A 948,539-nucleotide genomic window follows, 5' to 3' on the forward strand; every position below is an offset into this window, starting at 1 on the left:
ATTGCATAGCTAAAGAGATACATGACTTGTCTTCTTTTTAACTCACTTTCTAATGCTGCAGTGGAGGAAAAAGACATGAATCATGAATTCAAGCCCCATCCTATTTATTTCTAACCCTGATCCACTAACCTTTTTCTAGTGTAGTTCACTAATAAATTTGGATGAGTATCCAACTTATGGCATTAGTACAAAAATAATTACGTATTTGCATGCTATGTTAGGATATTCTCAAACTATAATACACCTTAATTATGATCTTCATTCTCAGTTTCTTGCAAGAATCCTAAAAACTTCCTCTTCAGTAAAAAGAGAAAATGGTTCATTCAAATGGATGACTCATTTATTTCAGGAATTATTGCCACTTAATGCCACTAATGTTTCCAAAATATACAGTATTAAGCTTTTAAGAATGCAGATCAGTGTCAATGTTTTCCCTAAGGAGTTGCCATCTCCAGTTTAATAGGAATGTATTGCTATAGTTAAATAAATAAATAAGATGGGGAAAGAATGGGCACATGTGCTCCTGTACCTTGAGCTGCCAATGTGGCTTGAACGCCCAGTGCCGCCAACCTTATCCCTTGTTCAAATGAAGATCGCAATCGTCCATCAATAACATCTTTTTTTACTTGAAGATAATACTGGTACCTGTGAACAAGGGACAGAACAGAATGAAACCGAGAGTACCTGAACATATATTTTTTTTCTCAGTGAGTTTTAAGTATTGATAGGGCTGTTCTGTTCTGTATAAGTAAAAGGAATATTGAAGGTGATACTTACGGCTAAACTATGTGGGCATTGCATTTTGTATTAAGTAGGCAAGGATGACTATTTCACCCTGACCCAAAAAATATTTTTAATGGCATATCTACATGGCAATATTGAAAGGGTTTGAACAATACCATCTCCTAATTTTGGAGAACCTGTACCTTAATCTCCTCTTAGTCTTCTCTCTACTGAGGTCACTTTCAGACAGTACCATCAGAAATTAAAAGCAAAACTGGGCATTTTGATACCAGCTAAACTGAGAAGCATCTGGTAAACATCAAAGGATTTTCTTGGGTGAGCAATGTATTATCTACAAAGAGGTTAGGAAGATTGACTTGCTTATGTCTTTGATTATAAGGGAAACAAAAAGAATCTGCCTTTACAATACTGTTTATGCATTTTTACAATTTCTGCTAATATTGTAAGGTGATCCTGTGATCTTCTACGACTGAAATGCTTCTTTGCGTATGCAAAAACCAAAGGAAAGGTCTATAAAAAGTAAACTCTACATGCATAAAGTACACTAATCAATTTCAATTTCTAACCAAAAGTATTACTTTTCATAAATGTCCTTTTCCTATCACCTTCAAACTTAACAATCTTTTGAATTACTTAGAAGAAACTTCATTAAAATTAATGGGATTTATTTTTGAGTTGACATGAATAGCTTTACACCACTCATCAGTAACTCAATTGGAGCAATTAAAATGTTTCACTTTTTAAAGAAAAGTGTTGCCAATTAATCAGGTAACTTTTAAAATAACCCACTTTTTAAAATGGTTGTTGAGGGACTTAGTTTTGCAAGCTTTTGGCTTAGTTGATATAACCCAACATAGAGATTCATAACTTAAGGTTGCCAAAACTTTAGGTGTGACCCCAGAGTCCTGAAAGTTATAATTTTAATATGATAAATGGAGAGAATTATTAGAAACATGAGAGTTAAGTTTTTATTTAGTTTTTTTTACTAGTCATAGTCACTTTCTAGAGTGCTATTACTTGCAAATCATACAAAGGGTCAGTTTTTGAAAAAACATACTCTCCAATTCATTTTTTTGATTCAATTTAGATACTGCCCAAATCCAATTAATTCTGGACAGTTCACAAATAAAAACACAAAAATACAAACCAAACCCAATTTTACTCTGCCAAACATTTTTAATACTGCAGTTTAGATACTATACATTATATTGCATTAGAAAACGATATCATTGAGATACCAGCCAAATTAGCCTGGTTCTGTGTGTGTGTGTGTATTTTGCCACAACAAAAGCACAATCCCACAAACCCCTGCCCTGCATATTTATATGACTAACAAGATAAAACACAAAGATGTATTGCAATGATACTGGAATATTTGACTACATTTTTGAGTGAGTAATTTCTTATTATAAGATGAACATAACTTGGTATCTAGAAATTCGATTGAAAAACAGCTTTGATCTCGTTATAAAATCCAAAATCAGGAATCCTATACAATCTATGAAACAGAGGCAGGCAAGCATCGGCCACTAGACAGCACTAACGCTCCAACAAGCTTTACTTCTCCAGGTTGTAACAGTCGTGGCATTATCATGAAGAAACATTTCAAATCACCACCGTTCACTGAAACAGAAATCCTGGGTGCTTTCACAGAATAAGAATTTCCCAGATATTTTGAAGGCTTTTGAAGAGTATCCAAATGATAGTGCCCCAAAAGAAAATCACTGAGCAGTGTCTACACAAGCCCTTGTGGTTTTGGAATGGAAGAATGAGGCTGGGTTTAAAAATTATGTTAAGTTACAGATTGTTTTACTTTGGTTTATTGAACACCATTTTGTGTACTAGGCAAAACCACTGGATCTGGCTTAAAAACCAAACTGGCTGAATGCATGAATTAGTTGTGAGTTTTCAGGGTCACGGCATCCTGGTTGGAATAAAGAAAAAAAAACGCAAAGCTTTGCAGCTGGCAGGAATTTGAGCCCAAGTCCAGAACTCTATCTTCTCTACTACACAAGTTTCATGGAACTTCCTTGATTTTGTTACTTTTTTGGGGGGGGGGGTAAAATACACATGGTTTTGTTATCAATAATAGGAACACAGATTGCCAATCTCATTTCATGGGAAGTATGCAACAGTGGAAGACAAGTCCAAACAAAGGCATAATTACAAGATGGCTATTTTCCTTCAGCAGAAAACACCAAGAGTTATAAACTTATGCATTATCAGATGCATATCACTGTATTTACAGTCAAATGACAGGATTGTAATAGAGAGGCAGAAGAAGGCAAACCATTTATCTAAGGTAATTTGGTGCCTCAAGGCTGACCAGCCAGGATCAGAACTCCAGTGAGATTTTTTTTTTTCACTCCTACTTGAATGGTCTTTGATTTACAACCAATGTTGGAAGCATTGCCAAGCAATGCAATCTTTACCTGCACTGCACCCAATTTTATGATCTGTTTTGCAACAATCATTAAAGCAAATCATTAAGTGAATCCAGCCTCCCATGCTGGCTTGTCGGAAGCCCCTTGGGAAGGTTACAAATGGTGATTGTGTAACCCTACTACTGTCAAGTCCCAAGAATGACAAGTGGAGTTATTCTGAGCAGTTTCTTTATTGCTGTTTGCTTATGGACAAAAATCTCGCAAGCGATTATCTGCATAACTGTTCAGTAAATATACTCCATGAACTGCTGGAGAGGGGTCTGTCTTTGCTCTCTTCCTGCATATCAGGCATTGCAAAGCTCTACTGTCTCTTTGCGCTCTGGAAAAGAGCCCTTTCCTCCCACAACTACATTCCATCACAAGAACACTGCAACTGTTGCAAATATATGCAAATTGCCAAGCATGTCCCCCCCCAATTATGATTGTGTGACAGCAGGGATGCCCTACAGGTTTTAAATGTGAGGACCGCAATGCCACCCAAACCAGTTGTTAAACGAAGGGTTATAGGTCAAGGCTATCTGGGTTTGTTTTCTCTCAAAATGAGCCTGGCAAGAAATGAATGGATTTGCTACTTACCAGCACAATCCCCATGTAAAGCCAAGCAAAGAAACCATAGAGGCATGTGACAGATTGGTATGAATCTCAACACAAAACTAACCCAGAAGTAAAGCAGAGAGATTTCCTCATGCAAAAGATTATTTGAGACCCAAAAAAAACCCCTCCACTTTACAATTCAAAAAAATATCAATTAAAACACCCACACACATAAACACAATAAAGTTTTCTGAGTTAGAATTCAAGCAGAAACTAATTTTAGGGTTTTCAATTGTCATCATCTTACTGGGCTTTCTTTGTGAGAAAAGCAGATGGACTGATCAGCAGAATTCATTCTAATCTTCTGTTTAAATTGCAAGCAGAACCAAAGAGCTAGAGAAGAGCAGAAAAAGCTTGCTAGGAACCACAATTATATAGTTCTGCCTTTGTCAACTGGGGCACGTTTAAAATGTGTGCACTTCAATTCTCAGAATTCTTAAACCTGCTAAGTTGAGAAACATGATACAGAACACCACTTATTTGGGATCGCCTCCACTGAATTCACTGATGTTACTTCTGAGTTGAAATAGATACCAGCCTTCACCACATTAGCAAGGACTACTGGTAATTAAGCAGTATGGGTAGTCCTTAACTTACAACCATAATGGAATCTGCTCATTATAGATGGTCGTAAAGTGGGTCACCCACAAGGCTGACCCAATTTTACACTTTTAGTGGCAGTCATTAAGCAAATGTCATGGTCGTAAAGCAGCTGCCTTGGTCATTCAGAAAGCACCATGTTCGTTAAGCAAATCACTTGTTTACTATGGGCTGGTTTTGCCAAATACCATAAGTCAATGGGTAATCTGGTGGGAGTATAAGCCTCCCCCATCCATGCAATATCTGGAAGTCAATATCACTCACCTGCCAGGAAGGAAGGAAGGAAGGAAGGACGGAAGGAAGGAAGGAAGGAAGGAAGGAAGGAAGGAAGGAAGGAAGGAAGGAAGGAAGGAAGGAAGGAAGGAAGGAAGGAAGTCACCTGCATGACCAACCTGATTTTACACTTTTATTGGCAGTCATTAAGAAATGTTATGGTCATAAAGCAAGCTGTCTTGGTCATAATTCCAGAAGATCATTTGTTTTGAGATCCAGTTTGTTTAGCTTCTTATTGGCATTCCATGCCACAGAGGCTGGCTTCACGCAATCCTCTGAACCACATAGTAGCTGACCTTGCTTTTGCCCAGCAACTTGAGCAAGCCTGGTTTATATGGTTACATTTTGGTTCTATCTGTTTTGTGAACCAAGATGATTAGGTTAATTCAGTATATTATGTTTTCTTTAAGCATAGGTAAGCATGTCATGCAAAGCTACCCTCATCAGTATCATCCCTCTTTAAATAGATGGATTTTGCAATGTAAGTTATAATTTTTTGGTTCCGAATAAAAATGTTGACTGCCCAACTGAGTTATTACTCATCTCTTATGGCTTCCTTGCATTGAACTGCCCTTACTCCCAAGAGCTTCATCCTGTTCTCCACTTGCTTTGACTATAAGACCTGCCTTAGAATTCTATGGGGCAGCATATGTTATTGCTATTGCTAATTCACCATGAAGGGTTATTCTAATAGCGAAAAACTGGAGGAACCAATGCTATACAACATAGCAAGGAAAGCATTAAAGAATGCTTTGTAAAGCTTCTTCAAGGCTTAAGGCTTCCATGCTGCCTCTTAAATCTCCAAAACTAAAAAAAAAAAATGCCAAAAAATATCAGGTCAGCCCACTCAAGGGCTGAATTTAAGTTGCTTCTCAAAAGAGTCCTAGTGCCCCCCTTTTTCAGGAGCCCTTAAGACTGGGGCACAAGGGACAGAACATTATTCTGAGGCTATTTGCCCTAAATCTACGTCCTCTAGCTAATAAAATTAGGGTTTGTTTTTTTAAAAAGTATTCATTCCCATTGGTAACAATGTGAATTGTACCTCCTCTGGAATAGATTTAAAAAAAATAAAAATAAAAGAGGCATAAAAGATAACATGTAGAATTTTGAAAAGCGTATAGTTTTGCAGCTAGAAGAAAGATGAGTTTCAATCCAGTCCTTCCTTTTGTCCTCGGATGCTTGAATTAATTAGAGCAAATTACAAGGGAGTCCATGAACAATTTAGAAGCACACAAAGCTTCCTTTTTGAGCTGCTTATAATTTAACCCAAATACCAGAGAAATACTGAGCGTAATACCAGGAATGTCTATTTTTAAATAACATTTCACGCTACAATTACTCTACTACTATTGGTGAGAATTACATTACTAAATATTTCTGGAATGGTTTCATTTCACCCTTACTTTTGTCCTGTTTCTCAAATGCATTGTGAAAGAAACTTCAACTAAAAATGAAATTGGGGGCAAGGTGACAGCATAAAAAACCACAGAGGCTCTCAAGAAATTAATCCCAAGACCCAGTTAAAGGGGGAAAAGGTTTTTCAGGGAGGACCCAGTTGGGATGACATAAGAGAAAAGGAAAAAAAATGTGTAAGCAGCTGGTCCCATCTCATATAAATGAATAACGGGGCAGATTAACAGTTTGTTCCAGACTAAACTTGTACTCAGATTAGGATTCTCTTGTTTTCTTATGCTATTCAAATTATCACCAGTCTGCTTTTCCATTTTATTTATGCCATGTAGCATGATATGCAAAATATTCATATCAATGTACAGACATATATTTAATGTACAAATACTAAAACATCCACTGTACATATGTATTCTGTCTCACTCATAGCATAAAGTATGCTACACATTGTTGTTTTTTAGGACTTTATATTTTATTGCTGCTACTTCAACCATTCATCTCTTCATCTGCTGATTTGTTTGCTTACATTGGTTTTTGCTTTTGCTGTGCTTTATAAAGCTGTTATCTCTCCTCTACTGTAATGATATGTGAGAAAGACCTTGGGAGCTGGGGCAAAGGGATGCTCCCTAAGGAAAGGTCAGACACAGGATAGTCTGCTGCTGGATGGAGGGTGCAGCAAGAGGCTCAGAAAGGACTGTCCCCCGTTTCTCAGGCAGTAAAGGAGATGCCAGGAGATATGCACTTTCAGATTTGCAACATTCTATTACTGTAGCAATAGCAATAGCACTTAAGACTTATATACCACTCCATAGTGCTTTACAGCACTCTCTGAGCAATTTACAAATGTCAGCATATTGCCCCCAACAACTTGGCTCCTTGTTTTACTGACCTCAGAAGGATGGAAGGCTGAGTCAACCTTGAGCCAGTCAGAACTGAACTGCTGGCTGTGGGCAGAGTTAGCCTGCAATACTGCATTCTAACCACCATGGCTCAACTGAGTACACCGCTACAGAATGTAATTATATAATTAAACAGAATTAGTTCATCTGGTCCTGTTTCCCTGTCTGCTCTACCTGGTAAGGCTGGTATCCATGTTGCAAGTCTGGAAATACAAATCTCCTACTATCTCTTTATAGCTTGAGAAATTAGGGAATGTCTCTTCTGAGCTTCTTCCTTCAACTTTTACCCAGCTGGAAGCTATGCTGTCTCTTATCTGACCGTTGCCTAGGCAGCATCTCTTTGGCCTTGTCTCCCAAGGTCTTTCTTACATACCATTACCTATAGTTTGAGATTTTGTAAGGAAAGGTACAGAGTACCTTTCATAGTAAGAACAAATTAATTTCGAAAATGTGAGTGTGTCTATTTATTTGTTAGATTTATAATCTACCTTTAATCAGGAGCTCATGGTGGCATATATATTTCTCCCTCTTAGGTGTCTCTACACCAACCCCGTGATGTAGGTTGGGCTGAGAGAGAGTGGGTTGCCCAAGGCTGAGGGTGGACCTGATTCCAATCCATATCCAACGTTTTCACCACTGTATCACATTAAGTTAATTATTTATTTCAATTTTGAGTCTGCCTGACTGTATGGGCAACTTACAATTTAAAAATAATCAAAAAGAAAACTGATACATCAAAGAAAAGGGAATATAACCAAACCCTAATAGAGAAAGACGAAAAGGATACCAAAAAATCCTGAAGGAGCTCAGCCACTATCCTGGCGCTAAGGCCTGTGAGAACTACTTTTTAAACCAATTTTTTTAAAAAACAAAACAATTTAAGGTGTAAAAAGTATGATCTCCAGGGGGACATCATTCCAGAGGATGGGAACCACCAAGAAAGCACACTTCCTGGGCCCTGCACAGTGAAGTTGCTGAATGGATAGGAATCAGAGTGTGTTCACTCCAGCTAACCTCATCAGATGGGCCCAAACACACAGAGACAGGTGACTCCACAAGTAGTCAGTCCCTGTGCCATGAAGGCTCTATAGGTGATAAGCAGCACCCTGAGTCGCATCCAGAAGCCCAATGAATCATTGCAATTCACAAAACAGGAGGGACATCTATGTGACTTCTGACATGCCCATCACTACCTCTACCTTTACATTCTGGATCAGCTGTAGTTTTTGAGTGTATTTAAGGGCAGCCTCACATTCAGCCTTAAATACAGTACTACAACACTAGTTTTAATCTCAAATATGTTCCTACAATCATACAAAGTATAATCATTCTTCGAGAGTGGTTGGGATGTCACAGAAAGTAACAATATCAGGAACAAATCAGAATCCCAGTGCTCCTGTGTATCTTCCTATCACCCAGGAAAATGAAGCAATCCATGAAAATTCTCTTCATAAAACAGAATCTGATGCTATCTCTTCTCATAATAAGCCACAATAATATGTCAGAGTGTGGGTTTTATTTATGATTCTGGGTTGTTAGGGAAGAAACCACTCATTTTGTTCTGATAGAATTCTATACAAACCAGGTCAGAGGATCTGGTTACTTTAAGGAAATACAAAGTGGAATCCAATTAAAACATCTGGCTTTTAAAAATCTCCCAACATATCCTTGTTACCAAGAAGAATTTGTTCTTCATCTTCAACTGGAAAGGAGTTTTGAAGAATTATGGTTCACTTAACAGAAGCTAAATATCATGCTGATACTTTTAGGCTGGTGACAGGTCAGTTTACGCATAATCAAAATGAGCTGAAGTACTTATTATCCTCCAGCTTGGCAGTAGTAGATTAAGGAGCAGAATCTCTCACATGATTTGAAACTTAGCTCACCATAATACAGTTTAATTGTTCCACCAACAGCAACTGAGTCATCTGAAAATATGCCTCTGCTTGCCCAGAAAGGGGCAACTATTACAGTACAGGGAAAAAGGAGATTGAATTACATATGGAAGCAATGGGAATTAACAGTTTGAAGATTTCTCTAACATTCAGCCAGGTTAATGGTTAAGCTGGATCCCACACATCATGCTAAATGCATCTCAGAGGTTAGGTAGAACAAAATGCAAGACAGTCCAAAAGAACAGATGTCTTTAAAATGGTTTATCTCTATAATAGGTTGATACTATCCATGCTGAGCTTTGGACTCTTATTTAGTAGAAATAAAGAAGCATATTATGCTTCTCTACTTCTAATATGTCCAAAGATTTTCTTTTTAGCAGAGGGAGTCATAGCATTTTTCCTGAGTTTTTTTTTTTTTTTTTGTATTTTCAGTAAGAAAGTTTCTGTAAATCAAGGTTTGGCACTATGAGAACAAGGTGTTGAGGGGGTGTAGTTTGTCTTACTCCCTTCATTCCACCCCCCCCCCCACAGCTTTCTCTCCAGTTACAGATAAGTTGTAGAAAGATATTTCATCCTAAGGTGCAAATTATGTTTTTTCACTTTCTCTTAAAAGCAGAAACAATCCTAGTTTGCTAGGTAAGCATGAACAGTGGTACTGATAGTTCAAAGGAAACATCAAACAAGGAAGACCTGGAATCCCCACACATACTTGGAGAAGAAACATGAAAGGGAATTGAAACCTGAAATGCAGAGGTTCATCCTCATCCTGCAAAAAGGCTACACTTTCACATTCTGATTAAGACAACATCACAATATTCTGTGTTGTAGGAAACTGCAGGGATACTTGATCAGCTGTCCTAAGAAGCTTTTTTTTTTAACGAAAAAGAAAGCGGAACAACATTTCCCTCTTGATGATAGTATTAAAATTGTTTCTAAGCATGCTTACTTGATAGAAAATTTCACTGTGTTCATGTTCCAGAGCTTTATATGGATGCCCTTTAGCAAATGTTGGTCAACACTCAAAAGGGGGTTTCATAAAACTGACATCTTTGTGCCAGCAGCCCAGTTTAGGTATGTGTTTATAGCTCATTACAGCACCAACCTGTACAGAAATACCACAGGTCTGGGCAAGTGCATGGAATTCTTTTGTGGCTTGCAGATCAACAGGCTGTTAACTAAATCCCAATTTTCAAGTCACCTGCATTACAGCATTGTTTTCAAATTAGGAAATGGAACATCACATTTATGTTCGGAGTTACGTTGATTGGACTGATAGAAATCAGTTACATAGGGCAAAAGAAGTCTTGTGCAATTAATAATAAATTGATCACCAGATAAAAAGGGTAATTTTTGAAAAGTTTGGGGAAGTCTATGAAAGAGGAATGAGATATAAGGAAACTATAGCATACTTTTTAATATTTAGCCTTCTTTGCAATTTAAACGTAGGATGATTGCTTCTAGAACTCTTGGGATCTACTCTAATTCCTTGGCAAAGATCAAGGGTATAAATAGAGTACACAATTCCATTAAGACGGTAAGTCGATACATAGATGTTACAACTTAAACAATGAGGCTTCCACTTTTATAGAACTCAGATAATATGGAATTATCTGTCATGGAATGAAACTGAGATTTCACATAAATGGCAAAGCACTGGAAGTCTGGGGAAATTGATATATAAACCTGAAATACAAATAATTTGATTCAATCTAACAAGCTATTTGTCAAATATTGTCCAACAGTGAGGATTGAGATTTGCTTGCAATGAGGTTGCAAATAAGATATACGGCCGGACAAAACATATTACTGTGATGATTTACTTTTTTTTTGCTTTAAGTATTAATCTTTTCCAATACAACTTGCTTATGACTGTCATTCCTTCTTGTTTAGTATATAGTTCTGTATAGTTATATAGTTAAAAGGTAAAGTTAAAACAACTTTTTCTTTTCCATTGTAAATCCAACAAATTGGAGAGTTTCAATAAGCAGCCAGCAGAAGAAAATCTTTCTTGCTTTTCCCCATTAAAACTTTTTCTGATCATTTCCAGTTATTCACATTTAATGCAGAAGGGAGGTAAATACTATGCCACAAAAGCAGGAATGTCTTGTCTGTCTTTCTGTCTGTTAGAAACTATGAACATTTCATAAATCTCCTTAAGCTGTAATTTTCAGAGTTTGTTAGTTTACAATTCATTTTATTCTCTAAACATCTGAAGTTAAACAGAAAATTTACCTTTTATTTAATTTACAACAGGAAAATAAAACCTTAATGTTAAATTCTGAGTGCATTTTGGAGCAGCCTATGAGAGCAAATCTTAAAAAGAGCAAAACATAAAAACTTATGTTTACCTTTGAGCAGGTTCAGGCTTAAACTAACATACAAACATATGCATACACTGTAATCAATCAATAATATAAAGCAGCCACCCAAAGGAGTTCATTCAGATGATAAGCATTTAATTTCATTTAGGAGGTTTCTGAAACCAAATGGTAAGAACTATTGATTAAGTCATAAAGAGACTGCACTGATTTAATTACTTGCATGTATGTATTTATACTCATTTGACTGCTCTTTACTTGCCAGAATGTGGTAAATGAACTAAAGACAAGCCAAATTACATCCATTCAGTCCAAAACTTCTACTTTAAAGTTAGCCAAACAGAAAATGGAAAACAGAAGAAATAGAATTGGAAATGTCCTTTTGGCAACATATAGTAGAGGCCAGAATAAATAAGCAACTAAAAGTGTAGTCTGTGATTATTAGACTGCTGGGTTAGGACAGGGAGATACAAGTTCAAATCTATACTTTGCCATGGAGCTCACTGGGTGATCCTGGGATTGTCAATGTCTCTCAGAATCTACTAATCTATTTTACAAGTATGTAGTTGTGACAGCAAAGTGAAAGATGGAGTATTATGCAAATCTTGAAGAAGAATATATATGTCATGAATGAAGAGATAAAATCTTAGAATAGAAAAAAAATCTTCCAAACCCTGGTCTTCTCACTCGCTACTGCATCTTTATGCAGGCCATCTAAATGGAAAGCACTGCAATTTAGATGACAAACTCTTGGCAATTTCTGTAAACCCTTTTGGGGATCTAAATTGAGTCCTTGGTCTACCTAAATAGGTCACTGAATTGTTCATGGATGGAATATGCTTAAAGGATCTCCTGCTTGACCTGAATCTTGCTTGAGCAACACAGATTTTGGAAAAATTGGTGTATACCTATAGTCTTAATACCCTTTAGTCCTTCATACCTATTATCTTCCCACCATATCCATTGTGATTTCTGGCTACACCACCATATCCATAGCTTCTGGCTACTTCCATAGATTTTCTGCCTATGAAACTTTAGTGTCCAAGAGTCACCATTTCAACCATTTTTATATATCTTACTCCAACTCCACTCCCACCCCCAATCCCAGATTCCCACTTAACTTCCTTCATCTGCCAAGTAAGGATATTGGCCAAATCCAAAGGCTTTTTTCTCCAAAACCACAAAGTTTTTCTGTCAAACATCATTTGTCTTCTTCTGCTTCTTCTATGTGACATTTTCACATGAAACCAAAGAATATGCAATTGTTGATCAGGACTTTGAACTCAATGCCTGCACCCTTCTCATTTTCTGAACCTATAGGGTCCCCCTCCCACTTTAGTATGCTTTGAAATTCAGGGAGTTTAGGTTACACATCTGATATATAGGAATAATATAAATCAAATCCCACAAAGGTATGAATGGTATATGCAATTGTAAAATGCATTATAAATACAGTGAATATAATGAAGTTAGGCTGTCTTATGTATCTAGTGACTTGAATGATTCACAAGAAATCAAAACTCCAAGATAAACATATATTAAATATTATACATTTTCTATAGACACATATGGTGCAGAAAAAGAATCCCCTGCCTTTTGCAGGAGATGTACAACTGAAAGGTTTCCAATATCCTGCCTATATCTCTGCAACATTCATTACAAAGACATTTTCCTCCAAATTTGACAACCTAATAAAGAATTAATGGCATTTTAAAGTTTCTGGCATAAATAACTCTTTTTTCAATAATCAACAATGAGAACAAGCTCTCCATTCACTGGAAAAAGTCAGCAGGGAGAAAAAGTTACAATCCTCGGCAATTTATTTTATGAACATAGAATTGTGGCCTTGAAGGCGTTGTCACTCTGAAGGTCACGAGATAAAACTCTAACTCTGTAAAAGAATTCAAAATAATGAAAAGAACCTAAAAGCATAGAATTAATTCCAACACATTAACAGCACTCTCTGAAATACCACCCACTACAAATAAACCACCTGCTCTATACAGACTTCCGTCCCACCCGCATGTGAAAAAATCTTTCAAACATCCCCTTGACACTGTATTATATATAGTCCCTTTCTAAAAGTAAAGCAGCCATGCCATTTATATTTCAACATTGCTCCAAGGCTACCTTAACATCTGAGTGGCACTTCCAGTATTTGAAGGAGTTTTCTGCACATGTGCTGGACCGAAATCTCTTCAATCTATAGAAAAAGCTGATTGAAGTTGGAAGATATCATGAAGCACCTTTCTGTGGCACGTCATGATGTCTTTTTATCCCAGTAAGGTGCACATCCCCTTCATGCTATAAGTACCTCACCAAAGTGAAAAGGCAGCCACTCATAAGTCTACTGCAAGATAGGAGACTGCCACATCTCAGCCTGATCAAGTTTCCCATATTCTATGGTGCCGTTCTCATTTTTGGGACTCCCAAATGACATCTTCTTCCTTCACTTTCAACCTTGGCTGCAAGATTTGACTGGTGATAGTTTTGTCATGTTGCAGCAAATATTTATACTGAGCAAACTTCTAGGAACCAGACAGAGGAGACTGCCATGGATATTTCACATCTAGACCCTCTCATCTATAAGTGTTCTGAATTCTAATATTTATCCCCTGATCACAGTTCAGAACACAGACATCTGGACTATTCCAGACCTTCTATATTATTCTTATACTATATTACAGCTTAGGGATCCCCATAGGCTTCTCATTTGAATCAGAGCCCAGTTTAAAATAGTGATGCTTGTGTTTAGAGCCCTCTGGTCACAACCTTGCTGGTATATGCCAGTTCTTATTTCTCCCTACAATCTTACTTGCTCTTACATTCTTTTGAGTAGGACTCCATGATATATTATCCAGGATTTAAAAGACTCTGGATTCAGCTATGCCCCCCCCCCTTCTTTTCAATTTTGTGAAAGTATAGTGGCCTTTACAAGGAATTGAAATACCTCTTGTTTTGATAAGTTAGTTTTGGTTAATACAGAGTCCAGTTATACCAGCTTACCTCATTAATCTTGACAGCTCCTATATTCATATCCATTTTATTTTATTTTTAATTATGGATGTATACCTGCTTGGTTGCATTGCAGGGTGATGTTTTAAATATGCATGCTTCTTAAACATGCACGCTTGCTGTATTTAGCTTGTTTTCATTTTAATAACTGGCTGTTAATCTCTGAACTAATTTTCTTGCATGAACGTTTGTAACTGCTGTGCTTTTTTTCCAACTTGTATTGATCATTGGTAAATATTCATAATATTTCAGCATTATTATAAATAAATAATAGTACAGGTAGCCCTTGACGTATGACCACAATTGACCCCAAAATTTCTGTTGCTAGGTGAGACATTTGTCATGTGAATTTTGCCCCCTTTTACGACCTTTCTTGCTACAGTTATTAAGTGAATTACTGCAGTTGTTAAGTTAGTTGTTAAGTGAATCTGGCTTCCGGATTGATTTTATTTGTCAGAAGGTTGAAAAGGGGGATCACATGACCCCAGGAAACTGCAACCATCGTAAATATGAACCAGTTGTCAAGCATCCAAATTTTGATCACGTGGCCATGTGCATGCTGCCACAGTCATAAATGTAAAAAATGGTCATAAGTCACTTTTTTCAGTGCCATTGTAACATCAAATGGTCCCTAAATGAACTGTTGTATGTTGAGGACTACCTGCAGTAATGTTTTTTTCCATGTTGCCCATATCAGTATGAATGTTGTATTACACAAACTTGGTTGTTAATAAGATTACCCTACTGTTCTCTTGGCATGTTTCATAATGCAATTAAGATCCTTTTCTACTGACATGTTTAATGTAACACGAGCCCTACTTTCCGTTCTGAAAAATACAGGAGCATTCATTGTTCTCTGACAAAAACAGAAAATTTATGAGCAAGTCTGAAAAGAAAAATACTTGGAACAGCCATCATAATTTAACACCACTGATAGCTGCTATCACAAAGGCAGACTGTAAAAGTAGGTAACCTAATTTAATCAGATATTCATTTAAAAACAATTGTTAGAATCACAGAGTAAGAAGGGAGCTTTAGATGTTAGATATGGGGAAAACCACAATTTATTTGGACCACAAAGAGTAAGGGGCGAGAGTGATGATGTTTCTTCTCTTCCAATCCCCTCCATTTTCCCTGCAGAGTTGCCTTGAGAGAATCATTCTCTAGACCAGGGGTGTCAAACTTGCAACTGTCATGTGACATGTTGCAACGTATCATGACTTTTTTGCCACTGCTGACAATGGGGTGGGTGCGATTTCGCTATGATGCATCTGGCCCATGGGCCGGCAGTTTGACACTCCTGCTCTAGACATCTGCTTGACTTTACTCACAGAAGAGTAAAACCAGGAAAAGTTTTTCATTGAAAAAACTGCTACTGCAAATCGTACTCCCTGAGTAAGGTGTGTGTGTGTGTGTGTGTGTGAAGGAAGGAAGGAAGGAAGAAAGGAAGGAAGGAAGGAAGGAAGGAAGGAAGGAAGGAAGGAAGGAAGGATACTTGTATGTTTTAAGGGTATCACTAAGTATGAAGGAGATGTTTATTGTAAGGTATCAGATAGTCATAGTCATAGATCCAATTCCACAGTCAACACACTTTCTCCTGTGGTCCTATACATAGCATGGAAGAAGTCAACAGACTAGTTCAGATGCAAAATACTGAACAAAAAACATCTAGAACCCCACCTGACCCCAGTATAATATAGTGATTAAGATGTCAAACTAAGAAATAGGGAGACTTAAGTTCAAATCTACCCTCATCCATGGACACTCAGGGAGATTTGGGGCCAACTATCTCGGCCTAAGGTCCCTCCCAGAGCTGTTGTTGTGAGAAACATTAGGAAGAGAAAGAGATAGAGAGAAAGAGAGTATTATGGGCATATCTTTGGGCTCCTGGGGAAAAGATGGATTACACATGTGGTAAATAAGTAATAAAAATGGAAAAAGAAAAAGAGAAAAGAAAAGGGCCATCTCCTTCATCCACAGAATTTTGAATGCATTTCTTTTAAAAGCTGTAACAATTATAATTTCCTACTGCAGCTCTTTGAAACCATGTGAAAGGTATAAAAACCAAAGCAAAATGTCTGAGGAAACTATGAGTGTCTTTTTCCTTGCAGGAAAAGGGGGTGGGGGGAATGTGGCTGTTTTTCTTTTTTGATTTATATTCTGTTACCACAGCAAAACAGATCGTCATCCTGCCTCACTTTTGAGGAAAGTAAGAATCACAGGATGAGAACTGGGTGCTGATAGGTAAACAATGACAGAACATGGAGCACATTACAAATTCTTCATTTTATGTCCAGGGAGGAAATGATAACTCTGGGAAAATCAATCCTGATTAGAAACATGAACAATGAGGTTGGCAAGGAAAATGCAGATAAAATAGAATTCACAAGACAGATGAGTGAAATGTACAGTTTAGAGTCACTTCAAAATACTAAGAGATGAACAAGTTTATGCAACTTCCAGATTGACAATTATAATTCAGTGAAACACCCTTTTTCAGACTTCCTGAATTTTTGCATATCTGTAAATATTATCAAAATGAAACAAATGTTATCAGAGCTTACTCTAAACCTCTACAGATATAGAAAGTGAATTTGATGGAACAAATAATACCAAACGTTTATCTTTATTACATTCATTATGTAATGTGTCAATGTGAAAAAACATTGTGTGTCCTTAGAGTCAGTAACTGACTCTGGCTGCAATAATTGCAAATGATGCTTCTTTCTAATTAGTGATCAGTTTCTCACATTGCTATGTAAGAACCTTAGTGTACTCCTCCATGACAAATTGATTTCCCTCAGCAATATTAGTAGTATGATATCAAACCCCAAATTGGAAGATGACCTTACCCAGTGGTTTCATGTAAATAAAATGAAGGAGGGGATGCAGAACAGAACCCTTAAGCATCCTATCTAAACCAATCAACTGGATCTGGGCCCAGAGAAAGGAAGAGAACCATTGTAAAACAGGGCTCCCAATCCCCAACCCACACAACTGGCTTGCCACGTTTGATAATATAGAAAGTCAATAAAAGATTAAGGAACAGAAGAATGGATGCCCCACTACCTTCCAGGTCTGCTAAAGGTCATCTAAAACTATAACTAGAGTTATCTCAGTACTAAATCCCAGTCTGAAGCCTGACTGAAATGGATCTAGATCAGCGGTTCTCAACCTGTGAGTTGCGACCCCATTTGGGGTCGAACGACCATTTCACGGGGGTCACCAAACAACGCAGTCTGCCATTTTTTCCCCTTTTCCTTAGCTGTGCTACTCTCTTTTATTCTATTGGCTTTTGAAAGCCAATAGAATAGACTCTACTCAAGAGACTCTATTCTATTGGCGCTCAAAAGCCAATAGAATCTATTGGCTTTCAAAAGCCAATAGAATAGACTCTCTTGAATAGAGTCTAATTCTATTGGCTTTCAAAAGCCAATAGGAATTGTCCAGGCTGTCTCTGCCCTGCTGAGCCCGCCAAAAGTCCCAGTCTGCAAACGGTGCTGCAAGTTGTCTGCAGCTAAGGCAAGGTTTCTGGACGTTTCCACCCCTCCCTGCTGAGCAACTAATAAACTTAAGTAAAAGAGGACCAGGGGTGGGATGTGGGAGGCTGGTGGGTGCAGGGAGGGTTGCTGGTGCGCGTGGGGCCCGGCAGGTGGCTTACCTCCCTTGGGCTGGGCCAGCTGGTGGCCCAGCCGGTGGTCGGCCTGCACCCTTGCTGCCGCGTGCCATGGCCACCCAGGAACGCCTGGGCCTGCCTGCCACCGCACTGAATGTGCGGTGGCCAAGGTAAGGCTAGCGGGGCAGCGGCGGGCACAGGGAAGGTTGCTGGTGCACATGGGGCCGGCGGGTGGCTTACCTCCCTTGGGCTGGGCCAGCTGGTGGCCCAGCTGGTAGTCGGTCTGCGACATTGCTGCCGCTTGCCAGCTACGCCTCAGCCGGCACAGGGGATGGCACCACGCATGCACGGAACTCCCAGGCCGAAGTGGTTGCTGGGCGACGGCCCGCATGCAGCCGGAGAGGAGGCGGAGCGTAAGCACCTCCTCCTGCCCCACCCACAGGGAAATACAGGTAGTCCTCGACTTACGACCACATGGTTGGGGTTGCGGCATTAGGAAGGTTGAGAACCCCTGATCTAGATAATACATTTCCTCCAGGGTTTTCCTCAGCTGCCCACAGACCACTTTCTCAACAATCTTCCCAAAAAGGGAAGGTAGGATACTAGTCATTAGTTATTGAAGACTGTTGGGTTGGGAGATGGACTCTTGAGGAGGGGGTGCACTATTGTCTCTTTCAAAAAGCTGCCACCACAGCATGGACCCAACTGTGGGTAACCTCCCTGGCCACTTTCATAACCCAGGAAGGACCCAAATTCAGTAAATAAGTGGCTGAACTGAAAGCACAGAAACCCTATTTTCTCAGGCTGGTACTCTCCTGTACAATTGTTCATACAGAGAATTCCAGCTTCCCTCAGTAATGGCAAGTTGTTGAAATTCTGAAGCAGCAAAGCCTCTCCAGATCATGACCCTACTAACTAGCAATAGCAATAGCACTTAGACTTATATACCACTTCACAGTACTTTATAGCCATCTCTAAGCGATTTATACAGCATATTGCCCCCAACAATCTGGGTCCTCATTTTACCGACCTCGGAAGGAGGGAAGACTGAATCAACCTTGAGCCGCTCAGAATTGAACTCTCAGAGTGAGCAGTGAGTTAGCCTGCAGTACTGCATTCTAACCACTGCGCCACCAGGGCTATTACTACATGTTTGAAAGGTGAAATGATATTCTTATTGTGGAATGCAGGGTTTAGTTTTATCATAAAGAATGAACAAGAGGATCAACCATGCAAATTTGACGTGAGCATCAATGTTCTTAGCAAACAATGCCTTCTATACTATTAGAGGTGGTGCAGTAGTTAGAATGCAATATTGTAGGCTACTTCTGCAACTGCCGGCTGCCAGCAGTTTGATTCTCACCAGCTCAAGGTTGACTCAGCCTTCCATCTTTCCGAGGTCGGTAAAATGAGGAACCACATTATTGGGGGCAATATGCTGACTCTGTAAACTGCTTAGAGAGGGCTGTAAAGTAATGACTTATATACTGAAGCAGTATATACTGTAAGTCTAAGTGTTATTGCTACTATTTTCCCATTAATTTCATTTTTTCCAGTGCTCGTTTGGGATGAAATCATACCAAGATGAGAGATGCTGGATAGTATTCTGGGGTCTTTGTGACTTCTTAGATAATTTTACAAAACATTTCTGGACTGTCAGCAACACTACAGCCCTTCTTAGGAAGATTCACTATTTTTTCAAATCATCTTTCCAAGACTTTGTCTCTGACTTTGGATTGGTGCAGTCCCAGAGCTTTTGAAATAGTTCTCCTGGACTCATGGGCATTAATTATTATATTTACAAACTTTAAAGTAAGCCTTGATCTACCTCTATTAGTGATGTGGCAAGAACTACTGTGTGACAAATGAAGGCAGAAATTTACATAGAGTAGGAGTGCCCCAAATCAACTTTTGTTGTTTAACAAAGTGTTGATATAATTGGCTTTTCTGCTCTTTTAATTGAATGGACTGAAGCAAGAAAACTAATTTCTTTTTCATACTACTATATCATGCATTGGATGACTTTGTTTAAAACATAAAAAAAAGCAAGAGTAGATCATTTATTAACTGCCTCCCAACCCTCCCCTACCCTCCCCCGACCTTCCCAGAGCTGAATACAGGCTTAATTAAAAAAAAAAAAAATTTAAATCTTAAAACACATATAAACCATAAGCAAATCTAAATACATTAATTAAACAAATTATAAAATAGTTAACAACAATATATATATATATAAAAAAATACCAGAAGGAAGGAAAAAAGAAACAGAAAAAGAAGAAATCAAATAAAAAGAAAAAGAAAATTAAAAAGAAATATCTATAAAATATCTTAAATTTTAAATATAAGTTATTCAAAAACTAAGTAGTATTTTTTTATATCCAACTTATATTGTATGAAATCTATCCATTTTTTCCATACCAAAAAATACCTCTCTTGCGATTGATCTTTCAAAAAAGCCAAAATCTTTGCCATTTCCGCCAGATAAGAAACTTTAAGAAACCACTCTTGTAAAGTAGGCAAAGATTCCTTCTTCCAACATTGCCCTACTAACAACCTGGCCGCTGTAATTAAATTTAACATCAATATAGTCTCTTTACTATCACAATCAGAAACAATACCTAACAAAAACAATTGTGGGGTAAATTTTACCCTTCTTCTAAAAATTCTTTGAATATTCCACCATATCTTAATCCAAAAAGCTTTTATATTTTTACATGACCACCAGATATGATAATAAGTAGCATCCAAACATCCACATCTCCAACATTTAGGCTGCAAGTCAGGATACATACGAGACATTTTTTATGGATCAAGGTGCCATCTATAAAACATTTTATAAAAATTTTCCCTTAAATTTTGGGCTTGTGTAAATTTAACATTTCTCACCCAAATAATTTCCCAGGTATCTAATAGAACCGGTTCATCAAAATTTTGTGCCCATTTGACCATACATTCTTTAACTAATTCTACTTCTGAATCCAGTTCTACTAACACCCCATAAATTCTCTTAATATGAGTTCGACTTTGATCTTTTGTTTTAGCAAATTCTCATCTTTTCTAAGCAAACCCACATTACGATCTATCTTTCACCTCTCCACTATTTGTCTATAATGAAACCATGAGTAAATAATATTTTCTTGTGTTAGATCTTCCAAAGATTTTAATTGCCAGTTTTTACCATCCCATCTAAGTAGTTGTGCATAAGAAACGCTATCCATCTTGACTCCTCTCCTTATCCCTTCTATCGCATGCCACGGTATGGCCCATAGTGGAATTTTAAAATCACTTCTATAATATTTCTTCCAAACCCGAAGTAAAGAAATCCTTATAATATGAGATTTAAAAACCCTATCAACCTTTTTATTAAAAATTAAATAGGCATGCCATCCAAAAAGTAAATCCCAACCCTCCAAGAGGAGTATTTCTACATTTGTTAAATTAACCCAATCACTAATTAATGTTAAAGCCACAGCATCATAATACAATTTCAAATTCGGTACCTTGAGTCCACCTCTCTCACGAATATCTTGTTTAATTTTAAGTTTTACTCTTGGTTTTTTCCCTGCCCAGATAAATTTATTTATACCTTTCTGCCATTCATTTAAATTAACCTCATTCTTTAAAATAGGTATCATTTGAAATAAAAAAAAAAAACTTTGGCAGAACATTCATTTTAATCGCCGCAATTCTTCCCAAAAGAGATAATTGCAGCTTCTTCCAATTTTCCAAATCTCTTTGTATTTTGACCCACAGCCTTTGATAATTATTTTTATACAATTTTGCATTAGAAGCAGATAAAATAACCCCCAAATATTTTACCTTATTAACAACCTCAAAATCTGTCAACTTAACCAAGGTCTCCTTATCCAAATTAGTCATGTTTTTAGGCAATATTTTAGTCTTATTATTATTAATTTTAAAGCCCGAAACCTGTCCATACTGATATATCAATTGTAATAACTCTACTATCATTTAGAGATTTTATAAAGATAGGGAAGGGGAAACTGTGTTGTATGTCCTATTAAAAAGGCTGAATAAACAAGACATTTATAGGCAAATATAAGCAGAACCCAAGCAAATATTCTTTCTTAACTCTTAAGTTATAAATATAAAGGCATTCACCTGCATGGCTTACACGTGGACTTTCTTAATTATACAATTCAAATTCTTTATACTGATTCGAAGGAAATAAAAACCTTATTTATAAATAGCGTATCGTTCGATCCTGTCTGACTGTTTAGGATGGCATATAATAGTATAAGATCAATGTGAATCACCATAATTTCTACCAGATAGAAACATGGAGTCTTTAGTAGCAGTAGAATACCACAGTAGGATCTGTACTACCATGTACTATGAAGAATTGGCTTGCTACACAACAATGATTTTCAAACCTGAGTTTGAAGACAATCTGCAGATCGAGATTAGGCAGGAACCTAATTAAGATATTAAGCAGACCTATTAAGTGCTAACCTATGTTTAAAAGTTAACAAGAAAAGGGAAAATCTGTAACAGGCAAGAGAGGAAATACAATGTTAAGGCAAAATTCTGAATTGCAAATCATGATCTCTAAGAGACATCTCAACAAGAAAATATTTGTGGCAGCGAAGAAAAGTGAAGAATCTTTGCAACGGATACCTTGTGACTTCATGCTGCAGGAGGGCAACGTTGGGCACATAAAACATGACCCCAAAGAAAAGCAAAGATTCGCTGGCAAACTTGTCCAGCTGCTTTTTCAAAGGTTTCTCCAGTTCCACCCATCGCACTTGCTGGCTCTTGTTGTGAAACCAAAGGCCAAAATAGTGTGTCTAGAGAGAGAAAAAGTTTAAAAACAACAAACAAATTATTATTTAGTCACATTTACAAACAATAAAAGTTTATCTTTTTTTCCCCTTTTCCCTTGTATTTCCACCCAAACATGCTTTCTAACTGTTACTATGCAAATTGGAGAATGAATTCATAGGTCTTTCTGGACCTGTGATGGTGTTTCACAGACCATTTGACCTTTGCAAGGGATTCAGTACATATGGGGTCTTAAAATAAGCTCTTGAAAATTACTTTATTTATCTATTTTATTTATTTATTCAATCTCTATAGCCACCCATCTCAAGCAAGTAACTCTGGGCTGTGAACAACTATAAAACAATTAAAAACATTTACAATACAATACACACTAAATATATATGTAGCAGCAAGGAAAAATGTCATTATAGATGTGAATATAGGAATTATTGTAATTATAGGAATTATATTATATAGGAATTATGGAAGTGATGCAGCTGAAATCGCCTAACCAAGAAGTCACCCCAAATATCTTTTAATCAGGGCCAAGATGATCATGTAATCCCTTTGGAGGTGGGTACCCCCAAACCTACCTGCCTCACTTAGGACAGGAAACCTTTTCCTGGTAGCTGGAGGCTGGGCAACATGCAAGACCATAAAGACAAAGATAATTTGACAAGGAAAACATCATCCAAGCATCCCAAAGATTTGTTTTAAGATATTCAAACCATAGTTTTGTGTATTTAAATAAACACTTATGTAAACACTTCAGCTCCTAAATACCATTTAAATGCCAATCTTCAGCAGTAAAATACAGAATTACTAGCTTCAATCCTTGGCATTGCCAATTAAAAGGTTCAGGCGGCAAATAATGGGAAGACCTGAAGCTGTAATCTTGGACAGCCATTAACAGTTATTGGGCTCATAAACAGGTTAACAATATTTCCCAGCTCCACTCTCCCTTCCCTTAATTACTGAAATCTTTCAATGGTATATGACTATTCTGATTTGGGAGAAAGATTTTTATTTCGAAGAACCACCAACTCTTAGGAAGGAATTCAGAGGTATTCTAGTGTATGAAGGTCATGTTTACTTTATTTTTTATTTATTTTATCTATATCTTGCCTTTCTTATTTTTACAAATAATCAAGGTGGCTAACATATCTAACACACCTCCCTTCTCCTATCTTCATGTCGCCTGTTTTCATAATGTCACTCTCTGGTTTAATCTGGCATTTAGGTCTTACCAATAACAACGATCATATTTAAAAAGAGGTTAAAGAAAAACAGGATTTTGAGAACCCTCAGAAAATGATTAAAATTTCAATTCCTTGGCTGAAAAGGTCTCAGTTTAGGATATAAAGAAAAATTCATCATAAAATAATTGGTGGGACTCACAATTTTTGCTAGAGATGAAATATAACAGAAATCTGATATAATCTAAATATTATATGATCTACAAGGGGCTACCCTTGAAAAGTATTCAGAGACTACAGTTGGTCCAGAATGCAGCCTCGCAAGTGATAGTGGGTGCTCCTCGATACACCCACGTTACACCTATCCTCCGCGAGCTGCACTGGTTGCCTATTGGTCTCCGGGTCCAATTCAAGGTGTTGGTCATTACCTTTAAAGCCCTATATGGCTCAGGGCCAGGCTATTTGCGAGACCGCCTACTACCTCATAGTTCCCTACATCCGGTTAGATCCCACAGGCTGGGCCTCCTTCAGGCCCCGTCGGCCAAGCAGTGCCATTTGGCGGGGCCGCAGAGGAGGGCCTTCTCTGTGATGGCGCCCACGCTTTGGAATCAGCTCCCCCGGAGATTAGGACCGCTCCCACCCTGTTGGTCTTCCGTAAGCTACTTAAGACCTGGCTTTTCCGGCAGGCCTGGGGTTTATAAAACCTTACCCTGGATGATTGTTTTGTATTGTTGTTTTGTTATGTTTTATGTGTTTTTTATTGTTAGCTGCCCAGAGTCCTTCGGGAGTGGGGCGGCTTATAAATTTTAAAAATAAATAAATAAATTCGTAGACCTTTTTTAATTTAAATCTTCTGGAGTTGCATTTCCTTCTCAAAATCAAATGGCACAGATCTCAATAAAAATATGGTGCCAAAATTGTTTGTGGGGAAAAGTGAAAACAAGCATAGCAATAAATGTTATTACATCTATCAACCAAAATCCAAGCTTCCTATATCAGCTGTGATAAAAGGCTGCTAATTATCCAAAATGACATGTGGTTAAAACTTAGATCAGTTGGAAGAAAGCTAGAGCTGTAGAGTAATTCAGAACAGCTTTTAAACAGCAGCAGGTTTTGATAGCATTTTTTAAAAATGTACTATAATACAGTAACACAAAAGTCATCAGAAGAGATTCCAGAATCAAACTAACAAAAACAAAATGTATCATCTGAAGCTTATCCAGCATTCCAAGAAAAAATGAATGACTATAAATTCTTGGTGCTTGGCAAGCAATTGGGGTTGTAAAGAAAGCTGCTCCTTGTGTACCTTCAAATATTTTTGTGATGACTACACCAAGTTGTGGTGGAGGATTTGGCCTGGAATGGAATGCAGGAATGCCGTGTATATCTTTAACCCATATCTTTAACCTATATCTTAACTGGGGAACTGAATAATAGGTCACAACTAAAAGAGCATAAAGATAAAATGAGTTCCAGGGCCTGCATGCCAGTTATTTTATCATGCTTTTAGTTATCGTTCCTAGCTTATTATATATAATTCTGATTTTTTTCCCTTTGGCCTTGCTCATTTTAAAAAAATAAAAACCAGAATTATACATAGCAACAATGTTGACCAACTATTAACTGGATTAGCAATAAGTCCATGACTTGAACTTAAATGATGTCAAAACCCTACCCTTCCAAAGCAGTACAGGCAGCAATCAAACGTCCATCTACACTGCCTACAAGAATATACAGGGTGAAAGATAGAAGAAAAGGCCCTCATTGTCTTATTTGTCCCATAGGCACATTAATGTTTATTTCCATTATCTTCTTAATGAAAAAAATTAAATAACTGAAGTCTCGTTCATTATACTTTGGCATCATCTGTAAAGAGAACAGGGCCTCATACAGGATTATTGTTCAGCAAAGAAGAAAATCCTTTAGTATCACAGTACTGCCGATGGTGTACAGCCTCCAAAGCAACTTATTAGAAACATGTCATGGTTAAAACACAAGATCAAAACATTCTACAGTATTCTTAGCTGTTTCATACCATTGAAACCTTTTGGCCCAACTCTGTGGAATGAAGCACAGAGCCGCTCCCACTTGCAGAGCTGGGTTTTCGAAAGCTGGCTTGAGTTGGGAAAGGTATTTGCTGGTGTCTACAACAATTGCCTTTGCATGATTTTGTTTTTTCAATGTGAACATGAACATCCACATTTTGGAGTGAGATGAATTTGTAGCCTGTATGCTGCACTTTCTCTTTGCCATTAAGTGGGTGAGACTGAACAACGGACCTCTGCTTGGACTCAATCGTGAGCTGGATTAAGGGCAATAAAATGAAACTGAATTTTGAAAAGAGGCAGGCTGTGTGAGGCTGATCATCCTTTGTGTTTCATTTATTATGGGTATAGATGAACATACATTCAAATAGCAAGATTTTAACTTGAAAATACTCCTAAATCCAGCCTGGGCACGAGAACCTCAGGCAATCTCAGTGCCCCAAAGTTATTTTTAAAGTAAGTTATTTTTAAAGTAAGTTTTCATTCATTCACCATTTGTAACTGTTCCTAGCCATGAAATCAATCTCTCATACCTACTAATCTCTGTATTAGTAGTACTAATACAGGGCTATTGGAGGTCAAAAACATTGAACAGAATCACTAAAGAATTAACTGGTAGAAGCAGCCTTATTCATGTCAATTCTGTATTTCGTGGATTGCGTATGTTCTAATTCATGTTAGAACTATAAGCCTTAAATAATTAGGATTCAGAAGTTTGAAGGTGTCTCTCTCCCCACACCAAAGCATCTTTTGGTATTAGAAGAACTACTCTATCAAAAGATGAAGGGAGGTATTTTGGCATTAGCAGTCTCTTTGATAAATGCACTACTTTCCCTAAGAAGATACACTCAGCACGTACGTATATAATCATTTATCTGGCAGCAATTTTAGCCATTTTCATTTTCCTAAGCATTTTCATTTGAAAAACAAATTAGCATTTACTACTTATACCAGAAGCATTATACTGTTATGATATTTTAGTATTTTACAATAGCAATAACATTATTAACCCTTGCTCGTCATTGCTTTGAAAAGTTGGATGCAGGTGTTACAAAATATTTTTAATAAATACAATATGCATATCAAAGAATGCATATCTACAATGTACGGAATGTAGTCCATGTCTGCTGGAAAAAAAAGAATTAGTATACAAATTTTATAGATAACATTGACTTAAAACTGGTCATTTTATGATAGTTCTAGGTTACTACAGCCACCAAACAGGTGCTTTATACAGTCTATAAAGCACCCTCGGCCATTATAAATAGTTGTCACAGACACAGAAAAAACACACATGTTGCAGCATCTGTGATCATGTGACTGTGATTCACAAAACTTTTGTTGGTTTCAGCAAAAATCCTCTTTCAAATGTTTTCCCTTAACAACCATACCATTTGCTTAATGACCACTGTGAAAAAGTTCAAAAAAATTACTTCAGGTCACATGGTGCCTCAGCTTATGCCCATAAGGACTTACAACCAGTTTTCTAGTCCCAATTATAATCATAAAACAAGGACTACCTATAAGATAAACTTAATGTTTTCATTTTAGATAATGACTGAAAAAATTGCTTATTCTCTTGGGGTATAATTTACACTATTCCCCAGAGAGCACCAAATTTCATTCATATAAACATTTGCACCCAACAGAAAGCTTCCAAGCTAATTGAGATATCCTTTAAAGCAAGTGCAGACCATGTCTGTTCTGTTCTGTTCCGTTCTGTCCTGTCCTGTCAAAGGCACTTTTGCAACTTTTACAGAGTTCCAGAAGGATAAAGCACACTTTGAAGTAGGGCTGCCCCCTACTGATGCTATTGGAACAACCTCTTGCTTAAAATAAAAATAGACAACTGAGGGCTGCAGGGGTGGGTCGAAAGTACTGACATATGACATTACCAGAGAGCAGGACTATGGTTTTCATACTGTTGTCTCTTCTTTTATGTTTTTTTTTAAATAAAGTCACTTGTAACATTCATGTAACCTTTTAAAAAACTAGGTGGGCAATTATACCACTATTATTCATCAGTTTGTCACTAAATTTCAAATGCTGATTTACAGGTCTGTGGCTGAAGAGGCACCATTCTTCCCTTAAGAGCAGGGGTGTCAAACTGCCGGTCCACAGGCCGGATGCGTCCTGGTGAAACTGTGCCCACCCCATTGTCGTCAATGGAAAAAAAGTCATGACATGTCACGACACGTCACATGACGTTGCGAGTTTGATACCCCTGCTTAAGGGGAAACAGTTATTGTGCTTTAGACTCTTGTGGCAATAAAATCTGACTTGTAGTAGCATTGAATTGAGATTCATGTTGAAACTCCAGTATATTTCACGGAGAATTAGCTGACTTTCAAAACATACACTAGAGTGGACTGTATACTGCTAGAATCAGCTTTACATCTCATGGATTGTTTAATGAAACAGAAGAAAAATGGACTTTAAGACACTTCTTCCAGCAAATATTTCATATTTACAGCAATCCCCATTTATAAAAGTGGTCTGATGTCATGCGTGAATGTGGTTGTATTGTTATCCACTCCAAGTGTAAAGCAGTCTTTTGCCTATAGTAAAAAAAAAAAAAAGATGTTCCCTTTCATATTATATTAGAGTTTCATCCTGACAGGAAATAACATTGAATCACAATCCAAACTGTATGTAATAGACTGCCCTGATGTTTGGGTAAGCAAGAAACATTTGCCAAAGTTCCATTCGGTGACAAGATTGGACCGATTCCAAGAATAACATGATTCTAATAAACAGATTCCAAATGACAAACAGCCTGAGCTAAAAATATACTGAGCGGCAAGTTACAGATGGTCTTTTCCTGGGTTATCCTCACCTCTGGTAATTCCAACCTCTGAGCCACAGCCTCCAAGCATTCTTGCCCAGTGCTCTCCACAGACAATGTGCACTCAATCACACTATTGTCCAACAGTCGAATCCGGGTCATGAAACAGTTCTTGCTCCGGACATTATAGCGTCGAGTCCTTCGCAATTTCAGCCCAAAAGGCATGTCTGCTAGGCTAAAGCAGCTATCCTTCTCACACCTTGGATCTTCTTAGTAAGGAAGGTTTGAATGCTGTTCCTTTATTTCCAGCAATTCTTCTCCAGGTTTGCAAAAGGTTGCCCATGCCAAAGGTGGATACTCCAGCAATATCCTGAAAAACAGCAATGCAATGTATGGTTAATTGTCATGGAGTTGGCTGGGAAAGGATTTTTCCCTTGGGGCAGTAACAGCTGTTGGCTTTCAAAGATACTTCAGACCATTGGCCAAACCCACAAATTTTCTTTGAAGAAACACTGTATGGGTACATGTTCTCTTTGAACTCCCTGTCTACTACTAATTATTTCCTTCTTCAGTTCTGGACTAGAGAAAAGAAGCATACCACTAAGGCAGAAGGACAGAAATTGAAAACAGGATTAGAAAGACCACCAGACTATCTGTATCAATGGCGATTTGCAAACAGAATTCCATTTTGGGGATGCAAGTATTCTCATAACCTGACTCAATGCTCCATGGCCCTTTTCACTGGAGGTTAACTCAAGTTAATACACTGTAAATAGATAACATGATACTAAAACTATCCTTAATCATAATTAGCGCAGGTGCATATCTATAATAACTTTAAGTTATTATTAATGCTGATAAAAGCAGGATTTCAGGAAGTCTCCTTGGGAACATTTAGTTGTGGATTGGTTTTATCAAACAGAAATTATGATAATTCCTTAAAATAATTTAGAGTTATAACACAATCATTAGAGTAGGATGAGGCTGAAATCAACTAAACTGGTATGTGGATGTAAGGGAATGAGTTTTTATAGATATTTTATAGATTTGTTTTTTATTCTGATTATTTGGGGTGTTGATGTTTGGATTGTTTTGTGTGCTGTCCAAGGTTGTTGTTACAATATGTGTGGCTATGTAAGTCTTTTTAAATCAATCCATCAATCAAATAACACAGGGTTAGCACAGTTCAGCCCCAAGCAATCTCATTTGCTAATGAAATAAATGTTGCTATGTAGGCAAATCATGGGGAAATCAAGAAGAAGCTGCTCTTGTAAGTTTCCTAATCCAAATAATACCTTCAAAGTAGTTTCACTGGTGGAAAACAAAAGCCTGGTAAGTTATTTTTAAAAAAATCTGCACCCTCAAAAACTAAACAAAATTAAAGACAATTGTAAGACCAGTAAGTTATGTTCTAATCCAACGTGTTATTACCCCACATTACTATAATAAGACTTTCTTCTGAGGAAACACGCTTTGGTTTCCAATGGTAGGCATTCTAGTCCCTCCAGTTGGACTATGCTGTTGTCAAAGATTCTGATATTTTTAAAGCAGTAGCTAAGTAAATAAGAAAAACACATTTTCTCTCTTTTGTTATTAACAAATGAATATTCAACTACTGTAGGTATCTGAACATGTTTTCAGCTCCTTCTCCCTTCTGCTTGCCCCTTTGTCTTGTTTCCCTAACGTCAAAGTCCTGATATCAGAAAAGTTGCATATTTATAGAATGATTTTTTTACACACAAAAAACAAGCAATTGGATAGAATCCTAGTGACAACTAGCCAATCAAGCAACAAGGTTAGGGAATTCTTGGATTTAATCCATACAACTAAAGGCATCAGCTTGGAGAAGGCTACAGTAAAAAAAAAACAATCCATTCTGTAATAACACAAGAGTTAGAAATGAAAAAGTAGGAAGAATGGAAGGAAACTAGACAAAGATCATTAAGGGTAGGATTGGGTCATATCTAACTTTTGCTTTTGAACTTGGCAATGTTATTTTCCTTATTGTTTTACTTAAATAGATTTCCTTTCATCAGAACAGGCACTCCCTTAGACTCATTTCATTCAGAATAGTGTGCTATGAATAAAAATAAATATTCTTTTATATTTCAAGGCTTGCTGAAACAAGAAGACAATTGAAAAAAAACTTGCATATAAAAATTATGGGGACAAATTATGGATGAACGTTATTCAGGTATAATTCAAGGGACTAGTTATGATCTATAAAGGCCTTATACGACATATAGCCTAGTTATTTGAAGGACTTATCTCTTACGGTATCAGCCAACCATTATGATCTAACAGGGTTGGTAAATTCCTGTTTCCTTCAGTCCAACAGTGTCATTATCAGATTGCAGAAACATGTCTCCTCTGTCATCGTACTTGACCTCTGGGATAAAGTTACCCTTAAGAACTGGGTGGCCCCCACCCTGATGCCATTCCATAAAGGCCTGGCTCTTTTCCCAGGCTTTAAGCAAGGAAGTTGGGAGTCCCTTGTTAGTTGCTGTTGGCCAGCTTTGCCATATTGTTTTTTATTAGGATTGTATATTGTTATTTATTTTTATTCCAGGAGCCACACAGACGTGGTGTCCAAATCAAATCATCATCAATAATAGTATCAAAATGCTATTTCATCAGTATCAAAATCAAAATATCAAAAATAAAAAAGTAACTCCAGAAGGAGGAGGAATCACGATACATTAGGATTGCACTTCCGCACTTGAGACTGAGGCACAACTTGGAGGTCATCTTTGAGTCACAATTTCGGTTCAAAGAGCAGCTGGCGGGTCTAACCAAAAAGACCTTTGCGCAGATACACTTAGTGTACCACCTGAAACATTCCTAGACTAGAAGGCCATTCAGACAGTCACTTATACCCTAATTGCCTCATGCAAGGATTACTGTGATATGCTTCACATAGAACTGTTTTGAAGACCACTTGGAAGCTACAGCTAGTTCAGAATTCAGTGGTGCATGCAGTGTTGGCCATGCCTCATTAATATCTTAATGACCATGCTTATTCACAGTCAACACTGGCTTCTCGGAGCAATTCATGGAGCTGGCTATTTACCTCCAAAACCCTTTATGGCAGAGGCCTGTCTCTAGTTGCCTTTGCCCATCCAGTAATATCAGGCAGAGTGGTCACCACTTAAGCATTATCATTTTATCGGTCATAGAAAGCATGCCTTCTCTAGAGGGGCTCCTGCCCTCTGGAATGATGGGTTTCTATCCTCAAGATTTGAATCACCCCCAAACACACACACACACACACACACACCATGACATTCAAGAAGCTATCAAAGACTTGGTTATTTTCCCTTCTCCTATAAGAAGGTTGGATAAATTGTGTAAATAAATAATTTACAAATATTCTATATAGTTATAAATACCATAATTAGATTCTTTCCCTAGATGCATATTTATGAGAATAAATATTCAATCTAGTCTCTGATTATATAAAAAGATAATTGTTTTCGCAAGTTGGGCAAATTTTTTGCAATAATATAGACATGTCTTTTTCTTGGTAGAAATATTGAAATAGCATGTTGTTGATGGAAGATGCTTCCTAGTCGAATCTACAGCCTTTATATAATGTGGTGCTCTCCCATACAAGTGTCAACATCGTATGACTAACCTTGGTTGTTGTTGTTGTTGTTTTAATCATGCAAGGTCAGTAGGTTCTGTATACAAATTGCATAATTATCATACTCATGTAGCTTTTTTTTCTGAGACAGCACAAGACTCAGGATGGCAGAAATGGAGTTGAAAGCAAGTTTACAATTTCTAATGGGGAACTCGTATTGATAAGACCCTTTGTTTTACCAATCAGACTCCATATCTGGTTTATTTCAAAGTTAGGAAAACTCTTGACCTCACATATCTTCAAAACGGACAGAATTGGAGAAAAACTATATTGGAATGTACCTATAATTCTTGGAAACCCAGCACATTTCCAACTGAAGAACATATAAAACCAGCTTGAAAAGTGGTCGGAATTTACTATTTTTCAGTCTTTCTGGGTAAGCCAGACAGGAAACATGACTAGATGAGCTAATTCTACTTTATTGAAAGACTACATTGACATTAATCTTGCAAGTCTGAAGGCACAAATTTCCTATTGCCACTTTTAACCACCTGAATAATTAGGGTGAGTCCTTCCTAAATGTCTTCCTTGGACCATTAAATCATTAGGTTCTCTTGCCACTCTAGTCTGGTCATTTCCTAGGCAGCATCTCTTCCCCTAACCACCCAAGATCATCCACAGAGTTCATTATAAATTTGAAGCACAATTTGGGGGGACATGAATGTGGAATCAGAACTAGGATGCTAAAAGTTTCACTATCGTCATGCCCAGTTATAGTCCATAGAGTCCAAAGCAATTTGCTGAGTATTGAGATGCTTTCTTGAATGCCATTTGGGCAAAAAGTCAAAACTTAAACAGTACAAATAAATTGAAATAAATTAGGATTTTTCTATACATAAATTACTTTTTTTGCATTCACGTGCATAAATGTAACATAAAGCATAACGAGGCTTTTTTAAAAAAGAAACAAACAAACAGAATATGGTTCTCTTTCAAATAGCTTTGTTCAAAAGCTTCAAACATCTGTTCACAATGAAGGAGAATATTAAAAATGGCATGAGAAAAATAATTAAAAGCTGTGTTTATAAGAATGGAAATCTTTGTTGCAGAATCCAATGCATGTTTTCTCTTTATCATGTCCCATTGCATGAATGTGAACAGCTACTCCTTGACAGTAGAGTCTTTGCCTTAGCACTATTTTGACCAGAGTTGGTAGCATTTGGTTTTCCAGAAATGAGGCTACAGCATCACAGATGGGTAGATTCTACATTGTTGGTTAAACCACAGATCATTCTATCCCTTGTATATATGCTGCATGTCCTGCATATTCAACAGAGAAATTAAACAGGAAGGGGTTGTTCTAATCTCTTGACAGCTGCTGCCTTTATAGCCTACAAAATATTTTACTAGTCTGATTTTTACTCATGTGAGGAACTGCCCAAAATTGGGATGGAATGCTCTGTCTGTTGACCATGAAATTTTTTTTTCTAGTTAGTTAGTAATATGCTGCTATGAATTTTTAGAAGCAAATTTTCAAGGAACCTTGCCTGAATGATTCTCTTCCTAGTTTCAAGTATAGCAAAACTCAAAAATTTCAAAACTCTAACGTGCTCAGAAGCCAAGATCATAACTCAGTTTAATTCTTTGAATTCTCTACAATCCTGGCTAGACTGTTTCTCCAAACATGTGTCATAGCATTTTTGAAAATATATCCCATTTAATGTTGGTGACTTGGTATGTTCTTTGACTGATGATTGGAACAAATATTTCTGATTGACCTAATCATCCATCACATAAATTACCTATCTGGAAACGGCAAAGTAATTTCTCTGTGGAGAGATGGCTGAAGTCAGAGGACAAAATTTAAAATGACACAATAAAATAGTATCAGGTAAACATTACATCTGACACCATCTAGTATGCCAGATCAGCTGGCACTTCATCAGCATAAACCAGTTGTTCACTCTTGATCTAAACCATGGGTCAGCAACCCGCGGCTCTGGAGCCACATGTGGCTCTTTGAGCCTTCTCCTGCAGCTCCCAGTCCTCCTCTGCCATTTGCAGAGAGAGAGACAGAGAGAGGCATTGCACTTCCCCCCTCTCTCTGTGTGTGTATAAAAAAGAGAGTGGCCTCACGCTGTTCTCCGACAAGCTGACAAGCTTATTGGGCAGGGCTCCTGCCTTTGCTGCGTCTCCACAGAAAGTAGCAGAAAGCAGCATCTCTCTCTCTCTCTCTCTCTCTCTCTCTCTCTCACACACACACACACACACACACACACACACTCACTCACACACACACACACACACACACTGAGTGAGGGAAGAGGACTGGTAGACCAAGGGCAGGAGAGAGCCAGCCCAATAAGAATGTGTGTCAGCTTGTCGGAGAACAGCGTCAGGCCAGCTGGCCAGGTGAGCAGAAGATCGGAGAGAGTGGGAGAGAAGGGGGGAAGAGAAAGCGGGAGGGAAGGAGAGAGAGAGAGAGAGAATTCATGCACAGCAGCCTCTATTTCTTTTTAATTAAACTCTTCAATCAAGCCCCTTCCTCTGGCGTGCACGCATGCACGCGCAAGTTTTGCAGCTCCCAGTGTTTTCTTTTCGGTGGGAAAAGGGTCCAAGTGGCTCTTTGAGTGTTTAAGGTTGCCGACCCCTGATCTAGACTCTGAACTAACCAGAACTATGATGTATTAAGGAAGTTAGTTGATTAGTTCATAACTGAGACCAGACACTTTTAAATCTCATCAGAGAAGGAGAGGGAAGACTAGTGCCTGAGACAATATAATGCATGCAGAAAAAGACCACTAGGACTTGTAGCAATAAACTTCAGCAACAAACTGCTAAATTTTAGGTCTCTGGTTTCTTTCAATAAATTTGTGATTTAGCCTAAGAAGTAGTGACTGTCCCAATTACACTTCACTTGTATTCTAATCACCATCTAATCACCATATCACAATGCATCTCAGTAAAATTAACATGATTCCTTGTAGCAGGATTGTACTTTTCATTAGGACCTTTGAATGTCCTGTTTCCCTTGTTCAGGTATTGGTACAAGCAAGACCTAAGAGTATCCTCTGATAACTACTATCAACTTCCTTATGTGTAAATTAAACTCAGCTTTACATTAAATGCCTCTTTTTCTTATAGTTGAAGATATCACTAACAGCTTCTGGAATTCTTCCAGCATTCCATATATTATAGAACTGCAGCACACCTATCACAACTATGCAATTCTGGGCTGGGCATGGATAAGGGGATAATTAGCCCAACTTGCTTGATGAGGTACAAGCCTGCACTTTTAGAAGAGGACATTAAAGAATGCCAAATACCAAAGACAGGTTTCATCTGGAAAGATTTACCTATTTACCTCCTGCAGTATCTACTACTGCTCTGAGTACAAAAACAGGTTTTGAAAAGGAAGCCAACTTTTTCTACAAACTAGTTAGAAACAAGAAAACTATTTTAGTTTTGTCAGTTAATTAAAATGTATTTACCACGTAGGGGTTTCATGTTAATTAGAAATGGAAGATTTTCCATTTCTTTTTCATTTATTTCTTTAAATCAATTAGTTCATTTAACATATGAACAAAGATTTCCTATGCTTTTTTATAAATGAATACAGTCAACACATCATATGCAGAGTTTTAACAAGTTTCCCCCCCCCATTGAGAAATGAAATGATTATATACTTTTTTGCTATTCTGTAGCTTCCCTCTACAGGGTTTCGTAGCTGAGAAATATATCATAGTGTCTTCAAATTATGTATTTTGACATGTGCATGCATTTGAAGTTTAACAATTTATCGGATATCTACAATTATATTTTGCTCTAAAGCAGGGGTGTGAAACTGCCAGCCCATGGGCCGGTTTCATCATACCGAAGCCATGCCCACCCCATTGCCAGCAATGCAAAAAGAGTCACAATACATAGCAACACTTCACATGATGTGGTGAGTTTGACACCCTTGCTCTAAAGAGTTCTCAATCCAAAAAATTGTCATGCCATGTCACCTTATTAAATTGGCATCAAAACTGAGATAAGTACTATTCTGGTAAGCTAATATTGCATATACGTGAAAGACCTATTTTGAAATATAATGGCAGCTAGAAGAAAAATCAGTAAATCAAATGAAACTTCCAATAGAAAATTTTGAAATTATTGATCATGATCATAATGATCATGAATTCAAAAAAGTCTAAGTTACCTTCATTCATTCATCTGCCAACTAGGAAAATAGTGTTCTAGATTCTACAGGTAGAATCAGTCACTTCACAACAGTTTGAAGTTATAATAGTGCTGAAAAAAGTGACCTATGACCTATCCTGAAGTTATGACCACTGTCCTGTAGACATGTGATCATGATTCAGATGCTTGGCAACTGGCATTCATTTACAATAGTGGCAGCATCCTGTGGTCACATGATTATGATCTGTGACCTTCCCAGTTTGGCTTCTTTGTGTCAAATAATTTAGTTACATTTTACATAGCATACACATAAAACAATATAAACTAACAATCAAGAGAAATGATAAAGAATAAAAAGAGAATAGGGCTAGAAATATGAAAATGTATAAAGAAAAAGAAAAGAGAACACAAATATAATGAATGACTTCTGACTTTTTCTTCCAAACTTATAAAGGACACTTACATTCGACTCTTAGTTTAAGGTTATAATAAAATGTCCCTTTTCCTCTCTAAAGAAAAGGCGAAATAGAAATTAAGAAAAAAACCCTTTCCCCTTTTTAAATTTTAACAATCATCAATTCCATTTGTCAAAATTTGATTTTTTTCCATTTCCTACAAAACAGTTTCAGTCGGCTTCTGACAAGCAAAGTCAACAGGAGAAGCTGGATTTGCTTAATAACTATGGTGATTCACTTAATAAGCATGGCATAAAGGGTGGTAAACTAGGTGCGATCACATGATGCATCGTTTAATGACCATGCCGCTTAACAACAAATTTCCCAGTCCTAATTGTGGTCGGAAGTCGACCTAACAGAGCTACCTGCATTATCTTTCTAATGCTCCCTTAGTATATTTCAATGAATTCTAAACCTGATTTTTGCAAAATTCTTTTTCCTAAAAGAAACTTTTCCTCTCGCCTGTTTTACCTGCCTCATAGGGCTGTTGTAGGAAAAAAATGGGATGAGGTTACATTGTACCTTAAGCTCTTGGGGGAAAAAAAGGCAGGATCTTTATTAAATCCTTCTTTTATAAATCCCTTAGCTCTTGAATCCTTAGTACTAAAGGGGACTAAATTACAGCCTTTTTCACCAGAATAGAAACTGATGATATCCAAGTATGATATTTCCTGGAAAGCTCCTTTGAAGGCTACTTTGAAGAACTTCTTCTTACGTATAACTTTTTTTCTATTATCATCTATATGTCACATCCTGAATATTAAACCACCTCTTTTTTAGTCTTTCGGCTATTAAGAGGTCCAGAATAAATATGTCTGATATGTAATTCAACATCCCAGTTTTGAGAGAGGATTATCCTTGTTTCATTTAACTTATTAACAAGTGTGATGTGCACATCCTGGGTTCCAACTTTCTCTGCAAGGGAGAAGAAATCCACATTTTTTTTTTTTAGTTCTTTTATTTGGGAAGAAATTAATAAGTGCTCTTTTCATTTTTATTTTCCTTGCTAAGAACTACCATATGTTGTGTTTTATTGGTAATATGTAAGTAGAAAGAGTTCTAGATATTTTAAAGCCAAATATAGGGATTAAAAAAGGCACACACAGCCATCATGGTTTTAATTTGAGGGCCCCAAAAAAGGAAGATGTTTAGAAATAAAAGTTGTCTCCTTGTTTAAATTATGTCTTTACTGAAAAAATAGGGAAGTAGATACACACACATATTGTATATATATTATCCTTTCTGTAAAATGGTCACAATTAATTTACTAATACTCAGCTTTTAGCCCACAAATAATTCCTAAAAGCTTTGTAATACAAATTCAGGTAAGACTGTTTATAGTACTGGATTACTATTATTTCAATTCCAGTACACAAAATGGATGTTTCATTTTATGTTCCTTTTGATTGTTTCCTCATAAGGCGTACTTTTTTGTTGAAAGAGTAAATTAGTTGACAGTTTTCCAAGCCTGGGTTAGGTCTTTGATATGCAAAACAGTACAGAATCTGAGTCCAAGCAACAAATCTGGGTACAATTAATGCTCAATATATGGCCATTCATTTTACAATCATTCAAAGTCACCATGGCCTTGCATAAGTGATTTATGACCATGTAATTTGCTTAATAACCATGTGTTGTAAAACTGGTTGTAAAAAAGGTCCATGTGATGACTAACTTAACACATTCCTTAGCAACTAAAATTTTAGTCCCAATTGTAAAGTCGTAAATTGAGGACTACCTGTAATCCTCTGGCATCCTTCAGAACAGGGGGGAAAAATGGATACTATGCTTGGTTGTGCAGTTAGCCAGATGTTTAGGCTGGATTTGGAATGTTTAACCACCTATAGAATCCTTCCCAAGGACCTTCAGTTGTAAGCCATTGGCAGGTACTATTTTTACCCAATTTCCTTTTGATCTTTGTAGAAATTATCCATGCAATGTTTTTCTTTGCTAGCATTTTGTTCCTGCTTTTATTATATTATTGCAATATTCATGTTTTGTTTTTTGAACATTCAGTAATTTTCAATGTTTAACTTGCATCAATTCTTGTTCTTGGCTATGTTTTACATAATCAGCCAAATCATGCTTTTCTTTGTTGACAGCTGGTTTGACTTGAAGTAAACCTCTACCACCATTTCTGTGGGGCAGGTATAATCTATCAATATCACTATGGGGATGTAATGCATAGTAAATCCTCACTAGCTTTTTAAATTTTTGATCCAAACCACCATATTCCCTTTGTGTCCAGTTATGCCAGTCCAATCAATAAATTGTATAACATATATGGTACAGGTATTGATGACTTCCACCATTCAATTTGTCTTCAGCACTTTTCTTTCTTTAGATATATTCTTTAATAATCACATTTTTAACTTGTCCATGCTTGATTTTGTCTATCTGTAAAATACCCAGATATGTGTAGGCCTCACCTTGTTATAGCTCTTGATGGTTTATTGTATGTGATTTTACCCCAATTTATTGTTTCTGTAGCACATTTCTCTAGACAACATTCCATTGCTATATTTGTGCTAAAAATTCATAGTATATTTGTCAATGACCTGACTTTGATTTCTGATTTTATTATAATGTTATCCCATTTTTTCATATTTTATCAACAAGATGGCAAATATACTTAACACTCCTTCCTTCTATTTTCCCTATAGCAACCACCCTGTGAGTTTGGTTGGGCTAAGATAGCGTGACTGGCCCAAGGTCACTCAGTCTTTAAAGGAAACCTAAAATTCACAGTCTCCTGGTTTCTAAATTAGCATCTTGACTATTACAGTACACCATAGTTTTTGTGGATCCAATCTAAAACAAATAAATAGTACAGACATCAATGTCATCACCTTTATTACTATTTTCAATATAAAAATAAGGATATTTATGAAGACCACTTTCCTAATCCAGTCATTGACAAATACTGTATGAATTTTTAGCACAAATATAGCAATGGAATGGCCTAGAGCAGGGGTAGGCAACTTTGGCTCTTTTATAACTCATGGACTTCAACTCCCAGAATTCCTGAGCCAGCAGCTGGCTCAGGAATTCTGGGAGTTGAAGTCCACGAGTCATAAAAGAGCCAAGGTTGTCTACTCCTGGCCTAGGGAAATGTGCGACAGTAGCAATAAATTGGGGTCAAATCACAAACAGTAATCAAATTAATTGTGGTAAATTAATTGGGGTACTTAGCAGATGTACCTTTGAATTCTAGGAGATGGATGAATAAATGCCTGGATAAATAGATGAATGGATGGATGCATGATATAAAATATAGTTCTCATGGTTATTAATGTCAAAAAAACTATAAAAGTTTTTAGTAAAATTTCAATCAATGGGCAGAAGAAAGATATTTCAGAATACTATAATGAATAACATAAGGTAATATTTTGACTTCAGAAAAGCCAGTACCTAACAATCATCCCAAATTGGAATCATATTCTCTCTACAGCAGAAATGACCAAATGTTTAAAATTTAGAGAACACAGATTTCTGACACTAAAATTTACAAGAAATCACTTATTTGTCTTGGATCCCAGAAATGGCAAGCACTATGAAACTTTCCACTTTTGCACAGGGAAAGCCCTAAAATTCTCTGATAGGAAAAAAAATCCCTTGTGTGGAATTAACATTTCCTTAATTAGGATAAGAGGTTTCAGGCAATCCAACCATCCTGACAACTAACAGATTATAGAAATATTATATTGTCTGATTGCTGTCTTTGATGAACAATGAAGGAGATGATCTTCTCTTCTGTTACTCTCAAACTATGAATATATTCTTTCCAGAGTCATACTGAAACCTGTTTTCTCAGAGTTCAGAAAATTTCTAAAACTGTTTCCCCAGGCTTTTAATCTGTATTACTTAAGGGTACTCTTTTTGTGGTTTGGTGCTCTGGTTTGTTTGTTTTTTAGTTTGTTAGCCATCCTGAGAATTGAGTACAGTAGAAAGCTGGAGTACAAAACAAATACATACCAACATAAGAATACAGAGTATATAAAATCTTGCAGCATAGTTTAGTTACCAAAAAGAGTATTTTCCCTCAATGCTGCCCAAACTATTATTATTTATTAAATTAATTTGCTACCTGTCTGTCAACAACTCTGAACAATCAAATAAAAATTTTTAAAAACAAGAAGGGGCGTTGTCTTACCTGAATGCCTTTTCTCAGTATGATGATGGAGAATCCACGAATGGGTTTAGACCGTCTTCCTGCCCAATTAGACTAAGTCTGACAAAGTTGCCATACCTCTTGCTGGGCTTAAGTCCCACCCAGTTACGATGAAGGTAAAGCTATTGATGATAGTCCAACGTGTTGGCTCCCCTACCTTGGCATAGGACCTGACGGACCTAAAGGGGTGGGTGTGGATTCTCCATCATCATGCTGAGAAAAGGCATTCAAGTAAGACAACGCCCCTTCTCCAGCATGAGGATGGAGAATCCACAAATGGGACATACCAAAGCTGCCCTGTCCCTATGGGAGGGAATCTGTCTGGGCCTGTGTTCTGCTTGATGACGCTACTTGCTGGAGCACTCTCCGGCCGAATGAGGCTTTTGCGGAGGCAAATCTATCCAGTTTGTAATGCCTCATGAACGGGGAAGGCAAGGACCAGGTTACCGCCCTACAAATATCACCAATGGATGCCTGTGTTACCAATGCCATGGATGTTGCAGCGCTGCGTGTGGAGTGAGTGGTGATATGGCTGGGAACTGACTGGGAATGCAATTGGTATGCTCTTGCAATGCAGGCTTTGATCTACCTACCTATGGTTGATGACAAGACCTTCTGCCCCATGGAAGAGGATTGAAAGGAGATAAAGAGCGCTTCCGACTTGCAGAAGGCTGAGGTCCGCTTGATATAATGGCGCAACGCCCTGTGAACATCCAAGGTGTGCCATTGACGTTCTAAAGCATGAGATGGTCGAGGACAAAAATCTGGAAGGATCACCTCCTACGACCTGTGGAACAAAGTATTTACTTTGGGTATAAATGAGGGATCCAATCAAAGGACCACCCTGCCATTGTGAAAAACACATAGGTTTTAAAAACGCATATGACCGATAAAGCAGCCAGTTCCGAGATGCATCTAGCCAATGTGACGGCTATGAGGAAGACTATCTTCTTGGTTAAGAACCGCAGTGAACAGGTCTTGATGGGCTAAAATGGTGGTAAGGTTAGGACCTGCAAGACCCGCGGCAGTTCCCAAGAGGGACCACGGGTGGCTTGGTGTTATTCGTGCCCTTGATAAAGGAACGCACCATGGGGTGCTGGGCCAATGGCGTTGAATTGTCACATGTAAACACCATGGATAGAGCCGCCATCTGTCTGTGGATGGTATTGGTTGCCAAGCCCTTGTTGAGTCCCTCTAATAAAAAATCTAGGATTCTCGGAATGGTGATGGTCGAGAGATCGAGATGGTTCTTAGTGCACCAGTGACAAAAGTTCCTCCACGAGGAGTCATAGATCCTGTTAGTTGAGGGGCGTCTGGAGGCCTGAATCATGGAGATTACGCTCCTTGAATAGTCAGGAGCCGCCGTTTAAGTGCCAGGTGGCTAACTGGAGCCACTGAGGGTTAAGGTGTTGCAGGGCTCCCTGGCTGAGTGCAACCCGATCTGGGGAAATCCTCCACTGGGGGGGGAGATGGAAAGGCTCACAAGGTCGGCAAACCACGGTCGTCTTGGCCAGTGTGGAGCAACCAATATCACCTCTGCCCATTCCTGCAGTATCTTCCGGATGACCGTGGAATCAGAGGTAGAGGAGGAAAGGCATAGAGCAGGCCCTCGGGCCATGGATTGCGGAGGGTGTCCGCCTTCTCCGCCCCTAGGGATGGGAACCGGGAGAAAAACCTCGGAAGTTGGGAATTCGCCGGGAAGGTGAACAGGTCCAGCAGCGGAAGTCCGAACCTCGCCAAGATCTTCCTGAATAGATCGGAATGCAGGCGCCACTCAGAGTGATCCACTGTCAACCTGCTTAAGGAGTCCGCCTGCTTGTTTGCTTCTCTCGAGATGGGACAGGGAGGAGAGGGAGAAAGATGAGGGAGGAGAAGTTTATCTCTGCCTAAGTACTCTGCAGCTGGGCCTCGGTCATAAGGGAACTGGACCGAGTACCCCCTGCCAGTTCACATGGACTTTCGCTGCCACATTGTCCGTGAGCACTAAGACATATTGTCCCACCATTCTGTCGCTGAAGTGGCACAGTGCTAGATGTATGGCTCTGAGCTCCAGCAAGTTTATGTTGTGTTTGCAGTCTGACTGGGACCACCGGCCCTGAGCTAACTGTGAGTGTAGGTGCGCCCCCCAGCTGAACAGATTGGCGTCTGTAGTCAGGGTAAGTCTGGCTGGTTCCTTGAATAAAGAACCTTTGGCTACTGCTGGGGAGGTCCACCACTGAAGGGACTTTAGGGTGTGAGACGGAACCCTTACTTTCTGGTTGGAGGCGCTGATGCCCAGTCTCTGAAATGGGAGCAAAAACCATTGCAGGCTTCTGGCACAGCCTGGCCCATGGCACTATCCCCATACAAGAAACCATTTTCCCGAACAGTTGGGAAAGTATGGCTAGTGTGACCATACGCTCCCTTTGTACCTGCCTGATCAGGGTCCGAATGCTGTCCTGGCATTCTGGCGACAGATAGACCTATGATCATGCCTAGGTGAAGGAAGCGGGTTGAGAGCACTATTTGGCTCTTTTGGAAATTCACCAAGAAACCGTGGTCTGGGAGGGTCCTGATGCACAAGGCCAGGTCCAACCTCTGCAAGGAGGTGGACTGGATGAGGATGTTGTCCAGGTAACATTGGATCCGTACAGGGACTAGTCTCAGGTGAGTGGCCAGTGCTGCCAAGATCTTGGTAAATACTTTTGGAGTGCACGATAGACCGAATGGTAGGGCCTTGTACTGATAATGATGGTTCGTGTAACAGAATCTGAGGAACCTTTTATGGTCAGGGAGGATGGGGACATGAAGGTACGCTTCCGTGAGGTCAATGGATGTCAGGAATTTGTGCCTTCTGATGCTGGCCAGAATGGACTGAAGCGTCTGTATCTTGAAATTTCTGTAAACAAGGTAAGAGTTTAACCCCTTCAGATTGAGTATTGCTCTCCATCCTCCCGAAGCTTTTGGAACAACAAAGAGGATGGAATAGAAGGCCCAATGTATTTGTCCAGCCGGTACTGGTTCTATGGCTCTGATTTCCAAGAGGTGATGAATGGTCTCGCTCATGAATTGTATTTTGACCGGATTTCTGGGAGTTGGGCAAGAAAGGAATCATTCTGGGGGATGGAATGAAAACTCGAGTGGAAGACTGCACCTGATGGTGTTGATTACCCAGGCATCTGTGGTGGTGGCCTCCCATTCATGAATGAAGAACGTGAGTTTGCCGCCTATGGGGAGGGCCGGCCTGAAGTAACTTGTTTCTTCTGAAAGGACAGCGTCCAGTGCCCCGAAAGGGCTGCTTGGCCTGGAAATGCTGTTGAGGCTTGGAAGTGGGACGCTCCGATTAGCGGTCAGGTCTAGGGAGAAAGGGGCGGGGAGGTTGGGCCCACTCTGATCCTGATCCTGATCGAAAGGGAGGCCTATGGGAGTATGGGTTGGACCATCTGTCCTCCCTTCTGTTAAGGTGGGCCAACACCTTACGCTTGTCCCTATTTTCTACCAGGTAAGGGTTGAGCGCCTCAACAAATAGTTGCCCTCCGTGATAGGGGGCGGTTGCCAGGTGCCACTTTGATTTTAGGTACGCTCATCATTGCTTAAGCTATAGGAGTCTGTGGGCTGTGACGTTAGAGGCTATGGCTCGGGATGAAAATCTGGCGGCGTGTAGTGATGCGTCCGCCATGTATTCAGATGTGGCCACTAACTTACCCAGATTCTGGTGGGCATAAACCTGGTCCTGGGGAATCATGGCCTAGAGCAGGGGTAGGCAACCTTGGCTCTTTTATGACTCATGGACTTCAACTCCCAGAATTCCTGAACCAGTATGACTGGCTCAGGAATTCTGGGAATTGAAGTCCATGCGTTGCCTACCCCTGGCCTAGAGCTCCCGTAGCCATATAATGGAAGTCCTGGCAAAGAAGGAAGTGGATATGGACACCTTTACCGACCACGCCGAGGCTTGGTGAGATCTGCATAAGGAAAACTCAGATTTTCTGTCCTCCACCCTTAAGGCCTCAGCCATGTCCCCTGACACGGTAGAAGAAGAAAAAATTGGTGTTAGCGACTCATCCATGGTTGGAAACTCCAAGAGCTCCGATAAGGCTGGGGCGACGTTAAATAACTTTTTGTCCGTTCCCACGGTGAGGTAAGGGTGCCAGGAGTCCCCCATTGCTTTCAGAATGGTGTCCAGAAAGAAGGGGGAACAAAGAATATGCCTGTTCGTAATCAAAGGTTCAGAGAAAAGCGTCTTTGAGTCCTGGCTGGTGGAAGGAACCAGTTGAGGCTCCTGATCCGGGCAAAGCTTGGCCAAGGTAGATGCCTTCAGTAGAAGTGACTTAAATAACCCTGGATCAAATAGACAAACAAAGGGAGACGGGTCAGGAGAAGACTCCTCATCTTCAGACAATTAAATGCCCCTTGACCTGTACTACTCGGAGTCTGAGTCTCTGTCCTGAGGAGTGGTCAGAAGAGACCAAGTCAAGGTATTCTGGGGCGTCCGCCCACAAGTGAGATGGAGTTATGGGTGACACGAATTCTGGCCTGGGCCTCTTGTGGAACGAGGAGGCCATGCCCTGGGCAAATGCTTGAGGAGTTACTCTTGAAGCTGTTCTGGCCCATACCCTGAGGTTCAGTGGAACAAAGTCCGGCCGCTGTGGGTGTGAATGTGGCCTCTGGCACCGACTGGACCCTGGGTGAAGGAGCCATCCATTGTGGGCTTGGCCCCTGACTGAGGGGCAGAACTTCTCCCTGACTGGCTTCACCTTCTGGAAACCAGGCCGTTGAACTAGAGAACCGGATGGGGCAAGTTACGGATTAAAGAGCGAACAATCGTGTGGAACCTGGGAGGCCTGTGTTCAGCTGTTGAACCTTGGAAAACTGCTTCTCTAAGGCTAGGTGTCTCCTGCTGGCCTCTTTCTCGGCCGCCTTAGAGGGCTTCTTTTCAAAGAAAGCTTTGGCCTTGGCCTTCAGCTTTCCTGCAGCCTCCAACCTGGAGGACTTGCGGTTCCCTGGAACTGGGGTGCCAGGAGCACCTTGCGTGATCTGAGATGCCTCGTTGTCTGCCATCAAAAACGGAGATGTCTCAGCGGTGTTCTGAGAGGTATCTCAAGGAATGGGAGCAGAGCACTAGGAAGTGACTGTGCGTCAAGCTGCTGGAAACCAGCAATTGCTTAATGGACCCTTGCGCACTTGTAATGCTCCAGATGGCTGACAATGCCTGATAGCGCACTCGCGGCATACTGGTCAGGCATATGGTGGTGGCAAAACCACAATTGATGAGCACCAGCACATATGTATCTCACTCAGTGGTGGCAAATCACCTCAGTGATAAGTGCCTGTGCCCAAGGCCTAGGTGGTGGCGGCGGGGCCAAAAGGTGTGCTAGCACACTCTAATGTTGTAAGGTTTGGCTATGGGTCCTTGAGGCTTGGGCTGTAATAACTGTGAGCTCACAGGCTCCTCAATATTAGCCAGGCAAAATATCCTAATAGCCCCAATAGGGATAGAAAGGTTTAAGGATTGATGCTGCCTGCAGAGGCTCTGCACCAGATAGACTAATTCCTAGCAAAAGGAGCATTGGCTTATCTGAACGCCTGTTCTCAGCATGATGATGAAGAATCCACCAATGGGTTATTTCAGTCCTCCTGCCCAATCAGACTAAGTTGTCAAGTTGTCACGCCCCTCATTGACCGGGACTTGCCAGTTTCATCGACGGCATAGCCAATGACAACAGTTCGACGTGATGACTCTCAAGCAGGTATCCAGAAAAAAACAAGAACAGGCCCCCAATCCGGACCTTACTAACCACTAGATGGGAGGGCGTGGATTCTTCATCATCATGCTAAGAACAGGCGTTCAGGTAAGCCAACGCTCCTTCTCCAGCATGATGACTGAAGAATCCACCAATGGGACATACCAAAGCTCCTGGAGCCCCTATGGGTGGGAATCAGTTGGGGCCTGTGAACATGAAGGTGTCACTACCTGCTGTAGAATACGTCTACCGAAGGCGGCCTCAGCCGATGCAAACTTGTCCAAGCGGTAATGTCTAATAAAAGGGGAAGGCGAGGACCATGTCGCCGCCCTGCAAATATCAATAGACGCTTGAGTTGCCCATGCCGCAGTGTGGCAGCACTGCATGTGGAGTGAGCCGTCACAGGACTGGGAATGGGTAGGGCAAGAGACGCATAGGCGGCTGCGATACAAGCCCTGATCCACCTACCTATGGTGGAAGTTGACACCTTTTGGCCCATCGAAAAAGGCTGAAAGGATACGAACAGGGCTTCTGACTTACGGAAAGGTGCCGTGCATTTGATATAACAGCGCAAGGCTCTCACGTCTAGCGAGTGCCACTGCCATTCCAAGTCATGCGACGGGTGAGGACAGAAGTCCAGGAGAATAACCTCTTGTGCCCTATGGAACACTATGTTTATTTTTGGAATAAACGAGGGATCTAATCTAAGAACCACCCTTCCTCGTGAAACATGCACAGATCCTTCCTGATCGATAAGGCAGCCAATTCCGATTTACGTCTGGCAGAAGTAATAGCTATCAGGAATGAGACCTTAAGCGACAGGTACCACAAGGAACATGTTCTAAGTGGTTCAAAGGGAGAAGAGGTTAGTGCTTGTAGAATTCGGGGTAGATCCAAAAGGGATACCTATGAATCACAGGGGGTCTACTATTAATGACTCCCTTGAGGAAAGACCTGATGGTCGGGTGTCGAGACAAAGACTCAGAAGAATCCCAAGAAAGTACCATGGAAAGAGCCGCTAGCTATTTACGGATAGTGTTGGGCAACAACCCCTTGTTGACGCCTTCCAATAAGTATTCTAACACCTTGGGAATGGTTACCTGTGACAGACTCACGTGATTCCTGTCGCATTGACAGAAGTTCTTCCACATATGGTTGTAGATAAGGTTAGTCGCCGGTCTCCTGGCAGCCTGAATCATATCGATCACCCCTGACGAATAAGACTCCTGAATCAGGGTGCGGTATTCAAGTGCCAGGCGGTCAACTGAAGCCATTGGGGATCTGGATGCTGAAGATCCCCGTGTCAACCGAATGTGGTTATCTGGAATCCGCCACGGAGCGGAGACGGAGAGGCTCACCAGGTCTGCAAACCATGGTCTTCTGGGCCAATGAGAAGCAACAAATATTACCTCCGCTTGCTCCTCCAGGATCTTCCTGATGACTGCTGGCAACAGAGGCAGTGGGGGAAAAGCATACAAGAGGCCTGGCAGCCATTGGCTGCGTAGGGCATCTGCTCCCTCCGCTCCCCGCGATGGGAACCGAAAGAAAAGCCTGGGCAGCTGGGTGTTCCCCAGCGAGGTGAACAGGTCCACTATTGGATGACCAAATCTGTCCATGATCTCCCTGAAGACATCCAGATGTAATTTCCACTCCGAATGGTCCACTATTGACCTGCTGAGGAAGTGTGCCTGTCGATTCGCCTCCCCCAAAATGTGCTCTGCCCTGATGGAGAGCAGGTGTTTCTCTGCCCAGGAGCTCAATGCTCGAGCCTCTGTCATGAAGGACTTTGACCAGGTACCCCCCTGCCAATTGACGTGGGCTTTTGCCAACACATTGTCTGTCAGGACCACATGTTGCCCCCTGACTACCATATGGAAATTTTTGAGAACTAGGTGGATCGCTCTGAGCTCCAACCAATTTATGCTGTGCCTCAGGTCTGTCCATGACCACTGACCTTCAGCCATCTGGGTTTGGACGTGAGCACCCCAACCGAAGAGACTTGCGTTCGTGGTCACACTGATGCGACTAGGCTCTTTGAATAGAGTCCCCTTGTGAATGGCCAAGAAAGCCCACCAGCCGCGAGAGAGACACACCTGACAAGGGATGCGCACCAACTGGTTGGAGGTACTGGTGTGTTGTCTTTGATACGGGAGCAGAAACCACTGGAGGGCCCGAGCATGTAGTCGGGCCCATGGCACTATCGCTATGCAGGATATCAACTTTCCCAGTAGCTTGGAAAGGAGAGCCAGTGGTACTGTCCTGGTCCTGCATACCCTGAGTGCCAGGTCCCTGATGCTCCTGCGCCGCTCCTCCGACAGATACACGTGACAAGTGTCCATGTCTATTACCACCCCCAGGTGTAACAGACGGGTCAATGGGGTCATCTGGCTCTTTTTGAAATTTATTAAGATCCCTTGGGTCTGTAGGGTCCTGATCGTGAGTGCCAAATCCCACTGGGTGGTTGCTGCTGACAGCGATTGGATCAGTATGTCGTCCAGATAACACTGGACACGCAACGGGACCAACCTCAAATGAGCTGCCAGTACTGCTAGTATTTTGGTGAAGACCCTGGGGGCAGAGGAAAGGCCGAATGGGAGAGCCCTGTACTGAAAATGGCGGTTGAGATAACAAAACCACAGATACCTGTGATGTTCTGGATGGATAGGAATGTGCAGGTATGCCTCTTTGAGATCTATTGATGTTAAGAGATCTCCTCTCCTGATACTGTTTAGGATGGAATGTAATGTTTGCATCTTGAACCTCCTGTATTGAAGGTGGAGGTTCAGCCCTTTGAGGTTGAGGATTGCCCTCCATCCTCCTGAAGATTTTGGTACCACAAATAGGATGGAGTAATACCCCAATCCCCGCTGTGTCAAGGGGACCTCCTCTATGGCTTTGATACCCAGAAGATGTCGAATGGCATCCTCCATGAGCCCTCTTTTTATGGGGTTTCTCATGGCTGGGCAAGAGACAAAATGATCTAATGGAGTGGACCTGAACTCCAGGGACAGACCTTCCCTTATGGTGCGCAGAACCCAGGAGTCCGTGGTCGTGTTTTCCCATTGGCGGATAAAAAGAGTAAGTCTGCTGCCAATGGGGGGAGTCTCCTCTGAGTCATTTGGAGCAGCGGAAGAGGAAACCCCCTCTGCCACAAAATGAAGGTTTGTTCTGGGATTGATATCGGGATCTGTCCCTATAACCCGCTCTATCAAAGGAGCGCTCTGCCTTCGGAGCAGGGGGCCTGTAGGGTTGTCCCTGTTCTGACGTGTTTCCATTCCGAAAGGACTGACGGTGACTGTAAGGGAGGAAACGCCTGTTGGTTTTCCTAGCCAAATGAGAAATGACCTTCTGCTTTTGTTTATTCTCAATGAGATATGGAGTTAATGCCTCCCCAAACAGTCGGCTACCCATGAAGGGGGCAATGGCTGCCCGCCACTTGTCCTTGCTCTCAGCCCTCCAGTTCTTAAGCCAGAGTAGCCTCTGAGCGACTATGCCGGAAGCCATTGCCCGGGCTGAGTGTTTGGCTGAGTACAGAGAGACATCTGCCATATACTCAGATGTGGCAATAAGTTTAGTCAGATCCTGATGGACCCTGACATCTTCAAGTGGGATCCTATCTTGTAATTGTCTAAGCCAGGTAATAGATATTCTTGCAAAAAAGGAGATGGAAGTTGCAGCCTTTGCTGCCCATGTGGATGCCAGATGAACTTTGCGTAAAGCAAGTTCAGATTTTTTATCCTCCGCCTTAGGGGCATCTGAAACATCCGCTGGAAGGCTGGCTGCAGGGAAGAGTGGAGCTAAGGATTCATCCACCTTAGGGAACTCCAAAAGGTCAGTCAAATTCTTTGCCATGTCCACAATCTTGCACTCAGATGCTCCCTGAGAAGGTTGAGCAGCTGGAGATTCCCATTGTCCCTGAATGTTCTTAAGGAATATTGGGGGACAAGGGATATGGAGGTGTTTGTTTACTGGTTCTGCGAACAGAGGATTAAAGTCCTGATCTGAGGCAGACTGTGGGGTCGGAGATGTAACGGAGGTGAGTTTGCTCGCTGCACAGGCCCTGTGCAGCAAGGAGGGAAAGAGCGCTGAATTGAATAATTCTGCTATGGCCTTAGATTCATGTGTAGGTTCCCCACAATCAGACCAGCGATCCCCACCTTCTTCATAATCTGAGACATTAGAAGACCCAGATTCAGGGGAATGAGATGGGGAATCCATACCTGAAGGATCCAATGGGAGTCGCAAAGAGGAAGTTTGTGCAGAAGGCGGCCCCGAAACTGGTGATGCTTGATGGATAACTGATGATGCCATGGCCTGGATTACCACCTGCGATATCCACGATTGGAACTGGTCTGGAAAAGATGGCTCTAGCGGAGGCCGTAACCCCGCAGCTGGTGGTGTGAATGTAGCAGTGGGTGCAGATGACGGGCCAGGCAAATCAAGGTCTTCCCCAAACAGGGGTGGGCCCACCTGACCAGTGGCCTGAGTAGAGACCTGCTGAATTGTGCTCATAGGCAACCAAGCCCTCGATGCGGATGGCAAATGTGCTCCCGTCTCAGGTGGTATGGAGCCAGAAGGTGTATGCCCCGTTCTGCTGTCAAGTGTTGGGCCCAGGAGAATTGCTTCTCCAGGGCTCTATGTGTTTAGTCGGCCTGCTTATCACTTACCTTGCTAGCCTTTCTGCCATATTTGGATTTTGCTTTGGCCTTACCTGTAGGCGCCTCAGGAACTGGCTCAGCTTGGACCATGGTGTTGTCTGTGTCCAAAAGCTGTGGCTCAGTGGGTTCTGCCATGTCGATTGAAATGCACCCCAGATGAGACTCTGGAACTGACTCGCTCTGCAGGAGACGTCAGGAGCCCTCCAAAGAAGGACTGACTGCACGTGGATAAGCGTGAGCCGGTCCACTGGCAAACCTGGGCTCACGCTGGGCCTTCTGAAGCGCTCGTCACCAATGTACAGGGCAAACTGTAAACCAGGCCTGAGGTCAAAATGGTGACGAAATCACACGTGTCTCACAATAGTGGCAATGGTCAGGATCCTGGAGGCAACCACTAGCTGCAGAGTGGCAGAACTCAGACAAGGAATGGTGAGCAGGGCCTGCTGGACCTCCGCTTCAGCAATAATTCCACCAAAATTGCTGATCTGATAATTGTAAGTGGATAGTAGATCCTGAAACTAAATCTTAATTGCAAATTAGGGTGAAATATATGTAGGTAAAGCAATATTAGTGATAGCTGTGAAGTACTGTAAACAATCAATTCCAAAATGGCGTCCCTGCCTGCCCTGGGCGTTTCCCAATGGAATAGTAGGTGGCAAAATGGTGGATGCCCTGAATTCAGAGGGAGGAAAACTACCTCCGCCTGGGGGGGGGGGGTGAAGAGGAAATGAATCCCTGATCCAATCTAAATATTCCTATTCCAGAAAAGGCAAAAAGGAGAAGAAATTCGATTTTTCAAGTCACTGATGAGTAGTCTCGCCTTCCGTTTGCTGCTGCAAAACGAGGCTTCGCCTCTTTTAGCGGCAGCCAAAAGAAATGAATTTTTAAGTAACAAGCTTTCTTGCTAAATTTACACACCGTGCTGTAAACAGAGTTGACTAATAGCCCAAATTACTTCGAATAGAAATTAGGTCAGTGAATCCAAAATGGCGGCCGCTGGTGAAAAGCTTTGACCAGGCCCGGTCAGAGAGTCCACATGGTCTCAAAATGGCAGCCGCTATAAGGAACGTGTCGCTGTTCCAAAGGGGATTGACTAAATCAGACCTTTTACTTACTAAAACGAAAGGAGCACCCCCCACTGTTACTCTTCCGTTAACCCAGGAATTAACTCAGCAAACATTGAGTTAGGGGAAGAAGCACCCACCCACCCCCCAGCAAGGAGAGGAATACTACTCTGCTCCCAAGGAAGGGGAAAGGAAAAGGGAAGCAACAAAATGGCCAAACCTCCCAGAGAAGGAACCACCAAACTATAATTCTCCTATTCTCCAGGAAGAATCACCAATGTTTTAAACATCTAGTCTGACCTGCTGTTCATTGAAGAGAGTCAAGTTATCACGTCCTCATGGGTGAAAGACTAAGATGAAATTGGCAAGTCCCGGTCAATGAGGGGCGTGACAACTTGACAACTTCGTCTGATTGGGCAGGAGGACTGAAATAACCCATTGGTGGATTCTTCAGTCATCATGCTGGAGAAGGGGGCCTCTGGACTAAATTTCCTATGTGGCCTGCCTTAGGGAACCTCGCTATTTTAATCTTCTGCTGTTTGAATCTATTCTCAGCTGTCCCAAAATGGCATCTGCCGCACAGGGCCCCTTGGGGAGCTCCCTGAGCCTGCTGGGCCTTGAGTGCCTGATTGGGCCTGAAAACCTCAAAATCCTATTAATTGGCTGGCCTCCTGGCCACAAAGACAAAGAAATGCTGACCGTGCGGTCCCCAAAATAGCGGCCGCATCTGGCGCGCCAAAAACAAAAAACGGGACCGCAGAGGAGGCTTGAGGCCAACACTCAGCTGGCCTAGCAAAGGCCGCCAGTTCTCTGCCGGGAACGCTGAGCTCAGGGGAATGCGGACCGCGCGGTCCCCAAAATGGTGGCCATGACTGGCGTGCCAAAAGCGGGGCCACGGCGGAGGCTCTGAGGCCAACTCTCTGCTGGCTGATGCTCAGCTGGCCAAGCGAAGGCCGTCGGTCCTCTCCCGGGAGCGCTGATCTCAGCGCTGAACAAATGGCCTGTTTTGATCTCAGTGCTGAACGAACAGCCTGTTTGCTCTGTTCAATTTGGTTGAGGGCAAAAAGGGGGAGAGAAAAAAACTCACCACATGGTTTGAAACAGCGCTGATCCCAGCGCTGTAATAGAGTGAATAGGGAATCCACGAAGGGGAAATAAAGAGATATACAACCTGCCCAAAAGTCTGACAAGGGAGCCAAGTGTAATCCTGTCCTGCTGGGCTGAAGACTAAGTCATAACTGGGACTTAGTCTTGGGACTTAACCCCAGAAGGAGGCGTGGCAACTTTATCAGACTTAGTCTAATTGGGCAGGAAGACAGTCTAAACCCATTCGTGGATTCTCCATCCTTGCTGGAGAAAAACAGTGTGAAATTGGTTCCCCAGTTTCCCTTAGTATGCTTATTGCTATTTTTTTGTTTTTGATAGCTGCACAAGATTTCTGATACTAAGTCAATTGTCTTCTACCTGCTTCGTCTCATTTAAAAAAAATCAAGAACACTTAAAACATACTTCATTCCATTAAGACTTCATAATGAGGAAAATCCATCAAAGACAGACATCAGAACAATAAGTAATGCCAAAGCATATCATATTTGAGGCACCCCTACTGAAATGCTTTCTTATTACCAGAATTAAAGAAACACAATAATTGGCCAGGTATCAAGGAAATATTTTAACATCACATACACCTCCTTTTCAATGTTTAACAGACAACAAAGTTGGAAGGGACCTTGGAGATCTTCTAGTCCAGAGGTCTTCAAACTTGGCCCTTTTATGACTTGTGGACTTCAACTCCCAAAATTCCTCAGCCAGGCACGCAAATGCAAACATTACTTCTTTCCATTTACTCTACCATTCCCTATCTCTAGAAAATATCTGCCACTGCAGGGGGCATGCTATTTCTCATGCTGTCTTTCTTCTATCATCTTTTTTTCTTTCTGTCTGAAACTGGCTATAGGTGTTGTGCTTTGTAATAAAAGGACAGTTGTTATGCATTGCTCTCTGTCTAGCTCAGGGTTCTTCAAACTTGGCCCTTTTATGACTTGTGGATTTCAACTCCCAGAATTCCTCAACCAGTGTGCCTGGCTGAAGAATTCTGGGAGTTGAAATCCACAGGTCATAAAAGGGCCAAGTTTGAAGACCTCTGTTCTAGTCCAACCCCATGCTCAGGCAAGAAATCCTATACCATTTCAGACAAATGGGGGTCCAATCTTTTCTTAAAAACCACCCACAACTTCTTCCTTGACAAGAACTCAGAATGTCATGGTTTTATGAACTTTCTACACACTGCCCCAGGGAACTCATTGATTGACTGGAATCATTACAAGAATATGCACGAGAGTACCCCTTCTTCTGCCATGCATCTGAGAAGCAGAGGATGTCATGCTCACTGACAAAAATTCAACAGTCGTTCCCAGATACAGGGTGGAGGTCCACAGTTTCCTGAGCACAGAATGGAGATTGGAGAGTTTTAAGCAAGCAATGTTCTGGTTTGCATGATCAGGCATTACCTGCTTTTCTGCATGCTTGGAATGTAAGGGATCTGAATGTAAAAACAAGGAACACATTTGTAACTTCCTGACTTGGTATTTGTTAAGCTTGCTCTGAGTCTGTAGACGCTCCAGGTTCTTATAATAATTTCTAACTTCTACAGCAGACATGTCGAACTCGCAACGTCATTGCCGGCAATGGGATGGGCGCAGCTTCCGTGTGATGCGGCTGGCCCACAGCCAGCAGTTTGACACTCCTGGTTCTACAGGATAACTTATACCTCCAAGAAATGGCTGCAGGTCTTAAAGGGTTCTTTGATGGATGAAACCTCTTGATAAAGACATCAGCCTCACTTGGCTTATAACAGCTGCTAAAAAGGCTGCTTTGAAATCCCACTTGAAAGGAACATCTTTTTGAGAAATCAAGTCAGTGAAGTGGCCACACTTACAAAGTTAAGAATATTTACGGTAAAAATCAGCAAACACCATAAAATGCTTCACTTTTCTAATAAAAACAAAAGGAATGTAGAAGTTCCCATATTATAATGGATTATACTTTAGATCAGGCGTCCCCAACCCACAGTCCATGGAATGGCCCCGGCCCACTGCATGCCAGAAACTAGGCTGCACAAAAAGTGAAGCACCATCTATGGGATGCAGGCAGCATGTGAAACCATGCCCCCTGAACCATGCCCCCTGCAGTCCGCGGAAAATCCTCTCTCCATGGAACCGGTCCCTGGTGCCCCAAATGTTGGGGGGGGTGCTGCTTTAGATTTCCAACTGAAATCTTTCAGAGGAAATATGGAATACAGTAGTCAAAAAAAACCCCTAATATAAGAACATAAAAGGGGGGGAAATCTATTATCATTAAAAGACTAAAGAACCATTTGAACATCTGGAGGAGAGGATCCTCAAAGTAAATAAGCAAGTTATGTAAATAACCAATCAATCACAGCAGATACAATTTATACATTTTTGAGAGATTGAAAATTTATCTGCCAATCCACAGGGCTTTAAGGTATATTCAAACTTCCCATTATGACAACCAAAACTTGTTAAATAAATATGTCTCTAATGAATGAAGGTAAATATATGTGTCCCAGGACAATGTTGCAGGATTCAATCAAATCCATTTGGATTCTCATATTTTTCTAGCAAGGAAGTTAGATTGGTATTCAATTATTATAGTACAATTGCCACTGTTAAGAGTCTTGGCCCCTGTTGGGAGAGGGGTGGTAGTGGCGCTATATACTTCTGTCCTGCAGGCTAGTCTGGCTAATTCAGAAATTGAGATAGCTGGCTTTCTGGGTAACCAATTCATTCTGGTACTGGAACAAGGTGTTGGCTATTGGATCAATAATCAGCTGAGCCTCCAGAGAATTGGTAGTGATTGCATCAATCTTTAAACTGTAGATAATATCTCTTTTCCAGTTGTGGTAGGAAAAATGAGATGGCAATCAAACTATCAAAGCTCATTGGTAGTTCCCAGAACTCAACAGTATGTTGAATGTCCCAGACATTCAATTCAACACGGTGTGACTAAGCTGTTAAGACACAAGCTTTGCTTAAGTCTCAGTCATAGCACAGCATTAGATAAAGCTTTTACTGTATACTGGAATAAAGCTATTAAAACAATTGATTTCCCTCTGTCAACATGAAACTGCAATCTCTTCTTACACTCACTATAGCTTAATTCTGGCATCCCCCTTTCCTGCTCTACCCATGGTTTAATGCAGAGGTCCCCAACCTTTTGGGCATCAGAGACCGGTTCCGTGGAGAAAGATTTTTCCACAGACCACAGAAAGTGTGGTTTTGTGTGCTGCCTGCAACCCACGGATGGGGCTTCGCTTGTTTATGTGGACCAGTTGCTGCATGCAATGGCCTGGTACCGGTACCAATCCACATACCGGAGGTTGGGGACCTCTGGTTTAATGGATTCTTTGCTTTGCTTATTAACCTTGAAGCAAAGCAACTGTTGGCATCTTCCACAAAGGGACTTCAGCCCTCCATTTCTATAAAATAGACAGAACTGTGTTTCTTTTGAGAGTTTATTTGAGCCTGAAAGGACAAAACTAATGTTAAAATGCTGTTGGGAATTCTATGTAAAGAAGTGAAGGTGGCTGTTAGTTTTGCTTCAAAAATAGGGAAAGGTAGAGAGTTTCCTGGAGGAGAAAGACAAGCTTAATCCTGGGGGGGGAAAAATGACTAACTTAGCCAAGATCATAGAAGATACTATCTGTAAGATAGCAAAGATCAAAACAGACAAGTCAATGTATTTTTTCTTAGTGATAATGTATGCCTGTGATGCTGGACATAAAGAAAAGCAGAAGACAGAAGAGAGATGCTTTTTGAATTATGGATTTGGAGACTGTTACTAAGAGTTCCACAGACTGCAAGCAGAACCAATCAATCAGTCCTGGATGAAATAAAGACTGACTGCTCCCTTAAAGTGATGATTAGCAGGATGATTTACAGAAAGGCTGTCACAAAACTACTAGTATCTCTCTTTTACTTTCTTTTATAAATATAGGGTCTCCTCCCCCCCCCCCTTTATTCTGTCTGCCTTTCAGGACTGGGCTTCCTCTTAACTTCTCCTTCTCTTTCTCTTCTTCATATTCCCTAAGTTTTCCATCTGATCGCTCTCCTAAAATAACAGTTTATTCACTTTCAACCACTACAATAATCTAATATTTCATTATAGCATATACATCAGTAAAGAAACTCAAACTCAATAAGACTCCGGTTAGAGTAGACATATGCACAGTGAGCCATGAAATTCAAACAATCAGTTGGAAACTTAACCTTGCTATTAAGAAACCTGAGGATTCTGTAACACACAAAACATAGTCTTGTGGAGATGTTTGGAGTGGATTTGAGTTTGAAGGCTCAGATGGCTTAAACCAGAGGTCTTCAAATTTGGCCTTTTTATGATTTATGGACTTCAACTCCCAGAATTCCTCAGCCAGCGTGCCTGAAGTCCACAAGTCATAAAAGGGCCAAGTTTGAAGATCCTTGGCTTAAACCATGTAGACACAACCATTTCATCTTCTAAAAAATCTGATCCCTCCAAAAAATGAAGGGTCAAAAACATTAGGTTGCATCGAATCTAATGACATCATTATCTCATGCCACCAGATCCTGGGAGCCTAAAAAAATTAACACACAGTTCACACGGCCCAACAATTTGGCTGCAAAGCCAACTTCAATACGGCAATATTATTATTATTAAATTATTATTTAATTCATGCACTCCCTTTTCCTGTATTAATCCAGAATTATATATTCATAATACAAAGCCAGATGATGCTAAGAACATAATGAGCAGATGTTCATTACTGTACCTGAGCAACCAGTATTCAAAAATTCTCAGATTAGTAAATTTCGTTCAGATGCTCTATGTATTAATAGTGAACGCATTCTCTGTACCAAAATGGGATTATCCACACTCAACATGTCCCAGTAATTATCATCTTATATTAAACTGTAATCGTGATCACTACTCAAATTCAATAGATATAAAATGCTTACTAGCTTTTGGATTGTATATGCACCAAATTCATAGCCAGTCTTTAGTGTGTAGACTGTATATATCCAGTGAACAGGACTACTTCCAGTTTATAGCCACTGAATAGGCCTATGTCCTCTTCTATGAATGAGTGATGTTCTTCTGAATATTCTTTGATAAACACCTAATGATGATAATAACGCTATATGGTTACTTCAATATCATCTATTAAGAAGAGATGGACTAGCACATATACATAAATAAGCAACTTAATGTAGGCACCATGGGAAATAAATGTTGCCAGTCAAGGAAAATATGCCAAAGGCTAGGTCAAGCTAACAGTAAAACTTGACTTGCAGCTTTCACAAGTCTTTCTTGGCCAGCTGCTTTAGGTATTAATACTTGAAAAGCAAGCTGAATGGACTGACCTTGATTGGACCTCTTTACAGTGATGAAGTAGTGCCATTATAAACTTCTTTTTTTCAAAGGACACTTGATTGATAAACTATGGTCAGTATCCTCATTCCTTAACATTTCCTCTTGGTACAGCAATGGCCACATCTGTCTCCACAGATGTGAATTTATGCAAATGGGACATATGGGCTTAGGCTGGCATTGATCTGCTCACAAGAAATGCTCCTGGCAGGGGAGCAGGAATATGAACTGTGTAAGCCTGCCCCTCTTAACCCACCATTGGTTGGCACTAGGGCATGGTTGGTAATGAGTAGTCTACTTTCTCGGTGGGCCTTGATCCAATCTAGCAGATGGCCAGCCAGGAAGATATGCCAGAGAGCCAGAATGTGCATCTAATTTGATAATTAAGAACTGTATTCCCCTCCAGACACAATGAAATGGAAGGCCACACATCACTTCTGGCTTATACTTGGGCAGAACCTCTAGTTCAAAACCAAAGAAAGTTTCAAAATTATATGGAAAAAAATTGGCCACTGAGGAAAAATTACAAGATTACTGAACTTCAAGAAAATGTGCCAGGGTAGAGAACATTAAAATACAAAAAAAAATATATTTACAAACTAATTTCCCATATGCGATATGAGTAGGTCTTTCCTAGGATAGTACTATGTCCTTCCTGAACTATCTTGGATAAAAATACAGGCAGTAAACAAAACTTTTTACAGGTACTGAAATTAATGTTGCTTGTTCATGCTGCTCATTTATAGATAGCAAGAATGTTTTCAGTGAAAAAATGAGTATCAGACTTGTGTTTTTTAAAGGTGAATAAAAATACAGATTTGGCTTTGATAAATGGCCACACTACTTTGACAGAAAAACAAATTGTATATTATAATATAAATATAGCAACAAGGTATAGATTATTTCCACAGGCTTCACCAAAAAAATGCTGAACATCTATTGTCCAGACACTAAATATCCAGACCCAATAAATGAAATGCATATCCCACCCTTGAGATTTTCAAATGAAAACATGAGAATAAATCCCATGAATGCCTTTGAACATTTCAATTAGGTTGTTTTCCTGAAATAGGTCTTTTGTCTGTAAAATTGGCTTTCTCTGATAGCTTGCCAGCTCTGGATGATCTTGTAGGCATAACATAAGGATTTATTTTGTTGAACAAGAAAATGTTCAGAGGACTACAATCAAGGTAAGTGTGCCCAAGTGTGCAACAGACATTGGCAAGGATTCACCAAGTTGTCCATTAGAAAATAAGATGATCTGTTTATTTGTCAATTAGTTCTTTTGGCGAGATAATTTACAAATCAGAAAACCATTTAAGAAAGAAGTAAAGCATTTTTCCCTCTTCTTATTTCATTTTTGGGGCTTTTCAAAAACCATGTTCACACAAACAGAAAATCAAATAACCATTTCTAAATCAAGTTCCTCCAATTAACTACAAATTCTATTCATACAAATGCAGAGTTTAAATTTTGCCCTACTCTGGGAAATTATCTCATATGATCCATTCTTCTATCCAAAAATTGAAATGAAACAACTGCCACTCAACTATAACTCTTCATATCGTTCTGTCTTGCACAGCTTCCATCTACTAATATTTTTTACAAATTATTTGGGTTCTCCATCACAAATATGACACTGTTTGCATACAGAAGTATAAACATATTTATGTCTCCAATCAATACACTTTTAACAGTACATGCATTCTTTGTACTGTACATATATCCAAACAACTATGGGGATATTCAACTTATGCCCTTTATGTTATGGTTTCTCTAAATCAAAAAATGTGCATTTCTGAATTTTAAAAATAAAATCAGAATCAATATTTAAATGATGCTAGAGAGAGGTTCAGTAACATATTCCACGACTGAATGCCCCATTCCTCCAAACTTTCAGCCCAAATTCTTACCAAGAATGTGTTCTGTGAAAGCTCACAAAATTTCAACCATATAGGTTAACAGCAAATTGCTCAGCCTTGACCTTCAGTATTCATGCTTCATATGGTGATTTGACAAATTTGTGGAGATAGGACTGTTAATCACTTCTAGCTGTGATAACTATATGTTACTCTGGGAGTAGAAGGCAATACACCTCTAAATATTAATTACTTATAGAGAATAGTAAGAAAAAATATATTTATGTACTGGTTTCAAGTTTTTCAGAGCCATCTGATTGATCACCATACAAAACAGAAAATTACTCACCATGGTCAAATGTTAATGCGGTCGAAAAACTGAGCACTTTTCTGCATGTATCATGTAATGAATATACTGTGCAAGATAAAGAAGTATAGAAAACATACATTTATATACTCTTATCATGTATATGTGTGTTTTCCTTTATAGACTTCATTTTTATTAAAGCATTTAAAAACAAACAGGAAACTGAAATAAATATATCATGTTGTTATGAAAAGCCACAAATATATACAATTCTAACCCTTATGTGACTTACATCTTGTGTACACAATGTAGCTTGTTTCTGTCTCAGGATCATACATCAACTCAGGCATAGTAAAGGTTAGTACAGATTACTATTTTATAGGAACCAACATGGTTTATTCAAAAAATAGTGTGTTTAAAAAAAAAGCACGGTTAACAAATATTGGCTCAGTACAGCATATGAACTGAAATATATGAAATACAGCATAACTTCATTAACAATATGGAGCTGCTATAATATAGTCACATCATAAAGCCATAGATGGAAATAACAAGATGACTGATGCAAACTGATTCTAATATATATAGCTTTTCTTATTACATTCCAAAAGGCTTGTAGGAAGCAAGAGAAAGAATAAAATCTTGTTGCATTACTGCAAATTTACTAGCAGAATTCCAGATTTGTACTTCCTTTTCATTTCAGTGAAACATCCAGACCCTTGATAGCTTACTCAATTATGTATTTTTAAAGGCAGTAAAAGAAAATGAATCAGTTTTCAGAAATTAAACAATTGAAGAATCAGCTTAAGAATTACACAACGCAAAGCAACATTCAAAAAAGATGCGGTTAAAACCATTTTTGTAAGTCTTCTGAAAGAAGAAAATAGGTCTTGGAATTGCAGAGGACTTTGTCAGGCACCAATCCTTATACTTGAAATCTCACATGAGAGAAACTAAAATGTCCAGTTTTGCAGTAAGATTTGGAGAGCTAATGCTAGCTGTCAAGAGACTTCAACACTCAAAGAACACCAAATGACACTGCTAGTTGCTCACATTCTTGAATCACAATGTGAAAATCCAAAATTACTATTTATAACCCTGGCAGGAAAAAAAATCCTATATATTCACAATAATAGAGGTCAACATTAATGGCCAAAGAAACAAAGCAGCCTCAACTGCCTCCACCCTTTGTCACAGCAATTACCAGTTGGCTAAAAACCCGAGATCATTTCTGATGTAAAAGACAACCCATCTTCCAAAACAAAGCATGGGTAAGCTTTGAATTCTTGACCACGTTGTCAGAAATATATTTACAGAAAGTTAATCAACATCATAAACGCTGTGGTTCAACACTGCTAGCAAGCAGCACAACACTTTGTTTTTGGTATCAAATTATTAATCATACTTGCTCTACTACAGCTGAAGTATGTGTAAAACAATATTTTGAACAGCCTTAGGAAATAAAGAACAAAACAAGAAGCAGAGTAACTGAATCCAGGGAAAAATAAAAGCCAAAAGATTAATTAGAAAGGTGACCATTATTATTCTTTCAGAAGTTCAGGGAAAGTTGATTATGTCTCTGTGTTTACATTTGCAAATACAGTAGTCATGCTTTGATGATAAAAAATTCTTAGCAATGTTGTTTGCATTCTCTGCCAAGGGTGCTCCAATTGTACAACCAACACATAAAAGATTAGAAACATATAGTTATAAATGTGTGCAATTTCTGAAGTGATATTTTAATATTCATATACTGTATTTGATTATTTTGTCTCTGAGCACTTAAATGTCCCCAAACAATTGAAACAAATGTTAAGTATAATGCTGGGTGAAATTCATAGGAGTTCTAGTTAATTAAAGTGATCAACCGTCCTCCTTTAGGGAGGCCAGTCCTCCTTTTGTAAGTTCTGTCCTCCCTCAAAAAGTGTCCTCCTTCATGTCCTCCTTTTCAATATTTGAAGACTAATCTGCAGGGCTTTTTTTTCCCCTCATAGAACTCTCAGAATGCTGTTCTGGCACCTTTTTTTGATGGGTTTTTTTTTTTCAACTTTTGCATCAGCTGTGCTACTCCCACTATTGGCTTTTGAAAGCCAATAGGAATTGCTGCTGAGCACGCCAAAACACCCGTCTGGCAAACTTTGCACATGCAAGTTGTCTGTATTATTGTTGCAATGAATGTTTCTTTTATTTACAATATTTTTTCTTCAATTTATTTGTGTCCTCCTTTTCATTGTAAAAAAGTAGTAGTAGTAGTAATAAAGTTGGAAGGGACCTTGGAGGTCATCAAGTCCAACCCCCTGCTCAGGCAGGTAACCCTATACCATTTCGGACAAATGGCTGTCCAGTTTCTTCTTAAAAACTTTCCAGTGTTGGAGCATTCACCGCTTCTGAAGGCAGGTTGTTCCACTGATTAACTGTTCTGTCAGGAAATTTCTCCTTAGTTCTAGGTTGCTTCTGTCCTTGATTAGTTTCCATCCGTTGCTTCTTGTCCTGCCTTCAGGCACTTTGGAAAATAGCTTGACTCCCTCTTCTTTGTGGCAGCCCTGAGATATTGGAACACTTCTATCATGTCCACCCTTGTTCTTCTCTTCGTTAAACTAGACATACCCAATTCCAAGCAACCGTTCCTTATATGTTTTAGCTTCCAGTCCCCTAATCATCTTTGTTGCTCTTCTCTGTACTCTTTCTAGAGTCTCAACATCTTTTTTACACCGTGGTGACCAAAACTGGATGCAGTATTCCAAGTGTGGTCTCAACAACTCTCAGACAGCTAACAATGGACCTTCAGAGTGCCAACGTCCAGATGACTGCAAAGAATATAAATCCTTCCATTTGGCACCAATCAGCCAGAACTGAGGCAGCTTTTTTCAAGGGAAACCTCCCCCAATAAAGTCCAATTACCTTTTGAACACAAATTTGGAACACTAAAGATTCAGTGTACTTCATAATCTATTATCTCTTTGTATGTGAAATGACTACAGGTATGAACATTTACCTTATAATAAAAATGATCAAACACTGATGAATTTAATTGTAATAGATACAGCAGATAATAGAGATACCACAATTAGTTTTATTTTAACCAGACTTGATAGTTAGGGCAGCTTCCCTAATCTACTTTGGGAATATTGACTAGAAGTTTTGGAGTCTGGAAAATTATAATCGAAACACATTTTAGAAGTTTCAGCTTAGAAAGAGCTATATTAGGATAATACAGTTTAGGCTTAATAACCACAATCACTAAAAGGCTTGGGCAAATTCTTTCTCTGCAATTACATGCATGCATCTGCATAAAAAACGAAGGGTTACTTGATAAGAACTAATCTAAAATACCAAAAAGAATGCTAAGTATTTTCTCTTGTTACAAAACACACAGACCCAAGCAGAGAATAAAAATGATTGCTGCTGACCTTGCTTTCTTGTGGGAGACATGGGGATCATCACAGGTTAGAGCCCACCACTCAACAGATAAGCTGGCATTCCTTAGAGGAGACTAAGCGAAATGAAAACAAAATGCCTTTCATAGTTTTACAAATACCTGATCCCCTCCCAGTTGGATACTGCAGTAAATCCTTAACTTCTTGTATGAACAACTCTGTAATACGTTACAAAAAAGAAGCATTATAAAGCATTAAAAACATTCTATCCATGACAAGATCAGGGCATATGTTATTTCTTTTTCCAGATATAAAAATACTTCCGAAAAAATATTCAAGATTAGATATGAGTTTGGGATTACATTTATAACTTTTATCAATCCAATATCTGGATATCAAAGCTTCTGTAAGCTATTTTCCAAATTTGTTGGGCAACAACTATCTTTGCCAACAAGCATGAGTGTGATTGGCAGGGGATGATGGAGTCTATTTTGCAACAGAGAATTGAACTGGAGAAGGCTGTTATAGGAATTATCTGAATCCAGTGCAATTAAAGTCTCCAGAGAAAATCTACAGTATCACACACTGTGTATATAATTTGCTTTAAAAACTAACATTAATTGCCTACGTATCCAGTAGTCTCTGTTGAAATAAAAGGAGAAGCATAGGCCCATGAAAATTATGGGCATGTTCCAATATGTACAAACAGTCTTGAATCTAGTACAATTTTGCTTCTTATGGTTTTAAATCCCAGTAGTTTCAAATGCCAAGATTGGGGCTTCTGGTTAGTAATAATTGCTAACAAACATCAGTATCTACCTCTTAGCAAAAAGAGGCACTACAAAAATGTTGAAAAAAATTACATTCAAATCTTTTCCAAACAGTTGGTGCTGCTGAACTAATACAGTTCCAACAGATAAAAATGATGACTGCACCATCTGTAAAATACTGGTGGTTAAACAAAACTAACTTCTCATCCTTAAAAAAACAAAAAACAAAACCAATATGCCAGTAGCAAAGGGTAAGCTTCAGTTTCATTGATTTATTTTGTTGCCATACATCCTTTCCAAACTAAAATAATTTTGTAACACATATTTCTGCATTTATTGTAGAATAAATTTATTCTATAATACCCATATTCTATAAACACCCATACTTATATCACAGTTTAAAAGATGCAACAGTAAATATTTTAAAACGGTAGACAAGAGAAACAAAATCCAAACAATACTCAGCCAAAACGTGTAACACATGTTCATGCCTCACAAACCTGTCTGGAGTCAGGGTCCACAAAGCAGATCACACTTAGAAAAATAAGTCCTGTTTTCCCTGCTTGCTACCCCTCCTAACGTATGCTACCTGAGGGTCTTCAGATATATTGGTCCCAAGACTTTTAGCTCTTTATTGTCTACCAACAAATATAGCATAGTAAATAATTTTTCTTGGACTGGAATCTGAAAAAAAAGTGGTATGTTTCCAGTCTGGAAATGAACTACTTTTCAAAGTTAATTATTTCTCCTATCTTTCACATAAAACTTCATCACATTCAGTACCTCCTCACTTTCTAATAGTTTTTAGTATTAACATTTTATCAATATTTGGCATCTCCTCAAATTTTTATATTTCAATAAACTAGAGATCAAATTGCCAACATATGCTGGATCATGCAGAAAGCTAGGGAGTTCCAGAAAAACATCTACTTCTGTTTCATTGACTATGCCAAAGCCTTTGATTGTGTGGATCACAACAAATTGTGGCAAGTTCTTAAAGAGATGGGAGTACCAGACTATCTTATTTGTCTCTTGAGAAACCTGTATAAATAAAAAATACTGCATGAATATTAAATGTTACTTTGAAGATGGGGTCTTACAAATATTGCAAAACAACTGACCCTACTTGTCCCAAAGGTGCTTTTTCAAGAGGCAACTGGACTTCCTTGGTTTTCCTTGAAGATGTTTTACTTCTCATCCAAGAAGCTTCTTTAGCTTTTTAGATGAGAAGCGAAACGTCTCCAATGAAAACCAAGAAAGTCCAGTTGCCTCTTGAAAAAGTACCTTTGGGACAACCATGACCTGGATGACTGAGAATTTCCATAGTCAACTGATCGTCCTTGGAAGAGACATTACCTCACAGAATAGAGAGAATGTCTCTTTCCACAAGAGCACAGAGTGTTCCTCTTTCCATTCAGTTCTATTGTTCTGCTCATGCAAGGTCATCCTAATCTAATCTATTAACTAAGCAGAATTCAATTTGATTTATAATTAAGATTTCTTTGGATATGTAATAACCTTAGTAGTTTTGTTCAGTTTCACCAATCAGCTTTGTGTTGGCACATGATAGGACAACCTGCTGAAACAAATCAGCTCTATAAGTGTCTTAACTAAATTAGTACATGTGACATTCCTTTATCTTCCCCAGCTTCACTTTGTTCTTCCCCTTATTTTGCTAACAGAACTTTGGCAGCTTTTATTTTGACATACTTTAAATATCAAGAACCATAATAGAATTAGAAGTTCAATTATCATCCAAACCCAAACAATCCAACAACAAAATGAGGAGAAATCAAAAGCTTCTCCTAAGTACATGTGGAATATGTGACCCCAAATCTTAGAGCTATCCTTTTGTTCTTGCTAAATTAGAATTCAGTGTGATATGTAAGTTGGGTTACTCTGTATATAACAGGGTGTCAGACTCACAATGTCATGTCACGTGTCACGATGTATCGTGACTTTTTTTCCATTGCCTGCAATGGGGTGGGCGCGGTTTTGGCATGATGCATCCATGGGGAGGCAGTTTGACACCTCTGTTATATAATATCTAGAATTTCATCATGAAAGAAATACAAATGAGACTTACATGCAATTTGATGTTAACATGGGGTAGAACATCAATATACACAAAACATTGCTATGTACATGAATGTATAGTAATGAATAATAAATTAACATGGGTGTCCATATATCTTCAAGATGCCAAGATTGAGAAACACCCTGCTACAGAATTTCTCTGGCTGTGTATGTGTGTCAGTAAAGAGCTTTGAAAAGAAATGCAGCTTTACCACTTGCAATGAGGTTAATTATACAAATAATCAAATTTACAGAAACAGGTAAAGGAGAATTCATGACCCCACAAAACCTTTCAATGGCTCAGCGGCTTTTTCTGTTGAGTTGATGGACACTGAAAAAGTATGATGTCGCAAAATAATAAGCAAGAACTTGCTGTTTCTGCAATTTTGTGATAGCAGGCATTTATTTTCCCACTAGTATTTGGCAGCTGGGGCAGAAGATGCATGCAGCTTCTCAGATTTCAAATGCTCAGAACAGACAGGTCAAGGAGTGGGGAACTAAGTCACAGAAAATTTTGTAGATTACATTTAAAAAAAAAAAAGAAGCGCCCTTAATTACAAAACTTTTCACCCATCACCTCTACCTAAAATTAGATATTTGTTTTATAATACTTCCACACTTTCCCTTAAAGCAATCCTGCTTTGACTCAAAATTTATCCAAAGTTATTAGTGAATTAATTAATGATCATAACATGGCAACTAGCTCTGCATAACAAATGTGAATTGCCCTAAATAAGTAGCATATTTATTATATAATTTGCTCAGGCTAATAAGCATATGTTAACCCTTGGAACCTTGGTCATGAAGTGAAATGGATAGCCTCAGGGAAATTTATACATGAAATTATTACTTAGTTACTAGAGAAGTGGATGGAAGGCAATCCTTCACTTTTCTGCGCATATTCCAAAAAGGATAGCGGAGAGGGAAAAACAACAGATTTAGTTCAACTTTTACTTTTATAATAAGATATCACAATGAACGTATGAAGAACAACTACAGGTAGTCCTTCATTTAGCTATAACAATTGGGACTGCCAGTCTGGTCATTAAAAAAATGGTCACTAAGCAAAACCAGCTTATGATCTCATTTCAGCTTTCCTTTGCTGGTCATAAATGTGAAGATTGGTTATAAACTTACTCTTATATCACCAACGTAACTACAAATAGTCATTAAATGTAGAAGAGCAGGCAGAGCCTGGAGGCGGAGTCAAGAGACTCAGGGCCAGGCTATTTGCGAGACCGCCTACTACCTCATAGTTCCCTTCCTCCGGTTAGATCCCACAGGCTGGGCCTCCTTCAGGTCCCATCGGCCAAGCAGTGCCATTTGGCGGGGCCGTGGGGGAGGGCTTTCTCTGTGATGGAGCCCATGTCTTGGAACCAGCTCCCCCTGGAGATTAGGACCGCTCCCACCCTGTTGGTTTTCCGCAAGCTGCTTAAGACCTGGCTTTTCCGGCAGGCCTGGGGTTTATAAAATCTGACCCCTGGATGAATGTTATTGTATTGTTTGTTTTGTTAAGTTATATTGTGTTTTTATTGTTAGCTGCCCGGAGTCCTGCGGGAGTGGGGCGGTCTATATATTTTAATAAATAAAATAAATAAATAAAAGAGAGGACTCAACCTAGAATTGTTACATGTTCACAAACACTCCAAGTCCAGCCCTTGAATTTTGTTAACTCTTATCTAGCGCTAATTTAGTGCTGACCATTAGTTGACCAGATTCTTGTGTACAGGCTTGAGAAATAAATCTTCTGAACTGGAACTTAGGCATGATCCTGATTCTTCACACCTGATACCAAATGAGGCAGTTGCTAAACAAGGATTTCCTGTATGCTTATCAGGTGAAGCAATCAATGTCAAATACATACACATACCAATACATAATATGTATATTAATTTATCTTTATCCCACCTTTTTATTTGATCAGATTTTCTGGCATTCAACAAGAAAACTGATGGAAACTTTAAAGTCATAACATATTGTCCTAGATCTTGTGATCCTTTAGCAGTCAACAATTCTTATCTTATCTTCCAAAAGTTATACAATTAAATGTCCAAGATTACACAGTAGTCCTCAACTTGGCACCCTTCCATTTATAACACAATAGCTTTTGAAAAATCTGGGAGTTGAAATCTAAAACACAACACAAGGTTCAGGGTCACTATCTTAGATGGTCTTAAACTACAAATAAAAGCTTCAAAGCTGCTATCCATTTCCTTCGTGTAAAGAACTATTTGTTGTAAACATGCTCAGCTGCAAAATCAAAGTCATTATTATGAAAATATATTTTAGCTCTAAGCTAGGTCAGTCGATAGAACACTGAAGTAAATTGGGCTAATTTGATATACAGGTTGTCTTTGATTTCATTTAATGACCATTCGAAGTTACTGAAAAAAGTGACTTATGATCATTTTTCACACTTACGATAATTGCATCTCCATAGTCATGTGTTTTACATTTGGATGCTTGACATCTGGTTCATATTTATGATGATTGCAGTGTCCCGGGGTCATGTGATCCCCTTTTGCAACTTTCTGATAAGGAAAGTCAATGGGGAAGCCAGATTCATTTAACAACTGTGTTACTAAATTAACAACTGCAGTGATTTACTTAGAAAATGTGGCAAGAAAAAGTGTAAAATAGGCAAAACTCACTTAACAAATTTCTCACTTAGCAACATACATTTTGGGTTCAACTGTAGTCGTACGTCGAGGACTATCTGCATGTAATTTTCCTTTTTTCCTAACCAACTTTTGTCATAAGGTCTTCAGAAGCAAAATATTAAACAAAATGCCTATAACAAAACTGGAATATATAGGTGGATGTAAAGCTCCTTATAGAAAACTCTGATGTATATTTTCAGCAGTTTGTTCCAAAGTGTAATTCCCTGCAATTACACATTTTCTTTTGTCAGTTCAACAACAGATCAGATTTAATTCTCTGGGTCTCAAGACAGTGAGCTAATCAGTTCTGAAACAAATTTCAGAACATCTATTGCATTGCAGGTGGTCATTATATGAAAAAAATTGACAATGCATTTAAGAACATACAGATTTGAGAAGTAATAACTAGCACTCTCTTATTCTATTGATTGAAGAACAAGGGAAGAAAATGGTCACTAATGTAAACAAATCCAAAATAAATAAAGAATCTGGGTTTCAATGGTCTCTGGAGTCAACCCCAGAAATGTAAGTTTCTGTAAAATAACAGAGATACAATATCATGGAACACATTTACAATGTCTTCCAAATAACACTTAATTTTGAAGATGCCAGATTGTGTCAGATGTCACATTGGAAACAATTGCTAGCCAAGATTTATGTGAGCCAAGTATCTTTTACAATCCCATGAACCCACACAAAGCCTCTAAATCATATTACAGTTTAACATAATACATAGACAAGTTAATTTAATCAACTCCACTCTGACAGCAGAAGGACAAATAAGACAGGCAATGGCTTCTGTATATGACTCTATAGTGTTAATTTAACAATGATCCTGTGCAAGATGTGATTTGCACTATCATCATCATCATTTTCTTCATCATCATTTACCCCACTTTTGATTGAAAGGAGGCCCTACCTTATATGGTTCACTTCCATTCCATCTCTCCATTCCTTCCCAACCGAATTTCCTTTCTCAATAATTCATGTTCCGTATTATATTCATCATACCATCATGCAGACAGAAATATTGGCAGAGAGCCAGCATGTTCTGTCTGCTATTTTGCCAATTCTGAATGCTACCCCAACCAGAGATACAACTGATTTGGATCTAACCGTATAAGAAAATATATAGATGGGAAGCTCCATCCACACTTTGTTTGCAAAGGAGCATAAGCACTGGAATCAGAAACATTTTAGCAGTGACACCATAAGATACCATCTTTTATTTGCATGTTTTTATACGGTTTCTTTAGTCCAAGCTCAGCTTTATGTATGAACCTAATTATTCTCTTTTATACTACACATCAAGATATTATTTTAAAAAAACCTGGCCTCTCAATGTATGCAAACCCCACTGTTTTTCCGTCAAAGAACTGTAAATACACTTGACCTAGTGTACAACTGAACGGCCTAGTTAGTACAATCTATCCATATGTTTTGACTCTTCTATTCCTATTCAAAATAATTATGGTTCTTATTTGGTTTTAGGCTAAAACATGCTAAACTGCAACATTTTAACCATTATTAAACAAATTAACAAAAATGCTTCGGCTATACAGCAAACTCAATCGTAAAAATTATGGTTTATGATACATAAATGGCTGAATTCATACCAAGTCAAAGCCAAGCTACATTGTTGACATCTCCATGTCCAGTTTTATAATATTGAATCTAGTTTATGTTATTAATAACAGACATAGAACAGAGTCAGAAACAATTCAGGTAAATGAGATGGATGTAAATATTTTCAAATCTCTGGAATATTTATGGAAGCCAAACTTTATGGCAACTTCACTTTATAATAGAAAATGTATTAGAACCTTATTAAATGACTGGCTTTAAAACTATGCCTTAAATAGAACAACAGAAAAAGAGATAATTTTCAAAACATTTTTCAACATAATATGACAACTTGCATCAGGAATATATACTAAATTCTAAGATGGCGGCGCCTGGATCGGCTGCGACTGCATTGGCTCTCAAAGGTGAAAAGTTTTGGGGGGGGATATTAAGGGATATAGGCCACATGATCAGGAAGGTTTTAATGTGTTTGAGCTACATGGTGGAACTAAGGTAACATACAACATACTTGGTGGCATGGAGAGTTTCTAGCTGTTTCAGAACTGTTGGTGAGACCGTTAAAAATCATTGGTGCTGTCTGAAATCGTTCTGCCGGCAGCAAGATCTGACTGCTGGCCCAGCGACAGATTCTATTGCAAATCAGGGCTGTTTCCAAAAGAGGCAAGGGAGGAGAGGTCCAGGCCTTATGGAGCAAAGGAACTGGCTATCGGCAGGCCCAGAGGATGGGAGAGAGGCTTTTGGAGGAGTTGGTGGTGGTGACAGCATGCTCCAGGGGTGAAAAGAAGCAAAGGCCTCTTTAAGGAAAAGGTGGAAGAGACAGAATCAGAAAAAGGAAAGGAGGCGAGATTGTCATGCAGGAATACAAGCTAATTTGAGGGCTAATCCACATGGAGCTCTGTTTCCATCTGTCCTGTTTGCCATTGGTAGCTCCCTAGAGACTAAAATGGAAGATCTGTAACATGAACTGGCCATAAACCAGGAATGTATATCGGAGATGGTGACCCTTTGAGAGTTGTATGCAACGAAATTTCATTTTGATGTATGCCAATTGGTGTACATTCAAAGTGACAATAAAGTTGTTGTTGTTGTTGTTATAAATCTTTTTGTCTAGTTTAAATCTTTCATTTGTAAGTATGTAAACCAATGGCAGACATGATCTTCTGATTCTAACTCTTCCTTAGACTTGAGGGTAGAGTCACCTAAATTAAAAGATATTATTTTACCATAAGTCCACCAGTCCAGTTTCACCACCATCTCTTTTCTGAAAAAACTTCTTGAGGAGACACCCAAAGAGGCAACTTTGTAAAAAACCCTTTGTTTTGTATTTGTTCCAAACTCTTAGTATGGCATGTCTAATAAAATGATTGTTGAAATCAACATTTACTTTAACTTTATCATACCATTAATATCCCTGCTATCCAAACCTTAATTCATAACCTTCTAAATCAAATAGCCTCTTATTCTGGAGGTTCACCCATTCTTTAGCCAGACCAAATGATATCAAAATACAATTTCAAATCTGGTAAACCCAAACCCTCTTTTTCCTTGGCATCGTGCAGTAATTTATATCTGATTCTTGATTTCTTCCCTTTCCATATAAACTTGGAAATATCCTTCTGCCATTGTTTAAATGGAATATCAGTTTATAAATATTGGTAATATCTGAAGCAAAAGATCATCTTTGGTAAGAGTTATGGGTTTGATTTTGTTAAAAATGAATTGGAAAATTTTCTATGTGGTAGTGATGAACATATTGCTAAGGTTTACAAAACATTATTGAAATTAAATATGGAAAGTGAACATGTATGACTCAGTGAGCAAGGAACTTTGGATATAATGTGATGCTTGAACAATGGGAGAATTTGTGGACGAAAGGCTTAAAATTCACACTAAATTATAATTTAAAAGAAAACTTTTATTTATAATGATGTATCATTTGTATTTAACACCAGATAAGTTATCTAGAATGTAGAAAGGTATCTCAAATGAATATTGGAAATGTAAAGAAGGGACTTTTTATCATTTATGGTGGACATATGATAAAGCAAAGAAATATTGGAGTAGGATTCATATTTTACTACAGAACATTCTTAAAGTGAATATAAAGATAAAACCAGAAACTTTTCTTCTAGGCCTAATGGAAAAAGACCTTGAAAAAAATTTGGAAGTCTGATTTTATATATGTTGACCACAGCAAGACTATTTTACGCACAAAAATGGAAGGATGTTTCGACTCCCACCATGAATGAATGGCTACAAGAGTTGATGGAATTAGCAGAGATGGCTAAATTAACTGTTCTGATAAAAGAAAAGAATATAAATACTTTTGTTTCTACTTGGAAACCACTTCTGCACTGTGCTTGAGGTGGAAAAAAATGATACTTTGATTTTGGGTTTTACTGATTAGACTGATTTGTTGTTACAGAAATGGCTAGTTTATACTACAACAGAAATGTAAAAAGTTGAGATTCAATGTTAATGCCTTATTTTACTGCAACAGAGGGAGTTGGAAGTCAACACTTTTTTTTCTTTTTCCCTTCTATTCCACACTTCTCTGCTGGATGTGGCAACTAATAACACAAAATAAGGTCACTGGCCAATTATTGATACAATAAGGGAAAAATACTGTAGACTCACGCTTATACCTACACACATACACATACACACACACAAACACACACATACAGAGTATATGTGTGAGTGTATGTATAATATATTATATATTAAGTATTGTAGATTATAATGTTAAAATCTAAGGTAAGGTAAGACAATAGAAAGCAAAAAGTGCAAGGAAAAAGGAAGAAAAAAGAGAAAAGGAAGAATATAATAAAGAGAAAAGGAAGTAATAAAAAAGTGATTTCCAACACTTATCACAGGAACATAAACAAATTTGATGACTCTTCCCCGCCTCTAAGCTTTCATATTTGTTTGTTTTTTCATCCTATATTCCAACTCTTATATAAACATCTACAAAGCATCATATTTTCAATCTGGTGTCTCCTTTAATATTTTTATTGACATTAACTTTTGCATTGTCCTATAGGCCTGTATCTTTCCACAATCTAAAATCCTTAATCCCTTCCAGTGTCCACTTTTTGAAATAATAAAATTGCTTATTCATGTTAATTCTTATAAAAATGCTATTTGTACTTTATAATTAATTCCATATTAATTGTGGTCATTTTATTTCTCTGTTTAAGTAAGAAAATATCTCTGAAAGGATGACCCAATGGGTCATGGGTTATCCAGTTCTTCTCATACACTGACTTGGTATACCTTCCTATATTGTTTGCTTAGCCAGGTTCCAGCTAAGTCCAAGAATCTTAAAAGGCTAAATAGAGAAAAACCCCATCAAAAACATATATTTACTTTATAGATATTGTTTTACAACTTTAAAACATCCTCAGCCCAAGCCTAATGTAACATCAAGACACCATAACAAAATAGCTCCAGAGCAAACAAATTTATGATGAATTGTGTCTTATACTAGACTAGATTGTGCTTTTTAAATATCTATTCCACAAATCTTGATTCAGATTAAAAGAGGGTTTTGAGGGTTTGATATCATTCCTGCAACCACTAATAAAATTTTTAAACAAGACATGAAAAAATCATCTATCATTAAGCAACTGCAATCCTACAATACTAACAAGTTAAGCGTCTTAACGAAAGGGCAATCATGGAAAATTTAGGATGCTAGACAATCTAAATAAAGAAGGGCTTCTGTCAAGGAAATACATCTACAGAGCATATATATAATCCAATAATGCAATGTATGCAGCATTATGCAGATCTGTCCATTATTTCAATTTACACGCTAAACTCCAAAAATAAAATCAAAAACAGGCAAAGGAGAACTGACCATGCTCTGTCAATACAACGTCTGGGTGAGGGGATAGAACTGAGCTTCAGGACACCTGACAGAATTAGCTACTCTGAAAAACCTGGTAAAAATGCTACACCATATAATTTTGTATTTCTAAGGTAGCATTTTATTAGAATACAACTTGGAGGCTACCTTCTTATTAGTGCTATTCTCACATCTTTTATACAGGGAGGAAACACTCTTAATGAAGATTTAAGATCTGCTCAAATCAAATATATAAAAAGAAATATTTGAATTGTTATTATTTATCCATCTGAATGTTCAAGGAAACTATTTAAACATCAGATACTTGAAATGCAGCATGAATCCATGCCTGATTGCTCAAAAGTCCCTAATATACTACCTTTTCGTATTTAATATCCTGCAAATATTTGGACTAAAGCTTCTATAATTTTCAGCCAACATGTCAGTGGCCATGTTTATTAGAAACTGTAAGTTATGTAGTCCAATACATCAGAATGGTCCTAGGCTGAAGAGGATAAGTTCAACTTCTTTAATCCAGTGATAGGTCAATTATAAGTAGAACTGTCACTCAGTAAAGCACGTAGTTTGTCCATAGACGTTTCCTCAGCATTCCTAAATAAAGATATAAAGAAACCCAAGAGGGTCACTGATTGCAGTTAAAAAAGTAGAAGATAATTTCCTATATTTCTATTTTACCAGAACCTGAAAATTTCAGCATGACTTGGATCCACCTCTTAAAGACACTGCGGTTGGATATTACATGTAATTAGGTTAATCCATTTTAGGTATTAACAATATTTACAGTATAATAGAATTGGAAGGGACCTTGGAGGTCTTCTAATCCAACCTCTGCTCATGCAGGAAACCCTATACAATTCTGCACAAATGACTGTCTAATCTCTTCTTTAAAACACTGAGTGATGGAACACCCACATTTCACTGCTTAATTCTATTCACTATCAGAAAATTTCTCCTTAGTTCTAAGGTTGGAACTCTTTGATAAGTTTCCATCCATTGCTTCTTGTCCTTCTCTCGGTGCTTTGGAGAATAGGTCAACCCTCGCCTCTCTGTGGCAATATTGGAAGCCTGCTATCATGTCACTCTTTGTCCTTCTTTTTGTTAGAGTAGACATACCCAATTCCTGCAATCTTTCATTATCTGTTTTAGCCTCCAATCCCTTATATTTGTTGCTCTCCTCTGCACTCTTTTCTAGAATCTCAACATCATTTTTGTATTATAGTGACCAAAATTGGATGAAATATTCCAATTGGATCTTACCAAGGCAATATAAAGTAGAACTAACACTTCACCCGATCTTGATACTATCCCTCTGTTGATGCAGCCAAGGACTGCATTGGCTTTTTTGGTGGCTGCAGCACACTATTGGCTCATACTTAGAGCTCTCTCACAGTTACTGCTGTGTAATACCTATTCTATACCTGTGCTTTTGGTTTTTGTTGCCTAATGTTACTTTTGTCACCATTGAATTGCATTTTGTTGGATAGGGCCCAGTGTTCAAGTTTGTCAAGAACCTTCTGGATCTTGGGCCAATCTTCTAAAGTGTTGGCTGTTTCCCCCATCAGCTTGCAAATTCAATCAATCCCCTTTTATCCCCTCATTTACGGTAAATAGCAATAGCAATAGCATTTAGACTTATATACCGCTTCACAGTGCTTTACAGCGTCTCTAAGCGTTTTACAGAATCAGCATATTGCCCCAACAATCTGGGTCCTCATTTTACCAACATCGGAAGGATGGAAGGCTGAGTCAACCTTGAGCCACTCAGAATTGAACTCCTGCAGTACTGCATTCTAACCACTGCACCACCATGGCTCTTCATAAATCATTTATGAAGATATTGAAGAGTACTAGGCAAAGACAGAACCCTTGGGGTATGCCACTGCATGCTTTCATTTATATAGGTAGTTCTATTGAGGTTGAGGACAGTTGGTCAGACAGTTATAAATCCATCTGATCGTAATGCTATCCCAGATTTTTCTATCTTACTAAGACATGGGCTGTGGTCTACTTTGTCAAATACATTACTGAAGTCCAAGTATACAATGGCCATAGCATTTTGCTAGTCTACTAATTTAGTCTCCTTGTCAAAGAATGCAATATGGTTTGTCGGGCATGATCAAATATTTTTCAATGATAACGATGATAACATATATGAAGCAGTATTCTAAATTTATCATTCCTAATGCTGACTGTTAAGACTGTCAATAATTTTGCATGATTTACCAATATCCTTTCAGTTGTATCCAGAATGCTAATATCTTCATGATATTAGATACTTTTATGATTCTTTTTTTATACTGAAAAAATGTACTGTATCACAGTCCAGATTTGGAAAATTAGAATAGCCCTTGAAAATCCTTTTACAAATGAGATGGGGGTGCCGAGATATAGAGATAATCATTCACCTTACTGATAACTCTGTTAGCATGATGCAATGATGGACAGAACAGTGGGTTTTCTTCTAATCTAGATGACTTCAAATTTGTGTAACTACTTTGTTTCCTGGCTTTAACATAAGCTCAAGCACATTTGGTCCACAGCTTAAGATCTACAATACTCTGACATCAAATGATGTCACGAGATTCAACATGAAAAAGTTTTCTCATAACTTAAAACACACTGTTGACCCCACTGAAACTGATTCACATATTAGCTAGTCATTCAGTTGTACTGTACATTCAGCTGTACTGTAAAGAGGAATCCATCAACATTTATGGATAGGCAAACAAGATGAATAATAAGACAGTAAAAATCCTTAGGCTCTTAATGTCCAGCAGCAATGAAGATTTTTTGCTTTTCCAGATGTTGGCCACTGCCAACTTCCCTCACCACTGCTATGCTGGCTGATGGAAATTATACTTAGGAACATCTGGAGGGCTTCCACACCTAGCACAGAATGAAAACCGAAAAAAGCACATTTCCATGCAATTGCTCATGCAATACAAAAATGAAACCATGTTTCAGGAATTCTAAGTGACAATACAGTAACTGTATTCTCAAATAACTATGTGCATGATTGTGGTATAGACTTATGGAAGCAAGTGTGTGAAACTTTCACCTTTGGAAACTACAAAAAGGACCTTTCACTAAGGGCCTCTCCTAAGGCCACATTTGCATGCGCGATAACTAAATGGAACTTGTATGGCTGCAGTATGGCTTTTTTAAAAGTCTTAAACTCTTAGAAGCTTAAAAATTGTAAAATCCAATGTACTAAGAAGATCTACATTCTACAAAGTAATTTTTTTTTTTAAAAAAAAAAAAGCAGCTTTCAACTTTACAATGCACATTTCACTGGAATAAAGACATCACGAGGGCAAAGAAAACATCATCTTTGGGCACGACTTTCCCCCTTCCCTTCATTCCTGCAGCACTTTCTCAAAAAACCTTCATACAAGAAACTTCAAAATCCTCACCTTACTTATCATATTTAAATATCCACACTTTTTTTTGCAGATGTTAAAAATCAAAGGACTCGTCCCCACCCCTCAAATCCTTCTGCCCAGGCTGGCTGGGGATGCTGCAAAGTTTAGTCCAAATCCAGGCAAAAGACATCAGGCTGGAAAAGGCCAGGCTAAGATTTCGCCATGCAAGAAACAGTAACAGATGCTGCTACCTTGTCACAGCATTTTCTGGAGATGGATGGCTAGCAGAGATTTGACTGCCAGGGAACAAAGAGTAAAAGATACCCTTCCATAAACCAGTGGAGAGTGGGAGGGTGGCTGGCTGAAAGTTGAAGGGCAGAAGTCACTCTGCACTGCTTGGAAAGTCAGCCATGGAGCAGGAAAATTAAACTGTATACTTTTTTTTTTATCAAAACCACAAATAGTAATCTAGGGAAATGAACAGAGATTTGGTCTAGTTAGTTTCTTTCCAAACTCACTTTATTTCCCTCCTGCATGCAAAACTTACAACTTAAGCTCTATTTAAAGTTATTCTTCAGAAAAGAGAAGACTCATGAAAGTCCCAGAAACTGCTCGTTAACTGACTTACATGAGAAGATAGCAACAACAATAATAATAATAAATCGAAGCATAGCCACTAAAAGCACCCGAAGACAAGATTACAAACTGGAGACCCGCTTACAAAGGCAAGTAGGTTCTCGCACGCTACGCTCAGAAACTTTTCGCCCAGGCCGCCACCCCCACTCCAAACTGTTGCATCTCCCGCTTACCTGTTCACATGTCTTGGGGGAATCAACCAAACGCGGCTCCTTTCCCCAAAGAATCCAGATCACGAGCCTCTTTTCTTTTCTCGCTCCCCCTCTCCCAAGGAGGAGGAAAAAAAGCAATTTGGGGGAGGAGGAAAAAATCCCGAAGAAAATCTAGCCACGACGGATGGACCAGGCGTCTGTCTTAACCACAAGAATCCAATCAGGAGGGGAAGAAAGTTTCAGGCGAGAGAGGTCCGTTCGTTGCAAAAAGTTAATCGGGGGAGGGGAGGGGGCGGGCTGGGAGGAAGGAGAAGCGGGATACTGGTTGGGTGGGGGAGCGGCAAAAGGGGGGGAGAGAGAAACGGCTCCGCCTTTGGTTCCCCCTCCTAAAGCACAGGGGCGCTAGAGAAAGTTTGAAGTTGGGTAAGGAAGCGCAAAATTCAGGAAGGAGAGCGGGGAGGCGGGGGAACGGGAGAACCGGGAGCACTGGGGGGGGGGCGCGATTACTGTCTCGCTACTAAAACGAGGGCCGGGCGCTGCGGAGGCGGCCACTGCGCTGGGGCGAGCGTGCCTGTCCTGCTGTCTTTCTCTTCCAAGCGGTGCTGCTCAGCGGAGACGGCGACGACGACGTCGGAGTCACAGCCTAGGAATGCTAAGAATGCGAGGCGGCCGCCGGCAGTGGAAGGCAGGAAACGTCGGGTTTTGAGTTGAGATCTCGCTCCTTTCCCCCCCTCCTCCCTCTCTCTCGTGCTTTGCACACACACACGCACACAGAGTTCCCCTCCCCCTTGTCCAGGAATGAAAGGCCCCCGAAGGAAGCCCGGCCTCTTCACCACACCGATCCGCCGAGGAGGTTCTTTCAAGCGGGAGACGGGGAGAGCAGATACCGAAGGAGAGACTCCTCAGACGGCGCCGTCTTTTTCTTCCCCTCTAGCTGCTGGTTCTGAGCTCAGCTCGTGGGTCTGCCTGGCGGCTTTGCGCGAAGTGCGTCGGGGTCGTTTCAGATTTACACGTGTGGTTCTCGGGGGAAGGGGCACCAAACCCATCCCCGTTGAACGAGCCAGGAGAGAGCAAGAGCCTCTGCGGGCAGGGAGGAAGGAGCGGCGAGAAAAGGACGTTTGGGGTCTCTCGCCAAAGGGTGTAAACCGAGGAACCCCGAAAATCAGTTTGAGTAGGAGATTTGGCGGGTGTGTGTGTGTGTGTGAGGAAAGTGAGGTTGGAAAAGCAGGCCGGGCGAGGGAACGGAACGGAGGCGGCTCTTCGTGAAGTTTGGGAAGGGCGGAGTTTAAGGAAGCCTTGCGAGCCCAGCGGCCGATCTGGACTTGGCGAGTTGCTCTCTTACCGCCCCGCTGGGAAGTAACGCTACAGACCGTTGTCCGAAGATCTCGGACGCGTGTTTTGTAGCCAGATGTGCCTGTGGTTCGAATTTCGGCTAGTTCTTTTGGGAACTGGACGTACATGTGGGCATCTGGGTGGTTCAAACCATAGGCGTTGACGGTTTGGAGGGAGATACTAGCAAATGTCTCTTAAAACGATTTCTTTCGAAGTTGCTTGAACTGTTAATGCTTCTGTAATTGTCAATTTCTGGAATAGGTTACTGCCTATTTTTTATGTTTTCTTTAATTTGATCGAAAGCTGGGGTAAGTCTGATTTAAATAAAATAGAGCAAGAATTTACGCATTATATTGTTTTTATGAAAATGTGGTTTCCTCTCCCGCATCACCAAGCTTTTCCAGGTGTTCAAGAAAACGAAAAACAAACACAACATGTTTGGATCATAAGACATACAGTAATGGATGGGATTCATTTGTATTTCCAGCAATGCAACCCTGCCCTCCCCCATATTTCAATTTTGCCTTCCTGATAACCATTCCTTAGCTAAGCCAGCACAGGCCTGTATCTTAACAAATATTAGAAACTGCCAAAGAGCCATTAGTAAACAACCCAACCAAAGAATCCCTAAAATCACCCCTACCCACACAGACAGGAAAGACAGCAAACCACCCCTTACTAGAACTGATGATGTTATCTAGTTAGGGTAATGAAACATCTACAAGCAAGCTCAGAGAGCACACAGGACCCCTCATTTAAATCCTGAGCTACAAATATTCTAATGCTTACACACTAAGGTTCTCTCTTTGGCATTATCAATTCTTGATATGTTCGGTTCAAATAAAAATGTTTCGTTGTCTCTTTACAAGTAAATTCATTCTAAGCACAAATGGTTATTTATTCAACGTCTATAGCCACCCATCTCAATCAATGACTGGGCTGCTTACAAGTTATAAGTTACAAATTTATGAGTACCACTTCCTGTTCTGGCCAACAAAAATATTCCTAAATTGTGGGCAAGACTTTCTAAAAACAAATGGGAGAAATTTAATACATGAGTCTGAATTTGTATCCAACTAGGGGGAGCTGGATAAAGCAGCAGTGATTGTGGGATGATACCCAGATTTCACCATTGAAAAGAATCTTAATATTCCTAGTTTATTGAACTGCCTGCTATCAAGTTATCCACTCTTCATTTAATTCAGGGCTGTACTTAGTTTGCTATATGTATTTACAATAATTATTCCAATCATTTAAAACTTAACCCCAGTAGTATTGGTTGTTAATGGTACATACCTGTATAATATACTCAAAACTCAAAAGAGCTGTGGATACTGATTCTGAATCCATGCATGCACTTACTTTGTATCTCCATTGAAGAGGTGCCTATACTAAAGCCAGTATAGTGTAGTGATTAAGACGTACTATAAGCCGGGTGAATCAGATTCTAGCTCCCCTCAGCCATAATACAGTAGAAGCCTAATGGGTGATTTTCGATCATTCACTTTGCATATTCTGCATATTCTGGATTGTTGTGGGGAAAGTAGGAGGAGGGATTATGCCACCTTGAACTCCTGAAAATGAAATACATAAATATAATAAGATATATCTTCTGGCTGTACAGATTTACAATAAGTCTATTTAGGACAATCATATTTAATTTTAGATGAGTACATTTGCAGCTTAGTAAGTCTGAAAAAGGAGTTGAAGGACAAAAGTTCAGCATCACAATGGAATCAAGGTTATAAATCACACACACAACTGAACTGCATTGAAAAAACAGTTACCAAGCTAATAGGGGTAAGAGGAGTAAAATCAAGGATCACCCAGGGCTAAATTGTTCCTGGAAGACATGGAACCTATGCTCATCTTTGGATATTTATCATGCATGTCTTTACCTGCTCTGGTCAACAAAGGAAGTTTTGTAACTTTTAAGTTGCAAAAAGATAACATTTTTTTTCTTTAAAAAAAATGTGGCAGTACTGATGGAGCAAGGCCAGGCCTTCCTTCATTTGTTTTGGAGGGTTAAAAAGTTTATCAGGTCTTTCAGGCTTACCTGAACTTTAACATACCACTTGCATAAAAATAATGCTGTAGTTTTTTAATTTCAACAATAGGAACTTGGTATAATTGGGGGATTAGCAGGGCAGTTTCAGGATTTCACAGTAATGGGTGGGGGGAAGAAGCTGCCTACACAGGACTCAGATCACCTACAAACTTTGACAAAATAGCCAATAAGCTAAATCCAGTTTAAATCCAAAAACCCTAAATCCGCAGTCTGGGATCTACAAGGAACTTACTGATCCCCAGTCAGTGTCCTTCAGTAAGCAGCCTATGGGCTGTATATTACGCCTCTTGAGCTCTATAGGCAATGCTAACAAGGACCATTGGCCAGTCTTTTAAAATGTTCATTGGATTATAGTAATAGGAAATAATAAGCCTGACTCACAGGATTATTCAAAATGAATCCAGTGCATGTGGAAGGCTTTGAATATTTGAAAGCATTAACTATTATTGCCTCCCCCAAAGATGATCATGTCCCCAAAATGGGTATCGTGTCTGGGATATACAGCATTTGCCTGGACACTGACTATAAGTGAAATTCTACTCCAAAATTGCTTGTGAATGTTGAGCACTCTCCTGTAAATACATAATACTAGAAGGAAGCACCTTTCAGTTCCTGGTAGGGAGAAACCTTCATGTTTAAACTGGCCCATAGTGCTTGCCTTTAGGACATTCAGTTCTGGAAGCTCTCCAATGAACCTAAGAAATTATATACACTTAAAGCAATAGTTAACAAAAAAAGGAATTTATATTGGAAATCTGAATGCACATGGAATGGGCTGAAACATTTGAAAAAGTTGCTAGAGTAACATCCATCTGATTATCTTATTTGCATACTGTGCAACATACTGCCCCAGGGCCCGTTGCATGTCACACCTTGAGTTGGAAAGAGGACGGAAAAGACACATTCCAGAGGTGGGCTGAAGCTCCTGCAAGAAGCTCAGATAAGACCTGGATGAGCAGGTCTGAGCATCTATGTAGTAATGCAATGATTTTTCAAAATGCAATGTTTTAGATGTGTGCACCCACATTCTTCTGGTTTGAATCAGTTGCAGAAAATAAAATGACTTAAAAATCAAATATGTTAGACAAAGGCATATATTAGTCTTCACAGTGCCCTAAAATTTTATTGTTTATATCGGTATATGGCATTTAAAAATATTTGTGTATGGGTATATACATAGATATGTATGCTCTTAAGCCTACCTTTTTGCACATGTCTTTTAATCCTGGTAATCTAACTTGATTAAAAAAATGATTGTTCATGTACCTTAGTTAGATTGTCATAACAGTGTGAGTGAAAGACATTGGGATACCTGTTTTTATTTTTTGTGTGAGGGGAACTTGAGAAAGCAAGGAAGAGTAACAATCTTTAAAATTTCCTGGCATCTTTCAGAGATGCCCACATTTTTCTAAAACGATGGTATGCTTCTCTTTTTGCAAATTGTAGTCAGATAAATGTTACATATTTACATATTGTTCCTGAGGTGAAGATAAGAAATCATTGTGTTGCAAAAGCTGACCCTAGGGGGGAAAAACTGAAGAGTTACAGTTGCAGCCAAACCATGAAGACTTGTGGTAGACATTGAATAACATGAGGCATTACACTGCCTTTTGATAATTCTACTAAATTCAAAATAATCAAAAATGATTTTTAATTGAAATTGAAAATTGAAAGAATATAGTCTTGTAATGTTCAATTCAAGAATAGATTTCCAGTTCTTTTTATGCATTAATCCTACAGGGGTACAGAATGAAATGTTTAAAGTAAGAAATTAAGAGCTCTTTCAGAAATGCACCATCTTATGATTGGCATTCGAGATTCAAAAATACTTGTATCCTGGGAAGTAACACAGAACCCTTTTTCATGCAAAGAGAAATCAGCCAGCCGGAAAGAGTCCTACTTTCTCATTCCCAAAATACACTATAACATCCCTGTGATTTACAGCAATCTTTCTTAATTTGTTGCCCTTAAAGTGTATTGTATTAATCATCTTACAGCACTCTCACCCGGGGAGATGATGGGAACTCTAGTCTAACCCATCCGGGGAATGAGTTTGGAAAGACTGTTTCAACGTATTTCAACCCAGCCCCATTTGTCAGGTCAAATACAACACATATGTTCTACAAAGTGCTATGATTTCCCTCTCTTGTTTGCCACTCCTTGATTGCAAGAAAAGTAGGTGATTGACTTTTCTACTGAATCTGCAAACCACAACACATTGACAGGCCACCATTGAGGTTCAAGTAGCTCACTGAAAAGGCTTCTGATCTTGCTAGTTGTTGTTCATTGGCATTTTCTAAATGCTTGAGAATAATCACAATAGCCTTTTCAAAATTAACCTGCTATTCTCCTGCTGTGACAGATTTCAGCTCCCATACTTTCCAGTCATCTTGACTGAGAAATGTTAGGCTGGTAGAAAGCACCAAGTTTCCAACCAGAATAAATGCAGGCTTTTTCACATTGACCTTCTAGCCAGAATATTCTATAGGTGTCTGAATGAGCCAGTTCTCACTTTGTATTTTCTGTGCAGATATCAATTCAGAGCCTAAAATACAATACACAAACATGTCAGATGAATATTACATACCTCACAAAATGGGGGGGGGGGAAGAAACCCTTCATACCAAGTCCACATCTCTACTTTTCTCTGTATATTGTTTTAAAATGCTTTCAGTGTTTACTGTTTGTCACAACTACCTTTTGCAAACAGCATTGGAAAGAAGGTGCTGCTGCTGCTAGTTTTCAGACTGAAGTGCTACATCTCAAGCTTTTACACAAGAGTTAACAGGCTAGATTGCTTAAATATTGAATTATAACATCTATCCCACTGCAATTATATGGCTTCATATTGTGATTTTATTATGGTTTTATCATAATTTAATATATTATGTCCTACATTGTATTGTCCACATATCTTATATACATACATGTATACATGCATACATATTTGCTGATGCTTTATTTAAATTAAATTTGTATCAGTGATTGCATGAGCTTTATATATGTCATACAGAATGCAATACACATAACAAAAACAGTGCTATTAAGCAGGAGCAAGGAAAAACAAGCCAATGATGATTAAAAGTGAGGCATTTCTATTTAATAGCTACCTAACTGGTAAAGGATAGTTTCAATAAATACTTGTCTTAAAGACCTACCCAAAGGGACAAAGCAGAAGAGAAGCGCAAGAAAGCTCTGCCTATTGTATACTGTATGCTAGATTAGCTCTGATGGAACATTAGGAATACCCAGATAATAATCTAAATGGATGGGGGTGCACATGCCCCTTATCAATTGATGAAAACCTAGTTATTTAAATTAGTTATTAAAAATTATTTTAAAAAAATATACAGGTTATACTTTAATATACCGGTACTTTCACAACCTAAAAAAACATGCTGAACATTACAGCATATAGGAAGAACGTACTGTATGTCAGTTCATTGTATCAATGCCTTCTAAAAGTCTGCTTTATATTTTGTGGAGCTTACAATCATTAAGTCAAAAGTTTATTTGCCTAATGTGTCTGTGCATGCTAATTCTTACACTTGCCAGCTTTATCTCCCTCCACTCTTGTTTGGAAAAAGGAATTTGGATTATGCAATCCTGGAAAACAAACCTGTTGCCTTGATGCATGAGCTAACATGTTATAATACTTTATGGCTTGCAATTACTAAGGTGGATACTAAGCCAAATAGTTTTCTTGGAGGTTATCATCCATTCAGATAACATCTTGAAAAAGAAAATAGGATGAAGTGCAGCTTCTCAAATAGAAATATAGCATTTTTTATTTTTGTTTTTCAAATGCTCTATACTTTAACATTACTTTTGAATCAATATAATTTTCCTTATACCTCTGTGTGTGTGTGTGTGCGCGAGTGAGTATCTAACTAACGACCTCATCATCATTTATTATTCTTGCCACAGCAAGCCTGCAGAATCCAGTATTTCAATAATTTGTAGGAATTGTCATTTAAGAGCTTGAAAACAAACAGCCTAATTTTCAGCTATGATAGAAAGCTTGAATTCCTATGATCTGAAGCATGTTATGTTCCACTTAATAATTTGAACATGACTCCAGTACGGGCAACAGAAAAAAGGATCAGTTCTGAGCTAGTTTTCTTCCATATATGCTGTAACACAATGCCCATCACTGTAAGCCATCCCAGCCCACAAGAAGGCTCCAGGTTGTGGAAGTTTGATCCCAGTGGTCTAAGGATTGTTTAATAATAATGTTCATATGCTAAATTAAATATTCAAAAAGTAAAAAATCCAAAACATGGAGCAATTATATAATTCAGTAATGGTAAATTGTTTCACTAAAAAGATTTCTAACATTCAGAGGTAAAGAATTAGCATTTTCTTCTAGTGGGCTTCAAATTTAAAGTATATCTACTGTTTAAACAGTAGTAGCATTTTCAAGGGCTACAGAAGGATGGAGAGTTCATAGCTATTATTCAGTCCGCTGAACCCAACTCTAGATCTTCAATTTAATTCAATTTTTGGAGGAACAAAAATACAGTAGAATACCACTGTATGGACAATCTCTTGACTATAAAGCCGTGTTTTTCAAACTTGGCAACATTAGGATGCATGACTTCAACTCCCAAAGTTGCCAAGTTTGAAAAATATTGCTCTAAATATTGCAGGGGTGTCAAACTCACAACATAATATGACATGTTGCAACATATTGCAACTTTTTTTCCATTGCCAGCAAAGGGATGTGCGCAGTGTTGCCATGACGCATTCGGCCCACGGCCGGCAGTTTAACACCCCTGCTCTAAAGTGAGATACTGATTTTGAGAGGGCATGCTGGGTCTCTAGTTCTTACTTTTTGCTAGTCTTGTGTAGCAACCATTTGAAGTTACAATAATGTAAAAAAACCCCGAATTTATGACCAATCCTCACATTTACCACAGTCACAGTGTCCTGCAGTCATGTGATTGCCATTTGTGTGTTTCCCAGCCTGCTTGTGACAAGCAGAGCTAATGGAGAACATGGAAGAAAAATTGTTACCTGATGCTTTGCTTAACAACTGCAGTGACTTGCTTAATGACTGAATGGGAAGCAATATCTTTAATCTTTCACCTTCATATGATTTTTCATTGAGCAACCATGGTGCTTAGTGACAGAATTGCTGGTCGCAACTGTACTCAATAAGTAAGGGTAACCGTAATCATCTTTGCGATGTCATCTTCTCTGCACTTTTTTTTAAGAGTCTCAACATCTTTTCATATCATAGCAACCAAAACTGGATGCAATATTCGAAGTGTGGCCTTACCAAGACATTATAAAGTATATTAACACTTCACATGAACTTGATTCTATCCCTCTGTTAATGCAGCCTAGGACTGCGTTGGCTTTTTTGGTAGCTGCAGCACACTTTCGGCTCCTGTTTAAGTGATTGTCCACTAGGACTGCCAAGATCCCTCTCGCAGTTACTACTATTTAGCCAGGTACCACCTATTCGATACCTATACATTTGGTTTTTCTTGATTAAATGTAAGACCTTACTTTTTTCTCCACTGAATTTCATACGGTCCAGTGTTCAAGCCTGACAAGATCCTTCTGTATCTTGAGCCTATCTTCTGAAGTGTTGGCTATTCCTTATTCCTGCCAGCTTGGTGTCAACTGCAAATTTGATGAGTTCCCTTTCTGTCTATGGTAAATCACTAATGAAGGTACTGAAGAGCACCTGGAGTAAGACAGAGCCTTGGGATATCCCATTGTATGTAAAACTGAGTCTGTTTTACTGAAATATATACCCTTTTTTACCCACATTTCCACAAAGAGAGTCCATACTATCGTCATGTCAGGATAGTATTAATTGTGCACACCTAAAAGTACTGAGATATTATGATTAAATCATTGGAAGCTTTTGGCAAAATCTAAGGCATCTCCATGATCCATTCTTTTAATGGCATATATGGCTGTGGCATATATCAGCAGCAATATTAATCACAGCTGTGGCTAACTAAATCTATTACTTATTTACATAATGTCTAACTTGCTTTTCACTTATAAACAATCCCAGAGTAGGCTTTAAAACTTAAGATTCTAGTTTAGTGGGGCGCTGGCTAAACTGTGACATGGTCAATATCAATGGATTGCTTAAACTTCATCACTCAGGGCCCTTTCTAATTCTAGTTATATTAGGCACAATCAACAATCTCTAATTTTGTTGATTTCAACTCCCAGAATTCTTGGCAATGGCCAACTGGGAGTGAAAATCCACAAACCTAATGTACCTAAGTTGGTGATATTTGCTCTAAGAGAATTGAAACAGAAAAGCAACAGCACCTTTAATCTTGTAACTGACTTGATTTGATGTAACTAATTATTGTAACTGTTTGTTTCTTTAATTCAATATTACAGTTTTACCAGTTAAGAAGGTAGAATTCTTATTTACATTCACACATTGATCATAACATTGTTTTCTTGCTAACTTCAAATTCTCAGTTTGTATTTGTTTGAAATACCTCATTTACAATTAAATTTTGTATCTACTTTAACCCATCATAAAAGAGTCCTTAACTATTACAAGCAGAGTACCCCCCTTACTGTTTGATTTTTTTTACAGTCTTTTGGTTCTTAAGATCATATTTGTGTCAGGTCAAGGATCAGAGGCCTGGAATTGGACAAATCCAATTCAACGTGCCCTGGCCATCTCACTATGGTCGCTTCGTCCCAGCCAATGGCCCAGGCAAAGGCCATATTTTCAGGGGTTTGCATATACACGTATCCAAGTACACAGATCACAACTATGTCTGTTCATGCATACAAATGAAGTAGACAGCACGCACAATCATACCGGTTGGTAGCAGGGAAGAATATAAACCATTTCCTTCAGAGCAACTGTACAGTAAATCACTGCTCATCTTGCTAATGGCAGGAAGATTGGGAATAATGGATGCCTTGCCCTATTCTCTCTCTCTCATTCTCTCTCTCAACTGGCACAAAGAGAGGGACATATTCAGCTTTCAGGATACAGATCACCCCCTTTTTTCTGCCATATATAACAATATGTATTGTACATGCAAGTAATTCTTAATGAATACAATTTTCTATTCCTTGGGAACACAGTAGCCAATGAAATAAGTTTCAAGACAGAGATCACCTGCAGTACATTACAGGTAAATTTAATTATATCATCCGAGAAAAAGAAATATATGTAAAAATGAAATACAGCTTTTTATTTTTAAATACAACTTTGAACTTTGATCATAAAGCAATATTATTAAGATTTTCCATTGAATCAAGAGTACTAGCATATATTTAATTCAATAATTTCTAAGAAATATTAAAAACCAGACTCTGCTGATAAGTCTAATATAATAATAATCAAGATGGGGCTATATAGAATGCCAAGGATTTAAAAATCCAAATAAATTTGTAAAGTTTTTGCTTCCCCCCCCCCCCCCCCAGGCACATATAACAGTATGAATTTTCCTGTGTAAAAGGGGATCACCTAGTGGCAAGAATAGAAAAGATACTCTGAGATTTCAAAAATTAAGATGAAATTTATCACTCTGATAATCAGTTACAGAATAATCAATATTTTTATAATTTGAACCACCAACTCCAAAATAACATACGTCTACTCAGAGTACCTAAGGCCAATGTAATTATCTTGGCACCCAAGGAAGGAAAAGAAATACATGCATTCTTTCCAGCAATAAAAGTGCAATGATAACAAATCCAATAACTAGGAATTTATATCCCTTTCATGATACTGAAAAGTTCTCATTGTATTAAAGTTTTGAGTGTTGGCAAATCTCACTCAGGTATTGTCTGCAGTGATTTATGAGCTTATTTATTTGCTGTAGCTTTATATTGTTGAGTTTGTAAATACTCTACCATTTATAGCCACATAAAATTATAACATCATAAAACAGCCCTCTACCCCACCTCAAGGACACGGTGATATCAGAGTGACGATAACAAAAATTCTCAGAAGCTCTATAGAAGACTTTCCACTACCTCCAGAAAACTGTAAGGCAAGTTGCAATCCAGATCTCCTGATAAACAACAAATAGTCTTTGACTTATGTCCATTTGTTCAGTGATTATTCAAAGTTACTTCAGCACTGAAAAAAATGGATGTATTACCAATCCTCAAAAATCCAGTCAAGGCAGCATCATACGATTATGACCCAGGCACTTCAGTGCCTAGCTAACAATTATGACACTATAGGGAATTGTGATCACTTGATCATCATTTGTGACCTTCCCTGCTGATTTCCAACAAGTAAAATCAATGGGGAAGCCAGCAGGGAAGATTGCTAGTAAGACACTTCTGCATGCAGCATCCCCATCTGCCCACAGCCTCCACCAACTCACATTGGGCTTGCCAGGGATCGCCCAACTTCCCCCATAGCACCCTCCTCTTTTACCTGGGACTCCTGCCACTTCATACATAACAAACCCCACACCTTGAGGTTGTGATAGCAACCAGGGCTGCCAGGATTGCCATATATATCATGTCAAATCCCAAAGGTGCTTTTTCAAAAGGCAACTGGACTTTCTTATTTTTCTTTGAAGAGATTTCGCTTCTCACCCAAGAAGCTTCTTCAGTTCTGACTGGACAGTGGGGAATGGAAGGATTTATATGTCTCCATAGAGATATCATGTCAAGCTTTATGTCTGCATTGCTTATGTCACTGCCAATTGCCATCATAACCCAAGGACTACCTGTAGTCTAGTTCCCCTTCCTTTGATCTCATTGGAGAAGAAGTATCAACATGTTCCTCAGGGCTAAATGGATTATATTGACTCTACCTAAATCAGTCAGTCCTGTAAATATCCAGTTTCCAAGGGATTTATAATTTACAACCAGCACTTTTAATTACATTGGAAGTCTACTGGAAGCCAGTGGAATGTCCACAAAACTGGTGTTGTACATTGCTGGCAATACTAAAGCTGGGCTGCCTCATATTTAATAATTGCAACTTCAGAACAGCATTCAAAGAGAGTACATTGCAGTAGTTGATCCAAGAAACAATGTGGCATAGATGATCCATGCTGATTTTGCGTGTAAAGCAACTGCACCAGTGCTGAGTTATGTAACCTCCTCATATAACTTACATGGGAAATGGCCATTGGACCTGGGTAGCAGACTGGAAGCAGCTAGGCCTCTTAAGGGCAAATTTACAGCAAATTATACTGTGAATTCATAATTTCTATGTGCCTTTGTACCTTTATCCCTGACCATGACAGTTGAAAACAGTCCCTTTTTGACTGAAGGTATTAAAATTTTGTGTCTCAAACTGCTTGCAGAGTTCTCCTCCTAAGCAAGATATGGATATTCCAGAGTTGTGAATCGGTACTATATTCACACTCCTCTTTAGTCATGCAATTCTCTGGGTATCACCATTTCATGGAGAGTGAAAGAGAACTTTGAGCTTCCCAACTCCTATGTAGTACAGGAATCTCCTTGAAGGCATGACTGAGGACACAGAATAATGTGAGGGGGAAATCAGGGTGGTGGTGAATGAAGAACAATTTTGCCCTCTTAGATTTCTTAAAGGAAATTAAAAATATAAATAAAATAAAATTCTCTAGTCTAGACAATTTGACTGGTCTGAGTCCTTCATTTTCCATTGTTGGCACCTTCTCTCTTTCTAAAATCACTAATGTCAATGAACCTGTCCAAGGAGAATTGACAACTATAACAAGTCAACAAGTGTTGGTGCTTACCTGATTATATAGCATCAAGTTGTCAACTCTTAGGGCAGGGGTAGGCAACCTTGGCTCTTTTATGACTTGTGGACTTCAACTCCCAGAATTCCTGAGCCAGCCATGCTGAGGGGAAAGGGAGAGGTTTCCAAGCTGAGCCATGCTGGCTAGGAATTCTGGGAGTTGAAGTCCATGAGTCATAAAAGAGCCAAGGTTGCCTACCCCTGTCTTAGGGACTATACAGACCATTTCCAGGATGAATCCATTTACTTCCAGTTTAGGTTGCAATGAGTGAGGATTTTCTGTAATTTCTATTACCGGTATCTAGTGGTCAATTGGATTTTGACAGTTCAGATAAAGCAGCTCTTAATTTTTGTGGACTGCAATGCTGGATTCTTCCCCCCCTCCCCCGCTGCTCTAAAATAAATACACTGGTGCAGATCTTTTATTTCCTCCACGTTGTTGAGTTGTGCCTTAGGCTATAATGAAGAAAAAGAAATCTGAGTGTTTCTAATAAGGTTGGTTTCTGTCTCCCGCTTCCCACTTCATTTCCGATAATTTGGGGGGGGGGTTTATATTAATAATGGGAGCTAGAGGTTCCCCAAAACAGGCTCCTCTATACTACGATAATAGTGTTGTCTCATTGCTATGCAAGTCATTCCATGCTCAAGTCATCCGATCAGACTTCAGTTGGGCTGCGGCGCGGCTTAACAACTTCTTCAAGTTTTCAAAGCTGCGTGCAGTACAAGTCTTATAGAGAAAAAGTTGCAAGGGCTACAACAGCGCCCCCAGCAACTCTTTTGCCTTTAGCCAATCATCTCTCGCTTTTCGAATTCCTAGCCAACGAGATTTGAAAAACAATCCAGATTGCGCTGTTCGGAGGATTTCTATTGGTTCAACCGAAGAACGCGAGGCAAGATTATTTTCAATTACTGACCAATCGTTCTCGGATAGCTTCGGCTTCCCGAAGACTCGAAGGAGAAAGTGGCAAGTTTGAATTCGCAGCGGCGCTCGAGGAAAATAAAGTGAAAAAGAGCTTGGAGCGTTGCTGGATTCTTCGTGGGAAAGGTGAGGAATGAATTACATTTAGGTTAGAGTTGCTGTTTTCTCCGCACTGTCAAGAAAAGACTGGTGGGTGCGGATATTGACGTGGTAAGGAACTAACTAACTTGGAGGAACGTTGTCCATGGGGTCATGATGGGTCAGACACGACTTCGTAACTAACAACAAAAAGGAAATAAAAATCTATAAAGGAGACAAAATATGTGCCAGTCATTAGAGATAAGTCAATTCAAGAAACAGGCAGGGCGGGGATTCCAGGAACTATGTTAGGAGTCTTTAAATTTGGCCCATTTATGATTTGTGGACTTCAACTCTCAGAGTTGGCTGAGGAATTCTGGGAGTTTAAGTCCACAAATCATAAAAGGGCCAAGTTTGAAGACACCTGTACTATATTGTATTAATGTTAATACATTCTTAAAAGTCCGCCGAATTTTCTTTCTGTCCCATGTGATACTAAACAAAAGCAAGGACCATTTTGAGTTACTTTTTCAAGTTTCCACTTTTTCAGGATAGAATTGTCTTTCTTCCAAATCATCCTGTCATATTGCATTACTGTCTGGTTTGGAAGCATTACTGCTTCAGACAGGAAGGCGGTGCAGAGAGGGGTGAAGATGGCAGAAAAGATTTTTGGTAATTCACTCCCTTCTCTCCAGGACATAGCACCTAAGCGATGCTTGAGCAGGGTCCGCAGGATTATCTGGGACGCTACACATCTTTATGACCTGTTTTCCTTGTTACCTTCTGGGAGGAGGCTTCGTGGTATCCGAAGCAGAAAATCCATTTTATTCCATATAACATCAACCTCGTGAACTTTCAAGTTTCCTCTTTCTGCTATGTATTTAAAACGGACAGTGATTTTCATTTTTAATGTGGGCCAGTGTGTTCACATAAAAAATGACAATAAAGGTAATCTTACCTTACCTTACCTTACCTTTATCCTATCCTATCCTATGGGTTCACTTCTTTCTTTCTCTAAATTCCTTTACACCAGGATAGTTTGCTACTCATGCAGACATGCAGATAGCTGTCAGGCTTCTAAAAGGGTTCTAAAAGCTGGGAGATATTTAGGGATGTTAAGGTGGATCTTAAATTACACAATCCAAAATTAATTTTATGGGAGGCACAAGTCAAAGAAGCGGAGAAAAAGCACCAACCTAACATAGGGCCCTCACACAGATATTTCTATCGATCAGCAGGGCATAAGTGCCTAGTGTGGAGAAGTAGGCAAGACACATTTATTAGAATTGGGTAGACAAAGTAATTGATAGATTTGAAAGTAAGAACTAGAAATGTGTAGAGAATCTTACTAGAAGTTGGTGAAGGATTTTAGCAGCCAAGAAATATAGTCAGAATGGCAATGAAAGTAACATGTTCCCTATATGTGGAGCACTACTCTGATATTTAACTTGTATGCACACTTGACTGTTGAATAAAAATGTATTGCTACTTCTTGCATTTTATTAGTTTATAAGAATCCACAATTGCCAAGGAAGATCTGAATAAAATTGGGTTTCAAAAAGGGCAACAAGCTTATGATCATTCTATTATTGTATTATATTGTGGGAAACATACCTAAGATTATCTGAGCAGAGAAAGACAGTTTTCTTGGAAGGTGATTTTTGCATTTTATTTAAGTGGACATATAAATGTTTTTAATTAAAATGTTAATTAAAATAAATATTGCTATATATAGTCCACTTCTACAGGTATTGAGGCATTGTAGAAATACAATGCTTCCCCAAGTTAGATTTTTTTAGGAGGTCTCTGGAGGGTTATTGATGTTTTATAATATTACTATTTATAAATATGCAGGCAGAGCATAATCAACATTAAACAGTTTAGGGAAGCAGCTAACAAAACTCTTAGGAATACTATTTCCCTAAAACAGTGGTTCTCAACCTTTTTAATGCCGCGACCCCCAACCGGTCGTAAGTCGACTACTCAACCGGTCATAAGTCGAGGACTACTCAACTGGTGCAGCACCGTTTGCAGAATGGGACTTTTGGCGGGCTCAGCAGGGCAGAGACAGCCTGGACAATTCCTATTGGCTTTTGAAAGCCAATAGAATTAGACTCTATTCAAGAGAGTCTATTCTATTGGCTTTCAAAAGCCAATAGAATAAAAGGGAGTAGCACAGCTAAGGAAAAGGGGAAAAAATGGTGGACTGCATTGTTTGGCGACCCCCGTGAAATGGTCGTTCGACCCCAAATGGGGTCCCGACCCACAGGTTGAGAACCACTGCCCTAAAAGAAAACTCTTTTCTTAAACTAATACAAAATAACTTCAGAAATATAAAGAACTAATCCATAAAGCTGGGAAAGGAAATAGGACAAGCACCAGAGGGCTTGCTTAACTATTTCTAACAAAAGAAGAAACTGGAAAAAAAAACCCCAACTGGGCTTGCCTTCATGCAGATAACATTCCAATGATCCTGTCTTTTATATTATACTGACTTTCCATCATACCTGGTCTTATAGGTAACAGTATGGATTTTATATGTATCTTACTCAAAGGATCCCATTTAATTCAGTAAGACTAATTCCTACGTAAGCATGAATTCCTATGTGGCTTGAAATACATCTACCTTTCATTTTGGTCATGTAAATATAATTTTAGACACTGAAAAATAATTTTTCCGTTTTATAATGTCTATTCTGTATTAGGAGAGTGAAATCTGGTGACATGAGCTGGGTTGTGGAAGAGTGGAAAGAGGGTCTTTCCACCAGAGTCCTTCAGAAAATTCATGACCTTGAAAGTCAAGTTGAGAAATTTAAAAAGGAACGTCAGCAAAGGCAATTTCAACTGGAATCTCTGGAGGCAGCTTTGGAAAAACAGAAGCAGAAGGTAGCATAATTACTATTTTTGAAAAAAAATATCATTATCACATTTCTCATAACTCCTGCATTGTGTTGCTTAAAAGCTTGCATACTAAAAGCTGACAAGTTGTTGAGTTTTACAAGCTCTTTATTTTATAACTTGTTGTGAACTGAGGAAAAAAAGTGGTGACCAGAATCACCTAAAATGTTCCCTATTACTCTTGAAGATTAAATAGGTGGCCCAGCAGTTAGAGTGCAGTACTGCAGGCCACTTTAGCTGACTGTGTTCAGCAGGTCAGCGGTTCAAATCTCACCGGCTCAAGGTTGACTCAGCCTTCCATCCTTCCGGGGTAGGTAAAATGAGGACCCAGATTGTTGGGGGCAATGTAAATATATATATACATTGCTTACTGGTGTACACCGCTTAGAGAGTGCTTGCACTTAAAACGGTATATAAGTCTCATAAATAAATAAATAAATAAAATTCAATTGAGTATTCACAGGCCACAGTCTGTTGGTGTCTTCACGCAGGGAAACAATAGAACATAATTACAAGTCCTTATACGTGGAACCGTGTATTCCAGTATTTTTATTTGAAAAAAAAATACCTTCTATTAAAAGGAATGTATGTTTCTTTTACATTGAAAGGGATATTCCTTTCTGATCATGTTTTGTGTAGCTCCAGTTAAAGTCAACTTGGTGTCCACAAAAATGAACGTACAATGTTTAAATTGGTCAAAGGCAACACTTGGCTCATAAGTCATATGGGTGGGACAAGGATGAAAACTTTTATTTGTTCAATTTACCTGGATATAGTAATGGAAATGAATTCACATGCATTAAAAATTACAAATTATATGCAGCATTTGGAAGACTTAAGGGCCAGAGCAAAAGGTTTATGGAGCTTTAACAATCTGGTTAAATATTTAGGAGCTGAAATAAGAATGACATAGTTTTTCTACATTCATCTGATTTTTAAAACCAAAATACCTAAGAAGACTGAGACAGAATGGGATAATATGGAAGGGCAGTAGACCTGCTTAGATTAGCTTTCAGTATTATTCATTTTTCATCCTATTGATTCTCCCTATGCTGTTTTATCTTAGTGGGGAAAAAATACAGGGATTTTATGTGATGGAAAAGGCAGCTTGGTACCTGGAGGGATGTGAAGAAATGCCTCTCTTTTTCTAAGCTGTTAGGTCAATATTTTCTTTCTTTTTTTTCTTATTTTAATTTGCAGAAATAGAAATAGAGCTCTGTTTCATACCTGGTATAGCTCTTGGGGACTTCACCAGGCTGTTTTTGTGCCCAAAGATAGTTACTTATGCCATGAAATAGGAAAATTAGATAGCTATCTATTCTCTGTAACCTTGTGAATTACATATTATTAAAAAAAAAGCTAAAGGCTACTGTTACATTTCCATAAATTTATTTATTTATTAATAAAATTTATATGCCGCCCAATCCCTAGGGACTCAGGGCGGCGTACAAAATTAAAACAATAAATATAATGATAAAACAATAAAATAAGTGCATTCATACAGTGTGTCCAGTCGTATCCTGCCCCCCCCCCGGGGACATCAACCCCAGGCCTGCCGGAACAGGAGAGTTTTAATGGCTTTCTTAAAGGCCGGCAAGGTGGGAGTAATTCGAATCTCGGGGGGAAGTTGATTCCACCAGGTCGGAGCCACCACAGAAAAGGCCCTTCCCCGAGGGCCCGCCAGCCGACATTGTCTTGCTGACGGGACCTGAAGGAGGCCCAATCTGTGGGACCTCACCGGTCTCTGGGAACTATGCGGCAGTATGCGGTCCTGTAAGTAACCTGGTCCTAAGCCATGAAGGGCTTTAATGGTGATAACCAACACCTTGAATTGCGTCCGGAGACCCACAGGAAGCCAGTGCAGCTCACGGAGGATAGGTGACACGTGGGTGTACCTTGGTGCACCCACAATCGCTCTCGCAGCTGCATTCTGAACCAACTGCAGCCTCCGAACGCTCTTCAAGGGTAGCCCCATGTAGAGCGCATTACAGTAATCCAGTCTTGAGGTGACAAGGGAATGAGTGACCGTGAGTAGAGCCTCCCAGTCCAAATAAGGCCGCAACTGGTGCACCAGGCGAACCTGGGCAAAGGTCCTCCTGGCCACAGCCGATAGATGTTCCAAATTTAGCTGTGAGTCCAGGAGGACACCCAAGTTGCGTGCCTGCACTGAGGGAGGTAAATTTATCCCCCCCCCAGGGCTAATGATGGACCATCAGGATGACCCTTGGGAGGCAAGACCCAGAGCCACTCGGTCTTGTCAAGGTTGAGTCTAAGCCTGTTCACCCCCATCCAGACCCTCACATCTTCCAGGCACTGGCACATCACATCGACTGCTTCACTGAAAGGATACGGGGTGGAGATATACAATTGAGTATCATCCGCATACTGATGATACCTCACCCCGTGTCGCCGAATGATCTCGCCCAGCAGTTTCATGTAGATGTTAAAAAGGAGGGGGGACAGGACCGAGCCCTGAGGCACCCCATAATCGAGGCGCCTAGGGGTCGATCTCTGTCCGCCCGCCAACACCGACTGCGACCTGTCAGAGAGATAGGAGGAGAACCACCGCAATACGGTGCCGCCCACCCCCACCGAGATGACGCAAAAGGATACCATGGTTGATGCTATCGAAAGCCGCTGAGAGGTCAAGAAGCACCAGGATAGAGGAATGACCCCTATCCCAGGCTCGCCAGAGGTCATCGGTCAGTGCAACCAAAGCAGTCTCAGTGCAGTAGCCAGGCCTGAAACCAGATTGAAAAGGGTCCAGATAATTCGTTTCATCCAAGGATCACAAGAGTTGGGACGCCACCACCTTCTCTACAACCTTCCCCACCACTTCCTTCAAAGGTTGCGGGAAAGACCCCTCCATCAAGGAGGCGTTGATTATCGCCTGGAGCCAGCCTCGTGTCACCTCCCTACTGGCAGAAACCAGCCAGGAGGGGCACGGATCCAATAAGCAGGTGGTGGCATTCATTGCCCTCACGGCCTTGTCCACTTTATCAGGGGTCACAGGCTCAAACTCGCTCCAGATAACATGACTAAGACCAGCCCCCGGCATCTCGGCTGGCACTGCCCAGTCGAAGTCCAGGTCTCTCTGAATCTGAGTGATTTTGTCCGAGAGAAACTGAAATATAAGTCTATCAAAACTGGGCAACTACTAGTTGGCAACAAAGAGATATAGGGAACTCCAGGTCTCCAATAGTCACATTGCTGCAGCTGAGATTGGTAGCCCTATGAAAGTCAGACTTTGTGGATACATGTTCATGGATTCTTTATTATTCTTTTATTAAGGTTGTTAAGGAAAAAAATGAAGGTGCAACCTTGAAGAGAGAAAATCAGAACCTGATGGAACTTTGTGATAACTTAGAGAAAAACAGGCAGAAACTTTTTCATGAACTTCAGATGAAAGAATCAGAAATTAACTTTCAAGAAGGACAACTCATTTCAAGCAAGAAACAGGTTGAAAGTCTAGAGCAAGACCTTAAAAGGTGAACATCTTTTTTTTAAGCAAAGGAGTAAAATAGGAGTAGGTTGCACAATTGCGTTGGCTGGTCAACACCAAAACCATTGCCAATTGTGTCTTTAGCAGTAGTGAGAAAGGAAATTCCAAATCCAATCTTATTCTGTTAAAGGCACTTGGTTTTATTGGAACTGTATTCATTTAGAAGAGCAAAGCTACTCATGCATCATAAAAAGTTAAAATACTTGGAAGCTTTTAACTTAGAACCTACATAAAAAAGGAACATTAGAGCAGTGTTTAAAATTATACATGGTAAAAGGAAAGTGAAAAGAGATTTTTGTCTTTCTGATAATAACTGCTTCTAGAATGAATCAAGACAAAAGGAGACACCGAGTCCATCATTAATCTATTCAAATTGCTATAATAAGTTGGAATGATGGCCACCAATTTCCACTACTTTAAGAAATGGTTGGATAAATTGATGAAGGACAAAGCTATTAATGGATCCTGATTATGTTGGCTGTGTTTTCCTTCTAGTAGCAGTGACAATGTGCCTCTCAAGATCATTTTTAGGAAAACCAAAGCTGGAGGGTATTCTGTCCAACTTGTGGGCATTTCATAAGCATGTAGTTTACCATTTTGAATGGAATACTGATTAGATTGGCCTTTGTTCTGATGCAGAAAAGCTCTTCTGATGTTTTTTAGTTACTAATGAATTACATAAAACAATACCCTTTTTTCAGCTTTGTTTTATTTTTGTAAATAGGAACATTTTTCCCTGGGAAATTATAGCCTGTCTAAAATTGGCACTGAAAAATTGGGGCCTAGCATCCCAAACTGAGCATTTTAATAGATAAAATAGTTTTAATAATTTGTATATATTTTTTTACGGTTTCTTCCAGCAGAGTAGAATAAAGTGGTCTGGATCTTTATTATAATGCAATGAAGGAAGGCAGTATTAACTTGCAAATCTGTAATATTCTAAAATAATATTGACATTTTCAATGCTCCCGTCAAGATTATTATCTTACCATTTTCTTGATTTTAAATACTTTCTGATTAAAAAGGTTACATTGTTTATATTCTATACAAATGTAGCAATATTCTTCCCTTGAAGCAATAGGAATGATTTCTGAGTAAACATACATAGAATTGCTCAGTAAGTTAAGTTGAAATTAATTTACACTGAATTCATTAGTACAAGTAATTTCCTAATGTGTTTCTTGAAATTCAATCAGGTTAAATTCAGTCTTAATTTTTTTGTTGCTATCCTAAATTTCTATCCATTTCATTAAAAAAAATAGATACAAATCTGAACTGGAAAGACAACCAAAGACCTTTGGCAGTGGAAATACATCTTTTGAAAACACCCCACAGAGAATCAACACTGGCTCTCCAACAGCAATCTACAATGGTATAAGAAATACGTGTATCTATGTACATTTTCCCCCTGAGGCTTTCATGAATATAATTCTTTCTTTACTGAAAGCATCTCATTTCAATACCTTCATCCTTTTTACCATAAAAGGTTTATTGTGATATTTTTGTTCAACATTAATAGATTCCAAAATCAAAGACCTTCAAAGAAAATCTTGCAAAGAAATTGAAGAAAGAAAATACCTGGAGGCAGAACCAAAAAGCATGACATCTCAGGCAAGACTTTAAAACTCTGTGTGGTATCCATACATACTAACTGATTTAAAATAAGAAAGGAATCATGTGATTAATAATTTTAAAGTCAAGATTAGAATTAACAATTGAATAACAATGTATTTTTGCTTTGCTAGTGTTAGTGATCAATCATAGGAGACAGTACATGGCTAATTATACACTTACATTTTCTTACCTATCTTAATGTGTTTCTAATCTGTTTTTTACGGTACTGTTTTTGATAGGTTGGACTGTTTGGAGGACTACAGATGTGTTTGAGTTCTTCATATATGAAAAACTAAAACCAAATCCACAGTTTGTTGTTTCATTATCCTTTACTGAAGCATCTTCTTTATTAAGACCATTTTCTCTCTTACTTTTAGAAGAAAACTAATGCCTTGCATTCAGAAGGTAATATAACTCGCAGAGAAATTGCCCGGCACCAAGCTTCCTCATGTGTATTCTCATGGCAACAAGAGCAAACTCCCAGCCACCTTTTGTCCAGCCATCGAGAAACTCCTCATAGCAATGGGTCAACCAAGTCACAATTTCCTTTGGAATCTGCAGTAACTCTTAATCCTAATGTGATAAAATTAACCAAGAAAGATTTCATCAATTGCAATGTCTCCAACAACAGCCAGGACTCTTCAGCCATTGAGCAACTGAAAACTCAAAATCAAGGTATTTTAAAAATATTATAACCTACTTATTTTTCATATATTTGACAATGCAGTCTTTTTCTGCAATAGACAGCTGCTTTGGCTAGTGGTTAAGGCACCTAGCTGGCAGAGTGACAAACTGGTTGGCAATTCCTGGCAATCAATGGATCAACACTTGGTTGATCCCCCAAAAAGGGGGACTCTGTATTTGTGAGAAGAAAATGCTAGAAAGAAAAAAAAAAACATTTTTCTGCAATACCACCATAATATTATCCAATTGACCCCTTATTTTGCACAGTCATACAACAGCAGAAGAGTATATCTGATCCCTTGAATTCCATAGAGTGGGCAGGACTCAAATACCGCACTTTTTGAAGGAAGCGTATAAGCCTTTAAAGTGGTAGAAAATAAAGCTTAAGAGTTGTAGGGACTGTCTAGACCTGTAATGCCCTCTTTCAAAATCACCTCTTCCAGAAATCAGGCATTTTTTTTTTCTCATTTTGAGTGGTGCTAAGGGGCAAAATGGGGTCCTTAATCCTGTGTCCTTTAATTCCCCAGCACTAAAAGAAGAGGAACCAAAAATGTTAGCATGCCACAGCAGTAAAGTCCTAATATCACCCGTTGCTGCTCTTAGGCACAATGGAAAAATAAAATGTGGCTTCCAAGAATGAAATTGATCGTTCATGCCTAATTTGCTGCTAGAAGATAAGAACATTACAAGAAAATGTTATGATTTATACTGAGTATCAGAATAATGGTCTTGGTCTAGGGAAAAGGAAAGGTTTCAAGCCAGAATTTGTCATGAAAAATGTAATAACTGATGTATCATTTTTACAGAAATAATTTATGCAGAGTTTTCATTCAGAGGGGTTACACAGGTTTTTCTTGGCTGAGACTATATTTGGCTTTTGAATGGTAGATTTGGAAAAACATGTCACCAACCAGTGGCACAAGCTAGGACAAAAACTAATTTTGTTTGCATTTTCATTTAATTAGAACTAAATACAGTTAATAGGATCACTTTCCAATTGTGGATTTAACAGTTTCCCCTTTTTGATGTATTGTGCTCAGATCATGACATAATTTGATAAGGATATTAAGAGATCTTCTATATTCTGAGGGCCTTAAACTGTATACCACTGCTCAGGAACAGTATAGACCCTACCCGTGAAGAAATCCAACATGTATCAAGGTATATTGTACTTATATTTTATGTATATAATTTTTTATATGTAGAGTTAAGATGCAGAATTCAGGAACTAGAAAATAAATTACAAATTCAGACACAAGACGTGAAAGCCAACGTAATGAAGCTTCAGGATACTCATCTGCAAGTGGAAAATATGCAGATGGAATTAACTGAAAAAGAGAAAACTCTGAACAAGGCTACAAATGAAATAATTAAAATTAGAATACAACTGAATCAAACGACTGATCAGGTAATGTGCTTTTTAAAATCTTGGAATCTTTTAAAATTCAAAGAACTGTTGTATGCATGCAACTGTTGTACACATGCAAGATCAACCCTGATTGAGTTTAATATGACATGAGCATTATTTGTCTGCATGAGCTATGTCTCTTAGAGAGGATTTGCATAAACTGTACCCATAGAGTTTCCACAGCTTGGTTTTCTAACCCTAATTGCTTGGGAAGGAGACAGGACCATTTTTTAAATTGCACTTACACTTAATGATTGAACATTGCTGTTTTGAATAATGCTTGCAAATATCAGCTCTTTCTCAAGGTGTTCTTACATTGGCAGGAAAAGTAAATTTCAGTTTTTATTGTCTTGGCTTTCTTGCTTTCTTTTTCCGGTCATAAATACAGGTAATCCTCTACTTAAAATGTTTAGTGACCATTAGAAATTACAGCAGAACTGAAAAAAGTCACTTTTGATCATTTTTTACCCTTATGACTGTTGCAGCATGTCCAGGGTCACATAATCAAAATTCAGACGTTGGCAACTGGCCCATATTTATGATGGTTGCAGGATTCCAGGGTCCTTCGGACAAGCAAAGTCAATGGGGAAACTGGATTCACTTAACAGCTGCAGTGATTCATTTAACAACTGTGACAAGAAAGGTTATAAAAATGAGGCAGAACTCACTTAAAAACTGTCTTGCTTAGCAACATAAATTTTGGGCTCAGTTGGGGTTGTAAGTTGAGCACTACCTGTATATATTCATTTTTTACTTCATTAGAGCCATGGTGGTGCAGTAGTTATTGCAGGCTGCTTCTGCCAACTGCCTGCAATTCGATTCTCACTGGCTCAAGGTTGACTCAGCCTTCCATCCTTCTGAGGTCGGTAAAATGAGGACCCAGATTATTGGGGGCAATGTGCTGACTCTGTAAACCGCTTAGAGAGGGCTGTGAAGCAGTATATAAGTCTGGGTGCTATTGTTATTAACTGTTGGTCTTTCTGCCTTTGTTTCAGGAGTTCAAACTATACTGTTTAGCATTTCCACCTATAATTTTGCCCATAACAATAGTGCTCTAAGACGTCACAATTTGCCAAAGTCATCCAGCGGGCTTCCATTAGGAATGGTAGATTAAATCCTAGTTCTCTGCATTAGCCATCACATCACTCTGGCTATTTTTTTCTAAACTATCAGATGAGTACCAGAAACATTTGCCATCCATATTACCTTTACATTCTCTCTTTATAGCTTACAGCAAAAGAGAAAAAGTTCAGAGAACTCTCAAACGAGCTAAACTGTCAGAAGCAAAATTTTGAAAGTGTGCAGTGTGCTTCACAACAGAAGATTAAGGACAAGGACCAAGAGGTGAGGTGCTGCATTATAGTTACATTTACCGTAAATGCCGGCGTACAAGGCGACCCGGCGTATAAGACGACCCCCGTCTTTATAGCCGGGCTGCATTCCTAGAACGTCGTCTTATACGCCAGAAACTACCAGTATTTCCGGCGTATAAGACGACTCGGCGTATAAGACGACCCCCGTCTTTGGTGCCTATTTCAGCGCTCGCGGAAGTTGCCTTATACGCCGGCATTTACGGTAGCCCTTCTTACAACCATTTGTTTAATAATGGTTCAAAATTATGACAACCTTGGAAAAGATGACTTACAACCTGTATTCACACTTACGACTGTTGCACTACCACTGTGGTTATGCGATCACAATTCAGGCACTTGGCAACCAGGTCCCATTTACAACTGGTTGCAGCATCCTGTGGCTATGTGATTGCAATTTGCTGTCTTTCTTTTGTCAATTTCCAGCAAAAACGTTCACTGGGAAGCTAGACTTCCTCAGCAACTGGTTGGAGCTTTGAAAGAGAAGACATTGAGGGAAGCATGTGCATTCTTAATTGAAATTTTTTTTGAATAGTTGACAGGGGAACTATAAACTATTTCATGTTTATAAGAGAAAATGTTCCATGTTCATCTGCATCCTTCCCTTCTTCATGTCAGAGTTCTAGTCTTTGCATTTACATGAGTAGACAGAATTGTCCCAACAAAGAGTGTAGTTTGAAAGCCTATGTGTCCATAGATCTACTATTGGTGCAGGTAGTATAACAGACTAACTCGCAATTTTTTATGTATGTTCAGTTTTGTGTCAGCCTCTGCCTATCACATGTAGAAACGTTTTCAGATAGGTATTAGTGTTGATTTTGCAAATGGTCTCTAGCATTAGCAGGAATATTTACTCAGTTCCAGAAATTATACAGTATATGACCTTACAAGAGCTATGGTAGTGCAGTATTGCAGGCTAATTCTGACTGCCAGGGGTTTGATCCTCTTCGGGTCAAGGTTGATTCAGCCGTCCATCCTTCCTAGGTCAGTAAAATGAAGACCCAGATTGTTGGGGGAAATATGCTGACTCTATAAACTGCTTAGAGAGGGCAGTAAAGCACTGTTAAGCAGTATATAAGTCTAAGTGCTATTGATATTGCTATATACATGCACATACAGCTTTTTCTATTAGGCAGCTTTTAGGCCCATTTATTATCTTTGCATTAGATATCACATGCAAAAAGAAATTCCTGTGCATGAGCACAATCCATATATTTGTTGACAGTCTAGAAGAGAGAAAGTGTAGATTTTCAACCTCAGAGTGAATGCAAGATAGAGATCAGAAAGAATATGAAATAAGAATGGAAATGGAAGTTATGTTGTAAATAGACGTAAATATGTATGTAAATATATAAATATGTAAATAGTATAAAATGCAATTTGTAAATGGTATAAAAGATCAGTGAATAGGGAGATATATGATATAGTATGTATGGCAAAATAACAGCCAGAAAAGCCACACTGTGTTCAATCTGTTTTTAAATGTTTACTCAATAAAATTTAAAAAAAAACCCAATATATGTTGGAAAACTTCTATTTTATTTTTACTAGAATGTGATGTCAAACATGCAGACATTTTTGGTGGCTATCAGGGACAAGATGGATAGTTTAGTCTACTAGTTTAGATAGTTTAGGTATTACCTTACATGTAATAAAAACTGTTTTTCATTTTCTTTCTTCTCGTACTACAATTGTCTTGCAATTTTTTCCCTTAATTGTGAGCACTGAAATATTTTGAAACCTTGCTCAAATGACTGAAAGAAAAGAAAGCATAGTGCATATAAGATCTTACTAATTTGTAACAAGTATAACATTTTATGTAGGAACATATCCATGACTTCAACAATAAAGTATAGCTACAAATCAATTTTTGAAGAATCTAGAGTTGTCAGTTGTTTCAGGACAGAAATAGCTTTTTTTATGTGACTCTGTCTGTTTCATGATTTCCAAATTTTGAACCAGTAGTGAATCTGGGCTGACAAATGTATAAATCTCAGCCCCAAAATTCTCATTCTTGCACAGTTTCTCTACCATCTCCATTTTCAGATGTGATCCAGGTACAATTACAGGTAGTCCTTGACTTACGACTGTTCATTTAACGACACCAGAATTATGATGACCTTGCAAAATGTAGCACCTCTAGTCCCTATGAGTGTGCTCCTACTCTGTGGACTTCCTTGGTACTATAGGGGCTGAGGGTGGCTGCGAGGTGGAACCTTATCGGTTGTTGAAGGACCATTGGCTAGAACTTTATTTAAGAGAAATAAAGAACTCTTTAGAGGCCTACCTTGCATTGACCGCCTGGTCATAACACTATTTTGCACTTACAACCATTTGCCAATTGCCCCAAGATCATGTGATTGCCATTTGCAATCTTCTCTGCTGACTTCCCAAGACACTCAATGGGAAGCTGACAATGAAGGTTGCAAGCTGCTGCTACCTGCCTAAGGGTTGGCTAAAAGAGCTGCCTCCTGAGAGTAGTTGAATTCCTTCAGCAGGTTGCAGAAACAGCTGAAATCCTGAAGCCCAAAGCTTTTGGCTCCATTCCTGCACCCTTCTATCCTCAGAGGGGAACTGAATTCCTTTGGCAGGCAGCTGTTTCAGGAGTAGGGTGCTTCAAGAATGGGGGTGGGGGGAGGCTCTGCAAGGTCCAGCAAAGGCCACGCACTAGTATCTTTCTCCTCAGGGACTAAAATTTCTGTCTGGATTTTAGCAAGGAAGATTTTCAGCTCCTGATGGAGCCTTCCAGAATCTTCATCATCCCTTTGAGGCATCCTGGACTCTGTCCAGTTAAAACATGTGTATGATCGCTTAACAGTCATAATCTGGAGTGTGAGGATTGCACCTGCCTAATGAAGCTATCTTGTGGGCAGTGACATGTCTTGCTTAATGGCTGCTTCGCTCAGTGATGAAGTTTCTGTTCCAATTGTGCTTCTAAGTCAAGGACTACCTATATAATATTTTGGACAACACAGACACTTGATGGTGAAAGATTCATGTTTCTAGAAAACTAGATTTTTCTAATATTTTTTTTAAAATTGACTTTCTATGAGATTCTGTTTTTAGCAAGAATAATTCTCTACTATTTACTGTTTGATAAATTAAAGCTTTCTATCTTTTGTTTTTAGATTCTCACAACAAAACAGCAGTTTGAAAAAAATGCCAAGGACTATGCACAGAAATTGAGTCAACTTGAACAGGCTCTACAAACAATGCAGTTGAAGGAAAAAGAATTGAAAGAAAACTATGAGGTAAATTAAAATTGTAATAGTAATTATACACCAGGGCAGAGATGCAACATTCAAGCACCAGTGTATTCTTAGATAGCAAGCTTCCTGTCCTCCTGATGTTTTTAAAACAATTCTTGAGCATTTTGACACAAATTGCTCCGTTTAAACAAAGTTTCCTACAAGGATAGCACAGGGCATCCTGGTATGGCTTTAAATAACAGTTAAAGATGACAGATCCCTAAAGGTGTTGACACTAATATATTGTAGAAAAGTTGATATTAATAAAGCTATCAATCTGGAAGGGAAGGATAATGAACTGTCAAGGAATGATATGTATTTGAGAACTAAGCAATAAATATATTAGCAAATTTTCTGATACTTGGGATCTCTCTGTATCTTATTCCTTTTTTCAGTGTTGATAAACATGCCAATATTTTTGTTTGGTTTTGGTCTGAAAATTACAGTGACTGTTCAAGCCGTACCAAAATGCAGTAGAACCTTTTGGGACATTCAACATTGTCTTTCAGATACCGTAAATGCCGGCGTACAAGGCGACCCCCGTCTTTATAGCCGGGCCGCATTCCTAGAACGTCGTCTTATACGCCGGAAACTACCAGTATTTCCGGCGTATAAGACGACTCGGCGTATAAGACGACCCCCGTCTTTGGCGCCGATTTCAGCGCTCGCAGAAGTCGTCTTATACGCCGGCATTTACGGTAGATTGACATTTCCTAGATTTCAATTGTTCAAGCCCACAGTTTCCAAAATGTGCACTATGACACCTGTAGAGCACTACAGCAAATTCACAGGGACACTGCAAGATAGCTTAGATTGTTGTGACATCCATTTAGGAAATTGTGTTTTGGGCAGTCTTTGGCCTAGGGCACCATGGAAGTATTATTGAGACACTAAGAACCAAGAAAGTTAGGGAATTCTAGTTTAAGCTGATGGAAAATGATGCAATCTCGTTATAGTATAGTACATTTGTAGATACAGCCAATGAAAAGAGTTTCAAAGAGCTGTCTATGACTCTATGCCCTCCACATATGTTAGATTACAAATCCTTGCTGCCTGGAGAAATAGGTGTTGTAGTCTAGTACATCTGAATCACAGCAGATTGGAAAACGTGGGTCTACAGCAATCTGGATCAGTAGCCTTACAGAATCATATGCTTGCTGATGACACATGCAAGATAAATGGGAAAGTTTGAGGAGAGTATAGTAGAGTATTGCTTCTTTGCATATAGTCCAGTGCTAAAGGACTTATATCGATTTTTTAAAATCCTGCAAACTTAATTAGCCATATTCAGTGCTTTTTTTCTTAAAAAAAAAAAAAGGTGCCGGAACTCACACACATCATACAACCCGCCTTGCCTACCCTACAAGGTTCCATCCAAAAAAGGTGCCGGAACTCCATTCTGGGCATTCTATGAGAAAAAAAACCCTGGCCATATTTATATTCTGGAAGTATTTAATGGTAACTGTTACAAGTTGCAAATCCCATTACACGTTCCATCTACCTAAACTCCTTGACTTTGATCATACAGTGGTACTTCAGTACTCGTCATGATTTGATCTGGGAGGCTCAAGGAGTACTAAAAATGACTAGTGCCAAACAAGGCACGTGACTTACCACGTGACTCTTTGTTTCAGCCAGAAAGAACTTCCTTTCTGACCCTTTTCCTATGTTAGCGACCTTCCCAGCATAACCAACTTCCTCTCTATCCTCTATGGCTGTCCTCTTCTTTCTTTTGCAGCAACTTTTCCTGCATGGCCAACTTCCTGTCCATTCTTGCGTGGCCCTTCCCCTTTTCCTATCACAATGCATCGAATACCAAACAAACAACTAGTACTGGGACAACATTTTCATGTCACAATGCATCAAGTACCAAATACTATGAGTTTTGAAGCAATTGGGTACCGAGGTACCACTATATTTTAAGGGAGTTTTTTTTAAAAAAATAACTATCATGTCAAGAACTTGCTTACTCTCAAAACTGTTAAAGATCAAGAGGCAATGTATGAAGTGAAGTATATATGTAATATCCACAAGTATATTTTGTAAAGGTAGAAAACTATGAGAAGGGAAGGTGGATGGTATAAGCTAATTTTAGCCATTTATCTGCCTTCCCCTCCCTCCCCCTTATCTCGCTTCTTGATTTTCTTTGGCTTCTTTGTTACTTTTCTACTGTCCGTATAATATTGCTTACCCTAAATGGAAGTAGCATAATGGATTTGTATGTCAAAAATTGTTCAAATATTTTAAAAGGTGGGCCTCTGGAGAGAACATTGGCACAATCCCCTGATTTTCTAACTATTTTGTTTGTTAGAGAAAACCAAGGCAAAGATTGATCAACAGTATCACCAAGAAGTCCAGCCTTACTCTGAGGCTGATTTGCTTCAATGGCTGGAAATACAAACCTGCTTTGCCAGCAAATTTCCAGCTTATGCTGCCCATCCTGGTGGCCCCTTCCCCTACACTTGGCTTGGGTGCCTTGGTGCCCATCTGCTGGTAGCAACTCAATGGATAATTGAGGGCTCGAGACCAACAAAGCTCTGCCAATGCCATCTGTTATCTTAGCAGCTCAGGAGTGGGTGGTGCACGAATGTATGTGCCATTTTCTTTTGGAAAGATTCTTTATTTTATTCCCAAGAGGGTAGGGTTATAAAGAATAGACCAATCGGCTTTAAAAAAAAAATGCTTTGAAGTTGACAGCAAAGTGACCCCAAATCTTTCACATTCTCTGTTAGCAATAAAAAAAGGATGCAAAAACAAACCAGCCAAAAAGTCATGCTTTCCAGCCTCTGTAATGGAAAAGATGCCTGGCATTTGATTTAGGAATTCTCAAGGTAACTGAGTATCAAAAGGCTGGCCTCTAAGCTGTCCCTGATATCGAACCTTGTCTTAGATGCTGGTTCTACTCCAAGACCTTTAGCTGTAGTCTAATTTATCTTTTCTTTTTAAGCTCTAAAAGAGATGCAGTTGAATTGTGACTCTCCGGTATTTTTTTTGTTTTTTTACCCTGTGGAAACCTCACCATGGCACAATTTATAATAGGCTAGAGGTTTCCTTCGTTAACAGCTGCACTTGGCAGTTGCTCGGAGCGGACGCTGACTTTCAGTGTAGATTGCCATGTGACAATAGACTGAAAGTATAGGACACTTGGCTACTGGAATTTGACACCTGATAAAAGATAAAATTTGGGTTGGGATTGCAGGTCGTTTCCTTTGCAAGAACATCTTTCTCTTTTTTATTCATCGGTTACTACCTTTTCCAATTTCATAGGAAATTAAGAAGCAAAATAACTTTCTCAGCTGCCAGTCCGCTGAACATCTGCAAGAAATTTCTCAACTAAAAGAAGGACTCTGTAGCACTAAACTATCCCTACAGCAGAGTCAGCATTTTGCTGAAGACCTGAAAAGTAAGCCAGGGGGTTTCTATTGTGCTTAATAATAGACCTTATTTCAATGCAACATCCTGGTGTGTGATGTACACTTGATAAAATCTCATTTGAATGCTATGGTGTGCCACTGTGTTTTTTTTTTTTAAAAAGCAGAAATTGAATTTGCATTATATTCTGCAATGGAAACCTTACCTGATAGTCAAAAAGCCAAGAGTTCACAACTGATATCAGATTTATGAAATAATTATTCTCCCTTCTTTAATTATGTATCAATCTTGTCATTTTGCCTTGCAGTTCCAAAACTTATCTAAAGAAAATTATTTGAATTCTTTCTTCTAGACAAAAGATATTAATTCTATCCACATTTCATAAATGTATGATTGCTTATATAATTTGCATATTTCTATATAACTGCTAGGCATAACATGATATTTTTTTAAATTGTGTTACGAACTGCCAGATTCTACAAAAATGGCTCCCAGCAGGTTACAACTTAAAAACAATAGAACAATAAAAGCTGATAAAAACACAAACATAAGGTAGTAAATGTAATGTTACCATTATTCCCCAAAGACCTAGAACAATGTTCATTTTTAATAATCTCCAATAGGCCAACAAGATACCAATCTCATATCATGGGGACTGCAATAGAAAAAACTACTTGGAGATGTTACCCCTCCCCCTTCATTTCCCCTATAGAGGGGAATGTTAAAAGATTTTGATGGAAGGTCAAAGTGGATAATAGAAGAGTGCCCTTATAAAGAGAAAGCATCTTGTATATCTTGACATAAATTGTTTTGACCTCAGAATCTAGTTCATTATCATAGCTTCATTGTAAAGATAACTGGAATATTCAACAAATTGCTTAGATGTTATACTTTTGATATTTCAAACATAAATGTAGGAAATCTCAAGACATAAGCACTTAGTCCCTGTTCTCCTGGGTAAGATTTAATAAGTATCAATCAACAGTTCAATGCTGTATTCAGATGAAGTTTATAAACCTTTATTTTTCTAATGCAAGTTGCCTGTTTTTAGATGCAATGGCAATCTGTAGTTTAATATTTCCTGGGAGCATAAAGATAGGAGTAGTTATCACAGGAGCACAGATTTTATTTGTGGAGTGTTAAGGCTTCATAGACAGAACTGGAGCCTGTATTTTGTCAGTTTATATTTTAATCTTTGTATACTAAGCATTTCATATTTTACATTTTTTTAATGACTCTCATTGCAGATAAAAATTGCTCACTTAAAAAAGAATTCAAATTGCTTGAAGAAAAACTGAACAAGCAAGATAATTCTGTCAGTTTAGAAAAAATGAGCCTTGCTGTTTCTGATGTTGAACATGAACACAATTCTCTCCAGCAAATTCTCAAGGACAAAGAAAATGTAATTGAAGAGCTCAATAAGAAACTGGAAAACACGGAAACTCTGCAGAAAACTACTTTAGAATGTAAAGACCTTAAAAAAGAGATTATGATTCTTTCTCAGTGGAAAAAGAAAAGCAAACAACTCTTGAATGAACTAGATTTAGAAAAAGAAGAATTAATGAGCAAAATACAGAGTTTGGAAAATGCTTTAAAAGCTGAGCAACTTAAACATCAGGAGAAGGAAATTGCTCTCCAAGATGAACATGAACAATTTAGTGAACAGCTGAACATTTTTGAGCAGGTGGTAAAAGATAAAACAACTGAACTAGAGGCACAAAGAAAAGCCTATAGTGACCTCCAGCAAAGAACAGCAATGTCCGAGGAAAAACTACAGAAAGAGAGAGAAAACAATTCACTGAAATTATTTGAGTTCACTAGAGAAATGGACATCTTGCAGAAAAGGCTCGACTCTGAAGCAAATGAAGGGTTAAAAAAGGAGAAATGTATTGTCTCACTTGAAACATCCTTAGCTTCTTATGTGCAGTTAAATGCATTCCTTCAGAAACAGGTTGAAGAACTGGTCCAAACCAGAGATGAAATGGAAAGATTAGCTGAAAAAGAAGACCCAAAGCAACAGATCTTCATTCAGGAGATGGAGCAGCATATCAGTGAATTACAAGAAACAGTTTTCCAAAAGGAAGGCCTACTTTCCAAAGCATTAGCAGCTCTTGAAGGAAAAAACGAGAATCTACAAAAGTTGATTGAGGAATCAAATAGGCAACAAACAGAGATTCAGGATTTGAAAGAGAGCAATGTGCTGCTTAAGGATTTGATCCAGCACCTAAAAGTCATGGGCTTAAAGGAAACAAATGTATCTACCAAAATATTCTCAGAACGAGATGAAACTGAAGGACTTCCAAATGAAAATTCCATGTTTGAAAATACTGTCAATATTTTGGAAGAAAAAGTCTTAAACATGGAGCAAGAAATTTCCAAAAGTTTTAGAGAATGGAGGGAAAGCCTTTTGGAGTGGTCACAAGGAAAGCAAGAAGCGAGCTTATTACTGCCAGAAGCTGATGAAGAAGTAGAAAGGAAAAGTACAAAGGAAGATTATTTAGGAAGTATAAGGAATCGGACTTGCCATTTGAAGGTACAAAAAGCCATATCTGATATACCAAAGAAACCGCTTATGAATAAATGTGAGCAGTTGCAGACTAAGCCAATGTCCTTGGAGAAGAAAAAGAATAATTTGCTATGGCAACTTGAAAAAAATCACTCAGTATCTGAAGAAACTAATAGTTTAAGAAAGGAGGAAACAGGAGAAAATAATAGGCGCCCTTCTGTAAATATCTTGCTGCAAACACTGATCTCAGAAATGAAAGTAAGTGAACATGCAGCACTTGACTTTGTTTTAAACGAACCAGCATTAGAACAGCTGAGGGTATTTGTAGAAGAAAGAGAGAATGAAGTTAAGAAGTGTCAGGTGAAGCTTGAACTGCTTCAAATGGACCTTGAGGACAGAGAAATTTCTTTAGAAAATTATGCTGATCAGATAAAGGACTTGGAGATGATATTGAGAATTAGGGAGATAAAAATGGAAGAAAGTGAAATGGAAAAAGAGAAGTTGCTGCATAAATTACAAGCACTTAAAGATTTGCAAAATTCAGCCTCAAAGATAACAGAGATCAGTGAAGATGACCAATCACCAATGTGTTTCAGTGCTGTAATCAAGGACAATTTTAACCTACAGAAAGATGCCAAGTGTTCATCACTTCCTCATGATCTGATGCCCAGCCAAAATGATTATCTCCAATTAGTATCCTCCCTACACATGACAATGAGCAAGCTAAATGAGTTGGAGAAAATGTGTGAACACCTGCAGAAAGAAGACTCAGCATTAGCATCACAGCTGAAAGACTCACAGTTGGAATGCATCATAAACACAGATATTATGAGAAAAGAATTAATAGAAAAAATGGATAGGCTGAAAGTAAAGACTATTTCTGTTTCTGATAAATTAAAAGATAAGAGTAAAATGGAAGCACAATCTGATATGAAGGAAGTCCCCTTAATAACTCCAGAGGGTTATATGCAATTTGATTACGAATATTTGAAATTAATTAACAAAGAAATCAAAACACAGTTGAATGAAATCAAGGAAAAGATCTTTTCTTTGAAAAAAGAATATGAAATTTTATATGTTCAAAACCTGAATGTGGCCTTTGAATTGTCAGAGTTGGAATCCTGCAATGAGATGCTTAAAGATAAAACTATTGCGTTGCCAATATTCAACAAAGCCGAGCTAGTTTCTTTTCCAGTACGGATGATGCAAAGCTCAGTCAATAAAGAATTTAAAGCATATGGAAAATTTTGTATGGAAACTCTGTATGATCGTGAAGTCTTCTCCCATACAAAACGAATGTTTATGGAGTCTGATTTGGAAAATGGTGTGTCATCAAATGAAGTGGGACGACAAATTGATCTGGAAGATTCTTTTGAACAATTTAATATTGCTGATGAGTTATATAGCGATGATGCCTGGGCCTTTCTCACTAAACCAATGGCTATGTCCAAACATTTTCAATGTGAATATTGTGAACACTCCTTTAAGGTGCTTAAGGAATCATTTAGATCTCAGAAGATTCTGGAAAGTAAGGAAATAGAGAAGATTCAAGAGCTGCTCCTTTCTGCAAAGAAGGAAGTAGATGGTCTACGAAAGGGCAGTATATCTGGCAATGACCACTGGCAACAAAAAATTCATAAAGTGATCCTGCAAGTGGTTTCTGAACTTCCAGCTGAGAAGAAACTTCCTAAGCTGTTCTCTCAGAAACAAGGAGAACTACAAGACCTTGATTTAAGTTTTCATCCAATAATTTGTGCTGATGCTGGCCAAGTAAGTTTGCCTAATTTGACTGAATTTCTTTAGGCATATTCAAGGAAATATCCCTGTCCTGACTTTCCTTCTTTTGTGGGGCAATAGGGGTTACTTTGCTTGATGACTGAGAGGATGCTGGTCAAGAACTTAGAAAGCCTTAACGTAGGCCTTTCCCAAAACACAAACATGGAATTAATTACACTTTGCTTTGAAGACAGAGTTTTTAACAGCATTGAAAACTGATGCCTTGTGATCAGAAGTAGTTGAATATTTGTTTTTATATCTCAATTCTAAAAGAATAGCTAACTTACTAATTTGAATTTGCACCAATTAAATTAAATGTTTCTGAGATTCCAGCCATTTAAAAAAAAATAAGCCATTTTTGTTACTCTTCCTGTTCTAAGTTAATAAATATTAGTTCTTGTGGTATAGATTCATGTAGTCCTAGCAACACTTGTAGAACAGTAGATTGAAGAAAGCTGTCAATATGCATAATTTTAATCCCATTCTGGCTTTATAAAATTACACATATTTACATGTGCTCACAAAGTGAGCCTACTTTAGTAGTTAATGTGAGATACAGAGGATAGAATATACACTTTGGAAGCACCACAGTGCTTATTCAGAAGAAAATCAAGATGTCTAAGCAGTTAATAGGAACAACAGTATTAGAACAGCAAATATTTTCTTCATGTCTTGGAACATGCCATTGTGATAACAATTCTGTTAAGGGAAAAACCCAATTATTTTGCTTCGTTATGTTTTTCTACCAATTTAAATATTTAACTATATTTATTTCTACAGTCTTGTACTCTGTATCTTCATGAATTGAATTCAATAAAATGTAATATAAACATACAATAATTAAAAACAAAGCATTTGAACAAAATTAATGACATGTTTGTAGAGATAGCACTAAAACCATTAAACCAAACCTCGAGAGGGATTAATAGCACTGAAGAACATGGGAAGTACATGGAAAATGCCCATGTATGACAAACTAATTTCAATATTTCCCCTCTTCCTCCCCACCCCAAAGTTCTGTTTTAATTGCAGACAAAGTAATCCTGCTAGAAAAACCTGCTAGAAAGAGGGTCAGAAATAAAAAGGTGATGCCGCCAACATCGGGCCTGAGAAATTATTTCTCAGGGTAGGAAAAGGTTTCTCATTTCTGTTTTAATATGGTTCATTGCACAGCCAACCAGATGTTCAGACTGGATTTGACATTTTTATCAACCTATCAAGTCCTTCCCAAGGACCTTGGATAGGCAGATGTTGTCATTTGCCTATCTCTGGTCCTTGGGAAAGACTTGATAGGTGGATAAAAGTGCCAAATCCAGTGTAAACATTTGGTTGTATGTATAACTGACCATATTAATAGCAGTTTATTAAATTTGTATGCCACTCAACTCCCAACAACTTTGAGTGACTCACAACAATCAAAGAAATTACAATGAAAGGTATAAAAAAGTGACAAGAATAACAGATTGGATGGAATGAAATAAGGGGTCTCACTTTCCATCTGTCATGCCTCCTTCGGAGCCTGACTCTGAGGATGACATGGAGTTCCCTGTTGAGGCCCAGGAGGGGGTGTCTGGCTTCAGAGGACTGTGGGGAGGAACAGGCCAAAGCAGGCCAGGGCCCTTCAAGTTTGGAACAGGGAAGGCAGAGCTCAGGCGAGGAGCAAGGCCCCTACCCACCAGATCCCAGAGCAAGGAGAACAGAGAGGAGGAGGGAACAACGGAGCCAGGCTCACTTGCTCGGGAGGAGAGCTTCACGCCCCACTTCACAAGACACACCTGGGGAGTAGGTATTTAAGGAGACGCTGTGGGGTGGGGCATTTGCCGGGAACAAATGTGAACTTTTGTGATATGAGCTCTTGTACCTGGACTCTTTGTATTTTTGGATCAAGTTTGTTTCCTGCTGAGTTTTCCTTGCTGTCTTCAGTTTTGCAGTTTGCAGGTTACAGGCAAGCTGAGCTTGAAAAGATCATACTTTGTCATCTGTTTTACTTTAAAGAACTGTTTAACTCCATTGACTGTTTTATTGAACTTGTGCTAGCATATGTGGGGGCTGTTGGGTGAACGTTGGCAGTGCTTACAAAGACAATTATTCTGACCAGCTAATTGTTTTGCCTCCGTTTGGGGCCCTGGGTCATCACACCATCACCAAAGGCCTGGACAATGACTGAACTACTTCTTCAGGGTCCTTTGAAATATCATGGGCGAGGGCTATTTAAAACTCAGAGGAAAGCTCATTCTAGAGGGCAGGTATTAATATGGAAAAGTCATGCTCCTGGTTTCCTAGGATATTCCCAGGCAGATGTTATGGAAGATAGACAATCCCTCAAGTAACTAGGCTCTATACCATGTTGGACTTTATAAGTCATAACTAGCACCTTAAATCATGCCTGGAAGCAAACTGGTAACCAGTGCATCTCACAAAGCTGGGGAGCCTCATGGAAATACCAAAGCATGCCCATCACTGATTGATCTGCTGCAGGGTGAACTATTGAAGCTTCTGATCTTCAAGGACAGTCTCAATATAAAGCATGTTCAAGTAGTCAGATCACAAGTTGACTAGGATATGAGTGACTGATGGGTAGATGATGATGAAGATATGAGGAAGACATTCCCAAGGTTGGCATAAGTGTAATAGTTTGTTAATTATCAACTAACTTTCATTTGATGAAAATAACTTTTGTTTTATTCCACTTTAGCCAATATCTGCTAATCAACCGCCTAATCCCTTATGCTATTTGAAAATGGATAGCTTTCTTGGGGAAAGCCTTGGACTAAAAGCTATAAATGATCAAGCAGTAAAAATCTATGAAGCAAACAGAAGACAAAAAAGTTCTGCATATGTAGCAAATATAACATCTACAGAAAAATACTTCCCACATATCAATAAAGCAAATGACCGATCCATACATTCTTCAAGATGTCCTCTAGAGTCATCCTTTTTTCCTTCAAATATCAGCACACACATGTTGGGAAACTCCATGGAAAACCAGAAGGCCACTGAAATGCTTTGGTTATCAATAAAGAAAGCTGGTAATAACAATTCTAAGCTTTTCCACAATGTAGAGGAAAGCAACAAAATAATTAACATGGAAGTTCAGTATCTGCATTCAGATTTGAATTCAAAAAATACAGAGTTGACTGAAGAGGTTGCGTGTGCGGAATGTAACAAAAGAGCTGTGGTTCTTGAACAAGAAAAGGAAGACTTGAATGAGGTCCTCCAAACAGTACCTTTTGATACACAACAATTATCTTTTAACTTTATGACTCGTGAGCTAGAACTGAATAAGGTAAAATCGGAATGGGGAATGTATAAAAGCAGATTGCCTGATGCAACACATACTTTAGAAGAATTACAAATGATCAAAGCAGACAATACCCAGAAGCTTTTTGAAGCTGAAACTGAACTGAGCAGGATAAAATCTGAGAAAACAAATTGTGAAACTTATACCTTGGCCATGGAGACAGATACTGAAAAGCTTTTATCAAAAAGCAAGCGGTTGGAGCAAGAAAAACAAATCAAGATAAAAAATATTTTTGGCCTTCATGAGCAGCTAAAGATTATCACTGCAGAGAGAAACCAATCCAATCAGACTACTTTGCTAAGGGATAAAGAAGTATTGGATCAGCTGTGCAGCAAAATGGAGAAGAATATAAAAGAGTTTGACTCAAATCAAATGGATTCTATTGAATTTATCAAAGTATTGAAAGCAGAAAGGAAAACCCAAGCAAAATTCCTTCCAGCTGCTAAGGCCGCAAAGGATCAATTATCAGTTGAAAATGTGTGCTATGTGGTGCAGTTCCAGAATCTGGACAGAGTTATGAGGGATCTCATGTTGGAAAAAGAGGCAGCAGAAATTCAAATCAAATATCTGACTGACGCAAGAGAAGTGACCCTTAGAGAATATGAAATTTTACACAGCAAGCTAAGCATATTTGAAGCCAAAAATGCCAAGATATCCAAGTCCTTGGAAGGATCACTAGTAGAAAAAGGTGAACTTGCAGCAAGGCTAAATTCTGCACAGGTAAAAGCAGATCAGTTGCGACAGGGCATTGAAAAGCTGAAAATAAAAATAGAATCTGATGAAAGGAGCAGGCATTATCTGGCTGAAAAGTTGAAAGAAAGTAATAGAAAAGCTGATGCTCTCACAGACAAAATTGAATATCTGGAAAGAGAATTATATATGTCAGAGGAGAATTTGGAAGATGCAATTCTTAGAATGGAGACAGCTAAAGCAGAGACTGAAATAATAAAGACTGACATAGAAAGAATGTGTGTGAGGCAACAACATTTAGAAGGTGAAGCCGAAGTCTTTAAGTTAGAGAAAGAGACTCTAGAGAAAGACTTGAAAGAAAAACAAGACAAAGTAACTAGTTTAGAAGTTACTAATTCTACATTAATAAATCAACTGAAAGATAATGAAAAAGAGAAGGTGCAAATTAGAGGTGAATGTGAAAATGCATTAAGATTGATGGAATCACAGCTAAAAAAGCTCTGTGAAGAAATTAAACTCCTTTATAGTGAGAAAGAAACTTTCAAATCAAAAGAACAGGATCTCATTTGTGAAATTACTTCTCTCAAACATGACAATATGCAGTTGGTTGGTTATCTGCAAGAAGCACAATCCAGTAGCTCTACTGTAGAGCAGTTGATGAGAGCTTTCATCCAGGAATTACAAAGCTTCAAGCAAACACTGAATGAAAATGTTTCTGAGCCATTGCTCCAAAATGAATCTTTGCAAGCTATCCAAAATGACCTACAGGTGTCTTTCAAACCTATCGAAGAAAATCTAGAAGTCACACCATGTGAAAAAGCCATCTTTGAAAAGGTATTGTACAATTTGTATACAACATGGGTAGAATATCCTGGAGAGTAAAAGCATCTGTATAAAATAGGATCTCTGTACTGAGGGAAATTTTGTAACAGTTACTAAACACAGTTTAGAAACACAGTTCTTGCTGTGTTCATTGGGGCTTGATTCTAGGTAACTATGCCAAAAATTGCAGCACCTGTCGATGTAAAGCCCATTTGTTATACAGCAATGTTTCTCATTCTGATGCTCTCAGTATGAATTGGATGAGCAATGGTGGCTTGAAATTCTGAAAATAGAATCCAAATCATCTAGAAGATATAATTATCTTGTGCTTATCTTACATGTTTGTATTTTGGTTTTTAGTTTTGTACACCACCTTAAGTTGTTTTGAAATGGCAGCCTTATAAACCTAGATAATGATAATGATATTTACCTTATGTGATTAAAGGTAATAGATTATAATTACAAGATGGATATACAAAGTAAAACCTTGAGAAAAATAAAAACATTTTCACTCAGTGTAAAAAAGAAAACAAAGTAAGCATTTGGCTTACTTTTTGGAGGGTGTTTCAAAAACACTCTTGCTGTCACCAGAGAAAGCCCTGCATCTGAGATGAAATTGCAAATGTAATGAAGGGGCTGGCAGTTAAAATCAAATGGAAAATCAGCTGGCCGGAATAGAAACAGGTAATGCTTGAGATAATTTAAGTTCAAAGACCACATAAGCTTTAATCAGAAGAAGACATATTAGAAACAACTAGATTCAGAACTGAATAAATATCCAATGCACTTTGTTTTAATTATATAAAGTTTCTATTGCAATAAATACATATATGTTGTTTTAATTATGCAGGCAAACAGCCTAAATCAAATTCTTCAACTCAAAGAAGAATATGATTCTTTCTGTCATTCAGTTCAGTTGTGTTTGAACGCCTATAAAATTCTAAAGCAGGAAAAAGCAGTAATGGAGAAGCAAATTTGTGAACTTGAAACTCAGATGAAGATGATTGCTCCACGTACGTAGCATGTTTTGAAAGAAAACAGACTTTTTCCATCAGTAGCTACAGGTGTCAATAGAATGCAAAGAAAAAATGTTTGTTGTGGAGGGATTTAAATGGATTATATAGAACCAGCAGAGCGTTTATCTATAAATATCTCTTCAAAGTATCTTTTATTCCTGTCTCTGCTAAAGTACTTGTTTTCTCATCTCCATGGTGGTAACTAAAGGGAAGGCCTTCTTACACCTCTTTGGGAATGAACAGGGAAAGGACATATGTAAATGCATGGATACATTTTTGCTGTCCTCCATGTCCTATTTGAACAACCGTTCTAAAAACCCATATATAAGAGTGCAAGATTTATTTTAGTAAATTTATTAATTCCTAGTAATGACCCCCCTTGTTTTGCATAGGTTTTCTGGTGGATGTTGGTGCAGAAGAAATCGGGTTGGAGCTAGAAGAATTGAAAGAATCAGTTGAGGAGAAAACCAAAGAGGCAAATCACAATTTGGAAAAATATTGTGCACTGTTAATTAAGCATGATAAATTAGAAGAAGAAAATGAGATGCTAAGGACTCAGGTCTCGCTTTTAAACACTTGTCTCAAGCGGTTATCAAATGACACCAGTTCCTCTCTCAGAAGTTTTCAAAACCCAGTGGAAATCAACGGGCTTCTTACAGAAAGAGCAGATGTGCCTAAGATCATGAAGAAGGGAGAAAGATGTGAAGAAAACAGAATCAATGGTGAGAATTCACTTTGAAAAACTTAAGTATTCTTAATAGTTATCTTCTGTAATTATGAATGGTTTAGAATGTTACTACTTTTTTCTCCCTTTTTTAATTAATGTAAATAGTGGGAAGATGCAGCACAGATGAAAGGGAGTAGCACTTAAACTTATATACCACTTCATAGTACTTTACAGCACTCTGAGCGATTAGTATTTCATCAAGCAGTTGGAAAGTGCTGCTTATCATTGAAGAGCCCTTCATGATACATGCTGTCAGGCCCATCAGATAGACCAGTGGTGGCGAACCTATGGCACGGGTGCCAGAGGCGGCACTCAGAGCCCTCTCTATGAGCACTCACACCAGCCCCGCCTCCCCATGGCCCCCTCCTCCCATTAGCCCCCCCCCGGAGTCACTCTCGAACATGGCCCGCGCGGAACAGTGCAGCCAAGAACATGGCAGCCAGGCAGCAGGGACATGACTCCGCCCTTGAGCCCTGTTGCATGCAGTTGATGCTACGGGGCGTAGGGGGAAGGCATGGCTGCCATAGCACTGCTGGGCCACCTGGGTGATCTGCGGCAGGCCATAGAAGCAGTGGATGGCCCTGCAGGTGGGGGCAGAGCTGGGGCAGAGTGGGCAGGGATGAGGGGCGGAGCAGGGGCGGGCAAGGAGGGCCGGTTTTGGGGCACTCGGTCTCTAAAAGGTTTGCCATCACTGAGATAGAACAAACCAGGAAACCCAGGTCCCCAGGAAGGTTACAATTATTTTTATTGAAAGTGACTTTAATGCTGTTACCTCCTCTCCCTCCATGTACCCATGTAAATTAGGGAAGTGTCTGTCTGAGCTTCTTCTGCATAATTTCTCTCTGTTGTGGAATTAAAATACGGTTCACTCCTGGTCACTTTAGTGATGAATCTTAGATATCTCCATCAAGATCATCTTCTTTGCTCTCTACAAAGAGCCAAGTTTCTTATGACGCCAATTGTTTTTGTTCTGTGAGATCTAGGAGAGTGAGAATGCTTTGGATTTCTTCCATAAAAATGGAAGCCATGTTTTCTGTTGCAGCATAAATTCTGTGGAATATAGTTTTTGATAGCCCTGACCATTCTGACCTTCCACAAACCCCTGAAAACCTGGCTCTTTCCCTGAGCCCTGGGCCAGACCATTTTGCCATCTGCTTTATGATGATAATGATCATACAGTAGCTGGATTGGTATGCCTAAGGGAGAAGTAAATTAGCAAACTGACTGTGGATTATTTATTTATTAGTGTATTTAGCCGCAGCCAGAGACAAAAGGAGCATTGAGAAATGTAGGTGAATCTTACATCACTTAACACAACTTCATAGTGTAGTTACACCATACAGTTTCCCCTTTTCCTCAGTAAGGAAGGGAAATGTAGGTTAATTACAATTCAAAAAGTAAAATAGAAATGTTAGGCCCCACTAACTCACTGGAAGTTACTCAGGTAAATATGGAGATAACTGCAGCCTTAGTATACCTAGGGCAGTCTTCTGTATTCTAGCAGTACACAGGCAGGTCTGGAAGTTTCCGACTTGGTGATGACCAAAGGAGATAATTTTTTCAAGTTATCTTATACTCATGTGGAAAATGTATGTGTATGTGTATATATGTATGTATGTATGTATTTATTTATATTCATCAAACAAAAATTACAAATGCAAACAAAGAAAATCAAAATGTGACAGGGACAATAGGCACACCAGCGCACTTACGCACACTTAAAAACTTCTAGGAGGTCCACAGAAGTTAAGTTAGAATTAAATTGAATTAAATTGAATTGAATTAAATTGTTTTTCAAGCCCCAATCAAATTCTAGAGATAGAAATCCTTTCGTATAAATATGCACAGTCACTGGATGTTGTGGTCTCCCAGAACTGGCATGATGGTCTGCTGACACTAATCTTCTGTTTTCCCTTTTTTACATAGCCTACTAAATGTATAAGGAATTTTCTCAAGTGTTTTTTATATCCTTCCAGAATACAGCTGTCCTTGCATTTCTCATCAAGCATCCTTAGAACCAAGAATGGACTCCTGCCTTTTCAGTCCTAGCTTGAAATCGCCAACATTTATTGATAACTCACAAATAACAGAGAAGGTTAAGACAGAGAATCTTAAAACAACAGCAGAGGGCAGCAGACTACAAAAGGTAACCAGCATTATTAAACATCAGCTTGAATGTGTCAAATAAGAGAAATTCAATATTAATATTAGTTAATATTTCCAAGTGCTCCTAAGAGTGACTTATCAACGAGCTGTAAACATATTTAGGATGAAGACAAAAAGTGAATAAAGGCAGCAGAGATCTCCCATAGTGTTTTCCTGATCTCACTACATTATGGAATCTTAAAAAAATATTCTTCCTATGTATGCCTGTGATGTATGTATGGAATGTTCTTGTATTGCTTCTTTTCCTTCTTGAAGGCACAGTGCTCAGAAAATTATAATTCATTTATCAATTTTAAGGATAAACAATAATAAATGGAGTGCCTAAAGCAGATGTCTGTTTCACAACTGCTTACAAAATTGCTGCCTACTTGATAAACATGAACTTCCAATATGATGCCTATCAGATATAAAGGACTTCAAAAGCTAGGGGGGGCGAGTCTGGAATAAACTATATTTTGAATAAATTCTAAACTTGCTGGTTTAGAAAAATTCTAAATCTAAGTAGGAAAACTATAAATCCTGTATGAAACTGGAAAAATGGAACTGTTCTTAAAAAAAGAGTAAAAATGCTAGTAATGTTAGGCAGCATATGTATGAAGGCAGTTTTCCAATACATGTTGCTTGCTAAATTTGAAACTCCCTGTGCGGAAGGTTTGTGAATGCATGGTTCCTGAGTGGGATTGATTAACTTGCTGGTTTCATAACCACATATATTTCTATATTATCCATTTTCCATGAATTCAGGATGCTTACAATGTCTAAAAATAAATTCAGTAAAATCCCACCGGGGTAAACAAATACAACAGTGTATGAAAACATGATGCTCAACAATTCATATACAAAAAGATAAAAACAATGGTCCAGCTTCATCATAAAACCAAGATTCAAACTCAGAAATCAACACTCAGACTAAACAATTCATTTCCCCAAAGCCCACTCAATTAGAAACTTCTTGACAATCTTTAGAAAAAAAAATAGGAAAGTTGCCAAACAAATCAATGAAAGCAAGGTATTCCCTAGCATTGAGATTATTAGAGAGATGGATTGTCTTTAGTTCCATATCCCCTGATTTCTACAAGGATGGAATCCTAAACATCTTTCTGGACTCAAGTATGGAACCCAGCTCTTGGACAGATTTGTGTACATACTTTGAGAATAATGCTAATGGCATCAACAGTGTCTGAGGAGGCAAGTTCATGCTCTAAATCAAGAGCAAATAATGCCAATTAATTGGCATTTTCCAATTAATTTTGCCTTCTCAAATTTTCCAAATTTATGGATACCAAGTATAGCCTATTATATTAACATCAAAAAATAACTTCATTGGTTCACCTCTGGAAGGATGCATCTGCCAAACTTCTGCTTAAGAAATGAAGAAGCTTATCTCTCTAAGAGATATCTAAGAGGCAACAGGTTTCATATAAACAGAAAAATCAACAAGCGAATAGGATTAATTTTTCTGCTACTTTCATTTAAAATACAAAACTGATGTTCACTGCTAAATTTTATTTACATTTTCTTTGCATAACTGAAATACCTTGTTTCTTATGTATGTTTCAGATGAACCATGATCAAGTTGATAGTTTGGATCAGGATTTTATTCCCAGATCTCCCCTTTCCATCTCTAGCCTGTCATCTCAAAAGGTTGCTGAACGACCTACCAACCATCTTGATATAAGATACTTTCCAAGTACAAAAGAAAATGATTTGGACAAAGCCTGCCATGTACAATGAACCAGGACTGGGTTGGTGTTAGACTTGAAATCCCAGCAGCAAAGAATGATTCAGAATGAAATGCTAAGAATGTCTTCATAAGCTTCTTTAAGTCCATATCTGATGCAAAGGAAGAATCCTATTTACGATTGCATGGGTAACAAAAGGAAGCCATGTCTGATCCTAGGAGCTGGGGTGGCATAGTGGTTAGAGTAACACAGGCTTATTTTGTCCACTGCCAGGAGTTCGATCCTGACTAGCTCAAGGTTGACTCAGCCTTCCAACCTTCTGAAGCCAGTAAAATGAGGAGCCAGACTGTTGGGGGCAATATGCTGACTCTGTAAACTGGCCAGAGAATGCTAAAAAGCACTGTGGGGCAGGTATATAAGTCTAAGTGCTATTGATATTGCGATCCCAACATTCTGGGATATGCATCTATAAGGACATATTTGTAGCCACAAAAGGTTTTTACAAGCTATGAGGTTTTGTATATAACAGTAAGTTGTGGTTTTCTATGTGTACCTGAATAAAGGAGCTTGAAGAAAATGAATAGCTAAGTTGCTCCACTTACCAAAACATTCAATTTCATTTTACTAAATTCCTAAATTATATTTATTTTTGTGAAAATCATGAATGGCAATGTAAAGGAACTTCACTTTCTGAAGAAATTGCTAATATATGGATACAGTTCAGACAACTATGGATATTAGACAATCCAGAAAAAAAAGCTGGCTATGAACCATGAACTGTAATTTAGCATTATATCTGTATGTAATCAATGCCATTTTTCTTAATATTTTCAGAGAAAAAGGCCCTTTCTGGAAAAAGTAAATCCTAAATATACTATGTCTTGTTTCCAAGCGCCTTTTAAACAAAAATAGTGTTGCTTGACAGTGAGATGATGCAGACATATAAAATAATAAATACAAATTAAAAACGAATAGCCACTGCCCAAATCCTGCTAGCCCCGTCCCCGAGTCTTTATTTGGACATTTTGAAAAAGAAGAAAAAGGCAAGCACCAAGAAAGTTGTATTGGGCAGCACATCTAGACCAACACTGTTTCAAGATAAATTTTATATTGGAATATTTTAAGATAGGGCATGCAAGTTTTCTTCAAGATTATAAAGGCAAACTGCAATCATCAGTCTTTGAATTGGTCCTAAATCAATAGAAAGGAAAATTTGGAAGCACAGGGTAGTAGTTATGGTCCTGGGCTAGAAATTCAGAGATTGATTTCTCATCCTCCTTTAAACATGAAAGCTGTTTGGGTAGATCTCCTGCAGATCATTCTATTTCACAGGGTTGTTGGGAAAGCAGGAGGCAGGAACGTTATGTCACCTTGAGCTGACCAAAAATACAAAGTGGGATAAAAACCTAATAAATTATCAAACCTGTTTAAACAGACTCACTTAAAAACTGGTTTAACCTGTAACTCACATTCTTGTACTATAAAAAGACATCTCAGTTCCAAATTATTGTAGTTCCCCCCCCCTTATTCCATTTGTTTATTTTAGCTCTTTGTATTGTTTTACTATTTAATTTAGTTCATTTTATTTGAATAGTATTTACAGGATTAGTTTTTCTGTTTTTATTCTTCAAGAAAATAAGAGTGTTAACAGAAGGTTATCAATAACTAGGGCGATGAGTCGCTTGCTGCTTATAGAGCCTTAATAAATGACACCCCACTACTCCCCACCAGGCAAACAATCTTTAAAACCAAGCCTTCTCAACTTCCAAGCCTATGTAGTGAATAATATTTGAAACAGGAGTTTACATATCTTTTTATTATAATATCATCTAAAGTGGACCTGTGTGAAGGACCAAGTTGAGAGAGATCAACCCAAATCCCAATGGAGGTACACATCAACAGCAGTATGATAGCACATAATTTCATCATTAGTCAAAGCAGTATTTGGATGTAGGCATTAAGAAAAAAACACATCCTTACCCCTATGAAGGAAAGAAAGATACAAATACCTGTTTTGAATCATCCCATCCCAGATGAGCCAGTTAGAAGCATGGTAATAACAGCATATTGCCACATGGGATTGCTATATTACAGACCCAACAATCAAATAAAATTTTATCTTTAAGTGCTGTAAATGTAAAGTTTGGTTATTTGAATTAATTTACAGTGATTCTAGATCTGGGATGCAGAAACCCAGATGATCATTAAATGGCAGAAAACAGATACATCTGACTCCTGGCTGCCCTCTGATGATATCTGGAGTTTGCTGCCCGGATCTAGTAGTCCTATCTCTGCAGATATGCAGATATTATTGAACTGGTACATTTGCTAGCAGAAGTCATTAGAAAATATAGTAAATTGCTTCAGTGAGCAAAATGCTAGGAATTGCTAGGGGAAATTCTTTTTGAAATCCAAGTGTAGCTTTTGAAGCTTACTTCTGGCTTCGCAGTAACAAGATGCTGAGAATTCAGACATATAGTTTGCTTTACCTCGCAATACAATTGTCTTCAATAGCTAAAACACCACTGGAGTTTCTACCTGGATCAACAAAAAAGCAGAATATAAATTTAACACATTTTCTGTCAGTAATTATGTTGACAGGTATTTTAAGTATGCAGATTGGTTAAATTAGTGCTGATTAGTCAGTTTTTCTGAGTACTTTTATATTGCTTCAGTCAATTCACTCTTAAGTTGCTTAATTACACCTTACAAATTAATAAGTTAGTTTTACACATTGCTTAATATTTTACTTTCAGTGATGCATAGATTTTTGCACAAAGTAAAATACTGTAAGAGAAATGTCACAAGAGTGACATCTTCTGGCAGATTTTATAAATCACAAGGAGATAGATGTTTGTAGGAACCTCAGAATTGTTTGCTGTCCTGTTCTTATAATGTTTATGCAAGATGTTACAAATGTTTTAACCGTTGACCAATTCTATCATCTTAACCATCTTCTCTACACTTTCTGAAACTTCTGTCATGCATATCGAATTTTTTGTAAGACAATTTACCCTAAGGCAAGTATATACCCATGAATGTATGTATATTTGAATGCTGGGACAAATTTATAACCTGGAATGTAGAATAATACATACTCTACAATCTCAAAAGTTCTCAAAAAGAAATTATTAACTTTAACACACTTTCAAAATCACTTGGGGAAATCTATGGCAGGGGTGGTGTTCCACAAGCATTAAAGTGCCTCTTGATTAGGGGCTATTTAAAGAATATGGAAAGTGGAATAAGATTACATTTGGCAAGACCTGAGATATTTGTAAATGTTCATTTTATAACAGGGAGACAAGCCTGATTATGTTATGGTACCAAACTTAAGGTTTTCTTAACTTATGTTAAATGTTTGTAACTGTAAAATGTATTACTGTCTATGCTGCTCTGGCATTGTTTCTGGTGTTTGTGTATGATGCTTAATATCTTTTTAGACTGAACATGTATACAAGTGAGTAAATATTGCTATAAATAAATAATATTTTCAAGCATTAAGCCATGATACTTTTCCCTTGATTTTAATCAACATTTTACTCTTTCTCAGTAAATTGAATGGAGTCAAAAAGAGCATGTTTTCTCTAAATTGCTCACACTATCCAATCCCTATAACAACACCTGCAAAGGATTGGGGAGAGTGGGGGAGGTGTCACAATTCCACAGGCAGTAGTGCAGTTGAAAGCCTGCCTCTGTAGTATATGCATTGATCCTGCTGCAGATGCTGCTGCATCCATGATAAGGCTATTAATACATGACCTTGGGCTAGCTTGCTCAGTCTGTTTACAATATCTCTATGGAGGGTAACTATCTGCATCTAAACTTCCTTGGATATAGTGCAAATACAAGTGAAGGGATATCTCTAGGCATGCTTAGACTGAACAGTTATTGATTTTTATTGTTGCAGTCATATATGATGTACATATTAGATCAGCGGTTCTCAACCTGTGAGTTGCGACCCCATTTGGGGTCCAACGACCATTTCAGGGGGGTCGCCAAACAACGCGATCCACTATTTTTTTCGTCAGCTGGCACAGGGGGCGCCGCCGCGCATGCGTGCTGCGCAGGGGGCGCCGCATGAGGGCGCCACCGCGCATGCGTGCCGCGCAGGGGGCGCCACTGCGCATGCGCGCCGCCTGCTTATGACCGGGGTCACCGTATAAAAAGGTTAAGAACCACTGTATTAGATATAATCCAATGAAAGCCATTATACTTTGTTCCTGTTTTACCTCATATTCAGTTGATGTAAATACTACATGCAAGCTCTCTATTTATTCTTATTAACTATTAGCCTTGGTTAGGGATTTGCAGACATGTTAAGAAAAATATGGATGGAGAAAATCTTAAGTAGAAGCTTTAAAATACTGTAAAATGGATAGTCGATGTAAATGGGAAAGGGATGTGTGTATATATGTACACACACACACATATGCAGTATATAAATATATACAGGTAAGTCCTCAAATTACAAATGTAATGTAATGTAATCCATTCGTAATTCGAGGATTCATAGGAGTGAATCTCGTACCTTGAACGAGATCACTCCCTGCTTTTGCCCAAGCATTCACTAATTGAATGCATGGTTCGTTAAGTGCACATGAGGTATCTCAGGGTGGACAAGGCTATGGGGGGGGGCTAGTGATGGAATAGACCTCCAAGGCCTCCCAATCCACTAAAATACCTCATGCTTCCCCATCCCTTCGTGCCGCGCCAGACTCACCTTGCAAAGATCTGTCTCCTCTCTGTTGCTGTTTCATTGCCTTTGATTGCTGAGTCGATGGATGCTGTAATATTCTGCGAATTCAGATACCCATCCTCTTTTGCAGACAAAACTTCCAGTCTCCATCAGATCTTTGTCAGGTCTCCGTCGGAGCAAAAAGTGTCTGAGTGCTTATGGGGCACTTGGAAATAGGATGATTTGCTCCATTTCCAAGCACCCAATTTGCACACAGACAAAGCCTCCAGTCTCCTTCAGGTCACCATCTGGGCGAAAAATGTTCCGATGGTGGTAGAAAGGAGTTGGGGGGGGGAAAGCAGGAGACAGGCACCACAAACACTTTTTGTGCCAAGAATAAAAGTTTTTGGGGTCCGTGATCTCGCAAGAGTTCAGGTACCCATTCTCTGCAAAAGAGGATGGGTGCCTGAACTTGCGCGATATTACGGCATCCAGGAGCTTCCATCGACTCTCCTCTGTCTTGAAGGCAAAGAAACTGCGGCAGAGAGATATCTTTGCAAGGAAAGTGAGTCTGGTGTGGCGAAATGGGAGGGGGAAGCAGTTGTGGGGAGCGGGGGGGAATATGGTGAATGTTGCAGAGCCTCTGTAGTCGTTCGTAAGGGCGAACAACTGCCATAGTGCTGCAACATTCATAATTTCAGGACTTGCTTGTAAACACTAGGAAGTGCTTATCGCGTAACTTCAAATGGTTGTTAAGTGAACGCTTGTAACTTGAGGATTACCTGTATCAGAATTTTCTCCAAGAGGAACATTCTCATTAGTAAAAAGTAGCTGTTTTAACAGTTAGATAATAAGAAAACAAGCTGCTGCAAAAGGGCATGAATTGCCTACAACTTGGAAGCAGAACTTGCCTTGGTTTTAATCAGGTTGGTTTCATTTACTTTAACAGTTGCGCTGATTTATATGACCAATTATATCCCAGCACCCTGAGGTTTTAAATATAGTCCTTTTAAAAATAGCTAAGATTAGCTTGCTCTTCTTTTGCTTTTCCTGCACAGGCTGGGAAACACTCCTTAGATAAAGCCCAAATACAATTGTTTCAGTGACAGTTTGCATTAATGAAACACTAATAAGGAGAACAAAAAGGGAAAGAACTAGTGTGCAAGCCATCTTCCTCCCATGCAATATCAAATATCATTTCTAATAAGCTGGAAGCAAGTTGAGCACTTTGGAACAGAACAATCTTTGTAAAGTAATTTGTATTTTGGAAACAAAGCCTACTACAGAGTTTGGTTACGTTAAATCCAGATTTTTCCCATGTAGGATATTTGGCTACAAAAAGCTTTCAGAAAATTCTGCCTGACACCAAGGATGAAAAGTTGATGCTTAATGTATAAAGAATGTGACATGGGATGAAGAGATACTTGCTTGTAACCTTATAATAACTTTAAAACAGTTATTAAATTTGTCTAGACCTGCTGTAATGAAGGTTGGAAGTCAGCTGTCTATATATTTCTGTTTCCTTATCATATGCTCATCTTTGTTCTTGCATTTTTATTCTTAGTATTTTTTCTTTCTGTTTAGTTTCTTTAAGTTTAGTTTGTATTAAGTTTTACTTTATTGTAATCAAAATCCTTAATAAAAATTATACACAGCAGATCTGTTGTTCTACTAGAAAGCCCAGATTTTTGCAGCCCAGTTCTGCAAAATTGTCTTGAAGGTACTTGGCTCTGAATTGAAAGGACAAGTTACCGTAAATGCCGGCGTACAAGGCGACCCGGCATATAAGACGACCCCCATCTTTATAGCCGGGCCGCATTCCTAGAACGTCGTCTTATACGCCGGAAACTACCAGTATTTCCGGCGTATAAGACGACTCGGCGTATAAGACGACCCCCGTCTTTGGCGCCGATTTCAGCGCTTGCGGAAGTCGTCTTATACGCCGGCATTTACGGTAATGTAATAGTTGAATCATGATGCAACTGAGGAATTAATCAAGTGACTTTATATTGAATTAAGTATTGAAGAGTCTAGAAAGAATGAGTGTCACGATACTGTTGTTCAGTCTTATTTGAAGGGGTTTAATACTTCTATCTACACTGCTATGATCCCTTTCTAGAGCTGTTTGAATCTTGAGGGAGTGAGAGTATTAACAGCAATAGCAATAACACTTAAACATATATACCGTGTTTTTCCATTTAAAAGACGCACCTTGTATAAGACACCTCCCCAACCATCACACAAGGGAGGCGACTTCCTCCAATCAGATGGTGCTCTGCAGGCTTAGTCCCGCCCACCCCCTCGGCCGTCAATCACTGTACTGAGGCAGCTTCCTGGAGCCTCTTGCGGCTTCAGCCCGAGCTGAGCCAGTGAAAAATGGGTCATAGAAGGTGGCTGGCTTTCTCTCCATCCAGGCGGCATCTCGGGCCAGCGATATCCTCCTGCACCAAGTGGATGGCAGCGGCATGTAAAGAACCCACACAGATATGCCCTGGGCTGCAGAGGTTACCATTATTTTTTCGTGTATAAGACGTTGCACTTGTATAAGATGCACCTAATTTTTGAACAGGGTGTTTGCAGGAAAAAATAGCATCTTATACATGGAAAAAAAATGGTATTTAGCACTTAGACTTGTATACCACTTCACAGTGCTTTACAACTCTCTCTAAGCCAGTGGTTCTCAACCTGTGGGTCGGGACCCCATTTGGGGGTCGAACGACCATTTCACGGGGGTCACCAAACAAGGCTGTCCACCATTTTTTCCCCCTTTTCTTTGGCCAGGCCCCTGGCACCCGGTGATGTATAAGTGGTTGGGGGTCACCACAACATGGGGAACTGTATTATGGGGTTGCGGCATTAGAAAGGTTGAGAACCACTGCTCTAAGCTGTTTAGAGTGTCAGTATATTGGCCCCAACAATCTGGGTCCTCATTTTATTGACCTAGGAAGGATGGAAGACTGAGACAACCTGGAGCCAGTGAGATTCGAACTGCCAAACTGCTGGCAACCAGCAGTCAGCAGAAACAGCCTGCAGTAGTGCATTCTAACCACTGCACCACCTATGCTGGTACCTATGCAGATTTTGTATTAAAGGGGGGGGGGTTGAGCTAAAAGGAAAAACTTTATCTTTTCAATTTAAATCTTAAACACCTATACAGAATTTTCAGATAATTTAGATGGATGGTTTTTCTAAATCTGCTTAGAACAGGACTAGGTAACTAATATAAATTAAACAATTTCCTAGAAAGCTACAAGGAATTTACATGGTGCATTCATTTTAAAGCGTGCATGGTATTTATATATAAAGACAAGCACAGTTAAATACAATAGAGAGTTTGACCTATTGATAAAGATTACGTATTTTGTCTGATTAGGTCTTGGCTCTTGTGGGAACTGCAGGAGAAAAAAAATCTTAACCTTTAAAATGTAGAGCAAAGAAACATTTCTTGATGTGTTTTCACGCATATGCATAAAGAACATTTATAATAGGTCTGACATTACAATATTACATATAATCTTCACTTAACAAACATTTGAAGTTACAATACATTTTTACAAAGTTATTTGCAATCCATCCTCAAAGTTACAACTGCCACACATACATATACGCATCATAGTCATATGATCACATTTTAGGCACTGTCAACCAACTTGCATTTATGACCAGCTGCAATGTTCCCACCCTCACATGACTGTAATCTGCAATATTTTTTGGCATTTTTTCATCAGAAAATGGAATACCTGCAATAGATACAAATGTTAAAGTATTTTGAAATCAGTCTGATTGAATTTCTTTTTCCCAATTGCTTTCATTTTGATAAAAAGTGACACTGTTTCTTTAGAACTGAGTTCACATAAGGGAGGTAGCAGACTAGTGTGGTCATTGTAAGAAGAATATCTATTTGAAACCTCTTTTTCCTATATACATAACTAAATGTGTTCTGGAAGGTTCTCCAGTTTTCTAAATGTACAGCATGTTTAATTCAGCGGGATTTCTAAATGAACGTTTATACAATTTCACTATTAAACTTAGACGTAAATAGACCTTAATATGTATTTAATCTCTTCGTGTCATTTTTCTACTGTAAAATATATGGTACAGGTAACCGTTTCAAACAAATTATAATAATTGACATAGAATCACCCTACAGGCTATTGGATGAGCTCAAAAAAAAAAAAAATTGTCTCAAAGGTGCTTTTTGAAAAATGACTGAGAATCTCCATAGCCAAAAAGATATATATAATTTTTTAATGACCAAAGTCCCCTAACAAGTCTTATTAGTTGATAATATCACAAGATATTGATGATTCAAGAAACAGGCAGTTGGGTTCTGGTAGACCTCACACTGCTGACCTTTCGCTGATATCATTTTTCTGTAACAATGCAGTGATACATAAATGTTGTACAACAGTGCAAATTGTTTATGTAAGTTGTAAATATCACATGAGGAAAGCTACTTAAAGAGTCAATGCTATTTAAAATAAAGCTTATCAGCCAAATAATTATAACAATGAAATAATAAGGAACAATGAATGAATGCTGCCAGATAAAGATGATCTGAATTATACATTATACTTGATTTCACAATCCAACATCTGAGATGGTTGTTCTGGTAGGGTTGACATTGCTAGACTTCAAAAGTCTGGACAGACCATTAGATAGCAAATAAACTTTTATGTTCTTTCGAGATAAGTTGCATGAGTTACAATTCCAGAACTGTAAAAATATGGAGGAGCAATAGATGGCAGCAAAGAGATACAGAAAACTCTAAATCTCCAAGTTGCTGTCTAGATATACTAATTCTCTTTTCAGTGGAAGTAGGTTTGTAAGTATCTTATTGTGAGCTATTTAAGTACAATTATGTATCAAAAAGGATTGGTGTTCTTAAGAATTGAAAACTTCATTAAAATACAGACTACAAAAATACTTGTCTAGATGAATTTAGAAGTCTAATTTGTATTAGCAGATTAATTAAGGTTTATTGTAAATTGCTTTCAGCATAGTAAATTTCTTCCTATGCTTATTATGAAATCTTTACTCTTCTTTGAATACGATACTTTAGAAGGTTATAAATAGGCCAATGTATAATTTATATTAAAGCCACTATTCCCATGTTTCAAGGCAGTGTAACTCAGAAGAATCAGGCAGATGAGTGTAAATGTTCAAATCTTCCTCCAGGGCTTGAAAAATTCTTTGTATTTTTACCTTTAAAAAGTGGAGAAGGGAAACAGGGAAGAAAAGAGAGAGATTTTTAAAAATTGGACTCTTAGGGCTGTTTATTATTACTATAGCTATATCCAAATGTTTAAGTCAGACTAATTCCCTAGAAATATGTCCTGCACAGGCATAATTTCAACCTAAAGAGCTCCTAGTGTCCAAATATGTCATTGTATCTCATGCAATGTGGTAGCTCATAATGAACCAGAGATGTGCAGTGTAACTTTCTTCTCTACTTCTTTTCCTCTCTCTAATGAGGCTGCAATTTGTTTACTTCTAGTACTTTTATACTCCAATGACATGAGTAAAGAGGAGTGTCAAGTACATGAACTGTATAGGACCTCTGTAATTCAGATCAGGAATGTCCAACTGTAACCACATACAGGCTGGAAAGCTTTATAATTTTTAATGTGAACCAAGATGAAATTGATTAAACTCAGAAAGGTGTTTTCATTATCAGCTTTCAATTAAAGTCAATTTTATTTTATTCATGTCCTGTCCATTTTTTGGAATGTGGCTCTCAGCATGCTGTTCAAGACCAAATTTGGCCCCTCACCCTTCATAAAAGTGGTATGTGCTTGTACTAAAAATCTATTTTTCAAACGTTCTACTTCAGAACTTTATCATCAACCAACAGAATTTCAAAGAAAACTGAATGACAGGGATTGTCTAAGTACCTGTTGGGATGCTTGTCGAACACTGCAGAATATATCTTACACTTTCTTGAAATTGCAGGAGGAAACCAGTATTAGCACTTTTACCTTTTTCCTGATGTACCCAACCTTGACTTCCCTAAGGGCAGGTGATGTTCAGAATAATAGAGTTGGAAGCGCTTCTAGTCCAACCTCCTGCACAAGCAGGAGACAGTATATCATTCTGGAGAAATGGCTGTCCAATCTCACCCACAATTTCTGAAGGTAAGCTGTTCCAGTGGGTAATTGGTCTTATTGTCAAGAAACGTTTCCTTAGTTCTAGGTTGTTTCTCTCCTTGATTAGTTTCTACTCATTGCTTCTCATCCTGCCTTCTGGTGCTATGTACTGCTAAAGTAACTTTTGCTACTTTTTCAAGAAACATTCATTCTTCCCATCTTTATGAAAACATTTGTGCATCTTAAAAGTTTCTCCCTATCTTCAACAATATTCTACCAATATATAAATTCATCTACCTTGCTATAATTTTAATTATGTATGTATAATTTGCAAATGTTCATTCCTGTCAATCACAACTGTCTTAGTGTTTGATACATTAATTTTCAGATCCATACTTTTTATTTCATAAAAACTAGACACTTACTGTAAGGAATTTACAGGGCTTTATCACAGTTACCAATTTATTTATACTAATATTAAAAGCTCTCTATAGCTAAAATCTCTCCATAGTTGTAGGATGTGACCTTTAAAAAGATGAATTCTAGACTGCCTGGTTGAGGCACATTACAAATCAATTGCCTTTTATAAGTAATTTTTGCCAAGTGCCATTTTCTATAGAAGTTAACCCAAATTCTGTTTCAATTGTTCTTTAACAGATTTTGTACAGTCTACTGAATGCTATTTACACTATTGTCTGAACATTACAGTTGCTAAAATAGCCTATTCTATTGCAGTGATCCCATAGAAACCCACTCTACCATCCAATTATTCTGCAATTACTTAGATTATCACATAATTGTCTTTATAGAAAATCTGGTTAAGTCTCACATAACCTCTAATTTTACAGAAGGCTGATGAAGAATGCCAATATAGTGTATAGCTGTTTCTTTTGCCCAATTAGTTTTGGAAGTTTAAGTCTTCCAGGTTTATGTGACAAAACCTGCTTTCTAAAGACTAGTGTTTCAGCAAGCCAATAAAAATGTAGGTTTTTTTTTTCCTTCCCAGGAAAGAAAAGAGCAGTAGGAGAAATGACCAAACAGATGTGTCCCCTAGAAACATCTCAATCAATGAGAATAGGGGTGGAAAGGACTTTGGAAGTCTTCTAGTCCATCCCCTTGCTCAAGCAGGCGACCCTATACCATACCATTTCAGACAAATGGCTGTCCAGTCTCTTCTTTAAGAAACTCCAGTGATAAAGCACCCACAACTTCTTAAAGCAAGCTGTTCCACTGATTAATTGTTCTCACTGTTAGGAAGTTTCTCCTAATTCCATTAATTCTCTTGGTCACAGAGAATTAACTCCTTAATTCTTTGTGATGACAGTTGGAAACTAAACTTTGGAACTGATAAACATTGGGCCAATTTAGGTAAGATTTTCTGAGATATGTAACTTTTTTAAGCTGTTCACATTTGGTGGCTCACAGGAGTCCATCCTCCAAAAAGTATGTATTTCAGATAACATTAATTAAATCTTTTTGGCAAAATTATTCCATGTATATTTAATACATCCTCTTTTCTCATATTAACATTGCAACACATCCAGCAAAAGAAGTAGTTTTTGGTCCAATTAGTAGTTAAGGCATCAGGCTAGAAACTGGGTGACGGTGAGTTCTGGTCCTGCCATGGACATGAAGCCAGTTGGGTGACCTTGGATCAGTCACATTCTCTCAGCCCTAGGAAGGAAGCAATGGCAAATCACGCCTGAAAAACCTTATCAAGAAAACTTCAGAGACTTGTGCAGGCAGTCTCTGAGAATCAGATACAATTGAATAGAAGAAATATATGTGTATGTACTACTGTCCTGGACAAAACCCAGAGCATACAGGAGTAAGAAGGCACCCAAAGATGAGCTGCTGAGATAATGCCTGAGACAGCAGCAGATATGGGTGGAAGATCAAGTATCGGAAGTGCCAGGGCTGGGCAAGATCTCTTGGTATATGCCTAAGGATATACCATCAATTGATAACTGACATTGCAGAGTTGGAAAGTCCTACCAGTGGCTGGAAAGAGCTGCAATAAAAGGCAGCCCAGAGGTTCATGGCTACAGAAGAACAAGCACTAGCACTATTCTGCAGGAGTCAATCACACTAGACAGGACTCCAAATGCAGATTATGCAGAGACGCCTCAGAAACAGTCCAGCACATAATGGCAGAGTGTAAGATGCAGGCAGGAACAGCATACCCTGAACGGCACAACTAAGTAGCTGGCATTGTGTTCAGGAACATCTGCACAGTGATTCCACAGAGGTTATGAAGAATAATAGGGCTATGAGTCTGTGTGACTTCCAGATCCACATGGACAGGGAGGTACTAGCCAATCAATCAGACATCATGGGAGTAAATAAGGACCAGAAGACAGTAGGAGTGATAGATTCAGTGATGCCAAGTGACAGCAACATCAGGAAAAAGTTGGAGAAGTACCAGGGCCTGAAAGAGAAGTACCAGGACCTGGAGAGAATGTGGAAAATAGGAGAATTTGGGGCTATGACTGTAAGCTGGGAGAGTGCTCCAATGAATCCCAGGAACAACATCAGAGCTCTCTGTCCAGAAGTGAGTGCAGTGCAGGGAACAGCTAAGATACTGTGCAGAACCCTCAAACTCCCAGGTCTCTAGCAGGAGACCCGAGACTGAGGAAGATACGCACCATACATATGGATGAAAAGGGAATTTAGATAAATGATTAATAGACACAGACAGACATGCAGAAAATCTATGTCGTTACTAGTAGTCGAAAATAACTTGATTGCATATACTCTTTCAATTAATATAAAGAACCCAAAGCTATGAAGAATTATCACCTACACACTCAATTTTGTATTTCTACTGTCACCAGTTTTGTTCACCATGTGCTTTGTACCATCAGTATAGGCTTCATGCTAAAGAGGATGCTTTGAAACTTGGAGAAGTTGAGCATTTTCCCCCTGGGTTTACAATTTAACAACATTCTCTCTGACATTATCTGTTGAGTCAAATGGCAGAAATTTTTTGTTGCAAGAAAGATTCACATTTGGCTACTCCAGAATGCAGATTGCTACCTACTCAATCAAACATTGTTTTGTTTAGTTGTACTTTGGAGATATACGAAAACATTTTCGCCTTTTTTCTTTTGAATTTATTACCCCTATAATTCATTTCTTTCTAGCTTTTGGCACCTGAATTTCTTCTCCTAATTAAAAAGTGTAGCAGCCTAAACACTGTGATATATTTTTTTCTAGACATGCATAAGACTATTCATGGAATACATTGCAGTGGTTATGAGTATTACTTACTTCATCAAGGTCACACCTGTTGATAATATGCATCCGAATTATATCACCTAATGACCTTAAAGGGAAAGAAAGAAAAAGAAAACAAAATACATCAATAAAATAATAACACAGATATTACTTTGTTTTCAAGGCACTTAAAAAATACAAACTGCTGGATCTTCAGAATCACCTAAGAATCTCCATATTATTGTTATCCAAAGATAAAACTGTCCCCATTAAAAAAAAATCAAAGATCATTTAAAGTGATATGTCTAAAGGGAGATAATTTAATTTCAATTCAATAGGATTTACACCAAGATAAATGTGTATATACTTACAACCCACTCATAGCTGCCTCATTGATAAGCCACACTGAATAAGCCATGTATTTTGTTGCAATATATCTAATATTTACTGAACATCACTCAGCAACACATCATCTGGATATAAAGTACATGTACAATCATGTTTCAACCAATTACATTTTAACTCAAATATTCCTTCTATACGTATCAGGAGCATATATGGTTAATACATATGTATCAAATACATAATTACATATTTATAAAGAATGCATATGCATAAAGAATGCATAACATGAAACAGCATTCAAACAATGATCAATGCTGTGGCTGAGCTATTACTTTCCCTAACATTTGATGTTAAAATTAAAAATACGTAGCATTGAAAGGAATTTAAATTTCCTGAAACAGCCCTATTTGTTCTGCTCAACAAAGCAGAATCCAAATGTTGATGATTTATTTAGTTTCACCATGGAATAACTACTTTTATGATAACTGGAACAACCTTCCCCCACATTGTGTTCTTCCAATATATTGTCAGTATTGCTTCCTGAGCTTTTGGTGTTGCAGTTGAAAAAGTTCCAGAAAATAGTAAATGTGATTGGGATGGTTTATAATGTGTTGCATTGTAAGCAGAGGAATCAAAAGTGGTTTATACCAAAAGTATCTTCACAATGCAGAACAACCTTTAGCCTAATAAAACTATTGTCTCTACCATGTTCTACAAAGGATGATGGGAGATAAAATAATTTCTTTAATCTATATTAGCAAGCAATTTTCATTTCCAATGACATTCACTTCATGGAATGTCACCCACCCATTTTTAAGACCATTTGATTAGAGGTAACATCTCTCCTGGGTTTTGTTTATGTTCTGTGATATAAGTGCCTCCACACAGAAAGTTGGGATATGTACCAAACAAATAAGTTTATCTTCAATAACTATATTTTTAATAGAATATATTTTACTTTGTCATATGCTTAATGCACTAAAGGTACGGCAGTAATATTAGCCATCCTGATACTAACACAATACTATTTTAGGTATCTTCAGTCAAATGAATATGTAATAAAACTTAAAACTTTGAAACACATTCCACTGTTTGCATTTTCCAGCTTATGTTTAATCACACGTACATATGTTAGAATTGATGCAAGAATTGTCAAAAATGTGTGGTATTGTCTAGCTTTACATGTATAACTTTCATGGTACCTTGGTTTAGCCTTGTAAAGAATCATCATCATTCCAGGAAAGGGGTGAGAAAAATTTGTCTTGCCATACTGGGGACATGATTATTGGAAAGCTGCATAATAACAATGGGTCCTTATTCTTTGAATAAGATAAATTGAACTGATATATGAAGTTAGTTGGATTGTAAGGAGCAAGGGAATCAGAATTTTACATTGCAAAGCCATGAATTAAACTGCAAATTGCCACTATTGCTCTTTTGTTAGAGCACAAGCATCTACAAAGGAGCAATTAAAGCATTCAGCATCTTGAAGAATCATTTGAATTTGCTGACAGAAAGTTTGAAGCAAGAATTGTATTATTTCTGTTGGGACAAAGAAAAAACAGTGCTTTGTTAGAATCTGTTTAGATTGTCCTACATTTACTGTTGGATTGCTTTACATATTGTGATTTTAATTAAGGAAAGTTATCTATTGAAATCTTTGCCAATTTATTCCAATTTAGACCCAACACAGGTGGAAGTTAGGCCAATGTGAAGAAAATATTTCATCTTAAGAGAAATATTTTACATACTATTCACAGAAATAAAATATTTCTAAAAAATGTTTTGACTCACTTCTTCCAGTAACAACTTCTAAGCAAAATATAATTCGTAACTTCTTGAAGCAACTGCAAGTACTTCAACTCTTCATTTCTTAAAAAACAAAGAGACAAAAATAAGAACAGGTATATCTGTGGAAAAGCAGCTCTCGTGTTTTAATCATTCTTTTCTTCCTACAACTTACATTAAAACTGTCAAATATTGTTGAAATGAATTACCTGAAAGTCAGTCTAATGACTCTAATCATATAGACATGATGTAGGTTTCCTCAACTTTGCCGCTCTCCAGATGAGTGAACCTCACCTTCCAGAATTTTAACAATCATGCTGGTTAGGAATTCTGGGAGTTGGAGTTCACCTATCTACTGTCCATGGGAGCGAAATAGCAAAACTCATGTCATGATGTTATTACACAAACCCTGCAGCATATGTTCCTGTGTCAGACAGCAGGATGCCAAGTACAAAAGAATGAAGTTTGAGTCACAACAACAACATATGGGGCCATCTTGTCTGTCACTGTATTCAAGAGGCCTATTCGCATGTCTGGAGATTGTCAAGGATGCTATAAATTCATAGCTGCCTTCACACTGTGTTAAATGAAGGATTTTTGGGGTCATACTTGCATCATATTATAAATATCATTAAGCTACAGATTGGTAGCTATAGCCCCTGAAATCTTTCTTATACCTCCTGCAGTGGTTTTTTTTTAATCATAAGGAACAAAAAAGAGTTTCACATCATTATGAGATGTAAACATACAAAACCTGTTCAGTATGCCCTAAAATAAGCTTAACGTTTTGTTAAAAATGAAGGGGAATAAGCAAACTATCTCCTGAGTCAGTTTAAAAAGAATCAGCCAATCTGGTGTTATTATGCCCCAAAGCCAAGTGCAACATCTGTGCTGTTCACAAAACATCAAAAGGTTACCCAACCACTGTTAGAAATCCATTACATTAAGGCAAAACTTAACAACTTACATTATGGCATAGCGTGATAGTGAACCAGCACTGATTCCAATGTGATTTAAAAAGGCTTTTAAGCCCATCATCTTGACTACAGTTCTTCAGAGATTTAAAATAACTTTCTCAGCCATATTGGAACTAGGGAAGAAAATGGCAAAGAGTGCTCTGCTCTTTAACACCAACCTGCAGAAAAACCATGGCCAAATCTATTCTGAGGAGTGCAAAAGAGATGTGGGTAATCTGCATGGAATGCCTAGTTGATATTGTGGGTTTTGCATATCACCTGCTCTCATCATTGAGATGATAATATTAATATAGACACAGTGGTGGGATTCAAATACCTGAACAATTGGTTCTCTTATTAGATGCAGGCCTGGGAGGCCTTCTCCAGGCCTCTGAGGCCTAGAATGGACTTCCGGAAATGGCATCCATGCATTTCTGGCAGGCCTCCTCCAGACCTCTGAGGCCTAGACTGGACTTCCGGAAGCACTGTGCATTAAGATGGTTCTCCGAACTCAGCAAAATTTAGTTACTGGTTCTACTGAACTGGTGCGAACTGGTTGAATCCCACCACTGCATAGACAGATCATTTATCCTGCTTCCAGACTCAGAAGCATCTGGGTGCCCATAAAAGAGAAGAAGCCAAACTAGATAGGCCTTTGCCTGAGTCATTCAGAAGCCTTGTTAGATTATTACAAAGGAGTTGTCTTCATATTTCAGGTTTCTTGAAACAGCCACAATTTTAATATTTTGTTGCACACCGATCAGCGTTCTTATTAAAAATAAATGTAGAACTCACTTTGCATGAAGAAGTGTTTGAATAGCAGCTGAGTTCCCAGAATGTTTCTATAATTTTTAAACACAAAGAAAAAGTTATAAGCAATTGCTTTATCTCATTCATTGCTTTATATTGAGGCTGTGCAAATCATTGAATAGGTATTTGCTTTGGAGAACATCTGTTCCAAAGCAGCCATGTTGCTTCACTTTGCATTGCAAAGTTTTAATGAATGCTATAGAGGACGGGTCACTCTTCATTCACCCCAAGTGTTGATAAAGTGTGCGAGAGGCTACACAGCTTTGTCTTCCCTAGCTGCCCTTGTCAACGCCCAAGGAGGCATCTGCCTAGACGCAATGTCAAGATCAATGCTCTTCTGGCTTTGGCAAAGTACAAGTAGGAAATAACAATAAGCTTCAAGGCAATGCAAAATCCTTTTTATAAACAAATGCTATCCCCTCTTTATGTCAATTAAGAGAAGCACATCACCTCTGCAGCACCAGTCTCTTTGTCATAACAAGTCTAGGTCACCTTGCACAGATCTACCATTTTATATAGATAGATTCACAATAATTAGCTTCACAGCAACTACAGTTTGAGCATGTGTGCTAGGCTGACAATTATTTGCTTTTCTGGAAAAAAATCCCCAGTTTGAATGGAAAGATCATAAGGCACAAAATGTCTCTCTGAAAAGGCCTTAATAATTCACAGAAGGAAAATACTTGAGAATGAGACATGGTCGTTTTCAGATGCAGGACAACAAAATCAGTTTTTAAAAGAGAGAATATATAATATATATTGCACATACTTTATTTGTATTTGCATGTATTCCTTTTGTATACCCACTATGAAATCAATTTGGATTTCTGCACAAATCCTGCATATTTTTACACACCATGTCTGACAGGATATAATTAGGGACACTTCCACGCCACCACTTTTATCCCTCTGTCTGACAAAAGTAGTTTAACATTGATCTGAAATCAATTTCATTGCTGCTGATCCTCAAATTTATACACACACACACACACAAACACACACACGATCAGCACATCTGCTGGTGATTTGGTTTTTTTTTCTAAAAAATCTGAATGGTTGGTCTTAGAAGGAGAATCTGAAAAGCTACTAAGGCACACTTTTTTGTTCCCTTTAAATACCAGTGAAAATAATAGTGATTCACTAAGAGGCCACCATGTTTGAATCTTTGTTAGAAACAGGAAAGTGCAATGATAGAAGAGTTCTGCCAATGGGAAACTAACAATGGGAAACAAGCTCCCACAATACAGCCAACTGCCTGCCAGACACAGAACACACATTCCCATAAGGGAGGGATGTTCTTGGTCACATACATATGGAGTCAAAAATCCCATCTGTTCCCTCTGGTGAAACTGTCATATGCTTGGTGCTCTCTGAACTTTTTTGCTTGCAAACATATCATTACCCAAGTAGGTAACATCATCAGTGATAGTGATAGATAAACAGATTTACTTTCTGTTTATATCCCATAGCTTATCCTGCTAATTTGGTGGGGGTGTGGTTTTTTCCTTGGTAGTTCCTTGATTACAGCATTGTTTTCTCCTTGATTGTTTGCCTAGTGCTAAGCCCTGCTTATCTGGATGTTGGCTGCTGCATCAAAGGAAACATTTCTTTTGAATACATCCCATGTCAGGAATAGCTGATGATTTACCAGATTGGTAGAAAGGCTTCACACTCTTAGATGTGAATGCCATCTCAAATTAAAGACAAATAAAATTTTCTTGTGATCACATGGAAAATCTGTTGTCTAACACAGAGGTCCACAACCTTTTGGGCATCAGGGACTGGTTACATGGAGAGAGGTTTTTCTGCAGACAGGAGGGGGCGTGGTTTTGTGTGCTGCCTGCATCCCACAGATGGGGCTTTGCTTGTTTGTATGGCCCAGTTGCTGGCATACCACAGCCCAGTACCAGTCCACAGAGCGGGGGTTGAAGACCCCTGATCTAACACAAACATCATAAAAGCATGGATCTTTCAGCAGGCCCTTGGTCAAGAAGAACCCTGCATTCTTTATTTTCTGGATTGTGATTTCTGTTTTTTTTTTTTTTTTACTGTTATATTGTGTTCCTCACTTGTTCTATGTGCTGCCTTGAGTTGCTTAACAATTAGGCAGCAATACAAAGCACACACACAGAGACAAATTCTGACCATATTCTGCTTTGTTTTAAGCTATCAGGTTAAGCCAAAAACCCAACTAATCCACTGAAAAATTGATGGAACAAAATATTTTGTAATATCAAAATGAAGTATCTTCTTCTTCTTCTTGTGCCATATCCATTATTGGACGTTGGCGATCATGTTGGTGATCCTGTTTTTATGTATATGAATATACATATTTATGTATATATATGAAGTATATATTCTACAATTGATATTTTTTGCTTTTTTCCTGAAAATAACAATTATGAAAAATGCCACTAACTGGGTAGCTATTTCGAATTCAGGATGTGCATAGTTTTTTATACCGTTAAAAAAACTTGAGTGATGAGGTGTTGATTTTAAGATTTAAAATCTGAAAATCCCTAATATTTTTTTTTCAATAACAGTGCAAAATTCTCTGGCTCCTAAAAGAAGCGGCAGGTATAAACTGTCTCTTTTGCCGCCGTGGCTTCTGCTTATTAAGAAGCAGGGAAAATGAGCCTCCTGATCACCATCTGGTGCTCGGCTGATGTTTTGCAAAGACACAATACAAGCAAGGCTAATATATAGTGGGAAGAGATACTGTACAATAATTATTGTGGTAATGTTATATGAATACACATTTGATACTAAATAGTCCAATGAAGTACTTTGAATTATCACTTTTCAAACTGTTCCTTTTTCTGTTGCTGCTGCAATACTGCAAAGACCAAAATGCAAATGAAAAAGGGAAATGTTAATTTCAGACTTGTGTTCTCTTGTTTCTTTAAAGCAATTCTGCACATTTACTGCTACACTACAGTCACAGATACTGTTGTGTTCTGAGCCTGCAAAAGCTGAGTGGTGCCAGCTTGCACGCATGCGCAAGGTGCGAAAGCGCACCATTCTTTGTTACCTTTTTGCCCAGGGATTCTATTTAGAGGCAGAGAGGCCTGCGAGCCTCTGAGTTGTGTCGGAGAGAGCTGAAGAGAATAAAAGCTGTTATAACCATCAGAATGTGTGCTCTTCTTTCGCCATTGACTCGAGGACTCAACACTGGCGACGAGGGTGGGATCGCTTACAAGATAAAGAAAGAAGACTTGTAAGGCTTACCCAAGGAGTCCTGGAGAAAAGGAAGACAGCGTTAAACTCAGCATTTGGCCTGCCAGTACAGCGTCGCTGGAGGTAAGCTGGCTGATAGATCCCTTCCTAGAATAAGAAGCAAGGATGGCGAAGATAGGGAGATTGTCTGAATTTGACATTACTCACCCAGAAAGATGGGAGTCTTATGTCGCTAGAGTAGAAAATTACTTTAGAGTGAATCAAGTTAGAGAAGATGGTTGAAGGCCACTACTTTGCTGTGTGTCTGTGGTCAAGATACATTTGAAATTGCAGAAAATTTGGCAGCCCCTGCTCCCTTTGAGCCTGTCACTTATACAGACTTAAAGAAGTTATTGAAGGAACATTTTCAGCCCAAGTTGTCTGTCATTGCGTGGAGGCACACGTTTGAACAGAGGGATCAAAGAGTTGGTGAATCAGCCAAAGAATACATTGCAGCCTTGAGAAGAGCAGTTAAGCCCTGTGATTTTAAAGATTTAGAAGAAAGGCTGAGAGACCGTTTTGTATGCGGGTTAAGGAACAAAGACTTACAACAGAGACTCTTTGCAAAAGAAGATATTTCTTTCCAAGATGCCTTGAGAGAGGTCACTGCAGAGGAGGCAGCAGGTGGGGCGGTCAAGAACATGAGGCCCATCAGGAACAACCTAGAATCAGTCTCCGTGCACCATGAGGGAGTCCAAGAGAGCTCGGAGGAAGACCCTGAAGGTGAGGTGGATCATCTCTACCCATCCAAAGAAAGGAAGCAGAGGGAAGGCAAAGAAAAGGTTCCAGCTGTGTCCTTAAGTGCTTCAGGTGTGGAGGTCACCACAGGAGGGCTGACTGCAGGTTCCGTTCTGCAATCTGTAGAGCGTGTGGCAGGCAAGGCCACATAGCATCTGTTTGTCTGGGCTGTCAGAAGGCACAACCTCGAGAAGAATTGCGTCTGAAAGGTACCAGGGTCCCCAGCCAAAACAGGGTGGGTTTCTGTGCATCACGCAGAAGTATTTGTAGAACAGGCACACACAAACCACTGAAGAAGAAACTGTCACTTAGGGTGAGGTTACAAGGAGTTCCATTGATTATGGAACTGGACACTGGGTCTGCTCTTTCAATCATTTCTATTCACATTTTCAGGAAAATTTGTAATAGCAGTGGGTTTCAGGCCAAACTTAGGCCATCCAATATAATCTTAACAGATTTTCAAAATTCTAAGGTGTGTGTAAAGGGGGAGGCCACCCTTGCAGTACAGCACAAGGATTTTGAAGGTCCATTGGATGTATTGGTAGTTGGGGGTGAATGAACGCGTCTTATTGGACTCAATTCGTTTGAGGCCATGGGAATCCAAGTTACAGGGCTACACAATTTGCAAATGTTAGGCCTAACAGAGGTCTGCAAGGAGTTTGCAGATGTATTCAGTCCACAGCTAGGTTCTTACAAAGGGCCTCCAGTTTCTTTGAAACTTGACCCTACTGTCACTCCCATTAGGGTGAAAGCAAGGAGAATACCCTTTGCTCTTAAGGGGAAAATTGATGCTGAACTGGATAAATTGATCCAGCAAGGTATTTTAGAACCTGTTGATTCAAGTCCATGGGAAACCCCCATAGTTACGCCTCTCAAGGCTAAAGGGGACATTCGCATCTGTGCAGACTACAAATGCACATTAAACAAGGCATTGCAATAACATGCATATCCTGTACCTGTAGTCAGCCATATTTTGGCTTTCCTCAAAGGGGGGCGTGTTTCTGCAAAGTTAGATCTGGCACAGGCATATCAACAGTTACCTGTTGATGAAGCTGCTGCTGAAGCACAGACTATTGTAACCCATAGAGGGTCATTCAAAGTCAAGAGACTACAATTTGGAGTAAATGTAGCTCCTGGAATTTTCCAAAGTGTTATGGAGAACACCCTGAGAGGTATCCCCGGGGTTTGCCCCTATTTTGATGATGTCCTTATTGCTGGAGAATCCACTCAGAATTTAGCTGAGAGATTAAGGGCTGTTTTGCTTCGTTTCAGAAAAACAGGCCTAAAACTTAAAAAAGATAAATGCAAGATAGGAGTTACTTCTACAGATTTCCTGGGATTCAGAATAGATGCCAGGGGTATACACCCTGCTGATTCTAAATTAAAAGCCATACAGCAGGCTCCTAGGCCTAAGTCTAAAGCTGAGTTACAAGCATTCCTAGGCCTCTTGAATTTTTACAACACTTTCCTACCTAACAAGGCTAATGTAGCAGAACCACTTCATAGGCAAGCAGGCAGTTTGGCAATGGTCCCAAGTATATGAAAAAACCTTCAATGAGGTCAAGGCCTTGCTTACATCAAATGATGTGCTTGCACATTTCAATGAAAACCTACCAGTCTGCATCGCTTGTGATGCTTCCCCTTATGGGGTGGGGGCTGTACTTAGCCACTTAAGAGCTGATGGGACTCAGGTCCCTGTTGCATATTACTCCAGAACTTTATCCTCTGCTGAATGAAATTACGCTCAGATAGACAGAGAAGCCTTGGCCATTGTAGCTGGAATTAAAAAATTCCATGATTTTTTTTATATGGCAGACATTTCACAGTCTATACTGACCATAAGCCTCTGTTGGGGTTGTTTACCACTAACAAACAAACTCCCCATATCATCTCTCCTAGAATGCTGAAATGGTCTATTTTTTTATCAGCCTATGATTTTTCATTGATTCACAAACCTGGCAAGGAAATGGGCCACGCTGATGGCCTAAGTAGATTACCTCTGCAACTGGTAGAAGCTGACCCTGCTCCTGCCATCAATATTCTCTCTATTCAGGCATTGCCTGAGTCTCCCCTAAATGCCAGAGATGTGGCTGCTGAATCAGCCACAGATCTCATGCTTACTCGTGTGCTTTCATGGATTTTGTCTGGATGGCCTGAGAGTTGTCCAGGTACTGAGTTCCAAAGCTTCTGGCTCAAGAAGCATGAGTTATCCACTTTTCAGGGTTGCCTGTTATGGGGCAGCAGAGTACTTATTCCTACCTCATTGAGACCTAGAGTCTTAGCTTCTCTCCATGAGGGTCATCCTGGCATTGTTAGGATGAAAGCGCTTGCGCGCAGACATTTATGGTGGCCAGGATTAGACAAGGAAATAGAGGCCTAAGTGCATGGATGCCACTTGTGCCAATGTTCACGCCCTGAAACACCTCAGGCTCCTGTGCATAGATGGGAAGAAACACAGTCACCTTGGTCTAGGGTGCATGTGGATTACGCTGGGCCCTTTCAGGGACAATTCTTCTTGGTCCTTGTTGACAGCCATTCAAAGTGGCTTGAGGTTGTTCCTGTCTCTTCCACTACTGCTGCCAAGACCATTCAAGTATTAAGAGGGATTTTTGCTGCTCATGGCCTTACAGAAGTTCTGGTTTCAGACAATGGTCCTCAATTCACTTCTTCCGAGTTTCAGGCTTTCCTATAGGCCAACATGATTCGTAATGCGACTTTGGCTCCATTCCACCCTTCCACCAATGGTATGGCTGAACGGATGGTTTGCATCACCAAGGATGCTCTCAAGAAACTGACTTATGGTGACTGGCATCACAGGTTGGCAGATTTTCTTCTTGCTTACCGCACCACACCTTCTACTTCCACTGGGAAGAGCCCGGCTGAACTTCGCTTGGGGCGCAGACTGATCACCAATCTTGACAGGCTGCATCCGGACAGGGTGGCTCCCCGGGTCTCCAAACCAAGGGCACCTAGGTGTCTGCAAGTGGGTGCCCCGGTATGGACCCGGAACTATGGGCCCGGTCACCTGTGGGTCCCAGCTGTAGTCTGCAAGGTCACCGGTCCCTTGTCCTATGAGGTTTCCCTGGACGACGGTCATGTCCTCCGGTGGCATATCAATCAGCTGCGTATGAGACTGGACTCTCCCTCTTCAACACCTGGGTTTTCTCCGGGGGGGAGGGGGACCACTGTGGGCAAAGAGAAGGGTGTTGGCAGCAATCAGGCGCAAACGGAGAGACGGAGGAAGGTCTCTCCCAAGGTTCCACAAGTGTCCCTAATAGGAATTCAGGGGAACAAGGAACAATACAGGTACCGGTACTGACTTCAGCCAGGGAGTCACCCAGGGGGCATACTCATTATTCACAACCCCACTACAGCACTCCAAGCAGGGAGAATAACCGGGAGCGTCTAAACAACCCAAATAACACAAGAGAACTGGCATCCAAACAAACAAGCTGGCCCAATGCTGCAACTGCTCCCAAAAGGAAATCTGCATACAGGGAGGTAGTCAGAGAGGCAAATCCTGATTCTGGTACCTCCGGCATGGAATGGGGGGCAACCGAGTAGTGGGGCACCGCAGAAACCCTAGACAACCCAGTTACGCGGCTTGGGAGTGAAGGGATGCGTTCCCTTGATAGGTCCATTGTGGACTTGGAGAGTACCACAGAATTGCCAAATACTGGTGGGAACATAGAGGGGCCGATAGTCTACAGTTAGGCAGATCAACCAGGTACAGTAGGGAGCAAAGTCCTGGTCTGACAAGCCCGGTGGGCAAGCAAGCAGACAAGGCAACAGAACCAGGGTCACGGGACCACCAGGTTTTAAAAGAGGGGGCAACTCCACTACAATCACTACACAGGATGGTCAAAGGAGTTCTCAAAATCTGAGGAGGTCACAGAGGGTTAAAAGATCTCCCAAATATCTGGAAGATTTTGTGACATTGCTGTCAAAGCAAGGGAGGTGAAGAGGGTGCCTGATGTTGCGTGAACTTGGAATTATGAGTCTTGGGCACTTAATTCCAAAATAATAGCATGGTACCATGTTATAGAGTGGCTAGTAAGTAGCTGCAACAGTTGTGCGGTTCCATAAGGGATAGCACACCACGTCCATTTGAAGGTCGCGTATACCTATCTATATAGGTTAATTAAGTTTCATTCGGGGGGAAGGGGTGTTGTGTCCTGAGCCTGCAAAAGCAGGCCCGGGATGTTGCAATAGTCCCAGGCTGTTGCAAGCTGCCCGGGACCAGACTGAGTGGTGCCAGCCTGCGCGCATGCGCAAGGCGCAAAAGCGCGCCATTCTTTGTTACCTTTTTGCCCGGGGATTCTATTTAGAGGCAGAGAGGCCTGCGAGCCTCTGAGTTGTGTCGGAGAGAGCTGAAGAGAATAAAAGCTGTTATAACCATCAGAATGTATGCTCTTCTTTCACCATTGACTTGAGGACTCAACAGATACTATCTGTGAATTATGAAAATTTTAATTCTGTATGTGTTTGGGAAAAAATTGCTTTTAAAGGTAAAGCAGCTTTTTTCTGAGAAGCAAAATAACAGTGTGTTTCTTTTGCACAATTTCTGACTACACTAGTGAACAGCTGATTTATGTTTTTACATTTTCTTTTTAGAGGGAAAATTCTGCATTGTATTGTGTTATGACTTTTATATGTTTTTAAACAATGTGTTTTCAAAGCAGCTCTGTAATTTTAGGTGTACTGTCACAGAACACCACTGTCATTATCCACTTTGAAATATTAGATTTCCCAAAGAAGTGCAGTTTTAAATTGCTTTCAGAACTAGTTTTACTTAGAAGAATCAAATATCATTAATCACAACACAATCTAACTTGTGTCTTCTCAGAAATTAGCCTCCCTGAATCTAATGAGACCCATTTTTCAGTGCATGTGGGTAGAGGATTCAAATTTCATTATGGATAAATAAAAAAACTGAGCAATGCCCAATACATTTTAATACTACTGTTGATATTTATGAATGTTACTGCCTGCGTAATTTAATCCATTACTGAGTAGGACATAGCAACCTTGAATGGATGGCATGGATGGTCATCTGCATAAGCTCTTAGACACTCGTTATCCATAGACCTGGAAGATGAAAAAAACAATAAAACATATTAGCAACACTGACAGCAATTTAAAATGTACTTGTCTGAAACCGAGATTGGTTCAGCTTCACCAACTATTTGTAAACTAGTTGATAATAAGCTGACAAACACTTTACCTGTAAACACTTTTTGATCTTTTGTGTGATTGTGTATGAGGAGAAAGACTTTTCTTCCTGCACAGATGATTATAATATCTATATTTTGAAAGAAACGATTTGCTTGCTGTTTTTAAGAGCTTTGGGATAAAAGGCTGCTTTCTTTCCGTAAACCAATCAGCATGTGTGTCCAGTAGATCTCCACTGGTAGCTTTCTTCTTTTTGGAAATCTGACACAACTTCCCAGGAGACAAGGAAAGAGGTAAAGTACACGGTTGGACTGCACTTCTGTATGTACGAGATAAGATTGAATCTCGAATAGGGTGATGCTCCTCTTTTCTCAAAGGAGACGATCTTCCTCTTGAAACCAAATTCAGGTGATTTGGTAACCGCTGAGAATTTAGGAAAAACAGATAGAACATTTTAAAAATGTAACTGTCCATTTTCACCCTAGAGCAGGGGTAGGCAACCTTGGTTCTTTTATGACTCGTGGACTTCAACTCCCAGAATTCCTGAGCCAGCAGTGCTGGCTCAGGAATTCTGAGAGTTGAAGTCCACGAATCATAAAAGAGCCAAGGTTGCCTACCCCTGCCCTAGAGTCATATGCCTGAAATCTTATAAAGGACAATAAATACAGGTAGTCCTTGACTTACAAGTGTTTGTTTAGTGACTGTTCAAAGTTACAGCACTGAAAAATATGACTTATGACCATTTGTCACAGTTATGACCTTTGTAGCATCCCCATAATCATGTGATCAAAATTCAGATGCTTGGCAGCTGGTTCATATTTATGACCGTTGTTGTGGCCCAAGGTCATGTGATCCCCCCTTTGCGGCCTTCTGACAAGCAAAGTCAATGGGGAAACCAGATTCACTTAACAATCAGGATACTAACTTAACAATTGCAGTGATTCGCTTAACAACCGTGGCAAGAAATGTCATAAAATGGGGCAAAGCTCACTTAAAAAAAGTTTCACTTTAACCACAGAAATTTTGGGCTCAATTGTTGTTGTAAGTTGATGACTACCTATATAGCAGATTTAATTGTTAAAAATTAGCTGGGAAATCAAATTCTTCCATTCCACACTAGAGGAAGAAATTGCTTTTACAAGTTTTTCGGTGTTTAAAATCAAATTTCTCCAATATAAATAGCAACATAGTAAAAGTTTAAGCCCAGCTGGGCTAGCTTTATCACTGCAGATTTTTTTTCTTTAAAAAAAAGCAAAGATACATTCTACTTGTGGGAAGAAAAACTCAAGCATATAAAAATTTGTGTAAGCATTGTAAACTGCTCCTTGTATCCCTCATTCCTACTTCATTCAATTATGGACCAAGAATTGGTGAAAGGTAAATAGTACTTTACAAAAGAATGATAAAAGGACATGATTTAGAATCAGCAGAAATTTATCTTTAGGCTGGAACTGACATTATAAAAGAAGCTTCAGTTTTCCATGGACAGGTCTTGCAAAAATCTAGGTGGGAAATAAAATCAAACCTAATGAGGAAAGTGGGTAAAATGATAAAAATGTGAGTAGGAAAAAACACTTTTACTAATTCATCATCCTAGTGATATTTATACCAGTTTTAACTCACAGGACCATCTCAAGTCACATGGGCCATTTTGTTGAAGAGATGATAAAATAGAGTTGGAGAAAACAAATGAAATTTAACATTGATCACAATCCATAATTAATTAATTAATCTGATTATTGCAATAATAATGTAATGTAACCTGAGCAAAATCAAATCAAATGAAATAAATTAAAACAACACAGAGTTTGAAAATAGATTGCTCTTACTGCTGCTGAACTAGCATCTAATAAAGGTGCTCAGCACCTTAGGAAAACAAGTTGAGGATATGGGTCCATATTCCATTGTTAAAGTAGACAATTATAGCATTAAGCTTTCCCCAAATTGATGTTTCATTCGGTCTACGAATGAAATGGTTTTCATGCCCTCATCAGACACTGGAATACAGACCCTTGGGAGAAATATTCACTTCCTATCAATTGCCTCCAAAACATAGTACAGTATATTATCTTACTTTGTGATTCTTAGTGGGAACACTTCTAGAATGGCATGGTGGTGTAGAATGGATCAATGCTATTTCTTTCTTGAATTTTTCAACAGCTTTGATAAGCTTCTCTCTTTTCTGTTGGTCTCTGTCTGTAATATGAAAGTTTTGACACAAAGAGTTATCATCTTTCCTTATCATCTTCCAATAAAAGAGACTTTCTATAGCTCAGGGTTGAACTATAGAGTTGTTGGTGCTCACCAAGCTTGCGTGTTTACTTGCAGATCCTTCTTTACCCAGCAAGATGTTACCTATTCCTCTGCATTTTCTTTAGCATAGTGTAACTATACATTTAAGTCAAGCTGTCCAACCTCTTAGCGTACCTAACCCACATTAAATTAAGAGGAATTGTCTTGGGCAAGATATAAAATATATAATATAATAAATATACAATATATACTATAATATATATTAAATCGTTTATTCATTATGATCTTGTGGGGCTGCATTACTAGTTGTTGAGGGCCACATGCCTGATTTAAAGAGTTTGGGAGAAGAAAGCTAAATTAAGACCTTTTAACATCTTATCTAACTCATTTCCTTAAAAAAAAAAAACATTTCAATCCCTCAGCAAATTTTAGTAACAGGTAAGATGTTATTATTCACAGTATTGAGCCAAATAATTTCTTTCCTCTAACTTTTCTTTTTCATTGGTATTTAATGTGTTGAACTGAGAACATTACCACTTAAAAAAAATAAAATATATAAAAGAATGGTAAAGTCAGGCATAGAGAAGAAAATACAGAAAAGAGATTTAAAATTTCCAGGAAAGGGAAGAAAAAGAAACATAATTAACTGAAAATTGGGCCAAACATTTCAGAGGTTGTTAAGTGAATATAAAATTATGGGATATCCCTATGTGTGTTGCTTTTGATTTGAAGAAGGTGGAATATAAGTTAATATGGCTTTCTTATATGGCTAGTTTATTTTTAAACTGTTGTATCAAAAGTAAGTTAAAGTTTGGATAACCTAATAAAATTATTAGATAATTTAACAATATTAAATTATTAGAACCGAAGAAAGCAAAAGAATATTCGGATGATGATTTTGATTAAATAATCTGATAACAAGGAGAAAAGATATTTGGGGAAATCTATTTTTTTTCTTGAAAAGAAAAAACATTAGATTCATATATTTAAATTTATTCCATTGTGTAAAGAATTTGTACAGAGTGGACATTATGGAGGGAAAAAACTGTTGGTACATTAGAAAATTGTCTACCTATAAGGAAATGGTTTACAATAGGAGCATGGTAAGAAGGAATTAGTACAGGAAATGTTGTTCCAAATATTGCAGGTATAGAAGTGATAGCTAATAAATTGGGTAACACGACTGCAGAAATCGAGAAACTGAGCGATTCAATTTCTGCCTCCTTAACTGCTCTGAATTGTTGGGGACACCATAAAGATACTACCTGTCACATCTCAATCAAAATAACAGAGTAAGAGAGTTGGAAGGGACCTTGAAGGTCTTTTAGTCCAACCTCCTGCTCAAGCAGGAGATGCTATACCATTCCAGACAAGTGGCTATCCAATCTCTTCTTAAAAGCTTCCAGTGATGGAGCATCCACAACTTCTGAAGGCAAGCCACTCCTTCATAAATGTATAGGTCTCACTGCTACATCCTGGGCTACAGCATGGTCTGAAACCCAGAATGTGGGATTGCTAAGTGAACAAATGAGTAAATCATAAGAGATAGATTCAACAATCATGCTCCAATGGAGGTGAGAAAAATAATCTGGGAATATATAACTATGAAGATAAAATAGGTTGGAAGAGATTGGAAGATAGTAAACATTTCTTTCCTATCTTGTTCTAACAAAATTGCTATTTATGTGTAAATTATAACAGCTCAGAAGTAATGGATAGTATATCCTACGATTCCCTTAGATCTTAACTTACCCAGTAATATGGTACTTCTTCCAAGCAGATAATAATATACACTATGGAAGGCCATGCTAAATCACACTGGCTATATACTTTAAAAGCCTATACTTTTAATTATATAATGCCAATTTCCTCCTGCACCATTTTTTTCTCTTCCTGGTTTCAATATCTGTAGGCTAACAACTATCATAAAAAGTCCTTAATATTTATGCTTTGCTTTTAATTTAAATATTTTTTCTATCGTCCATAAGGCTGCTTCCAAGCTGCAAGTTCTGAATTATAATGGAGTAAATATTAATAAATTAAGGAAGTGAATTATTAAATTCAAATGTTAAAAAGTTAAGAAGAATGATTTGTTAATTTTAAATGTTAACAAAATAAGAACAATGGATTATTCAATTAAGGACTAGTATTTATCGTATTGCTTTCTGTTTTATGCAATAATCTGTAAAGCATTTTAATGGATCTGTATTTCTCAGCAGTAATCATGTTATGAATAAGAAAACATTTTATCTATTACTTGAATGAACACAGGTTACTGAAAATCCCATCAGACAGAAAGCTACTATATCATAAAATCACTCTAATTACCTAATAAAATATATATTTTTCTGTTTCTAAGCAAAGATTAAGTATGAGCCAATTTTGAGAGCTATGAACACTTCTGATATATATATATATATATGTAGGTCTTTGGTTGTTCGGGTTTTCTCCCGCGTAAAATTGGAAATGTCTTGGCGACGTTTCGACGAAGTCCCATTCGTCATCTTCAGGCTGGGAGAAAACCCGAACAACCAAAGACCTACATACAAATACCCGCAAAAACCTCAGAAAACAAACATATATATATATATATATATATATATATATATATATATATATATATATATATATATTTGTACATAAGGCCCGTTAAATATATCACAGCTTACAGTGCATTTCTATACATGTTCATTTAGATTCAAAGAATATTCATTTACTACTTTACATTCATTATATAATAGTCATCCCTTCACAAATTACTTCAAATTCAACCTCTTAACAACGACATCACATATTTAAAAAATTATCCAAAAGAGATTCTACTATTAAAACAAAACTAACGTTTAGTGTCAAAACTGGAAATTGTTAACACATGATCTCCAAAAATTGCTCTACTGAAAGTACTGTACCTAGTTAAGTCAGTAATAGTCGCGCTTAAAAACATCTACTTAATATTTCAAAGCAGTGATGTTCCTATAACATGAATCACTCTTGCTATCATTTTTCACTTTGTAAAGCAGTCTTCTTTATGCTAAACTATGCAGATTCTGCTCTCTCTCCCATGTTAACATGGCTGCATTTCTTGATTCATTTTAAGATATTTTTAAGGAAGAGGCAGAATGCACGCTCAGCAAATATTTTGTTCTGTAACAAAAACTAAAGGAGGAGCTGAGAACTAGAAGAAACCTCTGGTATACAGTAATCAGTTTCTTAGATCTGTTGTTCAGAAACCATTTCAAGGTTATTTGGCAGAGAAAGCCACTAGAGCTTATTAAGATAATTCTTGTACCTTAAATTAGGATAGTGATTCCAAAGAATCTTTTCATACACTCTTTGGGGGCCTTTTTTCACTTATTGCTTATTATCTATTAATAGTAACAACAAAAACAATTTCTGCAGATTCAATGCCATTCATGTACAAGGCATTTTACTCAGAATAGATTTGATAGGACATTGCCCCAAAGGATTTACAATCTAAAAATAGGCAAAGAGAAAGAAACAAGGAAGAAAGATATTATTGTTCTGAAATTATTTTAATTGTAACCTCTTAAGCGTAGTTATTTGTTAAAAACAAAACAAAACCTTATCACTTTATATATTCCATGGGGGTAAGAATGAGAAAAGAGAGAATGGAAAACAAGGAATCTAAGGGCTGGTTAAGGATATCGGAGCTAGATGAATAAAAATCATAATACAGTATTAAGATATCAGAGCAAAGGAACAGAGAAAAATTTATAGTGCATCCAGAAGATAACTCTCCCATTTTAGCAGGGGTAAGATATATGCTATAAATATGTGATTCATTGCTATTGCTTTAAAACATTCAAAATGAAATAAAATTATTTTGAAACAATTACATGGTGCAGAGAGTTAATTATCTATTCTGCTTAAGTGCCAAATATTCATAGGTAATGAGTTCTTCTTCCAGTAGATGTACTCAAGCATAGGCTAGACAGCAATGTATCTTGGAAGTTTTCACTGAAATGGTGGATTACAAAATCTCAGGAAAATACTTTGGCCAACCGCTTCTGCAAAAAAGTCTTTTTTACTATTATGGTCTTTTTGATCCAATGATATATTGTCCAATTTGTGCTTCCTGGCATATTTTATTTCAATTTATACATTTTATTTTCTTGTTCTTAATTGCATTCTCTTGTTTTAATTGTCATGAAGTGCTCAGAGTAGTTGGGAGTTGGGTGGCCATCAATTTTATAAATAAGATAGATAAATAGAGTTCATTATTTGAACTGAAGAATAGGGTTTGTTTTTTATAAGTCTGTATAAGGTTTTTAATTTTTTGTGTGCCATGGAGCCCTATGAGAATCAGGTGAAACTACCAATGCTTTGTCAAAAAATGTATTTAAATATACCTAACATAAAATATATGGATATAGATTGTATTACAAGGGAAGCCAAACAGATTCAAATACAGTTTTTGAAATATTAAAAAATAACAAATCGTAATACATTGATACACACATTGATACAGGTGCTTCCTAATTAGTCCATTAGATCAGTAAACAATGCAAAAACTTTTCTTGTTAGAGTATAATAATTTTAAATAGTAACATTTATTAAAGTTAACAAATATTTTTGGAATCAAAAGGCTATAAATTACTTTGTTGCCTACATACATATGCAATGAAAAGCTAAATTTCAGTTAATGGTTGGTAAAAATAAATCTGCCTTAATTTGTGGTAAAAATAAAGTTGCATTTTTTCTCTCCCAATTGAATGTCCATGGACTCCAGGTTAGGAACTATAGTCTATTGCATTGGTTCTCAACCTGTGATCCATGGACCCCTGGGGGTCCACAATGTCATCACAGGGGGTCCGTGAAGGCTTGAAGAAATATTATGATTTAAATCTTGAATTAAGTCTTGGTGGTCTGTGGCCATGGTCCCTGGCCACAAAAAGTATTTAAAAGGTTCCATGATGAAGAAAAGGTTGTGGACCACTGATCTATTGTATATTTCCTTGCTTTCTCTCTCCCCTTTTCTACCAATTGTCCTACATTCTCCTCCCTCTCCAGTGCTATTGGCTTTTATTCTCTTTTTAGTGTTAGGAAGAACATAGCCACCATATGAAATCTCCATTGGAATATTTCATGACTGTTAAGTGTAATTGTTAGGAGGTTTGGGGAGGTCCAGACTTTATTGATTTTGAAGCAGAGTTTCATGCCATTTCTTAATACTTCCAAATTCTCCCCTGTCTTCAGGTATGTTTGAAACACCCCCATAGGTGGAAATTCGTCTTGTGTGATCAGTTTTATTTCTACTCTGGGATATTCTGTATGAAACTTGGAGTATATGTAACTAAACCTTTTTTTCTGCTAATGATACAATCACCCGCCTATGAAGTACACACGTCCCTCACTTAGATTTGAGAGCTGGGACTAGGGGACAGAGAGAGAAAGAGTCCAAAACAAACATTTCCAGTCCAAACAAAATGAAACCAGACATTATTTGGAAAACAAAGCAAGTTGTACCTACATTTAATACTTGTGTTCAAACTCTTTGGAGCAGATGAATCAACAGCAGCTGAATTAACAACAACAAAAATGTTTATCTTCTCAATACAGTATTCCATTTTCAAATGCAGAAAAGAGAAACAAATAGCTTGCTTACAACCAATAGGAAACAGAGGTTATTGAAGCCTGGATTCAATTATCATTGGGCTCTTAAGGATCTTATTTAGATGCTTTGCTTATAAATAAACTGATGATACCTTCTTTGTTGACTATGAGATGAAAACTACTAGTCCAACTGTAAAAAAGTGTAATAGTGAAATATAAATTTCAAGGAATAGCTGTGTGATTTGATTTTGCTTTTCTGTTTGAAGTGAGCCCTGTTTCTCATCTTGTTCAAGCCAAGCAATCTACCTGCAGTGCTTCAGGGACGTTATTGGCACACGTATTTGTTTTCAAAGTATCCTCCACAGCTTTCACCTCATTTCTTAGTTTGGCAGTTTGCATATTTTTTAAAAGTGATACATGATAAAACTGTTTTGGAAAGGGAAGAAATGACTCAGGCCTATAAAAAAATAGTATAAATAGTTTGAATTTCTGCCGTAAAGCAAGAGCTTCTGTTTTAGCTCAATACAGAGTGGGAACAAATGTTTCCAAACTGTGGTTGCATGCACTTCCAAATTGACCTTGCTACAAACATTATGCATATCCGTTTGAGCATAATGAGCTTACTACTGCTTGAATCTTCATTGTTAGTAAAAAAAATTAAGGCTGTACAAAAAGCCTGATTGGAATTTAAAATGGGAGCAGGCAACTTGAATAATAAGAGGAATTTCCACAGTTCAGCAAATTTTACTGTAGTAATGGATATAGAATACAGTCCAGTTTTTAGGCAAGATGCATTTTCTGCAGTTCTGTACAATACTAATTAAAAGCTATTGCCTTATTAATTTATTTTCATTCATTCCTTTAATACAGTGGTTCTCAACCTTTCTAATGCCGCGACCCCATAATACAGTTCCCCATGTTGTGGTGACCCCCAAGCACTTATACATCACCGGGTGCCAGGAGCATGGCCAAAGAAAAGGGGAAAAAATTGGCGGACAGCCTTGTTTGGCGACCCCCATGAAATGGTCGTTCGACCCCAAATGGGGTCCCGACCTACAGGTTGAGAACCACTGCTTTAATATATTAAAGATTATTATATTGTTTCTTTTCTATAAGTCTATAATGGCTAACAATAATAAGATCATTAAGCAAAAAAGTGGTTTTCAATTCACCTAAAAATCAAATTAGATTTGATCAAATATACAGGTACATTTAAAATGTATAAATATATTCATTCAGGACAAGACTTCAAACTATTGTCTTTTGTACCAATTTAGCTAGCAGATGCAGAAAGATGTATGAAGGTGAACAGATGAAAGCCTTTGTGGCTCAAAGGGAATACTTTCTTCTAATTAATTAATTAAAACAAGGTTATGTGCCGCCTCCCAGAAAGTGGGTCCTTGGGGTCCCCTCCAAAGCTGCTACCATAAATGAGTGATGATTTCCATTTCCTGCTTCTGTACCACAGGATGACAGAGCAGGGGAGTGCCTGAGCAGATTGTCAACATCTTCCATAAAATATTTAGGAATTTCTTCTTTTAGTTTTGAGGAGATCCACATTTCTTCAGAAATAAATTGTGATCAGTGAATGTACAATCTAAGCCAGTAATGTATAGAATCAGAGCCGAAATAGATAGAAAATCTCCTCTTTTTTTTTTTATTAGACACGTCGCCTATCCTTTCTTTTATACAAGCCTAGAAGGTTCCCCAGGGAAGGGGGTGGAGAGCATTCTTTTCATGAGGGTGACCTGATTGTTTGCAAATGGTTTTCTTTTATTTGTAAGCTGCCAGGAGTTGTCAAGGTGTTGAATGGCCTTGAACCTTGATTACATAAATAAATAAGAATGGGGATTCTCCTGCCAGGGCAAGTCTTTATTTTGATAGAAGAGGAAAAACAGAAGTAGTGTCAAATACAGGTCATAGGAGTCACACTCCCAGTTGCTGCTTAAGCCAACATGGTTTCCCTCTTCCACCCAACTACTATGGCTCTTAGAGAATCTTATATTGTAGGGTGTTCTCTTGTTTCTCTAGGAAACAAAAACTACTATCATTTTTTCTGTCTTATAGTATAGGACAGTTCACACAGACCAACAGAAGAACATGTATAGTTTTGTAAAATCATGGTAAACCAACCAAGCCAGAAGAAAAAATGTCTTCCTAATCCAAAGCAAATATGTATTTTTCTGCATGATTGTAGTCCATGAAACAAACAGAACACCCACGGAGACAATGTATTATTAATATGCTGTTTTGGTCATACCCTTTAGAGATCTACATAGGATTATCAAAAAGAAATCGTATTTCTGTATGCTACTTAAACTTTTTCTTGCAGAGATTTTGCTTAGGGACCCACCTCACATATTTGAATGCAATGTATAACTCAGAACTGGATTGCAAGGTATGAAAAGTTGAAAGCAGCTTCATTAAGGGAGCAATGAAGAAATCAGCTTTGAAAACTCACTCTGTCAAGAAATAATCCCTAAACATTTCACCTCCTGGAATGTTTTATCGGAATGGGAAGTATGAGGACAGACACTGGGAACTTTGTCATCTCTGGATTAGGCTAGTGCAATAATGCAAGGACTTGGGACAGCCCTTGGAAACCACCGAAAAACTTTAGCTCATCCAGAATGCAGCAGCCCATGTTCACCAGTCCTGCCCTGTTATACTGCTTCTGCATAACATATAATAGATGTCACTGTGTTTCTGTTTTGTTTGCTATCTTTTAAGCCCTATATGATTTGGTGTCTAGCTAAGAAACTACCTTTACCAGTTAGATTCTGTCTAATTGAACCAGACTGCCAGGGAATACCTACTAGAAGTCCCTGTAGGTGCAATGGGACCACAGGCATTGTCTGGGGCAACTCCTCTCCCATAGAACAGCCTGCCCCCACCCATAAGCAAAGGAAGAATCCATTCTTATGGTCTCTAGAGGGAAAAAAAGTTTTTTGCAGAATGCCTTGAGAATGACAACAGGGGTGTATAGAACTAGCCTACTAGACTAATAAAACCATGTATATACATATGCATGTATGTACGTTTATTTATATCCCGCCTTTATTATTTTCACAAATACTTCAAGGCAGAGAATATATCCAACACATCTTCCTCCTATTTTTTCCACAACAACAACCCTGTGTGGTGGGCTGGGCTTAGGAGAGTGACTGGCCCAAAGTCATCCAGCTGGCTTCCATAGCTAAGGAGGGAATTGAACTCACCACCTGTTACTTTCTAGCTTGGTGCTTTAACCACTAGACCAAACTGGCTTTCTGCACCAGTTGTACCATTAATAGAATTTATTTTATATGTTATTAATCTCTACCTTTTAGGGAAAACTACAACTGGGGCAGTAGATAAACTGCTTAAATAAATATAATAATGCTGGAATGCTGAAGGTTATAAAGTACTCTTGAATTAATTTCCCCATTTTTTTTGGTTGTCTTTTATTCTACTTCATGCAGGTATACTGAGAGCAAGCTACTCAACGTAGCAGAGAATGTAACTTTAAAATAGCAGAGAACTCAACTTTAAAATGGTTTCTGGTAGTTCAGATCTGTTTATACATTGATGAATCCACCGGGGTTGAGCGTGGGTGGGGGGGGGGAGCTTGGCTCTTTTGCTTTCAGTCATCAGAGTTTCTTTGCTATGAATTTTAAAGGTTACTTCAAACAGAAAGCAAAAACAGGGAAGTCGTTGGCTTAACAGCACTTTTTTAAAAATAATGGTCCAAAGTATAAAAAATGCACTTCAGCTTTCTGTATAGTTCTTCTTTAAGGGGAATTGTTTGATTTGCTATTACCAAGCTGAATCAGCAGACAAGCTCCATATCCCTTCTGATGCTTTTATGACATTCAAGACCATATAAAACCTGAGACTTATAAAAAAATAAATAAAAACAACACTACAGAACACCATAAGTCCAAGATCTCAGATACCATAGAATTGGGACTCTTTATCTGGTAACTTAAAAAACAAAAACATCACAAGAATAATAGCAAAATATAAGGCTATTGTGCTCCTTTTATTAATTTGACTGTAACAATTACAGGCAGTCCTGGACTTATAAGAGTTTATTTAGTGAATGTTCTAAGTTACAACGGCACTGAAAAAAAGTGACTTATGACCGTGCAGTGATTTACTTAACTGTGGCAAGAAAGGTCATAAAATGGGACAAAATTCACGTAACAAATGTCTCATTTAGCACAGAAATCTTATGCTCATTTGTGGTCATAAATTGAGGACTACTTAAGTCTTAAAAGACAAAAATAGAAAGCTTAGGTTAGCTTAGGCTAAATGTTTCACAAACTCCCTAAGAAGTGGGCATTGAACAGACTACAGATTTTGCTCAAGATAACATAGAACTCGTTTTACAACTTTCTAGACAAAACCAATAACTATACAATATTTGGAAATGATCTTTTAAAAAATAATATTAAGATATTTGGGTTTGAGAAAGATAAATGATGCACACATTTTGTTAAACTGAATCCACACTAAACTACAACTGTCAGATGCCTTAGAAGAAAAAATATTTTATGTAGTAAATACCTTTGGCAGTGAGCAGTTTTCTGTAATGCACAGCCATGTGATCTTGAACAATGTACTGACTTGAGAGTTTGCAGGAAGAACTTGGAGAAAAGGCTGAGGAAATTTTTTAAAAAATGATTCTAGTTATTGGATTTAAATATCTGGCATATTGAGACAAAAGAAATTTGGGTCACCAGAAATTCAAATACTATGGATATTAAACATTAAATAGAGTATGATAATTAAAAACCAAAAATTAGGTAAAACTTGATAACAGGATATGGATTGTTCATGAATATTTATTAAGATATGTATAAGCGAAAAATGTATTGATAAATGTGATAATGAAGTTGTTACTGAATTTGATATAATTAGAAATTTACTAACTTAAATATGATATAGCAAATGTTAAGGGAAACAAAGAAATATTTGATGGTGTAACCTGAGATATTTACTAAAGATTTTGTTATTGAACTATTGATTAACCCAATCACCATGTTGCCTTCCAAATACTCAAATGTAAAATTGGAAAACCAATAAAATATTATTTAAAAAAAATATCTGGCACATTGATTTCTGAGGAATTCTTACACTTCCAGAGAAATGCATTTTCTGATTGTGATATCTGAAGCAAATGAAGTGGTATTTCAATGTGGTTTCTTCTTTTTGTACTACTTTATCATAAAGTAATAAATAAATGAATTTAAATAAATAATGAATGAGATCTCTGTATGTATTCTTATTAGATCTACATTTCTTCATATGCTACCTCTTATACCTAGTTCTTAAAGAATATTATGTTCAAGGTTTAATCTTCCAATGCAATCTCCATTTGAAAAGATTTAAAAGCTGATGATTTTGTACCTCAGGAGGTAAGAAATAGAAAAAAAATATGGATGTCTATTTTTCCAGGAATACAAACTCCAGGCTTATTTTTTTATTATTAGTCTCTCCCCTCTCTCCCCCAAACTGTTACTTTAGTCAGTATAAAGGAGAGTACGTGAATGCAAAACATTCAGGAATTTGGAATAGTAATAGTAGTAAAGTTGGAAGGGACCTTGGAGGTCATCTAGTCCAACCCCCTGCTCAGGCAGGAAACCCTACACCATTTTGGACAAATGGCTGTCCAGTCTCTTCTTAAAAACTTCCAGTGTTGGAGCATTTACTGCTTCTGGAGGCAAGCTGTTCCACTGATTAATTGTTCTCACTGTCAGGAAGTTTCTCCTTAGTTCTAGGTTGCTTCTCTCCTTGATTAGTTTCCACCCGTTGCTTCTTGTCCTGCCTTCAGGTGCTTTGGAAAATAGCTTAATTCCCTCTTCTTTATGGCAGCCCCTGAGATATTGGAATACTGCTATCATGTCCCCCCTTGTCCTTCTCTTCGTTAAACTAGACATACCCAATTCTAGCAACCGTTCCTTATATGTTTTAGCCTCCAGTCCCCTAATCATCTTTGTTGCTCTTCTCTGTACTCTTTCTAGAGTCTCAACATCTTTTTTACATCGTGGTGACCAAAACTGGATGCAGTATTCCAAGTGTGGCCTTACCAAGGCATTGAAGAGTGGTATTAATACTTCACGTGATCTTGATTCTATCCCTCTGTTAATGCAGCCTAGCACTGTGTTGGCCTTTTTGGCAGCTGCAGCACACTGCTGGCTCATATTTAGTGATTGTCTACTAGGACTCCGAGGTCCCTCTCACAGTTACTACTATTGAGCATGGTGCCACCTATGCTGTACTTGTGCATTTGGTTTTTCTTGCCTAAATGTAGAACCTTGCTTTTTTCACAATTGAATTTCATTTTGTTAGTTAGTGCCCAGTGTTCAAGTCTGTCCAGATCCTTCTGTATCTTAAGCCTGTCTTCTGGATGACTGTTTATATTTCTGTTCTTGCTTTTCAAACTTAACACTTGGTTAAATATTCATCTTATGCACTATCATCATTTGATAAAAATTTATTCTGGTAGAAACAACGTTGCAAAATGACTGAAAACAAGAGAAAACAAGAGAAAAGAAAGCTGCAAAATTTAAGTCCAGTTGCTGAAAAGGGAAAAAGTGAAACGTGTCATTTTCTTCCCACTTTACATACATGGATAAGTTTGATTTTCAAATCTGTTCGAGCTGAGTTCCAAGATCAAAGTACAACAATATCAAATCTCACCCTCCAGTTCTGACCCTCTGAAAGTGGCCTCCATAGGACCATGGAAGATCTCACGTCTGAAAGACAGTCACAAAAAAACCTAGACTGGAGTTTGCTAAACTGCATGTTGACAAGTACTTCTGGAAGAATGTCCTTTAACAGATGAAACAAAATTATAGTACAGATTTTTAGTAAATCACAGCAACTCAATGTTCACAGTCCTACTGTGAAAAATTGAGAAGGTTCCATAATGTTATAGTGCCTTTTGTTGTCTCCGATACTAGATGCATTGAATCTAGGCAGGGCACAATAAAATCCAAACATATCAAGGCATTCTGGAACTAAACATAATCCCCAGTGTTAGAATGCTCTGTCTCAGTCACAGGTCATAGGTCCTCCACAGAATGACCCAAAGATACATCTAAAAGAGCACAAGAATGGTTTTAAATCAAACTCTGGACTTTTCTGAAGTGCCCTGCCAAACATCCTGATCTGAAGCCGATAGAACATCTAAACTGGGAGATGTCAAGTCAACTGCTACAGAGTGGGACAAATTGCTGTTGAGAAGTATAAAAGGCATATTCAGAGCTACGGAAAGTTTTTGACTGCTGTTATTGCCTCAAAAGAGTATGTTACAAAACATTAAGTTGGGGTACAATAGTTATGTCCATGCCATTTTTATTTCTTTAATTATTTGCAAGACTAAGCTTTCCAATAGCTACACCTAAACTATTGAACATCTGCTCAGGAAACTAAGTTTGTACATTTTATTTTGGACTTTTCCAGTGATGAAATCAACCATACTTAGGAAGGCATTTTTCCCAGATAAAATGTAAATTGTATTGGATTTTTTTTTTTTTTTAGCAACTGCAGCAATCTTTTTAGGTTAGAAGCACACTTGAAATGTATAGGTATATTCAGAAAATAACTCCTACGTGGGAAATCGAACATAAGAGGCATTTTCAATATTAATAATAGATTTATTTTGAATAAAATATACATAGAAAATTTTATTTGTAATCTTCCCTAGAAAGCTCTGAAGCAAGTAAGATTTTGCTCTCCCAAATCTACTCAATGCTTATACAATATGCTAAGAATCTAGAAAAGTGATTCTAACTGTTTTAAATGGGGAGAGCCTAAATGTTATCAAGAATAACAATGAAATTGGTTCTCTCCCCCCCCTTTTATGGTCTATAAAATACATCTGGCAAAATATCTCTCTGTTTACTTCTCAGCTTTTCTAAGAACAGAGCAATTTTCCACTGAGGTTTCTTTTCCAACTGTGACACAGAAGTTTTGTGGCTGGTTTTCTGCAGGTAGATAACATTGATTTCAAACAAAAATTAGGTTAGAAATCTGAAGCTGCTCTTCCCCTTTCCTGATTTGCATTGTTTATATCAGCTGAAGCAAGAATTTGCAGTTGAAAGCTAGAGAAATGATTGATTGGTAAATCCACTGTATCCTATGACAGGCAATTTTAATTATCATGTTAATCGCTAGTATTTTATTAACAGCAATAGAGAAGGACAAAGCAATCTTAATAAAGTTTAATAAATGATAGGCAGTCAAGCTGGCCTGTTTTGCAACTTAAAGGCAAAATATTAATCATATTATGAAGGCAGATTCTGAGCTTGTATTCACCTAGTGATACCAGGATTTTAGGTGTGCAAACGTTCTTGCTAGGTAAAATATACAATTAGTCAATGCAGGACACCAGAAATAGATGTCATATCTGAAATCCTGGAACTCTTTGATCCTCATGAAATCAATTATTAGAATAATAGTTTTATAAGCTGTAATTAAATGCTTTACACAAGGGCAGAAATCCAAGGTTTATCCCTGACTCCAGACATGTATATAAGCTACCTAAGCAGCTTTGTCTAAATTTTCCAGATGGATTTATTTTTAGATTTTATTTCTCTTGATGCAGTCATTATTGCATGGTAATGCTTGCATTTCTTCAATATGCAATATCCCCAGTTCATAAATTTTCCCCATTCCTATTACTGATTTTGATTAAGAACACAGCTGAGCACACAGCAGGTTTTTCCAGTGCTCAACTAATGAATAATGGGCAAAGGTCAAGAAGCTGTGATCTTTACCAGGCTACCCAAAGAGAGCCTGAGAGCCGTATGTAGTCCATGAATTTCCTATTGCTGACTCACGTTTTCCAGAGAGTTCTATTGTCTTTAATATATATTCAGAACATTGTTGGAAACTAGTTGTATATTTGGAGTATAGTGCCACCTCATACGTAATGATAACAAACTTTTACTCTTTTTCATTGCACACCAAGATTTTTGAAGTGCTGTATTGATGTCTTAGGATAATAATGAATTAGAAATGGTAGATAAAATTATCCTACCCCAAGCTCTCTAGGTACACTCATCAACATGTAAATGAGTTCAGTTTGCCTTGCATGAGATTACTACTCCAGTACATCATTTAGTAATGGATCTGACTTTGCGCCTAAATTTCAATGTATTGACTATGTTAAAGGGTACTTTTTTACCTGCTGTAAATTGGTACCAGATAAAAATGATTTCAAGTATACTATCTTTGGAGAACATACAGAAATTGCAGTTGGCACAAAATACATCTGTCAAAATTCTAACTGAGACCACCCATTCAGAATATATATTGCATCAGTTTTGATTAGTGCTCTATTTTAAATCATCTCTGCCAAAGATGGCAACTTATTTATTTTGGCCATACACCTCCACCATGAGTTTCAGTCAGTCTCTAGCTACTTGAAATGCCAATCAAAATGTGTTATTGGGAGGTGGTTTATATAATGATTTTATGTTAATCAGCAAAGTCATGTGACTGGGAGAGTATAAAGTGTTCATGTATAAATAACAGATGTTAGCAGCAGGCTTTTACATTTATAGATTGTTGTTCAAAGTTAGGATATCAACTACTCTGAAAACTATCAGAATATTAAAAGCAAAGAAAATAGATGATAATCTAATTCATGATTATCAGTCAATGTTCTCTATGCTGCACTAGTTTCCAGGTTTCCAGAAATAAGTCTGTCTATACTCATGCTCCTGAAATCCTTGAAACTGAGAATTACATTTGGTGATTTAAATGCATGTAATGCTCTATGAAGCCTTGAGATTCTTCTGTGCCTTATCTGTATTAAGAATTATTTATTACTGAAATGTGTTGGGTTTCTTTTTAAAATCAACTACATCTATAAAATCAACTTTAGAGAGAACAGACAATGATAAATTAGCAGGAAAAAAGTATCAATAGTTTTCTCAGCAAGAATATTTTCCTTATTCCAAATCCACTAGGCCATTACAACTGCAGCTTTGTTATTACTAATTTACTATGTATCTGCAGATTAAACTGAAATAGATTACTTTGGCATATTACATTTTGAATAAATCATATCTGAAGTTATAAATTTCTTGTTGTAAATCTGAAAGCAGCAATAATCATGCCTGATTGATGCAACAGAAATGGCAATAAAACATGCCTCTACCATTTGGCTGATGAGCCAAAATGTATGAACTGAAATGTACTGGGTAGGCTATTTTGTTTGCTATCATAGTTGGAACCACAATTAAACTGCTGTTCTCTCCAGTGCTCAGTTAAAGTTTGTGGATAAGGGGGTGGTATCCACACAAAAGTATCAGCCAGTTTAAGGTTGATCGTACGCCTTAGCCTAGATTTAATGGGGATTTCATAAAATAACCACCTGTGCAAAACACCAGCAGTGGTATTTAAATTAATCACTAAATGGGCATAAAAATGATGCTGTGGAATGCAAAATGAAGATCCTGGGTGAGATTATGTTTTTGATATCAAGATTACGACCACTGCATTAAAAGTTGTCCAGTGAAGAAGAAGGGAGTCAGAAATCCAGCAGTGGTTATCTCAGTTTACAACATATAGAATATAATATCTGAATCAGTTATCAGCATAAAAATGAGGAAGACCGAGAATTCTGTGAGCTATAATCCCAATAATCTCCAGGATAGAGATGACTTAATTAAGTTAACTAATTTGAGTTATTGGCATCTCTTTGCAAGGACTTAGACTGAATAACAATGTCTTCCTGAACTATGGTAGTAGAAAACAAGCAGAAATAAAAGCATTTGGGGAAAGATTCAAACCTGGGCTTTCACAAGTTCTTAGAAAAAGAGAATGAGTCATCCTGAATGTCATCCTCCTTAAGCAAATGCATAAAGTTACTATCACTCATGACCTGCAGCTTTACATACCCATGCCCTGGTAACTGAGACTTACATATTTCAACACATTGTATGTGGGACTACTACTAAAGACATTTCAGCTAGCATACAATACAAATTCTAGATTGGTTCCCAACACTAAGGCTATGTAGACAAATCATACCACTTCATTTTGTTTCTGGATTTTTAATGGGCAATAAACTCTAGCATCCAGGTATTTGTTGGCCTGCCTTCAGCTCACATCAGTTTACTACCAGCTTCACCTGAGGTGTGGATAAGATCATTGTAGTGGTGGCATACTGATTTTAAGATATTCTTCTTTTAGTGACTCAATTGTGATTTAGTTGACTGTTTTCATTATGGCTTTGATTTAATGATTATCTTACATTTTTTAATGAACTATCCTTGGAACATTTATCCTACAGGATGATATATGTAGATCTGATAAAGGTTATTTGCTAAAAATGCCATGCCCTTGATGTAAGTTAAGGGGGGGGGGGTAGAGTAGAAGTATTTCATCCCTTTAAAACTTTCTCCAGCTATATGTTCAGGAATATTTTGATTCTATAAACATTGAAATGATAATTACTTTGCCAAAAGCAAGATATCACTTCAAAGCTGTGAAACCAAATCAAAGCTGCAAAACCAAATACTTTCCATTATATACTTTATGCATTATTCTGAGGGATGACATCATTGATTATGCTTTTGTGCAATGACGCAATTGGTCTACACTTGTTATTTCCAAGTGCCTTGCAGATATTTTAATCCAAACTTAGTTTTCAAATTTCCCCAAACTCTATTGCCTGTTTACTATAATTACTTACCTGGCTTACCTGGGTGAAATAATGATCCTGAAAAACTAAACTAAAACTGAAATAGTTACAAACCATATCCTACATTTCTAAAGAAATGATTTGAGATTGTATTAAAAATCACTGAATAAAAACCATTGGCATTCAAGTAATCTTCTTGTAATAAATCAGTGTTTCTCAACCTGGACAGCTTGAAGAGACACGGGCTTCAACTCCCAGAATTCCCCAGAGAGCTCTGCTGGCTAGAGAATTCTGGGAATTGAAGTCCGTGCTTCTTCAAGCTGACAAAGTTGAGAAAGACTGTAATAAACTATTCTGAATCACCTTAAGCACCCCAATACAGTATGTTAATCAAATGGTACCGTATTTACATATTTGAATTTTTAGCTCCTTTCATTTTGAAGACAGCATACCTATATGAAGTAAATAATATTTTTGTCATTTCTGAAGATAGTTTACATTATTAAGCATATTAGACTGGAATATATAACTTTTCTCTTGCTGAAAATGTTAAATACTTACGACTGCTTTTAATACTCATATGTCCTCTGAAAGGGCCCATCAAGGAATGGTTGGGAATCCTCATAGCTAGTCAGGACACTTGTTGGGGGGAAAAAAAGCAAAGGAAATATTGAAATGCTAATTCTGATTTTCTTTGATGTAAACTTTGTTGACAATCAGAATCAACCAGCCAATATTATTAGTCAATAAAACATGTATTTACTGTTGATGACTGCAATAGTTTATGAGAATGATACAAGACAGGGGGGAAAGTTGCAGCCTAGTTAACAGTCTGATAAACACAATCTGAGTCTGAAGGAGGATGAAAAAAAACATTTCAGAAGGGACCCCTCCTAGTTTTCAGGAGAGTAAAAGTGTGTGTGTGTGTGTAGGGGAAAATAGGTACTTTCAACTTGAAAGATTATGTTACTGTAACCTTACAATACAGGTAGCATTAATAATGCTCATGATACTTCTTGTTTGGGCTACCTCAAAGGACTGATTTTTTTATTAGATTTATATCCTGCCTTTTCTTTAGGAATAACTTCCCCATCCATGCTTTTCCCTTCACCCACATCCTATAAATTAGAATGAATTAAGAAAGAGTGACTGCTGTAAATCACCCAGTATTTTCCATGACTGAAGACAAATTAGAAATCAGAGCTTCTTAGTCCTAGTCTCCTTTAGCCATTGCTCCAAATTAGGGACATGAGAACTGTTTCACTAGATTATTGATTTAATTTCATGAACACCTCTCTGCCACACCTCAATTAGATTCTTTGAATAACAACAAAAACAAAACAAAAAAACCCCCAGAACCTTGCATGCTGCAAACCATTATCCTATATTTATGTACAAGAATATTTCTACCCCTGACTTATCCTCCAGAGGCTTTCTTAGAAAATAAGCACTATTGGTGATTTATTCAGTGCTTTCTTTGGAAGTTCGTCTACCTGTTCAAAGAAAAAGTGATGGATAGCAACCTGCTTACAGTACTTTGCTTCTTAGTATACATAGACTTGGTAAACAAACCGTCCCCCTTTTTTAGATTTGTTTAAATGAAGCAATTCAGTCTGGGACTGGGGATCCATCTTTCTTGCATTGAAATGGGAAAATGTTATCTTGGAACTGGAGCCTAATAGCCATAAATAATGCAACACTTCAAGTGAAAAAAGACAGCAGCACTAATAGAAAATGATAGAATACGCAGTATATTTGGTACTTAGATGTGAGAGTGATGATGAATAACTATGATACCAAATTAACATAACCATCCATATAAAGTATTGCCTTGTTCTAAACTGGAGTATCCAACCTTGGCAACTTTAAGACTTGTGGACTTCAATTCCCGGAATTCCTCAGGCAAACATGCCGGCTTGGGAATTCTGAAATTGAAGTCTACAAGTCTTAAAGTTGCTAAGGTTGGATACCTCTGTTCTAAATATTAATACAAAGCAAGTAATTAAAAAAATAAAATAAAAAGAACCATGAGACAGATCTTGGGCCGCAACTGTCAGATTCCACCATAAATAAAAATATTTTAGCCTCTCTGATTTCAATTTAAGTAAATGTGCAATTTCACATGGGATATGGATAGCTGACTTCTGACCAAAACAAATATTATAGTTAAGAAGTCATTAGTAAGGGAGAAAGGTCTTTTTGATCAGCATTGGGCTCTCCATAAACACAAATTATGATAATTGATATGACTAGATATGCCATTGTGGCTTGTGTCATGCTCTGTTTTTCTTTAGTTTTTGAAAAAATGTAGAACTCATTAGAAAGTATATTGCTCCCTTTATAGGGCAATATGAATTAATTATAGAGAGATAGTTTGGTGCAATAATTAAGGCATCAGACTAAAAACCTAGTGATTGTGAGTTCCAGTACCGTATTAGGCACAAAACCAGCCAGGTTATCTTTAGCCAGTCACTCTCTCTCAACCCTAGGAAAGAGGCAATAGCAAATCATTTCTGAAATCTTCCAAAAAAACCTGCAGGCACCTGTCCAGTCAATCACCAACACTGAGAGGAAGGAAAAAAGTCAGAAGGAAGGGAGGGAGGGAGGGAGGGAGGGAAGGAAGGGAGGAAGGAAAATAAAGAGATAGACAAACAGACAGAAGAAAAGGAACTGTTTGTAACTATTCTTGGGAATAAGTTAAATTGTTATGTACTTTCTGAATGACTGGCAGAGTATCTTATGCAATGACTAAATTTTGCCTGGTAGCCAATTGTGTAAGACAACATTTAGCCAATTCCTTGGAAATACATTTGTCTATTATATAAATTGTTTAATTTCAATGGAAGATTGCTCCAGTAGTTGGCAAAGATTAATTTAGAAGGACAGAAAGAATTTAGGTTTTAAGGAGTTTTTTATATTTCTCGCTGACAACCGACAACTGGATAGTGGACTCATATGTTACATGTGTTACATATAGACATATAACACATTACAGGCATACAAACACATGAACCCAACAGCTTGTAATTTCTATGCTTTGGTTGAATGACTCTATTAAAAGTGATGCTGCTGCTAACTGTCTACCCAATCCGGTGTTGTTTCACTTAAAGTATGCAATCTAAGGTTTAATTATTTTGAACTTCAATTGCTATAATCCCTAGCCAGGACTGTCACTGCCAAGAAGTCATAGGATCTGCAGCCCAAAACATATAGAAGGCACAGTTTGCTTGTCCTCCTGATCTGTTTTGTCTTTCCCATATCTGTTTCCCATAAATCCTTTATGTAAATAAGTCAGGAAACAGAACCTTGATGTTCTGAATAAGAGGTAAATGTTTTAATCATTATCCTGTGTTTCTTTGTCCTTGCAATAAAATGGGGTTGGGCATGTCACTTCTAATGGTATTTTGGGTCTCAATTTCTTTCCCTTGTCTCTAAATAGTGAACTACATTTTATAACTTTTTTATATACAGTAGTAAAGTATAGACACTTGTCATTCCCTCCTGTAACATCCAAGCATAAGTAGGCTGATAGACAGCAGGTAGTCTATTCATCATTGGTTAGCTTCCCCATTGAGACAGAACCAGGCGAAATTATTGCTTCTCTCATAGCCAAGGCATCTCTCAAATACTTTGCTGTGCTGTGGGTCTCATTAAAGACAATGCAGACAATCAGATTTCAGGATTTTATTTTCATGATCACAAAAGCCTCTCTTATGAAGCCTATGAAGATAGATTATGATGGGGACATAATCTTTCAGGCAATATTCATTAAAAAAAAGAAAATCTCTGAAGTAAATATGGTCAGGGAAAAAAGTAGGGTAACATTTACCCTAACCCAAGTGGTTTTCATGTTACTCTCACTTAAAGTTGCTCTTCTGAAGTACAATCTTATCTCCCACTGGAATGCTGCTACTTATCTTCCGTATTAGTGAAGGATTACTGGTCAGCGTTTCAACTAGCCACTTTTCCCAAGCTGAATATTCTTACTCTACAGCCTGAATGTTGATTTCTGTTTCTGCATTACATTTTCAAATTTTCAACACTGAAAACAAGAGTTATTATTGGACTGTTTTTAAATTAAAAAATAATGCAAGAACAGATAACCTAAGCACACAGCAAACAGCACGTTTAAAAACTTAAAAATAAAAGTTCAAGGCAATACATTTTTAGAGTGGATGCTTGTCTTAATGTTGTGCTTGCTTCATTCTTTAAGATTCTGGTTGTCCTGAAGTACCTAGGTGCCAAGCCAGAAAGGGCCTTACATAGGCTAAAACAGCCCTCTGAATTGTACTAGGAAGCTTACTAATAAGCAATGCAAGGAAGACAATAGATGTGTAATACGGTCAGGGCATTGAACACTAAAAAAGAAGTCACTGGAGAGGTAGGTCACTGGATTTTGAACCTACTGCAGTTTCTCAGTAAATTTCAAGGGCAGCACTATGTAACACAGTATTATACCCAGCAGTGATAACGGTGTGAGTCACTGGAGCAAGATCCTTCCCCAGAGAGGGGCCTCTTGGCTATGACTTTCACCCATGCATGCAGCAATAATTGTGAAGATTCACAATTATTATGCTTATTTCAGGTATAAGAACAAGACTTTGGCAGGCTTAATTTAGCAATATACACTGAAATATCATCAACATGTTGCAGATGCCACACTCTTAACCGATAAATGATCTTTCTGTGCATTTTCATGTAAAAATTTAAAAGAAAAAAACGAGCCCCCGACATCTCAAAACGTAGGACTGGTAGCTTAACCACCGCAAATCAGTGCCTCCAGTCTGAACCTATGCAGATAGTCCAGAAGGATGCTGTAGTTGAAGGTATCACAAAAAGGACCACTAGAGCAGTGATGGCGGACCTTTTAGAGACTGAGTGCCCAAACTGCAACCCAAAACCCACTTATGTATCTTCAGGTGCCAGGTGGGCGTGGCCCATTGGGTGGGTGTGGCCCATTGGGTGGGCAAGGCTGCGGTGGTAACAGCAGACCGGATGGAACTAAAAAGTTCAATCAATCAATTCCAACTTTGCGAGATTTTTTTCCTGCGAGTTGAAATTTATTGATTGATTGAGCCTTTTTTTTTTTTGCACACGGTGGCAGAGGCCTAAAGTTAAAAGGCTTTATAAAACCCAGCTGAAGGCCTAGGACTGGGTTGACAGTGCACGTGCCCACAGAGAGGGCTCTGCGTGCCACCTGTGGCATACGTGCCATAGGTTCGCCACCACAGTACTAGAGGCTTCCTCAGGCAGAACTCAGCAAAATATAAGACAGCAAAATAATGGGAAAGATAGATGAGTTTTGTCCTTCATCCTCAAATTTGATCACCAGTTCCTTGAAATTTAAGTTAAAGGGAATACACTTCAACTCTGCATTGTCTATGAATCTCTCCAAAGGAACCTTGTTTCAGCTCTAATTAAAACAAACTCTTCTTTGCTTTTCAGATATTGCTTAGCCTTAAGGCATTAATCTGCCAGCAGAATTAGTTTTATGAAAGCATCTAGTACATCTAGATTTCACATGCTAAGATTATTCCTGTTTCTTGACCTTTCCGGAAAGTAACGATGAAAGTACTGCTGCTGCAAACAACAGCTTCCCTTCAATTATCTGTTCCATTTCTGAAAAGATGTCCATTTATTCTAAATCAAACCTCATTTGTGACTCAAGCATGACTGCTTCTTGAATATATTGCTTTTTAAAAAGTTCTAAACATTTATTGGTCAACTGAGTTGAATTGATTAAACCAAATGCAATTAATGGATTTATTGTAACTTAAAAATAGAACAGGAGTTAATCACAGCCAGGAAGCTATTGTGCTACCACTATAGCATAGAAAATCAATAGCAACTGCCATGGTTTCACTCCCCCCTCAATTAAATTGTACAGTTAAACAAATGGATAGGATGATTTAGATCTTTAAAAATGTTTATTCTGGTTGCAGTTCCATGTCCTGAGAAAGTCTATATTGCTATGATAGGGAAAGAAAAAGAATCTGAACTTTGCTCTTTGCTATCTATGCATTCTATCTATCCCATCATTTTTTTTAAAAAAAAATCATATTTATTAAAAGCTATCTGGGAATACTGAATAAATTTATCACATAACTACATAGAACAAAGTGGCATCTTTTGTTTTCTGTAAGTGAGAATTCAAGGAATTCAGATTACTTCAGTAAAGATTATTCTCTTAAATCAGACATGTCGAACTCGTGACGTCATGTGATGGCGCACAATGTATCAGAGCTTTTTCCCCATTGCCGGCAATGGGGTGGGTGCGGTTTCCTGGTGACGTGTCCGGCCAACGGGCCAGCAATTTAACATCCCTGTCCTATATAGTAATTGTGTGTTAGCATAACATAACTTCATAGTTATGTACCAGGTGTTAGAGCTGAAGAAACTGAAAATAGTTCAACATACCCTAAAAGAAGATATCCTTGCTTATATTCTAGCCCAGTGATGGCGAACCTATGCCAGAAGCGGCACTCAGAGCCCTCTCTGTGGGTACACCCGCCGCCAGCATCTCACGCAGATCCATTAGGCCACTGCTGGCACCCAGAGCAACAGCCCCACCCAGCACAAAGGAGGTGAAGCAGCTGGCTAGCAAGCTCAAGTAGAGGTGGTAGAGCATGCCCCCATGCGCTCACTGGCCTCTGTGTGCGGGGGCCAATGGTGTCAGGCAGCAGCCGCCCCTGCCTCGTCTTGCCTTGCCCTGCAGCAATGCACCCCTGCCCTATCCCCTGCTTTACCCCACAGGTTGAGCCTGCTACCCACCGCCCCACCCACCAGAGATCCCCTGGATCTCCCCCAATCTTGTCCAGCCCCACAGGCATCCCCCCAAGGGCAATCTGGAGGTGGCCACACCCATCCTGGCCATGACAACCCAGTCTGCCATGACCACTGCAGCCACACCCACCCAGTGGGCCATGCCCCCCCCCGCTGCCCCCCTCCGAAGGCACAATGCTGATGCGGCCCTGGCACTTTGCGATAAATAAGTGGGTTTTGGGTTACGGTTTGGGCACTCGGTCTCTAAAAGGTTCGCCATCACTGTTCTAGCCACTAACCATCTATGAGGTTGTCATTTCCGGGACAACCTTCTCTCTCTGTGTGTGTGCAAGAATAAAAGCAAAGATGGTCTGATCAAGGTCAAAGTCACCATGAACAGATTGGTTTAATGTCTCTAATTTTTATCTCTCTGCTTAGATACTAATACAACTGCAAGCAAGATAATGAAAAGAGGGGAAATGGTGCAGCTACAGCAGCTTAATTTTGTAGTTGTTTTAGCCTGGAGCCTCCTCTGTGCCTGGAGACCAGAAATAATAGTCAGCATTTTTATGAACAGCTTTGTGTATGTGTGTACTGGATACTATATTCATCTAAGCCAGGGTTTCCACACCATGTTTTGAGAAAACCTGAGGTCTTCAAATGTATGTATGTGTGTCCTTTCCATGTATGTGTACATACATGTGAATTTATTGTTATTAGAGTTTTGCCTCTAAATAAAGAATCCCAAGGTTTTGTTATTTTTAATTAAAAGGTTGGTGTAGCCTGAAAAAAAATGGAAAATTCGTGATATAACCCTTCATCATACTTTCTAGCTGGTAAGATGAGAACTGTGCAAAGCCCTGATCTGAAATAAAAGAACTATTAAGCTTCTGTTCCTTTATTGCCCACCACTAGTGATAAAGTCTCATATCCCAAAAGGCTTTTCTTGGAAGCAGATACATTTGCAGAAGCTGTGCAAAAAAGAAACAACAGCTGAAGTATAAATTGTGATCTTCTGTTTCCTCCAGATTGCCATGCGAAAAGTTCTTTTAAAAAAAATAGATCAAAAATAGCCATGCAAGAAAAAGGTAGCTCAAGAAGGTAGTTATTAAATGGGAAAGCTGGAAAAGTTTCATGAAAAACACCATATTGCCCTTTTTAACAACACCTTCAACTGGAAACACAAATTTCAAATACAACAAGTCATTTTTTTACAGGTAGTCCTCGACTAATGACCACAACTGAGCCCAATATTTCTGTTGCTAAGTGAGACATTTGCTAAGTGAATTTTGCCTAGTTTTAGGACCTTTCTTGCCACAGTGGTTAAGTGAATCACTGCAGTTGTTAAGTTAGTAATGGGGTTGTTAAGTGAATCTGGCTTCCCCATTGACTTTGCTTGTCAGAAGATCACAAAAGGGGACACTGCAACCGCCATAAAGCATCTGAATTTTGATCAGATGACCACAGAGACGCTGCAACGGTTGTAAGTGTGAAAAGCAGTCATAAGTCATTTTTTTCAGTGCTACTGTAACTTTGAATGGTCATTAAATGAATGGTTATAAGTAGAGGACTACCAGTATTAAGGCTTGGTTTCCACTTCACACAAACCCCTCGTGTGGTTTTTGTGGTGTTGCCTTAGCATATTTTATAGGACACACAAATAGAATACATTGTAGAAGCCCTGCTCATTTGGGTTTTTTTTCTTAGTAATGATTAGAAAAATCACAATTATTAGTACCTGATAGGAAGCATTTTAATCATAATGTTGCCACATTGTGCTAATAAATTCTGCGGTTGAAAGTAAGCACAGATTATTGAAGTCACCTTGCTTCATAGTAATAGGCTGCTGAGTCAAATATCCCATAAAAGTAGCAAATGCACTTCAAGTACAGATGAAAGTGATAAAAGAAATAGTTACAGAAAATTTTCTTCTGATGCCGGTTCAGAGGAATCAGAAAGCCTTGTTTATTATGTTTTATTGCAATGATACACTGCTAGGGGTTCCATAAGTTGTTTTTCAGATTCAGATTGTGACTATCTGGTTTAGTTTAATTACTGTTTGTTGAACAAGCCATTACAACTAATTCACGTGTAATTCTAAGCCCTATGAAGCACAGAGTACAAGCCACAATGTCTAGCTTCACACTTACTATCATGTGTGACATTTCAAGCCATCCTCTCATGAAAATGTTTCAGTTTGAATATTAATCAATCAGACATTTCAACAGTAGTCAACTAATTACACTGCTTCTTTAAAGCTTTTGCAGTGTCTGGTCTTCAGTCTGAAAGACTTCAAGACGAGATTGCAGAATAATAAAAGCAACACTATCCCTGTCCTTAGGTTTAGGTTTTACGAAGACACAATAAAAAATAAAAGAGCAGAAAGGAATGGGAAAGAGAAAATAATTCTGGGACCAGATCTTAATGTTTTATGATTTAATGTGATGAAATGAGGTATAAAAGGTGGCCCAGATGATGTCACTGTCTCCAAAAAGATGGACATCTTGCTCTTCAACATGCCAATTAGCATTATGAGCTGGGACCAGCGATACAGTATAATAATTTCATAAGTATTATGCTATTCTGCCTGACAATCATTATCCCATTTAAGCACCAGCAATCATTGAGAAAGGTAAAACTGTTTTAGTGTAGCTGATTTGAGGGGAATCAAGGAAGAAATTGGATTTGGAAACATATTGTTCTCTAATGTGCAAAAACAGCAAAATAACACATTGCACTAACATTGATTATGTATGAACTCCAAAAGCTACAAATTGCTGAAAACACATAATTTAATTAAAAATAACCAATGGATATAGGTAAATAATCTCTCTGCATCTATTGTGCATCATAAGAATATGACTGATTGGCTCGATCTGTTTTACATTAGCCACAGTTTAATATGCCATCTGCTAACAGCAGGTAAAATTTTTCATTTTACCTGTTAAATATTATATATGGTGCCTACAACCTAATTTTACACTCTTGGATACATGGGTATTTGGGCTATGTAAAGATAGTTGAATTAGTTATTAGGATTACACTTCAATAGTTTAAAATAAGATTGTGGTACCTGGAATCATTTCCCTGCTATTAGAGAATCTGTAACAAAAACAGAAGTCAACATATTTTATTCCAAAATTTATTGGAATAAAATATATTCGACCTCTATGTTTTACACGGAAAGTCCAGATGCAAGTGATACAGTCAACCAGCTATGTTAATAGAAAATCAGCCTTGAGAGTAATAAAGTCTCTGCTCCAATGACAAATATATCCTTAAGATGTTTGTATAATCATACCAAAGCCCTTTGGGCATTTTTGTTACTTGATTTCTCTTGGTATTTTTAAATGCACTATGATCAGGTCAGATGTTACAAGCTCCTTAGAGCCAATATTCCATAGATGAAGATGTCTAAGGAGGTTTATGGAAAGCTTTCCAAGGAGGTACTGCACTTGGCAACTACTACAGGACAGTATAGGAACTCATGAAGCCTCCACAATGCTTTTGCAAGACTCATGCAGCTATTTGAGAGCTATTTCAGATTGTTTTTTTCTATAAAAACATTGAACGATAATTCTGGGATTTACAGGGAAGCAAAGACCAGCACAGTTAGTTGGCGCCAGACAAAATGAGAAGTTACTCTAGGACAGAGTTGAGTGGGGGGTGGGGTTCTTTCTCAACAATCCTACCACCGCAGTGACTACAACGGAGACGGGAGTAAAAGGAGCGTTACTTTCACGAGTCGGATCTCTTTCTCCTTCCTCGACCTCCTTTGCTGAACGAACCGACCGCTTCCAACAAAAAGAGGAGGGGAGAAGAGAGAGAGGACGCTTTTACCTTCGGCGGCTCCCGACGCGGGAAAGTTCTCTCTCAGGCCGCGCCGGCGAAGGCGAGAGACGCTCGGTATTTTTCTCAGGAAGTCTGCAAAGGCTATAGGAAGGCGTTAGTCCCCGCTGCGTTGCGATTATTCCCATAACAACAGGAACCACAAACCGGTCACCCGGGGAGGGCAAACAAATTGCTTGGAAACCGCCCCGCGTGGGGTCAGCCGGGGACAGGCTGGCCTCGGTGGCAAGGCTATAATCTCCCCATGAAAGAAAGGCGAGTTGTAGATGTTGTGGGTATCTCTCGAGAACGGGAGGGGGCATTTATTTAAAAAAAAAAAAAAAAAGGAAAATGAGAGTATTATAAGATAGCAGGAAGGTAAAAGACCAGCTTGGGGGCAGATGCTCATATCAATCAGCAAGAGTCCTGGGCTACCGGCCTCTGAGCAGGGTTACAGCCCTACGCTTGTTTTAGAAGGGGGTACCTGAATAGGGCCTCCCTAGCAAAATGGTATTTGGGGGGGGGGGAATGAATGAGCCCTGAAGAAGGGAGTATAGTTCTGGCCAGGATTTACTTTGGAGAGATTGTGGGGATGGCTTTCAAACGCATCGTGTCCCCCGCCCCCATTTTAAGTGAAAAGGATTGAGTAGATGGAAAATAGACAATGTCCTGCGGTTGGTGTGTATGCTGTTGCCTTCTTAGGTAGAGAGTATCTCAAGTTGGACTTTGCCCAACAGAAACATTACCTTTTGGTACTTGAGATAGTTTCTTTCCCGACCCTGGCTTTCAACACCTGCTCTCTATTTTCTTCTTCTGCATTTATGCTAGGAAACAATGCTGGCTGTAGCTATTTTGGAACCTGAAGCAAAATGTAAGATAACTCCCCCCCCCTTAGTTTATGTGCTAATAGAAACACAGGTTGGAGGCGAGAAGATAGAATTGGTGCCCCTGTCTAGCTTCTGCTGCACTTCTGCACTATCTGCTCTGATTTAGGGAACATTTTCTTCCAACTAAGTGATTTTAGTAATCCCACTGAGCTCTTCATAAATAATGCATTTTTATTTCAAAGTAGTCATGTTTATTGGAGAGTTTTAAAAGCTTCCCTAATTATCTCAATTTAGAGAAATGCTTTTTTACAAAAAATTAGTTCCCAAGTTCTCAGCTTCACACAATAAATGTTAGGAAAGTATGCCTTACTGCAGCAAGTTGCAAAGAAATCAATCATCTTTTGTACTGCTTTTCAAGTCTTGGAGAAAACACAAAGCACTTTGAATATGCTATTAATGCACCTTGTTAAATGAAACGTGCACACCTGTTATTGTATCACCATCTCTCTACTTGATTTGAAATCGATAGCATCACAATCACTCAAGTTCTAATAGAAAATATATGTGAGAACTCATGCTGTGCTTCTCAGTAGTGATGCAGGAGGAGGCAAATTGTTGTTCCAAATTTAGTTTGTTTCAGCCTTCTACTTATCTTCATTCTGGACTGGAAGTCTTTCTTTCAGAGGTTTCCTGGACAGATTCATGTTGGAGTTTGATATGTGTTGGATGTCACTATCCTCCTTCCACAATGGGGAGGAAGGGTTGTAGCAAATTGGTTAGGTTATCTTCCCCACCCTATATACATACATACATACATACATACATACATACATACATGGGTCTCAATATAACAAAAAAGCATAAAAGTCTTAACATTGGTTTGCATTTATTGAATGGAGCTTATAACCTTTTCTCATTTTCTTCCAGTCGTGCGGGATTTGTATTTCCGGAGCACTTCCTCCCCTCTCATCAAAAACATCTACACAGCGTGTCAGGGTCTTTCCCCTGCTCGCCAGTGCTGTTAACTCCCCAATGTATGTGTGTGCTTCTCGGGGGTGGCCATCCAATAGTTCTCGCTCACTATCTCCCCCACTTTTCATTGTTATCCAAACTGAGTTATACCTGGAATTCTTGTTTATACCTGGAATTCTTGTTTATATATATATATATATATATATATATATATATATTCCCTGGTCCAACACCTTAAAGCCACAGGACATAAAATTGACTTTAAAAATACCAGAACCATTGCCAAAAGTGAACATTTTAATAACAGAATAATCAGAGAAGCCATCGAGATAGAAAAACGCCCACACAGCATGAACAAGCGAGATGATACCTCCCGCCTACCAGCCATTTGGAAACCCGCCCTCATTGACAAACGACTCCCTAACACAAAAAATGATACCAGACCCACACTCACAAAAACCACACAGGATGTCACCACCACACATCCACGCAAAAAACAAACCCAAAGCCACACCGATGATGAGGCACGACCACAAACTAGAAGCCAGACCACAGCTGCATCATTAGCCACTTTAAACCCCTCCAATCCATACATGAAGCAAACTGACACCCTCCATGAAGAGGAGACACAACCACGAACGAGAAGCCAAAAAATAGCAAGGCAGCCCAAAATCTTAAACCCTCTGCAACTCAGACTAACCTGAGCACAACCAAACAGAACACTCCCCCAGCCAATCAGAGCACAGCCAAGCTCCCACCCAATCAGTTCATACCCCCACTGGCAGTTAAAAGGAAGAAACAGCTAAGACCACACATTGCTGCTCAAAGCACGAAGCTGAAAACACCAGCCTGAAGATGACGAATGGGACTTCGTCGAAACGTTGCCAAGACACTTCCAATTTTACGCGGGAGAAAACCCGAACAACCAAAGACCTACATACAAATACCCGCGAAAACCTCAGAAAACAAATATCGAACCTCTACGGGGAGGAAATCCACCATCTGACCAGGACCTATGAAAAACTTGAAGTCCAAAGAGCTTCCATTTTATGCGACCTCGCATTCCTACGCAACTGCCGAGATCAAAATCTAATCCCCACATGTTTCCAACTGAAATTCCACTCCAACTCTGCAGCCACCAAACGGATCCTGAAAAGAACAGAATTGGCCCTAATCAGAAATGAACTTCACACAAAAAGATTCCTCCTAGACCGAATTAACAAAGATCTCCTCACACTCCACCTCAAACTCAGCAACAAGATCCACCCCGCACTTTGGGACAAATCCAAACAACTCGCCGTCTGGAGAGCCGAAACACAGACCACCCTCAAGACAGATACACACACCAACAAACTCCGAAGACTACAAGAACGCCAGAAACAAACCCCTCCTCCCTCACAGCCACACATGAAACAAACAGTGCATAACATCTCAGATAGGATCCTCACCAAAGCCGAAACCAATGTCCTTTCCAAAGGATTCAACTTTGCAGTCGCTCCCAAACACATCCCCACTGAAACCATTATATGTGGAGTTGAAACCAGCCTGACCAAAATCAACCCCGACGACGCTAACAGAATCAGACTCAAAATCACCAACATCCTCTGCACCAGCAAGCCACCCAAAAGCAACTTACCCAAAGAGGAACAGACAGCACTACGTAACCTGAAAGAAGACACCAGCATAATAATCCTACCAGCAGACAAGGGCAACGCCACGGTGGTTATGAACACATCTGACTACCAAACCAAATTAACCAACCTACTCCAAGACTCCACATACAAACCCCTAAATACAGATCCCACCACCTACCTGGAAAAAACCACCAGATCCAAATAAAAGCCTCCCCCATTAGCGAAGAGATCCAGCAAAGAATCATTCCCAGAGAGAAATCATCCAGATGCCCCAAACTCTATGGTCTCCCCAAGATACACAAAGAAGGAACCCCACTCAGACCTATAGTCAGCTCCATAGGCTCACCTCTACAAAACCTAGCCAAATTTCTCGCCAAACAACTACAGCCCTATGCAGAATCCATCACCTCACACGTAAAAAACTCATTCCAGTTTATAGAGATCATAAAGAAACAAAACTTACAGCCCAGCGACCTACTAGTGAGCTTCGATGTCATATCCCTCTTCACCCAAGTGCCTATCAAAGAAGCCTTGACAGCTATTCAAAACAAATATAACCCCCCCAAACACATCTTAGATCTGACCAACCACTGCCTATCCAACACATACTTCATCTATAATGGACAAAAATACAAACAAACAGAAGGAGCACCCATGGGATCACCCCTCTCACCTGTCATTGCAACCTCTACATGGAACACTTTGAAACCCAAGCTCTAGAAAAATCGGATCACAAACCCAAACTCTGGCTCAGATACGTAGACGACACCTTCATAATCTGGCCACATGGGAAAGAAAAACTGGACAACTTCCTCACACACCTCAACAGCCTACACCCCAAAATACAGTTCACCATGGAAACAGAAGCTAACAACCAACTTCCCTTCCTGGATGTCTTAGTCTACAAGAAATCCAATGGCTCCCTAGGACACACCATCTACCAGAAGAAAACACACACAAACCGCTATCTGCACGCTCTCTCACACCACCACCCAGCACAGATCAACTCTGTAGCCAAGACACTCATCTCCAGAACAAAACGCTTAGCTGACGAACAACACCTAAAACCCGAACTACACACTCTCACCAATGTACTAACATCCAATGGATTCCATAGAAATAAGATTACAAACCTAATCCAAAAAGAAACCCCCACTAAAATCCAAGACAAAGAACAAGAAAACGGCAAAGCCCTCCTCCCATACATAAAAGGCACCACAGACAGAATCAGTAAGATCCTCCATAAACACAACATCAAAACAGCATTCTGCACAAACAGAAAAATATCCACCATCCTTAGAAACCCCAAAGATAAAATTGAATTAGAAAATCAAGGAGTATACGAAATCCCATGCACCACTTGTCCCACCACATACATCGGACAAACCAACAGAAGAATAAGTGCACGCATTGAAGAACATAAGAACTCAGTCAAAAAAGAGGAACCAACATCTTCCCTGGTCCAACACCTTAAAGCCACAGGACATGAAATTGACTTTAAAAATACCAGAACCATTGCCAAAAGTGAACATTTTAATAACAGAATAATCAGAGAAGCCATCGAGATAGAAAAACGCCCACACAGCATGAACAAGCGAGATGATACCTCCCGCCTACCAGCCATTTGGAAACCCGCCCTTATTGACAAACGACTCCCTAACACAAAAAATGATACCAGACCCACACTCACAAAAACCACACAGGAGGTCACCACCACACATCCACGCAAAAAACAAACCCAAAGCCACACCGATGACGAGGCACGACCACAAACCAGAAGCCAGACCACAGCTGCATCATTAGCCACTTTAAACCCCTCCAATCCATACATGAAGCAAACTGACACCCTCCATGAAGAGGAGGCACGACCACGAACGCGAAGCCAGAAAATAGCAAGGCAGCCCAAAATCTTAAACCCCTCTGCAACTCAGACTAACCTGAGCACAACCAAACAGAACACTCCCCCAGCCAATCAGAGCACAGCCAAGCCCCTAACCATTCAGAACACACCTCCACCCAATCAGAACACAGCCAAGCTCCCACCCAATCAGTTCATACCCCCACTGGCAGTTAAAAGGAAGAAACAGCTAAGACCACACATTGCTGCTCGAAGCACGAAGCTGAAAACACCAGCCTGAAGATGACGAATGGGACTTCGTCGAAACGTCGCCAAGACACTTCCAATTTTACTCGGGAGAAAACCCGAACAACCAAAGACCTACATACAAATACCCGCGAAAACCTCAGAATATATATATATATATATATATATATATATATATATATATATATATATATATATATATATATATATATATTCATAGTTAAAAATATTAAAAATATGAAATATTTTAAAATATATATATTTTAAAATACTAAAAATGCAAATCCTGGGCATTATGTTAACCAAATAAAAGAAAAAACGAACACCAAGATATAATAAACCAGACTGTTTAATATAAACAAGCCTGTGGTTAAGAAGAGTCACTAAGCTTTCATCCGGCCAAAAACTGCCGGCGTCATCAGAGTTAGAATAGAAGGAGATTGGGAAGGCAGCTCATATAGCCTCCTGCCTCTGCGCCCGGCTCCTTGAGCGCATCATCGGCCCGTTGATTGTATTAAATCCGTATCACACAGAGTTGTTCCGCATCAGGCAAACTGTCCTTGGCTCCACTGGTTGTTTTACGATCCTCAAGTGCTCTTTTAGAGCATGTGCAAGCACTTGGAGGGCAGCTGTCAATCCGTGCTACGCCCAGTCTTCCTCCCTCCCAGGGCCATTATCCTCCCCCACCCCCAAGGCCGTTGTCATAATTCCTCTGCTCCAGTCCTGCAACAAGCAGCTGTTCCAGTATTCCTGCTCTCTGTGTTCCCCCCCCCAGACAGAATGCTACATTATAATAGCAACCACCCGGTAGCACACAAAATCAGCTGTATCTAGACGCTATTTAAACGATTCCCATTGTAGCACGGGCAGAGCTAAAGTCAAGGAGAAAAAACATCTTCATCACATCTTCATGCGCAATGGCTATCCCATGGGGTTTGTGAGACAGCATAGTAAACCACATCAAAATCATAGAGACTCACGCTCCAATGTGACAGCAATGCCGGCCACACGAACAACCCTCCCTTACATCCATGGTGTCTCCGAAGCCACGGCATGGCTGTTGGCCCCCTACAATGTGAGTGTTGCCCATAGGCCTGAGCACACCCTTAGGTCTAAGGTCATGCATCCAAAAGAACCGCTCCCCAACGGTCAAAGATCGTCTGTGGTTTACAGAATCAATTGCAAAGACTGCGAGCAATTACGTTGGGGAAATACTAAAAGGCTGAGGACCAGGGTCCATGAACATGAACTGGCTATTAGAAGGCAGGAGCAACGCTCACAAGTGTGGGCCCATATGTCCAGCTCTGGCCACACGTTCGATCTAGCTAACGCAGAGGTTATAGCTCATGAGACTACCAAGGGTGGCCGCTTACTCAAGGAAGCCTGGCTCTCTAATGAAAATTCCATCAACCGGCATATAGATCTTTTACCGGCTTACCAGATTCTTAGGAGATGGGAAAAATAGCGCCACGGCCTGCTGAGAAGACATTTAACTCTTCCTTGGCAGGATTGGGGCGGTAGAATGATTGATGAGATGGGCACGATCTCTAAGGAAGACGATGACAGCGTTTTGCATAATTGGGACGATGGCTCTATAGGTGAGACGACCACAACTCCCATGGATCGAGATGATAGACCAAACGGCCCTAAGCCAGGGACGGACACGCTGAAGCGATCTGGAAGGAGGGGGAGGGAGGGGGAAGATAGCAGGAATTCCAGAACAGCTGCTTGTTGCAGGACTGGAGCAGAGGAATTACGACAACGGCCTTGGGGGTGGGGGAGGATAATGGCCCTGGGAGGGAGGGAGACGGGGCAGGGACGAATTGACAGCCGCCCTCCAAGTGCACACGCTGTAAAAGAGCACTTAAGGATTGTAAAACAACCAGTGAGCCAAGGACAGTTTGCCTGATGGGAACAACTCTGCGCGATATGGATTAATACAATCAACGGGCCGATGACATGCTCAAGGAGCCGGGCACAGAGGCAGGAGGCTATATGAGCTGCCTTCCGGATCTCCTTCCAACTCTGATGACACCGGCAGTTTTTAGCCGGACAAAAGCTTAGTGACTCTTCTTAACCACAGGCTTGTTTATATTAAACAGTATGGTTTATTTTATCCTGGTGTTCGTTTTTTCTTTTATTTGGTTTATATATATATATGTCCTTAATAGTATTAAAAACACGAATCCGGGGTATACACATAATGTGAAGTAAAATAAGGTGATCACCAGGATAAAATCATAAACATAGATTAAACATTTATGTTTATGATTTTATTCTGGTGATCACTTTATTTTACTTCTCTCTCTCTCTCTCTCTCTCTCTCTCTCTCTCTCTCTCTCTCCACACACACACACACACACACAATATTTCCAGAGACATATTAAAATGTCTCATTTAATATGTCCAGAGACATATTAAAAACTCAGCTTTCCACATCTCAACTTTTAGCTATAGGGATATATTTACATATATAGATGTGGAAAGCTGAGTTTTTAATATTCATTTTAATAATATAGAGGTCCATTTGAACTTTTTGCTGACAATTGGATAAGGAGAAGAAGTTATTTATTTCATAGTAACAGATGGGTTATGAGATCAAGACTTTTATATTTGTTAACTATGCAAGGGTTATATTTGTGACAAGGATGGGAAATTACTTTCTTATAGAAGCATTCTTCTCTTTTTCTTCTCCCCCCACTCTCTATCTTGTACTATCATTTATTATTCGTTTAGAAAACCTTAATAAAATTGCAAAAATCTAGTTAGTTTTAAGTTAGATTTACCATATTCTGGTCTGCAGAAATCCAGAAAGCCACTAGATGGCAGGAAAGAAACATAGGATACCCAACTGTTTGTTGCCATCTAGTGGTTTTATCCCATTATTTATTTAAAACGTTTAGATAGCTGCCCATTTTATAACCAACATTGGGTAGCTCCTAATCAAAAGTAAAAACAACATAAACACTTTTACAGTGTGGATCTGATAAGCTTAATTTTAATACTGATGACTCCAGGAAAAAGCATTCTTAGAATTGAAATATTGATTTATAGCCATGAATAAGGGCATTCACAATCCATATTGTTTACTGAATTCTGTTCATTCTCATTGATGTATGAGCTTTGAGAACATATCTTGTGATGACTTATTACTATCCTCTCATTCTCACCTAGTAATAAGGGAATAACTTGGAGCTGCTGCAAAAGGAGAGACCAAGGGTCTTATTTTGTATTCCCAATAGATTTGATTCCTAGGCAACAATCCTATTTATTAAGCAAAAGATACAGACTTAACTATTAACTTTCTGTGCAGTTTCAGAATGGTGTATGGATGATAGGAGAAGGATTTTTCAGTCAGCTGCTAAAAATGAGAGAGTTAGCAAAACACATTCAATAAAATGTAGCTTTAGGACATGTCCTGTGAAGTGTTCTGATTGTGTAAACATAACCAAACTGTGAGACAAAAGCTAATGCAAATTCTCCATGGAATGACTCATAAATAAAAGCAAATTAATAAATGTTCTGTTCCCCCCCCATTTTAAAAAAGCACAAGCATGATGAACACTAAAGAATTCTTTTGAACAAGAATAGCAAGCCATAACTTTGAATACAGCTTATTTTTATTAGTTTTGGTTACTGTGCTTGTTGACCTGTGCTTTGATGACATCGCACATTCATGAGAGTCAATAATCAGATAATTTCTTTCCTCTTCAAGAGACAAAAGTTTTAAAAGAAGAATTACAATTAGTAATTCCTTTTAGTTAGCAGAAGAAGCAGTAAGGTGATAAAAGGCATAAACTCTTATTGCTGCCAGACTTCCTGTCTCATCTGAATTTGATAGGAAATTTGGGTGGTCCAAAATTTATTTAAAAGAATTAAATGATAGGCTCTCTGTGTGGATGCCACTTCTGGAAGTCCATTCTGGGCCTGGGCAACAAAAAATTAGCTATTGGTTCTACCGAAGTGGTGTGAATCCATAATTTGACTGAAAGAGCAGAGATGGAAAATTGTTTATGAGCGATTTTTAAAAAAATATAAATGGTGTAAAAAGAAGTAGAGAAATGTTCAGGACAGCCGTGAAGTATGTAAAGAGCTAGTTTGCTGTAGTGGTTAAGGCACCAAGCTAGAAATTGGGAGATTCTGACTTTTAGTCCTGCCTTCTGTGCTGTACAACACAAATATATTTGGTATATAGATTTTTTTGGTTTGGTGTTTTTGCTACCGAGCTAATAGTTGCTTAAGATATGAGGAAAGCGAAATTTAGGAGGAATGCAGCATGGAACAAGGAAAACGATTAAGCAACCAGTATAAGCTACCATTATGATGGACATTTGACCAGAAATAGCCTTCTTTGAATATGGCAGACATAACCTCACCTGATTCTTGGAATCCCTTAATTTCTTCATGCAACAAATTCTTAAAGCATGCTTTCAAAATAGAATTTACCAGGAAGTCTAAATTATTGTGTTTGTTTTTTCTTCATCAATTAAAAGTAATGATCCAGAAACTTGGACCAACAGGAAGGATGTGAATGAAGAGAAGCCTTTAAATAGCTTGTTGACAAATCTAATACACATTTCAAAAACAATATCCATCAGCATTTTGTACAACTTGTCCTGTACTGCGTGTTGCTGTATCCCTGAGGGATACATACTGGCTTAATTTTCACAACTCTGGTTGCTATCCTGTCTTCTACAGGAAACTATGTGTTAACCCCTGAACTATAAATTTTGCTACAGGAAAATATCAGGGAAACCACAGGCTATTATTTTTTTTTGTCTTTAGCAATAGAGGAAGAAGTCCATCCAATCTAGAGTACTTCATTCACTTGAATAAAATTGAAAGATGTGAGATCAGATGCATCTACCATTTCCTCACTAGATCTACTTTGGGGGAATGGTCCATCAACATGACAGAATCAGTGAAGAAAATGATCATCATTTCTTCTGTCATCAATTGTTCACCTGCTTTCATCTTCTCTAGTCACCCCTCGCCCCCAAAATCTGGTGGCTTACAAACTGCCCAAAACAAGGAAAAGGGTCTTGTTTTTGCACCAATTTGCATTAAAGTTTCACATGCTTATTTGTTTATATGCATCTGCTGTATATCAAGAAGTGCCAGACGAGTTGCCGGGGGCTGGTCTTAGTCATGTTATCTGGAGCGAGTTTGAGCCTGTGACCCCTGATGAAGTGGACAAGGCTATGAAGGCAATGAATGCCGCCACCTATTTATTGGACCCGTGCCCCTCCTGGCTGGTTTCTGCCAGTAGGGAGGTGACACGAGGCTGGCTCCAGGCAATAATCAATGCCTCCTTGATGGAGGGGTCTTTCCCGCAACCTTTAAAAGGAAGCGGTGGTGAGGCCCCTCCTCAAGAAGCCTTCCCTGGACCCAGCTGTTTTGAAGAACTTTCATCCTGTCTCCAACCTCCCCTTTGTGGGGAAGGTTGTAAAGAAGGTGGTGGCGTCCCAACTCTTGCAATCCTTGGATGAAACTAATTATCTGGACCCTTTTCAATCTGGTTTCAGGCCCGGCTACAGCACTGAGACTGCTTTGGTCGCACTGACCGATGACCTCTGGCGAGCCCAGGATAGGGGTCACTCCTCTATCCTGGTGCTTCTTGACCTCTCAGCAGCTTTCGATACCATCGACCATGGTATCCTTCTGTGTTGTCTCAGAGAGGTGGGGGTGGGCGGCACCGTATTGCAGTGGTTCTCCTCCTACCTCTCTGACAGGTCGCAGTTGGTGTTGGCGGGCGGACAGAGATCGACCCCTAGGCGCCTCGATCATGGGGTGCCTCAGGGCTCAATCCTGTCCCCCCTCCTTTTTAACATCTACATGAAACCGTTGGGTGAGATCATTCGGTGACACGGGGTGAGGTATCATCAGTATGTGGATGATACCCAATTATATATCTCCACCCCGTGTCCTTTCAGTGAAGCAGTCGATGTGATGTGCCGGTGCCTGGAAGATGTGAGGGTCTGGATGGGGGTGAACAGGCTTAGACTCAACCCTGACAAGACCGAGTGGCTCTGGGTCTTGCCTCCCAAAGGTCAACTGGATGGTCCATCATTAGTCCTGGGGGGGGGCAAATTTACCTCCCTCAGTGCAGACACGCAACTTGGGTGTCCTCCTGGACTCACAGCTAAATTTGGAACAACATCTATCAGCTGTGGCCAGGGGGACCTTTGCCCAGGTTCGCCTGGTGCACCAGTTGCGGCCTTATCTGGACCGAGAGGCTTTACTCACAGTCACTCATGCCCTCGTCACCTCAAGACTGGATTACTGTAATGCGCTCTACATGGGGCTACCCTTGAAGAGCGTTCGGAGGCTGCAGTTGGTTCAGAATGCAGCCGCGAGAGCGATTGTGGGCGCGCCAAGGTACGCCCACGTGTCACCTATCCTCCGCGAGCTGCACTGGCTTCCTGTGGGTCTCCGGACGCAATTCAAGGTGTTGGTTATCACCTTTAAAGCCCTTCATGGCATAGGGCCAGGTTACTTACAGGACCGCATACTGCCGCACAGTTCCCAGAGACCGGTGAGGTCCCATAGATTGGGCCTCCTTCAGGTCCCGTCGGCCAGACAATGTCGGCTGGCGGGCCCTCGGGGAAGGGCCTTTTCTGTGGTGGCTCCGACCTGGTGGAATCAACTTCCCCCTGAGGTTCGAACAACTCCCACCCTGCCGGCCTTTAAGAAAGCCGTTAAAACTCTCCTGTTCCGGCAGGCCTGGGGCTGATGTCCCCAGGGGGGGCCGGGACATGATCGGACTTGCGGTATGATTGAATTATTTTATTGTTTTATTCTCGATGATTGTTTTAATTTTGTACGCCGCCCTGAGTCCTTTGGGATTGGGCGGCATATAAATAAATAAAATAAAATAAATAAATAAAAAAGCAATTACTATCATTTAAATAGGAAAATAATTATACCACAGTAGACAAAATTGCAAGTGTTTTACTGCTCTGATGTGAAAGATACGCTCTAAGGCTCCTAATTCATTATTATGGAGCAGGTGGTGGCTACAGAATAATGTGGTGGCACAGTGGATAGAATGCAGTATTGCAGGCTTGTTAAGTCCTTTGAGAAATCAGAGGCCTGGAGACTCATCTTTAAACAGTTGAACTCTTTATTCACTTCGTTCCAACACCCAACAGACGCTAAGAGGCTCGCAGGCCTCTTAAGTATGCCCGGATCCCCGGGCAAAATCGATGGAGCTGATTAGTGCGTTTTCACGCCTCGCGCGTGTGCGCGAGGCTGGCACCACGCTGTCTGGTTCCGGGCAGCTTGCAGCAACCTGGGACCATAGCAACGTCCCGAGCCTGCTTCTGCAGGCTCTGGACACAAACAAGGCTAATTCAGCTCATTGCCAGGAGTTCACTCCTCACAGGCTGAAGATTGACTCAGCCATCCATCTTTCCAAGGTTAGTAAAAGGAGGACCCAGATTGTTGGGGGCAATATGCTGATTCTGTAAATAGCTTAGAAAGGCTATTAAGCATTGTGAAGTGGTATATAATCTAAGTGCTACTGCTGTTGTTATGAAAGCCCCTTTGGCTTGATCGTTAATGTCATAGACCAGCGATGGCGAACCTTTTAGAGACGAAGTGCCCAAACAGCAGCCCAAAACCCACTTATGTATCATCAGATGCTGGGTGTGTGTGGCTCATTGGGTGGGTGTGGCCCATAGGGTGGGTGTGGCTGCAGTGGTAACAGCAGACTGAGTGGAACTAAAAAATTTAATCAATCATTCCAACTTTGTGAGATCTTTTTTTTCCCCACAAGAAATTGAAATTGATTGATTGAACCTTTTTTTTTTTTTTGCACACGGCAGGGGAGGCCTAAAGCAGAAAGGTTTTATAAAACCCAGCTGAAGGCCTAGGATTGGGACAACGGCACACATGCCTACAGAGAGGGCTCTGCGTGCCACCTGTGGCACGCGTGCCATAGGTTCGCCACCACAATCATAGACCAATAGCAGAGATACTTGAGTTCTAAATCCTTCTTAAGCACAAAGCCAGCTAGATGACTTTGGGCCAGTCATATCTTTTCAGCCTTAGGAAGAAAGCAACAGAAACCCAGGAAAACTGCATGGACATAAAGTCACCTTGAGTCAAAACTGACTTGAAGGCACAATTGTATAGTTTTTATTACAGTTCTTTATTGTTCAATCAGATGCCCAACTGTTCTTTTTGCTGATAATTTGGGTAACAGAAGACAGTCTTCTCATGAGCAAATAGCAAAAAGAAAACCCTGAGAGACTGAGAAAATGATATTGACAGAATGAGCAAAAGAAGAGTAAACCAGTCAGACCCTTTCCCTAAGATGGAAGGAACAGATAAGTCTACAAAAGAGGAAAAATGTAAGCATATTGTTAAATATTTAAAATAGCCACCCTCATTATGATTAAAAGCATATCCTGATTTGTATATATCAGTATCTAATTCAGTGTTGCTCAACCTTGGCAAGTCTAAAATGTGTGGACTTCAACTTCCAGAATTCCCCAGCCAGCAAAGTCACTCTTAGGTTTGAATGTATTTCTGCGAAATCTGTTCCACGTTTCAAGAACATAAATTGGAAAAAGCTGCCACATATACCACAAATTTGAAAGGCAATCCAGCAAGAGAATACGCATAAGACACATTGAACAATAAGCAAATGCAGCCAATATGACTGTACTTACATTCAAAATGTAACAGCAATCACAATTTCTTTCTTTTTTGTTTCTGGATCAGTCTGTGATTTTGAGTCTTATTGGATAACATAATCGTTATCCTATAGAAGAAAAAAAGAGACAACCAGAAAGAATTTTCAAATCTCACTTTCAGCTCTCATGACTTCTGATTCCATATAAGTTACACAAATGAAGCAATATTTCCATAATTGAAAGTATCATTTTGGAATATAGGCATGCAATAAGAGCTGTTTGGTCCTTTGAAAAAGATTTGCAACACATTTTACCTATATGGAATTTCAATAGATTAACTATATTCTGACAGAGGCTCATGTTCTTTATTTATTTCTAAATGGCATGCTTCTTATATTTCCGAGGATCAACTATGTAGGAACAAAGAATCAAAATGGAGAGTTAAGCTTTAGAATTGTGTCCCTGTGAAAACTAAGCGATCAGTATATTTAGATATTTAGTGAAGATGTAATGACCTTACATTTGTAAAGTAGGACAGTGATTGCACAAAGAGCTCTGAGCAAAAGTTACTCCAAGGTCAAATTAATTGAAAAATATTTTTGTCCCTGGCTTGGGGTTTGAGGTATTATGTTGTGCTAATTTTCCTCCTTCCTCCAGGGCCAGTTTCATTGTTGGTGAGAGAGAGATCTAGTCCACAGTCTCTGCCTTATGGTTTGTCTCAAGGCTCCATGCTCTTTCCTCTCCTATTTAACAAGTACATTAAGCAGCTGGAAAAGGTCATCTGAATGCCATTGACACATATCTGGTTGTAACCAGCTGCTGACCATTAGTTGAGAAGATTCCTATGCATAGGCTTTAAGCAATAAAAATCAGTTAATTTGAACTTTTATATGTGTCCCACCCATAAGTTTTCTTCATAGTCACATGGAGAATACCGGATATAATACCATATGCTGTTACACAATCAAACATGACACAATGTACAAGAGAGAACTGAAGTAGCTTGTCCTGAAGAAACATAGAAAAACTAAATTCTCCCTTTTATGCCTCAAGTAGAATTGCATTCAGTTTTCTGTTTAGTTACTGTGTGCTTAAGATTTGTCTGTTTGTCTGTTTGTCTATATCTATCTATCTATCTATCTATCTATCTATCTATATCTATCTATCTGTCTATCTATCTATAGCTTCAAGATATATTTTAATAGAAAGTAGTATGGAAAATTTTAAATAAATAAATACATAAATGATTAATGAACATACAAACAAATAAATAATGGATACTTATGTATTCCTTCCTTTCTCCCTCTCTCCCTCCCTCCCTCAAATTACAGTCTGATTTAAACTTATTATGTTAAGTTATTAATAGACTAAGGATATTGAATTTGATAGTCCCAGAGAGCAAATGACAAATGCTTAAATAAGATGATATGATTTAATTCAATTATTATATCCTGAGATTCCAGAGAAAATAATTATCAGAAATAATTTCCTTCTCAGAAAACCTAGCCAGGCAAATAAAGGGACAAATGAACAGAAGAATTAAGAGGCACACAGACAAGCAGTACTGTGGTTTATAAGCTCAGCTGTATATGTATCAAGCTTATCAGCTCTAATGTGGTGGTTTGTGCTAGTCTTTCCTGTGACTGTGTTCGACACGTGTTAAATTGCAAATTCTATAACTCTCAGATAACATGATTAAATTTGAAGAATTGTGGTCTAACTTATGTGGAAAGCATTAAGGTAGTAAAAATGATTTAGACATTTCCTATTTGCTAATTAGGTGCCATAAAAGGCCTTTCCCTGAAAACTTAGGCACAACTTTATTATCATTATTACTATCTACATCTCCATCTGTAGAGGACATTCCAGGGTCCTCCCTTGTCAATCTTTCCTCAATCTTGAATCACTTTCCTCATCATCCCCACCACTCTGCACATACGAATATTTTTTAATCAAAATGCTAAAGTTTTGTAGAATTGGATTTTTCTAGCCCCTAGTGTCGCCATGGGTGACTGTAAATCAAAATAAATTTTCTCTAGGGTGATTATTATATGATTATTTCCTCTAGAAAAACCTTTCCTAATATTGAATGTCTAGAACAGGATTATAACTGCATCATCTCTACCAGGGTATTAGGATTCTAGTCAAACAGCATCTGGAAGTCCAAGATTGAGAATGAATGATCTAGGGCAGTGGTTCTCAATCTGGGGTCTGTTGACCCCTGGGGAGGCTGCAATGTCATCACAGGAAGTCCACAAAGGCTTGAACAAATGTTATGATTTAAATCTTGAATTAAGTCTTGTGGGTCTGTGATCAGAGTCAGTGGTCACAAAAGGTATTTAAAAGGGATCCATGGTGAACAGAAGGTTGAGAAGCACTGATCTAAAGCTTATACAGCAGTGGTTCTCAACCTTTTTAATGCCGCGACCCCACAACCGGTCGTAAGTCGAGGACTACTCAACCGGTCGTAAGTCGAGGACTACTCAACTGGTGCAGCACCGTTTGCAGAATGGGACTGTTGGCGGGCTCAGCAGGGCAGAGACAGCCTGGACAATTCCTATTGGCTTTTGAAAGCCAATAGAATTAGACTCTATTCAAGAGAGTCTATTCTATTGGCTTTCAAAAGCCAATAGAATAAAAGGGAGTAGCACAGCTAAGGAAAAGGGGAAAAAATGGCAGACTGCATTGTTTGGCGACCCCCGTGAAATGGTCGTTCGACCCAAGTGGGGTCCCGACCCACAGGTTGAGAACCACTGTTATATAGCAATGTGGCTGATTGTCTTCTTTGCTCACTTCTATTCCAATCAGGTCAGGATCACTGCATTAAGTGTCAATGACCTCCTCACCTGGGTTGTGGAATTCCAAATAGGCAAAACTGTAATTGTTTGAATATCCTAATTAACTGCACAGTATGTCACCAAAACCTTTTATAATATTATATTAAAGAAGGTTAATAATCATGCAAACACTAGAAGTCTTCAGTACCCTAATTCATAGTTCCCCAGCCTTTCCAGCTTGGAGGAGACAGTGGCAGCAGGCAGGGAGGAGATGGTTTCACGTGTGCATGTGTTGCTTTAACAAATGCAGTTGCATGCACACACACACACATGCTTGCCCAACGCTTCCGCAGCCCGGTTCTAAACAGCCTATCAATGGGCCGTGGACCAGGGATTGGGACCCCTGCTCTACGTTACCAATTATTTGGATTACATAGCATTTTTTTTCAAATGTAACATTTATGCAGACTGTAAGGTTTGAACTAAATGCATTTCTGCTTCCTTCCATCTTTTCCTAGGCAATTTTTTAAAAAGGAGTCAGCATTGACCACATTGGCTGAAAATTATGGAAATTATAGTCCAAAATGTCTGGAGGACACCAAATTGAAGAAAGTTAGAATTAACCAACTTACTGCATGCATACATTCAAAATACAGTTAGCACTGAATTTAGCAGTAGTAATTATTTCTATACTATGGGTTACATTGTACGTATTAGTGGATTGTAATTCTGTTTTGAGCCTCGTGTGTAGGTCATAAAATGGAATGTAGGAACACAAATGTAGGAACATTATTAACCAAAAGCAAGGGAAGTATAGTAGAATTAATGTGTCTTTTTTCTTTTAATTAGAATGCAGAGACAGAATAATTGCAACAACTAGCAGTACAGATAATCCTTACTTTGCGGCCATATTTGGGATTGGAATTACTGTATTAACTCAGTGCTGTCTTAAATCGAGTCATTGTATCCTCAGATCTGATTTTATGATCATTTTTTACAGCATTCATTAAGTAAACCCATTAGTGTTAAATGAAAGGTTGTAAGTCAAGACTACCTGTATATCTCCTTGCTAATCTAGAGCATGAATTTTTACATGACAGCTGTACTCTAGCTAGAATTGATGCATTCTAAAAAGATAAAGATGTGAATTGTGTTTGTATCAGATAGATGCATCTGTATTTTTAGCCATTTTTCACTCATAGCAGAAAAAACATAATGGAGAAAAAATACACTGTAAAACTCAGAGAAGTTCAGAAGTGGAATAGTAACTGTATTCTGGTCCATGTCTGAAATTAAGTGCAGTTCCAAGCTTCAGAAAAGTTTATCTCTTAATGGAAATTTAAGCAAAATCATTAAGAATTCCTGTTGTTGTTAATTGCGAAGTCGTGTCCGACCCATCGCGACCCCATGGACAACGTTCCTCCAGGTCTTCCTGTCCTCTACCATCTTCTGGAGTCCATTTAAGTTCACACCTACTGCTTAGTGACTCCATCCAGCCATCTCATTCTCTGTCGTCCCCTTCTTCTATTGCCCTCAATCTTTCCCAGCATTAGGCCCTTCTCCAGTGAGTCCTTCCTTCTCATTAGGTGGCCAAAGTATTTAAGTTTCAACTTCAGGATCTGGCCTTCTAAAGAGCAGTCGGGGTTGATCTCTTCTAGGACTGACAGGTTTGAACGCCTTGCAATCCAAGGGACTCGCAGGAGTCTTCTCCAGCACCATAGTTCAAAGGCCTCAATTCTTTTGCGCTCAGCCTTTCTTATGGTCCAGCTTTCACAGCCATACATTGCAACTGGGAAAGCCATGGCCTGGACTATACGCACTTTTGTTGGCAGGGTGATGTCTCTGCTTTTTAGTATGCTGTCTAGATTTGCCATAGCTTTCCTCCCCAGGAGCAAGCGTCTTTTAATTTCTTGGCTGCAGTCCCCATCTGAGGTCATCTTGGAGCCCAGAAAAATAAAATCTGTCACTACCTCCATTTCTTCCCCATCTATTTGCCAGGAATTGAGAGGGCTGGATGCCATGATTTTGGTTTTCTTAATGTTGAGTTTCAAGCCAACCTTTTCACTCTCCTTCTTCACCCGCATCAAGAGGCTCTTTAGTTCCTCTTCACTTTCTGCCATTAAAGTGGTATCATCTGCATATCTTAGGTTGTTGATATTTCTCCCGGCAATCTTAATTCCAACTTTTGATTCATCTAGCCTTGCCTTTCTCATGATGTCCTCTGCATATAAGTTAAATAGGCAGGGCGACAGTATACAGCCTTGCCGGACTCCTTTTCCAATTTTGAACCAATCAGTGGTTCCGTGTCCAGTTCTCACTGTTGCTTCTTGACCCGCATATAGGTTTCTCAAGAGACAAATAAGATGGTCTGGTACTCCCATCTCTTTAAGAACGTGCCACAATTTGTTGTGATCCTCACAATCAAAGGCTTTTGCATAGTCAATGAAGCAGAAGTAGATGTTTTTCTGGAACTCCCTAGCTTTCTCCATGATCCAGCGTATGTTGGCAATTTGATCTCTAGTTCCTCTGCCTCTTCGAACTCCTGCCTGTACTTCTGGTAGTTCTCGATCCACATACTGCTGGAGTCTAGCTTGTAGGATTTTAAGCATAACTTTACTAGCATGTGAAATGAGTGCAATGGTGCGATAGTTTGAACATTCTTTGGCATTGCCTTTCTTTGGAATTGGAATGTAAACTGACCTTTTCCAATCCTGTGGCCACTGTTGAGTTTTCCAAATTTGATGGCAAATTGAGTGTAGCACTTTTACTGCATCGTCTTTTAAGATTTTGAATAGCTCAGCTGGAATACTGTCACCTCCACTAGCTTTGTTGTTGCTCAGATTTTCTAAGGCCCATTTCACTTCACATTCTAGGATGTCTGGTTCGAGGTCAAGGACCATCTCATTGTGGTTATCTGGGATGTTAAGCTCATTCTTGTATAGTTCTTCTGTGTAGTTTTGCCATCTCTTCTTAATCTCTTCTGCCTCTGTTAGGTCTCTGCCATTTTGGTCCTTTATCATGCCCATCTTTGCATGAAACGTTCCCTTCATATCTCCAATTTTCTTGACGAGATCTCTGGTCCTCCCTGTTCTGTTGTTTTCTTCTATTTCTTTGCACTGTTCATTTAAGAAGGCATTCTTATCCCTTCTAGCTACTCTCTGGAATTCTGCATTCAATTGGGTGTATCTTTCTCCTTTGCCTTTCGCTTCCCTTCTTTCCTCAGCTATTTGCAAAGCTTCCTCAGACAGCCATTTTGCTTTCGTGCATTTCTTTTTCTTTGGGATGGTTTTAGTTGCTACCTCTTGTACAATGTTGCGAACTTCCATCCATAGTTCTTCAGGCACTCTGTCTATCAGATCCAGTTCCTTAAATCTATTTGTCACCTCTACTGTATATTCCTCAGGAATATGATTTAGTTCATACCTGAGTGGCCTAGTGCTTTTCCCTACTTTTTTCAATTTAAGCCTAAATTTTGCAACGAGAAGCTCATGATCTGAGCCACAGTCAGCTCCTGGTCTTGTTTTTACTGACTGTATAGAGCTTCTACATCTTTGGCTGCAGAGCACATAGTCAATCTGATTTCTATGTTGACCGTCTGGTGATGTCCATGTGTAGAGCCGTCTCTTGGGTTGTTGGAAAAGAGTGTTTGTTATGACCATCGTATTCTCTTGACAAAATTCTATCAGCCTGTGCCCTGCTTCATTTTGTACTCCAAGGCCAAACTTGCCTGTTATTCCTACCTATAGTCTAAATGAAAATAGTCCAACCCAGGCATCAAGATATATCTCCCAAAGATATTGGCCTTCACATACAACAATGTCCTCAAATGGAAGGGAAGACATGGAGCAAAATAGTCCTGATAATCTACTATACCAATGGCAGTTTGCAATAGTAAATGGGCTAATTACCCTTTCTTATTTAATGCCATAGCTTCTTAACTGCATAGCAGTAGATTAAATGCCAGGGATATTGAAAAGGTAGAATGTCAGCCATTTGACTTTTTAATACCAACCAATAAAGCAAATAACGATATTTTCAAATTAATATCTGGAATAATGTGAACAGGCCACACTGTTAAGGTCATGCCTCCACTTGTACATGGAATTATTCATTGTTCACACGCAGTTGCTGTCAGTGCAATATAAGATTCTTGAAAATGAGCAAGATATTTGGCCATCCAATTATTTTGTAGGCCAAGGAGGATTTTATGAAGTGAAACATGTGGATGAAGTGCTCTGCTGCTATTAGAATATCTGAATGCAAGGACAGTTAGAACAATTAGTGGAAAGAGTTGCCTCCAGAAAATCCAAAATCTCCAATTTTGGAGTTGTCTCCAACTGGAGATTTTTAATAACAGAGTCTGAAATATCATAGGCTTTCCTGCTTGAGCAGGGTGTGGACTAAAAGACCTCCAAGGTCCCTTCCAATTCTGTTATTCTGTTATATTTCCTGGTTGCAAGCAGTTGCAATTGGATACGAACAAGTTTAGGTGAAATTTGGCCCAGCCAATGTCCCAGTGTGGTGCTGAACATCAATATGGTAGGTTTGCTGCCTTACTTTAGCACATGGGTGTCAAACGCGCCACGTCACGTGACGTGTCACAACATATCGTGACTTTTTTTGCATTGCCAGAGCTGGGGTGGGTGCAGCCTCCGCACGATGCAACCGGCCCACGGGCCGGCAGTTTGACACCCCTGCTTTAGCAGAAGTTTCATACACATACACACACACACACACACACACACACACACACACACACACATGCACGCACACACACAAGTCCCTCTGTGCCTGGCAGCCATTTTCCAATACTGTCTATATTTCTAGAACATGATCTTAAATTCAAATATCCACTGTACTAAATAGACAGGGGATCATAACTAGCTAACACATAAAGTATATTTGTTAGGTTGTAAATAGACAAAGGGGATTCTGAGCAGTCTCAGGATATTGGGCAGTAAAGAAGAGCTTTCTTTTCCCCCTCGTATAATTTTACTTTCAGGCACTACTAATATCTAACCATGAAATGCAATAAAAGATTTTTTGTTAGGACTACAGCAAGAAAAAAATAATATATCCTTCCCAACTTCATGTGTTCAAAATCCAGTTTGAAACCCATTCAGAAAAGTATCTAATTTGAGTGCAGTTACTTGAACTAAATTATTGAATCAGATTGAGTTCAGATTTCTGAATCAATTTAAAAAAAAAACATTTATGCACATGTAGAGAAGCATCCAAATTATCCAATTCAATTCTGAGTCATTTCATGTGATTCAACAAATTGAACTGAAATTTAATTCTGAAATTTAATTAGGAGGTTCAATCAAATCACCAACAAAATGAATCTCTAAACTGAATTTTTGCATACCCCTAATTCTAATGACATCCCTGTTGTTGATATTTTTATCATGAAAAAATGCAGCCAATTTTATTCACACAGTTAATGCCTCCTCTGATTTTGCTCTAACAATATCAAAGTCACCTTCCTTCTTCCTTCCTTCCTCCCTCCCTCTATATGTGGAACACTGTGAAGACTATAGCTGAGGCACACATTGGAAAGAATGCCAGACATTGCTTCCATTCAGTGGTGGGATTCAAATATATGAACAACCGGTTCTCTGTATGGATGCCGCTTCTGGAAGTCCATTCTGGGTCTGGGCAACAAAAAATTAGCTACCGGTTCTGCCGAAGTGGTGCGAACTGGCTGAATCCCACCACTGCTTCCATTACAAGATAGGGAAGCTGCCTGCAAAAAATGTTTAGATAGGAAGATGTACTATATTTGCAATTGAAACTGCAAATTGTGATTAGTGGGGCTTCTGTAAATATTTATTTTTTCCACCGTACTATCACCATTGGCAATAACACAAAAGCCCTATTTTTAAATTGGTGCGTTTACTATATATCCACACCGATGAGAATTTGAGGTAAAATTGTTAGCCCTGCATGAGCAAAGTATGTAATTATATAGAATTTAAGACATTTGGAAAAAAGCATGGGGCAATATTAATAAATGAAGCTTGATCCTTAACCTTGGTTTAGATGCAGTTTTTATTTGAACGTTTCACATCTTCAAAGCTGCAACATGACATGGAAACAAAAGAGTTGTTTTGTATTCAGCCTCTGTCAAATTAGACTCTCAGCAAATGCATCTCAAGAAACCACTTTAAGAATGGCTTATCAAAAGGTGGATCTAAGTTCAACATCAATCTTTATTAGTTTATTTGTTCTTCAAGCTACAGAAAAAATCTAGCAGGGAGAAGAGTTATGATATGTAAATAAAACCCCACAGTTAGCAAACATGAAACTAGGAAAAGACTGCCCAAATTTTTATTGTGAAAACTGTGGCATCTTTGAATTTGTCCAATGATGTCTGTTCTCTAATGAAACACACACACACACACACACACAAAATTTCAGTAACTTCTTTCTGTTCGAACTTTTGGTCCATTTTGGTACATTTTAGGAAATGGCCCCAGAGCCAATGTTTATAACTAGTGTGATGAAAGAAGAAATAAATTATTAAATTCATCTGGAGTTCTCCTGTTAACAATAAAGCATATAATGGCAACCATAACAATCATTTTGCCACTAAATTTTGAAGTTGAGGTCTTGAAAAATCCAAAAGCTCACAATGATGAAAAGGGCCGTATGGTGGTTTGGATGAAATTTGTCCACCCCTGAGTAAAAAAATCATAAAGATAAGATAAAATAATCTAATATCAGTATTCAAAATTATCTTATATTCTACATGGTACTTTAACATTCTGATCTTAGGCATGTGCATGAGAGTTGCTGTTCATGCCTGAAAACTTTAAGAGGCTCATTAAAGGATGTTTTAAAGTACTCAGTTTTACAAAGCAATTTTTTCTCCTGTTCAGATTAAAAATGAAAATTTAAAAATAATTCTATGGATAGATTTAATTCAATGATCCAATCTAGAATTTTGACCTGTTTTTTTTCTAATAAAAGTACAGATTGCCCAATCTAAGCTGCAATTCCAGAACAGGATATAATTGTACTTTGTATAACATTACAAAATGAAAATGGCTGCATTTCTATTTTTCAGATAGATGAATGAAATTAGCTAGTGGACTAGACATTTATGGCAAATTTGAGCCTACCAATTTTCAATTAATTTGGTGCAGGCTTTCCAAATGACATTCTTTTAATAATTATTTTTTAAACACAATCTGCTGAAATCTGTAGTAATAGTATCCCTTTTTTTGAGGGCAGAAAAGTTAACACAACAAGCCAAACAGCTAATAAACAGCATCAAGTAGAATAAACCAGCTACATTAAACCAATCAAAATCACATTATAACCTCATAACATTGGTCATAGAACTTGAAATCCACACCTTTTTCTGCTGCTTCCCTCCCCCCCCCAGCTTTCCCCCTTACTTGAGAATTTGGACCTGTTCTCCAACTGTATCTCTATTGCAGCCAAATGCACCAAGCACAGATTTGGACTAGATATTGTAGAGGATGAAGTCTGGACTGAAACTGAACTGCATTGGTCCAGCTTCAATCTGGGATTCCAAAAGAGGTGTGTGTGTGTATGTGTGTGTGTGTGTGTTACTAAGGGTTTATGGCCACCCACCTTTCAGATTGTGACTCTGGTTAACTAACAACTAATTGCACCACCATAGATGGAAATAAGCAAGTTCTTCAAGGCCTTATTAAAGGCCAGCAAATCTTAGGTTGCAAAGTGTTCAAGAGGGTAGGTAGTGTGACAGAGAAAATATGCCCCCAGCGAAGACACTAAAGGAAGCTAGCGTGTGCTACTCTTATCTGGTATCTTGTGATAGGCAGATTCAGTTGGAAATAAGCAGCCCCATAAGTAACCTGGCCCTTTGATCCAGAGATGAAGATTCCCTATTTCATTCCTAGATTTGGGGTTCATCTCTTACTGTTGCATACTCCTTATAATGGTCAGTTTTCTCTGTACACTATGTTACATAAATAAAAAATAAGATGAAGGAATCAGTTCTGAAAGCTAGGCAAATGCCAGGTGCCCTCTGAATGGAGGGAAAGTTTTCACCACCTAGAGCAGGGATCCCTGACCTATGAGCCATGGAACCCCTGCTTGCACTCACACACCCCCACTCGCACTAGGGCCTCAGCCTCAGGGCACAAAAATAGGCTGCAGCCGCACTGCAGGACACAAAACCAAGACACCGCCACACCATGGGATACAAAAATGGGATGGCACCATGTCGTGAGGCACAGAAATGGGGTGCTGTCCCACGGGGTGCAGAAATGGGATGCTGCTGCACCGTGGGGTACAAAAACAGGCCACCGCCTCTCTGCGGGGTGCAAAAACGGCACTGCATCGAGAATGGGGCAGGGTTAGCAAGTATCACGTGGGCGCTAGCGCCACCCCATTTGCATTGCGCATGTATATGTAGCTCTGTGTGCATGCATGTGCATGTACTTAAAATGCTTCCCCCTCCCTTTCCCTCTGGTCCACTAACCGAGAAAGGTTGGTGACCTCTGATCTAGAGATTCTTCTGCTACATAAGTTCTTTCTCATATACATTTCAATAGTTTCTAAGAAAAAGTTCTTGCAATTAGATTTTCTCAATTCCTTTGGATTTGACTGGGGTGGAAAATGCTGTGCACCTTGGTAGCATCCATTTTAATCTAAGACATGCTTTTCAGAGCTCACCCATCAAATTTGAAAAAAATAAAGATTAATTGGCTACCAACAACATTCATTCTAAATTTTAATTTCCATGTATAGTAATAGACAATTTTGTCCATTCAAAGTGTCTGGGTGACACTAGCAGGCCTTGAGTTAATTAGAACTGGGCTGCAGAAGTGGTGGGCAAGCATGCTTGCACTTCCCCTCTTGCATGAGCAGCAGGCAAGCACATGCGCTCCATTTGCACAAGCGGCATGTGTCTGTGCCTGCCGTACACGCAAATGGAGCTGTGTACACACGCCCATTGCCTGTGCAGAACTATCCCCTCTCCCCCCCCCCTGCCAATCCACAAAGGCAAAAAGTTTGAGATTGGGATTTATAGTAATCAGCCATTAAGATCAATGATGAGGGATTATGAGTTTGTAGTCCAAAATATCTGCAGGATAACATTTTCCCAAGCCCTAAAAAGATAATCAAAATTTAATAATTCTCATTTATATTTAAAATGTTCTGGCAAGACATAATTAAAGACAAAAATAGGGACAATTGATAGAAATTAGATGGCTTCTTATGAAATGAAATTTATTAGTATGCCTAAAAACTAGTAGGACAATTGGCACACATAATATTATGTAGACCTGAGCTAGTCTAAAATCAGGTTTTTAAAAAAGCCTTAATTTTGTTTTTTTGAAAAAAGTATTTCTTAATAATTGATGGTTCTTTTAATGCTTAAAGAATGAATAAACAGGGCATTCTCTTCACACAGAAAGCTTCTTTCATATAATGTCTGTCCCAAGCTGCATTAGTAGAAACGTTTTGAAGCAGTGGCTCCCAACCTTTTCTATACCCTGCACTCCTAGAATGCTTCTGATATATTCTCGCACCTCTTACAAAAGTTCGAAATAACAAATTATGCATATATGCTATAATTTTGAAACTTCTAAACCAAAGTTTTCGCAATCCCTGGAATATTGTCTCACACCCCCAGGGGCTGCGAACACCCCCTGTTGGGAACCCCTGTTTTAAAGGATGGTGCTTGCCAAAAGTAATTCTAAAAATGATTATTCTCATTGAAAAATAGATTACATTTATCTTGCATGTGATTTTGCTCCACTAAGATTACCTCATGGGCAAAAATTTAGAAACTGCAATTAGGTAGATATTCCATTTACCCAGTGGAAATGTCCTTTGCATAAAGGGCACAGTGTGGGAATAATTTGGCTGAAATATAATTTTAAGAAAAGCAACATATTCAGTGCCTTAGGTGAGGGGGAGTAAATCAATAATTACACAACTAGAATGAGTTATTTTGATTCTCTTAGTTAGCTGAGCAGTGCTGCTTTATCTTGGACTCCTTCCACATGTTTGCCAGCTTCTCCCTCCCCAATAATTGCTAGAAGTAATTTTGTAGCCCAGTGTAGTGCTCAGCAAGTGCCTGAACAAATGTAAAGATCTGGACTTATTGTGTAGATCCATAGTGAAGGGGCAGTGGTGAAACAGGATTAGGGAATGGAGAGAAGGTAGAATTTGTTAATTCCTATTTTGTGTCTGTCCTTTGTCCAAAGGGAAATTAATCCCTGGTTGATCAGAGTTATACAACTGGAAAAGGAGAGAAATGCCAGTTAGGATAGACATGGAAATATTAAGAGAAAATTTATGAAGTTAAGTGAATTAAAGCTCCCCAGAGCAAAATGGGTTATATCCCAAAGTTTGAAGGAGCTAACGGAGATGATTACATTTATCTCTGAATTGTTCCAGACTGGCCAAATCTCAGAAAATTGAAGGAGAGCAAATGTCAGCCTCATCTTCAAAAAGAAGGAAGAGGAGTACCCAGGGATTTAAATGGCTATTAGCTTGAAATGGACAAGGCCTTTGAATAAATAATAAGCAACATGCTTGTGAACATTTGAATAAACATACAATACTTCAGTCAAGAATGAAGGATGAATTTGTTCATGAACAACTCATGCCAAAATAACCTAATTTCCTTTGATAGAATTACTAGCTTCTCAGATCAGGGGAATATCATAGACTTCAGATCTCAGAAAAGCCTTTTAAATGATATTCTCCTTCATAAAATGGTAAAGATGTTAGATGATGCTACTGTTGGATGGACTCATCTTTGATTGAATGACTGTGTGCTAAGTGTGCTAATTAATAGTGCCCTTCAGCTTGGACACTATCACAAAGGGTGGTATCACAAAGTCTGTGCTCTCTCCTATTCAACATTTTTATCAATTACTGAGAATACAATGGTCATAACAAACACTCTTTTCCAACAACCCAAGAGACGGCTCTACACATGGACATCACCAGACGGTCAACATAGAAATCAGATTGACTATGTGCTCTGCAGCCAAAGATGGAGAAGCTGTATACAGTCAATAAAAACAAGACCAGGAGCTGACTGTGGCTCAGATCATGAGCTTCTCGTTGCAAAATTTAGGCTTAAATTGAAAAAAGTAGGGAAAAGCACTAGGCCACTCAGGTATGAACTAAATCATATTCCTGATGAATATACAGTAGAGGTGACAAATAGATTTAAGGAACTGGATCTGATAGACAGAGTGCCTGAAGAACTATGGATGGAAGTTCGCAACATTGTACAAGAGGTAGCAACTAAAACCATCCCAAAGAAAAAGAAATGCAAGAAAGCAAAATGGCTGTCTGAGGAAGCTTTGCAAATAGCTGAGGAAAGAAGGGAAGCGAAAGGCAAAGGAGAAAGAGAAAGATACACCCAATTGAATGCAGAATTCCAGAGAGTAGCTAGAAGAGATAAGAATGCCTTCTTAAATGAACAGTGCAAAGAAATAGAAGAAAACAACAGAATAGGGAGGACCAGAGATCTCTTCAAGAAAATTGGAGATATGAAGGGAACGTTTCCTGCAAAGATGGGCATGATAAAGGACCAAAATGGCAGAGACCTAACAGAGGCAGAAGAGATTAAGAAGAGATGGCAAAACTACACAGAAGAACTATACAAGAATGAGCTTAACATCCCAGATAACCACAATGAGATGGTCATTGACCTCGAACCAGACATCCTAGAATGTGAAGTGAAATGGGCCTTAGAAAATCTGAGCAACAACAAAGCTAGTGGAGGTGACAGTATTCCAGCTGAGCTATTCAAAATCTTAAAAGACGATGCAGTAAAAGTGCTACACTCAATTTGCCAGCAAATTTGGAAAACTCAACAGTGGCCACAGGATTGGAAAAGGTCAGTTTACATTCCAATTCCAAAGAAAGGCAATGCCAAAGAATGTTCAAACTATCGCACCATTGCACTCATTTCACATGCTAGTAAAGTTATGCTTAAAATCCTACAAGCTAGACTCCAGCAGTATGTGGATCGAGAACTACCAGAAGTACAGGCAGGATTTCGAAGAGGCAGAGGAACTAGAGATCAAATTGCCAACATACGCTGGATCATGGAGAAAGCTAGGGAGTTCCAGAAAAACATCTACTTCTGCTTCATTGACTATGCAAAAGCCTTTGATTGTGTGGATCACAACAAATTGTGGCAAGTTCTTAAAGAGATGGGAGTACCAGACCATCTCATTTGTCTCTTGAGAAACCTATATGCGGGTCAAGAAGCAACAGTGAGAACTGGACACGGAACCACTGATTGGTTCAAAATTGGAAAAGGAGTCCGGCAAGGCTGTATACTGTCGCCCTGCCTATTTAACTTATATGCAGAGCACATCATGAGAAAGGCAGGGCTAGATGAATCAAAAGTTGGAATTAAGATTGCCGGGAGAAATATCAACAACCTAAGATATGCAGATGATACCACTCTAATGGCAGAAAGTGAAGAGGAACTAAAGAGCCTCTTGATGCGGGTGAAGAAGGAGAGTGCAAAAGTTGGCTTGAAACTCAACATTAAGAAAACCAAAATCATGGCATCCGGCCCTCTCAATTCCTGGCAAATAGATGGGGAAGAAATGGAGGTAGTGACAGATTTTATTTTTCTGGGCTCAAAGATCACCTCAGATGGGGACTGCAGCCAAGAAATTAAAAGACGCTTGCTCCTGGGGAGGAAAGCTATGGCAAATCTAGACAGCATACTAAAAAGCAGAGACATCACCCTGCCAACAAAAGTGCGTATAGTCCAGGCCATGGTTTTCCCAGTTGCAATGTATGGCTGTGAAAGTTGGACCATAAGAAAGGCTGAGCGCAAAAGAATTGAGGCCTTTGAACTATGGTGCTGGAGAAGACTCCTGCGAGTCCCTTGGACTGCAAGGCGTTCAAACCGGTCAGTCCTAGAAGAGATCAACCCCGACTGCTCTTTAGAAGGCCAGATCCTGAAGTTGAAACTCAAGTACTTTGGCCACCTAATGAGAAGGAAGGACTCACTGGAGAAGGGCCTAATGCTGGGAAAGATTGAGGGCAATAGAAGAAGGGGACGACAGAGAATGAGATGGCTGGATGGAGTCACTGAAGCAGTAGGTGTGAACTTAAATGGACTCCAGAAGATGGTAGAGGACAGGAAGACCTGGAGGAACGTTGTCCATGGGGTCGCGATGGGTCGGACACGACTTCGCAATTAACAACAACAACAACAACAACAAGATTAAGAGGTTATTCATAAAGTTTGCAGATGACACAAAATGGAGAAGAGTAGCCAGCATTTGAAATGAAAGAGAGAAGTTTGAAAAGTTCTAAACACCTTGAATTGTGGGCTAAATGAATGGGATGGAATGTAATAGGCAGAAATGTATTTTTCTTTATCTGACTATGAAAGACGTAAGGTGCAAGTATTTCCAAGATGAGGAAGTCTTGGCTTAGCAGTAATACATGTAATAACCAGAAGGTTCAGGGTGTCTCTGTTAAATTTGAGCCAGCAATGTGATGCAGCTGGAAGAAATGCAAATACTGTATTTGGTACATTAATAGAAATACAGATCACTCCGAACAATTGTTCTCTTCAAGTCTGTGCTGGTCAGACTCCGTTTGGAATACCATTGTGTCCAGTATCAGACACAATCGTTCAGAAAGGACTATGACAATTGGAGTAAGTTAAAAAGAGGGTTAATAGGATGGTGAAGCAAAGCTTCTGAGAAACAGTCAAGGAATCTGAGGATATCTAGCCCAGAGAAAGGAAGACTAAGGAGATAGCCGACTTTAGGTATTTGAAGGGTTGTCACATAGAAGAGAAAGTGGAATTCTTCTCTATTTACCTAGATGATAAGACAGAACAAATGGTTAAAATCATAAGGAAATAGGTCCAGGCTAGAAATCAGAATAAACGGTTCAAGCTGTCAGCTAGTGGAGCACACTGCCACATGATGTACTGAGTTCTCTTTGGTCAACGGTCTTCAGACAGAAAATGACTGGTCATCTGTCAGAGATTCTTTAGCACTGTAGATCCTGTTCTGAGTAAAGAATTTGGCTAAATGACCTCTAATATTTATCCTACTGTTATTAAATTATACAGGTATTCCTTGACTTATGATCATTTGTTCAATGACCATTTGAAACAATGAGCAACAAAGGAAATTATGAGCCCTGCCTCAAGTGATGGCCGTAACAGCTTCCCACGATCATGTGAACAAAATTTGGGCATGTGATCAAAATCTGCCTGCCCTAACAACCAGCTGCAACTGTCCATACTTTCCCATCTCCCCCCTCCCCATCTATGCCCTTAAATGCTGGGGAAGCTCCAATGCTGCATCACAAAACAGCCAGCCAGCTACATAAAGGCCCAGGAAATCTCTACAGAGGGGCGCAAAGTGGCTGCTTGAGGGGAAGTTGCAAATGCCCTGGAAACTCCAGGGCTGCACTATGGCATGAAGCAGCCACTCACCCACAATATGTCAAATGCCTGGGCAACCCCAGCCCAGCCCCCCCTCGCTGTCCTTCAGCTGACTCACCATTTTCTCCGTCCCACTGCTTACAAGGCATGCACAGCCTGGCCCTTTGCTAAGAAGAGAAATAAATGCTAAATGCAACCACTCAGCTGCAGTACTTGTGATGTACATTGTGATTTATTATACACATATACATACACATACATACATACATACATACATACATACATACATATAGTGGATTAATACTGCAATAGGATTGAGGCCTTTAGAATGGCAGGTGTTGCTGTGTTATTTAATTTGTTAAAATTTGTTAAATCCCTAGTGATTTCATCTGTTAAAATATCAAGTTAGGAAATAGTCCAACTTTAAAAGGAGTAATGTTGTGGCCTGTAATTCAGCCCTAGACATACTCTTAGTTCTGTCAGTACTGTTTCAACAGCGGTTTTATTGTTCATAACCAGAGCATGATGATCTCTGGCAAGAGAGAAATTATTTTGTTTGATTTTGTACTTGCAATAGTTTCAAGCAATACATCAATTTTTTCATGCTTTCTCAGCAAGAAAGCAATTATACATTACTGACAAAATAAAAAACACAAAAACACAAAAAATGCTTTTTGTAGAAGTTCTCTTAGTCCAGTGTGCTACTCTCACATGTTCCAATCAGATAAAACCCGTTTAACTGGTATTTAGAGACAAGCTGCCTCTGATCTAAAGTTAACACATAATACAACATTAATACAATTTATTAATAGTTTATTTAGGTACATAACATCCACATGGATTTGTAACAGTTGCCCATATTTCTGCTATGGGTTCCATAAAATTACTGAATATATTTCCATGTGCAAATATTTCTTAATGTTTGAATGACTCTCTAATACCCACAGGAAAACGAGGGGGGAATAAAACTTCTGTCCATTTTTACCAATACCACAAACTTTTATTTATAGTGAAAAGCCCTATAGTGGATTGATTTTGCCATTTGAAGGTAAAATGAAATTAAAAAGACTTTGACTATCCTTTTTTTCACCAGCTCTACAATTGGTCTTGAATCTAGACATAGGTAAAGATGGGACAAGATAGTTTCTCTCTGTTTTTAATTCCCTCGCATATTAAAACTTCCTCTTATTACAAAAAAAGCCCATATTTTGTCTTTGGTTAGCATTGGAACTTGCAAAATAATAGAGGAGATTTTTGAAGAATGGGTCAAAAATAGCAGCTTCAATCAGAGTAATGTTGCATGCATAAAAGAAAAATAGATCTACCATATACTGTAGATATATCTAAAAGAAGAAATTACTAAAATATAATATCTTGGAAGATTTACATGATAAATAAAACAAAGAAGTTTTCCCTGATGTCAAATGCCATGATAACATTTGAATGAAGATTAAAATATTAGAAGCAAAAGGAAGGAGTACAAAGTTGGTTTATTTGATCAAATTTAAAATAAGAAATGGTTGTATAGAACTGGGAATCCTGTTATGGATTTTTTTTGCTGAAACTAAGACGGAAAGGTTAATGATTTATGGATCTGCATATGGATAAAGGATGGATTATGGGAAGAAGAGATATTTGCATGTAAAGTTATGGGGGGAATGAATTATTATGGTTGTTTGTATTTATGATGAAGAATAGAAGCTTAGTGGCTTCTGTGTTTAGTTTGTTTTTTTTCCTTTTTCTATTGTTTTTAAAACCATCAAAGAAACATTTTTTTTAAAAAAAACTACTTTTTCTTCCTTTTCCTTATTTAGTTTTAACAGTCTACCTATGAAAGAGCTGTGCTACAATAAGAAGAATCATCAGGTATTGAAAATAATGGAAAAAAATGGGTAGAGAGGGAAAGAGACAGACATCTTTGAAAACTCAAAATGCTACTAGGAGTCAGGAATGAAAAATGAAACCCTTTCAGATTGCAGATAGGCCTGGACTTACGACCATAATTGAGCCCAACACTTCTGTTGCTAAGTGAGACATTTATTATGTGAATTTTGCTCCATTTTATAACCTTTCTTGCCACTGTTGTTAAGTTAGTAACATGGATGTTAAGTGAAACTGGCTTCTCCATTGACTTTGCTTGTCAGAAGTTTGCAAAAGGTGATCATATGATACCAAGAGACTGCAACTGTCATAAATATGAGTTTTGATCATGTGACCATGGGAATGCTACAATGGTCATAAGTGTGAAAAATGGTCATAAGTTTTTTCGGTGCTGTGGTAACTTTGAATGGTCACTAAACAAACTGTTGTAAGGGCTATTTGTACTATTGTCAATTCTGCTATAGTCTTTTTGGGGGGGGGAGAGGGAGGGGAGAGCCAAGCTGGCTTCTAGCCTTTAGACTGGTAGAATCCAAAATAGATCCCAATTAGTTTCTCATTTCTCTGGAGAACTAATTTCACTGTTGAACTGTTCCTGTTGTTAGGAGTCCCCCCACCCTCTGATATTTAGATGAATTTTGCTTTCTTGTAATTTTAATTCATTTTTCAATTTTTCACTCTGAAACAAGAGAGATTTTCTTTGAGCTAGCCCTTCAAATATTCATGTTTTTCAAGACTACATATTCCAATTCCAATTTTTAGGGCTTGCTTCTAATCCCCTCATCATCTTCATTGCCTTTTTCTGAATCTATTCTAATTTTCAGGAATTGGTCTTCAAATGTGATGGTGTCAGATTTCATGCCAGGCTGTGCAATATATCTAAATCTTCAGATTCTTCACCTTGTATTCAGAGGTTTGATTGCAGCTGAAAGTCACAGTGATGACATACATAAGATGTTTTTTTGCAGACAAGGTAGAAGTCATATATACAGAACACAGAACACAGTAATCAAAACAGATAGTATTCTAATTCCTAGGCATTTTTCTCCCTTTTTCAGATCAATGGGCATATAGTTTTTCTTATTAGCCTTTAGATTGGGATCCACCTGCTCAGTGATTACATAATAGTTTTATCTGGCCTAAGAATGACTGTTTCTTACCTTTTTAGCTTCAGCCCTGGACAGAGTACTTGAAGAGCACTCTGACCCAAATAGAATCTAATGGAGTAATCATGATTTGGAAATCGTGCCGAAAATTGCATTTGCTTTTTACAGACATATTACATTGCAAGCTCATATTCAGTTTGCAATCTTCTATTAATTTGAAGATCTTTTTCTTATATACTGTTATCGAAGTACTATTATCGAGCCAAGGTGGCGCAGCAGTTAGAGTGCAGTACTGCAGGCCACTTTAGCTGACTGTGTTCAGCAGGTCAGCGGTTCAAATCTCACCGGCTCAAGGTTGACTCAGCCTTCCATCCTTCCGGGGTAGGTAAAATGAGGACCCAGATTGTTGGGGGCAATGTAAATATATATATATACATTGCTTACTGGTGTACACCGCTTAGAGAGTGCTTGCACTTAAAGCGGTATATAAGTCTCATAAATAAATAAATAAATAAATCTCTCATTTGAGTTTTGTCTTCTAAGTGGACTTTCACTTGTTCAATTTTATTTTTCAGCCCATTTCTCTAAATTACTGAGATAGGTTTGGAATTTGATTCCTGTCTTCTAGGGGTACAACCACCCACATAATTTTATGAAATGTGCAAACCTGATAAGCATTTCCTTTACCTCTTCATTCAAACCATTAAAAAAAACATTGAAGAATAGAGTATCCAGCATAGCCTCTGTTTCTGAGCACGATTTTTGGGAAATCATGAAACTAGGCGCTCGGAGTCCTAGTGGACAATCACTTAAATATGAGCCAGCAGTGTGCTGCAGCTGCCAAAAAGGCCAACACAGTGCTAGGCTGCATTAACACAGGGATAGAATCAAGATCATGTGAAGTGTTAATACCATTTTACAATGCCTTGGTAAGGCCACACTTGGAATACTGCATCCAGTTTTGGTCACCATGATGTAAAAAAGATGTTGAGACTCTAGAAAGAGTACAGAGAAGAGCAACAAAGATGATTAGGGGACTGAAGGCTAAAGCATATAAGGAATTGGGTATGCCTAGTTTAATGAAGAGAAGGACGAGGGGGGACATGGTAGCAGTGTTCCAATATCTCATGGGCTGCCACAAATAAGAGAGAGTCAAGCTATTTTCCAAAGCATCTGAAGGCAGGACAAGAAGCAACAGATGGAAACTAATTAAGGAGAGAAACAACCTGGAACTAAGAAGAAACTTCCTGACAATTAGAACAATTAACCAGTGGAACAACCTGCCTCCAGAAGCGGTGAATGCTCCACACTGGAAGTTTTTAAGAAAAGACTGGACAACCATTTGTCCGAAATGGTATAGGGTTTCCTGCCTGAACAGGGGGTTGGACTAGATGACCTCCAAGGTCCCTTTCAACTTTATTATTATTATTAAATCTGTGTATCCATTCAATTGTCATGTCATGCTGCACACACTTAAACTAGCTTGGTAATCAGCATGTACTTTTTTAAATGCTTTGCTGAAATCAAGTTGTATTTTGCCTACAGTAAGGAAATTAACCTGATCAAAAAATGAGATAAAAGTAGTTTAGTAACATTTTCCTTAACAATAATTCTTGCAAATTATCTTATGAATTTCTATTTCTGTAAGATACATTTTCTATGATACTGTTTGATTTCTATAACCTCCAATGTGCTTATTTCTTCACTGAGATTGTAAAGGTAGAATTTTATGTATACATTTCAACTCTCCTTCAATATTTAAACATAAAGCTTTTTTTCTCATTAAAGCCAAAGTATGTTTCTTAGTTCCTGTGGGTTTTTCCAGTTCTTTTAATGAAAACAAATGGATCCAGCTGCAAAAATAGATAACTAGTTTATGAAGTTAAAAGCTGAAACTAATATATCTTCAGAGACTTGACTAGATATAAAGAAGTCAAAGCTGGGTAGAAAGCATTTATAAGGTAACATTTTAGGTAAAGTAAAATGAATACATTTATTTTACAATATATCCAGTGACCTGAGGGTCAACAAATATTTTCAAGGAAGGCTTTTTAATTTTTCTTTTTTACAATAAACAAAATGAGGATGTGCATTTCAGAAGATTGGATTATAAAATAAGTCAATCTCTTTTGTGAGGAACAATCCAGATGTAGTTATCTGGAAGTCTGGATGATGGTGCTAGAAAAGCAATGGAGAAAAAAAAATGAACAAATGGGGTAAACAAAATTAAGTATGAAGCCAGGATTTCTGGGAGCGATGTATAACCTGTTTTGAGATAAATGGTAGTCTGCTTCTCAAAAGTAAATCTAAGGAGAGCATTTTCCAAATGAAATTTACTTGTTGAATGCTCTCAAAAAGTGTTAAACCTCTCCTTTCATCTGTACTTAAATAGAATCTTTAGATCTTTTGCATTTGGGGTTCTGCCTTCCTCCTACTCCTCTTTTTCTTTCTTGATTTCAGATAGTGTTTTAGTTGCTTAGTGAGTGGTATTTACATGACTACTGCAGCTATTATATCTTTGTCTAGCAACACTTAGTGGATAGATTCTCAGTATTCATAAATACTATCTTTTTGAATACCTGATAGGGTCATTGTCTTCCTATTACCTTGTAACCCAAATGTCCTTTTGGCATTTCTTTTTTCCTGCTTCCATAAGCAACCCTGTACTTCCTAGCCCTACTTCCAGAGGGCCTTAAAATGATGTATAATGAGGCAGTTCTGGTGAATATGTTTACAAATAGAATCAGATATGACACACAAAAAAGGGCTTAAAAAAACATTTGGCTGGCCATTGCTGGACTCCTCAAGATAGGACAGTTTCAGTTTAAGTTTAAATATGTGAGAAATTATAGATTTGTATAGAATAGACACTGAGCGGTTGAAAGTTTTGATTGATTAAGAGAATTTATATTTAGATATATTAATTAATGATTTTATTCAAATCAATTTGATTATAATATTATATACAGATAGAGAGGGAAATTTTAACAAATATTGTGTGAACTGTATATTTATAATGCTATTGTTTTCTTTTTGTAATTGATCACCATATCTCTACATTGGCTCTTAAGCTTCTGTTGGTGCAAAATGGAAAACTAATAAAAATTGTTTGAAATAAGATAGGACAGTGGATGAACTTATAAGTTTTAAACAGCCATAATGCTATTTTAAAAAAGTGGCATGGACAAAACTTTTTGGTCACTTTAAAAAGCTTTTGAACAGTGCCTCATATAACAAAATAATGACATGATTTTTTTCCCTTTAAATGCTTTATATGTAGTTCCACCATTAACGCAGAAATCATTTTCTGTTCTCTAAAATGAATAAGGCAAAATAGATGAGAGTTTCTTACATTCATGCACACACAGAAATTTATTATTATATTTACTGACCACAGGACCTTAAAAATAAACTTGGATGTGGTGACTCTTTGTTCTTTAAAGAATGGAAAATATTGTGTACTTTAAACCCTGCTGAGTCTCTAAAATTACTTGGATACTCCTGCAATAGCAATTGAATTGCATTCCACATGACTTAGGCACAAGGAATGCTTGAACATGAAGAGAAAATAAATAAGTATTTATTCTGAATGGTATATTCAAGTTTTTGCCTTTTCATTTTCTCCAGATGATTTTTAATACAGGTTATTTTTTTTTCTCTCATAAGGGAGACTTGTCAGAGAAACCTCAGCAAGAAATATTTTGCATTTAAATCAGGCATAGTTTGTAAAGGGATATAAATCATCATTGAGATGTGATGGATTTCTTGTCATTAATGACTGATTGACTTGTGAGCGACAGCTTGATTATTTGGGGCAGGAAATAGAATCACAAACATTTGCATGCAGTTAAGAATGAAACATGCCAGGTGGACGAAATGGCTTCAAGTGAATCACTCTTTGGAGGAATGGGAAGAAAATATTGTATCCAAGGGAAGAATAAAGCACACTGATTTCTAAACTGATCACAAATGATGAACCTACAAGCCAGATATCACTTCCATTGTAAGTATTTTTGGCTATGATCAAAGTAAATTTCACAGCTGTTGTGTCATGTCAATTATTCAAATGGTTTGAATTCATCAGCTGAGATTTAGAATCAGATCAAATGGGTAAAATCCGTGTTGGTGAAACTAAATATTAGTTGTTCCAACTTTTAATCTTAATACTTTATCATGTTACTACTATTAAGATTTTCAGAGCATAAGAATAATGTGGAACTTCATACAGTTCAATCCTATATAATTAGTTTATTCAGAAATACTTTCTTCTGAAACCAGTGAGATTTATGTTTATTTTAACATTAAAAAAGTACATCTGTATATAGGTCGCTGCATACATAGATTTCAGTAGCTGAACAAGTTAAAACCTAATTTAAATATTAAACTGAAATGCATTATCTCTTTTACAATTTTATTTAGGAGTAAAATATTTGAACTCAGTGGGACTTACTTCTAAGTCGACAAGCATATGATAGGTGCTACATTCCAATGGATGTTGGATTTTAATCTTAGTTTCCTCTTAACCTTATCAGCTATGGAATACATTGAACCAATGTACTTTACAGCAATGTATGGGAGCCAATTCATACAAGCCTTTTCTTTGTCTTCCATCTACAATAAGCTTTTTCTTTTGTACATCATATATTATATTCTTTGTCCATATATTTGCAAAATATATTTGAAGTCCACTGCTTGATGTAAATTTCCAAAGAGATTAAAATTAAATTAGACTGATGGGCATCTACATATATCTCAAACATTGTTTCTTTTTAAAATGATGAAATAAAACTGGGTTATAAAATAATAGGAAGGCAAGCTACTCTTTTTTTTTGGCATTTTTCCATTGTCTGATTTATGTCTTCCTTGATTTTTTGGCAAATGCAGGAGAAAGGTATCAGAGGTATCCTGTCTTGTTATTCAACAATTTTGCTTATAATTGTGCTTATATTTAAACTGGAAATTGCACTGAAAAATGTCTTCATTGTTCGGGGACAGAATACTAATTAACAGATGTTTACCAAATCCAATACAATTTGCACTATCAATATCTATAGCTTATTGTACATGAATATATCCATGTTGATTACATTATGATCAAGCAATGAGCAAGATGAAGGAATAAATACATTGAAAATGATGGCATGGAATGAACAGCAGACAAGTGAGAACTGGAAGGTTTGACTCCATCAAAACAACCTGCTTTAAAAAAAATGACAACATTTTTTTCCCTTCCTTCCAGAATAGTTCAGGGTGATGGAACCGGATGCGTCATGGCAAAACCGGCAATGGGGAAAAAATCACAACATGTTGCGACACGTCATGTGATGTTGCGAGTTTGACACCCCTGGTCTAGAACAATCTTGAAGAATTGGGTGGGAAAGTTTTAAGCCAACCCATAACAATAATGATAAATACAAAAATTGAAAATCAAGTTGCTTAAAGAGAAATTCAGAAAAGCAAATTAAGTATTTTTAAATACCTCAGTGAACTTGCATATCCTCAGTTGTTTTCTGAAAAAAGATAACATGGGTATCAGTCAAATAGATCTGCTAGAGGGCTGCCCTCAAAGAGCTGCACAGAGATAAGCATAGTTCACATCATGAAAATAATTATTCTACGGCATTATTTTATCTACAGTGAGGAATAGCATGGAACATTTGGGTCTGCGCAATTCTAGCACTATTTCTTTTTTAAATTTATAGCAAATTGATGTTGGCAGAAGGCTGGAGATCCCCAAACTGTTGCCTATGAAGCCCTGTGATCTTCAAACCCTGGTCCCAGCTCTTTCTTTGAGATAGTGATTTGGTAGTTCCTGCAATAAAGCTCTATTGTCCAGGAATCTTCTCAAAAGTGATCCAACCCATAATTCTGCTGAGGATTCTCAAACCATCTGCTGCCTTTCTTATGATTAAAGGCAAAATGCAAAAGTGAAAATAATTTCTATAATGTCACCTCCTGGCTATGAAATGTAGAGTTAGAGTTACTACTCTACAAACTTTCATTGTGGAAAAAGATAAATTGCAGAGCTATTCAGGTCATGGTAATACCGTAGCTGGAAAAATTGAAGGCTAAAGTTAAACAGCCAATTCCATACCTTGGACAAAGAAATAAAAGACTTAGCAGCACAACCTAGCCAAACTGATTCAAAAGTCCAATATAAAGCCCTGGCTTAATATTTTATCTGTTGTAGTCTTGAAGCAGATGAATCTCTTGTTCAGATTTTTGCATTTCTTCAGCTTCTGGGAGATCAATCAGATGCTCCCGGGAATAATGAAAGTCCATTCTTTATCCAGCCTGTTTTCTTGAATTTCTAAGCTGACTTTTTTCCTCCAAGAGAGGTTTGTGATTCACAGATATCAAAACCTATAGTATGACATAAAATGGAATCCTAAAATATAACATTTTAGCCTATGTCATATATTCTGTAGTTATGTTGATTATTAAGAGTTCTTATCTAGCTCTATTCCAGACTTTCCATAAAAAATTGTGATGCTGGGTACAGGGCAGTTCATAAAATATTCATTCCTGGAACCAGGATCTGAAAACAGCCAGGCACAAAATAGTGGCAATGGTTATTGGATATTTCTATTTTCAGCTGGAGCAATCAGTACACCACTTGTGTAGATAAACTGTGGCTCCCTGAAACTTTATGAGCCTTCATAGTTTGCAACTGAAATTCTGCTTTTTTCAACCTTAGTGATTTACCAGGAAAACAACCAAAGATGTTTCTAAGGATGAAATTAGTGGATCTATAAATTGCATATTTGTGTTCTTCATTTCTGAGTTTTTATTTATTCTACTGTAAGCACATACTTGATCCTATCAGATATAGGGAAGAACTTAATTCTTCTACAGCTTCATAAGTGTCTGGAGGGAGTAATGTGGGACAAATTATGAAATGTATATATCATTATATCATGACATAAAACATGACATATACTCCTGTCATAAAAACATGACTTATATACCCCTGTCATGACTTATATACTCCTGAAATACAAGTATACAAGGGAAGGGTGCAGTTTGTGTTGTGACTTGTATGTGTGGCTGTGCCAATCTTTCATTTACCATTTCATTGTTTTAAACAAAAAGTAAAACAACCCTGTATATACATATGGTGTGCATGTACAATTTAAAAATAAAAGTGTGGAGTAAAGAATCAGCTTCACTCACTCCTTATGTTGGGATCTCAACCTAGAACAGTAAATAAAAACATCATGTATTCACTAGCTTAGCTTGAGTTCTAGACCCAGAAGTTCATATTAATGGGAGCTTTTAGCATAAATGGACAATTTCTTTCTGGTGCCCTGTTTATAGGATACACTGAATAATTAAAATGATTGTTTGTTGGTTTATTAAATTTTAGGGCTGAATAATTCACAAGGTGAGCTTCCAAAATATTGTTCATAAAACTATGTTCCTAATTTTATATTAACGTTAAAGAATGCATAGAGAAAAATTGGGGGAGATAAAAAGTTAGGGACTGACTACTGGAAAGAAGCCAAAAAAACCACTTCATGTGATTTGTTCTCATTTGTAATTAGATTAATTTTTCCCAGAAGCTCCTGGTGTGGGAACAGAAAATCACTTTAGGCTGTGACCTACCTATGAAGGATCTGGATACACCTGCATCTGAAATATTACATTTGAAGGAATACTGTCCTTTATAAAAATAAAATTACTCCACACATGAATAAATGATTACAAATATATGGATCCATATTCACCGATGATGAAAACTGTCAATGCATGAGCAATGCTATTGACCATAGTTATAAAGATTTGGGTCTGTGGATGAGGAAGAAAGAAAGAAGAAATCTTCTTTTTTCTGTTAAAATGGGTAGCATCCTCAAGATATTAAATACCAGCCTTTTCACAAATAACAGCCTTCTATTTTTATTCTAGGTAGCATAACCACAATATCATTAACAAATTCTTTATCTATCGTTCATTGCCAGAAAAGAGAGGAGAACAGTGAAACTGGTAAAATAATCAATCCAGGTTATATTGTCTTCTGATCCCTGAATAGTAGAGGAAAGATCAACCTACCAATATTGTTCTTTCAACTTCAAAAAGCCATGGTTCATGCCTTAGAGCTAGTTTCTCACCTTCAGAAGAACCATTCTACTTCTCTGCTATTGTTAGTTGCCTCCACTGGGAGTAAGTGCATCATCTCAATTATTTGGATGATGTGCTGTTTTGAATCACAAACGAGAAATTTTCTATGGCTAAAGGGTACGTCAGATACAGAAATTGTACCCAGAGATGTAAGCCTTTTTTTTCAGTAGGATAAGCTTGAGTTGTTTGATAACTGGACAAATACCTTCAATCTTAATTATTATTAGCTGGCACATAAATTCAGGTGTTTCACTTCCCTCTTAAATGTATTTATCTAATGGATTTCAAGGTCATCTAACTCCAAAAAGATTCTGGACAGCTTACTATTTTAAAAGCATACTTAATAAATAAGAAAGAAAAACATGAACTGCAACATGAATAAAAACTAAAAAAAATCATCAGGGGCTTCATAAACACTCCAGATCTTCGGAGACTTATAGAACATTTGAAGGACAGGAACCATGTGGTTCCCCAGAGGGGTGTTGTCCCAGAGGGCAAGTGGAATGACAGGTTGTCTACTGCAATAGGAAAAGCAAACACAAACAGAAAAAGAGAGGAAGAAAAAGACAAGGAGGAAAATGTTATGCTTTTTAAGATGAGATTAATTTGAACAGACTACCCCAGGTATCTAACGGATTCTACTGGGCTTCAGAGGGAGGTTGGGGTTCCTCCTGGGGTTCTGTTACATGGTTCAACCAAAGCCATACTCTCTGACTGCTTTGAATATGAGGAGAACAATTGCCTTAGACTGAATATGCAGAGTCCTTGTGTGTGTGGGGGGGGGGGAGGTCCTAAAGGGTCCCCTAGTTTTCAGAGGAATTCTGGATGCTGAAGCAGCATGACAGGTGCCTAGACTGTTACTGGAAGAAAAGAGTGAATTCAGCTGAGTAGGAGTAACAGCCTTAGGGATTGTCTCATAGCAATAAAAGTGGGGAAATGTTATTTTTTCATCTGTATCACATCTGGGGACAGTTGGCTAGTGGCTTTAGTTAGTGTAATTTAGTCTTTCATGGGTAAGAGACATTAGGGAAACACTTAGTTGCCTATTTTAGGTATCTGTTGGATAAACCCTTTTGAATTCAATGATCAGATTGCCTGAAACATGACCTTACCTGGTAATCTGGGGAGAATTTGGCCTTCCTAGTCTTGGTAGGGATTTAGTCCAAAGTCCCTGCTGTGTAGGGTGCCGTGGGTTTTCTCCTCTTCCCTGATCCTATTCACCATTTATATTAAGCCATTGAGTGCGGTAATCCATGGACATGGGGCAGGGTATCATCGGTATGCTGATAATACCAGCTGTATATTTTTGCATTGCGTTGACTAAGTGATGCTGCTGATGTTCTTTCCCATTGTCCAAAGCCTGTAGGGCATGATGATTAGCCTGCCTAACTCAAGATCATGAAGATATGTAACATTCCTGCCTTCTATTTTCCCCACAACAACAACAACTCTGTGAAGTGGGTTGGGTTGAAAAAAATGACTGGTCCAAAGTCACCCAGGATGCTCTTGTTCTCACAGTCTTTTGGTTCCTAGGTCAGAACCTTAACTACTTCATCATACTTCATCATTCTCAATCTGTAGCTGGAGGAAAAGAGGCTTTGGCACAACCTTAGCAAAGAGATGCATTTTGCACTATGATGTCACATCGCTTGCTTTTCATTTATTTGTCTATCCTATATGCGACAGCCCTATCCCCAGATATCCAAGAAACTCTGTGTAGGGAACAGAATAAAATATGAAACATGACATTCCACTAAAACAAAAAAAGAAATCAAATCATGTCCCAAATCATAATAAAAAAGTCATTTCCCACTTACCCCATGTGCATATGCCTGTATCTTTTCCTTTTTCTCTGCCAATATATAGGGAACAATAGAAAATTAGATATCTCTCGTCCTGTGATCCTGATACTATATTCCAAACTGTTGGAAACTTTCACCCCAGCAGCTTCATGTTAAATAGGAGTAGAGAAAGACAGAGTCACGAGACACTTCACAATTCAGGATTGTGTGCTAGACTTCTGAAATCTGACTGATATTGATTGAAATTATCTCCAGGAAAAGGAGGAGAACGGATACAATATAGTATCACCCAACCTCAACTCAAGAGCTGGTTCAGAAGAATGACACAATCAATTCTGAGTAGAATTTGCAGTATATTCAGTGATTCCAGAGAAGTTAAGGCAACTTACAAGTTCTCCTCTTGTAGTTCCCTGCCTTATTTCATTTGGCAGGAGCAGCTAGAAAACAGAAGGATCTGGGAACTCCATGAAGAAAGAGGAATTCTTTGAGATATTCTTTTCTCAAGAACCAGGATACACCACCCTAACCATAACACAACCTTAAGGTCCAACATTCATTTTTTATTGAAATACTTTTTGGGAAAAGCTTGTTTCCTTTTTCCTGTCAAGATGATTTATTCGAATTTGAGTCTGACATAGATGGTAAAACTTTTGCTTAACTTTTGATAAGCATTTAAAAAATATTTTGTAGAATTCTTTATTTTTATTTGGAGCATAAATAGAGGTCTCCTGCTTTGTCTTTATTGGTCAGTCTTTATTGATTTCACTATTTCTGAAAAAGATAATTTAACATACTGTAAGATTTGTGAATGCTGAAGCTTCTCTGTGCTGTATTTTTAATTTTTCATAATAGTTTTCTTATCTTATAGTTAGACCACTTGCTATAAGCTACATGACCAAAATACTTAAAAGTGTAGGTTAAATCACAAGTGTTAATAGAACAAACCCATTATAATGTCATTTAAATAAATAGCAGTTGTAGTAATACATGGTAGCCAAGAAGACAATTTACCAAGTGTCTCTTTTTAATATTGCTGTGTAATTTCTGCTTTGTTTTAATTTACAGGCTCTAGCATTAAGCAACTTTAGGAATAAAAGGGATAATTTATTTTAACTATCACACTTGCTTGGCAATAGTTGTTCCAATGAAGACTTATAAATTGTGTCATGTCTAGCCAGTATATTATATAATTCTAATGTGTTGTTTGGGTATCTAGCAGATATGGAAGGATAGGTGGCCAATTGTGTTGCACAAACTGTTACTTATCCTAGTTATGTCCACCCTTAGCTCATGATCCTTGTCTGTATGAAACACAATTATTCTAGATACTGGTGGGGCTGATTCTGAGTGGCAGCTCCTCTGATAGGTATCCTTCAAGGAGAATTAAATGTAAGTGATGTAGAAAGAGAGTTGCTTCTTGAATAATTAAATGCCCATAGAACCCTGGTGGCGAACCTATGGCACATGTGTCAGACTGGGCACGCAGAGCCCTTTCTGTCGGCACACACACCAGAGGGATGCTCCCCTCCTCCTCTCCACATGCGTCTCACTAGTGAGAACTGGGGAGGGCAGGGAAACCGAATCCATCAGCGCTCTCATGGGAATAGCTGCAAGAGCTGGGCATGGAGAGGAGAACCTATAAAAGGAGCAGGTTTGGTGGGAGTGCAGTGAAAGCACGAGTGAGCAAGCAGACGGCCTTTGGAAGAGATGGTGGGCATGAGTTTGGAGAAGACAAGTAGGATGTGGCATCCATTTCACTTTGTAGAAGGCTAGCGGGGGAAGGAGAACATGTAAGTTTGTATTTGGGAGAAAGGGAGAGAGAGAGAGAGAGAGAGAGAGGGAGGGAGGGAGGGAGGGAGGGAGGAAGAAAGGAAGGAAGGAAGGAAGAAAGGAAGGAAGGAAGGCTGGGCCCACCAGCGCCTCTGGGCAGATGTGCGGCCAGGCCTGCACACATCCTCAGGTGGAGGAGCTGGGCAGCCGCAGCTCTTGCTCCTGTCCAGCCTCCATCCACCCAAGTCCCGAGCTTAGCACACCCAGCTGGCCAGCAATAGGCTGGAGAGCACCGGATGGTGGCAGCTGCCCCGGGACAAGCGGTAGGAGGGGTGGGTGCTCCTGATGTCCACGGGGAGAGAAGCAGTGAGGAGGCTCCATGCCCAGTCCAGTCCAGCCCCGGAAGGGCACAGCAAGTGAGGCAGCAGCCCCATGCGAGTCCCTGTGCGTGAGCGCCCCACCGCTGTGGCATCTGCAGCAGAAGAGCGCAGGTGGGCAGCGGAAGGCACAAGGAACCCTGATCCCAGCACAGCCCCTCCCCACTCTCCCCCCCTTGGAAGAGCTGTGGGGCTCAGGAGCCTCCCCCCACCCCTGGTCCCTAGGGCATGATGGCCATCTTTTTCCCCAAAGGAAGGAGATGAGCCACCTTGATAGCAGCTTGGTTGTTTTCCTGCAGATGTTTCATTACCAAAACTAGGCAACGTCATCAATGCACCTAATATGGGTAAATAAATGTTTGCAAGAAAAAAAATCAAGCTCAGGGAGCACCAAGGACCCTTCACTTCTTATGTGGATTCACTATTAACTTTGAATGCATACTTTTTATAAACCCATTTTTAACTGATCTTTTATGAGTGCAAAATTATTTCAACTAATATTAATATTAAAAATTAATAGCATTTTACTTTATTATAAGGATTGCCTTCTTGTAATTAATTTGTAATTATTTTTGGTAATTTGCTCCAGCCTATTTTACAGTAATTTGTTCTTTTTATGTTGCTTTTTGTAAGGCAACCAGAGCTGGTTGCCATCAGTGGCACTGAAATGAAATGAATTATTTTCTTTTAAAAAAATTATAAACCCATTAATTGGAAAATAAGTCTAAAAGGTGTTGTCCTGTTTGACTATACATTTCCAATGCAAAACAAATATTAAATGGGGATATATATATATATAATTCCAACACACACACACACACACACATACACATACACACACACAATATATATATATATATATATATATATATATATATATATATATGTATGTATATATATGTATATATATATATATATATATATATATATATATATATATATATATATATATATATATTCAATGATGCAATCTTCAATCTCCAGGAAGCGTATAATCCAGTTATTTATCGTTAAAACAATATTTAAAACAATAAAAACAGTTATGTACAAGGTTAAAACATGTTAGCTTTCGCTGGTCCTCTGCCAGCGTCCACAAAGTGGGGTTTAGGGGGTGGGAAAGTTCTTTTTATCCCCTTGCTGATCCAACTGCCTGCTCATTGCCCACGTGATGGGGCCCCTCTTCCTGATTGCCTGTAACTGCCTTAACTGTTCCGCCCTCTCTTTCCTGCACTTTGCATTTTTCTGCTCTGTAATCCTTGTACCGCCTCCTCCTCTCTGTGCTGTTATTACCAACACACTCTCAAATCCCTCCTCTCTACTCAATGCAAGGCACCCCCTCCGATTCGGCACCACACACGTCCTGCCACGGAGTTCCTCATTCGATTTTAAGGAGGCAGAAGCCATTGCCCAGGACGCCTCCAAGGGAGGACGCCTACTAAAGGAGGCCTGGTTTTCCAACATAGACTCCATCAATCGATGTGTAGAATTGCCCCCAGCGTATCAGGCACTAAGAGTACATGAAGAGCATGTTAAGAGGTGGATGCCAATTGTCAGAGGCAAAATCAGGACTGGGGGGGGGGATATTCACTACATGGCCAAGCATAGGGAGGATCCCAAAGACATGGTAAAGGTAGGGACAGATGAGGAAGCATTAGAGTCACAGATAGGTAAGGGTATTAAGGAGGGAGGAGGTGGGTATGATGAGGGACTGCAAGGAGGAGAGGACCAGGGAAGAGTCTTGGGAGTAGCAGATCTGACCGTACGACCCAGAACATGGGGGAAAGGAATGCCCGACCCCATGGGACTGATCAAAAGGGAAGGGGAGGGAGAAAAGAATAGAAGAAAAAAAGATGAGGCACGTAGGAATGGGGGCATATCCATGGGGGGAGGAAGGACGTCTGAGAGGGGAAGACTGGTAAGAATGGAGGATGATAGTCAGGAACAGCAGGCAGAGCAGCGGATTAAAGGGGGGGGGAGGAAACGAGAAGGTAGGACTGACAGGAATGGAGAAGGGCAGGCAAGAACAACATGCAGGATGGCAGACTGGGGGGGGGGGAAGGAAAACTTGGGAAGGAAAGTCCAACAAGAACGGATGTCGGTATGTGGGAACAGCATGTAGGACAGCAGGTTAAGGGAGGAGGAATATTATTTATTTATTTATTTATGAGACTTATATACCACTTTAAGTGCAAGCACTCTCTAAGCGGTGTACACCAGTAAGCAATGTATATATATATTTACATTGCCCCCAACAATCTGGGTCCTCATTTTACCTACCCCGGAAGGATGGAAGGCTGAGTCAACCTTGAGCCGGTGAGATTTGAACCGCTGACCTGCTGAACACAGTCAGCTAAAGTGGCCTGCAGTACTGCACTCTAACTGCTGCGCCACCTCGGCTCATTAGAGAAGAGAAGATGGACAGAAATGGATGAACAGCAGGCGGGTCAGTAGATTGGGGGGGGATATTGGAGAAGGGAAGATGGGTAGTAATGGAGGAAGGTAAGCAGGAAAAGCAGGTAGAGCAGCGGACTAGGAGGGGAAGGATATTGAGGAGGAGAACATCGACAGGAATGGCTGATGGAAGGCAGGAGCGATATGTAAATCAACAGGTTAGAGGGTTAGAGAAGGGGGGATTGACAGGAATGGATGATGTAGGGCAGGACTGGCAGGTTAGAGATAGAGGAGAATTGGAGGAAGAAGGATTGATGGGAATGAAGGATGGAAAGCAGGAATGGCAGGCAGATCGGCAGTCGGGGGGTAGAAATATTGGGGAAGGAAAGAGGGACAGGAATGGACCATGTAAGACATGAACAGCAGGGAGATCGGCAGACCGAGGGGGGAGACAAATTACTGGAGAGAGGATGATTGATAGGAAAGCATGATGGGAAACAGGAACAGCAGGTAGACCAGCAGAACAAGAGGAGAGAAAATCTGGAGAAGGGAAGAGCGATAGGAGGGGATGATGGCAGGCAGGAATGGTATACAAGTAGGCAGGTCAGGGAAGGGGAAAAATTGGAGAAGGGAGGGATGACAGGAATGGATGACAGAAGGCAGAAAGGGTGCATGGATTGGCAGGTCAGGAGAGGAGTGGGGTTGGAGGAGGGAGATGGGATAGGAACTGACAATGGAACACAAAAATGGCAGGCAGACCAGCAGTCTAACAGGGAGAATAAAAAGGAGGAACTCCGTGGCAGGACTCGTGTGGTGCCGAATCGGAGGGGGTGCCTTGCATTTAGTAGAGAGGAGGGATTGGAGAGTGTGTTGGTAATAACAGCGCAGAGAGGAGGAGGCGGTACAAGGATGACAGAGCAGAAAAATGCAAAGTTGGAGTGCAGGAAAGAGAGGGCGGAACAGTTAAGGCAGTTACAGGCAATCAGGAAGAGGGGCCCCGTCACGCGGGCAATGAGCAAGCAGTTGGATCAGCAAGGGGATAAAAAGAACTTTCCCACCCCCTAAGCCCCACTCTGAGGATGCTGGCAGAGGACCAGTGAAAGCTAAGTTGTTTTAACCTTGTATATAACTGTTTTTATTGTTTTAAATATTGTTTTAACAATAAATAACTGGATTATACTCTTCCCAGAGATCGAAGATTGCATCATTGAATAAATATGCCCGGGATTCGTATTTTTACAACCATTAAGGATACACACACACACACACACACACACACACACACACACACACATATACATACACTTAGAGGAGCTTTATTATTCATATTAAAATAATCTCTTATATCACAGAATTCATGCCATTCTAATAATCATTTGAGCCACATTTTTGGAGCAGTCAACCATCCACACTATAAATGAAGCTGTGATTACATGGTTATGGCCACCATCTTGGCAAATTTCATTCCTCTCATTGGCACTTCTGATCCCTTTCCAGAACAAATAGAGATGGGGCCACAAGAAGGGGTTAGCTACAAAGAAGATTCACCCTTGGGAACGATGATGATGACACTCCTTGGGATTTTACTGGATGGCTAGCTTTCATTTGGAAAAAGCTGTGTCAAAGATGCCAGATTCTGAGCCATACAGTTTTTACAGCAACAATTAACATCTTGAATTATATCTGGAAGTCTACTGCCAACCAGCCATGCTGAGTGGACCCAGTTGCTCTTTGGGGATCTGCATTTGGGATCATTTACAGCTTCTACTTGAAAGGAATTATAGAATCCAATCACAAAGTAACAAATGGATGGTTTTGGTTATAGTGAAGCACATACAGTTTTAATAGTGGTGGCACAGTGGTTAGAATGCAGTACTGCAGGCTAATTCTGCTGACTGCCAGCAGTTTGGCAGTTCGATTCCCATTGGCTCAAGGTTGACTCAGCCTTCCATCCTTCTGAGGATGGAGGCAATATGCTGACTCTGTAGACCACTTAGAGAGGACTGTAAAGCACTGTGTAGTGGAATGTAAGTCTAAGTACTATTGCTAATAATGGAAATTATAATTTTCGTTTATTGTATATTTTATGAAGGTCATATATGTAATCCTTGAATTTTGCAAAAATTGAATTGTTACACAGAATGGAGAGAGAGCCACTTGGATGTAATGCTTAAGGCACCATGCTACAAACTGGGAGACCAGAAGATCGAGTGCTGTTTAGCAGTGCTATGCTGGAACCAGCTCATACTTACTGTCAAGTATATATGGATTGTGTTTTCTGCATTTTTCTTTTAGCTTATAGATCCTTCCATGTACATTTTATTATATCAATCTTCCTATTCAGATTATCATCAGATCTATTCAGCTCTGGCATAAACTTATTATGATAATGATGTTGTATTTAATAATATAATATTCTCCTGAAACCAGTTTTTGGAATTAGTTTCCCTTTTTGTTTTTTTAATTAAATACAGCCCGTTTTAATTAAACATAGTTCATTTCACAGTCTACCCAAATGTGTGTTTCCTATAAATCATTGTAATGCAGATTGCATTCCTAGTTTATCTGGGATGGTATCCTCTAACCTAATTAGTGATTTCAGGTCTCCAAGTATGGGACAATGAGGCTGGTCTTGGAAAGGATGATCCAGGTCCAGCTATTTCTTTCCAGGTGCCATGAAAAAAACATTATTAAAGTTACTAAAAAAAGTTTTTTTTAACTTTGATGTCAGCATTCCTACATTGAAGGTGGGGAATGAAATGCATTAACTGTAGTCACATTAATTCAATCATTAAAACCAGTTTTCTGAGTTCTTACCAAGCACTGAATTATAGATGCACCAAACAGGTTGGTTAACAAAAAACAAAAACAAAACAAAACAAAACAAAACTAATAAAAAACTCTAACCAAAATTAAAACAAAATATGCCTAGCATGTTGTACCAATGAAGTCACTACCAGTAGCATTTTCTCTGACCTGGTTAATCATCATTGTGATATGAAGCCTACTGAAATGATGCATCAAGAAAACCTATGGGTTTATACAACCATGTACTTCCCATTGACACATTCAAACCATCAAGAAATCTACATCAGCCAAGAGCTGGGTACAATTAAAAAGGAAAGATCCAAAGTAGGAAAAAATGAGATAAAGAAAGTAGGCTTCTAATCTACTTGTTGGTCCAAAATGGCTTGAGAAAAGATATTGTACAATATTTATTTACCTTAGATTTCCATTTTTACCCATCACTCTTTTTCTGTGGTAGAATATAACATGAACATGATTTCCAACAATTTAAATGCAAACATACATATTAAAAGATCAAATGTCATTAACCATTTCAAGCTGAGCTTCCTACAATTAGTGTGATTTAAGTAAGTTTATAACTCCAACTGTAAACGAATTGCAATGAGTTGTGATTGTGTTAAATGTTGCCTTTAAATCACTTGGTTCATATAAAGAAGGGCATAGGAAAGTTTTTCTTATTGGCACTGTTTTCTCCTTAATGCAAAATCATCATTAGATGCAATCCTATGGCTTTTAATTTCAGCTCATCTAAGATCAATTAATCTAAATTTCTAAATTTCTAAAATCAGGACCATTAATTGCATTTCATGTGCAACTAGATTTATGAAAATACAGCTGGTGATCTGAGAATCCTACAATAAGCCTTGCAAGCAGGTAAAGGAGTTTATACCTTGACAGTATTAACAATTGCAATAAATGGACTTCCGGGTTAGACATTGTGGTGTAACGGGCGCAGAAAAATAGGGCTCCATTTTCCATGTCTGATTTCACTCTGCTGGGGACCTAGAAAGGGTCTAAAGTTGCTCCAGATAGGCAACAAAAAAGAAGGGGACCCTCATCAATTGTGGAGGGGTGGCAGCCCTTCTGTTTGATCCGAGGAAGCCTTTCAAACTAGCGGAAAAAAGATTGGCCACATTTACGTGCCCGGCCAGAAGCCACTGACAACCCAAGATAAGCACTAACTAGCAACTTCTGAATAACACAGATGGAACTGGTGAGAACAATCCTCTCTTTATAACTTTAAAACCTTTTCCTGGAAAAAAGAACTCCCAAAGCAAAGGATCTCCAGCTGATAGAGAGAAGGAGAATTTCCACCCTGTTCTCTCAAGAAAAGAGAAGTGGCGAATAACTTTCTTCGGGGAGAAATTAGAGAAAACTACAAGATTAATTTGGATTTAATATAGACACATAGCTTTGACAAATTTGGGGTCTAAAAGTATTTTTAAGACTTTATATTCAAAAAGATATTTGGAAAGTTGATGAAATAGACTGCAGCTGAGAAAAGGAAAAAAAAACTCCTTGGGCTGTTTTATCTGTATGAAGGAGACATTCTAAATTGGATGGCCTGGATTACACATATTGACTGATTTATAGTTTCAAGAATTATCAAGAAATATTAAGAAACTGTGGGAAAATTGTTTCTGGACTATTTCTCTTTGGAAGAAACATGGATAATCAACAAGAAACAATTGTTTTAAATTATGAGGAGACTAAAATAATTTAAAAAAATAAATGAGCAACTCTCCAAATTAAACTTGCAAGCAAAAAAAATTCAGAAAATGACCATAAAGTATGAACTAGAAACTGAGAAACCAGACAAAAAAATAGAGGAAACTGACATAAAGATAGAGGATTCGAAAGAAGAAACCAATAGACAGGTGGAAATAAATAAAAATTTGGACGACCCAGATATAACACTGGAAATGGGAAAGATATTTTACTTTTCAAGACTTCAGATCATGTTTGAAGACAAGGAAGAAGAATTGATAGAATGGATGACAGAGCTCTTCGGGAAAAATGCTGAAAATTGGGGAACAAGAAACTAAAAGAGAAACTGAAGGAGAAAGAAAATGGAGGCTGTTTAACGAATATAAATGGATTAAGCATTTTTACAAAAGCACTTTAATTAAATTGCCTCAGGTTTATTTATGACAGAAGAAAATTGCCTTTGGAAGAATTTATCTCTCCATTTGATATAACAGGGTACTCTTGTTTTTATTAAAAAATATTAAAATAAAATGAAAACAGGAAAATATTGGTTCTATATTTCAAACAAAATATTTACATTAGGTTCTTCCTCTTCACATCTTCATATGCTTTCAAAATGGTCCTAGGTACAGTTTTAAGATGGCTGTTGCTAGCACATTATATTCATTTAAGATTACCCTGCCATTGCTGAAATGATATAAAGCCTGTCTGTATTATTGCCATTTTGGCACCACAATTGTCAGATAACTGTAGAAGACACTATAAATTGCTAGTGTAGGAATGGCCTAATTTTATGATAGTAATGTGCAGGGAATGCAGCATTTGATTCAGAGTACTTTGAAAAATATGCTGGTGCAATTTGAATACATCATTTCAGTTTAGAGCAGGATTGATGGCCTTCATAGCTTTTTGTAGAAAAACATTTTTTCAGTTAAATGAGTTTAAGTTTGAAGAATATTAGAAACTTCTAGGACTAATGTTATAGAATGAAAACTACCAGTCACAAAGAAAATAATTTTTATTTTAGACAAAAATTCCTGCAACTTTTCTTTTTGTTTCTTTCTTTAGGGCTAGAGTTAAAGGACATTTACTAAGAAGCATTACTTAGACAAATAGTTAAGCAAATATTTTAAATTTAAAAACGGCAAAAGTTTGCTTATGGAAAGTGCTTTAAGTGAAACCCCTAAACTCTTCCAGTGATCTGCTTTGGCCATTTGGAATGTCCATTGGGACATTATTTACGTATTTAATATCAAATCAGACACTTCTGCATGATAAAATGTTGGAAGCAGAGGTATGCTATTTTGATGCTACCTGTACCTCTTTCCTATATGTGTATGATAACACAATGCTGGTTTCATAATTTGGGACATTCTCCTCTGCATAGATGTCTCTGAATCAAATATTTTTTTCCTTATTTCCTTGAAACATGAATGACAGCTGACAGAACTAAAAACTAGGAAATGTTTCAGAAGATGACATGGATCAGATGAAGAATGCAACATTTGAAAGGCTCTAAATCATCTTTATACTCAGAAAATTAGAAGTTTCAGACTTACAATATCAAATGGGCATCATATACTCTTTTCATAACTTTTTGATATTTTCAGGGTTATGCATTGTTATCGTGTCATAAGTAGCAAAGAATTTGTGTGAGAAACTAGAAAGATATTTGGAACTTCTTCTTTTTTTGGTCTGAAACATTTTGCTCCTTATTCAAGTATCTTCTTCAGTCCGAGCAAGTTGGTTAGGGCACCCCCTATACGTCCCCCAGGGTGGTTTCATTTCTTACCTAATCTGAATAGGCTCCTTAGGTGAGTAGGCAGATAGTCGTTAAGAGTCACTGTTCCTAAATCTTTTCTTCTAGATGGGTAGTTAAGTGTTCTCCTAGGTCAGGGGTAGGCAACCTTGGCTCTTTTTATGACTCGTGGACTTCAGTTCCCAGAATTCCTGAGCCAGCCACGCTGGCTCAGGAATTCTGGGAGTTGAGGTCCACGAGTCATAAAAGAGCCAAGGTTGCCTACCCCTGCAGTGAAGCTGTGAAATGATCTTTATTTTCTTGCAAGAGCAGCATAAAAAAGTTGTGTCTGAGGCCTCCATCTATATTGAGGGAAAGACTTTCCACTTTGGACTAAATTCACTAGAAAGATACTTTGCAGTCTCAGTCTTTGTTGCCCTGACTTTCTTTTTATGTGGTATGTTTTGTCACTGTTTAAAATGCACGCTTAATAAAGTTTTGAACTAATCCAGAACTCAGACTTCAGAAGTAATCTGTAAATTGGAATGCAAAATGATTACACACTATTGTGGTATTGGTATCAAAAATATGAAATGGTCTGGTTTCTGAAAGAGATTGTAAAACAATAAAATATTCTCAAAGAAAATTTGGCATAGCAATACAATTAGTTATTATTGTTAGACCTCAATAAGATGTTGCCCTTTTACAGATTAAAGATATCTACTTCTAACCATGTCACTGTGTAATAGAAGAGAAAGAAACAAGAGTACCCAGTGTGGTGATAAGCAAAAGTCTTAGAAACACAACAGAAATAACCTTTTTGCATGTAAAACTTTTCTCATCAGAAAACTGTTTTGCTGGTATTAGAAATCAGTTGTACTGGGGTCCTCCAAACATTTTATTATACATGATGTTGTACTTGCTAATCAATGACAGAGAATCAGAAGGAAACTGTTATCAATTGCTAACTCCTCTTCATTGCAAAAAATCCAAATTAAAATATCCGCAACTAAGATCTATCCAGTCTGTTTAACACATATCCAGTCCACCATCTCTCTGCATAGTTGATTCCACTCTTAAACTATATTATCAAGATTTCTTGATATTCATCCAACTTCCTGAAGCTTAATATCTTATTACATCTTCCCCATTTTGGTAAATCAAAAAACATGTAACCAGATCTAATTACTTTTCACTAAATTAATTTCTCTTCTATTAATTGCTATTTGAATATGGACCAAGATTTTTTTTTTGTTCCATTGTTCTTGTAAAGTATCAGTGTACAAATGCTATGGATAAGAAATAAAAAGACAATTTTGAGCTACTGGATGAAACTCCTACTACAGATTTGAAAGGTATGGAATGCATGTATTTAATATAAAATCTTACATGAGATGTAATAGAAGCAAGAAACTAAAGACATCTTTGAGTCGAATATCAGTTTTGGTAACTCAGTGGATACAGTTTACATGGCAATAAAAAAATGGCATATTGTCTTTTTTGTAGATTCCTCCTCACTACTTTTTCCTGTCAAGACTGTAGTCGTGGGATTTCCTAGTAGTGACTTAGTGCTACTAAGAAGTTAGTTCCAAATCCAGATGAGATAGGCCACCTCCTGCCAACTTCTGATATGTTCAAAGAAAAAAATAAATGCAAAGAAAATAATAGAATTAAAAGGCAATGAAAACATAGTTTAACCACTTTTGCAACACTTTTATTCTGCATCCCTGAAACCTTAGGAGCAGATGAGTATGTGTGAGTAAGGGCTAAGAAGAGGTCGGCAAACTTAGCTAAAGACTTAGCTAGGCAAAATGCCAACCCATCCAGACCTGCTTCAAAACCCTGACTCCTGCATGTCTTCCTTGCTGATTGATGGTCTTCTAATTGGAGCAGCAGGAAACCCAGAGTTAAGAACCAATCACCTTGTCTGTAATGACTAGCTAATCACAAATCAGGTCAGCACAACTTGGCAGTGACTTGGGACAAATGCTGCAGGTGAAGGATAAGGTTAGCAATGGGTTACACATATTTTATGCCAATTTTGTTTTGCGCCAACACAGCAAAGAGGATAGCACTTTAATTCAGTAGTGAGAAATATTTCTTTGAGACGAATTCTTAATTTCACGTTTTATTGAGTATATGTGACAGCTCACATTATTCTTCTTTCTGAAAAATCTCCCCTCCCTGCATGTGTAAATAGTACAGAAACTTTTCTAAAAGTGAGATTGTTACAGTTACTTTGCCTCCTAAATGTGGAACTTTTTCCACATAAGTGTAGAAGGAATTGTAGGTCAAGAAACTTTCTGCCCTTTGGGAGGAACAAATAGTGTTCCTGTTTGTATATCAAACATTGCAGGAAAAAAAGAGAATGGCATTTTATGTATGAAATTTTCCAGGCTCTGACGGAAAAGAATTAGGTCAAGTAAATATGTTGCTATGCCTTTTTTACTGTAATCTAGAAGCTTTGTTTCAAGTTTTGCAGATGCTTTTAACAATCAGGAGAATTTCAGCCAAAATCTACAGCCAACATATGGCTGCTCTCCTAAAACAACTCTAGATTATTGGCACAAATAAAAATAGTCTAAGGTCTAATGTCAAGAAAAGCATAGATATATTTATTTCATTTATGCATACTTTCTCTATGAAGTGGACTCATGAAATTAAATCCATTGATTTCAGTTGATCTGAGGACTGAAATTCAGTAAACCTTTCACTAAGGGATGTATCCTGGGGTCAGAGTTGTTGCAATATAATTATTATCAAAACATTTTTAGAAGTTGGTTGAATGTTTACTTGTTGAGACCAGGACTTCTCCTGCTTCTGATAAGCCTAGTTTATAGGAATATCTTTTGGCACATGTTCATCTGGTAACTTCATTTCATAGCATTAGTTTAGGACTTCAACATATATTACTTCAAAGAATAATGGCTGACGTAACAATCTAATTACTGATTTACACCTTAAAGTAATTGGTTAATAAGGGCAAATATATAATATAGTATATTCATATAGCATTCTTAACAGTAACGTGGAAATAATTTGTCATTTCCTTTTTCTGGGATTTTTTACAATCTTCTGGTGGTTTCTTATCCACAAAATTAGTCTACTTCTGCTTAGGAATTTGGAAGAATTGGGAGAAAGAATCAGCCATGGTCAGCTAGGTATTGCCATTTGAGATTAGCTTTATTTAGGCTGATTTTTTTTTAATAGCTTTATCTGAGCTTTGGGATGCTCAGATGTTAATATTTAATTGTAATGTACTTTTTGAGTGTTACATTGTTTGCTCTGGGTTTCCTAAATTTTGCTAGCTTCATTAATATGTCAATGTATAAATGTTATCGTATACAAATAAATCAGAAATAAATAGCATGAACCATCATCACCTGCTACTATATTTTATAGACTTAAAACTGTATAATCACTTGAACCATTGAACACAACCATTATTTGGCAGCATGACTGAAATTAGGAGAAATAATATGTCTGCATATAACAGGCTGCAGTGCAAGGTAGTGGGGGGGGGAGGGATGGGAAAAGCAAACTATTGTGTAAGGAAAGCAAGTCTAAACTTAGCATCTTTCCTATGTGCTACTTTTATATGTATATGCAAGCATGACATTTACTTCAAATAAGAAACCATTTATAGTTTAAGCAAAAGGTTATACATTCTAAGGCAGTCTAAATCTACCACAGAGCCATTGGATAATGTTATTTCTTAACCATGTAGAAAAATAATACAATAGTTGAAACTAGCCAATATCACATATACCAATTTTCTTGGCACTGAAATAAAGAGATAACTAGGGTCAGCCCATAGTTACAGAAGAGCATGCATTTTCATTCATCTGTAAGTTAAATTAGCCAAATATCTTCTGTTTTGTACTTCCTGCCTTGGTATCAACTCTCTAAGTAAAGCAGACAGGAAATACAAGTGGATGAGTTAATTCTACTTTATTGTAAAACTATATCTTGCAAGTCTGAAGGCAGCAACTTTCCACTACCACTTTCAACCAGCTGAACAATCTTTGATTGCTTCCTAGTCAGCATTTTCCCCCCTCATACCCCAAACTCATTCACACATCCCATTACCCTTGCCTATAAATGAATAGGCAACTAACAGTGAAAGGTTCAAAGGAACTAATCCAAATGTCACATGTGGAAATGTTTCAGGCTCTTTCTCCAATTCTCATCAGTCTTTATTCATACTGTTTCAATTTTATCTCACATTGACATGTATCCGATTCAAATATTCAGCCTAGAAGAGAGATTGTTTCAGGGTCAGGGTCATTAAGGTGAAAAATGGCAATGCTAGTGTATATATTTTCTTCCCTTTTCTACTTTCCTCTGGCTTCATCCTCATGTCTACTGACAGGCATGATGATATCATCATGCAAATGACAATTACATATTTGCACTGACTTGCAAATAGCTAGGTCATTTCATTTTTGTGATGATGTCAACACCTCCACAGATATCCGTCCCACAACAGCTGAATGAACATGCTCCAGTCATCATTTCCTGTATCTTGTCCCCATCATGTATCCTTTGTCTTGTATCTGTATCTTTAAAGTCATATTGAGTTATTCCAGTTTTGAAGTATTGTTTTCCCTCTTCTCGTGACACATTTGTCATGCATTCTTTGATATTGCAGTAGATGAAGCTCCTGTTGAGTGCTTTTAGGGTTTGGTGGGATGTCATCTCCCATCTTGGAGACTGGAAATGATCCTCCATAACCACTTGGCTTAGGATGTAGGAAAGACTGGCACCTGGCTTCCACAAAGTCTGATCAGTACTTCCCAAAGGGCCCGATGGGTCTCAAACAGGTTCGTCTTTTGACAATGCTAAACCTATTTTTAAACTGTTTTATCTAGACTGAAGGTTGATTTAAACTAGGAAAGACTGCAGGTTCTGCCAACTTTGTTGCTGGTTTTGTCACCCTTGGATGAATTATTAGTTTTTGTTGCTTTAGGCAACAGGGCCATTTTTGTGGCCACACTTTTTTATGATTTTGTTCTGCATATTCCGTTCTGGCTTCATGGCTGGCCTTTGGCTATTTTCAGGCACAGTTGGCCACCAGGACAGAACTGGACTTGTAGCCAGCATTATTATTCTCTTAAGCACTACTAGTCAGAGACAGAACTCCAAGATTATTGATCATTATGCTTTCTTCTAATGTGGCCTGTCAGTCAGCGAGCAAATACAACAGATATGTCAAACACAAGGCCCAGGGGCCGGATGCGGCCAGCAAAGTGGTTTCATATGGCCTGCGAAGCCATCCTGGAAACAGTGAGGGAATGGCCCCCACTGCCTTGGCCCTGGCCCAGGCCGGCCAGCTGGGAGCCAATGTACAATTTTGTGGTGGCCATCTATGCTGAAACGCATTCAGTCTCCTGACTTTGCCCTGGAACTCATCATGAACAACCTGGCTAAGGAAAGCAAGCACAGCAGCAGCAGCCTTGAGGAGGAGGTAAGTCCAGCTGGGTGTCCCCTTGGGGAAGTGGGCCTGGGCTTGGTGCCATGGATGCTCGAAGGCCAGGCTGGGCATTTGACTTCTGCTACCCAGGGCGCCGGGCAGTCCACACCACCATCCAGCCCCCCCCCCCACATGGCCTGAGAGGAACAGTGAGGCTTCTCCAGTGGACCATGTCTTGGCACTTGCCCTGATCCCACCCCCTTCTGCCAGAGACCCTCAGATCTGTCCCACTCCTGCCCAGGTCCCCACAGGCACCCTTGAAGCTAACAATGTAGAGTTGGCCATGCCCACCCAGTAGGCCACACCCACTCCACCCACACCCACCCAGTAGGCCACACCCACCCGCCCCCCCCAAGGGCAACTGCAATGCTGATGCAGCCCTCAATGAAATTGAGTTTGACACCCTTGAAATACAATGTTCTTTCTGTTAGTCAGGCAACTGACAGGTGCTATTCCAAGCCCCATCTTTCCCCACCCCAATACTATTTATTAAGGAGAGCAATTGCTGAGAAATCCATGCACTGTTCTCCAGCAGTTTTTCCCCTTTAAAGCAGTAGCTGGCTGCATTCCTCATTCATTCTGTGGCTGAGGAAGACTCGACCATCTGGGCAGCCATTGCTATGTAAGTACCCTTGTCTGCGGATCACTTTATCACGGGCCATTTGTCGGCGCCCTTTTGCTTCCCCCCTCCCGCCCTTCTAATTTCGAGCCTGCAATCCTTCCAGGATCCAGGCGCTCCTCTGACTTCGCGGCTGAGTTCACGGGCTACCGAATCTGTAGCCACGAGGAAGCCAACGACATCGTCGATAGTATTCGGGGAAATGGCAGGCAGCGGCCAGGCGGGACCTGGACCCGTGGACTCGAGCGGCTCTCAATCTCTTCGAAGAACCCATCCGGCGTGAAACGAAGGTCTGCGGATGGAGGTTGGCTTCGGCGCCCGCCTCTTATTCAGAAGGGGCGAGCCGTGTCACGCACCGGAGTGGATGAAGAGGCGCGACCAGCAGCCCCGCGGTCACCTGCTCCAAGGATCCGAGGGAGGCGGAGCCTGAGAGAGAAGTCCCCTTCCGTTTTTACAAACCAAAACGCCGCGGCCGCGCGAGAGAGATCCCGCGCGCCTCGGAGCGAGCGAGCGACAGCGTGCCGGCCGAGCTCCGTCTCTCAGAGCGCGAGTCACCCACGGGGAAAGCGAGAGAGCCACGTTCAAGAAAGCTCGGGGAGTGTCCGGGAGGGGCTGAGGCAGAAGAGGAGTGGTGCTGAGGGAGTTCCACACATAACACACCTTGAGTGGTGGCCAGACACCGCACGAGACGCACGCACGAGACGTTACACATACACACACACACCCGCCCGCGCGCGCACACACAGACACACACGCACATTCGCGCACGACTAGGCGAGTGCAGAGGCGGCTCACACACCCCAGCGAGAGGGCGCGCGTGGAATCCGAGCTCAGCATCCAAGCCTTCCCTGCTTTGCCTCTCCCTGTCTCCTGTCTCTGTGGTTCCTCTCCAGCCCCACGCGCTTTCTTGTCCTCTTTTCTCCCCTCCCCTTTCCTCCCCAGCCCTCCCACCCCCACCTCTTTCCTCTCAAACTCTGCCTCCCCGAGCCCTGAAAAAATGCCTGCCCGTGAAGCGAGGAGAGGGCACCGGGTCTGTAAATAAGAAGTGAGTACTCGTACAATGGCGCGTCTCGCTGGCTCGGAAAAGGAAAAAAAAAAATCCGGCTGCCTGGAAAAAAAAATGCTGCATGCTCCTTTGCTTTTGCCGATGCATCTTCGCTCTAGGGCAAAGGAAGCCCCCCTCCCCCTGGTCCTACCCTCCTCATTGCAGGCGAACCCGTTTTGCCCATGCCCACCTCCCCCCTCCCCACTGCCTTCTCTCTCTCTCCTTCCCCCACCCCCCTCCCGCCTCGCCATCCCTATTGCACGGGCTCTTCCTGCTGCATGCAACACCTTGGCTCAAAAGCTCTGGGTTACACTTCATCTTTGTTCAAGGGGTGTTTAGCTTTGAGTGATGGGGGAAAAGGGGGGGGGGGGAAAGGAAGGAAGGTTTCGAGTTTGAAAGCTCAAGCAAAAAAAAAAAAGGTAATATTGTTATTAAATTTTTTTTTTTTAAAAAAAGATGGGGCTTTTCCAAACTCGTTGCCTGCTATTCTTGTGGAGGTAGTAGAAAGAAGATGTGCAGTGATGCTGTTGATTGAATTCAGGAGCATCTCTGGGGGAGGGGAAAGGGAGGAAACTGGTTGCTTCTTATTAAAAAAAGGGGGGAAGAAAGAAGGATGGGGGTTTAATTTTCCTTCAAACATCCACAGGACTGGGAACGCTTATTCCTTGTTGTGTGTGAAATGGAACCTTGAATCTTGGCTGGATGGAAAAGCTTCCTATGAGCTAAAGGAAACAGGGAAGAGTTTGTAGTAGCACTAATTAGAACAGTGCAAGAGGAAGACACTTTATGCTGCCATCCCATCCCCATTGTTAGTTTAGCTGCATGCAGCTTCCTTAAAGGGGAGTGGATGAAGGCAACTTGGGAACTGCACTTACCCGGGATGCCAAGATTTCCTTGGGAGTGTGGGCATACATTGCCTCTGAACAAGAGGGGGGCGCTATTGTTACCACTATGATAAATCACTGTTTTTTAAAAAAAGATCAGCAGGTGCAGGTGAATAGAGGAGGGTTTGTTGCACTAAACCTGGATTGCCTCCATTTTGGGGTGGGAAGGTGGATGGAACAGGGTGACAACACACTCAGGGACATGAGATCAAAATGGTAGTTGCTGTATCAAATGATGAAATAATAACAGGATAGTTTTGAGTTTCTCTCCTGCTTTTCTTCCCATTACACAGTTCTCAAGATAAGCCACCATCCACTTAACATCTTTTTATCGTTGCATTCCCAAGAAGTCCACAGGGCTTCACTGCAATTTAATTATCTGGTAGATTGCTTGGTTAAACTGCCAGACTTTACCATTATCAGTCAAAAAGGATCTTACATGAAAGCCTATAGGCAGCATCATTTAGTTACTGCCCTCAAATCAATGACTCTGGGCTACTCCTCTGAAATTAGAGGAATTACTTCTTTCTTATCTAGTGCAGTTGGAGATGGCTGTAAGATTGCATTTCTGGGCTCAGAAGAATGAGATTGTGTCAGGAACCTTATTTTTGTGGTAAAAGTTGTCCCAGAGCCATTATAATATTGGAATTAGGTACTGATAGTCACTCATCCTAGGTTTGTAGAACTTGGGAAAGATTAACTACTTGATGCCATTGTGCAGTAAGTCATAAAGAATATTCATCCGCAGCTTCTTCCACCTTCTGTCCATTATGGAGGAGAAAACCCAAATTAACTGCTTATTACATGTTATCTTTGTCTTCAAACCTAGTCTTTCAACATTTGAAGATGCTGCAAAGTTATAGAGTAAGAACATATCCTGAAGAACATAGTTTGCATATGGAAAATAATGCATTATGCTCTTTAAAACTTGCCTTCTTTCAGAGTAATGAGGATGGAAGAGGAGGGACAGAGATCTATATCTCTTTTTAGGTGTATGATTTACCTTGACTATCAGGTTCATTCAGAAAAATGAGAAGGAAGGACTACATTGAATATTGCCAATATCTTAATGACTTGAAAGGTAATGTTATATATCTGGACATACTGTTTTTGGCAATAATTATAAGGAATGTTGGGACAATGCATTAGTGCATTATATCAACAACAGTGTCAATACATCAATAGGTAGCTGCAAATAAGAGAGAGGGAGGGAAGACTTTTATATGAGATAGCATCTTATGGATAGAATTACCTAAAAATGTGGTTCTGTCATTGTTAGTTTGTTTATTCTCAGATATGGGCAGAAATTTTGCAACCCACTTTCTTTAAATGACTTTCACTTAATTAATAAAGCAGTTGGTGATATTCTAATAAATAAGAGTTAAAAGATTTCCGTGAGAAAAAAATATAGAGATGGATTACTAACACATTAATGGTAGGCACATCATGCGTGAGATTTCTGATAAATTGTGCATGCATGCATACATGTGTGTGTGCATATATGCACAAAAATATATAGTTTAATATTCAGCATCTCTGGTATTATTTAAAATAGATCAGGATTTGGAAAGCAAAGTGATAATCTGATGGGATATTAATTGGAAATTATATCTTCAAATAATCAATACTACATCATTAGTTTGGCGGCCAGTAATTTGCGTGATATTTGGACAATAGATCTAGTAATAAGGTTATATGAGAGTATGGACTATTAAATGTAATAATTTTATCACAACAGATTGCTGCAATCCTTGATCCATAATAAGTTGTTCAACAGGTAGAGAAGTTGAATTCATTTCTAGAGCTACAGTCTCTGAAGTTAAATTAGAACAATAAGTAGCTTATCTCTCTCCTTGGTCTAGCAAGGAAAATACCAAAATAAATGTTGCCAGGTGTTTTAAAATTAACATTCTGCTTCTCTTCCATCCTTTTTCTTACTAGTGGCGGCACCTGACCTGTTGGACCCCAAATCTGCCACTCAGAACCTCAAGCCACGGCTGTCATTTTCTACCAAGCCCACTGTACTTGCTTCACGGGAGGAAAGTGATACAACTATTAATGTTATGAAATGGAAGACGGTATCAACCATTTTTCTAGTGGTGGTTTTGTATTTAATTATTGGAGCTACTGTGTTCAAAGCTCTGGAGCAGCCACATGAAACCAACCAGAGAACCACTATTGTGATCCAGAAGCAAATGTTTGTGTCAGAGCATGCCTGTGTGAATGACACTGAACTTGAAGATCTAATTCAGGTAATTTCCTGTATTGAAATGTGTTCTTGCCATAGATTTAAATAAAACAGTTTTGATATTTCTGTTCCAGTTACAATGTGGTAGAACTGATATTTGGCACAATAATTTGATTTATGTTGTCATGTATAAAAAGCATTACTAATCCCAGTTTGGTTACTAGACTTGCATTCAATATAATCTTCCCATTAAATGCTATTCTTGTGTTTCTTAAATTGTTATTCATTGCCAGATGTAATCCAGTATACTTCTGTTACATTGGGTCAGTTGCAAATTGATTTACTTGGGAAACAAGGCAGAAAAGATTATTTCTGGGCAAAAGCGAGGAGGCTTTGGTTTTAACATCTCACTTTCTACTTGGATATTTATAATCATTCTTTTACTTCTTCTGCCACTTAGACTACCATTATTACATGGAAAACAGTGCCAAATTATACTAAGAATCCCATATATGTTATTTTAAAATACTCTTGCAAAGTTTACATTATGCTCTCATGTTGTTAATGGATTTATCATAGAAACTTATGCTTTTCTTGTTTTTTTTATAAATTTGTCCTCTTTTTCTATTAACCTGTCATCTTTTGTGATTACTTAATTCTGCTTGAATATATACTATGTTGAGAACAAGAGCTCACTTATTCATTCATAGTAAGATCAGTTTTGCTTCAGTGATGATATTTCCTTGTATGATTGAACACATAAACATTATTTCAAAACTTTTTCAGAAAGATTTCTTGTTCCTGGTATACTAATGCACTATTTAGAATAGAACGGAATACTTTAATGGCCAAGTGTGATTAGACACACAAGGAATTTGTCTCCCGTGCAAAAGCTCTCAGTGTACATGCAAAGTAACAGAGTAATAATCATAATAATGATACCAATAAGAGGGGATAGTAAAGGAAGATGGGAAGGATAATGATAATATTACGGCTAAACAACGTGGGTAAATAGATATAAGACTGTACTGTGAGAATTAGGTGTTCAGCAGAGTGATGGCATGAGGGGAAAAAAACCTATCCCTGTGTCTACTTGTTTTGGCCTCCAATGCCCCAGAGCCCCATCCTGAGGGGAGGAATGGAAACAGTTTATGTCCAGGATATGAGGGGGTCTGTAGATATTTTTTCAGCCCTCCTTCTGATATAAATTATAAAGTTTGTCTTTAAAATAAATTTAATAATAACATAATAACAATATAATAGTATAGGGGGTACCTTGCTCAATAGTAGTAACTGTGAGAGGATCTCATAGTTCTAGTGGACAATCACTTAAATATGAGCCAGCAGTGTGCTGCAGCTGCCAAAAAAACCATCACAGTGCTGGGCTGCAATAACAGATGGATAGAATCAAGATCACGTGAAGTATTAATACCACTCTACAATGCCTTGATAAGGCCACACTTGGAATACTGCATCCAGGTTTGGTCACCACGATGTAAAAAAGATGTTGAGACTCTAGAAAGAGTACAAAGAAGAGCAACAAAGATGATTAGGGGACTGGAGGCTAAAACATATAAGGAACTGTTGCTGGAATTGGGTATGTCTAGTTTAATGAAGAGAAGGATGAGGGGGACATGATAGCAGTGTTCCAATATCTCAGGGGCTGCCACAAAGAAGAGGGAGTCAAGCTATTCTCCAAAGTGCCTGAAGGCAGGACAAGAAGCAACGGGTGGAAACTAATCAAGGAGAGAAGCAACCTAGAACTAAGGAGAAACTTTCTGACAGTTAGAACAATTAATCAGTGGAAAAACCTCCAGAAGCTGTGAATGCTTCAACATTGGAAATTTTTAAGAAGAGACTGGACAGCCATTTTTCAAAATGGTATAGGGTTTCCTGCCTGAGCAGGGAGTTGGACTAGATGACCTCCAAGATCCCTTCCAACTTTATTATCATTATTATTATTATTATTATTATTATTATTATTATTATTATTATTATTACTACTACTACTACTACTACTACTATTATTATTATTTAAATGTACTTATAATAAATAAATTTATACATATGTAAATAAATATATTTATAATAAATATATTTATAATGACATAAAATTACGTCATTATAAAATGACATTTATATTTATGCAATATGCTTCAATCAAATGAGAAATAGTTACTGTACTTCAAAATGGGGAATAATTGCCTGAAGCAATTATACAAATTCAAAAGGTTGCTGAATTTTATTTATATATATTATCAAGGGAAAAATAGCTTGGTTAAAGCATCCATCTATGATGAATACAGGCTTCCTTTCCCTTCCTGCTAGAAAATTTCTCTAAGCAAATGATACATATAAACATTCTCAAATTAAAATCACATCAATCCACACTCCAGAGTGATTTTTTTTATAACTTCACCTTATGTGGATAACTGTCATCCATGATCCTGATTGATTAGTTTGAATTTTGCTGACATGGGTAAAACTACTCCCAAGATTAATTAAAAAAAGATTTAAGTCATCTCCATTCTCAGATCAGTAGGCTTATCTAGCACAAAGAAATCCAAAGCTTTTAGCTACATTTTGAAATAAAACAAAATAGATGTTACTATATAAAACTGATCAGAGTAGCTATTTCAACTTAATATGAACTTTAACCTTTGATGGTACTTAAAATGTAATTTACTGAGGCTTTGTTCCACACAAAAGACAAAATCTCTAAATCAGAGGTGTCCAAGCTTGACAACTCTAAGACCTGTGGACTTCACAGAATTCCTTAGCCAGACACCCTGGTTGCAAATTCTGGGAGTTGAAATCCATAAGTCTTAAAGTTGCCTCCTGCTCTAAATGAAGCTTTCCCATAGGTGGTTTCTAAAGAGAGAGGTTCAGACTGGCCAGTAATGATACTGGGAAATCTGACCAGGATTTTTATAAGATGTTCTGGTTTAGAAGAATGCTAATAAGAAAATCAGCATGGACAGCAGATTCATACAGTTTTTACACCCTCAATGTCTCTTGTTTGAAGAATGATCTAAATATGAGGAAAGGAGGATTGGATCTATCTAAGTACCCACCACCACTATGCTGGGCCTTCTGGAACAAGATTCTCCTCTGAAATGTGGATGGATCTGGAGATCCCTCACTTCATTTAGCTTGCCATCTTTATATTTTATTGATTTTACTTTAATTTATTTGATTGTTTCGAGCTACCCATAGCTGTTCAAAGTTGGGCAGCAAGTTTAATAAATGTTATGTACTCAACTATGTGAAATCACAGCTACAGTCTTTAGCTGGTGTTGGCCTTTATAAACATTGATTCTTTTCAAGAACTTAGGATATTCAGTGTTTAATTGACAGATGGAAATTTTGTCCATGTGCTGCTTTTAAGTGCTGCTAAGATTTTTTGGTATGGCACCTATTGTGTCACCACAGGACTACCAGAGAATCAACTGTCTGGTGTATTTGCCATAATCTTTCAATTTTGATTTTCAAAGTTTGATATTTTGTAATCCTTTCCAATTATTATCTTCTATTATACTATATCCTGGTACTGCCATATCAATTATCCACAGTTTCTTTTTCTCAAACATAGTTACATTGGGTGTACTATATTTAGAAACCCCACAATATTTTAATTTGCTAATTTATGACCACTGTTTCAACTATATGTTCCTACCATTTTTTCACTACTGGAACATGACGATTTTTATGGTTGTTCCAATAAATCATTTTGGCAACTGTGACTTTATCATTAATATTATTGTGGTTGATCGCAGAATCAGTTAGATGTTTAGACTGGATTTAGTATTTGATCCACCTATGGAGTCCTTCTCAAGGATCTGCAATCATCAGATGCTATTTGATGGTGTTAAAGGTATCATTGCATAGTGTAAGCTGTTCCAAGTAAAGCTGCCTTTTGCAATTGTGTGATAGGGATTCTGTCAGTGCTGATGGTATTCAATTAGCGCTCCAAGTGATTTGGGATTGTACCCAAGACACCTGTTACTGTTGGTACTATCTTTGCTTTCTGTTGCCATTGTCAGTCTACTTCTATTTTTTCTCTTCTGTCTGCTGTCTCCAGATACTGCCACATTGACTATCCAGATTTTTTTTTTTGCCTTTCTTACCTTATTAGGTTTGGGCAAGTGCTTGTCTGTTTATATTCTAAAGTCCCAGAGCATATTAGCATCTTCATTTTCTATTACTTTGTTTATGTTGTGGTCCCTCTAATTCTTGCTAGCAAAGAATGGTATTTTTTGCAGATAGGAAAGAAATGCACCGTTGTTGCTGCTTTGTCAGATCTTTGTGGTCAGTCTGTGTTATCTTCTTGCAATTGCTAACTATGTGGTCCACTGTCTCTTCAGCTTCTTTGCAGAGGTGGCATTTGCTGCCTGTTGCTGTCTTCTGGTTTTGCATAGATGTGTTCTTAAGGCTTGGTCTTGTGCAGACAGAATTAGACCCTCTTCAACTGTCCTGCTCTTTGCCATTGCCAGGTCTTGTTATCTGCTTTGTCCACTAGTTTTTTTATGCACTGGCCATATAATACTTTGCCTTGCCATGTCTCTTTTCTATTCTGCATTTGGTCTTTCTTGTAGGACAGTTTGGTCTCTCCAGTACTCACTAAGTCTTCATGGTATATTATCTTCAATGCATCTTCTTAACTATCCTTCAGCTATTCTTCCTATGCCCTTTTTTTCTTGTTCAACTGTCTGGGTATTTGCAACATTACAACATTATTGTTATGTTATTATTATGGTTGATAATGGTTGAGTCAGCCACATGTTTAGACTGGATTTGGCATTTTTATTCACTTATTAAATCTTTCCTAAGGATCTGGGACTATTATATATTAATAATAATAAATTATGGTTTGTCAATTATTAATATAAATCCCAAGATTGTCTTCTATAGGAAGCTAGCATAATTGCTTCCCCCTCTGAAATAAAATCCACCTAGATATTCTAAAGGTACTTTTAGGAATGTCTGTAAAATTTGATTTTTCCATTAGGTTTTGGACTATTGTTGTGACTATTCCTCTGCATAAATTATTTTGTGGTTCTGTATTGGTTAGATTTCCATGTTATATATAATTATATTGTAATCTACATTTTTTTAGTTTGATATTATGTTGCTGATTACATTATATTTATCTTGTCTATTTATTTTCCCAAGGTTTGAGAGTTGGGGGAATTTACACTACTCAGAGTTGGTATGGTTATAATGCTGAAAAGACCTGTAAAACAAATGGGCAAATGAGTGTACCATGTTTTCCCGAAAGTAAGACCTACCCCCAAAATAAGCCCTAGCTTGATTTTTTTGGAGTGGGCCTAATATAAACCTTACCCCCCCAAATAAGCCCTAATTTTGAGGCAAAGTCCATGCCTAAAAATCAAGCTGCCCCATGCACTCTGCACCCGCTTACTGTTGCAGCCAGGCCTGCCATGAATCGACACCTGCCTTGCCTCACTGGCCCACTTTGCCATCAGAGGCCTTCAAGAAAGGCTTTTTCAGGTGAGAATTGAGCTACAGATTCAATCTGTAGTTCGGTTCGCAGCTACAGAGGCCTTTCCAGAAGGCCTCTGATAGTGAAATGGAGGCCGGGGGTGTGTGTGTGCCGTGCTCACCAATCCGGAGCTCCATTCTCAGCTGCAGAGGCATTTCCTTCAGCCTCAGAAGTGGGCCGGCTGGGCAGGGCTGCTGATGTCACCGCCATGAGGTGAGACCATGGAAAAGACACCCTCCGGCCAAAAATAAGAACTGGTGCCACTTTGGGAGGCAAAAAAAAATTAATATCAGGTCTTATTTTCGGGGAAACATAGTATGTTATCAAGCAAGGCAATGTCTACCTATTTGGTTCAAATAATGTCGCCCAGCTTAGCTGCTCTGCTTCTTTTCATTGTAGGCAAATGATTCTATTCCATATGACTATGGTGCTCTCTGCAGGAATGCCTCTTCCCCCCCCCCAGTCACTTTCTTTCATGGAAGTCTAGGAGTTTAAGGTTATAATGTAGAAAAGCTTTCTGATTAAAGTCTGCAAAGTGGCTGAATATTATTAAGAAACACACAATTAGGAATAGAAGAGTTATACATCTGATTAAATAGATGTGCTTCGTTCAAGGTCTTAGATATCAACTTTCCAAGGCACTTTATCACCACAACCATTGAAAGGAAAGCTAGTGATTAATTAGTACGATGAGACTTCTCTCAGGTAGCAGTATGTTGTAAAAAGAAAGTGACAGTCATGTTACAGAGATACCATGAGTATTCAGTTGATCTGCCTTGGAACTGGGGATAGTTCAAGCTTGGCTTACATATTTGTATAAAGTATTTAATCTGTAAGACTCCAGGTGAAGATTTAGACAGAGGTTTGTCCTCTGAGCTTGCTGCTTGGCTCCTGGACATTTCATTACCAAACTAGGTAATATCTTCAGCAGGGGTTTTTTGGGTGAAGTCTCTTGTTTGTTAATATAGGTCCTGGGTGGTTGGTTGGTCTTATGACTGGTTAAGTCACAGGAGTGGATCAGAAGACTGGATCACAATGAACAATTCATCCCCCAAACTCCCACTGAAGATATTACCTAGTTTGGTAACAAAATATCTGGGAGCTAAGCAGCAAGCTCCGCCTAAATCAACAACCCAAGCTACAAATATTCTCTACAATTTCTAACTCTGGGTGAATAAGTTATATAACAGGTTTAAAAAAGAAGAATGGAGTAGTTTGTATATTAATCCAGAATTAAAACCGAAATTACTGTTGATAGGTGAACATGGTAAATATGTTGAAGTTGAAATACAAAGGATTAAATTTATAATTGTCAGTTTCTATGTTTCAAATGAATATAAAACAAAGTTTTAAAATCATCTCATGGATTAAAGGTCTATGTTTTCATATGAGGACTGATGTATCATGAGGGATTAGGGAACTGGAATGGAGTCAGTCCTCCACAACTTGGAAAAACTAAATTAAATTTAACCAAGGCAAATTATCAAAATCTGTCCTGATGGACTCTTGAAGACAGAGATACTGACAGATGCAACTATTAACACATCAGCAATTATCTATGCTAACTATGCTAACTGAGAGAAATAGAGACAAAACTGAAATATGTGAATGAGAAGAATTCTGAATTTGCAAATAAATCTGAGAAATGGTTGGCTGAGAAAGAGAAAGATATGATATTGAAAATTCAAGAATAAGATAAGACATTAGTGGACAATGCAAGTATATAGAAAACTGATTTTGACTATTATTTTAATTTGTATAAAACACAAGTTATTTCCTCAGGAAAAAAAATTGAGGAATAGCTTAAAAGATAAAATTTACCAAAACTTTAAAAATCCCAGAGACATTGTGAATAGTCTTATATCTACAATGGGATATTTTGGATACTTTGGAAGCTATAAAAATATTTTGTAGGTGATATCACACTGCTTGGTGAAACAAAGGGATGCTTGCAAGAAATGGCCATCAGTTTAGATAATGAGACCAATAAATTGGCTTACATATAAATTTTGAGAAGACCAAGTTCATGAAAGTTGGAAGTGCTCAGAATAATATGCCTGTAACCGTCCATGGTCAGGTTGTAGAAGAAATCCAACAATTTATTTATGTTGACAGCATTATATCTATTGATGTAGGTACAGATAAAGATATTAAGTATCAAATTGGAATGGTAGCAGTCATGTTTCAACACATGCATCCAATTTGGTCTATGCCTGCCATAAATATTATCACAAAGATAAAACTCTTCAAGAGTATTGTACAAACTGCAATATATATTCAGCCAAGATGATTAAATAGTTAAATGTTTTCTAACAATGCTGCTTGAGAAGAATCCTCTGCATCTCATATCATGACCACATCACTAACAAAGAGTACTACACAGATCAGATTTAGAACACCTATCAAGAACTGTGAATGAATGACTTCAGGTTCCAGATCGCAGTGTCCCTAGTCGCACGAGGAGACTTGTCTCCTTGTCGGCTAGTTTTCCCTCCGCTGGTAGACCCTTATGCGGGTTGAAAGTCACCCTGGAGGGTACAACTTCTGTCGATGAGGCTTCCCTCAGCTGCGGAGGAGTGGTGGCTCCTCCAGCTGTCCGAGCCATCTCTGAGGGCCGACGGAGAAGGAAGATCGGCCAGTAAAATGGCTGATCACCCAGCTGCTCCAAACCGCAAGTCAAAGAACATCTAAGCATTGAGAACCACCATGGTGAATACAGGTGAGACCTTTTTTTGGCTCCTCTCTTTACTCTCTTTTGCTTCTTTTTTGCCTGTAAAAGTTTTGTTGGAACTATTTCCCTGTCTTGAAAAAGCAGCTTTTAATATGTTTGGGAAGAAAGGCGTTGAACAAAAGAATAGAATAAAATTTTAGAGACTATATTTTATTTTCATCTGTTTTTGGGGTACAGAAAAAACTCTTTCTTAAGAGCTGTACTATTACTTTATGCTTGAAGATTATTTCTTTTTTCACATAATATTTTAAAAGATAGGAAAAAGGGGGAAAATGGTGTCTGGAAAAGATTTTTTTTAATCTATTGAAGACATCTACTGGCAAAAACCTAATATTGCAACCTCTAGTTATTCTTTGGAGATGGAATAGACCTGACCTTCAAATTTTTTCAAGAGAAAAGATAAACTGATGTAGCAGTGGGAATTGTGGGGGTGGATACTGCTCAACTTTTACTAAAAGAGCCTCCACAAAAAAGGAAAAAAGAGACTCTTTTCAATTACTATCAATATGGAGAAAGCTCAGTTACAATTAAACTGCAAACTTATATTGGAAAAGATTTATGAGGCTACTGCAGAAATATGTGCTACAATAAAAGAGTTTACTACAGAATTAAGAACCAGAAATTCCACTTCAAACCTTCAAACTGATCTCCAGACTATATCTGAACATTCTACAAATCAAAACTTACTAGAAGAGGAAACAACTGAGATAAAAGAGACTTTACCTTATAAACATGTCATTTATAGTTTTGACGATCAGAAGAACCAAAGATTAAGACTTGAAACTTTAAAGAAACAAAGCTTTAAGGATGAGAGAAACAGAGGCCTAATACAGAGGATGGGATTCCTATCGCTTCAAAGGGCACTGCAAGCAATAAAGAGAGATCTATCATTGAAAGGGAAGCTTGGTTATGGAAACCTGCCTGGCATAGAAAGAAGGGCAGAATAAGACTGAAAAGAGAAATTTAAAATGATGTGTAATAGATTAAAAGGCACTGTTGATTTATGGACTGTTTTAAGGACTAAGATTCAGACTTAGAAATAAGAAAAAAAATAGGGGGGTGATTATTAGAACAGATATCTTAAAATAGATTAAGAATGTAATTGCTGGAATAATAGGTTCATTTTGATAAAAATTATTATGTACTGGAATAGAAAAAATAGTGGTTTTTTAGATCTGGATTGCTTCAATAATCAATTGAGTGTTTTAAATTAGTGGATGATGTTTTTGTATGATAATATAGATGTGATAAGGCATGATAATCAATTGGATGAAATTTGAAATTTGTTTAATGAACTGAAATGATTTAAAGCTTAATATTATTTTGTTACTGTCGGGCCTTAGAGGGTGCTCCTATATCTCACTACCAACTCCAGACACTGCGGATACTTACCCAACGGCCAGAAAGCTTCCTGCGTTGATGACGGCGATCTGTGAGGCCCGACATCCAGCTGATACTTACGAGCATGCGCAGTCCGATAGCTGCGCATGCGCAGTAGTGCCTGGGACAATGTAGGGCAAAGCCACACATGCGCAGAGAACCCTGACAGCCTGATACACTGCCTGCGCATGCATGGCCACAGAGCCGAAGCCGATCAAGTATCCACACAACAACTGATCGGAGGAACCGTCTGGAAGCATCGGGACCAATTAGCCGCTTACAAGGGAACAGGGTGGGGTAAGAAACATGGGTGGTGCTGCATGGGCGTTGGAGTGGGTGTGGGAGAAGGTGTTGGAATGGGTGGGGTGACAAAAACTGTATATAAACATACCTGGGAGAACTGATCCCTAGTGCTAACTTTGTGCAGCCTGTGTGAGAATTATATTAAAGCGTTGTTCCTCGTACCTGGCGTGGTGCTTGTGTGGTGATACCTGGAATTGGAGTCAGGATGAGGTTACAGTTACTTTAATTATATAATGAATTAAAGGTAATCTAGAATATTAAGAATGCATTTTTTAGAATAATAGGTTTAGTTGTATGAAAATTATGTAATGGAATGAAGAAATTGAAGAGATGTTTTAGATTTGGATTGAATTAATAATTAATTGAGTTAATTTAATAAGATTATGTGTTTGTTTAATGACATGGATGTTAGTAGTTATGATAATTAACTGAATGTAATTTGAAGTCTGTCTAATGGATTGAAATGATTTAAGGTCTGATATTAGTCTGTCATCTTAAAAAGATTGATTAATTGATGGATTAGATATGTATAGAATAGATCAATATTTTATTTTAAATAGGGGATATTAGTGGAAGAAGAAATAAATAAGATTTATGTTAAAATTAAGGAACTAGAATATATTTGGAAGGGATACCTGAATTGATAATGTTTTTATTTAAAGTTAATTTGATTACGGTATTTTAAATTTATAAAGCTTTAAAACAGGTTCAGGTTGAATAAATTTAAGCTAGAATTCGATTATTTTAAATATACTATGCTATTTGAGGGAAAAAGAGAGGGAATATTTGATGTACTGATTGAACTATGTATATATGTTTTGCTTTTGGATGTTTGATTACCCCAGCACCACCGTGTGTCCTGAGTACTTTGTCTTAAGAATTAAAAAACCCAATAAAATTTGCTCCCCCCCAAAAAAAGAACTCTGAATGAATGTCAAATGCGACTTGTTGGCCATATCTTACATATGCCTAAAAACTGGCATCCCAAAATTGTATTCCATAGGATACATGGAGGAAAGAGGAACAGAGGCTGGCCTCAGAAAACGTGGTGCAAATACTTAAGAAAGATTTTAAGATTCTGAATATCCCTTGAGACGATGCTGAAGATGCTGTAAATGATCAAAATCATTGGAAAACACTTGCTGTCCAATGTGCTCTGCACAGGACATGATGATGATGATGATGATAAATGTTAAAACAGGGAGGTCACTAGGTTTGGACGGACTACCAGTTTTTCACTTTTTATTTATTTTTTTTAAAGTTTTTTATTTGTAATACAATTAAAACAAAAATGGACAAGCGTGACATTCCAGAGTAAGTATTTCTAACAGTTTGTTTCTTGTGGTACAAAAACATAATACATCATTCTTAACCTCTATATAAGTCTCATGTAATACAATTAAATATACAATTATATGTACAGTTATATATATATTTCAATCCTATCATTAACTTGAGATCTGAGCAGTTCTTCTTAATTCATACCAACGGTAAAATTTGTCCCAGATTTTGAAGTATTTGAGTTCTGTCTTGACGGACTACCAGTTTTGAAGATCAACTTTTACAACCACTTCAGAAATAATGAATTCTCTTTTATAAGGAGATGCAATGCTAACATCTTGGGAAAAAAGTCAATATTGTGTTGTTACCAAAGGCAGGACAAGATTTAATTTCTGTTAAAAATTATAGACCAATTTATTTACTGAACAAGGATTACATAGTTTTTTCATTAATTTTAACAGGCAGCCTAAATTTTTTTGTAGAAGAGTTTATTCAGGAATATCAGTGTGTATTTCTACCTAAAAGACAACTTGAGAACTATAGTGGATGTAATGGAATATTTATAACAACATAATGAAAAACAAGCCTTATTAATTTTTTTTAGATATTGAAAAAGTTTTTAATATGCTGAACTGGTCCTTCTTGTTTTAAGTTCTGGAAGACTTTGGTGAAAATTTTCTTCATGGGACCAAGTTGATATATACATCTCAAAAGGCTTGATTACAGTTAGCGATGATTTCATTAAACCATATGATATTCAGAAGGGCAGACAAGGTTATCCTCAGTCCCCTTTGTTGTTTGTTTTGATTCTCAAAGAACAGAACAGAACAGAATAACAAGAGTTGGAAGGGACCTTGGAGGTCTTCTAACCCAACCCCCTGCTTAGGCATTAAACTCTATACCATTTCAGGCAAATGGCTGTCCAATCTCTTCTTAAACACTTCCAGCTTTGGAGCATTCACAGCTTCTGGAGGCAGGTTGTTCCACTGATTAATTGTTCTAGCTGTTAGGAAATTTCTCCTTAGTTCTAGGTTGGTTCTCTCTTTGGTTAGTTTCCATCCATTACTTCTTGTCCTGCCTACAGGTGCTTTGGAAAATAGCTTGACCCCCTCTTCTTTGTGGCAGCCCCTGAGATATTGGAACACTGCTATCATGTCACCCCTAGTCCTTCTCTTCTTTAGACTAGATATACCCAATTCCAGCAACCGTTCCTAATATCTTTTAGCCCTTGATCATCTTTGTTGCTCTTGTCTGCACTCTTTCTAGAGTCTCAACATCTTTTTTACATCGTGGTGACCAAAACTGGATGCAGTATTCCAATATGGCCTTACCAAGGCATTATAAAGTAGTATTAACACTTCATGTGATCTTGATTCTATCCGTCTGTTAATGCAGCCTAGAACCATGTTGGCTTTTTTGGCAGCTGCAGCACACTGTTGGCTCATATTTAAGTAATTGTCCACTAGGACTCCAAGCTCCCTGTCACAGTTATTTCTATTGAGTCAGGTACGACCTATATTGTACCTGTGCATTTGGTTTTTCTTGCCTAAATGTAGAACTTTACTTTTTTCACTATTAAATTTCATTTTGTTAAATAGCGCCCAATGTTCAAGTCTGTCAAGATTCTTCTGTATCTTATGCCTATCTTCTGGGGTGTTGGCTATTCCTGGTTGGTGTCGTCTGCAAATTTGATGAGTTCCCCATATATCCCCCCATCCAAATTATGGATGAAAATTTTGAAGAGTACTGGGCCTAAAACAGAGCCTTGGGGTTCCTTATTGCATACTTTCCTCAATGTAGATGCAGTTCCATTGAGGACTACACATTGAGTGCGGTTGGTCAGCAAGTTACGAATCCATCTGGTGGTGATGCTGTCTAACCCACATTTTTCTATCTTATCAGGTAGTAGGTTGTAGTCTACTTTATCAAATGCCTTACTGAAATCCAAGTAAATTATATCCACAGCATTCCTCTGGTCCACTAATTTTGTCACCTTGTCAAAGAATGCAATAAGATTTGTCTGGCATGATCTGTTTCTGACAAACCCATGTTGGCTTTTGGTTATGACTTTGTTTGTTTCTAGGTGTTCACTGATTCGTTGCTTGATTACCTCTTCCAGAATTTTCCTAGGTATTGATGCCAGGCTGATAGGTCTGTAGTTTCCTGGATCTGTTTTTTTCCCCTTTTTTTGAAGAGGGGAACTACATCAGCTCTTTTCCTGTCCTTTTGTAGTTCCCCAGTGCTCCAGGATCTTTGAAAGATATAGTTCAGTCGTTCTGAGATCACATCTGCATTAGATGCATTAGACAAGATGAGAATATAATGGGCCTAAAAATTAAAAATGAGACCTTTAAATTGAAAGCTTTTGCTGATTATTTGGTTTTGATCTTACTGAACAACCTGAAAGGGATTGAATCTTTAATGATGAAATAGATTTTTTTTCTTTGATAAAAAATGGAAAGATTTTGGCATATTAACAGGTTTTAAATGGAAAACAAAATGGTTGGTTAAAGTATGACTACACAAAATTAGTCATATTCTAATGAAGAAATCTCTTTCAAAACTGAGAAAAAAATTAAATATTTGGTTGTTACTTTGTCTAATGTGAATTGTTCAAAGTTGTTTCAAAATAACTGTGTCAAAGAATAGAATGGAGTTAAAAAGGATAGGCTGATATGGAAAGCATTGTCATTCTGTGCCAAACATCCGAACTTTGATCACTTGACCACTCATCTGATTTGAATTAACCACTGCCTGTTCAGTAGAACTCAGGATATCTATATTTGCTCTAATATTTCTCTTTTTGCAATTTTGAGTTTCCCAAAGGGTATGCCTCTAACATTCCATGGTCCAATTTGATATAACTTTTGTACAGCATGGTCAACCTCTTTCATCATGGGCACCATCAATTGTTGGGCTTCCTGGAGATTTTCCTCCAACAACATCATAAAATCCCTGACTACTAAAAGCTATCCCTTGCTCTTTCAAATAGCTTTCAGGCTACCATCCAGCCAGGAGGGTCCACTGTTGATATCTATATCTGAGTCGTGTTGAGTTATTGCCATAAAGTGTTCTGGTGAGATTTTTTTTACAGGGTAGTTCACCTTTGCTTTCCCTAACCCTCACCATTTATCTGGGTTTGGGGACAGCATATGGCTGATGAATCAACCATATTGCTGCGTAGAAAAACTAATTAGGAATAATAATAACCCCTCCAGATAGCAATTCTATCATATACAATATGCAGCTATTATTTGTGGTGAATCTGGATGCATTTCCTTGTGACAATGACACAACATTTTTCTTCAGTAGTCAGGCCCTGTTTATTTATTTCCTAAACACTGTTTTCATTATGAACAATTATCCTAAATTTGAGTTAATTGTATGGGTTCACTACCATTTCTCTAGCGAAGAGCTACAGGATAAACAATGGATAATTAACTGATTTTAGAAATTGGAATGGCACCCGCATTCAGGATAGCATTGAAATGTGCCAGCTAGGAATGTATTGAAATACTCCTACTTTTATGGAGTACAAGAAAGAAAGAAAGAAAGATTAATTCTTATCTTTTATATACACTTGCCCATTCCATATGATTGACATTTTAGTCTTACTTTGATCTTCTTAAATTTGTCTTTCTGAAGATGCACTTCACTTGTAAAAAGCTATTCTGCTTCTCTGTTTTGTTGTAGGTTCTGTCTCAATGCTTTAGCCTCTAGACAACTGAAGACACTAAAGGGACACGTTATCATTATTATTATTTTTTACAATGTTCATTCCAGGGTGAAGACTTTACATTCTTCACACTCATCTCCATATGTGCAGCAATGAAGATCAATTTCAGCAATGGAAGTTTGTGTCTTACTTGGACCCTTTAATAAACACAAACAGCAATCTTTTTTAAATGCTATATTACCCTTTTAAGGGTGTCTTTGAGTGATCAAAACTGTGGAGTTATTTGTAAATACATGCTGACATTTTTTCTCTTCCTTTGGACTAAATATGTTCTTACTAAGCTAGTTATCAGCTTGTGGAAAGATTACATTATTTAAAAAAATTGTTCATGAATGTTTTCTTGTTAGTTGTATCTTTGTTTGTTTTGTCTCAAGGGCACAGACTGCTTTGCACAGTAGGCTAATGTATGGTGACAAAAAGCCAATTATGCTGGATCCACCAACTGAATCATGATTTAACACTAATGTAGGTGGTTAGTTAGCACGGAATGAGTTAGGCCAGAATATTGTTTTGATATCAGAAATATGAAGAGCTTAAGGAGTTGACCATTTAAGGCTACAAGAAATTTGACACCACATTAGTTCTCCAAGAAGCTTCATGTTAACATGGTGATCAATCATATTGTCATATATATCAGAAATTAAATAGTTTAATAGGCTATCAAATGTTATACATCGTGGCAAAATACATTTGTAAAATCTCATAATCAAAATAGAATGTCATGCAATGGATCCAAAGTGATGCAGAGTTGCATGAATGGTTTACGTTTCTGAATAGGTTGATGTGCTGCTGCAAAAGATGTGGATAGTGACCTGTAAGGCCTGGATAATGCAATATTGGAGCCCTGTTATAAAACACAAGTTATCTTATAAAGTGGTATTGATCTAATGCAATATGATACTCATACTTCTATTCTGTAGGAAGAATGGGATTGGGATCAGAAATGTTGCCACCAAAAAATGAAACATCTGATATGAAGCATCAGGTTTGCTAAATGAAACACAAATCCATTTTCAATTGCTAAAGGAATGTGCAATATCATTTTGTTATACAATTCAATTAATAAACCACTCTTTAGCTAATACCTTGTTGTCTGAAATAATATTAAATACTATGGATATTAGTTATTATAACTTTACCTAAAATGTTTGTAACACACATAAGGGAAGTTTGACTACTCTATAGTTTTTTTATTTCCTGGATTAATTTGTGTACTAGGTGGCAGCTATTCTAAAATAACTTTAAATCATTAAGCTTAAGTCATTAAGTGACTTAAATTATTCTTTTAATATGGGGGTACAGTAAAATATAAGCAAAACAGCATTGTTTAAGATGTGTATGTCAGGATACACTTTTTAAAAAAAATAAAGCAACTTTTATAAATTTATTTATTTGGTCTACAATTCTTCCTCTCATGTGAACCCAAACTTTCACTGGAACACTTCCTCTGAAAATAAATTAATTAATGCAGTAATGGATGCAATAAATTGATGAACTCATGCAAAACTGAGACAGATCTTGAATGAACTGATCCATACATCTTACCAGACACTATCATTTTACCTATTCCCACAGCACATCCTTACTCTTACTGAGGGGCTTCCCTTTCTTCTCATTTAAGATGGGTGATTAAATGCCCCAAAGCTTTCCCATGCAAAAATAAAGCACAAAAAGAAATCAAAGAAAACAAGTATATATTCCTCCACAAAAAAATAGACATCAGAAATGTTAAGATAAAGTATATTTTAAGAGCAGATACCCTCTAAATCATATGGTAATACAACTTCAGCCAAACAAATCAATAAATCTGAGTAGCTGATGAGACCTTACATTATGTTTAGTTTAACAAAACAGTAAGGCTTCAAGCTTAGAAATATGCAATTGAATATACACTGAGTAGATTATGAATGCATTGGATTGACCCTGCTCCACCCTCACCCTGCCCACTCTCGGCCATCCATGGGCCGCCACAGATTGCCCAGGTGGTCCTGCAGCGCCATGGTGGCCATGTGTTTGGCTGCGCTGCTCTGCCTGGGCTGCACCCAGGGGTGACTCTCCTCCAGGGGGTTGCTGATGAGGGGGCTGCAGGGGGAGGCGGGGCTGAGGCGACAGCTTGTGTGCCCACAGAGAGGGCTCTGAGTGCCGCCTCTGGCACCTGTGCCATAGGTTCGCCACCACTGATGTAGGGTTTCCTGCTTGAGCAGGGGGTTGGATTCGATGACCTCCAAGGTCCCTTCCAACTTTATTATTATTACTACTACTACTACTATTATTATTATTATTATTAATTTTAATATTATAAAGGAATACACATAGTACATTCTCTTATATTTATCATTTTTGTGTTATTCTGTATACAATATCACAATACTTCCCAAGTTGTGGAAATATAACTTTGAAATTAATTGCAACCATACAATACAAAAAATATTAACATTAAAATTTCTAGCTTAAACCATTAGCATAAAGGAATGCTAGCATATTCTTACTTCTCTGCCTTTATTGTTCTGGTGGCCCTGTTTAAAATTATTCATTCCTTGCTGGGAGGCTTATCAGGATCATCTGCCACCTGTTCTCTGTGATTATTTTGATAATAGAGTCACTCAAAATTGCTAAAATCTTTACTCACCATAGGTAGTCTCAATAGTGATGTCTGGGCAATGTTCTGCATCCATTTCTGGCATTCATTCCAACTTGTGGACTTTGAAAAAGTGGATAGTATGCTCTGCCATTTAAAAGAAGAGAATTTGGCAATGGTAGTTCATGCCCTTATATGCTATTGCCCTGTAATTTACCTAGGGCTGTTTTAGAAGTTGCAACTGATGCAGACTTGCATGCTCATAGGCGAGACCCATCACAGTCAATTATTATCTATAGCCACTGCATTGGTTATCAGTAGGTCTCCTACTTAAATGTTTGCCTTTTAAAGCGTTAAATACATCGGCTCCTAGCTTTCATGGAGAGTTGCCTTCTCCAAGTGGAAACTTTGTCCGGTATAAACATACTGAATGAAAAAACTACAGATTCTTACTGCAGAAGAGGTGAGGTTGGTGGGGGTATGGAAAAATGTTTTTCATGGTGATCTGGCATTATAAAATAGCCATCTCAGAAATAATCTTGGTTCTCTTTGAAAAAGCAATTACTCCATTGATCCTTTGGAAGTTGATAGGCTCTGCCTGCCTAATTATTGAATTATGATCTTTGAATTCTGGCAGTATATAAATATAAATGCAATAAATACATATAAAGTTCTTCGAGGCAGGTTTAGAAAAGGATAGGTGATATGTTGATTTCCACTTTAAGATCATTAAGGCAAATTGTTGCCATTGTTTTTTCATACATCAATTGTAGTAAGTTTACTACAATTTACTACTAGTAAGCAGTGTCTGTTCCTTGGCTGAGCAATGCTTTAATTATTGCTTGCTGGAATACTGAGTCAAACACCTTTTTGTAGTCAATGAAAGCCATGCATAGAGGCATGGTATATTCGTTGTGCCTTTCAATGACCTGCTGGACAACCTGGATGTGATCCATTGTGCTATAGCCACTTCTGAACCCTGCCTGCTCCTTTGGCTGTGCATTATTTAATGTTCTCAATATTCTTGGCATAAAGAGCCATGGAAAGATATGTGCTCAGCATTACAGGACAAGATGGAAAGACCTGCACATGGATTAGAGAACAAATGAAAGTATATGATATCATCTAGAGAGTAAAAGAATTGAAAAGGAAATGGTCACATAGCAAGAAGAACTAATAGCAGATGGACCAAGGTAGTCAAAATCCCACTTGATAAAAAGCGCCCACAAAGAGTTCTAAAGCAAGATGGATTGACGACAACAGCAAATATTGTGGGCCCAACTGACAAAAGAAAGCTCAGGACCATATTGGTTGGAAGCATACAGAAGAGGCCTTCATTCTGCAGTGGATAGACAATGGCTAAAATGATAACATATAAATATAAAGAAATGCATATCTGGTTAATTGTAATTTTGTTTTTTTTTAAAATGCCAGTTTCAAACAAAATGTGATTAGCAGCAAAAGCTTCCCCTCCCACTTTTTGTTTATTAAGAATTCCAATATGTAAAAATTTGCTACAGATGACTGCCACTAAGAGAAAAGAAGAGTGCAATGCACTGAGAATGTTCTTGCATAACTTATTTTATTAAATTTTCTTAACATTTTGATGCCTATTGATATTTTTCCCCGTCTCATTTCTTATGGTGTTATATAGTTGGAAATATTTTTGTTAAAATGTATCACAATTGTGATTTATGCAAAGTAATCCATTAACTGTATCATCTAGAAATTGAATCTAGCATTTAGATTATTTCTGAGCAAGTTCCATCTTGTTGAGTCTCTTGTAATCTCTTGGGTCTGCTAAGGGATTCATGGTGCCTTTTCTTTTAGGTGAGTTTTTCTTAAGATTACATATCTATAGCACATGTTCAGATTTCAACCTTTTTAACTTGCAGAATCCCAGTGTTGTTTGTACTCAATATAACTTATAGCTGGTACGTTTCAATTTGGGGAAAAGTTCAGGATGCAGTTTTACTTAAATAACAGTAAGAAAAATATATGTACTGATATCTTATTTATGTAGTCTATTTTCCCAGGGATGTTGGGACTCCAAAGATAAATGTTAGCTAAATGTAAATACATTAAATAAATCCCTTGTGTCATGCCAGAAAGAGTAGTTTTATAGCAATTGCCACGTATAATGCTCCATATGAAATGACTGTAATATATTACTAATGCTATAACATGTGTTTATATGGAAATATCTGCCAGTCATAAATGTGCCATCATATAAATGTAACAATCGATAAATTACTCTGGTCTAATTATATAATATTTATAAAAACTGGGCAAATATGTATCAGTCAAAGTGATAATGTGGTTAATATTACTATATACCAGAGGGATTGAATTAAGGAATGAAACAAGTAATTAAAAAACTGTTCTAATATATAAAACAGAAAAAAGAATATAAAATTAGGGAAAACCATGCATAAAACATTCCTTTCCCAATATATTGTATTAAATATAACTCTGCTTAATTTTCAATAAAAAATATTAGCCCTTGACAGTATGGAAATGTCATTCAGCTCATCTGTTACGTCCATTAAGGTCCTGCTTATAAATGGAAAGCAGACACATTCTGAGATCCTAAATCTGGAATAGCCCTATTTTTCCAATATTGAACATGAACTTATTTGCTGTGCCTCAGATTTGATAAAGTTAGATTTCTTCATAGAAATGAGTTTGAAATGTTGAGCATGTAATTGAAAAACATATCCATCTCCTTAACTTGTAATGATTTTTGTATTAACAATCTAATATTAATATGGAAGATTAATTTGACCATATCATATGAATACATATCCCCTCATCCATTTTTTGTTCCTAATATTATGAAGTAAGTTATGCTCCTCTGGCTAAAACTAGTCTGTAGAATGCCTTGCTAATTAGTTTTTCTAAGTCAGGGGTGTCAAACTGCCAGCCTGCGGACTAGACGCGTCATCGGGAAATCACGCCCACTCAATTGCTGGCAATGACGAAAAAGCTCCAATACGTTGTGCGATGTCATGTGACGTCGCAAGTTTGACATTTCTGCTCTAAGTGTTCTTATATTTGAAAATAATACTGGACTGTCAAAGAAAAAAACCCCTCAAGAAGTTTGTTTATTTACTGGTTTTATTTATCACTTCAGCTGACTGTGATTGTAAGTGATGTACAATATCCAACCTGATAAAACAATATAGTAACAATACATAATAACACAAAATGCTGATCAGGGGAAAAAAAACATTCCAAAACTGGTTACTCCTCACTGATTCATCCTTAAGCCATTGTAGCTTGATTTTTACATGTTTCTATAAGGGTGCACTAGGAGAGCTACACTTTATTGAGTACAGATGGCTCTAAAAGACACCCCTTCCTGTTCCATAAGACCATGACTTTATTTTGAAACAGGCCTTACAAGAACCCCAACAATCTAACTTCATTTTAAGTTGATAGGCGCAAACCTGAAAATTATATCATTGTTGTCATCTCAAAAGTGCTTTTTTCAAAAGACAACTTTTCCTTGAGGAAGAACAGTTGTGATGCTGGTGATAGTGGAAGGGATGGAGGATAGATTCTGAATGGATGGTGGAGAGGGGATGGAAGGATTGTATTTCTTTGCAGTCATCTGATCCATTAGCACTCTCTGTGAGACCTCTTGATACCACTTGAGGGTTTCCCCTCAGGGTGCAATTGGTTGTGGAATCTTCTTGCCATTATTGCAAGAGCTGTGTTGTAGACTGGAGAGAGGTGGGGTCTTACCTCTCTCCCTTGGTTGAAAGAGGGCTGCTCAGTGTTAACATAAATGACCTTTTACTCATCTTTCAAACCAAAATGTGGACTTTGTTATCTTCAAAAGAGTGACCTTTGTCTTTCAAACGCAGATGGACAGCTGAATCTTGTCCTGATGGGTTTCATCTCCTAGGTTGTGCCATGTTCTTGTTTCACCAATGTACAGATCTGCACATGTCTCACTGCATTGTATTGCACATATAACATTGCTCAGTTCTTGTCTGGGTGTTTTATCCTTGGGGTGGACAAGCTTATGTTTTACTATATTCTTGGGTTTGAAGTATACATGTATGTTGTGTTGGTTGAAAAATTCTCCTGAGCTTTTCAAATATTCCTGCAATGTTTAGAATGACAGTGTTGCCACGTTTATTGTTCTCTTCTTTGTCTATAATGGAGGAGCTCCTGCCAGAACTTTTTCTGGATTTGATGAAGGCCCATTTAGGATAACCACAAGTTCTGAGGGATTCCTTGACATGTTTTAGTTATTTTTCTTTTCCTTCTTTACTGGTTGGCAAATTTCAGTCCAGGGGTGTAGGGTTTTGATCACTCCCATTTTGTGCTCCAGTGGGTTGTAAGAATCAAAATGTGAATACTGATCTGTGGGGGGGGGGGCTTTCTGTAAATTTCAATATTAAGGCTTCTGTCTTCCTTAACGTGCACTGCACAGTCTAGAAAAGCCAGACTGTTTTCTTTAACATCTTTCTGTGTGAACTTGCCAGCTGATAAAGGAAGATGCACAGTTATCTTGTACACAGCTAACTACAATGCCAGTGTAGTACTGTCCACAGAAATACAATTTCTGAAGGACAGTACTACATATGCTTCTGCACTTTAACAATGTAATTTGGGCAGACTATAGAGCAGTGTTTCTCAACCTTGACAGCTTGAAAATGTGTGGACTTTAACTCCTAGAATTCCCAGCCTGCATGAGTTAAAGGCCAGCGAGACTATAAAAAGTTTGGGTACATAGGGTCTGTACTCAGAAGTTAATCATTTTAACTGATGTTAGTAGATCTTGTAGCCAAACAGTGGCTTCTTTCCCAGGGTATGATCCCAGTCTTTTAGGATGAAAAATCGTTAAGACTCAGATTGAGCCTGATGTCAGGTAATTACAGGGATATATTCACAGATTTTATTTGCAACAGTATAAAAGTTGTTCATCATTGCCATCTTCTAGAAGGAACACAAATACATGATTGTATTTCAGTGTGCACTTACTTTGAAATCTGTTCTGCTAAAGCCAGGTCTATGGGATTTAACATAAAAAAGGGCATTTACTAAGATGGAAATACTGATTCATTAAAATAATATGTAAAACTTTTAGATTGTAAAATATCTGCTGACAAAGTAAAAATTTGCATAAGCAGCAAACATCAGTACTTATGTGATAATAAAACAGTAAAAAGCAAAAAGTGTTCTTCTATCCCATCCTTCTGCCAGAACAATATTGTAAATCCTTAGCCCAGAATTAAAGCTTATTCTTTTAAGGAACGTTTGAGTAAACATGCTAAGGATTCTTTTAACACAGTGTTTTTCAATCTTAGCAACTTTAAGATGTGTGGATTTTAATTCCCAGAATTCCCTAGCATGCTGACTGGTGAATTTTAGGAGTTGAAGTCCACACATCTTAGTCAACAAAGTTGAGAAACACTGTTTCTGACAATAGCCAAATAAGACCTCAAATATATATATTAATTATTAGGGGCTAGTGTCATAGTGCTTTATTATGTATTATTCAGAATGTGTAGGTATTAACGTGTATGACTAGCACTGATGATGTTACCTAGTTAGGGTAATGAAACATCTGCAAGTAAACAAGTAAGCTCAGAGAGCACAAACAACCCCTCATATTAACATATATGTTAGCAGGTCAAAGTTATTTTTAGAATACTTTTCAACTGCATTGAATGGAATTTGCGAAAAATAAGGCAAAACATTTTTATTGGGATACAAGCCTTCAGCATCTATGCTGATTGTTAGAATTATTAATCTTTTCTCTGAACATTCATAATTTGAGTAGGGGAAGTGATTATATGATACATAAAACCACAATAATTTCTGTTTCTTAACTTCTCTACAAGTTATATCACAGCTGATGTGTTATCTTATTCATGATTATTCATGAATTCATAAATAAAATTTAGTGTGCAGGTGCTTATTGATTTTATTGCTTATTTCAGGATTGAAACCGTTGATGTCAGAATTTTAATTTTTAATTCATGATTTGTGATAAGATTAAGGCTTACTAATCCTAAAATGATTGCTGATTCAAAATGATATACCAGTTACAGAATATGGAAAAGCCAATGTGCTAAACTGCTTAAAGTAAAAGACTAACACTCAGGAGATTCAATTCAAGGCTACCCTTAGCCATGAACAGTTGCTATCTCTCAGCGAGTTCAATAATTTTCCTTTAATTATATTTCAGACTTAGCTCACAGATTCTTGGAACTGAAGCAAATTGGCTTGTATGTATCCTAACTTACAGCCCAAATGTTGGAGGTGTGGTAGTACTGATGCACCTTACTTTCATGTTTGGTGGACCTATAAGAAGGTTAAAGCTTTCTGGATAATGATTTGGTGGAACATTCAAAAGATTTTTAAAAAGAAGATAAAGTTTACTCCTCAACTATTTTTATTGGGTATTTTTATGGATTTAGATGTTAATGAAACTATTTTAATGTTGAATTTAATAACTGCAGCAAGATTACTTGTAGGTTTATATTGGAAGAAGGATTCACTGCCTTAGAAGAATGGACACTTAAGGTTTCTACTTTAGCAGAAATGGCAAAAATTTCTGCTTATTTAAAGGACCAAACACAAGAAAAAATTATTATAGTGTGGAGAAGGTGGATAGATTATATTCAGAATAAATAAGGAACTTTAAAGTTCCATTTATTTTATGATTAATTTTTTCTTGAGGTTATAATTACTATTTATAGATTTTTATAATATTTGATTTACAGTAGATTTGTTTATGTTGTTATTATTATTATTATTATTATTATTATTTTAAGTTTAGAGAGAGTTAAGGGTAGTGTATGAATTTGGTTATTGTATAGAATTTTTGTTGTTGTTGTTTTATTGTGTTTGTTTTGTTTATAATAACCCTGTATTTTGCTCTGGGAAGTGGGGGGGAGGTGGGGAGGGGTGGGGTGGGATTAAGTATATATAGAAATATTAAAGTACGAAATAGATGGAGTAATTTAGAGGGAGGTGCTGCTCGGGTGTTTCCCCTGAACTGTATCCGAAGAGGGATAAGAGGGGAGGAGGAGGGAAGGAAGGAAGTTGGATGGGAGGAAGGGGTGAGGGGAGAGAGGAGAGGAGAGGAGAGGAGAGAGGGAGTAGGGAAGTAAGGAAGGAAGGTTGAGAGGGCGGATGCAGTCGGGGGAGATAGACAAGCGACACCTAAGGTCTTATTTTAAAGGTATTTTTTTCTTTTTTTTAGTTTTATATATAATGTATGGAAAGTATTATATGTATTGAAAATTCAAATAAAATTTTTAAAAATTAAAAAAAAATGATATACCAGTTACAGAATATGGAAAAGCCAATGTGCTAAATTGCTTAAAGTAAAAGACTAACACTCAGGAGATTCAATTCAAGGCTACCCTTAGCCATGAACAGTTGCTATCTCTCAGCGAGTTCAATAATTTCATTTAATTATATTTCAGACTTAGATCACAGATTCTTGGAACTGAAGCAGTTTCAATGTACTGTAAGATGTTTCCCCGCCCCCTTTTTTTGGGCTATTGTTTTTTTTTTTTAAATCTCACAGGTAGATTACTTTCACAAGTATATGGAATAGTATGTTCTAATATCTTTGTTTATATTTCATAAATACTGAGAAAATGTCTTTAAATTTTCAGCAAGTTGTGGCAGCAATAAATGCAGGAGTCAATCCTAAAGGAAATATGCCAAATCAAGTCAGTCACTGGGATTTGGGAAGTTCCTTCTTCTTTGCGGGGACTGTTATTACCACCATAGGTAGGACACAATTTATTATTCTATTTGAACATTGATGACCCAAATTAAATTTAGCTAAAGTATATGCTTATATATTCTTATTTGGGAACTTTGTCTTTTTTAATTGTCCTGTTTTAAGTAAGGAAATGTTGGTTAAGTATTTACAAACCAAGTATCAATCAAAAACTTTTAAGTGCAAGGTTTAGGTTTTTTTAGTTTAGATTTTTCTTAATGGAAGCCTTGGTTTTTTTATTTTGTTTGTTTAGCAATGACTGCGTTAATTTCATACACTTATTCTCATATATTTTAATTGAGGACTTTGTAAAGTTAATCTAGTTGGAAAATTTCTTTAAAAGTTAAACATGTAAATATAATGAGCATCAATATAAATATAAATTAGGTATTGTGTGATTTACATAGTTTATGAACAACATTCTTTCTACTGTATGGTACACATATTTTAATGCAAGTACTACACAAATAGCTGCACCATGCCAAACTGAATGCTATAAATGCATTATATTATTTAAATATCTTATTGTTTGACATCAGTATGCCATCATAGGCATCATTTACTTTTCTCTCACACATAAACTTACTTAATGAGAGTCAGATGATATTGGGGTGGTAGATCCCATCCCATCTTTTTCACTATGAAAGAGTGTTCCACACATTATCTTTGGTCAGAGTGGAAGGGCTAAGAGGATCGTCTTCCTCTTTCTCCAATCTAAGGTTATCTGAGAAAGGAAATGTAAGATTGGACCAGTCATGCCTCCAATTCTTATCACATTTTGCCTTCCAGAGGACTTTGGATTGAGCAGCAAAATAAGAATGGAATGGAACTTATATACACACACTTATCTGTGTGAGAAACTATCATATTGTAGAAATGTAAGGGAAAGTGGTTAAAAAGAGATATTCTGCTAACTGTGTCAAAATGTGTATATATACTGTTGAAATTTTATCATATTACTTTGTTGCTTAGGGAGAATTCAGCAAGTTTTAATTGTTCTGTGATCAGCCTGTAAGACAACCTTTCTCAGCCTGTGCAGCTCAGATAGCTTGTACTACAACTGACACAATTATGACAAAATTGAAGGACATTAGGTTGAGAAAAGCTGCCATAGACATTTTTAATTTGTCTTGATTGAGAAGTTCATAAATTTAAGAATGCTTATCATTATTTTCAATAACCCTAAACTTCCTTTCTAAAAAAAATCTCAATAAATTTAATAAACAAGCGTTTATAACCACCCCACCAAAAAAAGAAAAGAAATGTATGTAAGTCAACTATTGGAAAGAGAAATTTTTTTATTGTAAATGGCACTGATTCTTTTTCTTCTATACTAATTCATTTCTGAACTAGAATAAATATTTCCTTAACCAAAGCAATGTATCAAAATGATTTTAAAAACAACCATCAAATAAAATACACTTGTTTGAAATATTAAAACAAAGTGTTCAACTTTACATGTCAGAGAATTTCAAAACTGTACATTGATGTTGTTTTAGAGTGCTACCATTGATGACTGGCATTTACTACTGGCATTTGGATTTGACTGCAGTTCTGTGAATTCAGTCATTCTACTGTTTTCTGTAGAATTATTTTTGAAGATTATATTTTGCTGAGCCTACAATATATACTGTATTATTAAATTTATTTGCTGCCCATCTCACCATAAGGCAACTCTGGCAAGCTTGCAATATTAAAAGGAATGCAATCATAACCATAGGACTACAAAATTATGATTAAAAATGGGAGGACAGCAAGCAAGATGCCCAGGGGGCAAGGTGGGATCTATTAGTCCATCAACCACCTCCAACTTGGTACTCCCCCCCTCTTGGGGCCTCAGACCAACTGGCAGAGCCTGATCTTCAGGCTCTTATGGAAGGTCAATACTCTACACTAGTGTCTCTCAGCTTTAGCAATTTTAAGATCTGTGGACTTGAACTCTCAGAATTCCCCAGCCAGGATGGCTGACTGGGAAATTCTGGGTGTCAAAGTTTACCTTAAAGTTGCCAAGGTTGAGAAACACAGCTTTATATATGGACACCTCATGTCAAAAATGGAGATCAGACTGACTGACATGACAGAGATGTAAAATCTTCCTTTCAGAAACCAGTCTTTGTGATTCTTTACATTAAAGTCAATATATTACTATTTTATTCCCACAGGATTTGTCCTATTCATTCTCTAATAAATATTTTCTGTGAACAACATGAAAGATGGTTACATGTCTGGTCATAATATTTTTCAGGTGGCTGTTCCATGTACTTGCAGCCATAGAAATTGTTGTATATAAAAATGAAGTGTATATGGCCAAGAAGTGGGGGAAGTCATATTGAATTCTAAGATACAAGGGAGCAGAATGTCAGATAAAATATCATGAAAAATATTTTTATTTCACTGAAACAATATTGACAGTCATTTAAAAATAAATGTTATTTTATATTCTCCTTCATGGTATCCTCTTTATATAATTTACTCATCTCACAGTACCTTGTGATTCTGCTCTGTGTGGATGATGGAGTCCCTGGTCAAAAATTTCTGGAAGGTACAAAGATTAGGGGGAAAATGGTATAACCTCCAATTTATCCTTGCCTTGCCTAATCCATTTTTATATTCCATTGTCACTTATGGCGAGCACCAGTTGCTTTGAATATGACATGAATAGCCTTTGGTATTTTATGAAATAATATTTGTTTAAGATTACTCCTGCTTCTGTGCAAGGGGAGCAACTGACCTATACAAATATCAAAATCTCCTGCATTCTTTTGGTGTCATGTTATAATGTCAAGCAAAACTGCTTTATTTTCTGAAAGTGAAAAGATAGCAAGTACTGACTTTCGGAAAATATGCCATATTTGATGGTAGGCTTGAGCTAGCACTTAGCAGACTAAAGTAAATCCTTGTAGATTCACATTTGTGATTAAGGTCTTGGTCTCTGAGCTCAAACAAAATTTTTATTGTAAATAATGTTCCTTTCTCCAGTGTATGTCCCCTGCAGGCATAAGCCTTTGCTTCTGAAGTCGGAACATTTTCTATCTTGTTACTGTATGTAGTTTATTGATTCAGCTGAACAATGGGGAATTGTACTATTAACTCTGTTATTGCTGACAGAATTTTATTATAACCAGAGAAGTCTGTGTTGAAATGCTCTTTTCAGCTAGACATTAACTATGTAATACACAGTCTCTCCCTGTTCCATGGAGGCCTGTGTAGGAATAACAAAATTTAACCATGCATGTTGCATGAAAAGAAAAAGTATGTCAAACCTTTCTAACACCCAGTGAAATATGATTATACACGTTTACTGGATACATATTGTACAATTTTATTAGTTATATTGTTTTCCTCTTTCAGTGATATGCAGTTGTTTTTTGTTAACATTAATAATTTCATCCCTTTTTAATCTTTTAACAAATATATAAAAAAAATTAAATAACTGTAGCGGTTATGAGCAGGTTCAAGCTACTTGTCCTGAAATGCTGTTTCTAATCTCTGAAAATAATTCCTGTTATCAATAGTAAGGGCAAAAAAAGTGAGCTGGAAATAGGGCAGCCTTGCTCCTTATCTTGAGCCAGAGTGTCAGTCTTAGGCAGCAATTGATAAGTAAAAGGCAAGAAGGGGCAAAAAAAAGTGCACTTAATTCTCCTAATCTGGCTAGTCAGAAGAGTCCATGCTCCTGGCTAGTTAAAGCAGAGGCCCCCAACCTTTCGAGCACCAGGGACAGGTTCTGTGGAGAAAGATTTTTCCACGACCAGAGGGAGTGTGGTTTCGTGTGCTACTTACATCCAGCAGATGGGGCTTCACTTGTTTCTATGGCCCGGTTGCTGGCATGCCACGGCCCGGTGCCGGTCTACAGTTGGGGACCCCTGAGTTAAAAATTTCCAAGTATTCTTCTGTTCTAAAGAGGTCTGAGATCTGTTTTGCAAATCTGAGGAACTGCAGAATCAAATTACTGTATCCAAAGAGAAAAACACAAAATGGCCCTAAGAACTCACTCCTGAACTTCTTGAAACCAGAAGGATTTGCTTCCAGGAGTTGGAATATTGTCTTGTCGTGCTGCTAGCAATGTCCAGCAAAAATATGTGGCATTTGTTAACTTGCTGGGTAACTTTACAAAGGCAAAATTCTACCCCCTACAGCTTGAATAGTTAAAAGAAGTTTAGGATTGTAGATAGCTGGAGTTCACTGGGTTGGTGAGAATTAGCAGCAGCAAAGATTAGCTATTGTGGCATTTTCTGCCAGTGATGAAACAAAATTGTTTACTATCTCTGCTTGCAAATAGCAGGCTTGCATTATGCTTGAGGTCTGACAAGAGTCTTTACTGTAAGAAGGAAACTTACCCTGATGAGTAGAGTGAATAAATTTGTATTAATCCATGAGAAATAAAGTCTGGTTAGGAACAATGCCCCAAATTTAACTGCTTTCATTTTACTACTTTCAGTGGGAGAATACATTATCTCCTTTATCCTCCCATTAAAATAAATAGGGCATAATATTGATTTTATTTTGGCTGGAATGCCTAATTTAATGAAAAGAAGGACTAGAGATGGTATGATAGCATGCTTCTAATATCTAAGATGAATCAAAAGTTGGAATTAAGATTGCTGGGAGAAATATCAACAACCTAAGATATGCAGATGATACCACTCTGATGGCAGAAAGTGAAGAGGAACTAAAGAGCCTCTTGATGCGGGTGAAGAAGGAGAGTGCAAAAGTTGGCTTGAAACTCAACATTAAGAAAACCAAAATCATGGCATCCGGCCCTCTCAATTCCTGGCAAATAGATGGGGAAGAAATGGAGGTAGTGACAGATTTTATTTTTCTGGGCTCCAAGATCACCTCAGATGGGGACTGCAGCCAAGAAATTAAAAGACGCTTGCTCCTGGGGAGGAAAGCTATGGCAAATCTAGACAGCATACTAAAAAGCAGAGACATCACCTGCCAACAAAAGTGCGTATAGTCCAGGCCATGGTTTTCCCAGTTGCAATGTATGGCTGTGAAAGTTGGACCATAAGAAAGGCTGAGTGCAAAAGAATTGAGGCCTTTGAACTATGGTGCTGGAGAAGACTCCTGCGAGTCCCTTGGACTGCAAGGCGTTCAAACCGGTCAGTCCTAGAAGAGATCAACCCCGACTGCTCCTTAGAAGGCCAGATCCTGAAGTTGAAACTCAAGTACTTTGGCCACCTAATGAGAAGGAAGGATTCACTGGAGAAGAGCCTAATGCTGGGAAAGATTGAGGGCAATAGAAGAAGGGGACGACAGAGAATGAGATGGCTGGATGGAGTCACTGAAGCAGTAGGTGTGAATTTAAATGGACTCCAGAAGATGGTAGAGGACAGGAAGACCTGGAGGAACGTTGTCCATGGGGTCGCGATGGGTCGGACACGACTTCGCAATTAACAACAAATATCTAAGAGGCTGCCATAAAAAAGCGGGGGTCAACCTATTTTCCAAAGCACCTAAAGGCAGGACAAGAAGCAATGGACGGAAACTAATCTAGCAGAGTTCCAACCTAGAAATAAGGATAAATTTCCAGATAATTACAACAATTAATCAGTAGAACAGCTTGCCTTCAGAGGTTATGGGTGCTTCATACTGGAGCTTTTAAGAAGAGATTGGGCAGTCATTTGTCTGAAATTGCATAATGTCTCCCGCTTGAGTAGGAGATTGGACTAGAACAGTGTTTCTCAACCTTGACAATTTTAAGGCATGTGGACTTCAACTCCCAGAATTCCACAGCCAGCAATGCTGGCTGTGGAATTCTAGGAGTTGAAGTCCACATGCCTTAAAATTGTCAAGGTTGAGAAACACTGGACTAGAAGATCTCTAAGGTCCCTTCCAATTATATTATTCTGTATTCTAATTTCACTTGTAAGAAATGCCAATGGTGTTGTGCACTGCTTATTTCCAGGAAAGTGCCTGAAAAGTGCCTGATTTAATTTCACGTATAATTATTTTAATAAAAGCAGTAGTCCTAAAGCTTTTTATATGAAAGAAAAAGTTGGCAAACAAACATTTAATAATAAATACCAAGTTAATTTCAGATGAAGCTGTGGAGACAAGCCTTCATTTTTGCTGGGATCATTACAGCTATAAATTAATTCTGCATTTTCCAGACTCTCTCCTTCACATAAGGCTTATGAGTTGAATTTTATTTTTTTAGAAGCAAAATTTCCCCATTTTTAGAATATTTGTCAAAAAGTGAATAATGTATTCTTGGCTACTAACATAAGTTTTTTGCATGTATACAATTACATATGTAGTACATCCAGAAGTTTGAAAGCATAATAAATTTGCTATCAAAAAGTGTATTAATTTGAGAGCTCCAAAAGAAAATAAAGCAGAAATTTGTTGAAATAGCAGCTGATTGTTCCCCACTGTGTCCTTCTATTTGCTTTGTATTTTGTATTTTACTCTATAATTCAATATATATAAAAAAACAGTAGCTGAAAGATTTTTTCAGGAGACATGTACAGGCTACATACTATGAGTTTGGTAGCACAAGTAGATTGATAGTATTAATGAGTGAATGACCAGGACTTGTCTTGATTTGCATTACTACAGGAGATTGCAAGTCAAAATCTCATGTTTTGTTTTGTAGTTTTCCTGAATATATTGATCAGTTCTTAGCATACTTTTTAAAGATGAAAATAATATAGAAATTCAGATAATAGATTTTAGAGGAAAAAGAGAGCCTTTCTCAGCCTGTGCACCTCAGAGCTTGTACTGCAACTGCCACAGTTGTGACAAAACTGAAGGACATTAGGTTGAAAAAAGTTGCCATAGATAGTTTAAACTCATCTTGATTGAGAAATTCATAAATTTAAGAATGCCTATCATTATTTTCAATAACTCTAATCTGCCTTTCTAAAAAAAGTGTATCAATATCTTTAATAAACAAGCATTTGTAACCACCCCACCAAAAATAAAAGAAATGTATATAACTTATGAGTAGTCTGCCTTTTTCAAATCTGAGCGTTAATGGGAGTTTCTACTCCATTATTTTTTTGTAATAAAAGAATGAACCTGTGGCCTTCAAACATCCTCAAGCTTAGCTGCTAAACTTTAGTATCACAATAACTATAAAAAGCAGGAATGTTCAGTTATAATTGGGAGATTGTAGATAAAATGGAAATCTGAAGCTAATGTGATGCAGGTTTCCTTTGAGACTGATGTAGCACCACCCCCTTTGGACTGCTTAAGTCCAGGCCCTGACAAACTCCGCTCCAAGTGGCTACCAGCCCAAAGAGATCTCTCACATTGGTGCCTCTGCCTAACAGGGCCTGTAACATGGTGGTATTCAGTCACAAATGGCAGCCACACACATGGGGCGGTGATGGTCATTCTCTCGTGATGGTGACTCACTTGGGATGATGATAGTTGATCTCAGGCAATAAGAGCTTACAGGGAAGATGGTAGTCACTCTCTAATGACAACAACTTGCCCAGAATGTTGTTAATCAGCCTCTGGTGACGGCAACTTGCCTAGAACGATGGTGGTCAGTGACAGTCTCTGTGACAGCAACTTGCCTAAAGCAATGGTAGCCAGACTCTGGTGTCAACAACCTGCCTAGAATGATGGCAGTTAGTCTCTGGTGACAGCAACTTGCCTAAAACAATGGCAACCACTCTCTGGTGGCAACAACTTGCCCAGAATGATATTAATCCATCTTTGATGACCAACAACTTACCCAGAATGCTGGCAACCAATCTCTGGTGCTAGCAGAGGCCTCTCTTGTCCGCTCTCCTTATCCCTCTCTGACCTCACTCCATGTAATCCCTTTTTATCTCCCCCAGCTGATCCTATAAAGAAAAAAAAACCCCTTACCTCCCACTAAAAGACGTATGTCAAACTCTTCTCTAACTCTCCCTCTGCCTAACTTACTCCAATGAAGGAAAGGAATTAAAACTCCCTAAACTACCCTCTGTTCCTTTTTTTGTCTGGCCTGCCCACAACGAAAGAGAAAGAAACAATAAAACTTCACCTTGCCCCTCCCTTCCTCCCCCCTCTCCCTGGTCTGCTTGAAGCAAACAGCTTCAACCAGCCACTCTCACCCTCTCTTTCTCTCTCTCTCTCTGCCTGGCCTGCTTCAAGCAAACAGCTCCAACCAGCCACTCTCACCCTCTCTCTCTCTCTCTGGCCTGCTTCAGGCAAACAGCTCCGATAAGCAATCTCTCTGCCTGGCCTGCTTCCAGCAAATGGCTCCAGCAACTACTCTCACCCTCTATCTCTCCCTGCCTGGACTGCTTCAAGCAAACAGCTCCAGCAATTACTCTCACTCTCTCTATCCTTCCCCCTTTCATCCGGCTTGCCTGTAACGAAGCAAAAAAAGCAAAAAAAGCAAACGCGAAAACCCCAGTTTCTTACTCTCTTTTCGATCAGCTGGTTCAGAACGGCAAGTTCCACCAAGCCTTCTCTCTTCCTCCCTTCTATCAGCTTCCTTCTCCTTTTTCTTCCCTCCTCTGAGCCATACCCTAACGCCAGACCCATGGCAGCTGCCGGAGCTCCTCATCTTCCTGCCTAATCGGCAGGGCTCCTGCAAAGCCTCTCAGCTGGCCCCATTGTCACCCAAAACTCCGCTACACTGATGTTTTACTTTCAAGTACTGCTTTCTAGGTTCTACATAGACAAACTGGCAGATGATGGAAAATAATAAACACAAATTCAATAGAGACATTTTATGTAAGAATCAAGGGGAAATATTTCATTATCCTAGGGTACTCCATTTTCTAAACTTTAATTTTCAACTTTTAAAAGAGTAGCATGAAAATGCTGAATGAGAAATTAAAGAAGTTTGATTCTGTACATTTGAATTAGGTATCCTGTCTTGATACTTTTATCTGTAATCTCTGCAAGTCTACAAGCAATAATGTAACATGGTCACTATTTGGAACCTTCTGCTAGCTTTTCCACAAATGGGATGCTATAACAGTGTAATTGGGAGCTTGGCACTGAACGCTTAATTTGCAGTTGTGTGACTTGGCGGTCCTACAATTTATCATAATTTCAAGGAATTGCTGAATGAGTGGTTGTTGAGTGAGGATAAACTATAATAACAATGGCTATTGTGAAGAGCCTTAGTGATTATTTTATATTTAAAGTTTAATGTAATTGTCTCTCTTTGTAGCTTTTTAAAATTACATTTACATTAGTTCCTTGGTTTATATTTTATTTTCCCTCTACATAACAGAATAAGAAGACCCCTGCTGGGTCAGATTTATAGCTCATTTAGTCTAGCACACTCTGTCACGGGATATTTAACAGATGCGCTAGAGAGCTTGCAAACGTAGAAAAATCGCCCTTTTCCTCAGTTATTCCCCAATATTCAATATTTATGACACATTGCTTGAGATTCTTTTTTTTAAAACCAACTGAATTGGTATTCAATATTCATATATGTGGTCCATAAACTCCATAGATGAACTATGAATTGTGTAAAGATGTATTTCCTTCAATCAATCATTAATTTCTGAGCATTTTGTTTCAACAGATGAGTTGCAAAACTGAGTTGAAAATCTAACATTTTTCATCCCACTCATGCTTTTTTTTATGCCACTAGTTTTTAAAATCTCTTACCTATCTTTGCTCTGAGTGGTCCCTCCACCCCCCCCCTTTATTTCTTGAGAAACTGCTCCAACCCTCTATCTTATTGGTTGCTCTTTTCTACATTATGGAATTCGTATTCTATAACTTGGATACACAAAGAAATGTGAGGATACATTTCATAAATTAATAAGCATATTTTTTTATGGCAAGAAGAACTAGTATCAACTTCTCTGTCATTTCTTCATTAAATAGATCTGCTAGGGCATTGATAGCATCACCGACAAATAATGTGAGAAATCCCTCAAACACATTCAGGAAGCAATCTAGGTTTTTGAAGTAACTAGACCATACCATCAGAAGATTATGTCAGCTGTCAATGTAAGAATTACCAGAATGATCTGTTCCTGCTAAGGAAATAACAGAGTGCCTCTATTTTCAAATTGTTCTATCAAAGAGAACATAAAATCCAACATACGTGGCATCTAACACTAGCTGGGACATGAAAACCTCAGTGAGAGGAACAACATGATTGCAAAAAAGTTTGGGTTCATAGGATTCATTTAATATTCAGTAACTCTGGATTTCAAAAGAATAATAAATAGCTTTAAAAAACAATACAATTAGACCTCGATAGTAGAGGATGTGGTTAGTTGTTGCAAGAAGATCACAAACATTGATTACAAACGACAACAATAGTGCATTGGAATATCTGTGAGAAATACCATTTCCATAAAAGCAAGAACTGGTGGAACCATAAAGTAGAAAAAGTAATAGAAAATGAAGAAACCAAAGTGCTCTGGGACTTTATAATTCAAACAGACAAATACAAGCCACATAACACCCCAAACTGTAGTAGTATCTGGACACAGTAAAAGAAAAGAGAAAGAACTGGAGAAAATCAGAAAATGCAAAAACTTGCAAATAGAAGAATGTGGCCAAAGAAATAAAGATAATAACAATAGTAATAGGTGCCTTGAGTGCAATTCAAAAACATCTGGAGCACCATTGGAATACCACCAATATTGACAAAATCACTGTTAGACAATTGCAAAAGGCAGCTTTATTTGGTGTAGCTTATATCCTGCAACTATATCTTTAAACTCCAATATCTATCTATCCCAGGTCTGTGGGACAGATTCAATACATGGATAAAAATGCCAGATCCACTCTAAACATCTGACAGACTTGTATGACCAACTGTACTAATATTTAACAATTTGTTTAAAAAAGATTGTAATGATCTTATAAGAGTTATATGAAACTCACATAGTTCTAATAGCTACATATCAAGTATAAAAGGAGCAGACTTAGACAATGGAGTTCGTAGATATCCATGTATTATACAAGGAAACAAAAGAGAAGAAGAATCTGAAAAACATATAATAGGAAATCTGTTAAACATTTGACATTTTTTTCAAATGCTTTTATTTCAAGCACACTTATAGTAAGAAAGATGTGATGCATCTGGACTCAAGAAATAGACTAAATACACAGAAGGAATTGTTTAACAACTCTGCTATGGTTAATATAACTTGAAATTTTGCTTTATGAAAAACGATTCAAAAATACTAGGAAGTAATATGGCAAAACTTCCAGAAAATTCTAAAATAAAAATTAAGATCACAAATATTTTATCAGGTGTGATCCCAAACAATAAATGAAAAAGCACGATTTATTGGGATGTGTGCTGATAGTAACAATAATAAATCTAGCATCACACTGGAAAACAGAAACCTTGTCATATAATTGGTGAATACATGAAAATGGAAAACTTGACTATACATATTCATAGCAGATTGATTGACTATGTGCCATCCAGTCATTTTCTACTCCTAGTGACTGCATGGCACTATTTCATATCTGCAAATAATATTTTTAGAACTCTGTAAAGGTTTGTGCACATAATTCAGTTACCATCAAAGCAGTCTTACATTTGCGGAAAAATAATTGGCTCCAAAGTACTGCACAGATATAGTTAAGAGGTACCTTGCTCAATCGTAGTAACTGTGAGAGGGATCTTGGAGTCCTATTGGACAATCACTTAAATATGAGCCAGCAGTGTGCTGCAGCTGCCAAAAAAACCAACACAGCGCTAGGCTGCATTAACAGAGGGATAGAATCAAGATCACATGAAGTGTTAACGCCACTTTACAATGCCTTGATAAGGCAACACTTGGAATACTGCATCCAATTTTGGTCACCAGGTTGTAAAAAAGATGTTGAGACTCTAGGAGTTCAGAGAAGAGCAACAAAGATGATTAGGGGACTGGAGGCTAAAACTTACAAGAATGGTTGCTGGAATTGGGTATGTCTAGTTTAATGAAGAGAAGGAGAGCAGTGTTCCACAAAGAAGAGGGAGTCAAGCTATTCTCCAAAGCACCTGAAGGCAAGACAAGAAGCAATGGATGGAAAGAGAGACGGAACCTAGAACTAAGGACAAACTTCCTGACAATTAGAATAATTAATCAGTGGAACAACGTGCCTCCAGAAGGGGTGAATGCTCCAACACTGGAAGTCTTTAAGAAGAGATTGGACATCCATTTGTCTGAAATGGTATAGGGTTTCCTGCCTGAGCAGGGGGTTGGACTAGATGACCTCCAAAGTCCATTCCAACTTTTATTATTATTACAATCATCATCATCATCATCATTATTTCAGGGATTTTTAAACACTTCAAAGGCTCTTCTGTTGCTCTCTCTCTCTCTCTCTCTCTCTCTCTCTCTCTCTCTCTCTCTCTCTCTCTCTCTCTCTCTCTCTCTCCTGTCTGACTGTCTATTATTTTATGTATCTCCTACTTTTATTATTTTTATAAGGCAGGGAACATAAAACTCAACCCTGGGTTGGGCTGACACAGTGCTTAGCCCAAGGCTACCCAGCCAGTTTCCTGGTTTCAAGGCCTGCACCTTAGCTATTTAATCAATATGGGTTTGTGGGGTTTTTTGGTTTGGGGGATTTTTCAGTCAATATACAATGTTGCAACCTCACTTTTAACAATTTTATTTGGAAAATGCAGAGATGTTTGGGGATTGCAGTGATAGCTTTTATGACATTGACACAAAGAGCTGACTCGTGAAATTTATCATCTTTTTAAACTTTCTGCCTATCAACTCTTTTGAGGCAGTAAGGTTAATATTACATGAGGCTTTACTCATTTTCTCAATTCTCAACATTTTTAACTTTGCTCTTTCTTGACTTAATAGAGTATCATGCTTCCATGCTTGTTTTGTCAACACAACTGGGAATTCAACTCAGTTCTTAGCTATTTTAATAACAACAACAACAACAACAACAACAACAACAACAACAACAGAGTTGGAAGGGACGTGGAGGTCTTCTAGTCCAACCGCCTGCTCAGGCAGGAAAACCTATACCATTTCAGACAAACGTTTGTCCAGTGTCTTCTTGAAAACTTCCAGTGTTGGAACATTCATAACTTCTGGAGGCAGGTTGTTCCATTGATTAATCGTTCTAATTGGCAGGAAATTTCTCCTTATTTCTAGGTTGCTTCTCTCTTTCATTAGTTTCCATCCATTGCTTCTTATTCTGCATTCAGGTACTTTGGAGGATAGCTTGACTCCATCTTCTTTGTCGCAATCCCTGAGTTATTGGAACAGTGCTATCATGTCACCCCTATCCTTCTGTTTTAATACAGGTTCAGGGTTTTCATGCCTTGAAAATAAATGAATGGCCATTAGGCTAACACAAACACTTTCCCAAACCTTTATTGCTCTAAATATAGCACCTAGGAATCAGCCATATCCCCTCCCAAATGATGGGATTTAGATTGCTTTTCAGGCAAGCATTTAATTCTAAAGGCTAGGAAAAAATTATTAGCTGATTTGAGGGTGACAATATCTTCTGGAGAATTCCCCCACAGTGCAGGTAATCCTTGCTTACTAACCATTAGTTTAGTGACCTTTTGAAGTGATGACAGAACAAGGAAACTTACAACTACTCCATCATAGCATCCCATATTCACATGACTTGGAGTTTGGCAGCCAATGTGCATTTACGATGGTCTCAACATCCCACAGTCACATGATCACCATTTGAACCTTCACAGTTGGGTTCTGACAAGCAAAGTCAAAGAGGAAGCCAGCAGTAAGTTTTAAGTTGCAACCACATGGTTTCATGCTTAACAACTGTTAGTGGTTCACTTAACAACTGCAGCCCAAACTGACAAACTGATGTGGTAAGTAGGGCACAGTGATATGACTTTTATAAGGTGCTGACAAAACAGCTTATAATAAAAACATTTAACAAGTAATGACAGCTGAAGTGCTCAAATCTTATGCCAATATGCTGCTTTCTATGCTAGCTGTAGAGCAGAGATCTTCTCTCCTTGTCAGGCAGCATAAAATGAGATGCCCAACTGCCTTTGTAGGCAGGAGCAGGTGTGAGCAGACTGGAAAGAGAGCTGTTGGAAATGGTCTGGACTGCCCACCCCAAATTTCTCACCCATACAAGTGGACTTCTCATAATATTTCTGATTGAAATAGGAGGAGTAATATTTTAGCTTTATAAAAATATATTTTTGAAGCCTTGTCTGAAATTGTACTGGCATTTGATTGAAAGTTCAGAATCAATGCTTCTATTAAGTTTAGAACTTTTACTCAGACATTATTTTTGGAACATCCCTTGTTATATTTTCATGCCCTGAAAAAAATATTTAGCAAACTTAATTTAAAATATTATTTTCTTCCTCTGCCCCTACAATTCATTTACTCCAATTCATAACTCCAAAAATTGGAATTCAAGGCTTTTAAATTGAAAGTAAATGAAAAAGGGAAGTGAAAAATAATAACTTTCAGTTTTGCTGGGTCAGATAAGACTGGTAACATGAAGAATATTTACATTTACCTTATGCTCCATATCATTAATTTTTCATTACATTTTCAAGGTCTTGAACTGTTGTCAAATTATTGAAAGGTGCAAATTTAAGTACATTCTAAGTGTTTCAATGGTTGCAAAACTGTTGTCTTAATTGAAGGAGTCTTTAAAAATAGACTACTTTTGTGCTTTACATGAATAAGTTATTTGGCTGTGGGAGTAGTGAGCTTGCCCAGCACTTTAGATGGCAATCTTCTTCCTAAGAACTCAGTGGTGCTGGATCTGGTAGGGAGAAAGGGTGGTACTGATAAGAATGGAATTGAATCTTATAGACACGAGTATTATGAAGACCATATACTAATGCTGAAAAGGTTGAGTGGAAGAGATATTTCTCTCTTTAAGCAACTCAAAATAGCTGCATTATTTAGGGAGCAGCTGCATTATTATAACCATACAGAAATATAGACATTGTACCCATGCATTTAGATACTAATAAAACACTGACAATTCTGTCTCATCTTTATATCCTGTTTTATCCTTTTCTCATAAGGATCTTGTGTTGTATCATTTACTAGGAAAAGACTAAAGATGTGCTGTTTATGTATTGTAGTAATTAAGGCACATGGGTGTTATTTCCGGTTCATTTCATTATGAAGCAGCCAATAGTACAAGTGCTAATTATTAATTACTGTCTACAAAAGGGACTTGTGACAGTATTCTAGCTAGCCTTTCCCTTCTGAGAGGATATATCTCCAACTCCTGTATTCTGTTTTATTTTTCTAAATGATACTCATCACTGGGGCATTGCTTTTTAAAAAACATATTTGTACTTTTGCAAACTATAGAGATCTTTTGAATAGATTCATACTACCCTCTGATTTCTCAGTGGCCTTGTTTTGGCAGTCGTTTCAGTTCTGACTGCTGGAAAGTAAGGTGACCAACTTTTTTACAATGAAAAAGAGGACACAAATAAATTGAAGAAAAAATATCGTACATAAAAGAAACATTTTATTCAGTGCAACAATAATACAGAATACACTATAATATGATAAATGCAGAGTGGGCCCCACGGCTCCCAAAGCACCAGTCATGCCGGCTCTGGCCCCGGGGGGGCAGCCCGCCATCAACATACCCCGCCTGCAGCCGCCCCACCAGCACCACCACCCATCCTGCACAGCCCTGTGTAGAGCAGGCCCTGCGGCTTCCACAGAACAGGGGGCAGCCAGTCGCTGCCGCCCCTCACACCCCACCCGCAGCAATCCTGCCGCCCCTGCTTCTGCAGCCATTATTGCCCTAGCAGGGCTGAAGGTCAAGAGAAAGTTACCGTGGCGTCGCCACTCCAGTCTCCTCCAGGTATCTTTGGGACTAACTAGGAGATAGTGTAGTTGGGTAGCAGGGAGGGGTACAAAATTCCTGCCAATTCGCCTTCGCTGCAGACAACTTACATGTGCAAAGTTTGCCGGCTGGGTGTTTTGGTGTGCTCAGCAGCAATTCCTATTGGCTTTCAAAAGCCAATAGGGGGAGTAGCATAGCTCATGCAAAAGTTGAAAAAAAAACATTAAAAAAAAGATGCCGGAATGCCATTCTGAGCGTTCTATGAGAAAAAAAAAGCCCTGCAGATTAGTCTTCAAATATCGAAAAGGAGGACATGTAGGAGGACACTTTTCGAGGGAGGACAAAACTTACAAAAGGAGGACTGTCCTCCCTAAAGGAGGACAGTTGGTCACCTTATGGAAAGGAGTAAAGAATCATTATTAATAAATAGCAGGAAACTCACAAATATTTATTGGGTACAGAATATACTTTAAGTCACATAGTTAAGGGGTTAAGGAATTGACAGAGTATATAGCATACAGGTTGCATGCACAGAGTTCAGCATAAAAATACTGTTTATTTAAACCAAATCAGTGATGTATATAAACTTATTATTACATAAATTGGTGAATTAATAACATATGGAATTTTCAAGTGAAAATTATTAAAGCAAAGACCAATAAATATACAACAGAAGTCATATATGTATATATGCTTAAATTGGTTAAGGTTTTTCCTGCAAGCATTGGATAAAGTGTCATCAAATCTTGTAACCCTCAAATAGTGTAAATAGGTTTTTTTCTGAATTAAGTGAAAGTCTAGATAGACTTCATGGACAAATGATAATCTCTCTTCATTGTTTTCTTTAATGAAGAACATTTGTATTACTTTTCTGAGAAGCATAAATGTTCTTGTCTAACAAGGGCCAGGTTTTCTTTCCCCCTTTTACCAGCAATCTCTTTTTAGCACTGGAAAATTATTATCCCACTGTCATTTTGTTTGAAGTAAATGCAGTGCCATCAGGTCACTTAACTTCATATAATAGATGCTTAGGATGTGTAATGAAGGAAACATGCCCCCCTGAAGCTCATATTCTTGTCACTCTTATTTTATACAGCTATTTGTAGTTCAACCATATGCTGTTGTGCTAGTGGTATCTAAGAGATGGGATTGTTTTGGAGAATATCTCTCTGATTTGCATCACTGTTAAAATTTACTGTTGTTCTGTTTTCAACATAATAGTTTTATTTTATTTGCTTCAAAGAAGTTCAGAATAATAGGTCTTTCAAATTATTCAATTTATGTTAATTTGTTAATATTACTGTGGTATCTACTGCTATTCTTTAATTGACAGAACTATTTTAAGGTGGACTGGAAAATTCAGTGCATAAATTTCTGATAGATAAATTCCAATGATACAGTAGCATTTTCCTACAGCACAGGTGTCAAACTCGATCATGTCATGTGACATATCGTGACTTTTTTGCCTTTGTGGAGCCGGGGTGGGCGTGGCCTGCAGTGACAAATCCGGCTCATGGGCTGTCAGTTTGACACCCCTGTTCTACAGTGTTGGGTCCTTCATCCATAGAGATTATATTGGTATTTTGAGATCTGGTTAAGCATGACTGGAAACTTGCATTAGAAATTATGAATAAAACAAGACACCTCTAGACCTGTCTTTTGAAAAATGATGATAGTTTTTGATGTTTGAGTGTTTATTTATTTATTATCCTGCTACTTTCCCAAAGAGCTTAAGGGTGGCTTGTGCACACTTCTGTGGAATTTAACAGTTATTTGTTTTCAGCAGCAGACTCTTTCTAAAAGTAAATTCCATTCCACCTAGTGAAGATGTATTTGAGATAAACTGGCATAGGTATTTTTATGCAAATTTTTCAGCTTAGCTGGTGTGAACCTCCAAGAGAAGAATTTTGCAAGATTATAAAAATTTAATTCTCATATATTCTAATTTTTCTGCAGTTTGGATTCTGTGTACACTACGCTAATGTCTTCAAGAGATAGAGATAGAACAAAAATAAATAGTTCTCACTTCTTGTGGTATATCAAAAGTATTGTCACTCCACTATGGACAGTTTAATTGCACTTGAATAATCTTAGAAAATTTGCTGTATGCCAGCTATTTAAACAAGAGAGCTCAAAAAGGGAATGGGGTTCTGGGGAAGTCATAAGAAAACATCATGGGAGGACCTTCAATATACTGTTCCTCACCCCTCAATCTCAAATACTTGATTCTTCTTTGAACCAGGGTCCTGGCCATTGAGAATATCAATGATACCATTTTCTGGCAAGTTTTTCTATTCTGGGATGTTAGCCACTTTGGGATATGAGTCATATCCTTGGGTGGCTTACCAAATTTATGATTGACAAAATATGGTTCATGTGAAGATAAATTGTTCTGCAAGTGTATTGTCAGATAACTACAGTAGCTTATGCGGATAATATTAATGATCACAATAACGCCAGTAAATACTTAGGAACATTTGATTTCCATGTCAGCCTGCAAAGAAACAAGTAAAAAGTAAATACTTGAGCAAACAATTTTCAAATAAGTGTCAGGCTTCATTATAGACAGGAATGAACCATTTAAACCAGTATTTCTCAACTGCAGCAAGTTTTAAATGTATGGATTTCAAGTCTCAGCATTCCCTACCCAGCATGCTGGTTGGGGAATTCTGGGAGTTGAAGTCCAGCCATCTTAAACTTGCTGAGGTTGAGAAACACAGATCCACAAGAAATGCAGAAACTATAGATCAGCAATAGATGAGCAAATGCAACAACTGCTATGATTCAAGAACAAGCCCTATATAGAGAAACAGTGATCACATTTTTTTGCATTTCATTTCTCTTCCCACCTGCTATGGACGATTTGACCCACAACTTTTTCAGGGATTGAGTGGCAGGACAAAGCTGTTCTTAAAAAGTACAAGAGCTACTCTTGGATATACTTATGTTTCCCCACACACTCTTTTTGCCTTTGAATCCAAAGTTCTTCACAGACCTATTTTTTGCTGTGTTTCCTTTTATTAGGTCTGGGTAAACATATTTTTTGAATTTGATTGCATTGATAATTGCGATGATATTGCAAATTGATTTGATGTGAGAATGGTTTCAGCGTTCATAATGTAAAATAAAAAGCATTTTAAAGTGACAGATTTCAACTATTTTCTACTTTAACAGAGTAATTAAAATGCGACGTTCATAACTAAACTTTTAAGGATTGATGGCATCATGTCATATAACCTTTATTTTCTTGCCCTCTTCTGCTTTACACATTGATGCCATTTAGAAGTCATTAAAATTTACTATTACTGTCTTCCATTACTGTTGCTCTTTCTCTAATTTTCCTGTGCTTTAATGATTTACAGGAAGTATTAAGGTCCTGTTTCCTTAATGAAAAAAGTGTCCTTGACCTTTGAACAAAGATGTGTTCTTATAACCAGACAAAATTCAGTTGTATTGTCAGTATATAAAAAGAATAAGATTTTGGTAACAGAGCAGTTTGTTTCTGACAACCAAATATTTCTGCTTATCAAATGCTGCAGTCCATATCCTTTAAATGTGATCATATGGCCAGTAGTTTGCTATATTTAGGAAATATAAATTCTGCAGTATATATTATATTTTTCTGTATCTGGATTAATTAAAATAGGTTATGATGGAAGTAAAGAAGAAAATCTAGAGGTGTCCTGACAAATCATGACATTGTAGAGTCAAAATATCTAGGTTGTTAAAATTTTATTGGAGCATAAATTAATATAAAGTTAAATATTAGAGACAATATGTTTTTTAAAAATTGTGATTTGTTTTGCATTGTCTGAAGGACACCTGTGTTTTAAATGTATAACCATTTATTTCATTACAGGAATACAGCACAAACATTTTGCTATTCCTAAAACTGAGTTAGGAGAACTTCTCACAAATAACCAGAGTTACCCATTTTCTTTTAGAAATGTCATTCTATTCCTCTTTAATAAGCGTTGGTGCTGAAATTGTGTGGCCTTTGGATTACAATAGCTCTTATATTGAAATCGCATTTTTTCATACTTTACTGAATAGAAGTCCTTAACTCCAGCTCTGTTTTAATGGTTAACACTTATAATTAACAAGCAAATTTAATTGCAAAGAACATGTTACGCTGCAAATTGACATCACATATACCAACGGAGGAGGGAGAGACTTAATATTGGAATGTTCCTTTGCCACCTACCTCTTTTTTTGACAGACATACAATGAATGCCACTGCCAAAATACTCTAATGCAAGTAGTCTTTGATAAAGTGTAGAATTATCAGACTTTGCAAAAATCTCAAAGACCAGCAGAAATCAGCAAAGAGTTAGTTTTATATGCCTATATGCAGGGCTTTTCAATCTTTTCACCCATTGTACCACTTTTAGGATATGGCAATATCCAAGTACCACCAGTCGCCTAGCAAGGTGTCAAAAACTTGACGACCCCCCCAAAAAAGGAAAAAAAGTGATAAAGTGCAGGTAGTCCTCAACTTACAACAGTTCACTTAGTGACTGTTGGAAGTTACAATGGCACTGAAAAAAGTGCCCCCCAAGCCACAGCCGAGCAAGACAACTACCTGCCCGTCCGGCGGCGCTCTTCCTCCTGTCCGAGGTTTTCATTGTTGTGAGCATTTCTGTTGAGGATTGGCAGCGAGGGTGGGGTGGGGGGTGTTTGGTTTTTATTCCCCCCGTCTGCTGGGTGGTTGCAGCAGGTTTTGATCACTTTACATGACCCTGGGACACTGCGACCATCATAAATATGAATCAGTTGCCAAACATTTGAATGTAAATCACAAGACCCTGGAGATGCTGCAACGTTCTAGCTGATTGGCGCTTCTTCTGGACTCAGCAGAAGCACCAGGATCACTGCAGAGCTCCAGCTTGAGCCTGGCGTTGATTCTGGCGCTTCCACTGAGCCATGACAGCCCCGAAGAAGATCAGCTGGAAAGCGGCACTGATTCTGGCGCTTCTGCTGAGCCCTGACAGCCCTGCAGCTCCAGCCATCTCTCGCTCAGGCTTATTCCCCTCCTCCGCTACCACTTTTCTAGGATGGTCGCGTACCACCTGCCAGGTGGTACCAGTACCACTGGTTGAAAAGCCCTGATCTAGTGATCATTTCTGCAGGCCACATATGAGAGTCCTAATAAAGTCATTAAATAGTCCCTGCCTATCTCAAGAAATACTTAGGACAACTCTAGGTTTCCTAAAATTCTGTACTGGATATACTGAGAAGCAGTTAACCAATCACAAAGGTATAGTAAGAGATTAATAAGAATGGGGAAATATTTCTGAATGGCTCTGTGATAAGAAATACTATCTGGAGATGTTAGATGACTAAAATAAATGCTTATCATTCAGAAGGTATGAATAATTGAAATAATATAATCAGGTGATGTATAATACATTTGGCAGTTGTATGTAATCACAGGGAATTTTAGATATGGTAAGTTCTCCCAAGTGAGCCAAGTAGCGGAATGCTACATTCATGGCTGTGTTATGATTTCTTTCTAGTTAGCAACATGAGTAGCAAATAAATTACCAGCTCTCTCATCAGCTAAGAGTAATCACAACAAAGACCTTATACAGATAGTCAATTTACAACAGTTAATTTAGAGACCATTTGAAGTTATAATGGCACTGGAAAAAGTGACATATGATGATTTTCCACACTAATGACCATTGGAGCATCCCGATGGTCATGTGAACAAAATTCAGATGCTTTGCAACTGACTCATATTTATGACATTTGCAGGGGCCCAGGGTCACGTGATCTCCTTTTGTGACCTTCTGACAAGCAAAGTCAATGGGGAAGCCAGATTCACGTAACAACCGTGTGATTAATTTAACAACTGCAGTGATTCACTTAACAGTGTCAAGAAAGGTCATAAAATTGAACAAAACTCACTTAACAAATGTCTCAGTTAGCAACATAAATTTTGGGCTCAATTGTGGTTGTAAGTCAAGGACAACCTGTAGCTGGATCTCTGGATCATGGTTCAAGATTCCTCAAGTCTTTTATTCAAGTTAATGGCACCTCCATATACTACACTTGGGATTGCAGTGTAAGATAATATGTAATATCAATAAATCAAAGTAAGCATCTTTGTAAATATATTTCTAAAGTAGCCTCATACCAACACTTGCCCAAATATGTAAAATATATGAGGACATTTACCTATTTTACAATAACATAACATCACAGCATGGAGTTACTTTAATGTAACTGGATAAATAAAGAGCTGAAATATAAAAATTTATAATACTTAAAACATACTAAAAATTGATTTAAGTCAGACATAGAATATGCTTTATTCCAGGTTGTTTTAAATAAAAAATGAGGTTATATTTTATTATATTCCTGTTCATTTAAACACTTTTTACCTGTTATGCAACCAAAAAGCAATCCTTTGTTTGAAAAGGCTGATTAAGGATCACTACTGCTCACTTCAGGCTGCAATTCTAGGAAATAATGTTAATTCTGATTTCTAGGAAAGACTACTGTTGCTATATGAGCTGCTGACACCAGTTTCTGCCCCCTTCCCTTGAAATCAGACTAGGTCCAGTTGCGGAAAATTAAATAATATGTATATTGAAAAAGAGGCAATTATATGAAATAATGAAAATGAAAAATTTCCGCAGATCAATTTCTGGATGTTTTTCCAAAACCTAGTGGCACGTGAATGCTGTTTATTAGAAATGTTCCAATGCAAAAAATAAAATAAAATAAAGTTCCCTGTAAACTGATACATAGATTATTCTAAAAGGGTACAAATCATAATGAAAGAAAATCTGCTGAATAACAAATTGAATTAAAAGTAGATCATTATATGATAATATTCTTACCCAAATAAAAATTATCATGGAATATTCTATTTATTGATGCAATTAATACGTAAATATGACCATTGGGCCATTGAGTCAAATCTCCTTCTTAGTTTATGGTATAAAGAAAAGCATCTCTCTCATAGGACCTCTTGGACCCACAACTCCTGCTCGAAAAGTAAGTGGCAGTTGTGGCTAGGAAGGCCTTTGTGCAACTTCACATTGTGCACCAGTTGCGCCCTTACCTGGATCCTGAGACACAATGCATGATCACTCATGTCCCAGTCATCTCTTGGCTGCAATACAGTGTACATGAGGCTACCCTTGAAGACTTTTCAGAAGCTGCAGGGAGCTCCTAGGACTGTACCTATAACAATGTTACTATGAAAGCTGCATTGCCCACCAGTTTGCTTCTGGATCCAATTCAAGGTGTTGATTGTTACCTTTAAAGCCCTACATGGCATGGATCCAAGGTATCTGAGACGCCATCTATCCACAATGGGACAAGTCTGCTGCAGATCTCATTTGCTAAGAAATTTGAAGCAGGCGGGGTCAAGGAGAAGAGCCTTTTCCACTGTGGAACATTCTATTACCAAAGGTGAGAGCTGCCCTCTCCCTTTTGGCTTTCCAGAAGGGTATTAAAACCTGGCTTTGCTGGTGGATCTGAGGCCCTGTAAGGACCTACCTCAGCAAAGCCACCCAAGAAAGCAGAACTCTTGAAACAGGCATTGTCTCAAAAAGAAATTTTATTAGGGGGCAAGTGATAGCAGGGAAAAGAAGGTGAGGTCTGAGGAAAACCTGCAAAAGCAGTATATTAAAAGCAATATTCAATACTCCTCTCCCCAGAGCCCCAGTGTTCATTTGAATTCCAGCCAATCCACAGGTGGCATTGTGTTTTGGTAACTGGGTTCTTTGGCCCGTTCTTTCAAGGTCTCTCTCGCTTTCGTTTCCTTCTGGCTCCAAGTGCAACCATCTCTCAGATAAGGGTGATACATTCCATCCCATGGGGGAAGGGCACAATAACAGGACAGTGCAAAGCCATCCCCAAATGTCCCCCCTCTCAACAGAATGGCAGGCCTCAAAGAAAAGTTATGGATTCAAGAATAGGCAAAGGGAAACAATGTATTTCTTTGGGGACACTATAGTTTTGGATTTAGTACAGTTTTTAATATTTTAATCTGTGTAGTTTTTAATTTTTAATGCTTTAATTATTTTTTACTTGTTTTATAACTTGTAAGCTGCCCAGAGTCACCTTGTAGGGCAGACGGGCAGCATAAAAATTTAATAAACAAACAAACAAAATCTCAGACAGGTTGCTCTGCTGTCTAGCCTGAAGGAAAATCCAACACTTCTCTAGATAACAATTCCACTGCCAACCTTTAGTTTATTTTAATGTTGTATCATACTGTTATTCTAACAATTTTCCTATTGCTGTTTTTAATTTATTAATGAAACCAGAGGACAATGAGACGAATATCCCATTTAAAGCCCTATATCGTAAATAGGCAATGGCTTATTCAGGTGCAAATAGGCACTCCTTCATAGATTGTTACTTTGTGGTTATGCCATCAGGTACTCTGTTAGCAAAGTACATTTCCAGCAGGGCCACCCATCCTAGCAGATAGTAGAGAAGGAACCAGAGTAAATAGGATCCACTAAATAAAGAAATGAAAACCCACTTCAGTATTCTGCCAAGAAAAGCGAATGGACACCCATGATAGTAGAAGATACGCTCCCAAGATCAGAAGGTGTTGAGTGAACTACTCTGGCCAGAGGCAAAAAGAAAGTTCATTGTTGACAAAATAAACATACCATTGGTACAAGGGATATCAGAATCATGAACCAAGATAAACCTAATGCTGTCAGAACAGAAGTAGTGAACTGAAATAGAGGAAATGGTTGCTTCACGTTGGAGAAGCATCAGATATATTATGGACAAGAACATTATAGAAGAAATGGAAGAGCCATCATTGTTAATAAAAAAATAAACTTGGTACTTGGATACAACTAAAAATGATAGAAAATTCAAGCTCAGGTGAAGCCAGTCTACAAATTGGTTTATGCTTGAATCTCAGATGAAGGAGAAGTGGAAGTTGAACAGTTTCATGGAAAATTGTGGCACTGTATCAACACAAAAACAAAGAAAGACATGTCAATTATAGGAGATTGGAATGCCAAGTATGGTAATAAAATAGCATCTACAATAATCGAAAATTTTGGATTTGGTTTATGTGTTGAACCAGGAGACAAACTAATACACTTCTGTAAAAAAATTCAAATTTTTACAATAAATAACAATCTAAAAGAATTTTAGACTTTATGAGATGGACCACACCAAATTAAACAGACTACTGTATATACTGTGTAGCCAAAATGGATTTGAACTTCAGTTAGCACTTATCCAGCATTTGCTGACTGAGTAAACTAACTGCTCAGTCAGCAAATGCTGGATAGGTGCTAAATGAAGTTCAAATCATAAAACCATGTTTTCAAAATGAAAGAAACAAAATCATTTACAAAAGTTAAAGCAAAATAACAGTACCAGATAACAATCTCAGTAACACTCTATATGATTATATAGTGAAGGCAAAGTACCAGTTTAACCGATTTGATCAATATAGCAACTGAAGATAAATGAAAAGAAATAGATTATAGGTTATTGCTGTTTCCAATTTAAAAAGTTACAATGGAGATGGATGTAAGCACGATACTAAGATCATATATGATAATTTTGATCCAAAAGCTCTGTGATTCCCTAAATTTTAGGGGGGGCAGGGGGGATATTTGTAGTTTGAGGATATATCGTGAGCACTCTCACAAAATAGTTGCTGTATAGATGTGGCCACATAAAGACCTAGATCCAGAAGGCATCTAAACCATTGGACTGGAAGTTCCAATAATTTATTTTCTAAGTATGCCTCTGAAATTTATCTGGAGGTGAGAAGTATTGTTGGAAATACAGGTTATGCCTAAGACAGGCCTTTGCAACATGCTAGCTGTATGTTCTTTTTAAAATTAAAATGCTTTAAGAGTTCAGTAAGCTTGGAAGCTTGGAGGATGGCAGGAATATATGAAAAGTTACATTATTGACCTTGATATCTTGCTTGAGTCTTAAGTCATATCATTTATAGAAAAGAGATATGCAGTCATTTGTACAACAATTTTGGGGAGGAAAATAGAATATAAGATTGGAAGGTGATCATCCAGTCTATATGAAGAGCCGGAGTGGTGCAATGGTTAGAATGCAGTATTGCAGACTAATTCTGCTAACTGCCAGAGGTTCGGTGCTCACCAGCGCAAGGTTGATTCAGCCTTCCATCCTTCTGTGGTCGGTAAAATGACGACCCAGATTGTTGGGGGCCATATGCTGACTCTGTAAACCACTTAGAGAGGGCTGTAAAGCACTGTGAAGCAATATATAAGTCTAAGTGCTATTGTTATATGCAATTAAAGTTGCAAATCCTATAGTCAGGCTGAGTGGTCACTGGAAAAAAAGGATTTGAAATAGTGTGGTAGGTGGTACCAGAAACCTATTTTATACAGTAGCTATCAATCCATACATCATTTAGTAACTATCTCTGAGTTTTCAGTATATTACTGAAAATTACTTATAAGAAAATTTTATCTCTGAAATGAATTGAATATATTTCTGAATTAATCTGTATAGATATTGCATTTTGAAGAGAGTAATGGAGTCTTTCCACTATTTGTTTCACCTGCTTTAAAAAGACCGATTCTTTGAAGAATCCCCAATGCAGTTCAATTTGAGATGAATTTAGCAATCCAATTAGTGTAGAATCTCTGTATTAATCTGTTAATTAATGGGATCGTATATTCCTATGGAACATTTAAAAAGTGTCCTTATCTGCAGTACTAATTAGAAGTGTAATTTAATGCCTTTAACTGATTTATCAACAGCTCAAGTTGTTTGTAATTTAGGATTTGGGAACATCTCACCACGTACAGAAGGTGGAAAAATATTCTGTATCATCTATGCCTTACTGGGAATCCCTCTCTTTGGTTTTCTGTTGGCTGGAGTTGGAGATCAACTAGGGACCATATTTGGGAAAGGGATTGCCAAAGTAGAAGACACATTTGTTGTGAGTATGCTACATACATTGTTCTGAAATATGATTTAGTTCTGTAATTTTGAAAATATTTTATTACAGATATTTGATTTTGGTCATGTATTCGTGGTTAAAAGTCTAGCATAAAGTAAACTGTGTATATTGTATTATTTTTAATTTTAAAATAAATTCAGTGTTGCATGCAAACACATGTCCTCTTTCTTATTCATCTTTGTCCTTGTCCACTTTAATACTAAAAACATTGATGGAAAAAGAAAAGAAGCATTTAATTGTTCACTAACAGCCTTTCACCTTTAGATGCCCTCTTATTTAGCATCAGGAGTTGTGTGTCCATGTGTCCAAATAGACATTTAAGCCTACATGGCTTATATGTGCATGTCTGTAGAAATGATAATAGTCGGGGTAGAAGGATGTGATTTAGATCAAAAGAAAAAAACAGAGGGCTAATATTTTCACCGGTCTTGAATTTAACAGAGCTTCCCAACTGCTCTTCAAACCAAGCAAATAAATTGAGGCCCCTAAATTATATTCATTTGTCTAAACATCTGGTTTGACCTAAGACATCCCAGTTTGGTTAGCTCTTGAGACATTCAGAGAATAACCTGGCTCTAGGCTAGATGGAAAAATCTGAAAACATCTTGAAAAAGCAATTGGAAAATATTTCTATATTGTGCCAAGAGCATAGTAAATATATGGCTGACATCCAGGAGTCTATATTCCAGGAGGCAAGCCACACTGAAAGCGAGCTTGGCAACTGACATGCATTTATGATGGTTGCAGTATCCCGGGGTTACGTGATCACTTTTTGCGACCTTCTGACAAGCAAAGTCAATGAGGAACCCAAATTCACTTAACAACCATGTTACTAACTTAAAAACTGCAATTATTCACTTAACAACTGTGGCAACTTGGGCAAAACTCATTTAAAAGCTGTCTTGCTTAGCAATGGAAATTTTGGGCTCAATTGTGGTTATAAGTCGAGAACTACCTGTACAGTTTCCACGTTCTCTTCAGGCAAAATACAAATCACTGATAGTTACTGAGCTTCCACATGACTTACGTCCATTTGAGAGATACAGAGATTTTCCTAGAACAAACATATGATGATAGAGATCATGTACACCAGTTGGTTGTATGAGCTGTGGTGGCATAGCAGTTAGAAAGTAATATTGCAGATTAACTCTGCCCATTGCCAGGAGTTCAATCCTGACCGACTCAAGGTTGACTCAGCCTTTCGTTCTTCTGAGGTTGGTAAAATGAGGATCCAGATCAATAAGGAATATGCAATATAAGCAATATGCAAATAATGCTTATATTGTAAACTGCTCAGAGAGTACTGTAAAGCATTATGGAGTGGTGTATAAGTGCTATTGCTGTTGTTATTGGTCCTACTCCAATTATAATACTATTAAGAGATCCTAAAGAGTATGTCTATGAAGATAGCTTAAATCTATGAGACAGAATTTTGTGCTGTGGGCACAATGTGATTCTCTTAATCAGGTAGAGAGTTGATGGGATTTCCCTCAAAATATCTTTTGGTAAATGTTTGCTGTATTTGAGAGAGTGTCCTGTTTTTGTAATTTTACAGGTACACTCTTTTCCAGGTCTTCTCATAGAAGCAGAAACCCTTTCAGCTTTTTGACCTGTATTTAATATCCTGTTTCAAATGTATGACATCTTCCTAAATAAACTATCAACAGTTCAATAAAACAAGTAATGGGTAGAAGCTTACTAGAGATGCAACCTAGAAATAAGGAGAATTTTTCTGACTGGGAGAACAATTAATTAATGGAATAACTTGCCTCCTGGAGTTGTGGATGCTCCAGCATGGGAGATTTTCAAAAACAGACTGGACAGCGATTTGACTGAGATGGTGTAAGGTCTCTTGCTCTGAGTAGGAGGTTGGACTAAACAACCTCTGAGGTCCCTTCCAGCCCTGTGATTCTAAGTTCTATGTTACAATGAAGAACATTCTGTGACTGATATTCAGCACAACAATTATCAGTGGAAATAAATTACTTGAATACAAAATGTATTGAAATCAGATTAGAGCATTTTATGTAACCAATCCAATTCTTGCCATCATGAAAAAAGTATGAACATTTTGTATGACATACAATTTTGTATTTTTGTTATCAGAACATTTTCTTCTTAAGAAAATTTTATACTTTTTATTGGGAGAATCCTTCCATTCTTGGATAACTGCATATAAAATTTGGTAATTAAAACTGTGGTAGGTTAGCTTCATGCTGTGAATAGCTTTTCTTACCTATTGCAGGTGGAACTATTGAAGAAAGGTAGATTATTCTTGGTATAAATGATTTGTAGTGAAATGCATTCAAATAAATATTCATTTAAATATTATTTACATCACCTATCCACTGTTTTTTTTCTTTCCCTTTTCGGCGTATTTGCAGAAGTTTGTTGACATGATGAATCTTGAAGTTTCTATACATGATAGAGAATGAGAATAAATTTGAAATTTAGCTTCCCTCTGCTCCTATTTATTCACTGCACATGGTTATAATTTTATGGACAGTTACTTGGCACTGAATCCCATTGATAGCAATTACATTCTCCTGTATAATTATCCATGGGAGCAGACAAAGTTCATGATCAATGCTTGTATGAAGATTTACCCATCTATTTTGTTTTCACCATAAACAATTCCATGTATGCTTGGTGAGTTTGATAATAATAAAATATTCCTATAGAGCCACTGCATATCTGCTATAAATACTTTACAGAGAAATGTTGAAAAACATTTTCACATTTTTTTAACTTGTGATTTTGCAATGGCTTTAATCTGTTCTGTCACCCTTTGATCATACTATCAGAACTGTTTAGCCGTCTATTTTGATTTAAAACATTTGCAGATGGTGTCACCCAGGTTTTAGTAAAAATATTACCCATTTTATAAATGCATACCTATATATACATACATGAAATAATACTACTTTACTAATAATGGATTCCTCCCCTCCTTTCTCTTTCTTTTTCCATCCCCTTGTTTATTCTTTCTTCTTACCACAGAAATGGAATGTGAGTCAGACAAAGATCCGCATAATATCAACAATAATATTCATACTGTTTGGCTGCGTTCTATTTGTTGCTCTTCCGGCAGTCATTTTCAAGCACATAGAAGGCTGGAATACATTAGATGCAATTTATTTTGTAGTTATCACCTTAACAACAATTGGATTTGGTGATTACGTTGCAGGTAATATTTTACCAAGTTCTGTATGGAAAAATAAACCATATACCTTTATTATGTACATAAATGCCTTCTCAGTGTATATTGTTGCATGGGACACTTCCACTAAGCCCGATATTGATCTAGCAGTATTTTTTTCCAATGTACCAGACTGGTGTTTTCTCTAGGTCTCACAGTTAAAATTGAAGTAGAGACCTTTTGAGTGCAACATACTTGCTACATTCAAAGATCTACTTATGCCCCAAATCTTAAAGTTGCTTCAAATTTACCAAACATTTTCCATGAGAAAGAGTACCATTCAATTAAAGAATTAACTTTAAAGCAGTAAAATAAGGTACCATCAAATTTTTAGGTGTTATTGTATATGAGATTGCCTGAATGATGGATGATACAGATCAATATCCAAGCTTTAAAAATGGACAATATCTTGAAAAGTCCCTAAATCTTATGAGTTTTCATTGCTCTCATTCCCGAGATCTCTTAGGAGACATTGACATTCTGAAATTTCACAAAATATCATGAAATAATATGAAAATTTCACAATAGTTTTCTCATTCAATATGCAGCTGTTATCTGGGAATTTCATGTTTGTGGGCACTCTTTTGCAGCCCCTGTCTGGAAACTAAGATAAATGAAAATTCTGTTAAATATTCAAGTTAGAAAAAATTAGGATCTCTATATAATTTGTGGTTTATAAGAGGGTATCACATTTGCATGGTAATGTAACAATCTTGTAAATAACACTGTGCATAGATAGATCCATACTATGCATAGATGAATGGATCTATCTACATTGCTTTTTCAGTTTTCCTACCTGTCTGTGTTCAATTGACAATTCTTACTTCCAGCAATTCTCTTATTTATGCAGATTTATTTTCATGCTGTTACTACATATTATACAAGATGACACATAATCAATCAATTTGCATAAGAGAATGTTGTTGCCATATGAGCTGCTTATAGAAGGCAGAGAAAGAATATAAGCTTGAGAATTGGGCTCATACTCATGCCTTGTTGTTAATATATATGGGATAGATCATAAAAGCCAGTACTTGTATGTCTGGATATGGTGTGCTGTTATATTTTATATTTATATTTGAATATAAAACATATTTAGTTTGTAAGATGAAATGGCCTCCGTAACATATTTTTTTCTAGTCTGAATGTTACTTTTTCCTATGTATAAAGGTGTCAGATATACACTGGGTTTTATACCTATTTTGAAAATGTCAGTGACTCTCATGCATTAATATGATTATAGGAAAATGGACCTAGTACCACATGCTTTAAAACTGATGTCTTTTTCAGAGTAAGAACATTATTTTTGTCTTGTTTTTATACATTTTCTGGTTATGTTTATAGTAAAAACATTATGTACCAAAGGCCACTTAACTGAAACTGGAGCACCAAGTACATTAGTAGTCTCTACCGTTATACATTAATATAATAATTTGTCCCTGCAGCTCTCACTGTTTTTATAGTTTTCATTAATTTAAAGAAAATCACAGTGATTAGTATAGCGTCTGTGCATCTGTGCAATTAATTGTTTTTTCTTCTTTTCGATGTACCTTGCCATCTTTTGAAATAGAAGGATGGATGGATGGATGGATGGATGGATGGATGGGAGGGAGGAAAGGAGAAAAGGAGGAAGGATTCAAGAAGAACCAGTTGCCAAGTAGAGAAGGAAATAGGACAACCCAAATGGCAGAAGGTGGGATTTGGAGCTCAACGTGCTTAGAGATGGTTTCTCACAGCAAGGGAGGTTGCTCCGTCTGTTGCTCATGTCTCCGGGCAGGGCAAACACCCTGTCATATGCTTAATTTCTAAGATATTGACAGGAGTCTTTGCTGTTGTCCCTTCACCCTTCTAAATCAATTGACAGTTGCTTCCTGTTGCTCATCCAGGCTAAGGGAAGAAATGCTTTACCTTAGAAAAGATTAGTTATCATGAACTAGACAGAACTACCTAGACAACACCACTGAAATCAAAATAATAACTTCCAATACTGTATTTCAAATTCCTAAGTGTTTTAAAAAGAGAGTGGGAGAAAATAGAAAACGTTTAAGCTTCAGTCTTCTGTATAATTAAAAACAACTGCAAAATTTTAGGTACATTAGAATGAGAAATCTCAGATTTACTATACTGTAATTTTTAATGTATGAGAGGGAAAAATAAATTATAACTTGAATTGCTGGTGCATGTCTTTTCATGGAAGAAAGAAACCTAAAATAATTTTGTTCCAGGCCAATTCAAAGAAGGGATGGTTTTATTCGCTTTACCAAAAAGACTTGCAAACACATGCACTCCCAGTTCAGAGACAGATTTCACCCCCCAAGTTCATCAAGTTTGACTTACAATAGTTCCAAATCAAAGCAGCATGCAGAAGAACAGTCGGGTGGAGTCTATGGGTTTGAGCTTGTTGCAGATTCATCAGCCAGTCTAGGTTTAAAATCAGAGTTAGGCCCACAGATTACTATCCTTTTCTTATCCTTCACATTGGGACGAATAACACAACAAAGAACTTGAGTACAATATTGAGAAATTATAAGCAACTAGGCAATAAAGTTAAGGAGCTATGAGCACAAATAGTGTTCTCATTGGTACTCCCAATGAAAGGCCAATCCCTATTGAGGGAAAAAAAAATCTAGAAATAAACCACTGACTAAAGGTTTGGTGTCACCAAGAAAACTTTGGTTTCCTGGATCAAGTCAAGGTATACAAAGTGGGAGTTAACAAGAAGTTGCCTTTTGCTCCATATTAATAGAAGCAGCTCTGCCGTAACTCATTTAGTAGGACAAGACTTTTTCCATGTGAGCAGATTTACTGTGTTATGACACTTTTTTAAAGGAAGTCCTCACTAAATCAAGGTAATTGGGACAAGAATTTCTATACTAAGCTATGTGGTCACAAAGCATGATGTCACATTGCTTAGCTATGGCCATCATGGCAATCCCTGTTGCTCTTGTTAAACGAGAATTGGGATCATTAAGTGAGGACCTCCTCACAACTTCCTTCCCACAACCAAAGTCGTTGGGGAAGCTGGCAAATCCTAGGCAGCTCACAATCAGGCAGGCTGGTAAATAGCATGCACAAATGATTTTGGGTCCAGGTGTGGCTGCTGGCAGGTGGGGAAGGGAGTGCACTTGTACTGGTAAATGGAAATGTTTTTGGGTTGGTAAGCTGCTACTAGGTGAGAGAGACTTACCTGAGTGACTTGTAACCTTCTCTTCAACAGGCCAGCTACACACACACACACACACACACACATACAGAGAGAGAGAGAGAGAGAGAGAGAGAGAGAGAGAGAGAGAGAGAGAGGGAGCAAGCAACCATTAATTTGGTCCAATTTCTAATTTAAATTACAATCCAAGTTAACCAAGGCCATGTTCAACCCATAAATTTGTAGCTGTGTTTTATTTTAATTAATTTAGCAAAACATGAACCATTTTGAAATATTATTCTGCAAATAATGGAAATGAAAGTATCAAATACAATTATACAAATTGGAGCTTCTGTAGGACATAGACTTTGGATGAAAAATGAGTTATGTATGAGTACAATCAGGTTCAAACATTTGTAAAGTAGAGACATTTACATTAAAAAAAATATGATCAAAGTTTTAAATTGTTCCTTGCAAATCAATTACATTACTTATTTGGGATGTTAACAGTATTTCTATTTCTATTTTGTTTGTCAGTTTTTAATTTAAGGCAAATAAAAAGAATTTGGATAACTTTCAACAATGATTTCATCTACTATTAGATGTTTTGAAAAAAAATATATTAAATATCTGAAAGACCTTTGAGGATCATTTGGAGAATCCTTATAGAAATAAGTGTTAGAACAGTGTTTCTCAACCTTGACAATTTTAAGGCATATGGACTTCAACTCCCAGAATTCCACAGCCAGCAATGCTGGCTGTGGAATTCTGGGAGTTGAAGTCCACATGCCTTAAAATTGTCAAGGTTGAGAAACACTGTGTTAGAAGAATTTATACATTGTTGTATAAACCTAAGGGTTTATCTGTAAAGGGCAAAGGGAATTGCCTTGAAGGACAGGAGGAACAGCCACTACCAAGACAGAAGGTCAGATAAGCAGGACCTGAGCCTGAGGAAGGAAAATACCTTGTGAAAATGTCTCAGACGAGAGACTCTCCAGGGTTCACAGAAAGACAAAGCGAGAGAGAGAGGGGGGGGGGAATCGCATTCTGACTTGCGAGAGTCTGTTATTGTATCTGTTACACTAAATGTAGTCCTTACCTACTTATATGGCATTGGTTTCTTAGTCTGGCCTAGCGTATTGGGCTTGATATTACCTATATTTGCTATAAAAGTATAATATACTTGGAGTGTTTATAAGAACTGTCCAATTTGCACTTCCCAAACTGGAGTATACTTTCCCATATATTGCAAGGTAGCATGAAAATGTATATCATTTTACTATGTTTATAGTAAAAAAAATTACATTCAATGCATGGATAAAGGGAGAAAGTGTCAGGCTGGCCCCAACTAGGTCCTTAGAAAAGGAAGTCCCTCGGCTCCATTTCATTGAAGTGATAGGCTCTTTTACTAAGGATTAGTGGTTTCAGCAGAAGCAGGCTAGAACTAATGTTCCCTCGCAAAGAGTTACAGATTTTCCCCTTCTCCTCAGCTCTCCTCCCTTGACCAGTTTGTCTTCATCCAATGGTGTGCCATATGGGTGTTGTGGGAACCGCTCGGATGGTGCAGTTCACATTCCTTTGCCAGGCTCCATGGCCTGGAAGACTGGAACAAGCTGGTTCTCACACCTCTGCTTTCTGTCAACCCTGTCACCCCTTCCCCTCTGGCTCATCTCTACCCTCTACCTCCCAATTGCTTACTTCCACTTCCCCCCAGCCCCCTAACAATTTATGACAAATGACAGAAAGTACAAGAAAATAGGAATCAGAATAAACTCAAATAAAAAGTTTTATCTACAGTATCTCTATCATATCTTTCTGATTTTCAGTCTCTGATTGTTCCCTAGATAAACAGAAGTGTGAAGTGGAAATCAGTGTTTAGTTTAACTGATCTTTGAATCTGGTGCCTTTGCTGGAAAATAGTACAATCACCTCTAAAACATAGGATCAGGTTGCCAAGCAGGTTTTGGCTACTGTTGATAGCAGACTAAGCGTTTTGTTTGCATTTCCAAGATTTTATTTAAAAGTCTGATGCATTCTGTTTATAATGCTTTGCCTTATTTATTTATTTGTTGCAGCATTTATGCCCTGCCAGATTTAAATACATCCAAAATTAGTGTCAGTAGACTGCTTCTTAGGTTTAATATGTTGGTGCTGATGATAGGATTGCACACTGGCTGAGAACTGGAGCAGTGGCCTGGAATATTAAGTGGAAGATTTTATCAATTTCACTAATTCACTGGAATGAATGAAATTGCTTAACTTCTAATTGAAAGTACTATTAAACATGCATGAGAGCTTTTACCTCATCTTGCCATGAAATGCCAAAAATACAGGGAACCCTCATCTTATGTCCTTAGTGGAACCTGTCCATTATGGTTGTCAGTCGTGATGATTGCAAAGTGGATCATCATATGACAGATTCAATCTTATGATCTTTTTCTGCTGTGGTCATTAAGAAAACCTATTAGCAAAAATGCTAGCAGGCATTTTTGTTGCAAACTGGAAGTTAACTGGGTTTTGGCAAAAACAATCACAGTCATGCTACAAATGGCTGTAAATAAGAGCTGGTTGCTGAGCATCTGAAATGCAATCATATGACTCAGTGTCTCTCTCTCTCTCTGTGTGTGTGTGTGTGTGAGTGTCCATAAGAACTTTGGACCTAGGTTCTGAGTGGTCCATCTTAACTTTGAACAGTCACAAAGCAACCAGTCATAATTTGAGGAGTACCTGTATTTTGTGCTTCAATCATTGGAGTGAGTTGCTTTACTACTAGATGGCACAGAAAATAGGGAGATGCAGAAACAGGCATCAATCATAAATGTAATGTAGGAAATAATCGATTTTATATTTTAGTCATATTTGCCAGTGTTACTTAGATAACAAAAGTTTCGGGATGCAAGGAAAGAAAAAAGGTAAACAAATTACAATAAAATTAAAACATAGTGGACCTGAATACAGTATGAATTAAACACTAAATTTCTAAAATGCTTAGTGGGAAAAACTAGATGCTAAAGAGAGAGAGTAAATGATGACTAAAATTATTATTAAAGAAGGAGTCAACCTATTCTCCAAAGCACTGAAGGCAGGACAAGAAACAATGGATGGAAACTAATCAAGGAGAGAAACAACCTAGAACTAAGGAGAAATTTCCTGATAGAACAATTAATCAGTGGAACGACTTGCCTTCAGAACTTATAAATGCTCCATCACTGGAAGTTTTTAAGAAGAGACTGGACAACCATTTGCATGAAATGGTACAGAGTTTCCTGCCTGAACAGGGGATTGGACTAGAAGACCTCAAAAGTCCCTTCCAATTTTGTTATTTAAAAAGAATCAGAAACCTTCTTTCTGTTGACATTAAGAATTTCAGAGAGAAGGATACTGAACTACAAGAATAAATGAGCTATGATGAGAGGGCTCAGAAGCTCCACCTCTGGGCTGCAGTAATTTGGGACAACCAGGAAAAAGGGGTGACCACACAGCCATTTCTGCCAGCAGCAGGCCTGAGTTTCCAAGGGTATCATCTCAAAGTGCTCCTTTCCACATAATCTCATATTCCATTGCCTGCCTCCCAAAACCTGTGTTGTGTCAAGCCATGTATTTCACCAGCCAGATATTGTAGTCCTACCCCACAGGGCCAGAATTGTTGACTACTAGTTTACACAACAAAGAGTCAGCACAGGGAGCCTTGTGTGCTTGCAGGCCCTCAAGTATTTTATTTCCTTACCTTCGCCTTATTTAGGTTGTGGTCTGTATTGCAGATGGGATTCTTATCTACTGTACTATATTTAAGGAAATTCTACCATAATTTATCACAGTAAGTCCCCATCTCAGTAGACAGCAGGCTTATATCTATGATAAGTTCCAAATATTTTGCCAAATATGATGATAGAATCACAGCTGGAATATACTGTAACTGGTTCCCCTGCTGTGGAAGGACAAGTAGTTTCTGAATTCTTTTCTGTGTTCTGAGCAGCATACAAAATAGCTTTCTGTTTAACCAAGGCAATGTTTCTCAACTTCAGCAACTTTAAAATGTGTGGTGTTTAACTTCAAATCCACACATCTTAAAGTTGTGGAGGTAGAGAAACACTGATCCAAGGAATGAAGATGATGGTAACAGAATAAGAGAGTTGGAAGGGACCTTGGAAGTCTTTTAGTCAACGTCTTGCTCAAGCAGAAAAGCCTATACCATTTCAGACAAATAACTGTCCAGTCTTTTCTTAAAAGTCTCCAGTAAAGGATCACCTACAACTTCTGAAGACAAGTTGTTCCACTAATTAACTGTTCTCACTGTTAAGAAATTTCTCCTTAGTTCTGGGATAGTTCTCTCCTTGATTAGTTTACATCCATTGTTGTCTTGACTTCTGGTGCTTTGGAAAATTAGAAAATAGCTTGACCCCCTTTTCTTTGTGGCAGCCCTTCAAATATTGGAACACTGCTATCATGTCACCCCTAGTCCTTCTCTTCGTTAAACTAGACTATACCCATTTCCTACAATCATAAGTTTTACTTCCAGGCCCCTAATAATCTTTGTTGCTCTTCTCTGCACTCTGTCAAGAGTCTCAATTCTTTTTCAATAATTTTATTATTATTGTTGAATATTTTATTAGAGTTTTCAATATAGTAAAAGATTAAACATAAAAGAAAAATTAGAAAAAAAGATTAAAAATAAGAGAAAAGAAAGAAAACAGAAATGTCTTCTATCCTTCTTTCTATTGAGTAATTTCCTTCTTTCACTTTTCCCTTCTTTCGTAACTCTTTTAATCCCCAATTCATAAATCATAAAATGATGATGATACCATCCTTACATCATTTTTCTTGCTATTGTACCTCTGTCCATTGATGATTTGATGATTCATGGAGTTTTATTCACTCTTGTTCAATTTACTAATATTTATATAGGAATACTATTCATTGCATCCTTCCCTAAGTGCAGTATTCACATGCTCTTATATCTAAGAGGAAGCAGTTGACATTTAATTGATACCTTTAATTTTCCTTATACTTTCTCCCAAGAAATGTAAGTATTAAAATCAATGAAAGCAACATTAAGTCTAGTCTAGTTTAATGAAGAGAAGGATGAGGAGTGACATGATAGCAGTGTTCCAATATCTCAGGGACTGCCACAAAGAAGAGGGAGTCAAGCTATTCTCCAAAGCACCTGAAGGCAGGACAAGAAGCAATGGATGGAAACTAACCAAGGAGAGAAGCAACCTAGAACTAAGGAGAAATTTCTTGACAGTTAGAACAATTAATCAGTGGAACAACCTGCCTCCAGAAGCAGTGAATGCTCCAACACTAGAAGTTTTTAACAAGAGACTGGACAGCCATTTGTTTGAAATGGTATAGGGTTTCCTACCCGAGCACGTGGTTGGACTAGATGACCTCCAAGGTACCTTCCAACTTTATTATCTATTATCTATTATCTATTACCTATTATTATTATTATTATTATTATTATTATTATTATTATTAGTAGTAGTAGTAGTAGTAATAGTATTAGCAGTATTAGTAGTATTAGTAGTACAAACCACACTTTATTGTATACTTCTCTACTTAGTGGCTCAGCAGGATCTTTTGACATATTTTGTGTCTTTTCTCTCCAAAGCCCTTCTTTCATCAGTGAGAATAGTCTCCATGAGAAACAAGCCTGTCACCTTTTAGTATAAATGCCTATTGTAAATCTTACTAACAATATTTACCAGTTTGTTATGTTAATAACTAGCTGACAGCTATTAATTCCCAGTGTTTGAAGACCCTGTCAATATAAGTACCTAAATAAAATAAAAATGGAAGGTTTAGGAAGAGGAAGGTTGCTGGCTTCCTATATTGCTACCGTAGTAGAATTAGTGGTTGGAGCCGGCTGATTGGAGGGAGCTGTTAGAAAGTTCACAGATCTCCTTTTATTGGTGTCATTGGTTTTTGGCATTGCTGGTTTGTTAGGTGGTTGTTTGAATAGAGTTGATGGGGGAAACTGGGTAAGAACATAGATTGTTAATATGACTGCAGGAGGCTGATTTCCATGAAAATTAAAAATGGAAAGTAAAATCATAGGTTGGTCCTTGCTGTTATAGAAGGAAAACGTAATTTGAGCAGATCCTTCTGGGTAAGACTCCACCAGTTTAATTGAGAAAATGTTCTGTTTCAAAGCAGATGCTTTTGCTTCCAAAAAGAAGAGTGCACAGTCATGGAATACCAAATCACAGTTTAGCATGATGTTCAAAAACGCATTGATTTAAGAACAAGTTATCTTTATCACTGAAATTGCATTAAAGTTCTAAACTTTGCTTGGAATATAATTCTATTTGTTGATTTAATGTTGAGTGGACTTTAGTCTTACCTGTGTTCTATGAGTTAATAACTACTAATAAATAGTAAAAAAATTTGTAAATGACTGGTAATAGGTATTCAATATAAATCTATATTTATTTGATTTCTTTTTAGGGGGATCAGATATTGAATATTTTGACTTTTACAAACCAGTTGTGTGGTTCTGGATTCTAGTGGGTCTTGCATATTTTGCTGCTGTGTTGAGCATGATTGGTGATTGGCTAAGAGTTATATCCAAAAAGACCAAGGAAGAGGTAAGGACATTCCAAGAAATTTGCAAAAAAAATTATTAATACTGTAACATTTTAATGAGTTTTGCTCCTTGCTATTCTCATAAATAACCTAGTTTGGACATTTATGTGTCATAAGTATTATTTGTATCAGGATTCATTATTATTATTGATTCAGTTTTTACCATCACTCCAATCCAACATATAATGAATATCTTACCAGTAGATTAAACAAAAATACCAAAATTAAAAAAAAACTGAAAATCCATAAAATCCAAACAAAGAGATAATGACCCAAATGATGTTTGGAAGTGTTGGATGTTTAACATCTTCTGGAAGGTGTCCAAGATAAGCATGTATCTAACCTCAGCCAGAGATCATTCTGGCACTGCCACTGAAAAACAACATTTCCCATTGTGTGACCTCCCTCCAATCCTGCAAAAGTTAGGAACAATCATCTGTTTCTTCTGCCACAATTGTAATAGACTGACTTCTGTAGGAAGATGCTGGTGAACATCTGAGTTGCTGCATTTTGTTCCAAATAATTATTAGATTGTTTTTAAATATGGCCCTATAGAGTACCATGATGGCAATGATAAGGGCACATGTTACAAGGTCCTCCTGTCCCAGGAAAGACCACAACTATCTCGTCAATCAAACCTGCATTTAATCACTCTCATCCATCTCTGCATGGTCTTTAGCTACTGTTCTAGCAGGAATTATGAGTCCAAGAGAACTTAAAGCCATGGACCTGCTTCTTCATGGACAGTGCCTCCATCTCCAGAATAATTTCTAGATGTACAAGAAAATCCTAATGTACAAGTGGCAACTCATTTTACGTTTCAATATTACCCTGTTCTCTCCCATCTAGACCTTAAAATCTCCAAGCACTGAAATGGGATTTTGGCACCCTCCTCAGAGTAGTCTGGGATCATTTTGAATAGCTAAATAATATCTTTCAGTGGCTTTATATAGTAACAGGGAGAAAACTGATTCCTGAAGTATAGTACAAAGGAGGAGCCACTAAGTTGATTTCTCCTCCTCTGTCACTACTGACTGGAACCATCTACCAAGATAGGAGTAGAACTACTATTCCCAATCTCTAACCACCACAGACAGTCCAGGAGGATACCATGGTTGAGGAGAAGTTGTACCAGACCAAGATAGACATACCAACTGTGTCCAAGTCATGCCAAATATTATCAACCAGAGCAACCAGTGATGTTTAGTATGGATCCAGATAATCTTTATCCCCAGAGTGATCTGTAGTTGATTCTGAACCATCTTCATTAAAAAAAAAAAAAGACCAGGTACTGATCAATAGTTCCCCTTTAAAGAAGACATACAGTGTGGCTGCTTTTAAGGACACCAGTTTCATCCCCTGGTCAAGGGATAATTAATAATCCCTTGGATCTAGGAAACCACTTCCTCCAGCTCCCCAAAGAAGCCAGGAAATGCAAAGATCCAGCCAGCAGGTAACTGAGGGTATCCTAGAGAGTACCATTTATTCAGAGGAACCAGCCAAAAATAATCTTAGAGAAAAAAATCCCAGTCATCACACCAGACCTTGCCCATGTGAAATCCGGATAGAAGTGAATCTGAGTGGCTACTACAGAAAAGAACATAAACCTTTTTTTGGCCATTGACCAATGAAAATGCACTCTGTAAAATAAACAAGGCAAAATTATCCTCTAAGATCAATACCATTTGTGGGTGAAGCATACGCATAATGTTACAAAATGTTGCTATTTTTAGAGAAATAAATGTAGTTAGGTTTACTTAACAGCAAATGCAAATAAAAGTTATCAGCATGCCCAAGAAATTTAAATAAAAGAGGGTAATCAATGTCCCTGTAGAGCTGACAATACAAAAAAATATGGGCTGTACAGCAACAAGTCACGGGCAATTTATTTATTTATTAAACCAATTTATATAGCCACCCATCTCACAAATAAGCAACTCTGAATGGCATAAATTAACAAATTTGTTAACAAATACATTAAAACGTATAAAAATTAAACCAAAACAAAGTATGATAGATATGAAGGAATGTTAAAAATAGCAGAACCATCTCACTAATCCACTTGTCCCCTGGGGTCCCTACTGGGGTTTCATGTGGGGTTTTCCTATATATCCCTTCCAAAGTAGCTGTGGGGAGCATTAAATTGGGCTAGTTCTGTTCTGTACAGAACATGTTACTTCAGTACAGATGAATTATTTTAGTAGCTCATCAGACAAGTTGTGCACCATTGGTGAAGGACTCAGTCTCAAAATAATCTCCATTCATTTGTCCTTTTTTCTATCTTCCTGCCTGGCATGGTCCCATAGCCTGTGAATTAAATTATGCAGTTATTTTAAAAACCTATTTTCTACACTTTCTAATATAAAACTTTGGGGGTCTGCCAACAACCTCTATAGGGGATTATTTTATTCATTTTTATTTACTTTATTTGTACCCACCTTTAGTATTTCTATGAATAACTCAAGGTAGCAAACATATCCAATACATCTTCCTCCTCCTATTTTCTGCACAACAACAACAACATGGTGAGAGGGCTGGATTGAGACAGAGTGACTGGCTCAGTCACTCAGCTGGGTTTCATTTGAGGCTTTCATCATGCTGACAGTTGCTGCTGAGGTCTAATATTTTATCTTTGTCTGTATAAGTATTTTTTATCTGCATAAATACCTTGATCACATTTGGAACTCTCTCTTAGCTGATCAGTGAGCTCTGCCCCCTCCAGTAGTATTACATGTGCATAGCAATTGTAAATTTGAAGTCCTTGACCTGTGATAATCAAAAGCTTTAAAATTTGATCATGAGAATGGCCTGGCAAGAATGTGCTGTGAATGACAAAATCATCTTCTCTGCACCACTAGCTATTACTTCTGGATCAGGGAGTTTCACATAACAAATGAATTCCTCAAAATCTTTGGTTGCCACTTATTTAGCGTATATTGGGTAAGCAAATTATCAAAGCTTATGTTTTAAATATCAGAAGCACTCTAATGCTTCATTTTCTTGAAAATTTGTTTTGTTTGCAATCCACATACTTCATTTTGTACTTCATTTTGTAACATTGTGAACTAATTAGCCTCAAGAATGGGTTCAACTGAAAGACAGCCACTAAATTAGATCTAGTTCTAATTCATGTTAGTTATATATTTTTAAGTACCGGCCTGGGTGGTATTTGACTGAACCTTCTACACTTCTAGATATAGAGAGCATGTGATAGGCATCAGTATTGCATTATAGCTAAATCATATTAAATATTATTTGAATAAATAACTAAAATAAGCAACTGTACAGGTAGAAATAAGACATTCCAAAAACATTGCCATTTCTGTGAAGTTTGCAGCTTGTTTTTGCTTTATTTATTGAGGAACATGTAAATATATCAATTGTAAAATCATGGTTGATATGACTTTGACTCACAAATCAGTACTTTGATTAATTGTGAAAGAGATTATAGTTTCAGATGACAATTATAGAGTTAGTGGTTGACAGTAGTTTCTCCCTTTCTCTCTCTCTCAGCAGGTAACTTAGACAATAATTGTACTATGCTTGAATAAGAGAAATGCTCTCCCGAGATACTATTTTGCCAGTGGATATGTTTTGCAGGTTATTTTAAGAAAAATCAAAACAAATTTTCAGTCTTATAATAAAATAGTCATGCTGACACATACCCCATTTGGATTACAGTATTATAACAACAACAACAACAACAATAATAATAAAAGTTGGAAGGGACTTTGGAGGTCATCTAGTCCAACCCTCTGCTCAGGCAGGAAACCCTATACCATTTTGGACAAATGGCTGTCCAGTCTCTTCTTAAAAACTTCTAGTCTTGGAGCATTCACCACTTCTGGAGGCAGGTTGTTCCACTGGTTAATTGTTCTAACTGTCAGGAAGTTGCTCCTTAATTCTAGGTTTGCTTCTCTCTTTGGTTAGTTTCCATCTGTTGCTTCTTATCCTGCCTTCAGGTGCTTTGGAAAATAGCTTGACTCCTTCTTCTTTGTGGCAGCCCCTGAGATATTGGAATACTGCTATCTTGACCCCCCTCGTCCTTCTGTTCGTTAAACTAGACATACCCAATTCCAGCAACCATTTCTTATATGTTTTAGCCTCCAGTCCCCTAATCATCTTTGTTGCTCTTCTCTGTACACTTTCTAGAGTCTCAGCATCTTTTTTACATCGTGGTGATCAAAACTGGATGAAGTATTCCAAGTGTGGCCTTACCAAGGCATTGTAAATTGATATTAATACTTCATGTGATCTTGATTCTATCCCTCTGTTAATGCAACCTAACACTGTGTTGGCTTTTTTGGTAGCTGCAGCACACTGCTGGTTCATATTTATATGGATTTATATGGATTTTTATGGATCTATCTTTCAAAATTGTTCAGAAATTTCAATGGGTCCAGAATGTCCTAGCCAAATTATTGACTAGTTGCAGCAAATGCATGACTCCATTCATTGCCTATCTTTCCTTTGCAAAATTCAAAGTGTTATTATAATGTGTAAAGATCTATATGGTTTGAAATTAGGCTATCTAAAAGATGATATTCTTCCTTATGACCTGTCCAGACTTTAAGATGCTGAAAAGATCTTTTTATTTGATTATCACCATCAAAGATATATCCAGAGGCAATGCAAGACTGCGCCTACTCATTTACGTTTTCTAGACTTTGGAACTTTCTGTCAAGAGAGATCAAGTTTTTTTTGTCGTCCTATTAGCAGGGAGAAGTGGGTTTTTTAAAAAAATCTAGAGTAGTCTTTGGTGTAGATGCTTGGATTGGTGGTGAGAGGTTACCACTTGTTTTACTGATGGAATTTTTATTTGCTTTAATGGTGTTCTGTTATTTTTTACTGCTTCTCTTTGATATCTTTGCTTTTTATTATCATAGGCAGTGCAGATATGAATCCCTATAATCAATGAGAATTTTTCAGTTGATTTAATAGAACAGTGCCTCCCAATCTTTTGGCCACCAGGGACTGTTCCATGGAGAAACGTTTTTCCGCGGACTGGAGGGGGCATGGTTTTGCGTATTGCCTGCACCCCACAGATGGGGCTTCGCTTTTTTGCATGGATTGGTTGCTGGCATGCTGCGGACTGCTGCCAGTTCATGGACCAGGGGTTGGGGACCCCTTTCATACAGACATGAATTTCACAAAAGGGGTTGGTTAATTCCATAGAGAAAGGAAAGGGGAGGCAATAAATATCAAGTGACATCAATATTGCTACATCTGGGCACCTATATTACCACTAAATTCACCTTCACAAAGATTTATAAAATAGAGTTACAAAAATGTTTAAGGGATGTCAGACTAAATTCTGATGGCATCCCAGCTATCTAATTTTGACACTGACCATTTTAATCTGATTAAGGTAAAGGCTTCCTTGTCCAGTCAGGTCCTAATATAGGGCACAGTGTTCATCTCCTTTTCTTAGCTGAGGGAGCCAAAATTGTCTAAAGGCATTTCCATGGCCATTTGGCCAGCATGGCTATACACTGAAGGCGCACAGAATGCTGTTATCTTACCACCAAAGTAGTACTGACTTATCTACTTGCATTTGCATGCTTTCGAACTGCTAAGTGGGCATGAGCTGGGCCAAATAACGGGAGCTCACCCTGTTGCCCAGTGCTTGGGTTTCAAACCCAGGCTGTCAGCTTTGCAGCTGACAAGCTCAGCATCAGCTAAATCAACTAGGGTCAAATTCATAGCTAAGGGGGAGGGAGGCTGGATTTGAACATGAGTTTCTCCAAAGCTAATCTGCTAGTAATTACTGCATCTCATTATATACTGCTAAAACTTGTTGTCATGATCTTTAACTGGGCCAAATGGTGCATCATAGAACAATAATTTGGAACCAATATACCTCAAATAATCTAGTTTTTGAATGTGCCCCAAATCTGGGACCCATGTCTTCCTAGGGCAGGGGTAGGCAACCTTGGCTCTTTTATGACTCGTGGACTTCAACTCCCAGAATTCCTGAGTCAGCATAACATAGCCCTAGGGAATGAAATTTGGGAAAGTTGTGACTGCTTCAGTGCTATGGGCTCCTGCTGCACCGTTGAGCTGCTGCTGTGGTCACGTGATCTGCTTTTTTGCCACCCGTGGTCATCACACAACAGAGTACAGGTTATCTAGTTATCTGTAAAACCCTTGCTGCTTGCTTGGAGAGGGCTTGAAAGGGAAAAGACTTTGTAAGATTTTTGCTGGAATACGAAAAAGGGCGAAAGACGGAATAACTTTATCATTGCATTTAAATATGTAGTCTATGAAACTGGGCTTATTTAAAAGTTAAAAAAGCAAACAAACAATTCTTATATTGACTATTCCAGAAGAATAAATTGTTATAAAGCAGGGGTAGTCAACCTTGGCTCTTTTATGACTCGTGGAAGAGCCAAGGTTGACTACCCCTGTTATAAAGTATAGCTATGGTCTATAGATACATATTTTTCTTTTATGGTATGAAATTATTATTATGGTTTTCAGATATTCTATATCAGAAGACTATGGTTGTTTATGAGCACAGCTTTGGGATACAGGTACACATTCTACCTGGAGTCATCCATGTGACTTTGGCTCCAAAAGCATAATGAGCTTCAACCATTATAAAACTTCATACTCCTTTAGATAGATTATAAACTATAGAGCTTCTTAAGTTTGGTTCCTGGGGTATTCACCCTCACTTAAATGCATTGAGGATAAGACCAGAAACTTATTAAAGGCCACTAAGAATATTGTATTTTCCACTTGAAGGAATTCCTCTTTAGGCAATCTACAAAACAAGAGTGGAGCCAAGTATCCAATTGGCACAAGAACCCTGCTTTCTAGTGACTCCATCTGAGTCATCTGTTTTTGAAATAGAAGCACACTCAGCAGTCCCTGAAATATTGAGAAAAGTTACTTTGGAAAGTAAAGACAGCACACTCTCTATTCTAGTCTTTTGCCTGACTATTGTGACACAACTATTCTTTCTAGTTAGCTCGATGTAGTTTCAGGAAGATAATGGGAAGTTTTAATTTTAAGCAACTGACAAAAAGCATCAAATGACAAAAAATATCAAGAAAAAAATTACAGAACTTCAGATAATGGATTGCTGATAACATTAAGATAGTACTGGAAAGGAAGTAAAATATATTAAAGCCCTCTCAAGCTTTTGATAATTTACCTTGTTCTGGAATGGCTTGAACCTACCTGCCTGGGAAGATCTTGGAAAAGATAATCAGACAACGAATCAGCGAACACCTAGAGGCAAACAAAGTCATTACTAAAAGCCAACATGGGTTTGTCAAAAATAGATCATGCCAGACAAATCTTATTGCATTTTTTGACCAAGTGACAAAATTAGTGGATCAGAGGAATGCTGTGGACATAATTTACTTGGACTTCAGTAAGGCATTTGATAAAGTAGATCACAACCTACTACTTGACAAGATAGAAAAATGTGGGGTAGACAGCACCACCACCAGATGGATTTGTAGCTGGCTGACTGGCCGTACTCAGGGTGTGGTCTTCAATGGAACTGCATCTACATGGAGGGAAGTGTGTAGTGGGGTGCCCCAGGGCTCTGTTCTGGGCCCAGTGCTCTTTAACATCTTTATCAACGATTTGGACGAGGGGATAGATGGGAAACTCATCAAATTTACACCAAGATGACAGGAATAACCAACACTCCAGAAGATAGGCTTAAGATACAGAAGGATCTGGAGAGACTTGAACTCTGGGCGCTATCTAACAAAATGAAATTCAGTGGTGAAAAAAAGCAAGGTTCTACATTTAGGCAAGAAAAACCAAATGCACAGATATAGTATAGGGGGTAGCTTGCTCAATAGGAGTAACTGTGACAGGGACCTCGGAGTCCTAGTGAACAATCACCTAAATATGAGGCAGCAGTGTGATGCAGCTTCCAAAAAAGCCAACACGGTGTTAGGCTGCATTAACACAGGGATAGAATCAAGATCACATGAAGTATTAATATCAATTTACAATGCCTTGGTAAGGCCACACTTGGAATACTGCATCCAGTTTTGGTCACCACGATGTAAAAAAAAAATGTTGAGACTCTAGAAAGAGTACAGAGAAGAGCAACAAAGATGATTATGGGACTGGAGGCTAAAGCATATAAGGAACGGCTGCTGGAATTGGGTATGTCTAGTTTAATGAAGAGAAGGATGAGGGGGGACATGATAGCAATGTTCCAATATCTCAGGGGCTGCCACAAAGAAGAGGGTGTCAAGCTATTTTCCAAGGCACCTGAAGGCAGGACAAGAAGCAACGGGTAGAAACTAAGCAAGGAGAGAACCAACCTAGAACTAAGGAGCAACTTCCTGACAGTTAGAACAATTAACCAGTGGAACAACCTGCCTCCAGAAGCGGTGAATGCTCCAACACTGGAGGTTTTTAAGAAGAGACTGGACAGCCATTTATCCGAAATGGTCTAGGGTTTCCTGCCTGAGCAGGGGGTTGGACTAGATGATCTCCAAGGTCCCTTCCAACTTTACTACTACTACTACTACTACTACTACTACTACTACTACTACTACTACTATTATTATTATTATTATTATTATTATCTGTTTTTATTGTACTTAATTTTCCACTTATGGCAATAACGGTATAAGAATATATAATTCTGTATAATGAACAATTGCATAAATCCTATGGACTCACATATACAATAAAATACCTTTACTTCAAGGGAACATTTGTTTTATACTAAATCTATTAATCATTCCATTCTGTCTATATATCTGTTAAACTATGATGTATGTATTAAATAATGCTTATTATTCAGATCACATATTCATGAGGTTTGGTTTGTTATTTATTTATCTGTTTGTCAGATTTGTTATAGCTGCCCTACTCCAACGGAGTCTGGGTAGTGTACAGAACCCCCAAATAAAAAATCCATAAAAAGAGATAAAGCATAAAAACCCACAGACAGCCCCAAAAATGATCTTAAAATCAATGCAAATTAAAGAAAATAGGACTCCAAAAATACAATAATATATTACCTCTAGGCCTGAACCAAAGCTAGGTTTTTAGAAATTTCTGGAAGCCTAGGAGAGAGGGCACTACCCTTATCTTTGATTAATTGTATTGTGAGAGCAAGAGAATCATTTAAAAGGCGGTACACAGTGGTGAGATTCAGCCAGTTCATACAAGTTTGGCAGAACTGGTAGCTAATTTTTTGTTGCCCAAGCCCAGAATGGACTTCCGGAAGCAGCATCCACACAGAGAACCAGTTGTTCACTTATTTGAATCCCACCACTGGCGGTACAGCATAGTAGACTATTTTATAAAGGTGCTGTAGCATTAGGAAATTGTATCTCCACCAATACTGAATCTCCAGTAGTCAAAGTACTTGAGGCAATCAATACATTAAACCATATCACCTACATTGGAAGCAGGTCTCTGGACTATTAGTATTTTGCAGATCGGTTTCAGTGGTTGTTTATTGAAATATATTTTAGCCATTTTTTTCTCGACGTAGTAGCAAAAATGTTATTGACAGAATATATTCACAAATGGCAAAATCCAGTTTATAATAATCAATACCAGTTTATGCTGATGGATTGAGAGGAGTCAGTTTGCCTTCCCTCTGCAGCCCTCCATGTACACTTTATAAATTCGCTCCAGATGGTTCTCTAAGCTGCAAAATCATTTTAAGAGTATAAAAGCTGTGAGAGGGAGAAGAGGAGCAAAAAGTTCCCTCTCATGCAATTCTGGAATGCACTCATTATACAGAAATAATAATGTGTATGTTAAGTGCAGGCACGAATATTATTCCTATTCAAAACACAATAGAAAAGAGGGGTTCTGAAGCACACTATTGGAGTTGCAATTTCAGTTACATAAAGGCGGGTATTTCAATCATGCAGCATCAGTTATTGAGTTATAGACAGACTACAAATTAAGATTAAAATTGAGTGTAGCTTGAGAAAATGTCATACCTCAAGGACAAAAGAAGGCTGAATGGGCACTAAAGATTTTATAATAGGAAGAAGAATTAAATTACAATAGTTTGTTACTTATATGCTCTGGCAGTCTGAAAATTGCATAGTTCTCTGCTTGTAACCTTTTGAGCTTCTGTCTTTAGCAATCCATGGGAAAGTGAGCTGCATTATGAAAATGTAACATTTCCTTTTAGAGCATTTTAGGACACAGAACTATTGGGAGTTCAGAGAATCTATCTGGACCATTATTATTACAAACTGTGTTCAGATACAGCAGAAAAGAATGATACTACTATATATAGATCTGTTCTCAATCTGATACATAATCACTCTTCCCAAAACAACCTTACTGTTTCTTGTATTAATTCTACATTACTTATGTAGAGTTTATGGATTGTTTCTGTTTAAATGCATCTAGGGTAATGTTAAAAGAGTTGTGGGCAATTTCATTTCTAAATTAACATTACATAGACTACAGAGACCGATTGTGATAAAACAATTTGAATCACTTAATTTATCATAATTTGTAATGCTACTTTTGTAACAGTTTAATTGTTTATGCATATCCAGTGAGCTAACTGGTCAGATATAGGCTACATCACTGGAGATTTTTAAGAGATTGGATGGTCATATGTCTGGAATGGTGTAAGATCTCCTGCTCGTGTAGGAGGTTAGACTAGAAGACCTTCAAGGTCCCTTCTAACTCTGTTATTCTGTATTCTGTAAATAGAAAAGCAAAAATTATTACAGGTAGCTGAGGTGCCTAACATTGGAAAATCCTACCGGTGGCTGGAAATGGCTGGATTAAAAGATAGCACTGAGGCACAGATCAGAGCAACACAAGAACAGGCACTATATATCAGATCCATTCTGCAGGGGTTGATTGCACTAGACAGGATCCAAGGTGCAGAGTATGCAGAGAAGCCTCAGAGACAGTCCAACACGTAGTGATAGGGTGCAACATGCAGGTAGGAACAACATACATTGAATGGCACAACCAGGTAGGGGATTCCACAGAAGGTTGTGCAGAATAACAGGGCTAAGATCTTGTGGGATTTCCAGACAGGAAGGCAGATACTGGCCAATCAAGCAGACATCAGGGTAGGAGACAAGGATACAAGGACCAGAAAACAGTGGTGGTAGATGTAGAGCTGACAAGTGACAGCACCATCAGGAAAGAGTATAAAAAACTGGAGAAGTATCAGGGTCTGAAAGAGGAACTAAAGAGAGTGTGGAATGTAAAGGCCAAAGTGATTCCAGTGATGGTAGGAGTATTTGGGATTATGACTCCTAATTATTTGGGAGAGAGGTTTCAACAGATTCCAACAACAATTTCAGAATTCTCTGTCCACAAGAATTCAGTGGTAGGAACAATTGAGATACTGTACAGACCCCTCAAACCAGTGGTGGGATTCAGCCAGTTCACACCACTTCAACAGAACCGGTAGCTAATTTTTTGTTGGACTTCCAGAAGCAGCATCCACACAGAGAACTGGCTGCTCATATATTTGAATCCCACCACTGCCTCAAACTTGCAGATTCCAGTAGAGGGCCCAAGATCGAGAAAGACACATATCATCCATAGGGATAAGGACAGAATTTTTAATTTTTCTTACATGATTGGGTTGCTTATCTTTGCTTCATAAGCTATCTTATATTTTTACTACACACTTAATCACTTTGATAAACTTACTTGGACAAGGAGGTGTTTTATAAATCAAGCAGAAAGTTTTAAGTTTCTTTTAAAAGCTGGCTAAAGTTCCAGTACAAGTACTTTTTAATACTGGGAGCAAAACCCAGAAATTGTACAGCAAGCAAGAGGGAAGGAGAGCTTTTCATCATATTCTTTGAATGAAGCACTCCATAAAATAGAATATGATTAAAAAAAGAAACCAGTTTTGAAAATAATTGAAGAAATTAAAGTAAAAATTTACAGTATAATAAAAATAAATTAATTAGAATTAATTAGCATATATCATTTTGATTTAGTATGAAAAAGCAATATGGCCATAATGCTTTTCCATTGGTTTTGGTTTTTAAACCAAATGAGGTAGTCTTTTAGTAACAAATGCTTAATCCATGTCACTTAATTTTTTTTTTAAAAAACAACTATGCACATTTGATAATTATTTGCTTGTCAATGATTGAATATTTTATGGTTACATTAATTTATTTAAGTGTTTCTAATTTTTATAAAAAGATTCACTTGGAAATAATTCAGGTAACAGTCTATCACTTCTTTTCTGAATGTAATAAGCATGAAAATTGGAGCTGATGGAAATATTCAGGCTGCACATGCCTTTGAAGAGGTACCTTGTTTCACTGAAAATATGATTATGAAACTCTGGTGATTGAATCAAAACACCTCACTGAAGAAAATAAGCCTCCTGAATCTTGGATAATTCATTTATTTAATTTATATGGCTCCCCATTCATGACTCCAGTAACAGTTAACAGAATAATAGAATTGGAAGGGACTTTGGAGGTCTTCTAGTCCAACTTCCTGCTCAAGCAGAAAACCCTATATCATTTCAGACAAATGGTTGTCTAATCTCTTCTTAAAAACCTCCAGTGTTGAAGCACCTACAACTTCTAGAGGCAGGTTGTTCCACTGATTAATTGTTCCAACTGTCAGGAAATTTCTCCTTAGTTCTAGGTTGCATCACTCCTTGATTAGTTTCCATCCATTGCTTCTTGTCCTGCCTTTAGGTGCTTTGAGAATAGCTTGACTCCCTCTTCTTTGTGGCAACCCCTGAGACATTGGAAGACTGCTATCATGTCACCCCTAATCCTTCTCTTCATTAAACTAATTAATGATAACTCTGCAATGATAATGAGCTTTGATTTGAAGACAAAGAAGGATGAAAATATTGGAATGGGATGAGCTCTTGCTTGTTCTCTTTCCCACCAGGACTTTGGGCTTATGTATGTAGATGTTGGGGAGACACTAGCTCAGCAATTAAAGACACTGAATTTGTCAGTTGGAAAGTTGACAGCCTGATTTCGAGACCTGAGTGCCATGCAATGAGGTGAGCTCTCATTACTTGCCCCAGCTCCTGCCGACCTGGCAGTTCGAAAGCATGTAAATGCAAGTAGATAGATAGGTACCATTTCAGTGGGAAGGTAGCAGTGCTCCATGCATATAGTCATGCTGGCCACATGACACAGAAATGTCTTTGGACAATGCTGGCTCCCTCAGCTAAGAAACAGAGATGAACACTGCTCCCTAGAGTTGGACACTTCCCCCTCTTTTTCCCCCCACTAGAAAGGAAGAAAATGTTTATGTATATAGATTTTTGCATCTGTTTGTAAAAGAGTGGTTTCTGTGCATGGGAACAGTTCATATACATAAAGAGGGGTCTGTTTTATAAATGGACTACCTTATTTTATAGGAAATTATTTTCAATCAATAGTTATTAATTTCATTAATGGTTTTTTTTGTGTGCTGGTTTTGACATTCTTTGGCATATAACTTTTGGATGTGGTGTGTGTATAGATATACATTTGCACACGTGAATATAAGTAATCCTCGTTTACTTACCATAGTTGGGATTGTCCACTTGGTAGCTAATTACATGGCTGCAACAGACTTATGATGTCACTTCCCTTTGGTCATTAAAGGAATCACTGCAGTCATTAAGTGAGAAATCATGTGATTGTGACTTACAATTTTATTTCTATGTGCTCCATTAACTCTTGAAAGCCAGTTGTGAAATGTGTGAATGTCCATCATGTGATTGCGATATGCTGTGACAATTGTTAATAGGAGAGTTGGTGACAAAGCTGGTTTTTTCATACTTTTGTAATATTGCATGGTCGCTAGGCAGTCAATAAGCAAGAGCTACCTGTATGTGCAAAAATACTGAAGTGTGTCCCACAAAACATTTATGGAGAGAGGGTTATGGGGACTGGTTTCAGCTGTGTAGACAATCCTGACTTGGCAAGATGGGAGAAACTGGGTATTACATAAGAGTTTGGGGTTTAGAAAGTTTCACTGTCAATTCTCCTTTGGGCTTGGAGGTTATTTTAGAATCTGCTGATTCTTCTTTTCAAGTTAATGTCATAATGAAAATCATCCGATAATGTCCTGAACTTAATTAGGTAAAGAAATACTTATCTCATATCATCACATCCATCCTCTGAGCTCTATATGCATCAGTGTCAAGAAGCATCTTATTCTAGTGTATTGTAAGTTTCACATTATAATATTATACTGCAGTGGAAGGAGAAGCTGGCAATTGTTCTGCTGACTTGACTAAAACTGTCACTTGCATTAATCCTCAGTTGGAATTGGCCCTAAAAATAGAACTGCGACAGCTGACATTTTTCTTTTAAAAGCCTTCTCCATCTAAATATAGAAAGGCCTATGTTGCCTCTCACAGGAATTATTACATGCACAAGCCAGGGTATCCATAAATAACCATGGCATCTCCCCTGGTAACAACACATAACATGCATTCTGGATTGCTGAGAATTCACTCTCCTGTCCAGCTGGGATTGTCTCAGCTGTCAAGCCTTACTTTTTAAAAGCAATTTCACCTCACTGGCCTATGTAACATTATAAAAAGAGCTGTGAAATGTTTCTGAGGTAAAAATCTTAGATGTTGCAATGTGTGTCCTTTTTATTAGATGAGCAAGGAGGTGGCTAAATCCTTGCACTGAAATAAAATAGAGAAGGAATAGAAAAATCTCTTAGAAAGGATAGCTACTTACTGTCAGGTTTTGAACACATTTTTTTTTCCTTTTCCAGATACACCATTTTTTTTAAAATAAAAAATGCAATGCAATACTAACTGTCTTTCCTTCTTCCCACCTGATTCTTTAGGTGGGAGAGTTCAGAGCTCATGCAGCGGAGTGGACAGCCAATGTTACTGCAGAGTTCAAAGAAACCCGCAGGCGCCTGAGCGTTGAGATCTATGACAAATTCCAGCGGGCTACCTCCATCAAAAGAAAGCTCTCTGCAGAAATGGCAGTGAATCACAGCCAAGACCTGACTCCTTGCAAAAGAACCTTGTCTGTCAACCACCTCACCAGCGAGAAGGATATCTTGCCTGCCATCACAAAGACAGATAGCATTTATATGAATGGCTTGACTCCTCACTGTGCAGCGGAAGAAATTGCTGTGATTGAGAACATTAAGTAGCAGTGACTTTGAAGCCTGATCTTTTAATAAGAAGCCACCTATGGTTTAGACTTACCTTGTAGGTCCTGATTATTTTCCCTCTGTCCATAACCGATGCCAATAGCATTTTTTAAAAATCATATGCATGAGTTCCAACAGAAATCTACCCACAATATGGAGTCATCATTATATTTCTTGAAAGACACAAGATGAATGGCACTTTGGTCATTGACAAATGCTGGACTAGGCAATGTTCAATGCCTTTAAAAAAAAAAGCCTAAATATTGGTGCCCAGACTGGCTTTTGTTTTTGTTTTTTTCATCTCTCCAGTTGCGCCGCAAGGCGTTAAGAATGAATAATGCTGGTTTAGGTTAACAATGTAGCTTTGAGAGATCAGTCCTTAAACTTTTCAGGGTCTACCATGCCAAGCCTAAGAAAGGACCATACATGGACTACAATCTATATGTAAATGGCAAGAAAATCTTATGCAGCCTTTTACCTAAGAAATTTTTGTCAGTGCCTTATCTTTTAAAGAAACAGAACCTCTATATCTTTCATATGGGTTTTTGTTAGTTTGTTGGTTCTTGCATGAGTACAATATCTCATGTTTATATTTCCTCTTGCCCTCCCCCTAACCATGTTTTAAGGATGTCTGAAGCCAAGGATACCAGCGTTAAAAAATATGCCAAATCAAGGACATCAAAACGCCACTTCTAATCTAGCTTTAAAGGCACTGCAATTATAAGGGTTGCAAAAGGTGTCCCCTATAATTTTTTTTAAACTCAGGTGCAGATAATACATGTACACTCAATTGATATGTAGAATTTATGGATCCATGTCAGGTCTCATTACTTAAACTCTATTCAACCTTTCATACCCATGCACCATGTACCAAAAAACTTCAGTTGTGTATTATTAAATTATTTGACAAGAGATATATCTTGGTGCAATAGATTTCTTTGCATATAAAGAATGCAGAAAAATCCTGAATCAGCAGCACATCAGCTACTAGCAAGTGCAGTGCTGCTGACAAAAAAGCATTCTTTTTTTTTTCTCTCCATTTGTTTTATCTGTGTCATGTTAGAAGTTCACTTAGCACAGGGATTGTGCCTGCTGGATTGCTTTCCTTGAATGTTACATCCTACATTTTTGCCCACTGCAGCTGGGAATAAAAGTAGGAATGCAATTGAAACTGGCATCACTGTGACTTTCAACACCAAGGATGTAGATGGTATCTGAAGACAAATGCAGACATGGAAGTAGTTGATCAATAGCACAGAGTACAATTAAATAGATGATTCTTGATTGGATATAATAGGCTGATATGCAGATCTGAAACCAGTCCTTAGAATTTCTTTGATTGTTTTTTAAAAAAACACAAATTAATTTTATAGCCTCTTGTGTCTTCTGTTTCTAAGTTTGTGTATGAGAGTCAGAAGGAGTGCAGAATAATGGAATAATGGAATGGCTTGTCTTTTAAATTGTTTTCAACATTTTATTCTATTGCAACCTGGCTGTATATAAATACCCCTTAAAAGATTAATAGGCAGCCTGATCCTCAAAGCATAACTAAGGTGCAAGACTCCACTGAAATCACAGGAGCTTACACTGACAGAGCTATTTGAGGCCTTCACTCTTGGCTCTGAGTATTTAATACAAAATGGGACTACAATTGGATTCTGTTCAAATAACATATCCGTATCATTTAGTTATTATTAATAGCAGTATAAACTATGAATGTTAAATTTATGAATGCTTCATTTTTTTATAACAAATCTAAGTTATAGGTGTAAATAGCAATCAGTGAAGAATTAACAAGAGTGTACATCTCAGATCAGTAAAGTTCCATTAAATATATATCAGGCCAAGCTCTTCAAAGAAAAAGGCCCCATCACCACCATTGCCCCCCCCCCCAGCACAGTGTTCTGAATGTCAACATGGTAAGAAAAGTTGTCTTACCATGTATAAACTGTGAATTGTAATGAAAATATAAAATAATAAAATTTTTAATTTAAAAAAAATGTTTCACTGAATCTCCTACTTGTGGCTATTTTAATGCTGGGAAAACTTCTGTAAAATCAGGATAGTGGAGCTTTCAAGTTAGGATGAATTCTATACCTAATTGCAGCCTCCTTGATTTTAATAAAATTATTTTGGCTGATATAAACAATATTTCCCTTCAGAAACATTTTGTTTCTTCTCCAATTAGTTGTTCAGGGTTCTCCCCCCCCCCCGGCTACTGTTTTATACTTGCATTTTGTCTTAAACACGTTGACCTTAATGCAACAAGCACAAAGTGGTACATACAACAGGACATTCTTGTTTTTATTCATAAAGGCTGTCTTGTTTGTAAAATACTACAGCAAGGCACTCCTTTTATTTCTAAAACAGAAACTTTCACACACATATTTAGATAGCTTAGATGATATATTTCTGTTGGGTCTAGAAAAAAGTTGCTTTATGCAAAGTCCTTTTATATATCCAATTGTATATGCAAATAATCTACTTATACATCTCATGACTATAACATTAAATTTCTCAAATCTCAGTGATCAGGGTTCCCAAGCGATGGCTATCGGATCCAGCTATTGAAATTCAGGTTATGCAGATGTGAACCTGAATTTTTGATTTACTTCATTTTAATAGAATGTTTCATATTTTGTACTTAATGGAATATGTATACCAGGTAGGCTCTTCTTGGATAAACAAAGCTGGCTGATAGGGGAGCTCCATGAACTGAATTATCTTAAACAGGTAGTCCTTGATTTACAACCATTCATTAAGTGACTGTTCAAAATTATGATAGCACTGAAAAAAGTGACTTATGACCATTTTTTCACAGCTACAATCCTTGCAGCATCCCATGGTCACATGATAAAAATTTGAATGCTTGGCAACTGGCATGTATTTATGACAGTTGCAGTGTCTTGGAGTTACATGATCACCTGTTGTGACCCTTTGACAAGCAAGTCAATGAGAAAGCCAGATTCACTTAACAAATGTGTTACTAACTTCATTGCAATGATTTACTGTGGCAAGAATGGTTTAAAATGAGGCAAAACTCACTTAACAATGTCTCACGTAGTAACAGAAATTTTGGGTTCAACTGTGATCATAAGTCAAGGACCACCTGTACATAAAAAACTCTAGACTAATAGAAAGGTATCATTACCAGGGTAGTATTGGACCCTTTATTCTTTGACAATGGATTATAAATTATTGTTTATTTTGGTACGAAACGTCAGTGTGATGTATAGCCTGAAACCAAACATTTAGAAATTGTTATAGACATATTAGGCTATCATATATCTGGATAACTCTGAACATTACAAGATCAGCAGTGACACAACAGGGAAGAGGATATTCAGAACACAGGATAGCATTTACATAAAGCAGATATTGATCTAATGGGTGTCTATATATATGCAGAAGGACAGCTCTATCCTTTACATGGTTGCTGTTCTTTTAGTGCCATCTCCCAATGGGAGGATAGTGACAATCAAAACTATGCATTCTTTTGATGTTGCTCTATTTGCTCACAGCCATTGATGATTTTCTGGGGAAATATAGGGCTGCAGTGATTTTCCACTGACTTCTGCAATATTTCATGGTTGTTAAATGAGTTTAGTCCAACTTTGTATGTCATTATATTCTGAAAGATTATATAACTGCTACATATTATTATTAGGAATTAATTCACTGTCTAACTGAACTCAGCCCACAGGATTCTGGGTGATGACCAATGACCTGGGTGAATTTGACTGGCTGCATTCAGGATGGAAGGCCAAAAATTTTACATTAAATGTTAAAGAGAATAAATACGAGTATATTGTTGCATTTAAAGAAGTATTTCAGAGTCAGTACTGTGGCTGCATACTATGTGTTTTGTGTTTGATGATTCTCAGATAATGCTTATTGTTAAAACTGATATTCCACTTTTTTCACTTTTTAAATATCCAGGATGATATCTAAACAATATTTTTGTTGAGTCCGGTTGTGTTTTAGTAGCAAAAATAGCTTTTTCCTTGAAGAGGAAGAGTTCTGTTTTTTTCTTTTTTCTTCTTAAACATTTTATTAATATGTAAAGTAAAATACAAAATATAAAGCAAATAGTAGGACACATTGGGGAGGAAAAAGGGAGAAGAAAGGGAGGGAAAGGGAGGGGAAAAAAGAGACTGACTTCCGACTTCCCCTGTTGCAGTAGAATAAAGCAGTAACGTCAAGCCTCGACTTTTTACTTTTCCACAATAGTAAAAACTGGCCATTTCTGTAACAACAAATCAATCTAATCAGAGTTTCATTCTTTTCCACCTCAAGCCCAAAGTCCAGAAGCACTCCACATAGAAACAATGGTACTTGTATTCTTTTCTTTTAATCAAAACAGTCAATTTTGCCATCTCTGCCAACTCCATCAGCTTCTGCAGCATTCATCCATATGAGAATCGAAATGTCTTTCCATTTTTGTGCATACAGTAGTCTTGCTGCCGTCAACATATACAGGATCAAAGTTCTGATTTTTTTTCCCAAGTCTTTTTCCATTAAACCGAAAAGAAAAGTTTCTGGTTTCGTGTTTATTTTTACTTTAAGGATTTTCTGTATCAAAATGTGAATCCTTCTCCAATATTTCTTTGCTTTATCACACGTCCACCATAAATGATAAAAAGTCCCTTCTTTACATTTACATTTCCAACATTCATTTGAAGTACCTTTATACTTTCTAGATAACTTGTCTGGTGTTGAATGCCAGTGATACATCATCTTAAAAGAAATTTTCTTTTAAGTTGTAATTCAATGTAAATTTTAAACTTTTCATCCACATATTCTCCCATTGTTCCAGCATCACATTATAACCAAAATTCCTTGCCCATTGTATCATACAATGTTTTACATGTTCACTTTCCAAATTGAATTTCAATAGCATTTTATAAGCCTTAGCAATGATATGTTCATCACTGCCACACAATGTTTCCAATTCATTTTTAACGAAGTCAAACCCCAAACACTTTTTATCTAGTTTACATCTTTCTTTCAGTTGTTGGTACAGTATGTAAACCAATGACTAACATAACCCTCTGATTCTAACTCTTCCCTCGATTTAAGAATAGGGTCACCTGAGTTGAAAAGTATTATTTTACCGTAAAAAGCTTCCTGTGGGGATACTCAAAGAGGCAACTTTGTGGAGAATCTTGTTTTATACTCGTTCCATACTCGTAATACGGCATATCTAACAAAATGATTATTAAAATCAACATTAACTTTAACTTTATCATACCATAAATAACTGCCATCCAAACCTTAATTCATGACCTTCCAAATCAAGTAGCTTCTTATTCTAGAGGTTCACCCACTCTTTTAACCAGGCCAGGCAACATGCATCAAAATACAGTTTCAAATCTGGTAAACCCCAACCCCTTTTTCCTTAGCATCTTGCAATAACTTACATCTAATTCTTGGTTTCTTCCCTTGCCATATGAACTTGGAAATATCCCTTTGCCACTGTTTGAATGGGACATCAGTTGTAAGTATTGGTAATGTCTGGAACAGAAAAAGCATCTTTGGTAAAATATTCATCTTGATTACAGATATCCTACCCAATAATGGCAGATGTAATTTATCCCATCTTTGTAATTCCTTTTTGATATCATTCCAAATGATATCAAAGAGGAAGAGTTCTCATAGGAAAGAACATCTGCTAAGTCTGAAGTCAGGTTTGACACAGATTTGGCTTCTCTTGATTTTTCAGCTTCTGATTCTTTTGTTCTTTATCAGAATAGAATCTGGTTCATGATAGTTCCTTTACTAAATAAATTGGGATATAGCCAAAATATGTGGATAACTGAGTCTAACTATTACTTTAATAAACAGAAGTAGGCAAAATCATACATCTGTGCTAGATCAAACTTACTTCTGCCCTATTTTTATCCATTTTGTAATTCCTTCCTCTCTTAAACTCAGAGGTTATTTAAAAATCACCTGCTATCTAAAAATGATAATTTCATTTCTACATTAGTAGAATAGTTGTTCAGATGTGAAAAAGTACGTTAATATATAACATTGATATATAATGCCAATGAGGAAAATATCCAGTAGAAGTCTTATTTTAGTGTGAAGTCTATTTATTAATCACTGATAGATATACTGACATAAAAAGTAATCAAGCTACTGATATAAGAAGGATTAATTACCAAGAGTCAAATTATGAAATGTGTATTTTCTCAAAAAAGACTAATTGTTGTGTATGTCTGGTTTAATGAAAAGAAGGACTAGGGGAGACATGATACCAATGTTCCAATATCTAAGGGGTTGTCACAAAGAAGAGTCAGGCTATTCTCCAAAGCTCCTGAAGGCAGAACAAGAAACAATGGATGGAAACTAATCAAGGAGAGAACCAACCTAACACTAAGGAGAAATTTTCTGACAGTTAGAACAATTAATCAGTGGAATAACCTGCCTCCAGAAGTGGTGAATGCTCCAACACTGGAAGTTTTTACAAAAAGACTGGACAACCATTTGCCTGAAATGGTATAGAGTTTCCTGCCTGAGCAGGGGATTGGACTAGAAGACCTGAAAGGTCCCTTCCAACTCTACTACTACTACTACTACTACTACTACTACTACTACTATGACGACGACAATGATGATGTTCTTGAAATGTGACATGGTGTGCTTCATTAAACCACACAGTAGCAGCATGAACTTTTCAGCTTCTCCAAGTTCATTAGAAATAAGCCATAACTCAAATTCCTTACTGGTGGAGTACTCTTCTGGTGTACAGCAACCACTTCACTAGTATTCTTTGCTAATCAGGAATTGGTGAGTAGGTCAACAAGCATTTAAAAAGTTTATTGTAAAATGACAGCTGTATAAAGGTATAAAGGTAAAGGAGTATAAAGGTAAAGGAGTCCCTGTGGATTTTACTCCTCTAGTTGTTGCCGACTACACAGAGCATTACTCATCTCCAATTCAAGCCATTGAGCCAGCACTGTCTGAAGACATTTCCAATGTCATGGAGCACAGTTACCTTCCCACTATGTATCTACTCACATTTACATGCTTTCAAACTGCTAGATTGGCAGGAGCTGAGGCAAGGACGGGAGCTCACCCCATCCTATGGTGCTTGGGTCTCCAACCGGGGCTGCAAGCTTTTCGACCGACAAGCCCAGCATCTTAACTACTGAGCCACTGTGTTGCCACTATATTCATGTATGTGCAAATAGATTCAGAATCATATTTCACTTTGTCTAAGATGTTTAAAATCTTTTTTCTTTCCACCTTTCCAGCATAATAGATTTCTCAGGATACCTAACTCTTCACCTAACGTGTCCAAAATATGATAATTTGAGCCTGGTTATTTGTGTCTCAAGTGAGAATTCTGAAGAGGGCATGGCTAAACACTGATGAGGATGGTGTTATGTCTTGGGCTCTGATTGACAGAGCAGGTGCAGGAAGCTGCATTGAGACCCGGGCAAACCACGTGGCCTGCCCGGGCCAGACAGGCTGTCTCCAGCTTAAGGAGCATGCGTGGGAGCAGGAAAATACATTGCATTCATTGGCTGACATTGTCCCTTGCAAAAGGTACAAAAGGGGCCAGAGCCATTTTGTTTGCTGTTCTGTTGAAGCTGAATAAAGAAGTACCTGTTTGTTACTCTGCCTCATTCAATGCCTACCAACGCAGAAAACAGAACATTGGCGATGAAGGTGGGATTGTGCTGCAGAAGATTCAAAGGCTGACTTCATAACAGAAAGCCTGCAAGGGCTTAGAAGTTTGGCGTTCCAACTTCCTTCCATTCTGCCTGCCAGTACGAAGATGCTGGAGGAGAGCACAGCTAGGATCGCCCTGGAACCCCTTCAGAAGCCTGCGCAGCCCGAGGCATTGAAAGAGGCCGCAAAAGATCATCATGACGAAGATTGGGCGTCTGTCTGAATTCGACGTCACACATCCGGAATGCTGAAGCTCTTACGTTGCCAGGGTGGAAAATTACTTCAGAGTCAACCAAGTTCATGAGGACGGGCTTAAGGCCATGACACTGCTGTGTGTTTATGGTCAAGAGACTTATTATTATTATTATTAAAAGTTTTACAAATTACAATATAAACCCACCATCACCTCCCCCCCTCCCCCACTTCCCAGAGCTGATTACAGGGTAACAAATAAACAAACATACTCTAGCTAACATAAACCAACTAAACTATCAATCAAAACCATAATACACTTTAACTCCTTCTCAAAACAAATATTAACAAATTAAGACAAAAATAATACCATTAATACTATTAATAATTATCTAAAATCTATTCAAAAGCAAGATAATACTTTTCAGTTTCATACTTCTTCTGAATATAATCAATCCATCTTCTCCAAACCATAATATATCTTTCTTGTGAATGATCCTTCAAATAGGCGGAGATTTTCGCCATTTCTGCTAAATTAGACACTTTAAGTACCCATTCTTCCAAAGTAGGCAATACGTTTTTCTTTCCGTGCCATCCATATAATAAATCCCATCCCTCAAGAGATAGGATATTCTTATTTGTTAAGATGAGCCAATCACTAATCAAGGTTAAAGCCACTGCATGGTCAAGAGACTTTTGACATCGCTGAAAACTTGGAATCCATTGCTTACGCGGAGCTTAAAAAATGCTAAAAGAACATTTCGAACTAAAGCTGTCGGTCATAATATGGCAACATGCTTTTGAACAGCGGGACCAGCATCCAGGAGAGTCTGCCGCAGACTTCATTGCTGCTCTGCGTCATGCTGCAAGGCCTTGCAAGTTTAAAGACTTGGAAGAACGGCTACGAGACTGGCTAATTTGTGGTCTGAGGAGCCGAGAGCTGCAGCAAAAGATTTTTGCCAAAGAAACTGTTTCTTTCCAAGATGCGTTGAGGGAGATAATGGCTGAAGAAGCAGCAGGTGGAGCTGTTAAGGCCTTGCGGCTCTCAAAGAACCCTCAGTGTTTGGACTTCTTACATCAAGAGGTCACTGAGAGGGTTGAAGAACCAGAATCGGACAACGAGGTCAATCGGTTGCAACAGCCAGCAGAAAGAAGACCCTAAAGGCAAGCCGACAAAAGGCTTGACAAAGCAGTTCCCTTCTCTCAGTGTTTCGGATGTGGAGGCCACCACAAACATACCGACTGTCATTTTTGTCCCGCTACTTGCCAGGCATGTGGCCGGCAAGGCCACATAGCTGCCGTCTGTTTGGGTCGCAAGAAAGACCATCCATCGGAAGAGTTGCCTCGGAAAGGTACCAGGGTCCCCAGTCAGAATAGGGTGGGTTTTTGCGTGACCAGAAGGAGCGTATTGAGAACAGGTGCCCACCACCCATTGAAGAAAAAGCTCCGGCTTGAAGTCAAATTGCAGGGGGTTCCCTTAGATATGGAGCTGGACATGGGTTCAGCTCTGTCAATCATTTCCTAGAAAACCCTCAAGCAGATCTGCTATAGAAGTGGCCAAAGAGTTAAGCTCAGGCGGTCAAATCTTATTTTGACCAACTTCCAGAATTCCCAAATCAGTGTAAAGGGAGACGCCACCCTCAGAGTGCAGTGTAGGAACTTTGAGGGGGTTTTGGACGTTGTCATGGTTGACGGTGACCACATAAGTCTAATTGGACTCGATTGGTTTGATGCACTGGAAATTCAGGTGACTGGGTTACACAGTCTGCAAGCGGCAAGCCTTGCAGAGGTGTATAATGAGTTTGCTGATGTGTTCAGCCCTGAGTTGGGGGCCTATACAGGACCTCTAATTGCCTTAAGGTTAGACTCTTCCATTGCACCGATCAGGATTAAGCCTCGTCGGGTGCCTTTTGCGCTTAAGCAAAAGATCAATGCTGAGCTGAACAAGCTGTTACAGCAAGGCATTTTGGAACCTGTGGATAGTAGTCCATGGGAAACACCCATTGTCATGCCACTTAAGGCCAATGGAGAAGTCCACATTTAGGCTGACTATAAATGCACGCTAAACAAAGTGTTACAGTAGCACTCTTATCTAGTACCTGTAGTGAGTCATATCTTGGCGTCTCTACAGGGAGGCCGCATTTTTGCCAAGTTAGATTTGGCGCAGGCCTATCAGCAGCTGCCGGTGGACAATGCCACGGCAGAGGCCCAAACGATTATGACCCACCGGGGTACCTTCAAGATCCGAAGGCTACAGTTCGGGGTAAACATAGCCCCTGGCATCTTCCAAAGCGTGATGGAACGAATGCTCTGTAACATTGTGGGAGTATGCCCATACTTCAATGATGTCCTCATCACTGGGGAATCAGTCGAAAACCTGTCTGACAGGCTTCGGGCCATTTTGCGGAGTTTCCACGAAGCGGGGCTAAAGCTCAAATAGGAGAAATGCAAAATCAGAGTAACTTCCACAGAATCCCTGGGGTTTTGCATAGATGCCAAAGGCATCCATCCTGCTGAATCGAAGCTCAAAATGATTCAGCAGGCCCCAAGTCCCAAGTCGAAGAGCGAGCTTCAAGCCTTCCTTGGACTTCTAAATATTTACCATTCATTTCTCCCCCACAAGGCCACAGTGGCAGAGCCGTTACACTGGCTCTTGGACAAAGGCTCCATGAAAGTGGACAAAGGTCCACGAAAGGAGTTTTGCTGAGGTCAAAGCATTGTTGTCTTCTAATGCTGTTTTGGCTCATTTCAATGAGCAGTTGCCAGTTAGCATAGCTTGCGATGCATCCCCTTATAGGATTGGGGCTGTCTTAAGCCACCTCAGGGCTGATGGGACACAAGTCCTTGTAGCCTATTATTCCAGGACTCTGTCTTCTGCTGAGCAAAATTACGCACAGATGATAAAGAAACTTTGGCCATTGTGGCTGGCATTAAGAAGTTTCATGACTTTTTGTATGGCCGCCATTTCACGGTCTTCAGAGACCACAAACCACTTCTGGGGTTGTTCACAATGAACAAACAAACGCCCCAAATCATCTCTCCTAGAACGTTGAGATGGTCAATATTCCTTTCTGCTTACAACTACTGTCTGGTTCACTCCTTCTGCACAAACCGGGCAAGAAGATGGGCCACGCTGACAGCCTTAGTAGGTTGCCTCTACAGCTATTAGAGTCAGATCCTGCTCTGGCCAATCACATCCTGGCTATTCAGGATTTGCCTGAGTCTCGCCTCAATGCAGAGGATGTAGCTGCAGAAACAGCTATCGACAACACGTTAACACGCATATTGACCTGGGTGCTGTCAGGATGGCCTGACACATGTCCTGGTGCTAACTTCCAGAGTTTCTGGAAAAAGAAGCATGAGTTATCCACCTTTAAGGGTTGTGTCCTGTGGGGCAGCAGAATAGTAATCCCGACTTCACTGAGGACTAGGGTCTTGGCTTCCTTGCATGAGGGACATCCGGGAATAATCCAGATGAAGGCACTTGCACGCAGCTACCTCTGGTCGCCTGGACTCAATAAAGAGATTGAGACCCAGGTCCAAGGATGCCACATTTGCCAGCAGTCCCGGCCCGAAATGCCACAGGCTCTCATTCATAAATGGGAGACCACACATGCTCCTTGGTCGAGGGTTCATGTCAACTATGCTGGCCCCTTTCAGGGACAGTTCTTCCTCATTGTGGTGGACAGTCACTCCAAATGACTGGAGATCATTCCAGTGTCCACTATGATGACTGCCAGGACCATCCAGGTTTTGAGGGGGATTTTCATCTCTCATGGATTTCCAGATGTCCTCGTCTCTGACAACGGACCTCAATTCACAGTTCCAGTCCTTTCTGAGGGCAAATATGATTAGGCATGCTACTTTGGCACCTTTTCACCTGGCCTCAAATGGCCAAGCTGAGTTCATGATGCGCTCCACAAAAGAGGCCTTGAAATGGCTCATCCATGGAAACTGGCATCACAGATTGGTAGATTTCCTCCTCTGCCACCATACCACTCCATGCACGTCTATGGGCAAGAGCCCAGCTGAGCTCCGCTGGGTCGCCACCTTATCACCAAGTTAGATAGATTACAACCAGACCGGGTGGCTTCACAGGTGTCACAGCCATGGGCACCGAGGCAATTGCAAGTGGGTGATCCGGTTTGGGCGCGGAACTATGACCCTGGGCACCTTTGGGTGGCTGCAGTGGTCTGCAAAGTTACTGGGCCAATTTCATATGAAGTGGCCTTGGAAGATGGTCGTAAGCTGCACAGGCACATTGACCAGCTGCATTGGAGGTTACCTAGCCACTCTTCTGCTCCTGACTCTGCTCTCAGGGGGGGAGGAGGACCACGATTGCGATCGTGGATCTCAGTCTCTCAGCAAAAGCAGGACACTGCATTCACCAAATGGGGGTTTTGCCAATGAGGTGGCTCCTAACTCTGGCACAGTGTCCATGGGACATTGCACTGAACCAATTTGCCACACCGCTCCTTCTGCAGGCAACGCACCAATGGGCCACTGCACTCAATTGGCTTTTCATGCCACGTCTACCTCAGGCCTTGCGCCAATGGGACAGTGCTCCCAGCCGGCTATGTATGCCAATCTGGGGAATTCCACCCCATCAAGGAACTCTGGTTTGGGCCTATCGAAAAGGGCCAGCCAAAGTCAAATGGACAAATGTTTGGGCCTACCGGAACAGGCCAGCCTTCACGATCCGGTTTTACCCATATCAAATGGGTCTCAAAGTCCCGGTCTGCCGAGTCTGGCAGGCAAGCTTGCAGATTGGGCGCTTGCAGAAGCTCCAAGACGATCGGAGCAGGCCAAGGGCCCACTAAAGTTCTTAAAGGACTACGTGAGGTTTCTGTCCTTGCAACCATAAAATTCTTTTGTATTTTATTGCAATGGAAAAGCTTGTGTATGTCCTTTGGGGAACTGACTTATTTGTGCTATGATGTAATGTATGGGAATGTTGTATCTGTTCCTTGTAACTGATTTCAATTGTTATTACTTTGATAAGTGAATGACCTATAATGTTGTGTATTATTGGTTGTTAATATAACATTGTGAGGCTGCATGTAATATTGTAAAATATTAAGTATCTGTTCCTGAACCAGGAGGGGACGGGTGTTATGTCCTGGGCTCTGATTGACAGAGCAGGTGCAGGAAGCTGCACTGAGACTCGCGCAGACCACGTGGCCTGCCCAGGCCAGACAGGCTGTCTACAGCTTAAGGAGCATGCGCAGGAGTGGGAAAATACGTTGCATTCATTGGCTGACGCTGTCCCTTGCAAAAGGTATAAAAGGGGGCAGAGCCATTTTGTTGGCTGTTCTGTTGAAGCTGAATAAAAAACTACCTGTTTATTACTCTGCCTTGTTCAATGCCTACCAACGTGGAAAACAGAACAGATGGTGTGCTGAGTTTTCTGTTTTTTTCCTGATCCAGTTATTTCCTTTAATATAGCCAGCTCCCATTATTAAGTATCTTATTAAATAGTGTGCTAAGTAAAGCAAGATGTCCATGAAAGAAACTCTGCAAAGGAAAGCAGATTAAAGCTTATTTGGAAGGCTCAAAGGAGGTTGAGGAGGCTTCCTCTAATGAAGGAAAAAGCAATAGAAGAAAATACTGCTCATAGCCAAGAACAGACATCTGATATGGAGGTGATTGGACAATTAATAAAACAGCTTTAAAAAGAACTAAAGACAGAATGGGAGAAACATGCTGTGGGAGTATCTAAAGCTTGGCAGTTATGTTAGAGAAAATGAATAAACAATTTAAGGAAATGTCACAGCAAATAGCAGATATTGCTCAGACGGAAAATGGCTACAAATAACACCCTGAGATAGACAAGGCTCAAAAGACTATTTCTGAAATAAAGATTGAGATGGAAGATCTACAGGACCATAGCAGAAGAAATAATGTAAGGACTGAAGGAGTGGCAGAGAAAAGTGAGAACTCTGAGTTGTTCTATAACCCCTTCCCCCCCTCCACTTGCGTTTCACTATCCATGGAATCTTCTCCAACATCAAAGTTAATAGCAGCAATATTCTCTTTGCTCTTTCAAACCCCAGCTTTTACTTTCATACATTCAGTGACATACACTGGAAAAACCATCACTTGAATGATTCTGGTATTTTTAGGTATAGATACATCAAGGCATACATATGGATATCTTTTTATAGGTACCCTCGTGGCTACCCCACCAAGTGTTAATGTGTGGCATATTTCTTGACTGCTTGTTCCTTTACTGTTTGTGGCCAGTCCTATAGAAGCTTTCTGTAATGGAATGAGTGGATGACCTTGGGGAACAAGAGGAAGAGATGCTGCCTAGAAAACAATCAGACAAGAGAGGCAGGAGCCCCCAGTGGCTTAACAGTCAGGGAAAGAAACTTAAGAAAGTACTGCCCTAATGGGTTCAGGTGGTTCAAAAGTGACAGTGGGAAGTTTGTACCACCTGACTTGCAAGATTCTGTTAATATACTTGTACAATAAAATAGAATTAGCTCATCTAATCACATTTCCCTGGGAGGGCTGACACTGTCCACTGCTTCTACATCTTCATTGTCAGTTCTAAGGCTGGTTGCTGTTCCTGTTGTTAATATGTTTACATATAATCTTAGTTCCATTGTTTCAGTGTTCTTTTTCAATTAAGAACCAATGCTATTGGCTAGTTCAATTTTTAAGGAAAAGAATGGGAAAGGATTTAATTTCTTGGCTATTTTCCTTCAGTAATAACACTTAGAGGTGGCTCCATTGGCTTGAAAGCAGAAAAGGCCATTTTCACAATCCCTGCAATTTGTATCTAGCTCCTGATAAAAGAAAGTACAAATGACATAATACACAGGCAACAAAGGGACTATCCCACAATCCACACGTACAGGATACCCTCCATGTAGATATGATCTGGAGAAAATTCTCAGTTGAACATGTTTTCAACTGCAGTGAGGGAAAATCACCCATCCTTATCAATTACTATCTTTACAACAATAGCAAAATTAGTCATGAATGTGATCATTTGTTGCCAGTTTCAATGTGTAGGAAATTAATATTAAACTAAAATCTTTATTGCTTTGTGCATAATGTCTTTGAAGATAAGGAAACTGATAGAAAAATCATACAACAACCTTCTATGTATTTATATGCCTGTGCAATTTATCATCCACTTCAATTCTCAGATACTCCAGATAGTCTGTAATGCTGAGAAATTTGCATGTGCCACTGAATGAAAATGAATACATGTTCTTTATCTCATCTATAGTAACTTTTTCTCTGATGAAAAAATGTTGTTACTTGGATGATAGTCTGGTAGATTATTGCTACTATGGCATTCATCTGAATAATATCCCTTTTTTCTGCAAAGTTTTAAGAATCATATATAAAATAAATACTGGAATTAATTTACACTAAAAGCAGGGTAAAATAGATGCATCATAGATAGATTTATAAACACTAAGAGGAACATATTATAATCTGTGAGAGAATGCATATCATAACCTTGGAGCAGCATGGAAAAGCCCTCTTCTGAACACTGAGCATATAACAGCAGGACAGTCTTTGAAAAGTCCTCTCCTGAAGATCTTAAGATTTGAAGAGGTCGGTTACCAGAAAGGAGATTCTTAGATAATTAGATTCTAATCCATTTAGGGCTCTCAAATACCAACATGTTAATTTATATCTGAGATCTGATAACTAGAGCAGATATTTAAGTGCAGTAATTTGGCATCCATGTGCCCTTGAAATGGTTAGCAGTTTAGTTTCCTCATCAACGATTTGGGCGAGGGGATAGATGGTGAATGTTGCGTCCTTGGCGGGAAAACAGACACGAGAAGCAGCTGGAGTTCTCAGTTTCTTTTATTCAGCGTTCAGCTTACAGGAAGATGGCTTCAGCCTCGCCCAAACGCCTCGCAGCCTCTTATATAGGCAACTCCCGGGTAAATGGGTTACTTTTCCCGCGCCAGCAACCGCGCATGCGCACGGCGCTGGCGACAGCCTGTCTGGTCCCGGGCAGCTTTGCACCTGCCCGGGACTGCCTGCAAACGCCCGAGCCGTTTGCAAGGCTCGGGACATAACACCCCTTTCCCCCGGGCTAAAACTACTACCAACATACAACATTTATTTTTATATGACATTTTGCTCCCCAGTGCTCCCACTGTTTACTGGCCTTTGCCTTGCCAGCAATGTTATGTAGTCTTCTAGGTACTTAGGAGATTTCTTTGCTCTCTGTGACCTTCTTAGCTGTGGGTTACTGGCATAAGTCCCCTGACTGGAGGGAGGCGTGAGCCTGTTCTCTCTATTGTGCCCTGGTGTCTTCCAAGGACTGTGCCCCGATGCCTGCCCTGCTTGCTTGCCCACCGGGCTCGTCAGGCCAGGGCTTCTGTTGCTTTGTGACCTGGTTGACCTACCTAGCTGTAGACCCTCAGGCCCCTTGAAGTGATAGCCGCTGCTGGGCGTCTCTGTAGAACCTCCTAGGTCAGTCCAAGACCTGTCAGGAGGCTGTCCATTCCCTGAACCCCATTCTGTGCTCGGGCTCGTGTGGGTTTCAGTACTTTCCCAAAACTCAGGTGTTCCCTGATTGGTGCTAGGGTTGTTGTAGTCGGGACTTGGTTCCTCGACTAACTCTGTGTATGTTTGACCCCATGTAGGATTTGGGGTAAGGACAGGCCAACCTTGGGAATTGTGTGCCAGTTCTCTTGCGGGGAATGATTTGTTGGGATGCCCCCGGGTATCCTCCGTTGCTGGAGTGCTGTGTGATGTGTGTGGAAAGTGAGTATGCCCCCCGGGGTGACTCCCTGGCTGGAGTAGGCGTGGATGCCTGGTAGTTAGGTAAGCTCATGGAATTCCTGTTCGGAGCTCTCGCGGAACCCTGGGATGGGCCGTTTGTGGCTCCCTCAGTGGAGATGGGCCGCAGCTCGTGCCCTTCCCTTTGCTCCAAAGGGTCCCCCTCCCCCCCTGGACAAGACCCAGGAGTCTCAGCCGAAAAAGTCTCGCCTAGAGCCGAAGTTGTTCGATGTGCCGACGCAGGACACGACCGTTGTCCAGGGCTACCTCGTAGGAGAGAGGACCTGTGACCTTGGAAATAGAAACGGGGACCCATGTATGACCAGGCCCGTAATTGCGAGCCCAAACGGGGGCACCCACAAGTAGTTGTCTAGGTGCCCTAGGATGTGAGGTAGATGAAGGCAGTCTGTCCGGATGCAACCGGTCAAGTCTAGTAGTAAGTTGGCGCCCCCAACGAAGTTCAGCTTGACTTCTCCCTGTAGAAGTGGACGGTGTGGTGCGATAAGAAAGGAGAAAGTCAGCCAACCTGTGATGCCAGTCCCCGTAGGTGAGTCTCTTCAAGGCGTCCTTTGCGATGCGCACCATGCGTTCAGCCATACCGTTGGTGGACAGGTGAAAAGGCGCAGACGTGGCATGACGAATCAGGTTTGCCTGTAATAAAGCTTGGAATTCGGAGGAGGTGAATTGAGGGCCGTTGTCGGACACACTGACATCTGGCAGCCCGTGTGCAGCAAAAATCCCCCTCAGTACCATGAATAGTCCTTTGCAGTGGTGGTGGATGAGACAGCACAACCTCAAGCCATTTTTGAAAATGCTGTCCAACAAGGACCAGAAGACTGGCCCTAAAGGGCCCAGCGTAGTCAATGTGCACCCTAGACCCATGGGGACTGTGTTTTTTCCTCCCATCTATGCAAGGAGCTTGGGCATCTCTGGGGCAGATCGTTGGCACAGGTGGCATGCGTGTAACCTGCTTCAATATCTTTATCTAAACCAGGCCACCACAAGTGGCTTCGTGCAAGAGCCTTCATACGAACAATGCCAGGATGACCCTCGTGGAGGGATTCTAAGACCCGAGTCCTCATCGAGGTGGGAATGACAACTCTGTTTCCCCAAAGCAGACAACCCTGAGAAAGGGACAGTTCGTTTCTTTTGGACCAGAAACTCTGAAACTCAGGACTAGGGCAGTGCTCAGGCCACCTGGACAGGACCCAGGAGCGGACACGTGAAAGTGTGTGATCTGTACCCGTTTCAGCGGTAACATCCCTGGCACTCAGAGGGAGCTCGGGCCAAGGCTTGGATTGATAGATGTTGACAGCTGGCGCGGGGTCAGCTTCTACTACTGGCAGAGGCAATCTACTGAGGCCATCAGCATGGCCCATTTCTTTCCCAGGCTTGTGGAGTAATGAAAAATCATATGCCGACAAGAAAATAGACCACCTAAGCATTCTAGGGGAAATGATGTGGGGAGTCTGCTTACGTGTGGTAAACAGTCCCAGCAGAGGTTTATGGTCAGTGAAGACCGTGAAATGCCTGCCATATAGAAAGTCGTGGAATTTTTTAATTCCAGCAACAACAGCCAGAGCCTCCCGGTCTATCTGAGCGTAGTTGCGCTCGCAGAAAGACATGTTTCTGGAGTAGTATGCAATAGAAAACCTGAGTTCCATCAACCTGAAGGTGACTCAGGACAGCTCCAACCCCGTAGGGGGATGCATCACAAGCGAATGCCCACAGGAAGAGACTCGTTTTGAAATGTGCAAGAACCCTGTTAGAGTGAGCAAGGCCTTGACTTCTTTAAAGCAAGCCTCATGTGCTTTGACCCCAGCCACACAGCTTGTTTTGTCTAGTAGCCCTGTGAAGAGGCTTCAGCTACACTAGCTTTTATGTGGAAGAAAAGAATTGTAGAAATTCAAAGGAGGCCTAGGAAGGCCTGCAGTTTCGCCTTAGACTTTGCCTGGGTGCTTGTAAAATAGCAGTTAGTTTTGATTCAGCAGGATGAATCCCAGCAGCATCAATTTTGAATCCCAGAAATTCAGTAGAAGGCACCCCGATCTGGCATTTGTCTTTTCTGAGCTTGAGGCCTGAGTCCCTGAATCTTAACAGGACAGCCCTAAGTCTTTCAGCTAGAATGTGTGTGGAGTCTCCTGCAATCAAGACATCGTCAAAGTAGGGGCAGACCCCTGGTATACCTCGTAGTGTGTTTTCCATTACGCTTTGGAAAATCCCAGGAGCGACATTTACTCCAACCTGTAGCCTTTTTACTTTAAAGGCTCCCCTGGGGGTCACAATGGTCTGAGCTATGGCAGCATCATCATCAACAGGCAGCTGTTGATATGCTTGAGCTAGGTCAAGCTTTGCAAAAACACGCCCCCCCTTGAGAGAGGCCAGGATGTGACTGACCACAGGAACAGGATAGGCATGTTGCTGCAATGCCTTATTGAGTGTGCATTTGTAATCAGCACAAATGCGAATGTCCCCATTTGCCTTTAGAGGCGTGACAATGGGGGTCTCCCACGGGCTGGAATCAACAGGTTCTAGGATTCCCTGTTGGATTAGTTTGTCTAGTTCAGTGTCCAATCTTACTTTTTAAAGCAAAAGGGACCCTTCTTGCTTTAATCCTAATGGGAGTGACAGTGGGGTCTAGCTTTAAGGACACAGGTGGTCCTTTGAATGTGCCCAGCTGGGGGCTGAAAACATCTGCAAATTCTTTGCAGACTTCCTGTAGGTCGAGTGTTTGTAAGCTGTTGAGTCCTGTGACGTGTATCCCCAGGGCCTCAAACCAATCGAGTCCTATGAGACTCGTTCGTTCACCCCCTACTACTAATAAGTCTAGTGGACCTTCAAAGCTCTTGTATTGCACGTTAAGGGTGGCCTCCCCCTTAACACACACTCTTGAGTTCTGAAAATCTGTTAATACAATATCAGAAGGCCTTAACTTGGCCTTAGACCCACTACTGGAACAAATCTTCCTAAATGTATGCAATGAAATGATGGACAGGGCAGACCCTGTGTCTAGTTCCATAGATAATGGAACCCCTTGTAGCTTCACGTTGAGTGACAGCTTTTTCTTCATGGGCTTGTGTGTGCCTGTTCTACAGATGCTTCTTCGCGAAGCGCAAAAACCTACCCTATTCTGGCTGGGGAATCTGGTACCCTTCAGGCGTTCTTCTTGGGGTTGTGCCTTTCGTCGGCTCAGACACACAGCTGCAATATGCCCTTGTTTGCCGCATGCCCGGCAGGTAGCGGAGCGGAACTTGCAGTCGGTTCTCCTGTGGCGACCTCCACAGCCGATGCACTTGAGCAGAGCCGAAGAGCTTCCCTTCTGGTTCTCTTCCTTCGCGGGGTGTAGACGGTCGACTTCCTCGTCCGGATCCTCCTCGGAGTTTCGTCGGACGTCTTCCTGGTGCACGGACGCACCCTCTGCACTGTTTCTGATCGGCCGCATGTTTTTGATGGCGCCGCCTGCTGCTTCTTCTGCGGTGACTTCCCTTAAGGCGTCTTGGAAGGATAATTCTTCCTTGGCAAAAAGTCTCTGTTGTAGCTCTCGATGCCTTAGCCCGCACACGAATCGGTCCCTCAGTCGTTCCTCGAGGTCCTTGAACTCGCAGGGCTTGGCGGCCTTCCGTAGCGCGGCGATGTATTCCTTGGCTGTTTCACCGGACCGTTGATCCCTCTGCTCGAAGGTGTGGCGCCATGAGATAACGGACACCTTGGGGTGGAAGTGCTCTTTCAGCAGCTTCTTCAGGTCTGCGTAGCTTACAGACTCTACTGGAACAGGTGCTACAAGATTTTCTGCGATTTCGAAGGCGTCTTGGCCGCAAACGCAAAGCAGGGTGGCGGCCTTCAAGCTATCTTCCCTCACTTGGTTTGCCTTGAAGTAGTTCTCCATTCTGGATACGTAGGACTCCCACCGCTCTGGATGTGAGACGTCGAATTCCGAAAGCCTTCCGATTTTCGCCATCTTCGGATCTTCAGGAGACGGGTCTATCAGCCAGCCTACCCCCGAATGCGCACCGGATTGGCGGGCAGCTGCCGAGTCGACGCCGTTCCTCTTCCGCCGCTCAGGACTCCTTGGGTAAGCTTACACTTTTCCTTTCCAGGTAGTGCAAGGCATCCCACCTTCGTCGCCAGTGTTGCGTCCTTGGCGGGAAAACAGACACGAGAAGCAGCTGGAGTTCTCAGTTTCTTTTATTCAGCGTTCAGCTTACAGGAAGATGGCTTCAGCCTCGCCCAAACGCCTCGCAGCCTCTTATATAGGCAACTCCCGGGTAAATGGGTTACTTTTCCCGCGCCAGCACCCGCGCATGCGCACGGCGCTGGCGACAGCCTGTCTGGTCCCGGGCAGCTTTGCACCTGCCCGGGACTGCCTGCAAACGCCCGAGCCGTTTGCAAAGGCTCGGGACATAACACCGAACTCATCAAATTTGCAGACGACACAAGCTGGCAGGAATAGCCAACACTCCAGAAGACAGGCTTAAGATATAGCAGGATCTGGACAGACTTGAACACTGAGCGCTATCTAACAAAATGAAATTCAATGGTGAAAAAAGTAGGGTTCTACATTTAGGCAAGAAAAACCAAATGTACAGGTATAGTATAGGTGGTACCTTGCTCAATAGTAGTAACTGTGAGAGGACCTTGGAGTCCTAGTGGACAATCATTTAAATATGAGCAGCAGTGTGCTGCAGCTGCCAAAAAAAGCCAACACAGTGCTAGGTTGCATTAACAGAGGGATAGAATCAAGATCGCATAAAGTGTTAATACCACTTTACAATGCCTTGGTAAGGCCACACTTGGCATACTGCATCCAGTTTTGGTCACCAGGTTGTAAAAAAGATGTTGAGACTCTAGAAAAAATACAGAGAAGAGCAACAAAGATGATTAGGGGACTGGAGGCTAAAACATATAAGGAATAGTTGCTGGAATTGGGTATGTCTAGTTTAATGAAGATAAGGACAAGGGAGACATGATAGCAGTGTTCCAATATCTCAGGGCCTACCACAAAGAAGAGGGAGTCAAGCTATTCTCCAAAGCACCTGAAGGCAGGACAAGAAGCAACAGATGAAACTAATCAAGGAGAGAAGCAACTTAAAATTAAGGAGAAACTTCCTGACAGTTAGAACAATTAACCAGTGGAACAGCCTGCCTCCAGAAGTTGTGAATGCTTCAACACTGGAAGTTTTCAAGAAGAGACTGGACAGCCATTTGTCTGAAATGGTGTAGGGTTTCCTGACTGAGCAGGGGGTTGGACTAGATGACTTCCAAGGTCCCTTCCAACTTTTTTTTAATTATTATTATTATGGATCATCGCACAGTCAGCCAGATGTTCAGACTGGATTTGGCATTTTGTTTACCTATCGAGTCCTTACCCAGGACCTGGGATAGGCAGATGTGGATGCTTGATGGTATTACAGATATCGTCACAGGATGGAAGCAGTTCCTAGTAAGGCCGCCTTTTGCAATTGACTAATAGCGAATTTGTCAATGTCAATGGTGTTCAAGTGGTGCTCCAGTTGTTTTGGGATTGCACCCAAGGAGCCTATTACTATTGGAACTACCCTTGCTTGCTTTTGCCACAGTCTTTCTATTTCTATTTGTAGGTCTTTGTATTTTGTTATCTTCTCCAGTTCTTTCTTGTCTATTCTGCTATCTCCAGGCATTGCCACGTCCACTATCCAGACTTTTTTATCTTTCTTATCGACAATTATTATTATTATTATTATTATTATTATTATTATTATTATCATCAACTGAAAATTCAAGCCACTGAATCACCATGTAGACCAGACATGTCAAACTCATGACATCATGTGACATCGTGCAACGTATCGGAGCTTTTTCGCCGTTGCCGGCAATGGGGTGGGCGCGGCTCCGGTATGATGGAACCGGCCCACGGGCCGGCAGTTTGATAGCCCTGATGTAGACTATGCTATAATCTTGACTAGAATAGTCATAATCAAAATGTGAATCATTGTTCAAAAACCAGTTTGGACAGATTTCAGGATTTCAACACTTGTATCTATGTGTAATGCTTTCCCCCCAAAAAAATCAGTAAGGGAAGGGAAGCAATTTTTTAAATATCCAATTTCACATGGGGGGAAACTGTACTTGTCACTAGGCTGCTACCCTTTAATTTCTTGTTCCAGAGATTAACTGATTGAACTTCCAATGCTTCCAATATTTTATTTTCTCATTGGTAATGATTGCCCAGCTTCTGCTTGAAATAAATGATCAGAAAATAAAGTCACCAAATGAATTTCCATTTTTTTTCTGTTACCATGTTTTCTTAATAAATTCTTATAAATTAAATAAGCAAGCCAGATATGACCTGAAGTAAATTGTTAAGCAGGACATAGGCAGGCCTGCAACTGTTCATTAAGATCAGGTTTGACAGTTATTTATTAATTTTATAAATTATAGCAGTAAACTAAATATAGAATTGTATTAAATGTGAATGTGAATGTGTCTTTATAAAGAATGTCATTTTGCTCCATCACAGTGTCACAACAGGCATATGTCAGAAATGAACAAAATCAAATTTTCTAGACAATTTGATTGAATTATTTCTCCTTCCAACTGATGCTCATGTCTTATTCATTGCTATTACATTCTATATCTTTTTTTCTGGTAAAGAAAGTACTTTATAAATTCTGCTAAAATTATACATGAGATACAGTAGGTATAATCCAGGTCCATAGGTAACACAATGCATGGAATCCAGTAGTCACTTTCCCTTGATAAAAACTTCTTACCGAAGCTCTCAGATCCATTTTTGAAAACCAAGAGATCCTCTAAATTAAGTTTTATTGAGTTGAGATGGTTACAGAAGGGGGACAGAAGGTGGAAATCTAATTACATCAGTTGATTTATTTATTTAGAAATGTGTTTCATATATCATGGATTGATTGTTTCTTCATTGCCCTTTACAATACGTTCTAAGGAACTAACTAAATTTTATAGCTCTTTCCTTTCCTTTCCTTTCCTTTCCTTTCCTTTCCTTTCCTTTCCTTTCCTTTCCTTTCCTTTCCTTTCCTTTCCTTTCCCTTAACTGTATCATGATTGGCCTGATCAGCTTAGATAAGGAAATATCTCTGAAACAAAGAGCCAACAGGACATGGGTTGTCTAGTAACAGTTTAAAATAAAAAAGGAAAGAGCAGCAGATAAAACAAACAAAAAACCCCCACTGGATTACTCTTCAGAAAATTCAACTTTTAATAACCTTCTGGGTTGGCTTCATCTCTCTGGAAAGATAACTCCATAACACTAGTTGATAAAATGTGCCTTCCAGCCTCTATTCCTTTCATCCCCTGGAAGCAATGCTGGTTCAAGGATATATGGCACCCTTGAATCACAGTAACTGATGGCACCACCACCTGCCAGTGCAAATATTTGTATTTATTTGAATGATTTGGAAGTAAGGGTGGAGTTAGTCCAGCCTAAATCTGGCCCTCTGCCTAGAAGTGTGGAACCATGTAGTGTTTTTCCCTCAATGCTTTAATAAGTTGGGCTGTAATAGTCCTACAGGTATCCAGCTACCAAGTCACAAAGGACATTTTAGACTCAAAATATCACTTCATATTGTGCCCAGAGCTCCAGAGTGTGATTAAAATCTCTTGAAAATAAAAGTCAATAGACCAGGTTCATCAACCTGGGGATCCTCCTGAGCAGCAGAATAGCTGGTACAGTAGCAGAATCTCAAGCTTGTCTCTACAGCTCAAACTGAGATATAGGGGCACATATCTCAGCTTCTCAAAGGCAGTGTCCAAATCACGTGTAAGGGATACACCCAAACTTGGTGTCAAAATAGGCAGATTTCAACACCACATGACTACTTTTCCTTAGCCAGATTTCAGTAATGCCTACCAGATCTGTTACCTGAGCTACCAAGTTATGGATAGAAGTGGTTTTGTTCATTAACCATTATATAGTAAATATAGGAATGAAGACAGGTTGAAAATGCTGGATACACTTTCTCATTTGCACACAGATATATTTTACCACAAAACCTATATGTGTGAATGAGAGAGATCATCACTTCCACAATAAGAGATGGAAATATTTTCCCAAACAATTATTTTCGTGTGCTTCTGATATGCTGATAAATTCTTTTTTAAATTATTATTATTAGGGTATTATTATGACAATGATTGTGAGATGAGACACCCTCTGCTTTGGCTGTAATGTCCTGGTTGTGACATTTTTCAGAGAAACATCCTGGCACACTAGAAGCAAATGATTTGGATCAAGTTTTCTATGTAGAAATGTCTCTAAGGATCTGCTCTTTGCATGGAAGGCTCCCCGTTAACACTTCCAAATAGAAATGGCTCCCTTTCACTGCACATCTCCCTGAGGCAGGACTTCAAAATGAACTTCTCTGCCACATGCCTCACTTTTCTTCACTGGGATACTGTTACTAATTCAGCCAAGTCCTAAATAATGAATTTCAAAGAGAAAAAAATAAAAAAGAAGCCTCAATCCAAATACTGGATGCCTAGAGATGTAAATAAGACTGTGCTGGAAGGATGGATATGGAAAGATAATAATCACAACTGGTACAGAGTTTCTAATCATACTGCACTTTTCCTTTGAATCTATCAAGTAGATGGATCTCAACCTTCTCTTTCATATGTGCTTGTTCATCGATGAATGTAAACTCATGTGCTTACATAGATATCCAAGCAACACAGAAATGTGGCATCTTTAAAAGAGATTGTACACCAAAGCAGGGGTCCAAGAATAAATATGGAATGCTCTTCATTAATTTGAACCGGAGAGGCTCTGGACACATTGAGCCCCAAGTTATCTAAAATCCAAAGGACTTAGGAGATAAAGGTAAGGACAGAAGAATATCCAAGTGCTGGAATCATCTGGTCTAATATTTTGTGAAAAAAATGGAAACCAACATTTTGATTAAATTTAGCCATTGATAGCAATCAGATTGCTTTCTTTCTTTGTGGCTCCTAAGTAGCTATAAAAAGTCATTCACTCTGATAGTATGGTCAAATATCCAATATAGAAAGCCCTCAGATACTCTAGGTCAGCGGTTCTCAACCTGTGGGTCGGGACCCCATTTGGGGTTGAACGACCATTTCACTGGGGTCGCCAAACAACGCAGTCCACCATTTTTTCCCCCTTTTCCTTAGCTGTGCTACTCTCTTTTATTCTATTGGCTTTTGAAAGCCAATGGAATAGACTCTCTTGAATAGAGTCTAATTCTATTGGCTTTCAAAAGCCAATAGGAATTGTCCAGGCTGTCTCTGCCCTGCTGAGCCCACCTAAAGTCCCGTGCTGCAAGTTGTCTGCAGCGAAGGCGAGCTGTCTGGAAGTTTCCACCCCTCCTTGCTGAGCAACTACTAAAAATGTAAGTAAAAGAGGATCAGGGGTGGGAGGTGGGAGGCCGGCAGGCGCAGGGAGGGTTGCTCGCATGCGTGGGGCCCGGCGGGTGCCTTACCTCCCTTGGGCTGGGCCAGCTGGTGGCCCAGCCAGTGGTCGGCCTGCGCCGTCTCTGCCACTTGCCAACTATGCCTCGGCCGGCGCAGGGGGCGGCACCACACATGCACGGCACTCCCGGGCAGGGAAAGTCCTCGACTTATGATCGGTTGAGTAGTCCTCGACTTGCGACCGGTTGGGGGTCGTGGCATTAAAGAGGTTGAGAACCACTGCTCTAGGTAGATTATTTAGATTTGTCATATAATTAGATGGCCATCTAGAAATACCAGGAAAGCAACAGAACAATTTATAACAATGCACCAAACCTATTCAAGTATATAAGATAGCATACTATCTTCAGGTATATATTGCTTTATTGAAACCCATCTTAAGTGATGGAAATAAATGTATGCTGCCAAATGCATTAATGATTCTGTTTCCACACAAATCTCAATGTGTCTGCTGCTCTCAAGAAAAGAACAGCAGAATTCAGTTTTGGATGTTATATTCCTACAAGTCTGGCTTGATATTGAGGGATGTTTCCCCTGCCCCCTGATGGTTAATTGCAATCTTACTTGAGATGAGGGAAGAAAAATAGGGAAACAGAAGAAACAGGATGCCAACCCCAAATTCCATCTAGTATAAGTAGTTGTACAGATGGAAACATGGTAGGTTTTTTTTTTTATGTATATGCACAGAGAAGATCCTTTTACTAAATTAGAATTTTAGCCAGATTTTAAGCCTTCAGAGAGAGAGAGAGAAAAAAAAGCTTTGATAGTGCTGGAAGCATAGAAACAGTATTGCCACCTCCACTGTTGATTATTTTATGATTTTAAAAACTTCTTACATTAAAAGAATACATGAAACAAAACTGTTCTCCAACGTTGTCTTTTTTTCCAGGAAATTCTCCATTTGTGAAGAGATGCTGCTTTATCTATTTCTTCACCAGCAGCAAGGTGGCACCTCTATCCATCCGAACCATTTCAATTTGTATGACATTGTAGCCATTATATAACTCAACCAGCTTCATGTTAATTATAAAAAGAAGAAAACAGAGATATGACACATAACACCATCTCTCTCTGAAACATGTTTCTATTCAACAGAAAGATCTTTTCTTTTAAATGTCATGGGAGAGTTTTACATTAATTCTACACAGTTTATTCATAATCAGGCAATATATTGTGTAAATATGGATATTAAGCCAAATGTGCCTCTTTAAAACATTCTGGTTCTAATTTCCAGCCCACTGTGTAAAACATAATGGATGCATGTGTTCTTGTAATCCTGGAAGTTTCAAAATGTCCTGTTTGGTCTTCAAAGGCCATAAAACAGTCTTAGATAACTATTTTGTCAAAAGGGAAAAACAGAAGAAGAAACAAAGATTTCAGGCTAGCCAGATGGCTTGGTAATAATTGGGATTGAGAAAGAAGAAATTTACAAACAAATCTTCTGGTGAATACCATGCATTTGAACCAATGAAGGCAACCAGATAAATGAAAGCAAGAAATTAAGAAGCAGAGAAAAACAGTTAAGAATAGGACAGATTTTCAATCTATGGTTTCTGACTCAGAAATAGTGTTATCTTATTTTTCTATTTGTTTTATTTTATAAAGAAGAACACTTTTTAACTGTAAGCTATTCCTAATTTTAGCAATGTCACCAGAGTAGCAGCCAGTGATTTTAGTAATTGGGAAAATGTTTATCAAAATATTATGCTGAAAATCCACAGTGATTTTATCAGAGAAAATCTATTATGGATACTATCATGATATTTTAAACAAAAACAGAGAAGGTGCTTTAATCTTCAAAGCCATAGTGAATTAAAGTGTAAAGTAAATACCGATTTAGAGCAGAATTATCCATTGAAGTATTATAAATAACTAAAATTGAGTATGAGCCTACTTACTGTATATCGATGCTTACTAGGATATCCACTAATGTTACCCTGGTTTTCCTTCTCTCTGGGACTATAAAATATATTGTCCTTCTTTTGCTCAACTACTTATCAAGCAACCATATTTAGATAGAGTGGATTTAGCTAAGTAGGCTATAAGTTGTGGAATACTGCACTTTATGTGATATCACTAGCATCCAGTAGGATGTGATAGAAAAGAAAAAGCAATATGGAGTTTGCAACAACACTATGGAAGCCCTGCCTTTTTGTATGTGAATTTCATTATCTGCCATCTTGGCTTTCTTTGATGTCCCTACAGATTTCTCCATGTCAATAGTTTATGAAAACATTATTTTAGAAATTAGAAATCTCTAAATTTTTAACTTAGAAATTAGAAACTTCACACTGTCACAAGGCTGAGTTTATATTCCACACTTAAAGATATTGCAATCAAATTTTTTTTTTGGCTTAATGCCATATATAAACTTAGTTGATAGTAGCTTATTGAGTAAACCATAGGTAAAAAAAATGCATGGTTTAATATGTTACCCAAATAGCCAAGGAACTGCTAATAAGACAACAAGCAATGTATATACCCATATAAATATTTTTTTAGAATAGTTTGGTGTAGACATCAGGCTAGATATCAAAAGACAGTGAGTTCCAATTTAGGACTAAAGATAACTGAATTTGGAATGCTTGTTCTCTCTTTCCTTTTAGCCTAAGGAAGCAAAGCAATGGCAAACCTCTTCTGAAAATTTGGCCAAGAAAAACTACAAGAACTCACCAAGAAGTTGTCTAGACTTTAGAGTCAAGACTAGCTCGAAGAATACACATATACAAATCTACACATATCGAGGTCATTTCTCATTTGCTTGATGGCCAATTCACATATTCCAAATTCCCAATATTGTTATGGCAGATTCCAAGGAAAGGAATGGTTAAATAAGGAGCCATTTACATAAATATATATATGGTGTACTGCCAGCTTTAAAATTAAGAATGAGTTTTTCGACACAAACTCCAGTCATAAGCCAATGCAGTGATTTTTGAAAGCATATCTGATTCAAAGGAATTACTATTATCATTTAAAGTATTTTAGAATACCACTTTTATGATATGAATCAGTCTTAATGTGGCTCATAAAGTGAATCTGTGTCTAAGAAAGTTCAGGTTGAACTGTCGGTGGGGGGAACTGCAGGAGCTAATGCAGGGGATGACCAGTGTTGGGCAGAATTTATCTCAAGGTTAAACCAAAGATTTGGAAAATATATGAGGAGAACAAGAAGAAGACTCTGGGGTATACATGAGACATTTATTTCAGATGATTTTGAGGTGGATAAAGAAGACCTATTTGAAACTATGAGATTTGTTAGTTATCATTTAACTTTGAAAGGGCAATGAAATATTATGCAGAAATATGATTATGTTAGAGACACCAGATGGGAAATAGAAAGTTGAATGTCCTCAGAGATGATCATGAAAATCATGAGATTTATTGAGTGATAGAGAGAAAATGGCAAAGGGAAAAGAACAAAAAACAGTCAAGCAGCAATGTTATCCCTGACAAGAATTGAATGGTATTTAAAGTGTAGGTATACTATGACTTCTGGTGACATACGCCACTCTTGCTCAAAATTTATTGCAGAAAGATAACCATTGTGATAGGCAATGGTTGGATGTTGTGAAAAGAAATTCATGTCTAATCTGAGTAAGCCTTTCCTCAATCCATTTTGTTTGTGTTTTCAGACTCTCACTCAGCAGTGAGACATCTTAGGAACCTAATGCCAACAGCAGATGCTTGGCTTTGCAATAGAGAATCCCACATAGTCATCAAGCCCTTCTGCCTTGCCAAGCCAATGAAAATGGTACAGAACACATATGTCTCCATGTGGCTAGAAGTTCAGAATCTAAAAGCAGCTGAGTAATTAGCATTTAAAAATTGGCTTAAAAGAGACAAGAATTTTATTCCTGGATGTTAGCTCTTAAAAACTGAAAAAAGAACATAAGGCTAGGAAGGGGTAAAGAACCATCATAGATATAACTATGTATACATGCAGTTCTACTCCATCCTTCCACTGGAGTAAAAAACAATAGTGCTCAAGATGGTTCACAATTGGCTAATAAAAAAACCTCAAAATTTTTTGAATGTTCTGACTTACATTCCATATTTGTTGATGTTTGACAAAAATCATGTCCACATAACATACCTGGAGCACTTCGTGTCCATTATATAGGTAGAAAATATAAGAGTTGCAGCTAAGTATCATCCCAAGGGGGATGATTAAGACACAGGGTTTTTGATCTATTCTTTCACTGTTTTTATTGTTTTATTTATGAATCTTTTACTATTGTGAGCTGCCCAGAATTGCTTAAGGTGGGAGGCTATATCAAAATTTTAAATAAATAAATACCTGTAAATATAAGCCACGTGAACTTTAAAAGAAGAGATGCAGTCTGCCCCAGAAGTTATTTATGGTACCTGGACATTGGTTTATTTATGAAAATAGTTAAGATACTATACTAACAGAAATTAATGTCTGATCAGTAATCTATGGAAAGTTCCATTTATTTATAAATAGAGTTTCAATACAAATCTTATAAATTGCCTGGATTGCTAAGGGTCCCTTGCATGATCTACAGCAGAGTCATTTTAAAGTATTAGCAGTTCTACTTATAAATGAAAATGCATTGTAAAACTCAGCTTGAAAAAGATTTGATTGCACCAGCAAATACTATTTCTTCCTATGCAAGGAACAATCTCTATTAATTCCTCAATCGCATTTCAGCTCTGTAACATTTTGGAGTTTAGAAGATTTTTCAGCCCTAAACAGTATTTGAGGTAGAGGGTTGGAGATAAGGTGGAAAATCCCAGTTGTGCAAAAACAAAAGTTTAGAATCCAAACATTATGGAAAATAGATCAACAAAAGTCCTTAATAAAGAATAATGAAATAGCATTATAGATATCCTCAGGAGGAAGTGTTCTGGTTAATGTGAATGTAAATAAAGTTTTATTAATTTGTTTATAGTCTTCTTGAACAAATAAAAATCTGCAGTATGTTTTTCCTTTCTTTCTGAAACTCAACACTTAACAGGATACAGCAATTGCTCTGCTAGCATCGTCCCACCACACCATGACTGATGTATTGATTGCACTGTGAAGAGCTCAGCAGAAACAAGTTTGATACTTCAGTCCTCAATCTTCAGTCCACCATGTGACTAACACAAATAGTGATTATGATTTCTAAGCTTTAATAGCTTGCACTGTGGTTATAGTTTAGCAATGTTAGCAGGTTGTGTATCTTGTTCCAGAAGCAATTGCTTTCCCTTTATTAAATTATTCTAATTACTTTTAAATGGGCCAAGTATTTTCACTGGAGGGCTTATACACTATTGCTTAAAAGTGTAAGCTTTATATTACATAGTTATAAATGAGTTATTACAATTAAAAGTTTATTTGGCTTGCCAAATTTAAGCATGCTTTAGTTCCTGTGATTCCAATGAGAGAGCACCACATATATGTTTTGTTCCCTATCAAAATTTACATTTTGTCACTAAATCAGTATTTTTTTGATCTGTACAACTTTAAAAAATGTGGACTTCAACTCCCAGAATTCTACAGTCAGCATGGGTTGAAAAACTCTGGGAGTTTGAAGCCCACACCTCTTAAAGTAGCTGAGTTGAGAAATGCTGTAATAAATCACATACTGTTCATTGAAGCTCCCAGATAGGATTATATCAGTTTGCAGCTGAAGAGTCTCCAATCACAGCATTTCAGATGCATGACAAAATCAGGGCCTGGGAGATTAAAATCATTTCTGATTTCTTGGAGAGAAATGGGAAAGGAAAGCAGGAGTGGTCATACATAAAGGCAAGCACAATTCCTGAGGGATTGGAGAATGCTATGGAAGTTACCAAAAAATAATATTTAAGTAATATTTGTCTGTCTATCTAAAATGTATATGGTCACTCATATACATGACTCTGGGCAGCTAACAGTTAAAATCTTATATTTGTTTTCATTTTAGATTCATCAATAGAATTTTTTTTTGAAAACTAAAAGACTTCAAGAAGAATAAAAGCCTTATGCTGATGAACAGATTTTGATCAGGTTGCTGATGAGGAAAAAGGTTTCAGTTTCTCACAAGAACCACTTAATTAGGCTTTTTATATTTCCTGCCTTTACTTCTGACAGCTTATCATCTACTTTTGTCTATTTTGTAGGACTTAAAGTGATTTTCTCTGATGTCTATAATTAAGATAGATTACAGAAATGAAATCCCCACACACAGTTACTTCTAATGTAAGATAGTCTTACAAAATGAAACTCTACCATAGTTCTGTAGACACCACAATTCTTTCTGGTTGGGTTCTAGTGACCTAGTCTCTTACCTATTGGCTATTCTCTCAAACAAACCCAAATATTTTTATAGAGGTGTGCATTGACTACCTAATCTGGAGCCCTCAATATCTTCTCATTTACTTTATATTGTTTCAGGAGTAATCAAATGTGACTCAAGCCCTGAATCTGAAATATGATTCAGCATAAAAGGAAACCCATTGTCTCATATTTTATGAAAATACCTTTTTGTCAGCAGAATTTGATGTAGGCTATTCAGTTTGGTGTAGTGATTAAGACATCAGATGAGAAAACATGAATGTATGAAGTCTAGTCCTGAGTTAGATAAAACATTGGGTGACCTTGGTTCAATGACTCACTTTGTCAGCCCTAGGAAGGAGGCAATGGCAAACCATTTCTGAAATCTTGCTAGGAAAATTGCAGAGGCAATCAGCAGAAGTCAATGGCATGCAAAGACACACAAAAACAAAAGTGATTTTAAAATGCCCATATGTTTGTGCCATAATTTAATGAAAATGTCAGCAATAATACTCCACTCCTTAGGGAATCCTTGCCAAATTTCAGGCCAATATTGAGACTATGCAAAGTGTAGTAGGAATACCCATCAGGTTAATCATGCCACTTCCTGTATATGTTGGAAATGTAGTGGTTGAAGCATAAGTAATGATCTTGTTGATGTCTTCCACTGAATAAATCAGTTGCTGATAGACTAGGTTACCCAAGTAATGCAGCTCAGATAAAAGACTAGAAGCAAAAGGTTGAATGAAAAGTGCAAGAAACAGTCTTCTTGTCCATCACCAAATAATCCCACATGCCTCCAAATTTTTGGTTGGAATGATTTATGGCAAACTACTAATGAATCACTATAGTGCAAAGGTATATTTTTGATTTCAATATTCTCCCTGCTTTCTATCCTTCTCCCAGGCATTTGACATAAATGGCAAAAGTTGGGGAGTTTATTGTTATTTTCAATGCAACTTTTACTCATAGCATAAAAATGTTCTGGAGAACTATAGAGTCTACAACTATTAACTAGAATGAGTTGGTTGGAATAGACATACTATTGTAGGAATCTAACAGGACCTTTCTCTCCTTCCTTTTTTTACATTTCAAACAGTCCCTCAGATAAGTCTATGAACTCCCAAGAAATGTAATCTGGAAAAATCTTTTTATTATATTGGCTTGATAATATATTCTCCAAACCCAATATTGTTCTATTCAAAGACCAAGAAAATTTCCTCTTTTGTTCTTTTGAATGCTAATGATAGCCAGAAATTTAAATATAAAAGAAATTATTTTATTGTTTCAAAGAACAGTGTTGAATACTTTTGTCAGGTTCCAATTCTTGAGATTCTTTTCATGAGTTCTAAGCCTGAGGGAAAGCAGAAGAATCTGGGTCCCCCCCCCCGCTAATTTATATTTTAAAAGCTCCTGCTTGAGAAGAGCAACAAAGATGATTAGGGGACTGGAGGCTAAAACATATAAGGAACGGTTGCGAGAATTGGGTATGTCTAGTTTAACGAAGAGAAGGACAAGGGGGGACATGATAGCAGTATTCCAATATCTCAGGGGCTGCCATAAAGAAGAGGGAATTAAGCTATTTTCCAAAGCACCTGAAGGCAGGACAAGAAGCAACGGGTGGAAACTAATCAAGGAGAGAAGCAACCTAGAACTAAGGAGAAACTTCCTGACAGTGAGAACAATTAATCAGTGGAACAGCTTGCCTCCAGAAGCAGTAAATGCTCCAACACTGGAAGTTTTTAAGAAGAGACTGGACAGCCATTTGTCTGAAATGGTGTAGGGTTTCCTGCCCGAGCAGGGGGTTGGACTAGATGACCTCCAAGGTCCCTTCCAACTTTACTATTATTATTATTATTATAAGTAGTTTTTAATTAGCAACAATTGCTCCTCAAATTAACTTCACTGGTTATGATACTGCCATTGTATAAAGCTTTTGACCTTTTCCCAATTTCAGCTTCATCCTCTTTTATTCCTATTTTCTAAATGATTTATCTCAAAATAGACACAGTTAGTATTTGACCTTTTGATAGTTTGGCATGAGCTTGGAATTAAACCAGAATTTAGCTCCAAATTAGAGGGTTTTGTCATCTCTGATTACCAGATTAACAGCTTTCACTTAGCTGGCATGAGAAGAGTACTTATCTTCTAGGGAGAGTTAAGGAGGGCTTTTTCAAAGAAAACACAGAGACATATGCATTCAGAAACAGTAAATTGGTATTGATTGCAAGCAAATCATAACCATCACAGTCACTCCTCATACAAATCCTCCACCACTAGTTTAACCAAGCTCCATCATGGGTCATTGGAGGAGACGACTGATGAATAACAAGACAGAGATTGTGAGCAAGAGAATCTTCCAATGAGCTCAGATTTTTCAGTGAGCTTTATAATTTTCTGTCATTTGAATTGAACCATTCCATGCCTATTTGTGCATTCCTTGAAACTAATGCAAAGTCCAACAAGTATTAAGCTGTGTAACATTAAAGTGGTGGAAATGTTGTCAGGTGGAAAGTTAATCATTTTTCTAATAATAGCTTTTCTTCTTCCATATCACAACATGGACTTCCCCCTGTGGGTTTAGCAGAATTGCTACCCTGCTAGCCTCTATTCAGGTAATATAGACTTATTGTGGCTTATTTTGTAATGCTTGATTCCTATTTCAGTCAAAATTCTGTTGTGTTTCAAACATCAAAGACTGCAAAATATACTTTATTTCAATGACTTGGGGAACAAAACTTATATTTAAATTTGAAAATGGTAGGTAAACCTTTTTTTCTGGCATTAACAATAGCAATCAGCTAATCCTTAACCAATTATTTGAAAACTTTGTCATGCAGCAGGAAGAGTTTGGATTGTTTCAAATTGGCAAATGGCAATATATTCAGTTAAAACATGTTTTAACTGCTCAATTTGGTTCAGAAATGTTATTGGAAGCTGAACTATTAGCAGTGGAAAGAATCTGAGGATTTGTATGCAGAGTGTGATGTTTGTGATTTGCTTGCAATCAATAACAAAGTATCATTGCTGAACGCCTCTCTCTCTGTATTTTCATTGCAAAAGTCCTGGTTACCTCTCCCTAGAAAGTAGATGCTCTTCTCATGCTAGCTAAACTAGTTTTTTAAAATGCAGAGTTAAAAAGTAAATTTAAGATTGATGCTCAACAGTTGTAGGAACCCAGTGTTCTGAATTAGAATGTTCCATTAACAAATTATGGGCTAGTCTCTTAAAGGATGCTGAATATGTGTTTTAAATTTAAAATGAGTTTAAGTAACAAAATATTGTTTTCCATGCTTACTGGACATCCCGCAGGCTATTTCAAAGGGTTAGGTGGCACCTTCATTATGATGGAAAAGTTTATTAATGAAAGACATTAACCTATGCAGTTTGGCTTTTTCTATAATTTCCCTGTTTCAGTCAATATTATTAACTTTGTTGGTACGATGATGGGAAGAGAAAGGTTTACATCTTCAAATTTGAAGTACGGTATATGCCGGTGTACAAGGCGACCCGGCGTATAAGATGACCCCCGTCTTTGTCGCCGAGTCGCATTCCTAGTCGTCTTATACGCCGTAAACTACCAGTATTTCCGGCGTATAAGACAACTCGGTGTATAAGATGACCCCCGTCTTTGGCGCCGATTTTAATGCTTGCAGAAGTCGCCTTATATGCCGGCATTTACGGTATGTGTTAGATTCCATATTTTGATATATAATTTATCTATCTGTGAAGAACTCTTAATCCGTCAAGCATGGAATATAGTTCAAGGGATTATTTTATTACAAAAAAAGACTATTAAAGTTGATTCAAAATCAAGGTAGTGGTGTCTTGCACGGGAAACAAGGCCTTCCTGAGCCCTGCCAGGTTCTTTTATTATAGCATGTTAAGTTCTGACTTGTGTCCTGCTCCTAAATGGGAGAGAATTAGTGTTATGATGGCCAAATGCTACTTTCATCATTTTTACTAAGGCTTTTGCTCTTTTGTACATTTCTATTTCCAAGGAGAAGGCTTACAGAGTGTGCAATGCCCCTTACTTTGACTTGCTGTATGCAAAAACCAATGTGCATGAAATTTCAAATACGTTTAATGTGGTTAGCAGCTCTGGAAGTGAACAGAAATATATAAATGTATTCATGTCAGCAGTTTGGCAACAAATTTTAAATGTAAACAGCTGCATCAAAGGTGAAAGAAATTCACTTTCATGGCATAAACAATAAAAATAGTTGTATGTTCCAGAACTTTATAATCAGTTTATACATAGATGTCATAGTAAGTCTCCTTCTTTCTGTGCAATGATCTGATCATTCCATATTAAGAATCCTCTAAGGATATTAATTAGACAAGTTATTTGTCATCTTATCTAGCTGAAGCAAATGTTATCCAATTTGTTTGAGAAATCTAATTATGTCTAATAAATTCCTTGAATCAGCTAGGGTGAATGTTGTTGTGTTTGTACTTGTCTTTTGGTAAACTTTGTAGTCTCAATCAACATATAATTAGCAGGGTTCCATAATCTCTATAAATAATCCAGAGTTCCTGAATTATAATTACTGTTTAAAGGCATACAAATCACAACCATCAGTGTAAATTTTTTTTGATGCATACCTTGCATTAATAGTTTTACATTAAAAAATAATAATTAGCTCCTTACAGGTATTAGTAGAGTGGAATGCTTACTAAATGAATGTTCATATTAAATTGCATCTATTCTGACATCACTGAAATGACATCACTATCCCTGCAGGATTTAGACTTTAGGCTTGAATATATAGTAGGATAAAACCTAATCCATATAGCCATACATGTACCAGTTTCATCCTAAGCTAGGACCATGTATTATTAGATAATATCTCTTCTCTCCTTTTTTTCATTGCACTCTCGATACAGAAATGTCTAAAGGGTCAGTGATCCCTGAAGGATATGAGAACTCTGGATTCAAACCCCTAAATAGATTCATTAACAACAGATTCAAAAGTGAACAGCTCCATTTTTACTGGTGACAGGCTAAAATGATAAATTATAGCCATTCGTGAGAATTAAGTTGGTTCAGCTGATATCTAGCATTTAAAATGTCTAGATGTCTAGGCTTTGAAAAAAATCAATATTTGAAGGGTTTTTCCCACACATTTCTCTTTTTTTTGTTCTGATTTCCACCTTCCCTCTGTGTGTGTATATGTGTGTGTAAATATGCATTATAATGGCAGTAATCAGAAGGGGTAGATTTCCCGAAATCTAACAGCAATAAAATGCTGTTCCTCAGAGCAAAACCTTTACCTCTGTATATAACTTATTAAAGAAAATTATTTTTCTGTTTTATCGTAATTTTATAATTGAAGTAGATCAACAGCTCAAACAAGAAAATGCAAGGCATCTGACAGGTGCAGAAACAACAAAATAATTTCAGTACCTTGGATAGCACTAAATCAGAGATTCAGAACTATGGCTAGCAATGTTGCAGAGCTGAATGCCAGGGCAAGGAAAACTATAACGTTTGTTCCATTCGCTCAGGTATTGTATCAGACTTTTTTTTCTTTTTCTTTTCTTTTCTTTTTTGCTTTTTTAAAGGTCCTATCAAATATTTTTACACATTCAAAAACACATATATAAAATAATACAAAATAAAAATAAACAAAAACAAAGAACTTTATGCAAGAAAATGCAAATAAACAAAAACTGGTAATTATATCTTACATCCCAAGTTGTATTTTTTATTCTATAAGTCTTTAAAAAGGTAAACTAAACCTTCAATGTTGACCAATCCTGTTCAAAAATTTTTTGAAAGAGAGACATATAATAATTTGATCCTTTATATCTGGAATTATAGTATTTAGAATTATTCTTTTTGCTATTGCTACAGCTTGAAAGACCCATCCTTCTTCTGATCATTCATAGTCATAGTTATTGATATAAAATATACAATAATTCAATACAATATACATGTCTTTAAAACCAGAATTTTATCAATAATTCTCCAATATATTGCATAATGTTACTCCAAAAATGGTTCTTATTTACAGAAGCATGTAAGGGGGATCATGATCAGAACATATGAGCTAAAGTGTTGTCAAATTCGTTACAATAATTATTAATCCATCCTTTATAAACATTCCAGATATTGTCCATTAGATAGAAAAAATGCCACAATCTTTTGAAGATTTATTTCAATTTTAAATCACCATAAATAAAATATTCTTTAAACATGGTTAAAAAGAACTGGAGTTTTCAGTTCCTGATTTTCTTTTCCACTCTAGCTGTTTCCAGAATCAAAACTAGTGAGTCCATTCACTCTTTCTTTTTAAATAAATATTTTATGTTACTGTCTTTTGAGATCGTATCTTTCATAATTTTCTGTTTTGATGAAGAACTATTGCTAAACCCAAAGAATTTAACGTCAATACCAACTATAATGGAATCTCTATGCACAGAAACATATTTGTTCACTTTTCTAAAACATATTCACATCTTCCTTGCTTTATTGCTATTCATGTGCTTCAGATCTAACTTTAAATTTCTTGGGACAAAGAGCTGGCATTTTAAATATATTTCTTTGTTTATTTATTTATTACATTTATTGGCCACCCATTTTACCACAGGTTAACTCTGTGTGGCTTACAATCTTAAAAAAACTCTATATAAATAAATAAAATACTACAAAAATACAGAAATACAAAATACAATACACAGCCCTAGCTAAAAGGTGGGGAGAGAAGAAATAGGATGAGCAAGGGGGGAGGTGGGATCTGTTATTAATCTATCAACCATCTGCAATGTGAAGCCCCTCCCTTGGACTCCCAAGAAATTCAGGAGGGTTGGAGTCAACCTTACTCTGGGGCAAGAAGTTCCAAAGGGCAGGAGAAAATATAAAATATTTGCTTCATAAAATTCCATATGTGATGGTGAAAGATTAGGAGAAATATTCAACTTGACATCTGAATTTCTTGTTCCACTTCTTTTCATCAAGAAGGTGAGTTTCATTATCACAACTGTACTGTATTCTGTAGTTCCAATACATTTTCAGTCAGCATGGTATGCCTGGTGGAGTCATGATTCTATACCCCCAAATAAATAATTTATTCTCAAATATAAACAATTACCACGGTGTCATTTTCTTGGGAGCCACTTTCAGAATTAAATTAATTAGTGGGTCAAGAGAAAAAAATTCAAAAGTTCTCATACTCTGTACAACTAACTTAATCTGTGTTACAATTTTGATGTCTACAAACCCCCCAAATTAAATAAAATTAATTAAAAACATGAAAAAATTCCAAATCCGGCAGTATCACATCTTTATTGAAGAAAAAGTGTAGGCTTTTCAGATTTCCCCATTCCATCTTAACAGATAACTGGTAAAAACAGCACTGATATAACCTAATGACAGTCCAACAGAAAAATGAGTAATTATTTAATGGAATTGTTCTTGATTGCTGCATTATCTGTAATGCATTTGATTGCATTTATTCCTTTCTGTTGTCCAGATACTACATTTTCACCTTTTCACAGTATTTTTTCCTGCTTATGTATTCAGTTACATGTCTGATTTTTCACTAAGACTAATTTTATTCCAGACCTTTTATAATACAGTTGCTGGCAAGTAAGCCCAAGGTGCATATTAAGAATAACATGTGTTCTGTGATAAGGTAAAATAAAGGCACTGTGGTACATCTTAGAGGGGATACGAGAAAGGCTTCCTACTTGGTCCCAGATAAAATGAAAGGTAAGTGAGAAGCCCAAAGTAATTATCACATTCTTTTCATCCTGAGCAAGGGGGCAATATGTAAAGGTAACTTCTGTCTAGCCCCCGCTTTCTTCTATATGCTGTCTGCCCAGGCAATCAAGAGAATGAGGGGAAAAAAATATTACAGGAAATGGGTTGACTTGAGATTGCACAGTGCACAGAGAAACTAATTTCCTAATAATCTTTTTGAGTTTGCAGCCTTATTTAGGAGCTTGATTTACCAGATTCATTTTTATTTAAAAGAAAAAGAACCCATCAGACTTCATGGAATATCATGGGGGGATTTAGTTTGATGTCATTATGTATCCTACCATGGAGGCGGGGCTTCATCGGCTGCAATTTAACATCTTTCCTCTGCTGCGTGCTCCCGTATTTATCTTCGCTCGCATGTACAAGCATCAACTGGATGTGGTATTTTTCAATGTTTGAATCATCCTCCTCCATCATGGTGTCCCCCATGCTCATCTTCCCTCATAGGTTAATATTCAAGTTAAATCCCCCCCATTTCTGTGAGCAAAAGTCTGTTGGTATCCATGGTAGGATACACAATGACATCAAACTAAATCCCCCCACTGCAACGAGAGCCAGTACTGCCGGGAGAGGGCGGAACATAACTTTAACAATACCCCCTGAGGTCGACGGAAATGTGAACAAAAGTGCTCGAGAGAACGACGGAAGAAATCTTTACTCCGATTCCCCCTCCCACCTATCAGCTGTTCAGCAGGGAATGCTAGCACAGTCTAGGAACCACGCGCAGACGTCTATGGAACCCGTTTGAATCACCTTGTTAGAAACGGTCTCTCAGCCCTGAAGATGTTGGGGAGTTTTCCCAACGAAAGCTTGGCAACCTTTTAATATAGTAAAATACTTTAATTAAAGTATTTTAACTTTAAACTCTCCTAGTGAACGCGCTTTATTCATTCCATTTATAATTATGCCCGGGAGTCGCATTTTCACCATCATTATTAAATATATATATATATATATATATATATATATATATATATATATATATATATATATATACACACACACACACACACACACATACATATATATATGTATATGTACAACTTCATTTTTGGTTGCCACAGTTGGGAGGAGGGAATGGGTGCTTTTAAGGTTAGACAAAACAATAAATTGTCCTGTGGGAACCAAGAACATTGCTGCTGGGATTTTGGCCGGTTGCGCTTTCCGTTAGAAAAACTGCCAATGTAGTTTATTGGGGAATGTGATTAGTTACTGGAGTGGGAAGTTCAACATTGTAACTTTGTAATTTTTGGGAGGGAATTTCAGTCTTGGTTTCACTTTTGATCATACCAATACCTTGTAGCCAATAAATATGTTCTTTAAGGAAACCTGTTGCCTTGGATGTGTATGTATGTATGTATGTATGTATGTATGTGTATGTGTATGTGTATGTGTTTGCATATGCATATGTATATGATGTATATGTATATGTATACTATAAAAACAAAAAACACGAACACCAGGATAAAATTTAAATTAAAAATGTTTAATAAAATGCCAAGCTTTCGTCGGACAGCACTACCAACATCATCAGAGCTTAAAGCATGTCAATGGGAGCCTCTTTTTTTCTATGAGGAGAGAACGGACACGATCCAGGGCGAATAAAGGTAACAAATTAGAATGAGAGTTGCAATGTGATGATTGGAGTGATACGAATGAAACAAGCATCAAAAAAGGGGAGGAGGAGAGAGTAGTGATTACAGTAAGTAACAAAGACATAGCGTATGATTATGGCAATATGAGAAGGACGACAGCAATTGGATCAGCAAGGGGATAAAAAGAACTTCCCACCCCCTAAGCCCCACTCTGAGGACGCTGGCAGAGGACCAGCGAAAGCTAAGTTGTTTTAATTTTTGTATATAACTGTTTTTATTGTTTTAAATGTGGTTTTAACAATAAATAACTGGAGTATGTGTATATATATATATATGTGTGTGTGTGTGTGTGTGTGTGTGTAGGTCTTTGGTTATTCAGGTTTTCTCCTGCGTCAAATTGGAAGTGTCTTGGCAACGTTTCGACAAAGTCTCATTCGTCATCTTCAGGCTGGTGTATTCAGCTTCGTGCTTCTCAGAACAATGTGTGATCGTAGCTGTTTCTTCCTTTTAACTGCCAGTGGGGGTATGAACTGATTGGATGAGAGTTTGACTGTGTTCTGATTGGATGGAGGTGTGTTCTGATTGGTTAGGAGCTTGCCTGTGCTCTGATTGGTTGGGGGAGTGTTCTGTTTGGGTGGGGGCTTTGTTGTGCTCAGGTTAATCTGAGTTGCAGGGGGATGTGAGATGGTGAGCATTGCTATTGTTTGGCTTCGTGTTCATGGTTGTGCCTCATCTTCATGGTGGGTGTCAGTTTGCTTCATGTATAGATTGGAGGGGTTTAAAGTGGCTAATGATGCAGCTGTGGTCTGGCTTCTGGTTTGTGGTCATGCCTCATCATCGGTATGGGTTTGGGTTTGCTTTTTGCATGGACGTGTGTTGGTGATATCCTGTATGGCTTTTGTGAGTGTGGGTCACTCACGAAAGGAGGAAGGAGCAAGGAGGAAGGAGGTGTTTGAGGTGTCCGATTTGGTGCGGAGATCGAGAGCACCAGAAGCGGGGGGAGGGAGGAGACAGATGCCAGGCAATGTAACAACTACAGGAATGGGAACTGCGCAGACAAAGGGGGGGAGTGGGAGGTGCGGGACGGGGGGAAAAGCTGAGGATGCAGCTCCACAGGATAAGGGATGACAACTGGAAAGTGAGTAAGGAGCAGGAGAAGGAGGAAGGAGGGAGAGAATGCATCGTAACAGGACAGCTGGGGCAAAGGCAGAGAGAGTGGGAGAGGAGGGAACAACTCAGAGATATGGATGACTTGGCCAGCCAAAAAAAGGGGGGAGAGAACTTCCCCAACCCAGGACCGTATGAGGCAGAAATGAACAGTAGCACACACACAGGCAGGGGAGGTAAGAAAAGAGGAGTCACCGATGTGAAAGCCATAATTAGAATGCAGTGAAACCAATTAGGACCTGTGACAAGGTCCAGGAATTGGGTGCAAACGGCAGTTTGCCTATAAAGGAACTTTCCCATAGACCAGCATAAACCCTGACGATGTCAGTAGTCTCTGACGAAAGCTTGGTGATTGGTGATGGTATTAAACTTTTTTAGTTTATAATATTCCTGGTGCTCACATTTTTATTGGTTATTTAGAAGATATATATATATATATATATATATATATATATATATATATATATATATATATATATGCGATTAAAAAGGTTAAAAATATGAACCCTGGGAATATTCATGGTGAAAATATAAACTGAACACCAGGGTAATAAAAACTGTAAAAGTTTTTAATAAATTAAAACTGTAAAAGTTTTAAAAAGCGCCAAGCTTTCGCCGTCACCTGCCGGCATCCTCAGGGCTGGCGCGCCAGAGAATGAGAAGGTCTTTTATAGGCGTGTCAAGGTTTCCTTTGATGTAGTTTCTCTATTCACTTCCATCCCGCAAGAACTTGCGGTTGCGGTCCTAAGAGACCGGCTTAATCAAGGAGACCATGGGCAGCATCAGGACTCCCTTCAAACGGAGGACCTTGTAAAGCTGATGGAAATATGCCTTAACACCTATTTCACCTTTCAGGGTGTTATATATGAGCAAATTAAAGGAACACCTATGGGGTCGCCGATCTCCAGTGTGGTTGCAGAGATGGTACTCCAGCAGCTAGAACACATAGCGATGGCCCAGCATCAACCAAAATTTTGGGCCTGCTATGTGGACGATACGTTTGCGGTCATTAAGAAACGACACAAGACTGACTTTATGGGCGTCCTGAATTCGGTATACCCAGACATCCAATTCACCATGGAGGAGGAAGATCAGGGCAGTTTAGCATTTCTGGATGTATTAGTGCAGCGCCAGGTGGATGGATGTCTAGCTACCAGGGTATACCGAAAACCAACATGTACAGACAGGATTCTCCACTTTGGGAGTAATCACCCGATGGCCCATAAAGCCAGTTGTGTCAGGACGCTATTCAAACGGGTGGAGACACACTGCAGCACCGTCAGAGCTAAAAAGGAAGAGAGAAACTACCTCTTCCAAATATGTAGACGTAACGGCTACCCGGCCAAACTTATTAACCAGTTCAGGAAATCACCTGGACTCCGGAGTAACCCCGTATCTCAAGAATCCATGCCTCAAGCCACCACACGCATTGCCCTCCCCTACATCCATAATGTATCAGAAGCCACAGCTAGGATCCTGGCACCATATAAAATACAGGTGGCCCATAGACCCAACCAAACACTGCGGGCGGCAATAATGCGCCCTAAGGACCCGCTCCCCAGCATCGAAAGATCGGCAGCCATCTATAGGATTGACTGCATGGACTGCCAATGCAATTATATTGGGGAGACTGCTAAACGCATTAAGACCAGGGTCCATGAGCACGAATTGGCAGTGAGAAGGAGAGATTGTCACTCCCAAATATGGGCCCACACGGTGGATCTGGGCCATAAGTTTAACTTTAGTGGCGTCAGTGTATTGGCAAATGATAGTACCAAAGGGGGCCGGCTTCTTAGAGAGGCATGGCTCTCGGACAGCAAGTCCATTAACAGGCATATTGACCTATGTCCGTCCTATTTGGCCTTAAGATCATGGAGTGCCAATAATCAGCGGCAACACCCCCGATTGCCCAATAACAACTTGGGCAGCACCCGAACTACCCAACAAACCATGTGCAATTCAGAGGAAGAAAAGCAATCGCGAGATACCTCGACCACCCCCGTGAGACTGCTGCAATCCCAGAGGATCAGGGGGGTGATAAGAACCAAGGTCCGGACCCCTGACAGCAAAGAGGAGACGAGGGAAGATACGGCAGGTGGAAGTGCGGGTGAACCGCCAAATGTAACGACCTGCCTACACATCAAAAGAAACATCACGGTTGGTCCGGAAAGGAGGAGAAGACCCCCTCGTGCAGCCGGAACGATCAGCTCCAATGAGGACAAACCACGGGAGGTGGTTGACGATGAACTCTCGTACACCGTTATAGAGGAGGAGGGAAGATCGGAGAGCGGCAGGGTGCGGGAGATCGAGCCGTCACACCCCCTACCCGACGATCCTGAGGACTCCCATGGAACATACGCGAATGCTTTTAACAACGTAAAAAAGGGGAGAACTGAGGAAGAGCGCTGCAACCAGGAGGGGCGCGGCTTGATTGCTGTACACACACCCCCTGGACTGAGTACTCGGAGTAGGACACGCGCAAGACAGCTGGGCATGACAACGAATAAGAGACGACCCCTCCACCTTGCGGAATACCCCCCCACGCTGCACCGGACCCATAGCAACTTACGAGATCATCAGGATGACGGACACATTAAAAACGAAAGTATTGAGACCGGAAATGAATGCGATTCTAAAAGTAACAACCGGACAGGATACGGTGGAGAAAGGAACGTGGAATGTGCACTACCTGAGCCTGAGGGGAGGTCAGAACATAAAGGCAACCGAAATAACTGGAATTGCCATCTAGCTAATCCAGAGTTGGGAGAATTGGAGATGGATGAGGATAAAAATGCAACCAAAAAGAGAAAAGAAGTACAAGTTAATTGCACACGGCTGAACCAATTAGGCCCGATAACAAGATTAAGGAGCCGGGCGCAAACCTTGACACGCCTATAAAAGACCTTCTCATTCTCTGGCGCGCCAGCCCTGAGGATGCCGGCAGGTGACGGCGAAAGCTTGGCGCTTTTTAAAACTTTTACAGTTTTAATTTATTAAAAACTTTTACAGTTTTTATTACCCTGGTGTTCAGTTTATATTTTCACCATATATATATATATATATATATATATATATATATATATATATATATATATATATATATATATATGTTCATTATTCTTATTTTCAGCTTCATTCTTTCGAGCCTGAAGCTCAAATGACTTCAAGAGCACGAAGCTGAAAACGCCTGAAGATGACAAATGGGACTTCATCGAAACATCGCCAAGACACTTCCAATTTTACTCAGGAGAAAACCCGAATAACCAAAGACATATATATATATATATATATATATATATATATATATATATATATATATATATGTATATGTATATGTATATGTATATGTATATGTATATGTATATGTATATGTATATGTATATGTATATATGTGTGTATGGTTGTTCGGGTTTTCTCATAAAATTGGAAGTGTCTTGGCGACATTTCAATGAAGTCCCGTTCGTCATCTTCAGGCTGGTGTTTTCAGCTTCGTGCTTCGAGGAGCAACGTGTGGTCTTAGCTGTTTCTTCCTTTTAACTGCCAGTGGGGGTATGAACTGATTGGGTGGGAGCTTGGCTGTGTTCTGACTGTGTTCTGATTGAGCACAGCCAACCTCCCAGCCAATCAGAGCACAGCCAAGCCCCTAACCAATCAAAACACACCTCCACCCAATCAGAACATAGCCAATCTCCCACCCAATCAGTTCATACCCCCCACTGGCAGTTAAAAGGAAGAAACAGCTAAGACCACACATTGCTCCTCGAAGCACGAAGCTGAAAACACCAGCCTGAAGATGACGAATGGGACTTTGTCGAAACGTCGCCAAGACACTTCCAATTTTACGTGGGAGAAAATCCGAACAACCAAAGACCTACATACAAACACCAGCGAAAACCTCAGAAAACATACACACACACACACACACACACACACACACATATTGTGTATATGTGTATATGTATGTATATATATATATATATATATATATATATATATATATATATTGCTGTCTTTATCTCTCCTTCTGAGTTTGCAAATTTGACATGTTGCTGGAAAAAAGATTTTTATGTCCAATACATTTTTAAAAGAAAATAAAAGCAGTGAGTAAACCAGTAGTTGTTATTTCAAAATGTAGTAATAAATTATTAGTATTTCATTGTCTGAAGATCTTAACATGAGAGGTACTTACGCCTGCAAATGGATCATTACAAAATGTGATGATGAATTATGGCAATTTGAAGAACAAGCTTTTGAAGAAAAAAGGCACTGATAATAAAAACGGTAAGCAAACATTCAATATTTGAGAGAACAAAACATTGTAAGATAAAGAGAATGCTGGTTTTATATCTCAATTCAAGCAGAAAATCATTACTATTATTTAAAAATGTTACAATTATTAACATTGTGATATATTCCCCCCCTTCTTTCTTCTTTTTAGTCTGTATTTATTTTGATCCTTGTGCATTGTGCATTGCAGATACAAACACTGATACAATTTATAGCATCCATCTATCAGCTAATGAGGATGAGTGATGGTTTCAGGGATATCTGTAGGAGAGACAGATTAAAAAAATAAAAATGGTGGCCATGATCACACAATTGAAGCTCCACCCCTTTTAAATGTGTGGATAGCCCTGAATGCTTCAATGTGTCTTGATTCTCTTTTATATCAACTTTTGGGTGGAGAGAGCCAGGTTCAATCCTACAATAATGGTATTTTTAAAACCTGCTATTTGTATCTCAAAAGGAACTATTACCAATGTGCATACATTTGTATTCTTCTTATGGTAACTCTCTAGTTTAGGAGATGGAAAATAGAAGGAAAGCTACATTGTCTGAATGACTGATGCTGAAAATAATCTTTTCAGCCAAACTATAACAAGCATGAACTCCAAGTGTATCATTCTGATTTATTAAAAACAGAGCTCACTGCATAGAGAGTGAATAAATGTGTCTCTCTTTCCAGATTGAAAAAAAAATGCTTGCAATTTACAGAAATGGCTTGCTCCCTATAAAAATCCCTTTGGTTAGATCTTGGAGGCAAAATACATCCATGCTTATTTGCAGGAAATGTTTGTTCCGTACCTGGGACTGAAAAGACATTTTAGTCCCAACAATCCAGAACAGATGGTAATTCAGGAAAAGGACTTCCTTAGAAGTCCTTTTCCTGAATTACCTGCCGGCCTTTAAGAAGGCTGTTAAAACCCTCCTGTTCCGGCAGGCCTGGGGCTGATGTCCCCGGGGGGCCGGGATATGACTGGACTCGCAGTATGATCGCAGTATGATTGTATTATTTTATTATTTTATTGTTTTTTGACTGTTTTTTAACTTTGTACGCCGCCCTGAGTCCTTCGGGATTGGGCGGCATATAAATATTAAAAATAAATAAATAAATAAATAAAGTCACTGATTCTGCTCTCCAGTTATTTGCTTTACATTCATTTAACCCTCATGATTTCTCCATATGGTTTATCTTTTCTTTGTTCCCAACACAAAATGTAATGAAATGCAAACATCAAGGTGACTAAATGTTACGTAAATTTATTAGTGCATGAACTAAACAAAATCATTTTTAAGGAAACACATGTCCAGGACATGAGTAACCTATGCCCTATGTCTAATTTCTAAAGAATTGAAAATGCAAGTCTCTTGACAAGTTATCCTGCAGCATTATATTGTTGTTATCCAAATTTTTAACAGATTGTCTTTAGTGACTGGAGTATAGCGATAACATAAGTGATAACATAAGGACATTGATGTCTCCTATATCAACAGTTCAGCCTCTAGATTGATGCTGTCAAGAACAAATCAATCCTTACTTGTCAAATAAGGCAGTTCCCACAAACTGCTGTCAATGTTTGTGATGATGAAATAGTAGGAGTCTTTTTGGAGACATTTTGCTTCTCACCCAAGAAACGTCTTCAGTCAACACAACATACGTGCACACTTCAAACCCAAGAATACGCTAAGTTGGAAGCTTGTCCACCCCAAGGATAAAACACCCAGACACAAACTGAACAACATGGTATATGCAGTACAATGTAGTGAGCCATGTGCAGATCTGTACATTGGGGAAACAAAACAACCACTCCATCAATGTATGGCACAACATAGGAGAATAAACCCATCAGGACAAGATTCAGCAGTCCATCTGCGTTTAAAAGACAAAGGCCATTCTTTCTAAGACAGGAAAATCCACATTTTTGACAGAGAGGACCACTGATTTGAAGGAGGGATCAAAGAGGCCATCTATGTCAAAACTGAATGCCCTCTCTCAACAGAGGGGGAGGGATACGACATCATCTATCTCCAGTCTACAACACAGTGCTTTCAACAGTTCCAAGAAGGCTCCATACACATTTGCACTACTCAGGTGACCATGAAGACACAGATAAGCCTTGCAAGGAGTATAAATCTTTCCATTCCCCACCATCAAGTCAGAGCTAAAGAAGCTTCTTGGATGAGAAGCGAAGCGTCTTCAAAGAAAAACAAGAAAGTCCAGTTGCCTTGTGAAAAAGCATCTTTGGGATAGATGATAGAGAGTTAAATAGATAGTTGCTTGACAAATAAAGAAACAAACGCATTGCATCAAATATGTAGTGCCAAAGTGATGCTTCTTCAAAAAAGTAAAAATATGATTTGGGGAACATTTTCTATCCCAGATTGAATTTAAAGATAACTTGGAATAGTAAATCCCCAGATGAAAATGACAGAGCAGGATTAGAATTAGGATTTTCCTGATCAGGATTTTTTTTTTTTTGTATCAATGTGTTAATATTGTCTGGAACAAAAAAAGCATTCCAGGGTAGAAAATCAATCGAATTCTCATGATATCATTCAGTGCATTGTATGTGTATGTGTGATGATTATAAAGACACCTAAAATTGGTTAATGACTGAGTGTGGGGAATATTGTCAAAGTTGATTTGAAAAACAGAATAGAAATAATATTGATCCATTTAAACTTCAGTGTGGGGAAGATCCTGAATATACTGCAGACAACCAAGAAAGCAAAGCAATGGATCATAAAACAAATTAAATAATAGTTTTCACCTGAAGCTCAAATGACCAGGATCAAATTATCATATTTTGGACACATTATGTGAACACTCAGCTCCCTTGAGAAATTAAGTTTACTGGGAAAGATGAAAGAAAGGTGAACAAAGTATAACTAGTAACGAAGTGGATGAACTTAGTTACATTTGCAATGATGAACCATTGGAAGATAGGAGACAGATTATACTGGAGAAGACTTATCTAAGAGCATCTATCTAAAAAGACTTGCTAAGAGCACCTAATCAACAATATTCATAAAGAAACATTCAAAGGATGCATGGACTAACACTAATATGACCTTTAGGGCCAGCATATTGCCAGGACAAGTAATACCAATCAGTCTATTTACTCAGTAACTGCCATAATGGCATGGAATGGTATGGAATCAATACTTTAATGGCTAACATGTCAGATAGATGAAATTTGAATTTATGCCTTGGTGTCTTCTGACTGGCTATTACCACTATCATGTAATGTTCAGTTTTAGAAATAGAAATTGGTAAGTTATTAGGTATCCAGGCACAGATAAGACTTAGCACAGAGGCCCTCAACCTTTTGGGGACCAGGGACCAGTTCCGTGGAGAGAAGTTTTCCTGCGGATCAGAGGGGGTGTGGTTTCCTGTACTGCCTGCATCCGGCGGATGGAATTTTGCTAGTTTGCGCGGACCGGTTTCTGGCATGCCATGGACCAGTGCCAGTCCATGGATCAGAAGTTAGAGACCTCTGACTTAGTAGATAGTTAAATTAAGGCAAATGTATTAAATATTTAACAGATTACCATCATTTAATTGGATTATTTATTTATTTTATTTATTTATGAGACTTATATACCCCTTTAAGTGCAAGCACTCTCTAAGCGGTGTACACCAGTAAGCAATGTATATATATATTTACATTGCCCCCAACAATCTGGGTCCTCATTTTACCTACCCCGGAAGGATGGAAGGCTGAGTCAACCTTGAGCCGGTGAGATTTGAACCGCTGACCTGCTGGACACAGTCAGCTAAAGTGGCCTGCAGTACTGCACTCTAAAGAGAATAAGATGCCAAATTTCTGAATTTCTGAGATTTCTGTGTCTTGAGAAAACCTTTCTTCTCTGAAATGGCTGTTGAGGGTTTGATTGAACTACACGAACCTTGTATCATTATGCCTTAACAGTTTCATTTCCCCAAAAGACATGACTGATAACTGACAATTCATCATCTATTTTCTGAGGATGAACAGTAACTCAGAATTTTTAGCACTTTTCAAGGCTGAAGATATACAACATTGAAGGTTACACATTCCACTGCAAGCTACTAACCAGATATAGAAGAGAAATTAGATTTCAGAGCTGGTTAAAAAGGTAAAAAAAAATCTCTACATAGTAGCAGCATATTCCCCCAGTAGTCATTGCCTACTTCAGTTCTATCGTTTTTTCAGAATGCATATGCAGATGGTAAATACAGGCAAGTAATACATGCATATAAAAAATTCACCTTCTCTACATGCGATACAATCACCACCATTATCATTGTTATCAAGTCAAATTCCTTCTAGCAAAAAACATTGCAATATATTTTCTATGTTAGAGCAAGATGAAGGCAATTAACAAATGCAGATGAATTTTTTAATTTGGAAAAATATTTAAAAGTGAAACCCATGGCAATAACAGAGGTTAATTTTGACTGATCACCCCACTACTGTTTAGACCCACCTCTTTGTTGACAACATGTTGCCTTCATGGTTTTCTGGTCATTATATAGTAAAGCCCTCAATATCTTAGTTGGAATTTGAATGAGGCTTTTGTTATTTTTTTTTTCAGGAGATAAAAATAGCAACTAGGCCATCAGTATAAGAATTATCCTGTGGTTTCTGCTGTTGTTTTCAGAGCCAAAAAGAGGCTGGGAGGAATTGCTTGGTCTTTTTTTTTCTGAGAAAAAAAGTTGCCTATGGCAGAATGGAAACATTTGAAAAATACTTTTGCCTGATCTTTACCATGTTCTGAAGGCAAGACAGGCAAGCTTTGTTAAGTTTAATCCACTTTCTGGTACTGAGTTCAACGAAATGGGTATTCAGATAGTCCCTCCAGCCCTTGTCTGATTCACTTTAAACAGCTTGTTGCTAAGTTCCTAGAGAGCAGAGGGTGGATTCTGTGGGGTGATTTCTCTCCCTTTTCAGGTATTTGATAATAAGAAAGAAACAAAGAAAGATAGATGGATGGATTAAAATTAAGGGTACTCACACTCACACTCATACTCACACACATACACATACAATAAATAGAAGCCCAACAGAACTGGGAAGGTACCAGACTGGGAAGAGCTGGCTTAGGACCTGTCTTTTGAGACTTTCTATTACTCCACAGGTTAGAAGGGAATGAAACTGTAGGTCTCAGCATGTAACATTTTACCTCAATGGTGTTACCATAAAATTGTGGTGGGAGTTTATTTGGTGGGAAATCCCTCCCCCATGGACTTTTCTAGCTTGTGTCCTTTTGTTCAATCTTTCCGTCCTCTCTAAAATCATCTCAAATCATATTGCATTCTTTGGTCAAGTGGCAAAATTAGTGGACCAGAGGAATGCTGTGGATATTATTTACTTGGAATTCAGTAAGGCATTTGATAAAGTAGATCACAACCTACTACTTAATAAGGTAGAAAAATGTGGGTTAGACAGCATCACCACCAGATGGATTCATAGCTGGCTGGCCGGCTGTACTCAGCGTGTGGTCCTCAATAGAACTGCATCTAAATGGAGGGAAGTGTGTAGTGGGGTGCCCCAGGGCTCTGTTCTGGGCCCAGTGCTCTTCAACATCTTCAACAATGATTTGGACGAAGGGATAGTTGGGGAACTCATCAAATTTGCAGATGACACCAAGCTGGCAGGAATAGCCAACACTCCAGAAGACAGGCTTAAGATACAGGAGGATCTGGACAGACTTGAACACTGGGCACTATCTAACAAAATGAAATTCAATGGTGAAAAAAGTAAGGTTCTACATTTAGGCAAGAAAAACCAAATGTACACGTATAGTATAGGTGGTTCCTTGCTCAATAGTAGTAACTGTGAGAGGATCTTGGAGTCCTAGTGGACAATCACTTAAATATGAGCAGCAGTGTGCTGCAGCTGCCAAAAAAGCCAACATAGTGCTATGCTGCATTAACAGACGGATAGAATCAAGATCACGTAAAGTGTTAATACCACTTTACAATGCCTTGGTAAAGCCACACTTGGAATACTGCATCCAGTTTTGGTCACCACGATGTAAAAAAGAAGTTGAGACTCTAGAAAGAGTACAGAGAAGAGCAACAAAGATGATTAGGGGACTGGAGGCTAAAACATATAAGGAATGGTTGCTGGAATTGAGCATGTCTAGTTTAATGAAGATAAGGACAAGGGGGGACATGATAGCAGTGTTCCAATATCTCAGAGGGAGTCAAGCTATTCTCCAAAGCACCTGAAGGCAGGACAAGAAGCAACCGATGGAAACTAATCAAAGAGAGAAGCAACCTAGAACTAAAGAGAACCTTCCTGACAGTTAGAACAATTAACCAGTGGAACAACCTGCCTCCAGATGCAGTGAATGCTCCAACACTGGAAGTTTTTAAGAAGAGACTGGACAGCCATTTGTTTGAAATGGTATAGGGTTTCCTACATGAGCAGGGGGTTGGACTAGATGACCTCCAAGGTAACTTCCAACTTTATTATTATTATTATTATTATTATTATTATTATTATTATTATTATTATTATTATTATTATTATTATCCATGAAACAAAACAAAACCCTACTTTCACTTCTCATTGTCTTCACGCCTAGAAACACTGTACTTTAGGCATTTTGCAAAACCAACCAACTAAATAAAACCCCTCCATTCTAGAAATACAATCCAGTTAATATTGCATAAATTTATTCAGGGAGGCAATATCTCATAATTATTTGAAGATATATTTCATATAAAAGCCATTAGATAGAAAGACTCCATCTGAAAAAAAGCTGTAATATTGGCAGCAGCTAGGTTTTGAATAAAAATGTGTTTGATGATATAATGTTGCCAGCAATTTATTTATTTATTTATTAAACAAATTTCTATGGCTGTCCAGTTCACACATGGTGACTCTGGGTGGCTTACAAAATTAAAAGTTCACATTACAACAATGCAGAGAGAACTCATCCCAACTGCTGATAAAGACAGTAATGGATCAGAAAAAATAATACATACCGTACTGATGCTCTGAACCTCTCTGTTTCCATGTTGCATTGCCTTCTTTGACAAGCTCAAGTTATCTGAGATATTTCCATCAAAAATATGTGATATGCTAGCCCAAAACCTAGGGTTAACAAATGATTGGAGAAAATTCACTTTGGCACATTTATAGACCTAATCAATTAGATCACTGAATCCAGGTTTCTAATTAGATTAGAAAGTATTTTTTCAATATGAAATAGAATTTTGAAGCTCATTATGGAAAAATCTTGCACAGAATTAAGCAAGTATCACTGTGCTTAATGTGCACTAGAGATCACTATGTAATCTCCACAGGACAGTACCTCTTATTTTAAAGATATTTTCTGTGCACCTTTAGAAACAAAGTTCTGTATGTAAGCATTTATGAAATGGTGGGGGCCTGAGAGGCTTGATAGATTCACATATAAGGAATGGTTGCTGGAATTGGGTATGTCTAGTTTAATGAAGAGAAGGATGAGGTGGGACATGATAGCAGTGTTCCAATATCTCAGGGGCTGCCACAAAGAAGAGGGAGTCAAGCTATTTTCCAAAGCACCTGAAGGCAGGACAAGAAGCAACGGGTGGAAACTAATCAAGGAGAGAAGCAACCTGAAACTAAGGAGAAACTTCCTGACAGTGAGAACAATTAATCAGTGGAACAACCAGCCTCCAGAAGCGGTAAATGCTCCAACACTGGAAGTTTTTAAGAAGAGACTGGACAGCCAGTTGTCCGAAATGGTATAGGGTTTCCTGCCTGAGCAGGGGGGTTGGACTAGATGACCTCCAAGGTCCCTTCCAACTTTAATATTATTACTTGGTATTATTACTTGGTACTACCAAAGGGAATACTTAAGGGAGTATTACTTGTGAAAAGAGGAAATTTTAGATTGTTACTGGAGTGCAACTTATGCATTGTTTGTCCAATAAACATACAGTTTTGAATTTGAAGCATCAGATTGAAACCATAATTGTCCCCAACTATGATGGCATAAAACTGATCACTTAATCAATTGGTCAAATGATGATATTGGGCATGGGGTTTTGCCACTTCTATCTATGTATCATTTCTGGCTAAAGAAGTATAAACCTTGGCTTGACCTTTTTTTATTGTAGAATGTTAATAGCGGCTTATATTTGGTAGAGAATTAGATATCTCCCTTGATGTCTATTGCTTCTCCTAGCCATATATTTTTAAAATGCAAAATTAGATTTTATAGAACATCACAAGGTCTAGTAGTGTGACTTTTCTTAACAGTCAGATGTTCTCATGCATTTTATGCCCTTAAGGAATTCGGTTTTTAAGTTTTCCAAAAATATCAGTTGCACAGAATGTCAGAGCTTATTTCTCAGACCTGTAACTAGAAGAAACTTAACCAAACAATTCCCAAGTCTATCATTTCTTAGATGCAGGACTTCAGGCTTCTCATTTTTGTTGAGAAGAAAGAATTTCAATGTGTAACTGGCACTATAGGTATACCTACTGAACTTTTATCTTTTCTCAATTTTTGCTGGAGACTTGTTCTCCTAGTTGTTTTGTACCTACATATTCTCTAGACAAATTTGTAAGCATAACATTCCAGCAGACAAAGTATATAATATAAAATACAAGGTTAAGGGAAAAGTTTTAGCCAAAATTAAGATTTCTCTCCTGGTCTCCCATCTAAAATTCTATTATTCAAAAAAAAAAAAAGCAATATTTTGTTTTGGAATTCTTCCAGCTGTTTGGCTTTCTCTGCAGTAATATATTATTAAAAAAGCAAGCCTGTAATCACAGATACCAAACAAGATGATAAATAGCATATTTGGAGATGTGCAGCACACAGGTCTATGATCAGATGACTATAGTAGACAGCTCAGATCTATATGGAGAACACAGCCCTGCAGGTGCTTAGTAGCTAAGACCAGATCATGATCAAAAGATGCATGTTATTTATCTACAATGACCAACTCCTGCATTCTGCATCAGCTGCAGTTTCTGAATTCTCTTCAAAAGTAGCTCCAGGTAGAGTGCATGCAGGGGTCTATTATGGTCGTGATAAGGGCATGAGTTACCAAGTGGCCTCTCTCCAGGAAGGGCCACAACTGTCATACTAGTTGAAGATGGGCAAAGGCCCCTCTAGCAATGGCCTCACCTGCCTATTTTGCAATAGTTGGGAATCCAGGAAGTTGATAGTAAACCCTGATAAAAGTCACGTAATATCAGGATTCCTCCATCCAGGTACTAATAAAAGCCATCCCCTCAAATGATATTCTTTCCATGCTTATATCGAAATACGGCAGTAGGCAAGTTTAATGATCCACTGCTTGTATCTTCACTGGCAAATATTTAGTGATAAAATTAATAGAAAATGAAATAGTTAATTTATTTCATTCACAGTGTGAAAGCACAAGTAAAATGTATTGAGAATAGAAGCTTCCATTTTTCTTTACTGTATTCAGGTTTATTTGAATGTAAACACTCTTTTTCATTTATAAGCAGGTTTTTTTTTGTTTTTCATCTTATAACTTCTTGAAAAATCTCTCTCTCCGATCTCTAGAACACAAATGAACAGGATTGCATTGAGAATTGCTCACAGTAATTTTGCAATGGTTTTAGTTTTTATTGTTGTTTTTCCACCACATTTGCATAACTGGTCAATCTTTATTTTTTCTTTGAGGATATTCTTTTTTCCTTGTAAGAACTGATATACAGGGAATTTTTGTTTCTGTGGAACATAAGCTTGTTTTTTTGTTTAAAACATTTGCATAGCCTCCCATCTTGAAACTAAACTCTCTATGGCAGGGCTTTTCATCCTTTTCACCCATTGTACCACTTTTAGGATATGGCAACATCTGAGTACCACCTGTCGCCTAGCAAGGTGTCAAAAACTTGATGACTCCTCCCCCCAAAAAGGAAAAAAGTGATAAAGTACAGGTAGTCCTCGACTTACAACAGTTCGCTTAGTGACTTGGAAGTTACAATGGCACTGAAAAAAGTACCTCCCAAGCCACAGCCGAGCAAGACACCTACCTGCTCGCCCGGTGGTGCTCTTCCTCCTGTCCGAGGTTTTCATTGTTGTGAGCATTTATGTTGAGGATTGGCAGCGAGGGTGGGGTGGGGGTGTTTGGTTTTTATTCCCCCCGTCTGCTGGGGGGTTGCAGCAGGTTTTGATCACTTTACATGACCATCATAAATATGAATCAGTTGCAGAGCATCTGAATGTAAATCACAAGACCCTGGAGATGCTGCAACATTCCAGCTGATTGGCGTTTCTTCTGGGCTCAGCAAAAGCCTCAGGATCAGTGCTGCTTTCCAGCTGATTGGTGCTTCTTCAGGGCTCAGCAGAAGCATCAGGATCAGCGCCGAGCTCCAGCTGGAGCTTGGCACTGATTTTGGCACTTCCACTGAGCCCTGACAGCTCCGAAGAAGCGCCGATCAGCTGGAAAGCGGCACTGATCCTGGCGCTTCCGCTGAGCCCTGACAGCCCTGCAACTCCAGCCATCTCTCACTCAGGCTTGTGCAGTGCTGCCACCAGTTCAGCTCATTCCCTTCCCTCGCTACCACTTTTCTAGGATGGCCGCATACCACCTGCCAGGTTCCAATGTACCACAGGTGGTACCCGTACCACTGGTTGAAAAGCCCTGCTCTATGGCTTATAACCCAAGAATAAAACAGTGTATGCAATATAAAAGCAAAGAAACAATAGCTACTTTTTTTCCCTTTATTTTATTTTTGAATGTAGTTTAAATTTCTGTTTTATTTTTATTTTATCTTCTACATGGATTAATTTTCAGACAAATTCTGCTATATTTCATACCTGGAATTATTTTTTTTAGTAAAACTACTGCTTTGGAATAAACTTGTTTCCTCTGTTTGGAACTGGCCTTTGTCCTTCATCTTAAACTTAAATTGTTGTATAACTGGTGATCGTGTTAAGCTAAGCTACTTCTAGAAGGCTGGTAGAAGATTGAGCATAAACATAGATCTTGTTTAATGTATGATTTGCATGCTGCAATAAATTTCTCTTCATAATTAATATGCGGAACAGAACATTAATCTGTTATTGGGAACAAAATAGCTCTCTTCCAGCAAGCCAGTTTCTACAGGCAGAAAACTTTCTAATTTAAACATCCAATCATGCAAAATAAAGCTTTACAGTCCATAAAATTATAGTGAAGAGAGAAAGTTGGAGATCCAGGTTCTTTACACCCTGCTGTAAGTTGGTAGGGAGAAGAAAATATTGGTGTATTATACCTATTATCTGTCATCCTTGGATACTGCAGGCAATTTGCTTTATGAGATTACTGCTATTTGACTCATCCATTAATAGCTCAATCATTTGATCAATGAAGCCCTAGGCTGTTATTGTATTAGCCAATCTAATAAATATATTTCTAAGATGTTTTGAAATAACCTGTCCCAGCATCAGGAGTTTATGCTATCCTGTCCTGTAGTTGGCTTGAGATCTTAAGAGAATCTATTGGCATCATTGCTACTATGCCTGTTAGCAATAGCAATGTCACTTATATACCACTTCACTGTGCTTTACAGCCCTTTGTAAACAGTTGACAGAGTCAGCATATTGTCCCCAACAACCTGGGTCCCCATTTTACTGACCTCGGAAGGATGGAAGGCTGAGTCAATCCTGAGCTGGTGAGACTCGAACTGCTGAACTGCTGGCAGCCGGCAGTCAGCAGAAGCAGCCTGCAGTATTGCATTCTAACCACTGGGCCACCACGGCTCTGTTACTTTTCTTTGTATCAAGATTCCCAACATTTTTTATTGCCAGCAGTGGAACTTCTTGTAAACTTGAAAAACATACGATGCTTTTATGTATTCTCTTATTATATGTATGAATTATGTTTTCCAGTTATAAGGAAAAGGCTAGCTTTGCAAAAGCAGTTTTAACAAACAAATGAGGTATGAATATAAATTTCTGAAATAGTCACAGAGAAGCTGGGGAAATGGTAGACGTAGATAACCTGAAATACAAAAGCAAGCACAATGAAAGAAGAGAGTGGAATGTAAAGTACCTATGAAATATCAGGATAATGGAGTATAAGGCACATGCTTCTAAACTACCTTCTGGAGAAGAAAGGGAATTAATCAGAAGTACAAAACTGTGCATGGATATAGTGACTTCCCTGTCAGCATACAGTATACCGACACAGGAAAATGGCACATACAGTAACTGGCTAGAAGTGAAGAAAGAACTATCTTGCAATGTTGTGTGGGGAGGAAAGGCAATACTGTAAATACAATGAGCTGGTAAACTGTGCAGACATTTTGTTCAGGACTTTTGAACAACCAACATGACAAGAGAAGAGATGAAACACTGTAGAACTTGGTCCTCTTGTCTTCCTGGATGAAATATGTTAGTAAGAGATTTCTATTGGGGAATTAAGCTATTCTCCAAAGCACCTGAAGGCAGGACAAGAAGCAATGGGTGGAAACTAATCAAGGAGAGAAGCAACCTAGAACTAAGGAGAAACTTCCTGACAGTGAGAACAATTAATCAGTGGAACAGCGTGCCTCCAGAAGCAGTAAATGCTCCAACACTGGAAGTTTTTAAGAAGAGACTGGACAGCCATTTGTCTGAAATGGTGTAGGGTTTCCTGCCCGAGCAGGGGGTTGGACTAGATGACCTCCAAGGTCCCTTCCAACTTTACTACTATTATTATTATAATAAGTATGAAGAGGGAAAATCAAAACTATTTATGCTATTTGATATGAAGTCACATTTTATCCATCCTACAAACATAAAATACTTATTTATTTGATCTGATTTACAACACTGCTCAGCTCACCTTCGTGAGAATCATGGAGTTTATCTGGCAGCAACTCTTCTTCTGTGCTTCTTTTCCCTTCTTGAAAACAATTCTCCAGTTTGAAGAATCAGGAGCAATATTTATTTACAACTAAAATTCTAATTTTCTTTATCATTTGCTGGTGCATAATAGGGCAACAATTTTTGAACTGAGATACCTCCAATGGGCAAACATACAGAATGTGTCAGGAAGGAAGGAAGGAAGGAAGGAAGGAAGGAAGGAAGGAAAGGAAGGAAGGAAGGAAGGAAGGAAGGAAGGAAGGAAAATTTCTGATGCTCCCTGCCAACTTCCCATAAGCAAACTAAATGAGGAAACCGGGAGAAACTGGAAGTCACTCCCATCCCCATTGGGTTTTTTTTGCTCATTCATTATCATTCTCTTTCTCTGTTTAGATAAGAAAATATCTTTGAAACTATGACACAATAGGGCATGGGTTGTCTAGGGATTACTAGATTTATATTCACAAACCCAAAGTGTCATAAGGAGCACTCACTCACAGTTTGCTAGCTCAGTCATAATTTCCAACCATTTCTATTCAAACACCATTGACATGAGATTTATGAGGATGCTTTTGAGGGAGGTTTCCTTCACTATTTTCATTTTTATGAAAAGTATTCCCTGATGAATGAATTTTGGTAGAAATCATTAAAGTGATTTAAAAACAAACAAACAAACAAAAAAAATCCCAAAAAACAAAAAAAAACCCTGAGGTCTTCCCTTTTTCGGTGCAGAACATCAGTGGTGGAATGTAGTCCGTTTCCTTTGGAAGGCAAGGAAATGTCTCTGTTGCCAAGGCAGACATGTTGTATCGCATTGCTCTTATTTTGGCAAGGATGAAGTTTCTTCTTCTTTCTGCATCAACTGAGATTGAGAACAAAACACTGCCTTGGCTTTGCTTTATTGTCTGCATGCGATATGCTGAGTAACTTACAGTGTTATGTTTTTTAAAAGATCAGCAATCTTTTGAGTAATCTCAGAGATGAGCAAGTCCAGGAACAATAAAAGACACAGAAGCAACAATGGAAGGAGAAACAAGAAACTGAAACAAAAGAGTAGTAACTTTACTGGTAGTTCTTGACTTACATCAGTTCGGTTTAACAGTTTGAAGTTACAATGGCACTGAAAATGATCGTTTTTACACTTACAATCATAGCAACATCCTGATGCTCATGTGAACAAAATTCACGTGGCATTTATGATGGTTGCAGTGTCCTGGGATCATGCAATTCCCTTTTGTGACATTCTGACAAGCAAAGTCAATGGGGAAGTTGGATTCATTTAATAACCATATCATTAACTTAAAAACTGAAGTGGCAGAAAGGTTGCAAAATGGGGCAAAATTCACTTAACGACTGTCTCGCTTAGCAACAGAAATTTTGGGCTCAGTTGTGGTTGTACGTCAAGCACTGCCTGTATTATTACCAATATATTTATACATTTATTTTATTTATTCATTTATTTATAATTAATTAGGTTCCCCCTGAAATTGGAATGGCCCTCACCAGCAGGCATTTTGAAGTGCTCTGAAGATATGGCTTTTTACTTGGGTATTTGGCAAGAATGACTGACACCCCTTTTCTTACTTTTCTTTGTTCCCAGCTGGGTTTATTTTCTCTGCTTTGTTTCATTGCTTTGTTTTTGTGTTTTTTTGTATTTGTCACTGGCACTCGAGCAGCATATAAATTTAATTATTTTTATAAATATTTATATTAAGGAGTAAAGTCAGTGATAAAGCCTATTAGCAGAAATGTATGGCTACATATTTATGTTCTAAAAGCCGTACTGACTCATTAATTTATTCTACATGACATCAAGAGTCTGGAGACTTCTCAGCTACCACTTCTTTTATAAGCTAAGCTAAACCTATCATTTCTTTCTCATCTTATTCTTTATATAAAAAAAATTAAATCTTATTGAGTGTTCATCTTCTGCAATATCTGGTCAGATTCTAAATGTGAGCAATTAAGCCTCATTGACTGTTCAGCTTTTCAAGCCTGGCTCAGAAAACCTTAAAAATCTGAAGTTAAATAGCTTATTTAATTTCAATAACCTAGTAGATTGACAATTTTTCAATGAATGGGATCTGCAAATGATCATTTATTGAAAAATTCAGAATCACTTTGTATATCTTCTGCATCCAAACTGCTATTTTTGTGCATACTTTTATTTTCGTATTAAAAAAAAGTGTTGAACATGCATTGTGTCATGCTGATGCGGGGCCAGAAAAAAAGATGTTTGTCATATTCCATCTTTTTCTTGGCAGACACACACACAAAATATTTTACAGTAAGAAGAAAAGCACTGATAAGGAAGGCAAAACTTCTACAAAGGCAATTCAGAAATAAGCCTCCATTTAGTTATCAATGACAGACACTTGAAGATATAGAACTTTTATTATACACATTAGAAAACCACAACATTATATTGCTTTTCGACATAATCACCATTCAAATTGAGGTACTTGTCATAATGGTTTACAAGGTTTGAAGTTCTTTAGTAGTAGTCACTCAGTGCCAAATCTGAGTTATAGGGAGGGGGGTGATCAAAAACATCCCAGCAGAACTGCTTCAAAAGTTCTTGGGTGTGTCTAGTGGTGTGCAGGCGAGCATTATCGTGAACCAAAACCACACCTGAAGTGGTGCCATAGAAAATTCTGCCAAATGTGAAGATGCCAAAGGAGTACTGTTCGTGAAGTTCATGCAGCATGGTTCGACCATTAATGTAGAGGTCTACTATGAAACATTACGAAAACTCAGACGAGCCATCCATAACAAGCATTGGGGTATGCTGACTTCCGGTATGGTGGTTGGTTCACGATAATGCTCGCCTGCACACCGCTAGATGCAGCAAAGAAATTTTGAAGCAGTTCCTTTGGGGTGTTTTTGATCACCCCCCCCCATAGCCCACATTTGGCACCGAGCAAATACTAAAGAATTTCAAACCTTGTAAGATGTTATGGATAGCGATTATGTCAAAAAGTAATATAATGTTGTAGTTTTCTAATGTGTATAATAAAAGTTCTGTATCTGTGAGTGTCTGTCACTGATAACCAAACGGAGGTTTATTTCCGAATTGCCCTCATATATAGAATTACAACAATGGAACTGTAATTTGATTAGCAATCCATCAGTTATAATGGAATTAGCATGCCCATCACCAGATCAGTCTGATAGTCCTCCCAGGAACCCGTAACTGGTTCTCTCTTTCACAGCCCTTTCTTCAAGCATCAAATGCACATATCCCAAGTATGTCTTAAACACAGCAGAAATTTGTATAATTGTTTTGTGATTCAACTCGGCACAGAGTTGGTAAAATGCCAGATGTTCAGACTTGGCTAGATGAATGAGAAATAAGGGAGGCAATTTTACATTTCATTGCCTGCCACCAACTATGGAAGAGGAACTTATTAAACCTTTCTTATAATGAGCAAGACTTTAAAATAACATAATTTATAAAAACTACCACAGGAAAGTATTAAACCTACCCACATTCAAACAAGCAATCAAACCTGTATATTCAAAGCTAGGCAGGTAGAGAGAAAAGAAAACAACTGAGCAGGCACATTATCCTATTCATCTCAAAGAGCTATATTTTAAATGTATTGTAGTGCTGGCTGGGGAATTCTGGGAGTTGAAGTCCATACATCTTAAAGTTGCTGAAGTTGAGAAACATTGATGTATTGTACTAAAGTACACATGATTGTGTGTGTGCCCTTGAGTCAGTCTTGACTCCTGGCAACTGCCTGAACTTGTTCCTGCACTTTTCTTGGCAAGATTTCAAAAGTGTTTGCTATTGCCTCCTTCCTAGGGCTGAGAGAGAGTGACTGACCCAGTGGGCTTTGTGTCTAAGGCAAGACTAGAACTCACAATCTCTCAGTTTTTTGCTTGATATTTGACATTATTACACCAAAAATTACAAAACATAATATTGACTTTCCTCTATTTTTGGTCCTTAAAACAAAGTTTTGGGCTTTTTATCCTCTTTGTGATCTTAAAAGGAATACAAGTTCCCTTAAAGACATATCTTATGTGTGTATTCAGTTCACAATGGGACCTTTGGTGGCCAAATTAGCCTAAAATGGTTTCATGTTAATTTGTGGATTAGTTTAATCAATTAATTTGATCTGACCTTCATAAGAATAAATTACTCTGCTTCCATGAACAAATTGTTTATTTTTTAAATATGGTCTTCTCTTCCTAACTAGACTTGTTTCTTGATACAGTATATATTTTGATTATTTGTAATACAGAAATGAGGTAGGACCTTTACTTGACTTTGGTCCTGTTGGTACATGGGGGACAACCAGGAAAGCCCAGGATTATAGGCTAGATGAGAGGAGAAATAATATCTCGAAATAAGACAGTGCCAACCACTTAACTTGCTTTCTCTGGAAATCCCACTTATTAATCAGAGAGGCTTGGCCCTTCCTTCCTTCCTTCCTTCCTTCCTTCCTTCCTTCCTTCCTTCCTTCCTTCCTTCCTTCCTTCCTTCCTTCCTTCCTTTTCATAAAGTGCAAGTTACTCATAAGTAATCTGATTGATCTAAAATAAATTATTCACTGTTGCTCACATTTACTAGATTTTTCTTACAGAATATTTCCACTTGCTCTCAAAAGCAATGAGTAACAGTTTGTGTCTGAAACGCAGCTTCACCTGAAAATACAGTCCCAAACATTTTCTAAAAATGAAAATTCATTGCATTGGAAAGACAGAATAGGGAAATACTATATAACAACATTCAGTATTTTCCCACCTTGTGGCTCTCATGAGTAGGGATTTAAACATGTGTAACTCTCCTGTTCAGACCAGACTTCTTATCTTTAAAGCTCTTCTGAGTCATGTTCAGTACCAAAATATCAGCTTTGGAAGGAAAAGTAATGAAATTAGCAAATTGGTAAGTGAGGAAATTATGCAGCTGTACTAAGTTATGTCTATTGTTCAACAGGCAGCTTTCCTTTCAGCTTGCTAGCTGGTAACCATGGTGATGTCACACATTCCAAGAGGATCCGCTTCCCGAAGGAGGATTAGAAAACAAATGTGACAAAACAACTTGTCATTGAATATGATGCTGGTGTTTTTAACCTCAAAACAAAGCAAAACAAAGCAAAATAAAGCAGCACCCAGCTCTCTAAAACTAACAATGCAAGACAAGAATCCTCTTCATTTATGAAAAAGTCATAGGCTGCTTATCAACAAGGTTGCCAAATTCTTGGAATAAAAAAAAAAATCTATTTCTATCAGTGGCAATGATAGGATAATGAGAAAAGGCAAAAACTGTTTTGAGGTCTTATTTCATATCTGGGAATTGCCTCAATTGGGCAGAAGATTCTAATATTTCTTAAGATTGCTGTCATGGGGAAAATTCCATTTCCAGCTAGAGTTATTTCTAATTCATGATCTTACACCAGGGTTGTCTAGTATAACCAGTGATGGGATTTGTAGAGTGAAAAAATTAACAAAAGGATTTTTCTGCTGCACAATTGACAGGCATCAATTTAGCTTTATTGCAGATTTTTCAGCACAGGGCTAAAATGCATGAATATAAAATGTGTTGTTTTAAAGTCTACTTTGGGAATGGGAGGAAGGAAATAACTGTGCAAGCTGTATATAATGTTATACATCTCAAAGCTCATTTTTACATCTGAGTTGTTTATTAGTAAATAATTAAGGGCTAATGAATTGTGATGATTAAGAATAGATACCAAATAGATAGAATCTTGAAATAGACTAGATTCATTTCTTCTGTTTCTCTTTTCAGTCTTGCCATTTTTGCAGGTTGATAGATATTATAGTCAACCTGGAACCCCAAAATGTTCTACAGCTGCTGTGTTGAGTTGAACCCTACATAGATTCAGGAGAAAAGAAGAACAAGAGAAGAGAGTGCCAGAGAGGAAATACACTCCAGGGAACTGTGTGTTGGGTTATGAGAGTGAAAGCTGTTAATTCCAAAGGGTATATCCCGAAAGTTGCTGATTACTAAATAAAAAGAGACAATAAGAAAAACATAAAGCATGGAAGGGAGGAACAGAGGAAACTAGCATAAAATTAGAAATGAGTTATTTCTAGTTGATTCTGCCCGTCCTATCCTATTTGGCAGGATCAGCATGCTCTGCCTACTGTCATCTTTGGAATGTCATCTGCAACAGCCCAGAAGGAGAATCTTTTCCGCTGTGGCATCTGGCCTTTGGAACATCATTCCCTGTGAGATTAGATTGCCCCCATTGCTCTTGGCGATTCATAAGGCTTGAAAACCTGGCTTTAATGCTCAATCCTGGGACCCTGAGTTAGAGCCTGTCTCTTGGTTGTATGGACGCTAGGTTACCTCATGCCTGGCTGCTATATGTTTTTATTTTATACTGTGTAATTTATGTTTTTATTTGTTTTATTATAAACTGCCTAAAGTTACCTAAAAGTGAGATGGGCGGCTATATAAATCAAATAAGTAAATAAATACATAATTTTGTCAGTAGAATCTGGTGGGAGAGTTTAAAGAATCCCTAATAAATTTTTCCTTGAAGAATTTGTACTCCATTATATGAAACATTGAATCAGGGAAAGTAGTAGATAAGGTTTCCCAGGCCTTTTCCCTTCTTTTCAGTTTCCAGGGGCTGCACACCCTTTGCCATCTATGGAGTGATATGGGTAGAAATTGAACCAAATTAGATGATTGTTTAGAAACCTGTCACTTCTAAAATGTGAGCTTTCTTGTGATACTCCAAAGCCAAGCATTACAGGCAGTCCTCGACTTATAGCAGTTTATTTAGTGACCATTTGAACTTACAATGGCACTGAAAAAAGTGATGTATGACCCTTTTTCACACACCTGCTGCCAGCATCCTTATGGTCACATGATCAAAATTCAGAGACTTGGCAACTGACTCATATTTGTGACAGTTGCGATGTCCCGGGGTCATGTGATCCCCTTTTGCAACCTTCTCACAAGCAAAGTCAATGGGGAAACCAGATTCACTTAACGACTGTGCTACTAACTTAATAACTGCAGTGTTAACCACTCTTAACACTTAACAACTCTGGCAAGAAAGGTCATAAAATGGAGCAACATTCACAACAGGTCAGTTAGCGAATGCCTCATTTAGAGACCATTCACATTACAACAGTGATGAGGAAGAATTTAGTTTTGGCTATAAAGATGTGCAAAAATAGTTTCCTAATTCAAAGGGTGTTTTTTTTTTGAGTTAGCTCCCTTATATATCAAAACTTGGTTTCGTCTTCCAAGAAATTACACAATATAATTAACTTTCTCAAAAACAGAATGTCTGCTACAGCAACAGCATCTCCCTATTTAGTTTCTCATTAAGAACACCACACAACTATGCTAAAAAAGAAAGGCACAAAGGGGGTTATTGTAATTCTTATAAATTACCCTAATTAGGATGTGAAAAAAAAATGTTTACCCACTGTTCTATCTACTTTGCATATATACCTGTTTTATAGTTTCAGAAACTCATAAAGCAACACATACAGCTAGCCTTGACTTACAACCATTCATGTAATGACCATTCAGAGTTAGAACGGCACTGAAAAAGTGACTTATGACCATTTTTCACACTTACAACTGTTGCAGCCTCCCCATGGTCATATGATCAAAATTTAGATGCTTAGCAACTGGTATGTTTTATGATGTTGCTGTCAACATCCAGCTCAAGAATACAAATAAAACTCCAGGTTCCATTCCATTTCTGAAAATCTTACTGCTTATTAAATATACAGCATGGTAATGTCAAAGCAAAACTAACTCTGAGGTTCCCAGATACCAGTTCATAGAACTAAACAATAATTTCTCCCACCAAACCCCACCCTCTTACATAGTCCATGTAAACAATTTCACTTTGTTATGGGAACCATCTGCTTCCTTTCCACACCTGCTGCAGTGTCCTTGGAAATGTTTCGGGCTCTCACGGTCTTCTGCAGAATCGTAGAGGTTTCGTTATTTCTGATGCTCACTGCCATTTTCCCACAAGGAAGCTCAATGAAGAAGCCAACAGAAAATGGAATGTTCCACTCCCACTGATTTTTTTGCCACTCATGATCATTCAATTTCTGTACTTAATAAGGAAATATCGCCAAAAGGATCACTTAGCCAGGCACAAGTTATCTAGTTTTTATTTATAATAAATACCAATAAATATTAATTTGGGAAAGATATGATATTGAATCACAATTCATTAAGAATATGTACACCACTGACAGGTTAAACTGACATCTTTGCAAAGAATGGATGAAGAGCAGAGAAATATTACTGTATTTGTGAATGATATCTAATTTCAGTTACTTCTTTACTATTTTACAATCTAATCACTTTGCAGATTTTCCCTGCTAGCAAAACATTTCATAAAGAAGAAGATTGGAAATCAGAATGTATGCAATTTAATATTTTACTCTATTATTAAAGAGCAACTCAGCATTGGTAGTCCTTAAAAACACCTATGCCGTGTATTACAGGATTCTGAGAATGAATGTGTTGGATTGACCAATAGTAAGTCATATTTTTATCTTTCAACAGCCCAGGTAGCATTTCAACAACATGAGCAGATACAACTCAGAATAGTAGAGTAGGGAGAGACTTAAGCAGGAAACCTTATATCATTTCAGAGAAATTGTTGTCCAACCTCTTCTTAAAAATCTCCAGTGTTGAAGCCACAACTTCTGGAGTCAAGTCATTCCACTGATTAATTGTTCTGTCATGAAATTTCTCCTTAGTTCTAGGTTGTTTCTCTCCTTGATTAGTTTCCATCCATTGCTTCTTGTCCTGCCTTCAGGTGCTTTGGAGAATAGGTTGACCCCCTCTTCTTTGTGGCAGCCCCTTAGATATTGCAACACTGCTATCATGTCACTGCTAGTCCTTCTTTTCATTAAACTAGACATACCCAATTCTTGGAATTGTTCTTCATATGTTTTAACCTCCAGTTCCCTAGTCATCTTTGTTGCTCTTCTCTGCACTCTCAACATCGTTCTTATATTGTGGCGACAGGATTCATTTCAATTTTTTTAACCCCAGGATCCATCCATTTTCAAACTGTATGTTGTACCCAGATTTCAAAACAGTTAGAGCTTTGTAGGGATCAATTGTCCTGACTGGTAGTTGGTCATAATTCCCTAGTAACAAAAACACCGCATATTCAAGGAATGGAGGCACATTTGTCTTTCATGTTGTCTATTTATGAAATATATATAAAGCATAGAATAGTTCTTGGGTCAAGATCATTTCTTGGGAACAGCATATGCAGCCATGCTTGAACTGTATGCTGATGTTATTAATATTTTAGGCTAGATTCAGCTTGCTGAATAGCATTAGTATTCCCACAAATCTCAAGGAGTGTTCTTTCATCCTTCTCATATTCTGTTTAGGGAGCATCTATGAAGCTGTGAGACATGATACAGTTTCTAAATCAGTAAGTGGCACCCACCTGACTTCTTGTTACATAAGAAAGTCCCGTTTTTAGAAAGAATAGCTTGGTTTGAAGAACATATAATTGCAATGGATTAAATCAGATTTTTTTCCCTTTGTTTTCTTGGGGCTACTCTTTCTTTCTTTCTTTCTTTCTTTCTTTCTTTCTTTCTTTCTTTCTTTCTTTCTTTCTTTCTTTCTTTCTTTCTTTCTCTCTCTCTCTCTCTCTCTCTCTCTCTCTCTTTCTTTCTCTTTCTTTCTTTCTTTCTTTCTTTCTTTTCTTTTTTCTGTAATTTAATGAATCAAAAAGGAAGTATTTAATACCATTCTAGATCAAGCACCTAGCAATCAAACTCCTTACCAAGTTAATATGTAAATTCTCTGTCTCTTTTAATTCTAATTTGCAAAATGTTCATCAAGTTGAAGAATTCTCTTGAAGTAGGTATTTTCCTCTTCCTGAGGGTGAATTAAAAGGGGGATCATCTACTGTTTAAATATGGCCCTTGATGTCGATGATAATAGTGTTACAACTTTATGATAGCCTGAAGATGTCAAAAATATTTAAAAATTACTTATCCATATTACAAAGACCCTTATGACAGATATAGTCTTTTTCTCATTTGCTACTCCACTGTTTCTCAAATTGTGTGTCATGACTCATAGAAAAAGTAATATATTTTTTAAAAAAAACTAATCAGAATTGAGCAGGCAAAGTAGGAACACTGTCAAAACTCAATTCAAGTGTTGCTTATGAAAGTTATGCGTAAACCTTTTGGTACCACTGGATGGTAATAGAGATATGGAAATCATTTGCTGCCATCAAGTGGTCATTTGGATTTTTGCAACCTTGATCCAGATGTTCTGATGTCCTAGATTCCCCTCAAAATGAGTTGGGAGTTGAGAGGTAACAGTATAAACTTATTCTTGCTTTCCAATTGTAATGTCTGCTATCATTGCTGGATAATAATCAGACTGGAATTAAAGATAAGCTATGTTAGCAAGACAGCCAGTGTGATGTAGCAGTTAAAGCAGGGGTGTAAAACTCACAATGTCATGTGATGTGACGCAATGTATCGTGACTTTTTTTTCTATTGCTGGCAATGGGGTGGGCGCAGTTTTGCCATGACGCATCCAACCTGCGGGCCGGTGGTTTGACACCCCTGAGTTAATGTATCAGGATAGAAATAGGAAGAATAAATTCTAGTCCAGCATTAGGCACTTGGTGCCTAAGCCAGCTGGGTGACTTTGGGCCAATCATTATCTCAAGGGCAAGGGCAAATTACTTCTAAAGATCTCACCAGAATAATTGTAGAGACTAGTCCAGCTGTCCCCAGGAATCAGCACTGACTTGAAAACACCCACCCACATAAACACATCTGTTAACGTTAGGCTAAGGACGCATGAAGCAGAGCAAATCATAAATGGGAAGTCATGTATTTCATTTCATTTTCATACTTTTTCCAATTAGGAAAAAGCACAAAGAGGAGTAAATAAAAAATCTAGTATTAATCAGGATGAGACTTCAAACACTGACTTTAGTAGCTTCCTTCAGATGTTGGCCTCAAATCCATGGTCCAAGCCCTGGCAAAAGGGAAACTGGAAAATTGAAAATTCTTGCCAGAGTTGTTGGCTGAGGAATTCTGGGAGTTGAAGTCCACAAGTCATAAAAGGGCCACGTTTGAAGACCCCTGGTCTATAGTGATGGTAGTGAATTGACTTTTGCAGCTCCCTACAGTTTACCTATATGCATTGGAAGACTGAGACACCTCCAAGAGTAGATTGAAAAGTGCACAGCTGATAATCTGTGAGTGGGTGATATAGGACAGAATCTTTGTGAAAAGAAAGAGATCTAGGTATTTAGCTTCAAATGTTTATTCAGTACAGGAATACAATTCATCATACTTGCATGTATTTGCAAGTCTGATGATAAAGGATTTGTAATATGCAACAATCATTGATCAGTTATCTGGATCCCATAAAGTCTGTTATGATAACTTTTTTGTATCAATGGTAATTTGGCTGAAGCATTCTAATCCTGTTTTAAAATTCCAATCCCCTCTTCTGTTAAATTCTAAATGGAGCTAGAAATAATTAATGGCTGTGATCTGATGGCAATGATACAAAGCACAGTGTATTACTCATGTTTTATTAATGCTGATATTTGCAGGACCTCTTCACTCATTCTTAAACTCAGTTTTATGAATTTTTATATCACAGTTCAGAAGTATATTTTAAAATCACCATCTAGGCTAAAGCTTTTAAAGTATACCTTTAATTAGTAACATTTATATAATATCACTATTACTCACTAGAAACTATTCATTTAATAGTTTTCTGGGTGCAGTATATGTAGAAGTTATACAAGCTTTCGTCCAGGCTACATATTTATTTTAAAATTTGTACATGTCCTTCAACCAGGTTAAAATACATTTTCAGACAAACCTGCAATTAAAAACAATTTAACTATCATACTGTAGGTATTATTACATAAATGAGAAAGGAATGAAGAAAAGGTGAGAGATGGCTTGATGTTGCAAAAAGTAGATGAGGGAGAGAAGTAGGTCATGGAGTGTGGGTACAGCCATTATTGGCTATTGTCACAGACACCAGAATCTGATTAGAGACACTGTGTACACAAACTACAGGAGGAGAAGCTGATGCCCTCAGGCCTTCCCCAAAGGCATTTGAGAAGCACGTGGTTGGGCACTGAAGGGAACAAAATGCTGAGATGGGCTTTCAACTTTTCTTATGACAATTGTGAGGAGATGGATCTTAAAGCATCATAGAATGATGCGTTAAGTCAGGTAAGCTCTCTGTAATGATACAGAAGTGTGTCTCTACCACTTAAGGCCTTTTTTTCCAACTTTGGGAATCCCCTCTTCTTTTATCACAAACATCTCCATCAAAATTTGATAGGGGTAATATTGCTGGTTATACACTGCTTGGAAACACTCTCCCAAATCTGTTAGGTTAGGTCTTAGGAAGTAGAAACCTAATCAAGTTGGTATATATTTAAAATGTAGAGACTAAACATTTTAAGCTACATTTTAGAAATTGTGTGAAATCAATTACATTTTTCATTGCAATTGTTCCTTTTATTCAGATATTTATTCATATAATGTTGATTTGCAATAGTTTCTTTAATAATAACTAAGAAGTGCTGGACCAAAATGGCTCAAGAAGTGACCAATCTTCATTTGATATTCTCTTGGAAAAAGCTGGCTGGTCACTATTGGAAAAAGAATGCATTAAAGTCTTTATTTAACAGATTAATAAGAGGAAGAGTTGACAATTAAAGCAAATGTCCATTAAAATGAAGGCTTATTATTAGTGAGTACAATAAAATTATTGTGTGACAATCCTCTCTTTCCAGGTAATGGCACACATTACTGTCTGACCCACCAGCCTACCCTAGTCTTCCCCCATCCCACAACTGCCATGAATGTTGTTGGAGTGAGACATATTCCACTTGCCTACCTGCCTCAATCTTTCCTACATCTTTCCTGAATCTCCTTGGCTGCTGATTTCCCTGGGCAGCACTTTCTTATCCTCCAGATTTTGTCCATTAAATCGAAAGTCCCTGGCTTAAATTATGTCTTTATCCTGATGTATTATGTTTAATATGTTAAATGTTAATATGTTAAATGTTTTGCTTTCTAAAATTCTTGTTGATTGATAGAGGGTGTTTTCTGGTTCATTCACTTTCTCTTTTGACCTAAAATGTGTTCCTTAAATACCACTCAAGTTAGAATACAGTTTGCAGCCCCTCCAAAAGCACCCTTAAAGTCCTCCACAGAGGAGCAAAGCTGGATGACTACATTATGATATTCCCACATCAGGCAGTAATGATGGAGTCAAGATCTTCATTAGGAGAACTGAACGTGTTGTAAAAGGTTAGAATACTGAATCCAGAATAAAATCCAACAATAGTCTTATGAAAAACAACCTTCCAGTTTTATAAGGAACCACAGGTGAGTGTTCTGAGTATTGTTTTCTAATCAACAATTAATTTACTTCTTGTCATCTAGATTGCATTTAAGCATTTGGCTAATTGATGATAGCTGCCTAAGGCATCCCTTACCCTATATTTGAAAAAGCAGCTCCAATGAGAAAAACTGCTTTCAATTTTTAGACCATCCCTATTCACCAAATTGTTCCCTTTATGGTACAGATCCCACATATGCTCAGGTCATTCTTTAATTTGTCCTTCCTTACTAGGGATTTGAAGAAAGTGTAAAAGAGCATATTTGTCACTGTGTGCCCCAGAAGCAAAGATCTGGTGTGGATCAATTCATGGAAATGGGGAGGGAAGAATAAAAAAACAAACAAACTTGCTGGGCTGTTCATGCATGAGGAAAGCACAGAAAAGAATAGAAAAGAATCTTCTAGTGTCCTACTTTCTCTCAGTAACCTCTTGTTTTTGGGTGTAGAGGACGTTCAATACTGAAAAGCAAATATCTCTTGTTTCCAATACTGTGAAACATTCTTTGCCCCTAAACATAAAGGCTTATAGATAATGTGAATTCTTGCCTCTTGTTCATTTTTCTCTCCCAACTATGCTTGCCTTTTATTCCATTTTGCCAGTTAATTGTTTTTCTCTTTGCTGATGTTTAATAAATAAACACCACGCTCTGTTTCTTGCCAGCTGAACTGAATGGTGTATGCGTGATTGCTCTGATCTGAACATAGGCATTAACTGAGAGTTTGCTGAGTGAAAACCAACAGGAAATTACCCACAATGATTTCCCAACATTCCTAACATTCACCAAACTAGCAGGTCTATTTTAAAAAAGGAGACATAAGATGAATACAAGCAGAATTAATATGTTCTGATCTTCTGGCTCAGAAGAAGTCATAAGATAGCAAGTGTTATGTGTGATCATCTCCTTAATCATTAATGTCAATAAGACTGTAAAAAGAATTTTTTCATAAACAGATTGTAACTAATTCCCTGGAAAAAATAAAATGAAATGAAAGGCACCTGGTGTTTACTCAGAGAATAGCATGCTCATACTTTAAGTCATTTCTGATGATTTGATTAAACTGCCTGTGTATTTGTAGGGCAGTGTCTCATTGTTATTTCAATTATAGACATCCTAGGTAATAAGAGATGATGCCTCTTTAATTTGCTTTGGAACTGGTACAAGTATCACATGTAAACAATTTTTTTTCTTAATCAAATGCTGCATTTTACTTCCAGATGTCAATCTCATTCTTTCTGTTGAGATTAAACCCAAAGGGGTTTAAAATTTGACGTTGCAAATATAAGAATATATCCTTTACAAGTTTTTGATCTTTTAAATAGGGTCCTATTGCATAGTCCTTTCTACAAGTCTTACCCATTTTCTAACCAAGAGAGCATTTTAAATATTAGATGTTTGATCTTAGATTCTACCCCATTCCCAGCTAGTTGCCTAAATCAACTAATTGAGTAATTCTTGGAAAAGGTCCACAGGAGCTATCTTTTTTTTTTATTCTCCTTTTCCAATCTCTTAACAAATCAGTGGGAATAGGAACATTTATGTTAATTCAGATGGTGCAATAATATTTTGAGACCGCCACAAAGATCATTAGAAAGACAACAACAAAAATCTAATCTCTTTAAATATGGTGCCTCTACTTTATTTCTCTGTCTCTTTTGTATTTGCAGGAAACAGTATGTTCTGTTAAAACAGAAAGCCAAAGTTAGACAATTATTTATTTTAGGTACAACATATTATAATCGCATAAAAAAACACATCTTGCAGGACAAGCAGTGATGGAAAAGAAAACAAAATAATAAAACCCAACCTTAGATATTTTAATGACTCATGTCCACTGTGAGAAGGTAAAAACATGATTTGTCAGCACTTTTAGTGTAGTTAAACTTTTATCCATTGAATTCCATATGATTCCTTCTTTCCTATACTATTTCTTCTTAGCCATAATCTCATTTGGGGTGGCAATTTAATGTGGGGCTGCAAGAACAAAACCCATTATGGTATTATCATTTTATTGTAATTAAAGTCTTCCTCTCAAATCTCCAAAATTCTTTCCTAATGCTTTAAATGGAATGTGAGCCAACTAAAAGCTTAATACCTAGTTTAATTACAGCCACTGCAATATAATGTTTCCAGGAAGATTGTTATGATATGGCTTAAAGTTTTTATTCTTTCATTGATTTTGATTTTGAATCTGCATCTAATCAATAGTCTCTAAAAATCCTGTATAAATATAGACAAATCACAAGCAACAATTAAATACAATTAAAAATAATCCATAGAATCAATGAGATTTTGGAGGGTGTTTGTGTTTTCCTTTTTTATGTGTGTTGCCATGTGCAAATCTATATGGTCATTAAGAGTTGACAACAACCTGATGGCACATAATCAATCAATGAATGCACAATGCATATAACAAAGGGGCAGTCAATCAATATCTTAAAAAGTGCAACATCTACCTGCCAGTTGGGAAAGAGTTATAACAACATGAAAATACTGTATAACAAGTGGTAAAGCGGTCCACAAATGAAAAATTGGAGGTGATAAAGAAAATTTTACCACCAGCATCAATCTGTCAATAGGATATGTTTCAAACAGAAGACTAGACATCCACATAGAGCTCATTTTAGCATTTATTTGAATAAGTTCCCTTTGTAGAATTTTGTTCTTTCAAATCAACTTAGTAAAACCAATGTACCTTGATCTCATTCTGCTGCAGATTCTGAAGCAGCAAATAATGTGGAGCAAATTTTTGTGCAATAATGTCAATTGAACCTGTAAGTTCTTTAAAAATTTCTTTTGGTTCTCTCTATCTTTGCCCAGTTAGGGAGACTTGCAACTGCTATGGAAGAAACTGATAGAACACAATTTGCAAGCAGAAGGAAGTAGAAAACAACAGAGCAATTGTTTTGCAGGGTTTGTGAAGACTGATGCTTATCTTTTTGGAAAGAGCTACATGACATAAATGGTTGCTTTAGCTGTTCTCTACGTTAAAGATTGAAAGACCATGTAATCTGCTAGACCACATAGAGCTTGCCAGTGGAGAGAGTGAGGGATTGTGGGAACAAAAAGCAGCACTTGGAAGTAATGATAGCCCTAAGAATAGCCATCTAATTAATTAAAAGCTTGCTAGGCAGAGAAAGAGGGAATATAAAGCAGTTCAAAGAGGGGAATTACCATGCTAACTTAGATTAATTCGGTTGGCCTAGTAGATGGGGTCAATTAGTTTTGTAAATGGGATCACTTATTTTTCCATGACCTTAAATTTCATTAGTAATTCTTAAAGTAATACATAAAATCCTGCTACTGCCACCTTTGTGGCATGTGGCTTCTGACAGCTCTGCCCGCACACATATAAATATCCCAAGTGCTCATGTTTACCAAGTGGCAGCAGAACTCCAAGATCTGAGTGGAAAAGTTGCAGTTGTTTGGATTGCATCCTTTTAGATGCATTGCCTTGTTGCACCTTCTGCTCCCATTTATTCAGACGGTGGCAGGAAATATGAATAATCCCCAAATTATTGCCTTTAAATGTAAAGTACAATCTGTGGAGGCAAAATAGGGACCATGACTTAAAAATAAATGAATCAAATAAATAGCAATAGAATTTTAGGCTTTATATACTATCCCATAGCACTTTACAGCATTCTCTGTGTGGTTTACAACATCGGCATATTGCTCCCAACAATCTAGGTCATCATTTTACTGACGTTGAAGAATGGAAGGCTTCCATCAGGATCAAACTCCAGGCTATGGGCAGAGTTTGCCTGCAATATTGCATTCTAACCACTGTTCCAGTGATAACAGATAGTGTAAGAATCTGTGGGAATAACCTTGGGACACAGAAGAAGCCACAGCCTAGGCAACGGTCAGATAAGAGATATCTCCGCCCACAGAGGGAATGTGGGTGGGGAAAGCATTCCAGAGGAGACTTTCCCTAGTTGTCTGGATAGTAGAAGGGAAGGGAACAGTGCTTTCGGACTTGCAAAATTCTTGTACTATAACCTTACAGCAAAGGTAGTATTAATACTCGTATCTTTCTTATTTGGACTATCATGAAAAGCTGACAGAACATCATAGAAGTAGTTTAGGGTTTTTATTCTGGTTATGTGGAATCTGAAGACACGTTTCATTGTGACAGCACACACTCCAATCCATACACTTTGTTTTGTAAGTCTTTATGAATAATGGCTTCTTACTAGATGATAGGTTCCTGATACATCTATTCTGACTGCAGTGTAAAACAATCTGAGCTGTGCTGGTACAGTGGTTAGAATGCAGTATTGCAGGCTAACTCTGTCCACTTCCAGGAGTTCAATGCTGATTGGCTCAAGGTTTGACTCAGCCACCCATCCTTCCAAGGTCAGTAAAATGAGGACCGAGATTGTTCGGGGCAATATGCTGACTCTGTGAACTTCGTAGAAGAGCTGTAAAGCAGGGCTTTTCAACCTTTTCATTGATCGTACCACTTTTAGGATATGGCAATATTCGAGTACCACCTATCAAGGTGTCGAAAACGTGACCAAAAAAAAAGGAAAAAAGTGATAAAGTACAGGTAGTACTCGACTTACAACAATTCGCTTAGTGACTGTTCAAAGTTACAATGTCAAAACGACTTATGACCATTGCAGCATCCCCAGGTTATGTGATTTATATTTGAATGCTTGGCAACTGATTCATATTTACGATGGTCACAGTGTCCCAGGGTCTTGTGATCCCCTTTTGCAATCTTTTGACGAGCAAAGTCACTGGCAGGGCTGCTGGTGGTCAAGTGCTAAGGTGGGACTTCCTTCAGACCCTCCCTCTCTTTCATTCCAATCTCCGACCATCCTCCCTTCCTGTTTCCCTTTCTCCCTCCTTCCCTGACTCCCTCTTTCTTATTCCCATCTCCTTTCTTCTGAAGGAAGAATTTGAACATCCCCCCCATATTTTCCTTCTTCCATATACTATATTTATCAAACAAGGAAAAGCCAGCTTCCTCTTGTCTATTTCAAATGGCAATGCTTCATTTTTTTTCTTTTCTCTTAAAGGTATAGCCTCACAGCTGGAAAGCAAGCCCTCAGATTTTTCTTCCAACATTTCCTTCCTTCCTTCCTCCCTCCCTCCCTCCATGACTCACCTCCAGCCAATGCTGCCTTTCTTCATTCCTTGTGGAGGGTGACCCCTCCCCAGCTGCATTTCTTGCCTGTTTGTCGCGGCCACCTGTGTGCGTGCCGGCACGGATGGCTGCCACAGAAATTGTAGATTAGCTCCTGGCTGGCCTGTTTGATCTCCTCTTCTCTCTCCCCCTCCTTCTTTTCCCTTTGATGCAGCTCCAGCTGACTTCTCCTCCCAAGGCTGCGTTTTTATTTTCTCTTCCTCTCCCACCCAAACTACCTCCTTTTATAGCTTCTCCTGTCTCTGCCACCCTTTCTCTTCCGGGTGAGCCAGAAGTGCTGATCCTGGGGCCCTGCAGCTCCTGAGGACTCTCTCATGGCAAATCCTGTGCTGCACTGCTTTGGCTCGTTCTTTCCCCTGCTACACTTGGCTAGGCTGGGCATAGCTGCATACCACCTACCAGGTGCCAATGTACCACTTGTGGTATGTGTACCACCAGTTGAAAAGCCCTGCTGTAAAGTGCTATAAAGTGTGGTATATAAGTCTATTGCTAATCTCCACAAGCTGACTTTTGGATTGGAGAGACAGCCATGTACAGATAGTCCTGTTTATCCATTAAAAATGTGGGACTAATTAAACAAGATGATGACAAAAAGAGTCAAACTGTGACAGGCCTTGTTAGACTGGACAGATGGTATATTTGTCAGCAAGAGGTAGAATGGAAGGTACTCTTAAACTTGTGCTGACACTTGGCAGCAAGTTATTGTCATATCCAATGATAAGCTAAAATGCATTTGCTTGATTTTGTCATTTAATCTATTATTTGAAAACTCATTACATTTGAAATGTGTGGGGCTTATTGCTGAAATTACAAATAACATATTATGGTGTGTTTTACACTGTATCATGGCCTTGTTTGTTTAATTTTCATTGCTGATAATTTCACCAATACCTTGTAATTATCAATGGTGTGATAACAATGGGTCTTTCCCCAGTGTACATTAAATCATAAACTGGTGAAATTAAGGTAGAAGAAGTTTTTTTTCTTTTTGCAGCCTCGCAGGAATGTGCAAATATTAAATTATTAATGTATGAGAAATTATTAAAATATTATATAATATTGCAAAATGTACATTAAAATGAGAGTTTGATTTTATGAATTGAATTTAACTGCTACTGTGTATGTAGTAAATGCATCAGTATTTTCAGCAAGATTGAAAATATTTATATCATTATATATGAGTTATTGCTTAACTGCCCCACACTGCTTTATTTTGCTGCAATCACTGGCGACAAGCCACAGATTTATGGTCTTGAATGAGGATGAAACTTAAGTACCAGAAATTCGTCTTGTTCATAATTACTTGTTGAAAGCTCCTCAGATGAAGTGCAGGAGAACAAGATCCCTCCAAACACCAGCAAACTCCAATATTCTAGATGCAGAACTGGAAATTGGTTGCCTGCAGTTCCATATAGGCCATTGCCATTCCTAGCATCCTTAGAACTACAGAAATAGAGGAGAGGCATGAGTAAAATGAAAAAGTAAGGGATACCAACAGTGTTTAACTAGTAACAGACTTTTTTTTCGGAGGAGGAAGAATTCCTGAAACAGCTATCTCATTGAGAAATAGTAAAGAAGGAAATTCCATTTCATATACAAGTTCTAACTCTAATATTAATTTCCTGACAAATTCTCCAATCCTTTTAGACTGGTACATACTTAAACTGATAATAGAGGTGTCATTACTTGTTAATTCATTTCTTAGGATGTGGGAAATGTTATGTCCATTTACAATAGTATCTAGTTAGTGGCTTATTCTCAATCCTGCTTTAGCCTGACTTTCTAAGTAAAAACGATCCTTAACACTGTTCGGTTGAAAAATATATCATTTACTAGAAATCAAGTGATCTACAGTAATGCTAAACCAGAACTGAAAGTTTACGCCCCAAAATCCCAGTATAACTTTTCCCTCCCAAAGGTGCCTCCCATAGTTGGTCCCCTAAAGCCCAATCAAATTCAAAAGGAATGTTTTTAGAATGATCTCCTGGGGAAGGCAGCTATGCTTAGTTCCCAAACTGTTGACCCTGAAATGGTGCTCAGAGTGGAACAGTAAATTTTCATCCTTCTGCAGTAGGGCCCCCTCCCATCAGGACCCAGAGTTTATGGCAGACTGGCATGGAAATAGCTTCTTGAAGCATAGTAGCATAGCATAGCATAGTAGTATACCATCAAGCATGGAGGTGGTGTCTGACATTTATTTTACATAGAATAAAAAGAACATTCTTTTCATAAAATGCATACTAGCTAAATCCCCAATATTAGGAAAGCTGCATTTGGCAATTTGACTTCAAATGCAAGTTTCAGGTTAAAGTGCAAGGTTCTTTGGTTGAATGCCTACATGGCGGTATCAGGAGTGGGATAAAATCTATTACTGAAACCTTGGATTGTTACAGTCACTCAAAAGGTTTAAAAGCACTATATTTAGAGAGCAACTTCATTGGTTTCTGAACTAATGTTGGGGAGGAAGGTGCTTAATAAAGACTTAGCAGCTTTGAGGTCTTCAAAACTCTAATTCTGGCAAGTTTCCCACAAATTATATCTCCTTTGCTAAAATTATTCATCACTTTATGATCACTTGTTATTTGGATTCTGAGGAGTGATTAATGTTTTCTGATTAGGCAACTTCATTTCTTTCTGCCAGAAGCAGATCTTATTAAAGTTGAAAGATTTACTAGGGGCATGAATGATTAGATTGAGTTACAGAACATGGATGAAATTATACATATCTATCTTTCCTGTGGTATCTAGAAGCAGCTGCAGGGATATCAGAAGGAAGAAATCAATGGCTCCTATCACTGAGCAGACACAGTCTCAGAGGAAGGAGAGAACTGTTATCACTAGGCATCTGGGGGGCAGTAATGTTTTTACTAACATATGTCAAGGCCAGCGTTGATACATATTGGGCAATACTGTCCACTCTGTAACAGCCTGCATCTTTTGATGGAAACCTCCTCCTGCATCAAATGCTTCTGGCAGATTTCCTCCTACAGGAGTGACACTTCCATTCCTCACACTGTGGTGATGGCTTGGTGGTTGGCTGCTCTTCACCACCTATCAATTGGTAACAGTATTTCCTTGTTAGAAATCAGGATGCTTTGTTTAAAAAGAGATGTGGAAATGCATCAGCAAAAGAGCACAAAAACAGGGACACATTTGCATAAAAGTGGATATGTCAATTAATATGCATAGATGCACATTAAATTAAGAATTAATTACTGTCCTTTAAATAGAAATCCAGTACAAATAAGCATATGTACTGAAAATGTGGATGACTTAGCACTTCTAATTTTTATAAGCAGGGGAGGTTAGGAGGATTTTTTGTTATTGTAGGACATGCAGCAGTTTGAACAAAGTTTAAATTAAATTACAGTTTTTGCGGGTTCCTATTGTTCATCTGAACTGTGAGCACTGATTGGCTCATTTATCTTCTCCATGTTCCAAAGTCAGCAGGACTAAAGATGATTGGCAGGTCAACTGTTCTGAAACATTGAAGATTGGAAATAAGGCTGCACAATTTTATAACAAACAGCGCAGTAAATGTTGCAATTTCTAGCTGAATAGAAAACTTTAACAGAAATCCCACTGTCAAGGTAACTTTATTAGCTAGGAGTATCATACTCCATTACATCTTTAGCATACTATGTGATGCTTCTTCCCAGATTCTGGGATAAGGGCCATCTTCCAATCAGATGGCCATCTTCCAACCAGACAGTAGGAATGCATACATTAAGTTTTAAGTTGCTTCCAAATAATACATCTATATCTCTAGAAATCTGTCTTCTGTGAGGTTATGTTGATTCCAGCCTAACATTTACTTTGCATTCCTAGCATTTGCAGAATGAACATATCCACATTTCTAATTCATTTGTATCCATTAAACTTCATATTGGCAGTCCTTCAGTGCAAGTCTGTATTGAATTAGGACAATTACTGTAAAAATATCTATTAAAATTTTGAACTAATAAAGGTATCACTTTAAAACAATAGTGTTTTCATCTTTGTTGTGCTGATAATAATCATATAGAGCCAGACTTGATTCTATTATATCCTTGAATACTTGGTTAATATATCACAAGTACAGTCAAAGCCAAGTTTTATTCAAGGATGCTCATGTTTGCACAAGTGAGGATCCCTTATGTAGAAAGTCTTGTAAGCGAACATACTATTGTCTGCATTCTATTGACTCAAAGGATCATGCAGGGTATTGATATATACAGTGGGACCTTGGTACTCAACTGCTTTGAAACTCATTGAATTTGGTACTCAACACATTTTGATGCAAAAATTCTGCCCCAGTACTCATCATTTGGTTGGTACTCAACATTCAAGCTAGAACTTGTCAGTGTCCACTACTTGTGACTCATTACCTTATTCCTTATGGGGAAAAATTGTTTGGTACTCATCATTTTTGGTATTCATCTTGCCTCCTGGAACCAATTAACAATGAGGTACTACTGTACTCAGGATATGAAGAGCAACGTTTGAAGAAGCGTATGGTAAAACAAGGATGATTTGCCAGGATAGAAATGTTTGCTTATATTTGCAATTTGCTTTTGAAAATAGTTATAAACCACTCAAAGTTGTGAGATTGGGATGGTATACAAATTATGTCAATAAATAAATATAGAAATAAAGATAAATAAAAGAATAGTATTATTAATATAAACTAGCTCAGCTATATTACATTTTAAAAAGTATCTCATGCCATTAATTTATTGGCGTATTATTTCTGAACTCTTTCTCTCCACTGTGCATAGCTTTATTTATCCTGAAAAGAAATATTCTGTTTTGTTTCAATTTAAATGATTTTTTATACTTTTCATTATAGTCTTTAAAAGTGGGAGCAATGGATCTCATGATTAGTACAGGATCTCTAGATGGAATTATGAAAAGCAACTATTGGCAGAACCATTGCCAGTCTGTGAAGAGAGTTATTGGCAATTATTTGGTCCTTCAATGTTTTCTTCATTAATATTCATAACGAGTATCCAGGTTTGTTAAAATAAAAAAAGTAATAGTCTGTGAGTAATAAGAAAGTTATGAAATCTAGAATGGTATAGCAGCTATTCTTACAAATTGAGGTTTCAGACATATGCAGCTCCCCAAATCTTAGGTGAGATTCCAAGATTATTACTACTAAAGTTGTAAGGTTGATCAAGGATGGAACAACTGTCCTTAATCTATAGATGCTTTGGAGCTGAGAACCTTACCAAAAGCCAAATGTCACCCATTATTTGAGGGGGGGAAAAGTATATTGTGGAATTAGACAAGAATGAAAGAATCTTTGGTTTAAAACCCCATTCAACAATAACATTCACTTGTTGAGCTTCCTTCTCAATGTAATTTATTCAAACAATTCAGAAGATAATATTTGGGATGGGGAAAAACTGTGAGTGCTGCTCTCATATTTTGCAAGAAAGACAAGATAAAAAATTGAATAACTAAATGACAATTTGAGAGTTCTATGTCAAAATAATACACATAATATAATAGAATATAATATAAAAATGGGGTATTATTATTATATAATATTTTTTATATTTTATTATACAAGATGATATAGTTAATCCTTGTAAAATTGATGATATTCTAAATTTACAAATCACTGAAAAACAATGTTCTTTTTTTCCCAATAGAAGGTTCAGCTTTCTAAAGAGCCTGGTTGACCTGTTTATCTACAATGTCAGAAGAAATATTTCTCCAGATTGATTAACCACGTTAATGCATTGTTATGTCACTCAATGGAAAATAAAAATGGTGCATTTACAGAGTGCTGGTGAGAAATGTAGGTCAAGACACTTAAAGCACTGAAGACACTGCTGAAATGGTACCAAGAAACAGAATTTTTTAGCAATTCCTGTCAAGATTGTATCAATCTTACCTAAAGAGATGGTATTATTTTTCAGGAAGAGGGCATATAACAATAAGTATATTTAAACATAAATATTAAGCAGTTTATGATGTTGCAAATTACAGGATCTGGATATTTTGTTCCAGACATCCAATTGCAAACTGCAAAATCTTATAATTTTGTTTTTCACAACTGCAGATCTATCCTTTCCTAGATAAGATACAGCAGTTCAGCATGTCTTAAAATCCACATTTCTCTTCTTTCTTACATTATATTCCATAACCATCTCCTGATCTGGCAAAAGTCACAAAAAATTCCCCAAGGCCCCAAAGTAATCATGAAAACAGGAGGAGAAAGTTTGAAACTTCACAGTGTTTTCTGAAATCTATGAGAGCAATCACTTTGTTGTGACCTGCAACGTTGACATTTATTTACCAATTTATTTCAATTCAAGTCTGATTTCTAATCCCAGGAGCTGAGATGGAAAACCATGTGGTGTCAAAATGAGAACAATTGTAAGACATACACCCTACTTCTTCATTTACACCATCTATACTCATAATGCATTGTTTTCAAAATATCTTTAGAAGCTCTAGCAACTTTCTAGAGAAAGGAGATTGCAATTTCTCCTGAATGCATACATTGCTGCATTTGAATTTGGGACAGTGGTGGGATTCAGCCAGTTTGCACCAGCTCGGCAGAACCGGAAGCTAATTTTTTGTTGCTCAGGCCCAAAATGGACTTCTGGAAGTGGCATCCACACAGAGAACCGGTTGTTTACATATTTGAATCCCACCACTGATTTGGGGGCATAGATTATTTTACTGAAATCTATAACTTGTTTCTACCCTCTTGAAACTTCAATGCAGCTAAAATCTCAACTTCAGATTAGTGTTGCTACCAAAACCTAAGCATGTAAGTTCCTAAATTATCTGAGGAAAGAAACAGATGTGTATGTTCTCAATGATTTAGGATTATTGGAACAATAGAGTCAGGATTACATGGAAACTAAAAATTAATATATTCTCAGAGGCATAAAAATGTATAAAATAACAGCAAAATGCAGACTTCATTTTGCAGCTTTGCATTCCTGTGGCAAAGCAACTGAGAAGAGCCAAGGATGTTTCCTTTTTGATTTAGGCTCTTCATGTACCTGTAGCATATACTGTAATACAAACTGTATGTTGCTCTCAATATACAGTTTGTATGTATGTATGTATGTACAGTATGTATGTATGTATGTATGTATGTATGTATGTATGTATGTATGTGAGATGTATAGGTGACTCTCGGTTTTCAAAGAATTTGAAAATGCAATAAAAATTAAAGGTTAAAAAATCAATGAAGTTAGAAAATACAGTAAGAATCAATTTTAATATTTCACATTTTGACTTCATGAAGCCTATTTTATTACTAAACTAAATAAAATCTGCCAAGCTTCTTTTAATCAGAGATGCTGACTAGCATGATCTTGATAAGGATATACATATTTCTCTGTCTGGGCGAGGGCCCTAATGAACTAGTCTAGAAGAGGTTTAATAGTTTAAAATGTTTAATCTAGATCGGGGTACCAAACTCGCAACATCATGTGATGTGTTGTGACGTATTGTGACTTTTTTTCCATTGCCGGCACTGGGGTGGGCGCGGTTTCGCTATGATGTATCCAGCCCGTGGACCGGCAGCTTGACACCCCTGATCTAGATCATTTCAAAAGAGGGTCATATGCAGGGAGAGTTAAAAAAAAAAAGTCAAGATGCAAGCCATGATTGTATGATTGACGTCTCACCCTTTTTTATTTATAATAAAACAACAACAAAAAATAATTTTAAGGAAAGACAAAGAAATAAGCTAATATACATGATAACAGGCTGTTATTTTTGAGGAAAAGAATTCTCAATAATTTTGAGAAAAGCAATGGCATGTAACCTCTAAGCAGAAAATGCAGAATGTACTTTCCAGAAATAGAATGCTTCCATAAGCTCCATGAACAAGGTATATGGCTAAACAAGCAGGCATGTATACTTGATCAGCAAAGGAAGTAAAATAAATCTGTGCATTGCTATTGCCAGGTTATGTCTCCAAGGTGTAATTTATATATTTGCCATTTTGGTATTGTGCACAATATTAAGTTTGTAGTGCTGAACATCTTGGCAAAGCAAGGAAATATTTGGGCTGGCTTATTACAGTATATAAAATACTAAAATAAAAAAATGCTTAATTCTCTTTGTCCCAAAAGGGAATTTGTATTAGTTCTTTAAAATTATGAATTTAGCTGTCTGGGGATTCTCCTGTTCCATGATTCTGAAAAAAAAAAGAGAGATTCTGTTTAATTCAATTCTTTGCAAGCTTATTGCAACAGAGCCCTGCTACATCCAAAGAGGAAGAAGTTTTCTCATTACTGTCATGCACCTTATTCAATAAGGAAAAAAAATGTGGGAGGAATGGCAGAACCTGGGGGCAGAGTGAAAAGAAGGATCAGCTTAGAATTCCTATGTAGCCTCAAGTGAACTAAGTTCAACCTTCCTTAAGTGCTTTTGACCCTTATCTAACTTTAAGCAAGTGCTGACCAATAATGGAGAAGATTCCTGTGCACAGTCCTTTAGCAAAAGAATCAACTTAACTGAACTTTCACATGTGGATCTGGTCGTTTGCACCTGACACAAACAAGTTATTTGGGGAATAGCTTCACCTTTCTATGTTTTTATTAAATATTACATATTACATTATGAAACATGTCAAGAAGTTAAGGCACTAGCTATAGATTTTTTTAAAGGCACATCCTATTTTATTTTCATTGGAGAGAGGGAGAGAGACAGTTATAGCTAGGGTGGGAGGGATTCTAAGATATTGCATAATAATTGTACATAGAGGGATTTTTTAAAAGCTGTTTTAGTAGCAATCACTGAAATGTATGATGTGGGGGAATATCATCATTATTGTTGCCCTCTGCTCCACCCTACGTATAAATCAGCCATTAACTGTTTATGAGAAGAGATGCTCTAATCTACCAGGGACAAAAAAAAACCCCAACCATATGTGCTATCTGTCCTGGTTGCTAGGTAGCACCTATAAGAAGGGATTTATTCTTTCCTGTGGTCTCCATGGAACCTTCAAACACAGCAGTCTCCAACAGTAGAAACAACTAAGACTTGCAGGTGAACATATTCTACTATGATCCTCCTGTTGCTAGAACTTCAAGTCATCACAAACTAAAATCCACTACTGCTATTTTGAAATTGGATCTGAAGCTTATTGTGAAAGGTTAAAGGTTAAAATCAGAACTTCAGATTGGTTCTAAAAATGGATTGGAGTCTAATGTAGCTAACAAAGTGTAGGTATAACGTTACCCAAATAGAACAGTTACCAATAAACTAGTTGCAGTTTTAAGGGCACATCATCACTTAAATAGGAATAGTTGAGAAATGGAATAATAACCAAGCTACTTCCACTCAAAAAAGACTGTGGCTGGGGTATTGATAAAAGACCATTTGAAATGCAGAGATTTCTTAAGCCTCTAATTATATCACTAAATCGATATAAGCACTTCAGGAGAAATTTTTTTCCTTAAGGAAAAAAAAAAGAGCAATTCTATCCCAATTAAACTGGCCATTCTTCACTTGAATGAACTGATCACTGACTAATATTGTGTCTCCCTATATTATCTCAAGGCATTTTCTTCTGCTGAGTTAGCCCACTCATCTGAGAATGAGCAGAAAAGTATACTAGTATAAAATTTGCTCTCTCTATTCCACTCCCCAATTTCTATTCTGATCACTATTCTGGCTAATGTTCAATTCTCAACAAATTGTTTTAAGATGCCTTGTTTAGATTATATTTTTGTACTTATAAAACTTTGGAACCTGCTGATATTTCCCTATTATACTAAAATGGTACTGTTTTCATTGCATAAGTATCAGTACCCTGATAATTTGCTATGGGGAGGGACAGATGGATGGAGATAAATTGTGAAATGAGTAGTTTGGGTATAATAAAGGAAATACTGCTTACGTATCTTGCAATAACAGAAAGATTAATAACTTCTTCCAAAATAAATTATTAATTGTTAAAGTTACAAACTACACAATAAACAAATCTATGGACAGCTAAAGTGCTATAATGGTATGTGAGAATGATCTTGGGAGATGAAGGAAGATATGCTGTCTAAGGAATAGTGAGATAAAAAAGGCCATAGCCTGCAGCTGTATAATGGATGGAGAAAGGGGCTCAGAAGGCATCCCACACCAAGTTCCCAGACTGCAAAGATGATGGGAGATTTGTATTTTCAGACTTGTAAGATTCTGTTAATCTAGCCTTACAATAAAGTAGAATTAGTTCATCTGGGCATAATTCCTATGTGGTCTCTCTGGGAAGGGAGACATCAATCTTGCAAGTGAAAATATAAACTTCCCACTGTCATCTTTACAGACTGAGAACTTGGGAGAGGGGACTTAGAATAGAACAGAATAGAATAACAGAGTTGGAAGGGACCTTGGAGATCTTCTAGTCCAACCCCCTGCTTAGGCAGGAAACCCTAAACCATTTCAGACAAAAGGTTGTCCAGTCTCTTCTTAAAAACTTCCAGTGTTGGGAGCATTCACAATTCCTGGAGGCAAGTTGTTCCACTGATTCTAACTGTCAGGAAATTTCTCCTTAGTTCTAAGCTGCTTCTCTTCTTGATTAGTTTCCATCCATTGCTTTTTGTCCTGCCCTCAGGTGCTTTGGAGAATAGCTTGACTTCCTCTTTTTTGTATCAACCCCTGAGATATTGGAATACTGCTATCATATTGCTCCTAGTCCTTATTTTCACTTCTTAGCCTCAGTCTCCATCCGTTATGCAGCTGTGGGTTATGGCCTCTTTGATCTCACCGTTCCCTAGATAGCATCTCTTCCCCCCCCCACTCATTTCCCAAGATCATTCCTACATACCATTACAGGTACTAAGTAAAATCTCTTCTTCTGAAGATAGCTGCTAATTACTGTTATATTTAATAACCTTGGTGCCAGAAGAAGAAAGCAAAATTTAGGCATTCAACCATAGACAATAAAATCAATTAATTCTAACATTTTTCATTCTATTACAAGTGGTGAGAAAGGAACCAAGTCTTAGAGTAGTAAATGTGGATTTCTGAATATTAACTGAACCTAATAATTTATTATCTTTCAAGGTTTTGCCTTTTCCTTTCAATTATGGCATGTCTTACAACACTGCTCATTGCAAAAATCCAGTGAATGTGCCAGAAACAGACTTTAACTTCTGGATTTCTAAAAGAAATGGTGCTATAAGTGGATGAAAAATGACATGGGTTTTAACTTAACCACTAATGCTATGAAAGTATCACTGCCCATTATAAAGGCTTTGGCAACCATTATAAGATAGGTGTAAGGAATTTGTCTCTGCCTTTCTATGCAATTATTTCATTTTCTCAAACTTTTTTTTTTAAAAAAAACTCTTCTGGAAAGGCAGGCAGGCACTGTCTAACTTTTTTAAATGATTAGATTGTTTGAAAATGGAATTAAAAGGAAAAAAGATCACAAGCTACTCATGTTCCAAGTTCCAAGTTAAGCTAAAACAGAAAACCGAAGGCAGCCAGTTTCCATGACAGGATCTTGAGTACGTACATTCCATTTTCAAGAACATAATTATTTTGAACCTTACTGATAGTGAAACATCAATGCAGTTGTTAACGATGAATGTGAAACAAGATGTCCACAGAACAAGAAGGAAAAGAAAGCAATCTCAGAACAAACGATAGAAATTCAGAAGAGAAGCCAAAGCCAAGAAAGACAAAAATCTCAGGGAAGAAATTAAAATGGCAAGAACCAATCATAGTGCTATCTGTATAGATATTGAAGGTGGAAAAGAGATGGAAAAATAAAGAGACTTCCAGAGACTTAAAACTCAAGTTTCAATTTCAAATTGATATGCTAAAGGAGCCTTAGTAGCACAGTGGTTAAAGTGCAGTATTGCAGGCTAACTCTGCTCACAGCCTGGAGTTTGATCCTGATGGGCTGAAGGTTGACTCAGCCTTCCACCCTTCTGAGATCAGTAAAATGAGGATCCAGATTGTTGGAGGCAATATGCTGACATTTGTAAACTACTCGGAGAGTGCTGTACAACACTGTGGGGCAGTATATAAGTCTAAGTGCTATTACTATTGCTAATAAAGATGCAGAAAAGAATAGTATTATTGATATAAACTAGCTTAGCTATATAAAGCATTAGCAAGAAGTATATAAGGCTAAATGCTGTTGCTAAAGGACAGGTTGATTCAAAGAAGTTCAAATAAGAAATGGAAGATATATACTGAAATTCTGTACAGTGGAGATGTCAACTTTCTTAGAAGGTATTCCCTACTTATAAAAACCTCTAATAAAGAAAGAGAAGTTAGATCAGCACTCTAGTCATTATCAAATCAGAAGATTACAGGATTTTCTCCAGGAAGATCTATCCTTTCATGAAGCCAGTCAAGCTGGCAGCCAGCATCATATCATAGTAGCTAATTATTGAAAAGAAGGACGAGGGGTGACATGATAGCAGTGTTCCAATATCTCACGGGTTGCCACAAAGAAGAGGGAGTCAAGCTATTTTCCAAGGCACCTGAAGGCAAGACAAGAAGCAACGGATGAAACTAATCAAGGAGAGAAGCAACCTAAACTAAGGAGAAACTTCTTAACAGTTAGAACAATTAACCAGTGGAACGACCTGCCTCCAGAAGTGGTGAATGCTCCAACACTGGAAGTTTTCAAGAAGAGACTGGACAGCCATTTGTCTGAAATGGTATAGGGTTACCTGCCTGAGCAGGAGGTTGGACTAGATGACCTCCAAGGTCCCTTCCAATTTTATTATTATTTTGGATCATCGCACAGTCAGCCAGATGTTCAGACTGGATTTGGCATTTTGTCTACCTATCGAGTCCTTTCCCAGGACCTGGGATAGGCAGATGTGGATGTTTGATGGTATTACAGATGTCATCGCAGGATGGAAGCAGTTCCTAGTAAGGCCGCCTTTTGCAATTGACTAATAGCGAATTTGTCAATGCCAATGGTGTTCAAGTGGTGCTCCAGTTGTTTTGGGATTGCACTTATTATTATTATTATTATTATTATTATTATTATTATTATTATTATTATTATTATTATTATTATTATGTTGAATTACATGTTATGTAAAAAAATCTTTTTTCTGTCTTGATTCTTATAGAATTTCACTGAGTGACCTTTGGTTCTAATATTTTGGGAAGTAGAAAATAGTTTCTCCTTGACCACATTATCTGCACCCTGCATACCTTTGTATAACTCAATAATCTCTCACTTGCTTCTTTCTACCCTAAAAAGTTCCAAAGCCACAGCTTTTCCTCATAGAGAAGCTATTAATTGATCATCTTAATTGCTCTTCTCTGAACTTTACCTAGCTCTAATATATCCTTTTGGTGACCAGAACTGCACACAATATTCCAGATGCAAAAAGATATTCTATTATTTAAACTATAGTAATTTATTACATAGAAGTTAAAAAGATACAAAAAAGAAAAAGCAAGGAAAAGAAAGGAAAGATTTTACAGCAAATAGCTTAGATTTTAAATTTGAGGTATAAATCTTGATCAGGCAGAGATGTATTGATAAATCTTTCGTTTACATTGATAGATAGCCAATTCATAAGTAGACAGTGAACACCACATCATAAATCCACGATTATAAATCCGAAGCACCACTGCCTTTCCATCATAAAAGAGTCATGTATATTGCTCTGATCCCTGCACTATAGATCCATAGTTCTTCACTTAATGTTCTTCACTAGGTTTAATATTTGGGGTATGTAATAAAAGAATAACAGAGTTGGAAGGGACCTTTGAGGTCTTCTAGCCCAACCCCCTGCTCAAGCAGGAGATCCTATACCATTTCAGGCAAATGGCTGTTCAATCTCGTCTTAAAAGCCTTCAGTGATGGAACACCCCCAATTTTTGAAGGCAAACGGTTCCACTGGATAATTGTTCTCACTGTCAGGAAATTTCTCCTAGGTTGCTTCTCTCCTTGATTAGTTTCCATCCATTGTTTCTTATCTTGCCTTCTGGTGCTTTGGAAAATAGGTTGACCCCCTCTTCTTTATGTCAGTCCCTTAAATATTGGGACACTGCTATCATGTCACCCCCCTAGACCTTCTTTTTACTAGACTAGACATACAATTCCTGCAACGTTCTTCATATGTTTTAATATCCAGTCCTTTAATCATCTTTTCTACACTCTTTCTAGAATCTCAACATTGTAGCTCTTCTCTACACTCTTTCTAGAGTCTCAACATAGTTTTTATATTGTGGTGACCAAAACTAGATGCAGTAGCCCAAGTATGGTCCTACCAAGGCCTTATAAAATGGTATTAACACTTCACATGATCTTGATTTTATCCCTCTGTTAATTCAGCCTAGGATTGCATTGGCTTTTTTGGTGGCTGCCACACACTGCTGGCTCATATTTAATTGATTGTCCACTAGGACTCCAAGATCCTTCTCAAAATTATTGTTATTGAGCCTGGTTTCACCTATTCTGTACAACTACATCTAGTTTTTCTTGCCTAATGGTAAACCCTTACTTTTTTCTGCACTGAATTTCATTTTGTTAAGTATTCAAGTCTTCAAGATCCATTTGGATCTTAAGCCTACCCTCTGGGGTGTTGGCTATTCCTGCCAGCTTGGTGTCGTCTGCAAATTTGATGAATTCTCCTTCCATTCCTTCATCATTTATGAAGATATTGAAGAGTACTGGGCCTAAAACAGAACCTTGGAGTACCCCACTGCTTACTTCTCTCCAGGTGGATGTAGTTCCATTATGACTCCCTTTTGAGTGCAGTTTGTCAGCCAGTTACAAATCCATCTGGTGGTGATGCTATCTATCTCACATTTTTCTAACTTACTAAGAAGTAAGTTGTCATCTACTTTGTTAAATGCCTTATTGAAATCCAAGTATATTATGTCCACTGTATTTTGCTGGTCCACTAGATTAGTCACTTTGTCAGAGAATGAAATAACATTTCTTTGGCATGATCTGTTTTTGACAAACCCATGTTGGCTTCTAGTTATAACTTTGCTTGCTTCTAATTGTTCACAGATCTATTGCTTATCTTTTCCAGGATCTTTCCAGGTATTGATGTTAGGCTGATTGATCTGTAGTTTCCCATATCTGTTTTTTTCCTTTTTTTAAGATGGGAACCACATCATATAATTACTATTATTAAATTTATATAATAATAATAATAATAATAATAATAATAATAATAATAATAATAACAACAACAACAACAACAATACTCCCACTTTCTATTTTCCCATAACAACCCTGTAAGGTGGGTTGAGTTGACAGAGTAACTGATATAAGCCATCTTTCATGCCTAAGCAAAGACTAGAACTCAGTCTCCTGGATTCCTAGTTTCAGCACCTTAACCACAGCACCAAATTGGCTTTCATTATCAATTATAGTGATGGACAAAAGCTAAAAAATTAAGGTATCCTTGGAGAAGACATGGCTTGCCACTTGTAGCTGCAAACTCTTGAAATGGGACAAGGATGGACTTGTTCTTGTTATTATAACTGATTTATTAAATGGCTGGTACTTTATTCTGTTTGTGTGTTTTAACATTATTCAATTTCAAAGTGCATGTACAGAATAAAAATACAAAACCCTGAAATGACATAGCCCATATATATAATGAACATATGCAAAGTACCTTTTAAGAAAAGGGATTTTGCTTCATCAAGTAATTCTGGAGGATGGGGTGCTAGGCAACCAGATCAGTTAATGTGTTTAAAAACCCATTTTGTTCTCTTCATTGGAATAAAGATTGTTGGAGGCTATAAAATAACACAATGTTCTATAATCATCGTGCCACTTTATGCACTATTTTTTAAAATTACAAGTTCTGTTTTATTCATGTACAAAGTTTTAAAAAGCCACGATCTCCAAAGTATTAACTCATGCTTCTGGAATAATAGAACCATGCTTTATAAACTTTATAAAATCACATTTCAATAATGCTTGATCTGATATTCAGATGCTACTAGTGAAAAAGATTTTACATAGATAAAAATGCCCATAAAAGGATTGCCAACTCTCCTGTACTTTAAGAGGCATTTATTATTGTTAAGAGCATTAATGATTACTCAAGAAATCGAGCAGCAAGGTTAACGGACTCAGTGGCAATAGGTGCAATGCATTATTTCATTTGTTTATTTATGTATTTGTTTATTTATTTATCAAATTTATATAGCCACCCATCTCACAAGAAGTGACTCTAGGCTGTGTGCAACAATCAAATAAAAGCAACACATATATAAAACCATCATTGTAAGGATATAAACATTCAGTGTTTATATCCTTACAATAAACATTAGATATTAATATATATATTTATTACTTATTAATCAGTGTTAAGCAATGGTGGAGGACCTAAAATGCTAGGCCAGAGACTCAAGGAGAAAATCTATTTATATGGTTAATAGGAGTTGAAAATGACTTGATGGCACATAATCAATCAAGAAATCCACAGAACACTGTTAAATATTGAAGTCCCATAGTGACCCTTAGTGGTTGAAATGTTAATTTAAGAAAACTTCCATTTGTACATACTAAATATAAATTAATTCCATAAGTACTAGTCCTTCAATTTGTCATTGAATAATTATGAAAAACTTAGAAGAAAAATATTAAGGTCTTTATTGTAAATACTGTAGATCTATCAATTGATACTCTGAAAACAATATTTATAGAATTTTGACAAAGATCAAGATTTTTACTATATGTTTCATCATAACAGTTTCATCAATTTGATCCTGGCAAAATTATTTTACTATCAGCTAAATAATAAATTTAATTAATCTTGTGTCATTGAAACTAAATTTCTATGAAGCAGAATTAATGCTTTCTCCTTCAAAACATGGTATTTGGTCTTTCCTTCACTTTGATATAACAAGAGATCAAAGGATATAGCTCTGAAAATACATAGGTTAACTGATTCATTACAATCCCAGAACAATACACCCATCTAGTGGGCAAATGTTAATATTGCATCACGTTAAGCTTCCTATAGTTCTCTTGAAAACATGTGACTTGCCACAACGGAGATTGCCCCCCCCCCGCAACCTTCTAATTGCACGGTCTACTACTGTGTAGTGTGTACTGGACTTTGACGTCCAACAAAAAATTAACAACAGTAGCAGAAGGCCAGAAATGGTGAAGATTCACTTTCTGCATAGAATTAATGGCCATTTTCCCCGATCATATTAAAAAGGAACATTGGCATGTTATATTGATATTCAGGCTTACTTTGGTTCTCTAATATGCCTAAATAATCAAATCAGCCATAGATGGTTTAACATGATATCTGAATCTGGGATAATTTATTGCATTCCAATAATACAGGATTCTAAGATAATTTTGAAAGAAAAAGTTTATTATTTCTTTAAAATTCCTAAATAATTTGGATACAATTGTCCACAATTTGAAGGTCAACTGTCATAAGCTATCAATTTATTCACTATCAATATTGCAAATTGGAATAAATCATCCAAACTGTGTTAATTCACCATTTCTTGGCATCCAAACCTCAATATATTGAATCATTGAATGTATTTCCGCAAACTTAGCTGAATTTGATTGCAAAAATGTTTTGCAGTTTGCAGGAGTTTCAGTATAGTACCAAGGATATCCTTGGGGGTGGCAAGCTTAGCAGTTAATGTTACATGCATGATGTCAACCTGCAAATGTCATAACAAATGCCCGATAGTGGGATGCAAGTACATGATGATGACAATTGCATATTACCTCTGCTTTTGATGCCAATGTGGTTTTCTGCAGTTTCCTAAAAACAGCTGCATCTTTTCCTGAAATTGCAGCCTTATTAACTACATACCATTTCAGTTTTAGTGTTTGTGCCCTTAAACCAACAATATGGGATGAAAAGGGTATTTGCTAGATATTTCAGGCTTCTGCAGACATGCCATTTCCCCTCTGGTCTCTGATCAGCATAATTTATGGCCATTTTACTGAAGCCAAACTGTTCTCGTAACCCTTTGGATCTGTGCAAGAGTGATCCAACTGCATTTTTTTAGGACAGGGACTCCCTTTGTATCCCTTTGGTAACCTTGTCATAACTACATGCAAAAGCCACACAGATCTAAAGTATATCACATTCTATAACAAAGCTGGATTGTTCAAATTTGTTTTGTCTCTGTAGTCTTTATAAGTTTAGTGTAAGATTGAATTACCAAAATAGTTAAATAACAGAAACATTGTTTGCTAAAAGAATGGAAGAATTGAAAATCAGTACATTACCTATATAAAAAAGGAAAGGAAGGGAAGAGAACTCTTAAATGAAAAAAAGAGTAGTACATTTTTTTTAAAAAAATCAGGATATGATAGTAAGAAGTACAGGGGAGCAAAATAAAAAGTTTAGCTATACTGGACAAAATTCTGCATTGAGATCTACCCCATATATGTGACACTTGTGAAAGTGATATGATTACCAGCTATTTTGCCACTTAACTGTGGATATACTAAAAAGGCAGGGGAGAGGAATCAAGAAAATGCTTTGCCAATGACCAGCTGAATATCTATAATCAGGGTAGCACTATTTGGCAGTGATCTGGAGCAGCTGTAAAAGAGATAGGATAAGGATCAATAGTAAGAGTTCTAAATCTCTTGGCAGTAAGGGTGGACAAGCTTTAACTTGATGGGAATGGCTCTCTTTCCATACTAGGATTTTTGGTCTAATATACACATCTACAAACCTCATTTTTTAAAATGATATAAGTATCTCTGCCCAACAGAGTTCAGACAAAATCTACAGATACTTTCAAAGCAAGATATTTGAATTATTTGTTGTTAAAATGTAGCCATGCAAAGCTTGTTTCATGCATGAGTGCCACAAGCATATAAAAGATTTCTCATTTTACTGAATATTGGGAGTAAAAGTGCAATTTTCCCTCTATTTTCTCTGTTTATTATGCAATCCCAAGATTAGAAATGGGCTAAAAATATAATTGTACAGTTGAGTTGTCATTAATCCAGAGAAAGTTGACCAGAAATATATGAATCACTTGAAATGTGGATATCTACATTTGTCTACCATTGTAATAATATATCAGTCCAGATAATAACCCATAAAGGCAATTGTCCTAAACAAAAGAAGGAAATGTAAAACGTATAAAGGAAACATTTGCTACTTCATGTAATATCATAGCGACGGAGCAAATCAGGAGATTGAGGAGTTAAATTGATTCCTGTACTTAAAATGGTGAAAAACCTGATGGCGTTTTAAAGTTTAACCCAGGCTTAAAGTTTAACCCAGGCTTGCTATGTAACAATCTTGTAAAATGATGGCAATGAAAAAACTGGAATATGGCGGCAAAACTCGCAATGCCCCCTTGAGTTTTACATTGCTCAAATTTCAAATTATAACTTAAATAAGACTTTTAAAGGTTGCAAAAATTATTCAGAATGTGATTAGAAATGTACAGCTTCCAGTGTTATGCCAACTTCTTCCAAGCATATAGGTGTTTATTTATACTGATAAATATATGGAGTTCCACAAGCAGTGAATTTGGAGACAGCTTGAAGTTTTTCTTACAGTTGTAGAACTTTCCTTTGAACAAGAGAAAACAAAATTTATTTTATTTCTGAAAGTCCAAATTGCTATCCAAAAAGAAAAACAAATAATGCTGCCCTTTTACTCTGAAGTCATATGGTTTCTGTTCTGGTGAATCTAATTGGGATTCTGATCTCTTCCCATTTGGGATGGAAGCTGGTAAGGACCATTTTTGTCAGGACATTCTTTAAAATACCAAAAAAAGTGGGGAAATTGTAGTCTTTCAGATGCTGTAAACTATAATTTGTAGCATCCTTTAGCCTTTGTTACACTTGCCAGAGTTGCTGGGAGTTGTAGCATAGCATCATTTAGAAACCACATGAGTTTCTAGCCTGGTGAGTTAATCCCTACACCATACTCCTTCTATCACAATATTGTTTACTGCACCCTACTTCCAAATAGTAAGAAATTTCAGAACTCCCAATCAGTTTTCTTAGAATGAAAGCTTGATTTTTTTGATAGATAAACTTGAATAAATGTCCATCCAGCGACACATTCTGTTTTAATTAGAATATTAGCTGCTTTGAAGATAATAGAAAACCAAAAATGCAACAGAAATTCCTTTACAACATCCAAGTTAGATTTTATCATTATCTATGTTCTGGAACAACTTATTCCAAAAGTAGAAAGCAACTCTAATATTAATATAAATATATACAAGTTACTGAACTGGGCAGAGAATCTGAACCTGTTCAGATGTTGCTACATTAATATCTCTAACAACTCTTGCCAGTGACATGGTAGTTAAGTGTTTCTGTGAGTAGTACATGAGGATCACAAATTTCCCACATATGTATGTGTACATAGGTACAGATACCATACCATACCATACCATACCATACCATACCATACCATACCATACCATACCATACCATACCATACCATACTAATGGATTTGAATGTAACAATATGTTCTTGAAACAATTACATCCTGATCAAAAGTTCTGCAGAGGGTTGGACTAGAAGACTTCGAAGACTTCCAACTCTATTCTGATTGATTGGTGCTACCAATGCAGCTACCGGTAGATTTAGAAGCGGTTAAACCTACAGTTAACAACTTTACAGACAAAAATGTACACTTTGTCTGTAATGTACACTTTGTTTGTAATAAAGACTGATTGAAAAATGTGCACTTGGAGTATTTTTTTCAAGTGAAAATCCGCAATTGGATTTGATCGAAACGTACACCAGAAATTAGGGGGGATTTATCCAAGCGCTTCTCTGTAAGAACACATTTCATCAACTAGCTCCCTGCAGATGCAATGGATTTTAAAATTCAGTAACGCTGGTGGGAAACGAAATCCAAATCGGTTGGCGAAGTTGCAGAAGCTTAAAAGACACGATCTAGCTATCAAAACGGGACCCTAAATACTCGTCTCCAAAGAACGCCCCGGACCTCATTTGAACAGCCCGGCAAGGGAGGTTATTCAGCCCTCTTCTGCATAGTACCTCCTTCCGAACATTCGTCTTGGGCGAGTTTTGCATATCCCCGCCTTCAGTTTGACTTCTCGCGAAGACGCAACCAACGCTGGTATTTTGTCCCTCGCGGAATCCCCTCCTCCAGATGCCGCGCGTTGCTAGGATTTTTTTTTTTCTCGTAGAATGCCGCGGCGGCACTGAGACTATCGGCGGTTTCGGCCCAGAAGAAGGGAGGGGGGAGGGGGGGGCGGTGCATTAGCGTCGGCTCTGGATGCCTGACCGGAGAGAGACCAAGAGAGATCGACCCTTCGGCTCCTCCTCCTCCTCCTCTCCGATCCCAGACCTGGCAGTTTAGTGTTTGCTGGGGAAGGCTCTACGGCCTCGCTGGACGCCCCATTTTCTCCCCCGGCCCCGCCGCCGCCTCCTTTTCCCACCTCCCTCGACTCCGGGGAGGCGGCTGGAGGCGGCGGCGGCGACGACAGGCGGTATTCGGGACAAGATCTGCTGCTAGGAAAAATGGCGGGGAACGGCGCCAGCTTTGCCGGGGCGGGCAGCGGGGAGATCATCCAGCTCAACGTCGGGGGCACCAGGTGAGCTCGAGCGCGGAATGAGGGGAGAGGGCCGGAGGGGATCTTAGCGGCTGATGGCGAGACGAGGGGCGGGCGATGTGATGGCACGAAGGAGCGGATGCCTTCAGTGGAGACAGGCCTGGGAAAAGAAGCGAATGGCTGTCAGAGAAGGCGCTGCTCTATCCGTCCTTCCCCAGCCTGATGAAATTGCTGCTTTAAATAATCGATGTAAGAGATCTTGGTCTATGTGGGAGCTTCAGTTCTGGCTATAGATTCGCCTAGGGTCTTCTAATAAAAATATCACAACTTAAAGAATAATTTACTTTAAGAGTGACCAAAGGACCACGAGATTCTATGCTTTATACCACCGAAACCTATTCTCATAAGTTGTCACTGTTTTTCTATGTGATATTCCATGAAACTGATTAGCCAAGCCATTACAGCCTCTGGGTTGACTGATTTTGTGCACCATAACACAAAAACTTGGCTCCAAAGTGTGGAATCTAATGGTTATTTTTCACATGGGACTCAGTTGTCCCAAAGGTGCTTTTGCTAAAGGCAGCTGAATTTGGATTTTTTTTTACCCTTTGAAAACATTTTGCTGAACGGAAGAAATTTCTTGGATGCGATATGAAATGTTTGCAAAGAAAAATATCCAAGAAAGTGGAATTGCCTCTTGGGAAAAGTAATGACTTGGGTGATTAAGAATCTCCATAGACATGAGACCCAGCTGAAACCATTGACAAATCACAGGCTACAGCCATATTACAAATGAGCCATTAGTTAGTATACTGATACTTTTTGTGATGCCTTAGTGCAGTGGTTCTCAATCTGGGGGTCGGGACCCCATTTGGGGTCGAACGACCATTTCACGGGGGTCGCCAAACAACGCAGTCCGCCATTTTTTCCCCCTTTTCCTTAGCTGTGCTACTCCCTTTTATTCTATTGGCTTTTGAAAGCCAATAGAATAGACTCTCTTGAATAGATTCTAATTCTATTGGCTTTCAAAAGCCAATAGGAATTGTCCAGGCTGTCTCTGTCCTGCTGAGCCCGCCAAAAGTCCCATTCTGCAAACAGTGCTGCACCAGTTGAGTAATCCTCCACTTACAACCGGTTGAGTAGTCCTCGACTTACGACCGGTTGGGGGTCGCGGCATTAAAAAGGTTGAGAACCACTGCCTTACTGCAAATATGTGGTTCCGAGTCACAAATTCCTCATGGATTCTCTTGATTTTTACATGGAACCCAACTAAAATTGCTATCACAAGATAATACAGGACTGCACAGAATGAATAATTTTCAGTGTCATCCATGTTTTGACTATGATTTCAGCTGGGTCTCTTTAAAAATAAAAAAAAAATCAGGTATTAGATTTATATTCTTGTGTCATAATACTACAAGGTAAGCATCGTCTGGGTGAGTATCCATGCAGATGGTTATGACATGTACGCTAATTTGGTGGTTTCAGATGAATATGATGTAAAAATTATGAGGTGTCATATAAACCCAAAGCTCATCTAGCTGATCTTTTTTTAAAAAAATATATAACGATATCTGTATTCAAACAGAAGCCTCAGATTTGGAGTCTTGATCTTCTCCAATTATTACTTAGGAAAATAAATTAATCTATTGGTGGATTAAGTTGAGAGCCACTGTTTTTCAGGACAGAAAAACTAGCCAACTTCAGTGCCAAAAGGTGCAGGACAGTATTCTCTTATATCAGTATAAGACAAGTCTGTTAAACAATGTGAAAATGGGAGAAAAAAGTATCACAACTGAATTAGATGTAATAGCAGTATATTATAAAGTAGATATAAAGAGAGAATTGCAGTTCTTGTTGACAAAGGATAATCAGTTTTGGTGGCTTCTTCCCAACATGCATTAAAGATTGTTGTGCTAACTACTGGTATGCTAGGGAATATGTCAGAGAGCTTTAAACGTATGGCCTAGAGACTAATTGAGACATGCTGGATTGAGATTCCAGGAAGTTCTGCCAAGTTCTTTCCTATGAGTTTAACATGCATGAATACTATACATGATGATTATGTTATTCTCTTGTGGATAAGCTGCATTATGCAAAGCATAGAAAAGAAACAAGAAATAATGAACATGAGATGAGGAAATGGAAATATAGGCAAATCTAGTTTATATCAGCACTAGTCACTAAACCTCATGTCCTATAATTCTTAATAATAATTAAATTTACGCAGCATCTGAATTCCAAAGATTCTGTGCAGTTATCGTCCAGAAACATCTTTGTTTTTATCGTATCCATGAATCCTTCCTCTCATTCTTCATGTAATTATTTTGTAATATGATTGATTGTCTTTCTATCTCCATGACAAAGCTACCTCAGTGTACTATTTTTGTACTGGTCATTCATTTTTGTTTTAAATTTACATTCATTTAGGTTTTGACATATCTCTTTTTTTACCAAAATACAGGTAGTCTTTGACTTATAACCAGTTGTTGAGCAGCAAAAAAGTGCCCATATGGGAGAATGGAGTCGGACTTCAGACTGCAAGATTTGCTGAACAACTGCCGTAAAAAATGGTTGAAAAAGATGGGCCTGATCCTATGATACCTTGACTTAATGACCACAATGACTTATGACCAGAATTCTCGTCTCAATTGTGGTTGTAAGTTGAGGACTACCTGTATTTCTTAAAATGACCCAATCCTACTCTATTCAGTTTATTTTTATATGTCTCCTGAGGTAATCAACCATATTTTAACATCCAATAGTTAATATAACCACAATCTATTCTGTGTGGCAGAACTTCAGCTATTTGAAAACATATCTTCTCAGTTATCTTTTCTATGGGCTAAATATACCTACTCTCTGTAGGGCTTAATTTCCAGATCCCTTACCATTTTAGTAATCCTCTTACAAAGCTGTTTCATTTTATCCTCACTCTTTATAATTGTAGCCAGAATTGGACACAATTGCTCAGTAGGGTTCAGTCTGGACAAAATAGAGTGGAAAATCTATTCACTTTATAATATGCTTTTTTAAAACTAACAAACTTTCTCACAATCATACATTTGTCAATTATTTGAAGAGCAAAAAGCTGGACAGCATGTATCCTGCCCAAGAAAAAAATAGCATCATCTTTCCTTATATTCTCCTTTTGTAGTTTTTTTATCTGAATTTTGCTAATCATCACTCTAGGCATATTTAACAAAGTAGTCCCTCTGTAGTTTTTGCACCTATTTCCCCTTTTTACTGTGGAATAATAAGAACATTATTTAAAAGATCAATTTATAGACTAATCTTTAACATGTCACACAACCATGTGGCTTGTTTAAGGTTAATCACACCCATATTTTGGCATATCTTTGGTCAACATTTTCTTAAAATAATCTGCTGAAGTTTAGCACTTATCATTGAAACGATGTTCGTATATAAATATGCTAGCATACAGAAATTCCTTGGTGAATTTTTGGGAAGCTAGTACAGGGTTGAGGGTATTCTACACTTATTTGTTAATTCATATTGAGTGGTATAATAATTAATACACTCCTGTTTATTAGTAATAGGATATTGTGGTGATTTTATGGTCTTCTGTACAAACAAAACATTACCACATCATTGATAGTTGCTGACCTACTTAAGATTGCTGAGGGATTCAGTATCATGTCAGCATACTTAATTTTCCTACAGAAAGAATAATAGAATACAGTACTTATTTCAGATGAGATAAATTGAAGGTGCTGCAAGGAATGTACCTATCTTTATGAGGAAAAAATAAATAAAACATGAAAGCCAAGGAATATCCCCGTACAGTGATCCAGAGTTAAAGGAGAAAAAATGATTCAAAACACAGGAGTGCTTGTATAGCATATGCTGGCAACTCCTTAAGGTGTTGTGTAGAATATCTGATCTGTCTCTCTGCCTCTCACACACATATACATATATCACATTCTTTGAAAAATTAGATCAGTGATTCTTATGTATCTCAAAATGTTGGGCAGTATTATGTCTCTGTTGGTGGAGTAAAGATGTAATTATTTTAAAAAATGATACATCCAATTATCGTAATGGGTCTATGCCTTAACATTATTATTTTTAAGAAAGACAAGATTGGTACCTAAGTGTTTTTATTCTGCTCTCCACGTTAGATACAAAGGCTTTAATTGAAAGAATAGATTGTTTAGGCGTGATACAAATCTCAAAGAATATAAGGAATAAATAGTGATTACTAATAATATACATTTATTATATGGCTAGTGTGTGCATGAATCAGGATGGCTAGAAACACTAGACTAAAAAAATTGGTTATAATTCCAGATATAGTTATGGCATAACAAGAAATAGAGAAGACAAACACTTTAAGTGATATACGCTTTCTAAACACAAAATAAACATAGTTAGAATAAAGCCTGTAAGACTTTAACACTCTTATACACAAAGCAATTTGTTTAGCTTGATTTAAATTAAGGAAGTTCAAGTAAAAAAGTTTCCCATCTTTTTGTCCTATCTGCTGGCCCACCTTTTGTTCTTCCCATTTTCCCAAATTGCTAAAAGGTTTCTGGGTAGATTTGTGGTTGGTGTAAGAAAGGAAGAAGAAAGGATTCAAAATCATACTTCATTCACTTTTTAAAATGTATTTCACTAACAGTGGTCTTTTGTTACTATTTCTTTTGCTAACAGTAGGCTTTTGTGATTAATAATAGCCATGATTATTTTAAACATTAATTTTAAGGAAAAGTTATTTTGGTTTTGTGAGTAAAAACACAAGTGATGTCCTAAACTACCAGGGTTTGCATCTCCTCATACTTTGGTCTCAGTTTAATCAATTATCCCTCATTAAAATGTGCATTTACATTTTGTAAAAGATATAATACATTTATATCATTAAGGCATATTTTGTTACACTTTTTAGCTGATTAAACTGATAATTTCTGTGAAATTTTAGATTTAGTTTCTTGTATTCATAAGTTGTTTGGATGGTACATACTATCTTCAGAGCCATGCAGAAAGAGGTGCCTCTGTTTCTTTTACCATGTAAGCATCAAATAAAAAGAAAATAGGCTGGTGTCTATTTATTTACACGCTGATCATCCTTAATATTTCAAATGATTTATTTCAGGGCAGGATTAATTATTGTTGCATATACTGCAGAGGTATCAAACTCGCAACGTCACGTGACGTGTCGCAACGTATCATGACTTTTTTGCCTTTGCCGGCAATGGAGTGATGCGGTTTCGCTATGATGCATCCGGCCACGGACCGACAGTTTGACAACCCTGATATACTGTATAGTTACACTTTCCTCACACTTTCCTACATATTTCTAACCTTTTAAAACTTATTGTATTTTTTCCTCAAGGAAGACAAACAACAAAAATAGCGCTGAAAGTAAGCTGAGGATGAATCCATAGATTACTTGAATTTTCATTGTAGAATTCAAAGTGTCTTCTTTGTTGACAAATATTTCTACAACTTGATAATTCAATGATGGTTGAGTTCACATATATTAAAATTAAATAATTATTATGGTCAAAGACCAGTGTGAGGAAGGTGGAGTACAGTTAGGTAGAAAGCATAGAAAATACATCAGCCTAAAAATAATAATTATAAAAACCTGAAAGATATTAAATGAAAAGTATATATAAAAACAAAAGCCTAAAAGGAAGGGAAAGAGTGTTAGATGATTGTGGGGGATAATAAAGGTTAATTAGTGGAAAGCTAAATACATCACAGTATTAAAGCACTCTAGTATGCTCATTAAGATAGTTTATGGCACAGGGCTGAAGGATTTTCAATGCAGCTGTGCAGAAGCTAGCAACAACATATATTGTAGCAGGGCTAACATTTGAAAGCAGCAGAGAGGTGTAGAATTGTCCTGTGCACCCTAGGTATTTTATTTATTTGTAAAATTTATGCAGTAATTATGAGATGAGGCTAATACGAATGTCTCTGTAATGGAGGCACTGGAGAAGCACATGTTCTATTGTTTTTGTGTGTCTAGTCTTAGGGTCATTCTCTGTCCAGCCAGAGAGATCTGAGAAAAGAGCATGCCATGTGCCAAACTAAGGCCCTCTGATGTTTAGGGTTCTTCGAGATTAGTTAATTATTCATAGAGAAGACAGAGGTGGATTGTTGGATTCACTGACAATAAAGGTTGGGGACCTGGATAGTACTAGTTGATGCTCTGCGTTCGCTACGTGCTATTTAATGCGTGCTTTGGTCTGATTATAAACCTTGCTGAGAAGGAGACCTGGAGAGAAACCCAAAGATGAGATTTTAGTTGCCACTGTCTTTTTCCATGTGGACTGACATTCCTCCCTCATAGTTAATTTACTTACTGGGCAGGAGAGATACCTTGATCATGGAGTTCATACATGAGTGCTTCTTAGCATGAGGCCAGGTTATTTGAGGAACTGCATCTTCCCAGTTACACCCCGATCTGGCAGAAGAGGTATGTTGTGGGTCCTGTCTGTGGAGTTACATCTGGCAGGACCCAGTTATAACTGCTTTTCTGCCATGGCACCCACCCTATGGAAATTATCCTAAGGTGAGATTGACCTCATCTCTCCTGGCATTCTGGAAACTCTTTAAACTTGGCTACGTCAACAGGTCTGGGGATGGCAAGGGAATGGTAGTTTCATTATACAGCTTAGTCTGATGCTATGTTAGTCTTTTATAATAATATTAATTTTTTGAATTTTGAATGTTTTAAAATTGTTTTATGGTTGTTTTGCACGCCACTCTGAGACAAATTGCATGAGATGGGCAGCCATATAAATATGATTAATAAATCAATTAAAATGCTTGTTTTTAATTTGTCTTAAGTTAGGGTGGTTCACACATTAAGCTTTGTGACCGTATGAACCCTGCTACTGGGAACTTCTGCAAAGCATGTTAAAATCAATATGTATAGTATGTCAGTGCAAACTGACTCTAGCAAGGAAAATCCTAACTATTTTGACTGATCTTGCATTTGATTTCTCTTTTGCATTTTAAAAATTGTGTAGGGGGTTTAGACAAGGTACAAAATAATCAGGAATAATTCAGGGAATTACAATCAAACCATGCAGCCTTATTTGGACCTCATATAAACCCTACCTGAAAAATGATAAATCTACGACAAGTCATGTTTTAATTATAGTATGTTGCTCTAAGAAACATAATAATCCAAAAAGCTAATTCAAGTTTGGCTCAGCTATGAGAACTTCTCAGGCTTGTCTTCCCTATTCCAAGATTGTCTTGTCTCATAGACTTAACTTATTTAGTCTATGAGCAAGTATAGGTCTGGTGTGAGTAATTATTGTGTTGCCAGTTTAAAACCAAAGAATCAGTCATTTAATATTTGACAAACCTTGTAGGCAGGAATTTTAAATATAAAGGTGGCAATTGAAAGTACCTTGTACCACTAGTAAAACTATTTACAGATCTTTGAATTTAAATCAAAGCAATTCACAATGCAATATTTTTATATGGATATTATTACGTGAAAAATAGAAATACTCATCTGTAAACTAACCACCTTATTGTTTAGTATATATGACTAACAACTTTTAATCAGAATGACATAACTCATTGGATTTGTTGAAGAAATATTGAATATTGAATATTAATGGTGTGATTGGTTTATATTGTGGTTACCCAGAGTCACTTGTGTGAGATGGGCTGCTATATAAATTGGATGGATGTAAGGTTATGGGTATACTGTACTAGTGTTCATTAATAGCCCTCTTTGTGTGTGTGTATTCTTTAGACTTGAATACACATACTTAAAATCATTTACATGGCTAGAAAAGAGGGAAAGGATATAGTATCACTTTGAAGTTTATCTTGGCTACTTTGTGCAACTATTTTACAATAACTTGAAAATAAAAAATAGGAATAAATTATCAGGTGATAAATGCTCCCTATCCTTGCTTTAAAGTTAAAGGTGTATTTTGTCAATCAAGATTCAAACAATTAAACTCAAGCAAGTTCCTGGTACTCACCCAATATAATTTTTCCCTTTGAAGAACTGATCTATACGCTGTAATCAAAAATCTCTTTATCTCCATTTCAAAAGCAGCTTTTTGAAGAAAGCTGGGAATAAAACTAGAATAGAATTGTTCTTTTCCATCCAATGGGCATTCAAGCCACATGAACATGTTTGACATCTTATAAAATTGGAAAGTAGAGATAGTTAGGTCTGTAATAAATGGCAAAATTATCTCTTCATCAGGTCAGATTTTAACATATTTATTGCTGAAAGCATATTTGGTTTCATTTGATTGAACCTATAGATCTGCTTGTCTTTTCATCTGTCTTTTCTAGGTTCAGTACTTCACGACAAACACTAATGTGGATCCCTGACTCCTTTTTTTCCAGGTATTTTGCCATTTACTTAATTAAGTCATTTTTACTTGAAAGAAGCTTCAGTGAGACTAACTCCCCTGTTAAATGGGAAATCTTAATAGATTATGTCAATAGGATTGGGTTTTGGTTTCTGTCTTACATTGGGAAACTTTATTATTGAATTTTGTCTAGTAACAAAAAATCCCAAGCAACCTGGCTCCCTTTCTTATTGTATTCTCTATACTAAGAAACAAAGGTTAATAATTTGAGGGAACATTGCTGTCTTGTGGATTATGTAAAATGCAAAAAAAATAATAATATGTCTGATGTCTTTTCAATGAAATTTTTTACTGCACTCTCTTATTTTTGATTTTTCTAACTTTAATACCATATTTAGACCAAAACTGTCTGGAATAGCTTTTAGCCTATTTTGTGTTATTGATTATCTTTTGGTTTAATAATACAAATGCTGAACTGAAATAGCTGGTGTACATTTTATTATATTATGAAAAAATCTATCCCTCTGTTCTTTGTATAACAAATTTAGGATTACATTTTGTGACTGATATTTATAGACAAAATTTGAACAGGCTGCACGCTACCTAGTTAACTGAGTTAGTAATACTATAATGGCTGCTGTTTTTCTGTAGTCAATATTTTCAGTGCAAATAGCAGAGGGGAGAGGATATTGAACTCCTTTCTCATAACGCTGTTCTATCTCCACATACTCAGATCCTAGTTATATATTACTGGTAGTATAAAAATTTATTTATTTATTTATTTAATTTTATTTATATGCCGCCCAATCCCAAAGGACTCAGGGCAGCGTACAAAATTAAAACAATCATCTAACAATAAAACAATAAAATAATACAATCATACCGTGAATCCGATCATATCCCCCCCCCCCCCAGGGACATCAGCCCCAGGCCTGCCGGAACAGAAGAGTTTTAACGGCTTTCTTAAAGGCCGGCAGGGTGGGAGTTGTTCGAACCTCGGGGGGAAGTTGATTCCACCAGGTCGGAGCCACCACAGAAAAGGCCCTTCCCCGAGGGCCCGCCAGCCGACATTGTCTGGCCGAAGGGACCTGAAGGAGGCCCAATCTATGGGACCTCACCGGTCTCTGGGAGCTGTGCGGCAGAATGCGGTCCTGTAAGTAACCTGGCCCTATGCCATGAAGGGCTTTAAAGGTGATAACCAACACCTTGAATTGCGTCCGGAGACCCACAGGAAGCCAGTGCAGCTCGCGGAGGATAGGTGACACGTGGGCGTACCTTGGCGCGCCCACAATCGCTCTCGCGGCTGCATTCTGAACCAACTGCAGCCTCCGAACGCTCTTCAAGGGTAGCCAGTCTTGAGCGATGAGTGACTGTGAGTAAAGCCTCTCGGTCCAGATAAGGCCGCAACTGGTGCACCAGGCGAACCTGGGCAAAGGTCCCCCTGGCCACAGCCGATAGATGTTGTTCCAAATTTAGCTGTGAGTCCAGGAGGACATCCAAGTTGCGTGCCTGCACTGAGGGAGGTAAATTTGCCTCCCCCAGGACTAATGATGGACCATCCAATTGACCTTTGGGAGGCAAGACCCAGAGCCACTCGGTCTTGTCAGGGTTGAGTCTAAGCCTGTTCACCCCCATCCAGACCCTCACATCTTCCAGGCACCGGCACATCACGTCGACTGCTTCACTGAAAGGACACGGGGTGGAGATATATAATTGGGTATCATCCGCGTACTGATGATACCTCACCCCGTGTCGCCGAATGATCTCACCCAGCGGTTTGAGTTTCAGAGTGTAAATGACAGGTAAATAAACCATAACATACTGCAAATCTTGAGTCTTAGAGCGCATAGGGGCTATTAAATTCTATTAAGATCTATATATTATAAGCCTTCTTATAGTTTGAAATTTTACTTGGCTAATTTTTATTCATAACTCTTATGAATAGAAATGGCTAGAAATATAGCTGCTTTTCTTTTTCCCTCACTTCAGACAGCTTCAAATGTATTCACTATCTTTCTGTGATTCATTTTACTTCCATAAGAGTCCTCCATACTGAAATGCCTGGGGGCTCAACCTCTTATTCCCATTGTATGGTGACTCTCAGAAATGAGTGAAACAGTACTTCCAACCCCTAATCCTTGCAGACCAAATAAAAGCATATTTCAGATGATGATTGACTGCTGCCAAGAGATTCAGAAGGACTATGGAGTTGGCCTTTCTTGGTCTAAGTTTGGTCATCAACAATCAAAATCATTTAGTCATCAACAAGAGCAACCAATGAGGAGTTTCTGTCCCATGCTCAGGTGTGAACATTGATTGAAAAGGGTTCATATTTCTTCTTCCAGAGCCCTTGTAACTACCTCTCCATAACCTACCTTAAAATCTTGGAGACTGGGTAGTAGTTACAAAGTATAGATAGATCCTAGATCAGCCTCTTACAAAAGGGAAACACCAGAGCCCTCTTTAGGGTTTTTTTTATCAAACATGCTCTTTGCTGTAAAGAGTGATTGGAAGAAGGAGGACAATCTAAAAAAGGCTTGTTTAGTTTTTTATATTTTTTTCCTAACCTTATTTTTGTATAATCATTGAAGAAATTTGAGCTATAAAGACATTACCTTCTTGAAAAATGTAGTCCCATCATGGGTTGTGGTGTTGAAACCTGAACACAGAAAATATGTGTGTATGCATAAATTTACAGAATGGACTTTCCTATACATAGAAAACTTACTCAACTGCTTCTACTATGCAGTGCTCTTCATCCTTTGCAAATTTGTTTTGATTGGCTGTGGGAATAATATGGGACAAGATTTAGGAATAATGTGGCAGAAATCACCTTCTCCATTGTGGAAGCTAACTTGCAGTCTAAAACATTTAGTAACAGTAACAGAAACAAACTTGGAAGTGATCTTGGAGGTCATCTAGTCCAACCCCCACTCACACAGGAGAACTATACTATTTCTGGCAAATGACTGTCCAGTCTCTTTTTAAAAGCCATCACAGTTTCTGAAGGCAATTTGTTGCACTGGTTGATTGGTCTCACTGTTAAGAGTTTTCTCCTTAGTTCTAGGTTGCTTCTCTCCTTGATTAGTTTCCATCCATGGTTTCTTGTGTTGTCCTCAGGTGCTTTGGTAATCCTCACCCCTTCAAGTACTGAAAGACTGCTATCATCTTACCCCTGGTTTTTCATTTCACTATCCCAGTTATACCCAATTCCTGCAATCGTTCTTCGTATATTGCAGCTTCTAGGCCCCTAATCATCTTTGCTGCTCTTCCCTGAACATTTATTTGGTTCATCTTTTTTCTGTCTCTTATACTAGATTGTAATTTAGATTTGTTGATTTCAGTTTGTTGAGTGGAAGAATTTCAACACTGAAAGATGAAACTGGTGCTGTGAGTATTTTGCTTTGTAATTGTATTATAATGTGAAAATTGAGTCGGTTTTTCTGGTAACTGTTGGGTTCAGAATAATTCATGTAAGATTAACTGAATAAATGCAAATATGTTCTAACTGTAAGTCAATATAAGATAATATACTGTATGATGTTGACTTGAAATAATGCTTCAAAGACATAGTTTAAATCATGCATTTGGGGTGAGAACTATTACCGAAACAGCTTGTTTTAAATCTGAATACTGTAGATTCTAGTAACTATTTGGCAAGCTCAGAACTCAAAAAAATTGAACAAAAATTGAAATTTTAATGCATGTTTAAGTTACCCCCACAGAAATAAATATGACTTTAGCATACATAAGTATGACAGGATTGCTTTCCTAATTTAAAATATCCACGTAGGCAAATAAATCAACTGTTCTTCTTTGTAGATATTTATTGATAGAGATCCTGCAGCATTTGCACCAATTTTAAATTTTCTTCGAACAAAGGAATTAGATCTGAGGTAAGTTAGATTTTTATATTAAACTGTTTTAGGCGGAAAGTAATTAAAATAGTGTTAACGATCACTTAAAATTAATTTTAAAAATCTGGTTCTTGTGTGTGATACAGTACTATTTCCTTGGGTTACACAAATAATCTATTTTCCCAAATCACATTCAGAATTTGTAAGGAACTATTGGGTTCTAACAGATATTTTTAATTGTTAAGCCTTTTAAAAAGGTTTAACCTATCCATGCTTAAATCCTAATTCTTCATTTGTTTTTACTTGTTCTGCCTCTGTCAGAAAATCTGTGATCTAATCCAGGGCTTTTCAACCAGTGGTACAGGTACTACCTGTGGTACATTGGCACCTGGCAGGTGGTATGCGACCATCCTAGAAAATTGGTAGCGGGGGAGGGGAATGAGCTGAACTGGTGGCAGCACCGCACAAGCCTGAGCGAGAGATAGCTGGAGCTGCAGGGCTGTCAGGGCTCAACGGAAGCGCCAGGATTAGCACTTCTTCGGGGCTGTCAGGGCTCAGTGGAAGCGCCAGGATCAACGCCAGGATCCAGCTGGAGCTCAGCACTGATCCTGGTGCTTCTGCTGAGCCCAGAAGAAGCTCCAATCAGCTGGAATGTTGCAGCATCTCCAGGGTCTTGTGATTTACATTCAGATGCTTGGCAACTGATTCATATTTATGACGGTCACAGTGTCCCAGGATCTTGTGAAGTGACCAAACCTGCTGCAACACCCAGCAGATGGGAGGGAATAAAAACCAAACACCCCCCACCCCACCCCCACTGCCAATCCTCAACAAAAATGCTCACAACAATGAAAACTTCAGATAGGAGGAAGAGCACTGCTGGGCGGGCAGGCAGGTGTCTTGCTCGGCTGTGGCTTGGGGGGCACTTTTTTCAGTGCCATTGTAACTTCGAACAGTCACTAAGCAAACTGTTCTAAGTCGAGGACTACCTGTACTTCATCACTTTTTTCCTTTTTTTTTTTTTTTTTTTGGTCATCAAGTTTTTGACACTGTAAGGACCCACCCCACTTTGCATCTTAAGAAGACAGAACTCTTGGAATATTTCTTCCAACAGGCATCTTTATTAAGAGAAAATGATTGCAGGCGTTCTAGACAGGACCTGGAGCCCAAGCTCTCCCATTCAAGGGGTCCCCAGCAGCCCCACCCCACCCCACCATCCTTCCAGCGACAATCCCAGGCGTTACATTTCCACCCCCTTTTCCTCACAGCTGGCGGAAGGGAGACTTCAGAGAGGAGTAGATGAAAGCTGATGGGCCCTGTTGTTATGGTCAGTTCTTTTGGTGATATCCACATTCAGTCCCTTTGAAGTTGTAAGGAAGGAAGTGAGAGCCATAAAAGCCCTTTGCTCATCTCCCTTCCCTTTCGTAGTATGACAGAATCCAGAGAAGGCAGAAATGGGATTTTCCATAGTTGATAATCAGAGATGAAATATAATTGGATTCTGACAGACACCTTGCTAGGCGACTGGTGGTATTCGGATGTTGCCATATCCTAAAAGTGGTACAATGGGTGAAAAGGTTGAAAAGCCCTGATCTAATCTAGGAATGGACGTCTCACTAAGGACCACTCTATAATATTTAAGGCTGTATCCTAAAAAGTTTCAGCTCTGAGTATCCCTGTAGCCCCGATGAAGCCAAGGAAGCTTGCATCTTGTGTAAATAATAATAATAATAGTAGTAGTAGTAGTAGTAGTAGTAGTAAGAAGAAAAAGAAGTAGTAGTAGTAGTAGTAGTAGTAGTTGGAAGGGACCTTGGAGGTCATCTAGTCTATACCCATTCTATTTTATACTTCCTGGCTCTAGTTTTTGGATTGGATCCTTAGCACAAGTCACAGCAATGAGCTATGGTAATTTATTTTTAAAAGATGGATTTTGCTTTAAGAGTTAGTTTGAATTAATATCCTTCCAATTTTAATATCTTTCTTTACAGTTTCATATATTTATGTATGTTGTTAAATTTAAGCATTTTGTTGCTACATGAACCTAACACTATTAATTCATGGGTTGGAAAATTACATTTAATTTTTAAATAGTATTTTTATTCTATTTTCTTTGTTTTGCAGAGGAGTAAGTATCAATGTACTCAGACATGAAGCAGAGTTTTATGGAATCACACCGTTAGGTAAATATATGTATATGTATATATATATATATAGGAGTCATTCACTAGATTGAACTTGGCAACTAGTTTAATTATTCTTTTAGTGAATGATAGGAAATCAGAATGGCAACTGAATATATTTAATAATGTACTGAGATGAAAGTACACAGCCAAGGATAGTTTTACTGAAAAATATGGAGATACCTGAACAAAATATCTTCTATTTCTTGGTCAGCTTTGAATTGCAGCCACACAGTTCCTTCTGGAACTCTTCATTTCATTTCCAGAAGCCATTTCTAAGAAATGATGCCAGCAGTAACCTTCTTCCCCCAGGTCCCATTTTTTTCTTTTCTATGATTTTCATCTTCAAGAACGGAGCATATACCAGGCCACACAATGGCATTTTGTGCTTATTGTTGTTTACAAGAGATATACTTTGTTCTTCACAAATATTAGTGGCTTTCTTAATTGACCAGAATTTATTTCTGTGGATTTTTTTTTCTTTTGCTTATAATCTTTTTGTTTGATAATATTAATTGTATAAAGCACATTGGGTCACTTGACAACTAAAATCAAATACATTTTTTAAAAGATATGTGGTATTCCAAAGCCTGAAAAATTTCCAGATTCGTCCTGCCCAAATATGTGAAAAATATGGGATATGAGCTTGAAATTAATGTAGATGTGTTATAGGTTTATTGTTTGCATATTTCAAGAATAATATAACATATTCACTTGTTTTCTTGGGGAAAAAATCTTAAATAGAAGCTATTTTGAAGTAACCTGTTTTATTGGGCATGCATTTATGTATACATAAGTACAATTCTCTTTCAGTAAGAAGATTGCTTTTATGTGAAGAACTTGAGCGTTCCTCTTGTGGCAGTGTACTCTTTCATGGATATCTCCCACCTCCAGGTACTTTTCAGTTGTTGAGATTTTTCAGCTATTTTAAAAGGCTAGTATCAGAGTTTGCTCTGTCACTTCCATATTTAATAGAGTATTATGTCCACTTTCCATATGAGGGTCTTATTAGGTTTCTTTTATAAACTGTTCTATCTCATTTATATCAATTCAACACATATTTTTCTGTGCCCTATTAACACCAATGGTATTTTTAAAAGTTAATTTTGATTATTTGTTTCTCTGATGATGTTATAAAGTCAAGATTGGTATATACTTTTATCCTTTTTTTCCAGACTAAAGAGTTATTTAGTCTTTAGTTCTGGAACACTGTAGTTTGTACAAACCGCTATGGCCCTCTCTGGAAATATGACTTGTACACAATGTCTTTTAGAATTTGGGCACCAAGTGAGCTAATAGTAATACATAATTTTAGGACTAGTGAACTACTTTATTTTATATTTTCCATTTGCATTGTGACACCTGTATTGTTTTAGAAAAGCTGTAATATCCATGGGTGGAAGATTTGGGCAAACTGTTACTTTAAAGTTCCAATTCTTTTACTTATATCTTAACAATTAGGCATAGCAATGAGAAACAGTGATACTGAATTAGAGACATATCCTTTCTCTTTTAGGCATTCCAAGTCGAAAAATCAATGGTTCGGCAGGAACATCTACAGACGTTAGAATACCTCAGAATTGCTCTGAAGGTGAGGTGCGAACAGGCAGTTTGCAGCCTTCACTAACTGGTACTGGTGAAGAGACAGTTAAGCTCGGTAAGAAAAATTTAGAATCTTATTATGAACACGCATGATTCTTGCATTTATATGCTTGTGGTTGAAAATTATAGTGTGTGTAGACTATGTCTTAATTTGATTCTATAGTGTTGTGGTCATTGGGTATCATTGTGAACATAGAAATTAGGCTTTCAGTTGCTACTAATTTTTAAAGTTTCCATTTTTAAAAAATGTACTGTACATAAAGCCCCTGAAAAAATGTATATATTTTCAGTTTCGAAGGCAGTTTGCATTCAAACAGTAAGATGCTGTACTTTCACAGTTAACAAATGGAGAGTATTTAATCTATACGGAAATACTAATTTCATTGCAAGGCTCCAGGAAATCCCATTCATCTTCACATTTTAACTTTTGAGATTTCTTGTGTCACAAATCGCCATATATTCATGTTCATCTTGGTAGCGTTAAAAGGTAGATTTGTGTCCATGGCATTAAATTTCAAAATCCTGTATTTTGTACTAATACGAAATTACATACTTGCACAATGATTTTGTAGGATTTCAAAATATACAGTGCCATTGATCTGTGAGACGGTAGCAACTATTAATTGAAATAATCATTTATGTCTTCATCTTTTCTCTTTGTTTTGTCTTTTTAAAAAACAAAAACAAAAAACAGGGTTTCCAGTGGATCCTCGAAAAGTTTTGATAGTGGCTGGCCATCATAACTGGATAGTAGCTGCATATGCCCACTTTGCAGTTTGTTACAGGTAAGCACAAGTTAGTAACACTATGATTTGTTTTACCTTTTAATATCTATGCCATTTTATAAAATATTCATTAAATGCACAGTGATAGAGGTTTTTTTTTTTTTAGGTGAACACAAGTTCATCTTTAATGGTCTGAAATTCATAATGGAAATTTTCATCATTCTGTTCCTTCATAACTACATCATAAAACTTATTTTCCAAGGAGGAGACATACCGCATTGCCCAACATTAAGCCACTTTATTTAAAATAAGATGATTTTTTTTTCTCTGAAGTACACAAAATCAGGTGGTGGAAGAAATTAACTTTCCTAATTCATGTTTTCTGAGAGAGAAATCCATGTTTCTAATATATGTGTTGCTTCCAGTTGCTTCATTAGAAACTTTTAATGAATCTGAAAAGCTTGGAATATGAATATCTGTCTATCTGTCTGTCTGTCTGTCTATCTATCTATCTTACACATATACACATATACATACATATATGTTGTACTACTTTGTTGCTATGTACCCAGTCTAGTATATTAAATGGCTTGTTGTAATGAATAAATAATGTTTCTAAATAATAGAATCATAGAGTTGAAAGAGGCAATTTAGACATAGGCCTGTCCAGCTCAGCGCATTTTAGAGTCCACTCAAACATATCCAGTGTGGAGGAATCTATCATTCTGAGTAATTGGTTCCTATAACAATCTGCTGCTACTGTCACTATGTTTGACTAATTACTATAAGGATACTGAGGATAATGTGCTTTGTTATATAGCAATTCTGATACAGAGATATAGACTTGATTGATTGATAGATAATATTCCATCGTCAGTTTTTATTCTTAGTGATCATATAGCTAGATTTTCTCCATGATAATCTCTTTCAGGTCTTCCAGTGGTGCAACCATTGCCATAGTAACAGAGTCCATCTATCATAGTAAACTGGTAGTTGTATAGTGAGAACGTGCTGTACCATGTGTTTGATAGACACTGCCTGTGGTGTTTGTCATTTTAACGCGTGCAGTCTCTTTCAAAGCAATAAATATATTCAGACTCCAAAAAGACTTGGGGCCTTTTTCAAGAAAAAATGGAATCAATTTTTCTATAAAATTAAGTGATCAGTACAGGTAGTCCTTGACTTACAACAGTTCATTTGCGACCGTTTGAACAGTACTGGAAAAAGTGACTTATGACCATTTTTCACACTTACAACCACTGAAGCATCCCCATGATCACGTGATCAAAATTCAGATGCTTGGCAACTGACTCATATTTATGACTTTTGCAGTGTGCCAGGAGTGTCATGTGATACTCCTTTGCCGCCTTCTGACCAGCAGAGTCAATGGGGAAGCCAGATTCACTTTACAGCCATGTTACTAACTTAACAACTGCAGTGATTCACTTAACAACTGTGGCAAGAAAAGTCATGAAATGGGACAAAACTCATTTAACAAATGTTTCAGCAATAGAATTTTTTGGCTCAATAGTGGTCATAAGTTGAGGACTACCTGTACTTTGACTTGATTGGTGATTCAAAGCAGCAGTTGGATCTCACTGCTAAGATAATTCCTATTTAGAAAAACCTGAAAAGCACTTTGGATTTCTTAATAATGCCATTTCTCATCATCTGGATTAAGTTGTACTGTTCTTAATATTATAGTAATAGCAATCTGGCTACTTTCCACTGTAAAGTGTCATACCTGAATTTACATGTTTAACTAAGAATCATTCTCTACTTGGGCTGTTCAAAATGTTTGAAATGCTGACCATATGTCTTTAAATGGGCTGCTTTGACCTCCTTAGAAGTACATGATGTTCTAATCTTATTATTTAGAGACATCAGATCATTTCTTACAAGGTTGGAAGAACCCATTTCAGATTCAAAATGATTTGAGCTCAAGTCAAATTTGTGCACCTTAAGTATGCACCAGCATATATATTCCTCTATTGGGGTTAATAAAAATCAAGGTAACATGATGCCCTTGTAAAAATGAAATAGCTGGCATTTTCCTCTGAAACTCCATATGAAATTATACTGAGGATTGCTAACGTTTATAGCATATGATTCCAGTATGATTTATATTACTGGTTTGCATGAAGTCAAGCTCCTAGCTAATATGGTCACATCTTAGTAGAAAGATAGGATGTAAATCAAACAAATAATAAAAAATTAGGATTGTTATCATGCAAAGTGCTGCAGTAAGAGAGCTGATTTTGTTAGCTTTATATGCAATGTCACTTGACTCTTCTCCTTGAATAACTTCTAGTAACCATTATGCCAAGTTGCAGCAGCATGAATAGATTAGATAATATGCCTGTTTTATCTGAAAAACACCTGCTTTTTTCTATTCTTTTTACAGTTTCCTTATACAATATAAAATTTCTTACATGATTTTAAGAAATATACATTTATTTTTCTCTCACATCTTTCCTCCTTTCCCATCTATCTTTTTGTGCATTACATTGAAATTGTGGAGGTAGGCATTTTCTTATTCTTAATTCTGAAGACATTATCCCTGGGAAATGTTAAGTGTTGAAAGATAAATAATCATATATTTAATTTTCTTTTGTGGTTCTAGAAATTCTAATGATTTTGCTATTTCATGTGCTTATTTGAGAAAATTACATAGATACTGGAGAAAATATTTGGTTTTACTCTATTCTGAAAGGAATTCAGGATTTATTGTGACAGCATCTATTTAAATTTTATCTTGTAGGTGTTCATTCTAAGATTCTTTAGTATTTTAACTTATCTGTAGCATATAGGATTGGGTTAGCATATTCCAACCTTTTTTCTGGCTTCGGGTGATTGGACAACCCATTTGTACTGAAGTTCCTGTACATCTTAGAAGGCCAGCCTTAAACATCTGTTCATATATCTTTTTCCTAGAATTAAAGAATCCTCTGGGTGGCAACAAGTTTTTACAAGTCCTTACTTAGACTGGACTATTGAACGTGTGGCTCTGAATGCAAAGGTTGTTGGTGGTCCACATGGTGACAAAGATAAAATGGTGGCTGTGGCATCCGAAAGCAGTATCATTTTATGGAGCATCCAGGATGGCGGCAGTGGTAGCGAAATAGGTGAGCATGCATTGTATGTCACTTGTTAATATATACTGGTATTTTAATATGGCTGCACTTTCTTTTCATAGGTTGAATTGGAGAGACTTACAGTAAACTATTTTTTTTCTTCACAGCAAGGAATATATTACTGAAATATTGTTTCCTAATATTTGCTAAATCTTGACTGATTGATTAAGTACAGCTCTTCTATATTTGATCATAGTTGAACCGAGAGAACACTCAATTAAGAAGATCACATACTCCTGCCTTTCTATTCACTGAAAACTAATTTATTTTTAAAAACTGTCAATTCACTAATTTTGAGCTTGTTAAATAATTTTACCAAATCAATTAATTTACTCCATTAACAGAGCAAGTGGAACACAGTGCATGCGTATTAATTATGTAAGTGTGGGTGTGATTGATTTATTGCATTGATTTTATAATGATTTCATAAGAAAAGGTATTCTCTCTTGGACACTGTTACCAGTCCATTTTTCTTGCAATGTTAGGAGCCCTGCCTTGGGATAAAGAAATAATGTTCTCTGGAAAACAAAAACAAATCAGAAAAACAATTTGTTGTTGCATATACTCTTCAGAAATTGACACCATCTATGAAATATTATCAAGTCTGGCATCTCCTAGAAGCTGTTTTTCCCTTCACTGTTACTTACATAATAAGCTAGTACTAGATTGCTGCTATAAGCAATATTTTATAGAGAAATCCCCTTAAGATAAGCATCTGTCACTTCTTTTACCATTGTCTTCCCTCTGGATTGCATTATGACTGTTGAGCTTAAGTAGGAGTGACATTTTAAATTCCTTCAGACTATTCATGCTGTCTTCCTTGATTTCCCCAAACTTTCTCCAGAGTAATCATTTCTAGCTGTTTCTTTCCTTTTTCTTATTGCCTGCTTTTTATGTATGCTGCTGAAAATAGAACAAACCTCAAGGAAGGTCATATGGCCTGAAAAATGATTTGGCATTTACTATTATTTGGTATTTATTTATAACTTCTTCTGGAACAGACTCTGTGCAGTTTGGCAATTCTGGATGGCTTACACAATGTGTTTTAATATATTTTAAGATTTCTGCATATTAATTTCAAATATTTTAAATACAGAATGAATGAAAGCTTACAGTCACTTTATGTATTAGACTTCTTCTCTACAATCCAAAAGGCTACTGTCCTTTATTTTAAAGTAAAACAATACCTTTTTGTTGTTAACTGTCCCTTCATAAAGCTTAAAAATAGAAATGTTTTCTGTATGGATTTTGGTAGAAAAGATGAAAAGCCACACAGCCATGCATAAACCGGAGCATGTTTGCATTTCTAACAAATAGCACTTGAGCCATTCTTGGTGGATAACACAATCTTATTTGAACATAAGATCCTTTATGTTTTAATTTGAATTTTTTTAAGTAAGATTTGATTATTTTAGGGGCCACCCTGTCATCAAATGTTTCTACCTGTTTGGTGTGGACAGACTGGGCATGCTTAAATAATGTTAATTAAACAATGTCATTTTGTGGAATCTAAGAAGTATGGCTTTTTTCCCATGGCAACTGCCCTATGGAATGATATCCCCAACCCCGGAGATTTGGATGTCTCCCACCTTAACAAATTTCCAGAAATGATTAAATATCTGGTTGTTTGAAAAGGCCTTAGTGTAGAAAAAGCAGCTATAAGTTTTTTTTTTTTGTGGTACTACAGTCTTCTGGTTGATTGTGGGTGTTTTGGACACAGATTGTTTCTATTTTTAATTGTAACCTCTTTGGAGAGGAGAAGAGTCAGGTGACCTCTAAATCCAATAACTAAGAATAAAATAAGTGAACTTATTTTAGTCATGTAATACAAGAATTCTGATTCTGTATATGTGGCTGATGTAGCCTCAGCTGAAACATAGTCATGGCTATGTACCAAGCCATAAGTATTAATATCAAACAATCTATAATTAAATATAAGAGAGACAAAAAATATTAATGTTGTTATACTTTTCAAAGGCATTTTTAATTGGATATTGCAATTATTTTAACTTAAAATTTATTAGATCCTTTTGTGCTTTTAATATGCATCTGTGTGTGGTATTGTCTCCCCTGATAGGAATATTTAGTCTTGGAGTCCCAGTAGATGCTCTTTTCTTCATTGGTAACCAGTTGGTAGCCACCAGTCATACAGGAAAAGTGGGAGTATGGAATGCTGTGACTCAACATTGGCAGGTACATATAAACAGAATTGCTTGCTCCTATACATAATTAGTATTCAAAAAAGGACATCAACTTTTTATATTTGTTCATTTTTAATATACTTTACTATTGCTGAAATCTCTAATGTTTAATTTTCAGTTATAATTGCAGTACCATAGATTTATCATTTAGCTAGCAAGAGTTGTAATCATTTTATTATTTTGCAGGAAAATTAATTCTGTGTAACAGAAAAGATGTTTGCCAAAGATGGAGCTGACTCCTGATTTTTTTTTTAAATCTGGAAAGCAGGGTTTATAAGACTTATTCCTAGTCTGTAGAAGTGACCACATCTTTCAGAGAAAAAACTGCAGATTTTCTCTTGGCTCCAGCTTGAGGGATAAATACAAAACATAAATAAGAAGGAGAAGAGGAGTCTAGGAAAGAGAGCAAAACTTAATGCAAGTTACGCTTGTCCTGGTGATCAAGAGTTAATTGGTTTGCTGAAGATAAGCTGCAGCCAAGGGTGACAGCTGAATATTAGAACCCAGGAGCACTCAGTCTTAAGCAATTGCCCAGACTCATAAATGGGCTGATCCAAGAGTTAGAAGAGCTTCTGGAGACATGATGCAAAACAGAGGAGTCGAGCAATGCTGGCAGCAAGCATCCCTGCAATGTAGCCAAACCCCTCGGCTTTATTGATTTTCCTATGGCACTTTTTTAGATGGAGTAGGTACCAGGTGGGGTTGCTCATGTTAAAAATGAAAAACGGGAAGAAGATGATACCCAAGGAAGTCCAAGAAAATGACTTATTATGTATCTGAAACCCTTGGCGATTGCAAGTAAATCTGTTCTGCAGTTGGTTGGGAGTAAAACATATTTGTGAGGATGAATAAGCAGGGGATGCTGCTATAATATCATCTTCCCAGATGTATGGCAGATATCTTCTGGAGCTGATTGATCTCCTTCCAGAGCTGGTTAAGACTCTTAATATGGGAGTCCCACTAATAGATATTTACAAGGCAGCACCAGAGCTGAATCATCTAACTTCGTGAAGCACTATGAGGTAGACAGGTTTACTTCTGTAGATGTAATCTTTTGGGTTCATGATGCTATAGAGCTTTTTTTAACTTCTGTTAACCATTTCTGGGAATGCTACTGTAGTATAGCCCTTTCTTGTTGGATTCATCTTCTATGACTAACAATAGTAGTTGGACTTAATATGAAATACTTTCCTATACGAAATACTTTCCTAGTCACTGATCTACCAAAAAGGGGAAAGATTCAGAGATGTTTTAAGAGACCAAGAGTCAAGTTGTTAACTACTATTCTATGTTTGCTATTATACATTTTTTTTCCATTTCCCAGTTATTTTTGCTGGTGGCAAGGTTTTATATTATTACAGTGAATTCGTTAATAAATGAAAATTTGAATTACAATTAGCTGAAGTCATGCATGCTGCTGAAAGGAAGGGTTTCTTTCAAGGGATAGGAAGAAGTCTTAAGCCCTGCTGTTTTGTTAGAAGAGATAGAGTTAACTCATTCTGTTGAATTTTTCAGTAACCAGAAATGTTCTTCATGGTTAATCAAATTATGTTTGTGTAAAATCCTGAGGAATTTAGAAATTCTATCACACGGGTGTCAAACTTGCCACGTCACGTGACGTGTCGCAACGCATCACCACTTTTTTTGCATTGCTGAAGCTAGGTTGGGCGCGGCCTCCGTATGATCCAACCAACCCGAGGACCGGCAGTTTGACACCCCTGTACTATCATCTATCTGAAAGTTTCTCAACTAATGATACATCATTTCTCAAAGGTAGCTATTTTATATTTCTGTTCTCAAATGCTGTGCAATTTTTATGCATTATGCATTCTGACAGTGGAAATAGAGATTCTTGGATTATATTCAAGACTGAGAGGCATTCATGCAAGAAGCAAACCTGGTAACACAACCAGATGGTTGTCTCTATAGCTCAGTGTAAAGAACTAAGGAAATCCAAGAGACTGCCATGAAATTCTCAAGAGGCAAAAGTGACCTAAGGCGTAGACTTAGGATATCACTGGTTGAATAAATCCTGATTTTACACATAAGTGACTGTCATGCCAATAAATGCTACAGGGAGAATTCAAGAAAGCAAGCGATATAATTGCTTTGTTATTTATTGAAATCTTACAGGTGTCTCTTGAATATAGCTGAAAATCCCTATCAAAGTTTTTTTTTAAAAAAGTTTGCATAAATCATTCTAAGGATTTGGGCAGTAAGCTGAGGTATTCTCAAGCAAAATTCTGGTAGCGTAAAGAGCATAGCAAAAATATGGTATTCAAAAGTTTTCCAAGATTGCTTTGTTTTGGGCATAGTTTATTTGCATAATATATTAAAATGTCCCAAAGTATAAGGGATGTTTGCCAATTTAAGGTGCTACAAAAATTGCAATTACAAGACAGAAAAATAAAACAAGATGATTTTGATGGGTTAGAAAAATGAAATGAAAAATAATTGAATGAAATTCCCCAGAGAAAAGTTCAAAATTCTTAATGTAAGAAACAAGTGAAACACAGAGGTATAAACTACTGTAGCTGATGTGGCTAGAGTACATGTGAAAACACCCTTGGAATTGTAGTTCACCCCAAGTTGATTATGTGCCAGTAATATGAATGACTGCTAAAAAGGCAACTGCATCTTTACCCTGCATCAGTAGATGTAGATCAAGCATGTCAAACCCGCGACGTCGTGTGACATATCGTGACTTTTTCCCCATTGCCAGCAATGGGGTGGGCGCAGTTGCAGTGTGATGCATCTGGCTCACAGGCTGGCAATTTGACATGCCTGATGTAGAACATACGAAATAACTCCATTGTACCACCTGTCAGGGAAGTAGAAATTTAAGCCAGGGAAAGACTGAGGTATTGGTTAGACTTAAGGGGAAAACAGCAACCACCAAGAAGGTTTATAATAAGATCTGGGTTGTTCCAATAACCTTAACTACTTGGAAAAGAAGCACAACAATTAATTATCTTAAATTAGAGGAAATAGAGTTCCAATTGAATATTAGGGAAATCTTTCTAAAATGTAAGATCCATTTGATAGAGGAACCAATTAGGAAATTGACCTCAGTGGCTGAAATGGCCTCTTTCAACTCAGTAATTTTATGAATATCTTTAGAAATCTGCTTTTAAAGAGCTAGTACAGTGATGGCGAACCTTTTAGAGACTGAGTGCCCAAATTGCAACCCAAAACCCACTTATGCATTGTCAAGTACTGGGTGGGTGTGGCCCATTGGGTGGGCGTGGCTGCAGTGGTAATGGCAGACTGGGTGGGACTAAAAAGTTCAATCAATTCCAACTTTGCAAGATCTTTTTTTTTCCCCACGAGAAGTTGAAATTGACTGATTGAACCTTTTTTTTTTTTTTTTTGCACACGGAGTAGGCCTAAAGTGAAAAGGTTTTATAAAACCCAGCTGAAGGCCTAGGACTGGGGTGACGGCACGCGTGCCCACAGAGAGGGCTCTGAGTGTCGCTTCTGGCACCCGTGCCATAGGTTTGCCACCACTGAGCTAGTATAACAGTTAAGGTCTGAAACCAGGAGCTATATTTTTCTTTTTCCTATCATGCTGTCTTTCTTTTTTAGTTCTATATAGTTAGATTGTCAGTTCCTTTCTCCCATAATCACTTGCTAATTGATTCCAATCACAAGTTTGGTGTCCTCCCCTTTTATTGGTCTCATTTACCCAAGCCTGGCAATGGTCTGTTGTCTTGAAGGGGGAGATGGCTACCATGGTTCCTTTTTCCTGCTAGCTTTTATTCCCACTTCCCTTCCCTTGAAATAATATAACTTTTGTGATCTTTTTCAGTGAGCATTGTTTTTGCAGCGCCTTCTTTTGTTAGCTTCCATCTTACTTTTGAAGGCTGTCTGGAAGATCTTTTCTGAGTACCAGCAGTGTTTCCTTTCTAGTTTTCTGGACTATTTCTCTTATGCAGAGTTGTTCTTCTGACATCTCCCACTCCTGACATCTTCCTGCCTACTGCCAATGCGCCGACTAACTTTTGAGACTACAAATGAGGGAGGGAAAAAAACTCTCCATTTTTTTTTCTTTCCAGCTCATCTACCCAGATCTTTTAGTCTGTAGTCTGCCATCATCCAGCTTACTTTGACTCATTCTGTCTGGGCTTGCTCTTGTACATCTGGTGCTGTTGTAAAGGTGGTGCATCTTTTATGTTTCTCTCTGCTGTCTTGGAACTCCTTAGCCTTTTCTTATCTATCTGCAATCAGTATATATGCACATGTATGCGCGTGCACACACGCACGCACGCACGCACACACACACATTCACTCTCTCCTTTCCCAGCACCCATGCTTTTACACATGCATATTATTGTGTTATAGATATTAATTCAGTAACTTGAAAAATCATTGTTGCAACACTATGGTATAAGGCTTCTGTCAACGCTGCTAAGATTGAATATTCTTGCTTTGACAATATATGCAGAACTGTCTGGTATTTTTAGAGTTAAATTAGGTGACAGCAAAAGGGGAGGAGAATATAATGAAAGCCCGGGAAAAAGAAACGGAAGTGAATCTTTGCCCTCCAAGTTAATTGGAAGATGTGAATCATGACCCCAAAATAGGGGAGGGGAAATGCCTGGAATGTTATGTGCAAAGGAAGGGAAATTCAGATCTTAGCATTCCACCATGCCGTGCTGACACTCTGTAATACTAATAAAGGCTTTTTAGGTTAAAAAAATGCCTGAAAGTTCTTTGAAGTGTTTCGTTAATCAGACACATGACAGGTTCTTTCAGAAGTTTTACAAGAAAATTGTGAGAAAGACATCTTTATTTAAATTTAACATAATTTTAAATTGCTCCATGGTTTTGCTCCATTGCAAAACCATGGAGCAAAATAGTTTAATCTTCATAAAACATATGCTTTTAGATTATATGATTATATATAGTGCTACTCAAATGCAAAAGCACATGAAACAAAATTGAAAGTTGATATTTTTATTTTATTTATTAGGTTCAAGACGTTGTCCCAATCACTAGCTATGATACTGCAGGATCATTCTTACTACTGGGCTGCAACAATGGCTCCATATATTATATCGGTAAGCTCAAGAATCTCTCTCCCGACTTTGAGAATTAACTTCACATTTCAACCCTCTGGGTTATTTAGAGCAGGGATCCCCAACCCCTGGTCCATGGCCCATTGGGAACCAATCTGCGGAAGAAGTGGGCAAGTGCACAAAACTTCATTTGTGCATACAAACTAGGTTACACATGAGAAACATCCCCCACTGCAACTGCTACTGCTGGTCTGTGGAGCCAGAAAGGTTGAGGACCGCTGATTTAGAGGTTTTACTTTTATCTCTTGGAAGTATTGTTTCAGGAATTTTTACTGTAAATTTTTTTAAAAATCTGAAATAGTTGTTTGGTGTTCTAAAATAATTTCTATATGTCTTTATTTTGCAGATATGCAAAAATTTCCATTACGAATGAAAGATAATGATCTTCTAGTGACCGAACTTTACCATGATCCCTCTAATGATGCCATAACTGCACTTAGTGTTTACCTTACACCCAAAACAAGTTTGTACCATCTTGATAGAATTGATGCTGAATTTGAACAATATTACAATATTGTCAAATCATCCTGTTGTCAATTTTAAAAATATTTAATGTTGCTTCAGTTCTGTTCTTTAGTTATCCATACACAAAATATTTGCGACTTGTTTAGAATTAAGAAAAAATTATGGGGATAATGCATATTACTGTAGAAGTGTTATTTAGTTATGGATTTTATGCATTTGGAAATGTCATTCTACCACTTTTGCTAGTATACTCAAAGCTACGGCACTTAGAAGAGAGATGTATTACTATTGTTATATGATAAACTTGTATACTTCTCTTTAAAACAATTTTTCCCAAAATGACACTATTTAAAAATAATCATATCTGAATTTTAAAATGTCACTTGCTAATTTACACCTTTATACTGTTAGTTTGTAAGTCAATTGTGTTGATGTTATTAAGGTAATAATATTCTATCAGAAGCATTTGTCTTCTTCATGACTTGCACCTTCAACAGTATTTCCAATTTTTGAAATGCATAATATATAGGAGGAGTGCTATTTGTGAACTATAAGTACAATAATTGCTGAAATAATGTTGTAAAGTTAAATGCAAGCACCACATCTTTCCTCAACAGCACTCTTGCACCATCTTGGGCAAATATAATTTACTAAAATCATTTCTGTTTCATGTTTTTGTATAGGTGTAAGTGGCAATTGGATTGAGATTGCATATGGCACAAGCTCTGGAGCTGTACGTGTAATTGTGCAACACCCAGAAACAGTTGGTTCAGGACCACAACTCTTCCAGACTTTCACAGTTCACCGTAGCCCTGTTACAAAGATCATGTTATCAGAAAAACATCTGGTATCAGGTAATCTTGTCAGATTAAATGAGTTCATAACTTTTTTGTATTATGTACTCCTTTTAAAAATATTTCTAAAGTGCAAAAGATAAAAAAAATAGAGCAAGATATAATATGCATAAAAGCCAGCCTCCATTTATTTCTTTTAGTTATGTGGAATTTAAGGTACGGATATTCAGTGAGTTTATAGCCATAAAAGCATCCTAATTCTCGATGAAAAAGAAGTTTATTTTGTTTTATTTTTCGCAGGTCTTATCCTAGCTTTTGTCGGGCAGTACTTACTCATCATGAGACAGTGAACCAAATCACCAGTTACTATCATCCTCTTTCTCTTAGCGAAGGGCATAACTGCATCTCTTGCAGCTTTAGAGATCTCCTGATCCGATTTCTGTGTTACAGTATCCATTTTTTTCTTCCCCCGAAGGCTCAGACGCTGCCTTTTTTATTCCTTGAGAGGATTGAAAGAGTTAACCCTGACCCATCCAACTTTGCTTACTAGGTTGTAAAAACTAGAAAAGGGAAGAATTGGTATCATTATTCAAAAATACCATGAGGTTTAGGTGTGAGGTAAAATTAGAATGATAACCTCTGCTTCTTTTTATGGTCATTTTTCTTCTAGTGTGTGCTGATAATAATCACGTCCGGACATGGACGGTGACACGTTTTAGAGGAATGATTTCAACACAGCCAGGATCCACTCCTCTGGCATCGTTCAAAATTTTGTCCTTGGAGGAAACAGAGAGTCACGGCAGTTACTCTGCTGGAAATGATATAGGTAAATGAAGCATTCCGGGTAAACTGTGGTTATTAGAATAGTGGTTTTGGAGACTAACTCTATGGAGGTCTTCTGTGGGATATGGACAAGTTTACCAATCCTGTTCTCCAAAGGTTGCTGAAATCCTGTCTTCCTACTGGTTCTTCATGCTCAGCAGGGAAAGAAAGAGTAGGCACATGCAGATATTAAACCTGGATCTGTTGTGCATGGCTATTTCTTTCAACGTAGCTGTACTGAATTGGCAAACACTCATATAAGGCTTCTGAGAAAGACCCCAAATTGTCCATTTAGGACAAATGTTTAAAACAGACCAGCATTTTTTGGGGGGGGGGTTACATTCATTACAAAGAAGCGTAACTATAAAATCTAAATATATGTATAAATGATATAAAAATGAACATCAAAAACAAGTTAGGAGTTATAAAAGGTACACAGTTTTTTAAAAGAACTATATATAGGCATTATAAAAGGTACAAACATTGAAAATATAAAATGGCAGAATGGGAGTATTAGATGGATGTAGAGAAGCATAAAAAGTATGTGGAAGATAATACCAAACTATGATCAACACTTTTGGGTAGTTTGAGAACTTTTGCAGGAATGATCATAAACTTATGTACAGAACTCTATGGCTCTTTATTTAATATTTCACCAAACTCTTGTATATAGCTGAACATCAGTGCTTTTTCTTTGGTCTCCTGTTACAGGTCCATTTGGCGAGCGTGATGATCAACAAGTATTTATCCAAAAAGTTGTTCCAATCACCAACAAACTTTTTGTGAGACTCTCTTCTACTGGAAAAAGGTAAACTATGCAATTACAATGCTACTAATTAATTCAGGAAATCGGTTATTGTTTGTTAATTCTCTGAATTAAAAGGAAGTATTATCTGTGGTAGTAACTTTTCAAACACAAGGCATAGATTTTCAAACTGTCCACTAGATCGTTTGGCTCTGGCAAATCAAATGCTTGATTTTTTTTATTTGTACAGTAGAAGAGAAACATGATTTGAGAAAGCTGTTTTCACATGTTCTGTACAGCTTTCATAATTATTTTCCTATCTTGTGGCTAGGCATCCCAATCTGATACCTAGCATTCCATTGGAATTTTCACTTGGCAGTTGTAACACCCTCAGTCCCAGCTGATTTGTTTTATTATTATTCATTACTCTTTCATGGTGATTTTCTGAATGGGCAGAAAACTCCCCCCCCCTTTAATCTTTTCTGCTGAGCAATTGTTGTTACACACACACACATACATACACAGAGAATATATTTTGATAGAAATATAGTGTGTATCCTCACCCACTTTTTTTTCATTTTTTTCATTTTCATTTTCTGGCATTTTTCCAATCCTCTCCTTTAACTCCTCTTCACTCTTTCCTGGCTCCATGTTATATTACTTAAGCTTGTGTTTTCATGTGTATGTGTTATTTACCTTGAACATTTAATTTCAGTAAAATCACCATAACTTGTAATCTAGAGAAAGTCTTGCCCAAGCTCTACTTTTAAAGTTAAACTAGATATTCTAGGGTGTAGATAAACTGGATTTTTAATCTGAATGTGTATTGGACTACAAAGATTAGCAAAGGATACCTGTAAAAGTTAGCAAGAATTTATTATTTTGGATTATAACTGCTGAACCAAGCATCTTCCTTGGGACATTGGAAAAGATTTAAGATTTGTAAGTAGGATCTTATTGTTATATCTCACTGAAAATCAGTATGCTGCTCCATATCCAAAATGTATCTATGGCAAGCTAAATCAAGTTCATGTTTCTTATATGTTACTATGTGTGTATCAGTGATTCGTATATATGCACTGGAACAATCATTCTCCAGTGAATTCTTTTGGGTTGGCATTTCCTAGAGTAGCTTCCTAAGCTATTAAGCTATTTTGTTTATTGGTTAAATTAGTCACTGTTTCTCTAATAATTCTTTCACCCAGATAATGCATAAATACAGATAATTTCTTTTACTCTTCTTTCCCAATCCCACATTTGGTTTCCATATCTTTTTCCATTTTGTGGACAAGTAACATTGTATTCTTCTTCTCTAATAAAGACTTGAGCACATTCTTCTTCTACTTTATATTATACCTTCATTTACATCAGTGGTTCTCAACCTTTCTAATGCCGCGACCCCATAATACATTTCCCCATGTTGTGGTGACCCCCAACCACTTATACATGACCGGGTGCCAGGGGTGTGGCCAAAGAAAAGGGGGGAAAAATGGCGGACAGCCTTGTTTGGCGACCCCCGTGAAATGGTCGTTCGACCCCAAATGGGGTCCCGACCCACAGGTTGAGAACCACTGATTTACATAAAAGTGCAAATTTGGATCTGACCACTAGTGTATTATTAGTATTAAGGCTCTAGTTTAATTATCTTTAGGTTTTACACATACATGATTTATAAGTGTTACCTTCATTTTCTTTCAGCAATGTTTTTTTTGGTATTGAAAAAGGTTGGATGTAGTAGAAAGCATTTTGCTTATTTAAAATATAGGTTTAGTGATTTTACACAATCTTTACAAGTAGGAACAACCTAGAACTAAGGAGAAATTTCTCAGTGGTGAGAGCAAACAACCAATGGAACAGCTTGCTTTCAGAGGTTGTGGGTGCTCCATTGCTGGAGGCTTTCAAAAAGGGACTGGACAACCATTTATCTGAAATGGTTTAAGGTTTCTTGCTAGAGCAGAGAGAATAGAACAATAGAACAGAACAACATTTTAAAATCTGGATACAAGAGTATAAAAGGACAAAACAATATGGATCCTGGCTCATGTCAAAATAATACTTGTGTTTTACAACCATAGTTTTACCTACACGCAGGATTGTTTTAACTTTCACATTTCAATAAGTCTTTAATTATATCCTTTATTTTAGTGCTCTCTTCTATTCCTCTCATAAATTGCTATATTTATTAAAAATATAATGAGTTGCTGGCCATTTCAAAGTAAGCAAAATCCAGAGATATGGCAAGAGCAGCCACGGTGTTTTGGAAAACATGGGTACTATTTAAAGAAAGCAGTAGGTAGTAGTAGTATCTACACTAAACCATGGCAGCCAGTTTAGTGGTTAAGGCATCCCCCACTCCAGGCTAGAAACCTGGGAGACACAAAGCAGCCCATTCTTTCTTAATGCTTAATCTTATAACGAGTAAAACTCTTTAATAGAAAGAGTCTACTTTGTATCTATGTTCATTTCATACAATCATAAGCAAACATTAGAGAAATTAATCAGGAGTGCATTTTCCAAATATTTAGGTTACCCTTTGATATCTTAGGAGTTTTAAAGCAGATAACAGTAGATAGCCATAATATGGCTAGCAGCTTCATTATCACTCAAATAATATTACATTGGAATGTTATAATATAATATATGCTATAAGTCACCTTGATTTAATGTTCTGTGCAGGCTTAGGAAGAAAATGGGCTATAGTTATTAAAACTAATGTTATATTAGGGTAAATTTGAATGTAGTAATTCAAGGTCTGTTAAACTTTGACCCCTTTCTTTTCTCATTTTCTTTGATTACTATGGAACAGTCTAATCAACACATGTCTTCTACGTTAATTAAGCCTGCATTCGTATATACCTATTTTATCCTGGAAATAATGATATTGGTTATTTGTTCCCATGGTAGCAATTTGCAGTATGTGCAATCAATTGTTACACATATTTTTACACATTTTGTCTTGAACTACTGTGGATCCATTCATTTTGAAATAAAAAGAAATGACTCTTAATTAAGCCGCCTTGGTAATAGGCTTCTTTGTACGTGTGTAAATGGAAAGTTAGTCTTGATGAAAAGGATACTATTTTCTGTCCTCTGTGAGAGATGAATCTCCTTAGTCACAATATTTGATTTCAGCTTTTAAAAGATCCCTTTGGCAGTGATCATGCAGTCGGGCAACAACCACATGAAAGCAAAGCTAGTCAAAGCAAAAAGAAGTTTGTCTTCCCGAAGTAAATCCAGCTTCTCTGTTCTCTGTCCCTAAAGACTGGCAACAAGCAATTTGTTGAAGCATACTAGCCAATTTCACAAAGCTGAAACAGTTAAAAGACCCCCCCCCCCAACAAATATTTTTTAAACAGTGGATCCAAAGACCATGGACATTGCAGTTCCTTGCAGGAAGTGAACCGTAAGCTGCAAGGCGCTGCCAGGTGGTTTTTTTTGGTTTTTTTTTTCAAGCTAAGTTTTGCTGTCTCCAAAAGTAGTAATACCAATTATTTTATTATGTCCCCTGGTCTTATATGAAGCAAGAAACTAACTAAGTGACTAACAAGTTTGTAACACTTTAATGCAAAATGTTAAGGCCCTAAAAATAAGTGCTATCCCCTTTCCTTTGGCTAAAAAAGGTTCGTGAATATTTTCTTTTTTTAAAAAAAGAGGTATATTAATCTGAAATCTGGGAAATACCAGGTTTTCTTTAGAGCAAAGCAAAACTCCTATTCAATATTTTCTCTATCTGATGAAAACCTCTCTATCAGGCAAGGTCCTGTTACTGTAATATTCTACCCAGTGAGATGTTGCAAGAAGAGCAGTCTGCCATATGAGTGCCTCACAGAGCCTGAAAAGTGCTAGTTAAAGTAGAGCCTACACTGAGGCTGCAAAGTTAACCTGAGATACAACATGAGAACCAATATTGCAGAAGGCAACAAATACCTCTTTAAATTAAAATTAACAAGATATTAACAAGAAAGTGCCCTTATTTTACTATCTAACATAGTTTTTAAGGGATTGTTGGCCCTCCTAAGTATGGCCAGCACTTCTTTTCATTGGTTATTCTAACATCTCAGGAGGGCCATGAATGTTAACTTTGGATCTCAAAGTGGTTGTGTTTTCTTCACATCAAAGGGATTGCATATACTTAATACAATGCTCTTTTAAGAGTTCTGGCCAAATTAGAATGCATTCCCAATGTCAGGGCAATGCATCATACTTAAGCCACCCCCAAACACTGATCATGACTCATCAAACCTGCTAGGATGGCTGGACAGCTAACACTGTTCCAGTACTTAGCAATAATGGGTTGGCATCCATCAGAAATGTCCTGAAAAGCTGGTGATCACTTAATTACAGAATAGCCTGTAGACATTGAGTAGTTTCGGAGTGCTTGTTGAAATTCCAGTGAAATGCATGTGCATTTTAGAAAGAATATATATACTGTTAGTAAGTTTGCATGAACATATTTTTTAAAAATTACTGACATTTTTTAAAAAGAAAATGATCCCACCTATGCAAATATTGTATTTTCCTAATAATTTGCAAATTCAAAATTGAAATATCTATGAGAAATTTGACATTGAAGTAAATGTTAGATTGTGTACAGCAGGGGTTCCTAACTCTCGGTCAGTGGCCCAGTGCTGGGCTGTGGACCATTCGGAACTGGGCTGTGGAAGTGGTGGGCAAGCATCCGCAGGTGCATGCGAAGCTGTACTTGTGAAAGTGGCTTGTGCAAGCATGCGAAACCATTCCCTCTCTCTTCTCACCCCGCCAGTCCACTGAGCTGAAAAGGTTGGGAACCGCTGGAGTATAGTACAAAGGGGCATCTCATGCTAAAGCTCAAATCATTCTCATTTGTATATATCTCAGACAGATCTATTAAGCAAATGCCTTACGAGCCTTGATATGGAAACGTGTAAGTTAATTGTGTGACATGCTGTGTCATGCTAGCTAAACTGTCAATAACTTTTATTTTTGCCTGTTTTAACCTATAGTGGAATTGGTCTTTAGTTAAAGGAATCACATTTTTTGTCTCAAAGAATGTTGTAAAGACAAATAGTATGAATTTAAGATTCCAGGAGACTAATTTCAAGGGCAGTTTTACACTTTGAAAATGCTTAGTTGTGTCCAATAAACTGTTAAACTCGTGGCTTAATAAATACAGAGATATACAGAAGCATATGGAATAGTCATTTGAGAACTTTTCTCTTTCATAGTTGACACATGGATGGTTGAATAACAATCTCCAATTTTTGGATAACAGAAAAGAGTCTTATACGTACATTAAGTAGTAGAATATGTGGCAAATTTTCTTGCATTTTGAGATTCTAGACCACAAGTGATCGTAGCCTTATTTTCAGGTGAATAAGATACATATAAGTACAATTTATGGATATAGTACTAATTTGTAAGTGTTGATTTGAAGGTGTTTATCTGTTTGAGAGAATATATATGGCACAGCCTGTTAGCAAATTGGTGGTTGATATGCTACAGTGCTTTTTTTCTCAATAGGATATGTGAAATTCAGGCAGTGGACTGTACTACAATTTCCTCCTTTACTGTCCGTGAATGTGAGGGATCCAGCAGAATGGGCTCAAGGCCACGGCGTTACCTCTTCACAGGGCATGTTAATGGCAGTATTCAGATGTGGGACCTAACTACAGCAATGGATATGGTTAATAAAAGTGAAGAAAAAGGTAGTTGTCTTGAATGCAATAGTTTTCAATAGAACTTGAATTGATTCCTGTTTCTATTACTTAATTTTTATTTCTTTTTTGCAGTAGTGGTTGTGTCTTTCTTCCATATTTTTATTATTTTGTTTTGGCCGGTTGTTCATTATCCTTAAACTGTAAACATATAAATTTAACATTAATAAAGGAGAATATATTCCAAACCGTTTTTGAATAATTAGATGGATTATTTGATATTTCTGTCTCTTCCTCTTTCTGTCTCACACACATGTATCTATATATCTTATGTAAGCGCCCATCACACAGACAAGTGTCTCTGGATGGCATAAAACAATTATATTACCAAAACAGTATACTGAACTCTTTAGTGCATTTTAGGTTCAAATGCTAAGCAAGTTTGTTATAGTTTCTTAATGTATATATGGATTTATCTTCTGTCTCCAAGATGTGGGTGGCCCTACTGAAGAAGAATTGCTTAAACTTCTGGATCAGTGTGATCTAAGCACATCTCGCTGTGCAACCCCCAATATCAGTCCAGCTACTTCAGTAGTCCAGCAAAGCCGACTGCGTGAATCAGGCTCTAGGTAAACTTTTCAAATTATGTTTGCATATATGTGGATGGAAAGATTTAAACCAGATGTTTCTTTATATATGACAGTGTTTCCCAAACTTGACAATTTTAAGGCATGTGGACTTCAACTCCCAGAATTCCACAGCCAGCGTTGCTGGCGGTGGAATTCTGGGAGTTGAAGTCCTCATGCCTTAAAATTGTCAAGTTTGGGAAACACTGATATACGACTTCATTTTATCATGCTGTTTACTTAAAAGTTAATACTCTAATATTTTGCGAACTATGCAGAATAGATACCGTATAAAAAGTTTCCAGTGTGTTTCTGTCTGAATTATGTAATATGCTTATCCATCTAGCAGTGATCCCAAGCAATAATGAATAATTTATTATTTTTGCATGAAGAAAGAAATAATCCAAATTTCTATTAGTAAATATTGTTCAATTTGGCATGCTCAATTTATTAATTTGATTACTTAAAAAGCTTCAAATGTTTTCAGCCACCAGTTACAGCACCGGGAGACAATCCACGAAACCGCTACATATGGCTCCATACGGCCATATAGAGAGAGCCCTTTACTAGCCAGAGCCCGCCGGACCGAAAGTTTTCACAGCTACAGAGAAATCCAGCCTTTTAATTTAAATAAAACCATGGTAGACAAAGCTGTTCCTCAGAATGGCAACTGGAGTCCTGTACAGGCAGAAGGGAAAAGAATTGGTGAAAACATAACTGACAAAAAAGCTTCAGCCTTAGCACTTGAAATAAGAATGGCCAGAGTGTCAGATGGAGGAACTGAACTTCAGAAAGTGTCTGAAAGCATATTAGAATTGAAAAAAAGAGGAAATGATGAAGACAATGAAACCAAAGCAGACTGTAAAAGGAAGAGTGGATTTGAAGGAGGTGGATTCCTTGGAAGAAAGAAAGGACCGCATCTTGTGGTGTCCTCACCAAACATTGTGGAAGGAAGTTCTGAAGTACTTGGTACAGCTTCCCCATCTCCTACAAAGACGACAGTTTCTCCACGGCATAAGAAAAGTGACTCATCTTGCCAGGATTATACCTTGTGAAAATGAAAGACATCTATATCCCACATATATATCGAACGTTTCTCACTAAACTGGATGAATTTCACATTTATGTATCTAAATTTCTATCTTTCTAATTGAAGAAAAGTTTGAGGTAGAATCAGGCAGGATAAGGAAACACGTTCTAGACAAACCAGCCTTCCAATCCTGATGTTTATCTAGATAAGTTGGACTTGAACTTCCATAATTCTGTTGAGCAGGCTGGCTCAATTATGGGGAATTATGGGAGTTGAATCTAATTTCTCTGGAGGATCACCAGATGGAAAATGCTGCTAAAAAACTTGGCTTCACGGCACAATCAATGGAAGCATTTTTGAACTACTCAAAATTGGTGTTAACTTTCTATAACTGTCTATGTGAAGTCCCATTCTGGTACAGATGTTTTCAAGCTTTGTTTAATACAGGCTGGCATGCACTACCATTTTTGTTGTAGAGTAACTCTTTCTTAATCTTGGTTACAAACATGCTAAGTATTTAAAGTTTGTAGTCTATAGAGGAATTCATTCTTTCAGTGTGGTTTCCATGTTGAAAATAATAATGGGAAGAGTTAGGGTGCTTTATTTTATGTCTGCTTTTTCTGCTGTGCCACCAGTTTTTATTAGTATTAATAAACTTTGTATATTATCTCATGCTTCAGTGTGTTGACTTAACCAAATTGAAATTCTAAATGTCTTGTTACAGATATTATAGAACATGACTTTGCAGATATTTATCTAATATTAAAGAATAAAGAATGTAGTCTGCTGTACATTCCTTTTAATTACAATAGCATCAGTGGATTAATTCTAGAAAGTTTCTAGAGAACTTCACTTATTATAGCACTGTATAGAATTAAGCAATCTGTTTAGGTCTGCACAGTTGAAAAAAGCTGCAATTTGTAGATGTAAATAAGTTTTCCAATATTTCTAACAGCGATACCTGTGCATGAAAATGTCTTTTATTCCTTTGGCAAAGGCACAAACAGTCTTAGAGCACTTGAGATTTGTTCTTGCTTTTTCTTTGCCCTTTGGTCCAGTCAAATTACATTATCATACAGATCTCTGTTTTCCTAGAGACTCTTAGTGATACGCAGCCTTGAATGTTCTCAGTTGCACAGGCTATAAGAAAACCAGGATTCTACTGAGTCTTGCACAAATACAGTATAGGCCTCTTTGGTGATGTTTTATTGTATACTTTCAGCAATCATAGGCACATTTTTAATTATTCTCTTTCTTGCAATATGAAAAAGAGAGCAAGAATTGAGGGATTATGTCCCAAAGCCAGTTTTATACTTAATCCTTCAATATTCTCTGTTGACTACTTAGACATAGATTTTGTATGAATCGAACACCACTAACGTAGAATAAAATATACAAAACTGTATGCCTGCCCTGTTATAAAATATACATGTGATAATAGATACACTGCAAAGGCTATTCAGTTACATGTGAGTCCTCTCTTCCCCAAAATAAACCCTCAACATCAAGGGTCCCCAACCTCCGGTCTATAGACTGGCACCAGCCTGTGACATAGCAGCAACCGGGCCACGCAAACAAGTGAAGCACCCTCCGCTGCATGCAGGCAGCACATGAAACCACTCCCCCTCTGGTCTGCAGAAAAATCTTTCTCCACAGAACCTCTCCCTGGTGCCCAAAAGGTTGGATGCCTCTGCTCTACTTGTACACGCATGGCAACTTTTAGGATGTTTTTTTATCATCCATATAAAGTACGATGGATGCATAGTGAGAGTTGCAGTTCCCACTCTCTCCAAATGACTTCACAATTAAGAATAAAAACCCAACACTTTAATGTGAATTACCCAATGAATAATAATTTAAAATGTCCAGACATTTTAAATTCTACTCTGTGTGACTGCTGTGCTTTTTCTTAAAATAAACATTTGTCATTTGAATTTTATATGTTCTGCCATACTGTTTACCATCTTGCTTGATTACACTTGACTTATATCAAAACAGGTTTCATAAATAATTTTGAAAATAGTTAAATAGTTTGTTTGACAACTTGAAAGGGACATCAGGACTGATTCACCTTGTTTAGTCAAAGGTAAGTGACTTTATGCTTCAGATACTTTATATTTTCCTAAAGGTGCTAAAATTATTTAAAGTAATTTAAAATTCTTAAAGTTATTTTCTTACGCAACAGAAACACTAAGGCTATTGTGCACTAATGTTTATTCACAGCCAAGTGCTAACAGCATTTGGCTATCTATTGTAAGAACAAATAATACAAGAGGTCAATATAAAGGAGACACAAGGAAACAAATTAAAATCATTTTTTAATTTGAGACAATATCGTGCAGCTTGACAATATATTACATTTCTGATTGCGAAGGATCAGTTTTCATATGAACTATTAAAAGTAATAATGATGCATATAATTGAAATTCTGTATTAACAGCCTGATAGGTATATATTATGCTGTATAGGTTTGTCTCTGGTGCCCTTTGAACAGAAAAATCCAGTTATATTTGGATATTTGCAGAAATCTTATTCCTCACAATTCTGGTTTTTATAGTTCAGAGTGCTGTTAATTCATATTTGTCAGCCTTTTTTCTATTAGGGCACTAAAGCTTTACAGTGACTTTGTCTTCAGAAGTACATATTTGCCACCACAGTGGTCTGCTTCTGAACTTCCCAGGCTTGAAATGTTAATATCTTTGCCACAGAAGCAGAACTACATAGGTGCCATAGCTATAGTAGTTAATATTGGATTAATAGGTATCTTTCTGCATATAGAAATTGTATGATTTTTATTAACATGTGATAGTATTTGACATTGGATCATGTGAGTATCAGAATTAGCAGAACAATAAAGAGTATCAGCTACAGCCAGCAAAAAAAGATATATTCAGTTAAACTAATTACTGGCACAAAGTATTTTTCCACATAAGCATATTTTAATATGTAAGCATGGAAAAGTCAAGATATGTAAGCTGTACATTTAGCTTTTGGTTACTTTTTCCCTATCACTAATAAATTATCTGAAAGATTTCACTGTATGTTGAAGGAACTAATTGAAGCATAGTATAATAAAGTATAAGTGGGATAATTAAGCATTTCTTCTATGTACTCCTAAGTTCTTTTAACAAGATTTTTTGATGATCTTCTGATCAGTTAAAGGTTTTCAATGATTAATTTTTGAGTAGAGTTCAATATTGTTCCTTAATTTCTTGCCTATGCTAAATTTGTATGTATGACTTTACTTTTTCACCATTTCATCCAGTCAGTTTCTGCAATGAGCTGAATAAAAGTTTATGTAGCAATATTTATTTGCCAAAAGATGTGTTTAAAAAAATTATAAAATGTACCTCTCAAATAAATAAATTTGCTATAGACAATATATTACTAGAAAAGAAACTTCTAAGTTTTGATAAAAATAGCTTTCACATACCTAATAGTACAAGATGCAATTTATGAATACTAGAAAAATTTCAGTAGAATTACATCATAATGACTAGAAAGAGCAAATATTCAAGGCTTTCCATATTATTTTGCCTATTCTATGGCAACAGTACTAAATAACTTACAAGTGTGTATCAGTAAATGTTGTATGTGCTTTGGTAACAGTACTGAAGCTTTTGATAGTGCTCACAAGATCTTCATCGTCCGCACACTAAAATAAAGTGATTTTAAGAAGATAAGAGTTACAAAATAAAGACATTGAGATCTCATTCAGACTATTTTTAAAATCAACAAAAGTTTTTATTGTTGGCTAATCCTATAATTTACTTAAGTAAAAGACCATCCTGACCCAGTGAAATTCACTGTTTGCCCTTCCGCTAAATATCAAAAATTTCCCAAAAAATATTCAAACACTGAATGAACTCTCAAAATCAAAGATGGTTTGATTTTGATGGTTTTGATTTTTTCAAATTTGCACTCTTTTTATAGTTGCCACTTGGGACTTTAAATTTCAACATATCCCTGGCTGAGAAAAGCACTGTATAGGATATGGGATAATATTTATCACAAGTAAGATTGTGGATGACAGTCCAAAGCCTAATAAGTTTTGCAGACAGTTAAAATTAAATGAACTTAACATATATGCTACCTAATTTTATATAGTATTAGGATAACATTGCTTCACTCTCAGGAACACTTTATTTATTTAAAAGATTTGTATACCCATCTTGTAGCACAACTCAACATGCATTGCTAAACATGCATAAGCTGCATATATTATTGGTAGGAGAAGAGGCATTTTTTTCCACAGATTGATTTTCTAAGTCTATTAGCAGTTTGCACTGTTTCTGGTCACTAATTGTGCTTGCCTGCCTTAAGGTAGAAAAGTTCAGAAGATCTGGAAAGCGCTGGGTGACTTAGCACATTCATACAATCAGTACCACAAAGGCCACTGATCTTGTTTTACCATTTGGTTACTCAGCATGATTGACATTTGTTACAAAGATTGTGTGATTTATGGCATATCAGTATTTGAAGTTAATCAGTTGTCTTTGTAAAGTGACTTACCAAACTACTGTCATGGCCATGAATAATGGCATCCCAAACAATATCTTTCACCGAGGACTTTTTCTCAGATGCTTCAATGAGCTGACTGACACTTCGATGCAGGGAATCTTGGGAAAACCTATCCTCTATCTGGCTTTGGCTTGGCCTCTGAAGAACAGAAATGCTTCTGCTGCTGTGTATACTTGAAGGGGATGCTGGTCCTGGAATTTTTGTATCTGCCAGTCCCTAGGAATAGAAGCAAACAAACCTTTTTTTTCAGCTTTTAGGTACCAAAATATTGCACTTTCCCCTAAGAACTCTTCCTTATTGTATACCATACTTAACTGATGACAGTATAGGTAGGCTATCTTCCAGCAGAGATTACAAATGCAATTATATACATCAATTATCCCTTCAGCTATTGTTTGCCAAGGGAACAGCAGTTTTCTGCAATGTAGTTCCACAGGCTTGTCTTTCGCATGCAAGACTTATGTCACCAGCATAACTGCCAATCCAGTCTAAGGAGGCCCTCTTGGCTTGCAACGCTGGCAAGTTTAGCTATCTGCTCACAGATTACCAATGAGGTATCATTCTTGTTATTAACAGCTAGGTCTCGGCTTTCTTAACTTGGACACACAGCAGTTTTACTGACTTGTCCAATCAAACATGCAGATACAGCAAGCATACAAACTCAAGTGGTAGAGGAGCAATGCCAATTTATCATGTAAGCCCATAAGGAAGCAATTTTTGCTCAAAGAATGATGTATGAAACGTTAATCTTTTTTGAGTTGCAAACATTTCCTTTGCCATACTAGGTAACTCATCTGTACAGGACATCAGGGAAAATTTGGTTTGTTAGTTGGCAGGAGTTGTTCATACTGTTTGATATCAGTTACATGCATGCTTGAATGGGAAAGAGATGGAGCAGAATATTCTATGTAGTCAAAATCCTAGCTCCAGGGGCATACGAAACTAAGATTTTGACTATAGAATATTCTGTTCCATCTCTTTTCCATTCAAGCATGTGTGTAATTGACAAAATAGCTGTTGAGTTGAGTTGAGTATACTTCGTGTAGAATGTGAATTAATAAGCCTTAATAACTGTTGGCTGTGATTACTAATTGCTCAACATTTACAAAAACTTTTTTTCCCAATTGCAGCATATGCTGCAGTTGAGAAAGTCGTTGATTTTATGAACAGTATTAGAAAAACTCTCTTACCCTCTAAGAAAGCTCTGTTAGATATTTTTCTATACCACCAGATGCTAGATTCTATTCTTGATTGAATATACCAAATATCTGATCAAGAATTAGGCATTGCTGATGACTTTATGCTGGTTTTAGATATGAGATCATACTTTGTTTAGTGAAACAGGTCCTGCTGTCTTGCTTGGTAGTTGCAATCTCATTAGAACATAACAAGGATTGTAAAATCTTTTTATAATGCCATCAAGGTAGCTTTGCTAGGAGTGAACTGGGATGACACATTGATTATTCTGGACAAAACTCAGATGCATCTATCCATGTTTCTTCAAGTTTCTGCCCTCTAGATATGGACCTCTAACTCTCATAACTCTGGCTAACATCAAGTCCAACATACTTGGATAGCACTAGGCTTGAGGAAGGCTTCATTGTTGGCACTATCAGTATACCAGTATCAATTTCTAGAACTTTTTAAATGCAACTTTATACTGTTTTATACAACGTTTTGTAACAACTGTCTTGCTTAGCAGTGGAAATTTTGGTCTCAATTGTGATCATAAGTCAAGGACTACATGTATGTTTACCTTTTCTTAAATTAGAAAAGTACATGTCAAGACTCAGAAAAAGAGAATTAGGTTTTGGCTTTCATACCGAGTTAGATTTGTTTGTATTATTGCCTTACCCAAACACATTCCTTAACCGCTTCTTGCCATTTGACCCTTATAATCATGAGATGGCAGGAGATTTTTTGGATAAAAAAGGTTGTGAAACAAACTGTTGCCAAATTATATGCTCTTCACCTCAACTGTGAACAGACATGTTAAGTTGATGTTGCCTGGTTGCCCAATATAGTTTGATTTGTGCTTTAAGAATTATATTATGAAGGCTGGCACATCTGTTTAATTTTCAATGGTCAAAGGTAAGCAGACTTGATTGCATTGCTCATTTATTACAGAACATAAAACCAAAGACTCTTCATTTGCTCAGCTGCTTCCTCCCCCCTGCGGCCAAAATTATACTGGAAATCATATCAACCTAATTTCAGGTCCAAAATGCCACACAGCAACAAATGAAGCCCCCACACAAGGTATTTTCAGGCCAAAAATTCAAGATTGTCAATGTTTGCAAACTCGCTCCACCCAATAGAGTTGACTACCTCCAAGTGCATTGTGTAGCTTTTGAGTGTGATGCTACAGGAGGACTCCGATGTATCGGCCACCCTCTCAAACTGAGATTTAAAAGGGAAAAAAAGTGTTACTTTTTTAATCACTCGGGTGTTAAAACAAATTTTCTCTTATAGGTTAGGCATCAATAAATGCTTATACTGAGTAATCCAGAAGGTCAGTGAGAAGGAGGCTCATAAAATTCCAATATCTTCACATAAAGTGATTCTGATCTGCAGTGGCTTATTGCCCCATTATGCAGCCCCCCCCTCACCCACCCACCCTCAAAATAAGACGTAAAAGAAAGGAAAGCTGTTAGTAGTAAAGGCTTATGGTGACTGAAAGCCAATTTGTTGCTTTCACAGACAAATTTGCCTAGCATTTGTATGGGACTGCAGTGGCTGAGTGTTCCGAATTCAACACAGTAATTGAGTTAGATGTAAAAGCAGCACTGACAATTATCAGCACTATATGCTGTGTGACCTTGAAAAGGATAATAAAACTGAGCTACTCTTTCAATCTAATGGGGAGAGGGCACAGAGAGCGAGAAAAAGGGAGACTTCCTGGCAGTTAGAAACGTATCTTTCTCAAATGTTTATGCAGACATATGCATTGCAAAGGCTTACCTTATCGGAGCTCAGTGAAACTTGTGAAGATGAGATAACAGGGACTTGTAAAGAAGTAGCAATAGGAGGCTGGTGTTGTGAATTATCAGGGAAAGAGGGAAACATCATAGGTATAGGAAATAAAGGGGGGAAAATGAAGGCAGGTAGAGAAAGTCTGACATTAGAAGGCAGAACAAGAAGAGCACTTCAGATGTTCTAAAGCAGAAGACAAAACAACCACCACTACCACCACACCAGAAAAGTTGAGGGAATGAGAAAGTGAAACATTTTTGAAATATAAATGTTCCCCAGTTGTTGACTGCCTTAGAGAAGAAATTAGATAGTGGATTATGCTGAAAGAATATAGCGATTTTTGACAAATACCAGTAGGTTGGCTTAGATGTACATCCACAAATGTCTACATCTAGCATATGTTGGTGTATAGTCATGGCCACATGGCTATGGAAATATGTTCAGAAATGCTAGTTCCCTTGGCTAAGAAATGAAGATGAGCCTTGCCCACTAGAGTCGGACACGGCAGGAAAGGGGAAAACTTTACCTTTATCTTTATACATTAGAATGACTAAGTTTTTTTTGGGGGGGGGGGAAATATAGCTGGAAGGGAGCATCAGCAGACAGATACAATAGAAGTAAACACTTTGCACAAACACAATCCAAGAGAGTCTCTTCTGATATGGTCAACACTTACTGCTTACAAAAGGATAGCATCTGTACCCAGTTTAAAGTGGAGTTTTATCTTACTCCGTCAGTGACAAAAAGTATTTTGTTGCTGGTTTTTATAAAATTGGAGGAAGGTAGCATAAGGACTAGGATTAAAACTCTAGGTGTTTGAGACAACCTTCTGATTCTGTCCTTCCCCTGTAATATACACCAGCAATAAATATCAGAATTAGAGAAATTTCTGCTTCTTGCTTGGTTAAAGTTTGTTAGAGCCAGTCCAGCACAAAGAGATTTAAAAACCAAAAAAATCCCAATGTGTTGAGTATAATTTTAGGGTTCTAAAATAATTATACTGGGGAACGGAAATGTTTAATTACAAATAACCTGCTCTCATTATTATTCTCCCAAAAGCCCATGGTTTTATCATCACCATCCAGAGTATCATCTAATTTCTTAAGGCTTGTAGATAGTTTATTTATAATAACATTGTCCCGTGGTTGCCAGTAAATATTTATCGCCTGTTGAGCAAGTCAGAAAATACATTTTCTGCATGAGATTGTAGAAGTGCTTCCACATGAGAGGGCACCTTGATTATTTTAATATTTCTGTTTATAACTCTTTTGCCTACAACCCTAATTTTACTCAATAGCCATCTTGGCTATCATCCTTGAAAGCAGGAATAGAAGACCTGATATGTGGTAGGAAAAACAGGCCTATGTGTGTCTCTGTAAAAGGTAAAGGCTTGTTTGAATCTAGGGGACAGTGCTCATCTCTGTTTCTTAGCCAAGAGAGCCAGCATTGTCTGAAGACATTTCCATGGTCATGTGGCCAGCATGACTACAGTATATGCCAAGGCACACGGAATGCTGTTATCTTCCCACTGAAGTGGTACCTATTTATCTACTCACATTTCCATACTTTCAAACTACTAAGTGGGCAGGAGCTGGGCAAGAATGGGAGCTCACTCCATCATGCAACACTCAGGTCTCAAACCTAAGCAGTCAGCTTTCCACCTGACAAAGTCAGTGTCTTTAATTGCTGAGCTGTTGTGCCCCCCCCCATGCCTCTTTATACTGGACATCTTATAGCACTGTATGAAGATGTATTCTTTATGTATGACTTGTGACTTTTCACATACTTCCAAAACAAACTCTACAATGTTTGGGCTTCAAACTTAGAAATGCTTGAGGAGTAGTTTTAACTGTCTACTGGCAAGCCCTAGATGTTTAAATAAAAATGGTCAACTTGCTAAACTCCTTAAAATGCTTTTAATATAGGGACAAGCTGTGAAAATGAAACATTTACCTGTACATTGCATTTCCCCACCTCATGTTTTAAGGGAAACACATAATTAAGTTGTGCCTTCTGGTGCATTATGGCAAGAGAGAAGGCAACACAGACAATCTATTTTGGGCAGCATAATGCTTTGAGCATGTGTTTAACCTGCTCAGCCGCTGGAATAAAGAGACTTAAAAAGATTTAACTTGGACAGCCTTATTCTTTGGTAAATACAGCACCTTTTTTTTCTGCTTGGTGTGGAAGTGATATGTGGAAACGATTCCACAGTCACAATGGGGTTTAAGAGCCATTGCTATATTAGGAGCAGTAGTTTGCCCTTAGCTGTTGTCTTTAAATGACTAGTTTAAATGTCTTTCAAATATTGGCTTGATTTATATGGTGTTGATTTTCTATGGTGTTTATGGGTATTTCCATGTTGGCTTACAAATCTCCAACTCTAGTACAAGGCACCTCTTCATAGGAAATCCATTTGCAAAACATAGGCGGAGCACCATACCATGTGAGTTTCTCCTTGTGAATAGACATTCATCGGTGACATTCTCTTTTGAACTGAGACTAAAGGAGGCCTTTCCCGTGAATACAGCTGCTTGTTTATTTTCCTCTGTAGAATTAGAGACAGGAAAATTGCTAGAAGGATCAAGGCAAGGATCGCCATTAGTATCACAAACCACAACTCTGTGTAGAACATTGCTTGCTTTGTGTTGCCTTTGTTATTTTCTCCTGGAGTTGTCAAGACAGGACCTATGGAATCCAGAAAAAGAATTGGTGGCAAGCAAGAAATGGACAGGGGGAAGAGAGAAAGAGGGAGATAGAAACAGGAGGAAATTAACATGTTATTTCAGAAAGAAAACGTGATTCAGCTGTTCTCTGTTAGTTTTGTAATTTGGTGGTACTTCATCATACCCTTCTCATTTTCAAGATGCTGCAGTGCTTAAATATGTGAGCGGTCAGTGATGCAAAGCAATTTTCATCTTGGAGAGTGTTTTTAGTTTTGGCATTGCTATTTTCAGTGGGAACGAGCCTCTACACTGGGAAGAAGAGGTAGACCGTGTGTGTTGAAATCAAAGCAGATGTATCACAATAATCTTGCACAGTTGAAATTGGGTGGTGAGTTTATGCTTTTAGGTTTAGGCATGTTACAGAAAGCTTTCCTGTGCTCGTGCCAAAGAAATTAGAGTGTGACAATGCCCACTTATGATTGTGTTTAAAAAAAATAAAGATATTTGGGGATGAATAAGTGGGGCAAGATTTACAAAGGACTTCATTGTTCTTGTTTTTCAGCAAAGAATATGTATTTGCAAATGTATCTGGATAAATGTCAGACAGTTTGATCTTGCAAGCCTGAAGCAATAGCTTGTGAATTTTGAAGGAATATATCTACCCGTGAAATAATAGCATGGAAGAATGCCAAGGCAGTAAACCAGCTAAGCCACTCATTCACCAAATGAATGAATAAATGAATGCTAATCTGGCTTTCCCCTTTTCATTAATTGTCTTCTCTGTTGTTTTCAGCTTAAGGTAATGTCTTGGCTGTATGCACACTTCATTCTTGCAGACAAGACAGTAACGATGTTAACGCATAAACATTTTTGTATTATAAATAACAGCTACCCGGAAGCATAAACAGAGATGTATGAAAAAGAGTTTGACACCCTCTCACTCACTCTGTCATGGCCAAAACAAGCTATTTCTGCAACGTTTGCTATTGTAGTTGCATTCAAATGGAAGTTTCCCTTCAAATGCAAATAGCAGACTTAGATGGGTGATCTTGGTCAAATTGAGGCATAACATTAAAAAATAAAATTATTTCTACAAAAAATAATGTGCCCATTTATTTGTACTAATCCAGTTAACATCATGTTAAGTTTGGTTTGTGTACAGCAAGTATTAAAACTGAAGAGAACTGCTAGTATAAGGGAACACAATCAAAGTATTTGTTCTTGATTCATATTTTTATGATCTTATACTGGATAAAAAGAACTGTATGATAAAGAACCAAGGCACTAAAATATTTTGCATATTTTATAATGCATAGATGCAATTAAGAGAAGAAAACATTTATTCTATGGACTAGGTACTTTATACTTCAAGCTAATAATCATAATACAACTTCCAGACACAATGATGAACATTTTTTTTAAAGTAGTTACCAAATCCAATAGCAGCATTGTATTTGATTACAGGCGTTTCAGCACTCCCTTCATCAGTGATGCAAATTACCTGAAATAAATAAACTGAAAAGAAATGAAGAATTAAAAATATCGGCATTGTATGCACCTTTTATATTATCATTTCATTTGCATGTCTATATAGGAGCAATTCTATCCTTTTTGTCTTGGAAAGCATAATATGCATTGATATTCTCCCTCCATATTTGGAAAGTTTGCAAATGATAATTCTATCCTTTAATGGGATGCAAAAGTCCAGATAGCCACGAAACGGCAGCAAAGATTTTTTTCTGTTTCTTGTCTGTCACTGAGTGTTCGCCTGGATTTTTGTAACCCCGAACTGGAAGCAAGCTGGAAGTGATCCTAAAACCTGTAGCCCTGAAGTATGCCACCAGATACCAATAAAATGTATTTATCTTTGCTGGATCATTTAAATGAATCCCCACATATAATAGGAAGAAGAAACAACCAGCAATGACTATTGCTTCTTCTGATTGTTATTCCCATGCTACAGTTAGCAAAGCCTGCGAACCACTGATGCTCCTTGAACTCTAACATTTTTTTTCTACTTTAATCACTAACTTAAAAATCAGTATAAACATGGGAGATGCTTATCATAATCTGCTCCAGACTGTCTTTTTATTACACTAGTATTCCATCAGATTGTTTTATTTTTTCCCCCATCAGTCTTCTTTCTTACGAAGTGTACAAGCTCAAAAGCTAGATGTACTGTGTTTCCCCAAAAATAAGTCTGGGTCTTATATTAATTTTTGCTCCAAAATACACATCAGGGCTTATTTTCCGGTTAGGTCTTATTTTGGGGAAATATGGTACTAAATGCATCTCTCTGGCTGACGATCCTAACTGGGGCTTATTTTGGGGGTAGGGCTTATATTACAAGTATCCTGAAAAATAACGGTAGGGCTTATTTTCCAGCTGGGTCTTATTTTCGGGGAAACACGGTAGGTATCCAAAATATTAAAAACAATGGGTGGTAATGTTTGGCCAAAGGCTAAGTTTGGTGAGGTGGAGAGGGAAAAAAAGCTCCACTTCTCCTTTTACATTTAGTTTAGTTTAATTCTTGCATTGGCAACTTCAGGATGGAAATGTCAACTGTTGTCAGGAGGACTGCTCTTATGAATGACCTGGAAGCTACAAATAGCATGGAACGGAATAGGTAATGTACAGCATGGGGTTTCTTTTGATTGAGTATATATCATCAAATTGGTATTCACTCTCAGTGAACATTCAGATTTCTTAAAGACGATCTGACCCTAACCTGATCTTTCCAGTCTTTCAATGGTACATTTATTGTCACTGTAATTAAGCCCATTTAGTTTGCTGTTGATCATCCTTTCCTCCTTGTCCATCTTCCTTTCCCGGCATTTGGAGTGCCTTACCATGCATTTATTAGATTTATGATGCCCACTAAACTAGATTCAGTGTTTTAATGTTGGCAGACAAAACCTCAAAACAATTACTTAAACATTTTCAATTATAGCAACCTCATAGATATATAAATGAGCTTTAGAGATGGTCGGATCTTCCATGCTGTATTTCGTTGTTCCATGATGACGCAGAGATAAACCTTCTCTGTGGTAGCAGGTGTCCTATGGAATGAGCTCTTCTTAATGGTATATTAGTTCTATGTATTTAAGGCATCTCTTGAATCCTTACAGTGGCATTCCCTACCCATTAACTTCCTCTAAAATTCGATTTCCATTCTGACTGATGAATTGATAGCCAACCTTGTTTGTTCATCAGCTCAAGGTAGTGAACATAGTGCTTCTTTCTCCTACTTTTCCTTACAATAATAACCCTGTGAAGTAGCTTGAGAAGTCACCCAGATAGTTTAAGGATGGACTAAAACCTGGGTCTCTCCATTCCTAGACCAGCACTTTATGTTGGTCTCTTAAGATTTGGTTGGCAAATCTTTGCCTGCTATTCTGTGGCTGTGACTGTGAAACTGAAACAAAACAAGCAGGTACACCTCTCAATCAAAGGGCTCAGGAGCTAAGGGTTAAGATATGGGGAAATAATTTTGGAAATTGTTTTATTACAAAATTGATTGCAAGCTGCCTTAATCATAATCTGATCAAGTTATGGAGGAGTAAGTAATTTAAATAAAGTTGTGCACATACATTGCCCTAAAAAGCAAGATTAAAGCTGAATATTGAAGCTTACTTTTGTCAGATGTCCTTGGCAAATACAGTCTGGTATCAAAGCCACTGTAGATGTGTTGCCCTCCTTCCATTAGCACATATTCCTTCAAAAGCCCATTCAATAGGAAGGTATGACTCCAATCCAGGAAGATGGTGGATAAATTTCCGATTATGATAAATGGAGATTTATACTGAGGAACTGGCAAAAAAAGAGAAATATTAAGACAGTAAATGTATTGATGTAAGCACTGGAGCCATTTTATGACTCAGTTATGGAAAGGCAAAAGCTTTTGTGAAAAAAATTAACTTGTCTAAATGGGAATGCTACAACTGAAGAACAGGACAGACTTACTGTAATAACTAGCATTTTAAATACTGCATTTCATATACTTGGACTTAGCAATTCTTACCCTTTTTTTATTATCAGGAAGACAACTTTTTCTTGCAATAAAACCTCACCCGAAATCATAAGCTTCCTTGTTTTCTGTGGAACTCTTTTATTAATTCTTAATAACTTTTAATTAATCAATAAACACCAACTAGACATTTACATTTTAGAGGGGACTTCAGTATTAATTATAAGAAAGAAGCTAGCCAAATTAATGGCTATTGTTCTATGGATGTTTACATTTATTATTGTTCAGTTAGTAGTTTCAAACAATGGATGATTATCAATTAAATAAAAATGTTTTCAATGAAATAAATAAAATTCATGGGTATTCCCATTCCAGACTGCTGTGTGTCTTTTTGGGAGATGACAGAGATAGAAAAAAAGGCTGAACAACAGTGTGAAAAAAATTATTACTGAGGCTGAGCAATGCTGTTAAAACTAGATCCCTCCCATAAAGACTATACTATAACATAAGGAGTTTTAGTTGGCTACTTGATCCCAGAAATTCTATCAACTTTTACTGTGTTGCTTTACCTTTGCCCCTTTTCACTTCTACTTCATTTACCATCCTATAGTTTATCCCAGTGGCTCTCAATCACAAAGATATGTGGACTTTAATTCCCAGAATTCTGGGAATTACCAAGGATGAGAAACTCTGATCTATCTACTTTTACTCAATGATTGCTGTTGTTATTTGTTTGTTTGTTTTTTGGGGGAACTCTTCAACTCCCCCACCTGCCTTTCCTACTCATCATCATTCCTGTGATCCCAGGAATGTAGCTTGTCTTCTTCTATTTCTTCCCTGCTTCATGAAGTCTGCAAGTGCTGTTTGGTGTTGAGTTTCATTCACATTTGGTGAGTGTTCTTCAGAAGTATCATTCAGGACTTCCTCCCGTAAACTTTTCTGCTTTCCCTATCTCTGGCTTCTTTATTGTATTTCAGGGTTGCTAGACTCAGTTACAACACCGCAGACAATATTGTGTCTGTTGTCATGACTGCAACTTCTAGTTGCTCTCAATGAGTTGGCCCTTGATTGTCAGTTGTTCTTATCTGGAACTGCTGTTGCTTCAGCTCCAGTGCATTCAGCTCTTTTGGGGCTGCTTCCCTTCCTACCTACCTTCTTGTTCTGTCCTGTTTCTTCCTTTTTCCACCACTGAGACACTTCCTCTTCAGTCAAGCCCCCCCCTTTTTTTTTAAAGAGCCAGCATTCCAAATAAGGCATAGGCAAAGGAAGGAGAGCAGTGTTATGTGTTATATGTCCTTTCTCTCACATTCCTCCTCAAGTTACTCCTCAAATAATTAAAACTTCTAACAAACACTCTTGATAAGAGTGAACTAATTGAATGTGAAAAAGACTGAAGTTTGACTACAGTTGCAGTAACTGGGACTATAACATAAATGTGACAGGAAAGTAAAATAGTAATAAATACATCATTTTTCATAATAAACATTTTTAAAACTTCATGAAAGTGAAGTTTCATCAAGCTTTTATACTACTTAGGAAGTACATTTTGCTGCATTTTTAGAATGTAGAATGCTTTCCTCTCAAAGCATTTATTTCATGATATATTGTACTAATCACTTAATCAATCGTCTAATTCATCATTACATAAGCAAAAGGCTAATATTTAGGATGCAAAAGGAAAATAAGAAATCTCCCCTGAGTTTGTGCTAAGCAAAGAAGAAAAAGGATCAAGAAGTGACCTTGTTTTTTTTTTAATATGTTCAGATTCCACCAAAGAAAGTGAAAAAATAGACCATCTGAGCACCTAGCAACAAAATTTTTAATTATTATTGGAAGAGACTTTTATTGGATGAAGTTTAAAACTGAATAAAATTATAGGAGATTGGCTAAAAAAGAAACTTGGTTGGGTAATATAATCCTATTTCAACTGCTTTTGTTTAAGTTTATTTCTAACATTGGGAAAATATGCTTCAATAACAGTAAAATCCTCTGATTTCACAACTCTTTAACATACCACAAAAGCTGCACAGTCTTGAAACTATGTAAACAGCTAAAGGTTTTGACAAATTTGCTTAATTTTTCATTTTCACATTTATATTCATTTCTGATTTTTGCAAGAAACAAGAAAATCTGTTTACTATAAACTGCAGAAATAGTAAGAGTAAATTATAAAAAACTTATACCGTATATTCCGGTGTATAAGGCGACTGGGCGTATAAGACGACCCCCAACTTTTGAGAAGATTTTCATGGTTTAGAAAGTCATCTTATACGCCGGAAAATACAGTAATTTAAAAGGTATATACTGACCACCAGCCATGCAATTGTATTATAGCTATTATCTTTTTGGAATTTTGAAATATAATTTTTCACCATAGTTTCAATTTCTAATGCAATTAATGCTTTTTAGGAAAAAGGAAACAAGGTAACCACAAAATCCCAGTTAAAAAAAATTAATATTTTCCAAAAATGGGTAACTCTTTGATACAGGTTTTATATAGTTTTTTTAATATCATCTTATGTTGCCCCTTTTATTTGCATTTAATCTTAAAAGTGACAGGGAAAAAAAACTGCATGCTAAATTGGAACTATATTTAATGATTCTACCACATCAGTGCCTATTGCTAAAGAAAAAAACTTGCCTCCAGAAGTTGTGGGTACTCCACAACTTCTGTCCTTGTCCTGCCGCAGGGAGGACAGTGACAGCCAGGTATCTCCCCCCCCCCCACAGTTCCTTTGTGGGATTCCCCGTCAGGCAGAAGAGCAGCAGCGGCCTGGATGCCTGGATTCCCCGGCGGGGGGTGGAAGTGTTTCCAGGACAACAGAAGCCTTGGTTTATTGACATATTGGCATGGGACACTTAAACTCTCATCCGGAGAGCCAATCCCCGCGCCAAGGGGTGAGGAGCTTGCTTGGATGTACTCGTAAGTGGTTAGGGGGGGCTGCCACCCCACCCCCACAATGACATAGTTAATAACAATCCGATCTGGCTTCACTTCCCTCCCCCCATGTACTTTGTTCTGGTGCCTTTGGAGAGAGAGAGAGAGAAGGGAGAGAAAGCGCGTGTGCGTGTGTGTTTATGTGTGCGTGTGAGAGAGGAAGGGTTCCCCTTTTTGTAAGTTTGCTTGCTCCGTCTGCGAGGCTCTCTGTCCCCCAAACTTTTGCTGGCCAGCACCTCGCCTTCCTCCTCTTCCTCTTCACTTTCCCTCCTAGCTCGCCTTCCTATGTCTGAGGTGGCCTATGCGTTGCCGTGCGAATTGGCAGCCCGGATGCTCGTTTAAATGTCCCCTGCAGCCAAATAGCCCTGGAAAACGCCGGGGAGAAAGAGGCGGAGCTAGAAGGCCCGCCTGGGGTGAGCCGTGGTAAGGGCACATAAAGGCAGCCAGAAGAAGTGGGCATGTAAAGGCAGCCGGATTACCTCGTCCCATTCCGCCCTGGGAAATATTTCTCCGTTTCTGCCAAAAAAACACCGCTCTGTGGTGCAAAGGGCTGCTGCGCTTAAAATGAAATAATTTCTGGGGTTGTTCTTGTTCCTCTAATAACCCCACTTGCAAAATTCTTGATTGCAAATCCAATTCTTATAACTAAACCGTTTGTGGCCGACCTCTTTGGTTTCTTTTGGTACCCGCATTTTCCGGCGTATAAGATGAGCCCCAACTTTTGAGAAGATTTTCATGGTTTAGAAAATCATCTTATATGCTGGAAAATATGGTAAACTGGCCATTTTCAGTCATCTGTTTTAAAAAGCTACCAAGTAGGCAGAAATTAATGGTATTTTTGAAAACCCAGTTAACAAAAATCCTATTAAAAGAAAAACAAATTAATGTTTTTGCTTGCTATATAGGGTATCATTTACATAGCCTCTTTTACCAAACTAAGAATAACAATTCAGTCCTTAATGGTTATGATCGGAAACAAAGCATTCCTAAAAGTGATGGAAATCAAATCCAGATCCTTATTTTTATCTGTAGAAACTCACCCTCTTTTTCAGTAGTAAAAGTAATCCATTCTGAAGTAGTGCTTCCAGCTGAATTGTAGGACACCACTTTCAGTTTGTAGGTTGTGTAAGGCTGAAGGTCACTCACACTAGAATGCCGGTTTTTCCCACTATATCTCACTTCAATAGGTCCAGGCTTACAAACTCTGTCTATGGGCAGTAACCAAGGAAGACAGGATGTGTACATGTGGAGTTCATATCTATAAGAAAAGAAATCAATAATAAACACATCACTTGTGTTTGTATATTGCTTTCAACTGTAATATGGCTTGTTTCTGGCTTAGTTGATGAGCAATCCATTCACATTATGATGAATGTATATATGAACCAAGGTAATTTAGCTTACTTAGCAAATCATAGCTAAGCAAACCGTAAATTATCACAATATGTGAAGTCAATCCTTTCTGGCAAATGTGAGTTTATCCTTCCCAATATCAAATGCTGATAAAACGGAAAAGTTGACATCCAGCTTAATTGCTTTAGAGTTCTGTATATCCCATTCATTCTACTTATGTGCCTGTGCATGACTTTATAGGAAAATGGTATGTCATTATTTCAGTGAGGCAGTGGAGTAATATTTTCAATAATTAGGGATGAATAAAGATAATTCCCATTGCTTAGACTTCACAGTTGTATTTTCAGAATCAGTAACAAATTGTAATTCATATTATGTTTCAAAAGTCTATATAAATACATGTTAGACACTTAGATTCTACTAAATAGGAAAATAGGAGGAAGAAGAGTATAAGGTATGTTCAACACCTTGACTTATTTATGAAACAATGAAGATAGGATTTAAAAAAACCCTGTTGTATCAATTTTTGTAGTTCTATAAATATTATTACATATATTATCAGATTCGTTTTGTACATCAAAACTATTTCATGAATAAGTAAATTGCAGAAAAGGAAGGGGGTTATACACAAATACACATCTCCCTTGGTAAAGGAAAAGAAGGAAAGGTACAGAAAAAAAATGAGAGAAGTGAGAGAAGTGAGAGACAGGATAGTGAGCATTACTAAAGGTGTGAGTTCCCACCCATAGCGGATTAGTTCTGAGCAGTTACCTTCTCACAATGCCATTGGGTTCCTGAGGAGCATCCCAGAGAAAAGAAGCATTTCTTGAGGTCAGGTTCTGTATATGGGGAGAAGGCTGCTGGGTGGGTGCAGCTGGCTGGGTGGTGACTTGAGCCATTGGCCCCTGGCTGCAGCAGTTGAAACATGTGCAAGCTTCAACCCCAATAGAATAAGTGGTAAAAGGTTTAAGTCCATGGATTGTCTGCTGAGCAGTAGTGCCTTCTGAGAGCTGAAAACAGAACAAAAGCAGAAGTAGACACTGACATGCAAGTAGTCTATGTACTGCACAAGGCTCAGCTGGACAAACTATATATTTGTTCATTGGATTTTTATCCTGCCTTCATTTTTTTTTACAAATCAAGAAGGTGTATTTCAAGCTCCCTCTTCCTATTTTCCCAACAACATCTATAACAATCTTATGAAGTAGGCTGGGCCGAGAGACTGGCTCAAAGTCACTCAGCCAGCTTTCATGCCAAGCAGAAGATTAAAACTCATAGTCTCCTTAGTTCTAGTCCATCACCTTAACCACAAGACTCTGCTGGCTCTCTGACCTAATCCTAGATAGGTTTAGACCAAGAAAAGGCATATAGCTTCCTAAGAAGCAGTGACTAAACCAGACCTTGAATAGTAATACCCAGACTGATAGACATGGTTGGCAAGTTGGTACTTCCACTTTTTTTCATCCCCAAAACTGCACATATTTTGACAATTCCTATAATCCTTCTTTCCTCACCAGTGCCCTTTTTTGAGGAAAAGGTTGATTTCATTTATTTTCTAATTTCATATCAGTAATAGTTAAAATCTAGTCTGAGATTTGCTATACCATTATTCTATGCAATCAAGAGGAATATGGAGGACAATTCAATAATAATAATAATAATAATAATAATAGTAGTAGTAGTAGTAGTAGTAGTAGTAGTAGTAGTAGTGACCACTATCATCAAAATTTCATCAACGCAAAGACTTTGATTCATACTTACCACCTTCTCCTTTCCTTTAGTGCTATTGGAGAAGAACCTGTAGAGGGTGATTATTCCATTTGGCTTTAGAGGAGGACGGATATTGACCACAGCAGAAGTAGAAGCTACAGTCTCAAACAAAGGGGCAGGAAGCCCTTGAGGAGGGGCTGGGCCAGTCTTACATTTTATCCAACTGCTGGCAGTTCGGCCAGCAGAATTAACTGACCAAACCTGAAAAACAAGAGTTTATAACAGGCCTAAAACATCCTTCCAGGGGAAAAAAAAATCAGTATCATTTCTGCTTTTCTTTATTTAACTACACTGCCCAGAGCCAATCTATGCTGCCCAGAGCCCCTCTATGAGGGAGATGAGCAATTAAGAAGTTTGATATAGAAATAAAAAATAACAGAGAATGCTAAATCGCCTTCAGAACAAATTGAATTTGGCAAACGTTTTTGTAGTCTGCATCCGTATTTATTTGTCTATTTATTTATTGTCTTTTCCAATATCTTTTTTTGTAAAAAAAAAAAAAAAAAAAAGGTGCCGGCACTCACACATGTCATACAACCCGCCTTGCCTACCCTACAAGGTTCCATCCAAAAAAGATGCTGGAACTCCGTTCTGGGAGTTCTATGAGAAAAAAAGCCCTGGTCTTTTCATCTCTGGTAAGCTCTCAAAGTGGCTAGAATGCGATCATTATCTTGCCTTGAAATGTAATTTCAGGTGGCATCTGTGGCCAAGACAGTTTTTCCCCAGGTCCATTTGGTCCACCAGTTGCCTCTCTTCCTGGCTCAGGAGGCCTTTCTGATAGACCTTTGTTTCCTAGTCACCCCATGGCTCAACAACTGCAACACACTTAATATGGGGATGCCCTTGAAAACAACTCAGAAGCTTCAGTTGGTCTAGGATGCAGTGGTGCAGGCAGTGATGTCTAAGCCTCAGTCTGCCCATATAACAATTCTGTTCTGTGAGCTGCACTGGTTGATAGTTTGCTTCTGGGTGCAATTCAAGGTGCTGTTATCAACTATAAAACCAAATATAGAAAAAGGTTGTTTGAAGCTACTTACATGCTGTGGGTATAGTAAATTTAGATTTCAGTAAGGCATTTGATAAAGTAGACCGCAGCCTACTTGATAAGATAGACGATATTGTCTATCCCACATTGTTTTATCAGATGGATTTGCTGATCAAATGCACTCAGCATGTGGTTCTTAATAAAACTACATCTACATGGAGGAAAATATGTTGTGTGGTTCCTCAAGGATTTGTCTTGCACACAGTGCCCTTCAACATCTTCATAAATCATTTAAATGAGGAGATTGAAGGGGTGCTCAGCAAATTTAAGGATGATACATAATTGGAGGGAATTGCTAGCACTTTGGAAGGTAGACTTAAGATTCAGAAGAATCTTGACAGACTTGAGCATTGGGCCCTATCCAACAAGATACTGTTCAGTTGTAAGAAAACATGGCACCATGTTTGGAATAGTGCATCCAGTTCTGGTCACCATAGTAGAAAAAAGAGGCTGAAGCCCTAGAATAGCATGGAAGCGCAACAAAGATAAAAAGAGTTCTGGAGACTAAATATATGAAGAACGGCTAAAGAAACTGGGTATGTTTAGCTTAACAAAGAGAAGGCTGAGGAGACATGATAGCAGTCATCCAATACTTGAAGGGCTGCCACAAGGAATCTGAACCTCTCTTTTAAAATTATTATTATATTTAAATATTAATAGCACTGATAAGTGTGATTTTATGTTTTCACTGTAAACCAGTGGTTTGGTAGCCAATGGACTAGGAAATTTAATTAAAAAAACAAAACAAAACAAAAGTAAGTTTTTTTAAGGACTGTACAGTTTTAAAAGATCATCATACATGTCAACATTTCATTACATTCACATGAACAACTTTCAGGATTGACTTTCCATCTGAGTAAATGCTACCACAGTATGCTTGATATTACCATAGAGTTGGAGGATTGAAAGGACTTTAGAGGTTTTCTACTCCTGCTTCTGCTCAGTGCAGGAATTCTCGTGCTATTCTGGACAAATGGCTGTTCAGTTTTTTCTTGAAATCTTCTAATTTTGGAGCATTCACAGAAGCCTAAGAAGACAGGCTGTGAGAGACTGAACAGCTCTCACAGTCATCTCGTCCAGCAATCTCTCACGTTCATTCAATGTTCATTCAATTTACTTCTGAATTATTTAATGTTACACTCAGTAGCATGGAAAGGTTATAACATAGAAGTGCAGTAAACCTTCTAGCATTCTTGATCATTGGCATGAAGTCAATCAGCTCAAGTCACAAACTTCCTTTAGTAGCACAACATACTTAGTCCAGAATGCCTGCAGTAGCAAAAAATCTATGGAGATCATAAGAGAGCCGGAGCCAAGTTGTATGTGAAATGTTAAGGACACAGTGCACCCATGGATCAAAGTTACCCGTGTTATTAACATTTAAATATAAATAATCTGTGCTAAAAGCTTTGTGAATATTTGTATGTACTTTAGCAAATCGATATATCCAGCCTACTCTTAGTATTCTGTTTATTCATATTCATATTCATATTTATACTGAACATGTAATATGTTGATAATATTGCTAAACTGATAATAAAGCAACAAATATATTGCCTAAAATACAATCTTTATGAGGGTTTTGCAAATATTTTATGCACATGGGAAGGGAGCTTCAGTTCTAGAATTCCAAGATGTAATAGCCAAGAAAGTATCTAGTTTAAAGCTCTTCTTTGGAGATGGCTTTGTTTTTGTCAGCTTCACAAAGCCAGGGTGATCTGCACACTATATGAAACTCAGCAGTTATTAAACAAGACCTGCAACAAATCTGCATGAAAATTAAATTTTACTTTCATCAAGGAGAAAATAAACATATGGGAGGATGTTTAATCTTATTTATCAAAGACCATTTGTATAATTAAACATGAATATCATAAAAGGTTGACTGAGGTCACGATTTGCATGAGTAAGTAATTTGTAGAATGTCAGGTGCACTAGATGGAATAGATGGATGTGTGAATATATAGGGTTAAATTAGACTCAATAATAGTGAAGCACACAGTGATCAATCAGAATGATAGATCTAAATGGCAATACAAGGGGACTGTCTGTGTGATTTTTTAGTATTAAGTATTCCTTAGTAAGCTTTCATGTCGGGCAGTTCTAACTGTACTAAAACTTGCTCTTATGCTATCTCCTAATTTTCTGCTGTAACATTTGAATTTATTCCAAACCTTGCAAAGGAAGCCAAAGGTCCTAAATACTTTCATAAATTAAGATTTTTAACTACATAATGGACCTTGTTACTGTGGATTTAGCTTCAGCTGCAACCGAGAAACTACTAGTACATCATTGGTGCTAGAAGATTCAAGAAAAGAAACCAATTTTAGTGGCCTCAGCTGTGCAACTAATGTCTGAAATCTATTTGAAAAGTATTCTGTTGAAGTCATAAGACTATTCAATTGCAAGAAGGCCATCTAACTATTTTTTTATTTATTTCAGGGATCATGCTGTTTCTTTGGAATTGTTGACTCTTAAGTAAATTGTGTGACTCATACAGTATGCTTTACAGACTGAAAGTAAAGAATACAAAAAAATAATTATATATGTTAGAAGGAGGAGGAGGAACAGGAGGAGGAATAATAATTGCAAAAGACAGCTTTCCTTGGAACAGTTTACATTCTAAGATGATATCTTTAACTCCACAAATCAAACATCTGTCTATCCCAGATCCTTGAGAAGGACTTGATAGGTGGATAAAAATACCAAATCCAGTCTCAACATCTGGCTGGCTGGTTGTATGATGAACCATAGTAATAATAGGAGTCCCAGTGAGGCACTACTTTGACGTAGTATTAGGTGTCTTAGGTGCAACGCCAAAACAGCTGGACTATCATTTGAACACCATCAGCACTGATAAAATCACTGTCACTGTAAAAGCCAGCTCCAGATCATAACAACATATAAATGTAATATTAACAAGTTAAAAGTTACTAAAAATGAAATCTTTTCATACAATTTCCAGGCTCAGAAACAAAAGTGTAATATTCAGCTATAACATTAGTATCATACATATTCAATTATTGATATAAATTCATAGGAATCAAATTATTCACTTTTCTAAATAATAGCATCAACTAAAACATTTATGGATGAAGGTGACATGGTAAAAATCTTCACTGTCTCCAAATTATTGTAGATTATCTTCGTGTGGTTAATGTCCTTCTATTTAAACAAGAGTGCCTTGTAATTAAAACCTTCAGTGTTTCAATCCTGCTAAGTTTTTTGGATGAGAAATAGGCAACTTTTATCTGTCAGATAATAAAACCTGGCGACTGAACTCTGGACATAAATGCCATACTAAGACAAAACATCTTAAAAAAAAGTTTCCACAATTCGTTGATTTTGTGACAGAGGGATTAAAAACACAATTTTAAAAATATATATATAAAAGGTAAATCAAAGCTTCAGACAACTTTTGTTCCTTTTAAATATTTTATTGCATCCATAACTAACATGGATGTTTACCTTCAAAAGACAGACAATTTAATAATTTGTTCCTATTGGTACATAATGAGATAGTTAAAACACTCCCAGGAGAGAGATAAGCAGATATTAAAAGGTCTTTCCAATACCTGCACTGACTAAGGGCAACAGTTAATTCAATAGATTCGATCAAAATCACTACTTCTTTCAGGCCTGTTGATTTATTACTTTGGCTGTAGCTAGTCATCACTCATTTTAGTTTGCTTTTCAGAGCTCATAAATTATGCGGTATAAATAAAAAGATACAATCAAGGAAACCATATCAATTCACATAACACCCATGGGATGTATACGCTCCCATGACACTCACAATAATGTCTTTTTAAAACACAGGCCAATCACAGTGTTTGAGTACGTCGGAAACCAACAACCCAAGAGGTCTTGCCCTAATGAAGAATTAGCAGGTTCGTAACTATTGTATCTGTATGTATGAATTTATCATAATTAATCAGGGACTTTTTATTTACCTGAGCAATTGTGCAAAGATTAATCACCAACTTCATTCATTGAAAAGGGATAAAGAGATTTGTTTTCTCCCACCTCTGTTCCTGTTTCTCTCTGATGTTTCATAGAGACCAGCACTCACTAAGCTGCACCAACTGGAAATCAGCTTGTCTAAAGACCAATCAGCAGTCAGCAAACAGCAAATACTGCAGCTATAAAGATAGGAGCCCAATCAGTCCCTGCTTCGTTGCCTGTGGTCTACATAGATCATCTTGCTTCTGAAGATACCAACAATCGTTGCCAACAAAACATCAAAAAACTGTTGTTTTAGACCACTGTCATTAAACCCTGAAGGCAAACACTGCCCCTGATGCTTTATATATCTGAATAAATAATGATAGTTTCATTTATTTCCCGAATTAAAATCCAATATAAAAACAGTTTTGCAGAATTCTTTCCCCCCCCCCAAAAAATGCTCCATAAATCAGATGCCACCAGTGAAAAGGCCCTGCTTTGATAGACAGAAATCACAGCTCTGATGATTAGTATCTCAACTGAAACATTTTTAAATCAAAGCATGTTGTGGGTCTCTAGATTGCAATTACTGATTGCAATTCTTTGTACTTCTTTGGAAGATATTCCAGCTGGCCTTTGAATTTTAGGAGTCAAATTAAATTCTAGGCAAACCTGTGAGTTATTACAAATGCATAAACAATGTGTAGTTGATAAACTTTTGTATCTTCCCTCCAAATAGGATATTGGCATTGTTTGAAAACAAAGTTCTGTGAACGTTTGTCTCAGAGAATGAGATGTAAGACACTATAAATAATATGACATTCCTTGTCCATCTTTTAAAAATTGATACTTAAGCTTACATACCTATACCTTTGAGCAAAGAAAGGACAAATGGTTCTCATTTATTTCATAGCCATTGTTCTTGTTAATACTATCTAAGTTTTCCCTGATAGCATTTCAGCAAACCCATTATCCAAATACTTAAATGATCTCACTTGTTCTATCTCCTTACCATCTAGAGCCCATCTATGTCTCTTTGATTTTTAATAAATATTGCCACCTTAGTTTTTGAATCATTTATCTGTAAATATGCCTTCCTAGAGTAAGTGCCAAACTCTGTCAGGATTCTTCTCATCCCAATGTTGTTGACATGACCACCATGTTGTCTGGTACTTTCTAACTGGAGATTTCAGAACTGAACCTGGGGTCCTTGGTGTGAAAAGAATTGTTCCATCTTAAGATCTTTCTCATGCTGCCTTAGATTAAAGAGTTTGTTAAAGCTTCAGAAATAAAAAGAAGAAAAAATATTATGATTTAGTTATATTGTTAATGTCAGAACCATCAAGCTGGACTCTGAAGATTGACAGTATTTTTTAAAGGCTTCTTTCCATTTCAGAAAATTTAGTTGCATTTAAAACTTTATGGCCAACAAACACAACTCTGAGAGAGATGCAGAAGAATCAATATGATGCTTAATGAAAAATAAATCTGGGTTTCATCAGCATAATAGTGAAAGTCAATTCCTACACTTATGAATTAGATGTCTCACAATTCAAAATTTTGTGGCTGACAAAGAGTTAAATGACCACAAAATGTTGAATTTACAGTGTTCACAGTAGTGACGTCTGCCTGCAAAAGATGGAGTGAAACGCAGAACAGATTGTTTTACATTTGGTAGACTGGGTGTTCCACCCAACACATAGTTATATACAGGGCTTTTTTCCTCATAGAACGCCCAGAATGGAGTTCCGGCACCTTTTTTGGATGGAACCTTGTAGGGTAAGCAAGGTGGGTTGTATGAACCTTTTTTTTTTTAACAAAAAAAGCACTGGTTATATATATATATTTGTTTTCTGAGATTTTCGCGGGTGTTTGGTTATTCGGGTTTTCTCCCGCGTCAAATTGGAAGTGTCTTGGCGACATTTCAATGAAGTCTCATTTGTCATCTTCAGGCTGGTGTTTTCGGCTTCGTGCACGAAAACACCAGCCTGAAGATGACGAATGGGACTGCGTCGAAACGTGGCCAAGACACTTCCAATTTGACGTGGGAGAAAACCCGAATAACCAAAGACCTACATATATATATATATATAAAGAAGAATACAGACATGCTTTTTTTTTCACCTAGACACCTTCTCCATTTCAAAATAAAACTGATAACTGGTAGCATATATACCTTAGTGCATCAGTGACTAATTTCAAAATAGCTGTTAATAAAGATTTGATAAATAAAACAACAAGCAAAACAAAAATAAGTGAGCAATGGCTTGCAACTTATTTGAATACTTATTCAGCGTGCTAATGGTTTCAGCTGAAATCTAACTTTTTGGATGCCATACGATGCTATCAAACTGCATATTTCTGCATAACATGTGAAAGTGCATTTTCACAACCCTCCCCCATTACTGGCAAGCTCAGAATGTTTGATAGTTTCAGTTGGGGCATTTTAGTAACATCTAAATTTGAGTGCAATCTCTGAAAAGATTGGGTTTAATTGCAGTAAGAATGGTCAAATATTTCAGAAATAAAATAGATAGTTGCACTTTTGCTTAAACCTAAATTTGAACAATGTAAATCTCTTCTAAATATGGTCTTACTTTATTGTTCAATATAACATTCGGGAGCAACATTGTGCAAAATGATAGGTTGTCCTTGATACAGTATGTTACAGCTCATGTAAATGCTTTTAAAAGGATGCGTGCTAGAAGAAATATCAAGATTCCTATCATTTGAATAATTAAAACCAGAAGGCTGAATATATACTAATAACATTTTCCAAAGGAAGCTCATCATTTCCTTAAAAGGTCAGAGATTGTCACAATTATTAACCACACTGTCAGGGATTAGGAAAAATAGGGCCAATTGGAAAATATGTAAATATTATTTAATTAGATTTCTTCAGCCAGCTTATAGTTTGCCAAGATTTCATAAAACTTCTGGTTTGTCTGCCTGTATCTGTTTGCCAAAACGGCATAAAACCTGTTAATTTAAGTGTATTCTCTCTCTCTCTCTCTCTCTCTCTCTCTCTCTCTCTCTCTCTCCCTCCCTCCCTCCCTCACTCCCTCCCTTTCTCTCTCTCTCCCTGACACACAGAGATTCCAGCCTCTAATGTGAAACGATGAATTCCAGAAAGCATTCTAGCAGTTTTCTCATTGTTAACTCATTGAAGCTCAAAGAAAATGGCATCATTAAAAGTAGGAAATCAAATAATTGAAGAGCCATCATCTGTGATGAAACACAGGCTTTCCCGTGATGTCAAACATTCCTCTGAAACTTGCCATGTGCAACCATCTATATCCCAGGTGCACCTATGCAGAATTACAAGAAGCATCCAAAACTTTTCAGTGAAAAAATTTGTCCAAGTTCCCAAGATCCCCATCTGTCCAGTTCAAAAAATGCTAGGAATAATTACTGAAATTAAGGAACCATTGTTGACTCTTGATTGTGACAAGTACAGTATAAGAGACCACTGGATATGCTATATCACTCAGATAATATGCTAACTGAAATAGTCCTTATGGGGACTAAGTCAGCCAACAAGACAAGAGAGAGAAATAGATTTACACAAACCAACTCCTACTCCTCCTCTTCACACACACACACACACACACCAATTTGTATATGTCTAGACCCTATGTGGGAAAGAGTTACATCTGCATCAGAACTGGAGAACAAGGCACTCATATCCATTCAGCATCATGCCCCTGGCAATTTGTCAAGTTTGCTATATCACAAAACAAGTTCATGTATAAAGAGGAATTGCTATGCCATCTTGAAGCACTGTGATCACTGACAATTCTTAGAGGGAATAATACCATTGCTAAGATACTATATATTAACCATTTGATAAAGAGAATTTCTCAGTGAGATGCCCAGAAATTTTCACTGTAATCTCCCATTTTCATACCTGATATTCATATTCAGTGAAAGGCAGGAGCGTGTCATCTTTGAATGAAGTGGATGAACCATTATAAACAAGGCTGATGTTCTGTTGATTGGGTAATGGCTGTCTTCGATAAAGTTCATAATGTAAGATGTCTCCATTTGGGTGCTTTGGGCCAGTCCACACAATGGAAAGAACAGTCTGGAATCCATCAGGACTTGACTGGACATCTATGAAAGGAGCTGGCTGTATTTCAGGGGGTGCTTCAAGAGTTTGTATGGATGCCCATTCACTGTGAGTACAGCCCAGGAGACTGCAAGCTTGTACTTGTACTTCATACCTTTACAAACACAAATCAGAAATGAGCTAGTAGAATCTAGGCTTTGCACAACATATAAAGGTAACACAAAGTACAGATGTTCCACAAAACAAAGTTTGCAGACATTCAAACAAAGAAGAAATGCATTCCTTCAAAATCACTGGATTGTAATTTAAGGTCTTTTGGTGAGTAAGAATCTAATCTCATGAATTGAAAATCTGGGCAGAAAAGAACACAACACTGAATTTGTTAGAAATATAAAATCTGATTGGCAAAGGCTAGCTATAAAAGAAAAGAAACTGATTGACTAAGTAAATTTAATCAACAATCCTTACAATGGACAAACTAATATGCATGCACCTCCCAGCTTTTTCATGGATGCAGTGAGCGAATATGCCTTGGGAAATTTATTTATGTTCTAAAGTACAAGAATTCCCTCCTCATTTACTTATTAAAACATATGCTTACAACATACCTGTGATAGGGTTTTAGTTCTGTTAAATTGTAAGACTGTCTTCCAAAGGAATCATGGAATGAATCCAGATAAATCACTTTCTTTTGTGATTTAATAGGCTCCCGAAGAATGATAGTATAATTGATTATGTTACCATTAATCTTTGCTGGAGGATCCCAAATAACCAAAATTGTCTGTGAGGACCATGGATGCAGCAGAGGTGGAGACATTCCAGATGGGGCAGAAGGATCGGTTCTTATCTTGGCTATCTGACTGGTGACACTCCCTTGGCTGTTGGTTGCAGTAACAGTATAGATGTATTCCACTCCAGGAGTTAACATAAAGTCCTTATAGTGTCTATTTAGACCTGAATAAACCAGCAATCCATTCCTCCTTAGCTCATAACTCTGGATTTTACCATTTGGATTATTGGGAGCTTTCCATGTAATTTCTAGAGATTCTGAATCTGTCACTAATAACATGGGAGGATCTAAGTTAAGAGGAGGAGCTTCTGTTGTCCAAGCAGATTGGGATGCACTAACAGTGCAGCCTCCGTTGGTACAGGCAACCAATGTGATGTCATATTTAGTATAAGGTTGTAGATTCAATACTGTCTTGAATAAACTCTTTCCAACATATTGTTCTTCATCATTCAGCTTTAAAATGTACTTTATGATTTCACCATTTTGAATTTGGGGTGGTGCCCAAGATATATTAATCTGGGTTGAATGTATACCTTCTAGAGTAGGAGGGCTGACTATTGCTGGAGCTGCCTCTAATGTCCGTATTCTGGAACGGTCACTAGAGCAGCACCCTCCCAAGGTACAAGCAGTTATTAAATAATTGTATTCTGTATATGGAAGCAGGCCTTGATCAGTATAATTGAAGGTTGAAGCATCAAAGCTAAAAGGATAGGGAACATCATTTCTTTGGAGCTTATATGATAGCAAAACACCATTGCTTTTTTCTGGGAGTGACCATGAAATCCATATTTTGCTGGGATTTTGAGGGATATAAGTGAACATAGGAGCAGCCATGCCTTCTGGGGCAGCTTGGCTGGTTTTTGCAGCAAACCAAGGACTATCAGTGTAGCCTGCTGAATTCCAGGCACGTATTTTATACTCGTATGTAGTCCATGGTTGCAAATGCTGAGCATGATATACAAATGTGTTACTCCCAGTGTTATATTCTGTGAAAACAATGTTCTCTTCTTCTGTCGTTCTATTTTCCCCTGAAGCATTTTCTTTGGTGTGTCTGTGAATAACTTCATAGCGCATTATTTTTCCATTTGAATTAATTGGCTCAGACCAGCTCAGTTCAATGCTGGTTGCATTCACCAAATGGATTACAGGAGCCATTTGAGAAGCAGGAGGGGCTGCATCTGTCCAAATTTGCTGCGGCGAAGAGCGAGTGCAACCAGCTGCTGTACAAGCTTCAAGAATGAGAGTGTATTCAGTGAAGGGATCAAGACGTCTGAAGAGGAACTGACGAGACAAACCACTATATTCTAGATTACCATCGTTGAAAATATTGTAAATCTGAAAGGAAAGACAATGTCAAAACATTATCAGCAAGACCATTAGTGGCCACATCAGGCAACCTTTTAAACCTAATACAACCCACCAAATAGGTACAATAACTTTTCACAGGCTCCATTGGTAGCCCATCCCTGCTGCTCTTTGGATATTGTAAAAACGGGGGGTTTATTAAAGATCCAGCAGGTATAATAAAAAGCATGAACCCCTCTTTTGTTTGGGGAAAAAGTTTTACTCTGTAAGGCTAACATATTTTATTATGATAAAAAAGAGGACATTGTTAAAGTATACTTTAAAAAAATACTTATTGAAAATATGTGATTGCTTTTAACACCTTATCTTAGAGATTTTTCACAGTCTTTTACAATGGTCACATAAAACTTTAACCCCAGCCCCTTTCTTGATTTAAAAATCAAGACTAGATTTAAAAATCTATCTATTCATCCATAATTAAATCAGACTGAACTAAGTGGATCCTTCTTAGAGCTTTTCAGTACCACCAAAATAAGACATTTTCATGTCTTTTTCCCCAGGAGAGTGATTCATCTAAAAGGTCAAACACTTACTATATAATAAAACTAAAACTGATAAGTCTTTAAATTCTACGGATGATTCTTTTACTGTAAGTGTAATGACTGGAGATCTGTGGAGATCCTCAGTCATCCAGGTCATGGTTATCCCAAAGGTGTCTTTTCAAAAGGCAACTGGACTTTATTTTTCCTTGAAGATGTTTTGCTTCTTGGATGAGAAGTGAAACATCTTCAATTAAAAACAAAGTCCAATTGCCTTTTGAAAAGGCACCTTTGGGATAATGACTGGAATTTATAGAAGGGGAGACAGATGGTAAAGAGCCAATCAAGAAATCAGCTGTGAGTTTTTCAAAAAATGCCTGATAAAGTTGCTCACTAGCAATAAGTAAGCAAAGACTGATATCTTGCTTGCTTATGGATTTATTACATATCATCTCCTATCTTAATAGATTCTAGGCCAGTGGTTCTCAACCTTTTTAATGCCACGACCCCCAACCGGTCATAAGCCGAGGACTACTCAACCAGTCGTAAGTCGAGGACTACTCAACTGGTACAGCACCGTTTGCAGAATGGGACTTTTGGCGGGCTCAGTAGGGCAGAGACAGCCTGGACAATTCCTATGGGCTTTTGAAAGCCAATAGAATTAGACTCTATTCAAGAGAGTCTATTCTATTGGCTTTCAAAAGCCAATAGAATAAAAGTGAGTAGCACAGCTAAGGAAAAGGGGGAAAAAAATGGCGGACTGCGTTGTTTGGCGACCCCCGTGAAATGGTCATTTGATCCCAAGTGGGGTCCCAACCCACAGGTTGAGAACCACTGTTCTAGGCAATTACATATACAAATAAAATAATAATAAGTATTCTGGGATAACTTTAATTCTAAAAATTACAATAATCTTTAAAACTAATCTCAGTGTTGATGACTCAAGTCAATCTCCAAAGCATCCCAGAAAAGCCATGTTTTCATGAGTCTTCAGAAGTCCATGAGAGTCACCCCTGCTTTTTGTAGCAAGTTATTCAATAGGCAAGAAATTCCCACAAAGAATTCCCAGGCTTCCTTCTACAGTACTTCTAAGAAGGTGAAGAATCTGGATCATCTAGATAAGGAAGCAGAATTGATTTGGGAAAGGCAGCCTCTTAAATACCAATGGGCAAAGAAATATAAAACTTTAAAAGTAATGACTGGCACCTTGAATAACTCTTGAATTCACCTGCAACCAGTAGCTCCTGCAGCAACAGTGTGATATGGCAGTACCACAATTGACCAGCTGCATTTTGTTTAGTTCAACTGAAATTTCTGGGTGGTCTTCAAGGATAGTCTCATTTAGAATAAATTACAGTGGCTCCTTGGTACTCAACTGCTTTCAAACTCATTGAATTTGGTACTTAATGCATTTTGACATTAACACTTTTTCCCGGTACTTATAATTTGTTTGGTACTCAAAGCACAAGCTAGAACTTGTCGGTGTTGGCTGACTTGTGACTCACTATTATTTCTTATAGAAAAAAATTGTTTGGTTCTCATCATTTTTGGTACTCATTGCATCTCTTGGAACCAAATAATGAAGAGTACTAAGGTGCCATTGTATAGCATACAACTATATTATACATGAACTACAATTGTGAGTAGTCATGAAGTTCTATATTAAAGGTTTGCAGTATTGCAAATTAAAACATTCGTAATATACTAGAGCATTAATGAGTTTTATAACATGACTTTCTCCACAATGTTTCTGTTCCACCTTGATGAACTAAGATTCAATTACCTTAATGTTACCATTGGGCTTGGAAGGCTCTGCCCATCTGAGTAATAATGCCCTGCCATTCTCTTTCTTGTCCATTGTAAAGTTGCTTAGGCCACTTGGGGAAGCTTCCAGGGTGCGCACTGAAGTCCATGGACTAGCAACTTGCCCAGCATTATTGACAGCAACAATATGAATGTCGTAGATTGTATATGGCTTCAAACCAAACAAGTAAGTTTGATACATCTCTCCCTATAGGTGAAAGAGACAAATTTGTGGTTTTTGTATGTGATTTGCCTGAAGATTGAGCATTTACATAAAATATCTTACACTATCAACTAGATAGGTAAAAGAGTTTTTGTGGAAGCAATTTTCACAAGATTGATTACAATGTACTCTCATAAACACGTACAGTAGTATTGAATGGACTCCACTAATGTCTGTTGGTCTTGGGTCAAATACATACTTTTTGTCATAACAGAAAGAAAAACTTCTATTCTACTTCAGCACTATTCTATCCCACCATCCATGCCACACATGTTTGCTCTTCTCCCATTACCAAGCTATGCTTCCTGTTTTGTTTTTTATATGAAGCAGTGTGTCTTTATCATCAGTAACACCCTAAATTAAAATGTAACAATCTAAAAGCTGAATAAAAATGGTTAAAATACTATTAAACAACACTGGGAGACCTAAAGAATCAGGTTAGGGACAGATCATTGATTATTGACAAATGAAATCGATCTTTGTGGTTGCTAAGAGTTAACACCAAGTTGATGACACATTATCAGTCAATCAGTTATTAGACCCACTTAAATGACTTGGCTGAAGAAGATGGGCTCACTTCCTTTTCAGATGGTAGACAATATGATACAGTTCCCAAGGAAGCGAGAGAAGGCTCTTTCTTGCATACCTAAGAGATGGGCCTCTGAAAGTCCAAGCCAAAAGTGTGCACTATTTGAAACCAAAGTGAGTAAGGATGCTTTGGATCTTGTATGGGCAGCCTCACTATACCTCTTTGCAGTTCCTTAAAGGAAGAGTGTCTTTTGTAGGGTGCATTGACAACTGTGTAGGCTCATGGAAATATATGTTTGATTTACTACTTGGGCACATTTAGGAAAGAGTCTGCCGATATTTTTAATGCCCATTCAAAACTGATTCTGGCATATTTCTACTGCAAGAAAACAGCTCTTTCATGATATTTGCACTTAGAATTCTTTACACACTTTTCACTTGGATGGTGATTAGATACATCCCCTTATGATTAGTTCATAAAAAAAAAAAAGACTCAATTGCTTGGTTTTAGTTAAGTAGCTAAAAGCCACACTTCCAAGCTTCTAAATATTTAAATATCTGGTAAGCGGCAAGATGAAAAAATAATCTCTTTTTTGCAGAAAAATAATCTTTTTTTAAATATTAAAAGTTAGATAATAAATATTTAATAGTTATTTTCCCACAACAATGAGCTTTCCTTTTAGATAAATATAGCACAGCATTTGAATGTCCATTTTGAATATTAAAGCTCAAAACCCACCATGACTGATTATAAATATACTTTTCAATGACAATTATTCCTTACTCCTTCCATGTTGAAGAAGGCAAGTGCCTTGCGAATAATAATGATGAATGCAAGGGGGTGCAGTGGCTAAATAGGAATTTTTGCTTTTCATTCATTGCAAAGATGAGTAAAAATTCCTAAGCTATAAGATCTAAATTTGCAAAAAGCACTCTATCAATCAAATGCAGATGTCAATGTACTTTTGTTTAAATTCATCCCATATACATTTATTCAAAAGACCTACTAAGTTCAGTAAAGGTTAGGCAGAACTGTGCAGTCCTCCTTTACTACAATACTAGAATGCTTCCAGGGAAGACTTTTCTAGTGACATTTACAGATTTGATTTCTATTATTTAGGGAGAGGTTCCCAAAATTACTCAGTCTAAGATCTAGGGACAAGGCTGCAATTCTTTTATTACTGCTCAATTTATTTTTATTTTCTTCAAAATTGACTGTACTGAGAATTGTGGAAGTGTTGTTATTATAAACCAAGAAATTGAAATTAAAACCTAAAACAATTTTTCCCCCCAAGTCTTTCCTTGCCTTTCCTTGTCCCTTTGGAAAAGCAATGCTGAAACCACTTCTGATTTCTAATGAAGGGAAAAAAATGGAAGTTCCGCAGGTCCCAAGCCTGCAGTCTAAAAACAGTGAATAGAAAACTCTTGTATCTATTTGTTTCTAATCTTCAATTGGACAAAACTGGATAACAATAACAATAATAGAGTTGGAAGGTACCTTGGAGGTCTTCTAGTCCAACCCGCTGCTCAGTCAGGAAATCCTATACCATTTCAGACAAATGGATGTCCTGTCTCTTCTTAAAAACTTCCAGTGTTGGAGCAGTCACAATTTCTGGAGGCAGGTTGTTCCACTGATTAACTGTTCTAACTGTCAGGGAATTTCTCCTTAGTATTAGGTAAGTATAGAGAACAATGATTGAATCAGGGAAATTCAAATGGGTTAACTTATAGAATACCAGATCCATGATTCTGGTGAGAATGAAATTTGGGGAAATTGTGGTTGCTTCAGCACCATTGTGTCTTTTGACTACACTTTCCCAAAACCTTTACACTGTGAGTTGCAAGGGAAATATTTGCATCTCAAAACTGTATGCAGTCTATTACGTTCTGTCCACAGAATTCATTTGGTCCCTGAAGCAGGACAGTGAATAGAAAATATGGAGATCTCTGGTGTGGGGAAGCAGAGTAAGTTGAATGGTGTGACATTTGCAGGTTCCCTGGTACTGGCAGGAACATCTGGCTAATGAGATTTATTATCTATTTATCTCATTAAGATCTCTGCTCAGCAGTATCTCTCCAAAATGGCAAAGCTAGCACTTGGGTTTCATTCATTTTCTCCACTCTCAGCTTCTTTATTGTAGCCATACACATGGAATAACTTCCGTGTTGGTCTTGCAAACACATTGAAATTAGGACGCACAGCTCAGCTCTCAATTTAAGGGCTCGAGACCATTCACTCTTTGCTTCACACTTTACTTTGATGTTCTGTGACTGGGACTGAGGATGACCAAGTGGATTCCAAGGTAATGCTTAGAGGTGCTGGCCTAAACATTTACTACTTGTTGAAAATGGGTCTGGCAAAACTAAAACGCCTCTTGTTTTCTGTAGCTGGCCTCTCCCTGTCCATTGTATCTTACTATGCCAGCCTGTGTATGCTGTTTCTGCTAATGCAGGTTGACCTCCCTGGACTGTGGGATGCTGTGACATCATAATGGCAAGCTAGGCACCAAGTTCCTAGATCACAATCATGTGACTGCATGGATGCTGCAACCAATAAAAGTGCAAGGACCAGTTATAACTACTACTCACACAGACCCGTTGTAAGGTTTAACAGCCATAGATCAAGTGGTTGTTAAGTGAGGACCTGTATACCTAAGGCACAGTTCTGTACTCTGTCAGTGATGACAGGGTCCTTCATAGAAACCAAACATGCTAACAGCTAATCCATCACTTCTGAAATCCCAAAGCCAGTGCTCTCCTTTTCTATCTTTGCATCAAAAATGTATTGCAGTGAAATCCAAATAGTACTTGGCAGGATCAATAGCTTCCAAAGGATCTATTATATATATATATTAAAAATAACGTTAAAAATTGAAGAATAACAATTCCTGGGTATATACATAGTGGTATAGTGACATAGTGATCGCCCTGGATTGGGAATTGCACCGGACCACATGAAGGAGGAGTACGGAGGATATCAAGCACATACTAAATTAACTCAAACATCCCGGAGAGCGCTTACAATAATGAAACAAGGTGGACCTTGGATTCAATTAGATGACATGCTGGGAGCAATGGGGGGAAATAAAAGCATGGAAGGGGTTAATCATGAGGACTGTGAGGGTGCTGGAGGGACGATAAGAGTAGATGCACTGAAAAACAAGGACCACAGTGAAACCCTTGGTATGAAGAATGGTGATAAATGCACAAATAAGTGTGATGTGTGCCGGAAGAGTGGAAGAGATAAATGCCCCAGAAAACACAGGAGGAGGGGCCAGCTCGATAACGAGAACACTTTAAGTCTGGGAAATTCACGCTGCCTTCCCGGCTCAAGAACTAAAAGGGGTGGGGAGAGGGGCGATCATGCAGATGTAAATAGGGATCGTAAGAAAGAGTCATCTAATACTGAAAGTGAAGTTAGAACCAATCAGCTGGGACCCATCACGAGGTCCATGCGCAGAATGCGGGGGCGGCTGTACTCATAAGCAAGTTTCCTTACCGGTTGGTTTGTACCCTGATGATGATGGCAGATTCCTAGCCATCGAAAGCTTGGTTTTATCTATTAAAACTGTATTGTTTTTATCTCCTGGTGATATATATATCCAAATTTCTTTTTCTGACAAAGAATTAAAGAATTAAATTGGGAGACTAAGATGGCCATTTCGAGCTCATTCTGCTCTCTTCAATTAGCCACACCCTAACTGAAGAGAGCAGAATGAGCTCGAAATGGTCATCTTAGTCTCCCATTTTAATTCTTTAATTCTTTGTCAGAAAAAGAAATTTGGATTTGTAATGTTTCGCAGTTGCGACTTGAGCCTGCTTAACGCCCCTAGTTGGGGGCTGCAAGGCAAAAGAGATTGTAAAAAGTAAAACTGTAGTATAGCAGTTAAAAAAAATGTCAAGGTGTAATCAATTAGACATCTGTCTGAAAAACTTCCTGCATCTATCTATCTATCTATCTATCTATCTATCTATCTATCTATCTATCTTTGGTTGTTCAGGTTTTCTCCCGCGTAAAATTGGAAGTGTCTTGGCGACGTTTCGACGAAGTCCCATTCGTCATCTTCAGGCTGGTGTTTTCAGCTTTGTGCTTCGAGGAGCACAAAGCTGAAAACACCAGCCTAAAGATAACGAATGGGACTTTGTCGAAACGTCGCCAAGGCACTTCCAATTTTATGTGGGAGAAAACCCGAACAACCAAAGACCTACATACAAACACCCACGAAAACCTCAGAAAACACACACACACACACATACACACACATATATATAATGTTAGTTTTAGCTTGGATCAAACTGTTGGGCCCCTGAATTGCAAACTCAAATAGAATAATACTTTCTTCAAATCTTGAAGATGATTCATATTAGAGGTGATTTGCATGGGCTGAGTGGCAGTCACAGCATAGTTCTCAGTAATGGAGATTACTAATAACTAATACACATTTAAAACAAAGTGCTAAAATACTATAGGTTATTACATTTTCCTTCTGCTAGGGGACAAAGTTTTAAAAAGCCCTTTATGATCAGTTAAAAACTCAAGATCTGAACAGATTAAGAGAATAAAGGAATTACCTCAAGCTCTCTCTTTCACACACACAAAAACACACACACACATGCACACACACACACACACACACACACACACACACACACAAATACTTGGGGATATTTAGCTATATTTTTTCTCCTAAAAAGCCTGGGAAGTATGTGTGCTTTAAAGAAAAACATATGCATATTGTCAATAGTAGCACCTGTTCAATTACAGTTTATTTCAGTATGGAGAATCCAGTTCAGCCCCCTAGATGGCAATACTATCAAACAGTTTTTATACCATGAGTACTTAATGATTAACAACCAGCATTCAGTCATCCAACATACTCAAGGCAGCCATTAAAAAAATAACAAAATGATTTCATTATAGATTCTTTTAATAAACATTTATGGCTTAGATCCTTGAAAGTGGAAGCATTCGAACTGCCATAGCCAAAGGGAACTTATAGGACCCAATGCAAAATTATGGACTGTGGGTTAAAATACAGAGTTCAAATTGAAGTTCATGCTTGGCATAACAATCTGGCATCAGAAATTATGCTGGTACGAAACACTATTAAAATTAGCTTTATAATCGGATGCAGACTATATTAACAGTGTTTTATGAAAAGAGCTATCTATTAGGTTTTAGCAACTGAACTTTTAAAAGCCTACAATCTACAATTTGCATCTTAAGATTTAGTGGGGGAAATGGAGCGAGCACATGAAGTAAAATGCTTCTGATCAAATATTAAGTGCTTTAGTTACAGAACAACAGAAAAGTATACTATATACAGTAAAGCTCATGGTTCATTGTATATATTTATGCATATGAATATATGCTTATGAAATAAACATGTAATATAAAGAGATTAATTTTAGAGAATGAACAATTGCCATTCTTGCTATAATAATCTAAAGAATATCTACATAAATTCAAGATAGCCTAGAAAAACTTTGTTGACTCTACTGGAGAGGTAAAAAAAGTTTCAAAAGACTTAGGATTAGCTTAAACAGAATGCAGGTTGCCATGAATCAGTTAATTATGCTTCATCACATTTCTATAAGATGCTGAGCATAATTTGTGACACAACTTTGGGTATACAGTAAATTCAGTAAATAATTAAATTGCATAATAAATTTATGACCACAATTAGTACTTCATTATATTTATTTAAAGAATACAGGTTGCAGGATGGAGTGGGGAGCAAATTAGAAAAAAGACCACAGTACACAGAGATCTTTTAGCCCTCATTTCAAAGTAATGGTGAGAACTGCTCCCTTGAAACTGCAATTTCTCATGACAGAATTGCCAATAGCATCTGTGAGGAAAAGCACAGAGAAAAAGAATTGAACTCTTCTGAGAAGCAACTTGAATCTAAGTTGTCTTTAGCCATCCTTTGAATTACTGAATTGGGAAAACAAAGAAACAGGTAGAAACTCCCTGTCAGTGAACTGAAAAAGACGAGGGTGACCAAAGCAAAAGAAGGCTGCCATCTGAAAGATCTGAGATTGTCTTCAATAAAGTTGTCTATGAAGAGAGCCACTTCTCATAGTTCCTGATCAAAGCAGAGAGTTGTGATATGAAAGCACTCTGAGGACATTCTAGCTCAAATCCCATATGGACTTGATCTGTGTTATCTACAAACAGCAGCTCTGTGTACCATATTACATGAATCTCTCAGTTCTTGGTGCTGTTTTGAAAACATGCACATTAAGAACAATTATTTATTTAGCTCAGACTGAATATTGTTATACACTTTCTTCAGTTTGTTGCTGCTATTGTTTTACATTTAATCCTGACCTACCACCAGCTGGACTGCATTTTTTCCTGATTTCTCATTCTAGTCAGCTGCATGATGTTTTTGTTCTCTTTGCAAAATGTATCTCACTGGCTTGTCACACAGCATATCTTTGGACTCCTATTTTTTTATTTCCAATAACCATAATTAGAGTTTGCAGATAGCATTCTTTATTATGTTCAGTTGTGCTGGGCATAGTTTATTACTTCCTGTCTATCTACACCATATGGATTTACAGTTCCTGGTAGGAATAGGCATCTTCCAAATTCTCATTGAGTTCTGGATCGTAAACAGCCCTCTAGAGCTTTGGTTGCTGTTGTTTGTATCAGGAGCACCGAAGCGCTTCTGAGTTAGAAGCAGTGACATCACTGTTGCCCAGAGATCACCCAGTTGGAGACTCCTTTCATGTCCCCATTAAGTTGCCCATCTACAGTAAGTATTACCATCTATCAGCCCCTCCTGGCTTGGCTATTGAAAGAGTTCTTTACTTGAAAGGCCTTTAAGGTATGGGGCTCCTACACTGAATTAATTCTATGGTAATTGGCCTTTCAAGAATGAAGCCCTTCAGGATACTCTAGTACAGGGGTCTTCAACCTTGGCAACTTTAAGACTTGTGGACTTCAACTCCCAGAATTCCTCAGCCAGTTTTGCTGGCTGAGGAATTCTGGGAGTTGAAGTCCACAAGTCTTAAAGTTGCCAAGGTTGAGGACCTCTGCTCTAGTACCTATGAGGTCTCCCAACATTTCAGGGACAGTAATCACATGTATGGCTATATTAAGTCAGAAAGGAAAGCCAGTTTGGTGTAGTAGTTAAGGCATTGGGCTAGAAACTAGAAGAGCATGATTTCTAGTCCTGCCTTAAAGACAAAACCAGCTGGGCAGCCTTGGGCTGGTCACTGTCTTTCAGTTCCAGAAAGCAGACAGTGACAAATTACTTCTGGAAAGAAACCACACACACACTCACATACACTCACACACATAGTATGATGCCACCAGGAGTCAGCTGAACACAAGGAGGAATTTTATTTATATTTTATTTCTATTGGCTGTTTTTTGCTATCACCTTTGTGCATCAGTTATGTTTCTTATCTTATAAGCTCCAAAGGGACAATCTTTGTATAGGAAAAACCAAACAAGACAGCCAAAAATGAATCCTTTGTCTTTAAGCCATTATGCTTACTTTGTGAATAAATCTTTTATATCCTGATTCTGAGAAAAGCTTCTACAGTCACATTCCACCTTAGATAGAGTCACTCCATAAATAGCATTTCCTAAATAAGGATGGATTCAGTCACATCTTTTTCACTAGATCAGTTTTTTTCCAATTTGATGTATAAATCTGTAGCTATCCTACAGAGAATTAAACACTTTTAGCTCTCTTCCTTTTCTCATAAGCCAATTCAAAATTATCTATGGAGACATTATTTCCCCTCTATTACGATGTTCAGATAAATTGCTATTTGCACAATAGAAACCTAGATATGCCTAGTTAAATTTGAATCCAGCTGTGGGCAATAAAAGCTTATGCCTAATAAGACAGTGAGAATGCAGTCTTCCTTGATGTAAACAGAACCAGGCACTATTGACTGTATCATTATTATTTTATTAAATCTATATGCTGCCCAATTCCAACAACTCTGGATGGCACATGCAAGAACTTTGAAAAAAGCAAAAAACCCATACACTTTCAACTCCTGTCTCCTTTTTTACATTGGCGTATATATAAATGAAAAGATTTGGGTTTCTTAGAGACTGTTCCTCTCTGCTCCTTTTTAAACACCACTCATTATTCTTATGTTGAAGGTAAAAATGTGTGATGCAATAAGCCGTTTTGTTTATTGCTGTTGCAGAACCTGACATTGATTAGGGCTGGACTGATTGGCTCAGAGTCACTGAGTTGCCTACTACATCTATGGGAAGATCACATCTTGAATCTCCCTGCTAATGGTCTAGTACCTTTACCACTCTGTAAATGCTGGCTGAGGAATTTTGGAAGTTGAAGTCCACACAACCTAAAGTTGCTAAGATTGAGAAATACTGTTCTATATCATATTAAAAAACTCAGTTGTTAGGACCCTCTAATCCCTTAATTCAGGGTATAGTCGGGGTGAATGGATGGAGCTAGCGTTTACTGGCTGGATGCCCTTCCTGACACCATGTAGAGTTCACAGCAGATATATTTTCTTTGTGCCCTATCATCAGAGGGAAAAAAATCTTAAATTTCACATTTCATGTTGCATACATTTAAACTTTTACCAAAGATAGATAGCTTCACTAACAAATCTCTCTGCTTGCTCCTAACCATCACTCAAACAAATAATAAATTCCCTAGGATTCATATACAAATAGAATACTTTGCTCTAAACTCAAGATGGGAAGCATTTGGCTTAAGGGTTAATTTGCCACTTTTACTGTTGTCACCGTGTCCTTGGTCTTAATCAACTGCAAAAAGATCACACTTCCTCTAATGGAAAGAAGATAAATTCTCTGTTGATAGAATAGGCCAGTGGTGGCGAACCTATGGCACGCATGCCAGAGGTGGCACTCAGAGCCCTTTCTGTGGGCACGTGCACCATGCCCTGAGATGGCAATCATCCCTCTTCAATCAGCTGCCTGCTAACTTGCTGAGGTCCCACATGGCCGGATGCATCCCAGCATGGTTGGTTTCCCTCCTCCTGTCCCATCCCTCCTGGTCTCGCATGCTCTCCTTTTTCCGGGCACGACCCACGACCCTCTGTACTGCTGGTGGCGGGCTGCGGAGCCCCAGAGTGTGCTGGTCGAGGAGCCAGCAGGCTGTGGCTGCTGGACACCATTGGCCCCCATGCGCTTGCTGGCCTGTGTGTGCGGGGGCCGATGGTGTCAGGCAGCAGCTGCTCCGGCCCCTGCCTCGCCTTGTCCCGTGGCAATGGTACCCCCACTCTGCCTCGCCTTGCCTTGCCTCACCCTGCAGGACGAGCCTCCTGCCCACCACCCCACCTACCAGAGACCCCCTGGATCTCCCCCAGTCCTGCCCGCTCCCCACAGGCATCCCTCCCCATGAGCAACATTGAGGTGACCACAGCCATCTTGGCCACACCCACCCAGTCTGCCATGACCACCACATCCACATCCACCCAGTGGGCCATGCCCACCTGGCACCCAGCCATAAATAAGTGGGTTTTGGGTTGCAGTTTGGGCACTCAGTCTCTAAAATGTTTGCCATCACTGGAATAGGCATCAAATCAGCATCTCCAGAAAGCCAGGCATGGAGAGGTAATTGGAATCTGCATGAAGCTGTTCAAAATCAGTTCATTGATTTCAGCTATTTGGAGCACAAGACTTTGTGGGGATAGAGGGTTGCTATAGGCCTGCACTTTGAAAAATAAGGTGGCTTCAGTAAATGTGTGATAACTCATGAGAATTAAAGTATCAGCACTCTGGTCGCCTCCTACATTGGACTGCTTTAAAGAGTAACAGAAAGGACCTATGTTTGCATAGGTTCTGAAGCAGTTTTTCTAAGCAATATGGGAAATATGCCCAGCCTTATTTTTAATTCATTTGAGACAAACTTGACTGCCTGGATGAGTCCCTGCTGTTTTTTTGGCAAGAGTTTTGGAAGTGGTTTGCCACTGCCTTGTTCCTAGAGCTGAGTTAGAAAGATTATCAAACATAATTTTTTCTGTGACTTGCTTTTATAACAAAAAACAACAACCCTGTAACATTTAATTAATTCACTAATTAAATTACCTGTTTATATTTCTAAAAAGGAATGAGAAACTGCAGAAATATGTCTAGCAGTACAGTAATGATTGGATGTAAAACAAAAACTTAAAACAGTAAAGGCAAGATAAATGGATGTAATTTAGGAATGGTTTAATCTTAAAATACAAATTTATTTTCTTTTCATAAAAACAGAAGCCAAGAACACCCCAAATGTAAGAGGATCATTTTCAAAACTACTCATTAAAAATATTGACAAGTTTGTATTTCCATCTATGATTACTTTGACTGCTTGAAATTCCCCAAAGGTGGAAAGTGGGTCAAAAAATTTATGTAGGTGGGAATGTATCAAAAATTGGCATTGATCTGTGGTTGTCAATAATGTTCTTTGTGGGTAGGCTCCCTACACAAATATTTAAACTGCACAAAGCTACATAAACTCGTAGTCTTTAAATATGTTGTGGGAAAACTATTGATCAGATGATCCAGCCATTTCTACAACTATCACTCTGGACTTTTGTTCTTACCACTTATCATATGCCTCACTGTTTAATTTCTGGAGTAAAAAAATTTTTTTAGAGAGCTAATTTATCAAGAATAATAATTTCTAAAATTTGAGATTATTATTTAATAGAAATACAAATGTAGCAGAAGCATATAATAGTCATGTATGTAACCAAAGAAATTGCATGCTTCTTTGAAGATGGAATAACACAGATAAGGATGCTTATATTCACAAAAACACCCCAAATATTATTTTTATTCCTATGCAGGTGTAGAAAAATAGATCAATATTTTAATCAATGAAACTTATATAACTGAGATTTTTTTTCAATCCAAGTAGTAGTTCTAGGTTAGATCCTTTTGTCACATGACTATATGATTCCTTAACAATGTAAAGCTACTGATCAAAATAATTAAAATCCAATTCAACCAAGACATTTGAAATATTTTAATATAACCATTTTCCTTATTTGCATTTAGGAGCACACAGAACAAGCCTCTTACGCATTCTTGAGTACATAAGGAGGGGAAGCGTATGTAGCTTATTGGAAATGAATGAAGGACATAAAGGGGCACTCCTTAATAGCTGCACTCGGCATCAGTTAAAACAACTAGGCTAGTATTTGACCACACCCTAAAAGTGGACATTACTTAATGTGACTGTAAATTGTATTTTCTTTCCCTGACACCCTTTGACAGCTAGGGATTTGCAGCAGTCCCAACAAGAATGCAAACTGCCAGCTTTGACTTGAAAACAAAGCCCCATAAAAGAGCAGCATTTTACAAGTTAGCACTTGGCATTCAGTTGGTTTTTTAGGGAGCAGGGGCTTTTTAAATGATCAACTCCTTTATCCCAGTTTTGCAGGCTAAACATGACAGAAGCCTTTTCCTTGATGCCAGTGTTGATCTGCTTCTCCAGACTATTAGAATTATGTTTTGCTTTTCTTTGAAATTCCATATATTCACAATTCCATTTGAAAACCATTTCCTCCAAAGACAACTTTTACACATTGCTTAAAAATACCCCACCAATACACTTCAGTCAGTCAGGAAAAAGCAATGGGATTTTGCCCTTACTAATTCACATTAACAATGCACTTCAAAACATGGATCTCATCTTGAGACATCACAAAAACAAAACAAGAGAAGACATCTCTAGAGATTGAGACAATATGGAGAGAATACAGGAAAACAGTTTGTATTTCAAAAGGAATTTACTTAAGAATACTTCTGAGCTTGAAAATACTAAGGTCATAGAAGCCTTATAAAACTGAGACTTTGCCATTCACGCCTTTTAAATAGAGACATCAGGGCCATCAAATTCCCACTAAAACCTCTCCTTTCCCATCCTAGGAAAGCCACATTTGTAAGGCAATGAAAATACTTTGAAGCAGCAAAGCAGCTTTTCTTGTCACTGAAGTGTATAACTTCTCTCATGTGAAATAAATAATAATAAAGTTGGAAGGGACCTTGGAGGTCATCTAGTCTAACCCCCTGCTCAGGCAGCAAACCCTATACCATTTCAGACAAATGGTTGTCCAGTCTCTTCTTGAAAACTTCCAGTATTGGAGCATTCACAATTTCTGGAGGCAGGTTGTTCCACTGATTAATAGTTCTGACTGTCAGGAAATTTCTCCTTAGTTATATGTTGCTTCTCTCTTTGATTAGTTTCCATCCATTGCTTCTTGTCCTGTTTTCAGGAGCTTTGGAGAAGAGCTTGACTCCCTCTTCTTTGTGGCAGGCCCTGAGAGATTGGAACACTGCTATCATGTCACCCCTAGTCCTTATTTTCATTAAACTAGACATACCCAATTACAGCAACTGTTCCTTATATGTTTTAGCCTCCAGTCCCCTAATCATCTTTGTTGCTCTTCTCTGTACTCTTTCTAGAGTCTCAACATCTTTTTTACATCGTGGTGACCAAAACTGGATGCAGTATTCCAAGTGTGGCCTTACCAAGGCATTGTAAAGTGGTATTAACACTTCACATGATCTTGATTCTATCCCTCTGTTAATGCAGCCTAGAACTGTGTTGGCTTTTTTTGGCAGCTGCAGCACACTGCTGGCTCATATTTAGGTGATTGTCCACTAGGACAATTACTACTACTGAGCAAGGTACCACCTATACCAGAGGTCCCCAACCTTTTGGACACCAGGGACCGGTTCCGTGTTAAGAGGTTTTTCCATGGACCAGAGGTGCATGGTTTTGTGTGCTGCCTGCATCTTGCGGATGGGGCTTTGCTTGTTTGTGTGGACCGGTTGCTAGCATGCTGCGGACCAGTACTGGTCCACAGACTGGGTGTTGGGGACCCCTGATCTATACTATACCTGTGCATTTGATTTTTCTTGCCTAAATGTAAATAAAATGTAAATGTAAAATATAAAATAAAGCTCCACCCTATTAGTTATTTGATTTTCTTGCCTCTAAAGATATCCGTGTTTATTTTGTGAAGTTTTGCTAATCAGTTAAATAGGTTTTCGTGTATTCATTTACTAGCAAAACAACATAGCAAAACAAAGACGGACAGAAACATTTAAATTGAGATGTTGCAATAGAAATAAGCTTTCTTCCTAAGAAGGTGCCAATGTATCTATTTATTTATTAGAGGTATAGCTTACATTTCCTCTCTGAACGTATAGGAAGTAATGCTTCCTCTATTCTCCCCTCCTAACAACCCTGTGAGATTGTCTAGGAGATAATTACTGGCTTAAAATTACCCACTGAAGTTTTAATGGTGAGGGTGGACTTGAACATGGATTTTCTCCGTCCTAGTCTAATCCTGCAACCACTATATAATCTTGCTCATTAGGATGAATAAAACTAATCTGGCGTATTTGCTGTCCTATTTACTAATGTGTCCTTTTCTAAAAAGTTTGTCCTGTTTAAAATAACAGATTAATCTGCATTCCTTAAATTCATGATTAACTTTTATTGGAGGACAATTCTAGTCATGTCTGGTTAAAATAATTCTGTTTAATGAGAAGTGACAATATATAATTTACATCATGCATTCTATGATACAAAAGATTGATAATACCTTCTGATCACATTTATGATTTAAGTTACAAATTATAACTTTCTATAGGTAAATTCAAGATGGATTATTTATGCTACTGGAGAAGAATTTTTTCTTCTGCTTGATTTTTTAAAATTTACTTTTCATTAACAGCGCTGTTTTTTTTTTACTTTTCTCAGAATGTTTAGAAAAGCAACAATTTTATTTCCCTGGGCAGACAAAGATAATAATGGAAAATGAAAAGAGCCAGTTTGGGGTAGTGGTTAAGGTGCTAGCCTCGAAACCTGGAGACTGTGAGTTCTAGTCCAGCTTTAGGCATGAAAGGCAGCTGAGTGAACTTCGGCCAGTCCCTTTCTCTCAGCCCAACCAACCTCACAGGCTTGATGTTATAGAGCATGGGTGGCAAACTCACAGCGTCACATGATGTCTCGTGGCATATCGTGACTTTTTTCCATTGCCGGCAATGGGGTGGGTGCAGTTTTGCTATGATGCATCCAGCCTGTGGGCCGGCAGTTTGACACCCCTGCTGTAGGAAAAGTAAGATGAGGAAGGAATATTGTGTATGTTCCCTGCCTTGAATTATTTATAAAAAAAATAAGAATGGTGGGATAAAAAAATTGAAATAGAAGCTAAGCACCTCTTCTGGAAATATTATTTTCTATATTAGCCTTCCTTTGGTATCTTCTAGAATAACTATGACTTACAAAATGTTTGTCAATGCTGCAAATACTGTATATTCTTGCTTTGACAATATGCAAAACTGTCTGGTAATTACTGGGTTAATACACAGCTTAGAGTGGGGGGGGAGAGAAAAAGCCCGGGGGAAAAAAAAGAGGAAGTAAACTTTTGACCTTCACACTAATTGGATAATGTGACTTGTGACTGCAAGACAAGGGAGGGGTTTAGCAAGAAAAGGTTGATGCCAGCGACAGGAAGTCAGATTCTGGCATCAACATGTCCATGATGGCGATCGGCAAAATTGTAGCTCTGTAATAAAGACTTTAGGAAACATGCCTGAAAGTTCTTTGAAGTGCTTCATTAGTCGGAGCCTGTGATATCATGCCAGAATCCAACACTCTTTTCAAACCGAACTCCATCAGCTGCCTCTATGCCTGAAAGGAGCTGGCAAAGTTTCGGGGAAGATCTCATTATGGAGAAAGAAAGATTGCCTGAGACCAGCCCCGTGGCTGCAACAGTTTCCCGGGGGGGAAAGCGACAGCCAGCAAGCCGGGGGAGAAAGAAATTTGGCAGATTTCCCAGCTGAGAGCGAAGACTTCAAAAGCAGAATGGACAGATAACACAGTTATGGGTGAGTCGTTGGAAAGATTTCAAAACTTAGAAATGAAAAACAGAAATCAGTTCCTACAAAGTGAAACCTACAGCCCTTCTATTGCAAATGTTCCTGCCATGGGCTCCAGCCCTGAGAGAGAGAATCCCAGTCTGAATCCTCTGCAGCAAAGGGGAAATTGGGTTTCCCAGCAAGTGGCTGATCCATGTCCTCTGAACCTACCACAGCTAATAGAGGCCTTGCAATGTCTTGGGGTGGTACAGAAGCCAGGAAATCAGCAGCTGGGGGGAGAACAGCCACAGCAAGGAGGTTGGCCACAGCGCCCAAACGTGCAACCCCTGGGCATAAATCTGCAGCCAGGTTGGGGCCTACAGCAACTGGGGTGGCCACAAAGACAGTGGGGAGCCCAGCAGAAAGCCTGTCAGACCCTGCCTTTGCCGGCCAGAGATCCCAACCCTGAAGAGAGGATGAGTTCCAGTCTGAGGCATCTGCAGCAATGGGTAGATGGGTTTCCCCAGCAGATGAATGATCAGCAGCAGCAGAGGGCATCACCACCCCCTGCAGTCCAACAACAGAGAAGACCACTACAACCCCCACTTGCGCAGTCACCATTGGGAGGCCTACAGCAGCAGGGGGTACCATCCAATCCCGCTGGCCAGCAGCAGAGGGCCCAGCAGCCGTGAAACCAGCCCCAGTGGGGGTCACAGCAGCCTGTGTTCGCACCACCCTTCAATGCAACCTTTGATGGGGACCCAGAGAAGCTGATTTTTTTTCTCAACCAAGTGCGTTTTCACTTGAAATACTGGGCCTATCTGTACCCGGAACCAGGGGCCATGGTCGATGTTATTGCATCCAACCTAGAGGGAGAAGCATCTGAATGGCTGAACCATTTATATAGCGAGTAGGCCCCCGAATTGGAAGATCCCCACCGCTTTCTTTTAAGTCTGAGAGAACGATTTGAGGACCCATCCATTGGCCTCAAAGCAGCAGGACAAATTCACAAAATAAAACAAGCTGGGAGGCCTGCCCTGGAGTACGTGCAAGAATTCCGCAAGATAGCAGGTCGAATAGAGGGGTGGCCTGAGCAGTCCCTCATCCATTTCTTCATAGAGGGATTAGACGATCACCTCTCTCAGGCCTGCATCTATCGAGAAATACCTGATCGGCTGCAGGAGTGGTACCAGACAGCCGTGAAGCTAGATGTTAAGCTCTCTTGCTATAAAAAGCCTCCCCCACATGAACCCGAACAGCAACCAGAGCTACCTGGACAGCAATCACCCCCACGAAAGCCTTCAACTACTGCAAGAGCTGAGAGACCCAGGCCACCTGCACGCCCTTCCTTTGAGTGTTTCCGGTGTGGACAAGGAGGACACCGAGCAGCCACCTGTCCAGTCCCCTACCCTCGACTGCAGAGCAAGCCAGGACCGGCAATGCAAAAGAAACCTGCTCAGCGGATAAAAAGAGAAAAATCCAATCGACTCATGCAAGAACCAGCTGCCCAGGTTACACCCCACACACAGGAGGATGCCTAGACTCCAGGTGGACCTGCCCCTGCTCTTCCCTTCTTTGATAGCGACGATGAAGGAAAAAATGACCCAATGGTGAGTCGACAAATCCTGCCTTTTTCACTGGCCACCAAACTTATAATCCCTAAGTCTGGGGCACAAATAGACTTAAACGTACTAATTGATTCGGGATGCACCCGCTGCATTATTAGTCTGGCATTTGCCATGAAAATGGGCATAAGGGCAAAACAGCTTTCCAAACCGATGAGATTTGAGCAAGCCGATGGCTCCCTGATGGGAGGGACTCTTATTATACAATTAACTGAGCCTTTACGCCTAGAAATAGGTGCACACTGGGAGTTTATTCGTTTCCTGGTGGCTCCAAAAATGACCGAGGCAGTGATCCTAGGACTAGCCTGGTTGGACAAATGGAAGCCGTTTATCTGGTGGGAGAAAGGAATGAGAATTGTGAGACTACCTATAGGGCCTGATCCCCCCATTGATTCAACAGATGTTACTGGGCATCTTAGGCCACCCAATGAGCGAGCGCTCATGGCCGCCTCACTGACTCCAGGTGAACCAGTTATCCCCAAAGAATACTTGGACCTGGCAGAGGTGTTCAGTGAAAAAGAATGTGATGCCCTACCCCCTCACAGACCCAATGACTGCTCCATCGAACTGGTGCCCGGAGCCAAACTCCCACGTCTGAGGATGTATGCTATGTCCCCCCTCGAAATGGAGGAGATGCAGTGATATGTGAACAAGAACCTAGCGAGGGGGTTTATTGAACAGGCCAAATCTTCCGTGGGAGCTCCTGTGTTGTTCAAAGAGAAAAAAAAATGGGTCTCTTCGTCTCTGCGTAGACTACAAGGGACTCAATGCTGTAAGTGTGGAAAATAAATACCCCCTCCCCCTCCTAAAGGATTTATTGACCCACCTGGCTAAGGGGAGTGTCTTCACTAAGTTAGACCTAAGAGAGGCATACTACCGGGTGAGAATAAAAGAGGGAGACGAGTGGAAAACTGCCTTCAACTGTCCTATGGGGAGTTATCAGTTCAAAGTCATGCCATTTGGACTACAGGGGCCCCCAGCTGTATTTATGCAGTTGATTAATGAGGTTCTACATGATCACTTGTACAAAGGGGTTTTGGTGTATCTTGATGATATCCTGGTATACAGCACAAACATGACTGATCACACAAAGCTAGTGAGAGAAGTGTTAAAGAAACTATTGAATGCCAAGCTTTATGTCAAATTGTCAAAATGTGAATTTCACCAAACCCAATTAGACTATCTTGGCTACCGAATTTCCAATGAGGGTATTGAAATGGATCTGGCCAAGGTGAAAACTATAATCGAATGGCAGCCCCCAAGGACTCGCAAACAGCTCCAGAGCTTTCTGGGTTTTGCCAACTTTTATCGTCAATTCATTCCTTCTTTTGCCGAGATTGCCCTTCGTCTTACAGAACTACTCAAAACAGGCAAAGGAGGAGGGAAGCCACGACCGGGCCAACCACTAGCATGGACAATGAGCTGTCAAACAGCTTTTGAGAATTTAAAGAGACTATTTGCCGCTGAACCGGTTCTAAAGCACCCCTGCCCAGGGGAACCCTTTGTGATTCAAGCCGATGCCAGCGATGTGGCGGTTGGAGCAGTGTTACTTCAAAAGAACAAAAATGGGATCCTGCAACCCTGTGCCTACACCTCTAAGAAATTCACTGAGAGCGAGCGAAGATGGGCAATCTGGGAGAAAGAGGCCTTCGCAATTAGGTGGGCGCTATTGAACTGGCGACACTATCTAGAAGGGAGCAAGGTGCCATTTGAGGTATGGACAGATCACAAGAACCTAGAGGCACTGAAAACTCCCCGCAAATTGTCACCAAAGCAAGTACGGTGGGCACAGTACTTTAACCGCTTCAACTTCACTCTAAAGTACATACCAGGAGGAAAGAACTTTCTAGCTGATGCGCTATCCCGGTTACCCCAGTACAAAAGTGAACGAGAGCAGGTTAATGAGGCAATTATTCCCAATCCACAAACCGTTGCTCAACTTACACCTCGCAGGGTCCCGAATCCGGATGACCCTGGAGTGAAGAAAATAAAATGAGAGCTCCTCACTGACCAATGGTTCAAAGATAATCAAGCGTCCCTAACATGCAGGGATGGCTTGGCTTACAAAGGGGGGAAGTTATATTTGCCAGAAGCGCTCCGTCTTAATGCTCTCAACCACAGCCATGATGTAAAGCAGGCTGGACACTTTGGATATTTGAAAACCCTACACCTCACCCGCCGGCAATTCTGGTGGCCGGGGCTGAAAAAGGATGTGGAAAACTATGTAAAAAGTTGTACTGTATGTGCCACAATGAAAAGAATCCCGGGGAAAACTCCTGGGTTACTGCAACCCGTGGCAGATCCTTCTCAACCCTGGGAAGAAATAGCTATGGACTTTATAGTGGACCTACCTGAAAGTAGGGGAAATACTGTCATCTGGACTGTGATAGACCTGTTCTCGAAACAGGCTCATTTCATCGCCTGCAAAGGACTCCTATCTGCCCAACGCCTGGCCAAGTTGTTCCTGAAACATATCTACCAGCTGCATGGTGCCCCTAAGCGAATAATCTCAGACAGGGGGGTGCAATTCACAGCGAAGTTTTGGAGAAATTTCCTTACATTGATTGGATCATCTCAAGGGTTATCATCTGCTTTTCATCCAGCCACCAATGGGGCCGCTGAAGCTGCTAACAAAATGGTGGAGCAATATCTTAGGTGCTACATTTCTTACCAACAGACGAACTGGACTGATCTCCTCCCTTTTGCGGAGGTGGCGTACAATAATTCCGTGCACAGCAGCACTGGCTACACGCCTTTCAAAGTAGCCACAGGGAAAGAATTTAACCCAATACCTGAATATCCTCAGTTGCCCTCCGCTTCACAGACACTTGATCAATGGGTGAGAGGGTGGGAAGAAGTTTGGAAAAACACAAAAACTGCTTTTAAAAAGACTTTTGAAACCTATAAAAAGCAGGCTGATAAAAAGAGGGCTCCCCAAAGAACATTCCAAGTTGGGGAAAAGGTCTATCTATCAACTAAATATCTACACCTCAAATTGCCCAGCAAGAGATTGGGACCAAAATTCTTGGGGCCTTTCCCCATAGTAAAGGTCATCAACCCAGTCACAGTACAACTAAAACTCCCTAAACTGTTAGGGAAAATTCACCCAGTTTTCCATTGTAGTTTGTTGAAGCCTTATCAGGGCTCCACTTTAAGACCTCCTCCAAAGAAGGCACCTGGACCCCTCGTAGTGGCAGGGCAGACCCACTATGAAGTGAAACGTATTCTTGACTCCAGAATCTTTAGAGGGAAATTACAGTACTTAGTACAATGGAAGGGATACCCATTGTCTGAAGCCACCTGGGTGAAATCTAGTGAAGTGAACGCTGACAGATTGATCAAAAGGTTTCATGTGAAACACCCCAGCAAACCGAAAGATAACCCTTAACATATGCTTTTGTTTACTTTACAGGATCTGTCCTTCTTGTAAGGGGGGCCGGATGTCAATGCTGTAAATACTGTATATTCTTGCTTTGACAATATGCAAAACTGTCTGGTAATTACTGGGTTAATACACAGCTTAGAGTGGGGGGGAGAAAAAGCCCGGGAAAGAAAGAGGAAGTAAACTTTTGACCTTAACACTAATTGGATAATGTGACTTGTGACTGCAAGACAAGGGAGGGGTTTAGCAAGAAAAGGTTGATGCCAGCGACAGGAAGTCAGATTCTGGCATCAACATGTCCATGATGGCGATCGGCAAAATTGTAGCTCTGTAATAAAGACTTTAGGAAACATGCCTGAAAGTTCTTTGAAGTGCTTCATTAGTCGGAGCCTGTGACAATGTTACATATTGTACCCAATCCATAGTAATCCTTGAAATGGACAGTTAGAGACTTTCCTTTCCTTTCTTTTGCTTTCCTTTCCTTTCCTTTCCTGTCCTGTCCTGTCCTGTCCTTTCCTTTCCTTTCCTTTCCCCTTTCCCCTTTCCTTTCCTTTCCTTTCCCCTTTTATTCCCTTTCCCCTTTCCTTTCGTTTCTTTTCCTTTCTTTTCCCTTTCTTTCCTTTGCCCTTTTCTTTCCTTTCCCCTTTTCTTCCCTTTCCCCTTTCCTTTCCTTTCCCCTTTCCTTTCCTTTCCTTTCCTTTCCCCTTTTATTCCCTTTCCCCTTTTATTCCCTTTCCTCTTTCCTTTCCTTTCTTTTCCTTTCTTTTCCCTTTCTTTCCTTTCCCCTTTATTCCCTTTCCCCTTTTATTCCCTTTCCCCTTTCTTTCCTTTCCCCTTTCCTTTCCTTTCCTTTCCCCTTTTATTCCCTTTCCCCTTTTATTCCCTTTCCCCTTTCCTTTCCTTTCCTTTCCTTTCCCCTTTTATTCCCTTTCCCCTTTCTTTCCTTTCCCCTTTCCTTTCCTTTCCTTTCCTTTCCCCTTTCTTTCCTTTCCCCTTTCCTTTCCTTTCCTTTCCTTTCCTTTCCTTTCCTTTCCTTTCCCCTTTTATTCCCTTTCCCCTTTCTTTCCTTTCCCCTTTCCTTTCCTTTCCTTTCCTTTCCCCTTTCTTTCCTTTCCCCTTTCCTTTCCTTTCCTTTCCTTTCCTTTCCTTTCCTTTCCTTTCCTTTCCTTTCCCCTTTTATTCCCTTTCCCCTTTCCTTTCCTTTCCTTTCCTTTCCCCTTTTATTCCCTTTCCCCTTTCTTTCCTTTCCCCTTTCCTTTCCTTTCCTTTCCCCTTTCTTTCCTTTCCCCTTTCCTTTCCTTTCCTTTCCTTTCCTTTCCTTTCCCCTTTTATTCCCTTTCCCCTTTCCTTTCCTTTCCCCTTTCTTTCCTTTCCCCTTTCCTTTCCTTTCCTTTCCCCTTTCCCCTTTCCCCTTTCCTTTCCTTTCCCCTTTTATTCCCTTTCCCCTTTCCTTTCGTTTCTTTTCCTTTCTTTTCCCTTTCTTTCCTTTCCCCTTTTCTTTCCTTTCCCCTTTTCTTCCCTTTCCCCTTTCCTTTCCTTTCCCCTTTCCTTTCCTTTCCTTTCCTTTCCTTTCCTTTCCTTTCCCCTTTTATTCCCTTTCCCCTTTTATTCCCTTTCCTCTTTCCTTTCCTTTCTTTTCCTTTCTTTTCCCTTTCTTTCCTTTCCCCTTTTATTCCCTTTCCCCTTTTATTCACTTTTCCCTCCTTTCCTTTCCTTTCCTTTCCTTTCCCCATTCCTTTCCTTTCCCCTTTTATTCCCTTTCCCCTTTTATTCCCTTTCCCCTTTCCTTTCCTTTCCCCTTTTATTCCCTTTCCCCTTTCCTTTCCTTTCCTTTCCTTTCCCCTTTCCTTTCCTTTCCTTTCCTTTCTTTTCCCCTTTTATTCCCTTTCCCCTTTTATTCTCTTTCCCCTTTCCTTTCCTTTCCTTTCCTTTCCTTTCCTTTCCCCTTTTATTCCCTTTCTCCTTTTATTCCCTTTCCCCTTTCTTTCCTTTCCCCTTTCCTTTCCTTTCCTTTCCTTTCCTTTCCCCTTTTATTCCCTTTCTCCTTTTATTCCCTTTCCCCTTTCCTTTCCTTTCCTTTCCTTTCCCCTTTCTTTCTTTTCCTTTCCTTTCTCCTTTCTTTCCTTTCCTCTTTATAAATGGGACCTCTCTACAGCTACTAAGATCCTACAGATGAACCAATGTAGAAATATGAACAAGAAAAAGTAGAGGCAAAATCTAGAATACACATGGTGACCTTTTCTATACAGACTTTTGGACTATTGCTTCCATGTAAATTTGCATAATGAATGCTTTTTTTTGCTTTTTTTTAAAAGGTTCATTGAATAACATGGTAAGCAACAATAACTATGGATTGGAACAGATCCAGAAATTGAAAGAGCTCTTGACACTATGAAGTTTTTTTTCAAGATGCTCCATTTCCATACTTGTTCTTTTGTATGCTAGGTTGCCTACCATTATGTTTATATAATTCTGACAGTGTTCTTAATGACACACTAACAGATTGTAAAACACGCTGCTGGCATTTAGTTGTTTTTTATATTTTTAAAACAATGTCCTTCATGTAACAGTAGTTAAGCGCGGCAGAAGGACATCATTAGAGCCATGGTTAAACTGTAATTTACACCATTAGGAAGGCAGGAGCAATTTTTATTGCTTGGCAATTTTCTTGCTGAAATATTTGGACCATATGGCTCAATTTGTGTAATAACCTTAATTTCAGCACCCTTCAGGTCTGCATTCATCTCCTACGGAATAGTAAAATGCGGTTTAGCAGAAAAGGCAACTGTCTATACTTAGAGAGTTGAGATTAATAACATGTCACGTCCTGTTTTGGGTGAAGGAATTCGAACAGCCGCCAGATGGTATCTCTGCAAATAACTGTCAGGGGTCTTGATCTAATCAATACAACGTATTAATACATCTCCCTTCACTCTTCCTCAAGGGGCTAGTGCTCAACATCTGGAAAGATTGGGGGGACCGCCAAGTAGAAGGCTGAGTCTTTTCAGAATCAAACTGAGCCCAATTAATTTTTCATGTATACTTGATAACTATTTCATAATGAGATATGTGTCTTGACGGATTTAGGGCTGGCAGTATGGGCTGCATGGGTTTCCTATCCCCATTCAGTCCACTTACAGAAACCAACCCATTAATCAAGCTATCTGGCATAAAACTGAAATCTCAGCTCAGCAAGAGATCAATAACTATCCTTACACACACACTCACAGAGAGAGAAAAAGGGGGAGGGGGTGAAGGAAAAACACACTTGTGGGCAAAGTTATCAGCCATGACTTTAGTAATTGTTGTAGCAAAAAATAAACCTCACAAGCTGTAATTACTGAATAGGAACAATATACAGGAAAATTCATTACCTGGTTCCTGTCAAAAAAGCTACCTTTTAGGCTTTTAAATATATAATGTATTGTGACTTTTTAGAAACACAAGGCACCTGGCTGATGTTCATTGAGATTATTTTAATTGCCATGACTAACTTTTATGCAATCCAGCTGATTTAGAGAGCCATTTTCAAACAGCTGGGACAATTGCCAAACAGAAGATGATGCTCATAACAAATAGTAGACAGGAAGAGATCCATGCAAGGTTTGATTTGCTTGGCTGGGGATTGCTCCCCACAGCCAGGAAGCAGAGGGAAAGGAGGTTGTTATGTGGAACAAGACCACTGAAACAATAATAACAATATAAAGAGTGGAAGTGATCAATAAGGATGTGATTTTCCAATGATTTAATGATTTTGATCCAGAATTCACGCTCTGTTTCTTCCTGTGCTAATTTGGTATTCCTCCAAATGCATCTGGGAGAGATACATTTAAAACACCATGAGAAGTACAGAAGATTATAATGAAGATGTTTCCACCATTTTATCTAGAGGGCAATTGTTGCAACAGGGCAGTCACAACAAAGGACAGTGATACTGATTCATGTCCTTATCACATCAGGCTTAGATGCTTAGGCTTATTGCAAGGAGCTTCACACAAGGCTGCCCCGGAAAATGACTTGAAACTTATGGTTGGTTCAGGATGCAGGAGCCCAGTTGCTAACAGGGAGGGGTGTATTCAGTAGTATTATAGTAACAACTTCACTTGTTGCATTAGTTACTGATCTTTATTGCTTTCCTTACTTTTCGTAAAAACCTTAAAAACATTTTTTATTTTTTTTTATTTTAAAATGTAAGAACCCATGAGTATCGATGATGGACTTGGGCTGCCTTTGCAACATTTTGTGGATCATGCTTCTATTTTTTGGATTGTTTGTTTACTGTTGCTGGTTTTACTTTTACTTTATTGATATTGTAAACAGTCCTGAGCCTTTTAGATAGGGTGATGGACAAATGTTTGAATAAATAGATAAAATGGTAACCAGCCCCCTAAGACCCTGGAATATTGGGCAAGTTCAAAGTATTTTAAATAAAATAAAATATTAATATTGTAAATAAAAGCATGCTTTGCAATAAAAGAAAACCAAGCATGAAATGTAATAACAACATCCAATATTTTTATTTTCTTATTCATAATGCAAGGCCTGGTTTATAATGGACATAGTAAAAGTGGGCATAGCAGAGCAATCTTGAGGCAGTGCCTTTCAAAATGTGGGAACAACCTTCTTCTGGTTTCTGCAAAATATTCTTCAGAAACTGAGGACATCATTCCTGGTAACCAAACCCTTCGTTCAGTCCCAAGCTGTTTAGGATTCTCAGGATTAAAATCAACATCTTACCTTGTGCCAGTATATTGCAATAGTGATATCAGCATTTGTTTTGCTTGCTAAGTGACTTTGAAATGTTTAAGTCAGGGGTTTTTTAAACTTGTGGACTTCAACTCCCAGAATTCCTCAGCCAGCGTGCCTAGCTGAGGAATTCTGTGAATTGAAGTCCACAAGGCATAAAAGGGCCAAGTTTGAAGACCCCTGGTTTAAGTTGTCGCAGTAGAGAACTCTTTTTTATGTAACTAAAGCAGGAGGAATTATTTCCAAGACCACTAATTTAGAAATAGTGGTAGCTGATACACAAGGGATAAGCGTGCAATGTACTTTTGGCCGCCTTCTCAACCTGGGTACCCAGAAATAGTTTGGGATCAAGGAACACTCACTATCTCCAAGATATCTTTAATATACCTCTACCAAGCTATTAAAATTATGAGATGCAGTAACAATTAGACTCTTATATACTGAAACATTTCTACTGAAAGATGTAATGTAACAATAGTCAAAAATAATTCTTTTTGCTAACTTTATCTTAAAATTGAATTCAAATAGTATGCATAATCTGGGAAGCATGTATAGGAGGGGACATTTCATATGATTGAGAAAATAAAGGTCTCCCTCTATAAGAATTTGTTCTCCCTACAGTTAGTCAAGTTAAAATACTTAAACAGAAATGTTATCCATTTAAACATTGCAGTATTGCTGTAATGTTTTTCTAGGCTTCAGGAGTTCACAGTTGTTTAGCCCAATACAGTCTGGGAACACTGGAGAAGTTATCACCCATCAAGGTAATTACTTTCAAGTTGAAATAATTACTCCATCAATGTTAATGGTCTTTCAACTTCAATAAAGCACTCACCTGCCGATAATCACCACTAACCTCTTGCTCTCTTGCAATTCCCTCTCTGTTTAGCTAGTTATATTGCAGCCGTTAGAGTGGTCACTTGTCCTGAACAGCTGCTGAATTTCACTTTGCTTGGCTGTGAACCATAAAAATATTAGTCATCTGTGTATGATTTCCTCCTAACCCAGAAGCCCTTGCAGAGCGAAGGATACAATATTCTAACTTGAGGAGGGCATGTCTGGGGCAGCCATCTTGTTTCTACTGGTAGCTATTTTCTCTGATAACAGCACAGCAATTCAATTAACATCTGTCCCCTTACTGCCACTTGCAGCTTTTGGTGTTTGCTAAGTGACACATGGCCTAAATTAATGCTATACAGTTCTGAAGCAGAATATTTCATGTGTTTTCAAAAACATTTCCATAACTTTGTTGTAAAATAGGCTAACGCACAATGAGCAAATCCAGTTTCTTATTTTTATTATCTCATTGGTGATAACACTGATACGTTTATCAACCATGATTTAAATTGCCATATGGATTTTATTAGATTAAAGAACATAATAAATTTATTATATGCATCTGTGCTTTCTATATACATTTACTGAAAAGTAAGCATCATTGAATAAAAGAAAGTTTACTTTAAATAAATATGCCAAAGCCTTACAATCCAAACTATCTATTTATTGGCTGCAGAGAGAGCATTTCATTATATGTGTTAATTGTGCAAGAGAGATATGGAGGGATTTGTATGAATTAATGAACTAAGAGAAATGAATGAAATTATATTGCATAAAGCAAGGGAAGAAAAGAAGGCTCACACCAACTCAGCAAATGTAGAGAAAAGATAAGGAATCTCTCTGCAAAGCACTTCTTAGTGAAACTGTCCAAATGACATTGATTTGGAACTGGTCATAGATGAATTTATCCTACCCGGTCACAGACATTTTATTCAATTCTTCTGGGAGAGGATCAGTTATTCTAGTGATATGAATATGTCAGAAAACTGATGACATTTAAAAGGGTTTTTGGTTCACCAAAGAGAAAACTGGTTGAAAAACCTATTGTGTAGGCTGCATCCCTAATTACATACTCTTCTACACAGTGATACTTATACAAAACTCTATTCTCTAAAGTTCATCTGCATTTCATAATATCACCTGATTACACATTATATTAGTGCTGCTACTCTCTTTTTACGACTTCATAATTCTTTTTATTGGGGTGGAGTCTGGGCAACTGAATGGAGCTAAGTGTTTACTGGCTGGATGCCATTCCTGTCTACATGGAATTCACAGCTGATATTTTTTCCTTTGTGCCCTAGGAGAGAAACATCAGCTATCTATGATTGAACTCTCAACCTTCCAAGCGGGAGATGAACATCTTCACCACTAGGCCACCATGTCATGCTGCTCTATATTAATTTTAATGCTAATTAATAACTAACTAACTAAAATTAATATTAATGTTACTATTATTTTGCATAACATGGAATTCTCTGCTGTATATGCTCATTTCACAGGGTTGTAATGGTCTGTTGGTAGTTTCTGAGATATTCCTGATGTATGGCAGTGTAATTCTTTTGTTTGTGTTGATTGTACTGTATTGGGTTGAGTGGTCAGGGACTTTTTGATAAAGTTGTGTGGATATCTGTTTTGTTGGAATATGTTGTATAGATGCTCTATTGCCTTTTTTTGCTGTTCTAGGTTGCTGCAGTATGTTTAGGTTCATCCAAATAAAGTTCTTATGCAGTTTTCTTGCAGGAGGTTGTGTTGTTGCTTTAGTAGTGGAGCATCTGGTTAGTATGGGTGGTTTTTCTGTAGACTTGCATTTCTAGTTTGCCATTGTGGTCCCTGATGATCAGGATCTCTAGGAAGGGTAGTGAGTAGTTGTTTTTTTCTTCTCTAATAAACTGGATTCCTTTAAAACTGTTATTGATGGTTCTGTGGGTGTTCTCTAACTGGTCCTTTTTTATTATGGTGAAGGTGTCGTCTACATATCTGATTCATATTTTTGGTTGTATTTGTGGAAGTGCTATGGCTTCTATAAATTGCATGATGACTTCTGCTATAAGTCCTGAAAGATGTGATCCCATAGGTATCCCTTTAATTTTTTGGTAAATTTGTCCATCAAATTGGAAGCCAAAGAAGCCAACAGCAAACAGTCAAACCAAAGAATCTCTAAGACCAGCCCCACCAACACTGACAGCCAAGCCAACAGAATATAAACTGACACCAAACTGCACTCCTTATTAGATGATGCTGCCTAGTTTGGATAATGAAATGTCTGCAAGAAAACAAGCAAGCTTAGAGAGCACCAAGGACTGCTAATGAACGTCTTGCCTAGAATGATGTTTTTGTTTTAGACAATACCTGTTTTGACAACTGATGAACTTCTTAAATAGTAGCAACAGGATATATCTAAGTTTGTTTATCAAGGGGAAAAAAGTTAATCATAAGATATTATAAGAGGCAAAGGAAAGGAACTTTATTAGCCATTTGTCAAGGGAATACAAAATAAAATCAAGAGAACAACTTGTGGCAGAAGAATATAGGTGCCACTGGTTTTCTTATTTACACCTATCAGAAAGATTTACAGTAGAGAAAAAGTTTATGGCAAGACTGATTTTGAAACAAAATTGCTAAAAGGTATTCACTGATTGACAGGATTTTAAAGATTAATGTACAATTGAGACCAGAAGTCTTCTCTTGGGCCTGATGAACAAACAGTTGGAAAAAAGTCATGGAACTTGGTTTTGTTTGTTTTTGTATATGATACACAACTTGTACTTGATACACAAAGAAAGTATAATTTTATATTTTTTTCTTTTTTCTATTTTTCTCTAACTTTTTTCTTTTCTTGCACTTTTTTCTTTTTCTTTTTTCTTTTCTATTACTTTGTGTTAGCTTTTACGTTTGTGTTTAAAAAGCTTTAATAAAAAATATGCTAAAATATCTAAACAAATATCTGATAATTAAACTGAACTTAAATTATTTTAAGCTTAATATACTTAAATTGAATAATTATTCTAATATTAGTGTGTGTGTGTGTGTCCAAAATGCATTTTCAGAGCTTTAATGTACTGTTTGGGAAGTTTATTTGAAAACTTTTTCATTTTTTTTTCATATAGAAAACTTCGAGTGTAAAGACAGGCAAATTAACATTTTTGAAATCAAACTTGCATGATAACTTTATTTGATCAATGAATGGTACATTTTGCCTACTGCCTACTCTTGTGAGCTATCTTGGAATTGTTGTCTAGAGAATTTTTAAATTTGCTACTATACGAAGGTATATTTCATATCAATAAAGCATTTGGTAACTTAAGTACATGATGTTGATGAAAGATTATTTGAAACTTATGTGCCACCATTTGGAGACCTCCTAGTGGTCAATAACTACTATATCTGTAACACTAAAGGTTTGTCAGAAATTGATAGAAAGTTCTATAGAACAATAATAAAAGTATGAAATATGATATTATTTATGCTTTTGTAGAATTGAACAAACATGCGATATTTCTCAAATATGTTTCAGGTAATTAGTGCTTAATTCAAAATGATTTCAAGCAAAATGAAGGTAAGTGTGGAATTTTTGAAAGATTGCAAAACAAGATAAAACAACCATATCTCTTATAGGAAACCTTCTGGTACCTATGGATAACACTTCACTTTTGGCAAGAATCACAGGCAATGAATAAAATGAGTGGAATGGATTTATATATGTGGAAAGGTCAACTTTTCTGTTCTTGGGAAAGGTTGGTGGGGAGGGGTATTCTTTGTTTTTTTTAAACTGTTCTAACCTATTTTACAGTTTAAATCACTTTTTAAATGTAATTCCTTCCTCAAAATGCTTGAAAATGGCACAGCTTGAAGTTCACTAGAAGAATTTGACAGGGTTCTCAAGTTGCAAAAATATTCAGGAATCATAGGTTAGCCATCAATTCTCATAGCATATGGATGAAAATGCTGCTATGGATATAATTAAGTAGCAATAGAGTATTAGCATTAAACTCATTTAAAAGAAAGTTGAAGCTACTTTAGACATGCATTCTTGGACAAAATACCCAAAGCATTTCAGAAAAGTTTTGAGCATGTTAACAATTAATAATATTTAGTAGATTATTTTTATGTAATTCTATTCATGAGTTTTTATTACTAATAAAATGCAAAAGATTGAGTCAAGATCCTAGCCACTAAATTTATATATGTAGTAGAACTGTCTTTTTTTATATATTTCTATTCGATTCAGAGGGACTGAAGCTTTTGAACACTGACCATGAACTTTAGCTTGACAAATGTAGGATAGATTCTCTCCCTTTCAACTCCAGGAAAAAACACACATGTATCCTATTGCGCACAATGGCCTGTGGAGATAAGATATAGGTTAATATTTCCACTTCTTATTTCCAATAAAGGAATGCAACCAATGTGCCCCACTCTATGCTGGGTATAGTAAGAAACTGCTTTAACATAACTGAAATCAAACAAACATGCCTTGGAAATGTCTTGTTCTCAAAAGACAAATTGTAGAAGAATATTGACATAAAATAATAAAAAATAAAGTATTGAAATAAAATAATAAAATAATGGAACCATACAGAAAATATGTAGCAGTGTTATTTTAATGAGGGGTCCTTGGTGCTCTCAGCCCAAAAAGGAACAAGAAGACCCAAGCACCTCTCCACCAGCAATCAGCACCCAGATCAGCATAGATTAACTCCAGGGTTAACATCAGACCAACAATCAAGTAAACAATACCCCAGTCAAGAAACTGCCAAAGAAGCCAACAGCAAACAGCCCAATCAAAGAATCTCTAAGACCACCCCCACCAACACTGACAGGGCAAGCCACCAGAATAGAAACTGACAGCAAACTGCACTGCTTACTAGCACTGATGATGTTACCTAGTTAGGATAATGAAACATCTGCAAGAAAACGAGCAAGCTCAGAGAGCACTAGGGATCCCTCATGTCAACCCTGAGCTACAAATAATCTCCTGTAGTGTTATTTTAAACCTAGTTGATCAATGTTTTTAATATCTTTCTCTAGTTAAGGTACTTCAAAATAATGCCTCTTCAGTTAAGTAAATGCTAATATAAAAAAGGTTAAAAAATATTCTAAAGAAATGAATTCTGACATTTTATTTTATTATATTAAAAGTCATGTATTCTCCAGGTGCTATTCTCCAAAACATCTGAAGGCAGGACAAGAAGCAACGGATGGAAACTAATCAAAGAGAGAAACAACCTAGAACTAAGGAGAAATTTCCTGACAGAACAATTAATCAGTGGAATAACCTGCCCCCAGAAGTTGTGAATGCTCCAACACTGGAAGTTTTTAAGAGACTGGACAGCCATTTGTCTGAAATGGTATAGGGTTTTCTACCTGAGCAAGGGGTTAGACTAGATGACATCCAAGGTCCCTTCCAACTTCTTCTTCTTCTTCTTCTTCTTCTTCTTCTTCTTCTTCTTCTTCTTCTTCTTCTTCTTCTTCTTCTTCTTCTTCTTCTTCTTCTTCTTCTTCTTCTTCTTCTTCTTCTTCTTATTATTATTATTATTATTATTATTATTATTATTATTGATCACGGCACAGTCAGCCAGATGTTCAGACTGGATTTGGCATTTTGTCTACCTATCGAGTCCTTACGCAGGATCTGGGATAGGCAGATGTGGATGTTTGATGGTATTACAGGTATCGTCACAGGATGGAAGCAGTTCCTAGTAAGGCCACCTTTTGCAATTGACTAAAAGCGAATTTGTCAATGCCAATGGTGTTCAAGTGGTACTCCAGTTGTTTTGGGATTGCACCCAAGGAGCCTATTACTATTGGTACTACCCTTGCTTGCTTTTGCCACAGTCTTTCTATTTCTATTTGTACGTCTTTGTATTTTGTTATCTTCTCCAGTTCTTTCTCGTCTATTCTGCTGTCTCCAGGCACTGCCACGTCCACTATCCAGACTTTTTTGTCTTTCTTATATCGACAATTGTTAAGTCTGGGGTGTTATGTTGCAGGTGCTTGTCTGTTTGAATTCTGAAGTCCCAGAGCAGTTTAATTTTATCATTTTTCTATGACTTTCTCTATTTTATGATCCCACCAGTTTTTGCTTACAGGCAAATGATATTTTTTGCAGATCTTCCAATGAACCATTGTTGCTACTTTGTCATGCCGCTGCTTGTAATCAGTTTGTGCAATCTTCTTGCAACAGCTTACCAAGTGGTCCACTGTTTCTTCAGCTTCTTTGCATAGGCGACACTTACTGTCTGTTGCTGTCTTCTCAATTTTGACTTTGTATGCATTTGTCCTTAAGGCTTGGTCTTATGCAGCCAGAATTAGTCCCTCGGTCTCTTTCTTCAATTTTCCTGCTCTTAGCCATTGCCAGGTCTTGTTATTATCTGCTTTCCCAACTATTTTTTTAACATATTGGCCATGTAGTGCTTTGTCTTGCCATGCCTCTATTCTGTTCTTCATTTGGTCTTTCTTGTAGGCCTGTTTGGTCTCTCCAGTAGTCAGTAAGCCTTCCTGATATACTAATTTCAGTGCATCTTCACCATTGTTCTTCAGATATTCTTCCAAAGCTATTTTTTCTTCTTCAACCATCTGATGTACTTGTAGCATTCCACGCCCACCTATTTGCCTTGGTAGATAAAGTCTGTCAATGTCACTGCGTGGATAAAGGGCATGATTCATTGTCATTATTTTTCTGGTCTTCCTATCCATTGCTTTTAGTTCTGCTTGAGTCCAGTTCACTATTCCAGCTATGTATCTAATGACTGGAATTGCCCAAGTGTTGATTGCCTTTATGGTATTTCCTCCATTGAGTTTGGACTTTAAGATCTTCTTTACTCTCTTGATGTATTCACCTCTAATCTTTTTCTTGACTTCAGTGTGCTTGATGTTGTCAGCTTGAAGGATACCCAAGTATTTGTAGTAATTTTCTTCATCCAGACTCTTAATGTTATTTTCGTGGGGCATCTTGATTCCTTCAGTTTTCACTACTTTTCCTTATTTGATAGTAAGTGTGGCACATTTGTCCAAGCCAAACTCCATTACAATATCTTGGCTATATTATTATTATTATTATTCTCAATCATCGCACAGTCAGCCAGATGTTCAGACTGGATTTGGCATTTTGTCTACCTATCGAGTCCTTACCCAGGACCTGGGATAGTCAGATGTAGATGTTTGATGGTATTACAGGTATCGTCGCAGGATGGAAGCAGTTCCTAATAAGGCCGCCTTTTGCAATTGACTACTAGCAAATTTGTCACTGCCAATGGTGTTCAAGTGGTGCTCCAGTTGTTTTGGGATTGCGCCCAAGGAGCCTATGACTATTGGTACTACCCTTGCTTGCTTTTGCCCCAGTCTTTCTATTTCTATTTGTAGGTCTTTGTATTTTGTTATCTTCTCCAGTTCTTTCTCTTCTATTCTGCTATCTCCAGGCACTGCCACATCCACTATCCAGACTTTTTTGTCTTTCTTATCGACAATTGTTAAGTCTGGGGTGTTATGTTGCAGGTGTATTATTATTATTATTATTATTATTATTATTATTATTATTATTATTATTTTGATGCATATTATTATCACAATAAAATCATCTTGGATATTTTCCTGTTGAGGTTGGTGGGCATGATATGGAAGACAGTTCAGTGAATGATTAGACAGGCAAATTGTGGACTCCAGTGTGTTTAAATCAGTGCTTTGAATCAAGATGCAATGTGGGAAGCTAAGAAATAACTTTTGTTTGGTGGCCTGAGCTTTCTACCTACTTCATCTTTGAAGCCAAAGAATAAAGTGTGGTCTGTACTTAGGTAGGATATTTTTTCTTTATTTATATTTTAGCATATTGCTCATCCAGTGCACATTTTATGCATTATAGTGTGCAACTTTAATGTTATACCACATACCTTGTCCTCAATATTGCCAATTAACTTTCAAAGCCCCTATCCACCCATCCTGTCACTTTGAACTGGCATATTGGTGAATTGCCAAGGAATGTAACTACAGCTATGGAATCTATTAAATCTGTCTATGGAATTTATTAAGAGCAGGTAGGCATGTGGGGATGAGGGAGTATCTCAAGATATGCTGACACTTTAAGGCCTATCATCTGGAAACAAGACAAATTCATAAGTAAGCAATGAGGTAGACATAATAACCTATTAATAATAAATATTTACAAAAAGAGATACATTCCATCCCATCAGCAACAGGAACTGAGGTCAATTATGTCTTGGATTCTCTTCCCCATCGAGATAAAAGCAGATTGGAAGAAGAAGTAAGATGCATATTCCACAGACAAATCCCCCCCCCCCTGTATTAAGAACATTAGCAATACTGGATCCAAAAGATGAGCATTATAGCATAACCCACTATATTTGGCTTGAAGAATCAAGCAAAATATAATGCAGATAGTAAGAATGCATAAGAAATTGGCAAGCAAATAAAATATCACTATTTTGTCACCAAAGATCAATGCATCGTCTCTACATCATCTTTAATTAAAGAAATATATACAATGGCATCTCAGTAGTTGTTAATTGGTTCTGGGAAGCACAAAAATGATGGGTACCAAACAAATTATTCCCTTAAGTGAATAGTGAGTCACAGGGCAGCTGACACTGACAAGTTCTAGCTTGTGTGTTGAGTACCAAACAAACAATGAGTACTGAGACAAAATTTTCATATCAAAATGTGTTGAGTATCAAATTCGATGAGTTTCAATGCAGTTGAGCACCAAGGTACCACTGTAACTGCAATACTTTTAAAAATATAAATTCAAACAAGAGATTAAGAATGGAGCATGGATCACAAGAACAGTTTAGAATTCAGTACACTAATAGATATTTCTGGTTATTTATTTTTCTAACTTATTTCCTTCAGCCCTATTTCAAAGTGCAACAAAGACACATTCTTATAAAATTAGCATTTGGGATGAAAAATTAATAAAAGGAAAAATAAATGCTAAATAATGTTAGAGTATATCTATCAGAAGGAGGAGATGATTAGATCTAGAACATGTCAAAAGCATTTTCCCAAGCTATACATTTTTTTTTAAAAAAGAGAAAATATGTACAGTACATACTTTAGTAGTCTTCTAACACATTCCTTTAGAAAACTAAGCAACGAGTTAGAAAAAAAATAAAAACTGAGATGCAATGAGAACTCTATTAATTAAAATAGTTAATACATATACTATTGTGCTCTGAAAATTGCTGTTTCTTTTTATACAGTTCTGTAGTATCAAAACTGCATTAAGCATTTCCACTTACTACTAGTCAAAATCTTTACCCAAGAGTCTCCTCTCTGTTATTTTATTCCCTACAGCCCCTCAATACTCTATTCTTTTCTGGCCACACCAATGTGGTACATAAAATGTAAAATCTGCCACAACATTGTCACAGACTCTGTTTCTGAGGTAATAATATCTATTCAGCTCCAGATTACTGCATTTATTAAGCTTTGGATCTTATAGTATATGAATATCATGTAAAAGTTATTTCTTTTTGTAGTAGTTGATTTATTTCTGATTCTGAAGAGTTATGAGGCAAATCTCCTTAATTACCAAACATAAATCATTGGTGTCAAGCTAATGTTAATTTTACTATCATGCTTAAACCAGCATGCACTGTAAATGTGTATAGATAAAATTATATTTCAAGGGTTGAAAAATATCTGATTTTGGTAGGACTTTCCTTCTAGACATTCAAAGCTTAAGACACCAATCCAGAATTATGTTTAGTGGAATTTACCTCTGAGTAAATATGCTTCTCCATGGGAGGGCCATTGGTAATGACAGTGTTTAACTAAGTTTCTTTTGGGTGCCTTGCCACTATTGCTCAATTAAGAAATATATGGGGAAAATCACATACTGCAAGGTCAAAGTAAGCCTCCAGCATCTATTTACAAAATGCTTCTGATGCTCTCACAGATCATGTAGGAATTCTTATAAAGCACAAATGGGGAAATTAGCAGTATGTCTACCTGCCAATAAAAAATATAAATTCAAACAAGCAGAATTTAAATCTAGCAGAAATTAATGTAGGAAATTAGCAGTATGTCTAGTTGCCAATAAAAAAGAAAAACTGGGAAGGTAGGAAATATCCTGGGGAAGGGCTGGGTGGGTAGCGGCCTTCTAGAAGATGAGAGATATACAGAACATACCACCATAATCATAGTTTTATAAAATTTGTCTGAAATGGTACAGGCCAGAGTTTCCTGCCTGAACAGGGGATTGGACTAGATGAACTCCAAGGTCCCTTCCAACGTCTATTCTATTCTATTCTATTCTATTCTATTCTATTCTATTCTATTCTATTCTATTCTATTCTATTCTATTCTATTCCATTCTATGAAACAAAATCTTTACTGAACTGTTCTTTTATCTCTTCTATACAGAAGGAACCTCTCTTTTAAATTGATGCGTACATCAGCTTGAGACAAAGGAAGCTTGCTTTTGACATCAGAATTATATTTTTCCCCTTATATGTACATTCTATGATTTTCTGCAATTCACAGAGTTAAACAGCTGAAATATTTTTAAATAAACAGGTCTTTTGAAATGCATGTACAAATCCAAAGAGAAGACCCAAAATTGACACATTATTTCTGAATGCTTAAATTTAATCCGAAGATGCTTCACACATTGATTGGTTAATCTAGTACTTACAGGAACTGTTAGTGCATCCTGCGTCTTAATTGTTGGGTCATTCTGTCTCTCTTGATAGACAACATGATACTGAGAAATAGCACTATTAGGAGAAGCAGGGCTGGTCCAATTTAGGAACACAGAATGAGCGCTGATGGCTTGTGCTGAGGGAGATTTCATGCCTGATGGTCGAGTTTCTAGGGTCTGTGTTGAAGACCATGAACTATTCACAGAACCTTTGGAATTCTGAGCCTTGACACAGTAGTCATACTCTGTGAATGGCTGAAGAGCATCTGTAGCATCTATAAATTCTAAAATGCCTTCAGACCAGGTAAACACAAGCATTTCCTCTTGAGTCTCCATGGGACGTCTGAAAGGCAGACCAAAAAAAAAAAAAAAAAAAAAGATGGTTATTGGCAAGTTCAGATACGATAACTGGATCCTGAAGTACACATTTCAAAACTACTACAATCTAGTATAGCTTCTCTGATAAATGTTAATGCTGATCTACAAGATTGAACTAAGTGCTCCTCATCTCCAAAATATTGACCTCTTTCTAAAGTCTCCTTTTCAGAAAAGAAAAGAAAAGAAAAGAAAAGAAAAGAAAGAAATGGTTATTGCAGGGTCCTTTTAAGAGTAACATGGAAAAATGTTTGAAATGTCATCAGAAAAATTATGTATTGATTATCCGGGTGTTTTATTCATTAGTATTATTTAGGTGAGAGTTTAATATATAGGGGACAAGTATACAATGCATACACTGAGATGCATACATTAAATAATCTCTTTTAGGGGTTTTCTAATTAAGAATAAACATGCTGAATAACTGTGTACACAAAGAAATTAAATAGATGTTTAAGACAAGAACATCAAAGTTTATCTGATTTAGTGTAAAAGTGAGTAATGATTTGAGTTCTAGGAGTTTAGACTTTTGAAGGCATTTTCATTAAATTCAGTTCATTTACATGATGAGGGCTAGAATAATGATTTAGAAAATGTAAAGGGCAAAAGTTCAAATTAAAAAAAACCCATGTTTTTTCTGCTTGCAACTGAGAGCTGATTCCATATATGTGTGTGTATGTATGTGTGTGTGTGTGTGTGTGTATTTAGCATACATTTTAGTGCAAGAAGTCTTTTCATTTTGATTATAAAAATCAGTCATTGAAGAAAAGTAAAAAAAATCATTTTAAGAACCACAAGCTCTTTTTAATGCTAAGTAGTTCTGTTTGCACTGAACAGCATTTCACTTAAAAAAAAATAACTGTTTGCTGAATTTATAAATTAATGTTTAGCAATATGGGGAATCTGTAAGAAACAGCTTCCCTGCACTGAAATATCAAAAATGTCACCAACTGTGAGCTTTTCCACAAGCTAAAGCTGAACAATGTAGCTTGGTTAGTGTTTAGATCATATTACTGCTGAATATTTAATGAAAGAAACTTATGCTTAGGCAAATAGTTCCATCTGTGGTGCTAAAAAGACAGCATATCTTGTATGAATAAACTGTGAACAGAAGTGTTTGAGCAATCTCTAATCATTTCAAAAGGCTAAGTATTTAGAATTCAACTGCTCATTTAAGTGGAAGTTTTTCTCCTAATACAGCAAGCAATAAAAGGAGAAAGATGCCATTTTAAAGAAATGTCAGCTGCCTCAGATTCTGCTTCCATGCTTTGCTTGCCTTGCCACTTATTCCTAAAATATGTAGTTGGATTTCCAATTTTTACCGTGGCAAACCTGCACAGCCAGTAACATAGCCAGTATATTTGAAGTGTTTATTCTGAAAATAGAAGAGCTGGTGTTTTTTTTTTTTTAATTTGAAATGGAAGATGTCATTCTTTGAGTCAGTGTGTGAAGTTTAATTTTGTGGTTTTTGCATAGCTATGCATATAGCTTTTTTCATATGACAATTGCATGTTAATTATAGAAGTCTCTTTCTTGGCCTCTGCATGTTCAGTCATAGGTCGGAAAAGAAGCTTGGTAAGTGTAATCAGCATACTCCAAGCATGTGATGGAATGTAGTGAGCAGATAGATCCCCATGGGGAAGGATTCCAGAGGAGCCCCTCCCTAATAATTCACTGGGATAGAGATGTACAAATGGGTATCATCAGCATATTGATTATACCTCTTCCCATGGCAGTGGATATGCTTCCTCAGTGATCACATGTAGATGGTAAATAGGAGAGGAGAATGCACTTCTGTATTCATTCACTTTACACATACTGTAACTAGTTAAAATGGTAAATGTGTTAGAAATGATTGATACTAATATATGGAGACATCCTGAAGTGTAGACAGAACGTGGTTCTAATAATCAGAGATCTCTTTAACTCTTTGCATTATTCTTTATAGTCTGGAGAAACTCTTGACATCCATTCCCATTTTTTAACCATTCCTCCCCTCTACAGAAGTAGAGGGGAGGAATGGTTAAAGTAAATATTGCTCAAGGGGAAAACCTCCTTCTAACTACTTTGAATATAAAATATCCTTCTAGCCATTGTTAAATATAAAATCAAGTCAACCTAATGATAACATGCTTTTAAATGTTATCATTATATTGACTATTTTGCATTTATTCTGTAATCGTTTCTCTCTGTGTATAAGCTGGCTTTACATAGGGAAATGTGCAGCACTCACATAAATACACATAGATATACACAGGTTTATGGTGCAGAAATAAATGGATAATAAATATTGCCATCCTCCACATAGTTCTATTCCAATTAAGACTTTAGGCTTTTGGAAAAAGATTTGTGATGGGGAAGGAGAGAGAGATATCATGAAGGTTAGCATAGAAGAAGCCGAAACCCTTGCAAATTTAGATCCTTCAGTTTTAATGAAAAACTGCCCACTCACTTGCTGGTTAAATAAATTTAGTTTAATGTATAAATGATAATAAGGCAGGGCAGCAAATGAAAAAGAAATTATATGCAAAACATCATCTAAAAATACCTTTTTGTTAAGGCTGCATGGAAAAAAAATGCTGTGCTTACATTCAATTTCTGTTCTTACAGATTTCTGATTTTTTTTTCATAGCTATCTGAAAAAGATGTGATATTGTTGTTGTCTAAGCACATTTAAACTTCAGCTGAAATAACTGCCAAGTGATTCATGCCTATGTAGGTGAATATAACGATTATATCTGGAGCCCCAGTGCGCCATTTTCATTTCACTTTAAATAAAAAACAAAATGTATCTATGTCAGTCAGTGCCCTTCTGCTGTACTCCGAGGTATCAAACAGGCTACAATTATGATTGTGAAGTGATTGTGTCACATTGGAGGAAGGTTTATTGCTTTCGAGTCTGCTAGGCAGTAACACATTCTGTTTCATATTACTCTTTATATCATTGTTTGGCTGTGACTGGAATAATCAAATGCCATCAAATGCTGTCAAATTCAATTTACAATATTTTCCACTTTCTGCATTATATTTCCTGTTTTCCCTTTCCCTGGCTGCTGTGGAATTGCTGCTATAATCATCAGTGTTGTTTACAAAATCAGCAGAATGAAAATGTATTTTGGATTATGAAAGATACTTTGTTTCCTTTCACACCAAATTGGGGCTTAATTTCTTGGGTCATACAATTAGCATAGAAAAGGGGAAATATTCCAAATCAAGCAGCATTTTAGAAACTATTAGAAGCCTTCAGCCAAAATACTAGCAAGTTGGTTCAAGAAAAGACATTCATTCATTAACATCTACAGCTTTTTTAGAATCAATTGCTCCTTGACCAATAGTAGAGAGCCAGCCAAAATCAAGTTTGACCAAGTTCCTTTGTCACTATGAAGATCTCGCAACTTCAAACATCAACCTGAATTCTGTCTTCCTTGCTAAGCCACATCATTTTTGTCCTTGGCGGTTATCACCTAACCTCGGCTCTTTTATGAACCATGGACTTCAACTCCCAGAATTCCTGAGCCAGCATAGCTATGAGTCATAAAAGAGCCGAGGTTGCCTACCCCTGACCTAGCCTAATGAGCAATTTTGTTTTTTCTGTCACTCCTTCCTTCAACTCCATGGGTCGATTATATTTCCATATTAATGATTATTTTCAGGCTAATGCCTAGTTCTTCCTATTTCTTCAAACTGCCTTTCACCCCTTCTCTCCCTTCCCTCTTAGCTTGCCATCTATCTGCATTCATTACTTCGGATTCTACAGAGTCCCTGCCCCTTCTCCAAACAATTTCTCCAATATACCAGCTTTTCTTCCTCGAACAATTGAACATTCTTACCTATTAGATTTTCTTAATCAATGAAAAGGCTTACTTCCACAATCCCTGTATATCATAGAGGTCCGGGGCAAGCAAGCCATGTGCAAGTTTAAAATAGTGTAGAAACATGTACACAATATTAGTGACTTGTTCTTCTAGTTGGAGTTTCTTGAACTTGGTGGATAAAACATCAAAGTATATCTGACCCTGTTGAATGCTGACAAAAGAATTAGGTTGCAAAAGAAAGCCAGAAGAGTTTTAATGCAGATGCAGAATGCATCTAGCATAATGCATATCTGAAAAGGCTATTTGACCCATCTGCATTCAGGAAGGTTCATTGAGACTTGGTTGAAATGTTCTTTTTGCTATCTTGAAAATGCAATTTATGGTCAGTAGTAATAACATTGAAATACTCTTTTTATAATAGTCATGATGATATAATCTATCTTCCATAATCACTGTGTCTTTCGTGAGCCCTGGGACATTTATTTGGATACTTTGCATACTGCTTAGGCCTACCCATCTTGAAAAAAACCCCCTCACCTTTACAGAAAGCTTCCACTACATAGTGAGGTCTATAATATTTAAAAATACAAAACTGCAAGGACTACCTGTAAATAAAGTAGTTTGTAATTATCCCATTGGGTTTTTTAGGAGGTGACCATTTCACAGCTATATATGTTGGTCCAATGGCTGAAATGATAGGAGGACTTAAATCTTCAGGAAAGTCTTCAGCAGTGGTTGCATATACTCGTTCGCCAACTCCGCAGCCATCTAGAAGAATACAAACCAGACCTTAAGAATCATATTGCCTTTCAAGCATGCAAAGTACTCTTCTAATTGTCAAAGACTCAAGAACTAACATTTCTTAATGAAAATATGTCTCTTTCCAATCACTTAACTAGTGTAATAAAAAAAAATACATATACTGGGTCTTGAGGTTTCTAGTAGAAAGTCCAGACAAAATTATTTTATTTATCTATTAAATTTCTACGTTACCTGTCACATCTCTGGGCAGTTAACACCATTAGTCAGAGAGCTTGGCAAATAAAAAAGAAAAATATACCATTTATAGCATCTTCCAAGTCAAACTCAGCCCCTGGTGTCTTCATAGATAGATCTATGCAGCTTGTTATGATTGTTTTCTGAGGGATTTTCTTTGTTTGCCAGTCTAGCCTAGAGCTATCATATTCCAGAGAATTTTCCATTCAAATATTGTTCAGACTCAACTTGGCAAATTATTTGTGTTCAATAAGTCATGTATTGTTTTTCACTATACTGGCATCATTTGCTCTAGACTTTTACACACACACACACACACACACACACACACACACACGTAAATGAAATAACATTTCTCATGATACGAAACCAGAATTCAGCAATATAATAATTAATACTGGATGCATGACTTCCATTTGCCTTCTTAGTTTCTGCACTATATAGTGTGTTGATCCAGTTCCTCATAAAGTCCATTCAAACATGTCAAATAAATTGATATCAACGACTGTGCATAGTACAGATAGTAAGCTGACACGAAATCACCATTTTATGTTTTGGTTTAACAGAGGGAAAGCAAAAATAAGAAGCACTGAGTTGCAATACTCATTCCTTCTTGCTTACTGGTTTGCTTTCTGAAAATCAGCCAGTTGAAAAATCTTGGCAAAAGTTGTGCTTCTTTTATCATATGTCAAACTCATGTTCTTGGCTCAATTATCAGTCCTTATTAAAGTCCTATCTGCTTGGCAATGTATGATTTACAGCATTCCTTCTTTTAGAATACAGACAATGCAAGATATTTTTGAAACAATTTGGTTTGGGCAATATAATGAGGATGATGATAATGGTGATGATTTTCCAAAGATTTAGTTTGTCTTCCAATGGAGGAATACCACTTTCCTCAGAATCCCAGAGACCATGGCAGTTTCATATTCAATACCACCTGAAGAATTCCATTATGCTGTACCCATACTAACAAAACCCTTTAGATCAGGTTTCATACATTTCTTATAATTCTAAATAAGAGAGAGTTATCCTTCTGTTTCCTATGAATAATAAAAAGGATATATAAATTACTGATGTAGTATTAATTGGGAATGGATTTTCTCCGATGTGTATTTCTAGAACAATTTTAAAAACACCTTGTTTTATGTTTTTCATAAAAAGGGCTGACATTCTCCCAAATGTGAACTATTTAAATTTTCTATTGAAATATTCATGATACAATATGGAGATGTGTAAAATAAATGATTCAATCCTAGTTTGCTTTTACTAGGTAAACATTTTGAAATAAGATGTTATTCTGTTATTTAAACAGAATATATTTTGCAAAATTGCACTGTCTTCCAATAACAAATGGAATTACTTAACATCTTACCATTCTGGCAGGCTTGTATCCTTATCTCATATTGGGTGCATGGATCAAGTCCATCCAAAAGAAGGAATTTTGGCTGTCCAACTGGTTTTACAAGAGGGGAGGCACTGCCAGCATCTAGTAATATATTGTATTCCAAAGGTACATTGCTCTTAAATGACCCTATAATAAAATAAATAAGTTCATAGGATGTTATTGAAATTGGACATCGTTGGAAGAAAACTTCTTTTTGAAACTACTATAGCACTGATGTTCTGATGAGTGAACGGAATGAAATGGGCAGATTTCCTAAAGTCAGTGAGGAAACTACACAATTTGGTTAGTTCCAGAGTTCATACATTTATGTCAGAATGAAAGGAACAGTAAAAGCACAAGTGAACTAATTTACCCTAAGTACAAATGGCAGTTTTGTTATTTGGTGTCAAAGTTACCATGAGCACAATGACAACCTGCCATAATACATTTTCATGTTCACTAAAGAACAAGGATTTAGTTGGTTAATATTCCCAGCAATACTCTTTTTCATAATTTACAACAACTAGATGCTGATAGGTTATTTAACATTTATGAAGTTAAGATGTAATCAGAAAACCGTGATTATCTTTATGAATTAAAAAAGTTAAATTATTCTACTTTTTTCTTTTATGACTGCATTGCATGGCAAATGCAAATTTTGTAACAGGACAAGTCAAAGAAACAGCATCTCAATGGGTTCACTTGCCATTCTTCTTTGTATCTGGACAGTGAAAAATGGATAGATCAGAGGAAGGGGATCTTGAATTGCTCAATACTGTATTCATTTAAAAACAAATATGTCCTGGAAGGAAAAAGTTTAATAAAAATAAATGTTTTCAAAAGTTATGTTAAAGATTCTTGATTAGAGACATTAGTAAAATCAATGAGTAACAGAAGCTAATAATTTTGAAATATACTTTCTCAATTAAACCTGAATGGTGATGTTCCAGATTCAATCTTTAATTCTTTTAGAGTTTCATTTAAAGGGTTTTCATGCCTTGGATTAATATAAAAGAAAAATATTGTTTCCATTAAGATTTATTAATGTATACATATCTTGTCATAAAACCAAAATATATTACTCTACCTTATTAATTACTTAAAGTAACTTGATTAATGCTAAATATTAAAAAAATATTTTCTCAAACCAAACCAAACCAAACGTAATCAAATGAGATTTCTAGATACATTTAACATTAGCAATGCACTGTGTAATTCTATTGTGTTTTGACTGCTACTAAAATTCTGTATACTCGATCTAGCAACTTTCTTGTACAAATATAGAGCATGCACATAGTAGTAAATCAGAAAATGTAGCTAGAGAAGGATGGCAAAATGATTGATAAATGATTATTATTGATTAAAGGAACAGGTATTAACTAAAGTTAACAATTACTTGCCCAGTTTCTAATTTTGGTTTTCAAGCAACAGTGTTATATGCTGCAAATACAGAAATTAATGAAGCAGAGGGCATTCAGAGGAGATAGCTGAAATATTATAGAGAAGTTCAAGTGGCAAAGAGCTGGCAGTTCAGTTAATCTGTAACATTAAAGGATGACCTCTTAAGTCTGTTGGGTGAAATGTTGAGAAGATACTGGAAGGCCATTTCTCTGCTTCATTATAACCAAGGAAAAATCTCTTGCAACAAGAAAAAGATGCAGTTTTATAAACCCTCAAAACTTATTTAGTACTTAAAGTTTTGAGGATAAGTCCCAACATAGTCTCAGGTTGGAAAAAGTAAAGATAGCTGATAAGGATGGAAATCAGAAACTATTATAGGTGGAAGTCTCATAACAATTTGCTCATAGAATACTATTAGGTATGAGAATCTATCTGTACTACTCCTAGGTATGGGGAAGCTACTTGTAATGCATATAGTTCTCTAACTGGCCATTGGTATGATGTAATGTAATGCATATAGTTCTCTAACCAGTCAGATTGGTTTAATGACCATGAAGAAAACAATCTTAAAGGACAGAAACTAGATAGTCTTAAACAGTTTTGAAAGAAAAGTGGTGAGATCCTGGAATAAGTCCCATATTGTGGTTAAATGTTCATGTGGGGTTAGTTTTTTAATTAGAAGCCAGGCCTTTCAAGAAATATATGGTGAGAGTATGGAAAAATACCACAGTTTTATCAATCTTGCCAAACATGCAGAAACAGATATAAATGCATTTTAAAAGAAGTCAATGTCATTAATAGTACTATCATCAGCAAGTCTAGATGCTTATGACAATAATAAGCTTTTGAAAGATCGCTCAGAGAGCTGCTGTTTCTAAGGGTAAAGTAGAACTGGGGTGACCCCATCTCAATCACGTTATTACCCTAAGTGAAATAGATTCAAGCATCTTTCCATTCCTTATCTAATGAAACCACTACTTTTACATCTTGCCACTTGGGTAAAAGAGGGATTTTGAATTATTACATTTATAAAGCTTTGGAATTTAGAGATATCACCATGGTTGAAATAACCTTAGTAAAATAAAAGGAGACTCGATAGATATGTACTGATGGGTCCTTATGCAATCTAAATTTATTAAGAAGACAAGGAGATCAAATGCCAAAATGTTGCTTTTTTCATAGAAGAAGGATACTATGACCAACTAGCCTCTCATTAACATTTAATGAATAAAAAGTAATTTTATTCTAGGAGACAATATCAATTAAAATGACTATCTCAGTGGGAGAATCATTGCCAATCCTTATTTTAAAGATTGATTTCAAAAGAGAGAAATACTGTATATCATTTCTGTATAAAGTATTAAAAGCATAAGAGAGGAATTATCCATGGAAAAAGTAAACTCTAAAGAAAATAAGATTCAACCTGACATGAGTACTTCCTGTAGAGTGTGTAATGTCATGTTATAATAGTTATTATGTAGGGAGGAATGCTGTACTACTTTCAATTGCTCCTATCACCACCTGCTTTTTCACAGTACTGCCCAACTGAGCTCGTTTCTTACCTCCCAATTTTATGGGTTGCCTTTCCTTTATATTTTAGCTTTTCATGGGCAGTCTTGCAAAGATACAGGAAAACCTCATATCCAACCAGGATTCTTATAAAAAGACTTTCTTGTGCCATCATTTTTTGACAAACAAGTTCTCAACTATTGATCTCTTGGTCAACAGCACTCCGCAAATCCTCAACCTATGAGCATTCTGTGTCTAAGAAATCTCTATATCTAGCCTCTTGTTATTGGACATTTGTAAAAACATCATCAAACAATATCTTTCTACTTAATTTTTCATATAATAAACCTAATGGATCCACTTTATGATCAGCAACAAGAGGCAAGCTTAATCATTTCTTAAGATACATCGTTGTTTGGGATTACTGATTAAAGAAGATAGGTTTTTTGATGCATTCTTCCTTTTTTCTGTGTTCTAATCTGGGCTATGGTTTCCAACCATCTCTATCAGATTACTTAGCAAATTATCAATATAGCAAAAAGCAGATACCTAAAATACATGCACAAACATACATGCACACAAATCACTTTGCAAAACAACAAGAAGAAACCTTTGTATTGTAATTAATGATTCACAGGTTTGTGGATGGGTGACAAGTATCCTCACCTATCACATCTGGTAGGAGATGCAATACATATCAAACACGTCATCAGATAAAGAAGAGTGGGCATGGCAGATGGAGAAATTGATACCAAAATTGAAATTATGAACAAGTTCTTATGAGTAAGTTCTTTTTTAAAAAAATAAAAGAGTAATTATGAATAAGTTACTTGGAGTCTTGGATCCTGGAGTCCTAGTGGAAAATCATTTAAATATGAGCAAGCAGTGTGCTGCAGCTGCCAAAAAAGCCAACACAGTTCTAGGCTGCATTAACAGAGGGATAGAATCAAGATTACATTAAGTGTTAATACCACTTTACAATGCCTTGGTAAGGCCACACTTGGAATACTGCATCCAGTTTTGGTCACCATGATGTAAAAAAGATGTTGAGATTCTAGAAAGAGTGCAGAGAAGAGCAACAAAGATGATTAGGGGACTGAAGGCTAAAACATATAAAGAATAGTTGCTGGAATTGGGTATGTTTAATTTAACAAAAATAAGGACAAGGGGTGACATGATAGCAGTGTTCCAATATCTCAGGGGTTGCCACAGAGAAGAGGGGATCAAGCTATTCTCCAAAGCACCTAAAGGCAGGACAAGAAACAATGGATGGAAACTAATCAAGGAAAGAACCAACCTAGAACTAAAGAGAAATTTCCTGACAGTTAGAACAATTAATCAGTGGAACAACTTGTCTCTAGAAGTTGTGGGTCCTCCAACATTGGAGATTTTTAAGAAGAGACTGGACAACCATTTGACTGAAATGGTATAGGGTTTCCTGCCTGAGCAGGAGTTGGACTAGAAGATCTCCAAGGTCCCTTTCAACTCTGTTATTCTGTTAAGTTCTTCTTTTACAATACTGTTCAATGTTACACGGAATCCATACGAGCTTTGCAAATATACATAGCTATCAGCTGTTTCACATGTCAATGATAGGGTTGAATTCTTGATGTGTGAATGAACTATGCTGTACTTACTAAGCACATTAATTTCTAAGCAAGAGCTTTTCATCAGTCTTTCTTTTCAATTCCCATAGAAAAATGCTGTTAATATGACTGTCCTTTTGAAGTGATGGGCAAGTTTCTGTTTCAAATGTTATTAACTTGTCTAAGTACAGAGAAATCTTGGATCAAACCAGGATCCTATAGTGCCCCCATCTGTGTCCTTGTCAGACACTCCAGGAAGTGCATAAAAGAAAACAAAAGATGACAGCTGACTGTAATTATCTGTTCCCATATCCCTAGCCTCAGATATTTTACATTCACTTCCTGCATGGCAATGTGCCCTAAACTGTGAGAATTTACTGTAATTTCTTATCTTTAAAACATATCAGTTTTAAAACATATCAATTCCAGCAGATGAAAGGGAAAGGAAAGAACACAGGGAGATTTTTATTCTGATCCAAAAGAACTTAGCTTTCCTTTTTGAGCAGGGATACCATATAAAGATTGTGTTAATTCAGATGTCTGGCAAATGGGTACCAGGGATTCTGTATATCTTGAGATCATCCAGATGTTTGTGGGAAATGTCTGGTTGCCTATTTTTTAATTAAAAATTCTTTATGTAAACAACTTGTTCACACAAAAAAATTCACTTTAGCTAGGTCCAGATCTGCATAGGGATTGGACTGTTAGAGTGAATATTCAAAGCTTTCACAGAAACTGATTATCAGAACTGAGACAGTACAGAACACTTTCCAGTGAAATCAGCTGTAGATTATAAGTCAAATGCATCTACCTTCTCCTGGGTTTATAAATCCTTTTAGGCAGTACGGGTAGAGGGGAGTGAGTTTAATTTAAGATTTTAATCTTTTTCATATATTATAGCATTTCTATAATGGATTTTGTGCTTCTGAAAACTGAAAGATTGACAGCTCAGAATATTATAGATCTATTAAGAATTCATTCAATGGACATACAGTAATATTTACTATTCAAAGTATGCATGTAAATGTTTATCTGGCAACTTTATATTTAATGTTTTTATATTATCTTCTCATTTAGTGATCTTTGTGCAAGATGTAAATATTTTAAATAGTTTGGGATAAATACTGAATATTAAAATGCTTATCATGTTTTAGCTATACATATCAATATATCTGAATATTTTTGGAACAGAAGTGAATAGACTTTTTTTAAAATCCTAAATTACAAACAAACTAATTTGTTATATATCAACATTACTTTTTAAAATAAATAACAATATTACTTATAAACATAACTAAACACATAATGAGTGTATGTTTTCCATAATGGGCAAATAATTATATTTTACAAAACATATAATTCTTGTTTTGATTATCTTGAATCTATACTGAATCATTTAAAATCTCTCTCTCTCTGTCTCTGTCTCTTCTGTCTTCATCATCTTGCCATACTACTTCTCCTTACAAGGAATCTAGGATTTATTTATCTTTATTTCTGAATTTCTGTCGATCCGTGTTTAATTTTTAGTCATAATGGTTTAATATACATTGCATTCAGTAGAACAGGAAACAAAAAGAAGCATGGTTGTCACCCTGTCCTAAAACCAATTTTAATAAATTGGTTAATTAAAACTAAAACAGACTAAAGATAAAACTACTAGTACAACTCAATGCCCATCATTAAATTAAATCCATAATATGGCATCTTTTATATTTGAACAGAGTATAGTTGATTTTATTGCTTAATTATTTCATTAATTAGTTTATCATCTGTTACAGATGTCTTAAATCATTTTGATGCCTAAAGTAGAAAAATCCAAAAGGCAGTTGTCTATTGCTGCTATATGGACTTGATAATCTTTCCTAATATCTGCCTTAGGATACAGATGAAACTCAAAAAATTAGAATATTGTGCAAAAGTTCATTTATTTCAGTAATGCAACTTAAAAGGTGAAACTAATATATGAGATAGACTCATTATATGCAAAGCAAGATAGTGCAAGCCGTGATTTGTCATAATTGTGATGATTATGGCTTACAGCTCATGAAAACCCCAAATCCACAATCTCAGAAAATTAGAATATTACATGCAATCAATAAAACAAGAATTGTACATAGAACAATATTGGACCTCTGAAAAGTATAAGCATGCATATGTACTCAGTACTTGGTTTGGGCCCCTTTTGCAGCAATTACTGCCTCAATGCGGCGTGGCATGGAAGCTATCAGCCTGTGGCACTGCTGAGGTGTTATGGAAGACCAGGATGCTTCAGTAGCGACCTTCAGCTCTTCTGCATTGTTCGGTCTCATGTCTCTTATCTTTCTCTTGGCAATGCCCGCATTGGCCAGCAAACTCGCCTGACCTGAACCCCATAGAGAATCTATGGGGTTCAGGTCAAGCGAGTTTGCTGGCCAATCAAGCACAGGAACCCTTTGCAGGTGTTATGGCTTAATTAGCTGATTAAAGTGGGACACTTTGAGCCTAGAATATTGAACCTTTACACAATATTCTAATTTTCTGAGATTGTGGATTTGGGGTTTTCATGAGCTGTAAGCCATAATCATCTCAATTATGACACATCACGGCTTGAACTATCTTGCTTTGCATGTAATGAGTCTATCTCATATATTAGTTTCACCTTTTAAGTTGCATTACTGAAATAAATGAACTTTTGCACGATATTCTAATTTTTCGAGTTTCACCTATATATCCTTGCATCAATACAGCTTCCAGGTCTGCCTTTTTATATAATGGGAACCAAGCAGAGAAAATAATAAATAATGGAAACAGATACATAAGTTATATAAGAGCTTCTGAATATTAATACATATGCTTACCAGGAATGTCCCATGCTACGAATATGGAATATGCATTAATTACTGTGATATTATATGGTATGTGAATCTCTTCCGGTGTTGTTATTGGTGTCTGGACAATATATTTTTCACTGATATTGCTACCAACCCATGTACTGGCTTCTAACTGGTAAACATATCTATAAATACACATGAAGGGGAGAGAAATGACAAGAAGAAACAAAGCTAGGAATATAAAGATATTTTATAATTATTTTAGTATTCATTACATTTATCATATTTCAACATGATGTAATGTCCAACATTTATATGAATATCATGTGACTTTCTCTCTCTCTCAACATAGAGAGTCTAATCTATCTCTTTTGTAGTTATGCATTAAGAGCAGGTGCTTGAAATAAGTGTTTATTCATTGGCCATCATACATATGTATAGTGTAAGATGGACAAGGATCAAGGAGATCTGCTTAACAGCTATTCTGCCTGAGGGACTTTACTCACTATCTTTCAGATCAAACTATCTCACAGGGTCGTTGTAGGGAAAGAAAACTGGAGAAGGAAACATTATTCATGCTGACATTTATGCTCCTAAATGAAAGATGGGATGTAAATCTTACAAATCAATATCTAACAAGCTAATTGTACTAAATTGTACTTCCTATGTTTATATACAGGAAAAAAAACTTCTGTAATCTGTGTCACAATCTTGTCTTTATTTTATCTTTATTTCATGCACTATTTTTTAAAATGGTGTTTCTGAAACAAAAGCGTATCTATTCATGGTAGCTATAGTTGGATTGACAAAACAGCATATTTGTAACGCAAAACCAACAGTAGTGGTATGATTGTATGGCTGAACATTTTGCATGGCTTAATTAAAAATATTATAATTGATAGTTATAATTAATTGATCACAATGGATGGAAATAGCTAGCCAGCTCTGGCTAATGTAGAAACTAGGCTGGATCAGTTTTGGTTAACATGTGAACAGAGAATCACTTTGACCCAGCAGGCTCTAGATTAGACTAGGAAAATAAATCCCAGCCGAAACCTACCATGGCACATGCTGAAATATAATTCTAGAAATTGTAGACTTGTATTAACCTAATTGTGACTAGGTGAAAGTTCTTCTGGAAGGCCCAATGGCCTGTAAGATATGTTTTCCATAATCCACGTAGGTATCTTTATGTGAAATTCATGGAGAACTGTATTCAGTGTCATTTTGATTACAATGTTAATTTACATGAGACATTCATTCTTGGGCCAACAATTTAGGCTGCGCAGAGATCCTGATTCAAAAGCTTAATGTGATGTGGACCACACATAGACATGCATGGAGCCCCAACTGGAAGCTCCTAAAACAGTTTATCTTTTCCTGGGCTCGTGTGGCTGCCATCTACAGCAGGTACCGGATCCTTGGAAAGGACATGTTTCATTTAAGGTATTCTCAATGGGTGCTAAATGCCTGCCCATGGGTATTCCAAATGATACCTTGCCCATCAAATCTACATCTTTACATAGTCCTTGGGTTAAGCCCCAGCATATGTTAAAGTATGGTATATCAATATATATTGTAAAAAAAAATTAAACAACATCCTTTCTCAAATAAGTGACATTTTACCTTTTATTTGGTTGCATGGCAGAATGAGTGAAATTCAGATTTTCTCTACCACCTTTGAAAATCTCTTCTCCATTACAAAATAATCTGTATTGAATGACAATTCCATTGGTTTGTTCTGGCTCATCCCAATACAATTCCAATATTTTAGAGCTTACTGTAATATGACGAGGCTGTGACCACACCCCTGCAATTACATTAGTAAAACTGTGTTTATAATAATATTTGCATATATTTAATTTTATAAATGTATTAAAATGCAAATATATGTTAACACGTAACAAAAAAACTAAGCTCATTTCAGATTCTTCTTTAGAATTACTAATTTTTCATACATTAAATTTTACTTAAAGTTAACCTTGAACCTTAAAATTATCTTCTGCCTTCTTCAGGTAATACTAAACTACAGCAAAAGTACCAAAGTACATAATATAACAGACCTATATAGCAATACAAAATTCACTAATCATCATTTACTTTTAGTGTACAAAAGATTAGCATTCCAGAAAAAAATAAAAATAAATGTTTGATTAGTTATTAGACGACATCAAGATGAACTAGATGAAGTTTGCTTGGGAGAGATGTCAGATCACAACTGAAAAAGGCTTTTCCACTCTTAACATTTGAATGCCTCAGAAAAAATAGAAAAAATAAGATCAGATTTTGAGGATCTTAGTGTACATGGCAGCCTATATAGATTCTGTAAAAAAAATTACCAAAATATGATGTCCTAATTAACAGGCTTTCAGTTGCATCTTTCTGAATTATTACTAAAAGAAATTTCACATTTCCAAAACAAAACAGTCTGCTGTAGTGTGAAAGTAAAAAGTATATGAAGTTATGAGCCCAAGGCGGCTCACTTAGCTTTAGTTACACAAAGTGCTACCAGTTACACGAGGAGAATTTATCTCGTGCCACAGACAGAGCTTATGCTAGTAACACATTATGAGATACCTCCAATCTCTACTTGTTTTAGGAAGGTCATAGGTTTTTTTAGGGGGCCTCTGCAATCCAGCCTGTCTTGCATGAACTAAAGTTAAATGTATTGGTTCTTGGCCAGTTCATTAGCACATTTTACAGAAAAAGATGTTGAGACTCTAGAAAGAGTACAGAGAAGAGCAACAAAGATGATTAGGGGACTGGAGGCTAAAACATATAAGGAATGGTTGCTAGAATTGGGTATGTCTAGTTTAACAAAGAGAAGGACAAGGAGGGACATGATAGCAGTGTTCCAATATCTCAGGGGCTGCCATAAAGAAGAGGGAATTAAGCTATTTTCCAAAGCACCTGAAGGCAGGACAAGAAGCAACGGGTGGAAACTAATCAAGGAGAGAAGCAACCTAGAGCTAAGGAGAAACTTCCTGACAGTTAGAACAATTAATCAGCGGAACAGCTTGCCTCCAGAAGCAGTCAATGCTCCAACACTGGAAGTTTTTAAGAAGAGACTGGACAGCCATTTGTCCGAAATGGTGTAGGGTTTCCTGCCCAAGCAGGGGGTTGGACTAGATGACCTCCAAGGTCCCTTCCAACTTTACTATTATATTATTATTATTATTATTATTATTATTATTATTATTATTATTATTATATGGATCAATGTAAGAGGACGTGGTCCGTAGCATTACATAAATATCAATTGGCTGGGAATATAGTTAGCCTTTTATAGGTTTTATATCTTGATTTTGGAAAAGGGTCACAATGAAGTTTACAAAAACAATAAAAAGAAAATCTAAAACAAATACTTCAAAGGGAGTGGCTGACAAAAGTTAGGCCTCATTCCGTAGTCTCAGTTTATGGGAGATTGGTTACATATATGAAAATTTTTCACTCCTTTTTATCATCACTGACCATCATTCAGTGCATTCCCATTAATTAATCCCATATACACAATTACAGTGATAAAGTGCACTATTCAGGGTTATGTGGGTAAAGAAATTGCTAAAAATCAAATTAATTGGCAAAAGGGCTTGAGATCTTTCCTTGCCTATAATATTATGTGGAGTTCTGGAGGTTTCCACTTTACACTTTATGTTTTTTTCCCCCAGATGTTTCATTACCTGAATAGGTAACATTGTCAGTGCTAGTGATTATGAGGTTTTCTCCCTGCCAGTCTTGGTCTGGGTGTGGTTTGTCCTTGGTAGTTGCTTGATTAGGGTATTGCTTTCTGTTTGATTGTCTGGTGTTAATCTCTACTTATGTGGTTGTTGGTTGCTGTTCTGGTCTTTTGTTTTCCTTCTTAGCTTTTTAATTGCCTATTTTAAATGGTCTGTAAATAAGGATTATTTCTAAGTGTCCACATATATATTCACTTCTATTGCTCTTCCTTCCTTCCTTCCTTCCTTCCTTCCTTCCTTCCTTCCTTCCTTCCTTCCTTCCTTCCTTCCTTCCTTCCTTCCTCCCTCCCTCCCTCCCTCCCTCCCTCCCTCCCTCCCTTCCTTCCTTCCTTCTTTCCTTCCACTTAATTTATAGATTGTCCAACTTCCAAATGTCTCTAGGTGGCTTATGACTAAGAATGTTAGGCAGATGTTCTCTAAACTTTTCTTTATTTACCTTGGACTGCCATTCCATCCTTTCTTCAATTTTTCTGCTTAGCTCCATCTGAAGATAATTCCTCTTTGGCTGAACAAACAAGGAGTTGAGGAGTTGTTTTTGTTTGAAAATCAGTGCCTAGATATAGTGCGCTGAGTATAGTTCTCATATATAAGTGGTTTAAAGTTTAATAAATTAGTTTTTACCTTGAGGAGCAGCTTGCAATGTTCTACCTGCAGTTGTCTGACTGGTAGTGCATCCAGCAAATGTACAGGCTGTGAGTGTGAAATCGTAGTTTTCATAAGGCTGAAGATCTAAATAAATATAAAAAAGTGAAACCTTCAGATATGCTTTAAGTTAGAGTTCTATGAGAGAGATAATAGAACACACTTAACCCAATACATTTACATTCATGGATTTTTAAAATTGTATCTGAATGTTTATTCATAAATCTTGGATGTTCAATGGTAAAAGGAAACCAAGCCATCAAAATACATGGTGGCTGGATACTACCAGCCAGAGTATAGAAAAACTCAACGAAACAGCAAGATTGGAATTTATTGAGAAACCTGGTCCACAGAATTGTCAGAAGTCGGACTCGATTAAGCAGAGAAGCTCATCATCATCTGGACATTTAACACAAACTATATAAACATAATCACTAACTTGGGTATCAGGGATCATAGAGAAGGCTGAAAATGAACAAAGTAATCAAAATATTCTTTTTCTTCAATAAGAAATCAGATGTGGCAACCTGTTTCCTGTTGAAAGCCACCTTCCCTTCAAAGTAATTTGTTAGAAACCACATGGGAGAAGCAAATAGTGGCTGAAATTAGAGAGAAACATGAATAAGATTTCTTCTATTTTCTCAGAGAATTGCATTACAGGGCAGGAGCAGATAATCACTGAATGATTCTGTTTCTTAGGAGAGAAGGGTTGGAAATTAGTTCAAGGGCTACAACAGATTCGTGGTGCTAAATTCTGGCCAACCCAGAGAGCTAAATCTTCATATATCATAAAGTGATATAACTTCACCTTTTTTTAAAAGCATACATGAATTTCCAAAAGTGATAATAAGTATTTCAGCCAATTGCCTCTAAGAAACCACAAGCAGAGCCTAAAGTCAAAAGAATTTCCAGTGCTGATTTTTTTCTAAAAATACACCACTCCTCTTGTTTCTCATGTTTCATTCAGTGGCAGCCAAGTATCTGTTATTTTTCCTTGTCCTTTTTAAATTCAAACAAAAGTTGCCACTACTTTTAACTATTTACCAATTCCATAAAATAGGTATGTTTAGCTTTTGTATGTAGACTTGCATGTCTCCAGTTTTAGGGAATGGATCTAGCAGATTTTTTAAAGTGGAACTATTTATTTTTATAGTCATTAAATGTCTGATAGCATTTTCCCAAATGCATTCTCTTTTTCCATTCAGTACCAGTTTTAGAAGTTTTCTCCTACTTCTATAACTCTAATTCACATTTATCTCCTTTTGTTCCTTGTGAACATGCCTCAGAATTTCTCTACCATAAAACACTGCAAGATTCAACATAACCTTTGAAAATTGATTTATAAATATGTAGATATCTATTCTTTCTTATGCATATGTTTCAAAAAGCAGTATCAAGAAAGGAAAGCTTCTTGATTTTCTTTATTATAAGCTGCAAAACTGCTGTTAGACTTCTGCTCTCATTTTATTCTTTCTTAATCTTCCTTGTTTTTGTCATTGAGGGATCCAGCTCTTTCTTATCTTTGCATTGCAACTACTTTAACAATGCAATTCTATGATGAGAAGAGAAAGAGAAGAAAAAAAAAATCCATAGGGAATAGCACTTTGTCTAAAACTGGTTAGATGGCAACCTCATTTCGCTATTGAACAGATTACTCTAGCAATAGGTAACTTCAATTTCTCTTAAAGTGAATCATTTAATTCACTACTAAAAAGAAACATTTATTATGAAGCAAGATTAATTTACAGCAGTATACCATAGAGAGAGAGAAAAAAAAATAAAAGGCAGACAAAGAAGTTTATATTGCACTAAATGCATTAAGGATAAGCATACTGTTTTTGCTGTTTATTCATCTGATATTAAAACATAGTGATAACAAGGGAGTCTGGATCACAATTTTGTTCATTTCTGTTTACAAGCCTCAGCATAAGGTTTATAATAATTCTCACATTAAAATTTTGGACATGAGAACTTGAGAAATTTCATTAGAGTTTTCTAAAAATTGTTTCATTAGCCTCCTTTAAATTGTAGAGATAAATTAGCCTGGAAGAAGCTTTAAAATCTTTTTAATTCTGCATTCTTGCTGAAAATACTCAACATCTAAGAAAAGTTCTATTTATGCACTTGTGTTTTAAGCATTCTTTTTCCTATGAAATTATTAGCCACTGCATTTAACAACATTAACAAAGAACTCTTCTTTTTAAGGAAACCTGGAACACCGATTTAATTCAGCATGCTATCTCTAACAGATTTGTATAGTACTCTCCTCTTGTGTAGAGCTTTTCCTTACACAATAAGTATATAAGGAATTTCTATAAAGAAAGAAAATCACCCGCCTCAATCAATTTCATGCTAACCTGTGTACTGTCTTAGAGATTAGAGAACATTGTAATTGATATAACTATATTCCATAACTGAGAAGGTTCCTATTCTATAAAACCAATACTGAGTTTTAATACAGGTGATGGTGATGATTATGATGAAGATGAATGCAAAATATCTCATACACATTATGCAGTAAACCTTAAGAACATTCAGATAAGCTTAGGCAATATTATTCCAGTCAGAGAACGAATCAGAGGAATAGTGGCTTACTTAAGATCACTTCACCATAGAACTGATAACATTTGAAGTGGGGATTATTTTGCTTATTAAAAATAACTTAGAAGTTAGGCTCTGTTCCAGCATAAAGTTTGCCTCCTTCGAATTTTTTTATGGAATTAATTCTGTGGAAGCTCGAATTAATGCATTCTGATAGAAATACAGTATCTTGTCTCGTCTCCAGTCTTTTTTCAAATGACAATGAATGTCCCAATTTCCTCTATAATTGTCATTTCATAAGCCTCTTGAATTTTTAGAGAAGCTTTGGTATACGTTTTGTAGTAATAAAAATAAATGAGTAATATTTCTTTGGAGAAATTATGGGGAAAACAGAATGAATGGTCAGGACATAGTCTATCTTTGAAAATTATTTTCTTTGGTAATTGTCAGACAAAATATTACATTAACTGTGGCTAATTCTTGTAAAATCAATCTCTGCCTTAATGTTGCAGAATGAAGAATATGAGTTGACTAACCCTTAAACTCAGGTTAAACTCAGGTTCTTAAGTCCCCATGCTGTTTCTCATGTGGTATGGCCATGAGGAAAAGATCAGAAACCTTTGTTTCTATTTTTAATTAATGGTAATTTATCAGTTGCCTGAAGTCTACATTCGTATTCTTGTTAATTATGATTTGCTGAAACTAACTAGCGTCATAAATTTCTATAGTCCAGAATTGGCTTTTTTCTGGAGAAGAAAAATAACAGTTTGGCCCCATTTGATGTCACAAAAATAACAGAATGACAGAAGGGTCCTTGGAGGTCTTCTAGTCCAACCTCCTGCTCAAGCAGGAAACCCTATACCATTTCAGATAAATGGTTGTCCAGTCTCTTTTTAAAAATCTCCAATGTTGGAAGACCCACAACTTCTGGAGACAAGTCATTCCACTGATTAATTGTTCTAACTGTCAGGAAATTTCTCCTTAGTTCTAGTTTGGTTCTTTTCTTGATTAGTTTCCATCCATTGCTTCTTGTCCTCCTTCAGGTGCTCTGGAGAATAGCTTGACTACCTCTTGTTCGTGACAACCCCTGAAATATTGGAACACTGCTATCATGTCACCCCTAGTCCTTATTTTCATTAAACTAGTCATAACCATTTCCTGCAACCATTCTTCATAGGTTTCAGCATTCAGTCCTCTAAACATTTTTGTTGCTCTTCTCTGCACCCTTTCTAGAGTCTCAAAAAGCAATTAATTTAAAAGATATGGGAGATAGCATATAAGCCAATGCCTTACTGCGGCTAATTCTTGTAAAACCAATCCATGGCTTAATGTTGCAGCCAATGAGGCCTTCCTCTCTTTTTCTCTCCCATCCCTTTAAAATACCAACTCTTGAAATTTCTTTATGAGCGTAGGAATGTTTAGAAACTGGGCTGATAACTCTAGAGGGTATGTTCTGAAAAATAAAAAAATTTAGAAAGCAACTATACTTGCATCCTTCCAGATTGCATGTTTGGCATCTCTCACTCTTTAAAGAAAAAAGATGAACATGCTAGATCTTACAATCTGTGATAAGCTCATTGGTGCAATTTACTGAATAACCAAGATTTTTAATGCAGAGAGTTAGACTTTTTTCTTTTGCAGTTCTTTTTTTAATAAGTATTTTATTAATTTTCTAGTTTTACAATAATAAGTACTTAATAAAAATGTGTTATCTGGGTCCATCAGTAATTCAGTGGTACATATCAACTTCCGCAGTCTAGGTACAATACTACACCATCCAGTGCTTCTTCTCTTCTTCCAGTGTTATACATTTTCCATACTGGGCAAATACAATTTTTAATGGTGTTAATATGTATACAATTGAATATCAGTATCTTTGTTACATTTTTCTAATATTATCAGTAGTCTCAGTTTAAAATATCTTTTCTAACCAAAGCATATCTCAATTGCATTTGCACTTAATATCAATTTGTTCAATTAATATCTTTTTTAAAAAAAAATGTTTTCCCATCAGTGTTCAAAGTGTCTTTATTGCTTATAATTTTCTCAAAATAAATTATATTTGAGCAACCAAAGGCTTCCCTTGTTCAAACCCTCTTAGCATTTTCATATTTCCCTTCTCATGTCAAAATGTAAAATTCTAGTTATAAATCCTATCTTTCTAGTTCTAATAACACTTCTATTTCTAACAATTATCTATTCTCTTAGCCATATTCAAGCATCTCTTTAATAGTATAATATCCCATCTAATGGGTCAGGACCTGTATTTTCTTCAGTCTTACTCTAGCTTTCTTCCTTTGCCAACTAACTTTTCAAGTCAATGCCTTTTAATCATCAAGTAGTTCTTCCTCTATTTTTATGTATATTTAAAGAGGGCCAATCAATTTTCATTTGAGCTCCAAGGTATCCAGCAAGTCCATCCTTAAGCCTCCCCTAAGCAAATATAAGCAAAATTGAAGTTTTTCTGTCCAATGAGAAACATGTCCTTTCTGTCCAGAGAGAAAAAAGCAATTAAAAGTTGTTAATCAGTCAAAGGTTTATAATCCAAAGTATTCCATCATCTCAATCCATAATGCATGTTTCTTCTACAGATACATAGCTTCATTACACAGGTCTAAAAGTCAGTTAGTATTTATATTCATGTTCCAGACTGATCAGTTTCAAACTAGTTTATCATCTCTGCCACACAGATAAGCAACCTAAGAGTTTTTTTTTCCCTTTACCCATCTGCAATGTAGAAGAGTGAAAGTTTCCAAGAACAACAAAAGTCTTATCTGGGTCTGGGCTTCAAGCCAAGTTTCCCTTAAACATAATAAATTGTAGTGCCGTGGTTCACCACTAGATGTCGTTGACGCCGTTTTCTAGCTTTTTAAGTCCAAACTTATATTACAAGCTTTTCAAGTCTCTTTTTTTAAAACAAAAAAATCTCAAAAGCACTTTTAGTCCTCACATGTCAAAGCTATATATAAATATATATGTATTGATTCCAAATTAATCTTGTAATTTTCTATTTTCTCCCAAGCAATTAATTCGCCGCTTTTCTTTTCCTGAGGGAATGGGGCGGAAATTCCCCTTCCCTCTCTCCTCGGAGAGGATTCTTTGCTTTGGGCATTTTTTTTCCAGGAGAAAGTCTTAAAGTCATAAAGAGAGGATAGTGTCTCACCCAGTTCCATTCATGTTGCTCGAAAGTTGCTCCTTAGTGCTTATTTTCTTCAGTTGTCAGCAGCTTCTGACTGGCCACATGGATGTAGCCAGTCTTTTCCCCACTGGTTTGGAGAGCTTCCTCAGATCAAACGGATGGGCCGCTGCCCTCCCCTGATCAACAAGGGTCCCTTCTTTCTTTGTCACCTCTCCGGGGCAACTTTTGAGGATCCCCAAGCAGGGCAAAATCGAATGCAGAAGACGGATCCCTGTCTGGCTGCATCCATATGCCACAACATCAAACTGGAAGTGTTCTTTTGCAGTTCTATAACTGCTGTATCTATTTTGCAAATATCTTTAATACAGGTACTTATCTACCAAATCTTTTATGAGTTAAAGCCTGCAGTGCTGAAATTAAGTACCTGGTCCACAGAAACATATGCCACAATGACTTAGGATATTATAGGAATTCTTGCTGGTTTTATACCACTTGGAATTTATCTATCCCATGGGAATTAAAGAAAACAATTGTGAAAATCTTCTGGCACAAAATGGGTACAATGTATTTGATTCATATATCAAAAACTATTCAACCAACATTAAAGTCTTAGTAAAAAATATTACCCCTTCATCCATCCCATAAGTTCTAGAAACACTTAAAATCTAAACTTAGACATTGAAAAATAAATTTCTGATTTTGATTTTGATACTGAAATGGGCAATCTCAGTTTTCTTTCAATACTCCTGCCCCCTCCAATATTTCAGTCTCTTCTCATCCTCCTAGCATTGTGTTAGAAATGTTATTTGTAAAGGAATCGTAACACAAAGTGAAACAATGCAATAACTGTCATCCAAATTGTTCTGTTCAGAATACTGGAAGTGTTCACTAATAAATGATATAAAAAGGTCTTTTATTGACAAGCTGCCATTTGCTGTTTGCATTAGAAAACATGAGAAGATGATGGCTGGTGCCCCTTGATCCCAGTGGTATTCAAGTCAGGGTGATAGTGGAAAATGCTTCATTTTACTTAAAGCACTGATAACACCTCTGAATAATTAACTCAGGACTTCCTGTCTTCAATTACTTAATGCTTTTTTTAAACATCTTGAGAGGATTATAAGCAATTTATGGATTTCACATGATGAACACATTCACCACAATTCCCACCAAGCATTTATGGGATCATGTTTCCAAAGCTTTGATGTAATTAAAAATAAGCAGTGAGACAACGGTGCAGTGGCAAGGTGCAAGCTGCCTCATCTGCAATTTGTAAGGCCCTTGGATTCAAAGTCTCAGGGAAAGCTTAATGCTACAGCTTCATTAATGTTCAACTGTTGCTCTGGGAACAGCAGAGGTTTTAGAAGAAGATGAGAAAATCAAAACATAGGCCCATGGGAGCTGGAACGATGGGTAGTTCAAACAGTTGAGCTATGTGAAATAAGTACAGTTGATTTAGTGAACATCATGAATTTACAGAGCAATAATTATTATGTTGCAGGAGCACAATCACTCCTTCAGATGAAAAAGCAAATTTGCCTTGATCAGTGAAAGGGGTGGGGTTCCCTGTACATTAAAGGAATGATGTTTCTTTAACCCAAAGTGTATAAAAGAATAAATATACATTGGAAGCTGCTATGGCATTACAACCCCTCCCCCATTAAATTATAACATTTACTTTGGGGATAAAGGGAAATCCTACTTTTGCACAAAACTGTAGTAAAAGGGAAAATATTTCCTTTTGTTCTTTTGCTTTTAAGCTTCTTAACCAGGCACTGATGCAAATGGGAAATTTTCAGCAGAACTTTTGTTCCATTTTTTCATTTGCAATTGGCTAACATATTTTGTTCTGTACTAAATAATATTGCAAAGCAATAAAGATTAGATAAGATGATAGGATAGGATAGGATGGGATAGGATAGGATAGGATAACTTTTATTGTCATTTCTTAATGTGAGCATACTGGCCCACATTAAAAATGTAATTCTGTTGCCTGCTCTCAAATGAAAGTATATATCTACCCATACACATACATACATACTGTCCAATAATACTTATTGCAAAAGCCATACAAGTATTTTAAAATCTAGGGAGCAAGGCAAAAGTTAACGCAATCCAGGAATTTATGCTATGAGAAGTTATATCTTGGATTATGTCTTTTTCAAGTTTGACAAAAGAATTTTTAAAAATTATCACTGACTTTCTAATGAAAGACACAATAGTTCAAAATAGAGTAGAAAGGACTCCTCAGATCTCGGGAAAATATTGCTTGGACAATCTTATTACTATTCTCTCCAATGTATTTTATGGAATCTGGTCCTTATCAGGAAGGAATAGGATCCTTGGGTATAATCCCAAAACCTCTGCAGCACCACTTGAACAGCATCAGCACTGACAAAATCATCCAGTCAATTGCAAAAGGCAACTTTACTTGGAGCAATTTACATCCTGTGATGATAGTTTTTAGACCATCACGTGTCAACATCTGCCTATCCCAGGTCTTTGGGAAGAATAGGTGGATAAAAATGCCAGATCCTGTCTATACATCTGGCTGATTGGGCAACCAACTGTATACTCCTATAAAGGTGATTGTCAAGTTCTTGAAATCAAATATTGGCAATGGAAATTAATCATTGTTATTCATTATTATTATTATCATACTAGGATAAGGAAAGTTTTATTAATTAAGGGTTAATGAACATTTGTAGATATATTCAAAAATTGCTACTCTCTACCTGTGTTCTGAAATTGTAATCCAATTGATATATTCACTTAAAGCAGACATGTCAAACACAAGGCCCGGGGGGCGGATGCAGCCCGCGAAGTGGTTTCATGTGGCCCACGAAGCCATCCTAGAAACAGTGAGGGAACGGCTCCCGCTGCCTTGGCCCTGACCCAGGCCAGCCGGGAGCCAATGTACAATTTTGTGGTAGCCATCTTGGCACTTGCCCCAGTGGACCATGCCTTGGCACTTGCCCTGGTCCCACCCCCTTCTGCCAGAGACCCTCAGATCTGTCCCACTCCTGCCCAAGCCCCCTTAGGCACTCTTGATGCAAATGATGTAAAACTGGCCATGCCCACCCAGTAGGCCACACCCACTCCATCCACACTCACCCAGTAGGCTGCACCCACTCTGGCCACCCTCCCCCCAGGGCAACCGCAATGCTGATGCAGCCCTCAGTGAAATTGAGTTTGACACCCCTGACTTAAAGGTTTTGTTTACTGTAAGGATTGCAGTCTTCAAAAAACAAAACAAAACAAAACAAAACACAGGCTAAATAAGAAGACCAGTTAAATAAAACAGTGATATCATTTGTTTGAAGAATTTTCTATTCTTACCTGTGACTGTGTGCTTCATCTGGTCTGCAGGGCCAGTATATATAAGTCCCTTTCCAATTTGATGGATGTGGTATTCTCTGATTAAACCATTTGGCTTCTTTGGTGCCACCCAACTCAAATGCAAGGCTGTTGCACTTAGAGGTATAATTGTTGGTGGCAGAACATTCTCTGGAATCCCTTGGACAATGACTGCAATTACCTGAATGCACAAGAATTAGCAATTTATTGTAATAGTACACAAGATACCTTGATCAATGACAATGTCATTTCTAGTTTAAAATATTGTGGTTTGCTCTGGCATATCATTACGATAGCTCTCTGTAGAACAAGTTATTTTTCTTCTCTTAGTTAATTTTTTTCCCTCAGAGTGAAATCTGACCTTGAATCTAGGTGTACAATTTATCACAATAGATCCATTGTATTTTGCTAGGTGAAAGGAATTTTTGGATGGCAGGCTGTCTTACCAGAGCATGCTGCTAATTCCTTTCTATATGTTTGATGTCATGTGACTTGAATCATGAACCACAAGCAACTATTGGCATAAACTCTGAAGTCCTGCTATCCTTAATATTGTCTACGGATGCCAACAGAAAGAATTTCTTACTCATCTTGCCGAGCTAAGGATAGTTTCCTGGTGGACAGAGAGCAGCTGGTTCATCAGTTGTTGCATTAGAAAAGATACAGGTGATCAGAACAAATATCAGTCTGACAACTCTTTTTAATTACCAAGCCAGGTAGTGCCCTATTCTTTGATGTTCACTTAAAATATTTCATCAACCGGAGCTAAATGAACGTCATGCCACTTTAAAGAATTGAGATAAAAAATGACTGGATGGTAGGAATAGAGTGACACTTGATTTCTAAAACAATCTGTTGACTTAACTGTCCATGAAAGTATTACAAACTCTGTTTCCTGCATCTTTTCCAAAAATTGCTTCTATTAGGACGAGTGAATACTCCAATCCACACCATTTCAATATTTTATATTAATTCAATATTGATATGCCCTCCACAATAGAGAAGGCATATTTCTTCAGCACCCCAGAATGGTAGTATTCAGCGACTCTGCTAAACAAACACTAGTAAAGGCATCAGGTATCCATGCAGGAGTTCTGTTCAGCAACTGTCAAACTCTGATTGACTGAGCTTTCCCTGGAGTAATAGGTTACTTCTATAATAATCTATTAGCTTCTAATAATACTAAGCCAAACACTTGTTCATTCTTGACTTTGCCATATTTTTCAGGAATAACCACAAAGATGGTCAATGTTTTAATGTTTGCCTACTTCATAGGGAAGGATGCAATTGTCTATATATTTATAACTACTGGAATGGTCTCTGATCCTATTCAGCAGTCTTTCAGCTGAGTACCCAAGTGTATACAGGAATTTACATGCTATTTGGCCAAACTGGTTGACTTCTCCCATTTCTTGTGCTGGGCTGTAGCACAAGGGGGCTGGTAAAGTTCCTCTGGAAATATCAAAATATGTAGCCAAAAGATGAATGTTTCCATATTTTCAGTTCTCTCCTGAAGGCTGCTACAACATGATGATGAAGAAGAAGATATGCTACCATAGCTGTCACCAACTTACTAAAAGATTTACTTACCATGCTACTGTCTGAGCATCCAGCCACAGTGCAAGCACGTAATAGATATGAGTATTCCTGATATGGTTGAATATCACTGGTGTCCATGAAGCTCAGTTCCTTTCCTCTGAAATGTTCAACTCCATTTCGGAGAATAATATAGTAAATGATGATACCTTATTAATAAAGAAGGTCATTAAAACCAAACAGTTGTTTGAATTAAATGTATGCCAAATGATATATATATATTTACTAAAATGATATATATATATTTACTAAAATTCTAGAATATTACAACAATTCTGTAACTGTAACCTGATATCAAGAATAAATAATACACTGCTTTGTTTGGATATATCATTAAAATTCCCTGAATGAATTTTAGGTCTGTGCGTTCCGGTTACACTATTCCATCTTCTCCTCTCTCAAATTAAGCTTGACTCCCAGTTACTTTGTCTTCTTCTGGGATGCTTGGACCTTTCCTTTCAATTTTTAATTAATTAATTTTTAAAGTTATATCTTAATATAGAACGATAGTGGTCAGAATCAGTGATTTTTATTGAAAAAAACCCAAGTTTCAACAATGCCTTATAAAGCTCATAGATTTTTGTTAACCACAGTATAGTATAGGAAGATGGCCTTCAACTCCACTTCAATAAAAACAGAAAGCATTAACTTTAAATTCTTCCTTCTCTTCCAGAGAAAAGAAAGAGACAGAGCACAACAGCCTGGGATTTGTTCATACAACATTCACCATAATGTAACTTTACATTCAAATGAGACATTGTAAAAGTTGCAGGTTGGGGAATGTCGTGAACAACATGCCAATATAAGGCAGAAAAAAAATAGAACTACATTTTATCAAATATATTGCACTTTTTTTTCTGGTGTAGATGAAGATCTGGAACTGATTCCAGTAATTAAAGTGGGTTATTCTTCACCAGTATGAATGAATAAACAAAACCGCATACACTCACATTTCAAAAGTTTAGAATAATTTAGAAAGGTGTTTTGGAGCATACGGAGGAGGGAGAATATAGCACTTGTCAATAGAATTTGAAAGGAACTGTGTCTTTTCTGGGAAATACATGGCTACCCCCAAAAAAGGAACAGCTGCTTTAAAGGTTAATGGACAGATGCGATGTTCACACTCCTATGCATCCAAACACCTTTTGAATTTGAAGCCAATGTATATATACATATACAGTATATATTACACACATACATTCTATATATAGATTATGTCTATATAGACCTATACACAATGCAAAAGCATACACATGTGTGCAACGGCATGTTTTATATGCACATATTTATGTTTGTGTGATATATATGATATATATATATATATATTTATTTATCTACACATACACATTCTTTTCTGATGATACATAAAATATTAGGGCTGTGCACCTAAGCACAATATTATTTTACTGTAAATGTATTTGTTCCCAAAACACCTTGTACTGGGTAAATGCTAAATCAGACTTTGTAGTTTGCCAAAATACTGTACCATTTGGTTGACAAGGTTCCTTCCATGTTAGAAATATTATGTCTTCATGATTATCCACTTTTGTCCAATGAGGTGGACTTACACATTCAGGGATATCTTGTTTAGTGGTTGCACTATTCATTTCACTAAAATCTTTCCCATGTTTGTTCCACGCAGCTAGCCTATATTCATATGTAACATGAGGTTCTAGATTCTTATCTACAAGGAAAATGTTTAACAAGAGATTACTGTCAACCTATATGCTAAATATACTGGACTTCTATTTAGTTATATCTTATTCAATCTGGTTAAATTTCAGATTTGTGAACCCATCTCCTTATTCCAAAAACTTTGCACTTTAGAAGAACGGTGCATAAATCAAAATTTCATTACACATACATGGAATAAATGAAATTGATTTTTCTCTCTCTTTCTTGTAAAATAGTTGAAAGTGAAATTATTTAGTGAAACTTATGCTTTTAGTGGATGACTTTGAGGTGAAAGTCCAGAGCATGAAATAGGGAAATGAGAAGAAGCTGCCAATGCAACAGTGTTGTTTTGCCATGTTTTGAAGTAATCGAAGCAATAATCATGACAATTTAAATATATTAACTTCAACTTCTAAAATATCTAATCTCACAAAAGAATGTGAGATTTGGATAAATTCATCTCAAAGCACATAGTTATGGGATGAATTTGCAGTCATAAAATGTGTCAGTGACCACTAGCTCTGATAGATTTCAAGGGGGGGGGGTAATAACATTATGGAAACATCATGGAAACAAAGATTATACATATGTTTTCAGAATGTGTGTTTAGAAAAAGAAATAGCTGCTTTAATGGTTCAAAAAGATATATATGCACTCCTGTGCATTGCAAACCATCTCTTTTAAACAGTTTATATAATTTTAGTAATCACTTGTAGTAAGTATGGTGGGTGTAGGTGAGCTCCTGGTTCAGAAGACTGCTTATTATGGAGACAGGAGAGATGGCTTTTTGGTGATCCCTTTGCCAAGCACAAAGCTGGTTTTGTGAACTCTTAGTTTGATTCAGTTGGGCTCCTACATTTACAATATATATTTATAACAAATCATAATCAGCATTGTATTGATATCTATCAGTCTGCTGATAAAAATATTTTATTCATTTCAAAACAATTTCCAAAGAGGCCACAGGATACTTTACTAAATTGATCACAGAATTTACAACTTTTACAGTAGTTAATGAGTCGTCACATATTATTTTACCTTCGAACGAATATTGAGTTGGGCCTCCTGTATAAATCTTCTCCTCAAAAAATGGGCATATGCTTTTATTTTCTTTATTTTTTGTATAACTACGGGAACTCTTTATCCAAGCACATAAACAAGTATGCTCATCAAAGTTACACTGTCCACAGTATGTCACTGCTTCAGTAGATATAGAACACAGTGGGATGCATTTCGATTCTTCTTTTATCTATAACAATAGTTCCCAAACCTTTGAAAACCTTCAAAAACAACTTAAATAGACATGTACAGACAATTTTCTGATACACATTTACAACTTCTTATAATGGTAGCTTTCATGAAATACCAATATCCCATCTTATTATATTTTGCTTACATCATTTTTTTAGTTTACTAACATTTTTTTAAAAGACTCACATTTTCAATCTTTTTATGTTTTAATTAATATTTACCATTTTTGAGACAGGAAGCAAAGAGAAAATCTCCCAAATGCTATAATTCAGTAGGTGTCTACTTACAGATTGTCATTTTTATGAATCACTTCCCAGTTTTGGAATCCCTTCCCTAGAAAGTTCTGCCAGGTATCCATCTTACTGTATCAAACTTTCATCCCCAGTAGGGTTATTGGATCTTATAGAAACCATCTGAAACCTTCTAACTTCATTACACTTTACTGACTTACTGATTTTTAATATGTATTTCATAGCTTAATGGGTAAAGACACTGAGCTTATCAGTTGGAAAGCTGACAGCCTGGGTTCAGGACTCGAGTGCTGCATGACAGGGTGAGCTCCCATTATTCGCCCCAGGTTCTGTCTTCCTTGAAAGCAAACAAATGCAAGTAGATAAATAGGTACCACTTTGGTGGGAAGATAACAGCGTTCCATACACTTCAGCATATAATCATGCTGGCCACATGACCATTGAAATGTCTCCAGACAATGCTATCTCCCCTTGGCTAGGAAATGGAGATGAGCAGCACCCCCTAGAGTTGGAAATGACTTTACAGATGTTTTATTTTAATAATTATTTTTGTTTTAGCATGTGATAGTTTGGACTGTTTAAAATTTCTTCGTACTTGTGCTCATATGGCCGTAGTGTTAAAATGACAAATTTTGGAGTTCCCACCCCCTCATATATGGATACCGTATATGTTTACTGCCGATGCAAACCCAATGCAAACTTTAAGAATGCCCAAATCACTGGCTATATGAAACAGCCATACATTTGAACATTACTGTATATATACATGCACATTTTCCAGCCAGGCCAGAATGTTAACTTTTAGCCTTCATACTAATCTGAAGTGCTGAACAACACTTTACAAGAAGCAGCTAATCATTATTAATTCCTTTAGAATTCACTGCAATAACATCAATCATGGCAAACTCATTTGGTATTAATATGGATGTAATGTGAAAATGAATAATGCACAGAGGAGTTTTTATATTCCTATTTTACAAAAATAGTTATGAACAATGTATTTCTCTTCCCATTGTCAAATCAGAACCACCAAGAGGTTTTCTATCAATTACCTTCATCATCGTTCCAGATGAAATCCTGTCAGTGCAAACATATTTCAAGGGATTATATCCAAGTCCATTACAACATTCTTCGCTCTCTGGAATAAGTTCAGTCACACAGCATTTTAATAGCACTGAGCTATTCTTTTTAATGTGGGCTTTAGCTTCACCATTGAAAGCTGAGCAGCATACGATACTTGACATATTCAAATATTCATGTCTGCAACAGAACATTCCTAAAACAAGAAAATATTATACATGAAGGCAAGAAGAGGAGAAAGTGAAGGAAATTCCAAGAATGCTATAAAATTCATCATAAAACCACCAGTATGATGCAGCTATTGAAACTGAGGAAAAGCAACTAAAGTTTTAAATGTCTGCCAGGCCTTTGTTTAGTGACTAATTCTGAAAAACTGACACAAGGCAATCTATTTTTTTGTGTAGGTTGCTGAGAGTAACTATTTGCAGTTCATATGTCTCACATTCCATGTTCATTTAATTTTTTTATTTAAAAAGTTAGGTTGCTTATCAAAAAACAAAACAAAACAAAACCAGTTTTGTTGACAAACAAATCAGTGAAAGACAGGTTTTCTAAATCATATAAAATGCAAAATAGATTTGGTTTTTAGGAACGGGCAGATTTTCTTAATATCTATACATTAATACTTCAGAGTTCTAGTCTAATTTGGTTTCTTCTCCAATTCATTTCTCCTCAAGGAAAAAGTGTTAGAATTTTGCTATTTCCTTTTAAAAAATGAGGTATCTCCTCTTTCTCATCTCCAAATGGTCCTTCAACATTGCAAAAGATCCATTGGAGGCAGGGTTCCACCAGTTCAAAAATCTTTCCTCTGCTGAATGGACACTATTATATTCAAGCCACAATAATTTACAATACTGTGATTTATGCATCTTCTTTAAAGTACTACTTTGTTATAGTTGTCAGAGATTGAGAATGGGATCCAAAAATACATAAATGGATATGAAACATAATTTAAATTTGTGTCCCATTCTTAAATTCTTCCTTGTGGAAGCTAACTCCTGTGTTGTAGGAGTAAAATAGACACAAAAGTAAGCCACATTCGCAATCTATATCTATATATTAAGCATTGATCAGAACACTATACAGTGCTGCAAAGTACACAAGTGTTCTATATCTCTCAGAAGGAATATTACGTTTTCTAAAGTGCCCAAGAATATATAGAATAACATGCTTGGATTTAAGGGCAATATATGGACACTTTGTAAACTAAATCTGATTAATGTGTTTGATCTGTAATTAGTCCTTGATATTATTGTGATTCAATATCTACAAAATCTAATTTTAGGAGCGCTATAACTTCCAAGCATGGAGATAGAGAGGCAGTCTGGAAGGAGAATAACTAAGATCAAGCCATCCAATTGGGTAGACCAAAGTTCAGTTCTTCAATCCATATGGAAGTTTTGAAGTTTTGTCTTGAGTATCTCCATTAGCAAACAAAGTAAACATTGGGTAACCATAGATATTCTTTTCAAGCGAAGAGAGCTGTTGCCAATCCCAATAAACCATACTGAGTTAGCCAAATCAACCATTTTACTTGGAATAAGGCAGCTTCTACAGTCTTAAACCTCTGTTTGAAAAGAAGGTCTCATCTGTACCAATATTGTATGCACTTTTTCTTAATAAGAAGAGCTAGTGGCACAAAAAAGCCTCTGATGTATCTGGGTCTTTATTAACATCAGAGGCTCACTGGAATGATGCTACCTGCCAAATTATTGTGGCAATAATTTACAACTGCTTTTAGGTTCCATTCCTAATTATTGCTGCTCCTCCATGTACTTTTTAAAAACATGCATAATAAAATCCATAGGAATTGCTATCACAAAATAAATAATTGTGTAATAGGACCTCTATCATCAAATAGGTTTGATAGTTTAAGGATTACCACACCAGCAAGAATGACAACGAGAGAGGGAAACCTGCCATTTTTTTTAAAAGAAAGAAACATTAAAATTATTCTTCATTGCTTTCTTATTGTGGAAAGTAGGACATTTAATTTTGCTACATATGCTTTTGAAAGGCATCTTCATTCTCTCATAAACCACATTACTTCAATAAAGTTGGCTTCCGCCTATTGATGCAGTGGTCAAACAGGCAGCTGTGCAGGTTGCTTCTTGTTGCCCAAAATAATTCTTCAACATGATGAACCATCCATGCTCCTTTGACATGTTAGGTTGCTAAGCATGCCAGTAATTCTAAAGGAAGAAATCATCTTATACAAATGGGAGTAGGTCCAGATCAAAAATACGAAGTGCAAACAAATTTTTTAAAGATACTGTAAACAAGATCTCTGAATGTAGCTCTTATTTCTCATACAAAGATTCAATCAGGATTTCTTTCAACAAGAGTTTCCTTTAAAAATAATTAGATCTAAAGATCCACCTTAGCTGAGGAGACATTATGTGATATAATAAACCTAATGATCAACAATCAACAAAGCGATTTTATTCATGGGATTAGTTAAATTCAAATGCATGTAAATGATATCATATCATAGTGGAACCAAACTTTTAAAGCAAGACAGTTTAATTTTATATACTATCAGACATTGATTTATTTACAAGAAATCCATATTATTAAACCTGAGGGGTTAATATATGAATGATCCCCATTCATTTTTCTATTCTAATTATACAGCAGTAGGCAAATGTATATAGTATGGAGATTCTCAGTAATTCAGGTCATGATTGTCCTAAAGGTGCTTTTTTCAAAAGGCAACTGGACTTTGTTTTTCCGTGAAGACATCTGAAGAAGCTTCTTGGATGGGAAACAAAATGTCTTCAAGGAAAAACAAAGTCTAATTGTCTTTTGGAAAAAGCACCTTTGGGACAGCAATAGGCAATTTGTTCTCTGAATGTCTTTGATTTCAACTTATTTTATTTCTACTATCAACAAAGGACTATACAAGATTTTTTTTTATTTGTATCCTGCCTTTATTAGTTTTACAAATAACTCAAGGGGGCAAACATACCCAATATATCCTTCTTCACCTATTATACGCACAAAATCAACTCACCTCAGAGGTGAATTGGGCTGAAAGAAGGTGACTGGACTAAGGTAACCCAGCTGGTTTGCATGGCTAAGGCAGGACTAGAACTCACGTTCTCCCAGTTTTAAGTCTGGTGCCTTAACCACTAGACCAAACTGGCTTATGGGGTTAAACACATGATGCTGTGATAACAAAGAATTTTAAATATTAATATTCAGCTGAAAGCAGATTTTTTTGTGACTAATGAATAGGCAACTGGAAAAAACCTATAGATGATGCTTCATGATCACTACGGTGAGACTAATGGAAGATGGAAAAATTCTTAAATACCCTCAATGAAGGAATGGTTGGTAAAGATGACAACATTGGCTTCCTTGATTAGTGAAAAGACAAGAACTACATTTCTTAATGGCTGGAAACTTTTATGGACATTTTGTTGAACACAGAAAAAATGTAGTTGTCATTTATGGGTTTGATGAACAGAAAGAGTGGAATGTGGAAAGAAGGGAGCCATGGTTTAACTATATAGAAAGAGGGCAAAACATAAATATAAATGCATTTATATAAAATAAATATAAATCCCAGAAGGTCAATGAGATAGGTTAGAGTTAGTGGAAGACTATTCTACAACATTTGGCCATAACAGAGAAGAAATTGCACTTTGCCTTGATCTCCTGATTTTATGGTATTATTTTTCCCAGTTTTTTTTTATATATATAAAAGACAGTGTTGGTTTCCACTTGAATGAGGTAGTCCTGGAGATACCTTGGCAGCAAGCTGTATGGAGCTTTATAGATTAAAAGTACCACTGATATTGCATCAGTAAACATATCAGCAGCCAATCCAGAGCCCATAGCACAAGTATAGTGTTTATGTGCCTAGCACTGGTTCACATGATGATAATAATGATAATGATAAATAATAATAATAATAATAATAATAATAATGTTGGAATGGACTTGGAGATCATATAGTCCAACCCCTTGCTCAGGCAGGAAACCCTATACTATTTCAGACAAATGGCTGTCCAGTCTCTTTTTAAAAACAGTTTCTGGAGGCAGGTTGTTTCACTGATTAATTATTCTAACTGTCAGGAAATTTCTCCTTAGTTCTAGGTTGCTTCTCTCCTTGATTAGTTTCCATCCATTGCTTCTTGTCCTGCCTTCAGGTGCTTTGGAGAATAGCTTGACCTCCTTCTTCTTTGTAGCAACCCCTGAGATATTGGAATACTGCTATCATGTCACCCATAGTCCTTCTCTTCATTAAACTAGACATACCCAATTCCAGTAACTGTTCCTTATATGTTTTAGTCCTGAGCATTCTAATAAGTGTGACATTAATAAGTCAGCTATCCTCCCCCAAAATATGTGATTACATCGTACAGTGATTTCTTCTTAAATAACAAGTGAGAGCATTTTGGACAGGCAAAGTAAACTTTGGCTAATGAATTGCTTTTATGCTAGGACAGAAAGAGAAAGCTACATTCTATCACAAAGAATCTCATCTTTGTTTCACTGAATAATATTTTTAGCCAAGATTTCACTCATATAACAAGAAGTGACTCCCTTTCTAGTTTCTTTGGTAAACCATTACTTCTTTAATTATTATCAACCTTGTTCCAGCGTGATAAATTGCTAATTACTTAATACCCTAATCAGCGTTCATTCTTTGCACAGATAAACTGTGACAGCGCCATTAATTTAAATAGTAATTTCACTTAATGGCCAGAACGGCACACCAGATTTTTATGCAGCATTTTCTGAAGACTGCATCCATCACTGCAATATTCTGACATAAAGATGTCTGACGTGCACTAACTCACTTAGGGAGAGCAGATGTTGCTGAGCAGAGTTTGGTAGTAATTCCCATAGTGCATCACTTCAGCATGAATGAACTGCTGCAAATTCAAAAACAGACATCCTTCTGAAACCAAACAGCATAGCCTTTGACCTTACCCTAATTTATCAGACATGGCATTTGATTCTTGACTGTTGACACAGACAGTGTGCTATGGTAGTATAAGGTGGGGGGTGGGGTGAGAAAAGGCCTATCTCTCACTGAGGACTATTTCTCTTCTTAAAGAAAAAACATAGCTTTTTTAAACAATCAGCTACAAAAAACAAATACATTTTTTTTTAGAAGTGCCAGCATAGAGGAGAAAAAAGCCCATGAAACACTTTTCAATTTCAATCCAAAAATTCACCAAAATTTATTAGCATGGCAAAATGATGTGGTCTGAAAATAGTGTTAAGCCTTCAGAAGCCATTCTTAATTGAGTAATTATGTTTTAGGATAATATGTATAGATTACACCATGGAAATATGTATAGATTACACCATATGTGTGGATTACAATAAGCTTTCTGTTTCAGGTAAATATGTGTAGATTGCACCATGTTAATCAGAAGTCTCAGTGCATTCAATTGGAATTATTCCAGTGACATTTTTTTCACAGAACTTCAACCTGTTATTTCATATACCAAACCAAAGAATCAATTTCAATGCATCTGAACTATTTCTTTGGATTTGATTATCACAACTGAACATTAGGAGAATGATAAAGAAAACACAAGTATTGAAAAGGGGATGTGGTTTAGCTTAATTTTAACAGTGTTTAGTGAATTTTAGGTGAACATAAGCAAACACCATTTTTGGTCTTCTAGGAAAGATTTTACTACATACAAATGGCTGAATAACCAATCATGCCTCTGTTTTAGAAGCTTAAGTGAAACAGAACATAAAATACATACACAAGCAGTAAAGGTAAATTTTCTCAAAGACAAAAAGTTCCTATAGAAGTAGATCAGTTGATTATTAATTTATCATTACTACAAGTCTATTTGTTTTACAAATTATATCTCCTATATTAATTGGATTTTTACAGATGTTTCAAGATTTGAAATGTTTCTAAGCATTTGTGTAAACATCCCCAACATTAATCAGGTCAATTGTTCTATTGTGCAGAAGTTTCTCTATTCCACCATGACCTCTTTAATCATTTGTTTTTGTTTGTTTAAATATGATCTATCTATCTATCTATCTATCTATCTATCTATCTATCTATCTATCTATCTATCTATCTATCTATCACTAAATTGTTGTTGCAATTAGTATTAACTGAGCAAAATGATGCATGATAAGGCAACAATTTTTGAACCAAGGTACCTAAATGAGATACTTTATAGAATGCACCCAAAATCCTTGATTCCTGAGAGAATGAAATTTGTGGAAAATGTGTCTGCTTCAGGTTGCTGCTATGGTCACATGATGGTCATTTTGAATTTCCTGACAATCCTACAATCTCTTGTCTCCTCCCCATCATTCATGTGATTCATAGAGCAGCAACAACTTTAAGATATAGGAACAAAGGCCTGGATACTTTTATTGCTGTACATGCCCCTTCTCTGGTGCACAAACATGCACATATATCTATCTTCCATCTTGTTTAGGAATTCAAAGCACATAGATAGTGCTCTATCCACCTATATTTCTCCACAAGAATCCAGGGAGGTAGGTTGGGCTGCAAATAACCAAATAAGCTGCTCCAACTGCAGATGGAGTAGAAGCTGGGCCTCTCTAGTAGCAGTCAAATACATTAGCCACTATATCTTAGTTCTTGCCCACTCTGAAACTCCCTACTCTGAAACTGAGTGTAGAGAGTAGAGTGATTGCTTCTTTAGCCCTCAAGATAAGGTAGATTATTCTGATATAGCCATCAGGAGGCCACATGATCTTATTTTTAAACTGTCTCTGACTGCTTCCTACAACTCACTGGATCCAAAACTCCTCTGAGGTGAGAGTGTATAATGCACAACCAATTGCAATTGCAATGCATTACAATGCATTGTAGTCTCCTGGCTAATGTAATAATGTCATACACTAATAATAATGTGGAAAATAAACAAAATAATAAAATAAAATAAAAAAGTATCATCACCATAATTATGCTGCAAGGAAAGAGAGGACAGACATCATAGTCAAGAGATGACAGCAAACATCATCAGGATGCAGCAAAAGGAGGAAAAATGAAGAATTGGAGGATGAAAGGGCTGTATATCTCCAGAATCACAAGGAAAGATGCAGAATAAGGAGCAGGCCCCAAGGCGCCCTCCTGGAAGTGGACACCAATTTTGGAGTGCCACAATTCATTGTGCAGCCATGAGTGCCCTGCTCTCTCACCCAGTAGGGACTGGGTAGAATGTGATGGTGGGCACATAGGTGGGGGGAGTTGCTGCAGCATTCCTTTTCATGCACATGACCATGGGGCTCTTACAGTGGCCATGACTTTGAAACCCAGTTGTAAGTAGCTTTGGGGGGCTCTGTTATAACTTCAAACAGTCACTAAGCAATTGATTTTAAGTCAAGGACTACCTATAGATTGAATTCAATGCTAATAAAATATTTCTGTCTAACATTAAAATGAACTATACTACTTATTTCAAACAACTTTAAAAAGGTATGTTGGATCCAACATCAGATCGATATTGGAAAAAATAGCAATGATATTTAAAAGGCCATGCAAAGGACTGAGTTAATTGTATTTTATAGTTTTATAGCATCAAAATTACACATTGTACCCAAATCTTTCACAGGTTTTCACACTGAAAAATGACAGAGATACTTCCAGGAGTTCTTGTACACTTAAAACAAGTTTTTGAAAAGCTGTATAATCTACATACATAGAAAAATTGAATTCTTTAGAAAAATATGTCAGATAATAGGATCATCTTCCTTCTTTATATTATTTATGTAGAGGAAAAAAAGCTATTATAGTCTTGCACCCTATGTAATTTGCAATATTTCCTACAAGTACCTCTTCTGAAGGTGATCTCTCCTACTCCTCTAAAAGATGACAATAACATTAAGCTAAAATAAAACTATGAGTAAAAATTAAATCATCAGTTAAAAAGAAGGGGTGAATGTAACCAAATGCTGAGTAGTAGCGACCAGCCTCCATCAGCCTGATCTGATAAATGTTAGCCATGCAGACATGAAAGTGGGACATCTCATTACTAATTACCTATGGAGGCAAAGGTCTTCACATTTTAAAAAAATGATCACAGCATGCTGATGAGGGAGAGAATCAATTGCAACTTTGCATATGTAGCAGGAATCAGTGGATGGTTTGAAACTATCACAGGTTGTTTCAAAAACAGAAAGTGCTATGCTTGGGCAGAACAACTTTGATCTTTACTTTTTTATACAGAACAATGGAAGGTGATTATTGAAGCAACAATGCTATGTGTTATCTTGAGGAATTTACAATTTTACCACCACTACCACAACAACAAAGAACATCCATAGGGGGAAGAAAGAGAAGAGAAAAGAAGAAGAAAAGTCTATGTTTACTTCATTAATCTGCATTTAGGGTTACTGCAGATCAATGCAATTTTCATTGGCATATATCTAAATAGTCATATTTTTAAATAAATAATGTAATCAAGACAGTAATGACCTTTGAGGTGTCACTAATGACAACCTCCAACCAAAATGGCAAATGGTGTGGGATGCTGCAGTTCAGTGACATCAGGGAAATTAAAACATTTGCTGCCCAATCATATCCAGGCCTAATGAGCTGTGAGGCCTACAGAGTTCAATGGGGCTTAATCCTAGTGAGCATGCATAAATTACAGCCTTATTGTTTTTAATTGGCTACTTCAGGCAGGATATACATAATAATGTAATATTGTTACATTCTATATATAATATATATAAAAGCTGGAAAAAATAAAAAGCAAAACTTTAAAATCCATGCTTGTGCAGAACCTATGCATTTAATCTATGTAAACATGCAATGAAATGAAGAACACGTCTTTGATCCCAAGGTACCTGTATTACACTCCCACACAACTCATTCTGCCCAGAGAGAGCAGTAAAAACATAAACGCTACCCCAGCAGTTCTTTTCCAAGAGCATCTGTTAATTCACTCCATTTATAAAATACATATTGACAAAGACAACTGTACTGGGACCAGGGAGATTTCATTTGGTGTGAGAAAGTCAATTCAATGTGATTTTGTTAAAGGGCTCCTGCAGGCAAATAAAAAGAGTTTAAGTAATAAAGTACATAAAGAGATGTTTTATGAAGCAATGCTTTCCAGTGGCAGCCATTCATTGTGCTGCTTTAAAGGGGGATATGGTTCAGAAAAAAACATAAGATAATGTTTTCTGTGTTCTTCTGAGCTGAAACACTGAATGTTTCACGGAGGCTCAATGACAGAAGACCAGCCTAAGTTAGGAGCGAAGAGAAAGGTGAAATATTTTTCTTCTACTATCATTAATTTATTTAAAAGCTTATTTTTATATACATATATTGTATACCCACCAAACTTTATCCTTTTAGGGTAAGTAGTATTATGCAAAGCTCAAAACAAGAATAAGCAAAAGTAATTAAAGAAAGATGAAAGAAAGAAAGAAAGAAAGAAAGAAAGAAAGAAAGAAAGAAAGAAAGAAAGAAAGAAAGAAAAAGGAAGGAAGGAAGGAAGGAAGGAAGGAAGGAAGGAAGGAAGGAAGGAAGGAAGGAACTCCATAATTTTCTATCCCTGTAAAGCATCTTTGCTTCCATCACTTCCATATTCACCTTTATTCAGGCCTTTGGTTCGTTACACTTTTCACTTCTCTCTTTTTGAATGCCACCAAATTCATCACATTCTAACTTATTCAGTCTTCCCCTTTCACCCTTTCTTCATGTGTTTGTTTTGCTGTCAGAGCCTTTAAAAGTTTGTATCCACTATTTATTGAACTGTCTTGGAATTCAGATGATGGCATATATCAAATTTGAGGAAGATTATATGAAAGTGCATCTAAACCTCTATGTGAAGCTGTTGGGACCTGGTGGTGTTGGTAAAAATATGGGGGGATGCAGGCAATACAGATAGCTCACAAAAACTTATTCTTTTCCATAAAACGTGTTAATCTGTAAAGGTACAGTCAGGCTCCTCCTCATTTTTGGTTATTGTAGGTAGACTAACAAAGCTGTTCTCCTACAGTGTCATTTTACACCAAAGTACATGGAATTAATGATGTAACATAAAAATTGCAGTTTAAAAACATCAAAAGCTTAGTAGGATAGATAAAAGAGGGAGGTGGGATATGGACAATGCACTACATGATGGAACTTAGAGCAAAAGTATTTGGATATATTGCATTGAATTAGATATGCTGCTGACATAAGACTGTATTATGACACCTTCTTGTATTAACTCCTCTGTTCTGTTCTCTTCTGGAAAACTGTAATAATTTTTAAAAATATTGCTGTTGTGCATATATTCAAGGTTATGCATATCCTAGTCTATATATGTCCTGGTTGTCCTTCAGTTATTGCCACTTAAAATATTTTTCTGCACTACTTGTGTTTAAATCTCTCTACATTTATTAATAAGACTGGAGATTCAGCTGGAGAACTACTAAAAAAGCTGTCAATCTTTGATGACCATACACAATCTCACATGGAAAAAAACCCATCTTCCATGTTTTGATACAACACTCATGGAAGAACATTGTTTGCATTCGTCACAATGCAGCAGGCAGAGAAATTATGATGCTTGAATGCTAATACTATTAATTTTATCACATTCACCCCAACCCATCTCTGCTTGAGGATTCATAAGTATATTTTATGCTCTCCATATACTGATAACATTACTATGCTTTGCCTGACTTGCAAGATGCAAATACATGTCTTATATCATTTCAAACTGGCCAAATAACATTTTGAAAACATGCATGCAGAGTGACATGCATAAATCTTTATAAAATAAAACGAACAATAAAAATGATAAGCACACTCAGAAGGAGTTAAAGAGATATAATCTGTTGAGATACTTCACCACTTTTCTGCATTTTCCTCAATCTAATTTTGAAGGCCTTCAAGTTACACCACTTGGAAATAATACAGATTCCTTTGTATTGTTTTATAAAAGGACCATTAGACACAAGACACAAAGAATTAGTAACCTTCTCATTAACCTCTCAAAATGGAATACATTCCAAGCCAAACTCTGAATACAACAAGAGTCTTCCTAGTTAATTGTTATCCTTATCAAAAAATGACCCACATTAACATTTTCCTTCTCAGTGTCTCTTTTTCTTTGTGTGTGTTTGTATAAATTCACACAGAAAGTGACCAGTACTGTTTTTGTTGGCCATATATGGAAGACGAAGAAGAAAATAAAAAAGAGTTTCTTTCCAGGAAACAAAAGTAATAAAAACACACAATAACCATTGCCTTGTATTGACAACTGCTTGCTCCATTTGTTGTTGTTGCTCTTAAAGACAATATGCTTGTGTCACTGAACTTTAGTTGCCTTTGTAAACAGCATTATGTTTTTTAACAGAAATCACTGGAGAGGTCTAGAAGTCTAGAGAAATAACCATCTTCTTTTAGAACAGAGATTAATGAGACTGGTCAAAGCCTCTCCTCTAGTTCCTTGGGATATCATTTTTTTGGATGACATCATGGGAGACATTCTAATATTGTGATATATGAATGACTTCTGAAGGCATTGAATTTAGAATATGCTGCATAGCTTGGCACAAATTCAAAGTCCTTCTGAGCACACACAATGTGTGCCAAACCATGGGTAATGCAGTCAATTTAGCTCCTGACCTCACAATTGCCTACAAAAAGATATATGCATTAAATATCCAGGAAAAAGCTTTCCTTGGGCCACCAGAGTTATTCTATATAAACATGTAGCTTATAGCTAACTTGTAAAAAAAATTAATTAAAAGATGCTCAAAGCAAGCTTAAATTTGCATTGATAAATATCCCAGCATTTTAGGCAACACGATATTAGTAAGGGCCAAAAGGCTGTGGATAGTTTCCTTGGCTCCATACATCCCTGACTTTAATTAAAAAATAATTAACCTTTTAAAGGGCACTTTGATTTTGATGAATATCTTTGGATCCAAATAGGCTCTCACCGGCATTTAAGGGAATTAAAAACAATAGCCAGTGTTTTCTTTGGAACTACTGTATGTGCATCTGCCTCTCAACACAGCCAAGATAAACTGGGATGGCAACAAGTATCCTGAGGAGCAAGAATCAAGGGTGGAACAATTTCCCCCCAGTTTGCCTTCTGGCAAATAGGTGACCTGCGACTGGCAATGGGCCTCCTGGCAGGCATATTATGACTAGGCAAACCATTCTCCCATACAGCTATTTTTGTTTGGACACCCAGAATGTGCTTTTTAAAAATGAATTGGCCCCCTTAGCCCCCAAGGATTTTTGACTTGTCATCTGAACAGTCACAATGCATTTTTAATTAGAAATAACACAATAGCAGAATAACAAAGTTGGAAGGTATCTTGGAGGTCTTCTAGTCCATCCTCCTGCTCAAGCAGCAGAACCTATACCAGTGGTGGTGAACCTATGGCATGTATGCCAGAGGCAGCACTCAGAGCTCTCTCTGTGAGCACGTGCACCATACCCTGGAGATGACAACCATCCCTCTTCAACCAGCTGCCTGCTAACTCGCCGAGGTCCCACATAGCTGGATGCATCCCAGCATGGCTGGTTTCCCTTCCCCTGTCCTATTCCTCCTGGCCTCTCATGCTCTTCTTTTCCTGGGCATGACCCACTGAATCGCCTCCTCAGCTGTCAGCCCACGTCCAGCTCAGAGGCAGCTTCTCTGAACTGCTGGTGGCAAGCTGCGGAACCCCAGAGTGCACCAGTCGAGGAGATGGCAGGCTGTGGCTGCTGACAGACACTGTCAGCTCCCATGCACTTGCTGGCCTCTGTGTGCAGGGGCTGATGGTGTCAGGCAGCAGCTGCCTCGGCCGTTGCCTCACATTGCCCTACGACAATGGCACCCCTGCCCTGCCTCGCCTTGTCTCGCCTCACCCCACAGGATGAGCCTCCTGCCCACTGCCCCATCTGCCAGAGCCCCCTGGATCTCCCCCAACCTGCCCTGCCCTCACAAGTGTCCTTCCTCATGACCAACATTGAGGTGACCACACCCACCTTGGTCACACCCACCCAGTCTGCCATGACCACAGCCATGCCCACCCAGTGGGCCACGCCCACCTGGCACCTGCCAATAAATAAGTGGGTTTTGGGTTGCAGTTTGGGCACTCGGTCTCTAAAAGGTTCGCCATCACTGACCTATACCATTTCAGACAAATGATTATACAATCTTGTCTTAAAATTTCCAGTGTTGGAACATTCACAACTTCTGGAGGCAAGTTGTTCCATTGATTAATTGTTATGTCAGGAAATTTTTCCTTAGTTCTAGGTTGCTTCTCTCCTTGATTAGTTTCCATCCATTGCTCTTGTCCTGCCTTCAGATGCTTTGGAGAATAGCTTGACTCCCTCTTCTTTGTGGTAGCCCCTGAGATATTGAAACACTGCTATCCTGTCACCCTAGTCCTTCTCTTCATTAAACTAGACATACCTAATTCCTGCAACCACTCTTTATATGTTTTATGAAGCAATGTAATATATTTGTAACAATCAAAATAAGTGGCACTACCTAGCCAACCTGACTGACCTGAAAAACAAGGCAGGTATGGATAGGATATGGCTAGGTAAGCCAAGAGTTATAGATTAGACTGGAAAAAATATTGTGGAAGAAGTCACAGGCAATTACCTCCATGTCTGTGTGATTAGTAGCCTCCTAATATGATTTTATGTTTCTAGGACTGGATAAACTGGATCAGTTCATTTTCTTTAACATAGGAGAACTGCATGTTCTTTGCTCCTCTAACTCCATTCCACTAGTAGGTCAGGTCTACCATCTAGCATCAAGTCACCTATTGATTACATAGCAAAGTACTTGGCTCAGTATGGATTCCAAATTCAGTCCAATGGGCTGCCCACTCTCATACTCTCAGGTCTTTTCACATATTCAATGGTGGTAAAATTATTTAGATAACAAATATAGATAAACATTAGGATTTTTTGGTTAATTAATTCAACACTGGAATAGTGGAACAGAATGCTTTCTTAGTAGTTTTTCATTTCTCATTCTGAAAGTGAATAGAAAGCCCATTAATTCATGCTTGAAGTCAAACCTATAATTGTTATTAAAGGCTGCCACTATGTAACTTAATATCTATGAAATGCTCCTTACCTATGAATATCCATGTAGAATAGTTACCACAACATTGATACTCTGGTTCCACTCTGCACCTCTGACTTCCACAACAAGCACTTGATGCATTCAGAAGAAATGAAAGATACTTGTCCTCACAGCATTGGAAATTTGGAGTATTGTATTGATTCCCATTGCGACATATCTAAATATAGATATAGGTTAAAGCATAAAGCATTTCCCAAAGGAACAATATCAACAGCACATACATATAACCACAAATCCATTAAAACTGAACTCTTATTCAGCACTGATGATACTTTGTATTTTAGGTAATGAAACATCTGCAAGAAAACAGCCAACTTCAGAGAGCACCAAGGACCACTGAATTCTTATTGTTTAGCAGAAATCTAACAAGGAAACTGATCAAGTTATCAATAAAATATACAGATAATTTACCTAGCTATAAAATCAAATTGAATTTATCGAAATTTACAATAAACCTTGGATAAAGCACTATGAATAAACTTATGGCTAAGAAGCATAATCTCACAAATACATCAATGATAAGTTTAAATCTGCAGGTTTGGTACCTATTTAAGGCAGATTGTTTTCCAAAATTCAGCAGAGAATATGATTTTTTTTATAGTCACAAACAGCAGCAACCATACAAGCCCAAGTTTTATAGGATAGGAAAGAGAAAGGGGAAAAAAAAAAATAACTGGCTGATTGAAATGCCAAGAACAACCATGCTCTTGTCTAACTCCTGAATGTGACTTGCCAGGGGGATCATGTGGAGGTAGAGACATGCAAGGCTATTTGTAGGTTGGGAGATGTTACAATCTGAAAAGCAGTTTGGTCAGATATATGTCTGAGATTGCTCTGCCATTTCACTAGGAAATATATGACAATCTATTTAATGTATTGTTAAAAGAATTGGGTCTTGAGCAGATTTTTATAAATATGAAACTTCTCCCAGCAGAGTTTAAGCTTCAGTGCAATGGCAAAATCCTTACACTATACTTTCCTGTTCTTTATGCATCAAAAAAAGAGGCATCTGAACAATCTATATCTCAAAAAGGTAAGGTCCCCCCACCCTCAGTATATTCACTCTTATGGCTTCTTATAATAATATGATTTATTTTCCTCATGTGGCATATGCAATTTTTTGACCATAATTCTTTAGACCAGTGTTTCTCAACCTTGACAATTTTAAGGCATGTGGACTTCAACTCCCAGAATTCCACAGCCAGCATTGCTGGCTGGGGAATTCTGGGAGTTGAAGTCCACATGCCTTAAAATTGTCAAGGTTGAGAAACACTGCTTTAGACAAAGTTATTTTAAATCTGTAGCATAAAATAAAGCAATTTTAAAAGAAAACTTAGTAGTGACAAGAAAATGATTGTCATGAAGACTGGGGACCCTCCAGAAGATATGTATAAAAGATTGCAGTAACAAGAAGACTTCTCTGAAGAGAACACTTTCCACAAATGTGAAATCATATTTGTAAGCTGCCAATTAGTTGTCTACTAGTTTTGGCTGAGGCAGATGTATACACAGTATTTAAAAATACTTGTTAATGAATTTTGATTTTCTTCATCTTGTATATTTCTAAATGTTCTTGATTTTGTTAATTTCATAAAAATATTATAACTACAGGTAGTTTTATAGGTAGTCCTCATTTAGGAACTGCCTTGCTTAGTGACTGCAGTTATGATGGTGATGTAAAGGAACTTTATGACAAATCCTTGCATTTACAACCTTCACAGACCTGTAAAGCAAAGGAAAGTAAAATCCTAAATTCAGATTATTATTTTTTTTTCAGCTAATATTCTATGGAACGAGTTTTCCTAACTTGATAAAAAAATTGGCAAGCTATTAAAAACACTATGGACATTGGCATTTTGCTTTTTATTAGGCTACGGCAATGGTTCTCAACCTTTTTAATGCCGCGACCCCCAACCGGTCACAAGTCGAGGACTACTCAACTGGTCATAAGTCAAGGACTACTCAACTGGTGCAGCACCATTTGCAGAATAGGACTTTTGGCGGGCTCAGCAGGGCAGAGACAGCCTGGACAATTCCTATTGGCTTTTGAAAGCCAATAGAATTAGACTCTATTCAAGAGAGTCTATTCTATTGGCTTTCAAAAGCCAATAGAATAAAAGGGAGTAGCACAGCTAAGGAAAAGGGGAAAAAATGGCGGACTGCATTGTTTGGCGACCCCCGTGAAATAGTCATTCGACCCCAAATGGGGTCCCGACCCACAGGTTGAGAACCACTGGGCTACGGGATATTTTTAAAGTAAGTTGTGGTCTATACATGGGGAGGAGGCTACATTTCCAAATCTATCTTCAGATGCAACTGTTAATTAGCCTTACTGAGATACGTTTCTTTCAGCTTTGGAGGACCACTTTGGTCCCTACAAAGCAGATATAGCTTAGATGGTCCAGCGAGTTGATATACTGTAAATCATCAGAATTTGTTAAAATGTAGATAATCTGGCAAAGAGAGGAAGCACCTATGTTGCACTCCCAACATAGACATCTGAATAATTGTCTGATATATTACAGAAGGAAGACCAAGAACTAGTTTTGTAACAGAAAAGAGAAATATAGTGTGATTCTCTCTTCAGTTTTATTACTTTTTTTCCCACCGCCCTGTTTGTTTCTATTTTGGTATCCACTTGATTATTTATTTAAATCCAGTTTCAGAGAAGTTCAGAGAACAAATTCTCAAGTACAGCCTTCTGTATCTCTACCTCACATAACAGGCATCAGCTCATAAGTTTAATTAAAGTCTATGGTAGAATAAAATATTTATCTAAACACTGACAGATGAGAGTGCAACATTATTAGCAGAAAGCTACTACCCAGTTCATAGACAAGCTTGTTAGGGTACTGTTATTCCTTTAGGCACTAATGCTATTCATGTGATTAGTCCCACTGAGTTCTTCTGAGCATATCAGTAATACTGTGACATTCATTTTTCTTGCTGCAATTACTTTTAAACAAGTGAGAAGCTAAAAATCAGACTGAACGGAAGATAAAGAAAATTATAGAAATTTACACTAGTTATGAAGCCAACCTTTTAAAGTGGTTAGTCATTAAATGAGAACAATTCATGTATTTTATTGCTATACATGGGTACCAAAATAATGTTAACAAATAAAGTAAAAGGCAAAAGTATTTCTTTAAAAATAAAGGTTACATGGACTTAAAATATATCAGATTTGCTAATTTTGATAAATTATAATTCAGAACCATGTCTTAACATTTAAAAGCACCACTGCATTGCCGCAGTCCAAGCTTTGTCCTTATGTATGTGTATCTCATCCAAAGAGGTGGGTGGCTTTAGGAAATTATTTCCCCTGGCTGATGAAAATGACTAATTTTTTAGGTTGGTTGGCAGAAATGATCCAGTGTATTTCCAGTTTTATGCATACAGACAAAAGGAATCTTTCCATGCTCAGAAAATATAACCTGGATCCAAACCACAGCTTTTGAATACTTTTGAATGCAGACTGCATTTGCAGCTTTTCAGTTATCCTGAATCTGTTTTGCAACTCGAATGGTTAAATTAGACACGAAACATACTTCTCCAATGTAATTTGGGAATAGTTTTGCCAGACCTCCTATGACACTGATAAATTGCAGGGAAGCAAAGAAATCTTTCAAATTGCGGAACTGATTTTTGTCTTAGCCACTGTTAGTAACAAAAACAACAGGAAAACATGAGTTTGCAGTATAAAAGGGCTTCAAAACCCCTGATATTAGGGTAATTGCCATAACAGGCATATTGGCTGCAAAATCCAGATGACCAGTAGATGACAGCAAAGAGATACAGAAAACATTTTAATGTTATTTAGTGGTCACCTGGATTTTTTTACAGCCAGGTTATGCCTATTGCCGTCCTATAACATGTATATTTGTATGCCATGTCTCCATATGCTTTGTGACTGTAATGTAATCCACACAGTCAGCTATTTTTCTGTTGGCCAACTGATCAGCCGGTTAGTTTAGAATGCTTGGCTGGTTTTCCTATTTTCTGCCAGCCATCCTACTTACAATCACTGCTTTCTCATTTAGTATTAGAAGGCAAATTGAAACAGTATTATTTTTAGATTTGTGCATGTATTTTAACAATGTTTATTTGTTTTGCACAGTTTGCATTTTTTTGTATTGAAAGATGCCTTGATCCTCTTAATGGAAATATGGGATTATTATTTCTATTATGAGGAGGAACAAGAGAAGGAGCATCATCATCAGCAATAGTGTTGCTATTCAGTGGTGAGAAATTGGTGTTCATGAAAGGACCATGGCTTCAAATTATACTGCTCTTTGAATAATTATCTTAAATGTCAAAAGTGCTTTAAATTTTCAAATCCTTCTGCGCTATCTCCTTCCCAGTAAAACCTCTTGTCATCAACTCAATGATTTTTCTGAGGAAAGATTCCACTGGTATCATTTGCCCATTATGTACCTCTTAAAGAGCTTACAATTTACTTATACCGAGCATACCCTTGAAACTACATGATCTAGCCAGCCTCCCATTAGTATCTTTGAACTGTTATGTAGCTCCCCAACATCCTTTGCAACAGGTTGTAAATTACAAAATAGCATTTTTGGCAGCATTTTAGGACAGCTACTATTTGTATTGGTCTGAAGCCCAGAGGATATGCATTATCACCCCATAAAACAAAATGTATTTAAGAACTATCAGGATTATGTCATATTCCCCCCAAAAGCCAACTACTGAAATCGGTAATGATCATCATTATCTCATCCTCTTATATTTAAGTGTATACCAGCCAGCCAGGATTCTTATTAGGCCAGTATTATCTCATCATCTTTTATTTAAGGATGGCAATTTAGGATGGTGTAATCAGACATATATATCTGCTTTCCTAAGCCATCCAATTAAAAACACTGCTTTTTCCTAATTATTTTCCATGTTCTCATCAGCATCAGTATGGTTTGTATAATTTGATTTCAAAATAAGACAGAATAAGAGAAAAAAAGTTTCCTTTATACTGAGTCTACAAATGAAAAAGTTTGTGATGATTCTGCAAAACATTTTGCAGCATCTGATTCTAATCGGACCAAGATTGCCTATTAGTTAAAATGGTTGATAGTAGTTTATAAGTAAGAGAATAAGAATCAAATTAAATCAAATCCTACAGTCTGCCTTTCAGATCCTCTGAAGTTTTTTTTTTTTTTTTTATATTATACCTTATTCTCAGGATACAGTCCTCCATGGGCTGGTCTAACCAGGAGCACGGGGTTTATAAAAGTGATATTTGCTTTCTATATTGTGCTGTTTTTCAACTTTATTTTATTATGAGAGGTGGCAGAGGATTCTACTAGGCAGAAGAGTTGAATACAAATCATTGTATCATAATCTCTCTTAATTTGAAGCTTCCTGATCTGTACTAATTTGGAAAATAAAATAAAATAGGAGAAGTTCCATTCTGATAGCTTCCATTAAGATTTATGCCTTGGTCACCCCATAATTAAATTAGCACAAAGAATTTCAGCAACATCCTCTACATTTTGGGAAAACATCTTCTTGGAACATCCTCTTTCATCAAACTGAATGAGAAACAGTAGGAAAAAAGGTGGAGAATTGATATTTATTTGTTTAAGAAAAATTATATGGCCACTGAACTCACTCTCAGTGACTCTGGGCAGTTTACAAATATAAAAACCCAATAAAATAAATAATAGGACATAAATTGAAATAATACGAGACAATAGAAACAACAGATGCTTTGTGCAAAGATCAATGGCACAATGGATGACAAAGTTTCTGGTTAATGGTGATACATTGGGAAGGGTTAATATCAAGAGAGGAAACTTTCAAGGAGACTTACTGTCACCACTACTGTTTGTCATTGTATTGATTCTTATGTTAACAATATTGAACTAGTCAGACCACAGATATCAACATCAAAAACCAAGAACAAAGAACAAAGGCATACAAAGCTAGAATTGAGAAGACAGCTACAGACAGCAAATGCCACCTCCTCAAAGAAGCCGTGGACCACCTAGTTAGTTGCTGCAAGAAGATCGCACAAGACTGACTAGGGACAACGGCATGACAAAGTAACAACAATGGTGATTGGAATATCTGCAAGAAACACCATTTGCAAGCAAAAACTGCTGGAGCTACAAAATGGACAAAGTAATAAAAAATGAAGAAATGAAATTGCTCTGGAACTTTAGAATTCAACAGATAAACATCTGCCATTTAACACACTCCAGACTTGTTGATAAGAAAGATAAAAAACCTTCAAAACACCCAAATCCTGCTGTTGTTTTGTAAGTCCTTAAAGACTTAGCTTTTTGCCTGGTGCTAAGATTCTGAATATGATCCATTCCTTGGTTATTTTAGCAATTATGATGCATGATTTATTTTACGGCAATAGTTTTAAATTTTTATATTATTATAATTGTTTTATTTTTTAAATTTTGTTCATGACCCAGAGTCACTGGTTAAAATGGGCAGCCATATAAATTGAATACATAAAATTCAGCTTTTTAAAAGTTACTGTTAGGTTTCATTTGCAAAGGAAAACAATGAACAACCCAAGGAGCAATTAATATGATTTCTTGAAATAAAAAACAATATGGAGGCCCTTGGCCCATAATAGGAAATCCACGGCTATAGTAATTCTGTTTAACATCCCAGTTCTGCTAAAATAAAATCCATTGAAGAATAATGTATACAGAAGAATGCTTTGCAGAACTCCTTCCAATGAAAAGTACTTATAACCAGTGTACAGATTCTTACCAGAAGTATGTGAATACAATATAGAGTATATATTCAGCATAGTGTTATTATAATACTAAAGGCAAGAAAATAAGCAGAAATGTGTCTTATTTCAAGTTGATTAAATTGTCCATCATGTCCACTGAATTTGGAAACCTTCTTCCAGGTAATTGACTTTGGGGATCATATTTCCCTCAGTATACGGTTGGCTGGGTGGGTTATGAAAAGCAGAATGGTAGAATAAGGCCTTGATTTATTGGACTAATAGAGAGGAAGGGATATATATTAAAACTCAATTATCATTAAATGAGAAACAGGATTTTCAAGCTTCAAAACATACTTATATATTAGAAAATCTACCTTAGTGAGAGTTTAAGATAGTTTTAGAGATTACAGAACAAAATAAATATATTATACAATTTATTTGGTACCTAAGTTATACAATATATTTTACTTTGTTCTGTAATCTTAAAGAGAAATAAGTATACATCATAAACAAATATTCATTTTAAGGGGAAGTGGTAAACACTTACTGGACTGATCCATCACCCCACAGGCTTTGTGGTTAAGGTTATGTCAGCCAACATAATTTATATTTTCGTTTGAATCACTGAGATAATTCACTTTCCTAATTGATGCTTTGTCTGACAACAAATCTTATAAATACACACTGTTACTACATGTGTGATGCTGCTGCTGACAAACAGGAACATTATTTTATTATATTAAATCTTACCTTCAGACTAAGAGTTTTCTACCTCATTTGTCAATAGAAAATGTATAGGCTTGTACTGTTTTGCCTGCAGTATTGATCCACTTCTTAACTTGCAACTAACATAAATATTAATCTGCAAATGACTACAAGTTTAAAATATTTCTGACAAATCATGATAGGCCTCATTCAGGGTTACTCATCATTAGCACATAAACAACCATTCACTTATAGATAAAACTAAATGGATTTGCTGTAAAATAGCAACAAATCAGTCAATCAACCAAGTACCCGAAAAGGGATTTAACCATCCCAATAAATTAATATTTTCCATCTGGATTATGATAAATGATAAAAAAGACTAAGATGCACTAGATAATAGTCCCTAGTTATCTCTTTTCATTTTTACAGCAGCACAACAGAGGTCACAAAATATTTTTGGAAATGGATCTGTATAATGTGGTCAGGTACCATTGAGAAAGTGTTATGCTACGCTAAAAATAAAAATCAATAGTGGGTTTGTTCCCATTTAGCAGGGCAGAGGTTTATGATATATAGTATTCTGGCTTCGTGGTAGAATTCAGAATTCTAACAATGCCACTGTGCAGGTTATTATTACTAAAACAATATGATCTCACAGCAACAGCCTAAAATACCACACTACAGAAATTGATATAATGGTGCATTTATGCTCTGCTTAACTGTTCCCAATAGATCAGACCCCTGTGATATGAATTCTAAAGATAATAGTTCACTTCTCAGCCATTGTCCATTATCCAGAACCTACTTGTTCCTTCTTTCCACAGATTTCACCTTGAGAGTTTCACTTTTCCAATAAACCCCAATTTGTTGGCAGCTTTCTCCCCTGTGCATTTTTTTAGCCAGCTCCTGCTAACTGAAGAGTACTATGATATTTTAAACATAAAGTTTTTGCCATCGTGTAAGTCTCACATCAATAGCACCATCTCCTTAAAGGCTTGTAATGCTATATCCAGTTCCAAAATGATCACAAAAAATTAAAACAATTAATAGATCAAGCAGACATAATTCTTCTACAATTTTTGAAACCTGTGGTCTCTGGACCTTCCCTCCTGCTTCTTTGGACTTTTCTTTTACCAATCAACTAGATGTCAAGGGACTGGGTCCAATTTTTATAGTATCTGACCTCTTTTCTAAGACTGTCCATTTCTTTCCCTAACATAGATTTCCAATGGTTACTGAAACTCCATCCTGTTTATTCCACAAATTTCCCTAAAACTCCTAGGTACATTAGCTTCCTCAGTCATTTTACTTCTGAAAGAGGCACACAATTCATAGACCATTTTTGACAGATCTATTTCCACTACTGAATGATAAATTGCCTTTGTCTTTTGCCCATTACCCACAGTCAGAGAAACAGAAAGAACAAATGCCATCTTAGAGCAATGCATTCATTACTGTGTAAACTATCAGCAAGATAATTAGCCTGATTTTTTGGTTAACTTTGGTTGATGACTCTACTCATATATTGTCATTTCAGGCTACCTGTTGTTACTCTTGAACCTGCTGCCAAACACTTTCCATATTTCAGAGGCTTCCGTTTGTTCCAGGAACTACAAGCCATTCGGATGGCTCTCACAGGTCATCTGAATCAATCAAGACATCCTACTAGTGCTCTGCTGACCATCATTGTCAGGAAGTTCCTCACATCAATCACTGAAGACTACATTGAAATTTTGCTAGATATTTCTCTTCATACAAATGATAAAAAATATTACATGCTAAGTTTATATAACCATTTCCTCTACTTGCACAGGTCAACCCTGTCCCCCCTAGTTTGCAGCTTCAAGTAATGCTTAAAATACCTCATGTATTTTTATTGTTACCATCCTGGTTCTGAATGACCCCTTTTCACACCTCTATATTCCTAAAGCTCCCATTTTTTGAGAGGGGAGGAAGAATTTCAGGTAAGTTGGAATACCAGAGCAGAAGGGATAGAATGGAATAATTAATTCTTTGGAAAGATAAACCAGACATGGAGAGATCAGGGGAAGCAACAGGTAAAGTATCGATTTTCCAGTTTCTTCAACAGTTGTATTTACAGTATCCTCACAAGCTCAAAGCACCTGACTGGTCACACAGTCTGGATTCAGTGTTTGTCTGGAATTCTGTCTCTGAGGGAGAGACAGAGAGACTGGCTGTTGAAGAGGAAAGAAATGTTGAAATATGATTGAGAAAGACACAGAAACTACCCTGGCCGAATCTGAGAAAGAGGATTCTTGAATGGGGTGAAGATATAGAAGAGATACAAACTGCCTCATCTTGCTGTCTAGTGCTTGGATAGGGAGGCAGAATGCCTAAAAGAAGGGAAACCCTTATGACTTTAGTCAAAGCAGAAAATGAAAATGTACTCCCTGTTCTGAGATTTCCAGATACAAGGAAGAGGAGATAGAAAAAAAGTTTGAAGAAAGGAGATTTTCCTTCAAGCTCCAGTAGAAACTGACAGAAAGGAACAATGCCCTCCACTGTCATACAACAGGAAGAGATAGATATCTGGTAGCTGCAGTGGGAATGGAGATAGATAAACTAGAGAGGGATAAAAATTGAAGCTGGGGAGATGGAAACCAGCATTCCACAGGTCAGATAGAAGCATTGCAAGCAAAAGCTGGGGAAAAAAATAGCTAAAATCTTATTGATATGAAATGGAAGGAGAAAAAAAAGCTTACAATTTAAACCCCAGAACTGACATATATGTAGTGCTTGATTTGTGTGTTCTGTAATGGGCAGATCATCCTTATTACATGATACTTTTCTTATTTCCAATAAAGCAACTCACCTGGTAGTGCTAAGACTGTGAAGCTTCTACTGTTATTTACCTCTTGAGTATGAGATTGGGTCAGTGGTGGGATCCAGCTGGTTCAAACCGGTTCAGCAGAACCAATACCAAATTTTTTGTTGAGTTCAGCAAACCAGTTATGATAAATCAATGTTTTCTGGAACACATCTGGTTTTCATTCAACTTCCTTCCAGGTGGGGAAAAAAAACCCTCCCCAAAAGTCCAAGAGAGGAGCAATGGAAACCAAACGGAGATGTGGCACCTTTGACCACATCACTCAGGGGAAAACTAAATGGTGCTTCTCAGAGATAATTTCAGGAATAGGCACTTCATCTCTCTGGCTTCAATATATCATTTTTTAATACTTAAAATGGTCATTAGGACCGAGAACCAGTTGTTACCTTTTTGACTGTGGAGGCATTTTTAGTTCAGCTTTGGGAAATGTGTATGCAGAAGCTCATATAGCAGTGGATGATATCCTTGTTATACAGGTAGTTCTCAACTTACGACCACAGTTGAGCCCAAAATTTATGTTGCTAAGTGAAACACTTGCTAAATGAGTTTTGCCCTATTTTACAACTTTTTTTGCCATAGTTGTTAAGTGAATCACTGCAGTTACTAAATTAAGTAACATGGTTGTGGAATGAAACTGGTTTCCCCATTGGCTTGGCTTGTCAGAAGATGCTCACATGACCACGTGACACTGCAGTCATCATAAATATGAACCATTTGCCAAGCATCTGAATTTTGATCACATGACCTTGGGGATGCTGCAATGGTTGTTAAGTGTGAAAAATGGACATAAGTCACTTTTTCAGTGCCGTTGTAACTTTGAATGGTCACTAAATGAACTGTTTGAAGTTGAGGACTACCTGTAGTTTGATTGAGGTAGAAGTTAAAGATCAAAACCAGAATATTACATGGTGTTACCTTAAACTGGGGATTACAGCATCGTCTTCCACATATGTTTTCATGAATGTTGCATTCCAGGAGTAGGTAAATTCCTTCATGTTGATGTTTTGACAGTTGCTTTGCCTCAGTGCAGTGATGCTGAGCTTTACGCAATAGTTCATATCCTAAAATAATGCCATTTGGTTGTCCTGGTGATGTCCAGTTAATCTGAAGTGATCTGAAGCAGCAAAACAATTAACACATAATTCAATTAATATCAACTGTAATTTACTTCAGCTTCTGCTAATGCTCAAATCTTTACTGGTGTCCTTTTTCACTTTGCTGCAATGGGAGGAAGCTTTAAATGAGTCTGAGTTTTTTTAAAGGGGCTCTTCTGCTCTTCTTTTCTTCTGATCATTATACAACACTTAAATTATGATTCATTCTTTGGCAGAAAGATAGAGTTGAAGACTCAGATATATAATTGACCCTGACATTTAATAGAAAACAAGTGCTAAAATTTAGTTTAAAACAGAGTCACAGCCTCACTCTAATATCTCTGCTCAGTTGCTTTCAGCTTCTACAAACAAGTACTGTATTTTTACATTAATACATTCAGCATAATGGAACACTATTATACACATACTTGACCAAAACAAAACACTGCATCCCCTAACAAGACATAGCTGCACTGATAGATATTCTGTTGACTCTTTTGCAAAAAGCAGCTTGTAGCAATCTTCTCCTTTCATATTTTTTTTTTCCTTCAGGGAAGGCACTGATGACTTAAGACCATGCTTGCAGGAGCTATAGTAAAATTGTCTTGTGATTTCAGCTTCTTTAGAGAAAACATTGGAAAAACTTTCAGCTGCAGAAGCTGATCAATGTGCAAATAAGATCTTGATGATTTCAGCCATCTCACATTTTCCCACTTCAGGAAAGGCATTGAGCCCTAGACCAGTGATGGCAAACCTTTTAGAGACCGAGTGCCCAAAAACTGCCCCTGCCCCTGCTCCACTCCCTGCCCCGCCCCTGCTCTATCTCCCCCCTCACCTGCCCGCAGGGCCAGTCATCGCTTCCAGGGCCTGCTGCAGATCATCTAGGCAGCCAAGCAGCACCATGGGGGCCATGCCCTCTGCCCGTGCCCCGCAGCATCAACTGTGTGCAATGGGGCGTGAGGGCAGAGTCTTATCTACACTGTCTGGCTGCCATATCCTTGGCTGCATTGCTCCGTGTGGGCTACACTTGGGGACAACTCTCCTCCAGGGGGGCTGCTGGTGAGGAAGGGGTTGCAGGGGAGGCAAGGCTGGGGCAATGGCCACTGAGAGGGCTCCGAGTGCTGCCTCTGGCACCCATGCCATAGGTTCGCCATCACTGCCCTAGACATTTGGGGTGCATACAAGTGCATTCTTGATGAACCTGGCCATCCTACATAATCCATCTGCTGGGCAACCAAGTGAAAACTATAGTAGCAGAAATTTGTAAGGTAGCTACAATAAAAATCTAGACCAGACATGTCAAACTCACAACATCACATAACATCGCGTGACATATCAGAGCTTTTTCCCCATTGCCGGCAATGGGGTGGGCGCAGTTTCCTCGTGATGCATCCGGCCTGAGGGCTGGCAGTTTGACACCCCTGATCTAGACCATGAGAAGTGATGAACATGCTTGTAGCCATATTCAACCCAATTAAATTTAGGTGTATTTAAGAATTAATAGATAATAGGTTATTGTTGTAATTTAAATGTTCTGAAATATAATTGCTGAATTTCAAGATTCATTGTAAAGATCTGAATATTAATCCAGTTCTGTATCTTCAAAACATGCATTAAATATATTCCTCAAAAGATGCCTGAGTAGAAATGTAAATAATTAAATAGTTCCTTCCTTATAATATCATAGTGCAGATACTTCATGGGAGAACTGCATATAATGTTAATGATGCAGAATGCAGTTAACCTCTGAATTTATTCTAAACACAAGTAAAGCCATTAATTGAACTGAACCAACATGCAAGGGAGGGGAGGCTTAAATCTTTTTATCTGCAGATGCTTTGTTCAAGAAAACTCTTCCTTTTGTTGCCAATAGCAGAAGAAAGATGATTTTAGAAGTGAGGAAGCTGAAGTAAAAAGGTTAAAATCCCTTCCCCTTGTACATACCTTGAATGCCCTCTGGATAAAAATACTGAATGGATATGGAAACAAGAACAACAATAATAGGATCTCATGCAATTATACAAGGTCAGACGTCTACCTAATTTGCTTCAGATGTTTGGCACTACAGCTGGCAGAATTCCTATCCAGAATAGGAATGGGCTTTTAAGATAAATATTAAAAACAAGAGAATCCTGTAATCTTGTGGCTAGAAGATTAATTAATAAATGGAGCTACAATCTGTCCACAATAAATCCATTAAAGGCAAATTCCAACATTACAGTGTGAACACTGATGAGCTAAAGATAACTTTCTTTAAGTTCCATTTGCCCATTTAAGATTTAAGTAAATCCTTATATCTTTCCTGCTGTAAGGGAAACTTAACATCACCAAACTTTGGATGGATCATTTTAGAAAGTAATATAACCCAATTAAATAGTACCTGTCAGAATTCTTTGTGACACTGTAAATTAGCATTCATTTAAAGTTAGAGACTTATGTTCAGAAACAGCAGCTGAGATAAACTCTGGCATCTTTTGGAATAAAAATAACACAGTGATCTATTATTTCACTACCTTGAGGTATAAACAGAGGAACACCTAGCAATAACAACCTCTAGTGGAAGAATTGGTGTCAGCTGTAAAGGGATAACTTCACAGGTTACTTGTAGAGTCACTATTATTATTCTGAAGTTTTCATCTGACTTACTGAATTAATGCCACAGTCTGTAGAAGTCTATTTTATATTCACTGCATATTCAACTCAAAGAAAAAATACCCCTTACATATCAATGATTTACTGACAAACATATAAAAAGAAAGAACAAAAGAATGAAAGAGAAGAAAGAAAAGAACAAAGAAAGGGACACTAAATGTTAAAAATGAACCTACAATTTGAAATACTGTCTCAATGTGTATGATTTGCAACTAAATAAGCCAGCGGTAAATGACAAGTATTTTGTATTATGTTCTTTGACATTTTGTCCAGCATACTGATTTTGTTAAAATATTTTTGCACAAGATGAAATTAAGATGAAATCAAACTCTCCTCAAAAGCAGTCGTACTTGAATTTAGTCATGCTGTTCAGCAATATGTAACTATTTATCTCTAAAGCTAATGTTTATGTTCACATTTCACTCTAAGATATGGTTTGATTAACCATAATTATGATTCTCTCTCTCTCTCTCTCTCTCTCTCTCTCTCTCTCTCTCTCTCTCTCTCTCTCTCTCGTGTGTGTGTGTGTGTGTGTGTGTGTGCATGCGCACACACCTTGGAGTTAGTCTTGATTCCTAGTGATTGCCTGGAGATTTCTATACTATTTTCTTGGCAACATTTTTGAGGTAAATTTGTCATTGCTTCTTTCTATGGTTGAAATAAAGTAACTAACTCAGCATTACCCAACTGGTTTCATGGTTAAAACTGGATTAGAATTTATGGTTTCCCATAAATGAATTTCAACACATTTGAATAGAAGTATAATATATAAAGCTTGTGATAAACTAATAGGATTGCAACTATTGACCTACTGTGTTTCCCCGAAAACAAGACAGGTCTTGTATATGTATATGTATATGTATGTATATGTGTATGTGTATGTGTATATATATGTATATGTATATGATTTTTAGATGTGGGGTAGGGCTTACATTAGGCCCAGCACCCCCCCCCCAAATCAAGCTAGGGCTTATTTTTGGGATAGGCCTTACTTTTGGGGAAACATAGTAATCATGGCAATTCTCTATCCCATTTCTGGTATTCAGTGTTTGAGAAATATCTAATTGACATCAAAATCCAGAATATTTAATCTATGAAATTAAAGGAGGAAATGGCATCTGTAGATGAAATGGGCACAAAGCAAATATGAAGTTGAATAATAGGCTGTATATATATATACAGAACTTTGTATGCTTGTTTTAAATGAAATTAGTTTGAGCAAATAGTTTCAATGTATATGTACATCTCAGTTGCATGTTATATAGATAACACAGATATGTTTTGACTCTTGAATTTACAAAAAAATCTACTTTCTTCTCCTTCTTTGTTCACTTAAGAAAACAGTAAATCACTTAATAGCAGATGAATGTTGAAAGTATTTGTGTGATTTTCTAAATGATGCATTTACTCAGAAGGAAGAAAACCCTGGATTTAAGATGATCTACCCAAAGAAAGATTAGATAGAATTATAATAAACTGAAATAAAAATTCAGTGTGTTGCCCAGTTTCCTTACCTTGACAATGGGACATACAGTCCCACTAAAATCAATCCTGGAAACCTTTTCTCTCCCTCCACCCTCCATGTGTTAACGCTGCTAACATCGGATGTTCTTGCTTTGACAACAGATGAAAATGCAGCCATTTTCTCTATGCTTTTAAAATTAGTTGGTGCTGGGAGGGGGGATTGGAATGAGAGTTCAGTTAGTCATAATAACAATAACTCTGCCGTGGGAATCCAAGGACAAACTGGGTCCAGAGCTGAGCTGGCAGACTAGAGAGCTGGAGAGAAAGCCCACACTTCAAGCTAATTGGGGAATGTGCTTTATGATTGTTTACTGGGGGTGGGAATTGTACTTTGTTATTTTGTATCCAGGGGAGAGGAATTTAGTTTTTGGGTTCAACTATGTAGGGCCGATACTTTGTTTGCTGAATAAAAGTTTCTTTAAGGAAAACAATGCCTCAAAGTACTTTTGAAGGGTTTCATCTGCCGGAACCATGACACCATGCATGTGACATATCAGTATATTCATTTGTGTCCATATATACATAGATAAATATACTTATTTGCAAAGGCCAAACAAAAAAAGAGCAGGGCCAAGAAAAAAAGCAATAATAATAATAATAATAATAATAATAATAATAATAATAATAATTATTATTATTATTATTATTATTATTGACAAATTTGCCATTAGTCAATTGCAAAAGGTGGCCTTACTAGGAACTGCTTCCATCCTGCGACGATATCTGTAATACCATCAAACATTCACATCTGCCTATCCCAGGTCCTGGGTAAGGACTCGATAGGTAGACAAAATGCCAAATCCAGTCTGAACATCTGGCTGATTGTGCGATGATCCATAATAATAATAATAATAATAATAATAATAATAATAATAATAATAATAATAATAATAATAGTGGCTAACAACTGGGAAAACTACCTAATAATGAAAAATCCAGCAAAAGGGGCAACACCAGGCAACTATAGACCAATTACCTGCTTACCAACAACTTTCAAATTACTAACTGGTGTGGTAGCTGATGCAGTACAACAGCATCTAGTTGAAAACAATCTCTTTCCACCTGAGCAGAAAGGAAACCGCCCCAATAGCAGAGGAACAAAAGATCAACTCCTAATAGACAAAATGATCTTGGAAAACTGCAAGAAAAGGAAGACCAACTTGAATGTGGCATGGATTGACTACAAAAAGGCATTTGACTCTTTGCCACATGACTGGATAATCAAGTGCCTAGAAATAACAGGAGTCAGTAGAAACATCAGAAAATTTGTGCAAAGATCGATGGCACAATGGAGGACACAGTTGCAGATCAATGGTGAGAGACTGGGAGAGGTTAATATCAAGAGAGGAATATTTCAAGGAGATTCATTATCACCATTACTATTTGTTATTGCACTGTTTCCTCTGTCAACAATACTGAATAACTCAGGACATGGTTATCAAACATCAAAAACATCTGCTAGACTATCCCACCTCCTTTACATGGATGATCTGAAGCTGTATGGAAAAACATCATCTGAAATAGAATCGCTGCTCAACACTGTCCGTATATATAGCCAAGATATTGTAATGGAGTTTGGCTTGGACAAATGTGCCAAACTTACTATCAAACAAGGAAAAATAGTGAAAACTGAAGGAATCAAGATGCCCCACGAAAATAACATTAAGAGTCTGGATGAGGAAGATTACTACAAATACTTGGGTATCCTTCAAGCTGACAACATCAAGCACACTGAAGTCAAGAAAAAGATTAGAGGTGAATACATCAAGAGAGTGAAGAAGATCTTAAAGTTCAAACTCAATGGAGGAAATAACATAAAGGCAATCAATACCTGGGCAATTCCAGTCATTAGGTACACAGCTGAAATAGTGGACTGGACTCAAGCAGAGCTAAAAGCAATGGATAGGAAGACCAGAAAAATAATGACAATGAATCATGCCCTTCATGTACGCAGTGACATTGACAGACTTTATCTACCAAGGCAAATAGGTGGGCGTGGAATGCTACAAGTACATCAGATGGTTGAAGAAGAAAAAATGGCTTTGGAAGAATATCTGAAGAACAATGATGACGATGCACTGAAATTAGTATATCAGGAAGGCTTATTGGAGAGACCAAACTGGCCTACAAAAAAGACCAAATGAAGAACAGAATAGAGGCATGGGAAGACAAAGCACTACATGGCCAATACATTAAAAAAATAGCTGGGAAAGCAGATAATAACAAGACCTGGCAATGGCTAAGAATAGGAAAATTGAAGAAGAGACCGAGGGACTAATTCTGGCTGCACAAGACCAAGCCTTAAGGACAAATGCATATAAAGTCAAAATTGAGAAGACAGCAACAGACAGTAAGTGCCACCTATGCAAAGAAGCTGAAGATACAGTGGACCACCTGGTAAGCTGTTGCAAGAAGATTGCACAGACTGACTACAAGCAGCAGCATGACAAAGTAGCAACAATGGTGCATTGGAAGATCTGCAAAAAATATCATTTGCCTGTAAGCAAAAACTGGTGGGATCATAAAATAGAGAAAGTCATAGAAAATGATAAAATTAAACTGCTCTGGGACTTCAGAATTCAAACAGACAAGCACCTGCAACATAACACCCCAGACTTAACAATTGTCGATAAGAAAGACAAAAAAGTCTGGATAGTGGACGTGGCAGTGCCTGGAGACAGCAGAATAGAAGAGAAAGAACTGGAGAAGATAATAAAATACAAAGACCTACAAATAGAAATAGAAAGACTGTGGCAAAAGCAAGCAAGGGTAGTACCAATAGTAATAGGCTCCTTGGGTGCAATCCCAAAATAACTGGAGCACCACTTGAACACTATTGGCATTGACAAATTCGCTATTAGTCAATTGCAAAAGGCGGCCTTACTAGGAACTGCTTCCATCCTGCGACGATATCTGTAATACCATCAAACATCCACATCTGCCTATCCCAGGTCCTGGGTAAGGACTCAATAGGTAGACAAAATGCCAAATCCAGTCTGAACATCTGGCTGACTGTGCGGTGATCCATAATAATAACTTTATTGTCACTTTGAAAGTACACCAATCGGCATACATCAAAATGAAATTTCATTGCATACGGCTCTCAAAGGGTCACCACTTTTGATATACACTCTTGTTCGTGGCCAGCTCAAGTTACAGATCTTCCATTTTAGTCTCTAGGGAGCGAACGATGGCAAACAGGACAGATGGAAATGGAGCTCCATGTAGATTATCCCTCAAATTAGTTTGTATTCCTGCACGACAACCTAGCCTCCTTTTCTATTAATTGAATTAATATCTGATTACAGTTAATTACTTGTAAAATATGATACCCATTATAAAATAAATTATTTTCACTTTTGCCTATAAACCCATAGACTACTCTCTCTTTCCCATTCAGAATGACATTATTGAAATCTGAGCTCAACAAGCATAAATCTATAAATGTGTGGTTTGCAAGAAGTCACAGTGAATTGACTTTCTATTGAGGGAGGTATGAGGAAGCTCCTGATATGCTGGTAAAGGATCGGTTGTGCTCAGATTACTGTACATAAATCAGGATGAAAAAGTGGAAGAGATTTTGGGGCCCTGATTTTTAGTTTTCACTGCAACAAGGAAACTAATTAATAGATGGCCTGTGCTGGATTGCAGTCAAAGGAAACATATGCGTGGTTCCTGTGTGTTAAATCTTGTTGAATTCAGTTGTTCTTCCTTCAAGGTAATTATGCTTAGGACTTGTAGTTTTCTTAAGGCAGCTTCTAAGCCCTGTACATTCTCTATATGAGGAAGATGACAAGAAGTGGGCAGGACTGCCTATCTCCCTTCTCTTCCTCCCCAATACCATGTCTTTAGGTAGACAATCAAAGGGTGTTACATGACACTTTGTGCACCCACTTTAATTCTCTCACCTTTTTTTCAAGTTCTTCTACTTGTTTTCTTAGCAAATGTAAAAAGGACCTCTTAGATTCCCAGATAATTAGGAGGAGGGGAAGAATTCATTTTCATTCCTTTAAATATTATGACACCAAAATAGATTAATTTCAAGGTTGTGCTGATTTTTTTCTTTTTTTGGTGCCTTCAAGTCAGTGTTGACTCCTGGGGATTGCCTCAAAAGGTCCCTGAAATTTCCTTGGTAAGTTATCAGAAGTCTTTGACATTAGGACAGAGAGAGAGAGAATGACTGACCATGGTTTCTAGACTGATGCCTTAACCACCACACCAAATTGGGTCTTAGAATTAGCCACCTTTATTGGCCTAAAAAAAAATATACAAGTAACATCTTCCCCTTTGGCAAATTGACATTTTTTTTGCCATTTGCCATTTCATATAAAGAGGCGTGAAGGAGCTCCAGATATAATTTCTGATATAACTGAGTGTCTAAATTAGATCCCTATCTCTCAGCCAGTTAGTGTATTTTAACAAACACCAACTGATAATAGCTGTGACCACCAAAACATTTTGACACCAGATAATTGCTAGCCTAATAGGGAAAACTGTTGCAACAGATCTGATATGCAATTTGACCATATAAGCCATAAGGTTTAGTGAATGCAATTATTTTTGTATGGTTCTATAGTAGTTGTCTAAAGTTCCAAAGCTTTTTCTGACCCCAAATATAGGTTTGATCTGTTAAGAAATTTCTAAAAAGCAAGGTCAATTTGTTGAAGAACTTCTACAAAAATTTGCAGAATATGCATCACACTGTTTATAGGAGTCTGTTAGAAACCAAATCACCTCTTCATTGGCAGATACTGATTACAGTATCTTCCTCTTTATTCAATCTGCTATTTTCTTCTTGGATTGGTTTCCTTAACAGAGGACGAAGTGGAAAATTCATATGCATGCCAGTATTTGCTGAAGCTGTCAACCGCAGTGATTGTCACATTTCAATCACAGTTAAAACCAGCCAGCCAGCTAGCTACTTTTTTTACAGCATAAGGCCTTACATTCTTGAAGACCAGAATTAATGAATTAACTATTGATTAAATTCCACTCTAGCAAATCCACCGTGGCAAATAAATGAACTACCTGGGGCATATGTAGGCCACAGTCAGACATGTCTAGGCAATTGATCAGTAGTTAGTATTCTCTTAGGACATGAGAACAGCTGATGATAATATGACACGTAAGGGGAGGCAATGAAAAAAAGTCCCATTCTACTGAACAGATGATCAAACAGGAAAAGATTTCTAATTGTTTTACATTTGCGTGTTTTGATATCTTAGCTAGCATATCATCTCAAAGACATGCATAAGTACATGTGTGTGTGTGTTTGTGTGTACTTATTATAATTGCAAAAAATGAAGTAAAACAAAGACCAACCAAAGCTTCCTTAGAAGACTTTGGAGTAAATATATCCTATAGGCATATTTCCAAAGACTTAGATGTCTTAAAATGTTCAGTTATTTAAAAAATACATTACTCTTTCTTGGAGAAGTAAACCAAATGCCAACTTATGCCAGTAGTGTAATAAAATTTTATTAATAATAATATCATGTGGGAGACTTATTATTGTTGCCATAATTTTGAGATATCTTGAAATTGCTGTATAAATTTTATTAGAAAGTTTGGCACTCATGGAGCCTTTTAGGAAAAGAATGATTACATTTGTCACTATGAAAAAGAAATTCCCATAATAATGGAAGAAAAATATATCTCTTAGAGTATGTGCATATAGATAAACAATAATTTATTTTTCACCTAATGCCTTTTTAATATCATGGATTAGTATTCTAATCAGGCTAATAAAGTAGGAGTAACCACAAGAGCCCAGTCTAAACCAAAAACTAAAGTGGAGCAAATCAGGGAGAATCTGGGATCCTTCCCCATCCTACTGATTTAATAGGAGGAATGGAATGTAATAGAGAGGAGAAAGACATACAAAAGGCTGACATGACTTCCTTTAATGTCTACGTCTGATCAGTTTCCCATTTGAAAAAGAAAATAATGGAGATCTGGATACTTTGCAGGGGGAAATGAAGAACCAGAAAACAACTGCCACATATTGGATCAAAACTAAGTCTAGTATGAAAGACAAGATGTAAAATAGATAGGCAGACAGACAAACACACATGCTGTAACCTTCTTCCTTCTTGGATTCATATGGAAACAAACATTTATCTTATAGCCCAATTTATGCCAATATAGTTATTTTTAGCACCAGTGATTCTTGTTACTTAAGGTAGGAAACAAGGCAAGTACATTTTAATACCTTGAACCAAGGACAGAGATCAATGGTGGTGATAAGTCTTTAGGCACACCTTCTGCAGTTCTAATTTGGGTTCCATTACTTCTCACACAAGCATTCCGTCTACAGGATTCAACCTAGAATAAAAAGTATCAAAATGGGTACTTTTCCTCACTCAAAATTTGAAGTCAAAGTAGTAGCAAAGCTGAATTTAATATAATGGTAAGAAGGGCAATCATTTTGAATGGGGAGCACAAAAGAAACAAAAAGAAAAAAAGTCATTTACATTCAAAGCATTTTAATATCTTTTCCTGTAACAACATTAATATATATATTAAATGTAACAAAATTGACCCAAACCAATAAAATCAGGAAAAATGGATAAAACCTGTAAATTAAAAAAAAAGAAATCAGCAATTGGAATTAATTATAGGAACATCTCAGAATAAATGCATTTATTTCTAACAAAAGCACTTCACAGCAGGAGACTGTGCTGATGAATGTTTTTCCACAAAAACAAACCATTTTAAAGAATACCTACCTATGCATTACACCTTAGTAAATGGCAGTGAGTTATAGTTTAATCAGTCAGGCATCTCCCTAGTAACAAAATGGAACAGGCCTATATAAAACCATGTACCAGCTAACCAGGAGTAGAGCTCTTTACTGCTTTATAATTTAGCAGGTTCAAATACTTATTCAACTAGCATGAAGCTCAACACAAGGCATGAAGAAAATCACAATATGCAATTAATATCTTATTCAGATAGTATTCCCTCTTCAGAAGTTTGACGCTGATAACCCATGGCATCTATGCCAGCCAGACCACTGAGATATATTAGGGAAACAATTTCAGTGCAATATAGTATCTAGACCAAGTAATCCATACCATTTAAATTTATTTGTATTTCAACTTCATTGAAAAAGTATAGGATTTCTTTAGTCAAGTTATTTCATGATGAAGCTAGTATTCATAACAGAATGATAGACTAGGACATAGGACTGTCCAGAAATCCTTTAAATTGTTGTAACCTACCCTAATTATATTGAGATGATCCAAGTGTTCCTCCTCTCTTCACATACATGGGGGATTTCCATTCTTTCCAATGAGGGATTTTATCCTTCTCTCAGAGTTGCCTTTTGCAAACATGATGCAAAAGATAATGATATGATTTGTTTTTTAATGTGGGTTACAAAAATAGTAATAGTAGATTTAAATTAATAAGTTTGGGTTAGGAACACTCAGAATGTTGCCATTTCACCTTTGTAAGTATCAGCTTTCTTTCTTTTCCGGTCCAAAAATAGAAACAATGAACCTTTGTAGCAACATATTAATGTTTGATGAACTCTAAAGATGAAAGTCAAAATATGACTTCTTGAGTTTTTAGTGCTTTAAATAGACCCAAAGAAAGACTAATAATGTAACCTTTGCATCAATAATAGCAAAAAAGGTCATTCAATATGCCTGGGTACAAATTGATAGATGTCTATACATGACATCAAAAAGCAAGACAGACAGCCATTTAATTATAACTTTAGGAAGCTGAAGATTTGATAGGAAATGTAATATGAAAGGCCAAAAAATAAAAAAATAAAAACATGGGAGGGAAAGCAAATGGGCAATTAAATCTTTGAATTTTACCTGATATTTCAGTGCTACAGACATTGGTACTAATCCTGAAAAATGAGGTTTAAAAAAGCTAATTGATTAATATGTAAGATATCAATAATAAATCCTGAGGTCTGAAAACTATGAAAAGTTCTTGGAATTTATACTGCGGTTGAAGAAAGACAAGTATGTATCCATATGGAAACTAGAAAGTTTTATGTATATTCATAGGGAGTGGGGGATGTTACTAAAAGGGGCTGGAATGTGGAAATCCGTTATAGTTTGACGTTTATTTATTGCACGTTGCAAATGGATGCAAATTGTAGGACAAAGTATACATGATTACTATTACAGGGTCCCATACATCATTCAAAGAAAGCTAGTATCTGAGAGAGACAAAAAATAAATAAAAAAATAGGGAAGTTGCAATTAAAGCAGTATTTTGAACAAATGAAATCAAACCCACTATAAAAATGTATTTGTATGCCTTTTCTTCACAAATATTCATAAAACCTGAAAAATTCTGAGGAAGCCTAAAGAGAAGGAAAATGAGAAAAAAAACCCAAAGGGTTTAAATATTAATTGTATTTTTAAAAGACCGGGATTTCTATTCCTATCCTATGAATAGATCATCCTATTCCGGAGAAGAAGGGGAGGTAGGGAAACATGATTAAAGGCTACCAATGCAATATCATTATTTTGGGAGTTCATGTTTTATGCATGCCTGATGTTTCTAAAACAATTGCTATTTTGTTTTAATCAGTAGGAGTTGAATCTCTGTAATATATATAAGTTCAGCAGCACAGGAGAAAAGGAAATTTAACCCTGATAATTTTAAAAGAGAGACTGTGTATATGTGCATGTACCCGTCTATGTATATGTGTTTACACAGCACTTCTAAGATATATATTTTTACTCACTATTGGTAATAAATGCATTAGGTAGCTTTATCAATAGACTTTTGTGCATATTTACCCGGATGGCACCTATATCTATTATTTTTTCATTGGTTCATTTTTTCTTATAATTTAGAAAAATAAAATATTGATGTATGATTGCATTTTTCTTTCTGATTCAGGAAATAGAAATTAACCAAATTTTCATTGCAATGCAAATAAATCAAATTTGTCCAACATTCATATAGTTTGAGGTATTAATGTATTTGCAGGTATTCATAATACTGGTCTATTTTTTAACATTAAACTATATTGTTTTAATTTTTTTTTTTTTTTATTAAAAGTTTTATAAATTTTACAAGGAAAACAAGAACAATACAGAACAAAAAACAACATATACAAAAGAAAAAAAGTTAAACAATACATATATAAAAAAAAAAAAAAACCCCCACCCCACACCCCTCCCAAAAACCCTCCCTTCCCCCCCCCTGAGCTTCCCAGAGCAGAATATAGGCTTGAGAAATAAAAAAAAAATAAAAATTAAATTAAAAACTTTATGTTTATATATATAAAAAAGATATCTATAATATATATAAAAATAAAACTTATGAAAAAGCTATATGATATTTTTGTATACCCAATCTAAATTGTATAAATTTTATCCATTTGTCCCAGATAGCAAAAAACTTCTCTTGCGTTTGTTGCTTTAAGAAAGCCGAAATCTTTGCCATTTCCGCCAGATAAGCTACTTTAAAAAACCATTCCTGCAATGTAGGCAAAGATTCCTTCTTCCAATATTGTCCAACTAACAGCCTCGCGGCTGTGATCAAATTTAACATCAATACAACCTCCTTTGTATCACAATCTGTAACAATACCTAACAAAAATAATTGCGGAGTAAATTTTACCCTCCTTCTAAAAATTCTCTGGATATTCCACCATATTTTGATCCAAAATGCTTTTATCTCTCTGCATGACCACCAAATATGATAATAGGAAGCCTCCTTATAACCACATCTCCAGCATTTAGGTTGCACGTCAGGGTACATGTAAGACATTTTTTGTGGATCAAGGTGCCATCTATAAAACATTTTATAAAAATTCTCCCTTAAATTCTGTGCTTGAGTAAATTTGACATTTCTCACCCAAATAATTTCCCAGGTGTCCAATGAAACTGGCTCACCAAAGTTCTGCGCCCATCTAATCATACAATCTTTAATTAGTTCCGTTTCTGAGTCCAATTCAACTAAAACCCCATAAATTCTCTTAATGTGGGTTTGTCTTTGATCCTTCAGTTGCTTAATAAGATTTTCATCTTCTCTAAGAAAACCCACCTTACAATCCATCTTCCATCTATCTAGTAGTTGCCTATATTGGAACCAAGAATAAGTAAAATTTTCTTGTGCTAATTCTTCCCGTGATTTTAATTGCCAGTTTTGTCCATCCCATTTAAGTAACTGTCTATAAGTCACCATATCCATTTTAACCCCTCTTTTTATTCCTTCTATCGCATGCCAAGGTATAGCCCATAATGGTACTTTAAAATCACTTTTATAATATTTTCTCCAGATCCTAAGTAAAGAAATTCTTAAAATATGAGATTTAAAAGCCCAATCTATTTTTTTATTAAATATTAAATAGGCATGCCACCCATAAAGTAAATCCCATCCCTCTAGATAAAGTATCTCAGAGTTTGTCAAATTTACCCAGTCACTAATTAATGTTAAAACCACCGCATCATAATATAATTTCAAATTTGGTACCTTGAGTCCACCCCTCTCACGGAAGTCTTGCATAATTTTGAACTTAACCCTTGGTTTTTTACCTGCCCAAATAAATTTATTGAGACCCTTCTGCCACTCATTTAAATTAATCTCATTTTTCAAAATTGGTAACATTTGAAACAAGAAAAGAAACTTGGGTAGAATATTCATTTTTATCACTGCAATTCTTCCCATGAGGGATAATTGCAACTTTTCCCAATTTTTCAAGTCTTTCTGTACCCTGACCCACAACCTTTCATAATTATTTTTAAATAATTTTGCATTAGAAACAGACAGCATCACCCCCAAATATTTTACCTTATTAACAATCTCAAAACCCGTCGAGTTAACCAAAATCTGCTTCTCCTGACTCGACATATTTTTAGGTAAAATTTTAGTCTTATTTACATTAATCTTAAAACCCGAGACCAAACCATAATGGTGAATCAACTGTAATAAGTTTACTACAGAATAATCAGGTTGCGACAAAGTAACAACCAAGTCATCCGCAAAAGCTCTCAACTTATATTCTTTTTTATTAACATATATTCCTTTAATTTCCTGAGAGTCTCGAATTTTGATCAATAATATTTCCAATGTTAAAACAAACAACAATGGCGATAAAGGACACCCCTGTCTAGTACCTTTCTCTATTGTAAAAACCTCCGACAAACCTCCATTAACAATAAGTTGTGCTGTTTGTTTTTGATATATTACCTTAAGAGCTTGTAATATGTTTTCACCAAAATTCATTTCTTCCATTACTCTTAGCATAAAATGCCAATTCAGTTGGTCAAATGCTTTTTCAGCATCTAAAAATATGAGCCCTGCAGGAACTTGGTTGTTCTTATCTAAGTATTCTAATAAATTAATAATTTGTCTAACATTGTTTTTCATATACCTTCCTGTTATAAACCCTGATTGATCTTTATGCACAAGATGATGCACCACCCTCATAAGCCTATTTACCAAAATTTTTACAAATATCTTATAATCCACGTTTAAAAGAGATATAGGCCTATAATTTTTTGGTAAAGTAAGATCTTGATCCTCCTTTGGAATCAATGATATAAAAGCACTACGCCATGAAGGAGGAATCTCTAAACCCTGTAAGATACCATTAAAAAGATCATTTAATGGTTGGATCATCTCCTCCATTAAGGCTTTATAATAAACAGCTGTTAACCCATCCGTACCCGGTGCTTTCCCTAATTTCAATTGTTGAATTGCTGAGGCAATTTCCTCCTTAGTAATTAAACCATTAATTTCATATTTCTGATCCTCAGTCAGTTTAGGAAAACTTGCCTCAGCTAAATATTTATTTATATCTAACAGTTGTACATTAGTAGATTTATATAGGTTTTGATAATAATCCAAAAAAGATTTTTTAATTAATTCCTTCTGAGAAACTAGTTTACCCTTATAATTTATTTTCTCTATTATTCTCAGTCTCTGTTTCTTTCTTAATTGATAAGCCAACCATCTCCCCGGCTTATTAGCATTACAAAATGTATTTTGTTTCATAAATAATAAATTGGTTGCAGCTTGATCTGCTATCAACATATTAAATTGTGACCTTAATAACTTTACAGATTCTTTAGTACTTTCATCAGAAGGATTTAGAATCAAAGCCCTTTCTTTTAGTTTAATTTCATCTTCAAGTTCTCTACGTTTCTGAATCTGATTTCGCTTATAAAAATTATTCATTTTTATCAAAACACCGCGCATAAATGCTTTACCTGCATCCCATACCATTGACATTGAAGTCCCCTTGTACATATTCAAAGCAAAATAGTCCTTTAAACACTCCTTTAGTTTTTGAACATTCTTCTCTTGTCTAAACAAATTTTCATTAACTCTCCAGGATCTTCTTTCCTCTTTCTCTTGAATCAACTCCATCCAAACTGGACTATGATCCGTCAGTGATCTAGGAAAAATCTTTACATTCTTTACTTTATTATACAAATCCGTGGTAATCAAGAAAAAGTCAATTCTTGAAAAAGATTGGTGTCTGTCAGAAAAAAAAGTAAAGTCTCTCTCCTCTTGATTACGTTCCCGCCAATAGTCCCTTAATTCCCAGTCTTCTTTCATATCAAAAAAGGCTTTAGGTAGCCTTGCTTGTTTAAGAAAAGGAGAGGAACCTTTCTTATCCCTTTGTGTGTCTAAGACACCATTCCAATCACCCATTAATACCACTGATCTATAATCAAGCAAAGTTATTTTTTGGTGTAACTGTTTATAAAATTGTTCCTGTTGTTGATTTGGAGCATAAAGTCCAACTATAAGTACTTTCTTTCCATAAATACCAAGTTCAATCATCACATATCTCCCCTGGGGATCTGATTCTACCAGACAAGCTGGCAGGTTTTGTTTAACATATATAACAACTCCCCCTTTCTTCCCAGGTGCAGGAGATATAAAATGAGATCCCAAACGAGCATTAACTAAATATTTCTGATCTTTAAGTAGAATATGAGTTTCCTGTAAACAAATAACATCATTGGTATGTTGCTTCAAATAATAAGAGATTTTTTTCCGTTTCTGAGGAGAATTCAATCCATTAACATTCCAGGTCAAAAACTTTGCCATCTCCCTTGGCACGCAGCCTGGAGAAGACACCATCAAACTCTGACAGAGCTGCGTGTGTTGCATAACTCTTGGGTCTTGCTCCTCCCACCGGCGGTGATGCACTTCCAGGAGAATTCTCTTTGGGCTCTTTTTTACGTTGCTCTTTCTCTTTACGCTTATAGGCTGCACGAGTCATCCTCTGCTCTTTAGCCTCTGTTTGGCGTTGCTTTGCCACTTCTATCATCCCTGCGGAAACCAAATCTAGTGCCTCAGATTGCCGCTCAGGTTCCTTACCACTCAAAGATTTCCGACCAGATGAAGTTGAGCCTGCACTCAGGACCGAAGTATAGAAATCTCTAGCTTTGTCAACTGTATTCAATCTGTAACGTGTCCCAGCATGGCTCAAAACGATACCCATCGGAATTTCCCATCTGAATGGCATCGATCTAGCTTTAAGCTCATTGGTTAAAAAAGCAAAGTCTTTCCTACTTCTTAAAATTTTAGATGGGATTTCCTTTAGAATGATGACATCTTGGGCGGCAATCTGAAATCTTTTGTTGTAAAAAGCTTGTATAATCTCATTCCGCAGGGACTTCTTTGTAAAGTAAATCACCACATCTCTGGGCAAATTCTTCTGCTTAGCAATCCAGGAGTTGAGTCTATAAATTTTTTCTACTTCTCTCTGTAATTCTCCTTTATCCATATCCAAAGCCAGCGCCAGATCACTAAGAACCACCTCCATCAAATCTTGATTCATATCTTCCTTGAGGCCTCTAATCCTCAGAGCATACTCCATCTGTCTGTACTGAAACATCAAAATATCTTCTTGTGAGGAGTCCACCTTCCTTTCCACGTCTTGAATTTTGTCATCTAAAGAGTCAACTTTGTCTTCCACTTCCTCAAGCCTTGCATCGAGCTTAACCACCACAGTAGCCAAACCTGAAACAGCTGCCAGTATATCTTGTCGTAATTCATTATTATTTTCTTGCAATTTAGACTTTATCCCCGTTATCTCTTCTTTGAGATCAGATTTAATTTCTGATTTAATCTGTGAAACAAATTGAGTCATTTCCTCTCTCATTTGAACTACAATCTCTCCCATTATGCCTCTAACCTCTTGTACTGAAAGTCCAGGTAGAGGAGGGGAGGGTGGTGGCTGAGCCGGTGGTGCATGTTTAGATTGTTGTTGTAGCTGTGCAGTGGAAGTTATAGGAGAAGAAATAACCTTGGGTATTGAGGAAGGCTGCTGCCTCTTTGAAGCCATTTTAAAAAGCACAATTGTCACTTCCCTTTCCCCTCCAGCCAAAAAGGGAGGAGGAAAAAAAGAAAAAAAGAATTTTTAAAAAGAGACAAACTATAATCATTAAAAGTCCAAAATAAATCCCAAGAATAAGTAGTAAAAGAGCAAACAATTCAAAAGAAAAAATTCTAAGCCAAAAGCAAAAGCAAAAGCAAAAAACAGTCCTTAAAAAGGGAAAGTAAAACAAAAGAGAAAGGAAAAAAAAACTCCGACACTTTCAAAACGCCATCTTAAGTCCTTTCACTAGTATAACAAAGAAAAGGAGGAAAAATAGTAAAAATCAAAAGATAAAAAAAATAAACACCTAAAATATAACAAAAAATCCTTTAAACTGCTCCGTCCGTTTAAAAATTACTCACCAAAATGCTGTAAACACGGAGATAGAAGCGGCGGTTTCTTTTGCTTCCTAGGAAGCAAAAACAGCTGGGAGGCGGAGATCAGCAAGAGCTCCGAGGGAACACTCCTTTCACCCCCTCTAGAAATAAATCCAGAGGGGGTTCAGGGGTTCTACCTCTACTCTTGCGTTCTCTATCCCTTCCCTTTGCCCGGGAAGGGATTTCCGAGCCGCGGGCCAGCTGATGCGCGCTGCGCTCCGCGGCTCTGACACTTCCCCAGCTGGACGGCTAAAAGCTATATTGTTTTAATTTTTAGTAGCATTTTCAATTTATTTTCTGAACATAAGAGATTGTTATAGGTGCCTCATCCAAAGAGAAGATTGTTAAAGATACCTTATCTCATTTATAATTACTCACTCACTCATTTGCTCATTCACTTACTCAATCTTTACTGAGTCTTAGATCAGCAGATAAAACACAAAAATTGCAATTAATTAGGATAAAGAAGGAATACAATTTTTCTAAAATAGCTAAAAAGGATTAGAAGAAATATTATGGTGTATTCTACAAACTATAAAACAGTACTCGACTGTCATCAAAGAAATAAAATCAGATTGATCTGATCATAACAACTGAAGATAAAACAAGTTAAAATGACCAGGATATTTAATAAAGAATGGAGATAATAATTCTTGACAAGAACTTGCATGGAGGGGGCAATATAGAATAATATGTTCCATTTTTTCAATTATTCCTATAACATGGGAATATGGTCTCTGTTCAAAAGAGACCTTTTGGTATCTCCCTTTAGTAAGCTGCAAACTAAAGTGTAAAATCTTTGGAAATTTTAATAATTTGCAAAAACTCAATTATCAGTATGGCAGCACATATACACTTACAGATTGTGTGATACACACATATAGTATATATGCAGTATTAGCAATATTAATTGACTATATTTGTATATTTTACACATTATTAATTATTCCATGAATTATCAAAGTTTCATATATCACAGGTACAAACATATGCCATCTACATGCAATATAATATACGAATTGTGTTAGTATTGTACATCTATAGATACACTGACATTGAACTATACATGAAACAAGAAAAAAGAAATATTCCAACCTGTATGTCATAAAGAGTAAATGGAGACAAATCTCCCAAAATGAAAGATCCAGGCACCTTTATTGTGGTCTCATATCGGTTATTATTCACATAAATAGAATATTCTCTAACAATATCATTTGAGTCTGAAGGCAATGCCCAAATGACATGTACAGCTGTACTATTGATGACGATGATCTCTGGAGGGAACAGGCCCTCTCGCTCTAGAAATAAAGAAGGAAACAGAATCAATTCCATCTGCCATTGTAAAAACACTTGTTTAACCAAATACAGCTTAGAATTCAGATTTAGGAAAGCCTCTGCTACTTCTGTGCTGGTTTCTTAAAACGTTTGCATCATGTACTTGTTCTCTAAATGGACTTGTTATAAGCTCAGACACTGTGGGAAAGGGGGATGGTAAAAACCTTTGTATCTCCAACCTGGCTTTAAACTTTGCTGTAAATTTGATTAGAGGAATGTGACTATTTATTTAACTGTTGCAACTTCATTATTCAGTATAGTCTCATGTTTCAACCCTCCCCCCCTCCGCAAGTTAGCTTTTAAGGGTGATATCTCCCCATAGCTTTTATTAGCATCATAACTTGAGCAATGTGAAGCAATGTGTATTAAATTATTATGTAAATGCTTTTGATGATTACACAGATAATGATGAAGCATTACCTTTTTTTTTTCAAAAGAACTCCCATCTTTCTTAGCATTAAATTACACAGATTATTTAAGCATGTCATAAATAGCTATGCAAAGGAACTATTTTTATCTGGGTAAATCCATCTTTACCAGTTGAAAAATTGTACTTCCAGTGGGTTCTATTTTATAAATAAAAAACGGGATGAACTTTGGCTTTGCCAAGAAAATGCAGTCCTGACTTAAAGTACTTTGCTAATGACCTGGAACACTTGCTTCTGTGTAATGATATTATAATGCTTATAATGAGATTTTACATAGCCAAAAAGATTAGAAAGGCCATTCCAAAAGCATTTGAGATTCACAAGTTGCTTCCTCCCCCCCCCCGCCTCCTTTCCCTTCCCTCCTCCAGCTTGCCAACTGGTTTGGAAATATGTCAGGGAAAATCAGAGTGGCTGGATTTATACCTTTCATTTCTGGTCAAACAGTTGACTATCATGTCAGAAGCAGCCGGCTTCGCAGCATTTCTTTTTTAAAAAATCTTATTTTCATAATGGAACAGTGACAGATTTCAACCCTCATAAAAACAGTTAATTAATTTTCAGGTTTTAAGCTGAAACCAAGAATCAACCTACCTACATCTAGTGTAGTCACTTGCATAGATTCACTTGTGATGCTGTGAAGTCCACTGAAAACTTGAAGCAAAATCTGATACTGTGTATTTGGATATAGTTCACAAATAACAGCACTATTTTCAGTTGCGGGGATCTTTTTGGAGTTTATGTGGACAATGTCATTCCAGGAAAGGAAATAATATTCAATACTTTCTTGTACATCTTGTAAGGCTGTTTAATATACAAAAACAAAAATCTGGCCATGGAAATGAATGGAAAAATAATAATTATACAGCTCTTGACATAAGTAGGACTCCAAGTATGTTAGAACTGCAAAGTTATATGTAAAGATACTCATTAAGTGATAAACTCTGTACTGATGATATAAACATTCTATAGGAGAAATTGCTTTGTAGGTAAATCTTATTGTTCAGTATTTTCTACCTGTTCCTAACCTGATGGATCTCATTTCACCAGGAGTGTCTGCTGATAAATTCTTTGAGCTCTTGTAAGCTTGTGATTGCATTATCTGGAATCTCACCACCTTGTCTTCTATCAGTCTCATTTCTACAGTATTGTTTTTGATTTTCCTGAATCTTCTCCAATGAGTCTTGCCTTTGCATTATGTGTCTAAAATATTTCAAGTTTAGCTTCTTCATTACTACTACCAATGATTATTTTTTTGCTTTCTTTCATGTAATATTGAATGATTTATTCTTCTTGTAGTCCAAGGTATTTTCAATCATTTATCCAACAGCATATTTTAAAGGCATCAATTTAAATAGATTGGTACGAAATCTATTCCAGAGATAAGAGTATGAGGAGATTTTTTCCCCTCCTTACAATACTATATACAAAGATATTTTGAACAATAAAGGCAGTGCCCCCAAAGTATTCTTCTTCAGTTTAGAAGAATGTTCTTGAAAATTATGCTATATGATCACAAAGCTTTGCTTCCAGGGCCATTTTATGAAGGAAAAGATAAGATTTTTTGGCACATCCCTCACCATGTCCACATTTCAGAGCTTTGGAATTCAGGTACCACTAGATACACATATAATGGTAGTTAATATTAAACACACTGGAAGGATGGAGAATAAAAAAATCTATTTCATGCTGAATGTTGATGCCCAGGTGACTGTTAGAGCCTTTCTTGAAAACCAGATTTAAGAATCAAGGACTGGGATCATGTATGCATCATCCCTTTGGGTGCATTTCTCTGGGAAAATGAATACGAGATATTGATCTAATAATATCAGGGCAAAGACCCTCAGTTGGGCTTGGAAGCTAAGCGTTGCTGGGATTTAGGTAAGAAAATCACTAGGAATTCTAGGGGTGTCAGCTAAACTGAGCTGTTGGAAAACATTCTGGATGGTACTCGTAAGGAACAATTAGGGAATTCCAATTTGAAGGGTTAGACTGAGAAGCTGGAAACTATTCTGGCAGAAAGCAATGGCAAACCACTTCAGTATTCAGTACAGCAAGGCTGATTCAGTTACCGAGAATCAAGCCTGATTTGAGAGGATCTTTATCTTCTTTATGTGAAGATATCTGCACATGAATAGGAGAAATGAACAACTTAAATTTCTAAGTTCAGAAGCATGTTTTAAGAGGTCTCAATGGGGAGATGCTGCTTTTAACACAACACATATCGGTTAATCATAGATAGCCTGTTAAGAACTTCAAATGAATGCTTTAAAAAGCAAAAGGGGAAGGAACCTACAGTCACAATCTCAAACTCAGCAATCCATGAATTGATATTTCCAGATAGGTCATCAGAATAAAGCTTCTGTTTCCATTTTCTTTTATTTCTGTGGCTTAATTTTAGCAGATCCTTTGTTTCCAAAACTCCTGTACTATATTTCACCCCTGAACTTACCAGCAACAAAGACATAAAGAAAGTTGTTTTCAACTGATTACTGGGATTGGGGGAAGGGTAGGGAAAATTTGTTCCAGAACTGTGACAAAATAAAAACATTTGGAGGCAGGGAGATTGCTTATTTGTTTGGAATAAGGCATATCAAGCAATGAAAGAATAAATAAAGGTTTGCTCTAATGACCCTCACTTGATGTTTAACCTTTGCATTCATAAACAGGTATCTAGGAAATTTGTGCAGTAAGAATGAAAATGAAGCCAGATTGCATTACCTTTATCTAGATAGTCAGAGGTTTGAATTACTAAAGTAATGAAACTTCAGCAGCCTGCTTCAGATCTATTAGGTTTGTCAGTTTTTATAAGCATGCTTACTTCAGGCATCCAATTATAAATATAAATTTTAGCAAGGCCTCTATTTGCTGAGAGTCACTAGTAAGTGCTTACAGACAGATTTGCATGTACATGTTGAATAATTAACCTACTGCTTTGATGGACAGGTAATCTGGATTAAATGGATATGTTCCTCTCAAGATGACATAGCACAAATGTGTACATTTGCATATACAGAAAATCCATATCTCTTCTAGAAAGGATGATCAGACTGTACAGAAATGCTGGCATTTGAAAATAATATGACAACCTCAAAGAGGTTTGAATTGATGTACTGTCTGCTCAGAACTTTTGGTGTGGGTTCACATTGTGAAACTCATCCAGAATCACAAGCAAATGTTGATCAACCAAAATGTCCTTAATTAATCACCTCAGAAAGAATGTTATAGAATAAGAAAAAATGGAGATTAAAAAAACCAGAATGCTCTTTGGGAAAGAGGCTACCATGTTTGGAGAATGTATCTCCCTTTCTCAAAATACCTGAATAACTTGAAAAACAAGAAATTCAAGACAGAGAAAATGAAATTCTTAGGACATCACACAGTTATGTTGCTACCACCAAGTACACTGTTGACCAGAAACTTGAATTTCTTTAAATAAAGATTTGGTCAATTCTTGAGACTGAGAATCAATGGCATATTGTAAGATGGCTACAGATTATCCTAGGATTGAAGATAGTAAATATTTTGTTGCTGCTGGGTAGATAGTGCTACTGTTCTTTTTGTGAGCTTCCCATTTGCTAAAATAAATTCTTCTTCTTATAATCTTAATACTGTAGAATGTACTACATATTGTACACATGGTTCAATTTCCCCAAGGAAAAGTGAAGTTTTCTCTAATATATAGTTTTCCCTCTTCAGTATATTATGATCCCAACAAGAAGAACAACAATAAGAGAAATCAATTGCTGTGAAAGTTCCTAATACTAGCTGTGGAAAAAAGAAAAAGTGGCAACTACTATGCTCCCTTACTTCCCGTTATTCCTCTAATGAACCTGTCCTTCACTCTTTTGGGAAAGGTTCATATAATCAGAAAGAAGATATGAAAAAAGACCAAACATCAGAAAAGAGCTGACAAATTAGGTGGAAGAGCACCTAGTTATAACAAGAGATGTACTTGGTGACAGGCTATCACAACAGATATCATCCAAACTCCTGATTGTATCCCAAGTTTAAGGAAACTGACTGCTGTCCTGGTACTGACAAATTTACAGTAGCCCAGAAGTCTTGGCATAAAGTCCATGGTATTATCAAGTGGCAAAAACCCAATGCTGGCCTCCTGAAACCCAGATGCTATTAAGAAACCCAGTTCCTGATAAGAAGCCAGGAACTTGCAAAACAAAATGGCAATGAAGGCAGGGCAACATGGCAGATATGTGGATAATTCAGAACAACAGCTGCAGCCTCAAAAGGCCAGCCAATGTAGCTACAGATTGCCCTAGAACAGGGGTAGGTAACCTTGGCTCTTTTATGACTTGTGGAGCCCAGGTTGCTTACCCCTGCCCTAGAGAAAATAAATTATTTGGAAATTTTTGGGTCTGAGTGTAGACTTGGCTATGGAACTGAGTTTATATTGACCACTCTTGTAGATGACCGGCAAGACTGGGAGAGAGAAAGGGTGATACTTGGAGGAGGTTTCCTGCTGACATAAAGTTAGGTGTGATCATTATTGATATATTTCAACCCCAGGTCAGACAAGATATGTAATCAAAATTCTGTATCATTACCACAAAACTGTTAGGATCTGGATGAGAATGAATAGATCTAGGGCAGGGCTTCTCAAACTGTAAAGTGCAGACAGAGTACAGAAACTTTTAGGGAGGTGCATATGGAGTCCAAGGCAGATGTGCAGAACCTTTTAGATACATTGTTACAATAAATCCTCCTTTCCAAATTTTTCTTTGTAGATTTGTGTTCATTTTGATGTTTCAATTTTTAGGGAAAGTTACACTAAAGTGAGGTGTGACGGCAAAGGGTTTAGGTACCCGTGATCCAGGGTCAATACTAGCAAAATTAAATAGCTTTGAAGTTAGAAGCCTTCTGATGATGGACATATTTCATCTTTGGTTCTGCATGGAATCATGCTTTTCCATGCAGCAATATTCATAAATTGGGGTTCTTTCTGGTTTCATAGCTCTGCTTTATCGAAGCAGTGCCTCTAATAGAATTTCCACATCATGTTAGTTTGCAAAGCTTTTTTAAAAAATCAGACATTGAGGGGTCAGCCATTAAGCAAAGAGAAACAACATCCTTTGTATTTAACTGAAAGCCAGTTATTTAATGTTAGATGATGGATATAATCAAGAACACTTACTTGGAGTGGTCCATTTCACTTCTATAGCTGTATGGTTAAGAGGCTTTGCAGCAAGATTAGTGCCTTTTTCTGAAAATCCTGCTAATGTTGTAACAACCACTTCTTCACTTGACGTATAGCCTACTTCATTATGTACTATCAGCTTATAGGCATATGTTGTATTCCTAAAGGATATGATTTATATCATTAAAAAAGGAAAAACCATTACAAGTATTCAGTTTAAGTATTGAATTTACTTCAGATTTTAACCAAAAGTTAGATAAGAAGAAACATTCATGACTTCCGGTGGATTTTGCGCGCGCGATGGCGGCTACTTTGTAGCCGTCCTCCTGGGTAAGTGTAAGAACTGCTATGAACAGCAGACATCAGCTGTTCAGCGGTTCAAAATCCCCCTCCCGGGCAAAGGGGGGGGCAGAGAGTGTCTGAATAGTGGTAGAGCCTCTTTTGCACCCCCCAAGTCCTTTTTTTGGGGGGTGAAAGGAGTGCTCCCACGGAGTTCAGACTTGTCTCCGCTTCCCAGCTGTTTTTGTCCTCAGGGACAAAACGAGCCGCTGCAAACACCTCCGTGCTTAAAGAGAACTGGTGAGTTTTTTTTTTAAACGGACAGAGCTGAGTAGAGGATTTAGTTTTTGCTTTCTTTGACTTATTTGGATTTTAAGTTTTTAAGACTTGTTTCTATTTTTACTCTCTCTTTTTATTTCTCCTTCTTTGCTGAAAGGGAAAGTAAAATGGCGATCGGCAAATCTCTCGGTGTTTTTTTTTTTTTTTTTGGAAGTTAGAATGCTGACCGGCAGGCTTTTTGGTGCTTTTTTTTTTTTTTTTCCTTTCCCTTTTCCTTTTTTATTTTTTTATGATTGGAATGGACTGTTAGAATTATTATTTTTGTTTAATCTTTGTGTTTGTTTTTGGTATCTCTAAGTATTTTTTTTTAAAAAAAATGGAACGGACCTTTTCTATTTAATTATTTTTTTCTTCTCCCCCTTTTTTTTTCTTTCTCTCTTTTCTTTTTTTCTGAACTCCTTTCCTTTTATTGCAATGACCCCTTTTTGAAGGATTTCCCCCCCTCTTTCTTTTTGAATTCATGGAGTTAACTCCTTTTTTTTGCTTAATTTTTGCAATTTTTAAGGAGGAGTAAAGCTTTTTTAATTCCTTTTCTCTTCTTTTTTTTCCCCCCTTTTTTCTTTTTATTATAATGACCTTCTTTGGAGGGAGTTATGATTTTTGAAGGAATTTTTATAATTTTTTAAGAAGGACTAAAGGGTTTTTTTTTTAAGATGGCTCCAAAGCGTCCAGGGATTTCTACAGCTTCTAAATTAACAGTCTCACCCTCTTCTGGGGGTCAGCTAACAACTATGAAGGATTTGCAAGACATGATGGGAGATGTCATAATTCAAATTAGGGCAGAAATGAAAAAGATTTTAGAGGAAAACAATAAGATCTTGAGACAAGACTTTGTTTTGGCTTTAAAAGGAGTTGCTTCTGTTCTTGAAAAGATGAACTCCCATGTGGAAGAGGTAGATGAAAAAGTGGAGATAATGGAGGGGAAAATTGAAAGTATGGAAAAAGAGATGGAAAATGAAATTCTTATGCTTCAATATGGACAAATGGAATATGCCTTAAGAATCAGGGGCCTGGAAGAGTCTTTGCAAGGAAATTTGAAAGAGATGGTTGCAAAGGACTTTGCATTGATTTTGAATAAAGAAAAAGAGGGAATACTTAGTGAAATTGAAAAATTATTCAGGGTTAATTCTGTGGTGGCAGCACAGAAGAATCTGCCAAGAGATGTGGTAATTTACTTTGGTAAAAAATCTCTACGCAATGAAATTGTGCAAGCCTATTATAAGAAGAGATTTCAAATTGCTTCACAAGATGTTATAATTTTTAAGGAGATCCCATCTAAAATTTTAAGAAGAAGAAAGGAGTTTGCTTTTCTAGCAAATGAACTTAAAAAGAGAAAAATACTATTCAGATGGGATGTCCCGACTGGAATGGTGGTGAACCACCTGGGGACATGTTATAGACTTAATACTGTTTCTCAAGCAAAAGATTTTTATACCTCGGTCCTGGGGGTATGTGTATCGCCATCTATTAAGTTTAAAGCTTTGGAAGAAAAGAATGTAGAATTACAGCTTGAAGAGCCTATATTTATGAAAATTGGGGAACCCTTGTTTGAGAGGCCCCAACAAGTCCAGGTTGAGGAACAGAAGACAACTTGTGCAGCATACAATTGCAAAGAAAAGCAGCAACAGAAGAAGGTCTCTGAATCTCTGGGAGAAGTTAGACCTACAAAGTCTCTGGAGCAATCTTCAAGGGTGGAATTGCTGCCTGAAATGGAAATTGGGAAATTTCAGCTTGAGGGGCACCAACAAGAGAGGAACGGGCAGAGGATAACTTGTACAACTTATAATTGTGAAGATCAACACAAGGAGGAATTCACTGAGGAAGTTTTACAGGTATCGGTCCCTGAGACTTGTGCAACATATAAATGTAAAGAAAAAGTAACATATAAATGTAAAGAGAAAGACCAACAGAAGAAGGAGGTTGAGGAAGTTTCACAGGTACTGATTCCTGAGCTTGTGGGTCAACCAGGACTTACAAACTCTTTGGAGCGATCTTCAAGGGCAGAATTCCACGCATTTTTTTCGATGCTTGCGGGCAAGAGAAACCGATATGGATTGTGCTTATAGTAGATGTAACTGGCTATTAGACAGAAGATTATGGATATTGAATGAAAATTTTAGATAAGAAGTTTGTGTTTATAGTGGGTGCAACTGGTTATCGGACAGAAAATTATGGACATTGAATGAGAACTTTAGACAAGAAGTTTACTATTGAGATTGTGGGAGAAGTAAAACTTACATCGTTTTTGGAAAATGTCTTATGTAATGTCTAAATATGTGTTTTGGGATAATAATATATTTCAGCTTTAAGTTTTAAACCTTTAATGATAATATTGTTTAAACCTGTGTTTTGAAGGGATTATAATTTGTTTATTTCAGTGAGGGGATTCTAATAAATTTGTGTTTTGAAGGGAGTATAATTTGTTTAAGTTCCAAGTAAAGCTTAAATTTGGTTTTTAAATATTATTATTAATATTTCTAAGAGAAAATAATTTGTTTAATTAAATGTCTAGATTTGTTTAGGAAAGAAAGTAATGCTTAAATCTGTGTTTTTGGAGAAAGTTTATATAGAATGATGATTGTATTTAGATTTGTTTAGGATTCAAAAGTGTTTCAAGTTTTTAAATATTATTAATATCTTTAAGAGAAAATAATTTGTTTAACTAAATGTGTCTAGATTTGTTTAGGATTTTTAAGTTTTTTTTTGGATAGGTGAGAAGATTATGAAGATTGAAGGAAATATGTATTTACTTTAAGTTTTCTAAGAGTATTTAGTTTTGATGGTATAACAAAGGTTTATATATTTATTTTTTTGTATTAGGATAAAGAAAGAGGGAGAAATTAGATTTTACATTATAGGTATAGATATTCAAAGAAAGTAATGTTTAAATTTGCGTTTTTGGAGGGAGTTTATATAGAATGATGATTGTATTTAAATTTGTTTAGGTTTTAAAAGTGTTTTAAGTTTTTTTCTCAATTAAGCCTGTACTCAGCTCTGGGAAGTCCAGGGGAGGGTTTGGGAGGTTGGGTAGGAGGGGGGTGAGGTAGGGTTGGGGGGGGTATGGGAAGGGGATTTGTTTTTGTAAAATTTAAAAAATTTCAATTAAAAAAAAAAAAAAAAAGAAACATTCAGTAGAGCTACTATTTGACTCAAAAATTGGTAAATATTTGACTCAAATAGTAGCTCTGCTGAATGTTTCTTTTCAATTCAGGAGCAAATATGTCCAAAGATAGTTATGGCCATTCCAATCCCAATTTTTAAAAAGCAGGCTTAATTTATGATGTAATTTAACTTTTGTTCTTTTATCTTCATTTTCTCTGCCTGGTAGTCTACCTAGCTCTCATTATTTCCAGAATGTTTTTTTTTTAACTTCTTAAAAAACACTAGTTGAAGGCTCTAGTTCTCACTTACTTCAAAGTTAAATCCTGATTCATAAAATTAATTTATTCTCAACTCCAGATACTTCTAAAAGTATCCTAAACTCCGGTTTTCAAAAATTCCTTGCCTTCAATGAAATACATAGAACAATATTCAGACATGGCAATTACAAGAAATTCATAAGGGCAAGAAAAGTTCAGAACAATATTTCTTCTTTTGTCAACAAGGCTAGCTTAATATGAACTTCTCTGTGAGGGACAGGTCAGAGATATGGTGCCAGGAAAGGAAGAGACAGTTATCCAAGCCACTGTATTTGGTTTGTTGGAAAATCTTTTTACCAAAAGCTTAGATTCAACAACATTTATAGAATTCAGTTAAGGAACACAGAATGGACAATTACTGTTTTTACACATTGTCACAAAGTAATTTGATTTTGGCTTAGTAATATGTGAAACCAGTTTTTATAATGAGTAAACCATTTTTTAAGGATTAGAAATGTGGTTATTCAATCAACAATGATTAAAAAAACAGTTGTTTAGTAAAATACATGAACCCAGCCAACAGATTTATGCCCAGCATAAATAAAGTCTCCAATACTATGGCTCCGAGGAGCAAAAAAAACTTTACACTAAATGAGGATTTTTTGGTTATACATGATAGGACCAGACCAGAAGGCTATAAAGATGGCCTGGGGTTAATAATTATAACAACAACAACAACAACAACAACAACAACAACAACAATAATAATAATAATAATAATAATAATAATAATAATAATAATAATAATAATAAAGTTGGAAGGGACCTTGGAGGTCATCTAGGTCAATCCCTGCTCAGGCAGGAAACCCTATACGATTTCAGACAAATGGCTGTCCAGTCTCTTCTTAAAAACTTCCAGTGTTGGAGCATTCACCGCTTCTGGAGGCAGGTTGTTCCACTGGTTAATTGTTCTAACTGTCAGGAAGTTTCTCCTTAGTTCTGGGTGGCTTCTCTCCTTGATTAGTTTCCATCCGTTGCTTCTTGTCCTGCCTTCAGGCACTTTGGAAAATAGCTTGACTCCCTTTTCTTTGTGGCAGCCCCTGAGATATTGGAACACTGCTATCATATCCCCCCTCGTCCTTCTTTTCATTAAACTAGACATATCCAATTCCAGCAGCCATTCCTTATATGCTTTAGCCTCCAGTCCCCTAATCATCTTTGTTGCTTTTCTCTGTATTCTTTCTAGAGTCTCAACATCTTTTTTTACATCACGGTGACCAAAACTGGATGCAGTATTCCAAGTGTGGCCTTACCAAGGCATTGTAAAGTGGTATTAACACTTCACGTGATCTTGATTCTATCCCTCTGTTAATGCAGTTAATGCTGCCTTTTTGGCAGCTGCAGCACACTGGTGGCTCATATTTAAGTGATTGTCCACTAGGACTCTGAGGTCCCTCTCACAGTTACTACTATTGAGCAAGGTACCCCCTATACCAGCGGTTCTCAACCTATGGGTCGCGACCCCATTTGGGGTCGATCGACCATTTTATGGGGGTCGCGAAACAACGCGATCTGCCATTTCCCCCCCCAGGGGGTGGCGTCGCACATGCGCGGCGCATTCGTGTGACGGCATTGCCGTCACACGAAGATTGAGAATCGCTGCCCTATACTATACCTGTACATTTGGGGTTTTTTTGCCTAAATGTAGAACCTTGCTTTTTTCACCATTGAATTTCATTTTGTTAGATAGTGCCCAGTGTTCAAGTCTGTCCAGATCTTTCTGTATCTTAAGCCTGTTTTCTGGAGTGTTGGCTATTCCTGCCAGCTTGGTGTCATCCGCAAATTTGATGCGTTCCCCATCTATCCCCTCATCCAAATCATTGATGAAGATGTTGAAGAGCACTGGGCCCAGAACAGAGCCCTGGGGCACCCCACTACTCACTTCCCTCCATGTAGATGCAGTTCCATTGAGGACCACAGGCTGAGTACGGCTGGTCAGCCAGCTATGGATCCATCTGGTGGTGATGCTGTCTACCCCACATTTTTCTATTTTGTCAAGTAGTAGGTTGTGATCTACTTTATCAAATGCCTTACTGAATTCCAAGTAAATTATATCCACAGCATTCCTCTGATCCACTAATTTTGTCACTTGGTCAAAGAATGCAATAAGATTTGTCTGGCATGATCTGTTTTTGACAAACCCATGCTGGCTTTTAATAATGACTTTGTTTGCCTCTAGGTGTTCGCTGATTCATTGTTTGATTATCTTTTCTATAATCTTCCCAGGTATTGAGGTCAGGCTGATAGGTCTGTAATTAACTGGATCCATTTTTCCCCCTTTTTTGAAGATGGGAACTATATCAGCTCTTTTCCAGTCCTCCGGTAGTTCCCCTGTGCTCCAGGATCTTTGAAAAATATAGTTCAGTGGTTCTGAGATCACATCTGCCAGTTCCTTGTGAACCTTGGGGTACACGGTCCTGGTGATTTGAACTTGTCTAGGGTGGACAGGTGCTCACTTACCATTTTCTTGCCCATCTGAACTTGTATTTCTGTTCTGTTTTTTATGGCACTATTTTTGATAGGTTGGTCTGTTGATGATTTGTTATAAAATGGGACACCTTAGAATAGGACAGTGGTGGCGAACCTATGGCACGCATGCCAGAGGCGGCACTCAGAGCCTTTTCTGTGGGCATGCGCACCATGCCCCGGAGATGGCAACTGTCCTTCTTCAACCAGTTGCCCACTAACTCGCTGAGGTCCCACATGGCTGGATGCATCCCAGCACCCATGCGTTCGCTGGCCTCTGTGAGTGGGGCCCGATGGTGTCATGCAGCAGCCGCCCCGGCCCCTGCCTCACCTTGCCTTGTGACAATGGCTCCCCCGCCCTGCCTTGCCTCACCTCACCTAGCAGGACGAGCCTACTGCCTACCGCCCCACCTGCCAAAGACCCCCTGAATCTCCCCCAACCCTGCCCAGCCCCCACAGGTGTCCCTCCTCACGAGCAACATCAAGGAGATCATGTCCACTTTGGCCCACCCACCCAGTCTGCCATGACCACCACAGCCACGCCCACCTGGCACCCGGCGATAAATAAGTGGGTTTTGGGTTGCAGTTTGGGCACTCGGTCTCTAAAAGGTTCACCATCACTGGAATAGGACAAAGATAGGCAAGTGGAGGAAGGATAGCAAAGAAACAAGGACAATAATGCCCTAGAGTTTACTTTACTTAAACAAAAATGTCCTCATAAAAAAAGCCACAATTAAAAGAGTCCAAGGTTTCCTAGGTCAACACATCACAGATCTATACCGCAAATCTTCTCCATAAATATTTCTCAAGCCCATCAATAAGCTACAGTAGCAATAGAATAGAATTGGAAGGATGCTGGATGCTGTGTACTTTAATGAAACAAATAAAATCACTCACTCAATATTCCAGCAGTTCACATCTTACTTTCTTGAGAATTTTTTTAAAAAAAGCAAAACAAAATTGCACAGAGGAGAAGAATGGGTAACCAAACCAAACAAAAATGTGTTAATAAAGGCTCATGCCAAAAGAGATGACAGAAAATATTTCATTACATAATTAACATGTTTGCAACACGGAGATGCAAGGAATGCTTTGAACTATTAAATATGGGCTATACAAAATGCCAGCATTTGTTTTTATAGTTTTAGTAATCTTACCTGCTAAGACCCTTATCTTCATAAAACCACTGAGTTCCTGAGTAAATATTGTCCCAGAGATTTAAATCTTCAGGGGGATTTGATGCAAGTGGCTGCTGGATTTTACGTCTCAGGAGGTCATATCTAACACAAAAGACAAGCAGAATGGTGGGATTATCTTAACTAATGTTATGACAAAAAAAGGTTGCTTTTAAAAGTCACACATTATTTTCTTTTTACAGCTGTAATCCTGTTTTTTTAATATTTTAGAATTTGACACTTTCCGTAACTTGTGTAATTAGTTTCAGAATGGATGAGGATTTTAGCAGTTCTTTTACTAAGGAAAGATTATCTGAATGTTTGATGAAATGTTTCCATACCTTTTTAGAATAATTTGACAGGAGTCTGAACAAACTTGCTTTATATAGAAAAAGAAAGAGAAACTATATGAAAACTTAACAGGTTCTCATCCTAGCATCAATTGCATCTGCTGTATAACTACACTGATTTGATTTGGCTTAATAATAAAGATTTAACCTTGAAATTTGTGAAATGATAACTAGGTCAGCATATTATGATAATCAGTCTTTGTAACAGTTGCTTTTAAAAAAACTACTTTTCCTCAATTTTATTTGAAAATATTTCAGGATTCTCTTTGCCCTGTATCCCATTTTTCTTTGGATGATTATTGTTCAGAAGAGAAAATTTGTGCCATCAAAATGACACTTCCCATGAACAAGGAAATGGCTTTAACAGACTTGAAAAGCCAAAAGTTTACAGATGTGTGCGTATGTATATTTATATGAAAAGAAAGAAAACCAATGAGGTCTAAACACATTCAGTGGTCCCAGCAAAACATAAAATTATTAGAAATGGCAAATAAAATGCAGCATTTCCTGTAGATTTCTGATTTAATCAAATAACATAATTAATTAATTTTAGGACTTAGTCTGCTTTGAGATGGAAGGATCAGTCTAATTCAAATCTGAATGATTTGCATCAGTTCATAATTAGGTCTGCTCTAACAGCAGACCAAATGTTAATCTCCTTAACATTTCCATATTTTATACTTGAGTTTAAAAAAACCCTTACTTTTGAAAAAGTATTTTTGAGACAAGTAAGGGTTTTTTAAACTCAAGTATAAAATAGATTTTTTCCCCATGAAATTTCTCTCCCTTTAAAAATAAAAGAAAGGAAAAAAAAGAAAAGAAATTTGCTTCAAGTGACTAGAAATTCCAGCTGTCAAGCCATTTGGCTACTTGTGACTTTGGGAGGAACAAGAGACACTGCTTAGTGCAGGGGTGGGGAACTATGCTGGCTCAGGAATTCTGAGAATTGAAGTCCACCAGTCATAAAGGGGCCATCCCTAGCTTAGATAAAAGATGGACAATCCTAGGCAACTTTTTAAAAAATGGATTTAATGTTCCTAGGAGGAACAATACATCATCATGACCTTTGCTCCCAAGATATTTTAAGACCCATTTTGAACACTGAGTAGCTGCCATGTGAACAATCACAACTTTTAGATACTATGAATATATATTTTAGTTAAAACAATGCCCTAAAATATATTTTTAATGACAGCCTTCAGAAAACTTCACCAAATTTATCAAGTGAAGATTCCTTAGAAGAATTACATTCTGAGGGGTATCACAGTCTGAGAGTTGCAACATTACTGTACTTTTAATTCCTTTAGTTCATTTACATCTTTCCCTTTTGACATTTTTATTCATACTGAGGCATGGATATAAATTCACAAAAATGTAGTTTTGTTATAGCTGTATATATTATTCACCTTAGATTAACTGGTATATACATATATTTGGGGTTTAAAGTGCTTTGGTTGAAATGAGCAGAAGAAAAGAAAACCACACTTTCAAATTTTTAAATATTTTATACAGTATTTGTTTCTTTTTCTAAGTAATCTTTAATTCCTCAGATAACCACTAAAGTAAATCAAAAATGTAATACCAGTCAAATATTCCTGCTGTCTCCCTAGCATAAAAACTCTTCAGTGTTTTCAATTTATCAACTAATCATCACATTTCTAATATACCCATTCAAAGAATAGAATAGAATAGCTTTATTTGGCCAGGTAAAGTTAGACATACAAGGAATTTGATGAAGAAACATTCTCTATAGAGTGTGAGAGCTCTATTAATTTCTTCTGGCATCCCATTCTGCCAAAATAGTTATTCCAGTTCATTATTTGTTTAACAGCGTTACAAGCTGGCTTCCCTCTATGCACTCAAAGCACCTTACATGAGATCCCCTCATCTTTTCTCCTATTTTATCCGTATAGTCTGGGAGGAGTGTAGGGTTGAGAATGAATGCCTGGGTAAAAATGAGCCTCAATAACTAAAAAGAATATGAATCAAGATCTTTTTATTTATAATCCAATTTCTTAATCCCTATGCCATACTAAGAGATCATGAAAAGAAAATGTATCAGTACAAGTTAACATTATATTAATCTTCTCACTAATGTACTGCAAATCCATCTGTAGTATCATCTGATTTTATAGGAGAGCCCAGAAGGAATGCTAAGAATTAGTCTTTAGTAATTTGCTGGTTATGTATTAAGCAAAACCAATTAAGAACTCCTTCTTGCATCTGAATAATTTTAGGTTGATAGTAGAATTGTTCAACCCATATTAAGGATGGTTCCTGGCTTCAGAAATAGAGGCCATTTTGATTCAATCTGAAAAATTCTTTTTTTTTTTTTTTGCTCTGAAGCATAAATTGGATGAAAATGGAGTATATTTTCCCATTATTTATAGTGGAAAAATAGTATATAGTTCTATTTTTTTCTTGTTTTTATAAAGACAGCATGAATTTCAAAAGGAAGTTTTAAAAAGTGATCTAATTTTCATAAAGTAGTGAAGGGGTGGGAAGGGGGGGTTGAGTTACACACGTTTAAAATTTGTGTTAAATGCCTATAGGATTTTTACATTTTTCACCAGAATCTATAAGAAAGATAGGTATTTTTAAGAAATGAAATGTGCTAAATTTAATAATAATGAGTGCAATGTTTTATTAAAATTAGGTAAATTTAATGCTATTAAATATAACTTTTGGAGACAGAATATGCAGTGAAAATGGATCTTCTAGCAAGGAGTATCTATGGCAAATTTCAGGCAGATCAGTTGATGGGTTTTTCTGCAAAAGGAAAGGTTGCATCTTTTCTGAATGCAGTCAGGGATTGAGGGCAGGGATAAATATAAGAGATTAAGTCACTCATATTTCCATAAAAGCAAATAAAGTTCTTAAACCAATCAAGTAGATAAGAAGCCATAAACTTCTTATCTTTGAATGGAAGATGGAAAACAGGAAATAAATGCTTAAATTAAGAGTGCTGTATCAATTTCTATGTCCCCTCCTCTCCCCAGACATTTTGATTGGCATAACTGTTGATTGTCTGATTATAAGGGTCATTCTCATTCGAGGGCAGACCTGTCAATCAAGAATACAGTTAAAGTTCTTTTTGGTACTTGAAAGAGACCCTGGAATGCATGGTGGAAGGAGAATTTTGTGACTGATTTCAGTTTGGGAAAGGACATATGGGACAAATATATCCTGTCAAATGAACCAAAAATTAATTTGAATTGTCCCAATCCATTCTGAGTTTATGTTGAGTCCTAATAATTTCAGGCAGTTCCAGGTAATCTAATTTGTTTTGATTAAAGAACATTTATATACAAAGTTAAGTTTTGGTAAAGTCTGATATATTGTTCTTTGCATTACCTTATGTGATGTCCATTGGGTTTAGATGGTGGTTGCCAATACACAGTAATTACTGATTCATTAATTGGGGTCACAGTTACAGAACTAATATTTTGGGGAAATGTTGGAAGTGTAACCATATACGTAGGTAGACTCTTGGTGCACCCTCCAATGTAACTTTCACCTCCAACACAAGCTTCTATGGTGACAGAGTAATTTGTGAAAGGGATCAGGTTGGTTACTATGTGGCTCATTGAAGTTGTCAAATTGTTACTTATAGTGATTCGAGGATCTGGCATGTGAATCTCATAGCTCAATATTTCTCCATTTAAAATGGAAGGAGATTCCCAGGAAACCTAAAACAATAAGAAATGATTTAGTATGAAATATTAAGAATTCTACAAGGTTTAAAAAAATAGTTCTAACAACATCATGCTTTTTGAAAAGACAAATACAAGCAAACTATGAATCCAACATTCATAAATGTTTATCATGAGATCTCAGATTGCATATGATCCATGACCTGATGTTCCAATAGCTCAGGGTTGAGCTGTGGAATTCTTAATGCATTCTGAGCTTGATTGTTTACTTACAGACATTTTATTGTCCAATTAGGTAACATCAGTGCATGGGAGTATGGGGTTTGTTGCCTGTTTATATACTGTATAATATGCCTGTTTAAAATCCATGACACTAATGATGTTACAGTCATGATGCAAACAACCAAGCTCCAAGAGCATCAAGAATTCCACGTAGCCTAATGTGATTTGTCACGACTGTACTTTAACCATAATAATTATAAAAAAACATAATAATCATAATACTTTATTGGGTTTATGAAGATAAACTAATTAAAATTAAATGTTAAAAATTAAAAAAAAGATTCAGGGTAGCATACACAGTTTAAAAGATCTTAAGAACCTACAACAACTACAGAAATATCTGTATGTAGGGAGAAATACACAAACAAGAAAATTCCAGTCCCCATCATCAATTAAGTGATCACAAATCATCTCTGGCCTGTTTGAAAAGATTTTCTAAAGGGGCTATATGAGGAATTGATATTTCAAAGGCCAAGACCTGGGGGAAAATGGTATTCCAGATGCTATGCCTATGAGATTCTATGCAATGGCAAAGTTTAATCAACAGGATTTAGAGTGTGGACAGCCTATCAGATCTTATAGAAGAGACAGAGAGAATTGAAGAAAGGCAATCCCATTAATAATCAGGCCCTGAAATCTATGAAAGGCTTTTTAAATGATAAACAGTACCTTGAATTACATCTAGAAATCATTTGGAAACTATTGCAACTTGCAATGAAGAGCTGTCAAGTTAGGTGTTCTGAAGTATTAGAACACCCATAGTTGTTAAATAAGAAAGGGGAAAATATTAAACCTCGATCTACTTTGTGAATCATTGGACTAGGACTCTATCTGTCACTTCCCCCTCCCTCTATAAACCAATAATGACCAGAACTGGCCATGAACAAAGGAGTAAACCATTGCAAAACAGTGCTACTAATCCCCCCTAAGTCAGCCCGTCAGAAGGATCCCACAATCAATCATATCAAAAGCTACCAAGAAATCAAGGCGGATTACGAAAGTTGTACTACCCCATCCCACTAAAGGTTATCCACAAGTGCTATCAATGTCATCTCTGTGATATATGCTGGCTGGAAACTCAGCAGAAAATATTCCATCTAATATATTTCTTCCAGAGTGCTGTCTGTTGGTATCAGAAAATATAATCAAGTCTTTTCCATTTCAAAATACTTTTGCATTTCCTTCTCATAACATCATTCTTTACTGGTATTAAAATCTAATCATGGCTGTCAAAGAGTCATTTTTAATTGATCTAGATGGCAAGCTGTTCACCCGCAAAGTGTGCCATTCAGTTATGAGTATTTTTTATGTTGGAAAAGATAAAAAAACAGGTTTGTCCAGATATTTGGTATATATATCTTTCCAGGCTTTTTTCCACCATCACAAGGTCCACATGGGCCGTTTCCCTCCCACCCATCCCCATAGGGCTTGGGCTTCCTTTCCACACCCTACTGGATCTCTGGAGCTTTCTGCTGTGCTGCATGGTCCACTTTAGGGAAGGAGAATAGTTTGCTTTGTCATGTGGCCATGTGGTGTGATTTTGGAAGTGGTCGCCATTTTCCAAGCATTCACACTAAACTATGGTTGTGAAGAAAAAGGTGGTGCTTCTGGCATTGTGCCATGTAGCTGTGCAACAACGCAATCCATTTGCTTCCCTAACAGTACTGCAGACAGTTCTAATTTTTCCTTTCTACTCAAAAAGTGTTTTGTTTCTTCTCCTCACTATACTTATTGCATCATGACAATAGGATAATACAATAGGATAAAATATATGTATTGTATTGTAGGCATTGTATTATTTTTATTTTTCTTCTTGTTTTTTTAGAAATTTTCCTCTGAAAAGTAGTCATTCAGTCATAAAGATTTACCCATAACTTGGATATGATTTCAAACTATTCTTGATATACCTAGATTGGTAAATTATATGCAACAATATTTTTTTCAGTCTCTTGGGGTAGTGAGTGACTATCCTCAAAACTTTTTGTTTGTTTGTTTGTTTTTTATCTCATCTTCATGAACTTTGGCTATATCTTTCTGATGTCAGTTCCTATTATTTTAGAAGGGATGATAACGATTGGCTAAAGCTCTGCATGATCTACTACTTTTCAATTTTTCTCACACTTAGCGTGGAAGTTATTTTTATGATGTATGAAAAGTCTTTAACACTTTTTCTATTAAGCCACTAACACTTTTTTCTATTAAGCCACCTGTTTCAGTCAATTCCTATAGGAGTCATTTAAAGCAAAGTTTAATTAATCAGGCTGCTTGAATTTCTTGCAGCCATTTCACGTTTCTAGGGCAGATGCCCAAGATCTGATTAAGTAGCTGTTTCATTTCTATCGAAGAACAAGTGCTTACAAGCCAGAACTAGTTATAGAATTGGCACAAAAACTATTTCATTATTAACATGGAGAAAACTACTGTGATTGTACTGAAAAGGTAAGAAAAAGTGATTAGCCGTCACTGCACAAACACAACAAAACATTTGCAGAGTTACTTGTAGAATCATCCTTCTGAATGATTAGACCAGATATTAGACCAATACTTCAACATTGTAGCATAAACTGATGGCTGCAGTCCTAAAAGCATTTCTACTTAACCAAGGGGATGTCTCACTTTCTCTCTCCCTTGCAATTTTCATGTCCCTGCTATGCTGAACACATTCTCCTGGATTAAAGAAATTTTCATTCCACTATTTCAGTGTTTCTCAACCTTGACAATTTTAAGGCATGTGGACTTCAACTCCCGGACAATTCCACAATGCTGGCTGTGGAATTCTGAGAGTTGAAGTCCACATGCCTTAAAATTGTCAAGGTTGAGAAACACTGCACTATTTAAATATCAAAGTACTTTAGTTTTTCTATCACAGAATAGAAAGGGACAGCTATTTTCCCCATTGAACAACAATAACCTTATAAAACTTTCTTATAAACATAATCAAAACCTTTCAGTTCAAGAAAAATAATAACTCTAATGAAAGAAAACACAGTGTTAACAATTCTATAGGACCAAGAGTATATTAGAATTGTCCAATCTTTTTTTGAGTCAAGAACATTGCTGGTTGTTCTTTTCAACAATAAACAGTACAAAATAGTTCTGTCTTTGTGAACTGTCTCTCAAAAATCATTTCATATTAGAATAATCCTGCAGTCCCAGGATATGTTACTAATGCATCATAAGACATGCCAATATATGGGAAACTCTAAAAATTGAACAAGAAGCTGGCAAATGCAACAAGCCTCTCTATTCTACCTTTACATTGTAGGTCGGTGAGATATTTACAAAAGCACAATAGCCTAAAGCAGGGGTCCTCAGCATGCCTGGCTGAGGAATTCTGGGAGTTGAAGTCCACAAGTCATAAAGGGCCAGGTTTGAAGCCCCTGGCCTAAAGCTTTCAGCATTCTTCAAACCATCAAAAGTTCAGCCTTAACCAAAGAAACCTGTAGTCTAGAGATATAATTGTACTAAGTTTTTAGAATTCCACACAGCATCAGATAATTCATATTGCTTTTATGACTATATAAAAAACAAACTATATTATTCTTCATATCAAATTCTATTCCAGTTCAAGTAAAAATTTGTACTCAAGGTTTAGAGACTGGTTGCTTTGACAATCACAACCTTCTATTAATTGATGTCTTACTTTCATAAAAGAGTAATCTTCCCAACTATTCTTACAAGAACATGAGACTATTTTAAGTACTTATTGACCTATCCCTCAAGCAAGTGCTTATTTATCTTTTTTCCTATAAACTTCTTATTGATGATATTAACATGACAAGCATGTGGCATAAGAGAACTGACCCATTTATTTTAGCCTCTAAGCAGAACTAGAAAGTCATAAAGCTTTTGCAGTTTTGTAAACTAGAGCTCTGTAAATGATTTGAACTCTTCTTTGTAGATTTTCTACAGAGCTTCTGTCAAAACTGAAGCCATATTCAAACATAAATATTAAGGAATACATAGGGCCTTATTCTCTATAGCATCAACAAGTTTATAAGCAGGTAAAAGAGGATATTTTCCTTTTATTTTTAACCTATTTTTCTCTGTATATATCCAGCTATGCAGTCTCTTCCTTTCCATTTCATTTCATTATGTAGACTTTATTTCTGTTGACCTGTTAGACCATAAGCAAGTGTAGCTGGCCAAAAGCCTTGAGCATATGATTGTGATCTCTTGGATCAGAACAAAACTGAGACTGCTAACTGTGAAAGAGGAGCACTCTTTGTATTTTAGGGAGCTTTAATAAACAAGGTAAAACCACTGCAAACTGTTTTCTAGATCAATCACTATGTCTCCCTCACTCAAGAGGGAAAATTATGTACAGGAAAAAACATGTTTTTACATGGTTTAATTTTGGCCTTAGATTCTGTTGAACAAAATTTCACTCATGAAACTTTCTTCTATAACAATGGAACCTTTTCAGAGAGGATGAAGTCCTAGTGCAGCCTAATCTGTTTATTTTGCACAGAGAGGTATTTTCTCAAAATAAGGTTCGCATTGGTACAAGGGTCTGTTGTGTCAAATGCTTAAATGGGAGAAGACAAATGGGAAACTACTAACAACCATTATGATACTCACTATAAAAATATATAATGGCAGATTATGATCCTAAACCTTCAGTGAAGGGGCCTTCCTTCTGCAGGAGACTGATTTGGAGTGATAAGTCCAGCTATATCTCAATTAGGGTGATAATCCCACAAAATGGTTGCATTATTTGAATTTGCACTATTCAAAGTGATTTCTATGGAAGTGTGGTAATTGCTACTACCTTGACTGATATAGGCAATGAAAATGTTTAACCACGAATGCTTATATGTACATTAATGAAATATTGAGTGCAGTCCTCAAGCCTTACAGTTAAAAGATGCTCAATTTCTATCTTTGCAATACTTCTACATGTTTGCCAGCCATAAAGATCTGGTGCAACTTTACCTTTTTCTTTCATTTCCTCTGCATGTTTTATAATATTGTCTACTGCAGATTCAGATCTTCCACATATCATCATATTTTAGTGATGCTATGACTATATTCATGACTTGAATTATATCATTTTTTTTTCTCTGATTTAATAATGACTTTCTTCATTTCTGAACTTGTACTATTTTCCTCTGATGGAATCTTCCTTTTCTCCATTTTAGACACATGACTATTAGCAGCATCTAAAATCTCAACTGCAATTGAACATGTACTAGCCTCAACTGTATAATTAACTGAATTTTGTGTTGCATTAAACACGACTTGGTATCAATTTATAATTCACACTAAACTGAATATTGAATTATTCAAACACTCATTAATCATGATATAACTGTACAAAGCTGTTGCCACTCAGTACATCTAGTGAGTACTTTTCCTCTACAACAGACATGGTGACAGGACAGTGATATGTGTTGCATCTTGTTGCTGCCTCTTTACTGTTTTCTTAAATTAAAAACATATTTTTCTAAGCACCTGGTTACCATGTAATCCCAAAAAAAGCTGTGCATACTCCAAGTACAAATGCCACAGATCACTAACCAAATATTAAGAGTTCTCTCCAGCTCCAAGTAAAGTATTCTATATATGTATTACAATGAATTCTGACATAATGATTGAACATAATATTTACCATTGCAGCATAAATTTAGTTAATCTCGTTTAGAGTTAAGAGGATGTTTCAAGGCATTTTGATCAGTTTTCACATTTAAAACTATTATTGCTGGCTAGGATGTCAAAGTACAATTTTTTTTAAAAAAAATCAGCGATTCATATTGCTCTCATGCTTTCTGAGCACTCTGTGTATGTGCATGCACACACACTCCCACAGACACAGGGACTAAATCTCCTAAAATAGCAACAACAATTTTAGTAGTAACAGTGTCGTGATTCTAGTGGATAATCTCTATCCTTACAGAAACAAACTTTGTTTTGTGCTCCAGTGAGCAAGCTACTGTACCAATATTTTTTGGCACTAGTACAAGACTGAATCCATGGAAGCATGTGTATATTTACACAAAAGAGACTTCTAAGCTACAAAAATCCCTCTTGTTTAGTTACACTAATTTCCCCTGAATGAAGTTTGTATGTAAGCCAAAACAATAGTAGTTATCCTGTCCTCTAGAGTTCATTCCCAAATGAAAGATATGAATAATTGAAATTTTCTGACGCAGTCCTCTAAAATTGTTTTCTTAATGTATTGATTTATCAAAGATGAAAACAAAAAACTATATTTAACATCTATATATTTTCTTGGTTAAAATTAAATATTCCCACAGTACTGTTTAAAATATTCCTTATGAGAAGGAAGCTTGAAGCACAACACAACACAAATATCTAAGATACTATCAAATATATTAAAATGGTAAAGATGGAGAGATAGACTGAATTTACCACATTTAGGATTAAATTATAACAATTAAAACAACAGGAAGGTAATCTGTTGAATTTAAGGAGATCTTAGTATACGACAAGGGATCTGATGAAGAAAAGTTACAACAGGATGATGAATCAAATTCTAGCAAGGGTCATTATGTCCAGACTAATAAAATCTAATGGGCATTCTCTATTAAGACATCTTGAATTTAATACCAACCTAAAACTTGAGAAACAGAAAACTGAAAATTTTAAGTAGAAAAATCTGAGGCACCGCCTGTCTCAGGACTGTCCAATCCAAGAATCAGTGTTTCCAGGATAAGTGCTGTTATAGATACTTCTTAGTATCAAAAGACTGATTTTGGGCTCACATGCAAGAGAGCTGTTTTCTATATTGCTCCTAGATGTAAGATAGAACCTTTCTAGAGTTTATTTATTTTTTTAATTTATGAAAACTTTTAAACTGCCCAATAGCTAATGAACTGAAGTAGGGAAAGTTCTTGAAAAAGTAGCGAGATTGCTGCTAAAGATGAAATTATCCCAATTCCTTGTAGCCAGGGTTAGCTATGATTATGGAATGAAAACACATTGTCCTGGTGAATAAATGATACCAGGATTGGATGTCAGAAGTAAGCCTTCATCTGCCTTCAATACATCAATCTTGGCATCTTTATAAACTATCTCTGAGCTCATGGGAACATGGGGAGTATGAAGTTGCAGTGGCTCCATTCCTTCCTAAGCAGACAAGTCTAGTCAACATGGTGGGGGAAGGAGAGGCTGACTCAGCAGTTGTTCTCGTATGGTCATCTCTCCCTCTCTCCCTCCCTCTCTCTCTCTCTCTCTCTCTCTCCCTCTCCCTCCCTCCCTCCCTCCCTCTCCTTCTCTCTCTCCCCCCTTTAACATCTATATGAAGATGCTGGGTCAGATCACTTATCAGTACAGGATGAGATATCAGTGAACCTCTGACATGCAAGGAGACATGTTTTGATTCCAGACTCATCAAAATGTATGCATGAAACTTGAAAATGTGAACAATCACTGGAGATAGTAACCAATTAGTCTGAAAAGAATAACAGAATAGCAGATGAAATTTCTATGGGAACAAGAAAGTCAATTGGATTACTTTGGTTGCAGGTTGATGCAGAACAGTTGACGAAGGTCAGTCATGGTGTAATGTGCAGCTTGACACAAAACAGATGTGGTATGAAATGCAGCAGCCCACATGGTTTTGTGCAGACTAGATGTGCACATGTGTCATTTCTCCTGCAAGAGCTGCATTGGCTGCCAATTTGCTTCTGGGTCCAATTCAAGGTGCCAGTTATTAATTTTAAAGCCCTTCATGGCTTGGGATCAGGTTATTTAAAGGGCCATCTTTTCCTACTCATAGCTACCCAACCCACCAGAGTGAGCAAGCAGGGAATGATATGGGTCCTTTGTCCTAAGGAGGTACTTCGAGCCCATCAAATGACTTATTAATTGTTGTTGCCAGGGAGGGTGGGGAGGTTATTGTTATTTATAGCAATAGCAATAGTATTTAGACTTACAGTATATACCGTTTTATAGTGTTTTACAGCCCTGTGTAAGTGGTTTACATAATCAGCATATTGTTCCCAACAATCTGGATACTCATTTTACTGACCTCAGAAGGATGGAAGGCTGAGTCAACCTTGAGCCAATGAGGACTGAACTCCTGACAGTTGGCAGAATTAGCCTGCAATACTGCATTCTAACCACTGCATCACTATGGGTTATTATTTTTTAGATAAGATTTTAATGTTTGTAAGCTACCCAGTTGTAAACTGAGAGTGAGTTGGGTGGCTATATAAATTTTCATAAATAAATAAATTAAGTAGGTAAATAAGTAAGTAAGTAAGTAAGTAAAATTGAAAGTGCTTAGAGCATGGCAGCTACATTTAATCAATGAAGTCTCTAGAAATTGCCTATGTGAAACCACCAGTTAATTAATATTAGGAAATAAACAAGGTGGGAAAAGAATGTAGAGTATAATTTTTTGAATATTTTCCAACCACTGAATTTACCACGTTTACTAGTTTAATTTACTACTAATAAATTTGTTTTGTGTAATGAAGCAGTGTATTGCATCTTTACATGTGTGCATTTTTCCATGTCCCCTCATGATAGTTTATCTAGTTTGTGTCTATGTGTGGTATTTCTGGGACACATAACCAGAAGGAAAGAGGGATTTAAGAATTAATCAATCAGCAGCATTACAAGTCAGCACCCGATTGCCTCTCCCATAGGAGAATTTTTGGGATTGGAAGAATTTTTATTGAAACAACCTCTGATCTGGCTTATTTTCAATTCAACCTTTTTTTTTTTTGCCAGCTTCTTTCCTCTAACCAATTTGGTGTCATTCCATTCAGTTTTCAGAGAGTCATCCTTTTCACAGACAGGCAGATTTCTGAGCCCCTTTTCATCATTCTAGTGATTGGGAAGAATAAAAATAAGACTAAACAAACCTGGGCAGTATACGGATCTAATGCTTGCACCTTAGGAGCCTGGATGTTTTCAGGTCTTGAGGGCCTGGTGATGACTTCTACCCAAGAACTGCTATTAATGCCACCTTGAAAAGTGCTTGCCAATATTCTGTATTCATATTTTTTCCAAGGGCTAAGACCAGCACTTTGATCTAGATAACTCTTGGAACAATTGGAAAGAAAAGAGGCTACTGTGGAAACTTGTTCTGTTCCTTTCACTCTCCTCTCTATTGCGAAGTTTTCAACCAGTCCATTTGGATGAAGAGGAGGTTGCCATGACACAAGAACAGCTGTTGGTGTGTCTGAGTATAATTCTGGAGCAGGGATGTCTTCAGGTACATCTGGAAGGGTTTGTATAGGCAGGCTCTCAGAGGAAAGAGAGCACCCTTTGGAAGTGCACCCTTCTACTTGAAATTTGTAAACTGTATATGGTTCCAAGAAAGATGCAATATGTTTTGATCTAGCTCCTGGAATAGTATCATGCAGTTGGTTGTTTTGATAGATGTTGTAGTGGGTGACAATGCCATTTGGCCTTGAAGGAGGCTGCCAGGAAATGGTTGTTTCTCTGGATTTCACTTCCAGGATTAGTGGTGGGTCAATAGGTCCTGGTTCTACAACAGAGGAGGGGATGGGGGGAGAGAATAAGGTTATTGTTTCTAATGTGCAGCCATTCCCTTTTTTTTTTGTATGAGTAGTATAATGCAAAAATGAAACTTTTTCACCCGAAAATACATTATGAGCAATGGAGAGAAATCACCCACAAGTTCCTTTACTGTAATGAATGCAATAGGGAACAAAGATTATGTAACTATTTATTCTTTGAAAACTATCACTTAGTTCTCAGGTGAACTGAAAATCCCATTGGTCTCATTTTATAATAACAGTATAACATAATGTGATTTTTTTTAGTTTGGGCTTAATATGAAAGGTGAACCATTGTTTATGATTTAGAAGTATATAAACCAGCTCCATGGCTAATCCTGGCTTAACTCAACCATTATAGTCAGTGATTCTACAGAGTATTAACTTAACCCACTTTTACAATGATTTAGAAGAATACATTATGGATTCTGCTAGTGGAATGTATTCTTTAGGGACTCTACTCGGAACATTGCCACTGGCAGAAAGCAATTCTGATTTTCCATTGTAATTCCCAACTTCCATGACCAGATTTTAGGGAAAGATGGAGAACTGAAGGTGCAAGTAATAGGTGGGTGAATATCTACTCCTCTCCCATTTAGTCAGTGAAAAACTTCCATTGAATCAAAAGTGTCCCATGGGTTAGAGGATCTGTCCAACCATTAGAAGCTTTTGCTGAATACAGACCCTTCTAATTAGAAGCTTTTGCTGAATACAGACCCTTCTAATTAAAACAAGACACAAGATCAGGAATTCCAGTGTTCAATTTTAGTATGCTACGAACATGAACTACAATGGAAAAATAGTGTCAGAGAAGAACTATTTGTTTACCTTCTAGGGTTAGATTTCTTAAAGGCTAGTCTAAATGAAACATCTTTCCTAAATGAAAGTTTGGTATGATGCAACAGGAAATTTCCCAGACCTTTTAACATTAATAATATCTTACTATATTATTTCTGATATCATAAGCACCTTTCTTCTACCCATTGTTCTATGCAAACCTAGAAGAAGATGCAGAACTAGGATAAAATATATGAAAGAACTTCTCTCAAGAGAATTTTCCTTGTGCTCCCCCATCCTGTTCCTCCAATTATATTAGAAGAGCAGCCAAACCCTTGGGAGAAAATGATGAGCAGAGGGGGCAAGGAAAAGGGGAAAAAAGCATGCTTGCTATATCCACTTCATGGCTAAATGGACTTGTCTGAATTAATTAATGAATTTTAAGAATTAATTAATTCATGGTTTTAAGAAAAATATGAAACAGGCAAGAATCATTGTTTTAACTTTTGCCACTATTCTTTCAGAACACATTTTTAATTACTTTCAGCATTCCGTTGTAACAAGCCTGCACGTTTCATAGCCCAGTAAAGCTATTCCTATGCTTTTTGTTATATATGCAATATTCTTGCTCTCTTCTGTTTATAATTCTAATCCATTTTTTGCAATTTATCTACTCCCTGTTAATATTGTAGGTGATTTTTTACTGTGACTGTGACAGAAGCTGCCGATTTAGCTCTTTCACCTACTGATAAATAAACAATGCAGAGATCTGACCTTTAGGTTAACAGGTTTTATGCTTGCTCCACTCAGCACTCTAACAGATTCAATTATCATAAAGGTTCAGGAGCTTCCATGAATACTGAAAAAGATGAACCATATGCCCGCTTAGGTGTTGTGGAACAGCAAATACTCAGCAACTGCCCCCCCCTCAAGAAATCCCTTAATTGTAAATAATTTCATCATGCGACACAATCAAGTCACCTTGAATGCAAAACCCCTCAGCCTGTGGAGGCAAAACGTTATTTAAGCTTTAGTGGGCTGCATTAAATTCTGCAATTTGAAGGGCTGTTAAGTTTTTCAATTGAAATTTCATTTAAAATGCAGGTGCTTTTTATTATATTGAGGCTTTACTGCTCTCTAGGTACAAGCAAGAACATGGTACAAAAACACAAATCTGGCTCAATCACTGATCAGTAACAACTATAATTCCAGAAAACATTTAGCATTCTTATAAAACATCTTGTGAAATCTATAAATTGTTGCAAGAGATCAAGAATGCTATGCCCACCTATTCTGTTAATAGCATTTTTGGTGTTTATGAAAGTTTTTGTTGACACTAGATTTACTGAAAATCTTTTGAAAATATATACTTGAGTATAGTAATCATTCTAAAGATTTGTTTTTTGATTCATAGAATCAGATGTTCACATTTTCAAAGTCAACAGTGCCAGGGACCTTGAGTTACATTCTGTAGCCAGAGAGGAAAAGAGAGGGAAAAGGTAAGCTACTCATGAAGTATTTTACCAGTATCTACTTGTTTTTTGTTGCTAAATCAGTGCATATTCTGCTTATAACAGCAATTGCCCCTATGTAAATTTCTGTGAATTAGTTGCTGTGAAGAGAGATTGTAGTTGAGAGGTTATGTAAGTTGAAAAAGTATGTATTAGAAGGTGGTTACAATATACAAGTGATATTCAAAATTACTCAGAAAAGTTTTAGAAAGTATTTGTAATTTCATATTTGTATTAGGATAGGGTTTCTTTTTTATTTCCATAGTTCCAAAAATAATAACTAGATTTAAATAATTTTGAAAAAAGACTTTTAGGATGAAAGGAAAACATCTTGTTAATATTTAAGATATGGAAGATGATAGTGACTTTTGGAAAGTCAACTTAAATCAATTCAGCTTTCAAGATTCATTTTCTACATTGCTGGTCAACAACTTACTAATTAGGCATCTATCTGGACAATTGGACTGTGGTGATCTGCAGGAAGAAAATAACCAAGCAGTTTGTTTTCTCTTATGATAAGTAAGATAAAGCTTTCATCCCTACTGCTAGCATTATGGGTATAACATTTGGGATAATGAGATGAAGTTGTATTACAAACCCCTGCTGAGTTTAGACATAGCCTTTTTAACATTATCTGTTATAACTTATGATAATAGAGGCTTAACTTAATTTTCTACTTTGCCTCTCTAACCCCCCAAAAAAACATTAAAAGAAAAGCATACCTTTTCACATTCATTTGCTACTACCCCCCTTTTAAAATGGCAACACTTAAAAAAGGATAACTTAATTCAAACATATCATACCCTTGACCTAGGAATCATTTTCATACATGAAAGAGGAATAGGATGATACACTTATTATAGCAGATGCCGAAAAGACAAGTCTTAGCACCAGCTGTTCTTGTTCCACTGCTCCTGACTGTTGTCTACAAAGATGACAACTGTGAACAAGAGATGTAGCCTGGGAACTCTGCCTCAAACACCTTTGTGCAGAAAGTTAAAGAATAGCAAAATGGGGGAGTGCATAGTTATATTATTTGTTTAGTGACAGGCTGATACTTGAATAGACTACTTCAAGGAATCAGGTCCAACAAGACCAGCTTTCTTCATGTTATGTCTGGGAGCTTTTCCCATTTAAAGGACCCACCTGAGTGATTTTGGTGCTAGAATAGCACTCTGTGAGAACCTGAGGACCCTATTTCTTAGATTAAACCCAGAAGGTCTGTTCATAAATTTCTACTATTGCCTGGAACAGGTGAAGTAAATTATCCTGCTTGGTTGCTAGTAAAGAGCCTAACTATATATTACTAAAACTATTGTGTCTGTTTGGTTGTTTGTAACCTTCAATTGGGCAAAATGTGTACCATAGAGCAACAATTTTTAAACCAAGGTACCTCAATTGAGCTAACTTAAAGAATGTGTCCAAAATCTGGAACTTATGACTTTCACAGGATTGAAATTTGGCAAAGTTGTGGCTACTTCAGTGCTGCCATTCTGCCATGTCAGCCACAGTCACTTGATCGACATTTCCAGTGCTCTGTGCCAGCTTCCTACAAGGGAAGTCAATGGGGAAGCTCCCCCTGCTTTTTTGCCTACCCGTGGCCATTTCATTGCACTGTTTAGGTAAGGAAATATCTCTGAAATGATGACCCAAAATGTCATGGGTTGCCTAACGTTCTATGAAAGTGGATGGGAGTAGTTCACCCTTGCACTGATTTTGAACTACCTGTCACTGAACTCTAGTCTGAGTAGCCAAAACAAACAACACTTTGGAGAACTTTGAATTGGTCCTGCTGAACAAAGAAGAGTTAAAGTTTTATCTTGTGCTGGATGAATAGACACTTTGCCACTCTGTCTCTGTCTGTGAAGACACAATCAGCTAGCATGGTCCTGCTTGGCTGATGGGGTCATCACAATTATGTAAAACACAACTATTAACTATAATTGGAATAGTTTGCTAATATAATAAAAAGCTCTGAATATGAAAAAGTATGCACCCAGTAGCAGCAATCACTTTTTAAAGTAAGAATTCATGGGTGAAATGACATGAAAAAGATGGTTATAAAATTTTAATGGAATGATAAAAGGCAAAAGTCAGCCTCTCAGCTGAATTCTTAAAATCTCTATATATCACAATCAGGTCCTTAAGTGTAAAATCAATGTGGAATAGAACGTGTTGTCAATGCAGTTGTCACTGGAAAGGAGCCTGTAAGAGTCTGACAGTGACACAACTTCACCTGCCAGGGCTGAAAATAAAATAATAAACTCCTGTTACTTAGCAGGAATTGTTTATAGAGCCAACTACAGTACATGAGGAGAGAAAGGGGAGGGGCATATCACTTAATGCCTTTGATTGATTCCTCAGGCTATTTCATTATAATATTAACACTGGAAGGTAGTTTCATTTTGCCAAATGAAATTATCTTTTATGGGAGGCTATTTTGCTTGTCTGCTTCAAAAGTTCAGATTCTATTTAAGAAAAGGAGGTATACAGTTATCATTAATCTTTTCTAATCATCTGACTAGAGACAAGTGTTTATTTACTTATTAGTGTGGAATTATCTTCTGATGGCCAGGCACGATAGGAATCATAGAATTTCTTGATATCTGCAGTGGGCAACAGAAATAGATTATTGCATTTTAAAGATAATGAGAGTTGTATACTTTCAGAGGTCAGGCAGAACTGGTGCTTAGTGAACTTTCCAGAGCAGAATTGTAAATTTAATCAAACTTTGGAACTAATATAATATAAAATGACGTCCAGACAATTGCCACATCTACAGTTAAAAAACTAAAAATAAATAACAATAATATTTAATATTTAAGAATCCATCCAAATATGGATTTTGAAAGAGTCCTGGTTTGTTTTTTTAAAGAGCTATTTAACAAGCTGACATTCAGGGGACATTTTTCTATTATTAGCATTTACTTGTCTTTTTGTAACATAGACATTAAAAACACAATGTAAGTTTGGGAGGAGTGGTTCACAAGACAGCTACTACAAACAAAGGCAGAGTATCCTATTGTCCCTGACAGATGTCACTGATGTATTTGCTTTTCTGTCCCCAATATCCATTGTATTTCTTACATTTCTAAAACGCCCCACAAATTCTGTTCCTGAATTCCATTGTGTTGTGTGTTTAAACTGGGGGTAACTATCCCAGTTGGCTTATCCTGGTGCTAATGGAGCAATCTGTAATTGTTTGTAAGTCAAAAATTTAATTTGGGACTGTGATTCCCAAGAAAGTTGTCTTAAGTGACAGAGTCTGATTTTCTGTAGATGAAGATTTGGATAATGACATTATTTAAGATTGGGAAAGGGATAATTGGGTTAAACCTTTTTGAAATAACTTGAACCTTTCCTCCATCTTCCCATATCTCATCCCCATCTAATCTTGGTAATTTTAATTTTTACACGTTCAGCTAAAATCGGCAACAACTCAGAAATGAATTGAGCACCATACAAAAAAAGGTTTCAGGTGGTTTCATTTGGGATCATGTACCCCAGGGCTGGCTGGGAAATTCTGGGAATTGAAGTCCACAAGTCTTAAAGTGGCCAAGTTTGAGGACCCCTAGCTTTGGATCCTTAGTTAGAAGAATCAAGTAATGGGTCTGAGGCTTACAGGGTAGATGAAAATTTTAGGATTGCAGTATAATGAATCCATCAAAAAGTCAGGATGCACACTTAATTATCTATCAGTCTGAGATGTTTCTCCCCCTTTTCTAATGCATAGAAAAATTTAAATGTTTTAAAAGACAATATTAAAAAAACATATAAAACACAAATATCTAATAAAAATGATATACAATACAGAGGATAGGTTCTTTTAACATTTATATCACCTGTAACAAGAATGCTCTTCAAAAACACAGGGCTTTGACCAATTGCTAGAACATGCATGCAGCCTCACAAAGTTGAAAAATGTGGTAATAGCTTCAATATTCTTAGTAAATGCTATGAATGTTATGCTGACTTTTACATTGTATGTCCTACAAAAGTGCACTATGTAGTTTTTTCAAGCTACTTACTATCTTCTTCTGTATCTATCAGAGTCCAGTTGCTGAATGTATCACCATATTCATTGCAGGCAATAACCCTCAACTCATAAGATGTATACGGCTGCAGATCCTTGAGTATGTGACGTAAATAAATTGTTGGTTTAGAAAATAACCTAGAGCAAAAATACATATTTTAAGATAGAACTATAAGATCACAAGGGAATGCTGTATGGACAGAACTGCTGCATTTGAGATAAACCACCTCACATCAGTTTGCATTTCTTCAGAAAATAGCAGAGTATTTATCTACTTACTCTGTATTATTTTCTGGGTAGTTCTTAAGTCTTATTTGGAGTCGATATCTGGGTAAGCCTGGAGCATTGTTACGAACTGGTGTAGACCAGAGAACCTGAAGACTGGTTGGAGTAGCAGATGAAAGCCTAGGAGGCAACATGCCATCTGGAGCTGTTGGAAAACATGGATGAATTAGAGCAGAGAAAGATGTGGGCAACATCTGCTAGATGGAATCAAAATACTCAATACACTGGAAAACTGATATTGAGGATCAACAGCAATTAAAGCACAGTTTAATTTAACATCTGTTTGTGCTACTGCAGTATTGGGCTGCAAACCTCTTATATTATAATAATGTTACCATAGTACATCTATATTAATATAAATCCATAGATTGATTAATATGTGATGCTCTCAAATTTATAAGTCTGTGTATCTATCTCATCATCTGAAAAACAACTGATTCTGCTCACCTGAGTCTAATTGCTATCTGGTACAAGGGAGCTTAACAAATCAGCTTTAAAACCAATGACTAAAGATACCTACTTTTTCTGTCCTCAGCAATTACAAGCTACATAATAAGCAATCCTGCATACTTCTAGCTCTAGTCACACTGTAAGCCAAGCATGATCAGGAGCACAATGTTACATGATAATATGACAACACTTATTAATTATATTAATAGCATACAAATCACATTTTATTCGCATTTCAGAGTAGATGAAGGTAGATCTTTGAAATCAATGAAGTTCTAAACAAAAATACAATAGCAGTCACAATGATAGGAACAGAAAAAGAATAATTAAGCTAAAATATCAAAAAGAGGTTTCAGCCTGATGCAGAAAGGAATTTATTGTTGGTCTTTGTCTATAAAGACATTCCAAAGATGAGATGCAATTTCTATAGATAGATCATACAATTTTTTTATTACTTAGGCTATTTTAACTATTGTTGACTGATTAATGCCAACTTCTTTGAAATGGAGGACACACTGTTTTAGATACTGGAAGCCAATCAGATTTTAAATGTAAAAAGTACATTGGTAATTTTGACTGAGCTTCATGGGTGGGATTTAGAAATCATTTTCAGAATTCAGACTTCTAAAACACATCTAAATGCTAGTTCTGACATTTGTGAGAGGTTTGAGAGCAGTTATGAAATAGTGGAAAGATTGGTAATCAGAACAGAAATTCTGTTGTGTGTGCTTAAATAAATGCTGTACGTGGAACACTTAAATGTCCTGAGAATTTATTGATAACTCTCAAACCCACTATTCCTGTTAAGCCATGGTTTAAGAAGAGTGAAAAGAGCATTGGAGCCTAGTGTTGCTTCTCTGTTCCCGTTCTCTTTGCAAAACAGAAGCTGGCCTCAGCATTACATTTTTGTCTTGACTTAATCAAGAGTTCCTATTAATGGATTTTGTAATAGTAAATTGCAGGTGTCTCAGAATACAAAAAAAAAAAAAAAAAAAGAGCAGCTTCTGTTGCCAAAAAGTTACCTGCTTCTGGTTTATATGTTGAGCAGTGTAGGCTATTCCTATTGCATTAAAGGTTATCTATGACCTATGTGTAATTTCTGAATGGCAACCTTTCACTCAGTCCCCTCCACACCTCCCAATTGCACTCCAAGGATCTAAATGGAGTCTCTAACATGCATTTTTCCAAGATATTTTGAAAAACTGGATCCACTGTTAAACAAATCAAGGGCATCCAAACAGCTGATCATCTATAACAATAGATCAAACTTCTTATTATTCAAAAATGTCACATATTTTTATGCATAGGAACTTGATAGGAATATTCCCTCTTTCATCTCTTTAGTCCTAACATTTCCAATAAAGACTGGCTTCATACAAAAGTAATAATTATAAAGGAGCAATAATTTCTCTGTCGTTTTCTTAACAGAAGAGCCATTTACCTATCAGGATGATACACTGCCTCTAACAAACAATGCTACTTCAACTGCCCTTTTTGAGGTTTACTACAGCCCTCAAGGGGTAACCACTCCACCAGTAACTTACTGAATCAACACATCTTGTCCAGGAAATACTCAGTTAGCATGACAAAATAGCATGCAGCAAGTATATAGAAAAAGTGCAATGGATGAAAACAATTTAATTTTATTTCTCCTTAGCAGCATAAACTAGTCAGTTTTGCTACTTAAGAGAATAGGCAAAGGTTAACAAATTAAATACCACCACAAATTCTTTGGAGGAAAGATAGACTTTACATAATAATAAATGAACTATTAAGAAATCTGTACAGCCAAGTTGCACAAATGTCCATTAGTAGGGATACATGTGGATCCAGAACCACACCTTTGCAGCCCTGGTATATATCAACACAGCTATTCTTCATCTGATTTAATAAAACTAAAATATTATATTATCATTAGCCATGGGGATGCAGTGGTTAGAATGCAGTATTGCAGGCTAATTCTGCCAACTGCCTGCAATTCGATTCTCACCAGCCTTATATTCTTCCAAGGTTAGTAAAATGAGGACACAGATTGTTGGGTGCAATATGCTGATTCTGTAAACTGTTTGGAGAGGGCTGTAAAGCTCTATGGGGCAGTATATAAGTCTAAGTGCTATTGCTAAGAACATTTTGTTCTTCCTCCATTGACAAAAACTGAACACTAAAACAGAAAGAATGTTTTGTTGTGATCTATCAAATGCCTTACTGAAGTCCAAATAAATTATATCCACAGCATTCCTCTGATCCACTAATTTTGTCACTTGGCCAAAGAATGCAATAAGGTTTGTCTGGCATGATCTGTTTTTGACAAACCCATGTTGGCTTTTAGTAGTGATTTTGTTTGCCTCTAAGTGTTTGCTGATTCATTGTTTGATTATATTTCCCAGAATCTTCCTAGGTATTGAGGTCAGGCTGATAGGTCTGTAATTTCCTGGATCCATTTTTTTTTCCTTTTTTGAAGATGGGAACTACATCAGCTCTTTTCCAGTCCTCTGGTAGTTCCCCAGTGCTCCAAGATCTTTGAAAAATATAGTTCAGTGGTTCTGAGATCACATCTGCCATCACATCTGAGAACCTTGGAGTGTAATTCAGGTAGTCCTGGTGATTTGAACTCATCTAGGCTGGACAGGTGCTCACTTATCATTTTCTTGCCTATCTTAACTTGTGTTTCTATACTGTTTTTTATGGCACTATTTTTGGTAGGTTAGTCTGTTTTTTCCCTTTGTGTAAAGACAGATGTAAAAAACGAGTTAAATAGTTCTGCTTTCTCCCTATTGCTTGTCACCTTCTTGTGACTTTCGCCTACTAATGGACCAATCATTTCCTTCACTTTTTTCTTGGTTTTTACATGTTGAAAGAAGCTTTTTTTTTTTGTTATTTTTGACTTTGGTCACAAGCCTTAGTTCATTATGAGCCTTAGCTTTCCTCACTTCATCTTTGAAGACTTGGGCTATTTGTTGATATTCTGATTTAGTTATGTGCCCCTCTTTCCACTTTCTATACTTGTCCTACTCAGCGTGTGGTCATCAGTGGAACTGCATCTACATGGAGGGAAGTGTGCAGTGGGGTGCCCAAGGGCTCTGTTCTAGGCCCAGTGCTCTTCAACATCTTCATCAACAATTTGGATCAGGGGATAGATGGGGAACTCATCAAATTTGCCGATGACACCAAGCTGGCAGGAATAGCCAATACTCCAGAAGACAGGCTTAAGATACAGGAGGACCTGGACAGACTTGAAACTGGGCGCTATCTAACAAAATGAAATTCAATGGTGAAAAAGTAAGGTTCTACATTTAGGCAAGAAAAACCAAATATACAGGTATAGTATAGGGGGTACCTTGCTCAATAGTAGTAACTGTGAGAGGGATCTCGGAGTCCTAGTGGACAATCACCTAAATATGAGCCAGCAATGTGCTGCAGCTGCCAAAAAAAATGAACTCAGTGCTGGGCTGCATTAACAGAGGGATAGAATCAAGATCACATGAAGTATTAACACCACTTTACAATGCCTTGGTAAGGCCACACTCGGAATACTGCATCCAGTTTTGGTCACCACGATGTAAAAAAGATGCTGAGACTCTAGAAAGAGTACAGAGAAGAACAACAAAGATGATTAGGGGACTGGAGGCTAAAACATATGAGGAACGGTTGCTGGAATTTGGTATGTCTAGTTTAACGAAGAGAAAGACGAAGGGGGACATGATAGTAGTGTTCCAGTGTTCCAGGGGCTGCCACAAAGAAGAGGGAGTCAAGCTATTCTCCAAAGTGCCTGAGGGCAGGACAAGAAGCAATGGATGCAAACTAATCAAGGAGAGACACAACCTAGAACTAAGGAGAAACTTCCTGACAGTTAGAAGAATTAACCAATGGAACTACTTGCCTCCAGAAGCAGTGAATGCTCCAACACTGGAAGTTTTTAAGAAGAGACTGGACAGCCATTTGTCCGAAATGGTGTAGAGTTTCCTGCCTGATCAGGGGGTTGGACTAGATGACTTCCAAGGTCCCTTCCAAGTTTATTATTATTATTATTATTATTTAATATTTTAAAAATTCTAATGTCTATCCAAGTTGAGAATTTGGAGGTCTTGGTTTGAAGACCTTTCTCAAAATCCAGAAAAATAAAAAGAAACCATCTTTTTCATTACTGAATTTCACTTGTGTTCTCTTTTTTTCTGATAGCTCCCCTTACATAGCAAAAATATATAAATTGTGCTCTGTGAACTGGGACCATCAATTAAATGGAATTTTTAAAGACATGTCCATCAAAATACACTTTCTAGATCTCACAGATTAAGGCAGCTTTCAAATATGTAAGAAAGTTTTCATATATTTTTCAAATGTATAATTTTGTGTTCCTCTCCCATTCTTATTAGCATTAATCCATAAATATTCCAGCACCCATGTCTTCAAATGAGACAAAATCAATAATCAAGCAATAGTTACTAAGTGTAATGTTCAAGCTGTACTATAGCTTATCATACTTGCTTTGTTCACAAACTGTTCAAAGTATCAGTGCTATTTGAAATAATCTGTAATCTCATGTGTCTAGATTACTGAATTGCATGTCAAATTCAGATAAAACTCATTTTTATTATTTTGGTTTCTCTCTCCCCCTCCCTTAACAAAAAACTAATTTACTTGTTGTTCCCTTAGGTACATAGTACACAGTTCATAATTCATTTGATGTAAAATGTCAGTTTAGATTTTTGCACTTCTCTGATATATGGGAAAAAAACATGTACATTTCAGTTTTTTTCTAGGAGACTGCCAGCAACTCTTGCCCCTCCCCCATGCAATTGAGTTGCTCAGAGTTTTGTGTTAAATTAAACATAGAAACTGTGAAGAATGATATTTATAAGACATACAAAACATATATATGAATCTGTGAAAAAGATAATATTTTTCTACAAGAAAGTGATCTCTCCCAAAGAACATATTTGATCCTTGAGTTACTTCTCAATTATAATTGAAGACATCACAATTGCCAGGGGCTATCTCCACATTCATATACAAAGCAATATTATCATACTTATATAAATAACTACCCATTGCAGAATTCCTTTTTGGCATAAGCAGTATTAGAAAAGGAGTAAGAAATTAAAGGCATGAGATAAGAAATGGAAAATGAAATGCATCTACATATCTCTCTACATACAGTACTTCTATCTAGTGCTTTTTTTCTAAAAAAAAAAAAAAAAGGTGCCAGAACTCACATACGTCATACGACCCGCCTTGCCTACCCTACAAGGTTCCATCCAAAAAAGGTGCCGGAACTCTGTTCTGGGTGTTCTATGAGAAAAAAAAGCCCTGCTTCTATCCATTCTTGCTTCTACAAGACCCATATACCACCTTCAAACTACTCAGTGCTCTCTTTCAAAACATCTAATCAACCTATTCAGTTTTCTTGGTTTTTTTCTTAACCCATTCACTCTTTCTTTCTTCATTTTGTGATTCCAATCTTGTATGTTCTCTGTACATCAGGGTCCCCAATCTGTGGATTGTGGCCCACTACCGAGCTGTGGCCTCTTGGCCACTGGGCCATGTGACTGGCTGGACAGTGATGCATGTATGTGAGAGCACTCCCCCCCACTCACACTAGTGCTGCCCTGAGCATCACATGGGCAATTGTCCTGCCTTAAGTGTAATGTGGGCGCTAGCCCTGCCCTGATCACCAGTCAGGCACTCATGCTGACCCCAGCTTCGCACAGGTGCTAGCCCTGCTCTCAGAGTTGCGCAGGTGCTAGGCCCACCCTGAGCATCATGTGGGAGGTAGTCCCACTCTCAGCATTGTGCAGGCACTAGTCCCACCCCAGCATCAAACAGGTGCTAGCCCTGCCCCCCAGCATCATGCATGCACTTACACCGCCCCCCATTTGCATCATACATGTGCACGCAGCCCCATGCCTCCCTCTTCCTTTCCCTCCAGGCCACCAACCTAGAAAGGTTGGGGACCTCTGCTGCATATGGCCATTATGCCCATTTCATACCAGTTCTAGTCATTCACTGAGGTATTAAATCCTTGTTCATTCAGTACCAATGTTTTCTTCACCTAGCACTTCTTGTTTTCTCTCTCATGTTTAAATACTTCGTTCTCATTTTATTCATCTTACTTTTAGGTTTCTTGAGGATTTCTGAAATAGCCACCCATCAGATATTCATGGAAGGAGAAGAAGGAAGGAGAATATGAGTCTTTATCAGTCATTGGCAGTCAGCTGGAAGTTGAGTCATGGCAACTGGACTTCTTTCCTTCTTGGTTCAAAATGTTTCACTACTTATCCAAGTAGCTTCTTCAGTCAGACTACTTAGATAAGCAGCAAAATGTTTGAACTAATGAGAAAGGAAGTCTAGTTGCCATGACTTAGTTTCCAAACAACTCTATCTGGATGACTGAGAGTCTTCATTGAAAAAGTTTGGCAGAGGGTTTTTTCCTCCTTCCTTCCTTCCTTCCTTCCTTCCTTCCTTCCTTCCTTCCTTCCTTCCTTCCTTCCTTCCTTCCTTCCTTCCTTCCTTGTTAGATCATTGCCCACTTCCATGGCTGCACTGGTTATGCTCAAGCTTAGTTTGTAAGAAAACTTTATCTTGAATAGCTCAAAGAAATTCCCTAAAATATTATCATTATTAATGAGTGTTGAAGGGGAAAGAGATTGCATCCACAATTCCTCACATGTGAGGTGAATCAGGGCTCTCTCCTCTCCTGTTTAACATCTACATGAAACCGCTGGGTGAGATCATGCTCTGGTTTGAAATTCAGTATCATTAATATGCCAGTGACATTCAGCTTTATGTCTCAGTCCTCACAGATGAAGCTATCAATGTGTTTACCAGTGTCTGAAAGTGTTTGGGTCTGGATGGGATGGAAAAAACTTTGGCTCAAGCTTGTCGAAACTGAGTGGCTGTAGTGGAGCTCCTTAACCCCCATCCAGAGTCTATGACCCAAATTTTTGTAATCTGTCTTTTTTGAGAATTCATGATAATCTCCTTTATTTTTTTTCCTCACACAAAAAATATCTTGTAAAAGAAATTGGATTGGAAGATACTGCCCCAAAGTCACTGAGTTCTGTGACTAACTGGGGACTTGGATCTCCATCATCATGCTACATGGGATCATCAATTTTCCAAAAAAAGGTATCAAGGCTTAATGAGATCGATACAAAAGCATTGCTCAATATTATTTGTAATGCATTAATTTATTAAATTGATATGCAATGAAGATGAAAGTGAATGGTGCCCAAGAGCAAGTTGAGAATAATTTCTTTAATTACTTTTTTCATTGGCTTCTTACAGGAGTATCAATCAATTTTGTGGGTGAATTTTTGCATTCTGAGAGTTCCTGCTGTACATTTTAAACATTTGACAATGCATAATGCTTTAATTGGCATTTTACAGTAAGCCACAATGGTGAATTTGCATACCAGGAAGGAAAGAGGGAAGGAAGGAAGGAAGGAAGGAAGGAAGGAAGGAAGGAAGGAAGGAAGGAAGGAAGGAAGGAAGGAAGGGAGGGAGGAAGGAAGGAAGAAAATATTGTGGCTTAGCTTAACTAGTAATTTATTCTATGTAATTGCTCCCATCCATTTTTATGCCTTCAAAAAGGCTTAAAGATTTGTACAATTCCACCTTTTTCTTATACTTCTTGAAACTTTTTCACTAGAGTGCCCTTCAACTCTAATTGAAACTTTCTGTTTAATATATAGGGTTCTGTTTCACAGGACCCAGAAGGGCTAAAAAACATTAGAGTATCACAATGTAATCAAAATTATGGGGAAAATATGATTTATTTGCTCCAGAAATTTTCACTGAATCATATAAAAGGCTATTTCACTGTCTACCAATTGACTGATTTGCCACCAAGCCATTTTCGACTCCTAGCAATGGCATAGATTGATTTTCTCCAAAACAAGCTATCCCTAACCTATTCTTTCAAGTCTCCCAATAGTGCACTCCTCATCATCCTATCTGAGTCCAACCATCCTGCTCTTGTCATCCTCTTCTTCTCTTTCCTTTCCCAGCATTAGAGCTTTTTCCAGAGAGCTCCCCATAATGTGTGTGAAGTAGGGCAATTTGTGCCTGGTTATTTGTGCCTCAAGTAAGAACAGAGCATCACAGGGAATATCATGGTAGATTGAAAGCTTTCAATAACACGTTGGCCACTGTGTTATTATCCAGATTCATTGGCATAACACTAATCTCATTTTTCAATATATGCATAACTAATATATTAGAAATCTAACATGATCTATCTACCACCACTTTAAGCGTTAGAATTTACTTTTATAATGTTGATATCAACATTTAATAAGGAAATCTCATGATTGCTTGAATAACCATCAGAACTTTTACAAGTCTTGAAAAGTTGGTAACTCCTGGCCATATTAAAGAAACTTGGAAAAATAAACAAGTATTCAATATAATGATGATCAGGACTGGGAATTCTTTTTAAAAAAAATCAGAATGAATGGATTTTATCTATTATTACCTCGAGAGATACAGGTATACCTAAAAAGATTGGTCTTGTTTAAACTTCAGAGCTCTATTATTTTTTAAAAAAATATTTATTGTCTTTTATAACCTTTGATTTAGGATTATAACATGAGTATGAAAAATAAAGATATGATTGGAGTCATATACTTTACCCAGGATCCATAATGATAAAAATAATATAATTTTGTTATTGTTATTTCAATTCAGAAGACAATATTTGTATGAGGCATAAAGGTTCTATACAGTTACAGTATAGATTATCTTGCATATATATTTGAAATTTCCTTAATTTTATTTTTCAGTTTTTTGTTCAGATTTTTAATATTGTTTTTTCCATGAAATTTGCACAATAGTATGACACAAAATATATGCTCAAAAGAAATCCCAACTATAGAATGTCCATAACCAGACCTTGAAAAGAACAGGATAACTTTTTCTTATAATAAATAGTAGTACTGAGAAATATTGCAAAAAAAGACCTAGATACCTAGGTAATAAATTTCCAGTTGACATTCTAAAATATAATTAAATAGAGAACTAATGTTATATGGCAAATAAATAAATAAATAAATATTTCTGTTGTTCAGGATTAAAATTTTTGATTTAAACTCTGACATGCACAATATAGGAATCAGGTTTTGCTGAGAAAATATTGCTGGAATTCAACATTGATTAAAATCTATCAGCCATAGAAAGAATAAAAATATAAGAGAAAATTAACAAAGAGAATTATTATCTAATGCAATAAAAAGTGATATGACAGCTACTGTGTCTTCCATACAAATTGCACTAAAAAATGTAGTAAGGGAACTCTCTCCTAACTCAAGGGAGCCCTCTTCCACTAAATATATAAGGAAAAAAATGGAAAAAAGACTGCTGCTTCTTTGCTTCAGATAATCTAATCCCATACTGCTAAACAGTTGGCAGTGTCCAACGGGAGTTGAAAGTATCTCATCAGAGCATGTCAGCATCAGCATCATCAACAACGCATGTCAGATCTTAACCACAGTGAAATCCATCCTGGAAGAATTGGGGAAATACCAATTTAAAAAGTTTATTTGAAGTGGCATTGGCTGTAGTCTGGGGATGACCCAAAGGCGACATCACAAAGACTTTTCATGAAAAACTGCATCAGGATATGTCTGAACTGTTTTTAAGGAGATGATATCTTGCTGGGGCATCCCAGCAGATTTTCTTCCAGTGACTGGCCACTGGTCTTCCATTGTCAAGCCAAAGCTGCATGAGGCCAGCATGTCATCATGCTGCAGCACAGAGCATATGGCGAAAAACAGAACACTGTTACCGTCCACATGCTTATATACTCATCTACTTGCATTTGCATGCTTTCAAACTGCTAGGCTGGCAGGAGCTGGGACAAGTGGCAGTAACTCACTCTGTCTCGCAGCACCCGAGTCTCAAACTGCCAAGCTGTAGACATCTAACGATCTAAGACTCAGCGTCTTAACCACTGAGCCACCGCATCCACTTGTCTCAGAAGAGCAGCAGCTAAAACAGCTTTCTATAGAGCACTTACATTTAAAATGTTATTATTTACAGGTTTGGGTAAAATGCTGTTTTTGAAATGTTAATGGCTACATATTTGAGTTTATTTTAAATGTATTTGAACACCAGGAATGCTGTAGCTGAGTATTGATTAATATGTTGCTTTCATATTTTTTTTAACAATTCCTACTAAAACATTTTAGGACAAGATTAATGGGATGAATTTATTCATTGAGGGAGGTGGAAGGAGTCAGAAAAAAAGGCTTTCTCTGCTGTATAAGAATTGTCACTAATCATTTTAAACTATGCCCTTTTATGCTTCTTTGGTTTCTTTTAGCTTTCTGTACAGTTCTTTGATGTAACAAAGACAGTTCCAGACAAGATTTCAGTTCATCTGAAAAAAAAAAAAGTCTTGAGGCAAAATGCGGTCTATTTAAAATTTATATACTTTATAAATGCCTTTGTTCTGAACTTGAACATCATGCAAAACTTCTCAGGTTTCTTTTACCTATCAGCTCTTGGATCATTTCCTTTCCTGGTTTCGACTTATTAATGCAGTGATGAGTTTAACTGGTGATTCTTTCGTTTTTCCAACATGAACACTTTTCTGATCCGTTGCTAGTTCATGCAGCTTTCACTGATGAAATAGCTAAAGCAGCCAATTAGATTAAAGCAAATTAAGGAACAGTTGATGTCAACCATTACTTAAACTGAATCTCATATCCACAAAATCTACATCCACAAAATACTTCTCTTCTTAAAAACTTCCAGTGTTGAAGCTGTGAATGCTCCAACACTGAAGGTTTTTAAGAAGAGACTGGACAGCCATTTGTCTGAAAAGGTATAGGGTTTCCTGCCTGAGCAGGGGGTTGGACTAGATGACCTCCAAGATCCCTTCCAACTTTATTATTATTATTATTATTATTATTGTTGTTGTTGTTGTTGTTGTTACACTACTTTCTGTTAAGAAGATAGAAATCCTTATCTTCTTAGCAACGGCAAATTTCATTTTGTCATTTTCATCCCATTTCTTGAGAGTCTCAGAATTATTCTGAGTTGTATTTTTTCTTCTGCAGAATAGCCTATTTTACACAATTGTGGATAAATTGCAAAACTCTACAGCAAATATCAACCAAATATCAACTTTTGCTAGAATTATACCTTAATATTCGGGAGTGAGATAGCTAAAGGATAGACAGGTAAGTAATACTTCTCTTTAAGAGAATTAATACAAGCAAACAAAGTAATCAAAACTTGGACTCAATTAATTTTAGCAAGCTAGTCTAATAAATTCCTCTTAAAACATTTATAATAAAGAGCTACAGTTTACTATTTAATTTAAAATGTGCATTTAGGTCTTGAATGCTAATACAGTTAAAATATTATAATAAAACATAATGGCAAGGTAAATACAGAATATAGAATGTCTTATATATCAGGGCTTTTTTCATATTTGCTGGTTCATTTATTATTCATTTCAGTTCAAATCACAGTCCACTGGACAATGGGATGGAAGATCTTTAATAACTTTCAATGCTAATTTAATTCTACTTAAGTACACATAGTCTACTGAATGCCACATGCTTTTCAGCATGATTTTATGTGTAAATCAAGATAATATGCTTTCAGGTCATTAAATAAAAAGAAGCATGAACTAAAACCTATTTAATCAATGAGGTATTGCTTTTAAAGTACCACAAGGTCATAAAAAAGATCATTTCAAAGCAATATATTTCCTAACTGTAATCAACAACAAATGATGAAAGAAACTACATTATACGATAATTCCCAGAATAAACTGGCATAATCATATGATTACATTACCTTGAATAACCTACCTTTTCCTTTGGTATCGACTATTTTGTGGTTCACTAAATTAAAATATATTCTTCTCCACTATTGTACACTGATACAAACACCAGACAGCTTTCTTGATACAAATAAACCATTGAAAACAATAAGAACTGAACCTAGTGATTATATATATTTTTTTATTTTCTGCTTAAAACATTTCACATACATCTATCCCAATCCTATATATTAAAATAGTACTACTGTCTCAAGGATAGCAGCTCTAATATAGTAGTTTTAAGGATAAAAAAATGAATGGTAATTCGTCTAATAAAGTCATGTATGGAATCACATTTGAAGTTGATTCTCTTTGCTACATGTTCTGAATTACTGCACAATAAAATAGCATCTATGACTATTTTAGAGAATACTGGCATTATATTGGAAATAAGAAGCAGGCTTCTATGACATATTAATGCATGCTAATCTTCTAGAGTTAGTGTGAAAATTTGTTCTAAGCATCAACACAACTGTTGAAGAAAGTACTATTCTGTTTCTCTCTGTTGTACCCCCAGGCAAGTTAGTGTACTCTAGAGGCAAGTGATAACACCACTTTTGAATAGAAGAGAGGACATATACAATAAGACTGTTTTATTGTACTTACCACCAGCAGGCAGGACAATTTCTACAGGATCACTGATCACGTAACCTTGGCTGTTAGAAGCATTCACTTCCACTGTGTAGATTGAAAATGGAATTAGTCCTCCAATGGACACCCAGATATTTGCTTCTTTGCCAATATGTAAAATTTGTGTGCAATTTAAAATACTATAATTGCTATTAGCTGAAAGAGAAAGAAGGAAACGGTGAGATCTTCAACTATTATAACTTGAACATTTCTTAAGAGATTTATTCAAGTAAAGCCAGCACATTGTTAAACTACATGATTATTGTGGTATTTTAGTCACCAAAATTCAATATCAATATCGTTGACAAGCTTAAGGCTGAAGGAGACCAGGGTTCCTCAACTATGTATCTAGACTTTTGAGAATATGGTGTGGATGCTTTCACAAAATAGCTTTCCTGGAAGAGAGCGATCACCAGTTACAAAGCAAAAATATGGCACAATGTTATTTGATACCTCCTTTAGTCTCCTTCATCCCCCCACTTTCCTTCTGAAGCACCCCTTTCTCTTTCTGCTATGCTATTTACTTTTGGCATTTTTTTCCCCAAGCAATTAAACAGTTAATGGAAGCCACCGACATTTCTTTAATTTTTAAGCATACAATACATCCAGTGTGGCATTTTGGAAATAAAAGGTGCTGAGGATAGGGATAAATTAGCAGTGCAACCCTTTGCTTTTTCTTCTTTTTTGAACAAGTACTCAGGCACAAGTAACATTAGCCTGACACTTTGATCAAGAATAAGATATTGGCTTAGAAACTGCAAGAAATAAATATTATTTAAGTTCTTCCATTACTGACAAAATTAAAGGGAATGTCCTCCAGAATTGCTAAGGCATTCAAATACCTATTTCACTATCAAATCAAAATAAGTCAGGAAATGTGTTATCCCAAATTTTCCTTTCATCCCGCCAAATTGGTATTGATATCCTTGCCATGCTGAGCCTTATGATATTTGCTTAACCAGTTCTTCTTAGTTCTTAGAAGAACTAAGATGGTTATACATTGCTTTTCTTGAACTTCCTCCATTTCCTGAGACATTTAAGGGAAGACAAATGGGCAAGAGGGTTTAAAAATAGGGATATCAAAGAATTGGGGGATACTGCTACCAAATGATATTCAAAGGATTAACACAGAGATCCTGGAAAAGACTGAAAGAACTGGTTGTCTTTAGTCTTGAGAAAAGAAGAACACAAACTCTGGTTGATTTACAGACAAACCAACCAAAAAGTCAAAAAGCTTCTCTATTTAGGGTGGGGGTCTTGTTTTCATAGTTTTTAATGTACTTCTTTCCTTTTTTGTATTTTATAATTTTTCTATTTCTATCTTCAAAACTTGTTCAACTATTTAATTTTTTTTTAAAAAAAACTATAAATGTGAGAAGTTTGAGAGTAGAACCAACATTCTAGAGATGGGGCAGGGGTGTCTCCTGCTAGAGACTGTTAGATGAGGTAGGTTTTACCTCTAGTTCCTCAATATCCCATAAATTTGCTTGAACAATCTGGTGACTTTTCTCTCTCTCCCTCTCTCTCTCTTCTCTCTCTCTCTCCTTTCCCCCTCTCTCTGTGTCTTAAATCATGATAAAACAATAAAACAGTAAAACTGCACTCTTAAAAAGTACAGGGGAGAAGCTACCTAATTAACAAACGAAAAAATATATATAACAAATTGTGATAGATTTTAAATTGCAAATGGGTATCAGCTTTATTTCAGTGAATAAAAAGTATAGACTCAGTTGAAGGGTCCATCCTTCGTCTACAAAGTATTTATTTATTTGTTTGTTTGTTTATTATAAGCCTCCCAAAATTACCCTGTGGTATGATGGATGGTCAATAAATGTTATAAATAAATAAAATAACTTGTGCTCACTGAATTTTTATAATTATCTATTATCAGTGTTAGAACATACAATAACTCAAAATCATTGTTTGATCTATCATTAAGTACCTATGCCCAACTTTTGTCGAAGTGCAGTGAATGCATTTTCTATGTCACCTTTGGATAGCTCTCTGCATGATGTACGTACATGCCTCTTTGCACATGGATGTGAAACAAAATATGAAAATGTGCTAAGACATTTAAAACTTTTACTTTAGACGCAAGTGCTGATATCAGTTTCGTCCATTTCTTTCTTTAAAATAAGTTTTATTTTTCCTTTACATGTTCCATCTATAAAACCCATTTCCAGCTACATAACAAATATTAGTTTTTATATTTCAAAATGCTATTGAGAAAAAAAGCTTCAAGGTAAGCAATACTTTGTTCTGTTGCCTCGATAACAACATTAATATACAGTAATTATATAATTAGTTGTAACATTAAGTTCTAGTTATAGCAGCATGATTACTTGGCAATTATGAGAAGTATATAATTACTCAATAATTATGAGAAGTATGTAATTACATAACCGTTTTATTCAGCTGCCCCCCCTCCAATGAACTTGCATATTTATAATGAGTTTGGTGATGCAAGTTCAAATTGCTCACTAAGTCAAATTTAAACAAAGAAGATGGTGGCAGATCTCCTAACAAGAACTATAGGCAGAACAAAGGTTTCTCATCCAAGCAGTTTACAGTCCTGGCAACTAAAGTATTAGGGAAATTTCTTTCCTCCTTTAAAAATTCAAGTCCTCAAATTACTCATGCTGGAAGTGACACAGTATGCCATTTTGCCACTTTTCACTGCATAAACCTGACTTTCAGTGGGCTGGAAAATGCAGCCACATTGGTTCAGCTTGAAAGAAAGTGTGACACTGATAAGCATTTCATATAAGTGAGTGGTGTGTTCATTTTTCTATTTTTCATATGGAAAAAAATTTCTTCTCTTCTACCTGACCCACTATCCTAAATTCTACACTTTGGCATCTTGCCTATAAGGGCAATAATTTAAAATACTGGTAAATGTCAAGTGTTCTTGTTACCTTCCCGCATAATGCTTTATACCAAGACAATATAGAGTTTGTTTTATCCTTCCCTTCCCTGTCATATGTTTCAATCAACATAATAAATAGTTTATCAACTCCATTCAACAAAGACACCTTGAAGTAGCCAGTTAGCCAATGACATCTTCAGGGACCTGACTAATAGGGAGACAGCATAATAATATTTACATTCCTATTTTTACTGAAGCAAACACTTCAAAGCTATAGAATAAAAGAGTTTCATTTTTAGAGTTTGTTTGCAGTGGTAATCTATTGAATGAAGGAGGATGGTGCTTGGTATCTGCCAAGCTCCATCTTTACAAAGGAGTCTTGAACATTAAATAGGAAGAAATGCCTTACCACTGTAGTTTAAAATTTTATGATCAAATTAGGAAAGAGTCATAGGAGCATGATGGGGATTTATTATTATTTTTAAAAGGAGATCTATCCACAGTCTCTGTGCCAAAAGTTGAGCCAGTTATTCTGTCATAAATGTTAAGCATGAAAAAGTTAGTGCACAGTGTTGATTCTCCTTGATCTTTGCCACCTTTTCTTAATTACGGCATCATTTTAACCCTTCTGAAAACCTTTCTGAAAAAGTTCAGCCCATCTGACTGAGATTATTCTTTCAAAATGAAGCCCAAGATATCCTTTGGGCTGGCTACTCCCTTTGACAGCCTAGGCCAACCTCCCATTGTGCTCACTAAGATCAGGATGTGGAAGTAGCACTAATAAACTGACAAGTAAATGCCACTGAGAGCAATCAAGCAGGAAGATAAAGGCAGGTTTTCCCTTCCTTCTACTGCTTATAACCTGTGTATCAAGCAATTCCTTTCTTTTTTATTTAAAAAAAATACTTTTATCTCATAGACTCATAGTTCCTGCTGAGAAGAGGGAGGTGAAAAATAAATGACCTCTTGACTCAAGTATATTTAGGGGCTTGTTCTACACAAAGAGATTCAGAAAGGAGATATATTATAGTCCTGAAAAGTCTGCAGCTATCACATCCCCTGCTGTGTGAGTAAAGGAGGGAAGCACACAAGCCATAGATAGCTATGAAATACTTGTACCAGGCTTTCTTTTTAAAAGAAATAACACTAATCTGTAGTTTTTTAAAATATAATTCAAAGCACAATTTTAGCTGCCGTTTTAGAAAAACATGAACTTGCATCGACAGTAATTGGCAGATGGGACTTGGGTGAAAAAGGATCAATAGAGGTTAAATGCAATAAATTAGGAGATTAAAATATTTTACACCGAAATAGATGGCTCTATTTAAAGATTAAAAATAGCACAAATGACTGAATAACTTTTATAACTTTAAATATAAACATTGGCTAACAGGTAAATGTGTTCTTTCTCATGAATCAAAATGTGGACAGTGTGGACAGAAGAACAGTTTTGCTTTCATAAGAAATCATCTTACATTGCATAATAATCAAATACAAGATGGATGGTTTCATCAAATGAAAAGAGTACTTTCATTTCGAGGTGTAAATATAGAAGCAGATTCTTAAAAACAAGGAATAGAATTGGAATTTTAAGAAATAACTAATCCTAAATGAGTTGAGGAAGCACAGACAATATGTTACTGAAGAAGGTCTGCTTTGATTTCTATAACCTACTGTACTTTTGAATCCTGGGTTCAGAAGTAGATCCCTTCAAGTTAAAGCTTTCCTCTTTTAGCCATAAACATTGAAAAAGAGCTGCCCATCATCCAACTTTAGGGTTACTGAAAGTTCCCGAGGAACACTTGGAGAATCACAGTTCATAAATGCCTATCTGATTATTGCTTTTGATAATTTAGTCAATATATTGGAGAATTACCTTGAAATGCCTCTTGGAGATTTCCAATTTGTTTTATACCCATATGCCATATTGGCTGTAAAGAGTTTGAGCAATATAAACAATTTCTCTTGTAAAGTAAGCTGTTATGGGGCTTGCTAAATGCTATCAATGACTAAGGATGGAAGTATAAGAAAATGATTCGGGGAAAAAAGCTCTAAACAGCTGGTTATTTTTATTTTTTCTTTCAGTACCCATGTATCATATGTATAAAATTCTTTCAAACTGGTAGGCTAAGTTATTTCTGTTCTGGGGCCATCATCCTGTGGGATTCGCTAGACTGAAATAACATAAATGGGTATCCTTTTCCATTCTTCTTATAATCATTGTCACAAGAATTTAAATGCCTCATATATTCCTGTAATTTTTTCTCTCTGCAGGCTCTACTATTTTGACCTTTTCAATATTCTGTAATTTGACTGGCTGGCCATTTCAGGTTCTTTCCTTTTTACAGCCTTATTAGCTTATGGGAAAGAGGTGAAATGGGTGACCAGTCAGAATACATAATATTACAGAGGTCAAGTAGTACAGTAGAGTGCTAAGCAGACAAGCAATGCCACCTATTAGACATTAGCAGTCCAATTTCCTCTTCTTGTTGCAAAGAGTGTTAACAAGAATAAAAGATGACATTGCATCAAGTCATTCAGGGCAAAGGCAGTAATTGAAAATGAAATAAAAATAAACCAAATTCATTCCTTTCTCTTTTCTCATCTCCAGCTGGTCTCATCTGTTCATAAGAGAAAATTCCTAAATGGCACTAGCCATCTGATTGGCTGAATTTACAGCAATCTCATTCTTCCCACTGGCCTCAACTTATCTTAACAACATGCAACATAGCTAAAGAGTATATGGGAAGAAATGGGATGGGGAATATAAATCCATGTCCATTTGACTGTAATACTTTTATTAGGCTAAGTTGAGGCTACAGTATAAAGTTTAAGATTCTAGTTTTAAAGAATTATTAATGAGAGAAGATGACAGCTAAACCAAAAAACAAAAGGACCTTCCTGACTGATTGGCAAGCAAAGAATCTGCTTTTTGTTAAAATCATGGTGCAACATGGAAGGAGACCAGAGACATTTTGAATTACACTTCTTAAGTTCTCTAATGGTTTGGGGTTTATTTACCTAGCCCTATGAAAGTGCCTAATCTGAATATCTGCCGTGTATTCTAACTTTCCACTCAGATGACAAAGAAATGTAAACTATTAGCTTATCTTGAATATTGGCTGTTTTCCTCATCTCTCTCTCTGTCTGTCTCTGTCTCTGTCTCTCTCTCTCTCTCTCTCTCTCTCTCTCTCTCTGTGTGTGTGTGTGTGTGTGTATGTGTGTGTGTGTGTGTGTGTGAGAGAGAGAGAGAGAGAGAGAGACAGACAGACAGACAGACAGACAGACAGACACAGACACAGACAGAGAGACAGATTTTGTTGGAGGATTTAAGCTGGAAGTCTACATCTATATCTATCTATACCCAATATATACATTTGTATAGAAACAAGTCTTTACTGGTATTGTGAATATTTTCCTCATGAAGGGTATTTCCTACAAAAATATTCATATTGACTATATGAACTGCAATTCATTCTACTGTAGTTCTGAAATACTCACTGCAAGATAATTAAGTTGATCATTAATATTTTCTTTTTCAGGTTCAATACCTACAGAATATTGTAGGATGCAGAAAATGACTTGCAGGACCACATGTCCCATGGCTGCAAGTTTAAAGTCTCTGACAGAAATTATGCATGTTCAGTTCTGATGAACTGAAGTTGACTAGCTGCTGGGCAATCCTTCTCTTAAGCCCAGCAAAAAGTGGGGGAGTAATTGGAACTGACAAATATAGAAAAAGTGGTGTCATATTTTGCAAATGATACTGTTTTCTTCTTGTTGGAAGCCTAGAGGAAACTTGGTGTCAAGCACTATATTTTAATGGTGTTGAAATAAGGGTGGATAAGTGGGAGAAATACTTCTTTTATACCAGCCTATCTAAAGATATTGTAAGTATGAGCCTCATAATCTGAGAATGAAGTAAAGGTAACATTTTAGGATGAAGGAGGTAAAGTGTGATTGTCAAGGAATGATTGTACTGTAGTTGTAGTTGCTAGACAGAGCTTAGGGCTTCTTTGACATTGTCAGGGCATGAGGGAACTTCCATTAATTTCAGATCAAAATTAATCAGTGTTGTCTACTTAAGATAGAAGTGATGTAATCTTTTGACTTAAAGTAGTTTTGGCAATCCAAAAAATGCTGATAATGCAGAATACCCATATAATGGGTGTGGAGTGATGCTTCTTACCATACCTGAGAATCTTTGTGAACTTTCTGGAGTATCTAGGAAGATTGTGGATGTTCACTTGTGCTGAAAGTGGACATTCACTTTTTAAACAGCATTAATTTTCCTAACCATTATTATACAATTACTTATTTACTTAAATAACTCCCTCATTTAATGATGAATCTAGGCTGACAGCTCTTTTTTCCTATTCATGTTGATATGACCCATTATTTTTAATATTATAGCCCTTTTATTTGTTTATTTGCATGCCATCTTTCAAAACCAACTTTTCTCAGGGTAGCTAACAATAGACTAAAATTATAAAAGCAGTCTGACTTAAATATTTCCAATTAGCAACATGTGAGAAAAAACAATAGCAGTGCATTGATTGCAGTGCCTGTCAAAATAAGTAATGTGAGAAGCCAATGAAATCAGGGCTGGGTAGGACTTTTCAGAGACTGTTGGGTATTCATTTTCTAGAAACTAGACTCAGCATTAGAAAATAGACATTCCAGTCTGTTACCCTGCTATATTATTTTGTAATTAATGAAGCCACATCTGAACAGAATCTTTAAGATTTTACATCAGTTTCTCACTCCTCTTCTCATCCAAAGAACATAGGAAACTTGTCCTCTAATCCTCCACTCCTTTCTGCTATGAGTGATTTCCAATAAATAAACAAATAAACAAATAAGTAAATAAGTAAACAAATACTGATTGTACTGACATAATCCTTTTTCCTTTACAACATCCCTGATTTTAATTACTATTTTTACCTCATTCAATTACTATTTTTGCCTCCCAAATTTTCTTTATCCTACATTAAGAACAAAGGGGCTATTTGGGGGATATGTCCCATCCTATCCAGCAGGAGAAGCATGTCTGGGTCCCATTTATTAAAAAGTGCCATCTGGCAAAAGCTTTCTTCCTAGTGCCCACTTTTTGGAGCATTACCCCCACAGAGATTAGATTAGTCCCAGTCCTGGCAGCCTTTCATATGCCTTTGAAGATCTCATTATGATACTGGCCATGGAGGTCAGAATATATGACAGAGCCCATGGGATGGTTGTACTGGGGGTTTAGTTTATATTTTGGCTAACATGTATGTATGGGGAGGATTACTGTTAGTTTATTGCTACTTTATGTTTATAATTGTTGTTGAGATGCATGATGTTGAGATGCATAGCCTTATAAATTGAAATCAATAAATAAAATCATTCATTCTTCTATATTTTACAGGGTTGTTATAAAGGATAAAATGAAAGCTGTTTTGAGATATTGGAGAAAAAGCAATATATAAATTTCATAAATAAAATTAAATTTCCCTATATAATGAAATAAATTATTTTCTATGGATGGTTCAAATTAGTTTTCCAATACATTGCAGGGACTTAGATTGAATGATCCTTGTCATCTCTTTCAATTACAATTCTATGTTTCTGCCTATTTTGAATAAGAATATGAGTTAGATATTATTATTAGATCACAATCTCAAAATTCTATGTTCTAAAATATCTATTGCAGTACAGTATTCTTAAAATGGGTTAACTGCTGGGGTCTTAACAGAAGATGCTAGTCATGTTCATTATAAATGTTCTAGCTTGCCCCTATTTCATGAATTCAATTGTCAATGCTTCTTCTTCATTACTTTTTGAAACAAAAATAAGTATCTCCCAAATCTTGATTCTTTTCCCAGCTGCTTAGCCAAACACTTATCTGGTTAGAGGAATTTAATTGTTTCTCAGAGTCATGAGGTAAAGAAAGTAAAATGTATCTTTTAATTGAACAACAAGAACACATTAATAGCATTAAATTTTGCCTCTGTTCTTCTTTGACACAAATGAGAACTAAAATGATTTCCCAAAACTGTCTAACGATTAAATAAGAACAACTTACTTAATATTCTAGATCACCATTTACCACAAAAAACTTTATAGAATTACTTACAGCCTAGTATATTAATTTAAGTATACCATCCTCTTTTCAATATATTCACATCAGATTGTGTTTAATCTGTATGTTGAAAGAATATAATGCACATAACTTTAAGACTTCAGTAATCTTTAGAAGACTTACAAACTTGCACAGAGGGCATGCACACATTTCCTAGCATGCAAAATATTTCATTAAGAAAATTAAAATAATTTATTCTGCTTCTGAAAGAATGAAGGTGGAACTAAGCCTATAGAAGGCAGTGAGGCTGATCCATTTGGCCTCTGTAAATCTTTCTTAATCATGTTTTAAATATTTCATATAAAAGATCTTTACTAACTTTTAGTAACTATGATTCAGCTACATAAAGTACACACTCTGTTACAACCATTATTACTTATATTAAACAAGCCCATTAATATAATGCCTTTATTCACCTGAAAAAACAATTGCACTAGTACGGTATATCTTTCTATATAATAAAAAGATCCCAGAATAATCAATTAAGGACTTTCTATCCTCTCCACCTTTTGTTTATTTGACTGGTGTTCAGAATTATGTAAATAAAAATGTTCAAGTCTCCAGGGACTATGCAGAAAAAAAGATTATTTGAGCAAAACAAAGGAAAAAGTCCTTAAGTCCATAATCAAATATCCAGGCTGATTGTTGTCACTTGCACTTTCATTGATTCCAACTGTAGGCAGTGACTCCAGAATATAAAAAGTGGGATGCAATTGATTTTATAATAAAAAAATAAATTCTTTTTTGAGCAACAATGAATTGATATAATTTAGTCCATTTGATCACAGACCAATTTTATTCCATTTTTTTGGTATATTGAACAAATTAAACCCTATAGATATAATAAGATTTAATGAATACTGATAATGCCAAAATTCACTACAGAAAGTTAGAATAATGTACAGAAAATGGATGTCTCCATTTGTTATTCAATATGATCCTGGCTTTACCAATTGAACATGAAAGCGATTTCATATATTACATGCTTTTGAATAAAAATAATACGACAACAATGTTGTCCAGTAGAATTCAGTGACTTAAGAGTCAGCATCACTGAACCAGTCATTTAGCTGTTAACTCTGTTTGTAAATTGATCTACTCTCTACCTTATTTGAGAACTAAGTGAACTATATGTTTAGATTAAATAATAAAAATATACCATAGCATAAAAGCCTATGTCCATGCCCCATAATAAACTTTTCTTCTGAAAAACTTTCAGAGCAAGAAACAATGCTTAAAATTATAGCCTTGTTTTAATATCTTCTTTATGAATCTAATAATAGGGAGCACCTTCATTTAGGTATATAGTCTTAGAAATAAAAATAATTTCTTCAACTCACTTTTGCATGAAAATTTCTTGGATAGGCTTAAAATCCAGATGCTAGTATGAACATCACTTTCAGAGACAACCACTTAAAAAAAGATTTATGTATATTATCCATCTTAGTGCTAATTATATTTATACAAATTTCTTACTGCTCCTGGGAACATCATTTTATAACATCACTTTGAATAAAGATTCAGATAAAAAACTATATACAATCAAATTAAGTGCCACTATTCATAGAGTAAATCAATAGTATGGTTGATATTAATATTTAGTAATATGCCTTGAAACAAAAATGTTATTGTGCACATAATATATATTTTACACAAAGAATAATGATACATAAATTTTGCTTCAACCATTCTCAGTATACCATATCTTCAAGATGCAGGGAGAAAGGATTTTTTAATTGGCCATTATTCATATATGCAACTCCCATCTGAAATTATAAATGATTTAGTCTAGCAAAAAGCTAAGCCAACTGACACAACACTGTCTCCTCCCTTAGCAACTCTTGTGCTTCACTTGTTTGATCAGAAAAGAAGCACATTTGTCTCCCCCCATTATAGAAAAGTAGCAACAGTTGTAGGTTTTTTTTAAAAAAAAGTCTTGATTTAGCCACATTTTACAAAGATTATATTCTGCAATCCTAACTAAAATGGACAAATTTGTTGAAAGTATACAAATATATATTCATACATTTCAAACATTTTCTTCAGTGGCATTATCATTAACTATTGCTTGGTCAAACTATTTTCCAAAGTACCAAAAGGCGAGACAAACAATGGTTGGAACTAACCAAGGAGAAAAGCCACCTAGAAGTATGGAAAAATTTCCTAATGGTGAGAGCAATCAACCAATGGAACAGCTTGCCTTCAGAAGTTGTGGGTGCTCCATCACTAGAGGCTTTCAAAAAGAGATTGGACAACCATCTGCTAGAGCACGGGGTTGGACTAGAAGACCTCCAACATCCCTTCCAACTCTGTTATTCTGTCCTGTTATTGTGTTATGCTTGCTTTTCATTGTTACAAAAATCTTTGCCAAGTTCAAAGCATGAACATACTATGAAATTACATGAAACAAGATTGCATCAAAATTAACAGTTTTTTCTACCAGGTAACATTGATAATGATTGCTTAGTTTTCTTCATTGATCTAATGTTGCTTTGAATAGTTGTATAACTAAGGTTCAAGAATTTTTTTTAAAAAAATCTGAGCCCTTTGCTTTTACTATTTTTATTATTCATATATACAGTATATGTACTATACACACATGTGCAAATGTCAGAAGGTAACCCTTTAAATTTAAAGGAAATGAATACATGAATGAAGGGGAATATACATGTCCAAGAATAATGTTGCAGGATCCAATCCAACTTCTCACTGGCCCAGCTTGGAAATGAATACAACCTTTCTGGAGGGGTTTCAGTTGTCATCTGACATATGTTTAGATGAAGAGAGAATTTGGACTCAATATATGAAGCATTACATCATGTGGCTTGCCAATAGAAACCTGAACACATTTTTCTGAATGCCAGATCAAAATAGCTAAAACTTTCCAAGTTAAGAGTCTCGAACATGAACAACAACAACAAAAAAGGCTGTCACTATGTTGTATAATTTTCTGTAATCTGTTCACTCTTAATTTTTAAATCTAATGTCTGAAGCTTGCTTTATCATTTAGTGCTCTATATTAGCAGCTTCGAATTCCCACTAGGGGACAGCTAACCTGAATGGGAAAAACTGTATTTTTTTTATTTCAATGGTTTTTTTTGTACAAATTAAGTTTCAGTGCAACTTAACATAAACATTTTAGTGCTGTCTTTTTACCAGACAGTGCAACTATGAATGAAATACAGTCATTATGTCAAGGAAATGTCCAATTAACTACCAGACAATTCAGTAAGCTCTATGTAAATCTCCGAGGAGATGGTGTCATAAGTAAGTTTGCTGAATTAATGTTTAATTTCTTTCTTGCATAGAAATTAACTACCCCCAAAAAAGATATCCTGCATAAATGTCAGCCACAATAGCTATTTAGAATTTGTAAGGGACACTGTATTGAAATGACTTTTATTTATTTGGCATTGCCAAGCAAAGATTCTATCATGGGAGGAAGAGAAAATGAAAGGATTTCTCCTGCAGTCCGTTTCTTAAATAGGTTTTGCCCTTCCTCTTTTCCTCCTAACCTGAAGCAACAGAGGAACTTCCCAAGTCAAAACTTGTCTCTGCTTCCAATGGACTTGTTTTGCTTTTGGCAATTAACCAACCGAAATGTTATCAAGAAAGAGTCCATCTCATTTATAAGCCCATGTGCCCTCCCTATTCCCACCCCTGACTCTATACTAAAATATGCAGGCACTGTGTGCTTTATTACCAGCAGGAGATAAATGGCTGGTTTTCGTTGCTGAAGAATATATAATGGTTAAAAAGTCACTTTTTTCCTCCAGCTCTACATAAATCACAGAACTAGTCAATATTTAATAATGCTTGCCTTGGTCTGGAGTCCCTTGATCACCCCTGTCATGTGTAATAGCTCCCTCTCCGATATCTTTGACATAAAAGCCCAGCTTTACTGCAATACTAACATGTAGAAGGTCATTACGGATCGACATTTACCTTAATCTGTGACTGCCAACCATGAACCGATAAATTCCAGCAGATTCCACTGGGAGAAATCAGTAAACTTCTCAGTGGAAAGAACTGAAGGAAAATTCTCCGAGAACAGAATACATTTTCTACAAGGGCTGCTCTGCAAATGGGTTTTGACTTTTGAAAGTTCTCTTGCCACACAGCTTTGCAACATTTAATATAGTTTTGATGGTCTGCGAGATGGGATGACAACCAGGAATGACATGACTTAGAAGGAAAAAGGTTTAAAAAAACAATGCAAAATTAAACACAAAGGGGAATATATCTTCTCAATTATTCACCCTTCTCCCTTGGTGGAAATGACTTAGCTGTCATAAGCCCTACCAAAATATTGGTTCTTTATCCACCCACCCACTCAGCCCCGTCATTCCCTCACCTTATAATCCTACAAGTGTTTTACAGCAGAACCATCAATGTCTTCACTTTATAAAAGAGAAGAAGAATATTTTTTTTCCCAAAACAGGATTTTTTTTCCTGAAAAACAGATTTATTTTCACAAAATGAACTATATTTTTTCCAAATGTTCTTTACTATTTTTCATTGTGGCTTTGATCTGCCCTACCCTCCCCCAAATGATTTTTTTGAAGTACTGACAAGAATAAAATATAGTGGCTAGACTGCCAGCATAGTTTCTGGTAACCAAAAAGAAAAAAAAATCTTAGGGTTAGGGCTAATCTTAGGGGAAAAATAGAATAAATAATGGCAAGTCCCAATCCATAAATCTGTCAGAAAATGTTTATTCCTCTGAAATTACTCTGTAAAATAATAGTGACTAAATAAAAAATAGATTTTATGGAAGCTGGAACAGATCTGCTAAATTCAGACCTCTAATTAGTCTTCCTACATGATGTCCAAAGAACTTTTCTCCCTATATTACAAAGGTAAAATAAAAACAATATTTTAAAAAAAAAACAATTCACAAATTTAGCCAAATAATTTAACCAAAGTGATCCCCCCCAAAATTGTGAAAATGCCAGATGTAATATTTTACTATTAATACTTTGCTATATAAAAATAAATAAGGTCCCTTCCAACTTTATCATTATTAATATTATTATTAAGATGGTGAGCACCATAAAAATACCAGTGCAAAACAATTAATCTAAGTAGCAAACTGTAGAGTTAGATGGAAATCTCCTTTATGGAGAAATTAATTTATGATGGCAATATACAGGATTAAATAAGAACACATTACTTTGATATAATTGTAAGTTGCCCAGAAATTGTTAATGGGTCAGGTGACCTTAAAAATTAAATTATATAAATATAATAGAGACACAGATATAATTTGAATAGGTCCATTATAGTCAATTTAACTTAGTCATGAGTAAGTTAAGCTCTTTTTTCTATGGACAGATATAATTCAACACAGTAATGCACAGAGATACATTCAGCTTACTAAACAATTCTATTAGAAAGGAGATTCTTCTCCAGGTAGATTGGTGATGGTATATTTGTAAGTCTGAAACAACATTTAAGAATGATTGCTGAAGGCCAAACATCATATTTTCAAGTTCCATCAAAATCAATGTTTTCAGTTTTTACTTTAAAGCAATTGTGTTGCTTTAGATTGAAGCAATATCAGATTCATGTTTTAATAAAACATTTTTTTCTGTAAAGATCTTAAGCAGCAAGTAAAACTTCAGCTCTCCAATAATGTATCAAAATGGAAATACCTTTGTCAGCATAGAAGATTCCAGTGAAAAGAACAGCATATGTTATTTGCCCATTGGGTTCATTCAGAGGAAACCATTTCACTTTAACTTCTTTGGCTCTACCATTAATAACAAACAGTTCAATGTTTCCTTTAGGTACATCTTCAGTTGTATGAGCTTTTACCTGAGTATCATAAAAGAAAGAAGAAAGAGAAAATAGTGTTATAATCTACCAGTGCTGCACCTATGTTTTCTTCTAGTCTCTCTAATGTAAATTTCTATATCCAAATACATTGCTAAGAAAGATATTACACTTACATTTGACCACAGGCAAACAAACTAAAACTATCCAAATAATAAAATTATTCTTGGACAGGGTGAGATGGACAGGAAACCTATTACAATATTTTCTTTGTACTTCTGGGGTATGTAAGTGGAATAAATATTAATAATATCAATTATCATTAATATCATTTGTTGCTACTATTTCCTACTGAAGATTTAAAAATACTTCCCATCCTTTGAGACAATAACTGGGAATACTTGTGCATCTACTTTCATTACTTTTCAGGTCTATAGCCAGCTACCATTTTCGCATTCTGTAGAGTCTTTCCATATAACTACAGAAGAATACTACCTAAGCTGAAGTCCATAACAGCGATTCTGATAAGAAACAGTTGTTAGGCTTTACTTATAATCATAGCTGTCTGAAATATCTTTGTTTTGTTTGTAAGTTCTGCTGGGGCTCTAGTTCAGTTCTTTTTGCTAGTTCTCTTGGAAACATCTCATTTTCTCTATCAGTCCACCAAACATGCATACACTGTAACTTCAGAATTACAGTTCCAATAGCTCTGAAAGGTGAAAGGTTAAGAAAGGATGTCCTGTACAGTCATTAATGACTTCCACATCCATCCTCAAATGCTAGGCCAGTGGTGGTGAACCTATGGCACACCTGCCAGAGGTGGCACTCAGATTCCTCTCTGTAGGCATGCGCACTGTCACCCCAGCCCCGCATCCAACAGCCCCCTCCTTACCAGCAGCCCCCCCAGAGGAGAGTTGCCCCCAGTTGTGGCCCATGTGGAGAAGTGCAGCCAAGGACATGGCAGCCGGACAGTAGGTACAAGACTCTGCCCCCGTGCCCCGCAGCATCATGTGCCTGGGTGATGTGCCACAGCTGGCCATGGAGGTGGTAAATGGCCCTGTGGAGGTGGGGTGGGGCAGAGTGGGTGGGGCAGGAGGTGGGCTGGAGTAGGTGGGGCAGGGGCAGAGCAGAATGGGCAGGGCAGGGGCTGGAGTGGTTTTGGGCATTCGGTGTCTAAAAGGTTTGCCATCACTGGCCTAGGCAAATCATAGTTTCATTCATAAAAATGCAATACTTTATGTTCAAGCATACATAAATACTGGACTGAGGAAGAATAGCTTGCTTCTCAACATTAAATCAGCTTTCCCTGGTTACTGGAAAATGAGGTCCAGTATTCTCCCCACCATTAGTACAGATTTCTGAAACTTGCAAATGGAGGAATGAATCTGATAACTTAAGTTAGGGCTCCTCAATTTTACTAAGAACAAAATAGAATAGAATTATAGGGCTGGAAGGGACCTTGAAAGTCTTCTAATTCAATCTCCTATCCAAACCAAGAGACCTTATATCATCCTGGACAAATTGTTGTTTAATCTTTTCTTGAAAACTTCCAGCAATGGAGCAGCCACAAGTCTAGGAGGCAAGCCATCCCACTGATTGATTATTTTCACTGTCAGTAAATTTCTTCTTAGTTCTAAAGTTGGATCTCTCTTTAATGAGCCCATTGCTTCTTTTCCGGTCATCAGGTGCTTTGGGGTATAAGCCGACCCCTTCTTTTGTATGACATCCTCTCAAGTACTGTAAGACAGCTATCATGTCACCCTAAACCTTGTCTTTATTAGATTAACACTCCTAATTCCCATACCATTCATTGTACAGTTTAGCCTCCAAACCCTTATCATCTTTGTTGCTCTTCTCTGCACTCTTTCTAGATCTCAGCATCATTCTTGTATCAGAACTGGACACACTATTTCAAGTGTGGCCTCACCAGTGCAGTATAGAGTGGTACTATTACTTCTTGTGATCTTGATGCTATCCTTCTGTTGATGCAACCTACAACTGCATTGGCTTTTTTTGGCAGCTACCGCCCATTGCTGGTTCATGTTTAAGAGGTTGTCTAATAGGACTCCTACATCCTTCTCACAGTTGCTGCTGTTGAGCCAAGTACCAGCAATTCTATACCCGTACATTTGGTTTTTCTTGTCTAAACATAAAACCTTATTTTTGTCACCACTGAATTTCATTTTGTTCAGTGTTCAAGTCTGTCAAGAGCCTTCTGGATCTTGAGCTATCTTCTGAGGTATTGGCTATTCCCATCAGATTGATGTCATCTGCATCTTTGATGAGTTCCCCTTCTATTCCCTTATCTAAATCATTTATGAAAATATTGAAGAGTACTGGTCCTAAAACAGAGCTTTGGGGTACCCCACTTCTCACTTCCCTCCATGCAGATGCAGTTCCAGTTGTGTATGGTTTGTCAGCCAGTTGCAAATCCATCTGGTGGGGATACTGTCTATGCATACATTTTTCTAATTTTATCTTTCTGAGTGGGACTGGAATGAACTGACAGCAGTTTACTAGTTTATCCTACTAGTTGCTAGGTATCATTTATAACCATTGCTACAGTTTCCCCCAACTCCCACCAATTCACTAATAGATGGGTGAAAATTTTCATCACCACTATCATTAATATTTCCTATACCAAGCAGGTGCTCAGATCAAATGATCTTTTAAGCTCCTTTTTAGCTGTATGCTTTCCATGATTGCTGGAGGGTGGTTAGTCACAAAAATGAAAACATATGTTCTAAAAAAAATCTAGTCACAGGGAAAAAAGGTAATTGCTGCTTGCTTTCCTGGCGTGAGTAGGGAGAAGAATGAAGCAGAGGAACTCATCAATTGGGGGCCATGAAATCTCCAGCCAGACAGAACATCTGATCAGCATCAGTGATAAGGCACGACACCCAGACTGTGTTTTCTTAAATTGGGTTTATTTAAGGCTACTGTATGGAATTGCACAAAGAGAGCAAGGTTAAGATTAAGATTTAAAAGGACATACTGTATATAAATAAATGATTTTTAAAAAGTTTTGTGAATTCCTAAACAAGAAAATTCCAGTAAATTGAATGGAATTAAAAATAAAAGTGATGGAATTATTTGGGATAAAACTGAAATAAGAGAATGAAACCAATGGGGAAATATTGACCATATTGAAGATAACTCTTGAGAGGTTTCTGCTTTGTTTTATTAAGAATTAAGTCTTGGAATCTATATGAATTGTTATCTCCCTGATCAAATTATTTTGTACATTCACCTTCATGAAAATTAATATCTAATCGTAAAGCAAGTTCTAGTTTAATCTTTTTAAGAGAATAACAAAGTTGGAAGGGACCTTGCAGGTCTTCTAGTCCAACCCCTGCTCAGGCAGGAAACCCTATATTATTTCAGACAAATGATTGTCCAATCTCTTCTTTAAAACACCCAGTGTTGAAGCAGCCACAACTTCTAAAAGCAGATCATTCCATTGATTTATGCTTCTAACTGTCAGGAAAGTTCTTCTTAATTCTAAATTAATTCTGTCCTTGGTTACTTTCTGTCCCTTGCTTCTTGACCTGTCTTCAGGTGCTTTGGAAAATAGGATGACTCCCTCTTTTTTGGGAAGCCCCTTAGACATCGGAACACTGTTATTACGTCACCCCTATGTTTTAACCTCCAGTCCCCTAATCATCTTTGTTGCTCTTCTCTGCACTATTTCCAGAGTCTCAACATCTTTTCTATATCATGGCAACCAAAACTGGATGTAATATTTCAAGTGTGATCTTTCCAAGGCATTATAAAGTGGTACTAACAATTCATGTAATCTTGATTCTATCCCTCTGTTAATACAACCTAGAACTGTGTTGGATTTTTGGCAGCTGCAGCACACTGCTGCATCTTTAAGTGATTGTCCACTAGGACTCCAAGATCCCTCTCACAATTGCTACTATTGAGCCAAGTACCAGTAATGCTAAACCTCACATTTCATTTTTCTTGCCTAAATGTAGATCCTTATTTTTTTCACCATTGACTTTCATTTTGTTAGATAAGGCCCAGTGTTTAGGTCTGTCAAGATCCTTCTGTATCTTGAGCTTATCATTTGGAGGGTTAGCTTGATGTCGTCTGCATATTTGATGAGTTCTCCTTCCATCCCTTATCCCCTATTGATAGCAATAGCACTTAGAGTTATATACCACTTCACAGTGCTTTACAGCCTTCTCTAAGCAGTTTACAGAGTCAACATATTGCCCCCAACCATCTGGGTCCTCATTTTACCAACCTCAGAAGGATGGAAGGCTGAGTCAACCTTGAGCCAATGGGAATCGAACTCCTGGAGTGAGAAGTGAGTTAGTCTGCAGTACTGTGCCACCACAGCTCTTATATGATGAAGATATTGAAAAGTACTGGGCCTAAGACAGAGCCTTGGGGTACCCTATTGCATACTTTGCTCCATGTGGAAAGAATTTCTGTATTTATCTCTATTTTTACTATTTATAGTTGAATGATACATTGCATACTTCTGTTTGAATCCAACCAAAGATCTGTAACCCTTTTGGTATTCCTGCTCCAACAGCACTGGTAACCCCATTGTAGAGTTATAGAAACCAGTCTGTAATCTAATCCAGCTAGTTTAATAATAAAGTTTAAGATTTGTTAATGCCAGTCTACTTTAACTTGAAAAATCTTGAGTTTATTCCTAGGTCTTTTGTTTGAGTATATAATATCTGTTATTTGTCTTTGCCACTTATTTAACACCTTATCTTCAATTTTCACTGGAATAATTTGGAATAGAAAATTAATCCTTGGTAAAATTTTCATTTTTACTGCTAATATTCTACCTTATCAGAACAAGTTTAATTTTTTCAATCTTAGAATATCTTCCATTAAGTCTCTAAGTTACCTTTTAAGTTAGTCTTTATTATTTTTCATTAAGTACATTTCAAGTATTTAACTTGTTTAATGGTGATATTAAATTTTGTTATTTGGTGCAGATATTGCTTTTCTTCTTCAGATAAATTCTGTTTTTGCTTTTATTTTCTCCATGTTTGCCTCAATAGTGTTCAAAATATATCTGATATTATCTCTCATATCATTACATTATCTCTCATTTGTCTCTGGGACAAATCTTCTAGTCAGGATGTATTAGATCAGTTAAAAAGAAATAATAACAATTATTTCTAAAAATAGCATATTGAAACTAGTTCAGATTTTTAAGTAATGTTCTGTTTAAATATAATTAATATTCTTAATTATGAATTTCCTAGCTTTTCATTAAATCTGAAATCACATGCCACTTCTTTGAAAAAAAAAATTAAAATGTTATGCAAGAGCAATTCTCATACCTATGGATTCAAATCTTTATTCCAGGCATATTAAATAAAAGATCTGTATTAAAAATAGTCAAAAGCAGAATATCACCTTACTGTTGGGAGCTGCCCTTGTTTCTATTAAAAGGAATCAGAGAGCTAAGTTATAAATGGTGAAGAGAGAGAGAAATACTTTAGAAAATCAAATGTGCTTCTGGTACTTTAATATCCTGATTAGGCCCGTGTTTCTTAAATAGAAATGTATTTCAGTTTTTGTGACTAGAGGTGTGTCACTGGTCAGGAAAATAGAGTGGTTTTTTTTAATTTTGGAGAAAGTAATACAGATAATCACAGATCAATTAAGAGACAGTTAAGGTACAGGATTTGTAACCACTGTAGAAGAGGAGGACCTGTGCTGAAAACACTATATTATCAGAAGAGAGAATGCAAACGGCAAATAAACTACATCAACGTCACACGGGAAGAAATCTTACAAATAATGATGTTGTACCTGGGATGAGAGAACTTGAAAGAGAACACGCAAACATTTTAAGGGCGTAATTCTACCAGCACAGTCATTGCTGTGCAATTTTCATGCATTATAAATAGGCTTATGGGGTAAGAAATATATGAAAGACAAACAGCAACAATTTAACAAGGATTGTTTCCTAAATGCGTCAATCATTCATATGTATATATGCATATGCAAATGGATGAATAGATAGATAGATAGATAGATAGATAGATAGACAGACAGACAGACAGACAGACAGATATGTAAAAAATTGGCAAAAAGCCATTTGTGCTTTCAAGAGTAAATATTCATCAGCCCCATTCAAGCTCTACAATGTTTAATGGTAATAAGGTCCACAATTCTGTTTTTCAGATGAATGATATTACTAGCATTTTAAAGTAATGAATCTTGGGAAGAAAATGGAAAACCCCAGACAAAATCAAAGTAAAAAAATGATATCCTTTCCTGGGGTAATCTTCACACAGTGAAGGTGTTATTACAAACTGAGAGGTTGTTAAGTAAAATTTTGCCAGAAGTGCTAGAATATGTACTTCTGACTTTTCTCCCCTGTTTTGAGTAAGATGAGGAAAATGAGAGGTTTTATGTCACAGGTTTTACTGGAGGGGGGGGATAAATTCAGCTCCACAAAGGCAGAGAATATGTTATACTTGACACCACATGATATAGTGCTTGAACTGTTTTTTAATCAGGGAAATATAATAAAGAAATTTATACGGCACATCACAATAATATTTTACACTGTTAAAGTATGCATTACGAGAGCATAACATTGCAAAACTGTAAAATGATTAAGATGAAAGAACAATATAAATATCATTTAAGTTATAAAATGTTTGCTTTCAATGTGAAGAGAAACTCATATTAAAAATTCTCATGCATCGTTTGCTGCTTTACTACATCATTAAATATTTAATTTTAAACTCATAGCTTTTTAAAGCAAGGTATCACTTTGGACAACATCTTTCAAGGTGTGATGTATAATTTGTTTGATCTTCTATGAATGTTTCACACCATACTTTTCAGGCAAGGAAGAGATAGCAAGTTTTTCCACATCCTGGAATAGTAATTCTTTAACTGTATCCTTATAAATCAGATTAAAGCAAGTCGTGCCTTTTAAATGTATCAACTTCCCTTAATTTCAATTAAACACATTTTTTCCTCATTTCTCCCCTTCCCAAATTCTCTGACTTTACTGTATCTATATGATATTTTGAAAAAGTGCTTAGTAGTAAGTTATTTGAATCCATTGCAGCTTTTAATGGCATTTTTGTAAAATGTCAAATGGGTTAATACTGACCACTGAGAATCGTCACTATTACTCTGATATTCAGTATCAAATGACATTTATTACATTCTCAGAATGTAAATGGAAGAACTCACCAGCGGCCCCAAAGCACAGCCGTTTGCTGTGCATGCTTGAACTCTGAAGGCATGGAGACTCCAAGGAGAAAGGCCAGAAATATAATAGGTCAGTTCTGAGGAATTCTGCACCAGAATGCCATTCATGTACAATCCATAACTAGTAATGAATCCTATTTTGAAAACAACAGCAATAAAAGGGAAACGTATAGAGTAACTGTTAAATCAGAATAAAGGTACATTCTAAAGGTTAATAATAATAATAATAATAACAATAATAATAATAATAATGTTGGAAGGGACCTTGGAGATCATCTAGTCCAACCCCCTGCTCAGGCAGGAAACCCTATACCAGTGATGGTGAGCCTTTTAGAGACCGACTGCCCAAACTGCAACCCAAAACCCACTTATGTATCATTGGGTGCCGGGTGGGTGTGGCCCATTGGGTGGGTTTGGCCCATTGGGTGGGCATGGCCCATTGGGTGGGTGTGGCTGCAGTGGTAACAGCACACTGGGTCGGACTAAAAAGTTCAATCAATTCCAACTTTGCAAGATCTTTTTTTCCCCTGTGAGAGATTGAAATTGACTAATTGATTGAACCTTTTTTTTTTTTGGTACACGGAGGCGGAAGCCTAAAGTTAAAATAAGTTCACAAGCGAGTGTTGGAGCATTCACTGCTTCTGGAGGCAGGTTGTTCCACTGGTTAATTGTTTTAACCGTTAGGAAGTTTCTCCTTAGTTCTAGGTTGCTTCTCTCCTTGATTAGTTTCCATCCATTGCTTCTCATCCTGCCTTCAGGTGCTTTGGAAAATAGCTTGACTCCCTTTTCTTTCTGGCAGCCCCTGAGATATTGGAACACTGCTATCATGTCTCCCCTTGTTCTTCTCTTCATAAACTAGACATATCAAATTCTAGCAGCCGTTCCTTATATGCTTTAGCCTCCAGTCCCCTAATCATCTTTGTTTCTTTTTTACATCGTGGTGACCAAAACTGGATGCAGTATTCCAAGTGTGGCCTTACCAACGCATTGTAAAGTGGTATTAACACTTCATGTGATCTTGATTCTATCCCTCTGTTAATGCAATGTAGCACTGTGTTGGCCTTTTTGGCAGCTGCAGCACACTGCTGGCTCATATTTAAGTGATTGTCCACTAGGACTCCGAGGTCCCTCTCACAGTTACTACTATTGAGCAAGGTACCCCCTATACTATACCTGTACATTTGGTTTTTCTTGCCTAAATGTAGAATCTTGGCTGGGAGTAGGTCACATTGAACTCAGTGAAGTCTCCATCAGAATATCTATTTATTTATAGGTAGTACTCAACTTACAACCATTCATTTAGTGACTATTCAAAGTTACAATGGTACTGAAAAAAGTGACTTACAACCAGTGGTGTGATTCAAATATGTGAACAACTGGTTCTCTGTGTGGATGCCACTTCCAGAAGTCTATTCTGAGCCTGGGCAACAAAAATTAGCTACCGGTTCTGCTGAAGTTGTGCAAGCTGGCTGAATCCCACCACTGGTTACAACTGACCTCACTTAATTGTTAAGCATTCTTGCAGTCATGTGATCAAAATTCAGGCTCTTGATAACTTCCATGTATTTGCAATGGTTGCAGGTTCTCAGAGCCATGAACAGAAATATTATGGGTTATACCACTCATTTGTTTATTGAAAAAGTAATCATCTGGCCTTTCTTTGAAAAGGCCCGCAGGAGAGGTGTCCACAATTATTTCATGACCACTTGGTTTGCACTGCCCCTGACGGGCAGCTAGATGTATATTTGTCTATAGCTTGACTATAGAAAAACAAACATATTACTTCAAAATTAAAACAATTTGGAGGTTAATCCAAATTCAGTACTTACTGTGACACTGATTTATCAGCTACTGTATATGTCTTAATTTGTTACTTTCTCCCAAACCTCAGTGCTGAACTGTTTCTCCGTTTTCTCCCCTACAGCCACCTTGTGCAATAGATTGGGAGAAGAGCTTCCATAACAAACGATGGCTTTAAACCTTCACAGTCATTCATTAATGTCTTAATCTCTAGTCTATATGGTTTTGCTATCCCTTTTGAGAAACACTATGCTACATTCACAGTAGAATATCTGGTTAATTGATTAATTGGGAAAGCAGATCCTTGCATGGATAGTGGGACATGGACAATTATGTAATGGTCATGGCAGGACATCACAGATAAGCAAGTATATTTCTAAAAAAATACTTCAGAGAATAATTTCTGTAAAATTATTTCAGTTTTTCTCATCTCAAAAAAGTTAAAAAATGGCAAGACAAATATGGAGATATTTCTAAAGTGACCTTCTCTAACTTGTAGATGTGGTCACAATGCAGGCAAATCATTGTATTTTAACACACCACATAATATATAATTTAGAACTACCTTTTTGCCCCAAATTTAATTCGTGACAATTTTTTTCTATTCATGTTTGTCCACTTGTATATTTCCTTTTAATATCATTCTGTTTCACCTCTGATAGGTACTATACTGCTAATATTTGTTCCATCAAAAACCTTGAGGAAATTTCTTTGGTTGGCAATTGACATGAAGATTTTTCTGTTCTCCAGATTTAATTAAACTACCTTAATGTAAAAGTATTCAACTCATACTCAACTCAACTCATAGAGGGAAATCTAAACTAAACAGCGGGGACAGGGAGTTAATTGATACGGAACAACCCTGTCCCCGGCAATTTAAAAACTATAGGGCTATCAGTGCATGTAGCATAGATGTGTGTGTGGACAAGAATACCAACCTTGCTACCAATCAAAATGAAGCCTCTAATAGCGAGTGCCACATAAAGTGCACTAACCAAATAGGTGGTAAGACAATAGGGGAACTCAGGCACCACACAGGTTATGTAGAAAGGAAACACAGGGCCACCCACAAAGGACTCAAATGTTTATACACCAATGCACAGAGTATGAACAGCAAACAGGGTGAACTAGAAATTCAGGTTAATGAGGGCAGATACGATATTGTTGCCATTACGGAAACATGGTGGGATGAAACTCACACATGGAACACACAGCTAGAGGGATTTAAATTATTTAAAAGAAACAGACCAAATAAAAGAGGAGGTGGAGTTGCTCTCTATATAAGAAATAACTACATCTCCACAGAAATAGAGTACAACAATGATAAAAACTGTCTTGAATGCATTTGGGTCAATATAAAAGGGGGGGAAAATGACATTGCCATAGGTGTATACTACAGACCACCCAACCAAACAGAGGAAATAGATGAACTTTTTGCTAGTCAGCTAACTAAGGTATGTAGGAAGCACATCACAATAGTAATGGGGGACTTTAACTACCCTGACATCAACTGGGAGACAAACTCCGCACCAAGTGGAAGATCAAACAGGTTCCTGGCAAACCTAGCAGACAACTTTGTCTCCCAAAAAGTAGAGAAGGGAACTAGGGGATTAGCCATTTTGGATCTAATTCTCACTAACAGAGATGAAATGATAGACGGTGTTGAAGCCATAGGAACCCTGGGAGGAAGTGATCATGCAATATTAGAATTCAACATTATAGAAGCACAACCAATAGAACACAGTCAAACTAGAGTCTTGGACTTCAAGAGAGCTAATTTCAATAAACTTAGAGAGGGCTTGGGAAGGATTCCATGGATGAGAATCCTCAAGGGGAAAACAACTCAAGAAGCTTGGGAAATTTTGAAAAATGAGATAATAAAAGCACAGTCTAGCACAATACCAACAAAGAGGAAAAATAACAGCTCTCAAAAGAAACCAGCATGGCTGCATAAAGAACTCTCTGACAAATTGAAAGATAAAAAGGACAAGTATAGAAAGTGGAAAGAGGGGAACATAACTAAGTCAGAATATCAGCAAATAGCCCGAGCCTGCAAAGATGAAGTGAAGAAAGCCAAGGCTCAAAATGAACTAAGGCTTGCGACCAAAGTCAAAAATAACAAAAAAAGCTTCTTTCAACATGTAAAAAACAAGAAAAAAGTGAAGGAAATGATTGGTCCATTAGTGGGTGGAAGTGGCAAGAAGGTGACAAGCAACAGGGAGAAAGCAGAACTATTTAACTCATTTTTTGCATCTGTCTTTACACAAAGGGAAAAAACAGACCAACCTATCAAAAATAGTGCCATAAAAAACAAAACAGAAACACAAGTTAAGATAGGCAAGAAAATCGTTAGGGAGCACCTGTCCAGCCTAGATGAGTTCAAATCGCCAGGACCAGATGGATTACACCCCAGAGTTCTCAAGGAACTGGCAGATGTGATATCGGAGCCACTGAACTATATTTTTCAAAGATCCTGGAACACAGGGGAACTACCAGAGGACTGGAAAAGAGCTGATGTAGTTCCCATCCTCAAAAAAGGAAAAAAAATGGATCCAGGAAATTACAGACCTATCAGCCTGACCTCAATACCTGGGAAGATCCTGGAAAAGATAATCAAACAACGAATCAACGAACACCTAGAGGCAAACAAAGTCATTACTAAAAGCCAACATGGGTTTGTCAAAAATAGATCATGCCAGACAAATCTTATTGCATTCTTTGACCAAGTGACAAAATTAGTGGATCAGAGGAATGCTGTGGACATAATTTACTTGGACTTCAGTAAGGCATTTGATAAAGTAGATCACAACCTACTACTTGACAAGATAGAAAAATGTGGGGTAGACAGAACCACCACCAGATGGATCCGTAGCTGGCTGACCGGCCGTACTCAGCGAGTGGTCCTCAATGGAACTGCATCTATATGGAGGGAAGTGTGTAGTGGGGTGCCCCAGGGCTCTGTTCTGGGCCCAGTACTCTTCAACATCTTCATCAACGATTTGGATGAAGGGATAGATGGGGAACTCATCAAATTTGCAGATGACACCAAGCTGGCAGGAATAGCCAACACTCCAGAAGACAGGCTTCAGATACAGAAGGATCTGGACAGACTTGAACACTGGGCACTAACTAACAAAATGAAATTCAATGGTGAAAAAAGCAAGGTTCTACATTTAGGCAAGAAAAACCAAATGCACAAGTACAGCATAGGTGGCACCATGCTCAATAGTAGTAACTGTGAGAGGGACCTCGGAGTCCTAGTAGACAATCACTTAAATATGAGCCAGCAGTGTGCTGCAGCTGCCAAAAAGGCCAACACAGTGCTAGGCTGCATTAACAGAGGGATAGAATCAAGATCACGTGAAGTATTAATACCACTCTTCAATGCCTTGGTAAGGCCACACTTGGAATACTGCATCCAGTTTTGGTCACCACGATGTAAAAAAGATGTTGAGACTCTAGAAAGAGTACAGAGAAGAGCAACAAAGATGATTAGGGGACTGGAGGCTAAAACATATAAGGAACGGTTGCGAGAATTGGGTATGTCTAGTTTAACGAAGAGAAGGACAAGGGGGGACATGATAGCAGTATTCCAATATCTCAGGGGCTGCCATAAAGAAGAGGGAATTAAACTATTTTCCAAAGCACCCGAAGGCAGGACAAGAAGCAACGGGTGGAAACTAATCAAGGAGAGAAGCAACCTAGAACTAAGGAGAAACTTCCTGACAGTGAGAACAATTAATCAGTGGAACAGCTTGCCTCCAGAAGCAGTAAATGCTCCAACACTGGAAGTTTTTAAGAAGAGACTGGACAGCCATTTGTCCGAAATGGTTTAGGGTTTCCTGCCCGAGCAGGGGGTTGGACTAGATGACCTCCAAGGTCCCTTCCAACTTTACTACTATTACTATTACTATTACTATTACCTCATATATATTAACATCTCAGGAAAATGTTTCTAAATAGCCCTAGATAGCTGAAAATTATCCTAAATAAGGCAATGTCTGACAGGAATATTTTAGATTCTTCCTCAATGGACCGTGTTTGCTTCTAGGAGAAGAAAATTGCTATGAGGGAGGGGGGGTGATAATCCAGATTTGCAAAGCCTAGGGTTGTCCTTTGCACACCTATGAACTTCTGATATTTAATATAAGCTGAATTGTTTTCCATATCATGAAACAGTGTTTGAAAAGGCTGCATCCAACAGATTCTGCTCTAGGATAAAAACATTTCATCCCAATTAATTTCCTGCTTCTCTTTTTCTCTTTTACCACGTTATTTCTGGCTATTCCTTCCAGCACGTTTTGAAAAAAGCTTTACCATCATATTACCATGCCTCCTCTTATTTCTTCATTCTGACCAAATAATTTCACACAGGTGGCTAACCTTTAGCATATCATATCCAGAACCAAGAAACAAGAGGACAGGAAGTTAACAGCAAACATATTCCTACTGGGAAAAATGTAGAGGAAAGGGAGTGGGAGAAGTATCTCACTAATAGCTAACTTAAAGAACTTTCAGGTTTTTGTCAGAATGTTTTACAGCCCTCCTAAACTGAATTTTGTTCCAACTCCCCACCAAGTGCTTTAATTGCAATGATACTGCTTTCTATGTATCATGTAGGATCATGGATTTCAGTTTCTTAAGTGTCACTTATTATTTATCACCCAAAGTTGCTACAAGATTGCGAAATATTTTTCTGATTGTTATCAGATTGGAAATACATCCTAAACATACTTCCAAGCTTTGGATTTCATAGTTTTAAATTCCATAGCATACTTTTCTTTAAAAGAAAATATTTGTAGCTCAAGGGTTGAGCTCAGGGTTGAAATGAGGGGTCCTTGATGCTTTCTGAGCTTGGTTGTTTTTTTGAAGACAAACTCAAAGACAAGAACCCAAATTAACTAACATCAGCGCTAGTGCTGGTGTGTCACTGATGATGTTACCTAGTTTGGGTAATGAAATGTCTGCAAGAAAACAACCAAGCTCAGGAAGCACCAAAGACTACTTTTATTTCAAGTTTTCTACTTGTACTCTGGAAATGTATTTCATACTGCTCTGGTGTCCCATTCTCTACAAGCAGAATAGACTTGAAATATCAAAAAACTGTTCTAAATTGAAGCTCAGTATAATTTCCAATATAGCTTTTACTTTTGCCTTTATAGGTCATTTAACAGCTTTGGAATCACCTTATCAGAAATCCAGTTTGCTTGGGCTCCAAGTGGCATTTCAGTGATATCTGGTGTGGTTATAATACATTGTTTTATAAAAAGTTAGAGTTCAACAGTGTTGGAAATTAAAAAAAAATCCTAAGTAATTAAGACGCAGAATGTTCAACTACAAATAAGATAAAATGCTCATAATAGTTGTCTTAGATGAACCACATGCCCATATACTGTAGCAATGAATGCTAATAGACATTTATTACATTTGAAGTAACAGTATATTATTTAAACACTAAATAATAGAAACACCTTGCTTCTACCTAAATTGCATAAAGAGATAAAGGGGAGAAGGAAGTTCCCTTAGTCTGTAAAATATAAGGAGTCATTTAATTTAAAATAGGCCTGGTGAGAAATTGCTACAAGGATAATTTGTGAAGACCTTCTTCTATCTGCCTCAATAGTTAAAATAAGTTCAAAAATACATAGATATGATGTAGTCGCCAACAAACAAAAAAGACCAGTTACTTCCCAGACTATAAGTTAGTAATTTTAGGCTTGCCTTTTCCCTATAATGCTGTACTCTGTAGTCCTTTCTTGTTATTACCTGCTCTGATGAATTCTTTTTCAAGTGCAAAAATGAAGAGCAAGAGCTGAGTAAAATGTTTCATGAGTCTGATCAACTGGTGTCAGTGCCTTAAGGGAACTGCTATTCTAAATCCCAATCCTGGATCCTGTCCCTGATTGAAAGACCCTGTGAAAATAGGATCCTTCTGCATGAAAAACTAAAAGGCTAAGTTGAAGGAGTTCCATATAGTGGTGAAGAACATTTTGGGTACAAGTAGTCCTCGCTTAACAACTAGTGATTTTATAGCCATTCAAAGTTACAATGGCCATGGGACAGGCGTTTTACACCCTATAAAGCATCCATGACCATTGTAAATGGTTGTGTTGCCTCCCCTGTGGTCATGTGACCATATATTGGGAGGGTCAGCTTTGTGGTTTCTGTCAAAAAAAAAATCAGCCATTCAAATGAATGAGTTCACTTAACAACTATGGCATTGGGATTGACGACCATGGGTTCACTTAACAAACATCGTGAAAAAAGCTGAAAAGTGGCACATGAGTGCCTCAATTTCCAGGCTCACTTATAGACATAAATGGAGGACTACCTGTATAGTGGTTTACTGGGAAACTGATTGTTAACTGTTGCTTCCAACATACACAATACTGCAGTTCCATGGAAGATGCACCAGCTGTGTTTGGGTGTTGAGACCAAGAGTTCCATTAAAATACTGAAAAAACCTATATGAGAGACAGACTTTCTTCCTTGATTTAAAATATTGTAAAAACATTTTGACAACCATGACTGTTTGACTAGACCTAATAATTTACAATGCATCTTCTGAACTCTAGATTTGAGGTCTTGATGATATTATTGTCAGCCTCAAAGATCACCACTAATTTTCAGTCCAAACTAATTGATTATACCTCTTTAATTATTAAATGAATCATGGACGGGATATCATTTGGTAGAGCTACAAACTTGGAATCAAATTTTGCCCACTGCAGTTTCCATAGATTTAATCCATCTCAACTGGGTATTCATACCCCACCATATAATATGCAAAATTCAACTCAGAGATAATCCCTGTGGCTAGAAATATTTCAATTGCTTCTGCCAAAAATAAAGGTTTTTAATTTCTAACAATATGTCTCTCATTTTTCAACACAGTATCTTTCTGACAATTTGATCCTTTATTAATAAGTCAGCAATTTCTCCAAAGTTAAATGTCTCACTTTACCTTTGCAAATCAGCAACAAAACTCTGAAAGGCTTGTGATTCATTCTATTTTCTAGTTTTGATGCCTTTTATATGCCTTTCAACCTTCATTTATGATAATTAACTCCTCTGTCTCTTTTTAAAAAAAGTTCTTAGGGCTTTGTAAGTTTCCTGGTACTTTTATCCACTACAGCTTCTCTAATTTTCATAAAGAAGATTCCATGAACTATTTTCAAAACTTTCAGTTGTCTGTAGATTGGTAAAATATAACATATTAGGGAATCAAAGATGTCCCGTCTTTATTTTTCTCACACTATAGTCCTCAGAAATCATGTTACCAAATTTCGCTAATAAATTGTAAATAACCAGGGACACAATTTTCCACACTCTTTCCCTTTCAGAGTTTTTACTCTATCATCTCCTTGTCCATCATACCTTTCACTTGCCAATTTTTTTAAAAAAAAATGTGGCTCCCAATTGCCAAAGGAGATGTCCTCCACCTGGCCCTCCAGGTCCTCCAATCATACCCCCCACCCCCAACTGCTGTTATCTTTTTGTTAGGACTACTCCAACTGGTCTTTTTGGTTAATTAACATTTGGTTATAACATGATCCTCTCAAAGTAATCAGTAAATCCTGAAAGGCTAGGATAAGACAAGTTGTCAAAGCCAAATATTTTTAATTCCAAATTGAATCGCTGGCATTTCATTGGGCAAAGTTTTGTCCTTAAGAGATGCTTAAAGGGATTCTACAGTCATTATGATCCTGCGATTTAAATGCTTTTGAGAGGAAGATGACTGTACTTTCTATTATTGTTTCCTATTTTCCTAGAAGCAACATTCCAAAGACCCCAGGGATACAACATTTACATTGTACTTAGCATTAGAAAGCAAATCCATACTATTGCCATCCTCACTGAAATTACATGGTAATTAACAAATAATTGGTCTCCTGACCCCCTAACCCCCAACTTCCTTTAACCTAATATCTAAAGCCACTGGATATTCTGCTTATCCAAGGGGAACGTTATTTAACAGGGCTTTGTGGAAGTTAAAATGCAAGCAGGGCTGTCTGTAATAGAACTGTGAATATAATTAATGGGCCATAGAACTTTGCTGGTCCTGGATATAAACTGCCTTTTAAGTTTAAAATTAAGTTTTGGTCACTACAAGTGCACTAGGTTTTATACGGTACTTTCCCAATTTTAAGCATGTTTTAGGTCTGAAATATAAATAAGCAGTTAATTCATATTAGATGAGGTCATTCTGAATTGGAACACAATTTTTCTTTGCTATTCTAACATGGCCATCAGGTGCAAATCTCATTGACATAAATGTGCAGATGCAGTGGATCAGTCCCTCTCCTAAAGCTCTCACTCACAAATAATCTTAAAGCACTTCATAGATTAATACTTCTATTACCCCAGAAGCCAAGACGGATAACATTTTGGTGGCAAAGCATTACAGTTAATACCATTTAGGAGTGCAATGGGTACCAGTTTGGGATGGGGTAGAATTGGTCTTTGTTTTTAAAAGCTCTATTATACTTATTTTAAGGCCTATATTATAGTTGGAATGTGCTTCCTGACATGACACAGATCACAAAACCACAATCCCAAACACTTAATAGTCATATGCATCTGGGCTGCAAGTTACTCACCTCTGGCATAAGCTTTTATGAGTCACTTAACAGAATAACAGAATAAGAATTGGAAGGGACCTTAGAGGTCTTCTAGCCCAACCCTCTGCTCAACCAGGAGACCCCATACCATTCCAGACAAGTGGCTCTCCAGTCTACTATAGAGTACCCACAACTTCTGAAGGAAAGCTGTTCCACTTTCAGAAATTTTCTCCTTAGTTCTAGGTTGCTTCTCTCCTTGATGAGTTTCTACCCATTGTTTCTTGCCCTGCCTTCTGGTGCTTTGGAAAATAGGCTGACCTTCTTTTCTTTGTGGCAGCCCCTCACATATTGGAACACTGCTATCATGTCATTCCTAGTCCTTCTTTTCACTAGATTAGACATACCCAATTCTTGCAACCTTTTTTCATATGTTTTAGCCTCTAGCCCCCTAATCATCTTTGTTGCTCTCCTCTTTACTCTTTCCAGAGTATCGGCATCTTTTTTATAATATGGTGACCAAAACTGGATGCAGTATTTTAAGTGTGGTTTTACCAAGGCTTTATAAAGTGGTACTAATACTTCACGTCATCTTGATTCTGGCCCTCTGTTAATGCAGCCTAGGATTGTATTGGCTTTTTTGCCTGTTGCTGCACACTGTTGGCTCATATTTACAATCTACTTCTCAAATATATGGACTGTGCAGATACATGCAAATACACACACACACACACACACACACAAAGCTATTAGAAAGAGGCAAAATGTGGTAATGATTAAAAAGGAGCAAATTATTTAATTAGCAATCAAACAGAAAGCATCAGATATTTTAACAGTGTTCTTTAGGCTTCTGTGAACCAGCTATGGTTCCCCTCTACGGTGTGATTGTGCAAGTATTTAAAGAAGCTATGTAAAGGCTCTGTCAAGACAATTCACACTATATTTTGGATTCAACAATAGGAGGTGTTGTGGCTGTGACGTGATGGGATTTGCCTCAGAAAAGCACTGGGCCTGCCCAGAAGCCCCTTCCATAAGGTGACCAATGTTTTTACAGTGAAAAGGAGGACACAAATAAATTGAAGAAAAAAATATCATAAATAAAAGAAACATTTTATTCATTGCAACAATAATACAGAATACACTATAATATGATAAATGCATAATAAAACACATTTGCAACAATAACATTTTATATTGTAATTATGCTTACATGCCTATTAATTATTATTTAAATGAGTACTTTTCCATTGAATGAATATTTTTGTCAATGTATCATCTTCTAACAATATATTGGAAATATCTGAACAAGAAATATCCTTCATATTGAATTTTATAGCAAGTGCTGCAGCTAGAATATCAACATTCAATCTCGATTTCTCACTTTTCCAAAAATCATTAGCAATTGAAAAAACCCTTTCAACTGCTGCATTAGTTCCAGGACAGCACAACATAAATTGAACAAGAATAAATAAATTTTCACATGGAATATGTTCATTTTTGAAATGGCTGAATATTTCCACCCATCTTTTATCAATTTCAACGTGTTTATTTTCCCATTGTATTAATTTTTCAGAATTTAAAAATACATTCAGTCTTCTAATTTCTTCAAAGAGACAATTGTCGTCTATTTTAATGTCTGGCATTTCTTTAGATAAAAACTCAACACAAGATTCAATATCTGTCCAATATACTTGCGATGATGTCAAAAAACACCATTGAAAACTGTTATTTCCTGTGATGTTTGTTTCAGACCATTCTTCGATATATTGAAAACATGTTTGGTAAAAATTCTGCACTTCTTTGATAAACTTTTCCATTATGCCCGGATTTGATTCCTCTAAATCTGACAATTTTCTTTTTATAACTAAAGGAAGAAATTTTTTTTCAAATCGAGTTTTATATTGAAGGATAAAGTCATTCAAAATAAGACTAACTTCTGTAGCTGAAATGTGTTCACCTTCAATCTTTTGAATTGTTTTGTGAAAAATAGATGCTTGATTATGTACAAAATACATTAATATCTCAGATAGTTCATTATTGAAAAACGATTCCAGGATTTTAGGACATTTGTCTAAACTTAAAAAATATGAACAGAGAGGCTCAAATAATTGTAGAACATGCTCTATAGCAGGTGTTAGAGCAAGCCATCTAACTTTTGAATATCCTAAAAGTTTTTTTTATTGACCATTCGCTTCTTCACAAAATTGTTTTAAAGTAGCTACACGAACGGTAAAATGACTAAAATACAAATAAATTGTAGTTATTATTACTTTTACATCAATTGGCATGGCACATGATGCCGTGTTGATTGCATTTGACAAAATATATTCATTACAACCTATTCCTAGTATTTTCTTTTGGAGTAAATCTTGTAATTTTACATACACATTATTCACCCCTTTGCGTCTTCACCCACCAAAATTTGTGTTTGTATTATCCGCTGTAAGTGCAACAACTTTGGATTTCAAATTGTTTTCATTTATTACTCTGTATAGATGGTTTGATAAAATTTCAGCAGTTTCGCCCTCAATGGATTCTAAATTTAAAATTTTTACTTGAATGCCCTTGGTAACATTAAAATATCTTACTAGTATTGGATACAATTTAGTTTCATTATGATTGGATGCATCAGATAAAACCGTTACAAATGCTGCAGTTTTCAAGTCTTCTGTAAGTATTTTGTCACAGTAATTTTTAAATACTGATTTAATAATAGCCTCACATTTTGTTCTGGCTCATGAAAATTCACCATTGTGAAATTTTTTCAATAATTTAGTTGTACAATCCATACTACGAAAACTTTGTGAATTATGGTATGGTGTGGAATGCAAATGTTCCGTCCCTCCAACAGCTATTTTTCATATTCAGAATACTTTGAAGTTTTAAAAAAACTTGTTACTTTACAACTGGAAGCAGATGCATCTGATGATTGCTTATGTTTCTTGGTGGTCAAGTGTTTCGTAATAGCTGCTCTGCCCCCAACTGCAATACAAAATTCTCCACTGCAAATATTGCAGAAAACAATGTTATCCTTCTTTGATTTGATGAATGGAAATTCCTTATTCAATTTATCCATGAAATGGCATTTCCTCTTTTTCGATTTTTCCATCCCTAAATGGAAGTTAGTCTCCTCCGGGTATCTTCGGGACTAACTAGGAGATGGTGTAGTTGGGTAGCACGGAGGGGTGCAAAGTTCCTTCCAATTCGCCTTCACTGCAGGCAACTTGCATGTGCAAAGTTTGCCAGTGGGGTGTTTTGGCATGCTCAGCAGCAATTCCTATTGGCTTCGAAAGCCAATAGGGGGAGTAGCACAGCTCATGCAAAAGTTGAAAAAAAAACACAACAAAAAAGGTGCCAGAACACCGTTCTGAGCGTTCTATGAAAAAAAAAAGCCCTGCAGATTCAAATATTGAAAAAGAGGACATGTAGGAGGACACTTTCTGAGGGAGGACAGAACTTACAAAAGGAGGACTGTCCTCCCTAAAGGAAGACGGTTGGTCACCGTACCTTCCATCCATTTTAAGTGCTGGAGGTAACTGTATTAAATGCTGCAAACCAAAAGAGCTTCAAGAGAGTGATACAATCAAATGTAACACACTCTCTCCAAAATCTGCTTATTGTCATAAAAATCTAGTTAACATATGGAGTATGACAAGAAATGTTGATCTTGTTTATTCTATGAAAAATGGTATTAAATCATTACAAAATAGCTGAGCTGGGAGATGAACAACCTAGTGGTAATCTACTATAAAAGAGCTTCAGCTACACAATAAATTTCTGCAAAATTAGCTGTAATTGAAGGTATTAACTTATGTCAACAAACTGGGATCTGAAGATAAGAATTGCCGTTTCTGATCACTACAAAAACATCTACTAGGTTATAGTATTAGACCCATGATGTATCCAAATGAACACGGACATGTCTTCACTATGTAAAATGCTTCATTTTGGAAAAGATAAATGCCATGTATGCATACATACCACTCTTACACAAATAAGAGTTTTGCTGCAGATATTAGAGAAGCTGTTCATGGTGAAGAAAATCCATGAAAGCAAACTGTGAGGCTTAAGCCATCTAGATAGCAAATCCAAGGTTCAATTGTACACATTTCTCTTGCCTGTTCATTGTAACAGAGATATTTCTGTACTTATGTGCTATAAGTACCACAATTTGGTCTCAAGCTCTTTGTTTGTGATCTTGCCTGCTCTAGTCTTCACTATTCTCTTCCCAGCCTTGACAAGCAGGATATCTGCTTGAAATGTATGTAATAGTTCTGTGTAATCTGAAAACTACTGCCTCACCTGCAGTAGTCTTTACAAACCTTTTTTAAACCTGCTATAATTGTTGCTGTTGTTCCTTGCAATTTAAAATGCATGTTATATATAAATCTGCAATGTAATCATTTGCAGTGTAAAATACAGATTTTAATTAAAATTCTCAATTTCTTCCATTGGTTATCTGACCATGAAATAGTTCATCAGTGGCACATTACAGATTATGATATATTTTCAGGATTCTTGTCTAAAAAGTTATCAGAACAATTATAATTAGATGGATAAGGGGAGGAAGAATAGTCTAGTTCTGTGTGATCTTTGCTTAAATTCTTCAAATGTTTATATAAAGAGAATAAAATAACATCAATTCCAAACTAGCAGAGATCAATCTGGATGGTCCTACATATACTTGCCAAGCACCTGCTTGGAAATACCCCAAATCAATGTAGGAGGATGTATGTTCTCTTTTACTGTAACTTTCACATACAGGCATGCTCCAAAGAAATTGTGGATTTGGTTCCAGACCACCGCAATAAAGCAACCATTTCAATAAAGCGAGTAACATGCATTTTTGGGTTTCCCAAAGTATATAATTCTCCAAAGTTATGTTTATACTATACCATGGCTTATTAAGTGTGCAGTAGCATTGCATCTACAAAACCGAATGTACATACTTTAATTTAAAATACTTCATTGTTAAAAATGCTAATCATCATCTGAGCCTTCAGCGAGTTGTAATACTTTATTGATGGAGGGGCTTGCAAAAATCCACAATATCTGCGAAGTGCAATAAAGCAAAATGCAATAAAATGAGATATGCTGATAGTTGCTATTTGGAAATGTGCTTCCTATGGTTCTTGAAATACAATACCACTATAAAGAACTGTAGTCACTGATAATCCTATCATCCATTATTTTATTTTGTTACTTACATATGTGTCTTGAACATCTGATGCCAAATAGACTGTTCCCATAGAAAAAAATATGTTCCAAAAAAGCACAGTGCAATGCACATCTGACAAATAAACTTACCTTGTTACAATTTCTAATTGCTTACAATTTATTCTGAAATAATCAACGATACTATGTCGTTTCAAAGCAAAAGGCAGACTACCTTCAAACTTAAATTAACTTGCAGATTACAGTAGATATTTATAGTTCTATGAAACTATCAAATACATTATTAAAGGTATTTTATAGTCAACTTGAGCAATTACTTAGGATCATTTTCTGTTATAAGCCTTGTGAATTCAGCTGATTGCTGGGAAAGTAGACTTTTAATGAGATATTTTTAAACTATCCAGTTATTTTTAAAGTAGGAACATGCATATAGAGCTGCCATTTTTTTCCTTTGGTTTTGTTCCTATGCTTGCTCCATAGACATTTAGCTGGTGGAGAACTTTACTTTGTATCAGGAAAAATATAAACTACTATGCTCCATTATTGTTATGCCACAAATAATGTAGGTTCAACAGGAAAAGAACTCTAGTTACTGGCCAACAATTAGTTATTTTGTTTCAATTGAGGAATTTCTTCTCCTTCCAGTATCTACCAGATTCAATCATATAAACCAGCTCTCTTCAACCTGGCAACCTCCAGACTGCTAGCTAAGAATTTGTGGCCTTATATCCCATCAAATCTGTTGTATCAAAACATTTCCACGTGCCACATTAGAGAAGACTTCCATAATGAGTGACCTTTGTAAGAAAATATAATTTCCTGCTATGGTATTTGCAAGTGTTACAGTAGTACAAATCATTATATATATTCAAGAATGTTCAAGTGATCATTTTATAGTGCGTATTTTCCTAAGAAGACCCCTGAGGTTCTTCTACATCAAAGGACAGAAAGTAATTATGGCTCACAGGAAGTTTATCTGAATTCTAGTACTGTTCAATAGTCCAGATCCAGTAGCTCTTGGCTGTCTCTGACAATCTAACTGAAAGACCAGATGCAGTCTGATATGATAAGGAAAGACAATATGGACATTTTACATGTGTGTGTAATATATATACTGCTCACAAAAATAAAGGGAACACAAACATATAGGATACTATATATATATATATGTGTGTGTGTGTGTGTGTGTGTGTTCAATGATGTAATCTTCGATCTCCGGGAAGAGTATACTCCAGTTATTTATTGTTAAAACAACATTTAAAACAATAAAAACAGTTATATACAAGATTAAAACAACTTAGCTTTCGCTGGTCCTCTGCCAGCGTCCTCAGAGTGGTGCTTAGGGGGTGGGAAGTTCTTTTTATCCCCTTGCTGATCCAATTGCCTACTCATTGCAGAGGACCAGCAAAAGCTAAATTGTTTTAATCTTGTATATAACTGTTTTTATTGTTTTAAATGTTGTTTTAACAATAAATAACTGGAGTATACTCTTCCAGGAGATCGAAGATTGCATCATTGAACAAATATGCCCAGGATTTGTATTTTTATAACCATTAAGGATATATATAAAGTTTTTCAGACAGACCAGTCTGATTGATTGCACCTTGGCATTTTTGACTGCTATACTGCAGTTCTATTTTTTTTATAATCACTTTTGCCTTGCAGCCCCCCAACTAAGGGTGTTAAGCAGGCTCAAGTTGCTACTGCGATACATTACAAATTCAGATTTCTTTTTGTCAGCAAAAATATATATATATATATATATATATATATATATATATATATATATATATAGAGAGAGAGAGAGAGAGAGAGAGAGAGAGAGAGAGAGAGAGAGAGAGAGAGAGAGAGAGAGTCAAACACCATAATTCCATGCCTGTTATTTACCTCCTCACAAGAACTTTAAAATGTACAGGTTTGAAACCAATGGCTGGATGTATCTAGAAATCAAAATTAGTAAGATGACATAAAGAAAATCAACATGCTTAAAAGAGATTTCAAAAAGTAGCCTTCAGTTCAATTGTTCTACAAAGCATTAAATAAGAGAATGCAATACATGAGAACCATCAAAAGGGAGCACTTTTGAGCCACTGAAACAGCAAAACAGGACTGAAAAACTTCAATCTCCAAGCTGTAGACAATGATACCGTCGCCGTATTTTATGTGCTAAAATGATCATTAAAAATTAAGCACCACATAGAAGCTGCCATTTAGAATATTAATTTACCTTTACTAATAATCTTTTTAACTTGAGGCTAAAACAGTTCACTCACCATTCATGTACTCTGGCTTAGTCCATGAAATGTTAAAAGAGTCGGAGGAATATGACTGGACTTTAGGAGCTGGAACCCCTTCTGGGCCAGTTTTCATTGTTTTTACTGAAATGGTTTCACTTATTGTACATCCACCTGTAGTGCAAGCCTTTGGAAAAAGAAAGAGAGACCAATACTAATACCCAACATGAAATATATCCCCAGTGTATGCTATTTAGAAAAGGAAATGTAAAGAAATCTACTCATTTTTTAAAGGTTGGTTTTTTTTCCTGAATTTCTTTTATAAATAACTCAAGGCAATGAACATACCTAATAGTCCTTCCTCCTTCTATTTTCCCCACAATAACAACCCTGTGAGGTAGGTTGGGCTGAGAGTGAGTGACTGGCCCAAGGTCACCCAGCTGGCTTTCATGCCTAAGGCAGGACTAGAACTCACAGTCTTGTGGTTTCTGCCTGGTGCCTTAAGACTGGTCTTCATATGTTTAGTTCTCAAAGCAACACTATTTCTGTATGCAGTCCTGTGTATGTTTGTGAGGAATGTTTTTAGCTTATAATCATTTCAAGAGTCTTTCCCAAGATCAGGCCCCTCCAGAAAGGGAGGCTGTTATAAAGAGATCCCTGCTGCTAATATTGCTCTCAACCTCTATGCAGGAATTAAAAAAAAAAAAAGGCATTGGCATGAAAAAAGTGTCCCATAGAACAGGATCAGTTTCTTAAATGCAAACAGGCAGAACTGAAATATCGAGAACACTACAGTACGGTCTACAAGTCTTTCCTTATTTAACATTTTCTAACACACTTGTGTTTCACATTACATTGGAAAGGGGTACTAAAAGTTGTTTATGGAATGGGTAAAGATGTAAACATTTCTAGATGTGGGTTATTGTTGTTTTTCTTTTCCCTACATGGGGCTTGGGCGGGTTCTTTTATTGGGTTTCTTTGGAGTAGGTGAAACAGAAAGATACTGAAACTTTTGTTTCTTGTCTCAGCTCACTAGGTGGCAGCACCTAGCCAATCTCGATTGATCGTGAATCTAAGCAGATCTTTTTATCTCTTCAGCAGAAGACTATTAGGCGATCCCAAGTTTCTAGACTAGACTAGAAGATTCAAAAAACATCCCAAAAGGAGGAAATGACAAACCACTTCCAGACAGTGGTCAAGCCTCCCTGGATGAAAATGTCCATGTAACCACCAGGAATCAAGTCTAACTTTACCTTTCAAAGTCTTTTCCTTCCATGTCTTTAGTCCTTAATATAATTAATGTTGCTGTATTTGGCATAATTATAAATTTTCAGCTGTATAATTACATTCACTTTATTAAAATACTGTAAGAGTTAAGTATATTTGGTATTAGAGAGGAAACTATAGCATTTATAACTGACATTGTCTAAAAGCAAAATCCTATATGTTTTCCTTGGGCTGCAGACAAAAAGGGACTGGATCCTATGGGTCCTCTTTGCTGAGAGACCAGCTCTATCATCTTCTCTCCTTTGAGTATATTACCTCACATTGACTTAAAATTAAAATAGTGAAAAAATATATATATAGCACAGACTTCAGTTGTTGGATTCTTGGTGTTCTCTGCAATGCTGTCACATAACCTGATCATGAAACATCTGCAAGAAGAAAAGCAAGCTCAGGGAACACCAAGAACCCAATAAATTTAAAGTATGTTGTCTTAATTTGATTCTCCTTTACCCAGCATTTACTAAATTTCCTTTACTTGTTGGAATTATGTATTTCAGATGGTAGGTTGAAGAGCAAAGACTGTCTTTATTATTATTCCCATTTTGGAACCTTTAAAGTTGGAGACTGGAAAAAAATGATTTAAATAAATGTACCTGTCTGTTCTGCAAGTCCAACTAGTTCAATGGGGCCCACTCCTAAATAAATAGATTCAGGATTGGTATCTTGGTACATTATTATTTTATATATCCTTTTAGGTAGATACTTATCTGGTGTCTTTCTGTCTTCATTGCTTCCTTCCATTTTAATATGCAAGGTAGAACACCATCTGCCTTTGCTAACTTCTTTTGGAAGAATCAAGCTGGGGAGAAGGCAAGTCTTAGCAGCTCTTCAGCATGTACATACAGATTTTGGCAAGCCTTATCTCATATAGTCAAAAGTTGAATTTGGTATGTTGACAGTTATATTCAATCTGCTGAGGGGGAAAAAAAACCCTCCAAACCATTGCCTTTGGTCTCTCTCTTTGCCACTGCATTTGAACACTTCATAAATGGCAGTCCATTTAGCACTGATCTTTCAGCATAAAAAAAATCCTACTCTCAAAAGCATATAACAAGAACTGCCTAAACAAGAACAAGAACTAAAAGGTGCATATAAACATACAGTTTTTTTAAAACTTTAGAATCATGAGGGAAAAAAACTTCATGCAAAAGAATTATAGTAAACTGGTTTGCATTTTAAAAGGTCCTTGATCATTTTAACAATTACTGTATACACATTTATGTGATGATAAATACAAAGTTTCTATATCTGAGAACAGGAAGAAAGAATTTCCTTCATATCTTTTTTGTCACAGTAATGCTTGTTTCTCAAAAACTCTGAGCTAACCTCAGCAGTAAACAGTCTTTTTCACTGATTCTCACATTCTTAGTCACACTCCCAGAGATTAATAGATAAAAGGACCTAAGAGTCTCTTGCATCTTACATTGCTTTTTTAGGGGAATATGCTTATATGCAGACTTAAGTGCTAAGGAATGGGAAGAGGATGTCTTCACCTAAGAAATCAATATAGGAAGACAACAGACAGCTTCTGAACAGTTCAACTGTTAAACCTTCAATCCTTGTGGGCCCAGACTGGAATTCCACTATGAAGGACAAGCAGAGGACGAGAGGGTGTGTAAAAGGAGGACACTCTCTTGCTCTAAGAATGAAGGAGGCTTTTGAGAAAAATCTGGGGGACAAAGGTATTGCTAAAGCATGGCAATGAAAGTCAGATTTTAGCATAATTACAATATTGCATATATAAGAAATTATAACTATCAAAATTCCCTCAACAAAGATGTCAGAGAAGACTTAAGGAACTTGGTGCTCCAGCAACTGTAGAAAGCCACACTTATACCAAAAAGATGACACACATACACTCACACCCCAGACAATGACATTATCAGACTAATGTTATTAGTCTGTGGTTTGAAGAGCTGCGGTGATGCAGTGGTTGGAATGCAGTATTGCAGGCTAATTCTGCTGACTGCCAGGGGTTTGATCCTCACCGGCTCATGGTTGACTCAGCCTTCCATCCTTCCTAGGTTGGTAAAATGAGGACCCAGATTGTTGTGGGCAATATACTGACTCTGTAAACCACTTAGAGAGGGCTGAAAAGCACTGTGAAGTGGGAATATAAGTCTAAGTGCTGTTGCTATTATTATAAGAATAAAATTTCTAGCAGCTGCATTTGGATGATGAAGTGATTACATAACTTTCATCATTTGCCCACTGCTTAATCTGTACCCATAACTTGGTGTTTCTGGATGTACTGATGAGAGCTTGGATTTTGGGGGAATGTAGTCAAAGACATCTGAGTGCAGCCATTTTAGAAAAGCTATGCTAACAAATTTAAGGGAGTGGCATAATGATTGTACTCTTTTCTGAAATAGTTCTTTTGGACAATCAGTAGCCTTGGCAATAGTGCCATTCCTGAAGTATTTTATTTGAATTTAACACAGTAACAGAGTTAGAAAGGACCTTGGAAGTCTTCTAGTCCAACACCCTGTTCAAGCAGGAGACCGTATAGCAATTCTCTCAATATACATTCCTAGTGGCATTTAAGGAGATATGTCATTTTCTAGGTATATGATAACTGCTCTAGGACATTCTGTCAGCAGTGTGACAGAAATCAGAACAAGCACTGCCTAAACTCCAAGTGTATCCTGATCTCTAAAGTGGAGGGGCTGGCTGCCAATCCTTCTAACAAGTGGAAGGGCTCTATTCTGCTTCCCTAAGGAGAACAGCCGGGGTTTAAAGACTTCCCTGAACATTATCAGGGTGGGAACTGTCTGGATCTCAAGGGGGTTAAAGATGGAAGCTTAAACCCAACTCCTGGCCCCTGCATCCAGCCAGGTCGGTTGGAAGAAGCGGTTTGCCACTGACTACTTCCGACTACTTGTTTTTTGTTCTTTAAATCTCCTACTCTAGTCATTAAATTCTTGGGTGATCCCCCAGCCAAGGCAGTTACCTCCTAATTCAACCAGGGCTGATCCTGTCTTAACCTCTGAGATCAGTTCAGTCCATCTAAGTCACAGGTGTCAAACTCAATTATGTCATGTGACATATTGTGACATTTTTTGCCTTTTCGGAGCTGGGATGGGCGTGGCCTGTACATGACACATCCAGTCCCTGGGCCGCCAGTTTGACACCCCTGATACAAGTGCTTCTTTGGTAAAAGCAAGCAAATGAACAAAAACCTCCGTGTGCTACGAAATTAATTTGCTGCCTCAACAGTTAAATTGTTGTAAAAAATCAGTGTTATTGAGGGTTTTTCTTTTAAAAAAATAATAAACTATGCTGAGGTAAGCCAGAACCACAATCCCATTATTACTGCACTGAAATTCTTCCCTTGTTCCTAACTACCATTGGTTAGGAATCTAAAAATAAACAACATTTTTTATTCTAATGAATATTTGTAAGCTGCTTAAAGTCAAGGAGGGAAAGGGTGGTATGTAAAAGTTGAATTAAGTAGCTAGAAAATTAATAAAGGATTCTGTTAACTGTTACAGTTACTTTGCTAAATAGTAAATAAAGGCAAGATTTTATCAGTCTGGATTTCAAGTCATAATTAATTTGAAGGTCTTTGCTCAGTTGGACTTTGAATCAAAACCTTATTGTTATTGGAAGGTAGATTATTTTCTTGTGGCATAATCTGGCACAATATTTAGAGCATTCAAGAGCATGTTGAGCAAAATGAATGCATACAGAGTGTCTACACATAAATGTAAATGTATTCATAATCAAGAGCAGAATATTTTCTATGGCATTTATGAAAGCAAATGTCCTTATATAGGTATTACTATAAAATGATGAGAGTGTTTAAAACAAACAGGGACAATCTCATGTTTATATTCAAGATATTTTCAGTTGTATCATGGAACTTAAACTGTTTTTTAATCAAAAAGCAAAAGGAAATGACTGCACAAAATAATAGCAATGACATTTAAAAGACATTTTTAAGTGCCTGCAGTTTTTAATAAATATTTTTCCCTTCTAGTTTCACATGTTTACCATTTTAAGAAGCAGGAGAGAGAGAGAATTATCATTTCCTTGATACAAGGAACAATTATTATCACCTTAATGACTGTATCTCTGAGTATGTCCATAAATGTCACAAATCTTTCTCTCCCAAATCTTCTTGGGTATTTTCTATCTTGAAGTTGAGAGCCTCCAGTATGATCCTCTAATTCAGTGATGGCGAACCTATTAGAGACCGAATGCCCAAAAACTGGCCCTGCTCCCACTCCACCCCCTGCCCCGCCCCCACTCTGCCCCCCCATCCCCACCCCACCTGCCCGCAGAGCCACTCACCACCTCCAGGGCCCACCGCAGATTGCCCAGGCAGCTCAGCAGCGCTACGGCATTCACGCCCTCTGCCTGCGCCCTGCAGCATCAACAGTGCATGATGGGATGTGAGGGCAGAGTCTTGTCTATGCTGCCTGACTGCCATGTCCTGCTGCGCTGCTCTGGGTGGGCCACGCTCAGGGGCGACTCTCCTTCAGGGGGACTGCTGGAAAGGAGGGGGTCGTGGGGGGAGGCGAGGCTGGGGCAATGGCACGTGTGCCCACAGAGAGGGCTCCGAGTGCCGCCTCTGGCACCCATTCCATAGGTTCGCCACCACTGCTTTAATTGTTGAGCTACAATTCTCATCAATCCTGACCTGGCTGGAGATACACAAAGTTTATAGCTGCCCTAACTCTGCTCTTCCATCAACCCATTCCTTTCTCCAGACCTACATGGCAATTGATTTTAGGAATCTTTTCCTATTCTTTGTATGAGAAAGTAGCACTGAACAGGCTGCAGGACCTTGAAAAATAGTTCTTGGACCTAGGAACTTTAGAGAATACCACATTTCCAAAGAGCTTTGGACTCTTGGGGCCTTAGTAAGAGTAAACTGAAAATTGATTCCGAATGATGAAATAGAAAGCAAGATCATTTCCAAAGACAAGAAAGTAGAACAGCTGAAGAAAAAAAAAAAAGGCTTTTGTTAGGAGACTCCCAAATTGCAGTTTGTCTATAGGAGTTGCAATAGTGCATGAACAATTGTGAAAGCTAAACTTTTAGGTAAGAGCTCTATGATATTTGCATATAAAAAAAAGACTACTACATCTTGAACATTTCTTTTATAACATGAATGTAATCCCCTAAATGAGTTCAAAACATTTTAATTTTTTTTTAATTAGGAAAAAAAGAACCAGTATGGTATAATGGTTAAAGATGTTGGACAAGAAAAGGGAAATCCAGATTTTAGCCCATCCTCAGTCACAAAAGATTTTGGGTAACTTTGGGCCAGTCTTTCTCTTTTAGTTCAGCTATCTCACAGTGTTGCTGCTTTGAGAAAAATCAGAGAAGGAAATGCTATGTACAATATCTTGAGATCTTGAATGGAAAACAGGATGCAAATCTACATATATATATATATTTACTAATAATCAGGCTGGAATACCCAATTCACTAAAGTAAAACGGGACCATTTTTTTCAGATCTGCTTGTTCCCGTTATGATTCTTATGTATTGAATTGCCAAACCTTTTTTGTCTCTGTGATCCAATTTGATTTGGGTCATAAAAGACTTGATTTTCCCCACATCTATTTTGAAACAAACATTCAATTTATTCTTTTCCTTTAATGTGCTATATGAAAACTTAGCCAGTGTGACTTCCATCACAACAGATAAAAGAAAATATAGATATCACATACAGAAGCTATCATTTGCTCAGCTGTCACATTTATCACTTTCCCCAACTTACTGCTAACTTGATGAAGTATTCAATACCAGGGGAAAGGTCTTCTATAGTATAGTTCTGAAAAAGATCTGTAGAGTTATAAATTGCATCCCAAACTATAGATTTTTTCTCTTTCTTGGCAATGTACAGGATATAGCTATATACCAGTCCATTTACTTCCTTTGGAATATCCCACCTGCAAAAAGAAGCAACATATAATTGTACAACAATTAAAGAGGGCAGTGAGGGAATATGTAATATTTACTTAGAGCAGGAGTTTCCTGCCTGAGCAGAGGGTTGGACTCGATGACCTCCAAGGTCCCTTCCAACTTTATTATTAATTCTAAACTTGGCCCTTTTATGACTTGTGGACTTCAACTCCCAGAATTCCTCAGTCAGCGTGCCTGACTGAGGAATTCTGGGAGTTGAAGTCTACAAGTCATAAAAGGGCCAAGTTTGAAGACCCCTGACCTAGAGAGTGAAAACTAATGTAGTCATCAAGCAACTTGGGGCAAGTATTGAAGGACAAATAAAGCAACATAGAAAACTTTTTAATATGAAATTTGTAGCAGGGTGCAAATTATTTTTATATTGCAGTTAGAATGATCATATCTTGATCATATCACAAAGTCTTCTTCCTGTATTACTATTTGCACAGAGGCTATGACCATATGTAGGTTACACTGATTGCATAAAGACTAATGGAAATTAACTTGGCAAATGGTAATCAAAGATTTACAGAGCCACTATACTAATCACTTCTGTGCATTTAATCATAGTAAATGTATGTCGCAGACCGTATTTGTGATTTAATTCACTAGAATTCTTGCATAAATTGATACTATATGTGTCACAGGTAGACAAAGAACTTGGGGCTTTCATTCTTTAACCCTTTCTTATAGGGCTTGGTTTCCAGACTCTTCATCATCTTGGCAGTCCTTTTTAAAACTTTTTAAAACTTGGTCCAATTTGGCACTGACCATTTAAATAAGGGGACCCAGAACTAGACATAGTTAGCTGAAGTGCCCAGAATAAGAACTCAAAAGGAGAGCTATTATGTTTGCCAAGATTGTACCACTCCAGTGCTACTAAGGAAAAAGAACAAATTTTACTTAACTGTGCTTCTACTGTTCTAGAATCCAAAATTATCAGGACTGGCACATCCACGTGAACTGGGGGGAGATCCGTTGTAAACACTGTGATCTGGGTACTGTTTTTGCAGCCAACCATTGTGCAAGCAGAGATTAGAAAGTGGTATGGTGTAAAAACTTTTAAATCTACAAAAAAGGGATAATAGACATGAATAATCATTGGATTTAATAAAGCATTCTCAAATATTTATCTGCCATAACTCTGTACATTTTTTTAAAAAAAATAGGACATTGTAAATGTCAATTAGTTACCACTTATATAAAAATAGCTCCTGAATTATAGTGAAAACTATAATATAGAAAATGTAATCATACAGATTAATAACAAGAATATGTAGCTAAATTAATTTTTATATACTGATTTAGGAGTTTGTGACTGGTATCTGTTGGGCAATATTGGGCTTCAGATTTTAGTGATCATAATCTAGACCAGACATGTCAAACTCATGACATCACGTGACATTGCGCAACGTATCGGGATGGTTTTGCCATTGCTGGCAATGGGGTGGATGCGGCTTCTGGATGACGCATCTGGCCTGCGGGCTGGCAGTTTGACACCCCTGATCTAGACAACAGATTTCCTGGCAATTTGGCTGGCAACTTCAGAGACATTGTGGTCTGCTGGTAACTGAGTAGAGACAGGGCTCTTGTCTTTGTAGCCCGGAATTCTGCTGCTAATTAGTCTTTAGACAAACTGGTTTCTGTTTGGTGCAGGTTGGTAGGGGTGGTCTCTCATTGGCTCTTTGTGCTTGATTCTGATTGGTTGCTTTGGTGGCATTGGTTCTTGATTGGTCCTTTGTTCATGTCAGCTTCCAATTGACCAATTAATTAGTCCCTACTCAATTGCCTGTAGTCTCAGTAATGTACTTTACACCATGGAAGACAATGCGCACCAGACTTTCTCTCCAGACTTTCAGACAGGGATTTTCCCCAGCATTGTTCGAAGATACTTAAGAAGCAATTTATCAATTTATAATTTTTGAAGGGTTGTGCACCACAACTTAGAGAGTGCAGGGTGATATAGTGATTTGGTGATATAGGGACATTTGGAGGGTCAGAGATGAAATTTGTCATCTTTCCCCCCTATGATGTTCAGGATGGGAATGGCAAATCAATCTTTCCTGCTCTACATTTAACATCTACCCTGCCTAGTCATCAATTGCTATTTTTCCAATCAGTTTTAGAGGTGATGATGACAGCTTTTAAAACTGGGTAAGACTAGTTTCTTCTTAACAGTGCCTGACTCTTGTTTTTATTCATAATGCATTACAAAATTAATAACAATAACAAAAACAACAACTTGCTGCCACTTCAACTGTTCATTTTAAATAAAAGCAAGACTGAAATGAGATCTTTGTTTTTAGATACCAAAGAAACAATTATCCCCCCCCCCCACATATAACATGATAAATAAACACAAAAGTAGGAGACAGAGATGTTAACAAGTTTCAACAGCCTTGGTTGATTTCTACCAACAATGAACTACATGAACCGCACATTTAAATTAAACTAACATCAATTACTTGCCACATCTGATCCAATTTATACTGCTTGTCGGAAATTGACCTACTCAAGTGCTTCATAATGGATCAATTGCTTCAACAGATGCAGGTAGAAACATAAATCTAAATCCTGGTCTCTCCCCTAAAACTCTAAGGTTACTGTTTGTCAAGCCCTCCTGATTATGGCTTCTTGTTTTCCATTTGCTTGATTGGATTATTTGCATAAGAGCAAATGTAGGCAGTTGTGGACATGAAAAACAGATCATTCTAAGATGCATTAGAAATGATTCAGCAAAAATTAGCTGGAGTTGCCTTGAAAAGAAAGGCAACTCAGTATATGGAAGTCTCATGGATTCATGTCAAATAAACTACAATTTACTCTAAAGATCACAAGTTATATGCTATTTAACAATTGATTTTATGCCTTTCTTGCAGAAATTTCATTGATTTCAATTTACAAAGTGAACCAATAAACAGACAATGATTTCTTTTTAACTTTCTACAGAAATTGAATATTTTATTATGTTATTACTCACACCCACATTAGTAAATTAAAATCCAGTCATTGCCCATTTTAATCTGTAAGTAGGTATCATATTTATCAATAGCATAGCTCATTCTAGTTAAACTGTTTAATATGATGACATGTTTCAGCCTTTATTCCACACTAAAGATTTGGTTGTACACACTTTCTTTGCTATTTATTTCTTTACAACCATATCAGTCACTAAGCTTGAAAAGTTTACATTTGCTTTAATGTTAAGATATAATGAATGCTACACACGGCAGTGAAGTCGGATGGTACTGGCCTAATTCAAAAAAGCATTGGTGACCTAGCTGTGAAGTTTTTAAGGAACTGCAAGTTCTTCTAAAATAGTTTCATTTCCAACAACTTTTCCTATATTTACTGACAAAATGTTTTGCGCTAATAGTCATTGGATCTCCAGACCATTTAGGAATTTAAAAGTTAATGCTGCATTTCAAATTGGACCCAGAAATGAACTGGAACTGAAATCAGAAAGGACTGTCATAATATGAACACCTAGATAGTCCCTATCAACACCCCTCTGGCTTACCTTTGATCAGCTGATTTCTATTTTAGAGGTAGCATCACTACATATAATTTATGACAAAATGTAAAATCAAGCCTTCAAATCACCCCCAAACTCCAGACAGTTTGCATTAAGGAAACAATAAATATATTCATATTATAATAAATAACAGAACACCATAAGCAACTTTAATGAGTAAAAAAAATCTGTGCTAGATTCTATACTCCAAATGCCCTATAAGAAACGTGCTTGTGAAGTTATTTCTGACAGAAGTGTGAGGAATCTATGAATTTTAAGAGCAATAGATTCCAAAGGGAAGGGATTCTCACAGATAGTGGTACTGTCATTTCTGTGCTGATTATACATGGTGGGGGATTCATAGCATCTCCTCACAGGCATAATCAATGGGAAGAGTAGACAATACATTTCAATAATGGCTAACTGAAGTATAAGGATTGTAGATTGCTATGGTTAAAACCTATATGATCATAATTAGTATTTCAATTTAAGATGATAAAAAAGCTTTGTTCTATATGAGGTTCTTAAAAATGTTGTACCCAAAAGAACATTTACAAACAATTTAGTGAATTAATCTATTGACATAATTTATAAGGTGCCTTGTCTTCTCATTCAGCTAAATAGACAGTATCTCCACCTTATCTAGTTTAAGTCTCAATTATATTTCTCTTCAGCAATTAATATTGATAGAGAACATCTACTCCCTCACTTGAATTTGACAAAAATGAGAACTGTGTTATCTATATTGGTGACAACTCTCCCCTCATCTCAAAACAAAACAAAAAAACACCTCTTCTCCTAGTGGTTTAAAATTGATCTGCACAGCTTAGGCAGTAAATGTGTAGGAGATGGCCAGGCTGAGCCTGAGGGGAGGGGTCAAATGCATCATAAGTCACGAGTTCCTATATATTTGCAAGAGATCTAAGTCCAGCTCACCTTGAATGCCTTTCTTATCTCCCACTCATTTCCCTTGAACATTAGTTGGTCAGATTCTTGTAGAGAGCTTAAGCTTGCAATAAATATTTATACTCATTTGAACTGCCTGAATCTCCTGATTTCCCCAGAGTGGGACAAAATATAATAAAACAAATTTGCAAAAATAATAGGAATATCAGTCCTTGAGAAATCAGCAAACAGGACTTAGAATATATTTTAATGTGGTTAGGATATTATAGCATATTAATCTTGAAATCATATCAAAGTTCACCTCAAATTCATTTTACCTAACATAATCAAGCAGTTATTTTGAGATGATTTTTGCTGCTTTTTAATTTCGCAAGACTTCAGATATCTTTTCTGTAATAACCAACCATTTTCTTCCTTCTTCTGTGATTGAAACCCACATTTAATCAAGCCATCACCACCATCAGAGTCACTCCCCCTTCTATTTGTTAAGATAGGGCTGGTAGCTGAATAAGTCTGAAACATTTCCACAAAGCTTCCCTTCTCTTGTTGCCCAACAAGATCAATTGTAAAGACAATATGGCAGGAAGCAAGGAGTGCTTTTCCTGATGATCACTGTCTAATGAGTTTGGAGGAAATGGTGCTTGTGTGAGTTTTTCCTATGGAAAACATTTACAAACAATTAATCTATTTAATTAAGCCACATGATGGATAAGTGTGATTTCTGTGGAAGAAATGAAGGACTGAAAACAAACTCCACAAAAAGTAGAGCTGATGACCATGGTGGAATGAAGAGCCAGCTCTTTGATAATTCCTCTCTGGACAAGGAGGGGATTTGAGATCACTGATGAGTGCTCCAGACAGCTGCTTCTCAATGGAAAACTTTATAATAGTGGTGTCCAGTGGATTTAGAGCTCCAGGAGATAAGGGAATAAGCTTTGAAAAGATGCTAAGTTCACATATTTTTTTTTCGAATCACTTGCATAAATAGCTTGTTAAGTTTTCTTTTTTTATTAAAAAAAATAAGAATGTGAATGTGGAAAAGGAAAAAAAATAACAAATTAATTCTTTTTTCACATTGTTCTCTAGGAACTCCTTTAAAGCTAACTTTTAAAAACATATGGAATATTGCCTGTTAGCTGGGGTCTCGGATCTAAATAGTAAATTGATGATATGTTACAAGTCAAAGGAGAAGTTATGGTAGCTGCTTCTTCTTCCCTAAAACATCAACAAAATCTGCATACTTTTCTGGCAAAAAATGAAGTTCAGAGAATAGTGTGAGAAGGAGAAAATGAAAAGGGTCAAATGCCTACAAACAGTGTCATTGACATTTTGGAGAGGAAAACAAACTGCTTATTGTTTCCAGTGAATATTAGGATTACTGTGTTTCCCTGAAAATAAGACCTACCCCAAAATAAACCCTAGCTTGATTTTTGTGGGTGGGCCTAATATAAGCCCTACTTCAAAAGTAAGCCCTAGCTTTGGGTCGAGGCACATGCCTAAAAATTAAGCTAGGGCAAGGGTGGGGGAGTAGAGCTACCCCAGGTGCCCTGTACCTGCTTACCGTTGTAGCCAGACCTCCTATGCACCAACACCTGCCTCTCCTCCCTGCCCACATCTTCTGTGGCTGCTCGCCGCCAGGGGCAATGAGCGCAAGTGGTGATCAGCAGTCGCAGAAGAAGTGGGCTAGCTGAATGGGGCTGTTGGTGCCACCACTGAGAAGTGACACCATGGAAAAGACATCCCCCCAAAATAAGTCCTGGTGCCTCCTTTGGAGGCAAAATGAAACATAAGACTGGGTCTTATTTTTCGGGAAATACCATATATGTCTGAAGTCAGTCTACCCAAGCATAATTGGGACATGGAAGGAATCAAGACTTTAGGGTTGTTTATACTCAATTCCAGAGGAGTCATATGATACAGTACAGAAGCTGAATTGAGAGGTCTTCTGCTCTCGATTCATCCCCACCTGCATAGGCTTTTCCAATAGTTGTGAAGCTAAGCCATATGGATGCAGCATAGTCACAACTATGAAATTAGCATTCATCCAAGAGTCCAAGTGAACCAAGAGTTCAATCTGAAAGCTTACAGAGGTGCAAAGGCTAATAGATATATTGTCTGGTTGCAGTTGCAATTGCCTAGTATGGGGTGTTCAAGTTCCCTTTAATTATCCAAGGACTCCCTGCGGAGTTCTTGGAAGGGGAAAATGCAAAATTTCCTTGAAGGCAAAGTTTTAGAGTGGTCTGACGATTTTCTCACAAGGTCATACATGCAGTACTTCTAGCTGTCTCTGAGCAAGAAAGCTACATGCCTTAGTGTACAACATTAAAAACATAATCTAAAGTCTCCATTTTTTTTATTTTTCCATTGTAAAGAGAGCTCTCTTATTGCTCTAATTTGCATGGATTCTACGTCATTGGAATCCAAGGAGGCAATGGGGAGGGGTGATGAATAGATGCAAAACTTCTGTGCCTCAATTCTTCAAAACTGCTATCAGTTATCATGAAAAGCTGAAAGGACTCTTCCAGATCTTGCCTGTCTTACCAATTCATCTTTTATTTCATTGGAAAGTCCTTCCTGAAATTGGTCAAGCAGAGAAAAATCATTCCAAGACATAAAACTGGAAATCAATCATGTAGTCATAAATTCAGTAAGTTCCTCTTGTCAGCTGTCAGATCTCCCAATTTGCAGTTGCTATTCTGGTTGAATAAAATCAAATGCAGCTCTAAATCTTTGCATAAAATTGTGATAGCTATCTAAATTGGTATCATTATTATCAATGAGTGGAAGTACCCATCTGGCTACTTTTTCTTTAAGTAGGTTTAGAACAAACACAGCTTTGATCCAACGTGCAAGAAATTCTGCTGACCTAGCCACAAAAAACAATTCAAACCCTATTGTGAAAATGAGGAATTTATCTTTTCTCTGCCCACCCACCTCCATCATCTCTGATAAACTACCAGGAGAACAGAACAGAACAGAACAGAACAGAACAGAACAAGACTGGCTGCAGAGCAACTTGTAGAGCTGTCCCAGATAATGTAAGCTTTGTCCAAAGTGCTGCATTGTAAGGTATGTTATTTTTGTGGCTACCTGATGTTAATGTTGAAATAATTATTCAGCCGCTTGTTCTGCAGACAGTGGTGTCTCGAGGTTGTGTCTCGAAGTTGTGTCACCATATTCTAAGTCTAGAAGTCCTTTTTAACAAGAAAGTAGGGAGGCTTTCAAAATTGATATAAGCCCTCTAAGTTTGGCAAAATAACCAAACAGGAGTATCTAGGAATATGAGAATTTACTGTAATATGGTTGTGTTATTAGAACAGAATGCTGAAAGTCCATCAAAACTCCTATCTACATTAACCTGTACATAACAAAGCAGACTTGTTTTATATTTTTTTCTATCGTATTTACTTCTTTCTCAGAAGTAGGATATTTCTGTAATGCCTCGTCATTGTCCTCCCGTTTTCCTTGAGTCAAACCCCCATTCCATCAAACAGAGTAATATCTTCCTTGTTATTGCCATGAGAAACTACCATCTATAAATGCTTAGAGCAAAATAAGTGCTGTATTAACAACTTAACATCCCAATCTACAAAATCCATCCAGATAGATAAAACGTCTGATGATATTAAAGACTGCTTAAAGATGTAAACGGAGTCACTTTATCCCCCAGTTCCTGTATTAATAAACTCTATCCTCTGACATTATTCTAGTAAACATCACTCCAAAGGTTTTTTAAAACATATTCTTTAATTGCTTTTAAAATAATGACATAAAATGAGAAAACATACAAAAATAAAAATATATGTATTGCCAAAGAAAAAGAAAAACATCACAGAATGTACTTGAATAATAATTACATTAGATGTCTATACATAGTTGTAACTATTTATAGTTAAAATGATATATTTTTTCTTTAATTGTTTTTTCCCCTTTTTTAATAAAAAATTCCTACTCTAAAACATAAAACTATAATGAAAGAATGGGAATCCTATGGACTCAGATAATATGAATTGTAGTTCCTGCAATTGTTAATATTGATCACACTGGCTGAGTCTGCTGATAGTTGTATTTCACTAACATCTGGAAGAATGCAGAACTTTATTCCTAATCTGCTTTATTTTAAAATATGTGGAATTAGCTGGCAATAACCCACTCAAAGATCTTTTTTTTTTTTTTAGGAAGTAGATGTACGCAATTGGTTTTTAGCTGTTGATGTCTTCAGATTATTGCTACCATCATCTAGGTTTGTGGTGGCAAAGCTATGGCATGGGTGCCAGAGGTGGCACTCAGAGCCCTCTCTGTGGGCACGCACACTGTCACCCCAGTCCTAGGCCTTCAGCTGGGTTTTATAAACCCTTTTTGCTTTAGGCCTCTGCTGCTGTGTGCAAAAAAAAGGTTCAATCAATCAGTCAATTTCAACTTATCAAAGGGGGGGGGAAGAGCTCGCAAAATTGGAATTGATTGATTGAACTTTTTAATCCCACTCAGTCTGCCGTTACCACTGCAGCCACTCCCACCCAATGGGCCTCACCCATTCAATTGGCCACACCCATCCAATGGGCCATGCCCACCCAGCACCCGACGATACATAAGTGGATTTTGGGTTGCAGTTTGGGCACTTGGTCACTAAAAGGTTCGCCATCACTGATCTAGGTGAAAGGTTTTTATGGGCAATGTGATTCTTGCAAGCAAAACATGCAGGACAGTTTCAGAATCACAACTTTGTCTGTGAAGCTAACATAATTTACCAGTTCTCAAGATGATGATTCAAATGTACAGCAAGTCTCTGCAGAATATTATATTGCTATCAATTTGTCCAGCCAGGTGTCAGTGACATTAACAATAAAATTGTGATTTTGAATCTATAAAAGTTACATGTTACTTAAGCATTTTTGAAGTAATAATATCAATTTTAGATAGGAGCTCTGTAAGAACACATCAAGGGGACACCTGGTGGGGGAAAGAGCTTTAGGTGTATAAAATAATAATCTCCAATTGTGTAATCCTACTCCTCAGAATAAAACATGCTGAGACTTACTCTTCAAAACAGATATGCACAAAATTATACTGTACATATCTTGCAGTTTAGACATGCTTCTAAATCTCACAGAGCACAAAAAAGTTCTACTACAATAGTTCCCTTCTTTCTAACACACACACACACACACACACACACACACACATAATCATCATGCACAGCACAGGTAGTGAAACTTCAGGGATCTTGTCAAAAAATAGCATAATATATAGATGAAATTTCAGGTGTTTCTTCATGATATAATTGACAACTAAATAATAATGATATTAAAATCTCACAATCAAGGAGGGATATTAACACCATTTATAATTTGTGAACAAAATATTGTGCAAAAGATTAAAGAAATGTGGTTCCCCCCAAAAAAGATTTCCAAAAGAAATATTTGATTTGTAAAACAGGAAACATTTAACCTCTCCAGAAAAGAAGTTAAACTAGAAATACATTTGTGTACAAAAGATACACAAATGCACACAAAACAATACAAGTTCTGGCATGCACCATGTCAGAACTTTATGAGAAATATTAAGCAATATAGTGAGAACTATTGAACATTGAAACAGCTTGCCTCCTGGAATTGTGGATGCAACTAAGTTTTCAAGAAAACCATTTGTCTGAGATGGGGCAGAAGGTTGGACTAGAAAACCTCCAATGTCCCTTCCAGCCCCATGATTCTATGATTCTAAATGGTATAAATAATAAACAAATAGTTCTATAGCAACATGTTTTGGAGCTAAAGCTAAAAATATATTGCAAATATTTAGAATCTGATAGTAATTCAGTTGTGCTTTCTTCTGAATTTATTATTCCACTCGCTGCTTTCTTGATGAAACAGAGTGAACCACAATATAGTTATTTAGTGTGTATATATCACTCCACATAAGGTTCCTCTATTGGCTCCAACTGTTAGCCTTATTTTTCAGCATTAAATCTGAATTTCCTTGCATGGTTGGTTTAAATGAGGTCATTACATTGCCATCCACGGTTTAATTAATATTTCTTTGCTTTCTCATTTCAATTAGTGAACAGTCAAACAGAGTGGCCCTGATCCTGATCTTATTTGCCAGCATAAAAAAGGGGAATGCTATCACTAAAGGTTTCAAGCAAGATATTAATCATATAAAACAGATAATTCAACTTTATCTGGGGTAAGAACTATTAGAAATCCTATGCAGGGATAGCCATTCTGAACAATTATTTTACAAATCTGTTTCATCAGATTTATATCAGTATAAATGGAAATGTCCTGTAGTAAATCAGGAACTAATTGCTGCAAATCTGATTCTTACATGTGGATCCAAAACCTGCTTGCTTGGAAGCATGTCGTATTGATTTAGGCAACCTGACAAATAAGTTCCTATGGGGCATTTACTGGCCTGCACTATAGAATTTTCTTGAGTATTTGACAAAACATATTAAAAAAGGAAAGATGAGGGCTTAATTGAAACAAAAGGCAATTTTGTATGCAGCAATTTGTATTTGATAGAGCATATCAATGTAAAGTATAGGCATATTTCATGAAATGTGAAGGATGTCAGATTTTATTTCAAAATATTAAGACAATGTGATTCTTTCCCCATCATCATAGCTTTTTTTTAGTAGTACTTGATATCTTTTAACAGCAATTTTATAATGGGATTCATTATCCAGAGAAATGGAGGTTTTCCCTCCACTGGATGTGTTCAAGCAAAGTTTGGATGGTCATAGTTTAGATTCCTGCACAGAGCAAAGAAAGAAATGATTTGAAGACCTAAATTTGTCCCTGTCACCTCTATCATTCCATGACTAAGAAAGTGCCTATTCTTTCTTCTAAGTCAAAGTTAATGAAACACGTCTCTATCAAATGTGTGTGTGTGTGTGTGTGTGTGTGTGTGTGTGTGTGTGTGTGAGAGAGAGAGAGAGAGAGAGAGAGAGAGAGAGAGAGAGAGAGAGAGAGAGAGAGAGGAATGTGTTAAAGCCAAACTGTACATCACATAGTTCAGGCAGGATAGGAATAGTGGCCTTGTTTTAATGTGTAAGTCTTTCCTCAATACTACATGTCAGAATCTTGGAAAGCAGGTCCCATAATCCCAGAACACCAGAAGCTATCAATAGTTACTCACAGAAGGAAAGTCGCTTTGCAAATCTTCAAAGACATTCTCATTCCAATGATTGTTCTTTGTGATCCAAATTTTGGCACTGAAAATAGGCTGCCAGGTAAAGTTAAACTGCAAATGTACTAGAAAACCAAAATTAAAAGTAAATGACAGATGAAAGGATAGTGAAGCTGTAATGCAATCTTTCATGCTTTCCCATTGTAGAAACAATGGGACAGACAATCACGTTTCACAATTCCATTCTCAAGAATGCTTGTGAAAGTGCTCTTTTTACATAATTTTTAACTTCTCAAAGAACTAATATATTTTACCTATTGCTTTATATAATACCAATATCTTGCCTTTTGCATAATTCAGACTCAAGTTATCCATTCATCAGCTGAGAAATGTCCCATGCTGAATATACCAAATATATAAATATAAATATACCAAATAAATATCTCCTGTACCACTTTTATAGTTGTTTTTTCCAAGGGAAAACATATTTTTAACAAAGAGGAAAGAGACACAAGGAGGAGATGGATGAAGCAGAGATGCAATTACTGAAAGTTGGGTGGCATACAATTATTATTATTATGTAGACAACAATGTAAAATTACAGCTGCCAGTTCTTTAGATGGTGTTGGCCTTCATATAAATTGAGTTCTTCTTAAAAATCCATGATATTGTAATGTATCAGTGTAGTATACAGTATGTGTGGATCCAAGCAGTATGGCCTTTTGTAATTGATGGATGGCAATCTGTCAATAAAAAGATTTTCTCCAAGATTTTTTGGTATAGCATCCAGTGGGCCAATAACCAGAGACCACCATGGCCAGTTTAGGCCATAAGCTTTCAACTTTTATTTTCAGATTTTGATACTTAGTGATCTTTTCCAATTCTTTATCTTCTATTCTACTATCCCCTGGTATTGCCACTTCAATTATCTACACTTTCTTCTTTTCAACCACAGTTAAGTCTCGTGTTTTGTGAACCACAAATTTTATCAATTTGTATTAGCAAATCCTACATTTTAACCTGCTCATTTTCAACTATCTCAATTCTATGTTCTCACCAATTTTTCATTTCTGACACATGATACTTTTTAAAGATATTCCAGGTGACTGTGTTATGTCATTGTTTATAAGAATGTGTATAATTTTCTTACATAAGCTGAGAATATGATCTATTGTTTCTTCTGCTTCTTTGCACTGGCTGCATTTTCTGGTCAAGCCTTCCATTTTTTTAATGTTCCAGTTGTAAGCCATTGCCAGGTTTTCCCTTTATCTCTTTTCCCCTTGAAATTTGTAGAAATTGTCCATGTAATGCTTTATCTTGCTAGCACCATGTTCTTATTTTTATTACATTATTTCAATATTCATGTTTTGCTTCCTATACTCTCAGTAACTTCCAATTTTTAACAATGTTTTTTCTTGGCTGTTTTCTACACAATCAGACAATGTATGTTTTTCTTCTTTGACAGTTTGACTTGAAGTAAACCTCTATTTCTATTTCTATAGGGCAGGTATAATCTATCAAAATCAGCACAGGGATTCAATGCATAATGAATACTCATCACTCTTCTTACTTTTCAGTCCAAACAGTTCAGCTCAGCTTGCATTCAATTAATAATTCCAACAGTGTATCCTATCCCAGGTATGGCCCAAGTATTGATGGTTTTGATGGTGTTTCCACAATGACTTTTATCTTTAAAAGTTTTCTCATTCTTTGGATGTATTCTTTACTAACAACCTTTTAAATTATCCATACTTTTGACTTATCCATCTATCCATCCATTATCCAATGTAAAATGCTCAGACTTGCAGGCTTCATCCTGATGAAACTTGATGGTTTGGCCATTTGGCATTTCAGTTCCATTACTATTCGTGATTTTACCTTGAATTGTTCAGAGAACAGCCTCTATTTATTTGGTAGGGAGCAGATAAGGAGGAAGAGTTAGTTTGGTGAAGTAGTTAAGGCACCAGGCTAGAAACAAGGAAGATATAAGTTCTAGTCCTTTAGGCACTAAGCCAGCTGGGTGACTTTGGGCCAGTTACTCTCTTTCAGCCCTAGAAAGAAGGCAATGGAAAACAAATTTTGAAAAAAAAACCTTGCCTACAAAATCAGAGGGAATAATCCAGGAAGTCACTAGAAGTTAGCACTGAACTGAGGACACATAAATACACACACACACACACACACACACACACACAGAGAGAGAGAGAGAGAGAGAGAGAGAGAGAGAGAGAGAGAGAGAGAGAGAGAGAGAGAGAGAGAGAGAGATGCTGTTAATGAAAGCTTTACTACTAAAAGAAGAAATGCATGTAAAAAAGTAAGTTTTCAAGCAATTGAACTTGAATTAAAGCTCCCCTTATTTAAGGTAATGATAGGGAGTAGTTTTTACTGCTTGACATGAATTCTGCTTGTAGTGAGGATTGCCTCCATCCCCACTGGCCTGGAGCAAATAAAAGTAGTAGAAAATGGTACACATATATTATAGGAACTCTACGGCAGCAGGAGACAAAAAAAAATCTAAGTTTCCTTCTCACATGAGATGGTACAGTTACCAACCTGCTTCCATTTACCATGTGTGAAAGAACAAGGTGATCAAGAACAAGCTATGCAGACTCTGTGTGTGTGGTAGCTAGGTTGGATCTTTGGTATGTACTTCAATGAGCAGCAAATCTCACTAGCATGAACTTTCCCCTTTACTGCTTCCATTCAGTTCCTGTCAATCCTAGTGTCATAGATATGGGACTATTTGCATCTTACTTTTTGTAGTCATAAGCAATTTTTTTCTTTTGTTAAATATCATAAACAGAAAATTTAACTTTTTTTTAAAAAAATGTTGTGCTATATTATACCTATTATTTTAGGACGAATAGTTACTTCCTGTTTGGTTCGCAGCTCTCCAGGACAGCTTACCCATGAGCCAGGGAGAATAAGTTTAATTTATCATTAGCAGTTTATGTGCCCTTTAATTGGAATCAATGTGCTAGCCTAGGCAAATTGTCTATGTAGCCTCCTCTGAAATATCTGCATACCTTAAATGGCATGATAGCTTGTTGAATGGGGGCAGACAATTTACATTCTACTGGTGTGTTATAAATAAATTATAAGAACAGATTAGAATTATGCATTTACGCCTACTAGTGAGTGTGAGATGCATAATTCACAAGTGGTGAACCCTTAAGAGACTCCTGAATTCCCCAATCACAAGCATGCTGATGAAGGTATATTTTTCAATTCCCACTGTTCTCTGCTTTTGTTATTTTCATACCTTCACTGGCTACTAAGTTAGGACATTCCTGATTATTTATTATCCATTAAGGCTGTTAGTTGAATAGTGTCTTTTTTTTAGATCAAGGTTGTTTTTTTAAAAAAGAAAAAAACTTTCAGTATCTCAATAGTTATATTCAATAGCCAAGATTGCAGAGTTGGAAGTAACATGTGAAACGGATTTGTTTCCAGGCTTTTTAAAAAATGGTTAATGTATTAAAAATGCATGCATGAATGATGCATATATCTATATAAGTTATATGCCATTCTGGATAAATATATTTAGAACAAGCCTACTGAAATTAATTAAATTCATATTGGTTGTAACTAACTTTCATTCTATTGATTTCATTGGACCTACTTTAAATAAGATTCCTAGATTTCAACTGCTATAAAATTATAAAGTTTCAAATGATTTTAATTTCAGACGAATGAAATATATTTCTTAATATTGGTGCTTTTCAGCATATGCATACATACATAAAAAATTTGTGCTCACCCCATGGGTGACATGTATCTTTCTCAATCTCAGATCCTCCGCCAGAGACTTGAGAATTTGAGAGTTCTGAGCAGTATCTCAGCTATTCCTAGCATTGCACTTTTCTGAACAAAGAGTTTTGAAGTTGTTCCTGGATCTGTTGAAGTCACTCTCCCAGTTTAGGAGTCGTAATCCCAAGTTCTCCTATCATTATGAGACACTTTGGCCTTTATTCTCCACACCCTCTCTAATTCCTCCTACAGACCCTGATATTTGTCTAGCTTCTCAAACTTCTTCTTGCTGATTTTGTTGTCACTTGGCATCTCTACATCTATCACAACCTCTGTCTTCTGGTCCTTGTCTACTACCACAATGTCCACTTTATTGGCCACCATCTGCCTGTCTACTTAGAAGTCCTACAGGAACTTATCCCCATTATTCTCCATAGTCTTCTGTGTAATCAAGAAAATCTTTCACCTAAATCAAAATATTAAAATATTAGATCATGTACCCCACCTATTTTAGCAAGAAAGTTACATTAAAAACTAGATGAATCTGCATTATATTTAATATCTTACTGAAAGCATTTTACTCTGGAAGAGATTCAAGAATGAGCTCAGTTGCAAGAGGTGATGGCTATAACTGATTTGAGTTATATGCCAAACTAACTGTATAGGTGAGTTTCACTTTTGCTGACTGTAATCCAGCATGGATTGTTACAGGAAAGGAAGAAGAATTTTAATCAACAAGATGGCTTGGGAATCTTTTTGTTTTGACAGCTGTGCTAGAATTGTAATTATTAATGTGAATTCTTCAGAATATTCCCCATGGCAGTCACCTTAAAGACATCAATTTCTTATAGATTTTTTCTATATTTTACAGCTTGTTTCCAACAATGAATTGGCACCCGTATTGGTAGACTGCCACATTGTAAACTTTCTAATAATAGTTCCTTTCCAACTTTACAGCTAACCCAGGTCTCACTGTTTTCTTTCAAAAATATTGATTGTTCATTTTTTCTCAATAGACGTCATATTTTATTGAAGACTGTTCAGCTCCAACTTCCTATTTGTAAGTTATACATAAGAGATCCCTAGTGCCCTGTAAGCTTGCTTGTTTTCTTGCAGACATTTCATTACCCAAAGTAGGATAATCAGTGCTAGTGATGTTACCTAGTTTGGGTAATGAAATGTTTGCAAGAAAATAAGCAAGCTCTGAGAGCACCAAGGACCCCTCATGTCAACCCTGAGCTACAAATATCCTCCTTTATTAGTTATACATAAGTTTATACCATAAGACTTCAGCTCTGCATAGATTCAGGCTCTTTGTGCCAATTAATTACGTAAGGAAAAATTACTATGTTATTTTGAATTAGCCGTATTGACTCTGGCCAATAACACAAGCAGAGTTGAAACATTTCATCCCTCAAAAAAGAAAATATAATTTAATGCTTAATAGAATTAAAGAAAATTGTTTGGATACACTAAAACCCGATGGTATGCTTTATCCTATTTATTTAGTTAAACTATTTTTGGTAAAAGGAAATTGAATACTATAATATATTCTGATATAAATTAAAAATTCTATTAATCTTTAGAATTATCTTTGATCAAAAATGTTTACAAATCAGTATTTCTATTGTAAAATGAAATTACTGCATTTTTAGAAGTTACTGGCAATCTTGATTTACTAAAAATGACAACTTTCAATTGCAAATGGACTAGGAAAATCAAGATTTATCAGGTATCATTAAGCCCTTATATTATGCTGCGCATTTTTATAACAACCTATTCAGAATGTCAATAGTATACTGCAGATGAGGAAACCAGAATTTGAAAACATTGCCAAATAATAATTTAGTGAATGCCATTCTCTGCTTGTCCAAGAAGCTTGTCCAAGGTGGAGAGAATGAAAAGGGTTTGGGAAATGTTTCAGAATTTAATCTCTCATCCTCATTCTTGCCCCACCCTTAATTGCTCTCTATAGTTGAAGTCTCCTGATGTCAAAGTGCCAGTTCTAAAAAAAACAATGGAGAAGTGGGGACCAGGGGAGCCATGGTCACAAGGTCTACTTTGGTGCTTCTGACTATACTGTTTATCTCCTATCTAAAAGAAAATCCCACTTATTTTTAACCAGACATGTATAGCATTGTGCTAAAAAACCTGAAATGTCTATATTGCTGATTTGGTTATTATTACAACCACATTCTTTCACAGAAGGAGAGAAATTTGAAAATATTATGTTTTTCTTAAAGTGTAAGCATTATACTCTAAATTTACTTGCTGCCAATCATGCCACAGGGAACTCTGCATAGAGAAGAAGCAAGATCCTCACTTGTGAGGAAGCCCAAGTGGCTGTGGGGACCCCAAGGAGCAGCAAGCGGAGCACGGAGTATCTCAGAGGGTGGAAGCAAGCCTTGAGAGACTGAGGCAGGTGGGCTTGTGCCTGCACTAGCCCGTCAGGGTGTTCCCCATCCCTTAGTCACTCCATGCTCCACTTAACAAAATAGCGGAGTTGGAAGGGACCTTGGAGGTCTTCTAGTCCTATCACCTATTCAGGTAGGAAACCTTATAGCATTTCAGACAAATGGTTGTCTAATCTCTTCCTAAAAACCTCCTCTGTTAACATTCATTGAACAATTGCATCGAGGAGAGCATGGATGAGGGGGTTGTCCAGTGATGTAATTCACTTAACTATCATCCTGACTTCTGACCGAAATGGGCAAGCTCCATCACAGTTGTAACTCAGGGACTAATTATGCTTGAAATCTTTCATTAGTGTTTAAATATCTTGCTGAAATCATCTGCTAAAATGGTTATTTCTCAAGATCCTAGTTAATCTTGTTGCAGATTCTAAACTCAAAATCATGGACACTTTTGAGAGGCTTTAATTATGGTCTGAAGCTAATGGGGTCATTGTAATGTCACACCTGGATAACCTTTGAAAGTTTTTGTCCTTTGTTCAGTTCAGGGTTACATAGCTTTCCTACCTTTATGTCAGGCTAAGAAGACAATTTCAATTTTAACTATTCATACTCATTAAGGGTTTGTTTGTTTTTAAACTGATTGCTATCTTGAATAGGTTGTCCCTATAGATTTGGTGAAAATGAATTGTTATTGTAATTTAGAAAAAGTAGCAAACAAACAATGATGATAAAATAGTATAGATATAATTATGTGCTATATTAAGAGCAAATTACCCTCCAACTTGTAAAAATTCCATATTTGGAATCATTAGGAAAGAACTAAAAATAGATTCAATTGCTGAAACAATTGATATAATAATACTACTAATACTAATAATAATAAAAATTGGAAGGGTCCAAACCCCTGCTCAGACAGAAAACTCTATACCATTTCAGACAAATGGCTGTCCAGGCTCTTCTTAAAAAGATCCAGTGTTGGAACATTCACAGTTTCAGGAGGCAGGTTGTTCCACTGATTAATTGTTCTAACGGTCAGGAAATTTCTCCTTAGTTCTAGGTTGCTTCTCTTTTTGGTTAGTTTCCATCCATTGCTTCTTGTCCTGCCCTCAGGTGCTTTGGAGAATAGCTTGACTCCCTCTTCTTTGTGGCAATCCCTGAGATATTGGAATACTGCTATCATGTCCCCTCTTGTCCTTCTCTTCATTAAACTAGACATACCCAATTCCAGCAGCCGTTCCTTATGCGCTTTAGCCTCCAGTCCGCTAATCACCTTTGTTGTTCTCCTCTGTACTCTTTCTAAAGTCTCAACATCTTTTTTATATTGTGATGATGCAGTATTCCAAGCGTGGCCTTACCAAGGCATTGTAAAATGGTATTAACACTTCATGTTATCTTGATTCTAGCCCTCTGTTAATGCAGCTTAATACTGTGTTGGCTTTTTTGGTAGCTGCAGTACACTGCTGGCTCATATTTAAGTGATTGTCCATTAGGACTCCGAGATCCCTCTCACAGTTACTACTATTGAGCAAGGTACCACCTATACTATACCTGTGTACTTGGTTTTTCTTGTCTAAATGTAGAACCTTACTTTTTTCACCATTGAATTTCATTTTGTTAGATAGCACCCAATGTTCAAGTCTGTCAAGATCCTCCTGTATCTTAAGCCTATCTTCTGGAGTGTTGGCTATTACTGCCAGCTTGGTGTCGTCTGCAAATTTGATGAGTTCCCCATCTATTCCCTCATCCAAATCATTGATGAAGATATTGAAGAACACTGGGCCCAGAACAGAGCCTGGGACATCCCACTACTCACTTCCCTCCATGTAGATGCAGTTCCATTGAGGACCATACACTGAGTATGGCTGGTCAGTCAGCTACGAATCCATCTGGTGATGATGCTGTCTAACCTAACCTAATTGTTCAAATGCTAATTCTACTGGTTACACAAATTGTTGCAGGCCAGAAACTGCTACTCAACCTTGAAAAAATCTATGGTGAAACCACATTAGAGTACTGTGCAGTTTTATCAACACAACTTAAGAATATTACAAAAAATAAAAAGGACAGAAATGCTTATCATGCAAAGACATGATACTAGAGATAAAATCATGCAGGGTAAACTCTTTCAAACATTTTGCCAAAAATAGTCTAGGCCAGGATCTGCAACTTTGACAACTTCAAGATTTGTGGACTTCAGCTCCCAGAATTCCTATGCTATGCTGGCTGAGGAATTCTGGGAGCTGAAATCCAGAAGTCTTAAAGTTGTCAAGGTTGCAGACCCCTGGTCTAGGCAATCATCAGGAGTGTGACTTGAAGGCACACATATACACACACACACATAAACATAAATATTTGCAAGTTAGAACAAGCTAAAAGGAAGATTAATATTGGGATCTGAGCATGCCTCATGAAGACAGGCTGTTATGTTTAGTCTGAAGAAAAGATGACTGAAGGCAATTCTGACGTCAGTGTTTGGATAAAAGAATATGAGAAGGCAGATGGTTAGGGAATATTTTCCAGTGCTGTATAAATAGGATCAGGAATAATGGATACAAATTGCAGTCCACCCTCCCCTCTCCAATTCCTTTTAAATACAAGGAAAAGCTTCTTAATAATAAGATGTGAATAGAAGTTGTTAGTTCTTCATTTCTGAGAGGATTTTTAAGGCAGCCACTTCTTGAGGGTGCTTTAATTGCTTTTTGGGGTAGGTCAGACTAGATAATCCTTGGGGTCCCTTCCAAGTTCACAGTTCTAGGATTCTTATCTAATCATATCTTATCAAGCTTCCTGCTACGGTAGCTTCTGATGAATTTCAGTTAGGGTTACCTGCTGAAATTTCTTAGGTTCAAAATCCTTACGTTCAAAATCCTGCACCTCTGTAAGCTAAATTTCCACAATAGGGCAATTCTTAACATTTTCTGATATAATATTTCCTGTATTAATTGATTCACATGATCCTATAAATACTGTCAGTAGCAAGTATGTTAAAGCAGAATTTTGTATGAACAAATGGCAGTATAAAATGCAGCTAAAAACTGTATTTGAATGATGCCAGCAGTCTAAAGGAGCACATTATGGATATTACAAAAACAGTGACCTATATAGCACAATAATTATTGTTGCTTGGCTGTTAACCCCTGGGCTGTAACTGAGCATTACAGGTGTATCACATAAAATGCACCAGCTGCACTAGGGATTCTACCTGGTCCAGGATGGTAATGAATTATGGCAATACAACCAGCAAATGTAGGAGAGCCCCAAAAGCAATGCAGTTTATTACTGTCCTAAGATTTAACATTTAACAGTATTCTCCTGCGAGGCATAGGAGGAATAATATTACACATTATATGGAAGTTTCCACTTACTGCTGAAGGACACAAATCACCCTTGAAGCCATTGGAAGAGCTAGCCATTTGTGTTGAGAACCTGGCTTATTTTCTGCTTGTTTAAGTTACTAGATCTATGAGACTGAAACGACAGCAACAATCTCTTATATCAAAGTCTAATTTACTTTGCTTCCCTTTATATTCTTTCTTGTTTTAAAACTAAACATGCCAATATTAAGACAAAGACATATTCAAATGTTTTAAGAAAAAAGGTGTCTTTATTTCTTCTTTGTCCCAGTGAAACTCTGTTTAGTATTAATAATCTGTCATTGAAACTTCTTGTTATGTGTGTAGTCTTATGTCTGTGGAGATTCGCAGTCATCCAGGTCATGGTTGTCCCAAAGGTGCTTTTTCAAGAGGCAACTGGACTTTCTTGTTTTTCTTTGAAGACATTTTGTTTCTCATCCAAGAAGCTTCTTCAGCTCTGGCTGAAGCTTCTTGGATGAGAAGTGAAACATCTTCAAAGAAAAACCAGAAAATCCAGTTGCCTCTTGAAAAAGCACTTTTGTGTGTAGTGTTATGATTCACCCAGCTTTTATTTTTTTTATTTTACCAAACTGCAGTTTGTTTTAATGGATGGATCTCAAAATCAACCCATTATTTAAGAAAAAAATGTTGATTAAATACATGTTTGCAGTAATTAATGTTTTGCTTTATTTGCTTTATATTTTGTCTTTAGAGGATAAAATGAGTCTGCATTTTAGACCAAATTTACCTAACTTGTTGTTGTTGTTAGTTGCGAAGTCGTGTCTTACCCATCGCGACCCCATGGACAACATTCCTCCAGGCCTTCCTGTCCTCTACCATCTTCTAGAGTCCATTTAAGCTCACGCCTATTGCTTTAGTGACTCCATCCAGCCAACTCATTCTCTGTCGCCCCGTTCTTCTTTTGCCCTCAATCTTTCCCAGCATTAGGCTCTTCTCCAGTGAGTCCTTCCTTCTCATTAGGTGGCCAAGGTACTTGAGTTTCAACTTCAAGATCTGGCCTTCTAAAGAGCAGTCAGGGTTGATCTCCTCTAGGACTGACAGGTTTGATCGCCTTGCAGTCCAGGGGACTCGCAGGAGTCTTCTCCAGCACCATAGTTCAAAGGCCTCAATTCTTTTGCGCTTAGCCTTTCTTATGGTCCAACTTTCACAGCCATACATTGCAACTGGGAAAACCATGGCCTTGACTATACATACTTTTATTGGCAGGGTGATGTTTTTTAGTATGCTGTCTCGATTTGCCATAGCTTTCCTCCCTAGGAGCAAGCATCTTTTAATTTCTTGGCTGCAGTCTCCATCTGTGGTGATATTGGAGCCCAGGAAGATAAAATCTGTCACTCCCTCCATTTCTTCCCCATTTATTTGCCAGGCATTGAGAGGGCCGGATGCCATGATCTTGATTTTCTTAATGTTGAGTTTCAAGCCAACTTTTGCACTCTCCTTCTTCACCCACATCAAGAGGCTTTTTAGTTCTTCTTCACTTTCTGCCATTAGAGTGGTATCATCTGCATATCTTAGGTTGTTGATATTTCTCCCAGCAATCTTAATTCCAACTTTTGATTCATCCAGCCCTAATTTATATGTCCCAAAACAATCCCAAACTAAAATTTACTTATTCTCTAAGTTCCTTTCCTTAGTAATTGCTAACATTTGTTCCTCTCATTCCTTAATAATTGCAGAGCTTTTCTTAGGATATCTAAGATATCTTTCTTAAAGATATCTTTTTGCCACTTTTTGTACTGATATTATGGTTTGATGGGATGGCTGGCTGTTAAACATATAAGTTTAAATCTGAACCCAAACTTCATTCTAATTTTATTTTAATTATATTTAATCACTGATATACTGGCTGAACACTAACGTAAAATGTGGTTCACAAATTTGTCATGTTGTATGGACAAACCATCTGGTTGACTCATCAAACTTTTGTTCAATAAACCAAGTTAGCATGCTGTGCAGAAACAGCTGGTTCAGCAAAAAGTTCTTTAACTGAACACAGTCTCTTAAAAACAGTCAAAATCATTTCTTTAAAAATATTACAATCTGTCCTAAATCTGACTCAAAAATGTTTTGCATGGACAGGTGTTTCAAAAACAGAATATAGCCCAAATGAGAAGAGAATAATGTTGTAGAAAAATTCGTTGTAAATCTTCTCTAATCATTTAAACAATTCTAAATCTTTGAAATCCAAATTATCAAAAAGTTATAGTGTGAACTGCTGGTTTAATTTCTTTCTTATGCATCTCTGCCTGTTTATGGAAAACATTATAATATATTAAGTTCCTTTGGCTTCCTATTATGTTTCATTATAATTACATTCAACTGCATCTTAGATTCCAAAATTGTTAGCATTTTATGGGACAGATATACTTATAGTCCTTATATAGCCTTGCCATATACATTTAATCCTAGTTAAAGGATTACAAAAAATAATAATTAGTGCAGAAGCACTCAAATTAAGTGAACGTAAATTGAACATCAGATTAAGTGAGACATAAATTTTATCTTTCTAGATGGGTATCTTGAAGTAGCAGAGAAAAGAGCTCATTACTGTTCTATTGATGCCATTATTGCAAATACTAAATTCCCTTATTGGAGAACCTAAGTATAAATGCAGGTCCAGATTGCTGGTATTGATTTCTTCTTATGCCATTCCAAAGAAATGCATATGATGGCATAAATATAATCTGGATTCATAATTTAAGAATAATGTTATTATTTAATCATCCCAGTAAAGTATATTGTGACACAAACTATGCAGACATAAGTAGAAAAAACAGTGAGTCAAAAGAAAACGAGATCTTCTTCCTGATGAAAGTGAAAGTGCTGTGCTTTATAGATTAAAAAAAAACAAAGCATAACCTGACAATCTTATTTATGATAAAGTGGGTCTTTGGTGCTCTCTGAGCTTGCTTGTTTTCTTGCAGATGTTTCATTAGCTAAGCTAGGTAGCATTATCAGTGCTTGTAAGGAGTGTGGTTTGCTATCAGTTTATATTCTAGTGTCTTGTGCCATATCAGTGTTGGTGAGGGTGGTCTTAGACGTTCTTTAGTTGGGCTGCTTAATATTGGCTTGTTTGGCAGTTTCTTGATTGGGGTGTTGTCCATTTGATTGTTGGTCTGAATATAGTTAGGGTTACATATAGTTAATCAGTGACATTTTGCAAAAAGAAATGGCATCAATATCTCTAATAATCTCCAAATCTAGTAATTAACTAATGGATTAACTTTAGCAGGGTTACCAGCCCAAACTGCAAAAACATTTCCCAGAGCCTTCAAGCTTTTTAGCTCCAATCTATCTCCTGGGAAGAGTATCAACCCTGCAGAGATGAAATACAACAAACAATCCAAGTTTTGATATGATCATGGAATCAGTAATATCCCTTCCTACCATCCCTTCAAGTAGAGAAAATTAAGTTCAAAATTCATTCACCCATAAGTCCAAACAAGAAATGAATTGAAGAAGATCCATGAAATGATGAGTTCTATCTGTGGCACAAGAAATTATCAGAACTAAACGCTTTGTGGTTTTCAGCACTACATGTGAAATTTAGGCAAGAAGATCGGTAAACAGTAGAAAGGAGAACCCACCAACAAAACCTATTCCTGCCTCTGCACTACATCAAGTATAAGATTCAAACATAGCAAATTGGATTGGATCTGACAATGAAAATACAACTCTGACTATAGGCATTATTATTATTTTAAATAAAACATTATAGCTAGCATTGCTTCCATATTTGTAGAAATACGGGGCAGAAGGCACATGAACATGCACACACAGAAAAGATTGATGGGGGTCTTGCAAAGAAGATGATAAATGATTGTACAAGAATATAGAAAAACCTGGAGGGGGGAATATTAATTGCATCTATACATTTGATAAATATTTATTTTTTCCAGAAGAAAAATGCATACTAGTTTAAACTGTCATTATGTGAACCTATATCCTATTTCTCATATTATTAGCAATACATAATGTGGTAGTTTATATTCAAAAATAAAACCAAAATGTACATACCTCATGTATTTATCTAGAAATAAACCAAGGTTACTATGGTTACTGAAAATCCATTACCTTTGAATACAGAATGAAAAAGTTTGACTTAAAGTGTACACTATTTATTATGGTACACATCAAGAGTCTTCAGGGGGTTCTCTAACTGGACTCATTTTTCAGTGTCAGGAGTGACCCACAACACTAGTAGCTTATGGGATGTGCCTGGCAAGGTATTTTAACTGAATGTATTGTAAAATGTTTCATATCAACTATAAATGCAGAAATACTATATGTATAAAGACTTCATGAGTAGAACATGAGCTGCATCTTGTCCAACAAACTAAATTGTGATCAGTTTAGGACCAATCAAATAAAGTGGGATACTAAATCAGGGCAACTAACCAAATTAAGCTAGAAGCAACTTTCTGTGTTGTTGGACGGGGGAAGGAGAGTTGTGTGAGCAGATGCCAACAGCAGACACCAGCATCACTATCTAGCACATATCAGCAGCTGCCAAGAAAACAGCTCCTTGGCAAGATTCAAGGCAGATGCTTGCTTTGGTCCAAGTGCCTGAATTGGTGATCCAAGGGAGCACCAAGGAAAATTAAAAACTGAATCAGTTGCTACCCCTAGGTAACCTCCTGGCTGGAAGCCATAATTGTGGAAATATTCTGCTGAAGAGCCAGCCATGCTAATACCATCATTTAGTTTGCCTAGGTTCTTGTAATAAAAATGCATTCTACTGCCAAGATTTCAAAGGTCTGATCAACTTAACCTTGCCTGTCTGCCATGTATGCAAAGCAAGTTTAATTTCCTTTGTGATTCAGTATTTAGTCACTTGACAAAACAATAATCAAACTCTCACCTCAGACCACTCAGGCTGCTTAATCTCTATTGCTAACTCAATTTTGAATGCTCTGCAAGGATTTTAGAAGAATTTCTGAATTTTCATGAGATTAAAATGTACAGTATAATCCAATTAGGCTGTAGTCTGAAGTTTAAGCATATTTATCACACACAAAAACATATACAGAATCATATTGTTAACTGCTTAAAAATTTAGAATGCTTAATTTCAAATTTATTTTTTTCTGTATGAAAAGAATTGTGATAATAGTTCCTCTGATTGGCTGGTACAAACAAATCCTTGTAAAATTATCTCAAGTAGATTGGCCCAATTCCAAAAGGAGTTTGATTATTCCAGGTCATGTTTTAACTCAAAAGAACTGCTATGTCACAGGATAAACAGGAATAAAACTGCAATCTATTGAATCCAGGAAATAAGAGTTTTTGTGAAACTGATTTACTCTGTAATAATCTGTCGATTTTCTCTGATTCTGTATTTCAGAAATACTACATGCCTACAGTTATACTGCCAAGGCCTGAGTGACTTGTAGATGTTAAGAATCCTACAGCCACCACACATCACCTGCAAATACAGCTGGCATGTATCCATGACTTTTCATCGCTCCTAGTGAATGCTTAAAAATTTCTGCTTCATCTTTCTCCTTATCAGAAAAGAGTGAGCAAACAAGAGAATGTTGGAACAAGAAAGGCAACAGAACTGTATATTAGTATCCAGACTGTATGATGGTGTGGACTCTTCAACCTCGGAAATCTTGCTGGATTCATTAATGATTATTCTATAGTTATGCTCTCTGGTCAAATTCTTAAACATTTTAAAGTAACTGTAAAGAAGAAAGTCTTAAAACAGTATATATTTTATGAATTTTACTAGCATTAACAACACAGGCTATATATTTGTATATGTATATAGCTGTATAGCTACATAGTATTGTATGCAATGTCTCTAACTTTAAAAAAAAAAAGTCCAAATGCATGTAGTGGATGTTTTTGAACTGCAGTCCACACATGCATAGTTAATAACACATATGATATACACCAGACTGATGTAACAGTTAATATTGAGGTTCTTTAAACTATAAGTCTTCTAGTGAGCAAAACACAGAGAAAATGATTGCCTACAAAGATTATATAAGCTGTATTACTGGTTTCAGGGAAATTGATAAGATACTGGAACACTTAAATACTCCAGTAAGTTAAAACATTGTGAATTTCGGTATGATTTGATCATTCCAACATCATTTTATGATGTCATTATAGCTTATGTTGATTCTATTTATTATTTGATATTTTTTATAATTTGTTAATTCTCATAATGTTATGTATTACATATTGTTTCTGTAAGCCAGTTAAAGTCAGTTGACGGAAGAATTTGTGCTAAAAGTATTTAAAGAAACACACAAGTAAATATGTGTGGAGTAGAACTTAACTTGAAAAAAGTAGTTGTGATAAAATGAATTGTTTTACAGCATAATAGAAATATCGTAGACTAATAAGGCTGTTTTTAAAGGAACAGGACTAGAATATGATAACTACCAGAAACCATATATGGAATATTTGGTTGGCCTCCATTTGTCATCTATCTATCTATCTATCTATCTATCTTGCTCTTTGTTGGGTTGTCAGGGTTCTTTGAACTTGGTTTTTCATTTGGCAGATATTTCATTACCTCCCTAGGTAACATCTGATGTTAGAAAATTGAGATTTATTTGTTACGTGTAGAACATACCTACCAGACTTATATGAGACTAGGAAGGGTGCACTGCTGGATGCTCTTTTTTATGAGACTGACATATCATATACCCCACAATTTCATATAAAAGTATATACCCATCCAACCAACAACATCAGAATCACTCTAGGTAGCCAACTCTATGTACATCTACTCTGAAATAAGCTGATTGAATTCAGTCAGGTTCATGTGTGATGTGAGTATTGAACTACAATATTAATGAATTTCAGAATCACTGTCTGCCTAAACCAGTAATGAACTCATTAATTCAAGTTGAGTTTGTAATACCTAAACGCATTTTTTAAAAAAACCTCTGGACCCTATCTTTGTTTAGTGATGTTGCTTAAGCAATCATGAATACTCTGCATATTTGCTTTAATACAGCTACCAAGAGCTTAATACACACAGTGGCATCACACAAATGACACAATTATGTGCATTGGTTGTTTCATGATCTTGATGGAAGTACATAAATTCTGCCATTTGAGTGATGGCATGATGCATGTGTGGTCTTTTGCCTCCTTTCTCCCTCATAGATGGCTTCCTAGATGGCTATTGCATGCCCTGACAATTTAAATAAGCATCTTACTTGGACATATAATGGAGTTGTAAAAAAGGCCTTCACAGAGCATGCAATAAAATAATGAAGAATGGAGTACTCATTTCCAAGGTTCTTCATAGTTAGCTATGATTTTTTCCAGGACAATTAGTTCTAAATTTTTCTTTTCATTTTCTGCCATTACTTTACTAGACTACTTACAGGAGCAGGGAGTGGGGGAGAGGCTTTTAAAGTTTTTTGATTACTGAGTTTCCTCTTAAGTATTTGTGATAGAGAATACTTATAGTCTTACTAACACATGTATACTTATCACTCGATGAATGCTAAAAGAGAAATATAATCCTTTTATCTTTTAATTTCTCACATTAATATATCATATTGAAGTTAGTCTATATAAATCATTTACTGATCAAATAGGAAAAAAGGATTGTAGATGAGAATTGCTTTTAAATCTGAGAAAAGCAAATCCTTCATTTTTTATTTAATTAATATGTGAAAATGGTGGCTTAATATGTGCCATACTTGACTCATCTGAAGTTTAATTCCAAAGGGATAATCGGGCAAACCTAAGTGAAAGTCTATATGGTAATATCAGGTGGTTACAACTCACCTTTGACAATAAGCTTGGTTTCATTTCCAGTATAAATTTGTTGAGCATTCATATATAAAATATACTGTGTTATTATGCCATTTGGTGCTTTTGGAGGAGCCCAACTCAACCATAAAGATGTGGGGAATGAAACAGTTGTGGGTGGCTGGACATTTTGTGGAGCTGTAAAAAGAAATAATAAATAAATAAATAAATGATAGCTTCATGATCAAATGAGTTCTATGATTTAGAACCACATATTTTAATGGTTTTACCTTGGTATATATCTACATATTTCAAAATATAAAATCAACTATCTTTTTTGGTGGGGAGGGAGGATATCTTTGATTCAATGTCAGCTTCTGGTGATTGCCTTGACTGCTCCCTGCAGTTTTCTTGGCAACATTTTCAAAAGTAGTATACTCTTGCTTCTTTCCATGGACTGAGAGAAAGTGACTGACCTAAAGTCACTCAGCTAGCTTTGTGCCTAAGGTAGGATTAGAAGTCCTGATCTCCTGGTTTCTAGTTTTCTACCTTAACAATTAAACCACACTTAAAAATGAATTCTGTTTTTCTAATTTGACCATTGTACAAAGCACTGTGTGAGAAATAATACAATGTGCAGAGTTATAATGAAATGCATACACATGCTATAGAAAGAAGACAATCTGTCAAAAGTCAAAGCTGCATTCAATGAACTTTTGCATTCTCCCAGTATGGGTTAACTTGGTGAATTTCAGGAGACAATTTGATCATTCTCAAGTTTTCTGTATAGCATCAGCCAATATTGGTTAGCAATGTGCATGCTAAATGATAAATGGGGAAATGACAGCCGAAATATATGATTGTTGACAGACTTATGATATTTTTACTATGCATGCAATATAAGCATCTCCAAACAGAAACTACTTGCATTGACTTGTGTCCAACACTTTGCAGGGGTAACACTTATTTTCTCAATGATTTTATATATAACATAACAAGATAACATAACATAACATAACAACATAACATAATATAACATAATATAGTTTGCATAAATACATTTTCTCAATCACTTATAGAATGCCTGGTTTGAATATATCAATCATTTGAAAGGAAATAAATCTTTCTTTATTTTAGAAAATCTGACTCCAAATATAGTTAAGTTTGACTATATTTTCATATTTATATATTAGCTTCTTTCACAGCAATCCACAAATACTCTAATCATAAGCATTAGGTTATCAATTTATTGATGTACCTAAGAGGGCATTTAAAATATTTTTGGAGATGCTAACTGAATTTAGAAATTTAAAATAGGACTTATCCGAACAGATAGCAATAGCACTTAGACTTATATATTGCTCCACAGTACTTTACAGCCCTCTCTTAGTGGTTTACAGAGTCTGTATATTGCCCCCAATAATCTGGGTCCTCATTTTACAGACCTTGGAAGGATGAAAGGCTGAATCAACCTTGAGCCAATGAGAGTCAATCTGCCAAACTGCTGGCAGCCAGGAGTCAGCAGAAGTAGCCTGAAGTACTGCATTCTAACCACTGAGCCACCTAACTGTGCTCAGATAATTTAAGAGTACATTTTGAAGTAGAAGAGTAAACTTTAAGTGATATCTGAGAAGAGATCACAAAGATACTCATAAAACCAAAACTTTTTATAAATAGCTCTCTTTTCCATTCATGTTAAACTAGAAATGTGTGAAGAACATCTGTCTCAAGCTCCAACTTAGATATTTACACCTATTTAGTTCCATATGATGTATCGTATTTCCAATGCTGAAAAACTCACATTTAGCTAAATGAAAATACAAGAAATACTTATTTCAGAGATGCTGGTTCCTAATAAGTTAAATGATTAATTACAGCTAAGTACGTCAACTGTTTGGTTCATATTTTTCCAGAATATACTGTTTCAAATTATGTATTATTGTTGTATAAAGTCTATGAGTTTACAGTGATATACACCACTATTGAGAAAAGGCTAACATAGTATATTTGTTGGATTCATAGCTTGTGAAATCAATAATCAGACTGTGGGGGCATGAAAGAACATTGGGACAACTACACTATAGATTGGGGGCTTGTAAGAGAATCACTTGGCCTCTAGAGCAACTTAGACTTTTCTAAGTTTTCCAGTCAGACAGAAGTTACTGGGATTACCTGGTACAAGTTCTGGAGTTACTAACGCTCAGCTAAATGCCTATATGAATGCCATCTAAACACATGCTTCATGTGTATGAAACAAACTAATAAATCTTTTAAACTTTAATCTTTGCCTGAGTTAATATTTCCCTCTTGCTTGTAAGCATGGTCACTTGTTCAGGCTAAAGGTTCCCTATTGATTTGAGCTGGAGTTAAAGTCTGAACTAATTAATTCCCATTTAGATGAAAAGAGGATGACAAAATTTATGAAACAGCCATGCATAAATCTGCTCTGGGCCACTGATAGCTCTGTAAAAAGGACTCTATCTATTCCCATATAGTCACATGAGTTTGGGTTTTCCTGTAGCCAAAAAATATTTACCAATGAACCACAAATTTGGGGGTTGCTTTATTAACCAGAGTGTGATAAGAAAGTGGAGGTTTCTATTCTCTCATGCGTTATTGCCTTTTGCCTGAACTGAGATAAAGATTATAGGAAAGGATGTGTTTTACTTTTTTTGAACATCTATATTTATTCAATATTGTTATCAGTTATCAAGCAGTCATTTAGACAATCAGACTGAATTGTGTGCTGGCTGAACATATAACAAATTTAATATGAAGAAAAAAATTAACTTTTGAAATTGACACATGGTTTATGAATTTTTTACCTGAGCCTGATAAAGATCATTCTCTAAAAGACAGATCCTTCTGTTCTATCTAAACTTTTAATCCATATTTATTTTATTTATTTATCAGATTCAGGTACTGCCCTTGCCAGTCTCAAAGTGACTCTGAGTGAAATAACCAAATTAATGTTATTTCATGAGAAAAGCTGTGGATTTAGATTGGCATGAATTTAAAAACTGGCTTACGTCATGTCCTTTTGTGCTTAATGTAAATGTCCTGCAATTTTTTTGAGAACTCCACATTACTCAATACATAGAAGTTATTGAGATGGTGTAAAGGCAAAGCATTTTCTCTCTCATATAGCTCTTGTGGTTAATACCAGCTTCAGAACTATAAGTTAAGCTTGTAACTTTTAAGTTTCAAGTACAACAGTTTAGTAAATGGCCCAATTGGCATTTTGAGATTCCATCAGGCTGAAATAATTGTTGCCTGTGCTGGTGTTTAGCAGTTAAAAGAGACCATGGAAATCAACCGTTTGATTCTCAATTTCATACTGTGCCATACAATCAATTCTTTTTAGTCAGACTGTCTCTAGATTTACTTCTGAGCCATAGTAAAATGAGGAAGCTTTCATTAATCTTTCAGATGCTTCATATTAATGACAAGGCTCTTGCATGAACAATGTAACAGCAATTAAAAAGCCCATTAATCTGCATTACAGCTATTAAAGATGCATGTCATTAAAGGGTATGGAGTTTGATTCATTTTAGCACCCCCCCAAAAATGGAGCAATTATGGTCTGGCAATGCACTTTGTCATCAAATTAGGTTGGGGTTTTCCTGCAAATGGTTTTGCAGCATTTAGCTCCTTTCCTATTTTATTATTCATGACTGAAATGTGGAAGTCAAGACCTTTGAAATTACTTTACCTTCTTGTGGAGTGGAGATGTTCAAGGCATGTGAGCTCTCTGTACAGCCTGCCAAAGTGCAAGCCATTAGGGTTACAGCATAGTTTGCAAAGGGACGTAAACCTGTCAGCAGACCTGAAACAGAAGGAATCCATGCTGAGTGTACAATGGGCAAAGATAGCATGCAGATATATCTTAAGATAGTTTAACCCAACAGTGAGTCTAATTCCACATTGTCTGTTTATAACAGAGAGAAATGCATTGAGCTTCAGCTAGGAAATTTTGTTATCCTCTTGAGGTTTCAGCTGGGTTTTATCTAAGCAGAATGCCTCAATTTCACTTTCATCCTATAGAAATACATTGTTATTCAGATGCAGGTTGTAATAACTGTTTTCAGTGTTATGGCTATCCAGCCTAGTGCAACCGTATACTTTAGACAGGATTTTAAAGAGGTTTGCAGTGAGTTACTGTATTAATTTTTGATGTTGTACTTTATTATTTTGGATTCAGTCTCCATATAAGCGGCCAGCAAATAAAGATAATACTACTACTACTATTATTATTATTTAGCTGTTTGAAAACTATGAAGAAATAAGTCTAAACATACGGGATAAAACTAGATTGTGCCCAGTGTTTTATCCTCAATGTCCCTTTATTAATTAGCCCATGCATTGTAAGTAGAAATGGTGCCTTGCTATCTGTATCTTGTACTTCTCTAAAACACATACCATCTTGTCACATTAATTGTGTGATTGCAATTAATATGCACATTTTTCTAAATATCAGTCACAGGAAAAATCTGAACAAGTCTTTTTTTTACTAGTAGCACAAAGCTTCATTTAATATTTTTTTAAAGCATGTTTGCTCTGCTCTTTGCTAAACCAGCCCCCAAACTTGCACATTAGCAGAAGCAAGATAATCTCTGCCTTTAGATTTGTAAGGTAAAGGCAGAAGAAAAAGTTGAAAATAAAACAAATTCCTAAATTTGCAGTTCTTAAAATTATAGGGCTCATTATAAACAGGTAATATTGAAGTATTCAAGTAGCCTGGTGGCACCAGGACTTGCAAACAAGTGTACTTAGCTGCCTCTGACTGCAAACACTTTTTAACCTGATTTTGAGCTGAAAAATATGTAGCTCCCTGTGGTGGCATTCAGGTAGTCCCTGACTTTCAACAGTTACTTGGTGATTATTTGAAATTATGATGAATGATTGAAAAAATACCTATGATCCAGTTTTGAAGTTTCAGTGGCTATTCCCCCCCTCCAAGTATGCAGTTTTGGCAATTGGCAACTGACCCACATTTATGGCTGTTTGCAATATCCTGCAGTCATGCGACCACAAAACCGGCGTTTACTTCTGGTTTTCAGCAAAAATGCTGAAATGCTCCCTCCCTCCCTCCCTCTTAGATAAAGTCTCAAGGTTTATATTTCTAAACAGATACTAAATATTACTAATAACTGAATACAGTCTATTTCAATAAAATTGAAAACTTGCTTTGCATATCAAGTGGGCATCATTACTGGGTGTGAGTTCAGTGAGTTCATTTTACATCCACATTTAACAAATGACATTATTCAGTTTCATGGGGTCATTGTGTCAAAATGTCTGTGTTATATTTTTAATTTACTTCCAAAGGTTTCTGTCATTGTGGAGAAAAAGAGGTACTTTCAACTGATTTACTATCCATAATCTACCATGTGGATTTTTTTTTAAAAGACTACAAGTTTTGGTATCATTTAATTAAAAAGAGAGTGAAAGAAATACCCTGCCTCTTGGTTTGTTGATGCAAACTGCATATTCAGTAACTAAGAAAAAAAAATCAAGTATCTGTAATTGGCCCTTTAAACAAAGAGAAAAGAAAATTAGATAGCAGGGGAAAAAAAACCTTTAGGCTCTATTTTTTATGTTTATTCCTAGGTGAGAATTAGCATTTGATAAATTATGTCAATTATAATATTTGACAGATAATTGCTTCAGAAGTCATACTTTTTTAAAAAAATCACAGGAAATATTTTCATAAGTAGCATTTTTAATCCAAAGGCCCAAATAATTTTTCCACTTTTGATAATCTTAAAATTTAATAATAATAATAATAATATAATACTGTTTCCTCTGTCAACAATACTGAATAACTCAGTACATGGCTATCAAACATCAAAAACATCTACCAGACTATCCCATTTCCTTTACATGGATGATCTGAAGCTGTATGGAAAAACATCATCTGAAATAGAATCGCTGCTCAACACTGTCCGTATATATAGCCAAGATATTGTTATGGAGTTTGGCTTGGACAAATGTGCCACGCTTACTATCAAACAAGGAAAAATAGTGAAAACTGAAGGAATCAAGATGCCCCACGAAAATAACATTAAGAGTCTGGATGAGGAAGATTACTACAAATACTTGGGTATCCTTCAAGCTGACAACATCAAGCACACTGAAGTCAAGAAAAAGATTAGAGGTGAATACATCAAAAGAGTGAAGAAGATCTTAAAGTCCAAACTCAATGGAGGAAATACCATAAAGGCAATCAACACCTGGGCAATCCCAGTCATTAGGTACACAGCTGGAATAGTGGACTGGACTCAAGCAGAACTAAAAGCAATGGATAGGCAGACCAGAAAAATAATGACAATAAATCATGCCCTTCATCCACGCAGTGACATTGACAGATTTTATCTACCAAGCCAAATAGTTGGGCGTGGAATGCTACAAGTACATCAGATGGTTGAAGAAGAAAAAATGGCTTTGGATAATATCTGAAGAACAATGATGAAGATGCACTGAAATTAGTATATCAGGAAGGCTTACTGACTACTGGAGAGACCAAACTGGCCTACAAGAAAGACCAAATGAAGAACAGAATAGAGGCATGGGAAGACAAAGCACTACATGGCCAATACATTAAAAAAATAGCTGGGAAAGCAGATAATAACAAGACCTGGCAATGGCTAAGAGCAGGAAAATTGAAGAAAGAGACCGAGGGACTAATTCTGGCTGCACAAGACCAAGCCTTAAGGACAAATGCATACAAAGTCAAAATTGAGAAGACAGCAACAGACAGTAAGTGCCGCCTATGCAAAGAAGCTGAAGAAACAGTGGACCACTTGGTAAGCTGTTGCAAGAAGATTGCACAGACTGATTACAAGCAGCGACATGACAAAGTAGCAACAATGGTGCATTGGAAGATCTGCAAAAAATATCATTGCCTGTAAGCAAAAACTGGTGGGATCATAAAATAGAGAAAGTCATAGAATATGATAAAATTAAACTGCTCTGGACTTCAGAATTCAAACAGACAAGCACCTGCAACATAACACCCCAGACTTAACAATTGTCGATAAGAAAGACAAAAAAGTCTGGATAGTGGACGTGGCAGTGCCTGGAGACAGCAGAATAGACAAGAAAGAACTAGAGAAGATAACAAAAGACCTACAAATACAAAGACCTACAAATAGAAATAAAAAGACTGTGGCAAAAGCAAGCAAGGGTAGTACCAATAGTAATAGGCTCCTTGGGTGCAATCCCAAAACAACTGGAGCACCACTTGAACACCATTGGCATTGACAAATTCGCTATTAGTCAATTGCAAAAGGCGGCCTTATTAGGAACTGCTTCCATCCTGCGACGATATCTGTAATACCATCAAACATCCACATCTGCCTATCCCAGGTCCTGGGTAAGGACTCGATAGGTAGACAAAATGCCAAATCCAGTCTGAACATCTGGCTGACTGTGCGATGATCGATAATAATAATAATAATAATAATAATAATAATAATAATAATAATAATAATAATAATAGAAAATAACATTAAGAGTCTGGATGAGGAAGAGTACTACAAATACTTGGGTATCCTTCAAGCTGACAACATCAAACACACTGAAGTCAAGAAAAAGATTAGAGGTGAATACATCAAGAGAGTGAAGAAGATCTTCAAATCCAAACTCAATGGAGGAAATACCAAAAAGGTAATCAACACCTGGGCAATCCCAGTTATTAGGTACACAGCTGGAATAGTGGACTGGACTCAAGCAGAACTAAAAGCAATGGATAGGCAGACCAGAAAAATAATGACAATGAATCATGCCCTTCATCCACGCAGTGACATTGATAGACTTTATCTACCAAGGCAAATAGGTGGGCGTGGAATGCTACAAGTACATCAGATGGTTGAAGAAGAAAAATGGCTTTGGAAGAATATCTGAAGAACAATGATGAAGATGCACTGAAATTAGTATATCAGGAAGGCTTACTAACTACTGGAGAGACCAAACTGGCCTACAAGAAAGACCAAATGAAGAACAGAATAGAGGCATGGGAAGACAAAGCACTACATGGCCAATACATGAAAAAAATAGCTGGGAAAGCAGATAATAATAAAACCTGGCAATGGCTAAGAGCAGGAAAATTGAAGAAAGAGACCGAGGGACTAATTCTGGCTGCACAAGACCAAGCCTTAAGGACAAATGCATATAAAGTCAAAATTGAGAAGACAGCAACAGACAGTAAGTGCCGCCTATGCAAAGAAGCTGAAGAAACAGTGGACCACTTGGTAAGCTGTTGTAAGAAGATTGCCCAGACTAACTACAAGCAGCGGCATGACAAAGTAGCAACAATGGTGCATTGGAAGATCTGCAAAAAATATCATTTGCCTGTAAGCAAAAACTGGTGGGATCATAAAATAGAGAAAGTCATAGAAAATGATAAAATTAAACTGCTCTGGGACTTCAGAATTCAAACAGACAAGCACCTGCAACATAACACCCCAGACTTAACAATTGTCGATAAGAAAGACAAAAAAGTCTGGATAGTGGACGTGGCAGTGCCTGGAGACAGCAGAATAGAAGAGAAAGAACTGGAGAAGATAACAAAATACAAAGACCTACAAATAGAAATAGAAAGACTGTGGCAAAAGCAAGCAAGGGTAGTACCAATAGTCATAGGCTCCTTGGGTGCAATCCCAAAACAACTGGAGCACCACTTGAACACCATTGGCATTGACAAATTCGCTATTAGTCAATTGCAAAAGGCGGCCTTACTAGGAACTGCTTCCATCCTGCGACGATATCTGTAATACCATCAAACATCCACATCTGCCTATCCCAGGTCCTGGGTAAGGACTCGATAGGTAGACAAAATGCCAAATCCAGTCTGAACATCTGGCTGACTGTGCGATGATCAATAATAATAAAATTGGAAAGGATCTTGGAGGTTATCTAGTCCAACCCCCTGCTCAGGCAGGAAACCCTATACCATTTCAGACAAATGGCTGTCCAATCTCTTCTTAAAAGCTTCCAGTGTTGGAGCATTCATCACTTCTGGAGGCAGGTTGTTCCACTGGTTAATTGTTCTAACTGTCAGGAAGTTTCTCCTTAGTTCTAGGTTTATTCTATTATAATACAAATACTATGCAGAGTATAACTAAGTGTAACTCCATGCACATTTCTGGTGAGCTCCAACATGTGGGCTTTCCTGGGTAGGCTTAACCAACACAGAATGGGCCACAATATTCAAGGACACCTCTCAGTATTCACTCAGCTCTTATAACTGATGGACAATTATGCTTTATAGTAAACATTTTATAGTGAGTTGTTTTTCTCAAAGATGTTATAACATCATTCTAGAATATTTTCATAACAATGTATAATTAAGTGTGCTCCATTATAAATTAGCACGTGTGATACCTCAGTGATGATGATAGTGGGGGCTACCTTTATGTGCAGGATAGGCAGGCGCTGAGTATAAATTTCAGTGACTGACTGGAGTGCTGAGCAAATGAGGAAGTAATGAGAGCAGAACAGCCAGTTCTTTAATTGAATTAAAAGCTAGGGTGACACAAATGCAGACACCTGTCCAATTACAGACAGGCCAAGGTGTTTACCATTGCTGTACAAGTGATTTGAAGATGACAGAAATCTTTCCGCCCACAGATTAACATAATGAAGGGGAACCGATTACAGCAGAAGCTAGCCAAACAGCTTGGTTGGCAGCTGAGGGAGGAAAAAAAGTAGCTTACTAAACTTATAGAGAAGAAAAATGGCTTTTTTTTTTTTTTTGGTAGAGCAGTCCCCTTAGTTTTTAAGTGGAAGTCCAGGAATCTACAGTATGTTCTGCTGATTGCCCTTGTCATTGGAGGGGCACAGAGGGAAAGCAACATAAGTTTGCCACTCAGGTGCTACACAAAAGAGGTCCTGCAAAACTTTCCACACAGTCCATCTCATAATCATCCTGATTTTTTGCAGAACTAGAGAGATGTGTTTGTTTGATAATTTTCTGTTAGGAATATTAAAAAATGATTTGAAAAAATAGAATAGAGTAGAGTAGAATAGAATAGAATAGAATGGAATGGAATGGAATGGAATGGAATGGAATAGAATAGAATAGAATAGAATAGAATAGAATAGAATAGAATAGAATAGAATAGAATAGAATAGAGCTGGAAGGGACCTTGGAAGTCTTCTAGTCCTGCTCAAGCAGGAGAACCTATACCATCTCAGACAAGTGACTGTCTAGCCTCTTTTTTGAAATCTCCAGTGTTGGAACGCCCACAATTTCTGGAGGCAAGCTATTCCACTGGTTAATTGTACTCACTGTCAGGAAGTTTCTCCTTAATTCCAGGTTGCTTGTCTCTTTGATCAGTTTCCAACCATTGTTTCTTGTCCTGCCCTCTGGTGCTTTGGTGAATAACATGACCCCCTCTTCTTTGTGGCAGCCCCTCAGATACTGGAACACTGCTATCATGTCTCCCCTATTTCTTCTTTTCTTTAGACTAGCCAAACCCAAGTCCCATAGCCATTCTTCATATGTTTTAGTCTCCAGGCCTTTGATCATCTTAGTTGCTCTTCTCTGAATTTTTTCCAAGGTCTCAACATCTTTTTTGTGATATGGTGACCAAAATTGGCTGCAATATTCCAGGTGTGGTCTTACTAGGGTTTTATAAAGCGATACTAATACCTCGCGTCATCTTGATTCTATGCCTCTGTTTATACAACCCAGGATTGTATTAGCTTTTTTGATTGCTGCTGCACACTGCTGGTTCATGCTTAAGTGATCATCCACTAGGACTCCAAGGTCCCTCTCACACTTACTGTTTTTAAGCCAGATCTTGCCCTATTTATACTTATACCTTTGATTTTTCCTGCCTAAATGTAAAACTTTGCTAAGAGTGCTAATGCTAAGAGTACCAAACAATTGTTAAAGATTGTTTTGAAATACAATGCTTGTGACACAATCTATATAGTTGTAAAATCAAAATAAATTAAAACATGTGAAAATCTAAATATTACTTGTGAGTTAAACAGAATGATGACAATATGAACAATAACTTGTGATATCTCTATTTAATTCTGCAAAATTCTGCAAAAACACACACACACACACACACACACACACTGGACCAGGCTAGGAGATGGGACTATATGTAGGGGTATATGATTCACTTATCTCAACAAACTGAAAAATACTATTTACAGAAAAAGTCATTCAGTTAAATAATTGGTCTGATTCAAAATGATCAAGTGAATTGTTTGCCCAGACTTCAGTAACAGTTGAGCTAACAAAAATCAGAGTTGGGGCTTCATGTAGAGAACAAGGAAGATGACCTTGACAGAGATATATACAAGCTTGGTTGCCTAGGCAAAAAAGTATGAAGCATTTTTTAAGTCGAGAACATCGAGATGACATTTGGAAGCAGCCCAGACAGATGCTCCCTAATTCACTGGAATGTAAGGAGGAGGAGGAGGAGGTATAGCACAATCAGACTTGCAAGATTTTGTTATTATAGTTGATCTCAATACACTCAATCCAGAATTCTAATTAGAGGCACAAATGATCAGGCTCAAAATATCCTACTTCAGACACCTTATGTAAAGAAAGACCTAGCTCTCTACAGAAGGCCATGATGCTTGGAGAATTGGCAGGAAAGAGAAGAGAATACTCAAGCAAAATGGATGCACTTAACTACAGTGGCAGTGGATGCATCATTAGAAGACCTGAAATACCAGGTTAGAGACAGATTCTCATGGAGAAAAATCTATCTATTGTATGGGATTATTAAGATTCATCACTGACTTGATGGAACATAATCAAACAAACAAACAAACAAACAAACAAACAAACAAACAAACTAGTTATCCTTGGAAACAATTGCAGTAATCATCATGTGTTACATGATTGTAAGGAAAATTAACAGGGAGGGTCTGTTAAATATCCCTTAGGTATTTGCAGGAGCAACAGGTATAGTTGGACTTGAAAAAGATATTCACCATCACTCCCACAATATTTATGAAAACCAACATCTAGTGACACGATAATGATCTGGTTTATCATGGGAAATCATACTGTAGAATGGAAAGCTGAAGCACAATATAGATAACATTCTATTTTTGATCCAGTTTGACAGTTTGTATATGTTTTTCATTCAATTTCTACATCAACCTGGTACTTTTCAAAAGAGACATATACAGACATTTGGACTTTGTGTGCATATTTTTACAAAAAGCACAATGTATTTGCAAACTTTGAGCCCAAAACTGCATGGCAGAATTTGGAGAAATGCACTTTCTGGTGATACTCACTTAAATTATACCTGGGAATGTGAATTAAAAATGAACACCAAATTAAATTCTTCCTAACACGTGTTAAGAAAACAAGACTAATGCTTCCAAAGGAATAGTATATTTAGACTATAAATCATGCACAATACAATGGAAAATTAAAAGATGTCACTTGAGTTCAGAAGACACTTTCTCCTCTTTCCTCTTCCTGGATATGGATATGGATAAACATAAAGAGTCTGGAAAGTTAAAGTTTTCTACTTTAAACATATCAGGTACAATAAAATTAGTACATTAAATAAAATTAAACTCCCAAAGATAATCCATTATAAATTAAATAGCTTCTTCTGATGTGTTCCAAAACCATACAAATGTCACATTTAGATAGGTGATTAATCTATTTGCTAAATGCAGATAGCTGAAACATATTGTTGCTTCTCTTTTCTTTACCCTACCATACTGTGGTAAGTGAATCACACTTTGTCAGTGTTAAGCGTTAATGCAAAATGCATTAGCGCTTAGTGGTGAGATCTCCAGATCAGCTGGTGCCAAAGAGCTTAATAGAGATGCCAACACTCCTGCATTACATGGGATCCTAACACTTTGAAAACATCAATAATGTTTACTTTATGCTTATTGAATGCACTTTCAAAGTGCTCCTTTCCATCACTAGAAGATTAGAGGCAAGTTCTAGGGTGCCACTCTTGACCCTGCTCTGACACTGTATCTTCTGCTGCATTAACATTAGATTATCTGGTAGCTCAAAAGCTATGGCCAGAGAAATTCAATTTTCCTTTTATGCTAAAACTGACTTTATGTTTGTTTGACTGTGACAACAAAATTTTAAGGCTGTTTATGATAGAATCAGTAAAAATCAAATGTTGTTAGATGTTTAAGATGCATCAATTGGAACTTTAAAGATGATGGATTTGTATGTATTCTATTTGTGTGTGTGTGCCTGCATGCATGCGGGTGTACTTTCAAGTCAGTTTTGCCTTCTGGCAAAGGCTAAGATAAGTCCCTACAGGTTTTTTTGGCAAGTTTTTGAAAATGCTTTGTCATTGCCTTCTTCCTAAGGCTGAGGGATAGAGATTGGCCCAAGATCACCCAGTTGTCTTTGTCCTTAAGACTGTACTAGAACTTATAGTCTCCCAGTTTTTAGACTTGTGCCTTAACCACTGCACCAAACTGGTTCTCTGACCGATTGGTATTCATAAACATAAAGAGTCAAGAGACTTAAATTCTTCTAGAATATTTAGGTCTTATTTAAAACATTTCTAGAACTCATAGATTAGGAGATTACTGTTCAGACCAAGAGGAGGAGGAGGAGGAGATGATGATGATGGTGTTGCTGTGCTGCTGCTGCTGCTGATGATGATATTGAGCAGACAAAATGGAGCTGAATAAAAACTTTGATACCTTGTTAACAGGGCTATGAAGTGTTTCAGATTCGAAGGCAAAAAAGTGTTTTTGAGCTCAGGATACACAGGGGATATATTTGTTTGTAGCTCCTTAAATCAAATTAATTTATCTCTCCAATTGAGCTACAGTTGTAGATGAGAGTTGCCCCACTCCATATAAAAATGCAGGTAATTTAGCAGTGAACAACTAAGAAAGAAAGCTTGCAATTATTAATTAAGTGGTTTATTGGCAACCCGATCTGCCCAATAAAGTTGTCTGTTATAATACTCCCTTGCTCAAAAACTGAGATTGGAAGATACTGAGGCAGGAAGCAAAAACAAACCCCTGCACCGAATATTTGTAGCATTGGAGGCCCCCATAGCAAATTCATTCTATGGATCCATAGATCTGTTGCTTTCCTTCTAGAGGTGTTCTTTAACTCCATCAAATGGATCAATGTGTACTCTGGGAAGCCTGAATTGGCTGATCCTCAAGCTATAATTAGAATGATTAGAATTAGAATTCTGTAACTGGTTAGGGTTGCAGAGTACATAAGATTGTGTCTTTTGTAAATATTGAAATCAAAGATTATTTCCTGACATTTTCTAACTTTACACATTTGAGAAAATGTTATAGGAAATCTCTTCTCAGTGAATGTATCAGACTGTCACATTTTCTTTACTGAAGAATGTATTTTTGCTGCTGAGAATGTCACTAAAAAATGGGTAGAAACAGGCACAATAATGGCATAGCACGTGAAATTATTTAACTCCTAATATGTCCTTAGATAAAGAGAGTGGAACACAGCATCTTTCCACACAAATCAGAAAGAGGTTGCGATGTGGTTGTGAGGTTTTCTTTTTTTAAAAAGACATTTACTTACATTTTATAGTATTCATTACTGTATTATTTTGGTGTGCTTTACCCTGATAGTTTTATAGCAAACAGCAATCTAAAACTTTCCTAAATAATATAAACAGAGCGGTCTGAGTTATTTCAATCCAAATATGAAGTCATTCAATAAACTTTATTTGCATAGGCATTAGAAATGTTGAAACAGGGTACAACTAGTAGGATGCAAGTACCTGCATGGAGGAAAATAAATAAATGTGAGAATTTTGATTTGGGAATACCAGTTGTTAGAGTGTGTATTAGATAACATAATGCTAAATATTGAGCACCAAGCAGGAAAAGCTTTTTTCCACCTGTCTGGTTGCATATCTAGTTCACTGAGGCTTGAAATCTTATTTGCAAAAGAAGCAATGTTCAGGTTGAGAAAAGTCCAGAAAAAGTATTCAGGAAAACTATTACCCCCTTTGGCATATAAACATATGACTCTTCAGCAGATACCATATACCCATATATGTGGGGCTTGCTAGAATCATTGCATACAAATGCACCGCTGTTATGTTTCAATCCCAATTTCATTTGTCCTTCATTGTTGTCTCAGAATGGCTGAAATTCATTTAAAGATATTTTATTTGATGAAGGAAGAAGGTAACAAAATGATGCTGGCAGTCTACACTTAGACCACATACCGTAATTTAGATCAGATTATGGTCCCACTCACCAAGAGAGTCAGTTTGGTCTGGTGATTAAGATATTGGCCTAGAAATCAGGAGACTGTAAATTCTAGTCCTGCCTTTGGAATGGAAAACCAGCTGAGTGACTTTGGACCAGTCATGTTCTCTCACAGGGTTGTTATTGTGGGGAAAATAGGAGGAGGAAGAAATATTCGTATGTTTGTCACTTTGAGTTGTATATTGAAAAATGGGGGGAAATTAAAAAAAGAATACACCTAGTTACCTAGGAAAAGCCTAAAAGCAGAACATGAATTAAACAGAATCCTTGTATTTGTGCGCTTGAATGACTGATATATATATTCAGAGGTCTCTAGTAGCTGGGTATATATAGCTGTAATGACTAGTAGTTCTGATAGCTACATATAGGCTACTGATAGCTTTTCTTTCTATGGATCTGTCTAATCTTTTAACATCACCAATGTCGGTGGCTGCCATTACATCTTATGACAGCAGATTCCATGCAATATGTGCTTTATGATGCAGTATTTGTGAACCTCTCTTCATTTTGCCTGTACTTTGTTGACACTCTAGAAGATGCACAGCCATTAATGAACAACAGCTACAAAAATCCATGTGATTTGCTTTTTAATTGCAGTTTGCACATTATTTTTAAATGAAGAAATAGTGCATCTATTTCTATCCCACACTGCAAATCTTTGTTTTCAGAAGCATCTCTGAAATTCATTGTCTAAACCTGAAATATAAAACATTAAATGTACACAAGAAATTAAAGTATTTCTTTCCTTATTATCATTTTTTAGAAGATGCTGAATAAAGAAAGGAAACCCCCCAGAGTTTTTGGCCTTGTAAGATGAAAATATCAAGGCTTTCATATGAGTATATTTTCCCTGCTAAGAGTATAAAAAAAAGTAAGCATGGAAGATCTAAGTTGAAAATGAAATGCAAAATGAAAAGGGCAAACCATATTTTTACTTCAGAAATAACTACTATCTTTTCTGTGTTAGAAAATACAGTGCACATATATATGATTTGCAGCCTTTACATTAACAACAATAAAATGTATTTTTCAAGCTAATATAATCTTTTTCCATCAAGGAAACAAATGCTTCTAATACAAGTAATCCTACCCATATGGTTTTCTGATTTATTGGCACAACCTGAGTTAACAACCAACAGAATTTCAATTCCTCTGAGATTTTCCCTGTCCACCACATTAACTCACACGTTAGTAGGCGGTCACCTATCTAACACATTTCCAAGCACCTGCAGGCCCAACCAGCTGTGCAAATTGCTTTGCAATCAACCTGCTATGGCAGGCAAAAGAAGAAATCTCAGGCTGCTAAAATTTGAGCAACTCTTTATATATATATGATAGATAGATAGATAGATAGATAGATAGATAGATAGATAGATAGATAGATAGATAGATAGATAGATAGATAATTTATGTGTGTGTATGTATGTGTGTGTGTGTATATATATATATATATATATATATATACATACATACATACATACATAAATATACACACACATACACACACACCCCTAAATTCTACTTACAAGGTTTCCTATAAGAAGCATTATTTTATTAGAAACTCTAAGAGGCACTGTGTATACAGCATGAAAAGTTAACCCTACTAGACATGCAACATTCTAATTTATTAATTTATAAAATATTATACGTAACATGTTTGTGGATTTTAAAAGGGGCCACAAGAAGATTTAAAACACTTTTTTTAAAGGAGAAAAGTGCAACCACATTCAGGATTAAAAATGAAACATCCCTCAATGAAAACCCTCTTCAAGTAATTGAGGATCTATCATCATCACTGTTATGTCCTGGGCCTGTGATTGACAGAGCAGGTGCAGGAAGTTGCAGAGAGATCCGGGCAGACCATATGGCCTGCCCGGGCCAAACAGGCTGTCTCCAGCCTATTGCACACACGCAAAGCAGGAAAATATGTTGTATTTATTGGTTGACGCTGTTCCCTGCAAAAGGGTATAAAAGGGATCCACGCCATTTTGTGTTGTTCTGTTGAAGCTTGAATAAAGAAGCAACTGTTGTTACTCCTGCCTTGTCTCAATGCCTTACCAATGCACAGAACAGAACATTGGCGATGAGGATGGGATCGTGCTGCAAGGAAACAACAAAAGAATACTAGGCTGACTCACCATGGGAGGCCGAAGTGCTTGAACGTTCGGCATTCCAACTTGTATGACTCTGCCTGCCAGTGCAAAGATGCTGGCAAGATTCGTCCTGGAACCCCTTCGCAAGCCTAAGAAGCATGAGGCATTGAACGAGGCCTCCAAGAAGAAACGATGGCTAAGATATGACATCTGTCCGAATTCAATACAGCGCACCCTGAATGTTGGAGCTCATACGTTGCCAGAGTAGAAAATTACTTTAGGGTAAACCATGTTTGGGAGGATGGGCTCAAAGCCGCAATGTTACTGTGTGTCTGTGGGCAATAGACATTTGATGTTGCTGAAAATTTGGTTGCCCCAGCACCTTTGGAATCTATCGCTTATACAGAGCTGAAGAAAATGTTAAAGGAACATTTTGAACCAAAGCTATTGGTGATTGCATGGCATCATGCATTTGAGCAGCAGAACCAACATCCAGGAGAGTCTGCTGCAGACTTTATTGCTGCTCTGCATCAAGCTGCAAGGCCCTGTGAGTTCAAAGACTTAGAAGAACGGCTATGAGATTGGCTAGTTTGTGGCTTGAGGAGCTGAGAGCTGCAACAAAAGATTTTTGCAAAGGAAGACGTTTCCTTCCAAGATGCACTGAGGGAGATCACGGCCGATGAAGCAGTGGAAGAAGCTGTTAAGGCCTTGCGGCTTTCCAAGAACCCTACGAGTTCAAGCTCAGTCCATCAAGAGGTTGCTCAAGAGGTATCTGAACTGGATTCCGAAAATGCGGTCAACCATCTGCAGCAGCCAGCAGAGAGAAGGCCCCAAGAACGAGCTGACAAGGCAATTCTATTCCCTCAGTGTTTTGGATGTGGAGGACGCCACAAGCACTCCGACTGCTGTTTTCACTCTGCTATTTGCCAGGCGTGTGGCCGGCAAGGCCACATAGCAGCCATCTGTTTGGGTTGCAAGAAAGACCATCCATCAGAAGAATTGCCTCAGAAAGGTATCAGGGTCCTCAGCCAGAATAGGGTGGGTTTCTGCGCATCCTGTAGGAATGTTTTGAGAACAGAGGCCTACCGGCCATTGAAGAAGAAGCTGCATATTGATGTCAAATTGCAGGGGGTCCCCTTAACAATGGAGCTGGACATGGGTTCAGTTCTGTCAATCATTTCCCAGAACACCCTCAAACAGATCTGCTGTAGAAGTGGCCAGAGAGTTAAATTCAGGCAGTCAAATCTTATCTTAACAGACCTCCCAAGTCAGTGTGAAAGGGGAGGCCATGCTCAAAGTGGAGCGTAGGAAATTTGAAGGGTTTCTGGACATTGTTGTGGTTGAGGGTGACCGCGTGAGTCTAATCGGACTCGATTGGTTCGAGGCACTTGGGATTCAAGTGACTGGGCTACACAGCTTGCAAACGGCAGGTCTTGCGAAAGTTTGCTGATGTGTTCAGCCCAGAACTAGGGTCGTACAAGGGGCCTCCAATTGCTTTGCAGTTAGATCCCTGCATTGCATCGATTAGGATTAAGCCTCATCGGGTGCCCTTTGCACTTAAGCAAAAGATAAATGCTGAGCTGGATAAACTGCTACAGCAAGGTATTTTGGAAACTGTGGATAGCAGTCCATGGGAAACACCCATAGTCATGCCACTCAAGGCCAACAGGGAAGTCCGCATTTGTGCTGACTATAAATGCACGCTAAACAAAACGTTACAGCAGCACTCTTATCTGGTGCCTGTGATGAGCCACATTTTGGCCTCACTTAAAGGAGGCTAAGTTTTCACCAAACTCAGTTTGGTTCAGGCCTATCAACAGCTACAAGTTGATGATGCAACGGCAGAGGCCTAGACGATCATAACGCACCAGGGAGCTTTCAAATTCAGAAGATTGCAGTTCGGGGTTAAAATAGCTCCTGGCATTTTTCAAAACGCGATGGAGCGAACGCTTCATAACATTCCAGGAGTTTGCCCATATTTCGATGATGTCCTCATCGCAGGGGAATCAATTGAAAACCTGGCTGAAAAACTTTGGTCCATTTTGCTGCAGTTCCGCGAAGCGGGGCTGAAACTGAAGCAGGAGAAATGCAAAATTGTAGTAACTTCCACTGAATTCCTAGGGTTTTGCATAGATACCGAAGGCATCCATCCTGCTGAATCTAAGCTCAAAGCGATTCAGCAGGCCCCAAGTCCCAAGTCGAAGAGCGAGCTTCAAGCCTTCCTTGGGCTTCTAAATTTTTACCATTCCTTCCTTCCTCACAAGGCTGCAGTGGCAGAGTCATTACACTGGCTCTTGGATAAACAGGCTCCATGGAAGTGGACACAAGTCCACGAAGGAGTTTTGCTAAGGTCAAGGCATTGTTGTCTTCAAATGCTGTTCTCGCTCATTTCAATGAGCAGCTGCTGGTGTATAGCCTGCGATGCATTCCCTTATGGGATTGGGGCTGTCTTAAGTCACCTCAAGGCTGCTGGAACACACGTTCCTGTAGCCTATTATTCAAGGACTCTGTCTTCTGCTGAGCGTAATTATGCACAGATAGACAGGGAAGCCTTGATCATAATGGCTGGCATAAAAAAGTTCCATGACTTTTTGTATGGTCGCCACTTCATGGTCTTTACAGACCACAAGCCACTGTTGGGGTTGTTCACAATGAACAAGCAAACCCCACACATAATTTCTCCTAGAATGTTGAGGTGGTCAATTTTCCTTTCTGCATATGACTACTCCCTTGATCACAAACCAGGCAAAGAAATGGGCCATGCAGATGGCCTCAGTAATTGCCTCTACAGTTTGAAGAATCAGATCCTGCTCCAGCTAACCACATCATGGCTATCCAGGATTTGTCTGAGTCTCCCCCTCAATGCAGAGGATGTGGCTGCATAATCAGCCACTGATAACACGTGTTGAACTGGGTGCTGTCAGGTTGGCCTGACACGTGTCCTGGCACCAACTTCCAGAGTTTCTGGAAAAGGAAGCATGCGTTTTTCACCTTTAAGGGTTGTGTCCTGTGGAGTAGCAGGGTAGTGATCCCAACCTCATTGAGGACTAGAGTCTTGTAATCTCTGAATGAGGGACATCCGGGAATAGTCCGGATGAAGGTGCTTGTGCGCAGCTATCTCTGGTGGCCTGGGCTTGATAAGGAAATTGAGACCCAGGTCCGGGGGTGCCACATTTGCCAACAGTCCAGGCCTGAAATGCCACAGGCTCCTGTGCATAGATGGGAGGACACACATGCTCCTTAGTCGAGGGTTCATATCGACTACACTGGCCCCTTTCAGGGGCAATTCTTCCTCGTTGTGGACAGTCATTCTAAATGGCTAGAGGTCATTCCAGTGTCCACCACGACTACTGCCAGGACCATCCAGGTGCTGAGGGGGATCTTGGCCTCTCAGGAGCTGCCAGATGTTCTTGTCTCTGACAACGGTTCTCAATTCACCTCTGCGGAGTTCCAGGCTTTCCTGAAATCCAACATGATTTGTCATGCTACTTCGGCACCCTTTCATCGGGCTTCCAACAGTCAAGCTGAGTGCATGGTGTGCACAACCAAAGATGCCTTGAAGAGGCTCACTCATGGGAGCTGGCACCACAGGTTAGCTGATTTTCTTCTTTGCCACCTCACTATACCTTGCACAGCTATAGGTAAGAGCCCAGCTGAATTCCGTTGGGGTCGCTGACTCATCACTAAACTAGACAGATTGCACCTAGACCGGGTGGCTTCACAGGTGTCACAGCCACAGGCACCGAGGAGACTACAGGTGGGCGATCCGGTTTGGGCAAGGAACTATGGCCCTGGACATCTCTTGGTCTGCAAGGTCACTGGGCTACTGTTATATGAAGTGGCCTTGGAAGATGGTCGTGTTCTGCATCGGCACATTGACCAGCTGTGATGAAGGCTACCTAGTCACCCTTTAGCTCCTGACTCTGCTCTCAGGGGGGGAGGAGGACCATGATCACGATCGTGGATCTTAGTCTCTCTGCAAAAGTGGGGGTTTGCATTCTCCAAATAGGGGTTTTGCCAACGAGGCGGCTCCTGACTCTGGCACTGGGTCCATGGGACATTGCACATGATCAGCTTTTCAGGCCAGACCTACTTCAGGCCTTCTGCCTACGGGACAGTGCTCCCAATCAGGATCTCTCACTGATCTGGGGAATTCCACCCCACCAAGGAACTCTGGTCTGGGCTTACCGGGAAGAGCCAGCCGAAGTCAAATGGACAAAGGGTTGGGCCTACCGGACCAGGCCAGCCAGCAAGATCCAGGTTCACCCGCATCAATCAGGCCTCAAAGTCCCGGTCTGCTGAGTCTGGCAGGTGAGCTTGCAGACTGGGCACTTGCAGCAGCTCCAAGACACTCAGAGTGGGTCAGACGCCCTCCAAAGTTCTTACAAGATTATGTAAGGTTCCTGTCAGTAAGCTGGCAGGCATAGGTTTCCTAGAAATAAAAAAATGCTCAAAAGAGTAACCTTGTAGTAACTGAAATAGTAGTATCTATTTTTTTGAACCAAGAGGGGAGGGGTGTTATGTCTTTGGCCTGTGATTGCAGAGCAGGTGCAGGAAACTGCATAGGAACCTGGGCAGACCACGTGGCCTGCCTGGACCAGACAGGCTGTCTCCAGCCTATTGCGCACGCGCAAAGCGGGAAAATGCGTTGCATTTATTGGTTGACGCTGTTCCATGCAAAAGGGTATAAAAGGGATCCGTGCCATTTTGTGTTGATCTGTTGAAGCTTGAATAAAGAAGCAACTATTGTTACTCCTGCCTCGTCTCAATGCCTTACCAACACACAGAACAGAACAATCACTATATCAGACCAAGATAGTCTAACAGTGCTTTTCTTCCTCCCCACTCCTGTGACACTAAGGAGATTTCCAAATTGTTTTCTTCTGCTCCTCAGCTAGGAGGAGTTAAATTGTGCTTCTTGCTTCATTATTCTGGGAATAATGGCTTATCCATCAAGGTGTTCATTACTCTTTAGAGAAATACCCAGTTTCTTATTGAAGCAGATGTTTCAGCATGGACCTAACCATATATTATCTCCTTGGTGGCCCTCCATGGTGGCCCTCACCCAACAGGGGAGATATGGATTTAATAAAAGGATGCTCAACTTTGAACACTTAGGATTCTGTCTACTTCCTCCAAAGTTAGTTTCAAATATATCCCGGATAACCACATAAAAGGTTTCTTCTGTAACTTCACTAGAACTTGCCTAGGCATTGTCCAAGTCTCAGTAAATCTGCAGGTGATCCTGTGACCTATTCCTCTCTTTCAGGATACTGGTCCTGTTGAAGAGAGCTTCTGGCTGGCAACATGAGAAAACTACATCACAATGTAATCCTAATATGTGCTTGCCTCTGATCAAATTCAATATTTACTTTTCTTCAATGATATTCTAGGTATCTCTTTTGGTGTTTCCTTTTTTAAGTTCTTCCAAAAGCCAGTAGTTTGAGACTAATGCACATTGAGGTATAAGAGCAAAAGTGCCTTGTGACATTTCCAATACCAAACCATCAGTCAAACTGCCCATCAGATACACAGGAGAAACACAGGCTCCTCTGGATCACATTAGCAGACCAATATAAATATACTTTCCTGAAGAAAAAGGCAGTGCCAATACTGTAAACTGTAAAGCAGGGGTGTCAAACTCAATTTCATTGAAGACCGCAATCAGCATTATGGTTACCCCCAAAGGGCCAGTTGCTGTCCCCTTCTTTCCCTCAGGCTTGCCCCACAGAAGCCTCTCCTATTCTATCCTCTTCTCTCTATCACACTTGCCCCACCAACATCTCTCATCTCCTCCCTATCACCCTCTCTTCCCCCTCAATCCTCCTCCTTACTGCCCAAACCCCTCTTTTTATATCCTCTCCTCCCCATGCATTCACTCACTGCCCAGCTGACCTTTTCCATGCAGCACATGCACTGATTCTGGGGCCCTGCCAAACCCTGGCAGCCCCGCATCTCCAGCTGACTTTTCCCCCAAAGACTGTGTGCTGCTGCCAGCCACCCCTGAGGCGGCTGGAAGCCCCAATCAGCTGGGGCTGATCCCAGGGCCTCAGCAAAGCCCCAGAACACTGCAGGTGCAGCTGACTCTGCCCAGGCCTCTCTGGCACTACCACCGCTTCAGCTCACTCCCCCTCACACACATTACTTATTCAATCACCTCCTACTAGTCTGCTTGAGGGCCAGATCTAAACAGATCTAAGCACATCAAGGGTAGAATATGGCCCATGAACCTTGAGTTTAATATGTCTGCTCTAAAGGAACTAGAGAGTGATCTGATCATGGCGAGGGACTTTTGGAAATGTCATCTATACCCAGATCATATTATAGTATACTGAGATAAAAACTAGATACATTCTGTAACCCCCAGTATGTATTGAGGTCTCAAGTTCTTGGGGACTTCATTGCAATGCTGCGATGGAAACCAGCAGCTCAAAGACAAATATCATTGTGGGGCAAGGAGGTTGGTACAGCAGCAACAAATCAAACAGCATAGACCCAAGGATTCTCTCAATATCCCATACTGCTGTTGGACAATATTGGAGGATTGTCAGAAAGTTTCTTCATTTGTTCTACAAGCAGCAAAGTAGTGTTTTCAGTACAAGGTATGCTACCTAATTGTTTATCACAAAGTCTGTAACTGTGAAGGAATTCAAAAATCCAAGGTAGAAGAAAATGGTCCCTATTATTGGTTCTTTCTCATAAAATGCATAGAAAAGACATCAGATGGATTCTTTACTTGTAGGAAAGTATATAATAAAGTGTGAAAAATGCATCACATCTTCCCTGATCTAGAAGTATTGTTTGTAAGGAATGAGGAAACATTTTATTAGCTATGGAAGAATGTTATGTGATGGATAGATGGATGGATGGATGAATGAAATATAGACAGACAGACAGACTGGCAGGCAGGCAGGCGGGCGGGCGGGCGGGCGGGCGGACGGACGGATGGACGGACGGACGGACGGACAGACAGACAGACAGATAGATACACAGACAGACAGAAAGACAGATGATAGATAGGAGAGAGAGAGAGAATTTCTGTAGGTATGAATGAGTTAATGGAGGGGAGCTATGGGAGACAGTTACAGAAATTATTATTACTTTGGCTGTGAACACACATTCCATGAAACTACAATGTCTAATGTTTCTGGCTTTGTACAATAGGTGAACCCATCCAATTCTGATCTGTTCATCAAATAATGGTTAAATAAGTTGTATGCGTGTTTTCATTTTTTCTCTTCCTTGCTCACTTGCATAGGATGTCTCTCCTGGCATCCTCTATTGCGAGAAAGAATTAGAGTTGCTGTGTGGAGGGCACAAGATCTGAAGACTTGGTACCTATTATAGTTCTTAAAAGATGAGTGTGGCATTAGGAATAGATTTACAATTAACCTTGTGTCCATGATTTCCTATCATTGGAAGTTCTCTTCAGAAATAGGAGCTCACACTCAGTTTGCATATGTCAACCGATAGGAGAATTTTATTATTTATTTATTTATTTATTTACAAATATTTATATGCCGCCCAATCCCAAAGGACTCAGGGCGGCGTACAAGGTTAAAAACAGTCATAAAAGAATAAAATAATCCAGTCATACCGCGAGTCCGATCATATCCCGGCCCCCCGGGGACATCAGCCCCAGGCCTGCCGGAACAGGAGAGTCTTAACGGCTTTCTTAAAGGCCGGCAGGGTGGGAGTAGTTCGAACCTCGGGGGGAAGTTGATTCCACCAGGTCAGAGCCACCACAGAAAAGGCCCTTCCCCAAGGGCCTGCCAGCCGACATTGTCTGGCCGACGGGACCTGAAGGAGGCCCAATCTATGGGACCTCACGGTCTCTGGGAGCTGTGCGGCAGAATGTGGTCCTGTAAGTAACCTGGCCCTATGCCATGAAGGGCTTTGAAGGTGATAACCAACACCTTGAATTGCGTCCGGAGACCCACAGGAAGCCAGTGCAGCTCGCGGAGGATAGGTGACACGTGGGCGTACCTTGGCGCGCCCACAATCGCTCTCGCGGCTGCGTTCTGAACCAACTGCAGTCTCCGAACGCCCTTCAAGGGTAGCCCCATGTAGAGCGCGTTACAGTAATCCAGTCTTGAGGTGACAAGGGCATGAGTGACTGTGAGTAAAGCCTCCCGGTCCAAATAAGGCCGCAACTGGTGCACTAGGCGAACCTGTGCAAAGGTCCCCCTGGCCACAGCCGATAGATGTTGTTCCAAATTTAGCTGTGAGTCCAGGAGGACACCCAAGTTGCATGCCTGCACTGAGGGAGGTAAATTTGCCCCCCCCAGGACTAAAGATGGACCATCCAGTTGGCCTTTGGGAGGCAAGACCCAGAGCCACTCGGTCTTGTCAGGGTTGAGTCTAAGCCTGTTCACCCCCATCCAGACCCTCACATCTTCCAGGCACCGGCACATCACGTCGACTGCTTCACTGAAAGGACACGGGGTGGAGATATACAATTGGGTATCATCTGCGTACTGATGATACCTCACCCCGTGTCGCCGAATGATCTCACCCAGCGGTTTCATGTAGATGTTAAAAGGGAGGGGGGACAGGACCGAGCCCTGAGGCACCCCATAATCGAGGCGCCTAGGGGTCGATCTCTGTCTGCCCGCCAACACCGACTGCGACCTGTCAGAGAGGTAGGAGGAGAACCACCACAATATGGTGCCGCCCACCCCCACCTCTCCGAGACAACGCAGAATGATACCATGGTCGATGGTATCGAAAGCCACTAAGAGGTCAAGAAGCACCAGGATAGAGGAATAACCCCTATCCCGGGCTCGCCAGAGGTCATCGGTCAGTGCGACCAAAGCAGTCTCAGTGCTGTAGCCGGGCCTGAAACCAGTTTGAAAAGGGTCCAGATAATTGGTTTCCTCCAAGGATCGCAAGAGTTGAGACGCCACCACCTTCTCTACAACCTTCCCCACAAAGGGGAGGTTGGAGACGGGACGAAAGTTCTTCAAAACAGCTGGGTCCGAGGAAGGCTTCTTGAGGAGGGGCCTCACCACCGCTTCCTTTAAAGGTTGCGGGAAAGACCCCTCCATCAAGGAGGCGTTGATTATCGCCTGGAGCCAGGCTCGTGTCACCTCCCTACTGGCAGAAACCAGCCAGGAGGGGCACGGGTCCAATAAACAGGTGGCGGCATTCATTGCCCTCATGGCCTTGTCCACTTCATCAGGGGTCACAGGCTCAAACTCGCTCCAGATAACATGACTAAGACCAGCCCCTGGCAACTCGGCTGGCACTGCCCAGTCGGAGTCCAGGTCTCTCTGAATCTGAGCGATTTTGTCCGACAGAAACTGAACAAACTCCTCAGCTGTCCCCTGCAAGGGTTCCTCTGCCTCCTCCACTTTAAGAAGGGAGCGGGTCACCCTAAACAAGGCGGCCGGGTGAGATTCTGCGGATGCAATAAGTGCGGAAAAGTGAACACGCTTTGCCACCCTTATCGCCACTAAATAAGTCCTAAGATAGGCTCTTAATAGTGATCGGTCAGATTCAGAGTTACTGGCCCTCCAACGTCGCTCTAGACGTCTCTTGTGGCGCTTCATCTCCCGGAGCTCCTCAGTAAACCAAGGGGCCCTCCGGGGACCACCACCACAGAGAGGTCGCAAAGGCGCAATTCGATCCAGGGCCCCGGACGCCGCCTCATTCCAGGCCGCAACCAGGGACCCGGACGAGTTGTGGACAAGGGAGTCAGGTATTTCCCCAAGCTCCTCCTGGAACCGATCTGGGTCCATTAGGCGCCTGGGGCGGAACCACCTAGTCGGCTCCCTCTCCCTGCAATGGGGGAGTGATGCTCTGAAGTCCAGCCTCAATAGGAAATGATCTGTCCATGACAAGGGCGAGATCTCTATTCCCCTTAGTTCCAGATCATGTCTCCATTGCCCCGAGATAAACACAAGGTCGAGTGTGTGACCACCCCTATGAGTTGGGTCCTGAATTACCTGGGTCAGGTCCATGGTTGCCATGGAAGCCATGAACTCCTGCGCCGCCTCTGAGCGATCGCCGAGTGATGGCAGATTAAAGTCCCCCAGTACTATAAGTCTGGGGAACTCCACCGCCAACCCAGCTACTGACTCCAGCAACGCAGGCAGGGCTGTTGCAACGCAGCTGGGAGGTAGGTACGTCAGCAGCAAGCCCAACTGAACCCGTGAACCCAACTTCAATAGGAGGGACTCACACTCAACAACCTCCGGGGCAGGAATCCCACAAGGGCTCAAGGACTTCCGAGCGATGACTGCCACTCCCCCACCCCTGCCCTGATGTCGAGGCTGATGAAGCACCACAAACCCGTCCGGGCACATCTCCAAGAGGGAAACACCCCCCTCAGGGCCCAGCCAGGTTTCAGTTATACATGTCAGGTCCGCCCCGCTGTCCAATATTAAATCACGGACAAGGGGGGCTTTGCTGACAACGGACCTGGCATTAAGCAACAGCAGCCTGCAATCAGGGCCCTGTACTCCCCTATCACCAGTACTACAGGATGAGCCTTTTGAGGGGCTGGAACAAGGAATCGCTCTAACATAGCGAGCCCTCGTTCCCCAAAGATGGCCTGCCCCTCGGCTCCCGCCATATCTGCCCATCCCAGTCATGACCGGGATTAAATACTGACTTGGTATTTAAGCCACTAAGGTCATGAAGAATAAGCCACTATATAAAGTGGTTTCCATTTTTGCTTCCCAAGCATCCCCCCCCTTCCCCCCGCTTCATATCAAATCTGGTTTGAAACTTACGGGAACTTCAATGACATTTTGCAGAACAGGTGTCCAGTTTTTCTTTATATTCTAGCCAATGTTTAGAAAATAAGGTACATTTCTTTAATGTCACTTAATTTCAAAACCTGTTTGTCTGATTGCCAAAATTGATGACTGATACTATTTAAACCAAGAATACAATCAATGAGGAAGAGTGACCAATAAATAGAAAATGCTGATGTTTGTTCAGAATTATCTTGGAGATATCAGAACTGTCATTCTCCAAATATTTGTGCTGACAAAAGTCTGTTCATGTGAATTTAAGCAAACAGCAAGTAAAACTGGTATAATCAGGTAGCTGAAGTGAAAAGTCCTTGGAAAACATTCAGTTGACCATTATGCTTTCAAAGTCTCAAACTTTTTCACCTGGGTTTTGCCATCTCTCTAAATCAATAAGAAATTGCCTCATGTACTTTAAATCTCCCACTGGTCAAAAATACGCTCCTTGAAATTTAAAGATGAATACTACATTACTACATTTACACAAAGGAAAGTTAACATACTAATTTCTACCACCATCCCTTATATAAGCAACATTTATTTTTAAGAGCTGTCTGGGAAATTGTGGAGCAAAAAATATTGATAAGCTTGCAGAAGATTAAATAGATTCATTGGATTCTATTTTTGGTCTGAAAAGGGCATTCAAGGTGACTTATAAATTTGAAATTCACTTTGCAAAACAAACTAATAAAGCTTACATTATTTCAAGAAGGCTCAATACCACAAAGAAAGTTCTTTCTTCAATTCCAGAGGACTGGATAGTAGACCGCTGATCTAGCATTTTATTCTTCATGAGTGCTAGATCGATACTGTATTCCCTAATAAATAGGGAGTGCAGTGATAAGTGGTCCATTGCTCTATATTTTTTTTAGTAAAAAAGAGGTTTAAAGTTAGATCCACTGGCAATGATAATCAATAGATACTGGTTTTATGAACAACTTCAATTTTGCTGAAAGTTATTGGAAACAGCACATTGGATCATATAAAGCCTTGGTTAGATATCATAGGACCGAGAATGAATCTTGTGATGAAACACTGCACTTCTTATTTCTATTCCCTCATTTGCTTAACTTATATCCAGACTTGCTTCAATCACAATTTTAGATTCCTTTAATATTTTGTATGTTTCTTGTTTCTAAACAGACAAGCCTAATCCATTAAAACAAATTGTTATATGAACAAGCACAAATTATCTATCATCTGCCTGCCTGCCTGCCTGCCTGCCTGCCGCCTATCTATCTATCTATCTATCTATCTATCTATCTATCTATCTATCTATCTATCTATCCTAATCTACTTTCTATCGATGTGCATCCATCAATCTAGCCTCGATTTACTGCCATTCCAGTGTGTATCATACTCATTATGTTTTCATTGCCTTTATAATAAACACTTTTCTGGATTATAACCCGACATTCCAGCTACATCATATAGAATAAGCTTTTCAACTTAATCATTATTTCTTCTCAATTTGCCAGTTACAATAGGCAATTTCTAGATCAGTATTTCTACACTGAAAACAACAAAATCAAATAACGACGAGGGAACGGGCAATTGCCCTACCACCTGGACAATTGCCCAGCACTTCCATTCTATGGGCATATTCCTTGAATGTAAAATAAGCTTAAATATATGCTAGAGAGATGTGCTTTAGCATGCACAATAATAGTGTTCCATTATACTGAAATTTAAAAAAAGCATCTGTGATATAACTCCTACTTATAAAGGATTGCCACTCAGCCTTCTAATATATAAATATTGCAGTTTTAGAATTAATGTTAAAATGATTCCAACATTCACATTAGTGATAACAAACTAAATTTCACAAAAAAGAAAATGAATAGGAAAAAAAAAAGAGTTCCTGCAACCTTGGACTTTAGCCTGTTTATGTCTAGCCAATTCTGATAAAGATGGTGATCTGAAATTGACTACCCTTTCAAAGTCCATCTTCTCTTTGACCTGAGCACTACTAAAATGAGTTCTTCTCTTCTTAACTCTGTCTTGACTTTACTACACTCCATCCTTGTTGATACAAAGCCTGGGCTGCTCTACTTCTTCTAATTATGCAAACACAAAATGAATAAGGAATATTTGAGTTTATATGGGCAAAAAAATTAAAATATTGGTGAAATGACTTCCACAAAATGCCACTTGGATATTCATTTCCTCACATGGCATTTCCTGGAAATCATTTTGCCAATAAATAGTACACATGAAAACTAAACTCTATATTATTGTTTTAAAGCTATATTTACTGGCACATACCTGTACATGAACTAGTATTAGAAATCTCTGTACTGACAATAGATATGTTGGAACCATCTTCACTGGAAGCTTTCAAAATATACTTTTCAATTACACCTTTGACCCCAACTGGTTCATCCCATGTAACTTCAATGTTGTAGCCATTTATGCTGTGAATTCTTGAGAGAGTCAGCACGTTTTGTGGTACTGGAAATGAATAAAAGAGAAACAGAGAGAACAGCAGACTTAAGAAGACTATTGCTCCATTCTTCACTTTTAATAGTTGCAGTAAATCAGATTCACCATTAGCATATATACAATTTATTAGAGTTGTAACTTTCCAGCATTGATTTAATATGGCTTCACATCTTGAGCCATTCAGCATTAGCTATATTTCAAAACTATCAGAACTTTACATATGTAATGTTCTTCAATCTCCAGTTGAGGTATCAAAGAAACATCACTTTAAAGGGAAGGAAGTGGAATTTAATAGTTCAAACAGCATAATGACACTACCAGGAAAGAATGATAACTAGATGTTTACAAAGCGGGATTCTACATTCCATGAACAGAAATCCAAAAACTTTCTCTAAAATTTTGTTTTATACTAAATCTATACAGTTTGTATATTGCATATTTGTATATTGAATGTTTCCTAAAAGCAAAATCTAATGGACCATCCCCCCAACAATAACTTTATAGAATATGTATTTAATCTTATTCCAGATTATCCATAGAATTTATCTGTCAAAGACAACAGAAAGTGAGTTGGGCCAATTATTTTATTATATGTGCATAGAATGTTTTGCTGTGGACCAATTAAGAACAACTGGAAACTGAGAAGATCTGTTTACTTTACAAAATAAATATGAAAGCTATGTCAAATCAGGTTCAAATGAACATGTTCCTGTCAACAATATGGAAGAGTTTTGCTGTTGCCTTCTAAAATATTTTTCTTTTCAACTTTTTTTTACCTAGAATACAACCATGATGTTTCCTGATGGTGTATCCATGTCTTATCTTGCTTAGCTTCCGGAGATTAGTCAAAATCAGATACTTATTTAGCAGTATATGGGAAATGATTAATGGAAACTTTCATTGAAGCATTAAAAATAGTCAAAACTCAACTCATTGAAGCCTTACTACCATAGTAAAGTATTCTAGTTTTTAATAACCTTTATCTACTTATTAAATACTGTTACATCAAATAAAAATCTAGTAAGAAACAACTTTATCTGAGGTGACTGCACAAAGGATAAAAGAAAAGGCTTAAAGAACTCTCCGGCAGAATGATATATAATGGTTTTGCCATAAATGCCTATCTACTCAAGAGTCTTAATGATTAGAACTGCTGAAGCATTTCTTAACTAAGTATTTCTCTTTTTAGACCTCCCTACCGAGATTTATTTTAAAAATTTTCCAATGGGGAGAGAGGGGAACTGCATAGAAATGATATGTTACTTTTCAAAGTATTATCCAAGTATGATGCCTCCTAAAAGAAACAATCAGATCTACTTATGGCGTATCAGATTGCTGACATTACTTACATAAATATATTGGTTTTATTGGTTCTGAAATACATCACTGAGCAAGGTATAGCAGATGGCCTTTTCATAGGGGACATAACAAAACTGACTAAAAATAATTAAATAGTGCAATTATTTTCTAGCCCTCGGGAACATGTAACTGCTAGTGCTCTGGTCAGATTGTAAACAAAAATTTATGGTCTAACTTACTTCTGGTCAGACAATTAGGACAAAAATATGGCTGCATCTACTTGCTTTGGGATGGTCGACCACATGGTGGCATTAAGCTATATAAGCAAAACATCTGCAAGTAAAAACCCTTTGCTTTGACAAAAACATGTTGAAATCAGCTTTTGTGACTTATGCATTTTTGTTACCTAGAAGTCTATTTGCAGATAGCAGCTGTGGGAAGGAATGCTTTCCCACCAATATTAGAAGTGATCCCTTCTGAATCATCCCTTTTGAATTATTTGTTTAAATCATTTTAGTGTTTATTTTAATACTCATTTTAAATTGCTTTTTAAACTTTTTAGATTGGGAGGGTAAAATTGACTGAGTTGAATTTCTTGCATTACTTGCTTACTGTGTTTTGCTAGTGCCAATCTAAATATGTCCATACTGACATATTGGCAACCTAAATAAAGACTTCATGTGGGAACACTATGCAGAAACATTAATTACCTGATTCTCTTGTGCGGCTACGGCTCCAGGCACTAGATACAGATCCTCCTTCATTAGAAGCAATTACCCGATATAAATATTCTTGAGGGAAAGAGAGAATGAGAAAGAGAGAGAGAGAGAGAGAGAGAGATTAATATAGAATCATTGCAAAGTGAACAAAAATCATACCTTTAAGGAAGGAGCCACCGTGGTACCTGTAAATGGTTGCAGGCCATTATCATATACATGTTTCTTTTTTCCTTGATACACTAAGATGGAGTCATTTCCCCTGCAGTTTACAGCACTGTCAGTTGATAGGCATCCATCCAGATTGACTCTGACAGCACTGCTGGACACAGATGCCAAGTTAACGACAGCACTTCGTGTAAATTTAACATCCTTCATGCAGCCTCCAAAACCTAGCAAATAGTAAGGGGATTAGCAGCAGGTAAAGGGGTTCAGCTGTTAATTAAAAGCACATTTTACTTCTTACAGTGCTACATTTGAGTTGTATGGGGAGTTACATATAAATGTTAAACTTTTGATTATGATTCTATGTGTTTGTTTGGCTATATAACATTTTTGCTTCATGCTGCTTTTGGGAAAGGTCAGCAAAAACAGGCAAAAAGATTCATTTTGAAATTGTAGCTCAAATACAAATACAAGTTAATATGATTTTGATTAATTATTTTATTCATATCATAGAGGATATTCTTTCACGGGATTTCAAATGCATATTTCTCAAGTTAATTGTATAGAAAATGTGAATTTGAGTATGTGTGGAGTATCATTGCTACCTACTTAAGCATATTATTTTCTCATAGTTTTATTTTCTTAAATAATACTGTCTAAATTTTGGCGTTACATGTGATCACATATTTAGGTGCAAGGAACCTAAAAAACTGTATCTGTACTAGGTATCAAGCTGTCTTATCATTTAAAGATGCAATGCCCATTTTGCCTAGTAGTCACTATCACAGTTACAGGTGACCTAGTAACATCTCCCAACCTACTGACTTTGGAGTAGGCAGAAACATTTGCAGCAAATAATAAGTAAACATTTATGGAGTTCTAATTTGTCAAGTCAGTGTTATCTCCTGGCAGCTGTTGGACTCATCCCTGCAATTTTCTTGGCAAGATTTGGTTTGTTCTAGGCTGCTTCCAAGGGCTGAGAAAGAGTGCCTGGCCTAAAATCACCCTGCAGGTTTTGTATCTAAGATGGGATTAGAACTCAGGAACTAAGATATTCTAGCCTGGTGCTTTAACCACTACACCAAACTGCCCCTTTGAATTAGCATATATATGATATTATGTATTATTTATAAATTAATTAAATAAATGCATTTAAAATTATTTTTGAACAAAACACCTCTACACCAGAGATTGTTTATTTCTATGTGTAGCTTTGAAATATTTATTGTTAGTTACATTGGTTAAACTAACTATGAGTAATACCGTAGTATAATAAATATAATTAATTATTTATTTTTTAAAAGTAGCATGGAATTCAGAGTAACATACTAAGTGGTCCTATTTCAGTATAATTACATAAATAGTACTTAACATAAGGAGGGGATGCAAGATGCATGGATACATTTGTATTTACACACAAATCAAAGTACTCTCCATATAGTACACACCCTGTTCTAAGCCCAGCTCTTTAAATGTTCCCTGGACCTCAACTGGAGTCCCTCCAAGGTAGACTGGAGAGTTTACAAATAGCTGCTCCAAATCAGGTTCCATCACATGGTCTGTCCATTCATTCATCTTTGCTGAAGCTACGGATCCTCTTTTTGACAAAATAATTTTATTCCAATTTCCATCACAGTAAGACAATCCTAACCAGAGATTCACATGTGTGGAGACAATGCCATTATTTAGTAGGAAAATCAGACTTCCACTTTTCAGTTCTGCCTGTCATTTGAAGTTAAAACAGGAGAGAGAGAAAGAGAGAGAGAGAGAGAGAGAGAGAGAGAGAGAGAGAGAGAGAGAGAGAGAGAGAGAGAGAGAGAGAGAGAGAGAAATTTTTTTAAGGAATATAGTTTTAAGTCTCAGTGACTATTGAATTTCCAGGACAAGAACTAAAAAACAATGCAAGAAATTGCAAATAGTGCTGGGATTACTGGGTTTAAAAAGCAAAATCCAAGCTTTTGTGATATACACAGTTTTTCTCAAATGAATTTGTAGAGAATATCCTTTTTTGTATAATATTTCACTTTTAAGATAAAATGAAAATATCCAAAGTCAGTTCAACAGGACTTATCCCATCAGCTGCCTGCGGTTCTTATAGAACTGGAATGGGAGGAGAATCAATTTGTGTGTCTCTCTATGTGTGTCTGTTTCTTTCATTTTTACAAGCCAGAGACAACATTTCTACAATTTAAAATTGAATTTAAAAATCTATGCAACACGTGACCTCAATTGGCCATTCCAAAATATGAAAATATTTCATTAAAAAGTTGTCTGCATCCTGCTCACAGCAATCTACAATTAAATCAAGTAAGCAAAACAACCAAGTAAAAACAACAAACAAACCTACAGCAATGTAATCAGGGCCATCTTTGTTGTAAATGAACAGAAGTAATCCACTGAATTGATCTGTTTTAAACATAAATGAGATCTCAAAATCCATGCCACCATGAAAAATATTTGAATGGAGTTCTAGGAAACCTTAAGGAGAAAGGCAAGAATATTATACTATAGGTGCTATAAGTGAAAATAAAATGTAATATGAATCATGCATAGCTTTACATATAATATCAGTCTAAGGAATGCAGATCTAAGTTTTCAAGCATATACATGTAAGATAGATAGATAGATAGATAGATAGATAGATAGATAGATAGATAGATAGATAGATAGATAGATAGATAGATATCTGTAATTCAGCCCACATATATTAGCAACACACATGTATTAGCAACATACATGAAAACATATCCATTCTTTTCAACTGATACCCTCCTTAAAGGGGGGGGGAATAGACAGTGATGACAGGCAGATGTTTTTTCATATTAATTTGCATCCATCTCTCTGTTCCTACAAGCCAGTTGTGCTTTGGCTGATTTTGATATGATTTTTCCCTTTTTATGAATTATATATTTTTTAAATAATATTGGATTTCTCAGTTTTCACTGAGTTTAACTTAATACATGCACAAAATAACAGAACCAAAAGGTAAGTAATAATAGCATAATAACAAAGTTGGAAGGGACCTTAGAGTTCTTCTTGTCCAATCCTTTACTCAAGCAGGGAACCCTATAACATTTCAGACAAATAGGTTGTCTAATCTCTTCTTAAAAACCTCCAATGTTAGAGCAATATTCTTTTGTCTAAAACAGAAAGAAAAACAAATACTTTTTCTAACAATTTTACCATATGATTATACCTTTCCCAAGAAAATGTGCTCCATCTTCAAGGCTAGTAGGACAACCTTCCCAACTGTGATAAGCATTTCTTTGCTCTAATGCTTTCCCCCATTTTAAAGGTTCCCAGACTTCATAGGGATGAGGCATCTTTTGCAAGAAGATATCATGGAGACACCCCACAAATCCTTTTGTGACTATTTTAGTTGGGCCTGATTAATGAATAAATAAACAAACAGCAAAGTTATGAGCATTTCAAAATGAAGAGAATCTTTTCAAAGTTATATCCTTCCTTGCTTTCGCAGGGCAGTTCCCAGAATCATAGAAACACTTACCTGTTTGTAACAGTTTTTTGAATATGATCCTTAAACAAAATATTGTTGCAGCAGCAAAACAAAAAATGTTGTGAAAGATTTGAATGGAACAACTATAGGGAGGGGCAGTTGAGAACATCCTATTGAATCTAATACATGCTATTTTATACTTTACATTTATATGGTGATTATTTCTTAGCTACTGTGCTGTCAAGCTGTTCTTTGTAGTACAGCAGTATGCTTCTGTATCAAGCAGGTGAGCCAGCATTCACAAATCTCAGCAAGCAGTACTGAAGAAATCAGGCTTTGTAAAAGAAATAAATAACTTCCAAGATACTAAAAGAATAATAGTTGCAGAAAATCAACTTCTGAATATTTAGTGAAATGGATAAAGATGTCTGCATGTAAAGAAGTGGTGGGGAAAGTACAGGCAATGCTTAGCTACACACAACAAAAAATGTCTTTGTTAATTCTTAGAATGAATTCTAAGATTCATCTAGTATAGTCTTCTCACCTATGTCTTTTCTTTCAATTATAAAGTCTTGTGGAAGTCCTCCAACAAAAATGCCTGTATTTTCTCCTATAATGGTACTACCACTTGTAGCTGATGAGGAACCTAAAAAATAATAGTTGTGTTTAAATGTGAACTAGAATCAAAACTCACTGTTTTAGTTTTATAGATAAAACAAATTATAAGACAAAAAGGCTGATCTCCAAAAAGTGTGCTAGCCTGGCAGAAAGCATACAAAATTATAACAGAGAAAATAATCATAAGATAAACATTCACAGAATAGCTTAGAAATAATGGATGGAAGAAACTCTTGAGAAAATTAAATTGATCATAATGAGATCATTACCTGAGAATTGTCCATCTATAATGATTGTTCCGAAGGCTTGATTTCTTATTGCACTCAGATGATGCCAATTGTTATCATTATATTGCCTTCCACCATCATTTACTGGAGTTACAGCAATAGCAGAACCCTATAATAATTAGAACAATTATTATTTTGATTTAGGCATTACACAACTCCAGAATGACTCTGAGTAGCTCATAGTAAAATCAACAAAATAAAATATAAGAAAAGAAACAATATTTTTTTCCATAGGAATTTAAGAATTTTTAAAAATATTAAAACGCACACATACAAAATATGAATTTGGCCAACAATATAGAAAATATTTACAAATACATTTCATAATTCACCCTAGCCCTGAATTTGGGAGAATTGTGAGGTCTTTAAGTCCCCCCAGAACACCATTTTGGTGTGAGGCACATGGATCTAGTATTCTAGTAGGCAGGTACTGTAACAGAGAAGTCCCAAAGGTGCTTTTTCAGGAGGCAACTGCACTTTCCTGTTTTTCTTTGGAGATGTTTTGCTTCTCATCCAAGAAGTTTCTTCAGCTCTGATTCATCTTGGATGAGAAGCAAAATGTCTTCAAAGAAAAACAAGAAAGTCCGGTTTCCTCCTGAAAAAGTACCTTGGGGACAACAATTACCTGGATGACTGAGAATCTCCATAGACATGTAACAGAAGAAGTATGCTTCCAGGGTCCCAAAAGATGTATAATTGAAGAATGTGGATCATTCAATATGGTGACTCGTATTGACTGGAAAGACGCCATACGAGACAATCAGACGAGATAAGTAGGCCCAATGCTACGTAGGATTTAAAGGTTATAATCAGAATCTAGAAGCAAATTAGCAGTCATTGCAGCTTGAGGAACAGGGATGACATATGGGCATATGGAGGCATGCCCACCAGTGTCCTTGCCACTGCATTCTGGACCAGCTGAAACTTCCACATGAAGCTAATAGAGCATGAATGATTGGCCTTCCCAATCCAGGAGAGAGTGCAAGTTGTATACCATATGAGGTTGTGCAAATGCCTTCCAAGCCACAGCTAGCACCTGCTCATCATGCCAGAACTATTTTAAAAAGTAATTAAAATATTCAGTTTCCATTTATTTATGTCCCATCTTTCTCTCAGGACTTCAAGGCAGGTTACATGGGGATCTCCCACCATTTTATCTTTACATTAGCAATCCTCTAAAGTGGGTTTGGAATCAAAAGAATAACAGATCTAAAGTTGATGGAACTGGTTATGAAGATGGACTTTTTTTTTCAGCCTCACAGCATCTGCAGTGTTCATGCTTCCAGTTGGTTTTCTATCAAAATGCTTCCCAGGTCTGATTTTGTTTTAATTTTGCAGACTAAAACATACGAATGTAGGAAGTGAAAGAATATGGGTCTTAATTCCATATCCAAAGGCACAAAAGATCAATAAAATTTAACACTATTTTTTTAAAACATCGCACAGATTATTTATGAACAATTCTTTATGGCATTGGGTCTACTAACTTGAAAAGGAACATTCTCTTCAAAAGACATGTAGAAACTAGGTTTGAATAAATAAATGATAGCAATTTTAGAATAATGATAGTTTTTTTTTAAAAAAGGTATAGATCAAAAGTGAGCATATGATATTTTAACGTGATACTTAATTTGTATATAAGAATTTCATATTAAATTTCTATCCAATCTCACTTTTCTTTTTTGGCATTAAATAAATGTTTCTAAGCACATCCATAATTATAAGCCTTTACACAAACATCTTGATCTAATGAGCTTTATATGATAAATTACACATACAGACATTTTAAATTTGGTGAAAGTATGAAGAGACAGATGCAAATATAAAAATATCCCTTAGAAAAGGAAAGAGAATGAATACATGATTTATAATCAGAAATATATTTGTTAATTTTTGAGTGCCTTGAGCCACTTTAATTGATACAAAAACATTCTTAAAGTTTGTCATTTAAAATGAATGGCAATTAATTTAAATTCACATTATTTCTATTTTTTGCAGAAAATAATTTATCCAGCAATTAAAAATGGACAACCATTGCCATAGTTTCAACAGCTGAGAAATGCTCAAAATATATTTAACATATTTAACAGAGCATATAACTACAGCAATCACATATCCTCAAACTTGTGCTTAAAGTTTGCTGTTACTTTTCTTTATTGTAGGAATATTCCAGAAATACATTAATCTAAAATTCTAGAAGTACAAAAATAATTATATAGCTTCTCTAATATAATTTATTGGAGTGGAGATGTCACGTGTGTTTTTTGTGATGTGCATAGTATACTCAAAACTTTGTGACAGTGCCCATAAGCATTAATTCTGTGAAATTCAGTGCATTAGTGAGAAACTTCACAACTGCCATAGCGGAGTTTAAGTTGATTCATCAGATGTTTTAAAACCTGATGCTATCTTGGTAAGTATATAATATGTATAGAAAAGTTATCCATGATAATGCATTTTATGAATAGGCTCATTTTCTATTCACACACTATTTTTATTGTCTTCCACCCTATTTCAACATTTTAATATTTTACAAACACACATTTCATTATCATAGTTTAATAATTAAAACCAGAACTGGTGTCATGCCCAATTAATGTGCCCTGGTAGCATGCCCATTAGTTTTTCCATTAGTGAATTCAACAATACTAATGGGATTACTAGCATGGGATGCTAATTGGGCGTGACATAAGAAACTGGCTTACTTCTTAGCATACCCTTGCTAATGATGAAATTAATGAGCATTTTATTAAATGCTGTCTCATCAAAGTATACTTAGTTAGCGTTAAAATTGTTACAAACGATGCTGCATGCCAAAGATCAGGTGTCTACAAAAGTGATTCTTTATATATTTTGGCAACAATCTGGAGTATTTATATGTTATTTGTCTAAAATCACACATATAAGTTCTCAGTTTCAAATTATATAATCACATATGCCAAACACAGTGTAAATATGGAAGCAATGTCTGTAGTTTTGTTCTGCATTCCTTCCAGTGTTTCTGTTGCATCTGAAAAGCTGAATTTGTCTACAGTCCACAATCCATTTACAATCATCCTTAATAGAAATTGCTTTGAAGTAAAAGGCATTCATCCATAAACACATTTAAGTATCTTAAGCAAGATGCTGCACAAATTAACAAGACTGGACATTGCACAAATTATAGCTATATGTTGATCAGTTTTGGAGAAATCTCTAGCCTTCTCTTTTCTAGACACAGTAGAAAGCAAGTTGCACTTAAACATATGTAGTACTAAGAATGGGAATAATTTTTAAATCTACATTTTAAAGTGAATCTGTTGAATTTGTACTTGCCCAAGTAATATATGGATTAGAATAAAGTTATTTTTCAACTTTTTCATGTATTCCTGAATTTTGTAATGTACTTTGTGACCAAGATACAATCCAGATACCATGGAATGCATGCTCTATCTATTTATCTTGCCTGCAAAAATTACAGACATATTATATTGAAGAAAATTATATATGAACATAAATGCATGTCTTATATACACTATTTAAATTTACAAAATGTCAAGCAAACTAAATAAGACTTTATTTCAAAATACAAATTGCATAATTGATTCAATTATTTCCTTTCACATTGTAGGGATATTTTCATTTCTGATGACATCACATTAGTTCCTTTTTTTTAAAAAAAAATCCTAATATTGTGCTACTGAAGGTTTGCATTGAAATTTGGAATATTGTCACATTTCAGTACCTGGAGATATCCATGAAACCTCTAAGAGTAGAGTTTTACTCGAGAAAAACTTTGCCTTTTTAGTAGTGAAAGATAAAAGCTACAGAGAAATGTTTGTAAAAAGACTCTTCCTATGAAAATAATGTTCCCTTGAGCTGAGATTAATTCCTGGTGATTACAGAGATCAAATCATGCTGGTTTCTTGGCAGCAATTCAAAAAAGTTTGCTTCTGTCTTCTGGGATTTTTCAACTTTTCAGTCTAGCCCACACTATGATATTCCCTGCTAGTCTCCTATTCTAGTAGTAACCAAGCCCCAATGCTTCTCAGCTTCTGAGTTCAGACAAATTAACTCAGTGATGCTGCTTGCTGAATAGACAAAATAAGCACTTCTATTAGATTATTTGTGTTGATTTCTAATGTGCAAGTTTTCACTTTGTTTTGTAGGTCACAGATTACTTTACAACGCAACTGTATATCTACTGAAAACACAATGATCTTAATTCAGGATAGATGTATCCAAGATTCTACAATAGATCCACTTTCCTCACATGGGCCCTCCATAAATTACCAGACAAAATAGTCCAGAGTTATGCTAGTTAGTAATTCTGAAAGTTGTATACTAATATGTTTGAAGGACATCACTTTGGAAGAAGATGCCATGTTGTAGTAGAAATCCTTGATATGTATTCAGAAGACAAGACCACAAAGGGCTGGAGAAACAGGTTTATTTGCGCAGTTCAGAGCATTAGCATGACAAATTCTGAACCCCGGGCTACTCCCAGGGCATTAGTTTTATCCCGTTTGCAACCTTAGCCTCACCTGAGGTGTTATCCTTATCAGCTATAGCAGGAGGGGGAACAGGAGAAGTTTATGTAATTGGCTATCATATTATATTTCTCTATAAGGATATTATCTTACACCATCTGTGACTTTCAGTACCTTTCTTACAATATGTTCCGTTTCAGTAAATAAGTAGCACACAAGTCACACAGCTAATTGTTACATGAAGGAAAGTTCCCTTTTTCTCAAGCTTACAACTTCAAAGCAAGGAAGTGTCTATTAATATGTTCAGCTACTATGAGTATGTATTTTCCGTTACTATGAGTATGTTTTTTTCCATTCTGCCTCAATGTAACATACATCAGGTCTGACAAAAATATACTGTTCATGCTTTATTTATTATTTTCCTGAATTATCTGGCTAGTTATGCCACTACTGGAAACAGAGTATACAGTAGAAAAACCTTGAGTTCATCAAATCCAGGATGCTAGTGATGGTTGATTTCATCTTGCTAGCCCTGTAGGCAGATTATGGAATAGCTCAGTACATGAGCTACTTCTATAGGCTTACGTCAGATCATTACATTCCTGATACACAAGCGAAGTCACATCTTAGATTTGATTTATATGAGACATGATCTGGGGATGGTAGATATAAAAACTAGTCATTTCTTATGGAGAGACTATTTCTGGTGACTATAGGACTGATCAGTGTCACAATTCTGTAGTCCAGTGGTGGCGAACCTATGGCATGGGTGCCAGAGGTGGCACTCAGAGCTCTCTCTGTGGGCATGTGTACTGTCGCCCCAGTCCTAGGCCTTCAGATTGTTTTTATAAAACCTTTTTACTTTAGGCTTCTGCCGCCGGGTATAACAAAAAAAAGATTCAATCAATCAGTCAATTTCAACTTCTCGTGGGAAAAAAAAGATCTTGCAAAGTTGAAATTGATTGATTGAACTTTTTACACCCACCCAGTCTGCCGTTACCACCGCAGCCATGCCCACTCAATGGGCCACACCCGCTCAATTGGCCACACCAACCCGAAGGGCCACACCCACCCGGCATCCAATGATGCATAAGTGGGTTTTGGGTTGCAGTTTGGGCACTCAGTCTCTAAAAGGTTCGCCATCACTGCTGTAGTCGGTTTGCCTTAGGTGTCAGATGGATTCAGTTGGATTTCAGAGCATACATGGACAGCTTCAAAATGACATGAGAGCCATTTTGAGATTTGAATCAGACTCTGGAACAAAATGTAATGAGGGTGTCTTGATGGGATTGCCCCAGAACATCTTAACCTGTACACTGATGCTGGATTACAGAGAAACCTCAGAAAATGAAGTAGTAGAAGAAATACTGGAAGTGGTGTTGGCAGACAAGGAATACTAGACATATGTTTGCATCTTTTTTGACAAACTGAGTTGGCAAAGTCCTATCCATATGCTAAGCAGTGCACATTCCATCACAATAGGCAGGTCCTTGGACACTAATAAGGAGGATAGGGGAATATAGGGTGTATCTGGGCATTATTAATGGCATAGTTGTTATTTAGATTTTATAACAATGCTATTGATACAACTATAGTTATAAAATCACACACACACACACACACACACACACACACAGAGAGAGAGAGAGAGAGAGAGAGAGAGAGAATTTATTGTAACTATTTTCATAAGTCATTTAAACTTGCTATGTGGCTAAAATGACATAACAGCACTTGAAATAAATAAGTAAATTACAATTAATAGACTGTTGATTAAGAGATGTGCATCAATTAAAAGAAAAGGAAGAGATACTGTTGGAATATTCATGAGCAGGAAGAGTCATGTGGTAACTCAGTCAGCCAATGGGAAGAAAGTGTTACTGAGTCTGTGCAAAAGGTATTGAGTTAGGAGCTGGATTTCCAGTCTCAGGTTTGTCTCTGTATCTCTATGTAAGAAGTGTTCAATTGAGCTATGTTGCTGTAAAGAAGAATGTATGGTATTGTAAATATTTTTATATAAATATAAAGAAGTTATTTTGAATCAGCTAAATGCAGTCAACTGTGAGACTTCTGATTTATTTTTTCACCAATAGAGAAATTAAAATTCTCTAACAGGTTATGGGCCCAGAGCTTACTAAGGACTGCATTGTAATTTAAAGCTGGAAGAAATTGCCTGTGTTTAGAAAGTATAAGAACAAGGCAGAATTAGCAGAATGGCTGCAATGGAATTTAAGGAAAGCTCTGTGCCTCGTTTGGGCCAGAAGAATTACATTGTGTGGGCTGCAAAAGTGGAATGTTTGCTCAAAGCAAAATCCCCCACAAGTGTTTACAGGTGCTGATCAGAAAAGTCATGATCAAGCAATGGCTTATCTCATCTTGAATTTAGATGATGAACAATTTCTAAATGTTGCAAATTTAAAGACTGCAAAGGAGATTTGGTTGAAGTTGAGAGCTGTGCACGTGAATGTTTCTGCATGTAATAAAGTGCAATTGTCAAGAAAACTTTACAGGGCCTGTTTGCAACCAGGTGAATCTGTGGAACAGCATTTAAATAAAACACAAAGTTTATTTTTGGACTTAGAACAATATGGGATTAAATTCCCTGAGTCCCAGAAAGTGTCAAGCCCCTGGCTTGCCATGGGCTGGGAGATGGGGAGCATGCAGCCAGATGCTGCAGGTGCCATCCTCAGAGGAGACAGAAGCCAGGAACACTCCTCCTATCAGCTGGACAAGGGACTAGATAAGCAGGATGAGGGAGGGATTGTGCCTTACGTTGGCTGTGTCTCCCTTCCTCCAGCTGCCTCGTTATCAGAACAAATGGCTGGTATGGCAGAGGCTCCGTGGGTGTGTCTGGAGGGGGGGGGAAAGGGTGGTGCACTATGCCTATTATCCATACGGACTGGATGCTGGCTTTTTACGTGGGGTGGGGTTGGTGGGTGGAGCACAACTATGTAAAGCACTGGGAGCAATTCACTCCCAGTGCTGACTTTTCTTTTGCATTAAAATTTGCTGGTTACCTGTTCCTTCTGTGTTTGGAGTTTATCAGCAGCTGGCAGATAAACAGCTGCTGGTATTGAACAGTTTAGATAAAACCTGGGACACAGTTTCTGCCATATTTGAGTGTAAAGAAGAACAAGACTTAAATTTTGAGGCTTTAAAGGCATGTTCGCTTAATGAACAAGAAAAGTGCCATTTTAGAAGCAGCCACGAGGAGGTGAAATTCCTGAGGAGGGGTCCAGACTGCAAGTCTCCGAAGAAGAAACATTTTGCATGCAGAGAGCTAAGCAAGAAAAGAATTGCTACATTTGTGGAGCAAACAACCATCTGAAAAGGAACTGTTTGCAAAGGTACAATTTGCAGCAAAGGACATTTGTGCAACCAAAAAGGACTGATTTGCAAAAGGAACATTTTGGTGTTGCAAAAGTTTGCTATAGCAACAACAGAGACAAGTGGCTAATAGATAGTGGGGCAAGTCAAACAATTGGTAATGACTCTGAATTATTTTGCAGGTTTGTTCCAGTAGCACAAGAAGCTGTGGCTTTGGCAAATGGCCAGAAAGCAAAAGTCATCGGAAGAGGCGATGTAAAAATTGCATATTTGGAATCAAAGTTTACCAATGTGCTTTGTGTACCTGAGATGGAACATAATTTGTTAAGTGTGTCTAATTTAGACAAACAAGGTTTTGAGATTATTTTTGTAAATGGGAAGTGTCTCATCAAAAGGAATGAGAATATTTGTGCAGAAGGCATAAAGGAAGATAATCTATATGTATTGCAGGGACAAAAGGTTCAATGTTCCCATATATTTAAGAATGTTGCAGAGCATGATTCATGTGTTCATCTTCTACATAGAAGACTTAGCAAGTTTTGCAGCAAATGCAAGATTTTCCAGAAGGGCTAAATTTGAAGGGATGCAAAACATATTTGGACTGTGCAGTATGCAAAGCATCAAAGTCAAAGGCATTCCCAGTTAGTAAATGTAGCACAAGACAAACAAAAAGAGTTCTAGAGCTGGTCCATGCAGATCTGGTGGGACCTATGCAAGTCAGTTTGGGAGGAGCAAAATATGCACTGGTAATTGTTGATGATTATAGCAGGTATAGTTTTTGCTACTTGCTTAGAGCAAAGACAGAGGTGCTACAACAATTCAAACAGTGGGCAAGTTTTGTAGAGAGAAGGTACAGACAACAAGTGTGTCAGTTGCAAACTGAGAGAGGTACTGAATTTATGTCAACTAAATTCCAACAATGGTTGGGGCAGTTGGGGATAAGACACAGACATACAAATCCTTACACAGCAGCAAAAAATGGTGTAGCTGAAAGAAGGAATGGTGTTTTGCAAACAATGAAAGATTCATTATTAGAGGATTCTGGTATGAGCAGGTTATATTGGGGAGAAGCCATATTGATTGCCAATTATATAGTTAACAGGCTATGGAGTTCCTCCATTAATAATACTCCATATGCCATTCTATATGGGAGAAAGCCATCACTGGCACATCTGAGAATTTTTGGAAGTACTGCATGGGTACATATTCCAAAAGCAATCAGAAGAAAGGGACAGCAAAAGGGAAGAAAACTCAGGTTTGTGTGCTATGAGCCAGGGTCAAAAGGATATCGCTTTAGCGATGGAAGTAAAAGAATTGTAATTTCAAGGTCTGCTAATTTTGCAGAACAAAATTGGGACAGAATTAATGCAAATTCTGGGTATGTCTCACTTAATGATGGTGATCTACTTAATGACAATAACTCATTTGGACTTCGATTCCCAGAATCTCTTAGCCAGTGTATGTTGACTGTATGATTGTTTTTTAATTTTCTTTTTAGTTTTATTGTATTAGGGTGTGTATGGGTGTGAGTGATGGAGCTGGGAACGAGGGGGGGTGGATGTACTTCCCGGCTCGATTTGAATGTGAGATGTGGCCTGCCGGGAGGGGGGGGATGGTGGGAGGGAGCCCTTCAGGGTGGGTGGGGAGTTTTCAGGGGTAGAGGTGGGCCGGAACATCCCGGTTATCATAGGGAGAGGTAGATATGGTGGGAGCCAAGGGGTGGGCCATCTTCAGGGAACAAGGACTCGCTGCATTAAAGCGATTACCTGTTCCGACCCCTTGGACTCTTCTCCAATACCTGGAGAGGGGGGTGTTTAGGACCCTGGCCTCAGGTTGCTGCTTCTTAATGCCAGGTCGATTATTAATAAAGCCCTCCTCATCCGGGACTTGATACTAGATGAGGAGGCCGACCTGGCATGTATTACTGAGACCTGGCTGGGCCAAGAGGGAGGTGTTCCTCTCTCAGAGATGTGCCCAGACGGGTTTCAGATAATGCACCAACCGCGACTCCAGGGAAGAGGTGGGGGAGTGGCGATTCTTGTCCGAGAATCCTTGAGACCTTGCAGGATCCCAGCCCCCTTCTCTTGAGGTTGGATTCAAGGGTTCAGTCAAGCTTGTTGTTGACATACCTGCCTCCCAGCTATGTGACAACAGCCCTGCCTGAGCTGCTGGAGGGGGTAGCCAGATTGGCAGTGGAATTCCCCAGGCTTATGGTGCTGGGGGATTTCAATCTGCCGTCACTCGGCGAATCCTCTGGTGTGGCTCAGGAGTTCATCCTTGTTAGGGATGAATATGTCACCTGAAGTCTAGTTAGTCCTTCTAAGACTCTGTAGTAATATGATCCCCATGCATGATAAATTAATTTATGTGAGAACCAACCCATAAATAAAACTAATGATTTCATTAGTGTAGGTTTGAAAAAATATATTACTTTGAAAAAATAAATTTTAATCTGTACATCACAGAGTTTTTAAACTTTATGTTACATCAGTTGCCTACTATAGGTTGCTCAGGCAAAATGAAATGTAAAGCCCCTAGCAATTTCTGATAATGCTCCTAATTTGTCTGTCCAAATCTGATCAGATTTTCAAAAAATAATGTGACCCACAACTAAGTTGCTCATGACCTTTCAGGGGTCTGGACCCATAGTTTAAGAACCTTTACATTAAACTCTTATGTGAAACAGGGAAAGAGCAAGTATACATACATACATACATACATACATACATACATACATACATACTCTTTTGTATTATTAAAAATAGCCATGCAACTTTCATTATTTTACCTGTGGATCAAAGAGAAAGTAAGGACGGCCTTTTCTTAACTGAAGGACAATGAATTCTTCTTGATTACCAGGTGACATGGAGAGAAAAAGTAGACCATCGAGTTCCGCAGTTTTAAAGCTTATTTTAATACCTAGATAGAAATAAAAAAACACATGTTTACTTCTAACTAATTGACACATTCATGGCATATAAATGAACATGACAAAAAACATTTGGAGAGATGGCATTTATACATATTTGATCTTGTGTGAGAAGAACATCCAATAACTATTTCTGATCTCTGTCTGGATAAAACTGAGGAAACAAAATAGATTCATAGGTTTTGGAACTGACTGCCTTCTGGAGTCATGGATGCTCCATCATTGGAAATTTTCAAGTTTTCAGTTGGGCTGCCATTTTTCTGGGATAGTCTGGGGATTCCAGCTCTTGCTGGGAATTTGGACTAGAAGACATCCAAGAGCTTCCAACCTTATCATTCTAGTCACTGTAAACAGGGACCACAGTTGTTATTGTCAATTCTATACATGGCCAAATAAAATGGCCAAATAAAATAATATTGTATGTATGTATGTATGTATGTAAAATTGATTTCTAAATAACACATTTTCTACCTATGAAATGAAATGCTTTTCATTTTGTTTTATCGTCTCAGAAGGTTTCTCATGGAAAATCTGGGTTGGGGGGAATTAAATGATTAAAAACCCTTAAAATTGCAACATATGGATATTAAACTGGCATAATTATTTTAGAACCAAATATTAAAATGATTTGCCACATTCTGCATAGTTCCTGATGTAAGTACTTCTGATTGAGAGTGAGTTTTTACTTCTTATACAGTGATATTCATGTCCTTGTTGCTCCCTTTTAGTACACTGATAACAGTATAGTGTAATTTATTGGGTTCTACCCAGCTGTATCAAATGAATCAACTTTTTCATATTCATTTTTTCCTTCCTTTGTCAGGCAGAAAATAATAAGTAATGAAAGCTTCTCGGGTAGACAGATTCTATTATGAAAAATTGAAGAATCATAACTACAACACATATTCATATTACAATAATGCTACTAATTACTTCACACCATAAGCAGTATCCTTTGACTCACATACTTTAATCTTTCCACAGGTTGACACCCATACAGTCACAATATACTCACAAATATTAAGACATTCACTTGAGATAATGAACATCCATCATGCTATTAAAATAGCTGTTCACAGCTATGTGACAATTGACTTTAAATAAACTTGGCAGGGAATATAATCAAAAGCTCTTTTATGTTTCAGTTGGCTTATAGAGGGCTTGGGATAATAGAAAAGAGACTGATGAGAAGAAATTACAGAAAAATATCTATGCTTACTTAATTTTTGATTCAGCACAACCCAAAGAGTTTAATTCAAAATAGATTTTCATTTTCCCAGGATTGACTGGCTAATTCTTTTTTTTTTTACACAATACTAATAATCAGAGTGAACCTTGGGAATAGTCTTACAATGATTGCTCAACTGCAGAATATGGGTGTTGTTCTTGGGTGTTAAAAGCGCTTTGCCTTTATGGTATAGAGCAGGGGTCCCTAACACCCAGTCTGTGGGCCAGTACTGGGCCATGGCATGCCAGCAACTGATCCGCACAAACAAGCAAAGCCCCATCAGCAGGTTGCAGGCAGCACACAAAACCACGTTCCCTCCGGTTCATGGAAAACTGGTCCCTGGTGCCCTAAAGGTTGGGGACCTCTGGTATAGAGCACGGATGTTAAGTTCAGTCACGTCATGTGATGTATGATGACATATTGCAATGTTTTTTTGCCTTTGCAGAGCCGGGGTGGGCGTGTCCTACACATAACGCATCCGGCCCACAGGCCACCAGTTTGACACCTGGTATAGAGGGTCACAGAGTCAACTTTGAAGAAACGATGCTGAAAACTTGTTCACATGTTCACAAGACATGTTTTAAGCCTGGGAAACAAATAAGCAAGTGAACAAACAAAAACCATCAGGAAAAGGGTTATGCCCTATGGAGTATAAGAAAGGGAAAAGGCCATCAGTCTTTCAAGATGGTATCACTGCAGTCTTTACCAATACAATACAGTTCTAGGCTCACTTGCAGAGTTTGTTTTATGGCCTGGCTTGAAATAATTTGAAAATAAGTTGAAATGATCCTTCTCTTTGTTGCCTGTGTGTTGCCATGTGTGAAAAGGCTTTTGTGAACAAGTTGACCCAGCCTATAGACTGATTCTTTTTTTGGCAAAGTACACACCCAAACACATACATAGCAAAGTCATCAAAAACTTTCTGAATTAATCTCTTATATTTCAGTCTTCCCTAATAATCAGCTCCACAACAGAAGATGAAGCATAATAACCTATAAACATGCCTTCCCTTTGTACCAATTATGTCAACCTATTAGTCCAAACTTGGCATATGGAAATTAATGTTTCACATACAGGAGTTACCATTACAGTAAATTTCATCACATTCTGTTAACAAAACAACAGAACAATAAGATTTCAAGCATCTCTCTCTCTCTCTCTCTCTCACACACACACACACACACACACACACACACACACGTCCAGAAATATATCTATTGTATTTAATAATATTTAATCACATAGTGTTCATTCATATGTAAGTTACATTATGTTTACTGGAATTTAGTCTCAGAAAAGTGAAATTTAAAACAATTAATAACAAACTCATGGGGTTTTTTAAAAAAAAAGGAAGAAGGAGAACAAGTACTACTCCATGCTGCTCCTTGCAACTTCCAAAGTCAGTCCAGAAAAATGGTCAATAGTATTGAAAACCACTGAGAGGTCAAGAAAAGAAAGATGGATATGCACCACTCCCATCTTGACCCCACTAGAGGTCATCCAAGAGTACCACCAATGCCACCTCAGTACTTTACCCAAGCCCGAAACTTGACTGAATGAGGCCCCGATAATTTGCTTCTTGCAAAGTCCTCTGAAGTTCCAATGCAACTACTTTCTTTACAATCTTTCCTGGATCCCCATAAACACTAACAAGCATAGCGAATAACCATAATAGCCAATATACTGTTGTGGGATTATGTAAGTTGCAGTGCAATGCATCTAGGGGGCATCAGACTGGGAAAAGCACAGATAATATCATGAAAAAAGTGTTCTGAACATTCATCCTTTCAGACATTGGCAAATATTTTGCAATGAAATGAGAACATGGCCTATCAGGCATCTGTGTCAGCCCATAGAACAAAACAACCTCAATCTATTAGTTCTCTTAAAAAAAATGTTTTCCTATCAGGCACCTAACTTTTAATCATAGTGTCAGATGAAGGCTAAGGAAAAGCTTATCTTGTATAACTATAACATAGACACCCAAGAATTTTTTTAAAATGGAATAGATGTAAAAGTGTTGAAGTTTCAAGGAAACTCAGCTGTCTGACATTAGGATGTGAAATCAATTTTGCCTGTCTCTCCTCAAAGCTTCTCAAATGTTGAAGGAGGATATTGGGTGATAGAACATTCTTTTAATTTGCCAAGCATATCCACAGCAATTTTTCTACAGAAAATTAATATGTAAAATACACTCACACAGTGCATCTTTCTATGTATATATGATTGAGAGGAAGACAAACAAAAGTGACAAGCATAATGACTTTCTAAAATACTCTTTTTTAAATAAAAGTCAGGAAAGCCAATTTGGTGTAGCAGTTAAGGCATTAGACTAGAAAACAGGAGACTGTGAGTTTTAATCTTGTCTTTAGGCACAAAGCAAACATGGGGGACTTCAGTTCTAGGAAGCAGATAATAGCAAACCACTGTTGAAATCTTGGTAAGAAAACTCCAGTCACTGACACTGACTTAAAGATGTGCATGCAAGTGCATGCGCGCACAAACACATACACACAGAGTCAGTGTGATGTAGTAGTAAAAGTATTGGATATGGTCCACTGAGATCCAAGTTCAAATCTGTCCTCATCAATGAAATTCATAAGATGGCCATTTGGTGAGAAAATAGATTCTGTTCTGTATAACATGCTGACCTCTTGAATGAAATGAGGCTTAAGTAAAATAAAATAACTGCACTTTTAAGTTAGCCGAGAATTCAAAACTATAAGCATTAAATAATAGAGTATCACTAGATTTATATACATAGTTAATTCCAGTCTACCAGATTCAGCAATTGTTATTTCAAATCTTTCAGTCAATTTTCAACTATTAATTTGTTTGGAGGGAATCTTCCATGTTTCTGGTTTTATCAGAGATGAATATGAAAACATATTCATCTCTGATAAAACCAGAAAGCAAAAATGATAACAGTGGCAGGTACGGGTAACTTCATTACAAAGCAAAAAAGTACAATATTTATTGGCATAAAACTAATTTAAACTTTCCATACATTCCAATTAAAGATTATTTTCTTATTACTATTTCCCTACAATGTTTAGTGAAAAGGCCAGATCAGGACATGTTTAAATATAGAGTGTAACATTTCTATTTGTATTCAATACAATACCAGGCTCAAAAATATTCTTTTCAATATGGCAAGATCTGAAACATGTATGACCTAAATCACTGCAAATGTAACAAAATATACCCGAATCAGGTAAGCCAGCCTAAACAGTTGCAGGATACATGTTGTTTTCTGTATCAAAACACCTGACATTATGGAAATGATAATGATTTGGATATAATCTGCTAGGTTAAAATTACTAATTTGATACCTATTTGTATTTTTATTTTTTGTCACCCTATTATACCCACTACTGGTAAAACAAACAGGACATTTTAGCTTTAATCTTCTTACTACATAACCCAAATAACTTCAGTCATGTTTGCATTAATGTTGCATTAATCATGTTGTTGTGTATTAATGAGTTTTCAGGCTATGCTAATTACTGTCATAGATTCTGCAGCAGCCCATTAAATATACAAATTACAGAATTAAAGAGCCAGAGCTCTTCATGATTAATCTTTAAATGGAGAAAAACTAATGATGTCTGTACAAAGTTTCTCTCTACTTTGGGCTGAGTGAGCTCAGTGAGCAATCAATTAGACGATTTGAAGAATAAGAAGCCCGTAAGGCAGCATCCGTTTTTCTGAAACAGTTACTTGAAATAGATATTGGGCATAAAGCTGTTTTAGATTTTTTTTCTATTTTACAAGTATTTACCACGTTTTCCAGTCTTAACACTTTTCCTTAAGAGTCTAGCGACTTAAATTCATTATTATGTCCCCATTGGAAGCACCTGCCTCTTTGTGAATATAGTAAATCAATCTTCTCTTTTTAGCAAGGACACGAGTCCTGTTGCTCTCTAGTTAGGAAGATTTACAACAAACCTTGGTGAAAACAAAGGCAAGATAAGTTTAGAGTCATTTGATAAGATTTGATGTATTAGAAGCAGTTTCCCCTCCTAGTTTCTGAATGATGTTTTGTTTAATAAGAGAACAGTGGCTAGTGGTTAGAGATTATAAATTAAGAGAGATGGATTCTGAACCAAATTCTGCCACAGATGTAGCACACAACATTAGTCAAATCATTTAACTTCTCCAGGCCTAATTTCATGGATTATTGGTAAAAATTGACTTTAGTATAGAAATAGTATGGAAAATATAAACAATTTATATTATTTTACAAATAGTTTTATGCTAATGTGCAGGCAGCCACAGTGCACAGAACCAATACATTTTATTTATAGATGAGAAAAATAAGGGATATCTGAAACCATGGCCAACAGAACCACTGATGTAATATTCCATGGACATATTTTAATTCATAAATAATGACATCTTTATATGGCTATGACAACCTAGAAAAGTAGCATCGAATATGGCAGAAGTACATGGCTTTGAGGCCTAAGTTCCATATGGCATCCAAAAGTTCATAGATGTGAGCTCCAAAGGTTGTTACCAATCTCTAAATATTAAAGTGACAAGCAGGGAGTTACAACTGGAGAATAATAGTATTATTATATTTTAATTATATTCAAATCTATGTGAAATACACCTATATAAAATCAAGAATTTCAGCTCTAAGTATTTTTTGGAGTGTGACCTCCTCTTCAAGACTAGTTGTGATCCTAACTTGGAAAATGCTTCATGTAGCTGGGAATAGTGATTAAGGCCAGTGAAAGTGGCAGATGATGCAGAATACCATAACCAGAAATTTTATTAGCATGGCTCACTCCACTTCATTCATCTTAAACAAATTTAATTGACTTTATATAAATTTATATTCAAAATTCTGTGAATTGCTATCAAAGCCCTAAAACATTTTGGAACAAGCTTCTGGAAAAAATATTTTTTTCAGTATATCAACATCCCAGTGCCTCATGTTGAGAATTAGATTTACAATTAAAAAAATATATGCTTGGTGTGGTACATCGTCAAGCTTTTCCTGCAAGGTTTTGCACCAGTTCTGTTCCCTTTAGATCTAGGTGATTTTTTTTTCTCAAATACTTCAAATCTTCTATTTTTTATTTTTTTAAAAATGAGTTTTTTAAAAAATATCTGGTTATTTTAATATTCACTTGTTTAAATTCCAAACCAGCATAAAATGCTTTAGATAATTATTGTATTGTGAGATGGTGACTCAGCACAAATTAATGACTATGAAAGCTGGGCTACATTGAAATTTATTTATACTATCACAAACTACTTTGCCACAGTCTACCATGGTTGGGTGTAAATGCATTTGCATCTATTGCTGTCATTCTTAGAAAAAGGACATGCACATTATAAGATTATTACATAAACAGAGAATATTTCACTTTTGCTGCTCTGATTCACAGAAAATATTAAGCTATAATTTGACAATTGTAGTGCTCTTTGAAGTGTACATTAGGGTAAATGTACATTGACAACTGCCAATGTTGAATGCAAAGGTAAACAGGAAGAGTTATTTGGACAGGCTACAGCATAGGTGTCAAACTCGTCACATCACGCGATGTATTGTTTTTTGCATTGCCAGAGCTGGGGTATGCGTGGTCTCCATATGATGCAACCAGCCCATGGGCCAGCAGTTTGACACCCATAGGTTACAGTGAAGCAAAACAAACATTCAATGGAAACTCAAGTGAAAATTCATTAGAAACTGCAACTTCTAGATGTGTATATAGATTAGATTTTCTCCAGGCTAGCTTAGGTTTTCAAAGCAGAATGGCTTATTCAGCAACAAATCTGAAAAATGCTAATGATTTAACCAAAGAGGCAGGAACTGAGAGAAATACACAATATTTCATTTAGTGATGCCTGAAATGCCATTTCCCCTAGTTATTACTGACATGGTGACTTTCTCCAGTGTGGGGAGAGAAAAAAACTGTTTTTTTTTTTCATTTAAAACAAATAGACTTACCAAAGTGTAATAAGAAAGCTGTTGGTATGGGATCTGTGAAAATCTTGCACAATTCCCTTCCCCAGACACAAATAATAAACACAGCAGAGCAAACCTTTTACAAGGTTGATGCTTGTTCAGTTCCATCTTGATGTAAATAGATGTGTGGATCTCAACATGCATTTCTTCTTACCATGTTAGCTATATAATCTTTTCTGGCATGTTTAAAAAGAAAGTATTGTATTAAAAGGAAAGGACTATTAAATCTCTATAAATATGTGTATGGATAAAGATTGCAAGTGGATTATTTTACCCAGCTGGATCTATTTTATGCAAGATGTGTCTATCTGGCATTAGATGGGTTTCTATTTGACCTGAACTGTGTAATTAACTATCAATAATATGCAATTTATATTTAGATTTATAATCCTTGAATTAAGCAATTAGCTTGTTCAAATTTCAGTGTACTTCCATACTGTCATGGCTTTTTATTCCGTAAATATGAATCATTTTAGAGAATGTATGCTGATAATACTTTTATTTGAGCAAAACAATGTAATGGTGATGAAGGAATTAAAAAAGAAGTTGGAAAAGAAGTAAGCGACTATTTTTGTATTATAAATTGTTATTTCTTTTTAATACATCACTATTAGATAAGGTCTGGTAACAGGCAAGCAGATAGACTGTGAAGCATAGCTAATTTTTATTACTAAAATTTATTTATTTGGTAGTCTTCTTGTACTCAAGGCTGCATAAAGTGACAAACAGAAAAAAAAGACAGATAGAGAGAGCCAAGGTACAAAAAGAGAAAAATAATATAAATAAGAACAAAATTAGCCACTTCAGCCAATGCTAAATGCCTTTCAAACAATCGCCTGAAGTTTAATAAAGATAGAAAAATGAAGTTTGTAGAAGTAAATCAGTAAGTAACACCAGGGCTTTTTTTTTTTTTTGTCATAGAACAGCCAGAACAGAGTTCTGGAACCTTGTTTGGTAGGCAAGGCGGGTTGTATAACATGTGTGAGTTCCGGCACCCTTTTTTTTTTTTAACAAAAAAAGCATTGAGTAACACAATAGTGTTATCTGTAGCAACAATCCACAGCCAAAAGTTAAGGATACCAAGGAATATAGTTCAGCTGTATCTGTAGTGGCAGAGGTTAACTCACCTTTAATAAAAAGGCCCTGCTCCTTTCCCCATTAGCCCAAGAGTTTTGAATGTGGAACAGAGCCTGAAAAGGCAGCAGTGCCGGACATCATGAAGGACTTTATAAGTAAAAGGCAGCAATCTGGACTACAGTAGAATTACCTGGCAACCAATAAAGATGAAAGGAGACCAGCTAATATAATTACCATATTCAGTCTATCTGTGGATACTATATACACTGTTATGTCCTGAGCCTGTGGAAGCAGGCTCGGGGCATTGCAACAGTCCTAGGCAGGTGCAAGCTGCCCGGGACCAGACTGGCTGTTGCCAGCACTTGCGCGCATGCGCGGGTGCTGGCGCGCCAAATGTTGCAGATTGGCCCGGGAGTGGCCTATAAAAGAGGCCGGGAGATTTGGGCGTTGTCGGCGTCTTGTAACCAGCTGAACAGAAATAAAGAAGTTCCTGAGAACTACAACTGCTTCTCATGTCATTGCCATTTTGCGAAGGACGCAACACTGGCGACGAGAATGGGATTGCCTTACATCGACTGAAGACAGGTGTAAGCTTACCCGAGAGAGTCCTGAGTGGTAGGAACGGCGTTGACTCGGCAGCTACCCGCCAATCCAGCGAGCATCGGGGGTAGGCTGGCTGATAGACCCTTCCTTTTCTACAAAAATGGCAAAAGTAGGAAGACTTTCAGAATTCGACGTCTCGCATCCGGAAAGATGGGAGTCCTACGTAGCCAGGATGGAAAACTATCTTAAAGTCAACCAAGTAAGAGAAGATAGTTTGAAAGCTGCCATCCTGCTGTGCGTTTGCGGTCAAGACGCATTCGAAATCGCTGAAAACATAGCAGCACCTGTACCTCTAGAATCTGTTAACTACACAGATCTCAAAAAACTACTCAAGGAACACTTCCAGCCCAAGCTGTCCGTCATCGCTTGGCGCCACACCTTCGAACAGAGGGATCAGTGACCCGGAGAATCAGCCAAAGAATACATTGCTGCGCTGAGAAAAGCCGCTAAACACTGTGAGTTCAAGGATCTAGAAGAACGGCTGAGAGACAGATTTGTATGCGGACTGAGGCATAGAGAATTACAGCAGAGACTTTTTGCTAAAGAAGACTTATCATTCCAAGATGCCTTGAGAGAGGTTACTGCAGAAGAGGCAGCGGGTGGCGCCATCAAAAACATGAGGCCGATTAGAAGCACTCCAGAGGCTGCATCCGTGCATCAGGAAGGAGCCCAAAGGAACCCAGAGGAGGATCCTGACGATGAAGTAGACCGTCTCTACCCCACGAAAGAAGGGAAACAGAAAGGAAGCTCTTCAGCTCTCCCCAAGTGCCTCGGTTGTGGAGGTCTCCACAAGAGGACCGACTGTAGATTCCACTCTGCTATCTGTAGGGCATGCGGAAAGCAGGGACACATTGCAGCTGTGTGTCTGGGCCGTCAGAAGGTACAACCTCAGGAAGAATTGCGCCTGAAAGGTACCAGGGTTCCCAGCCAAAACACGGTGGGGTTCTGCGCTTCGCGAAGAAGCATTTACAAGACAGGCACACACAAGCCCATTAAGAAAAAGCTGTCACTTAAAGTGAAGCTACAAGGGGTTCCATTGGCTATGGAACTGGATAAGGGGTCTGCACTTTCGATCATTTCCATGCACACGTTTAGGAAGATTTGTTCTGGCAGCGGATTTCAGGCCAAGCTGACGCCTTCTGACATTGTGTTAACTGACTTTCAAAACTCCAGAGTGTGTGTTAAGGGGGAGGCCACCCTTAACGTACAGTATAAGGATTTTGAAGGTCCACTAGATGTAGTAGTAGTAGGGGGGGAATGAACGAGTCTCATAGGACTCGATTGGTTTGAGGCCTTGGGAATACACGTCACAGGGCTCAATAGTTTGCAAACACTTGATCTACAAGAAGTCTGCAAAGAATTTGCAGATGTTTTCAGCCCCCAGCTGGGCACGTACAAAGGACCCCCTGTGTCACTGAAGTTAGACCCCACTGTCACCCCTATTAGAATCAAAGCAAGAAGGGTTCCTTTTGCTTTAAAGGGTAAAATTGACACTGAATTAGACAAATTGATTCAGCAAGGAGTCTTAGAACCTGTTGACTCCAGTCCTTGGGAGACCCCCATTGTCACACCTCTTAAGGCAAATGGGGACATTCGCATCTGTGCAGATTACAAATGCACTCTAAATAAGGCATTGCAGCAACATGCCTATCCTGTCCCTGTGGTCAGTCATATCCTGGCCTCCCTCAAGGGGGGGCGCGTTTTTGCAAAGCTTGACCTAGCTCAGGCGTATCAACAGCTGCCTGTTGATGATGCTGCTGCTGTAGCTCAGACCATTGTGACCCATAGGGGGGCATTCAAGGTAGAGAGGTTACAATTTGGAGTAAATGTTGCTCCTGGAATTTTCCAAAGCGTAATGGAAAACACACTATGGGGTATACCAGGGGTTTGCCCCTATTTTGATGATGTCTTAATTGCAGGGGACTCTACACACAACTTAGCTGAGAGATTAAGGGCTGTTCTGCTGAGGTTCAGGAAAACGGGCCTCAAATTTAAGAAGGACAAATGTAAAATTGGGGTGCCTTCTACAGATTTTCTGGGATTCAAAATTGATGCTACCGGTATTCACCCTGCTGAATCCAAACTGGAAGCCATTATGCATGCCCCTAGGCCAAAGTCCAAGGCCGAACTACAGACTTTTCTGGGCCTTCTGAATTTCTATAACTCCTTCCTCCCAAACAAGGCTAGTGTAGCCGAGCCTCTTCACAGGCTCTTGGACAAACAGGCAGTGTGGCAGTGGTCACAAAAACACGAAGCAAGTTTCAATGAGGTCAAGGCCTTACCCACTTCTAACAGTGTGCTTGCACATTTCAATGAATCCCTTCCTGTGTGCATCGCTTGTGATGCTTCTCCTTATGGGGTGTGAGCCATACTAAGCCACCTCAGATCAGACGGAACTCAGGTTCCTGTTGCATATTACTCCAGAACCTTGTCTTCTGCTGAGCGAAATTATGCTCAAATAGACAGGGAGGCTTTAGCTGTTGTTGTTGGAATCAAAAAATTCCATGATTTTTTATATGGCAGGCATTTCACGGTCTTCACTGACCATAAGCCTTTGTTGGGACTGTTTACCACACATAAACAAACTCCCCAGATCATCTCCCCCAGAATGCTGAGATGGTCTATCTTTCTGTCTGCCTATGATTTCTCCTTACTTCACAAATCTGGGAAGGAAATGGGCCATGCTGATGGCCTCAGTAGATTACCCCTGCCGGTAATAGAAGCTGACCCTGCACCAACTATCAATATCCTCTCCATTCAGGCCTTGCCTGAGTCTCCTTTAGATGCCAGGGATGTGGCCGCTGAATCAGCCACAGATCTCACACTTGCACGTGTCCTTTCGTGGGTTTTATCTGGATGGCCAGAGAGCTGTTCTGGCACTGAGTTTCAGAGTTTCTGGTCCAAAAGGAATGAATTGTCCACCTTCCAGGGTTGTCTGCTTTGGGGAAGCAGAGTTGTCATTCCTACCTCAATGAGGACTAGGGTCTTAGGTTCCCTCCATGAGGGTCATCCTGGCATTGTATGCATGAAGGTGCTTGCGTGCAGCCATTTGTGGTGGCCTGGGTTAGATAGAGACATTGAAGCTGAGGTGCATGCATGCCACCTTTGTCAACACTCGCACCCTGAAATGCCCCAAGCTCCTGTACATAGATGGGAGGAAACACAGTCTCCATGGTCTAGGGTGCACATTGACTACGCTGGGCCCTTTCAGGGTCAATTCTTCTTGGTCCTAGTTGATAGCCATTCAAAATGGCTTGAGGTTGTACCTATCTCTTCCACCACTACTGCAAAGACTATTCAAGTACTGAGGGGGATTTTTGCTGCACACTGGCTTCCAGACGTCCTCGTGTCTGACAATGGCCCTCAATTCACTTCTTCCGAATTCCAAGCTTTCTTACAGGCCAACATGATTTGTCATGCCACCTCTGCGCCCTTCCACCCATCCACCAATGATATGGCTGAATGCATGATTCGCATCACCAAGGACGCCTTGAAGAAAATTACCTATGGAGACTGGCATCACAGGTTGGCTGACTTCCTCCTTTCTTATCGCACTACACCGTCCACTTCTACCGGGAGGAGCCCAGCTGAACTTCGTTGGGGGCACAAACTGACCACCAAGCTTGACCGGTTGCATCCGGACAGACTTTCTTCCACACTCACACACTCCAGGGCATCTAGACAACTGCTTGTGGGTGCCCCGGTTTGGACTCGTAACTATGGGCCTGGCCATTCATGGGTCCCCGCCACTGTATCCAGAGTCACAGGTCCTCTGTCCTACGAGGTGTCCCTGGACAATGGTCATGTCCTGTGTCGACACATTGACCAGCTCCGCACTAGACGGGACCTTCCCACTGAGACTCCTGGGTCTTTTCCGGGGGGGAGGGGGACCCTTTAGGGCAAAGGGAAGAGTACGGGCTGCTGCCCATCATTAACGAGGAAGCTACAGACAGCTCATTCCAAAGTTCCGTGAGTGCTCCAAACAGGAATTCATGGAGCCCAACTAGAACTCAGGCACCAGTGCCTACTCCAGCCAGGGAGTCACCCCGGGGGCATAATCACTACTCACCCACATCACTCAGTACTCCAGTCAGGGAAGATATCTGGGACTGTCCAAACAAACCACACCCTGCAAGAGAGCTGGCACACATTCCCTCTAGTTGGCCCGACACTACCCCTGTCCCTAGAAGGGGGCAAGCATACAGGGAGGTGGTCGAGGAACCAAATCCCGACTACAACACCTCTGACATCACTCAGGGGACAACTGAGTTTTGGGACAGCACTGAAAACCCCACAAGCCCGGGGACAGAACGGGAACAAGGGGAAAGACAACTTCCTGACAGGTCTTGGACGGACCTAGGAGGTTCTACAGAATCGCCCAACAGTGACAGTCACTTAAGAGGGCCAGAGAGCCTGCAGCTAGGCAGGACAACCAGGTCAAACAGAGAAAGAAGCCCTGGCCTGACGAGCCCGGTGGGCAAGCAAGCAGGCCAGGCAGTGGAGCACAGTCCTTGGGAATCACCAGGGTGTAACAGGGGGGACAGGTATGCATCACCCCTCAGTCAAGGGGTACTTGGCAGGTACCCAGAAGTCAGGAGGTCACAGAGAGCCAGAAGATCTCCTAAGTATTTAGAAGATTTTGTAACTCTACTGGCAAAACAGAGTTAACAGAGAACATTCCTGTACACATAGGAAATTAGAACACTGGGAATGATAGAAACAGAGGAAATAACTGGCACTAGGTAGTATGGGCACCACGCTCGCATTAGGTTGTATGTTATTATTGTATGATCATAGTCTTAGCCGGTGGGGAAGGGGTGTTATGTCCTGAGCCTGTGGAAGCAGGCTCGGGGCATTGCAACAGTCCTGGGCAGGTGCAAGCTGCCCGGGACCAGACTGGCTGTTGCCAGCACTTGCGCGCATGCGCGGGTGCTGGCGCGCCAAATGTTGCAGATTGGCCCGGGAATGGCCTATAAAAGAGGCCGAGAGATTTGGGCATTGTCGGCGTCTTGTAACCAGTATGCTGAACAGAAATAAAGAAGTTCCTGAGAACTACAACTGCTTCTCGTGGCATTGCCATTTCGCGAAGGACGCAACATACACAATCTGAGTATTAGCTGAATCTTCAGAACCGATTCTGAAGATAACCTCATGTAGAGCACATTATAGTATAAGACGGAGTTCATTCTTCATACCCTTTAATATTACATATGCCATTATTTACAACAAGTGTATATTAATGTCAATGTTATTAGTAAAAGGTTAAGAAAAAGTGCAAATCTAAACAAAATGTTATTCAGAAAAATATCTTACAGAGAAAATAAAACTACTCAAATGAAAACAAAAAGCATATCCTTTTGTAGAGAATATACTATATTTAATTTATGAAGAGAAAAACTTTCTAATACCATTTTGAAAGAAAGTAGAGGATTTACATTGCATAATGAATTAAGAGCAACAGTGAAATAAAATTATTATTATCTATATACTACTATTCTGTGTCTGTTTGTCTCCTTCAGTTGGGTGAAATGATGCATCCTGAGGCAATAGTTTAGGAATCAAGGAACTTCAAGTGGGCTAACTTATATGTATTCAAAATCCTGGACTCTTTGCTCCTATGAGATGGAAATTTGTAGCCACTTCAACACTACTGTGCTGCCACACTGCCACGGTACGCTACAGTAATGTGATCGTCAAGTAAAGTCAATGAGAAAGGTAGCAGGAAATTGGAAATCTCAGGCCAGCAGGCAGGTAAGTGGCTGGTGGATGGGAGAGGGAATGGGATTGGGTGAGGGTAGAGACATCATGCAGGCTGGCATGGATTCACAAGAGGCACTCTGAATTCCTTTCAAGGAAATATGGTACTCCTAACAGGTGGCTCAAAAACACATTTCTGTAGCTTATCATAGAGGCTGTCATCATGAAAGTATGGAAGAACTGCTGATTGATGTGATAAGTAAATCAGTTAGATGATCCAAGAAATTTCTAGGAATTTGTCAAGAAAAATCATGCAAAATATAATAAGTTGCATGAAGGCTGATGGGTTGCTACTCAATTCAATTATATCATTCTATATTCAAACAAGACCAATAGCAGTAAAATATTCATGGCCCTTCTTTCTGGGAATCAGACTGCAAACCCTACTGAGGTCTAATTTGATAAAAATGCAGTTTTAGCAACTGTTCCAAGAACTTCCATTCTAATTGTTACTGAGTTCAGAAACCGTAATACTGAACAGCACCTAGAGATCCAATGTGTTAGAATGGGAGTGGTGTGGGAAAGGGAACATAACAACAATGCTGTCAGGTGGAGGAGCAAATAAAGCCTTTGCACAAATTTTCATTGATCTATTCTTTCAGGCAGGCTAACTTTATTTCACTTTGGATAAAGATGTTCTTCTGTAGCCTGGACTTCAAAATTAGTTGTACAATCACAAAATGTATGTGTTTGTGGGGAGTGTGGGGATGATGGGATCATCCTTGGTCACTCTCTAGCCTTGATGTAATAGTTCTATGAGGATTCGTTCCTTCTTTGCCACTTTCATTCCACACACTATGCCCCGTTGTCCTTGACTTACAGCAGTTTGTTTAGTGACTATTTGAAATTATGACCACTGCAGCACCCCCATGATCACATGATCAAAATTCACATGCTTGGCAACTGATTCTTATTTATCAGTGTTCTGATCATCTCCTGATAAGCAATGGGAAAGCAGATTCACATTAGAACTGTGTTACTAGCTTAACAACTGCAGTGATTCATTTAACAACTGTGGCAAGAAAGGTCATAAAATGGGGCAAAATTCACTTAACTGTCTTGCATAATAATGGAAATTTTGGGGTCAACTGTGGCCATTAAGTCGAGGACTACCTTTATTAGGGAACTTGCACTGAAATTGACAGACTGCATTTCCAAAGCTTTGACTTCTATAATATTGCATTCCAATATAATTATTTTTTAAGAATGATCACAAGCCAATTCTCAAGCAATAAACTTCCAATCATTTTAATTGTATTTATCCTTACTATATATAGGACTTGGATTGACTAAAAAAATAAATCTCACAATTAATTGAAAATATATAACATACGTGATACTCATGCAATTAATTTCATGATGCTACAATCTGTTGAAATATGTTCACATTCTTTTCATCTCCTTTTAAAATTCAATTGCATGGTTTGGTCATACACTTGTAGATTTTGCCTACTTTTTTTTTAAGATAACTGAAATAGTCCAAGATAAACTTGAATAGTTGTGATAGTTGATGATTGTTAGATGAGAGAGTATACTTACGGAAATATAAATAGTCCTTCAACCTCAATTACTAGCTGGTACTATAACTATCTCTACTTTGCAAAATGAAGAGGCTGAAATATATTTCTTCTTTAGTCTTAAATGAAAAGCATATATTTTTTAGTCCAGTAATGACCACTTTTTAAATCCAAAATTAATCAGCATTTTAAAAAAGATGAATGTCACCAGAGAAACTTGGATTATTTTTCCATAAACCTCATTTTAAACTTCTTTCTTGTAAATTAAATATAAACATTTTTGCTCTCCACTTCAAATGCATCGAAGACACCAATTATAATATACGTGTGTGTTTATGTTCAGAGATTGCTATAATTAATGTGTTGTCTATTAATTTAACACATTATATTCCTGCTGTTTGAATTATATTGCCTATAAATTTTCTTATATTTCTTTCTATTTTTTATGCTAATAGTAGCTTTTCTGAATATAGTTATGCTAATAGTTATATTTTTAATAATTTATTTTGCATCTAAGTATAAGGTGGCAATTCATTTGTTAATATTAAGGATATTATATTAGAAAAACATAATCATGCCCTTTCAGTTTCCCCTTTTTTGGGGGGGGGCTACATATAATCAGTTGCTTCAACCTTTCTGGAGCAAGGTATTCTTCCTGCTCCTGTCATTTCCACTGCCATCTTCTAATTCCATTCTAGTTTGTCTATCCCCTTCTCAAACAAGATCCAGATTATAATAAGCACAATAAAATAAATTTATCTCTGAACTATGGCTCTAAGTAGCTGCATCACATAGTTTGAATATTTTCAGCTAAGTTGAGTAGGATAAACTCGATATATTTTTATAGATATCTTCATACACCTGCTATCCCAATAATGCCATTTCTTATGGGAAATCTTGAAATAGAATACAGCATTTAGAGTATTAGATAGGCACTATAATTGGTGTGATTCGTGTTAAATGACAGTGTGCATTTCTAGGTAAATAAAATTAAATATCAGAAAAATATTAATAAAATGTAGATTCCAGTTTTGATGGGACCTACATTTTATTAATATTTTTCTTGCTTATCATATCCAAGAGTGAAAGATTATAAGTGAATGTATATTTGAGAGATAGAGAAGAGTAGATTAAATACTTACATACAGAGACTATGCAACACACTAGTGCTAGATTTTATAAACTTCTATGATACTATTATTTTTCAGCAGATAAAGTTATATATTATAAATCCTGACTGATTGTTTTGGCAGAAATAACATTACTCAGTTTACGATCTGATTGATTTGGGGCCATAAGTACTTAAATCTAATAGGGACAACACATTTTAATCCTCTTCTCCCTCCTTCTTTTTTAATGTTGGCAATCATTCAATTGATAAGGCTCATCATCGTTAGACAAGATATTAATTTGAACTTTCTAAAAGATCAATTGTGGGATGAAACATTCCCTGATAATATTCATAGAAATGCTTCCTCATGATATTCATGACAGACAATTAGAATCAATGAATGTCTTTCATACTTGTTTGTTCAATAAACTACTTGTTAGTACCATCACGCTGTCTTAAAAAGCCACAAGGCAAGAATAAAAAAGTCAATAAAAATAATAAAAAAATCTTGTAATCAGTTTAAAAAATGGGCACTATAGTTGAAATATTTCCTAATGAAATTCTATTCAATTCTATTCAATTTGTTTATAGGGAAGTATAGATTATGCCTTACAGACGATAAAAAATTTATACCCTCTTTTCTAAGAGGGTATAACTGAGAGTTTAACTACACAGTATATAAAATATTTACCATGCTGCTTCAGTTCTAATTTTTTGCTTTATTAATGTTTTCTTAACTATTGTTGCCCAATTCAACCTGGCATCAACCTTTTTAAATTTCCATAAAGGAAGGATGGGGAAAGAATGAGTTTTCCTTCTAAAAAAAATAAAACAAAAACAGATCATGTGACATTGTCCCTAACAACTGGAACATGAACTGTTGTAACTGCCATTGTAAGTCAATATTGTCACATGAGGTCATAGTTGATTACCTCATTGGTTAGTGATAGAACTCCCAGTTTAAATTAACATAATCATCAAGGACTACCTATATTAAGTTATATGATACTGAAATGTTTTTAAAATGTATAGAATAGAATAGAATAGAATAGAATAGAATAGAATAGAATAGAATAGAATAGAATAGAATAGAATAGAATAGAATAGAAGGGACCTTGGAGGTCTTCTAATCCAATCTCAGGCAGGAAAACTCTATACCATTTCATACAAATGATTGTCCAATCTCTTAAAAACTTCCAGTGTTGGACAATTTACAACTTTTGGCGACAAGTTGTTCCACTGATTAATTGTTCTTACTATTAGGAAATTTCTTCTTAGTTCTAGGTTGCTTTTCTCCTGCTTCTTGTCCTGCTTTCAGGTGTTTTGGAGAATAGTTTGACTCCCTCTTCTTTGTGGCAGCCCCTGAGATATTGGAACACTGATATCATATCACCCCTAGTGCTTCTTTTTATTAAACTAGACATACCCAATTCCAGCAACTGTTTTTTTTTATGTTTTAGCCTCCAGTCCACTAATCATCTTTGTTGCTCTTCTCTGCACTCTTTATAGAGTATTAAGGTATTAAAGAGTATTAAAGATATATAAAAACAGAACAAAATGTGAGAGTTGGAGGGGACCTTGGAGGTCTTCTAGTCCAATCCCCTGCTCAGGCAGGAGACTCTATACTGTTCCAGACAAGTTGGACATCCAAGATAACAGAAGTACCCAAAGATACATTTGAAAAGTGTAAGTCATCCATACAGACTTAAGGATTTTCCTCAAAGACCTAAATAAATCTGTATTTTGCATGAAAAGAAAAGGGAATTAAAAGCCAAAGTTTGATGCAGATTAAAACTGCCTATATCTTAGAAAAACTATTACACTAACACTGCCTGTCAGGGTTAGTGCAGTGCATTGGTAGCATAAATCCCTGTTGGTGCACATTAGAAAATGTTTTAAGATGTTTTGTTCACAAAGCAGCCGAAATCACTTTGTTGTGCTGGATCACTTTTTTTTTAAAGTGTTTCACCCTTTCTTTAGGCTTCTTGGGATTAAGAAGAAGGAAGAAAGAAAATGTCTTGTTCAAGAAGGAGAACTGTGAAATCATTTAAGTGCAAGACCACAATGCTAGCAAAAGAAGTTCTAAGAGAAAAAAAATGAAAGGATAGCTAAATTCTTCCTTTACTGGGGCCAGTTAATACTTCATAGTGAGACATATCACTGTCAACAGGAATAAATGAAAGGAAAACCAAGCATGGCTCAGAATACTGTGTAACAATGGGAGCTTGGTCTGCAGTGACCATACCACAACCCATATACCTGCCTACTAAAGGGGAAAATAGATTAAGCAACCTTCAACTGAACTGGAAATAACTCTAAGCAGTTACTTATTTATTTTATGAGCATTTAATCACTACAAGGCCCTTCACAGGCCAAATCCAGCATTTCCTTCATAAAAAATCATTTGTTTTCTTATTAATTTTTATAAATGTATTCCTAAGGTCTGCCATGTATTATTTATTCCCTTATCCTTACGATATGTGCATTTTGTTGGATACATTTGTCCAGGGTTTTGTCCAGAGTTCAAAGAAAGTTCTTATAAATAAAAAGGCAACATTCTTTAATTGAACTTGCTGGAAATGAGATATAGAATGTTTTGCAGTCAAGGTAGGGGGGGATATTATAGAGTTCTCCAATTATAGGACCATTTGAGTAACTATCTCATCCTATAATAAGAAAGTGAAAAAATGGAGTAACCTAAGGATGACAGAAATTTTACTCAAAATATTAATGAATTGTACTGTAGTTCTTAGGCCTTTCTTAAGGCCTAGAGAATATGGGTGACTAGATTCATAATAATGGCAAGACTGTGATGTTCTTATAAACAAGTAGAAAAGCTCCTTGTAAAAAACTGTAGATCTAAGATAACTCTGAAATTTCACCTTACCAGGTTTATTAACAAGAGGATGTAAGTTGGTTTGGGAGGCATGGCTGAGATGAGGACATAGTTTCTAGTTAGCAAATGTGATGTACAGAGAATAATGAAATACTCTTTTGCTTTTAGAAAGATGACCTTTGATTAAAAGGAAAGACTTTCCAGAAATGAATTGTTCAAACATTTGCATGCTGATTTATGTTCTGTTCTGTGGGACTTAGTGCCAGGTAGGAGAGGATAGGATGGCCACTTAAAGGCATTTCCATACTTAGCCCAGTTGAGAAATACCTTTTCTGACAACAAAATGGAAAAAGAGTTAAACATAAACTTTATGTAATATTTCATATACTCTAATAGTGAATTCCCTAATGACCAGTGTCTGCATTTCCTGCGTCAGATGAGGAGAACATATCTTTCTCCTTCTGTCCTGGCCACTTTTTACAGAGGCATGATTGAGAGGATTTTTACAAATTGCATCACTGTCTGGTTTGGTGGCAGCAGTGACTCAGATAGAAAGTCCATACAGAGAGTGGTAAGGACGGCTAGAAGATCATAGGAAGCTTGCTCCCTGGTATTCAGGATGCTGCTTATAAGAGTTATGTGCTTAGAGCTCAAAGCATTGTTAGAGACCCCACATACCCACTTTGTGGTCTGTTTCTGTTGCTCCCCTCTGGGAGGAGGTTTTGAAGTATTTCTAGCAAGACTACCCGATTCTGTAATAGCTTTCTTCCCTATGCCATCTGTCTAGTAAACTCATAAGATTCGTTTTTCTCGCTTTGCACATGCATACATAATTCTAACTAGACTGTATTATTTCTCTGTATCATATAATATATATGGGTATATGCATAATTCTGTATTTATTTATTTTTGTCATATTTATGTAGTGCATATTGGCGGTGACCCTTTGAGAGCTGTATGCAGTGAAATTTCATTTTAATGTATGCCGATTAGTGTACATTCAAAGTGACAATAAAGTTAATATTGTATTCTATTCTGTTATTCTATTCTAATGATACAGAAACATCAGTCTATGGTATGACCCCTTAAGTATGCAAAGTTTACATTTCAAAGCTGTCAAAATCAGCATGCAACCCTCCTCTAATCCAATTAAAAGATGGGCATTGTATAATTCCTGTGATCCATGGAATACTATTAACATATAGAAAAAAAGAGAAATTTGTGCCTGGCTAAGTAGACTTCCAGTATCCTGGCAAAAGAATGAAATATTGACTCGAGATTTGCCTGCTGGGACAAAGGTAGAAACAACTGTCCCTAAAGACTGCTGTGCAAAAATTCCCCAAATCCCTTACCAATTGAGCTGTAGTATGAACTTACAAAAATATCATGTGCAATTAAATCTCACTGATGAAGAGTACTTGCTTTTCTTTAGTGAACAAATAATGCCGTATTTTATCACACCAGAAATTAAGATACATAAAAAGAATTCTGAAGAGTGGCATTCTAAAAAACAACATTGATTTATGTGGGAAAACAGTAAAAAGTAAAATAGCAAATCCAGAGGAAATCCACCCAAAGAAAATGTCCATCAGAATGTACCCCAAAGTGTTTTGAAATAACATAGTATAGACTATGGTTTGGGGGCAGGGGGATCACCTTTTTCCAAGAGTCTCTACCTGTCCAAACAGATGTAGTAGAATGGACATACTGCAGATCCCTTCAGCCAAAGAATATCAACTGGCAGGGTCTAGAAAATGGCCTTTTTCCACAGTGGCAAGAAACTGTACAACATCCTCTTTGGAAAGTAGAATGGTCCCAATCCTGTTAACCTATTGTAAGGCTGACTATGTTCCCAAGCTTGGAGAGCTGAATGTGTCAATGGCCCTGTTTCCTTGCTGTATTGATAACTGGCCAAGTATCTTGGCTGCTATATATTTATTTATTTTGGATGTTCCCATACTTTTTGTCATTTTAAAATGTTTTTAGTAGTTTGATTATAATATAGTTTTGAATTGTAAGCTGCCCAGGATCATTGACTGAGATGGATGGCTATAGAAAATGAATGAATGAATGAATGAATGAATGAATGAATGAATGAATGAATGAAATGTCCTTACCTGTAAAGTAGGCATTTGACGGCAACATAGAATTTGGAAACTTGTAATACCCATTTCCTGGAAAACGGGTTCCTTTCTTTACATTTACATCCGATGTTGCTAAAGATATATCTATTCTTTCCAGTTGATAAACTGGAGGAGGTCCATTAAGTTCTTCAGGCTCATACCAAGTTATCTTTATTACGGTGCTGTTAATTCCTTCAGTGCTAGGTGCTATTAGCTGAACTGGAGCTATTTGGAAAGAAAGAAAGAAAGAAAGAAAGAAAGAAAGAAAGAAAGAAAGAAAGAAAGAGAAATTAATGCTTTGTACTAAAAAGTATTACCAAAGGAACTATTCACAATCTAGTTTCAAATCCCTTAGATTTTATATAGTCATACTACTGTACATAATATTTAAACTGTTAAAAATGGAAAAATATGATCTGCCAATTGTTTGTTTAAGTGAACAGCATTCCTAGCTTTTTCTTTTACTGTTTGCAAATTATTTTCACATTAATATCATAAAAATAATGCAAACATTATGGCAGAAATTCAAATAATTCCTTTGAACAAGAAGATACAATGATATCTGCAGAAAAGACTCACAAATATGACATGATTATTGACTTGGCATTGGTGTAGTTTATTCCTTTGTTAGAACACAATAGTGCTATCTTAAACTGAATAATAGTAATAAAAAAAACCAAACTGAGCTAGTATACATGAATTCTAAAGATAGAAACTTCACCATAAGAAGCCTTTATAGATGCAAAAGTCTACATACTTAGATTTACTATGAATACGTAGCATTTGCCTGTGTTTCAAATATGCATGCACATATAACTTGGCTAAAATGAAAAAAAAAACTATAAGATTTTTTTGCACAGACTTTTCTCTCCTTAAATGGCAAATTATATTATCTGCAGTCATGATAGTGAATAAACACTAATGTGGGAAATTGAAAATTTAAGCTCAGATCCGATGGATAATTTCTCACTTGAAAGTACTGCAACTGGACTGGGAATGATCATAGCTGCGTACCACATAATACTTTTGCATGTATGTGCATATATGAATGTTATTAAGAAAAATTGTGCCCTTTCTAGAAATCATTTATTAATGTGCTTTGTCTGTTAATCGTCTGGACAGCATATGCAGTATGAACTTGGTAAAAGAGCAAAATAAGTATTTTCCTATTTTGGTGAACATATTTTTTTACAGGTTATATAAACAAAATCACCTTTCAAGGCTTCATTACATTCTCTATGCAATCACCAGTTGAAGCTTTCTGCATCTGGGTGTGGCAGATTATGCTGACAATTTTCCTATTGAACACATTATAATCCCTGCAGATATAAAGATCCCTGCAGATATAAAGTTCCATTGTGAATTCTAAGCAAGTGTTACTTTGTAAATTTACTCTACAATGGTGCTTTCTGCATGAGGAATCTTAAACTATGCCACATATATCAAAGTCAGGTGCTTTCGTTATCTTACAGCACATAATTCATTTAGAGAATGTGAAGTAAAATATGCATCCTGTAAATTCATTCAGGGCATTGTGCTAAGAGTTAACAGCAAGATCTTTGTTCATAATAAATTAATAATACACCTTTAAAGTACTTGGTATATAAAACCATAAACATTTTTTTTGCATTTTATATGAACATCTAATGTACTGCTATTATTTTTTCTATAGTGTAAAGAAAGATTACTTTAAGATAAAGGAAAAGATGGGAGTCAAAAAAGCTATGCATTATAAATTCTTGTTCAGATATCATTTATGACTTCATAATCTAATTAGTATCATACTGCTTTGGTCAAAATTTACTGTGTTGAAATTGAAGTTCTGGCATGTTAGGTTACAAGCCTTCCCACATAAGTAGCACTGAGCACTAATGAAATGCAGCATTAATGCACAGGTTTCAAAAGAAAACATGGACTTTACAATTGGAATTTCACTTTTGGAGTTATTCAGCTATGTCAGCATTTTGAATGCAACTGCCAGGATTTAATATTCCAATTCAGCTTCTAACTACTAAAACAGAACAGTAAAATTAATTATTGCCTAAAATGAATACACATAGCCATCTTTAGAACAAACGGCAAATCTTCCTTAAATAAATTCTCATAATAAATTGGAGAGGCTTATACTGTAATTATAGCATCTTCCCTATCCAAATTTGAAGCTTTTATGGCACTTGCGCACTTAATTATTTAGATGCATTGTAACATTTACTTCCTTGACAGGAAAATATTGATTTTTTAATCATTTTCAAGTCTACTCCAGCACAAATAAATGTACTAGTTACAGTTAATGCACTGTGGTACATATATTAAATAGTACTATATTAAATAGTAATATTATTTCATACTATATGAAATAGAAAGCAATCCCTTTGGTTGAAGATTAGAATTGTAAACACCATGTTTTTTTATTATTCACGATGTATGTGCCCTAACATAAAGAATTCTTCTGAAATTTACACATCAACAAATCACATGTGTGTGTGGAGGGGGGGGAACCTTTAGATAATAAATAAATAGCATGTATCTCTATATCACTGTTTATGCAATATACAATAGAAGCTAACGACCACAATATATGTTTGCTAAAGTTATGACTGATACCTGTTGCAATTATCATTTTATTCATTTACCGTAAATTTATTCTGGTCTTTTATAAATAGTACATCTATAAAAGCATTTTTGTTTTAATAGACTAAATTGTATTTTACATACTTTAAGTATATCAGGCTTTTAAAATTTCTTCAGTAAAAAAATATAATTCACAAACTAAAGCATTTAAACATTAAACATTTATTACACTGTCTGCCATTACAAGAGAATGCCCAAAAAATCAAAACAACAGACAATCCTTACAGTTTCATATTAAAGATACATCAAGTATAGCTATCATTTTATAGCTTAGTATTTTTTAAAAAAGATAAAGCCTTCCATGAATATGTTTGTGTGCAAGTCTCTGCGTGAGCACATTATATCTGCATGCATGAAAGAAAAATGTAATTGTCGATAAGTAAAGAGCAGTTAACTTTGTTTTGTTTGAACCAATATCATTTTAGCTTTAGAAACTAAGACAGATGCCAACATTTCACTGTGAACAGATGGTATTTCCATCTAATAGTGCATCACTGTATTAGTAAGGTCTGTTGTGTATACAAACAGTAATAAACACTAGGTGAGGATCAAAATAAATTTTAATTGTTGACATTAAATTCTGGCAACCGTGCTTCTAAAGATAGTGAATTCTTTTTGCAAATCTGTCAGGTTTACTAATGCAGCTGCTAAAGCTTTCCTATAGCATGTCAGGTTTTAAAGCTAATAAAAATGCATCTGTATTAGAGTTACTAAATCTTTACTGGTCTACTTTTCTTTCATGCATTTATACTAAAAGGAACCCCTCAGTGAAATATTATACAGGTAGCACTTAGTGCTCTTGGCTTTATCTCAAAAAATATGCTTCTTAAAGTTTCTTCTTTCATCAAATTTCTAAATAGCTACATTTCTAGTAGAACCTTGAGTAACATTCATGAAGATACAGTCTCATTTATGCTTTGCCAACTGCTCATTATAATTTCAACCTTTTGAATAGTGACATGTAGGGTTATCCATTTTTAAAAAACAGCATTTGTGTCTCATGCACAATTTCACTTTGTAAGCAAATGTGTAATTGGAGGCTTGCCCAGAGAGTAGAAGATCACTCATTCACTTGAGAGATTTGACTATTGTTATATTCCAGGAATGTTTTCAGCAATGTAAGGTCTCCATCATCCCAGCTGACTTCACATTAACCTAGTGAAGTTGATCATTAGGCCTGACTGTATAGATTGGGTTCAGCATTTCAGACAAGGAAACGTTAGTCAGCAATACAGTAAGCATTTCCAGGAAAACATTAATTTAAAGGACCCAGATTCAACAGATTTCACATTTAAAAGAAACTTCTTCCCTTAATCTGAAACTGTGGTTGTACTGTATTTAAAATACAACATTCTAATGAAATTATATTGAAATTTTATGGAATAGTTTAAAACAACGCAGAATTTTAAAAGTGAAATAAATTGAAAGACCATAATAAAATACTAACATAAATGCTGAAACCCAACAATAAGCAATCATAAAAATGTCATACAAGTGAAAGGGAGCTATATACAGTATAGTAGAAAATTAAGTCCAATTTTTGCAGCAGTGCTTAAACATCTTGATCAGTCTTTCTCAATCTCAGCAACTTTAAGATGTATGGACTTCAACTCCCAGAACTTTCCACCCAGCCTGGGGAGTCCATACATCTTAAAGGTGCTGAGGTTGAGAAAGACTGATCTAGACTGTAAAGTGTGATTGCTGCAATGGTAAGTATGTATGTTAGCTCTTCTCCCTGGAACCCCTTCATGATACAAATTCTTCTAGTAGAGAAGGCACAGGTGAGTTTAGATAAAGCACTGGCAAGAAACTCAGGGGTCTAGTAAGGTATATATTCTGTATAACAATACATAGAATGATTAAAACTACACGTTTCCATTGAAAACTGCAACCTTTCAAGTAGCTCTTTCAGAAAATCTGTTTACAGAATTTGTATATAATATGCCTTAAACATACATAACAAGTTTTAAGAGTTCACCTTATTATGAGCATATTGAATCATATTTTATTTTTTAAAAAAGTAAATGTGATGGTGTTTTTTTTTTTTTTTCAAAAAAAAAAGTCCTTAAAAATATATTGCTTCCACCATATGGGACAACCAACAACTCACCAACCGATTTAAGATGCAGCATATTGAGCTGACCATATGTTACAGAGCTGTTGAATGGCTGAGTGATTCATGCCCGTCACATTCTAGTATATCAATTAAAGCTCCTTGAAGTCTGCATGATTTGTGTCTCTGTTATTAAACCCTGCTAATTCATCCCACTTACACATCTGTTATAAATCTCTAGGAGTGCTGCATGATTCATGGCAATCTGTGAGCATGGTACAGCAAATTCTTCTCCTTGTAATTAACAGTAAATTGTTTTACTGCCATGCAATGAATTTTTCAGTTATATTGCAAATGAACTCCTAAATGCATGGCTCTTTCCTAAGAAGTGACTTATATCATTAGGCAATTAAAAAGTATTGCTTTGAACCAAAAGCTTTTAATCAAGAGAAATACAACTTAAACTCATCCTAAAGACCATGCAAATTTGACATACTGACAACAGAATAATTTGTACAATAAGGAGTGAAATATGTTCCTTTGGGGAGAACAAATAAATAAGTTTTGGCTCTTACACTGGTGGAGAAAGAGCACCCAATTTTTAGCCAGAGAATTTCTGGCAAGAGAAAAAACTGAGCAGTTACAGTTTATCTCACAAGTTATTTAAGTAATCTGTCATATCTAAATTTCTCAGATTATGCTTCATGTCTTTAATTGTTACATAGTGCCTATAAAATAAATAATGGGAAGATTAACCAAGCAAAATTATCACACATTTCTAATGCTGTCCGAGGATTTTCATCAAAAATGAAACTGACGTATTTTACTTTGATCTCTAGCTTCCGAAAGAAGCTTCAATTCTTCATTTATGCTCTTCTCTTATCATTACTGTTTAGGTCTTAGCATCACTTTCACATTCATGAATGTAGATGTCATGCTAGTAGATGAGCCACAAGTGAAGTTAAATTCAAAGAAGGGAGACTAATTGAAGATGGCAAACATAAGACAAATTTGTAAAAGGCATTTTAGTGTGTTCTGTGATTGTTTAAAGAGAGAAGAGAGGAGCACATGGACATGTCCATGTCTGAGCACATGTATATATGCTTTGGCATATGTCAATATACGAATATACCTGTACATAATATGGAATGTTGTATTTATATGCCAGTTTTTCACTTTTCAGCATAGGACTCAAAATGATTGACTTAATGAGGGGTTACTCAAGACAGAAGTGAACAAAATGATTTCATCTCTACAGTAAGAACAAACAATACGTTATGAAAGCAGCAACAATAAACACCCTCCCCCAGCAAGTGCAAAGAAAGAAGGGGATGATTGGTTTATGCATTATGAATGAAAAGGTACAAAAATATTAGTATACACTAATGACTATATATACAAAATTGCTGTAATTAAAATAATAAATTAACATATTAAGAGTACTTGTTTAATCTCTTTGGGTCCCATTCACAATGACAGATTTTTATGTACTTGAATGCAAACATTGTATATTTTCAAACCAGAGGAAAACAGTATGCCTGTTTTACTTTTTACAGAGAAAGGAAAATCTAATGTACCACTAATTACTAGTTAGTTAATTATGGGTGATTTTAAAGACTGTGATAGAGTATTATGTTTAGTAATCACTTTAAGACAGGAAAAGCACATGGTTTTGATCAGTGGCATATACCTTTCCAAAGTACATGATGTTCAAAATATTTCTTTCTAAATTCCCTCTGAATTAAACAAGATTGACAAAAGAAGTAATTTAAAAAACATTAAAAATTAAAATTTCTATAGATAACCCTGAGGAGCCAAAAATGCCTGGATATAAATTTAAGATGATAGGAAGAGACCTGGTGGATTAGATTAAACATTTTTAATCTATGAAACTACTCCATTACCTGTCATATTAACCACAAGCAAGTCTGAAAGGAATCTGGTCCTTTCTTACTACTGGCTGCAATCTAGAACAGAATGGTTTACCGGAGATTATATATAACTGCTTTGACAAATAGCCTTTAAGCATTCTCCATTAATTTAACAGATACTGTAATGATTATCTGAACTACATTAAATTCTCACAAGGATGTTATAACCCGCGAGATGCTATGTATCAATATAGCTGAAAGTCAGTATGGAAGAATGTGGAATTGCACAAATACAACTAATCTAAAGGTCTATGTATTGGTTTGCAGCTTATTATGTATTTTTTACTTTCTAAGAGCAATTTTGATCAAGAAAAGAGCCAATTCAGTAGTATCCTGGCTGATTTACTAAACTGTAGCTACCTTACCAGGTTGTTGTTTTTGTTTGTCTAATCTTTATTGCTTGCTCATGATTACATCAGAATTAGCCATGAGTTTCCCTAAAAACATAATCAGTATGAGTTGATAGTAGGTGTGTCTCGGGTTTTTCTCTCTCGCTATAGTATCATTCAATTGAATGACCTCTAAATGTTTAGTTCATCGATTCAGAATTGCAATGGCAGGACTATCTAATCAATAACATTGTTTATTTCAGTTTCACATAAAGGAAGTCTATTAGATACAGGCCATTTAAAGTTTTTACAGTATTTTAGATTAATGGTCGCTTATGAGTGCTACTGTATAGCTTCACTGGCAATGATGAATACCTAGAAAAACAAATACATGAGGATGAACAGATTGTTAAGCAGCAGTGGGAATTTGGACATTTGCTTGTAATTCAGGTATAAGAATTCTGTTTGTATATTCTGCACACTGTATGGGAATGATTTTGTATTATTTTATTGTTATTTTTCTTAATACTTGAAATAAGTTCTGTAAAATATTAATAGTATATTCTCATGCTAAGACCCTAGTCTTCATGATAATGCAAACAAAGAGAAATATTCACAAACATTACACAAGTTCTTTCCTAGCTTGGTTGTGACAATACTCCTATTTCTGCAGATTTTTTGTGGCAATACCAACACAGATGGACCTGTCAGCCCCCCTGCATGTCTAAATATTCACTTTTATTTTGACACATGAGCAAGAGACAATAACTAAATGGTTATCTTCCCTCAGCCACCAGCTGTTCCCACTGGCAGCACAGACAGTAGGAAGATTTGCATGAACTTCAGACCTGATTTTAATAGTGATATTTGGTGATTTTTCATTGAAAAATAATTACTCGGATTTCATGGCTATTGCCTATCACTTTTTATGAAATTACTTTCATGTCAGAAATTACAATGGTGTAATTTTTGTCCAATATTTCCAATTTAAAAAATAGATGGCTAAGAAAGAAAAGATGTAAGAATGAAAAAAAAATAGATTAAATACATATGATAGTATTACCTGCTAGAAGGTCCAGAGCCTGTATACAAGAGATGCTATTGACTCCCAATGCTTCTTGATTTTAATCAAACGTCAAATTCTTTTTCTCTACAATTCAATATTTACTTTCTCTACTAAGGGAATGGGGACAATAGCCTAATCAACCTGTGTGAATAAGGAAGTTTTTGGAAAAACTCAGATGGTTTTCTCTGATATTATCCATATTAGTGTGTAGTTTACATGCTCAGACAGGTACTGGCCAGTTACTAGACATCATGGTAGTAGACAAGGATCACAAGACAACAAAGATGATGATAGATGTAGTGGCACCAAGGCACAGCAAAATCAGGAAGGAGTATGAGAAGCTGAAGAAGTACCAGGGCCTGAAGGAGGAACTAGGGAGGATATGGAAAAATAAAGGCCAAAGGGATACCAGTGGGGGTAGCAGCACTTGAGGCTGTGACTCCTGAGTTGGGACAGTGACTCCAAGAGATCTGTGTCCAGAAGAGCGAGTGCTAGGAAGTCCTAGATTAACACTCAAACTGCCGGGCATCTGGTAGAAGATCCAATATTGAAAAAGGCACATACCACCCATAGAGGTGGGAAGGGTTTATATATAGTTGTTGATTGCTTTTTTTCTTGTGCATCATAATTAAAGTTAAGATGTTCATTTGTTGCTTGAAAGAAATTAATTTTAAAGAAGTCAACAAGCTGTCAGGTTTCAATGAACAATTCAGATTTTAAAAATTACACACAGATAAGGAAGCTTCTTCTTTAATAAAGATCCTATATAAATTGCATTAGTTACTGTTTAAGCTGTTCAGCTGTGGAAATTCAGAAAACTGACATTAGGTTCAAGAATGATATGAATTGTAGCTTCCTACTTGCCCGATTAAAATGGAGGGAGGGACCATCAGTAGCAAAGCTGTTTGGGAACCATAGTATTTCAGTATTGTACTTTTCTTACCAAAGTCCCACAAACTCTTCTATGTAAAAAGAAAAGTTGCCTTTTCTTTGAGATGTTAATTTTCTATATATAATGATTAACTTGACTGAAAGACTAAACGACAATCTCCAAATAAAAAGTATACTACTTATTCACTATGACAGAGAGAATCTTCTCTTACCATAGAAAAGGATGTAAAGTAATAAAATAAATTGAACTTTATAAGATTATGATGTACAAAGTTGCATCATATTGAAAGTATGTCATTTTTCACAATCAGTTACTCTATTTGCCAATGCCTATGATTGAAATCATATTCTTATATATTCAGTTATAATTACACTGAATTTGTGTAGCAAGGCGTAAAAACTATTATTTTGGGAGACTTAATACGTTGTGAGGAAATAGTTCAATCTAGGGTAGGAAAAAATAACTTTCATCTAATATCAAAGAAGTAACATTGCATATACAAAGTGTTTAATATTCTTAAATATTTGTAAATAAAATATAAAAAACTAAATATATATTTTAAAGATGGTAGGCAACATTCAAAGTAAAAAAGATGGATGGGATACAATGCGAAGAGAAGAAATTGCTACAAAAAAGAAAAAAATATGTCCAGTATTTATATAGCAAAGTGTTCAACATAAGCAACAATACAATGTATAATTAAAATGCTGAAGTAGGACTGAGCAAATGTAAGTTCACATCATTGAGTTATGGAAACTCAGTGACAACTTTAGGTTTGTTACTGTCTTTCAGCTCAAATAATCTCATTGTATAGTTATTTTGTGAGGAAAAGGAGGAGAGAATGCTAAACATGTCACTTTGAGCTTCTGGAGGCAAGACAGGAAATAATAACGTACTTTAAAATATATGTCATAGTGTTCACTTCTACAATAGTGGCCAAAATTGTGGAAACCTTTTGGGAAAAGTGTATTTTTGAGCTTTGATGGCTAATAACACCACTTTTTTTTGGAGTAGTACCATAAAATTATATATCAGTGGAAAGATAATTTAATCAAGAATGTAATGCAACAAAGTTTGTTCAATTATCTGTACTATATTCTATGAAAAGTTATAGCCAAATAACCAGAAAAAGGAAGCACAACTTGCTTAGGTTGATATCAGGTAGCTTTCCTTCATCTGATTGTAGCCAATGAGCATGAGTGTTTAGAGAACCAAACAGGTGTCATCTTGTTTTGGCAATGAGCCAATCAGATCACAGTAGGATTCAGTTATTGATGTCATGTATTGAAGCTGAGAGAGGACATTTGTCAGTGTGTTATGTGATCGCTATCAAGTTGGTTGGGGTTTTTTTGTGTTCTTTCATTTAATGAGCTTGTAAAACATAATAAAATTAAAGTAATGGTGCAAAGAGTTGACTGGTTGCCCAGAAAGCGATGTAAAATAGTATTATTAAGTGAACAAGGCTACAGTTATAAAACAATTAGAAGAAAAAATGGTGGAAACATAACCAAAGATGGCATTTCTACTGTACACTTTTCCCAAAAGGTTTCCACAATTTTGGCCACTACTGTATAAAAGCTAGTTTACAAGAAGCTCCTTCCTGTCAAGGTCATATATACCTGGATTTTGACACTGCATTAAGCCACAGTATTGTTTTGTTGCTTTTGGTTTAGCTATGATGCTTTGTGAAACATGGTTTATACCTTAACTTTATCTAGATTTCTGTGGCATGGTTAAAACAAATGAAGGCCTGCCAAAATAGATGAGTTAACCATTATATTCACAGGAAAAGATAAGTTTTAAGTTACCTTTATTGATTGCTACAACTCAATAAAAGCACACTCATTTTTTTTCAAGTAGAGGGGCACAGGTTCAATCCCAGCATCTCCCAAGTAAAATAACAAGTTCAAATGGGCAAATAGGTAGCTTCCTATATAACAATGATTGATAGAAAAAGCACCAGAATAAGCTCTATTAGCTGACAGCATAAATATCCCTGTAAATATGACTAAATCTATTTGATGAATTTACTGCAACAAAGTAACACCAGTGTTGTATGATTTTTGCCATGATATCACAATAGACATCCAAAGGAACAAGTTGTTGTAGAAGGGCTGCATATTAATTTATGTGTTATGCAGTTGTCTATCAAAATGATCACTACCGCTAGCAACCTTTGTAGGAAACATTAAAAAAACAGGGTAATTGATTTAATTAAGAAAAAAGCTTAATTAAATCTTTCTATTATTATTATTATTATAAACCTAGTCCCAACTTAGGCACAAAGCCAACTGGGTGACCTTGGCCAGTCACTTTCTCTTGGCCCTAGGAAAGAGGCAATAGCAAACCACTTCCAAAAAAACCTTGCCAAGAAAACCACAGGGTATTTATTTTCCAGGTAGTCTTCAAGAATCAGATGGAACTGAATGGAAGAAAAAAATATAGAAAATACACTATATTTTTTTAACTTGCAATTAATCAGTCACATAATAAAAGCATAACACAGCATCTCTGACTATGCCTAATCACCTCTTTAGAAAATTATGAGCTAGCTTTACACTTTCTCTTTTCCCTTACCAGCAGCTAAAGTTTGTCCAGTTCCGGGCTTACTGTCGACACATCCAATTCGATTGCAGAGAGTAATGGTAAACGAGTACATTCTGTATGGATCCAGTCCAGTCGCTACATAGGATTGCTCATGGGCTTCAGCAACATACAAAGTCTGCAAAATAAAGAGACTCAGGATGTTCTAGTCTGGGAACGCTTTTCTTACTTTATATGAGTATGATAGTATATTTAACAATAAGTAATTGGTTGGCCAGGGTTTGCCAAGCACCATTAGCAGAACTAGCAATATTTTGAAAAAAAAAAGTTCAACATGCTATAGAATTAAATTATAATACGTTCATCACGATACTTTATGAGGTAATAATCCAGTTCTTGAGTAGACAAATGAGGGGAAAAAATTATTGCCTCATAAAGCTGTAGAAGAGAGGAATTATTTGTGCAAACTGTACAGATTATGCAAAAGAGTGGTATCACTATTATGTAATGAAATCTAACCAACTTGCATGGGAATCAGACAAAGCTAGAAAATATTTTAAAATGAGGACATGCTGCCTTTTAAATAGGAAAAGTTATCATTACTATATATTACAATCAAGAGGGACAGCACCAGAAAAGTATTTTTTACCTTAAAATATCTTAAATGAAAAGCATTAAAATGGAAAGAAGGAGAACTATTGAATAAAAAAAGGTTATTCAATTATACTGAGAAAACCTTTTTACCAACTATTCAAAAAGGTGAGCTTACATCATCAATACCATTAAGTGCATATCATTTTAGGCTGGAAGTCTGACAATCATTGGGAACAATGTGCATATATTGGATCCAGTGTTCCCTTAGGTATTTTTTCCAGAAGGTTCTTTAATAAAATCTCTGCACCTCTACCATTAACATATGAAGGCCCTTAGAGAATAATACCATATTCTATGTCAATGGAGCTGCCTTGTATGAAAAGTCCTGGGAGAATCATTAATTAGAAAGAGAATGAACGTTTTAATTGTCCAAACCCAAAAAGAATACTTTAGCAGCATGATTTCAAGGAAATGTTAGGTTGTTAGCAATTTTATTTTTTGCTATGAGAATAACGCTTTTCAAGTTTCACAACAGCTATGAATTAAAATTTGCATAAAATAATAATATTGAGAAGACAACTATAAACAGCAAATATCACAATTGCAAAGAAGAAAAAACAGACAATCTAGTTAGCTGCTATAAGAAGATAGCATAGACTGACTACAAACAACAGTACGACAAACTAGCAACAATGGTGCATTGGAAGATCTACAATAAATACAATATGCCTGCCAGCAAGGTGGGACTATAAAATAGAGAAATTCATAGAAAATGAAGCTAATTTGCTCTGAGACTTCAGAATCCAAACAGACAGGTACCTGCTAAACAACACACCAGATTTAGTAGCTATCAGTAAGAAAGAAAGAAAGAAAGGAAGGAAGTCTGAATAATGGACATGGCAATACTTAGAGATAGCAAAATAGAAGAGAAAGAACTGGAGAAAAATGCAAAGACTTGCAGATGGAAATAGAATAACTATGGCAAAAGAAACCAAAGGTAATGCCAATAGTAACAGGCACCTTGAGTGTAATCCCAAAACAACTGGAGCAATAAAAACCTTAAATGCTTATATACAAATGCTCAAAGCTTGGGAAACAAACAGGGTGAACTAGAAGCAATAATCCAGGAGGGAGGGTATGACATAGTTGGTATTACAGAAACCTGGTGGGATGAAACCCATGAATGGAATGGACTGATGGATGGATACAAATTGTTCAAAAGAAACAGGTCTACAAAAAGAGGAGGGGGAGTTGCACTATAGGTAAGAGAATGCTACATATCTACAGAAATGCACATCATCATAGATAAAATCTCTCCAGAATGCATATGAGTCAATATAAAAGAGGAAAAAAGTGACATTACCCTAGGCCAGGGGTAGGCAACCCAAAATACTCAAAGAGCCGTTTCCCACTGAAAACAAAACACAGGGAACCGCATAACCCTTTGGATATCTAAAATTAAGATAAGACTGCATATATCCTTTTTTACCTTTATATATCTCCCCCTCTCCCTTTCTCTTTTCTCCCTCTTTCTTTACTCTTTCCTTTCTTTCCTCTTTCTCCCTCTTTCCTCTTTCCTTTCTTTCCTTTCTCCTTCCTCTCCCTCTTTCTTTCCTCTCCCTTTCTCTTTTTTCTTTCTCCCTCTTTCTATTTCTTTCCTCTCTCTCCCCCTCTCCCTTTCTTTCATCTCCCTTTCTCTTTTCTCTTTCTCCCTTTCTTTTCTCTTTCCTTTCTTTCCTCTTTCTTTCCTCTCTCCCCCTCTCCCTCTTTCTCTTTCCTCTCCCTCTTTCTTCTCTCCCTTTCTTTCCTCTACGTCCCTTTCTCTTTCCTCTTTCTTCTCCCTTTCTCTTTCCTCTTTCTCCCTCTCTCCTCTTTCTCTTTACTCTCTCCCCCTTTCCTCTCCCTCTCCATTTCTCTTTCTTTCCTCTTTCCTTTCTTTCCTCTCTCCCCCTCTCCCTTTCTCTTTTCTTTCTCTCCTCTCTTTCCTTTCTCTCTTTCCTCTTTCTTTCCTCTTTCTCCCTTCCTTTCTCCCTCTTTCTATTTCTTTCCTCTCTCTCCCCCTCTCCCTCCCCCTTTCTTTCGTCTCTCTTTTCTCTTTCTCCCTCTTTCCTCTTTCCTTTCTTTCCTTTATCTTTCATCTCTACAACTCTCCCTTTTTTTCTTTCCTCTCCCTTTCTCTTCTCTTCCTCTTTCCTCTCCTTCTCCCTCTTTCTATTTCTTTCCTCTCTCCCCCTCTCCCTTTCTTTCATCTCCCTTTCTCTTTTCTCTTTCTCCCTCTTTCTCTCTTTCTTTCCTCTTTCTCCCTTTCCTCTTTCTTTCCTCTTTCTCTTTCCTCTCTCTCCCCCTCTCCCTTTCTCTTTTCTCTCCCTCTTTCTTCTCTCTCTTTCTTTCCTCTACCTCCCTTTCTCTTTCCTCTTTCTTCTCCCTCTCTCTTTCCTCTCTTTCTCCCTTTCCTCTCTTTCTCCCTCTTTCTATTTCTTTCCCCTCTCTCCCCCCCCTCTCTCTTTCCTCTCCCTTTCTCTTTTCTCATTCTTCCTCTTTTCTCTCTTTCTCTTTCTTTCCTCCCTTTTTCTCTTTCCTCTCTCTCTCCCTCTCTTTTTCTCTTCACCTCCCCCCCTTTACTAACAGAACCAGTTCACCTACCAAATCATTTAACTTCCTCCCTTAGAGATGGGCAATGTGGATTCACCACATTCTGACAAAGAGAAATGCCAGCACCTCTCATCAATTCTGCTGCAGTGACGGCAAATGCTGTATGTTAGCAATATCTGGAGAGCTACAGTTCATCCACACCCTCCTGAAAAGCTGTCCCATCCATTGCAATGTCACGCTTTGAAAGGCCCCTCACCCTCCTCCGCTTCAGGCTGACTGTGCCCAGCAGGGAGCCTCAGTAGCCGGCATGGAAGGGAGGAGGGGAGGAAGAGAGACAGACCATCTCCTCGCAGCTCACTTCCAATCCCAATGTGGTAAATCCTGCTTGGGATTTGGGACTGAGAGGGGGAAGATCCTGGCTCCTAAGCTGCAGGGACTTCCAACCACAGAGCTTGCTTGGCTCTGTTCCCATCCAGCACCACGCGTGCACAAAACAACAGCAACAAAATGCTGCGGTCAAGACTTGCCTGCCTGCCTGGCTCCTGGGCCTCGGTAGCCAACCATTTAAAGCAAGCAGAGAGAGGAGAGGAGAGAGTGAGGGTGGATGAGCTGAGTCTGTGGCAAGGATAACAAGGGTTCGGGAGATGCTAGCACAAAAGTTCCGCATCTTTTGACTTAGCTCGCCTTGCCCCCCACTGGTTCTTTGTCCAAACAAGTCACCCTCTCTCTCTCTTTCTCTCTCTTTCCTCTGCTCCCCCTCTCTCCAGCTGAGGAGAGAGAGAGAGAATGAAAGGCAGATGGTGCCAAAGAGGCAGGGAGGGGAGGGGGACAGGAAGCAGTAGAAGGTGCTGAAAGGCACCCGGGACACCACAGACCAGCCTGGGGAGATGCGTGGTGAGCTTGGATGCCTAGGAAATGGCCCGGGGACAGCCCAGGAAGCGATGCCCCCCTGCTGCAGCCTGCCCGGTCCAGGGAGACATATGGCTGGGTCGATGACCCAGGGACGGCACAGGAAATGATGTCCCCCTGCCACCCAGCCCATCCTGGGGAGACGCGTAGCTGACTCAGTGGCCCAGGGAGGGCCCAGGGAGCGATGCCCCTACCCCAGCCAGGACTGCCGCCCGGCCCGGGGAAATGCGTGGCTGGCTTGGTGACCTGGGGATGGCCCAGGAAGCGATGCCGCCACTGCCCCAGCTGAGATTGATGCTCAGCCCGGCCCACGGAGATGGTGGCTGGCTCAGCTGTCCAGGGACGGCCCAGGAAGCGATGCCCTCCTGCCGCTGTGATTGCCACCCTGCCCAGCCTGGGGAGACACTTAGCCAGCTTGGCGGCCCGGGGATGGCCCAGGAAGGGATGCCCCTGCCGCCAACCTCCCAGCTGGGACTGCTGCTCAGCCCGGCCCATGGAGATGTGTGACCAGCTCAGCTGCCTGGGGACAGCCCAGGAAGCGATGCCCTCCTGCCACCACCCCAGTCTGGACAGCCACCTGGCCCGGCCTGGAAAGACGCATAGCCAGCTCAGTGACCCAGGGACCGCCCAGGGAGAAATGCCACTGCCGCCCCAGCCGGGACTGCTGCCCAGCCCAGGCAGACACATGGCCAGCTCGACGGCCCAGGAAGCAGTGCCCCCGCCACTACCGCCGCCCCAGCCGGGACTGAAGCCTGCGGGGGCAGCAGAAGAAAGAAGGGGGAGGGGGAGGAGGAGGCTCCAGAGCTGTAGGAGATGGCTCAAAGAGCCGCATGCAGCTCCAGAGCCATGGGTTGCCGACCCGTGCCATAGGCGTTTATTATCCAATCAATAAAAAAAATAGAAGAACTCTTTGCCAAGTAGTTAACAAATGTATGTAGGAAGCATACCACAATAGTAATGGGAGACTTGAACTATCCAGATATCAACTGGGAGACAAACTCTGCAGCAAGTGAGAAATCAAACAGATTCCTAACCAATCTATCTGACAACTTTGTCATTTAAAAGGTGGAGGAGGGAACTAGACGTAAAGCCATACTGGACTTAATTCTAACTAATAGAGAAGAAGTGATAGAGGGAGTTGAAGTTGCCAGAATCTTGGGCAAAAGTGACCACATCATACTGAAATTTAATATAATGCAAACACTAGCAACAGAAAACAATCCAACCAGTGTCTTGAACTTAAAAAGAGCTGACTTGAACTCAGAGAGAACCTAGGAAAGATCCCATGGATGAAAATCCTAAAGCGGAAAACAACCCAAGAAGCATGGGAGACTCTCAAAAATGCAATCATAAAAGCCCATATAAGTACAATACCACTGAAAAAGAAAAACAAGAAATTCAAGAAGAAACCAGAATGGCTGCACAAAGATCTCTCTGACAAACTGAAAGACAAAAAGGACAAATACAAAAAATGGAAAGAGGGGTACATAACTAAGGCCGATTATCAGCAGAAAGCCAGAACATGAAAAGATGAAGTCAGGAAAGCAAAGGCTCAGAATGAACAAAGACTTTCAACAGAAATCAAGTATAATAAAAAAAAGTTTCTTCCAACATATTAACAACAACAAAAAAGTCAAGGACACTGTAGGTCCACGAAAGAGAGGAGACGGCAAAGAAATAACAGGCAATAGGGAGAAAGCAGAGCTGCTTAATTCAGACTTTACATCAGTCTTCAAACAAAAAGAAACCCAGCATACCAAAAACAAACTACTGCAAAAGACAAATTAGAAACAAAAATCAAAATAAGCAAGAAAATGGTAAGAGAATACTTGAATGCCATCAGCATTAATAAATTCTTCCAAAGTCAATTGCAAAAGGCAGCACTACCTGGAACAGCTTACATCCTGTGACAATACATTTAACATCATCAAACACCAACCATTAGCCTATTCCAGGTTCTTAGGAAAAACGTAATGATTAAAACTGCCAAACCCATTTTAAATATCTGGCTGACTGTGCAATCAAGCATCATCATAAATAATAATAATAATAATAATAATAATAATAATAATAATAATAATAATAATAATACCTTGACGTGGTTGTGGGGCTTGTGTACTCTGAGGAAGATGAGAGCTATGCCAGAGGTTCAAACATACTGGACAGGTCTCATCAGAGGAGTCAGAAAAAGAGTGTCTCTCCCATAAAAAATATGGTGAGACGTAAATTTCAGAATGCCATACCGGCTCGGACGTCGCCCGGGTTAACAAGGTCCGCACTAGATATTGGAGTTCCTGGATATCTGGTGAAAAATGGGTTACAGGACTCAGGACTGTTGGCTAAGCAACCAGGGCCAGCAGCTGCAGAACTACTGGAAGAAAAGGTGTTTACCCGTCACAGATACACAGTGATGGAAAACAAAGAAATAATGATCTGTTACTACAGATCAAGTCCAACAAGACGAGGATATCTAAAACGAATGCACCAATTCTGGAAAGAACAACATCCAGAATCAGAAATAACAGAACAGAGACTAGCAGATCAACGCCGATTTATACCACGAAATAAAGTATTTACAGAAACAGAATTGGACGAACTGCAAAGGTTTACCCAGGGCAAAGAAATCAAAGCCTTACCAGAAGTAATTCAGAATGTAGATGAAAACCAGGGGGAGTTGGCAGTGAAGGAATCTAGCAGAGATATTCAACTGTTCTCATTTGGAAACCAGGCACCTCTACCTCAGGAAGAACAAAACCCTCTAACTAAAGAAATAAAAGAATTGAAACAAAGAATAACTGAGCATCTAGAACAGCACAAAACCAACAGAATAAGGCTGCCTGCATTGAAGCTTGTTCCAAAGAAACAGCTAGCACAAGCATTAAAAGATGCAAATACTGCAATATCAAGTATAAGCACCAATTCACTGCAAGAAACAAACCAACTAATGTACACCACAGCTGCAGTTATAACAGAATACCTGGGATGCAAAATCAACAAAGAAGAAAAACAAACAGTGCACCAGAAAAATGGAAGGTTAGACTAGAAAATAAGATCAGCAAGTTAAGATCACATGCAAGCAAGCTAGAACAGATGAAAGAAAAGAAGCTGAAGAACAAGAAGACCAAAGAATACCTAATCAAGAAATACCACTTAGAAACAAGGAAGATCAAGGAAGCACTGGAAATAATAAAGCAACAGATAACAGCTATAGCCAGGAAAATCAGTAGATATGAAGCTCGAATTGCAAACTATAGGCAGAACCTCCAATTTCAATCCAATCAGAAACGTTTCTACCAATCCATCAATGGAGAAACTGCCAGGAATCAGTCAGTACCTGACAAGGAAGAAACAGTGCAGTTCTGGAAGCAGATATGGGATAACCCAAAGAAATACAACAAGGATGCGGCTTGGTTAAGAGGTGGATGCAAATAAAACAGAAGTTGAAATGAAAGAACTAGTAATAACAACAAAAATGGTAGAAAAAAGAGCAAGGAAAATCAAAAATTGGTCAGCACCAGGTGAAGATGAACTGCATGGGTTTTGGTTGAAACATCTAACTGTTATACACCCACTCATTTCCAAGCAGTTCAACAAGATACTACAAGGAGGAGAAATTGAAAAGTGGCTAACAACTGGGAAAACCTACCTAATAATGAAAAATCCAGCAAAAGGGGCAACACCAGGTAACTACAGGCCAATTACCTGTTTACCAACAACTTTCAAATTACTAACTGGTGTAGTAGCTGATGCAGTGCAACAGCATCTAGTTGAAAACAATCTCTTTCCACCTGAGCAGAAAGGAAACCGCCCCAATAGCAGAGGAACAAAGATCAACTCCTAATAGACAAAATGATCTTGGAAAACTGCAAGAGAAGGAAGACCAACCTGAATGTGGCATGGATTGATTACAAAAAGGCATTTGACTCTCTGCCACATGATTGGATAATAAAGTGCCTAGAAATAACAGGAGTCAGTAGAAACATCAGAAAATTTGTGCAAAGATCGATGGCACAATGGAAGACCCAGTTGCAGATCAATGGTGAGAGACTGGGAGAGGTTAATATCAAGAGAGGAATATTTCAAGGAGATTCATTATCACCATTACTATTTGTTATTGCACTGTTTCCTTTGTCAACAATACTGAATAACTCAGGACATGGCTATCAAACATCAAAAATATCTGCCAGACTATCCCACCTCCTTTACATGGATGATCTGAAACTGTATGGAAAAACATCATCTGAAATAGAATCGCTGCTCAACACTGTCCGTATATATAGCCAAGATATTGTAAGGGAGTTTGGCTTGGACAAATGTGCCACACTTACTATCAAACAAGGAAAAATAGTGAAAACTGAAGGAATCAAGATGCCCCACGAAAATAACATTAAGAGTCTGGATGAGGAAGAGTACTACAAATACTTGGGTATCCTTCAAGCTGACAACATCAAGCACACTGAAGTCCAGAAAAAGATTAGAGGTGAATACATCAAGAGAGTGAAGAAGATCTTAAAGTCCAAACTCAATGGAGGAAATACCATAAAGCCAATCAACACCTGGGCAATCCCAGTCATTAGGTACACAGCTGGAATAGTGGACTGGACTCAAGCAGAACTAAAAGCAATGGATAGGCAGACCAGAAAAATAATGACAATGAATCATGCTCTTCATCCATGCAGTGACATTGACAGACTTTATCTACCAAGGCAAATAGGTGGGCGTGGACTGCTACAAGTACATCAGATGGTTGAAGAAGAAAAAATGGCTTTGGAAGAATATCTGAAGGGCAGTGATGAAGATGCACTGAAATTAGTAAATCAGGAAGGCTTACTGACTACTGGAGAGACCAAACTGGCCTACAAGAAAGACCAAATGAAGAACAGAATAGAGGCACGGGAAGACAAAGCACTACATGGCCAATACATTAAAAAAATAGCTGGGAAACCAGATATTAACAAGACCTGGCAATGGCTAGGAGAAGGAAAATTGAAGAAAGAGACCGGGGGACTAATTCTGGCTGCACAAGACCAAGCCTTAAAGACAAATGCATATAAAGTCAAAATTGAGAAGACAGCAACAGACAGTAAGTGCCGCCTATGCAAAGAAGCTGAAGAAACAGTGGACCACTTGGTAAGCTGTTGCAAGAAGATTGCACAGACTGATTACAAGCAGCGGCATGACCAAGTAGCAACAATGGTGCATTGGAAGATCTGCAAAAAATATCATTTGCCTGTAAGCAAAAACTGGTGGGATCATAAAATAGAGAAAGTCATAGAAAATGATAAAATTAAACTGCTCTGGGACTTCAGAATTCAAACAGACAAGCACCTGCAACATAACACCCAGACTTAACAATTGTCAATAAGAAAGACAAAAAAGTCTGGATAGTGGACGTGGCAGTGCCTGGAGACAGCAGAATAGAAGAGAAAGAACTGGAGAAGATAACAAAATACAAAGACCTACAAATAGAAATAGAAAGACTGTGGCAAAAGCAAGCAAGAGTAGTACCAATAGTAATAGGCTCCTTGGGTGCAATCCCAAAACAACTGGAGCACCACTTGAACACCATTGGCATTGACAAATTCGCTATTATTCAATTGCAAAAGGCAGCCTTATTAGGAACTGCTTCCATCCTGCGACGATATCTGTAATACCATCAAACATCCACATCTGCCTATCCCAGGTCCTGGGTAAGGACTCGAAAGGTAGACAAAATGCCAAATCCAGTCTGAACATCTGGCTGACTGTGCGATGATCAATAATAATAATAATAATAATAATAATAATAAGAATAAGAAGAAGAAGAAGAAGAAGAAGAAGAACAAGAACAAGAAGAAGAACAAGAAGAAGAACAAGAACAAGAGGAGGAGGAGGAGGAGGAAAGGAACAGGAAAGGGGAAAACTGCCCATATCTAGTCTTATAGGTAGAACCGAAAAATAGAAAATGATATATCCATATTGGGCTTGTTAAACATCTTTTCAGAATAAAACCACATATTTATATTCACAAAGGGCAACTTAACTTCAGAACAGTCTTTCAAAAATCATTGTTTCCCTTTGACAGCAATGGAGATAAATATTCAGATCCACCTTGGGCAATTTGCCATAACAACTTTGATACCTCACTGTATTTTAATAAATCTAGGCACTGCTCCATTGGCAAATTTCAATTTGGCATAGCCATAAAGATTGGGACCACTTTAGAGGATCCATACATCAATAAGCAGAGAAAACAGATTGCTAATAACAATAATACCTGAGAAAACATTGGCAATACTTTTTGTTCGGTAATTACATTGACGCTATACCCCATCACTTCTCCTCTTGCTTCATTATCTCCCGGCTTTTCCCAAGACACATTCAGAGAATATGGTGAAAGAGGGAATACTGATGGAAGTGGCATGAATACAGGAGCTAAAACACAAATAAATGTGCTAATTTATCATAAAATAAATGAACAACATGTGTCAGGCACGTTTTCCCACTATATTTGTAAAATACCATCTGTTAAACTTGATAAAATGGCTCTTTGCATCCAATTCCTAAAGAAGCAGCTTGTAGAAATTAATTTTCAGGTCTAAAAGGAATTTTCATATGTTTTTTTAAAAGCTACATCTTCAAAGTAAATGATTCCAGTTATAAGCAAACTCTTGGATATTTTTTTTTCTATAAGGTGCAAGCCACCACTTAAATTTTAAACACAATATAGGCTTCATGTAAAGCACAGGCTTATCTTCACCTGAGAAAACCTGATTAAAAGGAAGGCTGAGTAATTCAGCAAAGTACAGTACATTTAATTACTGAGAAGCTTGGAAGTTCTATCTAGTAGTCTCTCTCTCTCTCTCTCTCTCTCTCTCTCTCTCTCTCTCTCTCTCTCTCTCTGTGTGTGTGTGTGTGTGTGTGTCTGTATTGGTGTTGGTGTGTGATATAATTTTATAACCTCCAATTTTTTAAAAGATAATCACATGTTTTAGAATTTACAGGCATCATCAATTGGCAGTGTTTTGGAAACACTTCTTATATATCACTCTATAGAAAAATCTGCTGGAGGTTTTAATTTCACAAGCAAGCAAAAGTGAAATCCTTCACTTGAAGCCATTATTTAATTTGCCCAGCCGAAAAAGTAAAATCAGTAAGACTAGTTTTTCAATTTTTCCTATCAATTCAGATTCCCTTCCTTAGTTGGCACAAATTTAGTTAACTAGGAACTAGGAAATCAAGGCCAAAGGTACATAAAGAATTAATTGCCCTCTTGCAGAAGTTGTGGATTCTGTTTGTATCCTTGGTAACTTTTTCTTTGGCTTTACTGAGAAATCTAGTTTTCAGTAAATTCTCATAAATTAATGTTCAGTATAAATTTAATGGAAATCAGTGGATTTAGGTAAGTCTCTCAGAGGTTTAGTTATTTAATTTATTTAAATGAACACAGTAAAAAAAATAACAGTTAAATATCATTAGCCAAAATAAATAAAGCACAAGTATAAAGACATTAGCAATCAATATCTGCCTGTTGTAAACCTTATATTGTAAAACCAAACTTTGAAATTACGGAGCATATATGGCTTCCATTGAAAGCCAAAATATTACAGGCTGCCATGTCTCATTTTTTTGAAACTTAAAAAAATAAAAAAAAATATCAACTTAAATTAAGACATTTTAGATTTAAACCCCTACTTAAAAAAAAAAAGCAAAAAGTTTGAAAGCCATTTCCAAAATATTGATCTAAATGGTTAAGGTGTTAATGTAAACTCCAATAATTACCTGCCTCTGCTGTTCTTTGCAATGTCCAATTTGAAAATGTGCTGCCAGCCATATTGGCTGATAAAACACAGAACTCATAGTCTGTGAATGGCTCCAAATCAGTGATGACAGTACTAGTTACAAGTGGCATCAAAGCTTTCTCATCTAGAGATTCTTCTGCTGGATGAAGATCGAACCATCCACTGGTTTGGAAAATACAGTTCTCAGGGGGAACATGACTTCCATTGGATTGTACACCTCCTTTCATATATAATTCATACCTAATAATTACACCTAGAAATGAAAGCAGGCAGTACTGTATATTTCTCTGAAAATATTTACATTTGTCCTTTTGTCATTACTATCTAATGCTGAAACTGATGTGATTTAAAGGATATTGCCTAACTCATCTTCCCAAAGATGCATTTGTGAATAGTTGTTCTTTGGTGGAAGTGTGCCAATACCAATTACACTAAGGACCAATCATAACCATAACCTATATACACTTCAGCCTCTGAGAAGGACAAGATAGCCCTTCAGACTGCAAAGGCCTGTTGAGATTAACTTTTAATTGCTTTAGTTTCATGTCCAGTTGAATGATTTCCTATTTAATAATAGGGAATACATTCTGGAAAGGAGCAGTTGAAAAGACCCAACTCTGCAAAGGGTCAACACTGGGAGGAAACTTCCATAGAGAATAGAGAGATGAATTTGAGGAAAATATGCAAGGATGGTTACTTATACAAAAGGGTTTTTTTAAAAAAATCCAGAGAAACACGATAACATTCAAAAGTGACTCAAGAATACGCCTCCCAAATTTACTGGACTTTAAGAAACAGTAGAAGGTACAGCATAATCAGACTTGCAAGATTCTGTAATTACAACTATTACTTAGTTTGGTTGGGCAAGATTTCAATTAAAGTCATTGACTGAGTTGAAGCAAGAAAATATTGTACACTCTTGGTTTCATTATAATCAATTGTTAGTGAGGTGGAGTTTAGATCAAAAGTTTGGTATCACCTTAGAGGATGTGAATTTGGTAAAACAGATTAAAGATCAAGGTCGAACTCATATAAAAAGAATTTATAATGTTTTAATAGAATTGGATTCTGAAACAGAATTAGTTAAAGACTGTATGATCAAATGGGTGCAAAATATTCAACAGCCGATTTTATTGGATACATGGGAGACAATTTGGGTTAGAAATGTAAAATTTACTCAGGTGCAAAATTTAAGAGAAAATTTTTATAAAATGTTTTATAGATGGCATTTAGATCCCCAAAAGTTGTCTCGCATGTATCTGAATTTAAAGCCCAAATGTTGGAGATGTGGAAATTTAGATGCAACTTATTTTCATATTTGGTGGACTTGTAGAGATATTAAAGCTTTTTGGATTAAGATCTGGTAGAATATTCAAAAGATTTTTAAGAGAAAGATAAAGTTTACTCCGCAATTATTTTTGTTGGGTATTATTGTAGATTTTGATTTTAATTTTTAAAGAAATTAATTTGATGTTGAATCTTATAACAGCTGCAAGATTATTGGTGGGGCAATATTGGAAGAAAAACTTATTGCTTACTTTGGAAGAATGGATACTTAAAGTGTCTAATTTAGCAGACATGATGAAAATCTCCGCCTATTTGAAGGATCATTCACAAGAAAAATATATTATGGTTTGGAGAAGATGGATTGATTACATTCAGAAGAAATATGAGATTGAAAAGTATTATCTTGCTTTTGAGTAGATTCTAGATAATTATTATTAGTTTTAATTATTTCATTATTTTTGACTTAATTTGTTAATATTTGTTGGGAGAAGGAGTTAAAGTGTGTTATGGTTTTGATTGATAGTATAGTTGATTAATGTTAGTTAGATTATGTTTGTTTATTTTATTTTTTTATCCTGTAATCAGCTCTGGGAAGTGGGAAGGGGGGAAGGGGTGGGGGGTTTATATTGTAATAAATTTATAAAACTTTTAAATAATAAAAAAAAAAATTAGCTGTCCTGTAGGGTTACTTTCCTTTGCTTAGTGGGGCTGACACTTTCTCTTTTAGGTCTTTAAGGGTGGCAAGAGACAACACATATAAGCAACCAACTGCCCATTATCTCAACATTATTTGCAGACCTCCAAGAATTTTATTTCAGCTCCTGAAAACTATGGGCCATAAGTATGCATTCTCTTAAGCAGAAATTAAGCAGTTAGATATTTGGGAAAAGAAGTTATGTTGCCAGTAATGTGTGACATACTATCAAAAGAACACTGGATCTAGTATACTGACTCAACTCAAAGGTCCATCCATTCCAGGCCTGGCTAGCAGCAAGTTTCAAGTTGGTTTCTCCAGCTCTATCTAGAGCTATCAAGACCAACTACATGCAAAGTGTGTGCTGTACCCCTCAGTTATCCCTCACTTACCATATGTTACTATGAATGAAGTAGTAAATGGGGTGGGAATAAGTCTCATTGAGTCTTATACTAATCACCTTCAATGGACTTATTCTGTTTTCAGGAAAAAATCCTGATAATATATAGATCCAGTACAATTCTCCCCAAATTGCTGAATCAAACACAAAAACTTACCATTGGTTTTCCTGGGTGGGACCCATTCTACAGCCAATTCAGTAGAGCTGATATTTTGTATGACTGGAGGTAGCTGCTCCTCAGGAGGAGCTTGTGCAGTAATTATTGACAGTTGCTGGCTTAGCAAACAGCCTCCACTAGTACATGCTTGAACATAAAAGCTGTATTTTTTAAATGGAACTAAATTCCAGACAGTTATAGAGGTTCCCAAGCTTTCATGCTGGCCACAAGATTGATGTTCAAATGAAGAAATGCATGTCAAAATATATTTCTCTATTGGACCAGTGTCATTTGATAAGGCTGTCCAGTTAAAAGAAATAGAATATGGCCCAACAGGAAAGACTGGATTTAAATGCAGATTTCCTAGAGGTATCCCGGGTTGTGTTCTGTAGGTCAACTCAATACTTCTTGTAAATCCGTGGATGTTGCTTGCTTCAAGGTGATATGTATACAAAGTATACGGAAGTAAATTGCTATCAACAAAGACCTGGAGGCCTGAATGAAGTATGAAAACATTTTTTCTTTTATTTTTACAGTAAACTATAACTTGCATTTTAGACTATAGTTCTTATAAAATGACAAAGAGAATAAAATAGGAAACAAAACTGAAGAATATTACTAACCAAAATATGACAATCATTTTAAAAAGAATGTAGTAAATAAAATGCTGAATGGTTAGCAAGTGTCTTTGCTTGCTTGCTTGCTTGTTTGAAGCCATAGAACTAAAAAAAAAACTGACTCAGGAAAATGAGCCCCAAATCACAGAATCTAAATTTTTGGGAGCTGCAGCTTTGTGTGGGGAAAACTTGCTGAGAAGGAAAAACGGTATTACATTTTACTTGTCAACATTGAAATGCTGCATTTTAAATCATTACTGATTAATCAACATAAAGCTTAATTTAAAAGCAAGATGTATTTTACTATCAATTTCTCAACCATTTAGCATAAACATTAGTAGAACTACAAAATATAAAATGTCAAGATCTTAGCCTTTTACTTTATGAGCATTAAATGTATTACATTTAATTTCCTCTGCATTATGTTTCTTTTTAAACTATTGTTAAAGTAGCAGCCAAGTATTTTGGATTGCACCTCTAACATTACAATGACTTTTGCTAGGGCTACATCCATTCATATGTGCATGTGTTGGTTCTTGTTTTCTTGTCTATTTATTATCTGAAACAAGTCAAATATAATGTTGGATGTTATTTAAATTTACAGTAATAAGCATTATTATTTACAAATAATAAATAATATTATCTGGAATTAATCTAAAACATTATGGAGTAAACACCTAAAATGAGACCTTCTAGATCAAACCAACTGTTTCCTTTGATAAGGAACACAAGTAGTTCAGAAGTGTCCTGAAGAAACAGCAGAAGTATGGTAGTTTCTCCAACACTGTCTTGGAAGAGACCATCAGTTAATGTCAAAGGCCTTGCTTTATATACTGAAAATCTCAGGCTCAATCATCAGCAGTTCAAAGATTCAGGGAACAGATCATGGAAGAAACCTATCCTTAAGACTCTGAAGAGCCACGGCTAGTCAAAGTAGATATACTGGGCTAAATGGACCAATAGTCAGACAGACATCATTTTCCCACTAGTGACTTATAGTGTCTTTACAGCATCAGCCAGCCATTGCTGAAGTGATATAAAGCCTGTCCTCATTATTATTATTTTCACACAGACATGGTTGGCCTAAAACAGTATTTCTCAATCTTGACAACTTGACAAAAGAATTGAAGACCACATGGCATAAAGTTGCCATGGCTCAGAAATGCTGGTCTAAAAGGTTAAATAAATGGCTAAAGGGGAAATGACCAGAGTATCTTACTTCTAACCTGGCATAAAATGTCTATCCTTACTCATATCTCAATGTAATTGATAATCAATATTCACAGGAATGAATATTTTTAACTGTCTGAAATGAAAGTAGTAGTGCACAAACACATTTCTGCTCATCTAACTCTCTTTCCTCTCTTTCCCTTGTTGCTTCACTGCAGCCATTGCAGAGGATTTGTGGAACTCTGGGGACGGTTTGGAAAGCCCATGCTTCGTGGCAAGGGGGAAGGGTTAGCAATGCTCCACTGATGGAAACATTTCCGTCAACAAAAACATCCCCACAGAATGAAAGCATTAATAATAATAAAAAGAAATTAAGAGTTAAAGGACAACGATTTCTTTGGAATGTGCAGGTAGTCCTCAACTGTTTAGTCTATTTAGTTGCAGGATCCAATTTGGGTTGGTCACAGGGACTAGAGGTTTTGTCTTCTGAGCTTTTGGACTCATACTGAAGCCCATCCTTAGGGAACTTCTCTCTTGGTTAGACAGAAGTTCCTTGAATATGGGCTCCATCATGAGTCCAAAAACTTGGAAGACAAAACCTCTGGTCCCTGTGACTGGCTAGGATTGGATCCTGCAACATCATCCTGGGACAAGTATATTCGCCTTCATTTGGGGGTTTGTTTAGTGACTGTTCAAAGTTACAACAGCACTGAAAAAAGTGACTTATGACCATTTTTCACACTTAGAATGTTGTGACATCCCTATGGTCACGTTTGCGTGCTTGGCAACTGGTTCCTATTTACAACAGCTGCAGTGTCCCGGGTGGGTCACATGACCCCCTTTTGCAATCTTCTGACAAGCAAAATCAATGGGGAAGCCAGATTCATTTAACAACCATGTTACTAATTTAACAACTTCAGTGATTTACTTAACAAATGTGGAAAGAAATGTCATGGAGTGGGGGCAAAACTCACTTAACAAATTTCTTACTTAATAACATAAATTTTGGGCTCAGATGTGGTTGTAAGCTGAGGACAGCATGTATCTATGCATGCTTTTTCTTGGATATGAAAAACTCTAAATATAATTTTGTTCTAACTCTAAAAAGATGTCAATTAAATAATCAAGCAAGGTTTTGAGGATATTGAGTGAATGGGCAGAGGTTATTGTGCCTTCTTTTTTATATATTAGGTTTTAATTTCTATAAGCTGCCCAGAGTGACTGAGAGTTGGGCAGACATATAAATTTTCTGAAATAAATTAATTAATTTATACTTTTCCTTAGCAAATTGGAGGCTTTTGTATCTGTAATTTCACAGTTATTCAAACTAGAAGTTCTATGAAGGCAGCAGTATTTAAGTGGTTGTGTGTAATATAAATGCTATATACATCCTAAGAATAGCCATTAATATAAGAATTCCATAGCATTAACTCAATTTGTTTCAAAAAATTATGTTTGATAAAAATCTCAAACTATTTATCTATCCACATAAATACATACAAATTCACTTTGGGCTCTAGAAATTAATGATTAGACAAGTAGTACTTTTGGTTGTTGAAACAGCAACTGCTTACTCTGCTAATGAACCTTGAAAAGACACCCACAGAATACAAGATGTCTTGATTGGTACGGAGCTGTACATTGATCTCAAAGTTTAGGGATTTTGTCTATTTGCCAGAACTGTTCAAAGTGTCATGTAAACACCTAGAAGTTTCTTGCCTAATTAAGACTCTTGGGAGTGGACACATCTGCCTTTTGATGAAAATATGCAGAGAACAGATCTCTTAGGCAATGGAAGAGGCTGTTCGTGACTGTTGGATATGGCTGGTGTTGTATTTGTGCTGTGTTGATCAGAGGTGCTGGAGGTCCTCTGTGCATCCAGAAATGGTGGAGAGAAGAATCTGCAGCTTGATGACTCAGTAAAAGCAAGCATGATGAGAAAGAGAGATCTGCAGAGCAGATTGGCTAATGGATTGCTACGTTTGGAAGGATTGATGGAATCAGTGAGGAAAGCTTGACCAAGCGCTGGAATTTAAGAAGCTATTTTCTCCTCTTTCTCTTCTCGTCCCCAGGCTAAATGCAGTAAAGTAAAAGTAGTGAAGCAGTTTCATGAGTGAGCATATAAAAGTAGAAATAAAATTAGAAATGATAGCAGTGCTCCAATATCTAAGGGGCTGCTACAAAGAAGAGGGAGTCAAGCTATTCTCCAAAACACCTGAAGGCAGGACAAGAAGCAACCGATGGAAACTAATCAAGGAGAGAAACAACCTAGAACTAAGGAGAAATTTCCTGACAGAACAGTGGAACAATTTGCCTCTAGAAGTTGTGAATGCTCCAATACTGGCAATTTTTAAGAAGAAATTGGACAACCATTGGTCTGAAATGGTATAGGGTTTCCTGCCTGAGTAAGGGGTTGGACCTCCAAGATCCCTTCCAACTCTATTATTTTATAATTCTGTAAATATAGGATCTCTGAGTGAATCAGGGAGGGAGCACTTGGGACAGTTAAGAACCTGCAAAAGGTTATGTAAAGAAATGTATTTATAGTTGATAAACTAAGTCCTATGTGTGTGTGATGTAATTGTGTACACACACAAATATCCCAAATATTAATTTATTAAATGTATATTAATTGAAAAGTACTGTAACAATAGGTATCAGAATAACCCAGACAAGGTTTGTGTTTATGTGTGCAACTACAAGTCAGAAAAATTCTTTTCCTTTTCCCACTCAATTCATTTGTAAGAATATCCTTTTTTGTTTTAATTTTCTCAGTTTATTTATGTCAAATAGCGTATGCCAAGATCCAGTTCTAATTGTATGAATCCTACATATAAAAAACTAGCATAGGGTGTATAAAATAATAAAGCATTCCTTGGTATCTGAATGACAAAAATGTAAACATTCTAGGAATCTGAGCTGCTTTTCTCTACACAGAAACCTAATATATCAAAAGTTTTTTAAAAAATAAATATGAATTGAATAAACAGGCTAGAAATTTCTTCACACATAACATACTTTATATCATGTTGATTTAAAAATGCAGCAGCAACAGCAAATAGATTGGGGTCAAAGAAGAAAATGTGACTTTAAAACCCACAAAGAAAAACTTGAAATTACATTTACTTGATGTGTGAAAAACAACAGCCAAGATATTATATATGTGGAAGAACATGTTACACAGTGCTCCAATTGAGAATAAAATGAATAATGAATAAAAAACACTTTTGAAGTAAACAAACTATAAAGGCATATATTATATTAATGAACACTCACTGTAAGGAAGGTAGTCCTCTGTTGTGTAGATCTGACTCCCATTTCTGTATAGTTTGTAAGCAAGCCAATTTGAATTGGGAGAATCTGGTGGATTCCAAGTGACTCTGATAACTGAGGAATTTACAGTCTGCCCTTTGGGGGGAGGCTGCTGGGAAGGAGCTAGATTAAAATGAAGATTGAAAGAAGACAATTGCCACAGTGTAATAATCTGACATGCATCCTGCTAAGGAAAAGATTGTTACAAAGCACCCAGATCTTTGCTTCATTAAGAAGGCCTACCATTTCAGGCTTTTCTTACAAGAAAGCTTTAGCATAATTACAAACCAAATTTGTGTGTCAGACTAATAACCTAGCACTGTGGTCTCCAACCTTTCTGGCTTGGCAGACTGGCTGTGGTGATGATGGCGGGGGTGGGAGCGAGAAAGATAGGGGATGATTTCATGTATGCACATGCATGTGCACACCACTTTCACAAATGCAGCTTTGCACACATGCACACATGTACACCCTCATCCATCACTTTCTTGGCCCAATTTCAAATGGACTGCGGCCCAGCAGAAGGTCACAGACTGGGGGTTGGGGACCCCTGGCCTGGCATACTGTATATTGGAAATTATAAATGAAGAACAAATGCCACTCAAACAGTACTATTCACTGGATGAAACCAAAGAATAGTTAGGTATTATTTTATTTCCCCACACTAACATAATGCATGCAGGTTGAATTCAATTTTCTTCAAAGGAACCTCTGCATATGGACCAGTACTTCATTTAATCTGGAAAACCACCATAGATCCCAAGGTTCTGGAAATGATTCAAAAGATGTGCTTTATAATATGTGGAAGGGGTCTAGGTGAACTCGCTGCAGCCAATTTGCCATGGTCAACTTGTGGCTATGGTTGTTTTTATAAAATATGTTTTCCAGCCTTTTCTTCCAGGCACTGATAGTTAAAATTTAAATTTGTATTCTTATTTAGGATTATTATTCTACTTTTGCAATTTGAAATTCTTTATACAAGTTGAAACATAATTATTACCAAGTTTTTTTGTTATTATTATAAGTAGTAGTATTACTATTCTATCCCCTAGGCTTATATAGGAGCATCATTTAATATCAACTCTTCACTTCCATAATAATCAATGTAAAAAGCAATCACAGAAAGATGGGATGGGGTGGGGTGGAATGGAAGAACAGAATAGAATAGAATAGAATAGAATAGAATAGAATAGAATAGAATAGAATAGAATAGAATAGCTGTATTAGACACACAAGGAATTTGGTATGGAAACACTGAATTTACTTGTGTATTATAGAAATGAACTACATTTCTATTTGTTCTACCTTAGTACAAATTTAAGAATTTCCCCCTTGGCAAGTTAGCTATCACCGTTCACCTACATAGGCTCCTTCTTTGGAATGTAAACCTATACATAAAAGATAATACTTTATCTTAGTTGTGCACATGGACATTGAAGAGACAGTATAAAGAATAAATTTCTTAAGAGTGCCTTGAAGATGACTTGATCCTTAGCAATGATAGCAAAACAGTCTCCTTCCTTCCTTCCTTCCTTCCTTCCTTCCTTCCTTCCTTCCTTCCTTCCTTCCTTCCTCCCTCCCTCCCTCCCTCCCTCCCTCCCTCCCTCCCTCCCTTTTTTGTGTCTGATTCTTGCACTGGAAGTAGCATCAGCAAATAAACATTTGAAAATGCAGAATTTTCAACAATTCAGATTCTGCTGCAGTTTCATGGCCTGTCAGTGCATTTCTTAAGAGCACTATTAATGCTCCAAAGCTCATAGTATTTAGAAAACTATTTCCTAACCTTTAAAGTTTGAATTATACTACCTTGCATTTCCCCGGTATATATTCCCATCAAACTGCTTTTGATGTCAATTTAATGTTTATCTAATAGAGTACAAGGATATAGTATGAGAGTTATGCTGATAAAATAGATGATATGATAATTTTGTTGTAGAGAAGGGTTTCTTTTTATGTGACTAATATATATATATTTAATTATTTTACAGCCACTATATAAGATTTTAATCTCCCTTAAATTTTATTAATTTCACTTTGAAAGAATAATGGAAATTACATAGAATTAGACAGAGCAAATCAGCAACAAAGGGAAAATATTATGTAAATCCAGGCAGATTAAATATTGCCTGCAATCTAAATATGGGAACACAAGATCTTCATGCATGTCAATAGCTATAAAATTTATACATGTCCTTACTATATACAAAGCCTTGCTTTTATACATTCAATAATTGGAGCTGAATCATTCTGAGTTCATGATTATTGCCTAGATATTATAGTAAAGCGGATGAGGTTGGGAATGAAGAGAAAACCTGAGACACATTCCTTTTACAATACCATGAATATTATTTTAGAATAAGTACCATGTATGTAAATGCACAATCAACCACAGTTGAGAATTAAATATTTCTACATGTTTAAGAAAATGATGATGATGTAGGGCAATGTTAGTCGCACTGGATCTGGGCATGTCTGCAACAATCCTGATACTAATATGGGGCCTATGTGCTTCTTTGATTGTCTGGAAGGTAATTTGGAGGCGGTCTGGTTGGCCTGCCAAGTTCTAGAATTCTATTCAGTTCAGTTAATGTACAGCTGAGTCCCGATATAATGGGCTTCTCAGTCCTGAGAAAGAGAAAGACAGTTTGCAAAATATTACAAGTTCATTGCATCTGCACATTCCTCTTTCATCTGGAAAATGGCTAGCCATCTCCCCACTGCATCAAGTAGATAGCAAGAAAATCTAGGAATGTCCACCTTACTTAAAGGTAAATAGGGTGCTAAAGTAAAGGCCTCCTGGTAGTAGGTTTTCTGTAATTTAAATCCATTTCTCCCTTTCAACAATCCAGTTAATAAGAGTTGGTAAGAATCTATAGTTTGCTTTTAAATTAGTGGCTACTAGGGTCTTGACACTTGTATCATTTCTATTCAGAGGTAGCCCCATTGAGCTCAATGAAACTGGTACAATCAAATTGATGGGGATGATTCCAGTGGGAATATTCACCCTGTATTTAACTCACAGCCAAGTCAGAAAATATATAGCTTATATCAGCACTTTGAATTGTATTTGGAAGCCTACAGGATGCCAATGAAGGCCAACAGTACAGATGTAATGTAATAACTACTATTCAGCATTCAGGTCCCTGAATTTTACAGCAAATGAAACTTTTGGGTTGTCTCTGAAGGCAACCCCATGTGGTAGTGTAAATGGGAGATGATGAGAGTATGAAACATTGTAATAAGGTCCTCATATCACAGATAGAGTGACAAAAGGTGCACCAGTTAAAGCTCAGTCAAAGGCCCCTGGCCAGGGCTTCTACCTGCTATTGAGCAGGATCCAAAAATCCAGAGGGTTCCCAAGGGATGGACCTGCTTCTTCAGTGGTAGTGCAACCCCTCCAGAGTGGGGCTATAGGGGAATCCTGCTGTACAAATAGTACGTCTGTCTTGCTAGGGTTCGGTGTAACCTTGCTTTTTCCCATGTGAAGCTTCCCAGCCCCCAGGATAAAACTTTCAGTGTGTATTCAGACTTGTAAGATTCTGTTACTTGTAGTAGCAATCACAGGTTTGCTTTCCTAGTCTATCTCGAAGGGTTGACATTGGTCTTGCAAATCTCAATTCACTTCTCCTCTCCCTCCCTTTTTTCTTCATGGGAATTAGAGAATCTGAGATACTTTCTCAAATTATATTTTTGCCTTGGACTCAATTTTCTTGTTTGTAGCTCTTCCTTTTATTCCTCAGGGTAATTCCTACAAGTCATTACAGTTATACAGTTGTTGTTTTTTTGTCCACTCATTTTAATGAAGTGGGTTGGTTTTAATCAATTGCTTGCTGCATAGAGTTATTGCTGTGAGTTGGATATCCACATAAATAAAATAAATAGGAGTGGAGCCTGGGCAATGGTTGTCTAACATCTCTAGATACAAGAGGGTTCTGAATGTTATATGGAATTTCAAATTCCAAAATGTACCTCCAAATATATTAATATTGAGGGATTAATTCATTTTATTATGAGCAATATCAATTTTAAGAATTATAATTATATTGTTATAACAATCATTAAACTAATAATAGCCATTCATCTGAAAAAAAAAATGCAAATCGATAACCACTCACTTTTACTGCAGCCAAATAGGTTGTGAACATCCAAATTGCTAGCATTGGGAACACAGTTGTCACATTTTAAGCCAGCTGCAAATTGTTTACACAAACATTGTCCAGTAATGGAATGACAAGTCCAATTAATAGCTCCAGCAGGATGACAATTACAATGCTGACATCTATAAACAAAAACAAATCATGAAAGTAATGAAAACACATTAACTGTTCAGTTAGACACAGTAGGGCTTAATTCACTGGCTTCTTTTAACTAACACAATTAGTATCACAAATGAAGAACTTAGGAAACTGAACTCTGGTAGCGAAAAACTTAACTATATTTAAATAAAGAGTTACGTCTCAAATTTACACTACGGTACAGTGTTTTTTTTTTTTCATTTAACCACTGCTCTTTAATGTGTCTGTGGTGGATTTGCAAAAGTTAGACAAATAATTGTTCTAATGATCTAGTCCCAGACTATATAGGACTTTATATATCTTATTACCCTTGTATCAGAACAGCTACAGTGATCATTAGCTGCTTTCTGAACTCAGTTCATATGCACAATGTTTTATCTGACTAAATGTGATGTTAAAAGTGAGTAATCAAAGTTGTGTAATATCTCCTTGGCTATTAAATGTATTTACAGATTAAATGTACAATGGTTACAGTGATTTTAGAAGTATACATGTTGGGAATATAAAATGTATGTGTTAGTTAATTTGCTGCTTATGCCAGGTTGTTGGCCAAGAACCTGAATGATTTGCTATAAATGTTAGATAATTCTATTGACCTGAAAATTAATATTTCAAAGACAAGGGTGAGTTATGTTTTACAAGGGAAATGGGAAAACATTGTAACATTATACATAAAGGAAGAGAAATTAAATTAAACAGATGAATTTGTGTAATCTGATAGAAATTTCTCTGTGTGTGTGTGTGTGTGTGTGTGTATGGGTGTGTGTTTGTATGTATAAGTAAGTAATTTAGTATAGTTCAGCAGAAGCTTAAATGTTTTATCCAAAAAGGACCATGCAAACTAGTATCTAGAATCCTGGCCAGGACCAACAAGGGCTATGTCACTTAACCAAGAATCAAAAAATGTTTTATTACTTAGTTCTCTGGAGTTGAAATCAGAGAGGAAGTCCACTGGTTTTAAATATATTTAAAATAGTCCATATTCGCTGCAGCACAGGCATTATGATAACACCTATATTGCAGGATCCAATCTGAGCTGGTCACCAGGACCAAAGGTTTATTTGGTCACCTGAATGAAAGCTTTCAGGATCAAGCTGGAGCCCATCCTCAGGGAACTTTTTACTCTCCAGAATGTGTGCGCTGGGCTGTTCTGTGTGCTGTATTTCTATGGTGCCTAGTTTTGTGTAGTTTTTGGTTGTTAATTAGCCATGTTGATGGCTGGCTAGTAAATTGTTAGTTGTTGTTTCCTTGTATCACTGTGGCCTCCACCTGGTAAGCTGGTGGTAAATCAGCACTCCTATTAACTGACAAGGGGCCCATTTCCCAGGCTTCAATTGTTTCTCTGGCTATTTTTGTCTCTATCTGGCCAACAATCTTAGTAGCTGTGAAATTGGATTGAACCCTTGTTCACTGCAATGTGAGGTTATCAATGAGTTCAGATATAACAATCGCCTATATTGCTCTGCAATTAAATTGGTACCATAATTATTCAGGTCACACATCCTCGTGTTTTGTCTTTTGTAACAGTTCTATATACTGTAAGCAGGCCCTGTCAAGTGATATGGAGTTCTAGGAATTACATTGTTGGCTTGTATTTTCAATTTTTATGAGGTCTGAGAGATATATCCAGTCAAAAATTCATTTAACCCCACCTCAGGCACAATACTATCTGGGCAACCTTGTGATAGTCACTCTCTCTCATCTCTAAGAAACAAAAAATGGCACTTCGGAATGGCAATGGAACTTCTGAAAAACCTTGCCAATAAACCTGCAGTGACCGGTAAAGGCAATATTCAGGACTCAAAAACTGACTCTCTCACACATATACATCTAATACCCTCCCCTGATGTTGCATGTATACTTAATCACTTCCTGTCTGACATTCTGAAGAAAGAGAGACTCTAAAAAAACTATAATGATTATTCTAGGCATGCTTATTCAGAAATAAACTCTGCTAACTTCAACAGGCTTACTTCTATATAAATTCCAGCCAAGTGTCTTTGTTGAAATACTCTGCAAGAGGCCCAGTCTGAAAAGCTGTCTATACAAGCATGGCATCCTTAACTCTCCCTCTGTGTACTCCAGTACAAACCCTCCCTTTAGCTTTCCAATAAACTCCATTATCCCCCACAAAAACATAGCATTCTATCCAGTCAGTGCAAGAAAATAAATAAACCTGCTCTGAGACTACTGATAAGTAGCAGTTGTTTATCTGACTATTTTATTATTTAGGTTAGCAAACCAGATATCAAATGTAAATCTATGGAAGACAGCCCCTATTGGGTAGATGTTTTACTTTACATTTTAATAATATGGCAACTTCTGTAACGCTTAATAACTTTGGACTATAGCCAATAAAGTTAACAAAAGCATTTCCTCTTGCACAAGTTAGAGCATTTAATTTTCACAAGTGCTCCCAAACCACCCATAAGTGCCTTCTGTTCCACTCATAACTCTGCTGTTACAGATTGCAATATCTTCTGGAACTGAATGGTATGGATGATAGCAATGCATAATGTTGGGGGGGGGGGACCTCAGATGCTTTTGACTGAATGAGGTTTTTGGTAAGTCAGGGATGAGCCACTCATGGCCTCAAGGGCACAATGATGAAATTCAGTGGCAAACCAATAACGTTGGTGACATAATTTTTGTTTTTAAAAATGAAATAAATGCACATACATCTGTGAAGCCTCTACTAGGTTTAATTCATACTTCTAATATATCACTTTTCCTCCACTCCCACCCCAAAAGAAGAGATTTTACTATATTCCCTTTAGTGACATTGTCACACCTCCAGGCTACCATCGCTTCTGGAAGCTGAAAAAAATGCTAATCTCTATACTATATTAAAGGATTCAAACAACTCATGATAAACAGGACTACCAAGTGGATCCCAGGGAAGGAAAACTGTAGTTTAAAATGATTTGCTAGTTTTTATAGTATTTTATATTTATTGCCTCATTATGATGAGAGGAGGGGGTGTTTTAGTGTCCCTGAGAGAAATGCACAAAAAATGACCAAAGGGTATACCAAAAGTATATGCACCCACGGCCTGAAGTTCATCCCAACTGTGCAGCTGAACCAAGGGATGACCCTATACTAGCCAGCAGTAATAGAGGAAGATTACATCTGGAGACAAATGATCAAAGGAATTATTTCAAAGTCAGTGGAAAATGACAGTGGTAAACCACATATTTTTATGAAGAAAACAAGTAAGAACTCTACATGGAAAAAGAGGTGCCAGGTGTTCACAGAAATCATTATTGCTGCTGGGTAATACCATGTTTCCCCAAAAATAAGATCCAGTCTTATATTTTTTTGCCTCCAAAAGAGGAACTAGGTCTTACCCGCTTACCTCAGGACTGCCACAGCAAGGCCTCCCATGCACCCATACCGCTGTCGTGCTGCTGCCAAACTTCTGCATCTGCTTGCGGCAGGAAGCCATGTGGTGTGTCATGCCAGTGTTGCCACTCGTGGCAGGAGGCTACATAGCACATTGTGCTGGTGCTGCCACTGTGGCAAGACTGCTGCAAGCTGAGCAGCGGCACCAGCGTGATACACCAAATGGTGTCCTGCCATGAGTGGTGGCACTGGCACAATGTGTCACATGGCATCCTGCTGTGAATGGTGACACTGGCGCAATGCACCACTTGGCCTCCTGCCAAGAGTGGCCACAGAAGAAGTAGAGCAGCAGCATAACAGGTGACCTGGCTGTGGCAGTCTTGAGGTAAGTGGGTGCAGGGTGCATGGGGCAGCTCCACCCCCCACCCCACTCTAGCATGTTTTTTATACATGCGCCTCACCCCACCTCATGCAACCAAGTGGCGGGGTCTTTACTAGGACTTATTTTTGAAATAGGGCTTATATTAGGCACACATATAAAAATCAGGCTAGGTCTTATTTTCAGAATAGGTCTTATTTTTGGGGAAACACTGTACATACTGGAAAATTGAGAAAGTCAAAGAACATCAAAAAGAAGTCAGTTTGTGCTTCACTGATTATAGAAAGGATCAATCATATCAAGTTGTGGAATGTGCTTAGAAAAATGGAAATCCTAGAATGGTTCATTGTCTTCATGAGAAACCTCATGAACTTTATGTCAAAAAAAGACTCAGAGAATATCATGGACAGCCAAGAAAACAAGCCAATGGCTCATCAACCAAATGAACCAGAATTTTCACTTGAAGTGCAGATGACCACATTATAATTATCTATTTCAAATGAATTATATGAAACCTAGCTTTCTGGAGAAGATTTTACGTCTGGGAAATATGGGATAAAAGAAAACAGGATGACCTAAGCAAGATGGATGGATTCAATGCTAATGTCAATTGATGACACAGGAAGACCTGAAGGACAAGTTTAAGGATAGATCATCATTGAGAAAAATCAATCTATGTGGTCACTAAGAGTTAACACCAATTTGATGGTACATAATAAAAAAACTTGGTTGGTTGTTTATTTGTAAAACTTTTAAAAAATTTTCAATAAAAAAAAAACTTCAAATTTTTAAAGTTTTTAATTAGAGAGAAAAGAAAAAAAACATTTATTGGAAGGCAATGATTTATTTCACCCTAAGCTATGCTATGGCTATTATAGGAGGCACATTCTCCTTTTATCATTTCCTAACTTATCATGGTGAGAAACTTTGCCATGAGTTTTTAGTAACCATAACTAGAAGGTCAGTAGTGGGATTCAGATGGTTCACACCGGTTCAGCAGAACTAGTCGCTAAATTTTGCTGAATTTGGAGAACCGGCTGAATGAACACCGCTTCCGGAAGTCCATTCTAGGCCTCGGAGGCCCAGGCCTGCATCTAATAAGAGAGCTGGTTGTTCAGGTATGTGAATCCCACACTCTTAAGGTCATGCTATTTGAAGGGCTGTTTTCAGCCACACCAGTCTGCCCTATTTTAACATCAAGAACAGGCCTCTTTTATTTTGCCCCCTTGAGAGGTGGTAAGAGTGCCCATTCTTCATTGTCTCACTTAAATAGTGAACAATTTTTTGAATTCCAGCAGAGCCAGTTTTAAGGAATCTTTAAAGGCATATTCATATATTCAAGCACTCCCTTTAGTGCTTTTATTTTTCTAAAATTAGATTCTTTTCAGTGGTTAAACTATGAATTTTAATTACTTCTTTTTGTTAGACTTGTAAATGTTTTATTCTGATTTCATTATGTAAGCCCAGAAGTATTTTAAATGAACAAGCCATGCTATGTGAATATCTTATACAATTATATTTCTTATTTTCCTGTAGCAATGCATGTCTCTCTTTTTGGAAAAAAAAATCAGAAAACTGTTCAGAAAAGCTTGTTAAATGTGTAAAAAATATTTAAATGTATTTAGATAAAATAGATCATATACAACTGGCAGTCGTGACAGTTTTTAAATTTTAAACAGTTTTAGAATAAGTCTTACTATTACTATTTTAGTAACTCTTACAACTGCAACTGACTTTTTTTTTAGGAGTTGTTGTTGGTTGTTTTTTAGTAACTCTTACTGTGTGATCTCCTGAGTTCAACACCCTTTAAAAGGCTGATAAAAGCCAAAGAAAAAAATAAGCTGCAAATTTGTTTTATGGAATAATATCCTTTGGGACTAAATAATAATAAAAATATTCTTTCTTTTTTGAAAACTACATCACTGTCATTTCTTTTATTTCACAGTCTCTCACAGAAAGGGTATTTTTCCCAGAACTGTATTAAATTCTTTCATCTGTAGAAAGTCAAGCTAAATCCCCTTTCAAATAGAGATTGCTTAATCTCTGAACATAACAATACATAATGTTATAGTTTTTGAGAAATATATAAAATTGAGTGTGTTATGTGATATATTCATTTTACAATATTTATTTTATATTTTCTTCACATATTTATTACTTAGCTTTTATTCTAGATGAAGGGGTTTAATGTATCTTGCAGTGAAATTAAAGAATAGTTTCTCTCAATATTATTAGCTCATCAGAAGAATTTAACCAGAAAAAAGAACAAAAGTGGAATGACATAATGTACTGCAAAGAAAATTAGTTCAGAAACCCTTGTATGAACCATTGTAAAGCAGACCAAATTACTAATCACCTATTGTAACTGAGGCCCAAGAATAGATATTTCAGTATGCTGATACACTATATTAAATTACTTTCAATATTTGACTACAACTTGAGAGAAAAAATGCTCTTCTTAACATCTAACACAGGGTTGTCAAATTGCTGGCCCATGGGCCAGATGCACCATGGCGAAACCGTGCCCACCCCATTGCCGGCAATGGAAAAAAAGTCGCAACACATCATGACACGTCACATGATGTTGCAAGTTTGACACCCCTGATCTAACATATAGCACTTTGTATTAAGGCGAGGTTGAGGCATAGGGCCATACCCCTATTGGCCATCTCAGACTGCCCCATACACAGCTTCCTTTCTAGTCCCTGGTGGTGGTAGATCAATACAGAAGTCTAGAAGACTGCTGCAGAAGGTTAAAAAAAAGAAGAAGTGTTTCTTCCATGCTTCTGCTGGATTAGGAACTATAACACTTTATCTGTGGAAAAGGCAGTTTATAGGTAGTTCTCAATTTACAACTGTTAGCTTAATGATTACCAAATTATGACAGTGTTGTTGCAGAGTGGGAAGTGCTATTGTGAGCTCCTGAAGAAAAGGTCATTTATGTATTTATTTATTTATTTATCTTATATTATTTATTATTTTTATAAATAACCCAAGACTACAAACATATCCACCACAGTTTCCTCCTCCTATTTTCTGATAGAAAAGTGTGAAGAGAGTGTGTATGAGAGAGAGGGAGAGGGAGAGACAGAGACAGACACACACACACACACAGAGATTATATATAGATATAATAATATTTATATTATATAGATATAATATAAATAAGTCAAAATCCAGTGCCATTTTGGAGACCTACTTCAGTTTTGGAGAGCTCTTTCCATTCAAATGTATTATCAAAGTTTTGCATTCATCTATTACTTAATTGCCCAGGATACTGATAAAAAGGCACTAGAAACTGAATCTTTTGTAACATTTCCTTAACTCCTTCTCCAAAGTACTTTCCTTCTTTTGAACAGCGATGTGAATTACAACTCCAATTGGCTTAGCTTTGCAATAAAAACTTACTTCCCAGTTTCTGAGTTGAATCCAAAATAGTTGTCACTGCAGTGGTCACATTTCATTCCAGATACAGAAGAATCATGGCAAACACACTGGCCCGTGAGAGTGTCACAAATATTGCTGATTGAGCCGCTTGGATGGCAAAAACAGGGAAGGCAGCTACTCTCACCATGTGCAGAAATATAAAAACCTAATAAATTGGAAAATAGTGTAAAATATGCATTATCATAGCTTTGTCACAAACTAGAAAAGAAATACTAAAGGAATGGAAAATATAAAGTGAAATTGGAATTTAAAAGTACACAATCTCTTACATTTACCGAAGCTGAGAAGTCAATTTTCTATAAATATTTTTTTCCTCTTTTAAGTGTTGATGGATTTGGAGCCCAATGCAGTATGAAAGTATCTTACAATTTCAGTTTCTCAGTTTTTGAATCCTTGTTTGGTTAAGTCTCATTATTTTACCAATCCACAAACCATAAGTATAACATTTTATGCACAATATAGACTTTCATACATTTTCAAAGGTAGGTTTTATAGTACATACAAGTAGTCCTTGACTTATGATCACAATGAAGCCTGGAATTCAACTTGTAAGTTGTTGAGTCAGAAATCAAGGCACCACCTGATCAGATTCAATTTTACTGTAACTCACTGTGGTTATTAAGCGGATCACATGGCTGTTAAGCATAGCCAGCATCTCCAAGAGGAACTTTCCTCAGAAACCAGCAAAATATGCCAGAAACCATCAGAAAAAAGTCACAAGGTGGTCATGTAACTGCAGGATGCTGCAACCAGTTATAAATGCAAGCCAACTGCCAAGTTCCTGAAATGCAATCATGTAACTCTGGAAGTATATTTGTGCGGCACTTGTAAACTTTGAAAACAGGTCATACATAGTTTTTAAAAATCTGTCATAACTTGAACAGTTGTTTAAATGCCTGTTGTAAGTCAAGTACCATCTATATTCCATGTAAAGTATGTATTTTGTATATTTCTTTTCTACTATGTACCTTTTATTACAGATGTTTCAGACTATTTTTCTCTTAAAAATAACTAAAGTCTTCTAGTTATGAGGCAATTCAGAAATAAACCTCCATTTGAGCATGTGCGAGAAATAGGTGGGGATAGTGATGCCTGTCCTATGGCACCATGCACAGTAGTTCAGTAGGTAGTGAGGAGTGGAAGGAGAAGATTGTGTTGCAGTTGACTCGTCTGCTAGATCAATTGAAAATGAACCCTGCCATAGAAAATCCAGCCAAATGTGAAGTTTGTGCAGTAATATGCTTCCTGTGTGCAAAAAAACCTTTCAGCAGCTGTGATTCATTATGAACTGTGTAATATTTATGGACCAAACATGATGAGTGAAGGTGTCATATGTCAATGGTGTCGCATGTTTAAAGATGGACAAACTGACATGCACGAGAAGTGGCCGCCCATCTGTAGTCAGTGATGAACTCATGCAGGAAATTGACAAAAAGGTCTGTAAAGTCTATTGGTTCATGATATCTGCACTTTCTTTACACTTTCCCCAAATTTCTCGGACTGCTTTTTATGTGGTCGTTGGGTACCAAAATTCCTTTCTGAGGAGCACAACAAAACAGAATGGGTTGTGCTTTGGACTTTCTCATACATTATGCCGAGGAAGAAAAACAATTTCTTAACAGAATTGTAACCGGCGATGACACCTGGGAGTCCTACGTGAACCTCAAAAGGAAACAGCAATCAATGGTGTGGTGTCATACGCATTCACCAAAGAAACCCCAAAAAGCTCGGCAAACAGTGTCTGCCAGAATGGTTATGGCCACAGTATTCTGGGATGCCAAAGGAGTACTGCTAGTGAAGTTCATGCAGCGTGGTTCGATCATCAATTCAGAAGTCTACTGTGAAATGTTACAAAAACTTAAATGAGCCATCCATAACAAGTGTTGGGGCATGCTGACTTCCAGTGTGGTGTTGGTTCATGATAATGCTCACCCGCACACTGCTGGACACACCCAAGAACTTTTGAAGCAGTTCCATTGTTTTTGTTCACCCCTCCCCATAGCCCAGATTTGGCATCAAGCGATTACCACCTCTTCAGACACATGAAACAGTGGCTTGTGTCACAATGCTTCAACGATGACAATGTACTTCATGATGTTAAAGGGTGGCTTCATTTCCCAGGTGGGATATTTTTTTGCAAAAGGAATTTCAAGCCTTGTAAGACATTATGACAAGTATCTCAATTTCAATGGCAATTATGTTGAAAAGTAACGTAGTGTTGTAGTTTTCTAATGTGTATAATAAAAGTTTTGTATCTGCAAGTGTCTGTCACTGATAATGAAACAGAGGTTTATTTCTGAATTGCCCTCGTATTTTTAAGTGAAAAGTCTGAGACATGTGTAACAAAATGTATATGAGCTTTCATCATATTTGGTGTAATGGTTAAGACATTAGGCTAGAAATTTGGAAATGTGAGATCTAGTCTTTCCTTAGGCATGAAAACCACCTGTGTGACCTTGGGCCAATCATTCTCTCTCTCAGCACAATCCATATCACAAGGTTGTTGTTCTGAAGAGAGAGGAGTACTAAGCATGTTCATCATCTTGAGTTATTTATAAAAACTAATAAAGGCAGAATAAAAATAAATAAATAAATAAATAGTGAGCCAATATAAGGCTTGTAATACTATGTTTCACTTCCAAGTATTTTAATGATAGTGGGTTTTTTTTCCTACATTTGCTACCACCAAACTAATATTGAAATAGGCTGTATGTTATCTTGGTATTCTAAGACTTTAATGAATTTCAGTTGAGATACTCACGCTCATACATTCCATTAAAGATCATAACAGATGGATTAATTTTAAAAAAAATGATGGGGAATTTGCAATATGATTTTAAGTTTCCCTTTCCTTAAAGAAATATTCAAATATGTTTCATAGATATGGGATGGATGGTTGGATGTTCTGTGGTCTTGAAAAGTTTAAAATACACGCTATAAAACAACTGGAACTGTTATAAAGATACCAGTATTTTTAATGGTTACAATGAGGCAAATGTTTCTTGGCTGCCTTATATAACTTCTAATAATAGTCAAATCTCTTCCCGATCCAGGGGCTGATTGGATAATTTAGTCCAATAGAAGTGAACATCAAGTTTATTGTCTCTGTTCCTACACATTTCTTCTATCTGTTTCATATTGGTAAAGTATTTATAAGAAAATAGGATAAAATTCAGCAGTTTGTCTTGGAGAGGGAGAGTATCAATGCACTAAAAGAAAATTTGAACTAAGCAGAAATTAAAACTCAGATGTATGATTTTTATTATTAAAACTATGGAAAGATATTTTCTATAAATGTCATCTATGCATAGTGATATAGCCAATATTTTTATTATGCATTTACCAACCTATAAATGAAAATATTTTATATTTCCTTCCATACCTGACAAATCTTCATGAAATCTACAGTTTTGGAAAAAATTATATTCAGATTCAGCTAATGAATAGTATAATCAAGATAGTAATCTACATTGTATATTGTGATATATATCATCCACAACTGGTAAATACTTTAGCAACATACTTTAGCAACACAACTGGTAAATACTTTAGCAACTTTAGCGTAGAACATTAATAGCCACATAGCCATATAGATAGCTCTTGTCCAGTATGATATGTTCCCAACCTGCCCATTCAGGTGAAAGAAAAGAGAAGACAGCAAATAGCAACAAGGTGGATGGATTCAATTACAGTAATAATAGGTGCGCCACTAGAACGCCCAAAGGTTCAGTTTAGAAAAAAAAAATATTATAGGGAAGAATTATTGATTGATCACTAAGAGTCAACACCAACCTAATGGCAAGGAATCAGTCGCTTAATTGTGAAGTCTTTGGGATTTGATAGTGATAAGGAGCTTTAGAGCACAAATGTAGTATTTCTCTATGCATTTTTAAATTGTGGAAATGAAATAACTATAATTTGCCAGCAAAAGATAGGCTGATTGGACTTGCCCAGCTAGTATTGCTAACTTAAGTATGCCCTTTTGACATAATAACCTCTGAATCAAAATAATATATGTTTATATTAGTTCCTCCTGTTGTGAATGGATATACCCTATGCCACTTATTGAGAATCTCCTGTAACAAAGATCAGGAAGGAAATAAACATTTTACATACAATATAGCTTGCAAGATTGAGTTTTACAGAATCTTAATAGGGATTTACAAAAGATAATGAGGTTTTTGCTCATCTTTTTCTTACCTGGCTTACACTTTTCACATCTTCTTCCATGGCGATGAGGCTGGCAAATACATTGTCCACTGGTTTGGTCACATGCTGCTCCTGGAAGTGTCCCTAGAGGATCACAGTCACAAGGCATGCAGCCAAGAATATTTTGAACAGTAAGGTTATACATATAGGACTTGCACTGATTGCACTGAAGAGCTGTGACACCAGATTTGCAAGGACACTGTCCTGTCAATTTGTCACACACTAAAGAGCCATTTACAGAGCCAGACTTATCACAGTTACATGGCACACAGAATAAAGCAGTGTTTTGCCATTCTTTATAATACTCATTTAAGCAATCATCACATTGCCTTCCACCAAAGTTAGGCTTGCAAATACACTGTCCAGTTTTGGGATCACACAATGTATCAGAAACTGATCCTGCTATTTGACAACTACAAGGTTTACAGCCAAAAGCATCCATCCAATAAAAGCCATCAATGCAAGTCTCACAATGAGTTCCTTTAACCCCTTGCTTACAAGTGCACTGTCCAGTGGAAGGATTACACACATTGTTCATGGAACCATTGATGTTACACAGGCAAGGCTCACACCCAACTTGCTTAATATTTTGGATGACTTTATATCCAGACTTGCACTGGTCACACCTGAGACCTAAAAAAGAGGAAATTCTTATTCAAAATAGTAATAAACATAACATAAATATACTATGTTGCAACTGAAGCAGAGCTTGTACATCACAACCTAGCAATCCTTAAATGGGAAGAAAGAATAAGACAGCCAGGCCAACCTTTACAATTACACGCACCCTTGACTAAAAGCTCCACAGAAGGCTGTGAAAAACCTAACTAAAAACAATTCATAGCATCAAACCCAGCTACAAACTATAACATAACAAAGCATGTCCCATTCATCCATGAAATACAGAGAAATCCAAGGGAGAGGCACAAGAAGATAAACTGTAAATTTGCTACTAGAGTTGAGATCAATGACCACTAACTAATATTACCTGAAATGTATGGAAAGGTACACTGAGTTGTAAATGCCATGTGCATATGCTTTAGAAACAGAGAGTCTTCAGTAATCTCATGTCTGCACAGAGAATTGTAAACCACATAGAATAGAATAATAATAATAGAGTTGGAAGGGACCTTGGAGGTCTTCTAAGTTCAACCTGCTGCTTAAGCAGGAGACCTCATGCATCTAAAGTTTACAAAAACAAACCTTTCTTTCTGTATATCTATTTCAACTGTAATTTGAATGGTAATTATTTTTTAAAAAACAACAATTTGTTTTAAAATATATTTGAAAGAGACAATATATAAAAAGTATCTACAATATTAATCAATATCAAAATAATAATAAATACTTATAAGTAAAAACAGATGCAGAAGGGGACCTCCCTCTCACCAAGGCCCTCCTTTTCTTGTCACCAATTTATTATGTTTGTATAATACATCTGAAGCAAAAAAAAATGTTCTTGGTATTTCAGCACATGCCTTAAGATGGGTGGGCATTAGAACTATCACTCTCATCATCACAACATTTCCCAGTTTACATTTTGAAAGGAGAACAAACTGAAGAGAGAAGGATTAGTAAGATATACTATAGATAGAAAGATGGATCTGGGGGAAGCTCAGATCCTAAGTCCTATGAAAATCTTTCTTTTTCAGAGTGATAGGTTTATGAACCCAGGTAGTCCTCTTCTTATAGTTATTAAGTCATGGTGGTTTTAAAATTGGTCATTCATATGACTGACCTTATTTTATGGTGTTTCTTGCAGTGGTCATTAAGCAACTAATCACTGCAGTCATTAAGTGAACTAATCATTTGCTATGGGCACAATTTTGCCAAAAACCTCAAGTAAATGCCAGGTTTGGGTAAAACCATCATAAAATGTGGTTATGTGACCACAGGACATTATAAACAACCATAAATACCAAGTGCCCATGACTGTGGGGAGAGGAACTTCAAATTCAGATTATAAGTAGCCCCAGATAGATCTATCATAACTTTGAACAATCGCTATGTGACCGGTTGTAAGTCAAGAACTATTTGTATATATTTAATATTGGTAAAATTTATAAATAGTAATTAGGAATAATTTTGTAATCTATGCCAAGAAAATATTCTCAGTCTATCTCAATTATAATATTAAAGACCCATGTTTGCAATCCATTTTAAGTTATTTAATAAAATTAATCTGATTCCTTGGGTAAACAGTGACTCTGCTGGTCTAGATCTTTCCATGTTCCACCAAGCCATATTATGAGAGAGGGGGGGGAGGGAGAGAGGGAGAGAGGGAGGGAGGGAGGGATGATATAGATATTTATTATATATAGATGTAGGGCTAAGAAATAAAGAAGGACCATCAAACAGCCTCTATCAATTTTCTTTTGAAAGTTAGTTTAAGCTGCCTTGAAGACTATGCATTTTTTTTTAAATCTTGAGGGAATGTACAGTCTATTAATATAGAAGTATAGTGAATAAATTGAGAAGTGCTTCACCTTTTTTAAAAATGGAAATTTTAATGTTGAATACTTTATTTAAAAAATAAAATGAAATTGTATTTGTCCAGTTGGTTGTGTTACATGATAAATTAAATAAATCAGGAGTTCCCTGTTTTAACAAACATCTTCTTCCTTTCAAAAAACCACATGGGTACACAAATTTATACTTAGAATATTGTATGTTGAAAAAACAAATCCCCAAACAGTGGGAAACATATTAGGTATGGGCAAAAAGTGGAGAACTCCAATAGATGGCAAGTTCTTTCAGCAGTGATGAATGGCTCACCTAAGGCATATCATTTAATTTCAATAAGGAAAATAAAAAAAGAGCACTATTGCTGCAAATTTTAAAAATAACTGTATTGTTAACAAGAATTATGACTCATTTTGAACTATTAAAATTGGTCTACACGGATTCATATCGTATCAGTTTTAAAAATATGCACCGTGCTTATTTGAATATGCCATACATATTCCTGACAGGTAATCTATTGCTAACGATACTAGCAAAGGCCTACAGGGCATCCCATTCAATGTTAACAAGTACAGGGGAGTTAACATGCTTGGCATTTAATTCACATTCTTCTCTTTTTTATTCTAGATAAATCACCTACTTTAATAAAAATTATTGGTGCTAATGTATTTTAGTAGTGATGGGATCATTAGTAAGATTTAACAGTTGTGCTAACTTGAACAGAGCCTGTTCTGTAACACTGCTGTGCTTAGTTACATTTTCGGTTATGAAGCTTTTTTAAACTGATATAGTGACAACAGCCTCTAAGGTTACTTGTAATGTATAACCAGCATTTTTTTAAAGTATTCAAATGTTTATTTAAAATAAATACACATCTTTCATGTAGACTCTTTCAATATTTTGTTCAGTAGTTAAAAAAACTAGCAATAGTGGGTACTTTATACACAATTAATGAAAGTATGGAAGTTAATGTCCTACCTCATGGGAGGAAATGCTTTATACACTGCTATCTCAAACAAATGGGGAAATATAAATTTGTTATAGAATAGATAAACAATACAATGGGCAAGTAGTTAAGTAAGAACTTTTCAAGTCGGTACTTCAGTGACACTACCCAAAAGTTAGGCAAACATTTTCCCCCAGGTCTTTTATATATGTATATGCATATATCTTTATGCTTGTGTTATACAATTACACATTAGAGTGTAATCATTTACCCTTACTGATTTTCAAAGTGACTTTGTAAGTTTTCTGCTTTCTGTATATTTTCTGACCTTGTTCTAGATTATAAGCTTGAAGAATATGTGCTCAATGCATTTCAAATGCCTTGGTCAAAGTCTACCTCCACCCACTACAGTTTTGTTCAGTTTGTTCAGTGCCATATATAGAAAACACTGTGATCCTCCATATAAAATTAAAAAGTAAAACAGAACCTTCCAATGTTTATTATAATTTCTTAATAAAATTATAGGCATGTTCACTTCTTGTTTTTTGCCCCAGTATGAGGAAACCATTTGTTTATACACAATGATGACAACTTAAACTTGGTTTCTTTAATTTTTATTATTTAAAAATATTTTCCAATTAGAAAAGAATCTTAAGTATCAAATAGGACAAACGAGAATCCTGTAAGATAATGTATCTTATAAAACCCTTATTTTTAGAGTTTTAGTGAATTTGTGGTTACTTTAACTTCTGTTTTCAAATGGTTAATAACAAATATATAAAATAGTTTATATATAGTTATATAGTTTATTAAATCTGAGTAACTATTCAACTAAATGATTGAAATTACATCTAATAATTTTCCTTAGAAAGGAGATTATATATAGATTCTTTTCTTCTTCCCCAAAATAAAATATGTTAAGATTTATACATACTGTACATGCATACATACATGTATGTATACATATAATATGTATATTACATTTTAACTAGTTTATTTGCAAAGAAACAAACATTTCTCTCCCATCCCCCAAAATGCCTTTTGGCAAACTTAAATCTAGAATAGGTTTTGTTGTTACATTTCCTGGGTTATACATTAGTTGCACAAGTGCTTTCAAATAATTAATTTTTAGTGAAACTAAAACCAAAACTCTAACCTTGTACTCAGAAATCCTACAGGTAAACAAAGGACTGTTCGTATTTTAACACTTTTCTCTCCAGGAAGTATGATATTATTTCTACAATAAAACAGATTCTAATAGAAGGATATTAATATTAGTAGAGCATATTAATAGGAGGATATTAATATTAATATTAAAATCACATGTATGAAAGATGTAGAGTTATCATTCCTTTCATCAAAAACCAACAAACAAAGCCACTCCTGTGTATTATTGCCATTTATCAACATTTCACAGTGCATTACATGCATTTTATATTTTGGGAACTTGATAAATTTTGTTGTTAGATAGTTATGTCTCCCCTCAAATATGTTAAAAATAATAAATTACTATAATCAAATCTAATTTCTGGAAAAAATCTTGTGGGATTAGAAAACAAAAAAGCATGTATTGTTAAAAATGATAAATAGCCATGAGGATTTATTTTATTATAACTAAATTGACACTGAATTAAAAAATTAAATTTAAGTGATCCATGATTACAAATCCTAGAGTACATAAATTTTATAGAGTTCTGTTGACCTTTACGTTCATAGGAGAGAAAGGAAGGAAGGAAGGAAGGAAGGAAGGAAGGAAGGAAGGAAGGAAGGAAGGAAGGAAGGAAGGAAGGAAGGAAGGAAGGAAGGAAGCAGCAACCCTATAGTAAAAAATATTTTGAGGAAAGATCGATTTGCCCTTTGGAAGCTGACATAGAAACTTAGCTTACAGCACATTATATTTACTTCACTATGAAAAAATGCTGTTCTCCAAAAATAAATCTTAAGCAAATAATACATTACATTTTACTACTCAAAAGTGGGTATTGTTGGGATACCTACAGATCTCTGCTAACTATAGAAAAATCTGAATAGCAGATTATACTTAATTTAAGCTGATTTTTGATAGGAGTATTCAATAAGTATATGTTGTTAAATCAGATTTGTATACGTTCTCATGAAAACTGCATGTCTGATCTGGGTTTCAATTATTTTGGCATCAAGCATTTTATGTCTTGAAAAAGCAAAGAGATCTGGATGTAGATTCTTGCCTGGCACTTACCAATAACATTTTCTTTGCACTTGCACTGGCCTGAATTTTGGTGACAGGTAGTATCTCCATCAACTGTCCCAGAGGCATTACAGCTACAAGGGCTGCAGCCATCAGGGTTGAACTTTTGCAGATTGTAAAATCCTTCCTGGCATTGATTGCATTGTCTACCAGACACATGTCTTTTGCAATTACATTTTCCTCCAATCTAAAAAAAATATATATAAAAAGTGTGGTCAAATGTTGAGTGCACTTTTCCTCTCTTGCCTTGTGCATACTCATTAGTGATATAAATGTATTGGTAGGTTAGATAATCTTCAAACAGAAACAGTTATTCACTAAAAAAGAGAACTAAAGAAACAGCAGGAAGTCAATACATTCACCTAAAGAAGAGACTCAGATAGCTACGCTGAATCTTCTCTAGTGAGAGTCAGTTTTTTTGTAGTAGTTAAGGCATCAGGCCAGAAACTGGAAAACTGTGAGACCTAGTCCTACCAACCTTAGGCACAAAGCCAGTTGAGTGACCTTGGACTAGCCATTTTCTCTCAGCCTTAGGAAAGAGACAATGGCAAACCACTTCTGAAAAACCTTACCAAGAAATTGGTAGGGACTTGTTCAGAAGTCTAAGATATCAGCCATGATTGCATAGAAAAGGAAACAAAAAGCTTCTCTAGTACAAGAAATGTTCTTCTCCCCAAAACTGTCCAGCAGCTTGTCTAGATGGTTTATAATGGCTGCAACTTTCATATCGATCAGGAATCACTACAGAATGTACATGACTGTCACAAGTCTCTCTATCTCTGAATTTATAATGACTGAATCACCATTTGCAGGTATTTCAGGATTAACGGTTGTCAATGGATTACCCTAGGATTAGGTCTTTCCTATGGAAATAACTTCCTCAAAATGATATCATTTTCCAACACATTTATTCATCTAGAAAGTACATCTTGAAAGTTCTTGTTTACATACCATTCAACAATTGTTAACTATTACAGCTTAGAAATCATAGTTTCAAGGGAATGGATTTGTTCCCTGAAAACTAGCATCTCACTTCACTAAGCATAAAGTTCCATGCATTCTAATAGCCTTTAAGGGAGGAAATGCTAGATCTTCTAAATTCAGTTAAAAGAACCTGAGGTCAATTGAGTCATAACTGAATCTCTGTGATCTGAAAGGAAAAAAATGGTAAGAGAATAGGAAATCAATTAACTTAGAACTTTAGTAAGCTGCTTTTCTTTTTTTCATTTGTACAATAAAAAACACTGACATTTTAATATATATTTTCTAAACTAACTGATGATACTATCACAAGTACCTGTAAACATATGTATATTTCCTTCATAAGTAAGTGACATATTTTATTCCGTAATTTTTTCACCAATTTCTTTCATACTTAAGTTGGATATTACCTTAAGTATTAATCTTATTGCCTACCAATAACAGCCATATTTCCTGTTGCATGTTCTCTGGTTCAATGCCTAATTACAGAAACAATCAGCAATATATCATTCTGTTTTGCTTGTAGTCAGGCAGCATATTAAATAAATAATAAATAAACAAACAAACAAATAAACAAATAACATTGTATGTAACTTTCACGGAAAAGAATCTTGGAGATAATCTCTTACAATTCTCTTTGCAATGAAGGAATCTACTACAACTTCCCCCCCTTATCATTCAGAAAGGGTAGGAGAACCCCATGTAATCACCCTGATGCCTGATTTTTTTATTCAGTGACACAGTTTGAAATGCTGAATGAATAGCTCTCAATCTTATGACTGCCCTTGTGAAAAAAAAAAACTGTAATTTGTATTTGGACTTCAAGAACAGGTTCTTAAAAGTGTTTAATTTTGTTGGATCATATTGAACCTGAGTTGGATAATTGCCTTTATCTAAATTCCAAACTTTTTTTTAAAGCATGGATTCAAACTCTAAAATTAAGAATTAATTCTCAAAACATTTAAATTGAAATCAAAAACTATTTGGTGGAAATTAATGGGACTTAAATGGCTTAATTTAGGCTGCCGTCATATATATAGAAAATCCCATTTCAATCAATTGGTCCTCACTTCTGAATAAATACAATGTTCATATTTTCTAAGCTCATTTATTGCAAATTTACTGAAATTGCATCCTGGATTATGAGTATTTTTTTAAGTCCAACTGAAATACCTTTCAGAACACAATAAAGTGCTTTTATAATAAAAGAAATATTATTTTCCCTAAACTGAAAGGATTTTTTTAAAAAAATCTATAAGGATAAAACCTATATACTTATTCTCTTCTGGAATTCTGTATCTTCGTTTAGGCTAAATGACATATAACTGGTTCTTTACAGAAAAGCATTGATGAACTGCTCGGAATGGTAAATTATGCAGGGAAAGTGTATTCTGAGCCATTTAAACACACTTTCTTGAAAATTATCCTTGTGACGTGACAATTAATTTTCATGAGCCAGGACCTTATTCCTTACGATTCCATCTTCCATGGGTCAGCCTTGGAAACACTTCCTTCAATAATGCCTTTCTATTTCATGTAATTCATTTCTGCCCATTTTCTCCAGACTTATTAATCTATTTTTAATGCCTCTTAATCATTCCGCTCTATCTTGGTTTTACTGCTACAGTCTATTTATGCTTTATTGAGCTGTATAGACCAGCCCATTTTTCCTTATTTTCTTTTTTATATTATCTTGATGTTTCACCTAATTTCTCACTCTTGCTAAGCTTCAGTCTTTAAATTGAACAAAAGAAAAAGAACAAAACCATGCAACTGCCTTATTACCTACAATTAGAACAACTTAACATTAAGCTATTGTCAATGTGGAATAATCAACAATTAAAACTAGAATTTCGGAAGTGGCATTGGATTTATTTATTTAAAACATTTGTATAGCCACCCATTTTATATCACATTCTGAGTGTCTCCCATAAAAATTATATAAAAATGACTGAAATCCTAAACATTAAAATCAAAAACCCATGCTTCTGACATGCAGTCACATCATCCTTAAGAGATAAGCCAGATCTTCAGTGCTTTTATGGAAGGCTAGGAGGACAGAGGCCTGCTGAACTTCAGGGGAAGAGTGTTCCCTAGGTCAGGGCTTCCATAGAAAAGGAATTGTTATAAGGTGGTAGTATTTAAGGGAAGGGACTAGGAGCATGCCCTAACCTGGTAGGGTGAGTATATGATTTTAGGAAAAGAGAGTCCTGAAGATAATCTGGCCATATTTAAAGGTGATCACCTTTAAAGGTGATAACCATCAACTTGATTTGCACCTGGAAAAAAATGGAAGGCAACAGAGATGTTACATGGATAAACTTAGGGGTACTCATCACTGTGTGTGCCACTGCATTCTGGACCAGTTGAAGTTTCCAGGTGGTCTTCAAGGGCTGCCCCATATAGAGTGCATTGCAGTAATCCAAATGGGAGGACACCGTGGCATGACTGACCATGAGTGAGGATTTATTTTCCATCTATTCATTCTTTGCACACCCTGTGATATTCAATTGCTTCTGGGAATCTAAAGAATTGTCCAGGTTTTATGGTCTTGGTCTAACAGGCATCTTTATGAGGAACACAAAATCAGACTCATTACTTAAGGTTAATGTCAGCAGTGTTGAATTTCACATTGCTGGCTTGTGGTAAAGGATTGTAAAAGCAATGGGCTCTTCATGGATAGACAGCATCAAAACTGCATAGATTTTCACATTTTTTGAATGATCAAAGGTACCAGTTAAAGACTGCTCTCAGTGAGCAGAAAACATACATAACACAAAAAAATGTTCAGAATGTTCCAAGGCAAGGTATTTCTCATCACTGCACTGGGGTACCAAAATGTGATAAGGTAAGAAATTTTCATCTATCTTTCCATATAGTTTTCTTGCTCTTTGAAATAGATGGGTTGATCAATACACTATATTGCTTACCTGCAAATGAAAACCAACAGTTTAAAATCAGTGGTAACCTTTTGTATGAAATTAGTTTTTTTTAATTATGGTAAATGAAATAATAAAGTGATATAGACATGACTGCCTTCTGAACTCTTCCTTACTCAGTTCTGAAATTATCTCCCTACATTTTAGAAGACTCTTACAATGATTTTTGACATTTCACCTTGTATCATCTGACATTCTTTTTTTTAAAAAAAAAAAAGTTTTATTAGTTTTTTCGTTTTACAAACCAGTGCTTAAGAATCACTGTGGTGGCAGGGCAATCAATTGTTCAAATACAAAATCATACTCGTAAAGATCAAATTAAATCATTTTTTTTAAAAAATGCACCCCTCTCTATTCCCTCTAGTAGTATATTATATTCAAGTTAATATATTTCAGTACAACTAAGTCAGTCAAAACAGTCATCAATAAGATTTCATCTAAATAAATCCAAATCCTATATTAAGCTTTACTATTTCAATTGCTATATTCCATATTGGTAACATAAATACATAATTAACACTTCAAATGTCTCTCCATACCTTTTTTTCCCATTAACACAATCAATATTTATTTATTAATAACATTCCTTCTTTTTTTTCCTTAATCAGTAACATTTCATCTAAATAAGTCCAAATCCTGTACTATTTCAGTTACTATCTTCCATATTGTTACTCTAAATACATAATTAACACTTTGGATGTCTCCCCATTCCCTTTTTCCATAACATAATCAATAAACATTTGTTAATATCATATCTTCTTCTTTTTTTCTTTCTTATTCTTCTTCCATTACAAAATAGCTATCATTCCTAATAGTAAAAATATTAATTCAAAAAAGAAAAGAGAAAAAGAAAAAAAACTATCACTCCCTCAATAACTGTGTCAAACTCCTTTAACCTCCTCCCAAAATTACTGTTACCACAACAAACCTATTAATATATATACGCTTGCTGATGAGATCTCTGAGGAATCAAAAAGAACTGTAACTGAACTACTTACAACTTTAAAATTAACAGAAATGAACAGACAAGCTCAACTAACTGAAAACTATGGCAGCTTGGATAAGCATCTATTAACTACAAAATTGGACATAACTGAGCCTGTTATTCAACAGTTTCAAATGTGGAGACTTGACTCTTTAAAACAACAAGGGATTACTTACAAACAAAGCTAGGTCTTTAAAACAGAAAAGGAGACGCTCTTGTTTGACTGATAGGATAGGCATAAAAAGTGATTTATTCATTGATATAGAGGTGGTGTTATGGAAATCTGTTTGGCATAAAAGGAAACCTAGAATAAGATTTAAGAGTTTTGATCTAAGGCTCTATAAATTGGATTTTAAGGCTTATTAGATATGGATTGATTTATGGCTTAAGATGGTTAAATAAGATGTTAGATTGAATAAAAATTAATTTAAGATTTGAATTTAATAAGAAGATGTTTGTCTATATCAGTGGTTCTCAACCTTTTTAATGCCGCAACCCCCAACCGGTCGTAAGTCGAGGACTACCCAACCGGTCGTAAGTTGAGGACTGCCCAACCGGTCGTAAGTCGAGGACTTTCCCTGCCTGGGAGTGCCGCTCATGCATGGTGCCACTCCCTGCACCGGCTGAGGTGTAGCTGACAAGCGGCAGAGACGGAGCAGGCCGACCACCGGCTGGGCCACCAAGGGAGGTAAGGCAGCCGCCGGGCCCCACGCATGCCAGCAACCCTCCCTGCACCTGCCGGCCTCCCACCTCCCACCCCTGGCCCTCTTTTACTTACATTTTTAGTAGTTGCTCAGAAGGGAGGGATGGAAACTTCCAGACAGCTTGCCTTCGCTGCAGGCAACTTGCAGCACTGTTTGCAGAATGGGACTTTTGGCGGGCTCAGCAGGGCAGAGACAGCCTGGACAATTCCTATTGGCTTTTGAAAGCCAATAGAATTAGACTCTATTCAAGAGAGTCTATTCTATTGGCTTTCAAAAGCCAATAGGATAAAAGGGAATAGCACAACTAAGGAAAAGGGGAAAAAATGGCGGACTGCGTTGTTTGGTGACCCCCCGTGAAATGGTCGTTCGACCCCAAATGGGGTCGTGACCCACAGGTTGAGAACCGCTGTTATAGAGACAAACAGGCAGAGTTTATATTAAATCCTATTCTCCACATTTGTCCTATTTAAGGTATCTGGAGAAAATAGCTTTAAAATTCTCACCAAAATTATTACAATTATTTTTAAAAGAATTTATTTCATGTAGGAAGAAACAAATATTTTTCCCCTTTCTGAATACATTTCAAAGCCAAATTGTAGAAACTACTGAGTTAAATTCACTGATGAACTGATAATATAAGGTTGCTTTCTATTAGAAAAGTCCATAAACAATGAGAAACATAAGATGCCAACAATTATACGCTACATTGCCTTTTTTCAAAATATATGCTGTTTCTTAACCTTTTTCAGGTTCTGATTTTAATGTACTCTATCATTAACCCCTTTTTTAATATTTATCCCAATATTTATAGTTCATCAAAAACCAGTCTTGCCTGAAATGGCGAAAATCTCCGCCTACTTGAAGGACCTTTCACAAGAAAAAATATATTATGGTTTGGAGAAGATGGATTGATTACATTCAGAAGAAATATGAAAGTGAAAAATATTATCTTGCTTTTGAGTAGATTTTAGATAATTATTAATAGTTTTAATTATATTATTATTTTTGTTTTAATTTGTTAATATTTGTTTTGAAATGGAGTTAAAGTGTTTTATGGTTTTGATTGATAATATAGTTGGTTTATGTTAGTTAGACTATGTTTGTTTACTTTTTTTATCCTGTAATCAGCTCTGGGAAGTGGGGGAGGGGGGAAGGGGTGGGGGGGTTTATATTGTAATAAATTTATAAAACTTTTAAATAAAAAAACAGTCTTGCCTGAACTATACATTCTTTTCTCAAAAGCAAACTGTCAGTCAACTTTCCTATATCCATGGGATCTAGTAAGAAAAGTGGGAGTGGACCATCTGGTTCATTCTTTTATAGATATTCTTTGAGTGCAATCCTATACACATTTATGTAGGTGGAAGCTTCTCTTAAAACAGTAGAAATTACTAAGGGCAACATGTATTCAGGCAACCTGTTTGTCTTGGCAGGGTGTCATTCCCTTGAGGTAGGGTAAACTCCACTAGGACTTCCGGAATCTATTACTGCAAGTGATAATATAGAATGTTGACAGCCTGACAGGGTCTATCTGTCTGTCTGTTTGTTTGTCTCTGTTTCTCCCTCCCTCCCTTTCTCAGGGCTAAACTGGTGTTTGTATAAGCACCCTTGCATTCCTCCTTTCAACAGACTTCCATATTTCTCTAAAGGATGAGATGAAGGCTATACTTATCACAGTATCTCTAACATACTGTATTTCCTGAATTCTTTGTATAGTGTTATTTCATTTTGAGAATTTGGTAAAGCAGAAATATTGAAATCTAAAAAAGTAAAAGAAATTTCCAAGAACTTGGTGAATTCCTCTCCATTTTTTTTTTCATTCTTGATAATGGGAATTAGTGCCAATAGCAGCCAATTTAATAGTAACTTAAGGACAAAGCCACTTACCTTATTGCAAAGGCAACTGTCATTTTTGGTGCCTGCTGAATAACATTCACAGGGTTTACAAATATCCAAAGCTGAGAGATCTGCATCTATATGCCGATAGAAGAAATCATTACACAACTCACAATTTCTTCCTGCAAAAAAAAAAAAAAGGTTATGCAATGTAGCTTTCAATTCATGAAAATTAGCTGTATAATTCAAAATTAAATACAATTCCCTTGAGAGAATTATATAATTTTCAGGACGTCCATTTTAATGCACCTTTCATCTCTACCTGCCAATTTAGTGATCCAGAGCATATGAAACAATGAACCTGTTACAAACTGTGCTTTACTCCATTAAACTTCCATCTGTTACATAACATGACATTCCTATGAAGCTCAGCTGTTGGATAACTATTTTTTTAAAATTGGAAATTATTTTTAAACTTTGAATTTTTCAATATGGTGCTAAGAACAAAAACCAAGAGCATTGAAAGCTCCAAAAAATATCACCATGCAAAATGATGATTTAAGCAGGTTCTTATTTTATAAATGTTCGACATGAAACAAAATTAGAATATAATTGTATGAAATTAGAGGATTGCAGTGGAGTTGTCCTGTACTTAAAATAATTCATTGGATCAGAGTCACTTCTGAAAATTCAAGGATCCATTCACATGAAGAATAGCCAACAAAACTGCCTTAGGAAAAGGAGTTAGTTTGTTCTAGTAGAATTTATACTACTTGAGGGTATCTATTGTTTTGAATTACACATAGGAATTTTTCCCAATAGTACACTGAGATTAAAAACAATAGTGTTTATTTTTAAATGACACAGAAGTGCAAAATATCCCTAAATTACTGCCTAATTATTCCATTATAATTTAGTTTGGTTTTGTATTTTTTGAACACCTATCATCAGAACAATCAGAGCAACAAGGTCCTATTAAAAGGGGAATTTGTGGAAAATCAGAAATATCACAGCATATTGTCCTTTCTCCTCTATTGGAATGGGCATGCCTTCTTTAAAGTGGCTTCTGATCCAAAGCAAAGTCATATTATAATGACTTCTGATAGCAACTCTGTGTTCTTTATTTTCTTGACAACTATCATACAGTATTCTGACATTATACTTAAAATTACTAAATTAAACTATACTTCATTACTTATTTTCCATTTATGATATTTTAACTGAAAAAATTCTTTAAATTTCAATCAGTTCGGTGCTGGACAAATCTGGGATCTTGTCTATGCAAAATATGCCTTCTTTGGCCCTTCCATATAATACGTATTGCATAATGTGACAAATACTTTGATCTTTCAATAGTGATCGTGTATATTACAAATAATACACATGCATGCAAATCATGTATAGAAATTAGCGATATAGGCTCCATCTTATTTTATACCTTGATATTTCCAACAGACTTATAACTTTTTAGTACATAATTTTTACTTATTTCTGTAATGCATGGATTTACACAATAAATAATGTCCTTGGGCTGGGTGGAGCTAATTCACATTATAGAATTCTATGTTTTCTATATCCACTTCTAATTAATGATACTTTGGAAGAGCCAGCCACAAAACATCTGCATATGGCCCTGCAAATATATACGCATTCCACTTGATTGTGATAATTACCTGAGGTGTTATGTTGACAATTATCACAGACTCCACCACCACCTCTATAATATTCATTAGGAAAGTAATCTATTGTCCTATTGTAATGACAGCTTACAGCATGGCTAAAACATTGACAAGGTTTGCAATTATAAGCATGAACTTGATCTCCTGGATGGAATGGCTTGTCATTGTACAGTGGCTGACAGCGATCACACTGAAATAAATAGAGAATTAGTCAGAAATTATTGTTTGGAACAAGTATACAAATGCTATGTGCCCCTTGTTACATATTGACCTTCGATCATTATTTTTTTTTAGAGACAGAAGAAAAGAAAAAGGATTTAAAAACTTGTGCTCTACAAATTATTTACAGGAAGTCCTTGAGATATGACCATATTAGAGCTACCCATTACAATTGCATGTTGCAACAGCTGTTAAATTAAGTATCTCACTTAATAATTCCCCCATCCCTGCTTCTCCCACCAATGCAATTGTTAAACAAATGTGTAGACCACTAAGAGGAATATGGTGTGACTCAGAGGTGGGGGAGGCTTTTGGATGCCTAGTACAAGCCAGTCCTGCCAGCCTAGCCCTCCCAAGGCCTCCCCCAACCCTGAGACACCCTGGGCTCTGCTTCCTGCCCTTTAGATCCTCATAGGTCTTTCCCCATTCCCACCAGGTTCCCCCAAGCCTTAGGCCTGATTCCCACCCCCTCCTCACTTATCTTTTGAAGAGTGTTGAGGCCTTCCAGAGTGCTGAAATGGATTGTTTCATCACGTGGCCATGTGGCACAATTCTGGAAGTGGCAGTGATATTTAAAGTACCAGAAAGCAATTCAGCCACTGAAAGCATGGCAACTCATTCTGGAATTGCACTATGTGGCCAAGGGACAAAGTGACCCATTCTGTTTGCTAATGCAGTCTGCAAGCCTCTCAGAAATCTCCAGGTCCCGAGGTTGCACAGCATTGAAAAAAGATGCAAGAAGCTTCTGCAGCATTGTGCAATCCACATTAAGACAGCAAAATGGAGCACTTTGTTCCTGGGCCACATGGTGCAATTCTGGGATAATGCCATGAGGCTAAGTGACAGTGACCCATTCCAATGCTATGGAAGGTGTCAGAGCTCTTCAAAACATACTTGAGAAGGAGTGTCTGGGGCCTGGTGGGGTAGGAAGCAGGTCTAAGGCCAGTGGGGAGCTGTTGGAGGAGGGAAATGCTTACAGGGACCTGGTGTGGAGGTGGGGGAGAAGATAGGTGGGGGACACTGCAGCATCCCTATGGATGATCATAAGTGTGAAGGAATTTGAGAGTACTGCAGCTTCGGGACAGAATCTTAAGTAGCTTACATGCAAATGTATTCTTGAAAGAAGCTTTATCTTACTTGAAAATCTCATTATTTTTCTTATTTAGGGTTCTCAATAGCAGAACCACATCTGGTTGAAACAATTTTAACCACCAAGACATCTGAATGCTAAGGACAGGATTACTTGAAAACTATCTATGTTTGCCTAGAATTCTGAAACACAGATAGAATAAGTGGTAAAATGTCTCACTGTTGCTGTTTGAATATTTAATATTTGTAATTGTACAATTATTTTTTAAAAAAATTCAGGCCATATGATTTTCTTGCTTAGCTCTTAGTATCTGGTAATTATTACTATAGGAATATCTCTGTGGTACAACTGTTTCCATTCTTTTCTTCTTCTCCTTTACAATTGCATACCATTGTTTCCTCAACCTCTGAATTTCATGGCAAATCATGAGACTCAGTACATAAGCTTACTATGTATACACATTCTTCTCACACCCCATAATAGTTTACTGCCATGATAGAATGTATGTACATTTTGATAGATGTACATAACAGTGTATGCACATAAGGAGACATAAACTCATTAACCAATAACCTCATTAACTAAGATGATGAAATGCTACTTATTGCAGAAAAGACAAACAATAGTTCACGTATCTATAAAGTAGCAGTTTTATTAAGTCAAAAGAAACACAACCAATGTAGACATGGGATTGTTCAGGCAGGCTTTCAAGCTTCCCTCTTCTAGTCTTGATTAAAATGGCTTTTTTTCAGTAGACATCAATGTCTATGGTAAATCTCAGTAGACATCAATGGTAAACAGAAATCTCAGTTGTATAACACTGGAGAAATCTTATTCCTCACATCCATTACCTTGATAATATTCTTGGAAAGGAGCTTTAAATTTGCTCCCTCCTGACATTCAAGATTAGGTTACCAATATAGAGATGTATCTGAAAGTGTAGCAGTAACACAGAATTTTGAAAGCTTCACAGATAATAGCCAAGAATTACTAATCTGTGCTTTAATAGGGTGTGCAGAGAACAAATTACTTCACTAATAAACCAGAACTTCACTATTTTCTTAGTTTGTAGACACTTGGGACTATCATGAGACTAAACTTAGCATTCTATTCCATTCCAAGAAAGGATCCATAGAATTTTTTCTGTTTAAAAAAGTCTCCATATATGTAAGCTCAGTTAATGCAAGTTGGAAAAAAGAAAACTAAGCAGCATCTTGTTTACACATTCAGTTTTGAAAAAAAATCCAAATTAACAAGGGTTCATTGTATGATCTTTTATTGAATTGCTTTAATTAAATTTAACAGAATTTAGACAGAATGAACTATTCTAAAAGTCCAAACTACTAGAATTAATTTATGTACACAGGGTATGAAATTCATATTTAATTCCCCCGGGGCTATGGGTTCAGACAGCCATTTTAAATAATGCAGAAAGAACCTTTCCCATTAGGCATTACACAGACTTTAGTCAGCTACATAAAATGTTAGTATATTTATTTGGTCACTGTACATTTCTCTAACCTATGTAAGAGCTTCTTTAATTTCTTTTCAGTATGCTAACTTGCTCATCTCGAGAAAACTCTGACAACTTCAATTTTAATTGGCTATTTGAAATGAAGATCTCACAGATTTTCATCAGCTGTGCGAAGTAAATTGCATTCCTGTGGGATAACAACCAAATTTTTTGCTAACGCAATAGTTCCTCTAGCAGATCGTCTGGAAATGCAGTCTTTAAATATTCGAGATTGCACCTTGCTATTTCAGTGAATACTTTCCACAAATTATTTTAGAAATCTGGGATCTATGGCCTGTGAAATTAAATCAGTTTGCCAGGGATGAGTTTTTGGGGAAAACCCAAAATCTTGAAAAAAATATTCAAAAATTTTCAGCTCATAAAATTTCTCGTATAATCTATTTTGGTCTTCATTGTATGTCAGAAATGGTTTGGACAATCCATTTAAAGGTATTTACTTTCATTCATGCATACTTTTGTTTTGACAACCACACCTGAAGCATTTTGTTTCATTCAATATATTTGAAAAAGATGCACCTACATATTGTATCACCTGGAAGAAAAAATAGCTTTGTATATAAATATAGTACTCTTCCATGGATATGAAGCTCTCGTTAAATTGTTTGGCTAAGCAGTTTTTGCTATTTTTATACAAAAATGGCTAGTTTATTAATAAGCAGTTAAATTATGCATGTCATATCCATGGTTATGACATAGCAGAAGATACAGATATGGTAACAGAAATTAAATAGTCCTATTAATGATAGCATGGGTATGGTTGTTATCAAAATTCTTAAACTGCATTTTTATGTGTAGGAAACAGTAAATTAACTGTTTACCAAAATAGTCTATATTTTGGGCCCACCTCTATGTCTCCAATAATCTACTCAGGGTACCAGTTGGATCTGTGAAGTTCTACTCTCAAAAATCCCCAGCCAGCATGCTGGGAATTACAGAACTGAAACTTGCAAAATTAATGTACAGTAATTAACATTACATTGAGTCCATCTATAGTTTAAAAAGTAACCAGCCAAGCCTATCAACACACATTTGAGTGTAAAATTTCCTAAAGCATGTAATTAAAATAAAAATAAATGGTCAAAAAATCAGAACAGAGAAAAATATATCTTCATAAAAGTCTTCAGGGTCTGGACTCAAACTTGAATGAGAATGAAACTTGAAGAACTGACATGACCTTACAGATTAAAAATTATTATTTTTTTCATACTTACACTTTATTTTAATTCTCAGCCAAAATCTGCTGTAAAGCTCGCAAATTACTCAGGATTAGGCTGAATCCCAACAAGATGGAATGCTTAAACACACTGCCTGTGAAGACTATTCAAAAACTCCAGTTGATACAGGTGTTTTTCAAAGTGTTGTTATAGTTTATATGCTTGGTATCTGGAGGACCAACTTCTCTCAGTAGGGCTTATGCTAAAAAGGCATGTTGAAGATTCCCGCTAAGGGAGCCCAGGAGGTAAGGATTCAACAAGCCTTGTCAACATCTGCCCCAATCTTATGGAATGACATGTCCCCAACCCAAGGTCAGAATTGGTCCCTCACGACTGAGATGGGTACATGTGCCAAGACTTTGGGGTGCAGAATGCATTGTATTGGAATGGCTGTCAATTATTTATGTCTGTTATTATTTTGTGCAATTTAATTTTATTTAATGGATTGGTTTTAGTGATCATATTAATCTCTTATCTATTTATGACTCATATATATGCTACATGCCCACATGCAGATTTACTTATGTATTTATATATATTCAGGAATGTAGATAAGAAATCATTCAACGTCTAAAAGCTTAGAATTAGTGCTACATATTTAAAAAATGGTTAGGAAATGGTTTGAAATGTGTAAACTGCAATCTGCAATAACATGATGCATTTTGTTTTTATCACTGGGACCAAAACTGCATGCAAGAAGCACATTCTTCTTACTATGAAGGAAGGATTATTTAAGCTTTTTAAATACAGCCACAGTAGATTAACTGTGATTAGAACTGCAATAGCTGTGGAAACCACCAAAAAGAATGACTCCAAACAAAAAATGGTAGGGCACTAATTTAACTTGTTTTCATACAGAATCATGAGTCTCAACAGAGTACTTGGTGAACTCCAGATTATATTAAATATTTATAATTAACTCTGATAAAGTGCCACTTCATGATACTTGTTCCAATTAAAAAGACAGCATCAACTTGCATTTCGAAAAGACTTATTTAGAAAAAAAAATCATTTTTGTGATGGACCATCATTGTAGCAACCTTTTACAAATTAGAAGAATCAAGCTGATTTTTAGAAGTTTTTTTTTAATTTTTATTTTAGACCAACAAAACAAAACAAAACACAACAAAACATTATACACATACACACGTAATATATCATTTTTTGTTGACAGCAATTTGTAATAGTACTCTTCTATTCTTTATATTTCCCCCCTCATTGATTTTTAGAAGTTTTAACAGTCTTTTAAAAACTAATATAAAACACTTCAAGCCAAAAACTTGCAATAACTTCCTTCAGTCTTTTCTGCATGTACACCTGCAAGCTTTTCACTCCTTTTTCAAACTCTTTGGTATAATTATCCTGTTAAATGCCCTCTCACAAATCCACTGGAATTGTGTGACCATTATACTGGAATAGTGTGACCAAGTTGCTAAAAGCTGACCACAATGTGTGACAAAGTCTAAAACTAGGAGATGAAATTAGGTTTACCAAGCTTAAAAAGGTATGTGCTTTTTCTACAAAAATATCACTGCATTGTGTTTTGGCACTTTCAACACGCTGGAAAGTGGCAACTTATGCTTCACCCAAAAGAGGACAAAATATTCACAATGTATCATAAATTTGAATATATTCTGCTGCATATGTCTATAAATGTTTAGAAAGAATTATTACAATTTAAATAGGAATGCAACGTGTCTCAAGATGGAGAAGACATAATTAGATAGCTTAAACTGCAGCTGCTGTTGAAGTACTGCTCCAAAGTTTAAATTATCTCTTCCTATGTTATTTAATTGCACTTGGATTGGCCAATTATTAAAGTAGAAAAAATATCTTTTGAGGATTGATTGTAGTCAACCAAAGAAAAGAAAAGTATTCCACATAATCAAATTATGCAAGGAAATGTACATTCAGGGCTCCCAACTTTTGGGTGCACAGATAAAGCATGGTGTTATAACTACACTTACTGAATTAATTTGGCAGTCCACAAAATCTGAAAATTACTCCCATATGTAAACAATTACTATCTCTCTCTCTCCTGATCTACCACAAACAATGCCTGTTCAGGCAATACCTTTGAACATAAAACTAAGCAGCTCCTCAACTTTGTAAAGATATGCTGAATTGTCAATAAATAGCTGGTTATTCAAAGATATACAATGATTGTCTAGAGACAATAGAATTGTATCCATGAAGACTGGCTTGTGAGCGACATCCCAAACATGATTTAAGAGGGAGGGGATGCTCAACAGTAATTCTATATTTAACACAAGGATTGAGTTCATGTGAACTTATTATCAGAAGAGAGCTACTCAAGAGATCTGAACAGAAAAACACGGAAATCACTGGATCTGCCAATCAGCCCTAAGGTAACCAAAATCACATTTAGCATTTAGAATTGCTGCACTTTTGCTTTGTTGTTTCTTGCAAAATCTTGAGCCCATAAAGCACTGAATGAATGAATGAATGAACGAATGAACAAATGAATGAATGAATGAATGAATGAAACACTTGTAAATGGATGGGTATGTTGAGATGAGGGAAATAATCCACTTTTATCTTTGTACCCTAGTTATTCATTTAGTAATTTTCCCAAAAAGATGCACTCAAACTTGTATAGAAGCAGTTTAAAGTATTTTAAACAAATAACAGCAGCAAACAGCATGGCACTGCTACAACCAGTACAGCCTCAGCAAACAACAGTAGGAAATCAAATAAGAGGGGGGAAAGGATTTGACTATCCACACTTTAACTAGAATAAACTGATTTTCAGCTTAATAAAAGATATGAACAATACAAATCTTCCAAGACATTCTATAATAAGACTTCAGAAAAGATCCTATAAGGCATTTAGTGTTGTTAACTGAATATTTCAGCCATATTAAAAACAAGAATAAGGTCTCCCCTTCCTTTTCACTGTTTTCTTTATACTGCTGCATTTTTTCTTATTCTAAGATCCTTGCAACTGAGACTTATTTTAATTTCCCAACAAAAACCCATACAGACTAAGTATAATACTGTACATTGTATAAAACATAATTCAGTGTTTTCTTCTTAAGATTGTTATTCACCTTAAAGCTTTACTTTTGATAATTGATACTAAAAAATCCTGTGAAGAAAAAAAAGGGGGGGGAGATGAATCTTAAGACTTTTGGAAGAAATAAAAAAAATAAACAAATCAGACCTTGCTTATGTGTTTGCAATGGACTTAATTCAAAAATTTAAACTAAAAGCAGCTTCAAAGATTCCTATGTAGAAACTAGGTTCTACTGAGATCCCAGTGTTAATGCACTAAATCACAGGTATCCAACTCGCTACATCACGTGATGTGTCATGATGTATCATGACTTTTTTCGCATTGTCGGAGCTGGGGTGGGTGTGGCTTCTGCATAATGTATCCAGCCCGCACTATACCCCTGCACTAAATACTCTGTTTCTTGTGGGATCTGAGAAAACTGCCTTCTCTGTAGCAGTCCCTACCTGGTGGACCAAGTTCCCTCCAGAAATCCAAATGGCCGCAACACCAGTGGCATTTTTCAAGGCATTAAAAGCTTTGTTCTTCCTTTGGGTATTTGGACCAAGTTGTTAAGCAAGTCCTGCTAGCTGATTAGTTTGGTTGTCTTTTTTATTTTTACTGATTGTGAATATGGAATGCTTTTAGATGTGGAATGTGTTATATTGAGAGTTGTTTCTCTTTTTTTAACAAATTGTATTGGGTTGTCTTTCAGTTGTAATCCCATTCATTGCCAAGAGTAACTGATATGATATGGACATATACATTGTTTAAATAAAGCACACCCACACGTGGAAAGACACACACACACAAACAATAGGATGTGAAGAATGTAAAAAAGATCATAGGAAGAAAGTAAGACAAGAATTGTTCCTACTCTGGGAAATGGCCATTGTCAGATACTAAATGGGCTGCTCTGAACAATCTTAACAGCTCTAAAGATAGATGGATGTTTACTAGGCCCAATCCTGAACCAGAACTCAGAGCAGAGTCAAATTCCTTTGAAAAACCCTGGACTTTGTGAGATGCTAGAAAAAGTTGCCAACAGGACAGAGAGGAGATTCCTGAGAAAGGCTTGCTTTCTAGTCATCAGTCTTCTCCCAAAATGTCCTTCAGCTTCCAGCACCTTCTAATCAACTTTTAACTTGGTGAGAGAGGAGTTGGCTAGCGCTAAGCTCTTTTTCCACTTTACCTGGGCTAAAACTTACTACATTGATCATTCTGAATTAAGAACATTTGCTCTGTGGTTATTTAAGGTGATTGGTAGCAACAGCACTTATATATCGCCTCTCTGTTTACAGAGTCAGCCTATTGCCCCCAACAGTCTGGGTCCTCATTTTACTGACCTCAGAAGGATGGAAGGCTGAATCAACCTTGAGCCAGTCAGGATCAAACTCTAGCAGTGAGCAGAATTAGCCTGCAATACTGCATTCTAACTACTGTTCCACCACAACTACTAAAAGCTTATAAATTAACTGTTAATTAAACTATATAAATTATAGTTCCTATGTATATATAGGAACTATCCTATATATAGTTCCTATATAAATTATTCCTGTATATATAAATTGATAGATACAACTGAATGGAAAAATAATTATTAAGAATTGTATCTTTCTGCTGTAAGTACTACACGTGGCCAGAATTGAGTATTGTGCAGAGCACGGGTTATGTACAAGACGGGGGAACAAACCCTCCCCCTCTTTGAAAAGTATGAGCTGGAGATGCCCACGAGCACCAGATATTAAGATTCCAGGACAGATTGACCATAATAAACTGAAGTAGACAAGATTGTTTATATCTTGATAGAGTTGTTACTGCAATGATAATAAGATTTCAGTGATGGCTTGCCTCCTTTCCTTTGTGGTCTAATAATCTGAAGACATGAATAGTTTTGTAGACCTATCCCAGTGAACTATATTCGCTGCAAGAGCAGAAATCCCTCATGGCGGTAAGCTATGAAAGGATGAACATCAGTAGATGACTGTGCTGCTTTGAGGGAATGCTTGTGCTTACCCCCTCTTAGGGCATACTTTAGAATAGAAAAACAATAAGAGATATCCTTAGCTGCTCTCCCTAGTGAGGGAGAGGTTCTACTTTTCTCATAGAAAAAGAACTCATTGTAGATAAGTTTGTACCAGATTTGATTAGTGCACAAAAGATGTAATTACTTGGTAACTTCAATTTACTACCTGTGTAATTGTTGCTATCCCTAATAGAGCTCCTAATAAAGATCATAAACTAATGTATGGCATTCATATACAATTAACATTAATTTTCATACAATTCTCACCCTTTGAACATCTCCTGCCCTTTGCATACTATAAATATTTGCTTTTGGTTAATGGTTTTGAATGCCGCTCTTCCTTTCTCTTCAATTACAGTAATATTTGGTGAAGCAGTTGTGCCCTTACTATTCAAAAACACTCCTCTCAGTGCTGAATGGGACAAGATCTGTGTTCAAATTTCATGTCTGAAGTTGTACAGACAAATGTTAAAAAGATACCAAATAAAGATTTTAATTATATCCAGATTGCCTTTATACAAACATAAAGGTTTTGCTTAAAATATATCCTTTTTAAACAAACAAAGTTCTTACCCCTTCTGAACCACTTGGCCAACAATATCAAAGATGATACTTTTTAAAATTTCCATTTTGTGATCAGCATCTGGAAAGCTTCCTGCTGGTTGTGGAATTCATTAATGGGATTATTTGAAGTAGCAAGAAGCTAATAGAATTAAAATCCAATACGAATCATTAATTGTCTCACAAGATTCTAAATCAAAACTTCAGATTTTGAAAATTGGGATTTGAGGTGAAGCACATTTGGAATAAAACTTACATTGTTGCCTTCTGTGTAGCTTTCCTTGGAGCAGAGACATTTGTATGGACTATGACTTGTATCACAATGATCAGCATGGCCAAAGCAATTACATCTGTAAAACAATACAGCTTTTGAGAAGAAAAACTGACTAGGAATTCCAGAACTTGCAGTACCAATGTACCTGGAGGGCAACGTGTTGGATAAGGGTGATATATAATTTGAAAGGGCACCTTCCAGTTATTGTTTTTACATTGTCTTGAATGTAACTGTCTGCTTCTGTTAAAGATAACCATCTCAGAAAAGGCTCAATTAAGTGTAGAAACTATTCCATGTCTCTCTTGATTCAGCATTTATAAATGTCAAATATGTGCTGCTTTCAAAGGGAATAAATTGACAGGACATCTTGCAGACCAACTATTAAGTGATCAAATGCACATTATGTGCTTTCATTATGTACTGTGTAGATCAAACCCCTAATTATTAATTAGAGTTAACACCTGTGTTTTCAACATTAACCCTTCCATCTGTAATTTCACAACTTCTTAAACGCATTATTTCCTTCAATTTATTTTCACAGTTTTTGATGAAACGCTCTCTTTTCAAGCTACATATTCATGGAACAAGACCTAGAAGTAATAACAATTTTAATTATAGCTCTGTATTTTCCATAGGTGCCAAATTCCAAATAAGGCATACAACTGGTAATGATATATACTAATATAACTCTACTAATAGCACAAATGGCAATATATTTTATTTATTTACTGCAACAACTTGTAGTAAGGAAAAAAATGACAGCTGAAGGTAAATATACATTATGTATATTTTCATATACATAATGAAAAATCCTTAAAATAGATTAAATTATGTTTAATTATGTATTTCAAGATAAATAGATAATTCAATCCTTGCTAATGTGAAAAACAACAACAATAAGATGTCTCCATCTGCACTGCTATATGGACATACAGTACAGTATATCATGGAACACACCATCCAGTTTGAGTGAATGGGAAAAGCTACTGGAAAGGTCAATTATTATTGTTTACTTGCTAACTATACATGGAATGTTTGTGTTTATAATTGTACAATCCTAATAAAATTGGTCATGCTTAAGTTCCAAAGAAATTAACTTATATTTAACTGCATCTTTCAGCTGGATTTCAGTGGGGTTTCAGAACAATTCATTATGTGGATTACTTGTTGAGACTATTCTTTTATTGTCAGTATCCCCCAAATCCCATTGAAAATGTGCACCTATATAGACATTTCATTTATAGAACAAAAATTATATTTATTTAATTCACTTATTCAAAGATAGTGTCCTAGTTCTCCAAAATTCAGTTAAAATAATTAAAAGAAATATTACACTGAAATTATAATAAAATAGATACTGTATTCAAATAACAATAGATAAAATTTGCTCCCTAAAGAAGTCTGGCTTATTGTATTTTTCTCTTAAACATAAATTCCCAAGCTGTAAAAAAAAAAAAAAAAATAACACATCTTTCACTGGAGACCAGCCATTACTTAATTTGCATTTTATTTACAGGGTGTAATTATGCCTTCAACCAGACTTGTGACTTACCATATACAATAAAACTGTCAGTCATAGCTAACATAACAATTTTTTTGCTGACAGAAGCCTCATTTTTAAGACGAAAAACTAGCCAAGACAAAGAATTTTGTTCATTACTAAACCCGTTACAACTGCCATAGATGAGACACTATAATAAAAATTGAAAATATGGTAGTAGAGCCACTTTAAAGCAGATATACCTCTTCATATGAATGATCAAATCCAAAAGGTAAACATTATTGATGAATGAAATATGAAAGATGGAAATTAGTCAAGCCATTTTAGATTAGAAATCAACACTGGAGTGCTATATTATATAAGGCTGCATAGTGTTTCAAATCTTAAAGTGAAAAAGATGTTTCAGAGCTGTCTGCAATTCCTTATACAAACATATTTTTTTCCTGAGATTGTGTGGCAATTGAGGATGGCATGTATTTGCTCCCAGGAAAAGATGTGACTGCTTTCAAGATAGATAGGGGCTCTATTCATATCCCCACTTGTTGCAAAGCATTTTTTTTTTACTTTGTGTCCAAAACACTGCACACAGCCATAAGACTACATTCTCATTTGCATGTATATAATACCATGGTGATCTTTTATCCCAAAACTCAATTTTAATAGGAATGTTATACAACTTACCTCCCACTGATTGTAATTTCATCAATTCCATAGTATCTATGTCCAGCATTAACCCATGGCATAGTAGTGTGATACTGGTCAAATAGATGAATCTTAATTTTTGAGACTTTGACAAACTCTTGAAGTGATGGTGTATTGTAGAAATCATTATATCCTGGCCGATGATTTGGTTCCGGATTAAGAACACTGAAAGTAATATTTCCATTGGAATATGGAGTATGGCTATTGAAACACAGAAAAAAAAAGAATGTCCCCAAATTTTCAGGGTTTTGAGAAATTGTGTGGTTGTTTAAATATAACAATTTTTTAGCCATGGGAAAAAATGGAACCTGATGAAAATCCCAAGCGCTAGAATGAAGGCATCATACTTATTTAAAACAATATGAATCTTTGTTTCAGATTACAATCTCTCCCAAGACAGAATTTAGAATACAATAACAAAAAAACAAATAGTCAAAACTAGTGAAAATAAAACAGCTGACTTTTTAAACATTGTTTTTTTAAAAAAATCACATTCTGCCCTGATTTAAGCAAAGACCATGGCAATGAGAGTCTTTAGGGTCTTGTCAATTTTCTTCTCCTAGCTAGCCTATTCCAGAGGTAAGAAGCAACAGGCTTTATTTCCTTGTGTCCTCCAGTCTGACCAGCTTCAGAGAAAATCCTATTGCTGACCTTAGTGATCTGATTGTTATGGTGTTACTAGCAGAAATCGTCTTTCAAATAATTTTCCCTTAAATTGGTTAAAGAGTTAAAGGTTAAACATATTTTAAATGTTAGCTTAGAAACACGGTACAGCTGGTGCAACACAGGTATCCCATAAACCAACTGTTTTTCTTCCAGCAACATCCAGATGGTTGCATTCTACATTAACCAAAATTTCTCAATAATCATTAATAGCAGGCCCATGGTGGATTATTGTTATTTTCACTGGATGTCACTTGTGCTTACCTAACTGGGCCAACTTCTAATTACACTAGATAGAATCATACCTGATTTACCAGCTTAAAAATTATGTGGGCCACTACTGTTCCTAGATTTCTTCAATAAAGGACAATTTCAGAATTCCCAAAGTACATACAGGATCCTTTATCAGAAATGCAATGACATATTATGTAAATCTTCAACCTGAATTGTTGGTTTTGCTATTCCCAATATTAAACAATCTATCTTCCTGTTATTATTAACTTTCAATTGAATTACTCATATCCGTTCCAAAACTCCCTCCATTGGGTTCAGGAAACCTAAGTGAAAGCTGAATTTGAGCTGCATCCTGATGGGACTTCATTCAAAACATATCATGGAGCTATAATTTTGTGATTCATAACAAAAACACAACTGGCACTTAGTTAATCCACTAAGCAGATCTAGTTCATTTTAAGAGAAAAACAATGATCTTTTCCCTGACTTCTCTTTTTGACAGTGAAATCAACAACTCTAACAATTCTATGGGAAATAACAGCACATTTTTTTTGTTTGGACTCACTGATAAAACTGTCCCCAACTCCTACCTCCTATAAATAGGACTCAAGATCATGGTATACAGGGCAGAGATACAGTATGAAAGGAAGAGGTTTCACCACACTGATCAGCCATTAGGGTTTAGTTACTAATGTAGAAGCAAATTTCTTAATGTGCAGCCACCTGCTTTATAGAACCACACAGTTATTTTTAGAAATATGGCATAATACACATGTATAAATTTTTGAAACATGATTTTTATTGAGGCTATGCAAATCTGAAAGGGATGCTACATTTCATTTGGGTGCCAATGAAGTCTACCAGTATATATTTTCCATAAAACCTATTGTGAAATATACAGATGTTTGGTTCTTGAGGTCACCACTTACTCCAAGAAGAAGTGAGGCAGATGAGTAGACCTAGCATTGATTAGTCAAAACTAGATATAAAACATATGCCAGAGAAAATTATAAATAAACATAAAAATGACTGATTTCCATATATATTAAAATTATTTTACTTGCACTAAAATAATTCTATCTAGACTTAGCAAGGATATGCATAAATAATTTAGATTCCTTTCTGGTGATTTAATTCACAATTAGGATGTAAATCCCTACAATCAATTTTGGCTCTTGGTGACCTCTTGGGTGTGTCCTATAAGGAATTGTTTTGCCATCTATTATAATAAAATATGAAGACTTTTCTTCTTAAGAGATATGAAAATGGATGGAAACTTAAGTCCATTCTTATCCTTTAATGAATAGTTCTCTACTATAATTTGTTTGCAGATCAACACAACATAGATTTTTTTTTAACAAAAAAATCCAAATAGCATTATATGGCAAATGTGCAAATACTTCCTGATCAACAGTATTTAAATCTAGGAGAACAAGTAAGATGTCCTGTTAAGTTTAGCTTTAAAATCACAATGGTAACTCATTTCCTATCAGCTAATTCTTCCTTTGGTACTTTAAATCTATGTCCATTTTTCTGGATTTTTTTTAATTAGGTGTAACCTCCCTATGCAACATTGTTTACCTGCATCACCTCCTATTATTATGTTATGTAATTGAAGGGAAAACACTGTTCCATTATAAAACATTTCTACAGTAGCACCATTTCATACATTAGCACTGAGGTTTTTTTTGAAGATCCACTATTTCATAAGCTAGGCTGTTGTTTTTAATACACTTTTGACTATTTACCAAAACATTACCTTTTGCTGAGCTAGTTAATACTGATAACTTTTACTTCTTTCCATCCCTTTGAATAATATGTAAGCCAACTATGTTTTACTGAATATGAATGCACCTTCAACAGCCTCTTACTCTTCTCCTGTATAGTAATGTAGGTGTGTGTAGAAGTTCAGAGAAAATGCTGACACTTTTAATAGCCTGTCTGCCAAGATTGAAAAGAAGGGGAGGTGGAAGAAAGAGGCAAACAAACAGCTATTGCACCTGGTGAAATGGCCCCTGATGGGTTTTCAGACAAGTGTTAAACATTCCTGATGCCGAGTGTTTTCTAAAATGTCCTCAGAGCTGTTGCAATTAGAGAGTTATAGCTAACTGCAGATTTAAAGGGGGGGGGGAAGCAAGCAAGAAAAGTTTTATTATTTACTTTATGCAAAGCAACGCTCTTGTAAAAATTCTAGAACAGTATGTAGCTGCAGAGATGTTGTTTCTTAAAGCTATGCTAATCATTCACAATTCTCAAAAGTGAAGATATGCATTTACCAAGCTAAAGGCAGGCAAGCACTCACTATGCAGCTTTTGTGCAAATCACTTTCTTTCTTTCCCCACTTCTGCTTTTTTTGGCAATACAGTAAGTACAAAATAAATAAATACTTTCCCCCCTATCTTGGAAGCTTTTCTGGTCTTTAAAACTATCCACCTTTAAAGGCTTCTGACAATCAAGTTTTCAGTTTATTTACTAAAATATATGCATTGATTTGTTGGAATCCAGCAAATGTCATTTGGCTTTTATATTAATTTATGTAATACTGTTAATAGTTGCTATTAAATATCTTATACATTCTTCATCTCCTAAGTATTTTGGAGGCATTTACTTTTTTTTTAACAAAAGACTTAAGAGTGGTGATCAGATCATCTTAATAATATATTTCAAATGGGGCAGGAAACCACTATCTTGGATAGTATGCTGAAGACCACATTCAAAGAGTGGGGCTAAGAAATGAACAGTCAGGTGAAAAATACCCTGTACATTAATATAGACCTTGCTTATCAGCTGCCTTGTGCAATGACCATTTGAAGTTATGATAGTGCTGAAAAAATAACTCTGCAATCAAGGCACACATTTACAACCTTTACAGTTCGTCAGTCATGCGATCACCATTACAATCAGTATGCACTATCCTGAGGCTGAATGATACTTTTTCTCATCCACTGTCCCTTACAGAGCAGAGAGATTGGAGAGGAAGGGATTACAAGAGAGTAAGCAGGCATACAAGACCAATACACATCAAAAACAAGCAATCCCAAATGCACTACACAAATAGTGTATTCTCCACTGACTGTCTGCTTACTCACCTGTAATTTCTCTCTGCTTGGAGGGGGAGAAGTGAAATAAACAGATCAGGAATAGGAGAGATAGCCTAAAGGTATTGCTTATTTTTTCTCTCTCTCCTTCCCTACTCTACTTGTTTAAGCAATTTATGTGGTTTGCGGGGGTGGAGAAAATAAGTGATGTTATATATGTGTGTTGATGCATATGTTTGGAGCTTGGAAAGAATACTCTGCTTTCAAATAGTTTGCTATGAAAATATAGTTCTGTGCCTGTGTATCATGACCTAATAATCAAGGTGGAATTTAATGGCCAAGGTGGACTTGTAATTTTCATTTCTCTAGTCAAGAGCTGCAGTCTTTGCCAAGAGCAGGCAATACAAACTTTGGAAGCATTCTTGAAAGTAATTTATGACTCTGGCCCTCAGACACTTTAACACTTAATTTCCAAATAATCACCCTGAAGGAGGACTTAATTGTGAGCTGCTGCTGCTGCTGCTGCTATGAGATTCAAAATATGCTAGTCCAGCATAGAAAATTATTTAAGGCTATTGGTCACACTAGGAGCTTGAGAAGCATGTTTTCAAAATTTCTTCAAAACAATTTTGGGGGAGATTTCATATGATTGCCATAGCAGGGTTAGTTAATAATTTTATTGATTTATTTTGGGATTCCATGTGGTATACAATAAAACACTAACATATAAGCACAGTATATAAAAGTTAAATTTAAAAAGAAGCAAGAATGATCAAAAACAATGTTACATTTATTAAAAGAATGGGGGTGCTCCCTTGTGATCCCCAGGCAAGAGCCATGATTTCACACCTTTTCAAAAAGCTGGGAGAGTGGGGGGCCTGCCTCACCTCTGGGAATACAAGATTCCACTGGGAGGCTTTTTTCCTGGACCCTGACATTCAGCATTGTTTAACTGACAGTGTCTGCAACATACCTTCCCTGCACAGACTGATATAATGGGACAAAGTAGCCAGACCCCCTGCTAGTATAAGACTATTATTAACAAAACAGCCAAGATTTCTCTCCCTGACAAAAATAATAATAAAAATAAAACTCAGTCTCTCAGATGTGGTCAGTTTTCCCATTTTACTTTTTGTAAAACACACACACTTTGTTTATTACTTTGTTTGTTTGTTTGTTTGTTTGTTTATTGATAGCTAAGTAGACGTTCAACTTTGGTTGTAGCCTCTCATCATTTTTACTTTATAAAAATACTGTGTGAAAAAAAATGAAACCACATGGGGCAAAGAGCCATATGGGAAAAACAGAAGCATCTGCTAGTTTATGTTGCCTGTGCAAATACAAGATTTCAGTAACTTGATTCAATATAAGCTTATTCATACCTAGGAAGCTGTAAGCAGTTTACAGAATCTGGATATTGCAGTGATCCATTATTCTCCATTCCAAATACACTACAGTCCCTTGCAAAGTACTGCCAGTCTTCCCAACCAATGGAAGGTTGCTTTTTTCTTTGTATTCGGATTGCTTCAGGCTGAGGGCTGAAGAACTGGATTATAACATAAAACACCTGCAAATCAACAGGAAAATATGAATTGATTTGGAAGTCTTACATAAAATCAAAAAGAAATCTTTAAGGTCATAAAATCCAAACCTCTGCTCAATGTAAGATCTCCTAAAAGTATGTCTGATCTGACCTTTCACTCTGTGTTGTAGGACCTTCAGTGAAGGAGAAGTCAACATGTCACATGGCAGCCTGTTTCCACTACCAATTCATCCTGACATCTAGCTTAAAGCAACTTCCTTGTAATTTTAACTCACTGGTTCTGGTTCTGCTCCCCAGGCCAACAGGAAATAAATCCAGTCCCTCTTCTGTGTGACATACTTCCAGTTATTTAAAGATTATGATCCTCTCCTCTCAGGTATCTTTTCTCTGAGCTAAACATACCCATTAAATGTTCCTCACAGGGCTCAATTTCCATACACCTCACCATTCAGTTAGCTCTTCTTGGTATCTCTTTTCTGAATTTTCTCTAATCAGTTATTGTTTTTTCTGAACAATAACAGTAACTTCACATTTGCACTTACTGCAGATGTTGACTTCACATTTATGCCTGTTGCATGCTGACTCTTTATTGTTCAACATTTCAATAAAAATGATTCAAGTTTTAATTACAAAAATATGAGATTTTTTAAAAAATAACTATTCAAACTTATAAAAAATGTAATAGATATTCTACTCATATGTTCAGTAATCATAAGTGAACTCTAGTGCTCTATATTCTTGAGCATTTATTACACCCTATGCCAGGTATCCCCAACCTATGGTCCATGGCCCGGTACTGGTCCATGGCCTCTTGGCCACTGGGCCCTGGGAATAGCTGGCAAGACCCCTCACTCACAGTAGCACTGCTGTGAGGATGCTAGTAACCCCATTTGTGTATGCATGGGGACGCTAGCACTGCAGCCAGCATCACACAGGCACCAGCAGCCCATTTGTTCATGCGTGCGGGTGCCAGCAAATGCGGCATGGGTATGTGTGACCCATTTGCACATGTGCATGGGTGCCAGCATGCACTGTGGAGGCGTGTGCCCCACTTGCCACTGTCATGCACCCATCCATTTGCACATGCACATTTCCCTGCTGCTCCCTTTCCTTCTGGGCTGCCAAGCCAGAAAGGTTGGGGAGTTCTGCCCTATGCTATTACATTGTGTTCAGTCTACCTTCTTGCAGAACAATTGAGTCCTTATTATTAAAATAAAATAAATAGAGATTTCTTCATCCAGCACAGAAGCCTCTTGTAGACTTTGGAACTTCGAGATGATATGAAGATATATATTTTTTGTCATATGTTTTGTCATTTTTGTCATATGTTTTATTCACTATTATAAATTGCAATGGTTCCAAATACACATTTTTTTCTACCTTATCCATCATTACAAGATTTCTAAACTGTGTTTGGAAAAACCCAGAATTCTTTATATTTATCATACCACTTCAGTGAACCTGCGGACAGTTTTCCATGAATAATCGGTTGTTTACCAGTACCAATCTGCCATGCAACACTTAATAGCCATATGTCAAGCATCAGGGTTGCATCTCTTGTAATCCAAGTGTGCACACAAGAATTTCCCAAAATTGGGAGATAGGAATTCCTGAATATACAGGAAATCTTCAAAGAGCTAAAAGTGCTAAAAAACATTTTTAATTTAGAGTATCTAAAAACTATTTGAATTCCTGAAATATTACATTTAAAGAATAGGAGAAAAAAAACATGAAAAATGTATATGTTTGCCTTTTTGTGTCTGTATAATCTGACTCCTGGTGACTATGCAGACAAGTCCATGCAATTTTCTTGGTAATGTTTTTCAAAAGTGGTTTGCTATTACAGATAATCCTCAATTTACAATAATTCATTTAGTGACCATTCAAAGTTACAACAGCACTGAAAAAAATGAGTTATGATTGTTTTTCACACTTATGACTGATTGCAGCATCCCCATGGTCATGTGAACAAAATTCAGACGCTTGGCAAATGTTTCATACTTATGACTCTTGCTGTGTCCCAAGGTCATGTGATCACCTTTTGCAGCCTTCTGCCAAGCAAAATCAATGGGGAAGCCAGATTCACTTAACAACTATGTTACTAACTTAATAACTGCAGTGATTCACGTAACAACTGTGGCAAGAAAGGTCATAACATGGGGCACAACTCACTTAACAAATGTCTCACTTAGCAACAGAAATTTTAGGCTCAATTGTGGTTATAAGTCCAGCACTATGTGTATTTTCTTCCTAGGCTGGTACAAAGTCTCCAGCTGGCTTTATTCATAAAGCAGGACTGAGACTCAGGGTATTTGGTTCCTAGCCCAGTGACTTTAACTACTACAGCAAACTGCTTGTCATGTGTTTATCTCCACTCAAGAGAAACCAATGATACCAAAATAATTAACTCAGAATTTATTTTTCATTGATCCTTATTTCATTTGGAATATGCTTGAATGTTTTGTTAATGAAAACAGAAGATAAGAAAGGAGAACTTTAAACTCACCTGGAACTGTCCATTTTCTAAGTCAATGGTGATGGTTACTCCATGACGTAGATGTTCAGTGGTGCTAAATATAGATGAAATCCATGTAGTTCCAATATCATTATCATTGATATAGCTTAAAGGGTGAGCTTCAGGGTTTAGTCTGAGCACTCTGTCATTAGTTGTGTCGTCTGCACCATTAGGAATGCAATACCTCTGAACCAAAGGATGTACCCTTGGGTGACTTCCAGGACAGCGACATTCTGATTGAATACGAAGTTGAGGAAATTTTCCAGACCATACTTCAAAAATGTCTCTAGAATAATAGAAATAAATAAGAAATCAGTAAGGCACATCACAAAGAAATGAGCAAGGGTAATTTTTAAATGCCTAGATACATGATTATGCACAAATGTCCTATCCAAAGACTTGCAGACAAAACCACGAGACTGGTAGGCACAAAAGACACAGGGTTTTCAATTATGGCCCAGTTTTTACAGAAGGATTTTTCTAATGGAAGTTAATTGATCTCCATTCTGTTTTCAAACAGGCTTTAAAGAACTGCTTTTAACTGAAAAGCACAAGTAATCCTCAGTTAATGATAGTAATTGAGACTAGAGTTTTCTTTGTTAAGCAATGCGACCGTAAAACTCAATGTCACGTGACTGCAGCTCTTAGCAAAGGCAGTGCGGGCACTCCCCATTGCTATCATTAAGTGAGGATTGCAGGTCGTTAAGCAAGTCCCAGGTGGCTTGGAGGCAGGCCAGCAGGTAGGTCAAGGTGCAGCATGTGGTGCAAGTGTGGTGGGGAAGACGTGTAAGCAGCTTGTAAGGCATGATGTGTTTCCTGATGCGGTGGCAGGCAGGGGACAGTGCGAACAGCTTCCTGGAGCAACTTAAGACCTTCCCTGCCAGCTTCCCCATTGATTTTGCTTGTGGGAAGCCAACAGTAAAGACTGCCAATGACAATAACATGACTGCAAGATTCTGCAACTATCATAGGGGTGAGACACTTGCCAAGCATCCAGATTGTTATTGTGTAACCGCAGGAGTGCTATGATGGCTGGAACTTTGAGAACTAGTCATAAATCTCCTTTTTCAATGCTGCCATAACTTTCATTGTCACTGAATGAGTGGGGTTAAGCATGGACTACCTGAAAATTCAACATTATTGTGCAAATAATCATTTTAAGTTTAGTTGTCCTTTATTGTACTTCTTGGTTTTCACTAAAAAATAAGAGTTTAGATTTATTGCTTATTAAGTTATTAATTTATTTATGCACTTTTGGGGACAGGTTTCACTATCTAAAGAGCAATATGGACAAATTTAAACCATCAATATCTAAAATATATTAATACAGCCAGTTTTAACATGAATTTGTGGGTAAAAAGTTTATAAATAGGAAAGGAGATATCTTTTGTTACAAATTTGTTGCTATGAGTCACTAATTGCTGGAATTTGAAAAATTAATATTTGCAGTAATGCAATCCAACATACCACACAAACAGTAATGGCACACTAAATAATCCTTTCAAAGGCATTCAGTCATTTATTTATTTTTTTATGCTGTATGATCTTCAAAGCACCACACCAGAGTCTTATGGGAAGTGCTTTGCATGTGTATTATAGATGCAGATATATGTTTCATCTAATCTATTTCTTCTGCTTATAAAATGTGGCATTTTTGACTGAGAAGGAAGGAGGGACTGCACAAAAGTTTTGAAGGCAAACATAGGCTTTCCATTTTCTAAAACAGTTGAGCGTGTTTACAGTGTTTCAGCGTGAATGTTTTACATGAGAATTAGGGAGATGTCATAAAGAAATCAGTTGTGCTTTAGGAAAATCTCACAACATATGGATATTATGTGATTGGCGTACAGGGGCTTTTGTTTGTTTGTTTAATTTCTTGCTTAATATCTTGAAAGTACAACTGCTTGAATCCATGCAGCCAATTAAAAGCCTTTTTTGTATTCAGATTGCATGAAATTATAGTTACACATCCAATGACTTAAAAAAAAAGCCCAAGAAACCACATTATCATAGTTACACCTTTTTTATCTTGATCACTGCATTTTTAAGTTTTGTAAAATTGAGAAAGTCCCTACCTGTTTGTAAGGGCCATTTGGTACAATCTGAAATCTTGCATCCTCCCGACAAATTGCTCTGAACCTGCAAAAATACATTATAAATAAATAATCCGGTTCCATCAACCAGAAAACAACTCTGTGCTGCTTGAGGAAATCTTAAATTCAGCACACAGAGCTCTCTCTTGCACAATTACCTTTTCTGAATGAAACCATCTTGGTTCTGAACAAAACTATGGAGGGCAGTAACTTAATTCTTTTGATTAAAATGATTTATAATAACTTTATGGGAACATTTTGTACCTATCCCTTATCTGATTACAGAGGTGGCAGAAAAACTGGCTCATTAGACAGAAGTAATGAGCCAGTCCATGTGCCATCTCTAATTAGAGAAGAGATATACTGGAGACAACTGTAGGTGTCTCTTTACGTGATAAAGATTAAAGGTTTATTTTTAAGATTTCTTTCTGTCTTGCATAAGTGTTCTGTATCTGGTATTCAAAATAACAGTGCCAACCACAAGCACTTTGAAACGAGAAAACTTTCAAGTTTTGATGTATAGGAGCTCAGTGGTTTCTGAGAATAAATCAAACTTTCTTCAGGCCAGATGCAGATATATTTAGGCCTCGGCTCCAAATTACAGTTTGTTCTGGATCAGTGATACTCAGCCTTAATAAATCTGCAGAATCAATTCATCACCAAATAGAATTTCAGGGAGCTGCAAAATCACTGAAACCTTATATTGACAGCCATGTTCAGAAAATGGGGGAGGGGATCAATCTTAGGATCACCAAATATTCACTCAGGATTACTTCAATACATTGGCATTTCTGAGACATGTTTTTTTTTCCTTATGCCTTTTCCTTAGCTTACTAAATGAAACTTTCTCAAAAGTTTTAATATTTGTTTTTTTACTGGCAAAGGGAACTTAAGTTTCTTATTGTAGAAACAGAATAAAAATAGTTTACAATCCAAACACTTGAAGTAGAAGAGGAATGATGGCCAAAATTAGATGGCCAAAATTAGTAAAATCACATATGTGACAATAGCAATCGCACTTAGACTTATAAATCGCTTCATAGTGCTTTCCAGCCCTCTTTAAGCAGTTTACAGCATCAGCATACTGCATCCAACAATCTGGGTCCTCATTTTACTGATCTCGAAAGATGGAAGGCTGAGTCAATCTTAAGCTGGTCAGAATCGAACACCTGGCTGCAATATTGCAATACCACATTCTAACTACTGCACCACCATGACAAGAATTTGTTTCTATAATCTATTATTTATCCTCTGAAAACTTGTAGTTCTAACCTAATCACAGGTAAGGAAGATATTAGAATATTAGAAAAACAATTCACTTTTGGCTTTCCAACAATGACATCTTCACCCATGGAAGGATAGCAAGCTTGTTCTATTCACTCTTGTCCATCCCTTAAATCAGACATCAAGCAACTCTTCAAGTAGATTGACTGATAGTCTTGACCAAGCTTTTACTTTATCTTGGTGGAGAGAGGTGAGTTACTGAGTTCCATTACCATGCTATTGATGGCTACTAAAGGGAAACTGAGAGTCAGTTTGGTGTAGTGGCTAAGGCATCAGGCTAGAAATCAGAAGACCATGAATTCTAGCTCTGCCTTGACCATAAAGCCAGCTGAGTGACTTGGAACAATCACTTTCTCTCAGCCCTTAGAAGGAGGAAATGGCAAACCGCTTCTAAAAGCCCTTGCCAAGAAATCTTTAAGAATTAGACATGATTGAATGCAAGAAAAAAAGGTAAGTTTAGCCAATTATAGTTATATTAAAGTAACATTCTAAACAGAGTACTTGTATCAAGTGCAGTGAATAAAGTGCATGATTTTAAGTACAGTGAGTGACTGTATGATGACACTATTAAAAGGCTGCATGTTGCAGCATAATGACTTGAAAAAATTCTGACTGCAGAGTCTAGTTACATATATTTCTATCATTTGTCTATAGTAGCTTACAAAATAGACGGAATAATTTATTTATTTTTAAATCTCAGTATTGCTATAGTGAAAATTCTCCTTTTTTTTCATCCAACAGATCATATTTTTTGCCCAATTTATCTATTTGAACAATTGCTTTTGCACAGGATGAGGTTCTCGGAATTGTCCTGGCTGATTACCTCCTTCCAACTGTACTATCAGCTTGCCTTCAGGTAGTCAAAGCTAGGAAGTGGTCATACATAATAATTTGTTTAGGATTATTTTTAACAACACTTCTAAATTACTGTTGCAGCCTCTGTTAAAAAGAAGTAGAAAAGATAAATCAAGCATCTATATATCTAGAGAAAGATGTGAGGCAAAATAGATAATACTAAAACTAATAAGATCTTGTCTCATACACCAGCTTTAACAGTAGTTCAAAAGAAGAAAGTGTAGAAAATTGACATGTCAATACCAAGAGATAGTAGAATAGAAGACAAAGAATTGAGGCAAATAAAAAAAGTATCAAGATCTGAAAAATGAAATAATGAAAAACTGTTATTACAATTTTTTTTATTTCAACTTCATTTTTATTCTACCTCTTTTATCCAAGCTGCGTTCATGTTGTATTTGAAGGCCAGCACCAGCTAAAGAACTGGCAGCTCTGATTTCACACTGTTCTCTACACTCTGGATAGGAAGACCATTGAAATAAAGACAACGAATCATGCCCTTCATCCACAGAGTGACATTGAGAGACTCTGCTTACCAACGTGGGTATGGAATATCGCAAGAACTACTGGGATCACAAAATAGACAAAGTCATAGAAAATGAAGAAGCTAAAAAGTGCTCTGGGATTTTAGATTTCAAAGAGACAATAAACATTCATATAACACCCAGAGGTAACAAATGTTGATAAGAAAGATAAAGAGTTGGATAGTGCACATTGCAGTATCTGGAAACAGCAGAATAGAAGAGAAAGAATTGGGGGGGGGGTCACAAAAGACAAAAAATCTGCAAATAGAAATAAAATAACTATGGCAAGTATGCTTTGCAAGAAAGCAAAAAAAGTATCAATAGTAATAGGCTCCTTAGGTATAATCCCAAAACCTTTGGAGCACCACTTGGACACCATTGACAAAATTACCATCAGTCAATTATAAAAGGCAGCTTTACTCGGAACAGCTTACATCCTGCAATTATACCTTTAATACAATCAAACATCCACATCTGCCTATCCCAGGTTTTTGGGAAGGGTTCAATAGATGGAGAAAAGTGTGAAATCTAGTCTAAACATCTGGCTAACTGTGTGACGAACTATAATGATAATAATGAGGTTGTTGAACATCGCATTGCCATGCAATCTATTTTTTTAGCTATTATTATATGTCTGTCCATTCAAGATTTTCCATCAAAACCACTCACCGTTTAAATTTTGCCCAATTCTCCATACGCCACCAACAGATGGATCTGCTATTAGCCCTGTGAGAATTCTGGAATCAAAGGTTGTATCGTCATCTTCCAAACCATTTATAAAGAAACTAATTCTGTTGTGATGAACCTATAAATTGACATGTGCAAGAGAAAGTCTTGTAAAAAACAATAATCCTACAAGTTTCTGTCAAATTAGCTTGGAATATACCATATTTCCCTGAAAATAAGATCCAACTGGAAAATAAGCCCTAGCATGATTTTTCAGGAGCTGGTAATATAAGCCCAACTCCCAAAATAAGCCCCAGTTAAGATCATCAGCCAGATGGATGCATTTAATACCATATTTCCCTAAAAATAAGACTTAACCAGAAAATAAGCCGTTGCGTCTTTTGGAGCAGACCCTGTCTTATTTTCACAGTACTGTACAGAAACACAGTACTGTACCAACTGTTTCAGTATAATCAAGTAAAGAACAGCAATTTGTATTTATTAATCATTTCCCATTAGAAAAAAATTAAATTCATTTATGAAAACAGAAATATGCTAATAGCTAAATTAAGGAATCCTCAAAAGTTCAAAATGGAGTAAAATTAAAAAATATTTTTAATTCCAAGAATTTAACATATAATATTAATGACATTTGGCACTAGTGTAATGTGGTCATCCCTGTACCTATGGTATATCTATTGGTCTTTTGATGATCATTAAAAATCTATGAAACAATATTTATTTATTACATTTATATAGCCACACATCTCATCGAAAAGTGACTCTAGGCAGCAGACAGTTAAAAAATAATCATAAAATCAAAATATTAAAACAAGTAGAATTAGCAAAGATCAACAATATTATTAGTAACAAGTTGGCTGGGAAAAATTATGTAAAAAGTAATGCAGCCATTTCAGTAAATCATCATATTCTTGTGATCCCCAAGCCTGCTGGCACAACCATGCTTTCAAGGATTTCTGTAAGGATAACAAGGATGGGGCCAAAGATGCTTTTTCAAGCGATAACTGGATTTTTTCTGTTTTTTTCCTTGAAGATGTTTTGCTTCTCATCCAAGAAGCTTCTTCAGTTCTGATTGAATGGTGGGGAATGGAAGAATTTATGTTCCTTGCAGTCGTCTGGTCATTAGCACTCTTTGAGAATCGTTGATGCCACTTGGTGGTTTATCTGTGCCCTCAGGGTGTGGAGAAAAGCCAAAAGAAAATATATTGAAGATTATCCTGCAATATTCCTCTCCCTCCTATGAGTATAGGATGACTGTTGTTAAGCATTCCAGTCATACTTTATGACTTCATTATTTAGTGACAGAGCAGGGGGTTGGACTAGATGATCTCCAAGGTCCCTTCCAACTTTATTTAAAAAAGTTGCTATTGTAAATCAAGGATTAGCTGTATATAAAGGGTACATTTTCACAATGGAAGTGATCTCCGTTCATAGATGTAATGACAAGTAGCACTCTCCTATAGTATCCCTATCTTCTATCATATGTTAAAGTCCATGAGTCAAACATAATAACAATTAGCATGATTAATAGCAGGATATTAGTTTCCCTTAAGCTACTTTTTTGCAAGTTTCAATTTAGGCAAAATCACAGATCATGGTGAATTGAAAGGAATTGTGAATAAACTTTCAATGGTGTGCACAAAGGAAACATTTAATTTGAAATAACTGAATTTTAGCCATAATTTACCAATTTCACTTTCTAGCACTTTGGGGGAAAATCATGGACTAAAGAGCACATTAACTCTTAATAAATTGTTTAATCCAGTTTAATGTATAGCAATTTCCTTTAAAGTCATTTCAGAATTTAGAAAATACATAGTCTGATATACAACTTTAAAAAGACCTGATAAACAGGAAAACACTTGAAATTGCAACATCTGCACCTTCTCTTACATTCTATAACTATCTCTTTATTTATTTATTCAGTGCTTCTGATTTTTTCTGACCAGTTTTTTTACTGCAGAACAAGCAATAAACACATTTCTTCCCATGAAGATAGTAACCTTTTGAACTAATGTTGATACACAGCAGTCGGATTCTACCTGTCTGTGGTGTTCATCAGATGATGTGTTTGTAGCTCAGTTGTGTTAGCCATATTTGGCTATGCAATGTAAAGGATCTAAATGGGAATAAAATATTTTCCAACTAATAATATAGATATGAAAAGTCTGACAACTAAATTTTGCTCCATACTTGCTAGCTAAGGCTTTTGTGAGTTTACAACCAAGCTTGACTCTCCAACTCCACTAATTCATTTTTATCAAACCTCCCGAGATTCCCACGTTCTCCCTGAAGATTAGCTACATGTTTTTCTTCTCAGCAATGTTGTTCATTTTTCATTTTAGAATTTTAATCCTAAATTTTGGGTACTTTGCTTTTCCAGTTACTGTGTTCCATGAATCTCTTTCAAACTTCTTTTTTGCTACAAGAAAAATCCATCTTATATCCAAATTCACTTCCAGGAAAGCCCTGTAATGGTTTCAATCTGTTATAACATTATTTACTTAATTTGGGATTGAGGTGTGTTTCATGCAGGAAGTGTAGTGAGATTATTCACAAATATGATATTGACATGGTGCGTAATATGAAAAGATAAGTGCTGTTTTAATTAAACAAATAAAGAATGATACTGTTTAGTATACCATGCTAACAGTTCCTAGATCTCTCTAACCTAATCTGAGCTCTATTGTTAACAAACAATGTGTTAATAACCAGGTCCCAATTTTTATGTAAATCGGGGAGAGAAAGGGGAAATTAATGAAAAGAGCAACTGCACATTTCATGCCTCAAGGGAAGAAATCATAGCATATCTCATGCAACTTTCTACATTATCGGAACCAGTGAAGATTACAAAAAAGTTATAGTGAAAAGATTAGTTGAATATCATAAAATTACTGCTGAAAAACTTTAGATGATTCAGTGATAAAAGCAATTCCAGAGACACCACCACTCTTATAAAGTTGCCCATGATACCTACAAAAATCTTCCTTTAAAATGAGTTGACTCCAGGAGATAACACTGATTGGCAACATATATAAGTGATTTACTACTGCCATCTTCTGGGATGTGTTCTGACTTCCCATATAGGCTACAAGCTGTATTCCCTGGTGGTTTCCCATCCAAGTACAGACTAGATCTGACCCTACTTTGCTTTTGTAGATAAGCCAAATTCAGCTAAATGCTACCAATGATGTCAACGCTGCTAATATTGGATATTATTGCTTTGACACTAGACCTAAATTCAAGATAACTACTGTTTCCTTTCCTCTTGTTTTCTATTTCATATTATACTGTAAGCTTTTCTAGGCAGAGTTTTATCCTTTTGCTTCTAGTAATATATTGTTCATTAAAACGCTAGTGTTGAGTGTGTATAATGTTTTCCCTCTCAATGTATATGTGTATATGTATATGTAGATTATATATTCATACATACATACATACACATACATATATATTCATACATACATATTTCAATACACATTATAATCCATATTAGCAAACAATATTCACATGCTGCTTTCCACAGCTGATTACTCAATATTTACTCTAGATGTACAATAAATGTGATTCTTCATTCACATTCTGAAGCTTACCAAGAGGCTACTGGACAAGCTGGATGTATCTTCTGACATGCACCATGATTAAAGCTGACCTGGGCAACAGTTTGAATGCAGTGATATATACCTACATGCTAATGGATAATTTTGTCTGTTTTAATAACTCTTGAAAAACAATCACATGTAATAAACCTTTTGTCCTTTGCTGATGTACAGCTTGTTTTAAGGAAGAAGGTGGAGGTTTTAAAGAGAGATTTTGCTATGGCTGTTGTTCCTATTGTTGCTCCTGCCACTTTGTAGAAATCTATTTCCATTTTACATAAAGAAGTACTCGTGAGTTTAAAGGGGAGACTTGTCTTTCCAAATAGATGCTGAGAAAAGCTAGAGTACTTTAATCTGCCTTGATATCCACTCTAATCAAATCAAATGGGACTGGAATAATTGCATCCTAGAAAACTGAATGTGTGAGAAGAACCAAAAAGGTTATGAAAAGGCAGAATAATTCAGTGCAAAAGCAAAAGTAAAGCTTTGCAAAATTCATTTGGATAATCAGCACATAAGTATTCAAACTGCTATTCTAATGTCAATACAGCCATATATGTTTTTGATCAATATAAAAAGCTACAGTTATCTATAAATTAAGCCAAAATTGTTGTCATTAATGATTCAGGCAGCTTATGCTGTTCTAAAATTTTAAGGAAGGAACTATGAAATGAATAGAAATAGATTTGAAATGATTTCATTTCAACCCTGAGCTACAAATATTCTCCTTCATTGGTAGAAATAGATTTTTATTATGAAAACTCACTTTCAATGAATAAATAGAAAATATAGGTCCTTGGGTTTATTCTTTTTATTTCCAGAAGTAGTCGGTATTGTACAGGTTTGAGAAAATATGAATTCATTGTCTTTCCAGTGAAAAATCTGAAGAGTATTATCATGACTAGCAGCATAATTTGGTTTTCACATACAAAATGAGTGAACATTATCCCATATTATTCATTAGCTTTATCCATTAACACAGTTTCTTAAAATGTGGTCCTAAGACTCCTGTGGGATCCCAAGATCCTTTCAGGGGTCCTCAGAATCAACATTATTTGTCCAATATTTACTTACACACACACACAGAGAGAGAGAGAGGGGGGGGGGGAGAATACAAAGCAAAACTAAATAAAATGTCTTTGTGGATCAAAGTGGGTGTTGCTTGCCATGTTTTCCTTTTTTCCACCTCAAGATTTTTTTATAGCCTGTTACTGTCTTTTGCTGTTTGACTGTTATCATTATAAAAGATACAGGCTTTTCTACTTTGTTATTTGTAGCATTATCTCATGTTTTACAACATCTTTGCACACAACACGCAGGCAACATGAAATACAACTAGTGGAAAGTTCTCAATGGTATTAATACATAAAAAAGAATGTGGTTCCATCTTCACTGTCTTTACCCAGCCAAAAGCTGATGAACAGCCAATTTTCCTTTATCACATTAGCACAGCCATGAGGGAAACGCATTTGTTCTAGTCAGCTACACTAAAGATACTATTACCAATCTAACATATACATGTTTTATATCAGCAGTATTCTCGGAGTATGAGAGAGCCAACAATATATTAACACTAGCATGACAGTTTATTTAAGAAAAGAAAATTGTCTCTGTAGAGGGACAGAAGTTAGAAATGTATGGCTAAAGCTCAGTGTCACCAGCCTAATAAAGGTAATAATTCTTCGGCTTTCTTTATAGCAGGTAACAGTCCAGTGACAGTCCTGTCATATCATTCAAATAAAAATGTTGTCTTTTACAAGTTTAAGTGCACCTTTATTTTTAAAGTCAGAAATGAAAGCCACCTTACATTAACTTTCCTTGGTAGGAATATTTGTGCTTTGGGTTGAGGATTAGCCTGTTTACCTCTATTAAGTGGCTAATTACAATAAGCTTGAATTACACACTACAGTGTCTCCTATCAGACTCTCTTCCATTTTTAATACTGAATCAAGTATTTAAGGGATGAAGCAAAAAAAGATGGTTGAGTGGCTCAAAATATCATAATATGTTAAAACCAATGATTACTAGTTTGTTTTCCTTCTGCACCAACTAGCTCTTTTATTTTTATTTTATATTTACATTTATGTTATTAATATGCAAGGGTTGCTGGTCTTCAGATGAGTTTTGATCCTAAAAAGGTGACGGGTCTCCATTTCTCAAAGAATAAGAGCCACAGGGTTGTAATGCAATCTAAGAAAAGGCCTACAATTCTTTTTTGTCTATTAGGCATGCTAAGCCAATTTTCCTACGTTCTTTGGCACAGAAATATTGGGTAACTGCTCTGCTGCTGTTTTATAATTTGTTGATTTTCAACAGCATAATTTTATTCAATTCCAGAGACTACACACATATGAAGCAGTAGACAGGTGCTACGTACAATTTCTAGTCTACGAGATGTTTTCTGCATCTCTTCTAGTGAAAAAGTCTCTCATCAAGTGTTGCATATGTCAAGAGATGAACTTGAATCAAAAGATGCCACAAAGTTGCACCTTGGAAGGGCCTTCCAAGCTCATTCATACATTAGTGGGCAACCTTTCATGCTTTTGTCTATCTCTATAAGCTGGTATACTAAGAATATTTAAGCTCCACTTAAACAGTTGGTCTAGTTGATCATGGATAAAAATCTGTCAAATCTGTGCAAGGATTTTGACACAATCTGGTCCAGGGACCATATAAAACATTCTATGAACCAGTTTTTTTGTCTACTGATTAAAGAAATGGATAAAACTCTTGAATCTCTTGAATACTATTGAATGCTTTTCAGATCCTTCCTAATTTAGTTTATAAGGTTCTTCAAGCACTTCTACATTTCAATGAGTTCTTAGATTATTAAGATCTTCTTTATACAAAATGTTACCCACAAACCTAAAGACCATAATCATGAGCTCTTACTTAAGAAGCCATCTCTGTGTCTGAGTTTAACAGTTATTGCAGTTCTGGAAACTCTTAAAGGAAATGGTTCTTTTACATCAATGCAGATACATTTTGGGCCATTCTGAAGGATCATCTGTAATTATAGAGATAGGGAAATAGGGAAGACTCAAGTACAGGCTGCTACTGGAATGCTTATGACACTCAGGTGTAGTCCTTTTCTGTGAATTCAGAGTTGGTTACACATCTGCAAATCAACTGTATCTCTGGACTGATAATAATTACATGCAGAAGAACAAGTTATCTGAATTTGGGTAAGAAGTTAGTCTTCAGAATTCAGAAGATATGTCTATTTTAGATGGACTTACTCTCCTCTCTATCTTTATTGTTTGTACCTGTGGATGTTTGGCCCCCTTTTAAACAAAACTCCCCTTTTCCCACTGTGCTATTAGCTAAAGGGGTGGTACAGTGTTTAGAAATGTATTATTGCAGGCTAACTCACTGCTTATTGCCAGTAGTTCGATTCTGACCTGCTCAGTTTTGACTCACCTTGCCATCCTTCTTAGGTCAATAAAGTGAGGACCCAGATTGTGGGGGCAATATACTGACTTTGTAAACCACTTAGAGAGTGCTATGAAACACTACAAAGTGGTATATAAGTCTAAGTGCTATTGCTATTGCTAAACACATAGTTTTAGTGATTATTGGAAAACATGCCATGTTGGATTTGATAATACACAATTTGCTAAGTAAACAATACAAGAATAAATAAGAATCAATACATTTTGGGAAATGTAGTTTTTCCTGCTCATCAAAATCATAGGATCAACATCAATTAACTCAACATCAGTCTGCAGTTTTCTAAAATCAGCATAATACTCTATATGTATGCATTATGTATGTACCATTTGAAGAACATATATGTAAATTAACCTCAAACCCATCAAAGCATTGAAATATCTATCAATAACAAACAATCCGTAAACTAAAGTTTAATAACTTTTAACAATGAAAAGATAGGAGATACAATTTATAAATAATTGTAATTAAGCAGTCTTGGTAGACTTTTCTATGTATGTCCTTTTTATGCAGTTTATGTAATTAATAGAATTATTTTTAAAAAAATATTTGTGTTGTATCCCCACCCCTCATCTTCTCCATTTTTTTTCTTAAGCCCAATACTTCAACTTCTGAATAGGTTCAGTCTACAGGAATAGAGACTACATTAATTTCAAGGTGAGAAAACAGATTAGGGTTATGACCAAAATGACAGGTCTATGGCTTCCTTGAATGGCTTAATAGAGACAACAAATCAAGAATGTTTTTGATGACAATAGATGCAAGAAAACACCATAGGTAATAGAGGTGATGAGAAATTAGTAATGGCTCTCTATTATTTAATCAAAACATTCAAGGATTACATGTTTTATTTTAGCCTTCATTATCTCCAAATATTAACATTTGACTGGAATTTATTATTTTTAACTAGCTGTGACTACTTGGGTTCATGAAGGTAACCTGTTCACAATTATACAGATACAGATTGAAGTAAAATGAAAATTACTGAAACATTATTTTTATACTGAAATACTAGCTTCCTGAATGAAGCAAAACTGATTTTGGAAGCCAGTTTTTTAAAGAGTTCTACATTGTTCAAGAATTCTACAATGGATTACAAAATGTACGAGTCTCCTGATTCTTTTATTCTTTAATATATGAAAAGCACTATCAACAATATGGCCCCTGAATTTTCAGTAAAGCCTAAGATGAACAAGAATTCATAACTATTTTGCTGAGGTAATTTGTCATTAAATTAAATGAATTTTATATATTAGCATGAAGTAAGTCCAACTCCAAATTATCATTCAATAAATATTTTGGTCTTTCTAGAAATAAAACAGTCAGGTGTCTAGTCGTACACTTCTAAACCCAAGCCAAAATAATGGTGGTAAAATTTAGTAACACTTTATTGCACTCCTTTCTTAGCTAAAATGAAATAAATGTGAGATGAATATATTCCATAACTTAGCTGTGCCACATATGATATGACCTCATTTATAATATAAAAGGAATTGATAGCTTCTTGGCTAAAGTTCTTTGAGGGTAAATGCTATAGTAGCAAAGTTGCCATCAGTCATGCAAGAATAATTCTATCATGATGTTAAATGACGTACGCAGGAATAATTTTAAAACTCTTCCATCTACTGTACTACGTGTGTGTGTGTGTGTATACATACACACACAAACACATATATATGTACACATACATATATATACATACACAAACATATATGTACATACATGTGTCTGTGTGTATCCTCATGAAAACCACTGAATCAATAAATTATAGAAAAAGCAAGGGGAGAGTTAAAAATTACAGAAAAAATAACTTACATATAAAAAAAAGAGGTTAAATGCAGTAAGTACAATACCATCTGATCTCCTCTTCCTTGAGGCTTTGCTTTAGACGTGCAATGGTTAATTACATCAAAGGATAAGAACTCAATGGTTATGGGTCAATGAACCGTGTAGGGGTTAATAAGGCAGTGGTCACAGGTAAAAATGAGTTTGCTGGTATCGTAATCTCTCATTCCAGTATTATAAATAGTAATGGTTTTCTCCCAGTGAGGGCAGGAGAGTTTTTATTAGAAAACCCATATGAATGCATGCAGGGGAAAAGGGCAATTATCTTGTTTCCTTTTTTCCCTTTCTTTTGGAAAGAATTCTTCAGAAATATAAAGACTTTTTGACTACAATGGTATACATTAAGATAGGCTTATTTTTCCAGATCTTTAACTGTGAAGATTTTTTTCTAATTTTAAAGTGAGAAAAGTATGGTGTATTTTCCAGTTAATTTATAAGAAGGAGGGAGACATCATAAGGTTAGGAGGCGAGCAAGAACAGTTAGAGTAAAGGTCCAGTTCAGGAAATTCTGTTGGTTGTCCACTTTATTTTCTATGCAAATAAAGTATCTAATTTTGGAAAAAAGTACCAACTTAATATGGTATAAAGAGGCCTGATTGGATCAGAGACCTACATTATCATTTTCTATCCATTTGAGTTTTCCTGACTAAACTGAATGTCCATAGATATTTATTCTTCATCACAAATAGAAAACATTATCTGTCTCAAGTGCTTACAACAAGGACATATGGAAGAAAGCATGAGAATGCAAAGTCTTGTACAGAATGAAAAGAGTGCTCTTTCTATCCAGGTATCCACTTGAGCTAGAGGCAGTCTAATAAATTATTATTTGTATGCTGCTTATGAACTCAGGGGAGAAGATGAGAGGACAACAACACATATCCACAGTCAAATCCAAGCACACACCCAAATATACTTGCAGATAGAAACGGAAACTATTAAAACAGAAAGTTACTGATAAATGTGGTCAAAATATACACACATGCCCATAAGTGCTATAGAACCCAAAGGCAGAGAACATGGCAATGAGAGAAGACAGTCACAAGCACAGAGTTCAAGGGAAACATAGGAACAGAACAAAGTAAAGTAAAGGCTGTTGAAGGAGAGAATGATAAAAGACATAATGGAGGGAAAAAACAGTGCGAGAGAATGGAGTCAGCAGATAGATTATTCATGACTGGAGTGAACTGAAAGAGGCATAGCATTGTTAGTGGTCAGAACAAAGAAAACAGGTTAAAAAAAGCATAGCAAACAAAGGAAGAAGGAAGTGGTGAAAACAGAATAACAGAGTTGGAAGGGACTCTGGAGGTCTTCTAGTCCAGGGGTCTGCAATCTTAAACACTCAAAGAGCCACTTGAATCCATTTCTCAGAGAAAAGAAAACACTGGGAGCTGCAAAACTTGCGTGCGCACATGCGCACACGCGTGCAAGGAGGAGGGAAGCTTGATTGAAGAGTTTAATTAAAAAGAAATAGAGGCTGCTGTGCATGAGTTCTCTCTCTCTTTCCTCTCTCTCTCCCTCTCTCTTTCTCTCTTTCCTCTCCCTCTTTTCTCTTTCCTCTCTCTCTCCCTCTCTCTTTCTCTCTCTCTTTCCTCTCCCTCTCTTTCTCTTTCCTCTCTCTCTTTCCTCTCCCTCTCTCTTTTCTTTCCTCTCTTTCTTTCTCTCTCTTTCCTTTCTCTCCCTCTCTCTCTTTCCTCTCTCTCTCCCTCTCTCTTTCTCTCTCTCTCTATTTCTTCTCCCTCTCCCTTTCTCTTTCCTCTCTATTTCTCTCTCTTTCCTTTCTCTCCCTCTCTCTTTCTCTTTCCTTTCTCTCAATCTCTCTCTTTCTCTCTCTCTCTTTTTCCTCTCCATCTCTCTTTCTCTCTCTCTTTCCTCTCTCTCCCTTTCTCTTTCTCTCTTTCTCTCTTTCTCTCTCTCTCTCTTTCTCTTTCCTCTCTCTTTCTCTATCTCTCTTTCCTTTCTCTCCCTCTTTTTCCTCTCCCTCTCTCTTTTTCTTTTCTCTCTCTTTCTCTCTCTCTCTCTCTTTCCTTTCTCTCCCTCTCTCTCTTTCTCCCTCTCTCTTGCCCTCTTTCCTCTCCCTCTTTCAGATCTTCTGTTCACCTGGCAAGCTGGCTTCAAGCTGCTCTCCAACAAGCTGACACGCATTCTTATTGGGCTGGCTCTCTCCTGCAATTCCTGCTTCCTGCTTCTTACTGATGACTAGGAATTAGGGGACAGTATTAATTGTGAATACATATAGATGGCTTCTCTCTCTTTGGTCACTTGTAATCCTGGATGCAGGGTCAGGAAAGGATAGCAAGGACAACACCCAATGTCCTAACCCACCCAATAACATACGATATCTTTAATGAACACTCAAATGGGAACATGTTTAGCTACTTCTGCTTTCTCCCTTCTTATCTACATAGTCTTAACATACAAGTATTTCATTTCAAAGTGATTCCCTGTCTGGAATATTTGCTATCCTAGTCAATGGCTCCATGAAAAAGCCTTTTCCTGGGTTCACATGGTAGCTGCAATCCCAGAAAAAGATGCATTTGAGTAAAGGTGGAACTAAAGCAGTAGCAATACAATCACATGCCATTTCATTAAGGTCTTCTGAACTTCAACATGTATTTTCCTGGGAGACTAAGCATCTATCATGAGAAATCAGGAACAGATACAACTCTGAATTTAAATAGATACACATTTTTAGTCTTCAATATATATCGTGATTCAACTTGAATCCAATTCAGTTGCAAGGGTTCAAATGTGACCTCAAAAAGATGGCATACAAGAAATAGTTAAACTATTGAATTTTAAAATAAAGACAAAATATAATGGACTAAAAGGCCACAAGATCACAAGTTGCTGGAGACATACATACAAGAAGTAGCAAATGGAAATCCAGATTTTCCCATATTTTCTATTTCAGCACACAATGCTTTCCTTACAGTGAACCATTTAAATAACCTTAAGTGTGAAGAGATGATTATGATGTATCAGCATGATTCGTCTACAGTTTATGACTCACAGTTGTTTCTAAGACAATAAATGAATCTGAAAAAGACATTATTCTCCATTCCTCATGTTTAGAATATCATGAAATATTTGAATACCAGTGAGTTAATTTTAGTATAATACATTCACCCTAGCTTATAATGCACGTGCAGCATATCCCAAGGTTTAGTCTAACATAAAGATTTAATTTATATAGCTGGTACTATGCAATTTTCTGTATATCATTATCTTCTTGTGTGGCATGCTCAGTTTGAATACATGTATATGTATAATGTATAAGTATTTAAACATTTGTTGTATTTTAATATTTGATTTAGAATGAAAATGGAGAACACAAAGGAACCTTTCAGATCTAAAGCTTGGCAAGAGATAATGAATTTATATAGCAAATACAGGAGAACAAGAAACATGTCACTTTAACATGAAAGTGCTTCTCTGCATATGTCACAAGGAATTTATCTGGGGTCTTGTTCTTGACAAGACAGAAAAAGATGCAAATACCATGTTAACAAAGCAGAAATCAAAGAATGATGTCCAGGAGGACAAGCTTGCTCAGATAATTTATCTACATAATATTTGACAGGGTAATGGCAACATCTAAGCTAGTAACAAAATTGCTGATGAGTCTGCTGACTATGGTCCTGTTTTAACTAGTAATCTGTCTTTCATACCCTCTGATCTTTATGTATTTAGTAAGGAACTAAAAATATATTTGGAGAATGTTAATAGAGAGGTGATGAATGAGCAGACTGAATCCAGAAAACTAAGGATGCAATAAACTTTACTGGTCAACTTTGTTTTAGGGGAAAAACAAACCTAAAAGATACAAAATAACATAAACCCGATATTAATATAAATAAGGTCAGATTTGACAAAGGACAAAAGCATTCTATAAAGAATGTGTGGAGTATCTATGACTTCATCTGTATAAGAAAAAATAGACATTCTATGCTCCATTGGGTTGCTGAGCAACATGGGAACAGGGCTCCTAATTAAGTTTAATACTAGATAAAACAGATTAGGACAATTTAAGGTTCTAAGAGAATAATTAACTCTTCAATATGAGTCAGATTCCAATGTCTGTATTATGTATAAAATACTTAAAATATTATGGTTTGAGTTCTAGGAAAGTTAGAGTTTGGAAGTGTATGGCAGGAAAGTTTTAGACATGGTTTTGGTCTGCGGTTCCAGAAAATCCCTACAGAAGTTGTGGGACAGAGTTAAATATTTAATTTAGCCTTCCAGAGGGATTTAGGATTCATTCAGGCCTGTATTAAGATGTCTAGCATACCCAAATCATTAATTCAAGTTATATAATAAAGTAGTCTATTAATTTGGAAAAATACATTTTCTTCACTGATATGGGCAGAATAACTCCTATATACAATAATTCTAAAAATACTTTATTTTCAGTGGAAACTATTGAAAAATATCTTCATATATCCTCAAATGTATATAGTGCCGTCAGGCTCAAGCCCAAAGACACCACAGTGGAATCCAATTGAATCCATTTCTTTATTTGTTTATACCTAATACACAGAATCTTGACAAACTAAAGCTATAACCTTCTAACTGATGAGATATGGCCCAGGAGATTCCAGGGTATGGTTATCCTGAACCTTTTCCTCCCTGCCCAATTGAGTTCAGGACTGTGTAGTCTCTTGTCTTGATCCCCTCTCTGGAATGTGCTGCCTCTTTCATGGGAAGTCATGGTCCTACTGCAAACATTTCCTTCCCCCTTCATGGGAAGTCATGGTCATACTGCTTCTTCAGGTATGCATTCCATCACTGTGCCCCAAGGCCACATTGACTGATTTTCACCAATGTGAAAATTTGCAGTTTTAAAATGATTTGGAAATAAGGGTTATTGTTGGGGCTCTCTAAGCTTTGGCACCCTAAGCTACTTAGTCTTAGCCTAAAGCTGCTTCTGAATACCTACTTTTACCACAGATTTTGCAAGCAAAATCTCTTCTGAGGAAAAAGACATTTCCCAAGGGCTATACATTAGTTACCCTGTTTGGCCATAGGTGAATTCTTTGGAGGCAAGAAAGCAGTTGACAGCAATAAGAGGCACTTTGTAATTCAACCTAATTGTTGCTTTTTAAAGCATTTTTAACACACATTAAAATAAACCTTTTAAAACAAATGGCAGGGTGCTTGTACATTTTATAATGTCTTGAATTAATTATTATATAGAATTAAATATATGCAATAACTACTTTTAAAGTACAAGAACTAGTTAAGAATTACAATGCAATTTACATTTAAGAAAACCGTGATATTACTGTGCTTCTCTTACTAGCTCTAAAAAGTTATTTTAACCACTGCAGCGAAAAGTCATTTTCAATACATTTCCCTTGCCAATCCTTCTAACTCCTTTTATCTCTATTAAAAACTGTTTCTATTAAGATACTGTACTTTTTATTTGAAAAAAAAAATAGAAAGTTTAGGAAGACAGTCTAATCATAGGTATTGGCCAGAGTGATTATGGGTATTTACAGTAGCAGGAGAAACAATGCACAGTAGAAATACTGGGTATAGATATCGTGGTGGTGTTTGATTGCTATTGTAGAAAGAAGCCCATCAAAAGTTGTGATCTAGAACAGTTCTTATGTCAAAGGATTGATTAATATGTGGTTTTCTAGACACTTATTATGCAATCCTTCTATATTTTACTTTTGTGACATTATCCAGATGAGTGAAATTGGAATCTCCAGAATCCCCAAGAATCTGGAAGGCATCAAGTTGGACCAGGCTGTGTGATCTTGAACATTTTCTAATACAATATATCAATAAGATTCTTTTTTTTTAAAGCGAGTCTTTACCCTAAGTAATTATTTCAACAAAATCACATACACACACATACAAACAAACACATTAGACTGTATGTGTTCAAAAATATTCTTTTTTAAAAGAAAAGAACATATTTATTTGAATTATTAGTCTATTTTGGACAGCATATAACTAATGAAATACATGATGTCAATTTTTTTATGAATTCCTCACACTACTCATCAACTCTCTTCAGTTTTGTATTTTTTGTACTCTTGTTTGTTTACAGATTTATTATTTTGCATTTTGGGAGAAGAAAATTACCTAACTCTAAAACTAAGCTTTTAATTTATTAGCAAAATCATATCATGATGGTACTCCGTGTAAAATAGGTGCTAGACTGAAATTCCTGTCCCAAATACATTTTAATGTGGGCATCCCCTTGTAGTCTTTGGTAAGTAAAAATAAGACATGAAATAAACATTAGGCATCAACTCTTAAGCTCTCTGTCAAGAGTATACCAAGGCTTCTAACCACAGAGTTCAGCTGAAGGTAACTATCTGTCAAATGTGAAAGTGAATATGCTTAAGCTTGTGCTATGAATCAACCAAAATTGCTTTGGTCTTATTGACATTCAACTGCAATAAGCTGCAACTTCCTGAGCCCAACAACACCATGAGAGATTCTGTGACAGAAAGCTTAAAATATAGAGGCAACTAACATCACAATGGACATGGTGCTAAACTTTATGATCCTTCCAAGCTTCATCAGAAATTGGTCAGTCAGTCATCAAGTAGAAAAAAGGGCCAGAAGCTTTTGCTATAATGTGCAGCCTTGAGTGAATCTCTATGGTTAATAAATCATCACAACTATTATCAAGGAGTACAAATATGATTGACAGATAAAGGCCACTTGAAGCCACCAATTTCCTGGAAATTTTTTTTGGGGGGTAAAACAGGTATCCATGAAGATGAAGGTTTATCAGTCATAGATTGGGATTTGCCAAATGTTGAACATTTTGTCAAAAATGAAAATGTTTGGTTAAGTGTTTGGATTTCTGCGATTAAGCAAAATCTACTGGTTTGGTTTGTTAGTGTGTTGGACTAGAACTTGAGAAAACTGAATTCAAGTCAATTCTTAGCTATGGAAATTCATCTTACATCAGTTATCTTGTGTCAATCACCCTGTCTTAGCCCAAAGTTTCCTACAGGTTCTTGATGGGGGGGTGGATAAAATCAGGAGACAATCATATAAATTACTCTGAGCTTTGGAGAAAATGAGTAAGAAGAATACGAAAAATGGTTGTAGAGAGGGAGGGTAAATGAACATCACATCAATCTAGCTAATGTAATTGCAAATCTTTTTTTTTTTTTGTATTATACAAGATATACCAAAAGACAGACTCAAAAGCCATAATATTTATTTTCATTTTTATTATTTTTTCAGAGAAAATGTTTCTAGGAATCTTCAAAATCCATACCTAAAATAGTAAGTAAGTGACTTAGAAGAAAATGGCAACCCAATTTGAACATTTATATATGCCAATCAACAGCATTTGGAGAATTTGCCAGCAGAAATGTACAAATGCCTAAAAAAAAAACCACCTTTATTTAATTATTTATTTTGCATTATTCTTTCATTAATTACAACTCACTTTAAAGCCCTATCAGAGAAATCTACCAAATTTAAAGTCAACCCTGGAGACTCAATGTTCTGAGACAGATGTTTACTAAAAAAAAAAGGTCTTCATGGTTATAGCACATTATCAGATATGTCTTTGAATCTGCACAAACTGAACTGAGGACCCGCTAATCAGTCAACAGCACTGCCTGGCACTTTTGCACTAAGCTCTGACATTCTCTTGCTGCAGAGGAGAATGCCCAAGGGCACCGTTGACTAATGGTGGGGGCTCAATTTGCTTCCAGTGGGGATTTGGATAATCCCAGGCTCCCTAAAGCAGGGCTTCCCAAAGTGTGAAGTGTACCTCCCCTAGGGAGGTAAAGACAAGAGTCCAGGAAAGTGTGAAGAACCTTTTAGTTATAGTGTTACAATAAATCCACCTTTCCCTCATTTGGTCTTTAGATTTTTAGGGGAAGTGAGTATATTAAGATTACACTAAAAGGAGGTGTGATGACAAAAAAATTAGGAATCTCTGCCCTAAAGCCTTTGGGAGGATTGCTTGCATTATGTCGGTTTCTTTTCACAACTAGCTTTTAAAATCTGCTGAAGCCTTTTGAACAGTTTTATTGCCGGCTTCTTTATGCTGCTCCTCTGTTTTTAACATTTTATTGTTGCTATTTTATTTTAGTCTTCCCTGGGAGCACTTGGGCTAAAGAGCAAGTCACAATATGTTATTAAACAAAACAAAACAAAAAGCTCCAGAAGGCATTTCCACAGAGCATCCACCTATTCAACTTCCCTAATATTGCAGCAACCACTATTCCAGGAGTTTTCCTAGACCGAAGACCAAAGAGCATTTCCATGTTATGGACATGTACATAGCAATTGTCCTTTCTACTAAAAGAAGAAAAACAAATTGAGAAGTTCAGATTTCAAATGGGGGGGGGGAGTTTAACTGCTGCTTCCTAATACTACTCAAGCATTACTTTGAAAAGTTTATACAAATTTGTCTCCACTTGTACACCTTGATCCCTTTCCACAATGTGACCAACGTGAGTTATAAAATATGTTTTGATTTTAATTCTGAATTTACATGTTTTATTACTGAAATTATGCACTAGGTCCACACAGTGTTGCCCCAAAGGAATAACCCGTATGCTGCTTTTATGGAACTGGAAATTTCTCTTTGAAACATGTAGTTTAACTGAATAAATGTATTCTCTATTTCAGAAAAGATCAGGAGTCAGCATTCCACTTTTCTGAATGTTGTTCATTATGCTAAAACACAGCTTCTAATTAGTTCCAATAAATATCACAATGTCTGGATAATGGGAATATAGATACTGAAAATAAATGTCTATAAATATTCTTACATACAATTGACAGCAGTCTCATTCCACCACCCCCCATGGTAATTTGCAGTCTACTCTGACTCTCTTAAATTTCCAGTCTTTTCTTTCTCACCCCATGCTTTAAGTGTTGGATTTCTCCACAACATCATCGAGATGCACAGTTATGAAAATATTTAGAAACTAGGTGGAAAAAAGCAAATATGTTGCTGGAGCCAAGTGCTAAGCAGTCTTTCTTCCATATATGTACTACTCAAAATACATTTGGTCTGAGAAGAATCTGTTGGCATTTTTAGATTTCTTGACTTCCTAACCACACCCTATGGACATCCCTACCCATCAGCATTCTTCGCAAATATCTTAGTGATTATCTGAGAGCAAAAGCACTCAATGTTTGATTGATCTATCCACCTCATTTTTGTATGCTTTTATTATCTGACTGCATGGAAAGAATTTGATGGTATTGATAAGACAGAGATACAACCAGGAAGTTATCTAGCAATTCCTTAGTCTCAAAGCTATGGTGGGGAGGTGGGGGGAGGGAGAGAGAGAGACTGAGAAAAAGTTAAGAGGGAAAGGGGAAAATAGAGATGTGTCTCCTAACCTTTCCCTCTGAGGATTTTCCCATTTCTCTACAAAGCTAGGGCAGAGGCGTTAGACAGAAAAAGAAACCTCATCAGGGGATCAGAGTGACAGAACTGTCATAAAACAGAGGATCCAGAGAGGATAAAAGAAGATTGGTAAAGAAGAGTAAGGGGGAAAGGTAGAAGAATAGGGTCGGGAAGAGCAAGTTATCTCTTTCCCTTTCTTTCTTTTGCCTCAGGCCCATATCGGCTTTTCCCTTTTTTTGACTTAACTGGGATGAATTTTAATTGCAGCTTCTCGGCACATTTCATAGGCTATATATTTTCCACTTGTGTGGAGTGGATTTCCCATTCATCACAGGATTGCAAGCAAAATCCCCAGTGTATTTTAGCTTTATCTTTCAAAGTTAGCTTTGCTTTAAATAAAATCAATAACTTTTGAACCATTTTGGCTGTCTATTACATACTCCCACATATGTTTCAAATCTAATGCTTACATGGCTGCTTGATCCTACCTGTTCACCATATCAATATACAAATTCTGATGGGTAAATACAGTTCACATAGTAATCTTCAGTTCATGCTGTTTTGGGGAACATGTGTATTTGTTTTAGAAATGGTAACAAACAAATCACATGCAAACATTTGGTACTTTCTTTTTTTAAAAGCTCAATATTTCACATATTCACTGGTTAATCCCTTTCCTCTTCAAATCCTCTCTTTATCCCACCAGTGATCAAAGTCCTTGACTATTTCTTTGGCTAAACAGCAACATTCAAAATAACCCAACTAATTTGTATTGCCCTCAACATCTACAAAAACTCAGCTGAATCAGTCAAACTGTTTACAAGAGAATTTCACTTTTTTTTAGTAACTGCTGCAAATTCAGTATCATCTTTCACCAATATTACTACAATTCTTCCAGCTTTATATTGGTTCCCTTCCCGTGTTAAAACTCTTTCTCTATCTTGGCATTTTAAATCCCCTTTCATTTTCTTGGTTGTCTCTCTTATTCCAATAATATCTTTCTTATCCTTGAAAACACGTCACTCCAATTCAGCAGTCTTATTACATATGCTTCCAGCATTTGTCTAAAAGATATTTTAGCTTTTCTCTTTGCTCTCCTTTACTTTTCCGCCTCACTATCTCCTACAATGCTAATCCCTTCTCGATGGGAAATGGTGTTCCTTCAATCCAAGACTTTTCTTTTCTTTTTTTGTACACAGGGCCACTAGTTCAATCTGAATCCCTCAAAGAACTACATAAATTAAAAGAAAAGAAGAAAACAATGATGGGACTTCACTGAGCAATCTGAAGCAATTAACGTGATGTCGAAGAAGAGAGATCAGGAAAAAAACATAACCAAAATATGGTCTGACCCTGAAAGTGCCTCAGCTATTTCAATTAAGTGGTTCTTTATGAGCAACTTGCAAAGACCTGTTCAGTGCAGAGGAATATTTCAAAAATAACAAAACAATGTGTGCTATTAATAAGAACCTTATTAATCCCTAATGGAATTCAACTTCGCCTCAAACAGACTCCAGTTTTCTAGAGGGTTAAATTAATTCTACCCAATCAGGCCTGCTATACGAATGTCTTAAATTAGTCCATTGACCTCTGTGGAAAAGAACTAAGGGGAAAAAAGTGACTAAAAATGCAAGCCTCTTGATTATTGAACCCACTGTCAAAGAGAGAAAGGATATCTTACAGTGGCCAATCCTGGCCCATGCTACTGGCTACTGGCCAATGTTGAAAGGTCTAACATTGTCATGAGCTTTCCAGGGATAAAGTCTCTGGGAATAGAAATCAAATATTCCTGAAACTGTGACTTAAGAGCCAATTACTAAAATTTTGGTAGGACTATTTGTAGGAGATGTGATCAGGTGGCAGGCTGTTAGGTACAGCACATCATCAGGATAAGATCTACAGTATAGGTTCATCCAGTTGAGCTAATATATGATTCAGTGACTTTAATCTGTTGCAGGATTTAATACTGGGCTATGTAAAGCCTGTAGTATTTAGTTTGATTTTCAAAATAAAACTTTGCATACTAATTGATGAAGGATGCAAGTCTTGTATACATATATATCCCTAAAAAACTGCATTTAAATATTTTTCTACCACATCTCTTTAAAATTATTTTGTGATTTTAGGCCTACATAATACCTATAGCTCCCAATGCAAAATAGCTTTGACTTCTTGGCCTTGGCTTTTTTGTTTCTAGAGCAGGGGTGTCAAACTGCCGGCCTATGGGCCAGACGCGTCATCCGGAAGCCACACCCACCACATTGCCGGCAATGGCAAAACCATCCTGATACGTTGTGCGATGTCACATGATGTTGCGAGTTTGACATGTCTGTTCTAGAGCATTTCTCGATCTTCCACCTATCCACACACTTCTAACACTATTACAGGATACTTTACAAATTGCCCAGCACCTACTTAGTGTCATTGTTACTCCAGATGAATTTCTACCCTTCAACCACCTCTGTTCATTAATATACTTTACATTTTTTTCTCTACATGATTTATGTTTAGGCTTCATTTATGAATATAGAGTATGAAGTTATTTTGAGTTTATAGAGAGTTGCTCTGAAAAGTGTTGCATATAACTCTAGGTTATACAGTGAAGCAAGCTATTTTACTGTTGTTGCTTTTTAAATTATTTTTGTGATGTTATTTATTATTATAACATTTTTATCCTGCCTTTTTATATATTTAACTCAAGATGATGAACATCCTGCTATCTATTTTCTCCACAACAGCAACTCTATTAGCTGAGTTGGGTAAAGAGAGACAGTGACTGGGTGAAAGTCACCCAGTTAGCTTTCATGCCTAAGGCTGGCCTAGAACCCACTCTCTTAATTTCTAGCCCAACATTTTCTCCACAACACCAAACTAATATCTTTTTGATAAATTAGATAGATAAGACAGATATACAGCTAACATATACAGATCACTGATCCTAATCCTAAAATTCTACCTGTGGTTTACAGACTATATTCCAGGGAATGCACATCAAGTTTAATAGGAATAATAAGTAGTGAGAACTAGTAATTAGCTTCTCTGCAAGATTGAATCAAATGCTGCTATTCTCCAGCATGATTGGATGGAGAACCCACGGATGGGTTGTCTTAATCTATCTGCTCCAATTGGACTAAGTCTGAAATTGGTAACGCCCCCTCTGTGCCAAGTGCACCCCAGTTTTAGACTTAGTCCTATTTGCTCTAAGACGCGTTTTGTCTTCGCTCCTGGAGCAGAAGACTGTTAGATTCCATTTAATTGTCTAGCTCAGGCTATTAGTATTAATTTTTTTTTTATTGTTGAATTGAATCGATTATTAGCCAGGAAAAAGGATTAATTAGACTAGTCTGAAGCCTATTTAGGCTGACAGACCCGCACCCCCTCTCCCTGGGGGGGGGGAAGTTTCCCCTTGTTTGTTTCAATCAGTTAGGGACAGCAATTCTAACCTTCAAAATCACTCGTTTTTTTTTTCCGGAGCTGCCTTGCGATCCTCCGACTGCCAGCTGATCGTCGGAGGCATTGCCGATCGCGCTGAGGGCTCCGCAACGATCGTCGAGCCTCGCCAGGCCGGCAGGGAGCCTTCCCAGGTCCCTCGTTCACAGCCGGCAGCAACAGGTGAGGAATTGGGCGCGACCCAAATTTCGGAGCTCAGCCGACCTAATTACATGCCACCAGCTGCTTAGGAGCCCAGGCGATTCACCCGAACGAGGGCTCGTCGCAGCTCACAACCCGGGCCTCAAGGCCTCGTTCCAACGGCCGTTTGTTTTCTGGGCCTTTTTAAGGCGCCAAATTAGCGGCCGCCATTTTGAATTACCTCCGGCGGCCATTTTGGGAGTGGCGAAAGTCACTGGTGGCCATTTTGAGTGGGGCTGGAGCCTCGGCGGCCATTTTGTTTGTGGCTGAAGCCCTCGGCGGCCATTTTGAGTGAGGCTGAAGCCTCGGCGGCCATTTTGTTTGTGGCTGAAGCCCTCGGCGGCCATTTTGAGTGGGGCTGCAGCCTCGGCGGCCATTTTGTTTGTGGCTGAAGCCCTCGGCGGCCATTTTGAGTGAGGCTGAAGCCTCGGTGGCCATTTTGTTTGTGGCTGAAGCCCTCGGCGGCCATTTTGTTTGTGGCTGAGGCCTCAGCGCCCAATTTGAGTGGGGCTGAGGCCCCGGTGGCCATTTTAATTGTTGCTACATTCATCATCGGCCATTTTGGGCGTGGCTAAAGCCACTGGAGGCCTTTTGGGCTGTGGCCGGAGTCCAGGCTGCCTGGAATCTTCTTCTGAAGGCAGCATTCGATCATCGGTGGCCAACGCTTCAGAGAGCAGCTCCGACCGGGGAGGGCCTGATCGATCCTGAGTGATCGGGGTGCCCACATCAGTTCCCCGCCCTTCCCCTCTAGGGCTGAATTATCTCTGTAGACTCCCTTGGTGAACTACAACGCTGAGGGGGCGTTTTGCCAAGGTTGAGACCAGAGCAACCGTCATGGCGGAGAGAGGCAGCGAGTCGGTCAAGAGAAGTCGCCAATCAGAGGCAAGTGGAAAGAGCACCACCAAGCGAGCCCGACTAAGCAGGGAGCCACAGAGAGAGGAAGGGGGCCAAGGACCGAGAACGGTATCCCCAGATTTGGCAGGCACAAGGGGGAGGTCTATATTTGAGCCCCTTTCTTCACATAGTGCCTCGGCCCCAGGGGCTTGGTCTCCCCCCCGAGGAATTGCCGAGTCAGACCCAAGCATAGCGGTGACCTCAGGGAGGGGTATGACTGGTCAGGACACCTCAGGGCCCCAGGCCACATTTACACCCACTGCAGCAGGGCTTCGCCTCCCTGAGAACCAGGCCCTGAACCCAAACTTGCTCCAGTCCATGATAGCCCAGGCTGTGGCTCAATTTATGGCCTCCAACACTCCACAGCCACCCTCCCAGACCGCACATCACTCACAATCTCCGGACTGGACGGATGGCCCCACATCAGACCTGGAGTCTACGGGAGCTGAACAACCTGACCTGATCTTGTCTGAGGACGAGGGCATCGCCCCATCCGAACCCACCCCTCCTGTTGGTCTCTTTGACCATTCCTTTTTTAATTCCCTCTTACTCAAAGCCTGTACTACTGCTAACCTCACTCAGCAACAGGAGACCCCACCAACATCCCAAGGTCCCCATGCCATTTACACTGAACCCTCTGTCTCACAGAATCATATTCCCTGCCCTCCCCTTTTCCTAAAGATGGTCCAGAAGCAATGGGAGAACCTAGGGTCCCCCTTGAGCCCTGGGGCAGTAGAAAGACAATTGTTCAACGTCGCTCCTTCCCTGACCTCCCTTTTGGAGATACCCGAAATTGATGAACCCTTGAACTCGTTGTTTCCCAAGTCCAATATTCCTGGGGACATAAATGAGGCACTAAGAGCAGAGGACAAGAAGATCGAGTCTGCCCTACGCAGAGCCCACCAAGCGTCAGCCTGGGCAACGAGGGCGGCAACCTCCATGGCCTTCTTTGCCAGGGCTTCGGTCCTGTGGCTACGGGAGCTCCAGGACATGATCCCTCCAGACCAGCTCAGAGTCCACCAGAATCTGGGTAAGTTGGTGGCCACATCCCAGTATCTGGCCGATGCCTCCTTACACACGGCCAGATACACTGCCCGGACCATCGCGGCAGACATTTCAGCACGAAGACTCCTCTGGCTCAGGAACTGGCGAGCAGACACCAAGGCCAAGTGGCGTCTGGCCTCCAAGCCTTACACAGGTGGACAACTCTTTGGTAAGGCGCTAGAGCCATACCTAACCGAAGGTAAGGATAAGCGCAAGATCCTGGTCAATACATCAAGGAGGGGAGATAGGCGCTGGGGGAACTTGTCGCAGAGTAACTACAGAAGGCAGCCCTTTCGGCCAGCGCCATCCTGGGATTGGGCCCAGGCCTCTCGCCCCTCCTTTCAGAGGCAGGAACGACAACAAGATCGTTCAGCATACAGAGGCAGACCACAGTTCCAGACTAAACGGTCCTTTCGGGGCACAGGGAGCCGCTCCTTCAAGCGAGGCAAGTGAGTCTGCAGCCTCACCTCCCATAGGAGGCCGGCTGGCCCTCTATTCCAACATTTGGGCGGCCACTACTACGGATGCATGGGTGTTAGACACCGTCTCCCAAGGTCTACGATTAGAGTTTTATTCCCATCCACCCGACAGGTTCCGCTCTTCCCCTATTTCAACGAACAGGACCAGAGCTGAACTTATGTCAGAAGCAATAGCTCATTTATTGCAAATACAAGCAATTGAACCAGTTCCAAAGGAACAAGAAGGGCGAGGGTTTTACTCAGACCTCTTCGTCATTTCCAAAGCTTCAGGGGGCTGGAGGGCGATCTTGAACTTAAAAGGTCTAAACCTCTACCTGAGGTATAAGAAATTTAAGATGCAATCACTTCAATCAATCCTGGCTAGCGTCAGGCAAGGTGACTTTCTTACCTCCATAGACCTGACTGAGGCATATTTGCACATTCCCATTTTTCCTGGACACCGCAAATTCCTCAGATTTAGTTATGCCCGACGCCATTACCAGTACAGAGCCCTTCCATTTGGCCTCTCATCTGCACCGAGAGTATTTACAAAGGTACTGGCAGTGATCGCAGCCCACCTTAGACTAATTCCCATCAGGATTCAATGTTATTTAGATGACATTCTAATTCAGTCATCATCATGGCAAAGTGCCCAAGCAGACCTCGCCCTAGCCATTAAGGTTTTACAGGAGCACGGTTTTTCTGTGAACTTCCAGAAAAGTCATACTATACCAACAACTCGGCTCCTCCATTTGGGGGCAGTTATAGACACAGACAACTGCACGGTATACCTATCTCAGGACCGACGGAACTCTATCCAGACTCTTGTACGTCGGATCCGAAGGGACAGAGTAGTCACATTGGCATCCCTTTCACAGCTACTAGGGAAGATGGTGTCCTGCGTGCAAATTGTGCCATGGGCACGTCTCCATGCCAGGGAATTACAGTGGCTTCTCCTTCCATTTCAGAGACTTCATACCAGCACATCCCACCAGAAGGTCCGAGTTCCACAGGCGGTGTTGAACTCCCTTCGTTGGTGGGACTCTCCAGCACTGTCACGGGGAGCAGAATTCAAAGAACCGGACAGGATCACCATCACCACAGACGCAAGCCTGTTTGGGTGGGGGGCACACCTCCACACACACTGGGCCCAGGGTCAGTGGTCCAGGCAGGATCTAAAGAACAACATAAACTGGCTGGAACTAAGAGCCATACACATGGCCCTAAAGAGATTCAGCAGCTTAGTACAAGGCCAGCACGTCCTGGTCTTTACCGACAACATCACAGCCAAGGCCCATATCAACAGGCAGGGGGGAACGAGGTCCAAGCCTCTCATGCGAGAGGCCAGATTGCTGGGGTCTTGGGCGGAACTAAATCTTGCCTCCATCAGGGCGGAGCACATATCCGGAGTGGCCAACCAACAGGCGGACTCACTGAGCAGAGCCACCGTGGACCATTCCGAATGGCAGCTGAATCCGGAGATCTTCAGGGAGATCGTGGACAGGTTTGGTTCCCCATCCCTAGATCTGTTTGCCTCCCCAGCCAACTCACAGCTTCCCAGATTCCTTTCCAGGTTCCCGTCCCCATCAGCGGAAGGAACAGATGCACTCCGCAGTTCCTGGCCCAGGGAACTGCTCTATGCCTTTCCTCCACTACCTCTCCTACCGGCCACGATCAGGAAGATCCTTCGCGAACAAGCAGAGGTTCTCCTGGTCGCCCCACATTGGCCGAGACGACCTTGGTTCGCCGACCTGATGGAGCTCTCCGCATCGGCTCCATGGAGGATTCCAGCCAATCGGATCTCCCTCATTCAGGGGGAGTTGCATCATCCAGACCCTCAATGGCTCCAGTTAACCGTCTGGCACTTGAGAGGCAGGCCTTAGGCCTAGACTCATATTCGTCAAGGGTCATAGCCATGATCCAGCAATCCAGGCGACCCTCGACGAATAGAATATACGATGCCACGTGGAAGAGCTTCTGTACTTGGTGTTTAGCACACAATATTGAACCCTTACAGGCTGCAGTGCCAGTTATCCTGGAGTTCCTGATGGATGGTCTGGACAAAGGTCTTTCCACAAGTACCATCCGTAGGCAGGTAGCAGCACTTGCCACGGTTATTTCCTATGGCAAGGAGCCCTTAACACAACACCCTATGATACGCTCCTTCCTAAAGGGAGCTAACAATGCCAGACCACCAACGGTACATAGATATCCCTCCTGGGACCTTCATCAGGTTCTACAGGCTCTCGTCTCACCACCCTTTGAGCCTATTGACAATTGTTTGCTCAAACATTTATCAATGAAGGTGGCATTTCTGGTTGCCATAACTTCAGCCAGAAGGATCTCTGAGCTGGCTGCCCTATCAGTAAAGGAAAGGACCTGTGTATTTTCCATAAGGACAGGGTTACTCTCAGGTTAGATCCCTCCTTTGTGCCCAAGGTTAACTCCTTATATCATAGGTCCCAGGACATAGTTTTGCCGGACTTCTGTCCGAACCCATCTAATAACACAGAGGCTCAGTGGAACAGATTGGATGTTCGCAGGGCCTTATATTGTTATATACAGAGAACCTCATCTTTCCGCAAGACTGAGGCTCTGTTTGTGTCATTTCACCCATCGTCGTTAGGACAAAAGGTTTCCTCGCCCACTATAGGCAGGTGGATTAGAGCTTGTATTTCTCTGGCATACCAGACTCAGTCACTTCAAGCTCCCAGCCATATCACGGCCCATTCCACCAGGGGCGCAGCCACTACAGCAGCCTGGTCTACCCAGGCATCCATAGAGGAAGTTTGTAGGGCAGCAACATGGGCATCGCCCTCCTCCTTTGTCCGTCACTACAAGATGGATGTATACGCATCCTCTACGGCTTCATTCGGCCGCAAGGTACTAGAACACGCATTAACATTGGATGGGACCCAGGCCCAATCTAATTTCCCACCCTAGGGACACAGGGCTTTGGTATGTCCCATCCGTGGGTTCTCCATCCAATCATGCTGGAGAAAGGGGTGTTGTCTTACCTGAACGCCTTTTCTCAGCATGATGATGGAGAATCCACTCCCTCCCATTAGGTCAGTTGGCCTGGTTCCCATTTGTTCAGACGCGTCGGACTAAAGTCTGGGTATCGCCTTAGTCTAAAACTGGGGTGCACTTGGCACAGAGGGGGCGTTACCAATTTCAGACTTAGTCCAATTGGAGCAGATAGATTAAGACAACCCATCCGTGGATTCTCCATCATCATGCTGAGAAAAGGCGTTCAGGTAAGACAACGCCCCTTTTACTTCTTGATTTAGATCATATTCTGGGTTCAAATATGGCCTGTCTAGTGCTATCCATTAACCTGTTTCTAGTGTAGAATAAATTGGGTGAGAAAACTAATTTTAAAAGTGGCATATAAATTCCACAATAAGTGAAACACATGGCTGAGGTCTAAGCTATTTAAAGAACTACCTATTTCCTTACTGTCTACCCAACATATTCTGTTTATTAGTGGTCTGTTTTTTATTGGTCCTACTAGGCTAGCTTTGACATCAACAACAAATTTAGCTTTCTTCATGGTAGAGGCTTATAAAATAGAATAAACTGCCACTGTAGTTGAAGCAAGGCCCCTGCTTACCTAATTTAAAAAGAGTGAAAATGTATTTATTTTCACTGACCTTTTAAAACTGTTGTTCTAACTTTTGTGTTCTGTACCACTTATACTTTAATTCTTTTGCTATTTGTCAGCCACATGCATCCATTAAGCAAATGAATGGCAAACATGTAGTCCTTGACTTATGTCACTTAATAACTGTTCAAAGTTGTGATGGGGAGAAGAGAAGAGAAGAGAAGAGAAGAGAAGAGAAGAGAAGAGAAGAGAAGAGAAGAGAAGAGAAGAGGACACACTATGAATATATAATTAGAAATAAATTACACTGAGTTGAGCAGTTATTTTTAATTCTTGCCACCATGAATATTTTTATATTATCTCCAGACTTGACCAATTCATTGATTATCAAAATAGTTTAGAACAAATTAAAAACACTGATTCTAACACAGACTCTTGAGATATTCTGCTTCTTACTTTTCTCCATTGAGAATCCTGTTCATTTATAGTTACTCTTTGCTTACTATTTTTAAAATAGTTCACAATCTATGGAAGGACTGGTCTTCCTATCCCAATGCCACAAAGTTTGCTCAGGAGTCTTTGATAAAAATGCAGAAATCCTTGATGGCAGACTATGAGCCTGAGACTCTAGTTTTTGCTTTTCTATGCACACTTGTAATGAAGAAGTAAATGTTTTGTTCTGTATACTTGAAATTGGCATGCACTTGTCATTAAGCATAAAATATAGAGTTTCCAAAATATTCCAGAGAAGCAGGAAAAAGAAGATTTTACAAATTGGAAAGGACAAGTTTTCTCTTGATAGTCAAACAGTTATGATGTAAAGTGGTCTCATTAAATCATAAGTACTTTAACCTTTTCTTGAAAGAACTGGAAGATTTAAAGATTTATAAAGAAATATTGGCTAAACTAAAAAAAGGCTCACATCTGACATGTATTGAAATGATAACGCTGATTTCAATAGGCATTCTAAGAGCATTTTGCTCCCAAAGGAGTAATTCAAATCCAGTTACCCTTTATATTTTGCATTTAAACTGTCTTTCTAAGGCTTTTAATGTGTGTACTGCCAAAACATGGCAAAGTTATGCAAATCTGATTGAGCTAATATGGATATTATTAAATAATTAGTGATACTGAATATGTAATAAAACATTCCTAAATGGCAGTTCTATAGATGACCCATTTCACTCTAGTTTGGGTAGAAGTGCAAATGACAACATACATCTCTTAAGACTCTTCAAAGTTCATGATTTCTTAATTCATTTATATGAGGAAATATATAAACAAACATTAGGAAAACAGCAAAATAATCTAATTTTACATGATAGCCACTTCTAATACTGTACAGCTTTAGAGTTTTAGACTCCAAAAAAATGCTTTGGAGAACATAGGAACTTGAAAAATAGGACTTTTCTGCAATTAAAACAGCTGAATTGATAAAGCTGCTTTAAACAGATATACATGGGTGCTACATTTGTTCTGAAGCATCTTTTTGGAAGACAGACTGAAGCACTATATGGCCCTTCTGTATCATTATAATTCCATATTCCCTGCACAGAATGTTCTACCTATCCTCTCTTACTTCAGCTTTTACCTTAGGTCTAGTTAATAAGTTCTGTAGAAGCTTTAGATCTAAACCCTTATGCTAATTTTAGACCCTCTAGGTTCACAGTGGAGCTACTGAATACTACTACTTCATGGCATTTGCTCATAGTACCAGTACAGAGGTCAGCTTTCAATTTTATGTGCTATTATGTCAGCCCCAAAGGAGATACTAACTCACTGAGTATGACACTAATGATTGATTATGAGTTATATGTAGCTGTGTCCTTCGGCCAGTGGAACAGTTTCATTATTTTGAACACCTAAAAGCTGCCTAGGATGCACAACATTCTGTACACAAGCCTTTTTTTTTCCCCTAAGAAGTGACATACGGAATCTGAAAAGTACTGAAATTTAGGAATATGCTATAAATGCATATAGCATCTTGAGTGGTGGATTAGAGAATCAGTGCTATTACACATGATAGTACTGATCTCATACTTGTTAGGTATTTAATCCAGAAACTTTATATCTTCTCATTCAACTCAGAACCTTTTTTTCTAAGGCAAATGCTATGTTCAGCACAGCTAAGTATCTTGTGAAATATTTCAATACCTATTTTACTGCTATGCTTGCGTGCTTTACAATCCCATGATGGATATTATATGCAGGAATGAACACTGGTCATTGTTAAAACTCTGTTAGGAGCAGTTTGAAATAAAGAAATGTATCATCCTTTGTCCCCCACTTTATCATAATACTTTAAGTTAAATTCTACATTTTAACATTTGTTCAGAGGTGCCCCTCTCATATAACACAAGAGTTTAATACTGATGCTAAAGGTTATTTATTTATTTTACTCACCTGCACGCTAAGATGATTCCATTTCTTCACCAGAATTTTCCCCAGTGTCATTACTTTTATCGGTAGCTGCAGCCCATTTATAGTGCGATAATAAAACACTGTCTCTTTCTCAGAAATTGTAAGCTTGAACACAGTCTGCCCATGAACAATTTTCTCCACCATACACCTTTAGAAACAATAAAGAAAACAACACCAAGGGTGAACTTCTGGAAGAGCAGTGGGATCACTAGAGAAATAGGTGGGGGGGGGAGTAGTGATGCAGGTGTGAGTAACCAGGTATTTATAAAACAGGAATTAAGTTTAATAGAATTAAAGTCAAATAAGTTATCATGCGAGGTTTCTGCCAGAGTCTTTTAAGCCTATGTTTGGGGCTCTTTCTCCTCATCAAATTTATATAAATAACCTGGATTTGCAAGTTTCAATGGGTCAAAACTAGTGAGATAATATTTTCAACATAGATGTTTATAAATTTAAGGCTGAGGTACCAAAAAAAAAATAATAAACTTCCCCACATAAGCAGGATCTACGGATATCACATATCACATATGCTTAAAAAAAGCTAATGTTAATCATTCAGGCAACAGAAGCATAATATCTGGGCTGCTGGAAGCAACACTGTACTCTTAGTACAATTTAAAGTCAGTGACACATTGGGCTATCTGCAGAGAAGGGCAATCAGAACACTGATGATACTGGCAAAAATTTCTAATATGAACGAAGGAACTAAACATTTTCAGGGTTTAGTGCAGGGGTAAAAAAAATTCAAGATAGCAGCCCTGATGGTGCAATTGAATTTCCACTTTTTTTTTATTTATATTATACCCCAACAATCTGGGTCCTCATTTTACCTACCTCTGAAGAATGGAAGGCTGAGTCAACCTTGAGCCGCTGACCTGCTGAACACAGTCAGCTAAAGTGGCCTGCAGTACTGCACTCTAACTGCTGCGCCACTTCGGCTCTATTGCTATTTCTCTTGCATGCTCTCAAGTTCTCTTCCAGACACTGAGCCAATCTTCCATGGAAGATATTCCCCCTTGTAGGCATAAACAAAACAGGGGAGAATCTTTGCAGTTGAGTGTTGTTCTATCAGCAAATGAAAGCAATGTAATATAATTCCATTATATTGCAATGCCATATCAGCATACAATAAAACATTTATTCATAAAATGTTCCAACTTCTCTAAAATTATTTTTACATTAGTTCAAGGTTATAGGGCATACTATTTCAAAGAGAACTTTGTTGTTTTCCCACTGCAGACCTATGCTACTCTTTTCAGTTAAAAATAGTCACGATTCTTGCCCACATAGTGGCTTGTCACTAACTCACTTTTAATCAGACAAGATAAATGAAGTTTGACCATTATTCTCTTTCAGTAATGATTCTGATCCCATCAATTATTTGCCAACAGAATTTTAAGTGAATTCTGCAAACTGCAATGTTGCTAAAAATGCATTTCTTAACATACTGCTGATTCTGCCTGCTTGTAAACATGTTGGTTTTTCAATATCAAATATTTGTCAAGGCACAGCCAAGAAGGAAAATATTTAGGAACTGGATTTATTCAGTTCCTGGATAAACAATAATTGGATAATCCAAAGTTTATTAATTTTGCTTATCTAAAAACAAATATCTCCATATGTGGACCCTAACAAGTGTCCTACCTTTAACAAAGGATGTGACCCTGATGTATAATACTTTAAAATCCATAAAGTTTTCACAAATATGTGATTTACAACTAATTTCTCATCTGGTGAAAGTATGTCAATCTTGACAAAACATAACTACAACAATGACAGTAAACCTTTTAAGAAAAATTTGACTTCATATCAAAGTATGATAGGAAGGGAAGACCTTCCTAGCCATATTAAGATGTGCATTATTGTCCTAGTTTGCTTTTTAAAAAAATGAAAAAAAAAAATCCATCCTGTTCAATTACTGTACTAAGCATTAATTCTCATTCAAATCCAGCTTGGCATCTGCTAATTATATAAATATATCCATGCATATTTTATAGTTAGAAATTCTAAAATTAATAACTAGATCTACTAGAATGTCTCTGTCCTATCCAAGTCCAGTCATTTTTATGGTGATGAAGGCAGAAACAGCACTGATTGATTCTTTTCACTCTGGCCATCCATAATTCCATTTTAATTCTTAACACTTGTGGAACACCTATGACAGAAGACAATGGTAGTGGAGGCTTCACTAGAACAAGGAGAAGCCCTTCAATAATGCAATTATTTTCATGAAAGCTTTCTCTATACACATAGTAGGACCCTACATAAATCCAATGCCTTCCATGGACCACTGAATTATATTTCCTTCCTTCCTTCCTTCCTTCCTTCCTTCCTTCCTTCCTTCCTTCCTTCCTTCCTTCCTTCCTTCCATCCATCCTTCCTTCCATCTGTCCATCCCTCCTTCCATCCTTCCCCATCTCAGCAAATTACTCTGGGTATGGAACAATCTTAAAAATAAAAACGACATGACATTTACAAAAATTAAAATACATAGCCAAGAGATATATATCAGTAACTAACACAACCAGGAGATGGATATCTTCACACATGTGGGGTTACAAGTCTGGACACAAAACTAGGACTTTGGGGCATTATAAAAGACCAGCCTGGGGCAATGTTCTAGTACTATCGTAGAAAAAACTTGTCTTCTGACCTTTTGGCGAACATTTCTTAGCCTGTAGCACCTGGAGCATGCCAGTCCTGCTGGCCTGGATCAGACAGGTAGAAACAATTTAAGGGACAAAATGGCTCCTTAAGTTCTCAGGTCCCAAGCAATGGAAAGGCTTGAAATATGGCAACCTGCACCTTGAATTTCATTCAGAAGCACATGGGCAACCAATGCAACTCATGAATTATGTTGTCACATTTACTACCCCTGCTACTGCATTGTGCATCAGTTGAAGCTGCTGAATACTCTTCAAGGACAGACCCTCATACAGTGCATTAAAGTAATCCATATGGAAGGTCACAAGAACATAAATCAAGCCCTGTGTCACCCCAAAATTAGAGGCTATGATCTGAATCTTTTCCCCATCAACACTTATTGGAACCAGCCCTAAAGGAAGGAAGAGAAACAGCACACATAGTTCCACCTAGCCTAACTTCCAGAGTCAGTCCAAAAGAATACTATGATTTGTAGTATTGAAAGCTAACGAGAGGTCAAGAAGAATAAAAATGGATGCACCACTCTCATCCCACTTTCACCAAATCAGTACCATCCTGATCACATGTCAAAGTCTGAATCCTAACTGAAAGGGATCCATATAATTTGTTAATCCATAGCCCTCTGAAGGTGCAGTTTGACCACCACATTCTCCACAATGTCATCAAAATGAGAAGTTTGAAGATTGGATGAAAATTGTCCAGATTGCTTGACCAAGTAATGGGTCCTTGAGAAGAGAGCGCACTATTGCCTCTTTAAGGGCCAACAGGATTATCCCCATCCTTTATATGGTTAATTACTTTAAATACATCATTCATTTCTCTGTTTCTATATTGTTTTAAGATCAGAACATCAATACATCAAAAATGTAAATAAGTGTAGAAAGTTAACAACTGTCTAGGAAATGCTTTCTATTTATTAAATTTAGTCTCTTTACTAACCATTGGGTTGTTGAATCATTGAATTCTATGGCAAGTAAGGGACTTGGTAAATACACATCTCCCAAAAACACAAGCTCTCTTAATTACAAATAAAAACAATACAATTTACAATAGCAATAAAAAGTATCTCCTGACAGAGGACACTGTTTGAGAGTAAAGCAGTATTAAATATATGCCTCACCTAGATTCCATCTATTTTAGCTATCAAACTTGTCATGCATACCTGAAATTTGATAATAAACTTTGAATATAGGATTGCAACTGATAGTTAACATAATGTAACTTAAGTAGCCTTAACTTCTGTACTAATGTAGTGCCAACTTATGAAAATTCAACCTTTTACTTAAATACAAGTTTCAAATTAAAGTATTAAATGTTGTTATTTATCTATTGGATCCACACCTCTCTATTTGTTCAAATGTTTAAGGGCTATATATAGAATTTATTTTCCAGTTGTATCCCTATTATAACAACTTGATTAGGTTGAAAAATCATGGTTATGTTAAGAAATATTAAGAAATGGGGCCATTCAAACTGGATGTTACAGAATTTATTACCAATGTCTCCCTCTCACTAACTGGCTACAGGATAAAACACTTCTTGTCCTATAAGTCCTCAACAATCAGCAAATAATAAAAAAACACCTTATTAGAGTCTTTTATACCTAAGCTTTAAAAACATTCATACACAATTCAGTTTGCTTCCAATTAAATCATTTAAGCATAGCTATGGCTCGGAAATTCAAAACACATTAGGTGCCCACTCAATGTGGACCCCAGGATCAGCTGCACAGATTCTTCACTCTCATTTCTGCTGCAGTCTTCCATTCACACATCCCCCTCCCCCCATTTACAGGCACTTCCACACAGATCCATATAGAATTTACTTGGTTTACAATCAACAAGAGGATAACAAAATAGCATGTTGATGCTTTGCAGACAAAAAATACATGAAAAGATATAAAATTATTAAACAAGTTTATAAAAAAAACAAGTGAACATTAAATGGCAATAATGATAGAGCAGAACTGGGCAACCCTTCTGAAAATTAGGATGATTGTTGACTAAGAAAAGAAAAACATTTTGTTCATTTGCTATACTGTGTTTGCTAACAAGGAACACTAACTCAAGTAGAATGGGTCACCTAAAAACATCTCTGAGACTGATACTATTTCCCACAATGAGCAGATATATGGTCACCCATGCCTGGGATTATTATTAAACTTTCTCTCCAATAATGACGGCAGAAGAACATCATAATGCAGGCATGTCAAACCTGCAACATCACGCGACATCGCACAATGTATCATGACTTTTTCCCCATTGCCGGCAACGGGGTGGGCGCAGTTTTGGTATGGTGCATCTGGCCCGTGGGCAGGCAGTTTGACATGCCTATCATAATGTAAGGAGTTTAAGGATTCTCTTATGAATTACTTATATGGTATTGGCTAGATAAGTAGCATGGGAGAGAGAGCTTCCAAACATGCACTGTACAAAGTGGAGAAAAATCTTGTGAATATTGCTATCAAGAGTGCATTGCTTCAGCAATGTCAAGGCTCTTTTGAGGCAAATCAAGGTCAAATACTGAGCTAATAAAGAGTAAAATGTTATATTCCAATCTATACCTGTCTCCCATGGTGACAAACAACTATACTGTAAACACAGACAGCTAGTTTAGTCTAGTGGTGAAGGCATTGAAATAGGAATGGGGAAATGTGACAGGAATTTTGGAGACAATCATTACTTTCATTTTGTCATACTTGACAAATCTTTCCTTTCTACAAGGAAAAGGTCCAGAGTGTTTGCTTTGGTCCCAGGTACGTTGTACAGAAGATATAGTCACCACATAAGAGAACTGAAACAGTCCTTATGGTCAAACATTGAGTGAAACTCATGTTTCTCATGGTCTACACAGAGAATTAATATTAAACTTCAAAAATGTTCTTGCTGCATCACTTTTTGAATAGGAATTGAATGTTTGATGCTCTAAAGCAGACATGTCAAACTCATGATGTCACGTGATGTTGTACAACGTATCGGGGCAGTTTTGTTATTGCTGGCAATGGGGTGGGCATGGCTTCTGCATGATGCATCCGGCCCACAGGCCAGCAGTTTGACACCCCTGCTCTAAGGAGCTATAAAGAACCAACAACTTCTTAATCAACAAAAGGATTTATCAATCAATTGAGAAATAAGCTAATTTTTTTCCTTAGTCTATCTCTGGATATTCACTCTAAAAGCTGGCTTTAATCAAAAACTGTCCTTCCTTGTAAAATGCACACAGGTAGGAACACAAGCATGCAAACTAAATTGCATAGGCCTCTGTGGATGAGACAAAATGAGTATCTAATCTTTCTACTATCAATGAGCACAGAGCAACAGTTAAAACATTTCCTCATCTACACTATCAGGGAATGGTCCAACTTTCAGGCTGTGAAAGTTGGACCATAAGAAAGGCTGAGCGCAAAAGAATTGAGGCCTTTGAATTATGGTCTGGAGAAGACTCCTGCAAGTCCCCTGGACTGCAAGGTGATCAAACTGATGATCAAAGATTAGATACCCAGCTATATATCTCTTCCCTGAGCTCTCTCAGTGAACCGACTATGTGATGGGCCGTTGCCTTGAAGCCGTGAGGGTCTGGATGGGGGTTAACAGACTCAGGCTAAATCCTGACAAGACCGAGTGGCTTTGGATGTTGCCTCTAGCAGGGGAAAATATACCCCCTTCGGAGTGGGTTCGCAACTTGGGTGTCCTCCTTGATCCATAGCTGAAATTGGAACATCATTTGACGGCTGTGGCTGGGAGGACCTTCGCACAAGTTCATCTGCTGTACCAGTTGCGACCCTACCTGGACTGGGAGGCTCTCCTTACAGTCACTCATGCTCTTGTCACCTCACGCCTGGACTACTGCAACACGCTCTACATGGGGCTACCCTTGAAAAGTATTCGGAGACTACAGTTGGTCCAGAATGCAGCCGCGTGAGTGATAGCGGGTGTTCCTCTGTACACCCACGTTACACCTATCCTCCGCGAGCTGCACTGGTTGCCTATTGGTCTCCGGGTCCAATTCAAGGTGTTGGTTATTACCTTTAAAGCTCTATATGGCTCAGGGCCAGGCTATTTGTGAGACTGCCTACTACCTCGTCCGGTTAGATCCCACAGGCTGGGCCTCCTGGGTCCCGTCGGCCAAGCAGTGCCATTTGGCGGGGCCGCGGGGGAGGGATTTCTCTGTGATAGCGCCCACGTCTTGGAACCAGCTCTCCCCGGAGATTAGGACCGCTCCCACCCTGTTGGTTTTCTGCAAGCTGCTTAAGACCTGGCTTTTCTGGCAGGCCTGGGGTTTATAAAATCTGACTCCTGGATGAATGTTACTGTATTGTTTGTCTTGTTAAGTTATATTGTGTTTTTATTGTTAGCCGCCCAGAGTCCTGCGGGAGTGGGGCGGTTTATAAATTTTAATAATAAATAAATAAATAAATAAATTTAATAAATAAACTGGTCAGTCCTAGAGGAGATCAATCTTGACTGCTCTTTAGAAGGTCAGATCCTGAAATTGAAACTCAAGTACTTTGGCCACCTAATGAGAAGGAAGGACTCACTGGAGAAGAGCCTAATACTGGGAAAGATTGAGGGCAATAGAAGAAGGGGACGACAGAGAAAGAGGTGTCTGGATGGAGTAGCTGAAGCAGTAGGCGTGAGCTTAAATGGACTCCAGAAGATGGTAGAGGACAGGAAGGCCTGGAGGAACATTGTCCATGGGGTCGCGATGGGTCAGACACGACTTCGCAACTAACAACAAGGAAGCATCCCATACAAAGATAATTATGTTAATCTATTACTGCTCTGACACCAAAATGCATGAGACATCCCAAATCTGATTCTATCGTGTCTCATATTACTAGAGATCAACTTCTGGACTTAGTCACTGTAAAGCTGTCTGCCCATTGCACCCAGCCCATGTTGCACATAATGTTCCCTCATATCCACATTCCAAAACAGGACACAAGATGATGATTACTGATCAAACTTCTCAACAGGAAATAAATGTGACAGTCTCCTATTTTATGTAATGAACAAATGAATGATAAAGAACACCATATTCTTAGATTATAGGAAAGATGAATGAGTTGTAACTACACTAAATAATAATGCAGAAGGCAAAAGCTCAAAATAATTAGTCCAAGGTGATTATTGAGCACAACTGACAATATTGATCTTAAATCTATATCCCATTATATTTAGCTGGCTGCTATTTTGTTAGGCCAAGGATTTCCATGGCCAAATTATATCTATTCCCTATCTGCTCATAGAAAAAGTTCCCATCCACTACAATAGCTATTTCCACCTGCCACAGTGAATGCAGCAGCCATAAACTGAGCATCATAAACACTCAGCATAGAAGAGGGGGAGAGACCATAGTTCCCAAATACTTTGAGGAAATGTAAACAGCTACAAAAAGTAATTTTGAGTGAGGCAGGTGTTACCTGGATTAAGCTACTACAAGTGCGCCTCCATGGCTACCTATTGATTAACTAGTTCTCCTTCATTCAACACCATACCTGCTATTTAAAATAGAAATGATAACAGTAGTTCATAAATGAAGTTTGATAATTAGCAAGAAAAAGAATAGCAGGCATGTAGTGCAATCAAATAGGTAATCCACAAATGTTGCCTAAAGTGAAACAGTCAAGAAGTATTTCTAAGTTTACATAAAATTAGAGTTATAACATTAGAGTGCCATTTGCTTTATGTGACCCTCCCCAAAAAGAAATTCTGTCCATTATCATGTTTGATTTTACTGGTTGAGTAACCATCTGTCAGCTACTTACATTGCACCTTCTTTCTCAGGTTTCAACCATACAGTTAAAGTAAATGAAATAGCAAGCTTCCGAGGACGAGGAGTGGAAAAACAATCCTTTTCACCATGAAAAATAATACTTGTGTTGCTAAAAGATCCAGGAGGCACATCATTTTCATCTTGCTGGATAACATTGCCCAGGCCTTCTGAGAGAATGGCAGCATAGGAAGCAGGAGATGATCTATAGGGACACTTCTGAATGCAAAATTGCCGAATACAGAAATTAATACTTTCAACAACAGCTGAACTTTGACAAAAAGTACTCCTTTCTGGTAGTCCACAGGTAGCTTGGGTTGGCACAGTGGAAATGTTCTTGAAAGCACCCACATTTTCAAGACTTGGGAAATGTCCCTGTGAACTGGCGAGAGGTAAGGTTATATAATAAACGGTGATGGATGTTTCAATGGCATGAAGCAGGAAACCACAGTGCAGAACCAGGCAAATCATGTTTATAGGCAGGCTGCTTCTTGATAAGGCACCCTAAATAAATAATGACAACTGAATCAGTAGAAATGCCCTTGGGCAGCTAGTTGAGAGATGATGCAGCATTTCTCCTTAATTTGAAATTCTGACAGTGTTTGAGTTTCTTAAGTCGAGTGACATATACTTGGAGAACGGTAATACCTAGAAATAATACAAAAATATTTAAAGGGAATTGGTGCTTTATACCATAAACAGATATACATACAATTCAGGCCAGACTGACCTAGATCTGTCAGGGAGGGAAAACCAATTGAAACTGAAAAGTCACTTGCAAATCTTGACATATTCACTACAATAGTATATCTCTTGACTTATACTGTATGGTAATAACACCATGTAAATGAGGTGGCATGGCTGTCTAAGACAAACAGATAGCATGCAACTTCCTTATTTATCAGTACAGCAGGATTGTTTTAAGTGAGATGATAGAATATTTTTAAATTGAAATTATCCATGACTATCTGAAACAACTTCACATTCTGCTGTACATTAAAAACTCTTCTGATTCCAGCTGTAGAGCCACTAAAACTCACTTAGTTACTTCATAACTTTATCAGTTCTGTATCTGAAATATGCAGGCACTTCAGCTATACAGTATTTAATAATTGGATTTATGCCGCAACAAGCAAAGCAGCTAGCAATCTATTTATAAATGTGTACCTAATCCATTTTAAAAAGAAACTCAAAAAATTAAAGATAGAAACATACAATTTTAAATTTGCAAAGCATTTTGTGTCTTACCCCAATTGTCCATTTCATGCAGCTCCTTTTAGCCTTTAGCAAAGCTGATTAAACGGTATCACCATCTGTCCTGTTTGACTGTCTTCCTAGTAAAATTCTGCTCTTTTCTGACATTGAAGATAGAGCCTATGTCTGATATACAGGTAAACTAATGCCACATCAATGTAAATGATAAGTACCTTTTACTTGTTATTTAACTGAGGAGCCAGACTACTCAAATGTTCAGGTTAATAACTGGCTCATATGTCAAGAGGGCTAGGTTTGGTTACCTGGCAACTCCAGTAATTCCTTTCAGCTGGCTTGATAGGACATAGTAGAAGCAACACTTGTGTACAGGTGAAGGTCAGGCTGTAAGCACTTTAAGTCGGATGCCAGAGAACTGTCTGCTTATTTCTGGCTCTTTAACAGCAGGGGAAAATGGCTGAAGTCCCCAGGGCAGCTGCTATTTGAAGGTAGCAACCTCAGTCTAATCCTGGGCTATTTGGGGCTGTGTTTCAACATTTTCTATCTACTTTTGTAGATAGATGGGACGGAAGGAAGGAGAGACAAAACAATGGCAAACCCTGCCAGAATCAAAGAGTAAAATAGTTAATAAAGTCATGGGCAGGACATGCACAACTAATAGGCTCTTATGTTCTCTTCTTGCCCTCAGGTTTTCAGATTCTCATGTCATATGTCTTGCTTCAGAATAAGTGAACTGTTAAACTAGCAAGCAAGGCTTCCTTCTCAAAAGAAAGGGAATTTCTCAATATTTTTTTCTGTGACCGTGAAATAAATTATTATTCATGATTTGCAAATGTATTTGTGATATTTTAAATTTTCTTGTCTCTCAAATGCTAGAATAATATGAATATGAATAATGGGAATTGTCAGGACCAACTCAAAGCATTCCACAATGGCTTTTCTCTCCTCTAAGGAAATAAAACTGTAATGTTGAAATAATAATAATGGAATGATGGAAACATAATCAAAGCCATCAATTTGCAGGCAGTACCAATAATTTGGAACAATGCAAGAATAATCACTGGCATTCATATGGATGGTGATAATTTTTTCAAACAATTTCCATGGAATGGTCTAGTGCGCTTTGTTGTGTAGGTTTTGTTTTTGTTTTTTTGTCGTTTTTTTGCTATTTATAACTTTAATTTAGGGTAAGCACACAAGTTATTAAAATACATTTCTAATTGAGAAAATGGGCATTCAAATAGTAAAAGAGGCTCAGTATAAATGAATACCCACATGTAAAAAAAACAACTTCATTTGATTTTTTTTTTTTCTGCAGTGTCTGTTCTGGAAAACAGCTTTGAGTTTAGAGTGAAGAATTAGATGGCTAGAGTGCTAAAACAAAACCACATCCAAGCAAATTTTAAGTTAAGTTTCTGCAGTGTCTGATCTGGAAAACAGCCTTGAGTTTAAAGTGAAGAATTAAGATGACTAGAGTGCTAAAACAAAACCACATCCAAGCAAATTTTAAATTAACTCAAGGAGACAACCAATAAGATTAGAAGTTGAACTTTTTGGCCAAACTTTTCTTCTGAAGATGTATTGCTAACAATAAAGACATTTCTAAGACTCTATAAACCTAGGCAGTCTATAGAAAGACTTTACTACACTCAGGAGTATGTTTGGGGTATTGCATTCATGTTTGAGATGATTCTTCACATTTCAATATATGGATTAGACATGCACCGCTACAGTCAAGACACCGTAGTATAATGAAGAATTTGTTTGGCACACTAAAATTTTGCCTGAGTTTTTTGTATTTTGCTATTGTCATCTGGGATTTTCCCCCCTTAATTTCCCAATCTACTATATGGTCCTCAGCAGTGATGGGATTCAAATATGTGAACAACCAGTTTTCTATGTGGATGCTGTTGTGTCCTGAGCCTGCAAGAGCTGAAATCAGGCTCAGAATGTTGCAAATGGTCCCGGGCATTCCAAAAGCTGCCCAGGACCAGGCAGGGTGGTGCAAGGCGCAAAAATGCTCAATTCCTATTGGTTCACACTGTCTGGGTCTCTGGCCCTATAAAAGGCCTGCGTGCCTTTTGCTGCTTGCTTGGTTGTAGGAGAGAGAAATAAAGAGCTTGTTGTTTTCACCATGCATCTTCATCAATTGCCAATGAACCAAAAATGCAACAACTGGCAACGAAGGTGGAATCCCTGCAAGCAATAAAAAAGAATTAAGGACGATTAGGAAAACGGTGTCTGCATCCATGACTCAGCCTGCCAGTACAGTGTCACTGGAGGTGAGCTCGGCAAAAGGACCTTTTCCCAAACATTAGCTTGCAGAGGAGGCAATTAGTGAAGGTCGTAAAGTTTACGATGTCGAAGATCAGCCACTTGACTGATTTTGATGTCTCCCATCCAGAGAGATGGAATTCCTATATACCACGGTGGAGAACTACTTTAGAGTAAATCAGATAAGAGAAGACAGCCTGAAGGCAGCAACTCTTTTGTGTGCCTGTGGAGAAGAAGCTTTTGACATCGCAGAAAATCTGGTGGCCCCTGCACTTCTGGAGTCAGTAACATACGCTGACTTGAAGAAGATGTTGAAGGAACACTTCCAGCCGAAGTTATCTGTCATCGCTTGGAGGCACGCGTTCAAGCAGAGAGACCAGAGGCCAGGTGAATCTGCTGCGGACTTTATTGCTGCTTTAAGACAAGTGGCCAGGCCTTGTGAGTTCAAGGATCTGGAAGAAAGGCTGCACAATTGCTTCGTGTGTGGCTTAAGAAGTAGAGACCTACAACAAAAGATTTTTGCGAAAGAAGAGGTCTTGTTCCAAGACACATTGAGAGAGGTGGCAGCTAAAGAAGCAGCAGGCAGTGCTGTGAAGGCTTTGCGGCTTGCCAGGAACCCTCCAGCCACCGCTACTGTCCATCAAGAGAAGAATCAGAAACAGATCCTGAAGAGGAGGTGGACAGACTTCACCAGCCAGCTGAAAGGAAGCCGAAGGGCCATCCGGACAAGGCCCCAGCATCTCTTCAGTGCTACAGATGCGGAGGACGCCACAAGCGAGCTGACTGCAGGTTTCACTCCGCCATTTGCAGTGTGTGTGGCAGGCAAGGCCACATCACCTCCATCTGTTTGGGTTGCCAGAAGGTCCAACCTTGGGAAGAATTGCTTCAGAAAGGTACCAGGGTCCCCAGCCAACACAGGGTGGGCTTCTGTGCATCGCACAGGAGTATTCTGAGGACAGGGACACACAAGCCCCTTAAGAAAAAACTTCGCATTAATGTGAGGTTGCAAGGGATTCCCTTATTGATGGAGTTGGACACAGGGTCCGCTCTATCAATTATTTCAATTAACACCTTCAAAAGGATTTGCAGCAGTAGTGGCCTTCGAGTTAAACTCAGGCCATCGAATCTAATACTCACTGATTTCCAAAATTCTAAGGTCTGTGTAAAGGGGGAGGCCACACTCAAGGTACAGCATAAGGATTTTGAAGGTTTCCTGGATGTGGTGGTAGTTGGGGGTGAACGTACGAGTCTTATAGGACTCGATTGGTTTGATGATCTGGGAATCCAAGTAACTGGGCTGCATAACTTGCAAACGCTGGGCCTTGCAGAGGTTTGCAAGGAGTTTGCAGATGTGTTTAGTTCAGAGCTAGGATCCTACAAGGGGCCTCCCATTACACTACGGTTAGACCCAACTATCACGCCCATCAGGGTCAAGCTTAGGAGGGTGCCTTTTGCCCTCAAAAGTAAGATAGATGCTGAGCTGGACAAATTGCTCCAGCAGGGCATTTTAGAACCTGTGGATTCTAGTCCATGGGAAACCCCCATAGTAACGACTCTAAAGGCTAATGGGGAAATCCGTATATGTGCAGACTATAAGTGTACACTGAATAAAGCGTTGCAACAGCATGCTTATCCAGTGCCTGTTGTAAGCCATATTCTGGCCTCCCTCAAGGGGGGGTGCATTTTTGCGAAACATGACCTGGCACAGGTCTATCAACAACTGCCTGTTGATGAGGCATCTGCAGAGGCCCAGATGATTGTAATTCATAGGGGAGCCTTCAAGGTCAAAAGACTGCAATTTGGGGTAAATGTAGCCCCTGGAATATTCCAAAGTGTCATGGAGAGCACACTTCGAGGTATTCCTGGGGTCTGTCCCTACTTCGATGATGTCCTCATTGCTGGGGAGTCATCTCAAAATTTAGCAGAAAGGTTAAGGGCTGTCTTGCTTCGTTTTCGAAAAGCAGGCCTTAAATTAAAGCAGGATAAATGCAAGATAAGAGTCACTTCCACTGACTTCTTAGGTTTCAGGATTGATGCCCAAGGCATTCACCCTGCTGAATCCAAACTGCAAGCTATTCAGCAGGCCCCAAGCCCCAAGTCCAAGAGTGAGCTGCAAACCTTCTTGGGACTCTTAAATTTTTACCATGCATTTCTCCCACATAAGGCTGCAGTGGCAGAGCCGTTACACAGGCTCTTAGACAAGCAGACTCCATGGCAGTGGACTAAAGTCCATGACAGGAGTTTCAATGAGGTTAAGGCTTTGCTCTCTTCCAATGCTGTTTTAGCGCATTTCAATGAGCAACTGCCTGTTTGCATTGCCTGTGATGCATCTCCTTATGGGGTGGGAGCAGTACTTAGCCATCTGAAGGCTGATGGGACACAAGTCCCTGTGGCCTACTATTCAAGGACTCTGTCATCTGCAGAGAATTACGCTCAGATTGACAGAGAATCCTTGATCGTAGTGGTTGGCATAAAGAAATTCCATGATTTCTTATATGGCCGCCACTTCACGGTCTATACAGACCATAAGCCTCTGCTGGATTTCTTTACCACTAACAAACAGACACCACATATCATTTCTCCTCATATGCTGAGATGGTCCATTTTCCTGTCAGCATATGACTACACTCTAGTTCACAAACCTGGAAAAGAGATGGGTCATGCAGATGGCCTAAGCAGATTACCTCTGAAACAGGTAGAGGCATACCCTACTCCTGCCATTAATATTCTTTCCATTCAGGAGTTGCCTGAATCTCCCCTAAATGCTAGGGACGTGGCTGCAGAAACTGCCACTGTTCACACACACTTACATGCGTGCTGACCTGGGTGTTGTCAGGATGGCCTGACAAGTGCCCTGATACGGAGTTCCAAAGCTTCTGACACAACAAGTATGAACTTTCCACTTTCAAGGGTTGCCTGTTATGGGGTAGCAGGGTAGTAATCCCAGCCTCATTGAGGTCTAGAATCTTGCTCTCTCTGCATGAGGGACATTCTGGTATAGTAAGGATGAAAGAGCTTGCACGCAGCCATCTTTGGTGGCCTGGGCTTGATAAAGCCATCGAGGCTCAGGTGCACAGGTGCCAACTGTGCCAACAGTCATGGCCTGAAATGCCTCAGGCACCAGTACATAGGTGGGAGGAAACTCAAACCCCATGGTCACGGTTGCATATAGATTATGCTGGGCCCTTTCAGGGGCAATTCTTCCTTCTCATCATTGACAGCCATTCCAAGTGGCTAGAGGTTGCTCCTGTTTCCTCCACTACTATTGCCAGGACCATCCAGGTGTTGAGACGAATTTTTGCATCACACGGACTCCCAGATGTCCTTGCTTCAGATAATGGCCCTCAATTTACCTCTTTTGAGTTCCAGGCTTTTCTTCAGGCCAACTTGATCCAGCATGTGACTTCTGGTCCCTTCCCCCCATCCTCCAACAGACAGGCAGAGAGAATGGTGCGCACTACCAAAGATGCTCTCAACAAACTGACTTACGGTAACTGGCATCACAGGTTAGCAGATTTCGTTCTTGCACACTGCACCACACCATGCACAGCCACAGGGAAGAGCACTGCAGAACTCCGCTGGGGTTGCCTTCTCCTCATCAAACTGGACAGGTTGCACCCAAACCAGGTGGCTTCACAGGTGTCACAACCGTGGGCACCTAGGAGACTTCTGGTGGGCGATCCGGTTTGGGCAAGGAACTATGGGCCTGGACATCTCTGGGTCACAGCTGTGGTCTGCAAGGTCTCTGGGCCGTTGTCATATGAAGTTGCCTTGGATGATGGCCACGTTCTTTGCAGACACATAGACCAACTGCGTTGGAGATTGGACAGCCACATTTCTGCTCCTGGCTCTGTTCTGGGGGGGGGAAGGACCATAATATCATTCTGGGTCACAGGTTCTCACAAGCTGCTGAGGCTGTTTGGGGGTCATCCCAAGATTCCGCAAGTGCTCCAAGCAGGAATTCCCAGGATAGGGGGTCATCCCGCACATCCGTTATTGTTCCAGACAGGGAGTCACACCTGGGGTATCCACATTATTTAAACATGTCAGATAGTGCTCCAGACAGAGAGAGACAGACCAGGGGTATCCATATAGATCAAACACAGCCATAGAAAAGGAATTCCATCAGTGGCACTCTCATAATTCAGCAATTGTTCCAAAAAGGAAGTCAGTAGCAAGGGGTTTGCCATGGAGGTGGCTCCTGACTCTGGCACCTCTGGCATGTGCTCGGGGGCTACAGAGTACTGGGGCACTTCCACCACTCAGGCCTCACCAACTGCTGGCCTTGGGCTCGAGGGACAGTGTTCCCAAGAGGAGTCTATTGTGGACTCGGGGACTTCCATTCCTCCAAGGTATACTGGCTTGGACTCAGAGGGTCCAGCCCGTCAGCAGTTGGGTGGGTCACCTGGGTATTTGGGGCATCAAGGTCCTGGCCTGCCTAGCCTGGTAGGCAAGCAGATAGGCCAGGCACTCTCACCAGGGTCACCTGGATATCTAGGGCACCAAAGTCCTGGCCTGCCTAGCCTGGTAGGCAAGCAGGTAGGCCAGGCACCCTCACTGGCCCTTAGAGGGTTGCAGCAGGCAAAGTGCCCACCTAAACATCTATGAAGAATATGTGAAGTTCCTGTCAACACATAAGGAACCTTGTATGAGGTCACTGAATGAGGGGATTAACACTTAGGAAGAGTCTCATATACTATTTTGATTCTGGATATATTTTATTTGAGTTAACAACTATTTTGAAAGGTGTTTGCCTGCGTGCAGACCCAAGCATTTCCACCCTCTTTGCATTTGAATAATGCATCTGTATTCTACTCTCCCTGTATTGCACAATGCACCTGTGTGTAAGCTAGGTGTGTTCCATCTAGGGGGAAGGGTGTTGTGTCCTGAGCCTGCAAGAGCTAAAAGCAGGCTCAGAATGTTGCAAATGGTCCCGGGCATTCCAAAAGCTTCCCGGGACCAGACAGGATGACGCCAGCCTTGTGCACATGCGCAAGGCACGAAAATGCTCAATTCCTATTGGTTCACACTGTCTGGGTCTCTGGCCCTATAAAAGGCCTGCGTGTCTTTTGCTGCTTGCTTGGTTGTAGGAGAGAGAAATAAAGAGCTTGTTGTTTTCACCATGCATCTTCATCAATTGCCAACGAACCAAAAACACAACAGATGCCGCTTCTGGAAGTCCATTCTGAACCTAGGCAACAAAAAATTAGCTACCAGTTCTGCCAAAGTGGGGCGAACTGGTTGAATCCCACCACTACTCCTCAGAGTTCCATGATCTCCTACTGAAGGACCAATTAGTCCATCTCTGATAGGTTTATGGAGTGGTTACCGACAGTCCTCAACTTATGACCAGTTGCTTAGCAAACATTCAAAGTTACAACAGAGTACCCTGGGGGTATTTAAGACCCAGATTCAAAATTCCAACAGCTGTTCCCACTCCATAGTCATATGACTGCACTTTGGGTGCTCAGCAACTGGTCTGCATTTTCAGCGTTTGCAGTATCCAAGGGTCATGTGACCATGTATGCAGTGGGGTGCCCCAGTGCTCTGTTCTGAGCCCAGTGCTCTTCAACATCTTCATCAATGATTTGGATGAGGAGATAGATGGGGAATTCATCAAATTTGCAGATGACACCAAGCTGGCAGGAATAGCCAACACTCCAGAAGATAGGCTTAAGATACAGGAGGATCTTGACAGACTTGAACAATGAAAAAAGTAAAGCTCTACATTTAGGCAAGAAAAACAACATGCACAGGTATAATATAGGTGGTACCTGGCTCAATAGTAGTAACTGTGAAAGGGATCTCAGAGTCCTAGTAGACAATCACTTAAATATGAGCCAGCAGTGTGCTGCAGCTGCCAAAAAAGCCAACACAGTGCTAGGCTGCATTAACAGAGGGATAGAATCAAGATCACATGAAGTGTTAATACCACTTTACAATGCCTTTGTAAGGCCACACTTGGAATGCTGCATCCAGTTTTGGTCACCACGATGTAAAAAAGATGTTGAGACTCTAGAAAGAGTACAGAGAAGAGCAACAAAGATGATTAGCGGACTGAGGGCTAAAACATATACAGAACGGTTGCTGGAATTGGGTACGTCTAGTTTAATAAAAAGAAGCACTAGGGATGATATGATAGCAGTGTTCCAATATATCAGGGGTTGCCACAAAGAAGAGGGAGTCAAGCTATTCTCCAAAGCACCTGAAGGCAGGACAAGAAACAATGGATGGAAACTAATCAAGGAGAGAAGCAACCTAGAATGGAGAAATTTCCTGACAGTCAGAACAATTAATCAGTGGAACAACCTGCCTCCTGAAGTTGTGAATGCTCCAACACTGGAAGTTTTAAAGAAGAGATTGGACAAATATTTGTCTGAAATGGTATACAGTTTCCTGCCTGAGCAGGAGGTTGGGCTAGAAGACCTCCAATGTCCCTTAATGACTTCAAGCCTCAAGAAAGATTGCAGAATCAGGTTGGTCACATGAGTGACCATATTTATGACCATCACGAATTAAGACTATGATGTGCAGTCTCCATTACAGTCATAACTCAAGGACTACCTGTAGTTGGCTGCTATCTAACTAATCTAGAATCACTTAACTATGCATTTATTGGCACTCCATATTGGGATAACTTTAGAAAAAACAATCTAGAGTAGATAATTTTGTTTTATTTGATAATGAAAACATTGACTCAATGTACAGCTATTTGAGAAAAAGTCCTTTAGAACTTTTGGAAAAGAAATAAATGCTAAAAATATCCATATCAAACCCCCATATATAAGTTATATAGTTCTAATTATTCTATCTTGGTGTTATTTGTATCATAAAATGTGGCAGAGAAAAGTAACTAAGATTATTACAAAGAATAACTCATCTGGGAAGAAAAATTACTGCACTTGGGACCTTTTAGATCGGGGTCCCCAACCCCTGGTCCATGGCTGCAGCATGCCAGCAACCGGTCCGCGCAAACAAGCAAAGCCCCATCTGCGGAATTCAGGCAGTACATTAAATCACGCCCCCTCTGGTCTGCGGAAAAACCTCTCTCCACATAACCAGTCCTGATAACCAAAAGGTTGGGGACTTCTGTTTTAGACCAGAAAAAGAGGAGAAAGAAGTATTGCAGAGAAATATGTAAACATATTTGATGTGAAGGATATACCTAAGTTATTCTATCATTACCATTCAACTAAGGTAAATGATTTATAAATTCAAAGCAAACAAACAATATTTTATGCACCAAATTTAATGGTAGAACAGATTTCTCCATCACTGCATGTCAGGAAACATATGCATCTGTCGTTTGGGGATGGCTGCATAGGTGTTCCATTTATATTTCTGCAAATGTAACATTCTGGCTAGAGGGCACTCAAAAAGCAAAGCATAGATCAGGAAGTCAAATTAACAACATGCAGTTGCAATTTGGGAGGTGTGTAACCTATGCTTACCCATCAACCCCTTCGGAGCATAGATATGTGGCGACCCCTAGAGGAAGTTGTGGGCAACTCTAAATCAGCCTTTATACTATGATTTTCTTCAGCCACCACTAGAGAGCTTTAAAATGACATACAAATAATGAGAAAAATGCTATTAATTGTAAAGTCATTGTTTATTATTTTAACATATTCTTTCTAATTTCAGAGTCAAAATGCTTCTGATCAACAGCTGCTAAGGGGCCTAAGAGTTTTGGTATCTTGCTCTGGATTTCCTGCTAGCATCTGTGGGACAGTCTGCTGGTCTACATAAGCCTCTGACAGATCCAACCAAAATAATTTATATTTTCTTATAAATTTCTTCTATGGATTGGAGTTCCTTAGTCAGTTACTTAGACATTATGGATAGGCTAGATTCCTTTGCTCTCAGTCAGCATCCTGATGAACTGTCATGCCTCCATCGGAGCCTGAATCTGCAGAGGAAAATGAGCTGGAAAGGGACCCTATAGAGGTCGAGGGAGAGGTGTCTGTGGTTTCAGAGGAATGTGGGGAAGAGCAGGCCGAGGCAGGTCAGGGCCCTTCAGGATTGGGACAGGATGAACAGGAGAGACAGAGTTCAGGCAATGAGCAAGGGCCACCCCTACCTGATCCCAGAGCATGGAGAGTGGAGAGAAGGAGGGAACAATGTAGAAAGGCTCAACTACTTGGGAAGAGAGTGTCCCGCCCCTCTCCACAAGGCACACCTGGAGACTGAGATTTAAGGAGACGCTGTGGGGAGAGGCATTGATTGGGAACAAACACTGATTCCTTGGAGTTTTGTGTGTGTTGTTGCTGATCTCTTGTTCTGTGGCTTCTGCTTGGAAACCTGAAAAGTCTGACCATTGGATTGGCTGACAACGTTGCTTGGATGTTCAAAGATCTCAGACTCTATTTTGGCTTCCCTTTTGAAACTGCTCAGGCAAGTGTGTATTCACACAGACTCGTTAGGTTTATGATGTATGTGTTATTCCTTGTTATCTCCATGGCCTTGAGTAAATTCCTCTCCAATCAAACTGTATGTGAAAATACTTGCAGCCAGAGGCGGCTGAAGGTGTTTGTGTCTTCCTTTGTTTAGAGGCTTGCCAGAAATGCGGGAGCATTTGGGGAAAATTTGGAGCAATTAAAGGGTGGTTTGAATTGCCAGCTGACTGCATTGCCTCTGTGCTGTGCCTGGGTCATCACATGAACAATCAAGTACTACATCACAAAATTTTCCTCTCAATAGCCAATTATATGGATGTCTTGATTGCATTAGAAACTACAGAATCATATATTCCTGATGCTTCACATTCCCCAAATTATTGCTCAGTGACATAATTAATAAATTTTATCCACAGTGTGATGTATCCTTAAAAAGGGTAACTAATAAATGTTGCAATTTTCTTGCCGAACATCTGCTTGATGTAAGTTCTCGAGCATAATTGATTTTCTTGAAGGCAATGAAAATTTTCAAAATGACAGTGGGCGCCCTCTTTCATTAGATTTATTTAAGAAAATCCGTAATACATTAAGCAAGTATTGACTAAATGACCTCTAAATGTGCTTAACTCTATGATTGTATAAATGAGTCCTTGTTTCTAAAGATACTTGAAAAAAATGATGTAGAGGGACTCTCTGATAATTTCAAGTAATACAATCAATTCTAGCAGTACATTGGACAAACAACCATCTCGTCCTGAGCTGCTGAGAAAAGCCTAAGAACCAAGATCATCCTGGGCAGAGTAGGTTATTTGCAAAACATTATCAAAAGTGAAAGATGGGAGAGAAATTGGAAAGGGGGAAATAAGAGCTTTCTGCTCCCTTTGACTATATTTTTCCACTCCAGTCACTCCTCAGCACTGACGGTCTCTGTTAAAAATTCTGAGATGAGAGGGTGTTCATATTTGACCTTTGGAAATACTGTCTTTTTTAATATTAGAATTAAAACTGAACGCCTCAATTCATAATTGATCCTTCCCATCCATCAATTTGGTTTTGTATTCTGTTCACCAAATTTTAGCTCTTTCCAAAATTCTAATAATGTGTTTACTATTCAGAGTTTATTGCACTATTTTACATATAGGAATAGATTGCTGTAGATGCTGAAGCAGTGACCTTCAGCATTCATGCTGTCCTTGCTACTAACCCAAGTCTTATAGCAGCATTTTTTCTTTGTTAAGTCATTTTATTCCTAAAAAAATTACTTTGTAGAACATGTTGGATTAATTTCAATAAATCATCCAATAAAATTTTTGGAAACACTGATGCTAAAAAATAAATCTTCCAAGTATGTACATTTTAAATAGTTGGAAAAGAAGCTGAATACTGACAACACAGAAATAATAATTTGTGTTTAAAGGGGAAAGAAATTCATTAAAACTAAGGAGATAAATACTAAAGAAAATGTTTCTCAAAGAGCAAAAGGTAGCAATAGCAGAAAATATTTAATGGATCTGTTAAAAACCTTTTAATAGCTCTGAAAATTCTGTTCAGCACACACATTCAGCACCAGTATTTCCTTTGTGACTAAGGAAGCAAACTGAAGCTTTTATTGAAACTACATGATTTTGAAGAGATTCTTCCTCTAATAAAGTACAGAATTTCTTTCCATCATTACAGTAGGATAAATTGTGAAAAAAATCTCCAGGTAACTAAATCCTAAAGTAGACTGGTAGGACAATAGTTGGATTTTCCCTAGTCTGTCACGCAAGGCAAATTTGTGTGTGTTTCTTTGGCCTGTCTATATTTCCTAATCTGTTGAAGACAGCTAGTTTTGCTTGCTTGAAACCAACAACTCAAAATTGAAACCTATGGGTTTAAAGTTGGGTATTGAATCATAGATATCTCTTATTTTTTACTCTATCCAAATTCAGTTTTATATTATAGCTACAACACTTAGTTTGTCTGGCTATCTAGCTATCTAGATGGAATGATTATTAGAAAAGTAAAAAACCCTTGTCTAATTTGGGGGCTGGCACTATCACTAATTTGTTTGAAAAGAGACTGCATTCTCCTTGAGTTCAACTGTTCAGCTTTCCCTGATAATCTAGCATATATGTCCTATGAAATATCAGTTGATCACAAAAGTGTTTTATTAAATACATCTGAATAACATAAAACACTCTCTAATTGTTCCGCCATCTTTCCCTTTACAATGTGCAACAATCCAATACGGTTTGGGATTGAAACTAAATCTAATATTTTATTATGGAGTGGCTATATTAGAAAGACTTTTCCTTGGGATAAAAGAATACACTGTATTCTGATTAGTGACTTGTACAAGAAAGTCATACTGGTATAGCAGATCATTATTTGCAGAGAAGGTGGAGAAAATATGAATCACCTATAAATGATTTTCTGGCTTCTTCAAAAAATCAGACTTAATTAAAAAGATAATTAACAATTATATATTAAGAATTAAGTCCAGATACAAGCATAATGTTAGCCTCATAGGGATATTTCCAAAAAGTGATGTGATAAGACTAACAGTTTTACCTTAATCAAAAAATAGAAAAATCTTATCCCGGTAACTCTAAAAATATACCAATCTGACTTAATAGACAATTCAGCATGAGATTGGAGAAAAAGATGGATAGAATCTATTTTATTATTATTATATAAATGGGATGAAATTTGGGAGCAAATTTATGAAAACATAAAATCTCTGTCCAAGTTCACAGAAATTTATATAATATATTTCAAGGTACAACTTAATAATTGTTATTTTTAAGTGCCTATGACTGTGTTAGAGTTTGATGAAATTTGTAGCAACCGTAAACATTTTCCCCATGAACCCCTCTACCAAATTTCAAACATTAAATAAGTTAAGTGCGTAATTTAGAGTGCATTAAATGATGAGGTCAAATCACAAAACTAGTGCAGCTTACAAAATTGTTAACCAACTATTCAGGACATATGACTAAGCAACAGTGAGATGAACCAAACGGTAATCCTTCAATCCCAATGAACTCTCTATCTTCCTAGATGCTGCATTAACAGCAATCAATGGTGATAACATTATAAGAGTCATTTTCATATTAAGGCAGGGTTCTCAATAAGTCAATCCAATATTCTTTCTTCCATCCAGAGTAATTTTTTTTTCATACATACTGATCAATAAACTCACTTTCAATTCTATTCCATAAATATTTATTCTTTCTAGAAAGCATGAAACACTAATATATTCAATTATAACAAGAAACAATATTTTCAAACAATTCAGTCAGTTGCAGCAAGTTTTATCCATTCATATTTCTGTCTTCATTTTTTACTTGGGTGCAAAATGTATGCCTAGGACAGTTGAAATCTTCCAGAACCATGTTTTGAAAAATCCACTACCAACTTAGCCACAGCATCTAGCAATTCAGATCAGTAGCTGCAGAATCTATTCCTTCAGCATAACTTCAAAACAGAGTATTGTACCTTATCTGGGGAACAGTGTCTCTACTTGTCTGCCCCTATCCTGG

General features: G+C 37.5%; 6 protein-coding genes, 2 long non-coding RNA genes and 1 other non-coding gene across 46 annotated transcripts; 5 read left to right on the forward strand and 4 right to left on the reverse strand.

Moving 5' to 3' along the window:
* Positions 1–455: 455 nt before the first annotated feature.
* On the reverse strand, positions 456–90,963 carry LOC120304922 (tyrosine-protein phosphatase non-receptor type 14-like). Of its 3 annotated transcripts, XM_039336062.1 has the most exons (6): positions 90,844–90,963; positions 82,230–82,441; positions 75,744–75,976; positions 28,668–28,986; positions 22,447–22,616; positions 456–645 (listed from the first exon to the last, which is right to left on the reverse strand). In XM_039336062.1, exons 4-6 carry the CDS (start codon positions 28,839–28,841, stop codon positions 480–482), a joined length of 510 nt encoding a protein of 169 aa, XP_039191996.1. In that variant the 5' UTR covers positions 28,842–28,986; positions 75,744–75,976; positions 82,230–82,441; positions 90,844–90,963; the 3' UTR covers positions 456–479. The 3 variants fall into 3 exon arrangements, with proteins under 3 accessions (XP_039191996.1, XP_039191989.1, XP_039191979.1); XM_039336055.1 differs by lacking the exons at positions 82,230–82,441; positions 90,844–90,963 and adding an exon at positions 79,557–79,786; XM_039336045.1 differs by lacking the exons at positions 75,744–75,976; positions 82,230–82,441; positions 90,844–90,963 and adding an exon at positions 79,557–79,786.
* LOC120304937 lies at positions 79,894–81,211 on the forward strand. The gene is made up of 2 exons (XR_005555878.1): positions 79,894–79,958; positions 80,133–81,211. It is a non-coding gene; the product is annotated as an uncharacterized LOC120304937 (long non-coding RNA).
* A 2,445-nt stretch (positions 90,964–93,408) lies between the features above and the next one.
* CENPF (centromere protein F) lies at positions 93,409–126,988 on the forward strand. Its single transcript, XM_039336076.1, has 16 exons — positions 93,409–93,677; positions 96,335–96,515; positions 99,819–100,015; positions 101,292–101,401; positions 101,549–101,640; positions 102,021–102,318; positions 103,533–103,735; positions 104,963–105,079; positions 108,234–108,356; positions 111,621–111,756; positions 112,973–116,001; positions 118,703–120,832; positions 121,671–121,833; positions 122,229–122,558; positions 124,540–124,709; positions 126,290–126,988. The coding sequence occupies exons 2-16, from the start codon at positions 96,354–96,356 to the stop codon at positions 126,461–126,463; spliced, it is 7,434 nt and encodes a 2,477-aa protein (XP_039192010.1). The 5' UTR covers positions 93,409–93,677; positions 96,335–96,353; the 3' UTR covers positions 126,464–126,988.
* Positions 126,989–134,538: 7,550 nt separating this feature from the next.
* On the reverse strand, positions 134,539–184,275 carry LOC120304949 (spermatogenesis-associated protein 7 homolog). 4 transcript variants are annotated; one of them, XM_039336091.1, is made up of 11 exons: positions 183,487–184,265; positions 173,446–173,523; positions 165,792–165,884; positions 161,161–161,208; positions 155,491–155,612; positions 153,469–153,839; positions 153,272–153,332; positions 144,276–144,322; positions 142,531–142,608; positions 140,446–140,500; positions 134,539–136,294 (listed from the first exon to the last, which is right to left on the reverse strand). In XM_039336091.1, the coding sequence occupies exons 2-11, from the start codon at positions 173,507–173,509 to the stop codon at positions 136,193–136,195; spliced, it is 1,041 nt and encodes a 346-aa protein (XP_039192025.1). In that variant the 5' UTR covers positions 173,510–173,523; positions 183,487–184,265; the 3' UTR covers positions 134,539–136,192. The 4 variants fall into 4 exon arrangements, with proteins under 4 accessions (XP_039192025.1, XP_039192035.1, XP_039192053.1 ...); XM_039336110.1 differs by lacking the exon at positions 134,539–136,294 and adding an exon at positions 137,431–138,849 and having other exon boundaries at positions 183,487–184,275; XM_039336101.1 differs by lacking the exon at positions 165,792–165,884 and having other exon boundaries at positions 183,487–184,268.
* A 37,407-nt stretch (positions 184,276–221,682) lies between these two features.
* Positions 221,683–330,548, forward strand: KCNK2 (potassium two pore domain channel subfamily K member 2). 5 transcript variants are annotated; one of them, XM_039336142.1, is made up of 8 exons: positions 244,655–245,657; positions 247,484–247,622; positions 248,483–248,793; positions 273,888–274,005; positions 300,451–300,632; positions 303,654–303,840; positions 313,442–313,581; positions 328,352–330,548. In XM_039336142.1, the coding sequence occupies exons 2-8, from the start codon at positions 247,571–247,573 to the stop codon at positions 328,667–328,669; spliced, it is 1,308 nt and encodes a 435-aa protein (XP_039192076.1). In that variant the 5' UTR covers positions 244,655–245,657; positions 247,484–247,570; the 3' UTR covers positions 328,670–330,548. The 5 variants fall into 5 exon arrangements, with proteins under 5 accessions (XP_039192086.1, XP_039192076.1, XP_039192105.1 ...); XM_039336152.1 differs by lacking the exons at positions 244,655–245,657; positions 247,484–247,622 and adding an exon at positions 221,683–221,812; XM_039336171.1 differs by lacking the exon at positions 247,484–247,622.
* A 32,263-nt stretch (positions 330,549–362,811) lies between these two features.
* Positions 362,812–362,939, reverse strand: LOC120305208. The gene has a single exon (XR_005555958.1). It is a non-coding gene; the product is annotated as a U4 spliceosomal RNA (small nuclear RNA).
* A 65,305-nt stretch (positions 362,940–428,244) lies between these two features.
* Positions 428,245–466,596, forward strand: KCTD3 (potassium channel tetramerization domain containing 3). Its single transcript, XM_039336419.1, has 18 exons — positions 428,245–428,644; positions 436,904–436,957; positions 440,268–440,313; positions 440,746–440,819; positions 442,902–442,960; positions 443,774–443,854; positions 444,477–444,617; positions 445,257–445,347; positions 448,222–448,412; positions 450,499–450,614; positions 455,595–455,682; positions 456,047–456,163; positions 456,849–457,019; positions 457,630–457,785; positions 458,493–458,589; positions 464,026–464,210; positions 464,650–464,788; positions 465,273–466,596. Exons 1-18 carry the CDS (start codon positions 428,571–428,573, stop codon positions 465,838–465,840), a joined length of 2,448 nt encoding a protein of 815 aa, XP_039192353.1. The 5' UTR covers positions 428,245–428,570; the 3' UTR covers positions 465,841–466,596.
* Positions 466,597–468,115: 1,519 nt separating this feature from the next.
* Positions 468,116–934,639, reverse strand: USH2A (usherin). 29 transcript variants are annotated; one of them, XM_039336254.1, is made up of 74 exons: positions 934,382–934,639; positions 933,129–933,781; positions 924,680–924,845; positions 894,383–894,518; positions 891,033–891,096; positions 888,949–889,243; positions 886,282–886,466; positions 880,944–881,165; positions 878,744–878,837; positions 868,825–869,020; positions 867,203–867,333; positions 859,698–859,893; positions 854,569–854,703; positions 854,062–854,154; positions 849,823–850,006; positions 842,514–842,677; positions 838,363–838,521; positions 833,300–833,794; positions 830,742–831,014; positions 829,237–829,394; positions 818,919–819,063; positions 807,434–807,664; positions 785,067–785,197; positions 774,468–774,594; positions 774,125–774,226; positions 773,320–773,508; positions 772,471–772,601; positions 771,572–771,845; positions 770,147–770,350; positions 769,953–770,033; positions 767,767–767,952; positions 741,127–741,240; positions 737,451–737,612; positions 709,513–709,672; positions 708,420–708,591; positions 701,441–701,588; positions 683,617–683,768; positions 676,302–676,464; positions 661,637–661,816; positions 648,745–648,895; positions 648,461–648,603; positions 641,485–642,113; positions 632,070–632,404; positions 628,348–628,470; positions 620,685–620,848; positions 616,127–616,336; positions 614,868–615,070; positions 605,287–605,399; positions 594,721–594,919; positions 583,532–583,697; positions 569,447–569,670; positions 567,931–568,141; positions 566,705–566,902; positions 565,213–565,367; positions 563,605–563,803; positions 554,565–554,672; positions 551,833–552,016; positions 550,234–550,391; positions 542,889–543,047; positions 541,123–541,285; positions 536,322–536,670; positions 499,480–499,707; positions 495,671–497,187; positions 494,901–495,216; positions 485,995–486,204; positions 485,005–485,243; positions 483,921–484,138; positions 479,609–479,785; positions 477,407–477,490; positions 475,753–475,997; positions 473,298–473,366; positions 472,665–472,736; positions 470,328–470,552; positions 468,116–469,470 (listed from the first exon to the last, which is right to left on the reverse strand). In XM_039336254.1, exons 2-74 carry the CDS (start codon positions 933,602–933,604, stop codon positions 469,381–469,383), a joined length of 15,108 nt encoding a protein of 5,035 aa, XP_039192188.1. In that variant the 5' UTR covers positions 933,605–933,781; positions 934,382–934,639; the 3' UTR covers positions 468,116–469,380. The 29 variants fall into 29 exon arrangements, 28 of the variants coding, with proteins under 28 accessions (XP_039192188.1, XP_039192126.1, XP_039192120.1 ...); XM_039336192.1 differs by having other exon boundaries at positions 854,062–854,703; positions 880,944–881,129; XM_039336186.1 differs by having other exon boundaries at positions 854,062–854,703.
* LOC120305078 lies at positions 522,110–528,928 on the forward strand. The gene is made up of 2 exons (XR_005555907.1): positions 522,110–525,597; positions 526,975–528,928. It is a non-coding gene; the product is annotated as an uncharacterized LOC120305078 (long non-coding RNA).
* Positions 934,640–948,539: the final 13,900 nt, after the last annotated feature.

This window comes from Crotalus tigris, unplaced genomic scaffold (genome assembly GCF_016545835.1).
Source record: "Crotalus tigris isolate CLP2741 ecotype Arizona unplaced genomic scaffold, ASM1654583v1 scf7180000017546.9332058, whole genome shotgun sequence".
NCBI lineage: Eukaryota > Metazoa > Chordata > Lepidosauria > Squamata > Viperidae > Crotalus > Crotalus tigris.

Excerpts from the sequence above, each read along its gene's own strand:
- USH2A (XM_039336186.1), bottom strand. The coding sequence starts at position 933,604 with ATGATTTGCCTGGTTCTGCACTGTGGTTTCCTGCTTCATGCCATTGAA. Across the intron at positions 583,698-594,720 it reads GCTGTAATCCCCAGTTTAAG|ATATGTCGCAATGGGAATCA; the intron begins GTAACACCATGT and ends ATCTATATTTAG. Across the intron at positions 565,368-566,704 it reads GGAACCTTGTCAACCAAATG|GTATCATCATTTACTATATT; the intron begins GTACAGTATTTT and ends TTTATTAATAAG.
- LOC120304949 (XM_039336091.1), bottom strand. The coding sequence starts at position 173,509 with ATGAGGATTCCCAACCATTCCTTGATGGGCCCTTTCAGAGGACATATG. Across the intron at positions 165,885-173,445 it reads TATGAGTATTAAAAGCAGTC|CCTTTTCTCCAAGTTCTTCC; the intron begins GTAAGTATTTAA and ends AAATTTCCTCAG. Across the intron at positions 153,840-155,490 it reads TTCCCACTAAGAATCACAAA|CGGTTACCAAATCACCTGAA; the intron begins GTAAGATAATAT and ends CTAAATTCTCAG.
- LOC120304922 (XM_039336062.1), bottom strand. The coding sequence starts at position 28,841 with ATGCCTTTTGGGCTGAAATTGCGAAGGACTCGACGCTATAATGTCCGG. Across the intron at positions 22,617-28,667 it reads AGAGGTTGGAATTACCAGAG|ACACACTATTTTGGCCTTTG; the intron begins GTGAGGATAACC and ends TTCTCTCTCTAG. Across the intron at positions 646-22,446 it reads CTGCAGCATGAAGTCACAAG|GTACCAGTATTATCTTCAAG; the intron begins GTATCCGTTGCA and ends CCTTGTTCACAG.
- CENPF (XM_039336076.1), top strand. The coding sequence starts at position 96,354 with ATGAGCTGGGTTGTGGAAGAGTGGAAAGAGGGTCTTTCCACCAGAGTC. Across the intron at positions 102,319-103,532 it reads ACTGAAAACTCAAAATCAAG|AGTTAAGATGCAGAATTCAG; the intron begins GTATTTTAAAAA and ends TTTTATATGTAG. Across the intron at positions 124,710-126,289 it reads AGGGCAGCAGACTACAAAAG|ATGAACCATGATCAAGTTGA; the intron begins GTAACCAGCATT and ends TGTATGTTTCAG.
- KCNK2 (XM_039336142.1), top strand. The coding sequence starts at position 247,571 with ATGAGAAGGAAGGACTACATTGAATATTGCCAATATCTTAATGACTTG. Across the intron at positions 300,633-303,653 it reads AAGTAGAAGACACATTTGTT|AAATGGAATGTGAGTCAGAC; the intron begins GTGAGTATGCTA and ends TTCTTACCACAG. Across the intron at positions 313,582-328,351 it reads CCAAAAAGACCAAGGAAGAG|GTGGGAGAGTTCAGAGCTCA; the intron begins GTAAGGACATTC and ends CTGATTCTTTAG.
- KCTD3 (XM_039336419.1), top strand. The coding sequence starts at position 428,571 with ATGGCGGGGAACGGCGCCAGCTTTGCCGGGGCGGGCAGCGGGGAGATC. Across the intron at positions 440,820-442,901 it reads ACAAAGGAATTAGATCTGAG|AGGAGTAAGTATCAATGTAC; the intron begins GTAAGTTAGATT and ends TTTGTTTTGCAG. Across the intron at positions 457,020-457,629 it reads AGAAAAACATCTGGTATCAG|TGTGTGCTGATAATAATCAC; the intron begins GTAATCTTGTCA and ends TTTTTCTTCTAG.